This window comes from Ranitomeya imitator, chromosome 2 (assembly GCF_032444005.1).
Source record: "Ranitomeya imitator isolate aRanImi1 chromosome 2, aRanImi1.pri, whole genome shotgun sequence".
NCBI lineage: Eukaryota > Metazoa > Chordata > Amphibia > Anura > Dendrobatidae > Ranitomeya > Ranitomeya imitator.
This window is the reverse complement of record NC_091283.1, coordinates 590,195,240-591,348,672: the sequence shown is the minus strand read 5'-3', so window position 1 is coordinate 591,348,672 and position 1,153,433 is coordinate 590,195,240. Positions and strand designations below refer to the sequence as shown.

Genomic DNA, 1,153,433 nt, shown 5'->3' with positions numbered 1-1,153,433 from the left:
AAGTCCAGGCCAGTTATGATTGGACTCAGCCGACATCTGTGAAGAGTCTGCAAAAGTTCCTGGGCTTTGCTAATTTTTATCGTCGTTTCATCAGTAATTTTTCTAGTGTTGCTAAACCGTTGACTGATTTGACCAAGAAGGGTGCTGATGTGGTCAATTGGTCTTCTGCGGCTGTGGAAGCTTTTCAGGAGTTGAAGCGTCGTTTTTCTTCTGCCCCTTTGTTGTGCCAGCCAGATGTTTCGCTTCCGTTTCAGGTCGAGGTTGATGCTTCTGAGATCGGAGCAGGGGCTGTTTTGTCGCAAAAAAGTTCTGATGGCTCGGTGATGAAACCATGTGCCTTCTTTTCTAGAAAGTTTTCGCCTGCTGAGCACAATTATGATGTTGGCAATCGAGAGTTGTTGGCCATGAAGTGGGCATTCGAGGAGTGGCGTCATTGGCTTGAAGGAGCCAAGCATCGCGTGGTCGTCTTGACGGATCACAAGAATTTGACTTATCTCGAGTCTGCCAAACGGTTGAATCCTAGACAGGCTCGTTGGTCGCTATTTTTCTCCCGTTTTGATTTTGTGGTTTCGTACCTTCCAGGCTCTAAGAATGTGAAGGCTGATGCCCTGTCAAGGAGTTTTGTGCCCGACTCTCCGGGTGTACCTGAGTCGGCGGGTATTCTCAAAGAGGGGGTAATTTTGTCTGCCATCTCCCCTGATTTGCGGCGGGTGCTGCAAAAATTTCAGGCTGATAGACCTGACCGTTGCCCAGCGGAGAAACTGTTTGTCCCTGATAAATGGACTAGTAGAGTTATCTCTGAGGTTCATTGTTCGGTGTTGGCTGGTCATCCTGGAATCTTTGGTACCAGAGATTTGGTGGCTAGATCCTTTTTTGCGGCTGTCTTTGTCACGGGATGTGCGTTCTTTTGTGCAGTCCTGTGGGACTTGTGCACGGGCTAAGCCCTGCTGTTCTCGTGCCAGTGGGTTGCTTTTGCCCTTGCCGGTCCCGAAGAGGCCCTGGACGCATATCTCTATGGATTTTATTTCGGATCTCCCTGTCTCTCAAAAGATGTCGGTCATTTGGTTGGTTTGTGATCGCTTCTCTAAGATGGTCCATTTGGTACCCTTGTCTAAATTGCCTACCTCCTCTGATTTGGTGCCATTGTTTTTCCAGCATGTGGTTCGTTTACATGGCATTCCGGAGAACATCGTTTCGGACAGAGGTTCCCAGTTTGTTTCGAGGTTTTGGCGAGCCTTTTGTGCTAGGATGGGCATTGATTTGTCTTTTTCCTCGGCTTTCCATCCTCAGACAAATGGCCAAACCGAACGAACTAATCAGACTTTGGAAACATATCTGAGATGCTTTGTTTCTGCTGATCAGGATGATTGGGTGTCCTTTTTGCCTTTGGCTGAGTTCGCCCTTAATAACCGGGCTAGCTCGGCTACTTTGGTTTCGCCGTTTTTCTGCAATTCTGGTTTCCATCCTCGTTTCTCTTCAGGGCAGGTTGAGTCTTCGGACTGTCCTGGTGTAGATACTGTGGTGGATAGGTTGCAGCAGATTTGGACACATGTGGTGGACAATTTGACTTTGTGGGTCCCCGACTTCGTGTTGGGGATTTGGTTTGGTTGTCGTCTCGTTATGTTCCTATGAAGGTTTCCTCTCCTAAGTTTAAGCCTCGTTTCATTGGTCCGTATAAGATTTCTGAGGTTCTCAATCCTGTGTCGCTTCGTTTGACCCTTCCAGCTTCTTTTGCCATCCATAATGTATTCCATAGGTCATTGTTGCGGAGATACGTGGCGCCTGTGGTTCCATCCGTTGATCCTCCTGCCCCGGTGTTGGTTGAGGGGGAGTTGGAGTATGTGGTGGAGAAGATTTTGGATTCTCGTGTTTCGAGACGGAAACTCCAGTACCTGGTCAAGTGGAAGGGTTATGGTCAGGAAGATAATTCCTGGGTCTTTGCCTCCGATGTTCATGCTGCCGATCTGGTTTGTGCCTTTCATTTGGCTCGTCCTGGTCGGCCTGGGGGCTCTGGTGAGGGTTCGGTGACCCCTCCTCAAGGGAGGGGTACTGTTGTGAATTCTGTTGTCAAGCCCCCTCCTGTGGTCATGAATGGTACTTCGGCTGGTTCTGTCCATGGGCTTCCTCTGGTGGTTGTGAGTGGAGCTGCGGCTTCTGAGTTTCCTTCTACAGGTGACGAGGTTAATTCGTTAGCTGGCTGCTCTATTTAACTCCACTTAGATCATTGCTCCACGCCACCTGTCAATGTTCCAGTATTGGTCTTGCTCTCTCCTGGATCGTTCTTGTGATCTGTCTTCCCAGCTAAGCTAAGTTACTGCTTGTTTTTCTCTGGTTTGCTATTTTTCTGTCTAGCTTGCTATTTTGATTTTTGTCTTGCTTGCTGGAAGCTCTGGGACGCAGAGGGAGCGCCTCCGCACCGTGAGTCGGTGCGGAGGGTCTTTTTGCGCCCTCTGCGTGGTCTTTTTGTAGGTTTTTGTGCTGACCGCAAAGTTACCTTTTCTATCCTCTGTCTGCTCAGTAAGTTGGGTCTCACTGTGCTAAATCTATTTCATCTCTGTGTTTGTAACATAGTAACATAACATAGTTAGTAAGGCCGAAAAAAGACATTTGTCCATCCAGTTCAGCCTATAAAAAAAAAAAAAAAATTCCATCATAATAAATACCCAGATCTACGTCCTTCTACAGAACCTAATAATTGTATGATACAATATTGTTCTGCTCCAGGAAGACATCCAGGCCTCTCTTGAACCCCTCGACTGAGTTCGCCATCACCACCTCCTCAGGCAAGCAATTCCAGATTCTCACTGCCCTAACAGTAAAGAATCCTCTTCTATGTTGGTGGAAAAACCTTCTCTCCTCCAGACGCAAAGAATGCCCCCTTGTGCCCGTCACCTTCCTTGGTATAAACAGATCCTCAGCGAGATATTTGTATTGTCCCCTTATATACTTATACATGGTTATTAGATCGCCCCTCAGTCGTCTTTTTTCTAGACTAAATAATCCTAATTTCGCTAATCTATCTGGGTATTGTAGTTCTCCCATCCCCTTTATTAATTTTGTTGCCCTCCTTTGTACTCTCTCTAGTTCCATTATATCCTTCCTGAGCACCGGTGCCCAAAACTGGACACAGTACTCCATGTGCGGTCTAACTAGGGATTTGTACAGAGGCAGTATAATGCTCTCATCATGTGTATCCAGACCTCTTTTAATGCACCCCATGATCCTGTTTGCCTTGGCAGCTGCTGCCTGGCACTGGCTGCTCCAGGTAAGTTTATCATTAACTAGGATCCCCAAGTCCTTCTCCCTGTCAGATTTACCCAGTGGTTTCCCGTTCAGTGTGTAATGGTGATATTGATTCCCTCTTCCCATGTGTATAACCTTACATTTATCATTGTTAAACCTCATCTGCCACCTTTCAGCCCAAGTTTCCAACTTATCCAGATCCATCTGTAGCAGAATACTATCTTCTCTTGTATTAACTGCTTTACATAGTTTTGTATCATCTGCAAATATCGATATTTTACTGTGTAAACCTTCTACCAGATCATTAATGAATATGTTGAAGAGAACAGGTCCCAATACTGACCCCTGCGGTACCCCACTGGTCACAGCGACCCAGTTAGAGACTATACCATTTATAACCACCCTCTGCTTTCTATCACTAAGCCAGTTACTAACCCATTTACACACATTTTCCCCCAGACCAAGCATTCTCATTTTGTGTACCAACCTCTTGTGCGGCACGGTATCAAACGCTTTGGAAAAATCGAGATATACCACGTCCAATGACTCACCGTGGTCCAGCCTATAGCTTACCTCTTCATAAAAACTGATTAGATTGGTTTGACAGGAGCGATTTCTCATAAACCCATGCTGATATGGAGTTAAACAGTTATTCTCATTGAGATAATCCAGAATAACATCCCTCAGAAACCCTTCAAATATTTTACCAACAATAGAGGTTAGACTTACTGGCCTATAATTTCCAGGTTCACTTTTAGAGCCCTTTTTGAATATTGGCACCACATTTGCTATGCGCCAGTCCTGCGGAACAGACCCTGTCGCTATAGAGTCACTAAAAATAAGAAATAATGGTTTATCTATTACATTACTTAGTTCTCTTAGTACTCGTGGGTGTATGCCATCCGGACCCGGAGATTTATCTATTTTAATCTTATTTAGCCGGTTTCGCACCTCTTCTTGGGTTAGATTGGTGACCCTTAATATAGGGTTTTCATTGTTTCTTGGGATTTCACCTAGCATTTCATTTTCCACCGTGAATACCGTGGAGAAGAAGGTGTTTAATATGTTAGCTTTTTCCTCGTCATCTACAACCATTCTTTCCTCACTATTTTTTAAGGGGCCTACATTTTCAGTTTTTATTCTTTTACTATTGATATAGTTGAAGAACAGTTTGGGATTAGTTTTACTCTCCTTAGCAATGTGCTTCTCTGTTTCCTTTTTGGCAGCTTTAATTAGTTTTTTAGATAAAGTATTTTTCTCCCTATAGTTTTTTAGAGCTTCAATGGTGCCATCCTGCTTTAGTAGTGCAAATGCTTTCTTTTTACTGTTAATTGCCTGTCTTACTTCTTTGTTTAGCCACATTGGGTTTTTCCTATTTCTAGTCCTTTTATTCCCACAAGGTATAAACCGCTTACACTGCCTATTTAGGATGTTCTTAAACATTTCCCATTTATTATCTGTATTCTCATTTCTGAGGATATTGTCCCAGTCTACCAGATTAAGGGCATCTCTAAGCTGTTCAAACTTTGCCTTCCTAAAGTTCAATGTTTTTGTGACTCCCTGACAAGTCCCCCTAGTGAAAGACAGGTGAAACTGCACAATATTGTGGTCGCTATTTCCTAAATGCCCAACCACCTGCAGATTTGTTATTCTGTCAGGTCTATTAGATAGTATTAGGTCTAAAAGTGCTGCTCCTCTGGTTGGATTCTGCACCAATTGTGAAAGATAATTTTTCTTGGTTATTAGCAGAAACCTGTTGCCTTTATGGGTTTCACAGGTTTCTGTTTCCCAGTTAATATCCGGGTAGTTAAAGTCCCCCATAACCAGGACCTCATTATGGGTTGCAGCTTCATCTATCTGCTTTAGAAGTAGACTTTCCATGGTTTCTGTTATATTTGGGGGTTTGTAACAGACCCCAATGAGAATTTTGTTACCATTTTTCCCTCCATGAATTTCAACCCATATGGACTCGACATCCTCATTCCCTTCGCTAATATCCTCCCTTAAAGTGGACTTTAGACAAGACTTTACATAGAGACAAACCCCTCCTCCTCTCCGATTTTTACGATCCTTTCTAAACAGACTGTAACCCTGTAAGTTAACTGCCCAGTCATAGCTTTCATCTAACCATGTCTCGGTTATTCCCACTATGTCAAAGTTACCTGTAGATATTTCTGCTTCTAGTTCTTCCATCTTGTTTGTCAGGCTTCTGGCGTTTGCGAGCATGCAGTTCAGAGGATTTTGTTTTGTTCCAATCTCCTCACTGTGGATTGTTTTAGAAATGTTCTTACCTCCCTTCTGAGTATGTTTTCCTGGGTCGTCTTTGTTCGAGTCTAATGTTTTTCTTCCCGTCCCCTCTTCTTCTAGTTTAACGCCCTCCTGATGAGTGTAGCGAGTCTTCTGGCGAATGTGTGTTTCCCAGGTTTGTTGAGGTGTAGTCCGTCTCTGGCGAGGAGTCCATCGTACAAGTAATTCACACCGTGGTCCAGGAATCCGAATCCTTGTTGTCTGCACCATCGTCTTAGCCAGTTGTTTGCATCAAGGATCCTGTTCCATCTCCTGGTGCCATGCCCGTCTACTGGAAGGATAGAAGAAAAAACTACCTGTGCATCCAGTTCCTTTACTTTCTTCCCCAACTCTTCAAAGTCCTTGCAGATTGTCGGTAGGTCCTTCCTTGCCGTGTCATTGGTGCCAACATGTATCAGAAGAAATGGGTGGACGTCCTTGGAGCTGAAGAGCTTTGGTATCCTATCGGTCACATCCTTGATCATCGCACCTGGAAGGCAGCATACTTCTCTTGCAGTTATGTCCGGTCTGCAGATGGCTGCTTCTGTGCCTCTCAGTAGTGAGTCTCCCACCACCACCACTCTTCGTTGCTTCTTGGCTGTACTTTTTGCTGTCACTTGTTGCTGTGTGCCCTTTTCTTTTTTGCTTGCTGGTATTGCTTCATTCTTAGGTGTGCCATCTTCATCCTCTACAAAGATTTGATATCGGTTCTTCAGTTGTGTGGTTGGTGATTTCTCCATGGTCTTCTTGCTTCTTTTGGTCACATGCTTCCACTCATCTGCTTTTGGAGGTTCTCTGACACTTTTTGCACCTTCTGTGACCAGTAGAGATGCTTCTGTTCTGTCTAGAAAGTCTTCATTCTCTTTGATGAGTTTCAAAGTTGCTATTCTTTCTTCCAGACCCCGCACCTTTTCTTCTAAAAGGGCCACTAGTCTACACTTCTGACAGGTGAAATTTGATTCTTCTTCTGGTCGATCTGTGAACATGTAGCACATGCTGCAGCTCACCATGTAGGTTGTCACATCTGCCATGTTGCTCCTAGATCCTGCTGACTTGCTGTGTGTTTTCCTTCTTGTGTAATCTACTCAGCCAAGCTCTCTTGCAATAATGTCCTACAGGCAAAAATTCTTACGGCGCGCGGTTTGGTGATGCTTTCGAAGCAGCTGGTCCCGGCTGTACCCAACGATCTTCTAGCTTAGGGAGACTTCGCTTCTCCCAGAAGGCACCTGGAATATGCAAATTAGCCTCCTGAAGCTTGAATCCCTGGTTTGTAATTTTCATCTTTACTCACAGTCATTATATGTGGGGGGCTGCCTTTTCCTTTGGGGAATTTCTCTGAGGCAAGGTAGGCTTTGTTTTTCTTCTCTAGGGCTAGCTAGTTTCTTAGGCTGTGTCGAGTTGCATATGGAGCGTTAGGAGCAATCCACGGCTATTTCTAGTGTGTGCGATAGGATTAGGGATTGCAGTCAGCAGAGTTCCCACGTCTCAGAGCTCGTCCTATATTATTAGTAACTATTAAGTCATTCCGTGTGCTCTTACCCACTAGGTCCATTATTGTTCTAACCACCAGGTCATAACAGGTATCCTTCCGCACTGTATTCCTCCGCTGCTGCTGCAAAAAATAGTCCCTAGTCTCACTTTTGGCATTGCTGCTTGAGAAATTTTCCCATGCAGCAAGTGCCATAAAGTGAGATGTTGTCCTAAGGTAACCTCTCAGTGATGCACTGCAGGAGCCATTGTCTCCTGTCAGTGTGTCACTGAGGGTCCTATAGAGCAATGACATCACCCGATGTCATTGTTCTATAGGGGAGATCGTCGTGGGACACTCGTTATTAATTGGACTACGGCGGACAGGTAGTATACGCTTTATTATTTTACGTTTTTTGCAGGTGCTGAAGTATGGTAAGTATGGTTAAATGAAGAATATTAAAATAATTTTATCTTAAGGTTTTTGTGTTTTATTAACCCTTCATTACTATTGGATTAATAAATGATAGGCGTTTTATTGACGCTTCTACGTTATTGACCCGGCTTAATGTCACCTTACAATAGCAAGGTGACATTAACCCCTTATTACCCCATATCCCACCGCTACACGGGAGTGGGAAGAGAGGGGCTAAGTGCCGGAAATGCACCATGTCTGGGGCAGCTGCGGACTGGTATTTGTACCCGGAAGGGGCAATATCCATGGCCCCTCTCTAGGCTATGAATATCAGCCAGCAGCTGTCTGCGCAGCCTTTCTGGCTATAAAATATAGGGGGACCCCTCGTCATTTTTGGGGGGTCCCCCTATTTTAATAGCCAGTAAAGGCTACGCAGACAGCTGTGGGCTGATATTCATAGCAGGCTACAAATATTTGCCCCCAGCCATCGGCTTTCCCCCTCAACTCTCATTAAGGCTTCTTTCACACTTGCATCAGTACGAGTCCATTGCAATGCGTCGGGCCGATGTACCGACACACATTGTGAAATTTGTGCATGACGTGGGCAGCGGATGCAGTTTTTCAACGCATCCGCTGCCCATTCTGAAGTCCGGGGAGGAGGGGGCAGAGTTTCGGCGGTGCATGCGCGGTAGAAAATGGCGGACGCGACGGACAAAAAACGCTCACTTAAACGTTTTTTCGTGCCGACGGTCCGCCAAAACACGATGGATCCGTTGCACGACGGACGCGATGTGTGGCCATCCATCGCTATTACAAGTCTATGGGTAAAAAACGCATCCTGCGAGCACATTTGCAGGATCCGTTTTTTTCCCAAAATGATGGATTGTGACGGATTTCTAAAAATGCAAGTGTGAAAGTAGCCTTAGAAACACCGGCCTTTCTTTTATATATCTATGGATATATCTATCTATAGATATATTTATAGATAGATATATCTATAGATACATAGATGTAACTATCCATATATCTGAAAGCTTGCACACATCAGATTTTTGCCGTCAGGTACAATCCAGCGAGTTTTGAAAAAACGGATACAGCTTTTTCCACCGGATCCGTTTTTTTCCACTAGATCCGTTTTTTCCACCTCATCCGTTTTTTTCCACAGGATCTGCTTTTTTCCGCAGGATGTTTTTTTCTGCCAGATCCGATTTTTTCCACCAGATCCGTTTTTTCCACCGGATCCGCTTTTTTCCGCAGGATCCATTTTTCCACCGGATCCGTTTTTTTCCGCCGGATCTGTTTTTTCCACTGGATCTGTTTTTTTCCGCAGGATCCGTTTTTTCCACCGGATCCGTTTTTTTCCGCCAGATCCTTTTTTCCCCACCGGATCTGTTTTTTTCCTCATCCAATAAACAGCATAAAAAAGCATTAAAAACCACACCAAAAACCTGCACCAAAAACTGCATAAAAAAGCATCAAAAACCACACCAAAAACCTGCATCAAAAACTGGACCAAAAACAGCATAAAAAAGCATAAAAAACCACACCAAAAGCCTGCATCAAAAACTGCACCAAAAACAGCATCAAAAAAGCATAAAAAACCACACCAAAAGCCTGCATCAAAAACCGCATCAAAAGCCTCACCAAAAACCTGCATCAAAAACCGCATCAAAAACCACACCAAAAACCTGCATCAAAAACTGCACCAAAACCTGCATCAAAAACTGCACCACAAACTTCACCAAAAACAGCAAAAAAACACACATCAAAAACCACACCAAAAACAGCATCAAAAACCACACAAAAAACCTGCATCAAAAACTGCACCAAAAACTGCACCAAAAACCTGCATCAAAAACTGCACCAAAAACTGCACCAAAACCTGCATCAAAAACTGCACCAAAAACTGCATCAAAACCACACCAAAAACCTGTATCAAAAACTGCACCAAAAGCTGCATCAAAAATCGCATCAAGAACTGCATAAAAAAACGCACCAAAAACTGCATCAAAACTGCACCGTTTTTTGATGCAGGTTTTGATGCAGTTTTTGGTGCAGTTTTTGATTCAGGTGTTTGATGCAGGTTTTGATGCAGTTTTTGATGCAGTTTTTGATGCAGGTTTGATGCAGTTTTTGGAAATAAATAAATAAACGGAAAATGTGCATGATTTGAATAGAAACATGCATGAAAAAACAGATTTGGAGGCCGGATTCATCATTTCAAATCTCAGTTTCATCCGTTTTTTGCCGGATTCATCGCTGTGCGTTTTTCGCCGAACAGAAAAACCGTTCCTCTGTATGTGTTTTCCGTCCGGCGAAAACATCGGACCGGAAAAAAACAGATGAAACGTGTGGCCATCAGGCGCAATGCGGCGCTAATACAACTCTATGAGAAAAAAAACGGATCCGGCAGAAAAAATGGATCCTGCAAATGTGCTCGCAGGATGCGTTTTTTTACCCATAGACTTGTATCATCGTGCAACGGATCCAACGTGTTTTGGCGGACCGTCGGCACGAAAAAATGTTCAAGTGAGCGTTTTTTGTGTCTGTCACGTCCGCCATTTTCAACCGCGCATGAGCTGCTGAAACTCCGCCCCCTCCTCCCCTAACTTCAGAATGGGCAGCGGAACTGCATCTGTTGCCCACGTTGTGCCCAAATTTCACAACGTGCATCGATACGTCAGCCCGACGCATAGCGATGGACCCGTACCGACGCAAGTGTGAAACAGGCCTTAATAAACGTTTAATTAAAAAAAAAAAGGAAAAAAACGGCGTGGACTCCTGCGCAATTTTCTGCACCAGAGGGGGAAAGCCGACGGCCGAGGGCCAATATTTGTAGCCTGCTATGAATATCAGCCCGCAGCTGTCTACGTAGCCTTTACTGGCTATTAAAATAGGGGGACCCCCAAAAAATGACGAAGGGTCCCCCTACATTTTATAGCCAGAAAGGCTACGCAGACAGCTGCTGGCTGATGGATATTGCCTCCCCCCCCCGGCTACAAATACCAGTCCGCAGCCGCCCCAGAAATGGCGCATTTCCGGCACTTAGCCCCTCTCTTCCCACTCCCGTGTAGCGGTGGGATATGGGGTAATAAGGGGTTAATGTCATCTTGCTATTGTAAGGTGACATTAAGCCGGGTTAATAACGGAGAGGCGTCAATAAGACACCTATCCATTATTAATCCAATGGCAAGAAAGGGTTAATAAAACACACACACATTAGGAAAAAAGTATTTTAATATTCTTCATTTAACCATACTTACCATACTTCAGTGCCTGCAAAAAACTTAAATTATATACCGTATACTACCCGTAGTCCAATTAATAAGAGTGTCCCACGACGATCTCCCCTATAGAACAGTGACATCAGGTGATGCCACTGCTCTATAGGACCTTCAGTGACACACTGACAGGAGACAATGGCTCCTGCAGTGCATCACTGAGAGGTTACCTTAGGACAAAGTCTCACTTTATGGCAATTGCTGCGTGGGAAAATTTCTCATACAGCAATGCCAAAAGTGAGACTAGGGACTATTTTTTTACAGCGGAGGATTCCTTCCTCCCATCATTGTGTTCCTGGAGCCCCTAGAGAGCGGTCGCAACAGCTGATGCTGCCGTTCTCCACGGGAGATCATCGTGGGACACTCATGGATTTCTGCGGATCAGGGAGTATATTGGTTGTTTGTTATTTTAATCTTTTTTACAGATGACACTGGCTTCGGGAATCAAAGTGACAAGTGATGGTGAGTATGAACTCTATGTTTAATGTACTGTATGTCTGTATGTACAAATTGTATGTAATGTATGTAGTATGTATGTAGTATGTATGTATGTATGCATGTATGTAGTATTTTTTTTTTTTTTTTACATTCAACACATTATCCGGATGATGGGACTACTACTCTCCCATCATTGACTAATGTGTCAATCACTGTCACTGTTGCAGGCATCGTCCGATGGGACTTGTAGTCCCATCAGACGATGCCTGCACAGACTCCTGGCAGCCCGAAGAGAGCCCCGGCAAGCCCGCACAGAGCCCCGGCAAGTACGCACAGAGCCCCGGCAAGCCGCACAGAGCCCGGCAAGCCCGCACAGAGCCCTGGCAAGCCCGCACAGAGCCCCGGCAAGCCCGCACAGAGCCCCCACAAGCCGCACAGAGCCCGGGCAAGCCTGCACAGAGCCCCGCAAGCTGCACAGAGCCCCCGCAAGCCTGCACAGAGCCCCGGCAAGCCCGCACAGAGCCCCCACAAGCCGCACAGAGCCCCGGCAAGCCGCACAGAGCCCCGGCAAGCCCGCACAGAGCCCCGGGCAAGCCTGCACAGAGCCCCGGCAAGCCCGCTCAGAGCCCCGGCAAGCCCGCTCAGAGCCCCGGCAAGCCCGCACAGAGCCCCCGCAAGCCGCACAGAGCCCCGGCAAGCCGCACAGAGCCCCGGCAAGCCCGCATAGAGCCTCGGCAAGCCCGCACAGAGCCCCCGCAAGCCGCACAGAGCCCCGGCAAGCCCGCACAGAGCCCCCGCAAGCTGCACAGAGCCCCCACGGTCACGCACAGACCTCGCCTGTACACACACACACACGCAATCTCTGCTCACGCACCGCCAACACTCCAATATAGTGCATCATTGCATTATAGGAACTTCGGATTCCGGTATCCGATATCGCAAAAATATCAGAACTCAGTATCGGAATTCCGATACAGCACATATCGTCCGATACCCGATATTTGCAGTATCGGAATGCTCAACACTAATTATCGGCTATTCTGCTATCTAGCGCTGTATAAAATATACATTTATGTATTTATATGTTGTGAGGTGCCAAGGGGAGAAGTACTAGAAAACAGATATGTTTCTCCCCGTTTCATTTCATATGTATCACGGTATTGATTGTGAAGCTGTTTATTTCACTGTAATCCGGTCCTGGTTTTCTTTAGTGATCAGCCTGAAAGGACTGGTGCTTCCCTTCCACACATTCAATCCAGCTTTTGACTCCTGACACCTGAGTCCTGACTGATTCAGCTGATATAATCAGGAACTGCTGGGATCTCAGTCTCTCATCTGCTGGTCTGGGAAGCTGACACAGTAAGGTTGCACAAACTTCTTTCTTGTTGTGTAGGTTTATTTTGCAGTTAGTATCTTGTTGTTAGTTAGTGGCCAGACGGCCTTAGGGTACCGTCACACTATACCATTTCGATCGCTACGACGGTACGATTCGTGACGTTCCAGCGATATTGTTACGATATCGCTGTGTCTGACACGCAGCAGCGATCAGGGATCCTGCTGAGAATCGTATGTCGTAGCAGATCGTTTAGAACTTTCTTTCATCGCTGGATCTCCCGCTGTCATCGCTAGATCGGTGTGTGTGACACCGATCTAGCGATCTAGCGATGCGATCCAGCGATGCGTTCGCTTGTAACCAGGGTAAACATCGGGTAACTAAGCGCAGGACCGCGCTTAGTAACCCGATGTTTACCCTGGTTACAAGCGTAAAACTAAAAAAAAACAAACAGCACATACTTACATTCTGGTGTCCGTCAGGTCCCTTGCCGTCTGCTTCCCGCACTGTGACTGCCGGCCGTAAAGTGAAAGCAGAGCACAGCGGCTGTGCTTTCACTTTCACTTTACGGCCGGCAGTTACAGTGCGGGAAGCAGACGGCAAGGGACCTGACGGACACCAGAATCTAAGTATGTGCTGTTTTTTTTTTTTAGTTTTACGCTTGTAACCAGGGTAAACATCGGGTTACTAAGCGCGGTCCTGCGCTTAGTTACCCGATGTTTACCCTGGTTACCCAGGGACCTCGGCATCGTTAGTCGCTGGAGAGCTGTCTGTGTGACAGCTCCCCAGTGACCACACTACGATTTACCTACGATCACGGCCAGGTCATATCGCTGGTCGTGATCGTAGGTAAATCGTATAGTGTGACGGTACCCTTAGACATTTTATTTCATGTTTGGCACGTGTAACATTGTACGGCAAATGTGTACAATAAATACACCTGACACATACCTGTGTGGAACTCGCTAGCCTGCTATTGTTCGTTGTGACTCCATAGCCACCTGCTTGGGCCAAAGCAGAGATCCCTGATGAGCTATATCTCCACAATGTGTCTCACTGACATAAATATATCTACTATATAATTGTCTAAGGGTCACTTCCGTGTTTCTATCCTTCTGTCTGTCTGTCTTTCTGTCTGTCACGGATATTCATTGGTCGTGGCCTCTGTCTGTCATGGAGTCTAAGTCGCTGATTGGTCTCGCCAGCTGCCTGTCATGGCTGCCGTGACCAATCAGCGATGGGCACAGTCTGGCGGAAAAATGGCTGCTCCTTCCTCCCCGCAGTCAGTGCCCGCTCCATACTCCCCTTCAGTCAGCGCTCACACAGGGTTAATGGCAGCGTTGACCGTGATGTAATGCACTTGGTTAACGCTGCTATTAACCCTGTCTGACCAACTTTTTACTATTCATGCTGCCCATGCAGCATGAATAGTAAAAAGATCTAATGTTAAAAATAATAAAAACAATTAAAAATAGTTGCATACTCACCTTCCGGAGCCTTTGGATTGAAGTGGCCGGTTACCGATGCTCCTCACCACGCCCCGGTGACCGCTCCATGCATTGCGGTCTCGCGAGATGATGATGTGCGGTCTCGCGAGACCGCTACGTCATCATCTCGTGAGACCGCAATGCACTCTTCAAACCGGAGCGCGCGAGGAGTATCGGTAACCGGCTGCTTCAATCCGCTCCGGAAGGTAAGTATGTAACTATTTTTTATTTTAATTCTTTTTTTTAACAGGGATATGGTGCATACTAAGTGACTGTGCTGTATACTACGTGAATGGGCAGTATACTACGTGGCTCTGTGCTGTATACTACGCGACTGGGCAATATACTACGTGGCTGGGCAATATACTACGTGGCTGGGCAATATACTACGTGGCTGCGTCCCCATCCTGTCATGAGCTGCTCCATCCTGCGTCCCCATCCTGACATGTGCTGCACCCATCCTGCACCCCCATTCTGACATGTGCTGCTCCCATCCTGCACCCCCATTCTGACATGTGCTGCTCCATCCTGCGTCCCCATCCTGTCATGTGCTGCACCCATCCTGCGCCCCCATCCTGCCATCTGTTCCACCCATCTTGCGCCCCCATTGTGACATGTGCTGCTCCCATCCTGCGCCCCCATTCTGACATGTTCTGCACCCATCCTGCGCCTCCATTCTGACATGTTCTGCACCCATCTTGCGCCCCCATTGTGACATGTGCTGCACCCATCCTGCGCCTCCATTCTGACATGTTCTGCACCCATCCTGCGCCTCCATTCTGTCATTTGCTGCTCCCATCCTGTCGTGTGCTGCTCCCATCCTGTGCCCCGTTCTGTCATGTGCTGCTCCCATCCTGTGCCCCTGTTCTTTCATGTGCTGCTCCCATCCTGCGCCCCTGTTCTTTTATGTGCTGCTACCATTCTGCGCTCGTTCTGTCATGTGCTGCTCCCATCCTGTGCCACCATTGTATTATATGCTCCATTATATATGCCCCGTATGCTGCCATATATAAAAAAAAAAAAACCATACTCACCTATCGTCGCTGGGCGCCGAGTGCTGGGGGCCTGAGCAGGCGGGGACACCGGAGCGCTGTGGGGGTCAGGTGCCGGAGTCACCGCTAGCTCAGGCCCCCATCACTTGCTATACTCACCTGTCTGTCCCGTTCCAGCGCTGCGCGTCGCCATCTTCCCGGTGCTCTGGCTGTGACTGTTCAGTCAGAGGGCAGCGCCGGCGCGCATTAAGCGCGTCATCGCGCCCTCTGAACTGGGAACGTCACAGCAGAGGACCCGGGAGACGGAGACTCACGCAGCGCTGGAACGGGGGACAGGTGAATATACTTGCCCTCCTGGCGGTCCCTGACTCTCCGGTGGAGATCGCGGTGTGCGTTCAGTGTGAACGCATACCGCGATCTCCCGGGAGCGTCACTCTGTGAGGCCCAGACTGCGCCTGCGCTTGCGCAGTCTATAAAGGCTTCGGACAGAGTGACGCTCCCAGAGTTATATTATAGACTAGCTATTGAACCCGTTCTACGCCCGGGTGGCGAGCATTTATATTGGTATATGGTCTCCATCCTGGTATGTGCTGCTCCATCCTGCGCCCCCATCCTGTCATGTGCTGCTCCCATCCTGCGCCCCCGTTCTGTCATGTGCTGCTCCCATCCTGCGCCCCCGTTCTGTCATGTGCTGCTCCCATCCTGCGCCCGTTCTGTCATGTGCTGCTGCCATCCTGCGCCCGTTCTGTCATGTGCTGCTGCCATCCTGCGCCCGTTCTGTCATGTGCTGCTGCCATCCTGCGCCCGTTCTGTCATGTGCTGCTGCCATCCTGCGCCCGTTCTGTCATGTGCTGCTGCCATCCTGCGCCCGTTCTGTCATGTGCTGCTGCCATCCTGCGCCCGTTCTGTCATGTGCTGCTGCCATCCTGCGCCCGTTCTGTCATGTGCTGCTGCCATCCTGCGCCCGTTCTGTCATGTGCTGCTGCCATCCTGCGCCCGTTCTGTCATGTGCTGCTGCCATCCTGCGCCCGTTCTGTCATGTGCTGCTGCCATCCTGCGCCCGTTCTGTCATGTGCTGCTGCCATCCTGCGCCCGTTCTGTCATGTGCTGCTGCCATCCTGCGCCCGTTCTGTCATGTGCTGCTGCCATCCTGCGCCCGTTCTGTCATGTGCTGCTGCCATCCTGCGCCCGTTCTGTCATGTGCTGCTGCCATCCTGCGCCCGTTCTGTCATGTGCTGCTGCCATCCTGCGCCCGTTCTGTCATGTGCTGCTGCCATCCTGCGCCCGTTCTGTCATGTGCTGCTGCCATCCTGCGCCCGTTCTGTCATGTGCTGCTGCCATCCTGCGCCCGTTCTGTCATGTGCTGCTCCCATCCTGCGCCACCATTGTATTATATGCCCCCCGCTCCAGTGTGTATGCCCCCGAATGCTGCTGCCATATAAAAAAAAAAAAAATACCATACTCACCTATCGTCCGGCTCCACTGCAGGTATGTCTTCAAGAAAATGGCGCCGGAAAGCGGGGACTGCGCAGGCGCCGATTCCGGCAGCAGGAATCGGCGCCTGCGCAGTCCGCGCTTTCCGGCGCCATTTTCTTGAAGACACACCTGCAGTGGAGCCGGAGTGTGTCTTCAAGAAAATGGCGCCGGAAAGCGCGGACTGCGCAGGCGCCGATTCCGGCAGCAGGAATCGGCGCCTGCGCAGTCCGCGCCCTCCGGAGCCGGGAGCAGAGGAGCCGGGAGACGGAGCCGCAAGCAGCGCTGGAACCGGGAAAGGTGAGTATACTTACCCTCCCTCCTGGCGGTCCCTGACTCTCCGGTGGAGATCGCGGTATGCGTTCAGTGCTTACGCATACCGCGATCTCCCGGGAGCGTCGCTCTGTGAGGCCCAGACTGCGCCGGCGCTTGCGCTTGCACAGTCTATAGAGGCTTCGGACAGAGTGACGCTCCCAGCGTTATATTATAGATGTTTTCAGGAATATTTGAGCCCATGGATTCATTCTATGTCCATTTTTCAAGCCGGCGAGAAAATCTCGCCGTACGGATGCCATACGGATTACATACGGGGGATGACATGCGTAAAATACGCTGCCACACCCTGCCTACGGATGACATACGGATCACTGTTTTGGTATAATTTCTGCGTATTACACATGTAAAATACGGACCGTATTTCCCTACGCTGAGTGTGACCCCGGCCTTATATTTAGGGACTCTATAGCGATGGGGTCTGTTCCACAGGACAGGTGCATAGCAAATGTGGTACCAATATTCAAACAGAAATTATAGGCCAGTAAGTCTAACCTCTATTGTTGGTAAAATATTTGAAGGGTTTCTGAGGGATGTTATTCTGGATTATCTCAATGAGAATAATTGTTTAACTCCATATCAGCATGGGTATATGAGGAATCGCTCCTGTCACCCCAATCTAATCAGTTTTTATGAAGAGGTAAGCTATAGATTGGACCAAGGTGAGTCATTGGACGTGGTATATTTTGATTTTTCCAAAGCGTTTTGATACTGTGCCACACGAGGTTGGTACACAAAATGAGAATGGTGGGTGATAGAAAGCAGAGGATGGTTATAAAAAGTATATTCTCTTACTGGGTCCTGTGACCAGTGGGGTACCACAGGGGTCAGTGTTGGGAGCTATTCATTTCAACATATTTATTAACGATCCGGTAGAAGGCTTAAGTAAAATATCGATATTTGAAGATTATACAAAACTATGTAAAGCAGTCAATACAAGAGAAGATAGTATTCTGCTACAGATGGATCTGGATAAGTTGGAAACTTGGGCTGAAAGGTGGCAGATGCAGTTTATCAATGATAAATGTAAGGTTATACGCATGGGAAGAAGGAATCAATATCACCATTACACACTGAACGGGAAACCACTGGGTAAATCTGACATTGAGAAGGACTTGGTGATCCTAGTTAATGATAAACTAACCTGCAGCAGCCAGTGCCAGGCAGCGGCTGCCAAAGCAAACAGGATCATGTTCTGCATTAACCCCTGCTGACCTCAGATGGGACAGTATGTCCGAGGTCAGAACCCCCGCTTTGATGCGGGCTCCGGTGTTGAGCCTGCATCAAAGCTGGGACATGTCAGCTGTTTTGTACAGCTAACATGTGCCTGCAATAGCGGCGGGTGGAATCGCGATCCGCTCATCGCTATTAATTAGCTAAATGCTGCTGTCAAACGCTGACGCGGCATTTAACTAGTGCTTCCGGCTATCGGTCCGGAAATGAGCGCATCACTGACCTCCGTCACGTGATCTGGGGGCAGAGATGTGTTGCCATGACAACCAGAGGTCTATTGAAAACTTCTATGGTTGTTGATGCCGGATTGTTGTGTGCTCATAGCAATGCAGCAATTCTACTCTATAGGAGCGATCTGAGCATCGCTCCTATGTAGCAGGGCAAATCAGGCTATGCCAGCTTCTAGCCTCCCATGGAGGCTATTGAAGCATGGCAAAAGTAAAAAAAATGTTTTGAAAAATATGAAAAAAATAAAATATATATAAAAGTTTAAATCACCCCCCATTCACCCCATTCAAAATAAAACAATTAAAAAAATCAAATATATATGCAGCGCCCCAGAGTCCTGGTTGTTGCAGTAATGTTATTCTTCCACTAGGGGGAGTGATATTACGTCTGATGGCACTAAAGGAGTTCACCTTGCCAGGTATCACAAACCATACTCTACACTTCACACTCCAGTCCGCCAGGAGGAGACTTGCTTCTATCTACTAGGGCACTCCTCACATTAGGGTAAAACTGGTGGCCTGGGGTGTATAGAAAGTTAGTCAGACGCTGCCTGGGCTTCACCCAGTCAATTCCTGTCAGGCAGACAGGGGGAAAGGAGGAACACCACAAAGCTGCAGACAGAGGGCCCCAGACAGGGCCCCACGTGCGGCAGCATCCTAAGAAAGGTTTTACTGTAATTGTATTCACCTGGAGAATCAGATGTCCAGGTAATTTTTTTACAGCAGAAAAAACGCCATAATAAAACAAAACCAAAAAAACTATATTCAAAACTACAAAACTACAAATCTCTTTGATTTGGGGTGTTGAAGAAATTCATGAAAACATGGTAAAGAAGAATACAGAAAACACAGTGGAGCTGGAAAATAAGAAATCCATGAGACATGGGGTTAAAAATAGTGATATGAAAGTAATTAAATTATGAATAAATACTTAAGCAGCCTTTTCTCTAATATAAAATAAAGTAAAACAGTGTACAATCATTTACTGATGAGCACGCTCGGGTGGTCTCCGAGTATTTGGATGAGCTCAGAGATTTAGTTTTCAGCACCACAGCTGCATGATTTGCGACTGCTAGACAGCCTGAATACACGTGGGGGTTGCCTGTTTGTTAGGGAATTCCCACATGTATTCAGCCTGTGTATCAGTCGCAGATCATGCAGCTGCAGCGACGAAAATTCAGAGCACGCCAAAATACTCGGAAACCACTCGGGCATGCTCGGGGAAACTCGAGTAACGAGTATATTCGCTCATCACTAATAATCATCAGTCCTTGCTCCTGCATTGGTTTCTGCCTCTATCAAGTCACCATTCAATTCTGGTATGTGGCACTGATAGTGGAGGAAGCAATTTATCCTTGCTGGTGGGTACTTTGACCAAACTCTGTCAGCAGATTCTCTAGATGGAGAATTCCACGCCATCCTGCCAATAGTAGTAACAAAGTCAAAGGTGTCATTACACTACTTTCTCTGCCTCACTCTTGGACTTCCACTGACAATGTGATAACTTCCAATTGTATCATTGTCTCTGTCTCTCTCATTCTGACCCAGTCAAAAATGGCTTCCCCTCAATTTTACACAGTTTTCCCACCATTGGCTAGCAGCTACTCTGTGGACATAACCCAAGGACCCTTATAGTTAAGGCAAGATCCCTGTGCAGGGACAAAAAGGTGAATAATGGGAAGCCCTTTGGACCTGTTAAGAGGAGGAACTATCACAAAGACTGTTCAAGGATGCCTATTTATTATTATTATTTTTTATTATTATAGAACCATTTATTCCATGGCAGTTCACATGTGAGGAGGAGTATACATTATAAAAACAAGTACAATAATCTTGAACAATACAAGTCATAGCTGGTACAGGAGGAGAGAGGACCCTGCCCGTGAAGGCTCACAATCTACAAGGGATGGGTGAGGATACAGTAGACGAGGGTAGAGCTGGTCATGCAGCGGTTTGGTCGATCAGAGGTTACTGCAGTTTGTAGCCTATTTAAGTTGGTGGATTCTTTACAAAAAGACCCTGTGTGGAACCTGTCAAGGCAGCTATATTTACTGTCACCTAACTTTTCATGTACAGCTAAAAGAAAACTAAGAAATAGATTAATTGATTTGTTTTTTAGAAGCTTGACAGAAAGGGTTAACCAAACATTTCTTTTATTTCAGGGATAAAAAGGAAAACAAAATAAAGAGAAAATGTCAGAGGGCAAGAAGATAGATCAGGATGAAAAGGGATTAATGAAGAGAGAAGGATGTGATATGACAGTATGTCAACAGAGGACATGTGTGATTATTCTGCATGGGTTAAATGCAAGGCATTCCCGTATTAGGCTTTCTAAAAGAAGGACACATCCCATGGCTCTAATTGCCTCTTTCTCCTCGCTTGGTCTGTAAGAGGTAATGAACTTGGGGCCATAGAAATGAGCAGGGCCCCTTGCTGCCTACTGTTTAAAGGAAATGAATGCTAATTAGCCCGAAATGAAGAGGCTCAGGCGTGGGGGGTAAGGGTGGGGGGTTGAGAGATTTGTTTTCATGCGTCTTTGGGAAATACCAGATCATTAATTTACCTTATGATTAGTGTAAAGGGATTGACACACTAACCTCTTTTTATATTATCCCTGAGGGATACGTGGGTGAGGAGCAGTATTTGATCCTCATTTGAACACAGACATTGCCATTTATTCCTTTAATACTGAATTACAGCCATTGCTACGCTCTGAGAATTTAATATATACATTAATGATAAGGATTATTATAGAAGATTAATATACAAAGTAACAGGCAGGAACAGGTGTAACTTAAAGGTCCTGGGCCACAATGCACTATCTATAGAAAAGCATCTCACTAGTTACGTGCCATTTATAATATTTGTTCTTTTTATGTGGCAGAAGGCTCGTTGGCCACCTTAGGGTTAAGACTAAAGCTATGTCCCTTCAAATAGGTATTTTGTTTACATAGGATATGATATTGACATGTTGCTTCAGAAGAACATCAGCATGTTTTATTTTTACAGTATAGTATAGAGCAATATCAAGGTAACATAGTAACATAGTTATTAAGGTTGAAGGAAGACTTTAAGTCCATCTAGTTCAGCCCATAGCCTAACCAAAAATGCCCTAACATGTTGATCCAGAGGAAGGCAAAAAAAACCATGTGGCAAAGAGTAAGCTCCACTTTGGGGAAAAAAATTCCGTCCCGACTCCACATACAGCAATCAGACTAGTTCCCTGGATCAACGCCCAATCAAGGAGTCTAGTATGTATAATTTGTAACATTATACTTTTCAAGAAAGGCATCCTGTCCTCTCTTAAATTTTAGTAATGAACCACTCATTACAACATCATACGGCAGAGAGTTCCATAGTCTCACTGCTCTTACAGTAAAGAACCCGCGTCTGTTATTATGCTTAAACCTTCTTTCCTCCAGACGTAGAGGATGCCCCCTTGTCCCTGTCTCAGGTCTATGATTATAAAGATCATCAGAAAGGTCTTTGTACTGTCCCCTCATATATTTATACATTAAAATAAGATCACCCCTTAGCCTTTGTTTATCCAAACTAAATAGCCCCAAGTGTAATAACTAGTGATGAGCGAATATACTCGTTACTCAAGATTTCCCGAGCACGCTTGGGTGTCCTCCGAGTATTTTTTAGTGCTCGGAGATTTCCTTGCAGCAGCTGAATGATTTTCATCTCAGCTTGATCACATATGGGGATTCCCTAGTAACCAGGCATGTAACTAGGGGCACATGTACTTATGCTGGCTAGCAGCTGTAAATCATTCAGCTGCGGCAATGAAAACTAAATCTCCGAGCACTAAAAAATACTCGGAGGACACCCGAGCGTGCTCGGGAAATCTCGAGCAATGAGTACACTCGCTCATCACTAGTAATAACCTGTCTTGGTATTGCAGACCCCCCAGTCCTCTAATAACCTTTGTCGCTCTTCTCTGCACCCGCTCCAATTCAGCTAGGTCTTTCTTATACACCGGAGACCAGAACTGTGCACAGTATTCTAAGTGTGGTCGAACTAGTGACTTGTATAGAGGTAAAATTATATTCTCCTCATGAGCATCTATGCCTTTTTAATACATCCCATTATTTTATTTGCCTTTGTAGCAGCTGCCTGACACTGGCCACTAAATGTGAGTTTGTTGTCCACCCATACACCCAGGTCTTTTTCAGTGACAGTTTTGCCCAGTGTTTTTTTAATTAAAAACATAATTATACATCTTATTTGCTCTACCGAAGTGCATGACCTTACATTTATCCCCATTAAACCTCATTTGCCATTTATCAGCCCAAGCTTCTAGTTTACATAAATCATCCTGTAATATAAAATTGTCCTCCTCTGTATTGATTACCCTGCAGAGTTTAGTGTCATCTGCAAATATTGAAATTCTACTCTGAATGCCCCTACAAGATCATTAATAAATATGTTAAAAAGAAGAGGGCCCAATACTGACCCCTGCAGAACCCCACTGCTATCTGTGACCCAGTCCGAGTGTGCTCCATTAATAACCACCCTTTGTTTCCTATCCCTGAGCCAGCTCTCAACCCACTTGCACATATTTTCCCCTATCCCCATTATTCTCATTTTATGTATCAACCTTTTGTGTGGCACCGTATCAAAAGCTTTTGAAAAGTCCATATACACTACATCTACTGGGTTCCCTTGGTCCAGTCCGGAACTTACCTCTTCATAGAAACTGATCAGATTAGTCTGACATGAACGGTCCCTAGTAAACCCGTGCTGATACTGGGTCATGAGGTTATCCCTCTTCAGATACTCCAGTATAGCATCCCTTAGAATGCCCTCCAGGATTTTACCAACAGTAGAGGTTAAGCTTACTGGCCTATAATTTCCAAGTTCAGTTTTTGTCCCTTTTTTGAATATTGGCACCACATTTGCTATACGCCAGTCCTGTGGTACAGATCCTGTTATTGTGGAGTCTTTAAAGATTAAAAATAATGGTCTATCAATTTGGACAAACAATCAGTAGATTTGGTTTCCAGTACCATCTCTATGCTGACGACACCCAATTATACACTTCTGCTCCCGATATCACACCGACCTTTTTAGAAAACACCAGTGATTGTCTTACCGCTGTCTCTAACATCATGTCCTCCCTCTATCTGAAACTAAACCTGTCAAAAACTGAACTCCTCGTGTTCTCTCCCTCTACTAACCTACCTTTGCCTGACATTGCCATCTCCGTGTGCGGTTCCACCATTACTCCAAAGCAACATGCCCGCTGCCTTGGGGTCATCCTTGATTCTGACCTTTCATTCACCCCCTACATCCGATCACTGGCTCGCTCTTCTTACCTGCATCTCAAAAACATTTCTAGAATTCGCCCTTTTCTTAATTTCGACTCTGCAAAAACTCTTACTTTATCACTTATTCATTCTCGTCTGGACTATTGTAACTCTCTACTAATCGGTCTCCCTCTTGCAAAACTCTCCCCGCTCCAATCTGTCCTGAATGCTGCAGCCAGGATCATATTCCCCACCAACCGTTACACCGATGCCTCTACCCTGTGCCAGTCATTACACTGGCTACCCATCCACTCCAGAATCCAGTACAAAACTACTACCCTCATCCACAAAGCACTCCATGGCTCAGCACCACCCTACATCTCCTCCCTGGTATCAGTCTACCACCCTACCCGTGCCCTCCGCTCCGCTAATGACCTCAGGTTAGCATCCTCAATAATCAGAACCTCCCACTCCCGTCTCCAAGACTTTACACGTGCTGCGCCGATTCTTTGGAATGCACTACCTAGGTTAATACGATTAATCCCCAATCCCCACAGTTTTAAGCGTGCCCTAAAAACTCATTTGTTCAGACTGGCCTACCGCCTCAATGCATTAACCTAACGATCCCTGTGTGGCCTATTTATAATAAAAAAAATAAAAAAAAAAGGTTCCTCGCATCATGTTCTCATACACTTTATGCAGTATTAGCCCTCTGTGTCTGTACTGCTACATACTTAGGCAGGTAACTGGTTCATGCAGCTTTACATGAACACCTGAGCCTTACACTATAGCTGGTCCGAATAACTAAAGCAATTGTTACCATCCACCTCTCGTGTCTCCCCTTTTCCCCATAGTTTGTAAGCTTGCGAGCAGGGCCCTCACTCCTCCTGGTATCTGTTTTGAACTGTATTTCTGTTATGCTGTAATGTCTATTGTCTGTACAAGTCCCCTCTATAATTTGTAAAGCGCTGCGGAATATGTTGGCGCTATATAAATAAAATTATTATTATTATTATTATTATCAATGACTGTACTTAATTCCTGCAGTACTCGAGGGTGTATCGCATCCGGGCCCGGAGATTTGTCAATTTTAGTGATTTTTAGACGCCGACATACTTCCTGCTGGGTTAAGCAGAAGACACTTAATGGGGGAATTTTTGTTATCAAGGATCATATTGAATTGATCATGGAATTTTCTTGTGTAAATACTGATGAAAAAAAGTCATTTAGTCTCTGTTTCAATCTTTGCTGCCTTGATTTGCTTTTTACAGAATTTATTTAATTTTCTGTATTTATTTAATGCCTCATCACTACCTACTTCCTTTAATTCTCTAAATGCTTTCTTTTTGTCACTTATTGCGCCCCTTACAGCTCTATTTAGCCATATTGGTTTCCTCCTATTTCTAGTATGTTTATTCCCATACGGTATATACTGTGCACAGGTCCTATCCAGGATGCTAATAAACGTCTCCCATTTTCTTTGTGTATTTTTATGTCTCAGGATATTGTCCCAGCATATTGCAGATCATCTCTCATCCATTGGAAATTTGTCCTTCTGAAGTTTAGTGTCCTTGTAACCCATCTACTATACATCTTATTAAAGGATACATGAAAACTTATACTTTTGTGATCACTATTACCCAAGTGACCCCAGCCCTTATATTTGATATGCGGTCTGGCCTGTTGGTTAATATTAGGTCTAGCAGTGCCCCCCTTTTTGTTGGGTCCTGAACCAGTTGTGAAAGGTAATTGTCTCTCATAGTTGTCAAAAACCGATTACCTTTGCTAGAACTGCAGGTTTCTGTTCCCCAATCTATTTCAGGGTAGTTGAAGTCCCCCATAATAATGACTTCTCCTTGAGTCGCAACTTCATCTATTTGCTTTATGAGGATATTTTCCATTGCTTCCATTATTTTTGGGGACTTATAACAAACCCCTATCAGTAATTTATTATTTTTACCCCTACATTTATCTCCACCCACAAGGACTCTACATTTTCATTAAATTCACCTATATTATCACGCAGGATGGGTTTTAAGGATGATTTTACATATAGACACACACCTCCCCTCGCTTATCTGTTCGGTCATTTCTGTTTTCAACAATTTTTATTGGGGAATTTCAACTTTTAACAAGGAGGGATAAATTAGGAAGGGAAGGGAAAGGGAAGAGGAATATGAGAATAGGGAAAAAATAAACCCCTATAGCAATAGGGGTGACAGGCAATCAATCATATAGTCGGTTAGTGTAGTGTAATAAGTTAATAAGTTAACATTAAGTAGCATAACATATTGAACAGTGAGTCAAATTTGAAGAGGTCGCTAAATAAACAGTTTAGAACTATGCACAAATTTGCTGACTAAACGTTCGTAGGAATGTTATAAAGCTTAGTCTAAAGTCGCTAAGTAAACAATTAGAGTATAAATATGTATGCCCTTTGTGGACTCTAAGCTTGGTGTATAATAAGTAGTAATATCTAAAGCTACATTAGTTAATCAGTATGTAGTAAGATGCAAAGGCCTGTTTTGAACATAAGCTTGCAGTAAGTTATAAGGTAGCTTACTATGTCCGGGGACACCTTCGGGTGGCCCTGCGACTATGTGGGCAGCAAAATATCTGGCTCATTGTTAAGGCTAATCGTTGGGAAGAGGCATATCTATAACTCCTATTAGTAGAAAAAAAGATGTCGCTATTAGAGTTGAGCGACCTTGACCTTTTTAGAGTCGAGCCGGGTTTCGCGAAACCCGACTATCTCAAAAGTCGAGTCGAGTGGAATCGGCCGATTATCGCCAAAAGTCGGTGATCGACAGAAACACGAAACCCAATGCAAGTCAATGAGGGAGCATAGTCGGCAGTGAGTAGAGGCCAGGAAAACATGTACAGAGCCCATTGTATTGGCAAAAACATCCATTCTTGCTACTGAAGCTTGTCAATCGTAATTTAGCTTATAATAATTGTAAGGCATTTGAAATTGGGGGTCATTTGGCTAAAGTTGTGGGGTGTACGGCTGGTTCAAGCAATTAGTGGGCCAAGGACATCTGGACCACGTCACGGCAGTGGAGCAGGGAGAGGTAAGTATTTCAACTTTGCAAGTGCTGTGATCCTGAGCAAGCAGGGGGGGCCCACTCGTTGGCATTGGCACTGGCAAGGGGCCCCTCAAAGTACAGCGGTGTGTTTGCACGGCGGGGGCGCCTCCCACCGGCAGCAACACTTTTGCATACTATGAGAGGCCCTGTGCCAGTGACGTCGCCAACGAGTATTCCTCCCCCCACCTGATGAAGGAACCTGCACCTTCATCTGCACCTTCCTCTTTGTCCCCATGTATTGTGGTATGGTATGCGGGAAGGGGGACCTGACTTTCAGCATGGTCACAATCTTGCAGTGTAGCGTGCACGGGGAATGTTGCGTTATGGGTCAATGTACCAGCAGACTCATCTATCACTGGCTGGGCAATGGGCAGGATGAGGGGGAAACAGATATGGGCCCAAAGAATAAAGTGGGCTAAATGCAGTTCAAAATTGGTAACAGGACTAACCAGGGGGCATTGCTTTGTTCAGTGGAGGACAACTGGAATGAGAGGCTGACACAGAGAGTAGGCCCAAATCAGTAAGTATTCTAAATGCAGTTCAAAATTGGCAACAGTAGTAAACCGGCAGCACAGCTTTGTTCACTGGAGGAGAACAGCAAGGAGCGGCAGACACAGATAGAATGCCTCAACCCAACTAGTAGGCCTAATGCAGTGTTGTTTTCAACAACTACTAAACGAGAGTCGGAAGACCGAAGCAATGGAGAGGAAACCTGGGGAACACCTTGGTGTGGAACACACCGTCTCTACACCCCATACCCAATTTGTAGGCCTAATGCAGTGTAGTTTTCAACAACTACTAAACGAGAGTCAGAAGACCGAAGCAATGGAGAGGAAACCTGGGGAACACCTTGGAGTGGAACACACCGTCTCTACACCCCATACCCAATTTGTAGGCCTAATGCAGTGTAGTTTTCAACAACTACTAAACGAGAGTCGGAAGACCGAAGCAATGGTGAGGAAACCTCGGGAACACCTTGGAGTGGAACACACCGTCTCTACACCCCATACCCAATTTGCAGGCCTAATGCAGTGTAGTTTTCAACAACTACTAATCGAGAGTCGGAAGACCGAAGCAATGTAGACGAAACCTGGGGAACACCTTGGAGTGGAACACACCGTCTCTACACCCCATACCCAATTTGTAGGCCTAATGCAGTGTAGTTTTCAAAAACTACTAAACGAGAGTCGGAAGACCGAAGCAATGGAGAGGAAACCTGGGGAACACCTTGGAGTGGAACACACCGTCTCTACACCCCATACCCAATTTGTAGGCCTAATGCAGTGTAGTTTTCAACAACTACTAAACGAGAGTCAGAAGATCGAAGCAATGGCGAGGAAACCTGGGGAACACCTTGGAGCGGCAGACACCGTTAGTACGCCCTACCGAAGTAGTAGCCCCAATGCAGTTTTCAAATTCCTAGAGGCTGAAAACAAGACTATTGACGCTCTGCTTTTTTCAAAGGAGGACAGCTGTATTGAGTGGCGCAGACAGACACGGGTAGTAGGCCTTAAACCAAAAATGTGGCTCAATGCAGTTTAAAAAAGGTTACAGGGGTACACAGGCAGCATTGATCTGGTCAGTGGAGGACAATTTCAATAGTGGACCACAGACAGACTTTGTACGCCTACTATTAAAAAGAGGATGCTCTATGCAATTAAAAATAGGTTCCAGGGGTCCACGGGCAGCAGTGGTGTGGTCAGTGGAGGAGTATTGGAAGGAGGGACCGCAGACAGGCGTAGTAGGCCTAACATAACAAAATTAGGCTGTAGGCACTTTAAAATTGGTTCCAGGGGTACACGGGAAGCAGTGGTGTGGTCAGCGGAGGACAATTTGAATTAGGGACTGCAGACAGACTTTGTAGGCTGTCCCCTGTGGACCATGCATCCAACACATTAACCCAGTGCGCCGTAATGGACACGTAACTTTTTGTGGACATGCCTACTGGTCCATGCGTCTCTTGTCAGGTGCACCTTTCTACTGTTTGATTGCCTGAGTGCTATGACAATGCAGACTTTTTCATGCCGGTGGAGGGCTGGGATGGCTTTTCTCGCAAAAGAAATGTTGACTGGGTAGCTTGAACCGTGGTACAGCGTAGTTCATCTGGGCTTTCTAAATATAAAACAAAGAAAAAACGCAGGCTCCATGCACTTTCAGCTGGGTTCCAGGGGTACGCGGCCAGCATTGGTCTGGTCAGTGGAGAACTATTGGAAGGAGGGACCGCAGACAGGCTTCGAAGGCCTAACATAATAAAATTGGGCTGTAGGCACTTTAAAATTGGTTCCAGGGGTACACGGGCAGCAGTAGACAGGTCAGTGGAGGCCTAGTGGAAGGAGGGACCGCAGACAGGCTTCGAAGGCCTAACATAATAAAATTGGGCTGTAGGCACTTTAAAATTGGTTCCAGGGGCACACGGGCAGCAGTAGACAGGTCAGTGGAGGCCTAGTGGAAGGAGGGACCGCAGACAGGCTTCGAAGGCCTAACATAATAAAATATGGCTGTAGGCACTTTAAAATTCGTTCCAGGGGCACACGGGCAGCAGTAGACAGGTCAGTGGAGGCCTAGTGGAAGGAGGGACCGCAGACAGGCTTCAAAGGCCTAACATAATAAAATTGGGCTGTAGGCACTTTATAATTGGTTCCAGGGGTACACGGGCAGCAGTAGACAGGTCACTGGAGGCCTAGTGGAAGGAGGGACCGCAGACAGGCTTCGAAGGCCTAACATAATAAATTGGGCTGTAGGCACATTAAAATTGGTTCCAGGGGTACACGGGCAGCAGTAGACAGGTCAGTGGAGGATGAGTGGAAGGACGGAACGCAGACAGGCTTCGAAGGCCTAACATAATAAAATTGGGCTGTAGGCACTTTATAATTGGTTCCAGGGGTACACGGGCAGAAGTAGACAGGTCAGTGGAGGACGAGTGGAAGGACGGACCGCAGACAGGCTTCGAAGGCCTAACATAATAAAATTGGGCTGTAGGCACTTTATAATTGGTTCCAGGGGTACACGGGCAGCAGTAGACAGGTCAGTGGAGGACTAGTGGAAGGACGGACCGCAGACAGGCTTCGAAGGCCTAACATAATAAAATTGGGCTGTAGGCACTTTGAATTCTCTTGCAGGGGTACACAGGCAGCATTGGTGTTGTCAGCGGAGGCCGATTGTAATGAGTGTCTGCCAGTTAGTAGTCCCAAACAATAAATACATGTTAATGTCTCGCATTACAACAAAATGAAAACACAAAAGGGTGCAATCATTAGGTACAGGGGTGGGCTCCTCTGCGTAGTTTCAGACCTAGTAATTTGGCACAAAGTATTTACTTGGTAAATACAGGACACTGCCCCTGACTATGTTAAGTACCATCATACATGTCAACACAATGGTATTGTCAATGGAAGGAATTTACGGATGTCAGCGCATAGACTAAACATTGGTGGAACTGTGAGAGATAATTGTGCAAGTGGTAGAGCAATGTTTGAGCTTGGGGGTGGGGGAACTCTCTTGTGGCCTGCGGTACAGGCCCAGGGCCCCTCATGTTACAACAGTGTGTCTGACGTTGGGTGCGCACCACCACCGCCAGAGATACTTTATTGTACTATGAGGGACCCAGTGGCAGTGCCGTCGACCAAAAGCGGGCACACCCACCTCTTCAGACAAACAGCACTCTCACGGGTGCTTGCGCCAAGTGGCGATACCATGGCCCCGTGTGGTGAGTTTGGCCATTTAGGGAGGTGTAAACATGTCGTATGCTGGACAATCAGCTGCTGCAAATTACGAAATTGGTAAAGTCATTCAGAGTAGTCCACAGGCAATACCTTTTCATAGGAAAGCTAGGTGTCGGCTGGGCAAGGTGGGGCAAAAGAATTCAAAATCCAGTTGTGGTTCATTTTAATGAAGGTTAGATCATCAACATTTTGGGTAGCCAGACGAGTCCTTTTTTCGGTTAATATTGAACCTGCAGCACTGAATACTCTTTCTGATAGGACACTAGCTGCCGGGCAAGCAAGCTCCTGCAATGCATATTCTGCCAATTCTGGCCAGGTGTCTAATTTGGATGCCCAGTAATCAAATGGGAATGACGGTTGAGGTAGAACATCGATAAGGGATGAAAAATAGTTAGGCTATGTGCACACTTTGCAGATTCCACTGCGGATTTTTCCGCAGCGGAATTGCAAAATCCGCAGTGAAAACCCATCGCGGTTTTTACTGCGGATTTATTGCGGTTTTTACTGCGTTTTCTTCTGCGGATATTCAACTGCAGTTTTCTATTGGAGCAGCTGAAAATCCGCAGAAAAGAAGTGACATGCTGCGGAATGTAATCCGCAGCGTTTCCGCGCGGATTTTTCTGCAGCATGTGCACACCGTTTTTTGTTTCCCATAGGTTTACATTGAAATGTAAACTCATGGGAAACTGCTGCGGATCCGCAGCGGTCAAATCCGCTGCGGATCCGCAGCAAAATCCGCAAAGTGTGAATATAGCCTTAGTAACCATACTGGACAAATGTTGTCTCCTGTCACTTTGAATTGATGCAGCAGTACCTGTCCTGTCTGCGGTCATAGCAAAATCACTCCACAACCTGGTCAGAAAACCCCTCTGTCCAACGACACTTCGGATTTCTGCACCTCTAACACTTCTGGTCTGCTGCCCCCTGCAGCTCGTGTGAGAACGATCACGGGCGCTGTGTGCTGGGAATGCCTGAAGCAAACGGTCAACAACAACAAGAGTTGATTGTTTGGTTGCTAATATTAGTTCCAAGTTCTCATGTGGCATAATATTTTGCAATTTGCCTTTATACCGAGGATCAAGGAGGCAGGCCAACCAGTAATCGTCATCGTTCATCATTTTTGTAATGCGTGTGTCCCTTTTGAGGATACGTAAGGCATAATCCGCCATGTGGGCCAGAGTTCCAGTTGTCAAATCTGCGGTTGTGCTTGGTTGAGGGGCAGTTTCAGGCAAATCTACGTCACTTGTGTCCCTCAAAAAACCAGAACCCGGCCTTGCCACGCCACCAATTTCCAGTGGCCCCGGAGAAGCTTCTTCATTAAAAAAATACTCTTCCCCATCATCCTCCTCGTCCTCCTCCTCCTGTTCGCCCGCTACCTCTTCCTGTACACTGCCCTGACCAGACAATGGCTGACTGTCATCAATGCTTTCCTCTTCCTCTGGTGCAGACGCCTGATCCTTTATGTGCGTCAAACTTTGCATCAGCAGACGCATTAGGGGGATGCTCATGCTTATTATGGCGTTGTCTGCACTAACCAGCCGTGTGCATTCCTCAAAACACTGAAGGACTTGACACATGTCTTGTATCTTCGACCACTGCACACCTGACAACTCCATGTCTGCCATCCTACTGCCTGCCCGTGTGTGTGTATCCTCCCACAAAAACATAACAGCCCGCCTCTGTTCGCACAGTCTCTGAAGCATGTGCAGTGTTGAGTTCCACCTTGTTGCAACGTCTATGATTAGGCGATGCTGGGGAAGGTTCAAAGACCGCTGATTGGTCTGCATACGGCTGGAGTGTATGGGCGAACGGCGGATATGTGAGCAAAGTCCGCGCACTTTGAGGAGCAGGTCGGATAACCCCGGATAACTTTTCAGGAAGCACTGCACCACCAGGTTTAAGGTGTGAGCCAGGCAAGGAATGTGTTTCAGTTGGGAAAGGGAGATGGCAGCCATGAAATTCCTTCCGTTATCACTCACTACCTTGCCTGCCTCAAGATCTACTGTGCCCAGCCACGACTGCGTTTCTCTCTGCAAGAACTCGGACAGAACTTCCGCGGTGTGTCTTTTGTCGCCCAAACACTTCATAGCCAATACAGCCTGCTGACGCTTGCCAGTAGCTGGCCCATAATGGGACAACTGGTGTGCAACAGTGGCAGCTGCGGATGGAGTGGTTGGGCGACTTCGGTCTGTGGACGAGCTCTCGCTTCTGCAGAAGGACGAGGAGGAGGAGGAGGGGGTGCGAACACCTACAGCCAACTCTTTCCTAGACCGTGGGCTAGGCAGAACTGTCCCGAAATTGATGTCCCCTGTGGACCCTGCAGCCACCACATTCACCCAGTGTGCCGTGATGGACACGTAACGTCCCTGGCCATGCCTACTGGTCCATGCATCTGTTGTCAGGTGCACCTTTGTACTCACAGATTGCCTGAGTGCATGGACGATGCACTCTTTAACATGCTGGTGGAGGGCTGGGATGGCTTTCCTCGAAAAGAAATGTCGACTGGGTAGCTCGTAGCGTGGTTCAGCGTAGTCCATCAGGGCTTTGAAAGCTTCGCCACCGAAAACAGAGTGTGTAACATTGTGCCTGATTTTCCTTGCAGTCTCACCCACCTATAAAGGGATATCTAAATCATACTGAAGTTATAGCTCACCGTGTAAGTTGTTTGACAGCAACAAATACCGTTACTTTGGTTACGTTTTTAAAACAATGAGGAAGTCTGGTGGAAGAGGCCGTGGGCGTTCATTGTCAGCTGGTAATGATGGTAGTGGTAGTGGAGCATCAGGTGGTCGTCGGAAAAAAAATATTGCATCTAAGTCTGGAGCTGTGGAGCCAGGTTCGTCGTCTGGCTACAGAAGGCCTCGAACGCTCCCTTTTCTGGGAGTAGGAAAACCGCTTTTAAAGCCGGAGCAGCAAGAGCAAGTTTTGGCTTACCTTGCTGACTCAGCCTCTAGCTCTTTTGCCTCCTCTTTTGAAACTGGTAAATGTAAAAGCAGCGCGTCGTTAGTGGATGTTCACGGTCAGGGACAAGTCGCTTCCTTGTCCTCTTCAGCAAAAACAACAACAGAGAAGGATGCAGCAGGCGACACAACGGGTTACTCCATGGAGCTCTTTACACATACCGTCCCTGGCTTAGAAAGTGAAACAGTTAACAGTCCATGCCCATTACAAGTTGAATCTGACATGGAGTGCACTGATGCACAGCCACAGCCAGACTACTATGCTGGTCCTTTGACTCAGACCACAACATTGCCCTCGCAGGGTACTGATCCAGAATCAGACCCTGATGAGACTATGTTGCCCCGTCACGAACGCTCTACCACCGACTTACATGGTGACACAGACGAAGTTGCGCACGAGCTAGAAGAGGAGGTTATAGATGACCCAGTTGTTGACCCCGATTGGCAGCCATTGGGGGAACAGGGTGCAGGCGGCAGTAGTTCTGAAGCGGAGGAGGAGGGGCCGCAGCAGGCATCAACATCGCAACAGGTTCCATCTGCCGGGCCCGTAGATGGGACAAAACGCGTGGCAAAGCCAAAACCTGTTGGAGGACAGCGTGGCCATCCGGTTAAAGCTCAGTCTGCAATGCCTGAAAAGGGATCCGATGCTAGAAAGAGTGCAGTCTGGCATTTTTTTAAACAACATCCAATTGATCAGCACAAAGTCATCTGTCAAAAATGTTCAACTACCTTAAGCAGAGGTCAGAATCTGAAAAGTCTCAATAGAAGTTGCATGCATAGACATTTAACCACCATGCATTTGCAAGCCTGGACTAACTACCAAACGTCCCTTAAGGTTGTAGCACCCTCGGCCAATGAAGCTAGTCAGCAACGCTACATCCCTGCCGTCACTGTAAGGCCACCATTTTCCGCACCACTTGCAGTATCTGTGCAGGTTTCTTTGCCAGGCCAAAGCAGTCAGGGTCAGGGAATCACCAGTTTCGTAGTAGGAAACACTGCATCTAGGGCCCCGGCGGAAACAATACCGTCTCCAACCGTCTCTCAGTCTGCCATGTCCACCGGCACACCCGCTAGTTCCACGATCTCCAGCTCTTCAGTCCAGCTCACCCTACATGAGACTATGGTTAGAAAAAGGAAGTACTTATCCTCGCATCCAGTATTACTGAGCTTTCTTCCATTTTTTTGTTAATGATATCGCAAAAGTTTTTTAGCATAGTGTCCATTGCTGATTCGGTAGGGGGAACCTCCTCATCTAACACTCCCTCTGTGCCAAGGAATGGGTATGGAGATTTTGAGGTGGAGCTTCCCTCCCCCTTGTTGCTATGACTGTCCTCACCCTGTTTTAGGGCGTCCTGTGAGTGACAATTATCCTGTGGTGGACCTTCTGATTCAATCGGTGTCACCAAAGGGTCTGTGGCCTGGTGTTTCTCCCCCGTCTGGGGTCTGCGCTGCGGTATAAATGTGGGGGCTTCAAATCTTAAGGTGCGGCTAGTAGACTGGATAAGCCTATCCATAGCAGCAGTGTCTCTGCGAGCTGTGGGCTGAGTTATGGGCGGGGTTTCGTCCTGTCTCCCTCTCCCCTGTCTCGCTTGCTTATTGGTGGCTGTGGTTTTAAGAACTCTCCCTGAGACCGCATCTGTCCGGTGACATGGACCAGGGGTACCCGGGGACTCTGAAGTTAGTGTCACCCTTTGTGCCGGCTCACCTGTGGCTCTCCTCTTGTCCGCTCTGATTCTCTCTCCTCCTGCAGTGTTACCGCTGCTTATCGCAGTCGGAGCTTTGGGCGCAGCTGTGGATCCCCCTGCAGCAGCATTGGATTTCTTTCGTCCATTCGCGGTGCCGCTGCTAGTAGTGGGCGGGGTTGTAGGCGTGGCTCCAGTCCCGTCGCGTCTCTCCGGCTTCTGCACCGCCCCCGTAGCTGCGGCTCTGGGTCTCATCCCAGCAGCCGCCCCAGCCCGGGAGCGGCGACCATCGGGCCCCGGAGGTCCAGCAGCCCCAGCCGCTTGAGGTAAAAGCTCCTCCGATGCCTTCTCTGCCGCTTGGTTGCGGCTCCGTCCTCAGGGGGCGGCGCCGCTGCTTGCCGTGTGTGAAGCTGTGGGCGTGTCCAGGGGCGGGGTAACCTCCCCTCTCATGCTTCTCGGCCTCGCCAACTCAGGCTAGGCCGCGGCTTTGGGCCTACCTGCGGCGGCAGCTCCGATTCCAGCGGTGATGCCTGTGAGACCCGCGGTTTTCAGTGTGGGAGCCGCTGTGAACGTGTGCTTGTCCAGAAGTCCTTCTGTGGACGGATTTGGTCTGGGGCTTTGTGGCACCGATGCGTGCAGCCTCTTGTCCTCCTGTTCATGCAGGCCTGTCACACGGCCATGACTGGGATTAGTATGTCCCTTTGTGTTCTGTGCCTTCCATAAAGTTGCTTTTTTCATGGTGTATCTCACTCCTGGGCACTTCCAACAACTTTCTGGGTAGACTCTTCCCAATAAAGTAGCTATTAGTCGCTAATAAAACGGGATTCTGCAGGAGCTCCCCAGTCACAGGTCTGCTCCTGAGCCCGTGCAAGCCACGCCCCCTGTTCGGTCATAGCTGTTGTGAATTCTGTTGTCGGGCTCCCTCCTGTGGTCATGAATGGTACTTCGGCTGGTTCTGTCCATGGACTTCCTCTGGTGGGTGTTTCTGAGTTTCCTTCCACAGGTGACGAGGTTAATTCGTTAGCTGGCTGCTCTATTTAACTCCACTTAGATCTTTGCTCCACGCCACCTGTCAATGTTCCAGTATTGGTCTAGTTCACTCCTGGATCGTTCTTGTGACCTGTCTTCCCAGCAGAAGCTAAGTTACAGCTTGTATTTCTTTGGTTTGCTATTTTTCTGTCCAGCTTGCTATTTTTATTATTGTCTTGCTTGCTGGAAGCTCTGGGACGCAGAGGGAGCGCCTCCGCACCGTGAGTCTGTGCGGAGGGTCTTTTTGCGCCCTCTGCGTGGTCTTTTTGTAGGTTTTTGTGCTGACCGCAAAGTAACCTTTGCTATCCTCGGTCTGTTCAGTAAGTCGGGCCTCACTTTGCTAAATCTATTTCATCTCTGTGTTTGTATTTTCATCTTTACTCACAGTCATTATATGTGGGGGGCTGCCTTTTCCTTTGGGGAATTTCTCTGAGGCAAGGTAGGCTTTATTTTCCTTCTTCAGGGCTAGCTAGTTCCTTAGGCTGTGCCGAGTTGCATAGGGAGCGTTAGGCGCAATCCACAGCTATTTCTAGTGTGTTTGATAGGATTAGGGATTGCGGTCAGCAGAGTTCCCACGTCCCAGAGCTCGTCCTTATTATCAGTAACTATCAGGTCATTCCGTGTGCTCTTAACCACCAGGTCCATAATTGTCCTGAGCACCAGGTCATAACAGTACAGGTGGCCCAAAGTCCTAATGCATCTCAATAGAGGGATAAGAAGTTCTGAGACCATTTTTTTTTCTTTGCAGTGTGTTCTGTCTCTCTTTTCCCCTTTACCTCTGGGTGGTTCAGGATACAGGTGTAAACATGGACATTCAAGGTCTGTCCTCTTTGATGGATAATCTCACTATAAGTGTACAAGACATTCAAGATTTTTTGGGTCAGAATCCGATATTAGAGCCTAGGATTCCAATTCCTGATTTGTTTTTTGGTGATAGATCTAAGTTCTTGAATTTCAAAAATAATTGTAAATTGTTTCTTTCCTTGAAACCTCGCTCCTCGGGTGATCCTGTTCAACAAGTAAGGATCATTATTTCTTTGTTACGTGGCGACCCTCAAGACTGGGCATTTTCCCTTGCGCCAGGAGATCCGGCATTGCGTGATGTTGATGCGTTTTTCCTGGCGCTTGGATTGCTTTATGACGAACCAAATTCAGTGGATCAGGCAGAGAAAATCTTGCTGGCTCTGTGTCAGGGTCAGGATGAAGCGGAGATATATTGTCAGAAGTTTAGAAAGTGGTCTGTGCTCACTCAGTGGAATGAATGTGCCCTGGCAGCAATCTTCAGAAAGGGTCTCTCTGAAGCCCTTAAGGATGTCATGGTGGGGTTTCCCATGCCTGCTGGTCTGAATGAGTCTATGTCCTTGGCCATTCAGATCGATCGACGCTTGCGTGAGCGTAAAGCTGTGCACCATTTGGCGGTACTATCTGAGCATGGGCCTGAGCCTATGCAATGTGATAGGACTTTGACCAGAGCTGAACGGCAAGAACACAGACGTCGGAATGGGCTATGTTTTTACTGTGGTGATTCCACTCATGCTATCTCCGATTGTCCTAAGCGCACTAATCGGTTCGCTAGGTCTGCCACCATTGGTACGGTACAGTCTAATTTTCTATTGTCTGTTACTCTGATTTGCTCTTTGTCATCCTATTCTGTTATGGCATTTGTGGATTCAGGCGCTGCCCTGAATTTGATGGACTTGGAGTATGCTAGGCGCTGTGGTTTTTTCTTGGAGCCCTTGCAGTATCCTATTCCATTGAGAGGAATTGATGCTACGCCTTTGGCCAAGAATAAGCCTCAGTACTGGACCCAATTGACCATGTGCATGGCTCCTGCACATCAGGAGGATATCCGCTTTCTGGTGTTGCATAATCTGCATGATGTGGTCGTTTTGGGGTTGCCATGGCTACAGGTTTATAATCCAGTATTGGACTGGAAATCTATGTCTGTGTCCAGCTGGGGTTGCCAGGGGGTACATGGTGATGTTCCATTTTTGTCTATTTCGTCATCCACTCCTTCTGAGGTTCCAGAGTTTTTGTCGGATTATCGGGATGTATTTGATGAGCCCAAAGCCAGTGCCCTACCTCCTCATAGGGATTGTGATTGTGCAATTAATTTGATTCCTGGTAGTAAGTTTCCTAAGGGCCGATTGTTCAATTTATCTGTGCCAGAGCACGCCGCTATGCGCAGTTATATAAAGGAGTCCTTGGAAAAAGGCCATATTCGCCCGTCGTCATCACCGTTAGGAGCAGGGTTCTTTTTTGTGGCCAAGAAGGATGGTTCTTTGAGACCTTGTATTGATTATCGCCTTCTTAATAAAATTACAGTCAAATTTCAGTATCCTTTGCCGTTGCTGTCTGATTTGTTTGCTCGTATTAAAGGGGCTAGTTGGTTCACCAAGATAGATCTTCGAGGGGCGTATAATCTTGTGCGTATTAAACAAGGCGATGAATGGAAAACAGCATTTAATACGCCCGAGGGCCATTTTGAGTACCTGGTTATGCCATTCGGGCTTTCCAATGCTCCATCAGTATTTCAGTCCTTTATGCATGACATCTTCCCAGAGTACCTGGATAAATTCCTGATTGTGTATTTGGATGATATTTTGGTCTTTTCGGATGATTGGGAGTCTCATGTGAAGCAGGTCAGAATGGTGTTCCAGGTCCTTTGTGCTAATTCCTTGTTTGTGAAGGGGTCAAAGTGTCTCTTTGGAGTTCAGAAGGTTTCATTTTTGGGGTTCATTTTTTCCCCCACTACTATCGAGATGGACCCTGTTAAAGTCCAGGCCATTTACGATTGGACTCAGCCGACATCTGTGAAGAGCCTGCAAAAGTTCCTGGGCTTTGCTAATTTTTATCGGCGCTTCATCGCTAATTTTTCTACTGTTGCTAAACCGTTGACTGATTTGACCAAGAAGGGTGCTGATGTGGTCAATTGGTCTTCTGCAGCTGTAGAGGCTTTTCAGGAGTTGAAGCGTCGCTTTTCTTCTGCCCCTGTGTTGTGCCAGCCAGATGTTTCGCTCCCGTTTCAGGTTGAGGTTGATGCTTCTGAGATTGGAGCAGGGGCTGTTTTGTCACAAAGAAGTTCTGATGGCTCGGTGATGAAGCCATGTGCTTTCTTTTCTAGAAAGTTTTCGCCTGCTGAGCGTAACTATGATGTTGGTAATCGTGAGTTGTTGCCCATGAAGTGGGCATTCGAGGAGTGGCGTCATTGGCTGGAAGGAGCCAAGCATCGCGTGGTGGTCTTGACAGATCACAAGAATTTGACTTATCTTGAGTCTGCCAAACGGTTGAATCCGAGACAGGCTCGATGGTCGTTATTTTTCTCCCGTTTTGATTTTGTGGTTTCGTACCTTTCGGGCTCTAAGAATGTGAAGGCTGATGCTTTGTCAAGGAGTTTTGTGCCTGACTCTCCGGGTGTTCCTGAGCCGGCGGGTATTCTCAAAGAGGGGGTAATTTTGTCTGCCATCTCCCCTGATTTGCGGCGGGTGCTGCAAAAATTTCAGGCTGATAGACCTGACCGTTGCCCAGCGGAGAAACTGTTTGTCCCTGATAGATGGACTAGTAGAGTTATCTCTGAGATTCATTGTTCAGTGTTGGCTGGGCATCCTGGAATCTTTGGTACCAGAGATTTGGTGGCTAGATCCTTCTGGTGGCCGTCTTTGTCACGGGATGTGCGTTCTTTTGTGCAGTCCTGTGGGACTTCTGCTCGGGCTAAGCCCTGCTGTTCTCGTGCCAGTGGGTTGCTTTTGCCCTTGCCGGTCCCGAAGAGGCCCTGAACGCATATTTCTATGGATTTTATTTCGGATCTCCCCGTCTCTCAAAAGATGTCGGTCATTTGGGTGGTTTGTGATCGCTTTTCTAAGATGGTCCATTTGGTACCTTTGTCTAAATTGCCTTCCTCCTCTGATTTGGTGCCATTATTTTTCCAGCATGTGGTTCGTTTACATGGTATCCCGGAGAACATCGTTTCTGACAGAGGTTCCCAGTTTGTTTCGAGGTTTTGGCGATCCTTTTGTGCTAGGATAGCATTGATTTGTCTTTTTCCTCGGCTTTCCATCCTCAGACAAATGGCCAAACCGAACGAACTAATCAAACTTTGGAAACATATCTGAGATGCTTTGTTTCTGCTGATCAGGATGATTGGGTGTCCTTTTTGCCGTTGGCTGAGTTCGCCCTTAATAATCGGGCCAGCTCGGCTACTTTGGTTTCGCCGTTTTTCTGCAATTCTGGTTTCCATCCTCGTTTCTCTTCAGGGCAGGTTGAGTCTTCGGACTGTCCTGGTGTAGATACTGTGGTGGATAGGTTGCAGCAGATTTGGACTCATGTGGTGGACAATTTGACATTGTCCCAGGAGAAGGCTCAACATTTCGCTAACCGCCGGCGCTGTGTGGGTCCCCAACTTCGTGTTGGGGATTTGGTTTGGTTGTCGTCTCGTTATGTTCCTATGAAGGTTTCCTCTCCTAAGTTTAAGCCTCGTTTCATTGGTCCATATAAGATTTCTGAGGTTATCAATCCTGTGTCATTTCGTTTGGCCCTTCCTGCTTCTTTTGCCATCCATAATGTGTTCCATAGGTCGTTATTGCGGAGATACGTGGCGCCTGTGGTTCCATCCGTTGATCCTCCTGCCCCGGTGTTGGTTGAGGGGGAGTTGAAGTATGTGGTGGAGAAGATTTTGGATTCTCGTGTTTCGAGACGGAAACTCCAGTACCTGGTCAAGTGGAAGGGTTATGGTCAGGAAGATAATTCCTGGGTTTTTGCCTCTGATGTTCATGCTGCCGATCTGGTTCGTGCCTTTCATTTGGCTCATCCTGGTCGGCCTGGGGGCTCTGGTGAGGGTTCGGTGACCCCTCCTCAAGGGGGGGGGGTACTGTTGTGAATTCTGTTGTCGGGCTCCCTCCTGTGGTCATGAATGGTACTTCGGCTGGTTCTGTCCATGGACTTCCTCTGGTTTGTGTTTCTGAGTTTCCTTCCACAGGTGACGAGGTTAATTTGTTAGCTGCTGCTCTATTTAACTCCACTTAGATCTTTGCTCCACGCCACCTGTCAATGTTCCAGTATTGGTCTAGTTCACTCCTGGATCGTTCTTGTGACCTGTCTTCCCAGCAGAAGCTAAGTTACAGCTTGTATTTCTTTGGTTTGCTATTTTTCTGTCCAGCTTGCTATTTTTATTGTTGTCTTGCTTGCTGGAAGCTCTGGGACGCAGAGGGAGCCCCTCCGCACCGTGAGTCTGTGCGGAGGGTCTTTTTGCGCCCTCTGCGTGGTCTTTTTGTAGGTTTTTGTGCTGACCGCAAAGTAACCTTTCCTATCCTCGATCTGTTCAGTAAGTCGGGCCTCACTTTGCTAAATCTATTTCATCTCTGTGTTTGTATTTTCATCTTTACTCACAGTCATTATATGTGGGGGGCTGCCTTTTCCTTTGGGGAATTTCTCTGAGGCAAGGTAGGCTTTATTTTCCTTCTTCAGGGCTAGCTAGTTCCTTAGGCTGTGCCGAGTTGCATAGGGAGCGTTAGGCGCAATCCACAGCTATTTCTAGTGTGTTTGATAGGATTAGGGATTGCGGTCAGCAGAGTTCCCACGTCCCAGAGCTCGTCCTTATTATCAGTAACTATCAGGTCATTCTGTGTGCTCTTAACCACCAGGTCCATAATTGTCCTGACCACCAGGTCATAACATATAGCCCTGTAAGTTAACAGCCCAGTCATGGCTCTCATCCAGCCATGTTTCAGATATCCTCACCATGTCATAATTATCCAACAACATTAGTTCTATTTCCTCCAATTTGTTGGCGAGGCTTCTGGCATTAGTATGCATGCACTTTATGTATCTCCCTGTACCTCTATTCTTACTTAAATTATTAACTGTACTAACCCCACCCCCAATTTCATTATTTGTGCCCAGGTCTCTATCTGCACTATCTTCCCCTCCTATAAAATGAATACCCTCCCCCCATCCCTAGTTTAAACACTCCTCCAACCCTCTAGCCATTTTCTCCCCAGCACAGCTGCACCTTCCCTATTGTCCGTCCGTCCGTCCCTAGCGTAGAACCTGTAGCCAACTGAGAAGTTGGTCCAGTTCTCCAGGAACCCAAACCCCTCCTTCCCACACCAATTCCTGAGCCACTTAATAATTTCCCTAATCTCCCATTGCCTCTCTGGCGTGGCACGTGGTACAGGCAGTATTTCGGAAAATACCACGTTGGAGGTCCTTGCTTTCAGCTTGCAGCCTAATTCCCTGAAATCATCTTTAAGGACCTTCCACCTACCTCTAACTTTGTCATTTGTGCTAATGTGCACCATGACTGCTGGGTCCTCACCAGACTCTCCCAGTAATCTGTCCACCCGATCAGCCATGTGTCGGACTCGAGCGCCAGGTAGGCAGCACACCGTTCGATGATCCCTGTCTTTGTGACAGATTGCCCTATCTGTTCCCCTAATAATTGAGTCCCCCACTACCAGCACCTGTCTGGCCTGCCCTGCTCTCCTATTTCCCCCCCTTACTGGAGCAGACACTCCTCCGGCTTTCAGAGGACATGCCTGGCTGCAGCAGTGCTACCCCTGTACTGACACCCCCTCATCTGCCAACTTAGCAAACTTTTTGGGGTGTGCCAGATCAGGACTAGTCTTCCTGGCACTCTTCCCTCTATCCCGCTTTCTAACTGTTACCTAGCTTGCTTCTTCACTGTCCTGCAGCTCCATCCTACCATCCCCCCTCATCTATCCCATTGAGCGTCTGCTCAGTGAGCAGAAGACTCCTTTACATATTGTCAATGGATCTCAGTGTTGCCAGCTGCACATTTAGATCCAGAATCTGGGCTTCCAAATGCACAATGTGCTCACATCTTGCTCAGCAGTATGCACCCTCGACCAGCTGTTCAAGGATTGCATACATGTGGCAAGATGTGCACTGGGTGGCATGGAGCACATTTCCTAATGAGGATTGCACCAGACAGAAACGTTAAATAAAAATAAGTACAAAGTATTAATAAAATACAGATAGCAATTCAGTAATAACTCCCTGAATCCAAAGTCACTGAATCACAAGTCAAATCCTTACCACTGTTCGCACTTGCGCTCCGGTCACACTCAGCTCGTTCACACTCGAGATTTAAAGAGATTCTTTTTTCCCTCAGCAGCAATCCACCCTGTTGTTCAATGCACTTCCTAAAGGTAGTAAAAATATGCAGAGCATTGGCCAATCCAGTAGCCTTAACCCTACTGAAAAATCTGTAACAGGGTCCTCAGGTATGACATTTCATTTTAGTTCTAGTTGCTTCATATGGGGCAGAGGAGCTTTTTAGGCTCATACAGATTCCAGCATCATGAAGAATGCACTACCTCTGCACCCCTATAGCATACTTAAAAGTAATTTGGCACACTTTTATGTATTTCATAAAAAATTTAAAAAACATATATTTTAAACAGTTTAAAGTTTTCTGTGTTGAAATCTATTTTGTATTATTTTTTTTGCAAGTGTCAGAGCATAACCATAACACACCGCAAAAACAGCAGTCCTACGCCATAAGAAACTGTGGTTGAACACCAAATACATCTCCTATACTGTGGCTGCATCAGCTGTGAACTCTGGAAGCCCCAGGTATGCACAGTTCACAGCTGTGGGAGGAACGAGGTGCCATCTTACTGCATGTCAGTGCTATGCACTGGGTTGCAATTGACGTCTAATTACAGCAGAGACAGGAGATCCAGACACTAGGGCTGTAGTAGTGACTGAAGGCCCGGCATCAAAGCTGCGGCGGTGAGAACATCATGGCAGCCTGTTCTCACAATCTCAGGCTACTGCAATTTTCAGAGCATAGTAGTGTATTCATCCTTAGTGATGAGTGAATTTGTTCGGAAAATGATTGCCAAACATAAATTCGGCACGAATATGGCGCATTCGGATTCATGATTGGAAACGCAAGCAAAATTTTTATAAAAATCGGTAACATTCGGTATTAAGTGCGGGAAAATGTTTGCGTTGCCACAAAAGTATTTTCAGCACTTTTGCAATAATAATTGTGGTGTAACATGAGCGTTTTGCATGTGTTTGATGAGGGAAGGGGATTTGCAGAGGTCTGAGGCACGGTATTCTTGAAAACTTTTTTTCCTCCTTTTTTTCTTCCTAACTTTATGTGTGCACATTGCGGCTAGCCAATCAGGGTGCAGAAAACATCCACAATGTCCTGACACCACGATTTGTGTCACTGGCTACTGAAATCACATATCCCTCTCCATATATATATATATAGCGGACATCTTGTTTTAGTGCCATTTTGACACTGTAACAGCGCAGAGAGGCTTCTCCTGACGCTGGCACTGTCAGCATCAAGATTTTAGCTGGTTAGCTAGGCGGTTGTGTAAAGGTTGGCCAGGGCAGTAGTCGTGGCTGAGTATCTCGGGCATCGCATACCCTGGCCTCCCTCTACAGGAAAACGGTACCTCTCCCCTTGCAGGGTGCGATCAGTACTCACGGTGCTGTCAGTGTCTTCTTTGCTGCGCTGACTTAAAATGGTTCCTGGGTCCAAATGAGTAGAGACACAATCCAGGGCAACTCTTAACTGAACAAATTTATTTGCTTCAGGACACAGCACAGCCACGTGGTTACCAGTATCTTCATCACGGTAAAGACGGCACATTACTTCATCTTCCCCCTTCACTGTTCCTTGTGCCACTAAGTGTTTCCACGGGTCAGGGCATCCCAGACGACCCCTCAGTGTCCTCCCTGTAAAGCGTTACTAAGGTGGAGCTTTTGTCTGCCGCTTCACCTCGGACATCAAAGATGCAGCCCACGTAGCTATACACCACATTCTGGAGTGACCTGCCCGTACACTTTTACGGTGATCTTCAATCTTTTTCTACTTGCTTCTCTTCCTCTTTACTGCAGGTTCTGCTGTACATTCTTTTTCTCTATGTACACCCTGGATGGCTGGGCATACACTTTAATGTTACAGGGAAGTTAGGCAGCCCAGGCATATAGCCCACCCAAGCACAAAGGTGTCAGGCCCCTGACTGACTAATACAGGAAGTGTAACACACCAGGTTACAGTGATGTTAACTTTCTTTCAGGGAGGGTGATATCATGCGTGGAGGCAAAGAGGATTCTCTTTACCAATTAAACACACACATGCCAAACATTCTGAATCCAGGCCAGGAGGGGGTGCTAAGGACCCGGATTCAGGTGAGCTTACCCAGCTTTAAGTATCCTGGTCTGGAGGAGGAGTTAGCCAGTCTGAGAGACAGTGGACAGAGTAAGTTGTTCCAGGGAGACCAAGGAGAGCAGTCACAGAGAGACTGAGAAGGAAGTCTGTGAGGCAGACAGTGGAGCCGAGCAGCCAGAACTGAGCTGCGGCTCCTGGGAAGGAAGAGAACCCGAAGGGTTGTTGTATGCAGTGGAGCATTGAGGAAAGGAGCACAGAAGTGGAAAACGGGCTCAGAGGGGAACCGTGACTGGGCACCTTCAAAGCCGAAGCGCAGAAACTGGGCACTGGGAGCACGAGGCTTTACTGGGACTCTAAGATACATAGAAGAACCGGAGGGCACTAAACTACATGTTAACTGCCTGCACCAAGCCTCAGGTACAGCAGTACTCTAAGAGCCTGGGTCATGGTAGATACCCTACAAAAAGGCTCAAACTGCCTACCATGCGGGAAGCTGTTCCAGGACAGGAGAGAGGATACCTTGCCTGTAAGCTACAAGCAGCAGGGGCCTTGACATCTTAGCGCAAATAGGAAAGGCTTAGGGACCTCACCTGGGAGAGGGGTCACCTTTGCCTCCAAGCCGGCCGGACCACATCACCACCTGTGCCTGGTACCCTGGACTGTGGACTGCTACCATCCCAACTCTCTAGCTGTACAACTGACTGTACAAAATCACAGTTGGGTGAGTATGAATAGCTGTTCACACCTTCTATGCCATGATCATCAGAAGTGTACTCAAAAGCTTCACAGAGTCAAGAGCAGGAAATCTGCACTGATGCTCAAATTTTTTTTTAAGCTTGGATCCGGGGCAGGATAAAGTAGGGTCCTAATAGCATCCTGACCCTTGTTATCAGACGATAACCCTGGAAGAAGGTGATCCTGATGAGATATCTGAGGCTCATGCAGACTGTACTGTGCTGGCAGAAAGAGGAGAAGGGTGACTCCAGTGGCAAGGAATGTGATAACACAGAGGATGATGAGGTGTTAGATCCCAGTTGACATGAAAATAGAGGCACACAGCAGAGTAGGTCATCTGAAGAGGAAGACGAGGAGGTTACATTATGCAGACATGTAGTGATGCAGCAACAACGACCAATGCATCCTCAGCCACAACTTTGCCTGTGACCAGCAGTGTCCCTGCATCTGCAGCTCACAGGGGTGGAAAGGGTTGCCTTAGCCGGGGCCTTTTTTGACATTGCAAAGGATAAGCCAACTCACGCAATCTGCTAACTTTGCAAAAAACTGAGTAGTGGTAAAAAGTACAATAATTTGACTACTACATGTATGAACCTTCACATGTGCAATCAACATGTGTTACTGTGGGAATCCCACTGCACAAAAATGTGGACCAGCGGACCTCAAAAACAATCAGCTGCCCCATCAATCCCATGTGCTGCTTCTTCCTCCTCCTCTGTTACTGTGCCAACAAGTGTGACGCAGGTCTACGACCACAGAACCTCGAGTTTTCTCTTCCACTATCCTAGCCTGAGTGAGCTGCTCCAGAAATCACATAAGCTGTGTGCTCATTTTCGCTGTTCTCACCCCTCAGGTCATCGACTTGCATCGATACAGAGGTCATTGTCTATGCCAGTTAACAGGTTGATGTGCGATGTGGTGACAGTGGAATTCCACTCTGCACATGCTGCAGCAACTGTGGCAGCAGCAACAATCCCTGATGCAGTATGTCAATTTGCATTGCCTAGGTCAATGCATTATGGACGTGGCACATTTCACTTTTACAGAGTGGGTACAGATGGAGGACCTCTGCACCCTTCCCCACTGTTTCAAAATGGTTACTAAGATAGTTAGCGCTGACAACATCATCATCTGTATCACTATTCTGGTAACCTATATGCTGGATGCTGGAGCAAACTTTGAATAGCCTGCGGGAGGTGATTGTGGTCCCAGAAGAAGAGGAAGCACAGGAGGATGGGGAAGTGATAACATTGTCTCTAAGTTCCAGACTGTTTTCACACAGGCAGGTGGCAAGGGAAGATGGATTACTGCAATCGAGGGGGCTGGTGATAACAGATAAACTGTTATCAAAGGAAACAAATGGAGGAGGAAGAGGTGATGGGCGAGCAACTGTCAGATAAAGAGGATAATGCATCCCACTCTCTTGTTTGTGGTTGCAGGAGGGAATGAAGGAAACAAGCATCATTGTTACTCAGCCACCAACACAGCATGGGCTTGGACCTCATGTTAGAACTCGACATATGAGTGCCTTCTTGCTGCACTATCTGCAACATGATCCCCATATAGTTATGATTAGGAATACTGCTGACTACTGGGTTGCCACTCTGTTAGATCCATGTTATAAAACCAAATTTTTCCAGATATTTCCTGCCCTGTAAAGGGACCCATGAATGCTGGAGTATCAAGACAAGCTTTTACACAAACTTAAGGCTACGTTCACATTAGCGTTGCGCCGCCGTGCGTCGGCGACGCGACGCGCGACGCACGCTAAAACGCGCGCAAAAACGCGCGCGTTTTGCGACGCGTGCGTCGTTTTCCGACGAAAATCGGACGCACAGAAAATGCTACATGTAGCGTTTTCTTGCGTCCGACGCTAGCGTCGGAAACGACGCACGTGGCGAAAAACGCCACCAAAACGACGCACGCGTCCCCTATGTTAAACATAGGGGCGCGTCGCCGCTGCGTCGCCGCTGCGTCGCCGGCGCAACAGCGACGCACATTGGCGGAACGCCAATGTGAACGTAGCCTAAGAGAGCTTTTACTCAAGACAGCAGTGAAGCACACAGTTCATATAGCAGCTTTAGACTTCCAACCTCCGGCATGTCAATTTGTCAAAGCCAAAACATTAGCAGCAGCAGTGGTGGAAGTGGAAGAAGTAATTTCTGTGAGTCCTTTGACATTTTTTTTAGATCAGCTCGCGCACCAGCACATCAGAATCCAAGTCTTACACTTGGTGAACGAATGGAAAGGATGATGCAGGAGTAGAACTGAATATCAATATCAGGGAGGGTTTGGATGCTTTTACGTTTTGGTCTTCCAAAATAGATGAGTGGACTAAGCTCGCCGCACACGCCTTGGAGGTTTTATCGTGTCATCAGCCAACGTTCTCTCAGAACGTGTCTTCAGCGCTGCTGGTGGTGTCCTGATGGATAAGCGCAGCCAGATGTCCCCTGAAAGTGTATACCACCTAACTTTCATCAAGATGAACAAGCCATGGATCTCTGAGGACGTTTGCAACCCAACCGCAGACTGCACAGACTAGGTGATATTGCATTTCTTTAGTGTGATGCATTCATGTCACGTAATTGCACTCTGTGATATTTTTTGTGTGGCTTCTGTGCCTGCTGTGGCTGCTACTGCTGATGTTAAAAAAAATGTATGGAATTGTGAACAGTTGTGGCTGGTCTACATCTGCAGGGTTAGCTGTAGTGGAAGACGTGTTGGTCCCAATTATACTATTTGTATTCTCGCTACATTTTTCCACTTCGGTGGTGTCAAGCCCTCATTTTTAAACATGTGAACAGTCCAGCCTGGGTGTCCATCTGCTGGACTGGGTGTAGTGGAAGACCTGTTGATCTTCCTATTATACTATTTCTAATGTGGTGAAATTGATGCCACTTTGGTATTGTCTGCCAATAAGTTTTGGAAATGTGATGAACACTCCTGGTTGGGTATCCATCTGCTGGATTGGGTGCAGTGGAAGACCTCTCGGTTCCTATTATACTATTTCTACTCTCGTGAAACTTATGCCAGTTCTGTGGTGTAAGGCCCTCATTGTTTAAATGTGAACACTCCTGGTTGGGTGTCCATCTGCTGGATTGGGCATAGTGGTAGACCTGTTAGTCCTAGTTACACGGTTTCTAATGTGGTGAAATTGATGCTACTGTGGCATTGTCTGCCAATAATTTTTGGAAGTGTGAAACTCCTGGTTGGGTGTCCATCTGCAGGTTTGGCCATAGTGGAAGACCTGTCGGTCCCTATTATACTAAATCTACTCGAGTGAAATTGAAGTCACTTTACTATTGCCTGCCAATAATTTTTGGAAATTTGAACACTTCTGGTTGGGTGTCCATCTGCTGGATTGGGTGTAGTGGAAGACCTGTCAATCCATATTATACTATCTATACTGTGTTGAAATTGGTGCCACTTATGTGGTGTACTGCCCTCATTTTTTAAATGTGAACACTCCTGGTTGGGTGTCCATCTGCTGGATTGGGTGTAGCGGAAGACCTTTCTGTCCCTATTATGCTATTTCTACTGTGGTGAAATTGATGCCAGTTTGGTATTGTCTGCCAATAATTTTTGGAAATGTGAACATTCCTGGTTGGATGTCCATCTGCTGGATTTGGTGTAGTGGACAACCTGTCGGTCCCTATTATATCATTTTTACTGTGGTGCAATTGATGCCGCTTTGGTAGTATTTGCCACTAATTTTTGTAGACTCCTGGTTGGGTCTCCTTAATGCTTGTTGTCTGTAGCAGTAGGCCTCCAAGACCGTCAGGCCTCCAATTTCTTGGACTGAACTACCCATGTTACTATCCTTAAATTTTTCTGACAATGGTAGTCTACAAAACTGATATTTGTGCCACCTGAGTGTGGCTCAGCATGAAAGCAGGTAGAGATGTTGCATGTGGTAACAGGGCTCCCAGCACAGGTGGCCTACACTGAAGCCTCACTCACCTCGTCTTACTGTGAAGTTCAATTGAAAGCTGTAAATGCTGGCCCAGACCACGATAGCGCATTCCTGGCTGATTACTGCAGTGCCATGCTACAATTTGTACTGTTGTGTATTGAGGCCACTTTCCTGGTGTCTGTCCCGTATTTTATGTGTTTTGGCAGCATTTGGGGCCATTATAAGGTGTTGTGCATGCGTTTGTTTTTGCCTCCCATTGACATGAACTGTGTTCCGTTACGTTCGGCGACTATTCAAAGAATTAATAGGCAAATATTGCAGATTCGGCGATTGTAATCTGGACCGAACAATGAAATATTCGCTCATCTCTAATCATCATGCTGCAGTTCTCTGAACACTGAATCAGATGTGCTCAGTCAGAGTCATAACGTCCTTGATGCATAGATGTCTGAATGAAGCTTTAATGCTGTTTCTGCAAGTAACATTGATCACCTTTGGAGAGATCTTAAAATTGCTGTTGGGAAACCTGAAGCAATTTGCAAAAGTAGAGTGGTCCAAAATTTCAGATGAGAGACGAAAGAAGATTGTTGATGGTTAAAGGAAGCGACTGATTGCAATTATTTATTCCAAAGGGTGTGCAACCAACTATTAAGTTGAGGCTGCCAACAATTTTGTACAAATTTTTTTTGGGGGGATTGTGTAAAATGGTGTCCAATTTGCCCTTTTTTTTCCTTTTTTTTGTTATTCCAATACACAGAATGGAAATAAACATGTGTATAACAAAACGTGTAATTGCAATAATTTTTTTCAACTAAATAGTATATTTTCTGGAGCAGTTTGAAGGGTGCCAACACTTTCGGCTATTACTGTATATATACAATTCAAATGACTGTCAGTTATCTCTTATTAAAAAGAAAGAAAGAAGCAAAGTCTTGTCTATGAAAATATAAGATTAATAAATCTCCTACAGGGAAATGCCTTAAACAGAAAAATCAAAATACCAGAATTGTGTTTTTTGGCCACTGCACCTCCTTAAAAAATGTAATAAAAAGTAATCAAAACATTGTATGTACCCAAAATGATATCAATGAAAAAGTTAGCTCACCATGCAAAAAAAAAAGCTTTAATATATCTCTATCGCAAATAAGTAAAATTGTAATAGGTCTCAGAAAAAGGCGCCACAAACCATTTGTTTTCTATTTAACTTTTTTTTTTTTTAGCAACGCTAGACATACAAAATCAATACAAGTTTGGCATCGCCGGAATCATAATCACCTGGAGGATTATGATGACAGGTTGTTTTTATCATACAATAAATTCAGTAAACAAACCTCTCCAGCCTTAAGCACCCCCCAAAAAATGGAGGAATTGTACTTACTCACTGCATTTTTTATAGTGCACGTGGAAGTGAAGGAGGCATCCAGCTTCAATAGATAAAATCAATTTCTTTATTTGTGTCCTTTAAAACAAAGCTGCTGACACATATACAGCCAGACATGCAGGAGGAAGAGTGCCTGGAATTAGAACTGAACGCGTTTCGAACAATCAAATGTTCTTAGACTCAGTCTACTACAAACAGTGGCGTATCTAGGGGGGGGCAGCTGGGGCATTTGCCCCGGGCGCAGCCGGCAGGGGGGCGCAGTCGGGCCGCCTAATTCGGCGGTCCGCAGTGTCTCCCCCGGCGGCTGCATTCTGCCGCCCCCCGCACTGGGAGTCAGCTGTTCTCTGTGCCGACTGTCAAGCTGACAGCCGGCACAGAGAAGCTGCAGAGTGCCGGCTCCCAGTGTGTGCAGAGGGGGAGGGGAGCCCCTGCAGAGTGGCTGCGGCGGGCAGGGAGAAATCCCTGCAGCTCCACTGCCCAGCCGCACGATCTGTCTTCTTCCTGCTTCCTCTCACACAGAGGCGCCGCTGGATGACGTCATCATTCAGCGGCCAGCTGTGTCAGAGGAAGGCGATGGAGCTGCTGCGCAGAGCGCGAGGAGAGGTGAGGGGAGTGTGTGAATGTATGTGTGTATGTGTGTGAATCTATGTGTGTGTGTGAATGTGTATGTGTGTGTGTGTATGTGAGTGTGTGCGTATGTGAGTGTGTGCGTATGTGTGTGTGTATCGCGCTGCAGGGGAATGTGCAGAGAAGTGAATGGTGTGTGTGGGGGGGGAGAGGGCAATGATGGGGCTGACGGGGGGCATATGCCCTTGGAGGGGGGGGGGGCCAAAATGAATTCTTGCCCCGGGTGCCAGAAACGCTAGATACACCTCTGACTACAAACCAGCAAATGCAGAAGCTTTAAAGGAGATGATCAGGTGAGTTAGGCTGAAATAATTAAGAGAAAAACACGCGTGCACAACTAAAACAATTAAACAAAGAGAGACAGAAAAAAAGTCAGTAACAGTGATGCTATCTAAACAAAAGAAATCATATTGTTAATAATGTAACATTATTTCCCTCTTAAGATCCAAACCCAGTGGAACCCGAGTATTTAATAAATATATCCAAAAGGCTTCCCTATCACGTATTTTTTTTCTCTATCCCCGCCCTGTGAATTTGTGTGTAATTGTTCTATCGCTAAAACATTGAAATGCGTTATTTGTCTGTTATGAACAGTGACAACATTATTAGAGATGTTAGAAATATTGCGTACAGTAGGTTGGGGTAATATCATATAAATGCTCTCGTATTTTATTTTTTAATTTACTAGTGGTTGAACCCACATAATTAGGTTTGCACGCTGTGCACTCAATTATATAGACCGCATGGTCCGAGTTGCAGTTTGAAAAAAACTCCCAATTGTATAAGTTTTTCAGTTTTAGAACAAGAAAAAGTCAAAGTCTTTTCAGACTGTGAACATATCTTACATGGATGTTGTCCACATTTATAACAGCCTGTGGCGGATAACCAGAGACGGGGTTTGAAAATCCTATTTGAATTAGAAAAACTGGGGGACAAAGAGCTGCCTGATGTAGGAGCACGTCTAGACACTATTTTAATACCGCTTTTTAAGATGGCATCCATAGTATCATCGATCCTCAAAATATTTAAGTTTCAAAGTACAATATCTGATATCGGTTTAAAATAAGAACTATATGTCAAAACTAAGGTAGGTTGATCTAATAAAGTTTTATTGTTATTATTATTATTATTACTTGTTTTACCATGCTTAGATTTACAGTTAGGAGCTGGAATGATAAGATCATGTCTAGATTTGGTTTCTGCAATTTGAAATGCACGATTAATAGTCCAGTTAGGGTATTTTGTGTGTAATAAACATTTTTAATTGTTTCTTTTTCAATATTATATGAGGTCACATTGCTGCAATTTCGTTTTGCTCTGAGAATTTCACCCAATGAGATAGACTCGATAGTATGGAATGAGTGGAAACTACGCGCATGAAGGATAGTATTGCCTTCAGTTTTCTTACGATATGTATAACTAGAAATGGGCTTGTACGGAATGCCAGATAAACGAAGATCTAAAAAACAAATAGTATTCTGATGGAATGAGTTGGTGAATCTCAAGTTAAATGGATTAGCAATAATGTAATTCATAAAAGAGGAAATCAGAAGAATGTTCCCACTCCACACAAGTAATAAGTCATCTATGAATCTGGAATACCAACTTATGTACGGTACTCAAATACTAGATTATTAGTATTTAAGATGAATTGTTCTTCCCACCAAGCCATTACTAGATTGGCGACTGAAGGGGAGAATTTTGCACGCATCGAGACATCATTATTTTGAAGAAATAATTTATTATTAAAACCAAAAATAATTGTGAGAAAGTAAAAAAAGAAACTACTGAAATAATATAGGATTGTAAATCAGAAGTGTACTCACTAGATTTATTAAGATGGTATTGGACTGTGAGAATGGCTATGTGATGTGGAATGCACGTTTACAAAGCAACCACATCACATGTCAACCAGGTCCATTGTGGATCCCAGTTGACCTTGTGGAACATATTAAAGGGACACTGTCACCTGAATTTGGAGGGAACAATCTTCAGCCATGGAGGCGGGGTTTGGGGTTTTTTGATTCACCCTTTCCTTACCCGCTGGCTGCATGCTGGCTGCAATATTGGATTGAAGTTCATTCTCTGTCCTCCGTAGTACACGACTGCGCAAGGCAAGATTGCCTTGTGCAGGCATGTACTACGGAGGACAGAAAATGAATCTCAATCCAATATTGCAGCCAGCGGGTAAGGAAAGGGTGAATCAAAAACCCCCAAACCCCGCCTCCATGGCTGAAGATTGTTCCCTCCAAATTCAGGTGACAGTGTCCCTTTAAGTACATCCTTGGAGTCCTTAGATATCCAAGAACTCTCTGTACTAGTGGTTGTAAAGCTATATCTAGCCACTCGCCCAAATGTCCATTTAAAGAACCTATTCTAGATACCATTGGATGAATGGTGGAGGCAAGACATGTACAATTGGGATAGTTGGATTATCTACATATAAGTATTCAAACAGTTTTTTTGTGAAAAAACCTTGTGAAAAGCCTTCTTCAATTATGCACTTAAATGCCTTAATATAGTCAGATTTCAAAGGGGTGTATATTTCAGTATTGGATACCATACTTTTAATGGCAGAGATATCATCTGTATCATTCATTACAACTACTGAACCCCCTTTATCTGACATTTTGATGACAATATTAATATAAGATTTTAATTTCTTAAAGAAAGGCATCCATGCCGGTGGTCGGCGTTCATAGCAAGTCACCAATCCTGTAACATACAGGAGATCTGATCATCGCCTGTATGTAGCAGATCCCATGGAGACTATTGACAACAATAAAAACTGCTGGGTCTCATCCGGTGGAGAATGAAAGCATACACTCAGATCATACTAACCTGATACAAGCTTTTGGTTAAGCATGTAGACATGTCAGCTGCAGCAGATCCATGGGTTAGCCAGTGACCGATAAATAAGTGAATTGCTGTTGATATGGTCACTGTACTGCTGACTGAATGTAGGTCCTGGCGTTTTTTCACATAGAGGATGTTGGTTTATTCAATGCGTTTCAAAGTCTAAATGACTTCTTCATCAGGAAAATACCACATAAATCATTTATGTGGATGTATCTGAAAATATGTCTGGACCTACATTCATTCAGCAGCGCGGACCATATCCACAGCAATTCCCTTATTTACATGGGGACTATTGAAGCACACCAAAAGTAAAAAAAGAAGTTTTAAAAAATATTTTTTAAAAATCTAAAAGTTCAAATCATCCCCCTTCTCCCCATTCAAAATAAAACAATAAAAAAAAATCAAACATACACATTTGGTATCGCCGCGTTCAAAATCTCCCAGTCTATCAATATCAAAAATTATTTACCCAATCACTAAACGGTGTAACGAGAAAAAAAGTCAAAATGTCAGAATTATGCTTTTTGGTTGCCGCAACATTACAATAAAATGCAATAACGGGCGATCAAAAGATTATATGCGCACCAAAATGGATGGTATCTTTAAAAACGTCATCTCGGTGTGCAAAAATAAGTCCTGACCCAATCCAAGATCACGGGAAATGGAGACGCTACGGGTATTTTTTAACAAACTTTGGAATTTTTTTCACGACTTAGATAAAAAGAACCTAGACATGTTTGGTGTCTTTGAACTCATAGTGATCTGAAAAATCATAATGGCAGGTCAGTTTTAGCATTTAGTGAACATAGTAAAAATGCAAAACAAAAAACAATTATGGAATTGCCCTTTTTTGTGCAATTTCACTGCACTTGGAATTTGTTTCCCGTTTTACAGTACACGATATGTTAAACCAATGGTGCTTTTCAAAAGTATAACATGTCCCACAAAAAACAAGCTGTCACATGGCCATATTGACAGAAAAAAAAAAGTTATGGCTCCGGGAAGAAGGGGAGCAAAAACCAAAAACGCAAAGACGAAAATACTTCCAGTCATGAAGGGGTTGGAAAAAAAACAATAAGGCTACGTGTCCACGTTGCAGAATAGAAGCAGATTTTTCCTCATCAAAATCGCACACCCTTGCCAAGGAAAATGCATGTGGATTTTGATACATTTTTTATGCATTTTTTCTAAGTGTTTTTTAAGCGTTTTTTGAGCACAAATAAAGTGACCTATGAGGTCATTTCCTAGTCCAACCCCTCTTCTCCATTTTGTTTTCTTGTTGGATTCAAGATGCCACAAGTGCATCAATGGAAGAGATGCGAATTCCGCCGGAGGTTGGTAAGGAGTTAAGCCAGGTTAATAATGGAGAGTTGTCAATAAGACACCTATCCATTATTAACCCTAGAAGAGTAAAGGGTTAAAATAGACACACAATCATTGTTCTGTTAAAAAAAAAAAAAAAAAAAGCAACAATATCCATACCTCTCTGCAGTAGTCAGGTCCCACGTCTTAAATCCATCAAAAAGGGTTAACTAGTTTACAACGGGTATCGGTGCTAATGCTACCGACCGCGCTGTAAACCACTGCAGAAAGAATTAAATCATCTCTGTGCAGGCTCCCTGGATGAACTGGTTAGCTCCGGTCAGTTGGGGAGTCCGCGCAGCTGCAGTAAGTGCCACTGACGTCTTTGGTTCCCTGCACTCGAGTGAACTTGCTACACAATGAACGGGGTCGCTTTACAGCCCTGTTCATTGTATCGGCGGTGGCGGTTTAGAGCAGCCACGTGTTATGTGGCTGCTCTTAACTTTAGATCATCGTGGGACACTCGTTTACTACCCTCTGTAGAATCCATTTTAATCATTTGTGGTTTGTTATTTTACTTTTATTTTAAGGTGAACGAGGGCTTCGGGGAATTAGGTGTCTAGGTGAGTATATGATTTTTTTATTTTTTTTATTTTAGGTGACGATCAGCGGGACAGGTATGTATAATTTATTTCCACAGGTAAACACTGGCCACCAATGAAAATTTAATTTGGAGGCAAATTTAAAAAAAAATAATAATGAGTAAAAAAAAACTAAGGAATGAAATTAATAATATTTGGCCATGCTAAAAAAAAATAGTAATAGAGGGTAAAAAATATTTTGTAAAATTAGGGGGGGGGGGGAGGGGGGCGGCAATAAAAAATATTGGGTTGGGGCAAAAAAAATGGTGTTTTTTATACAGCAGGAGCAGTTCGATGGGAAGTACTGCTCCCATCGAGCTGATCCTGCTGCCACTAAAGGGGAACAGACATAGGCTAGTAGTCTCATCGGCCTATGTCTGGTTACACACATACACCACTAATACAACACACACACACACATAGACACACAGAGACACACACATAGACACTTACCACACTGATCATTAAAGGGACATCCTGTGCCATACAATCATACCAGTCCATACCAGATCATACCAGCCATCATCCAGGAAGACGGGAATCATCTGGGATTTTCATCTTCCTGAATTATGGGTTGCTCAAGGGATGGCATGATGGGATGTTCATGATGTTACTTCCTATTTGCTGCGGTTTTGATTTACAAAACTGCAGCAAATGCCCTTTAAATCCACAAACATTTTTAATATATGTGGTTTTCAAGCATCCCAATACAAGTCTATGGCAGTGGAATTGCCGCGATTCAGCAAAATAAATGAACATGCTGTGTATTTTACCACGATGCGATTCCGCTGCGGAAAAATATGCAGCCTGGTCATACCAATTGCTGAATGCAATTAAAATTAATGGGATGCTTTTTGTTTTTTAAGCGTTTCTACAGTGGAAAAACGCGGTGGAAACACTTAAAAAACGCAACGTGGGCACACAGCCTAATATATCACATTTTTCAAATTGTTTTACTTTGTTTTTATTTTTATACATTCCCTGTAAAGTGGTTATTTCCTCTCGTGATATTAATCCTAATGATGGTTCTTCAATATTAGATTAGTGAGGGTCCAATACCCGACACCAACGCAAACTGTTGTTAGCTCTAGTGATGGGAGGATGCAACCTTTGAATGGGGCTGTAGTGCAGCTCAATATGTAGCAGCCACTTATGGGTGCTGTAGAACACTTCAATATTCTCTCGAGTAGGCGCTCTTCTATAGTTACCAGAAGCAGCCTATGTGCTTTGAATAGACCTGCACAGTACAGCTCCATTTAATCTTTACATCTGGCTACTGCCAGAGAGCAAATAACAGATTATCATATAAAGTGCTAAGAAAACTATGTAATAAAAAAGGACTGCATGCTTATCTTGTAACAAATTTCAAAAACCTGACTGGCACATCCAAACATAGACTAAGTGTGAACAGGTGCTGAACCTAGAGTCGCCAACTCGTATATAGTTAAGTAAATACAGTGGGGCAAAAAAGTATTTAGTCAGTCAGCAATAGTGCAAGTTCCACCACTTAAAAAGATGAGAGGCGTCTGTAATTTACATCATAGGTAGACCTCAACTATGGGAGACAAACTGAGAAAAAAAATCCAGAAAATCACATTGTCTGTTTTTTTTTAACAATTTATTTGCATATTATGGTGGAAAATAAGTATTTGGTCAGAAACAAACAATCAAGATTTCTGGCTCTCACAGACCTGTAACTTCTTCTTTAAGAGTCTCCTCTTTCCTCCACTCATTACCTGTAGTAATGGCACCTGTTTAAACTTGTTATCAGTTTAAAAAGACACCTGTGCACACCCTCAAACAGTCTGACTCCAAACTCCACTATGGTGAAGACCAAAGAGCTGTCAAAGGACACCAGAAACAAAATTGTAGCCCTGCACCAGGCTGGGAAGACTGAATCTGCAATAGCCAACCAGCTTGGAGTGAAGAAATCAACAGTGGGAGCAATAATTAGAAAATGGAAGACATACAAGACCACTGATAATCTCCCTCGATCTGGGGCTCCACGCAAAATCCCACCCCGTGGGGTCAGAATGATCACAAGAACGGTGAGCAAAAATCCCAGAACCACGCGGGGGGACCTAGTGAATGAACTGCAGAGAGCTGGGACCAATGTAACAAGGCCTACCATAAGTAACACACTACGCCACCATGGACTCAGATCCTGCAGTGCCAGACGTGTCCCACTGCTTAAGCCAGTACATGTCCGCGCCCATCTGAAGTTTGCTAGAGAGCATTTGGATGATCCAGAGGAGTTTTGGGAGAATGTCCTATGGTCTGATGAAACCAAACTGGAACTGTTTGGTAGAAACACAACTTGTCGTGTTTGGAGGAAAAAGAATACTGAGTTGCATCCATCAAACACCATACCTACTGTAAAGCATGGTGGTGGAAACATCATGCTTTGGGGCTGTTTCTCTGCAAAGGGGCCAGGACGACTGATCCAGGTACATGAAAGAATGAATGGGGCCATGTATCGTGAGATTTTGAGTGCAAACCTCCTTCCATCAGCAAGGGCATTGAAGATGAAACGTGGCTGGGTCTTTCAACATGACAATGATCCAAAGCACACCGCCAGGGCAACGAAGGAGTGGCTTCGTAAGAAGCATTTCAAGGTCCTGGAGTGGCCTAGCCAGTCTCCAGATCTCAACCCTATAGAAAACCTTTGGAAAGAGTTGAAAGTCCGTGTTGCCAAGCGAAAAGCCAAAAACATCACTGCTCTAGAGGAGATCTGCATGGAGGAATGGGCCAACATACCAACAACAGTGTGTGGCAACCTTGTGAAGACTTACAGAAAACGTTTGACCTCTGTCATTGCCAACAAAGGATATATTACAAAGTATTGAGATGAAATTTTGTTTCTGACCAAATACTTATTTTCCACCATAATATGCAAATAAATTGTTAAAAAAACAGACAATGTAATTTTCTGGATTTTTTTTTCTCAGTTTGTCTCCCATAGTTGAGGTCTACCTATGATGTAAATTACAGACGCCTCTCATCTTTTTAAGTAGTGGAACTTGCACTATTGCTGACTGACTAAATACTTTTTTGCCCCACTGTAAGGCAGCACACTGCAGTAGGGTTGAGCGAAACGGGTCGTTCATTTTCAAAAGTCGCCGACTTTTGGCAAAGTCGGGTTTCATGAAACCCGATCCGACCCCTGTGCGGGGTCGGCCATGCGGTACGCGACTTTCGCGCCAAAGTCGCGTTTCAATGACGCGAAAAGCGCCATTTCTCAGCCAATGAAGGTAAACGCAGAGTGTGGGCAGCGTGATGACATAGGTCCTGGTCCCCACCATCTTAGAGAAGGGCATTGCAGTGATTGGCTTGCTGTCTGCGGCGTCACAGGGGCTATAAAGGGGCGTTCCCGCCGACCGCCATCTTACTGCTGCTGATCTGAGCTTAGGGAGAGGTTGCTGCCGCTTCGTCAGAAGCAGGGATAGCGTTAGGCAGGGTCCATTAACCACCAAACCGCTTGTGCTGTAGCGATTTCCACTGTCCAACACCACCTTCGGTGTGCAGGGATAGTGGAAGCTACATTTTTTTTTTTCTCAGCGCTGTAGCTCATTGGGCTGCCCTAGAAGGCTCCCTGATAGCTGCATTGCTGTGTGTACGCCGCTGTGCAAACCAACTGCTTTTTTCAAAGCACAAATCCTCTTGTTCCTTCCTTTCTGCACAGCTATCTTGTTTGTTTGTCCACACTTTTTATTTAATTTGTGCATCAGTCCACTCCTTATTGCTGCCTGCCATACCTGGCTGAGATTACTGCAGGGAGATAGTAATTGAAGGACAGTTCTTTTTTTTTTTTTTTTTTGTGGGAGATTAAGATTGGCATTTCTGCTAGAGTGCCATCCCTGTCTGTGCCATCTCTCACTCAGTGGGCCATAGAAAGCCTATTTATTTTTTGGCTTGATTTGGGTTCTAAAATCTACCTGAAAAAATCACTAAATCAATCAGTGGGAGATTAATATTGGCCTTTGGGCTTGTGTGCCAGTCCTAAGCGTGCCATCTCTCTCTCAAATAGTGGGCCATAGAAAGCCTATTTATTTATTTTTTTATTGGGTTTATAAATTCTTCCTGAAAAAAAAAGGGAGATTAATATTGCCCTTTCTGCTTGTGTGCCAGTCTTGACTCCTGGGTGTGCCATCTTTCTCTCTCTCAGATAGTGGGCCATAGAAAGCCTATTTATTTTTTTGCTTGATTTGGGTTCTAAATTCTACCTGAAAAAATCACTAAATCAATCAGTGGGAGATAAATATTGGCCTCTGGGCTTGTGTGCCACACCTGACTCCTGTGTGCGTCATCTCTCACTCAGTGGGCCATAGAAAGCCTATTTTTTGTTTTATTTGTTTTCTAAATTCTCCCTGAAAAAATCATTTTATTTTATTTTGTTTTGTTTCTAAAGTCTCCCTGAAAAAAAAAAAAATCAGTGGGAGATTAATATTGCCCTTTCTGCTTGTATGCCAGTCTTGACTCCTGGGTGTGCCATCTCTCTCTCTCTCTCTCTCTCCAATTGTGGGCCATAGAAAGCCTATTATTTTTTTTGCTTGATTTGGGTTCCAAAATCTACCTGACAAAATCACTACATCAATCATTGGGAGAAAAATATTGGCCTCTGGGCTTGTGTGCCACTCCTGACTCCTGTATGTGGCATCTCTCACTCAGTGGGGCATAGAAAGCCTTTTTTTTTTTTTTTTTATTTGGTTTCTAAATTGTCATTGGAAAAATAATTTTATGTTATTTGGTTTCTAAATTCTTCCTGAAAAATCATTTTATTTTATTTTGTTTCTAAAGTCTCCCTGAAAAAAAAACAAATAAAAAAAAACTGTGGGAGATTAATATTTACATTTGTGCTTCAGTGACAGTCCTGCGTGTGTGGCATCTCTCTCATTTGGTGCCACCAAAAACAGAGTGTGTAACATTGTGCCTGATTTTCGTTGTGGTCTCCCCCACCTGTAAAGGGGTAGCTAAATCATACTGAAGTTATAGCTCGCCGTGTAAGTTGTGTGACAGCAACAAATACCGTTAGTTTGGTTACGTTTTTAAAACAATGAGGAAGTCTGGTGGAAGAGGTCGTGGCCGGGGGCGTTCATTGTCAGCTGGTAATGAGGGTAGTGGTAGTGGTGGAGCATCAGCTGGTCGTGGGAAAAAAAATATTGCACCTAAGTCTGGAGCTGTGGAGCCAGGTTCGTCGTCTGGCTACACAAGGCCTCAAACCCTCCCTTTTCTGGGAGTAGGAAAACCGCTTTTAAAGCCGGAGCAGCAAGAGCAAGTTTTGGCTTATCTTGCTGACTCCGCCTCTAGCTCTTTTGCCTCCTCTCGTGAAACTGGTAAATGTAAAAGCAGCGCGTCGTTAGTGGATGTTCACGGTCAGGGACAAGTTGCTTCCTTGTCCTCTTCAGCAAAAACAACAACCGAGAAGAATGCAGCAGGCGACACAACGGGTTACTCCATGGAGCTCTTTACACATACCGTCCCTGGCTTAGAAAGTGAAGCAGTTAACAGTCCATGCCCATTACAAGTTGAATCTGACATGGAGTGCACTGATGCACAGCCACAGCCAGACTACTATGCTGGTCCTTTGACTCAGACCACAACATTGCCCTCGCAGGGTAATGATCAAGAATCAGACCCTGATGAGACTATGTTGCCCCGTCACGAACGCTCTCCCACCGACTTACACGGTGACACAGACGGAGTTGCGCACGAGCTAGAAGAGGAGGTCATAGATGACCCAGTTGTTGACCCCGATTGGCAGCCATTGGGGGAACAGGGTGCAGGCGGCAGCAGTTCTGAAGCGGAGGAGGAGGGGCCGCAGCAGGCATCAACATCGCAACAGGTTCCATCTGCCGGGCCCGTATCTGGCCCAAAACGTGTGGCAAAGCCAAAACCTGTTGGAGGACAGCGTGGCCATCCGGTTAAAGCTCAGTCTGCAATGCCTGAAAAGGGATCCGATGCTAGAAAGAGTGCAGTCTGGCATTTTTTTAAACAACATCCAATTGATCAGCGCAAAGTCATCTGTCAAAAATGTTCAACTACCTTAAGCAGAGGGCAGAATCTGAAAAGTCTCAATACAAGTTGCATGCATAGACATTTAACCACCATGCATTTGCAAGCTTGGACTAACTACCAAACGTCCCTTAAGGTTGTAGCACCCTCGGCCAATGAAGCTAGTCATCAACGCAACATCCCTTCCGGCAGTGTAGGGCCACCATTTTCCGCACCACCTGCAGTATCTGTGCAGGTTTCTTTGCCAGGCCAAAGCAGTCAGGGTCAGGAAATCACCAGTTTCGTAGTAGGAAACACTGCATCTAGGGCACCGGCGGCAACAATACCATCTCCCACCGTCTCTCAGTCTGCCATGTCCACCGGCACCACCGCTAGTTCCACGATCTCCAGCTCTCCAGTCCAGCTCACCCTACATGAGACTATGGTTAGAAAAAGGAAGTACTTAGCCTCGCATCCGCGTACACAGGGTTTGAACGCCCACATAGCTAGACTAATCTCGTTAGAGATGATGCCCTACTGGTTAGTTGAAAGTGAAGCTTTCAAAGCCCTGATGGACTACGCTGTACCACGCTACGAGCTACCCAGTTGACACTTCTTTTCCAGAAAAGCCATCCCAGCCCTCCACCAGCATGTGAAAGAGCGCATCGTCCATGCACTCAGGCAATCTGTGAGCACAAAGGTGCACCTGGCAACAGATGCATGGACCAGTAGGCATGGCCAGGGACGTTACGTGCCCATCACGGCACACTGGGTGAATGTTGTGGATGTAGGGTCCACAGGGGACAGCAATTTTGGGACAGTTCTGCCTAGCCCACGGTCTAGGAAACAGTTGGCTATAGCCGTTCGCACCCCTTCCTCCTCCTCCTCGTCCTCCTGCAGAAGCGAGAGCTCGTCCACAGACCGCAGTCGCACAACCACTCCATCCGCAGCTGCCACTGTTGCACACCAGGTCTCCCATTATGGGGCAGCTACTGGCAAACGTCAGCAGGCTGTATTGGCTATGAAGTGTTTGGGCGACAACAGACACACCGTGGAAGTTCTGTCCGAGTTCTTGCAGAAAGAAACGCAGTCGTGGCTGGGCACTGTAGATCTTGAGGCAGGCAAGGTAGTGAGTGATAAAGGAAGGAATTTCATGGCTGCCATCTCCCTTTCCCAACTGAAACACATTCCCTGCCTGGCTCACACCTTAAACCTGGTGGTGCAGTGCTTCCTGAAAAGTTATCCAGGGTTATCCGATCTGCTCCTCAAAGTGCGTGGACTTTGCGCACATATCCGCCGTTCGCCCATACACTCCAGCCGTATGCAGACCTATCAGCGTTCTTTGAACCTTCCCCAGCATCGCCTAATCATAGACGTTGCAACAAGGTGGAACTCAACACTGCACATGCTTCAGAGACTGTGCGAACAGAGGCGGGCTGTTATGTTTTTGTGGGAGGATACACATACACGGGCAGGCAGTAGGATGGCAGACATGGAGTTGTCAGGTGTGCAGTGGTCGAAGATTCAAGACATGTGTCAAGTCCTTCAGTGTTTTGAGGAATGCACACGGCTGGTTAGTGCAGACAACGCCATAATAAGCATGAGCATCCCCCTAATGCGTCTGCTGATGCAAAGTTTGACGCACATAAAGGATCAGGCGTCTGCAGCTGAGGAAGAGGAAAGCCTTGATGACAGTCAGCCATTGTCTGGCCAGGGCAGTGTACAGGACGAGGTAGCGGGCGAAGAAGAGGAGGAGGACGAGGAGGATGATGGGGATGATTATATTTTTAATGAGGAAGCTTTTCCGGGGCCACTGGAAATTGGTGGCGCGGCAAGGCCGGGTTCTGGTTTTTTGAGGGACACAAGTGACGTAGATTTGCCTGAAACTGCCCCTCAACCAAGTACAACCGCAGATTTGAGAACTGGAACTTTGGCCCACATGGCGGATTATGCCTTACGTATCCTCAAAAGGGACATACGCATTACTAAAATGATGAACAATGACGATTACTGGTTGGCCTGCCTCCTTGATCCTCGCTATAAAGGCAAATTGCAAAATATAATGCCACATGAGAACTTGGAACTAATATTAGCAACCAAACAATCAACTCTTGTTGACCGTTTGCTTCTGGCATTCCCTGCACACAGCGCCCGTGATCGTTCTCACACGAGCTGCAGGGGCCAGCAGACCAGAGGTGTTAGAGGGGCAGAAATCAGAAGTGGCGTTGGCCAGAGGGATTTTCTGACCAGGTTGTGGAGTGATTTTGCTATGACCGCAGACAGGACAGGTACTGCAGCATCAATTCAAAGTGACAGGAGACAACATTTGTCCAGTATGGTTACAAACTATTTTTCATCCCTTATCGACGTTCTCCCTCAACCGTCATTCCCATTTGATTACTGGGCATCCAAATTAGACACCTGGCCAGAATTGGCAGAATATGCATTGCAGGAGCTTGCTTGCCCGGCAGCTAGTGTCCTATCAGAAAGAGTATTCAGTGCTGCAGGTTCAATACTAACAGAAAAAAGGACTCGTCTGGCTACCCAAAATGTAGATGATCTAACCTTCATTAAAATGAACCACAACTGGATTTCGAAATCTTTTGCCCCACCTTGCCCGGCTGACACCTAGCTTTCCTATGAAAAGGTCTTGCCTGTGGACTATTCTGAATGACTTTTCCAATCTCGTAATTTTCTGCACTTGATTGTCCAGCATACGACATGTTTACACCTCACTAAATGGCCAAACTCCCCACACGGGGCCGTGGTATCGCCACTTGGCGCCAGCACCCGTGAGAGTGCTGTTTGTCTAAAGAGGTGGGTGTGCCCGCTTTTGGTCGACGGCACTGCCACTGGGTCCCTCCTAGTACAATAAAGTGTCTCTGGCGGTGGTGGTGCGCACCCAACATCAAACACACCGTTGTAATATGAGGGGCCCTGGGCCTGTACCGCCGGCCACAAGACAGTTCCCCCCCCCCAGCTCAAACAGTGCTCTAACACTTGCAAAATTATCTCTCACAGCTCCACCAATGTTTAGTCTATGCGCTGACATCCTTAAATGCCTGGCACTGACAATACAATTGTATTGACATTTTTGTTATGTTAGGCCTTCGAAGCCTGTCTGCGGTCCCTCCTTCCACTAGGCCTCCACTGACCATTGTACTGCTGCCCGTGTACCCCTGGAACCAATTTTAAATTGCCAACAGCCCTATTTTTTTTTATGTTAGGTCTTCGAAGCCTGTCTGCGGTCCCTCCTTCCACTAGGCCTCCACTGACCATTGTACTGCTGCCCGTGTACCCCTGAAACCAATTTTAAATTGCCAACAGCCCTATTTTGTTATGTTAGGCCTTCGAAGCCTGTCTGCGGTCCCTCCTTCCACTAGGCCTCCACTGACCATTGTACTGCTGCCCTTGTACCCCTGGAACCAATTTTAAATTGCCAACAGCCCTATTTTTTTATGTTAGGCCTTCGAAGCCTGTCTGCGGTCCCTCCTTCCACTAGGCCTCCACTGACCATTGTACTGCTGTCCTTGTACCCCTGGAACCAATTTTAAATTGCCAACAGCCCTATTTTTGTTATGTTAGGCCTTCGAAGCCTGTCTGCGGTCCCTCCTTCCACTAGGCCTCCACTGACCATTGTACTGCTGCCCGTGTACCCCTGGAACCAATGTAAAAGTGCCTACAGCCTGTCCAATTTTTTATGTTAGGCCTTCGAAGCCTGCCTGCGGTCCCTTCTTTCTACTACTACTACTACACTGACCAGACCACTGCCGCATGTGTACCCCTGTAACCTATTTTAAAGTGCATACAGCCAATTTTTTTTCTCTATTTTACAATTATAAAGCCCAGATGGACTACGCTGTACCACGGTAAGAGCTACCCAGTCTTCACTTCTTTTGCGAGAAAAGCCATCCCAGCACTCCAGCATCATGTAAAAATCCGCATTGTCCATGCTCTCTGGCTATCTAATAGTAGAAAGGTGCACCTGACAACAGATGCATGGACCAGTAGGCATGTCCACGAAAGGTTAGATGTCCATTACGGCGCACTGGGTTAATGTTGTGGATGCATGGTCCACAGGGGACAGCCTACAAAGTCTGTCTGCAGTCCCAAATATAAATTGTCCTCCACTTACCACACCAATGCTGCCTGTGTACCCCTGGAACATTTCATAAACTCCATTGACCAAAATTTGGGGTTTACAGCCTACTACCAGTGTCTGCCGCTCCAAGGTGTTCCCCGGGTTGCCTTTTCTGAGCTTTGATCTTCAGGCTCTTCTCAAGTAGTTGTTGAAAACAACACTGCATTCGGCCTACAAGTTGGGTCTGGGGTGTAGAGATGGTGTGTTCCACTCCAAGGTGTTCCCCAGGTTTCCTCGCCATTGCTGCAATCTTAATGCTCTCGTTTAGTAGTTGTTGGAAACTACACTGCATTAGGCCTACAAATTGGGTATGGGGTGTAGAGAGATGGTGTGTTCCACTCCAAGGTGTTCCCCAGGTTTCCTCGCCATTGCTGCGATCTTAATGCTCTAGTTTAGTAGTTGTTGGAAACTAGACTGCATTAGGCCTACAAATTGGGTATGGGGTGTAGAGAGATGGTGTGTTACACTCCAAGGTGTTCTCCAGGTTGCCTTTCCTGAGCTTCTATCTTCAGGCTCTCATTAAATTGTGGTTAAATGGAACAACTGCATTTGGCGTACTAGTTGATTTGGGGCCTACTATCGGTGTCTGCCACTCCTTGCTGTTCTCCTGGTTTCCTGTCCTGAAATTCCATTTTCAGGCTCTCGTTAAGTAGTTGTTAATGTTAGACTGCATTTGGCCTACTAGTTGGGTTGGGGCCTACTATCGGTGTCTGCCACTCCTTGCTGTTCTCCTCCACTGAACAAAGCTGTGCCGCCTGTTTACTACGGTTGCCAATTTTGAACTGCATTTCGACTACTTACTGATTTGGGCCTACTCTCTGTGTCAGCCTCTCATTCCAGTTGTCCTCCACTGCAATGCCCCCTGGTTAGTCCTGTGTTACCAATTTTGAACTGCATTTAGCCAACTTTATTCTTTGGGCCTATATCTGTGTTTCCTCCTCATCCTGCCCATTGCCCAGCCAGTGATAGATGAGTCTGCTGGTACATTGACCCATAACGCAAAATTCCCCGTGCACGCTACACAGCAAGATTGTGACCCTGCTGAAAGTCAGGTTCCTCTTGCCGCATACCATACCACCTTACACGGGGACAAAGAGGAAGGTGCAGATGAAAGTGCAGGTTCCTTCATCAGGTGGGGGGAGGAATACTAGTTGGCGACGTCACTGGCACAGGGCCTCTCATAGTACGCAAAAGTGTTGCTGCCGGTGGGAGGCGCCCCCGCCGTGCAAACACACCGCTGTATTTGAGGGGCCCTGTGCCAGTGCCAATGCCAACGAGTGGGCCCCCCCTGCTTGCTCAGGATCACAGCACTTGCAAAGTTGAAATACTTACCTCTCCCTGCTCCACTGCCGTGACGTGGTCCAGATTTACTGGGCCCACTAATTACTTGAACCAGCCCTACCCCCCACAACTTTAGCCAAATGACCCCCAATTTCAAATGCCTTCCAATTATTATAAGCTAAATTACGATTGACAAGCTTCTGTAACAAGAATGGATGTTTTTGCCATTAAAATGGGCAGTGTAGGTGTTTTCCTGGCCTCCACTCACTGCCGACTATGCTCCCCCATTGACTTGCATTGGGTTTCGTGTTTCGGGCGATACCCGACTTTTCGCGATAATCGGCCGATTCCACTCGACTCGACTTCTAAGATAGTCGGGTTTCGCGAAACACGACTCGACTCTAAAAAGGTCAAGGTCGCTCAACCCTACACTGCAGCGCTAAAACATGCAAACTTGAAAACACGAAATTTGAACTGCATTACTGCACTAGAAATATGAAAAATGAGAGCTTTTAGCGCATACAAATGGCCAATTTTATGTGTACCTGGTAGCCCCTTTACGGCATCTCTCTTATACCCGGTCCTAAACTTGCCTTACCTCGCTGAGAATAAACGTCTCCATCTGAATGGGTACATGTGAAACCTCTTCTTAGACTAAAATTCTCTCTCTCTGTGGAGGGGTATTGGACCTGCTGTAATTAAAACACCTGAAGCTAGGAGGCGGAGTGCATGATCAGAAGGCTAAAGAATACATTTCAAAAACCTGACCGGCACATCCAAACATAGACTAAGTGTGAACAGGTGCTGAACCTAGAGTCGCCAACTCTTTTTTTACTTAACTATTTTCGTGTTTTCAAGTTTGCATGTTTTAGCGCTGCAGTGTGCTGCCTTATTTACTTAACTATCTTGTAACAAATGGCATAATGGGTTATAATTAAATAGCGATAAATTCTGAATAATTGATCAAGAAAGGTTGAATTTGATGGTTCTGTGCAGTGGTACAACAATAAATTTGGACCTGGCTCCCCTGCACGTTTTGGTCAGATACAGGGGCCCTTGTAGCGTTCTAAATCTTATAAAGACTTGTGTTTGCACCCCCTTTGTTATATAGTTATGTCCCCTATCCTGGTATATATCTCCTCCATCCTGGTATATATGTCCCCCATCCTGGTATATATACATAGCCGGGATTGGGGACAGACAAACAGGGCATTTTCCCAGGGCCCCCACTACCCCAGGTGTCCCCAGCCAGTGACATGCCGCATACAGTGGCAAACCATGTGGCCGCTATGGAGCCCGTGAGTCAGACATCGATTTTTTTTCCGCCAGATCCGTTTTTTCTCATAGAGTTGTATTAGCACCGGATTGCACCTGATGACACACATTTCATCCGTTTTTTGCCGGATCTGTCGCTGTGCATTTTTTCGCCGGACAGAAAAAACGTTCCTCTCTATGTGTTTTCCGTCCGGCTGAAACAGCTTTTTTGACAGATCCGGCAAAAAACAGATGAAACGTGTGGCCATCAGGTGTTTTGGCGGACCGTCGGCAAGTGAACGTTTTTTTTGTCCGTCGCGTCCACCATTTTCTACCACGCATGCGCGGCCGAAACTCCGCGCCCTCCTCCCCGGACTTCAGAATGGGCAGCGAATGCATTGAAAAACTGCATCCGCTGCCCACGTCGTGCACAAATTTCACAACATGCGTCGGCACGTCGGCCCGGCGCATAGCGACGGACCAGTACCGATGCAAGTATGAAAGAGGCCTTAATGAGCATTTAATTTAAAAAAAACTGCGTGGGCTCCCATGCAGTTTTCTGCGCCAGAGGGGGAAAGCCAACAGCCAGGGGCCAATATTTGTTGCCTGCTATGAATATCAGCCCGCAGCTGTCTGCGTAGCCTTTACTGGCTGGGCTCCTCCAATATTTTATAGCCAGAAAGGCTACGCAGACAGCTGCGGGCTGATATTCATAGCCTAGAGAGGGGCCATGGATATTGGCCCCCCGGCTACAAATACCAGTCCGCAGCCACCCTAGAAATGGCGCATCTTACAGAGCACTTCCCGCACTTAGCCCCTCTCTTCCCACTCCCGTGTAGCGGTGGGAAATGGGGTAATAAGGGGTTAATATCACCTTGCTATTGTAAAGTGACATTAAGCCGGGTTAATAACGGAGAGGCGTCAATAAGACGCCTATCCATTATTAATCCAATACTAGTAAAGGGTTAATAAAACACACACACATTAGGAAAAAATTATTTTAATATTCTTCATTTACCATACTTACCATACTTCAGCACCTGCAAAAAACATCAAATAATAACAGTATACTACCTGTCCACTGCAGTCTAATTAATAACGAGTGTCCCACGACGATCTCCTCTATAGAACAGGGACATCAGATGATGTCACTGCTCTATAGGACCCTCAGTGACACACTGACAGGAGACAATGGCTCCTACAGTGCATCACTGAGCTTACTATTGTTCAAAGTCTCACTTTATGGCAATTGCTGCGTGGGAAAATTTCTCACACAGCAATGCCATAAGTGAGACTAGGGACTATTTTTTTACAGCGGCGGAGGAATACCGTGCGGAAGGATACCTTCCACGCATCATTGTGTTCCTGGAGCCCCTAGAGAGCAGTCGCATCAGCTGATGCTGCCGTTTTCCACGTGAGATCGTCGTGGGACACTCATGGATTTCTGTGGATCAGGGAGTATATTGGTTGTTTGTTATTTTAATATTTTTTACAGATGACACTGGCTTCGGAAAACAAAGTGACAAGTGATGGTGAGTATGTACTCTATGTTGAATGTACTGTATGTCTGTAGCATGTATTGTATGTAATGTATGAATGTATTGTATGCAGTATGTATGTAGTATGTATGTTGTAGGTATGTAGTATGTATGTGTATAGTATGTACTGTATGTAGTATGTATGTATGTAGTATGTATGTGGCATGTATGCAGTATGTCTGTAGTATGTATGTATGTATGTAGTATGTAGGGCAGCACGGTGGCGCAGTGGTCAGCACTGCAGCCTTGCAGCGCTGGAGTCCTGGGTTCTAATCCCACCCAGGACAACATTTGCGTGGGTTTCCTCCGGGTACTCCGGTTTCCTCCCACATTCCAAAGACATACTGATAGGGAATTTAGATTGTGAGCCCCATCGGGGACAGTGATGATAATGTGTGCAAACTGTAAAGCGCTGTGAAATATGTTAGTGCTATATAAAAATAAAGATTATTATTATTATTATGTAGTATTGATGTAGCATGCAGTATGTATGTAGTATGTAGTATGTATGCAGGATGTATGTAGTATGTACAGTACAGACCAAAAGTTTGGACACACCTTCTCATTTAAAGATTTTTCTGTACTTTTATGACTATGAAAATTGTAAATTCACACTGAAGGCATCAAAACTATGAATTAACACATGTGGAATTATATACTTAACAAAAAAGTGTGAAACAACTGAAAATATGTTTTATATTCTAGGCTCTTCAAAGTAGCCACCTTTTGCTTTGATGACGGCTTTGCACACTCTTGGCATTCTCTTGATGAGCTTTAAGAGGTAGTCACCAGAAATGGTCTTCCAACAATCTTGAAGGAGTTCCCAGAGATGTTTAGCACTTGTTGGCTCTTTTGCCTTCACTCTGCGGTCCAGCTCACCCCAAATCATCTCGATTGGGTTCAGGTCTGTTGACTGCATCCCATCACTCTCCATCTTAGTCAAATAATCCTTAAAAAGCCTGGAGATGTGCTTGGGGTCATTGTCCTGTTGAAAAATAAATGATGGTCCAACTAAATGCAAACCGGATGGAATAGCATGCCGCTGCAAGATGCTGTGGTAGCCATGCTGGTTCAGTATGCCTTCAATTTTGAATAAATCCCCATCAGTGTCACCAGCAAAGCACCCCCACACCATCACACCTCCTCCTCCATGCTTCACGGTGGGAACCAGGCATGTAGAGTCCATTCGTTCACCTTTTCTGCGTCGCACAAAGACGCGGTGGTTGGAACCAAAGATCTCAAATTTGGACTCATCAGACCAAAGCACAGATTTCCATTGGTCTAATGTCCATTCCTTGTGTTCTTTAGCCCAAACAAGTCTCTTCTGCTTGTTGCCTGTCCTTAGCAGTGGTTTCCTAGCAGCTATTTTACCATGAAGGCCTGCTGCACAAAGTCTCCTCTTAACAGTTGTTGTAGAGATGTGTCTGCTGCTAGAACTCTGTGTGGCATTGACCTGGTCTCTAATCTGAGCTGCTATTAACCTGCTATTTCTGAGGCTGGTGACTCGGATAAACTTATCCTCAGAAGCAGAGGTGACTCTTGGTCTTCCTTTCCTGGGGCGGTCCTCATGTGAGCCAGTTTCCTTGTAGTGCTTGATGGTTTTTGCAACTGCACTTGGGGACACTTACAACGTTTTCCCAATTTTTCTGACTGATTGACCTTCATTTCTTAATGTAATGATGGCCACTTGTTTTTCTTTACTTAGCTGCGTTTTTCTTGACATAATACAAATTCTAACAGTCTATTCAGTAGGACTATCAGCTGTACATCCACCAGACTTCTGCTCAACACAACTGATAGCCCGAACACCATTTATAAGTCAAGAAATCCCTCTTGACAAGGCACACCTGTGAAGTGAAAACCATTTCCGATGACTACCTCTTGAAGCTCATCAAGAGAATGCCAAGAGTGTGCAAAGCAGTCATCAAAGCAAAAGGTGGCTACTTTGAAGAACCTAGAATATAAGACATATTTTCAGTTGTTTCATACTTTTTTTGTTAAGTATATAATTCCACATGTGTTAATCAATGTCACTGTAGCAGGCATCGTCCGAAGAGACTTGTAGTTCAATCGGACGATGCATGCACACATGCACAGAGCCCCGGCAGCCCGCACAGAGCCCCGGCAGCCCGCACAGAGCCCCGGCAGCCGGCACAGACCCCCGGCAGGCCCATACAGACCCCCGGCAGGCCCATACAGACCCCCGGCAGGCCCGCACAGACCCTCGGCAGCCCACACAGACCCTCGGCAGGCCTGCACAGAACCCCATCAGGCTTGCACAGAACCCCAGCAGGCCCGCACAGACCCCCGGCAGGCCCGCACAGAGCCCCGGCAGCCCGCAGAGCCCGGCAGCCCGCACAGAGCACCGGCAGCCTGCACAGAGCCCCGGCAGGCCTTTACAGACCACCAGCAGGCCCATACAGACCCTGGCAGGCCCGCACAGACCCTCGGCAGCCCGCACAGAGCCCCGGCAGCCCCGCACAGAGCCCCGGCAGGCCCACACAGACCCCCAGCAGGCCAGCACAGACCCCCGGCAGGACAGCACAGACCCCCGGCAGGCCAGAGCAGACCCCCAGCAGCCTGCGTAGAGCCCCGGCAGGCCTGCACAGACCCCCGGCAGCCCGCACAGACCCCCGGCAGCCCACACAGACCCCCAGCAGCCCACACAGACCCCTGCAGCCCGCACAGACCCCCGGCAGCTGGCACAGACCCCCGGCATGCACGCACAGACCCCCAGCAGGTACGCACAGACCTCCAGCAGGCATGCACACACCCACCCCCCATGGTCACGCACAGCCCCCGCCCGCACTCACAGACATGGAGTCTCTGCCCACGCACCGCCCACACTGCATTATAGTGCATCATTGCACTATGGGAACTTCCAATTCTGGCATCCGATATCGCAAAAGTATCAGCACTCGGTATCGGAATTCCGATACAGCGAATATCGGCCGATACCCGATATTTTATTATTATTATTATTATTATTATTATTATTATTATTTATTATTATAGCGCCATTTATTCCATGGCGCTTTACATGTGAGGAGGGGTATACATAATAAAACAAGTACAATAGTCTTGAACAATACAAGTCACAACTGGTACAGGAGGAGAGAGGACCCTGCCCGCGAGGGCTCACAATCTACAAGGGATTGGTGAGGATACAGTAGGTGAGGGTAGAGCTGGCCGTGCAGCGGTTTGGTCAATCGGTGGTTACTGCAGGTTGTAGGCTTGTCGGAAGAGGTGGGTCTTCAGGTTCTTTTTGAAGGTTTCGATGGTAGGCGAGAGTCTGATATGTTGTGGTAGAGAATTCCAGAGTAGGGGGGATGCACGAGAGAAATCTTGTATGAGATTGTGGGAAGAGGAGATAATAGGGGAGTAGAGAAGGAGATCTTGTGAGGATCGGAGGTTGCGTGCAGGAAAGTACCGGGAGACGAGGTCACAGATGTATGGAGGAGACAGGTTGTGGATGGCTTTGTATGTCATGGTTAGGCTTTTGTACTGGAGTCTCTGGGTGATGGGGAGCCAGTGCAGGGATTGACAGAGGGCAGAGGCCGGGGAATAGCGGGGGGACAGGTGGATTAGTCGGGAAGCAGAGTTTAGAATAGATTGGAGGGGTGCAAGAGTGTTAGAGGGGAGGCCACAGAGCAGGAGGTTACAGTAGTCAAGGCGGGAGATGATGAGGGCATGGACTGGGGTCTTTGCAGATTCTTGGTTTAGGAATGTGCGGATCCGTGAAATATTTTTGAGTTGGAGGCGGCAGGAAGTGGAAAGGGCTTGGATATGTGGTTTAAAGGAGAGATCAGTGTCAAGGATTACCCCAAGACAGCGGGCTTGTGGGACTGGGGAGAGCGGGCAGCCGTTTACTGTAATGGATAGGTTCGTTGGGGAGGTCGTGTGAGATGGGGGAAAGATGATGAATTCTGTTTTGTCCATGTTAAGTTTTAGAAATCTAGTGGAGAAGAAGGATGATATAGCAGACAGACATTGAGGGATTCTGGTTAGTAGGGAGGTGATATCTGGTCCAGAGATGTAGATCTGTGTGTCGTCAGCATAGAGATGATACTGAAAGCCGTGAGATTCTATGAGCTGTCCCAGGCCAAAGGTGTAAATGGAGAAGAGCAGGGGTCCTAGAACTGAACCTTGCGGGACTCCGACAGATAGGGGGCGAGGTGAGGAGGTGGTGTGTGAGTGGAAGACGCTGAATGTACGGTCAGTTAGGTATGATGAGATCCAGGATGGGGCCAATTCTGTGATTCCAAGGGATGAGAGGGTCTGCAGCAGCAGGGAATGGTCCACTGTGTCAAAGGCAGAGGACAGGTCCAGGAGGAGGAGGATAGAGTAGTGTCGCTTGCTCTTGGCGGTTAATAGGTCATTGGTGACCTTAGTTAGGGCAGATTCAGTGGAGTGGTGTGACCGGAGCCTGATTGAAAGCGGTCGAAGAAGGAGCAGGAAGATAGATGGGAGGACAGTTGAAGATGGACATGTTGTTCCAGTAGTTTTGAGGCAAAGGGGAGAAGTGATATAGGGCGATGGCTAGATACAGAGGATGGGTCAAGAGAGGGCTTTTTGAGGATAGGTGTGATTGAGGCATGTTTAAAGCTTGAGGGGAAAATGCCAGTTGTTAGTGATAGGTTGAAGAGATGGGTTAGGGTTGGGATGAAGACTGTGGTGAGGTTTGGGATGAAGTGGGATGGGAGTGGGTCAAGTGCACAGGTGGTGAGATGCGATCTTGAGAGTAGAGTGGAGAGTCCGTCTTCTGTAATGGTGGAGAAGTTGGTTTTGGAGGTGGAGGGCTGGGTAGTTGGGAGGAAAGGTTCTGGGGGTTGTTTACTAAAACTGTCTCTGATGTTCTCAATTTTCTGCTTGAAAAATGAGGCAATATTTGCAGTATCGGAATGCTCAACACTAGCAGCCACACACTCCGGTCTCGAGTGCTGGTGGCAGTGCCAGGTATTTATAAGAGTTTCTCAAATCACAGTCGCAAGTGTGGCCTTATACTTTTCCTCTGATTGTCCCACTCCTGGTTTTGGATTACAATTACTGATGTAAAATACTGACCAAATACTGAACATGTGAACATGACTTTAAGAAACTGTAGATGGTATTGTAAATATTTAATAACCGCTGCTGTACAAAAACAGATTCCATACAGACTGCCAGGGCTGGTTTTAGACAAAGTGGGACTCTTTGCAAAAGTATAAAAAGGGGCCCAAATGCTCACATATTGCACCATCACACAGAAACATTTCTGTTGTATTTACATTCGCTGAGTTCAGGCCGTTAAACAAACGTGATCGACAATGTTGAAGTCATTTGACGCTTGTTATCCGGCCTCGTTACTCCAGCTGTGGAAGAATGATGGGTACAGATAGTCCTTGATACAGTATAATGCAGGTCCTATATAGTATAATGCATTGACCATGGTCCTTGATAAGAGTATAATGCTGCCCCCTCGTAGAGCATACTGCAGCCCCTTCATAGAGTATCCTGCAGCCCCCTCAAAGCACACTGCAGCCCCCCTCAGAGTATAGTGCAGCTCCCTCAGAGTATAATGCAGCCCCCCTCAAAGTATAATGCAGTCCCCCTCATAGAGTATAATGTACCCCCCACAAACACAGTATAATGCAGCCCCCTTCATAGAGTATAATGCAACCCCCTGAGTATACTGCTGCCCCCCACACAGTATAATGCAGCACACACACACAGTATAGTGCAGACACACACACACTATAGTGCAGACACACACTGAGAATATTTACCTCTCTTCCTCGTTCCCCCGTTGCTCTGGCTTCTGCAGAGCATCTCATCAGCTCCACTTCTGACAGGCACAAACTGCTGAATCAGAGGCAGAGGGGGAGTGATGGGAGAGGGAGCATCATCTTAGGCTGCTATCTATGATGCCGATAAGTTGAATGCGGGGGCGGCACTGGGCCCCATAGCGACTGCATGGCACACCACTGGCTAAGGGCCCCTGGAGGAGTCGGGGCCCTAGGCAGCTGTCTGGTCTGCCTGCCCCTAACGCCGGCCCTGCAGATTGCACATGGAAGACAAGTGAGAAAAAAATTGTCCCACTTTTCTGGATGAAACTCTGAATGATTTGTTTATATGTAAACCTATGCTTATTTTAGTTGACAATCACAAAACAGTTCTACAGATATAATATCCTGGTGCTTCAACATTCGATCCAAAACATCTCATCTGGCGGGGTTTATGTAGACCAAACCTTTTCAGCATTACTGACTAAATTTTGCATAATTTTTCCAGAAATTTTGTACATTCCTAGCAAATCAGGGACTATTGAGAATTCTGCTATAGTTATGCCCATGACCTTGGCATCATAATATACATGTGATTGATCAAACTGTGTACTGTACAAAAAATAAAAGAAAATCCAACATCCTTAAGACACTGCTACACTAACCAGGATTGCATAGCACCAAAGAACTGTTTTGATGTACCGTATGTACGTACAATGATTCTGTGCTAGCCTCTTCTAGAAATCATTTGCCAGACCGCCAGATAAGGAGTTAACTTCAATAACTAATATGGTCAGCCTTTCCCTTCTCTCATATTCTCATCCATATATTGATGCAGCGAGAAAAATCCTGTCAGAAATATTGATGCTGAAACTACAGTTATTGTGTCAGCGAAGAGCAAGAGGAAACTGATTAGCAGTAAATTAGTTTGCAAAGAGGTTGAGTGCTGAAGTTTAATAGGAGAAAAAAGCTCCTCTAGAGCATCTTATAAATACTCTGACAGCGGCATTTAAATCGTGCTTCCGGTCATCGGGCCGGAAATACACACACCGGTGATCCCTGTGATCACGTGATCGTGGGTCACTGGTGTGTTGGTATGACAACCTCAGGTCTCCGGGAGACCTCTAAGGTTGTCAGTGCCGGCTTGCTGTGAGCGCCACCCAGTGATCGGCGCTCATAGCAAGTGAGCAATTCTACTACGTAGAGGCGATCTGAACATTGCCTTTATGTAGCAGAGCAGATTGGGTTGTGGGTGGCAGCTTCTAGTCTCCTATGAAGACTATTGAAGCATGCCAAAAGTTAAAAAAAAAATGTTTTTAAAAATATAAAAAAAATAAAAAAATATAAAAGTTCAAATCACACCCCTTTTGCCGCATTCAAAATAAAACAATACAAATAAAATCAAACATATGTATATTTGGTATCACTGCGTTCGCCCGATCTATCAATAGAAAAAAGGATTTACCTGATCGCTAAATGGTGTAGTGAGAAAAAAAGTCAAACCCCCAAAATTAAGTTTTTTTGGTCGTCGCGACATTGCATTAACATGCAATAACGGGCGATCAAAAGAACAAATCTGCACTGAAATGGTATCATTTAAAACATCAGCACGGCACGCAAAAAATAAGCCCTAGCCCAACCCAAGATCACGAAAAAATGGAGATGCTACAGGTATCAGAATATTGCGCAATTGTTTTTTTTTTTTTGTTTTTTTTAAGTTTGACATTTTTTTTCACCACTTAGATAAAAAAGAACCTAGACATATTTGGTGTCTATGAACTCGCAATGACCTGGGGAATCATAATGGCTGGTCAGTTTTACCATTTAGTGGACCTAGTAAAAAAGCCAAACAAAAAACAAGTGTGCACATTTTTACAATTTCACTCCACTTGGAATTTTTTTCACATGGCCATATCGATGGAAAAATAAAAAGTTATGGCTCTCGGAAGAAGGGGAGTGAAAAACGAAAACGCAAAACCAAAAAAAGCTCTAGGGGTTAAGGATTTGGTGTCCACTCCTCATTGCTGAGAAACACAGGCAAATTCTTATCAATTACGTAATATCATCTTGGCAGAGGCAGATATACGTAGAATGTAAGTCCGTAAGGACAAGGTCCTCTCCCCTCTTTACCAGTCTGTCATTGTAAATTTGTTTACTGTAAATGATATCTATAACTTTGTATGTAACCCCGTCTCATGTACAGCACCATGGAATTAATGGTGCTATATAAATAAAAAAAAAATAATAATAATATACAATACCATTGGTGCAAAATGTCCAAGCAGACAGAAGCCCAAGAAATAAAGGGGTCCACTTGTACCTCCAATTCAGTAAGCAGCTTCTGTCACAGACATATTTGGGTGTACTTTTATGGACTATTAGATTGCAAAGGGCCAATTTGCTGTTCTTGCACAGAGGCTCTCTTTTTTCTGTATCCGTCCCTGCATCAGGGATACTTCTGACTGAAGCCAAATTTATTTTGCATCTGGATAATTTTTTAGGTTGACCAATTAGGAGTAAAGTTTTATTACATTAGTGTTTTGGTACTTTTGGTATGGCACACAATAAAAGCCAAAATATGGTTGATTTTTCAAATCCGACCATTGTGATCTCCACTATCAGAGAGATATTTAAATAATTTTTTCCTAACCTAGCAAAATATTAGCATATAATTGTTCTGATTGATATTCCTGTTAGTTATTATCTGGATCACCATCAGATTGAGGGGAGAAGGGGAATAAGGAATATTTACTCATCCAAGCTTTTGTCATGGAATTAGACGTATGATAGGTTTAGATTTTTGGGCTTTAGGTTTTTTGCACTCTGTGCCAAAAAGAGTGTGGACTCCCTTTTCTTTGAGCTGGATATTACATTTGTATAGTTCCCCATGGCTAGGTGTCCATTAGTCGTGGCCTCAGTCATGCTCGGCCCTTATTCACATTTACGTCATTTGACATACGGTATGGTAAGGTTTTAATACTAGAGGTTAGGACCATCCTGAGTAGGGTCACCTTGACGCAGTGGGATGGCTTTTATGTTTTTTTGATCAAAACAATGTTATTTAAGTACCCTATGTTATTTTCATGCACAACTGCAATTTATTAACTTACTGCAGGGTATTTGTTCATTTGGGGTTTTTTTTTTGCTTTTATCTTGAGTTTTGTGTGATAAAATATGGAGATGGGGTTGATTCGTCTGATTCTGACAAGTACATTAATATCTCAAAACCTAAAAGGACATAAATGCTTTATAGATTTTTTAGATTTTTGTTATGTATTCCAGCTTCACTTTTGAATACATTACTTCCAATAGTTAATCAGTAGTATGTGGCTTGTGAATCAACACACTCACCAAACTGATGCTGCAATCAGGAAAGTGTGCTCAGAGATGAAAACATAGCATGGCACACTGTTCATTGCTAAAGCTCTTCTTTTTTTTAATTTGCTCCCAGCTTGAGACAGAAGGAATGATACTTGCTTGTTTTTGATAAATGGGCAAAAAGATTTTGTCTCATCAGCCTTCAAATTGATTTATCAGATTCAGATCCAATAAATTAGGATGAAAAAATAATGAATACCTGGGTTGGCCAATAGCCGCACTATTTTGCTATTAAACTGTGTGGCTATTGGCCATCACTGATGAGTGTGATTCAACTATACTAATTTAGACCCACACCATCTAGTTTCACCTGTAGGGCTCATGCAGATGTCTGTGGGTCTTGGTCCAATCAAGGACTGGCCACAGGTCTCCCGACCTAAGCGTGAAAGCCTCATAGAAATATACGCTGTCATCCACTGGTCAGGAGACACGTGACGTGTCCAAGCAGTGCAGTCTGTGATAAAACCAAGCGCCATAGACATCTGCATGAGCCCTTAGGTAGAGAGTACTATTTAGGCTTTCATTTACCTGGGCAAAAATTACGCTTGCTTCCCTCGACTCATACACACGTGGTCAAAATTGTTGGTACCCCATGTTAAATGACAGAACAAAACCACAATGGTCTCAGAAATAACTTGAGTCTGACAAAAGTAAAAAAAATAAATAAAAGATATATGAAAATGAACAAATAAGAGTCAGACACTGGCTTTCAACCATGCTTCCACAGAATAAAAAAAAAAATAAAACTCTTAAAATAGGCCTGGACAGAAATGATGGTACCCCTGAAAGTAATGTGATAAAAGGGACATGTTAAATCAAGGTGTATCCGCTAAATAGCATCACAGATGTCTACAATCTTGAAATCAGTGAGTGGCCTGTTTATAGGGCTACAGATACTCACAGTGCTGTTTGGTGATATGGTGTGTATCACACTCAACATGAACCTGAGAAAGCGAAGGAAAGAATTGTCTCTGGAGATTAGAAAGAAAATTATAGACAAACATGTTTAACGTAAAAGCTATAAGACCATCTCCAAGCAGCTTGATGTTCCTGTGACTACAGTTGCACATATAATTCAGAAATTTAAGATCCATGGGACTGTAGCCAACCTCCTTGGATGAGGCCACATGACAAAAATTAATTACAAATCAAAGAGATGGATAATACGAATGGTAACAAAAGAGCCCAGAAAAACTTCTAAACTGATTAAAGGTGAATGTCAAGCTCAAGGAACATCAGTGTCAGATCGCACCATCCGTCCTTGTATGAGCCAAAGTGGACTTCATGGAAGACGACCAAGGAGGACACCACTGTTGAAAAAAAATCATAAAAAAGCCAGACTGGATTTTGCCAAACTACAAGTTGACAAGCCACAAAGCTTCTGTGAGAATGTCCTATGGACATATGAGACAAAAATGGAACTTTTTGGCAAGGCAGAAAAATGGAGCATATCAAGAAAAGAACACTGTCCCTACTGTGAAACATGGAGGAGGCTCTGTTATGTTCTGGGGCTGCTTTGCTGCATCTGGCACAGGGTGTCTAGAATCTGTGCAGGGTACAATTAAATCTCAAGACTATGAAGGGATTCTAGAGAGAAATGTGCTGCCCAGTGTCAGAAAGCTTGGTCTCAGTCGCAGGTCATGGGATAATGACCCAAAACACACAGTTAAAAACACCCAAGAATGGCTAAGGGGAAAACATTGGACTATTCTGATGTAACCTTGTATGAGCCCTGACCAAAATCCTATTGAGCATCTTTGGAAAGAGCTGAAACATGCCGTCTGGAAAAGGCAACCTTCAAACACAAGACAACTGGAGCAGTTTGCTCTGGAGGAGTGGGCCAAAATATCTGTCGAGAGGTGCAGAAATCTCATTGACACTTACAGGAATCGTTTGATTGCAGTGATTTCCTCAAAAGGTTGTGCAACAAAATATTAAGTTAAGGGTACTATCATTTCTGTCCAGGCCTATTTCATGAGTTTTATTTATTTTATTTTTAATTCTGTGGAAGCATGGTTGAAAAGCAAAGTCTGACTTTCATTTGTTCATAATTTTCATAGATTTTTACTTATTATTACTTTTGACAGATTAAAATGACCATTTGTGGGTTTTTCTGTCATTAAGGTCATTGACCATGTGTGTATTTTTATAAATTCTGGCCAAGGCAAATGGATTCTCTTCCTGTCATCCAGCAACTAGGGGACCTGCACTCTCCCAGGGTTGTTTTTACACACTGCTGGTTTCAAATGATCTCAATGTGGCTGCATTTTCGCAATAAGTATTAAAAAATATTTGGGGGATTACACAAGACAAGCCATAAGTTGAGGAATGTTATAAAATAAAGAAATGACAGTTACTACCCCTTGATTCTTTCACCGTTGCAGTATCACTTCTATGGTGATTCCTGCTGGTAATAAACCATCTATCAGTTCCCTGACCTCCTCAGCCAATCTCGGAGTATAGAGATGATGTTTGCATGTACAACATGTATCAGCAGAGGCCAGATTGACTGCAGCAGTCAAGTATCTTTGGGATGGGACATCATCACTGCCAATATTGGCAGTCATCTCTGGAGAAACGATGCTGGAAAACCAGTACCAGAAGTATAAAAGGTTATTAAATTGTTAAACTTTTATTTTATAACATTCCTTACTTTATGGTCATTTTTGTATAATCCCAGAAACTCCCTTTAAGACTGCACTAGTCAGATCTTTCATAATACAATTAAACCAATTAATCTGAACTTAGATTATTATTAAATCCTATAGTAAACTAAATTCGGTTTAGTTGAACTAGAGGAGGGCTAGGTGTTACAGCCACATTACAACCATCTTAAACTGGCCTTAGAGTAGATAGGACACCTTCCAAAATACTAAATCAGCCTTTCTGCTCAATACGGTAAAATGTAATTATCACTGTCAATAAACACTACAAAGAAATGCTGCACATTAAAAGAGGTGCTTAGCCAGGTCATTTAAGACACCTGCATCTCAGAATAGCCAAGATCATTTGGCAGATCGTTACACAGAATAGATTGCCATAAATGTTGTACTAAGAAAAAAGAACATTAAAGAAGACACACATTTTTGGATATCAACTGTTTTAAAGTCAAGGAATCTTGATCCACTGATAATAACTAACCGTAAACAGTTCTTTTATGGAAACATCTTGTGCAAAAGATAGACTCTGTATTATACCTTTTACCCCCTCAAGAAATGCGCTAGGCATAACTCATTTCCTTTAAAGTGGGTATAAACATAGTACGGGGTTGTACTTCACGTCCTCCTGTCAAGTTTGGTCTAATATGGGCACTTTTTATTGATGGTTAATCGTCAGCGTGCCTTTCAGGGTCTTTAATTATAACTGTATCTCTCAGTAGCTGGCTATGGCATGATATATCTGCATTGGGTGCTCTGTATATTCTGCAGTTGCGGGTATCACATTGTTTAACCCCTCAGTGACCGAGCCAATTTTTACAATTCTGACCACTGTCACTTTATGAGGTTATAACTCTGGAACGCTTCAACGGATCCCGCTGATTCTGAGAATGTTGTACGTCATGTTAGTGGTAACATTTCTTCGATATTACTTGCGATTATTTATGAAAAAAACGGAAATATGGCGAAAATTTTTAAAATTTTGCAATTTTCAAACTTTGTATTTTTATGCCCTTAAATCAGAGAGATATGTCACGAAAAATAGTTAATAAATAACATTTCCCACATGTCTACTTTACATCAGCACAATTTTGGAAACAACATTTTTTTTGTTAGGGAGTTATAAGGGTTAAAAGTTGACCAGCAATTTCTCATTTTTCCAACACCATTTTTTTTTAGGGACCACATCACATTAAAGTCATTTTGAGGGGTCTATATGATAGAAAATAACGAAGTGTGACACCACTCTAAAAACTGCACTCCTCAAGGTGCTCAAAACCACATTCAAGAAGTTTATTAACCCTTTACGTGCTTCACAGGAACTGAAACAATGTGGAAGGAAAAAATGAACATTTAACTTTTTTTTGCAAACATTTTAATTCAGAACCATTTTTTTTTTATTTTCACATGTGTAAAAACAGAAATGTAACCATAAATTTTGTTATGCAATTTCTCCTGAACACGCCAATAACCCATATGTGGGGGTAAACCACTTTTTGGGCGCACAGCAGAACTTGGAATTGAAGGAGCGCCGTTTGACTTTTTCAATGCAGAATTGGCTGGAATTGAGATTGGACGCCATGTCACGTTTAGAGAGCCCCTGATGTGCCTAAACAGTGGAAACTCCCCACAAGTGACACCATTTTGGAAACTAGACCCGTTAAGGAACTTATCTAGATGTGTGGTGAGCACTTTGAACCCCCAAGTGCTTCACAGAAGTTTATAACGTAGAGCCGTGAAACTAAAAAATAGCATTTGTTTATACAAAAATGATTTTTTTGCCCACAAATTCTTATTTTCACAAGGGTAACAGGAGAAATTAGACCACAAAAGTTGTTGTGCAATTTCTCCTGAATACGTCGAAACCCAATATGTGAGGGTAAACCACTGTTTGGGCGCAACGCAGAGCTTGGAAGAGAAGGAGTGCCGTTTTACTTTTTCAATGTAGAATTGGCTGGAATTGAGATCGGATGCCATGTCACGTTTGGAGAGCCCCTGATGTGCCTAATCAGTAGAAATCCCCCACAAGTGACCCCATTTTGGAAACTAGACCCCCCATGGAACTTATCTAGATGTGTGGTGAGAACTTTGAAAGCCCAAGTGCTTCACAGAAGTTTAGAATGCAGTCGTGAAAAAAAAAAAAAAAAGTTTTTATTTTTACAAGGGTAACAGTAGAAATTGGACCACTAAAGTTGTTGTCCAATTTATCCTGAGTACACTGATGACCCATATGTGGGGGTAAACTACTGTTTGGGCGCACGGCAGAGCTCGGAAGGGAAGGAGTGCCGTTTTGGAATGCAGACTTAGATAAAATGGTCTGTGGGCGTTATGTTGCGTTTGCAGAGCCCCTGATGTACCTAAACAGTAGTAACCCCCCACAAGTGACCCCATTTTGGAAACTTGACCCCCCAAGGAACTTATATAGATGTGTGGTGAGAACTTTGAATGCCCAAGTGCTTCACAGAAGTTTATAATGCAGAGTCATGAAAATAAAAAATATTTTTTTCCACAAAAAAGATTTTGTAGCCCCCAAGATTTTATTTTCACAAGGGTAACAGGAGAAATTGGACCCCAAAAGTTGTTGTCCAATTTATCCCGAGTACGCTGATGCCCCATACGTGGGGGTAACCCACTGTTTGGGCACACAGCAGAGCTCAGAAGGGAGGGAGCACCATTTGACTTTTTGAGCACAAAATTGGCTGTCGTGTTTGGAGACCCCCTGATGTACCTAAACAGTGGAAACCCCAAAATTCTAGCTCCAACCCTAACCCCAACACACCCCTAACCCAAATCACAACCCTTACCCCAAAACAACCCTAATGTCAACCCTAACCATTACCCTAATCAAAACCCTAAATCCAACTCACCTCTAATCCTAATCTCAACCCTAACCTCAAACCTAACCCTAATCCCAATACACCCCTAATCCCAACCCTAATCCCAAACCTAACCCTAATCCCAAGCGTAACCCTAATGCCAACCCTAACCCTAATACCAACCCTAATCCAAACCCTAACCCTAATCTCAACTCTTACCCTAACTTTAGCCGCAACCCTAGCCCTAACTTTAGCCCCAACCCTAGCCCTAACCCTAAATTTAGCCCCAACCCTAACCCTAGCCCTAACTTTAGCTCCAACCCTAACCCTAGCCCTAACTTTAGCCCCAACCCTAACCCTAGCCCTAAGGCTACTTTCACACTTGCGTCGTTTGGCATCCATCGCAATCCGTCGTTTTGGACAAAAACCGGATCCTGCAAATGTGCCCGCAGGATGCGTTTTTTGCCCATAGACTTGTATTGCCGACGGATCGCGACGGATGGCCACACGTCGCGTCCGTCGTGCACTGGATCAGTTGTGTTTTGGTGGACCATCTGCACAAAAAAACATTCAATGTAACATTTTTTGTACGTCGCGTCCGCCATTTCCGACCATGCATGTGTGGCCGTAACTCCGCCCCCTCCTCCTCAGGACATAGATTGGGCAGCGGATGCGTTAAAAAACTACATCCGCTGCCCACGTTGTGCACAATTTTCACAACGTGCATCGGTATGTTGGGCCGACGCATTGCGATGGCCCCGTACCGACGTAAGTGTGAAAGAAGCCTAACCCTAAATTTAGCCCCAACCCTAACCCTAACCCTAAATTTAGCCCCAACCCTAACCATAACCCTAAATTTAGCCCCAACCCTAACCCTAATTTTAGCCCCAACTGCTTTCTCCTGCCGGCCGGCAGATGGCGGGTGCACTGCGCATGCGCCCGCCATTTTGTTTCCCAAAGAAGACGCCGGTGGCCAGGAGAAGAAGCAGGAGGACTCAGGGACACCGGTAAGTATAGCAGGGTCCCCGAATCCCCCTATTTCTCTGTCCTCTGATGTGCGATCACATCAGAGGACAGAGAATTACACATCGCTTTTTTTTTTGTGGTCGCCGGTAAACAGTTAATTACCGGCGATCGCAAAACAGGGGTCGGTAAAACCGATCCCGATCATGTTCTTTGGGGTCTCGGCAACCCCTGGCAGCCGAGACCCCAAAGATCCTCCCGATGCCGGCCGGCGGGCGCACTGCGCATGCGCCCGCCATTTTTTTTGCCGGAAAAAGATGGTGGCGCCCATTGGGAGCCACTAGGAGCACCGGGGGAGACAGGTGAGTATCGGGGACTATCTGGGACCCCTTTTCTCTGTCCTCTGATGTGCGATCACATCAGAGGACAGAGAAATTAAAAGGGAAATCGCGTTTTTTTTTTTTAGATCGCCGGTAAACGGTTAATTTCCGGCGATCGCAAAAGCGGGGTCGGTAAAAACCGACCCGAATCATGTTCTCTGGGGTCTCGGCTACCCCCGGCAGCCGAAACCCCGGAGAAAATCAGACTCTGGGGGCGCTATTTACTTTTTTCCACAGCACCGTTAATTAACGGCGCTGTGGTTTAAGTACCCTTAACTGCCGCCGTTAAAAGGCGAATCGGCGGTTAATTATATAGGAGGCACCCTTTCTGGAATCTCTTGCAGTTAGTAACTGTGTGCAGGCTATTTTATATTTCTATTTATTATTTGCCTTGTTGCTCACATATGTATTTTGGTAGCCTCTGGCCTGTTGTATATTAATATTATTTAATATTATCGGCTTAGCTGTTTGTTAATCTTTGATATGCCCTTTGGATTGTTTTGACCACCTACTGGACGTGTCACTTGCTGTCACTATAACCCTGTTTTTTCTGTTTTTCATGTTTTTTATATTTATTTATTTAAATGGTGATGGAATTGTCTTTTTTAATTATAATCATCAATTAAAGTTTAAATTTTAATTGCTCTGTGATCCATTTTTCTGCTTTGGGGTAGGATCCTACAGATATTAGCATGATCAAATTAAGAATATCATATCTTTGGTGTCCAATAGGCTGTTCTTAAACTTGTCTGTGTACATTTGGGCAAAGATTCATCAAGCTTGGAAGTTTTCTCACCAATCTTTATGAGGGGGCATGAGGGAGTCAGATGTTCCTAATTCATTAACATTCGCATGCATCTTAAATGAATCAGCAACATTTGACTGATGCCACACCAAAAATCCTACTAGTGTTTTCTGGAGTAAATGACACCACATCTCATCATGAATAAGATGAGGTCTTGGACTTTGAAATATGTCATTAAAAATATGGATTGTTTTATGGAATCTGTCTGTGACACTAGAAATGTTCTCCTTTTTTGGTTACCAAAGAGACTGAACTCTAAGGCCCCAAATTCACCATGACCGGCGTTTTTCTTGCTGGTGTTAATCAAGGAGCAAAAGGGAGTCAGATGCTTATGCTGCATAAGCTTGACTCGTCATAAATCAGGAATGTCTGACAAATGGCATGCACCTCTGAGTGCCATGTCAAAAATCTTACTCCAGTGGGGAATGCCACAGCTCATCATGAATTAGACGATTTGTGACAGTACACCCCTCATATTGCCCCAGTTCCTCCCATTTTGACAGAGCTGGGAAAACTGGTGTGAAAATGGCAAAATTCTCAATTTTGGCAGAATTGTAGCATAAAGTGCTATGAAAAGTCACATGTTTTTTGCGCAACTCAGAGTTGTGTAAAAAAAAATGTGACTTTTCCGAGCACTTTACGCTAAAATTCTGCCAAAATTGGTCTATCAGTGTACAACAGAGCCATGAGATGACATAACACGCTGACACCGATTAATCGACTTTCTCCCTGGTCTTGATGAGAGGTTGAGTGACTTTACAAAGCAATTTACAACAAAATGGTGTCAAAATTGGTGAATTGGAACCTTGATTGGGTCTATGTTTCCCCAATGTTCTCGCTTTGGAGGAATCTGTTTGTACATTACAAAGACAGACAACTCATTTCCTTTTTCAACCAGTAATGCTTCATTTACCTTGTAGTGGTTCTTCAATGGTTTAAACACATATAACCAAGTTCTCCTGAAGAACAAAACTGATCACTTGAGTCCTAGCACCAGAATATCCTGGGGTCATCTTATTTTCAGTAGACTTTTTTGTAACAAAAGAATTGTCTTAATAACTCCTTTTATTATACCTGTGACTGTGGGAACTCAAGCTAATATTAGAGGATGGCATCACTAGAAAATGCATAATTACAAACAAAAGCATACCGAATCAGTAAACTGTGGTTATGTGCACACATAGTTTTTAAGGAGCCTTGTGGAGAAAAACTGCTCGGAAAAACAACTGAATAATTGATCAAAAACATCTGGAAGACTTATTATTCATTCCTATTGTATAATAATTTGCTGATCGTATATTCTGATCTTTTTTGTGTATTTTTTTCCACTTCAGATTTAAAAAAAAGAAGGTCGGCAAATAAAATGGAGACCAAGTGTCTCATTCAGTGTCTGTGCCTGGAGGTGTGGAGGCCTCCAGTGTGTTGTCTGAAAGCCACTGACCTGAGTGGGCAGACCCGCTCTACTATATGGACTGTCTATTTTCACTTTGTGCCTGAGAAGGCCATCTTTTCTTTTACTTATGGTGAGCAGGTTTATGAAATCAAATAAACCTGACTGGACATTTTTGTTAAACCACTTCCTGTGCTTACCTCAGCCGCAGTTGAGTGAGTGCAGACCTCTACCCTACCTAGTTTGGAGTTGAAGGAGAGAGTTCAGTGTTTGGAGTAGGCGGTTGGAGAGTTTTTCACTAGATTGCTGCTTGGTGTTGGTTTGCTTGATTTATTCTTTTCCACTTCCATTTGGTTTCTTCCTTCCTGTCTTTCCCGTTTCCCACTCTATTGTTTTGTGAGTGTAATTGTGTGATTGTAGTTTTCTTTTATCCCTGTTTACCTCTGTCTGTATGGTTAGTGTTTGTCTATACATTTTGGCCTCACAACTCCTTGGGTGGGAGAGTGAACAGATAAGTGTAAGATAGGAGCATAGCAAGGTAGGAGACCCCAGCATCTCCACCATCTGAGGTAATCCAGGGAATGGAATAGCCTAGGGCGCCCATAGTTCAAAGGGATCGGGCAGCTGCCCACAGTTTCTTGTCACTACATGACAGCAGAGTTTAGAGTGAAATCCATCAGAAGCTGTTTCGAAGATCCAGACATTTTTCAAAACTTGAAAACTGCTCAAAAGACTGAATGTATGAGCATAGAAAGAGACTTTCAAGAACTTTTTGATCAATATTTGGGGGATTTTTGGGGGTGGACCCGCTCTAAAATATTCCTCAAAAATACTTTGTTGTGCATGTGTAGGGATCTGTTCCTGCCCCTGAAGACAACAATTGCGTTGCGTAAATAGTGTTGTGCAGTTTTATATGTAATAGCGATGTGTGTCTTATGTAACGTATTATTATGGTAATGTACAGCATGTTACGTATTAATACATAATGTGAGTAGTTTAAAGTACAAGATATGCATAGGATTAGTTTAGGATTGCATAAGCAAGGTTTATCTATAGTATGTGGTTTAGCAACAGCATAGGTGCAATAGATTTAGTCTATAAGATAGGAAATACAGTAGTTAATGATAGAGCGAGCACAGTGAATGGGAACTAGTGTTGACAAAAAGAGGGGTACTTCCTGATTGCGTGGTTAGTGAGTAGCAGTGGAGACATATTTTCTACAAGTGAGTGTGATACACCCCACAGCTTACAGAACACTGGGACTGGGACACCTGTGGCACCCCTAGGGGTATTTGCCACAAAAACAGTTACTGACACTGGATACAAATACTAAAATAGCAAGACTGCACTACCATCTCCGGCCAGAAGGGGGAGCTCCAGAGACTCCCCTTAATCCATTCTGGTCTGAGAGAAGAAATGGCAGTTGGGCTAAGGAGCTGAAAGTGAGAGGTCATACAGCTGAATTTCTAACAGCCCTATGACGGTTTCCAGGCCCAAATCACCGGCCTGAGGAGAAGAGGGACAGAGAAAAGGGACATTGTGAGAACCGGGTAGCATTAATCACTACCCAGAACAGGCGCAAAGACGGATATCGGATCCGTGGCTGTATTCATTATACATAATACAGCAACCGGAAAAACGTGAGGTGATATCAGCTTCACTAGGGCCGGACGCAGCAACAGACAGAGTTCAGCGGTACTCCCGGAGGGGGTAAGCCGATAAAAGGACTCGGGTTGCCCGTCGAACCAGGACCCGGAGGGGACAGATTGGGCCGGCAGCCAGTTCACATACAGCAGCAGGGCCACACAGAAATTGCGCACAATAAGAGGCGAAGACCCCGGCAGGGTCAAAGTAACTCAGAGTTCCCATACAGACTCCGGTGACAGGACTGGTTGTAAATCCTTTTATGTTAAAGTAAACTGGTTAAACGTTTCAGTGCCTCAGTGTTTCATTTGGACAATAGCCATCTATCCAGGATCGGGATCGTCACCGCTGGGAGAACCTGCTGCTGATCAAGTAAGTGCCTGTCCCCTCACGATACCCCTTACACTGTGCATTGCCTGAGGCCACAGCACCGGGTCAAGCCACCGGTGACATCCCCCTCAAGAGACAGACCCCATTGGTCCGGTGCTGGGTATCCCGGTCTCCTGGGCGTCACAATTGGCGTCACGAACAGGATCTAGCCAGCCCGTATACCGGGTATTGTGTGCCGTGATTGGAGCCCAAAACTGTGAAAACTTGGATGAAAAATCTTGAAAATTGACTTTATTAAAGAAAAATCCATTCCCCATTGAAAACTATTGAAAGTGACTTTTCCCCATTGGTTATAATGGAGTAAAGATGGCCGCCATCCCCTGAGGTAATCACCTCCTAACCGTTAGGCACGAGACTGTTAATTGAGCTACGCCATCACCTGAGCCCCAGTCTAACTGAAAAACTTCAGAATCCACCATTACAGAGCGCGCAGCCGGCAGGAGCAGCAGGGGGCGTGTCATTGTGGGCGGCACCAAGCTGAGCGCTCTGACATCAGAGCAAGGGGAAAATCGATCCTGCTGCACAGCGGAACGAATCTACACTATCCCGACGGAAGCGGAGGACCGGAAGGGTCCGGATTAACTAAGGGGGCACAGTATGTCGCAGCACGGAGACGCCGCAGCATCCGGCGACGCTAATGCAGCTGAAAGACAGAGTGTTGATAGAGAGTCCGGTAGCACAGCGGTGCAAGGAGTGGCGCCCATCATGCCGGTGCTGATGCCATATACCCCGGGTGGCCCATGGCTTCCAATGTATGAAGGTGAGCCTAATACCCTTGACGATTTCAGAGAAAAGATGCTGGCCCATTTTGACATGTTCCCCGTGGGTGAAGTTCAGCGTGTTAGTCTCCTGATGATGCAGTTAAGTGGCCATGCTAAGCGAGAAGTCACAGCATGGGCAGCTGATCTAAAAGGCACTGTTGAACGCATATTTGCTGGATTAAAAGCTACATTTGAAACCACTGCTGGCAGCAAAGCTAAAGTACGATTCTTTAATTGCAAACAAAAAGTTAATGAGGGCGTGAGAGACTTTGCCTTAAACCTGCAGGAAGCCCTTAAATCACTTACACTGGCTGAACCCATTTTTAACACCGGAGCGGATAAACTGCTAAGAGATCAATTTATTGAGGGACTCTACACCCCTTCTCACCGGGGGCATGTGAGTATGCTTGTTTTTAAGAACCCTGAATTGACATTTGCCCAATTAAAGGAGAGCGTTATACGTCTCCAGCTGGCAGAGGCACCTCGGGATCAGGAGCCTGCGCAACTCATGGCAGAGGCTCCTCAACAACATGGAGTACCAGTGACATCAGCTATGTCCGGGGCCATTGCTAAGCCCCTGGGGCCCAGTACTAATGAGGCTTTTCAACAAAAGCTTGACTCTTTAACTGATGTTGTTGCTTCAATGGCTAAAACCATGCAGGAGATGAGAGGACCCAAGATGGAGTTGTCAAACTGTAGAGAAGGTGTTCCATGGATGAGACCCCGGAGATACCCGACATGGAGAGGACGACCCCGCGACCGCTACCAACCGGATGGACAGCCCATTTGCCGCCGTTGCCAGCAGCCAGGCCACTTTGCACGAGATTGTGATTTAAACGGGAATCCGCTGGGAATGCGGGCCGCTTCGCAGGAATGAACTTTCAAGGCCCAACACCCTGGCACGACAGGTACATCGGAAGACGACCCATTATCCCTATCGTGCTGGACGGAATGCCCCTCAACGCTTTGCTGGACACAGGTTCCCAGATTTCATCTATACCGTATATCCTTTATAAGAGGTACTGGGCTGATGCAGATATTGATAAAGGGCCCTCTGATGTTGAACTAGATATATGGGCCAGTAATGGTAAGTTGGTACCGAAACTAGGATTCAGGGAGATGACCATAAAGATTGGTAAAGTAGAATTGAAGAAACATGGTATAATTGTTGTTGATGTTGACCGGCGGAACTGTGAACCAACTGTATTGATAGGAATGAATGTGTTAGAGAACTGCTTTTCCGAAGTCATTTCTGTCTTACAGCAGATTGCTGAAACTGCCCAATCCTGCCAGCAGAGAGTTCTCCGGAGGGAAATAAAAGTATTGATGTTAAGGCAACAGGTAGAAGTTGCAGGTGGAGAAATCGGCAGCGTGAGGGTAAGTGATCCAACGTCTATTGTAATCCCACCAAAAACAGAAATGCTGGTATGGTGTAGAGCAGCCATTGGTACTAAGGGACGAGATTATCAAGCCTTAATAGAACCAGTGTACACCGACAGCAGGCCCACTATACTCACAGCACGAGGGGTAGTCGAGGTACACCGGGGACGAGTGCCGGTACGACTTTTGAACTGTGGAGAGGAAGAGGTCACTTTGCCAAGGTATGCTACAGTGGCAAAGCTATATACTGTTGACAACCATGCCATAACAACCATTGAGCCCTTAGAACCAACCTGTCAGGTGGAAGGCAATGGCTCAGACGGAGAATTGGAGGATTGGTGCCAACAGCTACACGTGGGCATAAATTCAACACCTACCCATCAAAAACAAGGGGTGTATAGGCTAGTGACGGAATATGAACAAGTCTTCAGTAAACACCCATTGGACTTCGGACGGATAGAAGGGGTAGAACACACAATCCCCACCGGTGACCATCCCCCAATAAAAGAAAGATATAGACCCATACCGCCCGCTCACTATCAGTGTGCAAAAGATATGCTGAGGGAGATGAAACAGGCCGGGGTAATAAGAGACAGCTGTAGCCCCTGGGCGGCCCCTCTAGTGATTGTCAAAAAAAAGGACGGAACCATGAGAATGTGCGTAGACTACCGGAAGATTAATAACATCACCCATAAAGACGCCTACCCCTTGCCTAGGATAGAAGAGTCCTTAACTGCTTTGAAATCTGCTAATTATTTTTCCACCTTAGACTTAACAAGCGGGTATTGGCAAGTCCCTGTGGCTGAGAGAGATAAGGAAAAGACGGCATTCACCACACCAATGGGTCTATGTGAATTTAATCGCATGCCGTTCGGACTCTGCAACGCATCCGGTACCTTCCAGCGGCTGATGGAATGCTGCCTCGGACACAAGAACTTCGAGACCGTCCTCCTGTACCTAGATGATGTGATCGTCTACTCAAAGACTTACGAACAACACTTAATAGACCTGGCAGAAGTGTTCGAAGCCTTATCCAGGTATGGCATGAAAGTCAAGCTATCCAAATGTCACCTTCTCAAGCCAAAGGTACAGTACCTGGGGCACATCGTGAGTTCGGAGGGAGTAGCACCAGATCCCGAGAAAATAAGCGCCATAAGGGATTGGCCAAGACCTACCAGCGCAAAAGAAGTGAGACAATTCCTGGGATTGGTGGGTTACTATCGCAGATTTATAAAAGGATTTACCAAGTTGGCAGCACCCTTGCAAGACGCCTTGGTAGGGCAGACGAAGAAACCTTCAAACCGAAACCCTCCTTTTCAGTGGAACGACGAAAGGGAAGACTCCTTTGAACAACTAAAGAAGGCACTAACCGGAGAAGAGGTTCTGGCATACCCAGATTACCATCAACCTTTCATCCTCTACACCGATGCCGGTAATGTGGGACTAGGAGCGGTGCTGTCACAAAAGCAAGAAGGTCGGGAGAAAGTCATCGCCTTTGCAAGTAGAAAGCTCCGGCCTACTGAAAGAAATCCAGAAAATTATAGCTCCTTCAAATTGGAACTACTGGCAGTAGTTTGGGCTGTGACTGAACGTTTCAAACACTATCTGGCCGCTGCAGAATTTATTGTCTATACTGACAACAATCCGTTGACCCACCTGGACACAGCCAAATTAGGTGCGTTAGAACAGCGATGGATAGCCCGGTTATCTAATTACAACTTCAAGATCAAGTATCGAGCAGGTCGCAAAAATGGAAATGCCGATGCCCTATCCCGGATGCCACACTTGAGAGATGTAGAAGAAGAAACGGGGGAGCTTGAAGAAATTGAACTACCAGCCTTCCATCATCCCAAGGCAAAACATCATCAGTCAAGAACCTATCAGAAACAACAAGAGGTGAATTTTAATCCGTTAGCACACCATAGATGGGCTGACACCCAAGACAGCAATCCGGCTGTGAAGTTGGTGAAGGAACTGTTAACTGAGCAAAGTGCATATCCCGATGAGGATGCCCCAGAAGAGACGCATCAACTCTGGAAAGAGAGAGGCAAAATGTTCCTGTATCAAGGGAAGCTCTGTAGAAGGTACACCAATCCGAAAACACATGAATTGGTTTGGCAGATTATCGTGCCTAAACAAGATGTCAAGATGGTCCTCGAAGCTTACCATAATGGTGCTGGTCACTTTGGTTGGAAAAAGTTAGAAGTACTTCTAAGAGAAAGATTTTATTGGGTCGGGATGAGAAAATCAATCGAACAGTGGTGCAGAAATTGTGGCCCGTGCAACCTCAGAAGAAACGATCAAAAGAACCAAAGAGCACCACTGCAGCCCATAATCACCAAACAACCACTTGAACTTGTAGCCATAGACCACGTGAAGTTGACACCAAGCCGGTCCGGCTATGTCTATGCCTTGACCATCGTGGACCATTATTCATGCTTCTTGGTAGTAGTACCCGTAAAAGATCTGACAGCAAAAACAGCAGCCAAAGCGTTCCAAACATACTTTTGTAGACCCCATGGATATCCGGAACAGGTTCTCACCGACCAAGGTACAGCCTTTGAATCAGAGATCTTCAGAGAATTCTGTAATATGTATGGTTGCAAAAAGATCCGGACGACGGCCTATCATCCACAAACAAACGGCTTATGCGACAAGATGAACCATATTGTAATAGAACTACTAAAGACTTTACCTGAGACAGAAAGGAATCAATGGCCAGAGAAATTGCCTGACTTGGTGGATCTGTATAATCATGTCCCGGTGAGCTCCACCAATTGCACCCCAGCTTACCTTATGCGTGCAAGACCCGGCCAATTACCAATCGATCTAGAAATGGGAATTCTGAAACCAGACGCAGAAGTCCAAGACTCCAATTGGGATATCATACGGCAAAAGCAGTATCGCCAAGTGCAAGAGAGTGTGGAAAGAAGCCTTCAGCAAACTAGAGAAAGACAAGAGCGAACTTTCAACCAGAATGCTCTAGCGACCCCATTAAGACCGGGTGACCAAGTGCTCAAGAGAAATCGTCGAACCAATAAACTAGACAATCAGTGGGAAGCCGTACCCTACACAGTTTTACCAACAAGAATGGATAATCCTAAAATGTGTCTCATTAGCAAAAACGGGGGCTTAACATCTGTACTAGTGTCAAGAGACAATCTTAAATTATGTCCAGAAGCATTGAAAGAGCCAGAAGTTGTCCAGCCAGAACCAGAAGTTATTCAACCCATACAGGTTCAACTAGTAAAGGAAAAAGAAGAGGAAATGTATCACACCTGTATAGGAGACTTTCCCAGAACCCTACTAACATACCATGGTGCAGTAGTGGTTCCCATGGTGGCCTTTTACCCAACACCAGAAGTCCCAAGACAGGAAGAGGCTGACCCCGTACTACAGGAGATTCCAGGCCAGGAAGAACAGATTCCTGATCAGAGTGATCCCATTCACGGTGGACTTGCCAACTCCATAGTCGTGGAATTATCTTTAGCAGAGCGGGCAGATACTACATCCGCAGTAGACAGTAGTACACCACATGAAGAGATACCGTTATTACGTAGATCACAGCGTAGTACCCAGGGCCAATTACCGGCCAGGTATGCAGATTACCAACTATAAAGCTCATAATGTGAATTGTATATATGTTATGCCATATATAGTTAAACAGAAAATGTAGTATAGTCATTGTTATCATTCTGCAACGTTTAAGCCCAGTACCTACAGAGACTTGTCTGTATGAACTTATTGCATATTCTTGAACTTTTTATCAGCCCGGAGGCACTAAATCAAAGCTCCGGAAAGACTGCTTTTTGAACTTTGCTTTTTGCTCTTTTTGAACTTTCTTTAGACTTTATATTGGTAACTCCGTTGGAAAAATGGAACTAAATTCTTGGACACAAAGTGCAGTGCCTTTCCTAGTACCTTCAAGGATAGAACTGTATTAATGGACGCTATTTGGAGTGACTTTTTACAGAACTCTATTTTTGTTTCCTTGAGTGGTTTTTGTAACTTTTCATTTTTAAGACTCTGTACATATTAATTGTTATTTCAAAATGTTATCGTCCCACAGTCCCGGAGTACTGTTCTTAACTAAGGGGGAATGTGGCACCCCTAGGAGTATTTGCCACAAAAACAGTTACTGACACTGGATACAAATACTAAAATAGCAAGACTGCACTACCATCTCCGGCCAGAAGGGGGAGCTCCAGAGACTCCCCTTAATCCATTCTGGTCTGAGAGAAGAAATGGCAGTTGGGCTAAGGAGCTGAAAGTGAGAGGTCATACAGCTGAATTTCTAACAGCCCTATGACGGTTTCCAGGCCCAAATCACCGGCCTGAGGAGAAGAGGGACAGAGAAAAGGGACATTGTGAGAACCGGGTAGCATTAATCACTACCCAGAACAGGCGCAAAGACGGATATCGGATCCGTGGCTGTATTCATTATACATAATACAGCAACCGGAAAAACATGAGGTGATATCAGCTTCACTAGGGCCGGACGCAGCAACAGACAGAGTTCAGCGGTACTCCCGGAGGGGGTAAGCTGATAAAAGGACTCGGGTTGCCCGTCGAACCAGGACCCGAAGGGGACAGATTGGGCCGGCAGCCAGTTCACATACAGCAGCAGGGCCACACAGAAATTGCGCACAATAAGAGGCGAAGACCCCGGCAGGGTCAAAGTAACTCAGAGTTCCCATACAGACTCCGGTGACAGGACTGGTTGTAAATCCTTTTATGTTAAAGTAAACTGGTTAAACGTTTCAGTGCCTCAGTCTTTCATTTGGACAATAGCCATCTATCCAGGATCGGGATCGTCACCGCTGGGAGAACCTGCTGCTGATCAAGTAAGTGCCTGTCCCCTCACGATACCCCTTACACTGTGCATTGCCTGAGGCCACAGCACCGGGTCAAGCCACCCGTGACATCCCCCTCAAGAGACAGACCCCATTGGTCCGGTGCTGGGTATCCCGGTCTCCTGGGCGTCACACACCATTTGTCTACAAAGTGGCAGAGCAAAACTGGAGAGCAGCGTGGTCATAACTACCGCTCTGCAGAACTTTACAAATGTAACATGGCTTGGGGTGGTAGCTACGGGCAAGGCACTCATCTCCAATTGCCTGGTACATTACATAAAGAAGGAGGTCTTGGCTGGGTGTGTAAACTTATGCTGTGAGGACATTACACCCAAGCAGGCAGCATGTAACCAATGCTGCTGGTTTGCCAGGACCAGACGTTTCATAGTTCAATGAGAGAGACCACCATTCAAAAGTATACTGTTTACTGAACGGCAACTTGATCAGGGTTATATACAAGGGAAAGCGGGTACAATGTCTTATGGACATTTAATTTACAGAATTTATTTATTTATCCCACTCACTTATATAGCGCCATTAATTCCACAGCACTTTACAGGTTTTATATGATGCATTTTCCACACAGTATCCTTCCTCTTTAGTATACTTCAGGTCTTTCTATATCCACGGTTTCTACCTACTTCATCAAAGCCCGACTTTAATGCTACAGTCCTGATTAGGAAGTCTCCTTTACCCTTTACCCTTACTTGTTCAGCAGTTCCGTGTCCTATTTTGTCCACTACTGGCACCTTGAAAGTCCCACTAGGGACCCTTCACTAGTCCAAGTCTCTCAGTCCTGTTTTGGCCTGTTACCTTTCAGCGTTACAACCCCAAGTTTTCATGCCTAGGCATTCTCTCCTAGGATCCATCCCCAGAAGGTCACTCTGTCTCTCTATCACTTATTCTCAGAATCTCGCTATTTCTTCTCTTCAGTCTCCTTTCATTCCGGGTCACTATCTAATGTGGCACTGCTCTCTTTGTACCTTTTTGTCTGCTCACTTTGTACTCCGGACCCTATCTAACTTTCTATCAAGAAGCAGTCACTGTCCCTTAAACTAGCTCCTCCCACTATGGGCTAGTCCCAACCATTAACTCTTAACTCACCCTATTGTCAACTATATACATTGTTCAAAAAAATAAAGGGAACACTTAAAGAACAGAATATAACTCCAAGTAAATCAAACTTCTGTGAAATCAAACTGTCCATTTAGGAAGCAACACTGTTTGACAATCAATTTCACATGCTGTTGTGCAAATGGAATAGACAGCAGAAGTAAATTATTGGCAATTATCAAGACACACTCAATAACGGAGTGGTTCTGCAGGTGGGGACCACAGACCACATCTCAGTACCAATGCTTTCTGGCTGATGTTTTGATCACTTTTGAATGTTGGCTATGCTTTCACACTCGTGGTAGCATGAGACTGGCTCTACAACCCACACAAGTGGCTCAGGTAGTGCAGCTCATCCAGGGTGGCACATAAATGCGAGCTGTCAGTGTAGTGTCCAGAGGCTGGAGGCGCTACCAGGACACAGGCCAGTAAACCAGGAGACATGGAGGGGGGCCGTAGGAGTGCAACAACCCAGCAGCAGGACCGCTACCTCAGGCTTTGTTCAAGGAGGAACAGTAGGAGCACTGCCAGAGACCTGCACAATGACCTCCAACAGGCCACAAATGTGCATGTGTCTGCACAAACGGTTAGAAACTGACTCCATGAGGATGGTCTGAGTGCTCGACGTCCACAGATGGGGGTTGTGCTCACAGCCCAACACCATGCAGGACGCTTGGCATTTGCCACAGAACACCAGGATTGTCAAATTCACCACTGGTGCCCTGTGCTCTTCACAGAAGAAAGCAGGTTCACACTGAGGACATGTGACAGACGTGACAGAGTCTGGAGATGCCTTGTAGAGCGATCTCCTGCCTGCAACATCCTTCAGCATGACGGTTTGGCAGTGGGTCAGTAATGGTGTGGGGCGGCATTTCTTTTGGAGGTCCGCACAGCCCTCCATGTGCTCGCCAGAGGTAGCCTGACTGCCATTAGGTACCAAGATGACATCCTCAGACCACCCATATGTTGGTGCGGTTGGCCCTGGGTTCCTTCTAATGCAGGACAATGCCAGACCTCATGTGGCTGGAATGTGTCAGCAGTTCCTGAAAGATGAAGGCATTGAAGCTATGGACTGGCCTGCCCGATCCCCAGACCTAAATTCGATTGAACACATCTGGGACATCATGTCTTGCACCATCCACCAATGTGATATTGCACCAAAGAGTGTACAGGAGTTGGTGGATGCTTTAGTCCAGGTCTGGGAGGAGATCCTTCAGGAGACCATCCGCTGCCTCATTAGGAGCATGCCCAGGCATTGTATGGAGGTCATACAGGCACGTGGAGGCCACACACTCTACTGAGCATCATTTCCTTGTCTTGAGGCATTTTCACTGAAGTTGGCTCAGCCTGTAACTTCATTTTCCACTTTGATTTTGAGCACCATTCCAACTCCAGACTTCCGTGGGATATTAATTGTGATTTACTTTGATAATTTTTAAGTTTTATTTGTTAACAACACATTCCACTATGTAATGAATAAAGATTTACAACTGGAATATTTAATTCAGTGATATCTGGGATGTGGGATTTTAGTGTTCCTTTTATTTTTGTAAGCAGTGTACATCACCAATATTATTAACATATCAAATACATTACACTATTCCCTCTTCATCACAACATCACAACCTGATTCATATCACAGAGTATTTACAAAAGATGCAGGACACAATTCCTATGACACAGCAATAAAACTTGTCTTCTTCAAGGTGGATATGTCGTCAGCATGTCCATACCCTTACATGCACATAACCTTAAAAGCATCTCCTGATGGTAAATGCTTAAAACTAAGCAACTACATGTTGTGTTATATACACTGTATGTCATATACATTTCATCTATCTGCTCAAACAACGATGCTTCACATATGCCTGAAAACATACATGTCACATGATCCACCTGAGAAATGTGTCCAGTGTTCCTTATATTGTTCATGTTGCACTGTTTCTGTGTATATATTGCTTTATTTCTGTGTTTAGAGTGCACACTATTAAAAGGTTAAATGCGGAGCTGGCAGTGAGGGCCAGCCCATATATTGTGCCTGGCAGGGAAGGGCACAGGGATATAAATTAGCGTCTCGGCCAGGGGCAGAACATTTTATGTGTGTGCACGTGTTCAATCAATAGGGCTGAAATGTGCCATAAATCAAAACCTGCAACTATCCTCCAGTTCCACTGCTTGTGAGTAAAAAGGACGGGGATTGGCAAGAGTTATAGGCAAGTAGTTTTATGGGGCAATATAAGACAGAGGGAGAAATAGGTCTTTACATGGAGAAATATTGCAGAATATGCAAACTAGGAGCACACAGCTTGTCTGGTTTCTATCAGTCAGGCAACCCTAAATACATATAGAGAAAGTTATATGTATATCCTGGTATGTGTATAAATACTATTACAAGTAGACAAGTTAGGAATTATCTTGTACTGTACTCACTGCTTGCTGTGATTAGAGATGAGCGAATATTTCAATGTTTGGTTCGGATTACGATTGCCGAATTTGCAATATTTGCTCATTAATTCGTTGAATATTCGCCGAACATTACCGAAGGCCATTCAGCTCAATGGGAGGTAGAAACAAACACAACACCTTATAAAGGCCCCAAATGTTGCCAAGGCACATCAAATGAGGGACAGACACCAGGAAAGTGGCCTCACTTCACCCACATTACAAATTGTAGCATGGCACTGCAGCAATCAGCCAGGCATGAGGTATCGGGGTCTGGGACAGCATTTACAGCTTTTAATTGAATGCTACAGTAAGACAAGGTGGGGAAGGGATCAGTGTAGGTCACCTGTGCTGGGAGCCCTGACACCACATGCAACACCTCTACCTGCTTTCATGGTGAGCTACACTCAGTCTACAAAACTGATATTTGTGCCAACTACCATTGTTAGAAAAATTTAAGGATAGTAACAAGGGTAGTTAAGTCCAAGGAAGTGGAGGCCTGACGGTCTCGGATGCCTACTGCTACAGGCAACATGCATGAAGGAGATTCAACAAGTCTACACATTTAAAAAAATTATTGGCAGACACCATCAAAGTGGCGTCAATTTCACCACAGTAGAAATAGTATACTTGGGACCGGTAGGTCTTCCACTTCACCCAAACCAGCAGATGGACACCCAACCAAGATTGTTCACATTTTAAAAAATGAGTGCATGACACCACCGAAGTGGAATAACTGTCACGAGAATAGAAATAGTATAACTGAGACCGAAACGTCTTCCACTGCAGCTAACCCAGCAGATGTAGACCAACCTTGACTGTTCACATTTCCTCAAATTTGTGTTAACAACAGCAGCAGCAGCAGCATCCACAGCAGGCCCAGAAGCCACACTAAAGATATCACAGAGTGCAGTTACGTGACGTTATTGCATCACACTAAAATATGCAATATCACCTAGTCTGTACAGTGTGCGATTGGGGTGCAAAAGTCCTTGGAGATCCATGACTTGTTCATCTTGATGAAAGTTAGGTGGTCTACACTTTCAGGGGACAGCTCTTATCAGGACACCACTAGCAGCACTGAAGAGTAGACACATTCTGAGAGAACACTAGCTGCCGGACATGATAAAACCTCCAAGGTGTGTGAGGCGAGCTCAGGTCACTCATCCGTTTTGGAAGACCAAAATGTGAAAGGGTCCAAACCCTCCCTGATGGTATTTATATTCAGTTCTAGATAATTCTGCACCATCATCTCCATTCGTTCACCTCTTGTAAGACTTGGACTCTGTTGTATTGGTGCACGAGCTGGTCTAAAGAAAAGTGTCAAAGGATTCACAGAAATTGCTTCTTCCACTTCCATCACAGCTGCCGTTGCCATTGTTTTGGCGTTGACAAATTGACATGCCGGAGGTGGGAAGTCTAGAGCTGCAATGAAAACTGTGTGCTTCACTGCTGTCCTGAAAAAAAGCTCTCTTAAGGTTATGTAAAAGCATGTTTCAATACTCCAGCATAGGCAGGTCCATTTTCTAGGGTGGTAACACAGTAATCAGCATTATTCCTAATCATAACTACATGGGGATCATGTTGCAGATAGTTCAGCATGAAGGCACTCATATGTCAGGCTCTACCATGAGGTCCAAGCCCATGCAGTGTTGGTGGCTGGGTAACAATGAGGCTTGTTTCCTCCATCCCCTCCCGCCAACCATGAGCAACAGAGAGGGGAGGATTATCCTCTGCATCTGACAGTTGCTCGGCCATCACCTCTACCTCCTCCATTTGTTCCTCAGATCTTGCACCTTTGATAAGTTTGTTATCACCAGTCCCCCGAGATTGCAGTAATCCACCCTTCCTCCTCTTCTTGGGATCACCATTTCCTCCCGCAGGTTATTCAAAGTCTTCTCCAGCATATAGATGATCGGAATAGTGATGCTGATGATGATGTCAACAGCGCTAACCATCTTAGTAGCCATTTTGAAACTGTGCAAAAGGGTAAAGAGGTTCTTAACATGTGCCCACTCTGTAAACGTGATATGTGCCACATCGGTACTACATTGGCTCAGGCTATACAACATGACATACTGCGTCGGGACTCATTGCTGCTGCCACAGTCGCTGCAACATGTGCAGAGTGGAATTCCACCATGTCGGCACATTGCATAGCAACCTGTTAACTGGCATGGACAAAGACCTCTGTATCAATGCAATTCGATGAGCAGAGGGGTGTGAACGGTGGAAATGAGCACACAGTTTACTTGCTTTCTAGAGCAGCTCAACCAGGCCAGGAAAGTGGCCGAGAAAACGCTGTACTACCAAGTTGAGTGAGTCATGCAAGGCACGTGTGTGACTGCAATCTCCAGTGCATACCAATTTAATACTGCCTGATTGCGGAGAGCCCTGGCTGCTCAGTATGGAGGTAGTAGGGATTCGCTCTGCACTGTTGGAACGCATGTCTCTATAAGGCAGAGGATGAGGGTGCAGGTGGTGCCTGTAATGGAGATAGAGGAGGCAGAAGCAGTGGAGGAAGCGTTAAATGTAGAGATTTGCCCTCCACGCCTTGGGTATTCCAAGACTTGCAAAGCAACGCATGTCCCCACAGCCACCAGAGTCACCCGGTGCCCAATCAGCGAGATGTAACGCCTTTGGCCATGCTTACTTGTCTAAGTGTCTGTGGTGAAATGCACCCTGGCAGACAGAGATTTAGTCAAGGAACGGGTGATGTTGTCTGTGACATTCTGGTGTAGCACAGGCACAGCTTTCTTAGAATAGTAAAGGTGATGGGGCAATTGGTACTAAGGGACTGTGACGGCCATCAGATTTCATAATCCGTCTGTATCTACCAGGTGGCAAAGCAGCATTTCTGTGGCCAACAGATTGGAGATGGTGGACTTCAACCTCTTAGCTTTGTCATGCGTAGGAGGAAACAATCTTTTACATGATAACAACTGCAGAACTGTGGGCTGGCTGCAGTGCTGAGAGAGGGCACAGTATGGTGAACCGGACAAACTGCTGGACCGTGAGAAAGGTGCAGGTGGAGATGTTACAATCGATTGAGAAACTTGTGGTGTGCTCCTTCTCTGAGATTGGTCAAAAACAGCAGACATGTCCACTTCCATTATAGCTGACGGTGGGCTCTCAGTCAGCATGACTGGAGCGGGTAAAGAACCCGAGGTTCTGCGTTCGAAATCCTGCATCTCAATATTTGGCACAGTAACAGAGGAAGAGGAAGAAGCAGTGGATAGTGTTGAGCATTCCAATACTACAAGTACCGGGTATCGGCCGATATTTGCTGTATCGGAATTCCGATACCGAGTTCCGATATTTTTGTGATATCGGAAATCGGAATCGGAGTGTGCGGTGCGTATGGTTCCCAGGGTCTGGAGGAGAGGAAACTCTCCTTCAGGCCCTGGGATCCATATTAATGTAAAAAATAAAGAATAAAAATGAAAAAATATGGCTATACTCACCTCTCCGACGAACCTTGGCTGTCACCGCTGCAAGCATCCGCCTCCGTTCCTGAGAATATAGTGAGTGAAGGACCTTCGATGATGTTGCGGTCAGGTGAGCGGTCACGTGAGCGGTCAGCTGACTGATCACCTGACCGCGACATCATCGAAGGTCCTTCACTCTCTGCAATTCTCAGGAACGGAGGCGGACGCTTGCAGCGGTGACAGCCAGGGTCCTTCGGAGGGGTGAGTATAGCCATATTTTTTATTTTTATTCTTTATTTTTTACATTAATATGGATCCCAGGGCCTGAAGGAGAGTTTCTTCTCCTTCAGACCCTGGGAACCATCCAGAGTACCTTCCGATATTTGTGTCCCATTGACTTGTATTGGTATCGGGTATCGGTATCGGCGAGATCTGATATTTTGCCGGTATCGGCCGATACCATCCGATACCGATACTTTCAAATATCGGAAGGTATCGCTCAACACTAGCAGTGGATGCTATTGATGGGGCAGCTGATGTTGTTGAGGTCCGCTGGTCTGAATTTTTGCGCAGTGGGATTCCCACAGCAAAGCATGTTGATTGCGCATGTAAAGGTTCATAAATGTAGTAGCTAAATTATTGTACTTTTTAACTCGACTCAGTTTTTTTTTGCAAAGTTCGCAGATTACGCGAGTTGGCTCATCCTTTGCAGTGTCAAAAAAGGCCCAGGCTAGGCAACCTTTGCTACCCCTGTGATCTGCAGACCCGCGGACACTGATGGTTACAAGCACAGATGTGGCTGAGGATGCTTTGTTCATCGTGGCTGCATTTCTACATGTCTGCGACATACGGCGCAACGCAAACTTCTCGTCTTCCTCCTCAGATGACCTACTCAGCTGTGTGCCTCTATGTTCATGCCAACTGGGATCTAACACCTCATCATCATCATCCTGTGTGTTATCATATTCCTTGCCCTTGGAGTCACCCTCTTCCTCTTCCTGCCCTGACATCACAGTACAATCCACGTGAGCCTCAGATATCTGAGTCTCATCAGGATCCCCCCAAGGGTAAATGTCTAATGATGAGGGTCAGGATGCTGTTCAGACTCTACTTCATCCTGCCCCGGATCCAATTTAAAAAAAATTGGGCATCGGTGCAGATTTCCTCTTCCTGACTCTGTGAAGCTTTTGAGTACACTTCTGATGACCATGGCATAGAATGTGTGAACAGCTCTTCAGACTCACCGATGTCATGATCAGCTGCCGTCACAGATGCAGCCCAGCCCATAGACGCCCCCAAGCCGACCAACCTCAGAAGGTGTGGGGCGCGCGTCCCCGGGGGACGCAATACGGACCCTTTAAACTGCAGAGGGGGACCTGGCCTACCTGAACTAGGGGAGGGCAGCAACCGGGGTTCTGTGGCAGCTGAGCATGTGGACAAGGAAAGAAACACGTAGGACATGATTACACCGATACTTCAGGTATAGAGAAAGTAAAGTTTACTAAAGTAAAGTCCCACAGTACATAAACAAAACATGACGATGTCAGGCTCCCGATTCCACACCTCAGAAGGGTACCACCTAGTGGACCCCAAGGCACCAACGGATCACCGAGGCACAGATAGGCGGGACATCAGGACCCAGGCAGGACATCAGGGTACACGAGGACATCAGGGTACAGGCAAGACATCAGGATACAAATAGCACAAAAATGGATAGAGAGAACCACTCCAAAAGAGAGCACACCGCTATATAATTATGTATAAAGAGGCAAAACTTATTGATACAAAAATATAAAAACACTTAAAAAATACATGTATACAACAACATCCCCAGTGCTACTGCCAAAATTCAAAAGGTCATGATATATGTAGCACAGATACAAAGATAATATGCATAGTCATAATGAAAAAAACGACCTAGAAACCTCTCTTTGCTGTCCTCTATGCTGCTGTCTTGTGACCACTGACAGTATAATCTTGCGTCTGCATACAGGCATTTCTGGTATATTTGCCTTAGGGAGTGTTGCTTCATGGTTGGTTTTATCGGTGGTTATTGCCCATCGGTTCTATACCTTTCCGGGGTGTGTTTTTATGGTATTTTCTATATTCTAGGTCGTTTTTTCATTATGACTATGCATATTATCTTTGTATCTGTACTACATATATCATGACCTTTTGTATTTTGGCAGTAGCACTAGGGATGTTGTATACATGTATTTTTTAAGTGTTTTTATATTTTTGTATCAATAAAAGTTTTGCCTCTTTATACATAATTATATAGCGGTGTGCTCTCTTTTGGAGTATTTCTCTCTATCCATTTTTGTGCTATCTACGCTACCACTCTTGTTGCACCCCTCCAACCGACAGGATACAAATAGGACATCAGGACATCTGGACTCAGGAAAGACCTCAGGACATCAGAACACAGGCAGGGCATCAGGACAGAGGAATACCGGATAGACATCTGGGACACTGGCATGGCAGCCCAGGTCATCAGCTGGGACACTGGCGTGGCAGCCAAGGAAATCAGGTTACATCAGGGAACAGACAGGATATCAGGACATCAGGGTCCATGAGGTCATCAAGACACAGGCAGGACATCAGGGTACAGACAGGACATCAGGACATCTGGACCCAGGGTCACCGGCAGACATCAGACTCCAAGCTCCAGACAGCGGTCATCAGGTTCCAGACTGTGGTCGTCAGGCTCCAGGCATTGGAACTAGGAAGGAACTCAAGCGTGATGTTGTAAACACCGCCTTACTGGACATGAGCCAGACGAGGTTAACACAGCATGGTAGTCAGAGCACAGAGTAGTAGATGCTCAGAAGAAATACTGGTTTCAAGAGACTCAAAATCACTGGGAGTGAGGCTCCAGATGCAAAGGGATTACAGGAACATAATCACAGCAGACAGTTCAGACAGGTTCAGGTACTGGACAGTTACAGGATCAAGGATTCGGTCCTGGATTTATCGCCTCCAGGACAGGCGCCAGAACAGAACAAAACAGGAATCAAGGCAAGGACTTTGGTACCAAAACATAGACAGGAGAGGTGCAGAAAAACAAACACACATAGCAAAGTTCAGGAGCTTTGTGAGTGTACAGTGTGCGGTTCCGTACAGTCAGTTGTTCGGCTGGAGAGTTGGGATTTGAGGGGAAACAAGGGAATTTGAGTGTCACCTCTGTGGACTGTACTGGGCATGATTTTGAGATGGAGGAAGAGGAGGAGAGGCCACTTGAAGCTGCTCTTGCCATCCACTCGAGAACATGATCTTTCTGGGCATCATCGACAAGGCGAACCGCTGTGCGTCTGCCAAAGAAAGGTAGTGGTGTAGCCTGTTCAGTAAAAAAAGGTTTGTCAGTTATCTTTGCATAGAACGTGATGTTGCTTCACTAGTGCTTTCACAAGCTCTACCACCTACTCCACACACACCTTGAATACCAAGCTAAATTCCCTTTCCACCACGGCCTCGCTTTTTCCCAGTCATGTTGCTCAGATAGTTTGGTAGATGCACAGTATTAGCAACAAAAAATTAGATTCGGTCATATGGGTGGAGTTTTCGGGTGTTTGATTCACCCTTTCCTTACCCGCTGGCTGCATGCTGGCCGCAATATTGGATTGAAGCTCATTCTCTGTCCTCCGTAGTACACGCCTGCGCAAGGCAATCTTGCCTTGCGCACGTGCAGTATGCTTTGCCCAACTGCGGGCAAAGCCGAAAAGCATTAGTGCGCATGCGCCGTCGCACTATGTCCCAGAACACAGCGAAATACTTCCGGGACATAGTGCGCCGGCGCATGCGCACTAATGCATTTCGGCTTTGCCTGCAGTTGGGCAAAGCATACTGCGTGTGCGCAAGGCAAGATTGCCTTGCGCAGGTGTGTACTACTGAGGACAGAGAATGAACTTCAATCCAATATTGCGGCCAGCATGCAGCCAGCGGGTAAGGAAAGGGTGGATCAAACACCCGAAAACTCCGCTTATATGACCGAAAATCGGTCCCGCCAAATTCAGGTGACAGGTTCCCATTAAGGCAAGCTCAGGCATATGTGCGCCACCTGAGTCTTCAGGTAAAAGTTTATGCTGCTATCATACGCTTTCCAGTCACACATCCAGCTGGAGTCTGCTACAGCCAGGTACCTGATTGTCTACTCAGGTCAGCTGTTTCTGAGTGCATACATCCAGCTTTTCTACAACAAGGTGTCTGTTTATATACTTGGCTCTGCAGTTCCTGAGTGCCATCAAGTATCCTGCTCTGCAACAATGAGATGCCTGATTACCTCTTTAGCTATACTATTTCTAAACTCTATCCGCACTTCCAGCTCTGTTACAAGAGGGTGCCTGATTGTTTATTCAACTCTAATGTATCAAAGTACCTGCCTACCCATTTGTCTCTGCTGACCCAAGGTGCTGATTGCACACTTATCTATGCTGCATCAATGTACTTACTTGCCTACTTGTCTCAACTTATCCTATATGAGGTTCGCACAATTGATCATACAGCTGCAGGATCCCTTGCCATACCACATGGCGTCTGACTAGTCCAGCTCCGCTTCATCAATGTCTCTGTCCATGCTTCTCACTATGACCTACGACTCAGCGAATCCACCTCACCAACTGAGTCTTAATGATAAGAAATAAAATAGGTAATTGGTAAATGCTAGTGATGAGCGAATATACTCGTTACTCGAGATCTCCCGAGCATGCTCGGGTGTCCTCCGAGTATTTTTAGTGCTCGGAGCTGGGCCGTATTTGCCACTAGGCACGTGAGGGCACGTGCCTAGGGCGCCAGGATGTGGGGGGGAGATGGGAGCTGAGCAAGGGTTTTTTTTTTTTTAAGGTCTGGGGTCAACTGCCCACCCACCTCCCCCCGCCTGTCCATACTCACCCTCCTCCAGCGGTGCCTGCAGCTCCCATGGTCTCAGCGCCAGCAGCTCGTCCTGTTCTCAGCGGTCACATAATACCGCTCATTAAGGTGATGAATATGGACGCATATTCATCACCTTAATGAGCGGTACCATGTGACCACTCACACAGGAAAAAGCTGCCGCCAGGAGTCGGGACATAGAATCTGATGCAGGGAGTTCAGCGCGCTGTGAGGAGGGCGAGTATGACGGCCCGCCACCTGGGGGAGGATGCAGGAGGACGGGGGAGTATGCAGGAGGACGGGGGAGTATGCAGGAGAACGGGGGAGTATGAAGGAGGACGGGGGAGTATGAAGGAGGATGGGGAGGATGTAGGAGAATGGGGGAGTATGCAGGAGAATGGGGGAGGATGAAGGAGTATGAAGGAGGACGGGGGAGTATGAAGGAGGACGGGGAGGATGAAGGAGGACGGGAGAGTATGAAGGAGGATGGGGAAGGATGCAGGAGGACAGGGAGGATGCAGGAGGAGAGGGGAGTATGCACGAGAACAGGGGAGTATGCAGGAGAACGGGGGAGTATGAAGGAGGACGGGGGAGTATGAGAGGACGGGGAGGATGCAGGAGAATGGGGGAGTATGCAGGAGAACGGGGGAGGATGAAGGAGGATGGAAGAGGATGAAGGAGGATGAAGGAGGACGGGAGAGTATGAAGGAGGATGGGGAAGGATGCAGGATGACCGGGAGGATGTAGGAGGATGGGAGAGTATGAAGGAGGATGGGGAAGGATGGAGGAGGATTGTTATGAAAGGCAATTCAGTACCACAATGGACATAGCGGTCAGAGCACATACAGTGATCTGACAATAACCCAAAATCATAGAACGAGCTCTGAGACGTGGGAACTCTGCAGACCGCAATCCCTAATCCTCTCCAAACAACACTAGAGGCAGCCGTGGATTGCGCCTAACTCTGCCTATGCAACTCGGCACAGCCTGAGAAACTAACTAGCCTGAAGATAGAAAATAAGCCTACCTTGCCTCAGAGAAATACCCCAAAGGAAAAGGCAGCCCCCCACATATAATGACTGTGAGTAAGATGAACAGACAAACGTAGGGATGAAATAGATTCAGCAAAGTGAGGCCCGACATTCTTAACAGAGCGAGGATAGGAAAGATAACTTTGCGGTCTACACAAAACCCTAAAGAAAACCACGCAAAGGGGGCAAAAAGACCCTCCGTACCGAACTAACGGCACGGAGGTACACCCTTTGCGTCCCAGAGCTTCCAGCAAAACAAATAGACAAGCTGGACAGAAAAAATAGCAAACAAAAAGCAAAGAAGCACTTAGCTATGCAGAGCAGCAGGCCACAGGAATGATCCAGGGAAAAACAAGTCCAACACTGGAACATTGACAGGAAGCCAGGATCAAAGCATTAGGTGGAGTTAAGTAGAGAAGCACCTAACGACCTCACAAGATCACCTGAGGGAGGAAACTCAGAAGCCGCAGTACCACTTTCCTCCACAAACGGAAGCTCCCAGAGAGAATCAGCCGAAGTACCACTTGTGACCACAGGAGGGAGCTCTGCCACAGAATTCACAACAGTACCCCCACCTTGAGGAGGGGTCACCGAACCCTCACCAGAGCCCCCAGGCCGACCAGGATGAGCCACATGAAAGGCACGAACAAGATCGGGAGCATGGACATCAGAGACAAAAACCCAGGAATTATCTTCCTGAGCATAACCCTTTCATTTAACAAGATACTGGAGTTTCCGTCTTGAAACACGAGAATCCAAAATCTTCTCCACAATATACTCCAACTCCCCCTCCACCAAAACCGGGGCAGGAGGGTCAACAGATGGAACCATAGGTGCCACGTATCTCCGCAACAATGACCTATGGAATACGTTATGTATGGAAAAAGAATCTGGAAGGGTCAGACGAAAAGACACAGGATTAAGAACCTCAGAAATCCTATACGGACCAATGAAACGAGGTTTAAACTTAGGAGAGGACACCTTCATAGGAATATGACGAGAAGATAACCAAACCAGATCCCCAACACGAAGTCGGGGACCCACACAGCGTCTGCGATTAGCAAAACGTTGAGCCCTCTCCTGGGACAAGGTCAAATTGTCAACTACATGAGTCCAAATCTGCTGCAACCTGTCCACCACAGTATCCACACCAGGACAGTCCGAAGACTCAACCTGTCCTGAAGAGAAACGAGGATGGAACCCAGAGTTGCAGAAAATTGGCGAAACCAAGGTAGCCGAGCTGGCCCGGTTATTAAGGGCGAACTCAGCCAAAGGCAAAAAGGACACCCAGTCATCCTGATCAGCAGAAACAAAACATCTCAGATATGTTTCCAAGGTCTGATTGGTTCGTTCGGTCTGGCCATTAGTCTGAGGATGGAAAGCCGAGGAAAAAGACAAGTCAATGCCCATCCTACCACAAAAGGCTCGCCAAAACCTCGAAACAAACTGGGAACCTCTGTCAGAAACGATATTCTCTGGAATGCCATGTAAACGAACCACATGCTGGAAGAACAATGGCACCAAATCAGAGGAGGAAGGCAATTTAGACAAGGGTACCAGATGGACCATCTTAGAAAAGCGATCACAGACCACCCAAATGACTGACATCTTTTGAGAAACGGGAAGATCTGAAATAAAATCCATAGAGATATGTGTCCAAGGTCTCTTCGGGACCGGCAAGGGCAAAAGCAACCTACTGGCACGAGAACAGCAGGGCTTAGCCCGAGCACAAATCCCACAGGACTGCACAAAAGTACGCATATCCCGCGACAGAGATGGCCACCAAAAGGATCTAGCCACTAACTCTCTGGTACCAAAGATTCCAGGATGACCAGCCAACACCGAATAATGAACCTCAGAGATAACTTTATTCGTCCACCTATCAGGGACAAACAGTTTCTCCGCTGGACAACGATCAGGTTTATTAGCCTGAAATTTTTGCAGCACCCGCCGCAAATCAGGGGAGATGGCAGACACAATTACTCCTTCCTTGAGGATACCCGCCGGCTCAGACAAACCCGGAGAGTCGGGCACAAAACTCCTAGACAGAGCATCCGCCTTCACATTTTTAGAGCCCGGAAGGTACGAAATCACAAAGTCAAAACGGGCAAAAAACAGCGACCAACGAGCCTGTCTAGGATTCAACCGCTTGTCAGACTCGAGATAAGTCAAGTTCTTATGATCAGTCAATACCACCACGCGATGCTTAGCTCCTTCAAGCCAATGATGCCACTCCTCGAATGCCCACTTCATGGCCAGCAACTCTCGGTTGCCCACATCATAATTTCGCTCAGCAGGCGAAAACTTCCTGGAAAAAAAAGCGCATGGTTTCACCACTGAGCAATCAGAACCTCTCTGCGACAAAACAGCCCCTGCTCCAATCTCAGAAGCATCAACCTCGACCTGGAACGGAAGAGAAACATCTGGTTGACACAACACAGGGGCAGAAGAAAAACGACGCTTCAACTCTTGAAAGGCTTCCACAGCAGCAGAAGACCAATTGACCACATCAGCACCCTTCTTGGTCAAATCGGTCAATGGTTTAGCAATACTAGAAAAATTGTAGATGAAGCGATGATAAAAATTAGCAAAGCCCAGGAACTTTTGCAGACTTTTCAGAGATGTCGGCTGAGTCCAATCATGGATGGCTTGGACCTTAACAGGATCCATCTCGATAGTAGAAGGGGAAAAGATGAACCCCAAAAATGAAACCTTCTGCACACCAAAGAGACACTTTGATCCTTCACAAACAAAGAATTAGCACGCAGGACCTGAAAAACCGTTCTGACCTGCTTTACATGAGACTCCCAATCATCCGAGAAGATCAAAATGTCATCCAAGTACACAATCAGGAATTTATCCAGGTACTCTCGGAAGATGTCATGCATAAAAGACTGAAACACTGATGGAGCATTGGCAAGTCCGAACGGCATCACTAGATACTCAAAATGACCCTCGGGCGTATTAAATGCAGTTTTCCATTCATCGCCTTGCTTAATTCGCACCAGATTATACGCACCACGAAGATCTATCTTTGTGAACCAACTAGCCCCCTTAATCCGAGCAAACAGATCAGATAGCAATGGCAAGGGGTACTGAAATTTAACCGTGATCTTATTAAGAAGGCGGTAATCTATACAAGGTCTCAGCGAACCATCCTTCTTGGCTACAAAAAAGAACCCTGCTCCTAATGGCGACGATGACGGGCGAATATGCCCCTTCTCCAGGGATTCCTTCACATAACTGCGCATAGCGGTGTGCTCAGGCACGGATAAATTAAACAGTCGACCTTTTGGGAATTTACTACCAGGAATCAAATTGATAGCACAATCACAATCCCTATGCGGAGGTAGGGTATCGGACTGGGGCTCATCAAATACATCCCGATAATCAGACAAGAACTCTGGGACCTCAGAAGGGGTGGATGACGAAATTGACAGAAATGGAACATCACCATGTACCCCCTGACAACCCCAGCTGGACACCGACATGGATTTCCAATCTAATACTGGGTTATGGACTTGTAGCCATGGCAACCCCAACACGACCACATCATGCAGATTATGCAACACCAGAAAGCGAATATCCTCCTGATGTGCAGGAGCCATGCACATGGTCAGCTGGGTCCAGTACTGAGGCTTATTCTTGGCCAAAGGTGTAGCATCAATTCCTCTCAATGGAATAGGACACTGCAAGGGCTCCAAGAAAAACCCACAACGCTTAGCATATTCCAAGTCCATCAAATTCAGGGCAGCGCCTGAATCCACAAATGCCATGACAGAATACGATGACAAAGAGCAAATCAAGGTAACGGACAGAAGAAATTTTGACTGTACCGTACCAATGGTGGCAGACCTAGCGAACCGCTTAGAGCGCTCAGGACAATCAGAGATGGCATGAGTGGAATCACCACAGTAGAAACACAGACCATTCAGACGTCTGTGTTCTTGCCGTTCAACTCTGGACAAAGTCCTATCGCACTGCATAGGCTCAGGTTTAATCTCAGATAATACCGCCAAATGGTGCACAGCTTTACGCTCACGCAAGCGTCGACCGATCTGAATGGCCAAAGACATAGATTCATTCAGACCATCAGGCATAGGAAATCCCACCATGACACCTTTAAGGGCTTCAGAGAGACCCTTTCTGAAAATCGCTGCGAGCGCAGCTTCATTCCATTGAGTGAGTACAGACCACTTTCTAAATTTCTGACAATATACCTCTATCTCATCCTGACCCTGACACAAAGCCAGCAAATTTTTCTCTGCCTGATCCACTGAATTAGGCTCATCCGTACAGCAATCCGAGCGGCAGGAAAAACGCATCAATATTACTTAATGCAGGATCCCCTGGCGCAAGGGAAAATGCCCAGTCTTGAGAGTCGCCACGCAAAAAAGAAATAATAATTCTCACTTGTTGAGCTGGGTCACCAGAGGAGTAAGGTTTCAAGGCCAGAAACAGTTTGCAATTATTTTTGAAATTCACAAACTTGACTCTATCACCATAAAACAAATCAGGAATAGGAATTCTTGGTTCAAACATAGGTTTCTGAACCACCAAATCTTGAATCTTTTGTACATTTATAATTAGATTATCCATTAAAGAGCATAGACCCTGAATGTCCATGTCCACACCTGTGTCCTGAACCACCCAAATGTCTAGGGGAAAAAAAAGGCAAAACACAGTGCAAAGAAAAAAAAATGGTCTCAGAACTTCTTTTTTCCCTCTATTGAGAATCATTAGTACTTTTGGCTTCCTGTATTGTTATGAAAGGCAATTCAGTAACACAATGGACATAGCGGTCAGAGCACATACAGTGATCTGACAATAGCCCAAAATCATAGAACGAGCTCTGAGACGTGGGAACTCTGCAGACCGCAATCCCTAATCCTCTCCAAACAACACTAGAGGCAGCCGTGGATTGCGCCTAACTCTGCCTATGCAACTCGGCACAGCCTGAGAAACTAACTAGCCTGAAGATAGAAAATAAGCCTACCTTGCCTCAGAGAAATACCCCAAAGGAAAAGGCAGCCCCCCACATATAATGACTGTGAGTAAGATGAACAGACAAACGTAGGGATGAAATAGATTCAGCAAAGTGAGGCCCGACTTTCTTAACAGAGCGAGGACAGGAAAGATAACTTTGCGGTCTACACAAAACCCTAAAGAAAACCACGCAAAGGGGGCAAAAAGACCCTCCGTACCGAACTAACGGAGGTACACCCTTTGCGTCCCAGGGCTTCCAGCAAAACAAATAGACAAGCTGGACAGAAAAAATAGCAAACAAAAAGCAAAGAAGCACTTAGCTATGCAGAGCAGCAGGCCAGAGGAATGATCCAGGGAAAAACAAGTCCAACTCTGGAACATTGACAGGAAGCCAGGATCAAAGCATTAGGTGGAGTTAAGTAGAGAAGCACCTAACAACCTCACAAGATCACCTGAGGGAGGAAACTCAGAAGCCGCAGTACCACTTTCCTCCACAAACGGAAGCTCCCAGAGAGAATCAGCCGAAGTACCACTTGTGACCACAGGAGGGAGCTCTGCCACAGAATTCACAACAGAGGATGCAGGAGAACGGGGGAGTATGAAGGAGGATGGGGAAGGATGCAGGAGGACAGGGGAGTATGAAGCAGGATGGGGGAGTATGCAGGAGGACGGGGGATTATTCAGGAGGATAGGGAGGATGCAGGAGGATGGGGGAAGATGCAGGAGGACGGGGGAGGATGCAGGAGGATAGGGGAGGATGCAGGCGGACGGGGAGGATAAAGGAGGACAGGGGAGCCAGGCATATAAGGATGGCAGGGGGGAGCAGAGCCATGCATATAAGGATGTGAGGGGGGAGCAGAGCCACACATATTAGCATGGGAGGGGGGAGCAGAGCCACGCAAATAAGGATGGGAGGGGGGAGCAGAGCCACTCATATAAGGATGGGAGGGGGGAGCAGAGCCACGCATACAAGATGGGAGGGGGAGCCATGCATATAACAGGGGGAGCCACACAGAGCAGGACAAGAGGGGAGAGCCACACATGATGGACAGTGATGAGGGGACAATACATACCCGGTTTATACTCGAGTCGATAAGCTTACACAGTTTTTTGTGGCAAAATTAGGTGCCTCGGCTTATACTCAGGTTGGCTTATACTCGAGTATATACGGTGTGTAATATATAGACATGTATGTGTGTGTGGCTGTATCTATATAGCTTTGTCTCCATAAAAAGAGGGGGGCCTAGGCACAGTTCTTGCACAGGGGCCCCAAGCTCTCAGTGTCCGCCCCTGCCCAGGTAACAATTGTACTCGCATCTTACAGAAGTGAGTACAATTGAGGCTCTGACTGCTGGGTCAGAGCGACGTGAGCAGCGTGATCAGATCATGTGATCACGCTGCTGACGTCACTCACTTGCGCTGCAAAGGCAAACACAGGTGGTAAGTAGGGTTGAGCGACTTTTCTTTTTATAGGATCGGGTCAGGTTTCACAAACCCGACTTTTTCAAAAGGCGGGTCAAGTGAAATCGGCCGATCCTATAGAAAAGTGGGGGTCGGGGTCGGCCGAAACACGAAACCCAATGCAGTGCATTGGGTTTCTAATGGTTCCCAGGGTCTGAAGGAGAGGAAACTCTCCTTCAGGCCCTGGGATTCATTTTTAAGTGTAAAATAAAGAATCAAAATAAAAAATATTGATATACTTACCCTCGGACGCGCCCTGGTTCTCACCGGCAGCCTTCCTTCCTAAGAATGAGTGCCTGAAGAACCTTCGATGACGTCGCAGCTTGTGATTGGTCGCGTGAGCGGTCACATGGGCGTCACGCAACCAATCATAAGCCGCAACGTCATCTAAGGTCCTTCAGGCGCTGATTCTTAGGAAGGAAGGCTGCATGTTAGAACCAGGGCGCGTCCGAGGGTGAGTATATACCTATTAGGAATATACTCACCCTCGGACGCGCCCTCGGACGCTTCCTTCCTAAGATTTAGCGCCTGAAGGACCTTAGATGACGTCGCGGCTTGTGATTGGTCGCGTGACGCCCATGTGACTGCTCACGCGACCAATCACAAGCCGCGACGTCATCGAAGGCCCTTCAGGCGCTCATTCTTAGGAAGGAAGGCTGCCGGTGAGAACCAGGGCGTGTCCGAGGGTGAGTATATCAATATTTTTTAATTTTTATTCTTTATTTTACACTTAAATATGAATTCCGATACCGATTCCCGATATCTTAAACATATCGGAACTCGGTATCGAAATTCCGATTCCAGATCAGAAGGTCGCCGACCTCATGGCCGACCCCACACAGGGATCGGGTCGGGTTTCATGAAACCCGACTTTGCCAAAAGTCAGCGACTTCTGAATCTGGCCGACCCGTTTCGCTCAACCCTAGTGGTAAGTGCCCCAGTGGAGCAAAAGACACCAAAGATTAAGTGCACAGGAGGGGGGACAATTTGTGAGTGGGGATGGGGGGATTTATTATGTGTGGGGAGAATTGGAGTGGAGATGGGGGTGCTTAACCCCGTAAGCCCCGAGGGTGGTTTGCACGTTAATGACCGGGCCAATTTTTACAATTCTGACCACTATCCCTTTATGAGGTTATAACTCTGGAACGCTTCAACGGATCTTGGCGATTCTGACACTGTTTTCTCGCGACATATTGTACTTCATTTTATTGGTAACATTTATTCGATATAACTTGCGTTTATTTGTGAAAAAAACGGAAATTTGGCGGAAATTTAGAAAATTTCGCAATTTTCCAACTTTAAATTTTTATGCCCTTAAATCACAGAGATATGTCACACAAAATACTTAATAAGTAACATTTCCCACATGTCTACTTTACATCAGCACAATTTTGGAACCAAAATTTTTTTTTGTTAGGGAGTTATAAGGGTTAAAAGTTGACCAGCAATTTCTCATTTTTACAACACCATTTTTTTTAGGGACCACATCTCATTTGAAGTCATTTTGAGGGGTCTATATGATAGAAAATACCCAAGTGTGACACCATTCTAAAAACTGCACCCCTCAAGGTGCTCAAAACCACATTCAAGAAGTTTATTAATCCTTCTGGGGTTTCACAGGAATTTTTGGAATGTTTAAATAAAAATGAATATTTAACTTTTTTTCACACAAAATTTATTTCAGCTCCAATTTGTTTTATTTTACCAAGGGTAACAGGATAAAATGGATGCCAAACGTTGTTGTACAATCTGTACTGAGTACGCTGATACCCCTTATGTGGGGGTAAACCACTGTTTGGGCGCATGGCAGAGCTCGGAAGGAAAGGAGCGCCATTTGACTTTTCAATGCAAAATTGACAGGAATTGAGATGGGACGCCATGTTGCATTTGGAGAGCCCCTCATGTGCCTAAACATTGAAACCCCCCACAAGTGACACCATTTTGGAAAGTAGACACCCTAAGGAACTTATCTAGATGTGTGGTGACCACTTTGACCCACCAATTGCTTCACAGAAGTTTATAATGCAGAGTCGTAAAAATAAAAAATCATATTTTTTCACAAAAATGATCTTTTCGCCCCCAATTTTTTATTTTCCCAAGAGTAAGAGAAGAAATTGGACCTCAAAAATTGTTGTCCAATTTGTCCTGAGTACGCTGATACCCCATATATGGGTGTAAACCATTGTTTGGGCGTATGGCAGAGCTCGGAAGGGAAGGAGCGCCATTTTACTTTTCAATGCAAAATTGACTGGAATTGAGATGGGACGCCATGTTGCTTTTGGAGAGCCCCTGATGTGCCTAAACATTGGAACCCCTCACAAGTGACACAATTTTGAAAAGTAGACCCCTTAAGGAACTTATCTAGATGTGTCGTGAGCACTTTGACCCAACAAGTGCTTCACAGAAGTTTATAATGCAGAGCCGTAAAAATAAAAAATCTTATTTTTTCACAAAAATGATATTTTCGCCCCCAATTTTTTATTTTCCCAAGGGTAAGAGAAGAAATTAGACCACAAAAGTTGTTGTGCAATTTGTCCTGAGTGCGACGATACCCCATATGTGGGGGTAAACCACTTTTTGGGCGCATAGCAGAGCTCGGAAGGGAAGGAGCGCCATTTGACTTTTCAATGCAAAATTGACTGGAATTAAGATGGGATGCCATGTTGGTTTGGAGAGCCCCTGATGTGCCTAAACATTAAAACCCCCACAAGTGACACCATTTTGGAAACTAGACCCCCTAAGGAACTCATCTAGATGTGTTTTGAGAGCTTTGAACCCCCAAGTGTTTCACTACAGTTTATAACGCAGAGCCGTTAAAATAATTTTTTTTTTTCGCAAAAATTATTTTTTAGCCCCCAGTTTTGTATTTTCACAAGGGTAACAGAATAAATTGGACCCAAAAGTTGTTGTCCAATTTGTCCTGAGTACGCTGATACCCCATATGTGGGGGGGAACCACTGTTTGGGCGCATGGCAGAGCTCGGAAGGGAAGGAGCGCCATTTGGAATGCAGACTTAGATGGATTGGTCTGCAGGAGTCACGTTGCATACGCAGAGCCCCTGATGTGCCCAAACAGTACAAACCCCCCACAAGTGACCCCATATTAGAAACTAGACCTCCCAAGGAACTTATCTAGATGTGTTGTGAGAACTTTGAACCCCTAAGTGTTTCACTACAGTTTATAACGCAGAGCCGTGAAAATAAAAAATCCTTTTTTTTTCCCACAAAAATGATTTTTAGCCCCCCAAATTTTTATTTTCCCAAGTATAACAAGAGAACTTGGACCAAAAAAGTTGTTGTCCAATTTGTTTCGAGTACGATGATACCCCATATGTTGGGGTAAACCCCTGTTTGGGCGCACGGGAGAGCTCGGAAGTGAAGGAGCACTGTTTTACTTTTTCAATGCAGTATTGGCTGGAATTGAGATCGGACGCCATGTCGCGTTTGGAGAGCCCCTGATGTGCCTAAACAGTGGAAACCCCCCAATTATAAATGAAACCCTAATCCAAACGCACCCCTAACCCTAATCCCAACTGTAACCCTAACCACACACCTAACCCTGACACACCCCTAATTCTAATCCCAACCCTAATCCCAACCGTAAATGTAATCCAAACCCTAACCCTAGCCCTAACCCTAGCCCTAACCCTAGCCCTAACCCTAACCCTAATGGGAAAATGGAAATAAATACATTTTTTTTAATTTTATTATTTTTCCCTAAGGCTAGGTTCACATTGTGTTAGGGAAATCCGTTTAGCGCTAGCGGATTGCGCTAACGCAATGTCTTTTTAGGTGTCGTGTTTAGTGGTCGCGTTAACGTCCCCGCTCTGGAAGATCGGGGATCGGACACCGAGGCGCGCCACAAAAGAACGGCATCTTGCTAGCGCGAGCCGAAAATGGCACGCTCTAGCGATGCGCTACACCCGAAAATCACATTGCTGTCAATGGGTGTGCTAACGGACCCGTTGCACGGCGTTAATTGTGACATTTTCGCCGTGCAACGCTGTCCGTTAGCGTTAACCCATTAACGCAATGTGAACCCAGCCTAACTAAGGGGGTGATGAAGGGGGGTTTGATTTACTTTTATAGCGTTTTTTATATCGGATTTTTATGATTGGCAGCCGTCACACACTAAAAGACGCTTTTTATAGCAAAAAAGTTTTTGCGTCTCCACATTTTGAGACCTATAATTTTTCCATATTTTGGTCCACAGAGTCATGTGAGGTCTTGTTTTTTGCGGGACGAGTTGACGTTTTTATCGTTTACATTTTCGGACACGTGACAGTTTTTGATCGCTTTTTATTCCGATTTTTTGTGAGGCAGAATGACCAAAAACCAGCTATTCATGAATTTCTTTTGGGGGAGGCGTTTATACCGTTCCGCGTTTGGTAAAATTGATGAAGCAGTTTTATTCTTCGGGTCAGTACGATTACAGCGATACCTCATTTATATCATTTTTTTATGTTTTGGCGCTTTTATACGATAAAAGCTATTTTATAGAAAAAATAATTATTTTGGCATCGCTTTATTCTCAGGACTATAACTTTTTTATTTTTTTGGTTATGATGCTATATGGCGGCTCGTTTTTTGCGGGATAAGATGACGTTTTCAGAGGTACCATGGTTATTTATATCCGTCTTTTTGATCGCGTGTTATTCCACTTTTTGTTCAGCGTTATGATAATAAAGCGTTGTTTTTTGGCTCGTTTTTTTTTTTTTTTCTTACGGTGTTCACTGAAGGGGTTAACTAGTGGGCCAGTTTTATAGGTCGGGTCGTTACGGATGCGGCGATACTAAATATGTGTATTTTTATTGTTTTTTTGTTTTTTTTTTTAGATAAAGAAATGTATTTATGGGAATAATATATATTTTTTTCTTCTTTATTTAGGAATTTTTTTTTTTTTTTCAAACGTGTGGAAATTTTGTTTTTTACTTTTTCACTTTGTCCCGGGGGGGACATCACAGATCACCGATCTGACAGTGTGCACAGCACTCTGTCAGATCGGTGGTCTGACATACAGCCGGGCAGGATTAGAGCTGCAGCTGCAGCCTGATCCTGACCCGGAAGTGCTCCCTGCAGGACCCGGATGCAGCCCCGTGGCCATTTTGGATCCGGGGACTGCAGGGAGAAGACGCTTGGTACACGGTGAGTACATCACCGTGTAGCGATCGTCTCAGGGAAGCCCGCAGGGAGCCCCCTCCCTGCGCGATGCTTCCCTGCACCGCCGGCACACCGCGATCATCTTTGATCGCGGTGTGCTGGGGGTAAATGTGCCGGGAGCAGTCCGTGACCGCTCCTGGCTCCTGGCCGTGAGCGCGGCCGATCGCATATGACGTACTATCCCATCACTGGGAATTAAGTCCCAGGTCACCTGGACGGGATAGTACGTCATATGGGATTAAGGGGTTAATGCGTGGGGTGAGATTTAACCCCTTACTGACGGAGCCAAATTTTTGAAATCTGACCAGTGTCACTTTATGTGGTAATAACTTCTGCAACGCTTCAACAAATCCCAGTGATTTTGAGATTGTTTTTTCGTGACACATTATACTTTATGATAATGGTAAATTTAGGTCAATATGTTTTGTTTTTATTTATAAAAAATATCAAAAATTTGAGAAATGTTAAAAAATTAGCAATTTTCAAAATTTGAATGATTATCCCTTTAATCCAGATGGTCATACCACAGCAAACCATTAATAAATAACATTTCCCACATGTCAGCTTTACATCAGCATCATTTGTGAAATGTTATTTAGGGGTCTCATATTGGGAAACCCCCAAACGTGATACGATTTTAAAAACAGCACCCCCAGACATATTGAAAACTGCAGTCAGGTAGTTTATTAACTCTTCAGGTGCTTTACAGGAATTAATGCAAAGTGGTATGACAGGAATGAAAATGTGCATTTTTACCACCTAAATGCCTCTAACTTCTGAACAGATTACTACAGCCGTCAGACACTAAGGCCACTATTTGGTCATGAATTGCCACGGCAAACATCAGGACCACAAAACCATGATCTGAGGGCACCATCTAGGATAAAGAGGAAGCGCCCACACTCTATTAACCATATATAATTATGTAGTCACTATTTACAGCAGCATCTAAGGGGTTAAACAGATTTGGACGGTGCAAACACTGATCGTGGCTGATGCAGAAAGTTGTCAGCTATAGTGCACAACCGACAGATGCTGGATTGTCACCTGTATGGGGAGGCTATTCTCTTATACGTCAGGTCAGTTAAAAGACGTATTGGCTGTCATTAAGGGGTTAAGGGCACAAAAGGAAGAGCAAAGGGGGAGATGGGGAAACAGTACTGGGGGAATGGGGGCATGTATGAGGAAACAGAATGGGGAGATGGGTTCAGACAGTATGGGGAGCGAACGGGGGAATATATGCGGACACAGTATGAGTAGAGATGTGAAACATGTTTGTGGACAGAGTACAGGGAGTAAGGGTGATGGGATATGTGCAGACACAGTATGAGGAGTCAGGTTAGCAGGCAGTATAGAAAGTGAAGGGTTAAATATATGAGGAGACAGTATGGTGAACAGGGGATGTGAGAGGAGACAGTATGAGGAGGGATGAGAATAGTGTGAGGAGACAATATGGGGAGAAAAGTGAGTGGGCACAGAATAGAAACTGAGTAGTTGGGGTGTAGCATGGAAGGACAGTGTAAGGGCACAGCCAGGAGGCGACAGTATATCATGGAGGGGGAGTGTGATGAGAGAGTACAGTATAAATACTGGGCCCTATAGGGGGGACAGAGTGTGAGAGGACAGTGTGAAGATGGGGTGGTATGGAAAGGAGAGGTCAGTGTGAAGAGCATGTACCATAAGAGGGACAGTGTGGGGGTCATATTTTGTGCAGACAATATAGTGAGGGGCAATTTTTTATACAGGAGCATTATAATGACACTTGTATCTTTAAGGGCATCATGGAGATTTTCTGCAAAAGAGCGGAGAAGATGGAAGTCTGCAGAGACGGCTGTGGATGAGAAAACTCATCATGGGGTCTGGACAAGATGAAGAAAAGAAGAACGGCTCCAGAGACGACGTCATCTATAAGGTACCTTTATGTAAATGTTATTTGTGATACTGACTAACTCTCATGTTTTTATTTATATTAGGAGGATTAAAGGGGATGTCCAGGTTTGTAATGAGTCTGTAGACATTCTTTGTGACTGCAGACTTCTGAGTTCTCACAGTGCGCACTGCACGCTGTCAGGATTCTCTCGTGCTGGCGATTTACATACATGCAGTCACGTGCTGACAAGACATGTGTGGCCCCACTCAATGAAAATGAACTGAGCGAGGCCGAGCATGTATAGTCGGAATGTGGTCAGACGTATACAAATCACATGCTTGTGCTGACATGACTGTTCACCGGCAAGGTAGAATCCTAAAAGTGTGCAGTACATTAGTTGTGATAATTCAGAAGCCTGCGATGTCAGGATTCAGCTCTGCAGGTTCCAGTAGTCGTCACATGGACACTTCACTCATATGCGATTTTCATACTTATGATCTTGTGACAACGAGCTTCTCTTCCCGCTTCTGTTTTTCACTGAACATTGAGAGCATTAGGGAGAGGAGCTCATGGGTACATGATTAAGTGTGAAAATTGCATATATGTGCTGGGGGGGCGCCAAAATGAATTCTTTCCCCAGGTGCCAGAAAGCCAACATACACCTCTTTCGGTAAGCTACTGTGCGCGGTGGTTACCGGGTCCGGTGAAGGGAGGTCTGTGCACAGGCAGTGAGGCAGGGACTGAGGGTGTGCACAGAGAGAATGGAGACCCGGAGACAGCCCTTCCCAGTCTACGCTGTAGCCTGGAGCCCTCATTATCATAGTTAAATGGAACCTGTCACCCCAAAAATCATATATGAGATAAGGCCACCGGCATCAGGGGTTTATCTACAGCATTCTGTAATGCATTCTGTAATGCTGTAGATAAGCCCCCGATGTATCCTGAAAGATGAGAAAAAGAGGTTAGATTATACTCATTCAGGGGCGGTTCTGCTGCAGTCTGGTCCAATGGGCATCGCGGTCCAGTCCGGGGCCTCTTATCTTCATACAATGATGTCCTCTTCTTGTCTTCACGCTGCGGCTCCGGCGCAGGCGTACTTTGTCTGCCCTGTTGAGGGCAGAGCAAAGTACTGCAGTGCGCAGGCGCTGGGCCTCTGTGACCTTTCCCGGCGCCTGCGAACTATAGTACTTTGCTCTGCCCTCAACAGGGCAGACAAAGTACGCCTGCGCTGGAGCCACAGCGTGAAGACAAGATGAGGACGTCATCATATGAAGATAGGAGGCCCCGGACTGGACCGCGACACCCATCGGACCCGAGCCGGACTGGGACCGCCCCTGGGTGAGTATAATCTAACCTGTTTTTCTTACCTTTCAGGATACATCGGGGGCTTATCTATAGCATTACAGATTGTATTACAGAATGCTGTAGATAAGCCTCTGATGCTGGTGGGCTTATCTCATATATGATTTTTGAGGTAACAGACTCCCTTTAATAAATTGTTTTTCTAAAGCATTATAGTGTAGTTTTAGGCCAGGGAGGAATGGTTAGGGTTGAGCTAGCAAGGTGCAGAGACAGGTAGTGATGTCTATTTGCAGACATGTGCGGCACTTGTGGTTTTGCACTTGCGGTGAGACAAAAACACTGCTGGCAGTGTTTTTTCCCATTGCTGCAAGTACCGAATTTACCAGATCGCAGCAAAACTGCAAGTGCCGCACAAGTCCGCAAGTCCCATAGGAAATGAATGAGGCCGAGCGCAGTGTTGCCGTAAGTGATCCGTTACGCGGCAGATGCGGAAAAACTGCCAGATCTGCTGCAAAAGGCTACTTTCACATCAGCGATTTTTGCAAAAGTCATTGCCGATAGTGTCATACTCAACAATGGGGGAGGCAGCACTAAAAGTGCCTAGGGCAGAAGAAACTCTAAATACGGCCCTGGCTCGGAGATTTAGTTTTCCTTACCTCAGCTGAATGATTTACATCTCTTAGCCAGCATAAGTAAATGTGTTGGTTGCCTGGTTGCTAGGGAATCCCCACATGTAATCAAGCTGGCTAAGAGATGTAAATCATTCAGCTGAGGTTGGGAAAACTAAATTTCATCATCGAAGGTCCTTCACTCACTGAACGGAGGCTGCCGGTTGCACCGCTTATAGCCAGGGTTCGTCGGAGGGGTGAGTATATCCATATTTTTTATTTTTATTCTTTATTTTTTACATGAATATGGATCCAGGGCCTGAAGGAGAGTTTCCTCTCCTTCAGACCCTGGGAACCATCCAGGATCGCTTCCGATATTTGTGTCCCATTGACTTGCATTGGTATCGGGTATCGGTATCGGCGATATCCGATATTTTTTGGATATCAGCCGATACCAACCGATACCTTTGAATATCGGAAGGTATCGCTCAACACTACTCATCAGTCATCACTAGTAAATGCCCATCAAATACCATTCATTTTATTATATGCTAGGATGTCACAAGAATCACATATAAAACCTATATGTATGAATATTGTCATTGTCATTCATTGTTTTTTATTTTTTATGTTATGATTTAAGTGCAGAAGCCTCATTGGGTCTAAGATATCTAGTAATGTATATACGGTACCTTATGTTGTGAAATATTGTGTTAGATCCATTTCAAATAGTCATTTTGTCAGTAAGTAATGTGTTGCAGTACACAGCAGGTTAATGACTTATGGTTTAGTGGTTTCCACAATTGACAGGGCCGGGTTAACCTGCAGGCCGTGCTGTTGTGCAACTCTTATAGCATGATGCGAAGAGCAATGTGTAAATTCTGCTGGCTCAGACACATTTTAGTGAGTCCCATCAGGCCAGACTGCCCCTTTATAGTTGTTCAATAGCTGGAATGGAGCACGCACATTTTCTGCCCTCACATTAAAGTCACATCTGTATCTTTTGGCTGTTGTAGTCAAAGTGAATAGCCCGGAGACACTGCTGCCCACAAGAATCTCAATGATCATTGAACGCTTAGTAGTGTCTAGGTATTTAGAAGACATACGGAGAAAATGGGCAGAGCAGACACGGGTGCACATGGTATCTTGGGTGCACACGGTATCCTGGGTGTACATGGTATCCTGGGTGCAGATGGTATCCTGGGTGTACATGGTATTCTGGGTGCACATGGTATCCTGGGTGCACATGCTATCCTAGGTGCACTTGGTATAAAGGGTCATGGTGCACACAGTATCCTGGGTCACGGTGCACACGGTATGGTGGGTACGCATGGTATCCTGGGTACGCATGATAACCTGGGTGCACATGGTATCCTGGGTAACAATGGTATCCTGGGTGTGCATGGTATCCTGGATGCGCATGGTATCCTGGGTACGCATGGTATCCTGGGTACGCATGGTATCCTGGGTACGCATGGTATCCTGGGTGCGCATGGTATCCTGGGTGCGCATGATATCCTGGGTGCGCATGATATCCTGGGTGCGCATGGTATCCTGGGTGCGCATGGTATCCTGGGTGCACATGGTATCCTGGGTGCACATGGTATAATGCATCATGGTGCAGATGGTATCCTGGGTCACGGTGCACACGGTATCCTGGGTGCACACGGTATCCTGTGTACACACGGTAGCCTGGGTGCACATGGTATCGTGGGTGCAGATGGTATCCTGGGTGCAGATGGTATCCTGGGTACACATGGTATCCTGGGTGCACATGGTATCCTGAGTGCAGATGGTATCCTGGGTACACATGGTATCCTGGGTACACACGGTATCCTGGGTGCACATGGTATCCTGGGTGTGCATGGTATCCTGGGTGCAGATGATATCCTGGGTACGCATGGTATCCTGGGTGTGCATGGTATCCTGGGTGTGCATGGTATCCTGGGTGCGCATGGTGTCCTTGGTGCAGATGATATCCTGGGTGCGCATGGTTTCCTGGGTGCGCATGGTATCCTGGGTGCGCCTGGTATCCTGGGTGCACATGGTATCCTGGGTGCACATGCTATCCTAGGTGCACATGCTATCCTAGGTGCACTTGGTATAAAGGGTCATGGTGCACACGGTATCCTTGGTCATGGTGCACACGGTATGGTGGGTACGCATGGTATCCTGGATACGCATGATAACCTGGGTGCACATGGTATCCTGGGTAACCATGGTATCCTGGATGCGCATGGTATCCTGGATGCGCATGGTATCCTGGGTACGCATGGTATTCTGGGTGCGCATGGTATCCTGGGTGCGAATGATATCCTGGGTGCGCATGGTATCCTGGGTGCGCATGGTATCCTGGGTACGCATGGTATCCTGGGTACGCATGGTATCCTGGGTGCACATGGTATCCTGGGTGCACATGGTATCCTGGGTGCGCATGGTATCCTGGGTGCAGATGATATCCTGGGTGCGCATGGTTTCCTGGGTGCACATGGTATCCTGCGTGCGCCAGGTATCCTGGGTGCACATGGTATCCTGGGTGCACATGGTAACCTGGGTGCGCATGGTATCCTGGGTGTGCATGGTATCCTGGGTGCAAATGATATCCTGGGTACGCATGGTATCCTGGGTGCAGATGATATCCGGGGTACGCATGGTATCCAGGGTGCGCATGGTATCCTAGGTGCAGATGATATCCTGGGTACGCCCGGTATCCTGGGTGTGCATGGTATCCTGGGTGCACATGGTATCCTGGGTACACATGGTTTCCTGGGTACACATCGTATCCTGGGTACACACGGTATCCTGGGTGCAGATGGTATCCTGGGTACACACGGTATCCTGGGTGCACACGGTATCCTTGGTACACATGGTATCCTGAGTGCAGATGATATCCTGGGTACACATTCCTTTTTGGAAGTGCTTTGAGCAACAAGGTGGATTGCAGCTGAGGGGAAAAAGAAAAAAAAAATCTTTAAATCTCCAGCTTAGCGAGTGTGAGCGAGCTGAGTGTGTCCTGAGCGTAAGTGTGAACGGCGGTAAGTGTGACTTGTGATTCAGTGACTTTGGATTCAGGGAGTTTCCAAGGGAGGAATTGCTGTCTGTATTTTATTAATACTTTATATTTATTTTTATTTAAAGCTTTTGTCTGGTGCAATCCCTACGCATGGTATCCTGGGTGCACATGGTATCCTGGGTGCACATGGTATAATGCGTCATGGTGCAGATGGTATCCTGGGTCACGGTGCACACGGTATCCTGAGTGCACACGGTATCCTGTGTACACACGGTAGCCTGGGTGCACATGGTATCCTGGGTGTAGATGGTATCCTGGGTGCAGATGGTATCCTGGGTGCACATGGTATCCTGAGTGCAGATGGTATCCTGGGTACACATGGTATCCTGGGTACACACGGTATCCTGGGTGCACATGGTATCCTGGGTGTGCATGGTATCCTGGGTGCAGATGATATCCTGGGTACGCATGGTATCCTGGGTGTGCATAGTATCCTGGGTGTGCATGGTATCCTGGGTGTGCATGATATCCTGGGTACGCATGGTATCCTGGGTGCGCATGGTGTCCTGGGTGCAGATGATATCCTGGGTGCGCATGGTTTCCTGGGTGCGCATGGTATCCTGGGTGCGCCTGGTATCCTGGGTGCACATGGTATCCTAGGTGCACATGGTAACCTGGGTGCACATGGTATCCTGGGTGTGCATGGTATCCTGGGTGCAAATGATATCCTGGGTACGCATGGTATCCTGGGTGCAGATGATATCCAGGGTACGCATGGTATCCTGGGTGCGCATGGTATCCTAGGTGCAGATGATATCCTGGGTACGCCCGGTATCCTGGGTGTGCATGGTATCCTGGGTGCACATGGTATCCTGGGTACACATGGTTTCCTGGGTACACATCGTATCCTGGGTACACACGATATCCTGGGTACACACGGTATCCTGGGTTCACATGGTATCCTGGGTGCAGATGGTATCCTGGGTACACACGGTATCCTGGGTGCACACGGTATCCTTGGTACACATGGTATCCTGGGTGCAGATGATATCCTGGGTACACATTCCTTTTTGGAAGTGCTTTGAGCAGCAAGGTGGATTGCAGCTGAGGGGAAAAAGCAAAAAAAAAAATTCTTTAAATCTCCAGCTTAGCGAGTGTGAGCGAGCTGAGTGTGTCCTGAGTGTAAGTGTGAATGGCGGTAAGTGTGACTTGTGATTCAGTGACTTTGGATTCAGGGAGTTTCCAAGGGAGGAATTGCTGTCTGTATTTTATTAATACTTTATATTTATTTTTATTTAAAGCTTTTGTCTGGTGCAATCCCCATTAGGAAATGTGCTCCACTATTGTTAATGCCATCCAGTGCACATCTTGCCACATATATGCAGTCCTTGATCAGCCAGTCGAGGGTGCATACTGCTGTGCGAGATGTGAGCACATTGTGCATTTGGAAACCCAGATTCTGGATCTAAATGTGCAGCTGGCAACACTGAGATCCATAGACAATATGGAGAGGAGTCTTCTGCTCACTGAGCAGACGCTCAATGGGATAGATGAGGGGGGGATGGTGGGATGGAGCTGCAGGACAGTGAAGTAGCAAGCTGGGTGACAGTTAGGAAGCGGGGTAGAGGGAAGAGTGCCAGGGAGGCTAGTCCTGATCTGGCACACCCCAATAAGTTTGCTAAGTTGGCAGATGAGGGGGGGTGCCAGTACAGGGGTAGCACTGCTGCAGCCAGGCATGTCCTCTGAAAGCCGGAGGAGTGACTGCTCCAGTAAGGAGGGAAATAGGCGAGCAGGGCAGGCCAGACAGGTGCTGGTAGTTGGCTACTTAATTATTAGGGGAACAGATAGTGCAATCTGTCACAAAGACAGGGATTGTCGAATGGTGTGCTGCCTACCTGGCGCTCGAGTCCAACACATCGCTGATCGGGTGGACAGATTACTGGGAGGGGCTGGTGAGGACCCAGCGGTCATGGTGCACATTGAATAAAAGCTCACCGACACAAAAAGAGGACTTACAAATCCTCCAAAAAATTCAAAAAAGTCACAGAAAAAAGCAGAGATGTTTTACCTGCTGAAGCCTCCAACTGAATGCACCAGCAGGGCGCAGCGGACCCGATAAATGATGGCAAACACACAGGTGCAAAAAATACCGATGAAACAACCACTTTCAATCCAGTGTTGGCTGTTTGGCATTAGTGCACAAAAAGATAAGAGATACTAGTCTGTATATGGCATAATTCACAAACGCAATGCAAGGCATCTGGTTTGCAGCCCATTAATAACGCATATACAGGCGGGCTGCCCAGTGCTACAAAATGCATGCTGTGTGAACAGAGGCCAATAGTTTACAGAGCCATCATGGTCCGACTGCGCTCTGCAAGATAAAGTGCGAAAAGAAAACCACATATCAATGTATGTAAGGTATTAGTTTATATTGGGGCCTCAATACGTAAGCTGACAACCCACGTCACGGGTCCTTACAATTTGCCAGTCCTAACGCTAAACATTGAATAAAAGCTCACCGACACAAAAAGAGGACTTACAAATCCTCCAAAAAATTCAAAAAAGTCACAGAAAAAAGCAGAGATGTTTTACCTGCTGAAGCCTCCAATTGAATGCACCAGCAGGGTATTCATGGTGCACATTGGCACAAATGACAAAGTTAGAGGTTGGTGGAAGGTCCTTAAAGATGATTTCAGGGAATTAGGCTGCAAGCTGAAAGCAAGGACCTCCAACGTGGTATTTTCCGAAATACTGCCTGTACCACGTGCCACGCCAGAGAGGCAACGGGAGATTAGGGAGGTTAATAAGTGGCTCAAGAATTGGTGTAGGAAGGAGGGGTTTGGGTTCTTTCAGAACAGGGCCGACTTCTCAGTTGGCTACAAGCTCTACGCTAGGGACGGGCTGCATCTCAATGGGAAGGTGCAGCTGTGCTGGGAGAGAAAATGGCTAGAAGGTTGGAGGAGTGTTTAAACTAGAAATTGGGGGGGAGGGTATTCATTTTATAGGAGGGGAAGATAGTGCAGATAGAGACCTGGGCACAAATAAGGAAGATGGGGGTGGCGGGGGCATGGGGGGTGGGGTTAGAACAGTTAATAATTTAAGAAAGAATAGAGGTGCAGAGAGACACATAAAATGTTTGTATACAAGAAGCCTCGCCAACAAAATGGACGAATTAGAATTAATGTTGTTCGAGCATAATTATGACATGGTGGGGATATCTGAAACGTGGCTGGATGAGAGCCATGACTGGGCTGATAATTTACAGGGTTATAGTCTGTTCAGAAATGACCGAATGGATAAGCGAGGGGGAGTGGTGTGTCTGTATGTAAAATCGTCCTTAAAACCCATCCGGCGTGATAATATAGGTGAATTTAATGAAAATGTAGAGTCCCTGTGGGTGGAAATAAGGGGAGGGGAAAAAAATAATAAATTACTGATAGGGGTTTGTTATAAATCTCCAAAAATAATGGAAGCAATGGAGAATATCCTCGTAAAGTAAATAGATGAAGCTGCGACTCAAGGAGAAGTCATTATTATGGGGGACTTCAACTACCCTGAAATAGATTGGGGAACAGAAACCTGCAGTTCCAGCAAAGGTAATCAGTTTTTGACAACTATGAGAGACAATTACCTTTTACAACTGGTTCAGGACCCAACAAGAAGGGGGGCACTGCTAAACCTAATATTAACCAACATGCCAGACCGCATATCTAATATAAGGGTTGGGGGTCACTTGGGGAATAGTGATCACAAAATAATAAGTTTTCATGTATCTTTTAATAAGATGTGGAGTAGAGGGGTTACACGGACACTAAACTTCAGGATGGCAAATTTCCAACGGATGAGAGATGATCTTGGTGCAATTAACTGGGACGATATCCTGAGACATAAAAATACACAAAGAAAATGGGAGACGTTTATTATCATCCTGGATAGGACCTGTGCACAGTATATACCGTATGGGAATAAACATACTAGAAATAGGAGGAAACCAATATGGCTAAATAGAGCTGTAAGGGGCGCAATAAGTGACAAAAAGAAAGCATTTAGAGAATTAAAGGAAGTAGGTAGTGAATCAGTCATTTTATCTTTGTGTGTGTGTAGCCCATTCACTATCTCCATCTACCCCCCCACCCCCTGAAGATGGCTGGACCATCATTGTAAATACATCATTGTAAATACACACCTGTACTTTGTATCTCCCCCACCTCATTGTAGATTGTAAGCTCTCACGAGCAGGGTCGTCTTATTTTGCTTTATTACTGTATTGTTAACATTGTTACCTATGGCTGTTGTGTTTGAAACTGTTAAACTGTAAAGCGCTGCGGAATATGTTGGCGCTATATAAATAAAGATTATTATTATTATTATTATTATTATTATTATTATTATTATTAGGCATTAAATAAATACAGAAAATTAAATAAATTCTGTAAAACGCAAATCAAGGCAGCAAAGATTGAGACAGAGAGACTCATTGCCAGAGAGAGTAAAAATAATCCCAAAATATTCTTTAACTACGTAAATAGTAAGAAACTAAAAAATGATAGTGTTGGCCCCCTTAAAAATAGTCTGGGTGAAATGGTGGATGAGGATGAGGAAAAAGCCAATATGCTAAATGACTTTTTTTCATCAGTATTTACAAAAGAAAATCCCATGGCAGGCAATATGATCAGTGATAACAAAAATTCCACATTAAGTGTCACCTGCTTAACCCAGCAGGAAGTGCGGCGGCATCTAAAAATCACTAAAATTGACAAATCTCCGGGCCCGGATGGGATACACCCCCGAGTACTGCAGGAATTAAGTACAGTCATTGATAGACAATTATTTTTAATCTTCTATGAGTCCATAATAACAGGGTCTGTGCCACAGGACTGGCGTATAGCAAATGTGGTGCCAATATTCAAAAAGGGGACAAAAACTGAACTCGGTAATTATAGGCCAGTAAGCTTAACCTCTACTGTGGGTAAAATCCTGGAGGGCATTCTAAGGGATGCTATACTGGAGTATCTGAAGAGGAATAACCTCATGACCCAGTATCAGCACTGGTTTACTAGTGACCGTTCATGTCAGACTAATTTGATCAGCTTCTATGAAGAGGTAAGTTCCGGATTGGACCAAGGGAACCCAGTGGACATAGTGTATATGGACTTTTCAAAAGCTTTTGATACGGTGCCACACAAAAGGTTGATACATAAAATGAGAATAATGGGGATAGGGGAAAATATGTGTAAGTGGGTTGAGAGCTGGCTCAGTGATAGGAAACAAAGGGTGGTTATTAATGGAACACACTCGGACTGGGTCGCGGTTAGCAGTGGGGTACCACAGCTGTCAGTATTGGGCCCTCTTCTTTTTAACATATTTATTAATGACCTTGTAGGGGGGCATTCAGAGTAGAATTTCAATATTTGCAGATGACACTAAACTCTGCAGGGTAATCCATACAGGGGAGGACAAGTTTATATTACAGGATGATTTATGTAAACTAGAAGCTTGGGCTGATAAATGGCTAACGAGCTTTAATGGGGATAAATGTAAGGTCATGCACTTGGGTAGAAGTGATAAGATGTATAACTATGTGCTTAATTCTAAAACTCTGGGCAAAACTGTCAATGAAAAAGACCTGGGAGTATGGGTGGATGACAAACTCATATTCAGTGGCCAGTGTCAGGTAGCTGCTACTAAGGCAAATAAAATAATGGGATGCATTAAAAGAGGCATAGATGCTCATGAGGAGAACATAATTTTACCTCTATACAAGTCACTAGTTCGACCACACTTAGAATACTGTGCACAGTTCTGGTCTCCGGTGTATAAGAAAGACATAGCTGAACTGGAGCGGGTGCAGAGAAGAGCGGCCAAGGTTATTAGAGGACTGGGGGGTTTGCAATACCAAGATAGGTTATTACACTTGGGGCTATTTAGTTTGGAAAAGCGAAGACTAAGGGGTGATCTTATTTTAATGTATAAATATATGAGGGGACAGTACAAAGACCTTTCTAATGATCTTTTTAATCATAGACCTGAGACAGGGACAAGGGGGCATCCTCTACGTCTGGAGGAAAGAAGGTATAAGCATAATAACAGACGCGGATTCTTTACTGTAAGAGCAGTGAGACTACGGAACTCTCTGCCGTATGATGTTGTAATGAGTGATTCGTTACTTAAATTTAAGAAGGGACTGGATACCTTTCTGGAAAAGTATAATGTTACAGGGTATATATACTAGATTCCTTGGTAGGGCGTTGATCCAGGGAACTAGTCTGATTGCCGTATGTGGAGTCGGGAAGGAATTTTTTTCCCCAATGTGGAGCTTACTCTTTGCCACATGGGTTTTTTTTGCCTTCCCTTGGATCAACATGTTAGGGCATGTTAGGTTAGGCTATGGGTTGAACTAGATGGACTTAAAGTCTTCCTTCAACCTTACTAACTATGTAACTATGTAACATGGTATCCTGGGTACACATGGTAGCCTGGGTGCAGATGGTATCCTGGGTACACATGGTATCCTGGATACACACGGTATCCTGGGTGCACATGTTATCCTGAATGCACATGGTATCCTGGGTGCACACGGTATCTTAGGTATACATGGTTTCCTATGTGTACATGGTATCCTGGGTACACATGGTTGCCTGGGTGCACATGGTATCCTGGGTGCACACGGTATCTTAGGTATACATGGTTTCCTAGGTGTACATGGTATCCTGGGTACACATGGTTGCCTGGGTGCACATGGTATTCTGGGTATACATGGTATCCTTCATACAAATGGTATCCTGAGTGCAGATGGTATCCTGGATACACATAGTATTCTGGGTGCACACGGTATCCTAGGTACACATGGTTTCCTGGGTGTACATTTTATCCTGGGTACGCATGGTTGCCTGGGTGCAGATGGTATCCTGGGTGCATATGGTATCCTGGGTACACAAGTATCCTTCATACAAATTGTATCCTGGGTGCAGATGGTATCCTGGGTACACATGGTATCCTGGGTACACACGGTATCTTGGGTGCACATGTTATCCTGAGTGCACATGGTATCCTGGGTACACACGGTATCCTGGGTGCACATGGTATCTTGGGTTCACATAGTTTCCTGGGTGCAGATGGTATCCTGGGTGCACGCAGTATCCTAGGTACACATGGTTTCCTGGATGCAGATTGTATCCTGGGTACACATGGTTTCCTAGGTGCAGATGGTATCCTGGGTACATAGGTTATAATAATAAATTAACAGGATCATTAAAAGTATCAGATAGTAACTTGCAATAATTACACTCGGTGATGCTATAGGGTCAGAAAGTGATTAGTACTTATGTACTACAGGACAGACACTTTTGGGCTGCTCTATTAAGGGATTATTGACAGGAATACAGATGGATGCCTCTTATGGCCGGGCAGCAGATTCGCTGTCAGCAAGTCTTATGCAGTGTGATATGTTATTACTGAATAACAAGGCTATCTAATCTTGTTAATTATGTTAATCACCTGGGCTGAGACACATCAGATTAAACCACTAGAAAACAGGGAAGAGAAATGTCAAGGAGGGGGAGCTGCAGCAGCAGCAATATGTCAATGTGCTACAAAGGGTGACATTGCCATAAGATAGAGACAAGTAAACTACAACATAGGAAAGACATAGCCGCCATTGTTGGGAAAACTTCATAGTCGGCATAATGTATAAGGATCTTCTAATATGAATGTGCCTCTCCCATGCTAAAAGCTTACAAATTTAAAGGGCAGTAAGGATTAAATGCTAACGAAAAACAGCCTGGCTATGTTCACACTTGTGTTTTTGTTGTGTATTTTCCCCACAGGCAAAACTTGCTCTTTTATCAGTAAAAAGCAGTTTCAAAAAAGCAGGTTTTGCTGACTTTTTGCTACATATCTGTTGTGTTTTTTAGGCCTTTTATTTCTTGCGTTTTTATTTTCTCTTGTGCATGCTAATAAAGTTTAGTGCCCCCCCTAAAAAAAAGGATAATGCAACTTCCTTAGGTTTTTGCACCAAAAACGCAGCAAAACCTAGTACCTGCATTGCTTGCTGCATTTTTGCTGTGTTTTTGCACTTACCCATTGCTTTCCATTGGCGAAAAAAAAAGCTGCAAAAACGCTGAAAGAAGCGACATGCTGCAGATTGCAAAAACACAACAGTTTTCCAAATCAGGAAAAAAAACAATGTGTGTACATGAGATTTCTGAAATGTCATGGCTTTTGCTGGCACTGTAAACCGCAGCTTAAAGTTTGCATTAAAAAAACGCAGCAAAAACGCAACCTGTGAACATAGCTTAAGGGTATGTGCACATGGTCACTTTTTCAAGCAAATTTAATCTGGAAATCGGCGGAAAAAGTGCTAAAAAACTGCCAAAATGAATGCACATATGCATAGCAATGTAAACCAACTTGCTGTGCATCTGTTCAGTCTTTGTTAAACCGCTTCAGGCTATGTGCACACGTTGCGGATTCTCTGATTTAGTACAATGTAAATCAATGAGAAAAAAAAATGCTTTGAACACTTTGCGGAAAATCTGCTGCGGAAACACTGCGGTTTAAAAGAAGTAGCATGTCACTTCTTTTTTGTGAATCTGCAGTGTTTTTGTACCCATTCCATTATAGAAAACCGCACGGGTAAAAAAACGCAGGAAATCCGCAAGAAAACCGCAGCAAAAATGCACAAAAAACGCTGCGGAACCGCAGAAGAAATGCAACAAATCAGCAGGTGCGTTTTCTGCCAGGAGAGGCAGAATCCGCACCAGAAATTCCTAAGCCTAATCCGCAACGTGTCCACATAGCCTCAGACTTCCAATGAAGTCACCCAACCATTCTTTTGGAAGTTTTCACTTGGAAGCCACTCACTATTAATATATAGAATTAAAAAAAAAAACAGAGCAAAAGACAACAGAGAAGATGTAAAATAAAAAACGTTAAGAAAAACACTTGCCGGTGTTTTCCTGGAGTGATTTTGGTAGGAAAAACTCAGCAGATACGCTACTGTCTAGTGATGCTGTTTGCACGTACCCTTAGAATGTGTAAGAGTTTCACGCTGGTCTTGATGAGAGTGGTGGGGGGCGTGTTGGAGTCAAATGTTCCTAATTCAATAAGAGGCACATGACTCTGATGGTATGTGTCCACGGTCAGTAAACGCTGGGGGTTGGACGCTGCATACATCCGCAGCGTCCAACCCGCAGTGCCCAGATGTTACAGCATAGTGGATGGGATTTCAAGAAAGCCCATCTCCACTATGCATGCACGGATGCCTCCGGCAACCCTGCATAAATGAACATGAGGCACGTCTTTCCAGACCGCAGCATGTCAATTTATCTTGTGGAGACGCTCAGTTTCCGCAATATAAATGTCCCCGTACAATGTATTGGGTACCGTGACTCCGCATGGTTCAGTGAACACATGCGGAATCACTTGCGTTCAAAAGCCGGCAGCGCTTTGGACGGAGTGGTCATGTGCTGCAGCCTGCATCCAAAGCGCTGCCGGTTCCTGACCATGGGAAAATACCCTCAGGAAATCAGTGTGTCCCATCAACGTAGCCAGTCCCCGAGAAAGATTTCTGCTATAAGGAAAGTCACAGCTCATCATGAATTAGACGAGTTGTTGCATCATGCCCTTTACTGCAACCTCTTCTCTTACCAACTCTGCTCATTTTGATGGAGCTGGGAGAATCCGGCATGAAAACGCCAACAGTCGTAACATTTTTGCTCAACTTTGACTTGCACAAAAATTTTGCAGCTTTTCAAAGCTAATTATGCTCAGGCGGCAGAACCTATCGATTTTTTTCTGCAAAAATATACTTGAGTACTTTATTTCTATCTATCTATCTATCTATCTATCTATCTATCTATCTATCTATCTATCTATCTATCTATCTATCTATCTATCTATCTATTTTCTATCATCTATCTATGTATTTGTTTGTTCCTTGGAAACTATGGATTCCTCCTTGTAACTTGGAAAACAAGTCCAGAACAGCAAGAGCTGTCACATTTACAATAGTCATGGAAAAATGATTTTTCTTGCTCAGAAGAGTTTGGCACAGTGGCAGGCAGCACAATCAACAAATCACAGCCAGAATATAGATTAATATAATGCCTTATCCAGACAGGGCCAGAGTTTCTTATAAGTAATAATGAAAGTAGAGCTTCTCACATTTTGGAAATAAGATATGGTTGTAAATCACTAAACTATAGCCTATTTACCTATCTATCATCTTGATCGTGTATGGCCAATATGGCTCTTTCTTACCCATAAAAAACATCACCCACACCCCGTGTACACAAAACACCACACTTTAAAAAAAAAAACTAAACACAATAGCTTCTTTGGATAATTTTGGCCACAGCGGCCAGTTTATTAACAAACAATAACAAACATTTTCTTTAAGCATTAACATAATTTATGCAAAAATTCAAAGGGAGGGTTCTTGGAGCCCACCGGGAACAATTCTGGCTTAAAATATTTTGGCAAAACGAAAAAACAGAACTTAAACACCTCAACTTACCCTCAGTCGTACCACCAGCTCGAGGGCACCAAAATTCCCGTTTCGGGAAAAATTAACCACCACCAGCTCCCAGGGTAAAAACCCCGTCCAGAGCCTGTAACCAAAATGCCAGAACAACAAACCCGTTTAACTGTCCGGAATTTCCTTCAAATTCCTTCGCCGCTGAAACCGCATTAACTCCAAGAACCCCACCCCCCGCCACAAACTCACAGCCCTGAACACCTCAGGCTTTTGAGTGCCCCAACGCCACCACAGCTCTCTCAATCCCTTCCTGTATTGACATGGCCCACAAGTCAATGCCAATCTTATTGAGGTGAACCCCGTCTTCCCTCCAATAATTACCAACACCCGCTTCCAAATCAAAATGCCGAACACTTATACCCCCATTCCTGGATACAAACTTTGCTACTGCCCTGTTCAGCTTCACCCAAGCCCTATTGATCCCCTTAAAGGATTGCGCCAACCTCCACTTCTTACGAGGGACAATGTCAGACCAGACTGTTAACACCCCTGGGAATGCAGTCCACAACCGGAGAAAATCAAATCGAATGTCCCATATCAAGTCTCTGACCGGTTTGGAGCCTAAGTCATTCCCTCCCAAATGAACCACCACGATATCGGGTGCTCTATCCAAACGGGCAGCTCATGAAAAATAATCCATCCCCCAAAAACCGAGCCACCGAACCGGCCCACAAACTCCGATAAGCCTTTAAACACTCCGGGCACATCAATGACCCAGCAACTCTGCCCAACACTACCCTTTTTCCCGCCTCGGCTTGATCCGTCCTGGAACGACGGATCCAAAATACAATACCACCAGTCCAAAAATCAATGTCTTGAGCCAATAAACCACCCGCACTAACTCAGCTACGGACACCAACTCCCTTATTCGTAAAGCCCTGAAAAAGGCCAAAGAAAAAGCCAAACGAAACAATACCGTTTCAAAATGAGAGCAGCAAATACCATCCAATATGCCGCCTAAACATTCAAGGACATTAAACGATATAGGCCGGCGCCCGTGGACACTTCTAATACCCCTCCGAAAACCTTTCAATGCTTGCCTCACCAGAAAATTTTTTGTCACATCCACCGAGTCCTCTAGCTTGAAACCAAAAGCTAAGCCGGCCACAAATCTGTTCACCTTAGGCCTCTTTCAGACGTCCAGATAATTCCGGTACCGGTATCTGTGTCCGTGTGTCCGTGTGCTCAGGTAGCACATCAGTGTGGCACACGTGCGGTATCCGTGTGCCGCCCGTGTGCCACCTGAGGACAACACGGACCGTGCAGGAGAGACAGCGCTACACTAAGCGCTGTCCCCCCTGTGTGGTGCTGAAGGCACATTCATCTCTTCTCCCCCGCAGGAGAGAAGAGATGAAAGATCATTTTTTCTTTTTTTTTGTTAAAAATAAAGTTTGCTTGTGACTCCCGCCTCCCATCCCCCGTGCGCCACCCGGCCCCTTGCATAGAAATACTCACCTAGCTCCCGCGATGTCTCCTCTCTCCTTTCAGCGCTGACAGCAGATCCTGTGTGAGTGGTCACGTGGTCCCGCTCATTAGAGTGAGGAATATGCGCATATTCCTCACTATAATGAGCGGGACCACGTGACCGCTCACACAACACAGGCTGCAGCCGCTGAGAGGAGAAATCGCTGGAGCTTGGAGCTGGGTGAGTATTTCCTGGCAAGCGGGGGGGCGCACAGGGGATGGGAGGCGGGAGGGGACGCATTAACTTTATTTTTATGGGGAAAGAAAAAAAAAACATGATTCATCCCTTCTTTCCAGCGAACGCTGCTGGGAAGAAGGGATGAATTCAGGATTCAGCACCACACGCAGGGGGGACAGCACTTAACTGTAGCGCTGTCTCTCCTGTGGGTGGTACGTGCACACGGAGGAGAGTGCACACTGTTCTCCGTGTGCACGTGTGCGGCACGTATTGCGGTACGTGCTGCCGGCAAAAAGCGGACATGTCTCCGTGTTTTCAACACGGACACACGGTCCGTGAAAACACGGAGACATGTGCATAGACCCATTCTTTTGAATGGGTCTACGTGTGTCAGTGTCTCCGGTACATGAGAAAACTGTCACTACATGTACCGGAGACACTGACGTGTGAAACCGGCCTTAGAGCTAGACCAGCCAGAATCTGCCGCCCTACCAGCCAAACACAAAATGGCTAACAAATTGTCATCCTCAGACCCTAACCCACCCCACTGTAACAACGAACTCTGCCAAATATTACATGATGCTTCATATGCCACCCAAGTCTGACTCGTAACTGAGGTCCGAATCAACCGTCACGCTCCTCCATAGGAATCAGCCACAAGCGCGTCTGCTTCTGGTGCCAGCTCCCGGAAACGTTCCCACTGTAAACGAGATAAAGTATCTGCTAATGAATTTTGCACGCCAGGTACATGCACTGCTGAAATCTATGCATTGATCTCCAGACATCTTAGGACAAGTTCTCTCACCAACTTTATCATGGGAGGCGATGACGCCGACAGCGTGTTGATCACCAACACCACACTCATATTGTCGCAATGGAGTCTAATTCTGCGATTCGCAAACGCGTCACCCCAAATTAACACTGCCACCACAATGGGAAACAACTCCAACAAAGCGAGGTTTTTTGTGAAACCGCTCTTATGCCAACCGTCCGGCCACGTTCCAATGCTCCACCGTCCTGCGCAATAGGCCCCGTAACCAACGCTGCCTGCTGCGTCCGTGTAAATCTTGCAATCAAAATTATTCACCAATTGCTGCTGTATCAGAGAGCGACCATTATAGTGCACCAAAAAACTTTGCCATACCAACAAATCATCCTTATGCTCTTGACCCAGTCAAATAAAATGATGCGGGGCCCGCACCCCCGCTGTCGCCCTGGACAAGCTACGGCAAAAAATTCATCCCAAGGGCATAATCCTACATGCAAAATTCAAGCAACCAAGCAAAGACTGCAACTCTTTCAAAGTCACCTCTTTGAGCCTGACAACGCGACCAACCTCCTGTTTCAGGGACAAAAATTTATCCTCTGGCAACTGACATTCCATTTTTTCCGAGTCTATCAGAATACCCAGAAAACTTAAAACAGTACAAGAGCCTTTGGTTTTTTCCTTTGCCAAGGGGACACCAAAGAGCTCCGCCACCCATTCCATGGCGGCCAAAGTATTTCTGCACACATTAGAATCGGGAGGACCTATAAACAATAAATCGTCCAAGTAATGAATGACGGACAGAACACCAGCCACCTCTCTGACTACCCATTCTAGAAAGGTACTCAACGTCTCAAACAAGGAACATGAAATGGCACAACCCATCGGCAGACATCTGTCTAGATAATAACCGTCATTCCAAAAACATCCCAACAACGGAATACTGTCCGGGTGAATCGGAAGTAATCTAAAGGCCGACTCCACATCCGTCTTTGCCAACAAAGCTCCCGTGCCGTCTCTGCGCACCCAGTGCACCGCCTTGTCGAATGACGTATAAACCACTGAACATAACTATTGCGAAATGCCATCATTAACAGACAACCCCTTCGGGTACGACCACTAGCATAGCTACCGGGGGGGCAGGGGGGGCCATCGCCCCGCGCTCTGAGGGGGCCCACCGGGAGCTACGCTACTGTAACTGCATCGGCGCGCGCAGTGCGCCGATGCAGTTACATTCTGCGGCAGAGCAGGAAGAATCGATCTCCCTGCTCTGGCGCTATGGGGCCCCTGGGCAGGCGGGGGGGCCCGGTGCCAGCAGTGGCCCCGCACCTGTCATCGCATGGTGAGCTGTATCGGCATCTAGCTGATATAGCTCACTGCAGTGATGAGGGAAGGAGCGCTGCGCTCCTCCCATCATCCCCCACACTGACAGCGGGCGCGATGATGTCACAGCCCAGCGCCGCTGTCAGATGAGCAGGAGCAGGAAGCACCGCTGGAACAAGGAGGAGAGAGGTGAGTATTTATTTGCTGTGTTTTTATGTGGGCTGCCTTATTCAACAGTATCTGCCTATAGGGGGGGGGGGGGGGGGAGTGCTGCCTCATATACAGTATCTGCCTATAGGGGGTGAGTGCTGCCTCATATACAGGATCTGGCTATGGGGGGAGTGCTGCCTCATACACAGGATCTGCCTATAGGGGGGAGTGCTGCCTCATATACAGGATCTGCCTATAGGGGGGGAGTGCTGCCTCATATACAGTATCTGCCTACAGGGGGGAGTGCTGCCTCATATACAGTATATGCCTATAGGGGGGAGTGCTGCCTCATATACATTATCTGCCTATAGGGGGGAGTGCTGCCTCATATACAGGATCTACCTATAGGGGGGAGTGCTGCCTCATATACAGGATCTGCCTATAGGGGGGGAGTGCTGCCTCATATACAGTATCTGCCTATAGGGGGGGAGTGCTGCCTCATATACAGGATCTGGCTATGGGGGGGAGTGCTGCCTCATATACAGTCTCTTCCTATAGGGGGGAGTGCTGCCTCATATACAGGATCTGCCTATAGGGGGGAGTGCTGCCTCATATACAGGATCTGGCTATGGGGGGGAGTGCTGCCTCATATACAGTCTCTGCCTATAGGGGGGGAGTGCTGCCTCATATACAGGATCTGCCTATGGGGGGGGAGTGCTGCCTCATATACAGTATCTACCTATAGGGGGGAGTGCTGCCTCATATGCAGGATCTACCTATAGGGGGGAGTGCTGCCTCATATACAGTCTCTGCCTATAGGGGGGGGAGTGCTGCCTCATATACAGTCTCTGCCTATAGGGGGGGAGTGCTGCCTCATATACAGTATCTACCTATAGGGGGGAGTGCTGCCTCATATACAGGATCTACCTATAGGGGGGAGTGCTGCCTCATATACAGTATCTGCCTATGGTGGGGGAGTGCTGCCTCATATACAGGATCTGTCTATAGGGGGGAGTGCTGCCTCATATACATTATCTGCCTATAGGGGAGGAGTGCTGGTTTATTCAAAAGTTTCTGCCTATAGGGGGGGGAGTGCTGCCTCATATACAATATCTGCCTATAAGGGGGGAGTGCTGCCTCATATACAGTATCTGCCTATAGGGCGGAGTGCTGCCTCAAATACAGTATCTGCCTATAGGGGGTGGGGAGTGCTGCCTCATATACAGTATCTGCCTATAGGGGGGAGTGCTGCCTCATATACAGTATCTGCCTATAGGGGGGAGTGCTGCCTCATATACAGTATCTGCCTATAGGGGGGAGTGCTGTCTTATATACAGTATCTGCCTATGGGGGAGGGGAGTGCTGCCTTATATACAGTATCTGACTTAAGGGGAGGGAGTGCTGCCTTATATACAGTATCTGCCTATGAAGGGGGAGTGCTGCCTTATATACAGGATCTGCCTTATTCTACAGGAACTGCCTATGGGGTGGTGCTGCCTTATACTACAGGGTCTGCCTATGGGGGGTGCTTTAAACTACAGGGTCTGCCTATAGGGGTGCTGCCTTGTGCTATATTGAGGACTATCTGGCACATTATACTATACTAGATTGTGGCTCGATTCTAACGCATCGGGTATTCTAGAACAGAGGTCCCCAACTCCAGTCCTCAAGGCCCACCAACAGGTCATGTTTTCAGGATTTCCTTTGCATTGCACAGGTGATGCAATTGTTACCTGGGCAAAACTAAGGAAATCCTGAAAACATGACATGTTGGTGGGCCTTGAGGACTGGAGTTGGGGACCTCTGTTCTAGAATATGCATGTCCCCGTATTATATATGGACAATGATGATTCCAGAATTCGCGGCAGACTGTGCCCGTCGCTGATTGGTCGAGGCAACCTTTATGACATCATCGTCGCCATGGCAACCATTATGACATCTACGTCGATACTGTGCCCGTCGCTGATTGGTCGAGACGCGGGATGTCTACGTCCTTTATGACATTATCGTCGCTGTGCCCGTCGCTGATTGGTCGAGGCCTGGCGGCCTCGACCAATCAGAGACGCGGGATTTCTACGTCGATGCTGTGCCCGTCGCTGATTGGTCGAGGCCTGGCGACCTCGACCAATCAGAGACGCGGGATTTCCAGGACAGACAGACAGAAAAACCCTTAGACAATTATATATATAGATAGCGGTTATCTATGGGGCCATCATACAGTGTGGGGATTACAGTGTTGGAGCCATCAAACAGTTTGAAGGCTACTAAGGGGTCAGTATACTGTGCAGGGCTGCCACTAGAAATTTCAGGGCCCCATACTGGCATAATTTCCGGGGCCCCCTTGAGACTCCGCACAGGCTCCACCCCAGCCCCGCCTCCACGCTCCACCCCTCAAACTGTCCACAGTCCCACCACTCTTTCTTGGAAAAACTCCACTTCTCACCTATCACACATTAACAGTTCCCATCACCAGATCACACATATAGCCGGCAGCTTTTGTTTTGGCCAAAAGATTTTTTAAGCCACCAAAATGACAAGGTAGACACTTTTGGCCAGGCCCTACTCTACTGTAACCGATTAAATATTTGTTAAAATATGCAATACAATTTAGGTATATTTTTATTTATTTTTCAATTTTTAAAATAACCTATAATACCACATACAAGGAACAAATACCACAGCACCATGACCAGACACATATCACCACAGTGACCTATAATACTATCTACAAGGCACAAATACCACCCCACCATGACCAGATGACATATTACCACCACAGTGATCGAATAATATCAAATACAAGGAACAAATACCACAACATCATGACCAGACCACATATTACCACCACATAGAGACTGAATACTACAATACTGATCAATAATAAAAAAAAAAACACAATACTATCACCATCAGTGCCATTATACACAGGAGATCTGTACTTAGTATGCAGTGTCTGTGTACAGGTAATACAGTAATCACCAGTGACATTATACACAGGAGCTCTGTATATAGTGTATAGGTAATTCAGTGATCACTGGTGACATTATACACAGGACCTCTGTATATAGTATACAGTGTATAGTGTCAGTGTATAGGTAACACACTGACTCACCAGTGACGTCTCTAGGTGAAGTCCTTCATCTTTCATCCAGCACAGACCACCATCACTTCATCCAGCCAGGACTCGTCTCTGCAGGAAATAACACCGTTATCTCGACTTCTACTTGCAGAACACATTACTTAATTTTCCCAACTTCTACATTACACCACATGAAGAAGGCTACATAGTATCACTCTACACAGTAATAGGACCACCCCCCCATTTAGAACAGTATACTCAAAAAATAAAATAAATACATCACTGCAGTAATAATATCCCTTAATTAGCCCCTATGGTAATAACATCCTAGCCCCCGAGTGTCTCATTCCTGGTGTCAGCCATATGTTCTCCCATCCTGCCCTAACGAGTATCCATCCTGCCCCATATGATCTCCCCATCCTGCCCCATCTGTCTCCATCGTATCCATCCTGCCCCATGATCCTGCCCCATCTGTCTCCAATCCTGCCCCAGTGTCTCCAATCATGCCCGTATCTCCATTCTGCCCCGTCTCCAATCATGCCCCGTGTCTCAATTCTGCCCCATCTGTCTCCAGTCATGCCCCAGTGTCTCCAGTCATGCCGCCATGTCTGTCATCCTGCCCCCTGTGTCTCCAATCATGCCCCGTTTCTCCATTCTGCCCCTGTGTCCAGCAATCTGCCCCTGTGTCCAGCAATCTGCCCCTGTGTCCAGCAATCTGCCCCCGTGTCCAGCTTTCTGCCCCGTGTCCAGCATTCTGCCCGTGTCCAGCATTCTGCCCCCCATGTGCCCAGCTTTCTGCCCCCGTGTTCAGCTTCCTGCCCCCTGTGTCCAGCTTTCTGCCCCCCGTGTCCAGGTTTCTGCCCCCCGTGTCCAGGTTTCTGCCCCCCTGTGTCTAGGTTTCTGCCCCCCATGTCCAGCTTTGTGCCCCCCTGTGTCCAGCAATCTGCCCCTGTGTCCAGCTTTCTGCCCCTGTGCCCAGCTTTCTGCCCGTGTCCAGATTTCTGCCCCTGTGTCCAGCAATCTGCCCCTGTGTCCAGCAATCTGCCCCTGTGCCCAGCTTTCTGCCCGTGCCCAGCTTTCTGCCCCCCCTGTGTCCAGCTTTCTGCCCCCCCTGTGTCCAGCTTTCTGCCCCCCCTGTGTCCAGCTTTCTGCCCCCCCCCCCCGTGTCCAGATTTCTGCCCCCCCCCCCCCGTGTCCAGCTTTCTGCCCCCCAGTGTCCAGCTTTCTGCCCCCCGTGTCCAGCTTTCTGCCCCCCGTGTCCAGCTTTCTGCCCCCCGTGTGTCCAGCTATCTGCCCCCCGTGTCCAGCTTTCTGCCCCCCCGTGTCCAGCTTTCTGCCCCCCGTGTCCAGCTTTCTGCCCCCCCCTGTGTCCAGCTTTCTGCCCCTCCTGTGTCCAGCTTTCTGCCCCCCTGTGTCCAGCTTTCTGCCCCCCCCTGTGTCCAGCTTTCTGCCCACCCTGTGTGCAGCTTTCTGCCCCCCCCTGTGTCCAGCTTTCTGCCCCCCCGTGTCCAGCTTTCTGCGCGGGCCCGCACGTCAATAGCGTTAAACAGCTGCAGCGACGGCCGCCGCTAAGGGCCCGGTTCAGCCTGCGGCTGCCGGTAGGGGCCCGGTGAGCAGATAAGACTGGGCCCGATGCGGGCCCCCTCTGCTCACCGGGCCCCATACGCCAGTCACGGCTGTAATGCCCTGATGGCGGCCCTGATACTGTGTGGGTGGTACTATACAGTTAGGGGGCATTATAGTGTGTATAGGGGAGCTGTATGGGGGGGAGACTCCGGACATTATTAAATTTAAAGTGGGCACTTATTGTAATAGGGGAACTCAGGTTACTGTGACTATCAAAGGGGCACACAGAGGGAATATTTACTTTCTAGGGGGCAAAATGTGGGCTCTGTTTTCCAGGGCACTTGCACCCGGCAATACTATATTATAGAGGGGTGCTTTAGAATTTAGAGGGCACAGAGAACCACAGAGTAGGTGCAGTAATAGGGTCACATGCGGCAGCAGAGGCTCAGTATTGGGGTATCAGGTGCAGTAATAGGGACACATGGCAGCAGCGGCTCAGTATTGGGGTATCAGGTGCAGTAATAGGGACACATACGGCAGTAGAGGCTCAGTATTGGGGTATCAGGTGCAGTAATAGGGACACATACGGCAGCAGTAGCTCAGTATTGGGGTATCAGGTGCAGTAATAGGGACACATACGGCAGCAGCGGCTCAGTATTGGGGTATCAGGTGCAGTAATAGGGTCACATATGGCAGCAGAGGCTCGGTATTGGGGTATCAGTTGCAGTAATAGGGACACATACGACAGCAGTGGCTCAGTATTGGGGTATCAGGTGCAGTAATAGGGACACATACGGCAGCAGCGGCTCAGTATTGGGGTAGCAGGTGCAGTAATAGGGACACATATGGCAGCAGCGGCTCAGTATTGGGGTATCAGGTGCAGTAATAGGGACATACGGCAGCAGCAGCTCAGTATTGGGGTATCAGGGGCAGTAGTGGCTCAGTATTGGGGTATCAGGTGCAGTAATAGGGACACATACGGCAGCAGTGGCTCAGTATTGGGGTATCAGGGGCAGTAATAGGGACACATACGGCAGCAGCGGCTCAGTATTGGGGTAGCAGGTGCAGTAATAGGGACACATGGCAGCAGCGGCTCAGTATTGGGGTATCAGGTGCAGTAATAGGGACACATGGCAGCAGCGGCTCAGTATTGGGGTATCAGGTGCAGTAATAGGGACACATACGGCAGTAGAGGCTCAGTATTGGGGTATCAGGTGCAGTAATAGGGACACATACGGCAGCAGTAGCTCAGTATTGGGGTATCAGGTGCAGTAATAGGGACACATACGGCAGCAGCGGCTCAGTATTGGGGTATCAGGTGCAGTAATAGGGTCACATATGGCAGCAGAGGCTCGGTATTGGGGTATCAGGTGCAGTAATAGGGACACATACGGCAGCAGTGGCTCAGTATTGGGGTATCAGGGGCAGTAATAGGGACACATACGGCAGCAGCGGCTCAGTATTGGGGTAGCAGGTGCAGTAATAGGGACACATGGCAGCAGCGGCTCAGTATTGGGGTATCAGGTGCAGTAATAGGGACATACGGCAGCAGCAGCTCAGTATTGGGGTATCAGGGGCAGTAATAGGGACACATACGGCAGCAGCGGCTCAGTATTGGGGTATCAGGTGCAGTAATAGGGACACATACGGCAGCAGCGGCTCAGTATTGGGGTATCAGGGGAAGTAATAGGGAGACACAGACACTCGATGCCTGATTACCCCTGACCTCAGCTGCTAAAACCCCCATGGGCAACAAACTAGACATGGATTGGTACTCACTGAGCTGCGCAGGTGCTGTGTCCCTGCCAGCCGTACGTCCCAAATCCCGACGTTCCCGATCGACCTCTGGCTTGTTGTCAGAAAAAGAGTCTTCAGCGCCACAGCGCTGCTCCTGGCCCGCGCCCCTGACCTCCACGTCACCAGGGGGTACCGGAGAGCCTGCCGTGCATCGCCCGACTGACCTCATCCTTGATCTGGACCGTGCTTGTTCCGTATGCTGTGGCTCCCTGTCCGGCTCGCGTCCTACGCGCCTGCCAGGCAGTGGGGCCCCACTGCCTGCCGCACATCCCTTCCGATGCACCTCTTCTGACCTATGCTGCCTGGACGTCTCCTGTAATGCTGAGCCCACCGGAATCCTTCTGCCTGCGCTCCTGCTAGCGGGCCCCGATCCTGCGGCCATGTTGCTGGTGTCCACCGCTCTGTTACCCACGCTTCTGGTGTCCGCCACTGCGGGCGTGCGCCTGCTTGTCAGTGATGCAACGGTCCTGCTCTTGGGGTCCGGTCTCCTCCCAGCTGCGCCCTGGGTCTTCGATGCGGCCTGCTGGGGTGCTGCAGGCCTCACTTCCGGTGCAGCCCTTGCTTCCTGCGCAGCCCTTTCCACCGCTGCACTCCTGGGACCTGAGCATGCCGGCCGGCGAGGCAGATTCCTGCCAGAGGGGGCACAGCGGGGGGATGCCGCACCACTGCACCCGGCCTCCGCAGAGTCCCCGGAGGGGCTCCTGGGCCTGCGCCTGCCACGCGTGCTCACCTCCGGTGATAATCTCTGCGGGGGCCTCGTCCGCCTGCCGCACCTGCTGCTTGTATCCTGCACTCCTGTGCTTCCGAGCAGTGCAGCAAGCTGCTCCTCCAGCCATCCTCCCATTCTGGACCTGGCAACGTCCCTCAGGCACCCCACCAATAAATCCACCGACTCCATCCAAGATCAGGTAATCCGGACAGCTATGAGGGGGGAGGGGGCTGCTCTCTCTTCACCTGGAGCAAATGTAAAAAAAACAAACAACCATATTCCATACCTTCCGATGATCAGTCTCGTCCCACGCTGTAAATCCATCTGAAGGGGTTAACTAATTTTACAAGCAGAAGCTCTGCTAATGCAGCTGTGCTCCTGCCTGTAAAACCCTGGGGAATGAACGGAATGTAGGTCAATGACCTGTAGTTACCTTCAGTGGCGGTGATGCGCCCTCTGCTGGATGTCCTCATATGAACTCGAGCCTGGGAACTTTTCAGAATATTTTCCCACGCTCGAGTTCATATGAGGACATCAAGCAGAGGGCGCATCACCGCGACTGAAGGTAAATACAGGTCATTGACCTACATTCCATTCATTCCCTGGAGGTTTACAGGCAGGAGCACAGCTGCATTAGCAGAGCTTCTGCTTTTAAAATTAGTTAACCCCTTCAGATGGATTTACAGCGTGGGACGAGACTGATCATCGGAAGGTATGGAATATGGTTGTTTGGGTTTTTTTTACATTTGTTCCAGGTGACAAGGGTCTTCAGGTGGATTACCAGTATAATAAAATATTAAAATAACCTGTGTATTTATTTCATTAAAAGACTTTGTAAGAATGTGTGTGTGTGTTTTTAACCATTTCATACTATTGGATTAATAATGGATAGGTGTCATAATTAACGCCTGTCCATTATTAATCTGGCTTAATGTCACCTTACAATAGCAAGGTGACATTAACCCTTCATTACCCCACCTCTACAAGGGAATGGTAAGAGAGTGGCCAAGTGCCAGAATAGGCGCATCTTCCAGATGTGCCTTTTCCGGGGTGGCTGGGGGCAGATGTTTTTAGCCGGGGGGGGGGGGGGGGCAAATAACCATGGACCCTGTCCAGGCTATTAATATCTGTCCCCAGTCACTGGCTTTACCACTCTGGCGGAGAAAATTGCGCGGGAGCCCACGCCAATTTTTTCCACGATTTAACCCTTAAATTTAATAGCTAGAGCGCCCAAATTTTGCACATACACACTACCAACATTAGTAGTGTGGAATATGCAAAAAAAACCAGGGATATGAGATGGTTTACTGTATGTAAACCATGTCTCATATCATGTCGGGTTTGAGAAGGAGATAGCAAAAGCCGGCAATTGAATTACCAGCTTTTAAGCTATCTAGCGCTGTATGATATATATATATATATATATATATATATATATATATACATACATACACACACACACACACATACATATATATATATATATATATATATATATATATAGTTGAGAGAAACGGATCAGTCATTTTCATAAGTTGACGACTTTTGGCAAAGTCGGGTTTCATGAAACCTGACCTGATCCCTGTGTGGGGTCGGCCACGCGGTCGGCGACCTTCGCGCCAAAGTCGCGTTTCATATGACGCATTCAGCGCCATTTCTCAGCTAATGAAGGAGGATGCAGAGTGTGGGCAGCGTGACGACATAGTTCTCGATCCCCACCATCTTAGAGAAGGGCATGGCAGTGATTGGCTTGCTTTCTGCGGCGTCACAGGGGCTATTAAGGGGCGTGCACGCCGACCGCCATCTTACTGCTGCTGATCTGAGCATAGGGAGAGGTTGCTGCCGCTTCATCAGAAGCAGGGATAGCGTTAGGCAGGGAATATAAACCCCCAAACCGCTTGTGCTGTAGCGATTTTCACTGTCCAACACCACTTTTTCCTTGCAGGGACAGTGGAGGCTAGATTTCTGTGCATCAGCTCTGTAGCTTATAAGGCTGCCTTATAAGGCTCCCTGATAGCTGCATTGCTGTGTGTACGCCGCTGTGCAAACCAACTGCTTTTTTCAAAGCACAAATCCTGTTGCTCCTTCCTTTCTGCACAGCTATCTTGCTTGTTTGTCCACACTTTTGTGTGCAGCAGTCCTTTTTATTGCTGCCTGCCATATTTTTGTGAGATTACTGTAGGGAGATAGTAATTGTAGTACAGTCCCTTTTTTTTTTTTTTTTTTTTTTTAATATATCTTAAAGCCACTTTCTGCCCCTGAAACTGTGTAGAGTGAAACAGTGGGCCTGTATTTTTCTGCACTGTCCCACATCTAAAAAGGGAGATTTATATTGCCAATCAGTGCATCTGTGCCAGTTCAGTCTGTTGTATCTGTCAGTCATTTTCTGCCACAAAAACTATACTGTAAAACAGTCGGCCAGATTTATTCACTAGTCTCCCATAAAAAAAAGAAGTGGAGATTAATATTGGCAAATCTGTGCATCTGTGCCAGTCCAGTCTGTGGTATCTGTCAGTCATTCTCTGCCACAGAAACTATACTGTAAAACAGTGGGCCAGATTTATTCACTAGTCTCCCATAAAAAAAGAAAGGGAGATTAATATTGGCAAATCTGTGCATCTGTGCCAGTCCAGTCTGTGGTATCTGTCTGGAGAATTTGCTCTGCTGAGGAGGCTTTTGAGAGACAATCTGTGGACCTTGGGGAGAGATTCCGCGAACGCGGTTATAGTAACAGGAGCATCAAACGTGGCCATAACCGTGCTAGAAAGCAGAGAAGGTGTGACCTTTTATCCCAATCGCGTAAACCAAAGAAAGAAGAGGGGAAAATTTGGTACATATCAACATTCAACCACCAATGGGGTTTAAAGAGAAAAATTCTAAGTAAACATTGGCCTATTCTAAGAACTGAACCCACACTGGCAAAGTGTCTCTCAGATGAACCGCTCATGACAGCGAGAAGGGGTAAGAACCTGAGAGACATGTTGGTTAGAAGCCACTATACAACTAAAGCCCCAACGATATTTGGAGCTGGTAAACAAAGGTGGGGATTCTACCCGTGTGGTGATTATTTGGCTTGCCGCAATCATATAAGGGCAACGTCGTTCACCTTGGCCGATGGCCGAAGAGAATTCAAAATCACGGATTACATCAGTTGTAGTACCACATTTGTGGTGTACATGGCCAAATGCTCATGTGGCCTATCCTATGTGGGTCTTACCTCACGTGAACTAAGGGTTAGGACACGTGAGCATATAAGAGACATTATGGGGGCCGGGAAGGTGGATGATGTTGCCACTTTAAAAACTATACCCCACCATTTTAGGCTGCACTACGAATGTAACCCAAAAGATCTCAAGATCTTTGTTATTGATCACGTGAAAGGAGGGATTAGAGGGGGAGACCTGAAGCGCACACTAGCGCAACTGGAATGTCGCTGGATAACAACCTTAGGCACGATGTCCCCACTAGGTTTAAATGAACAACTCAGTTTTGCATCTTTCCTTTAGCTGTATTTGGGTCAGATGTAGGTTCTCTGTTCTTTCTGGATTTTAATTGTGTGTTTTTATCTATTTTTCTTTTTTCAGTATTGTCGTTGCATTGTTTCACCTTATTATCTATACATTCCCTGAGTGGTTATGGATCACTTCGGTATCATGAAGTTTCGTCAGTGGGACTTCGTGTGGGAACCCTTTTATACGCAAGATTGGAAGGAAGCTGGGCATCCATCGATATGTTCACTAATTTTTTTTACTTAGACATATTGGTTTTATATGTTAATGTCTATAATGTTATCTTATCACCTGATGATTATTCCTCCCTTTAGGTGCTTGGTGGCTATGGACCTTTTTTTGTTTTATATTTCTATATTAATAAGAATCACTGCTAAAGGAGAGTGTCTGCTTCATACAATTTTATATTGGCTATTATATTTCTCTGACCCTCAATCTGTCTGTGCTATATAGTTATTTCTGTGTAGCCAGATATGTAGGTCCGCCCCCTTTTCCGGGCTTTACTATAGTGCACATTATCACTTTAGCCACGTCACTTTATCACATGACGCCCTTGAGTGAGCGTACGTATATGTAGCTGACACTGTACTTACCCACTATTGTAGATTTTCACATTATACATGTTATTGGCTGCCCTGCCCTTTTCCAAAATGGCGGCTGCGGCACGTGCGCATGCGCGGTGCGGCAGACTCCGGTTTGCATCTGCTCCTGCCTCCAGGATGTGACGTGACGGGCTAGTGACGTCATGAGGGATTTCCCTCCGCCCGTCGCGTCGCAGGAAGAGCAGGATCTGATGCGGTATGCACGGACCTGCGTGTCACTGCGCATGCGCCGATGATGGCGCTGAGTATTATACACAGGTGGTCCCTCCACATAAATAACCGCTCTAGCACACACATTCTCACAGCCCGCCGAGGAAGCCCAACGCGAAACGCGCATCGGGGCTGCTGGCGACACACACTGGCACATGAATATGGGTAAGACTAAAGGTGTACCTCCTCTATCTGTTTACTGCTTAACCCTATATGGGATAGTAGGCTTATGTAGTTAAGTATACAGATGGGGTTATAGTTGCATATACCTTGGCACCTTATAATGCACTTAGCACTTTCTTGGTATATGCCATATTACGCCTAGCTTTAGGTCATCCGCCTGTTATACCCAGAGTGTTACCACAGTAATGTGTTCTCTGTACACGCATCATTCTCTGGACTTTGTCTTGTTAGTCTGTATGTACTTTACATGTTCAATAAAATTATTGTTCGTTGTTTTATACTTGTGTGTGGGACTTTGTACTCCTTGGTTTTTGTAGGATTAATTAGTTTTGGAGTGTCCTGGTGACTATTATAGTGTCAAATATAATAATAATAATAACAATAATATAACATGGGATATTATCCCAGTACTTTTTTCTAGGATATGTATCAGTGGTATTTGCTCTCAGTCTGTGGTATCTGTCAGTTACTCTGCCACAGAAACTATACTATAAAACAGTCGGCCTGATTTATTCACTAGTCTCCCATATAAAAAAGGGAGATTAATATTGGTTAATCTGTGCATCTGTGCCAGTCCAGTCTGTGTTATCTGTCAGTCATTTTCTGCCACAGAAACTATACTGTAAAACGGTGGGCCTGATTTATTCACTAGTCTCCCATATAAAAAAGGGAAGATTAATATTGGCTAATCGGTGCCAGTCCAGTCTGTGTTATCTGTCAGTCATTCTCTGCCACAGAAACTATACTGTAAAACAGTGGGAAAGATTTATTCACTAGTCTCCCGTAAAAAAAAAAGAAAGGGAGATTAATATTGGCAAATCTGTGCCAGTCCAGTCTGTGGTATCTGTCAGTCATTCTCTGCATACAGAAACTATACTGTAATACAGTGGGCCTGATTTATTCACTAGTCTCCCATATAAAAAAGGGGAGATTAATATTGGCTAATCTGTGCCAGTCCAGTCTGTGGTATCTGTCAGTCATTTTCTGCCACAGAAACTATACTGTAAAACAGTGGGCCAGATTTATTCACTAGTCTCCCATATAAAAAAAGAAGGGGAGATTAATATTAGCAAATCTGTGCATCTGTGCCAGTCCAGTCTGTGATATCTGTCAGTCATTCTCTGCCACAGAATCTATACTGTAAAACAGTGGGCCAGATTTATTCACTAGTCTCCCATAAAAAAGAAGGGGAAATTAATATTGGCAAATCTGTGCCAGTCCAGTCTGTGGTATCTGTCAGTCATTCTATGCACACAGAAACTATACTGTAAAACAGTGGGCCTGATTTATTCACTAATCTCCCATATAAAAAAGGGGAGATTAATATTGGTGTCACGCACGCGCCCAGACTGGTTGGCATGGGCATACGGGGGTGTGGCCCCACTGGACCACAGACCAAACTTCCATGGAAGGGGCGTAACTTAGTAGCTACCTAGGTGTTCGCTGGAGCCTCTGATGGTGAGGTCAGACTTGTGCAATAGGAAGCTACCAGGTGCCACTCCAGGGTGATGTCTGGCTGTGGCTGCTGATCCCACTAAGGAACGGAGCGGGCACGGCTGGCACTCTGGCACTCTGGCTGACAGGCGGGCACGGCTGGGACACAGGCAGGCAGACGGGTACAACAGAGACACTGGCGGGCAGGCGGACACGGCTGGCTCTCTGGTAGGCAGGCGGGTACGGCTGGAACATAGGAAGAACTGGTAGGGAACGGTCTGCAGGCAGGTATGTGAAACAGGTAGGAACCTGTTCAGACAGGAGGACTAAGTAACAAGTAGAGAAAGACCGCAAGAGCGGATGCAGAGCGAAAGCACAAGAGCTAGAACCAAGAACAGAAACGCAGGAGGCTGAGTGCGAGTAGAAGGTGGAACTAAGAGAAGAGAAGGAGAAGGCAGAGCCAAGGGCGGAGTCGCAAGAGGCGGAGCCAAGGGCGGAGACGCTGGAGGCGGAGCCAAGAGCGGAGACGCTGGAGGCAGAGCCAAGAGCGGAGCCAAAAGCGGAGACGCTGGAGGCGGAGCCAAGAGCAGAGACGCTGGAGGCAGAGCCAAGAGCACAGACGCTGGAGGCGGAGCCAAGAGCACAGACGCTGGAGGCGGAGCCAAGAGCGGAGACACTGGAGGCGGAGCCAAGAGCGGAGACGCTGGAGGCGGAGCCAAGAGCGGAGATGCTGGAGGCGGAGCCAAGAGCGGAGACGCTGGAGGCGGAGCCAAGAGCGGAGACGCTGGAGGCGGAGCCAAGAGCGGAGACACTGGAGGCGGAGCCAAGAGCAGAGACACTGGAGGCGGAGCCAAGAGCAGAGACGGAGCCAAGTGCAGAAACACAGGAGGCGGAGCCAGATAGAACCGCAAAGAGCAGAGCCAGATAGAACCGCAAAGAGCGGAGCCACAGAGCAAAGCCAGAGAGTGCGAAGCAAGGTCTGAGTGCAGAGCCGCAAGAGTGCGGAGTGTAAGCAGACTGAGAACACAAGGAAAGACAAAGCAGGGAAGGAAGCCACAGACAAGGAGACCGAGAAAAGACAAAGTACAGACAAGGCAATGGAACGAGACACAGGGACAAAGACACAGGGACCAGGATATTCTGCCTCCTGGAGGGTGGACTACAAGATCAAGGCAATAGCACAGAGAAAAGCCTCCAGAGAGGGAGTAACTCAGAGCAAGGCCAGGCAAACTCAGCAGCTAAACACTAACTGAGCTAACACATTGCACAGGCCCAGACCACAGGGTGGAGCTGCACTATATACAGAAGGCCTCTTGATAATTGGTCAGGAACTGATTAGACAGATGCACCTGATTCCTATAAGAACCAGAGAGTTCAGGCGCCGGCCCCCTATACACATAGCCATGAGGCATGCAGAGAGCAGAGACACAGAACATGGAGCAGGCATGAAACAGAAACCACATCATGACCTGGAGCAGTGGGTAAGATAGTGTGAGAGATGTGAGGCCATGACGTGATGCCAGCAAAGTTGTTACAATTGGCTAATCTGTGCATCTGTGCCAGTCCAGTCTGTGGTATCTGTCAGTCATTTTTTGCCACAGAAAATATACGGTAATACAGTGGGCCAGATTTATTCACTAGTCTCCCATATAAAAAAGGGACATTAATATTGGCAAATCTGTGCCAGTCCAGTCTGTGTTATCTGTCAGTCATTTTCTGCCACAGAAACTATACTGTAAAACAGTGGGCCTGATTTATTCACTAGTCTCCCATATAAAAAAGGGGAGATTAATGTTGGCTAATCTGTGCCAGTCCAGTCTGTGATATCTGTCAGTCATTCTCTACCACAGAAACTATACATTAAAACAGTGGCCAGATTTATTCACTAGTCTCCCACAAATAAAGAAGGGGAGATTAATATTGGCAAATCTGTGCATCTGTGCCAGTCCAGTCTGTGGTATCTGTCAGTCATTCTCTGCCACAGAAACTATACTGTAAAACAGTGGGCCTGATTTATTCACTAGTCTCCCATATAAAAAAAGGGGAGACTTATTTCCAGTGTGTGCATCTGCGTCAGTCCTGTTAGTGGCATATCTGTCAGCCACTGTGTACTGTAATACAGTGGAAACATGGATCCCAAATACATAGTGTGAGATAACGGGTCCCGGCGAAAGTTCCGCCAGTGAACCCCGAACTCACTAAATCCGCTCAAAACATATCATAGTTCAAGGAGAAACAACTGAGCATTGATGAACAATTTTGATAAGCTTTATTCCAAAACCAATAAAATAACATTAAATCTCATATCAAGTATCGTGGAGTAATTTGAACAACGATGAAAGCTTAGAATATGCTGACAAGTAACCCCCATACTCCTACTCCCCCAAACCCCTGCCCACCCCCTCCAAAAAACCAAGGGAGGAACAAGGTTGAAGCACAAATGTTGGTGGAAATATGCCCATGGACACACGTGTGTCCAACCTGAAAGGAATCTAGCCCCATACACTACGTGATAGTACTAGATTAAACATCGTAATGGTACTAAAACCATATAAATCAGTAAAAACACAGCACCAGGGGTTATAAGGTCCACAGGTAAATAGAGACACGGGTAAATAGAGACACAAATGTGCCTCAACCTAACAAATAGGCGCTAATGCGCACAATAGTGCCGTCCCTGCTGCAGCTTATACAAAAATACTTGGAGTCATAGTGACCAGCGTAAGGACATAAGCTTACCTAATTACAGGGCAGGGTGGGGAGACAGTCAGGAGGTGGTGGTCCCCGACGCGTGTTTCGCGGCCTCAAACCGTCGCTTCCTCAAGGGGATAACTAAACTGTGCCCAAAAGGACCCTGAAGTAGTCCCTGACCCCGGTCACATGGTAACCGGCGGCCAATGGCAGTGGCGCGATCGGCGCATGCGCACTGCGTCCGCCAGGTCCTGGCAGTGCAAACCAGCGTCAAGGCAAGTGCGCACGTGTAGAAAGGATCTGCAACGTGCGAACGAGCCCTAGAGACGCTAGTGCATGCCAGGACGGGGCAGGATGGAGCGCGATGCGCACTGCCACCAATGTGTACAAAACTGATGGTTAAAGGTGATCTAAACTAATGCACCCATCCCAAACTCCGCCCCCACCAATCAGAACAGGAGCCAATCTGATGTAAATCCCCCAAATCCCATATATAAGACACACAAATGCACCCATGAATACATACAGAAGCATTATTAACAGAAAAATAATCCAGTCTCGATGTGTCAATTCACTGCTGCAGTGCATATATTTCTTGCTTCATGGGTGAAGTGTCCATAGTATTGAATGTGAAGCGTCCTATTCAGTTGCACTGTAATGGTAGTTGATGGAGTCTTTACATCACAGTTGGTAGTGGAGATTGACGGGGCCACATGATGGCATAACAGGGAACACCTCTAGGCACAACATTACTTTGGTTCACTATTGATATAGACATAAAGCAGTTAAAATCACATAAACAAAAACCAAAAAACAATTAAAATAGCATAAAAACAACCACCCGACTGCTATCGGGTATGGAGGCCCCGGTAATGAGAGATATTAGTACAGAATTAACATACAAATTAGGACTGCTCAGGAGTTAAGTAATAGAATGAGCACGCCATGAGCAATATGGAGCAACTTTTTATTGTCCCCACCCCGAACACCCAGATGTAAGACGTCAATGCCTCTCACACTCAGTAATTTTGCATCACATTTGCCTGATGTCTTTGAACTGAAATCAATCCCACGCCATTTCAGGCTGCACCACAAATGTGATGCAAAATTACTGAGTGTGAGAGGCATTGACGTCTTACATCTGGGAGTTCGGGGTGGGAACAATAAAAAGTTGCTGGCGCAAAAAGAAACAAAATGGATAGTGCAACTTGGCACTATGGCACCAAAGGGCCTAAATGAGGCATTAAGTTTTGCCCCCTACTTGTAGACATTGCTCCATATTGCTCATGGCGTGGTCATTCTATTACTTACCTCCTGAGCAGTCCTAATTTGTATGTTAATACCGTACTAATATCTCTCATTACCGGGGCCTCCATACCCGATAGCAGTCGGGTGGTTGTTTTTATGCTATTTTAATTGTTTTTTGGTTTTTGTTTATGTGATTTTAACTGCTTTATGTCTATATCAATAGTGAACCAAAGTAATGTTGTGCCTAGAGGTGTTCCCTGTTATGCCATCATGTGGCCCCGTCAATCTCCACTACCAACTGTGATGTAAAGACTCCATCAACTACCATTACAGTGCAACTGAATAGGACGCTTCACATTCAATACTATGGACACTTCACCCATGAAGCAAGAAATATATGCACTGCAGCAGTGAATTGACACATCGAGACTGGATTATTTTTCTGTTAATAATGCTTCTGTATGTATTAATGGGTGCATTTGTGTGTCTTATATATGGGATTTGGGGGATTTACATCAGATTGGCTCCTGTTCTGATTGGTGGGGGCGGAGTTTGGGACGGGTGCGTTAGTTTAGATCACCTTTAACCATCAGTTTTGTACACATTGGTGGCAGTGCGCATCGCGCTCCGTCCTGCCCCGTCCTGGCGTGCACTAGCGTCTCTAGGGCTCGTTCGCACGTTGCAGATCCTTTCTGCACGTGCGCACTTGCCTTGACGCTGGTTTGCACTGCCAGGACCTGGCGGACGCAGTGCGCATGCGCCGATCGCGCCACTGCCATTGGCCGCCGGTTACCATGTGACCGGGGTCAGGGACTACTTCAGGGTCCTTTTGGGCCCAGTTTAGTTATCCGCTTGAGGAAGCGGCGGTTTGAGGCCGTGAAACGCGCGTCGGGGACCACCACCTCCTGACTGTCTCCCCACCCTGCCCTGTAATTAGGTAAGCTTATGTCCTTACGCTGGTCACTATGACTCCAAGTATTTTTGTATAAGCTGCAGCAGGGACGGCACTTTTGTGCGCATAGGCGCCTATTTTTTTGGTTGAGGCACATTTGTGTCTCTATTTACCCGTGTCTCTATTTACCTGTGGACCTTATAACCCCTGGTGCTGTGTTTTTACTGATTTATATGGTTTTAGTACCATTACGATGTTTAATCTAATACTATCACGTAGTGTATGGGGCTAGATTCCTTTCAGGTTGGACACGCGTGTGTCCATGGGCATATTTCCACCAACATTTGTGCTTCAACCTTGTTCCTCCCTCGGTTTTTTGGAGGGGGTGGGCAGGGGTTTGGGGGAGTAGGAGTATGGGGGTTACTTGTCAGCATATTCTAAGCTTTCATCGTTGTTCAAATTACTCCATGATACTTGATATGAGATTTAATGTTATTTTATTGGTTTTGGAATAAAGCTTATCAAAATTGTTCATCAATGCTTAGTTGTTTCTCCTTGAACTATGTAATACAGTGGGCCTGATTTTCCCTGCAGTCTCACACACCTATAAAGGGAGATTTAAATTCACAACAAGTTTGCATCCACCTTCTAACTGGTTTTACAGTACCAAATACCGTTTGTTAGTTAAGTTACATATTTCCAAGAATGAGGAAGTCTGGTGGAAGAGGTCTTGGCTGTGGGCGGTCATTGCCAGCTGGTAATGATGGTAGTGGTGGTGGAGCATCAGGTGGTCATGGGAAAAGCAATATAGCACCTAAGTCTCGAGTTGTTCAGCCACCGTCATCGTCTAGCCACACAAGGCCTCGAACGATCCCTTTTCTGGGAGTAGGAAAACCGCTTTTAAAGCCGGAGCAGCAGGAACAAATTTTGGCTTTCCTTGCTGACACTGCCTCTAGCTCTTTTGCCTCATCTTCGGAAAGTGCAAAATATAAAAGCAGGGCGTCGTCAGTGGATGTTCCCGGTCAAGGACAAGTCGCTTCCTTGTGTTCTTCACCCAGAACAACAGAGAAGGATGCGTCAGGCGACACAATGGGTTACTCCATGGAGATCTTTACACATACCATGCCTGGGTTAGAAAGGGAAATTGTTAACAGGCCATGCCCATTACAAGATGAATCGGACATGGAGTGCACAGATGCACAGCCACAGATGGATTATTATGCTATTCCTTTGACTCAGATCACAACATTGCCCTCGCAGTGTACTGATCCAGAATCTGACCCCGATGAGACTATGGTGCCCCGTCACGAACGCTATAGCATGGCTTACACGGTGACACAGAGGAAGGTGCACATGGCATAGAAGAGGAGGTCATAGATGACCCAGTTGTTGACCCTGATTGGCAGCCATTGGGTGAACAGGATGCAGCCGGCAGTAGCTCTGAAGCGGAGGAGGAGGAGCCGCAGCAGGCATCAACATCGCAACAGCTTCCATCTGGCCAAAAACGTGTGTCAAAACCTAAAACTGTTGTAGGACAGCGTGGCTATCTGGTTAAAGTAGCTCAGTGTGCAATGCCTGAAAAGGTATCCGATAGTAGGAAGAGTGCAGTCTTGCACTTTTTTAAACAACATCCAAATGATCAGTGCAAAGTCATCTGTAAGAAATGCTCAAGGACCTTCAGCAGAGGTCAGAATGTTAAAAATCTGTCCGAGTTCTTGTAGCAAGAAACTCAGTCATGTCTGGGCAGTGTACATCTTGAGGCAGGCAAGGTAGTGAGTGATAACGGAAGGAATTGTATGGCTGCCATAGCCCTTTCACAACTGAAACACATTCCTTGCCTGGCTCACACCTTAAACCTAGTGGTGCAGTGCTTCCTGAAAAGTTATCCGGGGTTACCAACCTGCTCCTGAAGGTGCACAGACTTTACTCGCACATCCGCCGTTCGCCCGTACACTCCAGCCGTATGCTGAACCATCAGCGATCTTTGAACCTTCCCCAGCATCGCCTAATCATCGACGTTGTAACAAGGTGGAACTCCATACTGCACATGCTTCAGAGACTGTGCGAACAGAGGCATGCTGTTATGTATTTGTGGGAGGATACACATACACGGGCAGGCAGTTGGATGGCAGACATGGAGTTGTCAGGTCAGTGTGCAGTGGTCAAAGCTACAAGACCTCTGTCAAGACCTTCAGTGTTTTGTGGAATGCACATGGCTGGTTAGTGCAGACAACGCCATAATAAGCATGAGCATCCCCCTAATGCGTCTGCTGATGCAAAGTTTGACTCACATAAAGGAGCAGGCATCTGCAGTCGAGGACGAGGGAAGCCTTGATGACAGTCAGCCATTGTCTGGTCAGGGAAGTCTACTGGACGAGGTGGCGGGCGAAGTGGAGGAGGACGAGGAGGATGATGGGGATGAGTATTTTTTGGATGAGGAAGCTTCTCAGGGGGCAATAGAAACTGGTGGCATTACAAGGCCAGGTTCAGGGTTTTTGAGGGAGGCAAGTGACGTTGATTTGCCCGAAAGTGCTCCTCAACCCAGCACAAGCAGTGAATTGACAACTGGAACATTGGCCCACATGGCGAATTATGCCTTGCGTATCCTAAAAAGGGACCCGCGCATTATAAAAATGATGACCGATGACGATTACTGGTTGGCCTGCCTCCTGGATCCACGCTATAAGGGGAAACTGCAAAATATCATGCCACATGAGAACCTTGAACAAATATTGGCAACCAAACAAGCAACTCTTGTTGACCATTTGATTCAGGCATTCCCAGCACACAGCGCCGGTGATGGTTCTCACACGAGCTGCAAGGGGCAACGGGGCAGAGGTGTTAGAGGTGCACAAATCCAAGTGGCATTGGACAGAGGGGTTTTCTGACCAGGTTTTGGAGTGATTTCGCAATGACCGCAGACAGGACAGGTACTGCAGCATCAATTCAAAGTGACAGGAGACATTTGTCCAGTATGGTTACTAACTATTTTTCTTCCCCTATTTCTTCCCCTCACCCGTCATTCCCATTTGATTACTGGGCATCCAAAATAGACACCTGGCTTGAATTTTCCGAATATGCATTGCAGGAGCTCGCTTGCCCAGCAGCTAGTGTGCTATCAGAAAGAGTATTCAGTGCTGCTGGTTCAAAACTGACCGAAAAAAGGACTTGTCTGGCTACCCAAAATGCTGATGATCTAACCTTCATTAAAATGAACCACTCATGGATTTCTAATTATTTTGCCCCACCTCTCCCGGCTGACACCTAGCTTTCCTGTAAAAAGGTCTTGCTTTTGGACTGGTCTTACTGACTGTTCTAATCTCTTAATTTGCAGCTGCTGTATGTCCAGCATACGACATGTTTACACCTCCCTTAATGGGCTGACTCCCCCTACGGGGCCGTGTTCTCTCCACTTGGCGCAAGCACCCGTGAGAGTGCCGTTTGTCTGAAGAGGTTGGTGTGCCCACATTTGATCGACGGCACTGGCACTGGGTCCCTCATATTACAATGAAGTGTCTCTGGCGGTGGTGGCGCGCACCCAACGTCAGACACACCGTTGTAACATGAGGGGGCCTGGGCCAGTACCGTCGGGCACGAGAGAGTGTCCCCCCCAGCTCAAACTGTGCTCTATCACTTGCAAAATTATCTCTCACTGCTCCACCGCTGTTTAGTCTATGCGGTGAAATCCTTCAATGCCTGGCACTGACAATACCAATTTGTTGACACGTATGATGCTAGTTAAAATATTCAGTGGCCCTGTCCTATATTTACACCAGTAAATGCTTTGCGCCCAATAACAATGTCTGAAAGTCAGCAGAGGAGCCCACCCCTGTACCTAAGTATGCCACCCTTTTTTTTGTGAGACATTAACATCTATTTATTATTTTGGAGTACTAACTGTGTCAGACACTCCTTCCAATTGTCCTCCGTTGACCACACCAATGCTGCCTGTGTACCCCTGCAAGATAATTCAAACTGCATTGAGCCTATTTTTTTTATTTTAGGCCTACTAAGTCTGTCTACGGTCCCTCCTTCCAATAGTCCTCCGCTGACCACACCAATGCTGCCTGTGTACCCCTGGAACCTATTTAAAAGTGCATAGAGCCTAATTTTTTTTATTTTAGGCCTAGTAAGTCTGTCTGCGGTCCCTCCTTCCAATAGTCCTCCGCTGACCACACCAATGCTGCCTGTGTACCCCTGGAACCTAATTAAAAGTGCATAGAGCCTACTTTTTTTAGGTTAGGCCTACTAAGTCTGTCAGCGGGCCCTCCTTCCAATAGTCCTCCGCTGACCACACCAATGCTGCCTGTGTACCCCTGTAACCTATTTAAAAGTGCACAGAGCCTACTTTTTTATTTTAGGCCTACTAAGTCTGTCTGCGGTCCCTCCTTCCAATAGTCCTCCGCTGACCACACCAATGCTGCCTGTGTACCTCTGGAACCTATTTAAAAGTGCATAGACCCTACTTTTTTATTTTAGGCCTACTAAGTCTGTCTGCGGTCCCTCCTTCCAATAGTCCTCCGCTGACCACACCAATGCTGCCTGTGTACCCCTGCAAGATAATTCAAACTGCATTGAGCCTATTTTTTTTATTTTAGGCCTACTAAGTCTGTCTGCGGTCCCTCCTTCCAATAGTCCTCCGCTGACCACACCAATGCTGCCTGTGTACCCCTGTAACCTATTTAAAAGTGCATAGAGCCTACTTTTTTATTTTAGGCCTACTAAGTCTGTCTGCGGTCCCTCCTTCCAATAGTCCTCCGCTGACCACACCAATGCTGCCTGTGTACCCCTGGAATCTATTTAAAAGTGCATAGAGCCTACTTTTTTATTTTAGGCCTAGTAAGTCTGTCTGCGGTCCCTCCTTCCAATTGTCCTCCGCTGACCACACCAATGCTGACCGTGTACCCATGTAGCCTTTTTTAAACCTGCATCGAGCCAACTTTGTGGTATAAGGCCTACTAGCAGTGTCTGTCTGCGCCACTCAATACAGCTGTCATCTTAAAAAATATGACCTGCAATTGTCAGGTTTTCAGCCTATCCGAATTTTAAAACTGCAGTGGGGCTACTAGTTTGGTTGGGGCCTAACAGTGTCTACCGCTCCAAGGTGTTCTCCTGGTTGCCTTTCCTGAGCTTCGATCTTCAGGCTCTTGTTAAATAGTTGTTAAATGGAACAACTGCAGTGGGGCTACTAGTTTGGTTGGGGCCTACTAACAGTGTCTGCCGCTCCAAGGTGTTCTCCTGGTTGCCTTTCCTGAGCTTCGATCTTCAGGCTCTTGTTAAATAGTTGTTAAATGGAACAACTGCAGTGGGGCTACTAGTTTGGTTGGGGACTACTAACAGTGTCTGCCGCTCCAAGGTGTTCTCCTGGTTGCCTTTCCTGAGCTTCGATCTTCAGGCTCTTGTTAAATAGTTGTTAAATGGAACAACTGCAGTGGGGCTACTAGTTTGGTTGGGGCCTACTAATAGTGTCTGCTGCTCCAAGGTGTTCTCCAGGTTGCCTTTCCTGAGCTTCTATCTTCAGGCTCTTGTTAAATTGTTTTTAATATAACACTGCATTTGGCCTACTAGTTTTGTGGGCCCTACTAACTGTGTCTGCCGCTCCTTGCTGTTCTCCACTGAACAAAGCAGTGCTGCCTGTTTACTACTGTTACCTGTAACGCTCGCACTGAGACTGGTTGGTGCGGGCGCGTGGGGGTGTGGCCCCACTGGACCACAGACCGAACTTCCCTGGAAGGGGCGTAACTAAGTAGCTCCCTAGGTGTTCGCTGGAGCCTCTGATGGTGAGGTCAGACTTGTGCAATAGGAAGCTACCAGGTACCACTCCAGGGTAGAGTCGGACTGTGGATGCTGATCCCACCGGGGACAAGACACGGGCAGGCAGGCACGGCCGTGACACTGGCTGACAGACGGGTATGACAGAGGCCCTGACGGGCGGACTGGCTTGACGGAGATACAGGCAGGCAGACGGGCGCGGCTGGCACTCAGGCAGACAGGACTGATACTCTGGTAGGAACTGGTATTCAGATGGATGTGTGGAAACAAGTAAGAACCTGTTCAGACTGGAGAACATAAAGGAACAGGGAGAGACCTGTATGGAAACTTGCAGAATAAAGATAGAGCAAGTGTGGAAGCAGAGCTGAATCACAGGAGGCGGAGTAAGAGTAGGAGGCGGAGCCAAGAGCGGAGACGCTGGAGGCGGAGCCAAGAGCAGAGATGCTGGAGGCGGAGCCAAGAGCGGAGACGCTGGAGGCGGAGCCAAGAGCAGATACGCTGGAGGCGGAGCCAAGAGCAAAAGACATAGAACCACAAGAAGCGGAACCCGGTAGAGCCGCAAGGAGCCTGTCCGCAGAGCGAGAGCTGAGCAGAGCAAAGCCCCAGAGTGCAGAGCAAGATCAGAGTGCAGAGCAGAGAGCAAAGCCACAGAGTGTAAAGCAAGGTCAGAGTGCAGAGTAAAGATACAGAGAGCAGAGCTGAGAGAAAAGCTGAGAGACACAGAACCACAGGTTGTGGTAGAACTGAGCAGAGAGAAGCAGAGCCACAGACAGTGGCGAACAGAGCAGAAAGATAAGGCGGAGGTACACACAGCAGAGTGGGAAATGACTAATGACAAAAGAGGAGCAGGAACGGACATAGACCACAGTTCAGACAGGAACGGACACGGATACACAAACAAAACACAGATGAAGGCCTGCAGTACTGCAGCCCTCAGAGACAGGAAGCAGACACAACCTGGCAGCTCAGTAGCAAATGCTAACTGAGGGGAATAGTTTGCTCAGGCATCTGTTGTGAATTCTGTGGCAGAGCTCCCTCCTGTGGTCACAAGTGGTACTTCGGCTGATTCTCTCTGTAAGCTTCCGTTGGTGGAGGGAAGTGGTACTGCGGCTTCTGAGTTTCCTCCCTCAGGTGATGTGGTGAGGTCGTTAGGTGCTGCTCTACTTAACTCCACCGAGTGCTTTGATCCTGGCTTCCTGTCAATGTTCCAGTATTGGACTTGTTTTCCTCCTGAATTGTTCCTGTGGCCTGCTGCTCTGCATAGCTAAGTTTTCCTTTGCTATTTTGTTTGCTTTTCTTCTGTCCAGCTTATCTATTTGTTTGCTGAAAGCTCTGGGACGCAGAGGGTGTACCTCCGTGCCGTTAGTTCGGTACGGAGGGTCTTTTTGCCCCCTTTGCGTGGTTTTTAGGGTTTTGTGTTGACCGCAAAGTTATCTTTCCTATCCTCGCTCTGTTCAGAAAGTCGGGCCTCACTTTGCTAAATCTATTTCATCTCTACGTTTGTCTTTTCATCTTACTCACAGTCATTATATGTGGGGGGCTGCCTTTTCCTTTGGGGTATTTCTCTGAGGCAAGGTAGGCTTATTTTCTATCTTCAGGCTAGCTAGTTTCTCAGGCTGTGCCGAGTTGCATAGGTAGCGTTAGGCGCAATCCACGGCTGCCTCTAGTGTTGTTGGATAGGATTAGGGATTGCGGTCAACAGAGTTCCCACGTCTCAGAGCTCGTTCTATGTTTTTGGATTATTGTCAGATCACTGTATGTGCTCTGACCTCTATGTTCACTGTGGTACTGAGTTGCCTAATCATAACAGGCATCCTCCAATGGGCGAGGATGCCTTAAGTATCAGAGGCCTCAAGGCTATTGGCCAGAGGCACCTTAGGGAGGTGCATACAGTCTCAATAAGAATCTGGAGTGGCTGGCGCCGCCCCCCTATGCACACAGCCAGGAAGTGTACACAGAGCAGGCCGCCATGAAGCACATGGCATGGAACCAGCAGCAGACAGATCTCACAGCATGGCACTGGGTGAGTGAGTGGATGTAACAGGCAGGTGGGGAATGGAAGGCCATGCAGTGATGCCGGCAGGGTTGTTACATTACCAATTTTGCATTTAGCCTACTTACTGATTTGGGCCTACTCACTGTGTCAGCCTGTCATAACAGTTGTCCTCCACTGAACAAAGCAATGCCGCCTGGTTAGTCCTGTTACCAATTTTGAACTGCATTTAGCCCACTTTATTATTTGGGCCTATATCTGTGACCCTGCTGAAAGTCAGGTTCCCCTTCCCGCATACTATACCACTTTACACGGGGACAAAGAGTAAGGTGCAGATGAAAGTGCAGGTTCCTTCATCAGGTAGGGGGGGGGGGGAATACTCGTTGGCGACGTCACTGGCACAGGGCCTATCATAGTACGCAAAAGTGTCGCTGCCGGTGGGAGGCACCCTCGCCGTGCAAACACACCGCCGTACTTTGAGGGGCCCTGTGCCAGTGCCAATGCGAACGAGTGGGCCCCCCCTGCTTGCTCAGGATCACAGCACTTGCAAAGTTGAAATACTTACCTCTCCCTGCTCCACTGCCGTGACGTGGTCCACGTTTCTTGGGCCCACTAAATACTTAAACCAGCCCTACCCCCACAACTTTAGCCAAATGACCCCCAATTTCCAATGCCTAACTATTATTATAAGGTAAATTAAGATTGATAAGCTTCAGTAACAAGAATGGATGTTTTTGCCATTAAAATGGGCACTGTAGGTATTTACCTGGCCTCCACTCACTGCCGACTATACTTCCCCATTGACTTGCATTGGGTTTCGTGTTTCCCCGACTTTTCGTCATAATCGGCCGATTTCACTCGACTCGACTTTTGAGATAGTCGGGTTTCGCGAAACCCGACTCGGCCCTAAAAAAGTAAAAGTCGCTCAACCCTATATATATCTGTGTCTCACTGACACATATATATATATATATATATATATATATACTAGATAGTGGCCCGATTCTAACGCATCGGGTATTCTAGAATATTCATGTCCACGTAGTATATTGCCCAGTCACGTAGTATTTTGCCCAGTCACGTAGTATATTGCCCAACCGCGTAGTATATTGCCCAGTCACGTAGTATTTTGCCCAGTCACGTATTATAATGCTCCATGCAGTTATGGCCCCATAGATGCCCCATATAATGCTCCTTGCAGTTCTTTATGGCCCCATAGATGCCCCATATAATGCTCCATGCAGGCTGGGGAAAATTAAATCGCGAACAATCGGCTGGCCTCGACCAATCAGCAGGCGAGATTTCCGAGATAGACAGACAATTAGACCCTTAGACAACACAATGACGGCACTTGACAGCAGTGGAGGACAATGATGATTCCAGAATTCGCGGCAGACCAATCAGAGACGTGGGATTTCCAGGACCGACAGACAGAAAAACCCTTAGACAATTATATATATATATAGACTAGATGGTTGCTATTGTTACAATTATATATATATATATATATATATATATATATATATATATATATACACCCTAGATGGTACGCATCGGGTATTCTAGAATATGTATGTCCACGTAGTATATTGCACAGCCACGTAGTATGTTGCCCAGCGATGTAGTATATTGCCCAGTCACGTAGTATATTGCCCAGCCACGTAGTAGATTGCCCAGCCACGTAGTAGATTGCCAAGCCACGTAGTATATTGCCCAGCGATGTAGTATATTGCCCAGTCACGTAGTATATTGCCCAGCCACGTAGTATATTGCCCAGTCACGTAGTAGATTGCCCAGCCACGTAGTAGATTGCCCAGCCACGTAGTATATTGCCAAGCCACGTAGTAGATTGCCCAGCCACGTAGTATATTGCCAAGCCACGTAGTATATTGCCCAGCGATGTAGTATATTGCCCAGTCACGTAGTATATTGCCAAGCCACATAGTAGATTGCCCAGCCACGTAGTATATTGCCAAGCCACGTAGTATATTGCCCAGCCACGTAGTATATTGCCCAGTGATGTAGTATATTGCCCAGTGACGTAGTATACAGCACAGAGCCACGCAGCATATTGCACAGCCCATGTAGTATATTGGCCAGCCACGTATGATACAGGAAAAAAAAATAAAAAAGAAACATATTTAATGGAAAATACCGCGCTACCAGTGCCTGGAGTACAACTGCTGGCTACCTAAAACAAATGAGTGAGTGGATAAATAAATAAATAATTAAATTCCTCGCCCGCTTGATGTGGTATATACTGTGCACCTAAGTGGAAATCTTCTGCACTCACACAATAATAAATAATACACTGCCTATTGAGCGTGTACATACACCGTGATACTAGATAAATGAGTGTAATGACCGCGGTAAATAGATATACAGTGTCTGCGTATATATAACTGTTATAGGTAGATTTCTTACCGCATAGAATATACGCCGGCCTGAGTTCATGTAGAGCTGTCCGTGGTGAATGTCGGGAATGGTGTGCTGCCATTCACCGGTATCAGCGGCGAGTATGGAGGCAAGGTGGCTCACCGGAGCTTGTAGTAGGATGGGCGTAAATCCGCCGGTGCTGCCCGCACTTAGTGCAAGTTGCTGCTGAACAGTGCAGAGCCAGGGAGCGTCCCGGCCGGAGGCGTCCCCGGTTACACTGAGAAAAGATGGCCGATGCTGTCAAAACAGCGTGTGACGTCACAGGCCTACGGAGCCTTACAGGGGCCAAAAGACTAACCTACGCATTTCAGAGTGTAACGCACTCCTTTGTCAGGGTTACCACCCCACGTAACTTGCCCCGTATATAAGCACTTCTGCAGGCACCCCATTGGGAGCCCCATCCTGACCATAGATTGAATTTGACTGCCACACTCCATTATTATTATTATGTATAAACCTTACTATGCCCCCACAGTAAAATGTAGTAGTAAAATGTATTCATAAATGTATGTCAATCCTACTGATGTGTCTATTCATTAAAATATATATATATATATATATATATATATATATATATATATATATATATATATATATATATATATATAGGGTCTAGAACCCATACAGATTAACACACCAACCACAAACAGTGTAATGTACCCTAATAACTTCGGGTGAATAATAATGCAATATAAAAAAAAAAATTTCTGTTCTGTAAAAAATAAATATACTCACCTTCCGCAGGCGCGTTGTAGCACTGTCACCTGTGTGGGGTGCAGGCGGCATCTTCTGGTGTCAGGGTGTGTTGACGTCACGTGACCGTGTCGTGGTCACATGACCGTGACGTCACAGCAGGTCCTGTTCGCGCAGGCGCACAGGACTTGTGATGATGTTGCGGTCACATGACCGTGTCGTCATGGCAGGGCCTTCTGCCAGATCATCCGTGTGACCGGAACGTGCCGGTTGCATCGCGAGGAGCGGGAAAGGCGGCGTAGGTGAGTATATAATCATTTTTTATTTTTTACATTCAATGTTTTTACTATTGACGCTGCATAGGCTGCGTCAATAGTAAACAACTTGGTCACACAGGGTTAATAGCAGCGGTAACGGACTGCATTACACTGCGGTCCGTTACCGCTGCCATTAACCCTGTGTGAGGGCAGACTGGAGGGGTGTATGCGGGCGCCGGGCAGTGAGTGCGGGGAGTAAGGAGCGGCCATTTTCCTCCGGATGGTGCGCGTCGCTGATTGGTCACGGCAGCCATGACAGGCAGCTGCCGAGACCAATCAGCGAACGATTAACCGTGACAGAAGGACAGACAGATGGAAGTACCCCTTAGACAATTTATACATATATATATATATATATATATATATATATATATATATATAGACAGTATATATGTTTTTACGATTATTTGAGCCCATGGATCCATTGTATGTCGGTTTTGCAAGCCCGCGAGAAAATCGCGCAGTATGGATGCCATACGGATTACATACGGAGGATGCCATGTGCAAAATACGCTGACACACCCTGCCTACGGATGACATACGGATCACTATTTTGGGGACTTTTCTGCGTATTACGGCCGTAAATAACGGACCGTATTTTTATACGCTGAGTGTGAGGCCGGCCTGAGTCTCATCAGTGATTCCAGTCAGAGTTTCACTTGAATTTTATCAGTGTTTGGTCTGATTTCTGGCATAGCATCATCAGTTTTTCTGATATGTGAAAAAAAAAATCTTTATTCTTTTCCTACCTAAGGGTATGTGCACACGTTGCGGATTTTGCTGCGGATCCGCAGCGGATTGGCCGCTGCAGAGTCGCAGAAGTTTTCTATGCATTTAGAGTACAATGTAAACCTATAGAAAACAAAATCCGCAGTGCACATGCTGCGGAAAAAAATGCACGGAAACGCAGCATTGTTTATTCCACAGCATGTCAATTCTTTGTGTGGATCCCGCAGCTGTTTACACCTGCTCCATAATAGGAATCCGCAGATGTAAAACCGCAAGTGGAATCCGCACAAAATCTGCAAAAAAAATGCAGTAAATCTGCGGTAATTCCGCAGGTAATCAGCAGTGCGGTTTACCAAAATCAGTCCGGAAAAATCAGCACCACTTTCCGCAATGTGTGCACATGGCCTCACAGTCGATGAAAATCAGGCTACACTTGGATGGCATTTGAGTGCTGTCCGATTTTTTTTTTTTTTTTATCTAAAAGCTCACTCACATGAGTTATAATTCTCTCTTCTGAGAAAATCAGATCAATTATGTTAATGACACTCGGCTCAAAATCTGATCAGAGTGTGAACCGAGTGTCAGTTTACTTGCATGAGAGAATCGTGCGGAGAAGACGGAGAACTTAATTTCTTCATCTTCTCCGTTGTCTGTCTGTGTAAATCGGACTGCACTCGAGTGACATCCGAGCGCAGTCCGATGTTTTACACACACCCGTAGACTTGAATGTGTGCCTGTGATCCAATTTGTGGAGCCACTCACAACTTGTTGAGATTTTTTTTTTCCTAATGACGAAAAAATACGCAGATCTGCACTGCCCCACAGTATAACATTTGTCAGCGTGCCATCCGATAAAACATCGGATAGCACTCATCCAAGTTAAATGCTCTGATCCATAGACTTGCAATGCTGATTTTAATCCGTCAATCGGATCAAAGGAGACTTGTTGCCACGATTTTGCACTGACCACTTAGTCTGAGACACGTATGTAAAAAAAAACGGATGTCTAAATGAGGCCTAATACAAAAAAGAACAATAACCGCTTTCCATGTTTCCATATCACTGATCATATAGTATTTTCTGGAAATGCCAGTGTCACCTGATGTATTAGACAGATGGATCCGCCATTGTAAGCAGCAATAGCATTGCCCTGTATTTTTATATCTGTTACAAGACCTACCTGTAGAAATAATGGCAACACACATGTTCTATTCAGCCTTTCCCCTTGATGTCACATGCAGCTATACATTTTCTCCAGCCTCAGCGAAAAGGAAACTTTACAATTAATTTGTGCCTCTGCAGCTGATGAAAAACTGAAGTGAGAACCCATGTACAGCTCCAAGCAATCAGGTCACCTCTGGTCAAAGTGTTTAGTTTTCATCCTGCATACAACCCCACCCTGGAGGCCGCTGCTTCTACAAGATCTCTCCGAGGTTATTTCGGCTGAACAATATCCAGTACAAAAAATAAGAAGAAATCCTTGTGGTCACAGAGCGACAAATGGTCTGATTTCCCTATGAAGACAAGATATACAGGTGCTTCTTACAAAATTGGAATATCATCAAAAAGTATATATAAAATCGTTACAAACAGAGTGATCTATTTTAAGTGTGTAATGTTGATGATTATGGCTTACAGCCAATGAAAACCCAAAAGTCATTATCTCAGTAAATTAGAACACTTTATAACACCAGCTTGAAAAAATTATTTTAAAATCCGAAATGTTGGTCTACTGCAGTGTTCCCCAACTCGGGTCCTCAAGAGCCACCAACAGGTCATGTTTTGAGGATTTCCTTAGTATTGCACAGGTCATTGAGTGCTTGGCTCTCCAGGTGATGCAATTATCACCTGTGCAATACTAATGAAATCCTGAAAACATGACCTGTTGGTGGCTCTTGAGGACCGGACTTGGAGAACACTGATCTACTGAAATGTATGTTCAGTAAATGCACTCAATACTTGGTCGGAGCTCCTTTTGCATCAATTACTACATCAATGCGGCGTGTCATGGAGGCGATCAGCCTGTGGCACTGCTGAGGTGTTATGGAAGCCCAGGTTACTTTCCTATTATATAAATGAGAGGGAAGAGTAGCGGCTGTAATACAATCACTATGAGCACATTAGGACACCCAGAAGACTTGGAGACAAAATATATTTCCAAGTTACATCATTTTTAAGTATTATCTCATTAGAGAAGCTCCCCATCAGACTAGCACTGTTGTGACAAACTGATCACTGTGGGCACAGCTGTTAGCAACAATGGCTGACTTTCCCAGAGGATGCAGCTTCCAGAGAGACTTTTTTGTTCTCTACATGGAAAACGTAATATTAGATAATGCCTGTGTAAGGCTTCGTTCACACTTGCGTACTGGGGCTTTGTGGAGGGCTGCGTACTGCCTCTGTTTAGCTCCGCCCACTTCCACACTTCTTCGGTTTAGGTCCACCTACTTCTGCATGCGTCCTGCGTACCTATCTTCAACATTGGGTATGCAGGACATGTGGATGCATGCAGATGCATTGTTTCGACGCACCCGCTGACCGCACAGGAAGTACAACTCGTCCTGCAAAATATAAGCCCTCACATGGCCATATTGACAGAAAAATAAAAAAGTTATGGCTCTGGAAAGAAGGGGAGCGAAAAACAAAAACGATAAATCGAAAAAAGCTTCGGTCATGAAGGAGTTAAAACCTTACATGATATACACTTTTGGAGCACATATTCGTGTTCAGCATTTCAAAATCTACAAAATACCATAATATTTTCTCAGGGAACAAGAACTTCTCTGAAATTTGTTGTGCGGTGTAATTTTGTATTTTTACCTCTAAGATTGTGTTTTATATTTTCATACTGGGAAATGGGTAAAATGGGCACCAGAATCTGCCCCACAATTTCTACTGAACGTGGCAATACCCCATATGTGACTGTACAGTCCTACTTTTTAGGCATACAGAGAGACTCTAGAGAGACGGAACGCGATTTGCCTCCTGGAACCCAGATTTTCATAGAATAGTTTGCAGATCCCATATAAGAATCCCCCCTCAAATGACCCCGTTTTGGAAATGATAACCCTTTGGGAATTTGTCTACAGTTGTAATGATGATTTTGACTGCGTGGGCGTTTTCCAGAAACAGGCAGCAGTGGATGTTGCTGAGTGAAAATTGCAAACTTCCGTTGTAGTGACCAGTACATTATGCCCAGCCCATGCTTCTGGTGACAACACCTGTAAATTAGGCGGGCTCTCATCACTATAGAAATGTCAAACGTGGATCCTAAATGCGGTTTAGGCACACTGGGGCTCAGAAGAGTGGGTGATTTTCTTTTGGGGACAAGGAACTATTTTGCTTTTCCAGAGCCTTTGTGCTACCGGTAACATGGATGCCCCATATATTTCCTTTAACAGATGACAGACCTGAGTGGGGGCTTGCTTTTGACAGATGAAACCCCCCGATGGATCCATTCACTATAATGAGGCAGCAGAGTTACTCTGGACTCCGTCTGGCCTCTGTTCAGTGATGTCCATCTATTCAGAAGAGCACAAAACTATGGCCGACGACACTTTTATGTGATCCTAAAAAGATGGACACCGCCAGATCACAGGTCCCATGGTGTCCATAGTGCCTCCATCTGCTTCATTATAGGGAATCTTCTGCCCCGGGTTCCGTCTGAATCACGCATTTCAGAGATTTACACGGAAACCACCACTAGACGCTCAGCGCAGAGGGCAGGATAAATGTGTGCGGAGACTTACTGCAATCTTTGGGAGGAAGAATGAAAAAATCAACAGCAAGTGAAGAATTGGTTTTATTTTTTACACCATTCCACGTGCACTAAAAGTGATTAGGCGACTTTGTTCTTTGAGTCCGTGCAATTACAGCGATGCCAAATTTATACCAGGCTTTTATGTTTGGCTGCGGTCACACACTGAAATATACTTTTTATTGTGGAAACTAGTTTTTTCTTCACCATATTTTGAGAGCTATAATTTTTCCATATTTCAGACGACAGAGTTATGTTATGGCTTGTTTTTTGCAGGATGAGCTGACATTTTTATTAATACCATTTTCAGGCACATGACTTTTTTTGGTCGCTATCTTTTCCAATTTTTGGGAGACAGAATGAACAAAAAACAGCAATTCAGGAATTACTTTTTTTTTAAAAATTGTTATACCATTCTGCGTGTGGTAAAATTGGTATGGCAGTTTTATTCTTCCGGTCAGTACGATTACAGCGATACCACTTTTTTTATGTGTTGGCGATTTTACACAAAAAAAACTATTTTAAAGAAAAAATAATTATTTTTGCTTCACTTTATTCTGAGAGCTATAACTTCTTTATTTTTTCTGCTGATGGAACTGTATGATGGCTTGTTTTTTGCAGGACAAGATGATGATTTCAGTGGAACCATTTTTATTTTGTCTTTTGATCGCGTTTTATTGCACTTTTTGTTCGGCAGTATGGTGATAAAGCATTGTTTTTTGCCTTTTTTATTTATTTTTTATGGTGTTCACTTAAGGGGTTAACTAGTGGCACCATTTTATAGAGCAGGTCGCTATGGACGCAGCGATAGCAAATATGTATACTTTTACTATTTATTTTTTATTTACATAAATAAATGTATTTATTGGAGAAAAATTTGTTTGTTTTTTTCCTTATTTGGGGATTTAAATAATATATATTTTTACACGTTAGAATATATATATATTTTTTTTACATTGTCCCAGGATGGGACATTACTATATATCATCATATCGCTGATCAGCACAGGCTGTAGCAAGCGACCCTCTCCCCACGCGGCGCTAAGCGAAGGCCGACATGACAGGGGTTTGGAGAGGGGGGTGAGTCACCTTAAAGGGGTGGGTTTAGGTAGATGAGGGGAGGTTTATAGGGCTAGGGGGGGTGGAGCCGGGCAGTCTCCCGCTCAGAGCGCAGCGAGTAGATCCCTCGCTGCTTCACTCACTATGGGTTCCGTGGCGCAGGTTCTCGAGGCCCTCCGGCAGGCGGCGGCGAGGCAGCCGCCGGGTTGGCTGGAAGCCCAGGTGGCAGGGATTTAAGGAGGCAGCAGCGCATCGGTGGCCGGGGACTCTGGAGGAACATGGTGGTCCTGACGGGTACGTCCCCCTGAGCGGCTGTCTCTGGACATACCTCCCAGGCCTCAGCGCCGACGCAGCAGCCCCTCCGGGGACCCTCCGAACCGGGTGCCTGCATGCAAGCATCCCAGCAGGCCCCGGTCCGGGAGGAATCCGCCAGCCAGGCTGAGGCCTACAGCGTCAGGCGAGCCTTCCTGTCCCCTGTCGGGGGTGGAGCCTGCACGAGCTAGTGCTGCAGGGAATGCCCGGGATGTCACAGCAGGTCGCCGGGGTAACAAGCCTGGCAGACGACCTGCTTCCCTGCCAGGGAGGAGACAGCGGGGGATAGCTACAGCGGCTGCAGCGGCAGGCAGAGCCTGAGTGGACACGGGGCTGCTGCACCTGCCAGGTAATGGAGTTCCAGGCGCGCTTCAGCCCGGGAGAGCTGGTGGGGGGTCATGTCGTGGAGCGGGCGGCGGGTCCAGCTTCAGCGGGGGCATTTCCACATCTGGATCAACTGGCTCACCGGCAGGCCATGGATTCAGCGTTTCCAGGGCTGTCGGGCACACGGCGACAGTATCGTCATCCGGATCTGCTGGGTCAGTCATAAGCGGACCTCCTCTCCCGGAGGGTCCTGGGGAGTCGTGAGGTCATTGATCAACGGGATTGACGCACGCTCGGCGGCTGGAGAGATCACAGCTCCTTCGTAGCCTGGTGAGTATAGCTCTTTGTCTTGTTCGTCTATGCCTTTATCTCAGTCTGCAAGGGTTGGTCAGGTGGCGGCGCCGTTAGTAGCTAGTCAGGGATGTGCGGCTGTAGTCGGCTTAGGGGACGCTGGCGTTAGTGAACTGCTGGGTAATGTGAGGGATTTGATTGCGCGTTTGGATAATGACAGGTCAATGCCGGGTCAGCTGGCTGCTTGGGCAGGGCCTCGGGGTGCCGGGCACGTGTTTCTCGGTTGGGGCCTAGTTGTGCATAGCGGCGCTCCTGCACCAGTGTCGGTGTCAGTGCAGACGGAAAAGGAAAAAGAATGCAGGATTCATTTGGATGACAGGGAGCATGGTGAGGTGTTTGTTTGCTTTGAGGGCCCGCTTGGGGTTCATCTGAAGAAAGAAGTGAGAGAAAAGATCTGGAAGGACGAATATGTGGAAATCTTTTCCCTTCTTCCTTTGGAAAAATTTTACTCGGATAAAGTTAAAAAGGATAAGAGTAAGAAGGACGAGGAGGAGAAGCGTAGGTGGCACCTTATACCGCAGACTTTCGTGAACTGGTTGCAGGCGTTCGCTTTCTTGGCGAGCGTAGTGGGTGAAAAAGCGCCTGAGAATTGCTCTGGCCTTTTTAGCTATATGGATTCGATCGGAGAAGCACACAGGGTGTATGTGGGCCAGGCATGAGCAGTTTAGGCAAAGAAAGGCGATCCGGCCGGCTATACGCTGGGATCAAAAAGACATTGGCTAATTGCTGCGGGTGATGGCGCCAACGCATTTGGGTCACCCCTTTCAGGGTGGGGTCGGGAGTACTGGCCAGTCTGCATCCCAAGGGAATGCTGCAGGGCCCGGGGGTCAGTCAGGGGTACAAAAGCACGGCTTATGCTGGCAATTCAATGAGGGCCAGTGCAAATTCGGATCAACGTGCAAGTTCAAGCATGTGTGTTCGCACTGCAATGGTTCCTCCCATGGGGCCGCAAGATGTTTCAAAAAGAACAAGTCAAAGCCCAAATCTGGTAATGCAAAAGGGGGTGATGCCAGTGAAGCTGGGCGAGATGGCCCCTTATCTAAGTAGGTATCCGGACCGGAAAGGGGCGGAACTTATACGGTCTGTTATGATCTGGTGGCCTAGGAGCAGTATGAGACGGACTCTGGAGAAGGTGGTCCTTGTACTGACCGCAAACCCTGAACCTGGCAGCGCAACTAGAAGTAGCCGTGGGGGGTACCTAACACTCCCTAGACCCCTCGGCACAGCCTAAGATCTAACTTCCCCTAAAGACAGAAACAGGAAACCTATCTTGCCTCAGAGAAAATCCCCAAAGGATAGATAATATTTGTGGGGGGCTGACTGTGAGAGGAGAGGGAAATACCATACGCAGATATGAAATCAGATTTTAGCATAGGAGGCCATACTAGCTAAAAAGAAAGAATAGAACAGAGTACTATGCGGTCAGTATAAAACACTAGAAAATATCCACCACAGAAAATACGAATCACCACATCTGACTAAAGACATGGGGGGTATATCTGCATCTCCAGAGACACAGCTTGGCTGGAAAAAAAATCCTTCACAGACAAAGCTGGACAAGACAAAAACATGACTATGCACAGAACTATAAGATCCACAGCAGGTGGACAGCAAAAACAAAGCCAGGACTTATCTTTGCAGAAAAGCACAGCAAACTGGAGAGACCAGCAGGGAAGAGAATCCTCCAAAAACAATGGACAACTGGCAGGGACTAAAGAGTCCTGTAAAGCCATATACCCCAGTCAGTTGTTTTGCAATTAGTAGATACACCTGTCCAATCCTGCAGTCCAGGCACAACTGCATTATCCTCTACAACCACCGGAGGGAGCCCAAAAGCTGAATTCACAACAACGATCTGGTTTTCAGGATGGCTTTAAGATACCAGTTCCCCCTTTTGTGATTCCTAGGTCTTTAAAAAACCTCAGGTCTGCTGAGGAATATGCTGGTATCCTTACGGAGAAATTGATGAAAGAAGTGGCGTTGGGTATAATGTCAGTACCTTTTCAGGACCCTCCATTGGTGGATTTGGTGGTCTCACCTTTGGGTGTCATGCCAAAGAAACAACCTAATAAGTTCAGGCTGATTCACCATCTGTCGTATCCTCGGGGCAGATCAGTAAATGATGGGATTGACCCTGATCTCTGCTCGGTTGTTTACACGTCTTTTGATGAAGCTGCTAGTTGGGCACGTCGTTGTGGTAGGGGAGCCCTGTTGGCAAAAACGGACATTGAATCCGCTTGCCGTTTATTACCAGTCCACCCTGAGAGTTTGAGGTTATTGGGGTGTTTTTGGAACGGCGGGTTTTTTGATGACAGATGTTTGTCTATGGGCTGTTCCCTGTCGTGTTCATATTTCGAAGTGTTTAGTTCTTTCATTGAGTGGGTCGTCCGGGACACGTCGGGTTTTGATTCTGTGATTCATTACCTGGATGATTTTTTGTGCATTGGTCCTGCGGAATCCAGATGCTGCGAGTTCATTTTGCGATCGGTTTGTTGGGTGGCAGAGCGTTTTGGTGTGCCTTTGGCTCCGGGTAAGACTGAGGGGCCTTGTCCTTTTTAGGCATTGTTATTGACACGGTGAACTGGGAATTTCGGGTACCGGAGGAGAAGGTTGTTGCGTTATGGATCGAGGTCACGAGGGCGAGGCGGGTGAAGAAGTTGCAGTTACATGAGGTTCAGTCACTTCTTGGTAAATTGAATTTTGCATGCCGCATTGTTCCAATGGGGAGGGTTTTTTCCCGTAGATTGGCCGCCGCCATGAGCGAGGTCCAAGCACCGCATCATTTTGTTCGCTTGACAGCTGAACACAGGGCTATCTGGAGGTTTAGGATCAGTTTCTGGCAGATTACAATGGTAGATCTTTGCTCATGGATGACGTGGTGGGCAACGCGGAGTTGGATTTGCTTATGGATGCGTCGGGTGGCATAGGTTTTGGTGCCTACTTCGGAGGACAATGGTGCACTATGAGGTGGCCTGCTGAATGGTTCACAAATGGTTGGGTAAAAAATGTGACCTTGCTGGAGATTTTTCCCATCCTAGTGGCGGTGTACTTGTGGAAAGCTGAGTTTCGAAATAGGAGAGTCTGTTTCCATTGCGATAATATGGGGGTGGTTTGCGCGATCAATAGCCTATCAGCATCTTCACCTCCAGTAATACGGGTCATGCGGTGGCTGGTGTTGTCCTGCCTGTCATTAAATGAACATGTTACCTCCTCTCATGTTCCTGGAGTTCAGAATTCCATTGCTGATTCCTTGTCTCGTTTACAGTGGGATCGATTTCGTTTGCTGGCTCCGGCAGTGGAGGAACTGGGTTTGGAATGCTCAGTGGAACTCTGGAGCGTGGTCTCAGGGCAGCAGGACAATTGATAAGGGCTTCCTTGGCCCCCAGCACTTGGGCTGCTTATCAGTCAGTATGGGGGTTATGGGAAGGGTGGTTGGAATCATGCAGGAGCAGCAGTTCTGCAGAGGACCAGATGGGAGCCTTATTGCTGTGGCTGAGTAACGGGGCCAGAGATGGGTGGTCTGCCGCTAAGGCGGGGCGTATTTGTGCAGGTTTGGCTTTCGGCTTTAGATTGCGGGGGCTTAGAGATTTGACCAAAGTGTTTCTGGTCCGGCAGGCTTTTAAGGGGTTCGGTTGACGGAACGATTGTGGGGACCGCAGATGCCCGGTTTCCTTTCAAATGTTGGAATCGCTGGGGGAGTGTTTGCCGGATGTTTGCGTTTCGGGTTTTGAAGTTGCACTCTTTCGTTTGGCTTTTTCCTTAGCTTTCTTTGGGGCGTTGCGTATCGGGGAACTGGTGGCTCCGAGCAGGTGCACGCGAGGAGGTTTGCTGGCCAAAGATGTGTTGCTGGCTAATGGTCAGCTAGAATTTTGGATTCGGCGGTCTAAACAGATCAGCTGGGAAGGAGAAGAAGGGTGATGTTAAGTGCAGTGGTTGATTCTTTGATGTGCCCCGTTTGTTGCTTTCAGGAGTTTCTTAATTTTGAGCCGGAGAAGTCAGGTCCTTTGTTGTGCCATGCGGATGGCTCGTTTCTTTCCAAGTTTCAGTTTGTAGCGGTTTTTTGACAGGGCTTGGTGTTGTTGGGATTGGACATGTCCCGGTTTGCCTCTCATTCATTTCGGATTGGGGCGGTGACGGAGGCGGCTTCGGGTGGTTTACCGCCTGAAATGGTGCAGAGAATTGGGAGATGGGAGTCTAACCATTACCTGAGCTATATTAGGCCCTGAAGGGCAAGGTGTAAGAATATATAGGTACTAAGGAATCTGATTGCGTGGGATAAAACCAGTCTGAGAGCAAAGCTGCAGTAAAAGATGTATTTAAACAAAACAGAAATACAAACAAAACTAACACAGATATTCCTGCAATTGTAATGAGGTGCTCAGCACAATATGGTAATCACAGCACAGTGAATAGCGGGACGCATCCGCTAATATGAACCAGTCCAGCAAGGATATGACGAGGGGGCAGACAAGACACTTGACAAGGAAGTCCAGTAGGTTATCAGTGGAAATGCACGCAGTACTTAAACTTGGGAATCCAGCAGACGTGAAGTAGAAATGCACACAGTACTTAACGAGGAAGTCCAGCAAAACTTGATCCCATGTGCACACAGCACTTGTTCGTGGAAGTTCAATAATATGCAGGTGGTGCATTGAGCATGAAGTCCTCGTGAAAGAGGATGAAGGGAAAAAGAGGGAGAGCGCTATCTAAGCGTAGTAGAGTACAAAACTCTCTTAGTGAGAAAAGCAACACTGGAATCTTGCTCACCTGGTGTGGTTGTGCAAAGAGGCACAACACTGGGAAAAGCTTAGCAAACAAGGGAAATCCTTCCACAGGTATGCTGCCAGTCGCAGCAGTTCCAGAGATGAGATGCAGCTCAAAGGGGTGAGGCAGACCGCCGAGTAGTGAGCAGCTGAAGCAGGGAGTTCACCAGAACACAGGCTGAAGCTCAGGAGCTAGCAGCACAAAATACTCAAGCACAGAACACCACATGACTCGGACCTAAATAATCAGGACAGACAGGAAGTTCCAAGACAGGGTGAGATCCAAGACTCCATCTTGGATCAGGGCAAACAGGAAAAAGGGAAGTCCGGACTCCTTACATTACTCCCACCTCAGAAGCCGCCTCAGGACGATCCAGGACCAGGCTTGTAAGGATATTTCTGATGGAACAGAGCAATCTTTTGGGGAGCACAGATATTGCCCACTGGCTCCCAAGAGTTCTCCTCAGACAGATATCCTTGCCATTTGATGAGATACTGCTGTCGATTCCTGTGAATACTAGAGTCCAGAATCTTCTCCACAATAAATTGTTCTTGTCCGTCCACTAACACAGGCTGAGGAGGAGGTGTGATACGACCCTGAAAAGTATTTGGAGACACTGGTTTTAACAGGGAGACATGAAACACAGGATGTACCTTCAAGGTCCTTGGCAACTTCAGACGACAGGCGACGGAGCTTACGATCCCAGAGATCTTGAAAGGACTGATGAATTTTTGCCCCAGCTTCTGTGAAGGCACATTCAATTTTAAATTCTTAGTGGATAACCACACAGAGTCTCCTACCTTAAACATAGGTGCAGGTCTCCGGAACCTATCGGCAGATTTCTTGTATCTTTCCTGTGTGGTAGATAGTGATTCTTTCAGAGTTTCCAGATCTTGTCTCATCCTTACCAACCTCTCATCTACTGCGTGCACTGGAGCCTCAACCAGAGATCTGGGGAGAATACTAGGATGAAATCCCAGATTGGCAAAGAAGGGTGTTACCTTAGTGGATGCATTCTGTGAGTTGCTATAAGAGAATTCTGCTAGAGGAAGCAACTCCAGCCAGTCATCCTGCGAGTGGTTGATATAACAACGAAGATACTGCTCCAGCGTCTGATTAGTCCACTCCGTTTGCCCATTGGTCTGTGGATGATATGCTCAGGACAGACAGACATTGATACCAAGTGAAGAACAAAATCCCTTCCAGAATCTGGAGGTAAACTGCACTCCCCGATCAGAAACAATCTCATCAGGAACTCCATGCAGATGGAAAACATTCTGAATGACCAACTCAATCGTCTCCTTAGCCGAGGGAAGACCAGTACAAGTGATGAAGTGAGCAGCTTTAGTAAGACGATCCACCACAACTAGAATGGTGTTCTTTCCACCAGAGGTGGGTAATTCCACTATAAAATCCATTGAAATAGACCCCCAAGGGCGAGAGGGGACTGGTAGTGGTTGCAGCAAACCCGTAGGTGTTACACGAGGGGTCTTAAAATGTGCACATACCTCACAAGATAGAACATAGCTCTTCACGTCCTTCAGACAGGTAGGCCACCAGAAGAAACGACTTAGGAATTCTTGTGTCTTCTGTACCCCTCGATGACCAGCCAACTTAGAATCATGGACAAACTTGAGAATCTGCAGCCTTACAACCTCCGGAACATATAAACGTTGATCTCGAACCCACATACCGTTCCTAAGAACTAGATTCACATCATTAGTAGGGTTGGCAAGGAATGGATCAGCGTCATAGGCCTCCTTAATAGTCTTCCATAAGTCCTTATCTTGGATGACACCGACAAAAATTGTCTTGGACGGGGTCCCAGGTATGGAATCTGTGGCATGGATTTGGGACAAAGCATTTGCTTTCCCATTATGTGAACCTGTGCGGTATGAAATTACAAAATTAAATTGGTTCAAAAACAAACTCCAATGAGCCTGACGAGGATAAAGACATCTAGCAGAGCTCAAAAATTCTAGGTTACGATGATCCGAGAGCACAATAACTTGTTGTGCTGCCCCCTGCAGATGGTGTCTCCATTCTTTAAATGCAGCAATGATGGCTAGGAGCTCCATATCTCTCACATCATAGTTCTTCTCTGCAGCAGAATGTTTACGGGAGAAAAAGGCACATGGATGTAGTAGACCTTTCTCCCCTGTTCTTTGCAAGAGTATGGCCCCCAATGCACAATCCGAAGTGTCCACCTCCACTATGAAAGGATGTGCTGGGTTAGGATGAATCAACAGCGTTGCAGATGTAAAACGAGATTTAAGACAGTCAAAGGCCTCCTGAGCCAGTGTAGACCACAAGAAAGTCTCTTTTTTCTTGGTTAGCTGTGTAATAGGTCTGACAATCTCAGAGAAATTACGGATAAATCGTCTATAAAAATTAGCAAACCCGATAAAGCATTGCACCTCCTTGACATTCTTAGGTGCAGGCCAATCAAGAATAGCCTGAATCTTACTTGCCTCCATGTTAAGCCCCTGTGGCGAGATGACTTAGCCTAAAAAGGTAATCTCAGTGCGGTGGAACTCACACTTCTCCGGCTTGATGTAAAAATGATTCTCTTTCAGGCGTCTTTAAACAGTCTTAACATGTTCTTGATGCTCCTGCAAAGAATCGGAGAAAATCAAAATATCGTTCAGATAGATTACGACAAATTGATCTAGCAAATCTCTAAAGATGTCATTAGCCAAGTGTTAAAAGGTGGCAGGAGCGTTGCAGAGACCAAAAGGCATCACAAGATACTCAAAGTGCCCATAACGACATCTAAATGCTTTCTTCCATTCATCTCCAGAACATATCCGAACTAAGTTATACGCTCCTCGGAGGTCCAACTTAGATAAAATCTTGGCGTGTCATACTCTTTCCAGCAAACTCAGGAATTAATGGTAAAGGGTATCGGTTGCGAATGGTTACCTTGTTGAGCTCCCGATAGTCAATGCACGGTCTCAGGGTTCCATCCTTTTTCTTTACGAAAAAGATGGGTGCTCCTGCCGGTGATGAAGAGGGGCGGATGAAACCCTTAGCCAGATGTTCATCAATGTATTCTTTCAAAGCCTGCAGCTCCGGAGCTGCTAGTGGGTAAACATTTTTAAACGGAATAGCTGCCCCTGGAAGAAGCTCAATAGGACAGTCATAGGATCTATGAGGAGGAAGCTGATCTGCCAACCTTTTATCACAGATATCAGAAAATTCGTTGTAAATGGGTGGTAAAATAGGCACTCCAGTGATGCATTCTGCATCCCGAGAATTTACCTGACCTGTTACTGGTGTATCCTTTGGTGGGAAGTTGATCTCCTTGGTTTTCCAGTTGATGATTGGGTTCTGTGCCTGAAGCCAGGGAATTCCTAAAATCAAAGGAAAATGTGGCGAAGAAATTAGCATAAAAGAAAGCACCTCCCGATGATTAGGCTCTATGTAAATCTCCAGGGGTACCGTATCCTGATCCACCGGTCCAGAGGCTAAGGGGGAACCATCTACTGTTTCCATGGTTACTGGAGTGGCTCGCTGTTGACACTGTATGCCATGCTCCTTGGCAAATGTGATGTACCCAACGTTACCCCCTGCTCCAAAATCCACCATAGCTGCACATGAGATCCATTGGCCCGACAACAAGATCTTAATGGGAAGGGAACAATGTGTATCCTTATCCTTACGTGTCTTGGGAGCTGCAGTCATTGCTAGGGAAGGAAACACAGCATTCACCGAAAAGCTGGACTCAGAAATGACAGATTCATCATCACAATTCTCATGTTCCCCTACAGCAGCTAGTATCTTGCGAGGCCGCTTAGGGCAGTTTATAAGGAAATGGTCAGACTGACCGCAATAAAAACAAACTTTCACGAAAGTGATGCTCTCTGCGCTCGTTACTCTCACAGTGCTGTAAAGCATCCACTTGCATAGGGACTGGTTCTCCTTCCCAAGAGGCTTTGCCTGCAAGTTCTTTGGAGAGAAGGGGAGAGTTAGAAACACGGTTAAAGGCTGCAACTTTCTCCTGTCTACGTTCAGTGACACGTATGTCAATGCGCACACAATATTGTATGAACGCCTCTAACTCTTGAGGAGAATCTGCATGGGCTAATTCGTCTTTAATCACACTAGAAAGTCCCTTCTTAAAAATGGGTAATTGAGCATAACAGTCCCAAACCGCATCCACTGCCAACCGCCTAAATTCAGTGGCGTATTCAACAACGGAACGCTGTAGTGCGATGATTTGGATCATCAAACATCATAGACATTGTAGCAAGAAAATCATCCAGATTATTTAAGCGAGGGTCACGAGTCTCAATTAGTAGATTCGCCCACGCAAGAGCTCGGGAAGCAAGTAACATAAATATACACAAAACCTTGGATCGATCTGTGTGAAAGTGGGCAGTATATACATCAAAATACAAAATGCATTGATTTATAAACCCACAAAATTTGTAGCGTTCACCATTAAATCTAAACGGCGGTAACTTGGGAGGACTAGTTGGCAATAACTGCCCCTGAGGCGGAGGCGCCCGTGCTGTTACTTGATTACCTAAATCCTGCAGCACCTGCCCGAAATGGACCTCCCAGTTAGCCACCTTGTTTTGCAGACTTTCAACGTCTCCTTGTAAGGAGTTGATCATAGAAAACAACTGATCCAACTTTGTCTCAGCCGACATTATCCCAGCAGATTCCTAAATGGCTTGAGTATCCTGTAACAATATATAGGTACTAAGGAATCTGATAGCGTGGGATAAAACCAGTCTTTGAGAAAAGCTGCAGTAAAAGATGTATTTAAACAAAACAGAAATACAAACAAAACTAACACAGATATTCCTGCAATTGTAAGGAGGTGCTCAGCACAATATGGTAATCACAGCACAGTGAATAGTGGAACGCAACCGCTAATATGAACCAGTCCAGCAAGGATATGACGAGGGGGCAGACAAGACACTTGACAAGGAAGTCCAGTAGGTTATTAGTGGAAACTTGGGAATCCAGCAGACGTGAAGTAGAAATGCACACAGTACTCAACGAGGAAGTCCAGCAAAACTTGATCCCATGTGCACACAGCACTTGTTTGAGGAAGTTCAATAATATGCAGGTGGTGCATTGAGCATGAAGTCCTGGTGAAAGAGGATGAAGGGAAAAAGAGGGAGAGCGCTCTCTAAGCGTCGTAGATTAGTACAAAACTCTCTTGGTGAGAAAAGCAACACTGGAATCTTGCTCACCTGGTGTGGTTGTGCAAAGAGGCACAACACTGGGAAAAGCTTAGCAAACAAGGGAAATCCTTCCACAGGTGTGCTGCCAGTTGCAGCAGTTCCAGAGATGCGATGCAGCTCAAAGGGGTGAGGCAGACCGCCGAGTAGTGAGCAGCTGAAGCAGGGAGTTCACCAGAACACAGGCAGAAGCTCAGGAGCCAGCAGCACAAAATACTCAAGCACAGAACACCACATGACTCGGACTAAAATAATCAGGACAGACAGGAAGTTCCCTGACAGGGTGAGATCCAAGACTCCATCTTGGATCAGGGCAAACAGGAACAAGGGAAGTCCGGACTCCTTACACAAGGTGTGCACTGGGTATAGGGCGTTTTGTGTGGCGGTGTTCGATGTTAAGTTTTCTCTTTTTGTTGTAGGTGCCAAACCCCTCTTGGTCTGGATATTGGGCCATTCCTATGTTCATTGGGGCGCTTGGCGGGCTGATATGCGGCGAGACGGATGGCAGCTCGGTTTCCATCAGGATGTGGCAGTCGTTCGCTGGCTAGGTTTCTGGGGCATGGAATGGAGCAGGGTCACCCAGGAGGTGCATAACAGTGCTAGGCTTGACAGGCGTCCAGATATTCTGGTGCTTCAAGCGGGAAGTAACGATTTGGGAGTTCGTCCTTTCCGTGAATTGTTACAGGACATAAAACATGACCTGCTACGGTTGTGGTTGTCATATAGTGGCATATTGGTGGTGTGGTCGGACATTGTGCCGCGCAGGTGTTGGCGCCACGCGAGATCGGTGGTCAGGATTAATAAGGCCTGAATCAAACTTAATCGGGCAGTATCCAGTTTTGTCCTGTGGAATGGGGATGTGGCTGTTCGGCATTTGGAACTTGAAGACGGGGTTGAGGACTTTCTGTTGGGTGATGGTGTGCACTTGAATGCGGTGGGCATTGACTTATGGGCACTCGGTTTTCAACAAAGTATCGAGAGGGCCATGGTGGTTCAGTGTGGTGGGGTCTCGGGTCTTTGAGGTGGTCAAGAGAGCCTCGTTGTGGCGGTTGGGAAGGGTCCTTGAAGTTGGTGCTAAATTGCGCTGGGGGGGGGGCGGGGGGTATATGGATTCTTCAGTTGCTGTTATGTGGTGGTTATTTGGTCTGGTGATTTTGGGGGGATTTTGCCCAGCGTTGGCCTGATCCTCTGGGGTTCAGTGGACAATGGCACCCTTCAGGGTTATTTGGTGCTCCCGAGCCAGGGGGTAACAGCCGGGAGTAAGTTATGGTCGGTTTGTCCACTGCTTTTACGGTTTGTTTAATCACCAGATTTCAAGCTTCAAGGACCCATCCCCGATTTTATTTATGGTTATTTATGTAATGTTTAATATTGTTTGTTTAAATAAAGGCTGCCTTCTGGGAAAAGCGAAGAGTCTCCCTAAGCTAGAAGATCGTTGGGTACAGCCGGGACCAGCTGCTTGGAAAGCATCACCAAACCAGGGATTCAAGCTTGAGGAGGCTAATTTGCATATTCCAGGTGCCTTCTGGGAAAAGCGAAGAGTCTCCCTAAGCTAGAAGATCGTTGGGTACAGCCGGGACCAGCTGCTTGGAAAGCATCACCAAACCAGGGATTCAAGCTTGAGGAGGCTAATTTGCATATTCCAGGTGCCTTCTGGGAAAAGCGAAGAGACTACCTAAGCTAGAAGATCGTTGGGTACAGCCGGGACCAGCTGCTTGGAAAGCATCACCAAACCAGGGATTCAAGCTTGAGGAGGCTAATTTGCATATTCCAGGTCCCTTCTGGGAAAAGCGAAGAGTTTCCCTAAGCTAGAAGATCGTTGGGTACAGCCGGGACCAGCTGCTTGGAAAGCATCACCAAACCAGGGATTCAAGCTTGAGGAGGCTAATTTGCATATTCCAGGTGCCTTCTGGGAAAAGCGAAGAGTCTCCCTAAGCTAGAAGATCGTTGGGTACAGCCGGGACCAGCTGCTTGGAAAGCATCACCAAACCAGGGATTCAAGCTTGAGGAGGCTAATTTGCATATTCCAGGTGCCTTCTGGGAAAAGCGAAGAGTGTCCCTAAGCTAGAAGATCGTTGGGTACAGCCGGGACCAGCTGCTTGGAAAGCATCACCAAACCGCGCGCCGGTAGGACATTATTGCAAGAGAGCTTGGCTGAGTAGATTACACAAGAAGGAAAACACACAGCAAGTCAGCAGGATCTAGGAGCAACATGGCAGATGCGACAACCTACATGGTGAGCTGCAGCATGTGCTACATGTTCACAGATCGACCAGAAGAAGAATCAAATTTCACCTGTCAGAAGTTTAGACTAGTTGCCCTTTTAGAAGAAAAGGTGCGGGTCTGGAAGAAAGAATAGCAACTTTGAAACTCAAAGAGAATGAAGACTTTCTAGACAGAACAGAAGCATCTCTACTGGTCACAGAAGGTGCAAAAAGTGTCAGAGAACCTCCAAAAGCAGATGAGTGGAAGCATGTGACCAAAAGAAGCAAGAAGACCATGGAGAAATCACCAACCACACAACTGAAGAACCGATATCAAATCTTTGTAGAGGATGAAGATGGCACACCTAAGGATGAAGCAATACCAGCAAGCAAAAAAGAAAAGGGCACACAGCAACAAGTGACAAGTGACAGCAAAAAGTACAGCCAAGAAGCAACGAAGAGTGGTGGTGGTGGGAGACTCACTACTGAGAGGCAGCCATCTGCAGACCGGACATAACTGCAAGAGAAGTATGCTGCCTTCCAGGTGCGATGATTAAGGATGTGACCGATAGGATACCAAAGCTCTTCAGCTCCAAGGACGTCCACCCATTTCTTCTGATACATGTTGGCACCAATGACACGGCAAGGAAGGACCTACCGACAATCTGCAAAGACTTTGAAGAGTTGGGGAAGAAAGTAAAGGAACTGGATGCACAGGTAGTTTTTTCTTCTATCCTTCCAGTAGACGGGCATGGCACCAGGAGATGGAACAGGATCCTTGATGCAAACAACTGGCTAAGACAATGGTGCAGACAACAAGGATTCGGATTCCTGGACCACGGTGTGAATTACTTGTACGATGGACTCCTCGCCAGAGACGGACTACACCTCAACAAACCTGGGAAACACACATTCGCCAGAAGACTCGCTACATTCATCAGGAGGGCGTTAAACTAGAAGAAGAGGGGACGGGAAGAAAAACATTAGACTTGAACAAAGAAGACCCAGGAAAACATACTCAGAAGGGAGGTAAGAACATTTCTAAAACAATCCACAGCGAGGAGATTGGAACAAAACAAAATCCTCTAAACTGCATGCTCGCAAATGCCAGAAGCCTGACAAACAAGATGGAAGAACTAGAAGCAGAAATATCTACAGGTAACTTTGACATAGTGGGAATAACCGAGACATGGTTAGATGAAAGCTATGACTGGGCAGTTAACTTACAGGGTTACAGTCTGTTTAGAAAGGATCGTAAAAATCGGAGAGGAGGAGGGGTTTGTCTCTATGTAAAGTCTTGTCTAAAGTCCACTTTAAGGGAGGATATTAGCGAAGGAAATGAGGATGTCGAGTCCATATGGGTCGAAATTCATGGAGGGAAAAATGGTAACAAAATTCTCATTGGGGTCTGTTACAAACCCCCAAATATAACAGAAAGCATGGAAAGTCTACTTCTAAAGCAGATAGATGAAGCTGCAACCCATAATGAGGTCCTGGTTATGGGGGACTTTAACTACCCGGATATTAACTGGGAAACAGAAACCTGTGAAACCCATAAAGGCAACAGGTTTCTGCTAATAACCAAGAAAAATTATCTTTCACAATTGGTGCAGAATCCAACCAGAGGAGCAGCACTTTTAGACCTAATACTATCTAATAGACCTGACAGAATAACAAATCTGCAGGTGGTCGGGCATCTAGGAAATAGCGACCACAATATTGTACAGTTTCACCTGTCTTTCACTAGGGGGACTTGTCAGGGAGTCACAAAAACACTGAACTTTAGGAAGGCAAAGTTTGACCAGCTTAGAGATGCCCTTAATCTGGTAGACTGGGACAATATCCTCAGAAATGAGAATACAGATAATAAATGGGAAATGTTTAAGAACATCCTAAATAGGCACTGTAAGCGGTTTATACCTTGTGGGACTAAAAGGACTAGAAATAGGAAAAACCCAATGTGGCTAAACAAAGAAGTAAGACAGGCAATTAACAGTAAAAAGAAAGCATTTGCACTACTAAAGCAGGATGGCACCATTGAAGCTCTAAAAAACTATAGGGAGAAAAATACTTTATCTAAAAAACTAATTAAAGCTGCCAAAAAGGAAACAGAGAAGCACATTGCTAAGGAGAGTAAAACTAATCCCAAACTGTTCTTCAACTATATCAATAGTAAAAGAATAAAAACTGAAAATGTAGGCCCCTTAAAAAATAATGAGGAAAGAATGGTTGTAGATGACGAGGAAAAAGCTAACATATTAAACACCTTCTTCTCCACGGTATTCACGGTGGAAAATGAAATGCTAGGTCAAATCCCAAGAAACAATGAAAACCCTATATTAAGGGTCACCAATCTAACCCAAGAAGAGGTGCGAAACCGGCTAAATAAGATTAAAATAGATAAATCTCCAGGTCCGGATGGCATACACCCACGAGTACTAAGAGAACTAAGTAATGTAATAGATAAACCATTACTTCTTATTTTTAGGGACTCTATAGCGACAGGGTCTGTTCCGCAGGATTGGCGCATAGCAAATGTGGTGCCAATATTCAAAAAGGGCTCTAAAAGTGAACCTGGAAATTATAGGCCAGTAAGTCTAACCTCTATTGTTGGTAAAATATTTGAAGGGTTTCTGTGGGATGTTATTCTGGATTATCTCAATGAGAATAACTGTTTAACTCCATATCAGCACGGGTTTATGAGAAATCGCTCCTGTCAAACCAATCTAATCAGTTTTTATGAAGAGGTAAGCTATAGGCTGGACCAAGGCGAGTCATTGGACGTGGTATATCTCGATTTTTCCAAAGCGTTTGATACCGTACCGCACAAGAGGTTGGTACACAAAATGAGAATGCTTGGTCTGGGGGAAAATGTGTGTAAATGGGTTAGTAACTGGCTTAGTGATAGAAAGCAGAGGGTGGTTATAAATGGTATAGTCTCTAACTGGGTCGCTGTGACCAGTGGGGTACCGCAGGGGTCAGTATTGGGACCTGTTCTCTTCAACATATTCATTAATGATCTGGTAGAAGGTTTACACAGTAAAATATCGATATTTGCAGATGATACAAAACTATGTAAAGCAGTTAATACAAGAGAAGATAGTATTCTGCTACAGATGGATCTGGATAAGTTGGAAACTTGGGCTGAAAGGTGGCAGATGAGGTTTAACAATGATAAATGTAAGGTTATACACATGGGAAGAAGGAATCAATATCACCATTACACACTGAATGGGAAACCACTGGGTAAATCTGACAGGGAGAAGGACTTGGGGATCCTAGTTAATGATAAACTTACCTGGAGCAGCCAGTGCCAGGCAGCAGCTGCCAAGGCAAACAGGATCATGGGGTGCATTAAAAGAGGTCTGGATACACATGATGAGAGCATTATACTGCCTCTGTACAAATCCCTAGTTAGACCGCACATGGAGTACTGTGTCCAGTTTTGGGCACCGGTGCTCAGGAAGGATATAATGGAACTAGAGAGAGTACAAAGGAGGGCAACAAAATTAATAAAGGGTATGGGAGAACTACAATACCCAGATAGATTAGCGAAATTAGGATTATTTAGTCTAGAAAAAAGACGACTGCGGGGCGATCTAATAACCATGTATAAGTATATAAGGGGACAATACAAATATCTCGCTGAGGATCTGTTTATACCAAGGAAGGTGACGGGCACAAGGGGGCATTCTTTGCGTCTGGAGGAGAGAAGGTTTTTCCACCAACATAGAAGAGGATTCTTTACTGTTAGGGCAGTGAGAATCTGGAATTGCTTGCCTGAGGAGGTGGTGATGGCGAACCTGGAGGGGTTCAAGAGAGGCCTGGATGTCTTCCTGGAGCAGAACAATATTGTATCATACAATTAGGTTCTGTAGAAGGACGTAGATCTGGGGATTTATTATGATGGAATATAGGCTGAACTGGATGGACAAATGTCTTTTTTCGGCCTTACTAACTATGTTACTATGTTACTATGTTAAAGGCTGCTGTGGCCAAATTTATCCAACATTGGCTTTGGTGTCTTTTCTGGGTTTGGAAGGGAGACTCTCGGGTCCAGGGGTAGGTTGGGCGAAGCATAGGCACCCTCCTATGATCGACTATACCAATGTCATGATGTTCTTCAATGCTTCTGCACTGCAGGGCATCAGACTAGTGTCTGAAAGGCACTGAAGGAGGCGTCTCAGGTCCTGCTCTGAGCAGGCACTGACACCCAGGTACGGACTGGGGCTGAAATTCAGCCCTGGCATTTGAAATCACACAGGCCCATGTTGTCCCGTCCCCCAAGCACCAGATGGGATATATTATTAATATTACCCTTGATGGAGGAAAGCAAGATTTACTACAAGACCAATATTTCTAATGATACCCGTGGTCTGCTGGGGTAAGAGACGGAGTCAGCGACTTTGTACTCCATCACAACTCTTACCAGTATGTGTGTCTTGAGAACACTGATTATGTTACAACTTAGCAGACAAGGCAGCCCACAACCAGACAGGCCCTTCTGGCATTTGCCAGAATTGCAAGATGGCCAGTCTGGCCCTGCTGACACCCCACCCTCCCTGAAGGACCCCGTTGCCATTTTGCAGCCGGGGGTCTCCATGGAGCCTATTAGGACAACATGAACTGATTCCATGCGCGATGCTCCTCTATGCCGCTATCACTACTGATAGCACCATCAGAAGGGTTAAATGCCCGCGGGTGTTGCTGCGTGGTGTAAGCTCTCACACAGCTGACACTCGCATCTGATCACTGTGGCGCTCAGCATGAGGCTGCGCGATCGGTGCACCGTACCTCTACTGCTGTTTGCAGGAACGCAGCTCCCACACATGTACATGTACGTCGCATGTCAGGTAGGGAATAAGGACCAGGGGTATTTACGTTTTTTCATTAACATTTTTTGCTTCTCTTCTTCTCAGAGCCATAACTCTGATGTTTTTCTGTCAATATGGCCATGTGAGGGATTGTTTTTTGCAAGACTAGTTGTGTTTTTGAACAGCACCATTGATTTTACCATACCAAGTACTGTAAAACGGGAAATTAAAAGAGCGGAAAAATTGCAAAAAAAGTGCAATTCCACAATTGTTTTCTGGATTTTTTTTATCATGTTCACTAAATGCTAAAACTGAACTGCCATAATGATTCTCCAGGTCATTACAAGTTTGTAAATACCAAACATGTATAGGTTCTTTTCTATTTAAGTGGCAAAAAAAAAATCCAAAAATATTTGTCAAAAAATAAAAAAAAGTCACTATTTTCCGAGACCTGTAGCATATCCATTTTTCAGGATCTGGAGCTGGATGATGGCTTATTTTTTGCGCTCTGAGTTGATGTTTTTGTTGATACCATTTTGGCGTAGATACAATCTTGATCACCCGTTATTGCTGCAGCCCTGCTCAATGGAGCAGAAATGCTCACTAGCAGCAGTCGGCGCTCATAGCGATCTGGCAATGACAACCACAGGGATCCCCTGCAGACCCAGGGTTGTCAAGCCAACCAATCAGCGACCCGCGATCATGTGACAAGGGCGACAATGGGCGAGAATCATGACGCGCTTCCTGCGTGTGCACGTTAAATTCTGCTGTCAGAGTTTTACAGTGGCATTTAACATGTTAACAGCCGCGGGTGGATCGCGATTCCACCCGGGGCTGTTAGGGGTGCATGACGTGGTCCGGAAAAGGTGCAAGCTCATCGCCGTAGCCCGCACCAAACAGGGGGAGGCGTCCAATGTCGGATATTTCAGATATATCTGTCATTGGATGTTAAGTGACTAAATAGGGTGATCAATCAGGGTGGAGCCAATTGGATACTCAGCGTGGAGACCAACAGGAACTCTGGGTGGAAACCATCTGAAAAAACATACAAGTATTTGGGTTAGCATGGAACTGTGCAGCAAGCTGAATAGCTCAGAGGGAAGAGTTGCCTCCTGATGCACAAGAGCTGCTATATTTGAAGCCTGACACCATCCTTTCCTCTCAGCTCCCCCCATGCCCAAAGCCACGGGTTTTGGCACCTTCAGTCTTCAAACAGAGAAGTCTAGATTGGGTATCTGCGTTACCATGTAGCTTCCGAGGCCTGTGCTCCTCATGAAAGCTGAAGTCCTGGAGTCCTAAAAAATGCCTAGTCACTAGAGTTGAGCGACCTTGACCTTTTTAGAGTCGAGCCGGGTTTCGCGAAACCCGACTATCTCAAAAGTCGGGTCGAGTGAAATCGGCCGATTATGACGTAAAGTCGGGATCGACCGAAACACGAAACCCAATGCAAGTCAATGGGGCAGCATAGTCGGCAGTGAGTGGGGGCCAGGAAAACACCTAGAGTGCCCATTTTAATGTCAAAACCATCCATTCTTCTTAATGAAGCTTGTCAAGCGTAATTTACCTTATAATAATTGGAAGGCATTTGAAATTGGGGGTCATTTGGCTAAAGTTGTGGTGGGTAGGGCTGGTTCAAGTAATTAGTGGGCCCAGGAAATCTGGACCACGTCACGGCAGTGGAGCAGGGAGAGGTAAGTATTTCAACTTTGCAAGTGCTGTGAACCTGAGCAAGCAGGGGGGGGCCACTCGTTGGCATTGGCACTGGCACAGGGCCCCTCAAAGTACAGCGGTGTGTTTGCACGGCGGGGGCGCCTCCCACCGGCAGCAACACTTTTGCGTACCATGAGAGGCCCTGTGCCAGTGACGTCGCCAACTAGTATTCCTCCCCCCACCTGATGAAGGAACCTGCACTTTCATCTGCACCTTCCTGTTTGTCCCCGTGTAAGGTGGTATGGTATGCGGGAAGGGGGACCTGACTTTCAGCAGGGTCACAATCTTGCAGTGTAGCGTGCACGGGAAATGTTGCGTTATGGGTCAATGTACCAGCAGACTCATCTATCACTGGCTGGGCAATGGGCAGGATGAGGAGGAAACACAGATATAGGCCCAAAGAATAAAGTGGGCTAAATGCAGTTCAAAATTGGTAACACAGGACTAATCAGGGGGCATTGCAGTGGAGGACAACTGGAATGAGAGGCTGACACAGAGAGTAGGCCCAAATCAGTAAGTAGTCGAAATGCAGTTCAAAATTGGCAACAGTAGTAAACAGGCGGCACAGCTTTGTTCAGTGGAGTAGAACAGCAAGGAGTGGCAGACACCGATAGTAGGCCCCAACCCAACTAGTAGGCCAAATGCAGTCTAACATTAACAACTACTTAACGAGCGCCTGAAAACGGAATTTCAGGACAGGAAACCAGGAGAACAGCAAGGAGCGGCAGACACCGATAGTAGGCCCCAAACCAACTAGTACGCCAAATGCAGTTGTTCCGTTTAACCACAATTTAATGAGAGTCTGAAGATAGAAGTTCAGGAAAGGCAACCTGGAGAACACCTTGGAGTGGAACACACCATCTCTCTACAGTGGAACACACCATCTCTCTACACCCCATACCCAATTTGTAGGTCTAATGCAGCGTAGTTTCCAACAACTACTAAACGAGAGCATGATGATCGAAGCATTGGCGAGGAAACCTGGGGAACACCTTGGAGTGGAACACACCATCTCTCTACAGTGGAACACACCATCTCTCTACACCCCATACCCAATTTGTAGGCCTAATGCAGCGTAGTTTCCAACAACTACTAAACGAGAGCCGGAAGATCGAAGCAATGGAGAGGAAACCTGGGGAACACCTTGGAGTGTAACACACCATCTCTCTACACCCCATACCCAATTTGTAGGCCTAATGCAGCGTAGTTTCCAACAACTACTAAACGAGAGCCGGAAGATCGAAGCAATGGAGAGGAAACCTGGGGAACACCTTGGAGTGTAACACACCATCTCTCTACACCCCATACCCAATTTGTAGGCCTAATGCAGCGTAGTTTCCAACAACTACTAAACGAGAGCCGGAAGATCGAAGCTCAGGAAAGGCAACCTGGGGAACACCTTGGAGTGTAACAAACCCTCTCTCTACACCACGGAAGGGCTGATTCTTAGGAAGGAAGGCTGTCGGAAAGAAGCAGGGCGCGTCCGAGGGTGATTATATTCTTATTAGGTATATACTCACCCTCGGACGCGCCCTGCTTCTTTATTTGTAATGAATGTTTATTTGCAATGTGGTTTTGACTTACTCTATTTTTTTGGTAAATAATGATTTTATTATTTTCATTGTTTTGCATCTTCTTGGCAATAATATAAAGAAGACGCGACAGGACAACACTCGGTGGATGCCATATCTGTGTTTAAAATTGAAAAAAACCTTTCAGTTAACTACTTGCAGGAGAAAGTTATTGTAGCTGGTGGCCATTTTTAGTACTGTACCAGATTTTTGTTGTATGTGTTTGTTTTTAATGTTAAAATGTCTGCATTTGATATCTCTCCAGTATTTTCTTTTTTATAAGCAAAATACTTATTTTTATATTTTCTGATGTTGGTTCCATGGGTACACGGGCAGCAGTGGTGTGGTCAGTGGAGGCCTAGTGGAAGGAGTGACCGCAGACAGGCATCGAAGGCCTAAAATAATAACACATGGCTGTAGGCAATTTTAAATTGGTTCCAGGGGTACACGGGCAGCAGTGGTGTGGTCAGTGGAGGCCTAGTGGAAGGAGTGACTGCAGACAGGCATCGAAGGCCTAAAATAATAACACATGGCTGTAGGCAATTTTAAATTGGTTCCAGGGGTACACGGGCAGCAGTGGTGTGGTCAGTGGAGGCCTAGTGGAAGGAGTCACCGCAGACAGGCATCGAAGGCCTAAAATAACACATGGCTGTAGGCAATTTTAAATTGGTTCCAGGGGTACACGGGCAGCAGTGGTGTGGTCAGTGGAGGTGTTAGCCGGAGTATTACCACAGCAGCGCGTGTTACTTCATATAAGCAGCAGAATCCAACGTAAGGCAAACTGTGTTTAATATATGCAGCTTGAACTGGAACAAAATAAGAAAGCTTTGACAGTAACTACCGATATAATCTAGTCCATGTAACACATGTCTCTCTGTGAAGGAAACAGCAGCAGAATGATGCAATCAGTGAGAGTCCTCTGACCTTTTTTTTTTTTGTACAAACTTTAACAATCACAGCATAGCTGACAAATGAACACTCATAGACATTCAATGCAGACTACAACAGGAATGGAGTTGTTGCATTTAAACTTATTCCAACACCCCCACTCAACAACTGCTTATCCTGTTAGTCCCATTGCAGTTCTGAATTCTTCAAACTTGGCTCTTGACAATGGCTTTGTCAAAACATCTGCTAACATCTTGTCAGATTCACAGTAAACAAACTTTAGAACTTCACGCTCTACTAAGTCACGCAAGTGATGATGTTTAACATCAATGTGCTTTGTTCTTGCACTTATCCTTTCACTGCTGGCGAGCTTGATACATCCTTGGTTGTCCTCATAGATAACAGTTGGTTCAGCTAGTGGTTTGCCGAATTCTTCCAAAAGTTGCTTCAACCAAATTAACTCTTGACTTGCATGAGCAGCTGATGTATATTCTGCTTCTGTAGAAGACAATGCAACTGACACTTGTTTTCTACTGGACCATGAGATTGAAGTGTGTCCTAACTTGAACAAGTAACCACTTGTTGATCTTCGATCACTTGAGTCTCCAGCCCAATCTGCATCTACATATCCTCTGAGAATTAGATCTCCTGATGCAGAAATCTTTAGACTTAACTCTTGGGTTGCCTTAAGATACTGAAGAAGTCTCTTAATTGCATTCCAATCTCTTTGGCGTGGCTTGCTTACACGTCGGCAGAGAATTCCCACTGTGGCTGAGATATCTGGACGGGTTGTGGTTGCTATGTATAGAAGTGCCCCCACTGCTTGTCTGTAACTGTCATTTGTGGGTAGCAGATCTTCTTCTCCTTCCAATTTTAGGTAAGATGGATCCATTGGAGTTGATATGCCTTTGGCTTCTGACATTCCAAACTGGTTTAGAACTGTGGAGATTTTAGAATTTTGATTAAGAAGAAAACTTCCATCTTCCTCTCTCTGGATTTGGATTCCCAAATAGTATGTCACATCTCCAAGGTCCTTGGTCTCGAAATGCTTGTTCAGAATTTGACCTAGTTTTGAAATTTCTCTCTCTTCTTGATGCGCTATTATTACATCATCCACATATAGAATAACATACATCCAATCTTGTGATACACCTTTTGTATACAAACATGGATCCGCTTGAGACCTTTTAAATCCTTCGTCGATTAACACTTTGTTCATCTTAGTGTTCCATGCTCTTGCTGATTGCTTAAGGCCGTAGAGAGATTTTTGCATTCTGCAAACAAGGTTCTCTTTACCCCTTTTAACATAGCCTTCTGGTTGAGTCATGTACAGCTCTTCTTCAATGTCTCCATGTAGAAAGGCTGTTTTGATGTCAAAATGTCTTACTTTCATCTGCTGAACAGCAGCTATGGATAATAAAGTTCTGAATGTAGTTTGCTTGGCAACTGGAGCAAAAGTAGCATCATAATCTTCACCATATTTTTGTGAATATCCTTTTGCGACCAATCTTGCTTTAAAACGGTGAACATTACCTTCGGAGTCATATTTGTTCTTAAAGACCCACTTACATCCAATTGCTTTCTTGCCTTGAGGTAGCTCTGTGAGCTCCCATGTTTTGAGCTTATGAAGGGATTCCATTTCTTCATCAGCAGCTTTTATCCATTTTTGCTTCTTATGAATAGGCAGTTTTTGCATTTCCTGCCATGACTGTGGCTCTTCTTCTGGAATTGATCTGACCATATAAGAAAAGCGTTTAGCTGGAATTCCTTTATTTGATCTTTCTGATCTTCTGATCTCCTGAGGTTGGCTTGGTTCTTCTGTTTCTTTTTCAGTACTTTCAGAGCATATCCAGACTTCAGTATTTTCTTTGAGATTCTCTTCAATGTCTGGAATCACTGACTGAAATTCTTGTTCCTTAGGTTGAATTATTTGCGTAACCTCATGAAATTTGAGCGATACTGAGTTTTCATCAATCACTACATCTCTGCTGATTGTTACTGTGTTGGTCTGTGGGTGCAGGATTCTGTATCCTTTCTGAGTTTCACTGTACCCCACAAGAACTCCTTCCTTTGCATGAGATTCCCACTTAGAACGTTTTTCTTTGGGAACATGCACAAAAGTTTTGCTTCCGAATATCCTGAGATGCTTCAGGTTGGGCTTCTCACAGTTCCATAGCTCATATGGAGTTTTACTTGTAGCTTTACTTGGCAGTCGATTTTGAAGATAGGTAGCAGTCATGATGGCTTCTCCCCAATATGTTGTAGGTAGGTTTCCATCAAATAGCATACTTCTTCCACTTTCACAAAGAGTTCGGTTCTTTCTCTCTGCTGTGCCATTCTGCTCTGGGTTGTATGGAACGGTTGTCTGGAACACGATTCCATTCTTTTTCAGGATGGTTTGCACTTTACCACTTGTATATTCAGTTCCATTATCTGCTCGCAGTACCTTTGGTATTCTTCCAAATTTGTTAAGAACTGCAGCAAGATATTCTTCAAGTTTCTGTGGAACTTCATCTTTACTTTGAAGTAGGTAAGTAACAGTATATCTGGAATAATCATCAATGAATGTGAGAAAATATCTCTTCTTGCTGGGAGTAAGAACACTCATTGGACCACACACATCTGTATGTATCAAATCCAGTATCTGTGCAGATTTAGTAGTGCTTACTTTAGGAAACGATTTTCTGGACATTTTCCCTTTTAGGCAACTTGTGCACTTCATTGTTTGATTACACTGGTTGATTGCAATACCATTTGCAAGTTGAGCTAGTTTCTTTACTGCTTCTGGATCTCTGTGGCCTAGGCGTCTGTGCCACACATGAATACAGTCCTTATGAAAATCTTGTCTAGCACTGTAAACAGTTTCATTGCATTTCAGCTGATAAAGTTCATCTTTAATTTTTCCTTCGGCAAGGGTATGACCCTTCTTTGAAATGATGCATCTGTCATCCTTAAATGTAACTATATTTCCCTGTTGTGCAAGCTTCTTTACAGATAAAAGGTTACTTTCAAGTTTGGGAACATACAGCACGTCTTTAACTGGGATTTTTCTGACTTGTGCTGAGGATTGAACTTGACAATGGAGATAACCATCTCCTATTCCTTCTGATGTCATATAGTGACCATTAGCTAAAATTACCTTTTCAGACTTGCTTTCATCTAGATTAATGAAGAAATCTTTATCACGTGTCATGTGAGCAGTCGCTCCAGAGTCAATACACCAAACATGGTTTGCATATGGGCTTGTGCTGACCCCAAATGCAGTCGCAATACATGCATCTTCCTTCTTTACAGCTGTTTTAACCTTTTGATGACTGTCCTGCTTTTTAAACTGATTCATTCTTGCTTTCCACACTCTGCAGTCTGCTTTAAGGTGACCAGGCTTTTTACAGACAAAACATTCACGAGTTTCCTTTAAATGACTCTGAGCTTTAGAAAAGTACTGTGTCTTTAATGCTGCTTCTGCTTTGCATATATTATTGCTAATAGTCTCTGACTTTCTCTTGTATTCATCTGCAAGTTTCCCTTTCACATATTCTAGTGTGAGTTCATCATCTGGTCTGGCATCTAATGCAGTCACAAGCGTGTCATAACTTTCTGGAAGACCACTTAATAGTAATGCAGCAACATGAAAATCTTTAATTTCTTCACCAATACCCCTTAGGCGCTCCACAATCTCTAGGGTGTTTCTGATATAGTCCTGCATATGCTGGCCATCACTTAATTTAGACTGATACAGCTTTCTCATAAGATATAGCTTATTGCTGAGATTTGACCTTTCATGCACTTTCTGTAATTCTTCCCACATTTTCTTTGCAGTATCACATTTGCATACATGTACAATCTGGTTATCATCTATGCTGAGGGAAATAGTGCTTTGTGCTTTCTGATCAGTCTCTAGCCAATCACCCGGTACTGGGTCAGGCACAGGCTGTTCAATACATTTCCATGTACCCTCTCTTATAAGTAACATCTTTACCTTGAATTTCCAGGAGCTGTAATTGTGATTTGTGAGACTTGGCACTGTGTACTTCACTGCATTCCTTTCTGTAGACATTCTTGTCTCTTGTACCTTTTTTTTTTTTTTTTTGTTTGTTACTGGCCCTTTAAGCTGCGCTGTCCGGTGCTCTGTACACTGCGGTACCTTTGCGTTCCGGTGTCCTTGTATTCCGGGGGTTCCTCTGTGCTGTCTGCGCTTGGCTCGCTGCTTATTCCGGTGACTGGGCTTTTTACCATTTACTTTCCGGTGGCTGGGCCCATAACCTGTTAGCCGGAGTATTACCACAGCAGCGCGTGTTACTTCATATAAGCAGCAGAATCCAACGTAAGGCAAACTGTGTTTAATATATGCAGCTTGAACTGGAACAAAATAAGAAAGCTTTGACAGTAACTACCGATATAATCTAGTCCATGTAACACATGTCTCTCTGTGAAGGAAACAGCAGCAGAATGATGCAATCAGTGAGAGTCCTCTGACCTTTTTTTTTTTTGTACAAACTTTAACAATCACAGCATAGCTGACAAATGAACACTCATAGACATTCAATGCAGACTACAACAGGAATGGAGTTGTTGCATTTAAACTTATTCCAACAGGAGGCCTAGTGGAAGGAGTGACCGCAGACAGGCATCGAAGGCCTAAAATAATAACACATGGCTGTAGGCAATTTTAAATTGGTTCCAGGGGTACACGGGCAGCAGTGGTGTGGTCAGTGGAGGCCTAGTGGAAGGAGTGACCGCAGACAGGCATTGAAGGCCTAAAATAATAACACATGGCTGTAGGCAATTTTAAATTGGTTACAGGGGTACACGGGCAGCAGTGGTGTGGTCAGTGGAGGCCTAGTGGAAGGAGTGACCGCAGACAGGCATCGAAGGCCTAAAATAATAACACATGGCTGTAGGCAATTTTAAATTGGTTCCAGGGGTACACGGGCAGCAGTGGTGTGGTCAGTGGAGGCCTAGTGGAAGGAGTGACCGCAGACAGGCATCGAAGGCCTAAAATAATAACACATGGCTGTAGGCAATTTTAAATTGGTTACAGGGGTACACGGGCAGCAGTGGTGTGGTCAGTGGAGGCCTAGTGGAAGGAGTGACCGCAGACAGGCATCGAAGGCCTAAAATAATAACACATGGCTGTAGGCAATTTTAAATTGGTTCCAGGGGTACACGGGCAGCAGTGGTGTGGTCAGTGGAGGCCTAGTGGAAGGAGTGACCACAGACAGGCATCGAAGGCCTAACATAACAAAAATGTCAATACAATGGTATTGTCAGTGGCAGGCATTGAAGGATGTCAGCGCATAGACTAAACATTGGTGGAGCTGTGAGATAATTTTGCAAGTGGTAGAGCACTGTTTGAGCTGGGGTGGGGGGAAACTGTCTTGTGGCCGGCGGTACAGGCCCAGGGCCCCTCATATTACAACGGTGTGTCTGACGTTGGTTGCGCACCACCACCGCCAGAGACACTTTATTGTACTAGGAGGGACCCAGTGGCAGTGCCGTCGACCAAAAGCGGGCTCACCCACCTCTTCAGACAAACTGCACTCTCACGGGTGCTGTCGCCAAGTGTCGATACCACGGCCCCGTGTGGGGAGTTTGGCCATTTAGTGAGGTGTAAACATGTCGTATGCTGGACAATCAGGTGCAGAAAATTACGAGATTGGAAAAGGCATTCAGAATAGTCCACAGGCAAGACCTTTTCATAGGAAAGCTAGGTGTCAGCCGGGCAAGGTGGGGCAAAAGATTTCGAAATCCAGTTGTGGTTCATTTTAATGAAGGTTAGATCATCTACATTTTGGGTAGCCAGACGAGTCCTTTTTTCTGTTAGTATTGAACCTGCAGCACTGAATACTCTTTCTGATAGGACACTAGCTGCTGGGCAAGCAAGCTCCTGCAATGCATATTCTGCCAATTCTGGCCAGGTGTCTAATTTTGATGCCCAGTAATCAAATGGGAATGACGGTTGAGGGAGAACATCGATAAGGGATGAAAAATAGTTTGTAACCATACTGGACAAATGTTGTCTCCTGTCACTTTGAATTGATGCTGCAGTACCTGTCCTGTCTGCGGTCATAGCAAAATCACTCCACAACCTGGTCAGAAAACCCCTCTGGCCAACGCCACTTCTGATTTCTGCCCCTCTAACTCCTCTGGTCTGCTGGCCCCTGCAGCTCGTGTGAGAACGATCACGGGCGCTGTGTGCAGGGAATGCCAGAAGCAAACGGTCAACAAGAGTTGATTGTTTGGTTGCTAATATTAGTTCCAAGTTCTCATGTGGCATTATATTTTGCAATTTGCCTTTATAGCGAGGATCAAGGAGGCAGGCCAACCAGTAATCGTCATCATTCATCATTTTAGTTATGCGTGTGTCCCTTTTGAGGATACGTAAGGCATAATCCGCCATGTGGGCCAAAGTTCCAGTTCTCAAATCTGCGGTTGTGCTTGGTTGAGGGGCAGTTTCAGGCAAATCCACGTCACTTGTGTCCCTCCAAAAACCAGAACCCGGCCTTGCCGCGCCACCAATTTCCAGTGGCCCCGGAAAAGCTTCCTCATTAAAAATATAATCATCCCCATCATCCTCCTCGTCCTCCTCCTCCTCTTCGCCCGCTACCTCGTCCTGGCCAGACAATGGCTGACTGTCATCAAGGCTTTCCTCTTCCTCAGCTGCAGACGCCTGATCCTTTATGTGCGTCAAACTTTGCATCAGCAGACGCATTAGGGGGATGCTCATGCTTATTATGGCGTTGTCTGCACTAACCAACCGTGTGCATTCCTCAAAACACTGAAGGACTTGGCACATGTCTTGAATCTTCGACCACTGCACACCTGACAACTCCATGTCTGCCATCCTACTGCCTGCCCGTGTATGTGTATCCTCCCACAAAAACATAACAGCCCGCCTCTGTTCGCACAGTCTCTGAAGCATGTGCAGTGTTGAGTTCCACCTTGTTGCAACGTCTATGATTAGGCGATGCTGGGGAAGGTTCAAAGAACGCTGATAGGTCTGCATATGGCTGGAGTGTACGGGCGAACGGCGGATATGTGAGCAAAGTCCACGCACTTTGAGGAGCAGGTCGGATAACCCCGGATAACTTTTCAGGAAGCACTGCACCACCAGGTTTAAGGTGTGAGCCAGGCAAGGAATGTGTTTCAGTTGGGAAAGGGAGATGGCAGCCATGAAATTCCTTCCGTTATCACTCACTACCTTGCCTGCCTCAAGATCTACAGTGCCCAGCCACGACTGCGTTTCTTTCTGCAAGAACTCGGACAGAACTTCCGCGGTGTGTCTGTTGTCGCCCAAACACTTCATAGCCAATACAGCCTGCTGACGTTTGCCAGTAGCTGCCCCATAATGGGAGACCTGGTGTGCAACAGTGGCAGCTGCGGATGGAGTGGTTGTGCGACTGCGGTCTGTGGACGAGCTCTCGCTTCTGCAGAAGGACGAAGAGGAGGAGGAGGGGGTGCGAACGGCTACAGACAACTGTTTCCTAGACCGTGGGCTAGGCAGAACTGTCCCAAACTTGCTGTCCCCTGTGGACCCTGCATCCACCACATTAACCCAGTGTGCCGTGATGGACACGTAACGTCCCTGGCCATGCCTACTGGTCCATGCATCTGTTGTCAGGTGCACCTTTGTGCTCACAGATTGCCTGAGTGCATGGACGATGCGCTCTTTAACATGCTGGTGGAGGGCTGGGATGGCTTTTCTGGAAAAAAAGTGTCGACTGGGTAGCTCGTAGCGTGGTACAGCGTAGTCCATCAGGGCTTTGAAAGCTTCGCTTTCAACTAACCGGTAGGGCATCATCTCTAACGAGATTAGTCTAGCTATGTGTGCGTTCAAACCCTGTGTATGCGGATGCGAGGCTAAGTACTTCCTTTTTCTAACCATAGTCTCATGTAGGGTGAGCTGGACTGGAGAGCTGGAGATCGTGGAACTAGCGGGGGTGCCGGTGGACATGGCAGACTGAGAGACGGTGGGAGATGGTATTGTTGCCACCGGTGCCCTAGATGCAGTGTTTCCTACTACGAAACTGGCGATTCCCTGACCCTGACTGCTTTGGCCTGGCAAAGAAACCTGCACAGATACTGCAGGTGGTGCGGAAAATGGTGGCCCTACACTGCCGGAAGGGATGTTGCGTTGCTGACTAGCTTCATTGGCCGAGGGTGCTACAACCTTAAGGGACGTTTGGTAGTTAGTCCAGGCTTGCAAATGCATGGTGGTTAAATGTCTATGCATGCAACTTGTATTGAGACTTTTCAGATTCTGTCCTCTGCTTAAGGTAGTTGAACATTTTTGACAGATGACTTTGCGCTGATCAATTGGATGTTGTTTAAAAAAATGCCAGACTGCACTCTTTCTAGCATCGGATACCTTTTCAGGCATTGCAGACTGAGCTTTAACCGGATGGCCACGCTGTCCTCCAACAGGTTTTGGCTTTGCCACGCGTTTTGGGCAAGATACGGGCCCGGCAGATGGAACCTGTTGTGATGTTGATGCCTGCTGCGGCCCCTCCTCCTCCGCTTCAGAACTGCTGCCGCCTGCACCCTGTTCCCCCAATGGCTGCCAATCGGGGTCAAGAACTGGGTCATCTATTACCTCTTCTTGTAGCTCGTGTGCAACTTCGTCTGTGTCACCGTGTCGGTCGGTGGTATAGCGTTCGTGATGGGGCAACATAGTCTCATCAGGGTCTGATTCTTGATCATTACCCTGCGAGGGCAATGTTGTGGTCTGAGTCAAAGGACCAGCATAGTAGTCTGGCTGTGGCTGTGCATCAGTGCACTCCATGTCAGATTCAACTTGTAATGGGCATGGACTGTTAACTGCTTCACTTTCTAAGCCAGGGACGGTATGTGTAAAGAGCTCCATGGAGTAACCCGTTGTGTCGCCTGCTGCATTCTTCTCTGTTGTTGTTTTTGCTGAAGAGGACAAGGAAGCGACTTGTCCCTGACCGTGAACATCCACTAACGACGCGCTGCTTTGACATTTACCAGTTTCACGAGAGGAGGCAAAAGAGCTAGAGGCTGAGTCAGCAAGATAAGCCAAAACTTGCTCTTGCTGCTCCGGCTTTAAAAGCGGTTTTCCTACTCCCAGAAAAGGGAGCGTTCGAGGCCTTGTGTAGCCAGACGACGAACCTGGCTCCACAGCTCCAGACTTGGGTGCAATATTTTTTTTCCCACGACCAGCTGATGCTCCACCACTACCACTACCCTCATTACCAGCTGACAATGAACGCCCCCGGCCACGACCTCTTCCACCAGACTTCCTCATTGTTTTAAAAACGTAAACAAACTAACGGTATTTGTTGCTGTCACACAAATTACACGGTGAGCTATAACTTCAGTATGATTTAGCTACCCCTTTACAGGTGAGTGAGACCACAACGAAAATCAGGCACAATGTTACACACTCTGTTGTTGGTGGCAACAAATGAGAGAGATGCCACACACGCAGGACTGTCACTGAAGCACAAATGTAAATATTAATCTCCCACTGATTTGATTTTTTTTTTTTTTTAAGGGAGACTTTAGGAAAAAAAAATAATAGAATAAAATGATTTTTTCAGGAAGAATTTAGAAACCAAATAAAACAAAAAAAGGTTTTCTATGGCCCACTGAGTGAGAGATGACGCACACAGGAGTCAGGAGTGGCACACAAGCCCAGAGGCCAATATTTATCTCCCACTTTTTTTTTTTTGTTCCAGGGAAAATTTATAAACCCAATAAAAAAAATAATAAATAGGCTTTCTATGGCCCACTATCTGAGAGACAGAGAGAGATGGCACGCTTAGGACTGGCACAAGCCCAAAGGCCAATATTAATCTCCCACTGATTGATTTATTGATTTTTTCAGGTAGAATTTAGAACCCAAATAAAGCAAAAAAAAAAAAAAATGGGCTTTCTATGGCCCACTGAGTGAGTGATGATGCACACAGGAGTCAGGAGTGGCACACAAGCCCTGAGGCCAATATTTTTCTCCCACTGATTGATGTAGTGATTTTTTCAGGTAGATTTTAGAACCCAAATCAGGCAAAAAAATAAATAGGCTTTCTATGGCCCACTGAGTGAGAGATGACACAGACAGGGATGGCACTCTAGCAGAAATGTCAATCTTAATATCCCACAAAAAAAAAAAAAAAAAAACAGGGAGTGTCCTTCAATTACTATCTCCCTGCAGTAATCTCAGCCAGGTATGGCAGGCAGCAATAAGGAGTGGACTGATGCACAAATTAAATAAAAAGTGTGTACAAACCAAAAAGATAGCTGTGCAGAAAGGAAGGAACAAGAGGATTTGTGCTTTGAAAAAAGCAGTTGGTTTGCACAGCGGCGTACACACAGCAATGCAGCTATCAGGGAGCCTTCTAGGGCAGCCCAATGAGCTACAGCGCTGAGGGGGAAAAAAAAAAAAAATGTAGCTTCCACTGTCCCTGCACACTGAAGGTGGTGTTGGACAGTGGAAATCGCTACAGCACAAGCGGTTTGGTGGTTAATGGACCCTGCCTAACGCTATCCCTGCTTCTAACGAAGCGGCAGCAACCTCTCCCTAAGCTCAGATCAGCAGCAGTAACATGGCGGTCGGCGGTAACGCCCCTTTATAGCCCCTGTGACGCCGCAGACAGCAAGCCAATCACTGCAATGCCCTTCTCTAAGATGGTGGGGACCAGGACCTATGTCATCACGCTGCCCACCCTCTGCGTTTACCTTCATTGGCTGAGAAATGGCGCTTTTCGCGTCATTGAAACGCGACTTTGGCGCGAAAGTCGCATACCGCATGGCCGACCCCGCACAGGGGTCGGATCGGGTTTCATGAAACCCGACTTTGCCAAAAGTCGGCAACTTTTGAAAATGAACGACCCGTTTCGCTCAACCCTACTAGTCACCAAGTCATTCTTCCCTTTACTTTCACTCCTTCATCTCAGAAGCACATGACCTGACACTTTACTAGTGACTTTGTCACAATATAGATAGATAGCTAGATAGATGTAGCTCACCCTGAAGTACATCTCTCCTCTCAACCTCTGTATGAAACCCTGTCCCTCAATACATTATCACAGCCCTCTGTATACAGTCCATACTGTAGTATTTCTCTCGACAATCAAGAATAAAAAGAATAGCAGCACTCACTTGATCCTTTTTGATGCATGATTTTAATCCATTACAAAACGTGACATCATTGTATGCACAGGTGCAGAAGAATATTTCCTCAGGTCTATTGTACCATCTGTAAAACTCTCCTGACATCTGCACCTCCGCATACAATGATGCCATGTTTTGTAATGCATTAAAAATCATTCATCAATAAGGATCAGGTGAGTGCTGCTATTCTTTCTATTCTTGACTAGCTGAAGAGCCCGGCGTTGCCTGGGCATAGTAAATATCTGTGGTTAGTTATAGCACCTCACTTCTCTTATTTTCCCATCACGCCTCTCATTTTCCCAATCACATCTTTCATTTTCCCCCTCATATCTCTCACTTTCTCCCTTACACCTCTCATTTTCTCCCTCACTCCTCTCATTCCCCCCTAACACTTGTCATTTCGACCTCACATCTGTCATTTACCGATCACTACACTATTTTCCCTCACTCCTCTCATTTTGCACTCACACCTTTTCATTTTCCCCTCAGTATATACATGTTTGTCATCTCCCTTATATATAGTATACACCTGTATGTCATCTCCTGTATATAGTATATACCTGTATGTCATCTCCCCTGTATATATAATATACCTGCTGTGTGTCATCTCCCCTGTATATAGTATATACCTGTATGTCATCTCCTCCTATATATAGTATATACCTGTATGTCATCTTCTATATATAGCATATACCTGTATGTCATCTCCTCCTGTATATAGTATATACCTGTAGGTCATCTGCTCCTGTATATAGTATATACCTGTGTGTCATCTCCTCCTGTATATAGTATGTACTTGTATGTCATCTCCTCCTGTATATAGTATGTACCTGTATGTCATCTCCTCCTCTATATAGTATATACCTGTGTGTCATCTCTCCTGTATATAGTATATATCTGTGTGTCATCTCCCCTGTATATAGTATATACCTGTGTGTCATCTCCTCCTGTATTAGACCTCGTTCACACGTTATTTGCTCAGTATTTTTTCCTCAGTATTTGTAAGCTAAATTGGAAGCCTGATTAATCCCCAGCCAACAGGAAGCCTTCCCCCTGGCAGTATATATTAGCTCACACATACACATAATAGACAGGTCATGTGACTGACAGCTACCGTATTTCCTATAAGGCTAGGTTCACACTACGTTAGTGCAGTCCGTTCAACATATCCGTTAAGCGGACTGCACTAACGCAAGTTCCGGCACTTGCACAGCGCTAGCGCAGATGGAGCTTCTGCTAGCTCCATCTGCGCTAGCGGCGAGCTAGCAGTGACGGGCCCGAAAACGCTGCAGGCGGCGTCTCGGGTCCGTCACTCAATGACGGCACATCGCTAGCGCACGCCCATTGTGGGCGTGCGCTAGCGATGCGCTCGCCATTGCTTGTAATGGCGGCGTTAACGGACTACGTTACACCGCGTTATGCCGCGGTGTAACGTAGCCTGTTAAACGGGTTCACACAACGCAGTGTGAACCCAGCCTATGGTACATTTGTTGCTCTTGTAGTTTGTCTGCTTATTAATCTAATTTTTATTTTTGAAGGATAATACCAGACTTGTGTGTGTTTTAGGGCAAGTTTCATTTGTCAAGTTGTGTGTGTTGAGTTGCGTGTGGCAACATGCGTGTAGCAACTTTTTGTGTGTCGAGTTGCATGTGACAGGTTAGTGTAGCAAGTTGTGTGCAGCGAGTTTTGCGCATGGCGAGTTTTATGTGTGGTGCCTTTTGAGTATGTTCAAGTTGTGTGTGAGGCAACTTTTGCATGTGCTGCAACTTTTGTGCAGGTGGCAATTTTCCTGCGTGTGCAAGTTTTGCGTGTGGCGAGTTTTCCATGAGGTGAGTTTTGCACTTGTGGTGAGTTTTGCATGTGGCGAGTTTTGCGCGTGGCGAGTTTTGAGCGGCGACTTTTGTGTTTCGACTTTTATGTGGCGAGGTTGGTGTATGTGTGGTGAAATGTGTGCTGAGGGTGGTATATGTGTTCAAGCACGTGGTAGTGTGTGGCGCATTTTGTGTGTGTTCATATCCCCGTGTGTGGTGAGTATCCCATGTCGGGGCCCCACCTTAGCAACTGTACGGTATATACTCTTTGGCGCCATCGCTCTCATTCTTTAAGTCCCCCTTGTTCACATCTGGCAGCTGTCAATTTGCCTCCAACACTTTTCCTTTCACTTTTCCCCCATTATGTAGATAGGGGCGAAATTGTTTGGTGAATTGGAAAGTTCGGGGTTAAAATTTCACCTCACAACATAGCCTATGACGCTCTCGGGGTCCAGACGTGTGACTGTGCAAAATTTTGTGGCAGTAGCTGCGACGCCTCCAACACTTTTCCTTTCACTTTTCCCCATTATGTAGATAGGGGCAAAATTGTTTGGTGAATTGGAAAGTTCGGGGTTAAAATTTCACCTCACAACATAGCCTATGACGCTCTCGGGGTCCAAACGTGTGACTGTGCAAAATTTTGTGGCTGTAGCTGCGACGGTGCAGATGCCAATCCCGGACATACATACACACACACTCACACACACACACACACACACACATTCAGCTTTATATATTAGACTAGCTGAAGAGCCCGGCGTTGCCTGGGCATAGTAAATATCTGTGGTTAGTTATAGCACGTCACTTCTCTTATTTTCCCATTACGCCTTTCATTTTCCCAATCACATCTTTAATTTTTCCCCTCACATCTCTCATTCCCCCCTAACACTTGTCATTTCGACCTTACATCTGTCATTTTCCGATCACTACACTATTTTCCCTCACTCCTCTCATTTTGCACTCACACCTTTTCATTTTCACCTCACACCTCTCATTTTCACCTCAGTATATACATGTTTGTCATCTCCCTTATATATAGTATACACCTGTATGTCATCTCCTGTATATAGTATATACCTGTATATCATCTCCCCTGTATATTGTATATACCTGCTGTGTGTCATCTCCCCTGTATATAGTATATACCTGTATGTCATCTCCTCCTATATATAGTATATACCTGTATGTCATCTCCTCCTATATATAGTATATACGTGTATGTCATCTCCTCCTATATATAGTATATACCTGTATGTCATCTCCTTCTATATATAGTATATACCTGTATGTCATCTCCTCCTGTATATAGTATATACCTGTGTGTCATCTCCCCTGTATATAGTATATATCTGTGTGTCATCTCCTCCTGTAAATAGTATATGCCTGTATGTCATCTTCTATATATAGCATATACCTGTATGTCATCTCCTCCTGTATATAATATATACCTGTAGGTAATCTGCTCCTGTATATAGTATATACCTGTGTGTCATCTCCTCCTGTATATAGTATATACCTGTATGTCATCTCCTCCTGTATATAGTATGTACCTGTATGTCATCTCCTCCTCTATATAGTATATACCTGTGTGTCATCTCTCCTGTATATAGTATATATCTGTGTGTCATCTCCCCTGTATATAGTATATACCTGTGTGATCTCCTGTATTAGACCTCGTTAACACGTTATTTGCTCAGTATTTTTACCTCAGTATTTGTAAGATAAATTGGCAGCCTGATAAATCCCCAGCCAACAGGAAGCCCTCCCCCTGGCAGTATATATTAGCTCACACATACACATAATAGACAGGTCATGTGACTGACAGCTGCTGTATTTCCTATATGGTACATTTGTTGCTCTTGTAGTTTGTCTGCTTATTAATCAGATTTTTATTTTTGAAGGCTAATACCAGACTTGTGTGTGTTTTAGGGCGAGATTCGTTTGTCAAGTTGTGTGTGTTGAGTTGTGTGTGGCGACATGCATGTAGCGACTTTTGTGAAATGAGTTGTGTGGCAACATGCGTGTAGCAACTTTTTGTGTGTCGAGTTGCATGTGACAGGTTAGTGTAGCAAGTTGTGTGCAGCAAGTTTTGCGCATGGCGAGTTTTGCGCGTGGTGAGTTTTATGTCTGGTGCCTATTGAGTATGTGCAAGTTTTGTGTGAGGCAACTTTTGCATGTGTTGCAAATTTTGTGCATGTGGCAATTTTTCCGCGTGTGCAAGTTTTGCGTGTGGCGAGTTTTCCATGAGGTGAGTTTTGCACTTGTGGCGAGTTTTGCGTGAGCCTAGTTTTTGCATGTGGCGAGTTTTGCGCGTGGCGAGTTTTGAGCGGCGACTTTTGTGTTTCGACTTTTATGTGGCGAGGTTGGTGTATGTGTGGTGAAATGTGTGCTGAGGTTGGTATATGTGTTCAAGCACGTGGTAGTGTGTGGCTCATTTTGTGTGTGTTCATATCCCCGTGTGTGGTGAGTATCCCATGTCGGGGCCCCACCTTAGCAACTGTACGGTATATACTCTTTGGCGCCATCGCGCTCATTCTTTAAGTCCCCCTTGTTCACATCTGGCAGCTGTCAATTTGCCTCCAACACTTTTCCTTTCACTTTTCCCCATTATGTAGATAGGGGCAAAATTGTTGGGTGAATTGGAAAGTGCGGGGTTAAAATTTCACCTCACAACATAGCCTATGACACTCTCAGGGTCCAGACGTGTGACTGTGCAAAATTTTGTGGCTGTAGCTGCGACACCTCCAACACTTTTCCCCATTATGTAGATAGGGGCAAAATTGTTTGGTGAATTGGAACGCGCGGGGTTAAAATTTTGCCTCACAACATAGCCTATGACGCTCTCGGGGTCCAAACGTGTGACTGTGCAAAATTTTGTGGCTGTAGCTGCGACGGTGCAGATGCCAATCCCGGACATACACACACACACACACACACACACACAGCTTTATATATTAGATTGTCATATGAACTGTTTCTAAGCACATGCACCAGACTGAAGAGCTCCTTCAAGGAGTTATAAAAAGGGTGTTTCCCATGTAGACACAATATCGCCGCAATTTGTGCCTAAAAACTCCACATTGTAGTATTTCTCTCTTCTCAGCCTCCTGTATGTTGTCCCTCCTGCAGTATATCTCCCCTCTCAGCCCCCTACATACAGAGCTCCCTTTTGTAGTATAGCACTCTTATCCGCCCCTCCGGCAATATGTCTCTACTCTCAACCTTTCTGTATTAAGTCCATTCCTGCAGAATGTTTCTCCACTCAGCCCCTTGTATGCTGTATATCTCTTTTCTCAACCTCTGTATACAGCCCTCACCTGCAGTTTATATCTCCTATTAGCCCCTTGTATAGAGCCCAGTCACAGTATATCATTCCTCCCTGCCCTTGCATACAGCCCATGCTGCAGAACATCCCTAACTCATTCTTAATTACCAGCACAGACGCACAACACTGCTTTCTGGTATGAGCACTGCAATGTAATGAATGATCCTATGCCCCATTCTGTGAAAATATTCATCAAAGTAGAACTTCCAATTTAGATGGGTCCCAGATCACAGTATCGACCATGAGCTGAAACTACTAAAGGACGGTTCCAATGGCAACTGAGGGATAAATTTAAAAAAATATGGGTATACCACTGTTAGATTTTACCAAAAATTTAATTTTTTATTATGTCACACAAACAGACAAATTTCAATAAGCCCCTTAAAAACCCTATTAAATTTTTTTGATAGTGTGGTTTGTAGACTGATTTTAAACAATGAGCACTCACTGGATATCACACAATGCCATATATGGATACACAGATACATAGGGAGACCATATAGCCATGAATCCTTAAATGAATTTGAGAATATATAATTAAAGCTAAGGATAAAAAAAAATGAACATAAAATATTGTAAAGTCACAACTGTACCACAACAGGCAAATTCTCAATATTGCTGTTTTGATCAGGCATACCACATATACATTAATGCCCCCTAGTCATAACAGGCAGCCATGTATAGAAAAACAGAGAATTGACCATAGTTGATATCATTACAGACCATGTGCCGTATTGGGCCCACCCAGAATTACGGTACGATCTCCCTGCTCTGCCACCCAGCCTCTATGGTGCTCCGGAGCAGGCTGGGGAGACCAAGGCCAGCAGTGGTCCTCCCGCCCGTTATTGCAAGTCCAACTGAATCGGCTAGATGCCGATACAGTTGACCGCATTGATAAGAGTGAGAGCATTACGCTCCCTCTCCCATCATCCCCCTCTCAGTGTCTGACGTCACTGAGGGGGGCGCAATGCCATCACCACTCCGGTCCGGAAATGTGCTGGTGCTCAGAGCAGCGGAGGAACCAGGAGGAGAGGTGAGTATTGCATTTATTTTTCATGGGGGTTCATTATACTATAGAGTCTGCCTATGGGAAGCTGCATTATACTCTACAGATTCTGCCTATGCGGGGAATGCATTATACTATAGAGTCTGCCTATGGGGCACTGCATTATACTATAGAGTCTACATATGGGGGCTGCATTATACTATACAGTCTGCCTATAGGGGGCTGCATTATACTATACAGATTCTGCCTATGAGGGGTGCATTATACTATAATCTGCCTATGGGGGGTGCATTATACTATACAGTCTGCCTATGGGGAGCACATTATATTATTTTGAGTCTGTCTATGGGGGTGCATTATAGTATATAGAGTCTTCCTATGGGGAGTGCATTATACTATAGAGTCTGGCTATGGGGGTGCATTATAATATAGGGTCTGCCTATGGGGGAGTGCATTGTACTATAGAGTATGCCTATGGTGAGTGCATTATACTATAGAACCTGCCTATTGGGGGCTGCATTATACTATAGAATCTGCCTATTGGGGAGTGCATTGCACTATAGAGTATGCCTATGGGGAGTGCATTATACTATAGAGTCTGCCTATTGGGAGTGCTTTATAATATATAGAATCTGCCTATGGTGAGTGCATTATACTATATGGAGGCCTATAGGGAGCACATTATATTATATGGAGGTCAATATGGAGTGCATTATACTATATTTATGAATATCTGGTGCATTATACTATATGGAGGCTATCCATATATTATAGATTACAGTGATGGGGCAATCATACAGTGTTGTAGCCATCAAACAGTTTTCGGGGGCATTATACTGTGAAAATATGAGACGAGAAATGTGTAATTTGTTGTAATCTTTGCAGCCGAGTCCCGGCTGGAAGAAGTTGTCATGTCAGCTTGGGCCAGATGAAAAAGATGTGAAAAATGAACAATTAAATCAGAAAGTGTCACAGAATATAATGACCCAGCAGGGGGTCGGTCAGCGGACGGCACAACACACATTCTATGGGATGGCCCTACCAATAGGGAGGATGAGGAATGGTGATGAGGAATGGTCATCACCTGAGCTCAAACTTGAGCCTTTCCTTACAATCCCCTAACACCCTAAGTGGGTCCTTCCCCCCACTGCTGTCAGGAACCTCATCCCTCGCTATCATCTAGCACTGCCCTGGCTAGTGCACTGGCCAGCATGGGCGCTAGCTTCACCACTGAAAATGGTTCCACACAGGGGACAGTGACAAACACGAGAAAGACAAGGTGAAAATACAACACTTAGCTTCCAGACTCTGCTTCCAAGCTCCACACTGCAGAAGACACAGAAGCAGGACTCCAAAACTCCAGAAGTAGCTGATACCAGAGAGCTGCAACTGCATGGCTGGTCCCCATAGAGAAATTCTTTCACCAACAGTCAGCTGATGCATCAGGTGACCATTTAAAGGATGGTGGGAGTGGTCTCCACCCACATCAGCTGACCTAGCAACTCTGCAACTGCAATACACAGCCAGCAAGGGAACCTGACATTAACCCCCGCTGGCCTGAATGGAGAAAAGCTGCATTTAAAACATAGTGGAACCAGTGCTGCCACGCATCCAAAAATGGATTGTGATAGATATATATATCCGTGATATAAAAGGACTATAAACATATCCCCGAGGTCATTCATCCTTATGTTTATGGTCCTTTTACTAGGCACTGCTCCTAATAGCCAGTTTCCTACTCCACACTGATGAGGGGCAAATACCCCAAAACAGCTGTCTGTAGATGGATACAATGTTTTGGCATAGGTGGTTTTCCTTTTGGATGCTGCCTTTCCCTTGGTTGCACCATTAAGAATTGTCCTGTAGGAATCGATTTAATTACGTGCGGAGGATGAGAGGACTTGGCATTTAATAATGATATTGTATGTTAATTTTTTAATCTGTAGCTTTGATTATATATTTTCAATTTCATATAAGGATTTATGGCTATATGTTATCCCTACTATATACCTTTGTATCTATACACGAGATTGTGATATCTAGTGAGTGCTCATTGTTTAAAATCGGTCTACAAACCACACTGTCCAAATAATTTTTAATAGGGTTTTTAAGGGATTGTCTTTTTGAAATGTGTCTGTTTGTTTGTGTGACATAATAAAAAATTAAACGTTTGATACAATCTAATAGTAGTACAAACATATTTTTTTATCTTCATAATGGTGGTAATAGTCTAGACATAATATATTACTGGGTACCTCCATAATTTATAAATATTTTGATTACAATGGGTTTATATATCCTTCATTCCTTACACTGATTGAGGGGTAAACAAAGCCTGGAGGGGTGTTGTATATGCGAAACGGGGCATATTTAAAAATGGGTTATATTAGCACAAATTAATAAATATGTGTATATTATTATAACAGCTTATTGTGAATACCTCTTTAAATGAAGTAGATTCATCCATGAATATATGCATATGAATGCATATACTGTGTAATATAATCAGTCGAATAAGTAGTTAAACTGTACTGGGACACATTTTGCTTGCATTGGCCCTGCCAGGTCCTTATGAATCCAGGCAGAGGTCTGGGAATTAGGACAAGATCTGCATTGGCTGCAGAACGAATACAATTAAAGCTTGTACCAAAACATTGAGCGTGGAGAGGATTACGGGTTGGCAGGTGTTCACATCCCAACCACACACATAGTGTGAATTGTCTTATATCTGCTGGGCACATCATAAAATGTCCTCCTGTTTAAACCTCAGATTGTTTTCGAGTTTAAAGAGATACAGTAATGAAGAATGCAATTGTTATAAAGGAAAAAAATGTTTTAAAGTGTATCTATTGGTAATGGCTATAGAATACATAGAATTTAATGATTTGTCTAGTTACAGAAGTAGCTGAAAATATCAATGTAAAGGAAATTTAAAAATGTGTAAAACAATAATGGAAAAATTCTCAATACCAATTACACTATGTATAGGGGTGCTATTGATTTAATATAGAGTGGCAGCAGAACACCTCCAATAAACAATGACATACGGTACACATAAATAAAACAGTAGAGCGCTCCGTCATCACTAGAGCCGGCACAGGGTGCCTGCTAAACATCACTGCAGAGTGTTGCACATAGTCATTAGTGCTCCCACAATATATATATACAGGGTGTATGGACTCCATCGAAAGTTTATGGGTCTGTAGACCAGAGAGAGTGGTGTACGGACCCGAAGACTTTCTGTTTAATCTGTACACCGCTCAGCTAGGGTTGAGCGAAATGGATCAGACAAATTCAAAAATCACCAACTTTCGGCAAAGTCGGGTTTCATGAAACCCGACCCGATCCTAGTGTGGGATTGGCAATGAGGTCGGCGATCTGCGTGCAAAAGTCGCGTTTCATATGACGCTTTCAGCGCCATTTTTCAGCCAATGAATGAGGACGCAGAGTGTGGGCAGCGTGATGATATAGGTCTCGGTCCCCACCATCTTAGAGAAGGGCATGACAGTGATTGGCTTGCTTTCTGCGGCATCACAGGGGCTATAAAGGGGCGTGCTTGTCGACCGCCATCTTACTTCTGCCGATCTTAGCATAGGGAGAGGTTGCTGCAGCTGCATCAGAAGAAGGGATATAGTTAGGGAGGGAAGATTAAGCCCCAAACTGCTTGTGCTATAGCGATTTCCACTGTCCAACACCACCTTTTCTTTGCAGGGACAGTGGAGGCTATATTTTTGTGCATCAGCTCTGTAGCTTATTAGGCTGCATTCTAAGGCTCCCTGATAGCTGCATTGCTGTTTGCACGCTGCTGTGCAAACCAACTGCTTTTTAAAAGCAAAAATCCTGTTGCTCCTTTCTGCACAGTTATCTTGTTTATTTGTCCACACTTTTGTGTGCAGCAGTCCTTTTTATTGCTGCCATACTTTTCCTGAGATCATTGTAGGGAGATTGAAATTGTACTACAGTCCTTGTATTTTTTCATATATCTTCCAGCCACTTTCTGCCACTTACATTGTGTTATTTTATACACTGGGCCTGAGGTTTGGTTCAGTCTCCCCCCAAAAAAGTGAGATTCAAATTCTCACAAAGTGGATATACTTCTGTCCTGTTAGTTTGTCGTATGTCAGCCAGCCACTTTCTGCCACTTACATTGTGTTGTTTTATGGACAGGGCCTGAGTTTTGGTTCAGTCTGGTGGAAGAGCCCATGGGCAGTGGTTGCCAGCTGGTACTGATGGTGGTGGTGCGTCTGATGGTAGTAGCAAAAGCACAATAGCACCTAAGGCTGGAGGTCAAATTATTTTGCCCCACCTTCCCCTGCTGACACGTAGCTTGCCTGCAAAATGTCTTGCTTTTGGTCTCCTCATACTGACTTCTCCAATTCCTCCATTTGCAGCTGCTGAATGTCCACCATAGGCCTTTTTTATACCTCTCTAAATGGGCTGACTCCCCCAACAGGGCCGTGGTCACCACCTGGCGCAAGCACCCGTGCGAGTGCCTTTTGCCTGAACAGGTGGGTGGGCCCACTCTTTGGCAACGGCACTGGCACAGGGTCCCTCATAGTAAAATGAAGTGTCTCTGACGGTGGTGGTGCACAACCAACATCAGACACACCATCATAATATGAGGGGCCTGTGCCAGTACCGGCGCCCACGAGAGAGTGTTCCCCCCAGCTCAAACAGTGCTCTATCACTTGCAATACTTACCACTCCCTGATCTACCACTGTGTAGTCTGTGCTGTTAAATCCTTCAATGGCACTGGCAATACAAATTTGTTGAAATGATAGATGATAAAATATACAGGGGCCCTGGCCTCCATTTAGACCAGTTAACACTTTTCGCCTACTACCACTGTCTGCTACTCAGCAGAGGAGCCCACCCCTGTACCTAGCTATGCCACCTGTTTATTTATGAACAAGTTTTTGGCAGACATTTAGCCCACTTTATTATTTGGGCCTACTAACTGTGTCTGCCACTCATTACAGTTTTCCTCCACTGAACAAAGCAATGCCGCCTGTTTAGTCCTGTTACCAATTTTGAACTGCAGTTAGCCTACTTTATTATTTGGGCCTACTAACTGTGTCTGCCACTCATTACAGTTTTCCCCCTCTGAACAAAGCAATGCCGGCTGTTTAGTCCTGTTTCCAATTTTGAACTGCATTTAGCCTACTTTATTATTTGGGCCTATATCTGTGTTTCCTCCTCATCCTGCCCATTGCCCAGCCACTGCTAGATGAGTATGCTGGTACATTGACACAGACCACTACATTCCCCATGCACTCTACACAGCCAGAATCTGACCCTGCTGAAAGTCAGGTTCCCCTTCCCGCATACTATACCACCTTACACGGGGACAAAGAGGAAGGTGCAGATGAAAGTGCAGGTTCCTTCATCAGGTGGGGGGGCATACTCGTTGGCGACGTCACTGGCACAGGGCCCCTCATAGTACGCAAAAGTGTCTCTACCAGTGGGAGGCACCACCCGCCGTCAAACACACCGCCATACTATGAGGGGCCCTGTGCCAGTGCCAACGAGTGGGCCTCCCCTGCTTGCTCAGGATCACAGCACTTGCAAAGTTGAAATACTTACCTCTTTCTGCTCCACCGCCATGACGTATTCCGCGTTTCCTGGGCCAATGAAAATCTTGAGCCAGCCCTATCCCCCCACAACTTTAGCCAAATGACCCCCAGTTTTCAATGGCTAACTATTATTATAAAGTAAATTAAGATTCACAAGCTTAAGTAATAAGAATTGATGTTTTTGGCATTAAAATGGGCACTGTAGGTGTTTTCCTGTCCTCCACTCACTGCCGACTTTGATTCCCCATTGACTTGCATTGGGTTTCGTGTTTCGGTTGGCCCCCGACTTTTCGCAATAATCGGCCGATTTCACCCGACCTGACTTTTGACAAAGTCGGGTTTCATGAAGCCCGACTCGATCCGAAAAAAGTAAAAGTCGCTCAACTCTACCCTCTACCCTCAGCGTGTGCACTTTGCCGAAGCTGCACACTTCAGGGCAGTGCTTTGAGAAATTGGCCATACATTTCAGTCTCTATACTATATGAAAAGAATCTTATGAAATAATAAGTATCCTTAAAAAGTTTGAAGCATCCAGCTTTTATACAGTCATTGTAGTATTGAGGCTGTTTTTATTAATGACCAATTTAGTGTTCACTACGTCGGAGTCTGTGTAATAAAACAATATAAACCCCTTAAGTAGACAATGCCACATTGTATCTAGTATTCACAATTGCCTCCTGATTGTGTTAGTCATTTTTTTCATCACCTTTAAATTGTTAGTTTCAGCTCCGTCTGCAATGAGCCTATTCTATTAATCACCTCTGGCCAATACAGTAGAAAAAACTCTTACTGCAACCCAGTGCTGCACACAATTGCTTGTATATTAGAGAGTCATACAGAATGGTATCAGAATAGAAAAATTATATTTTGTGTTTTACTTCTTGGCAGTGCTTATAATGGCTCAGTTGCCTATATTTTCATTGACAGGATGTGCCGTAAATGGATTGCACCTTTTAAAGGAATGCTGCTGGCTTGGAAATGAAATTTACAGTATGGGCAGCATTTTAATACTAGCTGAACAGTTTGATGTATTATACATTTGATAATTTGTGGGAAAAGATCCTGGCTTTGGAGTGGGGTGGTCCTACTCAATAACTGGCAGCTTTTCCTCCAAGACTACACATACATATTCAGAAAAAAAACAGAAGTATTCAGCTCACCCATGAAAGTCCAAACGCTGTGGTTATAGCATCCGAGCAGGGAAGAGACGTCTCCGCTGTGACGTGGATGAAGCACCAAACAAAGCAAGATTTCCAGCTCCAGGACGTGAATATAAAAATATTGTATCTTTATTCCATAATATAAAATAGCAAAGGCTGACAAAAAAAAATGGAGAAAGGTCACACGGCAGTCATAACTGAACGCGTTTCGAACACTAGGTTCTTTGTCCTCAGTACGAGCGTGGGAAAATATTCTGAAAAGTTCCCAGGCTCGAGATCATATGAGGACATCCAGCAGAGGGCACATCACCGCAACTCAAGGTAACTACAGGTCATTGACCTACATTCCATTCATTCCCCGGGGTTTTACAGGCAGGAGCACAGCTGCATTAGCAGAGCTTCTGCTTGTAAAATTAGTTAACCCCTTCAGATGGATTTACATCGTGGGACATGACAGAACGACGGAAGGTATGGGATATTGTTGTTTTTTTATTTTACCTTTTTTACAGAACGAGGGTCTTCAGGTAGATTACCAGTATAATAAAATATTACAAAAACATGTGTATTTATTTCATTAAAATACTTTGTAATAATGTGTGTGTGTGTGTGTTTTAACCATTTCATACTATTGGATTAATAATGGATAGGTGTCATAATTGACGCCTCTCCATTATTAACCTGGCTTAATGTCACATTACAATAGCAATGTGACATTAACCCTTCATTACCCCATATGCCACCGCTACACGGGAATGGGAAGAGAGTGGCCAAGTGCCAGAATAGGCGCATCTTCCAGATGTGCCTTTTCTGGGGTGGCGGGGGGCAGATGTTTTTAGCCGGGGGGGGGCAATAACCATGGACCGTCTCCAGGCTATTAATATCTGCCCTCAGTCACTGGCTTTACCATTCTGCCGGAGAAAATTGCACGGGAGCCCACGCCAATTTTTTCCGCGATTTAACCCTTTAATTTATTATCTAGAGCGCCCAAATTTTGCACAAAGACAGTACTAACATTAGTACTGTGGAATATGCAAAAAAATTGGTTTTACTTTATGTAAACCATGTCTCATATCATGTCGGGTTTGGGAAGGAGATAGCAAGAGCCGGCAATTGAATTACCGTCTTTTAAGCTGTCTAGCGCTGTATGAAATATTAATATATATACATATAGTGGAGCCGTGTGTGTACGAGGTGTACGGAGTGGAGCCGTGTGTGTATGAGGTGTACGGAGCGGAGCCGCATGTGCAAGGTGTATGGAGCGCAGTCATGTGAGTACGAGGTGTATAGAGTGGAGCCATGTGTGAACGAGGTGTTCGGAGTGGAGCTGTGTGTGTCCGAGGTATACGGAGTGGAGCCGTGTGTGTACGAGGTGTACAGAGCGGAGCCGTGTGTGTACGAGGTGTACGGAGCGAAGGTGTGTGTGTACGAGGTGTATGGAGTGGAGCCGTGTGTGTACGAGGTGTATGGAGTGGAGCCGTGTGTGAACGAGGTGTACGGAGTGGAGCCGTGTGTGTACGAGGTGTACGGAATGGAGCCGTGTGTGTACGAGATGTACGGGGAGGAGCCGTGTGTATGAGGTGTACGGAGCGGAGACGTGTATACGAGATGTACGGAGTGGAGCCGTGTGTGTACGAGGTGTACAGAGCGGAGCCGTGTGTGTACGAGGTGGACGGAGCAAAGGTGTGTGTGTATGAGGTGTATGGGGAGGAGCCGTGTGTACGAGGTGTACGGAGCGGAGCCATGTGTGTACGAGGTGTACGGAGCGGAGCCATGTGTGTACGAGGTGTATGGAGCAGAGTCGCATGTGTACGAGGTGTATGGAGCGGACGCTGGCTGAGTCGGATCAGGGCAGATATTGCTCCTCCCTCTGACACTGACTGGCACAGGAGACACGGAGAGGTCTTTTTCAATGGCGTATCACAGCTGCAGCGATGTGAGCAGTCAGCGGCACAGCTGGATGACACCATTCAGCTCCGTGGGAGTGGAATCTGCCAGCTGCTGCGAGGGTGCGCGGTGAAAGGTGTGTGTGTGTAGTGATGGAGAAGGCAATGATGGGGGTGGGGGTAACCATGTGTGGCCATTATACTGTACCCAGCATCGTGTGGGGCCATTATATTGTACAAAGCATCATGTGGGGCCATTATACTGTATGGACCATCACATGGGGCAAGTATACTGTACGCAGCATCATGTGGGGCCATTATACAGTATGGAGCATAATGTGACCATTATATAGTATGGAGCATTATGTGTGGCCATCATACAGTATGGGGCACTGTGTGGCCATTATACAGTATGGAGCATCATGTGGAGCCATTATATACAGTAGTAAGGAACATCATGTGTAGCCATTATACAGTATGAAGCACCATGTGTGGCCATTATACAGTATGGAGAATCACATGGGGCCAGTACACTGTACGCAGCATCATTTGGGGCCATTATACAGTATGGCGCATTATGTGTGGCCATTATACAGTATGCAATATCATGAGGGCCCATTATACTGTATGGAGCATCACGTGGGGCCAGTACACTGTACGCAGCATCATTTGGGGCCATTATACAGTATGGAGCGTCATGTGTGGCCATTATACACTATGGAGCATCACGTGGGGCCAGTACACTGTATGCAGCATCATTTGGGGCCATTATACAGTATGGAGCGTCATGTGTGGCCATTATACAGTATGGAGCATCACGTGGGGCAGTACACTGTATGCAGCATCATTTGGGGCTATTATACAGTATGGAGCATCATGTGGGGCCATTATACAGTATGGAGCATCATTTCTGGCCATTATACAGTATAGAGCGTCATGTGGCCATTATACAGTATGGAGCATCACGTGGGGCCAGTACACTGTAAGCAGCATCATTTGGGGCTATTATACAGTATGGAGCATCATGTGGGGCCATTATACAGTATGGAGCATCATTTCTGGCCATTATACAGTATGGAGCACTGTGTGGCCATATTTTTTTGTTTATAATTATTGTTTACGAAATATTGAGATCAGAAGTGTGGTTGGGGCGTGACTAGTTGTGGAAATGGGTGTGGTCAGAGGTGTGGCTTAAAATTTTTCACGATGCGCAGCACGCGCCGCTAACTTTGTCCCTTTTTCCCTTCCTCAAAAGTTGGGAGGTATGCAGAAGGTCATTGAAATCAATGCTGGACTTTTGGAACTAGTGGAAGTGCCAGATTTGAGTGGTATTTGACTCCTTAGCACGTGGATACAGTTGAAAACTGGGATAGAGAAGGTCCATACCTGTCTTTTAGACTACATGGAGATTTAAAAGACACGAAGCCAGAGCCATGAATAATAATAATAATATAATAATTGTATTTCTATAGCACCAACATATTCCCCAGCACTTTACATTCAAGAGGGTACTTTTACAGACAGTAAATATTACAGAGTAACACATAATTCAACCGATACCAAGAGACGTGAGGGTTCTGCTACTCTCAACCTTACAATCTATGAGGAAATAGGGAGACACAAAAGGTAAATGGTAAAAAGTGCTTGTATTGTACGGTCAATATAATAAATAGAGTATTGAAAAAATTTTGTATAAAACAGGTCACCACTCACCAGCCAGTATCTGAATAAATACAGATATAAAGTGCTATTAAGTGCATGGCGGATATGTAAACAGATGCTATGAGGGATCCAATTTTGAAAAAAAATTAGGAAGGACCAAACTGGAATAGATAAGTGAGGTGAGGCAATAGGCTAGTCTAAAGATGTGCATTTTTAGTGCAGACTTAAAACTTTGCGTATTGGGAATCATTCGAATTGTCCTGGGTAGCACATTCCGAAGAATTGGCTCAGTTCACAAGAAGTCTTGGAGACGCGTGCAGGAGGTTCGGATTATTGAGGATGTCTTGGGTTGCTAGCGGAATGGAGAGCATGGGTAGCGTGACAGAGCGAGGAGATGTAGGGTGGTACAGAACTGTGGAGAGCCTTGTGATTGAGAGTGATAAATTTATATTGGAGATGGGCAACAAGTGCAATGGCTGGCTCAGGGTAGAGGCATTGATGTAGGGGTTGGAAAGGAAAATGATCATGGCTGCTGCATTCAGGACAGATTGGAAAAGGGAGTTTAGTAAGAAGGAGACAGATTAGTCGAGCGTTTCAGTAGTCTAGACAAGAATGGAGAGCAACAATTATAGTTTTTGAAGAATAAAATGTAAGAAATGGTTGAATTCTTGACATGTTTTTGAGGTGTAGGAGACATGAGCGATCGAATTATCGAATGTGAGGTGTGAAGGAAAGATCTGAGTCAAATATAACCAAAAGACATTAGGCATGCAGCAGGGGAGTAATGGTAGAACTACACATTGAAATGGGAATATTGGGTTTAGGAAGTTAGTAGAGGGAGGATACACAAAGACTTTGTTTTTGACAAGTTCAGTTTGAGATAGGCTGCCGTCACACTAGCAGTATTTGGTCAGTATTTTACATCAGTATTTGTAAGCCAAAACCAGGAGTGGGTGATAAATACAGAAGTGGTGCATATGTTTCTATTATACTTTTCCACTATTTGTTCCACTCCTGGTTTTGGCTTACAAATACTGATGTAAAATACTGACCAAATACTGATAGTGTGACAGCAGCCATAGAGTGAGGACATGATGATAGAGACAGCAAAAAGACATTCACCGATATTTTGTAGTAATGCAGCAGTGATGTCTGGAGATGATGTGTAAAATTGGGTGTCTTCAGCAAAGAGATGGTACTAGAAAACGAATTTACTGAGCATTTGTCAAATAGGTTCAGTATATAGGGAGAAGGGGACCTATAGCTGAACCCTCAGGGACCCTCAGGAACCCCAACATTAAGGGGTTTGGGGGGGGGGGGGGAATGTCAAGTGATTATATTTATGGTACAACTATTTCTGAAGTTCAGTACTTAGGAACACTATGCAACCCAGCCAGCTTAGAAGTGAGGCAATTAGGCAAAATTGGATGCAGCAGCAGGATGGCAAGTTTGTGTAGGTTGGAAAAAGGTTGGAAGGGTGAGATGCAGTCTGGGCAGCAAATTCTCCAGACACAAATTGCAGCTGAAGATGTTTCCATAGCTGTCAGATAGATAAAGGTTAGAATGTCAACTGTGATTATTTTAACTCTTACTGTACCCACTTCTGCATAGTGCCTATACAGAATTGGTAATATTAGTCTTTGTATAGTGTGTTTTGTTATCTAATAGTATGTGGGAAATCTTTAATCACAATCTTATATGATAACTAATATGTAGCTTCTAAGGGATTCTTGAGACTGTGTGTTTAAATAGTATGGTGCCCTTTCCAAAGAGTGATTTCCCCACTCCAGGATGATGGAAACAATGCAGATATACAGCAAAAACAGTTCAAGTGACTTTTACTCATTAGGTTCCAACAAGCTGCATGATAAAAATGTCTATTTAAAAATTTTAAAAAAGCAATAGGCATGAAGATAGGTGAAAGGTTGGTTGGTTGGTTTACACTTTCCTTATACTTCAACAATCCATTGGCAAACTTCAGCAGCACTTCCTTCACAGACACAATCACTTTGTCTCCTCCACAGTGCTGCACAGCACACCGCTCTCTCTCCTTTCCAGTGCTCAGAAACACACACATGTAATCATTGTGAATCAAATTAGTGGGGAAACTTAGGCAGAGCAACAAGCTTCCAATGATCCGCTCATCTCTAGTAGCCATGCATGCGCATTTTATGCATTGGTGAGTCTCTCATCTAAGAGAGCTTGTCTCTTCCTTTTAGGGCAGACTACGACTACTGCAGTGCAGGACAAAGCGTGTGCCCTAGTGTGGCCCATGAATTACCAGGTGTTAGTCACCCCATTAGGCTACTTTCACACTAGCGTTAACTGCAATCCGTCACAATGCGTCGTTTTGCAGAAAAAACGCATCCTGCAATAGTGCTTGCAGGATGCGTTTTTTCCCCATAGACTTGTATTGACGATGCATTGCGACGGATTGCCACACGTCGTGCGACGGATGCGTCGTGCTTTGGCGGACTGTCGGGAGCAATAAACGCTACATGTAACGTTTTTTTGTTCCTGACGGACCGCTCTTTCCGACTGCGCATGTGCGGCCGGAACTCCGCCCCCACCTCCCCGCACCTCACAATGGGGCAGCGGATGCGCCAGAGAAATGTATCCGCTGCCTCCGTTGTGCAGTGCGTTAAACGCTAGCGTCGGAATCTCTGCCCGACGCATTGCGACGGGGAGATTCCGACGCTAGTGTGAAAGTAGCCTCAGTTGCTAGCTTATTAGATGAACTTCTTGCTTCTGTTTGGAAAACTCTTCTGAGCACAAAACATCACATTCTATATAATATAAAACATTGCATCAGGGGCAGGCACAGAGAGAAGGGGGTCTCTGTGTAAGAACAATACAAGGGACCATTGCAGTCCAATAGCCCTTCATAATACATAATTCCACCTGCTTTGGAGGTGGAAGTGGGCCCACTTAAAGGTAACCTGTCACCAGGTTTGCAACATATGAGATATTGCCACCACCTTTAATCCCGTATATTTAGCATACTAATATGCTGTGTATATGCCCCCGAGCTAGCCTGCAACAAAGGAAAAACACCTTTTACTATACCTGTGAGGTGGTCGGGCCCAAGGGGTGTCATTGTCTTGGTCCAGCGCCTCCCTTCTTTCAATACCGTCCTCATTCTATGATTCTTGTAGGTGACGCATCCCTACATCATCCACACAGTGTTCCCCAGCATCGTGCTCTTGCACAGGTGCACTACACCCTGACTAGGGCAGAGTGAAGTACCGCAGTACGCATGCTCCAGAGCTCTTTGACCTTTCCCGCTACATGCGCAATGCACCACTTTGCTCTATTGTTGCAGGCCGATCAGGGGCATATTCACAGAATATTAGTATGCTATATATGAGGGCTGAAAGGTGGTGGCTGTATCTCATATGGGGCAAACCCTTGTGACAGATTTCCTTTAAATCTTGGTCCTCTATGTAGCTGCAAAGGTTGCACCCATAGTATGTGTACCTCTGCGTTGTATTATATATAACAACATATCATAATATCAACATCACACTAGCATAGTCCTGAAGAATTTTACAGGAAGCCACAGGAGTTTGCACAACAACAGTGCATGATATTTATAAGAGGGTGGCACACCCATTTTTAGCCATCTTACCAGCTATCAATATCCATCAATGGTAGCTATAAATATCAAGCAATAGCAACCCCTTATTAATAGGCTCAGAGAGGTGAAAAATTAAATCTGAAATACTGCTTCATCTGCTCCTATAAATTGTGAACACGAAAGCTGAACCGTGTCTGTTGATTGGTTACATGACTATGGGGTTGTCCTGTAGTGGAAACACCTTTAACCCCTTTCTGACCTCGGACGGGATAGTACGTCCGAGGTCAGAAGCCCCTCTTTGATGCGGGCTCCGGCGGTGAGCCCGCATCAAAGCCGGGACATGTCAGCTGTTTTGAACAGCTGACATGTGCCCGTAATAGGCGCGGGCAGAATCGCGATCTGCCCGCACCTATTAACTAGTTAAATGCCGCTGTCAAACACAGACAGCGGCATTTAACTACCGCATCCGGCCAGGCGGCCGGAAATGATGGCATCGCCGACCCCCGTCACATGATCGGAGGTCAGCGATGCTTCTCCATTGTAACCATAGAGGTCCTTGAGACCTCTATGGTTACTGATCACCGGTAGCTGTGAGCACCACCCTGTGGTCGGCGCTCACAGCACACCTGATTTTCTGCTACATAGCAGCGAACAGCAATAGCAATAGCCTCCCATGGAGGCTATTGAAGCATGGCAAAAGTTAAAAAAAAAAGTAAAAAAAAATGTGAAAAAAAAAAATATAAAAGTTTAAATCACCCCCCTTTCGCCCCAATCAAAATAAATCAATAAAAAAAAATCAAATCTACACATATTTGGTATCGCCGCGCTCAGAATCGCCAGATCTATCAATTAAAAAAAAGCATTACCTGATCGCTAAACGGCGTAGCGAGAAAAAAATTCGAAATGCCAGAATTACGTTTTTTTGGTCGCTGCGACATTGCATTAAAATGCAATAACGGGCAAGCAAAAGAACGTATCTGCACCAAAATGCTTTCATTAAAAGCGTCATCTCGGCACGCAAAAAATAAGCCCTTAACCGACCACAGATCATGAAAAATGGAGATGCTGCGAGTATCGGAAAGTGGCGCAATTTTTTTTTTTTTTTTAGCAAAGTTTGGAATTTTTTTCACCACTTAGGTAAAAAATAACCTTGTCATGTTAGGTGTCTATGAACTCGTACTGACCTGGAGAATCATAATGTCAGGTCAATTTTAGCATACTTTACAATAATCAATCTCATTAAAGTGTTATTACATAGTTTACAATTCTTTGTTGTATATAAAGTCCAAAGAAGACATTATTTTCAACAATATACAGTGCCACAATAAAGTGCATATATTAAAGTCTTGTGAAGAAATCAGTTACAGACTCAACTGATCATAATGTAATCACCTGTAGGGAATTCTAACAAATGACTCACTCCATGTCTAATGCCGTTACACGAGCGCTGAGTAGGACAGTGTCACACTTGCAAGTGTAAATGTGAGAAACTCGCTTCAATTCCCGACATAGCCGCCGACACTCGGGACCGGAGTGTGCAGCTGCATGTATTTCTATGCAGGTGAATTCTCCGGTCCTAACCGCCGGTGGAAGTTCCGGGCATTGATGAGAGAGACTCGCGTGAATTTCTCGCATTGCACTCGCAAGTGTGACACTGGCCTTAGTGTGACAGTTTTGCACATGCGTTGATAGTTTTCCTTTACTATAAAACGCACAAAAATGTGAAGAAAAATGGGGGGTGCGTCTTATAGTCCGGATGTACTGGCTTTGGCTGTGTTGGGGAGGTGGGGGAGCAGCATCGGTGAGGCAGCGGATCACAGAGGCAGGAGACGGCTGCTGTGGCTAACTCCTGTGCCCGCTGCTAAAGAGAAATGAATATTCACTGCATTACATGCCCATGGGCATGAAGGGCAATGAATATTCATTTCTCTTTAATAGCATCCTGGTGTGATTGGCCCCCATCACCGTCTTGATATGCATGGCCCCATCTTTATCCTGGTATGATTGGCCCCCAACCCCACCTGGTCATGTGCGCCGCTACTAAAAGGAATGAATATTCACCGCATTCCATGCCCATGGGAGTGGAATGCGGTGAATATTCATTTCTCTTAAGCAGCGGCACATGTCACCACTGGTAGCTGCAGGAAGGCTCTGGCTGATACTGTGCTCGCTATTAAAGAGCAATGAATACTTACTGCCCTTCACACATACAGTCCCGGCATGCAGAACAGTGAGTATTCTGGCAGCTACCCTTCGGCTTGCAAGCAGCGCATTATGTCCCTGCCATGTGCTGCTTACAAGCATAAAGCAGCTGCTGGTATAGGAAGAAGACACTGTGAGGGAGCGCTGGGAAAGTAAGTGTAATGGTTTGTTTTTTTATTTTTTTTCTGATTGGGCCATGCATACCAGTATGGGGGTGGGGGCTAATCATACCAGGATAAGGATGTGGCTATGCATGCCAGGATAGGAATGAGGGTGACCATTCCTGCGAGGATAGAGGAGGAGGGGGACCATTCCTACCAGGATAGGGATGAGGGGGGCATGCATACCAGGCTAGAGATAATGGGGATATGCATACCAGGTTAGGGATGAGGAGCCATGCATACCAGGATAGAGATTAGAGGGGCATGCCTACCAGACTAGAGAAAAGGGAGATATGCATACCAGGCTAGAGAAAATGGGGACATGCATACCAGGCTTGGGATGAGGAGGTCAATAATACCAGAATGGGGATGAGGAGCCATGCATACCAAGATAGGGATGAGGGGGGCCATTCCTACCAGTATAGGGATGAGGGATACATGCATACCAGGCTAGAGATAATGGGGACATGCATATCAGGCAAGGGATAAGGAGGCTATGCATACCAGGATGGGGATGGGGGTCATGCATATCAGGATAGGGATGAGGGGGACCATGCATACCAGGATAGGGATGAGGGGGGCCATGCATACCAGGATAGGGACGAGGACGCCATGCATACCAGGATGGGAATGAGGGCCATGCATACCAGGATAGGGATGAGGGAGCCATGCATACAAGGATAGGAATGAGGAGGCTATGCATATCAGGATAGGGACAAGGACACCATGTATACCAGGATGAGAATGAGGGCCATGCACATGCATATCAGGATGGGAATGAGGACCATGCATATCAGGATGGGAATGAGGACCATGCATATCAGGATGGGAATGAGGACCATGCATATCAGGATAGGGATGAGGGGGACCATGCATTCCAGGATAGGGACAAGGACACAATGCATACCAGGATGGGAATGAGGGCCATTCACATGCATATCAGGATAGGGAAGAGGAAGCCATGCATACCAGGATGGGTATGAGGGGGCCATGTATACCAGAATGGGGATGAGGGGGCCATGCATACCAGAATAGGTATGAGGGGGGCCAGGCATACCAGGATAGGGTTGAGGGGGCCATGCATACCAGGATAGGGATGAGAGGGCCATGTGTATCAGGATGGGGATGAGGGGACCATATATACCAGGTTATGGGATATTATGTAAAGAAATGACCACATTTTTTGGTTAATTTTTTTACTTTGTAATTTCCTCCTCTAAAACCTTACTGCATCTTATGGTCCAGTGCGTCTTATAGTTTGAAAAATATGGTACACATTGCTTGAAGAATGCTCACACACAGAGCCGAAACGTCACATAAATGGGATATTAAAACAGCTTTTTTTGCACTAAAGAAATGGTGTGCTGCTTCCTCATTTTTTCTTGATAGGTAGATAGAAGATAGATAGTTAGTTATTGGATATAAATTTTATTAGACTTTCTTGCTCTGTATTTATTATTGGATGGAAATATTTTTTTATAAAAAAAAAAAAAGTTTACATAGCTAATTTGGACTGTAAAGGGATGGAGGGGGCATTAATCCCGCTTAAGGACTTCACAGTCAGCCTGACCCATTACTAAAATGACTGATTACAGGGAATAATTTATGTTGCTCAACTGCACTTGAAATATATTTGCGACTTTCTTTCAATTTAGCATTTCTTTAAATGCTTTTACACTACAATTTGCCTTTGGATATTTTTTTTTAATGCATTTACTGCATGATGAAATTTAAAGAAAAAGTAAAATCTGTATCAATTTAGCCTGCCAGACCATTACACTCTGCCTTACAATTATCTGGGATGTGGTTAAGGGGTGGTGTTAAGAATCTGTGCCCTAAATTGTACTACGTACAGGAAATAAGCTAGAATTTATTGTAAATGTCGAAAAAACATCAGGCAAACAAGGCCCCATCCTGGTGACAACTGCAAGTATTTGTACCAGCAGGGACCTACAGAAACGCATTAAATATATCACTCCTCTCTTCAGCCACCGATCTCCTGATTAATAATTTACTGGTACAGACAACTGCGGAGGAGGGAAAAAGAAAAACCCTTTAGTGGGAAATAATTTGTTTTAGCAGATAAAGGAAATAATTTTATTAGGAGATAAAGGTTTGGATTCTGTGCCTGTTGTGGGGTGATGGAAATCTCTGTGAAATAGGCTGAACTGAGTTGCCCGCTGAGATATTCTTATTAGGATAGGATCTTATAACCAGGAACTGCAGAGAATTTGCAATAACTATTCAGGGTGTAAAACTGTTTTTATAAGGTTCTTTTGTAACAGATTGTGAATACCACATTATTTTATAACAGGTACAAGAGCCATTTTATCAATGGGGGTGCAGTTATTACCGTGTATCTAGAGTGCATATACTTTATGGATTACTTTAATCTTAACATCAGTGTTCCCAATAGACTCAACAAGCAAGCAGTCTGATTTATGCTCACAAACCCGAGCCTATTAATGACTACCGGTTACCACCAAGTCATTTTTAGGTCCAACATTCTGCATTCATTCATTTCTCAATATATCTTTATGGAGATCAGCAGCACTCCATATTTCTGCTAGCAATCCAAATCTCGTACGTATATATGTAAAATTAAAAAATTAGGTTTTGGCACCGGCTGCAGCCACCACTAGGAGGAACATATTTTTATCATTGAGTCCCATGTATAGAGAGTACATTTATTTGCAAACATTGCCAGAAAGGGAAACATGGTTATTAAAAGTATGGGGACAAGAATCATCTCAGAAACAAAAAAAAATCCATAGTGATGGAAAAAACTGAATTAAATGATTGACAGTAAAAATTGGCTGCAATGTGATCAACAAATAGGCTTAAGGGTCTACAGACATTGAAGAATGGTCCAAAATTACCTGGCCATTTATGGTGCATGGCAATGTCAGCTACTACAAAAGGTTTGGTGCCTTTTACCCTTCCATATAACTAATCCTACTATAATGAAGTAGTAATGAAGAAGGGAACCCTTCACAGCTCCTCAACACTCATTGGCATGGGGGGACAACTTCAACAAGGCCCTTTTGTTCTAGGTAACCCCACATAAATGATCCTCTGCTAAGCTTGATATTTGGCTACATGATATCCAGAGATAGGTGCCCTCATGCGAAGGTCTACAGACAGGAAAGTCTATATTTTGGGGGACCATAATAACCATGGTGTTTGACATCACAAACAAATACAAAATGGCTTAGTGATTTTTAACCATTCATATAACTTGCTGGATTTCCTTTCCTTTATTTGCTAACCACGAAGTAGCAATGGAGAAGGGAGCCCATTCAGAGTTCTTCAGGACTCATTGGCATGGGAGACAGCTTCAGCTGGGCCTCCTGTTCTTGGTAACTCCACATAAATGACCCTCTTCTAAGACTGCTACCTGATCTTCTAGAGATACAGTAGATGCCCTCATGCAAGGGTCTACAGACAGAAAAGTCTGCATAAAAGGAGCCAGAACATCCACCCCCACCTACAGTGATAGACAATGCCAACCACCGCCTGGTGTTTGTTTTCTGGATTTCTTCCCCCTTATTTGCTAACAATCTTCTATATATATATAAAAACGAGTGTATGTGTGTATGTATGTGTGTATCGATGATGATGACATAATGGTTGCCAAGGCGATGATGATGTCATACAGGTTGCCATGGCGAAGATGATGTCATAATGGTTGCCATGGCGATGATGATGTCATAATAGGTTGCAATGATGACGGTTGTGTCATAATGGTTGCCATGGCGATGATGATGTCATAATAGGTTGCAGTGGTGACGGTTATGTCATAATGGTTGCCATGGTGACGATGATGTCATAATAGGTTGCCATGGTCAAGATGATGTCATAATGGGTATATGGGCACGGAACTATGGGATGGAGGATGTGTGATGGGCATATAGGCACGGGACTATGGGATGGAGGATATGTATGATGGATATATGGGCATGGGACTATGGGATGGAGGATGTGTATGAACTGGGGTTCTAAGGGCCCACCAATAATATTGAATTTTGGGGCCCACTTTTCACCTGCATACAAATATTACACTACCCTTGTTCACAAATTTACCTATATCTCTATCCAATAATAAACTGGGTAGTTTGGTTAATGAATGATGAGATGCTGCTTTTTCCTGTTCAGAGTAAATAAAATAATCTTTATTTTTATATAGCGCTAACATATTCCGCAGCGATTTACAGGTTGTACACATTATCATCGCTGTCCCCATTGGGGCTCACAATCTAGAATCAAGTGAATTATGCCAATTACTGCCCGTACAGTGGGGTTGGGGGGTCAGATCTGCACAGGGGCCCACATGGGGGTTTCCCCTGTTTCCCTTTGGGCCAGTCCGACCCTGGAAAGCGGGGATCCTGTTGCAAATGTAAAACTTGAGCCCAGGAGCTTTAGTTATTCCCCTCATTATTCCCCTCATCCTTTGCAGTACTGAGGCAGTTCTATCAGGCCAGCATGTACAGAACATAGTTCATTCTGTAATTGATATTTAGGGTAAGTGAGAGGATGAATGAGGGCATTTACAGGAACCTGTCATCAGGTTTTTATCACTTAATTTGAGAGCAGAATAATGTAGAAACAGACTCTGATTTCAGCGATGGGTCTTTTGCTGGGATGCTTGCTGTAGGTTTGTTAAAATCACAAACAGCAGCAGATTATCACTGGATGGCCAATGAACCTGCTGTCATGTAGTCCTCCATATTCATGAGCTCTATATAACCCCGCCCCCACCACTGATTGGCAGCTTTCTGCCTATGCACAGTGTACAATGAAAATGATGTGGATGGGGTTACACTAGTATTTGCTATATCTGAGCATTATATGCCATTATGGGCACTATAGTGTATGGCAGCGTCATCACAGTGGGAAGCGGCTGCCGGATACTGCATACCATGAATTACTTGCTGATTGATTTTCTGTACTACTTGGTCACTATTTATGTGTATATTTTCCTTTCCTTTTCTTTTGCGTTTTTAGTTACAAAAAAGAGACATACGTTGAATATTGCTATATTGATAGAAGGAGTCTAAGGTGCCACGTACTCTATTTTGTACCTAAGGACGTAATGCTGAGTGGCACTCCTGAGTGTACATTTTGATGTCATGCATGTCTTCCATCAGTAGTAGCTGCGAGATCTTGCTGACGACTGGCAACAATAAAGTCACAATCACGTTTCCCATAGGAGAGCTCCTTTATTACAGAAAGTGTCATTGTGTCTGTGATGTGAGACAAGAGCCTTCAAACATTAAATAATTGATCCACACTGTTCATTGCCTTGTTTTTGATTTTTAATCATCATAGAAATGAATAAGACATGCAGAGAAATGTCAGAAACCAGTCATCCCTTCGTGAAACCTGACGCGGTATTAACCAGATCAGCTCCACATAAGAAAGCAGTGTGCAGCGTCTCAGTGGCTGGGATCTGAGCAGTATTCCCAGTCTCACCCAGTATAAGCGCTCTGTAAGATGTGCTTTGTAGCTACATATTGATCCCTGAGAGAGTAATGTAGTTTATAGGCTGTAACACCATTTGATCTGCCAACATATCAGCCAAGTTAGGTGTTCCTTTGTTGTAATGTAACATGTCTCTGTAACATAATATCCCAATGGACCGATATTTTGTTTCATGAAAGTACCTTCATGTTATAAAACATCATATTAATTCATCCTTCTCAATACTCCATCAGTTACTCCATGTAACACAATACATAGTGACTACTCCTGTCAACTAATACTCCTGTATACATAGTAACTATAAACCCACCATTGTGTCAATCTACCTTATCGCTAGACATGCCATCCACTATTCTTAATACCGTATTAGGAAAACGTTTTTACAATATATTTTTTTCCATTAAACCCACAATATATACGTTATTGAGACATCATACGGTCAAGCAATTCATGACATGCCTCCACAAACAGACATGAAACTTTTCTTAGACGTGGCACACAGATGGAAGCTGGGACTTAACTATGGGTAAAGGCGCAACTTGAAACACCTAAACTTGAAACACTGAATCTGCCATGTTCCATTTGTGATACTTTTGTCTTCTTATAGAACAAAGGAGTTTGGGGCTCCCTAGGTTGGTAGAAAATATTTCCTCTGTACTTGCTACAGCCGAGACGCAGCTGATAGGCTTCCTTACTATCATAACTGTTGGTAATATAGAAAAGTTTACATCTCATCCCTCAGATAAATCTGGACAACCTCAAACTGTATGAGAATTCCAAACTTTGGGAGGGATTTGTGTAACCCATGTCCTTTTTCATTTTTGGCCATGTTTGAATGTTTTGGGACTGTTTAGAATGTCTTCTTATGTAGCCAGGAACTTTTCAGCTCCTTCGTATACTAGATCCTGGTAGAGAATGCTGGTCCTGCATGTCCTATAGCTATGTCCCTCAATGGGCTTACAAAACCAACTCAGGATTGCTCTAAGCTTCCTAAGAATTTCAAGTTTTTGGAAGGAGTTTGTGGAAATTTTGTCCCATTTTGGTCATACCCTAATTTGCTGGGTCTAAACAGTCCTGGCAAAATGCACTTGAGCACTGGTGCCTATAAAAATCTAAAGGTTCCTTTGGCACATAGGAAGACATCAGTTATATTAATGGCACATTGTAGGTGGGAGTCCTGTTGAAAGTGATCTGGGGGTAAAGTCTCTTCTTACGGAAAGCACCAAGGTGGCATAAGTAGATGTAATACATGTAGGCCCCAATACACATTGGATTACTGTTAGTTGAACCCACTGATAGAGATGGTTTCGGTCGACGTCCAAGTATGGTGGCCTCCCAACTCTTCCTTGACAGATGATGCCAAGAAAGATAAGGATTTGGAATGTCTGATTTTGGACTGCGATTGTTTAGTTCTTGGTGAGATATGCCAATGGAGTCTGGCAATGACTCTTTCAAAAACCACACAGGAGTAGTTAGCAGAGTTAGAACTTGTCACACTGGTGGATTGTGGACCCACTATGCCATGGACCGGGCTTACCATGGAGGGATATGGCTAAACAGCTACCAGGTTATCACTAAAGCCCCTGATGGTGGAGTTAGGCTTGAGCTGCAGGTAGCCACCAGGTGCTACCCCAGAGCAGTCCCTGGTAATGCAGCAGCTGACCCCAAGGGTCAGGATCACAGACACGGACTCGGAGTCGTAGACAGGATGGACACTTTTGCGGGTTCAGACTGTGTGAGTTCGGGATCACAGACAGGATGGACACTGGTGCTGGCTTAGACGGTGTGGATACTGGTACATGTATTTGATAGGATTGTAGCAGGTGCTAGTTCACTCTAGGCAGGTTCAGGAAGGCAGACCTGGTTCAGGTTCTGGGAATGGAACAGGTACAGGAACAGGGACCTGACAACGGATTTAGCAGCTTTCAGACTACCTACAGGGGAAGGTGCCTTAAGTACTGATAATGTGTGCAAAACTGTAAAGCGCTGCGGAATATATTAGCGCTATATAAAAATAAAGATTATTATTATTATTACTTAGTGTCTCCCAGCTATTGGCTGGGAGACATCAGGAATTCGCACGCTTCCCCTGTAAGAGGTGGGGAGTGCGAGTGTGCACCCTAAGCATGCTACTGGGAGACCTGCACAATGTGTGAAGGCCCTGAGAGCAGGAAGCCACGTGAGATGCCGTTGAGCGGCCGTGGCAGTGAGTATATCAGCGTCCCTGCCGGGAGGAGGGAGACAGACTATGCAGGAACACCGGAGCTGGTGTAGTACTCCTGTGTATGGAGAAGTTGGGAGCGAGCGCTGCCAGCTGAACGATCAGCTCAATCATTGGCTGCAGCTATCAGTTGTGTATGGGGTTCTTTAGGTCAGTCAAGGTTTCCTGGGAAGAGAATAATTTTCATGTCTTGATAAGAGTAACAGTGTTTTGCTGAGAACATGAAAATTGTTTCCCTATAATCGAAATAGACATAAAACCTAGCGAGGAAACACAATATTGGTTCTCTTATGTTTCTACTTGAAAGTTTGGACATTATGTAACCCGGCAATCTGAAACTGTGTTTGATGCTGGCATGTATCTTGTGCACACATTTCCATATGTAGTGTCTGTAGCGCCATGCTGCGCCAGGCTAATGGATGCATCTTTACATTATAGTTGCCTATAACACGCAGGGTGAGGGAACATTTACTTGTGAAATTTCATAGATGGCATCTGCTACTTGGAGCCAGTTCCCTTTGGCCATGCATGATAATGATGACTAGTGTTCTCCCATGTAGTAAACCGCACCACTTTATTGCTTTTCAAAGTAACAATTAGTTTTTTCAGCAGCTGTGAATTTACTCCAAATGGTCTCTGTCATACTTCCTGTAGGGTCTCATATAATAGGACCTTGAAGTTTCCCAACAGCTATTATTTCATTTCTGATAGAAGTGAACAGTCTTGTGAGTTATATAGAATTATAGCATGTAATGTAGCCCAAAGGGTTGTATCCAACTTGGTGGGGAATGCGAGGAGTTAAAAGGTGGTTGGCCACTAAATGTCATATTGTGGCTGAACACTGTAATGACTTTAAAGTATATGTTGGGGTGTTGCAATTGTAAGGATCACTACATATATTATTCTGCCATATTGAAAATGATCCATGGTGAGTCACACAGACATAAGTAGAGATGGCTAGATGGCTAATTATTGGGCTGTCCATTTGACTTGCTCATCTTTGACATAACTAATATCCAATCAAATATATCAGACTATCAACCTACTTAAAGGAAGCTCGTGTATGGCAAAATGACTGTTCAAACTATGCACAACTCGTAGGGCAGCCTTGGCATGGCTAAGCAGTTCAGTGCACCTTCCCATATACTAGATTTTTCTTCTATCTCCGCCTCCCTCATCCTTGATTGACAGGAGTTAGAGAGAGCAGTCAACTATCCCTGTCCCAGGGATACTATTAAAGGAGGAAAGAGCTGACTCTCAGGCCTTATATGCTACTGTAAAAACCCTAATCTGTCCCCTCACCCGCCCCATGAGCCATGGGACAGAAATGAAAGGTAAACCAGATGCAAAGACAAAACATGGAAAACCTATCATTCAAAAGCACTAACCAACAATAGGGAGGAGGATAGGGATTGGGAGGAATAAACTAAATGTGAAAAGGGAACATTACAACTACAACTCTAAACTTCAACTACTTAGCTTTAGCACACAGCTCAGGAAGACAAATCTCCAATTGCAGCAACAGAACTCATATTCAGCACAGAGTCTCCTAAGATCAAGGAAGCAGAGGTTTCTCCAGCAGCACAGAGAGGGTCTGGCCAGGTTTTATAGGAAGAGTTAACCACCAGACCAGGAGCAGCTGAAATGGAGCTGCATGATCTTGACCAGCATAGACAGGGTCATTAACCTCTTCAGCACTAAAGCAAACCAAATTAATTTAATATGGGATCAAAATACACAGGCTAAATGAAAGATCTCTGATACACGCAGTGATTTTCTGCCACCATATATCTCCAGGTTGCCATGACCAGGGCCAGACTGGCCATCGGGCATTTCTGGCAAATGCCAGAAGGGCCGGTGGCAGTCATGGGCCGCTTGCCAACACCAACTCCCCCCTCCCCGCCGCCGACTCACCCCCCACCAGCGCCGCCGCATTCAACTATACAAGCGTCTATGACGCCAGTACAGTTGAATGCAATGATGGAGGAGAGAGCGTCTGCTGTCGCTCCCTCTCCCATCATTTCCCACTCTGCCTCTGAAACTGCGGGTGCGCGATGACGTCATATCATCGCATACCTGCTGTGTGTCGGGCAGGCAGACTGCAGCTGCTGAGACCAGAGCTGGGAGCAGCGCGGGGCACTAGGAGAGGTGAGCAGAGTGTTTTTTTTTAAATATATCAATGAGTGATAGCTGGATTGTGGGGCTATTGGGGGTCTGTATTACATTCTATGGGGGCTGTGCTGTATTACATTCTATGGGGGGATTTATTGCATTCTATTGGGGCTGGCTGCATTACGTTCTATGGGGGCTGTGCTGTATTATATTCTATGGGGGCTGTGCTGCATTACATTCTATTGGGGCTGGCTGCATTACATTCTATGGGGGCTGTGCTGCATCACATTCTATGGGGGCTGTGCTGTATTCCATTCTATGGGGGCTGGGCTGCATTACATTCTATAGGGGCTGGCTGCATTACATTCCATGGGGGCTGGCTGCATTACATTCTATGGGGGCTGGCTGCATTACGTTCTATGGGGGCTGTGCTGCATTACATTCTATGGGGGCTGTGCTGCATTACATTCTATAGGGGCTGGCTGCATTACATTCCATGGGGGCTGGCTGCATTACATTCTATTGGGGCTGGCTGCATTACGTTCTATGGGGGCTGTGCTGCATTACATTCTATGGGGGCTGTACTGTATTACATTCTATTGGGGCTGGCTGCATTACATTCTATGGGGGCTGTGCTGCATCACATTCTATGGGGGCTGTGCTGTATTCCATTCTATGGGGGCTGTGCTGCATTACATTCTATAGGGGCTGGCTGCATTACATTCCATGGGGGTTGGCTGCATTACATTCTATGGGGGCTGGCTGCATTACATTCTATGGGGGGGCTGTGCTGCATTTCATTGTATGGGGGGCTGGCTGCATTACATTCTATGGGGGCAGGCTGTATTACATTCTATGGGGGATGGCTGCATTACATTCTATGGGGGTTGGCTGCATTACATTCTATGAGGCTGGCTGCATTACATTCTATGGGGGCTGGCTGCATTGAATTCTATGGGGGCTGACTACATTACATTCTATGGGGGGCTGTATTCTATTCTATGAGGGAGGTCTGTATTACATTCTATGGGGGGCTGTATTACATTCTATGGGGGCTGTATTACATTCTATGGGGCTGTATTACATTCTCTAGGGGCTACATTATATTCTATGGGCGCTGTATTACATTCTATGGGGAGGTGGGCTGTATTACATTCTATGGGGTGCTGCATTACATTCCATGGGGTGCTGTATTATATTCTATGGAGGGCTGCATTATGCTCTATGAGGGGGCTACCATATATTATATATGCAGGGTCTGCATTATACTATATGAGAGGGCAGCATTATATTCTCTGCGGGGGTTACATTATACTCAGGGGGCTACAATATATTCTGTGGGGTGGCTGCATTATACTCTGGGGTGGCATCATTATACTATATGTGGGCTGCATTATACTGTATCGAGGCCTATGGGGAATACATTATACTATATGAAGAACTATGGGGTGCATTATACTATGGAAAGTGAATTGCACTACATGGATGACAATGGCGGGGCATTATACTATATGGAGCACTATGAGGAATGTATTATACTATTTGGAGGACTGAGGAGTGTATTATACTACAGTATATGGAGGAATTGCAGTGTGTTTTAATATATGGAGGACTATGAGGAGTGCATTATACTATATGGAGGACTATGGGGAGTGTATTATACTATATGGAGGACTGAGGAGTGTATTATACAATATATGAAGGACTGAGGTGCACATTATAATATATTGAGGACTATGGGGTGTATAATGCTAAACAAGCAAAATGCTGCCTATTCATCGAGTGATTGGATTGTTTATGTGGGAACAGAAATCCTTGTTCTCAGCAGCACATTACCAGTGTAAACTGTAGTTGTGCTGCTGATAACATGATACTGTATGGGGACAGATTGATCCAATTGTGATTGTTATGTTCCCTTCATTCTTTCTCAGTTGGTGTAAAGAGGCCGGGAAACAAGCGAACGACTTCAGTATTGTCGATCACACTTGTTTAGTGGCCTGAGATCAGCGCATGTAAATACAGCAGAAATGCTTCGCAGGGAGACCAGGCAAGGATGATGACAGTTGTAGTTAGCACCTGGCGCCTGGGACTAGTGCTAACTCTACTGCTTTTCCCAGCTGCCAGAGCATTTAATTTTGGTATGTGTAATAATTTTTAGGGTTGATGTCAGTTGCGTAATGTCAGCGGCTATCAATTCCTGGTGTAAGTAATGGAGAGGTGTCTATCAGACACCCCCACTACTAGCCCAGACCTGGAGAGACCCAGCGACTATGAAGAGCAGTGACGGTAGTAGCAATACCGCTCTTCACAGTGGCCGAACTCAGCGGAATATCTGAAGAGCGGTGACGTTATTGATGGCACCGCTCTTCAGTGTCACCGGGTCTCGTGCTGCGCAGCGAATCTAAAAGTGGCTGTAGGCAAAGTTTATGGAGAATCAGAATGAGGTTCCATAGCCTTTGGTCATCTCATCCATTCATTATCTACGAGATCCAGCTATGTAGGTAAAGTAGCGGCTTTTCTTGGTACTGCAACTAAAAGCAATAAATAGGACTGAGCTGTAATGCTGGATACAGCTGGGATTATATGTTATATCGTCGTGTTACACTCCCCTCACTTCTTGTAACCTACAAGTGTACAAAGATATTATACAGTCACCATGTGACAAGTGGGCCTGGGTAACTTCAAATGCCAGGGCTAAATTTTAGTCCCAATCCGGCCCTGGGCATGACATAATTGTTTGAACCATCATTTTGTGCTGACTCCGTTTTATATCCAAAACATATTATTCAACTGGCTTTTAGATTTACTAGATTAAGGCAGGAGCATATTTAGATGAAACTCTTCTTGTGTACAATGTCCATTTTAGTACATGATCAGATACCAAAGTCAAACATTAGAATTGTAGGTCATCTCAAATAGTTTATTTGGTTTTAAGAAGGCATTCAAATTATACAATAAAGGACCATCTTTGTCCACGAGACCTTATTTATTTATTTTACTCACTTTCAATCTAAAATCAGTGCTCTTTGAAGTGTGGGAAGAAATCGGAGTACCAGGAAGAATCCCACACAAATGTGAGGGGAGCCAGGGCCATAGTCATGGCCCGTAATGATAGCTGCTGGAGCACTCCCTGGCCACTTGACACATACATACAATGGCCCCTTTGCAGTGTACCTTCTATAATGCTTTCTGTACCATCAGGGTCCCCTGTGGTCCGCAGTGGCTTCACTCCTGCTGGTTCCACACAAAGAGAGACAGAGTCCAGTTTCAGCTTGTAACAGGCAACTTTACTTGAATTCTTTCGCAGTACGTCCAGTTCAGCTACAGCAATTTCACAGGAAACATCATGCTCCCAGGTCGCACCATTTCATCCGGTACAGCAGCATTCCCCTTTATGACCTTTAGGGTTCCCCTGTCCGTTTTGTACCAGACATAAGGGCATCTGCCCATGTAGTTAGCTGTCACAGCTGGGTGCTCCTCTGCTTTCCACTATTGCTGTTTCCTTCAGTTCCCAAGCCCTGGACGGCTGGGCTCCTAGCTTCAAACATCACGGGGCCCACTGTGCTGCCCGGGCTCCAAGGCCCTACTGGACTGTCTGGGCTCCCTGGTCCCACTAAACTCCAATCAGGAAATACTCCTGTCTTACCCTCAGTTGGCCCCTCCTATGTTATTTATTTACTATATTATGTGTGCTAATGTGTCCCCATCTAGTGGACTAAGTTATTGTGCTTTCCCTACCTGTAAAATAGAAAGCATATACATTTAGTAGCATACAGGAACACGGCAATATATACAGAGTAAAGCATACATAGCAATTCACATTTATACACTGCATTACCTTGAAAAAGGAGAGGGGTTCAAGTCAGTCCTGGTACACCCCTTACACAAACACGGGGAGTACATGCAAAATCCTGACAGATGTTTTCCTTGGTGGGATTTGAATCCAGGACCCCAGCATTCTAAAGCAACAATGCAATTCACCGAGCCACCATGGCCTTGTGCCCATTAAAGTGGTTTCACATATAGCAGGAAATGCAATGCTGCAACCTTGTCAAATGTCTACTGTATATGATAGAACAGAATGATCTATTGTCTTTGGTTACTTGTGATACTCTGGGTTTGGGAACAGGCTTATTCTTACTATGGTTGGGGAAGAATCAGAACGGGAGGCCCAGGAAATAGCAGGATAACTTTGTCCATTTTAAGGAGTTGCCATTAAAGTTAAATAAATTCATCCTAGAATTCCGTCATCGTAGTAGACATAGCTGCTACTTGCTGGAAAAGAGCAGAATGAGCTTTCACAATTGCCATAAATTTCTTAAATGAAGCTTGGCTTCAGGATCATGGTCCCCAATGTTAGACATTCGTGGATGCATCATTGATCCTGATGGACTCTTTGTTTCTACACCTACCATTGGCTTTCAGATACCACAATCCTTAGTTATGCTGCATTGAGACACATTATTTAGTGTATACTGACATACATTACTTATACAATACTTGTTCTATATGCATCCTATATCATGGCCTATTTTTTCCAGAATACAAGTATTAAATAGTGTTGAGCGATACCGTCCGATACTTGAAAGTATCGGTATCGGATAGTATCAGCCGATACCCGAAAAATATCGGATATCGCCGATACCGATATCCGATACCAATACAAGTCAATGGGACATCAAGTATCAGAAGGTATTCTCATGGTTCCCAGGGTCTGAAGGAGAGGAAACTCTCCTTCAGGCCCTGGGATCCATAGGGATGTGTAAAATAAAGAATTAAAATAAAAAATATTGATATGCTCACCTCTCCGGCGGCCCCTGGACTTCACGCTGCTAACCGGGAGGCTTCTTTGTTTAAAAAGCGCGCCTTTCGGACCTGTGAATGACGTCCCGGCTTCTGATTGGTCGCGTGCCGCCCATGTGACCGGCACGCGACCAATCAGAGGCCGCGACGTCATTCGCAGGTCCTCAATTCCTAGAATTAGCAGTTTTGTGAATGAGAATGACGTCGCGGCTTCTGATTAGCCGCGACGTCATTCTCATTCACAAAACTGCTAATTCTAGGAATTGAGGACCTGCGAATGACGTCGCGGCCTCTGATTGGTCGCGTGCCGGTCACATGGGCGGCACGCGACCAATCAGAAGCCGGGACGTCATTCACAGGTCCGAAAGGCGCGCTTTTTAAACAAAGAAGCCTCCTGGTTAGCAGTGTGAAGTCCAGGGGCCGCCGGAGAGGTGAGCATATCAATATTTTTTATTTTAATTCTTTATTTTACACATCCCTATTGATTCGATACCGATACGCGATATCACAAAAATATCGGATCTCGGTATCGGAATTCCGATACCGCAAGTATCGGCCGATACCCGATACTTGCGGTATCGGAATGCTCAACACTAGTATTAAATTATTCTTCACTCCTGTTGTTGGTAAACCATAATATGTTCATTCACCTTTCACCTTTTTGTATAACCTAACCCAAAATGACTATTATCTCAATGTACATAACCAAATAATGACACATATTCCATAATGAAAGAAAAGGAAATGAAAGGACAATTGGATAGAAGGTGACCTCCAGTCCCATGATATATTATACATCTTTAATATACATCATAATGTTCTAAATTTAAACTACATTCCTTAGCCAGAAACACATTTTATAGCTTTGGAGCAAAACGGGTTAACACCTTGTATTCCTGGATGTCGTCCAACTCCATCACAGAACATTATGGGAGGTGGGGGGAGCGAATCTTTTTTTTTTTTAATTGGGGCAGACGAGCAGAGGCGAGAAACTTGGCCGAACGTTGGAATAATTAAGCATTTCTAGAGTTTCTGGAAGTGAAAAGCAGGAATGAAGCAAAGTCAGGATTACAGCATCCCAGGAGAAGACAAAACTACTGGAGTCAACTCAATAGTCTTAGTTACTCTGTCCCTTGGTTTCCTCCTCAGTGAAGTTCTCTCTCCCGTCAGCATTTATATCTACTTTGTCTATATTTCTTTTTTCTCATCAATCTACTGAACAACCTCCATTGTAAGAGTAAAAACCACCCTTTTACAATTAATACTATATAAAATAGCCTAATATTCACAAATACATATACACTATGGGATAAATCCTTCTATTTATTATCTGGTGGTTAAAAATGGCCTAAACATATCAGTATGTGTCACTATTTGCTTGAGAAGCTGTGTATTAGGCATTTATTGCTGTATCTTTAATGGGTTTGGCCTACCATGACATATCGCATCCACTGTATAAATCATAAAAAAGTTAAGATTTGCAGTTGAAAAAAAATGCAAAAATGCAGAGTAGAGATGTGACTTTTTTGTTAAATAATATAGCGCCACCTGGTGTTCATAACAATTTGGAAGTCTAATGAGTAATGACTTGAATGTCACTCTCATTACAGCAGGGGTGTCAAACTGCAACCAGGTCATGTTTTCAGGATTTCCTTGTACTGCACAGGCGATAATTTAATCACCTACACACATAATGATTGCAGCACCTTGTGCAATGCTAAGGAAATCTTGAAAATATGCATGGTTTGCGGCCCTCGAGGAATGCTGTTTGACACCCCTGCATTACAGTCAGCTCTCAGCAAAAGGATCCCATTGCAGGGCAATACATAACAATAGCAGCAGGGCTGGATTCACAATTGGACAATCCTGAGATGGGCCGCTCCGGCAGCAAGTTGTATTGATGGCAACACTTTTGACAATATTGGCATATAAGGGGCAATGGAGCATCATACCATGTATAGAAATTTATGGGACATTACACTGTGTATGCAGTGGGTACGGAGAGTATTCATACCCCTTTAAATTTTTCACTTTGTTTCATTGCAGCCATTTGGTAAATTCAAAAAAGTTCATTTTTTTCTCATTAATGTACACCAGGTACGGACTGGGGCTGAAATTCAGCCCTGGCATTTGAAATCACACAGGCCCATGTGGTCCCCGCTGTTATGATCCGGTGACCTTGGAGCCGCATGGAACTTTCTCTGGAGTTGGTGGAAACTATACTGACTGCAAATCCTGAACTTATCACCGCAACTAGAAGTAGCCGTGGGGTGTGCCTAACAAATCCTAGACACCTCGACACAGCCGGAGGACTAAATACCCCTATAGATGGAAATAGGAAATCTACCTTGCCTCAGAGCAGAACCCCAAAGGATAGGCAGCCCCCCACAAATATTGACTGTGAGTAGTAGAGGAAAAGACACACGCAGGCAGGAAACAGGATTTAGCAAAAGAGGCCACTCTAACTAAAATAGGAAAGGATAGGATAGAATACTAAGCGGTCAGTATTAAAACCCTTCCAAAAATATCCACAACAGAAAATACAAAAAAACTCCACCATCTAACTAAAGATGTAGAGCGTATATCTGCAACTCCAGAGAATCCAGCAAGACAGAGAAAACACTGACACAATCTAAGCTGGACAAGAGAAAACGAATGAATAGCACAGAATTATTAAGCACACAGCATGTGTGCCACAGAAATAAAAACCAGACACTTATCTTTGCTAAAATGGCAGCAAGGCAGGAGGAACCAGAAAAAGATCCAAAACCTCCCAGAACCATGGACAACTGGCAAGGACTAATGAATCCTGCACACCTAAATACACCAGTCAGAGCTGCAATCAGCAGATACACCTGACCAGGACTGCAACTCAGGGACAACTGCATTACCACCTACAACCACTGGAGGGAACCCAAAAGCAGAATTCACAACACCCCGCCCCATGAACCAGATGGGATATATTATTAATATTACCCTAGATGGAGGAAAGGAAGATTTTCTACAAGACCAATATTTCTAATGATACCCGTGGCCTGTGACGGAGTCAGCAACTTTGTACTCCATCACAACTCTTAACAGTATAGGTGTCTTCAGAACACCGACTTTGTTAACAACGTAGCCCATGACCAGACAGGCCCTTCTGGCATTTGCCAGAATTGCCAGATGGCCAGTCCAGCCATGCACGCTGACTGAAAAAAAACAGAAATGTAGAAATTTCTGCAAATTTGCTAAAAAAGAAAAACTGAAATATCACATGGTCATAAGTATTCAGAACCTTTTGCTCAGTATTGAGTAGAAGCCCCCTTTTCAGCTAGTACAGCCATGAGTCTTCTTAGGAATGATGCAACAAGTTATTCACACCTGATTTGGGGATCCTCTGCCATCCTTCCTTGCAGATGCTCTCCAGTTCCTTCAGGTTGGATGGTGAATGTTGGTGGACAGCCATTTTCAGGTCTCTCCAGAGATGCTCAATTGGGTTTAGGTCAGGGCTCTGGCTGGGCCAGTCAAGAATGGTCACAGAGTTCTGAAGCCACTCCTCTGTAATTTTAGCTGTTTGCTTTGTGTCATTGTCTTGTTGGAAGGTGAACCTTCGGCCAAGTCTAAGGTCCAGAGCACGCTGAAAGAAGTTTTTATTCAGGATATCTCTGTACTTGGCCACATGCCTGTTTCCTTCAATGACAACCAGTCGTCCCTGCAGCTGAAAAACACCCCATAGCATGATGCTGCCACCACCATGTTTCTCTGTTGGGATTGTATAGAGCAGATGAGGAGCAGTGCCTGGTTTTCTCCACACATACCACTTAGAATTATCACCAAAAAGGTCTATCTTCATCTCATAAGATCAGAGAATCATATTTCTCATAGTCTGGGAGTCCTTCATGTGTTTGTTTTTTTAGCAAACTCTATGTGGGGTTTCATATGTCTTGCACTGAGGAGAGGCTTCAGTTGGGCCACTCTGCCATAAAGGCCCAACTGGTGGAGGGCTGCAGTGATAGTTGACTTTGTGGAGCTTTCCCGCATTTCCCTACTGCATCTCTGGTGCTCAGCCACAGTGATCCCAGGGTTCTTCTTTACCTCTCTCACCAAGGCTCTTCTCCTAGGATTGCTCAGTTTGGCTGGACGGCCAGGTCCAAGAAGACTTCTGGTGGTCCCAAACTTCTTCTATTTAAGGATTATGGAGGCTCTTAGGAACCTTGAGTACTGCAGAAATTCTGTTGTAACCTTGGCCAGATCTGTGCCTTGCCACAATTCTGTCTCTGAGCTCCTTGGTCAGTTCCTTTGACCTCATGATTCTCATTTGGTCTGACATGCACTGTGAGCTGTGAGGTCTTATATAGACAGGTGTGTGCCTTTCCAAATCAAATCCTATCAGTTTAATTAAACACAGCTGGACTCCAATGAAGGAGTAGAACCATCTCAAAGAGGATCACAAGGTAATGGACAGTATGTGACTTAAGTATGAGTGTCTGAGCAAAAGGTTTGAATAGCTATGACCATGTGATATTTCAGTTCAGTTTTTCTTTTTTTATTAAATTTGCAAATATTTCTACATTTCTGTCAAGATGGGGTGCAGAGTATACATTGATGAGAAAAAATGAACTTTTTTGAATTTACCAAATGGCTGCAATGAAACAAAGAGTTAAAAATTGAAAGGGGTCTGAATACTTTCTGTATCCACTGTATGGGGCTATAGGGTATCATACTGTGTACAAGGGGTCCATGGGGAATCATAATGTGCATAGGGGGATCTGCGGTATCATAATACATATGGGGATCTATGGGGCATCATACTGCTTGAAGGGAGCCTATTGTGCATCATACAGTGTATATGGGGCTAAGGGCCACCATATTGTGTAGAGGCTGCTATGGGGCATCATACTGTGAGTACTTGGGGGAACATCATATGCTGTGTGGGAGGAATGTTCTGTGGTGGTCATGATACTGTGTATGTTGCTAAGTAAATAAGGCAGCACACTGCAGCGCTAGAACATACAAACTTGAAAAACGAAATTTGAACTGCATTACTGCACTAGAAATATGAAAAATGAGAGCTTTTAGCGCATAAAAATGGCCAATTTTATGTGTACCTGGTAGCCCCGTTACGGCATCTCTCTTATACCAGGTCCTAAACTTGCCTTACCTCGCTGAGAATAAACGTCTCCATCTGAATGGGTACATGTGAAAACCTCTTACTAGACTAAAATTCTCTCTCTGTGGAGGGGTATTGGACCTGCTGTAATTAAAACACCTGAAGCTAGGAGGCGGAGTGCACGATCAGAAGGCTAGAGAATACATTTCAAAAACCTGACCGGCACATCCAAACATAGACTCAGTGTGAACAGGTGCTGAACCTAGAGTCGCCAACTCATAGTAACATAGTAACATAGTAACATAGTAACATAGTTAGTAAGGCCGAAAAAAGACATTTGTCCATCCAGTTCAGCCTATATTCCATCATAATAAATCCCCAGATCTACGTCCTTCTACAGAACCTAATAATTGTATGATACAATATTGTTCTGCTCCAGGAAGACATCCAGGCCTCTCTTGAACCCCTCGACTGAATTCGCCATCACCACCTCCTCAGGCAAGCAATTCCAGATTCTCACTGCCCTAACAGTAAAGAATCCTCTTCTATGTTGGTGGAAAAACCTTCTCTCCTCCAGACGCAAAGAATGCCCCCTTGTGCCCGTCACCTTCCTTGGTATAAACAGATCCTCAGCGAGATATTTGTATTGTTCCCTTATATACTTATACATGGTTATTAGATCGCCCCTCAGTCGTCTTTTTTCTAGACTAAATAATCCTAATTTCGCTAATCTATCTGGGTATTGTAGTTCTCCCATCCCCTTTATTAATTTTGTTGCCCTCCTTTGTACTCTCTCTAGTTCCATTATATCCTTCCTGAGCACCGGTGCCCAAAACTGGACACAGTACTCCATGTGCGGTCTAACTAGGGATTTGTACAGAGGCAGTATAATGCTCTCATCATGTGTATCCAGACCTCTTTTAATGCACCCCATGATCCTGTTTGCCTTGGCAGCTGCTGCCTGGCACTGGCTGCTCCAGGTAAGTTTATCATTAACTAGGATCCCCAAGTCCTTCTCCCTGTCAGATTTACCCAGTGGTTTCCCATTCAGTGTGTAATGGTGATATTGATTCCTTCTTCCCATGTGTTTAACCTTACATTTATCATTGTTAAACCTCATCTGCCACCTTTCAGCCCAAGTTTCTAACTTATCCAGATCCATCTGTAGCAGAATACTATCTTCTCTTGTATTAACTGCTTTACATAGTTTTGTATCATCTGCAAATATCGATATTTTACTGTGTAAACCTTCTACCAGATCATTAATGAATATGTTGAAGAGAACAGGTCCCAATACTGACCCCTGCGGTACCCCACTGGTCACAGCGACCCAGTTAGAGACTATACCATTTATAACCACCCTCTGCTTTCTATCACTAAGCCAGTTACTAACCCATTTACACACATTTTCCCCCAGACCAAGCATTCTCATTTTGTGTACCAACCTCTTGTGCGGCACGGTATCAAACGCTTTGGAAAAATCGAGATATACCACATCCAATGACTCACCGTGGTCCAGCCTATAGCTTACCTCTTCATAAAAACTGATTAGATTGGTTTGACAGGAGCGATTTCTCATAAACCCATGCTGATATGGAGTTAAACAGTTATTCTCATTGAGATAATCCAGAATAACATCCCTCAGAAACCCTTCAAATATTTTACCAACAATAGAGATTAGACTTACTGGCCTATAATTTCCAGGTTCACTTTTAGAGCCCTTTTTGAATATTGGCACCACATTTGCTATGCGCCAGTCCTGCGGAACAGACCCTGACGCTATAGAGTCCCTAAAAATAAGAAATAATGGTTTATCTATTACATTACTTAGTTCCCTTAGTACTCGTGGGTGTATGCCATCCGGACCCGGAGATTTATCTATTTTAATCTTATTTAGCCGGTTTCGCACCTCTTCTTGGGTTAGATTGGTGACCCTTAATATAGGGTTTTCATTGTTTCTTGGGATTTCATCTAGCATTTCATTTTCCACCGTAAATACCGTGGAGAAGAAGGTGTTTAATATGTTAGCTTTTTCCTCGTCATCTACAACCATTCTTTCCTCACTATTTTTTAAGGGGCCTACATTTTCAGTTTTTATTCTTTTACTATTGATATAGTTGAAGAACAGTTTGGGATTAGTTTTACTCTCCTTAGCAATGTGCTTCTCTGTTTCCTTTTTGGCAGCTTTAATTAGTTTTTTAGATAAAGTATTTTTCTCCCTATAGTTTTTTAGAGCTTCAATGGTGCCATCCTGCTTTAGTAGTGCAAATGCTTTCTTTTTACTGTTAATTGCCTGTCTTACTTCTTTGTTTAGCCACATTGGGTTTTTCCTATTTCTAGTCCTTTTATTCCCACAAGGTATAAACCGCTTACACTGCCTATTTAGGATGTTCTTAAACATTTCCCATTTATTATCTGTATTCTTATTTCTGAGGATATTGTCCCAGTCTACCAGATTAAGGGCATCTCTAAGCTGGTCAAACTTTGCCTTCCTAAAGTTCAGTGTTTTTGTGACTCCCTGACAAGTCCCCCTAGTGAAAGACAGGTGAAACTGTACAATATTGTGGTCGCTATTTCCTAGATGCCCGACCACCTGCAGATTTGTTATTCTGTCAGGTCAATTAGATAGTATTAGGTCTAAAAGTGCTGCTCCTCTGGTTGGATTCTGCACCAATTGTGAAAGATAATTTTTCTTGGTTATTAGCAGAAACCTGTTGCTTTTATGGGTTTCACAGGTTTCTGTTTCCCAGTTAATATCCGGGTAGTTAAAGTCCCCCATAACCAGGACCTCATTATGGGTTGCAGCTTCATCTATCTGCTTTAGAAGTAGACTTTCCATGGTTTCTGTTATATTTGGGGGTTTGTAACAGACCCCAATGAGAATTTTGTTACCATTTTTCCCTCCATGAATTTCGACCCATATGGACGCGACATCCTCATTTCCTTCGCTAATATCCTCCCTTAAAGTGGACTTTAGACAAGACTTTACATAGAGACAAACCCCTCCTCCTCTCCGATTTTTACGATCCTTTCTAAACAGACTGTAACCCTGTAAGTTAACTGCCCAGTCATAGCTTTCATCTAACCATGTCTCAGTTATTCCCACTATGTCAAAGTTACCTGTAGATATTTCTGCTTCTAGTTCTTCCATCTTGTTTGTCAGGCTTCTGGCGTTTGCGAGCATGCAGTTTAGAGGATTTTGTTTTGTTCCAATCTCTGTTGTGAATTCTGTGGCTGAATTCACTCCTGTGGTCACAAGTGGTACTGCAGCTTCTGAGCTTCCTCCCTCAGGTGTTCTGGTGAGCTCGTTGGCTGCTTTGTTATTTAACTCCGCCTGATTCTTTCTTCCTTGCTCCTTGTCAATGTTCCAGTGTTGGATCTGAGCTTCTGGATCTTTCCTGTGGCCTGCTGCTCTGCTTAGATAAGTGCTTCTTTGCTTTTGTTGCTACTTTTTCTGTCCAGCTTGTCAATTCGTTTTGCTGGAAGCTCTGAGACGCAAAGGGTGTACCGCCGTGCCGTTAGTTCGGCACGGTGGGTCTTTTTGCCCCCTTTGCGTGGTTTTTTGCTTTAGGGTTTTTTGTAGACTGCAAAGTTCTCTTTGCTATCCTCGCTCTATCTAGAATATCGGGCCTCACTTTGCTGAATCTATTTCATCCCTACGTTTGTCTTTTCATCTTGCTAACAGTCATTATATGTGGGGGGCTGCCTTTTCCTTTGGGGTATTTCTCTGAGGCAAGTCAGGCTTGTTTTTCTATCTTCAGGCTAGTCAGCTCCTCAGGCTGTGCCGAGTTGCATAGGTAGTGTCAGGCGCAATCCACAGCTGCCTTTAGTTGTGTTAGGATAGGTTCAGGTATTGCGGTCTACAGAGATTCCACGTCTCAGAGCTCGTTCTATTGTTTTTGGGTTATTGTCAGATCACTGTATGTGCTCTGATTGCTGGCACACTGTGTCACTGGATTGCCTACATAACAGTACAAGAAGCCAACCTAATGATTCTCAATAGAGGGAAAAAAGAAGTTCTGACATCATTTTTTTTTCTCAGCTCTGTGTTCAGTCTTTTTTTTCCCCTAGACATTTGGGTGTTTCAGGACACAGGTGTGGACATGGATATTCAGGGTCTGTGCTCTTCAATGGATAATCTCGTTACAAATGTACAAAGGCTTCAAGATACTATTGATCAGAAATCTATGTTAGAACCAAGAATTCCTATTCCTGATTTGTTTTTTGGTGATAGAACTAAGTTTCTTAATTTCAAAAATAATTGTAAGCTATTTCTGGCCTTGAAACCTCATTCTTCTGGTAATCCTATTCAACAGGTTTTGATTATTATTTCTTTTTTGCGCGGCGACCCTCAGGACTGGGCATTTTCTCTTGCGCCAGGAGACCCTGCATTGAGTAATGTCAATGCGTTTTTCCTGGCGCTTGGATTACTTTACGATGAGCCTAATTCAGTGGATCAGGCTGAGAAAAATTTGCTGGCTTTGTGCCAGGGTCAGGATGATATAGAAGTATATTGTCAGAAATTTAGGAAGTGGTCAGTACTCACTCTGTGGAATGAATCTGCGCTGGCAGCTTTGTTCAGAAAGGGTCTCTCTGAGGCTCTTAAGGATGTCATGGTGGGTTTTCCTATGCCTGCTGGTTTGAATGAGTCTATGTCTTTGGCCATTCAGATCGGTCGACGCTTGCGCGAGCGTAAATCTGTGCACCATTTGGTGGTATTGTCTAAGATTAAACCTGAGCCTATGCAGTGCGATAGGACTATGACCAGAGTTGAACGGCAAGAACACAGACGTCTGAATGGGCTGTGTTTCTACTGTGGTGATTCCACTCATGCTATTTCTGATTGTCCTAAGCGCACTAAGCGGTTCGATAGGTCTGCCGTCATTGGTACTGTACAATCCAAATTCCTTCTGTCCATTACCTTGATATGCTCTTTGTCATCGTATTCTGTCATGGCGTTTGTGGATTCAGGCGCTGCCCTGAATCTGATGGATTTGGATTATGCTAAACGTTGTGGGTTTTTCTTGGAGCCTTTGCGGTGTCCTATTCCGTTGAGAGGAATTGATGCTACACCTTTGGCCAAGAATAAACACCTCAGTACTGGACCCAGCTGACCATGTGCATGGCTCCTGCACATCAGGAAGTTATTCGCTTTCTGGTGCTACATAATCTGCATGATGTGGTCGTGTTGGGGTTGCCATGGCTGCAAACCCATAATCCAGTATTGGATTGGAACTCTATGTCGGTAACTAGCTGGGGTTGTCAGGGGGTACATGGTGATGTTCCATTTTTGTCTATTTCGTCATCCACTCCTTCTGAGGTCCCAGAGTTCTTGTCTGATTATCAGGATGTATTTGAAGAGCCCAAGTCCGATGCCCTACCTCCGCATAGGGATTGTGATTGTGCTATCAATTTGATTCCTGGTAGTAAATTCCCTAAAGGTCGATTATTTAATTTATCCGTGCCTGAACACGCCGCTATGCGCAGTTATGTGAAGGAATCCCTGGAGAAGGGACATATTCGCCCATCGTCATCACCACTGGGAGCAGGGTTCTTTTTTGTAGCCAAGAAGGATGGTTCGCTGAGACCGTGTATTGATTACCGCCTTCTTAATAAGATCACTGTTAAATTTCAGTATCCCTTGCCATTGTTATCTGACTTGTTTGCTCGGATTAAGGGGGCTAGTTGGTTCACTAAGATAGATCTTCGTGGTGCGTATAATCTGGTGATAATCAGGCAAGGAGATGAATGGAAAACTGTGTTTAATACGCCCGAGGGTCATTTTGAGTATCTAGTGATGCCTTTCGGACTTGCCAATGCTCCATCTGTGTTTCAGTCTTTTATGCATGACATCTTCCGTGAGTATCTGGATAAATTCCTGATTGTTTACTTGGATGACATTTTGATCTTCTCAGATGATTGGGACTCTCATGTGAAGCAGGTCAGAATGGTTTTCCAGGTCCTGCGTGCTAATTCTTTGTTTGTGAAGGGATCAAAGTGTCTCTTCGGTGTGCAGAAAGTTTCATTTTTGGGGTTCATCTTTTCCCCTTCTACTATCGAGATGGATCCGGTTAAGGTCCAAGCCATCCAGGATTGGACTCAGCCGACATTTCTGAAAAGTCTGCAGAAATTCCTGGGCTTTGCTAATTTTTATCGTCGCTTCATCTGTAATTTTTCTAGCATTGCCAAACCATTGACCGATTTGACCAAGAAGGGTGCTGATTTGGTTAATTGGTCTTCTGCTGCTGTGGAAGCTTTTCAGGAGTTGAAGCATCGTTTTTGTTCTGCCCCTGTGTTGTGTCAACCAGATGTTTCTCTTCTGTTCCAGGTCGAGGTTGATGCTTCTGAGATTGGAGCAGGGGCAGTTTTGTCACAGAGAGGTTCTGGTTGCTCAGTGTTGAAACCATGTGCTTTCTTTTCCAGGAAGTTTTCGGCTGCTGAGCGTAATTATGATGTGGGCAACCGAGAGTTGCTGGCCATGAAGTGGGCATTCGAGGAATGGCGTCATTGGCTTGAAGGAGCTAAGCATCGCGTGGTGGTATTGACTGATCATAAGAACCTTACTTATCTCGAGTCTGCCAAGCGCTTGAATCCTAGACAGGCCCGTTGGTCGTTATTTTTTGCACGCTTCGATTTTGTGATTTCGTACCTTCCGGGCTCTAAAAATGTGAAGGCGGATGCTCTGTCTAGGAGTTTTGTGCCCGACTCTCCGGGTTCATCTGAGCCGGCGAGTATCCTCAAGGAAGGAGTCATTGTGTCTGCCATCTCCCCTGATTTGCGGCGAGTGTTGCAAAAATTTCAGGCGAATAAACCGGATCGTTGTCCGGCGGAGAAACTGTTCGTCCCTGATAGGTGGACTAGTAGAGTTATCTCTGAACTTCATTGTTCGGTGTTGGCTGGTCACCCTGGAATCTTTGGTACCAGAGAGTTAGTGGCTAGATCCTTCTGGTGGCCATCTCTGTCACGGGATGTACGTACTTTTGTGCAGTCCTGTGGGATTTGTGCTAGGGCTAAGCCCTGCTGTTCACGTGCCAGTGGGTTGCTTTTGCCCTTGCCGGTCCCAAAGAGGCCTTGGACACATATTTCGATGGATTTCATTTCTGACCTTCCCGTTTCTCAAAAGATGTCAGTCATTTGGGTGGTCTGTGATCGCTTTTCTAAAATGGTCCATCTGGTGCCCTTGGTTAAATTGCCTTCCTCCTCTGATTTGGTGCCTTTGTTCTTCCAGCATGTGGTTCGTTTGCATGGCATTCCTGAGAATATTGTTTCTGACAGAGGTTCCCAGTTTGTTTCAAGGTTTTGGCGAGCCTTTTGTGGTAGGATGGGCATTGACCTATCTTTTTCCTCGGCTTTCCATCCTCAGACTAATGGCCAGACCGAACGAACCAATCAGACCTTGGAAACATATCTGAGATGTTTTGTTTCTGCAGACCAGGATGATTGGGTGTCCGTTTTACCGTTGGCTGAGTTCGCCCTTAATAATCGGGCCAGCTCGGCTACCTTGGTCTCTCCATTTTTCTGCAATTCTGGGTTCCATCCTCGTTTCTCTTCAGGACAGGTTGAGTCTTCGGACTGTCCTGGTGTGGATTCTGTGGTGGACAGGTTGCAGCAGATCTGGACTCAGGTAGTGGACAATTTGACCTTGTCCCAGGAGAAGGCTCAACTTTTCGCTAATCGCAGGCGCCGTGTGGGTCCCCGACTTCGTGTTGGGGATCTGGTTTGGTTGTCTTCTCGTCATATTCCTATGAAGGTTTCCTCTCCTAAATTTAAACCTCGTTTTATTGGTCCGTATAGGATTTCTGAGATTCTCAATCCGGTGTCTTTTCGTCTGACCCTCCCAGACTCCTTTTCCATACATAATGTATTCCATAGGTCGTTGTTGCGGAGATACGTGGCACCTATGGTTCCATCTGTTGAGCCTCCTGCCCCGGTTTTGGTGGAGGGGGAATTGGAGTATATTGTGGAGAAAATTTTGGATTCTCGTGTTTCTAGACGGAAACTCCAGTATCTGGTTAAATGGAAGGGTTATGCTCAGGAAGATAATTCTTGGGTTTTTGCCTCTGATGTCCATGCTCCAGATCTTGTTCGTGCCTTTCATGTGGCTCATCCTGGTCGGCCTGGGGGCTCTGGTGAGGGTTCGGTGACCCCTCCTCAAGGGGAGGGTACTGTTGTGAATTCTGTGGCTGAATTCACTCCTGTGGTCACAAGTGGTACTGCAGCTTCTGAGCTTCCTCCCTCAGGTGTTCTGGTGAGCTCGTTGGCTGCTTTGTTATTTAACTCCGCCTGATTCTTTCTTCCTTGCTCCTTGTCAATGTTCCAGTGTTGGATCTGAGCTTCTGGATCTTTCCTGTGGTCTGCTGCTCTGCTTAGATAAGTGCTTCTTTGCTTTTGTTGCTACTTTTTCTGTCCAGCTTGTCAATTCGTTTTGCTGGAAGCTCTGAGACGCAAAGGGTGTACCGCCGTGCTGTTAGTTCGGCACGGTGGGTCTTTTTGCCCCCTTTGCGTGGTTTTTTGCTTTAGGGTTTTTTGTAGACTGCAAAGTTCTCTTTGCTATCCTCGCTCTATCTAGAATATCGGGCCTCACTTTGCTGAATCTATTTCATCCCTATGTTTGTCTTTTCATCTTGCTAACAGTCATTATATGTGGGGGGCTGCCTTTTCCTTTGGGGTATTTCTCTGAGGCAAGTCAGGCTTGTTTTTCTATCTTCAGGCTAGTCAGCTGTTGTGAATTCTGTGGCTGAATTCACTCCTGTGGTCACAAGTGGTATTGCAGCCTCTGGGCTTCCTCCCTCAGGTGTTTTGGTGAGCTCGTTGGCTGCCTTGCTATTTAACTCCACCTGAGTCTGTCTTCCTTGCTCCTTGTCAATGTTCCAGTGTTGGTTCTGAGCTACTGCATCTTTCCTGTGGCCTGCTGCTCTGCTAGATAAGTGTTACTTTGTTTTTGTTTCCGTTTTTTCTGTCCAGCTGTGCTTTTCTCTTTTGCAGGAAGCTCTGAGACGCAAAGGGTGCACCGCCGTGCCGTTAGTTCGGCACGGTGGGTCTTTTTGCCTCCCTTTGCGTGGTTCTGCTTTAGGGTTTTTTGTAGACTGCATAGTTCTCTTTGCTATCCTCGCTCTGTCTAGAATATCGGGCCTCACTTTGCTGAATCTATTTCATTCCTACGTTTTGTCTTTTCATCTTGCTAACAGTCATTATATGTGGGGGGCTGCCTATTCCTTTGGGGTATTTCTCTGAGGCAAGTCAGGCTTGTATTTCTATCTTCAGGCTAGTCAGCTCCTCAGGCAGTGCCGAGTTGCATAGGTAGTGTTAGGCGCAATCCACTGCTGCTTTTAGTTGTGTGAGGATAGGTTCAGGTATTGCAGTCTGCAGAGATTCCACGTCTCAGAGCTTGTTCTATTGTTTTTGGGTTATTGCCATATCACTGTATGTGCGCTGATTACTGCACACTGTGTTGCCTGATAGCACAGCATAACAGTACAAGGAGCCCAAACCAATGATTCTCAATAGAGGGAAAAAAGAAGTCCTGACATCATTTTTTTTTTCCTCAGCTCTGTCTTCAGTTTTTTTTTTTTTTTTTCCCCTAGACATTAGAGTGCTTCAGGACACAGCTGTGGACATGGATATTCAGGCTCTGTGCTCCTCAATGGATAATCTCGTTATAAATGTACAAAAGATTCAAGATACAATTGATCAGAAATCTATGCTAGAACCAAGAATTCCTATTCCTGATTTGTTTTTTGGTGACAGAACTAAGTTCCTGAGCTTCAAAAATAATTGTAAGCTATTTCTGGCCTTGAAACCTCATTCTTCTGGTAATCCTATTCAACAGGTTTTGATTATTATTTCTTTTTTGCGCGGCGACCCACAGGACTGGGCGTTTTCTCTTGCGCCAGGAGACCCTGCATTGAGTAATGTTGATGCGTTTTTCCAGGCGCTTGGATTGCTTTACGATGAGCCTAATTCAGTGGATCAGGCTGAGAAAAATTTGCTGGCTTTATGCCAGGGTCAGGATGATGTAGAAGTATATTGTCAGAAATTTAGGAAATGGTCAGTACTCACTCAGTGGAATGAATCTGCGCTGGCAGCTTTGTTCAGAAAGGGTCTCTCTGAAGCTCTTAAGGATGTCATGGTGGGATTTCCTATGCCTGCTGGTTTGAATGAGTCTATGTCCTTGGCCATTCAGATCGGTCGTCGCTTGCGCGAGCGTAAATCTGTCCACCATCTGGCGGTATTGTCTGAGAGTAAACCTGAGCCTATGCAGTGCGACAGGACTATGACTAAAGTTGAACGGCAAGAACACAGACGTCTGAACAGGCTGTGTTTCTACTGTGGTGATTCCACTCATGCTATTTCTGATTGTCCTAAGCGCACTAAGCGGTTCGATAGCTCTGCCGTCATTGGTACTGTACAGTCCAAATTCCTTCTGTCCATTACCTTGATACCTTGTCATCGTATTCTGTCATGGCGTTTGTGGATTCAGGCGCTGCCCTGAATCTGATGGATTTGGATTATGCTAAACGTTGTGGATTTTTCTTGGAGCCTTTGCGGTGTCCTATTCCGTTGAGAGGAATTGATGCTACACCTTTGGCCAAGAATAAACCTCAATACTGGGCCCAGCTGACCATGTGCATGGCTCCTGCACATCAGGAAGTTATTCGCTTTCTGGTACTGCATAATCTGCATGATGTGGTCGTGTTGGGGTTGCCATGGCTACAAACCCATAATCCAGTATTAGATTGGAACTCTATGTCGGTAAGCAGCTGGGGTTGTCAGGGAGTACATGGTGATGTTCCATTTTTGTCTATTTCGTCATCCATTCCTTCTGACATCCCAGAGTTCTTGTCTGACTTTCAGGATGTATTTGAAGAGCCCAAGTCTGATGCCCTACCTCCGCATAGGAATTGTGATTGTGCTATCAATTTGATTCCTGGTAGTAAATTCCCTAAGGGTCGTTTATTTAATTTGTCCGTGCCTGAACACACCGCTATGCGCAGTTATGTGAAAGAATCCCTGGAGAAGGGACATATTCGCCCATCGTCATCACCACTGGGAGCAGGGTTCTTCTTTGTAGCCAAGAAGGATGGTTCGCTAAGACCGTGTATTGATTACCGCCTTCTTAATAAGATCACTGTTAAGTTTCAGTATCCCTTGCCATTGATATCTGACTTGTTTGATCGGATTAAGGGGGCTAGTTGGTTTGCTAAGATTGATCTTCGTGGTGCGTATAATCTGGTGAGAATCAGGCAGGGAGATGAATGGAAAACGGCATTTAATACGCCCGAGGGTCATTTTGAGTATCTGGTGATGCCGTTCGGACTTGCCAATGCTCCATCTGTGTTTCAGTCTTTTATGCATGACATTTTCCGTGAGTATCTGGATAAATTCCTGATTGTTTTCTTGGATGACATTTTGATCTTCTCTGATGATTGGGAGTCTCATGTGAAGCAAGTCAGAATGGTTTTCCAGGTACTGCGTGCTAATTCCTTGTTCGTGAAGGGATCAAAGTGTCTCTTCGGTGTGCAGAAAGTTTCATTTTTGGGGTTCATCTTTTCCCCTTCTACTATCGAGATGGATCCGGTTAAGGTCCAGGCCATCCAGGATTGGACTCAGCCGACATCTCTGAAAAGTCTGCAGAAATTCCTGGGCTTTGCTAATTTTTATCGTCGCTTCATCTGTAATTTTTCTAGCATTGCCAGACCATTGACCGATTTGACCAAGAAGGGTGCTGATTTGGTTAATTGGTCTTCTGCTGCCGTGGAAGCTTTTCAGGAGTTGAAGCGTCGTTTTTGCTGTGCCCCTGTGTTGTGTCAACCAGATGTTTCTCTTCCGTTCCAGGTCGAGGTTGATGCTTCTGAGATTGGAGCAGGGGCGGTTTTGTCACAGAGAGGTTCTGGTTGCTCAGTGTTGAAACCATGTGCTTTCTTTTCCAGCAAATTTTCTGCTGCTGAGCGTAATTATGATGTGGGCAACCGAGAGTTGCTGGCCATGAAGTGGGCATTCGAGGAGTGGCGTCATTGGCTTGAGGGAGCTAAGCATCGCGTGGTGGTATTGACTGATCATAAGAATCTTACTTATCTCGAGTCTGCCAAGCGCTTGAATCCTAGACATGCCCGTTGGTCATTATTTTTTGCTCGTTTTGATTTTGTGATTTCGTACCTTCCGGGCTCTAAAAATGTGAAGGCGGATGCTCTGTCTAGGAGTTTTGTGCCCGACTCTCCGGGGTTATCTGAGCCGGCGAGTATCCTCAAGGAAGGAGTCATTGTGTCTGCCATCTCTCCTGATTTGCGGAGAGTGTTGCAGAAATTTCAGGCTAATAAACCTGATCGTTGTCCGGCCGAGAAACTGTTCGTCCCTGATAGGTGGACTAGTAAAGTTATCTCTGAACTTCATTGTTCGGTGCTGGCTGGTCATCCAGGAATCTTTGGTACCAGAGAGTTAGTGGCTAGATCCTTCTGGTGGCCATCTCTGTCACGGGATGTGCGTGCTTTTGTGCAGTCCTGTGGGATTTGTGCTAGGGCTAAGCCCTGCTGTTCACGTGCCAGTGGGTTGCTTTTGCCCTTGCCGGTCCCGAAGAGGCCTTGGACACATATTTCGATGGATTTCATTTCTGACCTTCCCGTTTCTCAAAAGATGTCGGTCATTTGGGTGGTCTGTGATCGCTTTTCTAAAATGGTCCATCTGGTGCCCTTGGTTAAATTGCCTTCCTCCTCTGATTTGGTGCCTTTGTTCTTCCAGCATGTGGTTCGTTTGCATGGCATTCCTGAGAATATTGTTTCTGACAGAGGTTCCCAGTTTGTCTCGAGGTTCTGGCGAGCCTTTTGTGGTAGGATGGGCATTGACCTATCTTTTTCCTCGGCCTTCCATCCTCAGACTAATGGCCAGACCGAACGAACCAATCAGACCTTGGAAACATATCTGAGATGTTTTGTTTCTGCTGACCAGGATGATTGGGTGTCATTTTTGCCGTTGGCTGAGTTCGCCCTTAATAATCGGGCCAGCTCGGCTACCTTGGTCTCTCCATTTTTCTGCAATTCTGGGTTCCATCCTCGTTTCTCTTCAGGACAGGTTGAGTCTTCGGACTGTCCTGGTGTGGATTCTGTGGTGGACAGGTTGCAGCAGATCTGGACTCAGGTAGTGGACAATTTGACCTTGTCCCAGGAGAAGGCTCAGCTTTTCGCTAATCGTAGACGCCGTGTGGGTCCCCGACTTCGTGTTGGGGATCTGGTTTGGTTATCTTCTCGTCATATTCCTATGAAGGTTTCCTCTCCTAAATTTAAACCTCGTTTTATTGGTCCGTATAGGATTTCTGAGATTCTCAATCCGGTGTCTTTTCGTCTGACCCTCCCAGACTCCTTTTCCATACATAATGTATTCCATAGGTCGTTGTTGAGAAGATACGTGGCACCTATGGTTCCATCTGTGGAGCCTCCTGCCCCTGTTTTGGTGGAGGGGGAATTGGAGTATATTGTGGAGAAAATTTTGGATTCTCGTGTCTCTAGACGGAAACTCCAGTATCTGGTCAAATGGAAGGGTTATGCTCAGGAGGATAATTCCTGGGTTTTTGCCTCTGATGTCCATGCCCCAGATCTTGTTCGTGCCTTTCATGTGGCTCATCCTGGTCGGCCTGGGGGTTCTGGTGAGGGTTCAGTGACCCCTCCTCAAGGGGGGGGTACTGTTGTGAATTCTGTGGCTGAATTCACTCCTGTGGTCACAAGTGGTATTGCAGCCTCTGGGCTTCCTCCCTCAGGTGTTTTGGTGAGCTCGTTGGCTGCCTTGCTATTTAACTCCACCTGAGTCTGTCTTCCTTGCTCCTTGTCAATGTTCCAGTGTTGGTTCTGAGCTACTGCATCTTTCCTGTGGCCTGCTGCTCTGCTAGATAAGTGTTACTTTGTTTTTGTTTCCGTTTTTTCTGTCCAGCTGTGCTTTTCTCTTTTGCTGGAAGCTCTGAGACGCAAAGGGTGCACCGCCGTGCCGTTAGTTCGGCACGGTGGGTCTTTTTGCCTCCCTTTGCGTGGTTCTGCTTTAGGGTTTTTTGTAGACTGCATAGTTCTCTTTGCTATCCTCGCTCTGTCTAGAATATCGGGCCTCACTTTGCTGAATCTATTTCATTCCTACGTTTTGTCTTTTCATCTTGCTAACAGTCATTATATGTCGGGGGCTGCCTATTCCTTTGGGGTATTTCTCTGAGGCAAGTCAGGCTTGTATTTCTATCTTCAGGCTAGTCAGCTCCTCAGGCAGTGCCGAGTTGCATAGGTAGTGTTAGGCGCAATCCACTGCTGCTTTTAGTTGTGTGAGGATAGGTTCAGGTATTGCAGTCTGCAGAGATTCCACATCTCAGAGCTTGTTCTATTGTTTTTGGGTTATTGCCATATCACTGTATGTGCGCTGATTACTGCACACTGTGTTGCCTGATAGCACAGCATAACAGTCAGCTCCTCAGGCTGTGCCGAGTTGCATAGGTAGTGTCAGGCGCAATCCACAGCTGCCTTTAGTTGTGTTAGGATAGGTTCAGGTATTGCGGTCTACAGAGTTTCCACGTCTCAGAGCTCGTTCTATTGTTTTTGGGTTATTGTCAGATCACTGTATGTGCTCTGATTGCTGGCACACTGTGTCACTGGATTGCCTACATAACAAATCTCCTCGCTGTGGATTGTTTTAGAAATGTTCTTACCTCCCTTCTGAGTATGTTTTCCTGGGTCTTCTTTGTTCAAGTCTAATGTTTTTCTCGTATATAGTTAAGTAAATAAGGCAGCACACTGCAGCGCTAGAACATACAAACTTGAAAAACGAATTTTGTACTGCATTACTGCATTAGAAATATGAAAAATGAGAGCTTTTAGCGCATAAAAATGGCCAATTTTATGTGTACCTGGTAGCCCCGTTACGGCATCTCTCTTATACCAGGTCCTAAACTTGCCTTACCTCGCTGAGAATAAACGTCTCCATCTGAATGGGTACATGTGAAAACCTCTTACTAGACTAAAATTCTCTCTCTGTGGAGGGGTATTGGACCTGCTGTAATTAAAACACCTGAAGCTAGGAGGCGGAGTGCACGATCAGAAAGCTAGAGAATACATTTCAAAAACTTGACCGGCACATCCAAACATAGACTCGGTGTGAACAGGTGCTGAACCTAGAGTCGCCAACTCGTATATAGTTAAGTAAATAAGGCAGCACACTGCAGCGCTAGAACATACAAACTTGAAAAACGAATTTTGAACTGCATTACTGCACTAGAAATATGAAAAATGAGAGCTTTTAGCGCATAAAAATGGCCAATTTTATGTGTACCTGGTAGCCCCGTTACGGCATCTCTTTTATACCAGGTCCTAAACTTGCCTTACCTCGCTGAGAATAAACGTCTCCATCTGAATGGGTACATGTGAAACCTCTTCTTAGACTAAAATTCTCTCTCTCTGTGGAGGGGTATTGGACCTGCTGTAATTAAAACACCTGAAGCTAGGAGGCGGAGTGCACGATCAGAAGGCTAGAGAATACATGTTTGGATGTGCCGGTCAGGTTTTTTAAATGAACTGTGTATGTTGCATACTAGAAAAAATAATAGGATAGGACAGGATTTAGGAAGCATATAGAAAAAATATAGCATGTATAAATGTTGCACTTCATACTGTGTATGGGAGAATGTAATGTGGGGGGACATCGTAATGTGAATAGGGGCTATGAAGACCATCATACTATGAGTGTAGAGGGGTGAAGATGCTTTAGGGACATTATACTGTGTATGGTGTCTGTGGGGGCCATCATACTGTGTATCGATGGCTTTGGGGGCTAACTTATGTAAAGAGCTGTGGGGGTCATCCTACAATGTATGGGAGGGGGCTCTGGTGGCCATAATGCTGCACATGGGGGTATGTGGCATCGTTATAAGGAATACAATGAAGGGGCATTATTATAAAGCAACACAATGGGGGATCATTATAGGGAAGCACAAGGGAAGTATCATAGGAAAGGAAAGGTGGGTTATTACTGTAAGGAGACACTGGGTCATTATTATTATTATTATTATTATTATTATAATCAAGCGCATGGGTGGTTAGCATGGGCCTGTGTGTTTTCAAATGCCATGGCTGTTTTTCAGTCCCAATCTAGCCATCGCAGGCAGGTCAGAAGGCAATTTCTCTTGGCTGATCGGCAGCGAACAGTGTACCACTGTGCAGAGCACACCGTGTACATCAGTTGGTGCTATACTATGTAAGAATAGGTTACAAATCTTTACTGGAGATTTTTTTAACAGCTTGCAAATTGCAAATATAATTGATTATTATCTGTACAGTGGTTGTGCTATGTAATGGTGGGCCAACCCCTGAACTGCCCACTGTCTTTTAACAACAAGCAGTGTGGGTCCCGAGTGTGCAGTGATGTCTGCCTGAATCAATGCTCATACAATTAAGCAGTTGCAGGCTCGCTCTCGGAGACAGTCACTGACCCTGTGGAGAAGACAAAAATGGTTTATCACTGCTTCTGATTTCCCCAAATTAGGCTTCTACCCAGAGATCACATAATTGGTTGGGTAAAGCAGAGTAGCTGGTCTTCAGCAAACCCAGGTAAGCTCTGACAGTGATTTGTGGAACAATTGGAGAGGTATTTTTATTGTGACTGTTCCTATAGATGCCCCAGTTACAGTAAAAAACTAAGCAATAAAAATGTAATGTCTCCCAGAACAGTTTTTCACTTTATGGGAGACTTATTATTCAACCAATAAACGTAAATCAATAGATACAGTTGGGAAAATAAGTATTTGACACACTGCCGATTTGGCAAGATTTCCCACCTACAAAGAATGAAAGCGTCTGTCATTTTTATAGTACACACACTTCAACTGTGAGAGACAGAATCTAAACCACAGAAAAACAGAACGTAATATTTGGTTAAAAAAAACAAAAAACATTTGTTTGCAACTACAGAGGTCAGATGTTTCATGTAGTTCTTGACCAAGTTTGCACACACGGCATCAGGCATTTAGGCCCACTCCTCCATACAGATCTTCACCAGATCTTTCAAGTATCGGGGCTGTCAATGGACAATATTGAGTGTCAGCTCCCTCCAAAGATTTTCTATTGGGTTCAGGTCTGGAGACTGGCTAGGACAATCCAGAACCTTGAAATGCTTCTTATGGAGCCACTCCTTAGTTGCCCTGGCTGTGTGTTTTGGATCATTGTCATGCTGAAAGACCAAGCCACGACCCATCTTCAATGCTCTTACTGAAGGAAGGAGGTTGTTGGCCAAAATCTTGCGATACATGAATCCATCCATCCTCCCTTCTATATGGTGCAGTCATCCTGTCTCCTTTGGAGAAAAGCACCTCCAAAGTATGATGTTTCTCTCACAATGCTTCATGGTTGCGATGGTGTTCTTAGGGCTGAACGCATCCTTCTTCTTCCTCCGAAAACATTGATGCTAAAGAGTTCTATTTGGTCTCATCTGAGGATTTTAATCCATTACTCCGTATTGTGTTATTAATGGTAATGTTTGAGACTGTTGTCCCATCTCTCTTCAGGTCATTGACCAGGTATTCCCATGTAGTTCTGGACTGATTCCTGACATTTGTCAGAATCATCCTTACCCCATGAGGCGTGACTTTGCACTTTTGCTCTTGGACCGATGTTATTCTATGGCTCTGTGCACGTCTGATTTTTTTCCTTAGATAGAGCCAGTATGAGGAAAAAATTGCAACATGCCGAGTTTGATCTGATATTCAGATTACACTCGGCCTTGCAAGTCAATGAGTTCATGGAAAACACATGACTGCACACCGATTTCCACTGACTAACAGAATGGAGAAGATGAAGAAATCTTTTTCTCCATCTTCTCCTCATCGAAAAGAATCGGATGGCACTCTGATCAAACTATGATCCAATTTTTTCATATAAGAGAATAGACGCTTGTGTGACCTTACCATAATAGTTATTCTTTTAAAAAAAAATAAAGTCAGAGGGGCATTAGCATTGTACCTGCCAGCTGTAGCCTGTTAAATTAACCCCTTAACGACTGCCGATACGCCTTTTAACAACAGTAGTTAAGGGTACAAAAAGTGTATAGCGCCAGATTTGGAATTTCTCCGGGGTCTCCACTGCCAGGGGTGGACGAAACCCCAGAGAACATGATTCGGGTTGGTTTTTACTGACCCCGGGGGTGCGATTGCCGTTATTAACTGTATAAGAGTAAAACGAAAAATGTCCGATTTGCCATTTAATTTGTAATCGCACATCAGAGGAGAAATAAATAGGGTCCACAATCCCCCCCCCCCCAGTACCTCCCGGTGTCCCTGGGTTCTCCTGCTTCCCCCCACGGCCACCAGCGTCTTCTTCCGGTAAGAAAATGGTGGGCGCATGCGCAGCGCGCCTGCCAAGATCTGCCTGTAGGCACCCGGCAAAAATAGATTCTTCCTATTGGTTCATTTTGATCACTGTGATAGACCCTATCACAGTGATCAAAATAAATAAAAAAGTAAATAAAACCCACTTTATTAGTTAGGGAACAATAATTAAATAAAAAAATATATTTCCAGTTTTCCATTAGGGTTAGAGTTGGGCTAAAGTGAGTTGGGCTAAAGTTAGGGTTAGGGTTGGGGCTACAGTTAGGGTTAGGCTTGGGGCTAAAGTTAGGGTTAGGGCTGGGGCTAAAGTTAGGGTTAGGGAAGGAGCTAAAGTTAGGGTTAGGGTTGGGGCTAAATTTGGGGTTAGTGTTAAGGTACCGTCACACATAACGATATCGTTAACGATATCGTTGCTTTTTGTGACGTAGCAACGATATCGTTAAGGAAATCGTTATGTGTGACAGCGACCAACGATCAGGCCCCTGCTGGGAGATCGTTGGTCGCTGAGGAAAGACCAGAACTTTATTTCGTCGCTGGACTCCCTGCTGACATCGCTGGATCGGCATGTGTGACACCGATCCAGCGATGTCTTCACTGGTAACCAGGGTAAACATCGGGTTACTAAGCGCAGGGCCGCGCTTAGTAACCCGATGTTTACCCTGGTTACCAGCGTAAAAGTAAAAAAAACAAACACTACATACTTACATTCCTGTGTCTGTCCTCCGGCGCTGTGCTTCTCTGCACTGGCTGTGAGCGCCGGCCAGCCGGAAAGCACAGCGGTGACGTCACCGCTCTGCTTTCCGGCTGACCGGCGCTGACAGTGCAGAGGAAAGCACAGCGCCGGAGGACAGACACGGAAGGTAAGTATGTAGTGTTTGGTTTTTTTACGTTTACGCTGGTAACCAGGGTAAACATCAGGTTACTAAGCGCGGCCCTGCGCTTAGCAACCCGATGTTTACCCTGGTTACCAGGGGACTTCGGGATCGTTGGTCGCTGGAGAGCTGTCTGTGTGACAGCTCTCCAGCGACCAAACAGCAACGCTGCAGCGATCGACATCGTTGTCGGTATCGCTGCAGCGTCGCTTAGTGTGATGGTACCCTTAGGCTTTGGATTACATTTACGGTTGGGATTAGAGTTAGGGTTGGGATTAGGGTCAGAGGTGTGTCAGGGTTAGGTTTGTGGTTAGAGTTATGGTTAGCGGTGTGTTGGGGTTAGGGTTGTGGTTAGGGTTGGGATTAGGATTAGGGGTGTGTTGGGGTTAGGGCTGGAGTTAGAATTGGGAGGTTTAGGCACATCAGGGGCTCTCCAAACATGACATGTCGTCCAATCTCAATTCCAGCCAATTCTGCATTGAAAAAGTCAAACTGTGCTCCATCCCTTCCGAGCTCTGCCGTTCGTCCAAACAGTGGTTTACCTCCACATATGGGGTATTGGCGTACTCAGGACAAATTGGACAACAACTTTTGCGGTCCAATATCTCCTGTTACCCTTGTGAAAATAAAAAATTGGGAGCTAAAAAAAAATCATTTTTGTGGAAAAAAAGATTTTTTATTTTCACGGCTCTGCGTTATAAACTTTAGTGAAACACTTGGGGGTTCAAAGTTCTCACAACACATCTAGATAAGTTCCTTGTGGGGTCTAGTTTCCAAAATGGGGGTCACTTTGTGGGGGGTTTATACTGTTTGGGCACATAAGGGGCTCTGCAAATGCAACATGACCTCCACAGACCATTCCATCAAAGTCTGCATTCCAAAGCATCACTACTTACCTTCTGAGCCCCGATGTGTGCCCAAACAGTAGTTTTCTCCCACATATGTGGCACCTTCGTACTCAGGACAAATAGGGCAACTACTTTTGGGGTCAAATTTCTCCAGTTACCCTTCCTTGTGAAAATACAAAATTGGGGGCTAAAAATCAGTTTTGTAGAATAAAAAGAGTTTTTATTTTCACGGCTCTGCGTTATAAACTTTAGTGAAATACTTGGGTTTTCAAAGTTCTCACAACACATCTAGATAAGTTTCTTGAGGTCTCTAGTTTCCAAAATGTCACTTGTGGGGGGTTTCTACTGTTTAGCACATCAGGGGCTCTGCAAACACAACATGACGCCCGCAGACCAATCCATCAAAGTCTGCATTCCAAAACGGCGCTCCTTCCCTTCCGAGCTCTGCCATGCGCCCAAACAGTGGTTCCCTCAGATATGGGGTATCAGCGTACTTACGACAAATTGCACAACAACTTTGGCATCCAATTTCTCTGGATACCCTTGGGAAAATTAAAAATTGCGGGCTAAAAGATCATTTTTGTGGAAAAAAAATGTTTTTTTTATTTTCACGGCTCTACATTATAAACTTTAGTGAAACAATTGGGGGATTAAAGTGCTCACCACATATCTCGATAATTTCTTTGGGTGGTCTAGTTTCCAAAATGGTGTCACTTGTGGGGGTTTCCACTATTTAAAGGGAACCTGTCACCTGAATTTGGCAGGACTGGTTTTGGGTCATATGGGCGGAGTTTTCGGGTGTTTGATTCACCCTTTCCTTACCCGCTGGCTGCATGCTGGCTGCAATATTGGATTGAAGTTCATTCTCTGTCCTCCATAGTACACGCCTGCACAAGGCAAGATTACCTTGTGCAGGCATGTACTACGGAGGACAGAGAATGAACCTCAATCCAATATTGCAGCCAGCATGCAGCCAGCGGGTAAGGAAAGGGTGAATCAAAAACCCGAAAACTCCGCCCATATGACCCAAAACCAGTCCCGCCAAATTCAGGTGACAGAGTCCCTTTAAGCACATCAGGGGCTTTCTAAACACGACATGGCGTCCGATCTCAATTCCAGCCAATTCTACATTGAAAAAGTCAAACTGCACTCCTTCCCTTCCATGCTCTGCCATGTGGCGAAACAGTGGTTCCACCCCCCCCACATATGGGGTATCAGCGTACTCAGGACAAATTTCACAACAACTTTGGGATTCCAATTTCTCCAGATACCCTTGAAAAAACAAAAAAATTGTGGGCTAAGATATAATTTTTATGGGAAAAACATGATTTTTTATTTTCACGTTTCTACATCATAAACTTCTGTGAATCACTTGGGGGTTCAAAGTGCTCACCACACATCTAGATAGGTTCCGTAGGGCTTCTAATTTCCAAAGTGTTGTCACTTGTGGGGGGTTTCCAGTGTTTTGGCACATCAGGGGCTCTCCAAACTTGACATGGCGTCCGCTCTCAATTCCAGCAAATTCTGTATGGAAAAAGTCAGAAATCGCTGGCCAACTTTTAACCCTTATAAATTCCTAACAAAAAAAAAAATTGCTTCCAAAATTGTGCTGATGTAAAGTAGACATGTGGGAAATGTTATTTATTAAGAATTTTTTTGTGACATATCTCTCTGACTTGAGGGCATAAAAATTCAAAGTTTTCGCCATATTTCCATTTTTTTCATAAATAAACGCAAGTCATATTGAAGAAATTTTACCACTAACATGTAGTACAATATGTCACAAATTTTTTTTTTCTCAGAATCACTGGGATCCGTTGAAGCGTTCCAGAGTTATAACCTCATAAAGTGACAGTGGTCAGAATTGTAAAAATTGGCCCGGTCATTAAGTACCAAATTGCCTCTGTCACTAAGGGGTTAAGAAAGTAGAAATCAGACTGTTATTAGATGTGATGAATAGCAAAAATGTAACTATGTGGTATTTAGATGTAGCAGTCATACATAGGCTCTGGTGAATGAGTGAGGCCAATGATTCCTTCACAAAGTAAAAACACCATTACAGTTTACTTATTTTGCATTGAGCCCCAGGAACTCCAAATGACGTCTCTGATGGAATAGAAGGATGAATGGACAGATAGATAGATGATAGACTGAGAGATAGATAGATAATAGATAGATGATAGACTGAGAGATAGATAGATAGATAGATAGATAGATAGATAGATAGATAGATAGATAGATAGATAGATAGATAGATAGATAGATAGACCATCAAATTCTTAACTCAAGAGTTTTACAGTTACTTCTAAAGTTCTAGAATTACATTCAATTACATCGATGTTATGCACAATTAATAAATTATTATTGAATTAAATAACTATGGAAATCCATGGGTCCCTTCAAGGAAAAGGGGGTTAATTTAGTTAATAAACTGCCTAACTGATAAAGAACAGAAGGTGCATGCATTATTAATCAGATAATAAAAGTGAGTTCATTTATTATACAGATAAGAATAATAGGGAATTACAGAAAGGTTCATTATATCTTGACAGCTAGGGAAAAAAATACACACAGTAAAATTCCAGTGAATGAGAATTAAAGGCAATTTAAAGGTACGGTAAATTTAATATTTTAAGCATAAAGTTAAGATATTGCTTAACATCTTGTTTCTGTCTTGAAAACACAACCAGCAGTGGCATAACTTGAGTTCTACGGGCCCTGGTTCAGATTTTAGACCTACGTAGGTCTCCACTAGCATGTTGGTCAGATATATGAGCCCCTGTAATAGAGTTTAGCATCCTGACCCCTATCCTGTAATAATGACCCCATTCTATAATACAGTCCCCCATCCTGTTATAATGTCACCTGTCCTGTAATAATGAACTTCATCCAGTAATAATGTCCCTGTCCTGGCCCAAATCAAGTAATCAGGTCCCTAGTCATGGCCACTATCCTGTAATAATTTCCTTCATCCTGGTTCCAATCTTGTAATATTGTCCCCCATCCTGCAATAATGATCCCCAATCTATAATAAAGTGCCCCTATCCCTTTATAATGTTCTCCTTCCTGGCTCCTATCTTGTAGTAATGACCCCCGTACTGGCCTCTTCCTGTTATAAAGCCCCTCTTCATGTAATAATGTCTCCCATCCTGCAATAATGTCCCCCATCCTATAATGATGATCCCCATTCTGTAATAAAAGTTCCTTGTAGTGGCCCCTATCCCGTAATAATGTCCCCATTCCGGGCCCCTTCCTGTAATAATATCCTCTTCTCTAAGACATTAAAAAATCTATTCTTCTAATCTCTCCTGTCTCCAATGATGCCCAGCGGGTTCTCCCTCCTTGATTAACAGCACACTGGGGCAGGTGGTGCATGACAGTGATGTCATACACCGCCTGTGATGGGCATGCCGATGTCACATGCCTGCCTCTGATTCACTGGCGGCATGTATAGGTATTGCAGTTGAGAAAGCCAGTCATTTGAATTGGGAGGGAGGGGCATAGAATTTGGGTGGTGAGAAAGAGGAATTAAGATTCTAATAAATTGGGGTGGGCGTGAGAGAACGTGTACAATTGTAATGAATAGGTGATGGGAGAACATATGGAAATATAATGAATTGGGGGAGGGGTGGGAGAGAGGACATGGAATTATAATAATAGTTTAGAGTACACAACTGTAAACAATTGAACTGGGAGGGGTATATTGTCTTGTGAAAATAACTAGGCTTGATTAGGCAGAATATTAGGCAGAATAGGGCATAAAAGAATCACAACACATGTCCCCCCACCATGTTTCACCACATGGAGCTTGGACAATAGCGTGAATCATGCTATTGTTCCATCTTCTGATGGCACCCAGGGTTGCTACCATTTACATATTCATTCAAGCATTCACTTATTTAATAATTATATCATAAGAAAGACCTAGAAAGATTTATTTTAACTACAGTGGGGCAAAAAAGTATTTAGTCAGTCAGCAATAGTGCAAGTTCCACCACTTAAAAAGATGAGAGGCGTCTGTAATTTACATCATAGGTAGACCTCAACTATGGGAGACAAACTGAGAAAAAAAAAATCCAGAAAATCACATTGTCTGTTTTTTTAACATTTTATTTGCATATTATGGTGGAAAATAAGTATTTGGTCAGAAACAAAATTTCATCTCAATACTTTGTAATATATCCTTTGTTGGCAATGACAGAGGTCAAACGTTTTCTGTAAGTCTTCACAAGGTTGCCACACACTGTTGTTGGTATGTTGGCCCATTCCTCCATGCAGATCTCCTCTAGAGCAGTGATGTTTTTGGCTTTTCGCTTGGCAACACGGACTTTCAACTCCTTCCAAAGGTTTTCTATAGGGTTGAGATCTGGAGACTGGCTAGGCCACTCCAGGACCTTGAAATGCTTCTTACGAAGCCACTCCTTCGTTGCCCTGGCGGTGTGCTTTGGATCATTGTCATGTTGAAAGACCCAGCCACGTTTCATCTTCAATGCCCTTGCTGATGGAAGGAGGTTTGCACTCAAAATCTCACGATACATGGCCCCATTCATTCTTTCATGTACCCGGATCAGTCGTCCTGGCCCCTTTGCAGAGAAACAGCCCCAAAGCATGATGTTTCCACCACCATGCTTTACAGTAGGTATGGTGTTTGATGGATGCAACTCAGTATTCTTTTTCCTCCAAACACGACAAGTTGTGTTTCTACCAAACAGTTCCAGTTTGGTTTCATCAGACCATAGGACATTCTCCCAAAACTCCTCTGGATCATCCAAATGCTCTCTAGCAAACTTCAGACGGCCCGGACATGTACTGGCTTAAGCAGTGGGACACGTCTGGCACTGCAGGATCTGAGTCCATGGTGGCCTAGTGTGTTACTTATGGTAGGCCTTGTTACATTGGTCCCAGCTCTCTGCAGTTCATTCACTAGGTCCCCCCGCATGGTTCTGGGATTTTTGCTCACCGTTCTTGTGATCATTCTGACCCCACGGGGTGGGATTTTGCGTGGAGCCCCAGATCGAGGGAGATTATCAGTGGTCTTGTATGTCTTCCATTTTCTAATTATTGCTCCCACTGTTGATTTCTTCACTCCAAGCTGGTTGGCTATTGCAGATTCAGTCTTCCGAGCCTGGTGCAGGGCTACAATTTTGTTTCTGGTGTCCTTTGACAGCTCTTTGGTCTTCACCATAGTGGAGTTTGGAGTCAGACTGTTTGAGGGTGTGCACAAGTGTCTTTTTATACTGATAACAAGTTTAAACAGGTGCCATTACTACAGGTAATGAGTGGAGGAAAGAGGAGACTCCTAAAGAAGAAGTTGCAGGTCTGTGAGAGCCAGAAATCTTGATTGTTTGTTTCTGACCAAATACTTATTTTCCGCCATAATATGCAAATAAATTGTTAAAAAAACAGACAATGTGATTTTCTGGATTTTTTTTTCTCAGTTTGTCTCCCATAGTTGAGGTCTACCTATGATGTAAATTACAGACGCCTCTCATCTTTTTAAGTGGTGGAACTTGCACTATTGCTGACTGACTAAATACTTTTTTGCCCCACTGTATCTCTCCAATACATAGATTTTATAGGTCATAATAAAAGTTAAGTTTTATTGTCGTGTTGGAGAGGGGTCTTCCTAGGGGGGCTCTCCCCTAGTTATTTTCTCTGGAATTATAAAAAATTTGGGGATGCGTAGAAGAGAGGACATGCAACTGTAATTAAATGGGGGAGAGAGGACAAGGAATTGTATTGAATTGGGGGTTGGGAGGTAAGGTAGGAGGACATGGAAGGTAAATATCTGGAACGGCATGCTGAGGACGCTACGCTCTCTGTCTTCTTTTATCAGTAAATGTGCACCAAGGACCCTGTGGTTCATCACGTGACCTGTCACATCATGTCCTCCTCACCATGTGACATGTCACATGATACAGCCTAAATACATAACCCTAGCTATGCTTAATCCCCTGCTGCATGTGAAAGCTTACCTTTCTCAGATTGACTGAGCATCATCGGGCAAATTAACTTTAAGCAAATAAAATTGTAACTTCCCTGTGGTGCCAAGACAAGCACTTGCTCTGGCAATCATCACTAAACTTCCCTCATCGCCTCGCCTTTGGTGTTAATTAATGGTGCCAGAACTTGTGTTTCTGGCTCAGAGACCATGTCAGCTAAAATGGAGATCTCTGACTCCTGCTTTTTTGTTGTCTAGTACAAAGGCCACGTCCTATCAGTAGAAGGAGCATGTAGTAGTGATTACCATTTGAGAGAAAAAGCATAAAATAAAGTAATGTTCACATAGCTGATGTGGTCCTCAAGAACTAAAAATGTCTTGGTCCTATTGGGATAAATAAAATATAATTTGTATTTTTTCTCTTTCAGGTCTTTCTGGTTCAGCAGGTCAAAAACTGAAAATCTCATGTATCCAGATGGATAACCATCCACCTAATAGTATAAAATATTATTTTGCTAGGAGCATCATCAATGAATAAGAAACAATAAATGAAGGAGATTTTATACTTAATAAATACGGTATAACGGTTCAGAAAACAGGATCCCTAAGTCATCTGTGTGTATAGAGTGGAAGTACACATGAGTGACCACCACTTCATTCACTTCTTTAGAAGTTGTGGCAGGGTTCTCTCTTTTAGTCCAATAGATGTGAATGGAATGGTTGGGTTAGGCTCACTTTGTGAGGTGGACTGGGTGGGTACACAAATCCTGGGTGTTGATATAATAGCAGGAATACTCATGTGGAGAAAGGACTATGTTGGAACACTGGAGGCCAAGACCGGCAAGATGCAGGAAAGTCCAAAACAATGCAAGCAGATGCTAGCCCAGGACCAGGTAGTGGTGCACAACAAAATTAACAGCACTAAGAGTTTTAATACCAAGACATTGGTATGTGTCTTAGTGGCCTTATGTAGGCCTAGGCAGTTAATCACATTGAGGCACACTGGGTCACTTATTAAACCCGACACTGAACACAAAAGAGGGCAGTGGCCATAGGAGAAGGTGATGAAGCCCTACCGAGTCAAGGCAGATCTGTAAAAGGTTGTCACATATACTCACTACAATTCCATTCATACAGTCTGAGGATTGGTTGGGTTCACAGCAGTCAGGCAAAGGGCAGTCATACATTTATTTCCTTTCCTTTGTATAATCTATGTAATAAATTAAAGTTGGTTGTTTGGGTCACTTTAACCAACCACTTTCCTCCCGATACCTTATACATACACAAGACAATGGGAGCAGGGTTGGCCACCTTTGGGAACGGTTTTTCTTACGTAGATGCACGTATTATTGACTAAAAATCATTTTTCCATTTGGGTTTCAATAACAATTTTGCAGTTTGCCTAGTATTGCCCCTGTGTTGCACTGTGCTGTGTCTGTTGCTTGTTGAAGAAGGATTTAACTAACAACCCATCCGTCATCCCATTATGACCATCTGATGGGGAATACGTTACTATTTCATCTATCTTTTTCTGAGCTCCTCGGCAAATTTATGGCCACAGCCAACAACACAGTTGAATGAGCAGGAAACAAAGAGGCAGTAAAAGCTAAACAGTGAAACACTTTTAATTATATTCAATTGTAGGGTTGAGCGAAATGGATCGTTCATTTTCAAAAGTCGCCGACTTTTGGCAAAGTCGGGTTTCATGAAACCCGACCCGATCCCTGTGTGGGGTCGGCCATGCAGTACGCGACTTTCGCACCAAAGTCGCGTGTCGTATGATGCGCTTGGCGCCATTTTTTCAGCCAATGAAGGAGCGTGGGCAGAGTGATGACATAGGTCTTAGGGGCGTGGACGCGTATCGTCATCTTGTCGCTTGTGCGCTGTAGCGATTTGCAATGTGTTACAAAAGCTTTTCTGTTCAGGGATGGAGGGGAGAGAGAGAGAGGAAAAAAAATTCCCATTGACTTTGCATTGGGTTTCGTGTTTCGGTCAATCCCCGACTTTTCGCCATAATCGGCCGATTTCACTCGACTCGACTTTTGAGATAGTCGGGTTTCGCGAAACCCGACTCGACCCTAAAAAAGTAAAAGTCGCTCAACCCTATTCAATTGCAATTTTTTTAGGCACACTTATATGTTAAGTAAAAATGGTCCCAATGGTGGACAATACCTTTAAGGGTACCTTATAATAACACCAGCTCCCTTCTATCATTGGTGAAACTGGCATTTCCAACTGACCACCATGTTAAAGTCAATGTGGTATAGTCATATCTAACTTACTATCCATGCTGAACTTAATTTCAAGTATATACAGTATCTAACTGTATTTTCTTATAAGTGGTACAGTTTATAAAAGTCTCAGCCGAAAAAAGGACATTGTTTAGGAAATGTTCCAGTAAAGAAATATATTATTGATCTCGGCTGTTTTGGTAAACAGACTTCTAATTAAATTAATAATTGGCTGACAATCTTAATAGACAAAACAGAAATAATGTAAATTCAATGTTCAGGTAATTGCATTGTTTATTGAAAGTTATAGAGTAGAAGAAATCACTGACCATGAAAGAAAAGTTTTAGGATTGAATGAAGGGGATCACAGACTGGTGTGACCCACAAAAACATGTTTTTTTTCCATGAAGTGTCCCATGTAATAAAAGACAAGACACATCTTTAAACCACTTTATTCTTTTCACCCCTTAGTGACAGAGCCAATTTGATACTTAATGACCAAGCCAGTTTTTACAATTCTGATCACTGTCATTTTTTGAGGTTGTAGCCCTGGAACGCTTCAACGTATCGCACTGATTCTGAGAGAAATTTTTCGTGACATATGGTACTACATGTTAAAGGTAACATTTCTTTGATATAACTTGCGTTTATGTATGCAAAAAAAGGAAATTTGGCAAAAAAAATTAAAACTGCAATTTTCAAACTGTTAATTTTTGTACCCTTAAATCAGAGAGTGGTGGCACACAAAATAGATAATAAATAACATTTGCCACATGTCAACTTAACATCAGCACAATTTTGGAAACATAATTTTTTTGTTAGGACGTTATAAGGGTTAAAATGTGACCAGCAATTTCTTATTTTTACAACAAAATTACAAAACTATTTTTTGAGGGACCACCTCACATTTGAAGTGAGTTTGGGGGGTCAATATATGAGAAAATACCCAAAATTGACACCATTCTAAAAAATGCACCCCCAAGGTGCAAAAAACCACATTCAAGAAGTGTATTAACTCTTCAGGTGCTTCACGAGAACTAACGCATTGTGGAAGGAAAAAATGAACATTTTACTTTTTTCACAAAAAATGTACATTGGAATCAAAGGTTTTTTTTTATTTTCACAAGGATATCAGGAGAAAATGAACCACAAAATTTGTTGTGCAAATTCTCCTGAGTACGCTGATACTCCGTATGTGGGGGAAAGCCACTGTTTGGGTGCAAGCAGGGCTCAGAAGGGCGGGAGCACCATTTGACTTTTTGAATGCAAAATTGGCTGGAATCAATGGCGGGCGCCATGTCACGTTTGGAGACCCCCTGATGTGTCTAAACAGTAGAAACCCCTCAATTTTAACTCCAACCCTAACCTTAACACACCCCTAACCCTAATACCAACCCTAACCCTAACCACACCCCTAACCCGAACACACCCCTAACCCTAATCCCAACTCTAATCATAACCCTAATCACAACCCTAACCCTAATCTCAACCCTAACCTTAACCCCTTTCTGCCAGCTGACGGGATAGTACGTCAGCTGGCAGACTCCCCCGCTTTGAGGTGGGCTCCGGCGGTGACATGATCGGGGGGTAGCGGTGCATTGCCATAACAACCTGAGGTCTCCTTGAGACCTCTATGGTTGTTGATGGCAGATTGCTTTGAGTGCAACCCTGTTGTCGGCGCTCAAAGCAATGCTACATTTCTGCTACATAGAGGTGATCTGTGCTTCACCTCTATGTAGCAGAGACGATCGAGTTGTGCATGCTGCTAGCCTCCCATGCTAGGCTATTGAAGCATGCAAAAAAAAAAGTGTTTAAAAATATAAAAAAAATAAAAAAAATATAAAAGTTCAAATCACCCCCCTTTCGCCCCAATCAAAATAAAACAATAAAAGAAAAATCAAACCTACACATATTTGGTATCGCCTTGTTAAGAATTGCCTGATCTATCAATGAAAAAAAGGATTAACCTGATCGCTAAACGGCGTAACGAGAAAAAAAATCAAAATGCCAAAGTTACATTTTTTTGTCGCCGCGACATTACATTAAAATGCAATAACGGGCGATCAAAAAAGATATCTGCACAAATGTGGTATCATTAAAAATGTCAGCTTGGCATGCAAAAAATAAGCTCTCACTCAACCCCCAGATCATGAAAAATGGAGACGCTACGGGTATCGGAAAATTGCGCAATGTTTGTTGTCTATGAACTCATAATGACCTGGAGAATCATAATGGCAGGTCAGTTTTAGCATTTAAAGAACCTAGCAAAAAAGCAAAATAAAAAACTAGTGTGGGATTGCACTTTTTTTAATTTCATCGCACTTGGATTTTTTTTTCCCATTTTCTGTTTCACGACATGGTAAAACCAATGGTATTGTTCAAAAGTACAAACTCGTCCTGCAAGAAATAAGCCCTCACATGGCCATATTGACGAAAAAATAAAAAAAAATTATGGCCCTGGAAAGAAGGGAAGCAAAAAACGAAAAAGAAAAAAGCTCCGGGGGATAAGGGTTAATACCAACCATAATCACGCAGCCTCTTGGTCCCACTGCTATGAGGAGAGAGACAGGAAGAGGCTGGGACTTCATTTATAAGGGGCACAAAGGGAGGTGGAAAAAGAAGGGGGTTGCCATCATGACAAACAGGAAGGGAGCAGATAAGGAAAAGCAGGGAACATTGGGACACAAGCTTTAACCCCTTCTAAATGGGGCACACCAGTCAATGGGCATCCAATAAGGGATTTAAGTGCCCCTCAGACTGGGTGAGACACACAAAACCATGTCTTTTCCCCGAAGTGTCCTATGTAATAAAAGACAAGACAAATCTTTAAACAAACACTTTTAATGGGTGAAGGTTGGTCACAGCGAAAGGGGAGTGCACAGCACGTAAGTATCAAAATAACCGGTAAGGCACAATTGGCCAACTGAACAGGTACAAATCGATATGCCCAGCTGGACTCCCGCTGCAAGTCTGACTTCATAAATACAGAACAAAACTTTTATGGTATAACAAATTGACAGCCAAGGAGGAGCAAGGTATTTATACTGCGCTCCGACTCCCACCCATTTGGTACAAGGCCTTTTCAATACCATCCTACAGACCAGAAAGGAAAATATTCAGACCTATCTCTGTGAGATGAACCCCATCAGGCAACATCAGAATGGAATTGTCTCCCTCCAGCTGGTGATGTCTGTTTACCACTCCGGTTTTAAAGCGTATAAAGTGGGACATGCGCGCTTTCAGAGTGCACCTAGAGCACTCTACGGCAGCCGCATCTCTCGCACCTTGCCATGCAACACTGGAAATAACCTCCAACCAGACCAGGGTTAGTCATGTGAAGAAACCATGATATTTGTCATCATCTGAACGCATCATAGTGAGGAGTTCGGCTAGATGGAAAGAGCAAAGATCATTTCCGCCTGAATGGACAACCAAAATTACGGGAGTGGAAGCAACCTGAGCTATACGAACAACTCCAGGGAGAACCTGAAACCAGGTCAATGCCCTGATTCCTCTCCAAAAGACATCTATGCTGTGAAAACCAAGGCCTCTTCTACCCGGTTGACACTCCTGAAAAAACAAATACTGAAGTTAATGGATTAATAAATCTGGTCTGATGTACCTTGAAGAACCAGAGGAATGCCATCTACCAATACGCTGAATTTCAGGGTTAGAAAAAACTGGCGCGGGCCACTTCTATAGCCGCTCCAATCCTGCAGTTCGAGGGAGGCCTAAGTGAAGTAGGGATTTACAAAAGAGGGATTGGAACTGAAATACTGTCAGGGGGAACCATCATCATAGGAGAAAAAGCCCTACCATTTAAATGACATATAGGGCCAGGAGATGCAAAAAGAGATACCCATGAACCCATACCTGACGGGTCAGTCTTGGATTTACAAATACGAATCTGAAGACACCCGTTGCAGGGGGAGATGTCATCATGCTGAAGACCACCCAAAGTATGCTTTGATGCTGGGGCTAACTCACTGGTACGTAAAACAGCAAAGAAAGCTATACAAAATGCGGCAGATAAAAGAGCAGATTTAAAAGGAGAGGAACAGATGACGGGGGTGCCGTTAATTAAATGGGTAAGCAAATAGAAAGAAATAGGCGATCTGCGCTTCTGACGAATGTGCCCCCTCTTTCTACCTCTCTGAGAAGATCCAGGACTCCGGCCAATGTTCTGCACACCATTAATCCCTGAAAATAACATGGAAACCTGAGGACCTGGCAAAATCGGAAAAAAGGTAAAGATCCTCATTAGTCACTTCCGGGGACTGAAAACACGTGTGACCATTGTATGACAAAAGGAACTCTTTCCAGGCCAGCAAATCAGCTTGAAAAGGTGGGTGTATACAAATTTTGTGATGGGGACGCGTGATACCTTTGGTTGACAGGGATAGACACCTAGAAAAAATTCTTCCCATGGGCATTACACATCATGCGAATGTGAGGAGACCCAACAACGACTGCCTCTGTTGTAGCTAAACTTTTTGGACAGAGCAATAACCTTCAATCAGAGACAGCAATTTTTATTTTTTTTCCAAAGGAAGATGAAAAACCATTGCCATGGAATCAATCTCAATCCCTAAAAAGGATAGGATGGTGGAAGGATTAAAAGTTTTTTTTGGTGGATACAGGAACACCGAAGCGTGACATGAAAAAACGGAAAGTGTCCAACAAAATCTGGCAAGACCTGGATTCTTTTGGACTCACAAACCAAAAATCATCGAGATAATGGATAATCGATTGGGAACCTGTCTCATATTTGACTACTCACTCTAGAAAAGTGCCAAATAATTCAAAATAATAGCAATAAATAGAGCAACCCATAGTCAAACATGAGTCGTAATAATAATTACCGTCTACGAAACAACCCAACAGGTGATGACAATCCGGATGAACTGGCAAGGGATGGAAAGCAGACTCAATGTCTCATTTCACCATTAAAACCCCTGGGACAGCATCCCTAATCAACATGATAGCCCAATAAAAGTTAACATATGTGACCAACGTGACGCTTTATGAAATGCCGTCATTTACCGATGATCCTTTAGGGTGGGAGAGGTGTTGAATGAGCTAAAACTTGCTGGGATCTTTTTTGGGAACAATTCCTAATGGTGAAACTTGCAAATTGTAAAATGGTGGGGTCGAAAATGGAACTTTTATTCTGCCTAGGGAGACCGCTTTCTGTACCTTATCTGTAAGAATAAGCGGAAAATCCCATGCCAATTTTAAGTTTCATTAAAAAGATGACTGTATAGTGAAAGAAAAGGGGATAAAAAAAACATAGCTGAAACTGAAACATAACTGGGCTCCCACATCCTTATTGGGATAGTGGTCGAGCCAAGGCCCCATCGTGGTTAGGCTCACTGGGTTCCTTAGATTCTGAGTGGTTGGTGGATTTTGTGGCCAATTTAAGGGAGGGATGAGAGCATTTGATTGCAGCATGAGGGCCTCCACAGGTCAAACACTCATATTTGTACTTGCATAATCCGAAAAAATTATAGTGCCCTTTGTTGAACAGCCAACAGGATCTGGGTCTGCCACTGACCCTGCTTCAAAGGTGTGGGCAAAGGCCGCTGTATGAAAGGGGGGTGCAACTTTTTGAGCCAACATGAGTAGGATCCCTGTATCCTTGGCTTTTACTCCCCAACCCAGAAGAGGTTGTGGGGCCAAATGCCACTAGAATTCCTCATTGTAGCACCACCAAGCGCTACCTCCGTGGGACTTATACGTATTATAAATAGTATCCATATATATGAACCTTTCTGAGCAGCACTCTGGGTGCTTTCTGCCCATGACACAGCCCATGATGAACATCATCAGTAACCAATAATTAATCATTTTTCTGACTATCGGTTTACATTCAAACGATCTATCCGCGGGTCGCCGTTCTTCATTGATCGTGTGTTGCTCAGGGGACACAAGGGCCCAAATATCAACATAATCGTAAGCCCAAACAGTCTCTTTATCTAAGTGAGACCCAAGGGGGATATGCTGCAGAAAAATACATCTTTATGTATGCTGGCCCGAGCAGGGAGATCTTTTTTAGGATTTTGTTCTAAGGCACGGGTGTTATCTAAAATTTTTTGGCCAGGTGTAAAATTAGAGCTTTTAAGGCTGGAAGCACACCCGCACACTCCCCCAAAGTCCCTGCATACTGGTACTCACCGATCACTTGCTGGACCGACTGAACGGTAGGAGCCAGAGCAGCCTGCGAACGAACAGCCGTACAATGGGAATGATCAGGATTCCAGGGGAACGATGGTGACACATCGACCTATGATGCAAATTCCTTCTTGATTTGTCATACGACTCGTCAGATGAGGAAGGTGATCGCCAACGAGATGATCTGGATTGGCGACTACGCCTAGAAGATCTGGAGTGGCTTGAAAAATGCCTGCTCCGCCTACTATGAGAGCATGCCGAGTGGCGGCGCGATTGGGACCGTAGGATGTAGAGATGAGGACCCATCGGTGCCTGGTCGGGGATCCAGCACCTGCCATTATGTGGGCCATAGATGAAGCTGACATAATGTGAGCATTGGTGGGCACTGTACCCATAGTGGGTAACTGTTGTGGTGGGATTGGCCCTGCAGGAGGTTTAAAATTTGTGTGGAGGTCAGTGGGGGTGGCATAGCAGCAATGCTGTTTATTAGAATAGCACTAACTTCATCAGGTTGTACAAGGACTGTACAGGGTGCAGGGGTACTATGTAATGCTTGGGCTTCAGGGGCCTGCAAAGAGGAGGCAGGCTCTTCAACAGAGGATGCACTGCTGCAAGCTTGTCCTCCCATTCCAGTTAGTGGCTGGCACAGGAGTTGTGGGGGGCAAAGGGAGGAGAATGGTGTCAGTGTTGGGGCTGCAAGGTGGCCGCTCTGCATTGCATCTATGAGGAGGAAGGGGTGCAGGAGCTGAGGGGTGTAGCCAGAACATGTGTGCGCGGCACTGCAGTGCCTCCGGGACATGAGAGGGTTGCAACTGCCAGGTGCAGAGCAGATGATGACACGAATGATGCGTACGTCCACCCCGTGACATAACAGGGGTGAGGCTTAGACACTCCAGCTGATGGATACATCAGTCTGTTTAGAAGGGTTACAGTCTGTTTAGAAAGGATCGTAAAAATCAGAGAGGAGGAGGGGTTTGTCTCTATGTAAAGTCTTGTCTAAAGTGCACTTTAAGGGAGGATATTAGCGAAGGGAATGAGGATGTTGAGTCCATATGGGTCGAAATTCATGGAGGGAAAAATGGTAACAAAATTCTCATTGGGGTCTGTTACAAACCCCCAAATATAACAGAAACCATGGAAAGTCTACTTCTAAAGCAGATAGATGAAGCTGCAACCCATAATGAGGTCCTGGTTATGGGGGACTTTAACTACCCGGATATTAACTGGGAAACAGAAACCTGTGAAACCCATAAGGGCAACAGGTTTCTGCTAATAACCAAGAAAAATTATCTTTCACAATTGGTGCAGAATCCAACCAGAGGAGCAGCACTTTTAGACCTATTACTATCTAATAGACCTGACAGAATAACAAATCTGCAGGTGGTCGGGCATCTAGGAAATAGCAACCACAATATTGTACAGTTTCACCTGTCTTTCACTAGGGGGACTTGTCAGGGAGTCACAAAAACACTGAACTTTAGGAAGGCAAAGTTTGACCAGCTTAGAGATGCCCTTAATCTGGTAGACTGGGACAATATCCTCAGAAATAAGAATACAGATAATAAATGGAAAATGTTTAAGAACATCCTAAATAGGCACTGTAAGCAGTTTATACCTTGTGGGAATAAAAGGACTAGAAATAGGAAAAACCCAATGTGGCTAAACAAAGAAGTAAGACAGGCAATTAACAGTAAAAAGAAAGCATTTGCACTACTAAAGCAGGATGGCACCATTGAAGCTCTAAAAAACTATAGGGAGAAAAATACTTTATCTAAAAACTAATTAAAGCTGCCAATAAGGAAACAGAGAAGCACATTGCTAAGGAGAGTAAAACTAATCCCAAACTATTCTTCAACTATATCAATAGTAAAAGAATAAAAACTGAAAATGTAGGCCCCTTAAAAAATAGTGAGGAAAGAATGGTTGTAGATGACGAGGAAAAAGCTAACATATTAAACACCTTCTTCTCCACGGTATTCACGGTGGAAAATGAAATGCTAGGTGAAATCCCAAGAAACAATGAAAACCCTATATTAAGGGTCACCAATCTAACCCAAGAAGAGGTGCGAAACCGGCTAAATAAGATTAAAATAGATAAATCTCCGGGTCCGGATGGCATACACCCACGAGTACTAAGAGAACTAAGTAATGTAATAGATAAACCATTATTTCTTATTTTTAGGGACTGTATAGCGACGGGGTCTGTTCCACAGGATTGGCGCATAGCAAATGTGGTGCCAATATTCAAAAAGGGCTCTAAAAGTGAACCTGGAAATTATAGGCCAGTAAGTCTAACCTCTATTGTTGGTAAAATATTTGAAGGGTTTCTGAGGGATGTTATTCTGGATTATCTCAATGAGAATAACTGTTTAACTCCATATCAGCATGGGTTTATGAGAAATCGCTCCTGCCAAACCAATCTAATCAGTTTTTATGAAGAGGTAAGCTACAGGCTGGACCATGGTGAGTCATTGGACGTGGTATATCTCGATTTTTCCAAAGCGTTTGATACCGTGCCGCACAAGAGGTTGGTACACAAAATGAGAATGCTTGGTCTGGGGGAAAATGTATGTAAATGGGTTAGTAACTGGCTTAGTTATAGAAAGCAGAGGGTGGTTATAAATGGTATAGTCTCTAACTGGGTCGCTGTGACCAGTGGGGTACCGCAGGGGTCGGTATTGGGACCTGTTCTCTTCAACATATTCATTAATGATCTGGTAGAAGGTTTACACAGTAAAATATCGATATTTGCAGATGATACAAAACTATGTAAAGCAGTTAATACAAGAAAAGATAGTATTCTGCTACAGATGGATCTGGATAAGTTGGAAACTTGGGCTGAAAGGTGGCAGATGAGGTTTAACAATGATAAATGTAAGGTTATACACATGGGAAGAAGGAATCAATATCACCATTAGACACTGAACGGGAAACCACTGGGTAAATCTGACAGGGAGAAGTTAATGATAAACTGACCTGGAGCAGCCAGTGCCAGGCAGCAGCTGCCAACGCAAACAGGATCATGGGGTGCATTAAAAGAGGTCTGGATACACATGATGAGAGCATTATACTGCCTCTGTACAAATCCCTAGTTAGACCGCACATGGAGTACTGTGTCCAGTTCTGGGCACCGGTGCTCAGGAAGGATATAATGGAACTAGAGAGAGTACAAAGGATGGCAACAAAATTAATAAAGGGGATGGGAGAACTACAATACCCAGATAGATTAGCGAAATTAGGATTATTTAGTCTAGAAAAAAGACGACTGAAGGGCGATCTAATAACCATGTAAAAGTATATAAGGGGACAATACAAATATCTCGCTGAGGATCTGTTTATACCAAGGAAGGTGACGGGCACAAGGGGGCATTCTTTGCGTCTGGAGGAGAGAAGGTTTTTCCACCAACATAGAAGAGGATTCTTTACTGTTAGGGCAGTGAGAATCTGGAATTGCTTGCCTGAGGAGGTGGTGATGGCGAACTCAGTCGAGGGGTTCAAGAGAGGCCTGGATGTCTTCCTGGAGCAGAACAATATTGTATCATACAATTATTAGGTTCTGTAGAAGGACGTAGATCTGGGGATTTATTATGATGGAATATAGGCTGAACTGGATGGACAAATGTCTTTTTTCGGCCTTACTAACTATGTTACTATGTTATGTATGTTACTATGTTACCACCGGCCACCGGGAACCAACGGCTGAACAGCAGGATGGGGCACTTCCTGCTTGACCAAGATGTTGCTAAGCTAGGAACCACCTTTCCTCCTGATTTTGTCCTTGATCCCTGACACCAGTGAGTCAGCCATCTCTCCCCAGCAGGCAGCACCGCACACACTCAGGACAATGCAGCCTCTGGGTCCCACTGCTGTGAGGAGAGAGACAGGAAGAGGCTGAGACATCATTTATAGGGGGCACAAAGAGAGGAGGAAAAGGAGGGGGTTGCCATAATGACAAACAGGAATGGAGGAAATAAGGAAAGGCAGGGAACACTGGGACACAAGCTTTAACCCCTTCTAAACGGGGCACACAAGTCATGGGGCATCCAATAAAGGATTGAAGTGCCCCTGATTCTGGTCACGTGATAAAAACTTGATATGACTAAATTGACTACTACTTTTCCTTCCAGGTAATGGTGACGTGATTAGATAGAAAGTATATCCATGGCAGGCTTGTGTTTCTGGATGCTAGAGGTAATACCTGACCAGCAGATCCATGCCTTTCCAATACACCGTGAAGAACATGTAGATGCACAGGGCTGGCTTATAGAAAATGGTGAACTGGACAACAAGGGTAGTAGGCTGACCTCACTTGCCAATTTTATTTTTCAAGTTTCTCTTACAATTTTATAACATTATAGATTCATAGATGCATACCCCTCCTCACATGTAAAGCGCCATGGAATAAATGGCGCTATAATAATAAATAATAATAATAATAATAATACAAAAGGTGTAAATGACAGACTATGCCTGTCATAGAAAGTGTTCTTTTTTTTTTTTTTTTAAGAAACTGTAGATCTGAAATACATCACAATAAAACAAATATGTTACAAAAAGAAGTAATGATATGTTTCAATCGTTCTCCTTGGCCATCAAAGGCAATTAGTCAAGCCTTTGTAGGGCTCTCACACTCCAACCTAGTTCAGCCCTACGCTCTCTACCAGTCTCTCCGATCAGTGCCAACCATGCATTTCGGAATCTATCCAAAACATCCTTACTACATTTCATGCTTAAAGTTAAAATAATGACTCCCACATCATTTTCTATTCAGTAGTTCATAAAGCATAGCCATTAATCCTGCATTTTAAAGTTTTTATGTGCTCTAAATACATTACTTTACAAGGTCTGAGCTATTGTTATCAGTGGTACTTATCCTTTAAGCCTCATAAATCATTTTGACAAACCTTTCTTCTCTTGGAGCTTGAATAGACATTTGAGTTTTCACCAATGCTAACACATCATACGGCTGCCACTGTCCCCGAGATCTCTAAAAGTAAAGTGGATGAGAGATGTTTATCTTTGTCATATTCTCTAATCTTATATATAAGGTTTTATATAGGGTCCTTATAAAATATTATACTATTATATATTTGTGAAAATAGATACATTACACCTGAATATTCATTTTTTTGAAGGGTTTGTCGAGAATTATTCTGCTATTTTTAGAGACATCTGTCAGTTGGCTGTGTCTGATATTGCAGCGCCCATTAATGCAATAACATAACAAAAATAGCCCGTAAACAATAGTGAAAATGTTTCAAGTAGAAAAAGAAAGGACGACCACTTTAATGCCTCCTTCACGCGTCTATATAAAACATGTAAGTGAAAAACCGGTACTTGTCTCATCAGTGTTTGGGATCAGTGTGTCATCCGTGTGTCCGTTTTTACCATCAGTGTGTTATCCGTGCTTTTCCAGTATGGATATTGAAAGAAATAATTGACAAAGCTTCTCCTATACTTTGCAATGTTAAACACTGATGCCATCAGTTTGCTGCATGTGTTTTTCACGGACCCATAGACTTGTACTGGGTCATGGTATCCGTGCTGCCGGAAAGAAAAATGACATGTTCCCATGTTTTTTGCACGGACACATGGTCCATGTAAAAACACAGACGTGCACAGCATCATAGATTATAATCAGTAAGTGTGGTATCCGTGAAAAAAACAAATGTCACTTGTACTGGAAAAACAGATATATGAAGGAGGCCTAAAAGGGTTTTCCAGGGATAGAAAAAACTACATTAGTAAAGTAAATGTCAATTATAAAAAACATTCTAAATATTTTTCAGTAGCAAACAAGAATAGTTTTGTCTAGGGATGTAACTACTATAGAATAAACATGTCTGCCGCCTTGTTACATTTACAAAACCTAAAATGTATGTACAGTTGCATGTGAGCATGTGCAGCATGTGCTGCCTTCACCACCCCCCTCCCATAATGTGTGTGAGGATGAGTTCCCAGTGGAAATTTGAATGTAATACTGGACATACCAGGAGTGCTTGGGTAAGGGTAAGTGCACAATTGCGTTTTGCTGGTCTGCGTATGGCTATGTAGTTCCTCCCTTAAGCTCCGCCTACTTCCTATCTTTAACATTGGGTACGCAGGGACATGCGTTGAATGCGGATGCGCAACTTTTTGCTTTCCCGTGCGGTCGGCGGGCACGTCAAAACGCCGCATACGGACGTATCTGCATACAACGCATGTCCCTGCATACCCAATGTTAAAGATAGGTACGCAGGATGACGCAGGACGCATGTGGAAGTAGGTGGATCGTAGGCGGAGCTTAAGGGAGGAACTACGCAGCCACACGCAGACCAGTCACACGCAAATGTGAAACCAGCCTAAGCCAAGGCTGCTTACATTACTGTCCACTGTGTCTTTCTGATACAGTACTGGAAATACCAGTGGAGCTGAGCAGGGTCGGACTGTCCCACCGGAGAACCGGAGGATTCTCCGGTGGGCCCAGGCACTGACACCTGCTGGCATACAGGGCCAGCAGCTGCCTATGGCCTCCGCTGCTGCAGGAGCCCCCAGCCAGGGGCATGTCACTAAAAGCGGCACACCACGCAGCTGCTATGAGGGCCCCCGTTGACAGCGGAGCAGCAGCGGGTGACAGGAGGCAAAAGCAGGCTGCTGTGGCTAGAGCCTGTCCCCGCTGCTAAAGAGAAATTAATATTCACCCTTCAACACGCCCCCATGGGCGTGGAGATGGGTGTATATTAATTTCACTTTAATAACAGACAGCGTTAGCCACAAGCTGCATCTAACACTGCCCGTTATCAGGGCCGGCAGATCAAGGCCCCCGCTCCCCCAGGGGCCCCCAGCCCACGCAGCCGCTATGGGGCAGTAAGTCAGGGGGCCCAGCGCCAACGCCACCCCCTAGTGTGCGGAGCATTCAACTGTATCGGTTACTCTGACACTGCGTGTGCACAATGACATCACTTCATCACGTACCCACTGTGTATCGGGCAGATGGCAGTGCAGCTGCTGATACCAGAGCAAAGCCAGAATCAGCGTGGGAGCAAGGAGGAGAGTATTGTGTTTGTTTTTTATATATACTGTATATCACTGAGTCCTGATTGCATTATATTCAGTTTGGGGGAGGCTGCATTATACCCTATGCGGGGAGGCTGTGTAAGGAGGTGGCAGGGACTCTCAACTGCCTTCTCTCTTTCACACTGTGCTCCTGTGGTACCTCAATGGTTCCCTTATGTTTTATACTGTTATGCTGTGTATGTATGTGTAATGTGCTGCATATGTTATGTGACTGCATCTTGTGCATAATTAGTTTAGGAACAGAAGGGGTTAAGAAGGGGGGCAGTCCCACAGGCTTACAAGAGAAGGATTTCCTGTTCTAAATGCAGACAGAGCCCAGGCAGGCTTGCCAGGAGCAGGAGGGAGTGCCCCATTCCAGGGGACACTATCTACCAAGGACTGCCTGGCCGTTTGGATGGGCCCTAGTGTTAGGGGACTGTCCCCAGAAGCTGGACGGGAGCCATTGATGCTGAATATCTTGTTGAAGATGCAGGGATAGCACAGGAAGCATTACTTTATTTTCCTCATGTTACCTCATGTTCATTAAAGTTTCTAACATTGGACAGAATCGTGACCTGTGGTGTATCTGAGGACATTTTTCCAGTGCAGAGAGCAATCCTGTAATAGAGGTAACTGACTGTGCTTTGGGACCGGGACTTTATCTGTTTTTCTATGTGCAAGGGTCCGGGATGCTCACTGACTGTGCCTTAGTGGACTCACCCATGACTATCACCCCGTGACACCTTGTTACAGTTACATTATATTCTGTGGGGGAGTGGCTGCATTATACAATATGAGGGGAGGTTGCATTATATTCTCTGGGGAGAGTCTGCATTATTCCCTATGAGGGGAGGCTGCATTATATTCTGTGGGGGGAGGCTGTATTTAACCCTATGAGGGGAGGCTGCATTATATTCTGTAGGGAGAGACCACATTATACCTTATGAGGGGAGTTGCATTATACTCTATGAAGGGAAGCTGCATTATATTCTGTGGGGGGATGGAGGCTGCATTATGCCCTCTGAGGGAAGCTGCATTATATCCTATGAGGGGAGGCTGCATTATATTCTGTGGGGGGAGGCTGCATTATACCCTATGAAGGGAGCTGCATTATACCCTATGAGGGGAGGCTGCATTATATTCTGTGGGGGGAGGCTGCATTATACCCTGTGAAGGGAGCTGCATTATTCCCTATGAGGTGAGGCAGCATTATATCTGTGGGGAGGGGAAGGCTGCATTATACTATGTGAGGGGGGCTGCATTATACCCTATGAAGGGAGGCTGCATTATATTTTGTGTGTGTGGGGAGGCTGCATTATAACCTATGAGGGGGTTGTATTATACCTTATGAGGGGGGCTGCATTATACCCTATGAGGGGGCTACATTATACCTTGTAATGGGGCTGCATTATATCCTATGAGGGGGCTACATTATATTCTGTGGGGGCTGCATTATACTATATTAGGGGGGTTAAATTATACCCTATGAGGGGGCTACATTATATTACATAGTAACATAGTAACATAGTTAGTAAGGCCGAAAAAAGACATTTGTCCATCCAGTTCAGCCTATATTCCATCATAATAAATCCCCAGATCTACGTCCTTCTACAGAACCTAATTGTATGATACAATATTGTTCTGCTCCAGGAAGACATCCAGGCCTCTCTTGAACCCCTCGACTGAGTTCGCCATCACCACCTCCTCAGGCAAGCAATTCCAGATTCTCACTGCCCTAACAGTAAAGAATCCTCTTCTATGTTGGTGGAAAAACCTTCTCTCCTCCAGACGCAAAGAATGCCCCCTTGTGCCCGTCACCTTCCTTGGTATAAACAGATCCTCAGCGAGATATTTGTATTGTCCCCTTATATACTTATACATGGTTATTAGATCGCCCCTCAGTTGTCTTTTTTCTAGACTAAATAATCCTAATTTCGCTAATCTATCTGGGTATTGTAGTTCTCCCATCCCCTTTATTAATTTTGTTGCCCTCCTTTGTACTCTCTCTAGTTCCATTATATCCTTCCTGAGCACCACTGCCCAAAACTGGACACAGTACTCCATGTGCGGTCTAACTAGGGATTTGTACAGAGGCAGTATAATGCTCTCATCATGTGTATCCAGACCTCTTTTAATGCACCCCATGATCCTGTTTGCCTTGGCAGCTGCTGCCTGGCACTGGCTGCTCCAGGTAAGTTTATCATTAACTAGGATCCCCAAGTCCTTCTCCCTGTCAGATTTACCCAGTGGTTTCCCGTTCAGTGTGTAATGGTGATATTGATTCCTTCTTCCCATGTGTATAACCTTACATTTATCATTGTTAAACCTCATCTGCCACCTTTCAGCCCAAGTTTCCAACTTATCCAGATCCATCTGTAGCAGAATACTATCTTCTCTTGTATTAACTGCTTTACATAGTTTTGTATCATCTGCAAATATCGATATTTTACTGTGTAAACCTTCTACCAGATCATTAATGAATATGTTGAAGAGAACAGGTCCCAATACTGACCCCTGCGGTACCCCACTGGTCACAGCGACCCAGTTAGAGACTATACCATTTATAACCACCCTCTGCTTTCTATCACTAAGCCAGTTACTAACCCATTTACACACATTTTCCCCCAGACCAAGCATTCTCATTTTGTGTACCAACCGCTTGTGCGGCACGGTATCAAACGCTTTGGAAAAATCGAGATATACCACGTCCAATGACTCACCGTGGTCCAGCCTATAGCTTACCTCTTCATAAAAACTGATTAGATTGGTTTGACAGGAGCGATTTCTCATAAACCCATGCTGATATGGAGTTAAACAGTTATTCTCATTGAGATAATCCAGAATAACATCCCTCAGAAACCCTTCAAATATTTTACCAACAATAGAGGTTAGACTTACTGGCCTATAATTTCCAGGTTCACTTTTAGAGCCCTTTTTGAATATTGGCACCACATTTGCTATGCGCCAATCCTGCGGAACAGACCCTGTCGCTATAGAGTCCCTAAAAATAAGAAATAATGGTTTATCTATTACATTACTTAGTTCTCTTAGTACTCGTGGGTGTATGCCATCCGGACCCGAAGATTTATCTATTTTAATCTTATTTAGCCGGTTTCGCACCTCTTCTTGGGTTAGATTGGTGACCCTTAATATAGGGTTTTCATTGTTTCTTGGGATTTCACCTAGCATTTCATTTTCCACCGTGAATACCGTGGAGAAGAAGGTGTTTAATATGTTAGCTTTTTCCTCGTCATCTACAACCATTCTTTCCTCACTATTTTTTAAGGGGCCTACATTTTCAGTTTTTATTCTTTTACTATTGATATAGTTGAAGAACAGTTTGAGATTAGTTTTACTCTCCTTAGCAATGTGCTTCTCTGTTTCCTTTTTGGCAGCTTTAATTAGTTTTTTAGATAAAGTATTTTTCTCCCTATAGTTTTTTAGAGCTTCAATGGTGCCATCCTGCTTTAGTAGTGCAAATGCTTTCTTTTTACTGTTAATTGCTTGTCTTACTTCTTTGTTTAGCCACATTGTTTGGGGGCTGCATTATATTCTATGATTGGGGGCTACATTATATTTTATGAGAGGGCTGCATTATACTACAGTGGGTATGGAAAGTATTCAGAGACTTTTAAATCCTGTCAGTTTAATTAAACACAGCTTGACTCGAATGAAGCATGTGAAATAAATGTGTGTCTGAGAAAAGGGCCTGAATACTTATGACCATGTGATATTTCAGTTTTTCTTTTTTAATAAATATGCAAAAATTACTATATTTCTGTCTTTTTTCAGTCAAGATGTGGTGCAGAGTGTACATTAAAGAGAAAAAATTGAACTTTTTTTGAATTTACCAAATGGCTGCAATGAAACAGAGTGAAAATTTTAAGGGGTCTGAATACTTTTTGTACCCACTGTATATGAGGGTGCTTCATTATACCCTATGAGGGGGCTAAATTATATTCTGAGGGGGCTAAATTATATTCTATGGGGGCTGCATTATGTCCTATGGGGGGCTACATTATATTATATGAGGGAGGCTACATTATATTCTCTGAGGGGGCTCCATTATATTCTATGAGGGGGCTGCATTATACTATATGAGGGGGATACTTTATATTTTATGAGGGGGCTACATTATATTCTATGAGGGTGCTACCCCAACCACTGCTACATAATTAAGAAGTGTACTATCTTATATTATACCCTGATATTAGCGTGTTTTACCGCACAATTGGTGGTCTTATATTTATTTCTATGTAGCTACATTGTGGAACCCAAGAATGGATTTCTCTGGTGGGCCCAAGGTGTTCCAGTCCGACGCTGGTGCTGAAGTAAGAAGAGACTGTTCAAACCGCTGTCCATGTTGTCTTTCTGATCTAATACTGGAGATATAAAAAAAACCTAATGATATGAACTGGGATACAAACTGGTGTGCATGCAGCATGTAAGCGCATGTTCAAACTGGCCAATAGAATAAAATAGAAAAAAAACAATGACATAAACATAATGATTAGAAATGGGTGAACCCGAACAGTAAAGTTCGGCATATGTACCGAACCTAGCAAAGCTGTTTGACAAAAATGGGGGGTATCGACGCTGTTTTTTAAAACTAATTATTTAAATAGTAAAAAAATACAGCCTGGGGACCCCTTTATTCTTGATAACCAGTCTTGCTGAAGTTGACAGCTGAGGCTTGAAGCCCCCCAGCTGTGAGTTTCGTGCCTGGCTGGTTATGAAGTCTACGGGGGAACCCACATGTTTTTTTTATTATTTATTTACAGCACAAGAACCAGCTGATGAATAATCCTATTAGCTGCTCCTACTCTCCCTGTTATTACCCTGTTATTACCCCCTGACGAAGGAATTTTATTTCCGAAACGCGCGTTGGGGTGCGCGGTATCAAGATCTGGCGGCACATAGAGGTACAGTCCCCTTATTTGCTCCCAAGTGGAATTTGAGCACCATGCACAAATCACTTTAGTAATGCACATGGTTTAGCTTGCTGTTTATTGCACTTGCACCTTATCTTTTGTGCCTCCTTTTTATAGTGCTCATTGTAGTACATAGGATATGCAAATTGTTTCTTTTATGTGGGCACATCATTATTGATCTCTTTGAGCATATGCACTGTGAGTATATATGATTTATTTTTTATTAGTATATATACATTTTTTATTATTACTCAGGTAACACATTGCGTTGAGTTTTTTCCCTATTATTTAACTGGGCACCTTAGTAGTTAAAAATTCAAATATATTTTATTTTTTAATTTTTTATAAAAAAATTTTTTATGAGTGGTGCTTTTAACTCCTAGGGGAAATATTATAAGTAGATTCAATCCTGATACCTTATCCGCTTGACGCAAAATTGGTCTTTTTTCTACATACATATTTTTTTATGCATATCTTCATACGTGCGCAACCTTTGAATGTTGTTGTATTGTCATAGTATTTCTTAATAAAAATATATCTTTTTGCACATTCCTTGTTATGGTGGTTCTTGGTTGTATCCTGTTGTGGTGCACGGATTAGTCCTGTTATTAGCAGCAGCAGGCATTGACTGATGGGAGCGGTAGTCCCATCAGCTGACACCAGTATTCGGAGGTAAAGTTTATACTTCTGATCACAGCTGTTGGTTCACGCTGTATTTTGACAGTGTGGAAACTGCGGCTCTCTGACCGTTAGTGGTGATTTCACCACCATTCAGAAGCGGTGTTTGCTGTGCTGTCATGCATATGACAGCTTGGGAAACACTGGATGTTCGGGCCTCCCATTCAAGTGAATGGGGTCCAGGTACTATTCTGGTGCCCAAATCTGAACTTTTTGTAACTGTTGAGCTGAACCCGCTGTACCCGAACATCCAGGTGTCTGCCCATCTACTATATAATTGTCTAAGGGTCACTTCCGTCTTTCTGTCTGTCTGTCCTTCTGTCTGTCACGGATATTCATTGGTTGCGGCCTCTGTCTGTCATGGAATCCAAGTCGCTGATTGGTCTCGCCAGCTGCCTGTCATGGCTGCCGCGACTAATCAGCGACGGCCACAGTCCGATTAGTCCCTCCCTACTCCCCTGCAGTCTGTCGCCCGCACACAGGGTTAATGCCAGCGGTAACAGACCGCTGTATGCCGCGGGTAACTCACTCCGTTACAGCCGCTAGTAACCCTGTGTGACCAAGTTCTTACTATTGATGCTGCCTATGCAGCGTCAATAGTAAAGAGATCTAATGTTAAAAATAATAAAAAAATTAAAAAATCATCATATACTCACCCTCCGGCGCCTTTCCCGCTCCTCGCGAAGCTCCGGTGCTAAGGATGGTATGTGACAAGGACCTTCCATAACGTCATGGTCATGTGACCGCGACATCATCACAGATCCTGCGCGCCTACGCGAGAAGGACCTGCCATGACGTCACGGTCATATGACCGCGACATCATCACACCCTGGGACCAGAAGCTGGCGACAGAACTACAAGGGGCCCTCGGATCGGAAGGTGATTATATGCTTATTTTTTATTTTTTAACCTGTGACATACGTGGCAGGGCAATATACTACGTAGCAGGGTAATATACTACGTGGCTGGGCAAAATAATACGTGGCTCTGTGCGGTATACTACGTCGCTGTGCAATATACTACGTGGCTCTGTGCTGTATACTACGTCACTGGGCAATATACTACATAACTGGGCAATATACTACGTAGCTGGGCAATATACTACGTGGCTGGGCAATATGCTCTGTGCTGTATACTACATCGCTGGGCAATATACTACGTGGCTGGGCAATATACTACGTGGGCTGTGCAATATACTACGTGGCTGGGCAATATACTACATGGGCTGTGCAATATACTACGTGGCTGGGCAATATACTACGTGGGCTGTGCAATATACTACGTGGCTCTGTGCTGTATACTACGTTGCTGGGCAATATACTACGTCGATGGGCAATATACTACATGGCTGGGCAATATACTACGAGGACATGCATATTCTAGAATACCCGATGCGTTAGAATCGGGCCACCATCTAGTCTTTAATAATGATCAAATACCCTCCAGTAAATAAATAAACAGTATAGTGCATGAAAATATTATAGGGTACTTAGATAACATGTTTTGTGATAAAAAAAAAAGCAAAATCCATCCCACAACTTCACGGTGACCCTAATTTGGACAGTCCTAACACTAATATTAAAAACCTTACTGTTTGTCAAATGACATGCATGTGGATAAGGGCTGAGTAGGACTGGGCCCAACTAATGGACACACAGCCATGGATAACCAAATCAATATAATGTCCAGCTCAAAGAAAAGGCAGGCCACATTTTTATTTGCTCATGGCGGAAACAGACTGAAAAACCTAAAGATATGAACTGAGATACAAACTGGTTTGCATGCAGCACGTAAGTGCAAGTTCACACTAGCCACTAAACAGAAGTTCACACTAGCCACTAAACAGAAAAAAAACAAAGACAGAAACATAATGATTGCTGTATATACTCGTGTATAAGCCGAGATTTTCAGCCCATTTTTTAAATAATAATATAATAATAATAATAATAATAATTTTATTTATATAGCGCCAACATATTCCGCAGCGCTTTACAAATTATATTGGGGACTTGTACAGACAATAGACATTACAGCATAACAGAAATCACAGTTCAAAATAGATACCAAGAGGAATGAGGGCCCTGCTGCTCGCAAGCTTACAATCTATGAGGAAAAGGGGAGACACGAGAGGTGGATGGTAACAATTGCTTTAGTTATTCGGACCAGCCATAGTGTAAGGCTCAAGTGTTCCAGCTGACGGTACTGGAACCATGATTGGGAGCAGAAGGTACAAGAGCAAAAGACCCTGCCGAGAACCAGCTGACGGTACTGGAACCCGGATGGCTAGCCGAAGGTACAAGAGCCAATGGAACAACCGAGGACAAGCTGACGTTACTGGAACCCGGTTACTAAGCAGGAGGTACCCGTGCTAGAAAGCACTACCAAGGTCCACCTGATGTTGGTGGAACTCGGATACCCAGAAGGAGGCACCTAAGCCAAAGGCTCTGCCCAGGACTAGCTGACGGTACTGGAACCAGGATGGGGAGAAGAAGGTACAAGAGCAAAAGACCCTGCCGAGAACCAGCTGACGGTACTGGAACCCGGATGGCTAGCCGAAGGTACAAGAGCCAATGGAACAACCGAGGACAAGCTGACGTTACTGGAATCCGGTTACTAAGCAGGAGGTACCCGTGCTAGAAAGCACTACCACGGACCACCTGATGTTGGTGGAACTCAGATACCCAGAAGGAGGCACCTAAGCCAAAGGCTCTGCCCGGAACCAGCTGATGGTACTGGAACCAGGATGGGGAGCAGAAGGTACAAGTGCCAAAGACACTTCTGAGCAGCAACTGGTGGTGTTGGAGCCCAAGGACAGCAGGAGGAGCAGACTGTAGGCCGGAGCCTGCACATGAGGCAGTTTAATATCTGTTGTTGTGTCAGCATGGCGGTCGCTGGACACATTGCCGGATATAAGCTGGGGATCAGCTGACGTTACTGAAACCCAATAACATGGCAGCTAGTGTTGACTGTGCAGACAGCACTTCCGAGCACCAAGGGTCAATCAGGGTGTAGGCCGAGGCCTAATTGGAGCAAGTTTAATATCTGAAGTAGTGTGAGTGTGGATGGAGCAGGAGAAATTGCCGGATACACAGGAGGGGATCAGCTGACGTTACTGAAACCCAATAACACTGGGTCATGTGTTGACTGTGCAGACGGCACTTCTGAGCAGCAACTGGCGGTGTTGGAGCCCAGGGATAGCACTTCAGGTGGTAGAAACATGAACACAATAGGAGACCTGGATACTGTTGCCAACCAAGTATTTAATCTGGAAGAGGAGTGGCAAATTCCTGCGAGATCCAGGCCTTGTTCATTTTCAGAAAAGTAAGCCGGTCAACGTTATCGGAGGATAGTCGCATGCAACGGTCTGTTAATACACCACCTGCGGCACTAAAGACGCATTCCGATAATACACTAGCAGCAGGGCAAGCCAGCACCTCCAATGCATACTGGCTAAGCTCTGGCCATGTATCCAGCTTAGAGACCCAAAACTGGAAGGGGGAAGAGCTGTCTGGGAGTACACTGAGAGGGCAAGCCATGTAGTCTGTCACCATCTGACGGAAATGCTGCCTCCTGCTGGCTGGAGCCATCTGTGATGGTGTAGACATTTGTGGCGGGCACACAAAACTTTGCCACTGTTGGGCCATACTGGTCTTCCCTTGTGCTGAGGCACTGCTTCTGCTCCCTGATTGTGCTGAGCTTCCTTCACTGCCTCAACGCACAGAGCTGCTTTGTAAAGCACTAGCAGAACTCCTCTCGATTGGACTGGAGAAGATGATGGACTGCACCAGAGTGTCTTGGTACTCCCGCATTTTACGCTCCCGGTTCAACGGTGTTATGAGGCTTTGAAAGTTGTCCCGGTAGTGAGAATCTAGGAGGGTGTACACCCAATAATCAGCCGCGTTGAGAATGTGGGCGATGCGGCGGTCGTTTTTCAGGCACTGCAGTGTTATGTTTGCTAATGACAGGTGTTATGAAGGCAATCCAGAAACACAGTGTGCTTAGCGATCAGAGCGCACACAGTGATCTGACAAATACCCAAAAATACAAGAACGAGCTCTGAGACGTGGAAACTCTGTAGACTGCACACCTGATCCTATCCTAAACACAACTAAAAGCGGCTGTGGATTGCGCCTAACAACTACCTAGGCAACTCGGCACAGCCTAAGAAACTAGCTAGCCTGAAGATAGAAAAATAGGCCTGACTTGCCCCAGAGAAATTCCCCAAAGGAAAAGGCAGCCCCCCACATATAATGACTGTGAGTAAGATGAAAAGACAAAACGTAGGGATGAAATAGATTCAGCAAAGTGGGGCCCGATATTCTAGGACAGAGCGAGGACAGTAAAGCGAACTTTGCAGTCTACAAAAAACCCTAAAGCGAAACCACGCAAAGGGGGCAAAAAAAACCCCACCGTGCCGAACTAACGGCACGGCGGTACACCCTTTGCGTCTCAGAGCTTCCAGCAAAACAAAAGACAAGCTGGACAGAAAAAAAGCAACAAAAAAGCAAAAGGCACTTAGCTATACAGAGCAGCAGGTCACAGGAACAATCAGGAGAAGCTCAGATCCAACACTGAAACATTGACAAGGAGCAAGGATAGCAGCATCAGGCGGAGTTAAGTAATGAAGCAGTTAACGAGCTCACCAGAACACCTGAGGGAGGAAGCTCAGAAGCTGCAGTACCACTTGTGACCACAGGAGTGAATTCAGCCACAGAATTCACAACAGTACCCCCCCCTTGAGGAGGGGTCACCGAACCCTCACCAGAGCCCCCAGGCCGACCAGGATGAGCCGCATGAAAGGCACGAACAAGATCGGAAGCATGAACATCACAGGCAAAAACCCAGGAATTATCTTCCTGAGCATAACCCTTCCATTTAACCAGATACTGGAGTTTCCGTCTAGAAACACGAGAATCCAAAATTTTCTCCACAATATACTCCAATTCCCCCTCCACCAAAACCGGGGCAGGAGGCTCAACAGATGGAACCATAGGTGCCACGTATCTCCGCAACAACGACCTATGGAATACATTATGTATGGAAAAGGAGTCTGGGAGGGTCAAACGAAAAGACACAGGATTGAGAACCTCAGAAATCCTATACGGACCAATAAAACGAGGTTTAAATTTAGGAGAGGAAACCTTCATAGGAATATGACGAGAAGATAACCAAACCAGATCCCCAACACGAAGTCGGGGACCCACACGGCGTCTGCGATTAGCGAAAAGTTGAGCTTTCTCCTGGGACAAGATCAAATTGTCCACTACCTGAGTCCAGATCTGCTGCAACCTATCCACCACAGAATACACACCAGGACAGTCCGAAGACTCAACCTGTCCTGAAGAGAAACGAGGATGGAACCCAGAATTGCAAAAAAATGGAGAAACCAAGGTAGCCGAGCTGGCCCGATTATTAAGGGCGAACTCAGCCAACGGCAAAAAGGACACCAAATCATCCTGGTCTGCAGAAACAAAACATCTCAGATATGTTTCCAAGGTCTGATTGGTTCGTTCGGTCTGGCCATTAGTCTGAGGATGGAAAGCCGAGGAAAAGGATAGGTCAATGCCCATCCTACCACAAAAGGCTCGCCAAAACCTTGAAACAAACTGGGAACCTCTGTCAGAAACAATATTCTCAGGAATGCCATGCAACCGAACCACATGCTGAAAGAACAAAGGTACCAAATCAGAGGAGGAAGGCAATTTAGCCAAGGGCACCAGATGGACCATTTTAGAAAAGCGATCACAGACCACCCAAATGACTGACATCTTTTGAGAAACGGGAAGGTCAGAAATGAAATCCATCGAAATATGTGTCCAAGGCCTCTTTGGGACCGGCAAGGGCAAAAGCAACCCACTGGCACGAGAACAGCAGGGCTTAGCCCTAGCACAAATCCCACAGGACTGCACAAAAGTACGTACATCCCGTGACAGAGATGGCCACCAGAAGGATCTAGCCACTAACTCTCTGGTACCAAAGATTCCAGGATGACCAGCCAACACCGAACAATGAAGTTCAGAGATAAGTTTATTAGTCCACCTATCAGGGACGAACAGTTTCTCTGCTGGACAACGATCAGGTTTATTCGCCTGAAATTTTTGCAGCACCCGCCGCAAATCAGGGGAGATGGCAGACACAATGACTCCTTCCTTGAGGATACCCGCTGGCTCAGATAAACCCGGAGAGTCGGGCACAAAACTCCTAGACAGAGCATCCGCCTTCACATTTTTATAGCCCGGAAGGTACGAAATCACAAAGTCGAAGCGGGCAAAAAATAACGACCAACGGGCCTGTCTAGGATTCAAGCGCTTGGCAGACTCGAGATAAGTCAAGTTCTTATGATCAGTCAATACCACCACGCGATGCTTAGCTCCTTCAAGCCAATGACGCCACTCCTCGAATGCCCACTTCATGGCCAGCAACTCTCGATTGCCCACATCATAATTACGCTCAGCGGGCGAAAACTTCCTGGAAAAGAAAGCACATGGTTTCATCACTGAGCAATCAGAACCTCTCTGTGACAAAACCGCCCCTGCTCCAATCTCAGAAGCATCAACCTCGACCTGGAACGGAAGAGAAACATCTGGCTGACACAACACAGGGGCAGAACAAAAACGACGCTTCAACTCCTGAAAAGCTTCCACAGCAGCAGAAGACCAATTAACCAAATCAGCACCCTTCTTGGTCAAATCGATCAATGGTTTGGCAATGCTAGAAAAATTACAGATGAAGCGACGATAAAAATTAGCAAAGCCCAGGAACTTTTGCAGACTTTTCAGAGATGTCGGCTGAATCCAATCCTGGATGGCTTGGACCTTAACTGGATCCATCTCGATAGTAGAAGGGGTAAAGATGAACCCTAAAAATGAAACTTTCTGCACACCGAAGAGACACTTTGATCCCTTCACAAACAAAGAGTTAGCACGCAGGACCTGAAAAACCATTCTGACCTGCTTCACATGAGACTCCCAATCATCTGAGAAGATCAAAATATCATCCAAGTAAACAATCAGGAATTTATCCAGATACTCACGGAAGATGTCATGCATAAAAGACTGAAACACAGATGGAGCATTGGCAAGTCCGAACGGCATCACTAGATACTCAAAATGACCCTCGGGCGTATTGAATGCAGTTTTCCATTCATCTCCTTGTCTGATTCTCACCAGATTATACGCACCACGAAGATCTATCTTAGTGAACCAACTAGCCCCCTTAATCCGAGCAAACAAGTCAGATAACAATGGCAAGGGATACTGAAATTTAACAGTGATCTTATTAAGAAGGCGGTAATCAATACACGGTCTCAGCGAACCATCCTTCTTGGCTACAAAGAAGAACCCTGCTCCCAGTGGTGATGACGATGGGCGAATATGTCCCTTCTCCAGGGATTCCTTCACATAACTGCGCATAGCGGCGTGTTCGGGCACGGATAAATTAAATAATCGACCTTTAGGGAATTTACTACCAGGAATCAAATTGATAGCACAATCACAATCCCTATGCGGAGGTAGAGCATCGGACTTGGGCTCTTCAAATACATCCTGATAATCAGACAAGAACTCTGGGACCTCAGAAGGGGTGGATGACGAAATCGACAAAAATGGAACATCACCATGTACCCCCTGACAACCCCAGCTGGATACCGACATGGAATTCCAATCCAATACTGGATTATGGGTTTGTAGCCATGGCAACCCCAACACGACCACATCATGCAGATTATGCAACACCAGAAAGCGAATAACTTCCTGATGTGCAGGAGCCATGCACATGGTCAGCTGGGCCCAGTATTGAGGTTTATTCTTGGCCAAAGGTGTAGCATCAATTCCTCTCAATGGAATAGGACACCGCAAAGGCTCCAAGAAAAACCCACAACGTTTAGCATAATCCAAATCCATCAGATTCAGGGCAGCGCCCGAATCCACAAACGCCATGACAGAAAACGACGACAAAGAGCATATCAAGGTAATGGACAGAAGGAATTTGGACTGTACAGTACCAATGACGGCAGACCTAGCGGACCGCTTAGTGCGCTTAGGACAATCAGAAATAGCATGAGTGGAATCACCACAGTAGAAACACAGACCATTCAGACGTCTGTATTCCTGCCGTTCAACTCTAGTCATAGTCCTATCGCACTGCATAGGCTCAGGTTTAACCTCAGGCAGTACCGCCAAATGGTGCACAGATTTACGCTCGCGCAAGCGTCGACCGATCTGAATGGCCAAAGACAAAGACTCATTCAAACCAGCAGGCATAGGAAATCCCACCATGACATCCTTAAGAGCCTCAGAGAGACCCTTTCTGAACAAAGCTGCCAGCGCAGATTCATTCCACTGAGTGAGTACTGACCATTTCCTAAATTTCTGACAATATACTTCTATATCATCCTGACCCTGGCACAAAGCCAGCAAATTTTTCTCAGCCTGATCCACTGAATTAGGCTCATCGTACAGCAATCCGAGCGCCAGGAAAAACGCATCGACACTACTCAATGCAGGGTCTCCTGGCGCAAGAGAAAATGCCCAGTCTTGAGGGTCGCAGCGCAAAAAAGAAATAATAATCAAAACCTGTTGAATAGGATTACCAGAAGAATGAGGTTTCAAGGCCAGAAATAGCTTACAATTATTTTTGAAACTTAGAAACTTAGTTCTATCTCCAAAAAACAAATCAGGAATAGGAATTCTTGGTTCTAACATAGATTTCTGATCAATAGTATCTTGAATTTTTTGTACATTTATAACGAGATTATCCATTGAAGAGCACAGACCCTGAATATCCATGTCCACACCTGTGTCCAGAATCACCCAAATGTCTAGGGGAAAAAAAAAAATGAACACAGAGCAGAAAAAAAAAAAAAAAAATGATGTCAGAACTTTTTCTTTCCCTCTATTGAGAATCATTAGTTTGGCTCCTTGTACTGTTATGTTTGCTAATGACAGGTGTTATGAAGGCAATCCAGAAACACAGTGTGCTTAGCGATCAGAGCGCACACAGTGATCTGACAAATACCCAAAAATACAAGAATGAGCTCTGAGACGTGGAAACTCTGTAGACTGCACACCTGATCCTATCCTAAACACAACTAAAAGCGGCTGTGGATTGCGCCTAACAACTACCTAGGCAACTCGGCACAGCCTAAGAAACTAGCTAGCCTGAAGATAGAAAAATAGGCCTGACTTGCCCCAGAGAAATTCCCCAAAGGAAAAGGCAGCCCCCCACATATAATGACTGTGAGTAAGATGAAAAGACAAAACGTAGGGATGAAATAGATTCAGCAAAGTGGGGCCCGATATTCTAGGACAGAGCGAGGACAGTAAAGCGAACTTTGCAGTCTACAAAAAACCCTAAAGCGAAACCACGCAAAGGGGGCAAAAAAAACCCCACCGTGCCGAACTAACGGCACGGCGGTACACCCTTTGCGTCTCAGAGCTTCCAGCAAAACAAAAGACAAGCTGGACAGAAAAAAAGCAACAAAAAAGCAAAAGGCACTTAGCTATACAGAGCAGCAGGTCACAGGAACAATCAGGAGAAGCTCAGATCCAACACTGAAACATTGACAAGGAGCAAGGATAGCAGAATCAGGCGGAGTTAAGTAATGAAGCAGTTAACGAGCTCACCAGAACACCTGAGGGAGGAAGCTCAGAAGCTGCAGTACCACTTGTGACCACAGGAGTGAATTCAGCCACAGAATTCACAACACTGCAGCATGAAATCAACCATGTGCTGCAGACTGCCAACTGGCCAAGAAACGCTGTCCCCTGCTTGAGGCGTGATCTCTTCCTGCTCTGCATCACCCCACCCTTGCTCTACACACTGACTACTGGAGAATTGTGTAACTCCCTCCTCTGGAGAGATGTTTTCCTCCTCCATTGACTCCTCCTCACAAAGCGTCCCCTGCCCAGGCCTTTGTGAGAAACAACGTCGCCCAGACTGTCCAGAAGCAGATGGCATTTGTGACTCCTCATCCTCCACCTCTTCCAAAACATCATCCCTTAGCGCTTGCAGTGTTCTTTCAAGCAGGCAGATAAGGGGGACAGTCATGCTGACTAGTGAATCATCTGCACTCGCCATCCGCGTGGAATCATCAAAGGAACGCAAAACCTGGCAGATGTCCTTCATAGTGGCCCACTCAGTGGTTGTGAAGTCTGAACGGCGCGCAGTGCAACTTCTTTGCGCCTGATTCAGCTGGTACTCCAATACTGCTGGCTGCTGCTCACACAACCGCTCCAACATATGTAATTTTGAATTCCACCTGGTGGGTAGGTCACATATGATGCGATGTTCCGGAAGGCAGAATCGGCACTGCAGAGCTGCGATGCGCGATCTTGCCATGCTGGAACGCCGCAAATGAGCACACTCTAGGCGGACCTTGTGCAGCAGTGCATCAAGATCCGGATAGTCCCTCAAAAAACTCTGCACAACCAAGTTGAGCACATGTGCCAGACATGGGATGTGAGTGAGGTTGCCTAGGGCCAGAGCTGCCACCAGATTTCGGCCATTGTCACACACTACCATGCCTGGCTGGAGATTTGCTGGCACAAACCACATGCCGCTCTCCTGCTTGATGGCATTCCAGAACTCCTGCGCTGTGTGGCTTCGATTCCCCAAAGAAATTAATTTCAGTGCAGCCTGTTGACATTTGGCCATGGCTGTGCTCATATCAGTTGTAACAGATAAGCGTTCACAGGTCAAGATGGAGGTAGACCATGACGGCTCCTGCAGCTATGATTCTGAGGAACTGGAGTATGATGAGGAGGCAATGTGTACAGATTGGAATCCTGCAATCCTTGGAGTTGGCAGAACACATACAGTGGCACTCGCAAGATCTGTACTCGGCTCCACAACATTGACCCAATGGGCAGTGAGGGACAGGTATCGTCCCTGTCCATAGTGACTGGTCCACGCATCGGTGGTGAGGTGGACCTTGCTACCGACGGCGTTTAGAAGTGTATGTTTAATGTTTCCCTCCACATGCTTTTGCAGGGCAGGGATGGCTTGCCTGCTGAAATAAAAGCAGCTGGGCACGCTGTATTGTAGGACTTCCAATGCCATCAAGTTACGGAAGGTGTCAGTCTCAACCAGCCTGAATGACAGCTTTTCAAGGCACAGTAATTTTGCAATGCCAGCATTCAGAGCCTGTGCTCGGGGGTGGTTTGCCAAGAATGGCCGCCTTTTCTCCCATGCCTGTGATACTGATGGCTGTAGAGTGGCCTGGGAGTATGTGGATGGCTGAGAACGTGGTGCTGTGGGTGGAATAACATTGGGTCTCTGGACAACAGCACCAGAGGTTCTTCAATGGCGATCCTGGGAGGAAGGTGAGCCAGCTGTGTGTGAGCTGGAGGAAGAGGCAACAACACGAGCTGCAGAGGTGGTAGGTGCCGCTGTTGGTTGGCCCAGGTCTTCAGTGTGTTTTTGAAACTCCACCACGTGCTTGGTCCGCACATTTTCCACATATTTGTGGTATTGTGGTTGCTGACACTTTTCCCTTTTTTGACTTTGTGATGACACACTTTGCATTTGACTAAGCAAATGTCATCTGCAACTGTGTCAAAAAAGGACCAGGCACTGCAAGTCTTGGGAGCGCCCGTTTTGGCTTTTGGAAGAGGCATGCACCTAATGGGTGCCGAAGTGGAGGCTACAGGCACTGCAGTCTTCGTCTCCCTTTTTGGGCCGTTCGGGGACTCTCTTCCTCAGAGCTGTTCCCACCACCTTCCTGTACCTCACGCCATGATGGATCAAGGACCTCATCATCTGCACTACCTCTTCCATCAACTGCTTCTCCTGGGTAGTCTCGGCAGCACAGTATGCACCTGAAAGTGGCACCTGAGTCTCATCATCAGATGCGTACTGAGGTGTGCTGACCAGAAGCACTGGCCCACCTGCCTCTTCAGAATCAGAGAGACAAAGCTGTTGGGCATCACTGCATACTGCCTCTTCTTCCATTTCTCCAATGCTGCTTAGCTAACCCCCTCTTTCCAAGCCAAGAGATTCAGAAAAAAGAAGTAGAGATGGCTCCTGTCCTGGGCAATTTGGCAAATTGTGAAGAGACAGATGGGTGCTCTCCAGTGCTCTGTGCCTGAGAGGATGTGGCACTAATTGAAGTCGATGCGTTATGTTATGACCTGGTGGTTAGGAGCACCCGGAATGACCTGATAGTTAAACCTCATACAGGACGAGCTCAGGAATGTGGGAGCTCTGCTGACCGCAAGCCCTAATCCTATCACACACACTAGAAATAGCCATGGAGCGCTCCTGACCAGACCTAGGCGCCTCATCACAGCCTAAGAACTATCTAGCCCTAGAGATAGAAAATAAAGCCTACCTTGCCTCAGAGAAATTCCCCAAAGGTAAAGGAATCCTCCCACATATATTGACTGTGAGTAAAGATGAAAGTTACAAACGCAGAAATGAAACAGGTTTCAGCAAAGGGAGGCCAGACTTACTAAATAGACAGAGGAAAGGAAAGGTAACTTTGCGATCAGCACAAAAACCTACAAAAGACCACGCAGAGTGTGCAAAAAAGACCTCCGCACCGACTCACGGTGCGGAGGGGCCACTCTGAATCCCAGAGCTTTCAGCTAGCAAGACAAAATCCTGAAAACCAGCTGGACAAGAAAACAGTGAACAAATAATGACTATCGGGAACTTAGCTTCTGCAGGAGAAGGCAGGTCACCAGAGAGATCCAGGAGCGAACTGAACCAATGCAATAACATTGACAGCTGGCATGGAGTAACGATCTGAGAGGAGTTAAATAGAGCAGTCAACCAAAGGATAAACCACGTCACCTGTGTAAGGAACCTCAGAAGCAGCAGCTTCACTCACAGCCACCAGAGGGAGCCCATAGACAGAACTCGCCGAAGTACCATTCATGACCACAGGAGGGAGTTCGACAACAGAATTCACAACAGTACCCCCCCCCTTGAGAAGGGGTCACCGAACCCTCACCAGAGCCCCCAGGCCGATCAGGATGAGCCAAATGAAAGGCACGAACAAGATCGGCAGCATGAACATCAGAGGCAAAAACCCAGGAATTATCTTCCTGACCATAACCCTTCCATTTGACCAGGTACTGGAGTTTCCGTCTCGAAACACGAGAATCCAAAATCTTCTCCACCACATACTCCAACTCCCCCTCGACCAACACCGGGGCAGGAGGATCAACGGAGGGAACCATAGGCGCCACGTATCTCCGCAACAACGACCTATGGAACACATTATGGATGGCAAAAGAAGCTGGAAGATCCAAACGAAATGACACAGGATTAAGAACTTCAGAAATCTTATATGGTCCAATGAAACGAGGCTTAAACTTAGGAAGGAAACCTTCATAGGAACGTGATGAGATGACAACCAAACCAAATCCCCAACACGAAGTCGGGGACCAACACAACGCCGGCGGTTAGCGAAACGTTGAGCCTTCTCCTGGGACAATGTCAAATTGTCCACCACATGAGTCCAAATCTGCTGCAACCTGTCCACCACCGCATCCACACCAGGACAGTCCGAAGACTCAACCTGCCCTGAAGAGAAACGAGGATGGAAACCAGAATTACAGAAAAAAGGAGAAACTAAAGTAGCCGAGCTGGCCCGATTATTAAGGGCGAACTCAGCCAAAGGCAAGAAAGACACCCAATCATCCTGATCAGCAGAAACAAAGCATCTCAGATATGTCTCCAAAGTCTGATTAGTTCGTTCGGTTTGGCCATTAGTCTGAGAATGGAAAGCCGAAGATAAAGACAAATCAATGCCCATCTTAGCGCAAAAGGACCGCCAAAACCTTGAAACAAACTGGGAACCTCAGTCCGAGACGATGTTCTCTGGAATGCCATGCAAACGAACCACATGCTGGAAAAACAATGGCACCAAATCAGAGGAGGAAGGCAGTTTAGATAAGGGTACCAAATGGACCATCTTAGAGAAGCGATCACAAACCACCCAAATGACCGACATCTTTTGAGAAACAGGGAGATCAGAAATAAAATCCATGGAAATATGCGTCCAGGGCCTCTTCGGGATCGGCAAGGGCAAAAGCAACCCACTGGCACGAGAACAGCAGGGCTTAGCCCGAGCACAAATCCCACAAGACTGCACAAAAGAACGCACATCCCGTGACAAAGAAGGCCACCAAAAGGATCTAGCCACCAAATCTCTGGTACCAAAGATTCCAGGATGACCAGCCAATACTGAACAATGAATCTCCGAGATAACTCTACTAGTCCATCTATCAGGGACAAACAGTTTCTCCGTAGGACAACGGTCAGGTCTATCAGCCTGAAACTTTTGCAGCACACGCCGCAAATCAGGGAAAATGGCAGACAAAATTACCCCTTCTTTAAGAATACCCACCAGCTCCAGAACACCCGGAGAGTCAGGCACAAAACTCCTTGACAGGGCGTCAGCCTTCACATTCTTAGATCCCGGAAGGTATGAAACCACAAAATCAAAACGGGAGAAAAAGAGCGACCATCGAGCCTGTCTAGGATTCAACCGTTTGGCAGACTCGAGATAAGTCAAATTCTTGTGATCCGTCAAGACCACCACGCGATGTTTAGCTCCTTCAAGCCAATGTCGCCACTCCTCGAATGCCCACTTCATGGCCAACAACTCCCGATTGCCCACATCATAATTGCGCTCAACAGGCGAGAATTTTCTAGAAAAGAAGGCACAGGGATTCATCACCGAGCCATCAGAACTTCTTTGCGACAAAACAGCCCCTGCTCCAATTTCAGAAGCATCAACCTCCACCTGAAAAGGGAGCGAAACATCTGGCTGGCACAACATAGGGGCAGAAGCAAAACGACGCTTCAACTCCTGAAAAGCCTCCACAGCCGCAGAGGACCAATTGACCACATCAGCACCTTTCTTGGTCAAATCAGTCAACGGCTTAGCAACACTGGAAAAGTTAGCGATGAAGCGACGATAAAAATTAGCAAAGCCCAGGAACTTCTGCAAGCTCTTCACAGATGTCGGCTGAGTCCAATCGTAAATGGCCTGAGCTTTAACAGGGTCCATCTCGATAGTAGAAGGGGATAAAATGAAACCCAAAAATGAAACCTTCTGAACTCCAAAGAGACACTTTGACCCCTTCACAAACAAGGAATTCGCACGAAGGACCTGGAACACCATTCTGACCTGCTTCACATGAGATTCCCAATCATCCGAAAAGACCAAAATGTCATCCAAATATACAATCATGAATCTATCCAGGTACTCTCGGAAGATGTCATGCATAAAGGACTGAAACACAGATGGAGCATTAGAAAGCCCGAATGGCATAACCAGGTACTCAAAATGGCCCTCGGGCGTATTAAATGCCGCCTTCCATTCATCACCCTGTTTAATTCGCACAAGATTATACGCACCACGAAGATCTATCTTGGTGAACCAACTAGCCCCCTTAATCCGAGCAAATAAATCAGACAGCAGCGGCAAAGGATACTGAAATTTAACTGTGATCTTATTAAGAAGGCGGTAATCAATACAAGGTCTCAAAGAACCATCCTTCTTGGCCACAAAAAAGAACCCTGCTCCCAATGGTGACGACGACGGACGAATATGACCCTTCTCCAAGGATTCCTTTATATAGCTCCGCATAGCGGCGTGCTCTGGCACAGATAAATTAAACAGACGGCCCTTAGGAAACTTACTACCAGGAATCAAATTAATAGCACAGTAGCAATCCCTATGAGGAGGTAGGGCACCAGATTTGGGCTCTTCAAATACATCCCGGTAATCTGATAAATAAAAATGGCCAATTTTATGTGTACCTGGTAGCCCCTTTACGGCATCTCTCTTATACCAGGTCCTACGCTTGCCTTACCTCGCTGAGAATAAACGTCTCCATCTGAATGGGTACATGTGAAACCTCTTCCTAGACTAAAATTCTCTCTCTCTGTGGAGGGGTATTGGACCTGCTGTAATTAAAACACCTGTAGCTAGGAGGCGGAGTGCACGATCAGAAGGCTAGAGAATACATTTCAAAAACCTGACCGGCACATCCAAACATAGACTCAGTGTGAACAGGTGCTAAACCTAGAGTCGCCAACTCGTATATAGTTAAGTAAATAAGGCAGCACACTGTAGCGCTGAAACATGCAAATATGAAACACGAAAATTGAACTGCATTGCTGCACTAGAAATATGAAAAATGATAGCGTTTAGCGCATAAAAATGGCCAATTTTATGTGTACCTGGTAGCCCCTTTACGGCATCTCTCTTATACCAGGTCCTACGCTTGCCTTACCTCGCTGAGAATAAACGTCTCCATCTGAATGGGTACATGTGAAACCTCTTCCTAGACTAAAATTCTAGCCACAGGTGTTTTAATTACAGCAGGTCCAATACCCCTCCACAGAGAGAGAGAATTTTAGTCTAGGAAGAGGTTTCACATGTACCCATTCAGATGGAGACGTTTATTCTCAGCGAGGTAAGGCAAGTGTAGGACCTGGTATAAGAGAGATGCCGTAAAGGGGCTACCAGGTACACATAAAATTGGCCATTTTTATGCGCTAAACGCTCTCATTTTTCATATTTCTAGTGCAGTAATGCAGTTCAATTTTCGTGTTTCATATTTGCATGTTTCAGCGCTACAGTGTGCTGCCTTATTTACTTAACTATATACGAGTTGGCAACTCTAGGTTCAGCACCTGTTCACACTGAGTCTATGTTTGGATGTGCCGGTCAGGTTTTTGAAATGTATTCTCTAGCCTTCTGATCGTGCACTCCGCCTCCTAGCCACAGGTGTTTTAATTACAGCAGGTCCAATACCCCTCCACAGAGAGAGAGAATTTTAGTCTAGGAAGAGGTTTCACATGTACCCATTCAGATGGAGACGTTTATTCTCAGCGAGGTAAGGCAAGCGTAGGACCTGGTATAAGAGAGATGCCGTAAAGGGGCTACCAGGTACACATAAAATTGGCCATTTTTATGCGCTAAACGCTCTCATTTTTCATATTTCTAGTGCAGTAATGCAGTTCAATTTTCGTGTTTCATATTTGCATGTTCCAGCGCTACAGTGTACTGCCTTATTTACTTAACTATATACGAGTTGGCGACTCTAGGTTCAGCACCTGTTCACACTGAGTCTATGTTTGGATGTGCCGGTCAGGTTTATGAAATGTATTCTCTAGCCTTCTGATCGTGCACTCCGCCTCCTAGCCACAGGTGTTTTAATTACAGCAGGTCCAATACCCCTCCACAGAGAGAGAGAATTTTAGTCTAGGAAGAGGTTTCACATGTACCCATTCAGATGGAGACGTTTATTCTCAGCGAGGTAAGGCAAGCGTAGGACCTGGTATAAGAGAGATGCCGTAAAGGGGCTACCAGGTACACATAAAATTGGCCATTTTTATGCGCTAAACGCTCTCATTTTTCATATTTCTAGTGCAGTAATGCAGTTCAATTTTCGTGTTTCATATTTGCATGTTTCAGCGCTACAGTGTGCTGCCTTATTTACTTAACTATATACGAGTTGGCGACTCTAGGTTCAGCACCTGTTCACACTGAGTCTATGTTTGGATGTGCCGGTCAGGTTTTTGAAAGGTAATCTGATAAAAACTCAGGGACTTCAGAAGGAGTGGAAGGTGAAATTGAGAGCAATGGAACCTCACCATGTACCCCCTGACAACCCCAGCTGGACACAGACATAGATTTCCAATCCAACACTGGATTATGGACCTGTAGCCATGGCAACCCCACAACGACCACATCATGCAGATTATGCAACACCAAAAAGCGAATATCCTCCTGATGTGCAGGAGCCATGCACATGGTCAATTGAGTCCAGTACTGAGGCTTATTCTTGGCCAAAGGCGTAGCATCAATTCCTCTCAATGGAATAGGATACTGCAAAGGCTCCAAGAAAAAACCACAGCGCCTGGCAAACTCCAAGTCCATCAAATTCAGGGCAGCGCCTGAATCCACAAATGCCATTACAGAATAGGATGACAGAGAGCAAATCAAAGTAACGGACAAAACAAATTTAGACTGTACCGTACCAATGGTGGCAGACCTAGCGAACCGCTTAGTGCACTTAGGACAATCGGAGATAGCATGAGTGGATTCACCACAGTAAAAACACAGCCCATTCCGACGTCTGTGTTCTTGACGTTCAGCTCTGGTCAAAGTCCTATCACACTGCATAGGCTCAGGCCTATGCTCAGAGAATACCGCCAGATGGTGCACAGCTTTGCGCTCACGCATGCGCCGATCGATCTGAATGGCCAAAGACATAGACTCATTCAGACCAGCAGGCGTGGGAAATCCCACCATGGCATCCTTAAGGGCTTCAGAATGACCCTTTCTGAAAATTGCCGCCAGGGCACATTCATTCCACTGAGTAAGCACAGACCACTTTCTAAACTTCTGACAGTACACCTTCGCTTCATCCTGACCCTGACACAAAGCCAGCAAGATTTTCTCTGCCTGATCCACTGAATTTGGTTCATCATAAGCAATCCAAGCGCCAGAAAAAACGCATCAAAATCACGCAATGCCGGATCTCCTGGCGCAAGGGAAAATGCCCAGTCTTGAGGATCACCACGCAAGAAAGAAATAATGATTTTTACCTGTTGAACTGGGTCACCAGAGGAGCGGGGTTTCAAAGCTAGAAACAGTTTACAATTATTTTTGAAATTCAAGAACCTAGATCTATCCCCAGAAAATAAGTCAGGAATAGGAATTTTAGGCTCTAACATAGGATTCTGAAGCACAAAATCTTGAATGTTTTGTACCCTTGCAGAGAGATGATCCATACAAGAGGACAGACCTTGAATGTCCATATCTACACCTGTGTCCTGACCCACCCAAAGGTCTAGGGGAAAAGAAAGACAAAACACAGTGCAAAGAAAAAAAAATGGTCTCAGAAGTTCTCTTATCCCTCTATTGAGATGCATTAATACTTTGGGCCAGCTGTACTGTTATGACCTGGTGGTTAGGAGCACCTGGAATGACCTGATAGTTAAACCTCATACAGGACGAGCTCTGGAATGTGGGAGCTCTGCTGACCGCAAGCCCTAATCCTATCACACACACTAGAAATAGCCATGGAGCGCTCCTGACCAGACCTAGGCGCCTCGTCACAGCCTAAGAACTATCTAGCCCTAGAGATAGAAAATAAAGCCTACCTTGCCTCAGAGAAATTCCCCAAAGGTAAAGGAAGCCTCCCACATATATTGACTGTGAGTAAAGATGAAAGTCACAAACGCAGAAATGAAACAGGTTTCAGCAAAGGGAGGCCAGACTTACTAAATAGACAGAGGAAAGGAATGGTAACTTTGCGATCAGCACAAAAACCTACAAAAGACCACGCAGAGTGTGCAAAAAAGACCTCCGCACCGACTCACGGTGCGGAGGGGCCACTCTGCATCCCAGAGCTTCCAGCTAGCAAGACAAAATCCTGAAAACCAGCTGGACACGAAAACAGTGAACAAATAATGACTATCAGGAACTTAGCTTCTGCAGGAGAAGGCAGGTCACCAGAGAGATCCAGGAGCGAACTGAACCAATGCAAAAACATTGACAGCTGGCATGGAGTAACGATCTGAGAGGAGTTAAATAGAGCAGTCAACCAAAGGATAAACCACGTCACCTGTGTAAGGAACCTCAGAAGCAGCAGCTTCACTCACAGCCACCAGAGGGAGCCCATAGACAGAACTCGCCGAAGTACCATTCACGACCACAGGAGGGAGTTCGACAACAGAATTCACAACAGCGTTAGCTGCCATCCATCTGACAACGGCTTCAATTTGCTCTTCCCGCAGCAGCGGGGTACGGCGATCTCCTACAAAGCTGCGCATGAAGGACTGTTCCCTGCTGAAACTGGGTGATGATGAGTCACGGGTGCCCGCAGCAGGCACAGAATTCCCACGTCTTCTCCCTGCTCCACGCCCATGCACACGCCCATGTGCCTTACTCCCTGCCTTCTTCATCTTGGTAGACTGATAAAGATAGGCAGAAAAGTACTAAGGGCTTAGTGTGCTTATTCCTGAACTCCTAACAGGTATAAGAAACACTAATTTTCAAAAGTGTGGACTAGACTTTTATATGAGCTAATGTGGCCTACACAACTGTAAAGTGGTGTGTTTGGTGAACTGTATTAAAAAATTTTTTTGCAGAAAAGACTACAGAGTGATCTGCACTCACACACAGACTGTGCAGTCAGCCGTGAACGGCGCTGCATGGCCAAAAAAAGCTCCTCTATGTACTCCTATATAGTGTTTTTCCACAATCTAGCAGGATACCGATGGAAAGCCACTAATAGGATAAATTTGAAAAATGTGCAGCAGGCTGCACTGATTGAGAAACAGACAATGGAACGGTATGAGGCAGTGACGCACCCTGAGCTGACTACAACCGGCTGTGGCGGTAGAACAGACTACAGAGTGAGCTGCACTCACACAGAGACCATGCAGACCGCCATGAACGGCGCTGCAAGGCCAAAAAAAGCTCCTGTATGCATTCCTATAGTGTTTTCCCACAATCTAGCTGTATACGGATGGGAAGCCACTAATAGGATAAATTTGAACAAATGTGCAGCAGGCTGCACTAATTGAAAAACGGACAATGGAACGGTATGAGGCAATGACGCACACTGAGCTGTCTACAACCGGCTGTGACTGAAGAACAGACTACAGAGTGAGCTGCTCTCACACAGACACCTTGCAGACACCTGTGAACAGCGCTGCAAGGCAAAAACAAGGTTCTCACACAGCGGTTGCTAAATTAGCCTGGGTAAAGCACAATGAAGCAAATCGCTATCTCTAAACTGGCCCTCAGTCAGATCACAGCGTCCTGTCCCTAACTGAATTCACAGCAGAGTGAACCCAAAATGGCAGCAGCGACTTTTATAGTGCATCAGGACATCATTTCAGCAGCAAATCACAGCCATGCCAGTAGACACATGCCTACCATGCAGAACAGGATGTGCCCACACTTCTAATCATTCTTCATTGGCTGAATTCTGGCTGTTTAAATTATGGGAACTTCCGATTCCGGTATCCGATATACTGAAAGTATCGGAACTTGGTATCGGAATTCCGATACCGCAAATATCGGCCGATAACCGATAATTGCGGTATCGGAATGCTCACTAGTAGTGACCACTAGGTTTAGCTGTTAGTAGGTCATTAGAGACTTTAGTGAGGGCAGTTTCAGTAGAGTGTAAAGAGCGAAAACTAGATTGAATAGGGTCGAGAAGAGAGTTATCTGAGAGATAGCGGGTAAGATGGGAGTGGACCAGGTGTTTGAGGAGTTTAGAGATGAAGGGAAGATTAGAGACAGGTCTATAATTAGCGTCACAGTTTTAATCGAGGGATGGTTTTTTAACTAATGGATGTATGATGGCATGCTTAAATGAGGATGGAAAAATACCGGAAGTGAGAGAAAGGTTGAATATATTTGTTAGGTGAGAGATGACAGCCGGGGAAAGGGACTGGAGGAGATGTGACGGAATGGGGTCACTGGTGCAAGTGGTTGGGCGAGAAGATGCAAGGAGCCTGATTACTTCTTCTGTAACTGGTTCAAAGTCAGAGAGTGAACTAGATGCAGTAGGGGATGGAAGACAGTGCATGGTATGAAGAGATTGGGAGATGATTTCCTGTCAAATGTGGTCAATTTTTTCTTTGAAGTAATTGGCCAGATCGTCAGCCCGGAGATCCGTGGTTGGGGCCTGCACTCATGGGTTGAGTAGGGACTAGAAAGTGTCAAGAGATGTTTAGGGTTATTGGACAGCGAGATGATGAGGGTGTTGAAATAGGTTTGTTTGGAGAGGTGAAGGGCACAGTTGTATGTTTTTAGCATGAACGTATAATGGATGAAATCTTTGGGTTGATTAAATTTTCTCCACAGACGTTCGGCGCACCTGGAGCACCGCTGCAGGAAACGTGTTTGCAGCGTGTGCCACGGTAGTCGCCATCTGCGCTGAGTTGTTTTATGTATAGGAGGATTTCATTGTAATGCTTCAGAGCAGAATCAGGACATGAGATTGACAAGATTGGGGCCAATGAGGACTGCAAGTTCTTCATAAGTTTCTGGGTGTTAATGGCCTGTATGTATCTATAAGTGTGGAAAATGGAGGTGACCTGAGGTGGATGGCAGTTCTTGATAGAGAATGAAAGAAGGTTGCGGTCAGAGAGCGGGAGAGGGGAATTTGTGAAATCATCCACTGAGCAAAGCAAGGAGAAGACCAAGTCGAGGGAGTTTCCATCTTCATGCGTTGGAGAGTTAGTATGCTGCGCAAGGCCGAAAGAGGAGGATAGATGGGGAGAGGGGAGAAGCAATAGGGATGTTGAAATCACCCATGATGAGGGTGGGGGTGTCTACAGGAGAGAAAGTGTGGAAGCAAAGTGCCAAAGTGATCCAGGAACTGATGAGAGGGGCCGGGAGGACGATACACCACTGCCACTCACATGGAGAAGGGGATGTAGAGTCTGACAGCATGGACCTCAAAAGGAAGGGAAGACAAGTGAGGGTACTTGGGGGATAACTTGGAAGGCACATTTGGGTGAAAGGAGCAGACCAACGCCTCCACCTGCTCTGTTGACCGATCTTGGGGTATGAAAAATGTGTAGTCCACCATATGAAAGAGCAGCAGCAGCGGTGGTGTCTGACTGCTGGATCCAGGTTTCAGTAAGAGCCAGGAGATTAAGAGAATTAGAAAGGAAGAAGTCATGGATGAAGGAGAGTTTATTACCCACAGAGCGAGAATTCCATAGGGCACAATTGAAAAAGACAGAAGGCATGCATGGAATATTAATAAGGTTAGAGGGGTTTCTGAGTGTAGCAGTTGGAAAGTTTGACTAGCTATAACATGGGTGGCCAGGGTTGGGAGAGATGTCTCCAGCGACTAGAAGAAGGAGGATAGAAAGAGTGAGCAGATGGTTAAGTGATTTGTGAGAGCGTCTCTTGTGTTGGATGGTGGGACTGAATGGATCTGTGCTGTTAAGCAATGTGAACAGAGCATGAGTGCTATACATAGAAGAGGAAAGGACAGAGGGGCCGATATGGACAGAGTGTAAAGAGGTAATGCAAGGGCGGTGAATGTGAGTGAATGCGGCAGCCAGGATATAGAATATACAAATACATATGGTGAATATTTGTTCTGTTCCAAATGAACAGGGAATAGATTTAGATTGTCTTACCTGTCTCCTGCCCTGTCTAACTGCGAGTACTTAGAAAAAGTACTTTGAATAAACGTACACGAATAATAGGGCACGAATGCACCCCTGCACGAAAGCATCCCCAAAGTATGTCTACATTTATAGAAGGCTAGCTCTTAGATCTCACTTTTTTTTTCCCCTCTCGTTAGCAATCAATCTAACTCAGTTGAGACAGCAGGACACAATAAATGTAGTGAACAGATATACAAATGTCCAGGTCTACATGGATCATAAACCGCTTTGAAACAGTTATGTGATCTCTCTGCATGAGGACAATCAGAAGTGAGTTAAATATCTATAAACAAAAACAATTGCATACTAAGATGGCTAACAAATATAGATATATGCAGGATTCAATGCCAAAGATAGAATGACTCAGATACCAGTCAGGCTGCTTGCTGTCAGGGACTGGAGCAATAGACATGCAGAGTATTTCAGTTCAGAGAATGAATGATAAGTTTACCATTCAGGCTAGTTTTTTAGGCTGAAAGTGCGCCTCTCGGCTTATACTCGAATCATTGTCCCAGGGGGTCGGCGGGGGAGAGGGAGTGGCAGGAGTGGCGGCTATCACATCATACTCACCCTTCCTGGCGTGGTCTCTGCATGTCCCTGCTTCTCAGATGGTCTCCGGTACCAGCAGCTCTTCCTGTGTTCAGCGGTCACATCGTAACACTCATTAAACTAAAGAATATGCCTGCGACTCCACTCCCATAGGTGTGGAGCGCATATTCATTACTTTAATGAGTGGTACCATGTGACCGCTGAACACAGAAAGAGCTGACGGCACCACGGAGACCATAGGAGAAGCAGGGACTTGCAGAGACCGCGCCAGGAGGGGGTGAGTATGACGGGGGATGGTGAGCCATGCAATGTTCATCTGTCCCCGTTCCCCACCCGGCTCTGTCTTCTGCATCCTCTGGCTGTGACGTTCAGGTCAGAGGACGCTATGACATGTCAAGTGCACACCCTCTGCTTGAACAGTCACAACCTGAGAACCCAAAAGACACAGCGGCGCGGCAGTGGAACGGGGACAAATGAATATCGCAAGTGCCGGGGGCCTGTGCCAGCAGGCAATAGTTTTTCCTTTACCTCTTGCGCTGTCCTTGGCTTATGATGCCCAGCTGGTCTACAGTACATACCCGCTGCAGCAGGTCCCTATAATTTGGATGCTCATGACCGCTTACAGAGCACCCCTTCACATCCAGTTCATGTTAAAGAATGTTCTGATGAAGGTCCTGTGACAGACCAAAAACCTTCATAACCATTTTTGTCTGGATGCACAAATAAAAGGAAGCTCTTTTTTGTTCAAATACTGAGTGCCAAGTTTATTATTATATTTTGACTGGTTGGATACCTGACTTGAGCACCAACAACACTTTTACTATAGAGTGCCATGTTAGTCTATACTATCCTGTTGACACAGTCAGAACCTGTCCTTGCGGCCGTTCCATCTGCTATCCGGAGACTGCACAGTCTGAACTTGTCCCTGTAGCCATTCTGTTGGCACTGTCTGAATCTGTCCCTCTGGCTATCCTGTCCGCACAGTCTGAACTTGTCCCGGTGGCTGTCCTGTCTGCTATCCAGAGACTGCACAATCTGAACCTGTCTCTGTGGCTGTCCTATCTACACAGTCTCAAACTGTCCTGGTGGTCATCCTCACTGTCTAGGAATCTGAATAAATGTCTTAGGCCCTTGGGGTTAGCTCCTACTGGTGGATGTAACCCTGGAGTGGCACATGGCAGCTACATGCCACACAAGCCTGGCCTCACCACTAGAGGCTCCAGTGACCACCAAGATAGTTGCTTCATCATGCCTCTGCAGGGTAGATCCGGTCTGTGGCACAGTCCATGAAACACGTGCGCCACCTTTGGGCGTAATACCTTTCCCTAAGCATTTGACTTATGAACGTAATTGGTTGCACCAGAAATTTTTATGGGCTCCATAGCAAAATTGAAGAATCCATAGGTACGTGACAATTTTTCGTTATCTGATCCCATAAATGTAAATTAAGCCTATATTTTCTCACTTCACTTCACCAAATTAGACTATTTAGAGCTGATGCATCACACAAAAATCAAATTACAAAAATATTTAACCACAGGTTGTAATGTAGCAAATTAGGTAGAAAGCCAAGGTGGGTGAATACTTTCGCAAGTCACTGTATAGGCCCTACCTAAACCAGCTTGAACTGTGGACACCAGATAAGAAGAGTTAATTGATTCACGATGTTAGTGAAAAATTCTGACTCCCATCAGCATGGAGCTACAGAAATCTGGATTCACCTAACCAGGCACTGTTTTTCTACTGCTCAGTGATTCAATTTTTGCATTCAAATACACTGGATTGTTGCCTTTTAATTTCATCTGCTGTTATGACCCATCCATGCTAATGAATGACATACTCAAATTGTGCATTTGGACACGATATTTGGACACTAGCCTTGTATTCGGCTACAACTTGTTCCACTTTGCGCCACCTGTTCATCAGAATAGTTCTTGACATCCTTCTATGTTCCCTTTTATTGTCAAATTGTTTATGTCCACAGGATCCTATTTCACGTTTTTTTTCCCCTCAATCACGCTATTGTCAGTATATTCACGGTTACATGAAAAACCCCACAAGGTTGAAAGTGCTTTAAATTCTAACCATGTCCAGTTAAAGTTGCTTAGATCACTCAATTTTCCCAACCTTATATGGATTCACACTGAAACTGATCCACTGAAAACTTGATCATATGACTTGATGTTGCAATCTTGGGTCAAATGTCTCATTTCAGTACAGTAATACTTCAATTGTGAAATCTCTGTTAAAGGGTTAATCAGTCTATAATGTGATAATGAGAAATATCTATCTACAGTATCTATGTTTCTAGCTATCTGTTCATATGAACAAGTATTATCCAATTTTCCTTAACCAGAACTTTGGAAGTGCTGCCCTCTTTTTGTGGAACCTATTGATTGACGTAGATATCTACAGGGGATTGAACCTTTTATTTTTTCAGAAGAAAAGAAGTGGAAACCACTCAAATATTAGTGTAAAACCAATCACCAGAACTATGGAGCAGAACCCAAGGAAGCACTAGCATGGATATGCCAAAAAGGAAACAGAGAAGCACATTGCTAAGGAGAGTAAAACTAATCCCAAACTGTTCTTCAACTATATCAATAGTAAAAGAATAAAAACTGAAAATGTAGGCCCCTTAAAAAATAGTGAGGAAAGAATGGTTGTAGATGACGAGGAAAAAGCTAACATATTAAACACCTTCTTCTCCACGGTATTCACGGTGGAAAATGAAATGCTAGGTGAAATCCCAAGAAACAATGAAAACCCTATATTAAGGGTCACCAATCTAACCCAAGAAGAGGTGCGGAACCGGATAAATAAGATTAAAATAAATAAATCTCCGGGTCCGGATGGCATACACCCACGAGTACTAAGAGAACTAAGTAATGTAATAGATAAACCATTATTTCTTATTTTTAGAGACTCTATAGCGACTGGGTCTGTTCCGCAGGACTGGCGCATAGCAAATGTGGTGCCAATATTCAAAAAGGGCTCTAAAAGTGAACCTGGAAATTATAGGCCAGTAAGTCTAGCCTCTATTGTTGGTAAAATATTTGAAGGGTTTCTGAGGGATGTTATTCTGGATTATCTCAATGAGAATAACTGTTTAACTCCATATCAGCATGGGTTTATGAGAAATCGCTCCTGTCAAACCAATCTAATCAGTTTTTATGAAGAGGTAAGCTATAGGCTGGACCATGGTGAGTCATTGGACGTGGTATATCACAATTTTTCCAAAGCGTTTGATACCGTGCCGCACAAGAGGTTGGTGCACAAAATGAGAATGCTTGGTCTGGGGGAAAATGTGTGTAAATGGGTTAGTAACTGGCTTAGTAATAGAAAGCAGAGGGTGGTTATAAATGGTGTAGTCTCTAACTGGGTCGCTGTGACCAGTGGGGTACCACAGGGGTCGGTATTGGGATCTGTTCTCTTCAACATATTCATTAATTATCTGGTAGAAGGTTTACACAGTAAAATATCGATATTTGCAGATGATACAAAACTATGTAAAGCAGTTAATACAAGAGAAGATAGTATTCTACTACAGATGGATCTGGATAAGTTGGAAACTTGGGCTGAAAGGTGGCAGATGAGGTTTAACAATGATAAATGTAAGGTTATACACATGGGAAGAAGGAATCAATATCACCATTACACACTGAACGGGAAACCACTGGGTAAATCTGACAGGGAGAAGGACTTGGGGATCCTAGTTAATGATAAACTTACCTGGAGCAGCCAGTGCCAGGCAGCAGCTGCCAAGGCAAACAGGATCATGGGGTGCATTAAAAGAGGTCTGGATACACATGATGAGAGCATTATACTGCCTCTGTACAAATCCCTAGTTAGACCGCACATGGAGTACTGTGTCCAGTTTTGGGCACTGGTGCTCAGGAAGGATATAATGGAACTAGAGAGAGTGCAAAGGAGGGCAACAAAATTAATAAAGGGGATGGGAGAACTACAATACCCAGATAGATTAGCGAAATTAGGATTATTTAGTCTAGAAAAAAGATGACTGAGGGGCGATCTAATAACCATGTATAAGTATATAAGGGGACAATACAAATATCTCGCTGAGGATCTGTTTATACCAAGGAAGGTGACGGGCACAAGGGGGCATTCTTTGCGTCTGGAGGAGAGAAGGTTTTTCCACCAACATAGAAGAGGATTCTTTACTGTTAGGGCAGTGAGAATCTGGAATTGCTTGCCTGAGGAGGTGGTGATGGCGAACTCAGTCGAGGGGTTCAAGAGAGGCCTGGATGTCTTCCTGGAGCAGAACAATATTGTATCATACAATTATTAGGTTCTGTAGAAGGACGTAGATCTGGGGATTTATTATGATGGAATATAGGCTGAACTGGATGGACAAATGTCTTTTTTCGGCCTTACTAACTATGTTACTATGTTACTATGATATAGAGCTAAATAAGCTTTATTCGTAACAGTTAAAATACAACATACATTGTGTGCACATATTTTAGGACAAGGAATAATAAATGCAAGTATGCGTAAAATCATTAATATATTGAAACCTAAGTAGGAATAAGAGGCACCCAGAGAACATATATAGAAAACATATACAGTCATGGCCAAAAGTATTCACACCCCTGCAATTCTGTCAGATAATACTCATTTTCTTCCTGAAAATGATTGCAAACACAAATTATTTGGTATTATTATCTTCACTTAATTTGTCTTAAATGAAAAAACACAAAAGAGAATGACGCAAAAAGCAAAACATTGATCATTTCACACAAAACTCTAAAAATGGGCCAGACAAAAGTATTGGCACCCTCAGCCTAATACTTGGTTGCACAACCTTTAGCCAAAATAACTGCGACCAACCGCTTCCAGTAACCATCAATGAGTTTCTTACAATGCTCTGCTGGAATTTTAGACCATTCTTCTTTAGCAAACTGCTCCAGGTCCCTGATATTTGAAGGGTGCCTTCTCCAAACTGCCATTTTTAGATCTCTCCACAGGTGTTCTATGGGATTCGGGTCTGGACTCATTGCTGGCCACTTAGAAGTCTCCAGTGCTTTCTCTCAATCCATTTTCTAGTGCTTTTTGAAGTGTGTTTTGGGTTATTGTCCTGCTGGAAGACCCATGACCTCTGAGGGAGACCCAGCTTTCTCACACTGGGCCCTACATTATGCTGCAAAATTTGTTGGTAGTCTTCAGACTTCATAATGCCATGCACACGGTCAAGCAGTCCAGTGCCAGATGAAGCAAAGCAACCCCAAAACATCAGGGAACCTCCGCCATGTTTGAGTGTAGGGACCGTGTTCTTTTCTTTGAATGCCTCTTTTTTTCTCCTGTAAACTCTATGTTGATGCCTTTGTCCAAAAAGCTCTACTTTTGTCTCATCTGACCAGAGAACATTCTTCCAAAACGTTTTAGGCCTTTTCAGGTAAGTTTTGGCAAACTCCAGCCTGGCTTTTTTATGTCTCGGGGTAAGAAGTGGGGTCTTCCTGGGTCTCCTATCTTACAGTCCCTTTTCATTCAGATGCCGACGGATAATACGGGTTGACACTGCTGTACCCTCGGACTGCAGGGCAGCTTGAACTTGCTTGGATGTTAGTCTAGGTTCTTTATTCAACATCCGCACAATCTTGCGTTGAAATCTCAATTTTTCTTTTCCGTCCACATCTAGGGAGGTTAGCCACAGTGCCATGGGCTTTAAACTTCTTGATGACACTGCGCACGGTAGACACAGGAACATTCAGGTCTTTGGAGATGGACTTGTAGCCTTGAGATTGCTCATGCTTCCTCACAATTTGGTTTCTCAAGTCCTCGGACAGTTCTTTGGTCTTCTTTCTTTTCTCCATGCTCAATGTGGTACACACAAGGACACAGGACAGAGGTTGAGTCAACTTTAATCCATGTCAACTGGCTGCAAGTATGATTTAGTTATTGTCAACACCTGTTAGATGCCACAGGTAAGTTACAGGTGCTGTTAATTACACAAATTAGAGAAACATCACATGATTTTTCGAACAGTGTGAATACTTTTGTCCACCCCCTTTTTTATATTTGGTGTGGAATTATATCCAATTTGGCTCTAGGACAATTCTTTTGTGTTTTTTCACTTAAGACAAATTAATTGAAGATAATAATACCAAAGAATTTGTGATTGCAATCATTTTCAGGAAGAAACTGAGTATTATCTGACAGAATTGCAGGGGTGTGAATACTTTTGGCCATGACTGTATATATATATATATATATATATATATATGTATATATATATATATATATATATGTGCAGATCTCCTGTGAAACTAGATACGATCAAAAAAAATACATGAGTGATCCCATTGACCCCTAGATTAACTAAGAGATCATGTATCACTATTGCGAAAAATCAAGAAAGAAGCGTGATCAAATGAATCAAGCAACAAAAAACCCATAAATAGGGCAACAGTGTGCAAAGTGCAAACAAATCATATAACCCTAATGCAAAAAATCAATGAAGAAGCGTGATCAAATAAATCAAGCAGCAAAAAGCACATACATAGGGCAACGGTGTGCAAAGTGCAAAAGTGCAAAGTGCTGACAAACGGAAAATAATAATAATAATTAGGAGAATCTGTACCTTATAGGTGCCACTCGGTCCTGACAATGCGCACACCCCGATGCGTGTTTCGGATTAAAAATCCTTCGTAGTTATTCCTACTTAGGCTTCAATATATTAATGATTTTATGCATACTTGCTTTTATTATTCCTTGTCCTAAAATATGTGCACACACTGTATGTTGTATTTTAACTGTTATAAATATTATGCTTATTTAACTCTATATCCTTGCTAGTGCTTCCTTGGGTTCTGCTCCATAGTTCTGGTGATTGGTTTTACACAAATATATATATAACTAGCTGAAGAGCCCGGTGTTGTCCAGGCATAGTAACTAACTGTGGTTAGTTATAACAAATTCTAATGACTATATTGCACATAAAAGCATTTCACCACATTGTATATTCAACACTACAGATTTGCAACACAAAGTAACTAAATGATTACTCAAGTATTGATAGCATTTTATTTTCAAATTGTCACCTCCTCCAACAGCATCTCACACTCGTCTTCCATATAAAACTGGAAACTCTTGATCCCGAGAGAAATTGCACTAATTGCAATAAAGCGTATCGCATACACAGCCTACTTCTTCTGCAGCACCACACTTTTCTCCTTTAGACCTCGTTCACAAGTTATTTGGTCAGTATTTTTACCTCAGCATTTGTAAGCTAAAACTTAGACTAAAACAATCAGAGGAAAAGTATATCAGAAACACGTCACCACTTCTGTATTTTTCTCCCACTCGTGGTTTTGGCTTATAAATATTAAGGTAAACACTGACCAAATACTGAACGTGTGATTGTAGCCTTATACACAGCCTCCACCTGCAGCGCCTCATGTAATGGTTGTGGACAGGGTTCCTTCCCTGTCCTCTCAGGGTTAATTTGTATAGCCCCCTTTTGGTTTTGGGAGGGCTATATATACCTGCCTTCATCTGGGGATCGTTGTCAGTGATACATCTGTCTTTTCTGTGTGTCTGAACCACTGGTGTGCTTGCATACTGTTTAGTCCGATTGCTTTCTTGTGTATGACTCGGTCTGTTTTCTCGCTCTGTACTTTGCCTTTTGACTCTGTGCTAATTGTCTGTTTCTGGCTCTGACCTTCAGCTTGGTACTCTAACTTCCCTCCTGTCTGCCCCGTTTGTACTGCACCGCTATCTTCGGCTCCCCGACCTTTTTGATACATTTTGAACACGCTTATGTCTCACCCTTTTGGCACTCCATTGACCTACCGGCTTAACTTCGCCACATCATCAGCATCAATTGGCGTCTGGCTCTGCCTCCGTCCACTCCCCCAGAGGTCATGTGTTTCAGGTCCTGCTCTCCAGCAGGTAAGCTCACCACAGTGTTCCTTACTCTCTCTCCGTCCTTCTGAAACATGTGCACAGACTCCTTCTGTAAGTCTGCGGCAGGGCTCTTGATACCTCACTCTTCTCTATACACAGCCTCATACTGCAGCAGCACCTTACTTCTCTCATTTTCCCATCATGCCTCTCATTTTCCCCCTCATATCTGTCATTTTCCCCCCACATCTCTAATTTTCCCTCACTCCTCTCATTTTCCCCTCACTCTTCTCATTTCCCCCTCACTACTCTCATTTTCCTCCTCACACCTGTCATTTTGATCTCGCATCTGTCATTTTCCGATCACTTCACTATTTTACCCTCACTCCTCTCATTTTCGCCTCACTCCTGTCTTCCCCTCACACTTGCACAGCAACTTCCTGTTATGAGCACAGCGGTGTAATCCATGAGGCTCCTCTCTTTCCCTTGACGTGAGGCCTGACAGGAGCAACTCTAGACAAGACAGAGCTAGATGTGGCCTGTGCCTGCCGTGCACTGATACTCGGAAGGCGGTGGCCCTGATTGTAAGTCACAGTGGCTGGGACATCGCAGCTGGTGAGTTTTGCAGGGTGGCTTTTGAGATGAATGTGTCTCTGCCTGGGTGCGCTAACAACATGGGCCATGTGGACGGGGCTTTGTGTGTGGAGTGAGTGTGGCTATGCACAGTGGGCGGGGCTATGTGGAGTGGGCATGGCTTGATACATACATACACACACATACATACACTCAGCTTTATATATAGAGATAAATGCTTTAACCCCTTAACGACCAGAGGTATTTTTGGTTTTGCTTTTTCATTTTTTGCTCTTGCTCCCCTTCTTCCCAGATAACCTTTTTTTGGTCACTATGGCCATGTCAGGGCTTGTCTTTTGCTGGATGAGTTGTACTTTTGAACGACACCATTGGATTTACCATGACGTCTACTAGAAAACTGGAAAAAAAATCCAGTGAAATTGCAAAAAAATGTACAATTCCACACTTGTTTTTTGTTTGGCTTTTTTACTAGGTTCACTAAATGCTATAACTGATCTGCCATTATGATTATCCAGGTCATTACGAGTTCATATACACCAAACGTGTCTGGGTTCTTTTTTATGTAAGTGATGAAAATAATTCCAAACTTTGTTAAAAAAAAGCGCCATTTTCCGATACCCGTAGCGTCTCCATTTTTCGTAATCTCGGGATGAATGAGGGCTTATTTTTTGTGCACCGAGCAGACGTTTTTAATGAAATCATTTTGGTGCAGATACGATCTTTTAATCGCCCGTTATTGCATTTTATTGCAATGTCGCGGCAACCAGAAAGACGTAATTATGGCGTTTTGACTCTTTTCTGACTACACCATGGAGCAGGTTAATCCATTTTTGTATTGATAGATCGGGTGATTCTGAACACAGCGATACCAAATATGTGTATATTTGATTTTTTTTAACGTTTTATTTTGAAGGGGGTGATTTGAACTTTAATTTTATTTTTTGTATATTTTTAAAAACCTTTTTTTTTACTTTTGGCATGCTTCAATAGTCTTCATGGGAGACTAGAAGCTGCCATAACCCAATCGGCACTGCTACATACAAGCGATGATCAGTTCGCCTATATGTAGCTGACCACAGGGCTGCGCTCACAGCAAGCAGGCAGTGACAACCATAGAGGTCTCTGGAGCGCCCCCAAGGGCTAGGGGAACTCGGTACCGGGTCCTTCGGTTCTCAAGGGGGATGTCAGGGTGGCTGACCCGGTTCGTGGCCCTAGGGACGTCCGTATAAAAGGGGGAAAGGTCTTTAAAGGGATAGAGTTTGTGTTCGTGACGCCACCTGTGATATTCGGTCAGGGTGACCGATGCTGCTTTAAGGGGTCTGCTGGGATGATGTTATGGCAGCTAGATGGTATACCTTCCCACAGGTGAAGTATGTCCCCAGGGGTTCCCAGTGTGTAGATGGTGGATGGTGTGAGGCGCAGTGAAGAAGGAGGACACAAGGTTACTGTCTCTTTACCTTTTTACTGAAGGCTTTGGCATCCACAGTCCAGAGCACCAGATCACAGGGCAGTCAGAGTCCGGCCGGTTTGGAGGCAAAACCAGAGTCTCCTTATCCAGGTGGAAATCAGTAGCCTTCCTCTAGCGCCTGGGTGTTGTAGTACCTTATTAATGAGCCTCTCATAAGGTCCTCACAACTGTTGTAGATGTCCTAGATGTTATGTCTCTCTCTGTCCCCCAGATGGATAGAACAACCCGTATGACCGGTGGCCTGAGGCTTTTTACAGGGACTATATCATGCCCCGACCTCTCATAGGTGCCACCTTGCCTCATGGGTATGGGGCGGATCAGTAATGTGAAATTAGCTGTCCTGCCGGTCTCTGGAGCAAGGCATAAAGGACTTTTGCTCCCTTGGTGTTTCGGCTACCGGATCCTGCGCCTGAGAAGGAGGCAGCCTGTGCAGGGCAGAACTCCTTCTGGTATCCACTCCTTTTGCTATGACTTCTTTCCCACTGTCTACAATACAGTTCTCTGTTCGTGTCCTTTCTTAGGAACTGCCACACGTGGGGCAGGCGCAGCTCCGTGACCTTCCGTCTAGGCCTCTGACAGGATCCCACCCCTGTCAGGGACCAACTACCTGAGCCGAAGCTCAGCCAGCAACTGCCTAACTTCCTCTCCAGGCCACCAGTTTTACCTAAGTGTGAACAGTGCCCTAATAAATAGAAGCATAGCTCCCCCTGGTGGACTGGAGTGTGAAATGTGTTGTATGTTTGTGATACCTGGTAAAGAGATCTCCTTTATTGCCTCCAAACGTAACATCACTCCCCCTAGAGGAGAATGATATTACTGCAATGACCAGGAACCTAGGGCGCTGCATATCCATGGGACCTCTGGTTGTCATGCCATCTCACCGGTGACCCTCGATCACGTGACGGGGTCACCGGTGGGCGGATTTCCGGCACGAATGCCAGAAGTGCTTGTTAAATGCCGCTGTCAGTGTTTGACAGCGACATTTAATGGGTTAATAGCAGTGGGTGGATTGTAATTCCATCTGCGGCTGTTCCAGCACATATCAACTGTTCAAAACAGCTGGAGCCCACTTCAAAGGGAGGGAGTCCGACATCAGCGTAAATGTATGCCCGATTTTGGAAAGCATTTAAACATTGGATCCTACCTGTTCTTTAAATGTGTAAGCTAAAAGAAATGGTTAGGGTCCCATCAGAGAAAGGTCACCTTTTCATGGTTGGGGGGCTCTCATGAATTGACTAATTTGTGTGCTAAATACCTTCGTTCTAGAAGCATATTCTATATAGCAGTAATGCAGGTTAAATTTCACATATTCTATTTTTGCATGCTTAGCGAATACAGTGTGCTGCTGTACTTTTTCGGATCTATCTAGAAAAAAAAACCTGACCATCTCTGAAGAGAATAAGTAAATAGATCTAGATATCAACATTTGGAACCAGGGGATTGCAACCCTCATTTTGGGGATGATGCTTCACTTTCTTCTTGTTCTATCTATCTAGAGATAGATAGATAGATAGATAGATAGATAGATAGATAGATAGATAGATAGATAGATAAAAAGATATATAGTAAATTATTTTGCTCTGCAGGGCATTGAGGTTGTGTGAGGGTGGTTTTATTTCGGCACAAAAAAGTGGATTTCTAACGCCGACCCAATGACACCCTTTAAATGAAGTTCATAGAGTCAACGCTGTGGGAAAACAAATGGTTAACTGTCCAAAATGAACTTCCAAGGCTTTCCAGCATCTACCCATAACTACTGCTCATGCCACTTGTTGCCACATATAATCTGCACTTGCCAGGATCTCTGCCACCCCTGATAACTTCCAATCATTCCTCCCCTCCAGCCCCCTATATCTTATTATTCCATACGGCTGCTCCTATTGCTACATTTCGCTTCCTCGATATGTAATTGTAACATCAAATTTTTCCTGCTCGCTATTTTGGCTGAGGGTTTAACCCTTGCCGGCAGCGCGTGGCAGCGTCGCTGACGACTGCTGGCAGGGAGGGAGGGATGAGAGGGAGGCAGGCTTTAGGGCTCCGGGGAAATCTTTAAACTGTTCTCTCGTTCGCTCTCTCTCAATCCTTCCTCGATCAGTTAAAGCCACTTCTGTTCAGAGCGGAGCATCAGCAGCATAAAGCCCAGTAAACTGCCGCCTATGCCAACCGTGCTCTCCTGCCAACCTACTGCACCCCTCACCTATGCCGACATGCTTATAGGATGTTAACCTCCTTGCCAGTCTGGCACTTGGATACTCTCCGCAGGTTACCATGTTTGGGACTACCTGTCTACTACTCATCATTCTCCTACAGTTATTTTGTGCAGCAAGGGGAGAGGTATCTGCAGGTAATGTAACTTTACTCCTCTGCCTGAGGCTTTTTTTTATAGCCTGGCACCATTTGATGGGCACTATGGTATTTCAGTGCCAGCATTAGTGATGTTCCTAGGTAGTTGGACATTTGTCTTTTTTCAACCATATTAACTATGCAAGTTGTTTTTAATGCCAGTCGTGACTTGTATTGATTAAGATTATTGTATTTGTTTTTTATTATGTATGCCCCTTCTCACATGTAAAGTGCCATGGAATAAATAATGATAATAATAATAATAGAAAGTGCCACTTTAGGACACAGTCAGAAAAAATGCAGAGTTGAGGAGGTCCATTGATGAATGTAGGAGATCAGGACCATAGGTCCATATGGATCACCTAGTGCTGGCTTTGCTCCTAATGTTGAGTGATCCCATAACTGCAGATCATCAGGACTTTTCGTCTGCAGCTGGGCATGATGGGGTGGTTGTCCTGGGTCTGTGCGATAGGGTCCTGTCTGCAGGGTGTCAGGACAGGTATTGATTTCTTACAGAATACACAGGTGCCATTGAAAATGTCATTTTTCTCTTCTACCATTCCCTAATTAAATGATCGCTGCCTGTTATGTGTTATTGCACCGTTTGTCACAATGAATAGATTTACAGCCTAGCATGTATTTATCACATTGGCTTCTGCTGCTGGATCCTTGTCAGGAACCAAAAGAGGTTTATGTCTGTAAACAGTTCAAGGCTGTCTGCTCTGGCATCGGGCTCGCATTTGTAGGACAGAACCCATTCCTGGACTGCAGCAAGGTGCTGTAAGTCTTGGGGAAGTTAATAAATAATCATAAATATCATATAAAGTTATGGAGACCCTCGCCCTCCGCTGCTGTCACCCGATCGTTACTAGTGGATATAGGGCTTTAATGGGACAAAGTCTGTAGGTCTGACAAAATCACTACTACACCCATCAATCATTTCTCCAGGTCTCCGCAGAACCTCCACCCATAGTTACATTCATACAGGAGGATGGTATTAGCAGTCATTCACTTTTATAAGGTTTGTACTTCAGGTTTAGGGTTCCTTTCATTTACCAGGGGAGATGTGCCTTCTGCTGGAGATAAGTAGATGGGGACATGGACTGTAAAATGCAGAATACTAGAGGAATGCAGGGAAGAAGATGTGTAAGAAATATAAGGACAACATGATAGAAGAGTGTGATGAACCTCAGATCTAGGAGGACCCATAGCTGAGGAGGGATGAGGCTGCCCCTCCATGTCCCGGATTGCTGACCAATTTAGCTCCAAAGCTTGTTAACACTTAGCTGGTGCTCTGAGCTGTATTGTGATCACAGCTGGCGGTGTGTGTGTGTGTGTCTGTCTGTCTGTGCCTGAAAGGGCATCTGTGTGTCTGGCACTGCTATTTCTGGGGAGTGGGAGTGTGAGACACACTTGTGCTAGCTGCATACTCTGCAATCCTAAGGAGTGTGCTGGAGAGTGACACGTGTGTGAGCGTGTGGTCCCAGAGCCTAAGAATGCCAAGGAACTCCAGAGAAGGCACTTATATGCCTATTATAGGCTGGCGGTGCTACTGGCTGCCAATACTTACAGAGCCCCTCAATTATCATCATTAACAATTAATGGGCATATCATCTGTGTATCAATATCATCTATCTATGGTATCGCTTTATCACTAAGCAGTATCTATCTGTCTATAATCTATATCTATCTATCTCATATCTATCTATCTATCTATCTATCAATCATCTATCTCATATCTATCTACTGTACCTATCTATCTATTATCTATCCCATATCTATCTATCTATCTATCTATCTATCTATCTCATATCTATCTATCTATCTATCTATCTATCTATCTATCAATCATCTATCTCATATCTATCTATTGTACCTATCTATCTATTATCTATCCCATATCTATCTATCTATCTATCTATCTATCTATTATCTATCCCATATCTATCTATCTATCTATCTATCTATCCCATATCTATCTATCTATCTATCTATTCCATATCTATCTACAGTATCTATCACATATTTTTCTATTATCTGTCTATTATGTATCTATCTATCTATCTATCATCCAAAAATGGCAACACTCCAAAAGTTCAATAAAAAAGTGAAGAATAAGATGTATTTATTAATCAATATATTATAGCAGCAACATTTCAGCTCCTCCTGGAAACTTTCTCAACTTTCCTACAAATCTATCTATCTATCTATCTATCTATCTATCATCTATCTATAGATCTATCTATCGATCTATCTATCAATCATCTATCTATCATCTATCTATCTAATCTATCTATCTATCTATCTATCTATCTATCTATCTATCTATCACATATCTATCATCTATCTATCTTTTATCTATCTATCTATCTATCTATCTATCTATCTATCTATCTATCTATCTATCTATCTATCTATCTATCACATATCTATCTATCTATCATCTATCTATAGATCTATCTATCTATCTATCTATCTATCTATCTATCTATCTATCTATTATCTATCATCTATGTATCTATTTATCTATCTATCTATCTATCTATCTATCTATCTATCTATCTATCTATCACATATCTATCTATCTATCATCTATCTATAGATCTATCTATCTATCTATCTATCTATCAATCATCTATCTATCATCTATCTATCACATTATCTATCTATCTATCTATCTATCTATCTATCTATCTATCTATCTATCTATCTATCTATCTATCTATCTATCCATCCATCCATGTCTGTGTATCTATCTGTCTGTCTCTCTAACTATATTTGTGTTTTTATCTATTTATCTATCATCTATCTATAGATCTATCTATCTATCTATCTATCTATCACATATCTATCTATCTATCTATCTATCTATCTATCTATCTATCTATCTATCACATATCTATCTATCACATATCTATCTATCTATCTATCTATCTATCTATCACATATCTATCACATATCTATCTATCTATCTATCTATCTATCTATCTATCTATCTATCTATCATCTATCTATAGATCTATCTATCTATCTATCACATATCTATCCCATATCTATCTATCTATCTATCTATCTATCTATCTATCTATCTATCTATCTATCTATCTATTTATCTATCCATGTCTGTGTATCTATCTGTCTGTCTCTCTAACTATCTTTATGTGTTTTTATCTATTTATCTATCCATCTTATAACTACTTAAGACTTCTATGGTTTAGGTGTCCCCAATTTCCACAAACCTTTTGTAAGTAGTTCGCAGTAAGTCATCCCCCCACTGAAAGATCACAAGAGCATCTATTATTGGAGAAAACCAGAGTGTAATTGCTCTTTTAATAGGGCATTACATGATACCCATTAAAGGCTATGGTGCTCATTGTTCTGGCAGTTGTAGGTGGTCCTCCAGGGCCAACAGCGAATACAAAAGCGACTGGAGCTAATAATAAGAATCCAGACTGGAGGACCCCTATATCTGCCCCCAATATATTCTTCTAGGTTATGTTCAGCAGACAGCCCTCTCTTGCAGTTTTGCAGCGTCCCCGTGCTGATATATAAGGTGTTACTATCCAGCCACAGTGTTTACTGAAGTATTAAATATTTAGCATCAGGGGATAATATCGAATATTTATATGTGGCTGTGTTTGATGGAAGATTTATCTTGAGAAAAATTATCTACTGCATCCAAAGTAACAAGATTTATCAAAAGCAGCAGCAGCAGTAGCCATAGGACTGAATACTAATTCTGAAGTGTGTAATAAGCGCCGATATTAGCGGAATGACTATCAGGTCTGGGTCTTACACAATATTGGCTCGGATACAGGGCTGTCAAGGGGTTGTTGAAGGACTGTCGACCATACTTGCGTTCTTGTGCCATCCTTAAAGTTGTGTTCACATGATGCATTTTTTTGCCTCAATTTTTCCGAAAACATAGTAAAATTGCTGTTTTTTTTACTGGATTTAAAAAAAAAAAAATTACAAATGCATTGTGCGAACGTGGCCTAATGGCGAAAGAAGTAACGCTCATTGTAGTTTTTGACTTAAGGGTAGATTGATGGGAATGATCTGTTTGCTGGAAGAAACACTACAATTTCCCCAACTTAAAGCAGCAATGCTATTGTTTCCCGCGGTAGTGCTCCTCCCTTTGTCTGAGGAAATGTCACTTTTTAACTTGTAGCAAACAAGGTTAATTTCCTGCTTTATTACTGCCAATTAGCTGAAATTGGTATATAGGAGCTCGAGTAATTGAGTCATTTAAGCCATAAATATCACCAAATAGCTGTTTACTGCATTTTCTGGAGATGCAGTGACTCCAAAATAAGAAAAGCGTGGAGAACAGTGCAATAATGTGAATGTAATTGACGTCTAATGTCATATATCACAGGCAATGCCCTATGGCACTCTATGTGGCAATGTAATGGTCAATGAAGTCTATTCATCATTATGCCTCCTCTTTAATCATCTCATCCATCGAAAGCAAACTGAGACCAATGTATTTAAAAAGAGAACAATTTAATGACCGGGGCGACTGCCAGGCAGACTGCATGCCTTCTATTTCATGCCAATGTTATCTGGATGGGAGACCTCATCCAAATCAGTTGGAACAATGGAAATACTGTCCGAGTCTTGGTTCCCACAAGGTTTCAAGCATCAAAGTCACCAACAAGGGTGCTACATGGGCAGTCAATTAATAGTGATTTTATTAGATACACAGGGCCCATGTACATTCATCATACCGCACCTTCTCCAATGCTTGCACATGAATAACCAGAAACAATGGAAGCCACAACATATCTAACTACCACATGGGTGGCCTATGAGTAATGGGTATCACAGATCTTTGACCCCTTTGCTATTCAGTTACTGGATGGAGATTCTGTATGATATATCTGAGGTGACCAAGATTTACCCAATAACTCAAGTCACCAGTGGTGCCTGTAGAGCAGGGGTGGGGAACCTTATTTGTGGGCCATTTAGATATTCATACCATCTTTCGGGGTCCACACAAATCACGTGCTAACTCCACCCGCAGAGTACATCCTGATGCTGGAACTGGTGTCAGGACGTCATGTTTCAATGCATGCGCCTCGGCGTTTGGTAGTGAACAAAGGGTAGTATGCCCCTGTTCACAGAGCAAGAAGAAATTAAAAGGCTGGTGGCCATCAAAATCCAGCTGCCGGCCCAAGTACTGCAGTCCTCAGGAATTAGACCAGGAGGCGAATAAATGGTCATCGAGGGCTGTAAATGTCCCGCGGGCCTGAGGTCCCACCTCTGGTGTAGGGCAACATCATCCATGTACAAAAACAAATACTGGTTTGGTCTCTGGATTCTAAGTTGGGTAGAAACAAGGATCTCAATGTGGTTGTATAAGATTACAAAACAATGAATGCTTTCATACAGAAACAGCACAACTTTTGTCTCTGAGTTGTGATTGGTATTGTAGCATTTACTTAAAGGCTTATTCTCATCTTTAGAGCTGATTCGTATTGGTCCAACATCTGGTACCCCTACCAATCCAGGGAATAGTGCCATATGGAGCCTACCTAAATGGAGAGATGGCCAGACATGTGCTCCTCCACTCTATTCATTCTCGATTGGACTGCCACAGAAAGCCAAGTATTGCGCTCAGCTTTTCCCGGCAGTCCCATAGAGAAAGGCAGCAGCTTTGTCGTATTGCACATGCTAACAAACAATGGCCACAGGTCAAAAGTCCACTAACATTTATAGAACAGGAAAGGAAGACTTCTTTGTAGATCAGGAAAGCAAGAAACAGCACCACCCATGTCTTCAGACGCACTGTCATGTATTAGAGCTCTGCTTTATTTAAAGGTCTATTGCAAGCTTTGGTAGAGATATCACTTATTCGTAGGATCTCTAAGATTCCAATGAATAGAGCACTGCAATGCCGCACATGAATGGACCAGTCTCACGAGTTTCCAACCACCACTCCATTCGGCTAGGGAATTGAAGTGTCCCATTCATTGAAACGGTAGAGATCCTACGAATAAGTGATATCTTCCAAAGCTTGCAACAGACCTTTAGATAAAGTTGAGCTATAATACCTGACAAAGCCTCTGGAGCCATGGGTGGCATTGTTTCTTGAAGAAAGAAGTCTTGCTTTCCTGATCTACAAACCTTCAAGGCCTTTTGACCCATGGTCATTGTTTGCTAGCATGTACAGGACCACAAAGCTGCTGCCTTTCTCAGGTCTCTGTGACTTTTGTAAATGTGATAGATTTGAAGAATACTTTAACCTCTCCATAAATCCCTATTAAATAGTTAATCGAACTTCTTTAAAATCCTGTTTCAAGCCGTCTTGACTGACGTAATGTAAATATTCTCTGACAGGCCCCGCAATATTTGATCAATTTCTACAAACACTTTGATATAGAGGAAAACGAGAGATATCGGTGGGCTGGGGAAGCCAGGCATGGTCCGCAGGGTTCTCATCACTCTGGCAAACAGGGTGATGAGAACCCTGCGGACCATGCCTGTCTTCCCCAGCCCTCTGGCAAACAGGCTAACCATTTCCTTGCTAGGTGATGGCACAGTAAGGGTTCATTATAAGGGGGGTAATTCACATGAGGCTGGCAAAGCACCAAGCTGGTTTGTAAAGCGCATTGAATAGCAAAGCCATATTAAATATATATATGTATTTGTTTGCTGCCTGAAGATGCATGAAATGAAGGAATGTTATTAAATTCTGAAGGAAATGGGTTGGTAGTAAAACTGCAATGATAATGTGTGGAATATTGCACCCCACGCTATGGGATGTGAACTACTTCTTATGAGAAATGTAATGAGTTATTCATTCCACATGTCTAATGTATTCTATGTAGGCTTCGTTCTGGATCTAGGATGACTGGCAGCTCATACTTTGGTCTCCAACACTACGACATAGGATAACTTTGCTGCGGCCATAAGTGCCAGACACGCATAAGAAATTCCAATAATCACAAATACACGGATGTAGCAGAGCTTAAAGAGAGTGATATTAGAATCTGTAAACCTACTAAATTACGATGCACAAACAATGTAGCTATGAAATGCTCTGCTGCATCCATACATATGTTTATACAGCTATGCACAAGGAGTGATATTCTGGATACTGATGAAATGGAGAAATCTGATGATACGTTTCGTCTCAGGCTGTTGTAAATGTAATCTGGGATTCTTTTTTTTACATAAAATGGCAAGGTTCAAGGGGCCTAACAATGACAGTCACAGAGGTCGTGACTGGGCCCATGAAGGTGAGGGGTCCGCCAACGCCAGAGCAAACTTCAACTGGATGTGCGTCCTCGGCTGTACATCCAGCTGAAGTGTATTATATTGCAGGAGTCCGTGCACTGCACTACATGGCAAATCGGTTGCAACTGACATTGGCGAGCACGTGATTTTGGGAGCATGGCAGTAACGTCATGCCCTCCCATCGCTTGCATGCTGAAGTCAGCTGCTAGCTCCAGAAAAGGATGCTGTGTGGTTGGGGAGTGGAGAGAAGGTGAGTAGAAACTTTTTTTTTTCTATGCATTAAAGAATAGAGGCAGAATGGGAGACATATTCCCGGATGGGAGATATACAGTGAAGGAAATAATTATTTGATCCCATGCTGATTTTGTAAGCTTGCCCACTGACAAAGACACGAACAGTCTATAATTTTAAGAGGCGATTAATTTTCACATTGCGAGATAGAATATCAAAAATAAAAGCCAGAAAATCACATTATATAAATTTTATATAAATTTATTTGCATTTTGCAGTAAGAAATAAGTCTTTGATCACCTATCAATCGTTAAGAGTTCTGGCTCCTACAGACCAGTTACATGTTCCTAATCAACTCGTAACCTGCATTAAAGACAGCTGAATCTACAACATGGGCAAGACCAAAGAGCTTTCTAAGGATGTCAGGGACAAGATCATAGACCTGCACAAAGCTGGAATGGTCTACAAAACCATAAGTAAGACGCTGGGTGAGAAGGAGACAACTGTTGGTGCAATAATAAAAAAAATGGAAGAAATACAAAATAACTGTCAATTGACATCAATCTGGGGCACAATGCAAAATCTCACCTCGTAGGGTATCCTTGATCATGAGGAAGGTGAGAGATCAGCCTAAAACTACACAGGGGGAACTTGTTAATGATCTCAATGTAGCTGGGACCACAGTCACCAAGAAAAGCATTGGTAACACATTAATCCGTGAAGGTTTAAAATCCTGCAGTGCCCGCAAGGTCCCCCTGCTCAAGAAGACACATGTGCAGACCCGTCTGAAGTTTGCCAATGAACACCTGGATGATTCTGTGAGTGATTGGGAGAATGTGCTGTGGTCAGATGAGACAAAAATTGAGGTCTTTGGCATTAACTCAACTCGCCGTGTTTGGTCGAAGAGAATTGCTGCCTATGACCCAAAGAACACCGTAACCACTGTCAAGCATGGAGGTGGAAACATTATGTTTTGGTGGTGTTTCTCTGTTAAGGGCACAGGACTACTTCACCTGTACCATAAAATTCTGAGTGACAACCTCCTGCCCTCTGCCAGGACATTAAAAATGGGTCGTGGCTGGGTCTTCCAGCAAGACAATGACCCAAAACATACAGCCAAGGCAACAAAGGAGTGGCTCAAAAAAAAGCACATTAAGGTCATGGAGTGGCCTTGCTAGACCTTAATCCCATAGAAAACTTATGGAGGGAGTTGAAGCTCTTGAGTTGCAAAGTGACAGCCTCAAAACCTAAATGATTTAGAGATGATCTGCAAAGAGGAGTGGACCAAAATTCCTCCTGACATGTGCGCAAACGTCATCAACTACAAAAAATGTCCGACTGCTGTGCTTGCCAACAAGGGTTTTGCCACCAAGTATGAAGTCTTGTTTGCTAGAGGGATCAAATAATTATTTCTAACTGCAAAATGCAAATACATTTATTTAATTTATACAATGAGATTTTCTGGTTTTATTTTTGATATTCTCTCGCTCAATGTTAAAATTAACCTACCCTTAAAATTATAGACTGTTCATGTGTTTGTCAGTGGGCAAACTTACAAAATCAGGGATCAAATAATTATTTACTTCACTGGATATATCAGTATGAGGCCCAGTATAAAGGACATATATATACCAGGATGGTCCCCAGGATAAGGGACATATATACCAGGATGGGAAACATATATACCAGGATTGTGGACATTATATATATATATATATATATATATATATATACAGTACAGACCAAAAGTTTGGACACGTCTTCTCATTTAAAGATGTTTCTGTATTTTCATGACTATGAAAATTGTAAATCACACTGAAGGCATCAAAACTATGAATTAACACATGTGGAATTATATACTCAACAAAGAAGTTTGAAAAACCTGAAAATATATCCTATATTCTAGGTTCTTCAAAGTAGCCACCTTTTGCTTTGATGACTGCTTTGCACACTCTTGGCATTCTCTTGATGAGCTTCAAGAGGTAGTCACCGGGAATGGTTTTCACTTCACAGGTGTGCCCTGTCAGGATAAATAATTGGGATTTCTTGCCTTATAAATGTGGTTGGGACCATCAGTTGTGTTGAGCAGAAGTCTGGTGGATACACAGCTGATAGTCCTACTGAATAGACTGTTAGAATTTGTATTATGGCAAGAAAAAGGCAGCTAAGTTAAGAAAAATCCGCAGCCTGTGCACATACCCTGAATGTTTTTCATGGATGGCGCGGTTCACATGTTCATTTTATATACAATTTGTGGATAAAACTTGCCATTCCAGAAAATGGGTTCATGGAAAAAAAACAACTTATACTACTGTACTTAGATGCCATCCGTGTGTCATCAGAATGCTGTCAGATTAGCTACTGTTTTATAGTTAGGAGAAGATTAATACTGATGGTAAAAACACAAACGGCCTGAAAATGGATGAAAATTCTATATAGCGCACTCCATTTATTTCTGAAAAAGATAAAATAAAAATAGAGTCTGAACGAGACCTAAGCAATTATACTAGAAATACCGGTTGTGTAATGACTGTTGTACTGCAGATCCATTTGTGCACCTAACAAACGTAAGAAACGTATAAACCGCACGTCATGGCCTCATCAAGGTGGCTTCTTCTTGGATTACCATTTGTAGTGCTGCCGCCTGATTTTTTACCAGTTGCAGTCTATAGACTGCATAGAACTTAATGTGTTCCTTCAAAGTGCATCTGTAACTTAATAGTTAAAATCAATTAAAAAAGTGTCCTCGCAGCCCAGGCCTTACCTTATGATGATTATATATAGGATTATAAGTTGTCATTAGCTTCATATAAAGACATTTAGTAAATAGCATTCAGGTGTTCAGTGCCATTACCATCAGGATCGTTTCCCATGCAGATCAGGTAGACAGGAGCGCATCAAATATTACAAGCAGTAACCGCTGACTGTTCTGCCATCCATATCATAGGAGTGGCAGTGCCTGGCTTGCTTAACGTCTCCATCAAAGCATAAACAATAGAGTGCCGGGATAAAGACTTTCTTTTGCCAAGGTGTAATGCTGGCACCTTTTCTAGAGGCAGATTTCTTCATGTGCAGTACAAGTACTGGCCAGAAGGGGGCACTCAGCACACAGCCTTTCAGAGACGTATGGGGATTTTAGAGCTGTTCTTTTTAAGTTGATAAAATCTTTCAATTAAGGATCTGGTATAACTCGCCCGCTCTCTCGCTTTGTAAATCTAACAAACGTTTAGTGCGTCACATAGGGGTGCAGCCTGTGACCGCTGCCTGTGGACGGAGAGGAAGAGCTGCTCCAATGGATAAGTACCTAAAACCTGTCACCTGTATTTCCTGAAGTAAAACCATAACACTAACCCTGTCCAAGCAAGCGAAAAAGACATATCAGGACATGGCACTGGGCAAGTTTGCAGTGTGGGCACCTATGTATTTTCATTGATGTCACTGTGCGTGTGCCAATATTGCCATGCCTTGTATGAGCCATAGGTAGAGACTGGCCATTTGTCATCTAGCACCAATACAACTTAAAGGGACACTGTCACCTGAATTTGGAGGGAACAATCTTCAGCCATGGAGGCGGGGTTTTGAGGTTTTTGATTCACCCTTTCCTTACCCGCTGGCTGCATGCTGGCTGCAATATTGGATTGAAGTTCATTCTGTGTCCTCCATAGTACACGCCTGCGCAAAGCAATCTTGCCTTGTGCAGGCATGTACTACGGAGGACAGAGAATGAACTTCAATCCAATATTGCAGCCAGCATGCAGCCAGCGGGTAAGGAAAGGGTGAATCAAAAACCCCAGAACCCCGCCTCCATGGCTGAAGATTGTTCCCTCCAAATTCAGGTGACAGTGTCCCTTTAAGTTTCACCACCTAAAATACCCCCTCAACTGCCCCATGATTGAAATTGAGACAAATAATTGTTCATTTTAAATAGACATTTACAAGGTCTGAATTGGGGCATGTTTTGTATATTAACAATTTATGTGCTGGTCTGGTGATATTATTTAGTGTAAAATAGCCAGAAAGGTGCACATCAGTCTACAAGTCTCTCAACTAGCTGTCCCTCTGTGCCCCAGTATTTTCTATAAAAGCACAATAGTTACCTTTTCATAGTCATTTTAGACAGACATGGACAAAGCCCATGAGCAAATAATTGGAGCTGGTACGTGGCACAGAGCCCCGTAATCTTAGCCAGTTTATCATCTGGCTTCCGGTGCTATTCCTAAGCCACCTCCGGCATTGCTGTTTATAATCAGGTAAACCTAGGTACACTCCCTGACAGAAGTTATGTCGCTTATCCATGTTATGTAAATAAAAGCTTATAACCTGACGTTAAATTCATCCATTGGTTGTATAAATTATTCTTGTTAAAGCTGAAACCCTCCGAAATGTGGTTTAGGTTAAGAAAATAAATTGGCATCAATGCAGAAATATTGATCAGTTAATGGACACAGAATGGTCAGATTGTGGCAAGACAAAAGTTTTGTTGCCTGGTCATATAATGCACCCAATCCTAGTTTACATCCTTACCTGTGCACAGTAAATGATAGGTTAATTAGTGTGTGTGTGTGTATGAAAAGATACCCAGCACCCTAGACCTTCACTTGAACTACAACTTGAGCTCTGACAACATGCCAAAAATCCACGCTGCGACCAAAGCCTGGATTATCAAGAGGCTGAAGACCAGATCCACTGCAGAGGTGGCTGGCACCTTTAATGTGTCTCAGCATCAAGTACAAAGAATTAAAAAAAGATTTGAAGAGACTGGAGATGTGTTTGACAAGCCCAGGTCCAGCAGACCCAGCAAGACAACTGCACCTTTCTGTGTCCATTAACTGATCAATATTTCTGCATTGATGCCAATTTATTTTCTTATCCTAAACCACATTTCGGAGGGTTTCAGCTTTCAAAAGAATAATTTATACAACCAATGGATGAATTTAACGTCAGGTTATAAGCTTTTATTTACATAACATGGATAAGCGACATAACTTCTGTCAGGGAGTGTAGAGAATGGAGAATAGGAAAGAGATGGGAAAATGGCGAATGCGCTGAGGTGAGCTCCATCAATATGTTGTTAGCATTTGTAGGCTTTCCCAATTAAATTTAGGAAGTGACAGATTGTAGAAAACATGAAAGAAGGCAGGCATGAGCCCCATGGGCAGCCAATCTGCATCACACCATATTCTCTAAAAAAAAATCTATAGCATTGAAACAAGCCACTCTCCCATAGAGTTGTAGCTAGACTTTCCTTCAGCTGAGTGCAGGCTTTGTTCCCTTCTCCTTGTTTTACATACTCAGACCAAGGTCCCCTTTCCACCAGCTTCCTAAAACTCACAATACTTGTGCTACCATGATTGGAGGCTCGTTTATAATGATTGAGAGCTAGCTTTTTTAGGATTGTGCGCTTGCTAATTATTGATCTGCGTAAATAAGATTTAGGGTATGTGCACACGTATAGAGCTCCTCTGCGGATTTTTCTGCAGCGGATTTGATAAATCTGTAGTGCAAAACCGCTGCGGTGTTTACTGCGGATTTATCGCGTTTTCTATTGCGGATTCCGCTGTGGATTTACATCTTCAGTTTTCTATTGGAGCAGATGTAAAAACGCTGCGAATTCCGCACAAAGAATTGACATGCTGCGGAAAATAAAACACTGCGTTTCCATGCGTTTTTTTTCCCGCAGCATGGGGACAGCGTTTTTGGTTTCCCATAGGTTTACATTTTACTGTAAACTCAAGGGAAACTGCTGCGGATCCACAGCAAAATCCGCAACGTGTGCACATACCTTTAAGGTCTTGCACCCAATGAGAATGCACTTTAAAGGGAGTCTGTCACCCACTTTAATGTACTTAAGCTATTAATATGGGTACTAGAATAGACATACCAGTATGCCTCATATCTGCGGTCTTGTTCTTCAGAAATCCTTAATCATTTATGTTAATCTGGTCTTCCATGCTCCAGGGCGTGAGGTGTCTGGAAGGAAACTCAGCCTCCAGTCTTCATTTGTATGGTTGTTGCCTCCCATCAGATTCACAGGATCCTGTGAAGTCTAGTGGTTGAAGAGCATGCGCCCTGCAATTACGATATTCTGCCACTCTATGGGCATTGGCTTTTTGTTTTTTCTGCGCAGGCGCTGTCTGTCTACCATAGCCTTGTGTATAAATACAACAGTACTTTTCATATACACAATCACATTTGCCCTTGGTCATATTGGAATTATGGACCCAGTGTAGTATGAAGCAATGTTCAACTCTGAACCAAGTTGATGGCCTAATTCTTCAGGAGTGCTTAAATTCTGGCTTAAAATACCTTAAAATATCACAACATTTTTGCACAACTTAATGTTCCTGAAAAATGTTGCAACTCTTGGTCGTTTTATGCAATTCTCAGCCAGCTTCGCCAAATTGGACAGGGTGTGGCGAAGCCCTCTGTTGTGAATTCAGCTTTTGGGCTCCCTCCGGTGGTTGTAGAGGGTAATGCAGTTGTGCCTGGACTGCAGGAGTGGACATGTGTATCTACTAATTGCAAAACTGACTGGGGTATATAGCTTTTCAGGACTCTTTAGTCAGTGCCAGTTGTTCATTGTTTTTGCAGGATTCACTTCCCTGCTGGTCTCTCCAGTTTGCTGTGCTTTTCTACAAAGATAAGTCCTGGCTTTGTTTTTGCTGTCCACCTGCTGTGGACCTTATAGTTCTGTGCATATTCATGTTTTTGTCTTGTCCAGTTTTGTCTGTGAAGGATTTTTGCAGCCTAGCAAATTGTCTGGAGATGCAGATATACCCCCCATGTCTTTAGTCAGATGTGGTGATTCGTATCTTCTGTGGTGGATATTTTCTAGTGTTTTATACTGACCGCATAGTGCTCTGTTCTGTTCTTTCTTTTTAGCTAGTATGGCCTCCTATGCTAAAATCTGATTTCATATCTGCGTATGTTATTTCCCTCTCCTCTCACAGTCAATATTTGTGGGGGGCTATCTATCCTTTGGGGATTTTCTCTGAGGCAAGATAGGTTTCCTGTTTCTGTCTTTAGGGGTAGTTAGATCTTAGGCTGTGGCGAGGGGTCTAGGGAGTGTTAGGTACCCCCTACGGCTACTTCTAGTTGCGCTGCTAGGTTCAGGGTCTGCGGTCAGTACAGGGACCACCTTCTCCAGAATCCGTCTCATGCTGCTCCTAGGCCACCAGATCATAACAGTACAACTGGCAAACAATGAGTTAATTGCATCTCAGAAGAAGGGAGGGAAGCTTTTGAGCCATTTTTTTTTCTTTAGCCTGTTTGTGATTTTCCTCCCTCTTTATCTCTGGGTGGCTACGGAATCTAGTATTAACATGAATGTTCAGGAGTTAAGTTCTCGGGTGGATCAACTTGCTGCTAGGGTACAGGGTATTTCAGATTATATTGTTCAGACTCCTGCCTTAGAACCTAAGATTCCCACTCCTGATTTATTCTTTGGTGACAGATCCAAATTTTTGAGTTTCAAAAATAACTGTAAACTGTTTTTTGCATTAAGACCCCGGTCTTCTGGTGATCCTATTCAGCAGGTGAAAATCATCATATCTCTGCTGTGTGGTGACCCACAGGATTGGGCATTTTCCCTGGAAACTGGCAATCCTGCTTTGCTTAATGTTGATTCGTTCTTTCAGGCATTGGGGTTGTTGTATGATGAGCCTAATTCTGTGGCTCAGGCTGAGAAAATCTTGTAAGCCCTGTGTCAAGGTCAAGAAGCGGCAGAATCGTATTGCCAGAAATTTAGAAAATGGTCTGAACTGACTAAATGGAATGAGGATGCCTTGGCGGCAATTTTCAGAAAGGGTCTTTCTGAATCCGTTAAAGACGTTATGGTGGGGTTCCCCACGCCTGCTGGTCTGAGTGATTCTATGTCTCTGGCCATTCAGATTGATCGGCGCTTGCGCAAGCGCAGAGTTGTGCACACTGTGGCGTTGTCCTCTGAGCAGAGCCCTGAGCCTATGCAGTGTGATAGGATTTTGACTAGAGCTGAACGTCAAACATTCAGGCGTCAGAATAGGTTGTGTTTTTACTGCGGCGATTCTGCTCATGTTATTTCTGATTGCCCTAAGCGTACAAAGAGAATCGCTAGTTCTGTTGCCATCAGTACTATACAACCTAAATTTCTGTTTTCTGTGACCTTGATTTGCTCATTATCATCATTTTCTGTCATGGCATTTGTGGATTCAGGCGCCGCTCTGAACTTAATGGACTTAGAATTTGCCAGACATTGTGGTTTTCCCTTGCAGCCTTTGCAGAACCCTATTCCTTTGAGGGGCATTGATGCTACACCGTTGGCTAAAAATAAACCTCAGTTTTGGACACAGCTGATCATGCGCATGGTGCCAGCCCATCAGGAAGATTGTCGTTTTCTGGTGTTGCATAATTTGCATGATGATATTGTGCTGGGTTTTCCATGGTTATAGCTACATAATCCGGTGTTAGACTGGAAATCCATGTCTGTGACTAGTTGGGGTTGTCAGGGGGTTCATGATCAGGTTCCTTTGATGTCACTTTCCTCTTCCCCCTCTTCTGAAGTTCTTGAGTTTTTGTCAGACTTCCAGGATGTATTCGATGAGCCCAAATCCCGTTCCCTTCCACCGCATAGGGACTGTGATTGTGCTATTGACTTGATTCCAGGTTGTAAGTTCCCTAAGGGCCGACTTTTCAACCTGTCTGTGCCTGAACATACCGCCATGCGGAGCTATATTAAGGAGTCTTTGGAGAAAGGGCATATTCGGCCATCTTCTTCACCGTTGGGAGCGGGGTTCTTTTTTGTTGCCAAGAAGGATGGCTCCTTGAGACCCTGTATTGATTATCGCCTCTTGAATAAGATCACGGTCAAATTTCAATACCCCTTGCCTTTGCTTACTGATTTGTTTGCTAGGATTAAGGGGGCTAGCTGGTTTACTAAAATTGACCTTCGAGAGGCATATAATCTTATTCATATCAAGCAGGGTGACGAATAGAAAACTGCATTTAATACGCCCGAAGGCCATTTTGAATACCTTGTGATGCCATTCGGACTCTCTAATGCCCCATCTGTGTTCCTATCCTTCATGCATGATATCTTTCGGAGTTATCTTGTTAAATTCATGGTTGTATATTTGGATGATATTTTGATTTTTTCCAATGATTGGGAGTCTCATGTGAAACAGGTCAGGATGGTATTTCAGATCCTCCGTAATAATGCTTTATTTGTGAAGGGGTCAAAGTGCCTCTTTGGAGTGCAGAAGGTTTCTTTTTTGGGTTTCATTTTTTCTCCCTCATCTATAGAAATGGATCCGGTTAAGGTTCAGGCCATTCATGATTGGATTCAGCCCACATATGTGAAGAGCCTTCAGAAATTCTTGGGCTTTGCTAATTTTTATCGTCGTTTCATTGCCAACTTCTCCAGTGTGGTTAAACCTCTGACCAATTTGACCAAGAAAGGCGCTGATGTGACGAATTGGTCCTCCGCGGCTGTTTCTGCCTTTCAGGAGCTTAAACGCCGATTTACTTCTGCCCCTGTGTTGCGTCAGCCAGATGTTTCTCTTCCATTACAGGTTGAGGTTGACGCGTCTGAGATTGGGGCAGGGGCCATTTTGTCTCAGAGGAATTCTGATGGTTCCTTGATGAAACCGTGTGCCTTCTTTTCTCGGAAGTTTTCGCCTGCGGAACGCAATTATGATGTCGGCAATCGGGAATTGTTGGCTATGAAGTGGGCATTTGAGGAGTGGCGACATTGGCTTGAGGGGGCCAAGCACCGTATTGTGGTCCTGACCGATGATAAGAATTTGATTTACCTCGAGTCTGCCAAACGGCTGAATCCTAGACAGGCTCGATGGTCCCTGTTTTTCTCCCATTTTGATTTTGTGGTCTCGTACATTCCTGGTACTAAGAATGTTAAGGCGGATGCCCTCTCTAGGAGTTTTTTTCCTGAATCCCCTGGGGTTCTTGAGCCGGTCGGCATTTTGAAGGAAGGGGTGATTTTTCTGCCATCTCCCCTGATTTGCGACGGGTTCTTCAGGAATTTCAGGCTGATAAGCCTGACCGCTGTCCTGTGGGGAAACTGTTTGTTCCTGATAGATGGACTAGTAAAGTGATTTCTGAGGTTCATTGTTCTGTGTTGGCTGGCCATCCTGGGATTTTTGGTACCAGAGATTTGGTTAGTAGGTCCTTTTGGTGGCCTTCTTTGTCGCGGGATGTGCGTTCTTTTGTGCAGTCCTGTGGGATTTGTGCGCGGGCTAAGCCTTGCTGTTCCCGCACTAGTGGGTTGCTTTTGCCATTACCGGTCCCCGAGAGGCCCTGGACACATATTTCTATGGATTTTATTTCCGATCTTCCTGTTTCCCAAAGAATGTCGGTTATCTGGGTTGTCTGTGACTGATTTTCTAAGATGGTTCATTTGGTGCCTTTGCCTAAATTGCCTTCTTCTTCTGATTTGGTTCCGTTGTTTTTTCAGCATGTGGTACGTTTGCATGGCATTCCGGAGAATATTGTGTTCGACAGAGGTTCCCAGTTTGTTTCTAGGTTTTGGCGGGCCTTTTGGGCCAAGCTGGGCATTGATTTGTCTTTTTCTTCTGCATTTCATCCTCAGACAAATGGCCAGACTGAGCGAACTAATCAGACCTTGGAGACCTATTTGAGATGCTTTGTGTCTGCTGATCAGGATGATTGGGTGGCTTTTTTGCCATTGGCCGAGTTTGCCCTTAATAATCGGGCTAGTTCGGCTACTTTGGTTTCGCCTTTTTTTTGTAATTTTGGTTTTCATCCTCGTTTTTCTTCTGGGCAGGGTGAGCCTTCTGACCTTCCTGGTGTGGATTCTGTGGTCGACAGGTTGCAACAGATTTGGGCTTATGTGGTGGACAATTTGGTGCTGTCTCAGGAGGAGGCTCAACGTTTTGCTAATCGTCGTCGGTGTGTTGGTTCCCGGCTTTGGATTGGGAATCTGGTTTGGTTATCTTCCCGTCATGTTCCTATGAAGGTTTCTTCCCCTAAGTTTAAGCCTCGATTTATTGGTCCTTATAGGATTTCTGAGATTATTAATCCGGTGTCCTTTCGCCTGGCGCTTCCAGCCTCATTTGCTATTCATAATGTCTTCCATAAATCTTTGTTGCGGAAATATGTGGAGCCCATTGTTCCCTCTGTTGATCCTCCGGCCCCTGTATTGGTCGATGGGGAGTTGGAATATGTTGTTGAGAAGATTTTGGATTCTTGTTTTTCGAGGCGGAGGCTTCAGTACCTTGTCAAGTGGAAAGATTATGGCCAGGAGGATAATTCTTGGGTTTCTGCCTCTGATGTCCATGCTGTTGATTTGGTTCATGCCATTCATCGGGCTCATCCTGATCGGCCTGGGGGCTCTGGTGAGGCTTCGGTGACCCCTCTTCAAGGATGGGGTACTGTTGTGAATTCAGCTTTTGGGCTCTCTCCGGTGGTTGTAGAGGGTAATGCAGTTGTGCCTGGACTGCAGGAGTGGACATGTGTATCTACTAATTGCAAAACTGACTGGGGTATATAGCTTTGCAGGACTCTTTAGTCAGTGCCAGTTGTTCATTGTTTTTGCAGGATTCACTTCCCTGCTGGTCTCTCCAGTTTGCTGTGCTTTTCTACAAAGATAAGTCCTGGCTATGTTTTTGCTGTCCACCTGCTGTGGACCTTATAGTTCTGTGCATATTCATGTTTTTGTCTTGTCCAGTTTTGTCTGTGAAGGATTTTTGCAGCCTAGCTATTTCTCTGGAGATGCAGATATGCCCCCCATGTCTTTAGTCAGATGTGGTGATTCGTATCTTCTGTGGTGGATATTTTCTAGTGTTTTATACTGACCGCATAGTGCTCTGTTCTGTTCTTTCTTTTTAGCTAGTATGGCCTCATATGCTAAAATCTGATTTCATATCTGCGTATGTTATTTCCCTCTCCTCTCACAGTCAATATTTGTGGGGGGCTATCTATCCTTTGGGGATTTTCTCTGAGGCAAGATAGGTTTCCTGTTTCTGTCTTTAGGGGTAGTTAGATCTTAGGCTGTGCCGAGGGGTCTAGGGAGTGTTAGGTACCCCCCACGGCTACTTCTAGTTGCGCTGCTAGGTTCAGGGTCTGCGGTCAGTACAGGAACCACCTTCTCCAGAGTCCGTCTCATGCTGCTCCTAGGCCACCAGATCATAACAGCCCTCCTGGCAAATTCATCAAACGTTAAGCCATTTTAGTGTCATAATTTATGCCAGAAATGTACCGATATTTTGCGGAGGTGTACACGTGTTTTAAGATGTATCTGTTTCAATAAGTGGCCGGCGCCTCTTAATGAAATAGGCTCATCTCACTCCAGCACTGCATTCATTAAAGCTGACGTGCACAACACCAGTCTTAATGAATCGGGCCCTGAGCTTTCGGAGTCAGTTGCAATAAAAGGAAATCTTGTTCTCTGCAATGAACTCACCAGAAACAGATGCAACAACACAAGTGTATTTAAAAAAATGGTACTTACAATTACTATCTCTCTTCATAATTGCTGTTGTGCTTCTGAACCCTTGGCTCATTGTATTGTAATAGCTGCTCTCCAGCAGATCTTAAGGTAGTCGTTAGATATTAACTTGATATAGATATTAGTGTAAAGGTGCTCCTTATCATTCAAGGGCATAAAAAGACTAAATGTGAACATTATAATGATTATGATTCCGGTTTGCCACAGCCTCCACCTCATATCAAGAAAGCTTAAACTAGTCCAAAGTAACTCCCTCCTTCCTATGCAATTTAGAAGAACCTTAAGCCAGTTCTTTCCTTATAAACCTGAAGGTAGGAAAAGATATCCATGATGGTGCGCACTGCGCATAATTCATGGGGAATGGAGCTCACCTCATGGCGACGCCATAAAAGCCATACAAGTTTTTCTCAGGTAGTTTCTTTGGTTTCTGCTTTTAGTGTCTTGTCTAATAGCCAGAAAATATCAAAAACCGCTCTCATTTATCTTGAAGTGAGAATCTTTAAGATGAATCTGTATTGTTTTATAGCCACAAGTTTCATAAGAAAATCCAATTCTAACCTATGCAACAAGCTTTAAAGGGAATATGTCACCTCATTTTTCGCATATAAGCTGGGGCCACCACCATTAGGGGCTTATCTACAGCATTCTGTAATGCTGTGATAAGCCCCCGATGTAACCTGAAAGATAAGAAAAACAAGTTAGATTATACTCACCCAGGGGCGGTTCGGCACGGTCCGACAACTCCCATCTTTATGCGATGACGTCCTCTTCCTTGCTTCTGTCACGGCTCATGCGCAGGCGTAATTCTCTGCCCTGTTGAGGGCAGAGCAAAGTACTGCAGTGTGCAGGCACTGGGAAAGCTCAGAGAGGTCCTGCGCCTGTGCATTGCAGTACTTTACTCTGCCCTCAACAGGGAAAATCAGTACACCTGTGCAGGAGCCGCAACACGAAGCAAGGAGGATAATGACATCATATGAAGATGGGAGGCGCCGGACCTGGACCTGCGACGCCCATCGGACCGGACCGCACCAGGACCGCACCAGGACCGCCCCTGGGTGAGTATAATCAAACTTATTTTTCTTATCTTTCAGGTTACATCGGGGGCTTATCTACAGCATTACAGAATGCTGCAAGCTGCTTAGCTCCTCAAAGATCACAATCAAAGGACATACTGAAAAAGTGCTTGACAGTTCTCCCAGAGGACTGTCTGACTTTACCAATGCCCTTCATTGTCCATGTTTGTCCCTAGTTTTACCTGCTGTTTATAGAATAGATCCTAAGCACTGAATGAATCTATTCAGCTTTTATGTTAAAGAAAACATTACTAACTTGCTGATGTAATCTACTGGTAAATAAAATTAAATTGTGCCTGGCTGCCTTCCTGAATCAACAGTTACAGGGAGAAAATAAAGTTATATCCTCCCTGCAGCCGTTCGCTTCAAGTAATTGGGGAGGCACAGGGAGCTATTATATTCATCACCGCTCATCATACAGCAAATATACTATAATCACTTCCCCACACTTTGATTGACAGTGTGCTCCTCATGCATATGTTGCACAACAAGCTATCAATGATGGAGCAGTGACTATTAATGTTCCTTGCACTACTACCTTTATGACTGGAAGTGAGCATGTGATATAATATCATTTGCTCCAGTAAGGCAGCCATGAATTTAATGTTATTTTATTGCAGATTATCCGATATCTGCATGTAAAAATCATTTCTGGGCATGATAAGATCCATTCAAACAGGACCTTTCACCAGTTTGAGAATGTTAAACTGGAGTGGCCACAGCATGGAATATTGGCTGCAGAACTAAAATAAATCTTATTTATTTCTTCATCTTTCATCTCTGTTGCAGAGATATTAGCTTATCATGTTTAGATTATAATTTATGATGTTGATCTGGGTGTTACTATTGATTCTTTTCTGAGGGCGTGTACTTTTTTCCCTACATGAAATTAAGCAATCATAAGCAGAAAACTTCATGCAAAGGGAAAATGAACACACACCAAGAATGTCAGAAGAGCATGGTCCTTTCTGTGAGATATGACATACCTCCCTAATCTCTGCACCTGCTGTTTTAGGCATAGTAGAGCTGAGTCTGATTACAAACACCTCCAGCTTTCACCTCACAGCAGTCAGTGTGGGGGGCGGGACTGAGCTGATAGCTCTGTGAGAGGAGAGCTGCATGGGGGGGTTTCTAATGACTCCCAACACTGACTATTGTGCTTAACAGCAGCACAGTGTATAGTCATATCTTTGGAGGTAGCGTGACTGAGGAACATTGAGAGACACTGTACTATGGGACTGGCATCATAACTAAAATATGGTGCTGTCATGAGACAGATTTGAAAGTTGAAAGAATGGAACTATATATGGGTTGTGTTCATCTCAAACATTGAAGTGATTTTGTTTGAAACCTAAAGAGGTATTCCAGCCTTATCACCTCTCCACTGGATAGGCTATAATTGTGAGTGCAGTGTAGGGACATCGATTACCAGAACATGAGAACAAATTACCTCTGTTCCCTCCTAGTTATCACTCGGCTGTTGGACTAAAGGCCGGAGGAGTTGAACGATCATGAACCTTGCTTCTCTATTCAAGTGGATGACACTGAAGATGCATGTGACGTGAGCTCCACTGAACTCCTCATGGCCATAGTCTTGTGGCCTGGGTGGCACAATGGTGAATACAAGTCCTCTGCTCTGGCTTTTGGCTATAGTAAGATGTTATTATCAATTTAAAAACTTGTTTTGGCAGAATACCCCTTCAATAGCATCTCCTGACAATCATAAACTATGTGTCTCATTGCTGGTAGATTGAGATCTAAGGTGTTTAGCAGAACTTGTTCAGTTTCACCATAGCACCACCACAGGAGAAATTAAGAATTACACAGATCCCAATTACATCAGTGGATAACCTGTGTAATGCACCCTGGTCCGCCAGAGTTGCAAACCATCTTTCTATCCACTTTCTGCTTTGGCTAATAGAAGAAAATTTATTAACTCAGAATTCCCTAAATAGTTTTTGACAGGCGGAGAGCTCCATGAAAGCAGTGAATACAGTGTATAAAAACATCATGCTATTTTATTCTGTTGTAGTTAAAGAGAGATTGGCCAATGTGCAAAAATACCTTATCTTGTCATCCGATTTCTCATTAAACATAGCTTTCATTGCTGTTACCAGAGCAGTAGTGCATGAAGATACTCATTGGTTTCAGAACTGAATGCAGACGGAGTGTGGAATAATAAGGGAAATCCGGATATGTTTTAGTTCCTTGCTGTTTGTTTTGTCTTCTTAATGCACTGTGACATACATATCACAGCGGAGCGTGACAGCGCCAGAAAGGAAATGCAAGAAAAGGTGAACTTGATGAACAGGACTTTTAACAACCTCGGTAACTATGTAACTAGATGTGTAACTCATTGACTTTGGAAGCGAATTCATGAAAGTTATTTTCATTCAAAAGCATGAGAAGATGAAAGTAAAGGCTCAAACAGCACAAAATAAAAGCAAACCAAAAGGCAATGGATAAAAAAAAAAAAAAAATCAACAGAAGCTCTCAGCAAACACTACCTCCAAACTGAGTCTGCGGAAGATCATAGACATTTCTGCCAGCAGCAGACAGGCAGGGTAAGAGCGAAAGACTGGATCACCATGAACATATTGATATAGAGGAGATAGAAAGACTGTAGGAAGCTTGTACAAACATAAAAGCTGCATGTCATAACTATAGACATTCTACTGATTGTACTTCTGCACTAATTATAATTATCTATCCATCTAACAGTCTGTCTGTAATAGAGGTAAACATGGTTCATTGCAGCCCTTGGTTTATGTGGGCCCGTGGGCGACAGAGTCCCAGTGGAGTCTTCTTCACTTATAATTTTTTCTCCTCGCCGTAAAAGAGCTGTAACAATTTTTATTTTTCAGTTGATAGAGTTTTATGAAAGCTTGATTTTTGCAGCACAAGCTGTAGTTTTCATCATTAGCATCTTACGGTCCTTACAACTATCTGATCTCTTAGGCTACGTTCCCACGATGAGCTTTTTGGTGAATTTTTGATGTTGCAGATTCTTGAATAATGCAAGCAACCTAGGAGCAGAAAATCTGCAACATCAAAAACACACCAAAATGCTCATCATGGAAACTTAGACTTATTACCAGTGATGAGCGAATATACTCATTACTTGAGATTTCTCGAGCATGCTTGGGTGTCCTCCGAGTATTTTTTAGTGCTCGGAGATTTCGTTTTTCTTGCCGCAGCTGAATGATTTACATCTGTTAGCTAGCATAAGTACATGTGGGTAGGGCTGAGCGAAACGGATCGGCCAATTTCAAAAGTCGCCGACTTTTGGCAAAGTCGGGTTTCGTGAAACCCGACCCGATCCCACTGTGGGATCGGGTCGGAGGTCGGCGATCTTCGCTCCAAAGTTGGGTTTAGTATACAGTTAGGTCCATATATATTTGGACAGAGACAACATTTTTCTAATTTTTGTTATAAACATTTCCACAAGGAATTTTAAACAAAACAAATCAGAAGCAGTTGAAGTTCAGACTTTCAGCTTTCATTTGAGGGTATCCACATTAAAATTGGATGAAGGGTTTAGGAGTTTCAGCTCCTTAACATGTGCCACCCTGTTTTTAAAGGGACCAAAAGTAATTGGACAGATTCAATAATTTTAAATAAAATGTTCATTTTTAGTACTTGGTTGAAAACCCTTTGTTGGCAATGACTGCCTGAAGTCTTGAACTCATGGACATCACCAGACGCTGTGTTTCCTCCTTTTTGATGCTCTGCCAGGCCTGCACTGCGGTAGTTTTCAGTTGCTGTTTGTTTGTGGGCCTTTCTGTCTGAAGTTTAGTCTTTAACAAGTGAAATGCATGCTCAATTGCGTAGAGATCAGGTGACTGACTTGGCCATTCAAGAATATTCACTTCTTGCTTTAATAAACTCCTGGGTTGCTTAGGCTTTATGTTTTGGGTCATTGTCCATCTGTAGTATGAAACGACGACAATCAGATTGGCTGCATTAGACTGGATCTGAGCACACAGTATGGCTCTGAATACCTCAGAATTAATTCGGCTGCTTCTGTCCTGTGTCACATCATCAATAAATACTAGTGACCCAGTGCCACTGGCAGCCATGCATGCTCAAGCCATCATACTGCCTCCGCCATGTTTTACAGATGATATGGTATGCTTTGGATCATGAGCTGTACCACGCCTTCACCATACTTTTCTCTTTCCATCATTCTGGTAGAGGTTGATCTTGGTTTCATCTGTCCATAGAATGTTCTTCCAGAACTGTGCTGCCTTTTTTAGATTTTTTTAGCAAAGTCCAGTCTAGCCTTTTTATTCTTGATGCTTATGAGTGGCTTGCACCGTTCAGTGAACCCTCTGTATTTACTTTCATGCAGTCTTCTCTTTATGGTAGATTTGGATATTGATACACCTACCTCCTGGAGAGTGTTGTTCACTTGGTTGGCTGTTGTGAAGGGGTTTCTCTTCACCATGGAGATTATTCTGCGATCATCCACCACTGTTGTCTTCCGTGGGCGCCCATGTCTTTTTGCATTGATTAGTTCACCAATGCTTTCTTTCTTTCTCAGGATTTACAAAACTGTAGATTTTGCCACTCCTAATATTGTAGAAATTTCTCGGATGGGTTTTTTCTGTTTTCACAGCTTAAGGATGTCTTGTTTCACCTGCATGGAGAGCTCCTTTGACCGTATGTTTACTTCACAGCAAAACCTTCCAAATGCAAGCACCACACCTCAAATCAACTCCAGGCCTTTTATCTGCTTAATTGAGAATGACATAACGAAGGGAATGCCCACACCTGTCCATGAAATAGCCTTGGAGTCAATTGTCCAATTACTTTTGGTCCCTTTAAAAACAGGGTGGCACATGTTAAGGAACTGAAACTCCTAAACCCTTCATCCAATTTTAATGTGGATACTCTCAAATGAAAGCTGAAAGTCTGAACTTCAACTGCATCTTAATTGTTTTGTTTAAAATTAATTGTGGCAATGTCTATAACCAAAATTAGAAAAATGTTGTCTCTGTCCAAATATATATGGACCTAACTGTATATATATATATATATATATATATATATATATATATATATATATGTCATTGAGACACATATATATATATATTTATATTTACTTTGGCGCGATATAGCAGAAAAGTCGGTAATTCAATTGCCGGCTTTTCATTTCTCCTTCCTAAACCTGACATGATATGAGACATGGTTTACATACAGTAAACCATGTTATATCCCCATTTTTTTTGCATATTCCACACTACTAATGTTAGTAGAGTGTATGTGCAAAATTTGGGCGCTGTAGCTATTAAATTTAAGGATTAAATAGCGGAAAAAAATGGCGTGGGCTCCTGCACAATTTTCACCGCCAGAGTGGTAAAGCCAGTGACTGAGGGCAGATATTAATAGCCTGGAGAGGGTCCATGGTTATTGTCCCCCCCCCCCCCCGGTTAAAAACATCTGCCCCCAGCCATCCCAGAAAAGGCACATCTGAAAGATGCGCCTATTCTGGCACTTGGCCATTCTCTTCCCACTCCCGTGTAGCGGTGGGATATGGGGTAATAAAGGGTTAATGTCACCTTGCTATTGTAAGGTGACATTAAGCCAGATTAATAATGGAGAGGCGTCAATTATGACACCTATCCATTATTAATCCAATTATATGAAGTGGTTAAAAAACACACACACACATTATTACAAAGTCTTTTAATGAAATAAAGACACAGGTTCTTGTAATATTTTATTAGACTCTTAATCCACCTGAAGACCCTCGCTCTGTAACAAAGGAAAAATAAAAAAACAACAATATCCCATAACTTCCGATGATCTGTCACGTCCCACGCTGTAAATCCATCTGAAGGGGTTAAATAATTTTATACCCAGGAGCTCTGCTAATGCAGCTGTGCTCGTGGCTGTAAAACCCCAGCGAATGAATGGAAAGTAGGTCAATGACCTGTAGTTACCTTCATTCGCGATGATGCGTCCTCTGCTGGATGTCCTCATATGACCTCGAGCGTGGGAAAATATTCAAAAAAGTTCCCAGGCTCGAGTTCATATGAGGACATCCAGCAGAGGGCGCATCACCGCGAATGAAGGTAACTACAGGTCATTGTTGTTAGTTCTGTTTTTGGGCTCCCTCTGGTGGTTACTGATGGTACTGGGTGATTTGTGTTCTGCTGTCTCTGGTGTCACCTGTTCTATTAGGATTTGGGAGTTTCCTATTTAACCGGGCTTTCTTGTCATTTCCCCGCCGGCTATCAAGGTTATCAGAGTGTTTTGTTACCTCAGCTTCTGGCTTCAGTAATCTTCAGGACAAGCTAAGTTTTGATTTTCTTGTTCCACGTTTTGCTTTATTTTTGTCTTGTCCAGCTTGCATATAATTTTCTCTTTGCTGCTGGTTGCTTTAGTAGGCTGTAATTGCTCCTCATGTTCCATGAGTTGGAACATGAGTTCAAGTAATTACAGGATGGTTTTTTGAAGGGTTTTTTGCTGACCGCGCAGTTTACTTTTGTATCCTCTGCTATCTAGTTTTAGCGGGCCTCATTTTGCTGAATCTGTTTTCATACTGTGTATGTGCCTTCCTCTCATTTCACCGTCATTATATGTGGGGGGCTGCTATTTCTGTGGGGTATTTCTCTGGAGGCAAGAGAGGTCTGTGTTTCTTCTAATAGGGGAAGTTAGATCTTCGGCTGGTGCGAGACGTCTAGGATCAACGTAGGCACGTTCCCCGGCTATTGTTATTTGTGTGTTCAGGTTTAGGGTCGCGGTCAGCTCAGGTTCCATCACCCTAGAGCTCGTTGGTGCTTGTCCTTTTGTGATTCCCTGCCATTGGAATCATGACAGTATAGCCGGCCAAAATGTTTGGGCTGAAGTAGGAGGAAAAGTAGTCTGAGGAAGTTTTTTTTTTTTTCTCTCCTCTGAGGTTGCTGCCTAGCCTTAATTGCAGCCAGGCTGATTTTTTTTTTTTTTTTTTTCCTCCTCTTAATCCTTGAATGGCTCTGACCTTAGCTGTTTATCATGGACGTCCAGAGTTTAGCTTCCAGCTTGAATAATCTTGCTGCTAAGGTTCAAAATATACAAGATTTTGTTGTACATGCTCCTATGTCTGAACCTAGAATTTCTATTCCAGAGTTCTTTGCTGGAGATAGATCTAGTTTTCTGAATTTTAGGAACAATTGCAAGCTGTTCCTTTCTTTGAAATCTCGCTCTTCTGGAGACTCTGCTCAGCAGGTTAAGATTATTATATCTTTCCTGCGGGGTGACCCTCAAAATTGGGCATTTGCATTGGCACCAGGGGATCCTGCGTTGCTTAATGTGGATGCGTTTTTTCTGGCATTGGGTTTGCTCTATGAGGAACCTAACCAGGAGATTCAGGCTGAAAAAGCTTTATTAGCTCTCTCTCAGGGGCAAGATGAAGCAGAAATATATTGTCAAAAATTTCGGAAATGGTCAGTGCTTACTCAGTGGAATGAGTGCGCCCTGGCTGCAAAGTTCAGAGATGGCCTTTCTGAGGCCATTAAAGATGTTATGGTGGGGTTCCCTGCGCCTACGGGTCTGAATGAGTCTATGACTATGGCTATTCAGATTGATCGGCGTTTACGGGAGCGCAAACCTGTGCACCATTTGGCGGTGTCTTCTGAACAGGCACTTGAGACAATGCAATGTGATAGAGTTCAGTCTAGAAGTGAACGGCAAAACTATAGGCGGAAAAATGGGTTGTGCTTTTATTGTGGTGTTTCAGCTCATGTTATATCAGCATGCTCTAAACGCACAAAAAAGGTTGATAAGTCTTTTGCCATTAGTACGTTACAGTCTAAGTTCATTCTGTCTGTGACTCTGATTTGCTCATTATCATCCATTTCCGTCGATGCCTATGTAGATTCAGGCGCTGCCCTGAGTCTTATGGATTGGTCATTTGCCAAGCGATGTGGGTTTAGTCTTGAGCCTCTGGAAGTCCCTATTCCTTTGAAGGGAATTGACTCTACACCTTTAGCTATGAATAAACCTCAGTACTGGACACAAGTGACCATGCGTATGACTCCCGTTCATCAGGAGGTGATTCGCTTCCTGGTATTGTATAATTTACATGATGTTCTAGTACTTGGTCTGCCATGGTTACAAACTCATAATCCAGTCCTTGACTGGAAAACAATGTCTGTGTTAAGCTGGGGATGTCAGGGGGTTCATGATGATGCACCTCCGATTTCTATCGCTTCATCTACTCCTTCTGAGGTTCCTGTATTTTTGTCTGATTATCGGGATGTTTTTGAGGAGCCTAAGCTCAGTTCGCTTCCTCCTCACAGGGATTGCGATTGTGCTATAGATTTAATTCCTGGTAGTAAATTTCCTAAAGGTCGTTTGTTCAATCTGTCAGTGCCAGAGCATACTGCTATGCGGGATTATGTTAAGGAGTCCTTGGAAAAGGGACATATCCGTCCATCTTCGTCCCCTTTGGGAGCAGGTTTTTTTTTCGTGGCCAAAAAAGATGGGTCCTTGAGGCCTTGTATAGATTATCGTCTTTTGAATAAGATTACCGTAAAATATCAGTATCCTTTGCCTTTGGTGACTGATTTGTTTGCTCGCATTAAGGGGGCTAAATGGTTCACTAAGATTGATCTTCGGGGTGCGTATAATCTTATACGAATAAAGCAAGGTGATGAGTGGAAAACCGCATTTAATACGCCTGAGGGCCATTTTGAGTATTTGGTAATGCCTTTCGGACTTTCTAATGCTCCTTCAGTCTTCCAGTCCTTTATGCACGATATTTTCCGTGAATATCTGGATAAATTTATGATTGTGTATTTGGATGATATTTTGTTTTTTTCTGATGACTGGGAGTCTCATGTTCAGCAGGTCAGGAAGGTGTTTCAGGTCCTGCGGGCTAATTCCTTGTTTGTAAAGGGCTCAAAGTGTCTCTTTGGAGTCCAGAAGATTTCTTTCTTGGGGTATATTTTTTCCCCTTCTACTATTGAGATGGATCCCGTCAAGGTTCGGGCTATTTGTGACTGGACGCAGCCTGCATCTCTTAAGAGTCTGCAGAAGTTCTTAGGCTTTGCTAATTTCTATCGTCGTTTTATAACTAATTTTTCTAGTGTTGTTAAGCCTTTGACGGATTTGACTAAGAAGGGTGCTGATGTTGCTGATTGGTCTCCTGCGGCTGTGGAGGCCTTCCGGGAACTTAAACGCCGGTTTTCTTCTGCTCCTGTGTTGCGTCAGCCTGATGTTTCTCTTCCTTTCCAAGTTGAGGTTGATGCTTCCGAGATTGGAGCGGGGGCGGTTTTGTCACAGAGAAGCTCTGATTGCTCGGTGATGAAGCCATGTGCATTCTTTTCTAGAAAATTTTCGCCCGCTGAGCGGAATTATGATGTGGGTAATCGGGAACTTTTGGCCATGAAGTGGGCATTTGAGGAGTGGCGTCATTGGCTGGAGGGTGCTAGACATCGTGTGGTGGTCTTGACTGATCACAAAAATCTGATTTACCTTGAGTCTGCCAGGCGTCTGAATCCTAGACAGGCTCGTTGGTCACTGTTTTTCTCTCGTTTCAATTTTGTGGTTTCATACCTGCCAGGTTCAAAGAATGTGAAGGCGGATGCTCTTTCTAGGAGTTTTGTGCCTGACTCCCCTGGAAATTCTGAGCCCACTGGTATCCTTAGGGATGGGGTGATTTTGTCGGCCGTCTTCCCAGACTTGCGACGTGCTTTGCAGGAGTTTCAGGCGGGTAAACCTGATCGTTGTCCGCCTGAGAGACTGTTTGCTCCGGATAGTTGGACCAGTAGAGTCATCTCCGAGGTCCATTCTTCTGCGTTGGCAGGTCATCCTGGAATATTTGGTACTAGAGACTTGGTGGCCAGGTCTTTTTGGTGGCCTTCCTTGTTGAGGGATGTGCGTTCTTTTGTGCAGTCTTGTGAGGTTTGTGCTCGGGCTAAGCCTTGCTGTTCTCGAGCCAGTGGATTGTTGTCACCTTTGCCTATCCCGAAGAGGCCTTGGACGCACATTTCCATGGACTTTATTTCGGATCTCCCTGTCTCTCAAAAAATGTCTGTTATCTGGGTTGTGTGTGACCGCTTTTCTAAAATGGTTCATCTTGTACCCTTGCCTAAGTTGCCTTCCTCCTCTGAGTTGGTCCCTCTGTTTTTCCAGAACGTGGTTCGTTTGCATGGGATTCCGGAGAACATCGTTTCTGACAGGGGATCCCAGTTTGTGTCTAGATTTTGGCGGACGTTCTGTGCTAAGATGGGTATTGATTTGTCCTTTTCGTCTGCATTCCATCCTCAGACGAATGGCCAGATGGAGCGAACTAATCAGACCTTGGAAACTTATTTGAGGTGTTTTGTTTCTGCTGATCAGGATGACTGGGTTACCTTTTTGCCGCTGGCCGAGTTTGCCCTTAATAATCGGGCTAGTTCTGCTACCTTGGTTTCTCCTTTCTTTTGTAATTCGGGGTTTCATCCTCGTTTTTCCTCTGGTCAGGTGGAGCCTTCTGATTATCCTGGAGTGGACATGGTGATGGATGGGTTGCATCGGATTTGGAGTCATGTGGTGGACAATTTGAAGTTGTCCCAGGAGAAGGCTCAGCAGTTTGCTAATCGCCGTCGCCGCGTGGGTCCTCGACTTCGTGTTGGGGACTTGGTGTGGTTGTCTTCTCGTTTTGTTCCTATGAAGGTCTCTTCTCCTAAGTTCAAGCCTCGGTTCATCGGTCCTTATAGGATCTTGGAAATTCTTAACCCTGTGTCGTTTCGTTTGGATCTCCCGGCATCGTTTGCTATTCATAATGTGTTCCATCGGTCGTTGTTGCGGAGGTATGAGGTACCTGTTGTTCCTTCGCTTGAGCCTCCTGCTCCGGTGCTGGTGGAGGGAGAATTGGAGTATGTTGTGGAGAAGATCTTGGATTCTCGTGTTTCCAGACGGAAACTCCAATATTTGGTCAAGTGGAAGGGTTATGGTCAGGAGGATAATTCTTGGGTGGTTGCCTCTGATGTTCATGCTGATGATTTGGTCCGCGCTTTTCATAGGGCTCATCCTGGTCGCCCTGGTGGTTCTCGTGAGGGTTCAGTGACCCCTCCTCAAGGGGGGGGTACTGTTGTGAGTTCTGTTTTTGGGCTCCCTCTGGTGGTTACTGATGGTACTGGGTGATTTGTGTTCTGCTGTCTCTGGTGTCACCTGTTCTATTAGGATTTGGGAGTTTCCTATTTAACTGGGCTTTCTTGTCATTTCCCCGCCGGCTATCAAGGTTATCAGAGTGTTTTGTTACCTCAGCTTCTGGCTTCAGTAATCTTCAGGACAAGCTAAGTTTTGATTTTCTTGTTCCACGTTTTGCTTTATTTTTGTCTTGTCCAGCTTGCATATAATTTTCTCTTTGCTGCTGGTTGCTTTAGTGGGCTGTAATTGCTCCTCATGTTCCATGAGTTTGAACATGAGTTCAAGTAATTACAGTATGGTTTTTTGAAGGGATTTTTGCTGACCGCGCAGTTTACTTTTGTATCCTCTGCTATCTAGTTTTAGCGGGCCTCATTTTGCTGAATCTGTTTTCATACTGTGTATGTGCCTTCCTCTCATTTCACCGTCATTATATGTGGGGGGCTGCTATTTCTGTGGGGTATTTCTCTGGAGGCAAGAGAGGTCTGTGTTTCTTCTAATAGGGGAAGTTAGATCTTCGGCTGGTGCGAGACGTCTAGGATCAACGTAGGCACGTTCCCCGGCTATTGTTATTTGTGTGTTCAGGTTTAGGGTTGCGGTCAGCTCAGGTTCCATCACCCTAGAGCTCGATGGTGCTTGTCCTTTTGTGATTCCCTGCCATTGGAATCATGACAGTCATTGACCTACATTACCTTCATTCCCCGGGGTTTTACAGGCATGAGCACAGCTGCATTATAGCACAGCTCCTGCCTGTAAAATATTTTAACCCCTTCAGATGGATTTACATGGTGGGACATATCGACGGAACGTATGAGATATTGTTGGTTTATTATTTTTAATTTGTTACAGGTCGAGGGTCTTCAGGTGGATTGAGAGTGTAATAAAATATCACAACAACCTGTGTGTTTATTTCATTAAAATACTTTGCAATATTGTGTGTGTGTTTTTTTTAACCATTTCATGCTATTGGATTAATAATGGATAGGTGTCATAATTGATGCCTCTCCATTATTAATCTGGCTTAATGTCACCTTACAATAGCAAGGTGACATTAACCCTTCAGTACCCCATATCCCACCGCTACACGGGAATGGGAAGAGAGTGGCCAAGTGCCAGAATAGGCGCATTTTCCAGATGTGCCTTTTCTGGGGTGGCTGGGGGCAGGTGTTTTTAGCCAGTGGGGGCCAATAACCGTGGACCCTCTCCAGGCTATTAATATCTGCCCTCAGTCACTGGCTTTACCACTCTGGTGGAGAAAATTGCGCGGGAGCCCACGCCAATTTTTTCCGCGATTTAACCCTTAAATTTAATAGCTACAGCCTAATCCCCCGACCCCGACTTTTCAAGATAATCGGCTGTTTTCACTCGACTTGACTTTTGACAAAGTCGGGTTTTGCGAAACCCGACTCGACCTCAAAAAAGGAAAAGTCACTCAACCCTACATGTGGGGGTTGCCTGGTTGCTAGGGAATCCACACATGTACTTATGCTGGCTAACAGATGTAAATCATTCTGCTGCGGCAATAAAAAATAAATCTCCGAGCACTAAAAAATACTCGGAGGACACCCTAGCGAGTTCGAGAAATCTCAAGTAATGAGTATATTCGCTCATCACTACTTATTACTTTTTTGGAGGCGAAGTGACCAAAAACAGTCATTCTTCCATTATGATTTGTTTTATCCAGGATAGCAATTTGCTATAATTTTTATGATTAGCTCACACAGTTACACATATGACAATACCAAATATATATATATATATATATATATATATATATATATATATATACATATATATATATATATATATATATTATTATTTTTTTTTAATTTGCATTCTAGGAAAAAGAGGGGGGTAATATTAACTTTTTTTTCAAAAATATATTTTACATTGTTTTTTACATTGTTTATCAGAACTAGAGGTGAGCGGATGAATTAATGGAGAATAAAGTTTGAGTCAAATTTCCAGAAATTTGCAGTTTCATGCAAATTCAAACATCTCGGGATTCGATTTCCATTTAAAAAAAAAAATTGCCTGGCACCATTTCCCACACTTCTGAAGCACCACAGAGCAGGCAAACATCATTTTGTATTGCCGCATGGCTTCTCCATAATGCCCTGCAGCTATGACATTTTATGGATTTTCAAACCATGTACAGCGGTGGTCAGTACCTGGGCGCCATCAGAGTTCAGCAGTTCGCAGCAGAGCACAGTCTATATGGCAGAGTCAGGGGCATAACTATAAAAGGTGCTTTGGTTGCCCTTTGCCCCATATGAATAGACTATAGCTATTAAAGACCTATGAGAGGAGGCCCTGTTGGAGATTTTTCATTGGGGCCCACAAGCTTCAAGTTACACCAATGGCATAGACATTTTCCATCTCCAGAGTCATTGCATAAATGTCTCTCTCCTGCAGAGTGTAAGCTCTTATGGTCAACGGGGCCCTCTTTCTTTCTCTCCTATACAGTGTAAGTCTTTATGGTCAATGGGGTGCTATCTCTCTCCTATCTTCTCCATGTGTATTTTGCGAGCAATTTAACTCCTTCCTGTATGGAGACTCACACAAATTTATTGACCATAAATAACATTTTTGAGAAAAATACGGCAAATTCGACAAATCCGAATTTCAAGAGATCTTTTCACCTCTAACCAGGGCCAGTACTATTGCAGTGTATTGTAAAATTACTGATCTCCTATGAAGCCCAGCTAAAGATGGGGCTTCTTTGGTATACAAACATGGTAGACATAGGGGCCTTTAGTAGCCCCAAACTATAACACTTCTCCATGTTTCCAAGCTCTTAACTCCCACTGTCACAAATAAAACACAGTGTCTAAGGTGTTAGACTGCGTCTGGTACCGCCGCTCTACGGATGCCATACATGAATGGAAATCTGGGATGACTTTGCCCACCTCGAGTTCAGCGAGCAACAACAATTGCTTGGGTTCATCAAGAGCTAACATTTCACTGATTCAGTTCTTTAAGTAAAGAAAAGGATGTTATGTTTTTGAAGAAAACTGTTGATTGACATTTTCCTATAATTGTTTATTTGTGTCGCATGCACAGTATATGCTGAGAGCCCCCTTCACCCTCCCTCCTAAACTGCCTGACAACCTTGTGTTGCTCGTTAAGGAGGACTTTCGGCATTATGTAGCAGTAGCGTCTTGCTGGGGAGCAGAACTGATAGCTTCATGGATGACAGATGCCTTGTAATGCTGGAATTCTTCCCCATCACAATGGTAACAGGGGTCAACATAGAGGTTATTAAAGGGTTATTGGTCTTAAATAAAGGCTAGGTGTCAACTTATAAGTCAAAGAAGTGCTCAGTGAATAAATGGTCGTTTATGTTGAAGTTTTCAGCTTTCACAGACATTGTGGGAGAATAAACTGATTTATTTGTGACATATAGTAGCCATCATCATCAACAACATGTGGGATTGCACAAGAGAACAGACACCCAAAATCCAAACAGGTTACACTGTACAAAATTAACAACTTTGTAAATTAACTCAACGCCACTTGCTGTCTGCTCTACTCATTCCCCCTACAGCACGAGCTTGCAGCTGTTGTATTTTCTAATAGTCTGAAGTTCTGACATGAACCCAGAGGCTCAAATGTGCCAGATTATTATGGCATAGCAGGGCCTGAAAAACATAATGGGAAACTAGACAGTTGCTGTAGTTCATTCACAAAAATGTCCTAGGTAGTGCTAGTTTGTAAGACTTCAGCCCTAAGGGAAACTTGCTTCAAGAGACTGTGTGGCCTGTGTGATAGCAACACTCCTGCGATGAGTTGAGTGCTAGAACTCCTTGGGCTATGTAATACTATTTAAGAAATGCTTAAAAATAACACACTGACATGTAGAAATAAAGTGAGAAATTGGATTGCAAAGTACAACATGTTTAGAACTTCATTATTAAATTAATAAACCTTATAAAAAATAACAGACCTTTATACATTTAACTATAGCAAATTATTTTATCAGCCTACATATACATTTTGCCTTCTCTAAATTATTATTCTAGCCCTTTCTCGTTTTTACAATAATTTACACTTTTCATGACAAGAGTCAACAATTAACAATCTGTATCTGTATTGCCATCTTTAATTTTTCTTTTTTTATCTGTACAACTTTTAAAAAAATCACAGTCAGCCAACTTTTTCTTTTTTGTACACCTTTGAAAACCATATTGAGTGATAACATTTATAACGCAGCTCATGGCTATAGCTGAGAGTTGCAAAATGATCATAACCATAATCACAATGATCTGCTCAAGTAGGCACCATAATATCATGGTAAAATTTATGTACTTTACCACAGATAAGAACACAAATTGAATAAGTCCATCTGATTAGTGATGAGCGAGTATACTCGTTGCTTGGGTTTTTCCCGAGCATGCTTGGGTTTTTCCCGAGCATGCTTGGGTGGTCTCCGAGTGTTTGCAACTGCTCAGAGATTTAGTTTTTGTCGATGCAGCTGCATGATTAATGGCTGCTAGCCAGCCTGAGTACATGTGGGGGTTGCCTGGTTGCTAGAGAATTCCCACATGTGTTCAGCCTGTCTATAAGCTGCAAATCATGCAGCTACGGCGAGGAAATCTAAATCTCATGCCGAAATACTCGGAGACCACCCGGGCATGCTTGGGAAAGCCCGAGCAACGAGTATACTCGCTCATCACTACATCTGATTTGTAGTTGTGTGGTAGGGATTATGCATATGGTTGTATTGCAGCTTTGTAATAGGGATCAGCTAGAAGTATATGACAACTGTACTCCTGTATGCTCCCAAATTCATAAGGATATCTCTTGTGCTGTCTGTCTAGCAGTATGGCTCCCATACCACCACAAGTTGTTGTACAGGCTCAAGCATTTTTGGCATACAGCATTTAAAGAATCAAGGTACCATGTTTCTTTCATTGTTCGCTTTTGGAAAGCAGCAATAAAACCCTCTGCATGATGCTTTATAAATGTTCTAAAAGTTTGAAAAACTTTGAAGCAGGTGAATAGGTGTTACATACGATGAAGCAAATTTCCATTCTATTGCAGACTTATTGGCTATAGTTGTTATTAGAAGAATCATTAATGATAATTATCTATACACCATGTTCCAAATTATTATGCAAATTGGATTTAAGTGTCATAAAGATTTAATTGTTTTGTTTTTCAAATAAACTCATGGATGGTATTGTGTCTCAAGGCTCAATGGATCACTGAAATCAATCTTAAACACATGAGATAATTAGTTTTCCAGGTGATTCTAATTAAAGGAAAACTGCCTAAAAATGATGTTCCACATTTTTAAGCAGGCCACAGGTTTAAAGCAATATGGGAATTATAAAGGATCTCTCTGCTGCTGAAAAGCGTTAAATAGTGCAATGCCTTGGTCAAGGGATATTTCACAAAAACCTAATGGTACCTTCACACATAACGATATTGTTAACGACATCGTTGCTATTTGTGACGTAGCAACGATATCGTTAATGAAATCGTTATGTGTGACAGCGACCAACGATCAGGCCCCTGCTGGGAGATCGTTGGTCGCTGAATAAAGTCCAGAACTTTATTTCGTCGCTGGACTCCCTGGAGACATCGCTGGATCGGCGTGTGTGACACCGATCCAGCGATGCCTTCACTGGTAACCAGGGTAAACATCGGGTAACTAAGCGCAGGGCTGCGCTTAGTAACCCGATGTTTACCCTGGTTACCATGCTAAAAGTAAAAAAAAACAAACACTAGATACTTACCTACCGCTGTCTGTCCTCCAGCGCTGTGCTCTGCTCTCCTCCTGTACTGGCTGTGAGCCGGAAAGCAGAGCGGTGACGTCACCGCTCTGCTTTCCGGCTCCCAGCCAGTACAGGAGGAGAGCAGAGAAGCAGAGCGCAGCGCTGGAGGACAGACAGCGTTAGGTAAGTATCTAGTGTTTGTTTTTTTTACTTTTAGGATGGTAACCAGGGTAAACATCGGGTTACTAAGCGCGGCCCTGCGCTTAGTTACCCGATGTTTACCCTGGTTACCGGCATCGTTGGTCGCTGGAGAGCTGTCTGTGTGACAGCTCTCCAGCGACCAAACAGCGACGCTGCAGCGATCCGGATCGTTGTCGGTATCGCTGCAGCGTCGCTTTGTGTGAAGGGGCCTTAAGAGTGATCATCATACTGTGAAGAGATTTGTGACTGAAACAGAGCACAGACAGAGTTCATGCAGATAAAGACATAATGAAGAAGGTTTCTGCCAGACAAATTCACTGGATTAAGTGAGCAGCTGCCAAAATACCATTACAAAGCAGCAAACAGTTATTTGAAGCTGCTAGTGCCTCTGGAGTCCCTCGAACCTCAAGGTGTAGGAGGCTTGCTGCGGTGCATAAACCTACTATTCGGCCACCCCTAAAAGGTGTCCACAAGCAGAAACGGTTGCAGTGGGCCCACACATGCATGAAGGCTAATTTTCAAACAGTCTTGTTTACTGATAGTGTCGAGCAACCCTGGATGGTTCAGATGGATGGAGTAGTTTATGGTTTTTGGATGGCCACCATGTCCCAACAAGGCTGCGACGTCAGCACGGAGGTGGAGGAGTCATGTTTTGGGCAGAATCATGAGGAAACAGCTGGTAGGGCACTTTAAGGTTCCTGAAGGTGTGAAAATGACCTCTGCAAAGTATATAGAGTTTCTGACTAACAACTTTCTTCCATGGTACAAAAAGAAAAAATGTCACTTCAGGAGCAAAACCTTCTACATGCATGACAACGCACCATCTCATCCTGCAAAGAATACCTTTGAGTCATTGGCTGCTATGGGCATAAAAGGAGATAAACTCATGGTGTGGCCACCATCTTCCCCTGACCTCAACCCTATAGTGAACCTTTGGAGTATCATCAAGAAAAAGATCTATGAGGGTGGGAGGCAGTTCACATCAAAACAGCAGCTCTGGGAGGCGATTCTGACTTCATGCAAAGAAATACAAGCAGAAACTCTCCAAAAACTCACAAGTTCAATGGATGCAAGAATTGTGAAGGTGATATCAAAGAAGGGGTCCTTTGTTAACATATAACTTGGCCTGTTAGGATGTTTTGGAGTTAAATAGCTTTTTTGCTCAGTGAATGTGACCTCCTAATGCTGCAAATTCAACAAATGAGCATTTTCAATTCTTTAAAACATATCAAATGTTTAGAAATTCTACTGTGCCTAATAATTTGGAACAGTGCATTTTGAGTTTTTATTTATTTTGGAGATTATACTGTTATCATTGGGAGGTTTCTTCAACAAAATTCGATGTATACTCTAACGGGTGATGACTTTTATTAGACTGACTGTCATTTGCACCGACCATTTAGGAAAATCCGAGAAAAATGTAATTTGCATAATAATTTGGAACACGGTGTAGTCTAACCCTGGCATTATGAAGAACAAATCACAGGTATCCATCAATTGTCTTCAGTAAAAGAACACCCCCACAGTTTACAGTGATTGCATGCACATTTGCATACATTATAAGTCCCTGAATTACATAACAGGCAAACATCATGTACACTGCAATTAGAATATGATAATCCTATTACTGCTGAGCGTGAGTCACTTGAAACGTGATTAGGCACCGTGCTCAGCGAGAGCGTGAAATATTGCAGTATGATGGTAGGAGAAACCACAACTAAACCAACCTTATGGACCAACTGGACATGTAGCTATGCTGATGCAGGAACCACAACCAGCAGAATGAAATCAACCTCCAGCAGACTATACAGGATGTTATATCTGAGTCAGCCCTGTTGAATACATTGTTTAATGAAGGAATCTGAAATCCCATGCACTGAGTATGATAAATTATATTAAAGCCTTGACATTCACAAGCACATAAGACTGAGTGCAAGAAAGCTTCAAAGTGGGGCTAGTAGATATGATGGATCTCCCTTTGGCTTCAGTGTCCCCTCTACTTTCATCTACAGTTAAGTCCATATATATTTGGACAGAGACAACATTTTTCTAACCCAATTGAGCATGCATTTCACTTGTTAAAGACTAAACTTCAGACAGAAAGGCCCACAAACAAACAGCAACTGAAAACCACCGCAGTGAATGCCTGGCAGAGCATCAAAAAGGAGGAAACACAGCGTCTGGTGATGTCCATGAGTTCAAGACTTCAGGCATTCATTGCCAACAAAGGGTTTTCAACCAATTACTAAAAATTAACATTTTATTTAAAATTATTTAATCTGTCCAGTTACTTTTGGTCCCTTTAAAAACAGGTTGGCACATGTCAAGAAGCTGAAACTCCTAAACCCTTCTTCCAATTTTAATGTGGATACCCTTAAATGAAAGCTGAAAGTCTGAACTTCAACTGCATCTGAATTGTTTTGTTTAAAATTCATTGTGGTAATGCGTTTAACACTAATTCCAATTATCTAGTAGTATACTTTTTCTAATGTCTATAACCAAAATTAGAAAAATGATGTCTCTGTCCAAATATATATGGACTTAACTGTATTTTACATTCCCTGGAGAGATGACTGTTGCCAAATTCAGGCAATTGGTATCTATAATATGTATGGAAACAGAAAAAGAAACAGAAATATGTATGGGCAGTCTTAGGATTAGAAATAGATAGATGCCCTCAAATTTGAGATATCTTATGTTAGTGAGGCTTGAAGTTGCTACAGGACTTCTTCCCCACTAACATTATTTCAATGCTTGGTGCACCCACAGGTAACCTAAAACTTCACTTTTAGTCAGTACAGTCCTTCCAAACCACATCTTCTTCTCACAAATGAGATGCGGTATTCAATAGGTAGATCCAGTCAGGGGCGGACATTTTATTAGTGCAACCTGCACAGTCCCACAGGGCCCCAAGAGCTAAAGGAACCAACTACCACCTTCAAATCAGCAAGTAGCTTTTGGCACAAACACAAAGAGAGGCCCTTATACTGTTCTTGCAAAAGGGTCCGCTCCTGTCTGTGTCCACTACTGGATGCAGTACATATAACCCTGTTCTGACCCTCCCATGCACTGTATATCTGAATTTTGAAGAAATTGGGTAACTACTGGGACAAAGTCATTCTCACAAATTACCTCAAGTAGAGACCCCAAGAGACAAACATTGGTGTTCTCAATGGCATAGAACTGAGTAGTTGCACAGAGGTGTTTTCTTATCTCTACTGAGGTTTTGGTGGAGCAGTGGACTCCATAACTGGTGGAAGTAGCCAACTTTAAAAATTAGATGGAATGAAATGTTTTTCCTTTACTACTCATTTATTCAAATTTTACCCCTAACTAATACCTTCAGGTATTATTACCGCTATTAAAGTCTGTTATCTTGTGTCAATATGGCCATGAAGTTAGCTATTCATAGCCAATGGAATTCTCCAACCTTACTTAACATTTCTCAGTACGCTAATTACCTCCTCACATAATGAAGTCTGAAAGCTTAATTTTCCATCAACATTGTTATACAAAGGCTTATTTTTGTGGGACAAGAAATAGTCAAGTAACAGTTTTGAATAACTACATTGCTTTAACACACAATGTACTGAAAAACTTGGAATGGGGAATGGCGAAAAAAAACCTTAAGCTTTGGGTCGTTTTGGACCTCAAAGATACATCAATTTAACTTTTATTTTTTGGCTATCGTTGTTTTCTGAAAGTTGTAACTTTTCAGGATACTTACAGCTTTTTGTTTAAATACTTTTCATTCATTTTTTGGGGGCGTTAGATTAAAAAAATATAAATTCTGGAATAGGTTTTATTTTATCTTTTTACAGTGTTTAACGTGTGGTATAATTTATAACACAATTTTATTCTGCGTGTTGACACAATTACAGCAATCATTTTATATGCTTTTTAACATTTTACTACTTTGACACAATGAAATTACCTAAAATAAATCTTTGCCTTGTTTATCTCTACCTTTCTACCTTTTGATATCTATAATCTTTTACTTTTCAGCAGCCATTGCTGTGGGAATATTTACTTTTTGTGACAAGATGTAGTTTTTATTAGTACTAACTTGTTAAAAATAATTTCAGCGCTTTTTACTCTGAGTTTTGAGAGGCAGCTTGAAAAAAACAACAATTTTGAAATAGTTTTTTTAGTTTACCATGCAGTGTTGTTAACATGTTACATTTATTCTTCAGGTAAGTAACTACTGCAATGTCAGACCTATATAGTTTTGTATACTTTATTGCTTACACACACTGAAAGCACACACACACACACACACACACATATACTGTATATATATATATATATATATATATATATATATATATATATATATATATATTTGTAGATTGTGAGCCCTCGCGGGCAGGGTCCTCATTCCTCCTGTACCAGTTATGACTTGTATTGTTTAAGATTATTGTACTTGTTTTCATTATGTATACCCCTCCTCACATGTAAAGCGCCATGGAATAAATGGCGCTATAACAATAAATAATAATAATAATAATAATAATATATATATATATATATATATAATATTTTTATTGCCGTCTTCTGAGAGCTGTACATTTTTATTTTTTTGTTGACAGGGCAGGATAAGGGTTAGTCTTATTTTCTAGGAATATTTTCCATTGGTAACCTATAGAGACTTTTTGCTAGTTGTTTATTTTGCTTTTTTTAGAGTTGGAATGCACAAAAACAGCAATTTTGGCTCTTTTTTTGTTATATTAATTACTGTGCATCATAAAAATAGTGATAATTATATATTTTAGGTCATTATGAGATGATAATTCTATTTAGATTTTTTGCGTGTTTTATTTTAATAAAACATATTTTGATGTAATATTTGTGGTTTTTACTTTATGTCTTCTAAATACTTTATTTGTTTGCATCGTAAGTCCCACAAAGGGCACTTAAACACACATATTTTGGTCTCTTACATAATACACTGCACCACTGATGTAGTGCAGTGTATTTTATCAGCCTGTTAGAACTCTACTGACAGATAGCCTATTAGACTCTTTTGCCTCCAGCAAAGCCTGATTGGCTTCCACAGTTGGCAGACCCAGAGGCCATCATTATGCCAATGTTTGTCCATATAATACAATAGTACCCCGCAATTTAACCCCTTCCCGACCTGTGATGCCACGTAGGCGTCATGAAAGTCGGTGCCAATCCGACCTGTGACACCTATGTGGCATCATGGCAGGATCACGTTCCTGCAGATCGGGTGAAAGGGTTAACTAATTTCACCCAACCTGCAGGGACAGGGGGAGTGGTACTTGAGCCCAGGGGGAATGGCTTCACACCCCGTGACTACGATCGCTCTGATTGGCTGTTGAAAGTGACATTTCACTTTCATTCAGAGCAATCGTAATATTTCACCAATGAAAATTGGTGAAATATTACAATCCAGCCATGGCCAATGCTGCAATATCATCGGCCATGGCTGGAAACCCTGATCTGCCACCTCCACCGATCCACCGCCCCGTCCTTCGTCCTGTCCTCTGCTCCCCTCTGTCCTCCTATCCACTCCCCCCATGCTCCAATCCCACCCCCCCATACTTACTGACCTCTGGTGTCCCTCCAGGTGTCTGTCCGTCTTCTGCATGGGTGCCGCCATCTTCCAAAATGGTGGGCACATGCGCAGTGCGCCTGCCAAAATCTGCCGGCTGGCAGATTCGTTCATTCATTTTCATCACTGTGATATATCATATCACAGTGATCAAAATAAAAAAAATTGTAAATAACCCCCCTCTTTATCACCTCCATTGGTAGGAAACATAATAAAATAAATAAAATATATTTATTTTTATTTTTCCACTAGGGTTAGGGTTAGAACTACGGTTAGGGTTAAGGTTAGAATTATGGTTAAGGTTAGAACTAGGGTTAGGGTTAGAACTAGGGTTAGGGTTGCAATTAGGGTTAGGGTTGCAATTAGGGTTAGGGTTATGGTTAGAATTAGGGTTAGAATTAGGCTATGTGCACATGGTGCGGATTTGGCTGCGGATCCGCAGCGGATTGGCCGCTGCAGATTCATAGCAGTTTTCCATCATGTTTACAGTACCATGTAAACCTATGGAAAGCCAAATCTGCTGTGCCCATGCTGCGGAAAATACAGCGCGGAAACACTGCATTGTATTTTCCGCAGCATGTCAATTCTTTGTGCTGATTCTGCAGTGTTTTACACCTGTTTCTTTATAGGAATCCGCTGGTGAAATCTGCACAAAAAACACTGGAAATCCGCGGTAAAGCCGCAGGTAAAACGCAGTGCATTTTACTTGCAGAGTTTTCAAAAATGGTGCGGAAAAATCCGCACACAAATCTGCAATGTGGGCACATAGCCTTAGGGTTTTAATTAGGGTTAGGGTTGGAATTAGGGTTAAGATTAGGGTTAGGGGTGTGTTGGGGATAGGGTTAGGCTTGTGGTTAGGGTTATGGTTGGGATTAGGGTTAGGAGTGTGTTGGGGTTAGGGTTGTGGTTAGTGTTGGGATTAGGGTTAGGGGTGTGCTGGGGTTAGAGTTGTGGTTAGGGGTGTGTTGGGGTTAGAGTTGTGATTAGGGTCATGGTTAGAGTTGGGATTAGGGTTAGGGATGTGTTGGGGTTAGTGTTGGAGTTAGAATTGAGGGATTTCCACTGTTTAGGCACATCAGGGGATCTCCAAATGCAACATGGCGCCACTATTGATTCCAGCCAATCTTGCGTTCAAAAAGTCAACTGGTGCTCCCTCCCTTTTGAACCCCGACATATGCCCAAACAGTGGTTTACCCCCACATATGGGGTACCAGCATACTCAGGACAAACTGGACAACAACTTTTGGGATCCAATTTCTCGTGTCACCCTTGTGAAAATAAAAAATTGCGGGCTAAAAAGGAAAGAAAAATGATTTTTTATTTTCACGGCTCTGCGTTATAAACTTCTGTGAAGCACTTGGGGGTTCTCAAAGTGCTCACCACACATCTAGAAAAGTTCCTTGGGGGGGTCTAGTTTCCAAAATGGGGTCACTTGTGGGGGAGCTCCAATGTTTAGGCACACACGGGCTCTCCAAACCCGACATGGTGTCCGCTAACGATTGGAGCTAATTTTCCATTCAAAAAGTCAAATGGCGCTCCTTCCCTTCCGTGCCACATATGACCACATATGAGGTATCCGTGTACTCAGGAGAGATTGCCCAACAAATTTGAGGATCCATTTTATACTGTTGCCTATGTGAAAATGAAAAAATTGAGGCTAAAAGAACATTTTTGTGAAAAAAAAGTATTTTTGCATTATTACGGATCAATTTGTGAAGCACCTGGTGGTTTAAAGTACTCACTATGCATCTAGATTAGTTCCTTGGGGGGTCTAGTTTCCAAAATTGGGTCACTTGTGGGGTAGCTCCAATGTTAAGGCACACAGGGGCTCTCCAAATGCGACATGGTGTCCGCTACAAATTGGAGCCAACTTTTCATTCAAAAAGTCAAATGGCGCTCCTTCCCTTCCGAGCCCTGTCGTGCGCCCAAACATATGGGGTATCGGCATACTCAGGACAAATTGGACCACAACTTTTGGCATCCAGTTTCTCCTTTTATCCTTGGGAAAATAAAAAAATTGTTGCTAAAAGATCATGTTTGTGACTAAAAAGTTAAATGTTCATTTTTTCCTCCATGTTGCTTCAGCTGCTGTGAAACACCTGAAGGGTTAATAAACTTCTTGAATGTGGTTTTGGGCACCTTGAGGGGTGCAGTTTTTAGAATGGTGTCACGTTTGGGTATTTTTAGCCATATAGACCCCTCGAACTGACTTCAAAGGTGAGGTGTTCCCTAAAAAAAATGGTTTTGTAAATTTTGCTGTAAAAATGAGAAGTCGCTGGTCAAATTTTAACCCTTATAACTTCCTAGCTAAAAAAAATTTTGTTTCCAAAATTGTGCTGATATAAAGTAGACATCTGGGTAATGTTATTTATTAACTAGTTTGTGTCACTTAAATCTCTGGTTTAACAGAATAAAAATTCAAAATTTGAAAATTGTGAAATTTTCAAAATTTTCACCAAATTTCCATTTTTTTTCACAAATAAATGCAAAAATTATCGACCTAAATTTACCACTGACATGAAGCCCAATATGTCATGAACAAACTATCTCAGAATCACTACGATCCCTTGAAGCGTTCCTGAGTTATTACCTCATAAAGGGACACTGGTCAGAATTGCAAAAAATGGTCAGGTCATTAAGGTCAAAATAGGCTGCGTCATGCAGGGGTTAATTGCCAGGGGGGTGATGCAGTGACAAAAGCAGCTCCTTCTTTCTGTGGAATTAACTACATATAACATTGTGGGTTATAAATAATTCAGTGACAAAATGTATAATGTGCAAAAACCCTAGTCCATGCCCTCATCATCTCCCGCCTCGACTACTGCAACCTCCTGCCCTGTGGCCTCCCCTCTAACACTCTCGCACCCCTCCAATCTATTCTAAACTCTGCTGCCTGACTAATCCACCTGTCCCCCCGCTATTCCCCGGCCTCTCCCCTCTGTCTATCCCTTCACTGGCTCCCCGTTACCCAGAGACTCCAGTACAAAAGCCTAACGATGACATACAAAGCTGTTGTGAATTCTGTTTTGGAGCTCCCTCCTGTGGTCATGAATGGTACTTCGGCGAGTTCTGTCCATGGACTCCCTCTGGTGGCTGTGAGTGGAGCTGCTGGTTCTGAGATTCCTTCCACAGGTGACCTGGTTTGTTCTTAGGCTGCTGCCCTATTTAACTCCACCCTGATCGTTACTCCTGGCCACCTGTCAATGTTCCAGCACTGGTTCAGTTCGTGTTTGGATCTTTCTGGTGACCTGTCTATGCCAGCAGAAGCTAAGTCCCTGCTTGTTAATTTTTGTTGTTCTTGCGTTTTAGTCCAGCTTGCTAATATGATTTTGTCTGGCATCGTGAGTCGGTGCGGGGGTCTTTTTGCACACTCTGCGTGGTCTTTTGTAGATTTTTGTGCTGACCGCATAGTGACCTTTTCTATCCTCTGTCTGTTTAATTAGTCGGGCCTCCCTTTGCTGAAATCTCTTTTCATTCCTATGTTTGTGTATTTCATCTTACTCACAGTCAATATTTGTGGGGGGCTACCTTTTCCTTTGGGGAATTTCTCTGAGGCAAGGTAGGCTTTACTTTCTCCTCTAGGGGTAGCTAGCTCTTAGGCTGTGCCGAGGCGACTAGGCCTGTTGGGTTCGCTCCACGGCTATTTCTGGTGTGTGTGATGGGATTGGGGATTGCGGTCAGCAGAGTTCCCACTTCCCAGAGCTTGTCCTATGTGTTTAACCATCAGGTCATTCCTGGTGCTCCTAACCACCAGGTCATAACAGTACAGGTGGCCCAAAGTACTAATGCATCTCAATAGAGGGATAAGAGAAGTTCTGAGACCATTTTTTTTCCTCTGCAGTGTGTTTTGTCTCTCTTTTCCCCTTTACCTCTGGGTGGTTCAGGACACAGGTGTAGATATGGACATTCAAGTTCTATCCTCTTGTGTGGATCATCTCACTACAAGGGTACAAAGCATTCAAGATTTTGTAGTTCGGAATCCAATGTTAGAGCCTAGAATTCCTATTCCTGATTTGTTTTCTGGGGATAGATCTAGGTTCATGAATTTCAAAAATAATTGTAAACTGTTTCTTGCTTTGAAACCCCGCTCCTCTGGTGACCCAATTCAACAGGTAAAAATCATTATTTCTTTGTTACGTGGTGATCCTCAAGACTGGGCATTCTCCCTTGCGCCAGGAGATCCTGCATTGCGTGATGTTGATGCGTTTTTTCTGGCGCTTGGATTGCTTTATGAGGAACCAAATTTAGTGGATCAGGCAGAGAAAAATTTGCTGGCTTTGTGTCAGGGTCAGGATGAAGCGGAGGTATATTGTCAGAGGTTTAGAAAGCGGTCTGTGCTTGCTCGGTGGAATGAGTGTGCCCTGGCGGCAATTTTCAGAAGGGGTCTTTCTGAAGCCCTTAAGGATGCTATGGTGGGGTTTCCCACGCCCGCTGGTCTGAATGACTCTATGTCTTTGGCCATTCAGATCGATCGGCGCTTACGTGAGCGCAAAGCTGTGCACCATTTGGCGGTATTCTCTGAGCATAGGTCTGAGCCTATGCAATGTGATAGGACTTTGACCAGAGCTGAACGGCAAGAACACAGACGTCAGAATGGGCTGTGTTTTTATTGTGGTGACTCCACTCATGCTATCTCTGATTGTCCTAAACGCACTAAGCGGTTCGCTAGGTCTGCCACCATTGGTACGGTACAGCCTAAATTTCTTTTGTCTATTACTCTGATGTGTTCTTTGTCGTCCTATTCTGTTATGGCGTTTGTGGATTCGGGCGCTGCCCTGAATTTGATGGACTTGGAGTTTGCCAGGCGCTGTGGTTTTTTCTTGGAGCCCTTGCAGTGTCCTATTCAATTGAGAGGAATTGATGCTACGCCTTTGGCCAAGAATAAGCCTCAGTACTGGACTCAATTGACCATGTGCATGGCTCCTGCACATCAGGAGGATATTCGCTTTTTGGTGTTGCATAATCTGCATGATGTGGTCGTTTTGGGGTTGCCATGGCTACAGGTCCATAATCCAGTATTAGATTGGAAATCTATGTCTGTGTCCAGCTGGGGTTGTCAAGGGGTACATGGTGATGTTCCATTGCTGTCAATTTCATCTTCCACACCTTCTGAAGTTCCTGAGTTTTTGTTGGACTACCAGGATGTATTTGATGAGCCCAAGTCCGGTGCCCTACCTCCTCATAGGGATTGTGATTGTGCTATTAATTTGATTCCTGGTAGTAAGTTTCCTAAGGGCCGACTGTTCAATTTATCTGTGCCAAAACACGCCGCTATGCGGAGTTATATAAAGGAATCCTTGGAGAAAGGACATATTCGCCCGTCATCGTCACCGTTGGGAGCAGGCTTCTTTTTTGTGGCCAAGAAGGATGGTTCTTTGAGACCTTGTATTGATTACCGCCTTCTTAATAATATCACGGTTAAATTTCAGTACCCTTTGCCGCTACTGTCTGATTTGTTTGCTCGGATTAAGGGGGCTAGTTGGTTCACCAAGATAGATCTTCGAGGGGCCTATAATCTTGTGCGTATTAAACAGGGCGATGAATGGAAAACAGCATTTAATACGCCCGAAGGCCATTTTGAGTACCTGGTGATGCCATTCGGGCTTTCTAATGCTCCATCTCTGTTTCAGTCCTTTATGCATGACATCTTCCGAGAGTATCTGGATAAATTCATGATTGTATATTTGGATGATATTTTGGTCTTTTCGGATGATTGGGAGTCTCATGTGAAGCAGGTCAGAATGGTCTTCCAGGTCCTTCGTGCTAATTCCTTGTTTGTGAAGGGGTCTAAGTGTCTCTTTGGGGTTCAGAAGGTTTCATTTTTGGGTTTCATTTTTTCCCCTTCTACTATCGAGATGGATCCTGTTAAAGTTCAGGCCATTTATGATTGGACTCAGCCTACATCTGTGAAGAGTCTGCAGAAGTTCCTGGGCTTTGCGAATTTTTACCGTCGCTTCATCGCTAATTTTTCTAGTGTTGTTAAACCGTTGACTGATTTGACCAAGAAAGGTGCTGATGTGGTCAATTGGTCTTCTGCGGCCGTTGAGGCTTTTCAGGAGTTGAAGCGTCGTTTTTCTTCTGCCCCTGTGTTTTGCCAGCCAGATGTTTCGCTCCCGTTTCAGGTCGAGGTTGATGTTTCTGAAATTGGTGCAGGGGCTGTTCTGTCTCAGAGAAGTTCTGATGGCTCGGTGATGAAACCATGTGCTTTCTTTTCTAGAAAGTTTTCGCCTGCCGAGCGTAATTATGATGTTGGCAAACGAGAGTTGTTGGCTATGAAGTGGGCATTCGAGGAGTGGCGTCATTGGCTTGAAGGAGCCAAGCATCGCGTGGTGGTCCTGACAGATCACAAGAATTTGACTTATCTCGAGTCTGCCAAATGGTTAAATCCTAGACAGGCTCGATGGTCGCTGTTTTTCTCCCATTTCGATTTTGTGGTTTCTTACCTTCCGGGCTCTAAGAATGTGAAGGCTGATGCCCTTTCAAGGAGTTTTGTGCCTGACTCTCCGGACGTTCCTGAGCCGGCTGGTATTCTTAATGATGGGGTAATCTTGTCTGCCATCTCCCCTGATTTGCGGCGTGTGCTGCAGAAATTTCAGGCTGATAGACCTGACCGTTGTCCAGCGGAGAAGCTGTTTGTCCCTGATAGATGGACTAGTAGAGTTATCTCTGAGGTTCATTGTTCGGTGTTATCTGGTCATCCCGGAATCTTTGGTACTAGGGATTTGGTGGCTAGATCTTTTTGGCGGCCTTCCTTGTCACGGGATGTGCGCTCTTTTGTGCAATCCTGTGGGACTTGTGCTCGGGCTAAGCCCTGCTGTTCTCGTGCCAGTGGGTTGCTTTTGCCCTTGCCGGTCCCGAAGAGACCCTGGACACATATTTCCATGGATTTTATTTCAGACCTCCCTATCTCTCAAAGGATGTCGGTCATCTGGGTGGTTTGTGATCGCTTCTCTAAGATGGTCCATTTGGTACCCTTGTCTAAATTGCCTTCCTCCTCTGATTTGGTGCCATTATTTTTCCAGCATGTGGTTCGTTTGCATGGCATTGCTGAGAACATTGTCTCGGACAGAGGTTCCCAGTTTGTCTCGAGGTTTTGGCGGTCCTTTTGTGCTAAGATGGGCATTGATTTGTCTTTTTCTTCGGCTTTCCATCCTCAGACAAATGGCCAAACGGAACGAACCAATCAGACCTTGGAAACATATCTGAGATGCTTTGTTTCTGCTGATCAGGATGATTGGGTGTCTTTCTTGCCTTTGGCTGAGTTCGCCCTTAATAATCGGGCCAGCTCGGCTACTTTGGTTTCACCTTTTTTCTGTAATTCTGGTTTCCATCCTCGTTTCTCTTCAGGGCAGGTTGAGCCTTCGGACTGTCCTGGTGTGGATTCGGTGGTGGACAGATTACAGCAAATTTGGACTCACGTAGTGGACAATTTGACATTGTCCCAGGAGAAGGCTCAACGTTTCGCTAACCGCCGTCGCCGTGATGGTCTTCGACTTCGTGTTGGGGATTTGGTTTGGTTGTCGTCTCGTTATGTTCCTATGAAGGTTTCCTCTCCTAAGTTTAGGCCTCGTTTCATTGGTCCTTATAAGATTTCTGACGTTCTTAATCCTGGGTCATTTCGGCTGGCCCTTCCAGCTTCTTTTGCCATCCATAATGTGTTCCATAGGTCGTTGCTGCGGAGATACGTGGCGTCTATGGTTCCCTCTGTTGATCCTCCTGCCCCGGTGTTGGTCGAGGGGGAGTTGGAGTATGTGGTGGAGAAGATTTTAGATTCTTGTATTTCGAGACGGAAACTTCAGTACCTGGTCAAGTGAAAGGGTTATGGTCAGGAAGATAATTCCTGGGTTGTTACCTCTGATGTTCATGCTGCCGATCTGGTTCGTGCCTTCCATTTGGCTCGTCCTGATCGGCCTGGGGGTTCTGGTGAGGGTTCGGTGACCCCTCCTCAAGAGTGGGGTACTGTTGTGAATTCTGTTTTGGATCTCCCTCCTGTGGTCATGAATGGTACTTCGGCGAGTTCTGTCCATGGACTCCCTCTGGTGCCTGTGAGTGGAGCTGCTGGTTCTGAGATTCCTTCCACAGGTGACCTGGTTTGTTCTTAGGCTGCTGCCCTATTTAACTCCACCCTGATCGTTACTCCTGGCCACCTGTCAATGTTCCAGCACTGGTTCAGTTCGTGTTTGGATCTTTCTGGTGACCTGTCTATGCCAGCAGAAGCTAAGTCCCTGCTTGTTGATTTTTGTTGTTCTTGCGTTTTAGTCCAGCTTGCTAATATGATTTTGTCTGGCTAGCTGGAAGCTCTGGAATGCCGAGTGGCACCGCCGCATCGTGACTCGGTGCGGGGGTCTTTTTGCACACTCTGCGTGGTCTTTTGTAGATTTTTGTGCTGATCGCATAGTGACCTTTTCTATCCTTTGTCTGTTTAATTAGTCGGGCCTCCCTTTGCTGAAATCTCTTTTCATTCCTATGTTTGTGCATTTCATCTTACTCACAGTCAATATTTGTGGGGGGCTACCTTTTCCTTTGGGGAATTTCTCTGAGGCAAGGTAGGCTTTACTTTCTCCTCTAGGGGTAGCTAGCTCTTAGGCTGTGCTGAGGCGACTAGGCCTGTTGGGTTCGCTCCACGGCTATTTCTGGTGTGTGTGATGGGATTGGGGATTGCGGTCAGCAGAGTCCCCACTTTCCAGAGCTTGTCCTATGTGTTTAACCATCAGGTCATTCCTGGTGCTCCTAACCACCAGGTCATAACACAAAGCCATCCACAACCTGTCTCCTCCACACATCTGTGACCTCTTCTCCCGATACTTTCCTGCATGCAACCTCTGATCCTCAGAAGATCTCTTTCTCTACTCCCCTCTTATCTCCTCTTCCCATAATTGCATACAAGATTTCTCTCGGGCATCACCCCTACTCTGGAACTCTCTACCATAACATATCAGACTCTCACCTACCATCAAAAACTTCAAAAAGAGCCTGAAGACCTACCTCTTCCGGCAAGCTTACAACCTGCAGTAACCACCGATCGACCAAACCACTGTATCCTCACCCATCCCTTGTAGATTGTGAGCCCTCGTAGGCAGGATCCTCTCTCCTCCTGTACCAGTTGTGACTTGTACTGTTCAAGATTATTGTACCTGTTTTTATTTATGTATACCTCTCCTCACATGTAAAGCGCCATGGAATAAATGGTGCTATAATAATAAATAATAATAATAATAATAATAATTGGTGGCGAAAGGTTGAACTTGATGAACCTAGGTCTTATTCAACCTATGTAACTAGAAGCTATGTCATTGTCAGTGGCATCTAGGGAGTTAAATTGCCTAAATCTACACATCCAGCCATTACATTGGGATCTGCTGCAGCTCTGCTAGTGCTCTCGATGAGCTTTATTTAACCTGTGAGCAGCACAATGGTTCAGTGGTTAACTTTCTCTAGCTTTGTAACATTCAGGTCCTGGGTTCAAAGCCCACCAAGGACAAGATCTGAAAAGAGTTTGTATATTATCCCCGTGTTTACATGTGTTTCCTTTGGGTACTCCGGTTTCCATTTATACTATTTACGTACAGGGAATGAAGACTGTGCGCCCTAATTCGGACAGTGATGATTATGGCTGTAAAGTGTTGTGGAATTATTGTCGCATGAACATGAAATAAACAAATAACCCTCACACCATGGCAATGAGTGACAGCTTTATGACTACGCAGTGCATAGTCATTTACCACACTAATCATTGGTGGGGTAAATGGTAGTCAAAGTTCTTGAATATTAACTACTACATAAAAGGTAGTCATGACTGTTTTTATGAAAACTACAGCTCAGTAAATTAACCCTTAATTGAATCAAGATCTCTTCTTTATGCTGCTTTCAGATGGGGTGGCAAAAAAGTAATATGGAAGACATACATTTTTTTCTAATCTAACTTGTTACATGTAATGTCTTAAATACTTGGAACATTCTCCCCAATGAAAATATAATTTCACTATCAAAATAGGTAGCACAGACATGAATATTGTGGGCAGGGGTGAACCTAGCCACTCTGCTGCGAGCTGCAAAATGGTGCCCCCCCGTGGCCCCCCCTTTAACACATACCACGATTGATGATGCGCAAATACAGCACAGAAATATAGCACAGCCACGTAGCATATAACAGAGCCCATGTAGTATATCACACAGCTCGCATAGCATATAGCACAGCCACGTAGTATACTGCACAGCCCATGTAGCATATAACACAGCCCACGTAGTATATAACACAGCCCACGTAGCATATAGCAGTCAGGTAGCATATAAAAGCCCACATAGCATATAGCACAGCCCACATAGCATATAGCACAGACCACATAGCATATATCACAGCCCACGTAGCATATAACAAAGCCCATGTAGTACATAGCACAGCTACGTAGCATATTACAGCCCATGTAGCATATAGCACAGCACAAATAGCATATAGCACAACCCACATAGCATATATCACAGCCCACGTACCTCAGCAGCGGAGAAGCACAGAGCAGCAGTGGCCGGAGCACATACTTACCATACTGGAGAAGACTACATCTGGGAGGTAGAGGGCCTTTCATGATGTCATGAGCATGTGATCAGTCATGTGTTGTCAGTGATGTCGCAGCTGAGCTAATGTTGCAGGAGGAGCAGAACCCAGCCAGTCACACGCCCTGTATAATAGATTACTAACTGAACCTGCATCTCCAACGCAAATTCAGTTACTACAGCGGCAGAATCTGCAGCCCCCTCACTTCAGTGATGGCAGTGCCGCCTGAGGCAAAGTGCTCAACTTGCCACATGGTAGCGGTGCCCCTGATTGTGGGTTGTGCAGAGATGGCTGATTGCAGCTTGTTAGGACAGCTAAGGAAGATGATTGAGGTTTATATCTCTCAAACTCCTGCTGTTCATGGCACAGATATGCCTTGTCAAGTTGTGGGCTGATTGGCACAAACTGGTTATATAAGTAACTGGTTGGGTTATAATTATTGGCTGGTTCATCAGTGAGACATTTTTGAGTAATTCTGCATAATATGCAAGAAAGCTGTGGCTGTACTATTCCACAATGGGGCTCTTAATCTACATTCCCTATCAGTATGACTTTGGAATGTGGGAGGAAACCGGAGAACCCGGAGGAAACCCACACAAACACAGGTGAGAACATACAAACTCCTTGCAGATGTTGTCCTTGGTGGGATTAGAACCCAGGACTCCAGCGCTGCAAGGCTGCAGTGCTATCCACTGAGCCACCATGCTGCCCTAGAGATACTTGCTTTTGTTCAAGGTGAATTGAATTTGCCTTGAATTTCACAAAAAAATGGATTTTCCTGAAATTGAATCTTTTGTGATTCTCTCTATGCAAAGTAAACCTGCTAGCTGTCCGGCATTTTGCTGAGTTATAGGGTATTGAGAAAACAGTTAAAAAATAGTAATACATTTCCACCTGCAACCATAGGCCAGTGACCGGTCCTAAGTGCCTCTTCTTTCTAATGTTGTCCGGTAAGCAATGTTCTCCTTGGTCTTCTTCATTCTACTCTATGACTTCCGGCAGCAAGTAGGCCCCTGAGAGTCACATTCGCGCATTTTATCGTTGTGACACCATGATGTGTGCCGCTGAATAGACATTTCACATCATGGTGCACGATACATGTGCCATGATGTCAGAGGTCAACTAAGTGCTGGAAACCCCAGTCTAGAGCGAAGATAAGACCGAGGAGGATGTGGCACACTGGGGGACATCAAAAATAAGCCGTCAAATGGTGGGCTAAAATGGGACATGTGACGGTAAAAGGAAGGATTCATTTTGTTATACACCCTATGTTCTAGAGACACCTCAGAGCTTAATTAGGAGCATTCAATTTGACACAAATCAACCTTCTCTGTCAAATTTGAGCAATCTGCCCAATTTACATCTCATGACATTCCTTCATCTCAAATTTAGACTAAAAAAAAATGTTATCCAAGAGTGTACATTCATTTTAAAAATATAAATGAGCAAAACAGATAATAAAAAAGTATCACATACACTACAAAACCTGCACAGAGGCACTACAAATCTGCATTCAGTCAGGACGGGAATGTGTTACGATTGCCATCTTACCAGGATGTGCAATCTGCACACATTTTCACTAGAAGAGATTTGCTGAACGGATGACTTGGTTTCTAGACTCAACAGGTATAAGCTTTGCTTCATGCTCTCTGCTCTCATCATCAAAGACACATGCTCCCAAGCGATAAAGAAGATCTGGCGGACTTGTTCTGATAATATAATATAGGGTTGGTCAGGGCTGGAAAATTCTATAGTATTGACATTATTGCCAGCTCCTTCCATTTACAGCTTTTGTGGTGATGTAATATACTGTATATTTTTAGACCTGGATATAAAGAGTAACTTTTGTACGGGAATGGCTAGTAAAGCATGCTATATTTTACTTTTGGCTCTTCCCACTAGAATGATTTTTCTGCAACTGTTATATAAGAGGAATTCATTTTCTGAGATTAATAAAAGGATCTGCTTTATCTTTGCAAGAACAGTGTCACTCTGTCTGTGGCCTGTGTATTATGTTGTAATTTAGTCTCTATGAACCAGCACATAGAGGCAAAAGTCAATTGATCCAAACCCTTTAACTGAAACATTTCTCAGCTTAATTTTATAGTTTTATACAAACTAAAGAGCACAGCAGCTCATTGTGAAGGAAAGAAAAAAGACACTGCTACAAAGTTGCACACCACCCGATATATAAACAAATTACAAAAAACACTTTATTGGCAAAACAATAAAAACAATTAAAAACACTATATCACCACAGACCACCTGGATACAAAAATACATATTCATATATTTAAACAATAATACAGTCTGTCACCCAGCCCATAGGATATACTAAGCATATATAACAATACTATCCTACCTAATGGCTCATGGGGAATCTAAGAGTAACCAGGAGGGTAACTCACAAACCCTCAAGATGAATAAGGCCAAATAGCCACAAGACACCCATATGAACCGATGGAGACAGAAAATACCAATCATAGGTCAAAAGAGCATAATACCTGTAATCGAACACGAGCCAAACTATATACTGGCAAGCCAAAGTATCCAGGGGACTTGGTGGACCATAGCCCCACGCGTATCGCCTCCCAAATGAGGCTTCGTCAGGGGAAGTATGTGCCCAGCCAATAAACGGGTGTTTATATAGAACCACAATTATGTCTAGAGCTCTTACCGGTGTGTGTATGCGTCTGGCCATGAGAGCTGCAGCGCCACCTCCAAAACCGGAAGCGGAAATGACAGGACTAGAGGCTCGAAAGCCCGGCATGTAGAATAACCGCAGGATGCACATGAACCGCGCGTGCGCAGTAATGTCCAAAGCAGCCCCGTAGCAACAGGAGCTGCGATCACCCCCAAGCCATTAACAGCGCACCCAAGTAATCACAAAGACCGGCGCACTAAGCGCCCACATATAAGCACAAAAGTGCACACAAGGCACACCTGCATAATATAATAATATGCCGTATTTACAAAAGGGGCGCAGTCAGGAAGAAAACTGCAGTCTCCCTCAAACCGAGAACAGCACACCTGGAGGACTACACGGCCCAGCGTGCCCAGCACCGCCTAAAGGCAAAGGGTGCATGGGCCACGCATGCACCATAGTACTAGAAAAAATACAATCAAAATACAGAAACGCCTGTATAGTATAAGCGCCTGTATAAGAATAGCACCATAGTGCAGAAACCATGTAAATAAATAAACTAGCGCGCGTCCGCGACTAGTATCAAACAGATATCCCTCTTAATGTATGCCAATAGACATGAGTCCCTCCCTGCGTATGCCCGGGAAATATTCCCGAGCCGGCGCAGACAGGTTACAAAAATAAATAGAAAGGAAGAACAAGGGCCCAGGTAGAGGAGAAAAGAAGAGAGTGTAAAGCACTACAATCCCCCACAGATATATAGAAGCCAAAAGAGCGATCGAACCTACAAACCAGGGGGCAAGATATATCTCACTTACACATGGATACCAATCCACACCTATAGACTCAAGGGACCACATATACAATCACATACACAATCAACCCATATAGAAACCATCCATGTAAGGGGTCTCACACATACCCATACATACAACACAACACATAACAACTATACCTACACAAAACAACCCATATATACAACATGTATACATAGCAAAACCTCACATATCCCATAATGCCTAAAGGGGGGGTAAAAAAAAAAAAAAAAAAAAAAAAAAAAAAAAAAAAAAAAAAAAAAAAGGGGGGGGGGAAGGGAGGGAAAAGGTGGAGGTGGACGGGGAAGGGGAAAAAAGGACATACAACAAATCACCACACTAAAACAATAATAATAATAAACAAATAACACAATAATTAAATATTTATTGTATATGATATATAATGTAATGTATCTTAATTAGACACTAGTCCAAGAATAGGTATATCTAAGGCCACAAGAGGGAATAATAATGTGGGACCAGCCCATCCCTAATAAGACTATATATGCTTCGAAAGGCCTACCTAAAAAACTACTATCCCACGTATCCAAGCACCATACCACGAACCCCCCCACACGTACTACCATATGCATAAACCACAAGCCCGTACCCATGAGCCAACCTAAATCTCCAATACTACCCCCATGAGCCAAACAAGCATATATTATATAATAAATGGCACAATATCCAAGGGGGAAAGACAAAATCAGTATTGGGGAAAAAGAAAATCACTATTATTTTTAATCCCACGGTAGCCTAGAATCCAAAATTGGGAATGATATCCAAATGAAGAGCCGTCCATGATATATGCTTCATTCTCATCCTAGATTCCATATATGTAGCATCTTTTCTCTGACTCCACAGGAGGGCAACTTAGGAATCATAACCAAATGAAGAACCATCCATGATGTATGCTTCATGCTCATCCTAGATTCCATATATGTAGCATCTTTTCTCCGACTCCACAAAAGGGCAAGAAGAAGGAAAGGACACAGTCCAATAGTCCACATGTGCGTAGATTAGCCAAGGAATCCGGTGAATAGCAGCTCCTCATTCAAACCTGTAGGAGCAACAGATCTCAAATTAAAAATCCACCGTGACTCTACTTGGAGTAGGCGTTTTGTGGGGGAGCCCCCCCTCTCCGACATAAAGATCTTTTCTAATCCAATCACCCGTATATTCATGGTACTCCCAGAATGGTGTGTTAGGAAGTGGGCCGCCACCGAGGTCAGGGTCCTCCCCTTATCACTATCACTTCTTGCCAGATTGATAGTAGAGAAGTGTTTTTGGACCCTCCGTCGCAATTCCTGAGAGGTCTGGCCCACATAGACCATCTTGCAAGGACAGATAAGAGCATAAATGACATATCTTGTCCTGCAGTTGATATACCCCCCAAGCTTATATGTCACACCATCGACGGGATTTTGAAAAAATTCCCTAGTTGGACCCATGTGGGGACAGATGTTACAGTCCCCACAGGGAAAAGACCCCCTAAGCCTCACCCCACGATTAAGCCGGGTAGTCTGTCGTTTGTAATGACTTTTAACCAGGAGGTCCCTCAAATTGGGTGCCCTCCTGGCTACCAAGAGAGGCCGTTCACCAACAATATTAGAGGTATTCAAATCCGTGGTGAGAATGCCCCAATGCCTACGTAAGATGCCCCCCAATTGTGACCAATGCGTGTTATAATTGGTTATAAACCTGGGAACATTGTCCCGTACCTTGCGTGTCGAGTTCAATAAAGACTCCTGTGTCTCACTCCTCGCCCTCTGGAAGGCCGATGATATACACCTCTGAGGATAGTTCCTCTCTTTAAAACGGGAAGTCAACGCCAGGGCCTCTGACTTAAAATCTTCATCACGTGTACAATTCCTTCTTGTTCTTAGAAACTGTCCGATAGGGACTCCGTGTCTTGTGTGCTGGGGATGGAAACTTCTGAAATCCAGGAGACCATTTGTTGCTGTAGGTTTACGATACAATTTCGTAATAATTGTATCATTTTCCATCACCACCTCCAGATCCAAAAAGGTGACTGAGGAGGAAGATAACGAATACGTCAAAAAGATGTTATGGGAATTCCCATTCAACCTGTCCATAAATATCCTACACTCAGCCTCTGTCCCAGACCAAACGAAAAACACGTCGTCGATAAAGCGCATCCAATGATGCACTCTATCTTTAAACATGTCAAGCACATATACCACGGTGGCCTCCCACCAACCTAAAAATAGGTTGGCGATGGCCGGGGCACATCTGGCCCCCATGGCCACACCCGAGGTCTGGAGATAATATGTCCTGTCGAATGTGAAATAATTGTGCTTTAGGACAAATTCCATAAGGTCCACAATCAATGAATCGTGCATTCTATCAGAATGCCCTACCTGGTCCAAGAAATAGAGGACCGCTCTAACTGCATCATCATGATTGATGTTGGAGTAGAGGGCCTCTACATCACACGTGACCAGAACCGTCTCCTTTGGTAACACAATGCCCTGGCAACTCCTGATGAAATGGGAGGAATCAAGTATAAAGGAGGGTAGTTTCTTAACCAGGGGCTGCAGGAAGTGATCAACATATATGCAGATTTTCTCGCATAGACTCCCAATACTGGCCACAATTGGGCGACCTGGTGGTTTACAGAGATCTTTATGTACCTTGGGGAGCATGTAAAAGGTAGCTGTAATTGGGTATTCCACCCACATGAAATTAAATTCATGACCATTGATGATCCCCAGGTCCCGGGCCCTTTCTAAAAGTCCCCTTAATTTAACTGAAAACACCCCTGTAGGGTCAGATGGTAATTTTCGGTAAAACCGCGTGTTATCCAGCTGACGGTGGGCCTCCTCCAAATAGAGGGTATGTGGCCACAAGACCACATTACCCCCTTTATCAGCCTCCTTAATTAAGAAGGCCGGATTGGATTTCAAATTAAAAATGGCTCGTTGTTCTTCTTTCCCCAAATTACTCGGTGTACCAGAAAAGGGACGTAACTGAAGAATATCCTTCTTCACCAGCTCAAAAAATACCCTTATAGCCGGCACTAGAGAGAAAGGGGGGGCCACCATAGATTTATTCTTATGGGGAAAACGATCCTTACCACTCTCGATGGCATCCTCCTGTAACAGTTGTAATAGATCTTGAAGCACTCGTTGGTCCGTCTGGTCCAATCCATCCCTGTCCTGTGGTCTGCTGTGAAGAACTTGTAAAACCAAGCACCTACAAAATAAATACAGGTCCTTGACCAATGTAAACTTATCTATATTATGCACCGGGGAAAATGTCAAACCCCTTTGTAACACCGATAGTTCAACCGAAGTAAGCTTGTACTCCGATAAGTTAATGACCTGCAATTTACCTGATGGTCCCTGTGAAACAGGTGATGGAGACACGGACTCTAATGGTGCTTCTATTTGTGGAAGAGTTTGTGCCGTTTCGGTGTCCTGCGGCCCCCAAATCTGGTGAACCGTCGAGGCGGCTGGGCGGTGTTTAAGACCCCTTCTAGTCCGGCGTCTGGCTCGCTGTCGGCTGATGATAAAAAATCACTGCTGGACGAGTGAACACCACCTCCTTCACCCCTAGACGGCCCTGATGCTGTCCCAGGCTGTCTGGAAATCTGGGGGGCCTGCCTGCGATTCCCTTGATGTTTCCACTGGAATGCTTGCTGAGTGTCGAAGTCCTTACGATCACGGAAAAATTTAGACCTCTTCTTTTCCCTAATGTCATGGTCGTATTTATCTAAGGTATCCTTAAGTCTAATCTTGAAGGGCTGAACCTGCGTCTTATCGTCATAATTGGGCAATTTTGACTCCAGATCTTTAATATGGTTCTTGGTGCTCATAAGTAACTCCCTATCGTGCTCTAAAAGCATATTCATTATAATATTTGAACACCGTACCAGTCCTTGTTCCCATGTAGAGCGAAAGGACACAGAAGGTTCCCATGCAGGATAAATTGGAACTCTAAGGCCCCGGGGTACAATATTGGCCTTGATGTACTCTTCTAGGCTGCGGATATTCCACCACAATCTGATCCCCAATCTATGGGCCGAAGTCAATTCAGCTGACAGTGTGGTAAACTCAGAGCCTGGTACATTAGTATCCGTGGAGGAGAAGACATTAATAGATTCAGCGCGCCAGGCTGCCTCCCGCGCATCCCAATCCATGGCGTACTAAACACCGAAAAGAGCTACAAAACACAATTATATAATTGTATAAATATTCTGATAATAATTCCCCAAAATAGGGTGTGTGCCACCAAAAAGAAAACCTGCTATCAGAGCCAGGCTACAAATAATGTGAGAACAAAAAGGGGGTGTAGGCGCACAACCATAGCAGTCACATATGAACAGGGGGTGCATGTAGCAGAAAATAACATATACAAAGGAAAGAAAAAAGACACTGCTACAAAGTTGCACACCACCCGATATATAAACAAATTACAAAAAACACTTTATTGGCAAAACAATAAAAACAATTAAAAACACTATATCACCACAGACCACCTGGATACAAAAATACATATTCATATATTTAAACAATAATACAGTCTGTCACCCAGCCCATAGGATATACTAAGCATATATAACAATACTATCCTACCTAATGGCTCATGGGGAATCTAAGAGTAACCAGGAGGGTATCCATGTGTAAGTGAGATATATCTTGCCCCCTGGTTTGTAGGTTCGATCGCTCTTTTGGCTTCTATATATCTGTGGGGGATTGTAGTGCTTTACACTCTCTTCTTTTCTCCTCTACCTGGGCCCTTGTTCTTCCTTTCTATTTATTTTTGTAACCTGTCTGCGCCGGCTCGGGAATATTTCCCGGGCATACGCAGGGAGGGACTCATGTCTATTGGCATACATTAAGAGGGATATCTGTTTGATACTAGTCGCGGACGCGCGCTAGTTTATTTATTTACATGGTTTCTGCACTATGGTGCTATTCTTATACAGGCGCTTATACTATACAGGCGTTTCTGTATTTTGATTGTATTTTTTCTAGTACTATGGTGCATGCGTGGCCCATGCACCCTTTGCCTTTAGGCGGTGCTGGGCACGCTGGGCCGTGTAGTCCTCCAGGTGTGCTGTTCTCGGTTTGAGGGAGACTGCAGTTTTCTTCCTGACTGCGCCCCTTTTGTAAATACGGCATATTATTATATTATGCAGGTGTGCCTTGTGTGCACTTTTGTGCTTATATGTGGGCGCTTAGTGCGCCGGTCTTTGTGATTACTTGGGTGCGCTGTTAATGGCTTGGGGGTGATCGCAGCTCCTGTTGCTACGGGGCTGCTTTGGACATTACTGCGCACGCGCGGTTCATGTGCATCCTGCGGTTATTCTACATGCCGGGCTTTCGAGCCTCTAGTCCTGTCATTTCCGCTTCCGGTTTTGGAGGTGGCGCTGCAGCTCTCATGGCCAGACGCATACACACACCGGTAAGAGCTCTAGACATAATTGTGGTTCTATATAAACACCCGTTTATTGGCTGGGCACATACTTCCCCTGACGAAGCCTCATTTGGGAGGCGATACGCGTGGGGCTATGGTCCACCAAGTCCCCTGGATACTTTGGCTTGCCAGTATATAGTTTGGCTCGTGTTCGATTACAGGTATTATGCTCTTTTGACCTATGATTGGTATTTTCTGTCTCCATCGGTTCATATGGGTGTCTTGTGGCTATTTGGCCTTATTCATCTTGAGGGTTTGTGAGTTACCCTCCTGGTTACTCTTAGATTCCCCATGAGCCATTAGGTAGGATAGTATTGTTATATATGCTTAGTATATCCTATGGGCTGGGTGACAGACTGTATTATTGTTTAAATATATGAATATGTATTTTTGTATCCAGGTGGTCTGTGGTGATATAGTGTTTTTAATTGTTTTTATTGTTTTGCCAATAAAGTGTTTTTTGTAATTTGTTTATATATCGGGTGGTGTGCAACTTTGTAGCAGTGTCTTTTTTCTTTCCTTTGTATATGTTATTTTCTGCTACATGCACCCCCTGTTCATATGTGACTGCTATGGTTGTGCGCCTACACCCCCTTTTTGTTCTCACATTATTTGTAGCCTGGCTCTGATAGCAGGTTTTCTTTTTGGTGGCACACACCCTATTTTGGGGAATTATTATCAGAATATTTATACAATTATATAATTGTGTTTTGTAGCTCTTTTCGGTGTTTAGTACGCCATGGATTGGGATGCGCGGGAGGCAGCCTGGCGCGCTGAATCTATTAATGTCTTCTCCTCCACGGATACTAATGTACCAGGCTCTGAGTTTACCACACTGTCAGCTGAATTGACTTCGGCCCATAGATTGGGGATCAGATTGTGGTGGAATATCCGCAGCCTAGAAGAGTACATCAAGGCCAATATTGTACCCCGGGGCCTTAGAGTTCCAATTTATCCTGCATGGGAACCTTCTGTGTCCTTTCGCTCTACATGGGAACAAGGACTGGTACGGTGTTCAAATATTATAATGAATATGCTTTTAGAGCACGATAGGGAGTTACTTATGAGCACCAAGAACCATATTAAAGATCTGGAGTCAAAATTGCCCAATTATGACGATAAGACGCAGGTTCAGCCCTTCAAGATTAGACTTAAGGATACCTTAGATAAATACGACCATGACATTAGGGAAAAGAAGAGGTCTAAATTTTTCCGTGATCGTAAGGACTTCGACACTCAGCAAGCATTCCAGTGGAAACATCAAGGGAATCGCAGGCAGGCCCCCCAGATTTCCAGACAGCCTGGGACAGCATCAGGGCCGTCTAGGGGTGAAGGAGGTGGTGTTCACTCGTCCAGCAGTGATTTTTTATCATCAGCCGACAGCGAGCCAGACGCCGGACTAGAAGGGGTCTTAAACACCGCCCAGCCGCCTCGACGGTTCACCAGATTTGGGGGCCGCAGGACACCGAAACGGCACAAACTCTTCCACAAATAGAAGCACCATTAGAGTCCGTGTCTCCATCACCTGTTTCACAGGGACCATCAGGTAAATTGCAGGTCATTAACTTATCGGAGTACAAGCTTACTTCGGTTGAACTATCGGTGTTACAAAGGGGTTTGACATTTTCCCCGGTGCATAATATAGATAAGTTTACATTGGTCAAGGACCTGTATTTATTTTGTAGGTGCTTGGTTTTACAAGTTCTTCACAGCAGACCACAGGACAGGGATGGATTGGACCAGACGGACCAACGAGTGCTTCAAGATCTATTACAACTGTTACAGGAGGATGCCATCGAGAGTGGTAAGGATCGTTTTCCCCATAAGAATAAATCTATGGTGGCCCCCCCTTTCTCTCTAGTGCCGGCTATAAGGGTATTTTTTGAGCTGGTGAAGAAGGATATTCTTCAGTTACGTCCCTTTTCTGGTACACCGAGTAATTTGGGGAAAGAAGAACAACGAGCCATTTTTAATTTGAAATCCAATCCGGCCTTCTTAATTAAGGAGGCTGATAAAGGGGGTAATGTGGTCTTGTGGCCACATACCCTCTATTTGGAGGAGGCCCACCGTCAGCTGGATAACACGCGGTTTTACCGAAAATTACCATCTGACCCTACAGGGGTGTTTTCAGTTAAATTAAGGGGACTTTTAGAAAGGGCCCGGGACCTGGGGATCATCAATGGTCATGAATTTAATTTCATGTGGGTGGAATACCCAATTACAGCTACCTTTTACATGCTCCCCAAGGTACATAAAGATCTCTGTAAACCACCAGGTCGCCCAATTGTGGCCAGTATTGGGAGTCTATGCGAGAAAATCTGCATATATGTTGATCACTTCCTGCAGCCCCTGGTTAAGAAACTACCCTCCTTTATACTTGATTCCTCCCATTTCATCAGGAGTTGCCAGGGCATTGTGTTACCAAAGGAGACGGTTCTGGTCACGTGTGATGTAGAGGCCCTCTACTCCAACATCAATCATGATGATGCAGTTAGAGCGGTCCTCTATTTCTTGGACCAGGTAGGGCATTCTGATAGAATGCACGATTCATTGATTGTGGACCTTATGGAATTTGTCCTAAAGCACAATTATTTCACATTCGACAGGACATATTATCTCCAGACCTCGGGTGTGGCCATGGGGGCCAGATGTGCCCCGGCCATCGCCAACCTATTTTTAGGTTGGTGTGAGACCACCGTGGTATATGTGCTTGACATGTTTAAAGATAGAGTGCATCATTGGATGCGCTTTATCGACGACGTGTTTTTCGTTTGGTCTGGGACAGAGGCTGAGTGTAGGATATTTATGGACAGGTTGAATGGGAATTCCCATAACATCTTTTTGACGTATTCGTTATCTTCCTCCTCAGTCACCTTTTTGGATCTGGAGGTGGTGATGGAAAATGATACAATTATTACGAAATTGTATCGTAAACCTACAGCAACAAATGGTCTCCTGGATTTCAGAAGTTTCCATCCCCAGCACACGAGACACGGAGTCCCTATCGGACAGTTTCTAAGAACAAGAAGGAATTGTACACGTGATGAAGATTTTAAGTCAGAGGCCCTGGCGTTGACTTCCCGTTTTAAAGAGAGGAACTATCCTCAGAGGTGTATATCATCGGCCTTCCAGAGGGCGAGGAGTGAGACACAGGAGTCTTTATTGAACTCGACACGCAAGGTACGGGACAATGTTCCCAGGTTTATAACCAATTATAACACGCATTGGTCACAATTGGGGGGCATCTTACGTAGGCATTGGGGCATTCTCACCACGGATTTGAATACCTCTAATATTGTTGGTGAACGGCCTCTCTTGGTAGCCAGGAGGGCACCCAATTTGAGGGACCTCCTGGTTAAAAGTCATTACAAACGACAGACTACCCGGCTTAATCGTGGGGTGAGGCTTAGGGGGTCTTTTCCCTGTGGGGACTGTAACATCTGTCCCCACATGGGTCCAACTAGGGAATTTTTTCAAAATCCCGTCGATGGTGTGACATATAAGCTTGGGGGGTATATCAACTGCAGGACAAGATATGTCATTTATGCTCTTATCTGTCCTTGCAAGATGGTCTATGTGGGCCAGACCTCTCAGGAATTGCGACGGAGGGTCCAAAAACACTTCTCTACTATCAATCTGGCAAGAAGTGATAGTGATAAGGGGAGGACCCTGACCTCGGTGGCGGCCCACTTCCTAACACACCATTCTGGGAGTACCATGAATATACGGGTGATTGGATTAGAAAAGATCTTTATGTCGGAGAGGGGGGGCTCCCCCACAAAACGCCTACTCCAAGTAGAGTCACGGTGGATTTTTAATTTGAGATCTGTTGCTCCTACAGGTTTGAATGAGGAGCTGCTATTCACCGGATTCCTTGGCTAATCTACGCACATGTGGACTATTGGACTGTGTCCTTTCCTTCTTCTTGCCCTTTTGTGGAGTCGGAGAAAAGATGCTACATATATGGAATCTAGGATGAGCATGAAGCATACATCATGGATGGTTCTTCATTTGGTTATGATTCCTAAGTTGCCCTCCTGTGGAGTCAGAGAAAAGATGCTACATATATGGAATCTAGGATGAGAATGAAGCATATATCATGGACGGCTCTTCATTTGGATATCATTCCCAATTTTGGATTCTAGGCTACCGTGGGATTAAAAATAATAGTGATTTTCTTTTTCCCCAATACTGATTTTGTCTTTCCCCCTTGGATATTGTGCCATTTATTATATAATATATGCTTGTTTGGCTCATGGGGGTAGTATTGGAGATTTAGGTTGGCTCATGGGTACGGGCTTGTGGTTTATGCATATGGTAGTACGTGTGGGGGGGTTCGTGGTATGGTGCTTGGATACGTGGGATAGTAGTTTTTTAGGTAGGCCTTTCGAAGCATATATAGTCTTATTAGGGATGGGCTGGTCCCACATTATTATTCCCTCTTGTGGCCTTAGATATACCTATTCTTGGACTAGTGTCTAATTAAGATACATTACATTATATATCATATACAATAAATATTTAATTATTGTGTTATTTGTTTATTATTATTATTGTTTTAGTGTGGTGATTTGTTGTATGTCCTTTTTTCCCCTTCCCCGTCCACCTCCACCTTTTCCCTCCCTTCCCCCCCCCCCTTTTTTTTTTTTTTTTTTTTTTTTTTTTTTTTACCCCCCCTTTAGGCATTATGGGATATGTGAGGTTTTGCTATGTATACATGTTGTATATATGGGTTGTTTTGTGTAGGTATAGTTGTTATGTGTTGTGTTGTATGTATGGGTATGTGTGAGACCCCTTACATGGATGGTTTCTATATGGGTTGATTGTGTATGTGATTGTATATGTGGTCCCTTGAGTCTATAGGTGTGGATTGGTATCCATGTGTAAGTGAGATATATCTTGCCCCCTGGTTTGTAGGTTCGATCGCTCTTTTGGCTTCTATATATCTGTGGGGGATTGTAGTGCTTTACACTCTCTTCTTTTCTCCTCTACCTGGGCCCTTGTTCTTCCTTTCTATTTATTTTTGTAACCTGTCTGCGCCGGCTCGGGAATATTTCCCGGGCATACGCAGGGAGGGACTCATGTCTATTGGCATACATTAAGAGGGATATCTGTTTGATACTAGTCGCGGACGCGCGCTAGTTTATTTATTTACATGGTTTCTGCACTATGGTGCTATTCTTATACAGGCGCTTATACTATACAGGCGTTTCTGTATTTTGATTGTATTTTTTCTAGTACTATGGTGCATGCGTGGCCCATGCACCCTTTGCCTTTAGGCGGTGCTGGGCACGCTGGGCCGTGTAGTCCTCCAGGTGTGCTGTTCTCGGTTTGAGGGAGACTGCAGTTTTCTTCCTGACTGCGCCCCTTTTGTAAATACGGCATATTATTATATTATGCAGGTGTGCCTTGTGTGCACTTTTGTGCTTATATGTGGGCGCTTAGTGCGCCGGTCTTTGTGATTACTTGGGTGCGCTGTTAATGGCTTGGGGGTGATCGCAGCTCCTGTTGCTACGGGGCTGCTTTGGACATTACTGCGCACGCGCGGTTCATGTGCATCCTGCGGTTATTCTACATGCCGGGCTTTCGAGCCTCTAGTCCTGTCATTTCCGCTTCCGGTTTTGGAGGTGGCGCTGCAGCTCTCATGGCCAGACGCATACACACACCGGTAAGAGCTCTAGACATAATTGTGGTTCTATATAAACACCCGTTTATTGGCTGGGCACATACTTCCCCTGACGAAGCCTCATTTGGGAGGCGATACGCGTGGGGCTATGGTCCACCAAGTCCCCTGGATACTTTGGCTTGCCAGTATATAGTTTGGCTCGTGTTCGATTACAGGTATTATGCTCTTTTGACCTATGATTGGTATTTTCTGTCTCCATCGGTTCATATGGGTGTCTTGTGGCTATTTGGCCTTATTCATCTTGAGGGTTTGTGAGTTACCCTCCTGGTTACTCTTAGATTCCCCATGAGCCATTAGGTAGGATAGTATTGTTATATATGCTTAGTATATCCTATGGGCTGGGTGACAGACTGTATTATTGTTTAAATATATGAATATGTATTTTTGTATCCAGGTGGTCTGTGGTGATATAGTGTTTTTAATTGTTTTTATTGTTTTGCCAATAAAGTGTTTTTTGTAATTTGTTTATATATCGGGTGGTGTGCAACTTTGTAGCAGTGTCTTTTTTCTTTCCTTTGTATATGTTATTTTCTGCTACATGCACCCCCTGTTCATATGTGACTGCTATGGTTGTGCGCCTACACCCCCTTTTTGTTCTCACAGCAGCTCATTGTGGGCGCTAAGATATATGCAATTAATAGAATATGTGGAATATAAACTACATTACTACTATCTGGAATACACTTATAAAATGAAGATAATTAGTGCATAAATTGGTGAATTTATATGTGCCAACCAGCCATAACAAGGTGAACTCTCTCTGGTGGGACCCTATACCTAATATTTATCACATACGCCTCTCCCGAGCTAAAATCCTACAAATTTAAAGGGTAGGTAGGACCCGGCACTAGCTCAAAACAGCCTTAGGCATCATACTCATCTGAATTTAAAATGGACTAGTGCAATGTTCGTTAATGTTTCTGTGTTCATCTGCAATTTTTTTCTCAACTCGGATCAGACTTAGAAAAAAAACCACTGCATGCTGCGAGTAGCCGCATATATTGGCCGAGACTCTCAATGCAAGTCAAAGAGTGCAAGAAAAAAATTGCACGGTACACAGACCCCCTTGGAAGAAGGAAGGTCCGAAACGCGCGTCGGGGCGGACGGAGCGGGACATTGGTAGGCTAGTGCCTGGTATCGCCTATATTCTGGTAATTATGATTATGGTATTATTTTAAGGCGTTTACTTTATACTAAGCATGTTGCTGTGGTTACTCGCTGCGGCACTGAGCACAGGCATGGTAGGGCTGTAATTGGTATTAACCATTTTACTTGTTTGGGTTATATGGTTAAATTGCGCTCTTGCCCTTACATGAGGTTACAGTTTGTTTTCCTCATTTATTTCCAATGTCCCGGTGTGTTCTGACATTTTCAATATTCCACAATGTATGTTCAATCTTTTTGCATATTTTCCCCTTACACTTTGTTGTCTGACCTAATTTTTTGGTCATTTTTTACTAATAAATTGTAATTTTCTATATATTGTTTGGACCCTTTAGTCATTTTGTTGTGTGGACTTTTGTACAGGCCATGCGTGATTTTTATTCACCTATCTCAGAGCAAATCCGACATTTAATCAGACCCGTCAGAATAGATAGAATAGATATATGCAGTTTAATGTACAGGTATTTAGTTAATAAATAAATAACTTAAAGAAAAAATGGTGAGGGGTCCCCCTACTTTTTCTTAACCAGTTGAAGGAAATCCAACAGCTTGGGGGTGAGATTTATAGTCTGAGAAGGGGGTAATAAACAGACTGATGCTGCAATCTTTGGTTTGTATGTTATGCAGTCACAGCAGCTTGCACTTGTTCACACTTAGATTAGTCCACGCTAATTGATCTTTCTTTTTTGTGGTTTTATGTTAAAAATACCGTTCCATTTGCTATGATTATTATAAGTCGCCATTAAAGGGAAAGCTAAGAGCTTTCACTTGTCTACTGCTGTGATGTTCAACTGAATGCAGTAGGCTCATATTCACCCCCTAGTGGCGACTGTAGACGGAGATAAATTTATCTTTTAACTCCTAGACTATGCTGAAGATTTGTATCAGAATGCATTATTGTATGTACTTTGCTAAAATATAACAACATCAAAAGGTTGGAAAAAGAAAATGTTTTTAATGTTGTTACCTTCCTTCATCCACACATCACTGATGTATTTCTTGAGGTTTGCGGCATTCTGGTGCTGCCTTTTAGGGCAATAAAGTAAAATAAAACAGACATAGCTGGACTTTAAAAAAAAATTGTTGTTTCATGCATGGATTTTCAGCGAAAGCTGTTATGTGTGTGCGCATGAGAAATAACAGTAGTTGTATATGACAATAATTTCTCCTGGTTTTTCCCTCTGCATGCTCTCTCTCTCTCTCTCTCATTTTTAATTGTCTCTGAGCTAGTGGTTGGAGACAAGCTGCTATGATAGTTCCCAAACACAGTATATAGTGCATACCTAAAAACATATTAGTCAGGAAAGAGGTACGGTAAATGCAATTGTGTAAAAAAGATGTCCCCCACACAGTGTGATGCCACCAAAGATGCCTCCCCATTCAGTATGATGCTCCCACTTTGCATATCGCCACATAATGTCCTGGTAAATTGAGCATAGATTTTGGGACAGTTGGGAGGTATGCTCTGAGACATGAGGCTCCAGGTGCCTTGTTTTTATGTAGCATATATTAAGGAGCAGCAACATTATGGAAGACGTTATACATCAGTTGCCACATGGTGAATAAGGACTATGAGCACCTACCCGATCTTTTGAACTAGGGGGTGCCCTAGGCTATTCCTGTCCTCAGGATTATCCTGGAAGTTGTAGATGGTCACATACCTTTGCTATGCTCCTATCTTAACCATTATCTATTCCCTACCCCACCCAGGGAGTTGTGAGGTCAAAGTATATAGGATTACACTAATCAGACTGACATGGGTAGATAAGTGGGGATAAAAGAGAATTGCAATCTGCAATAGTAAGGAGAAACCAAATAGGAGAGGATGAGGATAAACTCTCTCACTTGTTTCATCCCTTCTCTTCTCCCTCTCCTCTCCATAGACTTAGGTAGATGAATATAACCTGATACATCAGTGAGCTGGCAGTCTTTCTTTTTGACCAATATGGATTTTAGCCATTTACTTTAGTGTTTCATGAATTCCCAAGGCCAGGGGAGTAGAAAAAGTGGTTTATAAGTGTTTGAAACATGTCTTAGAGTCAGTGCTCTCTCTGGAAGCATTGCCCTGGATAACTGCACAGATTGTTCACCTCACAGTTCACATTTATACATATATTCTGACTCTACCTATGTTTAAATTTTATTTAGAAATGGTTTTATTTTTAAATGCACAAATATTGCTAGTGGTTAAATACGTTCTTTCTTTTCAACAAAGTAACCATCTATGTTTGTAATAAATGAAATGAATATTATTACGTTTTACTACTACTCTTCATCTTTACGCTTTTGTTTGATGAAGAATGCAAAAGGGCAAATCTGGTACAGTAAAGTGAAAAGCCAGGCCATCAAATGAGTTAATCTATTTTTTTTTTATTGCTCTCCTAAAATAACTTTTTAATGCAGATTAGGGGCATGGTTAAAAGGAATGCATTCATGCAAGAACACTTCTATCCTAGGACAGTAAGCCATCTTTAGTCCGTTTGCTTATACATTATTTAATTAGTAACAGCAGAGGATATTCTCTTTGTAGAAACAGCCTTTAACCTTTCAAAAAGTTTGATCTTTATTTTTAAAAAATCAGATCGGAGACAAACTTGGCCACAGACTCACTTTCACCCTGTTCTTCATGATGTACAATAACAAATTGTATTGTGGTACCGTGTTAGCCAGAAAAATCAATGTGAATATTATTTTCTGGTTAGCCAATAAAGGTATCACTCGTAGAATACTTCTGTCATCATTGGGCAGAAAAATATTCACACCCTGTTCTTCAAAAATGCAAGTCTCCTGATCTGAACGCAATCGATACACCTATGGGGAATTCTAAAGAGACAAGTTGAGCTTCATTTTCCATTCAGCATCCAGCATCCACCATCCAGCATGCAGACACTAAGAAGGTTGTTCTTGAATGGAAAAATATAGACGTTGCAATATGTCGCCAACTTGATAATTTCATAGTTACTTGGTGCGGTCCTTAAAACTCATGGAGGTTATACATAATATTTGATGTAGTAGTTTTTGTTGTGTTTTTATTTTATTTTTGCATCAAATAATTTGAGTAAAACTGAAGATTTTGTAATGAAACTTAATATTTAATATATTAAACCTACTTTCATGTTATGGGTTAAAAACTGCTCTAAAAAACTCAGTCTTGACAAAATTTTGGAACTTGTTCTTGAATTCAGTGAGATATTGATTAAAATATTACTTTTCAAAGGGGGTGTATTCGTTTATGCTGAAGACTGCACACTGCGTGCAGAAATATTAGGCAAGTTGTATTTTGATCACATGATACTTTTTATACATGTTGTCCTACTCCAAGCTGTTGTTCAGGCTTGAGAGCCAACTGCCTATTAAGTAAATCATGTGATGTGCATCTCTATAATGAGGAGGGGTGCTGTCTAATGACATCAACACCCTATATAAGGTGTGCGTAATTATTAGGCAACTTCCTTCCCTTTGGCAAAATGGGTCAGAAGAGAGATTTGATGCGCTCTGAGAAATCCAAAATTGTGAGATGTCTTGCAGAGGGATGCAGCAGTGTTGAAATTGCCAAACATTTGAAGCGTGATCACCGAACAATCGAGCGTTTCATGGCAAATAGCCAACAGGGTCACAAGAAGCGTGTTGGGCAAAAAAGGTGCAAAATAACTGCCCAAGAATTGAGGAAAATCAAGCGTGAAGCTGCCAAGATGCCATTTGCCACCAGTTTTGCCATATTTCAGAGCTGCAACATTACTGGAGTATCAAAAAGCACAAGGTGTGCGATACTGAGGGACATGGCCAAGGTAAGGAAGGCTGAAAAACAACCACCTTTGAACAAGAAACATAAGATAAAACGTCAAGACTGGGCCAAGAAATATCTTAAGACTGACTTTTCAAAGGTTTTATGGACTGATGAAATGAGAGTGACTCTTGATGGGCCAGAGGCTGGATCAGTAAAGGGCAGAGAGCTCCACTCAGACGCCAGCAAGGTGGAGGTGGGGTACTGCTATGGGATGGAGTGAAGCTCAACTCCCAGACCTACTGCCAGTTTCTGGAAGACAACTTCTTCAAGCAGTGGTACAGAAAGAAGTCGGTATCGTTCAAGAAAAACATGATTTTCATGCAGGACAATGCTCCATCACATGCCTCCAACTACTCCACAGCGTGGCTGGACAGTAAAGGTCATAAAACATAATGACAGAAAAAGGTCAGAAAACATAATGACATGGCCCCCTTGTTCACCTGATCTGAACCCCATAGAGAACCTGTGGTCCCTCATAAAATGTGAGATCTACAGTCCACCTCTCGGAACAGTGTCTGGGAGGCTGTGGTGGCTGCTGCACGCAATGTTGATCGCAAACAGATCAAGCAACTGACAGAATCTATGGATGGAAGGCTGGTGAGTGTCATCATAAAGAAAGCTGGCTATATTGGTCACTCATTTTTGGGGGTTTAGTTTTTGCATGTCAGAAATGTTTATTTCTAAATTTTGTACAGTTATATTGGTTTACCTGGTGAAAATATACAACTGAGATGGGAATATATTTGATTTTTATTAAGTTGCCTAATAATTCTGCACAGTAATAGTTACCTGCACAAACAGATATCCTCCTAAGATAGCCAAATAAAAAAAAACACCACTCCAACTTCCAAAAATATTAAGCTTTGATATTTCTGAGTCTTTTGGGTTGATTGAGAACATAGTTGTTTATCAGTTGTTGTTTATAGTTGTTCATCAATAATAAAAATAATCCTCTAAAATACAACTTGCCTAATAATTCTGCACGCAGTGTATATGTATATATATATATATATATATATACATATATATATATATATATATATATATATATATATATATATATATATGTGTGTGTATATATATATATATATATATATATATATATATACAGTATATATCAGGTATTCATTAAAAAGTGTAGAATAGGTCAAAGATGATTAACTAGAATGTAGGCATGGAACTGTCATTCAAGAACCTGAAGGGACTGGAATTATGCACATAAAGGGCAATCAGCCAAGATGATAAAGTCATTATGTCAAAGAAAGCACATATACGCCTTCAGATCAACTTTTGCCATTTAGAGTCAGAATAACAAGTTGTACAGCCTAAGCTAAAACCTCAAGCCTATGGCTGTATTTCAGCTCTCTACAACCTTTATGTCATATGCAGCTGTAATAGATCACCCATAGACATCTATATCTACTCTAGCTCTACAGTATATGCCTCCAATTTCATGCAGAAGTATCTGAGGAATATGTATGATTTAGAAAATAAAATTTGTGCCGGCTTCCATTAGAAGTCATACTATGTAGGCCTGCTCCTTCAAAATGATTCAAATTTCATGTCCCATACGATGAGCAAGCTTAGAAATGGACTATCAACTGTGGTGAGCTATAACTGAGGTGAGACGGTCCAATCAAATGAAGATTTCCAACATGGAAGACCTTTAGAGCAGGCAATCCATCCAAAAGGGAAACATTTTTTCTTCTTCAGAATTGCAGACATATATGAACATGGACTATCAATGAGCTAGCGTTCTCGCCACTGCTCAATACTCGATCAAGCATCAGGGTGCTCAACTACGCTCGTTGCTTGATCGATTACCATGCTCAAGTTCCTGCCCCCCATGTTTTTCAGCTGTTAGACAGCTAATAAACATGCGGAGATTGCCTGCCTTACATGGTTATACCTTACCTATGTCGACTACTTACATTACTGTGTTTGATAGGCCACATTTTGTCATCGGATCTTATAGAACTCTCCGTTTGAAGCAGTTCAGGGAGAGCTGATCTAGGAGGGAGAGCTTAGATTAGAGCAGGCATTTAGGCAGTGTTAAATTGCTATTGCAGTACTTGTATATTGCTGCTGCACCATTAAAACAAAAGTCCTTTTCGGGGCAACAAAATGCCCTTTCTCTAGTAAAACTGCAGTTACTTGCGTTTAGTGTAGAGATAGCTGGTGGAGGATAGATAATTTATTTAGAGGCATATAGGCAGGGTTTATTGTCTTACATTCCTTCTATAGGTATACTGCTGCTGCAACCTAAAAACAAAAGTCCTTTTCAGGGCTGCTTATTTTCTTTTCCTTATTAATATCATGTTTGCAGACCTATATTATATACGTAATTTAAAATATGTAATAGTTGTAGTAAGGGACGGGAAGTTGACTTGCTGCTGATGGTGCATACAGAGGATGAGACCACGGGCCACGTGAAACTGTGCCTGCTTCAGGAGCACAACAAACATGATCATCCAGCTCTTCCAGCTTCCTGTCCCACTTTGCAGGGAAGAGCGGGACACCATTCTTGAAGCCAAGACAGTTTGAAGAGGTGGTTGGTTGGATGTCAGATAATGCTTCCAGTATGCTTCCCATCACCACCGTCTTCCGCATGGTCCAGTCTCACTAGTCAAGAGTCTGGACCACATAATCTTCACCCTGATCCTCCTTACTCCAACCATGGCGAGTTGCGGGAGGCAAGTGATACCACACTTGGGCACTCCAAGGAGCTCTTTACATTTCCATTTATTGATTCTGGCCTTTCATTTCAAGAGGGACATAATGAGATTGTGTGTAGTGATCAGCCAAGGTCAGAAGAAGATGACGGTGGGGAATGGCAATTATTGTCTAAAGAGGTAGATTATGATGAGACAAAGTACATTAGGCCCTCCTCTATGTCTAATACAGGGTGTATCAAAGTCCCTCTTCCTTCTAATTTTTGGCAGTTACTGCATTAATTGCAGGTGAGTTTCAGAGCCCCCCTTCATAAACTAAACAGGATGTGTCTGACCATGTCACACAGACCACATGCCCAGATAAGGTAGTAAAATGTTAAAATTACATTTACCAATGACTATCGATGGGTGTAGTTTTATTTCCCCTGATACTATGACATCTACTGTAGTCATAGGCGACGGGGAAATGCGATGAGACATCTCTAGGCTATTAACCCCTTTCTGCCATTAGACGTACTATTGCGTCCATGTGGGGTGGGCTTTACTTCCCAAGGACGCAATAGTACGTCATATGCGATCGGCAGCGCTCACGGGGGGAGCGCCGCCGATCGCGGCCAGGTGTCAGCTGTTTATCGCAGCTGACATCCGGCACTATGTGCCAGCAGCGGTCACGGACCGCCCCCGGCACATTAACCCCCGGCACACCGCGATCAAAGATGATCGCGATGTGCCGGCGGTACAGGGAAGCACCGCGCAGGGAGGGGGCTCCCTGCGGGCTTCCCTGAGCCCCCCGCAGCAACGCGATGTGATCGCGTTGCTGCGAGGGTCTCACCTCCCTCCCTGCTCCCTCCAGCCCCGGATCCAAGATGGCCGCGGATCCGGGTCCTGCAGGGAGGGAGGTGGCTTCACAGAGCCTGCTCAGAGCAGGCACTGTGAAGGCTGCAGCGCTGCATGTCAGATCAGTGATCTGACAGAGTGCTGTGCAAACTGTCAGATCACTGATCTGTGATGTCCCCCCCTGGGACAAAGTAAAAAAGTAAAAAAAAAAAATTTCAAATGTGTAAAAAAAAATAAAAAAAAATATTCCAAAATAATGAAAAAAAAAATAAAAATATTATTCCCATAAATACATTTCTTTATCTAAATAAAAAAAAAAACAATAAAAGTACACATATTTAGTATCGCCGCGTCCGTAACGGCCCGATCTATAAAACTGGCCCACTAGTTAACCCCTTCAGTAAACACCGTAAGAAAAAAAAAAAAAAACGAGGCAAAAAACAACGCTTTATTATCATACCGCCGAACAAAAAGTGGAATAACACGCGATCAAAAAGACAGATATAACTAACCATGGTACCGCTGAAAACGTCATCTTGTCCCGCAAAAAACAAGCCGCCATACAGCATCATCAGCAAAAAAATAAAAAAGTTATAGTCCTGAGAATAAAGCGATGCAAAAATAATTATTTTTTCTATAAAATAGTTTTTATCGTATAAAAGCGCCAAAACATATAAAAATGATATAAATGAGGTGTCGCTGTAATCGTACTGACCCGAAGAATAAAACTGCTTTATCAATTTTACCAAACGCGGAACGGTATAAATGCCTCCCCCAAAAGAAATTCATGAATAGCTGGTTTTTGGTCATTCTGCCTCACAAAAATCGGAATAAAAAGCGATCAAAAAATGTCACGTGCCCGAAAATGTTACCAATAAAAACATCAACTCGTCCCGCAAAAAACAAGACCTCACATGACTCTGTGGACCAAAATATAGAAAAATTATAGCTCTCAAAATGTGGTAACGCAAAAAATATTTTTTGCAATAAAAAGCGTCTTTCAGTGTGTGACGGCTGCCAATCATAAAAATCCGCTAAAAAACACGCTATAAAAGTAAATCAAACCCCCCTTCATCACCCCCTTAGTTAGGGAAAAATTAAAAAAATGTATTTATTTCCATTTTCCCATTAGGGCTAGGGTTAGAGTTAGGGCTAGGGTTAGGGCTAGGGTTAGGGCTAGGGTTAGGGCTAGGGTTAGGGTTAGGGCTAGGGTTAGGGCTAGGGTTAGGGCTAGGGTTAGGGTTAGGGTTAGGGTTAGGGCTAGCGTTAGGGCTAGGGTTAGGGTTAGGGCTAGGGTTAGGGCTAGGGTTAGGGCTAGGGCTAGGGTTAGGGTTAGGGCTAGGGTTAGGGCTAGGGTTAGGGCTAGGGTTAGGGCTAGGGCTACAGTTTGGGTTGGGGCTAAAGTTACAGTTAGGGTTTAGATTACATTTACGGTTGGGAATAGGGTTGGGATTAGGGTTAGGGGTGTGTCAGGGTTAGAGGTGTGGTTAGGGTTACTGTTGGGATTAGGGTTAGGGATGTGTTTGGATTAGGGTTTCAGTTATAATTGGGGGGTTTCCACTGTTTAGGCACATCAGGGGCTCTCCAAACGCGACATGGCGTCCGATCTCAATTCCAGCCAATTCTACGTTGAAAAAGTAAAACAGTGCTTCTTCCCTTCCGAGCTCTCCCGTGTGCCCAAACAGGGGTTTACCCCAACATATGGGGTATCAGCGTACTCAGGACAAATAGGACAACAACTTTTGGGGTCCAATTTCTCCTGCTACCCTTGGGAAAATACAAAACTCGGGGCTAAAACATATTTTTTGTGGGAAAAAAAAAGATTTTTTATTTTCACGGCTCTGCGTTATAAACTGTAGTGAAACACTTGGGGGTTCAAAGTTCTCACAACACATCTAGATTAGTTCCCTGGGGGTCTAGTTTCCAATATGGGGTCACTTGTGGGGGGTTTCTACTGTTTAGGTACATTAGGGGTTCTGCAAACGCAATGTGACGTCTGCAGACCATTCCATCTAAGTCTGCATTCCAAATGGCGCTCCTTCCCTTCCGAGCTCTGCCATGCGCTCAAACGTTGGTTTCCCCCAACATACGGGGTATCAGCATACTCAGGACAAATTGGACAACAACTTTTGGGGTCGAATTTCTCCTCTTACCCTCGGGAAAATACAATACTGGGGGCTAAAAAATAATTTTGGGGGGAAAGATTTTTTTTTTTAATTTTCACGGCTCTGCGTTACAAACTGTAGTGAAACACTTGGGGGTTCAAAGCTATCACAACACATCTAGATGAGTTCCTTAGGGGGTCTAGTTTCCAAAATGGTGTCACTTGTGGGGGGTTTCTACTGTTTAGGTACATTAGGGGCTCTGCAAACGCAATGTGACACCTGCAGACCATTCCATCTAAGTCTGCATTCAAATGGCACTCCTTCCCTTCTGAGCCCTCCCATGTGCTCAAACAGTGGTTCCCCCCACATATGGTGTATCATCGCACTCAGGACAAATTGGGCAACAAATTTTGGGGTCCAATTTCTCCTGTTACCCTCAGGAAAATACAAAACTGGGGGCTAAAAAAATAATTTTTGTGGGAAAAAAATTTTGTTTTATTTTTACGGCTCTGCATTATAAACTTCTGTGAAGCACTTGGTGGGTCAAAGTGCTCACCACACCTCTAGATAAGTTCCTTAGGGGGTCTACTTTCCAAAATGGTGTCATTTGTGGGGGGTTTCAATGTTTAGGCACATCAGTGGCTCTTCAAACGCAACATGGCGTCCCATCTCAATTCCTGTCAATTTTGCTTTGAAAAGTCAAACGGCGCTCCTTCCCTTCCGAGCTCTCCCATCCACCCAAACAGTGGTTTACCCCCACATATGGGGTATCAGCGTACTCAGGACAAATTGTACAACAACTTTTGGGGTCCAATTTCTTCTCTTACCCTTGGGAAAATAAAAAATTGGGGGCAAAAAGATAATTTTTGTGAAAAAATATGATTTTTTATTTTTACGGTTCTACATTATAAACTTCTGTGAAGCACTTGGTGGGTCAAAGTGCTCACCACACCTCTAGATAAGTTCCTTAGGGGGTCTACTTTCCAAAATGGTGTCACTTGTGGGGGGTTTCAATGTTTAGCCACATCAGGGGCTCTCCAAACGAAACATGGCATCCCATCTCAATTCCAGTCAATTTTGCATTGAAAAGTCAAACGGCGCTCCTTCGCTTCCGAGCTCTGCCATGCGCCCAAACAGTGGTTTACCCCCACATGTGGGGTATTGGCATACTCAGGACAAATTGTACAACAATGTTTGGGGTCCATTTTCTCCTGTTACCCTTGGTAAAATAAAATAAATTGGAGCTGAATTAAATTTTTTGTGAAAAAAAGTTAAATGTTCATTTTTATTTAAACATTCAAAAAATTCCTGTGAAGCACCAGAAGGGTTAATAAACTTCTTGAATATGGTTTTGAGCACCTTGAGGGGTGTAGTTTTTAGAATGGTGTCACACTTGGGTATTTTCTATCATATAGACCCCTCAAAATGACTTCAAATGAGATGTGGTCCCTAAAATAAAATGGTGTTGTAGAAATGAGAAATTGCTGGTCAACTTTTAACCCTTATAACTCCCTAACAAAAAAAAATTTTGGTTCCAAAATTGTGCTGATGTAAAGTAGACATGTGGGAAATGTTACTTATTAAGTATTTTGTGTGACATATCTCTGTGATTTAATTGCATAAAAATTCAAAGTTGGAAAATTGCGAAATTTTCATAATTTTCGCCAAATTTCCGTTTTTTTCACAAATAAACGCAGGTACTATCAAATAATTTTTACCATTGTCATGAAGTACAATATGTCACGAGAAAACAATGTCAGAATCACCAGGATCCATTGAAGCGTTCCAGAGTTATAACCTCATAAAGGGACAGTGGTCAGAATTGTAAAAATTGGCCCGGTCATTAACGTGCAAACCACCCTTGGGGGTAAAGGGGTTAAGGGGTGGAGGAGATGTTTTTTTCTTCTTTTTAATTTTGTCTCATATAAAACTCATTATAAAAAAGGGGTTTCCTAACATTTCTTTCCTGTAAAACCCATTTTTTCTTTGCTTTTGTATGCTTTATTGTCAGTTTGTAAAAGTAGAGTAATACTCTGACAACATTAATCCCAGCAGCAACCTCGGAGTCAGAGATGCATCTGTAACACCCCATGTAACCGGTTGTTACAGTGGTGTTGCTTTCCTTTTGGGGATAGTGATGCCATGCTTGGAAGCGAGGAAGGATCCCTTTAACAGGTAATCAAAACATACAACACTGTTCTGACTCCAGGCCAGAAGGGGGAGCTCTGAACCCAGTTTCAGGAGAACTTCCCTAGATAATATATATTCTGACCTGGGGAGGAGTTAGTCAGTCTGTCAGAGGGAGTAAGTCTGAGAGGAGTGAAGAGTGAGGAGGAGAGTCTGAGAGCTGGAGCCATGCAGCCACATGAGGTGCTGCAGCTCCTGGGAAAGGAAAGAGGAAAGGAGAGCAGTCTGTAGGAGACTGAAAGGAAAGAGAAGCAAAAGGCCAATTAAAGAGCTGGAGGGAAGCTGGTACTGAGCTTCCTCCATGCTGAAGCGCATGAAACCCGTGGCCGGAAGACCGGGGTTGTGGGGGTAACTTCATGCCCCACAGCAGAAACCAGCAGACAGCTGGATTTCAAGTCACCTGTCCACCATTCACACCCAAAGGCACAGTAACACATAGAGCCCGGGTCATAATTAAAGACCCTGTAAAAAGGCTCACATTACCTATCATGTGGGTTAGTGTCCTACCTAAAGTGGGACAGAGAGAGAAAGGGAGGACCTTATGTGAGGCTTAAGGCAGTAAGGGAATACAACACAGCGCTAGAAGGAAGGCTTCTGATTCCACCTGGCTAAGGGGATTCCCAAGTCGCTTCCAGGCCGGCCGGGCCACACCAACACTTGTGATCTGGACCCTGGACTGTGGCTGCCTTGCATCAGTAAAGAAGTAAAGAGACTGCCACTTGTGTCCTCTGTTTCTTTCTACACTTCCTGCCATCTTTATCTACTACACTGGGAGCCCTGGGGACCCAGCTTCACCTGTTGGGACCATACCATCCCTGCTGCCATAACATCACCTCAGTGGACCCCTTTAAGTAGCATCGGTCATCCCTGACCGAATACAACGTCATTAACAAAATTTATAAACTTTATTTCCCATTTAATGCAACCCCTTTTTATTGGACGCCCAGGGCCATGGACCAGGTCACTGCCACTATGACACATCCCTTTAAGAACCGGCCTGGTTCTGAGTACCCCACGGTCCTGGTGGGCACTCTACATCCAGGTGTCTTCTCCATTCTGTTCCCATTCCATTTGAGCACTGTTTTCATTGATTTTAATGACTTTCCTGCCTCCACAGCCCTCCTGGTAGGTTTTTCCAGAAAAATACTCGTTTCCCATTAACTTCAATTATACTCGTACTCGTGTCACGCCTGTTCGAGCATCTAACAAGCTCGATTTGAGTACCAAGCACTCAAGAATTTTAGTGCTCCATCAACACTAACATGGATGTAAAGCTGTCCAATGTGACTTGAAAATAGATCTCTCTTCTTTATGAGCCATGTGTAATTATGGTGGCTTCTTTGGTAGGAGAGGCAGCAAAGTCCAGGAGAAACTACAACCTCTGTCCCCACTAAACATATAAGCCTATTTATGAATTGTATCTGAGGTACCAGCTGCAGATTTTAATTAGATGCCCAGGCAAAGTAATTAGATCAGATCCATGGTGGAAAGATTGCTCAATGTTGATTTGTGACTATGGTGATCACTATGAGTACCAATGCAAACAGTCACTCAGTTTCTTTCCAGTGTGTCAAAATAACAAGCTCAACATCAGACGTAAAATGAAAGCTGGCAAGAGATGAGTGGATCGCTTTGTGCAACCCCAATCCACAGGCCAAGTAAGTGCTCTGTGGCTGTGAACAGGATAACTCCCATTCGGCACTTGATTTGCCGTCATGGTGTGATGTCATCTGTGCAGCGTGTGTCTTGCAGGTGAAGTCTAGCCAGCTTGGCTAATTATAAGTTAAGCCTTGGATCCTGGGTGACAGGGACATTTGCACAGCACTTGCGCACAGCCATAGAACACAGACACGCACCGTGGATTGGTGTAGCGTGAAGCGATCTGTTCATCTCTGATACTTAAAAAAAAGTGAATAAATTGCTCAGTGAATGACCAAATCTGTCTTTTGTATGCAATGGGTGCCATTGCAAATATTGCTGCTGACCATTAGGGAATTAGTCCAAAAAAAGTAAAGCTGATTGGCACATGCAAAAAAATAGATAAAATCTTTACATTTTATTCCATAAATGTCAAACAATCAAAATCCACATGCTGATGCTGTGACGCGTTTCTGGCACTGTGTGTGACTAAGGGCACACACAGCACTAGGAATGCATTTTAGTAGGGTTTTTTATCACCAGAATGTGGATTTTAATTGTTTGATACTTATGGAGCAAAATTTTAAGATTTTATCTATTTTTTGGATGTGTCGATCAAGTTTACTTCTTTTGGACGTCCATCTCTAATGCTGACATATCTGGAAATCCTGTCGTCTTCTCTTCAATCCTCGAAATTTAGAAATGGGGATATAAACCTGTTACTAATAAGTTATGTCCAGACACTGCGCTCATCTCTCGTCTTGACACGATGCCCAAATGATGGATTTTTTTAGTCTGTATTGACCATTAAATCAAAAGGCACAACATCCTTTCTAAACGTCCAATTCCCCAAAGACAAAAATCCTTAAATCGTTTTTTATTTCTTCAGAAAAAAGAAAAGTTCACTCAAGGTTGACATCTATCAAAACCCAGTCTGTGATTTTTGTGTATTTTCAAAATTGGATTCCTTGAAGAAAAATATATTGTATAGATTTGAATGCGGCTTGATTATGAACGGCTGGCGCAATCAGAACAACATCTTTTATTGCCGAGGACCTGGCGCCTCATCAAGCGCACACATTAGTGATGGGGTTTCTTCTCTTCCTTCGCTTTCTAACTTGCTTTATTCAAGCCCTGTGCCAGGTTCTGCATGATTGCATCCCCTGGCAAAAACTGTAATCTGTTTTCCGCAATGTATTCATTGTGCTTTTCATTTTTTACCTGAAATGTCTGTATAACACAATTATTTTTTGACTGTATCACACAGCTAAATGTGAAAAAAAAAAGAAATCCTCACTCCTTACAACGCAGACGGAACAGACATTGCCATTCTTTATCCCACCCAAGCTGTGATACCACCTGGGAGTGAAAGAGTTACATTCTGCTTAACAGTGGCATTTAAATGGCTTCTGATCCCGGGAGGAGAATAAAGACTCAGATAAATCGGCCGTGTCAGAACCTCACTGGAGACTGTAAATTATACGAGGCAAAGTAGAAATTGTAGCTCTGAATGGGAGGAAGTTAATTTGAAAAGACCCAGGGGGAGAATTTGAGGGAATGGGGGGTTTAGAATGATTGAGCCACTCTCTACTTATCAATATCCAACACTAATCCCCCTACCTAGCACCACACCTCACATTTATTGCACAGTGCTAGGAGAGGGGGCCATTATTATTGGCTTTGTCATGTATGTCAGTTTGGCTTGGGTTTGAGTGAATACTTTAATTTATCGTACCTCATGCTCATCTATCCTGAACTAATCAAGGTGGACACCTCGCTCTGTTCCTTGGCTGTAATAATATTTGCCCATAGATAGTTATATAATGTACGGTACTTTAATTATTGGGGTAGGTTTACCACTTCCCATTTCATTATCCTTTGTGCATTGCGGGTAGATATTTTATATAGGAAGTCACGAATGCAAAGTATATTACTATATCGTATGTCTGCACTGTATTTGACCAGGTAATGTCACTTCCGCGTAGTTTTTCTCCATCGCGTCTGTGTTGTTAGTTGTATGTGCCATGAAATACTTTCCGTAAAAGTTGAAATTTAAACACCAAGAAGGAAAAGTCTTAGAGTTATGGAAATGACATGATCAGTAGATATGTTAGTAATGTGCAAATTAACATCTTGAGTATGAGTGACACATGTCACTTTTTCTGCTAATAATGAGGATATTAATAGTTGTCTGAGGAATGTTTTGACACGCTGAATGTACTTGGGCACGCAAATCATCAAGATCCATTGCTGGCGACTCTGAAGGCCATGGTAACACATTAGGCCGCAGAGACTACTCACAGTAGCACAAGCAACATGTTGCCTGGCATTGCTATGTTGAAAAATGGATTCTAGGACACTCAGAAGAAATGTCCTTTTTTGCCGCTCCTTTTTGCTTGGAAAGCATCACCAAACCAGGGATTCAAGCTAGAGGAGGCTAATTTGCATATTCCAGGTGCCTTCTGGGAAAAGCGAAGAGTCTCCCTAAGCTAGAAGATCGTTGGGTACAGCCGGGACCAGCTGCTTGGAAAGCATCACCAAACCAGGGATTCAAGCTTGAGGAGGCTAATTTGCATATTCCAGGTGCCTTCTGGGAAAAGCAAAGAGTCTCCCTAAGCTAGAAGATCGTTGGGTACAGCCGGGACCAGCTGCTTGGAAAGCATCACCAAACCAGGGATTCAAGCTTGAGGAGGCTAATTTGCATATTCCAGGTGCCTTCTGGGAAAAGCAAAGAGCCTCCCTAAGCTAGAAGATCGTTGGGTACAGCTGGGACCAGCTGCTTGGAAAGCATCACCAAACCAGGGATTCAAGCTTGAGGAGGCTAATTTGCATATTCCAGGTGCCTTCTGGGAAAAGCGAAGAGGCTCCCTAAGCTAGAAGATCGTTGGGTACAGCCGGGACCAGCTGCTTGGAAAGCATCACCAAACCAGGGATTCAAGCTTGAGGAGGCTAATTTGCATATTCCAGGTGCCTTCTGGGAAAAGCGAAGAGTCTCCCTAAGCTAGAAGATCGTTGGGTACAGCCGGGACCAGCTGCTTGGAAAGCATCACCAAACCAGGGATTCAAGCTTGAGGAGGCTAATTTGCATATTCCAGGTGCCTTCTGGGAAAAGCGAAGAGTCTCCCTAAGCTAGAAGATCATTGGGTACAGCCGGGACCAGCTGCTTGGAAAGCATCACCAAACCAGGGATTCAAGCTAGAGGAGGCTAATTTGCATATTCCAGGTGCCTTCTGGGAAAAGCGAAGAGTCTCCCTAAGCTAGAAGATCGTTGGGTACAGCCGGGACCAGCTGCTTGGAAAGCATCACCAAACCTCGCGCCTTACGGCGCGCGAATTTTTGTCTGTAGGACATTATTGCAAGAGAGCTTGGCTGAGTAGATTACACAAGAAGGAAAACACACAGCAAGTCAGCAGGATCTAGGAGCAACATGGCAGATGTGACAACCTACATGGTGAGCTGCAGCATGTGTTACATGTTCACACATCGACCAGAAGAAGAATCAAATTTCACCTGTCAGAAGTGTAGACTAGTGGCCCTTTTAGAAGAAAAGGTGCAGGGTCTGGAAGAAAGAATAGCAACTTTGAAACTCATCAAAGAGAATGAAGACTTTCTAGACAGAACAGAAGCATCTCTACTGGTCACAGAAGGTGAAAAAAGTGTCAGAGAACCTCCAAAAGCAGATGAGTGGAAGCATGTGACCAAAAGAAGCAAGAAGACCATGGAGAAATCACCAACCACACAACTAAAGAACCGATATCAAATCTTTGTAGAGGATGAAGATGGCACACCTAAGGATGAAGCAATACCAGCAAGCAAAAAAGAAAAGGGCACACAGCAACAAGTGACAGCAAAAAGTACAGCCAAGAAGCAACGAAGAGTGGTGGTGGTGGGAGACTCACTACTGAGAGGCACAGAAGCAGCCATCTGCAGACCGGACATAACTGCAAGAGAAGTATGCTGCCTTCCAGGTGCGATGATCAAGGATGTGACCGATAGGATACCAAAGCTCTTCAGCTCCAAGGACGTCCACCCATTTCTTCTGATACATGTTGGCACCAATGAAACGGCAAGGAAGGACCTACCGACAATCTGCAAAGACTTTGAAGAGTTGGGGAAGAAAGTAAAGGAACTGGATGCACAGGCAGTTTTTTCTTCTATCCTTCCAGTAGACGGGCATGGCACCAGGAGATGGAACAGGATCCTTGATGCAAACAACTGGCTAAGACGATGGTGCAGACAACAAGGATTCGGATTCCTGGACCACGGTGTGAATTACTGGTACGATGGACTCCTCGCCAGAGACGGACTACACCTCAACAAACCTGGCAAACACACATTCGCCAGAAGACTCGCTACATTCATCAGGAGGGCGTTAAACTAGAAGAAGAGGGGACGGGAAGAAAAACATTAGACTTGAACAAAGAAGACCCAGGAAAACATACTCAGATGGGAGTTAAGAACATTTCTAAAACAATCCACAGCAAGGAGATTGGAACAAAACAAAATCCTCTAAACTGCATGCTCGCAAACGCCAGAAGCCTGACAAACAAGATGGAAGAACTAGAAGCAGAAATATCTACAGGTAACTTTGACATAGTGGGAATAACCGAGACATGGTTAGATGAAAGCTATGACTGGGCAGTTAACTTACAGGGTTACAGTCTGTTTAGAAAGGATCGTAAAAATCGGAGAGGAGGAGGGGTTTGTCTCTATGTAAAGTCTTGTCTAAAGTCCACTTTCAGGGAGGATATTAGCGAAGGAAATGAGGATGTCGAGTCCATATGGGTCGAAATTCATGGAGGGAAAAATGGTAACAAAATTCTCATTGGGGTCTGTTACAAACCCCCAAATATAACAGAAACCATGGAAAATCTACTTCTAAAGCAGATAGATGAAGCTGCAACCCATAATGAGGTCCTGGTTATGGGGGACTTTAACTACCCGGATATTAACTGGGAAACAGAAACCTGTGAAACCCATAAAGGCAACAGGTTTCAGCTAATAACCAAGAAAAATTATCTTTCACAATTGGTGCAGAATCCAACCAGAGGAGCAGCACTTTTAGACCTAATACTATCTAATAGACCTGACAGAATAATAAATCTGCAGGTGGTCGGGCATCTAGGAAATAGCGACCACAATATTGTGCAGTTTCACCTGTCTTTCACTAGGGGGACTTGTCAGGGAGTCACAAAAACACTGAACTTTAGGAAGGCAAAGTTTGACCAGCTTAGAGATGCCCTTAATCTGGTAGACTGGGACAATATCCTCAGAAATAAGAATACAGATAATAAATGGGAAATGTTTAAGAACATCCTAAATAGGCAGTGTAAGCGGTTTATACCTTGTGGGAATAAAAGGACTAGAAATAGGAAAAACCCAATGTGGCTAAACAAAGAAGTAGGACAGGCAATTAACAGTAAAAAGAAAGCATTTGCACTACTAAAGCAGGATGGCACCATTGAAGCTCTAAAAAACTATAGGGAGAAAAATACTTTATCTAAAAAACTAATTAAAGCTGCCAAAAAGGAAACAGAGAAGCACATTGCTAAGGAGAGTAAAACTAATCCCAAACTGTTCTTCAACTATATCAATAGTAAAAGAATAAAAACTGAAAATGTAGGCCCCTTAAAAAATAGTGAGGAAAGAATGGTTGTAGATGACGAGGAAAAAGCTAACATATTAAACACCTTCTTCTCCACGGTATTCACGGTGGAAAATGAAATGCTAGGTGAAATCCCAAGAAACAATGAAAACCCTATATTAAGGGTCACCAATCTAACCCAAGAAGAGGTGCGAAACCGGCTAAATAAGATTAAAATAGATAAATCTCCGGGTCCGGATGGCATACACCCACGAGTACTAAGAGAACTAAGTAATGTAATAGATAAACCATTATTTCTTATTTTTAGGGACTCTATAGCGACAGGGTCTGTTCCGCAGGACTGGCACATAGCAAATGTGGTGCCAATATTCAAAAAGGGCTCTAAAAGTGAACCTGGAAATTATAGGCCAGTAAGTCTAACCTTTATTGTTGGTAAAATATTTGAAGGGTTTCTGAGGGATGTTATTCTGGATTATCTCAATGAGAATAACTGTTTAACTCCATATCAGCATGGGTTTATGAGAAATCACTCCTGTCAAACCAATCTAATCAGTTTTTATGAAGAGGTAAGCTATAGGCTGGACCACGGTGAGTCATTGGACGTGGTATATCTCGATTTTTCCAAAGCGTTTGATACCGTGCCGCACAAGAGGTTGGTACACAAAATGAGAATGCTTGGTCTGGGGGAAAATGTGTGTAAATGGGTTAGTAACTGGCTTAGTGATAGAAAGCAGAGGGTGGTTATAAATGGTATAGTCTCTAACTGGGTCGCTGTGACCAGTGGGGTACCGCAGGGGTCAGTATTGGGACCTGTTCTCTTCAACATATTCATTAATGATCTGGTAGAAGGTTTACACAGTAAAATATCGATATTTGCAGATGATACAAAACTATGTAAAGCAGTTAATACAAGAGAAGATAGTATTCTGCTACAGATGGATCTGGATAAGTTGGAAACTTGGGCTGAAAGGTGGCAGATGAGGTTTAACAATGATAAATGTAAGGTTATACACATGGGAAGAAGGAATCAATATCACCATTACACACTGAATGGGAAACCACTGGGTAAATCTGACAGGGAGAAGGACTTGGGGATTCTAGTTAATGATAAACTTACCTGGAGCAGCCAGTGCCAGGCAGCAGCTGCCAAGGCAAACAGGGTCATGGGGTGCATTAAAAGAGGTCTGGATACACATGATGAGAGCATTATACTGCCTCTGTACAAATCCCTAGTTAGACCGCACATGGAGTACTGTGTCCAGTTTTGGGCACTGGTGCTCAGGAAGGATATAATGGAACTAGAGAGAGTACAAATGAGGGCAACAAAATTAATAAAGGGGATGGGAGAACTACAATACCCAGATAGATTAGCGAAATTAGGATTATTTAGTCTAGAAAAAAGACGACTGAGGGGCGATCTAATAACCATGTATAAGTATATAAGGGGACAATACAAATATCTCGCTGAGGATCTGTTTATACCAAGGAAGGTGACGGGCACAGGGGGGCATTCTTTGCGTCTGGAGGAGAGAAGGTTTTTCCACCAACATAGAAGAGGATTCTTTACTGTTAGGGCAGTGAGAATCTGGAATTGCTTGCCTGAGGAGGTGGTGATGGCGAACTCAGTCGAGGGGTTCAAGAGAGGCCTGGATGTCTTCCTGGAGCAGAACAATATTGTATCATACAATTATTAGGTTCTGTAGAAGGACGTAGATCTGGGGATTTATTATGATGGAATATAGGCTGAACTGGATGGACAAATGTCTTTTTTCGGCCTTACTATGTTACTATGTTACTATGTAAAAATGACTATATATATATATCTAACATATAAAGTTGAGTGTATGTATGTGTGTGTATGTATCAGCCACGCCCACTCCACATAGCCCCACCCACTCCTCAACCAATCACTAAGCATCTTTCATTTCACTAGAGCTGTTTAAAAGATCAAAGCTGAGCTGTGATTGGTTGCTATGAGCAACAGTTTCCGCATGGCAGGCACAGGCTACATCTAGCTCCGTCGTGTCTAGAATGGAGTTGCTCCTGTGAGGCATGACGTCAATGGAAAGGGAGAAGCCTCATGGACAGAGATGTGAGGGGCAAAATGAGAGATGTCAGGGAGAAAATGAGAGAAATGAGGTGCTGCTGCAGTATGAGGCTGTGTATAGAGAAGAGTGCGGCGCTGCAGGTGGAGGCTGTGTATAAGGCCCCATTCACACGTTCAGTATTTGGTCAGTATTTTACCTCAGTATTTATAAGCCAAAACCATGAGTGGGAGAAAAATACAGAAGTAGTGACTAGGGTTGAGCGACTTTTATTTTTATAGGGTCGAGTCGGGTTTCTCGAAACCCGACTTTCTCAAAAGTCGGGTCGAGTGAAATCGGCCGATCCTATAGAAAAGTCGGGGTTGGGGACAGCCGAAACACGAAACCCAATGCAGTGCAATGGGATACTAATGGTTCCCAGGGTCTGAAGGAAAGGACACTCTCCTTCAGGTCCTGGGATCCTTATTAATGTGTAAAATAAAGAATAAAAATAAAAAATAGGGATATACTCACCCTCGGACGCACCCTGGTTCTAGCCGGCAGCCTTCCTTCCTAAGAATGAGCAAGTGAAGGACCTTCGATGACGTCGCGGCTTGTGATTGGTCGCGTGACCGCTCATGTGACCGCTCACGCGACCAATCACAAGCCGCGACGTCACCGCAGGTCCTTCACTCGCTCATTCTTAGGAGGGGAGACTGCCGGTTAGAACCAGGGAGCGTCCGAGGGTGAGTATATCAATTTTTTTTTTTATTCTTTTTTTTAACAGGGATATGGTGCCCACATTGCTATATACTGCGTGGGCTATGCAATATATTACGTGGGCTGTGCTATATACTGGTTGGGCTGTGCAATAGAGGTGTGTGACCCATATTTTTCTTTTTTGTATTACTCCCAGAATTATGATGTGGGGCGAAATTATGTACGGTAGTCACTCCCCTCTACTATTCTTTCTAGGTACAATAACAGCTTAGCATTTCATTGATTTGTTCATGTAGTCAGTGGCACTGACAACAGCATTAGGCATGTTATTGTTGCTACTATGAGCAGCCTGTGTTGCCTAATGATGCTACCATGGCCTGTAATGGCTCTGGACTTGTCTCCCATTGAACACATCTTGGACGTCATTGGTCAACAATTACAAAGGAAGCTGCCAATAGTTGATCTTGATGATTTACATGTCCAAGAGCATTCAGCATGGCAGAACATTCCTCAGACATCCATTACTAACTTCACTGATAGCATGCTAAGGCATTTAAATCTGTGTATTTTTCATACTACTGTAGATACTGAATAAATCAAAAAATTTTAGAATTGTTAGTTCGATTCTATCATGATTCGCATATTATTAACATGTCTGTCGATCCTGTGACTTGCATAATTCCAAAACTTCTTGATGTCGCAATTTCAATGTTGAGCAGGGTAGATATGCTAATTTTAAAATACTATCTGAATGGATCGCCATGTAGTACGTATACTTGAAACGTATTCCCTTGTTTTGTGTAGCCAGACTATAATAGAAATATGTGGAGAAAAGGATTTTATGTTATTAGTTTAAACTTTTAGTGGCTGTTGTCAACTTTTTGCACTATTAATGGTTATAGCTTTTTAGTCAGTATATAAATTGTTCGTGCCCCATTGAACATAAGATCGGCTGTTGTACATTGTTTTATTTTTGTTTATAGTGCTTTCTTTTCCGTTGTTGCTTCCACATCTACTGAAGCTGCTTGATAGTCTCAAAATGGCCAATAAATAAAACCGCAGTTAGCGCAGTGCCTAGCCACATGACATCCCTCCAGTTGATATTATGAGAAGGGATGGGAGGAGTTTTATGTGGGGGGCATTGGAATAAGTTATGGCACAGGGTGGTATGAAGTACAGTAGTGGAGGCAGTTAGCAGGGAGGAATTATAGAGCGCAATCGGAGGAATTATAGTCAGGGGTTATGGATGCAGCCGGAGCCAAAGTTATAGACCGAGATTTAATGGAGAAATAGTAGGAGTTAGGGGAGCCGTTATATTGGACAATATAGGAATTCTAGTGACGGTAATGAATTTCAAATCAATATCTCAGAAATTGGATTTGCGAGGATTGTTTTATGATCACAATAAATAATGGCAGGAAAAGATGATTTTAATCAGAGATAAAATATGTATTTTTATCTGCTCTGCGCTCCGGGCCTCTATTAACCCCTGCGCAGTCACCGATGGAGCCAACGCTAACATCTTGCCAATGGCTGGTAGCGAAAGAGTAATTTCCTTCCTGACTCGTGTGAACATACATGTTATCTGTGTCAACCTGCTATCTCCGGATACAGGATAGATAAGCTGTAGATGTTTAGTAGGTTTTTTATTTCCGATCGGGATATAAATTATCCACAAACAGCAGAGAGGAGCGGAGAGGAGAAGGAGGGGGGACAATTCCCAGGGACGCAGAGCAAGCATCAAAATTAACGATGCAAAAATCTTATCTGCTAACTGGAAATGTAATAACCTTAAAGCAATGTATTGTCTGCTAATGTATTAGGGAAGTTAACCCCCTCTCTGCACATCCGAATGCATACCGTGAATATAAATAATTCTGTACTAGCTTCTGCTGCTCCGTTGTGTATACGTATATATATTGCTGTTTTTCACTTTGCATTAATTGTATTCGAATCCTGTAACATTATGCCACATAGATTGCCTGGGCGAAGCTGGCAGGAAGGGAGCTTCGAGAGGGAGATTGGGGAAGAACACTAAGCACCGCTATGGGTTTATGTATTTACCCTGCAAGGAGAAAGAGGCTTAGCCACCAAATGGATCGGAGCTGAAAATGATCTGTTAGGACTCATTCACGTGGAGATTTCTGTGCAGCTGAACATCCGAATGAACAAACCTTCCTGTGGGTTCATTCACTCCGACAATTGCAGGAACCATCAAAATAGGTTTCAATTAATTCAATTTTAGATGCTAAATCTTTTGTTGCTACTAAGCCCATTGTGTGATCCAGCCCAGGAAATATATTCTCTTGTGAATTACACAAAATGGCTGCAAGGGATTATCCATTTATTTATTTACCATATTAAAATGGTTCTGTAGGAGTAGAGAAATATGGCTTCTTCCTTCTATCCTTCTACACGTTGCAATTGGAATTTCATCACATTAAAATAAACAATGTGGAGCTGCATTACCACACATGACCACTAGGCAGATGTGGTGCTGATTTTTGGAATAAGGCCTGAAAAAAATGCGTTGATTTTACCCCCCATCATGTCTTTGGTAGGGCGAGCATCCTCTTCTTGTCCCCTGTTGAGTGAACCATTTTGTAGGAGCCATCAACAAGTAAGTCCGGCTCTGGCTGAGAAAAGCAGTTGTCATTTTGTTAATACACAGAGAAATACCCAAATGGTTGTCGGCGTTTCCGTCACAAGAATCTCGTGGTAATGAAATAGAATCGTTTATTTAGGAGATACCGGATAAAACAACGCGTTTCAACTCCAAGCATCCAGGAGTCTTCTTCAGGTTATTTAAAAAAATATGTATATCATATAATATACATATTTTTTAAATAACCACGTGAATCTTGTGACGGAAGTGCCGACAACCATCTGGGTATTTTTCTGTCTATTGATTGCATTCACCACGGTTGTCTGAAGCTTCCCGTGAGCCCAGCTGGTTGAGCTGCAGTCCGCCTCCTCGGGATTCCTGTGGGATCCTGTTTATGCCTCAATTTGCCGATTTCTGGTGAGTGCAACTATTATAGCGTGCAATTTAGCAACAGTTTTTACTACACTTAGATTGTGCACGGCGTTTGTTCCCTTTTTTTCTCTCCCTATCTTTTAGGATATTAGGATCAGTTTGATTCATTTTGTTAATTCACAAAGTTATACGGTGTAGCTTTATGAACTCTACTATCATTTCTATATCTGCCATAAATTGTTCCTTTAGATGGAGGTATATACAGTATATTTACTGATAATTTGTTTCCATGGTCACTTTCCACGTTCTCAATATCTGACATAGAGATTAGCCGTAGAATACATTTATTATTTGATATGGTCCAGAAAAATGATAATATACGGGAAGCAAAAGGACACTGCCAGCTAGGCATTTCAAGAAAAAGTGTATAAATTGGTTTTCAAGAGAACTTTTCACTAATTGTTTTAATGTAATATCTCCCCCAACTACCGCTCTTCTACCGATTCTGGAAATATGTTACTTTTATTGATGTGCCCCACTATTCCAAATTTATATTAAAATAATGCAAATTCTCTCATCAACCAACTGGGCGTGCACCACAGAACTTCTCTGTGGGCAATTGCTTTTTCTCCGTTGACATTGGCCTATCAAAACACAGCCACGCCCACAGAGAAGTTTTGCGGTAAACACCCAGTTGGATGAATGGAGAATTTGCACTAGTATTACCGAGTGATATAACCTCGGAATGGAGGACCACAGAAGAAAAAGAAAAACTGTCCCAGAATCAGTGAATCAGCACCAATTGGATGTGGCACATAGTTTAAATGAAATAATTAAAATTATTCTTTAAAACTACTTGGATTGTACATGTTCTTTGATTCTCGAAGACTCATCCTGTGGTACAGACATTACAACCCAAGAGTACAGTGTCTACATTGTCTACTAACAAGTATCTGGTGGCTAATGGCATATACAGTATAGTGCCCAATGGTTTAAAACCCATGAGTATGTTAAATCTGTCAACAGGTTTTTCTAGTATAAAGTACTACCACCACCCTTACCCCCTGTTTTACAGAATTCTAGGAAGATGTATATGAGTCTCTAACCTCCTGTGCATAGCCCCAAAAATAGCTTTTATAAAGCCCCCATATAGAGAGGTCCTGGACAATGGGTGTCTTTGGTCTTGATCATGCGTCACCTCCATGGTGACAAATGCCGTCGTCCTTCCCTGTTTCATATGAATGATGCATCCTATGTCATCTACACAGTGTTCCCCAAGAGTGATTCTGCACAAGTGTATGTAGCTCTGCCCTCAGCAAGCACTGCAATGCATATGTCCCGGTAGAGGCCATAGAGCGCCGATGACCTGAAAGTAAAGCCAGCGCATATAAATGAGTGCGCTTTGCTCTGCCTTCAGCAGGGAAGAAAGAATTGCACCTGAGCACGATTGCAACTGAGGGACACTGTGGATCATCTAAGATGCGTCATCCACAAGAAGCAGGGAAGGAGGAGACTGTTAGTGACCAGAGGAGGCACCAGATCAGAGACACCCATAGGACCGGATCATCGAAATTAAAGTAAAGTAGCTAAATCCGTTGATTTTGAGGGGGAAGTTGCCATCAGACTTCTATTTTTTGTGTTATATGTGTATGAGGAGCATCATGTTGAATTTCAACTTCTGATCTTTTTGTTCCTAGGTGAGATAAACAAATGGCTGAAGTTTCTGAGAATGGTTTATATATGACCATTAAAAGTACTAGCACACCCATCTGAATCTAGCATACATGTGTATGAGGTTGGGGATTAGTAATAAGGCTATTCGGCTGATTAAAGGTGTATGGGCACCTGGTGGAGTTTAAAGTGGTCCAGGTCTTTTTGTAATAAGGGAGAGAATAAGGCATTGAAGTAAGAATAAGGGTTGGAAAGTTTACCTTTGCCTTCTGCCAGAGAATCACTCTGAATGAAGTAGTACATTATATTATTAATTATATGCCAGTCATTCCTGGACATAAAATTAGATTATTATAATTCAGAAATGGTCTCCTATTGGGTACTTTAGATTTAAATATAAAGTCAAAGGTTATGCAAAGCTATGGGGCCAAGCAAAGTCTCGCTTATGTTCCTTTTCTTTTAGTCTGAACCAATGAATTTATTTATGAAAATATTAATATTCTATAATGTTTTTAAGCTTTTTTTCAATTAGAGTGAAACGTACCCAATTTATTAACAGTGAGTGAGTGGCAGCAGCTGAATCAGTAATGTGATCCAGCACCATAGACGTCCTCATTCAGCCAGGGCAGGATGATCTCTCCTTCATAATCGCTGCGCTTAATTGATTGCAAGCTCTTAAGTTAATTTGGAATGGCCATTTAAGGGCCTCGTTAACAGAGGTTAATGAGTGATGTGATAATGAGACTTTAATGAACAACCCTATGGGGATGTAGCATTGCAGAGGGAAGGCATAAGTACTTTATAGCTACAAATATAGCATTGGCAGGATGAGAAAAGTAGTCAGTCATTCAGTGCTTATGTGTTAACTCCTGGTGTACGGTAGGAAGGCACTACAACTCTACATCTGTCATTTGGCTTGATTAGTGAAGGGCCACAGCAGTAACAGGGTTAATCTACTCTGTGAATGTGGCTGATTGCCTTTTGTGTGATGCCCGCACCGGGGGTGAGCTGGCAGGGCAGGGGGCACAGTAATTGCTGCAGATGTCAGCAATGCAGCGATGTAGAGATAATCTCCATCCAGCTTCAAAATAGGATACAAGAGAGGACGTAACCTCCTGAGTGCTACAGACTAGCGCCTGGTGCAAAAACGACAGATGCACAGAACTCAGATTCAATTTCCGTACCATGTAATTGCGGTTTGTAAGGTATACAGATGAAATAAAAGAAGTACAGAGGAAGAAAGTGGTGAGGAGGAGGAAAGGGGCGGGAAAGAAAAAGTACAAACAGTTACAATAATTGGGAGTGAATACAACACAAAACGGAGGCAATGAAAGTAATTTTATGGAAGATTATGGCAAAGAATGGGTAGTGATGAAGGGAAAATAGAGATTTCAGCTATTGTATGCTTTCATGTTCCCGCTAAAAACAAGGTAGACAGCATATTATTTTGTAAAGGGGTATTACCATCTTGCATATTGATGGCGTTTGGATAGGCTATGCCATCTTTTTTGGCTAGTGGGAGAGTAGCTAGTGAGTGAGTATTTGCCAGGTGAGCTGAATCAGTAGCTGCTTTGCGATTTGGGTCACAGCTGCCAGTTCCTATGCAAAGTGTAGATATCAAGATGAGATTGATATCTGGTGCTGCTCTCTGCATAGGTAGTGACCGAAATGTAAGTGCATATTCTTGATGACTGCTTATGCACCACCTAACAAACACATTTTTAACTACTGCATACTTTTCTAAACTTAGACTTAGGTTTAAAGCTCAGATCAGGGTTAGGGTGAGGGCTAATAGATTAGTTATTTTAAAAAAATAGACTAAAAATAAAAGAAATATGAAATGTAATGTTTTTATTTTTACATTTTTTTGAATTTTAGAAAAAAAATGTAAATAAAGGACCAATAATTGTATCGGTATAATTACATCAGTATTTTCTAAAAATACAATACATGTGCTTCAGAGATAAGAGGTTCAGTCCTGGAGAGGTGGAATAATTCTAATAACCCACAAGTGAGGTGGTACAAAATACTTGCTGTGACAACACAACATTTTATCTTAATTAACCAGACGTCTATTTTCAGAAAGCTGGGATGAACAGACTGTTGTATATATGTTGACCTTTTCATTTACCGTATTTTCCGGCATATAAGACAACTGGGCATATAAGACGACTCCCAACTTTTCCAGTAAAAATATAAAATCTTCTTAAAAGTCGGTGGTCTTCTTATATGCCATGTGTCGTCTTATGGGGCCGGTGAGTGGTGACTAATGTGCCTTTTGGGGGAAAGTGGTCCCGATGACGAAGAGGGGGCATCTCACAGGAAAGTGTGAGTGGAGTATCCCCCTATTACCTCATTGTAGCAGCGTGGGGTCTCTGTGCCGGGGAGCGGCGGCAGCTGCTCCTTTTTGTGCCGTGTGGGTGTTGTGCTGTGGGGCGGTGGCTCCTCTTCGTGCAGCGTCAGGGCTCTGTGCTGTGGGGCGGCGTATCTTCGCGCAGAGTCGGGGCTCCTCCGGCATTTCCCATTTCCTCAAAGCCCGGAGGCACCGGCAGCTCGATTGCTGTGATGCGGTGGCCTCCAGGAAAATGGCCGCTGGGGGCGGCGCATGCTCAGATTCAGATCTCATCTCCCGAGATTTTCGTCATCGGGACCACTCCCTCCCACCCACCATATACACATTGATCTGCACCTGGCGTACAAGACGACACCCGGCATATAAGATGACCCCCGACTTTTAAGAAGATTTTCAGGGGTTAAAAAGTCATCTTATATGCCGGAAAATACAGTATGTGTTTCTTTCTGGTTGGTAAAAAAAACAGACTTTTGTTCATATAAGCCTGTAATATCGACTTTGATATTGATGTAACATATTGTGCTGTTATGCTGGATGACTAGTGATACAAGGTCATTGAACAATGATGTTTGCTGATATGATGATTACACATTGTCCAGGCTGGCCAGTTTATTGACTTGCAAAACAGAGGAAGAAAAACTATGCAAATAGATTAAATAATCAAATAATGCGAGTTGATCTCATCACCATTTTCCCCCTTTATCTGTGAATGCTGGCTTGAAGGACTGTTTTTAACTATAAAAAGAGGTTATATGCCTCTGTAACATTAGACAGATATTCAGCCAAGACATTCAGACATCCAAACATCCAAAGAACCAGAGACTCTCAACAGGATAGCAGCCAAGACATCATGGCTCCGTCATGAGGGTCACAGATTTGACATTCTACAGGATGTCAGCTTAGGGGACCATGGCCCTAGCTGAAAGAATACAGATCTGTTCCATTGACCATCACTGAACCATGGATACGTTTGGGGTAGTCTGGATTTGGACGCACCAGTCATCTGACCTCCATGGATACATTTGGTAAAGCCAGGAAAGGGACCCACCGATCACCTGGCTCCATGGAAATGTTTGGACAGGCCAGGTTGTGACCCTGTGGTCAACTGGCTTTATACCTCAATGGACTGTCATCTTCCTAAGCTTGTCGTTACCTCCTCTCTGTGTTTTCCACAAGTGGGGTAATCGGCCCTGGAAGCTGAAACCAGGTTGTGGCTCTCCGGTTAACTGGCGTTGTACCTCAATGGACTGCATCATCCTAAGCTTGTCATTTTCTCTTCTCTGTGCATGCCACAGTCGGGGTAGTTGGCCCTGAAAGCTCTGAAGTTACAGTGAGTCAGCTGAAAGGTGAGACTCTGTAATTTTGCACCATCTTGGGAATTTTGCTGGTACTGTTCCATGTCTTATTTGCCTCTTTTGTGGGTCAATAAAGTATTGCCACACTGTTTTACCCTCACCCCGTGTTGTCTGAGCAGTATTACGCCCATGAGGAGAGCGAGCATTTGGTGGGATGATCCCTGGTCCATGCGGTTTCAGTTAGCGGTCTAGTGCACCCGCTGACCCCTGTGTTTTCACACTTCCCTTGCCTTGCCTCAGGCTCTGGCAATCCATGCTTCGCCCCTGTGCTCAAATTTCGGGTGAATTGGTATCACTGTGACCCCAGGAACCGCTGAAACGTTTTCCTCTTCGTGTATATTTGCATAGTCAGTACACTCAGATGTTCTGTAATTAGGGAATTTACTCTCAGGTGGTGCCCCCAGTGTACTACAATCATAAGGAAGAAGGCAGTCCATTTTATATGAAAAAGACAACATTATTTTCTGATGAAACTTGTATAATGTATATACGAGAGATAGCGGGTACAACACTTAGTGTTCACATCTTGATCTGTTTTACACAGAGGCCTTTTTTGGTTACACGTGATGGTACTTAACTTGTAAGCAACAACATTTCAGCAATGTCTTCCTGACTTGAACACTCCATTCCTTTTGTCTGACCTTCACTGGCTACAGGCCTTTCTAGTGATACCCTTACCCCAGCCTGTTAAGCCAAGTATTTATTCACTAAGACTCCCATGTCTAGCCTACAAGTTTCCTCGTCAGCCCATTCCTCTACTAGCTGCCTTGTGGGCACAACTCACAGCTCAAACTCCCTGGTCTCGTGGCCATATCTATTGCAGCTGAGCTCTCCTTCCATCTCTACTCCATTTCATCACACATGGCCTAGGATGCTCCATCTATATTTTTTAGCAAATGGTTCCAGTTACAGAATCTTGCTATCTCTGTTGTGCTTCTTTCCCACACTCATCACTATGTGGCCTAGTCTGTAGCACTCCCTGTGACTGGCTTCAATTTCTTCAATACTAACAGCTGACTCACTTACTCAGACTCTTAGGCTGCCGTCACACTAGCAGTATTTGGTCAGTATTTTACATCAGTATTTCTCAGCCAAAACCAGGAGTGGGTGATAAATACAGAAGTGGTGCATATGTTTCTATTATACTTTTCCTCCAATTGTTCCACTCCTGGTTTTGGCTTACACATACTGATGTAAAATACTGACCAAATACTGATAGTGTGACGGCAGCCTCACTCCTAAACACTCTTCTTATTTGCGTGGATGGCTAACTATAAGGCTGCCGTCACACGATCAGTATTTGGTCAGTATTTTACATCAGTATTTGTAAGCCAAAACCAGGAGTGGGTGATAAATACAGAAGTGGGACGTGTTTCTATTATACTTTTCCTCTAAGGGCTCCTTTTCACTCGCAGTATTTGGTCAGTATTTTACATCAGTATTTGTAAGCCAAAACCAGGAGTGGAACAAATAGAGGAAAAGTATAATAGAAACATATGCACCACTTCTGTATTTATCACCCACTCCTGGTTTTGGCTTACAAATACTGAGGTAAAATACTGACCAAATACTGATAGTGTGACAGCCTATCTCTTCTCCATCTACACTTACTTTTACTTTCCCAAGACATGTGCATAGACAATAATTAATTGCAAATTAAACACATGCATCAAATATCAGCATAAGGAAGATGCATTGATATAGCTCATATCAGCACTTTAAGATCTTCAGGAGGGTGTTTGTTTTTATTTCTACACTCCTATAGTGCCATCATATTCATAGAGCTTATCATTTCTGAAGGTTTATTATCAAACAATAATAAACATTACAGCATAATACAGGGATCTGTTCTCAAGCTTACAATCCATGAGGAAATAGGGTGACACAAAAGGTCCAGCCATATTTTAGAATTAGCAAGGGTATTCATGTAAAGTTGCATGAACCGGTCGCAGGCCAATGAAGTACATGGACTATGCTCCTTCGAGGTTCTAGAGGTTGAACCCCACTGATTATAAAGTGATGGCTTATAGAAAAGATTGAAACTCTTTTTAGAAAAAACTCTGATTTCTTAGGAATCCATAGAATATCATTTTTAGGGGTAATAAGACCATCTCAAGAACTGGGCCCCAGTGCAATATATGGGCCCTTTGCAGTCCAATAGCTTATTATAATGCACAATCCCACCTGCTTTGGAGCTGGCAGTGGCCCCCTTGCCTCTTGATCGACAAATATCTTTAACAATCCTCTACAATTGGCAATATCCTTTAGACAACATATGTAAATTTATCTGAATTAGTTGCTAAGTAAAGAAGCATCATCTTTATTTAATAAGAGCCTAAGCTCAAAATGCCTGACCAAGCGACCTGAACTGTGAAATGCAGAATGTGGGTAGAATGAAGAGGTAATGCTAACAGCAAAAGGATGTGAGTGAGAATGCAAAAACAATGTATCATAACTAGAGAGTGGCGCATGACATCTCCTTCCGTAGGCCTGATGCGGAAAATTCAGGAAAACAAAGTATGGAACAGTTCTTTGTCTTATAACATTGGCACCACTCAAAGCCCAAAGGAGCAGGAGTTTGTGGAGAAGATGGGACCCACGACCTGCATTTACATTTGTGTTTTATGTCTGTGTGTCTATCTAATTTGCGATCTATACTAAGTTCGGCATGCATTATCTGTACTTCTTTCAATGAGTGTGTAATCTGTGCATATTATGTGGGGAGGAATTGCAAATTCAGGCTCTGAAATTTTCCTTCCTCCCTTCAAAACAGATGACTTCGCCACAGAAAAATAGTAACAAGCTCTTAATTAACTCTGCCGAGCACAAAGCCCCTTCTAATTCGCAATCCAATTAAGACTAATCTGCTGACGAGTATAATGAGGATGCTTTGTAGCTGCTCTGGAAAGGTGGAATCTGTGTATTAGGAAAAGTGATAGGTTTGCATTTTGATGTATGTGCACTATGCAGGGGAAAAATAAGTACCTACCCGTGCATGACAAGGAGGAAGTCACATATATAGGTACATCAAAAAATCTGTGTATAAGTGCACAGGGCAAGGGGAGACTTACTATCTAGGATCCCAATCAACATGATTTCCAGTCCCACCTAAATTTGGGGTAATTCCGATGATATGTATCTTATGACCAACATTGGGGAGTGCGTTTTTGCACAGAGTTCCTTGGAAGACCCCTTTAAAGAGCAACTACTCTTTACTTTTTTAACCTTTACTCTTTTACTTTTTTCGCTCTTTTTGCCAGTGATAATGTTTATAATATATCTTATTAGATGAGCAGCATGGTGGCTCAGTGGTTAACACTGTAGCCTTGCAGAACTGGGGTTCAGATCCCACTAAGGACAACAATTGCAAGAAGATTGAATAATTCTCCCTGTGTTTGAGTCTGTTTACTCCGAATACCCTGTTTTCCCCCCATAATGCAAAGACATACTGATAAGAAATTGAAATCAGTGATGATGATGATGTCTGTAAAGCACTGTGGAATTAATAGCGGTATAAAAAATAAATTAATTAGAGAAAAATGCCTTCGTCACAACTTATCGGTCATCTTTCGTCTTCTGCACTTATCACTCTAACAGTCTACAAACCTGTCTTCAAGAAAGGATCAAATCACACCTGCTGACTATAAAAGTCTATGGAGAAGGGGGTAAGTTCTAAGTGAAGATTGACGCAGAGAGAGAAACAGAGATGCAGAGAGAGACAAAGAGAAACTGCTGAGGCTTCTAGTGAATGGAGTCTGCAGAAGAGTTGTAGGTGATATAACGGCGTGAAATAGTGTTATTCCTCATATCAAGTCACCTGAAAATGCAGTTACACTTTAATACCTGAGTATATAAGGAGTAGTAAAAACATTACCTACCGTATATTGCTTTCGTCTTATAAAGTGAAAGACCAATGTCTATATATAAAGATGCAGAATAGAAAAGTGTCTTTCTAATGTCTGTGCATAATGAAGAGACAAATATTATATATGATGGCGCAGTCAGACTGCCGTATAACATGGACAATGATCGCATTGCAATGCTTGGACTGGTCATCAGCTATCCTGACCTGAGCGTGACAGCTACATAGCAATACAGGCTGTCATACTCGGGTCAGGAGAACCAACGGCCAGTCCGAGCATTGCAATGACATCGTCATCCATGTTATACGCCCTGATGAGGATAAGAGCAGAGCTATCTATCCTAATTTGTATATAAAGAAGAAAAAGATAGGACTAGATTTAGATACCCATAACAATGTTAATTGAGATGATGCATGATTTAGAAAAAAAAATACACATTAACCCTGATACATCGAGACTGGCATTTTGTACATCAGCCCTGGAGTAAAATGTCCTCTTAATCACTTTGTTATAACTGTTAAGCTTAAGGGATTGGAGTACATTTCTGTTGTTATGTAGACCGTCTTTGTGGCATAAATACCGGAAATGAGGAATTCGAATCATGAGACACACTTGACCATGCCTCGTCCTTGCCTACCAATGCCTACTTTTCAAAAAGTGGACAAATCTAGTCGAGCGTATCATTGAATTGTCTAAAGTTCCAAAATGTTTGTGCAGTTACAAATTGTTCTAAAACTCTTGCAACCTTTTGAGCAGCTTTACAGAAAAATGTATGGCATATCATGACGAAAATTTGGTGTGTGTCAATAACAGACAAAATCCTAATTTATCTGATTGGACCAAATTAATAAATATAAAGAGGTGTTTTAGAATCGCCCCTAAGCTTCATCTGGTGGTGGTTGAAGGCAATAAAAATGTTGTCATTTTTTGGGGAGGTTTTACAAAACTAGAAAAACATGTAGGCTTTCTTCCTGAAGCAGCACCACACCTGTCCGCAGGTTGTTTCTGGTGTTGCTACATTGAAGTAATTGGGCCTGAGCTGCAATAATATATACAGTCTGCGGACAGGTGTGACACTTTTTGAGTTAAAGTTCTACGGAAGGGGTTTGGGCCTTCAAAACGATACAGTGCCAATAGATGGAGATTCCCTTTAAGGGCCACTGATTGCTCACAACTGTGTGTGATTCTCTGTTAATACGCGGCCATATGTTTCCTGCTGTCTTGCCATTATTTGGCATCTCTTTGGATAAGTAATGTTGTTATTAGACAATCTCATGGGCAGACGGAGGCAATATTTGAATAGGGTGGGAGTTTAGTATGAACTCTTCATACACATTGTACCTGATTATCTGCAGAGTCTGTTCTGCCGGGTTGGATACAGATCTCGCTGACTTCTAACATTTGGAGCGAACAATTATTATCAAACCACAACTTACTGTTTTGACTTTATTAGGTTTAACCCATTCTTGGTTTATATGGATCCAAAATTTAAATGAACATGACACTTGGGAATGGGGGGTAATCCCTTAGTTTCAAACGTTTTGCAAAGAAGACCCTTAGATCTATCTGGAACGTCAGGGTGACCTCGCTGCGAAATAAATTGCCGGGGGCTGACGGCTGCTGGTTTAGCTGTCAGGACAAGCGCTTTCTGAAAGGGCCTCGCAGGCAGATGAAGAACAGAGGCTGTGAACTCCATTAGCCAGCAAATTGCTGGTGTCTGTCATTTCCTCAGGGCTTTAACATATAATTTGGTTCTGCCTGGCCTGTAGAGCTTGCAGTCTTATACCTATAAAGCACTTGCCATTTGTAGTCTGCCTTCAGCAACGCCTCATTCTGTACGTAGTGATCACCTTGTGGTGCTAGTTCCCAAATCCCTGATACAACCCTAGAAAAGAGCATTTCACAGCAGAATCTAGATACCCTCTTTTCTGCAGCAAAGAGGTTAAATCGCTGTTGACTTGTATTAACACAAATTACCTCTTCTAATCTCTTTTTGGTAAATACCCGCTTCTCTCTCCACCCCTCCATTGCCCTCCCTCATCAGGTAGTTAAATATTCCACTTCATTATTATGGTAATTGCTTCCAATTTCATGCTAATTAATTCATTGGCACAACTCGCCAAGTTCCCCTGTTAGCCAAGACTTCTGGGATTCTGTGCCCTTTCTAAAGGGTGTCACACAGCATGACTTGTAGGGACAACAGTATATATTTGTATAATATGCAGAACAGTGTGTGTTCCTGTATCCTACAAAACACAGTGCACGGTATTATTGCATTATTCACCCAGAACAGCACGTTCCTGCAAGTACATGTGACTATCAGGAATAGAGCCTCGAAGATGAGAAAACATCAGTACTGGTCTATCTATCTATCTATCTATCTATCTATCTATCTATCTATCTATCTATCTCATATCTATCTATCTATCTATCTATCTATCTATCTCATATCTATCTATCTATCTATCTCATATCTATCTATCTATCTCTATCTCATATTTATCTATCTCTCAGTCTATCTATCTATCCCATATCTATCTATCTATCTATCTATCTATCTATCTATCTATCTATCTATCTCATATCTATCTATCTATCTATCTATCTATCTATCTCTATCTCATATTTATCTATCTCTCAGTCTATCTATCTATCTATCTATCTATCTATATATCTATCTATAACTATCTATCCCATATCTATCTATCTATCTATCTATCTATCTCATATCTATCTATCTATCTATCTCATATTTATCTATCTCTCAGTCTATCTATCTATCCCATATCTATCTATCTATCTATCTATCTATCTATCTATCTATCTATCTATCTATCTATCTATCTCATATCTATCTATCTATCTATCTATCTCATATCTATCTATCTATCTATCTATCTATCTATCTATCTATCTATCTATCTATCTATCTATCTATCTATCTATCTCATATCTATCATCTATCTATCTATCTATCTATCTATCTATCTATCTATCTATCTCATATCTATCATCTATCTATCTATCTATCTATCTATCTATCTATCTATCTATCTATCTATCTACATATCTATCTATAGCAAAAAGTGAGAGCAGCACAGAAAAAAACAAATTCTGGGTGCAAAGCCCCTCAGGCACATACCAAACCTTATAATGAGAGTCCAAGAAGTCAAAGGCAGCACACCACTGCAAATGAGTTCAAAAAGTGTTCAAGTTTAATAGCCCATCATGGCGACATTTCAGCTCATGGAGAGCCTTTCTCAAGTCTATCTATCTATCTATCTATCTATCTATCTATCTATCTATCTATCTATCTATCTATCTATCTATCTATCTAGAAAAGACAGATAGCAGCACAAAGATTTTGGGTGCAATACTTCCTGAATAATGCGGTTGCCACAGCAAAATATAAATGGAAAAAAATCAGGCAGCGCTCCAGTTCAAGGAAAAATTGTGGGCTTTAATCCAGCACCAAGTGGTGCAACATTTCGACCTCACAGCAGGTGCTTGCTGTATTAAGGTGCTGGATTAAAGCCCACAATTTTTCCTTGAACTGGAGCGCTGCCTGATTTTTTTCCGTTCTTATCTATCTATCTATCTATCTATCTATCTATCTATCTATCTATCTATCTATCTATCTATTTGTCTGTCTGTCTATCTTTCGAGAGGTGAACCTAGCCTCTGTGCTGCCTGAGGCGAAGTGCAGAACGGCGCTTCCCCCCCCCCATAGTAAATTTGTTTAAATCGGTAGGAATAAATCTGGTTGATACAGATTTATATCTATACTGTAAAAATGAGGACAATAGTGGACATTTTAATTTAGAGGTATAGAAAAAAGATGTCCAAACAGATCACGCCTCCTTCTCCCGAAACGCTTAGCCAATCACAAGTGCCGCACACGGGGCTGTCTAGAGCTAATAGCAGGGGCCTTCCTATTGGGTTGAGTAAGGGATGTGAGAGTAGGAAGGGTAGCGAGCACAACCAACGCTCAAGAAAAATATGGCTGAATACCTGTATGTACCGAGGGGCAGCATTGAACGTGGTGTGTAAGTTATGGGCCATCAGTCCTCCAGCAGAGACGCATGTGAAAAGGACAATGTATCCTGCACCAGGGCGTACAAAGAGATCATGGGGCCCCAAAGCACAAGCTCTTATTGCTCCCAAACCCCCACCCCCCAAAAAAAAAATTGTGTGGATCACATAGGTACATTTCTCACAACTTTGCTGCTGTTACAAAGTAATTTTCCTCCTATTGAAGTCCCCAGTTTCCTCTTTCATTGCCCCATAAAGTATGATGCCAACAAAGGTGCCCTGCAAACACTATGACCCCCCACAATGATTCATTACACTCACAGTATGATAACCTTACTGTACCCCCTCAACTATCCTGCCACAGTATGATCCCCAGCTGTGAGCCCCATACAGCCCTCCATAAAGTATAAAGGAACTACATACAGTATAATGGCCCCCAAAACAGCCCTCCATAAAGTATAAAGGCTTCCTCATAGCCCTTCAAGCATTATCATGCACCCCACAGAGCCCTCCAAATATTATAATTATTTCCATATAGTATAATTGACTTCATAAAGTCCTCCATATATTAAAATGCACCATCCATAGTCCTCCATATAGTATAATGCATCCCATAGTCCTCCATATAGTATAATGCCACCCGCAGAGTTCTCCATATAGTATAATGCACCCCATAGTCCTCCATATAGTATAATGCACCACATAGTCATCAATATATTATAATGCACTCCCCATAGTCCTCCATATATTATAATGCACCTCATAGTTATCAATATATTATAATGCACCCCCCGTAGTACTCCATATATTGTATTATATTATATTGCCAGTGTGCGAGATTGTATCAAAGGCAAGGATACAACCTTTGACGTATATGAACGCCAAAGGTGGTGAAGGGGTTAAATTACATTAAATACATGACATATACTGGACAACACATGCTCATTACGTAAACATCATACAGTCACAGACACACACATCATACATGTCCTTAGTACACACATGCTATATAACAGATGCACAGCAGGTACACATCATATACACAGAACAAGCATGCAGGACAAGTGTACAGTATATACATACACACCTCAGTATTCTCACAAGATATCTAAACACACAAACATAAACAGCCCCCTCACACACACAGAGATACAACACACACACATGCAGACACAACCCACAGTCAACACAGAGACACAACACACACTGACACACAACAGACACACGACATAGACAGACACTACCAACATACCATAGAGACACAATCCACACACACAGGCAAACACACCACAGACACAACCCACAAACAGAAACAACCCACACACCAAAGAGACACAAACTACACACACGCAGACACACAACCCACACACACGCAGACACAGACACAACCCACACACCACACAGAAAGAAAGATACACAACCCACACACAGACACGCAGCTCACACACAGACACGCAACCCACACACAACCCACACACCACACAGAAAGATACAACCTACACATAAACAACCCACACAGACACGCAACCCATACAAGCAGACACACAACCCACAGACACACAGAGATGCAACCCATAAACAGACAAGCAACCCACACAGATAAGCAACCCACACAGACCACACACATGCAGACACACACATAGACACAACCCACACACCAGAGACACAACCTACACACAGACACGCAACCCACACAGACACAAGCAGACACGCAACCCACAGACACATACACAGACGTACACAGACAAACACAAGCAGACACACAGACACGCAACCCACACAGACACGCAACCCACACAGACACAAACACACATAAGCAGACACAGACAGGCAACCCACAGACCATACACAGACACAAACATAGACACAACACACACAGATAGACACAACCCATACACAGACACGCAACCCATGCACAGACATACACAGAAGCAGACACACAACCCACACACAGACACACACAAGCAGACACACACAGACACGCAACCCACACACAAGCAGACACACACGCAACCCACACACAGACACGCAACCCACACACAGACATGCACACACGCAACTCACACACAGACATGCACACACACAACTCACACACACAGACACCACACACACGCAACCCACACACAGACACACACAAGCAGACACAGACACGCAACCCACACACACATAGACACACACAAGCAGACACAGACACGCAACCCACACACACAGACACACAACTGACACATACAATCAGACACACACGCAACCCACACACAGATACGCAACCCACACACATAGACACACACAAGCAGACACAGACACGCAACCCACACACAGACACACAATCCACACATACAGGCAGACACACACACACAGCCCACACACGGATATGCAACCCACACACAGACATGCAACCAACACATACAAGCAGACACACACGCAACCCACACACAGATACGCAACCCACACACAGACATACACAAGCAGACACAGACACGCAACCCACACACATATAGACACACACAAGCAGACACAGACACGCAACCCACACACAGACACACAACCCACATATACAAGCAGACAAACACACATGCAACCCACACACAGATACGCAACCCACACACACAGACACACAACCGACACATACAATCAGACACACACGTAACCCACACACAGATACGCAACCCACACACAGACACACACAAGCAGACACAGACACGCAACCCACACACATAGACACACACAAGCAGACACAGACACACAACCTACACACAGACACACAACCCACACATACAAGCAGACACAGACACGCAACCCACACACAGATACGCAACCCACACACACAGACACGCAACCAACACATAAAAGCAGACACACACACACATGCAACCCACACACAGATGTGCAACCCACACACAGACACGCAACCCGCAGACAGACCATACACAGACACACATATAGACAAAACCCACACACCACACAGAAAGACACAACCCACACACAGACATTATTCACACACCCCACAGAAAGACACAACCTACACACAAAGACAGAGAGACAACCCACAAACGACACTCCCCCCCCCACACACACACACTTTTGTGCTAAGGGGTGGGGGCTGGTGTACATGTGCAGCTTCCCCTGCTCACAGCAGCTGAGCCCCACACCCACTCTCTCTGCCGGGATTGTCCAGCAGGGGATCTGTCACCTTGTGGATTGGAGCTGCTTCTCCTGTATCTTCCATCACAGGTGGCTCCTCTCTGATCTAAATTCCTGGCTCTCAGTTCTTCCCTTAAAAGTTGTGCATGGAGGAGGACAGGAACACTGGCCAATCAGCTCTTCTGTCAGTGAGGTGAGAGTTTTCACTGGCCAGTGTTCTTCTCCTTTAGGACACCTCCCCTCTCTGAGTTGGTGAACCCGGAGCGTAAAAGCCACACACCAGTAATCAAAGTGCATATTCCCCCAGTATGAAGCGGACGGCAGCACAGCAGGAGATAACAGGATGTCAGGGAGACAAGAGCGGCCAAATGTAGGCACAAGCCAACATCTGAAAGAACGCTCCCCGCAGATGCCGCCCCCCTTTTTATCAGCAGGTGGCACTGCTTGAGGCAACCGACTCAAGTGACCTCATGATAGCGACACCCCTGTATCTATCACATATCTATCTATGTATCTATCTATCTGTCTATCTATCTATCTATCTATCTATCACATATCTAGATTCAAAAAGGTTGAAGCAGCACACCATAAACTAGAAGTAGAGGGGACGCGAAGAAAAACATTAGACTCGAACAAAGAAGACCCAGGAAAACATACTCAGAAGGGAGGTAAGGACATTTCTAAAACAATCCACAGCGAGGAGATTGGAACAAAACAAAATCCTCTAAACTGCATGCTCGCAAACGCCAGAAGCCTGACAAACAAGATGGAAGAACTAGAAGCAGAAATATCTACAGGTAACTTTGACATAGTGGGAATAACCGAGACATGGTTAGATGAAAGCTATGACTGGGCAGTTAACTTACAGGGTTACAGTCTATTTAGAAAGGATCGTAAAAATCGGAGAGGAGGAGGGGCTTGTCTCTATGTAAAGTCTTGTCTAAAGTCCACTTTAAGGGAGGATATTAGCGAAGGGAATGAGGATGTCGAGTCCATATGGGTCGAAATTCATGGAGGGAAAAATGGTAACAAAATTCTCATTGGGGTCTGTTACAAACCCCCAAATATAACAGAAATCATGGAAAGTCTACTTCTAAAGCAGATAGATGAAGCTGCAACCCATAATGAGGTCCTGGTTATGGGGGACTTTAACTACCCGGATATTAACTGGGAAACAGAAACCTGTGAAACCCATAAAGGCAACAGGTTTCTGCTAATAACCAAGAAAAATTATCTTTCACAATTGGTGCAGAATCCAATCAGAGGAGCAGCACATTTAGACCTAACACTATCTAATAGTAACATAGTAACATAGTAACATAGTTAGTAAGGCCGAAAAAAGACATTTGTCCATCCAGTTCAGCCTGACAGAATAACAAATCTGCAGGTGGTCGGGCATCTAGGAAATAGCGACCACAATATTGTACAGTTTCACCTGTCTTTCACTAGGGGGACTTGTCAGGGAGTCACAAAAACACTGAACTTTAGGAAGGCAAAGTTTGACCAGCTTAGAGATGCCCTTAATCTGGTAGACTGGGACAATATCCTCAGAAATAAGAATACAGATATTAAATGGAAAATGTTTAAGAACATCCTAAATAGGCACTGTAAGCGGTTTATACCTTGTGGGAATAAAAGGACTAGAAATAGGAAAAACCCAATGTGGCTAAACAAAGAAGTAAGACAGGCAATTAACAGTAAAAAGAAATCATTTGCACTACTAAAGCAGGATGGCACCATTGAAGCTCTAAAAAACTATAGGGAGAAAAATACTTTATCTAAAAAACTAATTAAAGCTGCCAAAAAGGAAACAGAGAAGCACATTGCTAAGGAGAGTAAAACTAATCCCAAACTGTTCTTCAACTATATCAATAGTAAATGAATAAAAACTGAAAATGTAGGCCCCTTAAAAAATAGTGAGGAAAGAATGGTTGTAGATGACGTGGAAAAAGCTAACATATTAAACACCTTCTTCTCCACAGTATTCACGGTGGAAAATGAAATGCTAGGTGAAATCCCAAGAAACAATGAAAACCCTATATTAAGGGTCACCAATCTAACCCAAGAAGATGTGCGAAACCGGCTAAATAAGATCAAAATAGATAAATCTCCGGGTCCGGATGGCATACACCCATGAGTACTAAGAGAACTAAGTAATGTAATAGATAAACCATTATTTCTTATTTTTAGGGACTCTATAGCGACGGGGTCTGTTCCGCAGGACTGGCGCATAGCAAAAGTGGTGCCAATATTCAAAAAGGGCTCTAAAAGTGAACCTGGAAATTATAGGCCAGTAAGTCTAACCTCTATTGTTGGTAAAATATTTGAAGGGTTTCTGAAGGATGTTATTCTGGATTATCTCAATGAGAATAACTGTTTAACTCCATATCAGCATGGGTTTATGAGAAATCGCTCCTGTCAAACCAATCTAATCAGTTTTTATGAAGAGGTAAGCTATAGGCTGGACCACGGTGAGTCATTGGACGTGGTATATCTCGATTTTTCCAAAGCATTTGATACCATGCCGCACAAGAGGTTGGTACACAAAATGAGAATGCATGGCCTGGGGGAAAATGTGTGTAAATGGGTTAGTAACTGGCTTAGTGATAGAAAGCAGAGGGTGGTTATAAATGGTATAGTCTCTAACTGGGTCGCTGTGACCAGTGGGGTACCGCAGGGGTCGGTATTGGGACCTGTTCTCTTCAACATATTCATTAATGATCTGGTAGAAGGTTTACACAGTAAAATATCGATATTTGCAGATGATACAAAACTATGTAAAGCAGTTAATACAAGAGAAGATAGTATTCTACTACAGATGGATCTGGATAAGTTGGAAACTTGGGCTGAAAGGTGGCAGATGAGGTTTAACAATGATAAATGTAAGGTTATACACATGGTAAGAAGGAATCAATATCACCATTACACACTGAATGGGAAACCACTGGGTAAATCTGACAGGGAGAAGGACTTGGGGATCCTAGTTAATGATAAACTTACCTGGAGCAGCCAGTGCCAGGCAGCAGCTGCCAAGGCAAACAGGATCATGGGGTGCATTAAAAGAGGTCTGGATACACATGATGAGAGCATTATACTGCCTCTGTACAAATCCCTGGTTAGACCGCACATGGAGTACTGTGTCCAGTTTTGGGCACCGGTGCTCAGGAAGGATATAATGGAACTAGAGAGAGTACAAAGGAGGGCAACAAAATTAATAAAGAGGATGGGAGAACTACAATACTTAGATATATTAGCAAAATTAGGATTATTTAGTCTAGAAAAAAGACGACTGAGGGGCGATCTAATAACCATGTATAAGTATATAAGGGGACAATACAAATATCTCGCTGAGGATTTGTTTATACCAAGGAAGGTGACGGGCACAAGGGGGCATTCTTTGCGTCTGGAGGAGAAAAGGTTTTTCCACCAACATAGAAGAGGATTCTTTACTGTTAGGGCAGTGAGAATCTGGAATTGCTTGCCTGAGGAGGTGGTGATGGCGAACTCAGTCGAGGGGTTCAAGAGAGGCCTGGATGTCTTCCTGGAGCAGAACAATATTGTATCATACAATTATTAGGTTCTGTAGAAGGACGTAAATCTGGGGATTTATTATGATGGAATATAGGCGGAACTGGATGGACAAATGTCTTTTTTCGGCCTTACTAACTATGTTACTATGTTACTATGTTACTATATCCAAATTCTCAAAGTGCTTTTTAATAGCCCATATGGTGACGTGTCAGTCCTGGATACAGACCTTTCTCAAGCAAATACAAAAGTTACAAGATATTTAAGGCAACCTAAACAACAAGTATTTAGCATCAATGTGTACAATATGTGCCATTATAATGATGTTTACCCATAATTTGCATAAGAATACAAATAAATATATTTTTATAAAGTGACATAGTGCAAAGTAATTCTGCAACCATATACAGTGTCAATAATAATCTTAAGAAATATATAATTAATTGTTTAAGCCAGCTGTGTATAATTAGTCATATTACATGACTCACCCCATCCAAAAAATAAAGGGGTGAGCCATTTTTAGCAGCAGGGACAAGGAAAATGGTTGGAGTCGAAGTGAAGATGGACGGTACGAAATACAGGGATATTCTTGAGCAAAACCTGTTTCAGTCTGTCAGTAATTTGAGACTGGGACGGAGGTTCTCCTTCTAACAAAACAATGGCCCAAAACATACTGCTAAAGCAATACTCAAGTGGTTTTAGGGGTAACGTGTAAATGTTTTGGAGTGGCCTAGTCAAAGCCCAGACCTTAATCCAATTGAGAATCTGTATTCAGACTTGAAGATTGTTGTTCACCAGAGGAAACCTTCTAGCGAGAAGAAGCTGGAGCAGTTTTGCCCTGAGGAATGGGCAAAAAACTCTGTAGCAAGATGTGGAAAGCTTATAGCGACTTATCCAAAACTGACTTTGGGGGGAGGGTGAATATTTATGCACACTGTAGTATTCAGATATTTTGTCCTATTTGCTGCTTGTTTTACAATAAAAAGAAAACCAAACGTTCACAGTTGCAGGCATGTTCTTTATATGAACTGATGCATACTCACAAAAAAAACCAGTAAAATTTCAGGTTGTGAGGTAGCAAAACACGAAAAATGACAAGGGAGTGAATACTTTGGCAAGCAAAGAAGGATAACCTTTGGCACTCAATAAGGTCCACAATAACTTGAATTTTCAAAAGGTAGATTTATTATAGAACAGCCGATAATCCACTGTTCTTCTGTTTTATCACACCTCCCCATGGTCATATATACCTTTGTTTTCATTTACTTTTCTCTGTGTTTAGCCTATTCTGCCGTTCCCCTCTATAGCAGATTCTGCTTATGGTCTCCTAAGGGCTGTTATTACTCTATACAGGTATATATTGGTTTTTCTTTTGCTTCTTATAGGATGTGATATTTTTTATCCTATGTGCTTGAGTACACTCTTTGCATGCAGCTATATCTTTCAAGTGGGTTACCAGTGATGGTATATTATGCACATGACAAATTTAGTTATAATAAAAATAGACATCACTCTTGGGATTTATTCTATTATTCACTACAGGTCTAGTCCCTGTTTCTTTCCTCCTCCCTCTTTACCTATGGATTATGGTTGGATCCTATACGGTAATTAAACTATATATGAACGCTGTTCTTGTGTCTTTCTTTTTCTGAATATTAATATGGTGATATATTCCCTACACTTATTGTGAGTTTCCCTCCTTTCTTGTTTTTCTTGTTTAGAGGATTTATTCAGCCATATAATGTGTTTAGTATTTTTGTCGATGACAATATAATGGACTGTTCACGTTTTCTCTATGTATGGACTTCCTTGAGAAAGGCATATGTTGCCGAAACATTGGAAATTGTGATGTCTGTTGATTATCGGCTGTTCTATAATAAATCTACCTTTTGAAAATTCAAGTTATTGTGGACCTTATTGAGTGCCAAAGGTTATCCTTCTTTGATTTACAGTTATTCCTTTGAGCACCTCCTTATGTTATAGAGTGCGCCATTTCTGACCTTAATATTATATACTTTGGCAAGCAGCCACCGTATCTTCACCCTCCACAATACAAACACAACAAAATAAAACTTTACATATAAATCAGAGTGAACAGGCGGCTGTTATAATGTGGCACGATGTATGTGCTATGACAATATACCTTATAATGGTCAGACGTTCTACAGAGTGACAAAAGAAAACAATAGATAACCCATGGACCCACAGGTGCAGTCTTATCTAATAGTAGTTGTCCTTTTCCCTTTTCTATGTTTTATCTGAACCCAAACCGCCATGATTACTTCTCATAGCCATGAGTTGTCGCTGCACTCAAACCCCACAGCTTGCTGCAACCCCCAGAGTTTCCTACACAATAATGCCCCCTTTTATGTCCCACACAACCGTAGTTCCAGCTTTAGTTTTTCCTCAAAGTAATAGATACTCTAAACAGTGAATATTCCTGTGTCGTGCCACCACAAAGTGATAGCTGCCCTTATTTTTGTCATACACAGTAAAAATCTTCCATTTTGTGCCACAGTAATCATGTCTGTGCATAGTAAAAATACCCACTTTGTACCACCCACAGTAATAATCCCCCATTGTTCAATCCAAAAAATAATAGTGTCCCCTTTGTGCCCCCATCCACATGTCTTGTACTGGTAATTACTGTGGATTATTATGAGTGTAGAAATTCTGCTGCATGGGAATTCCCCCCTTTATAGTCAATCGATGTGGCAGGTGATTGGCTGCAGTGGTTATGTAATATCCATGACAGTAGAATAGGTTAGGTAATAGGCAGGGGACCCTGACAAAGTATGAAAGATAGGAAGGAAATTGATAATTACTGTATGTGTCTTTATGTTTTAAAAATGGATGGACAATCCCTTTAACCGTACATGAGCAATCTTTAAAAGTTTTTTAGTTTATTAAGTGCCAACGCTGCCCCTGATTTATCCTTATATTTCAGGGTGAAAGTTCTGTGGTTCTTCCTTTTAGTAAGATGTCAGCAATCAGCATTATTTGCTTACTGCACTCTACTTCTAGCAAGGTTTTATTGAAACGTATAGCCCTGAGAGGTCCAGCCACTCTGTGCTGTTTATACCTGCATGTGTCTTATAGCCGGAAGACTTATCTGGCACAGGGTCAGGGTTTTGGAAAGCCTCCAGATGCCAGCTGAGTCACACAGTCCCCGGCTAAGATCTCTGGCAGTGATCCAACCAGATCCAGCTGATTTTGGCTTTCATATGATGTAAACTCAGCGCAGTTGACTTCAGTAGAAAAAAAACAAAAATGTGTGCTGTCTTTCCAACCACTGTGAATGCTGACAAAGCAGATTCCTATGGATTTGATCTTCAGTGATTTTCCAAAAAATTGACAAAAAGTCAATGCTAGAAAAACTGATGGAGTTTATTATGAAAAACTAACACCATCCATATGTTCTTTAAAGGGAACGTGTCACATCCAGAAACATTATTTACCATCAGATACAGAGGTAATCTGCAGGGAAATTGCATTTCAATCCTGTGTAGCAGTTACATAAAGGAAATAACTCCTATTAAGGCCGGTTTCACACGTCAGTGGCTCCGCTACGTGAGGTGACAGTTTCCTCACGTACCGGAGACACTGACTCACGTAGACACATTAAAATCAATGTGTCTCTGCACATGTCAGCGTGTTTTCACGGACCGTGTGTCCGTTTGAAAAACACAGAGACATGTCAGTGTTTGTGGGAACACACGGATCACACGGACCCATTAAAGTCAATTGATCCATGTAAAACACGTACCGCACATGGATGCTGTCCGTGTGCAGTCCGTGTGCCGTGCAGGAGACAGCGCTACTGTAAGCACTGTCCCCCCCCCGTGTGGTGCTGGAGCCCCATTCATTTCTTCTCTCCAGCAGCGTTCCCTGGATAGAAGGAATGAATAATCTTTTTTTTTCTTTCCCCTTAAAAATAAAGTTTGTGAGTCCCCTCCCGCCTCCCATCCCCTGTGCGCCCCCCCCCCCCCCCCCGCTTGCCAGGAAATACTCACCGACACCCAGCTCCAGCGATGTGTCGTCTCAGCGCCGGCAGCAGGCCCTGTGTGAGCGGTCACCTGGTCCCGCTCATTATAGTGAGGAATATGCGCATATTCCTTACTGTAATGAGCGGGACCACGTGACCGCTCACACAGCACAGGCTGCAGCCGCTGAGAGGAGGCATCGCTGGAGCTGGGTGTCGCTGAGTATTTCCTGGCAAGCGGGGGGGGTCTGCACACAAGGGATGGGAGGCAGGAGGGGACGTACAAACTGTATTTTTAAGGGGAAAGAAAAAAAAGATTATTCATTCCTTCTATCCAGCGAACGCTGCTGGGAAGAAGGGATGAATACCGGCTTCAGCACCGCACGCAGGGGACAGCACTTAACTGTAGCGCTGTCTCCTGCATGGTCCGTGTGGTCCTCAGTCGGCGCACGGGCGGCACACGGATGCCGCACGTGTGCCGCACTGATGTGCTACGTAAGCACACGGACACACGGACACGGATAATTCTGGTACCGATTTTTCCGGTACCGGAATTATCTGGACGTGTGGGACAGGCCTGAGTGTGAGTGTGCTTCTACCTCTGACGGTGTCTTATTTTCCACATTTATATCTTTGATATCAGTTTAGGAGAGAATCGGGAAGCCCTTACACATATTGAATGATCATTCAGTTGCACTGAGTTCGGTAGACTTCGGAGTGTTTCACAAAATATTATAATTTCAAAACCACTTCTGCAATCTTTTCTCTCAATTTGCCACCAACTCAATACAAGAGTGTTACTTCAGTCTTATTTAGTCATATCTGTTGTTCCGAATGTGGATTTCTGAGAAGAATAGAGAAAATTGTGTAGAAACTCAGCTCAAGCTCTTTGGAGATCCATCTTCGGTAATACCCACAAGCACAGGTTCTGCACGGAGATCACTGTTTACTCCCTGATTACACATTAAATTGTAAAAGAGGACAGGCATACATGGTCATGTTCCTGTGTATAAGCCTTAAAAGCATATGCACAGAGTGATTGGATGGTGATGTCTTCTTATAATCCGCAATGATTACCCAACCATAGGTTAACTTTTTGGCTTTGCAATCTAGAGTTGCCATGGTTCCTGGGTTGCTATGGTTTCCATGGTTTCCGAACCATATCATTATAACTATTTCCAATTAAAGAATATTAAAGAACAGTTTTCTTTTAATTAATATTGCAATCAAGCTATGTGTTTATCGCCCTACTGGAGTCTTTTTCAGATGTTGGCTATTTTAGTTTCTAAAATTTGCATCAGTGCAAAAATTGAGAAACAAGTCAACGGTGGGCCATAGGGATAGGTTACAGAATGATAAGCACTGATTGTGAGATGGTCTGCTATGGGTTTCTTACATTTCTACCTTGTGACCAACAACTGCCTTTCTTCTGTCAGTCGCTGAGAATCTCACCTGTTGCCACCTCTCTTCTTCTACAAGGCATCTCTCTTCATCTGCTCTCCAGCAGCGCTTGTCATGCATCAGGCACTAGGTCTCCGTAAAATCAAAGCCTGTGATCTTGTTCCTGTGCGTTCCTCTTTTGTTTTCAGAGAAGCTAAGATTCTGTCTTATTAATATTCCCACAGTCAGCTTGTTAAACTTCTTTTTAGATTCCTTCTTCTGTAAACATCCCAATATTACCAAAAGCCGTTCTTTTGAAGATCGTATTTCATCTAAGCTTAATTTTTGTTCCTTTTCTTGTTAACACATTAAGCATATTTGTCAATTTATGCAACAACTTTGTGCTTTTAACCAATGCTATAAACATATTGCACACAAAACCCATTACTTTTTTTTTATGCTCCTCTACGGTGCCCAATTCAGTTGCAAGAACAATCTGGGAAAACCATTGCAATTTCAGACTTTAACTAACAAGACATCTTTTTCTGAATTCCAAAAATTCTAAAATATATAAAAAAAAATAATAATAGAAGTTTAAAGATAAAAAAGAGTAATGTTAGAGGTGTTAGAAACTGGTGAATCACTGTCTATATAAATGGTATGATCAGCCACGCTGTACACACAGTAGAGTTAAATCGACCCTGAAGTCAAAGGGACAGATTTTCCTGACACGGGTATATAGTATTACTGTGCTTGTAGTATGGGTAGATAGTATTACATGACATGTAGACATGCAGGGAGTAATGCTGTACATACCGGTACTACAAGTAGAGAATTTGACTATACATGTAGTGTAAGTAGAGAACAGTACAGTGTATGCAGTACAGGTATAGAGCAGTATATTACACGTTGTATAGGTAGAGAGCAGTACATACCAGTAATACAAATAGAGAACAGTTCTACACATGTAGGACAAGCAGAGTAAAGTACAGTACAAGTAGTACTGATACCGAGCATTATACTACACATTATACAGGTAGAGAGCAGTACAACACAAGTAGACAATTTTACTATACATTGACCTGTTTTAGGGGCCGATCCCACCCTGAGAGCCGCCCTGGGTAGTTTTCCCCTGATGACCCCTAAAAAATCTAAAATTCTTGGTGATTTACTGGTCAGGAGCCATTATATTCCAGCTCCTTTTGGTATAAGTGGTCCTCAGTGGGGATCTTTTGCACGCGGGCACTGTCTTGCCTGCAGCAATGTCCGGCGCTGCTCCATTTTTGTCTCATCAGATGGGTCTAAGGAATTCAAAATAAGACAGAGTATTTCCTGTGGCACTTCCAATGTTATCTATTATGCTACCTGTTTGTGCCCTAAGATATACATAGGACTTACTACTAGAGAATTAAGAGTACGGATACGTAAGCATGTGCGGGACATCGGCGCCGCCAAGACAGTGTCCGATATTTCTGAATTGAAGACAATTCCTCGTCATTTTAAATTATATCACAATAGTGACGCAAGAATGCTGAAGGTGAGGGGGATCGATGCCCTTCATATGGGTATAAGAGGAGGTGATAATAAGAAACTCCTCGCACAAATTGAGACTAGGTGGATCGTCCAATTAGACACCATGACACCAAGGGGCCTTAATGAATCCTTGAGCTTTGCCCCTTTTCTATAGTACTTCTAGTATACGATTCTAGGCCATTTAGCCTCCTGTCCCCATATGCCCCCATGTCTATAACCCCGTGGATATGTGTTTGTGTTTTTAATTATGTTTTAATTGTCTTGTTCATTTAGTGTTTGTGACTCTCATCGCAGCAATCATGGATTATAATTTTTGCCCTTGAATGATTTTTCTGTACTGGGCTATATATATTGACAGCTGTGTATTTTGATTGATGTTCTCTGCAGCGGATATTTTGCTGCCATGTAGCCATTGATCTATTACCTTGGTGATTATATTCCTGTGTGTGGCTGTGCGCATCGCGCTGCGCTTTGTTGGGTCCGGCCTGTGGTCGGGCGTCTCCATGACGTGTACTGCTCTGTGGGATTTCCCTGGTGCGTGCGCATTGTTCATGACGCCTTGTCTGCAGTTTAGGACCTGACGGCTGTAGTGTGCATGCGCCGACAAATGCCATCATGATTGGCTGCTTCTGGCCATGTGACCAAGTTCACCGGGTTATTTGAAGGTCCTGCAGGGCCTTTGAGACATTCCCTTGAGAAAGCGGCCTCGTGTTGCCGCAAAACGCGCATTGGGATCCTCTATCCGACCCCTCCTGTACCCACCTATTTGTTGGTAAGCATCGCATACTTTGCTATTTATTACTGTACTTTAAATGAAAAACAGATTGGGAGTTTTTTTCTTTCCAGTTAGCTGATTTATGTATGTTGATTTTCAGATGCTTATCTGGAATGTATTATTTTCCCCCCCTTTACGGTCATTAGACTTTTATGGTTATTTAAGGGGTTGACATACATTTGTGGCATGGGGAAAGGTGTGGGTGGAAGATTTAGCTATCTGCATTGTTTGTGGCACTTTATGTGTTGTTGTGACATCTTATATATTTTTCTACTATATAATGAAATAATAAAAAGAAATGATTGATTTCACTATATATAATCAGTTTGCTCCTTTTTCCTCATATTGTCTCCATTTTACTATACATGTAGTATAAGTAGAGAACAGTAAAGCATTTGCGGTATAGGTATAAAGGAGTATATTACACATTGTACAAGTAGAGATCAGCACTGCACATACTAGTAAGTCACAATCGGCAGATCTCAAAACGAGATTCCAAGACATAGGCTACAATAACAGATGTATAAAATACGGATTTAGTAGAGCAAAAATAGTCAATGAGAGACACTATTGAGGGCTCCAGCCAAGATAAAGAGGACTGAGAACAAAATGCCATTAATTTCAACATATAATGCAGAATGGTCCACTATGAGGGTCTGTTTCCAACGACATTGGGATGTTCTAAAAACAGAACCTGCTTCACTGAAACATCTTTCAGATTATCCCTTAATGACTTCTTGAAGGACTAGAAATCTAAAGGATATGTTAGTCCAAAGCCGTGATAATCCTCTAAACAAAAATCCATTTAACTCACAGTGCCCACCTTACGCCTTTTACCCATGTGGCAATTGTGTAGCCTGCAGTAGCATCTGTTGGGCCTCCTCATTTGAAACAGTCAATGGGGAAAAAAAGTGTTCTATAAATCATCATATTGCATGTAATATGACCCAAGTAATTTATTATGCTACATGCAGATGCCCGAAAGTCTACATTGGACTGACGTCACAACAGCTGAAAGTACGCACATGAAACCATGTACAGGTCCTTCTCAAAAAATTAGCATATAGTGTTAAATTTAATTATTTACCATAATTTAATGATTACAATTAAACTTTCATATATTATAGATTCATTATCCACCAACTGAAATTTGTCAGGTCTTTTATTGTTTTAATACTGATGATTTTGGCATACAACTCCTGATAACCCAAAAAACCTGTCTCAATAAATTAGCATATTTCACCCATCCAATCAAATAAAAGTGTTTTTTAATAACAAACAAAAAAAACAACAAATAATAATGTTCAGTTATGCACTCAATACTTGGTCGGGAATCCTTTGGCAGAAATGACTGCTTCAATGCGGCGTGGCATGGAGGCAATCAGCCTGTGACACTGCTGAGATGTTATGGAGGCCCAGGATGCTTCAATAGCGGCCTTAAGCTCATCCAGAGTGTTGGGTCTTGCGTCTCTCAACTTTCTCTTCACAATATCCCACAGATTCTCTATGGGGTTCAGGTCAGGAGAGTTGGCAGGCCAATTGAGCACAGTAATACCATGGTCAGTAAACCATTTACCAGTGGTTTTGGCACTGTGAGCAGGTGCCAGGTCGTGCTGAAAAATGAAATCTTCATCTCCATAAAGCATTTCAGCCGATGGAAGCATGAAGTGCTCCAAAATCTCCTGATAGCTAGCTGCATTGACCCTGCCCTTGATGAAACACAGTGGACCAACACCAGCAGCTGACATGGCACCCCACACCATCACTGACTGTGGGTACTTGACACTGGACTTCAGGCATTTTGGCATTTCCTTCTCCCCAGTCTTCCTCCAGACTCTGGCACCTTGATTTCCGAATGACATGCAAAATTTGCTTTCATCAGAAAAAAGTACTTGGGACCACTTAGCAACAGTCCAGTGCTGCTTCTCTGTAGCCCAGGTCAGGCGCCTCTGCCGCTGTTTATGGTTCAAAAGTGGCTTTACCTGGGGAATGCGGCACCTGTAGCCCATTTCCTGCACACGCCTGTGCACGGTGGCTCTGGATGTTTCCACACCAGACTCAGTCCACTGCTTCCTCAGGTTCCCCAAGGTCTGGAATCGGTCCTTCTCCACAATCTTCCTCAGGGTCCGGTCTCCTCTTCTCGTTGTACAGCGTTTTCTGCCACATTGTTTCCTTCCAACAGACTTACCATTGAGGTGCCTTGATACAGCACTCTGGGAACAGCCTATTTGTTGAGAAATTTCTTTCTGGGTCTTACCCTCTTGCTTGAGGGTGTCAATGATGGCCTTCTTGACATCTGTCAGGTCGCTAGTCTTACCCATGATGGGGGTTTTGAGTAATGAACCAGGCAGGGAGTTTATAAAAGCCTCAGGTATCTTTTGCATGTGTTTAGAGTTAATTAGTTGATTCAGAAGATTAGGGTAATAGGTCGTTTAGAGAACCTTTTCTTGATATGCTAATTTATTGAGACAGGTTTTTTGGGTTATCAGGAGTTGTATGCCAAAATCATCAGTATTAAAACAATAAAAGACCTGACAAATTTCAGTTGGTGGATAATGAATCTATAATATATGAAAGTTTAATTGTAATCATTACATTATGGTAAATAATGAAATTTAACACTATATGCTAATTTTTTGAGAAGGACCTGTATGTGATATTCTAGCAGTGATAGATATCAAACAATTCAAATCAATATTGCAACATTTTAAAATGTTTCATGATTGTAACCCAAAGTTCTTTTTGGTAAAGGGAATAGATCATATTTATGGAGGCATTAGTGGAGTGACATCAAGCGTCCCCTAACACAAACCTATTGTAAATGGATAAGCATTGTAGGCACCATGATCCCTTATGGCCTCAACAAAACAACTAGTTTTGCTTCTTTTCTCTAATAATGTCTCTACTGCCAACTAGAGTTGAGCGACCTTGACCTTTTTAGAGTCGAGCCGGGTTTTGCGAAACCCGACTATGTCCAAAGTCGGGTCGAGTGAAATCGGCCGATTATGACGTAAAGTCGGGATCGACCGAAACACGAAACCCAATGCAAGTCAATGGGGCAGCATAGTCGGCAGTGAGTGGGGGCCAGGAAAACACCTAGAGTGCCCATTTTAATGTCAAAACCATCCATTCTTCTTAATGAAGCTTGTCAAGCGTAATTTACCTTATAATAATTGGAAGGCATTTGAAATTGGGGGTCATTTGGCTAAAGTTGTGGGGGGTAGGGCTGGTTCAAGTAATTAGTGGGCCCAGGAAATCTGGACCACGTCACGGCAGTGGAGCAGGGAGAGGTAAGTATTTCAACTTTGCAAGTGCTGTGAACCTGAGCAAGCAGGGGGGGCCCACTCGTTGGCATTGGCACTGGCACAGGGCCCCTCAAAGTACAGCGGTGTGTTTGCACGGCGGGGGCGCCTCCCACCGGCAGCAACACTTTTGCGTACTATGAGAGGCCCTGTGCCAGTGACGTCGCCAACTAGTATTCCTCCCCCCACCTGATGAAGGAACCTGCACTTTCATCTGCACCTTCCTCTTTGTCCCCGTGTAAGGTGGTATGGTATGCGGGAAGAGCAACCTGACTTTCAGCAGGGTCACAATGTTGTTGTGTAGCGTGCACGGGGAATGTTGCGTTATGGGTCAATGTACCAGCAGACTCATCTATCACTGGCTGGGCAATGGGCACGATGAAGTGGAAACACAGATATAGGCCCAAAGAAGAAAGTGGGCTAAATGCAGTTCAAAATTGGTAACACAGGAATAACCAGGGGGCATTGCAGTGGAGGACAACTGGAATGAGAGGCTGACACAGAGAGTAGGGCCAAATCAGTAAGTAGTCGAAATGCAGTTCAAAATTGGCAACCGTAGTAAACAGGCGGCACAGCTTTGTTCAGTGGAGGACAGCAAGGAGTGGCAGACACCGATAGTAGGCCCCAACCCAACTAGTAGGCCAAATGCAGTCTAACATTAACAACTACTTAACGAGAGGCTGAAAATGGAATTTCAGGACAGGAAACCAGGAGAACAGCAAGGAGTGGCAGACACCGATAGTAGGCCCCAAACCAACTAGTACGCCAAATGCAGTTGTTCCATTTAACCACAATTTAATGAGAGCCTGAAGATCGAAGCTCAGGAAAGGCAACCTGGTGAAAACCTTGGAGTGTAACACAACCTGTCTCTACACCCCATACCAAATTTGTAGGCCTAATGCAGCGTAGTTTCCACCAACTACTAAACGAGAGCCGGAAGATCGAAGCTCATGAAAGGCAACCCGGGGAACACCTTGGAGTGTAACACAACCTCTCTCTACACCACGAAAGGGCTGATTCTTAGGAAGGAAGGCTGTTGTAAATAAGCATTGCGCGTCCGAGGGTGATTATATTCTTATTCGGTATCTACTCACCCTCGGACGCGCCATGCTTCTTGATTTGTAATTAATGTTTATTTGCAATGTGCTTTTGACTTACTCAATTATTTTTTTAATTATTGATTTTATTAAATTAATAGTTTAACATCTTATTGGAAATAATTTAAAGGAGACGCGACAGGACAACACTCGGTGGATGCCATATCTGTGTTAACAACTCCAAAAAACTTTCAGTTAACTTCTTGCAGGAGAAAGAAATTGTAGCTGTTGGACCTTTGTAGTACAGTTCCAGATATTTGTTGTGTGTTTGTTTTGATTGTTAAAATGTCTGCATTTGAGATCTCAACACGATCTTATTTTTTATAATCAAATTAATTTTTTAAATATTTTATTAGGTTGGTTCAAGGGGTACACGGGCCGCAGTAGACAGGTCAGTGGAGGCCTAGTGGAAGGAGGGACCGCAGATGCGCCACTGTTTCACCCATACACAATTAGTAGGCCTAATGCAGCGTAGTTTCCAACAGCTACTAAACGAGAGCCGGAAGATCGAAGCTCAGGAAAGGCAACCTGGGGAACACCTTGGAGTGTAACACACCATCTCTCTCCACCCCATACCCATTTTGTAGGCCTAATTCAGCGTACTTTTCTACAACTACTAAACGAGAGCATGAAGATCGAAGCTCAGGAAAGGCAACCTGGTGAAAACCTTGGAGTGTAACACAACCTGTCTCTACACCCCATACCAAATTTGTAGGCCTAATGCAGCGTAGTTTCCACCAACTACTAAACGAGAGCCGGAAGATCGAAGCTCATGAAAGGCAACCCGGGGAACACCTTGGAGTGTAACACAACCTCTCTCTACACCACGAAAGGGCTGATTCTTAGGAAGGAAGGCTGTTGTAAATAAGCATTGCGCGTCCGAGGGTGATTATATTCTTATTCGGTATCTACTCACCCTCGGACGCGCCATGCTTCTTGATTTGTAATTAATGTTTATTTGCAATGTGCTTTTGACTTACTCAATTATTTTTTTAATTATTGATTTTATTAAATTAATAGTTTAACATCTTATTGGAAATAATTTAAAGGAGACGCGACAGGACAACACTCGGTGGATGCCATATCTGTGTTAACAACTCCAAAAAACTTTCAGTTAACTTCTTGCAGGAGAAAGAAATTGTAGCTGTTGGACCTTTGTAGTACAGTTCCAGATATTTGTTGTGTGTTTGTTTTGATTGTTAAAATGTCTGCATTTGAGATCTCAACACGATCTTATTTTTTATAATCAAATTAATTTTTTTTATATTTAATGATGTTGGTTCAAGGGGTACACGGGCAGCAATAGACAGGTCAGTGGAGGCCTAGTGGAAGGAGTGACGGCAGACAGGCATCAAAGGCCTAACATTGGGCTGGCTGTAGGCAAGTTAAAATTGGTTCCAGGGGAACACGGCCATCAGTGGCCTGGTCAGTGTAGTTGTAGTTGAAAGAACGGGACGCAGACAGGCTTCGAAGGCCTAACATAATAACATAGGGCTGGCTGTAGGCAAGTTAAAATTGGTTCCAGGGGAACACGGCCATCAGTGGCCTGGTCAGTGTAGTTGTAGTTGAAAGAACGGGACGCAGACAGGCTTCGAAGGCCTAACATAACAAACTTGGGCTGGCTGTAGGCACTTTTAAATTTGTTCCAGGGGTACATGGGCAGCAGTGTATGGTCAGTGGAAGTCTAGTGGAAGGAGTGACCGCAGACAGGCTTCCAAGGCCTAACATAACAAACTTGGGCTGGCTGTAGGCACTTTTAAATTGGTTCCAGGGGTACACGGGCAGCAGTGGTCTGGTCAGTGGAAGTCTAGTGGAAGGAGTGACCGCAGACAGGCTTCCAAGGCCTAACATAACAAACTTGGGCTGGCTGTAGGCACTTTTAAATTGGTTCCAGGGGTACACGGGCAGCAGTGGTCTGGTCTGTGGAAGTCTAGTGGAAGGAGTGACCGCAGACAGGCTTCGAAGGCCTAACATAACAAACTTGGGCTGGCTGTAGGCACTTTTAAATTGGTTCCAGGGGTACACGGGCAGCAGTGGTCTGGTCAGTGGAAGTCTAGTGGAAGGAGTGACCGCAGACAGGCTTCGAAGGCCTAACATAACAAAATTGGGCTGGCTGTAGGCACTTTTAAATTGGTTCCAGGGGTACATGGGCAGCAGTGTATGGTCAGTGGAAGTCTAGTGGAAGGAGTGACGGCAGACAGTCTTCGAAGGCCTAACATAACAAAATTGGGCTGACTGTAGGCACTTTTAAATTGGTTCCAGGGTAACACGGCCAGCAGTGGCCTGGTCAGTGTAGTAGTTGTAGAAAGAAGGGACCGCAGACAGGCTTCGAAGGCCTAACATAACAAAAATGTCAAAACAATGGTATTGTCAGTGCCAGGCATTGAAGGATGTCAGCGCCTAGACTACACATTGGTGAAGCTGTGAGAGATAATTTTGCTAGTGGTAGAGCACTGTTTGAGCTGGGGGGGGAACTGTCTTGTGGCCGGCGGTACAGGCACAGGGCCCCTCATATTACAACGGTGTGTCTGACGTTGGGTGCGCACCACCACCGCCAGAGACACTTTATTGTACTATGAGGGACCCAGTGGCAGTGCCGTCGACCAAAAGCGGCCACACCCACCTCTTCAGACAAACAGCACTCTCAAGGGTCCAAGCGCAAAGTGGCGATAGCACGGCCCCGTGTGGGGAGTTTGGCCATTTCGTGAGGTGGAAACATGTCGTATGCTGGACAATCAGGTGAAGAAAATTACGAGATTGGAAAAGTCATTCAGAATAGTCCACAGGCAAGACCTTTTCATAGGAAAGCTAGGTGTCAGCCGGGCAGGGTGGGGCAAAAGATTTTGAAATCCAGTTGTGGTTCATTTTAATGAAGGTTAGATCATCTACATTTTGGGTAGCCAGACGAGTCCTTTTTTCTGTTAGTATTGAACCTGCAGCACTGAATACTCTTTCTGATAGGACACTAGCTGCCGGGCAAGCAAGCTCCTGCAATGCATATTCTGCCAATTCTGGCCAGGTGTCTAATTTGGATGCCCAGTAATCAAATGGGAATGACGGTTGAGGGAGAACGTCGATAAGGGATGAAAAATAGTTTGTAACCATACTGGACAAATGTTGTCTCCTGTCACTTTGAATTGATGCTGCAGTACCTGTCCTGTCTGCGGTCATAGAAAAATCACTCCACAACCTGGTCAGAAAACCCCTCTGGCCAACGCCACTTCTGATTTCTGCCCCTCTAACACCTCTGGTCTGCTGGCCCCTGGAGCTCGTGTGAGAATGATCACGGGCGCTGTGTGCAGGGAATGCCAGAAGCAAACGGTCAACAAGAGTTGATTGTTTTGTTGCTAATATTAGTTCCAAGTTCTCATGTGGCATAATATTTTGCAATTTGCCTTTATAGCGAGGATCAAGGAGGCAGGCCAACCAGTAATCGTCATCGTTCATCATTTTTGTAATGCGTGTGTCCCTTTTGAGGATACGCAAGGCATAATCCGCCATGTGGGCCAAAGTTCCCGTTGTCAAATCTGCGGTTGTGCTTGGTTGAGGGGCAGTTGCAGGCAAATCTACGTCACTTGTGTCCCTCAAAAAACCAGAACCCGGCCTTGCCACGCCACCAATTTCCCGTGCCCCCGGGAAAGCTTCCTCATTAAAAATATACTCATCCCCATCATCCTCCTCATCCTCCACCTCCTCTTCGCCCGGTACCTCGTCATGTACACTGCCCTGATCAGACAATCGCTGACTGTCATCAAGGCTTTCCTCTTCCTCTGGTGCAGACGCCTGATCCTTTATGTGCGTCAAACTTTGCATCAGCAGACGCATTAGGGGGATGCTCATGCTTATTATGGCGTTGTCTGCACTAACCAGCCGTGTGCATTCCTCAAAACACTGAAGGACTTGACACATGTCTTGAATCTTCGACCACTGCACACCTGACAACTCCATGTCTGCCATCCTACTGCCTGCCCGTGTATGTGTATCCTCCCACAAAAACATAACAGCCCGCCTCTGTTCGCACAGTCTCTGAAGCATGTGCAGTGTTGAGTTCCACCTTGTTGCAACGTCTATGATTAGGCGATGCTGGGGAAGGTTCAAAGAACGCTGATAGGTCTGCATACGGCTGGAGTGTACAGGCGAACGGCGGATATGTGCGCAAAGTCCACGCACTTTGAGGAGCAGGTCGGATAACCCCGGATAACTTTTCAGGAAGCACTGCACCACCAGGTTTAAGGTGTGAGCCAGGCAAGGAATGTGTTTCAGTTGGGAAAGGGAGATGGCAGCCATGAAATTCCTTCCGTTATCACTCACTACCTTGCCTGCCTCAAGATCTACAGTGCCCAACCACGACTGCGTTTCTTGCTGCAAGAACTCGGACAGAACTTCCGCGGTGTGTCTATTGTCGCCCAAACACTTCATAGCCAATACAGCCTGCTGACGTTTGCCAGTAGCTGCCCCATAATGGGAGACCTGGTGTGCAACAGTGGCAGGTGCGGATGGAGTGTTTGTGCGACTGCGGTCTGTGGACGAGCTCTTGCTTCTGCAGGAGGACGAGGAGGAGGAGGAGGAGGAGGGGGTGCGAACGGCTACAGACAACTGTTTACTAGACCGTGGGCTAGGCAGAACTGTCCCAAACTTGCTGTCCCCTGTGGACCCTGAATCCACCACATTTACCCAGTGTGCCGTGATGGACACGTAACGTCCCTGGCCATGCCTACTGGTCCATGCATCTGTTGTCAGGTGCACCTTTGTGCTCACAGATTGCCTGAGTGCATGGACGATGCGCTCTTTAACATGCTGGTGGAGGGCTGGGATGGCTTTTCTGGAAAAAAAGTGTCGACTGGGTAGCTCGTAGCGTGGTACAGCGTAGTCCATCAGGTCTTTGAAAGCTTCGCTTTCAACTAACCGGTAGGGCATCATCTCTAACGAGATTAGTCTAGCTATGTGGGCGTTCAAACCCTGTGTACGCGGATGCGAGGCTAAGTATTTCCTTTTTCTAACCATAGTCTCATGTAGGGTGAGCTGGACTGGAGAGCTGGAGATCGTGGAACTAGCGGGGGTGCCGGTGGACATGGCAGACTGAGAGACGGTGGGAGATGGTATTGTTGCCGCCGGTGCCCTAGATGCAGTGTTTCCTACTACGAAACTGGTGATTCCCTGACCCTGACTGCTTTGGCCTGGCAAAGATACCTGCACAGATACAGCAGGTGGTGCGCTAAATGGTGGTCCTACACTGCCGGAAGGGATGTTGCGTTGATGACTAGCTTCATTGGCCGAGGGTGCAACAACCTTAAGGGACGTTTGGTAGTTAGTCCAAGCTTTCAAATGCATGGTGGTTAAATGTCTATGCATGCAACTAGTATTGAGACTTTTCAGATTCTGACCTCTGCTTAAGGAAGTAGAACATTTTTGACAGATGACTTTGCGCTGATCAATTGGATGTTGTTTAAAAAAATGCCAGACTGCACTCTTTCTAGCATCGGATACCTTTTCAGGCATTGCAGACTGAGCTTTAACCGGATGGCCACGCTGTCCTCCACCAGGTTTTGGCTTTGCCACGCGTTTTGGGCAAGATACGGGCCCGGCAGATGGAACCTGTGGCGATGTTGATGCCTGCTGCGGCCCCTCCTCCTCCTCTGCTTCAGAACTGCTGCTGCCTGCACCCTGTTCCCCCAATGGCTGCCAATCGGGGTCAAGAACTGGGTCATCTAATAAGTCTTCTTGTACCTCCTGCGCAACTTTGTCTGTGTCACCGTGTCGTTCGGTGGTATAGCGTTCGTGATGGGGCAACATAGTCTCATCAGGGTCTGATTCTTGATCAGCACCCTGCGAGGGCAATGTTGTGGTCTGAGTCAAAGGACCAGCATAGTAGTCTGGCTGTGGCTGTGCATCAGTGCACTCCATGTCAGATTCAACTTGTAATGGGCATGGACTGTTAACTGCTTCACTTTCTAAGCCAGGGACGGTATGTGTAAAGAGCTCCATGGAGTAACCCGTTGTGTCGCCTGCTGCATTCTTCTCTGTTGTTGTTTTTGCTGAAGAGGACAAGGAAGTGACTTGTCCCTGACCGTGAACATCCACTAACGACGCGCTGCTTTTACTTTTACCAGTTTCACGAGAGGAGGCAAAAGAGCTAGAGGCTGAGTCAGCAAGATAAGCCAAAACTTGCTCTTGCTGCTCCGGCTTTAAAAGCGGTTTTCCTAATCCCAGAAAAGGGAGCGTTCGAGGCCTTGTGTAGCCGGACGACGAACCTGGCTCCACAGCTCCAGACTTAGGTGCAATATTTTTTTCCCCACGACCACCTGATGCTCCACCACTACCACTACCCTCATTACCAGCTGACAATGAACGCCCCCGGCCACGACCTCTTCCACTAGACTTCCTCATTGTTTTAAAAACGTAACCAAACTAACGTTATTTGTTGCAGTCACACAACTTACACGGTGAGCTATAACTTCAGTATGATTTAGCTACCCCTTTACAGGTTGGTGAGACCACAGCGAAAATCAGGCCCAATGTTACACACTCTGTTTTTGGTGGCTGCAAATTAGAGAGATGCCCCACACGCAGGACTGTCACTGAAGCACAAATGTTAATATTAATGTCACACTATTATTTTTTTTTTATTTTTATTTTTTTCAGGAACACTTTAGAAACCCCCAAAAAAAAAAAAAATAGATTTTTGCAGGGAGAATTTAGAAAACAAATGTAACAAACTATATGCTTTCTATGGGCCACTGAGTGAGAGATGACGCACACAGGAATCAGGAGTGGCACACAAGCCCAGAGGCCAATATTTTTCTACCAATGATTGATGGAGTTATTTTCTCTGGTAGATTGTGGAACCCAAATCAAGGAAAAAAAATATAGGCTTTCTATGGACCACAATTGGAGAGAGAGAGAGAGAGAGAGAGAGAGAGATGGCACACCCAGGAGTCAAGACTGGCACACAAGCAGAAAGGCCAATATTAATCTCCCATTTTTTGGGGGGGTTTTTTTTTTTTTTTTTTTTTTTTTTTTTTCAGGGAGACTTTAGAAAAAAAAATAATAAAAAAAATATGATTTTATCAGGAAGAATTTAGAAACCAAATAAAATAAAATGATTTTTTCAGGGAGAATTTATAAAACTAATAAAACAAAAAATAGGCGTTCTATGGCCCACTGAGTGAGAGATGACGCACACAGGAGTCAAGACTGGCACACAAGCAGAAAGGCCAATATTAATCCCCCACTGTTTTTTTTGTTTGTTTTTTTTTTTGTTTTGTTTTTTTCAGGGAGACTTTAGAAAAAAAATAATAAAAAAAATATGATTTTATCAGGAAGAATTTAGAAACCAAATAAAATAAAATGATTTTTTCAGGGAGAATTTATAAAACTAATAAAACAAAAAATAGGCGTTCTATGGCCCACTGAGTGAGAGATGACGCACACAGGAGTCAAGACTGGCACACAAGCAGAAAGGCCAATATTAATCCCCCACTGTTTTTTTTGTTTGTTTTTTTTTTTGTTTTGTTTTTTTCAGGGAGACTTTAGAAAAAAAAATAATAAAAAAAATATGATTTTATCAGGAAGAATTTAGAAACCAAATAAAATAAAATGATTTTTTCAGGGAGAATTTAGAAAACAAATAAAACCAAAAATAGGCGTTCTATGGCCCACTGACTGAGAGAGAGAGAGAGATGGCACGCTTAGTACTGGCACACAAGCCCAAAGGGCAATATTAATCTCCCTTTTTTTTTCAGGGAGAATTTCTAAAACCCAAAAAAAAAAAAAAATAGGCTTTCTATGGCCCACTATTTGTGAGAGAGATGGCACGCTTAGGACTGGCACACAAGCCCAAAGGCCAATATTAATCTCCCTTTTTTTCTGGGAGAATTTATAAAACCAAAAAAATATTTAAATAGGCTTTCTATGGCCCACTATTTGTGAGAGAGATGGCACGCTCAGGACTGGCACAGATGGCACGCTCAGGACTGGCACAGAAGCCCAGAGGCCAATATTAATCTCCCTTTTTTTCTGGGAGAATTTATAAAACCAAAAAAATATTTAAATAGGCTTTCTATGGCCCACTATTTGTGAGAGAGATGGCACGCTCAGGACTGGCACAGATGGCACGCTCACAACTGGCACACAAGCCCAGAGGCCAATATTAATCTCCCTTTTTTCAGGGAAAATTTATAAAACCAAAAAAAAAATTAAATAGGCTTTCTATGGCCCACTATTTGTGAGAGAGATGGCACGCTCAGGACTGGCACAGATGGCACGCTCACAACTGGCACACAAGCCCAGAGGCCAATATTAATCTCCCTTTTTTCAGGGAAAATTTATAAAACCAAAAAAAAAATTAAATAGGCTTTCTATGGCCCACTATTTGTGAGAGAGATGGCACGCTCAGGACTGGCACAGATGGCACGCTCACAACTGGCACACAAGCCCAGAGGCCAATATTAATCTCCCTTTTTTTCAGGGAGAATTTATAAAACCCAAAAAAAAATTAAATAGGCTTTCTATGGCCCACTATTTGTGAGAGAGATGGCACGCTCAGGGCTGGCACAGATGGCACGCTCAGGACTGGCACACAAGCCCAGAGGCCAATATTTATCTCCCTTTTTTTCAGGGAGAATTTATAAAACCCAAAAAAAAATAAAATAGGCTTTCTATGGCCCACTATTTGTGAGAGAGATGGCACACTCAGGACTGGCACACAAAGGCCAATATTAATCTCCCACTGTATTTTTATCAGGGAGAATTTATACACCCCACAAAAAAAAATACAGAAAAATGAAAAGGCTTTCTATGGCCCACTATGTGAGAGAGATGGCACACACAGGGATGGCACTCTAGCAGAAATGCCAAATTGCCAATCTTAATCTCCCACCAAAAAAAAAAAAAAAAAAAAAAACAGGGAATGTCCTACAATTACTATCTCCCTGCCTGCAGTAATCTCAGCCAGGTATGGCAGGCAGCTACTATCTCCCTGCCTGCAGTAATCTCAGCCAGGTATGGCAGGCAGCAATAAGGAGTGGACTGATGCACAAATCAAATAAAAAGTGTGGACAAACAAAAAAGATAGCTGTGCAGAAAGGAAGGAACAAGAGGATTTGTGCTTTGAAAAAAGCAGTTGGTTTGCACAGCGGCGTACACACAGCAATGCAGCTATCAGGGAGCCTTCTAGGGAAGCCCAATGAGCTACAGCGCTGAGGGGAAAAAAAAAAAAAAAAACTTCCACTGTCCCTGCACACCGAGGGTGGTGTTGGACAGTGCAAATCGCTGCAGCACAAGCGGTTTTGTGGTTAATGGACCCTGCCTAACGCTATCCCTGCTTCTGACAAAGCGGCAGCAACCTCTCCCTAAGCTCAGATCAGCAGCAGTAAGATGGCGGTCGGCGGGAACGCCTCTTTATAGCCCCTGTGACGTCGCAGACAGCAAGCCAATCACTGCAATGCCCTTCTCTAAGATGGTGGGGACCAGGACCTATGTCATCACGCTGCCCACACTCTGCGTTTACCTTCATTGGCTGAGAAATGGCGCTTTTCGCGTCATTGAAACGCGACTTTGGCGCGAAAGTCGCGTACCGCATGGCCGACCCCGCACAGGGGTCGGATCGGGTTTCATGAAACCCCGACTTAGCCAAAAGTCGGCGACTTTTGAAAATGTTCGACCCGTTTCGCTCAACCCTACTGCCAACCAGATAAGATTTGTATCTTCTTTTTAAATAGTTTATTATTTTATGTACTCATGTGGTTATTTGTTACTTTCTTAGCTCTATATTTTCAGTGTGATCATGATTTAAATCATTTAAATCAGCTTGAGTATGTTTTTTGGAGAAAAATCCACTTACAGTCGGTACTTCTCTTCAATATGAAGGTTGGATATCTGTTGGTATTGCCATTTATAGATTCATAGTTTAGCAATGTATGTAATTAAGTTTGTAAATTATTATATTAATTGCACTATTTTTATTAGTATTATTATTTAATTCATATGGTATTATATGGGAATATATACAATCATACACAATATATTTTGTCATATACAATTCAGTATCACATTGACATATATTATGCACCATAGCACTGTCACTTGTAATATGAATGTTCCTTTCTCCATGCTCTTTTGCAACTGCAAGAAAAGATGGTATGCCACAAGTGATCAGAGTTCGTGCACGCCCTGCTCCTTGTTCTCCTACCCTTCACTAGTCAATCATCAATCGCTTGTGCCCGGAATGCGGCAAGGCACCTGAGAGCAGTACATGCCAGCAATATAAGTAGAGAATAATACTATCCATGTAGCACAAGTAGAGAACAATATAGAATATGTAGACTAGTAAAGGACAGTACAGTATATGTTTGAAGTCACAGGTTTCCCATATAAACATGGTTGCTAAAGCCATTAATGTTCACCAAAGTACTTGAATGCAAGGATTCTCCGTTAGCATGCAAAGTATATTTGAACTAACAGTTTATTTAGTGCTTCGTGAAATTCAATTGTTGGACAATAGGCTTCTAAATCACATGTATGTTTTTTATACAAGTCTGGAAATAAAGAATATTTGAATTTCATAGAAATACTGGATCAATTTTTGCTTTGTAATGCATAGAGTAAAGATCTAACAGTAAAGTACATGTAGTGCAGATAAAGAGTAGTGTGAAGAATATTGGAAATATAAGTCCGTGTAAATCATCTGTATACTGTTAGGCCTAGAATTTTGAAAACCCTTTCAGCATGTGCTGTGAATACATGACCTCTGGCCAGCCTCAAACAATAGGATTCCAACCCGCTCTAGAGCTGGCATGCAATCTTCTGCAGGAATCCAAGCCATGGGGCCAGCGTGATTTTTTCAGCTAGCATTTCATAAATTAGTTATGGAAATACTATTCATCCTAGCTGTACATCATATATATTCCCGAGATCCCCAGACCAGGGCAAAAATCTGTCTGGGTATCGAGTCATTCTAACAAGCACAGGAAGGGAGGTACATAGAATAGCCAGTAGCAGCTAAGTAGCAAAATTTTGATTAGTCTCTATGAGTAGCAGGGACCCGGTGGGATCCAATGGCACTAGAACTGCTGCCCTAGGACCACCTAGGAAAGAGTTATGATCTTTCATAGGTTTTGGGAGATTTATCTCCAACCCTCCAGGGGAGGAGATTTAGGTTCAGCCCAGAGGGCAGGAGGGGGAGTGACCCACAGGCTTAAATGCTTGTTTGTAGCATTTCCCCTGGCTTTTTCTCTGGGAGGTCATGAGGACATCGTGTGAGGACCAGTCACACACCGAGGGTAACCCAAGCCTGCCCCAAATGCTGGGCCTTTCATCTAACAGGTAACTGGCTATGTGTTCTGTTTGTACCTTTTGCCCTATGCCTATTGTATTTGCATAATCTGACTATTATACTGTATGTGTATAACAATTTTGTATATACTGTATAGTGCTTGGTCTAGTGTGCCCTGAAGGCGATTAAATGCAACAGAATATAACTCCAAATAAATCAAACTTCTGTGAAATCAAACTGTCCACTTAGGAAGCAACACTTTTTGACAATCGATTTTACATGCCGTTGTGTAATTGAAATAGACAACAGATGGAAATTATTGGCAATTACCAAGACACACTCAAGAAAGGAGTGGTTCTGCAGGTGGGGACCACAGACCACATCTCAGAACCAATGCTTTCTGGCTGATGTTTTGGTCACTTTTGAATGATGGTTGTGCTTTCACACTCGTGGTAGCATGAGATGGACTCTACAACCCACACAAGTGGCTCAGTTAGTGCAGCTCATCCAGGGTGGCACATCAATGCGAGCAGTGGCAAGGTTTGCTGTGTCTGTCAGCATAGTGTCCAGAGGCTGGAGGCGCTACCAGGAGACAGGCCAGTACACCAGGAGATGTGGAGGGGCCCATAGGAGGGCAACAACCCAGCAAGAGGACTGCTACCTCAGCTTTTGTGCAAGGAGGAACAGGAGGAGCACTGCCAGAGCCCTGCAAAATGACCTCCAGCAGGCCACAAATGTTCATGTGTCTGCACAAATGGTTAGAAACTGACTCCATGAAGATGGTCTGAGTGCCCGACGTCCACAGGTGGGGGTTATGCTCACAGCCCAACACCATGCTGAGCACTTGGCATCTGACACAGAACACCAAGATTAGCAAGTTTGCCACTGGCGCCCTTTGCTCTTCACAGATGAAAGCAGGTCCACACTGAGAACATGTGACAGACGTGACAGAGTCTGGAGACGCCATGGAGACTGATCTGCTGCCTGCAACATCCTTCAGCATGACTGATTTGGCAGTGGGTCAGTAATGGTGTGGGGTGGCATTTCTTTGGAGGGCTGCACAGCCCTCCATGTGTTATCCCCAGAGGTAGCCTGACTGCCATTAGGTACCGAGATGAGATCCTCAGACCCCTTCTGAGACCATATGCTGGTGCAGTTGGCCCTGGGTTCCTCCTAATGCAGGACAATGCCACAAATGTCACATTGCACCACAGACTGTCCAGGAGTTGGCAGATGCTTTAGTTCAGGTCTGGGAGGAGATCCCTTGGAAGACCATCCGCTGTCTCATCAGGAGCATGCCCAGGCATTGTAGGGAGGTCATACAGGCACGTGGAGGCCACACACACTACTGAGCATCATTTCCTTGTCTTGAGGCATTTCCACTGAAGTTGGATCAGCCTGTAACTTTACTTTTCACTTTAATTTTGAGCATCATTCCAACTCCAGACCTCCATGGGATATTAGTTGTGATTTACATTGATCACTTTTAGGTTTTATTGTTCTCAACACATTTCACTATGTAATGAATAAAGATTTACAACTGGAATATTTCATTCAGTGATATCTAGGATGTGGGATTTTAGTGTTCCCTTTATTTTTTTGAGCAGTGTATATAATTTAACCTTGGGCTGCTCTTTTATCTCGATCCACGAATCCACACATCCATTTCTTGGCCTAATCAGACATTACTGGGTTGGTTTCTGGCCCAATATAACCCTGTTAACAGACCAGGTGTAAATCAAACGAGGAACTGGTGGCAATCCTACAAGGCTGATAAGGATCTGTTTTATTGGTGCTAGTGAAAGGGGCCTTTTAGCCTGTTGGGGTACATCCGTAGGCCTGTGTGGACAGGATGGGTCTGTGTATAGCTGTGTCAAGCTGGATGGCCTCACTCTGGGATTCTGGGAGGCTTCTTATAGCCTCATTGTGGGGCCATTCCCTGTCGCTTATACTCTGACCCTTGGCCGAGTGTGTGTGACCCTGTTGTGCCTGTTCTACTTTATTCTTGTCTGGTTCTGATCTGGTTCTGTCCCCATTTAGAGTTCTGTCTCTCCCTTTTGTACTGCGCTGCTATCTCTGTGTATGACTCCTTGCTTACGTTATGACTATTCTCTGCTCACCCCTTCTGTACTGCGCCGCCCTCTCCGTGTATGACCCCTGTTTGTACGACTTGAGTTTTCCTCTCCTCTACCTCAGGGAGCCTGTAGAATCCGGCACTTATCTCCAGTAGCAGGACGCTAAGCCCCTCCCCCTGTGGTCACATGACATGATAGTAGGTCCTTCTGTTTTCTGCTATCTTCAGCACGCTGCTCAGATCCCGTCTGCCTGAGTTTTCCCCGTGGCATCTGACCCCAGGCTCTCCTGCAGTGTGGGTAACACCCTGCTCAGCCGTGGCAGCACACCGGTGCTGACAGGATCCTGATAGCTGGTTACTATGGCTGAACCTGGAGGGGCAGGAGTAACCAAACGCACAGCATCTGCCTGAGACCAACATCTCTGCTGAGCAGGCTCCACTGCGGCAGGAGGACAATGGGAGACCACAGCGGAGGTGGTTCGAGATTCCCTCTGTGCAGCGACGGGAACTCGACACCTAACATTCAAGTACACTGATCAGTCATCCTGGTCCCTATGCAGAGAAACAGCCCCAAAGCATGATGTTTCCACTTCCATGCTTCACAATATGTATGGTGTTCTTTTGATGCAATTCAGCATTCTGTCTCCTCCAAACACGACGAGTTTTGTTTCTACCAAACAGTTCTATTTTGGTTTCATCAGACCATATTACATTCCCTCAATACTCTTCTGGATAATCCAAATGCTATCTATCAAACTTCAGACGGGCCCGGACACATGTATTGGCTTAAGCAGGGGGACACGTCTGGCACTGCAGGATCTGAGTCCCTGGCGGCTAAGTGTGTTTCTGACGGTAGCCTTTGTTGCGGTGGTCCCAGCTCTATGCAGGTCATTCACTAGGTCCCCCGTGTGGTTCTGGGATTTTTGCTCACCGTTCTTGTGATTATTTTGACCCCACACGGTGAGATCTTGTGTGGAGCACCAGATCGAGAGAGATTATCAGTGGTCTTGTATGTCTTCCATTTTCTTATTATTGCTCCCACAGTTGATTTCATCACACCAAGCTGCCTGCCTATTGCAGATTCAGTCTTCCCACCCTGGTGAAGGGCTACAATTTTGATTTTGGTGTCCATCGACAACTCTATGGTCTTCACCATAGTGGAGTTTGGAGTGTGACTGTTTGAGGTTGTGGACAGGTGCCATTACTACAGGTAATGAGTGGAGGACAGAGGAGATTCTTAAAGAAGAAGTTAGAGGTCTGTGATAGCCAGAAATCTTGCATTTTTTTAGGTGACCAAATACTTATTTTCCAACATAATTTTCAAAATAAATCTTGCCAAATCAGACGAGGTGATTTTCTGGATTTGTTTTCTCATTTTGACTATCATAGTTGTGGTCTACCTATGATGTCAATTACAGGTCTCGCTCACCTTTTTAAGTGGGAGAACTTGCACAATTGGTGGCTGACTAAATACTTTTTTCCCCACTGTGTGCTGCAGAGAAATTGTGAATGGACACATTAAATCAGTTAATTTTGCCTGCTTTCATGAATTTCTGAGTACAGATCATTGTAAAACACACAAATCTGTCAATGAGTGTATGGGAAAAAGCAATCAAGCTATGGACTGTGGAAGAGATGTATGTGACCAGAATGAACACTCATTTCCAGCAGATGATACCTAGAACTTATTCCTATACTAAATGCAGCTAACAGCAGTATTAATAGGGAATAGAATAGATGTTACCTTCATTTCTTTAGGTTGCAGCGGCAAGGATTATAATTTATAAGGCAATAATCCCTGACTAGATGCCTGTAATACTCTATCCCTACTGCGACAGCTCACCATAAAAGAATTGCAGATATGAGCGGTATAATTGCATAATATAGAAGGCATTTGAACAAGCTTGCTTTGTTCAATTTCTCAGCACATATCACCATAAAACAATGACTCTGTCAATGAGTGTATGGAAAAAGCAATCAAGTTATGAGCTGTGGAAGAGATGTATGTGACCAGAATGAACACTCATTTCCAGTAGATGATACCTAGAACCTATTCCTATACTAAATTCAGCTAACAGTAGTATTAATAGGGAATAAAATAGATGTTTCCTTGATATTTTTTGTTAGTTTGTATTAGCAAGGACTATAATTTATAAGGCAATAAACCCTGACTAGATGCTTTTAAAACACTATCCCTATCCTGACAGCTCACCCTACATGGATTGTAGATAAGAGCAGTATTATTAGAGAATAGAATCTATAAGCTATTTGAATTAACCCTGAAAAAAGCTATTTGTTTAACGTAGTAGCATCAAGGACTGTTTCATCAATCCTATTGGGGAATATAGTGCAGCGTTTCGCATCTACTCTGCCTGGTAATAATAATAATCTTTATTTTTATATAGCACTAACATATTCCTCAGCGCTTTACAGTTTTGCACACATTATCATCACTGTCCCTGATGGGGCTCACAATCTAGAATCCCTATCAGTATGTCTTTGGAATGTGGGAGGAAACTGGAGTGCTCCAGGAAACCCACGCAAACATGAAGAGAACATACAAACTCTTTGCAGATGTTGTCCTGGGTGGGATTAGAACCCATGACCCCAGCGCTGCAAGGCTGCAGTGCTAACCACTGCGCCACCGTGCTGCCCACTGGTATGGCGGAGACCAGAATCTTCTCTATTGTACAAAGTGTACTGTCCTGGCTGTGAAATCCTGTATGCAGTGTGAGAACTCCCTACGTGACCACCACCTGACAGCCCACAAAAAAATGTTCCCTCAGCTATAAGGTGGAGGCCTCAGGAAAGCATTTTTTCCCATTACTAAGGAAAACATATGCACTAAGTGCAAAGGATGACAAAAATTAGACGGAGGCACTCCAGTAACCCATTGAAGAGATGTAAAATATTTTTTTCCATTATTTAGGAGTGGGTATCCTAGACTAGTAATGCGCATACACTAAGTGCATGGGCTGAAAACATTTACCCCTGGGGTTGCATAATATATATCAAAGAATGATAGAGGTAGGTCTCTTAGTGTGGGCTTCATAAACTCCCTTAAAAAAATTATAGTGAGGATAGCATGATCACCTGTTGATATGATGGTGGAGGAGGAGTAGGAGAAGGAGGATGACGACATAAAAAAAGATGAAATCCCAGTCTGGGAAAGTGGCCATTTAGTATTGTAGCCTGTGGGTGGGTGACTGCATATTTATGCTTGCATTCCAAGGACTGTGATAGCGACATTTAACCGCTGCGCTGGTACAAGGATGTAGATGTGGTGTCAACCGCAGACACTGTTCTACCCAATTAGTCAGGTGCTTTGCTCTCATGTGCCTTAGCATGCTGCTGGTGGTCAGGCTGGTAGTTGTGCTGGTCCTACTGATGCTGGCATGGAAGATGTTGCAAATGGCCTTTTTGGGTTAACTGGATTGTCTTAAAAAAAAGCCCTAAACTCTGGAACATCTAACCCTTTTCCTGGCAACTTCACCCGTTGCTAGTTGCTACCTACCTGCCTATTGTGCCTGGCGCCCATTCTCTGATGGCATAGAGTAGTCACAGACTTTTGCGTACATCACGTCAACAGAGCGCCAGTTTGTCTTCCTATTGACAGGGCGGGACTACTGCTGTCATACTGATTGATAGCTGGCTCTCTGCTACCTAATTGGGGAAGCCAGCTGTCAATCAGCATGACACCAGTAGTCCCACCGTGTCAACAGGAAGAGAAATTGTGGCTCTGTTGATAGGGAGCAGCTGAGTTTCTGGCAGGAGCGGTCAGTGACTGGTGCTGGGTACAATAGACAGGTAGTTGCCTCTGTTAGCAACTACATGTCTTTTTTTTAAGTGCCATATATCCCCTTTAAGAAAAATGTCAAGAACTTACTTATTACAATGGTACCATTATATTACAGGATTCCGCACAATTTCAGTGAACTCTTCAGAATCCATTGCAATTCTGGTATTTCGAATTGTTATATTTTTTTCATAGGATGTATATTACGGGTTAATTAATTTCACATTTTGATAGACCAGACCTTTATGAATACAGAGATAGGAAATGTGATTATATTTTCATGTCTATTTTTAATGGGTGAAAAGAAAAGTGATTTGAATTTTAAACATATTTTTATTTATATTGTTCAAAGTTTTTTTAATTTATTTTTTTATTTTATTTTTCAGTTTTTTGGGGTACTTGAACCTTTGATTCTTTGATCACTTACTGGATATGATATATTGCATTATCAATCAAATGCAGTATATAGTGAAAATCGTGGTCTCCCATGAAGCTCAGAATGTGGCTAAGATTAACAGCCATGCAAAGATGGCAGCAATAGGGTCTTCAGAAGGTCCCTGGATGCTGTGGTAACCCATCACTGCCACACGATCATGTCGAAACAGGCTGATAGGAGCACCTATGAGTGAGTGAGCACCGCCAACGGCACTGTTTAAATGGCTATCAGCAAGAATCTGAGCTTTGCTCTGGCTGCTGCTCTAAGAGTCAGACACCAGCCACATTACATAACCAGCATCTGCTGTGTGAGGAGACCACAGCTCCTCAACCCTCTCCACATGTGAGCCCCTATGCATGTATCTATATTACGTCAAGAAGTTAAAGGGCTAAAGTGGTTTTTCATGTTCAGCAAAGTGGACCCCAAAGTGTAGCAGCCATGTAAAATAACAAAGCCATCTGGTAGGCATACTCCCATTCCGCTTGTGCTGTGGTCTCTGTGTTTAGGCCTCAAGATGATGTTACTTCAAAAGCATACATTGCCACTGCAGCCAATCACCAAACTCGGTGATTCTGCTGATGTAGACGGCATGAGCTACTGAACTCGGTGATTGCCTGCAGTGTTGAGTGCTGTTGACATGACATCACCGCTGCAGCCAATACACAGAGCTGAGTGTAGTAGTGGACTAGAGAGAGAGAGGGTGAATACTAACAGGCTTTATTATTTTACATGCCTTCCATAGTTTGGGGTTTACTTTGCTGAAAGTGGAAAATCCCTCTAAGTCCTTTTTCAAAATCTTTAACAAGGCCACCACCTAAGACGTGCTATTTATGATACTGCTGTCTTTTCCTGTGGCAGAAAAACCGTTGGGCTCCATTAGGCACAGGACCAGGGTGTGACTAATATCACAGCACCTCATGCATGTTTTTCCAAATCGAAATTCTTCCAATATGAAGCGGTTTATAAATATTTACAGTATATAATATATATATATACACTACCGTTCAAAAGTTTGGGGTCACCCAGACAATTTTGTGCTTTCAATGAAAACTCATACTTTTATTAATCAAATGAGTTGCCAAATGAATTGAAAATCTAGTCCAGACATTGACAAGGTTCGAAAAAAAAAAGATTTTAATTTGAAATAATAATTTTCTTCTTCAAACTTTGCTTTCGTCAAAGAATGCTCCCTTTGCAACAATTATAGCATTGCAGACCTTTGGCATTCTAGCAGTTAATTTGCTGAGGTAATCTGGATAAATTTCACCCCATGCATCCAGAAGCCCCTCCCACAAGTTGGTTTGGCTTGATGGGCACTTTTTGCACCATACGGTCAAGCTGCTCCCACAACAGCTCAATGGGGTTGAGATCTGGGGACTGTGCTGGCCACTCCATTACAGATAGAATACCAGCTGCCTGCTTCTTCTCTAAATAGTTCTTGCATAATTTGGAGGTGTGCTTTGGGGGGGTCATTGTCCTGTTGTAGGATGAAATTGGCTCCAATCAAGCGCTGTCCACAGGGTATGGCATGGCATTGCAAAATGGAGTGATAGCCTTCCTTATTCAAAATCCCTTTTACCTTGTACAAATCTCCCACTTTACCAGCACCAAAGCAACCCCAGACCATCACATTACCTCCACCATGCTTGACAGATGGCATCAGGCACTATTCCAGCATCTTTTCAGTTGTTCTGCTTCTCACAAAGGTTATTCTGTGTGATCCAAACACCTCAAACTTGGATTCGTCTGTCCATAACACTTTTTTCCAATCTTCCTCTGTACAATGTCTGTGTTCTTTGGCCCATATTAATCTTTTCCTTTTATTAGCCAGTCTCAGATATCGCTTTTTCTTTGCCACTCTGCCCTGAAGTCCAGCATCCCAGAGTCGCCTCTTCTCTGTACACATTGACACTGGTGATTTCCGTGTACTATTTAATGAAGCTGCCAGTTTAGGACCTGTGCGGCATCGATTTCTCAAACTACAGACTCTAATGTAATTGTCTTGTTGCACAGTTGTGCAGCGGGGCCTCCCACTTCTCTTTCTACTCTGGTTAGAGCCTGTTTGTGCTCCCCTCTGAAGGGAGTAGTACACACCCTTGTAGGAAATCTTCAGTTTCTTGGCAACTTCTCGAATGAAATAGCCTTCATTTCTAAGAACAAGAATAGACTGTCAAGTTTCACATGAAAGTTATTTTTTTGTGGCCATTTTGAGAGTTTAATGGAACCAACAAATGTAATGCTCCAGATTCTCAACTAGCTCAAAGGAAGGTCAGGTTTATAGGTTCTCTAATCAGCCAAACTGTTTTCAGCTGTGCTAATATACTTGCACAGGGGTTTTCAAGGGTATTCTAACCATCCATTAGCCTTCTTACACAGTAAGCAAACACAAAGTACCATAAGAACACTGGAGTGATGGTTGTTGGAAATGGGCCTCTATACACCTCTGAAGGTATTTCATTACAAACCAGATGTTTGCAGCTAAAATAGTCATTTACCACATTAACAATGTATAGAGTGTATTTCTGAATCATTTAATGTTAGCTTCAATGGAAAAACTGTGCTTAACTTTCAAAAATAAGGGCATTTTTAAGTGACCTTAAACTTTTGAACTGTAGTGTATATATACAGTGGGGCAAAAAAGTATTTAGTCAGTCAGCAATAGTGCAAGTTCCACCACTTAAAAAGATGAGAGGCGTCTGTAATTTACATCATAGGTAGACCTCAACTATGGGAGACAAACTGAGAAAAAAAAATACAGAAAATCACATTGTCTGTTTTTTTAACATTTTATTTGCATATTATGGTGGAAAATAAGTATTTGGTCAGAAACAAAATTTCATCTCAATACTTTGTAATATATCCTTTGTTGGCAATGACAGAGGTCAAACGTTTTCTGTAAATCTTCACAAGGTTGCCACACACTGTTGTTGGTATGTTGGCCCATTCCTCCATGCAGATCTCCTCTAGAGCAGTGATGTTTTTGGCTTTTCGCTTGGCAACACGGACTTTCAACTCTCTCCAAAGGTTTTCTATAGGGTTGAGATCTGGAGACTGGCTAGGCCACTCCAGGACCTTGAAATGCTTCTTACGAAGCCACTCCTTCGTTGCCCTGGCGGTGTGCTTTGGATCATTGTCATGTTGAAAGACCCAGCCACGTTTCATCTTCAATGCCCTTGCTGATGGAAGGAGGTTTGCACTCAAAATCTCACGATACATGGCCCCATTCATTCTTTCATGTACCCGGATCAGTCGTCCTGGCCCCTTTGCAGAGAAACAGCCCCAAAGCATGATGTTTCCACCACCATGCTTTACAGTAGGTATGGTGTTTGATGGATGCAACTCAGTATTCTTTTTCCTCCAAACACGACAAGTTGTGTTTCTACCAAACAGTTCCAGTTTGGTTTCATCAGACCATAGGACATTCTCCCAAAACTCCTCTGGATCATCCAAATGCTCTCTAGCAAACTTCAGACGGGCCCGGACATGTACTGGCTTAAGCAGTGGGACACGTCTGGCACTGCAGGATCTGAGTCCATTGTGGCGTAGTGTGTTACTTATGGTAGGCCTTGTTACATTGGTCCCAGCTCTCTGCAGTTCATTCACTACGTCCCCACGCGTGGTTCTGGGATTGTTGCTCACCGTTCTTGTGATCATTCTGACCCCACGGGGTGGGATTTTGCGTGGAGCCCCAGATCGAGGGAGATTATCAGTGGTCTTGTATGTCTTCCATTTTCTAATTATTGCTCCCACTGTTGATTTCTTCACTCCAAGCTGGTTGGCTATTGCAGATTCAGTCTTCCCAGCCTGGTGCAGGGCTACAATTTTGTTTCTGGTGTCCTTTGACAGCTCTTTGGTCTTTACCATAGTGGAGTTTGGAGTCAGACTGTTTGAGGGTGTGCACAGGTGTCTTTTTATACTGATAACAAGTTTAAACAGGTGCCATTACTACAGGTAATGAGTGGAGGAAAGAGGAGACTCTTAAAGAAGAAGTTACAGGTCTGTGAGAGCCAGAAATCTTGATTGTTTGTTTCTGACCAAATACTTATTTTCCACCATAATATGCAAAAAAATGATAAAAAAACAGACAATGTGATTTTCTGGATTTTTTTTCTCAGTTTGTCTCCCATAGTTGAGGTTTACCTATGATGTAAATTACAGACGCCTCTCATCTGTTTAAGTGGTGGAACTTGCACTATTGCTGACTGACTAAATACTTTTTTGCCCCACTGTAGGTATATATATATATATATATATATATATATATATATATATATATATATATACTAGCTATTGAACCCGTTCTATGCACGGCTGGCAAGCATTTATATTGGTATATGGTCTCCATCCTGGTATGTGTTGCTTCCATCCTGTGCCCTAATCTTGTCATGTGCTGCTACCATCTTGTGCCCCCATCCTGTCATTTGCTGCTCCCATCCTGCACCCCCATCCTGTCATGTGCTGCTCCCATCCTGCGCCACCGTTCTGTAATTTGCTGCTCCCATCCATATGCCCCATACGCTGCTCCATAAAGGTTGATGGCCCCCATAAGATGCTCCATAGTATATGCCCCGTATGCTGCTCCATTATGGTTGATGGCCCCGAAAAGATGCTCCATAGAATATGCCTCATATGCTGCTTCATAAAGGTTGATGGCCCCCATAAGATGCTTCATAGTACATGCCTCATATGCTGCTCCATTATGGTTGATGGCCCCCATAAGATGCTCCATAGTATATGCCCCATATGCTGCTCCATTATGGTTGATGGCCCCCATAAGATGCTCCATAGTATATGTCCCGTATGCTGCTCCATTATGGTTGATGGCCCCCATAGGATGCTCCATAGTATATGCCCCGTATGCTGCTCCATTATGGTTGATGGCCCCCATAAGATGCTCCATAGCATATGCCCCATAGTATATGCCCTGTATGCTGCCCCCATAAGATGCTCCATTGTATTGTATGCCCCGTATACTGCTCCATAAATGTTGATGGCCCCCATAAGATGCTCCATTGTATTGTATGCCTCGTTTACTGCTCCATAAATGTTGATGGCCCCCATAAGATGCTCCATTGTATTGTATGCCCCGTATTCTGCTCCATAAATATTGATGGCCCCACAAGATGCTCCATTGTATTGTATGCCCCGTATACTGCTCCATAAATGTTGATGGCCCCCATAAGATGCTCCATTGTATTGTATGCCCTGTATACTGCTCCATAAATGTTGATGGCCCCCATAAGATGCTCCATAATATTATATGCCCCGTATGCTGCTGCGATATATAAAAAAAAAATAACATTCTCACCTATCGTTGCTGGGCGCCGAGTGCTGGGGGGCCTGAGCAGGCGGGGACACCAGCGCGCTGTGGGGGTCAGGTTCCGGAGTCGCCACTAGCTCAGGCCCCCGACACTTGCTATATTCACCTGTCCCATTCCAGCGCTACGTGCCGCTTCTTCTGGGTCCTCTGGCTGTGACTGTTCAGTCAGAGGGCGGCGCGCATTAAGTGCGTCATCGCGCCCTCTGAACTGAACATCACAGGCAGAGGACCTGAAAGACGGAGCGGCGCGCAGCGCTGGAACAGGACAGGTAAATATAGCTCATACTCACCCTCCTGGCACGTCCCTGCTTCTCCGTTGGAGATCGCGGTGTGCGTTCAGTGCTTACGCATACCGCGATCTCCTGGGAGCGTCACTCTGTGGGGTCCAGACTGTGCCGGCGCTTGCGCTTGTGCAGTCTATAAATGCTTCGGACAGAGTGACGCTCCCAGCGTTATATTATAGATAGATATATATATATATGCAGTATATACATATACACACACACTAAATTTACATATAGTATACTATATTATATATTATAATATACTGTATAAATATATACAGCTTAGCCTCAAAAATATAGTACAAATGTTATACCTTGTAAACTAAATAATACAAATTAAATAAAAACAAGTGAAATGAAATTAAAAATGCAATGTACGTCCAATCTAAAGTGTCAAACATACATTTGGTGCTATTAAGTCAATCAATTATAGTTATTGTATAACTTTGTAAGTAAAATCCAAGTGCTGTCCTCTGGAAAAATAGTCACATAAAATGAACAGTAATAAGAGGAATAATATGGATCCCTAACATGCCGCACTGGACTGCATTTACAGTATGACAGGTGCGATTTAAAAGTCTTTATTTAATGTCCTTTTATATAGCATTTAACTATGAATTTATTTAGCTAAATTGAAGTACAGTAAATAGTTTGATTCCCTATCTCTAAATATTGTATTTAAAGTTTCAAATTGCATCCCGTGCGTGCTTGAGCTGTGACAGGAGGATCCTCACGCAGTGTGTAATTACTTATCTCCGCTCTCATTTAGTTCCCTGCATAGAGCCAGGACTGATGAGGCTGGAAGTGGAAAATGTGTAATAAGCATGAGCTTCTGTTCATTACTCAACCTGAATACATTGTAAATATAACCATATTAATTAATAATGAAGCACTAAGCGTCAGTACTTTGAAATAACATGAATTGCAATAATTATAACTTTCTCCTGTTTATTAGTTTTGGGTTGACCAGTTGCTTAAAGAGCACCAATCATCAGTTGTAGCATGATAAGCTAACAACATAATGAAATAGTACCTGCAGAGCTGAAGAAACATTGCCTATATCCTAATATTTCTCATCACTGTTATTAAGATATTAGCTAGTAAAATGTGTATGCTAATTTTCACTAAGACCAAATGAGCATTAAGCAGAGAGATTTTCTGGGGTAGAAAAGAACAAATCCCCAAAGAATGTCACAGCCTGCTTTCTCTGTGTGAGGCATACAATGACATACAGGCTCCTTGAGTACAGCACAGCTATGTGTCATTACAATACCTTCTTGCAGCTTTCATCTAATAGAAATTTGTGTGGAGAGAGGAGTGTATAACAGAGGTGACAGTGCTGTGGAAGGAGAGCTGGAGATGCCAAGGTCTTTGTAATGATTCACAAGATGACTTCATTGCATTCAAACAAGCAACACTCACTTTAAAATTAGCTCTCACGTCTGTGAAACAGGCCTACTTCACAACCCTCGTATATTCCTTATCCTACAACCCCAGTTATTCAAAACTTTTAACTCTCTCCTCTGCCCTCCACTGCTCTCTCCGTCTTCCCTAATCTCTGCTGATAACTTTGCTACACACTTCAAAAATAAGATCGACCAAACAAACCAAGTTTTTATTGTTCAAACACAACAACCCCTTTGTATGCCAGATCTATGCCGTAGCCCCATAACCTCCATTTTCAACATCACTGAACGAGAACTTACTTGTCTTCCTTTACAAATTACACCTCATCATTTGTGTGCTTGGCCCCATGCCATGTCCTCCCCAACCTCACCACCACACTTATCCAATCCCTATCCCATCTCTTCAACCTATCACTAAGATCTGGTACCTTCCCTTCTGCTTTCAAACATGCCACAATCAAGCCTATCTTCAAATATCTTCAAAAAGCCATCCCAGAACAGTTATGTCCAGCTATTGCCCCATATCGCTGCTCCCGTTTGGTTTCAAACTCCTTGAACAGCAAGACCACGCTAAACTTTCCTCACGGGTCAGCTTATACTCGAGTATATACGGTATTTTCGAACTGGATTGATCGAGAAGACAGCAAGAACTAAACCCATCAGATTTAGTTGACAACTTGCACTTGCAATCATTTACAGAGTAATATTGCAATCAGAATAAATCCATGAACCAATTAGCCATATTAAGTAATTTACATAATTACTTGCTTAGTAAAAATGAAAAAAAAAAGAAAAAGATGATAATTTTTCAATGATTTAAATTTTTAATTTTCAGAATAAGCTACTACCACTTTTTATGATTTGGTGTTTCTTATGCCTTACTACCCTATTATTAAAGACTTATCCAAGATGTGATCTGCCAACTGATACATTGATAAAGCATTATTAATGGGGTTGACAAAGTTTAGAAAATATCGCTGTTTTCTTTTTTAAAACAGTGCCAAGCTTGTCGGCTGATTGTATATGGCATTGCAGCTTAGCTCTTTTCACAAGGGCAGGTAACTGTTTTTATAATCCTTTGCAACTCGTTTAAATTATAAGTATTATTGGCTCAGGGAAGATAGTATGTTCATAAAAGCAAGACTCAAAATCTACTTTACCTACTTGATGATCTCAACCAGAGACCTTGGCTTTGACACAATGAAAACCACATAATTCAACAGGGACCTAAGGTCTCAGAAGACCAACCTATTTAGAGTGAACTTTTGAGTGATACCTCCAATGATATGGGGCTAAATACTCCCTACACGTTTCTTCCCCAATGGTGGGGATTCATCAGGGGTGTTAATATAAAGATATAAAGGGACTCATCTTGACAGTAACATGGGCAGTCACTTTCTCTGTAGGAACCTGTTCACAATGCAGGTGGCCCATGTGTTTTTGGTTTTATAATTGTTCTCTTGTTTCTACAAGACTGAGGAGTTCACCACTTCTCTGTGGGTCATTTGCATTGTAGCTGTTCCATCTCACATGTTCAACGTGGATATTTTCTCTCTGAGCCCTGTTCATACAGGTACTATACAGATGATCAGGTTTTTAAATACATCAGATAGGGATTATATACATTAGACAGGACTGCTCTATTATGGGTATACCTTGACGATTGGTGGATCAGCTTAACATACTTTTTTTTGCAAAAAAACGTATTAACTAAATACCCTGTATTTTTTCATTTTTTGACTAGCACTTGCTTATTTACTGTGACTTTTTTACCTGCTGTATATTGCAGCTTGGAAGACGTGAAGGGAAGGTAATTCTCAGTACAGCCGTCCTAATAAAATCCAATCCTTTATTTTAGGCGTAGTTAAAACATATTTGAAAGAGAAAGGAACCTTATAGCATGAAGAGTTTCTGGCACTGCAGTGCCCTTAGTCATATGACTAACGGTGCCGCAGTGTTCCAGAAATTCATTGGCCAACAGGATTCTTTCTTTTTTAAAGGTATTTGTATACAGCAGTTCTTTCTCCCTGTCGGAGCAGAACGTGGATCTCACTGACCAGACGAAATACTGTTGAGTCAGCTCTGCAATGTTAGTGGTTCTCATTAAAGAGACTCTGCTCATGACTAGAGGACTACTTGGCTTACCTACAGGTAATACGTAATGAAAAAAATATGCAAATGAGCTCTCCTCCAGAAGGAAGCAATTTCAAATGAGCGAAATCAGAGAGAGACACCAATCTGTGGACGACATAAACAGCTCTTCTGAGTTCTTGCCTCCCTCCAGTATTTGCAAAATTTATGATTAAATAGAAAGTGCACATGCTCAGTATTGTAAAGGGTTAAACATCTAAACTATTTCTTATCATAGGATCAAGGTATCTCAGTCTTCTGCTGCACAGATCCCAACCCTCGCTATTGTGCTGAATGTACAACACATGCCAATGAAGACATAGAAAATAATGGCAAAAGTTAATGTGACATGTTTATATGTGAAAGGAATAAGCACATACTGGAAACATCAGCCAGGCTTGTCAGCATCATGATATGGCATGTTTCGTATAATTTACTGGAGTGGGTAATTTTCTGTTTGTAATGGGAAATAATGATTACTGCATTGTGTGTATCTCTGAGTTAGAAAAGGCGTGATACTTCCATAAGACGACACATAAGCGCTATGTTGGCAAATAACCAGCTTTACAATATGAGTCTGAAAAAGAATAGTCCTCTAAAAGAACAAAAAAAAACAGCACGTAGAAGACTTTCTGTTGTATCCTCCTGTCATCTTTCTGTTTTCCTTGACATCCCTTTATTTTATACTTGTCAACTATTTTGGACCCTATGATATTAGGCTGTGTTCATATTTGGATGGTAGGCTTTTTCTCATGGCTATGGTACTTTTGATACAAGAATAGTCTAGTCTGAAATACTGTTTTTGCTGTATAAAATTCTTGAAAGCAAGCAGATGCCATTATAGGACAATATGGCCCCTCAGAATTTGGAAGGATTCAATTGTTTCAGTATTAACGGAAGCTGTTACAAAGCTTTAGGTATATTTTTCTGAAAAAAAATGTGTGACACTTGATAGGGTTGATATTAAAGGGAATGGATAACCTCAGAAAATGCTATTCACTTGCAGATATAGGGTTAACCTTCAGGCAAATAGCATTACAATGCTGCCGGGCTTCTTTACTGAAAGTGCGTCCACCGGGAGAAGATGAACTTATTTCCTCTGAGGAGCTGCCACCTTGCATAAATAATGGAGTCAAAAAACAAGACAGTATTATGGGGTCTTAGTGGAAGGAAAACCAAAGAGGAGAAAGAAACCCCTTAAAAGTAACTTTTATTATTATTTATAAAAATACCAAAAAATCTTCTTATACAATAAAAAAGGAGTTATAGAAGGACTGATACGGATAATCCCAGAGAACTTGTCCATTGGAATACAAAAAACAAGCAAAAAGTAGCGCATAGTGTTTTTCGCTAGTAAATAACACAAAAGGAAAAGTCAAGGGAAGATAGATTGTGCATCGCCCTATATGTATCCCTTCCTTACAGCGGAGGTTGGCACCCTAGGTAGTGAAATGGCGCCCCGGCTCCATGTAGACTGACCCTCCCTCAGAAGGGATTCCTTAACAAAGCCACCACCAACACCTATAAAAAGCGCTTAAAGTGCATGTTAAGATGTATGATCCTATGTGCCTAGTCAGCAATGGGCCGTTCAATGTTACAAGAGGAAGATGATACTCTCATAAGGATGTATTTCATATGCCTTTATATAAAGTAATAAATATCTCAATGTGATATAGAAAAGAGGTGGTTAGAGTAATGTCCCAGATCTAGGACAAAAAAGTTGTGTCTAGTGACAGAACAAAACCTATCAATCAGATAGAGAAAGGTTTTTTTTTACAAAAAGGCAAAATGGTCATGCAGCAAACAGTATACATGGTATGATATATGTATGCATGACTCTAGCAGCATAGTGGATCTTATAAAGCATAAATGTAGTCATGTAGTCAAAAACCATGCCCATAGTAAAGGGTTACAAAGGGGCAGGTGCCCCATCCCAATGCGTTTCCCCCCTATTGTCAGTCCAAAAGGGTTCATAAGAGGAAATGGTTGCTGTGATCCTTGGGCAGAATATGACGATGGAACGCTTGGTGCGTTCCAGCAGGCTCGGGTCCTTTTTTATTCTAATAAAAAGAAATGCCAAACAGGAGGAGTGTGATCAATAACAAATTCTGTAACCGGAAGTGATGTCAGTTGTTTGCCGGAATGCAGTTTGTGCTCCAGCAGAAATGTTCCCGGGACCGGAAGTGATGATTGCTGGAACGCAACGTGCGCCTCAGCAGGGGTTTATCAGGTGATTATTTCCAGGTCTGGAAGAGGTATGCACTCTATCCCAAGTGATAGGGCTAGACGCTGCTACCTAATAGGCACTCCACTTCTATCCAGAGTGGGGCATGGTCTCCATAACAATGAGTCTCTAATTGTACTCCTCTAAGTTCATCCATCCATCCATGGAGCATCACATACAGTGCATGTGTATATGACAATGTCTAAGTAATTATACCAGTAAAAATAATGAATACATATATAGAAAGGCGACCAATATCAATGTGCCATAAATAGAAAACAGAAGAAATAGGTATTGAGAGAGTATATAAATTATAGAAAATCCCCTTAATACAAGATATTAAATATGTGTTAGTGTTAGGTGTCGAGTTCCCGCCTCTGCACAGGGGGAATCTCGAATCATGTCCGCTGTGGTCTCCCATTCTTCTCCAGCCAAAGTGGAGTCTGCTCATCGGAGACGTCGGTCCCAGCGTCTTGCTCAGTCTCACTCTGTGCATATGGTTACTGTTGCCATTGAAGCCAGTGCTGGGTAGCGGCGAGCAGACGCTTTTGGGACTAAGTCCTGCTTTTCCCCTTCTGAGCATGCCCAGGGCAAGATCTCCCATTGGAGATCAAGGGTCACATGCTCAGATACTGCAGCAGATCCCATTGGTCCTCCAGGAAGGTCCTGAAGGTGCTCAACTTCAGTGGCAGCCTCCCATTCTTCCTTCTGGGAAGGTCCTGTACATGCTGCAGCTATAAAAGGTTCGCCTGACCGCACGGCCACACGCTACTTTAAACTTGTAAACGTGTGTGTGTTGATGTGTGAAAGTCGTTCATTAAATATCCCCTCCCTTGTGTATGACTGCTCGCATAAGGTGGATGATTGCTATCTAGCGCCCGACTTAGCCATCAGCACGTAACACACAAAACAGCGTCTAATTGCTGTGACCGCCAGTGCGGTATCGTGCGCTTTCACAGCGCTTTCCTGACCCAAGCCTGGGTGGTTATTGGCGTCCGCAAGTGCGGCACCGCACGCACTCTCGTGCATCTTTATTATTATTATTTCTGTCACTCTGACACCCCAGTTGCGGTGTCGAGCGCAATATGAACTCAAATCCTGTGTCTTGGGATTGAGTTCTGAGACTCCTTGCTTGTGCTCTTGGTGCGGTACCGCAGCCCTGTGACGCAACAGGGTTCGCTTCCTTCACACAAGGTGAAGTTAACCCGTGTGTGTATCCACATTGTACCGCCATATAGTCTGTCATTACTTGGCAGCAGGTTCCATCTCTGCACAGTGGCTGCGAACGCATCTTACTCTATCTTTCTTATTATTTGGTGCTTTCCACTAGCCCTAACAGTTAGTCATGGTCTGTAAGGACCAATATCACTTTGCAAGAGTTTTTCTGAACTTATGGAACTCAACGCAATCAAATAAAGCAGCTAGCAAAGTCAAGTTGTTCGTTTAAACCCCCTGGATTCATAGACTCTAACCAGAAGATTCATCTAGTTTCTCTCTGGATGATTTTTTTGTCCCAATCTCCTAGTTTCTTGGACTGTGGGATCGTTTCGATCACCCTAAAAGAAAGGGATTTAAGATCCCCATGATGTTCACTGACTATGTGGTGGGCTAGAGGCGTATCTCTTTTGTAAATAATTTCACCAATATGTTTGCCTATTCTCTCTCTCATTTTTAGAAATATTAATAATAGATATAGAGGAGTGTACGGAACTGCTACAGTCATCACTGTCAGCACTACGCTCTATAAGCAGTGGTTGTAAGATCGACCTGGCACTTTGACAGCCTGCACTGCACCGATGCGCTGTAGGGCCGGCTATACATCTAATGTTGAATAGCAAATTTCTCTAGTTAGGCAGTGACCTGTCTAGATAACACTAGCGCTACATAAAATATATCACTATCTAACAGGTATGTGATTGACGACAGTCAGACATGGCAAACTCGGTAAGTGCTGCAATGACAGCCCTATTGGCTTTCACACAGCTTGGTTGTTGCACAATAACAGAAAGTCTTATTGCTTGACGGTTACATTACTTGGAGTCCCAGATCTTAGCAACAGTACTAAGAGGCATAGACTTTGCTTTTGCTGCAACTGTAGGAACAGTCTCTTAATTCTCACAGGTTGTGGTGCTCAGCAATAGCACACTTACTATTATTGGGTTTTGGGCCATTTCCTCGTCACACCCTTCACTGTCCATCTGAAGCAGGACTCAATTTGTTCCAAAGACACAATTACTTTTGACAGGTCTTACAGTTCCTCTGATATATCGCAAGCCACAGGAAATCTTTAGACACAGGCTAAAGTCAAGATCACATGTCTTAAATCACATTTTTTTCTCCTCACAAATGGTTTCTGAGGAAGCAGACAGGCATAGTGAACTGCTCCAGGCCACTTTATAGTCTGTGTATTTAATTAACTGTACTACTCCAGTTGAAAGACCCCAAAATAGACTGACCTGGCATCAGCGGCACAGCTATAGGGGGTTGCAGAGACTTGAATTGTTCCTAGGCTGGTGTCTGAGGGTCCAAAAGAGTCTTATGCTACAAGAATATAGCAGTTCTATAAACAACAGACAGTTAATGGGTTGGTGCTTGTACAGATTGTACAGATTTCACTTTGGAGGCATGGTCACACTGTGCAAGAGTGGTGCTGAAATGGAAGTGAAAAATTAGTACTTTTTACTTCTCCTTTTTTTGACGGCATTCCTATTTCTTCCTCTACAAATTTATGCACATTCTGAACTGAAGTCTAAACTGGACCATAAGAGAGGGCTGTCCAGGCAGTTCAGAATGCTGAATTGAGACAGTTTGTGGTGTTCATGCTGTTACGATTCCCCGGTATTTCCGGTGCCAGTGAGTGGTCACTTGACTGCATGTATGCGATTTGTATAACCGCAGTCTTGGGATGACTAGTCCCATCCGACTTCTCTCAATTCTCTTCTATGAATGTGTCTAACCAGCATGTGACCATGGGTACCCAAATCGCATACATGTGGTCATGTGGCCAAGAACTCGCACAGGAAATACCAGGAAAGTGTGGCAGCATGCAGTTTGTACACTGTCATGACTTGGCATTCTGCAGTCACAAATAATGACACCAGACTTTTATTCCAAGCAGAGAAGACTGAGCAGGTCCATGGCTCTCTCTGTTCCCCAAAAAACTTGCATTGCCTAAACCTTTGTAAATGCATGTTTACTGTAGTGAAATTTTGGTCTGTACTGTATTGTATTGTAGAGGATCGCCATCCTCCCCGGTTTCTATCAGTTTCAGATGCTCCATTGTAAAAGTGATTTCGGTCCATACATAAACCCCGCTGTGGTCCAATAAGCCAGAATTAAAGTCAAATGAGTTAGAAGAGGATGGAGCCGCACTGTAAACCAGAGAAGACAATAATCAGTATTAATTATAATACAACTACACTACACACATATTTAGAAAAGTTTAGGGAATAGAGGTTTTGTTGGGAATTCAATGAGAGTTATGGAGAAATCCGTGTGTGCTGACACAGGCCTAAATGCTTAAACAGAGGTCTTATAACTGATATTTACTTCTATAAAGGCTAAGAAGCTCTTTAAATGTGTAACAGTCCGGGGTCTTGGAACTGGATTCATGAAATGAGGTTGAATCTCATTCCAGTAGTTTAAAGAAAAGAAACCTGCATTTCCTTGCCTAAAACGCGTAAAAAGGAAATGTCACGCTTTTGAGGTCAGCAAGTTGGTCTCAATCATTTGTTGCACTGGAATGTCATGTTAATATGCGCTATTCATTGCAAGGACCAGCCACTGTTATTAAACTAAACAGTAGCTTTTGTTTTATGACTGATTTTGTGCCTGTAGAAAATTACACCCTTTACATTACATGGACTTACAATAGCCTGGATACAGTTGCCAATGCTTTAGTCAAACAAGTGGAAAAGTTAGAATAAAAGTGGAATATCCTTTAAGGGGAACCTGACAGCTTATACATGCTGCCCAATCCACTGCAGCATGTGTCGTGCGTTGACTGATTGATATCAAGCAGGTATTTGTAACTTCAAAATGCTACAGCGATTAAACGCCATGATGAGTACCAAGCCGCACCAGAGACTGGTCAGACAAGCGGATCTCTAGCACCTTCTAAGGGCCAGTGATTGACAGGTCTCTCTAGGGGAGTGGGTCTAGGCTCCCATGTGACTTGATCGCCGGAGGCTTTTAAAGTGCATTTTTCTCGAAACGCTGCAGTGATTCAGAGTCAAATATACAAGGCTGAAATCATGCAGTAAAAAGTAGCACTAAATAAAAAGGTCTATATCACTGAAATAGTAGGGTGGATTTAAAAAATAGTAATAATAATAATAATATTCAGGGGGCCACTGGAAATAAAATAAGAGCAAAAACTACACTTTTCCAGACTTCTTGCCAGCAATCCCTTTGAATAACATTAGGGTCAATCAATTCCTGGACAACAAATCATGTTGTTTTTGAGTCCTTATAAAGAGCGTTGCTGACCATCCCTATTTCATCCCATCCCATTTTTTGCTGGGTTGCCACTATGTAGGATTTTTTTTTCCCGGAGAAACCACATTGTTAAAGAGAGTGGAATTGAAAAATCAATTATTTATGAAGCCGATTTGGAAGCATACAAAATAATGAATACTGAATACACCTACATATGAAACAAATGAATAAAGATGCAGGGATTTGTGATACCAAAAATAAGTAATCTTATTAATTAAACATAATATATATATATATATATATATATATATATATATATATATATACACTACCGTTCAAAAGTTTAGGGTCACTTGAAAATGTCCTTATTTTTGAAAGAAAAGCACAGTTTTTTCCAATGAAGCTAACATTAAATGATTCAGAAATACACTTTATACATTCTTAATGTGGTAAATGACTATTCTAGCTGCAAACGTCTCATTTGTATTGCAATATCTTCATAGGTGTACAGAGATCCATTTCCAACAACCATCACTCCAGTGTTCTAAGGCTAATGGATGGTTAGAATACCCTTGAAAACCCTTGTGCAAATATGTTAGCACAGCTGAAAGCAGTTTGGCTGATTAGCGAAGCTATAAACCTGACCTTCCTTTGAGCTAGTTGAGAATCTGGAGCATTACATTTGTTGGTTCCATTAAACTCTCAAAATGGCAAGAAAAAAAGAAATTTCATGTGAATCTCGACAGTCTATTCTTGCTCTTAGAAATGAAGACTATTCCATGCGAGAAATTGTCAAGAAACAGAAGATTTCCTACAATGGTGTGTACTACTTCCTTCAGAGGAGAACACAATCAGGCTCTAACCAGAGTCTGTAGTTTGAGAAATCGACGTCTCACAGGTCCTCAGCTGGCAGCTTCATTAAATAGTACACGCAAAAAGCCAGTGTCAACGTCTACAGTGAAGAGGCGACTCCGGGATGCTGGCCTTCAGGGCAAAGCGGCAAAGAAAAAGCCATATCTGAGACTGGCTAATAAAAGGAAAAGATTAATATGGGCAGCACAGTCACCAGATCACAACCCTATTGAGCTGTTGTGCGAGCAGCTTAACGGTATAGTATGCACAAAGTGCCCATCAAGCCAAATCAACTTGTGGGAGGGGCTTCTGGAAGCATGGGGTGAAATTTCTCCAGATTACCTCAGCAAATTAACTACTAGAATGCCAAAGGTCTGCAATGCTGTAATTGCTGCAAAGGGAGCACTTTTTGACAAAAGCAAAGTTTGAAGGAGAAAATTATTATTTCAAATAAAAATCTTTTTTTCAAGCCTTGTCAATGTCTGAACTAGATTTTCAATTGATTTGGCAACTCATTTTATTAATAAAAGTATGAGTTTTTATGTAAAACACAAAATTGTCTGGGTGACCCTAAACTTTTGAACGGTAATGTGTGTATATATATATATATATATATATATATACACATATATATATATATATATATATATATATATATATATATATATATATATATATATATATACACAGTGGGGCAAAAAAGTATTTAGTCAGTCAGCAATAATGCAAGTTCCACCACTTAAAAAGATGAGAGGCGTCTGTAATTTACATCATAGGTAGACCTCAACTATGGGAGACAAACTGAAAAAAAAAAATCCAGAAAATCACATTGTCTGTTTTTTAAACAATTTATTTGCATATTATGGTGGAAAATAAGTATTTGGTCAGAAACAAACAATCCAGATTTCTGGCTCTCACAGACCTGTAACTTCTTCTTTAAGAGTCTCCTCTTTCCTCCACTCATTACCTGTAGTAATGGCCCCTGTTTAAACTTGTTATCAGTATAAAAAGACACCTGTGCACACCCTCAAACAGTCTGACTCCAAACTCCACTATGGTGAAGACCAAAGAGCTGTCAAAGGACACCAGAAACAAAATTGTTGCCCTGCACCAGGCTGGGAAGACTGAATCTGCAATAGCCAACCAGCTTGGAGTGAAGAAATCAACAGTGGGAGCAATAATTAGAAAATGGAAGACATACAAGACCACTGATAATCTCCCTCGATCTGGGGCTCCACGCAAAATCCCACCCCGTGGGGTCAGAATGATCACAAGAACGGTGAGCAAAAATCCCAGAACCACGCGGGGGGACCTAGTGAATGAACTGCAGAGAGCTGGGACCAATGTAACAAGGCCTACCATAAGTAACACACTACGCCACCATGGACTCAGATCCTGCAGTGCCAGACGTGTCCCACTGCTTAAGCCAGTACATGTCCGGGCCCGTCTGAAGTTTGCTAGAGAGCATTTGGATGATCCAGAGGAGTTTTGGGAGAATGTCCTATGGTCTGATGAATCCAAACTGGAACTGTTTGGTAGAAACACAACTTGTCGTGTTTGGAGGAAAAAAAATACTGAGTTGCATCCATCAAACACCATACCTACTGTAAAGCATGGTGGTGGAAACATCATGCTTTGGGGCTGTTTCTCTGCAAAGGGGCCAGGACGACTGATCCGGGTACATGAAAGAATGAATGGGGCCATGTATCGTGAGATTTTGAGTGCAAACCTCCTTCCATCAGCAAGGGCATTGAAGATGAAACGTGGCTGGGTCTTTCAACATGACAATGATCCAAAGCACACCGCCAGGGCAACGAAGGAGTGGCTTCGTAAGAAGCATTTCAAGGTCCTGGAGTGGCCTAGCCAGTCTCCAGATCTCAACCCTATAGAAAACCTTTGGAGGGAGTTGAAAGTCCGTGTTGCCAAGCGAAAAGCCAAAAACATCACTGCTCTAGAGGAGATCTGCATGGAGGAATGGGCCAACATACCAACAACAGTGTGTGGCAACCTTGTGAAGACTTACAGAAAACGTTTGACCTCTGTCATTGCCAACAAAGGATATATTACAAAGTATTAAGATGAAATTTTGTTTCTGACCAAATACTTATTTTCCACCATGATATGCAAATAAATTGTTAAAAAAACAGACAATGTGATTTTCTGGATTTTTTTTCTCAGTTTGTCTCCCATAGTTGAGGTCTACCTATGATGTAAATTACAGACGCCTCTCATCTTTTTAAGTGGTGGAACTTGCATTATTGCTGACTGACTAAATACTTTTTTGCCCCACTGTATATACATATACATATATACATATATATATATATGTATATATACATATATCTATCTATATATATATATATATATATATATATATATATATATATATATATATATATATATATATATATATATACACACATTACCGTTCAAAAGTTTAGGGTCACCCAGACAATTTTGTATTTTACATAAAAACTCATACTTTTATTAATAAAATGAGTTGCCACACATACACACGGTATATAGTAATATTTTAAACACAAAAGGAAAAAGACAAGTTGGGCACTTGATGCAGCAGGTACAGTAGGAACACAGCACACGGCCTATATATGTGATCCTCAAGCCTATACTAAGGAATAAAATGCTAAGTACCTGAGACATGTACAATGTATGACAATGAGTATCATTTAGAGAATGCAGCCATTAAGATGGCTGGAAATTGTATTGTTTCTCAAAGAAAGCTGGGAAGAATGATCCTAGAATCTACTATATAATTGTCTAAGGGTCATTTCCGTCTGTCTGTCTGTCTGTCACGGTTATTCATTCGCTGATTGGTCTCGGCAGCTGCCTGTCATGGCTGCCGCGACCAATCAGCGACAGGCACAGTCCGGAAGAAAATGGCCGCTTCTTACTCCCCGCAGTCAGTGCCTGTCGCCCGCATACTCCCCTCCGGTCACCGCTAACACAGGGTTAATGCCGGCAGTAACGGACCGCGTTATGCCACGGGTAACGCACTCCGTTACCGCCGCTATTAACCCTGTGTGTCCCCAACTTATACGCAGCATCAATAGTAAAATGATCTCATGTTAAAAATAATAATAATAAAAAAAACAACTTATTCTCACCTTCTGCTATCGCGTCCTCTCCTCGGCACTGCAAGCGGCAGGTTCTGCTTCCGAAGATGCTATGGGAGAAGGACCTTCCATGACGTCACGGTCCTGTGACCGCGACGTCATGGTCGTGTGACCGCGACGTCATGGAAGGTCCTGCGCTCATACCAATCCTGGGACCGGATACCGCACACAAGCGCCGGAACTACAACGGGGTCTTCGGATGGTGAGTATGTTTCTTTTTTATTTTTTAACCTGTTACATACGTGACTGGGCAATATACTACCTGGCTGGGCAATATACTACGTGTCTGTGCTGTATACTACGTGACTGGGCAATATACTACGTGGCTCTGTGCTGTATACTACGTCGCTGTGCAATATACTACGTCGCTGTGCAATATACTACGTGGCTGGGCAATATACTACGTGGCTCTGTGCTGTATATTATGTGCCTGTGCAATATACTACGTGACTGGGTAATATACTACGTGACTGGGCAATATACTACGTGACTTGGCAATATACTACGTGGCTGGGCAAAATACTACGTGGCTGGGCAATATACTACGTCGCTGTGCAATATACTACGTGGCTGGGCAATATACTACGTGGCTCTGTGCTGTATATTACGTGGCTGTGAAATATACTACGTGACTGGGCAATATACTACGTGGCTGGGCAATATACTACGTGGCTCTGTGCTGTATATTACGTGGCTGTGAAATATACTATGTGACTGGGCAATATACTACGTAACTGGGCAATATACTACGTGGCTGGGCAATATACTATATGGTTGGGCAATATACTACATGGCTGGGCAATATGCTACATGGCTGGGCAATATTCTACGTGGATGGGCAATATTCTACATGGCTAGGCAATATTCTACGTGGCTGGGCAATATACTTCGTGACTGGGCAATATACTACGTGGCTGGGCAATATACTACGTGGCTGGGCAATATACTATGTGGCTGGCCAATATACTACGTGACTGGGCAATATACTACGTGGCTGGGTAATATACTACGTGGCTGGGCAATATACTACGTGACTGGGCAATATAGTACGTGACTGGGCAATATAGTAGGTGACTGGGCAATATACTACGTGACTGGGCAATATACTACGTGGCTGGGCAATATACTACGTGGCTGGGCAATATAGTACATGGCTGGGCAATATTCTATGTGGCTGGGCAATATTCTACGTGGCTGGGCAATATACTATGTGGCTGGCCAATATACTACGTGACTGGGCAATATAGTATGTGGCTGGGCAATATAGTACGTGGCTGGGCAATATAGTACGTGGCTGGGCAATATAGTACATGGCTGGGCAATATAGTACGTGGCTGGGCAATATACTATGTGGCTGGGCAATATAGTACGTGGCTGGGCAATATACTATGTGACTGGGCAATATACTATGAGGACATGCATATTCTAGAATACCTGATGCGTTAGAAGCAGGCCACCATCTAGTATTACATAACTGACTGCTTCAGTAAAAAAATAACACTACTGAAATGTTCTATATGAATTCAGCACCCGTTTTACTTCAGACATCAACAAAAGACCATTTAGATATAGGGGTTAACGCCTTTAATAATCCTCCATTATTTATAGTGTTTCTGGAAGCAGCTACTCATTGGGCATTCTCCTGTTAGGGCACATAACTGTAACCGTGTAAAACCTTTTTTAATACCCTTAAATGGGTTGTTCGGGAATAATATATTGATGATCTATTCACTGGATTGGTCATCAGTAAGAGATTAATGGGGGTCTGACACCCGATGCCTCTACTGATCAGCTGATATCTGCACTGGCTGTGGTCGGATATCAGCTCGGATACCACAGTGCCATACATCGTTTAGTGGCCACTGTCATTTACTGAAAGTTATAGCCCAATCAAGTATGTTGGGATCAATATGTTGGTATCAGACAACCAGGGCGGGCTCCAGGTTTTTGAGGGCCCCGGGCGAAAGAGTCTCAGTGGGCCCCCCCTTTAACACATACCATGATTCATAATCACATATAAACACAGCCATGTAGTATATAGCACAGCCATGTAGCATATAACACAGCCACGTAGTATATAGCACAGCCCACGTAGCATATAACAGCTGAATAACATATGAATCATGGTATGTGTTAAAGGGGGGGCCCACTGAGACTCTTTCGCCCGGGGCCCTCAAAAACCTGGAGCCGGCCCTGCTGCCCCTAATGCAGGCCCTGAATGGGCCCCCCTGTCTCGCCAGGGCCCCGGCACTTGCCCGGGTACGCCGGGTGCTGACGCCGGCCCTGCAGACAACCCTTTTAAAATATAAAGCAGGAGTGCACCGTCCCCTAGAAAGCAGTAAACCTGGAAGACGGTATTCACCTGCAGAAGATATTGAGTCCCCTCAGGCTAAACTCTTGGACCATCTAATGTGCCCGTAGATTGTCATTAGTCATATTGTTTTGCATCAACTGAAAAGCATAGTCTATCAAAATTTTCCTTCCATTGATTTCATGGACATGATGGATCCTCCAGAAACAGAAGCTCTCTTTGTAGGAACTCTCTTCTCTAAATAATTTATGGAGGATGGATTTAAATGAATAAATCTCAAAATGACCTAATACGGTATTTTTAAATGTATTTTTCTAACCAGCTTCAATAATATAGACTTTCAATGTTATTTTTTCTTCTGTTACCATAATCCATTTTACTTGGTGTTTAGTTTAGTTAATGATTTTAAAATGATACTTTTGCCAGGATTATACTTTTGGGATAATAGTGGTTTCGTCCGTACAGATAAAATTCATTAAAACCGTTAAGGCTAATTAATTGGATTAGTCAATTAATTTCAGGGGAAAAGCGTATAGAAAGCGAACAAGGCCAGTGTTGCAGTGTTTTCCACTAGTCTTGTTTAGTATTCCTGATCAGAAGCCTTCTCAAATGAGTCAGGCTCATGGATTTATTCAACTGGCACTTCCATTAATACAGTAATTTGTAGCATTCTGTTGTCGCAAACGTAACAGATCTGGGTATTATACAGTATTAAGATGAATGGTTTATAATATTCCACCGAACCGATGCATGTGCATGTATCTAACATTGACTTCTGTTGAATGGAAAATTAGTAGATGTATGGAAATGTGTGATAGACTGTAGACGATTGACGACAATCTACGAGCAGATTAGATGGTCGAAGTGTTGAGCGTAAAGATCGAGGGGATATAGCATCTTATGCAGGAGCACACCGCTCCCTACGCGTCCTACTTTTGGGGGGGGCAGTACACGTCTGCTGGATTGACAGCTCAGACCAGCAGAATCATCATTTTGCTTCCTCGAACTGTACTCTACAATGCTGCAAACAAAGGTAGCTTCCCTTCTTCAGCGTAGGTGGAGCACAGTTGCTCTGAATCTGGCTAGATCAGGAGCTGACAATGCACCAAAGCAATCCGGCCATCTTGATAACAGCTCTTACAAGCTCTATAGAAAAGAGCTTGTAAGCACTATGGATGTTTGACCAAGGCTAGACTGCATCAATGGCTGGTAATATATGCAGCAAGGCTGGGTATAAATAACAATATATCTAAAAATCTAATAAATAAATAACAAAGGTCGTTTCCAACCAGAGATATGAGTGCTCATTCGATATGGTTTTTTCCATTCATTTTTGCCACTACGAGTCAATTTCAGACATGTAAGGAATGTTTTCACTTTTCTCCTGAACTAAAAGACTTTGAAACTCACCATTTCCAAATCTTATCTGGGATGACAAACTAGCCAAAAATCGCTAACAATATAACTAAAAATACATAACAATAAAACGTAGCAATAGAGCTATAAATCCCTCCTTTCTTGATAACAGCAAGGCATTTTTCAATGACATGTGCACATCTACTTGTTTGTGTAAGAATCTTTCTATTTCTACTGTTAAATAACATATTAAACCCCTTTAATTGTATCTACATATATCAGGTGTGGTAGATTGGATCACTCGGTTGTATATGGAGGAAGACTCAGTAGCGCTGTCTCTTTAACCCCTTCAAGACCCAGCCTATTTTGACCTTAAAGACCTTGCCGTTTTTTGCAATTCTGACCAGTGTCCCTTTATGAGGTAATAACTCAGGAACGCTTCAACGGATCCTAGCGGTTCTGAGATTGTTTTTTCGTGACATATTGGGCTTCATGTTAGTGGTAAATTTAGGTCAATAAATTCTGCATTTATTTGTGATAAACACGGAAATTTGGCGAAAATTTTGAAAATTTCGCAATTTTCACATTTTGAATTTTTATTCTGTTAAACCAGAGAGATATGTGACACAAAATAGTTAATAAATAACATTTCCCACATGTTTACTTTACATCAGCACAATTTTGGAAACAAAATTTTTTTTTGTTAGGAAGTTATAAGGGTTAAAATTCGACCAGCGATTTGTCATTTTTACAACGAAATTTACAAAACCATTTTTTTTAGGGACCACCTCACATTTGATGTCAGTTTGAGGGGTCTATTTGGCTGAAAATACCCAAAAGTGACACCATTCTAAAAACTGCACCCCTCAAGGTACTCAAAACCACATTCAAGAAGTTTATTAACCCTTCAGGTGCTTCACAGCAGCAGAAGCAACATGGAAGGAAAAAATGAACATTTAACTTTTTAGTCACAAAAATTATCTTTTAGCAACAATTTTTTTATTTTCCCAATGGTAAAAGGAGAAACTGAACCACGAAAGTTGTTGTCCAATTTGTCCTGAGTACGCTGATACCTCATATGTGGGGGTAAACCACTGTTTTGGCGCACGGCAGGGCTTGGAAGGGAAGGAGCGCCATTTGACTTTTTGAATCAAAAATTGGCTCCACTCTTTAGCGGACACCATGCCACGTTTGGAGAGCCCCCGTGTGCCTAAAAATTGGAGCTCCCCCACAAGTGACCCCATTTTGGAAACTAGACGCCCCAAGGAACTTATCTAGATGCATAGTGAGCACTTTGAACCCCCAGGTGCTTCACAAATTGATCCGTAAAAATGAAAAAGTACTTTTTTTTCACAAAAAAATTCTTTTAGCCTCAATTTTTTCATTTTCACATGGGCAACAGGATAAAATGGATCCTAAAATGTGTTGGGCAATTTCTCCTGAGTACACCAATACCTCACATGTGGAGGTAAACCACTGTTTGGGCACATGGTAAGGCTCGGAAGGGAAGGAGCGCCATTTGACTTTTTGAATGAAAAATTATTTCCATCGTTAGCGGACACCATGTCGCGTTTGGATAGCTCCTGTGTGCCTAAACATTGGCGCTCCCCCACAAGTGACCCCATTTTGGAAACTAGACCCCCCAAGGAACTAATTTAGATGCCTAGTGAGCACTTTAAACCCTCAGGTGCTTCACAAATTGATCTGTAAAAATGAAAAAGTAATTTTTTTTCACAAAAAAATTCTTTTCACCTCAATTTTTTCATTTTCACATGGGCAGTAGGATAAAATGGATCATAAAATTTGTTGGGCAATTTCTCCCGAGTACGCCGATACCTCATATGTGGGGGTAAACCACTGTTTGGGCACTCGGCAGGGCTCGGAAGAGAAGGCGCGCCATTTGACTTTTTGAATGGAAAATTAGCTCCAATTGTTAGCGGACACCATGTCGCGTTTGGAGAGCCCCTGTGTGCCTAAACATTAGAGCTCCCGCACAAGTGACCCCATTTTGGAAACTAGACCCCCCAGGGAACTTATCTAGATGCATATTGAGCACTTTAAACCCCCAGGTGCTTCACAGAAGTTTATAACGCAGAGCCATGAAAATAAAAAATAATTTTTCTTTCCTCAAAAATGATTTTTTAGCCTGGAATTTCCTATTTTGCCAAGGATAATAGGAGAAATTGGACCCCAAATATTGTTGTCCAGTTTGTCCTGAGTACGCTGATACCCCATATGTGGGGGTAAACCACTGTTTGGGCGCACGGCAGGGCTCGGAAGGGATGGCACGCCATTTGGCTTTTTAAATGGAAAATTAGCTCCAATCATTAGCGGACACCATGTCACGTTTGGAGAGCCCCTGTGTGCCTAAACATTGGAGATCCCCCAGAAATGACACCATTTTAGAAACTAGACCCCCAAAGGAACTAATCTAGATGTGTGGTGAGGACTTTGAACCCCCAAGTGCTTCACAGAAGTTTATAACGCAGAGCCATGAAAATAAAAAAAAAAATTATTTTCTCAAATATGATCTTTTAGCCTGCAATTTTTTATTTTCCCAAGGGTAACAGGAGAAATTTGACCCCAAAAGTTGTTGTCCAGTTTCTCCTGAGTACGCTGATACCCCATATGTGGGGGTAAATCACTGTTTGGGCACATGCCGGGGCTCGGAAGTGAAGTAGTGACGTTTTGAAATGCAGACTTTGATGGAATGCTCTGTGGGCGTCACGTTGCGTTTGCAGAGCCCCTGATGTGGCTTAACAGTAGAAACCCCCCACAAGTGACCCCATTTTGGAAACTAGACCCCCAAAGGAACTTATCTAGATGTGTGGTGAGCACTTTGAACCCCCAAGTGCTTCATAGAAGTTTATAATGCAGAGCCGTGAAAATAATAAATACGTTTTCTTTCCTCAAAAATAATTATTTAGTCCAGAATTTTTTAATTTTCCCAAGGGTAACAGGAGAAATTTGACCCCAATATTTGTTGTCCAGTTTCTCCTGAGTACGGTGATACCCCATATGTGGGGGTAAACTACTGTTTGGGCACATGCCGGGGCTTGGAATTGAAGTAGTGACGTTTTGAAATGCAGACTTTGATGGAATGCTCTGCGGGCGTCACGTTGCGTTTGCAGAGCCCCTGATGTGCCTAAACAGTAGAAACCCCCCACAAGTGACCCCATTTTGGAAACTAGACCCTGAAAGGAACTTATCTAGATGTGTGGTGAGCACTTTGAACCCCCAAGTGCTTCATAGAAGTTTATAATGCAGAGCCGTGAAAATAATAAATACGTTTTCTTTCCTCAAAAATAATTATTTAGCCCAGAATTTTTTATTTTCCCAAGGGTTACAGGAGAAATTGGACCCCAAAAGTTGTTGTCCAGTTTCTCCTGAGTACGCTGATACCCCATATGTGGGGGTAAACCACTGTTTGGGCACACGTCGGGGTTCAGAAGGGAAGTAGTGACTTTTGAAATGCAGACTTTGATGGAATGGTCTGCGGGTGTCACGTTGCGTTTGCAGAGCCCCTGGTGTGCCTAAACAGTAGAAACCCCCCACAAGTGACCCCATTTTAGAAACTAGACCCCGAAAGGAACTTATCTAGATGTGTGGTGAGCACTTTGAACCCCCAAGTGCTTCACAGACGTTTACAACGCAGAGCCGTGAAAATAAAAAATCATTTTTCTTTCCTCAAAAATTATGTTTTAGCAAGCATTTTTTTAGATTCACAAGGGTAACAGGAGAAATTGGACCCCAGTAATTGTTGCGCAGTTTGTCCTGAGTATGCTGGTACCCCATATGTGGGGGTAAACCACTGTTTGGGCACACGTCAGGGCTCGGAAGTGAGGGAGCACCATTTGACTTTATGAATACAAGATTGGCTGGAATCAATGGTGGCGCCATGTTGCGTTTGGAGACCCCTGATGTGCCTAAACAGTGGTAACCCCTCAATTCTAACTCCAACACTAACCCCAACACACCCCTAACCCTAATCCCAACTGTAGCCATAATCCTAATCACAACCCTAACCCCAACACACCCCTAACCACAACACTAACCCCAACACACCCCTAACCCTAACCACAACCCTAATTCCAACCCTAACCCTAACCCTAAGGCTATGTGCCCACGTTGCGGATTCGTGTGAGATATTTCCGCACCATTTTTGAAAAATCTGCGGGTAAAAGGCACTGTGTTTTACCTGCGGATTTTCCGCGGATTTCCAGTGTTTTTTGTGCGGATTTCACCTGCGGATTCCTATTGAGGAACAGGTGTAAAACGCCGCGGAATCCGCACAAAGAATTGACATGCTGCGGAAAATACAACGCAGCGTTCCCGCGCGGTATTTTCCGCACCATGGGCACAGCGGATTTGGTTTTTCATATGTTTACATGGTACTGTAAACCTGATGGAACACTGCTGCGAATCCGCAGCCAAATCAGCACCGTGTGCACATAGCCTAATTCTAAAGGTATGTGCACACGCTGCGGAAAACGCTGCGGATCCGCAGCAGTTTCCCATGAGTGTACAGTTCAATGTAAACCTATGGGAAACAAAAATCGCTGTACACATGCTGCGGAAAAACTGCACGGAAACGCAGCGGTTTACATTCCGCAGCATGTCACTTCTTTGTGCGGATTCCGCAGCGGTTTTACAACTGCTCCAATAGAAAATCGCAATTGTAAAACTGCAGTGAAATGCGCAGAAAAAAACGCGGTAAATCCGCCATAAATCCGCAGCAGTTTAGCACTGCGGATTTATCAAATCCGCAGCGGAAAAATCCGCAGAGGACCAGAATACGTGTGCACATTCCTAACCCTAACCCTAACCCTAGCCCTACCCCTAACCCTACCCCTACCCCTAACCCTACCCCTAACCCTACCCCTAACCCTAACCTTAGCCCTACCCCTAACCCTACCCCTAACCCTACCCCTAACCCTAACCCTACCCCTAACCCTAACCCTATTCTAACATTAGTGGAAAAAAAAAAATTTCTTTATTTTTTTATTGTCCCTACCTATGGGGGTGACAAAGGGGGGGGGTCATTTATTATTTTTTTTATTTTGATCACTGAGATAGATTATATCTCAGTGATCAAAATGCACTTTGGAACGAATCTGCCGGCCGGCAGATTCGGCGGGCGCACTGCGCATGCGCCCGCCATTTTGGAAGATGGCGGCGCCCGGGAGAAGACGGACGGGACCACGGCTGGATCGGTAAGTATGATAGGGTGGGGGGGGAGCACGGGGGGGGGGGATCGGAGCACGGGGGGGGGGAATCGGAGCGCGGGAGGGGTGGAACGGAGCTAAGGGGGCGTGGAACGGAGCACGGGGGGGCTGGAATGGAGCACGGGGGGGTGGAACGGAGCACGGGGGGGGTGGATCGGAGTGCAGGGGGGGTGATTGGAGCACGGGGGGGTGATTGGAGCACGGGGGGAGCGGACACGAGCACGGGGGGGAGCGGAGCACTGGACGGAGGGGAGCCGGAGCAGTGTACCGGCCAGATCGGGGGGGTGGGGGGGCGATCGGAGGGGTGGGGTGGGGGCACACTAGTATTTCCAGCCATTACCGATGATATTGCAGCATCGGCCATGGCTGGATTGTAATATTTCACCCGTTATAATGGGTGAAATATTACAAATCGCTCTGATTGGCAGTTTCACTTTCAACAGCCAATCAGAGCGATCGTAGCCACGAGGGGGTGAAGCCACCCCCCCTGGGCTAAACTACCACTCCCCCTGTCCCTGCAGATCGGGTGAAATGGGAGTTAACCCTTTCACCCGGTCTGCAGGGACGCGATCTTTCCATGACGCCGCATAGGCGTCATGGGTCGGATTGGCACCGACTTTCATGACGCCTACGTGGCGTCAAAGGTCGGGAAGGGGTTAAACCTCATACCGGTTTATTATGGATACTGCATAAACCAGTGCAGAGTTGTCAAGGAAAACAAGCACAACCTATCTGGCCTAAGTAAAAACAAAAATGTAATGGAAAACACAGTCCTTGTAGTTATGGGGATCCCCCACTCAGGGTTAGCAAGACACTGGTTCAGGTTTAAGACAAACACAAACTCCTTTCTGGCGTTAGCCTCTCCAGACACACTGAACACTGAATGCCTCAGGAGGCTGACTATTTAAATCCCACACCACACCCTGGGGTGCAGATAATATGGACAACCTCTGACCCGCTCTCTCATTGTCTACAGAAAACCAGCCCTTAAAATGGCCAATTAACCCCTCTCAACACTTAGTGTTCTGGATGAAGCTTCTCTCTTTCAAATCACTGAAGCTTATAGCCTCAGTGAAATGTATCTACCCTCCAGCAATTTGCCAGTGACTTTGTCACACATCTAGAAATGTATAGTTTGTTTTTTTCCATTTTCCATACCCTTAAAAAGAGTGGACCAAGCTCAGTCTCACCATCACACCATGCATTTCTCCCCATTGCCAACGTCGGATAGTATTACTCTTTTCACACAGAATTCCATTGATCGGTCTATTTATATTTGGCCAGGGTCACACTTGTGAGTGTGATGCAAGAAACTCACGTGATTCTCTCATATTAGTACCCGGCACTGATGTCCCCACTCAGACTGGAGCGTGCGGCTGCATGTATTTCTATGCAGCTGAACGCTCCGGTTCACGTTCCGGCGGCAGTGCCGGGTATTGATGAGAGTTTCTCGCATCACACTGGCTAGTGTGACCCCAACCTTTAGATGATAATAGTTAGTAGAGAAATATGTCAGGACAGATGTAGATTCACTAACTGTAAAGGTGCCTTTACATTGTGCTGTCCGTCGTCTACTAGAGGTGTTCTTTGGAGGTTTTTTGGCCTCTATACAGAATAGATCAGCAGTCTACAGAAGATAAAACTGTATTATCCCAAATGAGGCCAACAGGAGCCTTCCTGTCACCTACAGAAAATGGACACCATAAAACCCTGTGTGAAAAAAAGCCTATTAGAAATGAGCTAGACATCAGCAATACTTTTTTTGTACATTGGTTGTCTGGCTTCTGTAGTTTTTTCCAGTCTTGTCTTATTACCTCATAAAACTAATCTATCTAATAATCTAATTTAATTTCATCACTTTAGTAATTATGAACTTAACGCGATCACTTAGGAAACAGAAAGCAGTTAGTAAAAGTCCATGGTAAAAAACCACTTTAGCTTCCCTTACATTCTGTCCTGTGATCATAGATTCCGACTTAGGCTAAGTTAACACTGCGTTAGCAGCAGCCCGTTCAGCACATACGCTAACAAGCTGCTGCTAGCGCAAGTGCCGGCGTTACATCATGCTAGCGCAGATAGAGCATCTGCTAGCTCTATCTGCGCTAGTGGTGACGGACCCGGAAACGCTGCAGCCCGCGTCTCAGGGTCCGTCACCCAATGACGGCACATCGCTAGCGCACGCTCATTGTGGGCGTGCGCAAGCGATGCGTCCGACATTGCTTTCAATGGCGGCGTTAACGGACTATGTTACACTGCGTTATGCCGCAGTGTAACATAGTCTGTTTAACGGACACCATGAACGCAGTGTGAACCTAGCCTTAAGGTACCGTCACACTTAGCGACGCTGCAGCGATACCGACAACGATCCGGATCGCTGCAGCGTCGCTGTTTGGTCGCTGGAGAGCTGTCACACAGACAGCTCTCCAGCGACCAATGATCCCGAGGTCCCCGGTAACCAGGGTAAACATCGGGTAACTAAGCGCAGGGCCGCGCTTAGTAACCCGATGTTTACCCTGGTTACCAGCGTAAAAAAACAAACAGTACATACTTACATTCAGCTGTCTGTCCCTTGCTGTCTGGTTCCTGCACTGACTGCTGGCCGTAAAGTGAAAGTGAAAGCACAGCACAGCGGTGAGTCACACAGCGGTGACTCACCGCTGTGGCTGTGCTCTGCTGTATATTGTTCAGGAATTTGTAGGTTATGGGAGCAGTGTCCTAATCAATAAGAAAGTTTGTGGTATGCAGCTGTTTATTACATTTATATTTACTTGCATTTATTCACACAGGTACAGAATGCTCATATGGTCATACTACAGTGCATTAACAAGTTACTGTATAGAATTATTATTTCTGAAAATGTTAAAAAACAATAAAAGAGCATTCCGCCAAGGTTTCAGTTTATTTCTGATAGATGCAACCAATGGATGACAAGGTAGTCCTTTTGGAATTGGTATTTTCCCAATGTTAAATAGCCCATGATTATTCACTTAATTTTTCCTCTATGACTAGATAATAATACAACATTTAGAAATCATGATGGTCTTATTGGTAATTATCCATGTTCATTAGAAATACATAAAGTCAATACAGATCGCAAAAGAGGAAAAAACTAAAAGTTTCTGCATTTTTTTGAATTGGGGGAAAAATACCCTTAAGCTCTCCAAGTTTGAATTAGAGACTAATTAAAGAAGCACTTCCATCAAAGTTCTTGTCATCTTCATTTTAATCATCATATCATATAGCACTGTAAACTTATAATTGCTCATTTTGCCCTTTTCTCTAATTAATTCTCATCTTGTCCATTAGGCTTATTTTATCACGTGATTAAAAACAGACTAGCTGAATCCTTCTAAGTTCTATGTAGAAACAGGAGGTCTATTTTTTCTCTGCTCTTCAGCTCCTCACTCACCTGCTTCCCTCCTTCCCCTGCCAGGAACTTTCAGTGAGGTAGAATTGAAGTTCTAATTATAACTCATGATGCAAAAGAGAAGAATTAACTGGGTAGAAAGGCAAAATGAACAATTGTAAGCAAACAGTGCTATATAATATGATGGTTGGAATATATTATGAGAATAAAAATTTTCATGTGTGTGTTGAAACAGAAGTAATCATTTCCAGTACATTCCAAATTATGTTCTAGCCAACTCTAGCATCATGCGGCCAATACAGAATCAACAAATCAACAATTGCATGGGCCTTTGCTCCAATCTATTTTTTAAGCTACATGGTTGAGCACTGACAGATAGCATCTATCCCTGGTTAATAAATAATTTTATCTGCTCTTTCTGTTACACTATATTCCTGTATTGCTATGCCCAGAACTAAGACTGCAGAAAAGAGCCTACCCAACATGCCCATAACCAAGGGACAGCCAAAAGTATGTGCTTTCCAATGGATGATATCATTTTACAAATAACCACCAGATATAACATAAGTCAAAAAAAGGAATGAGTGGGCAGGACAACATGGTCTTTTTTAAATAATTGTGAGTAAAGAAGGTGGTCTGTGTACATGTACAACAAGCCTTGGGGCACCAGTTGGAACCCAAGATAGAACCAAAGACTATTGAACCAGCCTAAACCATGTAAATGGATTTGTCTGCAATACTTATGACATTATCCTGATAACAAAAGTGATTGTGGCAAATGGACAGAATGTTGGGGCAATTATAACCTAAGTTGACAATGACAAGAGACAGTTAAATAAGCCATACTCAGCAAGCATAAAACAGGAACAACAATGATGGAGCATAATCTTAAACCAGATCTAATAAATCAGCCAAATTATAGCGGGCTTACGGGAAGCCATGACAATTGTGTCCAAATTCAATGGCTACGAAGGGCTATGTAGTAGTGGAGCCTTCAATCTTTTCTTTGGACAGGAAACTGCAAAATGCTGCACCATGAAATTAAACAGAAATAACAGAAAAAAACACTGGTCACCAAATATTGTCTCTTGTCTAAATAGTTTGACTTTCGATGAATCAGTACTTCCTGTGAACAATTGTTAGCACGACCCTAAACCTTGAAACACAAAAGTTGACAAAAAAAATTATCAAGGAAAGGCCTCTGTAATTGGCTCTTTCCAAACCCTCCTGAACCTTGTGTGTCAAAGAACTCTCTGAGGCTATATGCTGAGGTAGTCAAGGAGGGCACAAGGTTTAAAATTACCTGTTCAAATGATGTGGAAGCATCACGGAGGGCAGGTGGCTTATTAATAGCATTTGTGTTTAAAAATGGCAACACACAATGGAAGGAACCTGTGTAAAACCTGTTATGAACAGGTAATTCAGAACCACAATGGACCTTGAAGTTCAGAGCACACAAAGTGACCTGACAATTACCAAAAACATAGGACAAGCTCTGAGACGTGGAAACTCTGCTGACCGCAATCCCTAATCCTATCACACCACACTAGAGGTAGCCGTGGATTGCGCCTAACGCTCCCTATGCAACTCTGCACAGCCTGAGAAACTAACTAGCCCTGAAGATAGAAAAATAAGCCTACCTTGCCTCAGAGAAATTCCCCAAAGGAAAAGGCAGCCCCCCACATATAATGACTGTGAGTAAAGATGAAAATACAAACACAGAGATGAAATAGATTTAGCAAAATGAGGTCCGACTTACTGAATAGACCGAGGATAGGAAAGATAGCTTTGCGGTCAACACAAACACCTACAAACAACCACGCAGAGGGGCAAAAAGACCCTCCGTACCGACTAACGGTACGGAGGTGCTCCCTCTGCGTCTCAGAGCTTCCAGCAAGCAAGAAAAAACAACTAAGCAAGCTGGACAGAAAAATATAGCAAACAAAAGTAACAAGCAGAACTTAGCTTATGCAGGATAGACAGGCCACAGGAACGATCCAGGAGGAAGCAAGACCAATACTAGAACATTGACTGGAGGCCAGGATCAAAGCACCAGGTGGAGTTAAATAGAGCAGCACCTAACGACATAACCTTATCACCTGAGGAAGGAAACTCAGAAGCCGCAGTACCACTCTCATCCACCAAAAGAAGCTCATAGACAGAACCAGCCGAAGTACTACTCACGACCACAGGAGGGAGCTTGGCCACAGAATTCACAACAGTACCCCCCCCCTTGAGGAGGGGTCACCGAACCCTCACCAGAATCCCCAGGCCGACCAGGATGAGCCACATGAAAGGCACGAACCAGATCGGCAGCATGGACATCAGGGGCAAAGACCCAGAAATTATCCTCCTGACCATAACCTTTCCACTTAACCAGATACTGGAGTTTCCGTCTCGAAACACGAGAATCCAAAATCTTCTCCACTATATACTCCAATTCCCCTTCAACCAAAACCGGAGCAGGAGGATCAATAGATGGAACCACAGGTGCCACGTATCTCCGCAACAATGACCTATGGAACACGTTATGGATGGAAAAAGAAGCTGGAAGAGTCAAACGAAAAGACACAGGATTAAGAACCTCAGAAATCCTATATGGACCAATGAAACGAGGCTTAAATTTAGGAGAGGAAACCTTCATAGGAATATAACGAGATGACAACCAAACCAAATCCCCAGCACGAAGTCGGGGACCCACACAGCGCCTGCGGTTAGCGAAACGTTGAGCCTTCTCCTGGGACAAAGTCAAATTGTCCACTACATGAGTCCAAATCTGCTGCAACCTATCCACCACAGTATCCACACCAGGACAGTCCGAAGACTCAACCTGCCCTGAAGAGAAACGAGGGTGGAAACCAGAATTGCAGAAAAACGGCGAAACCAAAGTAGCCGAGCTGGCCCGATTATTAAGGGCGAACTCAGCCAAAGGCAAAAAGGACACCCAATCATCCTGATCAGCAGAAACAAAACATCTCAGATATGTTTCCAAGGTCTGATTGGTTCGTTCAGTCTGGCCATTTGTCTGAGGATGGAAAGCCGAGGAAAAAGACAAATCAATGCCCATCCTAGCACAAAAGGCTCGCCAAAACCTCGAAACAAACTGGGAACCTCTGTCAGAAACGATGTTCTCTGGAATGTCATGTAAACGAACCACATGCTGGAAGAACAATGGCAACAAATCAGAGGAGGAAGGCAATTTAGACAAGGGCACCAAATGGACCATCTTAGAGAAGCGATCACAAACCACCCAAATGACCGACATTCTCTGAGAGACGGGGAGATCCGAAATAAAATCCATAGAGATATGTGTCCAAGGCCTCTTCGGGACCGGCAAGGGCAAAAGCAACCCACTGGCACGAGAACAGCAGGGCTTAGCCCGAGCACAAATCCCACAGGACTGCACAAAAGAACGCACATCCCGTGACAGAGACGGCCACCAAAAGGATCTAGCCACCAAATCTCTGGTACCAAAGATTCCAGGATGACCAGCCAACACCGAACAATGAACCTCAGAGATAACTTTATTCGTCCACCTATCAGGGACAAACAGTTTCTCCGCTGGGCAACGGTCAGGTTTATCAGCCTGAAATTTTTGCAGCACCCGCCGCAAATCAGGAGAGATGGCAGACAAAATTACCCCCTCTTTGAGAATACCCGCCGGCTCAGGCAAACCCGGAGAATCGGGCACAAAACTCCTAGACAGGGCATCCGCCTTCACATTTTTAGAGCCCGGAAGGTACGAAACCACAAAGTCAAAACGGGAGAAAAACAGCGACCAACGAGCCTGCCTAGGATTCAACCGTTTGGCAGACTCGAGATAAGTCAAGTTTTTGTGATCAGTCAAGACCACCACGCGATGCTTAGCTCCTTCAAGCCAATGACGCCACTCCTCGAATGCCCACTTCATGGCTAGCAACTCTCGATTGCCAACATCATAATTTCGCTCAGCAGGCGAAAATTTCCTGGAAAAGAAGGCGCATGGTTTCATCACCGAGCAATCAGAACTTCTCTGCGACAAAACAGCCCCTGCTCCAATTTCGGAAGCATCAACCTCGACCTGGAACGGAAGCGAAACATCTGGTTGGCACAACACAGGGGCAGAAGAAAAACGACGCTTCAACTCCTGAAAAGCTTCCACCGCAGCAGAAGACCAATTGACCACATCAGCACCCTTCTTGGTTAAATCAGTCAACGGTTTAGCAATACTAGAAAAATTATTGATGAAGCGACGATAAAAATTAGCAAAGCCCAGGAACTTCTGCAGACTCTTCAGAGATGTTGGCTGAGTCCAATCATAAATGGCCTGAACTTTAACAGGGTCCATCTCGATAGTAGAAGGAGAAAAAATGAACCCCAAAAATGAAACCTTCTGAACACCAAAGAGACACTTTGACCCCTTCACAAACAAAGAATTAGCACGCAGGACCTGGAACACCATTCTGACCTGCTTCACATGAGACTCCCAATCATCTGAGAAGACCAAAATATCATCCAAGTATACAATCAGGAATTTATCCAGGTACTCTCGGAAGATGTCATGCATAAAGGACTGAAACAATGATGGAGCATTAGAAAGCCCGAATGGCATAACCAGGTACTCAAAATGGCCTTCGGGCGTATTAAATGCTGTTTTCCATTCATCGCCCCGTTTAATACGCACAAGATTATACGCACCACGAAGATCTATCTTGGTGAACCAACTAGCCCCCTTAATCCGAGCAAACAAATCAGATAGCAGCGGCAAGGGGTACTGAAATTTGACCGTAATTTTATTTAGAAGGCGGTAATCAATACAAGGTCTCAGCGAACCATCCTTCTTGGCCACAAAAAAGAACCCCGCTCCCAATGGCGACGATGACGGGCGAATATGACCCATCTCCAAAGACTCCTTCACGTAACTCCGCATAGTGGCATGCTCAGGTGCAGATAAATTAAACAGTCGACCTTTAGGAAACTTACTACCAGGAATCAAATCGATAGCACAATCACAATCCCTATGCGGAGGTAGGCCATTGGACTTGGGCTCATCGAATACATCCCGGTAATCAGACAAGAACTCTGGGACCTCAGAAGGGGTGGATGACGAGATAGACAGAAATGGAACATCACCATGTACCCCCTGACAACCCCAGCTGGACACAGACATTGATTTCCAATCTAATACGGGGTTATGGACTTGTAGCCATGGCAACCCCAACACGACCACATCATGCAGATTATGCAACACCAGAAAGTGAATATCCTCTTGGTGCGCAGGAGCCATGCACATGGTCAGCTGGGTCCAATACTGAGGCTTATTCTTGGCCAAAGGCTTAGCATCAATTCCTCTCAATGGAATAGGACACTGCAAGGGCTCCAAGACAAACCCACAGCGCCTGGCAAACTCCAAGTCCATCAAATTCAGGGCCGCGCCTGAATCCACAAATGCCATGACAGAATAGGAAGACAAAGAGCAGATCAAAGTAACGGACAAAAGAAATTTCGACTGTACCGTACCAATGGTGGCAGACCTAGCGAACCGCTTAGTGCGCTTAGGACAATCGGAGATAGCATGAGTGGAATCACCACAGTAGAAACACAGCCCATTCTGACGTCTGTGTTCTTGCCTTTCAGCTCTGGTCAAAGTCCTATCGCACTGCATAGGCTCAGGTTTATGCTCAGATAATACCGCCAAATGGTGCACAGATTTACGCTCACGCAAGCGTCGACCGATCTGAATGGCCAAAGACATAGACTCATTCAGACCAGCAGGCATAGGAAATCCCACCATGACATCCTTAAGGGCTTCAGAGAGACCCTTTCTGAAAATAGCTGCCAGCGCACATTCATTCCATTGAGTGAGCACGGACCACTTTCTAAACTTCTGACAATAAATCTCTATCTCATCCTGACCCTGACACAGGGCCAGCAATTTTTTCTCTGCCTGATCCACTGAATTAGGTTCATCATACAGCAATCCGAGCGCCAGGAAAAACGCATCAATATTACATAATGCAGGATCTCCTGGCGCAAGGGAAAATGCCCAGTCTTGAGGGTCGCCACGTGATAAAGAAATAATGATCTTAACTTGTTGAACTGGGTCACCAGAGGAGCGGGGTTTCAAAGCCAGAAATAGTTTACAATTATTTTTAAAATTCAAAAACTTAAGGTACCTTCACACATAACAATATTGTTAACGATATCGTTGCTATTTGTGACGTAGCAACGATATCGTTAATGAAATCGTTATGTGTGACAGCGACCAACGATCAGGCCCCTGCTGGGAGATCGTTGGTCGCTGAAGAAAGTCCAGAACTTTATTTCGTCGCTGGACTCCTGCTGACATCGCTGGATCGGCGTGTGTGACACCGATCCAGCGATGTCTTCACTGGTAACCAGGGTAAACATCGGGTAACTAAGCGCAGGGCCGCGCTTAGTAACCCGATGTTTACCCTGGTTACCATGCTAAAAGTAAAAAAAAACAAACACTAGATACTTACCTACAGCCGTCTGTCCTCTGCACTCCTCCTGTACTGGCTGTGAGCCGGAAAGCAGAGCGGTGACGTCACCGCTCTGCTTTCCGGCTCACAGCCAGTACAGGAGGAGAGCAGAGAAGCAGAGCGCAGCGCTGGAGGACAGACAGCGGTAGGTAAGTATCTAGTGTTTGTTTTTTTTTACTTTTAGCATGGTAACCAGGGTAAATATCGGGTTACTAAGCGCGGCCCTGCGCTTAGTTACCCGATGTTTACCCTGGTTACCGGCATCGTTGGTCGCTGGAGAGCGGTCTGTGTGACAGCTCTCCAGCGACCAAACAGCGACGCTGCAGCGATCCGGATCGTTGTCGGTATCGCTGCAGCGTCGCTTAATGTGAAGGGGCCTTTAGTTCTATCTCCAGAAAATAACTCAGGAATAGGAATTTTAGGTTCTAACATAGGATTCTGAACCACTAAATCTTGAATATTCTGTACATTTATAGCGAGATTATCCATCAAAGAGAACAGACCCTGAATGTCCATGTCCAGACCTGTGTTCTGAACCACCCTGATGTAAAGGGGAAAAGAAAGACAGAACACAGTGCAAAGAAAAAAAAATGGTCTCAGAACTTCTCTTTTCCCTCTATTGAGAAGCATGAGTACTTTGGGCCTCCAGTACTGTTATGAACAGGTAATTCAGAACCACAATGGACCTTGAAGTTCAGAGCACACAAAGTGACCTGACAATTACCAAAAACATAGGACAAGCTCTGAAACGTGGAAACTCTGCTGACCGCAATCCCTAATCCTATGACACCACACTAGAGGTAGCCGTGGATTGCTCCTAACGCTCCCTATGCAACTCGGCACAGCCTGAGAAACTAACTAGCCCTGAAGATAGAAAAATAAGCCTACCTTGCCTCAGAGAAATTCCCCAAAGGAAAAGGCAGCCCCCCACATATAATGACTGTGAGTAAAGATGAAAATACAAACACAGAGATGAAATAGATTTAGCAAAATGAGGCCCGACTTACTGAATAGACCGATGATAGGAAAGAAAGCTTTGCGGTCAACACAAAAACCTACAAACAACCACGCAGAGGGGCAAAAAGACCCTCCGTACCGACTAACGGTACGGAGGTGCTCCCTCTGCGTCTCAGAGCTTCCAGCAAGCAAGAAAAACCAACTAAGCAAGCTGGACAGAAAAATATAGCAAACAAAAGTAACACAAGCAGAACTTAGCTTATGCAGGATAGACAGGCCACAGGAACGATCCATGAGGAAGCAAGACCAATACTAGAACATTGACTGGAGGCCAGGATCAAAGCACCAGGTGGAGTTAAATAGAGCAGCAACTAACAACTTAACCTCATCACCTGAGGAAGGAAACTCAGAAGCTGCAGTACCACTCTCATCCACCAAAAGAAGCTCATAGACAGAACCAGCCGAAGTACCACTCACGACCACAGGAGGGAGCTTGGCCACAGAATTCACAACAAAAACCTATGGAAAAGGACCTAACTATCCAATGAATCCTCCCATTACGGCACACAACCCCTTACACCTTGTTCCTGCCGTCAGAAAAGGCCATAGTTATGAAGTGTGGGTCACTAAGAGAATTATTGGTTTCTACATGGCGCCTGTACACTGGCAGCACATAGGTGGCTGCTTGAGGATTCAGCATTAGTCTTCTCCTGACTGAATAATATTCCTCTTTCTCCCTATCAGACTTGTTGCTTCTTATCTTGTCTTGTGATTCCTGGGGAGTAGAAGCAGCACATGCCTCTGTAATGATTTCCCGGTATTGCCTCACTTACATCTGAGGCCTGTGTGATCCCAGATGGAGAAGATGAGAGAGGTGGGAAGAAAAGGAGATAGATGAGACATCCCAACAGTGTTTCACTCGGGCCTCGAACTGTGGAACTGTGTTGCCATTATCTGCTCCTGTCAGGAGACAGAGAAGGATAGGAGCAACTCGGCCTTATCATTTCATTAAGGCTTGCAGTTTATTTTACCAAATACATAATTATAGGGGCTGCCCAGGAAGCAGTTGCATTTAGGCCGCAAAGGAATTTCTGTCACCAGTATTTTAATTGGCACATATTTAGCATTTGGGCATAGAAGTTGTATCGTTTCTCCTTGCGGAGAGTGACATGATAAGCATGTCGAGGTGAGGAGACTTTAAGCCGCAATGTTCCTCTGGGAAATATGCAAATTGTCTCTTCAGAGAGGAAGAGAACTAGAACTTTAGTGCCACCTATTGGAAGTAGCAATCCTAACAGTCAATGTCAATCCTTTAGAGTTAGAGTTCAAGTTCTCTTCCTCTCTGAAGAGACAATTTGCATATTTCCCATTGCGGCTTTAAGTCTCCTCACCTCGACATCCTTATCATGTCACTCTCCGCAAGGAGAAACGATACTTCTTGGATCCCGGTCAGACGCCTCTCAATCAGCCAAACCAGATCTCCACTTTGCACGGACGAGGGGCAGTACCCTGAAACACAGTGTCTGCAAATTGAGATTCTGGTTTGGCTATTATCCTAAGTCATGTGACAAGGCTCGGTAAAGGGTCGACATTGACTGTTAGAATAGCTACTTCCAATAGGTGGCACTAGAGTTCTAGTTCTCTTCCTCTCTGAAGAGACAATGGGCATAGAAGTTGAAAGTTATATACTTACATTTCAATGCATTCTGTTTTACTGCACTTTTTAGTAGTTTTCTTCCTACATCATGTTTTCAATAACACAGCAATTTCAGCAATTTGTGAGGACTTGGTTACAGCACCATAGAATAAGGCTCATGATGTGCTCTGCCCTTTATGCCATTAAAGTGAATTTGTCAGCAGTTCAAAAATGTCCAGTCTGTACTCTTAAAGGGGTTGTCCACTACTAGGACAAGCTCTTCTTAAACGGAATGTTCGACCCTGATAAAATAAATAGGTTTCGGAACTTGGCATCCTGGAACTGTGATACGGTGGAATGACACATGATGCCCGGCGCCCAATCTGCGCTGGCATCTCTGTCCCCACCTTCATACGAACTAAAGAACAAGTGAAAGTTCAGGCTGCAGCTAATCTCAGACTCCCTCTCCATGTTCATTTTGACGAGAGGTGGAGACAATGATGCCAGGACTGATTGGGTGCCGGTCATCATATGTCATTCTACTGCATCATAGCACTGGGACTGCGAGTGCCGACATCACTGGAACAGAGCCAGCATGGGAGATGAGTATAGGTTTGTTTATTTTATCGGGGCCAAATATTTAGTTTAAGAAGGGGTTGTCCTAGTAGTGGACAACCCCTTTAATTTAGTTGCTTTTTATTATTATTAGTCAGTCATATGGTTCCATATAGGGTTGAGCGAATATATATATATACTGTATATATGTCATTCAGACACATATATATATATATATATTTATATTAACTTCAGCGCGATATAGCAGAAAAGCTATTCAATTACCGGCTTTTCATTTCTCCTGCCAAAACCCGACATGATTTGAGACATGGTTTACATACAGTAAACCATGTCATATCCCCCTTTTTTTGCATATTCCACACTATTAATGTTAGTAGTGTGTATGTGCAAAATTTCAGCGCTCTAGCTCTTAAATTTAAGAGTTAAATCGCGGAAAAAATTGGCGTGGGCTACCGCGCAATTTTCTCCACCAGAGTAGTAAAGCCAGTGACTGAGGGCAGATATTAATAGCCTAGAGAGGGTCCACGGTTTTTGGCCCCCCCTGGCTAAAAACATCTGCCCCCAGCCACCCCAGAAAAGGCACATCTGTAACATGCGCCAATTCTGGCACTTGGCCACTCTCTTCCCATTCCCGTGTAGCGGTGGCATATGGGGTAATGAAGGGTTAATGTCACCTTGCTATTATAAGGTGACATTAAGCCAGATTAATAATGGAGAGGCGTCAATTCTGAAACACACACATTATTAAAAAGTATTTTAATGAAATAAAAACACAGGTTGTTTTAATATTTTATTGTACGCTCAATCCACTCGCTGAAGACCCTCGCTCTGTAACAAATAAAAAATAATAAACCAACAATATCCATACCTTCCGTAGATCTGTAACGTCCCACGTTGTAAATCCATCTGAAGGGGTTAAAATATTTTACAGCCACAAGCTCTGCTAATGCAGCTGTGCTTGTGGCTGTAAACCCCAGGAAATGAAGGTAATGTAGGTCAATGACCTATAGTTACCTTCATTCGCAGTGATGCGCCCCCTGCTGGATGTCCTCATATGACCTCGAGCCTAGGAACTTTTCCCATGCTCCAGGGACATCCAGCAGGGGGCGAATCACCACGAATGAAGGTAACTATAGGTGATTGACCTACATTACCTTCATTCGCTGGGGTTTACAGCCACGAGCAGCGCTGCATTAGCAGAGCTCCTGGCTTTAAAATATTTTAACCCCTTCAGATGGATTTACAACGTGGGATGTTACAGATCTACGGAAGGTATGTATATTGTTGGTTTATTATTTTTGATTTGTTACAGAGCGAGGGTCTTCAGCAAGTGGATTGAGCGTACAATAAAATATTACAACAAACGGTGTGCTTAGTTAATTAAAAAACTTTTTAATATTGAGTGTTTTTTTTTTTTAACTCTTTCATACAATTGGATTAATAATGGATAGGTGTCATAATTGACGCCTCTCCATTATTAATCTGGCTTAATGTCACCTTTCATTTCCGCTACACAGGAATGGGAAGAGAGTGGCCAAGTGCCAGAATAGGCCCATCTTCCAGATGTGCCTTTACTGGGGTGGCTGGGGGCAGATGTTTTTAGCCGGGGGGGGGGGGCAATAACCGTGGACCCTCTCCAGGCTATTAATATCTGCCCTCAGTCACTGGCTTTACTACTCTGGCGGAGAAAATTGCGCGGGAGCCCACGCCAATTTTTTCCGCGATTTAACCCTTAAATTTAAGAGCTAGAGGGCCGAAATTTTGCATATACACACTACTAACATTAGTAGTGTGGAATATGCAAAAAAAAGGGGGATATGAGATGGTTTACTGTATGTCTTATCGCTGGCGGGGTTCTCTTTCTTTCCCCTGTAGAGTGTAAACTCTTGTGGTTGATGGGGTTCACATTCTTTCTCCTGTAGAGTGTAAGCTCTTATGGCTGGCGGGGTTCACATTCTTTCTCCTCTAGAGAGTAAGCTCTCATGGCTGGCGGGGATCACGTTCTTTCTCCTCTAGAGTGTAAGCTCTCATGGCTGGCGGGGTTCACATTCTTTCTCCTGTAGAGTGAAAACTCTTATGGCTGGCGGATTTCTCTTTCTTTCCGCTGTAGAGTGTAAGCTATTATGGCTGGCAGGGTTCAATTTCTTTCTTCTGTAGAATGTAAGCTCTTATGGTTGGCGGGGTTCACATTCTTTCTCCTGTAGAGTGTAAACTCTTATGGCTGGCGGGGTTCACTTTCTTCCTCCTGTAGAATATAAGCTCTTATGGCTGGCGGGGTTCACATTCTTTCTCCCTTAGAATGTAAGCTCTTATGGCTGGCGGGGTTCACATTCTTTATCCTGTAGAGTGTAAACTCTTATGGTTGGCAGGGTTCACTTTCTTTCTCCCGTAGAATGTAAGCTCTTATGGCTGGTGAGGTTCACTTTCTTTCCCCTGTAGAGTGCAAACTCTTATGGCTGATGGGATTCACATTCTTTCTCCTGTAAAGTGTAAGTTCTTATGGCTGGCGGGGTTCACTTTCTTTCTCCCGTAGAATTTAAGGTCTTATGGCTGGCAGGGTTCGCTTTCTTTCTCCTGTAGAATGTAAGCTCTTATGGCTGGTGAGGTTCTCTTTCTTTCCCCTATAGATTGTAAACTCCTATGGCTGACGCGGTTCTCTTTCTTTCTCCCTTAGAATGTAAACTCTTATTGCTGGCGAGGTTCATGTTCTTTCTCCCGTAGAATGTAAGCTCTCATGGCTGGTGGCGTTCACATTCTTTCTCCTGTAGAGTGTAAACTCTTATGGTTGGCGAGGTTCACTTTCTTTCTCCCGTAGAATGTAAGCTCTCATGGCTGGCGGGGTTCACATTCTTTCTCCTGTAGAGTGTAAACTCTTATGGCTGACAGGGTTCACATTCTTTCTGCTCTAGAGTGTAAACTCTTATGACTGGTGGGGTTCACTTTCTTTCTTCTGTAGAATGTAAGCTCTTATGGCTGGTGAGGTTCACATTCTTTCTCCTGTATAGTGTAAACTTTTATGGCTGTTGGGGTTCAATTTCTTTCTCCTTTAGAATGTAAGCTCTTATGGCTGGCGGGGTTCTCTTTCTTTCCCCTGTAGAGTGTAAGCTCTTATGGCTGGCTGGGTTCCCATTCTTTCTCCTGTAGAGTGTAAACTCTTATGGCAGGTGGGGTTCACTTTCTCTTTCCTGTTGAGCAGTGTTCCCCAACTCTGGTTCTCAAGAGCCACCAACAGGTCATGTTTTCAGGATTTCCTTACTATTGCACAGGTGATAATTGCATCACTTGGACAGGCAAGCATTCAATCACCTGTGCAATACTAAGGAAATCCTGAAAACATGACCTATTGGTGGCTCTTGAGGACCGGAGTTGAGGAACACTGCTGTAGAGTGTAAGCTCTTATGGCTGGCGGGGTTCACTTTCTTTCCCCTGTAGAGTGTAAACTCTTATGGCAGGTGGGGTTCACTTTCTTTCCCCTGTAGCGTGTAAGCTCTTATGGCAGGTGGGGTTCACTTTCTCTTTCCTGTGGAGTGTAAATGCTTGTGATCTGCAGAGTCTTTATTCTCTCCTACAGAGTCTAACCAATAATGGATAACAAGGTTCTTCCTCTCTCCCCTCCCCTACATGTATTAGCAGAGTATTATCCAAGCAATTCCAGGTTTTCCATCATTAAGATTTGTACAATTTTATTCACCACAAATCAACCTGTGTTGGAAAATTCGACAAAGCCCACAAATTCAAATTACAAAAGATCTGCTCACTTCTAATGGCTAGTCCTCTTTAGCAATGTCTTGGAAATTGGTATTCCTGTGTCAGTTATACTTTAGAATTTTATATGACTTGTACTATCTTTTGCCATGCAAAGCAAAATGTGTAAAAAATAGTAACTTTTCTAGTAGCTAGGATTTTGCTAGAACAGAAGTGGAAGCATATTAATTCTGCACAGATTTCTATGGGTGCAGTGTTATGTCACTATACAACAACAGTTTGCAAAGAGTGGAAATATGGCCGTGTGTATGAGCCCTAAGTAGTTCTGCATATAATAGGAAACAGACTACCGTACTACATCAATCCCCCACCCCTCGCTTACCGAATTCCTTCTCTTATGGCCTCTCCCCCCCACAGCACAGGCCACAGGTGCAGCTTGGCAATGAATGATACAAACTGATGTCTGGAGCTAGAATAGGTCCCCATAGATTCCCAAGATCCCTAAGGGAAGGTGGGGGGCTAGACGAACGGGACAGGATGCTGCAGATGCTGCCACTTTTCATTCTAATCAGAGGTTCAGTAATTAGAGCTTAAGGATGGAAAGCCACGGAGATCCTGTGGAGCCGTTGTAACAGATGTTCATTGAGAGGAGGGAATGTGTGGGGGACACAAGGGTGCTAACCTCTATGATGTGACAAGGTAAGGACAGAACAGCATGTACAGGCCAGGTTTTATCAATTTGCTTACGTAACCCTTAATATGCCAGCCAATTATTCTTTCCGACAGAGTTCAGAAAATGAGCATCTTGTGTAGTCCTATTCTGGATTCTTTAATGTGCATATGAATTGAAAAGATTTGAAATGTGTACTTCGAACTTACACGGGCAGATTGTCCAGGGCAAAGGCCACGTGGTGCATATGACCGGATAAAAAAAAGACCCCCTTAATGCTGCTAACTGCTGTCTGTGAGCATTGATGCATTCACTGCCGCCCCACCGGCCCCTCTGATAAGGCTTTGAAAGGCTTATCTCTAGTGAGCTGAATAAACTGCATACATTAGCCATAAAAGCACTTTTGTAGGTAGGAATAGGAAGAATGCTGTATAACAGGAGCTTTATGGACCAACCACTTCTACATAGAAAGAAGCGTGATATAAAGAATGGTTAAAGGGTTTGTCATACAAACACAATAAAACATAATCACGTAATGGGTGATAATGATAAGTCACCACATGCTAGGGGTTCCACCGCTGATTAGGGCTTGGCTATCTCAATCAATCCAATAGACTTTCAATAGAGGGTGCACACTTATTGTTACATTCATTCAAATGGGGAATTTTGGACCCCCATATATATGGCCGGTAGAAGTTCCATTGGTATGACTACCACAGATTATCAACAAAATTTAATAAGGGGTAATGTTTCTCCTTGTGGATAGTGACATACCAGCTCTGGCATGCCAAGGTAAGGAAGCTTATTCGCCGTGCAATGTTCCTCTGGGAAATTTTATATGCAAATTGCCTCTTCAGAGAGGAAGAGGACTTGAACTCTACAGCGCCACCTGCTGGAAGCAACAATCCTGCTAGTCACTATCGGCCCTTTAACGAGTCTTGCAATATGACTTACTTGTAGGATAAAAGCCAAATCAGAATCTCAATTTGCAGACACGGTGTTTCGGGCTATTGGCCCTCGTCAGTGCAAAGTATGAGAACAAAACTGAATAGGAAAGGAAATAATACAGATTCAGAAACTAGGAATTATTGTAGTTGAAATAAAAGTAGATAAACTAAAGAAGGTAGATCTACAGTCCTGTATGTTTGTCAGAAATATCAGTAAGCAACGGGTTAATCGAGCTGCTTGGAAAATCATAGTCATTTCAGGCAAAAAGAGCAAACAGTAAAAATAAATTAAAAGGAAATCTCAGCATTTCCGCTCTGATTCATTTCACATACATGCATTGAGACACATTGGTGCACCAAAGCACTCAGCGGGAAAAAAGGCATTTCTGCAAATACAGTTCACGTGCGGTAAAATGTCATCCTGCGTTTCTTCGTCTTGTCTTATTGTTTATGCATATTTATAAAACAGCAGAAGTTAAGCTGTGCTGAGTTCCTTTCTCCACACACAGCGGCCCAAGGCATCATTATTATAAACCGTGAAAAGAGACTATTTACTTCCTGTATTATAAGGACAAGGAAAGTCAGTAAGTAGAGGATAGTCTGGTTTATCAGATATCTTGCTGAGAAAATGAGTATTCAAATATAGCCACAGGAAAACGTATCCAGAGATGTACTTAAACCTCAACAAAATGTTATGTCTACTGTTTACCTACCATTGTAATTTACAGGGATTGTACAGGACTCTGATATCCATCTTTATAATAGGTCATCAACACTATATCTGTGGGGGTCTGTCGCCCCAGTCTCCCCCCGACAATAAGCTGTTTGCAGCTCCTATAGTTGTTTTATGTACACACTGTACAGAGCTGGAACGACACAGCTCCATACACTGTGGATACTGCATCTCAGCTCTCTTTATATTGCACCCGGGTACCTCCATTACACTGTTTACGTCCGTTCGCCGCTGATTAATGGTTCCGGACCTCCATAGATCTGATTTAGATGACCTATTCAAGGATTGGTCATCAATATCATAGTCCTAGTGCACCAAGTTACCCAGTCGGCCCAACCAAAAATAAAAAAAAAATTTGGAACGTGAGTCAACTAAAACTAGAATATGGAGAAACATATGTGCATGCAAAACGAGAACGGTGTCTGCAAATACAATTATAACTGTACCTGCAAATACAGTTAGGCTACGTTCACATTAGCATTGTGCGGGGCATGCGCCATGCGCCCCTATATTTAACATGGGGGGCGCATGGACATGCATTGTCTTGCGTTTTGTGACGCATGCGTCTTTTGGGCGCAACAGAAAACGCTGCATGATGCAGTTTTTTCTGCGCCAAAAATCATGAAAAAATGAACGCATGCATCACAAAAAGCTGCGTTTTGCATGCGTTTTTGCATGCGTCATGCGTTGCGTCGCCGACGCAGCACCGCATAACGCAAATGTGAATGTAGCCTTACCGATACTTTATTAAAAAAAAAAAAAGGACCAAATTTCACAGTAATAAAACCAAGACAAAAAGGTAGACGGATTATAGACAAACACACACAATTGTGTACCTACAGCACACCTACAGCATTATGTCCACACTTGGCTAAACTTTTTGTTCAATTCTATATATAAATCATGATTATAGTCTTCTGGTCATATAGATTCTTTATAAGATAAGATAAGAACTTTATCTTCTTTTGATAGGTTGTCATTGTTGTAACTAAGGCTACTTTCACACTAGCGTTTTCTGCAATCCGTCAAAATGCGTTGTTTTGCAGAAAAAACGCATCCTGCAAAAGTGCTTGCAGGATGCGTTTTTTCCCCATACACTTGTATTGACGACGCATTTGCGACGGATTGCCACACGTCGCATCGGTCGAGCAACGGATGCGTCGTGCTTTTGCGGACCGTCAGGAGCAAAAAACGCTACATGTAACGTTTTTTGCTCCTGACGGACCGCTTTTTCAGACCACGCATGCGCGGCCGGAACTCCGCCCCCACCTCCCCGCACCTTACAATGGGGCAGCGGATGCGCCGGAGAAATGCATCCGCTGCCTCCGTTGTGCAGTACGTTAAACACTAGCGTCGGAATCTCTGCCCGAAGCATTGCGATGGGGAGATTCCGACGCTAGTGTGAAAGTAGCCTTATATCATATCTTGCAATAACATCATTGTGCATTTATCTCCCATTCCTGTAAAATATTAGCACTGCATATTACATATTGTACTATATTCCCTAAATTTATTGACTCTGCCATGTCATCTTTTCGCCATTGTGGTTCTGTTTTTTTAATTAAAGGCCAAACTTTTGAAGTCTGACCAGTGTCAATTTATGCGGTAATAACTCTGAAACTCTTCAACTTGTCCCAGTTCTTCTGAGACTGTTTATTCATTACATATTATACTTTATGTTTTTGGCAAATTTAGGTCAACATTTTTTGCGATTATTTGTGAAAAAATTGAAATTTTTGGTAATAATTTTGAAAATATCACAATTTTCAAACTTTCAATCTTTATATCCTTAAACCAGTTACTCATGCTGCGCAAAATAATTAATAAATAACATTCCCAAGTGTCTAATTTACATTTGCATCATTTTTCAAACATCATTTTATTTTGTTAGGATTTTAGAAGGGTTAAAATTTGAGCAGCAATTTCAATTTGTTTCAAGAAATTTACAAAACCTATTTCTTTATGGACCTATACAGATTTAAATGAACTTTGAGGGGCCTATATATTGCAAACTCCCCAAAATTGGTACCACTTAAAAACGAAGCCCTAAAACAGTCCGAAACTGCCGTCAGGAATATTTTTTGAATCATCAGTTGCTACTAGTGTTGAGCGATACCGTCCAATACTTGAAAGTATCGGTATCGGATAGTATCGGCCGATACCCGAAAAATATCGGATATCGCCGATGCCGATATCCGATACCAATACAAGTCAATGGGACACCAAGTATCGGAAGGTATCCTGATTAGAGTTGAGCGACCTTGACCTTTTTAGAGTCGAGCCGGGTTTTGCGAAACCCGACTATGTCCAAAGTCGGGTCGAGTGAAATCGGCCGATTATGACGTAAAGTCGGGATCGACCGAAACACGAAACCCAATGCAAGTCAATGGGGCAGCATAGTCGGCAGTGAGTGGGGGCCAGGAAAACACCTAGAGTGCCCATTTTAATGTCAAAACCATCCATTCTTCTTAATGAAGCTTGTCAAGCGTAATTTACCTTAAAATAATTGGAAGGCATTTGAAATTGGGGGTCATTTGGCTAAAGTTGTGGGGGGTAGGGCTGGTTCAAGTAATTAGTGGGCCCAGTAAATCTGGACCACGTCACGGCAGTGGAGCAGGGAGAGGTAAGTATTTCAACTTTGCAAGTGCTGTGATCCTGAGCAAGCAGGGGGGGCCCACTCGTTGGCATTGGCACTGGCACAGGGCCCCTCAAAGTACAGCGGTGTGTTTGCACGGCGGGGGCGCCTCCCACCGGCAGCAACACTTTTGCGTACTATGAGAGGCCCTGTGCCAGTGACGTCGCCAACTAGTATTCCTCCCCCCACCTGATGAAGGAACCTGCACTTTCATCTGCACCTTCCTCTTTGTCCCCGTGTAAGGTGGTATGGTATGCGGGAAGAGCAACCTGACTTTCAGCAGGGTCACAATGTTGTTGTGTAGCGTGCACGGGGAATGTTGCGTTATGGGTCAATGTACCAGCAGACTCATCTATCACTGGCTGGGCAATGGGCACGATGAAGTGGAAACACAGATATAGGCCCAAAGAATAAAGTGGGCTAAATGCAGTTCAAAATTGGTAACACAGGAATAACCAGGGGGCATTGCAGTGGAGGACAACTGGAATGAGAGGCTGACACAGAGAGTAGGGCCAAATCAGTAAGTAGTCGAAATGCAGTTCAAAATTGGCAACCGTAGTAAACAGGCGGCACAGCTTTGTTCAGTGGAGGAGAACAGCAAGGAGTGGCAGACACCGATAGTAGGCCCCAACCCAACTAGTAGGCCAAATGCAGTCTAACATTAACAACTACTTAACGAGAGGCTGAAAATGGAATTTCAGGACAGGAAACCAGGAGAACAGCAAGGAGTGGCAGACACCGATAGTAGGCCCCAAACCAACTAGTACGCCAAATGCAGTTGTTCCATTTAACCACAATTTAATGAGAGCCTGAAGATAGAAGCTCAGGAAAGGCAACCTGGGGAACACCTTGGAGTGTAACACACCATCTCTCTCCACCCCATACCCATTTTGTAGGCCTAATGCTGTGTACTTTTCTACAACTACTAAACGAGAGTCGGAAGACCGAAGCAATGGCAAGGAAACCTGGGGAACACCTTGGAGTGTAACACACCATCTCTCTCCACCCGATACCCATTTTGTAGGCCTAATGCAGTGTAGTTTTCTACAACTACTAAACGAGAGTCGGAAGATCGAAGCAATGGCGAGGAAACCTGGAGAACACCTTGGAGTGTAACACACCATCTCTCTCCACCCCATTCCCCATTTTTTAGGCCTAATGCAGCCTACTTTCCGACACCTACTAAACGAGAGCATGAAGATCGAAGCTCAGGAAAGGCAACCTGGGGAACACCTTGGAGTGTAACAACAACCTCTCTCTACACCACGGAAGGGCTGATTCTTAGGAAGGAAGGCTGTTGTAAATAAGCATTGCGCGTCCGAGGGTGATTATATTCTTATTCGGTATCTACTCACCCTCGGACGCGCCATGCTTCTTGATTTGTAATTAATGTTTATTTGCAATGTGCTTTTGACTTACTCAATTATTTTTTTAATTATTGATTTTATTAAATTAATAGTTTAACATCTTATTGGAAATAATTTAAAGGAGACGCGACAGGACAACACTCGGTGGATGCCATATCTGTGTTAACAACTCCAAAAAACTTTCAGTTAACTTCTTGCAGGAGAAAGAAATTGTAGCTGTTGGACCTTTGTAGTACAGTTCCAGATATTTGTTGTGTGTTTGTTTTGATTGTTAAAATGTCTGCATTTGAGATCTCAACACGATCTTATTTTTTATAATCAAATTAATTTTTTAAATATTTTATTAGGTTGGTTCAAGGGGTACACGGGCCGCAGTAGACAGGTCAGTGGAGGCCTAGTGGAAGGAGGGACCGCAGATGCGCCACTGTTTCACCCATACACAATTAGTAGGCCTAATGCAGCGTAGTTTCCAACAGCTACTAAACGAGAGCCGGAAGATCGAAGCTCAGGAAAGGCAACCTGGGGAACACCTTGGAGTGTAACAACAACCTCTCTCTACACCACGGAAGGGCTGATTCTTAGGAAGGAAGGCTGTTGTAAATAAGCATTGCGCGTCCGAGGGTGATTATATTCTTATTCGGTATCTACTCACCCTCGGACGCGCCATGCTTCTTGATTTGTAATTAATGTTTATTTGCAATGTGCTTTTGACTTACTCAATTATTTTTTTAATTATTGATTTTATTAAATTAATAGTTTAACATCTTATTGGAAATAATTTAAAGGAGACGCGACAGGACAACACTCGGTGGATGCCATATCTGTGTTAACAACTCCAAAAAACTTTCAGTTAACTTCTTGCAGGAGAAAGAAATTGTAGCTGTTGGACCTTTGTAGTACAGTTCCAGATATTTGTTGTGTGTTTGTTTTGATTGTTAAAATGTCTGCATTTGAGATCTCAACACGATCTTATTTTTTATAATCAAATTAATTTTTTAAATATTTTATTAGGTTGGTTCAAGGGGTACACGGGCCGCAGTAGACAGGTCAGTGGAGGCCTAGTGGAAGGAGGGACCGCAGATGCGCCACTGTTTCACCCATACACAATTAGTAGGCCTAATGCAGCGTAGTTTCCAACAGCTACTAAACGAGAGCCGGAAGATCGAAGCTCAGGAAAGGCAACCTGGGGAACACCTTGGAGTGTAACAACAACCTCTCTCTACACCACGGAAGGGCTGATTCTTAGGAAGGAAGGCTGTTGTAAATAAGCATTGCGCGCCCGAGGGTGATTATATTCTTATTCGGTATCTACTCACCCTCGGACGCGCCATGCTTCTTGATTTGTAATTAATGTTTATTTGCAATGTGCTTTTGACTTACTCAATTATTTTTTTAATTATTGATTTTATTAAATTAATAGTTTAACATCTTATTGGAAATAATTTAAAGGAGACGCGACAGGACAACACTCGGTGGATGCCATATCTGTGTTAACAACTCCAAAAAACTTTCAGTTAACTTCTTGCAGGAGAAAGAAATTGTAGCTGTTGGACCTTTGCAGTACAGTTCCAGATATTTGTTGTGTGTTTGTTTTGATTGTTAAAATGTCTGCATTTGAGATCTCAACACGATCTTATTTTTTATAATCAAATTAATTTTTTAAATATTTTATTAGGTTGGTTCAAGGGGTACACGGGCCGCAGTAGACAGGTCAGTGGAGGCCTAGTGGAAGGAGTGACCGCAGACAGGCATCGAAGGCCTAAAATAATCACACATGGCTGTAGGCAATTTTAAATTGGTTCCAGGGGTACACGGGCAGCAGTGGTGTGGTCAGTGGAGGCCTAGTGGAAGGAGTGACCACAGACAGGCATCGAAGGCCTAAAATATTAACACATGGCTGTAGGCAATTTTAAATTGGTTCCAGGGGTACTTGGGCAGCAGTGCCCTGGTCAGTGTAGTAGTAGTTGAAAGAATGGACCGCAGACAGGCATCGAAGGCCTAAAATAAAAAAATTGGGCTGGCTGTAGGCAATTTTAAATTGGTTCCAGGGTTACACGGGCAGCAGTGGTGTGGTCAGTGGAGGCCTAGTGGAAGGAGTGACCGCAGACAGGCATCGAAGGCCTAAAATAATCACACATGGCTGTAGGCAATTTTAAATTGGTTCCAGGGGTACACGGGCAGCAGTGGTGTGGTCAGTGGAGGCCTAGTGGAAGGAGTGACCACAGACAGGCATCGAAGGCCTAAAATATTAACACATGGCTGTAGGCAATTTTAAATTGGTTCCAGGGGTACTTGGGCAGCAGTGCCCTGGTCAGTGTAGTAGTAGTTGAAAGAATGGACCGCAGACAGGCATCGAAGGCCTAAAATAAAAAAATTGGGCTGGCTGTAGGCAATTTTAAATTGGTTCCAGGGTTACACGGGCAGCAGTGGTGTGGTCAGTGGAGGCCTAGTGGAAGGAGTGACCGCAGACAGGCATCGAAGGCCTAAAATAATCACACATGGCTGTAGGCAATTTTAAATTGGTTCCAGGGGTACACGGGCAGCAGTGGTGTGGTCAGTGGAGGCCTAGTGGAAGGAGTGACCACAGACAGGCATCGAAGGCCTAAAATATTAACACATGGCTGTAGGCAATTTTAAATTGGTTCCAGGGGTACTTGGGCAGCAGTGCCCTGGTCAGTGTAGTAGTAGTTGAAAGAATGGACCGCAGACAGGCATCGAAGGCCTAAAATAAAAAAATTGGGCTGGCTGTAGGCAATTTTAAATTGGTTCCAGGGGTACACGGGCAGCAGTGGTGTGGTCAGTGGAGGCCTAGTGGAAGGAGTGACCGCAGACAGGCATCGAAGGCCTAAAATAATAACACATGGCTGTAGGCAATTTTAAATTGGTTCCAGGGTTACACGGGCAGCAGTGGTGTGGTCAGTGGAGGCCTAGTGGAAGGAGTGACCGCAGACAGGCATCGAAGGCCTAAAATAATCACACATGGCTGTAGGCAATTTTAAATTGGTTCCAGGGGTACACGGGCAGCAGTGGTGTGGTCAGTGGAGGCCTAGTGGAAGGAGTGACCACAGACAGGCATCGAAGGCCTAAAATATTAACACATGGCTGTAGGCAATTTTAAATTGGTTCCAGGGGTACACGGGCAGCAGTGGTCTGGTCAGTGGAAGTCTAGTGGAAGGAGTGACCGCAGACAGGCTTCGAAGGCCTAACATAACAAAAATGTCAAAACAATGGTATTGTCAGTGCCAGGCATTGAAGGATGTCAGCGCCTAGACTACACATTGGTGAAGCTGTGAGAGATAATTTTGCTAGTGGTAGAGCACTGTTTGAGCTGGGGGGGGGGAACTGGCTTGTGGCCGGCGGTACAGGCACAGGGCCCCTCATATTACAACGGTGAGTCTGACGTTGGGTGCGCACCACCACCGCCAGAGACACTTTATTGTACTATGAGGGACCCAGTGGCAGTGCCGTCGACCAAAAGCGGCCACACCCACCTCTTCAGACAAACAGCACTCTCAAGGGTCCAAGCGCAAAGTGGCGATAGCACGACCCCGTGTGGGGAGTTTGGCCATTTCGTGAGGTGGAAACATGTCGTATGCTGGACAATCAGGTGAAGAAAATTACGAGATTGGAAAAGTCATTCAGAATAGTCCACAGGCAAGACCTTTTCATAGGAAAGCTAGGTGTCAGCCGGGCAGGGTGGGGCAAAAGATTTTGAAATCCAGTTGTGGTTCATTTTAATGAAGGTTAGATCATCTACATTTTGGGTAGCCAGACGAGTCCTTTTTTCTGTTAGTATTGAACCTGCAGCACTGAATACTCTTTCTGATAGGACACTAGCTGCCGGGCAAGCAAGCTCCTGCAATGCATATTCTGCCAATTCTGGCCAGGTGTCTAATTTGGATGCCCAGTAATCAAATGGGAATGACGGTTGAGGGAGAACGTCGATAAGGGATGAAAAATAGTTTGTAACCATACTGGACAAATGTTGTCTCCTGTCACTTTGAATTGATGCTGCAGTACCTGTCCTGTCTGCGGTCATAGAAAAATCACTCCACAACCTGGTCAGAAAACCCCTCTGGCCAACGCCACTTCTGATTTCTGCCCCTCTAACACCTCTGGTCTGCTGGCCCCTGGAGCTCGTGTGAGAACGATCACGGGCGCTGTGTGCAGGGAATGCCAGAAGCAAACGGTCAACAAGAGTTGATTGTTTTGTTGCTAATATTAGTTCCAAGTTCTCATGTGGCATAATATTTTGCAATTTGCCTTTATAGCGAGGATCAAGGAGGCAGGCCAACCAGTAATCGTCATCGTTCATCATTTTTGTAATGCGTGTGTCCCTTTTGAGGATACGCAAGGCATAATCCGCCATGTGGGCCAAAGTTCCCATTGTCAAATCTGCGGTTGTGCTTGGTTGAGGGGCAGTTGCAGGCAAATCTACGTCACTTGTGTCCCTCAAAAAACCAGAACCCGGCCTTGCCACGCCACCAATTTCCCGTGCCCCCGGGAAAGCTTCCTCATTAAAAATATACTCATCCCCATCATCCTCCTCATCCTCCACCTCCTCTTCGCCCGGTACCTCGTCATGTACACTGCCCTGACCAGACAATCGCTGACTGTCATCAAGGCTTTCCTCTTCCTCTGGTGCAGACGCCTGATCCTTTATGTGCGTCAAACTTTGCATCAGCAGACGCATTAGGGGGATGCTCATGCTTATTATGGCGTTGTCTGCACTAACCAGCCGTGTGCATTCCTCAAAACACTGAAGGACTTGACACATGTCTTGAATCTTCGACCACTGCACACCTGACAACTCCATGTCTGCCATCCTACTGCCTGCCCGTGTATGTGTATCCTCCCACAAAAACATAACAGCCCGCCTCTGTTCGCACAGTCTCTGAAGCATGTGCAGTGTTGAGTTCCACCTTGTTGCAACGTCTATGATTAGGCGATGCTGGGGAAGGTTCAAAGAACGCTGATAGGTCTGCATACGGCTGGAGTGTACAGGCGAACGGCGGATATGTGCGCAAAGTCCACGCACTTTGAGGAGCAGGTCGGATAACCCCGGATAACTTTTCAGGAAGCACTGCACCACCAGGTTTAAGGTGTGAGCCAGGCAAGGAATGTGTTTCAGTTGGGAAAGGGAGATGGCAGCCATGAAATTCCTTCCGTTATCACTCACTACCTTGCCTGCCTCAAGATCTACAGTGCCCAGCCACGACTGCGTTTCTTGCTGCAAGAACTCGGACAGAACTTCCGCGGTGTGTCTATTGTCGCCCAAACACTTCATAGCCAATACAGCCTGCTGACGTATGCCAGTAGCTGCCCCATAATGGGAGACCTGGTGTGCAACAGTGGCAGGTGCGGATGGAGTGTTTGTGCGACTGCGGTCTGTGGACGAGCTCTTGCTTCTGCAGGAGGACGAGGAGGAGGAGGAGGAGGAGGGGGTGCGAACGGCTACAGACAACTGTTTACTAGACCGTGGGCTAGGCAGAACTGTCCCAAACTTGCTGTCCCCTGTGGACCCTGAATCCACCACATTTACCCAGTGTGCCGTGATGGACACGTAACGTCCCTGGCCATGCCTACTGGTCCATGCATCTGTTGTCAGGTGCACCTTTGTGCTCACAGATTGCCTGAGTGCATGGACGATGCGCTCTTTAACATGCTGGTGGAGGGCTGGGATGGCTTTTCTGGAAAAAAAGTGTCGACTGGGTAGCTCGTAGCGTGGTACAGCGTAGTCCATCAGGTCTTTGAAAGCTTCGCTTTCAACTAACCGGTAGGGCATCATCTCTAACGAGATTAGTCTAGCTATGTGGGCGTTCAAACCCTGTGTACGCGGATGCGAGGCTAAGTACTTCCTTTTTCTAACCATAGTCTCATGTAGGGTGAGCTGGACTGGAGAGATGGAGATCGTGGAACTAGCGGGGGTGCCGGTGGACATGGCAGACTGAGAGACGGTGGGAGATGGTATTGTTGCCGCCGGTGCCCTAGATGCAGTGTTTCCTACTACGAAACTGGTGATTCCCTGACCCTGACTGCTTTGGCCTGGCAAAGATACCTGCACAGATACAGCAGGTGGTGCGCTAAATGGTGGTCCTACACTGCCGGAAGGGATGTTGCGTTGATGACTAGCTTCATTGGCCGAGGGTGCAACAACCTTAAGGGACGTTTGGTAGTTAGTCCAAGCTTTCAAATGCATGGTGGTTAAATGTCTATGCATGCAACTAGTATTGAGACTTTTCAGATTCTGACCTCTGCTTAAGGAAGTAGAACATTTTTGACAGATGACTTTGCGCTGATCAATTGGATGTTGTTTAAAAAAATGCCAGACTGCACTCTTTCTAGCATCGGATACCTTTTCAGGCATTGCAGACTGAGCTTTAACCGGATGGCCACGCTGTCCTCCACCAGGTTTTGGCTTTGCCACGCGTTTTGGGCAAGATACGGGCCCGGCAGATGGAACCTGTGGCGATGTTGATGCCTGCTGCGGCCCCTCCTCCTCCTCTGCTTCAGAACTGCTGCCGCCTGCACCCTGTTCCCCCAATGGCTGCCAATCGGGGTCAAGAACTGGGTCATCTAATAACTCTTCTTGTACCTCCTGCGCAACTTCGTCTGTGTCACCGTGTCGTTCGGTGGTATAGCGTTCGTGATGGGGCAACATAGTCTCATCAGGGTCTGATTCTTGATCAGCACCCTGCGAGGGCAATGTTGTGGTCTGAGTCAAAGGACCAGCATAGTAGTCTGGCTGTGGCTGTGCGTCAGTGCACTCCATGTCAGATTCAATTTGTAATGGGCATGGACTGTTAACTGCTTCACTTTCTAAGCCAGGGACGGTATGTGTAAAGAGCTCCATGGAGTAACCCGTTGTGTCGCCTGCTGCATTCTTCTCTGTTGTTGTTTTTGCTGAAGAGGACAAGGAAGTGACTTGTCCCTGACCGTGAACATCCACTAACGACGCGCTGCTTTTACTTTTACCAGTTTCACGAGAGGAGGCAAAAGAGCTAGAGGCTGAGTCAGCAAGATAAGCCAAAACTTGCTCTTGCTGCTCCGGCTTTAAAAGCGGTTTTCCTAATCCCAGAAAAGGGAGCGTTCGAGGCCTTGTGTAGCCGGACGACGAACCTGGCTCCACAGCTCCAGACTTAGGTGCAATATTTTTTTCCCCACGACCACCTGATGCTCCACCACTACCACTACCCTCATTACCAGCTGACAATGAACGCCCCCGGCCACGACCTCTTCCACTAGACTTCCTCATTGATTTAAAAACGTAACCAAACTAACGTTATTTGTTGCAGTCACACAACTTACACGGTGAGCTATAACTTCAGTATGATTTAGCTACCCCTTTACAGGTTGGTGAGACCACAGCGAAAATCAGGCCCAATGTTACACACTCTGTTTTTGGTGGCTGCAAATTAGAGAGATGCCCCACACGCAGGACTGTCACTGAAGCACAAATGTTAATATTAATGTCACACTATTATTTTTTTTTTATTTTTATTTTTTTCAGGAACACTTTAGAAACCCCCCAAAAAAAAAAAAATAAATTTTTGCAGGGAGAATTTAGAAAACAAATGTAACAAACTATATGCTTTCTATGGGCCACTGAGTGAGAGATGACGCACACAGGAATCAGGAGTGGCACACAAGCCCAGAGGCCAATATTTTTCTACCAATGATTGATGGAGTTATTTTCTCTGGTAGATTTTGGAACCCAAATCAAGGAAAAAAAATATAGGCTTTCTATGGACCACAATTGGAGAGAGAGAGAGAGAGAGAGAGAGATGGCACACCCAGGAGTCAAGACTGGCACACAAGCAGAAAGGCCAATATTAATCTCCCACTGTTTTTTTTTTTTTTTTTTTTTTTTTTCAGGGAGACTTTAGAAAAAAAAAAAATAAAAAAAATATGATTTTATCAGGAAGAATTTAGAAACCAAATAAAATAAAATGATTTTTTCAGGGAGAATTTAGAAAACAAATAAAACCAAAAATAGGCGTTCTATGGCCCACTGACTGAGAGATGACGCACACAGGAATCAGGAGTGGCACACAAGCCCAGAGGCCAATATTTTTCTACCAATGATTGATGGAGTTATTTTCTCTGGTAGATTTTGGAACCCAAATCAAGGAAAAAAAATATAGGCTTTCTATGGACCACAATTGGAGAGAGAGAGAGAGAGAGAGAGAGAGAGAGAGAGAGAGATGGCACACCCAGGAGTCAAGACTGGCACACAAGCAGAAAGGCCAATATTAATCTCCCACTGTTTTTTTTTTTTTTTTTTTTTTTTCAGGGAGACTTTAGAAAAAAAAATAATAAAAAAAATATGATTTTATCAGGAAGAATTTAGAAACCAAATAAAATAAAATGATTTTTTCAGGGAGAATTTAGAAAACAAATAAAACCAAAAATAGGCGTTCTATGGCCCACTGACTGAGAGATGACGCACACAGGAATCAGGAGTGGCACACAAGCCCAGAGGCCAATATTTTTCTACCAATGATTGATGGAGTTATTTTCTCTGGTAGATTTTGGAACCCAAATCAAGGAAAAAAAATATAGGCTTTCTATGGACCACAATTGGAGAGAGAGAGATGGCACACCCAGGAGTCAAGACTGGCACACAAGCAGAAAGGCCAATATTAATCTCCCACTGTTTTTTTTTTTTTTTTTTTTTTTTTTCAGGGAGACTTTAGAAAAAAAAATAATAAAAAAAATATGATTTTATCAGGAAGAATTTAGAAACCAAATAAAATAAAATGATTTTTTCAGGGAGAATTTAGAAAACAAATAAAACCAAAAATAGGCGTTCTATGGCCCACTGACTAAGAGAGAGAGAGAGAGATGGAACGCTTAGTACTGGCACACAAGCCCAAAGGGCAATATTAATCTCCCTTTTTTTTTCCAGGGAGAATTTCTAAAACCCCCCCCAAAAAAAAAATAGGCTTTCTATGGCCCACTATTTGTGAGAGAGATGGGACGCTCAGGACTGGCACAGATGGCACGCTCAGGACTGGCACAGAAGCCCAGAGGCCAATATTAATCTCCCTTTTTTTCTGGGAGAATTTATAAAACCAAAAAAATATTTAAATAGGCTTTCTATGGCCCACTATTTGTGAGAGAGATGGCACGCTCAGGACTGGCACAGATGGCACGCTCACAACTGGCACACAAGCCCAGAGGCCAATATTAATCTCCCTTTTTTCAGGGAAAATTTATAAAACCAAAAAAAAAATTAAATAGGCTTTCTATGGCCCACTATTTGTGAGAGAGATGGCACGCTCAGGACTGGCACAGATGGCACGCTCACAACTGGCACACAAGCCCAGAGGCCAATATTAATCTCCCTTTTTTCAGGGAAAATTTATAAAACCAAAAAAATATTTAAATAGGCTTTCTATGGCCCACTATTTGTGAGAGAGATGGCACGCTCAGGACTGGCACAGATGGCACGCTCACAACTGGCACACAAGCCCAGAGGCCAATATTAATCTCCCTTTTTTCAGGGAAAATTTATAAAACCAAAAAAAAAATTAAATAGGCTTTCTATGGCCCACTATTTGTGAGAGAGATGGCACGCTCAGGACTGGCACAGATGGCACGCTCACAACTGGCACACAAGCCCAGAGGCCAATATTAATCTCCCTTTTTTCAGGGAAAATTTATAAAACCAAAAAAAAAATTAAATAGGCTTTCTATGGCCCACTATTTGTGAGAGAGATGGCACGCTCAGGACTGGCACAGATGGCACGCTCACAACTGGCACACAAGCCCAGAGGCCAATATTAATCTCCCTTTTTTCAGGGAAAATTTATAAAACCAAAAAAAAAATAAAATAGGCTTTCTATGGCCCACTATTTGTGAGAGAGATGGCACACTCAGGACTGGCACACAAGCCCAAAGGCCAATATTAATCTCCCACTGTATTTTTATCAGGGAGAATTTATACACCCCACAAAAAAAAATACAGAAAAATGAAAAGGCTTTCTATGGCCCACTATGTGAGAGAGATGGCACACACAGGGATGGCACTCTAGCAGAAATGCCAAATTGCCAATCTTAATCTCCCACCAAAAAAAAAAAAAAAACAGGGAATGTCCTACAATTACTATCTCCCTGCCTGCAGTAATCTCAGCCAGGTATGGCAGGCAGCTACTATCTCCCTGCCTGCAGTAATCTCAGCCAGGTATGGCAGGCAGCAATAAGGAGTGGACTGATGCACAAATGAAATAAAAAGTGTGGACAAACAAAAAAGATAGCTGTGCAGAAAGGAAGGAACAAGAGGATTTGTGCTTTGAAAAAAGCAGTTGGTTTGCACAGCGGCGTACACACAGCAATGCAGCTATCAGGGAGCCTTCTAGGGCAGCCCAATGAGCTACAGCGCTGAGGGGAAAAAAAAAAAAAAAAAACTTCCACTGTCCCTGCACACCGAGGGTGGTGTTGGACAGTGCAAATCGCTGCAGCACAAGCGGTTTTGTGGTTAATGGACCCTGCCTAACGCTATCCCTGCTTCTGACAAAGCGGCAGCAACCTCTCCCTAAGCTCAGATCAGCAGCAGTAAGATGGCGGTCGGCGGGAACGCCTCTTTATAGCCCCTGTGACGTTGCAGACAGCAAGCCAATCACTGCAATGCCCTTCTCTAAGATGGTGGGGACCAGGACCTATGTCATCACGCTGCCCACACTCTGCGTTTACCTTCATTGGCTGAGAAATGGCGCTTTTCGCGTCATTGAAACGCGACTTTGGCGCGAAAGTCGCGTACCGCATGGCCGACCCCGCACAGGGGTCGGATCGGGTTTCATGAAACCCCGACTTAGCCAAAAGTCGGCGACTTTTGAAAATGTTCGACCCGTTTCGCTCAACCCTAATCCTGATGGTTCCCAGGGTCTGAAGGAGAGGAAATTCTCCTTCAGGCCCTGGGATCCATATTAATGTGTAAAATAAAGAATTAAAATAAAAAATATTGATATATTCACCTCTTCGGCGGCCCCTGGACATAACGCTGGTAACCGGCAGGCTTCTTTGTTTAAAATGCGCGCGTTTAGGACCTGAGGAATGACGTCCCGGCTTCTGATTGGTCGCGTGCCGCCCATGTGACCGCCACACGACCAATCAGAAGCCGTGACGTCATTCGCAGGTCCTAAATTCCTAGAATTAGGAGTTTAGTGAATGAGAATGACGTCGCGGCTTCTGATTGGTCGCGTGGCGGTCACATGACTGTTTTAGGCTCGGCATCCATAAATATATTTAATGCAACACATTATTCTCCTTAATCTGCAAGCTTCAAGCTTTTTAGATTTATTGGACCATTATTTCCAAGTTCCCAGAGATAAAACTAGACAAACAAGTTGTACAAAGTCATAAAAGCCTACGTATAACGTTACCTAAAAGGGGTTTTGAGTCGGTAAAGTAATGTTTTTAATGGGGCCGCGTCCCGGGGTCGCGGTAACGTCCCCGCTCTCGCAGATCCCCGATCTGCGAGAGCGGGGAACGGACCGCGGGCGCGCCTCGGACGCTGCAAGCAGCGTCCGCGGCGCACCAGGAAACACCGGCGCGTCGCATAGCGCGTGCCGAACATGGCACGCGCTAGTGCTGCTCGTTCCCATTGCTGTGAATGGGCGCGCTAACGGACGCATTGCACGGCGTTAATTTCGCCGTGCAACGCTGTCCGTTAGCGCTTTCCCATTAACGCAATGTGAACCCAGCCTAAGGTGACTTTATACACATCATTTTTTTTCACGGCATTGTTTGTCCCTTATTTTTCCAGCAAAAAAAAACGATGTGGCCAAATGTGAGCTATAAAACCTCAGGGAAATATGAAACCCACTATAAACAGGTCAAGTGGGGAAGGATTTAGGCTGATTGCATATTTGTGAATTTTAACCATTTTTGGAGTGTGTTTTTTCAAAAAGCAGCATGCTCGATAAGGGGTTTTATTTTTCAAATGTTATTCCAAATGATTCTCATTAGGTAAAAAGAAAATCTTGTCAAAACGTCACAAAAAAATCTTGTAAAAGAAATTGTCAAATTAATGGAAATTTTACTAGCCAAAAGCATGTATAGAGGATTATTCATGCATGGCAAATTTGTTGCCGAATGCCAGCTACTAAGGACTCATGCAGACGAGAGAATAAATCGGACGTCCGCTATCCGTTTTTTTTTATTTTACATCACCCATATCATTCATTCAATAAGATCATTCGGATTAACTTTGTCTGACTTTCCATGAGAAAAAAAATCGCAGCATGGACTACTTCTGAGTCACTCATTTAGATCTATGGGTGCGTAAAAAACACACAGAATATCCAAGTGGCACCCAATTTTTATGGATAAACCTAGGAAACTGTCTTTGATCATGTACATTTTTAGTATACATGTATAAAAATGAATCACACATGATGTCACATTGACATAACACGGATGTCACACGAACATAAAAAACGGACACGGATGAAAGTTGAATAAAAATTAGATGAATGCCTCTAAATGAGGGTTATTTCAATTGGAAGCATGTGGATTTCTGTCAGCTCAATTCAGATATATAGAGCAGTCACAGACATGTCTCTGGCCTCCCTCAAACAGTTTTCTAATATATTTTGTGCTAACTGTAGACAGATCCACATTTCACACTGTGTTAATAAGCTGGAGAACATACAGTGCGTTACATTTTACTATCACTACATTAGTATGTCGTAGCAATCCACTACCAAAACGCTAAGTTAGCTGCGTGGTCCATCCGACTGTTTTAGGCTCGGCATCCATAAATATATTTAATGCAACACATTATTCTCCTTAATCTGCAAGCTTCAAGCTTTTTAGATTTATTGGACCATTATTTCTAAGTCCCCAGAGATAAAACTAGACAAACGAGTTGTACAAAGTCATAAAAACCTACGTATAACGTTACCTAAAAGGGGTTTTGAGTCGGTAAAGTAACGTTACCAACCCCAAATAACTGCCTGTGCACGCATGTATTGGAGGAATTTAAAGGGTTAATAGTATTCAACTCTTCTATTAGAGGCATCCCACGTGCCCGCACATCTGCTAAATTAAATTAGACAATTAGAGAGAGCTTTTAATTTATGCCAGTCTGGCTGCTACCACATCCGCTGGGCAACATCAGAAGCAGTTTATCGAGTTTATAATTTACTCTGCCACAGAAAGGGAGAAGGATGGCGGAGGGAGGGGGGTGATGCTGGCACTTCTGCTGCCGCCGTTGTGGGCACATATAGTATTTTAGCTGTGTGTGCTGGAGATTGAAGGCCTGTAATAAACACTGCTTGTGTTTTGCATGCATCCAATATTATATAGGAAAGTGTATGTGTGCGAGATTGATGCACTGAGATAAACACCGGCTTTGCTTGGTCTATACATATAATATTAAAGCAGTCCGTGTATGTATGAGCACAATTGAAAGACTGGGATAATCAATGCTTCTGTTGTGTGCGGGTTCTATTATTGCTCTACATGCATGAGCTGCATAGGAATAATGCTGAAGTAACCGCATCGGAAGAAAAGCAGAAACCTTAGACTGGGCTCCTAGACTGTTATTAGGCTATGTGCACACAATTTTTTTTCCACACGGGCAAACCTGCTGTGTTTTTCAAGAATGAAAAAAATGTGTGGCGTTATTTTTTCTTTTGAATCTTCTTGTTTTTGCTTATTACGTTTTTGGCTCCTGGTGGGGTTTTTTTTTAACATTTTACTGCCTATTTTGACTGTCTTCTTGCTAACATATTCCAGAAATTTTTTTAAATTCCAATTAACAATGAAGATAACTTAAGTGATTTTTCCAAGCTAAAAAAAAAAAAAAAAAAAAAAAGTTCATTTGTCTTCTGCGTATTATTTTATCCTTCCCCTTGACCTGTATTGAAAGAATAGAGAATACATCTGAAGAAGGGTCTGCTCACTTCTTTTAAGGGCTTGGAGTCATTGGAAACCTGAGGAGGTTAAAAGACCCTCAAAAACCGAACATTTGAGCAGCAACTAATTTTTACGTAATAATGTATGTTTTCAGACCATTTTTGCATTTTTTAAGCCCTTTAAAAAATGGGTTCAGAGTGGATCCATCTGAAAATAAAAACATCATGTACACATGCCTTAAAGTTGTGATAAGACTAGCACCAAAATCTGAGATCCTCTGGAATCAACTGAAAGCAATAGCAATGTAAGAACAGCAGAATTGTTAATCTTTTCTCTGAAGAAACATACAAAGGACTTGTCACATGGAAATAGGTAGGTTTGACAAATTAAAACTAGTCTGGAGGGCCCATGCTGTGTGCACGTACCCATAGGCCCCCAGCATGCCACTATATAGTGCCTCTGCAAAACGGCAATAATACCTCCTTTGTGTGGTTTGTGATCAAGCACAAAGACGCAAAGAGGTACTGCAAGCATCTGACATAGGATGAGGATTTGTTTTTTTTTAGTCCAACCGTGTGCTTGAAACCATAGTCTACATATACAGGTCCTTCTCAAAAAATTAGCATATAGTGTTAAATTTCATTATTTACCATAATGTAATGATTACAATTAAACTTTCATATATTATAGATTCATTATCCACCAACTGAAATTTGTCAGGTCTTTTATTGTTTTAATACTGATGATTTTGGCATACAACTCCTGATAACCCAAAAAACCTGTCTCAATAAATTAGCATATTTCACCCATCCAATCAAATAAAAGTGTTTTTTAATAACAAACAAAAAAACCATCAAATAATAATGTTCAGTTATGCACTCAATACTTGGTCGGGAATCCTTTGGCAGAAATGACTGCTTCAATGCGGTGTGGCATGGAGGCAATCAGCCTGTGACACTGCTGAGATGTTATGGAGGCCCAGGATGCTTCAATAGCGGCCTTAAGCTCATCCAGAGTGTTGGGTCTTGCGTCTCTCAACTTTCTCTTCACAATATCCCACAGATTCTCTATGGGGTTCAGGTCAGGAGAGTTGGCAGGCCAATTGAGCACAGTAATACCATGGTCAGTAAACCATTTACCAGTGGTTTTGGCACTGTGAGCAGGTGCCAGGTCAGCATGAAGTGCTCCAAAATCTCCTGATAGCTAGCTGCATTGACCCTGCCCTTGATGAAACACAGTGGACCAACACCAGCAGCTGACATGGCACCCCACACCATCACTGACTGTGGGTACTTGACACTGGACTTCAGGCATTTTGGCATTTCCTTCTCCCCAGTCTTCCTCCAGACTCTGGCACCTTGATTTCCGAATGACATGCAAAATTTGCTTTCATCAGAAAAAAGTACTTGGGACCACTTAGCAACAGTCCAGTGCTGCTTCTCTGTAGCCCAGGTCAGGCGCCTCTGCCGCTGTTTATGGTTCAAAAGTGGCTTTACCTGGGGAATGCGGCACCTGTAGCCCATTTCCTGCACACACCTGTGCACGGTGGCTCTGGATGTTTCCACACCAGACTCAGTCCACTGCTTCCTCAGGTTCCCCAAGGTCTGGAATCGGTCCTTCTCCACAATCTTCCTCAGGGTCCGGTCTACTCTTCTCGTTGTACAGCGTTTTCTGCCACATTGTTTCCTTCCAACAGACTTACCATTGAGGTGCCTTGATACAGCACTCTGGGAACAGCCTATTTGTTGAGAAATTTCTTTCTGGGTCTTACCCTCTTGCTTGAGGGTGTCAGTGATGGCCTTCTTGACATCTGTCAGGTCGCTAGTCTTAAGGTACCTTCACACATAACGATATTGTTAACGATATCGTTGCTATTTGTGACGTAGCAACGATATCGTTAATGAAATCGTTCTGTGTGACAGCGACCAACGATCAGGCCCCTGCTGGGAGATCGTTGGTCGCTGAATAAATTCCAGAACTTTATTTCATCGCTGGACTCCCTGGAGACATCGCTGGATTGGCATGTGTGACACCGATCCAGCGATGTCTTCACTGGTAACCAGGGTAAACATCGGGTAACTAAGCGCAGGGCCGCGCTTAGTAACCCGATGTTTACCCTGGTTACCATGCTAAAAGTAAAAAAAAACAAACACTAGATACTTACCTAACGCTGTCTGTCCTCCAGCGCTGTGCTCTGCACTCCTCCTGTACTGTCTGTGAGCCGGAAAGCAGAGCGGTGACGTCACCGCTCTGCTTTCCGGCTCACAGACAGTACAGGAGGAGAGCAGAGAAGCAGAGCGCAGCGCTGGAGGACAGACAGCGGTAGGTAAGTATCTAGTGTTTGTTTTTTTTAACTTTTAGCATGGTATCCAGGGTAAACATCGGGTTACTAAGCGCGGCCCTGCGCTTAGTTACCCGATGTTTACCCTGGTTACCGGCATCGTTGGTCGCTGGAGAGCGGTCTGTGTGACAGCTCTCCAGCGACCAAACAGCGACGCTGCAGCGATCCGGATCGTTGTCAGTATCGCTGCAGCGTCGCTTAATGTGAAGGGGCCTTTACCCATGATGGGGGTTTTGAGTAATGAACCAGGCAGGGAGTTTATAAAAGCCTCAGGTATCTTTTGCATGTGTTTACAGTTAATTAGTTGATTCAGAAGATTAGGGTAATAGGTCGTTTAGAGAACCTTTTCTTGATATGCTAATTTATTGAGACAGGTTTTTTGGGTTATCAGGAGTTGTATGCCAAAATCATCAGTATTAAAACAATAAAAGACCTGACAAATTTCAGTTGGTGGATAATGAATCTATAATATATGAAAGTTTAATTGTAATCATTACATTATGGTAAATAATGAAATTTAACACTATATGCTAATTTTTTGAGAAGGACCTGTACACTCAATGGTAAAGCGCTATATTTATATGCATATTTGCAGTGGTGTAACTTTCTGCTCCATTATTACTCTGCACTCTAACAGTATAGGGTTGCATGCTGACATTCGCCATACAGTGGGAATTTGGAAATCAAGCTCATTACTGCCTGTGATGGTCACAAGTTGACATACTTTGAAAAACCTTGGAGTACTGGCAAAAGTGTCAAACATATACCTGTAGGACAGGCTGTCAGTGCGGGAGGCGTAGTTACAGCCTCCTCTCATTATGATGTGAGCAGTTACTGAAGGTGCGCCGGACCACCCCTATGACTGAGAGATCAGGCTGCTGGGAGGAATAAAATTAATTTTCTCTTGGCAGTGAGGCCCTGAGTGAAGGTACTGGACAACTTCATAACAGTTGTTATCAGGGTTGGAAGCGGCCGCAGGATGGAAGTACATACGGTACTTACCGAGCTGCTCCGTCTACTTGTAGTGGCCTAACGATAGTTCATCAATGTAAAAGTAGTGGACAACCTCTTTAAGTTCCCTCAATGCATTTTTGGTGAGTTTTTGACCCAGCGTATTTTTGCTTTTCAAAAAAGTGTCTTATAGTTCCAGTAAAGTGGATGACATTCATAGAAATATTATGCCCACTGTACTTGGTTCTGTTTTACAGGGCCTGAGCTGACCTTAGATGGATTTTTTAAATCCACAACATGTCAATTTCACTTGTGAGTACGCTCAGTTTTAAGTGAAGATTATCTCCATTGAACTGCAATATCTGTGGTAAATATGCAGGTAAAAACGCACATGTGTTTTTCAGTGCCTTTCCACTGGGGAAGCGCAACTGTGCCAATAAAGTTTTGTCAAAGCCAAATGCTAGGAATCGTGAAAACAAGACATCCTAATTTTAAACATGACATCCCAAAAAGAACCAAAAACAGCAGCATCAAAAACATAACAAGAAACCATACAAAAAGCATACATAAGAAAATAACTAACATACTGCATATATAAAAAAAAATACTCAAAAACACAATAAAAAATGCAAAAGACATCAATTTACTGAAGTACCAAATAGCAGGAAGTATAAAAAGCATTTTAATTTAAAACATGACATTCCAAAACCAGAAACCACAGCGTCAAAAACGTGATAAAAATGCTTGTAAAAAACACAAAGAAACTAATTAGCTGAATAGGTGCAGACATACTGTCACAATCAATAATCTGCCACATCAATAATTCATCAAATACTCATGGTGTGAATGTAGGCTGAAGAGAACAACTAGCGACATTTTGTTACTCTCCTGGTTGTCCTCGTTAGATCCAGTGAGCCAAATCAGGGGACTCATTACAGCCTTCACTTATGAGCCATTTGTTGGATCAAAATTCAGAAGCTTTATACTTCATTCAAATATATGGAAATTAAAAAAATCTAACAAAAAAGATATGTAAATGAATTTACTGGTTGGGATAGCAATAAATTCATGGAAAAAGGTCAAGGTTAATGGCTGTCAGCATACAATACTCTATTACCCCAATAATATATATATTGTTTATATCTACGTCATCTCCATTTTTTAAATGTTTTGAATGTACAGAACTATAGAACAATGTATCCCAATGAAAGTACTTATTACAAATGGAACTAAAAATATTCCTAATCCTGTATCACATTGCATGTAAGTCCTATTATGATATGATATTCATAAATTACTAGTTTTTGTTTCTCCAAATTTCATTTTTAAAGGACATTTTACTTCCGAGCCTGAGGCCATTAACAAGAAATTAATTATTGTGATCTACACAACCTACTCAACTAGCTTGCAGAGGAAATTAATTGGTTTAGTAAATCATTAACGATCAACACTGAGGTATCATAATTGAACAACTGTTCAAGCCCTTTGCTCTAGTAAACCGAAATGAGTTCAGGTGCACCAAATTATTGTGACAAGTCATACAATTAAGTAAATGTCTTCTGTTTCAAGTGAGAACCATCAGACATGGCAGAAAAAAAAAATCATGTTGGCATTATGACTCCAAAATAGAGAAGCCATTAAATGTACCTGAAAACATTACTACATATTATGTTGAGGCCCTGTTCACATCACAATTTTGCATCAATCTGTTTACAGTCAGTCTCTGCAAATACCAATGAGTCTGGTCCTCCACAAAGAGATAGACTCTGTATTTAAAACATAATGGTTTATTTTATTTAATTTTTTCATTTATCAATTGTACATATGGAGAAAAACGTTGCAATATATCTTATGAGAGAATTCTGCATTTTTGTTTGCCTGGACAGCTCTTTCACTCTCAAATCAGAGTTAAAATCTGTACTCATTGAATACAGATTGTCACACTACTGAGATAGGAGATGACTGTTGCTGCTGATAAAATTCTATGGAGATGGGCGGGCGAAGAGGAGGAGCTTGAGGCAGAGACAGACATTCTGTTGCATGTTCTCATGAAATTACAAATTGTCTCTTCAGAGAGGAAGAGGACTAGAAATCTAGTGCCACCTATTGGAAGTAGCAATCCTAACAGTCAATGTCGACCCTTTACCGAGCCTTGTCACATGACTTAGGATAAAAACCAAACCAGAATCTCAATTTGCAGACACTGTATTTCGGGGTACTGCCCCTCGTCAGTGCAAAGTGGAGATCTGGTTTGGCTGAGGGAGAGGCGTCTGACCGGGATCCAAGAAGTATCGCTTCTCCTTGCGGAGAGTGACATGATAAGCATGTTGAGGTGAGGAGACTTAAAGCCGCAATGCTCCTCTGGGAAATATGCAAATTGTCTCTTCAGAGAGCAAGAGGACTAGAACTCTAGTGCCACCCATTTGGAAGTAGCAATCTTAACAGTCAATGTCGACCCTTTAACGAGCCTTGTCACATGACTTAGGATTTGAAAGAAAATCCCCTTAATTAAATTGAAATGTCCTAATAGGTTATTTAAAAATGAGTTTTCAACATTTTAAGTGATGGATTGTGAGGATAATCCTTGGTGAATTGATCATGTCATGCTGAAATAAAACCTAGGAAGACAAACCCCAAGTGAGATCAATTTTGAGGATCGGTGGAAAACCCCAAGCTGAAAAATTTTGACTTTTAGTTTCAAGAGTAACCATCATTTGAATACTACTTTGTCATAAATCAATTGTACAAGTGGACTTAAGAAAGTTTGCAACAGATGTCATCAGAAAAATGTGCTTCTTTCGGCTCCTTGACTCATCATTCTTTTTCGGTTCCGTAAACTCTGTCTTTAAAGGATGTTATGACAATTGCTGCTCATAAAATTCTATGGAGAGAGGAGCCAGAGGCAGTGACAGTGATTCTTCTGCAAGTTCCCCAAAAATGACAGTTACACATTAAGCAATTTTAAGTAATTATTGAAACCAATGGAAGCACCAAACTCTTACTATGTTACATAGTCCACTTTTTAATCTAAACGGGATATTTCATAGAAATTTCTTAAATTCTTATCAAAATCTATTTCAAAAATTGACAAGCAGTAGACAATACTAACTGCATGTTTTCTTCATGTTGAAAGGACCTTCCAACTAGCTTACCGAGTATCAAACACAGCCTGTGCACATGAAAAAAGAAGGTTCTGTTTAGGCGCCATCACAGAAATAATAAAATAAAAATGAATTTATTGCATTGAAACGCAACGCGTTTCGGAATTTTTTATCTTTCAATAAGTCCTGACACAATAATGAGCCCCTAAAATAACAGAGATCCAAAGGTCCATTGGAAGACAATGCCATTTGCAGCTTACTTTTGGGGCAATCACTTCGCAATAATGTATTTCCTCATGAGTGATTCACAAATAACTAATCTGACATTACATGCAGAGTTTTCCTTAGGTTCGCCCATTAACCTCTATCCAGTGCAGCTCCTGTACTGATACTACATCCAACTCTTTTCAAATAAGATTTATTTGCTATTTGTATGTATGCTAAATTTGTGTCTAGACAAGACACCCACCAGGAATATTTATTTTCCACTGGTGGGTGTCTTGTACCATCTAGAGGAGACATCCAGCTTATTAACATTGTTTACTGGCACGTAGAACGAGAAACTGCCTGATGTATAGCAGGGAAATAGTTAATAAGTGAGTGAATAAGACTTTGAAGAGATGTTTTAATTACCTGTCTCACATGCTCAATTGCTCATGAGTGTGGAAATACATCAATACAAAAATCTATGCTCTTTCGTATTAACTCATTTGTGAACCTTTGTACTTTAAACTGAACTATTCCGTCATGCACCATTTTCAATACATTGACCACAGACCTTGTAGCCTTGATTCGGTTTTCCAAGAACTCTTGTAATAAAAATGTTATAAATATTAATTATTACTAATAGGTTGTATAATGCGGTTGTTTCTTTCCTTTTATATTCTAACCAAATACATCAATGTTTTTTCTCTTGTTGTATTAATATCAAAGCATTTACAAGAGAAGGTGGTGTGCAAATTATAATCAGCAAGTGCAAAAATCAAAACCTGAGTGAGTGGTATGGTAATAGATTACATTCACTTCTAATGACTAATTTGTAATACAGAAATCTCTCTGATACATCAAACCTTTCTGAAACTTGTGGCCAGGGGATCTATAATAGGCAGCCAAAAACCGGAAGTAGCTGGTTATCCAGGCTTGGGGTTAAAGTCTGAAGTCACTCTATTTGACTGCAGACTTGTGAATCCTGACAGCATTGACACAGCGCACTGTGAGGATTCTCAGGTGCCGATGCAGCAGTAGGTAGGCATGTGACCCCAAGTTAGACATGCATGGGCTCTCTCTATGCACATGAATTGAGCAAGGCCAGACACATCTAGTTGGAATGTGGCAGGAAGTATATAGATTACATACATTTGCTCATATGACCGCTCGCTCCTGGCTCCAGCACTGGAAAATCCTGACAGTGTGCATTGTGCGTGCTGTGATAATTCACAAGTCTGCAGTCACATAGAGTAACTGTAGACTTGAAGCCTGGACAACCCCTTTAAATTAATTATGTACTTTTAAAAAACAAATTCTCCACATACAATAGATATAGAGTTACAGTAAATGATAAAATTCTGTCTGCAAGATGCCACCATGAGGGTGTGTTTACACTGTGTTCCAAATTATTATGCAAATTGGATTTAAGTGTCATAAAGATTTAATTGTTTTGTTTTTCAAATAAACTTGTGGATGGTATTGTGTCTCAGGGCTCAATAGATAACTGAAATCAATCTTAAACACATGTTGTTAGGGCTAGCGGAACGCACCAAATAATAAGATAGATAGAATAAGGTGCGTTCGCAGCCCGGGGTCCACTGTGCAGAGATGGAACCTGCTGCCAAATAATGACAGACTATATGGCGGTACAATGTGAATACACACATGGGTTAACTTCACCCTGTGTGAAGGAAGCGAACCCTGTTAAGTCACAGGGCCGCGCTACTGCACACAAGAGCACAAGCAAGGAGTCTCCGAGCTCAGTCCTAAGACTTGGGATCTGAGTCTGTGAAGACTACTTGCGGTCGATACCGCTACTGGGGTGTCAGCGTAACCAAAATAATACCAAAAGAATGCACGAGAGTGCGTGCGGTGCCGCACTGGCGGACGCCACTAACCACCCAGGCTTGGGTCAGGAAAGCGCTGTGAAAGCGCATGGCGCTGCACTGGTGAACACAGCAGCTAGACGCTGTATTGGTGTGTAATGTGCTGTTGGGTAAGTCGGGCGCTAGATAGCAATCATACACCTTCCGCGATCAGTCATCCAATAGGGAGGGTTTTTTAAAGAGCGACTTTCACTCACAACACACACGTTTACAAATGTACACTAGCGCATGGCCGTGCGGCCATGCGAGCCTTAAATAGCTGCAGCACGTATAGGACCTTTCAAAGAAGGACCAATGGAATTGCTGCATTACCTGAGCATGTGACCCTAGATCTCCACTGAGAGATCTTGCCCTGGGCATCTTCAGTTTGCAAAGCAGAACTTAGTCTTAGTACGTACAGGACCTTCCGTGAGAAGGACCAATGGAAGTCGCTGCAGTACCTGAGCATGTGACCCTAGATCTCCACTGAGAGATCTTGCCCTGGGCATGCTCAGTGTGTGCAAAGTAGGACTTAGTCCCAGAAGCGTCTGCTCGCCGCTGCCCAGCACTGGCTTCAATGGCAGAAGCTGGAAAAGCAGCAGTAACCCTATGCACAGAGTGAGACTGAGAAAGACGCTGGGACCAATGTTTCTGCTGAACAGACTCCACTGCGGCTGGAGAAGAATGGGAGACCGCAGCAGAGATGGTTCGAGATTTTTCCTGTGCAGAGGTGGGAACTCGACACCTAACACATGTGATAATTAGTTTTCCAGGTGGTTCTAATTAAAGGAAAACTACTTAAAAATGATGTTCCACATTATTACACAGGCCAAAGGTTTCAAGCAATATGAGAAATAAAAAGGATCTCTCTGCTGCTGAAAATCATTAAATAGTGCAATGCCTTGGACAAGGTATGAAAAAATTAGATACTTCACAAAAACTTTGTGATCATCATACTGTGAAGAGATTTGTGACTGAAACAGAGCATAGACAGAGTTCATGCAGATAAAGGCATAATGAGGAAGGTTTCTGCCAGACAAATTCATTGGATTAAGAGAGCAGCTGCCAAAATACCATTACAAAGCAGCAAACAGTTATTTGAAGCTGCTGGTGCCTCTGGAGTCCCTCAAACCTCAAGGTGTGTGATCCTTCAAAGGCTTGCTGTGGTGCATAAACCTACTATTCGGCACCACAGTGTTCATGAGCAGAAATGGGTGCAGTGGGCCCAGACATACATGAAGACTAATTTTCAAACAGTCTTGTTTACTGATGAGTGTCAAGCAACCCTGGATGGTCCAGATGGATGGAGTAGTGGATGGCCACCATGTTGCAACAAGGCTGCGACGTCAGCAAGGAGATGGAGAAATCATGTTTTGGACCGGACTCATGGGGAAACAGCTGGTGGGGCCCTTTAAGGTTCCTGAAGATGTGAAAATGACTTCTGTAAAGTAAATAGCGTTTCTGACTGACAACTTTCCTCTATGGTCTAAAAGCAGAAATGTGCCTTTAGGAGCAAAATCATCTTCATGCATGACAATGCCCCATCTCATGCTGCAAAGAATACCTCTGACTCATTGGCTGCTATGGGCATAAAAGGAGATAAACTCATGGTGTGGCCACCATCTTCCCCTGACCTCAACCCTATAGAAAACCTTTGGAGTATCATCCAGCACAAGATCTATGAGGGTGGGAGGCAGTTCACATCAAAACAGCAGCTCTGGGAGGCTATTCTGACTTCATGCAAAGACGTACAAGCAGAATTAAGCAGAGTGATTGTGACCTCCTAATGCTGCAAATTCCACAGGTTTCTTCAATAAAATTTGATGTATACTCTAACGGATGATGACTTTTGTTAGACTGACTGTCATTTGCACCGACCATTCAGGAAAATCCGAGAAAAATGTCATCTGCATAATAATTTGGAACACAGTGTAGAAGCATACTACATAGATTTATTTAAAACAGTATTCTGTAACCTGTATGTTATCTAATGGTGACTGCAGACAACTAAGTGTCTTCTTATAGACACAGCCAGTCAGAATTGAATTAATTAGCACAAAATGGTGATTATAATGAACATTCACTTTATCAACATGTCAAAGCTTTTTTTTCCCAGCAAAGGGTAAACGAATATCTAATGCAAAATAGATGTAAACCAAAGTGTACAGAAGCAGCAGACATTATGTTCTAATATGTATGCAAACGTTGAATATGTAAAATTAAAAACTTCATTACTTCTATATACAGCATACTTATATACTTATAAAATTGGCCAATTCGTGTGTGCCTACCAGCGACAACAAAGTGACCTTTCTTTGTTGGAATTCTATGGTATGCCTCTCCTGGGCCAAAAGTCTACAAATTTAAAAGGCAATTAGGATCCAATGATCAAACTCATGGGAGGAGAGGTCAGCCTTCTTAGGAGGCAGTCACCATTTCCAATTGTCATGGTTAGGAGATGGTTAATGTCCTGTTCTCAAAGGGTTAATATGGTTGGCCTCTCTTCCAAGATGGGAGAGGTATTTATACTCGCTCCCAGCTGAGGTTCCTTGTCAGCTATAACTTCTGTTTTGGTTTGTGTGTCTGACTCCTGGAGTGGATGTTTGGTCTGCACTGTGTTTACTTTGCTTTCCAAGTGATTCTCTGTTTGCTATTCCAGATTGCCTTCTGGCTTTGCTTCTGACTTTCCTCTGCTTCGTCCTTTTTGTACTTCATGATATTCTTGCCCAGATCTCTGTTTGTTTGGTATTTCTCTATGTATTTATCCCTTCTCTGTTCCCCAGTGTCTAGCTCCGCCCCCTGACCTCCTCCTACTCTGTTACATGTCTAAGGTCCTCTCTGGTTATCAGATCAATCTCTCACATGTCTAAAGGCCCTGTGGGTGATCAGATTAGTACCCGGCATTTGGCTCAGCTCCGTGACTGCTGTGTGCAGCTCTCTCCGCAGCATTAATACCCAGGAGCTGTGACATTATAGCTGACCTGATAGTTTTTCTCCCTCGTGATGGAGGGTGTTTTCATGCCATGGATCCGGTACAGGCTCTCACGGGGCAGGTTAATGAGCTCTCCCAGCTTTTGCAAAAGTTGTCTGTGGAGCAGCAAGACCTGGTCCTCTCGCACCAACAGGTGCAGAGAGATGTGGCAGGTGCATTACAGATGTCTGCTCCATTGTTGTCCTGGGAGTGGGGTCCCTCTGATGTTTCCCTAGCGGACCCTGAACCACCGGTAAAGTTACCTGATACTTTTTGTGGGGATAAAAAATTGTTCAGGGTTTTTAAGGAGGGATGCAAGTTGTTTTTTGAGTTGCATCCCCGGGCTTCTGGAAATGAAAGGCAGAGAGTGGGAGTAGTAATGTCCTTGTTAAGGGGTTCTCCGCAGGCATCGACCGTCTGTCTCCCTTCCTCTGCTCCTGAACGTATGTCTGTGAACCTGTTTTTTGTGGCTTTGAGGCACATTTATGATGAGCCTGATAGAGTACATCTGGCGGAGGATATGGCGATGAGAGTGACACAGGGGAGGCACTCCGCTGAATGGTTCTGCTCAGAGATCAGGGGTTGGGAAGCCAAAGTTTCTCGGAAAGATGCCGCCCTGAGGGGGTTGTTCCGCAAGGGTCTGTCTGACAGTCAGAAGGACACTCTGGCACTTCATTCTCCTCCTGATACCTTGGAGGACGCCATGACACAGGTGGTCCAAATGGATCTGAGACCCCGTGCTAGAGGAGTGATGCAGCAAGAGACTTCCTTGTTCTCCAAATTGTGTGACACTGCACCTGTATTAGAGCCCATGGAGATTGGGTCAGTCTCGGTTATGGAGAAAGAAAGGAGGCACTGTAGAGACAATGAACTGTGCTTTTACTGTGGAGCCTCTGGACATTGAAAAAGGAACTGCCCCTCCTGCCATTCTTCTGTGAAACCGTCTGAGAAACGACTGAGTCTGGGCAACAATCATGGAGGTTGTACAGACTCCCAGGTACATTTTTTCTCGCTTGCCAAAATTGTGCTTCAAGTGGAATTGGAGCTTGCTGGCGGTCCTGTGGTGACCACCGCCTTTGTTGACTGCGGTTCTTCCATTCATTTGATTGATGCCCAAGTTGTGACTCGTAATAAGATAGGGACAGTCAGGCTGAAAGACCCTGTTAAAATCGTGGCTGTTGATTTGCCCCTCTTACCCGGGGTAGAATTTGTTTCAGGACTGATGTTTTTTCTCTGAAAGTGGGTTCCACTCACGTCGGAAAAATTAAATTGTTTTGTGATTAATAATCTGCCTGCAGGACTGGTATTGGGAATGCCCTGGCTGCAACACAACAATCCTATCAATGATTGGGTGGTGGGGAGATCTGTTGTGAATTCTGTTGTCGGGCTCCCTCCTGTGGTCATGAATGGTACTTCGGCTGGTTCTGTCCATGGACTTCCTCTGGTGGGTGTTTCTGAGTTTCCTTTCACAGGTGACGAGGTTAATTCGTTAGCTGCTGCTCTATTTAACTCCACTTAGATCTTTGCTCCACGCCACCTGTCAATGTTTCAGTATTGGTCTAGTTCACTCCTGGATCGTTCTTGTGACCTGTCTTCCCATCAGAAGCTAAGTTCCAGCTTGTATTTCTTTGGTTTGCTATTTTTCTGTCCAGCTTGCTATTTAATTTGTTGTCTTGCTTGCTGGAAGCTCTGGGACGCAGAGGGAGCGCCTCCGCACCGTGAGTCGGTGCGGAGGGTCTTTTTGCGCCCTCTGTGTGGTCTTTTTGTAGGTTTTTGTGCTGACCGCAAAGTAACCTTTCCTATCCTCGGTCTGTTCAGTAAGTCGGGCCTCACTTTGCTTAATCTATTTCATCTCTGTGTTTGTATTTTCATCTTTACTCACAGTCATTATATGTGGGGGGCTGCCTTTTCATTTGGGGAATTTCTCTGAGGCAAGGTAGGCTTTATTTTCCTATCTTCAGGGCTAGCTAGTGTCTTAGGCTGTGCCGAGTTGCATAGGGAGCGTTAGGCGCAATCCATGGCTATTTCTAGTGTGGTTGATAGGTTTAGGGATTGCGGTCAGCAGAGTTCCCACGTCCCAGAGCTCGTCCTTAATTATCAGTAACTATCAGGTCATTCCGTGTGCTCTTAACCACCAGGTCCATTATTGTCTTGACCACCAGGTCATAACAGAGATCACTCAATGGGGATGTAAGGGTAATGGTCTGTTTTGTAACCTGGGACCTCCTGTTTACCCGGTAAATCTGTATCTGGGTCATCTGTCAGTCTGGAGGGTATTCCGGAATACCTGAAAGACTTTGAAGACATGTGAAAGTGAGGCTGAGGCACTTCCACCACATCGACTCGGTGATTGTGCTATTGATTTAATCCCAGGAGCCAAATTACCCAAGGCTCGTCTATACAATTTGTCTGGGCCTGAGTGCCAAGCCATGAAAGAATACATCACAGAGAGTCTCAGCAAGGGGCATATTCGGCCTTCTGTCTCACCCATGGCAGCGGGGTTTTTCTTTGTGAAGAAAAAAGATGGTGTTTTGCGACCTTGCCTCTACTTTTGGGAACTAAATAAGATTACGGTAAAAAACACGTATCCTCTTCCTCTGATTCCTGATTTATGTAATCAACTCACTGGGGCCCAAAAGTTTTCTAAGCTTGACTTATGAGGGGCTTATAACCTGATAAGGATCCGAGAGGGGGATGAATGGAAAATAGCGTTTTTGACGACCGAGGGCTTGTTTGAAAATTCGGTTATGCCCTTTGGTCTCACTAACGCCCCTCCTGTTTTCCAGAGTTTCATTAATGTTATTTTTTCTGGCCTGATTGGGTGCTATGTTGTCATTTACCTGGATGACATCTTGATATACTCAGAGGACAGTCAATCACACTTATACCATCTACATATGGTTCTTGTGAAACTCAGGGAGAGCCATTTATATGCTAAACTGGAGAAGTGTACATTCTTTATGCAAGAACTGTCTTTTCTGGGTTTAATTGTATCAGGGGAGGGATTCCGTATGGATCCTGGGAAGGTTCAGGCCATTTCTGATTGGGTGCAACCTCATGACCTGAAGGGGTTGCATCGACGTACCTCACATTCAAAGGGGTGGATGTTAAAAATTGGTCCGTGGCTGCAAAAAATTCCTTCCAGACACTGAAGAATTGTTTCACTTCAGCACCTGTGTTGATACAACTCGATCCGTCGAGACCTTTTATCATGGAGGTCGACGCTTCGGAGGTGCGGGTGGGCGCAGTGTTGTATCAGGGCCTTCCACCTTTACTAACCTTAAACCCTGTGCCTTTTTCTCTAAAAAATTCTCTGCAGCAGAGAGAAATTATGATGTCGGCAACAGGGAATTGTTGGCAATTAAATTGGCCTTCGAAGAATGGAGGCATTTTCTGGGACTGTTCATACTGTTACGGTCATCACTGATCATAAAAATTTGGCCTATATCAAGTCCACTAAGAGATTGACCCCCTGGCTCGATGGGCACTTTTTTTTTCTCGATTTCATTTTACCACTACATTCCGACCAGGGTCTAAAAATGTAAAGGCGGATGCTTTATCCCAAAGTTTTGATTCTGTGTCCCCTCCAGAACCTCCTTCCTCCATTCTTCAACCGGGAGTGATTGTGGCAGAAGTATCTTCTGAGTTACAGAGAGAGATTTTTGAAGCACAAGCACAAGCTCCCAGGAATAAACTCCCAGGTAAACTCTTTGTACCCGATCATTTCCTCCTCACACTTCTGCAAGAATTTCATGATTCTGTGTTGAGTGCACACCCTGAGATTGCAGCTACCCGGGGGGCAGTAGCTAAGAATTTTTGGTGGCCCTCTATGAGTACTGATATCAAAAACTTTGTGAATACTTGTGGGGTGTGTGCGCGTTCAAAGAGCTCTCTGGTCTGGCCGGGGAATTGGTACCTTTGCCAATTCCGGATAAACCTTGGACACATCTGTCCATGAATTTTATCACTAATCTTCCGTCTTCCAAGGGCAACTCTGTAGTTTGGGTTGTGGTTGATAGGTTTTCGAAGCAAGCCCATTTTGTGCCGTTACCTGCGTTACCTTCTGCTGAAACCTTAGCTCGCTTGTTTATTCAACATATAGTTCGGTTGCATGGGGTTCCTGTAAATGTGGTGTCTGACAGGGGTGTGCAATTTGTGGCCAGATTTTGAAGGGCTTTTTGTAAGAAGTTGGGGGTTACGTTGTCATTCTCCTCTGCTTATCACCCGGAATCTAACAGAAAGACTGAACGCACCAACCAGTCGTTGGAACAAATTTTGAGATGCCTGGCATCTTCCAGACAGGAGGACTGGTGTGAGGTATTTCCCATGGCAGAATATGCATTCAATTATCGTATTAATCAGTCTACTGGCAAATCTCCTTGTCAGGTTAATTATGGGTTTGTTCCTGTTATGAACAGGTGATTCAGAACCACAATGGACCTAGTGGTTAAGAACACACAAAGTGACCTGATAGTTACTAACATAGGACGAGCTCTGAGACGTGGGAACTCTGCTCACCGCAATCCCTAATCCTATCATACCACACTAGAGGTAGCCGTGGATTGCACCTAACGCTCCCTATGCAACTCGGCACAGCCTGAGAAACTAGCTAGCCCTGAAGATAGAAAAATAAGCCTACCTTGCCTCAGAGAAATTTCCCAAAGGAAAAGGCAGCCCCCCACATATAATGACTGTGAGTTAAGATGAAAATACAAACACAGAGATGAAATAGATTTAAGCAAAGTGAGGCCCGACTTACTGAATAGACCGAGGATAGGAAAGATAGCTTTGCGGTCAGCACAAAAACCTACAAACAACCACGCAGAGGGGGCAAAAAGACCCTCCGCACCGACTAACGGTACGGAGGTACTCCCTCTGTGTCTCAGAGCTTCCAGCAAGCAAGAAAAACCAATATAGCAAGCTGGACAGAAAAAATAGCAAACAAAAGTAACACAAGCAGAACTTAGCTTATGCAGGGCAGACAGGCCACAAGAACGATCCAGGAGAGAGCAAGACCAATACTGGAACAATGACTGGAGGCCAGGAACAAAGAACTAGGTGGAGTTAAATAGAGCAGCACCTAACGACTTAACCTCGTCACCTGAGGAAGGAAACTCAGAAGCCGCAGCCCCACTCACATCCACCAGAGGAAGCTCATAGACAGAACCAGCCGAAGTACCACTCATGACCACAGGAGGGAGCTTGACCACAGAATTCACAACAGTACCCCCCCCTTGAGGAGGGGTCACCGCACCCTCACCAGAGCCCCCAGGCCGACCAGGATGAGCCAAATGAAAGGCACGAACCAGATCGGCAGCATGAACATCAGAGGCAAAGACCCAGGAATTATCTTCCTGACCATAACCCTTCCACTTAACCAGGTACTGGAGTTTCCGTCTCGAAACACGAGAATCCAAAATCTTCTCCACTATATATTTCAACTCCCCCTCAACCAAAACCGGGGCAGGAGGATCAACGGATGGAACCACAGGTGCCACGTATCTCCGCAACAATGACCTATGGAATACGTTATGGATGGAAAAAGAAGCCGGAAGGGTCAAACGAAAAGACACAGGATTAAGAACCTCAGAAATGCTATACGGACCAATGAAACGAGGCTTAAACTTAGGAGAGGAAACATTCATAGGAATATAACGAGATGACAATCAAACCAAATCCCCAACACGAAGTCGGGGACCCACACAGCGCCTGCGGTTAGCGAAACGTTGAGCCTTCTCCTGAGACAATGTCAAATTGTCCACCACATGAGTCCAAATCTGCTGCAACCTATCCACCACAATATCCACAACCTGCCCTGAAGAGAAACGAGGATGGAAACCAGAATTGCAGAAAAACGGCGAAACCAAAGTAGCCGAGCTGGCCCGATTATTAAGGGCGAACTCAGCCAAAGGCAAAAAGGACACCCAATCATCCTGATCGGCAGAAACAAAACATCTCAGATATGTTTCCAAGGTCTGATTGGTTCGTTCAGTCTGGCCATTTGTCTGAGGATGGAAAGCCGAGGAAAAAGACAAATCAATGCCCATCCTAGCACAAAAGGCTCGCCAAAACCTCGAAACAAACTGGGAACCTCTGTCAGAAACGATGTTCTCCAGAATGCCATGTAAACGAACCACATGCTGGAAGAACAATGGCACCAAATCAGAGGAGGAAGGCAATTTAGACAAAGGTACCAAATGGACCATCTTAGAGAAGCGATCACAAACAACCCAAATGACCGACATTTTTTGAGAGATGGGGAGATCCAAAATAAAATCCATAGAGATATGTGTCCATGGCCTCTACGGGACTGGCAAGGGCAAAAGCAACCCACTGGCACGAGAACAGCAGGGCTTAGCCCGAGCACAAATCCCACAGGACTGCACAAACGAACGCACATCCCGTGACAGAGACGGCCACCAAAAGGATCTAGCCACCAAATCTCTGGTACCAAAGATTCCAGGATGACCAGCCAACATCGAACAATGAACCTCAGAGATAACTCTACTCGTCCATTTATCAGGGACAAACAGTTTCTCCGCTGGGCAATGGTCAGGTCTATTAGCCTGAAATTTTTGCAGCACCCGCCGCAAATCAGGGGAGATGGCAGACAAAATTACCCCCTCTTTGAGAATACCCGCCGGCTCAGACAAACCCGGAGAGTCGGGCACAAAACTCCTAGACAGGGCATCCGCCTTCACATTTTTAGAGCCCGGAAGGTACGAAACCACAAAGTCAAAACGGGAGAAAAACAGCGACCAACGAGCCTGTCTAGGATTCAACCGTTTGGCAGACTCGAGATAAGTCAAGTTTTTGTGATCAGTCAAGACCACCACGCGATGCTTAGCTCCCTCAAGCCAATGACGCCACTCCTCGAATGCCCACTTTATGGCCAGCAACTCTCGATTGCCAACATCATAATTACGCTCAGCAGGCGAAAACTTCCTGGAAAAGAAGGCACATGGTTTCATCACCGAGCCATCAGAACTTCTTTGCGACAAAACAGCCCCTGCTCCAATCTCAGAAGCATTAACCTCGACCTGGAACGGGAGCGAAACATTTGGTTGGCACAACACAGGGGCAGAAGAAAAACAACGCTTCAACTCTTGAAAAGCTTCCACAGCAGCAGAAGACCAATTGACCACATCAGCACCCTTCTTGGTTAAATCAGTCAACGGTTTAGCAATACTAGAAAAATTATTGATGAAGCGACGATAAAAATTAGCAAAGCCCATGAACTTTTGCAGACTCTTCAGAGATGTCGGCTGAGTCCAATCATAAATGGCCTGAACTTTAACAGGGTCCATCTCGATAGTAGAAGGGGAAAAAATGAAACCCAAAAATGAAACCTTCTGAACACCAAAGAGACACTTTGACCCCTTCACAAACAAAGAATTCGCACGCAGGACCTGGAACACCATTCTGACCTGTTTCACGTGAGACTCACAATAATCTGAGAAGACCAAAATATCATCCAAGTATACAATCAGGAATTTATCCAGGTACTCTCGGAAGATGTCATGCATAAAGGACTGAAACACTGATGGAGCATTAGAAAGCCCGAATGGCATAACCAGGTACTCAAAATGGCCCTCGGGCGTATTAAATGCTGTTTTCCATTCATCGCCTTGTTTAATACGCACAAGATTATACGCACCACGAAGATCTATCTTGGTGAACCAACTAGCCCCCTTAATCCGAGCAAACAAATCAGACAGCAGCGGCAAGGGGTACTGAAATTTGACCGTGATTTTATTTAGAAGGCGGTAATCAATACAAGGTCTCAGCGAACCATCCTTCTTGGCCACAAAAAAGAACCCTGCTCCCAATGGAGACGACGACGGGCGAATATGACCCTTCTCCAAGGATTCCTTTACGTAACTCCGCATAGCGGCGTGCTCAGGCACAGACAAATTAAACAGTCGACCTTTAGGAAACTTACTACCAGGAATCAAATCGATAGCACAATCACAATCCCTATGCGGAGGTAGGGCACTGGACTTGGGCTCATCAAATACATCCCGGTAATCCGACAAGAACTCTGGACCCTCAGAAGGGGTGGATGATGAAATAGACAGAAATGGAACATCACCATGTACCCCCTGACAACCCCAGCTGGACACAGACATTGATTTCCAAACCAATACTGGGTTATGGACTTGTAGCCATGGCAACCCCAACACGACCTCATCATGCAGATTATGCAACACCAAAAAACGAATATCCTCCTGATGCGCAGGATCCATGCACATGGTCAGCTGGGTCCAGTACTGAGGCTTATTCTTGGCCAAAGGCGTAGCATCAATTCCCCTCAATGGAATAGAATACTGCAAGGGCTCCAAGAAAAAACCACAGCGCCTAGCATACTCCAAGTCCATCAAATTCAGGGCAGCGCCTGAATCCACAAATGCCATGACAGAATAGGATGACAAAATGCAGATCAAAGTAACGGACAAAAGAAATTTCGACTGTACCGTACCAATGGTGGCAGACCTAGCGAACCGCTTAGTCCGCTTAGGACAATCGGAGATAGCATGAGTGGAATCACCACAGTAAAAACACAGCCCATTCCGACGTCTGTGTTCTTGCCGTTCAGCTCTGGTCAAAGTCCTATCGCACTGCATAGGCTCAGGTCCATGCTCAGATAATACCGCCAAATGGTGCACAGTTTTACGCTCACGCAAGCGTCGACCGATCTGAATGGCCAAAGACATAGACTCATTCAGACCAGCAGGCATAGGAAATCCCACCATGACATCCTTAAGGGCTTCAGAGAGACCTTTTCTGAAAATTGCTGCCAGCGCACATTCATTCCATTGAGTGAGCACAGACCACTTCCTAAACTTCTGACAATATATCTCTACCTCATCCTGACCCTGACACAGAGCCAGCAAATTTTTCTCTGCCTGATCCACTGAATTAGGTTCATCATACAGCAATCCGAGCGCCAGAAAAAATGCATCAATATTACATAATGCAGGATCTCCTGGCGCAAGGGAAAATGCCCAGTCTTGAGGGTCGCCACGTAATAAAGAAATAATGATCTTAACTTGTTGAACTGGGTCACCAGAGGAGCGGGGTTTCAAAGCCAGAAACAGTTTACAATTATTCTTAAAGCTCAGAAACTTAGCTCTATCTCCAGAAAACAAATCATGAATAGGAATTCTTGGTTCTAACATAGAATTCTGAACCACAAAGTCTTGAATATTTTGTACTCTTGCAGTGAGATGATCCACACAAGAAGACAGATCTTTAATGTCCATCACTACACCTGTGTCCTGAACCACCCAAATGTCTAGGGGAAAAGAAAGACAAAACACAGTACAGAGAAAAAAAAATGGTCTCAGAACTTCTCTTTTCCCTCTATTGAGAAGCATTAGTACTTTGGGCCTCCAGTACTGTTATGAACAGGTGATTCAGAACCACAATGGACCTAGTGGTTAAGAACACACAAAGTGACCTAATAGTTACTAACATAGGACGAGTTCTGAGACGTGGGAACTCTGCTGACCGCAATCCCTAATCCTATCATACCACACTAGAGGTAGCCGTGGATTGCGCCTAACGCTCCCTATGCAACTCGGCACAGCCTGAGAAACTAGCTAGCCCTGAAGATAGAAAAATAAGCCTACCTTACCTCAGAGAAATTTCCCAAAGGAAAAGGCAGCCCCCCACATATAATGACTGTGAGTTAAGATGAAAATACAAACACAGAGATGAAATAGATTTAAGCAAAGTGAGGCCCGACTTACTGAATAGACCGAGGATAGGAAAGATAGCTTTGCGGTCAACACAAAAACCTACAAACAACCACGCAGAGGGGGCAAAAAGACCCTCCGCACCAACTAACGGTACGGAGGTACTCCCTCTGCGTCTCAGAGCTTCCAGCAAGCAAGAAAAACCAATATAGCAAGCTGGACAGAAAAAATAGCAAACAAAATTAACACAAGCAGAACTTAGCTTATGCAGGGCAGACAGGCCACAAGAACATAGTAACATAGTAACATAGTAACATAGTTAGTAAGGCCGAAAAAAGACATTTGTCCATCCAGTTCAGCCTATATTCCATCATAATAAATACCCAGATCTACGTCCTTCTACAGAACCTAATAATTGTATGATACAATATTGTTCTGCTCCAGGAAGACATCCAGGCCTCTCTTGAACCCCTCGACTGAGTTTGCCATCACCACCTCCTCAGGCAAGCAATTCCAGATTCTCACTGCCCTAACAGTAAAGAATCCTCTTATATGTTGGTGGAAAAACCTTCTCTCCTCCAGACGCAAAGAATGCCCCCTTGTGCCCGTCACCTTCCTTGGTATAAACAGATCCTCAGCGAGATATTTGTATTGTCCCCTTATATACTTATACATGGTTATTAGATCGCCCCTCAGTCGTCTTTTTTCTAGACTAAATAATCCTAATTTCGCTAATCTATCTGGGTATTGTAGTTCTCCCATCCCCTTTATTAATTTTGTTGCCCTCCTTTGTACTCTCTCTAGTTCCATTATATCCTTCCTGAGCACCGGTGCCCAAAACTGGACACAGTACTCCATGTGCGGTCTAACTAGGGATTTGTACAGAGGCAGTATAATGCTTTTATCATGTGTATCCAGACCTCTTTTAATGCACCCCATGATCCTGTTTGCCTTGGCAGCTGCTGCCTGGCACTGGCTGCTCCAGGTAAGTTTATCATTAACTAGGATCCCCAAGTCCTTCTCCCTGTCAGATTTACCCAGTGGTTTCCCGTTCAGTGTGTAATGGTGATATTGATTCCCTCTTCCCATGTGTATAACCTTACATTTATCATTGTTAAACCTCATCTGCCACCTTTCAGCCCAAGTTTCCAACTTATCCAGATCCATCTGTAGCAGAATACTATCTTCTCTTGTATTAACTGCTTTACATAGTTTTGTATCATCTGCAAATATCGATATTTTACTGTGTAAACCTTTTACCAGATCATTAATGAATATGTTGAAGAGAACAGGTCCCAATACTGACCCCTGCGGTACCCCACTGGTCACAGCGACCCAGTTAGAGACTATACCATTTATAACCACCCTCTGCTTTCTATCACTAAGCCAGTTACTAACCCATTTACACACATGTTCCCCCAGACCAAGCATTCTCATTTTGTGTACCAACCTCTTGTGCGGCACGGTATCAAACGCTTTGGAAAAATCGAGATATACCACGTCCAATGACTCACCGTGGTCCAGCCTATAGCTTACCTCTTCATAAAAACTGATTAGATTGGTTTGACAGGAGCGATTTCTCATAAACCCATGCTGATATGGAGTTAAACAGTTATTCTCATTGAGATAATCCAGAATAACATCCCTCAGAAACCCTTCAAATATTTTACCAACAATAGAGGTTAGACTTACTGGCCTATAATTTCCAGGTTCACTTTTAGAGCCCTTTTTGAATATTGGCACCACATTTGCTATGCGCCAGTCCTGCGATAGAACGATCCAGGAGAGAGCAAAACCAATACTGGAACAATGACTGGAGGCCAGGAACAAAGAACTAGGTGGAGTTAAATAGAGCAGCACCTAACGACTTAACCTCGTCACCTGAGGAAGGAAACTCAGAAGCCGCAGCCCCACTCACATCCACCAGAGGAAGCTCATAGACAGAACCAGCCGAAGTACCACTCATGACCACAGGAGGGAGCTTGGCCACAGAATTCACAACATGTTCCGCAGTTTGGAGAATTTTCCCGCATGGATTCTGGTTGCCATGGTGCCGAGGGTTTGGTGCAACAGTTAAGAACCCTTTGGAGGGAGGTTCAGGGGAATATCTCCAAAGCCCAAAAGAGGTGCAAACATTTTGTGGACAGGAAGAGGGGGTCAGCTCCTACACTTACTGTGGGGGAAAAGGTGTGGTTGTCTACCCGTAACATCAAACTTAAGGTACACACTATGAAATTGAGCCCCAGGTTTATTGGTTCATACAAGATTATAGAGGTGATCAACCCAGTGGCCTATAGATTACAGTTGCCCACCTCCTTCAAAATATCTAATGTCTTCCATAGGTCCCTATTAAAACCTGTGGGGACGATTAGAGAAGATTCCTCATCCACTGTTCCGCCAGTGTTGGTAGAGGGTCAGCTGGAGCACGAGGTAGGGCGCATCATTGATTCACGGTGGATGCTTTGAAGGCTTCAGTACTTAACCCCTTCCCGACCCATGACGCCACGTAGGCGTCATGAAAGTCGGTGCCATTCCGACCCATGACGCCTATGCGGCGTCATGGAAAGATCGCGTCCCTGCAGATCGGGTGAAAGGGTTAACTCCCATTTCACCCGATCTGCAGGGACAGGGGGAGTGGTAGTTTAGCCCAGGGGGGGTGGCTTCACCCCCTCGTGGCTACGATCGCTCTGATTGGCTGCTGAAAGTGAAACTGCCAATCAGAGCGATTTGTAATATTTCACCTATTATAACGGGTGAAATATTACAATCCAGCCATGGCCGATGCGGAAATATCATCGGCCATGGCTGGAAATACTAGTGTGCCCCCACCCCACCCCACCGATCGCCCCCCCAGCCCTCCGATCTGGCCGGTACACTGCTCCGGCTCCCCTCCGTCCAGTGCTCCGCTCCCCCCCGTGCTCTTGTCCGCTCCCCCCGTGCTCCAATCACCCCCCCGTGCTCCAATCACCCCCCCTGCACTCCGATCCACCCCCCCGGTGCTCCGTTCCACCCCCCCGTGCTCCATTCCAGCCCCCCCGTGCTCCGTTCCACGCCCCCCGTGCTCCGTTCCACCCCTCCCACACTCCGATTCCCCCCCCCGTGCTCCGATCCCCCCCCCGTGGTCCCCCCCCACTGTTATGGCTGGCAATCAGGCAACACAGCGTGCAGTAATCAGCGCACATACAGAGATCTGGCAAAAACCAAAAACAATAGGACGAGCTCTGAGACGTGGAATCTCTGTAGACTGCAGTACCTGATCTATCCTCACACAACTATAAGCAGCAGTGGATTGTGCCTATCACTACCTATGCAACTCGGCACTGCCTGAGGAGCTGACTAGCCTGAAGATAGAAATACAAGCCTGACTTACCTCAGAGAAATACCCCAAAGGAATAGGCAGCCCCCCACATATAATGACTGTTAGCAAGATGAAAAGACAAACGTAGGAATGAAATAGATTCAGCAAAGTGAGGCCCGATATTCTAGACAGAGCGAGGATAGCAAAGAGAACTATGCAGTCTACAAAAAACCCTAAAACGAAAACCACGCAAAGGGGCAAAAAGACCCACCGTGCCGAACTAACAGCACGGCGGTGCACCCCTTTGCTTCTCAGAGCTTCCAGCAAAAGATAATAGCAAGCTGGACAGAAAAAACAGAAAACAAACTAGAAGCACTTATCTAGCAGAGCAGCAGGCCCAAGGAAAGATGCAGTAGCTCAGATCCAACACTGGAACATTGACAAGGAGCAAGGAAGACAGACTCAGGTGGAGCTAAATAGCAAGGCAGCCAACGAGCTCACCAAAACACCTGAGGGAGGAAGCCCAGAGACTGCAATACCACTTGTGACCACAGAAGTGAACTCAGCCACAGAATTCACAACACCCCACCCCATCATACTTACCGATCCAGCCGGGGTCCCGTCCGTCTTCTCCCTGGGCGCCGCCATCTTCCAAAATGGCGGGCGCATGCGCAGTGCGCCCGCCAAATCTGCCGGCCGGCAGATTCGTTCCAAAGTGCATTTTGATCACTGAGATAGATTATATCTCAGTGATCAAAATAAAAAAAATAATAAATGACCCCCCCCCTTTGTCACCCCCATAGGTAGGGACAATAAAAAAATAAAGAAATTTTTTTTTCCCACTAATATTAGAATAGGGTTAGGGTTAGGGTTAGGGTTAGGGGTAGGGTTAGGGGTAGGGTTAGGGTTAGGGTTAGGGTTAGGGTTAGGGCTAGGGGTAGGGGTAGGGGTAGGGTTAGGGTTAGGGTTAGGGTTAGGGCTAGGGGTACGGTTAGGGTTAGGGCTAGGGTTAGGGTTTCGGTATGTGCACACGTATTCTGGTCCTCTGCGGATTTTTCCGCTGCGGATTTGATAAATCCGCAGTGCTAAACCGCTGCGGATTTATGGCGGATTTACCGCGGTTTTTCTGCGCATTTCACTGCGGTTTTACAACTGCGATTTTCTATTTGAGCAGTTGTAAAACCGCTGCGGAATCCGCACAAAGAAGTGACATGCTGCGGAATGTAAACCGCTGCGTTTCCGTGCAGTTTTTCCGCAGCATGGGCACAGCGATTATTGTTTCCCGTAGGTTTACATTGAACTGTAAACTCATGGGAAACTGCTGCGGATCCGCAGCGTTTTCTGCAGCGTGTGCACATACCTTTAGAATTAGGCTATGTGCACACGGTGTGGATTTGGCTGCGGATCCGCAGCAGTGTTCAATCAGGTTTACAGTACCATGTAAACATATGAAAAACCAAATCCGCTGTGCCCATGGTGCGGAAAATACAGCGCGGAAACGCTGCGTTGTATTTTCCGCAGCATGTCAATTCTTTGTGCGGATTCCGCAGCGTTTTACACCTGTTCCTCAATAGGAATCCGCAGGTGAAATCCGCACAAAAAACACTGGAAATCCGCGGAAAATCCGCAGGTAAAACGCAGTGCCTTTTACCCGCGGATTTTTCAAAAATGGTGCGAAAATATCTCACACGAATCCGCAACGTGGGCACATAGCCTTAGGGTTAGGGTTGGAATTAGGGTTGTGGTTATGGTTAGGGGTGTGTTGGGGTTAGGGTTGTGGTTAGGGGTGTGTTGCGGTTAGGGTTGTGTTTAGGGTTATGGCTACAGTTGGGATTAGGGTTAGGGGTGTGTTGGGGTTAGTGTTGGAGGTAGAATTGAGGGGTTACCACTGTTTAGGCACATCAGGGGTCTCCAAACGCAACATGGCGCCACCATTGATTCCAGCCAATCTCGTATTCAAAAAGTCAAATGGTGCTCCCTCACTTCCGAGCCCTGACGTGTGCCCAAACAGTGGTTTACCCCCACATATGGGGTACCAGCATACTCAGGACAAACTGCGCAACAATTACTGGGGTCCAATTTCTCCTGTTACCCTTGTGAATCAAAAAAAATGCTTGCTAAAACATAATTTTTGAGGAAAGAAAAATGATTTTTTATTTTCACGGCTCTGCGTTGTAAACGTCTGTGAAGCACTTGGGGGTTCAAAGTCCTCACCACACATCTAGATTAGTTCCTTTGGGGGTCTAGTTTCCAAAATGGTGTCATTTCTGGGGGATCTCCAATGTTTAGGCACACAGGGGCTCTCCAAACGCGACATGGTGTCCGCTAACAATTGGAGCTAATTTTCCATTCAAAAAGTCAAAGAAGAAGTTCCCTTCCGAGCCCTGCTGAGTGCCCAAACAGTGGTTTACCCCCACATATGAGGTATCGACGTACTCGGGAGAAATTGCCCAACAAATTTTATGATCCATTTTACCCTACTGCCCATGGGAAAATGAAAAAATTGAGGCGAAAAGAATTTTTTTGTGAAAAAAAAAAGTACTTTTTCATTTTTACAGATCAATTTGTGAAGCACCTGAGGGTTTAAAGTGCTCACTATGCATCTAGATAAGTTCCTTGGGGCGTCTAGTTTCCAAAATGGGGTCACTTGTGGGGGAGCTCCAATGTTTAGGCACACAGGAGCTCTCCAAACGCGACATGGTGTCCGCTAACGATGGAAATAATTTTTCATTCAAAAAGTCAAATGGCGCTCCTTCCCTTCCGAGCCTTACCATGTGCCCAAACAGTGGTTTACCCCCACATGTGAGGTATTGGTGTACTCAGGAGAAATTGCCCAACACATTTTAGGATCCATTTTATCCTGTTGCCCATGTGAAAATGAAAAAATTGAGGCTAAAAGAATTTTTTTGTGAAAAAAAAGTACTTTTTCATTTTTACGGATTAATTTGTGAAGCACCTGGGGGTTCAAAGTGCTCACTATGCATCTAGATAAGTTCCTTGGGGCGTCTAGTTTCCAAAATGGGGTCACTTGTGGGGGCGCTCCAATTTTTAGGCACACGGGGGCTCTCCAAACGTGACATGGTGTCCGCTAAAGAGTGGAGCCAATTTTTGATTCAAAAAGTCAAATGGCGCTCCTTCCCTTCCAAGCCCTGCCGTGCGCCCAAACAGTGGTTTACCCCCACATATGAGGTATCAGCGTACTCAGGACGAATTGGACAACAACCTTCGTGGTTCAGTTTCTCCTTTTACCATTGGGAAAATAAAAAAATTGTTGCTAAAAGATAATTTTTGTGACTAAAAAGTTAAATGTTCATTTTTTCCTTCCATGTTGCTTCTGCTGCTGTGAAGCACCTGAAGGGTTAATAAACTTCTTGAATGTGGTTTTGAGTACCTTGAGGGGTGCAGTTTTTAGAATGGTGTCACTTTTGGGTATTTTCAGCCATATAGACCCCTCAAACTGACTTCAAATGTGAGGTGGTCCCTAAAAAAAATGGTTTTGTAAATTTCGTTGTAAAAATGACAAATCGCTGGTCAAATTTTAACCCTTATAACTTCCTAACAAAAAAAAAATTTGTTTCCAAAATTGTGCTGATGTAAAGTAAACATGTGGGAAATGTTATTTATTAACACTCACTACTTTTTGAAATTGACATATCTTACAACTGCCGCGCAATATCCCCAGAATTGTTACTCCAGTTACTGATAGGGAATTTAGATTGTGAGACCCATTGGGGACAGCGATGATAATGTGTGCTGCGGAATATGTTAGCACTATATAAAAATAAAGATTTATTATTATTATTCATTAGTAAATTAGATGGGAGGGCTTTACCTGTCCAGCCCCAATCCTAGCCACTTTAGTACAGCTGGCTTATTTTTTAGTAAAAACGCCAAAAGTCTCAGATTTTTTGATCAACTTCGAGTTGCACAAAATTTTTTGTTACAATTGAAGGTGTTTAACTTCTGTATTGTGGTTAACTAAATTGTAAGCAAACACTAAATATGTGAAATTTAAATTGCATTACTGCTATTTAGATTATACTTATAAAGTAGGTGAATTGCCCACATATTGGACAGTCCTTGTGTGCCCACCAATCATGACAAGATGACTTTTCTGGGACCCTATCCATTTGTATCATATAAGCTTGTCTCTTTGTAGAATACACGTCTGCGAGTCCTGCCGAAATCGCTGTGATCTGCCAAGGTTAGCCTACTGGATATAACCACCTCTACTTATTTCTTTATTGTCAAATTATTATTTTTTTTCGACATGTACAAATGTACAACTCAATTTTATTTATCAAAGTAGGCTTAACTGATACTTATATTATTCATAATGATTGGTCTCCTGTACACTTTGCAGACATTGAAAAACAAGATTAAGGGGTCTTACACCCAGCTGTCCACAGGTATGGCAGCATTGCTTCAATTGAAGTGCATTGAAAATGAGCTGCAGTAATGTGAATGGCTACCACAGTGAATGGAGCTCAATCAGCCATCATCGCAGCTAAAAACAGATGATTTAGTGTGTGGCAAGTGTCAGACCCCCTCTGATCTGATATTGATAACCAGGGCCGGACTGGCCATTTGGCAATTCTGGCAAATGCTAGAAGGGCCTGTCTCGTCGTGGGCAACCTTGTCTGCAACGTTGTTAACAGAATCGGTGTTCTCAAGATACCCATGCTGATAAGAATTGTGACGGAGCACAAAGTCGCTGACTCGGTCACTTACCCCAGTAGGCCACGGGTATCATTAGAAATATTGGTGTTGTAGTAAATCTTGCTTTCCTCTATCCAGGGTAATATTGGTAATAGATCCCATCTGTGCTTTGGGGACAGGTGTAGCATAGGCCTGTGTGATTTCCAATGCCAGGATGGAATTTCAGCCCTAGTCTGTACCTGTTCATAACTTATGTTCAGAGTCAGTCGTTTAGTCATACATTACAAACAGTCTAGTCATAATTGGTTCAGTCTTCATTTTGATCACTACATGATTTTTAATGTAAGGCAACCCATTGATGTAGGATATAGATTTAATTTCCATGTTACTTTGTAGATGGGTTTTTACTAGAATGAAATATGCTGTATTCATATGTTATGGTATAAATTACTGACTACTGGGGATCCAACTACTGGGACCCTCACTAATGATGAAAGCTAGATCTTGGATTCTGCCGGACTCCATCCTGAGTGGTGCTCTTACTCAAACTCGACTCCATTTATTTTGTATTAGACTGATGGATAAAGCAGAGAAAAACCCCGAACTTCATCTTTCCATATCCTAATAAAAAATCCTTTTTCCTGACACCTTTGGTAGATTTCCTTTGAAGTCCCCTATTCATAGCTGTATTTGGCATCCACTACAAGGAATCCACATGACACACCACTTGTCACATACTTTCCTTGCCAAAAGCAACACCACGTGTTTAGGCCATGGCGAATTACCAGATATGAGAATATTGTGAATGGCTCCTCTGCAGCTTTATTCTATATCTAAGCTTTTTTTAAATGCCTTTTTATTAAAGATCACTTTAAAATAAAAATAAGAGCTTAAAATATTCTCTGGAAAGTACCTTCTCCACAGCAACAAGCGTATAAGCCAGTATTTAGTGGGCAATATTTCTAGAAATGTTGGTAAATGTACAAATACTGTACACAGTCCCTGATTCTGATCAAACAATGTTTGGAGCCAGCTCCCTAATTATCACAGCACTTCTACCAACTATTCGGTTTTTGCATTAATTATACCACCACATATGCTTCAGGAGCTCACAATACTGCAGTGGGATTGGAATGATTTATTTGGCAGATTGTACATTTATTGGAACTAAAGTATTGATGATTAAACGTTAGATGACAGAGGTGTACCCCAAAGAATGGACCTGCTGTCCTTGGGTCATCCGCCTGCGTGACTTCACCAACGCTCTTCATTCTTTCAGTGATTTTCTAAGATCTCAAGTTTTTATGTTTTTTCTAGGTTAGATGAAGTGATTGTCTAATTTTCTTCTTTATGTAACATGTCAGCTGTGACCTTCATTGATTTCCTCACAACGTCCTTGCAATGTCTTCTCCGGCGTGGCTTTCTTTTGGTGCGGCAGTTGGACCATTTTATAGGTAGTTGTGTAGATTGCATACCTGTGTTTCTTCCATCGTTCCACTCATCCAGGTTTGTCTGGCTCATTGCTCTTCTGTGTGATTCAGCTTTGCCTTAGGGCAATCACTTAGTGTGTCCAGCTCTGCAGTACAAGATAGAAGCAATGTACTTATCAAGCTTAGAGGCGCCATGACATCCATACTCAATTTTCCTCATCAGACTCCTGGAAAATAGAAGCATATTGCAGGCACAGATAATCCCAGAAAAGCACATTGAAAAGAAAGCTAATCTAAAATGATACTATGTAGCAATAATTACAATATGGCAATGGTGAGGAAACATCAGATCCATTAGATGTTTAGACATCACAGGTTTAGTGCTTGGCATAACCTTGCACTTCACGGAGTGGCAACATCAACAATGTATTTACAATACACCCTCAAAGGCGGCTTTGTAGAAAATAGGAGACAGGTGCGGTGCTCATCCTCAATGATGTACTGTCAACACACAGCACACAATGCAAACAGCGCTTGTTTCTTTCGATGGTTCCCCAATGATGCAGTTTTTGCCATCCCTGACATACGTACAGCATATATTAGGCTTTGGTGACACTCGTGGGTGAAGTCTTTCTTGAGTGGAAATGCCAGATGAAATACAAAGGATCAAAAGTAAAAAAAAAATCTTTAAAAGCCAATGGGAGAGGAGCAGCTTACAATAAAAGCGTCATATCCAACGTAGGTGTACAAGGAGAAGCCTCTACTATGCACATAGACTAGGTGCAAAAGCCAAAATGACATCACTCCATGTCCCATAGGTTTGCAGCGGGACAATGTGGATGATAAATCTGGTTGTGACATGGTGCCAAACTTATTATTGCATTTGCGTTTTTTTTTTTAATGTAGATTTTGGAGTCAAGTTTTGCACTTTTTTTGTTTGTACCAAATCCATCCTTCTATTTGCGCTTTTTAGAAGTCTATTTTATATCTGTTTGCCTGTTGTTGTTTTTTTCAGTTCGCCACTGTAGTCAAGGTTTTGGTTATCCAAATATCTTTGCCTCATTCATTTGCAACTGTAGAAAAAGATGCAAAACATATCTCAACCATACATGTGACTTTTTTGAGCAAAAAAAAAATGGTTAAAGGCTGATTTTGTCATTGTGCGAAATTTATGAAATAGGTGTGCCATTTTGATGACCTATAAATAAAATGCAAATGTTGAATCAGTCACAAAGGTTCAAACAAAAGTTGCAGTTGTTCATTTAAAGGGAACCTGTCACATGAAAAAAATGCTATTTTCCTTCAGATATGGAGTTAATCATAATCAGCAGGTTAAAAGCGTTCTGAACCTGCCCAGTGCCGCCACTATGAGTCCCGCTACTGGAAGGAAATTAACTTTATTCTCCCTGGCAGCATTCGGATTTAAGTCACGGGGGCGCGACGCCAGCGCGTGTTCAGTCACTGTTGTGTGTATAGAGAGAGGTGGGTGTGACCTCTCACCTAGCACTGACTGACAGCAGCTCATCATTAGGGCCAGCTGTCAGTCAGTGCGGGGGGTATAGTTACAGCCACTGATCTCTATACACAGAGCAAGGACTGAAACCGAGTTGGCGCAACCCCTATGACCAGGAGCCGAACGCTGCCGGGAGGAATAAAGTTAATTTCCTCCCGGCAGAGGGGCTCTTAGTGTGAGCACCGGGCAGGTTCAGAACGCTATTAACCTGCAGATTAACCTAACATTTGAATGCTAGTAGCGTTTTTTCGCATGACAAATTCCTTTTAAATCTTTTGCAATACATACAGTACATTAAGTATCAGTCCAATGAACCTTAAAGCAGATCTCCATCACATTATTTATTAAAAAAGAAATACATTTTTAAAGGTAAATAAGTAAATACGGAATAGATGCAACTTTTCTGCTGTGCACCAGTTTTATTTAATACCTTGATAATCCCTGTCCGCTTTGTAAGAAAACTCACCATTTTAGTTCTAAACCACTTCATCCCACAGTTTAAAGTAGCATAACATTGACTTATTTTTCATTTATTCTGTAGCAAGTCCCCCAGTATATATAATTCAGCAAGTATTACCTTATTTAGTTGTTCCTTTCTTTCTGAAAATTCATGGATTCCTTCTCTTCAGTTCAACGTACAGATCTATGGAGCAATTACTTCTTGGCGGGGTTAGCCCTCCATACACACAGACAGGTGCTATCATAGCAATTAGCTTAGGTATGGGGTATTTGGATGGGAAAAAGCCTCTTGAATAGCGTAATATATCACCAAAGAACACCTGAAATACATCTTTAAGCTGTCTATTGACACTGAGTGGAATTGCTTGGGTATCAATGTTTGAAAACCTGAGTTCATCATTATTCTTGATACTTGCAGGAAGCCTCACAATGGAGGGATCTCTCCTCTGCTAGTCTGAGATTAGGAATGAAATGGAAAATATGTTTGAGTAATTCTTCCTCTTTAATTGTATGACTGTTTACGAACCATACTCATTCTTCACTGTCAAGAATAGATGATGCACAATTAACTTCAGCTTTATGAGTAACAGACGCATATAGCATTGTAATATTGTTATTTCTCCGCCGCACTGTCTGTTCACTATTTGTTTTTCCTTTCTAATCCGGTGTTTACAATTCTGTACTCGCTCTCATTAGCATATTACTTTAATATTTACTAATTACCGTCTTCTCGGAGCATTCATGTCACCATTCAGTCCTCCTCAATCAGTGCTGTGCTAAGTTTTCTTATTAAGTTACTTTTTTTCCTTGGGCACAAAGAAGCAGTTTATTTCACTTCTTTGTACCTACTGTATGCAAGGTGAGCAACTTCTGTGTCAGAAGAAATACGGTTCTGTTTACAGCAGTGTTTTTTTCTGTTGCTATAGAAAAAGATTTTATATTGCTGTTGAAACCTTTAGAAAAAAAGGATTACATTAAGAGTTCCATGAATTTCCTAAGGACTTTTCTGATTGACATTACCATCAACAAGTACCAGCTAATATTCTCATTTCCGTCATAGAACATGGTGATCAACTCAGTTTTTTAGAATCTGGACCCGGCATAAAAAATGGAAAATTGTGCAGTAAAAAGATGAAAAATAATGTAAAAAATTCATTACATGAGGCATTGGTTGATATTTTGGCCAAAATACGCAAGCTCGCAACCTACGTCAAGGGTCCTCTCATACATGTTAGTACCTACACTATAATTAAAAATGGCTCACAGACAAAGGAATCAAATTAAAAAAAATCACAGGAAAAAACAGCCTTACCAACATTAGGTCAGTTTAATAATGCACTAGCAAGATGCAGCAGTCCCCCATGATACAGGTGCAAAATATTAAAGAAAACAGTCACTCATAAACCTACAAATTCATGGAGGGGAAAACATACAGATGAGGCTTCCATAGGATGCCAGTCACACACAGGTAATGCACAGTGCCTGGCTTTCAGGCTATTGATGACACACATATTATTAGATCAGGCGGGTTGCCCAGCATGATATAAGTATAAAACAAATGTCTCAATCCACTCATGCTGAATTTGTGAAAATCGGTGCCTCTGAACTGAAGTGACCTTACTCAGTCACCTAAGTTCACGGCCGCCGGATCACCCGAGTTCAGCATGACCAAGTATGGCAAGTACGGGTTTCTTCCCTTGACATGCACACCCATTCTGCATCCCAAACCTATAACACATTATACCCCCTTGGAAACAAAGACATTATTCATCAATTCTTTAGATAATGCTGGCCATTTTATTAACAAACAATAACATATAACAAATGCATATCAATAATTTGATATAAAACTCTGACATGAGGGGAGGGTTCTTGGAGCTAAAAATCTGGCTTAAATTTGGCAATAACCAACGAACTTCAGCCACCATGTTACCCTCAGCCATAAACCACCAGCTCAAGGGCACTAAACAACCCATTCAGGGAAGACTAACCACCAAAAGCTCCCAGGGTAATAGCCCAGCCAGAGCCCATAGCCAAATGCCAGATCAACCCCACCTCATTTAAACTGTCTGGAATTTACTCACAATTCCTTCCCCGACGAATCAATGTTAACTCCAAGAAACCCAATTTCCTACCATTGGACCTCACGTCGGCCCGTATGGCCCCCCGATGCACAAACGAATGTCCGAAGATCCAGGTTAAGATAGGGGCGTGACCTGCAAAGACACAAAAAACCATTCACTTGACCCTAGTCGCCCCATCTACACCCAATGTTACTATCGCACGTAAGTTAAATAACGGTCAGAACGCCATCTACCAATCTGCCGAATTGTCTCAGCTCCTAAACCTCTCCTATGCACCTCCGACGCAGCCCTGATCCTAAAAGAATGAGAACTGTACAAAAGAATGAGAACCGTACATATCCGGGGACAATCCCAACTCTTGCAACCCCTTATTCATAATGGCAATAAATTGAAATCGGGACACGAATGCTCCACCGGCATGACACAGCAATGGGCCCACCCTACTTGCCCGCAAGTGCCAGTATGATTCCAGACATCTTTGTGGGCACATCAGAGCCCCCTCCACCTTACCAAGCACCACACACTTACCTTTTCCCAACTGATCAGTCTTTGAGCATCGAATCCAAAAAATTATGCCCCCTGCTTGAATTTCAACATCTTCCCCATCAGACCCCCGCGCTAACTTTGCTGTGCGACACTAGTTCACCAATGCGCAACGCTCCAAAAAACATCAAAGAAAAAGCCAACCTGAACAATGCAACCTCGAAGGCAGAAACCCCAATCTTTACCAACACACCACCTAACCGTTCCAGCATGCTGAATGAAATTGGTCTGCGCCTATCAAAACTTTTATTACCCCTTCAAAAACCCTTTAAAGCCTGTTTAACTAAAAAAAAATTGTGACATCTATAGAACCCTCCAACTTAAAACCAAACGCCAGGCCGCTACAATTTTGTTAACTTTTGAAACCGACCAGCCATCATCAGCTTCACAACCCACTAACCGTAACAAAGCTTGCACCGTATCCACATCAGACTCAAATGCTCCCAACTGCAACAGCCAAATTTGCCAAACACTCCACTATTCTTCGTAAGACGCCCAGGTCTGTCATGTAACGGACTCACAAATTAGTCGTCCTGCTCATCCGTAACCACTTGCCACAACCGTAAAGGGCATTCCTCTCCCGATGCCTCTGCTTCTGGTACCAACTCCCGGAACCTTTCCCACTGAAAACGAGATAAAGAATCCGCTATAGAATTTTTAACACCTGGCACATGCACCGCAGAAATCCAAGCATTCCGTTCAAGGCATCGCAGCACTAATTCCCGCACCAACTTAATCACCGGGGGAGATGATGCCAGCAAGCTATTAATTACCAACACTATGCTCATGTTATCGCAATGAAAGCGAACTTTTTGATTAACAAAAATTCGCCCCAAATGAAAACTGCTACCACAATCGGAAACAATTCCAATAACGCTAAATTTTTTGTCAGACCCCTCCACTGCCACTCCTCTGGCCATTTTCCCACACTCCATCTTCCTTTACAATAGGCTCCGTAACCGGCTCCACCAGCTGCATCCGTGTAGCTTTCATGGTCAAAATTACTCCAAACCACATCCTGAATCAACGACCATCCGTTATATTGTTCCAGAAAGAGCTGTCACACAATCAAATCCTCCCTGTGCTCCTTTTTTAAACGGACAAAAGGGTGTGCTGCGCACACTCCCGCTGTCACTCCAGCCAGCCTCCTGCAAAAAATTCTACCCATTGGTATGATCGTTCACGCAAAATTTAACCGACCTAGCAATGACTGCAACTCCTTCAACGTCAATTTGCGCAGTTTTCTAACCCTATTAACTTCTTGTTTCAATAACAACAATTTATATTCCGGTAACCGACATTCCATTTTTTCAGAATCAATCAAAATTTCCAGAAAGCTTAACACCGTTCCTGGGCCTTCTGTCTTTCCTTTAGCCAAAGGCATGCCAAAATACGCCGCCACCCATTCCATGGTGGCTAAAGTATTCCTACACAAAAATGAATCAGGCTGACCTATGAATAAAAAATTATCTAGATAATGAATCACTGACTGCACTCCAGCAACATCTAGAACTACCCACTCTAAAAAGGTACTGAACGTTTCAAACAAAGAACAAGAAATTGCGCAACGCATCGGCAAACATCTATCCAAGTAGTACCCGCACTTCCAAAAACAACCTAAGAGCGAAATACTGTCTGGGTGAGCCGGAAGTAACCTGAAAGCCGATTCAATATCTGTTTTTGCCAACAGAGTGCCAGTCCCGTATTGTCAAACCCAACTCACCGCCATATCAAACGATGTGTATTCCACTGTACACAACTCCTGCGCAATGCCTTCATTAACAGACCGACCTTTAGGGTACGACAAGTGTTAAATTAATCTAAACTTGTTAGGTTCGTTTTTTGGTACAAACCGCAGCGGAGAAATTTCCATCCTTCAACCGGCAAAAACGAGAACGGACCCGCCATCCTACCCAATTTGACCTCCTTTCCAATTTTAAACTAACGACCTCGGAAATTAATTCTACCGACCTCAAATTTTTAACGGAAAACGGAACCACATGACCAGGGGGAGGAATTCTAAAACCTTCCGCAAAACCACTATAAATGACCCTCGCCTTCTCCTGGTCTGGATACCAATTAGAAAGGGGGCCATTTTTTGAAACCTCACTGGTGTCTCCCCCATGATTGGCACCCACTGAGGGCTTACCCTTTGACTTCTTAAAACATTTTTTTTGCAGCTCTGTGTGAGCTCCCATTGCAAAAGGAGCACATGTGGCTGAACTTACATGTACTACTGTACTTGCACTGGCCATCGTTAAATTGCCAACACGTTCCGGACTTCTCTTTTGATCCTTGTGCGCCCTGTCCCCCGCTTCTATGCCCTGCTTGTTGACTGCTGCTACCCCAGCTCCCGTGAAAGGACTGCCCATAACGGACCGACGCCATAACTTTCAGCCAAAGCCCAATATCTTTTTGATCCCACTTAATCTCAGGTCTCACTGCCTTCCTCTGCCTAAATTGCTTATCGTAACGCAGCCACGCCATACCACCATATGTGCGGTGTGCCTCTCCAATCGCATCCAAATAGCAGAAAAGACCTGAACAATTTTCAGGAAACTTTTCCCCAATGATGCTAGCCAAAATCGCAAACGCCTGCATCCAATTAACAAATGTCTGCAGAATCAGCCGCCACCGCCGCTTCTCTTCCTCCTCTTTCTTACTATCGTCTTTTTTCCTTTGTCCAAATTAAACTTTTCCAAAGGCAAAAGGGAGAATATTTCCACATATTCATCTCGCCAAATCTTCTCCTTTACCTCTTTTTTTCAAATGAGCTCCTAAAGGGCCTTCAAAACACACGTATACTTCACCCTTTGCTTGATCGTCCAACTTAATCGTATCCCCTTTTTCTTTTTCAGTTTGTATAGACACAGATATGCCCGAACCTGAGGCCCGCTCACTTACGACCGATACGGGCTCCTCACTTGCCACCTGTGATCCAACAATTACTCCCGGAAACCATGCCCCCACTGGCTTTGTCACCACTGTGCCCTGTGCCCCCACATTGCCCTATGTACCACTCTCCAATCTTTGTAAAACCTGCACCATACTAAGCAAAATCTCACAACGGCCCTGATCTACCTCCCCACTAGAGCCCGCTAACTGCCGTCCTTCTGACCCTGGGGCCCGCCTACCCAAAAAATGTTGCAACACAGCCCCTGTGGGCGACAAATCATAAATATAATTATGCTCCCCAAGCTGTATGGGTGCTGTGTCCCTGCCAGCCGTAACTCCAGATTCCAGAAGCATTGGATCCTCCCTGCAGTCGCTGTCCAATTTGTAATCCACTCTGTCCACTTGAGGCCCCAGGCCCGCGCTCCTGACCTCTATGTCATCAGGGGGGGCCGGAGACCTTGCAGTGCTGTGCTCTGCTGATGTTCTCCTTGATCGTGACAGTGACGGAGTGCATGGTCTTTGCCTGACATACCAGTCTGGAGAACCAAATTGTAATCTGTCAGGCAGCCCTTGGGCACTGCCCGCCGCTCCTACCACCTGGTCATGTCACCCTGAGCCAGACAGCAGGGGTCCCGTCTGCTGCTGTCTACTCGCTGGAAGCCTGCTCCTGGTGCTGCGTCCCGGGATCTTCCCGGACCCAGCTCCTCCCTGGAAAGCAGCAGCGTTAACATCCCCTGAAGTGCTAGGCCCATCACTGCTGGGCTGTTGTTCTACCTTTGCCTCAGCGTTGACAAGGCCCGGCCGCATTGTGGCACCAGCGGTGACGCCACTGCGGGCCTGTGACGACCTCCGTGCAGGTGGCCGAATATTTGCGGCCTGCTCTTCCCATCCTAGCCACCCATCTACTGCGGCCTGTACCACCTGCATGAGCCACACTTCCGGTCCGGCATGCACGTCTCTCCGGCTCCGCTGCCCTGAGCCAGCAGACCGGCTTAGTGGATTCCTTCCGGGGCAGGTACGTCAAGGGGAGGCCACATGACTGCATCCACCATCCACAAGGTCCCCGGAGGGGCTCCGGAGCCTGCGCCTGCTGCACGCAACAATGTCCGGTGAAAGTCTCTCCGGGGGCATTGTCCTCCTGCCCCTCCTGCTCAGCTCACCTGAACCGGAGGCCCCGAGAATGGACGACAATTGCTCCTTCAGCCAACCACTGCGCCGAGAGCGGGCCATGTCCCGGAGCCTATCCATCAAATCGTCTAGACTCCATCAGGTAATACTCGATGCTTCCTCTCAGATTTTCTGTGTAAAAGTGGCAATGTTCCTGTACTTTTCACAGACTCCCCCCTAAACCCCCCTGTAACGCCGCTTCCACACCACAAACAATCCCTTTCAAATCTAGAAAAAACCTTTTTTGAAACCCTCCCCTAGCCAACAGCAGTCATGGAGGCTTCCCTTTAGCTTTGCCTATTCCAGCCCCCATCTTGAGTGCCAACTGATGAGCGACCACTAAATAGTCCGGCACTCGCGCTGAACTCATGAGAACCTGCGCCTGTGAACTTAAGTGACCTTAAGTGCACAGGCACCGGGTCTCGTGAGTTCAGCGCAAGTGCCGGACTAATGGACCGCTCATCAGTCTGGCACTCGTTCTGAACTTGTAAGAACCAACGCCTATGAACTGAGGTGACCTCAGATAAGTTACCTCAGTACATCGGCTAAGAACTGTGATAACCTTAGTGATGTCATTGTTCGTCACAGCAGCTGGAATGACACGCTACTGTCAGTGTGTTCCAGCTGCTCGTGCTAAGCGGTCACATCACTAATGTCACTGCTCAGCACTGCATCTGGATGGAGCAGAATCATCATTATGGATTATCAGCAGACAGGTGAGGATTACTATTTTTTTTATTTTTCAATTTATCTTAATAAATGAGTAAAAGAAGGGATTTGTTGAGGAGTGTTTTGTTCAAATATAGGACTTTTCTCTGTGCGTGTCTTTCTTACTTTTAACTATGGAAATAGTAATGGGGGTGTTTTATAGATGCTTCTCCATTACTAACCCCTGAACTTGATGTCAGCAGACATAAAACAGCTGACATTACCAAAAAAATATGATCCCGCTTGCCAACGCCCCAGGACAAGTGGGAAGAGTGGACGCTAAGTGCCAGAAATGGTGCATGTAATGGATAATCCATTTCTGGGGCAGCTGAGGGCTGGTGTTATTAGTCTGGGAGGGGGGCAATATCCATGGTCCCTTCCCAATCTAGTAATATCAGTCTGCAGCTTTGAGCTGATATGAATAGGCCTTTATGGATATTGCCCCCTTCCCAGAATAATAATATCACCAGCTCACAGCTTTTCTGTTTTCCTTTAGTTGGTTTTAAAAAAGACAAGGATTGCAAGGTTTTTTTTTTTTTTTCTAATTTATTTTTTTACACATTCAGGCCGGGTCTCGTTTTACACCGGCCAATCACAGCCATGCCATTACTTATCATAGCTGTGACGGAGGCTACAAACTCTAAACTTTCCAGTTTGGGTTTGCTCATCCCTAATCATAAGCAACATTATAACCTACCATATAAAACATTCAGAATTGATATAGGATTATTTGAAGATATAGTAGATTAGACACTGGAGCTCCACACTGAATACGAGAAAAATAGACCAGGAATAAGGAGGGCTTTTGAAGCAGCTGATGAGTAGGACAGGTTCTGTGTGTCTCCTGTCAGAAACACGAACTGAGTTGTAATAGGAATAATCACCGCGCTATACAAAAGCCATTAAAAAGTAAGCAGAATCAACTTACTATGTTTGCCGTTGGTGGTAATTGAACTAGAGAACGGCAAGTTGAATGGTTAAGTACTAGTGATGAGCGAATATACTCGAGATTTCCCAAGCACGCTCGGGTGTCCTCCGAGTATTTGATAGTGTTCAGAGATTTAGTTTTCATCGCCGCAGCTGAATGATTTACATCTGTTAGCCAGCATAAGTACCAGTGGGGGTTTCCTGGTTGCTAGGGAATTCCCACATGTAATCAAGCTGGCTAATAGCTGTAAATCATTCAGCTGAGGTGAGGAAAACGAAATCTCCGAGCACTAAAAAATACTTGGAGGACACCCGAGCGTGCTCGGGAAATCTCGAGTAACGAGTATATTCGCTCATCACTATTAAGTACATAGGGGTGCAGGCACTGGTAGGCTGCTTGTCGGTGTCCAGAAAAAGACAAAACAAGGTTCCCTGCTTACTTTCTAATGGCTTCTGTATAGCGTGTTGATATAAGATTATAAAATTGTAACCCATAGGAAATTGAATATCCAACATTCAATTAGTAAGGGTCCATTATATTTATTATTGATATTGGGCATTTACTCTGCAAGATAATAATTAACAGGCATTGTTAAAAATGCTCATTTCATGTTAAAGGGACCCTGTCAACCCATTTTTTCAGATTGAGATAAAAATACTGTTAAATAGGGCCTGCGCTGTGCGTTACAATAGTGTATGTAGTGTACCCTGATTCCCCACCTATGCTGCGAAATTCATTACCAAAGTCGCCGTTTTCACCTGTCAATCAGGCTGGTCAGGTCAGGTGGGCGTGGTGACATCGCTGTTTCTTCCCCAGCTTTCCGATGGTGGCGTAGTGGTGTGCGCATGTCCAAGTGCCGAATCCACTGCGCGCAGGTGAAGAAAAAGCGCGCGATCTGCGCTATTACCTTTGTCATCGGTGGGGGCGGCCATCTTCCTGAGGCCGTGCGTGCGCAGATGGAGTGCTCTGCTGCACGGGGCTTCAGGAAAATGGCCACGGGATGCCGCACGTGCGCAGATGGAGATTGCGGCGGCCATTTTCCTGAAGCTGATATGCAAACTCGGCTTTAGGAAAATGGCCACCGCGATCTCCATCTGCGCACGCGCTGCATCCCGTGGCCATTTTCCTGAAGTCCCGTGCAGCAGAGCACTCCATCTGCGCATGCGCGGCCTCAGGAAGATGGCCGCCCCCACCGATGACAAGGGTAATAGCGCAGATCGCGCGCTTTTTCTTTACCTGCGCGCAATGAATTTGGCACTTGGACATGCGCACACCACTACGCCACCAACGGAAAGCTGGGGAAGAAACAGCGATGTCACCACGCCCACCTGACCAGACCAGCCTGATTGACAGGCGAAAACGGCGACTTTGGTAATGTATTTCACAGCATAGGTGGGGAATCAGGGTACACTACATACACTATTGTAACGCACAGCGCAGGCTCTATTTAACAGTATTTTTATCTCAATCTGAAAAAACGGGGTGACAGGTTCCCTTTAACAGGCTGTTAATCACCCAATGAATGAGCAAAACACTTTTTGATTCAGTGAAATGATTTTTGTGCAGCATAATAGATCACCCTTCTAAGGAGTACATCATCCTGTGTAAACAGGACTTGAACTTCCAAAAACTATGGCAGCCTATGTGCACTGAGTGATTTAGCATAAATTGAGAAGTAGGAAATAGAAGTACCAGTTGACCGTCCTGCTTTGAAAAAGGTGTAGTTTCACGTCTGGAAATACTTCAAGTAGCTTTTACTTACTCATTTATGGTTCGCACTGAATCCACTATTATGTGGTTCAGTTTTGGGAAAAGATTCGGTAGATACCAGAAATGTGTAAATTAAAGTTACTTATTGCCAGACGTGGAACTACACCTTTTTCACAGCAGTACGATCAACCAGTATTTCCAACTCCTACTTTTCCTCAAACTACAAGGAGAAGAACCTCTTCTATCTGCAGACATGACTGCAGCAGATGAATAATCTATTTGCATTTATTGGAGTTGTAACATACACAACCCAAACAGGTGAGCAACCCACTCACTCACAGATTTCACTTTTAAAATATGGTATTACCATTTGTGCGCTTGTCTCCCTCTTTCTTTTCTACAACCTAGTATAGATTGCTCAGTATGCATTGTTTATTTTGGTCTGCCTGTGTAAACAGGCATTCAAATGACCGCCTATTGGTAAAAGTTTACCATCCCGTGCTTGCATCCCTCAACCGGTCAGTCCGTGAAGCACCTTAAGTTACAGCACTTTCAAAAGCAACTAGAGGTGATAGTAAAGGTGGAGGTGGAGTAGTTTTACTATACTTTTTGCATCATCTTGAAGATAGCTGGAATCCATATGTCAGCATGACATACTTTTCTGTATACATGGCATTGTCTTCATCCATCTCTCTGTGACAGGATTAGTGTCAAATAACAGGTTAACCTCAATTGCTCTTTAAATATTTCCTGCATTTCAATATCTTTCCTTCACCCTCAAATCTACTAGTTGGTAAATTCTTTTGTTTGAGTCATTTGCCATACAATTAAATGGCACCAGCTAATGTCGTTCATAGCCATATGCTAACCAGCAACATCTAAAAACCTTCAGATTATTACTTTATTGTAAATGTATTAAGTATATATGTACCAAGTAGGTTCTACACAGCATGCAATAGGGCATGGAATAGATCATATTGGTTCCACAATTTGATTTGAAGATAACTTGCTATGAGCGGAGCCATGGAAGTTCGGGTTCTGGTACTCGCACTTGAACCAGAACACGAACCCCATTGAAAACAATGGGAATCTGGACTTTTGAGCTGGAGAAAAATTCTTTTTCTACACAGACTTCCCCCTGGAACTCCGAACATTACAATGGACTTCCGGGAGACGTCTGTGTTCTGCGTTTAACACTGGACACTAACTGTCCGGTACAAACCCCAAACTTACACCATGTTCCAAATTATTATGCAATTTACATTTTTCTCTGATTTTCCTAAATGGTCAGTGCAAATGACAGTCATCACAAGTCATCAAAAGTCATCACCTGTTAATGTATACATCAAATTTTATTGAAGAAACCTCCCAATGATAACAGTATAATTTCCAAAATGAATAAAATCTCAAAATGCACTGTTCCAAATTATTAGGCACAGTAGAATTTCTATACATTTGATATTTTTAAAGAACTGAAAATGCTCATTTGTGGAATTTGCAGCATTAGGAGGTCACAATCACTGAACAGAAAAGCTATTTAACTCCAAAACATCCTAACAGGCCAAGTTACATGTTAACATAGGACCCCTTCTTTGATATCACCTTCCCAATTCTTGCATCCATTGAACTTGTGAGTTTTTGGAGAGTTTCTGCTTGTATTTCTTTGCATGAAGTCAGAATAGCTTCTCAGAGCTCCTGTTTTGATGTGAACTGCCTCCCACCCTCATAGATCTTTTGCTTGATGATACTCCAAAGGTTCTCTGTACGGTTGAGGTCAGGGGAAGATGGTGGCCACACCATGAGTTTATCTCCTTTTATGCCCATAGCAGCCAATGACTCAGATCATGAGTATTATTTTCAGCATGAGATGGTGCATTGTCATGCATGAAGATGATTTTGCTCCTGAATGTTAGTAGGTTTATGCACCACAGAAAGCCTTTGAGGGATCCTACACCTTGAGGTTCGAGGGACTCCAGAGACACCAGCAGCTTCAAATAACTGTTTGCTGCTTTGTAATGGTATTTTGGCAGCTGCTTTCTTAATCCAATGAATCTGTCTGGCAGAAACCTTCCTCATTATGTCTTTATCTGCAAGAACTCTGTCTGTGCTTTGTTTCAGTCACAAAGCTATTCACAGTATGATGACCATTCTAAAGTTTTGTCAAATATTTAATTTTTTTATAGCTTGTCCAAGGCATTGCACTATTTAATGCTTTTCAGCAGCAGAGAGATCCTTTTTATTTCCCATATTGCTTGAAACTTGTTTCCTGCATAATAATGTGGAACATCATTTTTAAGTAGTTTTCCTTTTATTAGAATCACCGGGAAAACTAATGATCACATGTGTTTAAGATTGATTTCAGTGATCCATTGAGCCCTGAGACACAATACCATCCATGAGTTTATTTGTAAAACAAAATAATTAAATCTTTATGACGACTTAATCCAAATTGCATAATAATTTGAAACACAGTGTATAAGTTCAGGTTCTCTCAGCTCTAAAGATAAATTAAAGGAACACTTAAAAGGAACACTAAAAGAAAAATGTATACAAAATTGTTTGTGCAACATGAGGAGGTGAAAAATTTGGTTAATATTGGCATTTTCACAACATTTTAGCCCAGCTCCGGCAAAGTGAGCAGAGCTGGGTAAGGACATGGGCGTAACGAAGTGTGTTGACCCCTGCTAGTCAAATTTCATGATGACCCGTGGCTTACCTTGTACTAGAAATCTTATTCCAGTTTCTGACTGGAATAAGATTTGTGGTGAGCACATGGAGGGCCACTTGTATGATGATCCTGCTTCATTAAGAGACATGTAGCTCTTAATCAAGTGCTATTCTTGATGAATCAGTGCCAAATTGTACACTTAGTTCACATCCGAAGGTGTACATAACACATGGATTATCTCTGTGCTGTTCTTTGAATTTCTACATTAAGCACCACCGCTACAGCCAAGAATATAAGTTTTGCTTAGTGGGTTTCTCAAATAACTGAGATTTAGGTCATGGATGTAGCAAACTGCAAAGAAGATCTATAAGGTAGTCCATATAGCTTTGCTATCCTGTACTATATTGACTTACCCCTAAAGAAAATGCATTACAAAAACCAAAGGGAAAATATGTGCAAGGGCAAAATTAATAATACAAATAACTAAAACATAATAAACTTTATTAGGTACAAGTAAAAAAGCAATAATTACAAATAACACCAGCAATGCAAACAAAGCCTAAAATTGGTGAGTGAGGAACTGTGGGAACCCCCATAGTAAATAGCATAGATCACATGTTATATTTTACATATAAAAACTAAAAAGGTGTGCATGAATACATTTTCAATGATAGGCAGACATATCTATATGTAATAGTGTCCATGCAATAGTGCCCATAAATATGTATCTTACATCAGAAATTACTGCTAGTTCTATGTAAATATATAATAGATAAGATCAACCATAAAACACCCGACGTGCGTTTCGCAAATGCTTCATCTGGGGACATTGAAATTGTCTAGGATTGCAATCCTTGGTTGCTGAAATCTGCATTAGAATCCACATAACATGTGGGGCTCTTCTTGTCACACCTGGGTATTCTAGTCTTCTCAAAGCATTTCTTTTAATTTATTTCATACCTTATTTCCTTTTTCAGAAAACAAAATAATATATATATAGTCAAACTAGTTATACAAATAGTATTAATACAAAGTACAATTCAATAACTAGGTATAATTTAATAGTAGAACAATTTATACCCATAGCACAATGTTCAGCTCATACAAAACCAACCATTCACTACTATAGGACAAAATGGTCGTTCTCATTCTTACATAAGTATTTTCTCATATTATTTCTTTTAAATTGTGTCTAGATGCTCATTTATAGCGAGCTTTTCCTTTGTTATACTGGGGTACATTGCACTGTATCAGCTTGTTGGCTTTCATTCTGTATGTATATTTGGGTTATAGGATGTTTCGCCCCCAGCAGTTCGCCCCTGGGTACAAGTTGAGTCACCCACCAGGGCAGTGGGGTACTCGGTACCGGGTCTGATACTTGAAGGGGACATCACGGTGGCTGCGACCAGGTCCGTGGCCCTGGGCACTCAAATAAAAGGGAAAAGTCTTTTAAGGGTTTGGTGAATAAAGTTTGTGTTTGTGATGCCACCTGTGGTATTCGGTCAGTAGGGACCGATGCTTCTTAAAGAGGTCCTCTGGGGTGATGGTATGGCAGCTGGATGGTATAACTTCTCACAGGTGAAGTAAATGTACCTGGGGGCGACCTGCTGGGGCGAAACATCCAAATCCTACATATTTATTTGCACTTGCACTTTGAATTGATTTGTATGGTGGTGGTGGCAATTTCTTTACTAGCATTTTTACAGCAGTGTTTTACTAGAATGTTTGTATAACTTAGTAATTAAGTTTCATCTTATAACTTGCAAGACCCTGCACAAGAGAGGACCCATCCATTTTTTGACCCTTGTCCCTGATTTTTGGGATACAGACACCATCGTTTATTTGCATTAACATAGTAAAGTGTAGTATATCTGTTTTTAAGTGTTTTCAATTTGTGTATTTATACTTGCATTTGAATTTTTATTAAATAAAGATGATACATTATTTTATACACATGGCTGTGTGCCTAGCTGTTTTCTGGTGTATCTCTTCAGTTTTTGCAACATATACTCTAAGACTGTCAACTTAAATAAAGAAAATGCCATAAAATTGCAATATGGGGTCAGACTCCATTTACATTGTCATTACAGCTTACTTGCGGTGAGATAAACAGAAGCTGCACTAGTAATGGGTACAGATCTTAATATTATCCAGCCGTCAAGCCCTGAGTGTTGTATTTTTTACTTGCAATGTTCAAGGATGCATTGAAATCGCTATCGCATCTTTAGAGGAGCATAAGTCATTTTTTATCTTTACCAGTATTTAATTGTCTTCTCCTGCTAACACAAGCTGTTATGCTGCAAACAAACATTGTAATTCACCTACACATAAGAGTTTAAGGACTTGAGGAAAGAACAAGATTTTTAGAAAAAAGAAAATATGCCAATTATGGAATAGACTTAAAACATATGCTCTGTCACCGTAAAGAAATATGGACAAATATTATACTTCTTTTTCCTTATTATTTATTTTCACATTGAATCATTCCTACAAAACAACCTTCAAATATATTCACACAAATTATATTTTGTCCATAAACTCAAAAAACATACCTTTAGATAGGAATTTGTGCTATAATATCGAAGTACATCCCATCACTCTAAGGTTGTTCCATCAAAGGCCATATAAGCTGAAATGTCCTCCATGCCCCATCTGCCAAATTCCTACCAGCTGCTCTCAAAGACCCGTTGAAGATGAAGAAAAGATGACAACCAAAATGTTGGAGCCAGTGACAGCAGAGGGAGGCTGAGATAATTTGTCCAGCAAGCTATTTAGATCTTGGCAAAGTCAGATTGTCCTCAGGCTGGTGTTTGTGTTCTTAACATTTGGCTGAAAAACAGCTGCCATATGGTCACTCTTGGTCCATGTTGAGCTTAAATTGAACCCTCCGATTTGACCAGTTTAGCCAACATGTATGTACTCAAATTAGTGACTGATTCCATTCCCATTTTTGGCACTATATAAAGACTTGCCCAATAAATATTATGAGTTGACTAATGCATGTACTAACAATCCCAGTCATAAAATGCAATATAGACTATAGATAAGTTCTTTAGAAATTATTGAGAAAGTCATCTGTTATGGTATTGTCATTGGTTTGCAACTTGAGACAAATTAAAAATAAGCTTTTAGTCAAGAGTTGGGTCAAATTTTAACACCTAGAAGTCGTACGTGAATTATATTATCTCTGGTTCAGTGTTCCCTGATGCCATGATATTTCTGGCTCGTGACTTTCTCTGTGATCTCCAATGACTTAATGGTTCCGGTTACTGATAAAGTCCCAGACAAAGCTTTTCACGTTGTTGTTTACTACTCATACAAACCCTTTTCAAGTGCTTAATCCCGAATATACAATAAGACAGCCTGTACTCTCCTCCAGTTCCTGCGATGTTGGCGCCTAGTCTCCCGAGGTTCATGTGACTTTGTCACTTGAGTCCTGCAGACAATCAGTGGCCGCTTCACTCTCACTTCCTTTTGATGTAACTAACAACTGGAGGAAGTCAGAGAACAAATGTAGATCTTGCTTCTTCTAGGTGTCAGTTTTATCCGAAGTCCTGACATTACTGGAACAGTGCCAGCACCGCGGGTGAGTATTGGCTTTTTTTTTTATTTACATGGGGGAACATAGCAATTAAGATGGGATTGCCAAGTAGTGGAAAAAACTTTTAACACCGTAGTCTTCAAAGTAAAGTTTCAAACTCCAACTTTGTCTGCTGGAAACATGGTTGCCATCTCTCCAAAAATGGTGGCCACAAGAAAACATAAAGATGTTAATATGAATGTAAGTGAAACAAACATTAGGACCAAACTTTGGCATCCAGATTTAACTTCTGATTTAAATGCATGGTCAAATGTTCATAATAGACCGAAATCCAGAGTGTTCGTCAAACACAATACTACATTTTGAAAATTCTAAGCTGGCACATGAATTTTACTTGATAGCAGCTGTAGGTTTTACCTAGTTACACATAAATGCAAATTACTTTGTACTTAGAGGTGTTACCACACCTGATAGCTCTTAATATGTGTATACCACTTAGTCATTAACTATAGTCTCATCATTGCTATCTTTGACAGATGGAAAAGCAATTTTTATAAACTTTGGTATTTTTGGACAGATCTTGTAGATCTACATAAGTGAACTCAGAATGAAAGTCGTTCCAGCAGGGTGTGAAGTATGCAATGACTGATCTGTGTTGTTCCATGCTGTGCATCATGATTTCACAAATAATTTATTTAATAAGATTACCTGCTGATGCCGTGTCTTACATCTGAGGCTCTGTCTCAGAATCATTAACTTTGCTTAGTGAAATGTAAGTGCTGATCACTTGGGAATATTATGTCTCATTATTAATGTCTGTTGTACAGGTCATTCATTACATTTCTGAATTAAATGGTGGTTTTGTATGTTGTATGTCTCTAGAGGCAAGGATATTGCATAGCTGACAAATTATCTACCAGCATTTTATAGGTGGTATTCAGCTTATGTACCATATTTGGGCTTTGTATAATTTTATTGTATCCTTATGTTCATGTGAACTTTAAACTGGATCACTTTTCGATTCCAAGGGCACGTGTAAAACATGGGACCAATGGACAGAGGTTAGCTGAATCCTATATTTTATTAAGAGGTGGTAACATGTTCAAGGATGCTCCATATATAATGGGCCCCATATAAGGCTCCAGATATAATGGGCCCAAAATGATGCTCCATATATAATGGGCCCCATATGATGCTCCAAATATGATGGGCCTCATATGATGCTCCAAATATTATGGGCCCCATATAATGCTCCATACATAATGGGCCTCATATGATGCTCCATATATAATGGGCCTCATACAATGCTCCATATATGATGGGTCCCATATGATGAACCTCACATATTGTTCCAAATATTACAAAAATTAAATACTCATCTCTCCATGTTGGCTGTTGATCTGCTCCAGACTCCTCAGAGTCGACAGCTCTCTGCGCTGTGACTGTTCAGGCAGAGGGTGCACACTAGTCACATTATCGTGCCCTCTGACCTGAAATGTCACACTCAGAGGACGCATAAGATACCGCAGCGGAGGAACATGGAAAGGTAAATATTGCAAGCATAAGGGCCCTAAGCAAGTGCTGGCGCTGGCACAGGCACCGCGCCCCTATAGCGCACTGGTGTCCCTGATGGCAAGTGGGCCCCCCTGCCTCCTCAGGGCCCCTGCAATTGCTCAGGTGCGCCGGGTGCTGATGCTGATCCTGGTGGTAAGGGTTATTTTGTGGGTAGCTGTCTTTTCTTACATAATCGCAAACAACCACCAGAAATTTAAGGAGCCCGGGTTGCGGGGAGGTTAGCAACCTGGGTCTAGATATTCCTCTGTGAGTAGATCTCAATTTTTTTACAGGCCGATATCTAACTTGCAAAAGTAAGGTGGTTTTTTCTGACTTTCTGAACAGTGGGTTGGGGTTTATTCTGATTGACACCCAGTTCAATCAGTACCAGGGTCTCAAGCCACATAATCTGTCTAGAACTATACCCATAATCGCCATTGTCTCTGCACCCTTGAGCCCGGAGAATTTTACTCAGGTCAACTGAGGAATACATCTGCAGGTAAGGGCCATGCACTCAGAATTAATTGATTGCTACGTGATTGAGGGCGTGCCCTTTCCTATGGTTTATGGACTACTTTAGCTTACACTGCACAGTACCGTAGTGGACTGGCAGACTGTGGAGGTGGTAAAGTGGAACGAGTACTATCATGAACACAGAGAGAATGTGGGTACCAGCATCTGTTATCAATGTGGTCAGTTGGCCCAGCACACCCTTATAAACCCAGCCCTGAGGCTCTGGAGGTTCCCTTAAAAGAGGGGGTAATGTCACAGGGATACCACGACAGAAAAGAGCCAGAAGACTGCGGTGTCTAGTTTCACACACTCCTGCACTGGTTAAAAGTACTTCACCATCGTATTAAACAGTGCAGGTTTTCTCCTTGCTAGAAGTCCAAGATGGAGCTGACTACTAAATCCTGCCCTCATCTCCTCGCCACTTAAACTTACGTTCCATCCAAGGATCAGACAGGAAATAGTTGTTCTTCGCGTTTGAATGGATCATGAGTTAATATGGTAATAGAAGACAATTAATAATATGCTGCATTTCAGGAATACATCTAAATGAAATTATAAAACCCTGTACCTGGAAAATCCCTTAAGTTTAGCGCTTCTATATGGATATCTAAAGCCTAGATCTTTCATTTTATCATATTGGTCCTTCAATGAAGTGTCCCAGTCCGTACTTATGGTCTCTCTTCTATATACCTTTGTCATATAGAGGGAGACGCAGCTTAATTGAATGCTCAGACTGAGTTAAAAATTTGAGTAGAATGCCCATTTTCTGTATTTTATACTCAATTTTCCTACATGCGGAAAGTCAATATTCAATAAGGATAAAGCCTGGTTGCTAATGGGCCTGGAGCAGACGATACCATCTTAAGAATGTGCACACCGTGTTCAGTACCTAGATTCATCTAGCAGCATCTCATGTTGTGTGTATGAGACTCCATTTCATACCCTCAGGTAAATTGTCTGACAAACCTCTAGGGATGGTGAGAACCACAGAAATTTGATGAGCCTGCATTTCATTTGGATGAAAGACGGTGTACCAGAGAGAACTTCTATAAAGACGTGCTTAAAGTCTCACATAAGATATCAATTTGTGAGGTGAACGATTTCTCAATATGCCCCACAAAGTATGATCAATCTTTCATCGCTCCTGAATGGCTGCAGAAACTCTAGTTTTAATGCGAGTCAAGAAGCAACAATGTTCCATTGTTACAGATACGGTAGATATTGCTTTCTGGTGTTTTTTTCCGCTGAATTGTACTAGTTGCAATGAAAATACTAGGAAATGACATGAGAAATATTTATCTTATTGTCTCAATCCCTCGACCTTGCTTAATACACAGCACATAATTAGATCCATCGATGGCTTTTACTGGTGGTGGCAATGAAATGTGGCACTGAGTACCTGGTTTATCGCTACCATAAATGAAGAAACAAATGTAAAGGAAGGTTCACTTCTCTCTAGAAGGCCAAACAGCTCACTTACTTGACACCCCTATATGCATGCACAACTAAGCCGAGAATGCATGTGTATTCTCGGCTTAGTTGTGCATGCATGTGCTCTGAATCTGGAGGGATGAATAAGCAAGGCATGCCTATGGAAAATTTACATTCACATAAGTTATTACCATAGAGTTAGGAAAACATGGCGGTTCTTTTTTCAAAAAGCAGCTCCATTCTAGTCCATGGGTTCTTTCTGTTGAAGCTTTGCTATACGAAGTTGCTTCCCTATAACACTAAGGATAATTATAACTAGTGACAGACTAAAAATAGAGTCAGTAACCTGGTCCATATACACCTTGGCCCCAATTTATCATTTGTGCCTTTTTTAAAGAAGCATTCCATCAAAGTTTTTATCTTTTTAATATATTGCAATCATCATATGATATAGGACTGTGTACTTGCAATTTCTCATTTTGCCTTTCTACCCAGCTCATTTTTCTCTTTTCTGCTCTATGTAGAAGCAGGAAGTCTCTTGCCCCTGCATTTATCATTCCCCTCTTCAACTCCTGACTAGCAACGGGCAAACCGGAACAGAAAAGTAAAAATGTATTTTTCTCACTGTGCTAATGGTGATCTCACTGAGGTCAGTGCAGTTCATTGGCCCAGCTGGGAACGCAACCTCAGTGACCTACGGTAACCTCAATGACGTCACCGCTAGTCACTGTTACTACGCTCTCAGCAGCTCATTCTACCATGGTTTTCAGCCTGGATGGTCGTATCTTGGCACCGTCCAGGTTGAAAACCAATTATCACATACATGGATTGCGGTGTGGGACAGTATGTCAGACAGGTAAGGGATATTGTTGTCTTTTGTTTTTTTTTGTTTTTTTACAGGGGACCAGGGCTTTAATGGAATGAGCTTAAGGTGAGTATAACTGTGTTTGATATTTTTAAATAAATTTGTAAAACAGTGTGCATTTTTATTTCAAATTAGCTATTACTAACTGCTAGGCTTGATGTCACCTGAAAATACAAAGGTGACATCAACCCCACAAGTATAAACCCCACTTGCTACTGCCACAGGGCAAGTGGGAAGAGCTGGGCAAAGTGTCAGAATTGGCACATCTAAAAGATGCACATTTTCTGGGGTGGCTGCAGGCTGCTTTTTTTTATCTGGAGGCAATATCCAGGGCCCCTTATAAGTCTGGGAATGCCAGCCACCAGCTGTCTCCTTTAGCTTGACCGGTTGTCAAAAATCCCAAGCCATTATTCTTAATTATTTATTTAAATAATTTAAAAAAATGGTATGGTGACCCCTCTATTCTTGATAACCAGCTATAATAAAGCAGACAGCCAAGAGTTGCAGCCACAGCTGTCAGCTTTGCCATGTCGATTATCAAAAATAGAAAGACCCCATGTCATTTTTTTAATCTATTTATTTATAGTTCAGGCACCTGCTGATAAATACTCCCATCAGCCGTGCCTGCTCTCGCTGTTATTAGCAGCAGCAGGTGTAGGCTGATGGGAATTGTATGCTCTCATCAGCCAACGCCTCTGTGACCGGACATAATCTTTTTACCGCTGGTCCCAGCTGGTGGCTCACACTGTCATCTCACCACAGCTCTCTGACTGCCAGTAAAAATCTTAACGCTGATTAGAGGCAGTGTTTGCCGCACTGTCATGCAGATGACAGCATGGCTACCAACAAATATTCGGGCCCCCAGTCATCTGAATGGGGCTAGCTTTGTGTACTGTTCTGATACCCAAACCTTTTAAAAATGTTTAGCTGAACAGGCAGGACCTGAACAGAGGAGTTTAACCCATCACTACTCCTGACACCGCTGCTCCCTCCTCCTTCCTGCCAGGGACTTTGCAGTGACCAATGAGTAATACAGGGAAAATTAACCTCTTGTTTCCATATAGAGCTCAGAAGGATTCAGCTACTCACTTTTTAATCACCTGGTCTCATAGCCCAAATGGAAAAGAGGAGAATTAGCTGAACAGAAGGGCAAAATAACCAATTGTAAGTAAACAGTATCATATAATATGATGAATGCAAAATATTAAGGGGATAAAAACTTTGATGAAAGTGCTTCTTTAAAGCGTAACTATTGCTTTAATTTTTATTTCTTAAATCAATAGTATACATCCAAATATGCAACTATGTAATATATCTTTTCAGAAAAAATATGCTTCTTTCTCTGCAAAAATTGATCAGTCATTATCACAATTCTCAATTCGGAGGTAAAATCTGAATTCAGGAAAGGCAGACTTTCCCATTACTGAGATAGGAGATGGCGGCTGCTGCAGATGCAATTCTATGTAAATTGATGGAGGGAGGAGCTAAAGGCATGGCTCCACCCTCCCTCAATCTACATAGAATCTTGTCAGTAGCAGCCGCTATATCTTATCTCAGTAATAGGAGAGTGTCTTCACTCAATACAGATTTTACCTTAGAATTGAGAATTTTGACAATGATTGATCAATTTTGGCAGAGAAAGAAGCAAATTTCCCTGATAAAATACATTACATAGTTGCTTATTTTCATGTGTACTATTGATTTAAAAAATAATAAGTAAAATGACTGTTGCACTTTAACTACAGTAGTGGTGATGATCGAATAGTGAAATATTCAGATTCGGGAAATTTGTTCCGAATAATTTCTAATATCCGTGTATTCGTACCGAATAATGAATCCAATGTAAATCAATGGGAAAGCCGAATATTTTTCTTCTGGACCCAACAAACAGGTCGGGGGCATGAGAAAAAAGCTGAAATTGATAGGAAAGAGATAAAACTAAATGGGAACAGCATGGAGAATGTGCCTGCATGCCTTTCTGACTAACATATGGTATCAGGGAATAATAAGACAATTGCGCTGCTTTTTTTAAAAAAGACCTACCAAACAAAACCCAAAAAAATTTAAAAAGTGAAAAATGCTAAGAAACATTTTTTCTTCATAATTACATGTATATAGGGAAAAATAAAAATAAAAATATATACCTCCCCTTTAGCATATGTTCTCATGGAGCGTTTTGGCTTTTGTTTTGATTTAACATTTGGGAGAGCTCTCACTCCTACTTTTGGGAGGACCCTCCCTCATGACAAATAGTTTGCAGGATAGTGGAATACATATTCCCCATCCCTTTACAATGCCATTTCACACATGCTGATTTGAATTTTGGGCCTTGCCCGCCACCACCAACATGTCCTTCGCCATCTCATTATGCGGCCCCACACAGCAAGAATTATTGCTTAACGCCATTAAATTTATTTTAAACAACAATATATTCTCATTTGAGAATGCTACTTATAGACAGTTAAAAGGTTGTGCAATGGGGACGAGATTCGCCCCCAGCCTTGCAAACCTGTTCATAGGGCTTTTGAGGCACTTTTCATTTCCCCTTTTCTTCATCCTAGTGGTAAAATAGCCCTGTATCGCCGATTTATTGATGACTTGTTCCTAGTTTGGACGGGATTCTTGGACGAAGCATCTGACTTCATTCAGAGGGTAAATGATAATTCTTGGGGTTTATCCTTCTCAGCCTCAATGTCAAATACCAATATACAATTTCTGGATTTGATGATACATGTTGACCCAATGGGTAAATTCCACACTTCTACATTTTTCAAAAAAGTGGACGTAAATAGTTATTTACCTCTTAATAGCGGTCACCTTCCGGGGTGGATCACTAATATCCCCTATGGCCAGTAGTGGTGTATCCGAAAAAATTGTATCAATGAGAATGATTTTCAGAAGGAGTCCAAGACTTTAAAGAATCGTTTTTTAGAGAAGGGCTACCCTAAAAAATTGAGTCATGATGCTTTTAATAAAGTTCGACCCCTTTCTCAAAAAGGCTGTCTCAGCAAGATTAAAACCAATAAGAAGAAAGAAACCTCTGAAATTAGTAAGTGGAGTTTTATCGCAACTTATAATTATTCCCATGCATCCATCCAGGGTTTACTCAAGAAATATTGGTTTATTCTAAGGGGGGATCCGATCCTTTCAAAATATCTTCCTGCTAAACCAAAATGTATTTTTAGAAGGAATCGTACTCTTCGGAATATGGTTACCCCCAGTAATCCGACATTCAATACTCACCCCCCATCAACCACTAATACGCGTATTCCTGGTTGCTTTGCATGCAAGGCGCCAAAATGCCTCTGCTGCACTTCTATTGTGCATGGTGCCAAACAATTTAAATCGACTATCACGGGCAAAAACTTTAACATCAATTATCATGTCAATTGTCAGTCCTCGTATGTTATTTACCTGATCCAATGTACATGCGGGCTCCAGTACGTGGGACGCACTATCCAGACGATGCACGCCCGTCTGAATAAACATAGGCAGAATATCCGCAATGGGTTCCTATTGCATAGTTTATCTAAGCATTTTGCACTAGTACATCAGAAAAATCCCAGCCATTTGAATCTTATTATTATAGATTACATACCTGATAATGTTCATGATCGGTATAGGAGATTAATCAATAGGGAGAGCTTTTGGATTTTTAAATTGGGCACTCTCTCCCCTGAGGGACATAATCTCACAATAGAAAATGTGGCAAAATAATGTAACATTTATCTTATTTTATATATACTTCTGATTTTTTCGTCTGTTCTTTTAACTGTGTATTATGGTTGTTTATCATGCTATTCTTACACTATATATTATATTTAATTTCTATTTTGGTTTCTAATATTTTATAGCATAGTTACATTTTGTGTACACTATCTTACTGGTTATTTATTACTTTTTGTACCTCCTCCCCCTTTCCTCTTTTTCACCTCCCTGCTCAATTTTTATTGGTCTTTGTCCCTTTAAATACTTCCCTCTTCCCTTTTAACCTTTCTATTTATTGTCACCCGAAGAAGACAGCGATTGGCTGTTGAAACGCGTTGTGATTAAAGATTTTAAACCTCTAAAACTGTGCTTCGGTGGCCTCTGTCATCAGCGCTCCATCTAGACCGCTATATTCTTTTTATTTATATTGCTGCTCCCTCCTTGTGGGAGCTGCAGTTGACAAGCCAATTCACCCTTCACTGCTCCAGGACCTCCCACCACGTGACCGGCAGGTCATTGATCACGTGGGTCGCAGTACTCGGAGTCTCTTCCACGCCGGCACATCTCAGGACTTCAACCATCCATCATTGCCCTGCGCTTTCCGTGTTGAGGTCAGGGAGCTGTTATTCATCTGCCATACAGGATCAGGAATCCTTCTGAGCTATTCCACATTGTTATGCTTGTCCAGCATAACGGTCTGCAGTAAATAGGTCTATGACCTTTCTGCATTCCTTTCTCGGTTGATACCATTCATGTGCGCTCCCCTCTCTCTTTGTTTCTATCTTCATTTTACTTGGAAGCAGCCTCCTCAAGGGAAAGAGACAAGAGTGCCATTGACCAATCTGCACAAGCCTACACACTTCTTCTGGAAATTACACAACCAGGCAGAATGTATATTTTGCATGGTTTTGCTAACGAATACAGTGGGGCAAAAAAGTATTTAGTCAGTCAGCAATAGTGCAAGTTCCACCACTTAAAAAGATGAGAGGCGTCTGTAATTTACATCACAGGTAGACCTCAACTATGGGAGACAAACTGAGAAAAAAAAATCCAGAAAATCACATTGTCTGTTTTTTTAACATTTTATTTGCATATTATGGTGGAAAATAAGTATTTGGTCAGAAACAAAATTTCATCTCAATACTTTGTAATATATCCTTTGTTGGCAATGACAGAGGTCAAACGTTTTCTGTAAGTCTTCACAAGGTTGCCACACACTGTTGTTGGTATGTTGGCCCATTCCTCCATGCAGATCTCCTCTAGAGCAGTGATGTTTTTGGCTTTTCGCTTGGCAACACAGACTTTCAACTCCCTCCAAAGGTTTTCTATAGGGTTGAGATCTGGAGACTGGCTAGGCCACTCCAGGACCTTGAAATGCTTCTTACGAAGCCACTCCTTCGTTGCCCTGGCGGTGTGTTTTGGATCATTGTCATGTTGAAAGACCCAGCCACGTTTCATCTTCAATGCCCTTGCTGATGGAAGGAGGTTTGCACTCAAAATCTCACGATACATGGCCCCATTCATTCTTTCATGTACCCGGATCAGTCGTCCTGGCCCCTTTGCAGAGAAACAGCCCCAAAGCATGATGTTTCCACCACCATGCTTTACAGTAGGTATGGTGTTTGATGGATGCAAATCAGTATTCTTTTTCCTCAAAACACGACAAGTTGTGTTTCTACCAAACAGTTCCAGTTTGGTTTCATCAGACCATAGGACATTCTCCCAAAACTCCTCTGGATCATCCAAATGCTCTCTAGCAAACTTCAGACGGGCCCGGACATCTACTGGCTTAAGCAGTGGGACACGTCTGGCACTGCAGGATCTGAGTCCATGGTGGCGTAGTGTGTTACTTATGGTAGGCCTTGTTACATTGGTCCCAGCTCTCTGCAGTTCATTCACTAGGTCCCCCCGCGTGGTTCTGGGATTTTTGCTCACCGTTCTTGTGATCATTCTGACCCCACGGGGTGGGATTTTGCGTGGAGCCCCAGATCGAGGGAGATTATCAGTGGTCTTGTATGTTTTCCATTTTCTAATTATTGCTCCCACTGTTGATTTCTTCACTCCAAGCTGGTTGGCTATTGCAGATTCAGTCTTCCCAGCCTGGTGCAGGGCTACAATTTTGTTTCTGGTGTCCTTTGACAGCTCTTTGGTCTTCACCATAGTGGAGTTTGGAGTCAGACTGTTTGAGGGTGTGCACAGGTGTCTTTTTATACTGATAACAAGTTTAAACAGGTGCCATTACTGCAGGTAATGAGTGGAGGAAAGAGGAGACTCTTAAAGAAGAAGTTACAGGTCTGTGAGAGCCAGAAATATTGATTGTTTGTTTCTGACCAAATACTTATTTTCCACCATAATATGCAAAAAAAATTATAAAAAAACAGACAATGTGATTTTCTGGATTTTTTTTTCTCAGTTTGTCTCCCATAGTTGAGGTCTACCATTGATGTAAATTACAGACGCCTCTCATCTTTTTAAGTGGTGGAACTTGCACTATTGCTGACTGACTAAATACTTTTTTGCCCCACTGTATGTATGCCATATCTAAGTAACAATTTGTGAACAGACATATATGCTGACATATATGCTGACAAGAGACAACTTAGCGCTGTACCATGAACTTGATGGGGTTGCTGATTGTGGTGTATGTGCAACTGCAGGTTGTGGACAGGAAGCATCAGCGCCTCCTCCATGGACAGCAGATTGGGAAGGGCATAACACAGGGGAAGGGCCAGTGGTTTCACCGTCAGACACAGATTTTGTACCTAGGCGTTCTGCCCACCTACTGGGGTGCTGTATATATGAGGAGTAAATGCTAACAGAGGTATTATGCCAAAATTCCCTTTATAAAGGGATGTGTGGGTAAGATTTTCAAACTAGCAGTATATGTATAGAGCATGTTTCATTACTCATACCATTATTCTGTATAAGGCTGAAACCTAAAGAATCATCTGGAGCATGTTAATGCATTCATGTTTCAAAAAGTGCAAGTGCAGACCCAAAAATCAATATCAGGCAATCAGATGCAGTACACGTTTAAAGAGACCATGAGAAGGGCAACACAATAAACAAATTATAATAATAGAATATATAGAGATTGAGAGTAGAAATTTGACCTTGCATGTCCAAAGACTTCAAAAAATTACCCCAATTGGTCTGTATCAGACCAGCTTAATGATGCCATAATGGGGACTTCACAATACACTTTGCAGTTATTACAAGAGGTAGAGATAGGGAGTAGAAAGTTGATCATTGCACATGTACAAAGGTTTCCAAAAACTACTCCAAGGGGTCTGTTCTGCCCATTCATGAGCAGCAAGATAAATTCATAGCATGGATGGTAAGGGATGGACGTTTAGAAAACTTCCAAAAAAAACATTTGGCCTGCATTTACATAACGTTGCTGTCATCTGTTGGGCTTACAAAGTTGAAGGAAATCCAGCCCTTTTTCAATTTTAGAAGAGTCAGCCTGTCTTCATTTTCCATTGACAAGCGTGTGCGCTTTTCCAGTATGATTGTACCTGCCGAACTAAAAACCCTCTCAGACAAGACATTTGCGGCAGGGCATGGCAGCACCTCCAAGGCATACAAGGAGAGGTTGGGCCAAGGGTGCTGCTTGGAAAACCAATAGTTAAAGGGCACTAAAGAATCAGGAAGGACGCTGTACAATCACTTAAGTAGTCCTTCACCATCTTGGTCAACTTCTCCCTTCTCATCATGGTTACACCCACTGATAGCCCTTGCTGATGTGACGTCTCATGAAAATGTCCCAGTTGGTGGACATTTGCCCCTCCCTGAGTTGCAATAACAGTACGTGGCCCTCCCCTGTAATCAGTGTGGGAGAAAAGAGCCTGTACCTCAGCCACTAGCGTTGTCTGAGGGTAATCTTTTTAACAAGTCTTCTACTACAGCACTCTGGCATTCATGTTCTGAAAATGGCACGTCTGCCTCTGAAATTAGAGGAGCAAATTTCTCCTTGTACCATGGGTCAAGAAAGATGCACAGCCAGTAGTGTTGAGCGATACCGTCCGATACTTGAAAGTATCGGTATCGGATAGTATCGGCCGATACCCGAAAAATATCGGATATCGCCGATACTGATATCCGATATCAATACAAGTCAATGGGACACCAAGTATCGGAAGGTATCCTGATGGTTCCCAGGGTCTGAAGGAGAGGAAACTCTCCTTCAGGCCCTGGGATCCATATTAATGTGTAAAATAAAGAATTAAAATAAAAAATATTGATATATTCACCTCTCTGACGGCCCCTGGACATCACGCTGGTAACCGGCAGGCTTCTTTGTTTAAAATGCGCTTTTAGGACCTGCGAATGACGTCCCGGCTTCTGATTGGTCGCGTGCCACCCATGTGACCGCCACGCGACCAATCAGAAGCCGTGACGTCATTCGCAGGTCCTAAATTCCTATAATTAGGAGTTTAGTGAATGAGAATGATGTCGCGGCTTCTGATTGGTCGCGTGGCGGTCGCGTGGCATTCGCAGGTCCTAAACGCGCGCATTTTAAACAAAGAAGCCTGCCGGTTACCAGCGTGATGTCCAGGGGCCGCCGGAGAGGTGAATATATCAATATTTTTTATTTTAATTCTTTATTTTACACATCCCTATGGATCCGATACCGATACCCGATACCACAGAAGTATTGGATCTCGGTATCGGAATTCCGATACCGCAAGTATCGGCTGATACCCGATACTTGCGGTATCGGAATGCTCAACACTAACAGCCAGTATTTCATGGTGGACAAAATCTGTTTCATGTGAGGGTCTTGGAAAATGCATCTGGACATGAACTCTGCCATGTGTGGCAGACTACAAAGAGTCAAATGTTCAGTGTCCTCACCAGGAAGAACATTAACCATTCTCTCCTCCTCACGACACATAGCCTCCTCCTCCTCTTCAGGCCATCCATGCTGGACAGTCATGAAGCTGGGGTAGCGCACATCAAAAACTCCTGTTTCTCCTCATCCTCCTTCTTCTCCTGTTCCTCGTCATCACCTAATTGGACCTGAGAATACTGTGTGAGGCTGAGCTGTGTGCTATCAGCCACTGTACAGTCTTGCTCCATAGCCACCTGCTCAGCATTCAAAGCTTCTTCTTTGAGATTCTGCAGCGAACATTTTAATAGACAGAGCAGTGGGATGGTTATGCTCATAATAGCATCATCAGCGTTCACCATTTTAGTGCAATACTCAAAGTTTTGAGGAACCTCACATAGGACAGTGATCCACTCCCACTCGGCAGTTTTTATGTGTGGGGGCTGAGTGTAATTCTGACGGGCATTGAGAAGCTGTAATTCAGAAAGTGCCCTCTGCTGCACACTAAGCCTTGCCAACATATGGAAGGTCGAATTCCAGCATGTGGGCACATCCCAAATCAGTCAGTGATGAGGCAAATTAAAGCACTGCTGCAGCAAAGCTAGACCGGTGAAAGCCTGAAATGACTTTCAGAAATGTGCACTGACACAATATACCTTGGCAAGTAGGTCAAGCAAGTCAGGCTATGACAGGGTTTTTTTTTTAAACTGTACAACCAAGTTCAGCACGTGGGCCATGCATGGAATGTGTACCAGCTTGCCAAGCTTTAAAACCACCACCAAGTTCCATCCATTATTGCACACAACCAGACCTGATTGGAGGATCAGCAGGGAGAACTACTGATTGGTCTGTTCTTTTATCCCTTTCAACAGCTCAGCTGCCTTGTGAGCTTTATCTCCTAAACAGATGAGCTTCAGCAGAGCGTGCTGCAGCTTGGACAAGGCAGTGCTGCAGATTTCCCAGCTGGGGATTAATGGGGAAGCTAGATCCAATGAGGATGAGGAGGAAGAGGAGGAGAGACAGGAAGTGGAATACAAAGAGACTGAAGCCCTGATGAGGGTAAGATATGCAATGTCCTAGCCTCTGACTCTGTCCCAGACTCCACCTGGTTAACCCAGTGTGTCATCAGGGAAATGTATCGTCCCTGTCCACAAGAACTTGTCCACGTGTCTGTGGTTAGGTTGACCTTCCTGTGACTGCGTTGACCAGAGCACGGCTGATATTATGTAACACAATCTTATGTAATGCGGGGACAGCACACCAACATAGTGTCGGCTTGGAATATAGTACCGTGGGGCTGCCACGACCAAGAAGTCGTGCAAAAACTCAGTTCCCACAAGTTGAAACTGCAATATTTCCAGGGCTTGCAATCTGGCAATATAGGGAGTTTTGTGTTAGGGCCTTGGGGTGGGTCGCAGGATATTTCTGCTTTCTGGTAAATGTCTGGGGCAGGGAAACTGAACACTGCGCGGGGACAACTATCTGGATGTGGTTGCTGACTGTTGTGTGCGTGCAACCACTGGTTGTGTGCAGGAGGCATCTTCTTCATGGTCAGCAGATTGGAAAGGCCATAACACAGGGGACGGGGCACTGGATTGACCCCCAGACACAGATTTCCTACCCAGGAATTTCGTCCACCTACTGGGGTGCTTGACTGCCATGTGCTTTTGCATGCTGGTGGTGCTTAGGTTGGCAATGTTCTTGCCTCTTCATAGCTTGGTTTGGCAGATGCTGCAAACTGCAGTTGTTTTATCTCAAGGACTTTCAGAAAAAAACTGCCGTAAAGGGGAACAATGCACCTTTAGAATGTTATCTAGCCGAGTGGGGGGGCTTTGTGGAACAGCTGACCGAGTTCTACCTCTGGTCAAACCACTAACTCTTCTTGCCTATTTTCTTGCTATGGATCCATCCCTCTCTGACCTGCTGTGCTCGCTAGGCGTGCCACCGTGCCAGGTTTGATCAGTGGTCTCATCATCGACTATGACGTCTTCCAATTCCTGAATCTGATCCTCCTTCTGAGTTGCAATTTGAGGCTGACCTAATTCCAACTATGTGTCATGATTATCTCCCACCTCTTCAGACATGAATTGACCTTCCTCAACGTGGCTTTCTCCTGGCCGTGGGTGCTCAAATGTTTGGGCACCACTGCACTCCATCTCCTCATGACCCTCTTTTGTGGTGCACATTGAGAGGCCTGACATATTACAAGGAAACATAAACAGTTCCTCAGAGTGGCCAGCATTGGGGTCATATGTCTTCTGGGACTCTGGAGAGTGGGAGGAAGGAGGATCACGTTGAGGATTCAGAGGTCCAGCCTCTTGGCTACTGAGACTGGACCATCTGGAAGACTTCGTGGTGCTGCTGGTCAACACACTGGAAACTTTGTCTGCCATTCAACCCACAACATCATCGCACTTGTCTGAGACCATTAGTAGAGTAGCGTGCTGACCAAATTTTGACAGGAACCTAGAATGAGATACAGTCACCTTCAAGATGGCACCAACAGTCTTTAAATATCTCCTATGATGCTGGAAGGCCAGCCAATCACAGTAATGCCACACCAAAGATGGCGCCAGCATTACTGTGATTGGCAAGCCAGCCCATCATGTTTGTTGGCTGCAAATAATAATAATAATAATCTTTATTTTTATATAGCGCTAACATATTCCGCAGCGCTTTACATTTTGCACACATTATCATCACTGTCCCCAATGGGGCTCACAATCTAAATTCCTTATCAGTATGTCTTTGGAATGTGGGAGGAAACCGGAGTGCCCGGAGAAAACCCACGCAAACACGGAGAGAACATACAAACTCTTTGCAGATGTTGTCCTTGGTGGGGTTTGAACCCAGGACTCCAGCGCTGCAAGGCTGCAGTGCTAACCACTACGCCACCGTGCCGCCCAACTCCAAACGTGCTGGGCGGGTCACTCGAATTTACCAAGGCGAACACCTAATTACTCACCGAGTAACAAATTGATCCCAATGATTTTGAGACAAAAATTTAGAAAATTTAGCAATTTTCAAACTTTCAATTTTTATATCCTTAAAATAGTTAGTCATGCTGTACAAAATAATTTATAAATAACATTTCCCACATGTCTACTTTACATCTGCATCATTTTTTAAACATAATTTATTTTCTTAAGAAAAGATAAAAGTTGATCAGTAATTTCTAATTTTTCCAATACAATTTACAAAGTCATTTTTTAGGGATCACATCACATTTGAAGTAACTTTGGGGGCCCATTTGACAGAAATTATCCTTAAGTGATATCATTCTAAAAACTGCACCCCTCAAACTGCTCAAAGCCACATCTAAGAGGTTTATTAACTGTTGAGGTGCTTCACAGGAATTAATTTGGTAAATTCAAAAAAAGTTCATTTTTCTCATTAGTGTACACTCTGCATCCCATCTTGACTGAAAAAAAACAGAAATGTAGAAATTTTTGCAAATGTATTAAAAAAGAAAAACTGAAATATCACATGATCATAAGTATTCAGACCCTTTACTCAATATTGAGTAGAAGCACTCTTTAAAGGTAGTACAGCCATGAGTCTTCTTGGGAATGATGCAAAAAGTTTTTCACACCTGGATTTAGGGATCCTCTGCCATCCTTCCTTGCAGATCCTCTCCAGTTCCATCAGGTTGGATGGTGAACGTTGGTGGAGAGTCATTTTCAGGTCTCTCCAGAGATGCTCAATAGGGTTTAGGTCAGGGTTCTGGCTGGGCCAGTCAAGAATGGTCACAGAATTGTTCTGAAGCCACTCCTTTGTCATTTTAGCTGTGTGCTTAGTCATTGTCTTGTTGGAAGGTGAACCTTTGGCCAAGTCTGAGGTCCAGAGCACTCTGGAAGAGGTTTTCATCCAGGATATTTCTGTACTTGGCCGCATTCATGTTTCCTTCAATGAGAATCAGTCATCTGGTCCCTGCAGCTGAAAAACACCATCATAGCATGATGCTGCCACCACCATGGTTCACTGTTGGGATGGTATTGGGCAGGTGATGAGCAGTGCCTGGCTTTCTCCACACGTACTGCTTAGAATTATCACCAAAAAGGTCTATCTTCATCTCATCAGACCAGAGAATCTTATTTATCATAGTCTGGGAGTCCTTCATGTGTTTTTTAGCAAACTCTATGCGGGCTTCCATATATCTTGCACTGAGAAGAGGCTTCTGCCGGGTCACTCTGCCATAAAGACCTGACTGGTGGAGGGCTGCAGTGATTGTTGACTTTGTGGAACTTTCTTTCATCTCCCTACTGCATTTCTGGAGCTCAGCCACTGTGATCTTGGAGTTCTCCTTTGCCTCTCTCACCAAGGCTCTTCTCCCATGATAGCTCAGTTTGGCTGGATGGTCAGGTCTAGGAAGACTTTTGGTGGTCTCAACCTTCTTCCATTGAAGGTTTATGGAGGCCACTGTACTCTTAGAGCTTTGAGTACTGCAGAAATTCTTTTGTAACCTTGGCCAGATCTATGCCTTGCCACAATTTTGTCTCTGAGTTCCTTGGCCAGATCCTTTGACCTCATGATTCTCATATGGTCTGACATGCACTGTGAGCTGTGAGGTCTTATAGAGACAGGTGTGAGCCTTTCCAAATCAAATCTGTGACTTCAATATGAGTGTCTGAGAAAAGGGTCTGAATACTTATGACCATGTGATATTTCAGTTTTTCTTTTTTATTAAATTTGCAAAAATTTCATCTTTGCTGTTTTTTTCAGTCAAGATGGGGTGCAGAGTGTACACTAATGTGAAAAAATGAACTTTTTTGAATTTACCAAATGGCTGCAATGAAACAAAGAGTGAAAAATTTAAAGGGGTATGAATACTTTCCTTACCCACTGTGGAAGGAAAAATGAACATTTTACATTTTTTTATAAAATTTTTACTTTAGCCCCAAATATTTTCATTTCACAAAGAGTAAGGGGAAAAAATGAACCCAAAATCTTGTTATGCAATTTCTCCTGAGTACATCGATACCCCATATTTGGGGTAAAACTACCATTTGGGTGCATAGCAGGGCTCGAAGGGAAGGAGCACCGCTTGATTATCCAAATGCAAAATTGATTGGAATCGAGAGCAGATGCCATGTCGAATTTGGAGAGCCCCTGATGTGCCTAAACAGTGGAAACCCTCCTTGACTGACTCCATTTTGGAGACTAGACCCATCAAGGAATCTATCTAGATGTCTGGTGATTGCCATTAAAATAAAAAAATCTAATTTTTCCCACAAAATTGTCCTTTTGGCCCCAATTTTTTCTTTTCACAAGGAAAGCAGGAGAAAATGTACCCCAAAATTTGTTGGACAATGTCTCCTGAGTACACTGACACCCTATTTGTGGTTGAAAACTACTTTTGAGGCACAGTGCAAAGCGTGTTGAGATTCTGCTAGAATGAATTGAAGTTACCATGTCATCGGTAAATACTTTTCAGATACAATGCAAAGCTCAGAAGAAAAGGAGCACCATATTATAGTGCAGATTTTACTGTTATGGCTTGTGGGTGCCATGACCCCTGAGGTGCCAGAACAGCAGAACCCCCATAAGTGATCCTATTTTACAAACTACACCTCTCAATAAATTTATCTAGGGGTGCAGTGATCATATTGACAGCATGGGTGTGTCACAGAATTTTATACCATTGGGCAATAAAGAAAGAATGTTTACATTTTTACCACCAAAATTTAGTTTTAGCCTCAGATTTTACATTTTCATATGGGGAAATGGATAAAAATGACACCAAAATTTGGCAGACAATTTCTGCTGTACAAAGAAATATCCCATATGTGTTTTTTCAGTACTGCTTAGCCACACGGCAAAACTAAGGAGGCATGGAGCAATATTTGCCTCCTGGAGCACAAATTTTTCTATAATAGTTTTTGGACTCTTCTAAGTGATAGAAGAGTAAAATCCCCCTTCAAGTGACCCCATTTTGGAAATTATACCCCTTTGGGCATTTAGCTACAGGTGTAGTGATGATTTGATTCCATGTTTTCTAGAAACAAGCAGCAGTGGATGTTGCTGAGTGAAAATGGCAAAGCTTGTATTGTAGTGACCAGTACGTCTTAGTGCCCAGTTTGTGATTCTAGAGACACGTACTTGTAAATTAGGCAGGCTCTCATCGTTTGGGAATGCCAAACATGTAGATGCTAAATGTGGTTTAGGCACTCGGGGGCTCAGAAGGGATGGGGGCACTTGGATTTGAATGTGCATAATTTGCTGAATTTCTTATTTGGGGGGTGAGAAGCCATAGCACTTTTCCAGAGCCTTTTTGCTAACATGTTTCCGTTAACAGATGACAGACCTAAATGGGGACTTGCTTTTCCGTGAGTTGTGTTAAAGCTTTTGTTGGGAGCATTTTACATAACATTTGGGATCACATTTATCCTGCGCTCTATGCTGAGCACTTATATCAGGGTTTCCATCTAAATCGTGATTCACATGAAATCCCTGAGGGATCCATCCACTATAATGAGGCAGCAGAGTGATTCTAGACTCTTTCTGGCTTCTGTTCAGCGGTGTGCTTCCTTTCAGAAGTGCCCAAAAGTGTGGCAGACCATGCTTTTATGCATGTCTAAAAAGATAAACACCGCCGGATCATAGACCAGACGGCATCCGCAGTGCCTCTATCTGCCTTATTATAGGGAATGTTCCGCCAAGGGTTAAGGTTGAATCACGTATGTCACTGATTTATATGGTTTATGTGCTCAGCTCAGAGTCACAAAAATACAAATCAACAGCAGGTCAATAAGTGGTTTTATTTATTTTTTGAGCTATTCCTCATGCAGTAGAAGTGATTAGTTGACTTTTTTCTTCAGTCCAGATTTATAAAGTTTTTTTACGTGTGGCTGTTGTTTGTCACACATTAAAAGATGCATTTTTTTGGCAAAAACTAGCTTTTGCATCGCCAAGTGAGAAATACAATTTTTCCATTTTGTCAGCTAACAGAGTCATGTGAGGGTTTGTTTTTTTGTGGGACAAGTTGACATTTTTATTGATATCATTTTCTGTCACATCACATTTTTTGATCACTTTCTATTCCAATTTTTGAGCTGCAGAATGAACAACAAAAATCAGCAATTCAAAAATTGTTTTTTGTTTTTTTTTTTGTACCGTTCCGAGTGTGGTTAAATTGATAAGGCAGCTTTATTCTTTTGGGCAGTATGATTACAGTGCTACCATATTAACATAATAATTATGTTTTGGTGCTTTTACACAATAAAAACTATTTTCTAGAAAAAAATATTATTTTTGCATTGCTTCTGAGAGCTATAGCTTTTTATTTTTCTGCTGATGGAGATGTTTGGCAACTTGTTTTTTATGAGGCAAGATGATACTATTTTTATTACCATTCAACTTTTTTATTGCATTGTATTCCACTTTTTGCTCAGCAGCATGATGAAAAAGAACCGTTTTTGCCTCCTTTTTTTTACGGTGACGATGTCGGGTAACCATAGTAACAATCGGGCCCTCGCGATGAAGTTGTGGGGCTGCTGATGAGAGGGCAGATCCTCCTCCCTCTGCCTGCCTTCTAAATACTATGTTCAATATCGATTGCATCAATTAAGTGACTAAACTGCCGGGAGTGGTGCGGCAGAGTGTCATCTGTCTTGTAAGTTGGACACCCGATGGCGATCGCCAGCGCACAGCTCGTTTGCGCTGGGCGATCACCATTATGTATAAATACTGCATTAATTGGGAAATCCTTCCCTTCCATGACGTTTATATAGTTCAAATGTCAAGAAGGGGTTTAGTCACTTTACTTTTTCGTCTTTTGCTATATAATGCAGGGTTTTTATTGTACCAAATTCTTAAAAATGGCATGCACTGTTCGTAATTTTTGCTCAGTTATTTTTAACTTTTGTGTTTGTTTTTAACCTTTTTTTCTCAACTGTGTAGTGCAAAGATGTAAACATTTCCTAAAATGATACAGAAATTACACAAAATTCACTGCCATACATAAAATGATTTGGGGGTTGGGTGATGAAATACAATACATTTGTGCAAAATGTTCCAATTTTTCAAACTGCCAATTGGTGAATCAGGCCAAATCATCTAGAAACTGCAATACCAACTCATGGTGGCAAACTTAAGAAAAAAACATGAGCATACACAAAAAAGTGTCTAAGTAGGGCACAAATCAAAAGAAGAATTAGATGCAAATGGTAAACAGGTGAAAAACACCAAAAACTAGACAGAAAAAGGTTCAAATGCAATTAAGAATCATGCCTTTATGTTAATTCCTGCTCCTTGCCTAAACAATCCATTACTTGGAACATATTCTCAAATTGTGTGTTTTTTTTGCACTCGAATTACGAGATTTCTCCTTTCTGTCTCCTCCTTTTCTACAGTATGTAATATAATCCTTCTATTTATTGCTATTTATCCCATATATTTTCCTCATAATTCTGTGCAGTTTATGGACTCTTTGCCTTTTCTCCAGGTCACATTCTTTCACTGCTGAGCTTGCAGAAATGTCCTCCCATCCTAATTTTTCTACTTTATCTCTATTTAACTGAACGTTTTAGCTGTAATCTTTCATACTAAATATTGTTCTCCTCATCCTCATTGCATATATCTTAGAAATTGCTACTGCTAGAGCACCATTACCTTGTCTGTATAGGCAGGGACAGGGCCTTTTCCATCTTAATGTAGATTAGATGCAATCTGGTTGTGTTACCACAGGACATAGATGGTATATAAAAGATTAAAGTGGTTATTAGAGTTGAGCGACCTTGACCTTTTTAGAGTCGAGCCGGGTTTTGCGAAACCCGACTATGTCCAAAGTCGGGTCGAGTGAAATCGGCCGATTATGACGTAAAGTCGGGATCGACCGAAACACGAAACCCAATGCAAGTCAATGGGGCAGCATAGTCGGCAGTGAGTGGGGGCCAGGAAAACACCTAGAGTGCCCATTTTAATGTCAAAACCATCCATTCTTCTTAATGAAGCTTGTCAAGCGTAATTTACCTTATAATAATTGGAAGGCATTTGAAATTGGGGGTCATTTGGCTAAAGTTGTGGGGGGTAGGGCTGGTTCAAGTAATTAGTGGGCCCAGGAAATCTGGACCACGTCACGGCAGTGGAGCAGGGAGAGGTAAGTATTTCAACTTTGCAAGTGCTGTGAACCTGAGCAAGCAGGGGGGGCCCACTCGTTGGCATTGGCACTGGCACAGGGCCCCTCAAAGTACAGCGGTGTGTTTGCACGGCGGGGGCGCCTCCCACCGGCAGCAACACTTTTGCGTACTATGAGAGGCCCTGTGCCAGTGACGTCGCCAACTAGTATTCCTCCCCCCACCTGATGAAGGAACCTGCACTTTCATCTGCACCTTCCTCTTTGTCCCCGTGTAAGGTGGTATGGTATGCGGGAAGAGCAACCTGACTTTCAGCAGGGTCACAATGTTGTTGTGTAGCGTGCACGGGGAATGTTGCGTTATGGGTCAATGTACCAGCAGACTCATCTATCACTGGCTGGGCAATGGGCACGATGAAGTGGAAACACAGATATAGGCCCAAAGAAGAAAGTGGGCTAAATGCAGTTCAAAATTGGTAACACAGGAATAACCAGGGGGCATTGCAGTGGAGGACAACTGGAATGAGAGGCTGACACAGAGAGTAGGGCCAAATCAGTAAGTAGTCGAAATGCAGTTCAAAATTGGCAACCGTAGTAAACAGGCGGCACAGCTTTGTTCAGTGGAGGAGAACAGCAAGGAGTGACAGACACCGATAGTAGGCCCCAACCCAACTAGTAGGCCAAATGCAGTTTAACATTAACAACTACTTAACGAGAGGCTGAAAATGGAATTTCAGGACAGGAAACCAGGAGAACAGCAAGGAGCGGCAGACACCGATAGTAGGCCCCAAACCAACTAGTACGCCAAATGCAGTTGTTCCATTTAACCACAATTTAATGAGAGCCTGAAGATAGAAGCTCAGGAAAGGCAACCTGGTGAAAACCTTGGAGTGTAACACAACCTGTCTCTACACCCCATACCAAATTTGTAGGCCTAATGCAGCGTAGTTTCCACCAACTACTAAACGAGAGCCGGAAGATCGAAGCTCATGAAAGGCAACCCGGGGAACACCTTGGAGTGTAACACAACCTCTCTCTACACCACGAAAGGGCTGATTCTTAGGAAGGAAGGCTGTTGTAAATAAGCATTGCGCGTCCGAGGGTGATTATATTCTTATTCGGTATCTACTCACCCTCGGACGCGCCATGCTTCTTGATTTGTAATTAATGTTTATTTGCAATGTGCTTTTGACTTACTCAATTATTTTTTTAATTATTGATTTTATTAAATTAATAGTTTAACATCTTATTGGAAATAATTTAAAGGAGACGCGACAGGACAACACTCGGTGGATGCCATATCTGTGTTAACAACTCCAAAAAACTTTCAGTTAACTTCTTGCAGGAGAAAGAAATTGTAGCTGTTGGACCTTTGTAGTACAGTTCCAGATATTTGTTGTGTGTTTGTTTTGATTGTTAAAATGTCTGCATTTGAGATCTCAACACGATCTTATTTTTTATAATCAAATTAATTTTTTAAATATTTTATTAGGTTGGTTCAAGGGGTACACGGGCCGCAGTAGACAGGTCAGTGGAGGCCTAGTGGAAGGAGGGACCGCAGATGCGCCACTGTTTCACCCATACACAATTAGTAGGCCTAATGCAGCGTAGTTTCCAACAGCTACTAAACGAGAGCCGGAAGATCGAAGCTCAGGAAAGGCAACCTGGGGAACACCTTGGAGTGTAACACAACCTCTCTCTACACCACGGAAGGGCTGATTCTTAGGAAGGAAGGCTGTTGTAAATAAGCATTGCGCGTCCGAGGGTGATTATATTCTTATTCGGTATCTACTCACCCTCGGACGCGCCATGCTTCTTGATTTGTAATTAATGTTTATTTGCAATGTGCTTTTGACTTACTCAATTATTTTTTTAATTATTGATTTTATTAAATTAATAGTTTAACATCTTATTGGAAATAATTTAAAGGAGACGCGACAGGACAACACTCGGTGGATGCCATATCTGTGTTAACAACTCCAAAAAACTTTCAGTTAACTTCTTGCAGGAGAAAGAAATTGTAGCTGTTGGACCTTTGTAGTACAGTTCCAGATATTTGTTGTGTGTTTGTTTTGATTGTTAAAATGTCTGCATTTGAGATCTCAACACGATCTTATTTTTTATAATCAAATTAATTTTTTTTATATTTAATGATGTTGGTTCAAGGGGTACACGGGCAGCAATAGACAGGTCAGTGGAGGACTAGTGGAAGGAGTGACGGCAGACAGGCATCAAAGGCCTAACATTGGGCTGGCTGTAGGCAAGTTAAAATTGGTTCCAGGGGAACACGGCCATCAGTGGCCTGGTCAGTGTAGTTGTAGTTGAAAGAACGGGACGCAGACAGGCTTCGAAGGCCTAACATAATAACATAGGGCTGGCTGTAGGCAAGTTAAAATTGGTTCCAGGGGAACACGGCCATCAGTGGCCTGGTCAGTGTAGTTGTAGTTGAAAGAACGGGACGCAGACAGGCTTCGAAGGCCTAACATAACAAACTTGGGCTGGCTGTAGGCACTTTTAAATTTGTTCCAGGGGTACATGGGCAGCAGTGTATGGTCAGTGGAAGTCTAGTGGAAGGAGTGACCGCAGACAGGCTTCCAAGGCCTAACATAACAAACTTGGGCTGGCTGTAGGCACTTTTAAATTGGTTCCAGGGGTACATGGGCAGCAGTGTATGGTCAGTGGAAGTCTAGTGGAAGGAGTGACCGCAGACAGGCTTCCAAGGCCTAACATAACAAACTTCGGCTGGCTGTAGGCACTTTTAAATTGGTTCCAGGGGTACACGGGCAGCAGTGGTCTGGTCTGTGGAAGTCTAGTGGAAGGAGTGACCGCAGACAGGCTTCGAAGGCCTAACATAACAAACTTGGGCTGGCTGTAGGCACTTTTAAATTGGTTCCAGGGGTACACGGGCAGCAGTGGTCTGGTCAGTGGAAGTCTAGTGGAAGGAGTGACCGCAGACAGGCTTCGAAGGCCTAACATAACAAACTTGGGCTGGCTGTAGGCACTTTTAAATTGGTTCCAGGGGTACATGGGCAGCAGTGTATGGTCAGTGGAAGTCTAGTGGAAGGAGTGACCGCAGACAGGCTTCCAAGGCCTAACATAACAAACTTGGGCTGGCTGTAGGCACTTTTAAATTGGTTCCAGGGGTACACGGGCAGCAGTGGTCTGGTCTGTGGAAGTCTAGTGGAAGGAGTGACCGCAGACAGGCTTCGAAGGCCTAACATAACAAACTTGGGCTGGCTGTAGGCACTTTTAAATTGGTTCCAGGGTAACACGGCCAGCAGTGGCCTGGTCAGTGTAGTAGTTGTAGAAAGAAGGGACCGCAGACAGGCTTCGAAGGCCTAACATAACAAAAATGTCAAAACAATGGTATTGTCAGTGCCAGGCATTGAAGGATGTCAGCGCCTAGACTACACATTGGTGAAGCTGTGAGAGATAATTTTGCTAGTGGTAGAGCACTGTTTGAGCTGGGGGGGGGAACTGTCTTGTGGCCGGCGGTACAGGCACAGGGCCCCTCATATTACAACGGTGTGTCTGACGTTGGGTGCGCACCACCACCGCCAGAGACACTTTATTGTACTATGAGGGACCCAGTGGCAGTGCCGTCGACCAAAAGCGGCCACACCCACCTCTTCAGACAAACAGCACTCTCAAGGGTCCAAGCGCAAAGTGGCGATAGCACGGCCCCGTGTGGGGAGTTTGGCCATTTCGTGAGGTGGAAACATGTCGTATGCTGGACAATCAGGTGAAGAAAATTACGAGATTGGAAAAGTCATTCAGAATAGTCCACAGGCAAGACCTTTTCATAGGAAAGCTAGGTGTCAGCCGGGCAGGGTGGGGCAAAAGATTTTGAAATCCAGTTGTGGTTCATTTTAATGAAGGTTAGATCATCTACATTTTGGGTAGCCAGACGAGTCCTTTTTTCTGTTAGTATTGAACCTGCAGCACTGAATACTCTTTCTGATAGGACACTAGCTGCCGGGCAAGCAAGCTCCTGCAATGCATATTCTGCCAATTCTGGCCAGGTGTCTAATTTGGATGCCCAGTAATCAAATGGGAATGACGGTTGAGGGAGAACGTCGATAAGGGATGAAAAATAGTTTGTAACCATACTGGACAAATGTTGTCTCCTGTCACTTTGAATTGATGCTGCAGTACCTGTCCTGTCTGCGGTCATAGAAAAATCACTCCACAACCTGGTCAGAAAACCCCTCTGGCCAACGCCACTTCTGATTTCTGCCCCTCTAACACCTCTGGTCTGCTGGCCCCTGGAGCTCGTGTGAGAACGATCACGGGCGCTGTGTGCAGGGAATGCCAGAAGCAAACGGTCAACAAGAGTTGATTGTTTTGTTGCTAATATTAGTTCCAAGTTCTCATGTGGCATAATATTTTGCAATTTGCCTTTATAGCGAGGATCAAGGAGGCAGGCCAACCAGTAATCGTCATCGTTCATCATTTTTGTAATGCGTGTGTCCCTTTTGAGGATACGCAAGGCATAATCCGCCATGTGGGCCAAAGTTCCCGTTGTCAAATCTGCGGTTGTGCTTGGTTGAGGGGCAGTTGCAGGCAAATCTACGTCACTTGTGTCCCTCAAAAAACCAGAACCCGGCCTTGCCACGCCACCAATTTCCCGTGCCCCCGGGAAAGCTTCCTCATTAAAAATATACTCATCCCCATCATCCTCCTCATCCTCCACCTCCTCTTCGCCCGGTACCTCGTCATGTACACTGCCCTGACCAGACAATCGCTGACTGTCATCAAGGCTTTCCTCTTCCTCTGGTGCAGACGCCTGATCCTTTATGTGCGTCAAACTTTGCATCAGCAGACGCATTAGGGGGATGCTCATGCTTATTATGGCGTTGTCTGCACTAACCAGCCGTGTGCATTCCTCAAAACACTGAAGGACTTGACACATGTCTTGAATCTTCGACCACTGCACACCTGACAACTCCATGTCTGCCATCCTACTGCCTGCCCGTGTATGTGTATCCTCCCACAAAAACATAACAGCCCGCCTCTGTTCGCACAGTCTCTGAAGCATGTGCAGTGTTGAGTTCCACCTTGTTGCAACGTCTATGATTAGGCGATGCTGGGGAAGGTTCAAAGAACGCTGATAGGTCTGCATACGGCTGGAGTGTACAGGCGAACGGCGGATATGTGCGCAAAGTCCACGCACTTTGAGGAGCAGGTCGGATAACCCCGGATAACTTTTCAGGAAGCACTGCACCACCAGGTTTAAGGTGTGAGCCAGGCAAGGAATGTGTTTCAGTTGGGAAAGGGAGATGGCAGCCATGAAATTCCTTCCGTTATCACTCACTACCTTGCCTGCCTCAAGATCTACAGTGCCCAGCCACGACTGCGTTTCTTGCTGCAAGAACTCGGACAGAACTTCCGCGGTGTGTCTATTGTCGCCCAAACACTTCATAGCCAATACAGCCTGCTGACGTTTGCCAGTAGCTGCCCCATAATGGGAGACCTGGTGTGCAACAGTGGCAGGTGCGGATGGAGTGTTTGTGCGACTGCGGTCTGTGGACGAGCTCTTGCTTCTGCAGGAGGACGAGGAGGAGGAGGAGGAGGAGGGGGTGCGAACGGCTACAGACAACTGTTTACTAGACCGTGGGCTAGGCAGAACTGTCCCAAACTTGCTGTCCCCTGTGGACCCTGAATCCACCACATTTACCCAGTGTGCCGTGATGGACACGTAACGTCCCTGGCCATGCCTACTGGTCCATGCATCTGTTGTCAGGTGCACCTTTGTGCTCACAGATTGCCTGAGTGCATGGACGATGCGCTCTTTAACATGCTGGTGGAGGGCTGGGATGGCTTTTCTGGAAAAAAAGTGTCGACTGGGTAGCTCGTAGCGTGGTACAGCGTAGTCCATCAGGTCTTTGAAAGCTTCGCTTTCAACTAACCGGTAGGGCATCATCTCTAACGAGATTAGTCTAGCTATGTGGGCGTTCAAACCCTGTGTACGCGGATGCGAGGCTAAGTATTTCCTTTTTCTAACCATAGTCTCATGTAGGGTGAGCTGGACTGGAGAGCTGGAGATCGTGGAACTAGCGGGGGTGCCGGTGGACATGGCAGACTGAGAGACGGTGGGAGATGGTATTGTTGCCGCCGGTGCCCTAGATGCAGTGTTTCCTACTACGAAACTGGTGATTCCCTGACCCTGACTGCTTTGGCCTGGCAAAGATACCTGCACAGATACAGCAGGTGGTGCGCTAAATGGTGGTCCTACACTGCCGGAAGGGATGTTGCGTTGATGACTAGCTTCATTGGCCGAGGGTGCAACAACCTTAAGGGACGTTTGGTAGTTAGTCCAAGCTTTCAAATGCATGGTGGTTAAATGTCTATGCATGCAACTAGTATTGAGACTTTTCAGATTCTGACCTCTGCTTAAGGAAGTAGAACATTTTTGACAGATGACTTTGCGCTGATCAATTGGATGTTGTTTAAAAAAATGCCAGACTGCACTCTTTCTAGCATCGGATACCTTTTCAGGCATTGCAGACTGAGCTTTAACCGGATGGCCACGCTGTCCTCCACCAGGTTTTGGCTTTGCCACGCGTTTTGGGCAAGATACGGGCCCGGCAGATGGAACCTGTGGCGATGTTGATGCCTGCTGCGGCCCCTCCTCCTCCTCTGCTTCAGAACTGCTGCCGCCTGCACCCTGTTCCCCCAATGGCTGCCAATCGGGGTCAAGAACTGGGTCATCTAATAACTCTTCTTGTACCTCCTGCGCAACTTCGTCTGTGTCACCGTGTCGTTTGGTGGTATAGCGTTCGTGATGGGGCAACATAGTCTCATCAGGGTCTGATTCTTGATCAGCACCCTGCGAGGGCAATGTTGTGGTCTGAGTCAAAGGACCAGCATAGTAGTCTGGCTGTGGCTGTGCGTCAGTGCACTCCATGTCAGATTCAACTTGTAATGGGCATGGACTGTTAACTGCTTCACTTTCTAAGCCAGGGACGGTATGTGTAAAGAGCTCCATGGAGTAACCCGTTGTGTCGCCTGCTGCATTCTTCTCTGTTGTTGTTTTTGCTGAAGAGGACAAGGAAGTGACTTGTCCCTGACCGTGAACATCCACTAACGACGCGCTGCTTTTACTTTTACCAGTTTCACGAGAGGAGGCAAAAGAGCTAGAGGCTGAGTCAGCAAGATAAGCCAAAACTTGCTCTTGCTGCTCCGGCTTTAAAAGCGGTTTTCCTAATCCCAGAAAAGGGAGCGTTCGAGGCCTTGTGTAGCCGGACGACGAACCTGGCTCCACAGCTCCAGACTTAGGTGCAATATTTTTTTCCCCACGACCACCTGATGCTCCACCACTACCACTACCCTCATTACCAGCTGACAATGAACGCCCCCGGCCACGACCTCTTCCACTAGACTTCCTCATTGTTTTAAAAACGTAACCAAACTAACGTTATTTGTTGCAGTCACACAACTTACACGGTGAGCTATAACTTCAGTATGATTTAGCTACCCCTTTACAGGTTGGTGAGACCACAGCGAAAATCAGGCCCAATGTTACACACTCTGTTTTTGGTGGCTGCAAATTAGAGAGATGCCCCACACGCAGGACTGTCACTGAAGCACAAATGTTAATATTAATGTCACACTATTATTTTTTTTTTATTTTTATTTTTTTCAGGAACACTTTAGAAACACCAAAAAAAAAAAAAAAAATAGATTTTTGCAGGGAGAATTTAGAAAACAAATGTAACAAACTATATGCTTTCTATGGGCCACTGAGTGAGAGATGACGCACACAGGAATCAGGAGTGGCACACAAGCCCAGAGGCCAATATTTTTCTACCAATGATTGATGGAGTTATTTTCTCTGGTAGATTTTGGAACCCAAATCAAGGAAAAAAAATATAGGCTTTCTATGGACCACAATTGGAGAGAGAGAGAGAGAGAGAGAGAGAGAGAGAGATGGCACACCCAGGAGTCAAGACTGGCACACAAGCAGAAAGGCCAATATTAATCTCCCACTGTTTTTTTTGGTTGTTTTTTTTTTTTTTTTTCAGGGAGACTTTAGAAAAAAAAATAATAAAAAAAATATGATTTTATCAGGAAGAATTTAGAAACCAAATAAAATAAAATGATTTTTTCAGGAAGAATTTATAAAACAAATAAAACCAAAAATAGGCGTTCTATGGCCCACTGACTGAGAGATGACGCACACAGGAGTCAAGACTGGCACACAAGCAGAAAGGCCAATATTAATCTCCCACTGTTTTTTTTTTTTTTTTTTCAGGGAGACTTTAGAAAAAAAAATAATAAAAAAAATATGATTTTATCAGGAAGAATTTAGAAACCAAATAAAATAAAATGATTTTTTCAGGGAGAATTTATAAAACAAATAAAAACAAAAATAGGCGTTCTATGGCCCACTGACTGAGAGATGACGCACACAGGAGTCAGGAGTGGCACACAAGCCCAGAGGCCAATATTTTTCTACCAATGATTGATGTAGTTATTTTCTCTGGTAGATTTTGGAACCCAAATCAAGGAAAAAAAATATAGGCTTTCTATGGACCACAATTGGAGAGAGAGAGAGAGAGAGAGAGATGGCACACCCAGGAGTCAAGACTGGCACACAAGCAGAAAGGCCAATATTAATCTCCCACTGTTTTTTTTGGTTGTTTTTTTTTTTTTTTTTCAGGGAGACTTTAGAAAAAAAAATAATAAAAAAAACATGATTTTATCAGGAAGAATTTAGAAACCAAATAAAATAAAATGATTTTTTCAGGAAGAATTTATAAAACAAATAAAACCAAAAATAGGCGTTCTATGGCCCACTGACTGAGAGATGACGCACACAGGAGTCAAGACTGGCACACAAGCAGAAAGGCCAATATTAATCTCCCACTGTTTTTTTTTTTTTTTTTTCAGGGAGACTTTAGAAAAAAAAATAATAAAAAGAATATGATTTTATCAGGAAGAATTTAGAAACCAAATAAAATAAAATGATTTTTTCAGGGAGAATTTATAAAACTAATAAAACAAAAAATAGGCGTTCTATGGCCCACTGAGTGAGAGATGACGCACACAGGAGTCAAGACTGGCACACAAGCAGAAAGGCCAATATTAATCCCCCACTGTTTTTTTTGTTTGTTTTTTTTTTTGTTTTGTTTTTTTCAGGGAGACTTTAGAAAAAAAATAATAAAAAAAATATGATTTTATCAGGAAGAATTTAGAAACCAAATAAAATATAATGATTTTTTCAGGGAGAATTTAGAAAACAAATAAAACCAAAAATAGGCGTTCTATGGCCCACTGACTGAGAGAGAGAGAGAGAGAGATGGCACGCTTAGTACTGGCACACAAGCCCAAAGGGCAATATTAATCTCCCTTTTTTTTTCAGGGAGAATTTCTAAAACCCCAAAAAAAAAAAAAATAGGCTTTCTATGGCCCACTATTTGTGAGAGAGATGGGACGCTCAGGACTGGCACAGATGGCACGCTCAGGACTGGCACAGAAGCCCAGAGGCCAATATTAATCTCCCTTTTTTTCTGGGAGAATTTATAAAACCAAAAAAATATTTAAATAGGCTTTCTATGGCCCACTATTTGTGAGAGAGATGGCACGCTCAGGACTGGCACAGATGGCACGCTCACAACTGGCACACAAGCCCAGAGGCCAATATTAATCTCCCTTTTTTTCAGGGAGAATTTATAAAACCAAAAAAAAAATTAAATAGGCTTTCTATGGCCCACTATTTGTGAGAGAGATGGCACGCTCAGGACTGGCACAGATGGCACGCTCACAACTGGCACACAAGCCCAGAGGCCAATATTAATCTCCCTTTTTTCAGGGAAAATTTATAAAACCAAAAAAAAAATTAAATAGGCTTTCTATGGCCCACTATTTGTGAGAGAGATGGCACACTCAGGACTGGCACACAAGCCCAAAGGCTAATATTAATCTCCCACTGTATTTTTATCAGGGAGAATTTATACACCCCACAAAAAAAAATACAGAAAAATGAAAAGGCTTTCTATGGCCCACTATGTGAGAGAGATGGCACACACAGGGATGGCACTCTAGCAGAAATGCCAAATTGCCAATCTTAATCTCCCACCAAAAAAAAAAAAAAACAGGGAATGTCCTACAATTACTATCTCCCTGCCTGCAGTAATCTCAGCCAGGTATGGCAGGCAGCAATAAGGAGTGGACTGATGCACAAATCAAATAAAAAGTGTGGACAAACAAAAAAGATAGCTGTGCAGAAAGGAAGGAACAAGAGGATTTGTGCTTTGAAAAAAGCAGTTGGTTTGCACAGCGGCGTACACACAGCAATGCAGCTATCAGGGAGCCTTCTAGGGCAGCCCAATGAGCTACAGCGCTGAGGGGGAAAAAAAAAAAAAAAACTTCCACTGTCCCTGCACACCGAGGGTGGTGTTGGACAGTGCAAATCGCTGCAGCACAAGCGGTTTTGTGGTTAATGGACCCTGCCTAACGCTATCCCTGCTTCTGACAAAGCGGCAGCAACCTCTCCCTAAGCTCAGATCAGCAGCAGTAAGATGGCGGTCGGCGGGAACGCCTCTTTATAGCCCCTGTGACGTCGCAGACAGCAAGCCAATCACTGCAATGCCCTTCTCAAAGATGGTGGGGACCAGGACCTTTGTCATCACGCTGCCCACACTCTGCGTTTACCTTCATTGGCTGAGAAATGGCGCTTTTCGCGTCATTGAAACGCGACTTTGGCGCGAAAGTCGCGTACCGCATGGCCGACCCCGCACAGGGGTCGGATCGGGTTTCATGAAACCCCGACTTAGCCAAAAGTCGGCGACTTTTGAAAATGTTCGACCCGTTTCGCTCAACCCTAGTGGTTATCACATGTTGTGAGACCTTGATGTCATATTGCTGGAATATGGCATTCATATACAATTCATGAGGTTTTAAGAGTTGTTATTCTTTTCTGTATTGGTATAGAAGAAGAAGAGCATTCACCTAGACCCGTAGAAGCGCGGCAGTGCAAAACGGCCATCGTCTACGGGTCTAGGTGGCCACCTTGACCCGCAGAAGCGCGGCATCAAGAAACGGCCGTCGTCTTTTGGATCCACTGTTCTCCCTATATGTTCCTGCTATTTATATGATGCCAGAATAAAGACTGAAAAAGTTTGCGGAGAGTGAGTGCTCTTCTTCTATACCAATATATTTTTTTGGCCTCACTCTTCACTTGAATGAGCACATGAATTCCGCTATTGGCAATATAATGCAACGTCAGCTGTGACCAGTAAGTGCTGATGATCTAGCGTGCGGTTGGTGCGGACTCAATTTTTTCTTTTTTGTTTGTTATTCTTTTCTGTTCTGCATATTGTGGTTTTTTGGAGGTCACGTAGCCCATTATAGTCAATGGCCAACTAACACCAGAATGGCAAAAATAAACCAAGCAGAGCGAACGGATCGTAAGTAGGGATGAGCAAATAGCTTTGGAAAACTTCTTTTCAGAATAGCTATAGCGCTTACCGAATAGCTGCATCAGGAACCCAGATACCTGGAGCGCTCCCGATAATCAGCTGTTTGGTGCTGCAGCTGCACGTATCGCAGCTGTGTGACAATCATAACAGGCTCTCCATGCTTGTGTTGTGCCTGTCACACAGCCGCGACACATGCAACTGCGGCCCTGAACAGCTGATTATCGGGAGCGCTCCAGGTAGCAGGGTTCTTAATGCAGCTATTCGGTAAGTGCTATAGGTATTCGGATAAGGAGTTATCCAAAGCTATTTGATAATCCCTAATCCTAAGCATTGGCCTAGTAATAGGACATGCAGAGGTAGCAATCCAACCTGAGGGTTAGTACCTGAAGGGGTCCAAAAGAGAAACTAATATAAATGGTACATGGTTGGTCGGGCCAGATTACTTCTTTCACAATGGAGCCCAACTTCAAGTTACTCTGTTGGACATGGTCCTATTCCAATGCTGCTGCAACCTTGTTCTAATAAGGGAGTAGTGACAAAACACCTTTAATTTAGATATAACGTCTTTGGCGCAGGGAAAGTAACTCTTATCTGCAGACTTGTTTGAAAGCCTAGTGTGTATGAAGTCTCCTGACCTGCCCCTGACAGAGGATGTTCAGGGAGAGAAGGTCTAGCACGCCTGACAATTCGTTTGTTTTCAGCGAGATAAGCAATGGTTCTCTCATGGAGAACACAGGAGAGCTGAGCTCTCCTATGTATAGAGGAAATGATATAGATAGCTGCCACCAAAAGATCGGCCAAACCATTATTTGTCCGACTGCCATATTTTGTGTATTGGGCCCATTAAGGCCCCCATACACATTGGACTAACGTTGGACAAACCTGAAGATATCGATGACATTCTCTGACAGTTTAATGTGTATGGGCAAAGCGAGCACTTCTGTGAATGGGAGAGTCGGCCTACAGCTATCTGAAGTATATGGGGGGTTTACCTGTAGGTTCTCATCTTAAAAGCTTATTTTTGTCACTGGCAGATGGGCTCACAAAATTTGATCAAACTCTGTATAACTCTGTACTCTATAGAGCAGTAATGCAATTAAAAAATCATGTATTCAATATATTAATTTACAAAATTTAGAGTACAGGTGAATCATTTTGTTTGTAAATGAGTGAATATTAGACATGATAAGATTTTGTTAATCCTATATAACATTATTGATTATAAACTAAGAGGGGTATTCCTATCTCAAAGGTCTTATCCCAATATGTAATATGTGTAATAATAATAATAATATTAGCAAATATCTCCAATTAGAAATGTAGCATAGTTCTCCTGATAACCTATGTCACTTACCCCATGTGCAGAGCATTTTAATTCACCAATTATACACTATTAAAAGATATCTTTATTGGTATGCATTAAACTTGTAAATACTATAATATAAATACACCCTAAATCATGGAAACACAAAAAGTGATAATAAAAAAAGAATATCAAGTATTTAAGAGTAGAGGGGGCTTCCTATTGTCCATTGCTCATTTCTACCTGTCCATGGAGGCTGGCATCCTATTGAAATGCAATTGGCTACCCTGCCCCTCATCGACTTGCCCTGGTAGTCCTTATCAGGCCTTATACAGATGCAAAAAATATAAAAAACTGCAGCTTGAAGGTCTATGCTTGCCTAAAGCCACCTATATAATGACACTGTCCTAGGTACAACAGTTGTGCCCCATTTTAACCTGTCGATAAGAAACTATCTCTTCTCCAAGAGCAACACACATAGGTATGCAGGAAGGAACTGTATCAGCTGTATCCATGGCTACGTCCACTAGAAACTAACTAACTGTCACTATATGAGTGGTCGTAACCATGAATACCTAAGCTACTGCAATGCCCTGCACATGGGGTAAGCAACATAGCGAATCAGAACTATACTACATTTCTAATTGGAGGTATTTTATTACACCTATTACGTATTGGGATAAGATCCCGCAGATGGGAATGCCCCTTAAACTCCTGACCCGTTTCGAAATGTGCAAAAAATATCAATTCACAAAATATGTTCGAAATTAGTCCGATCTTTAATGCTCTATCTACATTACTTGGCTAAATTAGCATGTTTTTCCCCTATGGTTTTTTTTTTTGTCTACTTTTCCTTTGCACTTTTCTTTTTTTTTATTTGTGCTTTTTTATACTCACAAAGTGGGCAGGATTTTTATTTTCCAGATCATTTTGGCTGATTCATCAATTGCAACTTTTCAAAAAGTCACAAAACGTGTTGCTAATGTACTCTAGTGCTCTGTTGTAGTCATTGTTGTCATATACTAGATATTTGGTGCAATTTTTGCGCCATTTTGCAAAACGTGATTTTTTTTTCGCTAAAGAGGACAAAATAAACACCATTTTTTGCTTTGCACAAACTTCATGAACCATGGGGGCCATTTTTAAGAATTTGGCACTAAAAACGGCAATGGCTACCACCAGACAAAAAAGAAAAGTGGCTATAAAAACAAAGATAATAATTTTTTTTAAGCCAATTATTAGTCTTTCCCAGTGATAAGCCAATGCTTTATTGCGTCCTTCTCTACATCAGTAGACAGAAGAAACAAAAGGTTTACTTAAGAGCCATCTAAATCTTTTCTTTCCATAACTGATGAATTTTCCTTTCGATCCGCCAGTGCTTATATTTCTTTTCTGCTTACCTTTGCCTCTGACTCTGTTCTAGGTGGGTGCACGTTTGAAGAACATTACAGCAGTTGTGGTTACAGTGTGGCCCTTGGAACTAATGGATTTACATGGGAGCAGGTCAACACATGGGAGAAGCCCCCACTGGACAGCAGTGTCCCAACAGGTGACGATACTTTCCAAGCAAATCTCACCTTTTATTCCCTTCTTCTGTTTCCTTATTTCTATAGCTGCCCTAATTAACTCATTTCCATCTATCACATTCATTCTACGCCCAAAAAAATAACATTTCTTGTTTCTGTACAACTTATTCTTTCATTTTTTTCTTTCAAGGATCATTCATGCTGGTTAACAGTACAGGATTTGCCACCGGACAGAAGGCTCACCTTTTACTACCTGTACTTAAAGAAAATGACACTCACTGCATTGACTTCCATTACCATATGTCTGGCCGCTCTAGCCCTGGCTCTTTGAATGTCTATGTAAAAGTAAATGGTGGACCACAAGGCAACCCAGTATGGAATGTTTCTGGTATGGTGACAGAAGGCTGGGTACGAGCAGAACTGGCCATTAGCACATTCTGGCCCAATTCTTACCAGGTAAGACATATACTCAATAACTCATGAGCTTCCACACAGTCTAACCCAACGTGGCAGGGTTAATCAAACCATATTCGCTCATGTCTAGTCAGGAGTCAAATCATGTGTGGTGCGATTCTTCTCACATGCCAATTTGGTCTATGAAAAAAAATAATTCATCGGCACTGTCTCATTGAATAACATTGGTCCGAGTGCGATCTGATTTTTTGACGGATCGCATTTGGACCAAAAATACGGTCACGTGCACCAGACAAGAACTTACCCTTATGTTATGCAGGCAACACACATAGTATATTTATTTATTTCATACAGGGTGGTCCAAAAGTCGGTTGACAGTATGTGTAATAGGGTTATGAAGGGGGAGATTTATCAAACATGGTGTAAAGTGAAACTGACTCAGTTGCCTTTAGCAACCAATCAGATTCCACTTTTCATTCTTCACAGACTCTTTGGAAAATGAAAGGTGGAATCTGCTTGGTTGCTAAGGGCAACTGAGTCAGTTTCACTTTACACCATGTTTGATAAATCTCCCCCTTCATAACCCTAATACACAAACTGTCCACCTACTTTTGGACCACCCTGTGTTAGGAGTCGAGTTCCCGCCGCTGCACAGGGGGAATCTCGAGCCGTGTCTGCTGCGGTCTCCCATTCTGCATCAGCCGCAGTGGAGCCTGCTCGGCGGAGATGTCGGTCCCAGCGTCTCACTCAGCCTGATACTGTGCAAAGGGTTACTGCTTCCTTTATAGGCTCTGCTATTGTATCCTGCACTGGTCTGCGGCGAGCAGGCTTTTCTGGGACTAAGTCCTGCTTTGCACACACTGAGCATGCCAAGGGTAAGATCTCTTAGTGGAGGTCTAGGGTCACATGCTCAGGTACTGCAGCGACTTCCATTGGTCCTCCATGAAGGCCCTGTACCTGATCAAGTTCTGTGACAGCCTTCCATTGGTCCTTCTTGGAAGGTCCTGTACATGTTGCAGCTATAAAAGGTTTGCATGGCCACATGGCCATGCGCTAGTATCACCTCATGTCATGAGCTTGTTAATTGTGGTTGCGCCTGTATGTGTGTGTTCAGGGACCCGGCTGAAATAAGCCCCTAGAATACCGGCTCCTCCGGTGAGGACTGTTTGTGTGCTTTTCTGGGTGCGTCACCACTGACTGCCTCCAGCTCAGCAGTTTGCTGTGTTCCCCTGTGATGCTAACAGGGCACAGCATCTTATTTCTAGCAACTCTGTGGAGTTAACAGAGTTCGCTTATACCGCCATAAAGCGCCGCCATTTGCCAGCACCAGGTTCCTCTCCTGCACGGTGGACCCCGGGTTGCGAACGCACCTATTTATACATATATACAGTGCCTACAAGTAGTATTCAACCCCCTGCAGATTTAGCAGGTTTACACATTTGGAATTAACTTGGCATTGTGACATTTGGACTGTAGATCAGCCTGGAAGTGTGAAATGCACTGCAGCAAAAAAGAATGTTATTTCTTTGTTTATTTTTTTTTTAATTGTGAAAAGTCTTTTCAGAGGGTCATTTATTATTCAACCCCTCAACCCACCAGAATTCTGTTTGGTTCCCCTAAAGTATTAAGAAGTAGTTCAGGCACAAAGAACAATGAGCTTCACATGTTTGGATTAATTATCTCTTTTTCCAGCCTTTTCTGACTATTTAAGACCCTCCCCAAACTTGTGAACAGCACTCATACATGGTCAACATGAGAAAGACAAAGGAGCATTCCAAGGCCATCAGAGACAAGATCGTGGAGGGTCACAAGGCTGGCAAGGGGTACAAAACCCTTTCCAAGGAGTTGGGCCTACCTGTCTCCACTGTTGGGAGCATCATCCGGAAGTGGAAGGCTTATGGAACTACTGTTAGCCTTCCACGGCCTGGACAGCCTTTGAAAGTTTCCTCCCGTGCCGAGGCCAGGCTTGTCCGAAGAGTCAAGGCTAACCCAAGGACAACAAGGAAGGAGCTCCGGGAAGATCTCATGGCAGTGGGGACATTGGTTTCAGTCAATACCATAAGTAACGTACTCCACCGCAATGGTCTCCGTTCCAGACGAGCCCGTAAGGTACCTTTACTTTCAAAGCGTCATGTCAAGGCTTGTCTACAGTTTGCTCATGATCACTTGGAGGACTCTGAGACTGACTGGTTCAAGGTTCTCTGGTCTGATGAGACCAAGATCGAGATCTTTGGTGCCAACCACACACGTGACGTTTGGAGACTGGATGGCACTGCATACGACCCCAAGAATACCATACCTACAGTCAAGCATGGTGGTGGCAGCATCATGCTGTGGGGCTGTTTCTCAGCCAAGGGGCCTGGCCATCTGGTCCGCATCCATGGGAAGATGGATAGCACGGCCTACCTGGAGATTTTGGCCAAGAACCTCCGCTTCTCCATCAAGGATCTTAAGATGGGTCATCATTTCATCTTCCAACAAGACAACGACCCAAAGCACACAGCCAAGAAAACCAAGGCCTGGTTCAAGAGGCAAAAAATCAAGGTGTTGCAGTGACCTAGTCAGTCTCCTGACCTTAACCCAATTGAAAACTTGTGGAAGGAGCTCAAGATTAAAGTCCACATGAGACACCCAAAGAACCTAGATAACTTGGAGAAGATCTGCATTGAGGAGTGGGCCAAGATAACTCCAGAGACCTGTGCCGGCCTGATCAGGTCTTATAAAAGATGATTATTAGCTGTAATTGCAACCAAAGGTTATTCCACAAAATATTAAACCTAGGGGTTGAATAATTATTAACCCACACTTTTATGTATAAAATTTATAAAAATTTAACTGAGCAACAAAACTTTTTGGTTTGTAAGATTTATGCATCTGTTAATAAATCCTGCTCGTGTTTGAAGTTTGAAGGCTCTAACTTATTTGCATCTTATTAAACCTGCTAAATCTGCAGGGGGTTGAATACTACTTGTAGGCATTGTATATATATATATACTCAGTGCGTTCTGCCAACCCTAACACCCTGTATATCTGCCTATATAGCACCAACTTATTCCTCACCGCCCTTTACAGACTTTTTTACATGCAAAACACAGGTCAGAGCAAGTGATAATGATACAAAGATGCAACGCTGCTCGGGTGCCGAAATCAAAGCGCTAGTAATTGTGTTCCAACCAAGACATACTGTTACTATTACACAAAAGAGTGGGCTGAGATACTGCATCATCTGTGGGTTGGCGATGTCAGCCTGCGCCATATGCTCAGATAAATGTGATCCATCTGTACCCGTCTTTGAAGAAAAATATAAAACATAAGATGGGATAGCAGGTTCCAAAACAATAAGCAATGGCTCAAAACACAGAAAAATTCCAAATGAGCATTAACAACGATTGATAATAGAGCTGAAATGATTACTAAAGAACTGGCCTACGGGTCCTGAGTGTCTCAACCTTCTGCTTCATCATGGAACAGTAATCCCTTTGGCACCTCCCCAGCTTTATACAGGCACCATGTTGACATTTGCTGATCGTTTGTGTAATTTGCTCTCCGCTCTTTTACACATACTCCGAACAATGGCATTTGCACAGCGCTGTTTCTTATAGGACCTGCTTCTGACAAGCACGCCAACGTAATTACTGTTACACATGAAGTGCTTCACTTTGTTTCAATTGACCTTTAACATCTAGATATTTCTTTCACATGATACATTCCTAGGAAAATCAACATCTATAAGTAGATAAAGCAAAAGAACTTGCGGAGCAAAAATCATCATTGTATATAAGATGTGTAGATACCGCACTCGTTTTATGAAACATTTTCTCCAGTAAATCATAGAATAGTTAACATTCCCTTACGTGGTGTCTTGCTGGGCATTTGTGACCTTATCTATCATTGCACTCGTATGTGATGGATGACTAATGTCAAATTTTAAAATGAGATTAATTTCTTATCCCTTAATGAACCTCGGGTCATTGGGGCCTTTACTTGTAAAAAAAAAAAAAAAGTGGTATTTCATGCTAATGAGAGGGTAATTCGCTTCACAGTAGCCAATGATTTGTCTCCGCCGTTATTAAAAACAGACTCAAAATTAGCCTCAATCTAATCAGTTTTGGAAATTTAATTACGCTTCCATATTAAAACTCTACTTATGCAACATTTCATAGAAATGTCTCATCAAAAATATTTTTTGTGTTATTTTTATGTTGTTATTTTTTAAGTGAAGAATGTATAATGCAAATAAATCCTGACATTTTCCAGCTTTCACAATAGAGGCAGGAGCATACACGATAGGATGCCACTTCCTGCAGCTCGCTTATCAGCTTTACTGTGTAGACTAGGACAAGGCTAGCAGAGTCGTCTTATTATATTCATTATACAAAATACAAAGGACACACTACACTTTTCTTTAAAGTGTAAGGCTGCCGTTACACTATCAGTATTTGGTCAGTATTTTACCTCAGTATTTGTAAGCCAAAACCAGGAGTGGGTGATAAATACAGAAGTGGTGCATATGTTTCTATTATACTTTTCCTCTATTTGTTCCACTCCTGATTTTGGCTTACAAATACTGATGTAAAATACTGACCAAATACTGCTAGTGTGACGGCAGCCTAACTGTGAATTCAACTTGTCCTTCTCTGCCTCTCTTTTTATCTCTTCCCTCTCCCCCTCAACCTACCCACTCCATGGATAGTCATGAGCAGCAACTATCCTCCTTGCAATTCTCAGACTGACCGCTGGGGCATTTTTAGACCTATACTTCCTTTTTTTTTTTAGAAAATAATACAAATAATAATAATAATACATATAATAAAAAATAATACATAGCTACAATGGTCAGATCTTGACTTTATTTTTTGTATTGTAAGTGTCTAATGAGTGTGTGCACAGGTCATCGAGTAGGAAGGAGAAGCAAGGTCATCTGTGGCATCGCCTATTGGGATTAGTGGATCCTTTCCTATCAGGTATGCATGAAGGGATTATCTGTCATTGTAATCCTGACTCTACTGATAAAACAAAATCTCCAGTGAACTCTATGAGTCTAGAAAAGCCCTAGTGGCCAGTTCGAAAATTGCACGATTATTCATTTTGTTTTGTGCTATGCTAAAAAAAACGACACTGACATGTTTTTTTTTAATATTGCATGTCACATAAAAAACATTTCAATTGTAGGTCAGTTCCTGATAATAGCTTCCCTTTTTGCTTTTTTCACTCCAATCTAAAAGCAAAGTTTAATATACAAAAAGTGGTCTACTTTGCCGAACAGTCCATCAGGAAACCAGAATGTTCGCTGCCGTGACTAATGACTAATCACTTAGGTTTCCAGCTCCAGCTTTACCAAAATGACCTATGTAATGACCCATAGACCCCCACTTGTTCCAGTTAACAGTGGAATTGGTGGACTGATGGGGTCAAATAGGGGATTATCGGCTTGCTCTTATGGTAATGGTGCTTACGCTGCATCATAGCGTTCAGAAATTTGCTAAAGTTCAAACTAACAAGAGGCTACATCCAATTATATAAGCAGCTGGCGCTTCGCGATGATGTTCCATTTCCATTTGCAACCTTACCTACGTTAATTTGGGAAATCAACAAGGGAAATAAACACGTTAACTGGAAAAGGCAAGGAGCCACACTATATAATATCCTGCGTATAGCTCGATGTTAAATTGCAAATATGCGAGGATATTGCCCCAAGAGGATGAATTGTTTAAAATTCTGTCCTGGAAAATCAATTGTTTGTTCTTTTACAGAAATAAATATATAAATCCTTAAGTACATTGCGTTCTCTTATTATTACAAGTTAACCATGAGAGCTACTGGCTTAAGGACGCAGGCATGTATATATTTATATTTCTATCATTCTCATCCTGTCCGCTCCATTGCTTGACTCGTGCAGTGGCCTATAGCAATCAATCAGCAATTAGTTTTGATGCAACTAATGGAAATAGACAGCGGAAGTGAACGTTTGATTGGATTCTGTTATGTCAGTGTTACAAGATATGTCTCATTAACTGGGATCCCATCACTTACAGTTAACATTTCATTAAAGGGAATCTGCCACCAGTTATTTGCTTTCTCACCTAAGAGCAGCATAATGTAAGAGCAGAGACCCTGATTCCAGCAATATATCACTTAATTACCTGCTTGCTGACATTTTGATAAAATCACCGTTTTCTCTTCGGCAAATCTAGCATTTATCTGAGTTCTGTGCTCTGTATAACTACGCCCACACCACTGATTGGCAGCTTTTTGCCTATGCACAGCTTACATGGAAAACTGTCAATCAGTGGTGGCGGCAGGGTTATACAAAGCTCATTAATAGGTAGGTCTGCATGGCAGGAGGTTTACTGGTCCTCTAGTGATAATATCTTGCTGATAAAACAGTGATTTTATCAAAACTACACTAAGCAGGGCATTAAGTGATACATCGCTGGAATCAGGGTCTCTACCTCAAATTGGGTGGCAAATTGATCCTCTTTAATGCAACCAATATCAGTATACCAAGTACCCAGAAAAACTCCACAAAAGATATAAAAATATACAAATTTATTAAAGAATAAGTATTAAAAAGCATGAACCGAACATAACTGGGACTAATTGGAGGATTCAAATAGAGATTTAATCAAGTAAGAAGAGAGGTGGCAGGGTGAGGTCAACATAAGGGTAAAAGTAGCGTTATTGTCTTTATAAGAAAACGGGGAATACCGATTAAGTTCAAATATTCCGATGATGCATGTGAAACATAAGTGAATCAATCCATGTGGACAGTAGCACAAAATAATATGAAAGAATAGGCAAAAATAGAAGATTAATCAATCCGCACGGAAGGAAATGCAGTATAATATTAAGTGCTAATATGAGAGACTAATCAGTCCAAAGCCATTGATAGAATATAAAGCTTACCCAAATTGAAGTTAGTGGACGCCACACTCAGCCACCGGTGCCCCAACGCACATTTCGCTGTTATGCCTTCTCCAGAGGTTGAATATGATTGTTTATTGCTTTAATTCTTTTATAGGAGACATTGGCTTCATTGGATTGGGCGTTGAGGTGAACATATGTGTTTTTGGTTAATTTAGGTTCATTAAAGGAGTCTGTGTCATTATTTCAAATAAAGGACTTTATTCTGGGCGTTACTTTTTTAACAATTTGACTATGGAGTTAGTAATGGGGGCGTCGTATAGACACCTCTTCATTACTAACCCCTGGTCTTGATGTCACCTGATAATACAAATGTGACATCAACCCCAATACTATCACTCCACTTGCTACAGGGCAAGTGGGAAGAGTGAGGCTAAGTGCCAGAATTGGGAGACCAAAAGCAGTAAAAAAGGATCTTTGGGGTATGTCAAAAGCAAGAAAAGTCAAACATGCTATAGGATTTTTACGGGAAGAAAAGGGTGAAGTGGTCAAAAATGATTCTGAGAAGGCCGAACTTTTAAAATTACTATTTGGCATCTGTGTTCTCTAAGAAAGCAATTGTAACATCAACTGATCTTCGCGGTGTCATCGAAGGAATAAAAGAGGGTGAGGGAACACTTAGCTACTTTAAATGCATTTAAATTTCCTGGTACAGATTAATTACATCGTAGGGTACTGTGCAAATTGTCTCTTCAGAGAGGAAGAGGACTAGAACTCTAGTGCCACCTATTGGAAGTAGCAATCCTAAAAGTTAATGTCGACCCATTAACGAGCCTAGTCACATTACTTAGGATAAAAGCCAAAATCAGGTTTTGGTTTTTACCCTAAGTCATGTGACAAGGTTCATTAACCCCTTCGTGACATGCGCCATACTAGTACTGCGCTGCCGGCACTGCATTTGTGCCAGCAGCAGTACTAGTATGGCGCACCGATCACCGCGGTCTCGCACTGAGCGCCGCGGTGATCGGGTGCGGGTGTCAGCTGTATATGACAGCTGACACCCCGCAGCAAATCCCATGATCGGCGGTAGCGCCGATCGCGGGCATTTAACCCCTCTGATGCCGCTGTCAGTAGTGACAGCGGCATAGAGGGGGATTGCGCAGGGATGGGGGCTCCCTGCGCTCTCCCACCGGAGCAACGCAATGAGATCGCGTTGCTCCGGTGACCTGGAAGGAGTCCCCGGATCCAAGATGGCCGCCGGACTCCTTCCGGGTCATGAAATGACCTGGCTAGCCGGCGCCTGCTGAGAGTTGCTGAGAGCAGGCGCCGGAAAGCCAGCTAAACTGCCTGTCAGATCGTTGATCTGACAGAGTGCTATGCACACTGTCAGATCAACGATCTGATCTAATACTGTGATGTCCCACCCTGGGACAATGGTAGAAAGTTGAAAAAAAAAATAGAATGTTTAAAAAAAAAAAAAAAAAAATCCCCAAATAAAAAAAAAAAACATTTCCCAGTAAATCCATTTATTTATGTAAATTAAAAAAAAAACAATAAAAGTACACATATTTGGTATCGCCGCGTCCGTAACGACCCGCTCTATAAAACTATCCCACTAGTTAACCCCTTCAGTGAACACCGCAAAAAAAATAAATAAAAAACAAGGCAAAAAACATTGCTTTATTATCATACTGGCGAACAAAAAGTGGAATAGCACGCGATCAAAACGACGGATATAAATAACCATGGTACCGCTGAAAATGTCATCTTGTCCCGCAAAAAAAAGCTGCCATACAGCATCATCAGCAGAAAAATAAAAAAGTTATAGCTCTCAGAATAAAGCGATGCAAATACAATTATTTTTTTATATAAAATAGTTTTTATTGTGTAAAAGCGCCAAAACATAAAAAAAATTACATAAATGAGGTATCGATGTAATCGTACTGACCTGAAGAATAAAACTGCTTTATCAATTTTACCACACGTGGAACGGTATAAACGCCCCCCCTAAAAGAATTTCAGGAATTGCTGGGTTTTGTTCATTCCGCCTCCCAAAAATCGGAATAAAAAGCGATCAAAAACTGTCATCTGCCCGAAAATGGTACCAATAAAAACGTCAACTCGTCCCGCAAAAAACAAGATCTCACATGACTCTGTGGGCCAAAATATGGATAAATTATAGCTCTCAAAATGTGGTGATGCAAAAACTATTTTTTGCAATAAAAAGCGTCTTTTAGTGTGTGACAGCTGCCAATCATAAAAATCCGCCAAAAAAACGCTATAAAAGTAAATCAAACCCCCCTTCATCACCCCCTTAGTTAGGGAAAAATAATAAAATGTAAAAAAATGTATTTATTTCCATTTTCCCATTAGGGTTAGGGCTAGGGTTACGGTTGGGGTTGGGGTTGGGGCTAGGGTTAGGGTAGAGGTTAGGGTTTCAGTTAGAATTGGGGGTTTCCACTGTTTAGGCACATCAGGGGCTCTCCAAACGCGACATGGCGTCCGATCTCAATTCCAGCCAATTCTGCTTTGAAAAAGTAAAACAGGGCTCCTTCCCTTCCGAGCTCTCTCATGCGCCCAAACAGTGGTTCCCCCCAACATATGGGGTATCAGCGTTCTCAGGACAAGTTGGACAACAACTTTTGGGGTCTAATTTGTCCTGTTACCCTTGGGAAAATAAAAACGTGGGGGCTAAAATATCATTTTCGTGGAAAAAAAATATTTTTTATTTTCATGGCTCTGCGTTATAAACTGTAGTGTAGTAGGTTCAAAGCTCTCACAACACATCTAGATACGTTCCTTGGGGGGTCTAGTTTCCAATATGGGGTCACTTGTGGGATGTTTCTACTGTTTAGGTACATCAGGGGCTCTGCAAATGCAACATGACACCTGCAGTCCATTCCATCTAAGTCTGCATTTCAAACGGTGCTCCTTCCCTTCCGAGCTCTGCCATGCACCCAAACAGTGGTTCCCCCCACATATGGGGTATCAGCGTACTCAGGACAAATTGGACAATAACATTTGTGGTCCAATTTCTCCTATTACCCTTGGGAAAAATAATTGCGGGCTAAAACATCATTTTGTGGAAAGAAAAAATGATTTTTTAATTTTCACAATGCTACATTCTAAACTTTAGTGAAACAATTGGGGGTTAAAAGTGCTCACCACACATCTAGATAAGTTCCTTAGGAAGTCTTCTTTCCAAAATGGGGTCACTTGTGGGGGGTTTCCACTGTGAAGGCACGTCAGGGGCTCTCCAAATGCGACATGGCGTCCGATCTCAATTCCAGCCAATTTTGCATTGAAAAGTCAAATGGCGCTCCTGCCCTTCCGAGCTCTGCCATGCGCCCAAACAGTGGTTTATCCCCATATATGAAGTATCAGCGTACTCAGGACAAATTGCACAACAACTTTGGGGTCCAATTTATCCTGTTACCCTTTTGAAAATAAATAATTTGGGGCAAAAAGATCATTTTTTGTGAAAATTAATATGAAATTTTTTACGGCTCTACATTATAAAATTCCTTGAAGCACTTGGAGGTTGAAAGTGCTCACCACACATCTAGATTAGTTCCTTAGAGGGTCTAGTTTCCAAAATGGTGTCACTTGTGGGGGTTTCCACTGTTTAGGCACATCAGGGGCTCTCTAATCGTGACATGGGCTCCGATCTCAATTCCAGCAAATCTTGCATTGAAAAGTCAAATGGTGCTCCTTCCCTTCCGAGCTCTGTCATGCGCCCAAACAGTGGTTTACCCCCACATATGGGGTATCGGCGTACTCAGGACAAATTGTACAACGACTTTTGTGGTCCAATTTCTCCTGTTACCCTTGGTAAAATGAAACAAATTGGACCTGAAGTAAAAATTTTGTGAAAAAAAAGTTAAATGTTAAATTTTTTTAAACATTCAAAAAATTCCTGTGAAGCACCTGAAGGGTTAATAAACTTTTTAAATGTGGTTTTGAGTACCTTGAGGGGTGCAGTTTTTAGAATGGTGTCACTTTTGTGCATTTTCTGTCATATAGACCCCTCAAAGTCACTTCAAGTGTGAGGTGGTCTGTAAAAAAATGGTTTTGCAAATTTTGTTGCAAAAATGAGAAATCGCTGGTCAACTTTTAACCCTTATAACTCCCTAACAAAAAAAAAATTATGTTTCCAAAATTGTGCTGATGTAAAGGAGACATGTGGGAAATGTTGTTTATTAACTATATTATGTGATATAACTCTCTAATTTAAGGGCATAAAAACTAAGAGTTTGAAAATTGCTAAATTTTCATAATTTCTGACAAATTTTAGTTTTTTTTCACAAATAAATGCAAGTCATATCGAAGAAGTTTTACCACTATCATGAAGTACAATATGTCACGAGAAAACAATGTCAGAATCACCAGGATCCGTTGAAGCGTTTCAGAGTTATGACCTCATAAAGTGACAGTGGTCAGAATTGTAAAAATTGGCTCAGTCACTTAGGTGAAAACAGGCTTTGGGGTGAAGGGGTTAAAGGGTCGACATTGACTGTTAGGGTTGCTACTTCCAATAGGTGGCACTAGAGTTCTAGTCCTCTTCCTGAACTTCACTCCCTGATGAAGCAACGTGTGAAACGCGTGTTAAAGGGTGGGGCTGAGGCACTAGTACGGTCAGCATGAGCACCATTGAGCACTATTAAATGCACTTTGCATCTTTTACTCTTTAAAACATCGGCAGTGATTGCTAAATGCACTTTGCGCTTTGTACTTTTGGAAATACCTACAAGGGTTTTTATATACATTTATTTACTATATATTTATCATTACTGGTATTTTACCTTTAGGATAAATTATCAGCATTCACTATGTCCCTTTGTCTTTCCTCTTGGTTGCTCATGCATATATTATTAACTTAATAAGAAGCAAGGGTATGATTATTATTATATACTGATTCATCTCATTTATAAATTGCCCCTGTATACGGCTTCTGTTATTTGAATTATGTGCCTCCTCCAATTCTTATTGTTCTTTTTCTTGTGTTTAGTTTTGTTTAGTGTCTTATTACAATACAATATTTTGTTTTTATATGAAATGTGTTTTTGAATATTTTTCAAGTAGTTTTTTTGGTTAAAGTTTGTATGTCTACTTGAAACCCATATTATTATTTGGGTAAATTCTTCTACTTGGTTTTCGGTTTAAAATCAAAGCAAAAGGTGGCTACTTTGAAGAACCTAGAATATAAGACATATTTTCAGTTGTTGCACACTTTTTGTTAAGTATATACAGTTATATAAAAAAGTTTGGGCACCCCTATTAATCTTAAGCTTAATGTTTTATAAAAATTGTTTTTTTTGCAACAGCTATTTCACTTTCATATATCTAATAACTGTTGGACACAGTAATGTTTCTGCCTTGAAATGAGGTTTATTGTACTAACAGAAAATGTGCAATCTGCATTCAAACAAAATTTGACAGGTGCATAAGTATGGGCACCCTACCAGAAAAGTGACATTAATATTTAGTAGATCCTCCTTTTGCAAAAATAACAGCCTCTAGTCGCTTCCTGTAGCTTTAAATGAGTTCCTGGATCCTGGATGAAGGTATTTTGACCATTCCTCTTTACAAAAAAATTCGAGTTCAGTTAAGTTTGATGGTCGCCGAGCATGGACAGCCCTCTTCAAATGATCCCAGAGATGTTCAATGATATTCAGGTCTGGGGACTGGGATGGCCATTCTAGAACAGTGTAATTGTTCCTCTGCATGAATGCCTGAGTAGATTTGGAGCGGTGTTTTGGATCATTGTCTTGCTGAAAGATCCATCCTCTGCGTAACTTCAACTTTGTCACTGATTCATGAACATTATTGTCAAGAATCTGCTTATACTGAGAGGAATCCATGCATCCCTCAACTTTAACAAGATTCCCAGTGCCGGCATTGACCACACAGCCCCAAAGCATGATGGAACCTCCACCAAATTTTACTGTGGGTAGCAAGTGTTTTTCTTGGAATGCTGTGTTTTTTTGCCCGCCATGCATAACGCCTTTTTGTATGACCAAACAACTCAATCTTGGTTTCATCAGTCCACAGGACCTTCTTTCAAAAAGAGATTGGCTTCTCCAAATGTGCTTTTGCATACTTCAGCCGACTCTGTTTGTGGCATGCTTGCAGAAACTGCTTCTTTCGCATCACTCTCCCATACAGCTCCTCCTTGTGCAAAGTGTGTTGTATAGTTGACCGATGTACAGTGACACCATCTGCAGCAAGTTGATGCTGCAGCTCTCTGGAGGTGGTCTGAGGATTCTCCTTGACTGATCTCACCATTCTTCTTCTCTGCCTTTCTGATGTTTTTCTTGGCCTGCCACTTCTGGCCTTAACAAGAACTGTACCTGTGTTCTTCCATTTCCTTACAATGTTCCTCACAGTGGAAATTGACAGATTAAATCTCCGAGACAGCTTTTTGTATCCTTTCCCTGAACAACTATTTCGAATAATCTTTGTTTTCAGATCATTAGACAGTTGTTTTAAGGAGCCCATGATGCCACTCTTCAGAGGAGATTCAAACAGGAGAACAACTTGCAAGTGGCCACTTTAAGTAGCTTTTCTCATGATTGCATACACCTGGCTATGAAGTTCAAAGCTCAATGAGGTTAGAAAACCAAAAAAAGTGCTTTAGTAAGTCAGTAAAAAGTAGGTAGGAGTATTTAAAACAAGAAAATGATAAGGGTGCCCATACTTATGCACCTGTCAAATTTTGTTGGAATGCAGATTGCACATTTTCTGTTAGTACAATAAACCTAATTTCAAGGCAGAAACATTACTGTGTCCAACAGTTATTAGATATATGAAACTGAAATAGCTGTTGCAAAAAAAAATTTTTTTATAAAACATTAAGCTTAAGATTAAGGCTAAGTGCACACGTTGCAGAATTGCCGCGAAACTTTCAGCGGCAATTCTGCGCCTCCTGCCGCGGGTATATCGCATGCGGAATTGGCATGCATATTCCCGCAGAAAATTAGCATTTTACAAGCATAATTAGCTTGCAGAATGCTAGCGTTTTCCAAGCGATCTGTAGCATCGCTTGGAAAACTGATTGACAGGTTGGTCACACTTGTCAAACATAGTGTTTGACAAGTGTGACCAACTTTTTACTATTGATGCAGCCTATGCCGCATTAATAGTAAAAGATAGAATGTTAAAAATAATAAAAAAATTTAAAAAATGGTTATACTCACCTACCGCAAACAGCCGATCTCCTCAGCGGCTTCCATTCTTATAGATGGTGCCTGTGCAGGACCTTCAATGACGTCGCGGTCACGTGACCGCGACGTCATCGCAGGTCCTTCACGCACATCATCTACAGGAATGGAAGCGGCCGCGTGCAGTGCTGAGAGGCAGGAAGACTCCGGGGGCCATCAAAGGTGAGTATATCACAATTTTTTTATTTTAATTCTTTTTTTTTTAACAATTATATGGTGCCAAGTCCGTGGAGGAGAGTCTCCTCTCCTCCACCCTGGGTACCAACCGCACATGATCCGCTTACTTCCCGCATGGTGGGCACAGCCCCATGCAGGAAGTAAGCAGGTCAATGCATTCATAGGTGTGCGGAATCCCCGCGATTCCGCAAATTTAATGAACATGCTGCAGTTTTTTCTGGAATGCGAATCCGCTCAGGAAAAAAATGCAGCATGTGCACAAAAAATGCGGATTGCATTCTATTAAATAGAATGCTTAATGTGAGCGTTTTTTTCGTGGTTTTATAGCGTTTTTATAGCGTAAAACCACAAACAAATGCGAAAAATCTGCTAAGTGTGCACACAGTCTAATAGGGGTGCCCAAACTTTTTCATATAACTGTAATTCCACATGTGTTAATTCATAGTTTTGATGCCTTCAGTGTGAATGTACAATTTTCATAGTCATGAAAATACAGAAAAATCTTTAACCCCTTCAAGACCCAGCCTATTTTGACCTTAAAGACCTTGCCGTTTTTTGCAATTCTGACCAGTGTCCCTTTATGAGGTAATAACTCAGGAACGCTTCAACGGATCCTAGCGGTTCTGAGATTGTTTTTTCGTGACATATTGGGCTTCATGTTAGTGGTAAATTTAGGTCAATAAATTCTGCATTTATTTGTGATAAACACGGAAATTTGGCGAAAATTTTGAAAATTTCGCAATTTTCACATTTTGAATTTTTATTCTGTTAAACCAGAGAGATATGTGACACAAAATAGTTAATAAATAACATTTCCCACATGTTTACTTTACATCAGCACAATTTTGGAAACAAAATTTTTTTTTGTTAGGAAGTTATAAGGGTTAAAATTCGACCAGCGATTTGTCATTTTTACAACGAAATTTACAAAACCATTTTTTTTAGGGACCACCTCACATTTGAAGTCAGTTTGAGGGGTCTATATGGCTGAAAATACCCAAAAGTGACACCATTCTAAAAACTGCACCCCTCAAGGTACTCAAAACCACATTCAAGAAGTTTATTAACCCTTCAGGTACTTCACAGCAGCAGAAGCAACATGGAAGGAAAAAATGAACATTTAACTTTTTAGTCACAAAAATTATCTTTTAGCAACAATTTTTTTATTTTCCCAATGGTAAAAGGAGAAACTGAACCACGAAAGTTGTTGTCCAATTTGTCCTGAGTACGCTGATACCTCATATGTGGGGGTAAACCACTGTTTTGGCGCACGGCAGGGCTTGGAAGGGAAGGAGCGCCATTTGACTTTTTGAATCAAAAATTGGCTCCACTCTTTAGCGGACACCATGTCACGTTTGGAGAGCCCCCGTGTGCCTAAAAATTGGAGCTCCCCCACAAGTGACCCCATTTTGGAAACTAGACGCCCCAAGGAACTTATCTAGATGCATAGTGAGCACTTTGAACCCCCAGGTGCTTCACAAATTGATCCGTAAAAATGAAAAAGTACTTTTTTTTCACAAAAAAATTCTTTTAGCCTCAATTTTTTCATTTTCACATGGGCAACAGGATAAAATGGATCCTAAAATGTGTTGGGCAATTTCTCCTGAGTACACCAATACCTCACATGTGGAGGTAAACCACTGTTTGGGCACATGGTAAGGCTCGGAAGGGAAGGAGCGCCATTTGACTTTTTGAATGAAAAATTATTTCCATCGTTAGCGGACACCATGTCGCGTTTGGATAGCTCCTGTGTGCCTAAACATTGGCGCTCCCCCACAAGTGACCCCATTTTGGAAACTAGACCCCCCAAGGAACTAATTTAGATGCCTAGTGAGCACTTTAAACCCTCAGGTGCTTCACAAATTGATCTGTAAAAATGAAAAAGTACTTTTTTTTCACAAAAAAATTCTTTTCGCCTCAATTTTTTCATTTTCACATGGGCAGTAGGATAAAATGGATCATAAAATTTGTTGGGCAATTTCTCCCGAGTACGCCGATACCTCATATGTGGGGGTAAACCACTGTTTGGGCACTCGGCAGGGCTCGGAAGAGAAGGCGCGCCATTTGACTTTTTGAATGGAAAATTAGCTCCAATTGTTAGCGGACACCATGTCGCGTTTGGAGAGCCCCTGTGTGCCTAAACATTGGAGCTCCCGCACAAGTGACCCCATTTTGGAAACTAGACCCCCCAAGGAACTTATCTAGATGCATATTGAGCACTTTAAACCCCCAGGTGCTTCACAGAAGTTTATAACGCAGAGCCATGAAAATAAAAAATAATTTTTCTTTCCTCAAAAATGATTTTTTAGCCTGGAATTTCCTATTTTGCCAAGGATAATAGGAGAAATTGGACCCCAAATATTGTTGTCCAGTTTGTCCTGAGTACGCTGATACCCCATATGTGGGGGTAAACCACTGTTTGGGCGCACGGCAGGGCTCGGAAGGGATGGCACGCCATTTGGCTTTTTAAATGGAAAATTAGCTCCAATCATTAGCGGACACCATGTCACGTTTGGAGAGCCCCTGTGTGCCTAAACATTGGAGATCCCCCAGAAATGACACCATTTTAGAAACTAGACCCCCAAAGGAACTAATCTAGATGTGTGGTGAGGACTTTGAACCCCCAAGTGCTTCACAGAAGTTTATAACGCAGAGCCATGAAAAAAAAAAAAAAAATTATTTTCTCAAAAATGATCTTTTAGCCTGCAATTTTTTATTTTCCCAAGGGTAACAGGAGAAATTTGACCCCAAAAGTTGTTGTCCAGTTTCTCCTGAGTACGCTGATACCCCATATGTGGGGGTAAATCACTGTTTGGGCACATGCCGGGGCTCGGAAGTGAAGTAGTGACGTTTTGAAATGCAGACTTTGATGGAATGCTCTGTGGGCGTCACGTTGCGTTTGCAGAGCCCCTGATGTGGCTTAACAGTAGAAACCCCCCACAAGTGACCCCATTTTGGAAACTAGACCCCCAAAGGAACTTATCTAGATGTGTGGTGAGCACTTTGAACCCCCAAGTGCTTCATAGAAGTTTATAATGCAGAGCCGTGAAAATAATAAATACGTTTTCTTTCCTCAAAAATAATTATTTAGCCCAGAGTTTTTTATTTTTCCCAAGGGTAACAGGAGAAATTTGACCCCAATATTTGTTGTCCAGTTTCTCCTGAGTACGGTGATACCCCATATGTGGGGGTAAACTACTGTTTGGGCACATGCCGGGGCTTGGAATTGAAGTAGTGACGTTTTGAAATGCAGACTTTGATGGAATGCTCTGCGGGCGTCACGTTGCGTTTGCAGAGCCCCTGATGTGCCTAAACAGTAGAAACCCCCCACAAGTGACCCCATTTTGGAAACTAGACCCTGAAAGGAACTTATCTAGATGTGTGGTGAGCACTTTGAACCCCCAAGTGCTTCATAGAAGTTTATAATGCAGAGCCGTGAAAATAATAAATACGTTTTCTTTCCTCAAAAATAATTATTTAGCCCAGAATTTTTTATTTTCCCAAGGGTTACAGGAGAAATTGGACCCCAAAAGTTGTTGTCCAGTTTCTCCTGAGTACGCTGATACCCCATATGTGGGGGTAAACCACTGTTTGGGCACACGTCGGGGCTCAGAAGGGAAGTAGTGACTTTTGAAATGCAGACTTTGATGGAATGGTCTGCGGGTGTCACGTTGCGTTTGCAGAGCCCCTGGTGTGCCTAAACAGTAGAAACCCCCCACAAGTGACCCCATTTTAGAAACTAGACCCCCCAAGGAACTTATCTAGATATGTGGTGAGCACTTTGAACCCCCAAGTGCTTCACAGACGTTTACAACACAGATCCGTGAAAATAAAAAATCATTTTTCTTTCCTCAAAAATTATGTTTTAGCAAGCATTTTTTTAGATTCACAAGGGTAACAGGAGAAATTGGACCCCAGTAATTGTTGCGCAGTTTGTCCTGAGTATGCTGGTACCCCATATGTGGGGGTAAACCACTGTTTGGGCACACGTCAGGGCTCGGAAGTGAGGGAGCACCATTTGACTTTTTGAATACGAGATTGGCTGGAATCAATGGTGGCGCCATGTTGCGTTTGGAGACCCCTGATGTGCCTAAACAGTGGTAACCCCTCAATTCTAACTCCAACACTAACCCCAACACACCCCTAACCCTAATCCCAACTGTAGCCATAATCCTAATCACAACCCTAACCCCAACACTAATTCCAACCCTAACCCTAAGGCTATGTGCCCACGTTGCGGATTCGTGTGAGATATTTCCGCACCATTTTTGAAAAATCTGCGGGTAAAAGGCACTGTGTTTTACCTGCGGATTTTCCGCGGATTTCCAGTGTTTTTTGTGCGGATTTCACCTGCGGATTCCTATTGAGGAACAGGTGTAAAACGCTGCGGAATCCGCACAAAGAATTCACATGCTGCGGAAAATACAACGCAGCGTTCCCGCGCGGTATTTTCCGCATCACGGGCACAGCGGATTTGGTTTTTCATATGTTTACATGGTACTGTAAACCTGATGGAACACTGCTGCGAATCCGCAGCCAAATCCGCACCGTGTGCACATAGCCTAATTCTAAAGGTATGTGCACACGCTGCGGAAAACGCTGCGGATCCGCAGCAGTTTCCCATGAGTGTACAGTTCAATGTAAACCTATGGGAAACAAAAATCGCTGTACACATGCTGCGGAAAAACTGCACGGAAACGCAGCGGTTTACATTCCGCAGCATGTCACTTCTTTGTGCGGATTCCGCAGCGGTTTTACAACTGCTCCAATAGAAAATCGCAATTGTAAAACCGCAGTGAAATGCGCAGAAAAAAACGCGGTAAATCCGCCATAAATCCGCAGCGGTTTAGCACTGCGGATTTATCAAATCCGCAGCGGAAAAATCCGCAGAGGACCAGAATACGTGTGCACATTCCTAACCCTAACCCTACCCCTAACCCTACCCCTAACCCTAGCCCTAACCCTAACCCTACCCCTAACCCTACCCCTACCCCTAACCCTACCCCTACCCCTAACCCTAACCCTACCCCTAACCCTACCCCTAACCCTAACCCTAACCCTACCCCTAACCCTAACCCTATTCTAACATTAGTGGAAAAAAAAAATTTCTTTATTTTTTTATTGTCCCTACCTATGGGGGTGACAAAGGGGGGGGGTCATTTATTATTTTTTTTATTTTGATCACTGAGATAGATTATATCTCAGTGATCAAAATGCACTTTGGAACGAATCTGCCGGCCGGCAGATTCGGCGGGCGCACTGCACATGCGCCCGCCATTTTGGAAGATGGCGGCGCCCGGGAGAAGACGGACGGGACCACGGCTGGATCGGTAAGTATGATAGGGTGGGGGGGGACCACGGGGGGGGGGATCGGAGCACGGGGGGGGGGATCGGAGCGCGGGAGGGGTGGAACGGAGCGCGGGGGGCGTGGAACGGAGCACGGGGGGGCTGGAATGGAGCACGGGGGGGTGGAACGGAGCACGGGGGGGGTGGATCGGAGTGCAGGGGGGGTGATTGGAGCACGGGGGGGTGATTGGAGCACGGGGGGAGCGGACACGAGCACGGGGGGGAGCGGAGCACAGGGCGGAGGGGAGCCGGAGCAGTGTACCGGCCAGATCGGGGGGGTGGGGGGGCGATCGGAGGGGTGGGGTGGGGGCACACTAGTATTTCCAGCCATGGCCGATGATATTTCAGCATCGGCCATGGCTGGATTGTAATATTTCACCCGTTATAATGGGTGAAATATTACAAATCGCTCTGATTGGCAGTTTCACTTTCAACAGCCAATCAGAGCGATCGTAGCCACGAGGGGGTGAAGCCACCCCCCCTGGGCTAAACTACCACTCCCCCTGTCCCTGCAGATCGGGTGAAATGGGAGTTAACCCTTTCACCCGATCTGCAGGGACGCGATCTTTCCATGACGCCGCATAGGCGTCATGGGTCGGATTGGCACCGACTTTCATGACGCCTACGTGGCGTCAAAGGTCGGGAAGGGGTTAAATGAAAAGGTGTGTCCAAACTTTTGGTCCGTACTGTATATAACCTGTAACATTACACTTTTCAAGAAAGGCATCCAGTCCCCTCTTAAATTTTAGTAATAAATCACTCATTACAACATCATACGGCAGAGAGTTCCATAGTCTCACTGCTCTTACAGTAAAGAACCCACGTCTGTGATAATGCCTAAACCTTCTTTCCTCCAGACATAGAGGATGCCCCCTTGTCCCTGTCTTAGGTCTATGAGTAAAAAGATCATCAGAAAGGTCTTTGTACTGTCCCCTCATATATTTATACATTAACATAAGATCACCCCTTAGCCTTTGTTTTTCCAAACTAAATAGCCCCAAGTGTAATAATCTATCTTGGTATTGCAGACCCCCCAGTCCTCTAATAACCTTGGTCGCTCTTCTCTGCACCCGCTCTAGTTCAGCTATGTCTTTCTTATTAACCGGAGACCCTTCTTGTTGGGTCCTGAACCAGTTGTGAAAGGTAACTGTCTGTCATAGATATCAAAAACCGATTACCTTTGCTGGAACTGCAGGTTTCTGTTCCCCAATCTATTTCAGGGTAGTTGAAGTCCCCCATAATAATGACTTCTCCTTGAGTCGCAGCTTCATCTATTTGCTTTACGAGGATATTCTCCATTGCTTCCATTATTTTTGGAGATTTATAACAAACCCCTATCAGTAATTTATTATTTTTCCCCCTCCCCTTATCTTCACCCACAGGGATTCTACATTTTCATTAAATTCACCTATATTATCACGCCGGATGGGTTTTAAGGATGATTTTACATATAGACACACCCCTCCCCCTCGCTTATCTGTACGGTCATTTCTGAACAGACTATAGCCCTGCAAGTTAACAGCCCAGTCATGGCTCTCATCCAGCCATGTCTCAGATATCCCCACCATGTCATAATTATGCTCCAACAACATTAGTTCTAATTCGTCCATTTTGTTGGCGAGGCTTCTGGCATTAGTATACATACATTTTATGTATCTCTCTGCACCTCTATTCATTCTTAAATTATTAACTGTTCTAACCCCACCCCCCATGCCACCGCCACCCCCATCTTCCTTATTTGTGCCCAGGTCTCTGTCTGCACTATCTTCCCCTCCTATAAATTGAATACCCTCCCCCCCAATTCCTAGTTTAAACACTCCTCCAACCTTCTAGCCATTTTCTCCCCCAGCACAGCTGCACCTTCCCCATTGAGGTGCAGCCCGTCCCTAGCGTAGAGCCAGTAGCCAACTGAGAAGTCGGCCCAGTTCTGCAGGAACCCAAACCCTTCCTTCCTACACCAATTCCTGAGCCACTTATTAACCTTCCTAATCTTCCCTTGCCTCTCTGGCGTGGCACGTGGTACAGGCAGTATTTCGGAAAATACCACGTTGGAGGTCCTTGTTTAAGCTTGCAGCCTAATTCCCTGAAATCATCTTTAAGGACCTTCCACCTACCTCTAACTTTGTCATTTGTGCCAATGTGCACCATGACCGCTGGGTCCTCACCAGCCCCACTCAGTAATCTGTCCACCCGATCAGCGATGTGTCGGACTCGAGCGCCAGGTAGGCAGCACACCATTCGACGATCCCTGTCTTTGTGACAGATTGCCCTATCTGTTCCCCTAATCATTGAGTCCTGCACTACCAGCACCTGTCTGGCCTGCCCTGCTCTCCTATTTCCCTCCTTACTGGAGCAGACACTCCTCTGGCTTTCAGAGGACGTGCCTTGCTATAGCAGTGCTACCCCTGTATTGGCACCCCCCTCATCCGCCAACTTAGAAAACTAATTGGGGTGTGCCAGATCAGGACTAGCCTCCCTGGCACTCTTCCCTCTACGTCGCTTTCTAACTGTCACCCAGCTTGCTGCTTCACTGTCCTGCAGCTCCATCCTACCTGTAGGTGAGATACTTTGTGGCATTTGTGCAGTATTGGCTTTTTTCTGGCGACTCGACCATGCAGCCCATTTTTCTTCAAGTGCCTCCTTATTGTGCATCTTGAAACAGCCACAAACTTTTGTACACAACTTTATTTGTATTTTGCAGTGAGAAATAAGTATTTGATCCCTCTGGCAAACAAGATTTAGTACTTGGTTGCAAAACCCTTGTTGGCAAGCACAGCAGTCAGACGTTTTTTGCAGTTGATGATGATGTCAGGAGGAATTTTGATCCACTCCTCTTTGCATATCATCTCTAAATCATTAAGATTTTGAGGCTGTTGCTTAGCAACTCGGAGCTTCAACTCCCTCTATACGTTTTCTATGGAATTAAAGTCTGGAGACTGTCTAAGCCACGCCATGACATTAATGTGCTTCTGGTTGAGCCACTCCTTTGTTGACTTGGCTGTATGTTTTGCATCATTGTCTTGCTGGAAGACCCAGCCACGACCCATTTTTCATGTCCTGGTGGAGGGAAGGAGGTTGTCACTCAGGATTTTACATGGCTCCATCCATTCTCCCATTGATGCAGTGAAGTAGTCCTGTGACCTTAGCAGAGAAACAGACCCAAAACATAATGTTTCCACCTCCATGCTTGACAGTGGGGACGGTGTTCTTTGGGTCTCTTCCTCCAAACACAGCTAAATGCTAAAGAGAACAATTTTTTACCCATCTGACCAAAGCACATTCTCCCAATCACTCACAGGATCATCCAGGTATTCAATGGCAAACTTCAGATGGGCCTGCACATGTGCCCTCTTGAGCAGGGGGACCTTGCGGGCACTGCAGGATTTTAAACCTTTACGGCGTAATGTGTTACCAATGGTTTTCTTGGTGACTGTGGTCCCAGCTGCCTTGAGATCATTAACAAGTTCCTCCTGTGCAGTTTTGGGCTGATCTCTCACCTTCCTCATGATCAAGGATATCCCATGAGGTGAGATTTTGTGTGGTGCCCCAGAGCGATGTCGATTAACAGTCATTTTGCATTTCTCCCATTTTCTTACTATTGTACTAATAGTATTCTCCTTTTCAACCAGCATCTTATTTATGGTTTTGTAGCCCATTCCAGCTTTATGCTGGTCTATGATCTTGTCCCTGACTTCCTTAAAAAGCTCTTTGGTCTTGCCCATGTTGTAGAGGTTAGAGTCTGACTAATTAATTGAGTCTGTGGACAGGAATCTTTTATAAAGGTGACTATGTAAGACAGCTGTCTTTAATGCAGGTAACGAGTTCATTAGGAGCGTCTAACTGGTCTGTTGGAGCCTGAACAATTAATGGTTGGTTGGGGATCAAATACTTATTTCTCACTGCAAAGTGCAAATAAATTTATATAATTTATACAATATGATTTTCTGGATTTTATTTTTGATATTCTATCTTTCAATGTTAAATTTAACCTACACTTAAAATTATAGACTGTTCATGTCTTTGTCAGTGGGCAAACTTACAAAATCAGCAAGGGATCAAATACTTACCGCATATACTCGAGTATAAGCTGACCCGAGTATAAGCCGACCCCCCAAATTTTGCCACAAAAAACTGGGAAAACTTAATGGCTCGAGTATAAGCCTAGGGTGGGAAATGCAGCAGCTACTGGTAAATTTCAAAAATAAAAATAGATACCAATAAAAGTAAAATTAATTGAGACATCAGTAGGTTACGTGTTATTGAATATCCATATTGAATCAGGAGCCCCATATAATGCTCCATACAGTTCATTATGGCCCCATAAGATGCTCCATATACAAATATGACCCATATAATGCTCCATGCAGTTCATTATGGTCCCATAAGATGCTCCATATACAAATATGCCCCATATAATGCTCCATACAGTTCATTATGACCCCATAGACGCTCCATATAACAATGAGCCACATATAATGCTGCTGCTGCAATAAATAAAAAGACATATTCACCTCTCGTCGCTGCTTCTCAGCATCCCGTTTCTCCGCACTCACTGTCCAGGCAGAGGGCGGTGCCCACACTAATACATCATCGCGCCCTCTGACCTGAACAGTCACTACAGAGGATGCAGAAAACGGAGAGGCGCCAACGCTGGAACGAGGGACAGGTGAATATGAAATTCTCACCTGCTCCCGGCATGGTTCTTGGCAGCTTCTCCCAGACAGATGGTATCCGGCGCCCGCAGCTTCTTCCTGTAGTGGGCGGTCACATGGTACCGCTCATTACAGTAATGAAAATGCGGCTCCACCCCTATGGGAGTGAAGTCAATTTTCATTACTTTAATGAGCGGTACCACACGACCACTGAACAGAGGAAGAAGGTGCCGGCGCTGGAGACCATGGGACATGCAGGGACGCGTCAGGAGCGCCAGGAACAGGTGAGTATGTGACCGTCATCGCTCCCCCTCACCTGCTGACTCCCCCGCCATCCATGACTCGAGTATAAGCCAAGAGGGGCACTTTCAGCCCATTTTTTGGGGCTGAAAATCTCGGCTTATACTCGAGTATATATGGTATTTCCCCCACTGTATACTAGGAAAAATCTTTGAACAAATTATTAAACAACATGCATGCAAGTACTTAAGTACTTGGATAAGAAAAAATGACCAAGTATGGGATTGACAAGGTTACGGTTAGGTGGATTCATAACTGACTCAGTGGTCGTACTCAAAGAGTGGTAATAAATGGTTGCAAATCCAATTGGAAAAGTGTTTCAAATGGGGTACCAAAGGGCTCTGTCCTGGACCCAGTGTTGTTCAACATTTTTATAAATGATCTAGATAAGGGATCTGAAGGTAAACTGATCAAATTTGTAGACGATGCAAAGCTATGAGGGATAGCTAGCAGTAGAGAAGGCAAAGAAAGGATTCAGAAGGATATAGATAAGTTTGAACAATGGGCAGCGAAGCAGAGCGGTAGCAGAAGCAGAGCGAAACACGCATCGGGGCAGAGGGATGTCTGGGCTTCCTCACCGATCCACCCATTGGTATGTACTAGCCGGCATTATTCCATTAGGAACACATGTGTATGTGTCCACTTGCAATAGTGTAGGATTGTTTGGGACAATTTCTTTTGGGGCATTGTTTTGTGTACATAGGTCTAAGTGCATTGCCTTATTGGCGGCCATCATAGCAAATGTATAGTAATGCCCCTTTTCTAGTATGCATATTTATGATGTGCATGTCTCATTCCGTCTTTACAATTACGTATGTGGCTATAGTACATTTGTGGTTCAGTGTGTGGGTTTTCCCAGGACATACAGTAGCTCCATTGGTTTAATCTAGCACCTTTTTGCATTATGTTTTAATGTTTTGTACCAATAAAATTATATAGTATCATAAGTATCTAGGTTTGAGGCTCTTTTTTTACATAGAGCATCTCTGGGTGTGAATTATCATTTATGCAGGTACTTTGCCCACTTTTCATATGGGTCATAATTAGTGTTGAGCATTCCGATACTGCAAGTATCGGATATCAGCCAATATTTGCTGTATCGGAATTCCGATACCGAGATCCGATATTTTTGTGATATCGGAAATCGTTATCGGAGTATGCGGTGCGTATGGTTCCAAGGGTCTGGAGGAGAGGAGACTCTCCTTCAGGCCCTGGGATCCATATTAATGTAAAAAATAAAGAATAAAAATAAAAAAGATGGCTATACTCACCCCTCCGAAGAACCCTGGCTGTCACCGCTGCAAGCGTCCGCCTCCGTTCCTGAGAATGTAGTGAGTGAAGGACCTTCAATGATGTCGCGGTCAGGTGAGCGGTCACGTGAGCGGTCGGTCATCGAAGGTCCTTCACTCACAGCATTCTTAAGGACGGAGGCGGACGCTTGCAGCGGTGACAGCAAGGGTTCTTTGGAGGGGTGAGTATAGCCATATTTTTTTATTTTTATTCTTCATGTTTTACATTAATATGGACCCCAGGGCCTGAAGGAGAGTTTCCTCTCCTTCAGACCCTGGGAACCATTGAGGAATACCTTCCAATATTTGTGTCCCATTGACTTGTATTGCTATCGGAACTCGGTATCGGCGATATCCGATATTTTGCCGGTATCGGCCGATACCATCCGATATTGATACTCTCAAATATCGGAAAGTATCAATCAACACTAGTCATAATATTTTTGGGGCTATTTTTGTGATTAAATTAAAAGCATAGAGTCTAGATCACATGAAGTAGTTATCCCCCTCTACTTTCCCTTGCTCAGGCCGCATCTGGGCACCACATATTAAAATAGGCATTTAAAAACTGGATCAAGTTCAGAGAAGAGCTACCTTGATGGTGAGCGCCCTGCAAAGTATGTCCTACAAGGAACAGTTAAAGGGTCTGGGAATGTTTAGCCTGCAAAAAACAAGACTGAGAGGAGACTTAATATCCATCTACAAATATATCTGAAGGTATGTCACCGTGTAGAAGGATCATCCTTATTCTCATTTGCACATGGAAACACAAGAAGAAATGGAATGAAACTGAAAGGGAGAAGATACAGATTAGATATTACAAAAAACGTTTTGACAGTGAGGGTGATCAATGAGTGGAACAGGCTGCCTTGAGAGGAAGTGAGTTCTCTTTCAATGAAAGTCTTCAAACAAAGGCTGGGCAGACATCTGTTTAGTTAATTCTGCACTGCACTGAGCAGGGGGTTGGACACAATGACCCTTGCGGTCCCTTCCAACTCTAACATTCTATGATTCTATGATCTCATGGATGTGCCATTTCTGGGGCAGCTGAGAGCTGATCTTTTAAGTCTGGGAAGGGGACAATATCCATGGCACCTTCCCAGGCTATTAATATCAGTTTGCAGATGTCTGCCTAGTTCTTGCTGGTTATTAATAGTTATAATTATAGTGGGACCCAACATTATTTTTTTGGGGTCCCCCATTTTAATAATCAGGAAAGGCTAAGTATACAGTTGTGAGCTGATAATAATAGCCTGCGAAGCTCCATGGGTATTACCCCTTTTCTAGACTATAAACATCTGCCCCCAGCTGTTCGATTCTTTCCCGCTGCTGGTTAATAAAATGACGAGGATCCCAATCCATTTTTTCAGAGATGTATTTATTTATTAATTAAATACATATACATTATAAATACATTACACAAGCACTGTACTAATTACATTTGTCACCGACATCTTTATATCTATCTATTCTATGTGTATATATTTATTGTATCTATTCTGTTTTGTTGGGTCATGCTGTGATTTTACTGTACATGGCTGCTGAAATTTAGGATTTTCAAGGGTGTGTAAAAATCGAAGTCACTCCCATGGTCTGAATACCGATCAATTTTTTTTATCACACCCATTGACTTGCATTGGCGAGTCTCAGACGAGATAAGAGGACAATCGCAACAAGCTGAAATTTTATTCTCCGCCGATTTCAGCTGAGAAAAACAATTGCAGACGAGCAGGGATTCCTAAGACATTAGTCAGAGTGCAATCCGATTTTTTTATTGAATTGCGTTAGTCCGTTTTCCTCGCAGATGAGTATGGCCCCCAAACCTTCAGATATTGCATTAATCTGCAGGTTAAAAGCATTCTGAACCTGCCTGAAGCCTGCACTTAGAGCCCTGTTGCTGGGAGGAAATGAACTTTATTCGACCCAGCAGTGTTCGGGTTTCAGGTAAAGGAAAGAGGAGTGCGGTGGATCCCGGGCACTGCCACTGACAATGGTTAATCCAGGCGGTAAGTATAAAAAATTCCAATTTATTCCAACTCATTTCGGAGTAGAACCTTCTCCTTCCTCTGATGCATGAGGAATGAGTAGGTTCTTCTCCGAAATGCAGGCAATCCCTGCTTGTGCTGAGGTTGTCAAAATATGCAGCTGCAGGGACTCAAACATATTTTTTTAAGCACTCAAAGTCCCGAAGTCACTCGGTTAGCACCCAAGCATGCTCAAATAACACCTTATCTGAGCACGCTTGCTCGTCATCACTAGTTATAACTGTACTAAGAGTCAAGTACATTTCAAATTGTGAAGTGCTTGTATAAACAAGCAGCTTAGCTCTTTCTAAAAATCTTCTCCATTCTCAAGAACAGTAGGATTTGTAATGTTATAGGTATAGGTGCAATGCATAGGTGTGCATTTTTACTATGACCATTTAACAAGGAGAACGTAAAAAAAATGAGCAAACACCATGTAGTAAGTTTTTTTTAGCTTTTGGTTTAGTTTTTTTGTACTATGAACACACAAGGGCACGGGTCCCTTTTGGGCATATACTGTAGCTTTCCAAAGGCAGGTATCTTAACAGTCATGAGGTGAACTACAAGAGTTCGGAACCGTCCTGATTGGGGTACACCTTATCGTGGTGGGATGGCTTTTACACTCTTTTTTTTAATCAAAACAGTGTTAACGAAGTGCCCTATGTTATTTACATTGACTGTTACTATTTATTTACTTATTACACTTTATTTGCCCATCTTGTTTTTATATCGGATTCTTTTTCATGTTTTAGTTTAAAGCACAATGCCAAGGTGACCTGCCTCTCTGCATTCTCCAGCAAGCAGTGTGCACTTTTTGCAGGCTCTATGTTTTAAAGCCTATTCGCAGCTTCTAGCAGCCTGGGAAAGTGATTAGTTCAGACCAGAGCGCAGCCATGCCATGAGTCTGAAATATCAATAGCCTGACAACCAAGAAAGTAGGGGGCAGCAGAGCGGTTCACCTCTGAGCGCAGAAGATTACCGATCACAACACTACTTTAACATCTTGTATTTGAGTATACAGCTTTTATGTGTCTCCATGGTTACAGACGGCAAACAAACTTATGTGTAGCCTGATCCCGCAGTCATGTGTTACTCTTCTACACCTGCTCCACTTCCACTGTCTAAAGCACGAGTCAGATAAAAGGAAATGCCGTAATGGAAAAAAAAAAACACTAGAAAGTACCGAAATGGTTCATTTGGCTGAATGCCTAAAATGACTCTATCACCGAGCAAGTGCAGAGACAAAAGGGATAGATTCCTACTTATTTTTAGTGGTCTGATCATTTGATGTATTAGATGATGTATTCCATGAATATTGGCTTTGTGTGTCTGGCCTAGAAATGAGCGATAGCAATGAATCATATTCGGCAAACTTTCTCAAAGTCAAGATTATGTCATCAGTATCCACTTAGAACTCAACTAGATTTTCATAGACATTAGTGCGGCATGTAGATACCAAGTTGTGCAGCTCTATTTACATTACAAATTATCAATTCTCTTTTGCAGATTATTTTTGAAGCTGTCTCTGTTAAAGACCATCCTGGATATATTGCTGTTGATGAAGTCCGCGTTCTGGCCCACCCATGCCGTAAGTATATTCAACAAACCTGATGACCATCTGTCACTTGACAATGCACTGTCCTTTTGCTAATCCTTTCTGAGTTGACCATAGATGTACATTAGTGTCGTGCAACTATAAAAGCTTTGTCTAATCAACATATTTTTTGTCATTTCACTTCCTCTATATCAGTTTCTGTAAAGAATTGTTCTACCATTTTAATATTGATGACCCTCGATTAGGATAGGTAATCAAAACCAGATTAATGGGGTCCAATACCCGACACACCAACCAATTAGCTGTTGCCGAGGTAGCATGTAAACAGTATGCGGAGCTGAACGCCATCGGTCTCTCGCACTTTAGTTGCAGATTAAGTCACAACACATTTGGTCAATTAAAAAGAAGCTGAGTAATGGTCACTAAACAGTGCGACAATGTGGTCGTGTTCAGTTCCTTACATTGCTTACAACTGATCAAAAAAATCAGGGACACAAACGGTAATATGGTAACAAAAAAATAAGTGTAAAAGTATAAAAATTAAAATCTTTATAAAATTTTTATGGACAAGGTTATAAAAGTACAAAAAAATCACACAGTACAAAATGGCATCACAGATAGCAGGAGAGGACAAGACACATCTAACAAAAGGCGGTGTGAGTATATATAATCCACGGACAGCATGTATCAGACACTGGGTGTATGATTTCAGCCATACATTCTTGTTTCCGAAAAAAACATACTTTAAAAGCAGCCAGGGACCAAACCACATTGGTGACTAGTGGGATAGGCGGGTCTTTTCACGCCCACTTCACTGGAGTGACAGGTCTCTCCCTATACATGCACGAAGAAATAGACTCATTACTCCAGGGAAGTGGGAAGGAAAAAGCCATCAGATACCCACCTGTCCGACTAGTCATGGATGTGTCTTGTCCACAGCTGCTTTTAAAGTATGTTTTTTAGTCACCCATGCGGTTTAGTCAAACATACCTGTCTGAGATCATGCAGCCAGTGTCTGATACATGCTGCCCGTGGATTGTGCAGCATGTGTCAGCTGTCAGGTTCCCTTTGAATCTCCTGATCCTTAGAAAGTGGGTGGGCTTTTTATAGTGTAATGTCAGGGCTAAGTGCTCAGACCAATCATATGAATTCCACTCATGTAGCCCCCTCCTCCCTCTCACAGCACACAGCGGTGTAGAAATGCTGCAGCGGCACCCACTCCTCCTAGAATACAGTTGTGTTACGTGAATTATCAGGGAGGGAGATACTGAAATGTATCAATCACCTGCAAAGAGTTAATAGCCCGATAGACGCTACCTTACCATATTAGACAAAAATAAAATGATTATATATTTACGTATTCCACTGATTTATGCAAAAAAAAAGTAAAAAAAAACAACAACAAACTTCTCAGTATTTCAACCTTTTTCAGTCTAGCATAAACTTTTGTTGCCCCATAGACACTATGTAGTAAAACATCTCCAACACATCATTATCCTCCATCTAATTGTCCTTTATGCTTGTGCTCAACTGTCTATAAATACTACACACTTCTCGGCTTCTCGTTTCCTGCTGAAAATCACGCTGTGTTCTGTCTCCTGCTAATTTAAATCCTGCTTTATGTTTTCTAACATCTTATACCCATAATATCTGCACTGATTCATCTACTCAGTTCAACAAATACAGTATCGAGGTATGACCCTCGGGAATATCAACTATTGTAGGGAACAGAGACTTCAACCAGTGATTTTAAATGAGCAGTCAAGGTCAATCATTTTCCATATGTGACATTTTGCACTATTATGGATTACTAGTTTTTAAAGATTATCAAATTTTTGGAAATTCAGATTTGCGTTGGGGACTTTTTCCCCCAAAAAATTGATTCGCACCAAATCCCAGGTATTCCAATTGTCTGAAAATATACAGTATGTATAATGCTCTGAGGTCTCCTAGAACTGTATCCAAGCCCTTTCAAGCTCTTAACACAGCCTTGGTAATGTTAAAATGACCTCCACCTAAATAGCAGTGGGTGAACTTATGGTAACCGATCTTCACTGCAGTTCACTCGCATACTATCTGTATATTATATACTGAGTTTTTTGTTTTTTCTTTCTATTTTGATTGCTAACCACTGTGATATCCACGCACTTAAAAGATTCATCCCAAAATGGTTGTTGTACTCTATTTCCTGCCTTGACTTTTATACAGGCTAGGATTTCCTGTGTTATACTATGTAATAGTTGAGATATACTATGTGATGTGTTAGCTGCAAGGTATTATTAGGAAACCTGGCTAGTCATGCCAGAGATTATTATGGCTAAAACGCTCTTCTATATTGTGTAAAATAGCATTTTCTGCAATTTGCACAAATTGTTCAAACTCAATAGGTCCAGTGAATTTCCTAAAATTTGACACAAATATGGTTCTCTTAAAACTGATTCGGTCATGTCTACTAGTTACTTTTTGCCCTTTACAACTGTTTCTGAAAACAAATGAGGTAGGAAAATGAAATTCCCTTGAGCAAGACAGGAATTCCACAGGAAGAGTCACTCTGAGTGGGCTGGACATGAAGAAGCAAGGGTGTACTAATAGGGGATGCAGAGCTAGCAGCTACATTTGGATCCTGGGGGAGTCAGTGCATAGAGAGGAACAATATAAGAAGACAGCAAATAAAAAATATTGCACATGATGGATTGTACCTAAATGAAAATCAGCAGCACTGGAAAACTGAAATACAGGGTGCACGTCTCAATGGACTTGATCCAATAATTATCATAAAAAAATAAGGAGAGGAAATTAATCATTTATTAACCTTACAACGTTCCAGCTCCAATGTGTTTTTCCTAAGCATTGCCCAAAGGATTTAAAGGGAATCTATCAGTAGGGTCAACCCTTCTAAACCATCTATATGGGCATGTAGGTTATAGGTTGTGAATATAATGATACCTTGATATCTGCGATCTGAGGTCTTATTCCAGAAATCTGTGTTTTTCTTATATGTAAATGAGCTGTACAGGACTATGGGCCGGACCTAGATCTGTATGAGGATCTGCCTCCAGAGCTTATTATAAATATAAAGAGGTGCTATTAGTATGATACAACTAACAGACACAGAACAGTAGAACTGACTTTTGTCTTCTTGCAGACACATTTTTGCAGATCTCACAGCTCTGCTGCATTGCAACTCTGTCTGGCTGCCTATGAGATGGAAGCTGAATCTGAAAGAAACCTGCTGATCTGCCATCTATAATCACACACAGCTCTGCAGTGAGATCATATGACACTGGTAACCATTACACATCACACTGGTAATTTATAGTAATCTCTGGAGGCAGATCTACTGTATGTCCGGCCCATAGTTAGGAACACTTCCTTTACATATAGAAAAAAAATTCTTTGGATTTCTGTGGAATAAGACTTCGGTAGTAGAGATCGAGGTATCATTTTATTCTGCTTCCTATGACCTGAATGTCCATATAAATGGCTTAGGAAGGTTTATCCTACCTACAGATTCCTTTTTAGTTAGGCCTCTAGGAATTTGTGACTGATGTAGTCAATCCTGCTACATAGTCACATGCCCGACGCCTTCTCCAAACAGTCCTAGCAGCTCGTAGTGCATGTGGGCATTCACAAGTCTGCAGTCACATAGGGTGAGACTTGTAACATAAGGCCGCACAACCCCTTTAACTCTGACTGCTACTCCCGTGTTAGAAAGAAAAACACCCCAAAGCAGCTTAAGGGAGCTTAAATAGGTTGCTGTATCAAGGCCCTCAGTGAGTTAACTCTAGAAAAAAATAATATCTCATGAAATCTTCTGTAAGAACAGTCTCTCTCATTATTTTCATGTTTCAGTCTCATGGCATAAGATTCAGTGTCTTAATAAGACTGCGGTGATGCAGCGGCGTCTATTAGGGCCTTGGGAGAGGGGATTTCTCAGCATTTGGAACACCCTTCATTCTGAAGGATATGTGTGATACACAAGCTTATCTCAGCCATAGTTGAGGCGCGGAGACTTATAATAATAGTTTGCTCCAACGGCGGAGACAGATTTACAGACCTAATCTAGGCATGCTTGTGCGTTAGCTGTTCAAAGCAAAAGTCCCTTGTGCCTGTTTATTACGAAAAGTTGAAAGATACAAATCTTGTTGTCTGTGTTCTAGCAAACAAAAGGGCCATGTAATATTTTCCAGGGCATGAAACAAGGGAGCGTAACATTTTCTATTATATTTGGAAATGGGGATTTTAAAAATAAATGAGAATTGTTTTAGGAAGAAATGTTTACAAGCCTGTGTAACCTCGAGATGTTAGACATAGGTGTCTAATGGACAAATGCCGATGCATTAGCAATAGGCTATGGTCAACGATACAGCATGCATGTCCAAATATTGTCAAGTGATGGGTACAAGTAATGATGAAGCTCATGTATCCCCAAATCCATCAAGAACTTGTGTTGTTCAATGAGTCCAAATATTTTGCAGCCTAGTAAATGAAACAGAATTAGAGTCTCTGCCAGTACATTATGCGGCTGTCAGATTAGTTGGCAAAACCTGGTGACGAGTTTCCTTTAAATATTGTAGGTATTCAAATTTCACAAACTTACTTATGAGCAAGGTTATAACTCCACTTAGGATGGTGATATAAGGACAAATAATCCATCTGATGGACACATTGATATGAAAGTAACTAAAACACTCTTGTAAAATCTTTTTTTTTAATTATTAGAAGGGAAGTTTACATTAGAGCAATCTGATGCATACCAAACAGTATGACCCCAATTCCTTAAAAATGGAGTTTTGCACTTCTGTCTTAATGAATGGAGCACTGGAGTAAGATATACCAACTTTATTAGTAGGCATTTGTCTCTTATAGGGATCCTGTCAGCCCCAAAATCAAAGTTGAGCTAAGCCCACCAGCAACAGGGGCTTATCTACAGCATTCTGGAATGTTGTAGATAAGCCCCCGATGTATCCTGAAAGATGACAAAAAGAGGTTAGGTTATACTCACCCAGGGGCGGTCCTGGTACGATGGGCGTCGCGGTCCGGGGCCTCCCATCTTCTTACAATGACGTCCTCTTCTTGTCTTCACGCTGCTGCTCCGGTGCAGGTGTACTTTGTCTGCTCTGTTGAGGGCAGGCAAAAATACTGCAGTGCGCAGGTGCCAGGGTAGGTCAGAGGGGCCCAGCGCCTGCGCACTGCAGTACTTTGCCCTCAGCAGGACAGACAAAGTACGCCTGCGCCGGAGCCGCAGCGTGAAGACAAGAAGAGGACGTCATCTGATGAAGATAGGAGGCGCCGGACCACGACGCCCATCGGACCCGGACCGCAGCGGGGCCGCCCCTGGGTGAGTATAATGTAACCTCTTATTCTCATCTTTTAGGATACATCTGGGGCTTATCTACAGCATTCCAGAATGCTGTAGATAAGCCCCTAATGCTGGTGGGCTTAGCTCACCTTTGATTTTGGGGTTACAGATTCCCGAATTTGATGGATCTGACAACTGCCATAAATGTTATTCCAGCCAGGAGCTGCCGTGCATTTCTAGCATAATTTATGGCAACTTTTGTGGCGCAAATTAATCTAAATTTGTCAGTCTGGTTTTGCTATAACCGTTCCCAGACCAGGCTCACCTACTTTTCTAAAAGTTGGTGGAACTGGCCAAAATTGGTGTAAAAATGACAAGTGCAAGTTTTTGTGAAACTTTGAGCTGCGCAAAAATTAATTGACATTTTCAGGAATTTTATGCCAGAATGCTAGCGAAAACTCCTTGATGAATCGGGGTCTATGTTAGGAGAGTTGTTTCATTGGGCTAGCAAAATATTTGCCTTAAAGGGAACCTGTCATCAGGGTTGTGCACAGTAACCTACAGACATTGTCAGGTCGGGGACGTTATACTGATTACAATGATACCTTGGTTGATGAAATCCATCTTGTGGTTGTTGTTTAATCTTTATTTTCAGTTTTGAGTTATGATATGCTCATGCTCCGGGGTGGCCTGTGGGGGGTCTTTTGTGGTCCTCTGACTAGGTATTCTTCAGTATGGCTTCTGACAGGTAACTGGTGCAGCGCAGGCACCGCCTTCGGCACCTGCCTGTAGAAGAGGATTTTTTTTATTTATATAATATTCATTATGTAAGCAGGGGGCAGGACATTGAGGGATCAGTGACCTGTCAGAAGCCATAAAGATGAATACCTAATCAGAGCACCACATGAAGACCCCTCACATGCTGCCCCAGGGCACGGGCATATCATTAACTCAACACTGAAAATAAAGAATATACAACAACCACAAGAAGAGTTTAATCAACCAAGATATCATTTTAATCAGTATAACGGCGTCAACCTGACAATGTCTGTAGGTTACTGTGCACAATCCTGCTGACAGGTTCCCTTTAAGGCATATTCACACTAGCAGTATTTGGTCAGTACTTTACATCTGTATTTGTTAGACAAAACCAGGAGTGGGTGATAAATACAGAAGTGGTGACGTGTTTCTATTATACTTTTCCTCTGTTTGTTCCACTCCTGATTTTGGCTTAGGTAAAAAACTTACCAAATATTGAATGTGTGAGCAAGCCCTAAGATTTATTCACATGCTAAGTATTTGGTTAGTATTTTGCATCAGTGTTTGTATGCAAAAGCCAAGTGAGGAGCAATCAGAGAAAAACTTTAATTGAAAAATTGGCACCTGTTCTATGTTTTTGGAGAAACTCCTGGTTTCGGCTTTCAAATACTGTTGAATTATTGATCAAAATTACTGAAGTGTGAATAAAGAGTTAGGTATGCTTTGTTAGGAGGTAGAAGTGCAATAAACCACTCTGCCGCTATCCAAGGTACTTAAATACAGGGATGGGGCTTTGAACTGAATCTTTGCCTTGAAGAACAGCATTGCTACAACTCAGCACCGTGAACATTGCGGAAGGTCTGCGAGTGTGATCAGTTGAATTCAATGGGCTGAAACCGTAGACTTGTGCACCCAACCTATGCCATCGCTTTTACATCAATGTCACAAGAGTTCAACTGGGAAACACAAAAACAATTTTCTTTTGAATTACCAAATAATAGTAGTAATAACTTTCCCTACCCACCACTACTTGGCTCTCGTAATGATTTTCAGGAACATTTCAACCTCTGTTTGTCATGTAACAGTACATTACGAAAATGACCGGGTCATAAGTTCTCACATATGGCTATATTGCATTATACGGTAGGAAGATGTGAAAATAACAGCTACGCTATATATCCAGATGACTGTATTTAAGGTGCGTGTCCTCGTATGTGTAGAAGAAACCGATAAGAGGCTTGTCCCTGACATTTCTATAAATGCCTTTGCTTTTCTCTGATCTTTTTATAGTTGCCTTGAAATTGTGCCAGGCACTCACAGAATGAGCAGTAATTCTCCGCCTGTAGCTCATTTAGGAGGCTGTGCAGACAGCAGCTATACGTTTAGTCTGCTAATAACTAAACTCAGCTAGGAAACTGTTTGCTTGTTACTTTAAAGGTCCCCACACTAATGTTGTGATTTTTTTTTTCTTTGTGTTCAGGGAACGCTCCCCATTTTCTACGATTGCAAAATGTGGAGGTGAATGTTGGGCAGAATGCAACATTTCAGTGCATCGCTGGAGGGAAATGGTCTCAACATGATAAGCTGTGGCTGCAGGTATGAAAGATAATAAGTAAGATCAGGACTAGTGATAAGCGAGTGTGCACGTTACTCAAGATTTCCGAGCATGCTTGGGTGTTCTCCGAGTATCTTGGGCGTGCTTATAGATTAAGTTTGAGTCCCCGCAGCTGCATGATTTGCGACTGCTAGACAGCCTGAATACATGCAGGGATTGCCCGTTTGATAGGGAATTCCCAGATGTATTCAGGCTGTCTAGCAGCTGCAAATCATGCAGCTGCGTGGACTTAAACATAATATCCGAGCATGCCCAAGATACTCAGAGAACATCCGAGCATGCTCGGAAAACTCGTGTAACGAGCACACTCACTCATCACTAATCAGGACAGAAAGATCTAGTGTGGCTACAATACTGTACATACAACTTATAGTAGATGCAAGAAAAACTATGTAGCTTAGCCACCCTTGTAACAACCTTAGATTCAGCTAGGGGTCATTTACGTGGGCCGACCTGGGGCAATAAATGATCACCGATCAGCTGCTTCAATACACATTGAATTATCTGTAATGGATCATTGTGTGCGCAAAAGCTGCCATTGTTCTTGACACCATAATACCTGTTAACACAGGACGATGGGCTGACAAAAATGATAATCTTTTGTGCAGTTCAAAAGATAATTTCACCCAAGGAACGAGCTTTTTTCTTGTTTGTCAGATGATCGATGTTTAGACTTCATTGATTTTAACTAGATGAACCAGTATAGGGGTCCCCTTACCCCATTAAAACTGAAATATTAGCAAATGGGTCTAATGGTTACACAAGATTAAAGGGATGCTGAGTAAAGCCTCCATACTTTTAATTTTTTGGCACACAGATAAGAAAAGATGTACCAAATTTAGTAAGAGGTACGGTCTTCCTGTTTTTAAGACTAATGTGTAAAATGTCAGTCTTAATAGATTTACCCTATAATTTTCAGTCTATAAAATGATCTATCATTAATGTTTCATTGGCGAAAACACATCTACCAACACCGTGATCAACAATGCAAATCCCAAGTTCTCCATTCGCAATAGTGGCTGAATTTCTGCTGTCACCTCTTTTCCTGAAGTCCAGGAACATGGACCACTGAATGTGAATAGTAGCCACATTTCGAGTCCTCATATAAAAGTTTGATCCTCAAAATGGTTTACACTATATATCTGAATTTATAGAGTCAGCAAGAATCTGGTCTATATCACAGAACATGGCTGAATTGGCTTTTTGACATTTTTCTTTTTAGTAGGCAGCAATTTTGACTTCAAGTTTACAGAAATAAAAGTGGATTAGACAAGCTGCCCTTACCTTCCCGCTGTCAGCTGCGGTGTGACTGATTGTGAGCCTTTATCTCTGTTCTGCAGCAGTGGAACGGACGCGACACAGGTCTCATGGTAACTCGCGTGGTAAATCACAGACGCTTCTCTGCCACAGTCAACGTCGGGGACACTTCTCAGCGAAGTATAAGCAAGTATCGTTGTGTCTTAAGATCAGCTGGAGGTTCCGGGGTGTCCAACTATGCAGAGCTCATTGTTAAAGGTGGGTATCTAGGACCAAGTAACTCATAGTTACCCTCATTGTAAGGGTACATTTCTTTATGAAGACATTCAATGTCAATAAATGTCATATTATTATATTAAACTTCTCAATTGTTTGGCTTTTTACAAAATAATTACATTTAGTGTCTAAAATGTAATTCTCATTAAACTAAAATGTAAAAGGAGAAAACACAGAAGTGACCGCCTCACATCAAACAGGAAAAGAAAGCAAACATGATTATTTTTTATGACTTACAGGAAAAATATATCTTGTTCTGTGTTAGCTGGTAGAGAGAGTCCTCAGCTGATGCCTTTTAATGGCTAACTAAAAAGATGGTAACAGATAGCAAGCCTTTGAGACTACTCCAGTGTCCTCATCTGGCATAGTTTGACTCAAAATCTGAAGGGCCACAAATTTATATACAACAGAACACAGAATAGTGCAGTAATAAGACAAGTGACGGGAAGCTAAACTATCAATTTGGGAAGTGGGGAAACATTGCGGCTGCAAAAATTAGGGCAGCTCATAGGCGTTTTATGGTATCACAAGATCTGAGAGGAACATTCCTGAGGACTCTCAATTTTGTTTCTTAATTACTTGTAAGTCATAGAGGCTTTATGCACTGTAAAGATGCTAACATCCACTCATGTTCCCACTGACACCCAAAATCTAACTTTTATTTCTCCAGAAACACCAGAATTACTTAGAGGAAACTCACATAAGGAATGAATAGACTGCCTTGGTTGGGTTGAACCCAAAGTTAGGCTCATAACTATCGGGGGGTACAGAACTTGAGGGAACCCAAAAGCCTCTCTACTACTAGTATTACAAATTGTACATGATAGTGTCACGCTCACGCCCTGACTGGTGGGCGTGAGCTCGGGGGGTTTGTGGCCCCACTGTGCCACAAACCAGACTACCATGGAAGGGGCGTGACTATGACAGCTGCCTGGGTTTTCACTGGAGCCTCTGATGGTGAGGACAGGCTTGTGCAGCAGGCAGCTGCCAGGTGCTACTCCAGGGTGGTGTCTGGCTGTGGCTGCTGATCCCACTTGGGAGACAGGAACACCAGGATTGGTGCAGGCATCAGGCAGGACTGGCAGAAGAGCACGGCTGAAACTCAGACGAGTAGGCTGGCACGGCTGAGACACAGGGCTGGCAGAGACACAGCAGATAACACAGGGCTGGCAGAGACACGGCAGAGAACACAGGGCTGATTGATGTGGTGTATGAATGAACAGGTAGGGGCCTGTTCACACTGGAGGTGCAGGAACGGATATGAAATATGAAGGAACAGGTAGGGACCTGTTCACACAGGAGGTGCAGGTATGGATATGTAGAATGAAAAACCAGGAAGGGGCCTGTTCACACTGGAGGTGCTGGTACGGAAATGTAATATGGAGGAACAGGTAAGGACCTGTTCACACAGGAGGTGCAGATACGGAAATGTAGTATGAAAGAAGTAAGAGTGAACAGGTTGGGACCTGTTCAGACTGGAAGAGAACTGCAAGGCTGCGAATAGGAGCGGTAGAGCAGCAAGAGATAGCACAGCAATAAAAGCTAAGCGGAGCGGAGCCACAAGGAATGTGGAGAGGATCTGCAGCAAGAGATACTGCAGAAGCTAAGCAGAGTGGAACCGCAAGGAATGCGGAGAGAAGCTGCAGCAAGAGATTAGTGCAGCAATGGGAGCGGAGCAGAGCAGAATAGAGCAGAACCGCAGGAGTGCGGAGTAGAGATAAAGCCACAAAGGTGCAGAGCAGGCAGAGCCGCAAGAGTGCGGAGCGTAAGCAGACTGAGAACACAAGGAAAGACACAGCAGGGAAGGAAGCCACAGACAAGGAGACCGAGATAGGACAAAGTACAGACAAGGCAATGGAACAAGACACAAGGACAAAGACACAGGGACCAGGATATTCTGCCTCCTGGAGGGCGGACAACAAGATCAAGGCTAAAGCACAGAGATAAGCTTTCAGAGAGGGAGTAACTCAGAGCAAGGCCTGGCAAACTCAGAAGCTAAACCGTAACTGAGCTAACACATTGCACAGGTCCAGACCACAGGGTGGAGCTGCACTATATACAGGAGGCCTCTTGGTAATTGGTCAGGAACAGATTAGACAGGTGCACTTGATTCCTATAAGAACCAGAGAGTTCAGGCGCCGGCCCCCTATACACATAGCCATGAAGCATGCAGAGAGCAGAGACACAGAACATGGAGCTGGCATGAAACAGAAACCACATCATGGCCTGGAGCAGTGGGTAAGATTGTGTGAGAGATGCGAGGCCATGCCGTGATGCCAGCAGAGTTGTTACAGATAGCTAGGGGCCACATGACAGATTTTGTATTGGGGCAAAGATTTCAAGATATCAGCACTTACTATTCCACCCATCAATATAGTGTCAGACTAAAGACGTACTGTCTTAGGATACAGAAGCTATAGATGATGTTATCTTTGTTGAGTTGTCTGTTGCTTTCAGAAAACCTCCTGATCCCTAATTAGTCATGGAATAACCATTTTATTTCTTAGTTGCAGTTAAAGTCAAAATTTCAATTTCCTTGTCGTAAGGAACAATGGTAAATGTGAATTATAAATCCATTTGAGTAATCTATCTATTCAAATGCATTAGTCACTCTCCTCTCCAAGTGACGTCCCACTGGTACTATTGACATACTTACAATATTAGTTTTTTTTTACTACATTTCCCCTCTACAGAATAGTTCTCAATGTATCTCACTATACATTGATTCTTCTATTTAGGAGGATTTTGTCTTTACTTGGTATAAAACATTTTCTTCTATCTATAGAATTCCCTTTCTGACACTCGCTCCTACTGAGCATCACCTAGATCTACATTTCTCCAGGTTCTCTCCTACTGCTCTCTCTCTCTCTCTGGGACCCTGTTGTCTTTATTTTAGACAGTGTGTATGTCCCAGCAGGTATCTAGAAACCTCCTTCCCTCCTGCTGCTTTCTCACTTCCATCTTGAATCTCCAACTGTGTTTTATTATTATTGTCTTCATTTTCTCACAGCCCTCCTACAGTCTTTTAGATTTAATCTAACACTTCAGTCCAGGCAATGTTGGTCACAGGTAGAGAGGATTGGTAATAGATTTACCGAGAGATTAGTAAAAATGGTAGTATGTTAGTTACAGACAGCAGAGCATTAAACTGGTCTTCCATACTAAAACATTAATCAAGCCATAAGATAGGCTACAATTGTTTCATTAACCTGAGTCAAACCACTGGGACCTGACCTACCCCAACAACAGAATTACAGTAAGTAACAGGCAGAGCCATAAGAGATGGCCTAGAGGTGTACTCACTTATCTCTGGCAGTCTTATGAAGAGATAAGTGCAGGTGCACATGTTCAATGTCCGCTCCATACAGATGGAGCTCTGCAGAGTCCCATTCTCTGGATAAGTTGGGGTCCCAGATGTTGAATACCCAACAATTAGAAAGTTATCCCACCACCCTATTGATTTTGTAAACTTCCAAACTTGGTACAAACTGTTTAAATTTTGTAATCGGATAGTAGACCCATTTCCAACCCTGTGACAGACTAGTTATGCAAATCTATTTATTTGGCCTTCATGTATGACCCACTGGACAAGTAGCACTTGTAGCACCTATTCTCTCACTGCCTGCACCCTCTTTAAAATGTAAGTTTGCCAACAAAGCCCAACATGTTTAGTATTATTTTTCATTACTAAGGAACCTGGCTGTATGATTTTACTACTGAAACTAGTGGTATAGCTGTATAAGTCCTTGTACAAAAAATGAAAAATAATACTTGTTTCTAAAGAGAAATCAAGCTTTAAAGAGTAACTAAACTTTATTTTTATCTAACTATCATCTGGGCATTGCAAAGTTATGATTTCATTGTAATATATTGCATTATATTATTCTGCCTTCTTGCCTCCCAAACACCGTGCTGTTTCAGTGCCCTGCTTCTTTAGAAGCTCCTTTCATCTGCTGCTCAGTAAGATTCATATGCTATATTCAAACAATCAGAGTAAGGTATTTTCCATCTCTGAGCCTCTCTGCATCACTTCCCACTCCCCACTCAGGCAGGGAAATTGTTGTACTCTGATTTTGTGAATATATTATACGGATCTTGCCGAGTAGTTGTTGAAAAAAGCTTCAACAACTGCAAAAAATACTGGACATTAACACAGCACCCTGCAGCTTGGCGTTTGAGAGAGAAGGTGGCAAAATAAGATAATGAAGTATATGACAAAAAGAGTGCAATGGCTGAAGGATAATTAAACAAAAATAAAGTTGAATTACTTTTTTAAGTCCTATGCAAATTAGGCTGGAAGTGCATTGGGTGTGTCAATACACCTAGAAGACATTAATATGTCCCCAATGAAGTATTTCGCATGTGAATTCAAAATTTGACTTCTCATCACAAGGTTACTGAATTTCTACAAAGCTGGTATCATTTGTATTGTTGAACTAAGACCTTTACAGCTATGTCACTAGTTTCAGTAGTAAAATTGTCCCTATAGGTTCTCTTTACTATTTATATGTGTTCATTATTTGCAAGCATTGTGAAATGTGTTGGCATTATATGATACTTCCCCAAGCTCACATAAAGAAAAATATGACTAAACATTGCCCAATAGGTTTTTCCATAAGATTTTTCTCCATATTATCTGGCATTTTCAGCATAATATTGTGTACAACCTTTGAAAAGAATAATGTAGATGAATATAATGAGCTTCTCTAATGCGGTCCAGAGTCTCTTCTCTGCCTCAAATGCTTCTCCTTCACTGTCCTTTGCACACATTATTACACTTTCCTTCTATAGCAAGTCTACTACACTCTCCCAGAGGAATGCTATATTGCTCTATTATACCATGGATATAAATAAATCATTACTTATGTCCAAATAAGATGTAATGGTAATTTGGGAGTCATATAATAGGTTCCTAGATGCCCAGTACAGGGTATAATTAATCTCTTGGTTATAAGATTTACAGTTAAGGGGATTGTTCACTTTATCATAATTTTAACAAATGTGTTGGGGATTTGATTTTGTAGCACTAATATATAGGTATTAAAGGTTCATCTTCTCCTTTGTAAAATGTTTCCTGTTTGTTAGTGCCACACTCTTTACAGGTTGTATATTTCTTGCGTAGAAAATATCAATGGATGCAGTAGCATGAGATCAAACCTGTCCGTCAGCCTGAACATAGCATCTAGAACACCACATGTTTCTCCATTTGAAGAGGACGGACAGGTTTATCACACTCACCCCCATCAACTGCAATTTTGAGAATATGAAAACCATGCAATCTTTGAAGAGATCGGCACTAATAAGTGCAGGAGGATAACTCGGAAGAAGACTTATATATTTTTTAGATAAGTTCCACAAAATCATGTCTATTAAACATTTTTCAAAAAAAGGGGGCAATCCCCTAAAGCTTGTTTGATTCTCATGTTAATTCCTTATTCAAATGAAGGGCCAGCCAAGTAAATACATAGAGCGATGGGTCCATCTGTCTAACATGACCACATACCTTCAATAAGGTTATTCTTAATATTTGTATTAGGCAACACACAGCTCTCCAGTCTCTTCACTTCCTTATTGTGGGGTACTTTTTCTTGAGTGACAGTTTTGGTTCAGTAGCTTTGTCCTTCTGCTGTCCTTAATATGCCAATGTGACTTATTGAAGTCAGTCAGTGTCCCATTCTGAAGTCTACACTGTTATGACCATATTTGCTTACACAAACACCAGAGCCTTTGAACAAATCTACAACTCAAGTGAGCAGTGGTTAGGAGATCTGGTGGTGCTTGTGATTTTACATGCTTGAAAGGTCAGAATCTGAGAAAGAGTTGAGCAACTAAATACTGTAAATAAATCAGTGAGTTTCAGATAGCTGTCTAGGATCTCAAGAGTTAACTCAGCCTAGAATGTAACTACTACACACATTGCACCAGGATGTGATGATGAATCTCTTTTGCAATGATCTGTAAACAATCTATGACAAATGCTCTCATAGCAGGAGAACTACGGCACATAGAAAAAGAAAGTCTTTTGCAAACCTGCTTACTGTCCTGCTTGATAACTAACTTAAGCTATTTAATAAGCATTAGAATATCCCTTTTAATAGTACATTTCGAAAGGAGATGTCATCATGACGAGCTTTGGATTTTTTCTTAAAGATTTGCCTGTGTTTACTTGGTACCATAAATAAAAAGCATAATCATCCGTCAGATTTATCATGCTAGTTATGAATTCATTCATATTCAGGTTGCAGGACTGTGTCTCCTTCCACCTCTATGAGTTATGCAGCCATTTTATCTGGGTATGAATAATTATGACTTAAAGAGTTAGATGCTAAGTAGATAGAAAATAGGAGCGTGCTTTATCATAGACAGTACAGTCAACCAGGAGAAGACTTGTAGAGCAGCCTCCTGATTTATTAATAGAAAAATAGACATGCGAGGCTGAGTTATGTGATGAGATGTTTCACGGATATATTAACATATAAGCTTTAATACATACTAGAAGTTGTGAAAGAGTCAATTTGTCTCATCTGTGATACAGTGACAGTCTTTGAAGGATCGTTAGCCGCTAGGAAGGTTCTTCCACTTTACAGAGCTCGGCCCTGAGGAAACCCCCTAGGATTAAGTTAGGATCTGTGAACTTGTTCTTAATTTTGAAACCCTGAGGTGGGGCACAGCTGGGACAAAGAGACAGACGTCACTCAGCCCCAACAAGAGATTTCCACATGATAGTTTCTCTCATTAAATTCTAAAACAAAACAAAAATCCTCACAATTATGGATGGTATTTCGAGAAATGTCATAACTTTGTGCCATATGGAACTCTAGCTACAAGACTACAAGAGGTGAAATACAAGAGAAGTAGGCACTGCAACTCTTTTCTGCTAGGTTCTATCTCTGTAATACAAGGTCAGGAAATAACCAGGAAAATCCAATAAACAACGGGATTGTAGATTTCGTCCTGATATCGGCTTGTCGTAAATATGTGAGGGCCACATACATTGGTTTCTCTCCAAGACAGCTACCCTGTGGAAGAAAAATTAGAGGTAGCCCTTTGATAAGGAAGGACAGTAAAGATTTAAGATTTGGAGTTCATCTAGCTGATGCATAATAAAGACTTATAGAGTAGCTTTGTCATCTGTTTCTTCAAGTCATTGATTTAAAGGTGTATTTTACAAAGAGAACAAATTAAAACAATAAATTAAGGCTGGTCAGGCCAATCTTCAGAAGTCCTAAGATTAATTACTACAGCCAGGGAAGCCGCAGTTGGCCCTACATATAATATAAAAAAATGGACAACCATGTAATGTAATAAACTACAGATTGAGTGCAGCTGTTTTTTACTGGCTGGGGTCTCTAATAGGGCAAATAGAAAAAAGTGGTCTTCACGAGACAACCATCTTAACTTATAGAGACTTGGCCGTACAGTAGTTGTCACATAGCATAACAGTTTACGTGCCACAGGAGGCAAGTGTCAAATCTCCTATGAGGAATATTAACCCCTTTCAACTATACAGCTCTGGCAAAAATTAAGAGACCACCACATCAAATCCCTGTCATGGGCAGCCCAACCTCCAGACCTGAACCCCATTGAAAACCTCTGGAATGTAAGAGGAGGATGATGGATAGTCACAAGCCATCAAACAAAGAACTGGTGAACGTTTTCGCCAGGAGTGGCATAAGGTCACCCAAAAGCAGTGTGAAAGACTGGTGGAAAGCATGCCAAGACGCATGAAAGCTGTGACTATAAATCATGGTTATTCCACAAAGTATTGATTTCTGAACTCTTCCTGAGTTAAAACATTAGTATTGTTGTTTCTAAATGATTATGAACATTTATGTCACATGGGCACAGGAGGTGCATGAAGAGAACTCAGTAACTGAGCCCCACCATACTTGGCAGATGAAAGCTGTGTCAAACATATAGCATTTGCTTTTAACAGCAGCAACTGAAGTCAGCTCCGATCACTGCTGCTTAACCACATAAATACGGCTGTCAATCACTGTCTTCAGCAATTAAATGGTAGAGCTGCAGTGCGTGCCTGCCATAGCCTGTCAGCTCCTCCACAATATAATATGGTGTCAACTGGCTACCATGACAATCAGTGGGGTCCTTGGCAGTCATTTTAATTCTCCAATGCAGAGGTTTATCTGGGAGCAAAAATTTAGTTTGCCTCCCGCCCACCTGCAAAGCACATTTGTGATTTTCCCTTTTAGTTACATGCCAACGAGCTGCTCTCCCAAATTCTCTCAATGTTCAGTGAAAAACTGAGAGAAGCAGGAAGAAAAGCTAGTTACCACAGGACCATAAGTGTGAAATCGCACATGAGTGAAGTGGCCATGTGATTGACTGCAGGACCCTGCAAACAGAGCTGTATCTTGACAATGAGTTTATTACACGCTGTTAGGATTGGCATGCGACAGGGTTTTATTTTATAATTAAAGTGCTTGTCCAGTTTTGAGATGAAAGTCTGCAGTAACAATAGGTGACTGCAGGCTTCTGAATTCTCACAGCACATGTACTGCACACTTTTAGGATTCTCCCTTGCCGGCGGCAAGAATGGACGGTCATGTGAGCACAAGTATGCAATTTGTATACTTCTGGCCACATTCCGACTAGACGTTGTCTCTGGAAGCGTTCACTTTCTTTTTTTCATCTTGTTCAGATGCTATGATGACTTTTCACAGCCGCTGCTCGTCTCTGTAGACTTTCATCTTCTCCAGTTTTCTGCATCACATCTCCACACAATGCTCTTAAAATATTAGTGTCATTACAACGCTCCTAAATAAAAAATATCTGCCTTACGCCGAGCCCCTGAATAAATAATTGGCCCCATTGTGTACCCTGCACAAAATATGACCCACACACTGTCACTGTTATGATACATGCCATCCACACTGCCCTCTCTTTTCCTTACTGAGCCCCCTCTTCACATTGCCCCCCCATAAGGCCCAGTATCTATACTGTGTCCCCTCATCATACCCCCCTCTTTATCACACTGTCCCCTCTTGGCTGTGCCCTTACACTGTCCCCCCATTGTACCTCCTACCCCCACACACTACTCAAGCCTCTGTCCTGTGCTCACACTTTTCTAACCCCATACTCCTCACATTATTCCACTATTTAGTCTCCTCACACATTTGCACCTCCCTCTTCATACTGTCTCCTCTCATGTCCCCCCTGCTAACCATGCTGTATTCTCATATATTTACCCCCTCACTCTAAACTGCCTCCTCATACATTATTGTGATTCCGCTACTATGTCCTCACCCATCACATCACCCTCGTTCCCCATACTGTATCTGCATACATTTTCCCCCTCGATCCTCATACTGTGTCCACATACATTCCCTCTTTGCTCCTCATACTGTGTCTGCACCCATCCCACCTCATCACTCCCCATACTATGTATGCACACATCACGCTCCCTAGCTCCTCCTCAAATTTCTCTCCCCTCTCTCCATACATGTGCCTGCACCCCTCCAGCCCCCTTGCTACTCATACTGTCTTCAAATTTCTCCCCCTTGATCCCCATACATGGGTCTGCACACTTCCCCCACTCATACTGTTTTCTCACACATGCCCCCATCTACCACTTGATCCTCATATTGGGTACTCAAATTTCTACCACCGTGACATCTCATATTGTGTCACCATCCATCCCTTCCTAGCCCCCCAAACTATGTCCTCAAATCTCCACCATTATCTACGGTATCTTCAGCTCTATTAGAATATGGAACACTTATCACCAACGCTGTGCCCTGTCATCTTCACCTCTGCAGAGCCAGTGGATGACGTCAGCAGTGTGATCACATGACCCAACATCACCCTGACCTGGAAGTGCCAGCTGTCAAGTTTTCAATCTTACTTACTTCTGAAAGATATTTTTACAGCTGGCTCAGAGAATGGCCGACTCCCAATGTCGGGGCGGCAAAATGCATCCGCTGGGGAAACACCTCGGACTGCGGCATCAGGTTGCCCGATGGAGCCCCCATCAGCTGCGGCCAGTGCAGATGCCCTACCTGAACCTCCCTAGACATGCCTTTCCTACCATGATGCCTAGTCTGTGGCTGGGTAGCATAGGAGAACTTCAGTTTAGTTTGATTTTGTTCGTTAGTTTGGATGGTCACAGAAGCGTAGAGTGGATCAGACAGAACCCCCAAGCGCGCTGCAGACAGCTTAGTGTGAACAAATGATCACAGGTTCCCTAAGGGGACCAGAAAAGAAGGTAAACAAAATCACTTCCCTTTTCCCAGTCAAAAATCAAAGAAATAAAAAAAGTGAAATATAAGCATCTTTGATATTGTCATGTCCATAAAAGTCTGACTTTAAGAATCATATTTCTAAATAATTTTTATTGCATGATAACATTCATAAAAACAAGCACAAAAAACAATGGCGGATTTTACTTTTATCATTTTACACCACTTGGATTTTTTTTACTGTTTTTGGACCATTACATTGTAAAGTAAATAATGCCATTCAAAACTAAAACTGGACCTGTAAAAAAAGCAAACCTTCATGCAGCTTTAGGGATGGGAAAATATAAAGCTATGACTCTTGGAAGAAGGGAAACAAAAAAGCAAAAATTGGAAAAATCCCAATTCATGGTGGGGTTAATAGATTAATCTATCACACCAGTCCTATCAAATCATTCAACCAATAAAAATGAGATCTGCAGGCTCTTTTCTTTAAAGTTTAATTTATTGCTGGCGTTATAAATGTTAGGCATAAATTCATCTATCTGTACTCAATCACAGAGAAAGACAATGCTCCAGATAAAAAGGAAGGTGTACAAGTCTGATGAAACCATTCTTCATTTGTAGAGGATGAGACTCATATATAATATAATGCTAGATTATTAAGATTTGTGTTGGTATTATGTCAAAAATTACCACATCATGCCCACTGCCTGCAACATATTACTAAACCCATCTAAATCTGAATTCATTGTCTTGTGACATAAAACATAATTGTTTCATTTACTAAAGGGAACCTGATGTGTCCAGAATCACTATGTATCTGCAGATATCGGGGTAACCTACCTACTACCACTCACTCCAGGCGCATGGACTTGTGTAAGGAGTGGTTACAGTCACTGCTCACGATACAGAGGGAGATTTGTGTCAGAGTTCACTATGCTGTGACCACACTATAATCACTCTGTGGCACATTGATTGACAGCTAATTCTGTACACACATTGTAGTCACACTGCAGAGCAGGCTATCAATCAAAGTGCCAGAGAGTAACTACAGTGCACCTTCTGTGTAGTGAACAGTGACGGAAATTCACTCCACTGCACTTCCTCCATGACTGGACCGCAGCTACAGGGTGTTAGGAGTCGAGTTTCCTCTGCTGCACAGGGGGAATCTCGATCCGTCTCCGCTGCGGTCTCCCATTCTCCTCCAGCCGCAGTGGAGTCTGCTCAGCAGGGACGTCGCTCCCAGTGTCTTGCTCGCTCTCACTCTGTACAGAGAGTTACTGCTGCTTCTTCAGCTCCTGCCATTAAAGTCAGTGCTGGTCAGCGGCGAGCGGACTTTCCTGGGACTAAGTCCTTGTTTGCACACACTGAGCATGCCCAGGGCAAGATCTCACGTTGGAGATCGAGGGTCATGTGCTCAGGCTCTGCAGCGCATTCCATTGGTCCTCTTGGCAGGTCTTGGAAGGGCAAAGTTTCTGTGGCCACTTCCTGTGCTGCAACTATATTAACTGCGCATGACCGCACGGCCATGCGCTAGTGTACAATTGAATACGTGTGTTTGTTGTGAGTGCAAGTCGTTCATTAAATACCCCTACCCTATTGTATGACTGTTCGCGTATGGAGTATGGCTGCTATCTAGCGCCCGACAAATCACTCAACGTGTCACACACGTATCAGCATCTATTGCTGTGACCGCCAGTGCGGCTCCACGCGCCAGTAGTGCGCTTCCTGACCCACGTCTGGGTGCTTAGTGGTGCCTGCCAGCACGGCACAGTTCGCACTTCGGTGCTCTAATTATAAGAGTTGCCTAACACACCCTGTTGCGGTGTTGTGTCAGCAAGTGGTCTAATCGGACTTCAATCCTAGTTGGGGTTAAGTTCGCTGACTGCTTGCTCGCGCTCTATGTGCGGTACCGCGATCCTGTGACGCAACAGGATCGCTTCCTTCACGTTGGGTGAAGTTTAACCCACGCGAGTATACTTATGAGTACCGCCATATAGTCCGTCATTACTCAGCAGCAGGTTCCATCTCTGCACGGTGGACCCCGGGCTACGAACGCACCGTACACTATCAGTCTTATTATTTGGTGCGTTCCGCTAGCCCTAACACAGGGAGAATAAAACTTCATTTTCTCCCTTTAGCTAGACAAACAGAATTTTAAAAAATTTATCTGCAAATTACCTCTATATCAGCAGCTAAATTGCATTTCTTGACATGTCAAATTTCATTTAGGAAAAACAGAGGATATTCCCTTTACTAGTCCTTTAGGTACATAGAATGAATTTGAGACTGCCTTAAGCTATGTTTCCAGGGGGCGTAATCTCTGTGCTTTGGATGCAGTGGATACTCTGCTCCGTCAAAAGCGCCAACCCCTGTTGTACTCGCGGTGATACCGCATGTATTCATTGAACTATGCGGAATCACCGCATCATATTAATAGACTGGGTTATTTATCTTGTGGAGGTGGAGCGTCTCTGCAAGACAGACATGCTGCGGTCTGGAAAGACGCGCCGCATGTCCGGTTACGCAGGGCTGCCGAATGCGGCCGTGCGCACATAGTAGAGACGGAATTTCATAAAATCCCCTCCACTATGATGTAACATCTGGACTCTGTGGATTGGATGCTGCAGCTGTAGGCAGCGTCCAATCCGCAGCAAATCCTGAATGAATCCTTAATGTGGAAACATACCCGGCTAGATTCACATTTGCGTTGTGCAGTCCGCCTAGCGCATATGCTAACGGACTGCGTTAACGCAATGTCTAAAAAGGGATTGCACTTAGCGATCATGCTAGCGCAGATGCCTGATCTGATCTAGCGATAACGGACCCAAAAACGCTGCAGACAGCGTTCGAGGTCTGTCAGAAAATAACGGAACATCGCTAACGCATGCCAAAAATGGCATGCGTTAGAGATGCGTTACATACATTGCAGTCAATGGGTGCACTAACGGATCCGTTACATTGCGTTAGTGGCGCTATGTAACGGATTCCGTCAGCAGACACCCACTAACGCAATGTGAACCTAGCCTTAGACATTGTGTCCCATACCAAAAAATTTACTGTTTTCTCACTGTTACTTTTTCTAGCTGGGTTCTTCTTCATTGATTGACTAATGTGAAGCAGTGCCCAAAAGCCTGTTTTTTTAAATTCACACCTGCTAAATCACTGCACCTAGTGGCCAACAGTTTGCGGACTCGCAGATGACCACTTTTCTTATGTTTTCATATTCACAATAAATTAGGCTACAATTTTTATCCTCTTAATATATCGCAGTCATCGTATGATATAGCACTGTGCACTTGCAATTTCTCATTTCTACCCAGCTAATTCTTCTCTTTTCTCTGCTCTATGTAGAAACAGGAAGTCTCTTATCCCTGCATGACTCATTTCCCTCTTCAACTGTTGATCCAGCTGCTCCGCTCCTTCCCCCCCATAGACTTTTGCAGTGACTCATGACTTGTGCAAAGAAAATTGACCTCCTGTTTCTTAATAGAACTTAGAAGGTTCAGCTAGTCAGTTTTTAATCATGGGATGTCATAGACCTAATGGGAAACAAAATAATTAACTGGGTAAAAGTGCAAAATGAGCAATTGTAAATACACAGCGGTATATAATATAATAATTGCAAGGATGGAAACTTTGATGGGAGTGCTTCTTTCATGTGCCTCTATAAAATCAGTAGTGAAGCTAATCTTAAAATATTTGTCCATCTAAGAGGGGAAAAGTTATTTGCCAAGACCAACATTCAGGGCAATTTGGCTGTCTGAATACAAGTTGGACAGCACATGTACTTTTACTGAATACAGGCACTTAGGAATTACATGGCTGCATATCACTCTTTACCTGTCTCTCAATGCTGATTAGCATAGTAATATTAGCAGTTTATATATTATAAATAGTGAGTGCTTTCAATTAGTCCAAGAGCACTGTAATTACCCTACAGTCTTGATTTACATTTGATCACCATTCTAAATGAAAATGTTTTGTATATATTACACATATAATACAGAGATTGCGTTGGTTTTTGATTCCAACAGATGCTCAGTAGTGACAGTGCACTCCCTTGCCGGCTCTGAGCAGGAGTAAATAGCCAACAGAGAAGCGCACTGTCAGTGCATTGTAAGAATATCCAACGTACATAAACCAGTACTGCGCCACAAGTGACGTGTATTGTTACAGTATCCGCTCTCCGGTCTGCTCATTACTTCTGATCAGAGTTAGCGAGAGAGTGCATTGTCGCTGTGCATACTGCACAGTGACAAGAATCGATAGAGCATCTGTTCGAATTGACAACTGATGCATGCTTAGCAGAGCAGGGACTAGCCCAGTCCCTGCTCTACCATCCCTGTAGTGATGCCCGTTTCAAGGACTAGCCCAGTTTCTGAAACAGGCGTCACTGATGACACTTTTTTTTATGGAGGTGGCAGAGGCAGTAGCAGTGACCACAGCCTCTGACCTCCCTTTGTTTGCATATCACAGCATGTACTGTGATTATCAAGCAAAGCATCATCAAAATGTGAAGAAGTAAAAACATAGAATAAGCCAGTTAGCTCAGTCAGGGAATGGTAGGGACTTTTTAATTGAAATAAATAGATTAGATTATGGCATTATATAGATTGCCAATTAGGGTGACAATTAATTTGTTTTTCAGACCATCCCTTTCAGTGATCTCTCTGAAAAAAAATCCCAAAGATGTAATGGAAGAAAAACCACATATTAGCACAATAAATATTACCATTCATATACAGGGAATCTGTGAGCAAGTTTTTGCTATGCAATGTGAGAGCAGATTTGGGTAGGGACAGATACCCTGATTCCAGCGATGTATCATTTAGTTTACTGGTTGCAGCAGTTATGATATAGTTATTTTTTTCTGCTGTAGTTTTAGCAGAGCTTAGTTGTTCGGCTGTGATAAATCTCCCTCACCACAACTTTCTGTGTACATTGTTTAGTGACAGAAAGCTGATAATCAGTGTCGGGGGCGTGGTTAGGCTAGAATGCATGAGGCCAGTGGTCTACAATGATAATCTCCTGCTCATAAAACACTGATTGTATTCAAACAGCCCAGTAATTTAAACATCACTGTAATCCAGGTCTCTGCTCTTACATTACTTCACTCTCAAATTACAAAGCAAAAACCTGCTGCTGACAGATTCCCTTTAAGTCAAGCTTATTCACTGCACATGTAAAGTTTTGCAGCTTTCAAGTATGCTTTGCATATTCATTTCTCATGCTTTTCACGATCTCCTTCAAGATTGTTGGAAGACCATTCCAGGTGACTACCTCTTGAAGCTCCTCAAGAGAATGCCAAGAGTGTGCAAAGCAGTCATCAAAGCAAAAGGTGGCTACTTTGACGAACCTAGAATATAAGATATAATTTCAGTTGTTTCACACTCTTTTTTTTAAGTATATAATTCCACATGTGTTAATTCATAGTTTTGATGCCTTCAGTGTGAATGTACAATTTTCATAGTAATGAAAATACAGAAAAATCTTTAAATGAGAAGGTGTGTCCAAACTTTTGGTCTGTACTGTAAGTGCACAAAGAAGGTTTTCCCTCTGTAGGGTTTTTATTCAATGATCTGCAGGCAGAGGCAATAAATATATTAGAAATTCTTTATTTGATGAGATCTGAATTTTCCTTGAATTTTGAATGTTGTATTAGTTTATTCATTTCTACATTTGCACAAGCCATGAGCATACAGCTCTGTGATGAGGTGTTAACCAGCAGCGACAATCTTCCGAAATCAACTTTTCTTCTCCTTTTCTCCCCCGGTCAATAATATTTATTCAAGCATATTTTTTAGAGAGCAGCTGTCATGTTCTACTTTGAACAGTTTGTCCTGGTCCCTTCTGCACCTCTTGGGCCTCGGTGTGTCCGGTGTCTCTCCCCGATGTTTTATGTCCATTTACCTAAATATTCACACAATTAATTGAAGTTCCGTTGCCTCCAACACACTTTCAGCTCAGGTGCAGCTCAATACAATCAATTATTGATCATTTTATTTCTCAGTGGAGATAATTATTCAGGTATTATTCTAGAGACGCTCAATGTGGACCTGGGAGACAACCATGAAGAAGACTCATAAAAATCACATCTTTTATTTATTAGTGGCATTGAGAGCATTATACAGAGCAGAGTGTTCATTATTAGCGTATAGACATTCTGCATCATTATACATTACATGTTACATCACTAATGTGTGTATGTATTATCAATGCAATGTGTACTTTATGTAAAATGTCAGCCTGGAGACATGCAGGCCTAGCGTTTAGTTTTCGAGCACCAATGTTGTGTATCTAGAAGTGTACGAATGATACAGAACAGTATAGTGACTTATAAACTATCACTTTTTGTTAAAATATTTCACCCAAAAATATTTTTAGCAAAAAGGGTGTCCAACTGCTTGGACTCTCAAGAATCAGTTGCCATCTGGAGGGAAATCAGGCAGAAAGTGTTAAATTCTCATAAGGGACATTGCAAAGGAAATAATTACTCAGTTCATATTGTTATGGAATACCCTCTTTGGGGAGAGCTTTAAGGGAAATGCAAGGGTCTCACCAGTTTGCCGGGGTTGTCCAAATCAGGGCGGTAATTGATCGGAGACAAGTACATACACTGCTGAATTATTTGGTATACTGTACAAGGCTTTTCCACCCTGCTGATCGAGGTGGAGGCTTTTATTGGGTAACTAAAGGATGAAGGGTGACATCACTACCAAATGAAGGTGTCATATAATAAAAAGACAAAATTTACTTAGTAATAATTTTTGCCCATGTGGCGGTCCTAAAACTTACAAAAGGTTATTTTCAGACAATACCCTTTCGTACTGCTTAGATTTGAAAAGACTTGTGAAATCTAAGAAAAAGATTATATCTAATATGTGACTAAATGAAATCATATGATAATCTTGTTATATCACAAAGATTAAGCAGTTTCTCAGAATCAGCAAAACCTATATCTTGTCTTACTTTTTAAAGCAGAGCTAATGCTGAGGGGAGATATGTATCAACGAGGGTGTTAGCTTCAGTGATATGAGCCTGGAGGAAATGCTCCAGCATACTAAGTGCTGAGAGGGGTTAATCGGCTATGTTAAGGACTGGGGTATTTTTTTGAGACAGGTGAAGAATGGGTAGGAAGTGGTGATGAGCGAATATACTCATTACTCGAGATTTCCCAAGTACGCTCGGCTGACCTCCGAGTATTTTTAGTGCTCGGAGATTTAGTTTTCCTCACCTCAGCTGAATGATTTACATCTGATAGCCAGCTTGATTACACATGGGGATTCCCTAGCAACAAGGCAACCCCCACATGTACTTATGCTGGCTAACAGATGTAAATCATTCAGCTGCGGCGATGAAAACTAAGTCTCCAAGTACTAAAAAATACTCGGAGGACCCCCGAGCGTGCTCGGGAAAACTCGAGTAACGAGTATATTGGCTCGTCACTAGTAGGAAGCTGTTCACCATATCTTCACCTCAGGGTGGGGATTTCTGAATCATTCAGCGTTCAGTGTAACTGGAGACAAGAGCTCCAGAGCTGTATTTATGGTTACAAAAGGTGAACCTTGTTGTTTTCCCGAAGCCAAATAGACTGTGCTATATGTTATCAATTGTTTTCCTTTTATGCCAGAAAGGCCGTATTTATTTTGCTTAACTTTGCACTGGTTATGTTGTACCTTTTTAATAAACCAGTAAATGATTCAAACGAGAAACGTTACTGTGTCTACCTGGTGAGCAGACGAGTGGGCCAATCTACCACAATATATAGATATACACATGTGGTCAAAATTGTTGGTACCCCTCGTTTAATGACAGAAAAACCCACAATGGTTACAGAAATAACTTGAATCTGACAAAAGTAATAATAAATAAAAAATCGATACAAAGGAAAATCAGATGTTGCTTTTCAACCATGCTTCCACAGAATTAAAAAAAAATAAAACTCATGAAATAGGCCTGGACAGAAATGATGGTACCCCTGAAAATAATGTGACAAAAGGGACATGTTAAACAAGGGACATGTTAAATCAAGGTGTATCCGCTAATTAGCATCACAGGTGTCTGCAATCTTGGAATCAGTGAGTGGCCTGTATATAGGGCTACATATACTCACTGTGCTGTTTGGTGACATGGTGTGTATCACACTCAACATGGACCAGAGGAAGCGCAGGAAAAGAGTTGTCTCAGGAGATTAGAAAGAAAATTACAAACAAACATATTAAAGGTAAAAGTTATAAGACCATCTCCAAGCATCTTGATATTCCTGTGACTGCAGTTGCACATATTATTCAGAAATGTAAGATCCATAGGACTGTAGCCAACCTCCCTGGACGTGGCCGCAGGAGGAAAATTGATGACAAATCAAAGAGACGGATAAAACGAATGGTAACAAAAGAGCCCAGAAAAACTTCTAAACAGATTAAGGCTATGTGCACACGTTGCGATTTTTTAGTGTTTTTGTGCTATAAAAACGCTATAAAACCGCAAATAATCTGCATACATTAAGCATCCCATCATTTATAATGGAATCCGCAATTTCTGTGCACATGATGTGCGTTTTTCCGCATGAAAAACGCATTGTGGAAAAATAATGAACCTGTTCATTAATTTTGCGTTTTTTCGCGGATTTCCCACTGTCTAATGCATTGGGAGATTTCTGGGAAAAACCGCGCAAAAAATGTGCAAAAACCGTGCAAAAAACGTGCAAAAAAAACGAATGCGGATTTCATGCGGAAATCTGGCAGAAATGTCCAGATTTCCACAGGAATATTCTGCATGAATTCCTGAACGTGTGCACATAGCCTAAAGGTGAACTTCAAGCTCAAGGAACATCAGTGTCAGATCGCACAATCCATTGTTGTATGAGCCAAAGTGGACTTCATGGGGATTAAGGAAGGCACCATTGTCGAAAAAAATCATAAAAAAGCCAGACTGGAAATTGACAAACTACATGATGGCAAGCCACAAAGCTTCAGGGAGGATGTCCTATGGACAGATGAGACAAAATGAAACTTATTGGCAAGGCACATCAGCTTTATGTTCACAGAAGGAAAAATGAAGCATATCAAGAAAAGAACACTGTCCCTACTGTGAAACATGGAGGAGGCTCTGCTATGTTCGGTGGCTGCTTTGCTGCATCTGGCACATAGTGTATAGAATCTGTGCAGGTACAATGAAATAACAAGACTACCAAGGGGTTCTAGAGAGAATTGTGCTGCCCAGTGTCAGAAAGCTTTGTCTTCAGTAGCGTGCACAGTGTCAGATGCATGCATACCAGGATAGGATGAGGAGCCATGCATACCAGGATAGGGATGAGGAACCATGCATACCAGGATGGGGATGAGGAACCATGCATACCAGGATGGGGATGAGGGGGCCATCCATACCAGGATAGGGATAAGGAACCATGCATACCAGGATAGGGATGAGGAACCATGCATACAATGATAGGGATGAGGAACCATGCATACAATGATAGGGATGAGGAACCATGCATACCAGGATAGGGATAAGGAACCATGCATACCAGGATAGGGATGAGGAACCATGCATACCAGGATGGGGATGAGGGGGCCATCCATACCAGGATAGGGATGAGGGGGTCATGCATACCAGGATAGGGATGAGGAACCATGCATACTGGTATAGGGATGAGGGGGCCATGCATGCCAGGATAGGGATGAGGGGGCCATGCATACCAAGAAAGGGATGAGGGGGCCATGCATACCAGGATAGGGATGAGGAGGCCGTGCATACCAGGATGGGGATTATTATGAGGCCATGCATACCAGGAAAGGGATGAGGGTGCAATGCATACCAGGATAGGGATGAGGAGGCCGTGCATACCAGGATGGGGATGAGGGGGCCATTCATTCCAGGAAAGAATGAAGGAGCCATACATCCCAGGATAGGGATGAGAAGGCTGTGCATACCAGGATGTTGATGAGTGGGCAATGCATACCAGGATAGGGATGAGGGGGCCATGCATACCAGGTTAGGGATGATGGGGACATGCATACCAGGATAGGGATGAGGGGGCCATGCATACCAGGATAGGCATGATGAGGATGTGCATACCAGGATAGGGATGATGAGGACGTGCATACCAGGATAGGGATGAGGGGGCCATGCATGCCAGGATAGGGATGAGGAGGCCATGCATACCTGGATAGGGATGGGGGGCTATGCATACCAGGATAGGAATGATGAGGAAGTGCATATCAGGATGGGGATGAAGGTGCCATGCATACCCAGCTTATACTCGAGTGAATAAGTTTTCCCAGTTTTTCGGCGAAAAATTAGGTACCTGGGCTTATTCTCGGGTCGGCTTATACTTGAGTATATACGGTATTATAATATTGTAATATGCACTACTAGGTCTACAGATGAGCCTGTTTGTTGGGCTCTCCATGCATGTGTTGTGACTGTTACACAGCCGCAGCACATGCAGCTGTGGAGCCGAACAGCTGATCAGCCAGCGCGATCCAGGAAGCCGGGTTCCCTCCGCTGCTTATTCACTAAGCGCTATATAGCTTGCCGAATAAGCCCTCTCCGGAACAAATTTAGTCATCTTTACATAGGTCCTCCTACAGCTAGGGCATACATAGAAATCATGGGGCCACATAGCAAAAGTCCTAATTCTGGTTGTCCTTCCCAAAACCAAAAATTGTCAGTGGGGTGGGCACAGTCACAGAAGGGTGTACCTCCCAACTTTTAATGACAGGGAAAGGGTCATGTATTGTAACTGCAGAGAATAATCACCAACTGTTGAGAGTACAACTCCCCAGACAGCGATTATTGCAAGTGTGCCAACATATTGGAGAAGTTCTTCTACTTCCAAGAAGGCAGCCTGATAGAAGAACAGCTGTTCTGATCATACAAAGCAAATTTTACATATTGAAAGGCATTAGCTTTCTCACTCACAAACTGTACAGAAAAGGTTGCATAGAAAAGATACACTCCCATACAAAAAAAATAGCGATTTACATGTGGGCTGCTTTGGTTTAGGTGCTAGGGCTGATTTTCAGTCTCAGTCCGGCCCTGGGTAAGAAAGCACATTTGTTACCACTGACTAAATTTACTTCAGGGACTAAGGGGTAATGTCTCTCTTTGTGGAAAGTGACATGCCTGACATGCCAGGGTAAGGAAAATTATAGGCAATGCAATGTTCCGCTGGGAAATTAAATATACTAATTGCCTCATTAGAGAGGAAAAGTACCTGAAATCTAGTGTCACTATTAGATGTAGCAATCCTAACAGTCCTCTTTGTTTCTGAAGGAGCAATTTGCATATTTAATTACCTAGAGGGGCATTCTATGGCCTATAAGTCTCCTTACACTGGCAAGTCAATGAGAGTCTTTATGCCTTAGACTACAGCCAGAGGCCTTTCATACAGCCAAATCAGTCTTTATGTTTTGCACTAAGGAGGGGTAACACCCTGATGCACTGTTTGCTAATTGAGATTCCGGTTTGGCTTTTCTCCTAAGTCACATGGCAAAATTTCATAAATTGCTGATATTTACTTTTAGGATTGCAACTTGTCTCTGAGGATGCAATTTGCATATGTATAGACACAGGACACATTTAAGCACTGCTCTTGTGAATAAAGGAGGTCTATGTGGCTAGGCCCCACCAATCATGTATTTTTGACCACCAAATTTGTAAATAAGTGATACATGTTTGTGGAGATTAAATCATTTAGTCGTTTAGCTGTTTGAAGATATTTTGTTGACTCCTGCTATGAATATACAACGCATTTTGATATTCGTTATCAGCTTTTTGTCTGAAATCGTTTGTATAAAAGTGGGTTGTGTTGGCTCAAGGGAACATGTCATCTTGGAAAATGATATTAAAAGGGAAAAACAGAGAGTTAATTAGCAGGTAAACAGTGTTACAATGGTGCCTGGCCACATTTATGAGTGTGCAGCTACAGGAAGAAAATGACCTTTTTTGGTCCAGGAGCTACCGACTTTCAGTCTTAGAGGTGTCCAAGGAGTGTCTACAGTCATCGCTAACAGCTCCACTCACTATACTGTGAGCAGCGGCTGTATGCACGCCCCAACAGCTTGATTGACAGCTCACTCTGTAGCACATCTGTGCAGAGCAAGCTGTCAAGCAAAGTGCCTAGGCCTGCTTACAGCCATCGGTCATAGTGCTGTGAGAGATGACTGTAACTGTTCCGTCCACACCCCCATGACTGAATGTAGGAGTTTCTGATCCCGATAGGAAACGGCCTCATTTTATCCTGATAACCACTCTTTCTGAAAGGTGGCCAGACAGCATTGTAATGCAATTTACCTGGAAACTTATGCTACATCTGCCGGTAAATAGCATTTTCTGAGGTGACAGGCTCCCTTTAAGTAACTAACCTCCAAACCATAAATATTAAAAAAGACAGGTTTCCATCAAGCCTTATAGGACACATTACACCAGGGGCAACAATAATTCTATTGTGACATGAATACAGTATATTTGGGTTTTTTCTTTTCTGCAATAAAATTATGTATGGTAGTGATTATTAAGAATATTAATAGCATTGTCAAAACAATTACTACTCCAGATTTTTCATAGCTTGGATTATTTGCATTATGACATCTTATCTCTCTTGTCATTAGCGATGAGTGGGTCAATTCACACAACTCAGTTCCATGGTCCAGGTCACTGTTCTCTGGCCATGGACAGGAGCTTTGTGAATGTCCTTACCCTCCAGGATCCCAATCTTGGCTTATGATCAGCCAGACTGGTAAGTCATGACCTGTGCATGCCAGACAAGGAAATCAAGTGACGTCCCAGAGGACTTGTAAGCTCTGGATAATCATGCAGTCCCTGTCCATGGCCAGAAAACACTGACCTGGACCATGGAACAGGGTTGTACAAAGTGATCCGGTCATCTGTAATCCATTCCGTCCAACGTTCTAGTTCTCCAGACATGAGCTCTGCATGGGTTCTTGCCAGGGGATCGGGGTTCCGCAAAGTGATCCACTCATTTGTAATTATCATGTATTAAGTATTCATTTATCAACTTAAGGGTTTAATTTTTAAAGTTAATTAACAAAATACTTTCTTTCCTTGGATTATAATAGTTTTTCATTAGTGAAAGGTCATGTGCTTCCCTTTCTCCCTACCAGAGCCACCAAAGCCTATTGCACCCCCAGAACTTTTGGCAGTTGGAGCTACATATCTGTGGATTAAACCAAATGCAAACTCAATCATTGGTGATGGACCAATTGTCCTGAAGGAAGTGGAATACCGGACAACATCAGGCAGTTGGGCTGAGACCCATGTTATGGATGGACCTACATACAAACTATGGCACTTGGATCCAGATGTGGAATATGAAATACGTGTCTTGCTAACCCGTCCGGGTGAAGGTGGCACTGGACCTCCAGGACCCCCTCTCACAACTAGGACAAAATGTGCAGGTGGGTTGTTACATACCATCCACTTTATTGCCTTGCAAAATGTAGCATGATTGTGATAGCATGATCTGATTGTGATATAGTCAACCTTGTAAAAATCTAGCAGAGAACTGCAAATCAATTGCATATTTACTTGATGGCCAAACAAAGCCGTCCCCCTCGTTTGTCAAGAGGAAAGGATTAGCAATGGACAGGGCAGAGGAGGAAGCTCCTGCTGCAGACACTTTTTAAACAGCCACAGAAAAAACAGTTAGAAGGGTGAATGTTGGCATTGCTGAGCACATGTTTTCTCAGTTTTAATTGTAATATGATTCAAAACAGAATCAATGAGAATGAGATTAAGGAAGATGTTATATTTTTTAATTGCACATTTTCTGTCTTTAATGTTACTTTAAGGCTCAGCTCCTAATCATACATTAAAATAAAAAGGGCCTTTTCTTCCATTTAGTGGGGGGACGTCAGTAGGTTATTGGAAGTGGGTGGCTTTAGCTTTCTTTCCAGAAGAAGCAGCAGTAAAACATTTATTTTGGCTAAATTAAAAATTAACATCAAATTAATGTAATAGACGAAAAAAATTAAGACCATATTCATCACTAGTCTCAAAATAATAATTGTTGTATCATCCTAGGAAAAAGACAGCTGAGGTCATCCATTCATCTCTTAAAGGAATACACATGTAGCCTAAATTGTTAAGGGGCTCAGTAATAAATTGGGGAAAAAACGATCAGTATTTTATTAAATTTTTGCATTTTATCAGAACATGTTCTATTTTTGCTGTAACCCAGTTGTAATAAACATTCCTGGATATGTTCTCAATCCTAATGCATAAATATTAAATTCAGCTGTTTAGCATATTCACCTTCAGCATTATTAAATCCTACACTAGATTCACTATATATATATTTGTAATCCAACACAGATTGATGCACTAAAATAAATGGCAGTTGATTTCATACATGATTCAACAAGAATTTAACATAAAAGCATGCCAATCCAAACTCTTAAGGCTGGCATAGCATGTGAGTAGTGCCATACATTGTCACAAGTAGTGGGAATCAGACATTGGCTGCATTATTGTGTGAATGGTTTACTCTGAAACGCCTCAACATTTCATATAAAACATACAGTGGGGCAAAAAATTATTTAGTCAGTCAACAATAGTGCAAGTTCCACCACTTAAAAAGATGAGAGGCGTCTGTAATTTACATCATAGGTAGACCTCAACTATGGGAGACAAACTGAGAAAAAAAAATCCAGAAAATCACATTGTCTGTTTTTTTAACATTTTTTTTGCATATTATGGTGGAAAATAAGTATTTGGTCAGAAACAAACAATCAAGATTTCTGGCTCTCACAGACCTGTAACTTCTTCTTTAAGAGTCTCCTCTTTCCTCCACTCATTACCTGTAGTAATGGCACCTGTTTAAACTTGTTATCAGTATAAAAAGACACCTGTGCACACCCTCAAACAGTCTGACTCAAAACTCCACTATGGTGAAGACCAAAGAGCTGTCAAAGGACACCAGAAACAAAATTGTAGCCCTGCACCAGGATGGGAAGACTGAATCTGCAATAGCCAACCAGCTTGGAGTGAAGAAATCAACAGTGGGAGCAATAATTAGAAAATGGAAGACATACAAGACCACTGATAATCTCCCTCGATCTGGGGCTCCACGCAAAATCCCACCCCGTGGGGTCAGAATGATCACAAGAACGGTGAGCAAAAATCCCAGAACCACGCGGGGGGACCTAGTGAATGAAATAGCAAAGCCACTAGAGACTCAAGGTCTACAAAAATTCAATTTGCAACAGCAGAAAAAAAAAAGGCAGCAACCCTTACCTGCCCAGATCTTAGAACAAATGCACTGCAGGGTGCAGCCAGCCCATAAAGCAAGATGTTAGCAACACAGGTGCAAAATACCAGATCAACAGCCACTCTCCACATACCCACTCCTGGAGGGGGTGACTGCCCAGTATACAATTGCACAATAAAGGCCCACATAGGGCATAGTTCACACAATGGTACTGCATAGTGTCTGGTTCACAGCCTATTAGTCACGCCCCTACTTTTCGATTAGGCGGGCTGGCCAGTACACTCTCAATGCATCCCAGTGCGAACACCCCTCATGCGAGACCGAACGTGTTTGGGCTTGGCTGCACCCCGAAAAATATAGTGCAAAAAATATTCAAAAATAGTGAGGTATTGGTTGATATTTTGGCCAAAATACGTAAGCTCGTAACCCACGCCAAGGGTCCCCACGCTTACGAGTCCTACACTAAACTAAATAGCAAAGCCACTAGAGACTCAAGGTCTACAAAAATTCAATTTGCAACAGCAGAAAAAAAAAGGCAGCAACCCTTACCTGCCCAGATCTTAGAACAAATGCACTGCAGGGTGCAGCCAGCCCATAAAGCAAGATGTTAGCAACACAGGTGCAAAATACCAGATCAACAGCCACTCTCCACATACCCACTCCTGGAGGGGTTGACTGCCCAGTATACAATTGCACAATAAAGGCCCACATAGGGCATAGTTCACACAATGGTACTGCATAGTGTCTGGTTCACAGCCTATTAGTCACGCCCCTACTTTTCGATTAGGCGGGCTGGCCAGTACACTCTCAATGCATCCCAGTGCGAACACCCCTCATGCGAGACCGAACGTGTTTGGGCTTGGCTGCACCCCGAAAAATATAGTCCAAAAAATATTCAAAAATAGTGAGGTATTGGTTGATATTTTGGCCAAAATACGTAAGCTCGTAACCCACGCCAAGGGTCCCCACGCTTACGAGTCCTACACTAAACTAAATAGCAAAGCCACTAGAGACTCAAGGTCTACAAAAATTCAATTTGCAACAGCAGAAAAAAAAAGGCAGCAACCCTTACCTGCCCAGATCTTAGAACAAATGCACTGCAGGGTGCAGCCAGCCCATAAAGCTGTTGCAGACCTAGTGAATGAACTGCAGAGAGCTGGGACCAATGTAACAAGGCCTACCATAAGTAACACACTATGCCACCATGGACTCAGATCCTGCAGTGCCAGACGTGTCCCACTGCTTAAGCCAGTACATGTCCGGGCCCGTCTGAAGTTTGCTAGAGAGCATTTGGATGATCCAGAGGAGTTTTGGGAGAATGTCCTATGGTCTGATGAAACCAAACTGGAACTGTTTGGTAGAAACACAACTTGTCATGTTTGGAGGAAAAAGAATACCGAGTTGCATCGTCAAACACCATACCTACTGTAAAGCATGGTGGTGGAAGCATCATGTTTTGGGGCTGTTTCTCTGCAAAGGGGCCAGGAAGACTGATCCGGGTACATGAAAGAATGAATGGGGCCATGTATCGTGAGATTTTGAGTGCAAACCTCCTTCCATCAGCAAGGGCATTGAAGATGAAACGTGGCTGGGTCTTTCAACATGACAATGATCCAAAGCACACCGCCAGGGCAACGAAGGAGTGGCTTCGTAAGAAGCATTTCATGGTCCTGGAGTGGCCTAGCCAGTCTCCAGATCTCAACCCTATAGAAAACCTTTGGAGGGAGTTGAAAGTCCGTGTTGCCAAGCGAAAAGCCAAAAACATCACTGCTCTAGAGGAGATCTGCATGGAGGAATGGGCCAACATACCAACAACAGTGTGTGGCAACCTTGTGAAGACTTACAGAAAACGTTTGACCTCTGTCATTGCCAACAAAGGATATATTACAAAGTATTGAGATGAAATTTTGTTTCTGACCAAATACTTATTTTCCACCATAATATGCAAATAAAATGTTAAAAAATCAGACAATGTGATTTTCTGGATTTTTTTTTCTCAGTTTGTCTCCCATAGTTGAGGTCTACCTATGATGTAAATTACAGACACCTCTCATCTTTTTAAGTGGTGGAACTTGCACTATTGCTGACTGACTAAATACTTTTTTGCCCCACTGTACTTAAAAAGTCGTCCAAGGACCTTATGTCTTAGAAGAGTAGTCCAAGAGGCTGGACCTCAGCGGTTTCTTTCAACCCACCTTCCCTAGACTGATAGGTGTATCGCTATATGTTGTATTGTGAGCGACCTGTCAGTGTCAGGAAACGGGGCAAAAAGCAGCCGCTGAGAACCTCCCTCTTGGACCAGTCACCTGAGATGCATTGTCTGAACCTCCCTCTTGTACAAGTCACCTGAGATGCATCGTCTGAACATCCCTCTTGGACGAGTCTCCTGAGATGCATTGTCTGAACCTCCCTCGTGGACCAGTCACCTGAGATGCATTGTCTGAATGTCCCTCTTGGACCAGTCACCTGAGATGCATTGTCTGAACATCCCTCTTAGACCAGTCACCTGAGATGCATTGTCTGAACCTCCCTTGTGGACCAGTCACCTGAGATGCATTGTCTGAATGTCCCTCTTGGACCAGTCACCTTAGATGCATTGTCTGAACCTCCCTCGTGGACAGTCACCTGAGATGCATTGTCTGAGCCTCTCTCTTGGACCAGTCACCTGAGATGCATTGTCTGCACCTCTGTTTTGGACCAGTCACCAGAAATGTATTGTCTGTACCTCCCTCTTGGACCAGTCACCTGAGATGCATTGTCTGAACATCACTCTTGGACCAGCCTCTGAGATGCATTGTCTGAACCTCCCTCTTGGACCAGTCACCTGAGATGCATTGTCTGAACCTCCCTCTTGAACCAGTCACCTGGTCTGTCTGAACATCACTCTTGGACCAGTCACCTTAGAGGCATTGTTTGAACTTCCCTCTGGGACCAGTCACCTGTGATGCATTATCTGAACCTCTCTCTTGGACCAGTCACCTTAGATGCATTGTTTGAACTTCCCTCTAGGACCAGTCACCTGTGATGCATTATCTGAACCTCTCTCTTGGACCAGTCACCTTAGATGCATTGTTTGAACTTCCCTCTAGGACCAGTCACCTGTGATGCATTATCTGAACCTCTCTCTTGGACCAGTCTCCTGTGATGCATTGTCTGAACCTCTCTTGGACCAGTCACCTGAGATGCATTGTCTCTGGCCTGTCTTTTAAAGTAGTTTTTATCTAAAAATCCACAGTGTTCCAGAGCAAAAGACCCACGGGTGCAATAATGGAGCCGATGTCTGATTCCTCCTAACATTTCCTACACAAGAAACTTGCTTTCTCTTCGTACAGTAGTAGGGAGGTTATATTATATATAGATGGTTGTTATTAGACATAGTGGTCATTTTTCAGTTGAGGCTTTGATTTAATAGCCTGACCTTATTCCAAAGACCCTACCTTTAGTGTTATAAAGTAAGATTTACCTGTTCAGATCTAATGCACATTAAAAGCCACTTCATACTAATAAATATACATTTAGTAGTGGAATCAAGAGGCCTCTTTAGAAGGTTATAGAGGGAGGAGGCAGACAGTGCCAATATTTGGTAGCTAAAGGTATGTGACAACTATAATCGGTGCAAGGCTTCAGACTGCCACTTATTGTTAAGTGCTGTATCCAACCATCTATTCTGAGTACCAAGTATCACTTCATGTCTCCATCCCACTCACAGTGTGGGGTGCTAAGTATCCTGCTCTCTCAATTTCTATTACTCTTTCAGGAAAATAAGGGAGGGCATGCTGCTTTTCAATTACCTTCATGTGTTACATTGTAACCTTTGTCTTAGAAGCTTTCCTTGACTTGACTAATGCCACCAACAGCTTTAATGTAAATTTAAGGTGCCCCTGGTCCTCATTCCTTTCATTGCACTGAAAGGTACTACCATAATGCAATTAGCAAATGGACCCTGACATAGCTCTAAATATCTCAGCATAGGAACTGTACTCAAGCAGTGACACCTTACCTGGTAAGGAATTAGTCATTTGTTGGGTGTGAGGCCTACTAGTCACTTAGTATAGATGTAGTGGATCATGGTGACAGCATTCAGAAGAACAGTACAATTGGAACCTATCTAATAGGAGATCTCTGTGTCAGAGGATCTGCCTCCGACAACGTACAAACTACATCATTACACTTGTTTGAACCCGTGCAGTTTGCACTGTCCTGTGTAGAAAAGGTTTAAGCGAGTGCTGAAATCCACTAATATGCAGTAGACCTATCTTCAATATCAATCCAAGTCTCTGTCAGTAACCTCTATATATTTTACAATCCTTGTGTTAGTTTCCTTATCTGCATGTTAATATCTTTTTCTGTTCTTCTGCTTTATTCCCCACGATATCCTTCTGCTTTTCTTCCTCTACTGTTCTGTCTGTTTTACTCCCTCATCCCTAATATACCATTCACTTTAAAGCCTAGAATCTCCTTGATTATCATACAATTCTTTCAGTGTTGAACAGGAGAGAAAACAGAAGATTGGCTTAAAAAATCATTTTTTTAATGTGTTTTTAAAAGTTTTTAAAATAATTTAAGTAACTTATCATCAGACTTGAGATATCAAGGAATGAAGGTGTGAAGTTAAAGTCTGCTGCAAAGAATTTATGGGCAAGTGTCCAACCGATTGGTAACCTTTCTGACCCTCTGCTCTGAGAGATCTACATTTTCACTGGGATAATGGAAAATAATCACGTGTAGTCTTTTCTATTTTAACCTGTGTTCTTATGGGGGATTCTGCTGTTCTGGCACCTCATGGGCTCTCCCATTGGGTCATAGTTCCTGCAAGCCATAACAATAAAATCTGGCACTCCTTACCCTCTGAGCTTTGCACTGTGCCTGAAAAATATTTCCCGATTACATGTAGGGTATTGGTGTACTCAGGACAAAATTAGCTCTTAGAAAAATTAAATACTTAGAGCTAAAACAACATTTTTGTGAGGAAAATGTGATTTTATTATTTTCACGGCTTAACGTTATAAACTTCTATGAAGCACCTGGGGATTCAAGGTGCTTACCATACATCTAAATACATTTCTTTTCCAAAATGGGGTCACTTTTGGGGGGGTTTCCACTGTATAGGCACATCAGGGGCTCTTCAAATGGGATATGACGTCCACTAATGATTCCAGTAAATTTTACATTCAAAAAGTCAAATGCCGCTCCTTCTGAACTCTGCTGTGCGCTCAAATAGTAGTCTTCTCCCTCATATGTGGTATCGGCATACTCAGGTGTCATTGCACAACTGTTACCCTTATGAAAATGCAAAATGTGGGGCTAAAATAACATTTTTATGAGGAAAATGTGATTTTATTATTTTCACGGCCCATCGTTATAAACTCCTATGAAGCACCTGGGGGTTCAAGGTGCTCACCACACATCTAAATACATTCTTTGAGGGGTCTAGTTTCCAAACTGGAGTCCCTTTTGGGGGTTTCCACTGTTTAGGCACATCAGGGGCTCATCAAATGGGACATGACACTCGCTAATGATTCCAGGAAATTTTAGATTCAAAAAGTCAAATGACGCTCCTTCCCTTCCAAGCCCTGCTGTGCGTTGAAACAGTAGTTTTCTCACTCATATGTAGTATCAGCGTACTCAGGAGAAATTGCACAACAAACTGTACAGAGCAATTTCTCCTATTACCCTTATAAAATAGGCAATACTTTGAGATGAAAACATATTTGTGGGGAATATTTGATTTTTTATTTTTATGGCTCAACGTTATAAACTTCTTTGAAGCACCTGACTGTTCAATGTGCTCACCAGACATCTAAATTAGTTCCCTGAGGGGCCTAGTTTATAAACTGGTATCACTTGTGGGGGATTTTCACTGTTTAGACACATCAGTGGCTCTCCAAATGACACATAGCGTCTGCCAATTGTTCCAGCAAATTTCGCATTCAAAAAGTCAAATGGCGCTCCTTCCCTTCCGAGCTCTGCTGTGTACCCAAACAGTGGTTTTCTCACTCATATGGGGTATCAGCATGCTCAGAATAAATTACACAACACATTTTGGGGTTCATTTTTTCCTGTTACCCCTGTCAAAATAAAAAAAATTGGATCTAAAATCATTTTTTTGTGAAGAAAAGCTAAATGTTATTTTTTTTCCAAAAAATTCCTGTAAAGCACCTGAAGGGTTAATAATCTTCTTGAATGTGGTTTGGTGCACCTTGAGAGGTGCAGTTTTTAGAATGGTGTCACTCTTTGGAATCTTCTTTCATATAGACTGCTCAAAGTTACTTCAAATGTGATGCGGTCCATAAACAAAAATGCTCCATACATACTCCATACATATATACTACATATATACTACATACAACATACTACATACATACATACATACATACTACATACAAACTACATACATACTGCATACATACATACTACATACATGCTACATACATATATACATACTACATACAACATACATACTACATACATACATACTACATACTACATACATACTACATACATACATACATACATACTACAGTCATGGACAAAAATTTTGAGAATGAGACAAATATTAATTTTTCCAAAGTCTACTGCTTAATTTTTTCTAATGGCAATTTGCATATACTCCTGAATGTCAGAGTGATCAGCTTAACAGCAATTACTGTACTTGCAAAGTCAATATTTGTCCAGAAAATGAACTCTAACCCCCAAAACACATTTCAACATCATTGAAGTCCTGCCTTAAAAGGAGAAGCTAACATCGTTTTAGTGATTGATCCATTAACACAGGTGTGGGTGTTGATGAGGACAGGGCTGGCGATCAATCAGTCATGATTAAGTAAGAATGACATCACTGGACACTTTAAAAGGAGGCTGGTGCTTGGTATAATTGTTTCTCTTCAGTTAACCATGGTTATCTCTAAAGAAACACGTGCAGCCATCATTGCACTGCACAAAAATGGCCTAACAGGGAAGAGTATCGCAGCTACAAAGATTGCACCTCAGTCAACAATCTATCGCATCATCAAGAACTTCAAGGAGAGAGCTTCCATTGTTGTCAAAAAGGCTCCAGGGCGCCCAAGAAAGACCAGCAAGTGCCAGGACCGTATCTTAAAACTGTTTCAGCTGCGGGATCGGACTACCACCAGTGCCGAGCTTGCTCAGGAATGGCAGCAGGCTGGTGTGAGTGCTTCTGCACGCACTGTGAGGCAGAGACTCTTTGAGCAAGGCCTGGTTTCAAGGAGGACAGCAAAGAAGCCACTTCTCTCCAGAAAAAACATCAGGGACCGACTGATATTCTGCAAAAGGTACAGGGAGTGGACTGCTGAGGACTGGGGCAAAGTCATTTTCTCTGATGAATCCCCTTTTCGATTGTTTGGGACATCTGGAAAACAGCTTATTCGGAGAAGAAGAGGTGAGCGCTACCACCAGTCTTGTCTCGTGCCAACTGTAAAGCATCCTGAAACCATTCATGTGTGGGGTTGCTTCTCAGCCAAGGGAATCGGCTCGCTCACAGTCTTGCCTAAAAACACAGTCATGAATAAAGAATGGTACCAGAATGTCCTCCAAGAGCAACTTCTCCCAACCGTCCAAGAGCAGTTTGGCGCCCAACAATGCCTTTTCCAGCATGATGGAGCACCTTGCCATAAAGCAAAGGTGATAACTAAATGGCTCATGGAACAAAACATAGAGATTTTGGGTCCATGGCCTGGAAACTCCCCAGATCTTAATCCCATTGAGAACTTGTGGTCAATCATCAAGAGACGGGTGGACAAACAAAAACCAACAAATTCTGGCAAAATGCAAGCATTGATTATACAAGAATGGACTGCTATCAGTCAGGATTTGGTCCAGAAGTTGATTGAGAGCATGCCAGGGAGAATTGCAGAGGTCTTGAAGAAGAAGGATCAACACTGCAAATATTGACTTGCTGCATTAACTCATTCTAACTGTCAATATAACCTATAAGTACTCATAATATGATTGCAATTATATTTCTGTATGTGATATAAACATCAGACAAACACTAATAAAAACCAGAGGGCAGGAGATCATGTGAAAATATAATTTTGGTGTCATTCTCAAAAATTTTGGCCATGACTGTACATACATACATACTACATACTGTAAAGCTGCAGTAGCATCGTACGCAGTGAAGAAGCAGTGACCCACAAATTCAAACACAAAAGTCTCTTTTAATGTGTTTCTTCACAGCATTAAAGTCCAATTCACATAAATGCACATAACTTCAGTGGATATTATCAGTGACCAGTTTACACCAGTTCAAAGCAATACATATCACATGGCTTTAGATTTGCGGTCCCTAAACAGGCCAGACTTCCCTTGTCCAGTTTCCCTGGGCGACCGCAAGCCATCTCACAGTCTCTATACGTCTCCATACACACAGCCTCATATGTTGCAGACACTACACACGCCAGTCCTCCTCTGACTAGTTCTCGTGGGTGTCCTGCATCGCTGTATCACAGTCTCTTTACAGGCTCTTTGCTCACACAGTCGTACACAGTTCAGGATATCCTCCGGATAGCAGCCGGGCACCATATCCACCTGTGTGCAATCATTGCACATGCTAGTCCTCTTTCAGGTACAGAACATCCACCTCCGGGCACAGGACTGTCCACATCCTACTCATTCAGGCACAGGACATCCACCTCCGGGCACAGGACTGTCCACATCTGACTCCTACGGGCACAGGACATCCACCTCTGGGCACAGGACTATCCACATCCGAGACCAGTACCATGGACGACTTGCATCTCTGTGTACGCTGCGGGTGCCAGGCTATTCAGCTGCCCTGGGTGCTGGCTCTGCTGGCCTCCATGCACTCTGCAGACCAGCACACACCAGACTGACACTGACGTGCACCTCGCACACCTGACCTGACCTGGCCAGACACCTGTGACACCCATACCCCTTACTGCAGGGTTTTTAAACACACAAACCTGTTGCCTTCAGCCACCTGGAAAATCCGGACCAGAGATCCGTGACTCTCATGCACACCTATGGACTTCATCCATCTGCATGCACATTCTGGGGAGAACAAACAGCGCCCACTAGCTGTATCAGAGGCCACAGCCTCACAATACATACATAAAACATGCATACATACTACATACACACTACATACATACTACATACATGCTGCATACATAGATACAACATACATACTATATACATACTGCATACATGCATACTACATACATACTACATACATACATGCATACTACATACATACTACATACATACTACATACAGTACATTCATAAATTACATACATGACATACATATAGACATACAGTACATTAAACATAGATTACATACTCACCATTACTTGTCAACATGTAAAAAATATGAAAAAAACAAACAACCAATATACTCCCTGTCCGCAGTAATCCATGAGTGTCCCATGACGATCTCCCGTGGAGAACAGCAGCAACAGCTGTTGCGACCCCTCTCCAGGGGCCCCAGAAACACAATGACGGTAGGAAGGTATTCCTCCGCCGCTGTAAAAAAATAGTCCCTTGTCTTACTTATGGAATTGCTGGGTGAGACATTTTCCCACGCAGCAATTGCCAGAAAGTAAGACTTTGAACTTTAGTAACCTCAGTGAAGCACTGCAGGAGCCATTGTCTCACTGTGTCACTGTGGGTCCTATAGAGCAGTGACATCACCCGATGTCACTGTTCTATAGGGGAGATCGTCATGGGACACTCGTTATTAATTGGACTACGGCGGACAGGTAGTATGCGGTTTATTATTTTACGTTTTTCCAGGCGCTGAAGTATGGTAAGTATGGTTAAATGAAGAATATTAAAATACGTGTTTCCTAATGTGTGCGTGTTTTATTAACCCTTTCTTACTATTGGATTAATAATGGATAGGCGTCTTATCGATGCCTCTCCGTTATTAACCTGGCTTAATGTCACCTTACAATAGCAAGGTGACATTAACCCCTTATTACCCCATATCGCACCGCTACATGGGAGTGGGAAGAGAGGGGCTAAGTCCCGGAATTGGTGTAATCTTACAGATGCGCCATTTCTGGGGCGGCTGCGGACTGGTATTTGTAGCCGGGGGGACTAATATCCATGGCCCCTCTCTAGGCTATGAATATCAGCCCGCAGCTGTCTGCATAACCTTTCTGGCTTTAAAATATAGGGGGACCCCATGTCATTTTTTTGGGGGGTCCCACTATTTTAATAGCCAGTAAAGGCTATGCAGACAGCTGCGGGCTGATATTCATAGCAGGCTACAAATATTGGCCCCCGGCTGTCGGCTTTCCCCCTCTGGCGCAGAAAATTGCGCGGGAGGCCACGCCGCTTTTTTTTTTTAAATTCAACGCTCATAAAGGTCTCTCACATTTGCATCGGTACGGGTCCGTCGCTATGCGTCGGGCCGACGTACCGATGCACGTTGTGAAATTTGTGCACGACATGGGCAGCGGATGCAGTTTTTCAACGCTTCCGCTGCCCATTCTGAAGCCTGGGGAGGAGGGGGCGGAGTTTCGGTCGCGCATGCACGGTACAAAATGGTGGATGCGACGGCCAAAAAAACATTCACTTGATTCAGTTTTTATGCAGTTTTTGGAAATAAATAAATACATAAACGGAAAATGTGCATGATTTGAATGGAAACATGTATGAAAAACGGATTCGGAGGCCGGATTCATCATTGCACATCAAAAACAGCATCAAAAACAGCATAAAAAAACCACATCAAAACAGCACCAAAAACCTGCTAGGGGGTATTGGTGCTCAGCATACTAAATGAAATCCAATAGTTCGTATGTATACATAAGAAAGAAAATATGCGGCACTCACCCCAATTCAGCAGTGGAAAGCGTGAATTTTAATGGAAAACATAAACAGATAAAAATCCGTTACAACATCAGGTAAGCAGGAGGGTGCGGTGTTGGAGCTTGGACAAGCTCCAACACCGCACCCTCCTGCTTACCTGATGTTGTGGAGCATCTATGGGGCCATACTGAACGGTGCAGTGCATTATATATGGCACAACTTTATATGGAGCATCTATGGGGCCATAATGAACGGTGCAGTGCATTATATATGGCACAACTTTATATAGAGCATCTATGGGGCCATACTGAACGGTGCAGTGCATTATATATGGCACAACTTTATGTGGAGCATCTATGAGGCCATAATGAACAGTGCAGAGCATTATATATGGCACAGCTTTATATGGAGCATCTATGGGGCCATACTGAACGGTGCAGTGCATTATATATGGCACAACTTTATGTGGAGCATCTATGGAGCCATAATGAACGGTGCAGAGCATTATATATGGCACAGCTTTATATGGAGCATCTATGGGGCCATACTGAACAGTGCAGTGCATTATATATGGCACAACTTTCTATGGAGCATCTATGGGGCCATAATGAACAGTGCAGTGTATTATATATGGCACAACTTTCTATGGAGCATCTATGGGGCCATAATCAATGGTGCAGAGCATTATATATGGGGCAGCTTTATGTGGAGCATCTATGGGGCCATAATGAACGGTGCAGAGCATTATATATGGCACAGCTTAATGTGGAGCATCTATGGGGCCATAATGAACGGTGCAGAGCATTATATATGGCACAGCTTTATGTGGAGCATCTATAGGGCCATACTGAACGGTGCAGAGCATTATATGTGGCACAGCTTTATATGGAGCATCTATGGGGCCATAATGAACGGTATGGAGCATCTATTTTTATTTTTGAAATTCACCGGTAGCTGCTGCATTTTCCACCCTAGGCTTATACTCGAGTCAATAAGTTTTCCCAGTTTTTTGTGGCAAAATTAGGGGGTCGGCTTATACTCGGGTCGGCTTATACTCGAGTATATACGGTATGTACATTCCGATATTTGTGTCCCATTGACTTGCATTGGTATCGGGTATCGGTATCGGAAAAATCCGATATTTTTGGGATATCGGCCGATACAATCCGATACCGATACTTCTGGGTATCAGAAGGTATCGCTCAACACCAAGTGGTGGCACATTCCAGTGCTACACCATCAGTTATGATGACTCACAATGAAAAGAATACCGCTTTAAGATTTTTGGAGCTAGTATTGCCTTTTTGCTTTATGAAATCTGATGGGGGTATGACTTTTTTTAACTATACCACGCATATGTTCTGTGCTTCATCTTCACTTGTGTTGTTACATATTGGGTTACTTCTCATTACTGCTCTTGTTGATGTATATCTGATTTTGACCTCTACTCTAGGAACTTTATCATTGGAAGAAATTTAACATCGTGTTCATGTCTTTTTTTTCCCATTTTTCTTGTACTACCCTGACTTGACTTATTTTTTTCACTCCTCTATTTTTTGCTAAAATTTTGGGATGGCTTTTGTTGGTTAGCACCATTCTTGTCATTTTTTGTTTTGTTGGACACTTTTGTGTTAAAACTTTCCATCTCAGCAGGGTACAAAATCAAGGGTGATTTACCTCGAAGGGTTTTTGCAGTGTATTTTATTAACTAGGTTTGCAACAAAATTATTTCAAATTATCTGCCAAAAATCTAATTTGTTGCAAGCAGAGTTAAAGAAACACTCAGCTAAAAAACAATTTACATCTGGAAAAATAACCCTCTTGGTAAATTCCTTGAAATATCTTTTAACACCTCTTTTCTTTTTCTCTGTCTCATTCCCTTTCTCTCTGCATTTGAACAGTTTTTTGCCTCATTTTCTCTCTACCGGTGCTCATTCTCTTCTATTGCTGAGTTCTCTGCCTATTCTCACAGTTTCTCATTTCCTGCCATTGTGTTCTATGGCTCTTTATGCATCCCATCCAGGCTAATGTTGTTTGCTTCTCCCTCTTTGTCCCATCCCGTCTCTGACTATTTTCTATGCTTCCCCTCTCTTGCTGGGTGCTATTGCTGCCATTGTTTCTTTTTTAGAGCTGTGAATATTTAAAGATGCGCCTTGCAATCTCCGAGTGTATTTATACTCACTGTCAATATATGCAAACCCTGTGTACAAATTTATACTTCCTGCTTATGAAATTGGAGCTTGTATATAATAAAGACTTTTTTTTTTGTATCGCAAGGATGAGGTGCAGAAAACCGCAGCCCTGGTGCTTGTGCCCACGGGGTTTCAAGAGCTGGGGAAAACAGCATAATATATTATATTTACCCATCATTTATGGATATGCATATCTTTATTGATATATATGCATGTATTAATATGTATGTCTACACATCTATATGCACATATTTTACATTTTCATCTATTGGTGACTATATTATATATGTGATGTTCATGAACACTTTGTCAATAGACCAAGAATAGTTAAACACCTGCGTCGACTGCTTTCCGCTCCCCATCTCGCCCCAACCTCCTGGATGCATTCAGTGGGAGAGGGAGGCTTTGGGCCTGGGATCCCTGCAGGTAAAATGAGGTGTAGTTATTGTAATGAAGGGAGGCTAGTACGATATTTCTGCAGAGAACCGATGCACCATGCCGAGTCCAACACAATGACTGCTCCCCGGGAAGCCACTCTCTCTGTTGCAGACCCACCCCCAACCCACTCAGTGATTGGGAACAAGATTTCCTCCTAATAATATAGCAGATTAAAAATGTCACATTAACCCATTCAAAATACCTTAAAACAGGCTTCCTTGGCAATTGAATGCATATTGTTGCTTGTGTATCAATTACATAGGTCTCCACATACACTAACTGTGGACGACTGTTCCCTCATTGTGTGTATTTCCTTTAAGTAGGGATTAATAAGCGCTTTCTTAGAAATGAAATCATGCTTTATAGTAATAATCACACAATACACTCAATGCCACCTGTAAAGTGCATATTTGTATATGGAATCTACATACTGTGCACTTAACGGCAAAACAAGAATGAAAGTTTCTTGAAAAGGCTTAACATTGTCTTAGTTAGTAGAAGGCAATTACAATTTAAAATCGTAAATGCTTTTCTAATATGTGATGATATATGTAAATCATAATCCCAGCATTCATCCTGCCTTAGTGGCTCCTTTTGAAATTTCCTACCCGATGTTTTCATTTTTTTTCCCTTTCATTAGTCATGAAGATGAGATGAGCAGATCTTTTGAAATTTGAATTTTTGAGCTTCATTGAATTTTCTCCTAAAATTTCACTTGCGGCAAATAAATTTGCCATGAATCTCAATACGGTAAAACCTCTAATTGCCTGGACAATATGTGTGTAATAACACATTGAGGTCTCCTGGGACTGTGCTGATCCATGTTTGAGTTCTTAATACAGACTTAATAATGTCTAAGAAGTGACCTCAGTTTATCTGATTAGGGGAAACTGATGGTGACTTATGGTAGCCAACAGCTTATTTAACACACACTAGTGGTGATGAAGGAGAGTGCTCATTGCTTGGGTTTTGTGAGCATGCTCGGATGGTCTCCGAATATTTGTAAGTGCTCGGGGATTTAGTTTTTGTTGATGCAGCTGCATGATTTACGGCTGGTAGCCAGCCTGAGTACATGTGGGGGTTGCCTGGTTGCTAGGGACTCCCCACATGTATTCAAGCTGTCTAGCAGCTGTAAATCATGCAGCTGTGGCTACAAAAACTAAATCTCTGAGCACTCACAAATACTCGAAGACCACCCGAGCGTGCTCGGGAAAACCTGAGCTCATCACTACACACTATGCTATAGACTTTTTAGGCTTTTTACATTTTTTAAAGGGTCCAAAAACTATCTCTTTTTGAAGACAGATGCTTGCCTTGCTGTTGTTTATACACAGGTGGTGCAAACATAAAAAGCCATGATTTTTTTCACATGAGGAGTATCAAGAGTTTTGTTCTTTGCTAAATGAAGAAGCTGTAGCTTTTTCACAACCCATCCAAATATTATTAAGGAGCAAAATCAGGTGTACTGTTTTGAAAGTCAAGAAGTAATTGCTAAATAACTAGGAGTGTAAACATATCCTTTTTGGGAGGATCCGCAACAGGTTTGCTAGTCTTGTAATGAATAAACGATTACAAAGATGTATCCATTTTTTTTAGGGAGAAGGAACAGGGTGGCTTTTTCAAAGTGAATAAACAATGACTTGTCAACAAGAAGGGCAAACATTAGTCCTATTTTGTGAGCTGCTTCATGTTTGTATAGCCTGCAAAGAATACGCTTCCTATCAGCAGTACAGCATAGCTATAAAACACAATGGATAACTGCAGGAGATGTGTGTGAGCATCTAGCGGCAGTGGCACCGTCAGAATCTTCACAGTATAAAAATGTAATGGTTCAGGCAAGGAGATGTCTGGCAGTGTAGGTTCAGCAACGGCAGTATTAGTCTACAGATTACGTGATGGACAGGGAGAAGGTGCCCTATGGAGTTTGGGCCATAAGCACTGGAGGCAGCAGAACTGTATAGAGGACAGACAACAAACAGTCAGATGTTATAGCCAACCTAATCACTGACATTCAACCATACAGAAATGAAAGTTGGCGCTAGTCTATGCATGATCATTTTTACAAATGTAAAATTTTCCATAGATAACTGGGTTCACTTAGGTCAGACAAAACCACCGGACACTCTAAAAGAACATAATAATATACCTATAACAATCTAGGCAAATACAGTGGGGCAAAAAAGTATTTAGTCAGTCAGCAATAGTGCAAGTTCCACCACTTAAAAAGATGAGAGGCGTCTGTAATTTACATCATAGGTAGACCTCAACTATGGGAGACAAACTGAGAAAAAAAAATCCAGAAAATCACATTGTCTGTTTTTTTATCATTTTTTTTGCATATTATGGTGGAAAATAAGTATTTGGTCAGAAACAAACAATCAAGATTTCTGGCTCTCACAGACCTGTAACTTCTTCTTTAAGAGTCTCCTCTTTCCTCCACTCATTACCTGTAGTAATGGCACCTGTTTAAACTTGTTATCAGTATAAAAAGACACCTGTGCACACCCTCAAACAGTCTGACTCCAAACTCCACTATGGTGAAGACCAAAGAGCTGTCAAAGGACACCAGAAACAAAATTGTACCCCTGCACCAGGCTGGGAAGACTGAATCTGCAATAGCCAACCAGCTTGGAGTGAAGAAATCAACAGTGGGAGCAATAATTAGAAAATGGAAGACATACAAGACCACTGATAATCTCCCTCGATCTGGGGCTCCACGCAAAATCCCACCCCGTGGGGTCAGAATGATCACAAGAACGGTGAGCAAAAATCCCAGAACCACGCGGGGGGACCTAGTGAATGAACTGCAGAGAGCTGGGACCAATGTAAAAAGGCCTACCATAAGTAACACACTACGCCACCATGGACTCAGATCCTGCAGTGCCAGACGTGTCCCACTGCTTAAGCCAGTACATGTCCGGGCCCGTCTGAAGTTTGCTAGAGAGCATTTGGATGATCCAGAGGAGTTTTGGGAGAATGTCCTATGGTCTGATGAAACCAAACTGGAACTGTTTGGTAGAAACACAACTTGTCGTGTTTGGAGGAAAAAGAATACTGAATTGCATCCATCAAACACCATACCTACTGTAAAGCATGGTGGTGGAAACATCATGCTTTGGGGCTGTTTCTCTGCAAAGGGGCCAGGACGACTGATTCGGGTACATGAAAGAATGAATGGGGCCATGTATCGTGATATTTTGAGTGCAAACCTCCTTCCATCAGCAAGGGCATTGAAGATGAAATGTGGCTGGGTCTTTCAACATGACAATGATCCAAAGCACACCACCAGGGCAACGAAGGAGTGGCTTCGTAAGAAGCATTTCAAGGTCCTGGAGTGGCCTAGCTAGTTTCCAGATCTCAACCCTATAGAAAACCTTTGGAGGGAGTTGAAAGTCCGTGTTGCCAAGCGAAAAGCCAAAAACATCACTGCTCTAGAGGAGATCTGCATGGAGGAATGGGCCAACATACCAACAACAGTGTGTGGCAACCTTGTGAAGACTTACAGAAAACGTTTGACCTCTGTCACTGCCAACAAAGGATATATTACAAAGTATTGAGATTAAATTTTGTTTCTGACCAAATACTTATTTTCCACCATAATATGCAAATAAAATGTTAAAAAAACAGACAATGTGATTTTCTGGATTTTTTTTTCTCAGTTTGTCTCCCATAGTTGAGGTCTACCTATGATGTAAATTACAGACGCCTCTCATCTTTTTAAGTGGTGGAACTTGCACTATTGCTGACTGACTAAATACTTTTTTGCCCCACTGTACTTGCCAATGGTCCAGTTTGCTGACCCAGAAGTCCATGGGAGGAAACCAGAGTACTAGGATGAAACCAACACAAACACAGGGAGAACATTGAAACCTTACAGGTGTTGTTCTTGATGACACCCCAGCACTACGAGGCTACAGAGGTAACCACTAAGCTACCATGCTGCCCCAGGTTGTTGGAGTGGCATGTAGCTTTCCCAGCATATAGCTTGCTCACCAGCACAACCGAGGGCCCTGTTGGTTCACTTTAATCATCCAACAGTGATGATTGGTTGTCATGGCCAGGTTCCCCTTCACATCCACTTGCTGCTGGTGCTGCTCCTCCTCCTCCTCCTCTTCTTTAACATCTTGCAGCAAGGAACATGGAGCTTGAGGATTCCCAATAGATACAGGGCAGGTACAGACTGGGACTGAAATTTAGCCCTGGCATTAGCAATCACACAGGCCCATGTTGTCCCCATCTCCAAGCCCCAGATGGGGATATATTACTAATATTACCCTGGATGGAGGAAAGCAAGATTTACTACAAGACCAATATTTCTAATGATACCTGTGGCCTGCTGGAGTAAGTGATGAAGTCAACGACTTTGTGCTCACTCACAACTAGAGTTGAGCGACCTTGACCTTTTTAGAGTCGAGCCGGGTTTCGCGAAACCCGACTATCTCAAAAGTCGGGTCGAGTGAAATCGGCCGATTATGACGTAAAGTCGGGATCGACCGAAACACGAAACCCAATGCAAGTCAATGGGGCAGCATAGTCGGCAGTGAGTGGGGGCCAGGAAAACACCTAGAGTGCCCATTTTAATGTCAAAACCATCCATTCTTCTTAATGAAGCTTGTCAAGCGTAATTTACCTTATAATAATTGGAAGGCATTTGAAATTGGGGGTCATTTGGCTAAAGTTGTGGTGGGTAGGGCTGGTTCAAGTAATTAGTGGGCCCAGGAAATCTGGACCACGTCACGGCAGTGGAGCAGGGAGAGGTAAGTATTTCAACTTTGCAAGTGCTGTGAACCTGAGCAAGCAGGGGGGGCCCACTCGTTGGCATTGGCACTGGCACAGGGCCCCTCAAAGTACAGCGGTGTGTTTGCACGGCGGGGGCGCCTCCCACCGGCAGCAACACTTTTGCGTACTATGAGAGGCCCTGTGCCAGTGACGTCGCCAACTAGTATTCCTCCCCCCACCTGATGAAGGAACCTGCACTTTCATCTGCACCTTCCTCTTTGTCCCCGTGTAAGGTGGTATGGTATGCGGGAAGAGCAACCTGACTTTCAGCAGGGTCACAATGTTGTTGTGTAGCGTGCACGGGGAATGTTGCGTTATGGGTCAATGTACCAGCAGACTCATCTATCACTGGCTGGGCAATGGGCAGGATGAGGAGGAAACACAGATATAGGCCCAAAGAATAAAGTTGGCTAAATGCAGTTCAAAATTGGTAACACAGGAATAACCAGGGGGCATTGCAGTGGAGGACAACTGGAATGAGAGGCTGACACAGAGAGTAGGCCCAAATCAGTAAGTAGTCGAAATGCAGTTCAAAATTGGCAACCGTAGTAAACAGGCGGCACAGCTTTGTTCAGTGGAGGAGAACAGCAAGGAGTGGCAGACACCGATAGTAGGCCCCAACCCAACTAGTAGGCCAAATGCAGTCTAACATTAACAACTACTTAACGAGCGCCTGAAAACGGAATTTCAGGACAGGAAACCAGGAGAACAGCAAGGAGTGGCAGACACCGATAGTAGGCCCCAAACCAACTAGTACGCCAAATGCAGTTGTTCCGTTTAACCACAATTTAATGAGAGCCTGAAGATAGAAGTTCAGGAAAGGCAACCTGGAGAACACCTTGGAGTGGAACACACCATCTCTCTCCACCCCATACCCAATTTGTAGGCCTAATGCAGCCTACTTTCCGACAACTACTAAACGAGAGCCGGAAGATCGAAGCTCTGGAAAGGCAACCTGGAGAACACCTTGGAGTGGAACACACCATCTCTCTCCACCCCATACCCAATTTGTAGGCCTAATGCAGCCTACTTTCCGACAACTACTAAACGAGAGCCGGAAGATCGAAGCTCTGGAAAGGCAACCTGGAGAACACCTTGGAGTGTAACACACCATCTCTCTACACCCCATACCCAATTTGTAGGCCTAATGCAGTGTAGTTTCCAAGAACTACTAAACGAGAGCCGGAAGATCGAAGCTCAGGAAAGGCAACCTGGAGAACACCTTGGAGTGGAACACACCATCTCTCTACACCCCATACCCAATTTGTAGGCCTAATGCAGTGTAGTTTCCAAGAACTACTAAACGAGAGCCGGAAGATCGAAGCTCAGGAAAGGCAACCTGGAGAACACCTTGGAGTGTAACACACCATCTCTCTCCAACCGATACCCATTTTTTAGGCCTAATGCAGTGTAGTTTTCTACAACTACTAAACGAGAGTCGGAAGACCGAAGCAATGGCAAGGAAACCTGGGGAACACCTTGGAGTGTAACACACCATCTCTCTCCACCCCATACCCAATTTGTAGGCCTAATGCAGCCTACTTTCCGACAACTACTAAACAAGAGCCGGAAGATCGAAGCTCTGGAAAGGCAACCTGGAGAACACCTTGGAGTGGAACACACCATCTCTCTACACCCCATACCCAATTTGTAGGCCTAATGCAGTGTAGTTTCCGACAACTACTAAACGAGAGCCGGAAGATCGAAGCTCTGGAAAGGCAACCTGGAGAACACCTTGGAGTGTAACAAACCCTCTCTCTACACCATGGAAGGGCTGATTCTTAGGAAGGAAGGCTGTCGGAAAGAAGCAGGGCGCGTCCGAGGGTGATTATATTCTTATTAGGTATATACTCACCCTCGGACGCGCCCTGCTTCTTTATTTGTAATGAATGTTTATTTGCAATGTGGTTTTGACTTACTCTATTTTTTTGGTAAATAATGATTTTATTATTTTCATTGTTTTGCATCTTCTTGGCAATAATAAAAAGAAGACGCGACAGGACAACACTCGGTGGATGCCATATCTGTGTTTTAAATTGAAAAAACCTTTCAGTTAACTACTTGCAGGAGAAAGTTATGGTAGCTGGTGGCCATTTTTAGTACTGTACCAGATTTTTGTTGTATGTGTTTGTTTTTAATGTTAAAATGTCTGCATTTGATATCTCTCCAGTATTTTCTTTTTTATAAGCAAAATACTTATTTTTATATTTTCTGATGTTGGTTCCAGGGGTACACGGGCAGCAGTGGTGTGGTCAGTGGAGGCCTAGTGGAAGGAGTGACCGCAGCCAGGCATCGAAGGCCTAAAATAATAACACATGGCTGTAGGCAATTTTAACCCCTTAGTGACAGAGCCAATTTGGTACTTAATGACCAGGCCAATTTTTGCAATTCTGACCACTGTCACTTTATGAGGTTATAACTCTGGAACGCTTCAACGGATCCCGCTGATTCTGAGATTGTTTTTTCGTGACATATTGTACTTCATGTTAGTGGTAACATTTCTTCGATATTACTTGCGATTATTTATGAAAAAAACGGAAATATGGCGAAAATTTTTAAAATTTTGCAATTTTCAAACTTTGTATTTTTATGCCCTTAAATCAGAGAGATATGTCATGAAAAATAGTTAATAAATGACATTTCCCACATGTCTACTTTACATCAGCACAATTTTGGAAACAAAATTTTTTTTTGTTAGGGAGTTATAAGGGTTAAAAGTTGACCAGCAATTTCTCATTTTTACAACACCATTTTTTTTTAGGGACCACATCACATTTGAAGTCATTTTGAGGGGTCTATATGATAGAAAATAATGAAGTGTGACACCATTCTAAAAACTACACCCCTCAAGGTTCTCAAAACCACATTCAAGAAGTTTATTAACCCTTTACGTGCTTCACAGGAACTGAAACAATGTGGAAGGAAAAAATGAACATTTAACTTTTTTTTGCAAACATCTTAATTCAGAACCATTTTTTTTATTTTCACAAGTGTAAAAACAGAAATGTAACCATAAATTTTGTTATGCAATTTCTCCTGAATACGCCAATACCCCATATGTGGGGGTAAACCACTGTTAGGGCGCACCGCAGAACTTAGAAGTGAAGGAGCGCCGTTTGACTTTTTCAATGCAGAATTGGCTGGAATTGAGATCGGACACCATGTCACATTTAGAGAGCCCCTGATGTACTTAAACAGTGGAAATTCCCCACAAGTGACACCATTTTGGAAACTAGACCCCTTAAGGAACTTATCTAGATGTGTGGCGAGCACTTTGAACCCCCATGTGCTTCACAGAAGTTTATAACGTAGAGCCGTGAAAAAAAAAATTGCATTTTTTTCTACAAAAATGATCTTTCTGCCCACAAATTTTTATTTTCACAAGGGTAACAGGAGAAATTAGACCACTAAAGTTGTTGTGCAATTTCTCCTGAGTACGTCGATACCCAATATGTGGGGGTAAACCACTGTTTGGGCGCACCGCAGAGCTTGGAAGAGAAAGAGTGCCGTTTTACTTTTTCAATATAGAATTGGCTGGAATTGAGATCGGACGCCATGTCGCGTTTGGAGAGCCCCTGATGTGCCTAAACAGTAGAAATCCCCCACAAGTGACCCCATTTTGGAAACTAGACCCCCAAGGAACTTATCTAGATGTGTGGTGAGAACTTTGAATGCCCAAGTGCTTCACAGAAGTTTAGAATGCAGAGTCGTGAAAATAAAAAATATTATTTTTTTCCACAAAAAAGATATTGTAGCCCCCAAGTCTTTATTTTCACAAGGGTAACAGGAGAAATTGGACTGCAATAGTTGTTGTCCAATTTATCCCGAGTACGCTGATGCGCCATATGTGGGGGTAAACCACTGTTTGGGCGCACGGCAGAGCTCGGAAGGGAAGGAGCGCCTTTTTGGAATGCAGACTTTGATAGAATGGTCTGTGGGCATTATGTTGCGATTGCAGAGCCCCTGATGTACCTAAACTGTAGTAACCCCCCACAAGTGACCCCATTTTGGAAACTAGACCCCCCAAGGAACTTATCTAGATGTGTGGTGAGAACTTTGAATGCCCAAGTGCTTCACAGAAGTTTAGAATGCAGAGTCGTGAAAATAAAAAATATTATTTTTTTCACAAAAAAGATTTTGTAGCCCCCAAGTTTTTATTTTCACAAGGGTAACAAGAGAAATTGGACCCCAGAAGTTGTTGTCCAATTTATCCCGAGTACGCTGATGCCCCATATGTGGGGGTAACCCACTGTTTGGGCGCACGGCAGAGCTCAGAAGGGAGGGAGCACCATTTGACTTTTTGAGCGCAAAATTGGCTGTCGTATTTGGAGACCCCCTGATGAACCTAAACAGTGGAAACCCCCCAATTCTAGCTCCAACCCTAACCCCAACACACCCCTAACCCTAATCCCAACCTCATCCAGAATCCTAATCACTAACCCTAACCATAATCACAACCCTTACCCCAAAACAACCCTAATGTCAACCCTAACCATAACCCTAATCAAAACCCTAAATCCAACACACCCCTAATCCTAATCTCAACCCTAACCTCAAACCTAACCCTAATCCCAATACACCCCTAATCACAACCCTAACCTTAACCCTAATCCCAAACCTAACCCTAATCCCAAGCGTAACCCTAATCCCAAGCGTAACCCTAATGCCAACCCTAACCCTAATACGAACCCTAATCCAAACCCTAACCCTAATCCCAGCTCTAATCCTAACTTTAGCCCCAACCCTAGCCCTAACTTTAGCCCCAACCCTAACCCTAGCCCTAGGGCTACTTTCACACTTGCGTCGTTTGGCATTCCATCGCAATCCGTCGTTTTGGACAAGAAACGGATCCTGCAAATGTGCCCGCGGGATGCGTTTTTTGCCCATAGACTTGTATTGCCGACAAATCGTGACGGATGGCCACACGTCGCGTCCGTCGTGCACTGGATCAGTTGTGTTTTGGCGGAGCGTCGGCACAAAAAAAGTTCAATGAAACGTTTTTTTGTACGTCGCATCCGCCATTTCTGACCGCGCATGCGTGGCCGTAACTCCGCCCCCTCCTCCCCAGGACATAGATTGGGCAGCGGATGTGTTGAAAAACTACAGCTGCTGCCCACGTTGTGCACAATTTTCACAACGTGCGTCGGTATGTCGGGCCGATGCATTGCGACGGCCCCGTACCGACGTAAGTGTGAAAGAAGCCTAACCCTAAGTTTAGCCCCAACCCTAACCCTAAATTTAGCCCCAACCCTAACCCTAAATTTAGCCCCAACCCTAACCCTAAATTTAGCCCCAACCCTAGCCCTAACCCTACCCCTAACCTAACCCTACCCCTAACCTAACCCTACCCCTAACCTAACCCTACCCCTAACCCTAACCTAACCCTACCCCTAACCCTACCCCTAACCCTACCCCTACCCCTAACCCTACCCCTAACCCTAACCCTAACCTAACCCTAACCCTACCCCTACCCCTAACCTAACCCTACCCCTAACCCTAACCCTACCCCTAACCCTACCCCTACCCCTAACCCTAATTTTAGCCCCAACTGCTGTTCTCCTGCCGGCCGGCAGATGGAGACAGATGGCGGGCGCACTGGGCATGCGTCCGCCATGTTCTGCTGCCGGCGGCCAGGAGGAGCAGCAAGAGGATCCAGGGACCTAGGTGAGTATGCTAGGGTCCCCGAATCCCCCTATTTCTCTGTCCTCTGATGTGCGATCACATCAGAGGACAGAGAATTACACTTTACTTTTTTTTTTTTTTTTTTTTTGCGGTCGCCGGTAAACAGTTAATTACCGGCGATCGCAAAACAGGGGTCGGTAATACCGACCCCGATCGTGCTCTTTGGGGTCTAGGCTACCCCCGGCAGCCGAGACCCCAAAGATTCTCCCGGTGCCGGCCGGCGGGCGCACTGCGCATGCGCCCGCCATTTTGAAGATGGCGGCGCCCACCGGGAGACACGAGGAGCATCGGGGGAGCTAGGTGAGTATTGGGGGGCCACCTGGGACCCCTTTTCTCTGTCCTCCGATGTGCGATCACATCGGAGGACAGAGAAATTAAAAAGAGATCGCTTTTTTTTTTTTTTTTTTTTTTTTTTGCGATCGCCGGTAAACGGTTAATTACCGGCGATCGCAAATGCGGGGTGGGTTAAAAACCCCCCGAATCATGTTCTCTGGGGTCTCGGCTACCCTCGGCAGCCGAGAACCCGGAGAAAATCGGCCTCTGGGGGGCGCTATGGACTTTTTCCACGGCGCCGTTAATTAACGGCGCTGTGGTTTAAGTACCCTTAGCGGCCACCGTTAAAAGGCGTATCGGCGGTCGCTAAGGGGTTAAATTGGTTCCAGGGGTACACGGGCAGCAGTGGTGTGGTCAGTGGAGGCATATTGTAAGGAGTGACCGCAGACAGGCATCGAAGGCCTAAAATAATAACACATGGCTGTAGGCAATTTTAAATTGGTTCCAGGGGTACACAGGCAGCAGTGGCCTGGTCAGTGTAGTAGTAGTGGAAAGAATGGACCGCAGACAGGCATCGAAGGCCTAGAATAAAAAAATTGGGCTGGCTGTAGGCAATTTTAAATTGGTTCCAGGGGTACACGGGCAGCAGTGGTGTGGTCAGTGGAGGCCTAGTGGAAGGAGTGACCGCAAACAGGCATCGAAGGCCTAAAATAAAAAAATTGGGCTGGCTGTAGGCAATTTTAAATTGGTTCCAGGGGTACACGGGCAGCAGTGGTGTGGTCAGTGGAGGCATAGTGGAAGGAGTGACCGCAGACAGGCATCGAAGGCCTAAAATAATAACACATGGCTGTAGGCAATTTTAAATTGGTTCCAGGGGTACACGGGCAGCAGTGGCCTGGTCAGTGTAGTAGTAGTGGAAAGAATGGACCGCAGACAGGCATCGAAGGCCTAAAATATAAATATTGGGCTGGCTGTAGGCAATTTTAAATTGGTTCCAGGGGTACACGGGCAGCAGTGGTGTGGTCAGTGGAGGCCTAGTGGAAGGAGTGACCGCAGACAGGCTTCGAAGGCCTAACATAACAAAAATGTCAATACAATGGTATTGTCAGTGGCAGGCATTGAAGGATGTCAGCGCATAGACTAAACATTGGTGGAGCTGTGAGATAATTTTGCAAGTGGTAGAGCACTGTTTGAGCTGGGGGGGGAACTGTCTTGTGGCCGGCGGTACAGGCCCAGGGCCCCTCATATTACAACGGTGTGTCTGACGTTGGGTGCGCACCACCACCGCCAGAGACACTTTATTGTACTAGGAGGGACCCAGTGGCAGTGCCGTCGACCAAAAGCGGGCACACCCACCTCTTCAGACAAACAGCACTCTCACAGGTGCTGTCGCCAAGTGTCGATACCACGGCCCCGTGTGGGGAGTTTGGCCATTTAGTGAGGTGTAAACATGTCGTATGCTGGACAATCAGGTGCAGAAAATTACGAGATTGGAAAAGTCATTCAGAATAGTCCACAGGCAAGACCTTTTCATAGGAAAGCTAGGTGTCGGCCGGGCAAGGTGGGGCAAAAGATTTCGAAATCCAGTTGTGGTTCATTTTAATGAAGGTTAGATCATCTATATTTTGGGTAGCCAGACGAGTCCTTTTTTCTGTTAGTATTGAACCTGCAGCACTGAATACTCTTTCTGATAGGACACTAGCTGCCGGGCAAGCAAGCTCCTGCAATGCATATTCTGCCAATTCTGGCCAGGTGTCTAATTTTGATGCCCAGTAATCAAATGGGAATGACGGTTGAGGGAGAACATCGATAAGGGATGAAAAATAGTTTGTAACCATACTGGACAAATGTTGTCTCCTGTCACTTTGAATTGATGCTGCAGTACCTGTCCTGTCTGCGGTCATAGCAAAATCACTCCACAACCTGGTCAGAAAACCCCTCTGGCCAATGCCACTTCTGATTTCTGCCCCTCTAACTCCTCTGGTCTGCTGACCCCTGCAGCTCGTGTGAGAACGATCACGGGCGCTGTGTGCAGGGAATGCCAGAAGCAAACGGTCAACAAGAGTTGATTGTTTGGTTGCTAATATTAGTTCCAAGTTCTCATGTGGCATTATATTTTGCAATTTGCCTTTATAGCGAGGATCAAGGAGGCAGGCCAACCAGTAATCGTCGTCGTTCATCATTTTAGTTATGCGTGTGTCCCTTTTGAGGATACGTAAGGCATAATCCGCCATGTGGGCCAAAGTTCCAGTTCTCAAATCTGCGGTTGTGCTTGGTTGAGGGGCAGTTTCAGGCAAATCCACGTCACTTGTGTCCCTCCAAAAACCAGAACCCGGCCTTGCCGCGCCACCAATTTCCAGTGGCCCCGGAAAAGCTTCCTCATTAAAAATATAATCATCCCCATCATCCTCCTCGTCCTCCTCCTCCTCTTCGCCCGCTAACTCGTCCTGTACACTGCCCTGGCCAGACAATGGCTGACTGTCATCAAGGCTTTCCTCTTCCTCAGCTGCAGACGCCTGATCCTTTATGTGCGTCAAACTTTGCATCAGCAGACGCATTAGGGGGATGCTCATGCTTATTATGGCGTTGTCTGCACTAACCAGCCGTGTGCATTCCTCAAAACACTGAAGGACTTGACACATGTCTTGAATCTTCGACCACTGCACACCTGACAACTCCATGTCTGCCATCCTACTGCCTGCCCGTGTATGTGTATCCTCCCACAAAAACATAACAGCCCGCCTCTGTTCGCACAGTCTCTGAAGCATGTGCAGTGTTGAGTTCCACCTTGTTGCAACGTCTATGATTAGGCGATGCTGGGGAAGGTTCAAAGAACGCTGATAGGTCTGCATACGGCTGGAGTGTACGGGCGAACGGCGGATATGTGAGCAAAGTCCACGCACTTTGAGGAGCAGGTCGGATAACCCCGGATAACTTTTCAGGAAGCACTGCACCACCAGGTTTAAGGTGTGAGCCAGGCAAGGAATGTGTTTCAGTTGGGAAAGGGAGATGGCAGCCATGAAATTCCTTCCGTTATCACTCACTACCTTGCCTGCCTCAAGATCTACAGTGCCCAGCCACGACTGCGTTTCTTTCTGCAAGAACTCGGACAGAACTTCCACGGTGTGTCTGTTGTCGCCCAAACACTTCATAGCCAATACAGCCTGCTGACGTTTGCCAGTAGCTGCCCCATAATGGGAGACCTGGTGTGCAACAGTGGCAGCTGCGGATGGAGTGGTTGTGCGACTGCGGTCTGTGGACGAGCTCTCGCTTCTGCAGGAGGACGAAGAGGAGGAGGAGGGGGTGCGAACGGCTACAGCCAACTGTTTCCTAGACCGTGGGCTAGGCAGAACTGTCCCAACCTTGCTGTTCCCTGTGGACCCTGCATCCACCACATTTACCCAGTGTGCCGTGATGGACACGTAACGTCCCTGGCCATGCCTACTGGTCCATGCATCTGTTGTCAGGTGCACCTTTGTGCTCACAGATTGCCTGAGTGCATGGACGATGCGCTCTTTAACATGCTGGTGGAGGGCTGGGATGGCTTTTCTGGAAAAAAAGTGTCGACTGGGTAGCTCGTAGCGTGGTACAGCGTAGTCCATCAGGGCTTTGAAAGCTTCGCTTTCAACTAACCGGTAGGGCATCATCTCTAACGAGATTAGTCTAGCTATGTGGGCGTTCAAACCCTGTGTACGCGGATGCGAGGCTAAGTACTTCCTTTTTCTAACCATAGTCTCATGTAGGGTGAGCTGGACTGGAGAGCTGGAGATCATGGAACTAGCGGGGGTGCCGGTGGACATGGCAGACTGAGAGACGGTGGGAGATGGTATTGTTGCCGCCGGTGCCCTAGATGCAGTGTTTCCTACTACAAAACTGGTGATTCCCTGACCCTGACTGCTTTGGCCTGGCAAAGAAACCTGCACAGATACTGCAGGTGGTGCGGAAAATGGTGGCCCTACACTGCCGGAAGGGATGTTGCGTTGCTGACTAGCTTCATTGGCCGAGGGTGCTACAACCTTAAGGGACGTTTGGTAGTTAGTCCAGGCTTGCAAATGCATGGTGGTTAAATGTCTATGCATGCAACTTGTATTGAGACTTTTCAGATTCTGCCCTCTGCTTAAGGTAGTTGAACATTTTTGACAGATGACTTTGCGCTGATCAATTGGATGTTGTTTAAAAAAATGCCAGACTGCACTCTTTCTAGCATCGGATACCTTTTCAGGCATTGCAGACTGAGCTTTAACCGGATGGCCACGCTGTCCTCCAACAGGTTTTGGCTTTGCCACGCGTTTTGGGCAAGATACGGGCCCGGCAGATGGAACCTGTTGCGATGTTGATGCCTGCTGCGGCCCCTCCTCCTCCACTTCAGAACTGCTGCCGCCTGCACCCTGTTCCCCCAATGGCTGCCAATCGGGGTCAAGAACTGGGTCATCTATTACCTCTTCTTGTAGCTCGTGTGCAACTTCGTCTGTGTCACCGTGTCGGTCGGTGGTATAGCGTTCGTGATGGGGCAACATAGTCTCATCAGGGTCTGATTCTTGATCATTACCCTGCGAGGGCAATGTTGTGGTCTGAGTCAAAGGACCAGCATAGTAGTCTGGCTGTGGCTGTGCATCAGTGCACTCCATGTCAGATTCAACTTGTAATGGGCATGGACTGTTAACTGCTTCACTTTCTAAGCCAGGGACGGTATGTGTAAAGAGCTCCATGGAGTAACCCGTTGTGTCGCCTCCTGCATTCTTCTCTGTTGTTGTTTTTGCTGAAGAGGACAAGGAAGCGACTTGTCCCTGACCGTGAACATCCACTAACGACGCGCTGCTTTGACATTTACCAGTTTCACGAGAGGAGGCAAAAGAGCTAGAGGCTGAGTCAGCAAGATAAGCCAAAACTTGCTCTTGCTGCTCCGGCTTTAAAAGCGGTTTTCTTACTCCCAGAAAAGGGAGCGTTCGAGGCCTTGTGTAGCCAGACGACGAACCTGGCTCCACAGCTCCAGACTTAGGTGCAATATTTTTTTTCCCACGACCAGCTAATGCTCCACCACTACCACTACCCTCATTACCAGCTGACAATGAACGCCCCCGGCCACGACCTCTTCCACCAGACTTCCTCATTGTTTTAAAAACGTAAACAAACTAACGGTATTTGTTGCTGTCACACAAATTACACGGTGAGCTATAACTTCAGGATGATTTAGCTACCCCTTTACAGGTGAGTGAGACCACAACGAAAATCAGGCACAATGTTACACACTCTGTTGTTGGTGGCAACAAATGAGAGAGATGCCACACACGCAGGACTGTCACTGAAGCACAAATGTAAATATTAATCTCCCACTGATTTGATTTTTTTTTTTTTTTCAGGGAGACTTTAGGAAAAAAAAAATAATAGAATAAAATGATTTTTTCAGGGAGAATTTAGAAAACAAATAAAACAAAAAAAGGCTTTCTATGGCCCACTGAGTGAGAGATGACGCACACAGGAGTCAGGAGTGGCACACAAGCCCAGAGGCCAATATTTATCTCCCACTGATTGATGTAGTGATTTTTTCAGGTAGATTTTGGAACCCAAATCAAGCTAAAAAAATAATAGGCTTTCTATGGCCCACAATTGGAGAGAGAGAGAGAGAGATGGCACACCCAGGAGTCAAGACTGGCACACAAGCAGAAAGGCCAATATTAATCTCCCACTGATTGATTTATTGATTTTTTCAGGTAGAATTTAGAACCCAAATAAAGCAAAAAAAAAAAAAAAAAGGGCTTTCTATGGCCCACTGAGTGAGTGATGATGCACACAGGAGTCAGGAGTGGCACACAAGCCCTGAGGCCAATATTTTTCTCCCACTGATTGATGTAGTGATTTTTTCAGGTAGATTTTATAACCCAAATCAAGCAAAAAAATAAATAGGCTTTCTATGGCCCACTGAGTGAGAGATGGCACACACAGGAGTCAAGAGTGGCACACAAGCCCTGAGGCCAATATTTTTCTCCCACTGATTGATGTAGTGTTTTTCAGGTAGATTTTATAACCCAAATCAAGCAAAAAAATAAATAGGCTTTCTATGGCCCACTGAGTGAGAGATGGCACAGACAGGAGTCAAGAGTGGCACACAAGCCCTGAGGCCAATATTTTTCTCCCACTGATTGATGTAGTGATTTTTTCAGGTAGATTTTATAACCCAAATCAAGCAAAAAAATAAATAGGCTTTCTATGGCCCACTGAGTGAGAGATGGCACAGACAGGAGTCAAGAGTGGCACACAAGCCCTGAGGCCAATATTTTTCTCCCACTGATTGATGTAGTGATTTTTTCAGGTAGATTTTATAACCCAAATCAAGCAAAAAAATAAATAGGCTTTCTATGGCCCACTGAGTGAGAGATGGCACACACAGGAGTAAGGAGTGGCACACAAGCCCTGAGGCCAATATTTTTCTCCCACTGATTGATGTAGTGATTTTTTCAGGTAGATTTTATAACCCAAATCAAGCAAAAAAATAAATAGGCTTTCTATGGCCCACTGACTGAGAGATGGCACACACAGGGATGGCACTCTAGCAGAAATGCCAATCTTAATCTCCCACAAAAAAAAAAAAAAAACAAAAAAAAAAACGGAGTGTCCTACAATTACTATCTCCCTGCAGTAATCTCAGCCAGGTATGGCAGGCAGCAATAAGGAGTGGACTGATGCACAAATTAAATAAAAAGTGTGGACAAACAAAAAAGATAGCTGTGCAGAAAGGAAGGAACAAGAGGATTTGTGCTTTGAAAAAAGCAGTTGGTTTGCACAGCGGCGTACACACAGCAATGCAGCTATCAGGGAGCCTTCTAGGGCAGCCCAATGAGCTACAGCGCTGAGAAAAAAAAAAAAATGTAGCTTCCACTGTCCCTGCACACCGAAGGTGGTGTTGGGCAGTGGAAATCGCTACGGCACAAGCGGTTTGGTGGTTAATGGACCCTGCCTAACGCTATCCCTGCCTCTGACGAAGCGGCAGCAACCTCTCCCTAAGCTCAGATCAGCAGCAGTAACATGGCGGTCGGCGGGAACGCCCCTTTATAGCCCCTGTGACGCCGCAGACAGCAAGCCAATCACTGCAATGCCCTTCTCTAAGATGGTGGGGACCAGGACCTATGTCATCATGCTGCCCACACTCTGCGTTTACCTTCATTGGCTGAGAAATGGCGCTTTTCGCGTCATTGAAACGCGACTTTGGCGCGAAAGTCGCGTACCGCATGGCCGACCCCGCACAGGGGTCGGATCGGGTTTCATGAAACCCGACTTTGCCAAAAGTCGGCGACTTTTGAAAATGAACGACCCGTTTCGCTCAACCCTACTCACAACTATTAACAATATGGGTGTCTTGAGAACACCGATTCTGTTAACAACATAGCAGACAAGGCGGCCCATGACCAGACAGGCCCTTTTGGCATTTGTCAGAATTGTCAGATGGCAAGTCCAGCCCTGATACAGAGTATCAATGAACATGTGCAATTTGCCGTTTTTTTTCCTTCCCCTTTTTCAAGGATAAATATGAGAGGCATACCATTATTTAAGCAGGTATATTTGTTAAAGAAATGTTGACAATTAAATTCAAGACATGTGCCTTGTAGGGAGTGTGAGTATATGGAGAGTTTTATACTGTGAGACACTACTATCTTGGAGACCAAAAGATTTAGTTCATTCAATTACGTAACATATCACATGCCACACGCTTCTATGTCAAAACTCTGCAAAACTCCTTTTTTTGCCATGACTTAGAACCTGTTCAATTTTGGGGTTCAAACCATGTTGGCTATGTTGTGGTTCTTGGAAAAATATAATTTTTTAGATTCTATTCCCCTGCATTTGAAGATTTTAATGGATCAATAAAGAATGGTGAAGTTTTTACTAACATAAAAGACAAATGCCGTATTTACTTTTTTTTTTCCTATAACTGATTCTCCTTGCAGGGATCCAACTTCTCTATGAAGTCTTACAGGAAATGCAACCTGAAAGAATTATGCAAAATTCCTCTCTAGAGGGAAATAAACACTACCTCTCCAGTACCACATGTAGAGATATCAGCTAAAACAGAGAAATCAATCTATAAACAGTTCTTGCTCCTTATCAGTACAGGGTAGAGTTTTGATTGGCCAAATTATGACATTGAAGCAGCTCCTTAGATAAATCCAGCTGGTGTAGGAAGTCAAGCAAGCAATGGTTTTGCTTTATATGCGTAAAAAGGTCAAATTTTTTGCTTTATAGGACATAATTCAGATAAGTTCCCCTAAATTAAGACTTAAAGGGAAGGTGCCATAAAAAAAAAAAATTTTTCAGAAATTGTAAAAATGTAAAGAATTAATGATTACATTTTCTTAAAAAATATTATCATTTGTTTATAATTTAGTAAAATATGAAAAATAATTTGAAAAGTTTTGGAATTTCCACTTTTCAACACTAGGGGGAGCAGCTGCTGAAATTTCAGAAAAACCTAGTGTACAAATAGCTCACATTACAGCACTGCAGTAATTATGGGCGGAGTCTGCTGACGTGTGTGATGTCTCCTCCCCTTCTGGGTGTTTGCTAAGGGATTAGAGAGGATGATATTCAGGAACCCAGTGAGCAGCCATTTTGTTGGTGACTGCAGAGTATGGCTGCCGTCACACTAGCAGTATTTGGTCAGTATTTTACCTCAGTATTTGTAAGCCAAAACCAGGAGTGGAACAAATAGAGGAAAAGTATAATAGAAACATATGCACCACTTCTGCATTTATCACCCACTCCTGGATTTGGCTTACAAATACTGAGGTAAAATACTGACCAAATACTGAGCGTGGACGGCAGCCTTAGGCTACTTTCACACTAGCGATTTTGGCTGTACGGTGCAATGCGTCATTCAGGAGAAAAAACGCATCCTGCAAAGTTGTCTGCAGGATGCGTTTTTCCCCATAGACTAACATTACCGACGCATGTAACGTTTGTGCGTCGAGTCCACCATTTTCGACCACGCATGCACGGCCGAAACTCCGCCCCCTCATGCCCAGACCTTACAATGGGGCAACGGAAGCGTCGCAAGACTGCTTCCGCTGCCCACGTCGGGCATTTCTTTCACAGCATGCGTCAGTACGACGCACTGTGAAAGGCCCGTACCGACGCTAGTGTGAAAGCAGCCTTATACTGACAAGTAGACAGTCACCATGGCAGGCAGCAAGGATTCTGGGAGATATGTGGTGGAGGGAGCAGGGTGACAGCAGCACAGAGTATTTCAGGAGAGCAGTGTGCTGGTCTATAGGGGCCCCCTGTTTGGTGCGCGGAGCATCCAGGGATTGTACATAGAGCGCTGTCTTATACACACCTGGATGGACCGTCTGCTCCACAGAAATCCAGGAAACATTTCTGAGGATTGATGGCCTGTTCTGATCCAGACTTTGCATGCAGACCCCATTCCCCTCCTCAGATCCTGTCCTGGCGATGTGTGAAAGCAAGGCGACAGGCACAGTCGGGGTGACGCTGGGAAGGAAATGTAGCCATATAGTAACAATAAAAATGAGACCCCTCTCTTCAGCTGCCTCACCAGCCTTCCCCTGACTACACCTAACTGGAGGTCATGCTGTCCCCTCTATTACCCCAGACCCGCGTGCAGGTGCTCAGCCAGAACCACCCTAGAATGGGTCCGCTTTCTGAATATAATACTGACATACAGATCACACATAATACCGCCATGTAGATCACACATAAAACCACCATATAATTCTCACATAATACTGCCACATAGATAGATCACACATAATCCCACAATACAGTTCTCATATAATCCCGCCATATAGTTCTTATATTATTGCACCATACTGATCAAACATAATACAACCATACATATTACATATAATACTGTCATATAGATCACACATAATGCCATCATACAGGTCACACATAATAATTAGCGGCATCAAGTGTGGTCTATATGGCAGCATTATGTAAAAAATATACATTATATGGTGGCATCATGTTTGATCTATATGGCAGCAGTATGCAAAAAATATATATATGGCAACATTACGTTCCGTCCATATTACAGTATTATGTAATAGATATATCTGGCGGCATTATGTATGACCTATATGGCAGTATTATGTAATAAATATATATGGCGGTATATTTATTATGTAAAGGCAGGAAAGTTGTGAGCTATGCCCTTCTGTGACCCCCACAATTATTATTTTTTTTTTTTTGGGGGGGGGGCAATTAGACCTTATGCTATGTCGCCCTATGATTTGTATGTACGCCCCTGGTGACGATCCTCACAGCTTGTCCTGAAAGACAGCAGGCTTGGGGTGTCGGTGAGATTGAGGTGGGTTTCAGGGAGCAGGAGATGGGTGTCAGGGGGCATGGGGTGGGTCAGTGAGCTTAGGGTGGGTGTCAGGGCTCAGTCTCAGTCTTTCCTCTTCTGCTCCCTGGATCACTAGTCTCAGACCACCTGCCCTCTGCTCTGCACTGTATAGTAGGACGATCAGGCAGGAGACCTGAGGAGCTGCAGGACTACAACACTTAGGAGCTCAGTCCTGGCATGCTGGGACTTGTAGTGACACAGCAGCTAGAGCTTGCTGAGTGTCATCACCCCCTGGGTCTGCTTCCTTGTGCCAACCATAGCCCAAATGTTAGAACACTATTACTGTGCCAACCATAGCCCACCTCTTTACACTGTGCAGCCCTCCCACCTGATCCATAGGTGAAGCCCCCAGGCTGCTGCCTGCCTGCACACTGATCCCCCTGCACCATGCACAGCTGCAGGCAGGGAAGGGTTAACCATTACAGGCCAGCCTGGGTGCCGCCCCTTGTAACCAGGAGGGATCCCCTGCTGCAGAGAATCGCTCTATTTTTAGAATCATGGGGCTTCAGACTCCAGGCTGCAATCTACAGGGACAGTCACTGTGTGGGGTGATGAAGTGTTGCCACAGATCAGTGCTGCACACATAACGCTCCATGTACAGGGAGACACACTGCTGCTGCTGGGGGATTTCCTGCCCCTGGACTGAGGGAGGAAGCTTTCAGCAACACAGGGCAGGTCGGCAGTGATCGCAGCCTGTACTGTAATAAGTACAGGCTGTGATCACTGCTAATGCTGCAGATACTTACCCCAAACCCTCGCTCCCAGCAGCTTCTCCTCAACATCTTCTGTCCTCGCAGCCCACAGCAAACAAAATGGCCGCGATCTCCTCTCACAGCTCCTCTCACAGCTGTGACGTAGCAGCTCAGTGGGCGTGTCCAGGTCACAGCTGAGAGGCAGGAGGAGCGGCCTCAATGTAAGAGATGCGGTCGGGGTCCGACTGTTGGCTCCTATGTCCATGTGTGCCGTAAGTGAGGTGTGCAAGTGTCCTTCCCAGACACACACACCCCCACTAGTCAAAATGGCAGCCCCCAGTGGCACACACAAATGTCAATAAATAAAAAACTATTAAAGTAGTTAATTTAATTTTGTATTAAAAATAATTGATTGTATAATCAATAATTATTAATACAAAAATTAAAATCACGGCACCTTCCCTTTAATTACTCTCTAGTAGCCACATTTGAATCTAATTGCTTATCAGTGTCACTTTACATTTATTTTTTTCTGTTCCTGAAAAAAAAAACAATTTTGCATATCATCTTCATTTAAAAAATCCTATTGTTTTGTGGATAGAGCTCCTGTGCCAACTTGTGCCTGCCTTGTTGCAAGGGTACAAATTTTGTGCATGGTTACAAACTTTGCTCATGTTTTCATTCTGCATTAAGCTATTCTTGCTTTGAATATATTGGAAATCTCATTAACCTTTTTTAAAAGGATGCATATGAAATGACAGATATCTTGTTAAATAACCTACAGGAGGTCCAAGAAATATCTGCTCACATTATCACCATATCTTGATTTCCAAGAACTTGTACTATCATTAGCATATTTACTTGGGAATCATATTATCTGCTCTTCTTTTATAACCTGCATTTGTATAATCTCCCTACTCCCTGATTGTGGATCATTTATGAGGGTGCTCATTTAGTTGGTGGGGGGTCTTCAAGGCAATGCTTACTGGGAATACTAATGCAAATTATATCTTCTCTACAAGAAACAAACTGTCCCTCTAGTACTACCTATGTGCGTGGCTACCCAGTTAGTGTCAAAGACTGACTTACAGGGTAGCTGCCTAGAGATAGCATAAGGGGTTGACACTGAAGGGCTCCTGTGCAAGAAATATGTTTGGGCACAATACTCCCATAAATACTATAGGGACCGTAGAATAGATTAGACTAATCTGTGGCCGCACCAGGCCCTCTTCTCCAGGCAACAATACACTTGATTTACAGGTGCCTACCAATGTACACATGTCAAGGAGACCTGTAAATCAACTACAATGGGGAAAGAAACCACCCTCTAGACCAAGGGTGAGCAACTTTTTTTGCTCCAAGGGCCACATTGCCATACTGAACCAATCCAATGGGCGGCAAAATAAGTTAGAGGGGTACTTACATGAATATATCACCAGAACCACCATCAGCACATTAAAACATCACCAGAACCAAGCTTTGGGTATCTGACAAGGATTTGGAGAGTATCTGCTAAAAAAAACCCACCCTAACTTAAACTGAGTTTTGGGAGCAGGAGCTGGCCAAATCCTACTCATAGTCACAAATCTCTAATTTTTCAGGAATTTTACATTTTTACATAGCCATGAAGCACGTTATGGATTGCTATATGTGTACAAAATCAGAACCACTGTCAGCACATGAGTGTGGCACCAGAATCACCATCATTACATAAATGAAGTGCCAGAACCACTGTCAGTACATAAATGTTGAACCACAATCACCGTCAGTACATGAATGGAGTGCCATAACCACCATCAGTACATGTATATAGCACCAAGCTTAGTACAGTGATCAATTGCAATGTCAGGTCAGCCCCATATATAATTGTATAACATACACCTATAAATCCCAGTGAATTCTTTTCAATAAAGAGATACTGGGAGCTGTTATTATCAGTAATCATCAGATGGTAGACCCCACAAGAACCACAGTACTGATGAGATATAGTCCATATCACAAATAAACATCTAAATTACATCCAGTACCTTATAGATTATATCTTCTCGGATTGGAGTTGTTTTCTTTCTTTTCTTCTCTCTATTTTGTCCAGATGTCATGATGAGATTCCAGGCCCAAAGCTCATCTCTGCAGATTTCCCTCTTCTCCATCTTAAGCAGAACTTCCCAACAAGATGCCTTTAAAAATAAAAGTGCCATTATACTGCCCCATAAATCGAAATATCTAACATGATGTGGCCCTGAATAAATAATTGACCCCCACCGTGCTTCCTGTCCCTCTCCATAATATCCCCCCACACACTGCACCTCTCCAAAATATCACCTCAAACTGCCCCTTTCCATATCTCAGCCAGAATGCCTCTCTGCATAATGTCCCCCCTGCCCCTTGATATACTATGCCCTCTTTCACAATCCTCCAATTGCCCCATAATGTGCTCCATTTCCTCTTAATGTACCCTCGTAGGAACCCCAACCCTTACCTTCCATCCCTCGACACCTTCTTCTAAAATGGAAGCACATTTTTTCTTTGGCTTCTCCTGGAGTGCTTACAAGTGCCCACTGCCTCCTCACCAGTCCAGCTGCCATGGCGCCGGCAGCAGTGTGAGGAGGTCAGTAGCATGCTGATGTCATCATGCCGCTGCACTTCGGTGCCACGGCTGACAGCTGATCTGCTCTGTCCCAGTCCCAGAGCAACACAGTATTCAAATTTACTTACGTTTTTAGTCACAAATAGATTTGACGCACCTGACTGCTGAATGTGATTTGTTTTTATTTTCAATACATATAATAATTAGTAGGGTTGAGCGAAACGGGTCGAACATTTTCAAAAGTCGCCGACTTTTGGCTAAGTCGGGGTTTCATGAAACCCGATCCGACCCCTGTGCGGGGTCGGCCATGCGGTACGCGACTTTCGCGCCAAAGTCGCGTTTCAATGACGCGAAAAGCGCCATTTCTCGGCCAATGAAGGTAAACGCAGAGTGTGGGCAGCGTGATGACATAGGTCCTGGTCCCCACCATCTTAGAGAAGGGCATTGCAGTGATTGGCTTGCTGTCTGCGACGTCACAGGGGCTATAAAGAGGCGTTCCCGCCGACCGCCATCTTACTGCTGCTGATCTGAGCTTAGGGAGAGGTTGCTGCCGCTTTGTCAGAAGCAGGGATAGCGTTAGGCAGGGTCCATTAACCACAAAACCGCTTGTGCTGCAGCGATTTGCACTGTCCAACACCACCCTCGGTGTGCAGGGACAGTGGAAGTTTTTTTTTTTTTTTTTTTCCCCTCAGCGCTGTAGCTCATTGGGCTGCCCTAGAAGGCTCCCTGATAGCTGCATTGCTGTGTGTACGCCGCTGTGCAAACCAACTGCTTTTTTCAAAGCACAAATCCTCTTGTTCCTTCCTTTCTGCACAGCTATCTTTTTTGTTTGTCCACACTTTTTATTTCATTTGTGCATCAGTCCACTCCTTATTGCTGCCTGCCATACCTGGCTGAGATTACTGCAGGCAGGGAGATAGTAGCTGCCTGCCATACCTGGCTGAGATTACTGCAGGCAGGGAGATAGTAATTGTAGGACATTCCCTGTTTTTTTTTTTTTTTTTTTTTTGGTGGGAGATTAAGATTGGCAATTTGGCATTTCTGCTAGAGTGCCATCCCTGTGTGTGCCATCTCTCTCACATAGTGGGCCATAGAAAGCCTTTTCATTTTTCTGTATTTTTTTTTGTGGGGTGTATAAATTCTCCCTGATAAAAATACAGTGGGAGATTAATATTGGCCTTTGGGCTTGTGTGCCAGTCCTGAGTGTGCCATCTCTCTCACAAATAGTGGGCCATAGAAAGCCTATTTTATTTTTTTTGGGGTTTTATAAATTCTCCCTGAAAAAAAGGGAGATTAATATTGGCCTCTGGGCTTGTGTGCCAGTCCTGAGCGTGCCATCTGTGCCAGCCCTGAGCGTGCCATCTCTCTCACAAATAGTGGGCCATAGAAAGCCTATTTATTTTTTTTTTTGGTTTTATAAATTCTCCCTGAAAAAAAGGGAGATTAATATTGGCCTCTGGGCTTGTGTGCCAGTCCTGAGCGTGCCATCTGTGCCAGCCCTGAGCGTGCCATCTCTCTCACAAATAGTGGGCCATAGAAAGCCTATTTAATTTTTTTTTTTGTTTTATAAATTTTCCCTGAAAAAAGGGAGATTAATATTGGCCTCTGGGCTTGTGTGCCAGTTGTGAGCGTGCCATCTGTGCCAGTCCTGAGCGTGCCATCTCTCTCACAAATAGTGGGCCATAGAAAGCCTATTTAAATTTTTTTTTGGTTTTATAAATTCTCCCAGAAAAAAAGGGAGATTAATATTGGCCTCTGGGCTTCTGTGCCAGTCCTGAGCGTGCCATCTGTGCCAGTCCTGAGCGTCCCATCTCTCTCACAAATAGTGGGCCATAGAAAGCCTATTTTATTTTTTTTGGGGGTTTTATAAATTCTCCCTGAAAAAAAGGGAGATTAATATTGGCCTCTGGGCTTGTGTGCCAGTCCTGAGCGTGCCATCTGTGCCAGCCCTGAGCGTGCCATCTCTCTCACAAATAGTGGGCCATAGAAAGCCTATTTATTTATTTTTTTTGTTTTATAAATTTTCCCTGAAAAAAGGGAGATTAATATTGGCCTCTGGGCTTGTGTGCCAGTTGTGAGCGTGCCATCTGTGCCAGTCCTGAGCGTGCCATCTCTCTCACAAATAGTGGGCCATAGAAAGCCTATTTAAATTTTTTTTTGGTTTTATAAATTCTACCAGAAAAAAAGGGAGATTAATATTGGCCTCTGGGCTTCTGTGCCAGTCCTGAGCGTGCCATCTGTGCCAGTCCTGAGCGTCCCATCTCTCTCACAAATAGTGGGCCATAGAAAGCCTATTTTTTTTTTTTTTGGGTTTTAGAAATTCTCCCTGGAAAAAAAAAGGGAGATTAATATTGCCCTTTGGGCTTGTGTGCCAGTACTAAGCGTTCCATCTCTCTCTCTCTCTCTCTCAGTCAGTGGGCCATAGAACGCCTATTTTTGGTTTTATTTGTTTTCTAAATTCTCCCTGAAAAAATCATTTTATTTTATTTGGTTTCTAAATTCTTCCTGATAAAATCACATTTTTTTTATTATTTTTTTTTCTAAAGTCTCCCTGAAAAAAAAAAAAAAAACAGTGGGAGATTAATATTGGCCTTTCTGCTTGTGTGCCAGTCTTGACTCCTGGGTGCGTCATCTCTCAGTCAGTGGGCCATAGAACGCCTATTTTTGGTTTTATTTGTTTTATAAATTCTCCCAGAAAAAATCATTTTATTTTATTTGGTTTCTAAATTCTTCCTGATAAAATCACATTTTTTTTATTATTTTTTTTTCTAAAGTCTCCCTGAAAAAAAAAAAAACAAACAGTGGGAGATTAATATTGGCCTTTCTGCTTGTGTGCCAGTCTTGACTCCTGGGTGCGTCATCTCTCAGTCAGTGGGCCATAGAACGCCTATTTTTGGTTTTATTTGTTTTATAAATTCTCCCAGAAAAAATCATTTTATTTTATTTGGTTTCTAAATTCTTCCTGATAAAATCACATTTTTTTTATTATTTTTTTTTCTAAAGTCTCCCTGAAAAAAAAAAAAAAAAACAGTGGGAGATTAATATTGGCCTTTCTGCTTGTGTGCCAGTCTTGACTCCTGGGTGCGTCATCTCTCAGTCAGTGGGCCATAGAACGCCTATTTTTGGTTTTATTTGTTTTCTAAATTCTCCCTGAAAAAATCATTTTATTTTATTTGGTTTCTAAATTCTTCCTGATAAAATCACATTTTTTTTATTATTTTTTTTTCTAAAGTCTCCCTGAAAAAAAAAAAAAAAAACAGTGGGAGATTAATATTGGCCTTTCTGCTTGTGTGCCAGTCTTGACTCCTGGGTGCGTCATCTCTCAGTCAGTGGGCCATAGAACGCCTATTTTTGGTTTTATTTGTTTTATAAATTCTCCCAGAAAAAATCATTTTATTTTATTTGGTTTCTAAATTCTTCCTGATAAAATCATATTTTTTTTATTATTTTTTTTTCTAAAGTCTCCCTGAAAAAAAAAAAAAAAAAACAACCAAAAAAAACAGTGGGAGATTAATATTGGCCTTTCTGCTTGTGTGCCAGTCTTGACTCCTGGGTGTGCCATCTCTCTCTCTCTCTCTCTCTCTCTCTCTCTCTCTCTCTCTCCAATTGTGGTCCATAGAAAGCCTATATTTTTTTTCCTTGATTTGGGTTCTAAAATCTACCAGAGAAAATAACTACATCAATCATTGGTAGAAAAATATTGGCCTCTGGGTTTGTGTGCCACTCCTGACTCCTGTGTGCGTCATCTCTCAGTCAGTGGGCCATAGAACGCCTATTTTTGTTTTTATTTGTTTTATAAATTCTCCCTGAAAAAATCATTTTATTTTATTTGGTTTCTAAATTCTTCCTGATAAAATCATATTTTTTTTATTATTTTTTTTTCTAAAGTCTCCCTGAAAAAAAAAAAAAAAAACAGTGGGAGATTAATATTGGCCTTTCTGCTTGTGTGCCAGTCTTGACTCCTGGGTGTGCCATCTCTCTCTCTCTCTCTCTCTCTCTCCAATTGTGGTCCATAGAAAGCCTACATTTTTTTTCCTTGATTTGGGTTCCAAAATCTACCAGAGAAAATAACTCCATCAATCATTGGTAGAAAAATATTGGCCTCTGGGCTTGTGTGCCACTCCTGATTCCTGTGTGCGTCATCTCTCACTCAGTGGCCCATAGAAAGCATATAGTTTGTTACATTTGTTTTCTAAATTCTCCCTGCAAAAATCTTTTTTTTTTTTTTGGGGGGGTTTCTAAAGTGTTCCTGAAAAAAATAAAAATAAAAAAAAAATAATAGTGTGACATTAATATTAACATTTGTGCTTCAGTGACAGTCCTGCGTGTGGGGCATCTCTCTAATTTGCAGCCACCAAAAAAAGAGTGTGTAACATTGGGCCTGATTTTCGCTGTGGTCTCACCAACCTGTAAAGGGGTAGCTAAATCATACTGAAGTTATAGCTCACCGTGTAAGTTGTGTGACTGCAACAAATAACGTTAGTTTGGTTACGTTTTTAAAACAATGAGGAAGTCTAGTGGAAGAGGTCGTGGCCGGGGGCGTTCATTGTCAGCTGGTAATGAGGGTAGTGGTAGTGGTGGAGCATCAGGTGGTCGTGGGGGAAAAAATATTGCACCTAAGTCTGGAGCTGTGGAGCCAGGTTCGTCGTCCGGCTACACAAGGCCTCGAACGCTCCCTTTTCTGGGATTAGGAAAACCGCTTTTAAAGCCGGAGCAGCAAGAGCAAGTTTTGGCTTATCTTGCTGACTCAGCCTCTAGCTCTTTTGCCTCATCTCGTGAAACTGGTAAAAGTAAAAGCAGCGCGTCGTTAGTGGATGTTCACGGTCAGGGACAAGTCACTTCCTTGTCCTCTTCAGCAAAAACAACAACAGAGAAGAATGCAGCAGGCGACACAACGGGTTACTCCATGGAGCTCTTTACACATACCGTCCCTGGCTTAGAAAGTGAAGCAGTTAACAGTCCATGCCCATTACAAATTGAATCTGACATGGAGTGCACTGACGCACAGCCACAGCCAGACTACTATGCTGGTCCTTTGACTCAGACCACAACATTGCCCTCGCAGGGTGCTGATCAAGAATCAGACCCTGATGAGACTATGTTGCCCCATCACGAACGCTATACCACCGAACGACACGGTGACACAGACGAAGTTGCGCAGGAGGTACAAGAAGAGTTATTAGATGACCCAGTTCTTGACCCCGATTGGCAGCCATTGGGGGAACAGGGTGCAGGCGGCAGCAGTTCTGAAGCAGAGGAGGAGGAGGGGCCGCAGCAGGCATCAACATCGCCACAGGTTCCATCTGCCGGGCCCGTATCTTGCCCAAAACGCGTGGCAAAGCCAAAACCTGGTGGAGGACAGCGTGGCCATCCGGTTAAAGCTCAGTCTGCAATGCCTGAAAAGGTATCCGATGCTAGAAAGAGTGCAGTCTGGCATTTTTTTAAACAACATCCAATTGATCAGCGCAAAGTCATCTGTCAAAAATGTTCTACTTCCTTAAGCAGAGGTCAGAATCTGAAAAGTCTCAATACTAGTTGCATGCATAGACATTTAACCACCATGCATTTGAAAGCTTGGACTAACTACCAAACGTCCCTTAAGGTTGTTGCACCCTCGGCCAATGAAGCTAGTCATCAACGCAACATCCCTTCCGGCAGTGTAGGACCACCATTTAGCGCACCACCTGCTGTATCTGTGCAGGTATCTTTGCCAGGCCAAAGCAGTCAGGGTCAGGGAATCACCAGTTTCGTAGTAGGAAACACTGCATCTAGGGCACCGGCGGCAACAATACCATCTCCCACCGTCTCTCAGTCTGCCATGTCCACCGGCACCCCCGCTAGTTCCACGATCTCCAGCTCTCCAGTCCAGCTCACCCTACATGAGACTATGGTTAGAAAAAGGAAATACTTAGCCTCGCATCCGCGTACACAGGGTTTGAACGCCCACATAGCTAGATTAATCTCGTTAGAGATGATGCCCTACCGGTTAGTTGAAAGCGAAGCTTTCAAAGACCTGATGGACTACGCTGTACCACGCTACGAGCTACCCAGTCGACACTTTTTTTCCAGAAAAGCCATCCCAGCCCTCCACCAGCATGTTAAAGAGCGCATCGTCCATGCACTCAGGCAATCTGTGAGCACAAAGGTGCACCTGACAACAGATGCATGGACCAGTAGGCATGGCCAGGGACGTTACGTGTCCATCACGGCACACTGGGTAAATGTGGTGGATTCAGGGTCCACAGGGGACAGCAAGTTTGGGACAGTTCTGCCTAGCCCACGGTCTAGTAAACAGTTGTCTGTAGCCGTTCGCACCCCCTCCTCCTCCTCCTCCTCGTCCTCCTGCAGAAGCAAGAGCTCGTCCACAGACCGCAGTCGCACAAACACTCCATCCGCACCTGCCACTGTTGCACACCAGGTCTCCCATTATGGGGCAGCTACTGGCATACGTCAGCAGGCTGTATTGGCTATGAAGTGTTTGGGCGACAATAGACACACCGCGGAAGTTCTGTCCGAGTTCTTGCAGCAAGAAACGCAGTCGTGGCTGGGCACTGTAGATCTTGAGGCAGGCAAGGTAGTGAGTGATAACGGAAGGAATTTCATGGCTGCCATCTCCCTTTCCCAACTGAAACACATTCCTTGCCTGGCTCACACCTTAAACCTGGTGGTGCAGTGCTTCATGAAAAGTTATCCGGGGTTATCCGACCTGCTCCTCAAAGTGCGTGGACTTTGCGCACATATCCGCCGTTCGCCTGTACACTCCAGCCGTATGCAGACCTATCAGCGTTCTTTGAACCTTCCCCAGCATCGCCTAATCATAGACGTTGCAACAAGGTGGAACTCAACACTGCACATGCTTCAGAGACTGTGCGAACAGAGGCGGGCTGTTATGTTTTTGTGGGAGGATACACATACACGGGCAGGCAGTAGGATGGCAGACATGGAGTTGTCAGGTGTGCAGTGGTCGAAGATTCAAGACATGTGTCAAGTCCTTCAGTGTTTTGAGGAATGCACACGGCTGGTTAGTGCAGACAACGCCATAATAAGCATGAGCATCCCCCTAATGCGTCTGCTGATGCAAAGTTTGACGCACATAAAGGATCAGGCGTCTGCACCAGAGGAAGAGGAAAGCCTTGATGACAGTCAGCGATTGTCTGGTCAGGGCAGTGTACATGACGAGGTACCGGGCGAAGAGGAGGTGGAGGATGAGGAGGATGATGGGGATGAGTATATTTTTAATGAGGAAGCTTTCCCGGGGGCACGGGAAATTGGTGGCGTGGCAAGGCCGGGTTCTGGTTTTTTGAGGGACACAAGTGACGTAGATTTGCCTGCAACTGCCCCTCAACCAAGCACAACCGCAGATTTGACAACGGGAACTTTGGCCCACATGGCGGATTATGCCTTGCGTATCCTCAAAAGGGACACACGCATTACAAAAATGATGAACGATGACGATTACTGGTTGGCCTGCCTCCTTGATCCTCGCTATAAAGGCAAATTGCAAAATATTATGCCACATGAGAACTTGGAACTAATATTAGCAACAAAACAATCAACTCTTGTTGACCGTTTGCTTCTGGCATTCCCTGCACACAGCGCCCGTGATCGTTCTCACACGAGCTCCAGGGGCCAGCAGACCAGAGGTGTTAGAGGGGCAGAAATCAGAAGTGGCGTTGGCCAGAGGGGTTTTCTGACCAGGTTGTGGAGTGATTTTTCTATGACCGCAGACAGGACAGGTACTGCAGCATCAATTCAAAGTGACAGGAGACAACATTTGTCCAGTATGGTTACAAACTATTTTTCATCCCTTATCGACGTTCTCCCTCAACCGTCATTCCCATTTGATTACTGGGCATCCAAATTAGACACCTGGCCAGAATTGGCAGAATATGCATTGCAGGAGCTTGCTTGCCCGGCAGCTAGTGTCCTATCAGAAAGAGTATTCAGTGCTGCAGGTTCAATACTAACAGAAAAAAGGACTCGTCTGGCTACCCAAAATGTAGATGATCTAACCTTCATTAAAATGAACCACAACTGGATTTCAAAATCTTTTGCCCCACCCTGCCCGGCTGACACCTAGCTTTCCTATGAAAAGGTCTTGCCTGTGGACTATTCTGAATGACTTTTCCAATCTCGTAATTTTCTTCACCTGATTGTCCAGCATACGACATGTTTCCACCTCACGAAATGGCCAAACTCCCCACACGGGGCCGTGCTATCGCCACTTTGCGCTTGGACCCTTGAGAGTGCTGTTTGTCTGAAGAGGTGGGTGTGGCCGCTTTTGGTCGACGGCACTGCCACTGGGTCCCTCATAGTACAATAAAGTGTCTCTGGCGGTGGTGGTGCGCACCCAACGTCAGACACACCGTTGTAATATGAGGGGCCCTGTGCCTGTAACGCCGGCCACAAGACAGTTCCCCCCCCAGCTCAAACAGTGCTCTACCACTAGCAAAATTATCTCTCACAGCTTCACCAATGTGTAGTCTAGGCGCTGACATCCTTCAATGCCTGGCACTGACAATACCATTGTTTTGACATTTTTGTTATGTTAGGCCTTCGAAGCCTGTCTGCGGTCCCTTCTTTCTACAACTACTACACTGACCAGGCCACTGCTGGCCGTGTTACCCTGGAACCAATTTAAAAGTGCCTACAGTCAGCCCAATTTTGTTATGTTAGGCCTTCGAAGACTGTCTGCCGTCACTCCTTCCACTAGACTTCCACTGACCATACACTGCTGCCCATGTACCCCTGGAACCAATTTAAAGTGCCTACAGCCAGCCCAATTTTGTTATGTTAGGCCTTGGAAGCCTGTCTGCGGTCACTCCTTCCACTAGACTTCCACTGACCAGACCACTGCTGCCCGTGTACCCCTGGAACCAATTTAAAAGTGCCTACAGCCAGCCCAAGTTTGTTATGTTAGGCCTTGGAAGCCTGTCTGCGGTCACTCCTTCCACTAGGCCTCCACTGACCACACCACTGCTGTCCGTGTACCCCTGGAACCAATTTAAAATTGCCTACAGCCATGTGTTATTATTTTAGGCCTTCGATGCCTGTCTGCGGTCACTCCTTCCACTAGGCCTCCACTGACCACACCACTGCTGTCCGTGTACCCCTGGAACCAATTTAAAATTGCCTACAGCCAGCCCAATTTTTTTATTTTAGGCCTTCGATGCCTGTCTGCGGTCCATTCTTTCAACTACTACTACACTGACCAGGTCACTGCTGCCCGTCTACCCCTGGAACCAATTTAAAATTGCCTACAGCCATGTGTTATTATTTTAGGCCTTCGATGCCTGTCTGCGGTCACTCCTTCCACTAGGCCTCCACTGACCACACCACTGCTGTCCGTGTACCCCTGGAACCAATTTAAAATTGCCTACAGCCATGTGTTATTATTTTAGGCCTTCGATGCCTGTCTGCGGTCACTCCTTCCACTAGGCCTCCACTGACCACACCACTGCTGCCCGTGTACCCCTGGAACCAATTTAAAATTGCCTACAGCCAGCCCAATTTTTTTATTTTAGGCCTTCGATGCCTGTCTGCGGTCCATTCTTTCAACTACTACTACACTGACCAGGTCACTGCTGCCCGTGTACCCCTGGAACCAATTTAAAATTGCCTACAGCCATGTGTTATTATTTTAGGCCTTCGATGCCTGTCTGCGGTCACTCCTTCCACTAGGCCTCCACTGACCACACCACTGCTGTCCGTGTACCCCTGGAACCAATTTAAAATTGCCTACAGCCAGCCCAATTTTTTTATTTTAGGCCTTCGATGCCTGTCTGCGGTCCATTCTTTCAACTACTACTACACTGACCAGGTCACTGCTGCCCGTGTACCCCTGGAACCAATTTAAAATTGCCTACAGCCATGTGTTATTATTTTAGGCCTTCGATGCCTGTCTGCGGTCACTCCTTCCACTAGGCCTCCACTGACCACACCACTGCTGCCCGTGTACCCCTGGAACCAATTTAAAATTGCCTACAGCCAGCCCAATTTTTTTATTTTAGGCCTTCGATGCCTGTCTGCGGTCCATTCTTTCAACTACTACTACACTGACCAGGTCACTGCTGCCCGTGTACCCCTGGAACCAATTTAAAATTGCCTACAGCCAGCCCAATTTTTTTATTTTAGGCCTTCGATGCCTGTCTGCGGTCCATTCTTTCAACTACTACTACACTGACCAGGTCACTGCTGCCCGTGTACCCCTGGAACCAATTTAAAATTGCCTACAGCCATGTGTTATTATTTTAGGCCTTCGATGCCTGTCTGCGGTCACTCCTTCCACTAGGCCTCCACTGACCACACCACTGCTGTCCGTGTACCCCTGGAACCAATTTAAAATTGCCTACAGCCAGCCCAATTTTTTTATTTTAGGCCTTCGATGCCTGTCTGCGGTCCATTCTTTCAACTACTACTACACTGACCAGGTCACTGCTGCCCGTGTACCCCTGGAACCAATTTAAAATTGCCTACAGCCATGTGTTATTATTTTAGGCCTTCGATGCCTGTCTGCGGTCACTCCTTCCACTAGGCCTCCACTGACCACACCACTGCTGTCCGTGTACCCCTGGAACCAATTTAAAATTGCCTACAGCCATGTGTTTTTATTTTAGGCCTTCGATGCCTGTCTGCGGTCCATTCTTTCAACTACTACTACACTGACCAGGGCACTGCTGGCCGTGTTACCCTGGAACCAATTTAAAAGTGCCTACAGTCAGCCCAATTTTGTTATGTTAGGCCTTCGAAGACTGTCTGCCGTCACTCCTTCCACTAGACTTCCACTGACCATACACTGCTGCCCATGTACCCCTGGAACCAATTTAAAGTGCCTACAGCCAGCCCAATTTTGTTATGTTAGGCCTTCGAAGCCTGTCTGCGGTCACTCCTTCCACTAGACTTCCACTGACCAGACCACTGCTGCCCGTGTACCCCTGGAACCAATTTAAAAGTGCCTACAGCCAGCCCAAGTTTGTTATGTTAGGCCTTGGAAGCCTGTCTGCGGTCACTCCTTCCACTAGACTTCCACTGACCAGACCACTGCTGCCCGTGTACCCCTGGAACCAATTTAAAAGTGCCTACAGCCAGCCCAAGTTTGTTATGTTAGGCCTTCGAAGCCTGTCTGCGGTCCATTCTTTCAACTACTACTACACTGACCAGGTCACTGCTGCCCGTGTACCCCTGGAACCAATTTAAAAGTGCCTACAGCCAGCCCAAGTTTGTTATGTTAGGCCTTGGAAGCCTGTCTGCGGTCACTCCTTCCACTAGACTTCCACTGACCAGACCACTGCTGCCCGTGTACCCCTGGAACCAATTTAAAAGTGCCTACAGCCAGCCCAAGTTTGTTATGTTAGGCCTTGGAAGCCTGTCTGCGGTCACTCCTTCCACTAGGCCTCCACTGACCACACCACTGCTGTCCGTGTACCCCTGGAACCAATTTAAAATTGCCTACAGCCATGTGTTATTATTTTAGGCCTTCGATGCCTGTCTGCGGTCACTCCTTCCACTAGGCCTCCACTGACCACACCACTGCTGTCCGTGTACCCCTGGAACCAATTTAAAATTGCCTACAGCCAGCCCAATTTTTTTATTTTAGGCCTTCGATGCCTGTCTGCGGTCCATTCTTTCAACTACTACTACACTGACCAGGTCACTGCTGCCCGTGTACCCCTGGAACCAATTTAAAATTGCCTACAGCCATGTGTTATTATTTTAGGCCTTCGATGCCTGTCTGCGGTCACTCCTTCCACTAGGCCTCCACTGACCACACCACTGCTGCCCGTGTACCCCTGGAACCAATTTAAAATTGCCTACAGCCAGCCCAATTTTTTTATTTTAGGCCTTCGATGCCTGTCTGCGGTCCATTCTTTCAACTACTACTACACTGACCAGGTCACTGCTGCCCGTGTACCCCTGGAACCAATTTAAAATTGCCTACAGCCAGCCCAATTTTTTTATTTTAGGCCTTCGATGCCTGTCTGCGGTCCATTCTTTCAACTACTACTACACTGACCAGGTCACTGCTGCCCGTGTACCCCTGGAACCAATTTAAAATTGCCTACAGCCATGTGTTATTATTTTAGGCCTTCGATGCCTGTCTGCGGTCACTCCTTCCACTAGGCCTCCACTGACCACACCACTGCTGTCCGTGTACCCCTGGAACCAATTTAAAATTGCCTACAGCCAGCCCAATTTTTTTATTTTAGGCCTTCGATGCCTGTCTGCGGTCCATTCTTTCAACTACTACTACACTGACCAGGTCACTGCTGCCCGTGTACCCCTGGAACCAATTTAAAATTGCCTACAGCCATGTGTTATTATTTTAGGCCTTCGATGCCTGTCTGCGGTCACTCCTTCCACTAGGCCTCCACTGACCACACCACTGCTGTCCGTGTACCCCTGGAACCAATTTAAAATTGCCTACAGCCAGCCCCATTTTTTTATTTTAGGCCTTCGATGCCTGTCTGCGGTCCATTCTTTCAACTACTACTACACTGACCAGGTCACTGCTGCCCGTGTACCCCTGGAACCAATTTAAAATTGCCTACAGCCATGTGTTATTATTTTAGGCCTTCGATGCCTGTCTGCGGTCACTCCTTCCACTAGGCCTCCACTGACCACACCACTGCTGCCCGTGTACCCCTGGAACCAATTTAAAATTGCCTACAGCCAGCCCAATTTTTTTATTTTAGGCCTTCGATGCCTGTCTGCGGTCCATTCTTTCAACTACTACTACACTGACCAGGTCACTGCTGCCCGTGTACCCCTGGAACCAATTTAAAATTGCCTACAGCCATGTGTTATTATTTTAGGCCTTCGATGCCTGTCTGCGGTCACTCCTTCCACTAGGCCTCCACTGACCACACCACTGCTGCCCGTGTACCCCTGGAACCAATTTAAAATTGCCTACAGCCAGCCCAATTTTTTTATTTTAGGCCTTCGATGCCTGTCTGCGGTCCATTCTTTCAACTACTACTACACTGACCAGGTCACTGCTGCCCGTGTACCCCTGGAACCAATTTAAAATTGCCTACAGCCAGCCCAATTTTTTTATTTTAGGCCTTCGATGCCTGTCTGCGGTCCATTCTTTCAACTACTACTACACTGACCAGGTCACTGCTGCCCGTCTACCCCTGGAACCAATTTAAAATTGCCTACAGCCATGTGTTATTATTTTAGGCCTTCGATGCCTGTCTGCGGTCACTCCTTCCACTAGGCCTCCACTGACCACACCACTGCTGTCCGTGTACCCCTGGAACCAATTTAAAATTGCCTACAGCCATGTGTTATTATTTTAGGCCTTCGATGCCTGTCTGCGGTCACTCCTTCCACTAGGCCTCCACTGACCACACCACTGCTGCCCGTGTACCCCTGGAACCAATTTAAAATTGCCTACAGCCAGCCCAATTTTTTTATTTTAGGCCTTCGATGCCTGTCTGCGGTCCATTCTTTCAACTACTACTACACTGACCAGGTCACTGCTGCCCGTGTACCCCTGGAACCAATTTAAAATTGCCTACAGCCATGTGTTATTATTTTAGGCCTTCGATGCCTGTCTGCGGTCACTCCTTCCACTAGGCCTCCACTGACCACACCACTGCTGTCCGTGTACCCCTGGAACCAATTTAAAATTGCCTACAGCCATGTGTTTTTATTTTAGGCCTTCGATGCCTGTCTGCGGTCCATTCTTTCAACTACTACTACACTGACCAGGGCACTGCTGGCCGTGTACCCCTGGAACCAACATCAGAAAATATAAAAATAAGTATTTTGCTTATAAAAAAGAAAATACTGGTGAGATATCAAATGCAGACATTTTAACATTAAAAACAAACACACAACTAAAATCTGGTACAGTACTAAAAATGGCCACCAGCTACAATTACTTTCTCCTGCAAGTAGTTAACTGAAAGTTTTTTTAAATTGAAAACACACATATGGCATCCACCGAGTGTTGTCCTGTCGCGTCTTCTTTATATTATTGCCGAGAAGATGCAAAATAATGAAAATAATAAAATCATTAATTACCAAAATAATAGAGAAAGTCAACACCACATTGCAAATAAACATTCATTCCAAATAAAGAAGCAGGGCGCGTCCGAGGGTGAGTATATACCTAATAAGAATCTAATCACCCTCGGACGCGCAATGCTTATTTCCAACAGCCTTCCTTCCTAAGAATCAGCCCTTCCGTCGTGTAGAGAGACGTTGTGTTACACTCCAAGGTGTTCCCCAGGTTGCCTTTCCTGAGCTTCGATCTTCCGGCTCTCGTTTAGTAGTTCTTGGAAACTACACTGCATTAGGCCTTCAAATTGGGTATGGGGTGTAGAGAGAGGGTGTGTTACACTCCAAGGTGTTCCCCAGGTTGCCTTTCCTGAGCTTCGATATTCCGGCTCTCGTTTAGTAGTTGTTGGAAACTACACTGCATTAGGCCTTCAAATTGGGTATGGGGTGTAGAGAGAGGGTGTGTTACACTCCAAGGTGTTCCCCAGGTTGCCTTTCCTGAGCTTCGAAATTCCGGCTCTCGTTTAGTAGTTGTTGGAAACTACACTGCATTAGGCCTACAAATTTGGTATGGGGGAAACATTGGCGCATCTGCGGTCCCTCCTTCCTCTAGGCCTCCACTGACCTGTCTACTGCTGCCCGTGTTCCCCTGGAACCAATTTTAAATTGCCTACAGGCAGCCCAATTTATTATGTTAGGGCTTCGAAGCCTGTCTGCGGTCCCTCCTTCCACTAGGCCTCCACTGACCTGTCTACTGCTGCCCGTGTACCCCTTGAACCAACATCATAAAATAAAAAAAAAAGGATTTTGCTTATAAAAAAGAAAATACTGGTGAGATATCAAATGCAGACATTTTGACATTAAAAACAAACAAACAGCTAAAATCTGGTACAGTACTAAAAATGGCCACCAGCTACAATTACTTTCTCCTGCAAGTAGTTAACTGAAAGGTTTTTTAAATTGAAAACACACATATGGCATCCACCGAGTGTTGTCCTGTCGCGTCTTCTTTATATTATTGCCGATAAGATGCAAAATAATGAAAATAATAAAATCATTAATTACCAAAATAATAGAGAAAGTCAACACCACATTGCAAATAAACATTCATTCCAAATAAAGAAGCAGGGCGCGTCCGAGGGTGAGTATATACCTAATAAGAATCTAATCACCCTCGGACGCGCAATGCTTATTTCCAACAGCCTTCCTTCCTAAGAATCATCCCTTCCGTGGTGTAGAGAGACGTTGTGTTACACTCCAAGGTGTTCCCCAGGTTGCCTTTCCTGAGCTTCGATCTACCGGCTCTCGTTTAGTAGTTGTTGGAAACTACGCTGCATTAGGCCTTCAAATTGGGTATGGGGTGTAGAGAGATGGTGTGTTCCACTCCAAGGTGTTCCCCAGGTTGCCTTTCCTGAGCTTCGATCTTCCGGCTCTCGTTTAGTAGTTCTTGGAAACTACACTGCATTAGGCCTTCAAATTGGGTATGGGGTGTAGAGAGAGGGTGTGTTACACTCCAAGGTGTTCCCCAGGTTGCCTTTCCTGAGCTTCGATATTCCGGCTCTCGTTTAGTAGTTGTCGGAAACTACGCTGCATTAGGCCTACAAATTGGGTATGGGGTGTAGAGAGAGGGTGTGTTACACTCCAAGGTGTTCCCCAGGTTGCCTTTCCTGAGCTTCGATATTCCGGCTCTCGTTTAGTAGTTGTCGGAAACTACGCTGCATTAGGCCTACAAATTGGGTATGGGGTGTAGAGAGAGGGTTTGTTACACTCCAAGGTGTTCCCCAGGTTGCCTTTCCTGAGCTTCGATCTTCCGGCTCTCGTTTAGTAGTTGTTGGAAACTACGCTGCATTAGGCCTTCAAATTGGGTATGGGGTGTAGCGAGAGGGTGTGTTACACTCCAAGGTGTTCCCCAGGTTGCCTTTCCTGAGCTTCGATCTTCCGGCTCTCGTTTAGTAGTTCTTGGAAACTACACTGCATTAGACCTTCAAATTGGGTATGGGGTGTAGAGAGAGGGTGTGTTACACTCTAAGGTGTTCCCCAGGTTTCCTTGCCATTGCTTCGGTCTTCCGACTCTCGTTTAGTAGTTGTAGAAAAGTACACTGCATTAGGCCATACAAAATGGGTATGGGGTGGAGAGAGATGGTGTGTTACACTCCAAGGTGTTCCCCAGGTTGCCTTTCCTGAGCTTCTATCTTCAGGCTCTCATTAAATTGTGGTTAAATGGAACAACTGCATTTGGCGTACTAGTTGGTTTGGGGCCTACTATCGGTGTCTGCCACTCCTTGCTGTTCTCCTCCACTGAACAAAGCTGTGCCGCCTGTTTACTACGGTTGCCAATTTTGAACTGCATTTCGACTACTTACTGATTTGGCCCTACTCTCTGTGTCAGCCTCTCATTCCAGTTGTCCTCCACTGCAATGCCCCCTGGTTATTCCTGTGTTACCAATTTTGAACTGCATTTAGCCCACTTTCTTCTTTGGGCCTATATCTGTGTTTCCACTTCATCGTGCCCATTGCCCAGCCAGTGATAGATGAGTCTGCTGGTACATTGACCCATAACGCAACATTCCCCGTGCACGCTACACAACAATATTGTGACCCTGCTGAAAGTCAGGTTGCTCTTCCCGCATACCATACCACCTTACACGGGGACAAAGAGGAAGGTGCAGATGAAAGTGCAGGTTCCTTCATCAGGTGGGGGGAGGAATACTAGTTGGCGACGTCCCTGGCACAGGGCCTCTCATAGTACGCAAAAGTGTTGCTGCCGGTGGGAGGCGCCCCCGCCGTGCAAACACACCGCTGTACTTTGAGGGGCCCTGTGCCAGTGCCAATGCCAACGAGTGGGCCCCCCCTGCTTGCTCAGGTTCACAGCACTTGCAAAGTTGAAATACTTACCTCTCCCTGCTCCACTGCCGTGACGTGGTCCAGATTTCCTGGGCCCACTAATTACTTGAACCAGCCCTACCCCCCACAACTTTAGCCAAATGACCCCCAATTTCAAATGCCTTCCAATTATTATAAGGTAAATTACGCTTGACAAGCTTCATTAAGAAGAATGGATGGTTTTGACATTAAAATGGGCACTCTAGGTGTTTTCCTGGCCCCCACTCACTGCCGACTATGCTGCCCCATTGACTTGCATTGGGTTTCGTGTTTCGGTCGATCCCGACTTTACGTCATAATCGGCCGATTTCACTCGACCCGACTTTGGACATAGTCGGGTTTCGCAAAACCCGGCTCGACTCTAAAAAGGTCAAGGTCGCTCAACTCTAATAATTAGTATGTAAAATAGGGTCAGGTCACTGAGAGATCAGTGACCAGTTATAAGCGATCAGTATGAATGCCTAAGTAGATCACCACATAAAGACCCCTTCACAGTCCCGCCCCAGAACATCAGAATCTCATTAACTGAAAATAAAGATAAACAAACACAGGATGGATTTAATCAACCCAAGTATCATTTTAATCAGTATAACAGCCCCAACCTGACAGTGTCTGTAGGTAACTCAGCACAATCCTGCTGACGAGTTCACTTTAATGATATTGACTTTTTTTACCCATGGGACATTATGGATAAACTTTTAGATTCTCTTACAGAACACTGCAGTGTCATCTACTGCTTTATTCTAAAACTTTTATTGGGGGGTATACATATTAGCCTGATAGATGATAAAAGGATACTATTTTGGCCTCTGTCTGTCAATAGAAGGTTACTAATTAGGGATGAGCGGACGTGCTTGGTGATACTCGGATATTACTTAAGTATTTGGGTGCTCGGATGTGCTCGGTACTCAATGAGCATTGGCTGATGCTCGGATTTGAAGCTCGATTCCCCGCCCCGCATGTTTGGCGTCTGTTACACAGCCAAAAAGCTTGCAAAGATTGCCTGCCAGTCACAGTAATGCCGTAGCTAACTTGGTAGTGGCATTACTGTGGTTGGCTGGCTGCATTACCTCATCATAGTTTGTAAAAGGACTGGCACTGCTGCGATCAGCTCACTGATACTATTGCATGGCTCAGGGACAGTTCTGATTGAAGGGAGAGAGCAGTTATCCAGGCCTCTGTATGCACAACTTAATTAATTAGAGTCCTGTAGTGTTTATACTGGTTCTGATGCTGAACCATCATACTAACAGTCCTTCTAAGGGCTAATCTAGTGCTTTCCTGTTTGAATCAGATAGATTCTGCATTTAGCCTAGGGACAGTTGCAGGAGCAGGGAGAGTGGCAGAATACAGCCTCTAGGCAGGGTTAAGGGCTTTGCAATCCATTGCTAAATATGTAGCTGCTGCACGTGACCATATTATTTATTTTATTTTTTGGGGGGGGTAAAAAAATTGACTATACCGTCATTCATAGAGCGTTATTTGCTTAGTGTTACATTACGGTGGTATATAACACTCCAAAAAAGCATTACAAATGTTTATGAATTCAATAAGTCATTCATAGAGTATTACGTGGTTTGTGTTGCATTTCAGTGGTATATAACACTCCAAGGAAGAATTCAAACATTTTTCTGGATTCAACTATCATCCATAGAGTATTACTTGCTTTCTGATATATTTTTGGTGCTATATAACACTCCAATAAAGCGTTCAAAAATCTTTCTGTATTTAAAATTCCATCCATTGATGGAATTATTATTCATACATTTTTACGTGCTTTGTGTTACATTACACTGGAATTAACCTCCAAAAAATGCTTTTACGGCTGCAGGTGACCGCCAATTATTTATTTTTTAATAGAAAGAAACATGATTACAAGACACCTAGCAATTAGAACATGCATAAGGCGTGCGGAAAGGGACAGGAAAGGGGAAGTGCTGACGATGGTGCATGCAAACGCCAAGGATATGGGGCAGGTGCTATTACACCTGTTGCTGGAGCACAAAAACAAGCCCATTCACAACACATAAGTTCCTGTCCCATTTTGCAGGGAGGCACGGTACACCACTTCTGAACCCACACCAGTGCAAACTGGTGGTAGGTTGGATAGCAGGTAATGGTCCAGCATTCTTGACAGCACCACCCTGTCTTCCAGGCTCACCAGCCAATAGTCTGGATCACTTAATCCTCACCCTGACCCTCCTTACTCCCACCATGTTGAGTCCCAGGAGACTAGTGATCCCACACAAGGATACTCCAAAGAGCTCTTTACAACATCATTTCTTAATTGTGACCTTTCACCCTACATGTTCCAAGAGGTACAGGAAGATATGCTGTTAAGTGATACACAAAACTTAAAGCAGCCTCGACCACAAGAAGATGATGGTGAGAAACAAATTTTGTCTAAGGAGCAAGATGAGATGATGCACTGTTACTGATAAGTCAGGTTGTTAAGTCACCAAGTGAGGAGGAGCCGAGTGTAGTGGTGGAAGACGAGCCAGCTACAGCTGCCACTGATGTGGCAGTGCTGCATGAAAGTGCAAACTCACCGACTGGTGTGCATAGTGACCACATGCTGGAACTTCATACTGCACATGCTGGCAAGGCTTTGTGAGCAGCAGAGGCAGTTGTCGAATACCAGTTCCAATATGCCCTGTGGTACTCTGGTTATCATCCTCACATAACAACTGAAGAGTGGACATGGATGTCTGACATTTGTGTGGTTCTACAAGACTTTGAGGACTCCACAAAAATGGTGAGTGACGATGACGCCATAGTCAGTGAAATTATCCTACTTTTGTGCCTACTTAAACAGTCACTCCTCACAATAAAAACATAAAGCTGTGCATGTGGACAAGGTGGAGAAAGAGGAAGACATGAGATGGCAGATAGTACCCATTTCAGGCTCATCTCATCTGCTCAGTGCATATTGGGTAACAATTAGGAGGCTGAGGAGAAGGACTTGGAGCTGGTTGCTAGTGCAACAGAGGCTAGTATCCACACAACCTTTGCACCATCTCTCCTTCATGGATGGGCTGAGGAGGAGGAGAAGCATGATGAGAGGTAGGAGGAGGAGGACATAAAGAGTCATCATCATAATGGAGACAGGGAAGTGTTGGCTGTAGGGAGCTTGGCACATATGGCCAACCTTATTTACCTCAGCCTTTCCCGTAACCCTTGCATTATATATATCTTGACCAAAAAATAGTACTGGTTGTTCACCGTTCTAGACCCACCCTACAAGGAGATCTTTGCATTTCTTCTTCCTGAATCCTACAGGTCTTTTAAATTGGTGCTATACCAAAAGATCATTGAGGAAAATACTATATGTTGAAAAAATTCCCATCAGACAAGGCTAGTGGTAGGAGGCAAGCTTATTTGCCCAACCAAGGAGGAGAGGCGAGGGAGAAACACAGCAGAGGCAGGGGTACACTGTCCAAGGTCTGGGACAATTTGATGACACCATCCCAGTGTCCTTGGCCTCATGACTGAGTATTTTTTACAAGGAGGGAAAAGTTTTTAAAGATTTTCAAGCAATACCTGGCCGACCAAACCAGCGTACTACCTAATTCTTCTGCGACCTTCAACTATTGGATCTCAAAGCTGAACACCTGGCATGAGCTGTCCATCTCTGTCTTGGAGATGTTGTGCTGCCCTGCCACTAGTGTCTTGTCTGAGCGGCTTTTAGTGCCACTGTGGGGTTCATAACAGACAGGCACTTTCGCCTGTCAACAGAGAATGCTGACAGTGTAACTATGATAAAAATGAGCAAAGGCTGGACTTTTCCACACCACCAGATGACCGCAGCACATAAAGTGTTTTTATTGTTCAATATTTGAAAGAGGCCCTCTAGTTGTTGCCTTCAAGGGTGTATAAATTACCCTCTTTATAATGTTTTTCTGGTTTTGCTCTTTGTGCAAAGCCATTATGAGTGTAGGAGTACATCAACTACACTTTGTTAATTTTTTAATGAGGCACTCCAAGGGTGTATGGATGACCCTCCTTAGAATTATTTTCTGGCTTTGCACTATGTGCAAAGTCTTTATGACTGTAGAAATACCATAACTACACTTTTTTATGAGGCATTTTACTTGGTGCCTTCAAGTGTGTATGGATGACCCTCCTTATAGTTTCTCCTGGCTTTACACTTCGTGCAACTTTATGAGTGTAGAATTATATTAACTACACTTTGTTAATGTTTTTACGAGGCCTGCTTGTATTTTTCGGCAGGCTTTGCGCTTAGTGAATAGCCTTTAGAAGTCTACGAATACCACTACATGACAATTTGAGCATAATGTGCATGAGGCTCTCTTTAATGTCTAATACAGGGTTTATCTTAGTCCCTCTTCCATCTAATTTTTTGGCAGTTCTTGCTTCTTTCATAAATAACACTGACATTTCCAATTTTTTAATAAAAAATAATAAAAATTTATACAAATTTCAGTTACAGTAGATTACCCAAATGATTTATATTTTAAATCTTTTTTTAAATTTTTCCTTATATACAAGTCATTATTCAGGAAAAAAATGTGTCTTGACATTTTCTTCCTGTTCTTTTTCATCGATTTTGAATGTTTTGTTGTCAGTACTTAAAGTGGAATAAAAATGTGACACCATTGATAGTCACTGAGTATCAAACTGTGAGTCAGAGATACTTCCATGGGTCTTCCCTTCCATTCAGCACTTTTTCCATCCATTACAACTTTTCACTGCCCCCCAGACCTCCTTGTAAGATCTGCTAGAAAAAATGCTTGGTTTTCCCATTGATTCCCATTATACTCGTTACTTTAAAGGATCACCGGAACATTAGGAATTGCTCAGTTCAAGTATAAAGCAGTTGAGAATTTGACTTCCCAGTCATCCCTATTACTGATACATTTAGTATGTACATTGAATACTATCTGTGAAGAGGGAGCAGTCGCCATCTTGGATATGGGGCATAATGCTGGCCTCCTATCATAGATTGGTCTGACTCCATTGTCTCATATCAAAATTCACCTAGTCACACGTCTGAAGGGACATGAGCACTCCTGGTCCCCACCTTTTCCCTACTTGATTGAAGACACTTTAGTATGGTAATGGACTGAAACCAGTGTGGCAGGTGGATGGTACTTCAAAGCTTGAATGAGGAAGCCACGCCAGCAGGGGGCATGGAGGTGCCTGGGGGCTCAATTAAAGCATACATGTCAGATTGCTACAGGAGGACACGTCTATTGTCTTCCCAGCCGGACTCTCTACAACATAAAATTATGAATTATGGACTCATCGTCCGAGGTACAGGCTCATAAAAAATATCCTCATAGCCCTGAAGAAATTGCGCATCTGACAATGCAACTCCCGGGTCAGTGAGAGTTCTGGACCTGAGATATAGAGATCAGCCTCCCACAGCGATTGAATGGGTCCAGATTTGATCCCTATACGAGCGGCATAACAAACCACATGCTCTGGTACCACCACGGTACTAATCCGATCATCCTGAGAGAAGTTATTCCATATAACTTCCATGAAGATGTCAAGGAAATATCTAATGGAAGAATGGGAAATAGTTATTTCCTAAAGGATCTATGGAAATATGGTATATCTCCTCCAAAAGGAAGGAGACTGAATTGTAAGTTCTATCCAGGGGTGGACATACCACCTCTGAAGCCAATTCAGTTACACAGTGGACCAGAGGTAGAAGGGACAGCATCAGAAAGTTCATTAGTATGTCTACAAACTTTAAAAAGAGACCTAATAACTTTGACCTTCAGGCAGCAGAATGTTGTGCTACGGTTCTGGAATACTGTCATAAGTTAGCGCCACTCCATATCGCTAGAGGCTATTGGAATGGAAAGAGAGGGTGAAAGAGAGGGAGATGGAGGACTGGTTGACTGATGGTCTTCAGAGGCTACCAATAAAAGAAGAGGAAGCTCAGGTTACAGTCTTCTCCATTCTGTGCTCTGTGTTCTCCTCCTCTATCTATATAGCTGGTTATGGTGTCTGTGCTGCTGGAAGTGTAGTTAAGGCCCATGCTGCTTGCAGAAACTGAGTAAGAGTTAGCTTAGGTAAGTATATATGTTAGAGCACATATATACACATATATACTGCATATACCGCATACATGCCTCATCTGTGGTTTTCTAAATGAGAGTATGTGGAAGATATGCATCCTGTGTACATTCTGCTGCCTGAAGGTCAAAGTTATTAGGTCTCTTTTTAAAGTTTGTAGACATACTAATGAACTTTCTGATGCTGTCCCGCTTCTACCTCTGGTCCACTGTGTAACTGAATTGGCTTCAGAGGTGGTATGTCCACCCCTGGATAGAACTTACAATTCAGTCTCCTTCCTTTTGGAGGAGATATACCATATTTCCATAGATCCTTTAGGAAATAACTATTTCCCATTCTTCCATTAGATATTTCCTTGACATCTTCATGGTGAGATATGTATGTGCATCATATAGTTCCTAAGTTACTCATGCAATCAAATATTTAAGTGGAATAAAGATAAAATTAAATATTGCTTTTTTTTCAGCCCCACTGAGATATTCTAAAAATACATAAGTCAGATGTAAATTACATGTATTTTCTACTCCATAGTTTGATGTTTATTAGAGTAGTTCATGATATAAAACTAGAGAGTGCATCCATTTCTTGCCAATGACCTCAGCTATACATCACTTTTCTTCTAAGTTGACGTTTAGCAGGAAAACTTTAGCAATATTGATGTTCCTTTTTAGAATTTGCATAAGTGTGTTAAGAATATCTTCTGCTTCCATGGTACTATTCAACGGATATCTTACCCTTTATGCTGATGTGGTCAGTTGATCATAGTGATTTAGTTTATGGCTTAAAATGGTAAAATAAGAAATGTCCTTGTGCATTTTTTCATTTCAGTTGTATTTGAGGAATAGAACAATTTATTTTTAGATATGAATCCACAGATGAACTGATCAGGTGCAAGCTGAATTTCCTGAAATTTGTTTTATTTCATGCTAATTTGAAGCCTTTGAGATTTGATTTGCAGAGCACAAAAAAATGCTTCCCCAACACCATTCCCCATACTACTGAGGAATCAAAGACCAGGCTAATGTCATTTTCATAGCAAATTTACATGTCAGCCCCAATTGGGATAGTGATGATGTCTGTAAAGCGCTGTGGAATTAATGGTTCTATATCAGTGAGTAAAATAAATAAATATTACTACGTGGTTCTGTAGGCCTACTCCTAATGCCCTGCAGCTATTACAACTTACGTATTATCATATATTGTACAATGATGGCCAGTACCTGAATTACTGGAAGAGTCACTCTCTTCTCTTCTTCTTCTGTAGAGTGATCCCTTATGGTCAGCGGTGTCCCCTCTCTCTATCTCTTTGTGTGATATATACTGTATTGTCAGCAAGGTCCTCTCCCCCTCTCTCCTGTAGAGTGTAATTTCTTATGGTTAGCAGGGTCCTTTCTCCTACTCTCTACCTCTCCTGTAGGGTGCAATCTGTTAAGATCTGCTGGGTCTCCTCTCTTCTGTAGAGCGTAAACTCTTATGGTAAGCGGGTCCTCTCTCTCTGTAGTGTGGAAGCTGCTATGGTCACTGGGGTCCTTTCTCTCACTTTCTCTTTCCTATAGAGTGCAATCTCTTAATGTAAGCAAGGTTATCTATCTTTCCTGTAGTGTGTAATCTCTTATGGTCACCAGGGTCCTCTCTCTCCTACAGAGTGTAAAGAGCGTAAGGGTACCGTCTCACAGTGGCACTTTTGTCGCTACGACAGTGCGATCCGTGACGTTCCAGCGATATCGTTACGATATCGCTGTGTCTGACACGCAGCAGCGATCAGGGACCCTGCTGAGAATTGTACGTCGTAGCAGATCGTTTGGAACTTTCTTTCGTCGCTGGATCTCCCGCTGTCATCGCTGTGTGGCACCAATCCAGCGATGCGTTCACTTGTAACTAGGGTAAACATCGGGTTGCTAAGCACAGGGCCACACTTAGTAACCCGATGTTTATCCTATTTACCATCGTAAATGTAAAAAAAAAAAAACAGTACATACTTACATTCCGGTGTCCGTCAGGTCCCTTGCCGTCTGCTTCCAGCACTCACTGACTGCCGGCCGTAAAGTGAAAGCACAGCACAGCGGTCACCGCTGTGCTGTGCTTTCACTTTACTGCCGGCAGTCAGTGAGTGCGGGAAGCAGACGGCAAGGGACAGACACCGGAATGTAAGTATGTACTGTTTTTTTTTTTTTTACGCTGGTAACCAGGGTAAACATCAGGTTACTAAGCGCGGTCCTGCGCTTAGTAACCTGATGTTTACCCTGGTTACCCGGGGACCTCGGCATCATTGGTCGCTGGAGAGCTGTCTGTGTGACAGCTCTCCAGCAACCACACAACGACTTACCTACGATCACGGCCAGGTCGTATCGCTGGTCGTGATCGTTGGTAAATCGTATAGTGTAACGGTAACCTTAAGTATGAAAAATCGGTCCGTTTCTCTCAGCTGACAGTCGCACAAATGTTCTCCGTATGGTCATCCATGTGTAATGCATTTGCAATGCGATGATGAGATTTCCTCGCATCTATGTATCCGCATGGCATCCGTATGACATGCGTATGACTTTACATTTCTCACTGCTTTTCCCCAATTAATTTAATGGTTTAATGGGCTAGAACGAGGAAAATGTGTGCGTATTTCTCGCAACTCACACTGATGGTCCGTGTGGTGTCTGACTTTTTCTCGCACCCATAGACTTGCATTGGCGAAACTCGGCTGATATACTCGTAAAATCGCAGCATGCTGCGATTTCACTCGCACGTAGAATACGCCTGAGAAAAAAAAATGGTAATGTCAGTTTCACCATACATTAACACTGGTCCAAGTGCTATGCGATGGACTCATACGTATGATACGCTAGTGTGACTCCAGGCTAATAGTCAGCAAGTCTGCAGAGTTTTTTGTTCTGTCCCCATGTGGATTCTCCAAGAAATTACCAGATTTCAAGTATTGAGATTCATGAGACTTATTGGCCACGAGCCAAATTTTTGTGAAAAATGTGTTAAAACCAGTTAAATTGAATTTCAAAAGATCCACTAATTTCTATTTATTTTAGAAAATCTGAACATATTTAAGGACTGGCCCTTTTATGTAAAATTATTTACCACAAAAATGTATGTCTATTTGGATCATAATTCTTATTCATATTCAGGCACCTCTCAGTACTCTCTAGTATGAAATTAATACTACAAGTAGGACACTCTCAGCTTTCATACAGGAGGTGTTTTGGGAATTCCATCTTTAGGGAGTAATTTTATGACAACTCCTATTTACTTTTATAATCATCAGTCAAGTTTATGAGAGGGACAGTCGTTCTGACATTGCAGTTCTTCTGCAGGTGGAGATCCTCATGGGTTCTTATGACATAGCAAGATATTAAAAAGGACCAGATAGTAGTGGCAGTCTTCTCCCCAAAGACCTATTGCACCTACATTTTCTACCTCTACCGCAGCGGTCCCCAACCTTTTTGACCTTGAGAGCCACATTCAGCACTGAGAGAGGGTTGTGAGCCACATTCTGCTCTGAGAAGGGATCATGAGCAAAATCCTGCTTCTGTCCCCCTAAAAGTCATGTCAACCAAAGCCCTCCTTATGAGTATAACGATAACTGAAGGTTTTCCACAGAAATCACTCCAAAGCAGTACACTGAGATACAGGGGTTCCCACAATGCTTCAATTCAGTATTTTCCCATCAAGGACTCCCAACACACTGTTGTATCCAGCTTCAAGAACCTCCTCTAAGGGCTCATTTCCACTTGCGAGAAAAACGGACGAGTGCAATCCGATAAAAAAACAGATTGCACTCAGACCAATGTTATTCAATAGGTAACATTCTATTTGAGATTTTTTACTCAGCTGAAATGACTGAGAAAAAAATCACAGCATGCTGCGTATTGCTGCGATTCTCAGACGAGATTCGCCAATGTAAGTCAATGGGTACGAGAAAAAAATCGCATAGAACTCGGACCATGCAAGTGCTGTCCGATTTTTACGCACCGGTGTCCTTTGAAAAGCCGGCAATTCAGCGTCGTGTACAGTAAAATCACACTGACAGGTTAGAATAGAACAGATATATACACACAGAATAGGTATATATACATATATATATATATATATATGTCAGTGACACACCTATATATACCGTATTTTTCTGATTATAAGACGCATTTTTGTTCCCCCAAATTTTGGGGGAAAATGGGGGTGCGTCTTATAATCCGAATCTGTGTGCTGTGCTGTAGAGGAGGGGAAGCAGTTCTTGAGTGATGGCTGGGGTGGGCTGGCTGCAGGCTGCAGAGACAGCAGGAGGTCCTGTGCTCCCGCTCATTAGCCTCATGTAATAATATTGCACCCGCTGTCCTTTACCTCGGTGCTGAAGCTGCCTCAGTTGATTCACAGGGGAGCAGCGAATATTACATGTGCCTGCATCTCCCCCCCTCCCATCATGGATATTGCCCCATCACTCTTGTATGCTCCCTCCTGTGCTGCTGGCAGGCACATGATAAAATAACAAACACTTAACTCACCTTCACATGATGGCTCCATGCTCACAGCTCCTCGGTTGTGCTTCCTGTGTTTGTGCTGACATCGGATCATGTGATCGGCACAGCACAGTGATGACATCACTGTGTGCCCAGGTCACATGATGCAATGCCTGGGAAACAGTAAGCACAACCGAGGAGCTGTGAGCATGGAGCCATCATCTGAAGGTGAGTTAAGTGTTTGTTATTTTATCATGTGCCTGCCAGCAGCACGGGGGGCATGTGTCTGCCAGCAGCACAGGGGGGGTGGCATGTGTCTGCCAGCATCACAGGGGAATGTGTCTGCCAGCAGCACAGGGGGGATGCCTTCCAGCAGCACAGGGGGGCATATAGTGACCGGGGGGGCGTGTGCCTGCCAGCAGCACACGGTGGCATATAGTGACCGGGGGGCATGTGTCTGCCAGCAGCACAGGGGAATGTGTCTGCCAGCAGCACAGGGGGAAAGCATGTGTCTGCCAGCAGCACGGGGGGGATGTCTGCCAGCAGCACGGGGGGATGTGCCTTCCAGTAGCACAGGGGGGCCTATAGTGACCGGGGGGGGCGTGTGCCTGCCAGCAGCACACGGTGGCATATTGTGACCAGGGGGCATGTGTCTTCCAGCAGCACAGGGGGGCATATAGTGACCGGGGGGTGTGTGCCTGCCAGCAGCACAAGGGGACATATAGTGACCGGGGGGGCATGTGCCTGACAGCAGCACAAGGGGGCAGGTGCCAGCACAAAGATGGGGTTTACATAGAGACCAGGATGAGGGACATATGATTTGTAAGACGGACAACGGTTTTATAAGACAGACCTCATTTAACATAAAAAAATATTTTTTTCTCTTTTGCTTCACCAAATTTGGGGGTGCGTCTTATAATGAGGTGCGTCTTATAAAGCAAAAAATATGTATATATTTATATTTAATGCAGCGCTAGATAGCAGAAAAGCCGGTAATTCTATTGCTGGCTTTTGCTATCTCCTTCACAAACCCGACAGGACATGAGGCATGATTTACATACAGTAAACCATTTCATATCCTTTATTTTATTACATATTCCTGACTACTAATGTGAGAAGTGTCTGTGTGTAAAATTTGGGGGCTCTAGCTATTAAAATAAAGGGTTAAATCACGGAAAAAATTGGCGTTGGCTCCCGTGCAATTTTCTCCGCCAGAGTGGTAAAGCCAGTGACTGAGGGCAGATATTAATAGCCTAGAGAAGGACCATGGTTATTGCCTGTTAGGGCTAGCGGAACGCACAAAATAATAAGACTGATAGTGTACGGTGCGTTCGTAGCCCGGGGTCCACCGTGCAGAGATGGAACCTGCTGCTGAGTAATGACGGACTATATGGCGGTACTCATAAGTATACTCGCGTGGGTTAAACTTCACCCAACGTGAAGGAAGCGATCCTGTTGCGTCACAGGATCGCGGTACCGCACATAGAAGGCGAGCAAGCAGTCAGCGAACTTAACCCCAACTAGGATTGAAGTCCGATTAGACCACTTGCTGACACAACACCGCAACAGGGTGTGTTAGGCAACTCTTATAATTAGAGCACCGAAGTGCGAACTGTGCCGTGCTGGCAGGCACCACTAAGCACCCAGACGTGGGTCAGGAAGCGCACTACTGGCGCGTGGCGCCGCACTGGCGGTCACAGCAATAGACGCTGATACGTGTGTGACACGTTGAGTGATTTGTCGGGCGCTAGATAGCAGCCATACTCCATACGCGAACAGTCATACAATATGGTAGGGGTATTTAATGAACGACTTGCACTCACAACAAACACACGTATTCAATTGTACACTAGCGCATGGCCGTGCGGTCATGCGCAGTTTATATAATTGCAGGACAGGAAGTGGCCACAGAAACTTTGCCCTTCCAGGGCCTGCCAAGAGGACCAATGGAATGCGCTGCAGAGCCAGAGCACATGACCCTCGATCTCCAACGGGAGATCTTGCTCTGGGCATGCTCAGTGTGCGCAAACAAGGACTTAGTCCCAGGGAAGTCCGCTCGCCGCTGACCAGCACTGACTTTAATGGCAGGAGCTGAAGAAGCAGCAGTAACTCTCTGTACAGAGTGAGAGCGAGCAAGACACTGGGAGCGACGTCCCTGCTGAGCAGACTCCACTGCGCCTGGAGGAGAATGGGAGACCGCAGCGGAGACAGATCGAGATTCCCCCTGCGCAGCAGAGGAAACTCGACTCCTAACATTACCCCCCCTCCTTGGGCCTCGCTACGCTCGAAGGCAGCAATGAGCTGTGGGGCCCGAATGTTTTCAGCAGGCTCCCAAGACCTGTCCTCTGGACCATAACCCTTCCAATCCACCAAATAAAACTTTTTGCCGCGTACCACCTTGCACCCCAAAATAGCGTTCACCTCGTAATCGTCCGTAGACGAACCCGATGTCCCGGCAGATGACTCGGAAAACCGGGACATGTATACGGGTTTCAAGAGGGACACATGAAAGGTGTCGGTGATACCCAAGCGTGGAGGAAGAGCCAGGCGGTAGACCACAGGATTAACCTGTTCGAGAACCTTGAAGGGACCCAAGTAGCGAGGAGCAAACTTAGTGGACTCAACTCGCAGCCTGATGTTACGGGCGGAGAGCCACACCAAGTCGCCAGGGGCAAAAGTCGGAGCGGGGCGCCGATGAACATCGGCGGAGGACCTCATTCTCTCCTTGGAGGCCCGAATGGCATCCTGCGTGCGATCCCAAATGTCCCGTGCCTCCACAGCCCAGTCTGCCACCCTGGGATCAGCGGAAGACACAGGCATGGGCACAGGAACACGCGGATGCTGGCCGTAATTTAAGAGGAATGGAGTCTGACCGGTGGAGTCGGCTACGGCATTGTTAAGTGCAAACTCTGCCCACGGTAGCAAGGATGCCCAGTCATCCTGTCTGGCAGAAACAAAATGTCGCAGATATGTGACCAAGGTCTGGTTGGCCCTTTCTACCAACCCATTCGTCTCGGGATGATATGCCGAAGAGAGATTTAACTCAATACTGAGTAGACGACATAGCTCCCTCCAGAATCGGGACGCAAACTGGGGACCCCGGTCACTAACAATTTTGTCTGGCATACCGTGTAAGCGAAAGATATGCTTGATAAACAAGACAGCCAACGCCCGTGCAGATGGTAGCCGTGGAAGAGGCACCAAATGCACCATTTTGGAAAAATGATCGGTGATCACCCAGATAATGGTGCAATTACGAGACTTGGGTAAGCCAACCACAAAGTCCATCCCGACCATCTCCCAGGGCCTGTCAGCCACGGGCAGAGGATAAAGCAAACCAGCTAGCCGTTGCCGAGGAGTCTTGTTCCTGGCGCAAGAGACACACGCCCGAACGTACTCCGCGACATCACGAGCCATATGCGGCCACCAGTATGTCCTCGCCAGTAACTCTGATGTCCTTTTAGTACCAAAATGTCCACCCACCCTGGACGAGTGCGCCCAAGAGAGAACCTCCGGTCGCAAACTAGATGGAACAAAAGTCTTGCCCGGGGGCACAGACTCCAGCGAAACCGGGGCCACGGTTCTCAAACTCTCGGTGGGGACAATAAGCCGAGGCTCCTCCTCCTCCTCCGCAGATGACACAACGGAGCGAGAGAGAGCGTCGGCCCGAATGTTCTTCTCCCCAGAAAGGAAATTAAGGGTGAAATGAAACCGGGAGAAGAACAAGGACCATCTGGCCTGGCAAGAATTCAACCGCTGAGCTGTCTGCAGATACACCAAATTTTTGTGATCTGTGAAGACTTGGAAGGGAAAACGTGCTCCCTCCAAGAGATGTCTCCACTCCGAGAAAGCCAACTTCATGGCTAGCAACTCCCTGTCCCCGATGGAATAATTCCTCTCTGCTGGTGCGAAGGTCTTGGAGAAAAAGAAGCAAGGATGCTTCCGACCTTGAGCATCCTTTTGGAAGAGGACTGCTCCAGCACCAACAGAAGAGGCATCCACCTCCATGATAAATGGCTTATCAACATCGGGGCGATGAAGAATGGGAGCGCTAGCGAAGTGTGACTTTATAGAGATAAAAGCCTTGGAGACCTCCTCAGACCACAATTTGGGATTCGCCCCCTTCTTGGTGAGGGCAACCAAGGGAGCTACCAAAGTTGAGAAATGCGGGATGAACTGGCGATAATAATTGATGAACCCCATAAAGCGCTGCACCGCTTTAAGAGAATGGGGTTCCTGCCAGTCCATCACAGCCTGTAGTTTGGCAGGATCCATAGCCAATCCCTGGGCTGAGATGATGTAGCCTAGGAAAGGTAAGGACTCCTGCTCAAACATACACTTCTCCAACTTGGCATAGAGGGAGTTTGCCCGTAGGAGGTCGAAGACTTTGCAAACATCTCTCCGGTGGGAGTCAATATCTGGAGAGTAGATGAGAATATCATCCAGATAGACTACGACCGAGGTGGAAAGCATATCCCGGAAGATATCGTTCACAAAGTCTTGGAAAATGGCTGGGGCATTACAGAGCCCAAAGGGCATCACCAGATATTCATAGTGCCCATCCCTGGTGTTAAAAGCCGTCTTCCATTCGTCCCCCTCACGGATGTGAATCAGGTTGTAAGCACCCCGCAGATCTAATTTAGTAAATACCCTTGCTCCCCGAAGCCTATCGAACAGTTCAGATATCAAGGGCAAAGGGTATTTATTCTTAACGGTGATGGTGTTAAGACCCCTGTAGTCTATGCATGGACGCAATTCCCCACTCTTCTTCTGCACGAAGAAGAACCCTGCCCCAGCAGGTGACACTGACTTCCTGATGAACCCTCTTGCCAGATTTTCCTGGATGTACTGTGACATTGCCTCTGTCTCCGGGAGAGATAGCGGATAGACTCGACCCCGGGGAGGCTCAGCACCAGGCAAGAGGTCAATAGGACAGTCATAGGGGCGATGGGGCGGAAGGGTCTCCGCCGCCTTTTTGGAGAATACGTCTGCATACGACCAATACTGCTTGGGGAGAGAGGAAAGATCTGCGGGTACCTCAGTTGTAGCTACCTGAACGCACTCCCTCTGACACCTACCCCCACAAGATTCACCCCATCCCAGAATTCTGCCTGAGGACCACTCGATATGAGGAGAGTGGTACCGTAGCCAAGGTATTCCCAACAGGACTTCATCAATTCCCTCTGGAATGACGAGCAGAGAAATAATCTCCTGATGAGATGGCGACATGGACAGAGTAAAAGGGATGGTCTGGTGAGTTATCTGTGAGGGCAGAGTCGACCCATTCACCACTCGTGCCGTTACAGGTTGAGCTAGCATAACCAGAGGTATTGCGTGGCGTTGGGCGAAGGCAGAAGACATAAAATTGCCCTCTGCCCCAGAATCCACGCAGAGCTCTACCGAGTGGGAGAATGAGCTTATAGTAATTGTCCCCTTAAAGGACAATTTAGAGGCAAACGTCGCCGTGTCTAGTGTACCTCCACCTACGACCACTAGACGCTGGCGTTTCCTCGACCGCTGAGGACATCTGGTGGCTAAATGTCCAGACTGCTGGCAAACATGACAGACCCTGAGTGCACAAGCGGTCCAGGACTTAGGTCCCGCTTGTGACACTTCCCTGGCCTCATGTGACTCAGGAACCAGGACCGGAGATTCCAGAGGTTTGGCGAAAGTAGGAGCCAGCCGAAACCTCTGCCTACACTGGGCTCGCTCTAACCTCCGCTCGTTAAAACGGAGGTCAATTCGAGTGGAGACTGTTATTAACTCCTCCAGTGTGGCAGGAATCTCCCTAGTGGCCAGAGCGTCCTTTACATGGTCAGCCAAGCCCCTCCAAAATATGGGGATAAGAGCTTTATCCGACTATTCCAGCTCAGATGCTAAAGTGCGGAATTGGACGGCAAAATGACTGACCAAGGACTCACCCTGAGTTAATGCCAGTAGTTGGAGTGCAGTGTCATGGGTGACTTGAGGTCCTAAAAAGACCTGTTTTAAAGTGCTCAAAAACAGAGGAGCACTCTGCACCACATGATCGCCATGCTCCCACAGCGGCGTAGCCCATTCCAACGCCCTGTCCGACAATAGAGACACAATAAATCCCACCTTAGCCCGCTCTGTGGGGAAACGTGCAGCCAGAAGCTCAAGATGAATAGAGCACTGACTCACGAATCCCCTACAAAATTTGCTATTACCAGAAAATTTTTCTGGCAGCTGGAGGCGAGAAAATGTCGGAACAGGGGTGGCAATGGACAAAGTTGCGGCAGCCACGCTGGCAGCCTGTACAGCAACTGCGGTAACATCCACAGCTGAGGTTGCGCTCTCGAGAGCCGCCAACCTACCCTCCAGCTGCTGTATATACCGCAGGGATTGCTGTTTATCCGTCATCACTAGCCAGACCCTGGCGCTAGTGTAATGTTAGGGCTAGCGGAACGCACCAAATAATAAGACTGATAGTGTACGGTGCGTTCGTAGCCCGGGGTCCACCGTGCAGAGATGGAACCTGCTGCTGAGTAATGACGGACTATATGGCGGTACTCATAAGTATACTCGCGTGGGTTAAACTTCACCCAACGTGAAGGAAGCGATCCTGTTGCGTCACAGGATCGCGGTACCGCACATAGAAGGCGAGCAAGCAGTCAGCGAACTTAACCCCAACTAGGATTGAAGTCCGATTAGACCACTTGCTAACACAACACCGCAACAGGGTGTGTTAGGCAACTCTTATAATTAGAGCACCGAAGTGCGAACTGTGCCGTGCTGGCAGGCACCACTAAGCACCCAGACGTGGGTCAGGAAGCGCACTACTGGCGCGTGGCGCCGCACTGGCGGTCACAGCAATAGACGCTGATACGTGTGTGACACGTTGAGTGATTTGTCGGGCGCTAGATAGCAGCCATACTCCATACACGAACAGTCATACAATAGGGTAGGGGTATTTAATGAACGACTTGCACTCACAACAAACACACGTATTCAATTGTACACTAGCGCATGGCCGTGCGGTCATGCGCAGTTTATATAATTGCAGGACAGGAAGTGGCCACAGAAACTTTGCCCTTCCAGGGCCTGCCAAGAGGACCAATGGAATGCTCTGCAGAGCCAGAGCACATGACCCTCGATCTCCAACGGGAGATCTTGCTCTGGGCATGCTCAGTGTGCACAAACAAGGACTTCGTCCCAGGGAAGTCCGCTCGCCGCTGACCAGCACTGACTTTAATGGCAGGAGCTGAAGAAGCAGCAGTAACTCTCTGTACAGAGTGAGAGCGAGCAAGACACTGGGAGCGACGTCCCTGCTGAGCAGACTCCACTGCGGCTGGAGGAGAATGGGAGACCGCAGCGGAGATGGATCGAGATTCCCCCTGTGCAGCAGAGGAAACTCGACTCCTAACATTGCCCCCCCTGGCTAAAAACATCTGCCCCAGCCACCCCAGAAAAGGCACATCTGAAAGATGAGCCTATTCCGGCACTTGGCCACTGTCTTCCCACTCCCCTGTAGCGGTGGGATATGGGGTAATAAAGGGTTAATACCACCTTACTAATGTAAGGTGACATTAAGCCTGGTTAATAATGGAGAGATGTCAATAAGACACCTATCCATTATTAATCCAATACTAGTAAATGGTTAATAAAACACACACATTAGGAAAAAAGTATTTTAATGAAATAAAGACACATGGTGTTGTAATAGTTTATTATACTCTCAATCCAATTGAAGACCCTTGTCACCTGAAACAAAGTTAAAATAAAAAATCAACAATATCCCATACCTTCCGTCGTTCAGTCTTGTTCCACGCTGTAAATCCATCTGAAGGGGTTAAAGATTTTTACAGTCAGGAGCCTGCGAATGCAGCTGTGCTCCTGCCTATAAAAGCTGGGGAATGAATTAAAGCAGGGGAACTAGCTACCTAGACTTGCGGTGCTGCGCCTCTTGCTGGCATAACCTCGTATGAACTCTAGTGTGGGAATTTTTCTGAATATTTTCTCACGCTAGAGTTCATATGAGTTTAGATTTCATAAAATCCCATCCCCTATGCTATAACATCTGGATGCTGCAGATTGGACGCTGCAGCTGTACACAGTGTCCAATTCTGAAGGTTTCCTGACCGTGGAAACATAGCCTAAGGAGGCCCAAATACACTTTTGCAAAATAAAAAATCACCACACTTCAACTTTTCCATTGGGGCTTAGGAGCTTAATATTAAGTTTCTGCCTTTTTAATGTATATCATAGAGTAGAGAAATTTAATGAAATAATAAGCCCAATCAAATTGTGAGTAAATATAGTCCATGAAATGCAAAGTAATTTTGAAAGCTCCAAATAATTCAACTCAGATCTGCACGCAAGCAAGAACAGGAAACCAATACATACTCTGAATTTGATCATGATTGGAAAATCTCCATATATCCAAAGTGTGTCCATATACCATCATGTCTCATGCCAGAATTTAGGAGTGTTTCATCCAGTGAAAGGTGCTCATCAAACTTCCATCAAAGATATGTGCTCTGAAAATTATACGTAGTTAAAGTATACTAGTCCTTTAAGACAGGGTATATCTTGTGAATACCTACAAAAAAGGGGCACCACTCACAAATTAACGTATAAAAAAGTCCTTTATTGATAACAAGAAGACCCCAAAGTGGTCATAAAATTGCCTAGACAGGCAACGGTGAGACACAACAGACACAAAACAATGGTGGACAGAAAAACCTGGAGGTAACAACAAGATATATATGTGCACTTAGTGTGACGATATCATAAACAGATGGGATATAGGTATACTGGGTACAGCGGCAAGGCAAATGAAGAGCATATAACAAAGGTAATAAATAGTCAGTACTCAAAATCAAATGCTCTAAACACAAATTGCTAAAATTGGTATACATAGCCTAAACATTGCACATCGAATCAGTGTGTATAAGATTGTAAGTAACAAGGCTCAATAAGGCCATATACACAGGTGAAATGGGCAGTATGAAAGCCAAAATAGCCTACCACATAACCGCTTAAGATGCCTAATAAACACGTGTTTACCCAAACTGTGCAGGAGAGCCAGGAGTCCACCACACCCGACGCGCGTTTCGCAGGGAAATGCTTCGTCCAGTGTTTAGAGCATTTGATTTTGAGTACTGACAATTTTATGACCACTTTGTGGTCTTCTTGTTATCAATAAAGGACTTTTTTATACATTAATTTGTGAGTGGTGCCCCTTTTTTGTAGGTATTCATTTCATATTTGGCTAACCACGATAGGATACATTATTGGTGTTGTGTAGGGTATATCTGGTGTTAGGCTTGTTGAGCTTAGTAAGTTATTTTAATTCACTTTTTTTCCAAATTGCTCACCTTACAAGGAGCACTGGTGCCCACCCAGTATTTTTGGTAGTTTTGTTGTACTTAATGAGTGAATTCAACAATTTTCTACATTTTCTTCCAATCAAGATTATTTAGATTTTTTACTAGTTGCTGTATCTAAATAAACTGAAGGGCTTCCTAAAAAACTTTGCTACCAATTGGCAAAGTAGGCAGCAGAAAATTCGGGTATATACCTTTTTAATGTCTAATTAATCCATTCATAACTTAAAAAACAAAAATGCCATTATTTTAAGTATGTTACATATCACCCCAGATGCGACTCATTTGCTCTGATACACATCTTACCACAATTCCATAAGGACCTACTATGGTTACTATGTGTCCATATTAGCTTAAAGAAGACAAAGTAGGCAGCAGCGCCTTCCATAATCCTGAGGTGTTATAAGCTCCACAACATGACACTTCAGAATAATGCAGGTTTCATAAAAACAGATTGTTTTATTTACAAAGCTTCCAAAATGGAGGAATTTTACTTGCAAAAATGCTGAACTTCGATAATAGTAAATTAACTTTCAGGAGAGCTTCCTCTACTCTTAGTGAAATGTGGTGTGCCAATGCTCAACAACTTACATTTTGATGCAGCTTGCATACTGGTCTCAGTGAGTCCTTTTTTCTCACATGGTGTTCGTGGCTGTCACCGCTGTTCATCGTGCACTGGCCAGCACCGTACAGGTTCTTCAAAACCACGTCTGACAGAAGCCAAACCTCCCCAAACAATCTAAGGCTAACAATATCCTGGTTACTGTCTCCAACAAGGCTTTGGCCTTGCTTTTCTGGCTGCTCTTAGTCCAGCCAGTCATCCTTTCCTACTTCCGACTTCTCTGAGCAGTAGCCACAGGTCTGTGACTAATATTACTGCATTACGTCCAATGACCTGCCGCACATCTGTGTTAATTCACAAAATGTCGTCTTCTTGGAAGATGGCAGGGATTTTAGCACTTGACTTTAGCAGAGATGTCTGTGCATACCTCTGTGGTACATGCTAGTTTGACCTGTAATTCTCCTACTACTTATACTATGCTTTAAATCCTGACTGACTGCCTCCTCCCTCTTGTCACTGTCAATCACATGTTTCCTAGCGTCACACAGGATGTCATGCACACCACACCACCACATATGGCAACATTCAACTTTTTTTTCAACCCGTAGTGAAGCATGGACACCAAATTACATGGCAAAACATATTATCAAAATACATGCGAACATTACTCTCGGGCAATGTGCCCCATTTTGTGAGTGTTTTATAAAGAAAATACAAGAAGGATTATTTTCCAACCTGAATGTAAGTATCTACCCCCTTATATAGCATATCAGGAATAAATGAAGCTTGCTGGCTTCCTCCTATTCTCTAAAATTGTAAGGAAAGGATAAAGAAAATGTGTTAATAAAAGGTTACTCCAGATATATCTATTTGTTTGCACTTAATCAATGACTAGTAATTACTTTATCACTCAATAAACCTGTGCCAAAAAGTGACTTTAAATGTTAAGATCTTTTCCATTCCTGTTTTACATGGTTATTGAGTTATAAGTGAGACCTATTGGCTTTAAAAGCCCAGTCACTTTTCAGAGTCTTTTGGTGAATGTCTAGTTGCACATTCTGCTCCAGCATAGCTAATGTACACCATTGATTACATATGCCACTGATGCGAGTAATTTTCACTAATAATCAAAACTATATTATTTGCTAGATCAAGGGGCACTTCGCTTTTTTCATTTGACTCCTTAGTTGAAGAAAATCGACAGCTTCTTCAGTAGCGAGTGAAAATCATTAGTCTCATTATTTAAGCCTCATAAATCTTGGGTGTCCTCCATCTCTTGTCTTCATTCTGGCAGAACAAGTACAACTAGCGATTTAGATTTCAGCTGTGAATAGAGTTGTGTTACATGATGGCCACCGAAAGAGAGTACCCAACTGAGCATGCATGTCGTGAGGTAAATACGAAGTCACGCAAGTTTTTTTTGCTTCTCCAAGTCCTCCATTAGGTGCCCTTCTCTGGGTCTTCACACATACCGCAGTATAATTTCAGTCCGTGCTTCAATTATTGTAAAGTCAGAGCTGCTTGGTACAGATAAAGGCTCCAGACAGCGGTAGCACAGTCTGTGAATAAACACACATCAAGGGTAATGCCAGGTTGGCTGTTGTATAATGTATGAGGAGGCCAGCTGTTGAAGTGTGGGCAGCTTCAATCTCTGGCTACTAACGTACACTGGTCTCTCTCACAGGTGATTTGAGTTTCTATTAATCCTTTATTTGCTTTTTTCATTTTTCATCTTCATCCCTCATCTGTCTCTCTATACATGGAGTCATTTCCCAGAACCATCCATCTGTCCCTTGCTGAAAACTCCATTGTTCATGACTGTTCTCCACTTGCCCCTTCGCTTTTCTTTCTTTCCTCCCAGTCTCCCATGTTTATCTCTCTCTTCCCATTCAGCAATTCCTTTGTGCCAAATCATTACCGACCTGCATTTTTCTTCCCTCTATTTCCCTATCTTGACTTCTGCTTTCAGTCATCCTTCACTGTGATCTATTGCAACTCTTACTGCCAGTGCCTTCTCCTCATTGTCTTCTATGGGGAATGTGCTGCTGTATATACTCTACCTCCTGTGTTTTGCAAATTCTCAAGAGCCCTCATTCAACTCTTCTAATTTCCATTAGTTTTTTTTAGCTCCTTGTTTCTATTTCGCTGTTTTCTTATTCCTTTTGCTATTTTATTCCAGTCACTCCTTTTTTTCTTCCCGTCTCTTTCTCCTCACTCGCCCTACACTGTTGCCTCTCTTTTTTTTCGTTCTCTCTAGCAAGTTTAGGATTCGTTGCACGCTCCGAGCTGGACAGGTTTTTTTTTTCTTTGCGTATTCGATAGCTCCCACTTCTATGAGTCAGCTCAGAGCTGCGGCCCCATTGTCTGAGGCTACGAATATGTCATGATGAAAATGTAATCACACTGAAAATAAGACACACAATTTTTCCAGGGACAGAGCAAAATAAATGAAGCAGAAAGTGTATGATAATGTGCGGAAATGACTTGGATCCAACAGCATTCAGTCAGTGTAGATTTAAATAGCGCTACGGCAGGGTTTAGTTGTTAACCCCTTTGTCACAATCTAAGATGTCCTAATCATGTGGGGGGATTATAGGGTTGGGTTATTGAGGTTATTGCAAGTGCACAGAGCTACATTAGTGGTACAATGTAGCTTTATATAGTGCCTGCTTTATTTGTGGACAATGAGCAACCCTATTCCCACAGTGCAACTGTTTGTGATGTTCGCATGCATAGATAAGTTTATTCAAGGGGTAATTGATTCATTAGTTTGGGATTTTTTTTGCTGCTCTTTGACCATGTAGACAGAGAAGAGGACAAATATTTAAACATCTAAGGGTACCGTCACACTATAACATTTCGATCGCTACGACTTTACGATTCGTGACGTTCCAGCGATATCGTTACGATATCGCTGTGTCTGACACGCAGCAGCGATCAGGGATCCTGCTGAGAATCGTACGTCGTAGCAGATCGTATGGAACTTTCTTTCATCGCTGGATCTCCCGCTGTCATCGCTAGATCGTTGTGTGTGACACCGATCTAGCGATCTAGCGATGCGATCCAGCGATGCGTTCGCTTGTAACCAGGGTAAACATCAGGTAACTAAGCGCAGGACCGCGCTTAGTTACCCGATGTTTACCCTGGTTACAAGCGTTCAACTAAAAAAAAACAAACAGCACATACTTACATTCTGGTGTCCGTCAGGTCCCTTGCCGTCTCTGCTTCCCGCACTGTGACTGCCGGCCGTAAAGTGAAAGCAGAGCACAGCGGCTGTGCTTTCACTTTCACTTTACGGCCGGCAGTCACTGAGTGCGGGAAGCAGACTGCAAGGGACCTGACGGACACCAGAATGTAAGTATGTGCTGTTTTTTTTTTTTTAGTTTAACGCTTGTAACCAGGGTAAACATCGGGTAACTAAGCGCGGTCCTGCGCTTAGTTACCCGATGTTTACCCTGGTTACCCAGGGACCTCGGCATCGTTGGTCGCTGGAGAGCTGTCTGTGTGACAGCTCCCCAGCGACCACACTACGATTTACCTACGATCACGGCCAGGTCATATCGCTGGTCGTGATCGTAGGTAAATCGTATAGTGTGACGGTACCCTAACAGTATGTCTATCTCTGGTAATGATTTATACTCCATTCTCACTAATACATTTTTGTTTATTATGTCATACTCATAAGCCATAGGATTTTCCAAATAGTGGATAACACGTAGGTCATGTGCATGGGGCGTCTTAGATGGTGGATTAATCGACAAATTTTCCCAAAAGAAGCTCCTTCAGGAAAACACTGGAGGTCGTTTTCCTGAAGCAGGTTGGACAGAGATTTTGACTTTTTTTTCCAGTTGCAGCTCCTCTGCTATGGTTTTTTTATTCCATTATGTCAAATATGAAGAGCAGCTGGATTCCTAGTGGAAGTAGTCGGGAGAATGAGTATGTCACTTCTTTTAACCTCTTCAGGGTTCTCAAATCCTGAAGCAGTTGAAAAGAAGTAACATCATAAAGAACATGCGCACAGCAATGTCATTTTGATGTTGCTGTGCATTATGTTCATTTTATGGAGTACTTTTGCAGTGATATTTTTAGCCAGATTCCGACTGGAATCGACTTGAAAAGACGTTATATTTACATTCTCTAATACTGAGGTCTGTTGATGTTGTAATTTTAGAGGGAAGTTTATTAGTCAGGGTATGTGCACATAGTGCGCCGATGGATCTACATAGTTTTTTTAAAGACACTTTAAGAAAACGTTGGTGGTATTTTTCCTGAAGTCTATTCTTAGACATCTTTTGAGTCGATTTTACAACAGCGTTTTTTTTTCTAATTTCATATATAAAGTAGTAGTGGCATCCAAGTAGAGTAGCTTTAAGAATGGTCCAGTCCCGTCTTTTAGCTGTGGGTTTGGGTGCCAGAATTGGTTAAAAGAAGTGAAAAAAAAGACAGAACACTTGATCAGAAAGTTGTTTTTTTAGGACATTGCTGCACAGATGTTTTCCAAGCGGGTTTCAGATCGGTTCCAGATAGAATCCTCTTGAAAAAAATGATATGTGCACATGAAATGTGGCACAGGGCAGTAGCAGAGGGACTCGTCTCTAAGGCCATGGCACATTACATGAAAGTGGAGGTCCTAGCTGGGTGTGTGGACTTGTGCTGTGAGGGCACTATGCCTGTGTAGGTTGCATACAACCGATGTTGCTAGTTTGCCATGATAAAGTGTTGGATAGTTCAATGAGGGGGGCTACCATTCAAACATAAACTCTTTACTAAACGGAAACTTGGTAGTGAATATATACAAGAGATAGTGGGTACATAGCCTTATGGATGTTTCTTTAACAACATTAAGCAATTTCCACACAGTTTACTTCCTTCTCTTCTCCATTGTTCCTATACTGTTCACCTTTTCTACATGTCATCAGTCTCCACTGTTTCTCACTACTTTATCACATCCAGCTCTTCGTTACAGACCTGCTTAGCAAAGGTCCTTTACTCGCACCATGGCTCCATATCTTCTTTCTTCTTTAGGTGCCAGTACAGCCGGACTTAGCTTCAAGCCCTCTGACACTGTGGAACTCCCGGCCCGGGACTTTCTACTCTATTCATGTACTCAGTCCTGTTCAGGCCCATTTCCTTCAAGAGGTATAAACTCTGGAATTTTTCTGCTAGGCATTCTCTCCCAGGGCCTGTCTCCAATTGATCACTCTCTCTTTTAGTCACTTCTGCTCTGGATCTCGCTATCTCTTTCCTTCAGTCTCCTCTCACTTTAGGGACCACGAGAATGCGACACTGCTCAACATATCCCCTCCCACTCTGAGCTAGTCCCAAACATTAACTTTCTTTATCCCTACTGTCAAACTACACGCATTATCAATGTCCCTAACATCTTAAATGCACATCACAATTCAGATTATACATCACATAACATATTGCAACAATATACCTGTTTCTTCAAGGCAGAACATGGTTAACACGTCCATCTTCTTACACTTATACTCTTAAACCTATAAATGTCCAACCTCAAAACTGTGATCTGGAACTGACAGCTCTATTTCACATTGCATACATGTTATCATGTTCCTAGTCAAGGTCACTGAGCTTTCAGACAATGTAACCTCAGGAGTATTTCATTTTTTTTTGTGTTTTCGTTTTTTGCTCCCCTTCTTCCAAGAGCCATAACATTTTATTTTTCAGTCAATATGGCCATGTGAGGACTTGTTTTTTGTGGGACAAGTTGTACATTTGAATGACACCATTGTTTTTAAAATATCATGCACCGGAAAATGGGAAAAAATGCCAACTGTGGTGAAATTGCAAAAATAGTGCAATTCCACAGTTGTTTTTTTGTGTTTTTTTTACCATGTTCACTAAATGCTAAAACTGACCTGCCGTTATGATTCTCCAGCTCATTACGAGTTCATAGACATCAATATATATAGGTTCTTTTATATCTAAGTGGTGAAAAAAATGCTTGTAGCACCTCCATTTTTCGTGATCTGGCATTGAGTGAAGGCTTATTTTTTGCACACCGAGCTGACGTTTTTAATACTATTGTGGTGCAGATACGATATTTTGATAAACCGTTATTGCATTTTAATCCGATGTTGCGGTGACCAAAAAAACGTAATTCTGGTGTTTTGACATCAGGTTAATTCTTTTCTTATATTGAAAATTGAAAGATTGGGAGATTCAGAACGTGGCAATACCATATATATGTGTATCTTTAATTTTTTTATTGTGTTATTTTGAATGGGGTAAAAGTGGGGTGATTTGAACTTTTTTATTTTTAATATTTTTATAAACATTTTTTACTTTTTGCATGCTTCAATTATCTCCATGGGAGGCTAGAAGCTGCACTATTTTAATGTTCTCTGCTACACGCAGGTGATGATTAGATCGCCCGTGTATAGCAGAAATTCCCACTTGCTATGAGCGACAACCACCAGGCGGGGTTCATAGCAATCTGGCTCTGACAACCATAGAGGTCTGCTGGAGACATCTGGTTGTCATACCGACCCACGATCATGTGACAGGGTCACCAATGGGTGGGATTTGTGACGCGCTTCCAGTAAGTGCGAGTTAAATGCCGCTGTCAGAGATTGACAGTGGCATTTAACTAGTTAACAGGCATGGGTGGATCGCAATTCCACCCACGGCTGTTGTGGGCAGATGTCAGCTGTATAGATCAGCTGTCATATGCCTGAAAAGATGTGGGCTCAGCGCTGGAGCCCACACCAAACAGGGGGAGTCCGACGTGGGTGAACTATTACGCCCAATGTCTGAAAGGGGTTAATCGCCCTTGATAGATAATGAGCAAAATAGGCCATCTGCAAATCAATATTGACAATTATGTTGATTTATACCGGAAAAATAACTTCAAAGTGCTATCCACTAAGTGTCTCTCATCTTTCAAACTTGCTGTCCATTGCCTGTTGTCAAGTGCTTTCCATTTCAAGCAACAAAGATTGCGACACAAATTACTTTACAGATCTTTGGCTCCCTGATCTTGCTCTCCTATCGGCATGAAAGCATTGTGCCATGCTTTCTTTTCTGGCAAACAAGGCATTTGAAAATGGCAGACACATTATATGCTGGATAGTGAGGGTAGAGAGTTCCATCATCTATAGAGCTTGTGTGACACCCCAGGAGTCTGGTTGTCACAGTGGTATTGCCTTCCTCTTGGGGAGGGTGATGCCATGCTGGGAAGCAAGGAAGATCCGTTTAACAGCTAACATGCCCATACAACACTGTTCTGACTCCAGGCCAGAAGGGGGAGCTCTGATCCAGTTTGTGGGTGGCTTCCCTATATATTCTGCTGGAGGATGAGTTAGGAGTTCAGTCTGCCAGAGAGGAGTAAGGAGTGAGGAGTAGTGTTGAGCCACCTCCCTAGTGTTCGGGTTCAGTTCGGTTCGTCGAACAGGGACGTGTTCGACGAATGTTCGTCGAACGTTCAACGAACACCGTCGAACCCCATTGAAACCAATGGCAGGCAAACACAAATACATTCAAACACATAGAAAACACATAGAAAACACTTTAAAAGGTGTCCAAAAGCTGACAAACTGCTCAGAAGACACAACAAACACATGGAAAAGTCACAACTACATATAGTCATGCAAAAAGAAAAGAGGTGGAGGAGTAAAAGGAGGAGGAGACACAGATATAGGCATGTCATATCCTTCTAAAATCAAGAAAGGCTGGAGTAAAAATCTAAAATCACTCTACCAACACACAGACGTCTTGACAAAAAAAATAAAAAAATAAGTATCTTTAGGTAGAATGGCGGCGGGTCCATTCAGAACACTTTCCTTAGAAACGTAGTGGTACCCCCGTTGGGAGTTGTGCCAAGAAATGAACCCAATACATTCAGACTAATTCACCATTTATCATATCCAAGGGGCAGGTCAGTAAACGACAACATCGACGCGGAACCAAGTACAGTACTATGTACTGTACCTCCTTTGACGAGGCAATCAAGCGGGTCAAGAAGTTGGAAAGGGGCACCCTAATGGCCCAAACAGACATTGAGGGGGCGTTCCGGTTATTACCTGTGCCTCCGAATAGTGTCCTCCAATTGGGCTGCTTCTGTGAAGGAGCATACTACATAGATCACTGTTTGCCCATGGGGTGCTCCATATCCTGCTCTCTATTTGAGGTGTTTAGTTGCTTCTTCGAATGTGTCGTCATGGACATTTGTAAGATGGCACACATCCATTACCTCGATGACTTCTTATGCCAGGGCCCAAAAGATTCGCCACAGAGTCAAAACATGCGGTAGTCCACCTGTGAGAAGGAGAGAGCTGGAGGGAGAGTGGACACCCCAGAGCCAAGGGGTTAGATTGAGAAAGGAAGAAGGCGGTGTAGCTTGCTTCATGGGTGGGGTACTCTGCTTAGAAGCAGAAATTGCTACTAGGCCCAAAAGGATTTCCTTGGCCAGATGCCGTTAAAAATAGTACTTAGGTAAACAGGCGGTGTAGCTTGCTTCATGGGTGAAGTACGCTGCTGAGTAGCACCAAATTCTACTAGGCCCAAAAGGATTTCCTGGGCTAGATGCCGTTACAAAATAGTAGTTAGGTAAACAGGCGGTGTAGCTTGCTTTATGGGTGGGGTACGCTGCTGAGTAGCACTGAATTATACTGAGCCCAAAAGGATTTCCTTGGCCAGATGCCGTTAAAAATAGTACTTAGGTAAACAGGCGGTGGGTGGCTGGGCTACTCTGCTTACTAGCAGACACTGAAGCTTTGGAGCAGACCTCTGAATCCCAGGCCATAGTATGAGTAAACAACTCTGCAGACGACCCCACCCACCCGGAATTGACGATGGCAACATCATGTAAAACTCAGCAAGGGGACTTAATAAAGAGTCTCCATTTTTTCCAAAAATTCGGCCACAGACACCACTTAAGTGGCATCAATTTCGCCAGAGTTTTTTAAAACGGTTGGTGAGGTGATTTTCAAAAATCATCAAGCTTTTAGTCTCCCCAAGATGACACAGGGGTAGAAAAGTCCTTGCGGATCCTAAATTTGTTCATCTTGATGGACGTTAGTCTGTCTACATTGTCACTGGACAGCCGCGTGCGCTTATCTGTCAGCACACCACCAGCAGCGCTGAACACACGTTCAGAGAGAACACTGGCTGCGGGGCACGACAAGATCTCCAAGGTGTGAGTTGCAAGCTCAGGTCATTTTTCAAGATTGGAAGCCCAAAATGAGCAAAGGTCCAGTTCCACAGTCATGGCATCGATGTTAACTTGGAGATACTCTTGTACCATCCTCTCTAGGCGTTGGCTGTGCGTAAGACTTCTTGTCTCCTGTGGCCTTGCATAGGATGGTCTAAAAAATTCTTGAAACGATTGGAAAATATTGCTGTTACTACCTGATACGATGTTACTGTTACAGTTTGAGTGATGACTCGATATTCCCACGGTTGGCAAGTTAGAACTCAGAGATTGACTACGTGCACGACTGGTGTTTTGTGGAAAAGCAGATGTTAGATTCTGTAACAGTCTCTGCTGATACTCCTGCATGCGTGAATCCCTTTCTATGGCAGGAATTATTTCGCCAAATTTGCTTTTGTACCGGGGATCTAAGAGTGTGGCAACCCAGTAATCGGCATTACTTCGGATTCGGACAATCCGAGGGTCATGTTGCAGGTAGTGGAGCAAGAAGGCACTCATGTGTCTTGCGCATCCAGAAGGACCAAGTCCTTGTTGTCTTGGTGGTGGCGAGGTGAGAATCATGCTTCCTTCGTCTGCCCTCTCCCCCCAACCTCGCACAACAGAAATTTGATCAAGGTCTCCCTCATCTGATGAGTCTTCCATGCCCAGCACCAGTTCGTCCTCCACTTCTTCCTTGCCTCCTGCACCTTCCTCAACAGTTTGGCTGCTACCATGCGCCCTCGGTAATCCCTCTCCCCCAGCCTCCAATGCCAGCCGCCTTGGTGCTGCCAACCTTCTTCATCTTGGAGATATTATCCCTTCCGCATATGACTCCTCCTGTTTCTCCTCCTCCTCTTGTTCCACCACCTGACTCTGAACAGTGTGTAAGGTGTGCTCCAGCATGTAAATCACCGGAATGGTCATGCTGATAATGGCATCGTCAGCACTAAACATCTTCGTTGCTATTTCAAAACTGTGCAGAAGGGTGCATAGGTCCCTGATTTGAGATCACTCCTGCAGCGTGATTTGCCCCACCTCTTGATACCGTTGGCCCAGGCTATACGCCATAACGTAATGCACCAGGGCTCGTCGGTGCTGCCACAATCGCTGCAACATGTGCAGAGTTGAATTCCACCATGTGGGCACATTGCATTTCAGTCGGTGAACTTGCAGGCCCAACTACTTCTGTAGAGATGTAAGTCGTTGAGCTGCGGGATGCGAATGGCGGAAGTGAGCACACAGCGACCGTGCCCTCTGCAGAAGCCCATCTAGTCCGGGATAGTGGGATAAAAATTGCTGGACAACCAGGTTCAAAACATGAGCCATACAAGGCATGTGTGTGACATTGCCCCGGCGAAGGGCCGCACCCAGGTTTGCAGCATTGTCGCACACAGCCTTCCCTGGCTGCAGGTTGAGTGGAGACAACCATTGATGGAACTCTGTCTCCAGAGCTGACCACAACTCCTCAGCTGTGTGACTCACATTTCCCAAACATTTCAATGTAAACACTGCTTGATGCCATTGAGCCCTGGTGAGAGCATAGTGGGGAGGTGTGCAGGATTCCTTCTGCGCAGTTACAACGTGGGTGGCATTACAAGACAGGCTTTGGGTGCAGGTGGAGGACCGAGAGGAGGTTGAGGAGGCAGAAGCAGTGGAGGAACTTCTAGACACAGAGGATCGATGAGCAACTCGTGGGGACGGCAAGACTTGGACAGCAGCCCCTTCTCCTGATGTTGCCGTAGTTACCCACTGCCCAGTCACCGACATGTAACGCCCCTGTCCATGTCTACTCATCCAAGTGTCTGTGGTGAAATGCACCCTGTCACACACAGAGTTTCTCAAGGAAGCGGTGATGTTGTGTGTTACATGCTGGTGTAGCGCAGGCACAGCTTTCTTTGAGAAGTAGTGGCGACTGGGCATCTGGTACTGGGGCACTGCGACGGACATAAGGTCTCGAAAATCCTCTGTGTCCACCAGGCGGAAAGGCAGCATTTCTGTAGCCAACAGCTTGCAGATGGACAAATTCAACCACTTAGCTTTGTCATGACTAGGAGTAAATGGTCTTTTACTTGTCCACATCTGAGGGACTGAGGGCTGGCTGCCGTGCTTAGACGGAGTTGAGTAGGGTGTCCCCGGCAAACTGCTGGTCTGTGAGGAAGGTGCAGGCGGAGATGTTATGTAGCCTTGATCAAAATGTGGTGTCGATGTCGGAGAGTGCTCAACACCAGCAGGTGTTTCCACTTGCAAATGTCATGACGACTTGCCAATCACACTGGCTGTTGCAGGTAAAGAGATGGAAGGTCTGCATCCAAAACCATGTGCGACTGCTGTCCCCACAGTCACAGAGGATGAAGAGGATGCGGATGTACTTGATGGGGCAGACGGTGGTTGAGCCGGCCCACTAGGCCGCATTGTAGCAAAGTGAGCTTCCCACTGCAACTTATGCCTCATATCCATGTGACGGTTCATGCATGAAGTATTCAAGTTAGTCATTTTTTGTTCTCTACTGAGACTTTGTTGACAAATCTTACAGACAACATGAGTTGGGTCATCATTTGCAATGTCAAAAAATGCCCAGGCTATGCAAGACTAAGAGCCCGTGCGAAATGAAGAGCCACCACGACCTCTGGTCTGAGGCACAGTTGGGGTTGAGGATGCAGTTGTTGATGTGCTTCCAGTATTCCGTCTCTGTCCAGGAAGGCACAAAGTAACCTCGTCATCAGACTCATCACTAGCATCCTCCTCCACCTCCTCTGCTGACCTCATGGACTGGCGGACTGGGGGTTGACAGTAAGTGGGGTCTACAACCTCGTCATCATCATCCTGTGTGTTCTCACACCCGTCGTCCTCAGAGCCAACCTTTTCCCGCCCTGACTGAAAAGTCAAGTTTTCGTTCCAATCAGTTATCTCAGTCTCATCATCATCTTCCTCATTGTCTCCACCAACAGGAATTACAGTTTGGGAACGAGGGTCTACATTATGCTCAGAACCTTCTTCATCTGGGCCTGGATCTGACTCACAAAGATTCTGGGCACCAGTGCAGATCATTTCCTCGTCTGGATTCACAGAAGCTCTGGAGCAGACCTCTGATTCCCAGGCTATAGTATGCGTAAACAGCTCTACAGACTCAACCATGTGTGTTACCCCATGCTCAGACCGGCGGCTGGAGACTTGGGAGCTGTGAGGAAGCAAGTGCGATTGGGGTGACAACTCTGAGGACTGGAGTAGTTGTGAGTTGAAGTTGACATGGAGGAGAGCCCACTTGAACGAGCACTTGATATCCGTTCAAGCACCTGCTGTTTTTGTGCCTCATCTGGAATTTTTGGCGATGCTTGTAGCGATGGTGATAAGAAAAGGATCATATCAGATTGTCCATGAAAAGAAGTAGACATCTTACTTTGGCTGGAAGATGGTCTTTCTTTTGCAGATGTTACTGTTGCTTTACCACCTACCCCATGGACACAACCTTTTTTTCCCTTTCCAACACGCCTATTCCCCTTTCCACCAGCAGCAGGATTTTGCCACTCATTTTAGTGCTTAACTAATTGGCAACTCTGTATCTGCAGTTGTTGGCACAACAACCGATGGATAAAAACCGAGCAGAACTGAGCGGCCAAACTGTGGTACTAGGCCCAAAACTATTTGTTATAGTTGTAACAAATAACTATAACATATAATATAATAGTTATATACTATTTGTTATTTGTTATAGATGCAGTAAAAATTGAGATGCACAGGCGGTGTAGTTAGTTTCACAGGCGGGCTACTCTGCTGACGTGCAGACACTGCTCCTAGGCCCAAAAATATTAGCTGGATTAGATGCAGTAAAAATAGAGATACACAGGCGGTATAGTTCGTTTCACAGGCGGGCTACTATGCTAACATGCAGACACTGCTCCTAGGCCCAAAACTATTAACTGGTTTAGATGCAGTAAAAATTGAGATACACAGGCGGTATAGTTAGTTTCACAGGCGGGCTACCCCGCTGACATGCAGTCACTGCTCCTAGGCCCAAAACTATTAACTGGATTGGATGCAGTAAAAATTGAGATACACAGGCGGTATAGTTAGTTTCACAGGCAGGCTACTCTGCTGACGTGCAGACACTGCTCCTACGCCCACAACTATTAACTGGAATAGATGCAGTAAAAATTGAGATACACAGGCGGTATAGTTAGTTTCACAGGTGGGCTACTCTGCTGACATGCAGACACTGCTCCTAGGCCCAAAACTATTAACTGGATTAGATGCAGTGAAAATAGAGATACACAGGTGGTATAGTTAATTTAACAGGCGGGCTACTCTGCTGACGTGCAGACACTGCTCCTAGGCCCAAAACTATTAACTGGATTAGATACAGTAAAAATAGAGATACACAGGTGGTGTAGTTAGTTTCACAGGCAGGCTACTCTGCTGATGTGCAGACACTGCTCCAAGCCCAAAACTATTACCTGGGTTAGATGCAGTAAAAATTGAGATACACAGGCATTGTAGTTAGTTAGTTTCACAGGTGGGCTACTCTACTGACGTGCAGACACTGCTCCTAGGCCCAAAACTATTAACTGGATTAGATGCAGTAAAAATTTAGATACACAGGCGGTATAGTTAGTTTCACAGGCGGGCTACTCTGCTGACGTGCAGACACTGCTCCTAGGCCCAAAACTATTAACTGGATTAGATTCAGTAAAAATAGAGATACACAGGCGGTATAGTTAGTTTCACATGCGGGCTACTTTGCTGACGTGCAGACACTGCTCCTAGGCCCAAAAATATTAACTGGGTTAGATGTAGTATAAATTGAGATACACAGGCGGTATAGCTAGCTTCACAGGCTGGCTACTCAGATGACTATCAGACAATGCTACTAGCCCAAAAGGATTGGCTGAGCTAGATTACCACCAAATGCTGTGACAAACACTTGCACAGCACTGGCACAGACCTGCCTGGCAAACAGTGCTATGAACTGCTGTAACCTACCCCGAAAAGGGCTGATATTACAACTAGTCCCGACTCCTCCCGACTCCCTAAACTTATCTCTCTCAAAATTCGCTCCAAAAAACACTCTTAGACTGTATAGCGCCCACAGCAGAAGTGGTGCCATCTAATACTAAGCTGCAGCAGTGAGGTAATGGTGGCAACCGGGCTAATGGCTGGTTCTTATAGGGCAAGGACATGTGACATACACAGCCAATGACACATGCCCTTGCTTGTGTGCATCACATGCACATTGCTGTGTGTGTGCACTGCTGATAGACTGAGAGACTGCACCGCCCCCCTGTAAATGCAGGAAAGAAAAAAAAATGGAGATCGGCGTTATTTCAGCACAGATCTATCCCCCGCCCCCCACCCACTATACACTTAAACAGTCTATTAACAATGATAAACAGTTTTAATGTGCAAATCAAGTTAGGCTTTTGGTGTACGAACAGTTATCGAACAGAAACTCGAACAGCCGAATTTTAAGCAAATTGTTCGAGTTCGTCGACCGACTCGAACACCGCCCAAAACAGCTCGAATTTGAAATTAGCGAACAGTTCGACTCGAACACCGCTCATCTCTAGTGAGGAGTGAAAACCTGGGGTCATGCAGACACTAGGTTCTGCAGCTCCTGGAAAGAGAAGAGAGGGACAGAGCAGTCTGTGAGAGACTGCAAGGGGAAAAGGGGCAAAGGACAGGAAAGATACTGGGAGTGGAGCTGCGAAAGGGCTCACTCCAGAATCGGCGCAAGTAACCGGGGTTGTGGGGCTAACTGTATGCCCCACAGCAGAAACCGGCAGGCAGGAAATTTCAAGTCACCTGTCCACCATTACATCCGAAGGCACAGCAGCATATAGAGCCTGGAGTTGCCTCAAGTAAGAACACCTGAAAAAATATTCGAGTTGCCTGCCATATGGATTTTGTCCTGCTAATAGGACAGAGAGAGAAAGAGAGGACCTTGTGAGAAGCCTTAGGCAGCAAGGGACTTATACCACAGCGCAGTAAGGAAGGCTTCCAACCCCACTTGACTAGGGGGATTCTGAATGGCTTCAAGGCTGGCCGGACCTCACAATCACCTGTGATCTTTACCATGGACTGTTGCTGCATACTACCAGTAAAAGGTAAAGACACTACTACCTTGTGTCCTCTAAGGGTATGTGCACACATTGCGGTTTTTATTGCAGATCCGCTGCGTTTTTGACGCTGCCGATCCGCAGCAGTTTTCCATGTAGTGTACAGTACCATGTAAACCTATGGAAAACAAAAACCGCTGTGCACATGCTGCGGAAAAAAACGCCCGGAAACGCTGCGGTTTGTTTTCCGCAGCATGTCAATTATTTGTGCGGAATCCGCAGCTGTTTAACACCTGCTCCATATTTTAAAACCGCAGGTGTAAAACCGCAGTAGAAGCCGCACAAAAACCGCAGAAAATCCGCAGAAAATCTGCGATAAATCCGCAGGAAAAATGCAGTGTTTTTGTCCTGCGGATTTATCAAAATCAGTGCGGAAAAATCCGCACACCAGGCCGCAGCGTGTGCACATACCCTAATTCTTTCCTGCACTTCACCATCTATAATCCTTACCAACTACACTGGGAGCCCTGGGGACTAAGTTCTACCTGTGGAGAACTTTACCACCTCTGCTGCAATACCATCATCCCCAGAGGACCCCTTTAAGCAGCTACAGCCATCACTGGCTAAATAACGCAGGTGGCGTCACAGACACTACTACAGTAGACTTTAGTCCCATATACTTTTCCACTTTTATTGGATGCCCAGGGCCACGGACCAGGTAACTGCCACCATAACACATTCCTATAAGAATCGGCCCGATTCCGAGTACCCTACCCCACGGTCATAGTGGTGACTCCACTGACAGAATAGGGGTCTAAAGGGGTCAGATCAGGAGACCTTGGTGTCCATTCAACTGGACCATGACAACCAATCCACTTTCCAGGAAACTGTTCATGTAAAAATGCTCGGACCTAACACCCATAGTGTGGTGGTGAACCATCTTGGGTGTCAGGTCCAAGCATTCCTACATGAACAGGGTCCTGGAAAGTGGATTGGTCATTGTGGGTCAGTTGAATGGCCACCAAGGTCTCCCGATCTGATCCCCTTAGACTTTTCTCTTTGGGGTCATCTGAAGGCAATTGTCTATGCTGTGAAGATACGAGATGCTCAGCATCTGAAACAACGTATACTAGAAGCCTGTGCTAGCATTTCTTTTGTGTTGCTGCTATCAGTGTGTCAAGAGTGTGAGAAGAGGGTTGCATTGAAAGAATAAAGAATAAAGTTACATTAAAACCAAGCACACTATTGTTTTTCTTGTGAAATTCTCAATAAGTTTGATGTGTCACATGACCCTCTTCAAATTGAAAAAAATAATGTTGGATCCAAAATGGCCAACTTCAAAATGGCCACCATGGTCACCACCCATCTTGAAAAGTTTTCCCCCTCCCATATACTAATGTGAACCAAACAGGAAGTTGATATCACCAACCATTCCCATTTTATTTAGGTGTATCCATATAAATGGCCCACCCTCTAGTTGCCTCACTCAGGCAATGCCTTCCTTTTGGAAGGTTTCTTGAAAGTAATCCAATGACACAGTTTCTCCCCGAAGCTGCAATCTTCGGGGTTATAAAATGGACAGTAAAAGTGTTCATTCTCCCTGTGGCACTGAAACAGGGGAAATAAATTATTAAATGCATAGTGGGAAATATTAATCCCATTATCCTATTTAAATTTTGGCCTGCACTTTAATACTAAATAATAACACAAAACTGCATGAGATTTTCATGACAGTGTAAAGTGACTGGAAAAAATGAAGAGTAAAATAGTGTGAAATAAAAAGAATTCTTTATTAAATAACAAGGATAAAATTTTAACATTAAATTTAAAAAGACAGGGGGATGAAAGAAACCTCCTGAGGAATTTCAGGCAGAGGGGCACAGCAGACCACCCTATGGGCGAAAAGATTTTTGAGCACCACCCGCTGAAACCAAATTGAATCACTATAGCCTGCTAATGACAAGTTAGATTTCTGAACCAACAAAAAGATGCAAGGTTTAGTAGCGCCCGGTGAAGGGGAATCCAAAAGTCCGAATAATCAAATTAAATCAATTGTGGCCAGATACAATTCAGTTATGACAATGCACACAACAATATAGAGAAAACCGGCAAAAATAAATGAATATTACCTGGAACAAATGTATGTTGGTAGAGTGCTGCAGTGTGGTGCAGGGAGAAGGGGGTGCTGTGTGCCGCTTCCTGTGCCCGACGAGCGCCGTTTCGCTGATGCTTCCTCTTAATGGGGCGAGACAGGTACTAACGTGGAAGGGGATTTTATACATACCGCATGTTTGCTTTGCAGCAGGTGCCGACTAATGAAAAGAATAGTGTGAATAGTGGGAAATAGTCTGTGAAAAGGTGAAAGATTTGATTCTTCTCTCTGAATTTCCTAATAGGGAATATAAAATTGTTTTTTTCTAAACTAGAATAAGGTGTATCTACTAGGTGTTGAATATCCTGTAAGTCCTTTCTAACAATTTCTGTTCTTCTGACAAAGCTCCATTTTTACCACATATTTTCATCCCACTCATTCAACAAACAAAGAATGCCCTAATTACTGCCCACCATTTGTCACCTCTTATGACCTCATTAAATAATTTCACACCCCTTAGGGTTATAGGATGGAGTGTGCTTCATTAGGAGGGATCATGGACGAGCTTATAAAATATCAATGGGAAAAAAAAATACAGAAGATCTTGAATATATTTCTAAGTACAATCATCCGGTACAACATCCACATTGCCGTTACCATGGCAGACACATTTTCTTTGGCAAAAATAGGAAAAATAATGGACATTTTCTATTACTATTCTGGTACAATGATGTTAAAGACTTGTAGGTATACATCATATCCTGCATTCCAAGGAGTAGATTAAAAATTATTTGGAAAGAGGCGGCAGTATCACATTCTGCACCCAAAATGGATGCTTTCACTGTAGTAGACATGTTCATAAATGCATCAAGACTAATTTGTGGGAATTTGCAGCATTATTATTAAAGGGAAGGTGCCGCGTTTGTAGATCATCAATAAATAATAATAATATTTATTTTTATATAGTGCTAACATATTCCACAGTGCTTTACAGTTTGCACACATTATCAATGTAAATCAATGTAACATGCTGCTATAACCAAGTTTGATTGCATTTGAAACATATTTTGTGTGTCACAGGAGTTGAAAGAAGGCACTGAGGGCTGACATCTTCCTTTCACAGAAGCAGCATGACACTTTCAGTGTCATAATATGGCACCCCATGGTAATAGGAGAAAACAGACAGACCCTATCTATTGAAATAGAACAGTCACTGCTGTGAACTGGGCACGCATCAGTGTGCTCCACAATTCACAGGAGTGGGAGTGTTCTGCTGCCTTATTCTTGGAGCCCTCGGATCTGCTAACATAAGCAGTACTTCCAGCAGAACAGATCCTAGATTGACTGCTGACGGGAGTAAAATGCAGGAGAAAGGTATGGGCAGAATAGAAGAGACATCAAGGAGGATCAGTGTACCATTAGCATTATTGGAACATGAGTGGTTAGCTGCTTGGCAGGAGCTGTTATTCATCCCTTCCTAAGATAAGATAAGGAGCTGCAGTGAATGGTCAGACATTGTGGAGAAAAGTGAGAGAATCATGTAATCTGGGTGAGAGAGACTGATGGGAGAGAGAGAGAGACAGTATCTGCTGGTGATAGCAGAGCACAGGGCAGTCATCCACTAAATGGTGCTGCCCTATGAGCTACTCTTCATTCTGCCCCAGGGATACTAGATCACCCAAAAGGGGAGGGAAAAAGTGATGTCAGCAATTACTGCGCCAATTTTCCAGCTAACAGTAAAACTGGTAAGTCTCACTATTGCAGCTTGAGGTCTAAAACGAAAAATGCTCCCCCTAGTGGTAATTATATATATTTGTTGTAAGATATATAATATTTTTAATATAAAAATGTTTGCAAACAGTGCAAACATTGCATTAATACATTTTAATTACTATTGTAAGCTTAATTTCACAACAAAAAAAACTACAAGAAAACCGGTGGCACCTTCCCTTTAAGCAGTACCAAAGACTTTACCTCAAATGAAAGATGGGTGTGCACTCGATGCTGATAAAATTGTAAATGAACAGTAATATTGCCTTCCTATAACCAATACATGTAAATGAAGACACATATGAATACACCATTTTTATGAGTTTCTTCATTTTTTGTTTAATAGTTGTGTAATTATATGTTTGCAGCTATAATGATCACCACCCACCTTGAAAAGTTTTTCCCCTCCCATATACTAATGTGCTGCAAACAGGAAGTTGATATCACCAACCATTCCCATTTTATTTAGGTGTATCTATATACATGGCCCACCCTGTATAATTAATTTGTCTTATATTCTCCTGATAGCACCCATGGCACCTGCTCAGTAGCACCTATCGGTGATCTGCACCATCTTGGAGGAAGAAATTTTTTTTTCTAGTAAGATGGTGCTGCCAGGGCTTGCGCAATAGCCAAACTTGGATCATCGATAGCTGCTACTGTGCAAGCGCCACCGGCGCCATTTTCAAATGGATTTTTTTATGACTATCAAGAAAACAGCAAACAAATTCTTATACACAGTACATATGCAATCAGGCTGTAGCGCAAGTGCCAAAGCTGGTGTCTACCTGCAGAAGGGTTTTTGTTTTTTACCCCATGATAAATATAGGTCAGTGAGGAATCAGTGACCTGTCAGAAGCCATACTGGTGAATACCTAATAAGAGCACCACATGAAGACAGGCCGCGCCGGAGCACGAGAATATCATTATCTAAAAATTGAAAATAAAGATTTAAACAACAACCACAACACAGATTTCATCAACCAAGGTATCATTTTAATCAGTATAGCGGCGCCAACCTGTCACTGCCTGTAGGTTACTGTGCACAATCCTGCTGATAGGTCCTCTTTAAGCTACTACACTGTCGCTACTAACGAATATAGCACATTACACATTAAAAGACAATAATACATGTGTCTTCAAGGGGGAATGTGGGCAGTATGTCCATCTCCTTACACCTAGATAGTCACACACTTGTGTCCACTGTACCTACTAGGAGGAAAAGGCGCTGTTATGCTTTGGACAAAACTATTATATAACTTACAGGGTCATTGGTAGCTTTCATGGCTTCCATTGTTTTTATCTATAAATGTGTGGAAAGGCATGAACAATTCTGTATCCTTCATGTACCCTGAAGAATAGATCTAAAGTCTTAACCAATTATAGAGGACTCCTTGTATAACTAACGTAAAATAAACTCTTTGTGACCTTGCAGATTATAGTAGTGTTAAATCACATCTAGCAATGAATTAACATGTTTAATTAGGGTTTAGGCATTTTTGCCAATCAACCCTTGGGATATGTAGATATCCCTGATTTCTTATTATTTGTACCAGTAAATCATTATTGGTCTGGAACTTCTACAAAAATCCCTTTTTCAAACTGGTACTATATTTATCTACTGTATTCTGTCTTAAGCCCAAGATGAGCAGGACGCAGTCAGTTTAGACTATCTTAAAACTTCCTAAAGTGAAGTCGTTCCTGGAAATGCATTGGGGGTGATGGATCATGTATACTTCTAGCTTCTCACCCTAACCCTGTATTTTGCACCTAGCAGTATTCCTCCCTGACTGACTGACAAGTCATTGGCTGAGTACCAGTGCAAAGAACCTGTCAATCAGTCAGAGGAAGGTTCTTATAGAATAGGAAATACAGCATAAGGTTTATGAAGCTAGAAGTGCATCATCATGCTTCAATGCACTTCCAGACAAAACTACAAAACATGATTTCCCACAGCTGGAGCAGTGCTTTTGAGGTGGGGACCACAGACCACATCTCAGTACCAATGCTTTCTGGCTTACGTTTTGGTCACGTTTGAATACTGGTTGTGCTTTCACACTCATGGTAGCATGATACGGACTCTACAACCCACACAAGTGGCTCAGGTAGTGCAGCTCATCCAGGATGACACATCAATGCGAGCTGTGGCAAGAAGGTTTGCTGTGTCTGGCAGCGTAGTGTCCAGAGGCTGGAGGCGCTAGCAGGAGACAGGCCAGTAGACCAGGAGATGTGGAGGGGGCCGTAGGAGGGCAACAACCCAGCAGCAGGACCGTTACCTTAGCCTTTGTGCAAGGAGGAACAGGAGGAGCACTGCCAGAGCCCTGCAAAATGACCTCCAGCAGGCCACAAAAGTGCATGTGTCTGCACAAACGGTTAGAAACCGATTCCATGAGGATGTTCTGAGTGCCCAACATCCACAGATGGGGGCTGTGCTCACAGCTAGATGCTTGGAATTTGCCACAGAACACCAGGATTGGCAAATTCAACATTGAAGCCCTGTGCCCTTCACAGATGAAAACAGGTTCACATTGAGCACATGTGACAGACGTGACAGAGTCTACAGATGCCATGGAGAGCAATCTGCTGCCTGCAACATCCTTCAACATGACCGGTTTGGCAGTGGGTCAGTAATGGTGTGAGGTGGCATTTCTTTGGAGGGCCGCACAGCCCTCCATATGCTCACCAGAGGTAGCCTGACTGAAATTAGGTACCGAAATGAGATCCTCAGACCCCTTGTGAGACCATATGCAGGTGCAGTAGGCCCTGGGTTCCTTTTGATGCATGACAATTCTAGGCCTCAGGTGGCTGAAGTGTGTCAGCAGTTCCTGCATGATGAAGGCATTGATGCTAAGGACTAGCCTGCCCGTCCACCAGCCCTGAATCCAATCGAGCAAATCTGGGACATCATGTCTCTTCCATCCACCAATGCCACATTGCACCACAGACTGTCCAGGAGTTGACTGATGCGTTATTCCAGGTCTGAGAGGAGATCCCTCAGGATAACATCCACCGCCTCATTAGGAGCATGCCCAGGCATTGCACAGAGATCATACAGGCACGTGGAGGCCACACACACTACTGAGCATAATTTCCTTGTCTTGAGGCATTTCCACTGAAGTTGGATCAGCCTGTAACTTCATTTTCCACTTTGATTTTGAGCATCATTCCAACTCCAGACCTCCGTGGGATATTAGTTGTGATTTACGTTGATAATTTTTAGGTTTTATTTTTCTCAACACATTGCACTATGTAATGAATAATTTTTTTTTACATAAATACACAGATTACTTTAAAGTCTGCTGCACAATATTATAAATTCTACATAGACAGCCACTTTCTTTTTTGTCTTTTTTTCTAGCCTTTATAGAATTAATTGTGTTTTTTCCCTTATGGGTTTCCCACTGACTTCAAACACCTGAAATAAAGCACATGTAGAAATTGCTGCAAAATAAAATATATATATATAAATAAATAACACCACATAACAATGCTATAAAAGTATTCAGTTCTATATAAGTCTTTAAGAAACCTAAATAAAAATTAAATCTCTTAGGTTGAAATCATCGCACTTTTTTTTTCCGGACCTTGTTTATGCAATATTTTGAGTCGAAGCCAGGAGTGAATCCAAAAAGAAGAGAAATTATAAAAGAAAGCCTGATACTGCTTCTCTACTTTGTTCCCACGCTTGCATTTGACTTAAGAAACAGCATCAAAAACTGCCACAAAATCTGAAAATGTGATTCCAGTGTAACTCAGCTTGAACCTGGAAGTCCAGTAGGAATTATTGATCCTGTGTAGATGTTTTGAGACCCCACCAAGTGTATTGGCTTTGTTGACTTGTAAGCCTGAGCGTATAGATCAGACAGGCAGCTAATGATGTATGTGAATCTCTATGGATGTTTGACAGTCCGTGTACCTGCTCCCGCTCCTGCTGTCACCAAAAGCAGTAAATAAAATAATATTCTGTTGGTGAATAATAATCAGTGAATGTTTCTGTAGTCTTTCATAAAATAAATACACTCCAACAATTACATTATTTGTAAAAATGAGGAGATATCCTACAGGTGCACAACTTTCTGTCTGTCATGGGCAATAAGTGGCGCAATTTATTTCAATCTCTGATTGATTTGCAGAAAAATAGTCAAATGATTATATCTGGAGGCCATGAATTTGCCAGATATAATAACTGTTCAAATAATCACTTTGCTGAAAAATCGGATATCAGTCAATGTCATAATGCATGTGATTTGCAACCATTTGGTTTGCAGTATATCTATAGCAGCACTGAAGAGGTTAAAAGGGGAATTACATAGTCTTCAGTGAGTTGAATGATCTGTAACTCATAACTAAACGATAAGGACAAGCAGTATGTCCTGGGGCCTAAGTGACAGCACAAGTGTCAGATCCTGGCAGAAGAGCAAGACACCAAAATGCATGAGTGACATGGGCAGTCTGACACATCTCATGGGGGAGCTGGCACCAGCCGTAAGCCCCCTACTGCATGATAACAACCATGTAGCCTGTCATTTAGTTCTAACACAGGAAAGGATGACATAGAATAGAGGTAGCAGATGATTGAGTGGGAGTTATTTTAGGCAAAAAAATTTCAAATTTTCAAATGATTTCACTGTGTAAAGCGGGGAGAGCAAATTTTACAGAAGAAAAATTGCATTCTACCTACAATAAAAGAGCCAATTCCTCAAAGCTTTATGGTCAAACACAGGACCTAAGCCTTTAAAAATTCTGAAAATGTTTGCACAACATAAAAGTTCTGTGACTTTTGTCATGTTTTCGCCAGTTTGAAGATGCTCCTCAAAAATGGGTGGAACTGGGGAGGAGCCGGGGTGGAACGGGACATGGCTGTGCCCACCTATCAAATAAAAAAAGTGTTTCTTATGCCATAAATACTACAGTAATATGTGCCAATTTCATAAATGGTGTGTGCCTCTTTATGGATTTGGTGCATCCTACTTCAGTGAGTCCATCATTAAGACTGTCATGCACAATGCAAGTCTTAATGGGGTTGTGCCACAAACAAGGAGCATTTTAATCTGTGAATATTAGAAGTTCCACAATTAGATGTGTTAAAAAAGTTCCTATGCTGAGATAATCCTATATATGTGCCCCTGATATGTACTATTATTTGCTGTGTCAAACCATGCAGAGCTGCTCCAGTTCATTTGGAACACATAACTACAGCTTCTGGTCCGTCAGATATAATAAAAAAGTATATAGATGCAACAAAATTGACTTGCAGCCGCTGCTTTCTGAAGTAACACATTTCCCTGTCTTTTTTTTATCACAGGAGCAAGTGTTTCTGCACTGTCTCCAGCCTTCTAAGCTCATCATAAATAAAGTCATGACATACTGTATGAGCCACTGGAGCTCCTACATCACTGACTTGATTTATGATAAGCTCAGAGGGCTGGAGATGGAGCAGGAATACAAACTCCAGTTATAAAACAGGCAGAGAAACATGTTGCCTCAGAAGGCAAAAGCTGCAAGTTCTTGCCGGGTCATCAATATATTCAGTTATCATCATAAATAACTTATGGTATCTCCTATGGTCAGGAGCTTTGGTATGTGCTGACTCTGAACTAGAGCAGCTCTGCATGGTTCGACACAGCAAATAGTATAAGTAGGGGCACATTTATAGGTTTATCACTCTACAGGAACATTTTTTAAACAAATCCAATAGTGGGACTTATTATTATTTCAAGACCTGTTGATTATTAAGATTTGGAATATTTGTGACTATCCCTCACTCTGCCGATTATTGAAGAGTGAAGACGTCAATTCACAGGATATTATTGAATTTTTATTGAATGCATTTCAAAGTGTCGAGCACTTCTTCGTCAGGAAACAACCACTTTCCTGAATAAGAATTGCTTAGCACTTTGAAACAGGTTGAATAAAAAACACAAATTCAATAATATCCTGTGAATTGACGTCTTCAATAACAAGAAGCGTGGGGGGTATTCACAAATCTTTATTTTCATCAGTTTTGATAAACCTGTATATTCGCAGTAGCTGAATATCAACTTCATACACATTTAATGATGGATCAGGTTAGCATAATCTGATATAAATTATAACAATCTTTATTGTTTATCAGATAAGACTACTTTCTCCCAGCATTTTATTTAAGATCTGTTGATTAAAATGTACTTTGTTTGTGGAACAACCCCTTTAATGAATCAGTCCCAATGCGTTCAGTGGGATAGTTTGATATAGTAAAACTCATATATTTCATACAGAAAAGCAGAAAACTCAGAAATACCGGAACACAAATTTAGCCTTAAAAAAGAAACAAAATTCAAAATAATGCCGAGATTCAGATGAATGGCCCTGTTTGTTCAGTCTGAAATAAAGAACAAAATAAAACCAACCTGTGATTAATTAGAAATTAGATGCACCATTCCCAAAAGCTCACATGGGTTTTAATTAGCCTGTGATTTGTGGCTTTAATGCTTAAAAGGACTAGATTTTCTGTTCTTTGATTACAATGGCAAAGACAAGAGAGCTGTCTAGGCAGACTATAATGCTATCATTAAGCCCAAACAGTTTAAAGGGTGCAGAATATCTCCAGACATCTTGGCTTGCCGGCTTAAACAGTTTGAAATGTTATCAAGAACCTCCTAGGATATGGTGGAAAGTGGAAAATTAATGAGAGAACCTTCCTTATGAAATTTGGGTTTAAATGTAGTAAATAAACCACATTAAAGTAATTCAGGCTCTGCTGTAAATATCTAGAGTGATGGTTTCTACCTGCACCATACACAGCCCAATATATAAAACAGAGCTCTGTAGGCAAAGGCAAAGAAAAAAATAGGCTATAAAAAAGTGTTTGAGCTTTGCCAAATATTACATAGACGAACTACAATCCTTACAGGATATTGTTTTGTGCACAAATGAAGCCAAATTTCTGGCAATGAATATCTATGATACATTTAAAAAAGAAATAAAAAGTTTACAAAAAAATCTGCACCCTACCTACAGTGAAACATGGTGGAGGATCCATAATCTTGTGGGGTTGCTTTGCTGGAGGCAGTGAATGTGTTATAGAAACCATGAAAGCAGAGAATTATCAGAGCATTTTAGATTACAATGTGCTCCCAAGTGTAAACAAAATAGGTTTAAGTAGAACAAAATGAGTCGACCTTGTTGATTTGCAGCTTAAATTTGCCCCTTCTGATGACATAGCCTAAGTACTTGTCCTCTTCCTTCCCTATGGCACATTTTTTCAGATTTATCTTGAACCCCGCATTTCTTAAAGCTTCCAGAACTACCTGTGCCTTTGGCAGATGTCTAGCCCAGTCAGGGCTAAAGAGCATTATGTCATTGAGGTGTATTGCAGCATACTTCTTATGTGGAACCAGGATGCAATCCATCGTCCTCTGGAAGGTGGCCGGGACCCCCTGCAGACCGAAGGGCATCTTAGTGTATTGAAAGCACCCATCAGATGTCAAGAAGGCTGTCTTCTCCTTGGTACTCTGGGACACGGGGATCTGCCAATAGCACTTCGTCGGGTCCAGGGTTGTAACATACCTTGCGGGTCCAACTCTCTCAATGAGTTCGTCCACACAAGGCATTGGGTAAGCATCAAAACTAGAGACTTCGTTCAGCTTGCGGTAGTCATTGCAAAACTGCCACTCACCGTCAGGCTTCGGTATGAGGACGAAGGGACTCGACCATCCGCTTTTATACTCCTCTATCACCCTGAGGTCTAGCATCCTCTTCACCTCATTGGTTATCACCTCTCTCCATGCTTCTATTGGGCTTGAGCTTCACCCTTACGTGCGGTTCTGTCAGCACGTCATTCTTGACCACCTGCGTATACCCCGGCAACTCTGAGATTAGGTCCCGATTCCGCTGTAACATCTCCCAACATTGTTGACTCTGGGTCATCGTCAGAGTCTCTGCAATGGTGACATCGTCCACGGTGACTTTGGGACTGGATCCCAGGCAAGGGGTGTCCAGCGACTCTCAGTCTCTCCAGGGTTTTAGCAAGTTTACATGACAGACCTGGTACGGCTTCCTTCACCCCGGCTGGTGTAACTTGTAATTAACTTCACCTAGTTTTTCCACCACCTCTTATGGGCCTTGCCACTTGGCTAGGAATTTGCTCTCCACTGTGGGGATAAGCACTAGCACGCAGTCCCTTAGCTGGAACTGCCTCAGCATCACTGATCGGTTATACACCCTTGCCTTTGCCTCCTGCACCTGGAGAAGATGCTCCTTCACAATAGGCATCACTTTCACCATTGTCACCTGCAGCTGGGCAACATGCTCTATGATGCTCAGATGTGGCGTGACCTCAGCTTCCCATGTTTCCTTGGTAATGTCCAGGAGCCCTCGTGGATGTCGATTATACAGGAGTTCGAACGGCGAGATGCCAGTAGAGGCCTGGGGATCTTGCCTGATGGAGAAGAGCAGAAAAGGAAGCAGGTAGTCCCAGTCTCGACTGTCCTTCTCAATTACCTTTTTGTTATGGATTTCAAGGTTTTATTGAAGCGCTCTACTAGGTCGTCGGTCCGTGTATGGTAGACTGCGGTCTGCAGCTGGGAAATCTGGAGGACCCTATAGAGTTCTTTCATAACCTTGCTCATGAAGAGGGTTTCCTGGTTTGTCAGAATCTCCTTCGGCAGGCTCATCCTAGCAAAAATATGGACATTTTCCTGTTCAATACTCTTAACCGAAGAGTTCCTTTGGGGTACTGTTTCAAGGTACCGGGTTGCAAAGTCCATTACCATTAGGATATATAGGTGCCCTCATGCAGACTTAACTAACAGACCTATTAGGTCCATGGCAATTCGCTCCAAGGCGGATCTCTATTACCAGTAATGTGACTAGAGGACTTTGGAAGTGCGCAGAAAGAAGCAGTTATCTGGAAGGTGGGCAGGACCTACAATAATTCAGGATCTCCCGATAACATCCCAGCCAATAGAACCTCTGCAGTATTCTCTCCTGCATTTTTCCACCTCCAGATGTTGCCCCAAAACATGCAAATGAACCATGTTTAGAATCCTCCGCCGATATGGCCCTGACACCTACAGCTGCTCCACTATTTCACCTCCCCTCAGTGTAGTCACTCTATACAGTAATTTGCTATTGACTGCAAAGTGTGGGTACCTGGTGTAAGCCCCCGACTCTTGAGCAACCCCATCAATCACAGACACATTTTCAAAGGCCACTTTTAGGGAAAGATCCCATATTTGAGCAGTCTCAAAATTTTCCCCAGAAACCCCCAGCTCAGGAACCTCAGCCTCACTGATCATTATTTCATCCTCATCACCAGCTAGGACACACAAGGGAAACTCCTCCACCTCTGAAGGGGATTCTTCAGGGTGATGCTGGCTCCTGCCTGAGCCACTAGGCAACCCTGCATTTCCCCACAAGTCCCAGAAAAGGCTCAAGTTCTGCCCAATTATCACGGGGTGTAGTAAGTCTCTGACTACCTCAACCTCATGGAACTCAATACCATGGCTCATTTTAACCAACATTCTGGCAACCAGGTAGTCTTTGGCATCCCCGTGGATACAGCATATGCCTACATATTTCCCTGGGATCACCTGATGGGGAAGTGTGGCCCTTATCAAGGTCACCAAACTCCCGGAGTCTAAGAGTCCTGATACCAGTACTACATTTATGGTCACAGGGCATGACTGTGGCCCCTCTCTGGGCTGATAGTCCACACTGCAGGCTGGGTAGGCATAATATGAGCAGCGCCTGCCAGGCTACAACCCATCTGCTTGGCAGACATAGGAAAATGGGACACTATGTGTCCAGGACCATGACACCTCCAGCAGATCAGGTCTTTACCAGCAGCCTTTGGTAGCCCCTCAGCGGTGGCTCTGCTACCCCTTTTTTGAGACTCGTGCTCCCACTGGGTATCCCAATATGGAGATGTACCCCCCCTCGCTTCCTCAGGGACCTCTCACCTGGTACTTTTCTACAAAGCCTACCAGGTCATCCGCGTTCCGGGGGTCTCAATGGGCAACCCAGATCTGCCCTGGCCTCGGGAGAGAGTGAATAAATCTGTCCATGATGACCCACTCAACCATCTGGGCTGGTGTGGAGGACTCCGGCTGCAACCATTTTTAGACCAAATGCAACAATTCAAACATTTGTGAGCGGGAAGGTTTGTCACCACAATATGCCCAGTGATGAATCCTTTGGGCTCTGACAGACATATTGACCCTTGAGCATGCCAATATCTCCATTTTCAACTTGGCATATTCCTAGGCATCCTGCAAGGCCAAGTCAAAATAGGCTTCCTGGGGTTCACCTGTCAGATAGGGGGCCAGCACCTCCACCCACTACTCTGGGCACAGCCTCTCCGGCTCTGCAGCCCATTAAAAAACAGTCAAAAATGCCTCTATATTATCCCCTGGGGTCATCTTTTGTGTTGCTCGTCTTATCGCTTTGCGGATGCAGGAGTCATCACCTTGATATGGGGGAGGGGCAGTTTCTCTGCTGAGAACCTCTCCCATCAGTAGTTCCATCTGTCTTTGCTGTTGTAGCTGTTGCATTAGGAGTTTATTAGTCTCCTGCTGTATCTAGTGCTGTTGCTGCTGGCTCAGGATCAGGTGCTGGAGTAGCTCGTCCATTTTGTCCGACCGCTGTTCCAACCCCACAGCTGCTTTGACCTAGGAGATACGATTTGTCCACCGCTGCTACACGTGTTCCTGGAACATTTGCCTGCATCCAAAACACCACTTGTAGAAAGTTTGTTTACTTAGCTGATCCTTAAGGTAGACACAGGCACATGTGGGGTTAAAGTCTCTGGGTAGTTTATTTTATCATAAACCCAAAACAGTAAAAGAAAAACATTCTTTCTGTCTCAAAAGGAACTAAAAAGTTCATAAACAGTCCTGCCCAGCACTTCTGGGCAAACACATATGGCAGCTCTCACAGGAGCATCAGCCTAGAGGCTTTCTTGCTTCTAAACAACACAGACTAAAGGAAAAAAAACTCGCTGGACATTTATTTCCCCAGCCACACCCTTGAGGTGGAGATATGGTGAGTAGGCGTCCTACCCTTCTGTTACCTACTCACCTAAAAACCCACCCATAACAATGGCCGCTTAACTCCTTGAGCACATATCATGCTGAAAAGAAACTTATGGGTTTCGAGATCAAGGAGGAAAGCAGTCTCTGTGACACATAACTCCCCTCACATATTGTGCCAGTGACCCTGTCACAGAAGCTATCGGTGTCTATAGACATAAAAGTTATTTTGTCAGTCTGGCCAGGGTTTGGTAGTCAATAGCAATCTGGTATAGATGACAAAAATCAATATTAGTTATATTACTGCCAGTTGTAATCACTGGGATTGTTCTGTTTGACAGCAATGTATTTAGAAAGTTTCATTTAGTGCAATTCTTTACATATTATATACTTTGATTATTGTTTCAATATCTCTGCTTTGTATTGGGGAACAGACACATTCTAGTTTATAGCCACAGAATGAAAAACTTTGCCTGATCTTGTACAACTGGCACATGTTTGATAGACATGAGACCAGCAGCTAGGTCCATTTTTCAGCAGTGGTCCACTCTACAGAAAAGAGTGGTCCACTCTATTGCACCTTCGTAAACAGTAAAAAAAGTCTGATTATGCGTTGTATTCGGACTATGGGCAAATAGGCATTTTTGTCAGGGGAATGGGGGCCTACTACTAAGTTTGGTGCATCCATCAAGGTGTTTTTGCAGCGTATAAGCAAAGTAGATGTAATATGATCCAAATGATAATCAAACCCATTAAATGCTCAGTCTTAATTTTGACTCTGTTCTGGGTTCAGATCCTTTTCCCACATAGCTCTTAAGGTCATAAAACTGATACCTGAAAATATTTTCCCATTGTTGGATACTTATATACTGTATGTCAAATGTTTTATCTTCACAGAGCCTGTGCACGGACCACAAAATGTGGAACTAGTGGATATCAGGGCTCGCCAGCTAACTCTGCAATGGGAACCTTTTGGCTACACTGTAACCCGATGTCATAGTTATAATTTAACACTACACTATAGCTACCAACTAGGAGAGGAGCGAGTGGAAACGGAAGAGCTGATTCTGACATCAAGTCATTACACCTTGAGGGGTCTACGTCCTCATACCGCCGTGTACCTGAAACTTGCACTCAGCAACCCTGAGGGGAGAATGGAGAGCGGAGAGGTTGTAGTACACACTGAGGAGGATGGTAAGTAGTAGCCATAATGAAAGTTTATTGTTGACCCATTGATTGTTGTTTATCATGTTTGTAACTTGTAGTCATTTATAGATATGTCAAAAGTCAGGGTGTAACCTGTCCAGCCACACGGGGGCAACCAGCAGCAGCAGCAAAAAAAAAAGTAAATGACACATAAAGGGGTGCATCATAATGAAATATTGGACTCTAAAGAGGCCCATACACTGTTCTCAAGTAGAGGCCCTCTTCTGTCTGTGTCCACCTCTGTAAAATGTATATTGCAAAGATCTATTGGAAATGTATAAATGATAGATATTTAACTAGTAGTTAGTAACAGATACTATCTGCCTTTTCAGTGCCTGGCCCCATTCCTTTGGAGTCCATACAGGGGGGACCTTTTGAGGAAAAGATTTACCTACAGTGGAAAGCTCCCAATGAGACCAATGGGGTCATCTCAATGTATGAGGTACAAAGAGATTGGCTTTTGCCAACAGTTCTACAATTCTCAGTTTGACTGTATTTGCAGGACGCCTATATGCTGTAACCATGTCTACTGTAATGCACCTTCTTCCCTCAGATCTCATACAAGGCTGTAGGTTCTCTAGATCCAAGTGCAGAGCTGGCGAATCAAAAAGGTCGGATCTTTAAACTACGCAATGAGACTCATCATCTGTTTGTTGGATTGTATCCTGGCTCCACCTACTCATTCACTATAAGAGCGAGTACTAGCAAGGGCTTTGGACCGCCTGTCACAACCCGCATAGCTACAAAAATTGCAGGTTTCATAGTATTTTCTTTGATCCACTTTTCCTGTATTCTTTGTTAACTTTTACTGTCTTTGTTCTTTGCAAAATGTCTACTTTTCTGACAAATGCTCTCTGTAACCTGCCCTCACAGCTCCTTCTCTCACTGATTCAGAAGCTGAGGCCCCTTTGAATGAAACAGAAACCACAATTACAGTGTGGTTGAAACCAGCACAGTCCCGGGGGGCTCCTGTGAGGTAAATACTTATGACTAGTGGCAAACTAAAACCCAAGAATCGAAAAACCTTTGTTTAAACTGAACTAATAATAAAAAGGCAGACACCATAAAGCTGGTATCATGGCCTTATTGAACAAAATACAATTTTGTCTAAATTACTTTTATAGATGCAATCAAAATTATTCAACCTCTATTGTAAATTAGATGATCAATATCTACAATTTTTTCAATAAACCAACTAATTGATATGACTAGTGGTTTCTACAAATTCAAAACAAAATGCCAGTCTCATGGACTCCACTGTCTCAGAATTATTCATCCCCTTCACGAGAAGTATCTATAGTACTCAGTAGAGGACTCTTTAGTAGGGTTGAGCGAAACGGGTCGAACATTTTCAAAAGTCGCCGACTTTTGGCTAAGTCGGGGTTTCATGAAACCCGATCCGACCCCTGTGCGGGGTCGGCCATGCGGTACGCGACTTTCGCGCCAAAGTCGCGTTTCAATGACGCGAAAAGCGCCATTTCTCAGCCAATGAAGGTAAACGCAGAGTGTGGGCAGCGTGATGACATAGGTCCTGGTCCCCACCATCTTAGAGAAGGGCATTGCAGTGATTGGCTTGCTGTCTGCGACGTCACAGGGGCTATAAAGAGGCGTTCCCGCCGACCGCCATCTTACTGCTGCTGATCTGAGCTTAGGGAGAGGTTGCTGCCGCTTTGTCAGAAGCAGGGATAGCGTTAGGCAGGGTCCATTAACCACAAAACCGCTTGTGCTGCAGCGATTTGCACTGTCCAACACCACCCTCGGTGTGCAGGGACAGTGGAAGTTTTTTTTTTTTTTTTTTTTCCCCTCAGCGCTGTAGCTCATTGGGCTGCCCTAGAAGGCTCCCTGATAGCTGCATTGCTGTGTGTACGCCGCTGTGCAAACCAACTGCTTTTTTCAAAGCACAAATCCTCTTGTTCCTTCCTTTCTGCACAGCTATCTTTTTTGTTTGTCCACACTTTTTATTTCATTTGTGCATCAGTCCACTCCTTATTGCTGCCTGCCATACCTGGCTGAGATTACTGCAGGCAGGGAGATAGTAGCTGCCTGCCATACCTGGCTGAGATTACTGCAGGCAGGGAGATAGTAATTGTAGGACATTCCCTGTTTTTTTTTTTTTTTTTTTTTTGGTGGGAGATTAAGATTGGCAATTTGGCATTTCTGCTAGAGTGCCATCCCTGTGTGTGCCATCTCTCTCACATAGTGGGCCATAGAAAGCCTTTTCATTTTTCTGTATTTTTTTTTGTGGGGTGTATAAATTCTCCCTGATAAAAATACAGTGGGAGATTAATATTGGCCTTTGGGCTTGTGTGCCAGTCCTGAGTGTGCCATCTCTCTCACAAATAGTGGGCCATAGAAAGCCTATTTTATTTTTTTTGGGGTTTTATAAATTCTCCCTGAAAAAAAGGGAGATTAATATTGGCCTCTGGGCTTGTGTGCCAGTCCTGAGCGTGCCATCTGTGCCAGCCCTGAGCGTGCCATCTCTCTCACAAATAGTGGGCCATAGAAAGCCTATTTATTTTTTTTTTTGGTTTTATAAATTCTCCCTGAAAAAAAGGGAGATTAATATTGGCCTCTGGGCTTGTGTGCCAGTCCTGAGCGTGCCATCTGTGCCAGCCCTGAGCGTGCCATCTCTCTCACAAATAGTGGGCCATAGAAAGCCTATTTAATTTTTTTTTTTGTTTTATAAATTTTCCCTGAAAAAAGGGAGATTAATATTGGCCTCTGGGCTTGTGTGCCAGTTGTGAGCGTGCCATCTGTGCCAGTCCTGAGCGTGCCATCTCTCTCACAAATAGTGGGCCATAGAAAGCCTATTTAAATTTTTTTTTGGTTTTATAAATTCTCCCAGAAAAAAAGGGAGATTAATATTGGCCTCTGGGCTTCTGTGCCAGTCCTGAGCGTGCCATCTGTGCCAGTCCTGAGCGTCCCATCTCTCTCACAAATAGTGGGCCATAGAAAGCCTATTTTATTTTTTTGGGGGGTTTTATAAATTCTCCCTGAAAAAAAGGGAGATTAATATTGGCCTCTGGGCTTGTGTGCCAGTCCTGAGCGTGCCATCTGTGCCAGCCCTGAGCGTGCCATCTCTCTCACAAATAGTGGGCCATAGAAAGCCTATTTATTTTTTTTTTTTGTTTTATAAATTTTCCCTGAAAAAAGGGAGATTAATATTGGCCTCTGGGCTTGTGTGCCAGTTGTGAGCGTGCCATCTGTGCCAGTCCTGAGCGTGCCATCTCTCTCACAAATAGTGGGCCATAGAAAGCCTATTTAAATTTTTTTTTGGTTTTATAAATTCTCCCAGAAAAAAAGGGAGATTAATATTGGCCTCTGGGCTTCTGTGCCAGTCCTGAGCGTGCCATCTGTGCCAGTCCTGAGCGTCCCATCTCTCTCACAAATAGTGGGCCATAGAAAGCCTATTTTTTTTTTTTTTTGGGTTTTAGAAATTCTCCCTGGAAAAAAAAAGGGAGATTAATATTGCCCTTTGGGCTTGTGTGCCAGTACTAAGCGTTCCATCTCTCTCTCTCTCTCTCTCAGTCAGTGGGCCATAGAACGCCTATTTTTGGTTTTATTTGTTTTCTAAATTCTCCCTGAAAAAATCATTTTATTTTATTTGGTTTCTAAATTCTTCCTGATAAAATCACATTTTTTTTATTATTTTTTTTTCTAAAGTCTCCCTGAAAAAAAAAAAAAAAAACAGTGGGAGATTAATATTGGCCTTTCTGCTTGTGTGCCAGTCTTGACTCCTGGGTGCGTCATCTCTCAGTCAGTGGGCCATAGAACGCCTATTTTTGGTTTTATTTGTTTTATAAATTCTCCCAGAAAAAATCATTTTATTTTATTTGGTTTCTAAATTCTTCCTGATAAAATCACATTTTTTTTATTATTTTTTTTTCTAAAGTCTCCCTGAAAAAAAAAAAAAAAAACAGTGGGAGATTAATATTGGCCTTTCTGCTTGTGTGCCAGTCTTGACTCCTGGGTGCGTCATCTCTCAGTCAGTGGGCCATAGAACGCCTATTTTTGGTTTTATTTGTTTTATAAATTCTCCCAGAAAAAATCATTTTATTTTATTTGGTTTCTAAATTCTTCCTGATAAAATCACATTTTTTTTATTATTTTTTTTTCTAAAGTCTCCCTGAAAAAAAAAAAAAAAAACAGTGGGAGATTAATATTGGCCTTTCTGCTTGTGTGCCAGTCTTGACTCCTGGGTGCGTCATCTCTCAGTCAGTGGGCCATAGAACGCCTATTTTTGGTTTTATTTGTTTTATAAATTCTCCCAGAAAAAATCATTTTATTTTATTTGGTTTCTAAATTCTTCCTGATAAAATCATATTTTTTTTATTATTTTTTTTTCTAAAGTCTCCCTGAAAAAAAAAAAAAAAAAACAACCAAAAAAAACAGTGGGAGATTAATATTGGCCTTTCTGCTTGTGTGCCAGTCTTGACTCCTGGGTGTGCCATCTCTCTCTCTCTCTCTCTCTCTCTCTCTCTCTCTCTCTCTCTCCAATTGTGGTCCATAGAAAGCCTATATTTTTTTTCCTTGATTTGGGTTCTAAAATCTACCAGAGAAAATAACTACATCAATCATTGGTAGAAAAATATTGGCCTCTGGGTTTGTGTGCCACTCCTGACTCCTGTGTGCGTCATCTCTCAGTCAGTGGGCCATAGAACGCCTATTTTTGTTTTTATTTGTTTTATAAATTCTCCCTGAAAAAATCATTTTATTTTATTTGGTTTCTAAATTCTTCCTGATAAAATCATATTTTTTTTATTATTTTTTTTTCTAAAGTCTCCCTGAAAAAAAAAAAAAAAAAAAAAACAGTGGGAGATTAATATTGGCCTTTCTGCTTGTGTGCCAGTCTTGACTCCTGGGTGTGCCATCTCTCTCTCTCTCTCTCTCTCTCTCCAATTGTGGTCCATAGAAAGCCTACATTTTTTTTCCTTGATTTGGGTTCCAAAATCTACCAGAGAAAATAACTCCATCAATCATTGGTAGAAAAATATTGGCCTCTGGGCTTGTGTGCCACTCCTGATTCCTGTGTGCGTCATCTCTCACTCAGTGGCCCATAGAAAGCATATAGTTTGTTACATTTGTTTTCTAAATTCTCCCTGCAAAAATCTTTTTTTTTTTTTTTGGGGGGTTTCTAAAGTGTTCCTGAAAAAAATAAAAATAAAAAAAAAATAATAGTGTGACATTAATATTAACATTTGTGCTTCAGTGACAGTCCTGCGTGTGGGGCATCTCTCTAATTTGCAGCCACCAAAAAAAGAGTGTGTAACATTGGGCCTGATTTTCGCTGTGGTCTCACCAACCTGTAAAGGGGTAGCTAAATTATACTGAAGTTATAGCTCACCGTGTAAGTTGTGTGACTGCAACAAATAACGTTAGTTTGGTTACGTTTTTAAAACAATGAGGAAGTCTAGTGGAAGAGGTCGTGGCCGGGGGCGTTCATTGTCAGCTGGTAATGAGGGTAGTGGTAGTGGTGGAGCATCAGGTGGTCGTGGGGAAAAAAATATTGCACCTAAGTCTGGAGCTGTGGAGCCAGGTTCGTCGTCCGGCTACACAAGGCCTCGAACGCTCCCTTTTCTGGGATTAGGAAAACCGCTTTTAAAGCCGGAGCAGCAAGAGCAAGTTTTGGCTTATCTTGCTGACTCAGCCTCTAGCTCTTTTGCCTCATCTCGTGAAACTGGTAAAAGTAAAAGCAGCGCGTCGTTAGTGGATGTTCACGGTCAGGGACAAGTCACTTCCTTGTCCTCTTCAGCAAAAACAACAACAGAGAAGAATGCAGCAGGCGACACAACGGGTTACTCCATGGAGCTCTTTACACATACCGTCCCTGGCTTAGAAAGTGAAGCAGTTAACAGTCCATGCCCATTACAAATTGAATCTGACATGGAGTGCACTGACGCACAGCCACAGCCAGACTACTATGCTGGTCCTTTGACTCAGACCACAACATTGCCCTCGCAGGGTGCTGATCAAGAATCAGACCCTGATGAGACTATGTTGCCCCATCACGAACGCTATACCACCGAACGACACGGTGACACAGACGAAGTTGCGCAGGAGGTACAAGAAGAGTTATTAGATGACCCAGTTCTTGACCCCGATTGGCAGCCATTGGGGGAACAGGGTGCAGGCGGCAGCAGTTCTGAAGCAGAGGAGGAGGAGGGGCCGCAGCAGGCATCAACATCGCCACAGGTTCCATCTGCCGGGCCCGTATCTTGCCCAAAACGCGTGGCAAAGCCAAAACCTGGTGGAGGACAGCGTGGCCATCCGGTTAAAGCTCAGTCTGCAATGCCTGAAAAGGTATCCGATGCTAGAAAGAGTGCAGTCTGGCATTTTTTTAAACAACATCCAATTGATCAGCGCAAAGTCATCTGTCAAAAATGTTCTACTTCCTTAAGCAGAGGTCAGAATCTGAAAAGTCTCAATACTAGTTGCATGCATAGACATTTAACCACCATGCATTTGAAAGCTTGGACTAACTACCAAACGTCCCTTAAGGTTGTTGCACCCTCGGCCAATGAAGCTAGTCATCAACGCAACATCCCTTCCGGCAGTGTAGGACCACCATTTAGCGCACCACCTGCTGTATCTGTGCAGGTATCTTTGCCAGGCCAAAGCAGTCAGGGTCAGGGAATCACCAGTTTCGTAGTAGGAAACACTGCATCTAGGGCACCGGCGGCAACAATACCATCTCCCACCGTCTCTCAGTCTGCCATGTCCACCGGCACCCCCGCTAGTTCCACGATCTCCAGCTCTCCAGTCCAGCTCACCCTACATGAGACTATGGTTAGAAAAAGGAAATACTTAGCCTCGCATCCGCGTACACAGGGTTTGAACGCCCACATAGCTAGACTAATCTCGTTAGAGATGATGCCCTACCGGTTAGTTGAAAGCGAAGCTTTCAAAGACCTGATGGACTACGCTGTACCACGCTACGAGCTACCCAGTCGACACTTTTTTTCCAGAAAAGCCATCCCAGCCCTCCACCAGCATGTTAAAGAGCGCATCGTCCATGCACTCAGGCAATCTGTGAGCACAAAGGTGCACCTGACAACAGATGCATGGACCAGTAGGCATGGCCAGGGACGTTACGTGTCCATCACGGCACACTGGGTAAATGTGGTGGATTCAGGGTCCACAGGGGACAGCAAGTTTGGGACAGTTCTGCCTAGCCCACGGTCTAGTAAACAGTTGTCTGTAGCCGTTCGCACCCCCTCCTCCTCCTCCTCCTCGTCCTCCTGCAGAAGCAAGAGCTCGTCCACAGACCGCAGTCGCACAAACACTCCATCCGCACCTGCCACAGTTGCACACCAGGTCTCCCATTATGGGGCAGCTACTGGCATACGTCAGCAGGCTGTATTGGCTATGAAGTGTTTGGGCGACAATAGACACACCGCGGAAGTTCTGTCCGAGTTCTTGCAGCAAGAAACGCAGTCGTGGCTGGGCACTGTAGATCTTGAGGCAGGCAAGGTAGTGAGTGATAACGGAAGGAATTTCATGGCTGCCATCTCCCTTTCCCAACTGAAACACATTCCTTGCCTGGCTCACACCTTAAACCTGGTGGTGCAGTGCTTCCTGAAAAGTTATCCGGGGTTATCCGACCTGCTCCTCAAAGTGCGTGGACTTTGCGCACATATCCGCCGTTCGCCTGTACACTCCTGCCGTATGCAGACCTATCAGCGTTCTTTGAACCTTCCCCAGCATCGCCTAATCATAGACGTTGCAACAAGGTGGAACTCAACACTGCACATGCTTCAGAGACTGTGCGAACAGAGGCGGGCTGTTATGTTTTTGTGGGAGGATACACATACACGGGCAGGCAGTAGGATGGCAGACATGGAGTTGTCAGGTGTGCAGTGGTCGAAGATTCAAGACATGTGTCAAGTCCTTCAGTGTTTTGAGGAATGCACACGGCTGGTTAGTGCAGACAACGCCATAATAAGCATGAGCATCCCCCTAATGCGTCTGCTGATGCAAAGTTTGACGCACATAAAGGATCAGGCGTCTGCACCAGAGGAAGAGGAAAGCCTTGATGACAGTCAGCGATTGTCTGGTCAGGGCAGTGTACATGACGAGGTACCGGGCGAAGAGGAGGTGGAGGATGAGGAGGATGATGGGGATGAGTATATTTTTAATGAGGAAGCTTTCCCGGGGGCACGGGAAATTGGTGGCGTGGCAAGGCCGGGTTCTGGTTTTTTGAGGGACACAAGTGACGTAGATTTGCCTGCAACTGCCCCTCAACCAAGCACAACCGCAGATTTGACAACGGGAACTTTGGCCCACATGGCGGATTATGCCTTGCGTATCCTCAAGAGGGACACACGCATTACAAAAATGATGAACGATGACGATTACTGGTTGGCCTGCCTCCTTGATCCTCGCTATAAAGGCAAATTGCAAAATATTATGCCACATGAGAACTTGGAACTAATATTAGCAACAAAACAATCAACTCTTGTTGACCGTTTGCTTCTGGCATTCCCTGCACACAGCGCCCGTGATCGTTCTCACACGAGCTCCAGGGGCCAGCAGACCAGAGGTGTTAGAGGGGCAGAAATCAGAATTGGCGTTGGCCAGAGGGGTTTTCTGACCAGGTTGTGGAGTGATTTTTCTATGACCGCAGACAGGACAGGTACTGCAGCATCAATTCAAAGTGACAGGAGACAACATTTGTCCAGTATGGTTACAAACTATTTTTCATCCCTTATCGACGTTCTCCCTCAACCGTCATTCCCATTTGATTACTGGGCATCCAAATTAGACACCTGGCCAGAATTGGCAGAATATGCATTGCAGGAGCTTGCTTGCCCGGCAGCTAGTGTCCTATCAGAAAGAGTATTCAGTGCTGCAGGTTCAATACTAACAGAAAAAAGGACTCGTCTGGCTACCCAAAATGTAGATGATCTAACCTTCATTAAAATGAACCACAACTGGATTTCAAAATCTTTTGCCCCACCCTGCCCGGCTGACACCTAGCTTTCCTATGAAAAGGTCTTGCCTGTGGACTATTCTGAATGACTTTTCCAATCTCGTAATTTTCTTCACCTGATTGTCCAGCATACGACATGTTTCCACCTCACGAAATGGCCAAACTCCCCACACGGGGCCGTGCTATCGCCACTTTGCGCTTGGACCCTTGAGAGTGCTGTTTGTCTGAAGAGGTGGGTGTGGCCGCTTTTGGTCGACGGCACTGCCACTGGGTCCCTCATAGTACAATAAAGTGTCTCTGGCGGTGGTGGTGCGCACCCAACGTCAGACACACCGTTGTAATATGAGGGGCCCTGTGCCTGTAACGCCGGCCACAAGACAGTTCCCCCCCCCAGCTCAAACAGTGCTCTACCACTAGCAAAATTATCTCTCACAGCTTCACCAATGTGTAGTCTAGGCGCTGACATCCTTCAATGCCTGGCACTGACAATACCATTGTTTTGACATTTTTGTTATGTTAGGCCTTCGAAGCCTGTCTGCGGTCCCTTCTTTCTACAACTACTACACTGACCAGGCCACTGCTGGCCGTGTTACCCTGGAACCAATTTAAAAGTGCCTACAGTCAGCCCAATTTTGTTATGTTAGGCCTTCGAAGACTGTCTGCCGTCACTCCTTCCACTAGACTTCCACTGACCATACACTGCTGCCCATGTACCCCTGGAACCAATTTAAAGTGCCTACAGCCAGCCCAATTTTGTTATGTTAGGCCTTGGAAGCCTGTCTGCGGTCACTCCTTCCACTAGACTTCCACTGACCAGACCACTGCTGCCCGTGTACCCCTGGAACCAATTTAAAAGTGCCTACAGCCAGCCCAAGTTTGTTATGTTAGGCCTTGGAAGCCTGTCTGCGGTCACTCCTTCCACTAGGCCTCCACTGACCACACCACTGCTGTCCGTGTACCCCTGGAACCAATTTAAAATTGCCTACAGCCATGTGTTATTATTTTAGGCCTTCGATGCCTGTCTGCGGTCACTCCTTCCACTAGGCCTCCACTGACCACACCACTGCTGCCCGTGTACCCCTGGAACCAATTTAAAATTGCCTACAGCCATGTGTTATTATTTTAGGCCTTCGATGCCTGTCTGCGGTCCATTCTTTCAACTACTACTACACTGACCAGGTCACTGCTGCCCGTGTACCCCTGGAACCAATTTAAAATTGCCTACAGCCAGCCCAATTTTTTTATTTTAGGCCTTCGATGCCTGTCTGCGGTCCATTCTTTCAACTACTACTACACTGACCAGGTCACTGCTGCCCGTCTACCCCTGGAACCAATTTAAAATTGCCTACAGCCATGTGTTATTATTTTAGGCCTTCGATGCCTGTCTGCGGTCACTCCTTCCACTAGGCCTCCACTGACCACACCACTGCTGTCCGTGTACCCCTGGAACCAATTTAAAATTGCCTACAGCCATGTGTTATTATTTTAGGCCTTCGATGCCTGTCTACGGTCACTCCTTCCACTAGGCCTCCACTGACCACACCACTGCTGCCCGTGTACCCCTGGAACCAATTTAAAATTGCCTACAGCCAGCCCAATTTTTTTATTTTAGGCCTTCGATGCCTGTCTGCGGTCCATTCTTTCAACTACTACTACACTGACCAGGTCACTGCTGCCCGTCTACCCCTGGAACCAATTTAAAATTGCCTACAGCCATGTGTTATTATTTTAGGCCTTCGATGCCTGTCTGCGGTCACTCCTTCCACTAGGCCTCCACTGACCACACCACTGCTGTCCGTGTACCCCTGGAACCAATTTAAAATTGCCTACAGCCATGTGTTATTATTTTAGGCCTTCGATGCCTGTCTGCGGTCACTCCTTCCACTAGGCCTCCACTGACCACACCACTGCTGCCCGTGTACCCCTGGAACCAATTTAAAATTGCCTACAGCCAGCCCAATTTTTTTATTTTAGGCCTTCGATGCCTGTCTGCGGTCCATTCTTTCAACTACTACTACACTGACCAGGTCACTGCTGCCCGTCTACCCCTGGAACCAATTTAAAATTGCCTACAGCCATGTGTTATTATTTTAGGCCTTCGATGCCTGTCTGCGGTCACTCCTTCCACTAGGCCTCCACTGACCACACCACTGCTGCCCGTGTACCCCTGGAACCAATTTAAAATTGCCTACAGCCATGTGTTATTATTTTAGGCCTTCGATGCCTGTCTGCGGTCACTCCTTCCACTAGGCCTCCACTGACCACACCACTGCTGTCCGTGTACCCCTGGAACCAATTTAAAATTGCCTACAGCCATGTGTTTTTATTTTAGGCCTTCGATGCCTGTCTGCGGTCCATTCTTTCAACTACTACTACACTGACCAGGGCACTGCTGGCCGTGTTACCCTGGAACCAATTTAAAAGTGCCTACAGTCAGCCCAATTTTGTTATGTTAGGCCTTCGAAGACTGTCTGCCGTCACTCCTTCCACTAGACTTCCACTGACCATACACTGCTGCCCATGTACCCCTGGAACCAATTTAAAGTGCCTACAGCCAGCCCAATTTTGTTATGTTAGGCCTTCGAAGCCTGTCTGCGGTCACTCCTTCCACTAGACTTCCACTGACCAGACCACTGCTGCCCGTGTACCCCTGGAACCAATTTAAAAGTGCCTACAGCCAGCCCAAGTTTGTTATGTTAGGCCTTGGAAGCCTGTCTGCGGTCACTCCTTCCACTAGGCCTCCACTGACCACACCACTGCTGTCCGTGTACCCCTGGAACCAATTTAAAATTGCCTACAGCCATGTGTTATTATTTTAGGCCTTCGATGCCTGTCTGCGGTCACTCCTTCCACTAGGCCTCCACTGACCACACCACTGCTGCCCGTGTACCCCTGGAACCAATTTAAAATTGCCTACAGCCAGCCCAATTTTTTTATTTTAGGCCTTCGATGCCTGTCTGCGGTCCATTCTTTCAACTACTACTACACTGACCAGGTCACTGCTGCCCGTGTACCCCTGGAACCAATTTAAAATTGCCTACAGCCATGTGTTATTATTTTAGGCCTTCGATGCCTGTCTGCGGTCACTCCTTCCACTAGGCCTCCACTGACCACACCACTGCTGTCCGTGTACCCCTGGAACCAATTTAAAATTGCCTACAGCCATGTGTTTTTATTTTAGGCCTTCGATGCCTGTCTGCGGTCACTCCTTCCACTAGGCCTCCACTGACCACACCACTGCTGCCCGTGTACCCCTGGAACCAATTTAAAATTGCCTACAGCCAGCCCAATTTTTTTATTTTAGGCCTTCGATGCCTGTCTGCGGTCCATTCTTTCAACTACTACTACACTGACCAGGTCACTGCTGCCCGTGTACCCCTGGAACCAATTTAAAATTGCCTACAGCCATGTGTTATTATTTTAGGCCTTCGATGCCTGTCTGCGGTCACTCCTTCCACTAGGCCTCCACTGACCACACCACTGCTGTCCGTGTACCCCTGGAACCAATTTAAAATTGCCTACAGCCATGTGTTTTTATTTTAGGCCTTCGATGCCTGTCTGCGGTCACTCCTTCCACTAGGCCTCCACTGACCACACCACTGCTGCCCGTGTACCCCTGGAACCAATTTAAAATTGCCTACAGCCAGCCCAATTTTTTTATTTTAGGCCTTCGATGCCTGTCTGCGGTCCATTCTTTCAACTACTACTACACTGACCAGGTCACTGCTGCCCGTGTACCCCTGGAACCAATTTAAAATTGCCTACAGCCATGTGTTATTATTTTAGGCCTTCGATGCCTGTCTGCGGTCACTCCTTCCACTAGGCCTCCACTGACCACACCACTGCTGTCCGTGTACCCCTGGAACCAATTTAAAATTGCCTACAGCCATGTGTTTTTATTTTAGGCCTTCGATGCCTGTCTGCGGTCCATTCTTTCAACTACTACTACACTGACCAGGGCACTGCTGGCCGTGTACCCCTGGAACCAACATCAGAAAATATAAAAATAAGTATTTTGCTTATAAAAAAGAAAATACTGGTGAGATATCAAATGCAGACATTTTAACATTAAAAACAAACACACAACTAAAATCTGGTACAGTACTAAAAATGGCCACCAGCTACAATTACTTTCTCCTGCAAGTAGTTAACTGAAAGTTTTTTTAAATTGAAAACACACATATGGCATCCACCGAGTGTTGTCCTGTCGCGTCTTCTTTATATTATTGCCGAGAAGATGCAAAATAATGAAAATAATAAAATCATTAATTACCAAAATAATAGAGAAAGTCAACACCACATTGCAAATAAACATTCATTCCAAATAAAGAAGCAGGGCGCGTCCGAGGGTGAGTATATACCTAATAAGAATCTAATCACCCTCGGACGCGCAATGCTTATTTCCAACAGCCTTCCTTCCTAAGAATCAGCCCTTCCGTCGTGTAGAGAGACGTTGTGTTACACTCCAAGGTGTTCCCCAGGTTGCCTTTCCTGAGCTTCGATCTTCCGGCTCTCGTTTAGTAGTTCTTGGAAACTACACTGCATTAGGCCTTCAAATTGGGTATGGGGTGTAGAGAGAGGGTGTGTTACACTCCAAGGTGTTCCCCAGGTTGCCTTTCCTGAGCTTCGATATTCCGGCTCTCGTTTAGTAGTTGTTGGAAACTACACTGCATTAGGCCTTCAAATTGGGTATGGGGTGTAGAGAGAGGGTGTGTTACACTCCAAGGTGTTCCCCAGGTTGCCTTTCCTGAGCTTCGAAATTCCGGCTCTCGTTTAGTAGTTGTTGGAAACTACACTGCATTAGGCCTACAAATTTGGTATGGGGGAAACATTGGCGCATCTGCGGTCCCTCCTTCCTCTAGGCCTCCACTGACCTGTCTACTGCTGCCCGTGTTCCCCTGGAACCAATTTTAAATTGCCTACAGGCAGCCCAATTTATTATGTTAGGGCTTCGAAGCCTGTCTGCGGTCCCTCCTTCCACTAGGCCTCCACTGACCTGTCTACTGCTGCCCGTGTACCCCTTGAACCAACATCATAAAATAAAAAAAAAAGGATTTTGCTTATAAAAAAGAAAATACTGGTGAGATATCAAATGCAGACATTTTGACATTAAAAACAAACAAACAGCTAAAATCTGGTACAGTACTAAAAATGGCCACCAGCTACAATTACTTTCTCCTGCAAGTAGTTAACTGAAAGGTTTTTTAAATTGAAAACACACATATGGCATCCACCGAGTGTTGTCCTGTCGCGTCTTCTTTATATTATTGCCGAGAAGATGCAAAATAATGAAAATAATAAAATCATTAATTACCAAAATAATAGAGAAAGTCAACACCACATTGCAAATAAACATTCATTCCAAATAAAGAAGCAGGGCGCGTCCGAGGGTGAGTATATACCTAATAAGAATCTAATCACCCTCGGACGCGCAATGCTTATTTCCAACAGCCTTCCTTCCTAAGAATCATCCCTTCCGTGGTGTAGAGAGACGTTGTGTTACACTCCAAGGTGTTCCCCAGGTTGCCTTTCCTGAGCTTCGATCTACCGGCTCTCGTTTAGTAGTTGTTGGAAACTACGCTGCATTAGGCCTTCAAATTGGGTATGGGGTGTAGAGAGATGGTGTGTTCCACTCCAAGGTGTTCCCCAGGTTGCCTTTCCTGAGCTTCGATCTTCCGGCTCTCGTTTAGTAGTTCTTGGAAACTACACTGCATTAGGCCTTCAAATTGGGTATGGGGTGTAGAGAGAGGGTGTGTTACACTCCAAGGTGTTCCCCAGGTTGCCTTTCCTGAGCTTCGATATTCCGGCTCTCGTTTAGTAGTTGTCGGAAACTACGCTGCATTAGGCCTACAAATTGGGTATGGGGTGTAGAGAGAGGGTGTGTTACACTCCAAGGTGTTCCCCAGGTTGCCTTTCCTGAGCTTCGATATTCCGGCTCTCGTTTAGTAGTTGTCGGAAACTACGCTGCATTAGGCCTACAAATTGGGTATGGGGTGTAGAGAGAGGGTTTGTTACACTCCAAGGTGTTCCCCAGGTTGCCTTTCCTGAGCTTCGATCTTCCGGCTCTCGTTTAGTAGTTGTTGGAAACTACGCTGCATTAGGCCTTCAAATTGGGTATGGGGTGTAGCGAGAGGGTGTGTTACACTCCAAGGTGTTCCCCAGGTTGCCTTTCCTGAGCTTCGATCTTCCGGCTCTCGTTTAGTAGTTCTTGGAAACTACACTGCATTAGACCTTCAAATTGGGTATGGGGTGTAGAGAGAGGGTGTGTTACACTCTAAGGTGTTCCCCAGGTTTCCTTGCCATTGCTTCGGTCTTCCGACTCTCGTTTAGTAGTTGTAGAAAAGTACACTGCATTAGGCCATACAAAATGGGTATGGGGTGGAGAGAGATGGTGTGTTACACTCCAAGGTGTTCCCCAGGTTGCCTTTCCTGAGCTTCTATCTTCAGGCTCTCATTAAATTGTGGTTAAATGGAACAACTGCATTTGGCGTACTAGTTGGTTTGGGGCCTACTATCGGTGTCTGCCACTCCTTGCTGTTCTCCTCCACTGAACAAAGCTGTGCCGCCTGTTTACTACGGTTGCCAATTTTGAACTGCATTTCGACTACTTACTGATTTGGCCCTACTCTCTGTGTCAGCCTCTCATTCCAGTTGTCCTCCACTGCAATGCCCCCTGGTTATTCCTGTGTTACCAATTTTGAACTGCATTTAGCCCACTTTCTTCTTTGGGCCTATATCTGTGTTTCCACTTCATCGTGCCCATTGCCCAGCCAGTGATAGATGAGTCTGCTGGTACATTGACCCATAACGCAACATTCCCCGTGCACGCTACACAACAACATTGTGACCCTGCTGAAAGTCAGGTTGCTCTTCCCGCATACCATACCACCTTACACGGGGACAAAGAGGAAGGTGCAGATGAAAGTGCAGGTTCCTTCATCAGGTGGGGGGAGGAATACTAGTTGGCGACGTCACTGGCACAGGGCCTCTCATAGTACGCAAAAGTGTTGCTGCCGGTGGGAGGCGCCCCCGCCGTGCAAACACACCGCTGTACTTTGAGGGGCCCTGTGCCAGTGCCAATGCCAACGAGTGGGCCCCCCCTGCTTGCTCAGGTTCACAGCACTTGCAAAGTTGAAATACTTACCTCTCCCTGCTCCACTGCCGTGACGTGGTCCAGATTTCCTGGGCCCACTAATTACTTGAACCAGCCCTACCCCCCACAACTTTAGCCAAATGACCCCCAATTTCAAATGCCTTCCAATTATTATAAGGTAAATTACGCTTGACAAGCTTCATTAAGAAGAATGGATGGTTTTGACATTAAAATGGGCACTCTAGGTGTTTTCCTGGCCCCCACTCACTGCCGACTATGCTGCCCCATTGACTTGCATTGGGTTTCGTGTTTCGGTCGATCCCGACTTTACGTCATAATCGGCCGATTTCACTCGACCCGACTTTGGACATAGTCGGGTTTCGCAAAACCCGGCTCGACTCTAAAAAGGTCAAGGTCGCTCAACTCTACTCTTTAGCTGTTATGACCTGCTGCAAATGTGATCCATAGACAGACACCAGCTTCTGGCAGCATTCTTGAAGAATTTCAGCTCACTCCTCATTGGTAATGGCCTCCAGGTCACTAATACTTTTGAGATTGGGTGCACCACCGTTTTCTTCAAATCCCACCTAGGATTTTCTAAAAAGTTCTTTTAGGCAACTTTGACTTCCATTCCAGAATGTTCCAGGAATTCTTCTGAAATCAAGTCTTGGTTGACTTTCTTTCCACATGTTGCAGGTGTCCAATGCCCTAGGCATCATTGAGCCCTGCCTCGATTCACTGTACACAGGTTTCTTTTTTCTTTGCATGCTTAACTCTTCCTCCTCTAGAAATAAGACTAACCCATAAGCCCAAAAAGTTCCAGTGTTGTTTTATCTCTCCACGGAACAGAACTCAAAAACTTCTGTGACTTATTTATATGGTTTTAAACATGTTGCAACCCACTTTTTTATATCTATTAGTAGAGGTTTACATCTCAGAGTCCGTACATGGATACCTTCAGTGCTTTGTACACAACTTCCTGTCCAAACTGAAATATCAGTGCCTGCTGCCACCAAATCCTGCTGCAGGTATTTGCTCCACCTGTCTTCTCAGTATCTTCTTCTTTCTGCCATGTTCAGGTAGTGCAGTCAGTGTTCCTTAAACTTTTTATTTTGCGAACTAAGCTTCCACCTGTATCGACAAGAATACTCAACACCTTTGGTATCTCTGTATCCTTTTTCTTTGTTTGTATACAACAATGATCTCTTCTCTTAGCTTTTTGGACCACTCGCTTTGATAGAGCTGTATTTCTAACATGAAATCACACACCACACACAGCAAATCCTCAGCCAAGCCAGGTATTTGATTTGTTTTTTTTTTCCTCATGAATGGTTATTCACTTGGTTATTTGCAATAAATAAGATCTGATTTGCAGATGTGTGCCCTTATGAAGAATTCTATTAAAGGGGCTGCATGATTCTGGGGCTGAAGTAGTCAGTAAACGAGTCATTTTTGTTGAATTAGGAGAAACCACTTATTAGTTGTGCTAAGCTATATAAATTGGTTTATCGTACGCAGCAGAAATTTTGTAGATTTTACAAATAAACTCAAATTGCAATGCGGGTTGAATAATTTTGATTGCAGATGTACATAAGATGCCACATTGAATGCTGATACATCCTTCATTGTGGTTGACTTTTCCTTGTTAGTCGGACTGGTAACAGTATGAACTTTAAGTAACTGACCAACCTGGAAAATATCTCTACAAGCTAAAATGAATGCATTGGCATATAGGGTTTTCCACATATGCTATGGTTGGAAAAACATGGACTATGTAGCTGCTGGTGAAGGGAAGGCTAGTGGGATGAAATAAACTGCACTATTGCAGCCAGATATGTTTTACTGTGAAGAACTGTGATGTTTTGGAAAAACATAGTTTGGAAAGCTTGGTCATGGACTAGGCATCTCAGATGTCTAACATGAGGTCCTCATGCGGGTCTTCCTACCCTGTTCCACATGATTGTTAAGTCTCCCCATATCTGTGTGTTTAAGGAGAGACCTACCAGTCGAGGGGAGTGGGGGTAATCTCAGACTATTCGTCTGAAATGCATAGTCCCCAACTAGCTTTTCAAAGCATGCTCTTTCCGAAATGCTGCCACATTTCAGAGTAATCATACATAACTGCAATAACGCACTTGGTCTTCCAATCCATGCTACCCACAGGTCCAGCAGCATAAATCATTTGACAGGTTCTCTTTAAGTCCCATCATGTCTCTGGATCAACAGCCCTAAAAAATTCTATTATATACAACTCAGCTATGAAAGTCTCATGAAACGGGACGATAAGGCGTCTTCATTCTGTGAATAGCCCCCTTTCTCTGTATACTTCTGTAAATCAAATACTAATGCTTGTTTCTGTAATTTACTATCTCGATAATATTGCACGGTATCCGCTCCCGTCCTCAGATCGGCTTCAGTTTTCCAGCTTGTGGACATCCATAAACCATTTCTAGCTAAGTAAGCACACAATAAGACAGCCTCATCAATCTCTGATGAGCAGCTGGCCTTTCATACTTTTCCAGAAACTAGTCGAAGCAATTCACATCCTAAAAATCTAATACTAGTTAATGAGCCCTGCCCTCTTATCTTTCCCTGTTTATATGTACACTCTGCTACCCCTTTAATCCCCGAATGATTGCTTTATCTTTTTTTATTGTTCTTATTTTACAGTGTTTACCAACTTGTGGTAAAGGAGGAAAGGACCCAGAGGTCAGGGAGGGCTGCGGATGGCAATGGATGCTTTCCAGTACCTGTCAGTTACAGAAATGCCTCAGTTATGGAGTCCCCTCATTACTTTGCCGCAGAACTAAAACCGACACAATTGGCATCTTCACAGCTCTTTACAGTTGGAGACAACAGGACCTACAATGGATATTGGAATCCACCACTTTCACCTGTGAAGAGTTACAGCATCTATTTCCAGGCTTTGAGCACTGCCAATGGGGTACATATACACCTAATATAATAATGTGCACATTGTTTCAAGGGTAAATACACATTAGGGCTGCCGCTACTTTAGCAATGTGACCTAGGATTGGGTTGTCCTCATACCACCTTTTCATGGTAGATGCAAGAATGTTGTAAAACAATTAAAACCAATGACTAGGAAAGATTAAAAATCCCAGAGCATAAAGAAGTGAACTCAAAAGATCTTTCAAAACATATATAACTTTCTGGAGTAAATAAACCAATATATAGTAAACCATTAAAAACAAAGGTGTCTCACCAACAGGGGCACAAAATAGGCCTAGCCTACAAAGATAGTCTATACATTATAATGCAATAATGTAAGGTGGTGGCAAATCCAGGAAAGACATTTTCAACAGATTACCATAATTACACCTATGTACATAATATTAGATTTTCAGTATAAAGTGGAATTCTTATTACAATAAAACATCAGGCCCTGTGTCCCTATACCCTGACATGCGTTTTGCCTAGCTTCTTCCGGGAGGGCTAAAAAAATATCAGAACAGTGCCCTATTTAAATTTATTTTCTTTTTCCTTACACCCTTTTGTTATTACAATACATGCATATTTTTTGTCTATATCTAACCAACTATATGTTAGGGTTGGCGGAACGCACAGAATATATTTATTAGATGGGATTGGTGCATTCGCAACCCGGGATCCACCGTGCAGGAAATAACCTGCTGCTAAGTAATTGGAGGCACTATATGGCGGTATGAACCAGCTCTGTTAGCTTCACAGCTTAGCTTCACAGCTTCACTACCCAAATGAGAGCAGTCAGTGGTCATGCATGCACACAAAACTCCTCGCCGGAGGTGCCAGCATTCTAGGGGCTTATTTCAGCCGGGTCCCTGAACACACTTAAACACAATCTCCTCGCCGGAGGTGCCAGCATTCTAGGGGCTTATTTCAGCTGGGTCCCTGAATACACACAAACACAATCTCCTCGCCAGAGGTCCCAGCATTCTAGGGGCTTATTTCAGCTGGGTCTCTGAACACATACAAACACATGACCACACTGGCGCAAAGCACATAACTTAGGAAGATACTAGCACATGGCCGTGCGGCCATGCGAGCCTTATATAGTTGCAGCACGTACAGGACCTTCAAAGAAGGACCAATGGAGTTGCTGCAGTACCTGAGCATGTGACCCTAGATCTCCACTGAGAGATCTTGCCCTTGGTATGCTCAGTGTGTGCAAAGCAGGACTTAGTCCCAGAAAAGCCTGCTCGCCGCATATCAGTGCAGGGTACAATAGCAGAGCCTGGAGAGGCAGCAGTAACCCTTTGCACAGTATCAGTCTCAGTGAGACACTGAGACTGACGTCTCCGCTGAGCAGGCTCCACTGCGGCCAATGCAGAATGGGAGACCGCAGCAGACAGGGATCGAGATTCCCCCTGTGCAGCAGAGGAAACTCGACTCCTAACACTATATATAGCAATATAACCAAATACAAGACAGTGTACAGTAAAACCTCCACAGAAGACCATCTACTTCGATCGACCACCATTTTGACCAAACCAGATTTCCTTAGGCAAATTACCAATTTTATCATATAATATGCATCCTGGACATCTTTTTAAATAGGCAACCTTTACAGAAAATAATTTGTAATGCAATGTCCGATGGCTGTCTCTAAACAGGTTTCTAGTGTATCCTTTAAAACCTGCAGTCTTCAGCAAAGCAAGTTCTTTTAAAGGTTGACATCGCCATGGTCAAGGATGATATATGTTATTACAATATATTGTCTATGGAGATAAGCTTCTAAGCGGTAAAAATACATAACATATTCCTTTTATCTTTTCTTCTTTCTGCTGGCTAATGTTTTCCTTAAGCAATAATTATAATAACATGTTAATATTATTTGAAGCTCTTCATACTGCAAAGTGGTGCATACACTTATGGTATATCATGAAATACACAAATTACAGTTTGATGGAGTAGATGCATCTAGTTGTATACAAAGATAGGATACTAAGCTACGCTCTCGTTCAAGGGCACCATATTTTTTCTAGTGCAACGCATGCAATAGACTACCTGAAAGCATGCAAATTAATGAGAACCCTGGTTTACAGTGAGGGACTTGGACAAGAAATTAAAAATTGATCTCCTACCTAAGAGAAACATTTAAAATTTCAGCATGACTTATGCTTTTTGTTATTTTAGCTTGAAACTATTTCTATTGAGAAAAATATTTACAAATCAGTATAGCAGAATGAGTTTGGGAATGCAGAAATGAGGGGTCAAGGCGCAAAGAGATGTGAGTGGTTGGCTGATTTTAAATGTAACTAGATAAGTGGAAATTAGAACATTTTTATGAGAAGCTTAGTAACCTGGCATAAAACATTAGCGCTCATTCTAGGACATTAAAGAGGCCTTAAATGAAATCTGTCCTGTTATCAACTCTTTACAAGAAAAATATGGCTGCACATTGTAGCGCTATGTCTGACGCCTTTGCATGGTGTCCTCTTCTCGATCCATGCAGGGATGCCAGTTTACTCCTCGCCCCTACCTTCAGTGCAGTGTCAGTGCACATATAGTAAATGCCCTCAGCTTGTTGCTAAGAGGCATTTAGTATTATTAGTTACACCTGCAAGATGGCTCCCTGCCAATAGCTCTTGCATTTAAGACTCCCTCTCCCCTAGGGAATCCCCGAGCATCATGTAAAGTCATTAGGCAGTTGCTGTGCTAACAAGGCAATTGTGAGGTCCCCTGGTCCCAGGGCTGCCAGAGTCCTGAACCTCATTCCCTGGTCCTGGTTTGGCTAGTGCCTGAATGTTGTCCCAAATTACCCTGGTCCTGGTGCAGCCAGTCCTTTTCCCGAAGTATTCAGGTCCCAGTGCAGCCAGTGCCTGAACATTGTCCCCTGTTCCTGATGTGGCCAGTCCTGTATCCAAAGTCCCCTGATCCCGGTGTGGCCAGTCCTGTTCCCAAAGTTCACTAGTCCCATTGCACTCTGTTATTGAACATTATCTCCTGGTCCATGTCTAGCCAGTCCCTGATCCCTAGACCAATGTGTCTGAACTAAGCCCTACATTAGTGTCAGCATACTTGACCCCTGGAGTCAGCAGTTGCAGTACCGGGCTCTGCTCAGTAGTGGTACCTGGCGGCTACCTGCAGTCCAGTTTATCTACACCAACAGGAGCTCCAGTGAACACCAGGTAGCCACAGAGAAATGCCCCTTCCTGGGCAGGCGCGGCCCTGTGGCACAGTGGGTCCACAAATTCACATGCGCCACCATTGTGCATAATACACATTTGCAGTCACTCATCATTACATCCATATCAAAATTGCCAATTTAGAGGTTTTGTTATCCCCCATTTGTTATGCTAAAGATGATGACTGTGCTTGTGAAGTCATCTTTTTCATGGAACCAGGGTTGCCCACTTCACTTTTTATTTTTGTTGTGGATAGCTTACCAGATAGTCATGAACAGACAATATTTTTTACGTACACTTTGGAATACAAATATCTCGCTGAGGATCTGTTTATACCAAGGAAGGTGACGGGCACAAGGGGGCATTCTTTGTGTCTGGAGGAGAGAAGGTTTTTCCACCAACATAGAAGAGGATTCTTTACTGTTAGGGCAGAGAGAATCTGGAATTGCTTGCCTGAGGAGGTGGTGATGGCGAACTCAGTCGAGAGGTTCAAGAGAGGCCTGGATGTCTTCCTGGAGCAGAACAATATTGTATCATACAATTATTAGGTTCTGTAGAAGGACGTAGATCTGGGGATTTATTATGATGGAATATAGGCTGAACTGGATGGACAAATGTCTTTTTTCGGCCTTACTAACTATGTTACTATGTTACACTTTGGAATACTCTAGTAAATCATTATAATTATGCTTGATGCATGTATACAGCCCATAGTTCTGATATGAAGACACCAGCTGCATTCACTGTAAACTGTAAAATGATGAAAATAAAAGTCGAAATCATCTTTTTAAGTTACTTCAACTTCAAAAAAATCACGCACACCTTAAAATTTTTATCATGGACTGCCCTGGAAGATGGACAACCCTGGAGTTAGGGATCTGGAACTTGTCATGTTGGTCATAGAGTCCAATCTGTGGCCCGCACAGGCTGAGCAGATTGATATAGAGGTTTGTATAACAATATCTATTAATTTAAACTTTTACTCATTCTGGGTTTAGCAGTCCAGTGGGCAGTCCTAGGCAGTAAGTGACAGCCTGTATAAATGTGAAGATGTAGTTGTCACCCACTGGACTCATAAACTCATAAACTTTTTTCTGGACAACCATACATCAATCTGCACTGCTCTATATACCTTATTGCCCACATAGGGGACTGTATGTTCATATAGTAACATGTTGACCAGAATGAACACATTAGTTGGCTTCGTAGCTGCAGAATAAAACACATCTGATTTTATGAGGTAACGGCAGGAGGCTGTATTATTAAAAGTTCTAGTAAACCAAGGAAGGGGCAGAAAGTGCAGTAAAGTATTTACTAACTACAGAAAAAAAGAACAATGAAATGTATGTCATGATATGAGAAAGTCTGCTCTGGGCAGGCAGAAATAAATAAGTCCCCAAATGCCCATAAAACATGAACATTTTAGTCTTTCGGTGGTGATGTCTTAACTTCGTGTTTTGTTTTTTTTACAGGAGACTAAAATCAGCTGCGTCCGGTTGGCCTCAAAAGGTGAATATTTTTTATTTAATAGAAATATTTGGCTAATAAAATATGCGATATTATTAAAAAAAAAAGCTTGTGTGGAAATTTATGAAAACAGGGACAACGTGATTGGGACTTGTTTACTTGACAGGGACTTGTTACCAACACTAGTACACAAACAGCGTCTATTACTGTGACTGCCAGTGCGGCGCCGTGCACTATCTCCGTGCTTTCCTAACCCAAGTCTGGGTGGTTAGTGGCGTCTGCCAGAGCGGCACTACATGCACTCTCGTGCTACTTTATTATTATTTCTGTTACGTGCGGTACTGCGGCTCTGTGACACAACAGGGTTTGCTTCTTTCACACAGGGTGAAGCTAACCTGCGTGTGTATCCTGATTGTACCGACATATGGTTCGTCATTGCTTAGCAGCAGGTTCCATCTCTGCATGGTGGACCCCAGGCTGCGAACGCACCTTATTCCTTTTCTCTAATTATTTGGTGCGTTCCGTTAGCCCTAACACACCCTATATCCCTTTACCATAATATATTACAAAAACCTACCAAGAAAAGGCCCGTAACAGGAGGCTTGGCATTTGGTATTCGGAATTAGCATGGGTTTACATACCACAGAGGCAGTTTATGTTCCCCCATATGTTGAAACTCATCCACCATATGTTTTACCATAAGTTTAAAATGTTTTGGAGAATTTTCAAACTAATCTTATGGATAATCTGCACCGATGTCACGGTATGCATTCGACTTGTCGGAAAGGGTGAAGATTTATTCTCACTTTGAAGCCATTATTGTACATTTGCTTAGAAGATGTACTTCTAGCAATCAATAAGGTACAAAGCAACACAAACAAATTCAAAAATACGAAAAAGAAGAAAAAAGGAACAAAAACATTCTTTACTTTTTTAAACGGGACAAGAGATTATTAGATAGCCCCTAACAATGTATTTTATGTTTTCTTGTACTGTATTTGTATTTAATTTGAAGGTTCACAGCAGTTTACAGCAATTTCCTAAAATTGACGTTATCCAATCACTCTCTTTACAATCAAGAGTAATTGGTGAACATAGGTGTGGAAAATACAGGAGCTTTTTATGGTTCCTGTATTGTTCATGTGTACAGAGGTTGTAGTATGTTATGTTGTGATAGAATAAAGAATAATATTAGTTCTATAGACATCAATGATGTTTTCCCTGCACTATTTGTATGTACATCTACCAGGAGTGTGGGCAGGTACATTACCAGCAAGGCATCCTATTAATTTCATTCGCTTTCTTTTCATTGGTGGTATGATTACACATATGTAGTCATATATCCTTAAAAAATACGGAGCTTGTCCTCTTTCAACTTTGATATGTTAATAAAATGTAATTTAAGCTGAAATACCACTTTTAAATCTAAAATGTCAACATTTTTGCACTGATAAATAACATTAATACATTTTCATAATGTTTAGAGCTTTTTTTATACAGCGCTCTAAATCAACTGAATAGATATTGAGCTAAATGATAACATCTTATCAATCTGCAGCCACAACTAGGGGGAGCTTACCACTATGATATTAATGACCTACAGATAGGATTGGTCATTAATTTAAAATTGGCGAGGGTCCGACACCTACCACCTTGATTGATTAGATGTCATGATCTGTAGTATTCATAACTGGCCGCTAAATAGTATGATGAAACGGTGATGTTCCTCTCTGCACATAGTTAATCGGGCTTCTCCTGGAGCGGTTAAAAGCTGAAAATTGAGGGTGTTGGGTGTCAGAACCCTACCATGTGGATATTGATAAACCTATTCTGTGGCTAGGTCATCAATATCAAAATAGTGGCACACCTTTAAGAATTTACAGTAATTTGTACACTGAACTCAAAAATAAGGAGAGCTCCTAAGATCCATCTAGTGGTGGCTTCAGTTAGCCAGAATGTTTATTTTATCAGTTCCCTATGTAGAAGATTTAGAGCTCAATATCAGAAACATAAAGCTCCAACCACTGTATAAATATGTTAAATAATAAATCAACACATATTAAAATTTAAAATCACATTGTATTTAAAAGCTGAACAGTAATGCTAAAGGAATCTATCAAATCGGGTAACACTATTAACCTGCAGATATAAGGTTAATCTAGAGGTTGATAGCATTACTAAGGTGCCCGTCCATTGTGATCTGTGAGAAGGGGAATCTGTCAGCAGAACTTCACCCTCAAAACTGTTTATATGCAAACATAGCTCTTGCAAAGACAAGTCCATCCATACCCTTAGCTAACTAGTCTGTTCTCTGTTCCTGAGAAATCACCATTTGAATCCATACGCATATGAAGCTGAAATGCTTTTGGCTTGTGGAAGCACTTCCTAAGCCTCCTCAACGTTATTCCCTGCCCAGGGCCTCCTTCTGCTGCTTGACTAACAGTTGCTTTGCGTAAAGTCTCACAGCATAGAAAGCTGTCAACCCAGCAGAGGGTTAGTTAAAGGTATGGATGGACTTGTCTTTGCAAGAACAGGATGCACAGATAAACAGTTTGGGCAGTGACATCCTGCTGACAGATTCCCTTTAACCCCTTTCCTACCTTAGACATATAGGTACGCCTAACGTTGCCTCCTCCAGTTTGCTACGAGCTCCAGCGCTGAACCCACAACTTTTCCGGCACGTGTCAGATAATTTCATGTGCCCCTAACAGCCGTGGGTGGAATCACAATCCTCCCACAGCTGTTAACATGTTAAATGTCAATCTCTGACAGTGGCATTTATCATGCTCGGGCCAGAAGTGCATCACTAATAGAGTTGAGCAAATATGTTCGGGTTCCCTCTTATTGGGCAACCTATGGCACTTACCAAATAAGCAGCCCAGGGAACCGGCTTGCTGGGTCGTGCCGGCCAATCAGTTGATTGGCGCCGCAGGTGCATGTGTCGCGGCTGTGTCACAGTCACAGAACAAGCATGGAGAGCCTGTGTGTCTGTCCAAGTAAGCATTTTATGATAGAAAATAATTGAGGTCTGTGTCATATAGTTAATATCAAGTCCTTCATAGCAGGACTCCTCTGTTATGAATACAACATAGAGATGGTCATGTCTAAGAGCTTGTTTACATATATGTACATTTCCCATATAGACATTATCACATTGTAATAAAATACTACAGCCATAGGGAACATCACTCCCTCCCCCCCCCCACATATTCGCCACCACAAAATCTCAACACTTAAATTAATAACAGGCACTTAAGCCTTGATGATATCACCAGTTCTTAGTGAATTAAAAGGCTGTATTCTCATGAATAAAGCATTCCGATAATAATACTAATAAAAATATAGTTATAATAATTTGGAATCAGTCTACAAAACGTCTGCTTTGTGTGAAGGTCAAGTCTACTTTAACTATGCTTTTCACAAGTTTTTCTCAAATACAGCATAAAATATGAACCTTCAGGAAGAGAAATGTATTCAATTAATACACAGTAATTGCAATTTATTTATATGAAATTAGTTTCAGACTAAAGCCATTGAAGAAGAATTTTATACAGTAGCGGTTTTATATTGTTTTCTTATTATGAATTCTAGATCTGCCATAAATTAATAAATGCACTTCTGTCCTTTCTTCCATATTAAATTTACTAAAGTATATTTCCTATTCTAACACATTTTGGAAAAACATTAATTGAATTTCTCTCAAAAAACTGTTTCTCCGATCTATGATAAAAGTCTTTTTTTAAAATCAAAGCACTACTCCAGAGTTGGGTTCTTTTTTCATCGCTGGATAGGTGCTTCTACTCTACAGTCCCCAACCCTAGTCTTATACTTACCCACTGCCGTCCTCAGCTTCTATCGGCGCCGCTCAGGTCCCATGGCAACATCTTTTGGCCACAGCTTCTGACTGGTCAGAAGTCAGAGGTAACGGACACAAGCTCTTAGTGTAAGTCTATAAGCACCAGAACAAGGCAGTCATAGACTAGTAATGAAAAGTGACCTCCGGCTTGCCAAGCAACACTGGAGCAATCTGACAGGTCACAAACTACTAGAGACCGAAGGGATCGGTGACTACAGAAGAAGACGATGGCGGCTGGTAAGCATAAGACTAGGTACAGAGACTTTAGATTAGAAACACCGCTTTAAAGCTTAGCTAAAATTATACTAAATTGAGCTCTTGCACTGGTGTACATATAATAGATATAAACCATGTGGTACCTATGAAGACTTTGAAGTGAGGGGGGCCCAACTTTGGTTAGTCCCATCTATCTATCCCAGAAAGGTGTCAGCCAAGAAATCGTTTGGTTGACAGATATCTAATGTGTATGGCGGCCTATAGAGTAATTCTTCCAAGGATAATGGAAATCACACGGTGGGAAACAGCTGAGTTTTCTGTCCTTTGTAGGATAACCCAGTATCATTATAGGCCCCTTTCTTTTATGTCTGCCACAACGGAATATAAATGATCAAAGTCTGTATGTATGGTTGGGCAGAGTGGAAACACCACCCAGCCACCATTAAAGGACAAGGAAATGGCTAGGTCAATGACATGCAAATTTTGGGCATCCACTTCAAAATATAAGAATCTACTATATGCAGTTGAAACTAGTTTACTTACACTGTATAAAAAGACACATATGCATGTTTTACTCAATATCTGACATAAAATCTGAAAAAAACCTTTCCCGTTTTAGGTAAATTAGGATTACCATAATTATTAATATTTGCAAAATGCCAGAATAATGAGAGAGAGAATGTTTTAAGACATTTTTATTACTTACTGCAAAGTCAAAAGTTTACATACACTAAGATTATTATGCCGTTAAAAAATTGTGGACTGCCCATATGATGATGTCATGTGTTTGGAAGCTTGTGATAGGTTTTTGGAAACATCTGAGTTAATTAGAGACACACCTGTGGATGTATTTTAATGAACACCTGAAACACACTGCTTCTTTGTGTAGCATCATGGGAAAGTCTAAAGAAATTAACCAAGATATCAGGAAGACAATTGTGGATTTGCACATGAGTCTGGTTCATCCTTGGGTACAATTTCAAGATACCTGAAGGTGTCTTGTTCATCTGTACAAGCACATACAAACAAGATGGGAATGTCCAGCCATCATACCGCTCACAATGGAGACTAGCTCTGTGTCCCAGAGATGAAGGTGCTTTGGTTCGATATGTGCATATCAACCCAAGGACAAAAGCAAAAGACCTTGTGAAGATGATGGCAGAAGCTGGTAAGATTGTGTCAATATCGACAGTGAAATAAGTGCCTTATCAACATAGGCTGAAAAGCTACTCTGCCAGGAAGAAGCCATTACTCCAAAAGAAAGATAAAAAAGCCAGATTAATGTGTGCAAATGCACACAGCAACAGAGACTTTAATTTTTGGAGACATGTCCTGTGGTCTGATGAAACTAAAACTGAACTTTTTGGGCATAATGACCATCATTACGTTTGGAGGAAAATGGGAAAAGCTTGGAAGCCCAAGAACATAATCCCAATTGTGAAACACGGGGGTTGGAAGCATCATGTTGTGGGGTTGTTTTGCTGCAGGAGGGATTGGTGCACTTCACAAAATAGATGGCATCATGAGAAAAGAAGATTATGTGGCAATACTGAAGCAACATCTCAAGACATCAGCCAGGAAGTTAAAGCTTGGGTGGAAATGGGTTTTCCAAATGGACCGTGACCTGAAGCACACTGCAAAAATGGTAAAAAAGTGGATTAAAGGGAAGGTGCCACCAGTTTTCTTGTATTTTGTTTTTTTGTGAAATTAAGCTTAAAATAGTAATTAAAATGTATTAATGCAATGTTTGCACTGTTTGCAAACATTTCTATATGAAAAATATTATATATTTTTCTACAAATATACATATTTACCACTAGGGGGAGCATTTTCCGTTTTAGACCTCAAGCAGCTATAGTAAGATTTAGCAGCTCTGCCCCAGGGATATTAGACCACCCAAAAGGGGAGGGAAATGGTGATGTCAGCAGTTACTGCCCCAACAGTAAGAATGAAGAGCAGCATCACAGGGCAGCACCATTTTGTGTGTGACTGCCCTGTGATCTGCTATCACCAGCAGTTACTGCATCAGAGTCAGAGCTTGTTTACAGAGGAGCAGAACACAGTGGGCTCAGCAGAATCTGGACCCAAGAAGAGTGAAGACGTGTGGTGTGCATGGAGCAGCATTAGGAGCTGTCTGGGAGCTCCAGCTCTGCAGTGAATAGCCAGGCATTATGGAGGGAGGGGAGAGATGCATTGTATGGCTAAGGCCGGGGTCACACTAGACCGCAATACGATAAAAAAATCGCATAGCGCTCGTCCCAATGTTAATCTATGGGGCAGCTCCCATCATCCGATATTCTCTCGGCCGTATTCAGGATCCGAGTGAAATCGCAGCATGCTGCGATTGTCCGCGTATCTCGGCCGAGAATCGACAATGGAAGTCTATGGGGGTGAGAAAAAATAGCACAGCACACGGACCATCAGTGTGACGTGCGAGAAATTCTCAGGCATTGGGCAGGTGACAGGAAAGGCTCAGCCATTATTTGCTCATTTTGCAAGTGTGTGAGAAAATCTCACCATACGGATGTCACACGGACGCCAAACGGATCATTTGATGCGAGAAAATTGCATCCTCGCACTGCACACGGATCACTGTTTTGGTAACATTTGTGCGATTCTCGTCCGTCAAAAACGGACCGTTTTTTTATACGTTGTGTGTGTCCCCGGCCTAAGAGTGACTGATGGGAGAGAAAGAGACGTGAAGTATGATGAGTGAGACACATATGGAGTGTGATGGGGAGATGCACCTTGAGGCTGTGTGCACACGTTCAGGATTTTTCGCATTTTTTTGCGTTTGTTCGCTATAAAAATGTGATAAAAACAATTTAAAAATGCATACATCATTTATAATGCATTCCGCATTTTTTGTGCATATGTTGCGTTTTTTCTGGGGGAAAAACGCATCGCAGTAAAAAACGCAACATGTTCTGCGCATGTCGTGTCTCCTCCTTTGATGTGGGCTCCGGCGCTGAGCCCACATCAAAGTCACGACATGTCGGCTGTTTTGTTCAGCTGACATGTGCGCGCAATAGCGGCAGGTGAAATCGCAATTCACCCGCCGCTATTAACCTGTTAAATGCCGCTGTCAAATGCTGACAGCTGCAGTTAACTACCGCTTCCAGCCGCGCGGCCAGAAATGAGCGCATCGTCCACCCCCGTCACATGATCAGGGGTTGGCGATGCGTCAGGATGGTAACCATAGAGGTCCTTGAGACCTCTATAGCTACTGATGCCGGCCTGCTGTGAGCGCCTCCCTGTGGTCGGCACTCATAGCAAGCCTGTAATTCAGCTACGGAGCAGCAATCTGATGATCGCTGCTATGTAGATGAGCCGATCGAGTTGTGCCAGCTTCTAGTTTCCCATGGAGGCTGTTGATGCATGGCAAATGTAAAAAAAAAAAGTTTTTAAAAATATGAAAAAAAAAAAAAAATAAAGTTTAAATCACCCCCCTTTTGCCCCATCAAAAATAAAACAATTGAAAAAATCAAACCTACACATATTTAGTATCGCCGCGTTCAGAATCGCCCAATCTGTCAATAAAAAAAACCATGACTGACGTGCCCGCAATAGCGGCGGGTGAGATCGCGATTCAACCGTTCCTCTGTATGTGTTTTCCGTCCGGCGGGAACAGCTGTTTTGACGGATCCTGCAAAAAACGGATGAAACGTGTGGCCATCCGGCGCTAGTACAACTCAATGAGAAAATAATGGATCCGGCCAAAAAAACCTGATCTGGCAGAAAAAAAAGTAAATTGTGGAAAAAAAAAACGGATCTGGCGTGAAAAAACGGATCCGGCGGAAAAAACTGATCTGGCATTAAAAAAAAGGAACTTGTGGAAAAAAACGGATCCGGCGGAAAAAAACGGATTAGGCGGGAAAAAAAGGATCCGATGGAAAAAAAACTGATCTGGCAGAAAAAAAAGGAAATTGTGGAAAAAAACGGATCCGGCGGAAAAAAATGGATCTGGTGGGAAAAAACGGATCCGGCGAAAAAAAAACTGATCTGGCAGAAAAAAAAGGAAATTGTGGAAAAAAACGGATCTGGCAGGAAAAATCGGATCAGGCGGGAAAAAAAGGATCCGATGGAAAAAAAACTGATCTGACAGAAAAAAAAGGAAATTGTGGAAAAAAACGGATCAGGCAGGAAAAAAAAGGATCCGATGGAAAAAAAACCTGATCTGGCAGAAAAAAAAGGAAATTGTGGAAAAAAATGGATCTGGCGGGAAAAAACGGATCCGGCGAAAAAAAACTGATCTGGCAGAAAAAAAGGAACTTGTGGAAAAAAAACGGATCAGGCGGAAAAAAAACGGATCAGGCGGGAAAAAAAGGATCCGATGGAAAAAAACTGATCTGGCAGAGAAAAAAGAAAATTGTGGAAAAAAAACGGATCTGGCGGGAAAAAACGGATCAGGCGGGAAAAAATAGGATCCGATGGAAAAAAAACCTGATCTGGCAGAAAAAAAAGGAAATTGTGGAAAAAAACGGATCAGGCGGGAAAAAAAGGATCCGATGGGAAAAAAAACTTGATCTGGCAGAAAAAAAAGGAAATTGTGGAAAAAAAACGGATCCGGCGGGAAAAAACGGATCCTGCGGGAATTAACGGCTCCAGCAGGAAAAAATGGATCCGGCGGGAAAAAACGGATCCGGTGGAAAAAACGGATTCTGCAAATGTGCTCGCAGGATGCGTTTTTTCCCATAAACTTGTATTAGCGACAGATCGTGACGGATGGCCATACGTCGCGTGGTCGCGTCCGTCGTGCAACGGATCCGTCGTGTTTTGGCGGACCGTCGGCACGAAAAAACGTTCAAGTGAACTTTTTTTGTCCAGCGCGTCCGCCATTTTCTACCGCGCATGCGCTGCCAAAACTCCGCCCCCTCCTTCCAGACTTCAGAATGGGCAGTGGATGTGTTGAAAAACTGCATCCGCTGCCCACGTCGGGCACAAATTTCACAACGTGCGTCGGGCCGACGCATAGCGACGGACTCGTACCGACGCAAGTGTGAAAGAGGCCTTTATGAGGGTTGAATTAAAAAAAAACAAAAAAAACGCGTGGGCGCCCGTGCAATTTTCTGCGCCAGAGGGGGAAAGCCAACGGCCGGGGGCCAATATCTGTAGCCTGCTATGAATATCAGCCCGCAGCTGTCTGTATAGCCTTTACTGGCTATTAAAATAGGGGGACCCCAAAAAAAAAAATTGCGTGGGGTCCCCCTATATTTTATAGCCAGAAAGGCTACGCAGACAGCTGCAGGCTGATATTCATAGCCTAGAGAGGGGCCATGGATATTGCCCCCCCCCAGGCTACAAATACCAGTCCGCAGCCGCCCCAGAAATGGCGCATCTGTAAGATGCGCCAATTCCGGCACTTAGCCCCTCTCTTCCCACTCCCGTGTAGCGGTGGGATATGGGGTAATGAAGGGTTAATGTCACCTTGCTATTGTAAGGTGACATTAAGCCGTGTTAATAACGGAGAGGCGTCAATAAGACGCCTATCCGTTACTAATCCAATAGTAAGAAAGGGTTAAAAAAAATCACGCACACATTAGGAAAAAAGTATTTTAATATTCTTCATTTCACCATACTTACCATACTTCAGCGCCTGCAAAAAACGTAAAATAATAAACCGTATACTACCTGTCCGCCGTAGTCCAATTAATAACGAGTGTCCCAGGACGATCTCCCCTATAGAGCAGTGACATCGGGTGATGTCACTGCTCTATAGGACCCTCAGTGACACACTGACAGGAGACAATGGCTCCTCCAGTGCATCACTGAGAGGTTACCTTAGGACAAGGTCTCACTTTATGGCAATTGCTGCCTGGGAAAATTTCTCATACAGCAATGGCATAAAGTGAGACTAGGGACTTTTTTTTTTTTTACAGTGGCGGAGGAATACAGTGGTGGAAGGATACCTTCCTGCTGTCATTGTGTTCCTGGAGCTTCTAGAGAGCAGTCGCATTATCTGATGCTGCTGCTCTCAACGGGAGATTGTCGTGGGACACTCGTGGATTTCTGCGGACAGGGAGTATATTGGTTGTTTGTTTTTTTTTCATATTTTTTTTACAGATGACACTGGCTTCAGGGAACAAAGTGACAAGTAATGGTGAGTATGAAATCTATGTTTAATGTACTGTATGTCTATATGTATGTAATGTATTGTATGTAGCATGTATGTAGCATGTATGTATGGATTTTTTTTTTTTCATTCAACACATTAGCCAGATGATGGGACTATTACTGTCCCATAATTGGCTAATGTGTCAATCACTGTCATTGTAGCAGGCAGAGCCCGATGGGACTTGTAGTCCCATCGGACGATGCTTGCATACACGCATAGAGACCCCCCCACGCTGCACAGAGACCCCCCACGCCGCACAGAGACCCCCCCACGCCGCACAGAGACCCCCCCACGCCGCACAGAGACCCCCCCACGCCGCACAGAGACCCCCCCCACGCCGCACAGAGACCCCCCACGCCGCACAGAGACCCCCCCACGCCGCACAGAGACCTCCCCACGCCGCACAGAGACCCCCCCACGCCGCACAGAGACCCCCCCCACGCCACACAGAGATCCCCCATGCCGCACAGAGATCCCCCATGCCGCACAGAGATCCCCCCACGCCGCACAGAGACCCCCCCACGCCGCACAGAGATCCCCCATGCCACACAGAGACCTCCCCACGCCGCACAGAGACCCCCCCACGCCGCACAGAGACCCCCCCACGCCGCACAGAGATCCCCCAAGCCGCACAGAGATCCCCCCACGCCGCACAGAGACCCCCCCACGCCGCACAGAGACCCCCCCACGCCGCACAGAGACCCCCCCACGCCGCACAGAGACCCCCCCACGCCGCACAGAGACCCCCCTACGCCGCACAGAGACCCCCCCACGCCGCACAGAGACTCCCCATGCCGCACAGAGACCCCCCATGCCGCACAGAGACCCCCCATGCCGCACAGAGACCCCCCCATGCCGCACAGAGACCCCCCGACGCCGCACAGAGACTCCCCATGCCGCACAGAGACCCCCCACGCCGCAGAGACCTCCCCATGCCGCACAGAGATCCCCCCACGCCGCACAGAGACCCCACATGCCGCACAGAGACCCCCCCACGCCGCACAGAGACCCCCCCACGCCGCACAGAGACCTCCCCACGCCGCACAGAGACCCCCCCCACGCCGCACAGAGACCCCTCCACGTCGCACAGAGACCCCTCCACGCCGCACAGAGACCCCCCCACGCCGCACAGAGACCACCCCACGCCGCACAGAGACCCCCCCACGCCGCACAGAGACCCCTCCACGCCGCACAGAGACCCCTCCACGCCGCACAGAGACCCCTCCACGCCGCACAGAGACCCCCCCACGCCGCACAGAGACCCCCCTACGCCGCACAGAGACCCCCCCACGCCGCACAGAGACTCCCCATGCCGCACAGAGACCCCCCATGCCGCACAGAGACCCCCCATGCCGCACAGAGACCCCCCCATGCCGCACAGAGACCCCCCACGCCGCACAGAGACTCCCCATGCCGCACAGAGACCCCCCACGCCGCAGAGACCTCCCCACGCCGCACAGAGATCCCCCCACGCCGCACAGAGACCCCCCACGCCGCACAGAGACCCCTCCACGCCGCACAGAGACCCCTCCACGCCGCACAGAGAGAACCCCACGCCACATAGAGACCCCCCCACACCGCACAGAGACCCCTCCACGCCGCACAGAGACCCCTCCACGCCGCACAGAGACCCCCCCACGCCGCACAGAGACCCCTCCACGCCGCACAGAGACCCCTCCACGCCGCACAGAGACCCCTCCACGCCGCACAGAGACCCCCCCCACGCCGCACAGAGACCCCTCCACGCCGCACAGAGACCCCTCCACGCCGCACAGAGACCCCCCATGCCGCACAGAGACCTCCCCACGCCGCACAGAGAGGGAGAGCGACACAGGGGGAGAGTGCAGTTTACCGGAGATCACTGGGATTGTGGGGAGGCGGAGACAGAGCAGAGGGAAGCACACGGCAGAGTGTGAGAGCAGAGGATGTCTGCCCAGAACCTGCTGTGCCTGGAGTACAGAGGAGAAGTGGGGGCTTCTTCTCTCCTGTGATAGAGAGCAAGTGGAGCTCGGCAGATAACACAGGGCTCTAATAAAATGGCAGCTAGTCACACCTACAGCAGTGAGTTGTGCAGCCCACAGAGGCGTGCCCAGCTCACTGCTAATGTGCGAGCAAGGCAACCTACAAACCTGGATGGGCCCAAGTTCCGAACAACTATTGTGAGAAGCTTGTGGAAGAATATCCCAAACGTTTGACCAAAGTCATTCAGTTTAAGGGCAATGGTACCAAATACTAATGAAATGTATGTAAACTTTTGACTTTGCAGTAGGTAATAAAAATGCCTTAAAACATTCTCTCTCTCTCATTATTCTGGCATTTGGCAAAATATTAATAATTATGGTAATCCTGATTGACCTTAAAACGGGAAAGGTTTATTCTGATTTTATGTCAGATATTGAGAAAAACTTGCAAATGGGTATTTTTATATAGTGTATGTAAACTTCTAGTTTCAACAGTATGTATTACTTGTCGGAAGAGCTTTTAAAATGAATGTTTGCCTAAGGTGAATTAAAGCTTCATCCCTTATAGAACATATACAATGGTGGGTCCAATTTAAAAAATGTATGAGTGATTCAACTTTTCCTGAACATTTTCATAGGTCTCAATAATTAAAAATGGCCTCTCAAATACTTCTATACCTCCCACTAAGTCAGCTAAGCTGGACTGGACCCCTTCACTGCAGCTGACACCATTAGGGACCTGGTTTGGCACTGTTTGCCCTGTATCTAAAGTGACCTGTGTTCTTGATGCAATGAATCTCCATCATGGATATTATGGAGGCAAGAACTAAATTGATTCTGAATGAATTTAGAGCCTGAAATGCTTTAAGTCAACAATGGACATTGAAGAAGTATTACAAGCGCTTATAATGGATCCAAGAAGTATAATTTCTCCTTGCAGAAAGTGACATGATAAGCATGTCGAGGTAAAGAGACTTAAAGCCGCAATGATCCTCTGGGAAATATGCAATTGTCTCTTCAGAGAGGAAGAGGACTAGAACTCTAGTGCCTTCTATTGGAAGTAGCAATCCTAACAATCAATGTCGACCCTTTACCGAGCCTTGTCACATGACTTAGGATAATAGCCAAACCAGAATCTCAATTTGCAGACACTGTGTTTCGAGGTACTGCCCCTCGTCAGTGCAAAGTGGAGATCTGGTTTGGCTGAGTGAGAGGTGTCTGACCGGGATCCAAGAAGTATCGTTTCTGCTTGCGGAGAGTGACATGATAAGCATGTCGAGGTGAGGAGACTTAAAGCTGCAATGCTCCTCTGGGAAATATGCAAATTCTCTTTTCAGAGAGGAAGAGGACTAGAACTCTATTGCCACCTATTGGAAGTAGCAACCCTAACAGTCAATGTCGACCCTTTAACGAGTCTTGTCACATGACAAGCGCTTATATGGAAACTAATTGCATTATTGATTGCCTTTGAATATTTAACATCAGCTCTTGACGACCTGGAAATAGATTTGGTTTCATCAGAGAAATTAACACATTATAAATTGTGATCTTTAGAAGATCCACTTAATGTCAACCATTTCAGCCTTGCCAGTACTATGGTTTATAAAATAGAAAGGTTTGGAATTCTGCATTCAAGATCAGTCATTAAGTCTTAAATGGTGTACACCACCATTTTCAGGTCTTTGTTTTCATACACCCTGCGGCAGCTCTGTATAATCACATCAATATGCAGTTGAGGCACTTCTATCATGATCATGATCACATTTTTAGTAAAGCAATTGTTTTTAATCACCCAATTCAAAAATGATTGATTGCTCCAGCACTTAGCCACTTCCATGATGCAGCAGACATATCTAAGAATAGCATTGTAGGACCTTTTGGAATTGATTTTATGTAAAAAAAAAAAAATAGAAACACTTTTTAAGGTTACAGACCTGATTTGTGTGCACGCCAAATCAATCTCAAAGATGTTATTAAATCTTGCAAATATTGTAGGAACTAAAGATGTACCTATTAATGATTAGTCGAAGTGGAATGTTTGAGAAGTGGTCTTCAAGTTAGGTGAAACTAAGAAGCCAGTTGTACAAAGTTCAGCGTCCCTGAAGGTGTGGGCCTATCAGCTCTCTTGGGCATTTCAGTTCTGTGAAATATCAGAAAAATAGACTTGGCTATTGATGTTTACTTTTTGTACAACTGCATTTAGATTATTCTAATAATGGTAGACATCAATCTGCTCTAGGCTAAAAATTCTGTATCAGACCAATATCCTTTTTTTTTTAAATTCCCCCAGATTAACTGAGATTCTGTCCAAATCCCATCAGATGATATCAAAATTCCTTTCACTTTAGGAGGGATTTAATAAAGTGGCCAATGTCTCCCTCCTGCGTTCTCACTATCTTTTCCTCTCCTGCATGCCTACTGATGGGATCCCTCCCTCTTCTTAGCGGTTACCTCCAGCCTTCCTCCCATCACTCGCCTCCCCCCAAGCCAGCCAATTACAGGTGACTATATGCCCTTTCCAGGCAACATCCGACTCATCTTATCAGCAAATATCCAGTCATTGCCACCACTGCAAAATTCCTAAAGGCAATAAAAAAAACTTTAACCTCTTCGCTGCCAGAGCAAATTTTGCATGCCATGATGACAATACAACATAAGCCTTATATACAATCTAAGGCATTGCTTCCCCTTTTCTTTTTAAAGGGGCTTCCACTCAGAATACCAACACCGTGGAGCCGGAGAAGCCAGCTGACAGTACGGTGCAGACTGCCGGTGTGATTGCAGGGATGCTGATGTTCATTATTATACTCCTTGGGGCCATGATGACCATCAAGAGAAGGTTAGACAGAGAATGATAGGTCAACTTTGTGTTAATTGTGCGTAAAACTCTGGCAGAGAACAGGTTAAAATTGTTATTTGATAACATTAATTAAAAGTAATTAAGCCTTCTAAAGAAAAGTGTGGATGTGAACTTCTGCCATATGACAATGCCTTCTCCATGCTTTTATCTATACATCTCTGATTCTTCTGAACTTTGTCTTGTTATCATCTTGTCTACTCACTTCTTCTTGGTCAAGCTCTCTACACGTGTGCGTTTCTCTACCCTCAGGATGTACATATAATGTTGAACTTTCATCAATGTTCTCATGGTCTTTGTACTGTCACTGTAAAATATCTGTTGTGTTATTGTGCATCAGTGAAGTGCTGCCACGAGCACAAATATATTGATCAGGCAGTTCACCCCAGCAATGTACTCAAATCTTCACACTAAGTAACGACTGTGGATTTGTATGTGGATCCATGTATATTATATCATAATGCAATATCTAATTAACCTGAAAGAATTCAGAGAACAAGAAAGGAACAAATTATTAAAGACAATTTACAGGAGCAAATAATTGGCCGAATGAGCGTTCATAAGAATTCTCATTTCCGACCGAGAACGGGCGACGATCAAATTGCTAAATTCTTGATCAGCACTCGTTATAGGTATTTGTAAATGGAGCTTAAGTGTCTGAGTACTTCAAACCAGGCTGTCCAGATTGTCATGATACATAATGTATGTTTCTGAATGTTTAGGTAAGTGCATGTCATAACTGCATACATTTCAAATGGGCTTAGGACTGGGAGAAACAGATAACACTAAACCAATGCCTTACGCACAGGACTTATAAGCATCAATGTGTATGGATCCATAGCTTGATACTCACAGCTTATTGGACTAATACTACACTTCTAAATTTATGCACAATCTAATGGAGACATCCCCTCTATGTGCGGTGTGAAAAGTCTTTACTTGTAGGTTTTGTAGTATGCATAAACCATAAAGCTCACTCATACATGACCAAGGGGTTAAGTTAACTGGATAACAATATGTCAGATTGGGGGTTGCCTTGTCAGGGGGTCATTTATGTTGGGGTCTCATCATTCAGAAGAACAATAACCTCAGTGATACTTATGGTTGTCTATATCATTGACTTTTTTTCTTTCTTAATAAGCCATGTCTGAGGCCCTTACCAGCCAAGACTCACTCTAGTCATGGTATAGGAGGTATTGTGGATTTTATAAATCTGGAAATCTTCTAAAGAAAGCAAATAAAATAGGTTACTGTATGAGTATCCGATGAAAGACGTCACCTGTACACATCGGTGCCTCATCCTGTACAATACACACTGCTCACATCTGGGTACAAGATTAGCCACTGAATCCATGTTTTTTAACAAATGGTTAAAATCAGACGTTAGATAGAAGTGATATGGCTTTTGGATGGTAGGAGTAGGATAGCCAGAATTGTACGTCACGAATTATCTTGCAGGAGCCGGCGCTTATATTTCCATCCTGTATTCTGGCCATTTATCATCCAATGCATGAGTTCAACTTAAAGCATTTCCTTTCTCCGTTTATTAGCCCTGAGCATTAGCATACATATCTGTGTCTGTCAGCATATCCCTATGTATATCATCCCATATTTATTTATCACTGTCACTTTGTGTTGTAGATATTAAAATGCGTATATGGATCAGCTAGCGTAATAGCGTTAGAGACGGACGGTGAGGGACAGCTCTACATCTTCTTCAGGGCTGCGCATAATTATGGCAGATGCAGTTCAGTGCAGACGCGGCCGAGCTCCGTCTCTTCTTTAGCATTATTTACCTTGAAATAGGGAAATATTCTATGGTTCTGGCTCAGCTGTCTCTACAGAGAATTGGAGCTAGCAGATGGGTTTCCATATCGTTCAAATAGGATTATAAAGGTAAATGTCTACAACAGAGTTATTGAGAGTTGTATCTTGAAGGTCCCAAGTCCTACCTGGACCTGCCAGCAATTATAATAACTGTTATCAACCTACATGTGATACGGAAAAACATTGATAGACATTATAAAATTACATAAAATACTTATTCTTTATATATTAAACAAGTGAGGTGGGATTACTACATCAAAAATATACATTTTCTTGTAGATCTCTTCACCAGTCACTTTTAGTGCTGCTGACACATGGGCTATAAATCCAAAGGTATGAAAGGCACCCATCCATAGCATAGTCTACAACGTGCTGTGGAACTGCAAGTCCGATAAGTATGGGATAACAACCTCTTATAGCTGTCAAGCAAAATTCAACACGTCCAACTCTTATAACCAGGGCTGTGGGGTTGCCAAGCCAAAGTTCTTCTATTATCCATTTTCTGATTCTGGCTAATCAGAAATGGCCAATATTTATTATTAGCGATTAATGTTGAGCGATACTGTCCGATACTTGAAAGTATCGGTATCGGATAGCATCGGCCGATACCCGAAAAATATCGGATATCGCCGATACTGATATCCGATACCAATACAAGTCAATGGGACACCAAGTATCGGAAGGTATTCTGATGGTTCCCAGGGTCTGAAGGAGAGGAAACTCTCCTTCAGGCCCTGGGATCCATATTAAGGTGTAAAATAAAGAATTAAAATAAAAAATATTGATATATTCACCTCTCCGGCGGCCCCTGGACTTCACGCTGGTAACCGGCAGGCTTCTTTGTTTAAAATGAGCGCCTTTAGGACCTGCGAATGACGTCGCGGCTTCTGATTGGTCGCGTGCCGCCCATGTAAATATTTTTTATTTTAATTCTTTATTTTAAACCTTAATATAGATCCCAGGGCCTGAAGGAGAGTTTCCTCTCCTTCAGACCCTGGGAACCATCAGAATACCTTCCGATACTTGGTGTCCCATTGACTTGTATTGGTATCGGATATCGGTATCGGCGATATCCGATATTTTTCGGGTATCGGCCGATACTATCCGATACTTTCAAGTATCGGACGGTATCGCTCAACACTACTCACAATACATTACATGCACACAGATACACATTTAATGAAAAAAAATATAGATGGGAGTGCTTAAAAGGCATCAACACATATAATTCCTAGTTGGGACTATCAGTAGTAGGGCACACAACTGTCTTGCATTATTTGTTGGATTAATGTCCTCATAAATTGCCCTTCAGACTTCCGGGACTAGATGAAAAAGTAACTTAAGCAACCCCTACCACAATGCCCCTGGCTGACACTTAACATCACAACTGGCAATTCTCCAATGTCTCCTTAAAGAGGTTGTCTAATTATCATACATGGGTAAAATTGCAAAGTGCTTATAAAAACAATCAACTTTGCTCTTTTCTTTTTAAGAATGGGGAGTTTTTTTTTATTTTGTTGTTCACTACTAATTGCCTGGGTTACCGTTCACCTCTGCAGTATATCAGAGGAGTCCAGTCTCTTAGGTAAGGAGGGCAGCACTTACAAGCTCTTTCCAATAGAGCTTGTAAGCGCTAGTCAGAAGATTTCTGGATCATTGGATCAGGCAAGCTTCCAAGTATCTGAGTGTATTTTTTTCAAGACTGTTCGAAAATGTGTAGTGTTAAAGATGGTTCATTTGCTTTATGTGTTTCAGAATCACGCTATTTTAACATTTATTTTATTTAGGTAATTTCAGTAACAATTAACCAGATGGTACACAGTCTTTTTTTATTGGCTGATCCGTCTCCTGTTACAAAGCAGTGCTGCTTACAACAAGCTATAAAAGGGTGGGGAACCTCTGTTACAGAAGATAAAAGTAGTTAATAAAAGACAGGAAAGTTTTACACAATACGAATTCAAGGTTTTATCCAGGATGAGAAAGTAACTTACGGGCTGTTATTTTTCACTTATCCATGGGTTCGGTCTGGTATTGCAGCTTAGCGGCTTGGCCCCGTTCAATTGAATGAAGATGGGCTGGAATAACAGGCAAAGCACATGGAAAAAGTCCACAAACCAGGACTCACTTATCCCAAACATTCTCTCGGGAAAAATGGGAAAAGAAAACATGAATCTGGCTCAGATTTTCAGAAATACAGCTATGTCTATACACCCTTAAGTTACACGTTTTTGTGCATTGCTTCTTCACTTCCATACACCTCTCTAATGTCACTCTGTCATCCTGGTGAGGTCATGCTGTCGCATCTAATTATTCCTCTTTTTCTTTTTATTTCTCGTTTTTCGGTCCCTCCCATGTGACCGCTCTCCATCCTCTAGAAGAAATGTGTACTCCTATTCATACTATCTGTAAGTACCTGCGGAAATCACCCTTCCCCCATTAACACATTCCCTCACCCATACCCATTGACTTATTCCATGGCTTACTCATACTGGGCTGCATGAAGGAAATCAATAGTTTAGTAATGGGCCACATTGGGGCTGGTTGAGGATCATGGATAAAATGTTTAGTAGGATGCAGTATAAGGTATAGGTGGAGGTAAAACACCATGAGTAACAGTCACTCCAAACTCATCTCCATTTCCTTCTGAAGAGTTGTCCTCTCCTGGTGAACACATGAACTTGGATGCTCATTTTTAAGAGAGCACCTGCCTTTCCAGAACCCACACACGATGGTGTGAAATATTTAGAACTTTTATATCTGGCTTTTATGTCTAGGAAGTGTGGTGGTGAGTCTGACCTCTACGTGGCAATCAATTGTCCCCCTACCATCTCCTCCCCACCTTCTCTACAATCTGTCCCTCTTCATGTTTATGATAAAAGCAGCAGGTAGATTGATGATTCCTAATCTTGCTCATCATTTTGGATATTAGAACATGTCAAACTCTAGCTCTAGTATGTCTATGGGACCATTGAAGTGAATCCAGGTGCCATGTTCTCCTAGGTTCTTCTGATTTTCCAACCAGCAGTTTGCAAGGTACAGGGTATCATAGCCTTAAATATAAGTGAGCGTTTCAAATCCTCTATATATAACAGTTTATATATTGCTTTATAGATGCAAAAAGTGCCATTATATCATCCCGAATTCTGCCTACAAATTACAGACTGATGTATGACAGTCTGTATCCTGCATCCTATAGGAAGGTTGCAGAGTGCAGACTGCCACACTATGCACCCCTTTGTAATGGGATGTAAGGTCAACCATAAATAAGCTACATTTGCTGCTGAATCCTGATTTAGGTTCACAGTGTTCCTCAATACTATATTGATTTGGAATAAGTTGCATTTGCGTCCCTATATTTAAATCCTAGAACATGGTCTCTATAAAGCATATAAAAATAATTCCCTGCCCTAATATTGATAATAGATTTATTTACGCTTTTATTTGATTGTACTGTAGAAAAACAAATTAGTGATTTTTTGGTCTGTTTTGACATGCCTCAACTTTGCACATATGGAGTCACTACAGTTTTCCCTAGTTCATATTTCCAAGATCTATCAAGTGATATGGAGGGCCATAAGCAAACAGTTGTTTTGACATCTGGCCACTAACTTGGGGGCTTAAAGGGAATCTGTCAGCAGGTTTTTGCTACCTCACTTGAGAGCAGCATAATTAGGGAAAAGAGACCCTGATTCAAATGATGTATCTCTTGGTTTACTGGGTGCAGCTGTTGTGATTCAATCTGATTTTTAAGAAGTAGAATGCAGCAGAGCTGAGAAAGCTGACCCCGCCCACACCAGACTCTCTGTGAACACTACCTATTGACAGTAATCTGCATATTAGAAGAAGGGTGTGTGGTAGGATGGCTTGGCATGAGGCAGCTAGTCCAAGCAATGATAAACTCCAAGTTGTAAAACCTTCACCTTGTAAGTACACAATAGCACACAGCCTAGTAAGGGACACATTATTGAATTCAGTGTTTTAACTCCTACCTCATGCGGTCCTCCGATTGCATAGCAAAAAAAAAATTGCTGACAGATTCTCTTTAACTCACCCATTCCTATTGTATTGGTCTTATCAGACCATAGAACTATTTTCTTTTTATATCTGAGTTTTTTTAAATGCCTGCATCATGTCCCCTGCTGTTACTTCTCATAGAGTAGTCTTGACATAGAGTTGTTTTGCTGTGTACACTTCCTCAGCATCTTGCCCTACCAGATTCATGAAAATTACAAAAACTTGACTGGACCTGAGAGATATCCATTTAACTATTTAATGCACTACTAAAATTAATTACTGGTTTCATTGATGTTTTACACATGCCATACATGTAACTAACGAATGTGTTGCAAAGATTTGATCCCACTGTGACATTGAGGTCGGCGTCATACTGGCGTTTTAAATGGCCGAGTGCAATGCGATGCAATGCATTCTGACCAATGTTAAGCTATGGGGCAGCTCCAACCAGCCGACATCATGCTGCGATTGTCTCGGACCGAGGAAAACTCTTGGCTCACTCGCACCCATATAAGCCTATGGGTGCGAGTGAGACAGCGCACACCACTCGGATAACATCCGAGTGATGTGCGTTATAAGCGGACCCCAGCAATGGAGGAGATGGAGAAATTCATTTCTCCGCCTCCTCCGCAGCTGTACTCCGATCCTCCCTGTGCGAGAGAATCGGAGCACAGACGCATGACACTGCGAGCAGGAGCCGAGTGTCATTAGCATATTGCATTGGATGCAATACGCCAGTGTGACGCCGGCCTATTCTGCTGATCAGTGTCAAGAAAGCCAGTTAAGTTCACTGAGAAACAATGCTATTAAACAATTAATCACAAAAAATGGATGAATATGCTTTAGGCCAGTCTCACACGTCCAGATAATTCCGGTATCGGAAAAATCGGTACCGAAATTATCCGTGTCCGTGTGTCCGTGAACTCATGTAGGCCATCCGTGTGGCACACGTGCAGCACATGTGTGCCGCCCGTGTGCCGAATGGCTACCACACGGAGCGTGCAGGAGACAGCGCTAGAGATAAGCGCTGTCCCCTGCATCTCCATATTGGAGGTGGAGCCGCATATTCATGACTGTAATCTGCGGCCCCACGTGACCGCTCATACAGGAGAAGCTGCGGCGAGGACAGGATGCTGCGAGGGAGCCGGGTGAGTATTTTATTAACAGCGGGCGGGCGCACAGGGTGTGGGAGGGGGGTGGGGACAGGGATCTTTATTTTAAACACGAAAAAAAAAAAAAAAGGATTTTTCATATCTTCTCTCCAGCGAACGCTGCTGGAGAGAAGATATGAATAGCGGCTTCAGCACCACGTGGGGGGGACAGCACTTACTGTAGCGCTGTCTCCTGCACGGCACACGGACTGCACATGGACAGCGTCCATGTGCGGTACGTGTTTTACACGGACTCATTGACTTTAATGGGTCCGTGTAATCCGTGCGCTCCCACGAACACTGACATGTCTCCGTGTTTTGCACACGGACACATGGTCCGTGAAAACACGCTGACATGTGCAGACACACATTGATTTCAATGTGTCTACGTGAGTCAGTGTCTCCGTTACGTGAGGAAACTGTCACCTCACGTACCGGAGCCACTCACATGTGAAACCGGCCTTAGGCAATGTGCACACAAAGTGTTTTTCATGTATTTTTTCCACACAGAAATAGGCCAAAAACGCTATGGAATCCTTATGCATGCTAATTCAATGACAATCCTGAAGTGTTGTGCACATGATCAATAAATTTCCTTAAGTATTTGCAGTGCATTTTTTCTGCAGCATGTCAATTCATTGTGCGTTTTTTTAACGTTTGCACACATTGACTTCAATTGAGTCAGTCAAATCAGCAGCAAAAACCGGTATAAAAATGTTTGCGGATTTGCTGAGTTTTTGTTTGCGTTTTTACAGACTTCTTATGATGTTTCCCACACTGTCATCTGTGTGACAGCATCGGAAACACAAGCATGGTGACACTACCCTCGGTCAGAGCACTGCGGGGTCATGCTGTCAGATGTCAGCATGACCCTGCAGCTGTAACTGTGATCTGCAGCTGTGACCCAAGGTAAAACTCTTACTGCAGGTCAGCAGGCGTGGGCTGATGAGACCACTCCTCCCATCAGCCTACGTCTGCTTTCACTGATAACAGTGATGACAGGAACTGTTGATGGGTGACATAGTCTCTCGTTAGCCGGCGCCTGTGCTCACACTTTAAAAAAAAAAGTTAAATAATTACATACATATTCAAATAAAAATAAAAACACATTATAATCACCTAACACCGAATCCCTGACACCCTCATCTCTTAGAAAAAATGTAAAATAAAAAAACACCATATAATCACCTGCCTGCCTTAGTCCGCGTAATCCAGAGTGTGCCACGGCTATCTCATGTGTAGAACAGTCACATCTGGAGAAAAAAAGTTGCACAAAAAAAATGTTACTTTGGACATTTTCACACCATTCTTGCTCCAGCTCCGGTAAAGTTGGTGGAGTTGAGTCAGAAGGGGTTGAGACATGGGCTCGGCTACCCTCACTTGTCAAATTAATAATGAGTGGCAGCATTCGGTACGCCACAAAACTTACACCAGTAGATGCAGGAGTAAAATTTGTGGCGAGGTGCACATTGTGGCACAAGCTACTACGCGCCTCATCTGATTCATTAAGAGTAGAGATGAGTGAACTTGTTCAAAAAACATTCGCGAATTTAAAATTTGGCACGAAAGTAACACATTTGGATTCGTGTTAGGTTTCAGAAGCATTTTTACTCAAAGTCAGCAAAATTTAGTTACAGTTTGGTAAATCATCACATTTCTACTAATGCTTTTTCTGCTACTTTGACTGGGATAGTGGTGCTGTATGATGGGTTGGGGGTAGGGGCGCATGTTTAATGAGCGGAGAGGGTGTGTAGAGGTTAGAGGAGTGGCGCAATCCTTTTTTTTTCTTTTCCCTTAATTTTGTGTGTTGATTCTGGCAGCCAATCGGGAGCTGAAACCATTCACAACATCATGATACAAGCTCTTCTGTGATTGGCTGCTAAAGTCACATGTCCCTGGCCATATTAAAAGTGGACATCTTGTTTTGCTCGCGCCATTTTCTCAGTGTCACAGTGCAGAGAAGCTGCTCCTGATAATTCTGCAAGTGAACTTGAGGAGGTGGAGGAGGATGAAGATGAGGAGGTTATGTTGCGGCATCCAATACAGACATGAAGTGAGGCAACCATGACAAGCACTGTATCCTCAGCCCTAACTCTGAATGTGACCAGCACGATTGCAAGTAGGCAGTTTGCAGGGGCGGCAGGGGTTGCCTAGCCTGGGCCTTTTTTGAGAGTGCAAAGGATGGCCTAACTCATGTTATCTGCCAAATTTGAAAAAAAAACAACAGTTAGGCAAAAATTGCAATAATTTGACAGCTACTTGCAAGATCTGGTACATGCATGATCAACAGGCCTTAGTCTGGAAATAACACTGCGCAAAAATGTGGACTAGTGGGCCTTGCCAACCACCGGCAATCCCATCAACCACATCTGCTGCTTCTTCCTCCTCTATCACCATGCCAAGTGTTCACACACAGGTCTCCAGATGCAGAAACCCCATTTGTTTACCCCCTACAGTCGAGGTGAATGAGAGCCCATCAGCCTCTATGAAAGTGGACACGATTGCTGTTTTTGTGTCACCTAGCACAACACATCTTTCTCAATCCACCATAACATCTCCATCTATACCTCACTCACAGTCCAGCAGTTTGTCCTGTTTTCCGTACTCCACCCTCTCCAAGCACAGAAGCCAGCCTTCAGTCCCGCAGTTGTGGTCACGTAAAAGAATGTTTCCTCCTACACTTGCCAAAGTTAAGAGCTTGAACTCCACGGAAATGCTGCCTTTCTACCTGGTGGATACAGACGGTTTCAGAAAGTTGATGGCCATCACAGTCCCTCAGTTGCCCAGTCTATGTCTGCCAGGGTGCATTTCACCACTGACACCTGGATGAGCAAACATGGGCAGGGGTGTTACATCTCACTGATTGGGCACTGGGTGACTCTGGTGGCCCTAGGATGCAATCGTTCAACAGGCTGCTACACAAGTCTTTGAATCCTCAAGGCTTTTGGGACAACCCTCTCTAACAGTTGCTCCACTGCTTTTGGCTCCTCCACCTCCTCTAGGGCCTCCACCTGCACCCTTAACCCCTTCCTTAAACTGACACACATTCCAACAGTGCAGGTACAACCCCTGCCCCACCGTACTGAACAGCCATTGCTCACTGCAGTCAGGAAGTGATCAAATTAATATGCCTTGGAGACTGCAGTCACACAGGTCGAGTTGTGGAGAGCTATCTAGCCAAGTTAGACCAATGGCTGTCTCCACTGAAACAGGAGCCAGGGAATGCCGTGTGCAATAATAGTGCACACCTGGTAGTGGCCTTACGACAGAGCAACCTCACACATGTACTTTGCATGGCTCACATCCTCAACCTGGCGGTACATCAATTTCTCTGCCACTATCCTGGCCTGGATGAGCAGCTGCAGAAGGCACAATCGCTGTGTGCTCACTTCCGACAATCACACCCCACAGGTCATCGACATGCATCGCTGCAGAGGTCTTTTGGCCTACTGGTTAACCACTTTATTTTCAATGTTCCAACATGTTAGAATTCCACTCTGCACTTGTTGCAGTAACTGTGGCAACAGCAACAAGCCCTAGTGTAGTATGTCCTTTTGCATGGTCTGGGCCAACACAGTACAGACGTGGTGCAAATCATGCTTGCGAAGTGGGCACAGGTGAATTACCGCTGCACTCTTCTGCACAGTTTTGAAATGGCTACTAAGATGGTTAGCACTGACGATGCCGTCATCAGCATCACTATTAAATTCATCCATATGCAGGATCACACTTTGAATAGTCTGCATGAGGAGGTGTTGGTCCCAGAGGAAGAGGTGGAAGCAGAAGAGGACGAGGAAGGGATAACAATATCTCAAACTTCCGGACTGTCGTCACACAGGCAGGTGCTATGGGAGGGTGGCTTAAAGTGATCAAGGGGGCTTATGACACCAGACAAACTGTTAGTGGAGGTGCAGGAGTGTTATGATCAGGTGGCCTTGGAGCAGCATGAAATGACCTTCGCTGGAGCAGTGGTAACTTTACTGACCGCAACCCCTGATCCTATCACCACAACTAGAAGTAGCCGTGGGGTGTGCCTAACCAGACCTAGGCACCTCGACACAGCCTAAGGACTAAATATCCCTAAAGATGGAAATAGGAAAACTCTCTTGCCTCAGAGTAGACCCCCAAAGGATAGGTAGCCCCCCACAAATAATGACTGTGAGTAGGAGAGGAAAAGACACACGCAGACAGAAAACAGGGATAAGCAAAGGAGGCCACTTCTACCTAGATAGGAAAGGATAGTGCAGGATACTATGCGGTCAGCATAAAACACTACAAAATATCCACAGCAGAAAAATACAAAAACTCCACCACCTAACTAAAGATGTGGAGAGTATATCTGCGACTCCAGCGAGTCCAACTAGACTGAGAAAAACATCAGGCACAGTCTAGCAGGAACAAAATAGAAACAAGATAAGCACAGAAAATAAACACACAGCAGTGTGTCTAAAAAAATGAAGAAAACACTTATCTTTGCAGAATTGGCAGCAAGCAGGAGGGGCCAGGCAGAGGACCAACACTTCCAAAGGAACATTGACTACTGGAAAGGACTAATGAGTCCTGCACAGCTAAATACCCCAGTCCGAATTGCAATTAGCAGAAACACCTGTCCAAGACTGCTGCTCAGGAATAACTGCATTACCATCAACAACCACCGGAGGGAGCCCAAGAGCAGAATTCACAACACAGGAGCTGAGGAACAAATGGAGGAGGACGAGGTGATGGATGTGTCAGGAGACTGACTGTTGTCTGTGGTTGACGGGAAAGGACTGATGGAGCATCCTTAAGTGTTACCCCACCATCAACACATTATGGACTTGGACCTCATGGAAGCACCCGACACATGAGCACCTTCTTGCTGCTCTATCTTCAACATGATGCCCTTATTCTTAGGGTTAGAAATAGTGCTGATTACTGGGTTGAAATTTAACCAGATGCTTCCCTCCCTGGAAAGGGATGAGCACATGCAGGAGTATCAAAACCCGCTTGTAGACAATCTTAAGAGCCATTTTCCCCACACAGCAGTGTGGCACAAAGTGTGTATTCCAGTTCTAGATATCCAATCCCCGGGAGCGTCAAGGTGTCATCGTAAAAACATTAGCAGCAGCAGCAGTGTCAGGGGCATATGCAAATTTCTGTGAGTCATTTCACACATTTTTTTAGACCAGTCCATGCACCAGCACAAGAGAGTACAAGTCTGACACATAGTGAACAACTGAAGAGGATGGTGCAGAAGTATCTGGAGCTCAATATCAATGCAATCAGGGGGGTTTGTTCCCTTTTGCATTTTGGTTTTCAAAAATGGAAGAGTGGCCTGAGCTTGCCTGTCATGCCTTGGAAGTTTTGTCATGCCAGCATTCTCTTCATGTCTTCAGCGCTGCTGGTGGTATCTTGATGGATAAGCGCATCCGACTGTCCACTAAAACTTTAGACCAACTATCTTTCATCAAAATGAACAAGTCATGGATCTCCAATGACTATGCACCCCAGTCGACTGGGAAGACTAGGCTATGATGTAGCTTTTAGCATCATGCATTGATCTCACATTATTGCAGTCTGTGCCACCTTTGTGGTGGCTTTTGTGCCTGCTGTTGCTACTGCTGCTGATATTACAAATAATTTTTTGAAATGTGGAAATTCCAAGTTGGATCTCCATCTGGTGGGTTGCCTGTAGTAGAAGGTGTGTCAGTGGCCTACTATACTGTTTCTACTTTGCGGAAATTGATGCCACTTTAGTGGTGTATGACAATAAGTTTTTGAAATGTGGAGACTCCAAGCTGGGTTTTTATCTGGTAGGTAGCCTGTGAAAGTAGGGCTCCCAGACAGGCAGGCCCGCACTTACTTTCAGTCAACTACCTATGTTACTTTCCTTACATTTTTCTACGAATATTACAGAACGGAACTGATATTTTTGCCATCTGAGTTTGGCTGGAAAAAAAATTGGAGGTGTTGCATGAGGTGTGAATTCTCCCAGCTAAGAATGCTTACACCTCTCCCTTAACTACCAGATCCTCATTGAAACCTCAGTTCCAAGCTGTAAATGCTGGGCCAGACCCTGATACCTCAAGCATGGCCCTTGGTTGACTGCTTCTGTGACATTAAAAAAAGGTTCTACTCTGGGTCAAATGATCAGTCAACAACATGTGATACTTTCCTTGCATTTTTCTACCAATAGAACTGTATGAAACTTATGCTTGTGCCATCTGAATATAGCTGGAAAGGACCCCATTGAAACTTTAATTTAAAGCTGTGAATGCTGGCCCAGACCCTGATACCTTGTGCATGGCCAGTGGCTGACTGCTGCTATGACTTTTGAAAATTCCTACTTTGGGTCAATTGAGGGCACTTTTCATGGTGTCTTCTCCTAATTTTAGCTGTTTGAGAAGATTTTTGTCATCCCTTAAGGTGTTGTATATATACGTTTAGTTTATCCTCCCATTGAATCTAATGGGATTCCGGTATGTTTGGCGAATGTCTAAACGTTCGCCAAATTGAACCAAAACTTGAAAGGTTGGCTCATCTCTAATTAAGAGGCGTGTGCCTCTTAATTAGGAGTGTTTGTGCCAAAAAAAACCTCTCGACGGTGTTGATGAAACATCTCCAATGTCTAAATGTAGTAGCCAATGTGTGTCCACATAATATTGAAGGTAGCAACACAATTTTGTGCCACTGTGTGTAGGCATGGTTTTAGGCATTTTTGGATGCTGCAGAGGAGTCAAAACCCAACCTTACAAACATTTTTCTTATAAACCATAGATTTTCCAAAACACCTTGCTTGAACAGTGTCAGGTGTGATGAAATATAATTAGATTGTGCTTCCTTTTTCAGTGGTTTCTTTTGGTTTTCTTTTTACAAAAACAATTATTAATTTAATTTTTTTAACGTTCTGGGCAAACCATTTAAAACACAATGCAGTTCAAAGTAAAATACCTATTAGCTCACCTTTTTCCTACACATCAAATTCACTCTGTGGGTAGTACAATGATCTAAAATTCAAGCCAACACTCGCTTTCTTCCATAAAAGTCAATATACTTTATTTAATCCTTATAAAACCATCCAAACTTCAGTGGCTGTGTACAAAATCAGATTATAAAAAATATATTGATATCGGCAGCAAAGCACGTTGTGTTTCCATTCTCTTGGGTACTTAGTCTGTGTATTTTGCTACTGATATCTATATAGTTTTTTTTAGATGCTTTGGGATTTTTTTTTGCTGAAGGTTGGATGGTTTTACAAGGATTAAATAAAATACTGACATTTATAGAAGAAAATGAGTGCTGGCTTGAATCTTGGATCATGAAAATTACAATGCATGTGAAATCAACCTTTGTGATGATGCTGGAAAATTGCAGATTCATGTATTTGGAAATGATTAAGTATTAAAGAGGTTTTAATTAGAGATAAACGGATCGATCTATTGAGGATCGGGTTTGAGTTGAATTTGCTTAAATTCCCAGTGTCATGTGAATTTGAACATTTTGAGATTAGCAAAAAAAAAAACTTCCCCATCATCATAACCCATACTTTTGAAGCATCAGAAAGTGAGCATTTTGCATTGCTGTGTGGGACGCCCCATAATGCCCTGTAGCTGTGACATTTTACGGATAATCATACCTCATACAGTGATGGTCAGTACTGGGCCATCACAGATCAGCGGTTCCCAGTGGAGCACAGTTTGTATGGCAGACTTGTTTTCCATCTTCATTGTCACTAGGTCTCTTTACTGTAGAATGTATGTTTTTATAGTCAGCGGGGTCATCTCTCATACTCCTGTAATGTGTAAGCTCTTATGGTCTGCAGGATTTTCTCTCTCATCTCTCCTACATGTATATTCTAAGCAATTACAAACTTTCCAGTATTGAGATTCCCTCAAATTTGCCGCAAATCAAAATTTGTAGGAAAATTCAACAAAGTCAGTAAATTCGAATTTCAAAAGATTTTCTTATTTCTAATTTTAATGAAATAAGCTATCATGCACACAGCCATCTTATGTACAAAGTTATAACAGGATACCTAAAAAGGAACATGGGGTCTTACTCAACCAACATGTAACTTCAGTTTCATAAAGAGAGGGAATGTCTTCTGTCAGGATTTCATAGGATTCTGACAAAACAAACTTTGTTGCCCTCTCAATACCAATTGAAAGGTAGTCTGTAAGCAGGTTTTAGCTATGTAATCTGAGGGTACCATAATGTAGGGGCAGAGACTCTGATTACAGTGATGTGTCACTTACTGGGTTGTGTTTTGCTGTTTCAATACAATCAGTTATTTAGCAGCAAGAGATTACCACTGGAGATGAGCGAACCAAACGCATAGACAACACATTCAGGGGGGCCAAAAAGCTAACAAAACAGCTCAGATTATTGAAAGACACCAGGAAAAGTGGCATCAATTGACCCATCATTTGCACTATAAATAATTTTTAAAAAAATTGACGTGGGTTCCCCTGTATTTTTGATAACCAGCCAGACAAAACTGACAGCTGGGGGATGAAACCCTCAGCTATCAGCATTAGCATGGCTGGTTATCAAGAACTAGATTGTGGCCCGATTCTAACGCATCGGGTATTCTAGAATATGCATGTCCCCGTAGTATATGGACAATGATGATTCCAGAATTCGCGGCAGACTGTGCCCGTCGCTGATTGGTCGAGGCAACCTTTATGACATCATTGACGCCATGGCAACTATTATGACATCTACGTCGATACTGTGCCCGTCGCTGAATCAGAAACGTGGGATTTCTACGTCCTTTATGACATCGTCGTCGCTGTGCCCGTTGCTGATTGGTCGAGGCCTGGTGGCCTCGACCAATCAGAGACGCGGGATTTGCAGGACAGACAGACAGAAAGACAGACAGACAGACAGACGGAAAAACCCTTAGACAATTATATATATAGATAGATTGAGTGAACTCCTATGACCTGCCTGACATCACCACAAGTGTGACAAACTTCTCATGCTCGTGATGCCATCAGAAAGATCCTGGGAGATCACATCCAATGAACTCAGTTCAACTCACTGACATGAGCGCGAGCACCGTTACAACTTTTTCAAATAGTAAAACCAGATTGGTCACCTGATGTGATTGTGACAGTTCCAACCCCTGTGTTAGCTTGTTGGAATAGACCTCTGCAGATCCACAATAAATACAAATATGGATGGAAAGTGGATATAAATCCGCGCTGCCCGAGGTCCAATATACGATGAGAGACCAAAAATTGCTTGGATGCATCTGCTTGTTAACTGGTTTGTGGTTGTGGTTTGTCCTGATGAAGAGGTATGAATACCTTGAAATGCGTTGATAAATAAAAAACGCTTCCTAACAATTTTTGGGCTCTCATTGTACACTGGACCTCTAGCAGCGCGGATTTATATCCACTTTCGCTCCAAGTTTATATCTACCTTATATAGCACCAATCTGCTGAGTGATTCCCTTTAAGGCTGTGTGCACATGTTGAGTTTTTGCAACAGATTTTTCTGCAACTAAAAACCAGAGTGTTGGTAGGAAAAATGCTGCATAATATATGTGCATTTTTTACGTGCACTTATGCATTTTTATGAGCATTTTTATGCGCTTTTAACTACTTTTTTTCCCACTTTAATTTGAATAGGTGAAAAACACTGCAAATAATACAATAACAGAACTACTGCAGATGTTCAAAAAATTGTTTGGCTGTTTAAATCTGCAAGGTAAAAATAGGTTGCACATGCATTAGATTTCAGAAACCTCAAAACGCTGCAAAAACGTACGGGAAAAGAGACACGGCAAAACACCATAGCGTGTGAACAGGCCCTTAACAGAGATATTCTTCCTTAAAAACATTGCTGTTGGAGGCATACAGCACCTGACAGAGCATCATATAGTGACACATGGACTTCCCTGCATATAGTACAAAACTGTCAGGGAGTCATTGTGGCGCCATTCATCGTGCTGCACATGGCATTGACCTCGGAAATAAATAAACAATGAAATGACTGATTCCTATCTGTCTAAGAGTGTCATTCACCTGTATAGATGTGTATTTAAAAGGCTCTGGATAATCTAAAGCTGCAGCGCTACTTCCCTTCTAATGAGAATGACTGTGCGACGGTTCTGCAAGCATCCGATCCCTTACCCAGCTCCTTAAATAGAAAAATATCATCACAAGTAATTCACTTCCCATTATTAATAACAACTGACTCAAACTCATTAGTGATCTGTGGATAAATCTTTTCTTGTAGAGGAAATGTAAGGTGTTAATTACCAAGGGCTATAAGGAAGCAGTGCCCAAGTGTCATAACATTACATAACATTACGACTGTGGGTAACCTAATGCCTGCCAAGCATCCCTGAGCACCCAATTACACCATGAAAAGTAGTAATATGACTTGGCTTGCTCAAAAGAGATATGTGCAGCTGATCTAGATGTGTTAGCCAGTTGTGTCACATCTATAGCTGATTATTCAATCATCTGCCAATTATGATGCTTTAGCTTACATAGACAAAGCCACGCCGCGCCGCCCTGGATGTGTCACTCAATGGGTTCCGAAAAATTTGCTTTAATAAATATCTCACCGAGCAGAAGCCTGTGTCAGCAAGAGACACAATCTGAAAAAAAAGTCATTTTTGTCTATATCACCTCCCATGGGATCCTTGAGCTTGTCAGACACTGTTCTTTTCTCCTCCAGGAAACTGGCCAAGAAACAGAAGGAAACCCAAAGTGGCTCTCAGAGGGAAATGGGTTTGGTGGCTTCGGATAAAAGCTCCAGCAAACTGAGTTCCACTCGCAATGAAGACACTTTCTCCAGCTGTCAGGACGTCAATGGATTTAGTAAGAACATCACGGTTATTGGGAGGGAAATACTGTATCATTAGAGCAATTATCACGTATGAAATATAAGATCTATTGTACAGCTGAAAGCATTTACACAATCGGGAAGACTTGTTAATTCCCACTGGGAAAAGTATAACTGTCTTTCCCGTAGTCAGTCACAGTTTCCTCAGATGCTCCATCCTCTATAAACTGATAGACCGGCTATTAAAGCTTTAATGGAATAAATCTCAATCTGAATACTTACTCCGAGATCCAGCTATGAACTTAAGCTGGTAAAATAGGCATTTCCTCAAAAGTTCAGTATCATATAAGAGCATTCATTGATCTCCGTGCCCGCATTTGTTTATCCCCAAAGCTGATTATTATTTAAGCTTCTCATTCGGGAAATTGTTGCTCCTCACAAATAAAGGTCAATTGTATAGTCACATTTTCTGATATTTGTCCTTGATAATTTAGTAATAGAATGAGTGGCACTCAGCATATGCCACATTATATCATGGCACATTCCTGTGTGAGTCAGATCTTGCCATATTAATGAACGGCACTGCTGTCTAATGATGTGTAAGGTGAACCATCACCCTCCTGCAGTTACAGTTAGGTTTCCAATGAATTGCACTCAGTACACTTAAAGGGGTAGCCCAATATATATATTCATTTTCATTCTAAATTCCTATCTGTTTAGTGCCATAATCTAGACTATTTTCTAATAGACTTGAATAAAATATTCCCTATCCTTCCTTAGCTACACTATCCAACAGTTTTTATTTCTTTTTTCTCAAGTTCAAGATTTTTTTAAAATTCAGATATATTAGAAAAAAGTTTAGATTATGGCATTAAATAGATAGAGATTTGGAATGAAAATTAATTTGTATTTCGGACCAACCCTTTAACTCTTTTACGACCTATGACGTATATGTATGTCATAGGTAGCCTCCACATCTTTGATGCAGGCTTTGGCGCTGAGCTCGCATCTTTTCAGGCACATGACAGCTAATTTGATCAGCTGTATGTGCCCCTAATAGCGACGGGTGGAATCATGATCCACCTGCGATTGTTAATCAGTTAAATGCCACTGTCAGAGGCACTTAACATGAGCATGCCGAAAGGGTATCACTAATCATAAACATGATTGCGGGGCCCCAGTGGGTTGGCATGACAACCGATGGACCCCCCCCAATGCTTGTCATTGCAAATCTGCTATAAGCGCCGCCCCATGGTTGGCATTCATAGCAGATGATCTTTTCTGCTACACATAGCAGGGCGCTATGTGTAGCACAAGCAATCAGAAGATCGCAGCTTCAAGTCTCCTAACTGGATTATTGAAACAAAATGTTTTTACGAAGGTTGAAAAAAATGTAAATAATACAAAAGTTAAAATCACTCCCCATTTGTCAGCTGGTGAAAGGATTAATGTTCTTCAGTCCATAATCACATCAATCATGAAAGCCTAACTGTGACTAAATGAAGTATTTTTACTCTGAAACAACCTTTTTTATAAAAGGTATAAATAATGGAGGAGCAGTCTAATTATAAATGTTAAAAACCTGTAGTGTGCAGCCTAGGCCGGCCTTGTCCAGGTCTCCAGAAACCTCAGGTATAATTAGTTGAGGTGAGTGAATTTATTCAAATGAAATTTAAAACTATTTGAAATGTTTCAAAAATCCATATTCTCCGGAATTCAGTTTTTGCAATTTGCTCCACGAAAATTCTGCAAATTGGTGGCCACTTGCAGACATCATTTGGGCCAGGCAAACAGTAATAAAAATGCTCACCTCATTGCTCTCCTGTCCCACCAGGTCCTCCGTGCCTCATCTTTGGTCCTTCCCTCACCACACACATTCTCTTTGGCCTCTTCAATTTTTTTCCCATTCTATGTGTATTATTCTCTGGAGTCATTTAATTTGTAGGGAATAACTTCACTAAAAATTGAATTTCCTTATAAAATCCAAGTGATTTGGCAAATTCAAATCTTGCCAGATCCACTCATTTCAACTTAACAAACTATCTATCATGTCTGATGAAAAAGTTGTTAAATGTGATGGATTGTAACGTTGCATTGTGACTTAACATTTCAGCATGGGCAAGTGTCAATTTATTGCCTCATGACTAGTGTTGAGCATTCCGATACCGCAAGTATCGGGTATCGGCCGATACTTGCAGTATCGGAATTCCGATACCGAGATCCGATACTTTTGTGGTATCGGGTATCGGTATCGGATCCATAGGGATGTGTAAAATAAAGAATTAAAATAAAAAATATTGATATATTCACCTCTCCGGCGGCCCCTGGACATCACGCTGGTAACCGGCCGGCTTCTTTGTTTAAAATGAGCGCCTTTAGGACCTGCGAATGATGTCGCGGGTTCTGATTGGTCGCGTGCCGCTCATGTGACCGCCATGCGGCCAATCAGAAGCCGCGACGTCATTCTCATTCACTAAACTCCTAATTCTAGGAATTAAGGACCTGCGAATGACGTCGCGGCTTCTGATTGGTCGCGTGGCGGTCACATGGGCGGCACGCGACCAATCAGAACCCGCGACGTCATTCGCAGGTCCTAAAGGCGCTCATTTTAAACAAAGAAGCCTGCCGGTTACCAGCGTGAAGTCCAGGGGCCGCCGGAGAGGTGAATATATCAATATTTTTTATTTTAATTCTTTATTTTACACCTTAATATGGATCCCAGGGCCTGAGAGTTTCCTCTCCTTTAGACCCTGGGAACCATAGAGGATACCTTCCGATACTTGGTGTCCCATTGACTTGTATTGGTATCGGATATCGGTATCGGTGATATCCGATATTTTTCGGGTATCGGCCGATACTATCCGATACCGATACCTTCAAGTATCGGACGGTATCGCTCAACACTACTCATGACCATGTAAAAGTTGGTAAAACTCAAAGAACCCATTATACAATGGACAAACTCCCACCGTATAGGGGTATGAAACCCATAGCCTATTGTACCAATGCAAAGACAGGTTACTTGTTAATGCTCTAACTTTGCCCCAGCATATGTATCATATTCATACAGATAATATACTGTATTTAGTGCTACTCCTCTACACAGTAGATCCCACATGTGCTAATTCTTACAGGTGAGTCCATTGCGTCCAAGGTCCAAGTCTCAGTTCATTCTGCTGATCTATACAGGATTTTAACATCTTATGAAAGATAAGGGCCCAATAAACAGAATAATGGCCTGTCCAAATAAATAGCATGGCAAGCCACATGAGTCAAGGGAATATACCCAATATTTTATTTATTTTCCATATCAATATCTACAGTATTTAAAAAAAAAATCTGGCTTTTTCATATTGACCTCTATGGCTCAGCATAGGCTGACACTTTCCAGCACTTATCTCCTTTTGATCACAGATCACAATGCAGAATAACAAGTATATAGGTAATACAGGACCCCAGCACTCACATCAAGTGTTGGTCACAGCTCAACTCCTCCTTCTCCCTGTACATGTCCAGAACGTGCAGTTGGAGACAATAAACACCTCCTGTCCTATGGTCTATTTGACTTATATAAAACATATAGATTTGAGTGCTGCTAACACCAGCTCAGAGAAGACCGCTGACCCACAATCAAGTACAATAAATAGATTAAAGAAATGTACTATCAGACAAGCAAATTGGTAAAATGAATCTTATTGTAGTTATTAAAATAAAATAGATGATAAATTCTGTTAAGGTAAATATGGAACATATTGAATGAGATCAGACCTCAGTAGAGCCTGTGACAGAACAGATGTATAGTAGATATAAAAAGTCTACACAAGCCTGTGAAAATGCCAAGTTTTTGTTATGTAAAAAAATTGTACCAATAAATATAATTTCACAACTTTTTCCACCTTTAATGTAGCCCATATTCTTTACAATTCAAATTAAATATAAGCTGAAATCTTTTTGGTTGGAGATACATCTTCAGATTTTTAGCAGAGGTGTGAAGGGTTTGATGGAAAATTGACTGATATTTGGAACCGCTCATAATTTCCTCCATCTTAACTAAAGCTCCTCTTCCAACTGGCGAAAAACAGCACCAAAACATAATTCTGTCTCCACTATGCTTCACTGTGGCTTTGGTGTTCTTTTGTGATGCGCAGTGTTGGCTTTGAACGAAACATACCTTTTGAAATTATGGACAAAAAGTTAAATTGTGGTCTCATAAAACCATATCACATTTTCCCACATGCTCTGGGAAGGCTTGAAGTAGGTTTTGGCATAGTCGGGAATGGATCTTTTCCTTTGTAAGAAACGGCTTTGTTCTTGTCATTCTACCCCACAAACCAAACATATGAAAAATATGGGAGATTGTTGTCACATGCTGTACATAACCAGTGCGTGCCAGAATTCCTGCAGCACCTTTAATGTTGCTATAGTCCTCTTGGCAGCCTCTTGGATCACTTTTTTTCTTATCTATTCATCAATTTTTGATCGACATCCAGTTCTAGGTAATGTCAATACTGTACCAAATTTGAGCAATTTCTTGATAACTGTCTTTTCAGTGTTCCATGGTAAATCTAATGTCTGGAAAATGTTTGCATCCCTTTGCTGACTGATAAGTTTCAACAATAAGATTCCTTTGCTGTATTGTTAGCAACTTATGGACCATGGCTTCTGATGTAAAACGCAGCTACGAAAATATCAGGAAAATTCTACTAGCACATATAAACTTTATATGGGGCAAATCAGAATAATTCCAAATGGAGGCAGCTGTGTGCTGACTACTATTAAATATGAGTTTAATTGTGATTCTCTATTTCTGAACACAACCACATCCCCAATTATAAGAAGGGGTACTTTTGCAAAAACATTCGTTTAGTTTTATTATTTTGATTTTCACTTCAAAACTATTTCAATTTGTTTCTCAATGATTTGTACAGATTATGGATGACATTAAAGCTGTGCAAAATTCTAACACCATTCTTCTTGATGATGTTTTTACATAACAAAAACCTGGCATTTCAACAGGGGTGCGTAGACTTCCTATATCCACTATATGTGTACTTCTTGTAGACATAGAGTTGCTTTAAACTGTACATCCTGTAGGGTTAGAGTAGAAAACCTCTCTTGTAAAGATTTTGATGGGTGTTCCATAGCTAGACTGATATGTAACCTGTCTTCCTGCAGGTACTTCCTCTCCCTGCTCCTTCTCTATACAAAGCAAAAACCTGCAGGGAAAATCCTTGCTCAATTCCTGCTACTCAGGTAGGGCTTTACAATGAACAAGCCTATCCTGTGAGAATGCTATCGCAAGCCAGTGAGTTTGTCATTACAAGGAGTGCGACTGCCAATCTAAAGTGTATGAGCAAAATAAAAAATATGTGAGATTGTCCTTAAAAAAGGGTTTTGTAGGAATGTGGCGAGAATGACATCAACAACGAGGGGCTTATAGTTTAGGTGCAAAAGCTGTTTTATTTAATGATCACTTTAGAAAAACCTGTCTGGACAATTTGGTCTTGATTCTGTGTTTTCTCTCGTTTCCTTCCACATCCTACTGCTACCTTGGTCTTCTTTCACCTGACAGTTTCCTCAGACACCGTCCCGTCTTCAACACTTCTAGGTAACAAAGCTATAACTGACAGCTTGTTGTAAGACTTATAAAAATCCACAAAGAATAAGAAGAAAAAGAAGAGAAAAGAGCGCACTCACCGGTAGTGAAACGTCAGGTTTATTCGGACATATACATAGAAAACGCAGGGAGGGAGGGTAGTGAATGCACACGGACGACGGCCGTTTCGTGCTCAATGCACTTCAACTGGTCAAGTGGACCAGTTGAAGTGCATTGAGGACGAAACGGCCGTCGTCCGTGTGCATTCACTACCCTCCCTCCCTGCGTTTTCTATGTATATGTCCGAATAAACCTGACGTTTCACTACCGGTGAGTGCGCTCTTTTCTCTTCTTTTTCTTCTTATTCTTTGTGGATTTTTATATGGACTGTTACCAGAGGAGCACCCCGGTATGTGATGTTATATGTGAGGCTATCTACGGCAGCACAGTGCAGTGAAGGAGTCTTGTGAGGGTCTAACGAATTACAGCGGTGCGGATGTGTTGCTTTTTTCTTATTTTGTGGACTTGTTGTAAGACTTAGTCTTTCATAGTAGCATAGGTACTTTAGTATTTATGGTTCTCAAAGTATGCATGAAGAACAAGTAATAGTCATCAACATTTTATGGCCAGGCTTTTCTGTTACGAATCGCCAAATTTATTGCCCCCTACTGAGATCTGTGGTGATGTTTGATAGGGCTGTTTACAACAAATAGCAAGATGATTGTGTTGAATTAAGAGTCATACAAATTAATGCTTTCAGAAAGAAATTCATTGGTAAATTGTATGCTCAATGGCATGACTTAAATAAGCAAAATTAGTTCAAGATACCTAGACAGGCCTAAAAACTGTTCCATACATGCTTCCCAAGGTGCAGACTCATTTTCAGACCAAATCTGGTTATCTTACAGACAGCAGCCACGTAGAGTTGAATCAACCCACATTGACCATACAGACCCACCCATACCGGACATGTGAACCACTGGAAATGGCATATCCCCGTGGACAACTCCAGCCAGCCATCCGTGTTGCAGACCTTCTACAGCACATTACCCAGATGAAGAGAGGGCAAGGGTATGGATTTAAAGAAGAATATGAGGTAAGTTCTTCTAAGACTCTGGCTGAATTATATACATTTTGATGGATATTTTCCCAAAATATTGCCAAGTCGGCCATTTTGAATTACAATTATTCACAAGCATGAAACTGAATCTTTCTCTATGTTTCCAAACTATTTTTAAGGTTTTAATGTTCTCCAAATACTGGCATTGCATAACCTTGGTGATTTCTTTCAATTAATTATTAGTTAATAAAAAAAGAAAAATATAGCATTAATAGAAATACTGTATTCTAATCCCAACACAAAATGCCCCTGTTGTTCTTCAAGGATTTGACAAAGAGTAGTCCTTGTTAAAATCTTTGCAAAAAAAGACCTTCTTAATTTACATTATTTTTTTAAAATTACCTTTGTTCATCGCCTAACTCAATTTCAGCTATACCTTTTAGTATTTCATATAGTCTACAGTGTGTTGTATTTCTACATCCAACATAAAATATTTCCCTTCATCATCTGTTTCTTCAGTGGAAACAAGCCCCCAAAATTGACATTATTAGACTATTTGCAATTTTTATGTGTCTAAATTTGATACAGAAAACAACTTTAGGTAGTTGCTAAGATTAGACATATATAACTTCAAATCACCTTTTGTTCCTCAAATCTTTTCTGTGTAATTAGTTTCTGATTGAATATTTTCAACAAAATATTTTAATCTTGTTTGTGGTTGAGCATAATTATGTTGAGAGAGGCAATGAGAAAATGGTGGCCCTATGACCTTAATTTCACATAGCAAGACAGACAAATCCACATGCAGCTTGACAATAGAAGTTGCTTTGCTCATTCAGTCTACCCAGGGATTTGAAATCTACACCTGCTACCCCTTTAGTGGTTGAGATGGGGTCAGAGAATTTCTGTTCCTTCGATACTTGGTTGTCTCAGGTGGGTATATCTTCCTTTATTTCTATGTCATCTATAGAATGCTCATATAGAACCTTAACTTCCGGAGGTTCAAAGATGGCACCATTTTACCTTTCCCTGATTTCACTATTCAAAAGTTATTCTCTGATCTCCAAAAGCATTTTTCTCTATAGACTCGGTAATTATTATGCCAGTAACACAGCTGGGAGCAGAGACTGTCCCTTTCCAGCTTAATAAGAGGCCATCTCTTCTCCATTAGGACTATCGAGGGCGATTAGCATCTGCCCCAGGGAGGGAACCATTAAAACAGTCGCAGACAGGCTTAGTCTACAGATTAACCTACGAAAGGCTGCACAGGCTAAAGCTATGTTATATCCGCCAGCCTTCCCCTATTTAGTCCTGGCTGTCCTTTTAATAGATCAATGCACTTTTCAAATTCCACTGTTAAGCACTATAAATATATTTGCTAAATCCCTCGGTGCCATGTTAAATCTATCCTATTATGAGTTTCAGTGTTTGTTTGTTTTTTTGTCCTAAATACTATGTGAACAATGTTTGTGTCTGTTATATCCAGTTTTTAAATCCAACAAGAATGTTCATATTTTTAGAGGAATTTTTGCATCTACTTCTAAGATAAAAAATATGAAGTACTTGATAGAAATATATATTTTTAGGTCATTCTCAATCAATGTTGGTTCTGTTGAAGCTTCTACATAGGGTTCAAAGAGATGTTGTATGTGTCACTGATCTTAGAAAACTGGAGAAATATGGTACAGAGTAATCACTATATAATTACTATGTTTACTAAAATAGTGATTATGATATATTAAAAAATATAACTTTTACTCCCACTGAAAATGTACAATAGCAAATAAAACATCAGTATTATATGGAGGTACTCCTCCTGGTGTGCCACTCCTACAAGTGCTCCAAAGGTGGTTCCTAAGACTGAAGTGCTCTTTGAATTATGGAGTCCAGCATCCGACCCTCTGTTCTTAAGCAATAGCCATAGTTGGCTGCTGGTTGGATGCTGCTGTCTTCACTCAAAGAGCAGAATGGGGGATGCGAAGCCCTTAGTGTTGACAGTTCTTCAGCCTCTAGGCCAAACTAGAAGAGCCCATAATCATTACACCACTCATTCACTGATTATCGGTTGTGAAAACATGACAGCAATCTTCTGATAAATGAGCAAAACTTTTGTTTAAGTGATTGGACCTTTCATGCCTGTCTTAAAGGATCTTTTAAATGAGCCCACTTCCACCATTAAATGACTGCTAATTGGCTATATACAAGCCAATTGAAGGGCTTTTAGTGGGCTGGTTTAACCAGCTGACTAGAATTTTGTGTGCACAGAACGATTGTTAGGCCTCTTTCACACTTCCGTCATGGGGCATCCGTTGCAATCCGTCGTTATGGGCAAAAAAGGGATCCTGCAAACGTGCTTGCAGGATGCGTTTTTTGCCCATACTCTTGTATTAGCAATGGATCGCTACGGATGGCCACACGTCACATCCGTTGTGCGACGGATCCGTTGTGTTTTGGCAGACCATCGTCACAAAAAAAGTTCAATGTAACTTTTTTTGTGCGTCGCATCCTCCATTTTCGACCGCGCATGCGCAGCTGAAACTCCACCCCCTCCTCCCCGGACTGCAGAATGGGCAGCGGATGCCTTGTCGGTCCGTATCGACGGAAATGTGAAAGAGACTTTAATACTATAAATCATAATGCCAATCTAAAATGCAATAAGAGGCAATCAAAACATCTATGTACCCCAAAATTATAGCAGTAGAACGGTCTGCTAAGTGCACAAAAATAAGCCCTCAAACAGCTCCATATCCTGAAAAACAAAAAATGTTAAGGGTCTCGGAAAATAGCAACACAAGCTTTTTGTCTTACAAATTTCCGACCTTTTTTTATCATTTAAATTAAAAGAACCTATACATGTTTGGCATCTGTGTACTTGTACTGACCTGGAGAATCATATTGCCCAGTCAGTTTTACCATGTATGGTAAATAAAAAATAAATAAACAATTGTGGAATTGCACTTTTATTTGCAATTTCAACGCACTTGGATTTTTTTTCCTGCTTTCCAGTGCATCACAAAAACCAAGACATCATACAGCTGTGTGGCTTGAAAAATAAAAAAGTTATTGCTCTTGGAAGAAGTGGAGGAAAAAATGAAAATGAAAATATGGAAAATTGCAAGGTTGTGAAGGGGTTAAAATCATCATTGTCTGCAGCACATTTCTTTTGTGTAAACAATCAATGTGCTATAGTCAGTGGTGTAACTAGATTCCAATGGGCCCCAATGCAAAATTTGGACCTGGGCACCCCTCCGCATGTTGGTCAGAAGTGTTTAGTGTTCTAAATCCTATAAGGGCAACCATATTGTCCCCCTCTTTATGTAGTAATAATGTTACCCATCCTCTACAAATGTCGATCATGATGGGCCACTTCCATGTATGTATGTTCCCCATCCAGTTATATCCTGGTATGTGTGCCAATCCTGATATATACTGTACTAGATGGTGGCCCGATTCTAACGCATCGGATATTCTAGAATATGCATGTCCACGTAGTATATTGCACAGCCCACGTAGTATATTGCCCAGCCACATAGTATATTGCCCAGCCACATAGTATATTGCCCAGCCACGTAGTATATTGCCCAGCCACGTAGTATATTGCCTAGTGAAGTAGTATATTGTGCAGCCACGTAGTATATTGCGCAGCCACGTAGTATATTGCCCAGTGACGTAGTATATTGCCCAGCGAGGTTTGTCACAGGTTAAAAAATAAAACATATAATATAATAAACATATACTCACCTTTCCAAGGGCCCCTTGTAGTCCACGGCAGCTTCCGGTCCCAGGGTTGGTATGAGTGCAGGACCTGTGATGACGTCGCGGTCACTTGACCGCGACGTCATGGCAGGTCTTTCTCGCGCAAGGCCTGTGATGATGTAGCAGTCACATGACCGTGACATCATGGCAGGTCCTTCTCCCATACCATCTTTGCCACCGAAGCCTGCAATGGAAGATGGTGGCCGGCGCGAGCGACTACGGAGGGTGAGTATAGCAGGTTTTTTTTTATTATTATTTTTAACATTACATTTTTACTATTGATGCCACATAGGCAGCGTCAATAGTAAAAAGTTGGGGACATACAGGGATAATAGTGGCGGTAACGGAGTGCTTTACCCGCGGCATAAAGCGGTCCGTTACCGCCGGCATTAACCCTGTGTTAGCGGTGACCGGAGGGGAGTATGCGGGTGACAGGCACTGACTGCAGGAAGTAAGAAGCCGCCATTTTCTTCTGGACTGTGCCCATCGCTGATTGGTCATGGCAGCCATGACAGGCAGCTGGCGAGACCAATCAGCGAATGAATAACCGTGACAGAAGGACAGACAGAAAGACGGAAGTGACCCTTAGACAATTATATAGTAGATGTCTCCCAGCCTGGGCCCATACTAGTATATATGTCCCCCATCATGGCTGGACATACCGCCTGTTCAACCAGTGCAGCTGCATCGGGGCCCGGAGGCTCCAGGGGGCCCCTGCAGGGTGGCTAATAATGAGGGCAATCTGGCTAGTTTATCCGGCTCTGACCAGATTGCCCTCATTTGCGGTGGGCAGGGAGCAATCCCTGCAGCTCTGCTGCCTGCAAGAGAAAATAGCAGCAGAGCAGAGCTGCAGGGAATGGATCCATCCTGCTTCCTGTCTGTGCTTCCTGTCTCGCACAGCAGCAGCTGAATAACATCATCATTCAGCACCATGGCTGTGCGAGACAGGAAGCTACCGGTGATGGTGCGGCTTCAGGATACCATGCGCAGAGGTGAGGTGTGTGTGTATGCAGAGAGGTGAATGATGCTGTGTGTGTCTATGTGTGTGTAGGTAGAGGAGAGGGAAATGATGAGGATGATGGGGCAGAAGGCAATGATTGGATTGATGGGAAAGGGCAATGATGGGGGTGATGGGGCAGAAGGCAATGATTGGGTTGATGGAGATGGCAATAATAGGGGTGGTGGGGGAGAAAGCAATAATGGGGGTGGTGGGGGAGAAGGAAATGATGGAGGCGGTGTAATGGGCAATGATGGGGATGGTGGGGGAAAAGACAATGATGGTGGTGGTGGAAAGGGCAATGATGGGGATGGTGGGGCAGAGGAAATGATGCATGTTGTGGAATGCGTAATGATGGGGTGGTGGGGAGAAGACAATGATGATGGCAGTGGAAAGGACGATGATGGTGTGGTGGGGAGGAGGCAATGATGGAGGTGGTGGAATGGGTAATGATGGGGGTGGTGGGGGAAAAGACAATGATGGTGGTGGTGGACAGGACAATGATGGGGATGTGTGGGAGGAGGCAATGATGAAGGTGGTGGAATGGGTAATGATGGGGGTGGTGGGGGAAAAGACAATGGTTGTGGAAAGATCAATGATGGGGTGGTGGGGGAGAAGGAAATGATGGTGGCAGTGGAAACGACAATGATGGGGTGGTGGGGAGGAGTCAATGATGGAGGTGGTGGAATGGGCAATAATGGGGTGATGGGGAGAAAGCAATGATGGAGGTGGTGAAGAGGGCATTCATGGGGGGTGGGGGAGAGGGCAATAATGGGATGCAGGGGGAGGAGGACAATGAGGGGTGTGGGGGATTGGGATGGGAGGAAGGGGGATTTATAATGGATTTAGGAACAGGGGGAGGTGGAGGAAGACTATCGATTATTATGTCTAACACAGTCCCTTAGTATAAAGTGTACTAACTTATTATGTATAGCACAGTCCCTTAGTTTATAGAGTACTCACTTATGTATAGCACAGTCTCTTAATGTATAGCGTACTCACTTATTATGTATAACACCATCCTTAGTTACATAGTTTCCTCTTTTGTTATGTATAACACCGTCCCTTATTACGTACCATCCTCTCTAGTTATATATATGATGCCCTCCCTTATTATATAGCTTCCTCTGCTGTTATGTACAGTGCTGTCTTTTACATAGTTTATTCTTGTTATCTTTGTTATTCACAGCACCCTCTTTTATTACATAGTCCCCTGTCTTGTTAGATATAAAATGACTACTGATGGAGGAGCCAGTGACCAGACTGCCAGTCCATCAGCTCCTCCTTTAGAAAAGAAGCTTTTCCATGCTCCATCAGCGATCATTGCATTATACAGCTAACAGGACAGGACAGTATGTAATAAAAAACAGGGCTCTATAAAATCCAATATGTAAGGGACGGTGCTGTACATAACAAGAGAGGGCACTGTATAATAAGGGATGGCAATATACATAATAAATGAGACTATGTAATATATACATGTATGTGTGTGTGGCTATATATATATATATATATATATATATATATATATGTAGCTTTGTCGCCTTAAAAGGAGGGGGTCCAGACACATTTCCTGCACAGGGGCCCCAAGCTGTCTGTCTCCGCCCCTGTCCCCCATCCTTGTATATATGTCTCCCATCTTGGGCCCATCTGGGTATACATGTCCCCTGTTCTCTTGCTGTTATTGAACGCATGAGAAAAAGAAATTATTTTACTCACCTTCCCCTGCTCCCACACCGCTCGGTGTTCTTTTCTGTAGCAGCCATCTAAGTCAGCAGCTGACTTCAACATGCAAGCGAATTGCAGCGCATGATGTCACTGCCATGCACCACCAGTGACTTGCATGATGACGTCAGCTCCTGGCCTTTGACTGGCTGGCAGCTTGTATTGTGGGCCCTCAGGTGCACATTCAGCTGGAATATGTGCTGCTGTCGGCAGGCCCCCCTCCTGCATAGGTCAAGTGTCAGTCGCACCCTCTGCAACTGTAATCATTATGTCCCTGGCTGCAGATAACATGATTTTCAAAGGCCATTAACAATCTTTCTGCACACATAGAATTTTGGTCTGCCTGTATGGCTAAGTTCACATTAGCATTTGAGTCTGCAGCGTGGTGCTGCAGACTTTTTTCCTTAGCTCCGCCTACTTCCGTATGCTTCCTGCGTACCTATCTTTAACACTGGGTACGCAGGGACATGCGTTGTATGGGGATGTGCCCGCCGAACGCATGAAAATGCAACATGTTACGTTTGGAGGGCACGTCAAAACAACGCATGTGGATGCATTCGCATACAAATCATGTCCCTGAGTACCCAATGTTAAAGATAGGTACGCAGGACACATGCAGAAGTAGGCGGAGCTAAGGAAAAAAGTCCACAGCACCACGCTGCGGACTCAAACACTGATGTGAACCCGGCCTAAGAAAGATGAGTATAGGTAAATGCAGTGTGTATGTGGATGCAATTGTTATTCCATATTAATTTTTTCCTGATATTTCCTGTCAGTTGTTAGATTATCTTGTGTTTATGTCCATATTTGCTGTATTTGTGACTTCCATGCAATCTGATTGTATGGTTTTCCAAGTGTCAGAGGTAAGTTGGTGCCACAGAAAAACAGAGGAGAGAGTATGCTGGCGAAATGAGGGCAAAAAAGTGAGCCCCCAGATAAAGTGTTTTACTGTGCGTTGTTCGAACAGAAGATACACTTTGTACATCATCTCTACAGGCCTCTCTAAGCAGGCCATTACACGGCCACTGATCGCCTTGTACATAGCTGATCACTAGTCATTTAACGGCTGAAGTCGGCCTTGAAGGAGTCTATTATATTAATGAAAATAAATGCACGGAGCAGGTTTGGTACATTTACAGAATAACTGCCAGGGGTTTCTTGAAAACTTGAAAGATGGTCATTGCCTTGATATGTGCATATGAAATGACTTGATGAAGACTATATTTGTATAGGGGCAGAGTATCAAATGCTAAACCACAGAGAGAAATCTTGGTTTTAGTACCTATCCTGAAGATGTATAGTATGAATTAGCCCTATAGCATATGTTGTAACCAACTGAGGCCATAAACTGTATATATTGGAGATCAATGGAAATGGGCCTACTGTAATAATAGCATAGCCGGGAAGCTTAGAGATTCATTGTGTAATCTCAGCTCCAGTCTCTTCACCCCCATTGTTTGTGATTTTTCTCTTATTATTACATCTCTATTTCTGCATTCATTCCTCCGTCTCCAATTTCAATTCCCTATTCCACTTCTGTTGTGCTGCCTCTCACCACTGTTCTTCAGTCGAGTTATATCAAAGGCAAAGAGTTCTAGTTGTGCCGCATTTGCCTGTGTGTTTGCATTAACACTATTTCTCAAAGGACAATCTCTTGTAAATGCACAAGAAATAATACCAGGGAAAAAACAGGGCCTTAGGAGATGCAAAAAAACCCTTTATTTTATTGTAGAACATGAAATGCTTGACTGAGCCATGTCTCTTTAAAAAAAAATAGACCAAAAAGAAAGAAGGCAAATTTTGAGCTGTGAGAAGAATGGAAAATCTGAAAATCATCTACTAACTATTATTGAAAAATGGCTTATTTGTTTTATTATGTATAACCAGGCTGGCGAGGAGGGGAGTAACCCACCCACTGCACTTACGCTTCATGTGGTGCACACCAAACAATGCATATCATCCGCAAAACTCCCTTCCTAATTATTTTCTGTCTCAATGTCTCCAAGAAGCCTGTCATGATTTTTTCTTTTGCTCTTTTGTTTTATTCCTTCATTGCAACTTGCCTTTGTGTTTTTCACGCTATTTGTGATGCCGTTCCTTCATTGAAACTAGCTAAATTTCACATACAGACTTTATTCCCTTGTTCCCCTCTTTCCGTAGTTTATGATTGGCGTCTTCTGCGAGTGCTCCGCTCCCCTCCCCAATATCCAATGTCTCTTCCTGCATCAATGATTCCCTGTTTCTCTCACTCATCAGCCGCTATCTCCTGCTCCCTCCTCTTACCTGTCTTCCTCCTTCCTCTTCTCCAATGTCCCTTTTATTCGTCCTGCTCATCCTCCTGCCTCGTTCTTCCCCCCCCCGGTAACTCAGTATTATGGAATAACTTTATAAATATGTAGCAGTTGGTCCTCTCAGCAGAGCTTCTATTTGGAGATATTGAGGGAATTAATGGGGGGGAAATTTCAGCACAAACCGCGCGTTTCTTTGCTTACAATCAGAGACGATTCACAGGCTTCAGCTGCATTTATTCGCTGCCCGAATTCTATTTGTTGTCAAGGAAACCGGGCTTAGAAAACCATGATTGCTTATGCTGTGTTTGTGGCGTTCACACAGCGTGCAGACATCTTTATTACCAGGCCTTAAATATATGCCATGGATTCTGCGCAGCCAGTGCAGCATGAGGAACAGAGACATTGTAGTATTTCTGTGTCCGAAATCATGAAAGCAATAAATAGTTAAGTGTGGCAAGCGCGGGTCCCTATTAGGAAGCGTTTGGGCTCCTATCATGTGACATGCACCATTGGTTGGAAACGACGCTTGCTGCATTATTAAGGGGCCTTGGGTATTACTCGACTCTTTCCGTGGCAAATCTCAGTGCAGGTTTTCCAAGTGCCCAAAAACATAAAATAAATGCCTTGCATCTGAGAAACCAAGATAAGACTCGGTTTCGTTAATGTAGGTCAGATTAATGTGATTTTCAATAAAACAAGTGCAGATTAGTTCAAGTGTCAACGAACCGGTACTAAACGGAGTGTTTACCCTAATAAACGAGCGAAGATAAGTAGAAATCAATAATGTAAATAAATGGCAATTTCTAAGATGCGAGCGCTAATTTCAATAGAGCGGTACAGGTAAACAGGCCATTGGTTAAACAAATGAGAAGACTTTGAGGCCACATGGAGAATTAACAAGCAGATGCATAAAGCATCTATAATAAGAAAAGCATGTACCGGGAAAGTTCACAATTATACTGTTTTTTGCAATTTGGATGATTTCGATTTGTTAGAGTACGTTCACACAGGCGTATTTTTGGTACGTGAAAAAGAATACAGCACACAGGCACCCACCCATAGGACTAACGTTATTCAGTTGGGCTATTCAGATGACCTCTTTTTTTCACTGCCTGAATTTGCAAGTGGAAAAATATGGATGTATTAATTTATTCTGTATGTTGGGTCAGACTTATCCATTCAAGTCTAAAGGCGTGCAGGAAAAATTGGATCCCATTCAGAACATTTGTTGTTTTACGGATGCATTGCAATTGTTTAACATTAGAAACTGTACGCGATCTTGTAAATTATTAATAGCTGCTGCTGTAAAAAAAAAAAAAATTAAATAACAGAGTGGACAGTGGATTGAAATTAAAATCATCTGAGATTTCAGGATGAAACTCTGGTCATTTTCATATTTGCTTGTGTGAACCTGGCCTTTGAAGGAGTTCCAACCGTCGTCTGATCATGAGGTGCCGCTCTACTGGGTCAACTGTGAATGGTGAACGTAATACAAGTTTTTAATTCTCGAGCTGCACCACCACAAAGGAAGTGCAGTATTAGGCCTCCTTCACACGTCCGTATAACACACGTAGGTGAAAAAGCGGTACCGGTGTCATCAGTGTTTTCCATCAATGTGGCATCCATGTGTCCATTTTTACCATAAGTTTGTTATCACTGTTTTTCCACTATGGACGAAGAAAGAAAGAAATGACAAAGTTTATGCTATGCTTTGCAGTGTTGAACACGGACAGCATCCGTGTCTTGTGCTTATTTATCACGGACCCATAGACTTGTATTGGCCCTTGTCATCAGTGCTGTCGGAAAAAATTAGGGAAACCGTCTAGTAGGTGCTCTACTTTGGCTGAGGATACGTTTAAAGGGCCATAAGATTATCGTCCAGAAAAGCGTGGGACAATTTTTTTATCACTTGTCATCCATATGCAATCTGCATGCAGTCCGTATACAATCTGATTTTTACAGAAGCATTTATTAATCACATACACAACCAGTCACAGTTTCCTATGTTACAGAACTGCAATGTACCTGTAAAAATTCCGTGTTATTTTGCGGCTCTGCTTGGCATCCATTTTTTTTCTTGCACCAATAGACTTGAAATGGGTGACTATCATCAAATTTCCAGAGGAAAATCGTGCACACTGCAAGTTTCTTCACGCGCGGAATCGGTCAGTTAAACAAATTTCTCATCCACACTGCCCCATTCGATAACATTGGTCCGAGGGTGATCCATTTTTTAGCAGATGGCACTTAGACCAAAAACACGGTTGTGTGCATGAGCCCTAATGCTACTTTCCAATATTAAAACAAAATTCCCTAATAGTGCAGTAGAAAATGTATTTTTCTTCTATGAACCATGGATGAGATTTTAACAAATCTCATCTACACGCTTGGGGAAAAAGATCAGCGTGGAAATGCGGCACAGAGTTTACATCAGCAGCATGTCATTTATTTTCTGTAGATTTTCACAGCAGATTTCGCCCTTTGTAATGCATCTGATGAAATCCACAACAAACCCACAACAAAGTCCGCAGGTAAAACATATAGATTTTGCAGCAGACTTTCAGCAAAATCTCCCCCTTGTTCATATTCCCTTATCAAAACTGGTGCACAACATTGAAGGGAAACAAATTGATTTCTCTAGAAAATTTTTTGATAAGCACCTTTTCAGTCTTACAAGTAATGGTCACTGCAAGAATAATCTGCAATAATGTGAACCGGTTCAACCATTTGTCCTCTTACATACCACGTGCCTAAGAGCTACGTCAAAGGAACGTGGGAGCAGGCTGAATTTATAGAAGTTATTTCCAGTTACAAGAAGAAAGTAGTGAATGGCTTTCTTATGGGTGAATTAGGAAGGAACTACTAAGCAGCCCACTCAAGAGTATCATGTTTTTATGGATATTTTTCTGTACATTTTGTATTTAATGCATAATGGCAGTGTTAGAACATCAGTTATGCATCGCTGGTGCCATAGCTTTTTGTAAACCATGTCCTTAGATGCCCTAAGACTGTTCTTTATGAATGATTTTCATGACATGTTCAAGAAAACAAATAAACCAAGAAAAACTTTTAATTAACTTAAAGGGCCACTGTCACCCCCTCCAGCCGTTATAAACTAAAAGAGCCACCTTGTGCAGCAGTAATGCTGCATTCTAACAAGGTGGCTCTTTTAGTTTTGTGTTCATGTATTACTAAAATAAAGCGCTTTGAAACTTTTCAAAAATACCTATCTTTGTCCACGGAGGCGGGTCTGAAGCCTCCTCTGTGAAGCGCCCAACTGCCGTCACTCATCTCTTCTGGGGCGATGGTCGCCGCCCCCTGCACGCTGTTCTTAAATCCGGCGCCTGCGCTGTGCGTGCCTGCCTGGGGCAGGCGCATTGAGAATTGGCAGTCATAGCTCAGATGCCGGGTTCCTGACGGCGCCTGTGCGGGCAGTGCGGCCACCTTGTTACTGAATCCCCGCCCCGCACTGTTATGCATTAAGCACAGTGCGGGGCTGGGATTCCTGGGCATGCGCACTGCGCTTGTCAGACGCTCCCCCAGGTTTCCCGCCTTCCAGCGTCGGTCTGTGCAGGAATCTGCCCAGGAATCCCAGCCCCACACTGTGCATAATGCATAACACAGTGCGGGGCGGGAATTCAGTAACAGGGTGGCCGCACTGCCCGCACAGGCGCAGTCAGGAACCCGGCATCTGAGCTATGACGGCCAATTCTCACTGCGCCTGCCCCAGGCAGGCACGCACAGCGCAGGTGCCGGATTTCAGAAGAAAACAGCGTGCAGGGGGTGGCGACCATCGCCCCAGAAGAGATGAGTGACGGCATTTGGGCGCTTCACAGAGGAGGCTTCAGACCCGCCTCTGTGGACAAAGACAGGTATTTTTGAAAAGTTTAAAAGCGCTTTATTTTAGTAATACATGAACACAAAACTAAAAGAGCCACCTTGTTAGAATGCAGCATTACTGCTGCACAAGGTGGCTCTTTTAGTTTATAACGGCTGGAGGGGGTGACAGTGGCCCTTTAATCTGTTTGTTGCATGATGATAAAATCGTCAAGTACCATTTCAGCCTTACTGAGGTATGATCGCCTCGAAACGTGTTGACAAATAAAACCGCATCAATACCGCATCTGGTCTTCTATTGTATATTGGATTCTCAGCAGTGCAGTTTTACATCCACTTTCATCTTCAAGTTTGTTGACTTCAGCCTTACTGGCACCTCTCTTACCCATTGCTATCTTCTGCCGTTTCCAGCGATGCTCCGGTTCTCTTCTGTGACCACACTCGTAACCAGATAGCCCACACAGTATCTTCTGTGTGGACCAGAAGTCACTTTGTCAATGTAAGGCTTCATTCTTTTTGCACAAATGACAGTCCTTGAGGTATTTCACATGTATGATTTTTTCCCTTGGACGTAGTGGTCAATGCAAGTTTGCAGAGACATATCCAATATTGAGCCAAGTGTCGCATTAAAGTCAGCAATGCAAGTCTATTGGTCGGTGAAAAAATCGGATGCCATCTGTGTACACATCTTTCAAGACTGATAGATTTACAAAGCTCAAGATACATTTTTTCCCATCAGAGAAAAACTGATGAAATTCTGAAAAAATCTGATGAAACTTTGACTAAACTCTGATGAAAATCACTGATGAAACTTAGTCCATTTTTTTCTAATACCTGAAAAAATCCAATATCTGAATGAGGTCTATGTCAATGAGACGCAGAATGAAGCTCTTGAGAAGACAGTCACTAATAGTCTGCAGTCTGAGCCGGTAAGTCAGAGCTGTGGTCGAATGATGCAGGTGAAGGACTTGAGCAGCACTGGAAATGGCAGAAGACAGTGTTGGGTAAGTGTTTTAATGCACACACTGTACACACATTACTGCTAATTGGTGGTGCAATTAAAAATACACTGGAGAGATACTTTAAAAACATGTAAAGGAATCTAACAGAATTTTACCATTGGCTACACACACTTTTTAGACAGTTACTGCTTCCTATGTTTTGCGCAAAGCAATAATAGAATATAGGGAATAACGGGGGCACGTGTATCCAAATATCGTTAGTGTGTAATGGCATTGCTTGGTAATAGAGTATTATTTTGGCATAATTATGAAGTCATAATTTTGCGACAGTAAGGGGTAGACTGATCCTTGAAGAATAAGGAAATGCTTTAAAAAGCATTGGGTTCACAGTCCATTCGTTATAAGAGTTTATTATCTTTATGCTGGAATGATGCATACTGTACCATAATGCATAGAACCTATGAGCTCTTCTTATCTACTGAAAAGCTGTTATACCAGTCCATAGCTACAGCTGTTATGCAAGGCAAGGTTCAGCCCGTTAAGTATCACATCCATTTTTTTTTCTAGTGGGCTTCTTTAGATTAAGACGCCATTTTTAGTTGTTGACATCTTCTTTGGCAGCTTAGATGCATGCTGTATTCCACTGAGGATTTATGCGTTCACATCTCTTTGAAATAGCTGCAGCCTCCAGCTAATCGCAGATAAAGTGATTTGCATAATTTTAGAACTATTTGAAGCCATCATACATGCTAAATAACTCAGAATATCCCCCTTATCTGATTGGACACACTTTACAAGTATTAGATTTCAAACCAAAGCTTCTTTACATTATTCATAGGCTGTAGGGAAAATTTTCAGTGCTATCCTATTATATGGTGCATAGAATATCTTCTTCACTGCGGACCAGAGGTGGACGTATATAGTGTGCAGCCTGTACAGCTGCATTGGGACCCTTTAAGCAAGGCAGTACCACCATCATAAAAAAAGTCCTCAGTTTGCCAGAAAAAGAATTGTGCTTATTATTTGCTTGGTTTACAATTACTGATAGATGGCAATGTAATATGGCTGTATCAGAAAAGGATTTGCTAGAGTATAAACCAGGCAGACAGAGGCTAAGATCTCACATGATCTTCTATCTATGTCCACCTCGATCAGGACCACAGATGAAAGGTACCCATAGATTTAGATAGCTAGCTAGTAGCTAAATAATTACCCTCTGTATGTGAACGGTTGGCTCGACTCGCGTACTGCTTAGATTATAATCTGCCGAACCCACCAATTTTGGCTGGATTGACCTGCCATCTACTGTGTATGTGGCCTCCTAACTCTTCCCAGTCAGATGATGTCGGGGGAGATAAAGATGGGTCTATCAGTCGATCCTTTATTTTCAGGAGAGATAAACTGCTGCCATACACAGTAGCTAGTTGTTGGTTGAACAATGGTTCTGTCAATTGTGCAGCCAACAGCTATCTCTTCTGATTCCCCATTACATAGAAGCTCTTGTCTCAACCAAGCATTGCTGTGTTCTCTATGAGAGAGCCACTGCCAGACATCTAAGCCATGGCTTATTTCATGGAGAAGAATATGGGGTCTAAATTTGGACATGCTGAATGCTTCTCTCCCCGACATCATCGGTTGGGAGAAAGTCAGGAGGCCTCACATTTTATTTTACCCCAACTGATCTCACAGATATTAGTGGGTTCCTCCATCATTAGTCAAATGTGTATTGGGGCTTTACTATGCTCTCCCCATAGCATATTAATGCTTGGCCAATCTGAGTAATTGTGTGTGGGGCTCAGAGGCGATAGTTATTAGCAAAATAAGAGCAATCTCAGGTGTTTGAGCACATTAAATATGTCAATTTGTGTAACAGTAGGTTTGCTAAGACTGGAATCTGATTTCCTGTTCAGAAGGTACCAAGCGATATTTTGCTAAAAATGAACCAAAAGTAAAGTGTGGAATAAAAAAAATTACAAAAGAGACATCGGAGATGAGAAAACTCCAATGACATATTTATAAAGTACGAGATGACAAAAGCCCCCCTCTAAGACCCTGCTGTTTGATAATACTGTCTGTTTTCCCCTTGGCTGCTTTGAAGTGGGATGGAAATGAGCTGTAACTGCTCACGGCGTCTCTGCTGGGAGATTAACTGCTATTAGGATGCTGGATCCTTTAAAGGCAAATAGACCTCTGATCAAAGCGGTGTTCCCAATTAACCGCACATTACCTGTCTATCCCTATATAAAAGATCCAGCTTCAATAAGCGCCAAACGTTCAGCAAAGCCTCGTTCTCTTTGCTAGTCTATGGTACCTGTTAACCACTTTACAGCCAACTAGGCTGGAAGTGAAAAGGCGACATGAAAAATTATATCAAACAGGAGAAGACAGAGAAAGAAGAAAAGAAGGCGGTAATGGTAGGTTAAAAAAAATAATGGCTTAATTACCAGTGGATAGAGGACAATGGCAAAAACGAATATCTAACAAATCTGTATGCAGACAACTAGTTTTAGGATCATGCTGCTCAGTGAGCATCATTACCTTTCTGAATTGTGGTGTCTAAGTGCACAAAACATAGACATCCAGTACGTGCTGGTGTATAAAAAAATAAAAAACGGACCAACCTTCCTCTCATAGTTCTTATATAGTTTTATGGAGAAGATAAAAGAGAAGTGGTAAAAATAACAAAGATGTTCCATAAAGGCCAGGGGTGCTTGTGCAATGAAAATTTGACTGCAAACTAAATTGATAAACTTAAAGTATATCACTTCAATATACTGCAAAGTAGGTTGATTGTATAGTTACTACAGGACAAATGAAATTAAATTTTAGTTGAAAATTAAGGACCCTTTAAAAAAAAAAAAAAAAAAAAAAAACAGAATTCCAAAAATGAGTGCATGCCAAGTCAACTTCAAAGCAGGGCTTTAAACAGGAGACCGAATTATGGCTCTTTACAATCTCTGACTTATATTCAGATGTAATGCATCAACCACATCGGTGCTCTATTCGATGTTGTGTTACAGTTATTCCTCTCCTTAACATGATGCTGTATAGGGGCACATATAGAATTAACCTGGCTCTGCAGTACAAATCTGCAGGGATTGCATAGAAAGATTTTATAACACTGCGGCGACCCCTGCAAACACCCCCAGTGATCCCCTCTGCCCTTTCCTCCCGAAACATCCCATCTAAAAATAATGAATCAAACACAAAGAAATGATAGGTGAAGGTCAGTCACAGCTTTTAATTTTTTTTCATAGAAAGAGAGAGAGAGAGAGACCAGAACGGAAAATCTGAATGATTTCAATGGAAAATGCTTTGAAAACCAGATCCGGACGCTGGATTCATTGTTTGACATCTCCGTTTCACGCGTTTTTGGCCGCTTCCATCACTGTGTGCTTTTTTCGCCACACATAATAACGTTCCTCTGGACGTTTTCTCCGTCTGCCGGAAACGACTATTTGGACAGATCCGGAAAAAAAAAGGATGAAATGTCTGGCCATCAGGCGCAATCCGACGCTAATACAACTCTATGAGAAAAAAACGAATCCAGCGTAAAAAAAAAACCATCCGTTTTTTTTAAAACTTGATGGATTGTGCCTGTAACAAAAAAACTGATGTGTGAAAGTAGCCTTAGTCGTAACATTCCAGTGCTTCCTCAAATAATAACAGCTGCTGTGACTTAAATTTCTAAAATGAAACAAGTATTAACATACACGCAAAAAAGGGGAGGGAGGATGGGACGAGCACCTCCAGGACTCAAAGGGGATGAGACCAGCTACTGGAGCAAATTTATACCCGGTAAAAAAGGGGCGGTTGACCTTAGTTCAACAGAATTTTATTGGCCAATTTAAACTGGGCCAGGCCACCTTAGTCTGTCAGAGGGGGAGAGAGAGGAAAAGCCGAGCAAGATGAGTGAATAAATGAGAGAGGCAAACAACCAAACAACCCCAGTGATCCCCTTCTCCCTGCCTTTCCTGAACTATCCCATCCTACAATAACGAGGCAAACACAAAGAATTCATAGGTGAAGATTGGTCACAGCTTTAATTTTTTTCATAGAAATATATCAATAAAACAAAACACTTGAAACTTAACAAAAAGACCAGTAGCCAAAAGCCTGAAACATCTACAGGCAAGTAATCCTACTTAGTTGCAAAATTCTGGTGCTTCCTTCATTGATAACAGCCAAGGAGGATCCTGGGTAGTCCTACACAGGACTCCAACTCCCTCCCATCAGGCACAAAGCTCGTTCTATCCCATCTTGGAGAGCTGACAAGAAAATATCCAAACCAATGTCGGTGAGATGGACACCATCTGACCTTAGAAGAGATGAGTTGTCACCTTAGAGCTGGCGATGCCTCACTACCATACCAAATTTATCCCGCACGAAATTTGACTTGCATGCGTTTATGGTGCATCTGGTCCGCTCCAACGCTATCCCGTCCCAAGATCCTGCCACACAGCCAGAGAGACTATCTCCGACCAAACTAGTTGGAGTTCGGGGGAAAAAACTGGAAAACCATTCCATGTCTGACCTCATCATGGTTATACGCTCAGCAATTTTATAGGAACACAAGTCATGTAATGTTAGTATTACTAGTCCCAAAATATCCCTCCCAATAGCAACCACCTCTTTCAAAACCGTGCTTATTTTATATTTCATTTTTCCTGCCACAAGACACGTTTTTGGTGCAAAAATGTCTGCAGCGAATACTTAATGTGTGCACATACCCATACATAGACTATTTCATACACACAAATTCAGATATATGCCTTATACATACAAATGCACACACACATAGGAGTTGTGTATATTATACACATGTACACATGTACACTGTGTAGAGGATTGGGCATCATGCATCCTCAGTCTCTTGCAATGCATTGAGGGGGCACAAGACCCTCAAGTTATCCATTGTGCAGCTCTGTGCACAGCAGACTGCTCCCCTCCCTCTCCTCTTTGCCAACTACTAAATGTGCTGGAAAGGCAGGAGAGGGAGTTGTAATAATTGCTGTGTGGTTGGTTAAAAGCAATAGTGCTGAATAGGGGCAGGGGGATTAGTGTCCTCCATCCTGTGGGTAGCAGGGGAGGCTTCTTCATCCTGGAGGCAGCAGTCTGCTCTGCTTCATAGGAAGTTCGGGGAGAGGGCGAAGTGTGCACTGTCTGAAGAGTGCAGCAGCTGTAGCTGAGCAGTGAGTGCAGCAGCAGCCAGGGCAGAGCAGGAAGTGCAGCAGCAGTCAGAGCAGAGCAGTGAGTGCAGCAGTGCCGCTGCTCCTGGCTCTTGTGCAGCTCTTCTCCTGCGTGGAGCACAAACACTTACAGGGACAGTCACTTCTATGTGTTGTGCTCCCGGGTGCAGGAGAGGTGTGACGCCACAGGGAGGCGAATGCTAAGAGTTGACCCTCTGGACCGTGGAACAGACCTACCCCTGGGTGAGTTGACCTAGTGGAGGTCGACCCCTGTACAGGGATCGTCAGGAGCAAGCCCAGAGGTCACTAGAACCACGGTAGCTGATACCAAGAGGGGCGGCTCAAGCAGTGAGCAGGAGCTGGGACTGAATGGAGCCACGGGAGAGTGAGGGATCTAGAGGTGCAGGACACAGATACTAGGACACAGGGGGGAGCGGGATGGACACCATGAGCAGACGTCAGGACGGAACCACGGGAAGACTGAAGCGGAGGCAACTGAAAAGAAAAGGCGAAACACAGGAAGAAGATTATGCGTCCAGGGCTGAGTACTGGAGTACTGGTATATAGAAGATAGGTGAGGTTACAAAGGCATGAGCGTGCGGTTGCAGGCAGAGCAGCGCAAATGTATACGGATAGCAGTAAGGGCGCGAGTGCACAAAGCGACTGGTGCAGTTCAGGGCTACAGAGCGAGTAGCAAGTGAATAACCAGGCACCTCCCCTTAGAGGAGGTCCAGAAATACCCAATGATTCACCCGGATTGACTGCTGGGGTTTAGTGAGTTAAGGCATCCAAAAGCATAAATTTCAGAGAAAATGTGCGGGTGCCCTTTAAGGGACCCAGTGTATGCGCGAACGTTGGGAAGAGCGTATGAGTAGAAGCTGAGGAGATACACGGCGAGACCGAGCAGAGACAGAGCAGCGGGAGCCAGGAGAGAAGCCAGAGGGACCTAAACCGGCAGTGGAAGGACAGACCATAGCGGACCAGGTAATTGACCGACCGTCTGGCAGGCACAGTGGCGGGCACAGCGGCGGTGACATGAGGAGTCAGGAAAGGCAGCACTGCTGTGTCTGGCTGCTCTGGAAGAACGTTCCCTCAGGAGGTTCAGAGCATCATGCTTTTGATCCAGGGATAAGGCCCAAAATGTAACTGACTAGTGACGTCCCTGCCCTAGTTCTCCGTAAGCAAAATCAAAGTGGTGGGCCCGGAGTGAGTGTGACACACTGCCAGCATATCTCACCCAATCCGAGCCCATCCTTCTTGCTTCTGCTCACCAGGCCCAGTAACACCAGTAAGGGTAGTAATGCCCTGATGGTGGCCCTGCTCTCCATGAGAACAAGGCCGGTAATCGGAACTCGCCTATGTGCTCGAAGACTTCGATGATGATGGAGAGCGCCATATGGAGGACCGGGACCTGGGACCCCTCCTGTGAGATCTGGACCTTCGACGTGCATGTGTGGAACACTTGCTACGTTGGTGTGAGGAGCGATATCCATGACAATGATGATGATTGGATGACCCTGATGAGGAAGAGCTGGAACCACGGCGTCTACGCCTATATGATTCAGCTTCATTAGATATGGCAGTAGCCAAAACAGAAGAGGCCACCTGGGGCACAGAAGGGGCTGCAGCGATCCCAGCATCATCTTTATTAACATCAGTCATGCTGGGTACAGCACCTGCAAGCAGGGTTAGCACGCTAGTTGGCAACTGTGTATGTATTGGCATTGGTTCAGGAGTTGCCTCTGCAGAGGTAGAAGTAATGCCTCTAGAACCCATCTGCTCTCTGAAGGGGGGCTGTGTTATGAACTGGTGGTTTAGGAGCAACATGGGACGAGCTCTGAAGGAAGTGGTACCTGTACTGACCGCAGTCCCTAAGCTCAACACAACACTAGAAGTAGCTGTGGGATGCTCCTGACACTCCCTAGGCACCTCGTCACAGCCTGAGAACTAACTACCCCTAAAGATAGAAACAGGAAAACTATCTTGCCTCAGAGAAAATCCCCAAAGGATAGATAGCCCCCCACAAGTAATGACTGTGAATGGAGAGGGAAAAGACATACACAGAATGAAACCAGGATGTAGCACAGGAGGCCAGTCTAGCTAGATAGATAGGACAGGATGGAATACTGTGCGGTCAGTATAAAAAAACACTACAAAAAATCCACACAGAGTTTACAAAAATCTCCACACCTGACTAAAGGTGTGGAGGGTAAATCTGCTTCCCAGAGCTTCCAGCTTCACTGAATTAATTCATACTGACAAGCTGGACAAAACATAGAAAGCACAGAACGAATAAGTCCACAACCTGTGGACAGAAAAGAGCAAGCAAGGACTTAACTTTGCTGAACTGGTCAGGATAACAGGGAAATCCAAAAGAGTTGTGAATCCAACCAGCAACCATTGACAAGTGGCACTGGCTGAAGGGAAGAGCCAGGCAAAAATAGCCGAGCAGAAAGACAATCAGTGGAAGCAGCTGCAGACTGCTAAATCCAAGGAGCAGCCATACCACTCAAAACAACCGGAGGGAGCCCAAGAGCAGAACTCACAAAAGTGCCACTTACAACCACCGGAGGGAGCCCAAGAGCGGAATTCACAACAGGGCTGTAGGGGATTGTGTAGTGGCTGCCATGGGATTACTGCCAGCATCTCCCTAATGGCACCGTACATGCTTAGAATGCCATGTGGAGAAAGAATGGGGGGAAACAGTGGGCGGGGCTACAATCTCTACTTGGCACGTGTATAGTGGCACTGACCCAGCAACTAGAGGAGCAGAGTGGAGGGAGTGGGCGTAGCTAATTCAGAATTTGTCTTCTCAGCGTGCGTGTAAGTGCCCAACAGACAGCTAAAAAGGAGCAGAGGGGTAGGTGGAGCTATGGTGGGTGGAGATACCTTGTCTGCACAGCGCTTGCGTGAGCACCCAGCAGGCAGAGAAGTAGAAGGAATAGGGCTGGGGCTGAGATGAACCAGAGAGTGGGACCACCTTGCTGATCGCCAGCCTCCTGTTATTGAGGCAGCAGGGGAAGGAAGATGGGTATTAGGCCCTGAAATCAGGGCTTGCAGTCAATGCTCACCCTCCTGCGACACCCTGGCATGCATCAGTTCAATATGGGGATCATACATCACTCACTCTTAACCAGACAGTGCAGACAAACACCTCCAGGACCCAAAGGGGAAGAGGAGAAGAGAAGTTTCTGCAGCAAATATATACCAGGTAAAAGTGGGGGGGTGGAACTTAGCCCAATGGGATTTTATTGGCCAATTTAAACTGTGCCAGGCTACCTTAGTCTGACAGACAGGGGGAGGAAGAGGGAAAGCCAAACAAGACGAGTGAGTGTTGGGAGGGGCACCGCAGTCAGTGGCACATTCCTTTAACAGTGTTGAGCCATCCAAAAGGAGTATAGTGGTAGCAATGTGGATTAACAACATGGAAGCCCGAAACACTGAATATTTATTAGTACAGTTGAGTGGAACAATACGCGGACTACTGAGTTCTAAACGAATTTCCTACATTTTTTCTTTACACTTTGAGATTCAATTGGCGGTTTACAAAAAAAACTTGCTTGGCACTATTTCCCACACTGCTGGTGCATCAAGTAGCAGGCCAATTTCATTTTGCGTTGCCACGCAGGCTTTCCCATAATGCCCTGCAGCTATGACATCTAGCTGACTATCATGCCTTCAACAATGGTGGTCAGTAACTGGACCATCACATATCAGAGGTTCTCAGTGAAGCACAGTTTGTACAGCAGAGTTGTTTCCATCTCCAGAGTCACTAGGTAAGTCTCTCCCGTAGTTTGTAACCTTTCATGGTCAGTGGGGTCCTCGCTCTCTCACCTGTAGAGATCCTATGATTAGTGGGGTTCTCTATTTCTGTCTCTCACCAATAGAATGTAAGCACTTATGATCAGTGGGGTCCTCTCTCTCTCTGTCTCTCACCTGTAGAGCTCTTATGATCAGTGGGGTCCTCTCTTTCTCTCACCTACAGAGTGTAAGCACTTATGATCAGTGGGGTCCTCTCTTTAGCTCTCTCACCTATAGAGGGTAAGCACTTATGATCAGTGAGGTCCTCTATCTCCCTCACCTATAGAGTGTAAGCACTTATGATCAGTGAGGTCCTATCTTTCTCTCTTCTGGTCATAAGAGTTTACACACTACAGAAGAGAAAAAGAGAACTTTACCACAGCAGCTGACAATTTTGAATCCCATTTATTGTGTATTACAAAACAGTACCAAGTGAGCATCTTTTTCACCCTACTGTTTTTACTCATGGGATAAGATCCTATTGCACTTTATTGTTTCTCAGTCTTCACTACATATCTTGTAGAGTGTAAGCTCTTATGATCAGTAGGGTGCTCTTTATCTCTCTCTCCTGTAAGCTCTTATGGTCAGTAGTGTTTTTTCTCTCTACTATAGAGTGTAATCTCTTATGTTCAGCAGGGTCCTCTCTCCTATAGGTACCATCACACTTAACGATATCGTTAACGATATCGTTGCTTTTTGTGACGTAGCAACGATATCGTTAAGGAAATCGTTATGTGTGACAGCGACCAACGATCAGGCCCCTGCTGGGAGATCGTTGGTCGCTGAAGAAAGTCCAGAACTTTATTTCGTCGCTGGATCTCCCGCTGACATCGCTGGATCGGCGTGTGTGACACCGATCCAGCGATGTCTTCACTGGTAACCAGGGTAAACATCGGGTAACTAAGCGCAGGGCCGCGCTTAGTAACCCGATGTTTACCCTGGTTACCAGCGTAAAAGTAAAAATAAACAAACACTTCATACTTACCTACCGCTGTCTGTCCTCCGGCGCTGTGCTTCTCTGCACTCCTCCTGCACTGGCTTTGAGCACAGCGGCCGGAAAGCAGAGCGGTGACGTCACCGCTCTGCTTTCCAGCCGCTGTGCTCACAGTCAGTGCAGGAGGAGTGCAGAGAAGCGGAGCGCCGGGGACAGACAGCGGTAGGTAAGTATGTAGTGTTTGTTTTTTTTACTTTTACGCTGGTAACCAGGTTAAACATCGGGTTACTAAGCGCGGCCCTGCGCTTAGTAACCCGATGTTTACCCTGGTTACCCGGGGACTTCGGGATCGTTGGTCGCTGGAGAGCTGTCTGTGTGACAGCTCTCCAGCGACCAAACAGCGACGCTGCAGCGATCGACATCGTTGTCAGTATCGCTGCAGCATCGCTGAGTGTGAAGGTACCTTATAGAGTGTCATCTTTTGTGGCCATCAGGGTCTTCTCTCTCTCCTATAGAGTGTAATCTCTTATGTTCAGCAGGGTCCTCTCTCTCTCTCCTATAGAGTGTAATCTCTTATGTTCAGCAGGGTCCTCTCTCTCTCCTATAGAGTGTAATCTCTTATGTTCAGCAGGGTCCTCTCTCTCTCCTATAGAGTGTAATCTCTTATGTTCAGCAGGGTCCTCTCTCTCTCCTATAGAGTGTAATCTCTTATGTTCAGCACGGTCCTCTCTCCTATAGAGTGTAATCTCTTATGTTCAGCAGGGTCCTCTCTCTCTCCTGTAGAGTGTAATCTCTTATGTTCAGCAGGGTCCTCTCTCTCTCCTATAGAGTGTAATCTCTTATGTTCAGCACAGTCCTCTCTCCTATAGAGTGTAATCTCTTATGTTCAGCAGGGTCCTCTCTCTCTCCTGTAGAGTGTAATCTCTTATGTTCAGCAGGGCCCTCTCTCTCTCCTATAGAGTGTAATCTTTTGTGGCCATCAGAATCCTCTCTCTCTCTCTCTCTCTCTCTCTCGTATAGAGTGTAATCTCTTATGTTCAGCAGTAGGGTTGAGCGAAACGGGTCGAAATTGTTCAAAAGTCGCCGACTTTTGGCAAGGTCGGGTTTCATGAAACCCGACCCGACCCCAGTGGGGGGTCGGCCATGAAGTCGGCGATCTTTTGAATCTGGAATCGGAATTCCGATCCCGATTCCCGATGTGTTTAAGATATAGGGAATTGGTATCGGAATTCAGATTAAAGTGTAAAATATAGAATTAAAATAAAAAATATTGCAATACTTACCCTCTGACGCGCCCTGGTACTAACCGGCAGCCTTCCTCCTTCGAATCCGCGCTTCTAGGACCTTGCCGTGACGTCGCGGTGACGTCGTGGCTTGTGATTGGCCGCGCGGCCGCCCATGTGACCGCTTGCGCGGCCAATCACAAGCCGCGACGTCACCCGCGACGTCACCGAAGGTCCTGGAAGGGCTGATTCTTAGGAAGGCTTCCGAGGGTGAGTATATACCTAATAGGAATATACTCACCCTCGGAAGCGCCCTGCTTCCTTCCGACAGCCTTCCTTCCTAAGAATCAGCCCTTCCAGGACCTTCGGTGACGTCGCGGGTGACGTCGCGGCTTGTGATTGGCCGCGCGAGCGGTCACATGGGCGGCCGCGCGGCCAATCACAAGCCGCGACGTCACCCGCGACGTCACCGAAGGTCCAGGAAGGTTCCCGGTTAGTACCAGGGCGCGTCAGAGGGTAAGTATAAGGATATTTTTTATTTTAATTCTATATTTTACACTTAAATATGGATCCCAGGGCCTGAAGGAGAGTTTCCGCTCCTTCAGACCCTGGGAACCATGGAAACCCAATGCACTGCATTGGGTTTCGAGTTTCGGCCGACCCCGACCCCGACTTTTTTATAGGATCGGCCGATTTCACTCGACCCGACTTTTCCAAAAGTCGGGTTTCGTGAAACCCGACCCGATCCTATAAAAGTGAAGGTCGCTCAACCCTATTCAGCAGGGTCCTCTTTCTTTGCTATAGGGTGTAATCTCTTATGGTCAGCAGGTTAATTTATCTATCCCATGTATATTTTCCAAGCAATTACAAGCTTTTCAGTATTGAGAATTTTTGGGAAATTTCAGCAAAGTCATCAATTTGAATTTCAAAAGATCCGCTCATCCTTATTAGCATTTATAGCTTGAGAAAGATATAATTTCAATGTAGAAGAGTGTTGCCTTATTTGCCGTACATTTGTCGAACATTTATTGTTTCAATACTAAGAAATATTCTTTGTTTCTGACACGTTAGCGGTGCCTGCTGTTTTGCAGCAGCACTATGTTAGGGCTAGTGGAATGCACCAAATAATTAGAGAAAAGGAATAAGGTGCGTTCGCAGCCCGGGGTCCACCGTGCAGAGATGGTAACTGCTGCTAAGCAATGACGGACTATATGGCGGTAGAATGAGGGTACACACGGGTTAGCTTCACACTGTGTGAAAGAAGCGAACCCTTTTTGCGTCACAGGGCCGCAGTACCGCACGTAACAAAACTAATAATTTAATAGCACGAGAGTGCGAGCTGTGCCGTACTGGCGGACGCCACAAACCACCCAGACTTGGGCTAAAGAAGCGCTCTAATGGTGCGTGGCGCCTTACTGGCGGTCACAGCAGTAGACGCTGTTTCGTGTGTTAACGCTGTTTCGTGTGTTAACGCTGTGAGTTCAGCCGGGCGCTAGGTAGCAGCCATACACCTTACGTGAACAGTCATACACAAGGGATGGGTTTTTTGAGGAACAACTTGCACTCATCAACACACACACGATTACAAATGTATACTAGCGCATGGTCGTGCGGCCATGCAAACCTTTTATAGCTGCAGCATCTACATGACCTTCCCAGAAGGACCAATGGGAGGCTGCCACAGAAGATGAGCACCTCAGGACCTTCCTGGAGGACCAATGGGATCTGCTGCAGTATCTGAGCATGTGACCCTCGATCTCCAATGGGTGATCTTGCCCTGGGCAAGCTCAGAAGGGGAAAAGCAGGACTTAGTCCCAAAAGCGTCTGCTCGCCGCTGCCCAGCACTGGCTTCAATGGCAGAAGCAGGAAAAGCAGCAGTAACCCTTTGCACAGAGTGAGACTGAGCAAGATGCTGGGACCGACGTCTCCGCTGAGCAGGCTCCACTTCAGCTGATGCAGAATGAGAGACCGCAGCAGACATGGTTCGAGATTCCCCCTGTGCAGCGGCGGGAACTCGACTCCTAACACACTATTCCCTTGTTGTTGTTTTTTAAATCTATCCAAATGGCCATAGGGAGCTAGCAAAAGTTGAATATATATTTACACCCTGCAACAGAGCTGTGTCTGACATCTGCAGAACTGACCAAGGTGAGACTGCTACATGACACTTTCTCTGTCCTTTAAAAATTGTGGAGTAAGACTGCTCTGCACTAAGGACTCCTTCATCTGTTTCTTTTTTCTTTTTTACTTCACCACAAGGACTGTGGAGGCATTGGTATATATGGTCATACCATGTGTATGATATCCTACTTTTATCTTAAACTTGTGTTTTAAAGAAATGCCTTTAAGATTTGAAGGCAAAACTGGGGCAAGCAAATTATGGGCAACTACAGTGGCATGTAAAATTTTGGGCATCCCTGGTCACAATTACTGTTATGGTGAACAGTTAAGCAATTTGAAGATGAAATGATCTCTAAAAGGCCTAACGTTAAAGATGACACATTTCCTTTGTACTTTAGGCAAAATATACATATGTAAATATTCATGTTTTACATTTTTAAATGGGCCGATGCAATTGTTTAGGTACCCTGCATAGCTAGTACCTAGTAACACTCCCTTTTAAAAGTACAGTATCACAGCATGTAAATGCTTTTTGTAGCCAGGCAAGAGTCTTTCACTTCTTGTTTGAGGGATTTTCATCCTCTCTTCCTTGCAAAAATCTTTCAGTTCTGTGAGATTCCTGGGTCGTCTTGCATGCACTGCTATTTTGATATCTAACCACAAATTTTCAATGATGTTCAGATCAGAGGACTGTGAGGGCCATTGTAGAATCTTCAGATTGCGCCTTTTGAGGCAGTCTGTTGTGGATTTTGACATGTGTTTAGAATCATTATCCATTTGTCAATGGCATCTTCTTTTCCACTTGAGCTTTTTCACAGATGGTGTTTTGTTTGCTTCAAGAATTTGTTGAAATTTCATTGAATCCATTCTTCCCTCTACTCATGAAATGTTCCCCATGCCATTGGCTGTAACACAACCCTAAAGCTTGATTGATCCACACACATGCCTAATGGTTGGCGAGATGTTCTTTTCCTGAACTTCTGTGCCCCTTTTTGTCCTCACATACCTTTGAATATTGTGGTCAAAAAGTTCTAGTTCAACCTCATCGGTCCACAGGACTTGATTCCAAAATGCACCAGGCTTGTTTATATGTTTTTTTACATACTTTTGATGCTGAATTTTATGGTGAGGACACAAGAGAGGTTTTCTAGTGATGACTCTTTCATGAAAGCCAGATTTGAGCAGGTGTCTCTGAACAATAGAACAATGTACCACAACTCCAGAGTCTGCTAAATCTTTCTGAAGATCGTTTGCAGTCAAGCAAAGGTTCTGATTTGCCTCTCTCTTTGAGCAGCTCTCACTGAAATTTTGCTTGGTCTTCCAGACCTTATCCTGACCTCCACTATTCCTGTTAACGGCCATTTCTTTATTACATTTCAAACTTGAAGGACAAGGTAACTTGAACACTCTTTGTTTTCTTCTTATAGTCTTCTCCTGTTTTGTAAGCCTCTACTATTATTATTTTCAGAGTGCTAGGCAGCTGCTTAGAAGAACCCATGGCTGCTATTTTTTGATACAAGTTTAGAGGAGGCTGGTTTTTTATAAAGCTGGGAAATTTGCATCACCTAGCCTTTCTTAATGATGATAGTGAACAAGTCATAACCCTAACATGCAGATTAAAGAGGTTGTTCACAGATAAATGGCAAATGAGCTTTAATGGGGATAAATGTAAGGTCATGCACTTGGGTAGAAGTAATAAGATGTATAATTATGTGCTTAATTCTAAAACTCTGGGCAAAACCGTCAATGAAAAAGACCTGGGTGTATGGGTGGATGACAAACTTAAATTCAGTGGCCAGTGTCAGGCAGCGGCTACAAAGGCAAATAAAATAATGGGATGCATTAAAAGAGGCATAGATGCTCATGAGGAGAATATAATTTTACCTCTATACAAGTCACTAGTTCGACCACACTTAGAATACTGTGTACAGTTCTGGTCTCCGGTGTTTAAGAAAGACATAGCTAAACTGGAGCGGGTGCAGAGAAGTGCGACCAAGGTTATTAGAGGACTGGGGGGTCTGCAATACCAAGATAGGTTATTACACTTGGGGCTATTTAGTTTGGAAAAACGAAGACTAAGGGGTGATCTTATTTTAATGTATAAATATATGAGGGGACAGTACAAAGACCTTTCTGATGATCTTTTTAATCATAGACCTGAAACAGGGACAAGGGGGCATCCTCTGCAGTTGGAGGAAAAAAGGTTTAAGCATAATAACAGACGCGGATTCTTTACTGTAAGAGCAGTGAGACTATGAAACTCTCTGCCGTATGATGTTGTAATGAGTGATTCATTACTTAAATTTAAGAGGGGACTGGATACCTTTCTGGAAAAGTATAATGTTACAGGGTATATACACTAGATTCCTTGATAGGGCGTTGATCCAGGGAATTAGTCTGATTGCCGTATGTGGAGTCGGGAAGGAATTTTTTTCCCCAATGTGGAGCTTACTCTTTGCCACATGGTTTTTTTTTGCCTTCCTCTGGATCAACATGATAGGGCATATTAGGTTAGGCTATGGGTTGAACTAGATGGACATATAGTCTTCCTTCAACCTTAATAACTATGTAACTATGTAACAATTAAGACTACCCATTCTTGATCAAAAAGTTTGGCCGTCATAAAATAATAAAGCTTATACTCGCCTCCTGTGCTGGCGCCGTTCCCAAGGTGTCAGCACCCACTGTCCCCAGGGCTCAGCTGCAGTGTTGTGTCACATGACACCAGCACCCAATCAGTTCTGGTGTCACTGTCCCCGCCTTCGGACAAATCAAACATGAAGAGGAAATTCAGGCTGCAGCTGATCTTGGAATTCATCTTCCTCCTCAATTTGACAGGAGGGCGGGGACAGTAACACCAGCGCTGAATAGGAGCTGCCAAAACACCACACGAGAGCCCCATGGAGTGCGAGTACGGATACCACAGGAACAGGGCCACCACAAGGAGCAAGTATAGGCTTTATTATTTTATTGAGGCCAAGTGAGGGGTATGCAAAGAAGTTTTCCCAGTAGTGAACAACTACTTTAAGGTTTAAAACCTTGGTTATATTTGTCTGAGAACACAAATCTCCAAGGGTGCCCAAACATTTGAATTAGCCCATCTTCTTTATTGTAATTTATAAAATGTAAAAGATGAAAATACATATATTTTTATTTCTTTATTTTTTGCCTAAAATAAAAAGAAAATGTGTCATCTTTAACACAGCCTTTTTAGAGATCATTTCATCTTCAACTTGCTTAACAGTTCACAATAACAGAAATTTTAACAATGGTTGCCCAAACTTTTACATGTCACTGTATACAGTGGGTACGGAAAGTATTCAGACCTCTTTCATTTTTTTCACTCTTTGTTTCATTGCAGCCATTTGGTAAGTTAAAAAAAAGTTCATTTTTTCTCATTATTGTACAGTACACTCTGCTCCTCATCTTGACTGAAAAAACAGAAATGTAGAAATTTTTGCATATTTATTAAAAAAAAGAAAAACTGAAATATCACACGGTTATAAGTATTCAGACACTTTGCTCAGACACTCATATTTAAGTCACATGTTGACCATTTTCTTGTGATCCTTGAGATGGTTCTACTCCTTCATTGGAGTCCAGCTGTGTTTAAAGGGAACCTGTCACCCCGAAAATTGCGGGTGAGGTAAGCCCACCGGCATCAGGGGCTTATCTACAGCATTCTGTAATGCTGTAGATAAGCCCCGATGTTACCTGAAAGAGGAGAAAAAGACATTATATTATACTCACCCAGGGGCGGTCCCGCTGCTGGTCAGGTCAGATGGGCGTCTCTGGTCCGCTGCGGTGCCTCCCATCTTCATTACAAGACGTCCTCTTCTGATCTTCATCCACGGCTCCGGCGCAGGCGTACTTTTCTCTGCCCTGTTGAGGGCAGACAAAGTACTGCAGTGCGCAGGCGCCGGGCCTCTGACCTTTCCGGTGCCTGCGCACTGCAGTACTATCCTCTGCCCTCAAGAGGGCAGAGCAAAGTACGCCTGCGCCGGAGCCGTGGCTGAAGATCAGAAGAGGACGTCTTGTAATGAAGATGGGAGGCGCCGCAGCGGACCAGAGATGCCCATCCGACCTGACCAGCAGCGGGACCGCCCCTGGGTGAGTATAATATAACGTCTTTTTCTCCTCTTTCAGGTAACATCGGGGGCTTATCTACAGCATTACAGAATGCTGTAGATAAGCCCCTGATGCTGATGGGCTTACCTCACCCTCGATTTTCGGGGTGACAGGTTCCCTTTAATTACACTGATAGGATTTGATTTGAAACAAAGAGTGAAAAATTTAAAGGGGTCTGAATACTTTCTGTACCCACTGTATTTCTGTGACAAGTACAGCAGATACAATTGCCCTTACTTTTGCAAAAATTTCTACAGTTCTGTTTTTTTTCAGTCAAGAAGGGGTGCAGAGTGTACATTAATGTAAAAAAATGAACTTTTTTGAATTTACCAAATGGCTGCAATGAAACAAGAATGAAAAATTTGAAGAGGTCTGAATACTTTCCGTACCCACTGTAGATATGAGGTCTTGGGTGAAAATTCAGTTTGCCTGTGGTTACATTAAAAGAATGAGATCCATGTATTAATACATTGTATGTATCTGTGATATTTGTCATAAATTATATTTTCCAGGCCTTACCTGAGGGTCAGACTGCATCTTGGGATACTGCAAAAGAGGATGAAAACCGTAACAAGAACAGATATGGGAACATCATCTCATGTAAGTTTGACTTTAGCTAGGGAACGTGGATTAGATTGGAGACGAGTCCGGGAGAGCCCAAAATATCATCCAATTGTTAGCCTATATTTAAATATTTAGATGAGCACTGTAGCTAAAACTGGTAAAATTTTAAACTAAAAATATAGACCATCATTTTAAAGAATTACATTATTTGATTTTTCTGTTACGTCTAGAAATTAAGGAATAAAGTACCGTAACAATTTGGCAAGTACAGCTCTGGTAAAAATTAAGAGACCACCACATCAAAACCCTGTCATGGGCAGCCCAATCTCCAGACCTGAACCCCATCAAAAACCTCTGGAATGTAATCAAGAGAATGATGGATAGTCACAAGACATCAAACAAAGAAGAACTGCTTACATTTTTGCACCAGAAACAGTGTGAAAAACTGGTGGAAAGCATGCCAAGACGCATGAAAGCTGTGATTAAAAATCATGGTTACTCCATAAAATATTGATTTCTGAACTCTTCCTGAGTTAAAATATTAGTATTGTTGTTTCTAAATGATTATAAACTTGCTTTCTTTGCATTATTTGAGGTCTGAAAGCACCCTTTGTCTGTTTTAATTTTGACCATTTTTCTTTGTCAGAAAAAAAGCACTAAAATCTATTGCTTGGAAATTCGGAGACATGTTGTCCGAAGTTTATAGACTAAATGAACAATTTACATTTTACTCAAAAATATAACTATAAAGAGAAAAATCAGACAAACTGAACATTTGAAAGTGGTCTCTTAATTTTTGCCAGAGCTGTATATGTGAGCATTAAATATAGGAATTTTGCTCTGTGTTAATCAAGCTCAGACTTACCTCTTCTTGGTTCAGACCCAGAAAGTTGAAGTGTAGATAAGGCTTTTTTCAGACACCATTCATTTTTTTGATGCGCCAACAACGGTCCGAGTTTAATCAGAATTTTGGATTCTAATTTCATCAGAGTTTGGTGAGCTTTTACGTCAGTGATTTACATATATGTAGAAAAAAAAAAGTAACTTACAAATCTTTTCCTATAAATTACAATCCATGTGCTGACCCATATACTTGTATGGGTAATTTTGATTTGTGACTCGGATCAAAAATTTACGTCTTTGTCATGTTTTTGTGGACAAACACAAAATAAAATCTGGATGTGGACAGTTGCCTAGCTTGTAATGGGTACGTGTTCTGTCAGTGAAAAACAAAGTGTGAATGATCCAGCTCTAATTAAACACAACCTTACACTGGGATCACAAAGCATTTGCCAGTTCATTCAAGTAGCTCCATCGGGGCTTATGTCCAATCCCGCCAAAACTGGATTCCGGGATATGATCCGATGATGCCATTGACTTTTATAATGCAGACAGAGCCACAGTGCATTCTGTCGTACATCATTTTCGGCCATATAAATCTATTGGAGGAGGGTAGCAAGACATAGTCAACTAGGAGTAAGTCAACTGTGAACAGGTGACTGTGATAATACAAACAAGTACAGCAACACGCTGAGTTCGCCAAGGTACAGATTAAAGATAATTATATGAATTATGAAATGAGAGTCTATAAGCTATACTTATAGAAATGAGGTAGTTAGTGCACAAATTGGCCAATTTGTGTGAGCCCATCTGTGATGACAAGGCATACCCCATAGATGACAACCTACACTATCAAACTAAGACTTACCTCTCCTGGCCTTAGTAATCCTTCCACATTATGTATTCCCAGTCATCTCTTCCAAATGGGTCTTTTGAATTAATATGAATCTCTGGTATTTAGAAACTTTGCCTTGTCAATAGCGGTGATTGTGACTTTGTCACTGACTTCCTGTGTAACTTTGCCAGCGGAGACATGTGTCATTGTCAGTGAACCGTATATTACCGAGTCAGTGATTCCTGCCTGTCACTTTTCAGCTGACCTTCATGTGACATCTCAGTGTCTCTTTCTCTCAGATGACCATTCGCGGGTGCGGCTACAGCTGATAGATGGAGACCCTCATTCAGATTACATTAATGCCAACTATGTGGATGTAAGTTACACATTCCCATTCCTTATGCTTTGCAAAATGATATAATATCACTGTCAATCAGGCTAAATCAATCTGTGGGCTATTTTTTCTTCCAGGGTTATCATCGACCTCGCCATTACATTGCTACCCAAGGTAATGACTTAAAAAAAAATAAATGTTCATTTTTAAGCTTTAGGACTTGGAATAATGGGACCAGAATACTGCTTTATTCTGCCATGGCAGAATGTTAGTTGTGTATCCCGGATTTGGCCTTCTAGGTAATGCACCCTTTGCTACCCACCCAGCACATTGCGGATACAGCCAAGACCTTCACCATCCTCAATTAACATGACATTTCCTGGTACAGAATAACGCAGATTGGTTTATTACAGCGTCTTGTAAAAACGTGTAAACAAAATTCCCAAGAATCACAAAAAAAAACAGTAAAATACATAGATTCATTAGACAGAAAGTATATAGTTTTAGGATGATACATTCACTGTGAGGTATACTGAGAACTGGTATACAAGACCTGATGAAACAGCAGAATAGCAACTCAGGATGTGACTGGAATATAAGACATGATGTAGCACAGAATTGTGACTGCAGCTCTGGATGTGAATGGAGTATAAGAAATGATGTACAGTAACAGCAGAATCCTGGCAGCTGCTCTGGACGTGACTGGAGTATAAGACATGATGAAAGAGCAAAATATTGGCTGCAGCTCTGGACATGACTGGAATATAAGACATGATATAACTGCAAAATATTGGTTGCAGCTCTGGACATGACTGGAGTATAAGACATGATGTAACAGCAGAATCCTGGCTGCTGCTCTAGATGTGACTGGGGTATAAGACATGATGTAACAGAAAAATATTGGCTGCAGCTCTCGACGTGACTGGAGTGTAAGACGTGATGCAACAGCAGAATACTGGCTGCAGCTGTGGACGTGACAGGAGTATAAGACATGATGTAACAGCAAAATATTGGCTGCAGCTCTAAACATGACTGGAGTATAAGACATGATGTAACAGCAGAATCCTGGCTGCTGCTCTGGACGTGACTGGAATATAAAACATGATATAACATCAGAATCCTGGCTGCAGCTCTGGACGTGACTGGAGTATAAGACATGATGTAACAGCAGAATCCTGGCTGCTGCTCTGGACGTGACTGGAATATAAAACATGATATAACATCAGAATCCTGGCTGCAGCTCTGGACGTGACTGGAGTATAAGACATGATGTAACAGCAGATTACTGGCTGCAGCTCCACTCCTTCCTCTTGTGTCTCACTCGAGACCCAGCTTCTCAGCCTGAATCCGTATGTTACTGTATTTGTATAACACAGGTCACAGCATAGCATAGTACAAGCATTGTTCTTTTTCTGCCAAACACTATGGACAGCAGAGAAAAGGACCTGCTCATTGTGGATTGTCCGTGAGGTTACGGATGGTTGGTAAATGGATAGTGATTGTCAGGGATTTATACCGATTCCCAAAGCCAGATGAGACAAACAAATTGGATTCTAGCATGACCATTATACAATTCAGAACCACATTTTTTTAACTCGTACATGTATTTCTAGTAAATTTAGACATTACATAAATGTACTTGGTATTAAAAAGGAAACCATGTTGTGACTTATTGTATTGGATCATCTGTTAATCCCCTAGGTCCCATGCAGGAGACAGTAAAGGATTTTTGGAGGATGATCTGGCAGGAAAACTCAGTCAGCGTGGTGATGGTGACAAATCTGGTGGAAGTCGGAAGGGTATGAGACCTAAACTTGATGAAAGAACACTGCTAATCTTTGTGAGGTGTTAGGGGTGAGGAATGGGTTAGGGCTTAAAAGCTTGTGTGGTACAAATAGACTGGAGAAATCGTAAATCTGATAAAAGACAGGAAAACACTACCAGAAATCACAAGAAGCAATTGGGCTAAAAAGTTGAAGGCAAAAATCATTCTCTGTTAGGTAAAAGCCGGTACTCGGTGCCTAGTGTCAAATCTTGATAGATGAATCATCTAGTTTTATCTAGCCTTAGATGTCTTGTATTTCCTGCCTTCCATATGAAATGTAAAAATAAGTCATTATTATCAGAAGGTGACTCAGGCACATGAATATGAAATATTAACAATCTAGTTCTTCATTGATTTCACTATAATCAACCAGGAGCTGTAAGCCTCGAAATACAATGACCTCATCTGCTAGATGTATATGGAAGGTAGAGGGGATATAGCAATAATAATAGTAAGCGATCTATTAATGTGCCAGGTGGTTTTCTTTTTTCCCCTATTGTGACCCATGGAACAAAACAGACTCCCCTGTCTGCTAACAATGAAGTCCCCTATGAGACTGAGCATTGAAGAACTCTCACCTAGCCAAATTGGTTCTCAAGCTTCGCACTGACGAGGGCCAACAGCCCGAAACACCGTTGAGATACTGAATTGGCTTTTATCCAAAGTCATATTGCACGACTCGTTAAAGGGTTGATTGTGACTTGTAGGATCGCTACTTCCAACAGGTGGCGCTATAGAGATTAAGTCCCCTTTTTCTCAGAAGAGGCAATTTGCACATTGAAGAACTTGTCACTCATAGAAAGTTGCAAATTATTGTGTTTCATTTACATGCGCAATCCACAGATTAATGGATAAGGTTTCAGTCAGATTTTAGAAAATGTAAACCATGTGGTGAGATAATGGAAAAATAGTGGTATTATATGGGGTGGGACCCTACTTGAGCACCCACCTTTAACAGGAGTGCCGTGTTTCTGTTACACATCCTGTGAGATTGAGTCCTTCACAGATGTAATGCTACCTAATAGGAAGGTGGTTAGGACTGACAAAAGCCTCTGTACAGGAGCCCTGTAGCAGCCACTTGGTCTGCCGCTATTGCATACATACATGTTCTCCATCGTTCTCCATTCACATATTAGCCAACAGTAACATTCTGTTCTTTAACTAAATTCTAGGTAAAATGTGTCAGGTACTGGCCTGATGATACTGAAGTCTACGGTGACATTAAGGTATCCCTTATAGAAACAGAACCACTGGCAGAGTATGTCATCAGGACATTTACAGTGCAAAAGGTAAATCATAAATTTGGGTCAACCATATCAGAGATTTACTAAGTGATTGATTCCTGATGTTAGGATGTTAATGCACCTTGTTGTTTTTTTTAGAAAGGATCTCACGACATTCGGGAAATTCGTCAATTTCACTTCACCAGCTGGCCAGATCATGGCGTACCATGTTATGCCACTGGTCTTTTGGGCTTTGTCAGACAGGTGAAGTTCCTTAACCCACCAGATGCCGGACCAATCACTGTGCATTGCAGGTAACAATATGTTCCACAATAGCAAGAAAGAAAAACCTTTCTTCACTTCTGTTACTGATTCCTACTGAAGGGTTTCGTACTAACGGTACTGTTCCTTGGGGGCTGGTAGCAACGCCCTGTGATGTAGTGTAGTGGTGGGGACGAACAAGGAAGCAGGGGAGGCCAATATAGTTAACAACAGAAAATCTTTTACTGAGGTAGAAGTTGAAAAAATATAACTTATAACGTATCACATTGGATGGTATTCACACTTGGATTTGACAGATGTGACAGTAGAGATGGTTATATATGGCAGTACTTTACATTTCATCTTCAACATGATGTCACAATCATACAGTTCCATATTAGCAGAATCCTCCTGTCCTACTTCCTACATACCGGCTACTGCATCTACATTTCCAGATGCTCTGATCAGGCAATAAATAGAATTCCTTCTCTAAATCTTCCTCATTAGGCCGGCAACTTGTAATCCATCTCTGTATCAGGGTGACCTTGTCCAGCCCAGAACAGTCGCAGGACTACTAATAGCTCTGATCCATCCTTGTTCTTAACTATGTTTGGGCCTCTCCCAGCTTCCCACTGAGCTGTTGCCTCTTCCAGGATAATGCTTCTGGATTCCTCTTCTGATAGAATCTACTTTTTGTCTGGCTGATGCTCACTGTGCTGTAACTACAGGCACTTGAATGTACAAGTCCTCAACAGCCCCTTATAATGTGAAGATCTTCACTGAACTTCCCACCAGTTGCTAACCCATTCTTTACCAAAACTCCTGCATCTAGTTTTTTACAGTACCCTTATAAACCAATGCAGCAGCTGAGAAATGCATCAATATAACACAATACAATCACTATATGATCTTCTGGAGGTGCTGACCATTTCTCCACTCTCTATAAAAGCACACACAACCCAATAATGTCCACCATGGGCATTACGCTCCCCTTGTTTATCTGCCTTTCTCCTCACCCTAGTATTGGATAAAAAAGAATATACAACTCATAGTTCTTTCATCTGTCTTGTTGCCCATGGAGAGGACAAATCTATGTTGCATTTTTATCTTCTATTGGAATGTAGAAAGCCACCGATTTGAGAGCGTCATTCTTTGCAATGGGTCAAATGCTAGCTGCACGGCCTGACTCCAATGTAAATACAGACCTGTATGTTGAACATGACAACTATCTGCACACATGTACTCTGTAGAATTAATATACAATTCTTAGTATTACAGTGCTTTTTTTCTTTTATCATAATAACACAGTTCCAAATTAATTTGCCCACTTGAGTCAAAATCTCCATCCGTCACAAGTCATAATGGTGCCCCTGGGAGTCGTACTAGATGGGTGTACGTAGTAATGAGAACAGAACTACCATTGATTTAAGTCTCTTCCTTAGAACTCTTTCTAGTTTTATTCCACGTTGAATACTGCAAATCGTCTACTGGTTTTAGGGTATTTGGAACAAATAACACCGGTTAACGCAATTTTTCTGGCAAAAGGTTTTAAAACATATTTTAAGTCAATTTTGGCTGCTGATTACGAATATGAACTCCGTTTTTGGCTATCACATCAGGATTTCGAGATATTTTCAATTTTTGATGAAAATTACTCCTAATTTTTTATGATAAAAACACATGATTTTCGGTACTACATTTTGTACATTTTTAATCAAGAAATAACAAAGATTACATGTACAGCAAATCAAATATACTTACAGAATTAAACTGCAAAATATAAAAACACATATATATGGCACAGATGAATGACAAATGGCAGTTATTTGAACTTTCTTTTCTTGGCTGATCTGTGACGTACAGCTTCTGAGTTGTCTCTCATCATGCTCCATGCTGGGAGACTAAATGAAAACTAAATTTACCTTAGTGAACCGTATAAACTGGCACTTTTCATACACTACTTATATTTATCATGGAATTCATGAAAATGGGCCATATACCTATAGCGCAAAAACGTGATGTGATAGAGAAATTATAAGATCAGATTTGAATTCAGCACCCTCAAATTAGTCTAAAACTGTTCTTAAAGTCCATGCCAGAAATTTTTTTTTTTTTTTAGACCAGTGTAATTATAATGATTTTCTTTCTAATAACCTATAATCGATTGAAATTACCTTGTAATGTTATACTTCTAATTTGTATTTTGATGTTATTATCTACAGTAATGTTAAGAAATAATACTCATAGAACCCGTCACTATTAATAATGACTTTACTCCATAGCGCTGGAGCTGGGAGAACTGGCTGTTTTATAGCCATCGATATTATGCTGGACATGGCAGAGAATGAAGGAGTAGTGGACATATTCAACTGTGTGCGGGAGCTGAGAGCTCAGAGAGTCAACATGGTACAGACCGAGGTAAGATGAATTTATCCAAAGAGCATTGGATGGGGTTATAGCTGCAATGTTCAAAAGGTAATTACTGGTCTACACTGCAACATCGAAAATGAAACACCTATGGGAATATTACACCTGGTCAGCAGGAAAACGAATAGGTGGCCTGTGTAATCTTCCATGTGATTCCAATACACTATTCATACATAATTCAAGGGATCTTATATATATATATATATATATATATATAAATATATATATATATACAGTATATACTGTATATACAGGGTGGTCCAAAAGTAGGTGGACAGCATGTGTAATGGGGTTATGAAGGGGGAGATTTATCAAGCATGCCCTTAGCAACCAATCAGATTCTACTTTTCATTCTTCACAGACTCTTTGGAAAATGAAAGGTGGAATCTGATCGGTTGCTAAGGGCAACTTAGTCAGTTTCACTTTACACCATGTTTGATAAATCTCCCCCTTCATAACCCTATTACACATACTGTCCACCTACTTTTGGACAGCCCTGTATATATATATATATATATATATATATATATATATATATATATGTATGTATATATATTTATATACTGTTCAAAAAATTGTAGGCATGTGTGGAAAAGGGCAGCAAAGTAGGAATGTTGTCAAAAACATATCATATGGACTGTGCATAGATGCACATATATATATATATATATATATATATATATATATATGAATGTAAATATAGCGGGTGAAAAAAGCATTGAACACTTCACCAATTTTCTAAGTATATATGTTTTTGAAAGGTGCTATTGACATGAAATTCTCACCAGATGTCGGTAACAACCCATCCAATCCAAACGGACAAATAAATCAATTTTCTATACTGTAAATATAAAATATATTTATAAAATGCACCTGATGTGATACCTTGTCATGCAATGAATAGCAAGGCCAATAGCTAAATTGAAATTTTTATTCCCCGTAGAGTTGTCAATACAGGACCCTCGTGCCTGATGGTTGTTCCCTCTCTAAAGCTTTTTTTGTGACCATTGCACCAATTTGCCATTACCTATTTCACTAGCTGTGCAATTCCTCTATAATGGAGACTCCAACACAGTTTCTCCTGCACAAAAATTGGTCAACCAAGTCTGGTCCATGTCTCTCCATAGCTGCCTTTTTTTTACGTATGCCACTGATATTACATTCACACATTTATTTAGTGAATATAGTTATGGAATACAGAGAAGCATGATCCTTTTGTTCATGCCTATTATTTGAAAATTAAAGAAAACATAAAGTCATAACCCCAGGTTGCAGGTAAAAAATATAGAAAACATAGGAAAGACAAAAAAGCCAAACGGTCAAAATATCAGGAGGATTTAATTAAAGTTGACTTTAAAAGGCAACAAAACCTATTCATTTATTAAGACAACATTATAACTTACTGTTCCAATTAATTAATTTGCTCTTTTTCTCTAGGAACAGTATGTTTTTGTTCACGATGCCATCCTTGAAGCCTGTTTGTGTGGAAACACTGCCATCCCAGTATGCGAATTCCGTTCTGTCTACTACAACATCAGTCGCATAGATCCACAGACGAACTGCAGCCAAATCAAAGACGAGTTTCAGGTTAGTGATCTCACAAGTGTTAGGGCTAGCGGAACGCACCAAATAATAAGACAGATAGAGTATGGTGCGTTCGCAGCCCGGGGTCCACCGTGCAGAGATGGAACCTGCTGCCAAGTAATGACGGACTATATGGCGGTACTCATAAGTATACACACGTGGGTTAAACTTCACCCAGCGTGAAGGAAGCGATCCTGTTGCATCACAGGACCGCGGTACCGCACATAGAGCGCGAGCAAGTAGTCAGCGAACTCAACCCCAACTAGGATTGAAGTCCGATTAGACCCTTGCTGGCACAACACCGCAACTGGGTGTGTAAGGAAACTCAATAACAATTTTAAGGCACAAGAGTGCATGCGGTGCCGCACTGAAGAACACCACTAACCACCCAGGCTTGGGTAAGGAAAGCACAGAGGAAGTGCACGGCGCCGTACTGGCGGTCACAGCAACAGGACGCTGTAATGTGTGATTAGTGCTGTAGGCTAAGTCGGGCGCTAGATAGCAACCATACACCTTCCGCGAACAGACATTCAATAGGGTAGGGATATCCAAGGACGACTTGCACTCACAACATACACACATTAACAATTGTACACTAGCGCATGGCCATGCGGTCATGCGCAGTTTATATAGTTGCAGCACAGGAAGTGGCCACAGAAACTTTGCCCTTCCAAGACCTGCCAAGAGGACCAATGGAATGTGCTGCAGAGCCTGAGCACATGACCCTCGATCTCCAACGAGAGATCTTGCCCTGGGCATGCTCAGTATGTGCAGACAAGGACTTAGTCCCAGAGAAGTCCGCTCGCTGCTGACCAGCACTGGCTTTAATGGCAGAAGCTAAAGAAGCAGCAGTAACTCTCTGTACAGAGTGAGACTGAGCAAGACGCTGGGACCGACGTCCTTGCTGAGCAGACTCCACTGCGGCTGGATGAGAATGGGAGACCGCAGCGGAGATGGCTCGAGATTCCCCCTGTGCAGAAGCGGGAACTCGAGACCTAACATTGGCCCCCCTCTCCTTGGGCCTCGCTACGCTCGAAGGCAGCAATAAGCTGTGGGGCCCGAATGTTTTCAGCAGGCTCCCATGACCTGTCCTCCGGGCCATAACCTTTCCAATCCACCAGATAGAACTTTTTGCTGCGTACCACCTTGCACCCCAAAATAGCGTTCACCTCGTAATCGTCCGTAGACGAACCCGATGTCCCGGCAGATGACTCGGAAAACCGGGACATGTATACGGGTTTCAAGAGGGACACATGAAAGGTGTCGGTGATACCCAAGCGTGGAGGAAGAGCCAAATGGTAGACCACAGGATTAACCCGTTCGAGAACCTTGAAGGGGCCCAAGTAGCGAGGAGCAAACTTAGTGGACTCAACTCGCAGCCTGATGTTACGGGCGGAGAGCCACACCAAGTCGCCAGGAGCAAAGGTCGGAGCGGGGCGCCGATGAACATCGGCGGAGGACCTCATTCTCTCCTTGGAGGCCCGAATGGCATCCTGCGTGCGGTCCCAAATGTCTCGTGCCTCCACAGCCCAGTCTGCCACCCTGGAGTCAGCAGAAGACACAGGCATGGGCACAGGAACACGCGGATGCTGGCCGTAATTTAGGAGGAATGGAGACTGACCGGTGGAGTCGGCTACGGCATTGTTAAGTGCAAACTCTGCCCACGGTAGCAAGGATGCCCAGTCATCCTGCCTGGCAGAAACAAAATGTCGTAAATATGTGACTAAGGTCTGGTTGGCCCTCTCTACCAACCCATTCGTCTCGGGATGATATGCCGAAGAGAGATTTAACTCAATACTGAGTAGACGACAAAGCTCTCTCCAGAATCGAGACGCAAACTGGGGACCCCGGTCACTAACAATTTTTTCTGGCATACCGTGTAGGCGAAAGATATGCTTGACGAACAAGACAGCCAACGCCCGTGCAGAAGGTAGCCGTGGAAGAGGCACCAAGTGCACCATTTTGGAAAAATGGTCGGTGATCACCCAGATAATGGTGCAGTTACGAGACTTGGGTAAGCCCACCACAAAGTCCATCCCGACCATCTCCCAGGGCCTGTCCGCCACTGGCAGAGGATAAAGCAAACCAGCTGGCCGTTGCCGAGGAGTCTTGTTCTTGGCGCAAGAGACACACGCCCGAACATTCTCTGTGACATCACGAGCCATATGCAGCCACCAGTACATCCTCGCCAGTAACTCAGATGTCCTTTTGGTACCAAAATGTCCACCCACCCTGGACGAGTGTGCCCAAGAGAGAACCCCCGGTCGCAAATTGGATGGAACAAAAGTCTTGCCAGGGGGCACAGACTCTAGCGAAACCGGGGCCACAGTTCTCAAGCTCTCGGTGGGGACAATAAGCCGAGGCTCCTCCTCCTCCTCCGCAGATGACACAACGGAGCAAGAGAGAGCGTCGGCCCGAATGTTCCTCTCCCCAGAAAGAAAATGGAGGGTGAAATGAAACCGGGAGAAGAATAAGGACCATCTTGCCTGGCGAGAATTCAACCGCTGGGCTGTCTGCAGGTACACCAAATTTTTATGGTCTGTGAAGACTTGGAAGGGAAATCGTGCACCCTCCAAGAGATGTCTCCACTCCGAGAAAGCCAACTTCATGGCTAGCAACTCCCTGTCCCCGATGGAATAATTCCTCTCTGCTGGTGAGAAGGTCTTGGAGAAAAAGAAGCAAGGATGCTTCCGACCTTGAGCATCCTTTTGGAAGAGGACTGCTCCAGCACCAACAGAAGAGGCATCCACCTCCATGATAAATGGCTTATCAACGTCGGGGCGATGTAGGATGGGAGCGCTAGCGAAGTGTGACTTTATAGAGTTAAAGGCCTTGGAGACCTCCTCAGACCACAATTTGGGATTCGCCCCCTTCTTGGTGAGGGCAACCAAGGGAGCTACCAAAGTTGAGAAGTGCGGAATGAACTGGCGATAATAATTAATGAACCCCATAAAGCGCTGCACCGCTTTAAGAGAATGGGGTTCCTGCCAGTCCATCACAGCCTGTAGTTTGGCAGGATCCATAGCCAATCCCTGGGCAGAGATGATGTAGCCTAGGAAAGGTAAGGACTCCTGCTCAAACATACACTTCTCCAACTTGGCATAGAGGGAGTTTGCCCGTAGGAGGTCGAAGACTTTGCAAACATCTCTCCGGTGGGAGTCAATATCTGGAGAGTAGATGAGAATATCATCCAGATAGACTACGACCGAGGTGGAAAGCATATCCCGGAAGATATCGTTCACAAAGTCTTGGAAAACGGCTGGGGCATTACAGAGCCCGAAGGGCATCACCAGATATTCATAGTGTCCATCCCTTGTGTTAAAAGCCGTCTTCCATTCGTCCCCCTCACGGATGCGAATCAGGTTGTAAGCACCCCGCAGATCTAGTTTAGTAAATACCTTTGCTCCCCGAAGCCTATCGAAGAGCTCAGATATCAAGGGCAAAGGATACTTATTTTTAACGGTGATGGCGTTAAGACCCCTGTAGTCTATGCATGGACGTAGTTCCCCATTCTTCTTCTGCACGAAGAAGAACCCTGCCCCAGCAGGTGACACTGACTTCCTAATGAATCCTCTTGCCAGATTTTCCTGGATGTACTGTGACATTGCCTCCGTCTCCGGGAGAGATAGCGGATAGACTCGACCCCGGGGAGGCTCAGCACCAGGCAAGAGATCAATAGGACAGTCATAGGGGCGATGGGGCGGAAGGATCTCTGCCGCCTTTTTGGAGAACACGTCTGCATAAGACCAATACTGCTTGGGGAGAGAGGAAAGATCTGCGGGTACCTCAGTAGTAGCAACCTGAACGCACTCCCTCTGACACCTACCCCCACAAGATTCGCCCCATCCCAGGATTCTGCCAGAGGACCACTCGATATGAGGAGAGTGGTACCGTAGCCAAGGTATTCCCAACAGGACCTCATCAATTCCCTCGGGAATGACGAGCAGAGATATATTCTCCTGATGAGATGGCGACATGGACAGAGTAAAAGGGATGGTCTGGTGTGTTATCTGTGAGGGCAGTGTCGACCCATTCACCACTCGTACCGTTACTGGTTGAGCTAGCATAACCAGGGGTATTGCGTGACGTTGGGCGAAGGCAGAAGACATAAAATTGCCCTCCGCCCCAGAATCCATGCAGAGCTCTACCGAGTGGGAGAATGAGCCTATAGTAATTGTCCCCTTAAAGGACAATTTAGAGGCAAACGTCGCCGTGTCTAGTGCACCTCCACCTACTACCACTAGACGCTGACGTTTCCTCGACCGCTGAGAACATCTGGTGGCTAGATGTCCCGACTGCTGGCATACATGACAGACCTTGAGTGCACCTGCGGTCCGGGACTTAGATCCCGCTTGTGACACTTCCCTGGCCTCATGTGACTCAGGAACCAGAACCGGAGATTCCAGAGGTTTGGCGAAGGTAAGAGCCAGCCGAAACCTCTGCCTACACTGGGCTTGCTCTAACCTCTGCTCGTTAAAACGGAGGTCAATTCGAGTGGAGACAGTTATTAACTCCTCCAGTGTGGCAGGAATCTCCCTAGTGGCCAGAGCGTCCTTAACGTGGTCAGCCAGGCCCCTCCAAAATATGGGGATAAGAGCTTTATCCGACCAATCCAGCTCAGAAGCTAAAGTGCGGAATTGGACGGCAAAATGACTGACCAAGGACTCATCCTGAGTTAATGCCAGCAGTTGGAGCGCAGTATCATGGGTGACTTGAGGTCCTAAAAAGACCTGTTTCAGAGTGCTCAGAAACAGCGGAGCACTCTGCACCACATGATCGCCATGCTCCCACAGCGGCATAGCCCATTCCAACGCCCTGTCCGACAAGAGAGACACTATATATCCCACCTTAGCCCGCTCTGTGGGAAAACGTGCAGCCAGGAGCTCGAGGTGAATAGAGCACTGACTCACAAATCCCCTACAAAATTTGCTATCACCAGAAAATTTTTCTGGCAGCGGGAGGCGAGAAAATGTCGGAGCAGGGGTGGCAATGGACAGGGTTGCTGCAGCCACGCTAGCAGCCTGTACAGCAACTGCGGTAACATCCACAGCTGAGGTTGCGCTCTCAAGAGCCGCCAACCTACCCTCCAGCTGCTGGATATACCGCAAGGATTGCTGTTTGTCCATCATTACTAGCCAGAACCTGGCGCTAGTGTATTGTTAGGGCTAGCGGAACGCACCAAATAATAAGAAAGATAGAGTATGGTGCGTTCGCAGCCCGGGGTCCACTGTGCAGAGATGGAACCTGCTGCCAAGTAATGACGGAGTATATGGCGGTACTCATAAGCATACACACGTGGGTTAAACTTCACCCAGCGTGAAGGAAGCGATCCTGTTGCATCACAGGACCGCGGTACCGCACATAGAGCGCGAGCAAGTAGTCAGCGAACTCAACCCCAACTAGGATTGAAGTCCGATTAGACCCTTGCTGGCACAACACCGCAACTGGGTGTGTAAGGAAACTCAATAACAATTTTAAGGCACAAGAGTGCATGCGGTGCCGCACTGACGAACGCCACTAACCACCCAGGCTTGGTTAAGGAAAGCACAGAGGAAGTGCACGGCGCCGTACTGGCGGTCACAGCAACAGGACGCTGTAATGTGTGATTAGTGCTGTAGGCTAAGTCGGGCGCTAGATAGCAACCATACACCTTCCGCGAACAGACATTCAATAGGGTAGGGATATCCAAGGACGACTTGCACTCACAACATACACACATTAACAATTGTACACTAGCGCATGGCCGTGCGGTCATGCGCAGTTTATATAGTTGCAGCACAGGAAGTGGCCACAGAAATTTTGCCCTTCCAAGACCTGCCAAGAGGACCAATGGAATGTGCTGCAGAGCCTGAGCACATGACCCTCGATCTCCAATGGGAGATCTTGCCCTGGGCATGCTCAGTGTGTGCAGACAAGGACTTAGTCCCAGAGAAGTCCGCTCGCTGCTGACCAGCACTGGCTTTAATGGCAGAAGCTGAAGAAGCAGCAGTAACTCTCTGTACAGAGTGAGACTGAGCAAGATGCTGGGACCGACGTCCTTGCTGAGCAGACTCCACTGCGGCTGGATGAGAATGGGAGACCGCAGCGGAGATGGCTCGAGATTCCCCCTGTGCAGAAGCGGGAACTCGAGACCTAACAACAAGTAAGGCTCTGGTCATGGTTTTTAAGTTCCTTTCCATGCTTTATATATTTTAAATGTAAGAGTATCTTATTATGCAATCTATTTTTTCCATCACTAATACAAGAATCCTTACAGAAATCTTACTCGCAGTTACAGTATCCTGCAAACCACTTTAAAGAAAAGCCACCAGAGTGGTTGGATCTTGTCTCCTACTATATGACTATTCTGTACATTGGGCTGCAGATCATAATAAAATGTTTAGTGTCTTGATTATCTGAAATTTCTTTGCCTTTAGACCTTGAACATTGTGACTCCTCGAGCGAGGCCAGAAGACTGCAGCATAGGACTTTTGCCCCGGAACCACGACAAAAATCGGGCTTTGGATGTCCTACCCCTGGACCGGTGCCTTCCCTTCCTCATCTCACTGGATGGAGAGACTAGCAACTACATTAACGCCACACTCATGGATGTGCGTATATTCGTATATACAAGCAATTAGCTTATAGTCAGACTTTATTGCGTACAGATGCAGGTATCCATTATAAGCAGTGCCGCTATCTGTCACGTGGAGCTGTGAGTCTGATCTGTCACAGGAAGCGTACTGATTGTCACACACCAGGGGGTGGCCTGATCTCGCAGCTTGTGTCGGAGATCTGACAGCTCCTTGCTGCAAAGGGAATATTTCCAGGATAATCCTGTCTCGCACCCAAGACTGACAGATTATGTGATCAGATACTGCTGAATAAACGGTGTATTAGCCAGTCTGCTGTGCACACTCCCTTCTGTCACTGCCTGTCAGCATCTTTATGGTGATACATAAACAATCCGATTTCTGCCATCTAGTACTGATGGCTAAGCTCAAAAAAGGGGAGGAAAAAAACTTCATTTTACTGCATTTCGTCTTCAATCAAATCATTTGTTGTTTTGTCTTCTAGAGCCATAAAAAGCCAGCAGCGTTTTTGGTTACTCAGCACCCATTACCCAATACTGTGCCCGATTTCTGGAGGTTGGTGTTTGACTACAATTGCTCCTCCATTGTTATGCTCAATGAAATGGATGCAGCCCAGGTACAGTCACTAGAAGAATACAGCCTTTTTCTCATTTTCAATCTTTTCATCAGTTCCTACATTTTCTTCATTTCAAAGGGAATGTATCATCAGAAACATTAAATATTAATATAACAGGCTTCTACTACTTTCTTATTCTTGCTTCTGTTTTATATTATTTTTTGTTGCCACAATTTTTTTTTTTTAAATATTAGAGTTTTCACACGGGTCACTAGTGCAGATATATTAGACCAAAGTTTCATGTTTTCTGTAGCTTTGTTGTGGAAATTGTATATTAGTCAAGTCGTTTTTTTAATAGGTTTTCCTTAAGTTATTACAAAGTAACCAAATAATTTTACTTTAAGCAAAAGTGAAGGGAAAGAACAGAGGAGGGGGAAGTGAATGGAACAAGTGGAAAGAAAGGTATGGAGGGAAAGGAGTCAATTGTCAAAGAAAAGATCACAAGCATGGGATTGTCACAAGAAGTCCATAGTTTCCTGCTTGAATAACCAGACAGAGGGGTCTTACCTGATAAGCCAATCATCAGTGGACTATTTTATCCATCTACAAGCTGGACAAGGGTGATCTGGAAATATAAACTTGCATGGTACCACCATTGATTGGTTGGTTCACCAAATGGAAGGGTCTAATCAAAAGGTCACACTCTTCAGTAGTTAAGAGTCTTGCCCTCGGGTCTCATACACGGCCAGAAAAGTCCAAATTCTATAACCTAGGTTTCACTCAATGGTTGACCTCTATGAAGTTCAGACTTGTTTTAGCCAGCATTGAACAGTGGGGAAGTCTGGACAGAATATCACCTGGATACCTACTTTTCACAGTTAAATGCTAAGTAAAAAGTTTAGGACGCCCACACTATGTATGTACCTCAAAGGAGGTGCCTGGTCCAGATGCCAACAGGAGTCTAGCATTTTCCACTCAGAAAAAATGGAAAAGAGAGGCCCAAGTTGCCAAAAAATATTATGAGGCATCTGTGTAAGAAGCCTAAAAAGAGTGATGTCAGAATATTATAAAAAAATATACATAAGTATTACTCAATTATAACAAAAATAATAAAACATATACTTATTTGGTATACCTACAACCATAATGATCATAAAATTACACTAAAAAACATGACAAAGATTTTATCTGGTCTGTCCAGGATTATCTGTCAGTCCAGGTAGTGAAAGAAAGGACTTTATCAATATAGTGTCTGCTAGATTATATTTTATAAGCCCTAATGTATCGCACAAGGAAGCTGGACACTTTTATAACTTTGATATTAAATGTTTACTGTCATCTACTCATAGATTTCTTCCTGTACTTAATCCGTACAGCTAAAGTTATTTAATGGCTAAACACCAGTCAACCTCACAATCTCGCTCACTTTCTCCAACATCTAGTACTAATCCAAGCCATTGTAATTTGACCTGACAGCATTTCTATATTTGAATTATTCCAAAGCAGAAATACTGTTCTATACCAGAAGGTTAGACCCATAAATATGGTACATTTCTTGGTTAATACAAAAAATATGAAGTCGCAGTTACCCAATTCAACAGATATTTGATAGTGGCAATTTAAAGGGAGGTGTGAACACCAATATTTGCAGAGTTACTTGTAAAAAGGTCCCCTCTGTTTGTCCATTTGTAACAAAATTGAACTCCAGGCTGAAGGCTCTTTAATAAATGCATTGCAGCTGTAGCACTGGATCAGGATGGACTTTCAGTCACTTAATGAAGGCTATGATTGCATCTATTCAATGACATCAAACAACAATATTTTATAGAGGCCACACAACCCAATTTTTGGCGCAATCCTCAGTTGCTTTAGATATTCCTGTGCAAATCTAGCTTAAAAGGATATTTCCATTGAGTCATGTTGTAGTACTAGCATATGCCATATGGTTAGTGGAGGTACGCCCTGTCGGAACCTCGTCAATCCTGAAGACAATAGGTGATACTGCCCACAGTTCTCTGTAAAGTGAACTGTATGCCACATCCATATATATATATATATATATATATATACGTGAATGGAGCTGTGATGCAGTTTTTTGCCCAGTGAGTGGTTCGAAGCTTCATTGTGTAGGAGATAAACTTTCATGGAGCTCCTTCATTCTGAGGATCATTGGGGTGCCAGCAGTAAGATGCCTACCAATGAATGCATAGCCTAAAAGTTGACTGCAGGATAGGTTGTTATGATTGGGGAAAGCTCACTTGTAATATTATGCTGCATCCAAAGAAACGGATGCTCATGTAATACATGGCGGTGCTGAGTCTATCAGAGTGGGATGTGCTCTTTACAGAAGTGCTCTGTCCTAGTTTTTAGAAAGGTTACACCAGTAAGAACCACACTTTATGATGTCCATATGCCATTCTAGGTGGGACAAATAATGACTGGCACAAATTAAAACTGCTGCCACAGAGCGTGCCCCATATCTAATGCTTTTCTGTAAGGCACATAGAGGTAAAAGTTAAAACCTTTATAATCCAATAATACTCTGATTTTCTGCTGAGACTTCATCAAGACAAGGAACACAAAGCTGAATGAAAATTTCAATGACAATTGAAGATTGACAGGTTTTTGTTTCACGTACATATTCTGTTTTAGTTAAGACTTGTTTTCTTTTCTTTTTTTTAAGTCTAGCTTTTCTACTTCTGTACCTGCGGGGGACATATTTCCCTTCTCAATGAACAGCTGCCCATCCCACATCTATGCATGTCATTTCATCTCACTGTTATTTCTCTCTCTCTGTGTGATTATGCTACTCTGCATGTTGGTCTGATTCTATGATTGCTGATTATAGCCCTAAATGGTATTATTTTTCAATTCTTTTGTTATTCTATCAGTGTTTTTGTTTCACCCAGCGTGTTTCTATATAGCGCTGCATGCTCATGCTTTGCTATGCATTCATATGAACAATGTCTAAGTGTCAGTTCCCTCTACTAGCTGTGTCTCCAGTACTGGCCAGAGAAGACCTCCTGTTGCTATGGTCCAGTGCAGGTGGAGTTTGTATCAGCAGATATTGATGAGGACACCATTAGTCGGATATTCCGGATATGTAATATGGCACGGGTAAGACCATTAGATACGATTAGACTACTACAGTAAGTAACAAAAAAACTGACGTTATTTGCTTATATTGCAGCCTCAAGATGGGTATCGCATCGTACAGCATCTCCAGTATATTGGGTGGCCAGCATACCGGGATACCCCTCCATCCAAACGCTCTATATTGAAAGTTGTACAAAGATTGGAAAAGTGGCAAGAACAGTATGATGGCAGGGAAGGCAGGACAGTTGTGCACTGTCTGTAAGTACAGAACCGTCTCAAGTTTTTGAAGTTTTATGGAGCTAAAATAAATCTGATGAAAAAAAAGACAATTTTCCAATATAAACTTTCTGTATATTTCTTTCGATTTTTCCATGATCAAGAACCCTATTTAAAGTCATTCAGTAAAAACCTTCATTTCCGATTTTTATTTTATTTTATAGATGCAGTACATAGAATGTCTATGCATTTTTTGTTAATTGGGATGGTACAGATTTCGTACTCCCTTTAATTTCTAGAATAAAAAAAGCCTTCCCATAAACGTGATGGAACTCAGCATCATTTACTGGATCATGTCATCAATAGTGGTACATAGTGGTCCCTATAATTACTCACTTAGTGTAAAAAAGATTTAATAAGCTCCGTAATGGAGGGTACCAATTGCAAACTGTTAAAAATAAGTAAGGTACATTCAAGAGATTTATTGAAGGGGATGCCAAATTTTGGTGATATTGTACTTTGGGCTAGAAAATATTTTTGCTATTGGATTTCATTAACAATTTTTGCACCAGTTGCCTTCTATAGGCCCTGCGTTATACTGTCTATTGCTGACTGCATAATGACATTACTGACAAACCATCACTGAGCACAGACCACATCAAAGTTGAATGTGCAGGGAACAAGAAAGCCTGTAAAAGCCAAATGGTGCAACATTTTTAATGAAACCTTATTTAAAAAATGATTTTTTTTTCACTCCCCCCAGAAAAGCATTTGATTTAAAAAAAAAAAGTCTTCAACAGTGGACAACCCCTTTAAGACTAGTACAAGGTAAATAATAATACACTAGTTAATCCATTTTGTATTTCCAATTTTCTAAGGGTTACATGATATTTACATAAAATTGTTTAAAGAGATTTTCCATCAATTGAATCTGAATTTACACTTTCACTGAAGTTCTGGTTGTGAGCAATTGAGATTCACCAAGAAGTCCTTCAACACTTATTTTACAAACTCTTCCGTCCATTTCAAGAAACACCCAAAACTGTATGTGATGTACAATGTTCTTCCTGGAAGACATGAATTTGTCATGAATTGATTTAGAGAAGTGCCACCACACAAAATGAAATAGTGCACTGTCCTTTCATCATTCTTCATAATTTCACATTTCAATCCCGGGACAGCACTCATCGACATTTGATGAGTGCTGTCCTTGGTGCTGAAACAGTTCTGCAATTACACAGTGGAATTTAGTATTGGTTTTCTAATTCTTTTTTTTTCAATAAAGTGTCTAAATGGATTCTACCATGTCAAGATTTGCAACTTTAAATATTATGTTCACAAAAAAACTTAAGTGTACTGCTTATATTTTAATGCTACATAAATATATTCTCCGATTGCTTATTCCATAACATGTCTTATACTGGTCCTGAGACTGTATTAGGTTTTAATGATCGCTATTAGATGCAGTGGACAAGTAAAATGAGACAGCAGTGAATATTAAGGAAATTGTGAACACACATCCAGACTATAATACAGGCTTGTAATTCTCTCAAAGATAAGTAATGCAATTTGTTTATAATATTTCTCAACTTTGTGTCTGAATGTATTTTATCTGTAAACTGTAAAATGATCTTCAAGGGTGAACATTAGAGATAATCAAAATAATTCAATGCAGATCAAATTTGAGTAAACATTATGAAATTTGCATTCAAACAACTTGCATTGCAATTGGCATTTAATCGCAAAAAAATGCCCGTCACCATCTTACACATTGCAGAAGATTACATACATTAATATCAGAAGGCAGACATGACCTCAGGTGTGAAAGTGTGGACCTCCTCATAATGCATACCATCATACGGTATAGTAAACAGATAATGCAGCAGCCATTTTAGAATGGATTTAAGACAGTTAGTGAACATTAGAGCTCACAGCCTAGGACAGGATGAGAAAGTGCTAAAACATCAGACAGATACTTCAGAGAGGGATAGCAGAGTTTCCAGCAGCTGTGCCAAGCGCAATGTGATTGATCAGTGGTATCGTGAAGCTGTCATCTATCATGCTACATTTGAAATACCATTGAAACATTTTTCTTCATTATTAATGCACTAAAGGGCAATTGCAAGGCAGCACAATAGTTTTTAGGGCATGCTGAGTTGCCAGTGTTCGGGGACAGTCCAGACACCAATCAGTGCCAAGCTGTGCTGGGTCTCCTATGAGTGTCCTTGTTCTAAGTGATTTCTGGGCTATTTAGCTGGCTGTCAGCCTCTAATTAATGACAGTTGTAGCCTTAGCTCTGTGGCGCATGTTTGCCTTATACTTCAGTGTCCTATCTCTGATCTATTGCTGCTTGACCTTAAACCTTGCCTCTGACCATCCATTTGCCTAGCCATTTGTGTTGATCCGCAACCTTTCTGGAATTATGTCCTCGGACCGTGACCTGACTAGGCCTTTGCCTCACCCCTTTTGTTTATGATGGGCACTCTTTTTATCTGACCTCAGACCTCTCCACTACCCAGCCTCAGGGCTTATCTGTTAACTAGTACCACAATCAGACTGTGCATTTGCATGTCATAAGACTTTTACTAAGTTTTTGGATTTCTTGTACAATCATTTCTGTGAAAGGTAACATAGTTACATAGTTTCCAAGGCCGAAAAAAGACATTTGTCCATCCAGTTCAGCCTATATTCCATCAGAATAAATCCCCAGATCTACGTCCTTCTAAAGAACCTAATAACTGTAAGACACAATATTGTTACTTTCCAGGAAGACATCCAGGCCTCTCTTGAACCCCTAGACTGAGTTTGCCATCACCACCTCCTCAGGCAAGGAATTCCAGATTCTCCCTGCCCTAACAGTAAAGAATCCTCTTCTATGTTGGTGGAAAATCCTTCTCTCCTACAGATGCAGAGAATGCCCCCTTGTGACCTTCACAATCCTTGGTGTAAACAGATCCTCAGAGAGATATTTGTATTGTCCCATTATATACTTATACATGGTTATTAGATCGCCCTCAGTCTTTTTTTCTAGACTAAATAATTCTAATTTTGCTAGTCTCTCTGGGTATTGTAGTCCCCCCAGCCTCTTTATTAATTTTGTTGCCCTCCTTTGTACTCGCTCTAGTTCCATTATATCCTTCCTGAGCATCGGTGCCCAAAACTGTACACAGTACTCCATGTGCGATCTAACCAGGGATTTGTACAGAGGCAGTATAATGTTCTCATCATGTGTATCCAGACCTCTCGATACACATTATTAATAATGGAATAATTATTGTGGAATAATTATTTTTGAAAAATGCAAAAGAAAGTTCTGCAAACCCCAGACATTTAACTGAAGCGGTTTACCTCACAAACTATGTGTGTTGCAAACTTTTTTTTTGCACAACTGTTGTACTAGTCAAATTTTATATCCATACATGCTACACTTAACAAAGTGCCCTATTGCAGGTTAAGGTGCTGTCCGTGACTTGGATTTCTTAATTTATTATTTTGCCATAACTTTGTTAAAATATAGACTTTTTTTTACAACTGTTCATGCTGCATTTATTCTGTGGCTTGCTGCCACATTTTGCTCTTGGGCATCTTTTATTACATCCTTCTTGGCAAGGACTGAACAATTTAGGTTGAAAAGAATGTCAAAACGTAATTATAGTGTTGTACAAAATGTAAATGAAGTATCAATGTTGATGGACAAGGTAGTGTAAGGCTATGTGCGTACATTGAATATTTGCTTGTAGAAATTTCTGCAAGATTCCTGCATTTCTTGGCAGCAAAAAGGCTGCAGCCAAAACATGCTTTTGCAGTGACTTTTGGTGCGTTTTTGCCATGTTTTTGTTTGTGTTTTTGCATGCATTTTTGTACAGCAATGGAGTCTTTTTTAAGCTAAATAATGATATTTAAAAAAAGTTTTGTGATATAATTTCTTGGTTCAGCACCACCTTTTTCATTCTGATGCAGTAGAATCAGGGTAATGGGATTAGGGCTTAGTGTCAGCATCTGTCACAGACACTAAAGGTACCTTCACACTGAGCAACTTTACAACGAGAGCGACAACGATCCGTGATGTTGCAGCTTCCTAGATAGCGATCTCGTTGTGTTTGACACGCAGCAGTGATCAGGATCCCGCTGTGATATCGCTGGTCGTAGATAGAAGTTCGGAACTTTATTTGGTCGTCAGGTCGACGTGATTCATCATGTTTGACAGCAAAATCAATGATGCCTGCAATGTTTTAACATGGAGCTAACAACCGGCGAGAACGATAAGTACATCACTGGATTGCTCCTGCATCGTTCTGGTGTTGCCGTGTTTGACATCCCTACAGCGACCTAAACAGCGACGTTGCAGCGATTGGCTCATTGTCTATATCGCTGCAGCGTCGCTTAGTGTAACGGTACCTTAAATCCTAGGCTTAGTAATGAAAAGGTGTCAGCCAGACACCCTCATTATTAAGTCGGTAAGTACACAAACACACATACAAACAAACACACACAAACATGCATTGTCACCAGGCTATGTAGGAGTGTTAACAGAATAAACCTACATAGGCTATAACCAAACAGCAACTCTTAATTTAAAAAATAAAATGATAAAAAAAATTGTGTGGGCTCTCACGTAATTTTCATAACCAGCAGAGGGAAAACCGATGGCTGAGGGCTGATGTAACTATTCTGGGAAGGAGATAATAGCTATAAAGGTTCCCAGGCTAATAATATCATCTCACAGCTGTCGGCTTAGCCTTTACTGGCTAGTTTACAGTGGGACCCCAGAAAAAAAATTGACATATGGTCACCATATAAAATCTAACCAGCAAAGGCTAGGTCGACAACTGTGAGCTGATATTAATAGCCATTGAAGAGACCATAGATATTGGCCCCCTTCCAGATTAAAAACATCAGCCCTCAGCCACCCCAGAAAAGACGTATCTATAAGATGCGCTTAGCCTTGCTCTTCTCACTTGCTCTGTAGTGGTGGCAAGTGGAGTAATGGCTGGGGGGAGGGTTGATGTCACTTTTGCATTGTCAGGTGACATCAAGCCCACAGCCCACAGGTTAGTAATGGAGAGGCATCTATAAGATGCCCCCATTACTAACCCCAAAGTGATATTATAAAAACACACACCCAGAATAAAGTCCTTCATGTGAAATAATGACACAGACTCCTTTATTGCATCTAAATTAAACAATACTCATCAAATGCCTAATCTACTGAAGCCAACATCTTCAGCAACACAAATAAAATAATAAAGCACAATATTCCTCACCTGTCCACAGATAAGATAATCCATAATGTCCCACGATGATCCTGATGACTTTGAGAGCAGTCACATCAGTGACTGCTCTCAAAGACAGCCGGCAATACATTGACAGGAGGTATTCGCTCCTGCAGTGTATAGCACTGAGTTGCTGTGAGATAGTTCACCGGACCCTTGCGGTACCACTGCTATGTGAGAAAGTTCTCACGCAGCAGCGGTGCCATAAGTGAGCGTGCTAGAGTTCATCAGCTGATGAATTCCTGTGACCTCCTTCATGGCAGCTCAGTGGTACACTGTGGGAGTGATTACCTCCTGTCAGTGTATCGCCAATGGCCAGGTAGACCAGTCACATCTCCTTATGTGACTGTTGTACACGTAAGATTGCTGTGGGACACACAGGATTACGTGCACTACGGTGGACAGGGGAGCATAAGGTGGTTTATAATTTTTTATTTTTTTTAAGAGACATGGGCATCAGGGATTGGCAGTAAAGGTTGTTGTTTTTTTATTTCACTTGTTTTCTAGGAGACAAGGGCTTCGGGGATTTGGTGTTAGGTGAGTATAATGTGTTTTTTATTTTTATTTGAATATGTATGTAATTATTTTACAAGATTTTTTGCTTTTTTAAGTGTGAGCACAGGCGCTGGCTGACGAGAGACTTACTTCTCCCATCAGCGGCTCCTGCCTTCACTGTTATCAGTGACAGAAGACATAGCCTGATGGCAGGAGTAGTCTCATCAGTCCATGCCTGCTGACCTGCGGTAAGCTTTTTACCATGGGTTACCGCTGCGGGTCACAGACACAACTGTGAGGTCATGCTGACATCTGCCAGCATGACCCCGCAGCGCTCTAATGGACTGTCTTACTGGTGGTAGTGTTACCGCCGATAAGTACCACCGCACCAGTGTTTCCCACGCTGTCACACAGATGATAGAGTGGGAGACACCATAAAGAGTTGGTACAAATGCAAACAAAATCTCAGCAAATCTGCAAACATTTTTATACATGCATTTTGCAGTGGATTTGACTGAATCAATTGAAGTCAATGTATGGAAAATGCTAAAATTCCGCACAAAGAATTGATATGCTGCATAAAAAACGCATGGCAAATACGCAAAGGAAATTTACTGATCATGTGCACAACACTTTAGGATTGTCATTGAATTAGCTTTCATAAAGATTACATAGCGTTTTTGGCCCATTTACGAGCTGCAAAAATGCATAAAAAATGCACTGTGTGTACATAGCCTAAAAGAAAAAGAAACACATACCATGGCTAAGAATGTGGGAGTCTCTAACAGCAGAAGCCCCACCTCCGTTGGCACCAACTATCTTGGCAGTGGTTCTACCAAATACAGGACACAATTAGCCTACTTTGCCTCCAGCAAGGGTGTCAGTGGGGAAGAAGCAGAGAGCATTATAAAATATATGACACATGTGTCTCAGTCACAGCAGCATGATATTACCTCTGACAGAAACACCTATATATGAGTCAGTGTTCTGCACAGAATGGTCTGACAGATCACAAATGAATAAGAGGGCCAATTTTTGGACATTTTTTTTATTTAAAAAAATATTAAAATTCTGTCAGTGCACTAGGTTATTAACCCCTTAAGCCCCAAGGGTGGTTTGCACGTTAATGACCGGGCCAATTTTACAATTCTGACCACTGTCCCTTTATGAGGTTATAACTCTGGAACGCTTCAATGGATCCTAATGATTCTGACAAAGTTTTCTCATGGTTTATTGTACTTCATAAAAGTGGTAAAATTTCTTTGATATTACCTGCGTTTATTTGTGGAAAAAACGGAAATTTGGTGAACATTTTGAAAATTTTGCAATTTTCCAACTTTAAATTTTTATGCCCTTAAATCACAGAGATATGTCACACAAAATACATAATAAGTAACATTTCCCACATGTCTACTTACATCAGCACAATTTTGGAACCACATTTTTTTTGTTAGGGAGTTATAAGGGTTAAAAATTTACCAGCAATTTCTCATTTTTACAACACCGTTTTTTTTTAGGGACCACATCACATTTGAAGTCACTTTGAGGGGTCTATATGATAGAAAATAACCAAGTGTGACACCATTCTAAAAACTACACATCTCAAGGTACTCAAAATCACATTCAAGAAGTTTATTAACCCTTCAGGTGTTTCACAGGAATTTTTGGAATGTTTATAAAAAAACGAACATTTAACTTTTTTTCACAAAAAATTTACTTCAGCTCTAATTTGTTTAATTTTACCAAGGGTAACAGGAGAGAATGGACCACAAAAGGTGTTGTACAATTTGTCCTGAGTATGACGATACCCCATATGTGGGGGTAAACCACTGTTTGGGCACATGGTAGAGTTCGGAGGGGAAGGAGCGCTGTTTGACTTTTCAATGCAAAATTGACTGGAATTGAGATGGGATGCCATGTTGCGTTTGGAGAGCCCCTGATGTGCCTAAACATTGAAACTCCCTACAATTGACACCATTTTAGAAAGTAGACCCCCTAAAGAACTTATCTAGATGTGTGGTGAGCACTTTGACCCACCAAGTGCTTCACAGAAGTTTATAAGGTCGAGCTGTAAAAATAAAAAATCATATTTTTTCACAAAAATGATTTTTCGCCCCCAATTTTTTATTTTCCCAAGAATAAGAAAAGAAATTGGACCCCAAAAGTTGTTGTGCAATTTGTTCTGAGTATGTGGATACCCCATATGTGGGGGTAAACCTCTGTTTGGGTGCATGGCAGAGCTCGGTAGGGAAGGAGCGCCGTTTGACATTTCAATGCAAAATTGACTGGAATTGAGATGGGATGCCATGTTGCATTTGGAGAGCCCCTGATGTGCCTAAACATTGAAACCCCCCACAAGTGACACCATTTTGAAAAGTAGACCCCATAAGGAACTTATCTAGATGTGTTGTGAGAGCTTTGAACCCCCAAGTGTTTCACTACAGTTTATAACACAGAGCTGTGAAAATAAAAAATCATTTTTTTCCACAAAATTTTTTTTTAGCCCCCCAAGGGTAACAAGAGAAACTGGACCCCAAAATTTGTTGTCCAATTTGTCCTGAGTACCCCATATGTGGGAGGCAACCACCGTTTGGGCGCATGGCAGAGCTCAGAAGGGAAGGAGCACCATTTGGAATGGTCTGCAGGCGTCACATTGCATTTGCAGAGCCCCTAATATACTTAAACAGTAGAAACCCCCACAAGTGACCCCATATTGGACACTAGACCCCACAAGGAACTTATCTAGATGTGTTGTGAGAGCTTTAATCCCCCAAGTGTTTCACTACAGTTTATAACGCAGAGCCGTGAAAATAAAAAAATTATATTTTTCCCAAAAGTTGTTGTCCAATTTGAGTGCGCTGATACCTCATATGTTAGGGTAAACCCCTGTTTGGGTGCACGGGATAGCTTGGAAGGGAATGAGCACTGTGTTACTTTTTCAACGCAGAATTGGCTGGAATTGAGATCGGACACCATGTCGCGTTAGAGAGCACCTGATGTGCCAAAACAGTGGAAGCCCCCAATTCTAACTGAAACCCTAACCCAAACACACCCCTAACTCTAATCCCAACTCTACCCATAACCCTAACCACACCCCTAACCTGAACATGCCCCTAACCCCAATCACGCCCCTAACCTCACCACCTAACACCAACACACCCCTAACCCCAACAAACCCCTAACCCTAATCCCAACCCTAACCACACCCCTAACTCCAACACACCCATAACCCTAATCCCAACCATAACCCTAACCACACTCCTAACCCTGACACATCCATAACCCTAATCCCATCCATAAATGTAATCCAAACCCTAACTTTAGCCCCAACCTAACCCTAACTTTAGCCACAACCCTAACTGTAGCCCTATCCCTAGCCCTAACCCTAGCCCCAACTCTAAACCTAGCCCTAACCCTAGCCCCGACCCTAACCCTAGCCCCGACCCTAACCCTAGTTCCAACCCTAACCCTAGCCCAAACCCTAACCCTAGCCCCAACCCTAACCCTAATGGGAAAATGGAAATAAATACATTTTTCTACTTTACTATTTTTCCCTAACTAAGGGGGTCATGAAGGGGGGTTTGATTTACTTTTTTAGCGGGTTTTTCAGCGGATTTTTGTGTTTGGCAGCTGTCACACACTAAAAGACGCTTTTTATTGCAAAAAATAGTTTTTGCGTCTCCACATTTTGAGAGTTATAATTTTTCCATATTTTGGTCCACAGAGTCATATGAGGTCTTGTGTTTTTGCAGGACGAGTTGACATTTTTATTGGTACCATTTTAGGGCATGTGACATTTTTTGATCGCTTTTAATTCCGATTTTTGTGAGGCAGAATGACCAAAAACCAGCTATTCATGAATTTCTTGTTGGGGGGGGCGTTTATACTGTTCCATGTTTGGTAAAATTGATAAAGCAGTTTTATTCTTCGGGATAGTACAATTACAGAAATACCTCATTTATATATTTTTTTATGTTTTGGTGCTTTTAGATGATACAAACTATTTCATAGAAAAAATAATTATTTTTGCATCGCTTTATTCTGAGGACTATAACTTTTTTTAGTCTTTGCTAATGATGCTGTGTAGTGGCTCTTTATTTGCGGGACAAGATGACTTTTTCAGCGGTACCATGGTTATTTATATCGCTCTTTTTGATCGCATGTTATTGCACTTTGTGTTTGGCGGTATGATAATAAAGCGTTTTTACCTCTTTTTTTTACGATGATCACTGAAGGGGTTAATTAGTGGGACAGTGTTATAGGTCGGGTCGTTAAGGATGCGGCGATACTAAATATGTGTACTTTTATTGGTTTTTTTTTGGATAAAGAGATTTATTTATGGGAACAATATATATTTTTTTTATTTAGGATTTTTTTTTTTACACATGTGAGTGGGCACTTGCAAGCCACCTCCCTGCAGGACCCAGAAGCAGCCCTGCGGCCATATTGGATCTGGGGCCTACAGGGAGGAGGAGGTGGAAGACCCTAAAAGCAACGTGATCACATCGCGTTGCTCCGAGGGTCTCAGGGAAGCACGCAGGGAGCCCCCTCCCTGTGCGATGCTTCCCTATGCCGCCGGAACACTGCGATCTTGTTTGATCGCAGTGTGCCAGGGGTTAATGTGCCAGGAGCAGTCCGTGACCGCCCCTGTCACATAGTGCCAGATGTCAGCTGCGATAGTCAGCTGACACCCGGCAGTGATCGGCTGTGCTCCCTCCGTGAGTGCGGCTGATCGCATATGACGTACTATCCCGTCACTGGGAATTAAGTCCCAGGTCACCTTGACGGGCTAGTATGTCATATGGGATTAAGGGGTTAACCACTTTCCGACATTGGGCGTAATAGTATGCCGATGTCAGACTGCCACTGTTAGCCCGCACCTTTCCGGGCACATGACAGCTGATATATACAGCTGACATGTGCCCTCAACAGTCGCTGGTGGAATCACAATCCACCCGCGGTTGTTAACTAGTTAAATTCCGCTCTCAATTTCTGACAGCGGCATTTAACTCGTGCTTCCGGCAAGCACGCCGGAAATCCCGCCCATCGGTGACCATGCGGGTGACTAATGGGTTGGCATGACAACCAGAGGTTTCCAGCCGACCTCTATAGTTGAGCGCTGCCTGGTGGTCGGCGCTCATAGCAAGTGAGCATTTCTGCTACATACAAGCGATCTATTCATCGCCTGTATGTAGCAGACCCGATAGGATTATGGCAGCTTCTAGTCTCCCATGGAAACTATTGAAGCATGCCAAAAGTAAAATAGAAGTTTTAAAAAATATTTAAAAATACAAAAATATGAAAGTTCAAATCACCCCCCTTTTGCCCCATTCAAAATAAAAAAAATAAAAAAAATAAAACATACACATATTTGATATCGCCGCGTTCAGAATCGCCCAATCTATCAATGTAAAAAAGAATTAACCCACTTGTTAAACGGTGTAAGGAGAAAAAAGTCAAAACTCCAAAATTATGTTTTTTTGGTCGCCGCAACATTGCATAAAGATGTGACCATTAGATTGTATCTGCAACAAAATTGAATCACTATAAACGTCAGCTTGGCATGCAAAAAAATACGCTCTCAACCAACCTGAGATCATGACGCTATGGGTCATGATTTAACAAATTTTAGAAATGTTTTTCACCACTTAAATAAAAAAATAACTTATAAATATTTGGTGACCTGGAAAATCACAATGGCAGGTCAGTTTTAGCATTTAGTGAACATGATAGAAAAAAACAACTGTGGGATTGCACTTTTTTTTTGCAATTTCACCGCACTTGGATTTTTTCCCGTTTTCCAGTGCATGATATGTTAAAACCAATGGTGTAGTTCAATAGTACAACGCATCCTGCAAAATACAAGCTCTGATATGGCCATTTTGACCAAAAAATAAAAAAGTCATGGCTTTGGGAAGAAGGAGAGCAAAAAATGAAAAAGCTAAAATGGAAAATGGCCCAGGGGGATAAGGGGTTAAATGAGCTGTTGGTTACTACCAGATTACCATGTGTTTATATGGTAAGGTGACCTTGCAATTACTAAGGCGGTAAATTCCTAAGAACATTGAAAGGGGTTGGATACAGTACTAGGAGTCATCAGAGTTCTACACATATTTTCAGAGTTCTTGGAGTTCCTGCAGTTCATGGCAAATTTGGGAAAAATTCTCTGAAGCTGGCAAATTAATACTTAAAAAAATTCGATCATCTCTAAAAACAAGTAATCTTTAAAAGTGAAAAATACCATATAGAGAAAATTATTTACATAGAGTGCTTAACATTTCCTAGGGATCATCCTTTTTATTGTTAATACAGGCATCATTAATATAAATATGGATGAGACTAATACAGCAATTCAATATGATTAAAAAGAAAGATAAATAATCATATTTATTTTACAACAATTTTGTTAAGTCTTTGTTTTTATACAAACACTAACATTATATGAAACAATAAGATGAGTTATAAATAGGCTTATGCTGGGTTTACACATGTTGACCACTGCTTTTAAATGACTGCCACCTACATGCACACTAATCAATAGTTATGTACTGGCCCGTTTAGACTGGACAACAACAATTCAATGCACACAGAATTGCTATTATTATGATCATTTTGGAAGCAAAGAATATCATGTTATCACCAGAACGTGGTCTGGTTCTTCCAGGGCCGGACTGGGACTAAAATTCAGTGCTGGCAAGTGAAGGTACACAGGCTAATTTGTCACTTGACCAGTATTACAGCTCAGTCTTATTTATTGCTCTTAGCTGCAGGAGCGGTCAAAGCCATTTTTTTACATACAGGGCTTGGTCTCGTAAATAATGAAGAGGATGCTACGCTTTCCATAGTGCTGCTGTGGCATCTTTATGTAGCGGTTGGTCAGGCAGGCAAAAAGTCAGATACCCACTGGGCTAATATTTATGTATTTATTTTACTTACTGATATAGCGCCATAAATTCCGCAGCCCTTTACAGGCATTATCATCACTGTCCCCATTAGGGTTCACAAACAATCTATTCTCTTTATCAATAAGTATTTGGAGTGTGTGAGGAAACCAGAGAAAACCACGCAAACATAGGGAGGAGATACAAACTCCTTGCAGATGTTGTCCTCGGTGGAATTTGAACCCAGGACCTCAGAGCTGCAATTCAACAGTGCTAACCCCTGAGCCACCAAAAATCTCTGTAAAGTGCAAAGGCCAAGATATATATTACCTCCACATAGTGACCATATAGTAGTAGATATCAGTTCTGCAGAACATATAAGAAATCACAGCACAGTTACAGATGGTGACTTACAACTGATGGTCTTTCTCATGGAATTGTTCACTTTTCCCATCTTTTCCATCTGGCCCAGACCGACATGACAACTCCTCCAGTCAGGACTCGTATGTAGAGATAACAACAAAGACACAACTGACTTCTCACATTTTCAACACTGTCTCCATCTATTCTCAACCTGCACAAACTCCTCGTCCTGCTGATACCCCAGTATTGAGCCACTATTGTATGAGTCGCTATTACTGCACCTGCTGTTTGGCACAATTACAGCTCTCCTCTTACTGCCCCACATAACAATGCCACCATTGTGCCCCTTACAGAGTAATAATGCCTCCTTTGTTCCCTTTAGATGGTAAAATTGCCTCCTAGAAAATATTAACGCACTGTATAATGGCTACCGCACATTAGCTCTCAAATTTTATAATGGCCCCCAAATTAGTCCAATAATTCACTGACAAAAAGCACTATTTAAAGTGATAGAATAAATGAGCACGATAAAACTTAACATTTACTAATATTTTGACTAAAAAATACACAACACAACATACACACGACCTAAAATAACGTATGGCTGCAAAGATACACCGTGCACAAAGGCCCTGACACACCAACTATCTGTGCCCTACCTTGCCGCAGAGGTTGGCACCCTAAATTCTGCGCAATGGTTCCCCCGCTCAATGTAGGCTCTCCCTAACTGACCCTAATAGGCCCTATCGTGCAGAAAAACAGATCAAGCAGCAGACCATGCAATTCAGATAGCCACATGTGTAGAATCGTCACTAAAGGTAATGTGCTCTTATATTGTACTAAGGCCTGTGCAAAAAGCGTGCTTCCTTAATTTGTAAAGATATTGTACATTTACTCAATTATTGCACATGTCCCCAATGGCCCGTGCAAAAAAATGCGTTTACTGATGTCACAGTTATCGCATATTCACTAACTATTGCACATACTCCATATCAATTATTATAAAAACTCTCACTGTGCCTAAATACATCCTATCTGCGGGGGTTGGAACCCTACAATCCTGCGCAAATGGCACCCCCACTCCTGTCGTCTGACCCTAATACACCCTGTCAGACTAATGCAGGTGCAGTGAACAATGCCCAGAGAAACACCCTATACAGACTAATGCAGGTACATAGCAACAGTGCACAGAAAAACACACTCGTAACGATTCAAAATACACATAAAAGACTCTTATTATAAATACTCCAATACTCTAAGTATGTTCATCTCGACGCGTTTCCCCAAGATCGGTTCATCAGGAGACATACTCTTATAACAATATAGTGTAACAATCTGGATGGAAAGAGACTTATCTGAGTAGAAACAAAAGGGGATGAATCACACTGGAGTGGTATGCCCTAGACCGCAGTGGGGAGCAATGTCCATCCTATACCAGCAGGCTACTATCAGCCTAATAATGGCCCCTGCACTAGTCCTCCAGCTGTATAATGGATCCCACATTAGTCCTACAAGCTGCATAATGGCCCTGTATTAGTCCCTCAAGTTGTATAATGGCCCCTGTACTAGTCCTCCAGCTGTATAATGGCTTCCTGCATTAGTCCACAAAGGACTACAAGTGGCCTCAATTCACCCACAGCACAAATTGTAAAATGGCACTGCAGCAATCAGCCATGCATGAGGTATCGTGGTCTGGGCCAGCATTTACAGCTTTCAATTGAACGTCACAGTAAGACGAGGTGGGTGAGGGATCGGTGTAGGCCTCCTGTGCTGGGAGCCCTGGGAACCCTGATACCACATAGTAACATAGTAACATAGTAACATAGTTAGTAAGGCCGAAAAAAGACATTTGTCCATCCAGTTCAGCCTATATTCCATCATAATAAATACCCAGATCTACGTCCTTCTACAGAACCTAATAATTGTATGATACAATATTGTTCTGCTCCAGGAAGACATCCAGGCCTCTCTTGAACCCCTCGACTGAGTTCGCCATCACCACCTCCTCAGGCAAGCAATTCCAGATTCTCACTGCCCTAACAGTAAAGAATCCTCTTCTATGTTGGTGGAAAAACCTTCTCTCCTCCAGACGCAAAGAATGCCCCCTTGTGCCCGTCACCTTCCTTGGTATAAACAGATCCTCAGCGAGATATTTGTATTGTCCCCTTATATACTTATACATGGTTATTAGATCGCCCCTCAGTCGTCTTTTTTCTAGACTAAATAATCCTAATTTCGCTAATCTATCTGGGTATTGTAGTTCTCCCATCCCCTTTATTAATTTTGTTGCCCTCCTTTGTACTCTCTCTAGTTCCATTATATCCTTCCTGAGCACCGGTGCCCAAAACTGGACACAGTACTCCATGTGCGGTCTAACTAGGGATTTGTACAGAGGCAGTATAATGCTCTCATCATGTGTATCCAGACCTCTTTTAATGCACCCCATGATCCTGTTTGCCTTGGCAGCTGCTGCCTGGCACTGGCTGCTCCAGGTAAGTTTATCATTAACTAGGATCCCCAAGTCCTTCTCCCTGTCAGATTTACCCAGTGGTTTCCCGTTCAGTGTGTAATGGTGATATTGATTCCCTCTTCCCATGTGTATAACCTTACATTTATCATTGTTAAACCTCATCTGCCACCTTTCAGCCCAAGTTTCCAACTTATCCAGATCCATCTGTAGCAGAATACTATCTTCTCTTGTATTAACTGCTTTACATAGTTTTGTATCATCTGCAAATATCGATATTTTACTGTGTAAACCTTCTACCAGATCATTAATGAATAACAGTCCATCCTGCTTTCATGCTCAGCCACACTCAGGTGGCACAAATATCACATAAAAAATAAAGAATATTATTGTAAAAAAAATCTAAGGATATTAAAACTGGTATTTGACTCCAATGAAGTGGAGGCCTGATGGTCTCGGAGGCCTACTGCTATAGACAACACGCATGAAGGAGTCTACACATTTGCAAAAATTATTGGCAGACACTAACAAAGTGGCATCAATTTCACCACTGTAGAAATAGTATAATAGGGACAGACAGGTCTTCCACTATGCCCAGTCCAGCAAATGGACACCCAACTAGGAGGGGCTGGGTAACACTGATGCTTGTTTCCTCCATCCCTCTCACCATCCACGAACAACAGAGAGGGGAGGATCATCACCGCCACCAAGATTGCACAGTTATAGGACATGGCCTTCCCTGGATACAGGTTCAGTGGAAACAGCCATTGATCAAACTCAGCCTGGAGAGCTGTCCACAACTTTTCAGCTGTATGACTGCGATCTCCAAAGCATATCAATTTTAAGACTGCCTGATTGCAGTGAGCCCTGGCTGCACAGTAAGGAGGTGGTGGGGATTCACTCTGCACTTTTGGACTGCGTATCTCATTAAGGCAGAGGTTGAGGGAGCAGATGGAGGCAGTAGTGGAGATAGAGGAGGAGGCAGAAGTAGTGGAGGAAGTGTTACATGTAGAGTTTTTTCCTGCAAGACTTGTGGAGCAGTGCCTGCCCCCACAACCACCAGAGTCACCCAATGCCCAGTCAATGAGATGTATTGCCCTTGGCCATGCTTACTCGTCCAAGTGTCTGAGGTGTACTGCACCCTGGCAGACATAGATTTGTAATAGGAATGGGTGATGTCTGCAACATGCTGGTGTAGCGCAGGCACAGCTTTCCTAGAAAAGTAATGGCAACTGGGCAATTGGTACTGGGGGACTGTGAAGCCCATTAGCTTTTGGAAACCTTCTGCATCTACCAGGTGGAAAGGCAGGATTTCCATGGCAAACAGATTGGAGATGGTGAACTTCAATCACTTAGCTTTCTCATAAGAGGTAACAATCTTTTACATGACCACAACTGTGGTACCATGGGCTGGCTGTAGTGCCGAGAGATGGCGGAGTACGGTGAACCAGAGAAAGCGCTGGACCGTGAGAGAGGTGCAGGCAGAGATGTTACAGTGGATTGAGAAAGTTGTGGTGTGCTCGTTCTCTGAGATCGGTCAAAAACAGCAGGTATGTCTGCTTCTGTTACAGCTGACGGTGAGCTCTCAGTCAGAGTGACTGGAGCGGGTAAAGTACCCGAGGTTCTGCTTTCGAAGACCTGTGTCTCAATAGTTGGCACGGTAACAGAGAAGGAGGAAGAAGCAGCATATGTGATTGATGGGGTGGCTGATAGTTGTTGAGGTTCACTGGTCCACATTTTATAGCAGAATAACAGAATAACACATGTTGCTTGCGCATGTAAAGGTTCATACATGTAGTAGTTAAGTTACTGCACTTTTTACCTCTACTCATTTTTTTTTGCAATGCTGGCAGATTATGTGAGCTGACCACAAAAAGGACCTAAACAAGCTGATTAGACCAAGAAAGGAATCAAAAGAGTATATTAGACTTAAATGTACAAATTTTATTAGCACAAATACATAAAAACAGAGTATCACTACTTATGCAGAATGCCACATGGATCCAAAATGCAAGTATCGCAAGAGCACACAAGTGAATATTAATACATTTATGAGTAGAAAATATGAACTGTAAAGTAGAACAAAGTGAGCAAGTTGATGCCAGCTACACTGCCCAAAGGAATCCCAGACAGCCCCTCAATTAACCTGGTATAAAGAGATAGCCTCTAGTGAGGCAGTGGATGTCAGGATGCAACAAAATGCAAATGCCAAAATGCTAAGTAAAGTGCGTGCAGTGTATGAATGAAAGTATCACTCCTCCTGACGAAGTTATGGCGAAACGCGCGTAAGGGCGGCAGGCCAGGGGATTCGGTCACTGTACTATAAGTGTAAGTACTTTCTTAATGTATGTACCTTATTAATGCTTTCATTCATTGTACATTTAAGTCTAATATACTCTTGATTCCCTGTTTTTGCGCTAATCAGATTGTATGGGTCTTTTTGTGGTCTTAGTATTTTTTGAGTTTATTCTGACTTATTACTTACCCCATTGTGTAGGGAATAAGATTATGTGAGTTGGCTCATCCTTTACAGTGTCATAAAAGGCCCATGCTAAGGAACCGTTGCCACCCCTGCGAGCTGCAGACCTGCGGACGCTGCTAGTCACAGCCACAGTTGTGGCTGAGGATGCATTTCTCATCATGGCTGCATCACTACGAGTCTGTGATGTACGGCATAACATAACCTCCTCATCTTCCTCCTCAGATGACCTACTCAGCTGTGTACCTCTATGTTCACGCTAACTAGAATCTAACACTTCATCATCATCATCATCTTCTGTGTTATCAAATTCATCGCCCTTGGAGTTGCCCTCCTCCTCTTCCTGCCCTGACAACACAGTACAGTCCACGTGAGCCTCAGTTAACTGAGTCTCATCAGGATCACCTCCCCTCCTGGGGTTAACATCTGATGATGAGGGTCAAGATGCTGATCGGACCCTACTTCATCCTGCCCTGGATCCAAGCTAAATAAATTTGGGCATCGGTGCAGATTTCATCCTCTTGACTCTGTGAAGCTTTTGAGTACACTTCTGATAACCATAGCATAGAATGTATGAACAGCTCTTTAGACCCATCTGTGGTTCCGTCCAGTCACTTGTATAGTTGGAGAGTTGGGATGTAAAGGGAAAGGAAGCAAGTGTAATTTGGGTGCCACCTCTGTGTACTGTACTGAATGTGATGTTGTGGTGGAGGAAAAGGAGGAAAGGTCACTTCAAGTTGCGCTTGCCATCCACTCGAGTACATGCTCTTTCTAGGCCTCATCAACAAGCTGTGCATCTGCCAAAGAAAGGCAGTGGAGTAGCCCGTCCAGTAACAGAAGTTGTCAGTTGTCTTTGCATAGGATGTGACATTGTTCGTTCACTAGTGCTTTCACAAACATTACCAGTTCCCCACGTACACCTTGAACACCAAGCCTAATTTCCCTTGCACCACGGCCTCGCTTTTTCCCAGTCATGTTGCTCAGATAGTGTGGTAGAAGTACAGTGTTAGCAACAAAAATAGACATTTAACTCTGCAACAGTTCTGCAAACAGCTGAATTTCAGAGGCAGTAAATTGCAAGGTGAAATATGGTGAGCTGAATCGCGTTAGTCACAGAAGAAAGAATTGTTTGAGTGTGGATGGTGCCGGTATGACATACAAGGTATTCTACAAACAATTTGAAAGTGAGCTGTCCCCTACTGTATGACGTTAGTAACAGAAGAATTTTTCTTTGGCCTTTGGATCAAGCCTCTATAACACACTAGATGCTACAAGCAAGCTGTTTCACATTTAGCTAGTGAAATAAAAGAATGCAACACTCGTGCATGGAGCACAATAGAAGCACTGCACAACACACTTGTAGGACATGTGCTCTGCTGGCTTTGTCTGTGGACCTCAGTAATGGCAAAAGCAATTGCTGGAAGGTCAGTTTCACAGCCACACTGGACAGTAGGTAGCTAAACTATCTGACTGATAAACAACCGCCTAGCTAACTAGCTAAAATTTTGCTGCTAACAGTGCCAGAGTCAGGAGCAGCCTCTCTGAGCTGTTACAGTGTCAAAATGGCTCTAAAACAAGATAACAAGATATTTTCTCTTTATATGGAGAGGGACATGTGATTTCGGCAGCCAATGACACAAGCCGTTGTGTCAGGATATTGTGGATGGATGTTTCCTGTGCCCTGATTGGCTAGCCGCAATGTGCACACATAAAGTTAATGAAAAAAATGACTCTTGTGATACACTGACTGGCATCATTGTGAATGCAAACAACTGAATTTCAGAGGCAGTAAATTACAAGGTGAAATATGGCATGCTGAATCGCGTTAGTCACAGAGGAAAGAATTGTTTGAGTGTGGATGGTGCCGATATGAAATACAAGATATTGTACAAACAATTTGAAAGTGAGCTGTTTTCTTTGGCCTCTGGATCAAGCCTCTATAACACACTAGATGCTACAAGCAATTTGAAAGTAAGATATCCCCTGCTGTATGATGTTAGTAACAGAAGAATTTTGGGGGGGTCTCTGGAACAGGCCTCTATAACACACTAGATGCTACAAACAATTTGAAAGTCAGGTCCCTTACTGTATGACGTTTAGCAACAGAAAAATAAATTGTTATGTACATGAGATCTGCAGACAGCTTTATTTCAACCCAACAAAATGACAAAGTGGGATACGGTAGGCTGTATAACATTTTTCAACAAAAAAATTTAACATTTTTTAATATGTATTAGGTCTGCAGGCAGTTTTATGTCACTCACCACAGCACTAAATGATGATGTGGGATACACATGGAGCACAATAGAAGCACTGCACAACACACTTGTAGGACATGTGCCCTGCTGGCTTTGTCTGTGGACCTCAGTAATGGCAAAAAAAATTGCTGGAAGGTCAATTTCACAATCTTGCTGCTAACAGTGCCAGAGTCAGGAGCAACCTCTCTGCACTGTTACAGTGTCAAAATGGCTCTAAAACAAGATGTATGCTGCTTATATGGAGAAGGACATTTGATTTCAGCAGCCAATGACACAAGCCATTGTGTCAGGACATTGTGGATGTTTCCTGTGCCCTGATTGGCTAGCCGCAATGTGCACACATAAAGTTAGGAAAAAAAATTACTCATGTGATACAGTGACTGGCGTAATGGTGAATGACTGGTATGTGTTGCCGAGACAGACGTGGTCCTCTGTGCTGTAAGCCTGAAATGTTGTTCTGGGACTTGTAGTTCCACAAGTGTTTGTTTAGTTTTAAGGGAGGCTTACAGGGTTAGTCAGAGAGCTGGGCGGGTCTGACTAACCACACACACCTCCCACCTGTGGGAGTGGCTTCTGTGATATAATGTGACTGAGGTCTAGTCACATGGTCGGTGTGTAAGGTCCTGGAAGGCTTGTGTGTTGAACGGTCCTATGAGTGGATGGACATCCTGAATAGCACACTGAGAGGCCGTGGACCTGGATGGCCTGTGTATTGGAAGGTCCTGCGTGTGGACCAGATTCCTGAATAGCATATGGAGAGGCTGTGGACCTGGATGGCCTCCGTGTCGGATGGTCCTGGGAGTAGGACAGGAGTCCTGAAGAGCACGGGGTGAGGCCATAGTCCTGCAGAGCCTGTGACAGCTACTGTGTTGGGGAAGCTACCGTATTTTTGTGGGTCTGGAACTGTCGGGTGGCCTGGTGAGCAAGGCATGTTCCGGGATGGTGATCCCAGTTAGGCAGCTTCCCTGGGAATGAGGACTGACAAGGAGTCAGCATGTGGAGCAGGAGCTCCAGGAAGGTAACTCCAGAAAGGGGGTTATAATAATGGCAGACAAGTATCTGTCATTGGAACAGACTGTCGTGGGTGATTATGTTCCATTGATGTAGATAATGAACTGTTTGTGGTGCGGTTTATGAATCTAAATAAACCGGATAGACTTTTTATGTGAGAAAAATGTTCCTGTGTGCTATAATCCTGTTGCAAAGCGAGTGTCCCCCAATACACTCAGGCAGTGCTATCTTATACTCTTTACAAGAATGCCGAGCCTCTGAGCACTGCAAACCCACTCTCCTCATCAAACACGTGCCGAACGCTCATGATACACCACCAATATCGTTGCTAAAGTGCTCAAAATACTTTTGTGGCGACGCAAATCTTTTCCCGCACTTTTTAGCGAATGTTACAGATTTTTTCAGATTTTATAAACATTTTTCAGATCACGAATCCGAATATGCCATATTTATGCTGATTTTATGTTTGGCGATCGATTTCCGAACAAATTTGCTCATCACTAATCAAAATAGCATCAAAGTAAGCCATCCACTATATTCTAAAACAGAAGAATTAAACATTTTTCAGGACTGAGTACTTCTTTAATTAAAAATCTTTCTTTTTATCAACAGAGTTACATAATAACCCTGAAAGCTTTTATAACAGTACAAAAAAGCAGTTTTCTTAACTTGACTGGGGCTGAACTGTTAGAAGCTTGAGCTTTGCAACCCTTCATTCTCGTTATCAACGACCATACAGGGTTATACACACAATGATTATATGTTGATTAGGTCCTCTTGGGGGTTCTTTGCCCCTGGTAATCCACAAGGCTTCAGTCCCATTAAGCTGACTAGGACTGAGCTGCGGTACTGGGTTCAACCTCCAATATAGCCAAGTGGCTTGAGCTTCACATCCCTTCATTCTGATTATCAAAAGAGGTCCAGGGTCATAAACACAATGATCAAACATTGATTACATCCTCTTCTGGGCTGCTTTGTCTCTCACAATCTAAAGCAGTTTATTTTCAATAACCTGACCGAGACTGAGCTGCAATATAGGGAAATGTCAGGAGCATTGTGGCCCTTCATGGTCAGACTCCACAAGATCAAACTTTGATGGTTTGAGTGTGTGTGTAAAAAGCCACCTCTTGCAGTCATTGAAATTTGTCTCATAGGTCAGAAATCAGCCTCCCTAAAGAAAAATTACTGTATATTGCTGGGTTTTATAATAAGGTAACGAGTTAGTGGATGACGTCATCAAATCTCTATAATCTTAAGATTTGTTGTAGTCACTGCTAGAGGGGTTGGACCCTAGCTACCATTTAGAGTAAGTTGGTGATGGGGACCAGTCTTGGGGTCATAGATTTATGGGTAAGTTCCTTAAGTTAGTATTTTTCAATACAGTGTATTGCTAGAGGGTTATGTCTTGTTGGCAAAGTTTTTTTTTATAAACATCAAACTGAATAGGACAACTTAAGCAAATATATTTAAATGTGTTCTCCAAGAGCTTGGGTATAAAAACTCTAAGTAAGTGTCTTACGTTTTTAACGTTTGCGGCAATATTGAAGTTTATGAATTCATTAGTCGCAGTATGCTGATGGATTGTGTATGTATCAGATAGGGTTGAGCGAAACGGGTCGTTCATTTTCAAAAGTCGCCGACTTTTGGCAAAGTCGGGTTTCATGAAACCCGATCCGACCCCTGTGTGGGGTCGGCCATGCGGTACGCGACTTTTGCGCCAAAGTCGCGTTTCAATGACGCGAAAAGCGCCATTTCTCAGCCAATGAAGGTAAACGCAGAGTGTGGGCAGCGTGATGACATAGGTCCTGGTCCCCACCATCTTAGAGAAGGGCATTGCAGTGATTGGCTTGCTGTCTGCGGCGTCACAGGGGCTATAAAGGGGCGTTCCCGCCGACCGCCATGTTACTGCTGCTGATCTGAGCTTAGGGAGAGGTTGCTGCCGCTTCGTCAGAAGCAGGGATAGCGTTAGGCAGGGTCCATTAACCACCAAACCGCTTGTGCTGTAGCGATTTCCACTGCCCAACACCACCTTCGGTGTGCAGGGACAGTGGAAGCTACATTTCTTTTTTTTTTTTCCCCTCAGCGCTGTAGCTCATTGGGCTGCCCTAGAAGGCTCCCTGATAGCTGCATTGCTGTGTGTACGCCGCTGTGCAAACCAACTGCTTTTTTCAAAGCACAAATCCTCTTGTTCCTTCCTTTCTGCACAGCTATCTTTTTTGTTTGTCCACACTTTTTATTTAATTTGTGCATCAGTCCACTCCTTATTGCTGCCTGCCATACCTGGCTGAGATTACTGCAGGGAGATAGTAATTGTTGGACACTCCCTGTTTTTTTTTTTTGTTTTTTTTTGTGGGAGATTAAGATTGACATTTCTGCTAGAGTGCCATCCCTGTGTGTGCCATCTCTCACTCAGTGGGCCATAGAAAGCCTATTTATTTTTTTGCTTGATTTGGGTTATAAAATCTACCTGAAAAAATCACTACATCAATCAGTGGGAGAAAAATATTGGCCTCAGGGCTTGTGTGCCACTCCTGACTCCTGTGTGCATCATCACTCACTCAGTGGGCCATAGAAAGCCCATTTCTTTTTTTTTTTTGCTTTATTTGGGTTCTAAATTCAACCTGAAAAAAATCAATAAATCAATCAGTGGGAGATTAATATTGGCCTTTGGGCTTGTGTGCCAGTCCTAAGCGTGCCATCTCTCTCTCTCAGATAGTGGGCCATAGAAAGCTTATTTATTATTTTTTTTATTGGGTTTATAAATTTTTCCTGGAAAAAAAAAAAAAATGGGAGATTAATATTGGCCTCTGGGCTTGTGTGCCAGTCCTGAGCGTGCCATCTCTCTCACAAATAGTGGGCCATAGAAAGCCTATTTATTTATTTTTTTTTGGTTTTATAAATTCTCCCTGAAAAAAAAAGGGAGATTAATATTGGCCTTTGGGCTTGTGTGCCAGTCCTAAGCGTGCCATCTCTCTCTCTCAGATAGTGGGCCATAGAAAGCCTATTTTTTTTTTTTTATTGGGTTTATAAATTTTCCCTGAAAAAAAATAAAAAGTGGGAGATTAATATTGGCCTCTGGGCTTGTGTGCCAGTCCTGAGCGTGCCATCTCTCTCACAAATAGTGGGCCATAGAAAGCCTATTTATGTTTTTGGTTGATTTGGGTTCTAAATTCTACCTGAAAAAATCAATAAATCAATCAGTGGGAGATAAATATTGGCCTCTGGGCTTGTGTGCCACTCCTGACTCCTGTGTGCGTCATCTCTCACTCAGTGGGCCATAGAAAGCCTTTTTTTGTTTTATTTGTTTTCTAAATTCTCCCTGAAAAAATCATTTTATTTTATTTGGTTTCTAAATTCTTCCTGAAAAAATCATTTTATTCTATTATTTTTTTTTCCTAAAGTCTCCCTGAAAAAAAAACAAAAAACAAATCAGTGGGAGATTAATATTGCCCTTTCTGCTTGTGTGCCAGTCTTGACTCCTGGGTGTGCCATCTCTCTCTCTCTCTCTCTCCAATTGTGGGCCATAGAAAGCCTATTATTTTTTTAGCTTGATTTGGGTTCCAAAATCTACCTGAAAAAATCACTACATCAATCAGTGGGAGATAAATATTGGCCTCTGGGCTTGTGTGCCACTCCTGACTCCTGTGTGCGTCATCTCTCACTCAGTGGGCCATAGAAAGCCTTTTTTTGTTTTATTTGTTTTCTAAATTCTCCCTGAAAAAATCATTTTATTTTATTTGGTTTCTAAATTCTTCCTGAAAAAATCATTTTATTCTATTATTTTTTTTTCCTAAAGTCTCCCTGAAAAAAAAACAAAAAACAAATCAGTGAGAGATTAATATTGCCCTTTCTGCTTGTGTGCCAGTCTTGACTCCTGGGTGTGCCATCTCTCTCTCTCTCTCTCTCCAATTGTGGGCCATAGAAAGCCTATTATTTTTTTAGCTTGATTTGGGTTCCAAAATCTACCTGAAAAAATCACTACATCAATCAGTGGGAGATAAATATTGGCCTCTGGGCTTGTGTGCCACTCCTGACTCCTGTGTGCGTCATCTCTCACTCAGTGGGCCATAGAAAGCCTTTTTTTGTTTTATTTGTTTTCTAAATTCTCCCTGAAAAAATCATTTTATTTTATTTGGTTTCTAAATTCTTCCTGAAAAAATCATTTTATTCTATTATTTTTTTTTCCTAAAGTCTCCCTGAAAAAAAAAAAAAAACAAATCAGTGGGAGATTAATATTGCCCTTTCTGCTTGTGTGCCAGTCTTGACTCCTGGGTGTGCCATCTCTCTCTCTCTCTCTCTCCAATTGTGGGCCATAGAAAGCCTATTATTTTTTTAGCTTGATTTGGGTTCCAAAATCTACCTGAAAAAATCACTACATCAATCAGTGGGAGATAAATATTGGCCTCTGGGCTTGTGTGCCACTCCTGACTCCTGTGTGTGTCATCTCTCACTCAGTGGGCCATAGAAAGCCTTTTTTTGTTTTATTTGTTTTCTAAATTCTCCCTGAAAAAATCATTTTATTTTATTTGGTTTCTAAATTCTTCCTGAAAAAATCATTTTATTCTATTATTTTTTTTTTCCTAAAGTCTCCCTAAAAAAAAAAAAAAAAAACAAATCAGTGGGAGATTAATATTGCCCATTCTGCTTGTGTGCCAGTCTTGACTCCTGGGTGTGCCATCTCTCTCTCTCTCTCTCCAATTGTGGGCCATAGAAAGCCTATTATTTTTTTAGCTTGATTTGGGTTCCAAAATCTACCTGAAAAAATCAATACATCAATCAGTGGGAGATAAATATTGGCCTCTGGGCTTGTGTGCCACTCCTGACTCCTGTATGCGTCATTTCTCACTCAGTGGGCCATAGAAAGCCTTTTTTTGTTTTATTTGTTTTCTAAATTCTCCCTGAAAAAATCATTTTATTTTATTTGGTTTCTAAATTCTTCCTGAAAAAATCATTTTATTCTATTATTTTTTTTTCCTAAAGTCTCCCTGAAAAAAAAAAAAAAAACAAATCAGTGGGAGATTAATATTGCCCATTCTGTTTGTGTGCCAGTCTTGACTCCTGGGTGTGCCATCTCTCTCTCTCTCTCTCCAATTGTGGGCCATAGAAAGCCTATTATTCTTTTAGCTTGATTTGGGTTCCAAAATCTACCTGAAAAAATCACTACATCAATCAGTGGGAGATAAATATTGGCCTCTGGGCTTGTGTGCCACTCCTGACTCCTGTGTGCGTCATCTCTCACTCAGTGGGCCATAGAAAGCCTTTTTTTGTTTTATTTGTTTTCTAAATTCTCCCTGAAAAAATCATTTTATTTTATTTGGTTTCTAAATTCTTCCTGAAAAAATCATTTTATTCTATTATTTTTTTTTCCTAAAGTCTCCCTGAAAAAAAACAAAAAAACAAATCAGTGGGAGATTAATATTTACATTTGTGCTTCAGTGACAGTCCTGCGTGTGTGGCATCTCTCTCATTTGTTGCCACCAACAACAGAGTGTGTAACATTGTGCCTGATTTTCGTTGTGGTCTCACTCACCTGTAAAGGGGTAGCTAAATCATACTGAAGTTATAGCTCACAGTGTAAGTTGTGTGACAGCAACAAATACCGTTAGTTTGTTTACGTTTTTAAAACAATGAGGAAGTCTGGTGGAAGAGGTCGTGGCCGGGGGCGTTCATTGTCAGCTGGTAATGAGGGTAGTGGTAGTGGTGGAGCATCAGCTGGTCATGGGAAAAAAAATATTGCACCTAAGTCTGGAGCTGTGGAGCCAGGTTCGTCGTCTGGCTACACAAGGCCTCGAACGCTCCCTTTTCTGGGAGTAGGAAAACCGCTTTTAAAGCCGGAGCAGCAAGAGCAAGTTTTGGCTTATCTTGCTGACTCAGCCTCTAGCTCTTTTGCCTCCTCTCGTGAAACTGGTAAATGTAAAAGCAGCGCGTCGTTAGTGGATGTTCACGGTCAGGGACAAGTCGCTTCCTTGTCCTCTTCAGCAAAAACAACAACAGAGAAGAATGCAGCAGGCGACACAACGGGTTACTCCATGGAGCTCTTTACACATACCGTCCCTGGCTTAGAAAGTGAAGCAGTTAACAGTCCATGCCCATTACAAGTTGAATCTGACATGGAGTGCACTGATGCACAGCCACAGCCAGACTACTATGCTGGTCCTTTGACTCAGACCACAACATTGCCCTCGCAGGGTAATGATCAAGAATCAGACCCTGATGAGACTATGTTGCCCCATCACGAACGCTATACCACCGACCGACACGGTGACACAGACGAAGTTGCACACGAGCTACAAGAAGAGGTAATAGATGACCCAGTTCTTGACCCCGATTGGCAGCCATTGGGGGAACAGGGTGCAGGCGGCAGCAGTTCTGAAGCGGAGGAGGAGGGGCCGCAGCAGGCATCAACATCGCAACAGGTTCCATCTGCCGGGCCCGTATCTTGCCCAAAACACGTGGCAAAGCCAAAACCTGTTGGAGGACAGCGTGGCCATCCGGTTAAAGCTCAGTCTGCAATGCCTGAAAAGGTATCCGATGCTAGAAAGAGTGCAGACTGGCATTTTTTTAAACAACATCCAATTGATCAGCGCAAAGTCATCTGTCAAAAATGTTCAACTACCTTAAGCAGAGGACAGAATCTGAAAAGTCTCAATACAAGTTGCATGCATAGACATTTAACCACCATGCATTTGCAAGCCTGGACTAACTACCAAACGTCCCTTAAGGTTGTAGCACCCTCGGCCAATGAAGCTAGTCAGCAACGCAACATCCCTTCCGGCAGTGTAGGGCCACCATTTTCCGCACCACCTGCAGTATCTGTGCAGGTTTCTTTGCCAGGCCAAAGCAGTCAGGGTCAGGGAATCACCAGTTTCGTAGTAGGAAACACTGCATCTAGGGCACCGGCGGCAACAATACCATCTCCCACCGTCTCTCAGTCTGCCATGTCCACCGGCACCCCCGCTAGTTCCACGATCTCCAGCTCTCCAGTCCAGCTCACCCTACATGAGACTATGGTTAGAAAAAGGAAGTACTTAGCCTCGCATCCGCGTACACAGGGTTTGAACGCCCACATAGCTAGACTAATCTCGTTAGAGATGATGCCCTACCGGTTAGTTGAAAGCAAAGCTTTCAAAGCCCTGATGGACTACGCTGTACCACGCTACGAGCTACCCAGTCGACACTTTTTTTCCAGAAAAGCCATCCCAGCCCTCCACCAGCATCCTAAAGAGCGCATCGTCCATGCACTCAGGCAATCTGTGAGCACAAAGGTGCACCTGACAACAGATACATGGACCAGTAGGCATGGCCAGGGACGTTACGTGTCCATCACGGCACACTGGGTGAATGTTGTGGATGCAGGGTCCACAGGGGACAGCAAGTTTGGGACAGTTCTGCCTAGCCCATGGTCTAGGAAACAGTTGGCTGTAGCCGTTCGCACCCCCTCCTCCTCCCCCTCGTCCTCCTGCAGAAGCGAGAGCTCGTCCACAGACCGCACTCCATCCGCAGCTGCCACTGTTGCACACCAGGTCTCCCATTATGGGGCAGCTACTGGCAAACGTCAGCAGGCTGTATTGGCTATGAAGTGTTTGGGCGACAACAGACACACCGCGGAAGTTCTGTCCGAGTTCTTGCAGAAAGAAACGCAGTCGTGGCTGGGCACTGTAGATCTTGAGGCAGGCAAGGTAGTGAGTGATAACGGAAGGAATTTCATGGCTGCCATCTCCCTTTCCCAACTGAAACACATTCCTTGCCTGGCTCACACCTTAAACCTGGTGGTGCAGTGCTTCCTGAAAAGTTATCCGGGGTTATCCGACCTGCTCCTCAAAGTGCGTGGACTTTGCTCACATATCCGCCGTTCGCCCGTACACTCCAGCCGTATGCAGACCTATCAGCGTTCTTTGAACCTTCCCCAGCATCGCCTAATCATAGACGTTGCAACAAGGTGGAACTCAACACTGCACATGCTTCAGAGACTGTGCGAACAGAGGCGGGCTGTTATGTTTTTGTGGGAGGATACACATACACGGGCAGGCAGTAGGATGGCAGACATGGAGTTGTCAGGTGTGCAGTGGTCGAAGATTCAAGACATGTGTCAAGTCCTTCAGTGTTTTGAGGAATGCACACGGCTGGTTAGTGCAGACAACGCCATAATAAGCATGAGCATCCCCCTAATGCGTCTGCTGATGCAAAGTTTGACGCACATAAAGGATCAGGCGTCTGCAGCTGAGGAAGAGGAAAGCCTTGATGACAGTCAGCCATTGTCTGGCCAGGGCAGTGTACAGGACAAGTTAGCGGGCGAAGAGGAGGAGGAGGACGAGGAGGATGATGGGGATGATTATATTTTTAATGAGGAAGCTTTTCCGGGGCCACTGGAAATTGGTGGCGCGGCAAGGCCGGGTTCTGGTTTTTGGAGGGACACAAGTGACGTGGATTTGCCTGAAACTGCCCCTCAACCAAGCACAACCGCAGATTTGAGAACTGGAACTTTGGCCCACATGGCGGATTATGCCTTACGTATCCTCAAAAGGGACACACGCATAACTAAAATGATGAACGATGACGATTACTGGTTGGCCTGCCTCCTTGATCCTCACTATAAAGGCAAATTGCAAAATATAATGCCACATGAGAACTTGGAACTAATATTAGCAACCAAACAATCAACTCTTGTTGACTGTTTGCTTCTGGCATTCCCTGCACACAGCGCCCGTGATCGTTCTCACACGAGCTGCAGGGGCCAGCAGACCAGAGGAGTTAGAGGGTCAGAAATCAGAAGTGGCATTGGCCAGAGGGGTTTTCTGACCAGGTTGTGGAGTGATTTTGCTATGACCGCAGACAGGACAGGTACTGCAGCATCAATTCAAAGTGACAGGAGACAACATTTGTCCAGTATGGTTACAAACTATTTTTCATCCCTTATCGATGTTCTCCCTCAACCGTCATTCCCATTTGATTACTGGGCATCAAAATTAGATACCTGGCCAGAATTGGCAGAATATGCATTGCAGGAGCTTGCTTGCCCGGCAGCTAGTGTCCTATCAGAAAGAGTATTCAGTGCTGCAGGTTCAATACTAACAGAAAAAAGGACTCGTCTGGCTACCCAAAATGTAGATGATCTAACCTTCATTAAAATGAACCACAACTGGATTTCGAAATCTTTTGCCCCACCTTGCCCGGCTGACACCTAGCTTTCCTATGAAAAGGTCTTGCCTGTGGACTATTCTGAATGCCTTTTCCAATCTCGTAATTTTCTGCACCTGATTGTCCAGCATACGACATGTTTACACCTCACTAAATGGCCAAACTCCCCACACGGGGCCGTGGTATCGACACTTGGCGACAGCACCCGTGAGAGTGCTGTTTGTCTGAAGAGGTGGGTGTGCCCGCTTTTGGTCGACGGCACTGCCACTGGGTCCCTCCTAGTACAATAAAGTGTCTCTGGCGGTGGTGGTGCACACCCAACGTCAGACACACCGTTGTAATATGAGGGGCCCTGGGCCTGGACCGCCGGCCACAAGACAGTTCCCGCCCCCCCCAGCTCAAACAGTGCTCTACCACTTGCAAAATTATCTCACAGCTCCACCAATGTTTAGTCTATGCGCTGACATCCTTCAATGCCTGCCACTGACAATACCATTGTATTGTCATTTTTGTTATGTTAGGCCTTCGAAGCCTGTCTGCGGTCACTCCTTCCACTATGCCTCCACTGACCACACCACTGCTGCCCGTGTACCCCTGGAACCAATTTAAAATTGCCTACAGCCATGTGTTATTATTTTAGGCCTTCGATGCCTGTCTGCGGTCACTCCTTCCACTAGGCCTCCACTGACCACACCACTGCTGCCCGTGTACCCCTGGAACCAATTTAAAATTGCCTACAGCCATGTGTTATTATTTTAGGCCTTCAATGCCTGTCTGCGGTCACTCCTTCCACTAGGCCTCCACTGACCACACCACTGCTTCCCGTGTACCCCTGGAACCAATTTAAAATTGCCTACAGCCATGTGTTATTATTTTAGGCCTTCGATGCCTGTCTGCGGTCACTCCTTCCACTAGGCCTCCACTGACCACACCACTGCTGCCCGTGTACCCCTGGAACCAATTTAAAATTGCCTACAGCCATGTGTTATTATTTTAGGCCTTCGATGCCTGTCTGCGGTCACTCCTTACAATATGCCTCCACTGACCACACCACTGCTTCCCGTGTACCCCTGGAACCAATTTAAAATTGCCTACAGCCATGTGTTATTATTTTAGGCCTTCGATGCCTGTCTGCGGTCACTCCTTCCACTAGGCCTCCACTGACCACACCACTGCTGCCCGTGTACCCCTGGAACCAATTTAAAATTGCCTACAGCCATGTGTTATTATTTTAGGCCTTCGATGCCTGTCTGCGGTCACTCCTTACAATATGCCTCCACTGACCACACCACTGCTGCCCGTGTACCCCTGGAACTAATTTAAAATTGCCTATAGCCATGTGTTATTATTTTAGGCCTTCGATGCCTGTCTGCGGTCACTCCTTCCACTAGGCCTCCACTGACCACACCACTGCTGCCCGTGTACCCCTGGAACCAATTTAAAATTGCCTACAGCCATGTGTTATTAGTTTAGGCCTTCGATGCCTGTCTGCGGTCACTCCTTCCACTAGGCCTCCACTGACCACACCACTGCTTCCCGTGTACCCCTGGAACCAATTTAAAATTGCCTACAGCCATGTGTTATTATTTTAGGCCTTCGATGCCTGTCTGCGGTCACTCCTTCCACTAGGCCTCCACTGACCACACCACTGCTGCCCGTGTACCCCTGGAACCAATTTAAAATTGCCTACAGCCATGTGTTATTATTTTAGGCCTTCGATGCCTGTCTGCGGTCACTCCTTCCACTAGGCCTCCACTGACCACACCACTGCTGCCCGTGTACCCCTGGAACCAATTTAAAATTGCCTACAGCCATGTGTTATTATTTTAGGCCTTCGATGCCTGTCTGCGGTCACTCCTTCCACTAGGCCTCCACTGACTACACCACTGCTGCCCGTGTACCCCTGGAACCAATTTAAAATTGCCTACAGCCATGTGTTATTATTTTAGGCCTTCGATGCCTGTCTGCGGTCACTCCTTCCACTAGGCCTCCACTGACCACACCACTGCTGCCCGTGTTCCCCTGGAACCAATTTAAAATTGCCAACAGCAATGTGTTATTATGTTAGGGCTTCGATGCCTGTTTGCGGTCACTCCTTCCAATAGTTCTCCACTGACCAGACCAATGCTGGCCGTGTACCCCTGGAACCCAGCTGAAAGTGCATGTAGCCTCCTTTTTTTCTTTGTTTTATATTTAGAAAGCCCAGATGAACTACGCTGTGCAACGGTTCAAGCTACCCAGTCGACATTTCTTTTGCGAGAAAAGCCATCCCAGCCCTCCACCGGCATGAAAAAGTCTGCATTGTCATAGCACTCAGGCAATCAAACAGTAGAAAGGTGCACCTGACAAGTAGGCATGTCCACAAAAAGTTACGTGTCCATTACGGCGCACTGGGTTAATGTGTTGGATGCATGGTCCACAGGGGACAGCCTATAAAGTCTGTTTGCAGTCCCTAATTCCAATTTTCCTCTGCTGACCACACCACTGCTGCCCGTGTACCCCTGGAACCAATTTTACAGTGTCTACAGCCTAACTTTTGTTATGTTAGGCCTACTACGCCTGTCTGCGGTCCCTCCTTCCAATACTCGTCCACTGACCACACCACTGCTGCCCGTGGACCCCTGGAACCTATTTTTAATTGCATAGAGCATCCTTTTTTTAATAGTAGGCGTACAAAGTCTGTCTGCGGTCCACTATTGAAATTGTCCTCCACTGCCCAGAGCACTGCTGCTTGTGTACCCCTGTAACTTTTTAAGCTGCAGTGAGCCACATTTTTGGGTTAAGTCCTACTACCTGTGTCTGTCTGCGCCACTCAATTCAGCTGTGTTCCTTTGAAAAAAGCTGAGCGTCAATAGTCTTGTTTTCAGCCTCTAGGAATTTTAAAACTGCATTGGGGGTACAACTTTGGTAGGGCCTACTAACGGTGTCTGCCTCCCCAAGGTGTGCCCCAGGTTTCCTCGCCATTGCTTCGATCTTAATGCTCTCGTTTAGTAGTTGTTGGAAACTACACTGCATTAGGCCTACAAATTGGGTATGGGGTGTAGAGAGATGGTGTGTTCCACTCCAAGGTGTTTTCCAGGTTGCCTTTCCTGAGCTTCGATCTTCCGGCTCTCGTTTAGTAGTTCTTGGAAACTACACTGCATTAGGCCTACACATTTGGTATGGGGTGTAGAGACGGTGTGTTCCACTCCAAGGTGTTCTCCAGGTTGCCTTTCCTGAGCTTCGATCTTCCGGCTCTCATTTAGTAGTTCTTGGAAACTACACTGCATTAGGCCTTCACATTTGGTATGGGGTGTAGAGACGGTGTGTTCCACTCCAAGGTGTTCTCCAGGTTGCCTTTCCTGAGCTTCGATCTTCCGGCTCTCGTTTAGTAGTTGTTGGAAACTACACTGCATTAGGCCTACAAATTGGGTATGGGGTGTAGAGAGATGGTGTGTTCCACTCCAAGGTGTTCTCCAGGTTGCCTTTCCTGAGCTTCGATCTTCCGGCTCTCGTTTAGTAGTTCTTGGAAACTACACTGCATTAGGCCTACAAATTGGGTATGGGGTGTAGAGAGATGGTGTGTTCCACTCCAAGGTGTTCCCCAGGTTTCCTCGCCAATGCTTCAATCTTCATGCTCTCGTTTAGTAGTTGTTGGAAACTACACTGCATTAGGCCTACAAATTGGGTATGGGGTGTAGAGAGATGGTGTGTTCCACTCCAAGGTGTTCTCCAGGTTGCCTTTCCTGAGCTTCGATCTTCCGGCTCTCGTTTAGTAGTTGTTGGAAACTACGCTGCATTAGGCCTACAAATTGGGTATGGGGTGTAGAGAGATGGTGTGTTACACTCCAAGGTGTTCTCCAGGTTGCCTTTCCTGAACTTCTATCTTCAGGCTCTCATTAAATTGTGGTTAAACGGAACAACTGCATTTGGCGTACTAGTTGGTTTGGGGCCTACTATCGGTGTCTGCCACTCCTTGCTGTTCTCCTGGTTTCCTGTCCTGAAATTCCATTTTCAGGCTCTCGTTAAGTAGTTGTTAATGTTAGACTGCATTTGGCCTACTAGTTGGGTTGGGGCCTACTATCGGTGTCTGCCACTCCTTGCTGTTCTCCTCCACTGAACAAAGCTGTGCCGCCTGTTTACTACGGTTGCCAATTTTGAACTGCATTTCCACTACTTACTGATTTGGGCCTACTCTCTGTGTCAGCCTCTCATTCCAGTTGTCCTCCACTGCAATGCCCCCTGGTTAGTCCTGTGTTACCAATTTTGAACTGCATTTAGCCCACTTTATTCTTTGGGCCTATATCTGTGTTTCCTCCTCATCCTGCCCATTGCCCAGCCAGTGATAGATGAGTCTGCTGGTACATTGACCCATAACGCAAAATTCCCCGCGCACGCTACACAGCAAGATTGGGACCCTGCTGAAAGTCAGTTTCCTCTTCCCGCATACCATACCACCTTACACGGGGACAAAGAGGAAGGTGCAGATGAAAGTGCAGGTTCCTTCATCAGGTGGGGGGAGGAATACTAGTTGGCGACGTCACTGGCACAGGGCCTCTCATAGTACGCAAAAGTGTTGCTGCCGGTGGGAGGCGCCCCCGCCGTGCAAACACACCGCTGTACTTTGAGGGGCCCTGTGCCAGTGCCAATGCCAACGAGTGGGCCCCCCCTGCTTGCTCAGGATCACAGCACTTGCAAAGTTGAAATACTTACCTCTCCCTGCTCCACTGCCGTGACGTGGTCCAGATTTACTGGGCCCACTAATTACTTGAACCAGCCCTACCCCCCACAACTTTAGCCAAATGACCCCCAATTTCAAATGCCTTCCAATTATTATAAGGTAAATTACGATTGACAAGCTTCTTTAACAAGAATGGATGTTTTTGCCATTAAAATGGGCAGTGTAGGTGTTTTCCTGGCCTCCACTCAGTGCCGACTATGCTCCCCCATTGACTTGCATTGGGTTTCGTGTTTCGGGCGATACCCGACTTTTCGCGATAATCGGCCGATTCCACTCGACTCGACTTCTAAGATAGTCGGGTTTCGCGAAACACGGCTCGACTCTAAAAAGGTCAAGGTCGCTCAACCCTAGTATCAGAAGAAATGTCTTCTACTGAGGTGAATGAGCAAAAAATATTTTCTTCTGCAGCCTCAATCCTCGATGCACAGATTTGTTTTTTCTCCTCTCACAGCCCTTCTGCAGCCTCTTACAGGTACATACTGAGGTATACAAACTTCAGCTCGTCATGACATGTGACTAGGACAGTCTACAGTTGGAATTACCTGATGCAGGCCATTTTTTTGCATTCTTTGAGAACCCCTTTAGTGTTGATTAGTGTTGAGCATTGTGATACGGCAAATATCGGGTATCAGCCGATATTTGCTGTATCGGAATTCCGATACTGAGTTCCGATATTTTTGCGATATTGGAAATCGGAATCGGAAGTTCCTATAGTGCAATTATGCAGTATAAGGAAGTGTGGGCGGTGCGTGGGCAGAGACTGGGTGTGTGTGTGCGGGCGGTGTCTGTGCGTGACCGTGGGGCTCTCTGCGTGTGTGCCGGGGCTCTATGCGGCGGGCGGGGTGTCTCTGCAGTGGGCGGGGTGTCTCTGCAGCAGGCGTGGTCTCTGTGCAGCAGGCGGGGTCTCTGTGGGGCGTGCGGGGGTCTCTGCGGCAGGCGGGTCTCTGTGCGGTGGGTGTGGTCTCTGTGCGGCAGGCGGGGTCTCTGCGGGGTGTGTGGGGTCTTTGCGGGGCATGTGGGGTGTCTTTGCAGTGGGCGGGGTCTCTGTGCGGTGGGTGTGGTCTCTGCGGGGCATGCGGGTGTCTCTGCGGCAGGCGGGGTCTCTGCAGGGCGTGCGGGGGTCTGTGCAGGGTGTGCGGGGGTCTCTGCGGGGCGTTTGGGGGTCTGTGCGGGGCATGCGGGGGTCTGTGCGGGGCGTGCGGGGGTCTCTGTGGGGCGTGCGGGGGTCTGTGCGGAGCGTGCAGGGGTCTCTGAGGGGCGTGAGGGTTGTCTGTGCGGGGTCTGTGCGGCGTGTCTCTGTGTGGGGTGTCTCAGTGCGGGCATCGTCCAATGGGACTACAAGTCCCGTCGGACGATGCCTACTACACTGACAGTGATTGACACATTAGCCAGTGATGGGACAGTAGTAGTCCCATCATCCGGCTAATGTGTTGAATGAAAAAAAAAAATACTCCATACATACTCCATACATACTCCATACAGTACATTCATACATTACATACATGACATACAGTACATTAAACATAGAGTTCATATTCACCATTACTTGTCATTTTGATCCCCAAAGCCAGTGTCATCTGTAAAAAAAGGTGAAAAAAACAAACAACCAATATACTCCCTGTCCGCAGAAATCCACGAGTGTCCCACGACGATCTCCCATGGAGAATGGAAGCAACAGCTGTTGCAACCGCTCTCCAGGGGCCCCAGAAAACAATGACGGGAGGAAGGGATTCCTCCGCCGCTGTAAAAAAAGTAGTCCCTAGCCTCACTTATGGCATTGCTGCATGAGAAATTTTCCCACGCAGCAATTGCCATAAAGTGAGACTTTTGAACTCTACTTAGTGATGCACTGCAGGAGCCATTGTCTCCTGTCAGTGTGTCACTGAGTGTCATATAGAGCAGTGACATCACCCGATGTCACTGTTCTATAGGGGAGATCGTCGTGGGACACTCGATATTAATTGGACTATGGCGGACAGGTAGTATACGGTTTATTATTTTACGTTTTTTTGCAGGCGCTGAAGTATGGTAAGTATGGTTAAATTAAGAATATTAAAATACTTTTTTCCGAATGTGTGCGTGTTTTATTAACCCTTTCTTACTAATGGATTAATAATAGATAGGCGTCTTATTGACGCCTCTCCGTTATTAACTCGGCTTAATGTCACGTTACAATAGCAAGGTGACATTAACCCCTTATTACCCCATATCCCATCGCTACATGGGAGTGGGAAGAGAGGGGCTAAGTCCCATTTCTGGGGCAGCTGCGGACTGGTATTTGTAGCCGGGGGGGGGGGCAATATCCATGGCCCCTCTCTAGGCTATGAATATCAGCCCGCAGCTGTCTACGTAGCCTTTCTGGCTATAAAATATAGGGGGACCCCACGTCATTTTTTGGGGGGTCCCCCTATTTTAATAGCCAGTAAAGGCTACGCCGACAGCTGCTGGCTGATATTCATAGCAGGCTACAATTATTGGCCCCCGGCCATCGGCTTTTCCCCTCTGGCGCAGAAAATTGCGCGGGAGCCCACGCCGTTTTTTTCCGCCTTTTTTTTTTAAATTCAACGCTCACTATGCGTCGGGCCGATGTACCGATGCACGTTGTGAAATTTGTGCATGACGTGGGTAGCGGATGTAGTTTTTCAACGCATCAGCTGCCCATTCTGAAGTGCGGGGAGGAGGGGGCGGAGTTCCTGCCACTGGTAGACAATGGCGGGCGCGACGGACAAAAAAAAATTCACTTGAACGTTTTTTCGTGCCGACGATCCGCCAAAACACGACAGATCCGTTGCACGACGGATGAGACGTGTGGCCATCCATTGCAATCCATCGCTAATACAAGTCTATGGGTACAAAACGCATCCTGCGAGCACATTTGCCGTTTTTTTTTTTGCTAGATCCATAGCTGTGCGTTTTTTCGACGGACAGAAAAACAATTCCTCTGTATGGAATAGATTTTTTGACGGATCCTGCAAAAAACGGATGAAACGTGTGGCCATCAGGCGCAATCCAGCGCTAATACAACTCTATGAGAAAAAACGGATCTGGCGGAAAAAAAACTATCCAGTGGAAAAAAAAGGATCCTGCGGAAAAAAACGGATCCGGTGAAAAAAAAAACGATCTGGAGGAAAAAAACTGATCCTATGGGAAAAAACAGATCCGGCGGAAAAAACAGATCTGGTGGAAAAAAAACAGATCTGGCGAAAAAAAACATTCCGGTGAAAAAAAAACGGATCCTGCAGAAAAAAACGGATCCGGCGGAAAAAAATGGATCTGGTGGAAAAAACGGATCTGGCGGAAAAAAACGGTCCGATGAAAAAAAAACGGATCTGGCAGAAAAAAAACGATCCAGTGGAAAAAAAACAGATCCTGCAAATGTGCTCGCAGGATCAGTTTTACACATAGACTTGTATTAGCAACGGATCGCGACGGATGGCCACACGTTGCGTCCGTCGTGCAATGGATCCGTCATGTTTTGGCGGACCGTCGGCACGAAAAAACATTCAAGTGAAGGTTTTTTTGTCCGTCGTGCCCGCCATTTTCTACCGCGCATGCGTGGCAGAAACTCCACCCCCTCCTCCCCGCACTTCAGAATGGGCAGCGGATGCGTTGAAAAACTGCATCCGCTGCCCACGTCGTGCACAAATTTCAAAACGTGCGTCGGTACGTCAGCCCGACGCATAGTGACGGACCAGTACCGACGCAAGAGTGAAAGAGGCCTTAATGAGCGGTGAATTTAAAAAAAAAAAGAAAGCGGAAAAAAACGGCGTGGGCTCCCGCGCAATTTTCTGCACCAGAGGGAGAAAGCCGACAGCCAGGGGCCAATATTTGTAGCCTGCTATGAATACCAGCCTGCAGCTGTCTGCGTAGCCTTTACTGGCTATTAAAATAGGGGGACCCCCCAAAAAAATGACGTGGGGTCCCCCTATATTATATAGCCAGAAAGGCTACACAGACAGCTGCAGGCTGATATTCATAGCCTAGAGAGGGGCCATAGATTTTGCCCCCCCCACCCCCCGGCTACAAATACCAGTCCGCAGCCACCCCAAAAATGGCGCATTTGTAAGATGCACACAACTCCGGCACTTAGCCCCTCTCTTCCCACTCCCGTGTAGCGGTGGGATATGGGGTAATAAGGGGTTAATGTCATTCTTGCTATTGTAAGGTGATATTAAGCCGGGTTAATAACAGAGAGGCGTCAATAAGACGCCTATCTATTATTAATCTAATAGTAAGAAAGGGTTAATAAAGCACGCACACATTCGGAAAAAAGTATTTTAATATTCTTCATTTAACCATACTTACCATACATCTGTGCCTGCAAAAAAAAACATAAAATAATAAACCGTATACTACATTGGGTGATGTCACTATATGACACTCAGTGACACACTGACAGGAGACAATGGCTCCTGCAGTGCATCACTAAGTAGAGTTCAAAGTCTTACTTTAGACTTACTTTATGGCAATTGCTGCGTGGGAAAATTTCTCATGCAGCAATGCCATAAGTGAGGCTAGGGGCTATTTTTTTTACAGCGGCGGAGGAATACCTTCCTCCCGTCATTGTGTTTCTGGGGCCCCTGGAGAGCGGTTGCAACAGCTGTTGCTGCCATTCTCCACGGGAGATCGTCGTGGGACACTCGTGGATTTCTGCGGACAGGGAGTATATTGGTTGTTTGTTTTTTTCACCTTTATTTACAGATGACACTGGCTTTGGGGATCAAAATGACAAGTAATGGTGAATATGAACTCTATGTTTATTGTACTGTATGTCATGTATGTCATGTATGTAATGTATGAATGTACTGTATGGAGTATGTATGGAGTATGTATGGAGTATTTTTTTTTTCATTCAACACATTAGCCGGATGATGGGACTACTACTGTCCCATCATTGGCTAATGTGTCAATCACTGTCAGTGTAGTAGGCATCGTCCGATGGGACTTGTAGTGGATGATGCCCGCACTGAGACATCCCGCACAGAGACACGCCGCACGCGTCAGAGACCCCGCACAGACACCCTGCACGCCCCTCAGAAACCCCCGCACGTCCCGCAGAGACCCCCGCACAGACCGCCACATGCCCCACGAAGACCCCCGCACGCCCCGCACAGACCCCTGCAAGCCCCGCACAGACTTCCGCACGCCCCACACACCCCGCAGAGACCACACTCGCTGCACAGAGACCCTACCTGCCGCAGAGACCCCCACACGCCGCACAGAGACCCCGCCCACCGCACAGAGACCCCGCCTGCCGCAGAGACCCCCGCCCACCATAGAGACCCCTGCCCGCCGCAGAGACCCCCCGCAAGCACCGCAGAGACCCCCGCACACCCCGCAGAGACCCCCGCACACCCCGCAGAGACCCTGCCCACCGCACAGAGACCCCGCCCGCAGCAGAGACACCCCACCTGTCGCACAGAGACCCTGCCGCAGAGACACCCCACCTGCCGCAGAGACACCCCGCATGCCGCACAGACCCCAGAGAGCCCCGGTAGGCAGGTACACATCCCTGGCAGGCCGGCACAGACCCCGCCTGCACAGACACTCATAGTGTCTGCCCATGCACCGCCCACACTCTTCTCCCCTCCCGAACAGGATGTTTAAGGACAGAAAGGGCTTTTTTACATTACGATATTTGTGTCCCATTGACTTGCATTGGTATCGGGTATCGGTATCGGCGATATCTGATATTTTTGGGATATCGGCCGATCCAATCGGATACAGATACTTCTGGGTATCGGAAGGTATCGCTCAACACTAGTGTTGATTCTTTATATCTTATTTGGAACTCCAGAGTGACAAATAAAATTCAAATGAGATTTATATAGGACTATTGATGGTTAACCGAAACCCTTTCTGTCCTTATGCAACAGTTCTGTTTATTCAACCAAAAGTACAATATGTTCAATGCAAAAACAAAAAATAATAACCACATTTCAAGGATGCAATTTCTCTTTTTTTGCCATCATCTATACTTGACTGGGTTAAATGGACTGGAAAAAAGACATAAGCACTTGTATACTGTTTATTTTACAAACTGCAATGTGCAGTGTTAGAACAATTTAGATGCTGGACTAAGACAGCTGTACAGTAGATATATCTTCATTCCTGAAAGGAGAGTAAAATATACAGTATCTGCTACATTACATTAACCCCCTCCACAGCTTGGTTCTGATTCAGGAATAGAAGGGTTCATTTAGTGTCACCTTAATCACCTTGCATGTTAAACTTAAGGGAAGCCACAGTTGGATGGTATGACGAGCATAAATGTGAGTGGGCAGGCTTCACAATGAATGTACAAACCAATGTTTGTTATATGTAATCTTATAGGAACTGCTATTAGATTTCCAAAGTCCCCAAAATTATATTCTTCAACTGAATAAATTTAAAAAAATACACAGGGTGGTTTGCACGTTAATGACCAGGCCAATTTTTACAATTCTGACCACTGTCCCTTTATGAGGTTATAACTCTGGAACGCTTCAACGGATCCCGGTGATTCTGACAATGTTTTCTCGAGACATATTGTACTTCATGACAGTGGTAAAATTTCTTTGATAATACCTGCGTTTATTTGTGAAAAAAAACAGAAATTTGGCGAAAATTTTGAAAATTTCGCAATTTTCCAACTTTGAATTTTTATGCAATTAAATCACAGAGATATGTCACACAAAATACTTAATAGATAACATTTCACACATGTCTAGTTTACATCAGCACAATTTTGGAACCAAAATTTTTTTGTTAAGGAGTTATAAGGGTTAAAAGTTGACCAGCAATTTCTCATTTTTACAACACCATTTTTTTTTAGGGACCACATCTCATTTGAAGTAATTTTAGGGGTCTATAGAATATTCTATAGAATAGTGACACCATTCTAAAAACTGCACCCCTCAAGGTGCTCAAAACTACATTCAAGAAGATTATTAACCCTTCAAGTGTTTCACAGGAATTTTTGGAATGTTTAAATAAAAATGAACATTTAACTTTTTTCACAAAAAATTTACTTTAGCTCCAATTTGTTTTTTTTTTACCAAGGGTAACAGGAAAAAATGGACCACAAAAGTTGGTGTATAATTTGTCCTGAGTACGCTGATACCCCATATGTGGGCATAAACCACTGTTTGGGCGCATGACAGAGCTCGGAAGCGAAGGAGCGCCATTTGACTTTTCAACGCAAAATTGCCTGGAATTGAGATGGGACACCATGTTGCGTTTGGAGAGCCACTGATGTGCCTAAACATTAACACCCCCCGCAAGTGACACCGTTTTGGAAAGTAGACCCCCTAAGGAACTTATCTAGAGGTGTGGTGAGCACTTTGACTCACTAAGTGCTTCACAGAAGTTTATAATGCAGAACCATAAAAATAAAAAAATCATATTTTTTCACAAAAACTATATTTTTGCCCCCAATTTTTTATTTTCCCGAGGGTAACAGGAGAAATTGGACCGCAAAAGCTGTTGTGCAATTTGTCCTGAGTACGCTGATACCCCATATGTGGGGGGGAACCACCGTTTGGGCGCATGGGAGGGCTCGGAAGGGAAGGAGCGCCATTTGGAATGCAGACTTAGATGGAATGGTCTGCAGGCGTCACATTGCGTTTGCAGAGCCCCTAACATACCTAAACAGTAGAAACCCCCCACAAGTGACACCACTGTGGAAAGTAGACCCCCTAAGGAACTCATCTAGATGTGTTGTGAGAGCTTTGAACCCCCAAGTGTTTCACTACAGTTTATAACGCAGAGCCGTGCAAATAAAAAAAAATTTTTTCCACAAAATTATGTTTTAGCCCCCAGTTTTGTATTTCTCCAAGGGTAACAGAGAAATTGGACCCTAAATATTGTTGTCCAATTTGTCCTGAGTACGCTGATACCCGATATGTGGGGGGAACCACCGTTTGAGCGTATGGCAGAGCTCGGAAGGGAAGGAGCATCATTTGGAATGCAGACTTAGATGGATTGGTCTGCAGGCGTCACATTGCAGTTGACCTAAACAGTAGAAACCCCCCACAAGTGACCCCATATTGGAAACTAGACCCCCTAAGGAACTTATCTAGATGTGTTGTGAGAACTTTGACCCCCCAAGTGTTTCACTACAGTTTATAACGCAGAGCCGTGAAAATTTAAAAAAAAAAAATTTCCCCCCAAAATTATTTTTTAGCCCGCAGTTTTGTATTTTCCCGAGGGTAACAGGAGAAATTGGACCCTAAAAGTTGTTGTCCAATTTGTCCTGAGTACAGTGATACCCCATATGTTGGGATAAACCCCTCTTTGGGCACACGGGAGAAATCAGAAGGGAAGGAGCACTGTTTTACTTTTTCAACACAGAATTGGCTGGAATTGAGATCAGACGCCACGTCGCATTTGGAGAGCCCCTGATATGCCTAAACAGTGGAAACCCCAAAATTATAACTGAAACCCTAATCCAAACACACCCCTAACCCTAATCCCAATGGTAACCCTAACCACACCTCTAACCCAGACACACCCCTAACCCTAATCCCAACCCTATTATCAACCGTAAATGTAATCCAAACCCTAACCCTAACTTTAGCCCCAACCCTAACCCTAACTTTAGCCCCAACCCTAACTGTAGCCTTAACCCTAGCCCCAGCCCTAGCCCTAGCCCTAACCCTAACCCTAGCCCTAACCCCAACCCTAACCCTAACCCTAGCCCTAACACTAACCCTAGCCCTAACCCTAACCCTAGTCCTAACCCTAGCTCTAACAATAACTGGAAAATGGAAATAAATACATTTTTTAAATTTTTTTAACTTTTCCCTAACTAAGGGGGTGATGAAGGGGGGTTTGATTTACTTTTATAGCGGGTTTTTTAGCGGATTTTTATGATTAGCAGCCGTCACACACTGAAAGATGCTTTTTATTGCAAAAAATATTTTTTGCATTACCACATTTTGAGAGCTATAATTTTTCCATATTTGAGTTCACAGAGTCATGTGAGGTCTTGTTTTTTGCAGGAAAAGTTGACGTTTTCATTGGTAACATTTTCGGGCACGTGACATTTTTTGATCGCTTTTTATTCCGATTTTTGTGAGGCAGAATGACCAAACACCAGCTATTCATGAATTTCTTTTGGGGGAGGCGTTTATACCGTTCCGCGTTTGGTAAAATTGATAAAGCAGTATTATTCTTTGGGTCAGTACGATTACAGCGATACCTCATTTATATAATTTTTTTATGTTTTGGCACTTTTATACGATAAAAACTATTTTATAGAAAAAAATAATTATTTTTGCATCGCTTTATTCTGAGGACTATAACTTTTTATTTTTTCGCTGATGATGCTGTATCATGGCTCATTTGTTGTGGGACAAGATGACGTTTTCAGCGGTACCATGGTTATATCCGTCTTTTTGATTGCGTGTTATTCCATTTTTTGTTTGGCAGTATGAGAATAAAGCATTGTTTTTTGACGCGGTTTTTTTTTCTTTGTACGGTGTTCACTAAAGGGGTTAACTAGTGATAGTTTTATAGGTGGGGTCGCTACGGACGCGGCGATACTAAATATGTGTACTTTTATTGTTTTTTTTATTTAGATAAAGAAATGTATTTATAGGAACAATATTTTTTGGGGGGGAATTTAAAAAAAAATTTTTTTACACATTGGAATATTTTTTTTACACTATAACATTGCCTCGGGGGAGGGGGCATCATGTTATAGTGCAAGATCGCTGATCTGACACTTTGGTGTGCACTGTGTCAGATCAGCGATCTGACGTGCACTTTTTCTATGCTTCCCGGCACCTGCTCTGAGCAGGCGCAGTGAAGCCACCTCCCTGCAGGACCCGGATGCCGTGGCCATCTTGGATCCGGGCCTGCAAGGAGGAGGAGGAGGAGGTAAGAGACCCTCGCGTTGCTTCGGGGGTCTCAGGGAAGCCCACAGGGAGCCCCCTCCCTGCGCGATGCTTCCCTATACCGCCGGCACACCGCGATCATGTTTGATAGCGGTGTGCCAGGGTTAATGTGCCAGGGGCGGTCCATGACCGCTCCTGGCACATAGTGCCAGATGTCAGTTGCGATAGGCAGTTGACAACTGGCCACGATCGGCCGCGCTCCCCCGGAGAGGGCGGCCGATCGCGCTGGACATACTATTCCGTCCTTGGGAGTTAGGGCCCACCCCACATGGATGAAATAGTAAGTCCAATGTCAGAAAGGGGTTAAGGGAAGGTCCACCATTGCAGCCTAGTTTTTATTACTGCCCTATGTGGTAAAGCGGCTCACTCGCCTGGACACAGAGGTAGAAACAAAACACTGTCTCTTTAAGAGCATGCTTGGTTTATTAAAGGCAGCATAAACCAAGCTTGAAAAATAAACATGGACAAAACCGCATAAACAAACAAAACAAAAACACAGTCCTTCTGCTAGCGGAGATCAGCCTGCTCTCGGTTAGCGATGTCCACAGTTCAGATCCTTTAACATACAACACGGTCACAAACACTTTCCTGGAGTACTTCCCTTCCAGGTATACTGAACACTGCTGCCTTTGGAAGCCTGCTACTTAAGCCCTAGACCATGTGACTCATCCATCATGTGACTGATCACATCACTGTGACATCACACACGGTGGTGCCGACTCTGCAGGTGGAGTTAAGGTTGACATCCTCCAACTCTATGGGTGTCTACATAAAACCAGCCCATTATGCAACTTAGCTTAAAGGTCACAGCACGTAGTGTGTTGGAGGAAAATACTCTGGGTTTTATATCACTGATGCCATTAGGCTTATTGAAACATATCTCTCTGCTAGCACTTTAGCAGTGACTTTGTCACATATTCCCCCTCTGTCCAAAGCCGGGTTTTTTTGGCACCTTCACTGGCTAAACAGGAGACTCTGGACAGGGCATCTGCATTTCCATGCGACTACCCTGGCTTGTGCTCCACATGAAAAGTAAAGTCCTGGAGCACCACAAACCACCTAGTTACCCACATATTCTTCCCCTTCTTTTCCCTCATGCATCTCAGGGGTGCATGTGGAGCGCCCCCAGACACAGGGCCACGAGTTCTCGGTACCGGGCCTCTCTGGTTCGGTTCTGAGGCTGTCACGGTGGCTAGACCCAGTACGCGACCCTGCTAAGGGGCGTCCAATAAAGGTGGTACAGTCTATCAGGGATTCGTGACGCCACCTGTGGTGTTCGGTCAGGGTGACCGACGCTGCTGTGGGGTCCGCTGGGGTGATGGAATGGCAGCTGGATGGTATACCTTCCCACAGGTGAAGTATGTCCCCAGGGCTTCCTAGTAAGGTGAATTGTGATAGTGTGAGGTGCAGTCAATAACGAGGACACAAGGTTGCAGTCTCTTTACCTCTTTACTGAAGACTTCAGGATCCTCAATCCAGAGCACGCTTAACAGGGCTATCTGAGACCGGCCGGTCCGATGGGCACTTCCAGAGTTCCCTTTGCAGGTGGAAATCAGTGCCTACCACTAGCGCCTGTGTGTTGTAGTCCTACCCTGCTGAGCATTCGGAATAGTCCTCACAACTTCTGTTCTCGTTCGTTCGTTCTTTCTAATTCTCTCTCGCTTGTTCCAGATGTTACTAGTTTCTTGTCCCCCAGTATGTTATGGCTAGGACGCACCCGTATGACGGGAAGGCTCGGAGCTCTTCCGGGACCCTAGAGACGCCCTTCTCCACGCGTTGCCCCCTATGTCTTCGCAGGAAATTTAAGGTAGACAGCCAACCTATAATTAACTGTCCTGCGGAGTTCGAAGTAAGGCCTAGAGTCAGTTACTCCCGTGGTGTTCCGGCCACCGGCTACGCGCCTCAGTAGGATGTTGCCTCGGTCTCACGGCACAACTCCTACTGGTTCTCCTTTGTGCTTGATCTAGTTTCTCACTGTTCCACAATATCCTTCCCTTCGTGTCTCTCTCTTAGGATACCGCCTCGGGGTGTGCAGGCGCGGTTCCGTTACGTTCTGCTCTGTTCGCTAGGCACCTGCCAGGTTCCCACGCCTGACAGGGACCCCCCTGTGTCTTCTCCCTACAACACCCCCTGCCACGGGATGTTGCCTGAATCCAACCCAGTCAGCTTCTGACTAACTTCCTATCCAACCCCTAGTTTTACCAGTGTGAGGAGTGGCCCAATAAATAAAGCCTTTTTCTCCCCCTAGTGGCCGGAGTGTGAAGTGTAATGTGTGCTTGGGGATACCTGGTCAGTAGAATTCCTTCAGTGCCATCAGACGTACCATCACTCCCCTTAGTGGCAGAGTGTCATACTGCAATGACCAGATCTCTGGGGCGCTGCACATGATCCGACACTAGTCTGAACTTTCTGCATAACAGGTAGTATCTCTGTGTGTCATCGGCCCACTTGATGGACAAGCATGCTTTCTCCACGATGGCATACTTCTTCTCACAGGAGGAGAGTTACATACTCAGGTAGAGAACTGAATGTTTGTCCCCATGTATTTCCTGTGACAACACAGCTCCCAAACCGACCTCGGAGGCGTCCGTCTGGAGCACAAACTCCTTAGTGAAGTCTGGTGCGACCAAGACCAGCTGTCCGCACAGGATGAGCTTCAACTCCAGAAATGCCATCTCAGCTTCAGAGGACCATTTGACACATCAATGACTTTGTGCCCTTGAAAAGATCTGTCAGGGGGCGGCTATCATGGCAAAATTCAAGATAAATCGCCTGTAATATCCCACAATTCCCAGATATGCTCTAATCTGCTTTTTGGAGACTGGCTGAAGCAGCTTTTGGATTGCCTCCACCTTGTCTATTTGTGGCTTTATCTCGCCCCTTCCAATGACGTAGCCCAAGTACTTTGCCTACTCTTTCCTGAGAGCGCACTTGGGTTTATGGTAAACCCCGCCTTCCTCAGTGCATCCAGAACTGCCTGGACCTTCTGCAGGTAACTTCCCCAATTCAGGCTGAAGATCATGATGGCCTCCAAGCAAGAGGCGGAGTACTTCTTGTTAGGGGCTAAAATCTAGCCCATAGCCCGTAGCTGGGGCTACTTGTACACCGAACGGCATCCGAGTATACTGGAAGCACCCGTCAGTTGTAGAGAAGGCCATCTTCTCCTTGGCACTTGGAGACAGGAGAATTTGCCGGTACCCTTTTGTTAGGTCCAAGGTGCTGATGTATCTGGCTGATCCTAACTTCTCAATAAGCTCATCGATCCGAGGCATTGGATATGAGTCGAACTCGTACACCTCATTGAGCTTCCTATAATCGTTCCAGAAGCGCCACTCTTCATCCAGATTTAGCACAAGGACAATAGGGCTGGACCAGCCGCTCTTTGACTCCTCAATGACACCCAGGCTCAACATTCTCTTCATCTTCTTGGAGATCACCTCGCAGCGAGCTTCAGGAATCGGATATGACCTTTGGTTCACCCTCACATGCGGTTCAGTCGGATTTTGTGCTCCACAACCTCCGCACATCCTAGTAACTCCAAAAACAGGTCTACGTTCCGCTGACGCAGCTCGCAGCACTGTTGTTTCTGGGAAAGTGACAGTGTCTCTTCAACTGTGACATCCTCGACCTTGGCCTAAGGATGGGCCCCTAGGCACGTTGCTTCTACCGAATTACTGTCTCGCCACAGTTTCAACAGGTTAATGTGATACACATTGCATGTTTTTTTCTCCCTGGCTGGTGGACCTTGTAGTTGACGTCACTCAATGTTTCAACCACCTAGTATGGCCCTTGACACTTGGCCAGGAATCTACTTTCACCGGTGGGGATCAACACCAACTGTCTTAGTCTTGCCAACCAATTGTAGACCCCTTCCTGGGCCTCTTGTGCTTAGATGAAACTCTCCCTCACAATCGTCATCACACCCGCATTCCTCTCTTGCATCTGGGCCACATGTTCAATAACGCTTTGGTGGGGTGTTACCTCCGCTTCCCAGGTCTCCTTTGCAATGTCCAGAAGACCCCGAGTGTGCCGTCCGTATAAGAGCTTGAACAGCGAGAACTCCGAAAAGGCCTGTGGAACTTCTCTAATGGAGAACAATAGGTATGGCAGGAGGCTATCCCAGTCTCGGCCATCCTTCTCCACAACCTTCTTCAACATGGATTTCAAGGTCTTATTAAACCTCTCCACCAGGCTGTCTGTGGATGGTACACCGACGTCCTAATTTAGGTAATCTGGAGAGTCTTGCACAACTCCCTCATTATCTTGGACATGAACAGTGTCCCTTGGTCTGTCATTATTTCCTTTGGCAGGCCTGTGCCAGAGAAAATATGTACTAGCTCCTTACTATAGTCTTGGCGGAGGAGTTTCTCAGTGGTACCGCCTTGTACCACATAGCATAGTCTATTACCACCAGGATGTATTCAAGACCCCTGGCGGACTTAACTAAGGGCCTGACCAGATCCATGGCAATGCAGTCAAATGGTACTTCGATTATGTGTAATGGAACTAGGGGACTGCAGAAGTGGGATACGGGGCAGTTAGCTGACATGTAGGGTAGGACCGGCAGAAATTAACAATGTCCCTGTGACACCCAGGCCAGTAGAACCTCTGAAGGCCTCGCTCTTGGGTTTTGTCCATGCTTAGATGCCCCCCCAAGACATGAGCAGGGGCGCGATCTAGTACCCTACGTCTATAGAGTCCCAGGACTAACAGCTACTCCAATACTTCCCCTTGCTTTTTCGTGACCAAATATAGAAACTTCTCATCGACTGCAAAATACAGGAAACTGGTGTCGGCCCCCAGCTCTTGGGCTCAGTCATCACTGTCACAATTTCAAGTGCATTTTTTTTAAAGATAAATCCTGCATTTGGGCAGTCCCAAATTTCCTGCCAGAAATCCCCAGTTCAGGAATTTTGATTTCACTGGTCACCATCTTGTCCTCGTCACCAGTCAGGACACAGAAGGGGAACTCATCCACCTTTGACTGCGATGGGTTTCATCAGGGTTGAGCTGGCTCCTGTCTGCGTCTCTTGGTATCCCTACCTTTCCCCACAAGTCCCAGAAAAGGCTGAAGTCCTGCCCGATTATCAGGAAGAAGATGAGAGACAACAGACCCAACAGTGCAAACGACCCGGAGGCTGCTATCAAAGCAACCTGGGCTTCCATAACACCTCAGCAGTGCCACAGGCTGATCGTCTCAATGCCACGCCACATTGATGCAGTAATTGATGTAATGGAGCTCCTATCAAGTATTAAGTGCATTTTCTGAACATACGTTTCAGTAGGGCAACATTTCGGATTTTAAAAATCATTTTTCAAGCTGATGTTATGAAGTGTTCTAGTTTTCTGAGATAATGACTTTTGGGTTTTCATCGGCTGTAAGCCATAATCATAGACATTAACAGAAATAAACACTTGAAACAGATCACTCTGTAGTGACTCTATATAATATATGAGTTTCACTTTTTGCATTGAAGAATTGAAATAAATTAACTTTTTGATGATGTTCTTGTATCTCCCCTCCAGCACTTTACCATTGACTTTGCCACACTTGATATATCTAAAGTACAGTAGAAAATCAAACAACTATGCCAATAAACTGAGTTAAAGAAAAACTCTATAATTGTGTCAGCACGTGACATGTGCAGAACTATGTGTTTCCATAATAGCAGATCTCAAAACAAAACCTGTGTAGTCTAATTCTACAGTCACGCTCCCTTTTATTTGATCTCTGTGTACTAAACAGATTTGGTAGAATAGCAAGAAGAATGAAACTCATAGATCACAATATGGCACAGGGTCTGTTTGTGGTTTGTTATGGAAATACATAGATCTACAAACACAACAGGATTTCGGAATGGTTGTGAATATATATCTATGAGCACCAATTTATGGATGGTGGAAGTCAATCAATAACCTTTACTAAATTATGGTAACTAACAGTTGGAAATTTTTGCCATGTTATTATATTAGCTATATGTTAGGGTTGGCGGAATGTACCGAGTATATACACTATGTTCCAAATTATTATGCAAACTAAATTTTTCTCGGATTTTCCTAAATGGTCGGTGCAAATGACAGTCGGTCTACTAAAAGTCATCAGTTATCACCTGTTAGAGTATACATTGAATTTCATTGAAGAAACCTCCCAATGATAACAGTATAATCTCCAAAATGAATAAAAACTCAAAATGCACTGTTCCAAATTATTAGGCACAGTAGAATTTCTAAACATTTGATATTTAAGAAATGAAAATGCTCATTTGTTGAATTTGTAGCATTAGGAGGTCATTCACTGAACAAAAAAGCTATTTAACTCCAAAACCTCCTAATAGGCCAAGTTACATGTTAACATAGGAACCCTTCTTTGACATCACCTTCCCAATTCTTGCAACCATTAAACTTTTGAGTATTTGGAGAGTTTCTGCTTGTTTTTCTTTGCATGAAGTCAGAATAGCCTCCCAGAGCTGCTGTTTTGATGTGAACTGCCTCCCACCCTCATAGATCTTTTGATTTATGATACTCCAAAGGTTCTCTATAAGGTTGAGGTCAGGGAAAGATGGTGGCCACACCATGAGTTTATCTCCTTTTATGCCCATATCATCTAATGACTCAGAGGTATTCTTTGCAGCATGAGATGGTGCATTGTCATGCATGAAGATGATTTTGCTCCTGAAGGCATGTTTCTGCTTTTTACACATGGAAGAAAGTTGTCAGTCAGAAACTCTGTATACTTTGCAGAGGTCATTTTCACACCTTCAGGAACCTTAAAGGGCCCTACCAGCTGTTTCCCCATGGTTCTGGCCCAAAACATGACTCTTCCACCTCCTTGCTGATGTCGCAGCCTTGTTGGAACATGGCGACCATCCACCAACCATTCAATACTCCATCCATCTGGACCATCCAGGGTTGCTCGACACTCATCAGTAAACAAGTCTTCATGTATGTATGGGCCCACTGCAACCATTTCTGCTTGTGAACACTGTTTAGGGGTGGCCGAATAGTAGGTTTATGCACCACAGCAAGCCTTTGAAGGATCCTACACCTTGAGGTTCGAGGGACTCCAGAGGCACCAGCAGCTTCAAATATCTGTTTGCTAGTTTGTAATGGCTTTTTAGCAGCTGCTCTCTTACTCCGATAAACTTGCCTGGCAGAAACCTTCCTCATTATGCCTTTATCAGCACGAACACGTCTGTGCTCAGATTCAGCCACAAATCTCGTAACAGTACGATGATCACGCTTAAGTTTTTGGGAAATATCTAATGTTTTCAACCCTTGACCAAGGTATTGCACTATTTGATGCTTTTGGCAGCAGATAGATCTTTTTTATCTCCCATGTTACTTAAAAACTGTGGCCTGCTTAATAATGTGAAACATCATTTTTAAGTAGTTTTCCTTTAATTAGAATGACCTGGAAAACTAATTATCACATGTGTTTAAGATTGATTTCAGTGATCCATTGAGCCATGAGAAACAATACCATCCATGAGTTTATTTGAAAAACAAAACAATTAAATCTTTATGACACTTAAATTCAATTTGCATAATAATTTGGAACACAGTGTATATATATATATATATATATATATATATATATATGTATTATTAGGTGCGTTCGCAACCCAGGGTCCACCATGCAGGAGAGGAACCTGCTGCTGGCAAATGGTGGTGCTGTATGGCGGTATAAGCGAACTCTGTTAACTCCACAGAGTCGCTAAGAACAAGATGCTGTGCCCTGTTAACCTCACAGAGGTACACAGCTACCAACCAGAGCAAACTGTGGTCATGCAGTCAGAGAAAACAAACAACTCCTCACCAGAGGTGCCGGTATTCTAGCGGCTTACTTCAGCCAAGGCCCTGAATACACTCATACAAACTCCTCACTGGAGGTGCTGGTATTCTAGGGGCTTATTTCAGCCAAACCCTAAAAGCATCCAAACATGACCACACTGGCGCTGAGCTCATAGACATTGGTTTGATACTATGCGGCCATGCGAACCTTGTATAGCTGCAGCAACTTCAGGATCTTCCTAGAGGACCAATGGGAGCTGCTACAGTACCTAAGCAACTTCAGGACCTTCCTAGAGGACCAATGGGAGCTGCTGCAGTATCTGAGCATGTGACCCCCGACCTCCAATGAGAGGTCTTACCCTGGGCATGCTCAGAAGGGGAAAAGCAGGACTTAGTCCCAGAGACGTCTGCTCGTCGCTGACCAGTACTGGCTACAAAGGCAGAGCCTGGAAGAACAGTAGTAACCAGTCGCCCAGTATCACCCTGAGTCAGACGCTGGGACCGACGTATCAGCTGAGCAGGCTCCACTGCGGCTAGAGAAGAATGGAAGACCGCAGTGGAGCTGGTTCGAGATTCCCCCTGTCCAGAGGCGGGAACTCGACACCTAACATTACCCACCTCCTAGGGCCTCGCTACACTCGAAGGCAGCAATGAGCTGCAGAGCTCGAATGTGCTCAGCAGGCTCCCAGGACCTGTCCTCTGGGCCATAACCCTTCCAGTTCACCAAATAACATTTTTTGCCACGTACCACCTTGCACCCCAAAATAGCATTCACCTCATAATCATCCGAAGACAAACCCGATGTCCCGGCAGATAACTCAGAAAACCGGGACATGTACACGGGCTTCAAGAGGGACACATGAAAGGTGTCGGTGATACCTAGGCGTGGAGGAAGGGCCAGACGGTAGACCACAGGGTTAACCTGTTTGAGGACCATTAAGGGACCCAAGTAGTGAGGTGCAAATTTAGTGGACTCAACTCGCAGCCTGATGTTACAGGTGGATACCCACACTAAGTCGCCAGGAGAAAAGGTCGGAGCAGGGTGCCGATGTGCATTGTGGGAGGACCTCATTCACTCCTTGGAGGCCCGGATGGCATCCTGAGTGCGGTCCAAAATGTCCCATGCCTCCACAGCCCAGTCTGCCACTCTGAAGTCGGCGGAAGACATGGGCATAGGCACAGGAACCCGCGGATGCTGGCCGTAATTAAGGAGGAAAGGAGTCTGAATGGTGAAGTCAGTTATGGCATTGTTAAGCGCAAACTCCGCCCACAGTAGCAAGGATACCCAGTCATCCTGCCTGGCAGAAACAAAATGTCACAGATATGTGACCAGGGTTTGGTTGGCCCTCCCTACCAACCCAATCATCTCAGGATGAAATACTGAGGAGAGATTCAACTCAATGCTGAGTAGACGACAAAGCTTTCTCCAGAATCGAGATGCAAACTGGGGACCCCGGTCACTGACAATTTTGTCCGGCATACCGTGTGGGCGAAATATGTGTTTGATAAACAACACCGCCAGAGGCCGTGCAGAAGGTCGCCGTGGAAGAGGCACCAAGTGCACCATTATGGAAAAATGGTCGGTGATCACCCAAATAATAGTGCAGCTACGAGACTTGGGTAAGCCCATCACAAAATCCATCCCATCTCCCAGGGCCTGTCTGCCATCCGCAGGGGGTGAAGCAACCCAGCTGGCCATTGACGAGGAGACTTATTCTTGGCACAGGAGACACATGCCCGAACATAGTCTCTGACGTCACGGCCCATATGTGGCCACCAATATGTCTTCGCCAGTAGCTTAGATGTCCTTTTGGTCCCAAAATGTCCACCCACCCTAGATGAGTGAGCCCAAGAGAGAAGCTCCGGACGCAAACTGGATGGTAAAAAAGTCTTGTCCGGAGGCACAGACTCTAGTGTAACTGGGGCCTCAGTTCTCAGGCTCTGGGAAGGGACAATAAGCCGAGGCTCTTCTTCCTCCTCCTCAGATGATACAATGGAGCGAGAGAGCATCAGCATGAATGTTCTTCTCCCCGGAAAGAAAATGGAGGGTGAAATGGAACCGAGAGAAGAACAAGGACCATCTGGCCTGGCGAGAATTTAGCCGCTGGGCGGTCTGTAAATAAACCAAATTCTTGTGGGCTGTGAATACTTGGAAGGGAAAGCGAGCCCCCTCCAAGAGATGTCTCCACTCTGAGAAGGCCAACTTCATTGCTAGCAACTCCCTGTCCCCAATGGAATAATTCCTCTCCGCTGGTGTGAAGGTTTTGGAAAAGAAGTAGCAAGGATGCTTCCAACCTTGAGCATCCTTTTGGAAGAGGGCTGCTCCAGCACCAACAAATGAGACATAATGAGATTTAATAGAAATGAAGGCCTTGTAGACCTCCTCAGAACACAATTTGGGATTTGCTCTCTTCTTGGTGAGGGCTACCAATGGAGCTACCAAAGTTGATAAATGAGGGATGAACTGGCGATAAAAGTTAATGAACCCCATAATGCGCTGCACCACTTTAAGAGAATGGGGCTCTTGCCAGTCGATCACAGCCTGTAGTTTGGCAGGATCCATAGCCAATCCCTGGGCGGAGATGATATAGCCCAGGAAAGGTAAGGACTCCTACTCAAACACACATTTCTCCAACTTGGCGTAGAGGGAGTTAGTTCGTAAGAGGTCAATATCTGGAGAGTAGATGAGAATATCATCCAGATAGACTACGACCGAGGTGGAGAGAATATCCCGTAAGATATCGTTTACAAAGTCATGGAAAATGGCTGGGGCACTATAGAGCCCAAAGGGCATCACTATATATTCATAGTGCCCATCCCTGGTGTTAAAAGCCGTCTTCTATTCGTCCCCCTCACAAATGTGAATCAGGTTGTAAGCACCCCGCAGATCTAGTTTAGTAAGCACCCTTGCTCCCCGAAGCCTATCAAAAAGTTCAGATATCAGGGGAAGAGGATATTTATTCTTAACGGTGATGGCGTTAAAACCCTTGTAGTCTATGCATGGACATAGTTCCCAGTTCTTCTTCTGCACGAAGAAGAACCCTGCCCCTGCAGGTGACACTGACTTTCTAATGAATCCTCTTGCCAGATTTTCCTGGATGTACCATTGCCTCCATCTCCGAGAGAGATAACGGATAGACTCAACCCCGGGGAGGCTCAGCACCAGTCAAGAGGTCAATAGGACAGTCATAGGGGCGGTGAGGTGGAAGGGTCTCTGCAGCCCTTTTGGAAAACACATCCGCATAGGGCCAATATTGCTTGGGCAGAGAGGATAGATCTGCGGGTACCTCAGTTGTAGCAACCTGAATTCTCTCCTTCTGACATCTACCCCCACAAGATTCACTCCATTCCAAAATTCTGCCTGTGGACCACTCGATATGAGGAGAGTGATACCATAACCAAGGCATCCCTAACAGGACCTCATCAATTCCCTAAGGATTGATAAGCAGAGATATATTCTCCTGATGAGATGGTGACAAGGACAGAGTGAAAGGGATGGTCTGGTGTATGATCTGTGAGGGCAGTGTGAACCCATTCACCACTCATACAGTTACTGGTTAAGCTAGCATTACCAGGGGTATTGTGTGACGTTGGGAGAAGGCAGAAGACATAAAATTGCCCTCCGCCCCAGAATCCACACAGAAATCTACTGAGTGAGTGAATGAGCCTATTGTAATTGTCCGCTTAAAGGACAATTTGGAGGCAAATGTCGCCATGTCTAGTGTACCTCCACCTACTACCAATAGACGCTGACGTTTCCTCGACCACTGTGAACATCTGGTGGCAAGATGTCCTGACTGCTGGCAAACATGGCAGACCTTGAGTGCATGAGCGGTCCGGGACTTAGATCTCCCTCGTGACACTTCCATGGCCTCATGTGACTCAGGGACCAGGACCGGAGATTCCAAAGGTTTAGCGAAGGTGGGAGCCAGCCAAAACCTCTGCCTACATTGGCCCGCTCTAACCTCCGCTCGTGAAAACGGAGGTCAATACGGGTAGACACAGCTATTAACTCCTCCAGTGTGGTGGGAATCTCCCTTGTGGCCAGAGCATCCTTCAGGTGGTCAGCCAGCCCCCTCCAAAATATAGGGATAAGGGTTTTATCCGACCACTCCAGCTCAGAAGCTAGGGTGCGGAAGTGAACAGCAAAATGGCTGGCCAAGGACGAGCCCTGAGTCAATGCCAACAGTTGGAGCGCTGTATCATGGGTGACTCGAGGCCCTAAAAGACCTGTTTCAGAGTGCTTAAGAACAGCGGAGCACTCTGCACCACATGATCGCCACGCTCCCACAGCGGCGTAGCCCACTCCAATGCCCTGTCCAACAGGAGAGACAAAATAAATCCCACCTTTGCCTGCTCTGTGGGGAAACGTGCCGCCAGAAGCTCGAGATGTATAGAGTACTGGCTCACGAAACCCCTACAAGATTTACTATCACCAGAAAATTTTTCTGGCAGTGGGAGGCGAGATAGAGTCGGAACAGGGGTGGACAAGGTTGCTGCAGCCATGCTAGCAGCCTGAACAGCAACTGCGTTAACATCCACAGCTGAGGTTGTGCGCTCGAGAGCCACCAACCTACCCTCCAGCTGCTGGATGTACCGCAAGGATTGCTGTTTATCCGCCATTTACTAGCCAGACCCTGGCGCTAGTATTAAGTTAGGGTTGGCGGAATGCACCGAGTATATATATGTGTATTATTAGGTGCGTTCGCAACCCAGGGTCCACCGTGCAGGAGAGGAACCAGCTGCTGGCAAATGGCGGCACTATATGGCGGTATAAGCGAACTCTGTTAACTCCACAGAGTCGCTAGGAACAAGATGCTGTGCCCGGTTAACCTCACAGAGGTACACAGCTACCAACCAGAGCAAACTGTGGTCATGCAGTCAGAGAAAACAGAAAATCAACTCCTCACCGGAGGTGCCGGTATTCTAGCGGCTTATTTCAGCCAAGGCCCTGAATACCTTCATACAAACTCCTCACCGGAGGTGCCAATATTCTAGGGGCTTATTTCAGCCAAACCCTAACCGCATCCAAACATGACCACACTGGCGCTGAGCTCATAGACATTGGATGATACTCGCCATGTGGCCATGCAAACCTTTTATAGCTGAAGCAACTTCAGGAGCTTCCTAGAGGACCAATGGGAGCTGCTACAGTACTTGAGCAACTTCAGGACCTACCTAGAGGACCAATGGGGGTTGGTGCACTATCTGAGCATGTGACCCCCGACCTCCAATGAGAGGTCTTACCCTGGGCATGCTCAGAAGGGGAAAAGCAGGACTTAGTCCCAGAGACGTCTGCACGCCGCTGACCAGTATTGGCTACAAAGGCAGAGCCTGGATGAACAGTGGTAACCGGTCGCCCAGTATGATCCCGAGTCAGACGCTGAGACCGGTGTCTCTGCTGAGCAGGCTCCACTGTGGCTGGAGAAGAATGGGAGACTGCAGCGGAGGTGGTTCGAGATTCCCCCTGTGCAGAGGTGGGAACTCAACACCTAACACTATATTTCTTTAACTTTAAAAATAACATATTGCTAGGTATCAGTTGGCACGGAGAAATATTTTGTATTCAACCTTTGATAAGCAAAGGCATAAAAATAGGTTAAGGAGTCCTTGAAGCATAAAAGGACCTCTTGCTATTAGTGGTTGAAACCACTATACTTCTAATCATGTGAGGCAGGAAGATGTACTATTTGGGCTATTTTTTGTCCCATCTCCAATTTTTTTCAGTTACTTGGCTGCTTGCTGTAGTTTTGATAAAATCACTTTTTTTTTAGCAGCCTGAGATTATCACTAGATGAATAGATGGCCTGCTGCCATGTAGTCAAACCCCTCCCCCACCACTTATTGGCAACTTTCTGCCTATGCACAGTGTACACAGAAAGCTGTCTATCAGTGTTGTGGGTGGTTGTACAGAGCTCAGCATTCAGAGAACTGGTAGATCTGCAGTAGTAGTAGTTTGATTTTATAAAAACAAAATACAACACCCAACCCAGCAAGTGACACATCACTGGAATCAGCTTTTAGACCCTACATTATGCTTCACTTTATGGGGTCTGTAACAATAGTATGCCTGCATAGGGTTTCAATCATCCAAAATAATGGGTGCAGCCAACCTGTGATAATAACTTCTCTGTTCCGGTCCAGTAAAGCTGCATGGACTGTCTTAGAAATCAAGATTATTTTTCACGATGGTTCTGGGACACTACCCCTACTAAGAGTAATAGTATAAAATATCCACAGTACTCCCACGCTAACGGCCATCTGTATATGTGACCTGTAAAATCCACCTGTTCTCTGCTAGCTCCTTACAGAGATAGACTAGTGCAGTCAACATCATTGGGCTTACAAGATCTATACATGCACCACAGCAAACCAGTATATGCCTTTTTAACTGCACCAGTATGCATATGGATTGTAATATTGGCTAAAGCATTGCAAGCATCTTGTAAAAGGCCTGTGAGTCAGATATATTATTTTCTCTCCCTCAGGAACGGAGGAGGTCGCAGTGGCACGTTCTGTGCTATCTGTAGTGTGTGCGAGATGATCCAGCAGCAAAATATTATTGATGTGTTTCACACCGTGAAAACCCTGCGGAATAACAAGGCAAACATGGTGGAAGCACTGGTGAGTGACTGGCCACTGCTGCATCTAGTGAAAAATATAAAATAGCAATATCCTCAATATCCTCTTTTGCAATGAAAAATAAAAGCAAGACTTAATTAATATCCTTCCGAACCGACAACCATCTGAAGCTGCAGTCATGCTGTCTTCTGTGTGTGGGAAGGGGGTTAGCAGCTGGTTTCTAGATGTAACTTCCCTAGAATGTACAGATTTTCTATACAGCATTTACATTGTCTGACTGGTCTATGGATCTCATATCTCCCACACAACTAAATATGTTTGGTGTTTTATAGTTAGCCATAGTAACTACTGTAACTGTATATTCTCTCTTTTTTATGCCCACACGTTATAATATCTCTTGGATGCAATTATGATTGAAAACTAATTTCCAGAGAGTCTCACTCGACTTCTTGTCACATTATCTCTACTTACTGTACTTGTTCACATTGCGATCTTATCATTCGAAGGGTTGGTTACAGTACTAGTTCATGATCACAGGCAGCATCGGACTTGGCTTCCAAGGATCCCACTGGTAACCAAGCGTGGGCTCCATTTTTCAACTACATGTAAATGTGACATTATTCTCAATCACAAATCTCTATAACAATGAACTAGGTAGATTGGTAAATGAATAAGATGCTTCCTTTGTCTGTACATACACACTGTTCATATAAAAGGGTTGTGGCCCACTTTTGCATACGGGCTCCCCAGAGGATTCTCCTGGTCTCCTTTGGGCCAGTCCAAGGATGGTCACAAGTGATTAGCTACTGTACAGTGGATGTCCGAGGTTAACAGTTGGGACATCTCAAAGCATGATTAGTTGAATCCGCTAATATTATTATATTCAGACAACTTCTATATAATGTGTATGGTCAACTTTAAAGTTTGAAGGAAACTTGTAACTTAATTTTCTTACCCCGAAGAACTGGAATGGAATTTTATATCGTGGCTTATGGGACATCGAACAAAGCCAGGAATAGCATGAGCTGGGCATAACACCTCACCTGAACAACACTGCTCGGATGACTCTTGAAAGTTATTTAGCATAAAGCACAAGCATAACTTCATTTTTACATTGCTAAATGCAGTTTATAAGGGGGACACCTCAAGAAAGAGATTGCAAAACAGTAAATGCTATAGTGATTGATGGTAAGAAAATGAAGTGTCAAGTTCCTTTCAAACCTTTATAGTTGGCCAAACACGAGATAAAAGTTGTCTGAACACGATAATATCAGTAGAGGATCAGCTGATCATGTGTCGGGTTGTCCCAGATATCGACTTCTCAACCCCAACTGTAGCTTTCTCATCATTGTACTTGCTTACTCATTGCTCTAAAATGAATGATGTCAAGTTTAATGTTTGCTTTTTTCCCATTTCAGGAACAATATAAATATGTATATGAAGTTGCCTTGGAATATCTGAATTCCTTCTGATCCTGCCATCCTAGAGAAAAGGGAGGTGTGAGAAGATGACCTGGTCCTATGCAGCCCCTGTGTGGCTTACAAGACTTGTTTATGGGGTGGGTGGGTGGACAGTGGTTGTTGCTGATCAGGAACAGACACTTTGCACAGTATGGGATTCCACATTGAAGTGCATATTAGGATAAAGGAAAGTTGAGCAGCAGTATATTTAAGAGCACATCAAAGAACAATGCCTTTTTTCTGACTATATTTACCACTAATCTACTCTACTCTTTTTCCGGGGCCTCTTTTCATTTCCTCTCTGCTTTCCTGTTCTGTCCCACCACATAGACACTATATGCATCAATTTGTGACCCAACAAACTCCGGCAAGAAAAATCAAAGACAGTAAAGTGTTTTCGATTCCTCAAAAAGATCTAGAGGATTTCTATATACGCGGATGCAGAACTCCAGCCATTTTCTAGCGACATTTATGTCTTATCATGCCAGTCACTCATGAACTGTCTCTTAGATGAATGCACTGGCAGAGATAATAAATCTCCGCATTCACATATTACTATAGGATAATGCTCCCTTCTTTAAACCGTATTCTGTTGCTCTTTGCAGCAAACCCCAAGGTCCAGGTGATGTGGTCTTGTTCTCTTTCTAATGAACCTGTCTTTATTTATTGCTGTAAATGTTCTTGGGGAGGGGGCAAAGCAGTTTGTATTCTGGAGAATTGTCTTGCAATGGAGCGTCCAATAAAATTGTGATGTTTTTTTTCTTAGTAATGCTTGTACTGTCATGAATATTGTGTGTATTCCTGTAAAAGATGATTGACTCTTGTTTAGTAAAAGGCTTAAAGGTGGGAAAAGGGGGGACTAGTGGATAAAATCTCTTCAATAAATTCTACATGACCAAAAGAAGTATTAAGATAGTCTGAAAGTGGTTTTCCACTTTTCAAGACCTTTTTTTAATTTCTTTGCCTACTTTAACATATAGTAACATAGTTTGACATATGTTTTTCGTGTTTGTAATAAATGGCCATAAACATCAGCTGTGGTGCTAAGGTGGCTATACACATTAGATGTTGGTTGATGATTAAAAAACTGTTAAAGGAACGTTTATTTTGTAAATGATCCTTTGGCCAGCACCACCATACACAATTTAGTTAACACTGGTCATTGGTTTACCATTGCTATACATGTGCGATCATATAATGGCCGATATCTGTGTTGTCAAGGGAGGCTAAGGGTCACTATAGAAGGATACAAGATCTCTCAGGGACCGTTTTTGGTGTATAAGTCATGTGACTTAAATACAATCAACATTTCAAACCCAATAGACTTGACAGTGCTGTGTCTTTGCTGGATGACGGGCTGTATGATTGCATCATGCAACAAGGCAGCCTGCCATCTAGATGTAGCAGAGCTAAACCCATTGTGGAACAAATGGATTAGCAGCATCTCAGTGGAAAGGTAAGGACTATTGTTGTTTTCCATTTTTAACTCTTTTGCGGATGACAAGGGCGTCGAGGGAATGGGCGAGGTTGTAGGTATGATATAATCAAGATTTATTAAAGGAGTCTGTTAGGGCTGGTGGAACGCACCTAGTATATTTAGATATAATTATTGGTGCGTTTGCAGCCCGGGGTCCACCGTGCAGGAGACGAACCTGCTGGCGACACAATATGGCGGTATAAGCGAACTCTATTACTTCACAGAGTCGCACAGAAGGGAAAACGCTGTGCCCTGTTAGCATCACAGGGGAACACAGCTGCCTAATAGAGCAAAAGCAATCAGTGGTCAGGGAGTAGCAAGCACACAAACATCTCCTCTCCGGTGGAGCCGGAATTCTAATGGCTTTACGCCAGCCATGAATTCACCACACAAAACTCCTCATCGGAGGTAGGGTTGAGCGAAACGGGTCGGCCAGATTCAGAAGTCGCCGACTTTTGGCAAAGTCGGGTTTCATGAAACCCGACCCGACCCCTGTGTGGGGTCGGCCATGAGGTCGGCGATCTTCTGATCTGGAGTCAGAATTCTGATACCAAGTTCCGATATGTTTAAGATATCGGGAATCGGTATCGGAATTCATATTTAAGTGTAAAATAAAGAATAAAAATAAAAAAATATTGATATACTCACCCTCGGACGCACCCTGGTTCTCACCGGCTGCCTTCCTTCCTAAGAATTAGCACCTGAAGGGCCTTCAATAACGTCGCGGCCTGTGATTGGTCGCCTGAGCGGTCACATGGGCGGTCACGCGACCAATCACAAGCCGCGACGTCATCTAAGGTCCTTCAGGCGCTAATTCTTAGGAAGGAAGCGTCCGAGGGCGCATCCGAGGGTGAGTATATTCCTAATAGGTATATACTCACCCTCGGACGCGCCCTGGTTCTAACCCGCAGCCTTCCTTCCTAAGAATCAGCACCTGAAGGACCTTAGATGACGTCGCGGCTTGTGATTGGTCGCGTGACGCCCATGTGACCGCTCACGTGACCAATCACAAGCCGCAACGTCATGGAAGGTCCTTCAGGCGCTCATTCTTAGGAAGGAAGGCTGCCGGTGAAAACCAGGGCGCGTCCGAGGGGAAGTATATCAATATTTTTTATTTTGATTCTTTATTTTACACTTAAATATGGATCCCAGGGCCTGAAGGAGAGTTTACTCTCCTTCAGACCCTGGGAACCATTAGAAACCCAATGCACTGCATTGGGTTTCGTGTTTCGGCCGACCCCAACTTTTCTATAGGATCGGCCGATTTCACTCTACCCGACTTTTGAAAAAGTCGGGTTTCGTGAAACCCGACCCGATCCTATAAAAAGAAAAGTCGCTCAACCCTAATCGGAGGTGCCGGTATTCTAGTGACTTATTTCAGCCATACCCAGACCACAAGCAGACAAGACCACTGAATAACAAAAGCTCATGACATAAGCTGATCCTAGCGCATGGCCGTGCGGCCATGCAAACCTTTTATAGCTGCAGCAACTTCAGGACCTTCCTAGAGGACCAATGGGAGCTGCCACAGTACCTGAGCAACTTCAGGACCTACCTAGAGGACCAATGGGAGCTGCTGCAGTACCTGAGCATGTGACCCCTGACCTCCAATGAGAGTTCTTACCTTGGGCATGCTCAGAAGGGGAAAAGCAGGACTTAGTCCCAGAGACATCTGCTCGCCGCTGACCAGTACTGGCTACAATTGCTGAGCCTGGAAAGGCAGCTGTAACCATCCGCACGATATCAGGCTGAGCCAGACTCTGAGACCGATGTCTCCACTGAGCAGGCTCCACTGCAGCTGGAGAAGAATGGGAGACTGCAGCGGAGATGGTTCGAGACTCCCCCTGTGCATAGACGGGAACTCAGCCCCTAATACAGTCTGTGTCATTCTTTCAATTACTTTGTTCTGGGTGTCTATGTTTTCATGAAATGTGACTTTTGGGTTAGTAATGGGGGTGTCTAATTGATGCCTCTCTATTACTAACCTTGGGATTTGATGTCACCTGACAAAACAAAGGTGACCTTAACCCCTCAAATATCACCCCACTTGTCACCACTACAGGTCAAGTGGGAAAAGAGAGGCTAAGTGCCCGAATTGGCTCATCTTAGAGATGCGCCTTTTTTGGGGCGGCTGAGAGATGATGTTGTTAGCCTGGGGGGGGGCAGTATCCATGGCCCCTTCCTTGGCTATTAATATCAGTCTGCAGCTGTCTGCATAGCCTTTGCTGGTTATTAATTATAGGGTGACCCTCCTTCATTTTGGGGGGTCCCCATTTTACTAGCTAGTAAAGGCTAATTATTGTAACAACTCTGCTGGCATCACAGCATGGCCTCACATCTCTCACACAATCTTACCCACTGCTCCAGGCCATGATGTGCTTTCTCTTTAATGCCAGCTCCATGTTCTGTGTCTCTGCTCTGTACATGCTTCATGGCTATGTGTATAGGGGGTCGGCGCTTGAAGTCTCTGGTTCTTATAGGAATCAGGTGCATCTGTCCAATCAGTTCCTGACCAATTACCAAGAGGCCTCTTGTATATAGTGCAGCTCCACCCTGTGCTCTGGGCCTGTGCAATGTGTTAGCTCAGTTAGTGTTTAGCTGCTGAGTTTGCCTGGCCTTGCTCTGAGTTACTCCCTCTGAGCTTTTCTCTGTGCTTTTGCCTTGTTCTTGTAGTCCGCCCTCCAGGAGGCAGAATATCCTGGTCCCTGTGTCTTGGTCCCTGTGTCTTGTTCTATTGCCTTGTCTGTACTTTGTCTTTTCTCGGTCTCCTTTTCTGTGGCTTCCTTCCCTGCTTTCGTTCCTTGTGTTTTCTGTCTGCTTACACTCCGCACTCTTGCGGCTCTGCACTCAGACCTTGCTTCGCACTCTCTGGCTTTTCTCTGTGGCTCCGCTCCTTGCGGTACTATCTGGCTCCGCTCTTTATGGTACTATCTGGCTCCGCCTCCTGTGTTTCTGCACTTGGCTCCGTCTCCGCTCTTGGCTCTGCCTCCAGCGTCTCCGCTCTTGGCTCCGCCTCCAGCGTCTCCGCTCTTGGCTCCGCCTCCAGCGTCTCCGCTCTTGGCTCCGCCTCCAGCATCTCCGCTCTTGGCTCCGCCTCCAGCATCTCCGCTCTTGGCTCCGCCTCCAGCGTCTCCACTCTTGGCTCCGCCTCTAGCATCCCCGTTATTGGCTCCGCCTCCAGCGTCTCCGCTCTTGGCTCTGCCTCCAGCGTCTCCGCCCTTGGCTCTGCCTTCTCCTTCTCTTTTCTACTTGTTACTTGGTCCTCCTGTGTGAACAGGTCCCTACCTGTTTCTTCATACCTCATTCCTTTCTGCTTGTTTCCTTTCCTGCACCTCCTGTGTGAACAGGTCCCTACCTGTTCCTTCTTTCTCCTTTCCTTCTGGCTTGTTTCCGTACCTGCATCTTCTGTGTGTACAGGTCCCTACCTGTTCCTTCATCACACTCACAATAGGACTGCACTCGGGTGTCATCAGAGTGCAGCCTGATTCATACACCACATCAACCCGTCCTGTGTTCCTGCCAGTCCTGCCGTTCCTGCCCTGCCTTCCAGTCCTGTGTTCCTGCTCTCCTAGCCAGTCCTGTTTCCTGCCGTGTCTCTGCCAGCCCTGAGTTCTCTGCCGTGTCTCTGCCAGCCCTGTCTCAGCCGTGCCATCCTACTCGTCTGTGTTCCAGCCGTGCTCTTCTGCCAGTCCTGCCTAATGCCCGCACCAATCCAGGTGTTCCTGTCTCCCAAGTGGGATCAGCGGCCACAGCCAGACACCACCCTGGAGTAGCACCTGGCAGCTGCCTGCTGCACAAGCCTGTCCTCACCATCAGAGTGAAAGTGCTCCAGTGAAAACCCAGGCAGCTGTCATAGTCACGCCCCTTCCAGGGTAGTCTGGTTTGTGGCACAGTGGGGCCACAAACCCCCCGAGCTCACGCCCACCAGTCAGGGCGTGAGCGTGACAATTATACAGCTGTGAGCTGATATTAATAGCCTGGAAAGCTCCTTGGGTATTACCCCTTTCCCAGGCTGTAAATATCTGCCCCTAGCCATCGGCTTTCGCTCTGCTAGTTAACAAAATTATGCAGGAGCCCATGCCACGTTTTCCAGAAGAATAATATTTTATTAATTAAATACATGTACAGTAAGCTGCACACACACTGTAATAATTGTATACAGTATGTCCCTGACATCTATATAAGTAATTCTATGTGCATTTTCTGTATGTAATCCATCTCTTCTATCCTGCCCGCTCCTCCAGTGATTTTACAGCACAAGGCAGATGAATAGCTGGATTTTCTTCTATCTATCTTTCTATCCATCTATCTATCTATCTATCTATCTATCTATCTATCTAATATACTGTATATACATGTATATGTGTATGTCACTGACATCTATATATCTATGTATTCTATGTGTATATATCTTTTCTATATATTCTACTATTATTATTAATTATTATAGCGCCATTTATTCCATGGTGCTTTACATGTGAAAATGGGTATACATAATTAAAAACAAGTACAATAATCTTAATCAATACAAGTCACGACTGGTACAGGAGGAAAGTGGACCCTGCCTGCCAGGGCTCACAATCAAACAAGGGGTGGGTGAGGATACAATAGGTGAGGGCAGAGCTGGTCATGCAGCAGTTTGGTGGATCGGTGGTTATTGCAGGTTGTAGGCTTGTCAAAGAGGTAGATCTTCATGTTCCTTTTGAAGGTTTCCACAGTAGGTGAGAGTCTGATATGTTGGGGTAGAGAGTTGCAGAGGAGGCGGATGCATATGAGAAAGCTTGTATGTGATTGTGGGAAGAGAAGATAAGAGGAGAGTAGAGAAGGAGATCTTGTGAGGATCGAAGGTTGCATGCTGGTAGGTACTGGGAGACGAGGTCACATATGTATTGAGGAGACAGGTTCTGGATGGCTTTGTATGCCATGGTTATGGTTTTGAACTGGAGTCTCTGGGAAATGGGGAGCCAGTGAAGGGATTGACAGAGATGAGAGGTCAAGGAACAGCGGGGGGACAGGTGTATTAGTCAGGCAGCAGAGTTTAGAATAGAGTGGAGGGGCATGGGAGAGTTAGAGGGGAGGCCACAGATCAGGAGGTTGCAGTAGTCAAGGTCGGAGATGATGAGAGCATGCACTAGTGTTTTTGCAGATTCTAGGTTGAGGAATGTATGAATCCGGGATATGTTTTTGAGTTGAAGTTGGCAGGAAGTGGAAAGGGCTTGGATATGTGCTTTGAAGGAGAGATCAGATTCAAGGATTACCCAGAGGCAGTAAGCTTGTGGGACTGGGGAGAGTGAGCAGCCATTTGCTTTAATGGATAAGTTTGTTGGGAGAGTCAAGTGAGATGGGGGAAAGATGATGAATTCTGTTTCGTCCATGTTAAGTTTTAGAAATCTAGTGGAGAAGAAGGATGAAATAGCGGACAGACATTGTGGGATGTTGGTAAGTAGGGAGGTGATATCTGGTCCAGAGATGTAGATTTGTTTGTCATCAGCATAGAGGTGATACTGCAAGCTGTGAAATTCTATGAGCTGTCCCAGGTCGAAGGTGTAAATGGAGAAGAACAGGGGCCCTTGGACTGAACCTTGCGGAACTCTGATAGATAGGGGGCGATGTGAGGAGGTGGTGTGTGAGTGGGAGACACTGAATGTCCGGTCTGTTAGGTATGACACAATCCAAGATAGGGCCAAGTCTGTGATTCCATGAGATGAGAAGGTCTGTAGTAATGGGGAGTGGTCCACTGTGTCAAAGGCAGAGGACAGGTCCAAGAGAACAGAGTAGTGTTGCTTGGCTTTGGCAGTCAGCAGGTCATTGGTGACTTTAGTTAGGGCAGTTTCAGTGGAGAGATGCGGTTGGAAGCCAGATTGTAAGCGGTCGAAAAGGGAGCAGGAAGAGAGATGGGAGAACATTTTGAAATGGACATGTTGTTCCAGTAGTTTTGAGACAAAGGGGAGAAGTGGTATTGGACGATAGCTAAAGAGGATGGGTCAAGAGAGTTTTTTTGAGGATGGGTGTGATTGAGGCATATTTGAAGCATGAGGGGAAAACACCAGTTATTGGTAATAGGTTGAAGAGATGGGTAAGAGTTGGGATGAAGACTGTGGTAAGGTTTGGGATGAAGTGGGATGTGATCTGATCAAGTGCACAGGTGGTGAGATGTGATCTTGAGAGTATTGTGAATAGTTGGTCTTCAGTAGGGTTGAGCGAAACGGGTCGTTCATTTTCAAAAGTCGCCGACTTTTGGCAAAGTTGGGTTTCATGAAACCCGATCCGACCCCTGTGCGGGGTCGGCCATGCGGTACGCGACTTTCGCGCCAAAGTCGCGTTTCAATGACGCGAAAAGCGCCATTTCTCAGCCAATGAAGGTAAACGCAGAGTGTGGGCAGCGTGATGACATAGGTCCTGGTCCCCACCATCTTAGAGAAGGGCATTGCAGTGATTGGCTTGCTGTCTGCGGCGTCACAGGGGCTATAAAGGGGCGTTCCCGCCGACCGCCATGTTACTGCTGCTGATCTGAGCTTAGGGAGAGGTTACTGCCGCTTCGTCAGAAGCAGGGATAGCGTTAGGCAGGGTCCATTAACCACCAAACCGCTTGTGCTGTAGCGATTTGCACTGTCCAACACCACCTTCGGTGTGCAGGGACAGTGGAAGCTACATTTTTTTTTTTTTCCTCAGCGCTGTAGCTCATTGGGCTGCCCTAGAAGGCTCCCTGATAGCTGCATTGCTGTGTGTACGCCGCTGTGCAAACCAACTGCTTTTTTCAAAGCACAAATCCTCTTGTTCCTTCCTTTCTGCACAGCTATCTTGTTTGTTTGTCCACACTTTTTATTTAATTTGTGCATCAGTCCACTCCTTATTGCTGCCTGCCATACCTGGCTGAGATTACTGCAGGGAGATAGTAATTGAAGGACAGTTCCTTTTTTTTTTTTTTTTTTGCGGGAGATTAAGATTGGCATTTCTGCTAGAGTGCCATCCCTGTCTGTGCCATCTCTCACTCAGTGGGCCATAGAAAGCCTATTTATTTGTTTGCTTGATTTGGGTTCTAAAATCTACCTGAAAAAATCACTACATCAATCAGTGGGAGAAAAATATTGGCCTCAGGGCTTGTGTGCCACTCCTGACTCCTGTGTGTGCCATCTCTCAGTCAGTGGGCCATAGAAAGCCTATTTATTTTTTTGCTTGATTTGGGTTCCAAAATCTACCTGAAAAAATCACTACATCAATCAGTGGGAGAAAAATATTGGCCTCAGGGCTTTTGTGCCACTCCTGACTCCTGTGTGCATCATCACTCACTCAGTGGGCCATAGAAAGCCTATTTTTTTTTTTTTTGCTTTATTTGGGTTCTAAATTCTACCTGAAAAAATCAATAAATCAATCAGTGGGAGATTAATATTGGCCTTTGGGCTTGTGTGCCAGTCCTAAGCGTGCCATCTCTCTCACAAATAGTGGTCCATAGAAAGCCTATTTATTTTTATTTTTTTTGGTTTAATAAATTCTCCCTGAAAAAAAAAGGGAGATTATTATTGGCCTTTGGGCTTGTGTGCCAGTCCTAAGCGTGCCATCTCTCTCTCTCAGATAGTGGGCCATAGAAAGCCTATTTATTATTTTTTTTATTGGGTTTATAAATTTTCCCTGAAAAAAAAAAAAAAAAGTGGGAGATTAATATTGGCCTCTGGGCTTGTGTGCCAGTCCTGAGCGTGCCATCTCTCTCACAAATAGTGGGCCATAGAAAGCCTATTTATTTTTATTTTTTTTGGTTTAATAAATTCTCCCTGAAAAAAAAAGGGAGATTAATATTGGCCTTTGGGCTTGTGTGCCAGTCCTAAGCGTGCCATCTCTCTCTCTCAGATAGTGGGCCATAGAAAGCCTATTTATTATTTTTTTTATTGGGTTTATAAATTTTCCCTGAAAAAAAAAAAAAAAAAGTGGGAGATTAATATTGGCCTCTGGGCTTGTGTGCCAGTCCTGAGCGTGCCATCTCTCTCACAAATAGTGGGCCATAGAAAGCCTATTTATTTATTTATTTTTGGTTTTATAAATTCTCCCTGAAAAAAAAAAGGGAGATTAATATTGGCCTTTGGGCTTGTGTGCCAGTCCTAAGCGTGCCATCTCTCTCTCTCAGATAGTGGGCCATAGAAAGCCTATTTATTATTTTTTTTTATTTGGTTTATAAATTTTCCCTGAAAAAAAAAAAAAGTGGGAGATTAATATTGGCCTCTGGGCTTGTGTGCCACTCCTGACTCCTGTGTGTGCCATCTCTCAGTCAGTGGGCCATAGAAAGCCTATTTTTTGTTTTATTTGTTTTCTAAATTCTTCCTGAAAAAATCATTTTTTTTAATTATTTTTTTTTTCTAAAGTCTCCCTGAAAAAAAAAAAATAAATCAAATCAGTGGGAGATTAATATTGCCCTTTCTGCTTGTGTGCCAGTCTTGACTCCTGGGTGTGCCATCTCTCTCTCTCTCCAATTGTGGGCCATAGAAAGCCTATTATTTTTTTTGCTTGATTTGGGTTCCAAAATCTACCTGAAAAAATCACTACATCAATCAGTGGGAGATAAATATTGGCCTCTGGGCTTGTGTGCCACTCCTGACTCCTGTGTGCGTCATCTCTCACTCAGTGGGCCATAGAAAGCCTATTTTTTGTTTTATTTGTTTTCTAAATTCTCCCTGAAAAAATCATTTTATTTCATTTGGTTTCTAAATTCCTACTGAAAAAAAATCACTTTTTTTTATTATTTTTTTTTTCTAAAGTCTCCCTAAAAAAAAAAAAAATCAAATCAGTGGGAGATTAATATTGCCCTTTCTGCTTGTGTGCCAGTCTTGACTCCTGGGTGTGCCATCTCTCTCTCTCTCTCCAATTGTGGGCCATAGAAAGCCTATTATTTTTTTTGCTTGATTTGGGTTCCAAAATCTACCTGAAAAAATCACTACATCAATCAGTGGGAGAAAAATATTGGCCTCTGGGCTTGTGTGCCACTCCTGACTCCTGTGTGTGGCATCTCTCACTCAGTGGGGCATAGAAAGCCTTTTTTTTTTTTTTTTTTTATTTGGTTTCTAAATTGTCATTGGAAAAATCATTTTATGTTATTTGGTTTCTAAATTCTTCCTGAAAAAATCATTTTATTTTATTTTGTTTCTAAAGTCTCCCTGAAAAAAAAAAAAAATAAATAAAAAAAAACTGTGGGAGATTAATATTTACATTTGTGCTTCAGTGACAGTCCTGCGTGTGTGGCATCTCTCTCATTTGGTGCCACCAAAAACAGAGTGTGTAACATTGTGCCTGATTTTCGTTGTGGCCTCACCCACCTGTAAAGGGGTAGCTAAATCATACTGAAGTTATAGCTCACCGTGTAAGTTGTGTGACAGCAACAAATACCGTTAGTTTGGTTACGTTTTTAAAACAATGAGGAAGTCTGGTGGAAGAGGTCGTGACCGGGGGCGTTCATTGTCAGCTGGTAATGAGGGTAGTGGTAGTGGTGGAGCATCAGGTGGTCGTGGGAAAAAAAATATTGCACCTAAGTCTGGAGCTGTGGAGCCAGGTTCGTCGTCTGGCTACACAAGGCCTCGAACGCTCCCTTTTCTGGGAGTAGGAAAACCGCTTTTAAAGCCGGAGCAGCAAGAGCAAGTTTTGGCTTATCTTGCTGACTCAGCCTCTAGCTCTTTTGCCTCCTCTCGTGAAACTGGTAAATGTAAAAGCAGCGCGTCGTTAGTGGATGTTCACGGTCAGGGACAAGTCGCTTCCTTGTCCTCTTCAGCAAAAACAACAACAGAGAAGAATGCAGCAGGCGACACAACGGGTTACTCCATGGAGCTCTTTACACATACCGTCCCTGGCTTAGAAAGTGAAGCAGTTAACAGTCCATGCCCATTACAAGTTGAATCTGACATGGAGTGCACTGATGCACAGCCACAGCCAGACTACTATGCTGGTCCTTTGACTCAGACCACAACATTGCCCTCGCAGGGTAATGATCAAGAATCAGACCCTGATGAGACTATGTTGCCCCATCACGAACGCTATACCACCGACCGACACGGTGACACAGACGAAGTTGCACACGAGCTACAAGAAGAGGTAATAGATGACCCAGTTCTTGACCCCGATTGGCAGCCATTGGGGGAACAGGGTGCAGGCGGCAGCAGTTCTGAAGCGGAGGAGGAGGGGCCGCAGCAGGCATCAACATCGCAACAGGTTCCATCTGCCGGGCCCGTATCTTGCCCAAAACGCGTGGCAAAGCCAAAACCTGTTGGAGGACAGCGTGGCCATCCGGTTAAAGCTCAGTCTGCAATGCCTGAAAAGGTATCCGATGCTAGAAAGAGTGCAGTCTGGCATTTTTTTAAACAGCATCCAATTGATCAGCGCAAAGTCATCTGTCAAAAATGTTCAACTACCTTAAGCAGAGGGCAGAATTTGAAAAGTCTCAATACAAGTTGCATGCATAGACATTTAACCACCATGCATTTGCAAGCTTGGACTAACTACCAAACGTCCCTTAAGGTTGTAGCACCCTCGGCCAATGAAGCTAGTCATCAACGCAACATCCCTTCCGGCAGTGTAGGGCCACCATTTTCCGCACCACCTGCAGTATCTGTGCAGGTTTCTTTGCCAGGCCAAAGCAGTCAGGGTCAGGGAATCACCAGTTTTGTAGTAGGAAACACTGCATCTAGGGCACCGGCGGCAACAATACCATCTCCCACCGTCTCTCAGTCTGCCATGTCCACCGGCACCCCCGCTAGTTCCACGATCTCCAGCTCTCCAGTCCAGCTCACCCTACATGAGACTATGGTTAGAAAAAGGAAGTACTTAGCCTCGTATCCGCGTACACAGGGTTTGAACGCCCACATAGCTAGACTAATCTCGTTAGAGATGATGCCCTACCGGTTAGTTGAAAGCGAAGCTTTCAAAGCCCTGATGGACTACGCTGTACCACGCTACGAGCTACCCAGTCGACACTTTTTTTCCAGAAAAGCCATCCCAGCCCTCCACCAGCATGTTAAAGAGCGCATCGTCCATGCACTCAGGCAATCTGTGAGCACAAAGGTGCACCTGACAACAGATGCATGGACCAGTAGGCATGGCCAGGGACTTTACGTGTCCATCACGGCACACTGGGTGAATGTTGTGGATGCAGGGTCCACAGGGGACAGCAAGTTTGGGACAGTTCTGCCTAGCCCACGGTCTAGGAAACAGTTGGCTGTAGCCGTTCGCACCCCCTCCTCCTCCTCCTCGTCCTCCTGCAGAAGCGAGAGCTCGTCCACAGACCGCAGTCGCACAACCACTCCATCCGCAGCTGCCACTGTTGCACACCAGGTCTCCCATTATGGGGCAGCTACTGGCAAACGTCAGCAGGCTGTATTGGCTATGAAGTGTTTGGGCGACAACAGACACACAGCGGAAGTTCTGTCCGAGTTCTTGCAGCAAGAAACGCAGTCGTGGCTGGGCACTGTAGATCTTGAGGCAGGCAAGGTAGTGAGTGATAACGGAAGGAATTTCATGGCTGCCATCTCCCTTTCCCAACTGAAACACATTCCTTGCCTGGCTCACACCTTAAACCTGGTGGTGCAGTGCTTCCTGAAAAGTTATCCGGGGTTATCCGACCTGCTCCTCAAAGTGCGTGGACTTTGCTCACATATCCGCCGTTCGCCCGTACACTCCAGCCGTATGCAGACCTATCAGCATAGACGTTGCAACAAGGTGGAACTCAACACTGCACATGCTTCAGAGACTGTGCGAACAGAGGCGGGCTGTTATGTTTTTGTGGGAGGATACACATACACGGGCAGGCAGTAGGATGGCAGACATGGAGTTGTCAGGTGTGCAGTGGTCGAAGATTCAAGACATGTGTCAAGTCCTTCAGTGTTTTGAGGAATGCACACGGCTGGTTAGTGCAGACAACACCATAATAAGCATGAGCATCCCCCTAATGCGTCTGCTGATGCAAAGTTTGACGCACTTAAAGGATCAGGCGTCTGCAGCTGAGGAAGAGGAAAGCCTTGATGACAGTCAGCCATTGTCTGGCCAGGGCAGTGTACAGGACGAAGTAGCGGGCGAAGAGGAGGAGGAGGACGAGGAGGATGATGGGGATGATTATATTTTTAATGAGGAAGCTTTTCCGGGGCCACTGGAAATTGTTGGCGCGGCAAGGCCGGGTTCTGGTTTTTGGAGGGACACAAGTGACGTGGATTTGCCTGAAACTGCCCCTCAACCAAGCACAACCGCAGATTTGAGAACTGGAACTTTGGCCCACATGGCAGATTATGCCTTACGTATCCTCAAAAGGGACACACGCATTACTAAAATGATGAATGATGACGATTACTGGTTGGCCTGCCTCCTTGATCCTCGCTATAAAGGCAAATTGCAAAATATAATGCCACATGACAACTTGGAAATAATATTAGCAACCAAACAATCAACTCTTGTTGACCGTTTGCTTCTGGCATTCCCTGCACACAGCGCCCGTGATCGTTCTCACACGAGCTGCAGGGGCCAGCAGACCAGAGGTGTTAGAGGGGCAGAAATCAGAAGTGGCGTTGGCCAGAGGGGTTTTCTGACCAGGTTGTGGAGTGATTTTGCTATGACCGCAGACAGGACAGGTACTGCAGCATCAATTCAAAGTGACAGGAGACAACATTTGTCCAGTATGGTTACAAACTATTTTTCATCCCTTATCGACGTTCTCCCTCAACCGTCATTCCCATTTGATTACTGGGCATCCAAATTAGACACCTGGCCAGAATTGGCAGAATATGCATTGCAGGAGCTTGCTTGCCCGGCAGCTAGTGTCCTATCAGAAAGAGTATTCAGTGCTGCAGGTTCAATACTAACAGAAAAAAGGACTCGTCTGGCTACCCAAAATGTAGATGATCTAACCTTCATTAAAATGAACCACAACTGGATTTCGAAATCTTTTGCCCCACCTTGCCCGGCTGACACCTAGCTTTCCTATGAAAAGGTCTTGCCTGTGGACTATTCTGAATGACTTTTCCAATCTCGTAATTTTCTGCACCTGATTGTCCAGCATACGACATGTTTACACCTCCCTAAATGGCCAAACTCCCCACACGGGGCCGTGGTATCGCCACTTGGCTCCAGCACCCGTGAGAGTGCTGTTTGTCTGAAGAGGTGGGTGTGCCCGCTTTTGGTCGATGGCACTGCCACTGGGTCCCTCATAGTACAATAAAGTGTCTCTGGCGGTGGTGGTGCGCACCCAACGTCAGACACACCGTTGTAATATGAGGGGCCCTGGGCCTGTACCGCCGGCCACAAGACAGTTCCTCCCCCCCAGCTCAAACAGTGGTCTACCACTTGCAAAATTATCTCTCACAGCTCCACCAATGTTTAGTCTATGCGCTGACATCCTTCAATGCCTGGCACTGACAATACTATTGTATTGACATTTTTGTTATGTTAGGCCTTCGAAGCCTGTCTGCGGTCCCTCCTTCCACTAGGCCTCCACTGACCATTGTACTGCTGCCCGTGTACCCCTGGAACCAATTTTAAATTGCCAACAGCCCTATTTTTTTATGTTAGGCCTTCGAAGCCTGTCTGCGGTCCCTCCTTCCACTAGGCCTCCACTGACCATTGTACTGCTGCCCTTGTACCACTGGAACCAATTTTAAATTGCCAACAGCCCTATTTTTTTATGTTAAGCCTTCGAAGCCTGTCTGCGGTCCCTCCTTCCATTAGGCCTCCACTGACCATTATACTGCTGCCCGTGTACCCATGGAACAAATTTAAAATTGCCTACAGCCATCTGGTATTATGTTAGGCCTTCGATGCCTGTCTGTGGTCACTCCTTCCACTAGGCCTCCACTGACCACACCACTGCTGCCCGTGTACCCCTGGAACCAATTTAAAATTGCCTACAGCCAGCCCAATTTTTTTATGTTAGGCCTTCGAAGCCTGTCTGCGGTCCGTTCTTTCTACTACTACTACACTGACCAGGCCACTGCTGCCCGTGTTCCCCTGGAACCAATTTAAAATTGCCTACAGCCATGTGTTATTATGTTATACCTTCGATGCCTGTCTGCGGTCACTCCTTCCACTAGGCCTCCACTGACCACACCACTGCTGCCCGTGTACCCCTGGAACCAATTTTAAATTGCCTACAGCCAGCCCAATTTTTTTATTTTAGGCCTTCGATGCCTGTCTGCGGTCCGTTCTTTCTACTACTACTACACTGACCAGGCCACTGCTGCCCGTGTTCCCCTGGAACCAATTTAAAATTGCCTACAGCCATCTGTTATTATGTTAGGCCTTCGATGCCTGTTTGCGGTCACTCCTTCCACTAGGCCTCCACTGACCACACCACTGCTGCCCGTGTACCCATGGAACCAATTTAAAATTGCCTACAGCCATCTGGTATTATGCTAGGCCTTCGATGCCTGTCTGCGGTCACTCCTTCCACTAGGCCTCCACTGACCACACCACTGCTGCCCGTGTACCCCTGAACCAATTTAAAATTGCCTACAGCCATCTGGTATTATGTTAGGCCTTCGAAGCCTGTCTGCGGTCCTCCCTTCCAATAGTTCTCCACTGACCAGACCAATGCTGGCCGTGTACCCCTGGAACCCAGCTGAAAGTGCATGTAGCCTCCTTTTTTTCTTTGTTTTATATTTAGAAAGTCCAGATGAACTACGCTGTGCAACGGTTCAAGCTACCCAGTCGACATTTCTTTTGCGAGAAAAGCCATCCCAGCCCTCCAGCGGCATGAAAAAGTCTGCATTGTCATAGCACTCAGGCAAACAGTAGAAAGGTGCACCTGACAAGAGACGCATGGACCAGTAGGCATGTCCACAAAAAGTTACGTGTCCATTACGGCGCACTGGGTTAATGTGTTGGATGCATGGTCCACAGGGGACAGCCTACAAAGTCTGTCTGCAGTCCCTAATTCCAATTTTCCTCCGCTGACCACACCACTGCTGCCCGTGTACCCCTGGAACCAATTTTACAGTGTCTACAGCCTAATTTTGTTATGTTAGGCCTACTACGCCTGTCTGCGGTCCCTCCTTCCAATACTCGTCCACTGACCACACCACTGCTGCCCGTGGACCCCTGGAACCTATTTTTAATTGCATAGAGCATCCTTTTTTTAATAGTAGGCGTACAAAGACTGTCTGCGGTCCACTATTGAAATTGTCCTCCACTACCCAGAGCACTGCTGCTTGTGTACCCCTGTAACTTTTTTAAGCTGCAGTGAGCCACATTTTTGGTTTAAGTCCTACTACCTGTGTCTGTCTGCGCCACTCAATTCAGCTGTGTTCCTTTGAAAAAAGCTGAGCGTCAATAGTCTTGTTTTCAGCCTCTAGGAATTTTAAAACTGCATTGGGGGTACAACTTTGGTAGGGCCTACTAACGGTGTCTGCCTCCCCAAGGTGTGCCCCAGGTTTCCTCACCATTGCTTCGATCTTAATGCTCTCGTTTAGTAGTTGTTGGAAACTACACTGCATTAGGCCTACAAATTGGGTATGGGGTGTAGAGAGATGGTGTGTTCCACTCCAATGTGTTCCCCAGGTTTCCTCTCCATTGTTTCGATCTTCATGCTCTCGTTTAGTAGTTGTTGGAAACTACGCTGCATTAGGCCTACAAATTGGGTATGGGGTGTAGAGAGATGGTGTGTTCCACTCCAATGTGTTCTCCAGGTTGCCTTTCCTGAGCTTCGATCTTCCGGCTCTCGTTTAGTAGTTGTTGGAAACTACACTGCATTAGGCCTACAAATTGGGTATGGGGTGTAGAGAGATGGTGTGTTCCACTCCAAGGTGTTCCCCAGGTTTCCTCTCCATTGCTTCGATCTTCATGCTCTCGTTTAGTAGTTGTTGGAAACTACGCTGCATTAGGCCTATAAATTGGGTATGGGGTGTAGAGAGATGGTGTGTTCCACTCCAAGGTGTTCTCCAGGTTGCCTTTCCTGAGCTTCGATCTTCTGGCTATCGTTTAGTAGTTGTTGGAAACTACGCTGCATTAGGCCTACAAATTGGGTATGGGGTGTAGAGAGATGGTGTGTTCCACTCCAAGGTGTTCCCCAGGTTTCCTCTCCATTGCTTCGATCTTCATGCTCTCGTTTAGTAGTTGTTGGAAACTACACTGCATTAGGCCTACAAATTGGGTATGGGGTGTAGAGAGATGGTGTGTTCCACTCCAAGGTGTTCTCCAGGTTGCCTTTCCTGAGCTTCGATCTTCCGGCTCTCGTTTAGTAGTTGTTGGAAACTACACTGCATTAGGCCTACAAATTGGGTATGGGGTGTAGAGAGATGGTGTGTTACACTCCAAAGTGTTCCCCAGGTTTCCTCTCCATTGCTTCGATCTTCATGCTCTCGTTTAGTAGTTGTTGGAAACTACGCTGCATTAGGCCTACAAATTGGGTATGGGGTGTAGAGAGATGGTGTGTTCCACTCCAAGGTGTTCTCCAGGTTGCCTTTCCTGAGCTTCGATCTTCTGGCTCTCGTTTAGTAGTTGTTGAAAACTACGCTGCATTAGGCCTACAAATTGGGTATGGGGTGTAGAGAGATGGTGTGTTCCACTCCAAGGTGTTCCCCAGGTTTCCTCTCCATTGCTTCGATCTTCATGCTCTCGTTTAGTAGTTGTTGGAAACTACACTGCATTAGGCCTACAAATTGGGTATGGGGTGTAGAGAGATGGTGTGTTCCACTCCAAGGTGTTCCCCAGGTTTCCTGTCCATTGCTTCGATCTTCATGCTCTCGTTTAGTAGTTGTTGGAAACTACACTGCATTAGGCCTACAAATTGGGTATGGGGTGTAGAGAGATGGTGTGTTCCACTCCAAGGTGTTCCCCAGGTTTCGTCCACATTGCTTCGGTCTTCCGACTCTCGTTTAGTAGTTGTAGAAAACTACACTGCATTAGGCCTACAAATTGGGTATGGGGTGTAGAGAGACGGTGTGTTACACTCCAAGGTGTTCCCCAGGTTTCGTCCACATTGCTTCGATCTTCCGACTCTCGTTTAGTAGTTGTTGAAAACTACACTGCATTAGGCCTACAAATTGGGTATGGGGTGTAGAGAGATGGTGTGTTGCACTCCAAGGTGTTCTCCAGGTTGCCTTTCCTGAACTTCTATCTTCAGGCTATCATTAAATTGTGGTTAAATGGAACAACTGCATTTGGCGTACTAGTTGGTTTGGGGCCTACTATCGGTGTCTGCCACTCCTTGCTGTTCTCCTCCACTGAACAAAGCTGTGCCGCCTGTTTACTACGGTTGCCAATTTTGAACTGCATTTCGACTACTTACTGATTTGGGCCTACTCTCTGTGTCAGCCTCTCATTCCAGTTGTCCTCCACTGCAATGCCCCCTGGTTAGTCCTGTGTTACCAATTTTGAACTGCATTTAGCCAACTTTATTCTTTGGGCCTATATCTGTGTTTCCTCCTCATCCTGCCCATTGCCCAGCCAGTGATAGATGAGTGTGCTGGTACATTGACCCATAACGCAAAATTCCCCGTGCACGCTACACAGCAAGATTGTGACCCTGCTGAAAGTCAGGTTCCTCTTCCCGCATACCATACCACCTTACACGGGGACAAAGAGGAAGGTGCAGATGAAAGTGCAGGTTCCTTCATCAGGTGGGGGGAGGAATACTAGTTGGCGACGTCACTGGCACAGGGCCTCTCATAGTACGCAAAAGTGTTGCTGCCGGTGGGAGGCGCCCCGGCCGTGCAAACACACCGCTGTACTTTGAGGGGCCCTGTGCCAGTGCCAATGCCAACGAGTGGGCCCCCCCTGCTTGCTCAGGATCACAGCACTTGCAAAGTTGAAATACTTACCTCTCCCTGCTCCACTGCCGTGACGTGGTCCAGATTTACTGGGCCCACTAATTACTTGAACCAGCCCTACCCCCCGCAACTTTAGCCAAATGTCCCCCAATTTCAAATGCCTTCCAATTATTATAAGCTAAATTACGATTGACAAGCTTCTGTAACAAGAATGGATGTTTTTGCCATTAAAATGGGCAGTGTAGGTGTTTTCCTGGCCTCCACTCACTGCCGACTATGCTCCCCCATTGACTTGCATTGGGTTTCGTGTTTCGGGCGATACCCGACTTTTCGCCATAATCGGCCGATTCCACTCGACTCGACTTCTAAGATAGTCGGGTTTCGCGAAACACGACTCGACTCTAAAAAGGTCAAGGTCGCTCAACCCTAGTCTTCAGTAATGGTGGAGAAGCTGGTTTTGGAGGAGTAGGGCTGAGTAGTTAGGAAGATTGGCTGTGGGGGTGATAGGCCAAGGCTTTCCTTGATGTTACCAATCTTCTGTTTGAAGAATGAGGCAAAGTCTTCAGCTGAGATGAGTGGAGAGAGAGGAGGTGCTGGAGGACGGAGCAGAGAATTGAAGGTGTTGAATAGTTGTTTAGTGTTGAAAGACAGGGAGGATATGAGAGATGAGAAGTAGGTTTGTTTTGCTGCAGCAAATGTGGTCTTGAAAGTAGTGAGGGACTGTTTGAATGCGATGAAGTGCTTGTTAGAGTGTGATCTTTTCCATCTCTGCTCAGGAACCCTGGAAACCCGCCTCAGATCTATTCTAACCTGTCACACTGTGATTTTACTGTACGTGGCAAATGAATTGACGGCTTTTCCAAGGAGATTGGTGTGTAAATGGTCAGAGTAATGTACGATTTTTTTCTCGCACCCATTGACTTCTATTGTGGGATGTGATCTGATTTCCGATTACAATCGCAGCGTGCTGCAAATTTCTTTCAGTCCGATCATGATTCGATCTGATCTGGAAAAAAAAAAACGCAGATGAACACACAATCATAGAATAACATTGGTCCGAATGCAATCTGATTTTTAAACGGATTGCATTCGTCCAATTTCATCACATATACAGTGGGGAAAAAAAGTATTTAGTCAGCCACCAATTGTGCAAGTTCTCTCTCTTAAAAAGATGAGACAGGCCTGTAACCAACATCATAGGTAGACCACAACTATGAGAGTCAAACTGAGAAAACAAATCCAGAAAATCACCTTGTCTGATTTGGCAAGATTTATTTTGCAAATTGTGGAAAATAAGTGTTTGGTCATTAACAAAAGTTCATCTCAATGTTTTATATCCTTTGTTGGCAATGACAGAGGCCAAACGTTTTCTGTATGTCTTCACAAGATTGGTACACACTGTTGGAGGTATGTTGGCCCATTCCTCCATGCAGATCTCCTCTAGAGCAGTGATGTTTTGGGCCTGCTGCTGGGCAACATGGACTTTCAACTCCTTCCAAAGGGTTTCTGTGGGGTTGAGATCTGAAGACTGGCTAGGCCACTTCAGGACCTTCATATGCTTCTTACAATATCTCACGATACATGGCCCCATTCATCCTTTCATGTACATGGATCAGTTGTCCTGGTCCCTTTGCAGAGAAACAGCCTCAAAGCATGATGTTGCCACCCCCATGCTTCACAGTAGTTATGGTGTTCTTTGGATGAAAGTCAGCATTCTGTCTCCTCCAAACACGACGAGTTTTGTTACTACCAAACAGTTCTACTTTGGTTTCATCAGACCATATGACATTCTCCCAATACTCTTCTGGATAATCCAAATGCTTTTTAGCAAACTTCAGTTGGGCCCGGACATGTACTGGCTTAAGCAGGGGGACACGTCTGGCACTGCAAGATCTAAGTCCCTGGCGGTGTAGTGTGTTACTGATGGTAAAAATATATATACCAGCTCACCCGTCAATGCATTAGCTGAACTTTGGGAGCACGGACCCACTGTGTCCAAACGTGTATAATCCAAAGAAGAAGAATGTCCCGCTCCGTGAAGATAAAGTTTCTTTATTCACAAAACTTGTAACATAGAGGATACAAAGTTCAGCACAGACCGAATAAGTGTGAATATCAATGTGTTTCTGGAGACTAAGCTCCCTTAATCATGTCATTCCAAGTAACACATATGTCCCACTTAAATATCCCTAGACCGGTGAACACACCGGTAAAATGGGTAATTGATGTAACTATTTTCGGGTGTGGGTATGAACTAGACAAATATAAAAGATTACAAAACATGATAATTTATACAAACAACATGGCTTCTATCTGTATCAAATTTGTGACACTACGCTGTCTCCCATACTGCTGCTATTTATGTCCTCTCTATTCCTTGCTTTTCAGTTACTTTTCACATGCTTGCGTTATTCTCTCTGGTAACAAATAATCTTTGCACTGTTTTTTATATAAAAAACAAGCCAGGCATATGTTAAATGATGACCATTTGGTATTTTAATGCTAAAAAGCACATATGCTGTCGTCAGTGGCTTCAAATACAAATGAATATCTTGCTCCTGATTATTTTTAAGGGTATATCACCAACTTTCATAGTTAATTAAAACATTTGTTACCAACTAGTTTACAATAACTGGTCTTTAATCCATGGCAGGCATAATTGCTTGTTCTTCTAGAATAGTTGTTCAGTCATAATTTTTTATCTTTGAACATCGCATTTTATCCTTTACAAATTTAATTGTGGAATTTCTCTTGTTTTAATTGTATAATGATTATTTAGAATATTGCTGTTTTTGTTGCAGCTGATTTTTTATGCCTATGTTGTTTGTATAAATTATCATGTTTTGTAATCTTTTATATTTGGCTAGTTCACGCCCACACCCCAAACTAGCTACATCAATTACCTATTTTACTGGTGTGCTCACTGGTCTAGGGGTATTTAAGTGGGACATACAGTATGTGTTACTTGGAATGTCATGATTAAGGGAGCTTAGTCTCCAGAAACGCATTGATATTCACACTTATTCGGTCTGTGCTGAAGTTTGAATCCTCTATGTTACTGATGGTAGGCTTTCTTATGGTGGTCCCAGCTCTATGCAGATCATTCACTAGGTCCCCGTGTGGTTCTGGAATTTTTGCTCACCGTTCTAGTGATCATTGTGACCCTACGGCAGGGGTGTCAAACTGCATTCCTCGAGGGCCGCAAACCATGCGTGTTTTCAAGATTTCCTTAGCATTGCAAAAGGTGCTGTAATCATTATGTGTGTAGGTGATTAAATTATCACCTGTGCAGTACAAGGAAATCCTGAAAACATGACCTGGTTGCAGCCCTCGAGGAATGCAGTTTGACACCCCTGCCCTATGGGGTGAGCTCTTGCGTTGAGCCCCAGATCCAGGGAGATTATCAGTGGTCTTGTAAGTCTTCCATTTTCTTATTATTGCTCCCACAGTTGATTTCATCACACCAAGCTGCTTGCCTATTGCAGATTCAGTCTTCCCAGCCTGGTGCAGGGCTACAATTTTGTTTCTATTTCTTCGACAGCAATTTGGTCTTCACCATAGTGGAGTTTGGAGTGTGACTGTTTGAGGTTGTGGACAGGTGTCTTTTATACTGATAACAAGTTCAAACAGGTGCCATTACTACAGGTAATGAATGGAGGACAGAGGAGCCTCTTAAAGAAGAAGTTACAGGTCTGTGAGAGCCAGAAATCTTGCATGTTTTTAGTTGACCAAATACTTATTTTCCACCATAATTTGCAAAATAAATCTTGCCAAATCAGACAAGGTGATTTTCTGGATTTGTTTTCTCATTTTGACTCTCATAGTTGTGGTCTATCTATGATGTCAATTACAGGCCTCTCTCATCTTTTTAAGTGGGAAAACTTTCACAATTGGTGGCTGACTAAATACTTTTTTCCCCACTGATTTTACTGAACATGCACATGAATTGCCAGCTTTTCTTATATCTATCTATCTATCTATCTATCTATCTATCTATCTATCTATCTATCTATCTATCTATCTATCTATCTATCTCTCTATCATATATATGTCACCAGCAGAGAAAATGAATGAACGGCACCAGGTTAGTAGTCCTTATGCAACACTGTTTTTCACAGCAACTGGGTGAGTGCCACATCACTACGTTTTATATATATATATATATATATATATATATATATATATATATATATATGTGTGTGTTTTGATGAATATTTCCTTTGAAAATTATATGTAAATGACAGAGAATTACTGTATGTAAAAGGTCATGTTAAAATCGCCTTGCAGTCGGATAGCAATCGCACTGCACTCGGATGTAAATCGGATGTTAGGTATGAAAAATCTGATTGCGCTTGCATGACACTCGTATGACATTCGCATTATACTCGGCAAGGAGATTTGGACCGATTTTCCATACCGTAAGTGTGACGCCAGCCTTAAAAGGAATATTACACAATGACAAGATCCTACTGAGCATACATTGGAATTGAAAACTTACACATTTTCAGAAGAGCAGGGATTAGCCCAACCACTGAATTGGGCGTCATGGATGACGATTCGTTTCAGGCTGGAGATGTAGGCTGCGGCAGTGACCTCAGCCTCTGCCCATTGATAACATTTCATTTGAGTATCCCAGCATGCACTGGGGATTCTCGAACAGGGCATCATCAAACAGGAAGTAGGTAAAAAAAATAAAGCGTTTAGAGTAGAGAGGGAATGGTAGGGAATTTTTAACTTATACCAGGCAAAGAATTATTATTATTATTATTATTATTATTATTTATTGCTATAGCACCATTTATTCCTTGGCGCTTTACATGTAAGGAGGGGTATACATAATAAAAACAAGTACAATAATCTTAACCCCTTACCGGCATCGGACGTACTATACCGTCCGATGCCGGCTCCCCTGCTTTGATGCAGGGCTCCGCGGTGAGCCCGCATCAAAGCCGGGACATGTCAGCTGTTTTGAACAGCTGACATGTGCCCGCAATAGGTGCGGGCAGAATCGCGATCTGCCCGCACCTATTAACTAGTTAAATGCCGCTGTCAAACGCAGACAGCGGCATTTAACTACCGCTTCTGGCCGGGCGGCCGGAAATGACGTCATCGCCGACCCCCGTCACATGATCGGGGGTCGGCGATGCTTGTATATTGTAGCCATAGAGGTCCCAGAGACCTCTATGGTTACTGATGAGCGGTGGCTGTGAGCGCCACCCTGTGGTCGGCGCTCACAGCACACCTCCATTTCTGCTACATAGCAGCGATCAGCAGATCGCTGCTATGTAGCAGAGCCGATCGTGCTGTGCCAGCTTCTAGCCTCCCATGGAGGCTATTGAAGCGTGGCAAAAGTTAAGAAAAAAAGTTTAAAAAAATGTGAAAAAAATAAAAAAAACATAAAAGTTTAAATCACCCCCCTTTCGCCCCAATCAAAATAAATCAATAAAAAAAATATCAAATCTACGCATATTTGGTATCGCCGCGCTCAGAATCGCCCGATCTATCAATTAAAAAAAAGTATTAACCTGATCGCTAAACAGCGTAGCGGGAAAAAAATTCGAAACGCCAGAATTACGTTTTTTTGGTCGCCGCGACATTGCATTAAAATGCAATAACGGTGATCAAAAGAACGTATCTGCACCAAAATGCTATCATTAAAAACGTCATCTCGGCACGCAAAAAATAAGCCCTCAACCGACCCCAGATCATGAAAAATGGAGACGCTACGAGTATCGGAAAATGGCGCAATTTTTTTTTTTTTTTTAGCAAAGTTTGGAATTTTTTTTCACCACTTAGATAAAAAATAACCTAGTCATGTTAGGTGTCTATGAACTCGTACTGACCTGGAGAATCATAATGGCAGGTCATTTTTAGCATTTAGTGAACCTAGCAAAAAAGCCAAACAAAAAACCAATGTGGGATTGCACTTTTTTTGCAATTTCACCGCACTTGGAATTTTTTTCCCGTTTTCTAGTACACGACATGCTAAAACCAATGATGTCGTTCAAAAGTACAACTCGTCCCGCAAAAAATAAGCCCTCACATGGCCAAATTGACAGAAAAATAAAAAAGTTATGGCTCTGGGAAGGAGGGGAGCGAAAAACGAACACGGAAAAATGAAAAATCCCCCGGTCATGAAGGGGTTAAACAATACAAGTCATAACTGGTACAGGAGGAGAGAGGACCCTGCCCGCGAAGGCTCACAATCTACAAGGGATGGGTGAGAATACAGTAGGCGAATGTAGAGCTGGTCATGCAGCGGTTTGGTCAATCGGTGGTTACTGCAGATTGTAGGCTTGTCGGAAGAGGTGGGTCTTCAGGCTCTTTTTGAAGGTTTCCAGGGTACACGAGAGTCTGATGTGTTGTGGTAGAGGGTTCCAGAGTAGGAGTGATACGCGAGAGAAATCTTGTATACGATTGTGGGAAGAGGAGATAAGAGGGGAGTAGAGAAGGAGATCTTGTGAGGATCGGAGGTTGCGTGTAGGTAAGTACCTGGAGATGAGGTCACAGATGTATGGAGGAGACAGGTTGTGGATGGCTTTGTACATCATGGTAAGGGTTTTGTACTGGAGTCTCTGGGCAATGGGGAGCCAGTGAAGGGATTGACGGGGAGAAGCTGGGGAATAGCGGGGGGACAGGTGGATTAGTCGGGCAGCAGAGTTTAGAATAGATTGGAGGGGTGCGAGAGTGTTCGATGGGAGGCCACAGAGCAGGAGGTTGCAGTAGTCAAGGCGAGAGATGATGAGGGCATGGACTAGGGTTTTTGCAGATTCTTGGTTGAGGAATGAACGAATTCGTGAAATATTTTTGAGTTGAAGTCGGCAGGAAGTGGAAAGGTCTTGGATATGTGGTTTGAAGGAGAGATCAGCATCAAGGATTACCCCGAGGCAGCAAGCTTGTGGGACTGGGGAGAGTGGGCAGCCATTTACTGTAATGGATAGGTTTGTTGGGGGGGTCAAGTTAGATGGGGGAAAGATGAAAGAAAGAATTAGAATATTGCATAGACATTTAAGATTAAATCAGTGTTAGTTTCAGACCATCACTTTAAACCCTTTACCACCTTGGACATATAGGTACATCCAAGGTCGCCTCCCTCCCTTTGATGCGAGCTCCAGCGATGAGCCCACAACTTTACCGGAACAAGTCAGCCGATGAAGTTGGCTGACATTTGCCCCTAACATGTGTGCATGGAATCGTGACCACCCATGGCTGTTAACATGTTAAATGCCGCTGTCAAGTTCCAACAGCGGCATTTAACACGCCGCCTCTGGAAGCATGTCAACTGGCACATGACCGCGGGTTGCCGATTGGTTGGAATGACAACCCAGGGTCTGCAGGAGACACCTGTGGTTGTCATTGCCGAACTGCTGTGAGTGCCACTAGCACTCTCATAGCAGATGAGCATTTTTACTTCACACAGCAGGGCTGTGTGTAGCGTGATCAGAATATCAATTACGGCTTCTATAGTCCATAGAGACTATTGAAGGCAGTGAAAAAAAAAAGTTTTTAAAAATGAAAAAGAAACTGACAAAAATATAAAAGTTTAAATCACCCCTGTTTTGCCCCATTCAAAATAAAGCAATTAAAATAAATTTAAAAATACACATATTTGGTATCACCACGTTCAGAGTCACCAGATCTATCAATATATGAAAAGAATGAATCTGAGCGGTAAACGTTGTAATGCAAAAAAAATCAAAACACGAGAATTAGGTGTTTTGATTGCTGCCATATTGCATTAAAACGCAATAACAGACAAACAACAGATTGTATCTTCACCAAATGGTATCAATAAAAATGTCATCTTGGTGCACAAAAAATAAGCCCTCATCCACACATCACCACAAATCTCGGAAAACGGCACATTTGTTGTTTTTTTTGCAAACTTTGGATTTTTTTTCACCACTTAAATAAAAAAGAATCTATACATATTTGGTATCTTTGAAGTCATAAGGACCTGAAGAATCATAATGGCAGGTCAGTTTTAGCATTTAGTGAATACGGTAAAAAACAAATACGAAAAACAATTGTGGAATTGCACTTTTATTACAATTTCATTGCACTTTGAATTTTTTTACCATTTTCCAGTATATTATATGGTAAAATCAATGATGTCGTTGAAAAGCACAACTCACCCCTCAAGAACCAAGCCCCCACATGGTCATATTGAGGGAAAAATAAAAAAGTTATGGCTCTGGGAAGAAGGGGAGCAAAAAACGAAACTGAAAAAACTCAAGGGGATAAAAGGAAACTCATAATTACTTAAAATTGGCATAAATATTGCATACAATTTTAATCATTGTCATTACTTTCCCAACTGTTACATACTAAAAAGTCATTTTAGTCCTACTATTGACAATGGACCAAACTCAATGGGGTCTGTTGTGCCCATGTGATGCCAGTAGCCTTTGTCAGTATTATGTGCATTCACAGGAAACCAGGCTGCATTGTACTGCCATATTCCCATTCATAAGGTAGCAATGGAGCATTAAATCAAAATAACTAACCCATTGATTTCTTCATCGTAGTTCAAACAAAGATTCCAAAAAAAGAAAAAAAAATTGGTTTCTCATATCCAGCAGGGAATGAATTCCCTACCTTATTTGGAGTCATTGAGAACAGTGGAGCAAGGATCAATGGAAGGATTATGCTTCATCCCATTAAGAGACTGAAATAATAGCTCATTTATGAGCTCTCTGTTGTTGATCGTGGTGTGAAATGAAATCAATGATGTAAAAATGTTCCTTAAATGTCAAGTCCTATTCTAGAAATAGAAAGGTCTCTCTGTCCAGCAGCCGTGGAACAAGAAGTCCCAGCATTTGGCCTTGTAATTCAATAATTACTTGGCAGCCTCAAGGTTCCAGTCACTAATTTAGATTTAAACAATTAAATGCAAGAACACAATTCTGTTAAAGGGAATACAGAATTATAAAAAAAATATGACGGCTATCTTCCAAACCTAGCGCCACATCAGTGATCAGGTTGTAACTAGTATTGCTTCTTAGCCACATTAATGTCACCTAATCTAACCCAGAGACAATAAATCCTGTACAACCCATAATAAAATGCCACATTTTATACAAACCATACTAAACTAAAATATAAGCTTCAATGCAATCAGCAAATTAGTGTGTAAATAAAATATGCAAATTGCCTCTTCTGAGAAAAAGAGGACTTAAACTCTATAGCGCCACCTGTTGGAAGTAGCGATCCTACAAGTCACAATCAACTCTTTAACGAGTCGTGCAATATGACTTAGGATTAAAGCCAAATTAGTATCTCAATTCACAGACACGGTGTTTCGGGCTGTTGGCCCTCGTCAGTGCGAAGCATGAGAACTGATTTGGCTAGGTGAGTGGCTCTGGACTGGGGTCTAAGGGGTTTTTTTTCTCCTTGTGGAGAGTGATATACCATCTCTGGCTTGTCAAGGTAAGGAGGCTTATTCGCCGTGCAATGCTCCTCTGAGAAATTAAATATGCAAATTGCCTCTTCTGAGAAAAAGAGGACTTAAACTCTATAGCGCCACCTGTTGGAAGTAGCGATCCTACAAGTCACAATCAACCCTTTAACGAGTCATGCAATATGACTTAGGATTAAAGCCAAATTAGTATCTCAATTCACAGACACGGTGTTTCGGGCTGTTGGCCCTCGTCAGTGCGAAGCATGAGAACTGATTTGGCTAGGTGAGAGGCTCTGGACTGGGGTCTAAGGGGTATCGTTTCTCCTTGTGGAGAGTGACATACCATCTCTGGCTTGTCAAGGTAAGGAGGGTTATTCACTGTGCAATGCTCCTCTGGGAAATTAAATATGCAAATTGCCTCTTCTGAGAAAAAGAGGACTTAAACTCTATAGCGCCACCTGTTGGAAGTAGCGATCCTACAAGTCACAATCAACTCTTTAACGAGTCATGCAATATGACTTAGGATTAAACCCTTTCTGCCATTGGACGTAATATTCCGTCCATGTGGGGTGGGCCTTAATTCCCAAGGACGGAATATTACGTCCAGCGCGATCGGTCGCGCTCACGGGGGGAGCGCGGCCGATCGCGGCCGGGTGTCAGCTGCTTATTGCAGCTGACATCCGGCACTATGTGCCAGGAGCGGTCACGGACCGCCCCCGGCACATTAACCCCCGGCACACCGCAATCAAAGATGATCTCGATGTGCCGGCTGTGCAGGGAAGCATCGCGCAGGGAGGGGTCTCCCTGCGGGCTTCCCTGAGACCCCCACAGCAACGCGATGTGATCGCGTTGCTCCGAGGGTCTCTTACCTCCCTCCCTGCAGCAAGTCCCGGATCCAAGATGGCCGCGGATCCGGGTCCTGCAGGGAGGGAGGTGGCTTACCAAGTGCCTGCTCAGAGCAGGCACTTGGTAACGCTGCAGCGTTGTTTGACAGATCGATGATCTGACAGAGTGCTGTGCAAACTGTCAGATCACCGATCTGTATTGTCCCTCCCTGGGACAAAGTAAAAAAGTTTAAAAAAAATTTCCAAGTGTGTAAAAAAAAAAAAAAAAAAACTAAATAATGAAAAAAAAAAAAAATATTATTCCCATAAATACATTTCTTTATCTAAATTTAAAAAAAAACAATAAAAGTACACATATTTAGTATCACCGCGTCCGTAACAACCCGACCTATAAAGCTGTCCTACTAGTTAACCCCTTCAGTAAACACCGTAAGAAAAAAAAAAAAAAACGAGGTAAAAAAACAACGCTTTATTATCGTACTGCCAAACAAAAAGTGGAATAACACGCGATCAAAAAGACGGATATAAATAACCATGATACCTATGAAAGCGTCATCTTGTCCCGCAAAAAACGAGCCACCATACAACAACATCAGCAAAAAAATAAAAAAGTTATAGTCCTCAGAATAAAGCGATGCAAAAATAATTATTTTTTCTATAAAATAGTTTTTATCGTATAAAAGCGCCAAAACATAAAAAAATGATATAAATGAGGTGTCGCTGTAATCGTACTGACCCGAAGAATAAAACTGCTTTATCAATTTTACCAAACGCAGAACGGTATAAACGCCTCCCCCAAAAGAATTTCATGAATAGCTGGTTTTTGGTCATTCTGCCTCACAAAAATCGGAATAAAAAGCGATCAAAAAATGTCACATGCCCGAAAATGTTACCAATAAAAACGACAACTCGTCCCGCAAAAAACAAGACCTCACATGACTCTGTGGACTCAAATTTGGAAAAATTATAGCTCTCAAAATGTGGTAATGCAAAAAATATTTTTTGCAATAAAAAGCGTCTTTCAGTGTGTGACGGCTGCCAATCATAAAAATCCGCTAAAAAACACGCTATAAAAGTAAATCAAACCCCCCTTCATCACCCCCTTAGTTAGGGAAAAATTAAAAAATTAAAAAAATGTATTTATTTCCATTTTCCCATTAGGGTTAGGGCTAGGGTTAGGGTTAGGGTTAGGGCTAGGGTTAGGGCTAGGGTTAGGGCTAGGGTTAGGGTTAGGGTTAGGGTTAGGGCTAGGGTAAGGGTTAGGGTTAGGGCTAGGGCTAGGGTTATGGCTAGGGTTAGGGCTAGGGTTAGGGCTAGGGTTAGGGCTAGGGTTAGGGCTAGGGTTAGGGCTAGGGTTAGGGTTAGGGCTAGGGTTAGGGCTAGGGTTAGGGCTAGGGTTAGGGCTGGGGTTAGGGTTGGGGCTAGGGTTAGGGCTAGGGTTGGGGCTATGGTTAGGGTTAAGGCTATAGTTAGGTTGGGGCTAAAGTTAGGGTTTGGATTACATTTGCGGTTGGGATTAGGATTAGGGGTGTGTCTGGGTTAGAGGTGTGGTTAGGGTTACCATTGGGATTAGGGTTAGGGGTGTGTTTGTATTAGGGTTTCAGTTATAATTGGGGGGTTTCCACTGTTCAGACACATCAGGGGCTCTCCAAACGCGACATGGCGACCGATCTCAATTCCATCCAATTCTGCATTGAAAAAGTAAAACAGTGCTCCTTCCCTTCCGAGCTCTCCCGTGTGCCCAAACAGGAGTTTACCCCAACATATGGGGTATCACCGTACTCAGGACAAATTGGACAACAACTTTTGGGGTCCAATTTCTCTTGTTACCCTTGGGAAAATACAAAACTGGGGGCTAAAAAATAATTTTTGTGGGAAAAAAAGAGATTTTTTATTTTCACGGCTCTGCGTTAAAACTGTAGTGAAACACTTGGGGGCTCAAAGTTCTCACAACACATCTAGATAAGTTCGTGGGGGGTCTAGTTTCCAATATGGAGTCACTTGTGGGGGGTTTCTACTGTTTAGGTATATTAGGGGCTCTGCAAACGCAATGTGATGCCTGCAGACCATTCCATCTAAGTCTGCAATCCAAATGGCGCTCCTTCCCTTCCGAGCCCTCCCATGCGCCCAAACGCTGGTTCCCCGCCACATATGGGGTATCAACGCATTCAGGACAAATTGGACAACAACTTTTGGGGTCCAATTTCTCCTTTTACCCTCGAGAAAATACAAAACTGGGGGCTAAAATATAATTTTGAGGGGAAATTTTTTTTTTTATTTTCACGGCTCTGCGTTATAAACTGTAGTGAAATACTTGGGGGCTCAAAGTTCTCACAACACATCTAGATAAGTTCCTTGGGGGGTCTAGTTTCCAATATGGGGTCACTTGTGGGGGGTTTCTACTGTTTAGGTACATTAGGGGCTCTGCAAACACAATGTGACGCCTGCAGACCATTCCATCTAAGTCTGTATTCCAAATGGCGCTCCTTCCCTTCCGAGCCCTCCCATGCGCCCAAACGCTGGTTCTCCCCCACATATAGGGTATCAGCACACTCAGGACAAATTGCACAACAACTTTTGGGGTCCAATTTCTCCTGTTACCCTCGGAAAAATACAAAACTGGGGGCTAAAAAATTATTTTTGTGGGAAAAAATTTTTGTTTTATTTTTACGGCTCTGCATTATAAACTTCTGTGAAGCTCTTATTGGGTCAAAGTGCTCACCACACATCTAGATAAGTTCCTTAGGGGGTCTACTTTTCAAAATGGTGTCACTTGTGGGGGGTTTCAATGTTTAGGCACATCAGTGGCTCTCCAAACGCAACATGGCGTCCCATCTCAATTCCTGTCAATTTTGCATTGAAAGGTCAAACGGCGCTCCTTCCCTTCCGAGCTCTCCCATGCGCCCAAACAGTGGTTTACTCCCACATATGGGGTATCAAAGTACTCAAGACAAATTGTGCCACAACTTTTGTGGTCCAATTTCTTCTCTTACCATTGGGAAAATAAAAAATTGGGGGCGAAAAGATAATTTTTGTGAAAAAAAAAGATTTTTTATTTTTACGGTTCTGCATTATAACCTTCTGTGAAGCACTTGGTGGGTCAAAGTGCTCACCACACCTCTAGATAAGTTCCTTAGGGGGTCTACTTTCCAAAATGGTGTCACTTGTGGGGGATTTCAATGTTTAGGCACATCAGTGGCTCTCCAAACGCAACATGGCGTCCCATCTCAATTCCAGTCAATTTTGCATTGAAAAGTCAAATGGCGCTCCTTCCCTTCCGAGCTCTGCCATGCGCCCAAACTGTGATTAACCCCCACATATGGGGTATCAGCGTACTCAGGACAAATTGTACAACAAAGTTTGGGGTCCATTTTCTCCTGTAACCCTTGGTAAAATAAAACAAATTGGAGCTGAAGTAAATTTTTTGTGAAAAAAAGTTAAATGTTAATTTTTATTTAAACATTCCAAAAATTCCTGTGAAGCACCTGAAGGGTTAATAAACTTCTTGAATGTGATTTTGAGAACCTTGAGGGATGCAGTTTTTAGAATGGTGTCACACTTGGGTATTTTCTATCATATAGACCCCTCAAAATGACTTCAAATGAGATGTGGTCCTTAAAATAAAATGGTGTTGTAAAAAAAATTTTGGTTCTAAAATTGTGCTGATGTAAAGTAGACATGTGGGAAATGTTACTTATTAAGTATTTTGTGTGACATATCTCTGTGATTTAATTGCATAAAAATTCAAAGTTGGAAAATTGCGAAATTTTCAAAATTTTCGCCAAATTTCCGTTTTTTTCACAAATAAACACAGGTAATACCAAGGAAATTTTACCACTATCATGAAGTACAATATGTCACGAGAAAACAGTGTCAGAATCACCAGGATCCGTTGAAGCGTTCCAGAGTTATAACCTCATAATGGGACAGTGGTCAGAATTGTAAAAATTGGCCCGGTCCATAACGTGCAAACCACCCTTGGGGGTAAAGGGGTTAAAGCCAAATCAGTATCTCAATTCGCAGACACTGTGTTTCGGGCTGTTGGCCCTCGTCAGTGCAAAGCATGAGAACTGATTTGGCTAGGTGAGAGGCTCTGGACTGGGGTCTAAGAGGTATCGTTTCTCCTTGTGGAGAGTGACATAGCATTTATGTTCTTGCATTGCCTATTTTAAGCAAAAACACATACAGTACTGTCGATATTTGTGAGACTACCATGATAGCTCTGGATGGATTTCCAGCCTGTGAGTGTTCTGGACCGTGTACATACAGCTCAGTTGTTATTGAATTTTTAATACATTTTTTTAAAAAGTGGCATATTCCCAGTGCCTTTGGGGATAAGTGAAGAGTCTCCATGAGCTCAAAGAACACTGGATTTTGGCCATTGCAGCTGAAAGGAGGACATTGGTAATTGGCGTATTTTTCACCGTTTTGATATCTTTTTTACAGTAAGAATATGGAAGAGGCCAGGAGCCATTTGGTGAGCTACATTTCTTGCTCCATGTTCACAGACTTACCAGTGGAAAAGTCAAACTTCACATGCCAGATTTGCAAGATTGTGTCCCTGTTGGAGGAAAAGTTGCAAGATCTAGAAGAGAGGTTACCAACATTGAAAATCATTAAGAAAGGTGAAGAGTTCTTAGAAATACCAAGTGGACCTGAAGAAACAGAGGAATGGGAGCATGTGACACAGAGAAGCAGGAGGATCAAGAGGCAGTCAGCACCCATACTGCTCAGGAACCAATACCAGGCTCTCACAAAGTAGAACGATGGAGAAATACATCAAAAGACTTTGCCCACAAAGAACAACCTTGGATGCCCTCAGAGTTCTCCTGAATGGAGAAAGAAAAATGTTGTGAAGAAGAAACCTAGAGTTGTGGTCATGGGGGATTCCCTGTTGAGAGGAACAGAAGTCGCAATCTGCAGACCGGATATAACCTCAAGAGAAATGTGCTGTCTTCCGGATATCAGGACTCATCAGACCTACAGACAACCACCCATTCCTGCTAATACATGTGGGGACAAATGACGGACCTGGAAACCATCTGCAGTGACTTTGAAAACTTAGGAAAGAAAGTGAAAGAGCTGGGAGCGCAGGTGGTCTTCTATTCCATCCTCCCAGTGGATGGCCATGGAACAAGGAGGTTGAATAAGATTCAGCAGGTGAACAACTGGCTACGTCGATGGTGCCGTCAGCAAGGATTTGGATTTCTGGATCACGGAGTGAATTATCTATACGATGGACTACTTGCTAGAGATGGGGTGCACCTTACGAAGACTGGAAAACATGTATTTGGAAGTCACCTTGCTACACTCATCAGGAGAGCTTTAAATTAGAACAATATGGGAAGGGAAGCAAAAGGCCAGAAAAAGCCATACACCTGACAAATACTATTGAGAACTCTGCTATTAGAAGTGGAAAGGAACAACAAAGACAAAAAAATCTAAAAAATAAAAATACTATAGAAAGAGAAACCAATCACAAACTAAAATATTTCTATACGAATGCACAAAGCATTGGGCAACAAACAAGGAGAATTGGAACTACCAACACAGGAGAAGAAATATGATGTCATTGGAATCACTGAAACTTGGTGGGACAATACACATGATTGGAATACAAGGCTAGAAGGATACAACTTATTTGTTCACAGACTGAACATGAGTCAACAGTGTGAGGCAGCAGCAAAAAAGGCAAATGCAATTCTGGAATGTATTAACAGAAGCATACAGTCTAGATCACGCAAAGTCATTATTGCCCTCTAATTCTCTTTGGTCAGACCTCATCTGGAATACTGTGTCCAGTTTTGGGCACAACATTTTAAAAAAGACATCAACAAACTGGAGCAAGTTCAGAAAAGAGCGACCAAAATGGTGACCGATCTGCAGACCATAACCTATGAGGAACGTTTACAGAATTTGGGAATGTTTAGCTTGCAAAAAAGAAGACTGAGATGAGAACTTAATAGCTGTCTACAAATATCTCAAGGGCTGCCACATTCTAGAAGGATCATCTTTATTCTCGTTTGCACAAGGAAAGACTAGAAGCAATGAGATCAGACTGAATGGTAGGAAACACAGATTAGATAGAAGAAAAAACAGCAGATCAATCATGAAGCCATAGATCAAACCATAGTGTATACAATTGGGTATTGAAGTGTGTACCATGTTAAAATTACCTATGTTTTGTTGTATCCTTCACTACAGTGTCAGGTGTAATTGTGTAATGTAAGCCACCATTGTACTCTGCAGCAGGGAAAACAAAGTCTCTTGAGTAATCAACCCCCTTTGAGCATCTGGCAATATTGAGGAAAGCCTTCTAAGAAGATCATATAGATGTGATCATCCGTGGATTAATCTGCTCATCTCTAAAATACACTCATATTAATATCCTAGTTAACTCAATCTGTCTGGTTAGGTACAATACGGAATGGTAACCTGTATTAAATACCAGCCAATTTGACAACACATGGCAGTACCAGACTTGTTAAACTACCTAAATTGTAGAAATGGTCCAAAACTTATCAATTTCTGGCAGGGCAGATGTCTGCCTTTCTGGTGCTTATACATAGGTGGTGCAAATGGAAGTAGCCATGCCTTTCTCGCACAGAAGAGTGCAAAATTTTCCCTGTTAGAGATTTTTTCTTTGCTAAATGAAAAAGTGAAAGCAATTTCACAAAGCGTTCAGAAATTAATCCTTTAGGGAGCAAAAAGAAGTGTACTCGACTCTCTTGAATGTGAAAAACTAATGGCTAATTTTCACTAGGTGTGAAAACAGTATTTCTTTTTTGTGAATCCGCAACAGGTTTGTGATTCTCAAAACAAGTTACAAAGACTTTTTACGCATTCCAAAAATTACCTCTTTCTAAGGGAACAGAAACTATCTGTTTTCAAAATGAAGAAACAGTGGTTTCTGGTCACTTTGTTGTTGATATTCGATATTTTGTGAATTTTATGATGCCTGTGTACCCTTAAGACAGTACATCACAATACAATCTACAGGTGTTAGGTCTCGAGTTCCCGCTTCTGCACAGGGGGAATCTCGAGCCATCTCCGCTGCGGTCTCCCATTCTTATCCAGCCGCAGTGGAGTCTGCTCAACAGGGACGTCGGTCCCAGCATCTTGCTCAGTCTCATTCTGTACAGAGAGTTACTGCTGCTTCTTCAGCTTCTGCCTTTAAAGCCAGTGCTGGTCAGCAGCGAGCGGACTTCTCTGGGACTAAGTCCTTGTCTGCACACACTGAGCATGCCCAGGGCACGATCTCCCGTTGGAGATCGAGGGTCATGTGCTCAGGATCTGCAGCACATTCCATTGGTCCTCTTGGCAGGTCTTGGAAGGGCAAAGTTTCTGTGGCCACTTCCTGTGCTGCAACTATATAAACTGCGCATGACCGCACGGCCATGCGCTAGTGTACAATTGTTAATGTGTGTATGTTGTGAGTGCAAGTCGTCCTTGGATACCCCTACCCTATTGAATGTCTGTTCGCGGAAGGTGTATGGTTGCTATCTAGCGCCCGACTTATCCTACAGCACGAATTACACATTACAGCGTCCAGTTGCTGTGACCGCCAGTACGGCGCCGTGCACTTCCTCTGTGCTTTCCTTACCCAAGCCTGGGTGGTTAGTGGCGTTCGTCAGTGCGGCACCGCATGCACTCTTGTGCCTTAATATTGTTATTTAGTTTCCTTACACACCCAGTTGCGGTGTTGTGCCAGCAAGGGTCTAATCGGACTTCAATCCTAGTTGGGGTTGAGTTCGCTGACTACTTGCTCGCGCTCTATGTGCGGTACCGCGGTCCTGTGACGCAACAGGATCGCTTCCTTCACGCTGGGTGAAATTTAACCCACGTGTGTATACTTATGAGTACCGCCATATAGTCCGTCATTACTTGGCAGCAGGTTCCATCTCTGCACGGTGGACCCCGGGCTGCGAACGCACCATACTCTATCTGTCTTATTATTTGGTGCGTTCCGCTAGCCCTAACAGGTGCTTCTCACAAAATTAGAATATACTCAAAAAGTTAATTTATTTCAGTTCTTCAATACAAAAAGTGAAACTCATATATTATATAAAGTCAATACAAACAGAGTGATCTATTTCAAGGGTTTATTTCTGTTAATGTTGATGATTATCGCGTACAGCCAATGAAAGCCCACAGGCCATTATCTCAGTAAATTAGAATAATTAACAAAAACACCTGCAAAGGCTTCCTAAGCATTTAAAAAGGTCCCCTAGTGTGTTTCAGTAGGCTCCACAATCATGGGGAAGACTGCTAACTTGACAGATGTCCAGAAGGCACTCACTAACACACTCCACAAGGAGGGTAAGCCACAAAAGTTCATTGCTAAAGATGCTGGCTATTCACAGAGTGCTGTATCTAAGCATATTAATGGAAAGTTGAGTGAAAGGAAAAAGATTAGTAGAAAAAGGTGCACAAGCTGGGAGAACCACAGCCATGAAAGGATTATCAAGAAAAGGCCATTTGTTGTGAATTCAGCTTTTGGGCTCCCTCCGGTGGTTGTAGAGGGTAATGCAGTTGTGCCTGGATTGCAGGAGTGGACATGTGTATCTACTAATTGCAGGACTGACTGGGGTATATAGCTTTGCAGGATCCTTTAGTCAGTGCCAGTTGTTCTGGAAGGATTCACTTCCCTGCTGGTCTCTCCAGTTTGCTGTACTTTTCTACAAAGATAAGTCCTGCTTGGTTTTCGCTGTCCACCTGCAGTGGACTTTATAGTTCTGTGCATTTTCATGTTTTTGTTTTGTCCAGCTTTGTCTGTGAAGGATTTTTTGCAGCCTAGATATTTCTCTGGAGATGCAGATATACCCCCCATGTCTTTAGTCAGATGTGGTGATCCGTATTTTCTGCAGTGGATATTTTCTAGTGTTTTTGTACTGACCGCATAGTACTCTGTTCTAGTCTTTCTTTTTAGCTAGTGTGGCCTCCTATGCTAAAATCTGATTTCATATCTGCGTATGTTATTTCCCTCTCCTCTCACAGTCAATATTTGAGGGGGGCTATCTATCCTTTGGTGATTTTCTCTGAGGCAAGATAGGTTTCCTGTTTCTGTCTTTAGGGGTAGTTAGATCTTAGGCTGTGCCGAGGGGTCTAGGGAGTGTTAGATACGCCCCACGGCTACTTTTAGTTGTGCTGCTAGTTCAGAGTTTGCGGTCAGTACAGGGACCACCTTCTCCAGAGTCCGTCTCATGCTGCTCCTAGGCCACCAGATCATAACAGTACAACTGGCCAATAATGAGTTAAATGCATCTCAGAAGAAGGGAAGAAAGGTCTTGAGCCATTTTTTTTTCTTCAGTCTACTTTGTCAACTCCTCCCTCTTAATCCCTGGGTGGCTGAAGAGCCTTGTGCTAGCATGAATGTTCAGGAATTAGCTTCTTGTGTAGACCAGCTTGCTGCTAGAGTACAGGGTATTTCAGATTTCATTGTTCAGACTCCTGCCTTAGAACCTAAGATTCCCACTCCTGATTTATTCTTTGGTGACAGATCCAAATTTTTGAGTTTCAAAAATAACTGTAAACTGTTTTTTGTATTAAGACCCCGGTCTTCTGGTGATCCTATTCAGCAGGTTAAAATCATCATATCTCTGCTGCGTGGTGACCCACAGGATTGGGCGTTTTCACTGGAATCTGGCAATCCTGCTTTGCTTAATGTTGATTTGTTCTTTCAAGCATTGGGGTTGTTGTATGATGAGCCTAATTCTGTGGATCAGGCTGAGAAAATCTTGTTAGCCCTGTGTCAGGGTCAAGAAGCGGCAGAATTGTATTGCCAGAAATTTAGAAAATGGTCTGTACTGACTAAATGGAATGAGGATGCCTTGGCGGCAATTTTCAGAAAGGGTCTTTCTGAATCCATTAAGGATGTTATGGTGGGGTTCCCCACGCCTGCTGGTCTGAGTGATTCTATGTCTCTGGCTATTCAGATTGATCGGCGCTTGCGCGAGCGCAGAGTTGTGCACACTGTGGCGTTGTCCTCTAAGCGGAGCCCTGAGCCTATGCAGTGTGATAGGATTTTGTCTAGAGCTGAACGTCAAACATTCAGGCGTCAGAATAGGTTGTGTTTTTACTGCGGCGTTTCTGCTCATGTTATTTCTGATTGCCCTAAGCGTACTAAGAGAATCGCTAGTTCTGTTGCCATCAGTACTATACAACCTAAATTTCTGTTATCTGTGACCTTGATTTGCTCATTATCATCATTTTCTGTCATGGCATTTGCGGATTCAGGCGCCGCTCTGAACTTAATGGACTTAGAATTTGCCAGACGTTGTGGTTTTCCCTTGCAGCCTTTGCAGAACCCTATTCCTTTGAGGGGCATTGATGCTACACCGTTGGCTAAAAATAAACCTCAGTTTTGGACACAGCTTACCATGCGCATGGCGCCAGCCCATCAGGAAGATTGTCGTTTTCTGGTGTTGCATAATTTGCATGATGATATTGTGCTGGGTTTTCCATGGTTACAGCTACATAATCCGGTGTTAGACTGGAAATCCATGTCTGTGACTAGTTGGGGTTGTCAGGGGGTTCATGATCAGGCTCCTTTGATGTCAATTTCCTCTTCCCCCTCTTCTGAAGTTCCTGAGTATTTGTCAGACTTTCAGGATGTATTCGATGAGCCCAAATCCAGTTCCCTTCCACCGCATAGGGACTGTGATTGTGCTATTGACTTGATTCCAGGTTGTAAGTTCCCTAAGGGCTGACTTTTTAACCTGTCTGTGCCTGAACATACCGCCATGCGGAGCTATATTAAGGAGTCTTTGGAGAAAGGGCATATTCGGCCATGTTCTTCACCATTGGGAGCGGGGTTCTTTTTTGTTGCCAAGAAGGATGGATCCTTGAGACCCTGTATTGATTATCGCCTCTTGAATAAGATCACGGTCAAATTTCAATACCCCTTGCCTTTGCATACTGATTTGTTTGCTAGGATTAAGGGGGCTAGCTGGTTTACTAAGATTGACCTTCGAGGAGCATATAATCTTATTCGTATCAAGCAGGGTGACGAATGGAAAACTGCATTTAATACGCCTGAAGGCCATTTTGAATACCTTGTGATGCCATTCAGACTCTCTACTGCCCCATCTGTGTTCCAATCCTTCATGCATGATATCTTTCGGAGTTATCTTGATAAATTCATGGTTGTATATTTGGATGATATTTTGATTTTTTCCAATGATTGGGAGTCTCATGTGAAACAGGTCAAGATGATATTTCAGATCCTCCGTAATAATGCTTTATTTGTGAAGGGGTCAAAGTGCCTCTTTGGAGTGCAAAAGGTTTCTTTTTTGGGTTTCATTTTTTCTCCCTCATCTATAGAAATGGATCCGGTTAAGGTTCAAGCCATTCATGATTGGATTCAGCCCACATCTGTGAAGAGCGTTCAGAAATTCTTGGGCTTTGCTAATTTTTATCGTCGTTTCATTGCCAACTTCTCCAGTGTGGTTAAACCTCTGACCGATTTGACCAAGAAAGGCGCTGATGTGACGAATTGGTCCTCCGCAGCTGTTTCTGCCTTTCAGGAGCTTAAACGCCGATTTACTTCTACCCCTGTGTTGCGTCAGCCAGATGTTTCTCTTCCATTTCAGGTTGAGGTTGACGCGTCTGAGATTGGGGCAAGGGCCGTTTTGTCTCAGAGGAATTCTGATGGTTCCTTGATGAAACCGTGTGCCTTCTTTTCTCGGAAGTTTTCGCCTGCGGAACGCAATTATGATGTCGGAAATCGGGAGTTGTTGGCTATGAAGTGGGCATTTGAGGAGTGGCGACATTGGCTTGAGGGGGCCAAGCACCGTATTGTGGTCCTGACCGATCATAAGAATCTGATTTACCTCGAGTCTGCCAAACGGCTGAATCCTAGACAGGCTCCGGACCGAGTGCCGGCGGCAGTGCCGGGTATTGAGACGCGAGACTCGTGCGAGTTTTTCGCAAGTGTGACACCAGCCAGATAGTGTAGTTAGCTAGTATCCAGTGTGGCTGTTAAATTTACCTTCCAGCACTTTGTTTTTGGCCATTACTGAGGTCTATAGGCTAGCCAGGAGGGCACATGTCCTACAAGTTTGCTGTGCACTGCTTCTGCTGTGCTCCATGCACAGGTATAGCATTTTAAATAAAAAAATATCACTAGCTAAATGTGAAAGCCTGCTGTATCCCACCTTGCTATTTAGTGCTGTGGTGGTATGAACCTATCTGCAGACCTAATGCACATAAAAAAAAAAATTATAATTTTTCAGTTGCAAAAAGATAGTCAGCCGCCGATCTCACACACATAACCAAAAAATGGTTCTGTTGCTAATAGTGATGAGTGAATTTGTTTAGAAAACGATCGCCAAACATAAATTCGGCACAAATATGGCACATTGGGATTCATGATTGGAAACATGAGCAAAATTGTATAAAATCGGCAAAATTCGGTAAAAGTGCGGGATAATATTTGCGTTGCCGCAAAAATATTTTCAGCACTTTAGCAATGATAATGGAGGTGTATCATGAGTGTTTGGCATGTGTTTGATGAGAGGAGGGGGTTTGCAGAGCTCAGAGGAGCGGCGTTCTTGTAAGCACAGCACAGCAGTCATTTTTATTTAATAACGTTATGTGTGCACATTGCGGATAGCCAATCAGGGCGCAGGAAACACCCATAATGTCCTGACACTATGGCTTGTGTCATTGGCTGCTGAAATCACATGTCACTCTCCATATAAATAGCAGACATCTTGTTTTACCACCATTATGATACTTTAACAGCGCAGAGAGGCTGCTCCTGATGCTGCCACCGTTAGCAGCAAGATTTTAGCTAGCTGGTTAGGTGGTTGTATATCAGTCAGATAGTGTAGCTAGATAGTGTCCAGTGTGGCTGAAAAATTTACCTTCCAAATTTTTGGGGGGCCATTATAGACAAAACCAGCAGGGCACATGTCCTACAAGTGTATTGTACACTGCTTCTATAGTGCTCCATGCATGAGTAGAGCATTGTAAATGATAATTTATCAGTAGCTAAATGTTTAAAAGCTTGCTATATCCCACATTTTAGCTAGTTAGATAGGTGGTTGTTTATCAATCAGATAGTGTAGCAAGCTACTGTCGAGTGTGGCTGTTAAATTTACCTTCCTGCATTTTTTTCTATTTTGGACATTACTGAGCTCCACAAAGAAAGCCATCAGGGCACCTGTTGCAGCTAGTGAAAAAAATATTAAACAGCCTGCTGTATCCCACCTTGTCATTTAGTGCTGTGGTGATATAAAGTGTCTGCAGACCTAGGGCACATTAAAAAAAAAAAAAAAATTCTGCTGCTAAAGGTGAAACAGCCTGCTGTATCCCACTTTGTCATTTTGTGGCAGTGATGTGAACCTGTCTGCAGACCTAAGGCACATTTTTTTAAAATTATAATTGTTCAGTTGCAAAAAGTTAGACAACCTGCCTTATCACACTTTGGCTACTTTCACACTAGCATTGTTCGACGCACGTCACAATGCGTCGTTTTGAAGAAAAAACGCATCCTGCAAAGTTGCCTGCAGGTTGCGTTTTTTCTCGATAGACTTTTATTAGCGACGCATTGCGATGGATTGCCACACGTTGTGTCCATCAGGACAAAAACAGTTGCTTGCAATGTTCTTTTGTCCGTTGGGTCCGCTTTTTCCGACCACGCATGTGCGGCTTGAACTCCGCCCACTCCTCCACAGACCTTACAATGGGTCAGCGGATGCATTGTAAAACTGCATCCGCTGCCCCGTTGTGCTTTTACTTCACAGCATACGTCGGTACGTCGGCCCGACGCACTGCGACGGGCCCGTACCGACACTAATGTGAAAGTAGCCTTTGTCATTTGGTTGGGTTGAAATTAAGCTGTAAGTCTAATCCATAGGCCACAAAAACTTCTTCTGTTATTAACATCATACAGTAAGGGACCTGACTTTAAAATAGTTTGTAGCCTTTAGTGTGTTATAGAGGCCTGACCATAGGCCACAAAAAAGTCTTCTGTTATCAACATCATACAGTAAGGGACCAGACTTTAAAATAGTTTGTAGCATCTAGTGTGTTATAGAGGCCTGATCTAGAGATGACAATTTTTTTTCTATTCCTAGTGTCATACAGTAGGGAACCTGATTTTAAAATAGTTCGTAGCATCTAGTGTGTTATAGAGGCCTGATCTAGAGGCCACAAAAAAGTCTTCTGTTATTAACATCATACAGTAAGGGTCCTGACTATAAAATAGTTTGTAACATAACTTTTTTGTCATACAGGCCTCATCCACACTCAAACAATTCTTTTTTCGGTGACTAACACGATGCAGAATGCCATATTTCAATTAGGAATTTACTGTCACTGAAATTCAGCTGTTTGCAGATGTGGTGTAGAGTTTAAAACCTAATTTTTTGTTACTAATACTTTGCTCCTACCACACTAGAGTTGAGCAACTTTTACTTTTTTAAGGATCGAGTCGGGTTTTGCGAAACCCAACTTTCTCAAAAGTCAGGTCGGGTGAAATCGGCCGATTATAGTGAAAAGTCGGGGGCCGACTGAAACACAAAACCCAATGCAAGTCCGTGGGGAATCAAAGTCGGCAGTGAGTGGAGGATAGGAAAACACGTACAGTGTACATTTTAATGCCAAAAACATCAATTTATATTACTGAAGCTTGTCAATCTTAATTTACTTTATAATAATAGTTAGGCATTGAAAACAGGGGGGTCATTTGGCTAAAGTTGTGGGGGGGGGTAGGGCTGGCTCAAGATTTTCGTGGGCCCAGGAAACGTGGAATACATCACGGCGGTGGAGCAGGGAGAGGTAAGTATTTCAACTTTGCAAGTGCTGTGATCCTGAGCAAGCAGGGGGGCCCACTAGTTAGCACTGGCACAGGGCCCCTCATAGTACGGCGGTGTGTTTGATGGCAGGTGGCGCCTCCCACTGCCAGAGACACTTTTGCGTACTATGAGGGGCCCTGTGCCAGTGCCAACGAGTATGCCCCCCACCTGATGAAGGAACCTGCACTTTCATCTGCACCTTCCTCTTTGTCCCCGTGTAAGGTGGTATAGTATGCTGGAAGGGGTCAGATTCTGGCTGTGTAGAGTGCAAGGGGAATGTAGTGGTCTGGGTCAATGTACCAGCAGACTCATCAAGCAGTGGCTGGCAATGGGCAGGATGAGGAGGAAACACAGATATGGGCCCAAATAATAAAGTAGGCTAAATGCAGTTCAAAATTGGTAACAGGAGTACATAGGCGGCATTGCTTTGTTCAGTAGAGGAGGACAACTGTAATGAGTGTCTGACAGCCAGACACAGGTAGTAGGCCCAAATGATAAAGTAGACTAAATGCAGTTCAAAATTGGTACCAGGAGTACACAGGCGGCATTGCTTTGTTCAGTGGAGGAGGACAACTGTAATGAGTGGCACAGACAGACTTAGTATGCCCAAAATAAAAAAGTAGGCTAAATGCAGTTCAAAATTGGTAACAGGAGTACAGAGGCGGCATTGCTTTGTTCAGTAGAGGAGGACAATTGTAATGAGTGTCTGACAGCCAGACACAGGTAGTAGGCCCAAATGATAAAGTAGACTAAATGCAGTTCAAAATTGGTAACAGGAGTACACAGGCGGCATTGCTTTGTTCAGTGGAGGAGGACAACTGTAATGAGTGGCACAGAGAGACTTAGTATGCCCAAAATAAAAAAGTAGGCTAAATGCAGTTCAAAATTGGTAACAGGAGTACACAGGCGGCATTGCTTTGTTCAGTGGAGGAGGACAACTGTAATGAGTGGCACAGAGAGACTTAGTATGCCCAAAATAAAAAAGTAGGCTAAATGCAGTTCAAAATTGGTAACAGGAGTACACAGGCGGCATTGCTTTGTTCAGCGGAGGAGGACAACTGTAATGAGTGGCTGACAGCTAGACACAGGTAGTAGGCCCAAATGATAAAGTAGGCTAAATGCAGTTCAAAATTGGTAACAGGAGTACACAGGCGGCATTGCTTTGTTCAGTGGAGGAGGACAACTGTAATGAGTGGCTGACAGCTAGACACAGGTAGTAGGCCCAAATGATAAAGTAGGCTAAATGCAGTTCAAAATTGGTAACAGGAGTACACAGGCGGCATTGCTTTGTTCAGTGGAGGAGGACAACTGTAATGAGTGGCACAGAGAGACTTAGTAGGCCCAAAATAAAAAAGTAGGCTAAATGCAGTTCAAAATTGGTAACAGGAGTACACAGGCGGCATTGCTTTGTTCAGTGGAGGAGGACAACTGTAATGAGTGGCTGACAGCTAGACACAGGTAGTAGGCCCAAATGATAAAGTAGGCTAAATGCAGTTCAAAATTGGTAACAGGAGTACACAGGCGGCATTGCTTTGTTCAGTAGAGGAGGACAACTGTAATGAGTGGCTGACAGCCAGACACAGGTAGTAGGCCCAAATGATAAAGTAGACTAAATGCAGTTCAAAATTGGTAACAGGAGTACACAGGCGGCATTGATTTGTTCAGTGGAGGAGGACAACTGTAATGCGTGGCACAGAGAGACTTAGTAGGCCCAAAATAAAAAAGTAGGCTAAATGCAGTTCAAAATTGGTAACAGGAGTACACAGGCGGCATTGCTTTGTTCAGCGGAGGAGGACAACTGTAATGAGTGGCTGACAGCTAGACACAGGTAGTAGGCCCAAATGATAAAGTAGGCTAAATGCAGTTCAAAATTGGTAACAGGAGTACACAGGCGGCATTGCTTTGTTCAGTGGAGGAGGACAACTGTAATGAGTGGCTGACAGCTAGACACAGGTAGTAGGCCCAAATGATAAAGTAGGCTAAATGCAGTTCAAAATTGGTAACAGGAGTACACAGGCGGCATTGCTTTGTTCAGTGGAGGAGGACAACTGTAATGAGAGGCACAGAGAGACTTAGTAGGCCCAAAATAAAAAAGTAGGCTAAATGCAGTTCAAAATTGGTAACAGGAGTACACAGGCGGCATTGCTTTGTTCAGTGGAGGAGGACAACTGTAATGAGTGGCTGACAGCTAGACACAGGTAGTAGGCCCAAATGATAAAGTAGGCTAAATGCAGTTCAAAATTGGTAACAGGAGAACACAGGCGGCATTGCTTTGTTCAGTGGAGGAGGACAACTGTAATGAGTGGCTGACAGCTAGACACAGGTAGTAGGCCCAAAAGATAAAGTAGGCTAAATGCAGTTCAAAATTGGTAACAGGAGTACACAGGCGGCATTGCTTTGTTCAGTAGAGGAGGACAACTGTAATGAGTGGCACAGAGAGACTTAGTAGGACCAAAATAAAAAAGTAGGCTAGATGCAGTTCAAAATTTGTAACAGGAGTACACAGGTGGCATTGCTTTGTTCAGTGGAGGAGGACAACTGTAATGAGTGGCTGACACAGTTAGTAGGCCCAAATAATAAAGTGGGCTAAATGTCTGCCAAAAAATTGTTCATAAATAAACAGGTGGCATAGCTAGGTACAGGGGTGGACTCCGCTGCTGAGTGGCAGACAGTGGTAGTTGGCGCAAAGTATTAACTGGTCTAAATGGAGGCCAGGGCCCCTGTATATTTTAACTATCATCTATCATTTCAACAAATTTGTATTGGCAGTGCCTTTGAAGGATTTAACAGCACAGACTACACAGTGGTGGAGCAGAGAGAGGTAAGTATTGCAAGTGGTAGATCACTGTTCGAGCTGGGGGGGAACACTCTCTCGTGGGCGGAGGTACTGGCACAGGGCCCCTCATATTACGATGGTGTGTCTGACATTGGTTGTGCACCACCACCATCAGAGACACTTCATTGTACTATGAGGGACCCTGTGCCAGTGCCGTCGCCCAAGAGTGGGCACACCACCTGTCCAGGCAAACGGCACTCTCACGGGTTCTTGCGCCAAGTGGTGACCACAGCCCTGTGGGGGGAGTCAGCCCATTTAGGGAGGTATAAAAATGGCCTACGGTGAACATTCAGCATCTGCAAATGGAGGAATTGGAGCAGTCAGTAAGAGAAGGCCAAAAGCAAGACTTTTTTCAGGCAAGCTACGTGTCAGCAGGGGAAGGTGGGGTAAAATATTTGGAAATCCATGACTGGTTCATTTTAATGAAGGTCAGATCATCAACATGTCGGGTAGCCAGACGGGTCCTTTTTTTGGTCAGTATTGAACCAGCAGCACTGAAGACTCTTTCTGATAGCACACTAGCAGCTGGGCAAGCGAGCTCCTGTAATGCATATTCTGCCAATTCAGGCCACGTGTCTATTTTAGATGTCCAGTAATCAAAGGGGAATGACCTGTGAGGGAGAACATCGATAAGGGAGGAAAAATAGTTTGTAACCATACTGGACAAATGCTGTCTCCTCTCACTTTCAATCGATGCAGCAGTACCTGTCGTGTCTGCGGTCATTATGAAATCACTCCACAACCTGTTCATAAAACCCCTCTGTCCAACGCCACTTCGGATTTGTGCACCTCTAACACCTCTGCCATGTTGCCCCCTACAGCTCGTGTGAGAACCATCACCGCCGCTGTGTGCTGGGAATGCCAGAACCAAACGGTCTAAAAGAGTTGCTTGTTTGGTAGCCAATATTTGCTCAAGGTTCTCATGTGGCATGATATTTTGTAATTTTCCTTTATATTGTGAATCCAGGAGGCAGGCCACCCAGTAATCGTCATTGGTCATCATTTTGATAATGCGGGGGTCCCTTTTTAGGATACGCAGGGCATACTCAGCCATGAGGGCCAATGTTCCAGGTGTCAATTCACTGCATGTGCTGGGTTGAGGAGCACTTTCTTGCAAATCAACATCACTTGTGTCCCGCAAAAACCCTGTACCTGGCCTTGCAATGCCACCAGTTTCTATTGCCCCCTGAGAAGCATCCTCCTCCCATAAATATTCATCCCCATGATCCTCCTCCTCCCCCTCCTCTTCATCCACCACCTCATCCAGGAGAGTTCCCTGAGCAGACAATCGCTGACTGTCATCAAGGCTTCCCTCCTCCTCGGCTGCAGACGCCTGCTCCTTAATGTGCATCAAACTTTGCATCAGCAGACACATTAGTGGGATGCTCATGCTTATGATGGCGTCGTCTGCACCAACCAGGCGTGTGCATTCCTCAAACCACTGAAGGACTTGACACAGGTCTTGTAGCTTCGACCACTGCACACCTGACAACTCCATGTCTGCCATCCAACTGCCTGCCCGTGTATGTGTATCCTCCCACAAATAAATTACTGCACGCCTCTGTTCGCACAGCCTCTGAAGCATGAGCAGTGTGGAGTTCCACCTTGTTGCAACGTCAATTATTAGGCGGTGCTGGGGAAGATTCAGCGATCGCTGATGGTTCAGCATACGGCTGGAGTGTACGGGCAACCGGCGTATGTGCGAGCAAAGTCTTCGCACCTTCAGGAGCAGGGCTGGTAACCCCGGATAATTTTTCAGGAAGCACTGCACCACTAGGTTCAAGTTGTGAGCCAGGTATGTGTTTCAGTTCTGAAAGGGCTATGGCAGCCATAAAATTCCTTCCATCTTCACTGACTACCTTGCCTGCCTCAAGATGTACACTGCCCAGCCATGACTGAGTTTCTTGCTGCAATACTGCAGTACTTCTGCGGTGTGTCTGTTGTTGCCCAAACACTTCATTTCTAACACAGCCTGCTGACTCTTACCACTAGCTGTTCGATAATGGGACACCTCGTGTGCAACACTGGCAGCTGCAGATGGAGTGGTCATGCGACTGTTATGACCTGGTGGTGAGGACAATAATGGACCTGGTGGTTAAGAGCAAACGGAATGACCTGATAGTTACTAATAATACAGAACAAGCTCTGAGACGTGGGAACTCTGCTGACCGCAATCCCTAATCCTATCACACACACTAGAAATAGCCGTGGATTGCTCCTAACGCTCCCTATGCAACTCGACACAGCCTAAGGAACTAGCTAGCCCTAAAGATAGAAAAATAAAGCCTACCTTGCCTCAGAGAAATTCCCCAAAGGAACAGGCAGCCCCCCACATATAATGACTGTGAGTTAAGATGAAAATTACAAACACAGAGATGAAATAGATTTAGCAAAGTGAGGCCCGACTTACTGAACAGACAGAGGATAGGAAAGGTAACTTTGCGGTCAGCACAAAAAACTACAAAAAGACCACGCAGAGGGCGCAAAAAGACCCTCCGCACCAACTCTGCGTCCCAGAGCTTCCAGCAAGCAAGACAAAAATCAAAATAGCAAGCTGGACAGAAAAAATAGCAAACAGAGAAAAACAAGCAGGAACTTAGCTTCTGCTGGGAAGACAGGTCACAAGAACGATCCAGGAGCGAACTAGACCAATACTGGAACATTGACAGGTGGCATGGAGCAAAGATCTAGGTGGAGTTAAATAGAGCAGCCAGCTAACGAATTAACCTCGTCACCTGTGGAAGGAAACTCAGAAGCAGCAGCTCCACTCACAGCCACCAGAGGAAGCCCATGGACAGAACCAGCCGAAGTTCCATTCATGACCACAGAAGGGAGCTTAACAACAGAATTCACAACAGTACCCCCCCCTTGAGGAGGGGTCACCGAACCCTCACCAGAGCCCCCAGGCCGACCAGGACGAGCCAAATGAAAGGCACGAACCAGATCGGCAGCATGAACATCAGAGGCAAAGACCCAGGAATTATCTTCCTGACCATAACCCTTCCACTTGACCAGGTACTGGAGTTTCCGTCTCGAAATACGAGAATCCAAAATCTTCTCCACCACATACTCCAACTCCCCCTCAACCAACACCGGGGCAGGAGGATCAACGGATGGAACCACAGGCGCCACGTATCTCCGCAACAATGACCTATGGAATACATTATGGATGGCAAAAGAAGCTGGAAGGGTCAAACGAAATGACACAGGATTGAGAACCTCAGAAATCTTATACGGACCAATAAAACGAGGCTTAAACTTAGGAGAGGAAACCTTCATAGGAACATAACGAGACGACAACCAAACCAAATCCCCAACACGAAGTCGGGGACCCACACAGCGCCGGCGGTTAGCGAAACGTTGAGCCCTCTCCTGGGACAACGTCAAATTGTCCACCACATGAGTCCAAATCTGCTGCAACCTATCCACCACAGTATCTACACCAGGACAGTCCGAAGACTCAACCTGCCCTGAAGAGAAACGAGGATGGAAACCAGAATTGCAGAAAAACGGCGAAACCAAAGTAGCCGAGCTGGCCCCACTGGTCAACAGCATTTTTGGTGCCAAAGATATTTCATCGAATTTAGGGTAACTTTGGGGTGCTGATTCTGAATATGTCATCAGTTTTGCCAGATTGGCTCAAGTTTTTGAGATTTTTCGTAAAATGTGTAAAAAAAAGACGTAATTTGCTACATGCGCATTAACTTTATTGATATTGTCATGAATACAATAAATTTAACAAAGTAAATGTTGATTTTAGTTTATTTTAACTAGTTTTAGAAAGTAATCTTCAAAAATGAACAAGACATGAAAGATAGGAGACATTTAATCGCTGGAAAAGCGCTTTTTATATGATTTTCTTCTATGTGAGCTATTCGGGCAGTCACGCTGTAGATTCCAGCAGTCATCAGCCATCATATGTCTGTCCCATCTGCCTTGGTACCTTTCCTCCATCACCATAATATCCTGATGAAATCTCTCCCCTTGTTCTTCGCTAAAATCTCCAAGGTTTTCTGGAAATCTGTCCAAGTGACTGTGAAGATAATGCAATTTAATGCTCATGTGTACACCCAGATTTCTAAATCTCAATAGCATGTTTTGTACCAGTTCTTCATAATTGTCTGCCTTTTGATTTCCCAAGAAGTTCTTCACTACCAACACAAAACTACACCATGCAGCAGCTTCAATGTCATTCATTTCCTTAGGAAAATTTGAATCTTTAATGAGTTTTCCGAATTTGAGGACCATCAAAGATTCCTGCCTTCAGTTTTTCACTACTAAGACCAGGGAAAGATCTGCAGATGTACATGAAGCAATTACCATCTTTGTCTAATGCCTTGACGAACTGCTTCATTAATCCTAACTTTATGTGAAGTGGTGGTAGAATGATTTTTTCCCTGTCCACCAAAGGTTCGTTCACTATGTTTGATGCTCCTACTGTCAAGGTATCCCTTGGAGGCCAATTCAGTTTCTCCCAGTGCTGATGTTTTGCTCTACTATCCCACATGCAGATGAAGCAAGGATACTTTGTGTATCCACTTTGCTGTCCAAGTAAAAAGTTGACCATTTTTAAATCAACACATATCAGCCACGAATGTTCACGGTAGCACAGTTTCTCCAAGACCATTTTGACATTTTTTTATTGTTCTGCAAGTTTAGTTGAGTGAGCTACTGGAAGAGATGCACACTGATTGCCATTGTTCAACAAAACACATTTCAAACTCCTTTTAGAACTATCTATGAAAAGCCTCCAGTCTTCAGGATATACTTGTAAACCCATTTGCAGCATCAGGCCAGGAATATCCTTACAATATACAAGTAGGTCATCTTCACAGAAAAATTGAAGAAGTGCTTCTTCTCTGGTCCTGTAAGATGTAATTTTAGTTCCAGGCGTCAGACAATTTTTTTCACTTAGCCTTGAAGCTAAAAGTTCGGATGCACTTTTTGAGAGGTTGAGGTCTCTTATTAGATCGTTGCGCTCTCCTTGGGTAAATTGCGTAGGTGTTCTGAAACTTCCTTCATATTCTAGTTCACTTCCAGAACTGATGTTTAGCTCCATACCCTGCATTTCATCATCATCAGGTGGGGGAAGGTCAGGTAACATGGTAAACACAGGTACAGGCACATCTTCACAATGAGGGACAGGCCTTCTTGCAGATTCCATGTTAGTATACTCCCATTTTCGTTTCTTATGCTTATTGAATCCTTGCACTTGCACTGCACAGAAATAACAGTCATCATGATGATTTTTTTGCTCTCTCCACACCATTGGAACACCAAATTTGAAGCTTTTTCTTTGTCCTTTGCTCCATTTTCGTAATAATTCGATACATGCTTTGCACGCTATGTGTGGTGCCCAAAACTTGTCTTGGTCCCCAAGCATAACCCCAAAATAGGCAAAATACACTTTTTTTACGAAGTCTGTTATGTTTCTTCTATGTTTTGGCAGTGTGTATTCACCACAAATGTAACAGAATGAGTCTGGATCGTTAAGACAACTTCTTCTTGATGAGTTCATGCTTTTCACTGGAAAACAGACAACAACATAAAGTTAGTGCAAAAATCAAGCTATGAACAAACTTTTAGAACACTAATTAACACAAAACTATATTGAGAACTGCTCAGTTCAAGTACTAACCCAAAGAAATTAATGAGATGATGCGTCGCATTTACCAACAAGTGCTATAAATAAGATACCAAAAATCTCAAAAACTTGAGCCAATCTGGCAAAACTGATAGCATATTCAGAATCAGCACCCCAAAAATACCCCAAATTCATTAAAATATTTTGGACTACAGAAAAAAAAATTTTTTTTGTTGACCTGTGAGGGCGAACTCAGCCAAAGGCAAAAAGGACACCCAATCATCCTGATCAGCAGAAACAAAGCATCTCAGATATGTTTCCAAAGTCTGATTAGTTCGTTCGGCTTGGCCATTTGTCTGAGGATGGAAAGCCGAGGAAAAAGACAAATCAATGCCCATCCTAGCACAAAAGGATCGCCAAAACCTTGAAACAAACTGGGAACCTCTGTCCGAAACGATGTTCTCCGGAATGCCATGTAAACGAACCACATGCTGGAAAAACAATGGCACCAAATCAGAGGAGGAAGGCAATTTAGACAAGGGTACCAAATGGACCATCTTAGAGAAGCGATCGCAAACCACCCAAATGACCGACATCTTTTGAGAGACAGGGAGATCCGAAATAAAATCCATGGAAATATGCGTCCAGGGCCTCTTCGGGACCGGCAAGGGCAAAAGCAACCCACTGGCACGAGAACAGCAGGGCTTAGCCCGAGCACAAGTCCCACAGGACTGCACAAAATAACGCACATCCCGTGACAAAGACGGCCACCAAAAGGATCTAGCCACCAAATCTCTGGTACCAAAGATTCCAGGATGACCAGCCAACACCGAACAATGAACCTCAGAGATAACTTTACTAGTCCATTTATCAGGGACAAACAGTTTCTCCGCTGGGCAACGGTCAGGTCTATCAGCCTGAAATTTTTGCAGCACCTGCCGCAAATCAGGGGAGATGGCAGACAAAATTACCCCCTCTTTGAGAATACCCGCCGGCTCAGGAACACCCGGAGAGTCGGGCACAAAACTCCTTGACAGGGCATCAGCCTTCACATTCTTCTAGAAAAGAAGGCACATGGTTTAATCACCGAGCCATCAGAACTTCTTTGTGACAAAACAGCCCCTGCTCCAATCTCAGAAGCATCAACCTCGACCTGAAATGGGAGCGAAACATCTGGCTGGCACAACACAGGGGCAGAAGCAAAATGTCGCTTCAACTCCTGAAAAGCCTCTACAGCCGCAGAGGACCAATTGACCACATCAGCACCCTTCTTGGTCAAATCAGTCAACGGTTTAACAACACTAGAAAAATTACTGATGAAGCGACGATAAAAATTAGCAAAGCCCAGGAACTTTTGCAGATTCTTCACAGATGTCGGCTGAGTCCAATTATAAATGGCCTGGACTTTAACAGGGTCCATCTCGATAGTAGAAGGGGAAAAAATGAAACCCAAAAATGAAACCTTCTGAACTCCAAAGAGACACTTTGACCCCTTCACAAACGAAGAATTCGCACGAAGGACCTGGAACACCATTCTGACCTGCTTCACGTGAGACTCCCAATCATCCGAGAAGACCAAAATATCATCCAAATATACAATCAGGAATTTATCCAGGTACTCTCGGAAGATGTCATGCATAAAGGACTGAAATACTGATGGAGCATTGGAAAGCCCGAATGGCATAACCAGGTACTCAAAATGGCCCTCGGGCGTATTAAATGCTGTTTTCCATTCATCGCCCTGTTTAATACGCACAAGATTATACGCACCACGAAGATCTATCTTGGTGAACCAACTAGCCCCCTTAATCCGAGCAAATAAATCAGACAGCAGCGGCAAAGGGTACTGAAATTTGACTGTGATCTTATTAAGAAGGCGGTAATCAATACAAGGTCTCAAAGAACCATCCTTCTTGGCCACAAAAAAGAACCCTGCTCCCAATGGTGACGACGACGGGCGAATATGACCCTTCTCCAAGGATTCCTTTATATAACTCCGCATAGCGGCGTGTTCTGGCACAGATAAATTGAACAGTCAGCCCTTAGGAAACTTACTACCAGGAATCAAATTGATAGCACAATCGCAATCCCTATGAGGAGGTAGGGCACTGGATTTGGGCTCATCAAATACATCCCGGTAATCCGACAAAAACTCCAGGACTTCAGAAGGGGTGGATGACGAAATAGACAAAAATGGAACATCACCATGTACCCCCTGACAACCCCAGCTGGACACAGACATAGATTTCCAATCCAATACTGGATTATGGACATGTAGCCATGGCAACCCCAAAACGACCACATCATGCAGATTATGCAACACCAAAAAGCGAATATCCTCCTGATGTGCAGGAGCCATGCACATGGTCAATTGGGTCCAGTACTGAGGCTTATTCTTGGCCAAAGGCGTAGCATCAATTCCTCTCAATGGAATAGGATACTGCAAGGGCTCCAAGAAAAAACCACAGCGCCTAGCAAACTCCAAGTCCATCAAATTCAGGGCAGCGCCTGAATCCACAAATGCCATAACAAAATAGGATGACAAAGAGCAAATCAGAGTAACGGACAAAAGAAATTTCGACTGTACCGTACCAATGGTGGCAGACCTAGCGAAACGCTTAGTGCGCTTAGGACAATCGGAGATGGCATGAGTGGAATTACCACAGTAAAAACATAGCCCATTTCGACGTCTGTGTTCTTGCCGTTCAGCTCTGGTCAAAGTCCTATCACATTGCATAGGCTCAGGCCCATGCTCAGATAGTACCGCCAAATGGTGCACAGCTTTACGCTCACGCAAGCGTCGATCGATCTGAATGGCCAAGGACATAGACTCATTCAGACCAGCAGGCATGGGAAATCCCACCATGACATCCTTAAGGGCTTCAGAGAGACCCCTTCTGAAAATTGCTGCCAGGGCACATTCATTCCACTGAGTGAGTACAGACCACTTCCTAAACTTCTGACAATATATCTCTACCTCATCCTGACCCTGACACAGAGCCAGCAAGATTTTCTCTGCCTGATCCACTGAATTTGGTTCCTCATAAAGCAATCCAAGCGCCAGAAAAAACGCATCAACATCACGCAATGCCGGATCCCCTGGCGCAAAGGAAAATGCCCAGTCTTGAGGGTCGCCACGTAACAAAGAAATAATGATTTTCACTTGTTGAACAGGGTCACCTGAGGAGCGAGGTTTCAAAGCAAGAAACAATTTACAATTATTTTTGAAATTCAGAAACTTAGATCTATCCCCAAAAAACAAATCAGGAATAGGAATCCTAGGCTCTAACATCGGACTCTGAACCACAAAATCTTGAATGGTGAGATTATCCATACAAGAGGACAGACCTTGAATGTCCATATCTACACCTGTATCCTGAACCCCCCAGAGGTAAAGTGGAAAAGAGAGACAAAACACACTGCAAAGAAAAAAAAATGGTCTCAGAACTTCGCTTATCCCTCTATTGAGATGCATTAATACTTTGGGTCACCTGTACTGTTATGACCTGGTGGTGAGGACAATAATGGACCTGGTGGTTAAGAGTACACGGAATGACCTGATAGTTACTAATAATACAGAACAAGCTCTGAGACGTGGGAACTCTGCTGACCGCAATCCCTAATCCTATCACACACACTAGAAATAGCCGTGGATTGCTCCTAACGCTCCCTATGCAATTCGACACAGCCTAAGGAACTAGCTAGCCCTAAAGATAGAAAATTAAAGCCTACCTTGCCTCAGAGAAATTCCCCAAAGGAACAGGCAGCCCCCCACATATAATGACTGTGAGTTAAGATGAAAATTACAAACACAGAGATGAAATAGATTAAGCAAAGTGAGGCCCGACTTACTGAACAGACAGAGGATAGGAAAGGTAACTTTGCGGTCAGCACAAAAAACTACAAGAAGACCATGCAGAGGGCGCAAAAAGACCCTCCGCACCGACTCACGGTGCGGAGGCGCTCCCTCTGCGTCTCAGAGCTTCCAGCAAGCAAGACAAAAAATCAAAATAGCAAGCTGGACAGAAAAAATAGCAAACAGAGAAAAACAAGCAGGAACTTAGCTTCTGCTGGGAAGACAGGTCACAAGAACGATCCAGGAGCGAACAAGACCAATACTGGAACATTGACAGGTGGCATGGAGCAAAGATCTAGGTGGAGTTAAATAGAGCAGCCAGCTAACGAATTAACCTCGTCACCTGTGGAAGGAAACTCAGAAGCAGCAGCTCCACTCACAGCCACCAGAGGAAGCCCATAGACAGAACCAGCCGAAGTACCATTCATGACCACAGGAGGGAGCTTAACAACAGAATTCACAACATGCGACTGCACTCTGTGGACGAGCTTTCGCTTCTGGAGGAGGAGGAGGAGGGGTGGCGAATGCCTACAGCCAACTGTTTCCTAGACCATGGTCTAGGCAGAACTGTCCCACAATGGCTGTCCCTTGTGGACCCTGCATCCACCACATTAACCCAGTGTGCCATGATGGACACGTAACGTCCCTGGCCATGCCTACTGGTCCATGCATCTGTTGTGAGGTGCACCTTTCTACTGACTGATTGCCTCAGTGCATGGACAATGCGGTCTTTGACATGCTGGTAGAGGGCTGGTATGGCTTTTCTCGCAAAGAAGTGTCGACTGGGTAGGTCATAGCGTGGTACTGCATAGGCCATCATGGCTTTGAAAGCTTTGCTTTCAACCAACCGGTAGGGCAGCAACTCTAATGAGATTAGTCTAGCAATGTGGGCGTTCAAACCCTGTGTATGCGGATGAGAGGATGAGTACTTTCTTTTCCTAATGAGAGTCTCTTGTAGGGTGAGCTGGACTAGAGAGGTGCATATGGTGGAACTAGCGGTGGTTGTGGACATGGCGGATTGAGAGAGGGTTGGTGATGATTTTCTCGATGTTGGCCTACATACAGTGTTTCCTACCAATAACCTTGTGATTCCCTGACTGCTTTGGCCTTGCGACGATACCTCCACATTTGCTACTGGTAGTGTCCTAACTGGTGGGCTTACAGTGAGGGAAGCAATGTAGCGTTGCTAACTACCTTCATTCTGAGCAGGTGCACCAACGGTATGGGACATTTGGTAGTTAGTCCAGGCTTGCAAGTGCATGCTGGTTAAATGTCTAAGCATGCACGTTGTATTTAAATTTTGAAGATTCTTCCCTCTGCTAAAGGTCTTTGAGCATTTCTTACAGATAACTTTTAACTGATCATTCAGATCTTGGTTAAAAAATTCCCACACTGCACTCTTCCTACTATGGAATACCTTTTCAGGCATTGCACGCTGTGCTACTTTCACCAGATGGCCACGCTGTCCTAAAACTGTTATTGTTTTTGACAAACGTTTTTGGCCTGATACGAGCCTGCCAGATGACAGCTGTTGTGATGTAGATGGCTGCTGCGGATCATCCTCCTCCGCTTCAGAGCTACTGGCAGCGGTACTCTCTTCCCCCAAGGGCTGCCAATCTGGGTCAACAACTGGGTCATCTATCACCTCCTATTCAATGTCATGTGCACCTTCCTGTGTGTCACCGTGTAAGGTGCTATAGCATTCAGGACGGAGCACCATAGTCTCAGATTCTGGCTCAGTACACTGCAATGGCAATGTAGTGATCTGAGTCAATGGAACAGCATTATAATCTAGCTGTGCTGTGCATCAGTGCACTCCATGCAAGATTCATCTTGTAATGGGCAGTTAACAATTTCCCATTCTAAGCCAGGCACGGTATGTGTAAAGATCTCCATGGAGTAACCTGTAGTGCCTGACGCATCCTTCACGTTTGGTTTGGGTGAAGGACACAAGGAAACGTCTTTTTCCAGACCAGGAGCATCCACTGACGACTCGCTGCTTTTATATTTGGAACTTTCTGAAGATGAGGCGAAAGAGCTAGAGGCTGAGTCAGCAAGGAAAGCCAAAACTTTTTCCTGCTGCTCAAGCTTTAAAAGCGGTTTTCCTACTCCAAGATAAGAGAGCCTTCGAGGCCTTGTGTAGCCAGACAATGACACTGGCTTAACACCTCCAGCCTTAGGTGCTATTTTGCATTTGCCACTACCACCAGATGCACCACCACCACCATCAGTACCAGCTCGCAACCACCGCCCACGGCCTCTTCCACCTGACTTCCTCATTTTTTGGAAAATCTAACCAAAATAACAACCGTTATATGGTACTGTAAAACAAGGTAGAAGGTGTATATAAACGTGTTGAGATTTTAAATCTCCCTTTTTTTGGGGGGATACTGAACAAAAAATCAGACCCTGTGCAAAAAACAACACAATGTAAGTGGCTGAAAGTGGCTGGCTGACATACGACAAACTAACAGGACAGAAGTATATCCACTTGTGAGAATTTCAATCTCCCCTTTTTTTGGGGGGAGGCTGAACCACAACTTAGGCCCAGTGTATATAACAACGCAATCTAAGTGGTAGAAAGTGGCTGGCTGATATACGACAAACTAACAGGACAGAAGTATATCCACTTGTGAGAATTTCAATCTCCCCTTTTTTGGGGGGAGACTGAACCACAACTTAGGCCCATTGTATATAACAACGCAATCTAAGTGGCAGAAAGTGGCTGGCTGATATACGACAAACTAACTAGACAGAAGTATATCCACTTTGTGAGAATTTGAATATCCCTCTTTTTTGGGGGAGACTGAACCACAACTTAGGCCCAGTGTATATAACAACGCTTATCTAAGTGGCAGAAAGTGGCTGGCTGATATACGACAAACTAACAGGACAGAAGTATATCAACTTTTTGAGAATTTAAATCTCCCTCTTTTTTGAGGGGAGACTGAACCACAACTTAGGCCCAGTGTATATAACAACGCAATCTAAGTGGCAGAAAGTGGCTGGCTGACATACACCAAACTAACAGGACTGCAGTAGATCCTCTTTGTGAGAATTTGAATCTCCCCTTTTTTGGGGGGAGACTGACCCAAAACTCAGGCCCAGTGTATAAAACAATGCAATCTAAGTGGCAGAAAGTGGCTGGAAGATATATGAAAAAATACAAGGACTGTAGTACAATTTCAATCTCCCTACAATGATCTCAGGAAAAGTATGGAAGCAATAAAAAGGACTGCTGCACACAAAAGTGTGGACAAATAAACAAGATAACTGTGCAGAAAGGAGCAACAGGATTTTTGCTTTTAAAATAGCAGTTGGTTTGCACAGCGGCGTGCAAACAGCAATGCAGCTATCAGGGAGCCTTATAAGGCAGCTTAATAAGCTACGGAGCTGATGCACAAAAATATAGCCTCCACTGTCCCTGCAAACAAATGGTGGTGTTGGATAGTGGAAATCACTAAAGCACAAGTAGTTTCGGGGCTTAATCTTCCCTTCCTAACTATATCCCTTCTTCTGATGCAGCTGCGGCAACCTCTCCCTATGCTACGATCGGCAGAAGTAAGATTGTGGTCAGCGTGCACGCCCCTTTATAGCCCCTGTGACGCCGCAGAAAGCAAGCCAATCACTGTCATGCCCTTCTCTAAGATGGTGGGGACCGAGACCTATGTCATCATGCTGCCCACACTCTGCGTCCTCCTTCATTGGCTGAAAAATGGTGCTGAACGCGTCATATGAAACGCGACTTTGGCGCGAAGATTGCCGACCTCATGGCCGATCTCACACTAGGATTGGGTCGGGTTTTATGAAACCCGACTTTGCCGAAAGTCCGCGATTTTTGAATTTGTCCGATCCGTTTCACTCAACCCTAGTGGTGATCACTTTGAACCCCCAAGTGTTTCACTAAAGTTTCACTAAAGTTTATAACGCAGAGCCGTGAAAATAAAAAATCTTTTTTTTCCATAAAAATGATTTTTTAGCCCCCAGCTTTGTATTTTCCCATGGGTATCAGGAGAACTTGGACCCCAAAGGTGTTGTCCAATTTATCCTGAGTATGCTGATTCCCCATATGTGGGGGTAAACCACTGTTTGGGTGCACGGCAGAGCTCGGAAGGGAAGGAGCACCGTTTTACTTTTTCAACGCAGAATTGTATGGATTGAGATTGGACGTCATGTTGCATTTGCAGAGCCCCTGGTGTGAGTAAACAGTGGAAACCTCCCAATACTAACTCCAACCCTAACCCCAACACACCCCTAACCCTAATCCCAGCCCTAACCACACCCCTAACCCGAACACACCCCTAACTCTAATCCCAAACCCAACACACCCCTAAACACAACACACCCCTAAACCTAATCCTAACCCTAACCATACCCCTAACTGTGACACACCCCTAACCCAACTGTAAACGTAATCCAAAACCCTAACCCCAACTCCTGCCCCAACCTTACTTTAGCCCCAACCCTAACCCTAATGGGAAAATGGAAATAAATAAAACATTTTATTTTATTATTTTTCCCTAACTAAGGCGGTGATAATGGAGGTTTGATTTACTATTTATAGCAGGTTTTTATAGTGGTTTTCTATGTTTGGCAGGTGTTACACACTAAAAGACGCTTTTTATTGCAAAAAATATTTTTTGCGTTACCACATTCTGAGAGCTATAATTTTTCCATATTTTGGTCCACAGAGTCATGTGAGGTCTTCTTTTTTGCGGGACGAGTTGACGTTTTTATTGGTATCATTTTCGGGCACATGACATTTTTGATCGCTTTTTATTCCTATTTTTGTTAGGCAGAATGAACAAAAAACAGCAATTTGTGAATTTCTTTTGGGGGGCGTTTATACCGTTCTGCGTTTGGTAAAATTGATAAAGCAGTTTTATTCTTCAGGTCAGTATGATTACAGCGATACCTCATTTGTATTTTTTTATGTTTTGGCGCTTTTATACAATAAAAACTGTTATAGAAAAAATAATTATTTTTTCATCACTTTATTCTGAGGGCTATAACTTTTTTAATTTTTCACTCATGATGCTGTATGGCAGCTCGTTTTTTGTGGATCAAGATGACGTTTTCGGCGGTGCCATGTTTATTTATATCCGTCTTTTTGATTGCGTGTTATTCTACTTTTTGTTTGGCGGTATGATGACAAAGAATTGTTTTTTGCCTAGTTTTATTTTACAGTGTTCACTGAAGGGGTTAACTAGTGGGACAGTTTTATAGGTCGGGTCGTTACGGACGTGGCAATACTAAATATGTGTACTTTTATTGTTCTTTTTTATTTACATAAAGAAATGTATTTATTGGAACAATATTTTTATTTATTTATTTATTTATTTATTTAGGTTTTTTTTTTTTTACACATGTAAATATTTTTTTTTTTGCTTCTTACTTTGTCCCAGTGTGAGACATACTGGTAAAGTGTCAGATCGCTGATCTGACACTTTGCAATGCACTGTGTCAGATCAGCGATCTGACAGGCACTGCAGGAGGCTTGCCGGTGCCTGCTCTGAGCAGGCGCTTGCAAGCCACCTCCCTGCTGAACCCGGAAGGAGCCCCGCGGCCTTCTTGGATCTGGGGCCTGCAGGGAGGAGGATGGAGGAGACGCTCGGAGCAACGCGATCCCATCTCCCTCCCTGCACGATGCTTCCATATGCTGCCGGAACACTATGATCATGTTTGATCACAGTGTTCCGGGGCTTAACGTGCCAGGAGCAGTCTATGACCGCTCCTGGCACATAGTGTCGGATGCCAGCTGTGATAGTCAGCTGACACCCGGCCACGATCGGCCGCGCTCCCCCCGTCTAGCGCGGCTGATCACGTTAGACGTATTATCCCGTCGGCAGTCATATGGGCCCATACCACCTCGATGGGATAGTACATCTAATGTCAGAAAGTTGTTAAAGGGATGTTTCACTGTGGTGTTGACAATGTCCTTGACCCTGGGGGACCAAGTAAGAAGGGACAGTCTTTAAAGGGGTTTGTGAAATATTAAAACTTTGTGATGCCACCAGTGGTACTCGGTCACTGGTGACCGACGCTGCTTAAAGGGGTCCTAAGGGGTGGTTTTATGGCAGCAGGGATGGTAGGGCTTCCCACAGGTGTAGCTGGGTCCCCAGGGCTCCCGATGTGTTTGGCAAGGATGGTGTGGTGCCAGAAATAAATGGAGGACACAGGGTTGCAGTCTCTTTACCTGGTTTACTGATGGTAGACAGCCTCAGTCCATGGTACCAGAAACAGTTGTCGATGGAGTCCAGGAAGCCTGAAAACGAGTGGGATTCCCTTTCCCAGGTCAGATTGGGAGCCTTCCACTATGCACTAAAAAATAATCCCTTGCTGCCAGTGGCTTCTGTTAAGGTCCTCTCTTACTCTCTGTCCTGGGACAGTTCCTGCATGGTAGGCAACGCAAGCCGTTTCATTGGCGTCTCTATCCACGGTGACTCTGGGCTCTGGATGTTGCTGTACCTCAGGGTGTAATGTGGGCAAGTCACTTTCAATTTCCTGCCCTCCTGTTCTGCCATGGGACATGTAGTCCCACACAGCCTTGGGCTTTTGGTGCCTGGTTTCTGTGCTTCAGCTTAATGGGAGCTCACTCGCAGATCTCCTCTAGCTCCTGACTTCTCCTGTGCTCCTTCACTGTTCCTTGTCTGCTCCAGACAAACTAACTCCTCCTCCAGACCAGAATGCATATCTATCTAGTGAAGCTCCCCTGAAACCGGGTTTAGAGCTCCCCCATCTGTCCTGGAGTCAGAAAGTGTTGCATGTATAGATTACCTGCCAAAGGGATCCTCCTCGTTTCCAGGCATGGCATCACCCTCCCCGAGAGGAAGGCAATACCACTGTGGTACCTGAACTCCTGGGGTGCCACACATAATATACAATTTGTAAAATATATATATTCCTGCTATGCAAGTTAAGCTTATATAATAGTAATGAGAGCGTAGCACTTTGGAAAAGTAATACTTTGTATCTTATTCTTCTTTCTTTTTCCAAAATTCTCCCAGTTACATTTTCTGTGCTCTTCCCACTCTCTTTTCTCCTTGCCTTGTATTCCTCTCACTGCACTTACATTTTGTCCAATTTTGTGATTAGTAATTTGCAGTTGCCCTGAAGTAATGTGTAGGCTACAATGTCTGTGTCCCTTTTTCGCTAAAATCCTCCTTTTTCTCTGACTGCCCTCCCTTCTTTATCATTAACTCTGATAAATCAAAGCAGGAATGAAGGGGACAGGAGACTGCTAAGGGTAAAAAGTGTGCAAAATGGATAGAAATGCGAGGCTAGTTAGCCATTAGTCTCTGCCAGGACACAAAGAGACTAAAATAGTTCAGAATAAGCTTAATAAATTCATATTATCTTTCTACTAATTCCATGTTCACAAGTCATTTAACACTGCCACTACAAAGTTGTATTTATAGCTAATTCTGACCAAAATTAGTAATTGTGCCCCCTGAGTGCTTATGTCTAATTACCCGGCGCCTATGACTCTCTTGAAAAATTCAGTTGCCCAAGGCACATGCTTGTTTGCATGGTAAATGTGCTATCTACAAATTGAAAAAGGAGATCTTAAAGTGAAGGTATTTATTTTCTTCTGATTATTAAAAGAATTGTTTAGTTTAAAAATGCCATCTTTATAACTCAGCAGATTAATCCTTTAAGGACCTAGACATTTTTATGCTTTTGCACTTTCGTTTTTTTCCTCCCCTTGTTCCAAGGGCCATAACTTTTTTCATTTTTTTTATCAACATAACCATATGAGGGCTTGTTTTTTGTCGAATGAAATGTGGCTTTGGTTGACTTCTTTCATTTTAACATATCATAAAATGAAAAACAGAAAAAGAATCCCCCAAGTGGAGTGAAATGTTGAAAAAACACAATTCTACCATTATAAAGATAAAGATGACACCAAACATACTGTATAAGGGTTTTTTTTGTATATATTTTAGTGGTTCAAAATTTTTAAGAACCTGGTAAAAATAATTTTGTTTGCATAGACATTTTCTGAAACATTTTGTTTGCCAATAAATCTGTGTAATATCTTGTTTTCTTGCATTCTGAGTTGTACTTTTTATTGATGCTGAACATAAAACATTTTGATCACTTTTTGGGGTACCTTTTTTAGAGACCAAAAAACAACAATTCTAGCTTTTTGATTTTTTAAGTTTTGACATACTGTTTAAAATTTTTTATATTTTTACAGCTGTGACAATATCAAATAAGTTTGTTGATTGTTTTTTCAATTTTTAATTTATTTACTTTTTGAATGGGGAAAATGTGGTTGCTGGAAATGTAGTTTCCAAAAAAAATGTAACAAATGCTTTGGGTTTTTTTACTTTAAGTTTTAGTCTTCCTCAGAGCTTCAACTTGTAATTGTTGAATGTCGACACAATATAATGAATTACTACAGTATCAACCACATCAGACAAAACGTTAACCACCACAACCAACTTCAACCACCATAACCCTTCTTCCAGGGCCATATTTAGAGTTTCTGCTGCCCTAGGCACTTTTAGTGCTGCCTCCCCCTTTGGTGAGTATGACACTATCGGCAGTGACTTTGGCTAGAATCGCTGATGTGAAAGTCGCCTTTTGCAGCAGATCCGGCAGTCTTTCTGCATGTGCCGCATAACACATCAATTACAGCAACACTGCGTTTGGTTTCATTCATTCCCTATGGGATTTGCGGCACTTGCCGTGATCTGGCAAATGCGGTACCATACCTCCCAACTTTTGAAGAAGGGAAGGAGGTATAAAGTTTGCAGCGCGCATAGTGCGCCACGGCAAATTTTAGGCCACGCCTCTGACCACACCCTTTTCACAACTAGTCACACCCATATCCACGTCCCAACCACAGCCATTTAGCACTGCTGATCACACTGTTAAATATATAATAATTATAAACAAAAAAAAATATGGCCACACAGTGCTCCATACTGTATAATGGCCACACATGATGCTCTATACTGTACAATGGCCACACATGATGCTCAATACTGTATAATGGCCACACAGTGCTCCATACTGTATAATGGCCACATATGTTGCTCCATACTGTATAATGGACACACATTATGCTCGGTACTGTATAATAGCCACACATAAAGCTCCACACTGTATAATGGGCACACATGATGCTCCATACTGTATAATGGGCACACATGATGCTCCATACTGTATAATGGGCACATATAATGCTCCATACTGTATAATAATAATAATAATAATAATAATTTTTATTTATATAGCGCCAACATATTCCGCAGCGCTTTACAAATTATAGAGGGGACTTGTACAGACAATAGACATTACAGCATAACAGAAATACAGTTCAAAACAGATACCAGGAGGAGTGAGGGCCCTGCTCGCAAGCTTACAAACTATGGGGAAAAGGGGAGACACGAGAGGTGGATGGTAACAATTGCTTTAGTTATTCGGACCGGCCATAGTGTAAGGCTCAGGTGTTCATGTAAAGCTGCATGAACCAGTTAACTGCCTAAGTATGTAGCAGTACAGACACAGAGGGCTAATACTGCATAAAGTGTATGAGAACATGATGCGAGGAACCTTTTTTTTTTTTTTTATTATAAATAGGCCACACAGGGATCGTTAGGTTAATGCATTGAGGCGGTAGGCCAGTCTGAACAAATGAGTTTTTAGGGCACGCTTAAAACTGTGGGGATTGGGGATTAATCGTATTAACCTAGGTAGTGCATTCCAAAGAATCGGCGCAGCACGTGTATAATGGTCACACATGATGCTCCATACTGTATAGTTGTCCCACATGATGCTCTATACTATATAATGGTCACACACAGTTCTCCATACTGTATAAATGCCACACATGATGCTCAATACTGTATAATGGCCACACATGATGCTCCATAGTGTATAATGGCCACATATGATGCTCAATACTGTATAACGGCCACCACACATGATGCTCCATACTGGGGTTCCTGGCAGTGTGGTCTCCTCCTCAGGTAATATGACAGATTAATTCTTTGGTGATGTATTTTCTGGCTTTTATCACTACTGGCCTTGCTGTGCATGTTTAGGTGCTACATATTGCACTGACGCTATTTAACTATTTAATTACTTTACATGGTATGCACACTTGCACTTTGTCAGGCTGTGGTGTTATGATATGTTGTATCATTCAGTATATGCTATACCATCACAATAGTCTCTAATACAGTTACTACCTGTGGATACCACACTGCCTGAGTTTGGTGATCATTGTCCTTTCCTGTTTTCCCCCCCCCTTGTCTTTTTAACTGTTTTTTACCGCCTTTGTATTTATACTTTAATAAAGATTGATCCTATTTTACTTGGTTCTCGTAGTGCTGTTTCTCTTTGGTTTCTATGTTTACTTGCTGTTGCACTGAACCGTAGATATATATCCACGCACCCTGGGTATCTTTGATTTGTGGTGCTTGTATGATCTGGTATATATGTTCAATACTGTATAATTGCTACGCAGTGCTCCACATACTGTATAATGGCCATACATGATGCTCCATATTGTATAATGGCCACACATGATGCTCAACACTGTATAATGGCCACACACAGTTCTCCATACTGTATAAATGCCACACGTGATGCTCAATACTGTATAATGGCCACACATGATGCTCCATAGTGTATAATGGCCACATATGATGCTCAATACTGTATAACGGCCACCACACATGATGCTCCATACTGTATAATGGCCACACATGATGCTCCATACTGTATAATGGCCACACACAGTTCTCCATACTGTATAATGGCCACACACGATGCTCCATAGTGTATAATGGCCACACATGATGCTCCATACTGTATAACGGCCACACATGAAGCTCCATACTGTAAATTGGCCACATAATGCTCAATACTGTATAATGGCCACACACAGTTCTCCATATTGTATAATGATCCCATTTTGTGTTAAAAATAATTGATTATATAATCAATAATTATAAATACAAAAATAAAAATTGCTGCATTTTCCCTTTAACCCCTTTCTGACATGGGACGTACTATCCCGTCGAGGTGGGGTGGGCCCCCATGACCACGGACGGGATAGTACGTCCAGCGCGATCGGCGGCGCTCACGGGGGGAGCGCGGCCGATCGCGGCCGGGTGTCAGCTGCCTATCGCAGCTGACATCCGGCACTAAGTGCCAGGAGCAGTCACGGACCGCCCCCGGCACATTAACCCCTGGCACACCGCGATCAAAGATGATCGCGATGTGCCGGCGGTGCAGGGAAGCATCGCGCAGGGAGGGGGCTCCATGCGGGCTTCCCTGAGCCCCCCGCAGCAACGAGATGTGATCGCGTTGCTGCGAGGGTCTTACCTCCCTCCCTGCCTGCTCCAGGCCCGGATCCAAGATGGCCGCGGATCCGGGTCCTGCAGGGAGGGAGGTGGCTTCACAGAGCCTGCTCAGAGCAGGCACTGTGAAGCAGCCTGCACTGCTCTCAGATCGGTGATCTGACAGAGTGCTGTGCAAACTGTCAGATCACCGATCTGTGATGTCCCCCCCTGGGACAAAGTAAAAAAGTTAAAAAAAAAATTTCCAATTGTGTAAAAAAAAATTAAAAAAAATATTCCTAAATAATGAAAAAAAAAAATATTATTCCCATAAATACATTTCTTTATCTAAATAAATAAAAAAAAACAATAAAAGTACATATATTTAGTATCGCCGCGTCCGTAACGGCCCGACCTATAAAACTGGCCCACTAGTTAACCCCTTCAGTAAACACCGTAAGAAAAAAAAAAAAACGTGGCAAAAAACGACGCTTTATTATCATACCGCCAAACAAAAAGTGGAATAACACGCGATCAAAAGGACAGATATAAATAACCATGGTACCGCTGAAAACATCATCTTGTCCCGCAAAAAACGAGCTGCCACACAGCATCATCAGCAAAAAAATAAAAAAGTTATAGTCCTGAGAATAAAGCGAAGCCAAAATAATTATTTTTTCTATAAAATAGTTTTTATTGTATAAAAGTGCCAAAACATAAAAAAATGATATAAATGAGGTGTCGCTGTAATCGTACTGACCCGAAGAATAAAACTGCTTTATCAATTTTACCAAACGCAGAACGGTATAAACGCCTCCCCCAACAGAATTTCATGAATAGCTGGTTTTTGGTCATTCTGTCTCACAAAAATCGGAATAAAAAGCGATCAAAAAATGTCACGTGCCCGAAAATGTTACCAATAAAAACGTCAACTCGTCCCGCAAAAAACAAGACCTCACATGACTCTGTGGACCAAAATATGGAAAAATTATAGCTCTCAAAATGTGGTAAGGCAAAAAATATTTTTTGCAATAAAAAGCATCTTTCAGTGTGTGACGGCTGCCAATCATAAAAATCCGCTAAAAAACCCGCTATAAAAGTAAATCAAACCCCCCTTCATCACCCCCTTAGTTAGGGAAAAATTAAAAAAATGTATTTATTTCCATTTTCCCATTAGGGCTAGGGCTAGGGTTAGGGCTAGGGTTAGGGCTAGGGTTAGGGCTAGGGTTAGGGCTAGGGTTAGGGTTAGGGCTAGGGTTAGGGTTAGGGCTAGGCTTAGGGCTAGGGTTAGGGCTAGGGCTACAGTTTGGGTTGGGGCTAAAGTTACAGTTAGGGTTTAGATTACATTTACAGTTGGGAATAGGGTTGGGATTAGGGTTAGGGGTGTGTCAGGGTTAGTGGTGTGGTTAGGGTTACCGTTGGAATTAGGGTTAGGGGAGTGTTTGGATTAGGATTTCAGTTATAATTGGGGGGTTTCCACTGTTTAGGCACATCAGGGGCTCTCCAAACGCGACATGGCGTCCGATCTCAATTCCAGCCAATTCTGCGTTGAAAAAAGTAAACCAGTGCTTCTTCCCTTCCGAGCTCGTCCGTGTGCCCAAACAGGGGTTTACCCCAACATATGGGGTATCAGCGTACTCAGGACAAATAGGACAACAACTGTTGGGGTCCAATTTCTCCTGTTACCCTTGGGAAAATACAAAACTGGGGGCTAAAAAATAATTTTTGTGGGAAAAAAAATATTTTTTATTTTTACGGCTCTGCGTTATAAACTGTAGTGAAACACTTGGGGGTTCAAAGTTCTCACAACACATCTAGATAAGTTCCCTGGGGGGTCTAGTTTCCAATATGGGGTCACTTGTGGGGGGTTTCTACTGTTTAGGTACATTAGGGGTTCTGCAAACGCATTGTGACGCCTGCAGACCATTCCATCTAAGTCTGCATTCCAAATGGCACTCCTTCCCTTCCGAGCCCTCCCATGCGCCCAAACGGTGGTTCCCCCCAACATATGGGGTATCAGCGTACTCAGGACAAATTGGACAACAACTTTTGGGGTCGAATTTCTCCTCTTACCCTCGGGAAAATACAAAACTTAGGGCTAAAAAATAATTTTGGGGGGAAAGATTTTTTTTTTTAATTTTCACGGCTCTGCGTTACAAACTGTAGTGAAACACTTGGGGGTTCAAAGCTCTCACAACACATCTAGATGAGTTCCTTAGGGGGTCTAGTTTCCAAAATGTTGTCAATTGTGGGGGGTTTCTACTGTTTAGGTACATTAGGGGCTCTGCAAATGCAATGTGACACCTGCAGACCATTCCATCTAAGTCTGCATTCCAAATGGAGCTCCTTCCCTTCCGAGCCCTCCCATGCGCCCAAACAGTGGTTCCCCCCCACATATGGGGTATCAGCGCACTCAGGACAAATTGGACAACAAATTTTGGGGTCCAATTTCTCCTGTTACCCTCGGGAAAATACAAAACTGGGGGCTAAAAAATAATTTTTGTGGGAAAAAATATTTGTTTTATTTTTACGGCTCTCCATTATAAACTTCTGTGAAGCCCTTGGTGGGTCAAAGCGCTAACCACACATCTAGATAAGTTCCTTAGGGGGTCTAGTTTCCAAAATGGTGTCACTTGTGAGGGGTTTCTACTATTTAGGTACATTAGGGGCTCTGCAAACGCAACTTGGTGTCTCATCTCAATTCCTGTCAATTTTGCATTGAAAAGTCAAACGGCGCTCCTTTCTTTCCGAGCTCTCCCATCCGCCCAAACAGTGGTTTACCCCCACATATGGGGTATCAGCGTACTCAGGACAAATTGTACAACAACTTTTGGGGTCCAATTTCATCTCTTACCCTTGGAAAAATAAAAAATTGGGGGCGAAAAGATAATTTTTGTGAAAAAATATGATTTTTTATTTTTACGGTTCTACATTATAAACTTCTGTGAAGCACTTAGTGGGTCAAAGAGCTCACCACACCTCTAGATAAGTTCCTTAGGGGGTCTACTTTCCAAAATGGTGTCACTTGTGGGGGGTTTTAATGTTTAGGCACATCAGGGGCTCTCCAAACGAAACATGGCGTCCCATCTCAATTCCAGTCAATTTTGCATTGAAAAGTCAAATGGCGCTCCTTCGCTTCCCAGCTGTGCCATGCGCCCAAACAGTGGTTTACCCCCACATATTGGGTATCAGTGTACTCAGGACAAATTGTACAACAACGATTGGGGTCCATTTTCTCCTGTTACCCTTGGTAAAACAAAATAAATTGGAGCTGAATTAAATTTTTTGTGAAAAAAAGTTAAATGTTTATTTTTATTTAAACATTCAAAAAATTCCTGTGAAGCACCAGAAGGGTAAATAAACTTCTTGAATGTGGTTTTGAGCACCTTGAGGGGTGTAGTTTTTAGAATGGTGTCACACTTGGGTATTTTCTATCATATAGACCCCTCAAAATGACTTCAAATGAGATGTGGTCCCTAAAAAAAAAATGGTGTTGTAGAAATGAGAAATTGCTGGTCAACTTTTCACCCTTATAACTCCCTAACAAAAAAAAATTTTGGTTCCAAAATTGTGCTGATGTAAAGTAGACATGTGGGAAATGTTACTTATTAAGTATTTTGTGTGACATATTTCTGTGATTTAATTGCATAAAAATTCAAAGTTGGAAAATTGCGAAATTTTCATAATTTTCGCCAAATTTCCATTTTTTTCACAAATAAACGCAGGTACTATCAAAGAATTTTTACCATTGTCATGAAGTACAATATGTCACGAGAAAACAATGTCAGAATCACTGGGATCCGTTGAAGCGTTCCAGAGTTATAACCTCATAAAGGGACAGTGGTCAGAATTGTAAAAATTGGCCCGGTCATTAACGTGCAAACCACCCTTGGGGGTAAAGGGGTTAAGCACTTTACCACCTTAGACATATCCAGACGTCCAGGTCTCCTGGTACTTACTGACCTGGGACGTACTGTATGAATTCGTACATGCGATTTTGCCGGGTGTCAGCTGATTTTAACAGCTGGCACTCGGCACTTTAACCTAAAAGCTGAAATCAAAATTGATCGCAGCATTTCGGGAGCAAGCAAACGGAAGAAAGCCCCTCTGCCGTTAGATCGGAGACCTAACGTCATTGCGGGGTCCCGATTGTTGCCATGGTGACCCAATGCCATCATGACGATATTCGGTCACGAGAGCTAGCAAAGTTGCTTGATCATGCTCAGAGCATGATGAAGCAACTTTGACTGTCAGTGCAGTGATAACATATTGCATAGCATAGGGATGCCACTGCATACAAGCGAACAGCTTGCAAAAAATGAAAGTCCTATAGTGGGACAAAGTAAAAATTAAAAAAAAGTTTTTAAAAATTGTAAAAATATGTACCGTATATACTCGAGTATAAGCTGAGAATGTCAGCCCAGTTTGTTTGGTTGAAATTGCCCCTCTCGGCTTATACTCGAGTCATACCCAGGGGTCAGCAGGGGAGGGGGAGCGGCAGCTGTCTAATAATACTCACCTGCTCCTGGCACGGTCCCTGGACATCCCTGGTTCTCTGGGTGGCGGCAACTGCTTCCTGTAGTGAGCGGTCACATGGTACCGCCCATTACAGTAATGAATATGGACTCCACTCCCATAGGGGTGGAGCCGCATATTCATTACTGTAATGAGCGGCACCATGTGACCGCTCACTACAGGAAGAAGCTGCCGGCACCAGGGAACAGACGTGCAGGTGAGTATAACGCAGTGCGCGATATTCACCTGCTCCCCGTTCCACCATCGGCGCCACTGTGTCTTCTGCGTCCTCTGCACTGACGCTCAGGTCAGAGGGCGCAATGATGCAATTAGTGCACACCGCCCTCTGCCTGACCAGTCATTGCAGAGGACAGGGAAGACACAGCGGCAGCCGTCGGTGGAACGGGAAAGGTGAGTATAGCAAGTGCTGGGGACCTGAAAGGTAAGTATGTGATTTTTTTATTTCTTGAAGGGATTCAAGCTTGAAGAGGCTAATTTGCATATTCCAGGTGCCTTCTGGGAAGAGCGAAGAGTCTCCCTAAGCTAGAAGATCGTTGGGTACAGCCGGGACCAGCTGCTTGGAAAGCATCACCAAACCAGGGATTCAAGCTTGAAGAGGCTAATTTGCATATTCCAGGTGCCTTCTGGGAAGAGCGAAGAGTCTCCCTAAGCTAGAAGATCGTTGGGTACAGCCGGGACCAGCTGCTTGGAAAGCATCACCAAAATTTTTGCCTGTAGGACATTATTGCAAGAGAGCTTGGCTGAGTAGATTACACAAGAAGGATAACACACAGCAAGTCAGCAGGATCTAGGAGCAACATGGCAGATGTGACAACCTACATGGTGAGCTGCAGCATGTGCTACATGTTCACAGATCGACCAGAAGAAGAATCAAATTTCACCTGTCAGAAGTGTAGACTAGTGGCCCTTTTAGAAGAAAAGGTGCGGGGTCTGGAAGAAAGAATAGCAACTTTGAAACTCATCAAAGAGAATGAAGACTTTCTAGACAGAACAGAAGCATCTCTACTGGTCACAGAAGGTGAAAAAAGTGTCAGAGAATCTCCAAAAGCAGATGAGTGGAAGCATGTGACCAAAAGAAGCAAGAAGACCATGGAGAAATCACCAACCACACAACTGAAGAACCGATATCAAATCTTTGTAGAGGATGAAGATGGCACACCTAAGGATGAAGCAATACCAGCAAGCAAAAAAGAAAAGGGCACACAGCAACAAGTGACAGCAAAAAGTACAGCCAAGAAGCAACGAAGAGTGGTGGTGGTGGGAGACTCACTACTGAGAGGCACAGAAGCAGCCATCTGCAGACCGGACATAACTGCAAGAGAAGTATGCTGCCTTCCAGGTGCGATGATCAAGGATGTGACCGATAGGATACCAAAGCTCTTCAGCTCCAAGGACGTCCACCCATTTCTTCTGATACATATTGGCACCAATGACACGGCAAGGAAGGACCTACCGACAATCTGCAAAGACTTTGAAGAGTTGGGGAAGAAAGTAAAGGAACTGGATGCACAGGTAGTTTTTTCTTCTATCCTTCCAGTAGACGGGCATGGCACCAGGAGATGGGACAGGATCCTTGATGCAAACAACTGGCTAAGACGATGGTGCAGACAACAAGGATTCGGATTCCTGGACCACGGTGTGAATTACTTGTACGATGGACTCCTCGCCAGAGACGGACTACACCTCAACAAACCTGGGAAACACACATTCGCCAGAAGACTCGCTACACTCATCAGGAGGGCGTTAAACTAGAAGAAGAGGGGACGGGAAGAAAAACATTAGACGCGAACAAAGAAGACCCAGGAAAACATACTCAGAAGGGAGATAAGAACATTTCTAAAACAATCCACAGCGAGGAGATTGGAACAAAACAAAATCCTCTAAACTGCATGCTCGCAAACGCCAGAAGCCTGACAAACAAGATGGAAGAACTAGAAGCAGAAATATCTACAGGTAACTTTGACATAGTGGGAATAACCGAGACATGGTTAGATGAAAGCTATGACTGGGCAGTTAACTTACAGGGTTACAGTCTGTTTAGAAAGGATCGCAAAAATCGGAGAGGAGGAGGGGTTTGTCTCTATGTAAAGTCTTGTCTAAAGTCCACTTTAAGGGAGGATATTAGCGAAGGAAATGAGGATGTCGAGTCCATATGGGTCGAAATTCATGGAGGGAAAAATGGTAACAAAATTCTCATTGGGGTCTGTTACAAACCCCCAAATATAACAGAAACCATGGAAAATCTACTTCTAAAGCAGATAGATGAAGCTGCAACCCATAATGAGGTCCTGGTTATGGGGGACTTTAACTACCCGGATATTAACTGGGAAACAGAAACCTGTGAAACCCATAAAGGCAACAGGTTTCTGCTAATAACCAAGAAAAATTATCTTTCACAATTGGTGCAGAATCCAACCAGAGGAGCAGCACTTTTAGACCTAATACTATCTAATAGACCTGACAGAATAACAAATCTGCAGGTGGTCGGGCATCTAGGAAATAGCGACCACAATATTGTACAGTTTCACCTGTCTTTCACTAGGGGGACTTTTCAGGGAGTCACAAAAACACTGAACTTTAGGAAGGCAAAGTTTGACCAGCTTAGAGATGCCCTTAATCTGGTAGACTGGGACAATATCCTCAGAAATAAGAATACAGATAATAAATGGGAAATGTTTAAGAACATCCTAAATAGGCAGTGTAAGCGGTTTATACCTTGTGGGAATAAAAGGACTAGAAATAGGAAAAACCCAATGTGGCTAAACAAAGAAGTAAGACAGGCAATTAACAGTAAAAAGAAAGCATTTGCACAACTAAAGCAGGATGGCACCATTGAAGCTCTAAAAAACTATAGGGAGAAAAATACTTTATCTAAAAAACTAATTAAAGCTGCCAAAAAGGAAACAGAGAAGCACATTGCTAAGGAGAGTAAAACTAATCCCAAACTGTTCTTCAACTATATCAATAGTAAAAGAATAAAAACTGAAAATGTAGGCCCCTTAAAAAATAGCGAGGAAAGAATGGTTGTAGATGACGAGGAAAAAGCTAACATATTAAACACCTTCTTCTCCACGGTATTCACGGTGGAAAATGAAATGCTAGGTGAAATCCCAAGAAACAATGAAAACCCTATATTAAGGGTCACCAATCTAACCCAAGAAGAGGTGCGAAACCGGCTAAATAAGATTAAAATAGATAAATCTCAGGGTCCGGATGGCATACACCCACGAGTACTAAGAGAACTAAGTAATGTAATAGATAAACCATTATTTCTTATTTTTAGGGACTCTATAGCGACAGGGTCTGTTCCCCAGGATTGGCGCATAGCAAATGTGGTGCCAATATTCAAAAAGGGCTCTAAAAGTGAACCTGGAAATTATAGGCCAGTAAGTATAACCTCTATTGTTGGTAAAATATTTGAAGGGTTTCTGAGGGATGTTATTCTGGATTATCTCAATGAGAATAACTGTTTAACTCCATATCAACATGGGTTTATGAGAAATCGCTCCTGTCAAACCAATCTAATCAGTTTTTATGAAGAGGTAAGCTATAGGCTGGACCACGGTGAGTCATTGGACGTGGTGTATCTCGATTTTTCCAAAGCGTTTGATACCGTGCCGCACAAGAGGTTGGTACACAAAATGAGAATGCTTGGTCTGGGGGAAAATGTGTGTAAATGGGTTAGTAACTGGCTTAGTGATAGAAAGCAGAGGGTGGTTATAAATGGTATAGTCTCTAACTGGATCGCTGTGACCAGTGGGGTACCGCAGGGGTCAGTATTGGGACCTGTTCTCTTCAACATATTCATTAATGATCTGGTAGAAGGTTTACACAGTAAAATATCGATATTTGCAGATGATACAAAACTATGTAAAGCAGTTAATACAAGAGAAGATAGTATTCTGCTACAGATGGATCTGGATAAGTTGGAAACTTGGGCTGAAAGGTGGCAGATGAGGTTTAACAATGATAAATGTAAGGTTATACACATGGGAAGAAGGAATCAATATCACCATTACACACTGAATGGGAAACCACTGGGTAAATCTGACAGGGAGAAGGACTTGGGGATCTTAGTTAATAATAAACTTACCTGGAGCAGCCAGTGCCAGGCAGCAGCTGCCAAGGCAAACAGGATCATGGGGTGCATTAAAAGAGGTCTGGATACACATGATGAGAGCATTATACTGCCTCTGTACAAATCCCTAGTTAGACCGCACATGGAGTACTGTGTCCAGTTTTGGGCACCGGTGCTCAGGAAGGATATAATGGAACTAGAGAGAGTACAAAGGAGGGCAACAAAATTAATAAAGGGGATGGGAGAACTACAATACCCAGATAGATTAGCGAAATTAGGATTATTTAGTCTAGAAAAAAGACGACTGAGGGGCGATCTAATAACCATGTATAAGTATATAAGGGGACAATACAAATATCTCGCTGAGGATCTGTTTATACCAAGGAAGGTGACGGGCACAAGGGGGCATTCTTTGCGTCTGGAGGAGAGAAGGTTTTTCCACCAACATAGAAGAGGATTCTTTACTGTTAGGGCAGTGAGAATCTGGAATTGCTTGCCTGAGGAGGTGGTGATGGCGAACTCAGTCGAGGGGTTCAAGAGAGGCCTGGATGTCTTCCTGGAGCAGAACAATATTGTATCATACAATTAGGTTCTGTAGAAGGACGTAGATCTGGGGATTTATTATGATGGAATATAGGCTGAACTGGATGGACAAATGTCTTTTTTCGGCCTTACTAACTATGTTACTATGTACCGTATATACTCGAGTATAAGCCGACCCGAGTATAAGCCGACCCCCCTAATTTTGCCACAAAAAACTGGGAAAACTTATTGACTCGAGTATAAGCCTAGGGTGGAAATGCAGCAACTACCGGTGAATTTCAAAAATAAAAATAGATCATTATTTCCCCATAGCTGTGCCATATAGTGCTCTACACCATTCATATTTCCCCATAGCTGTGCCCCATATAGTGCTCTGCACCGTTCACTGTGCCCCCTAGCTGTGCCATATACAGTGCTCTGCACCGTTCACTGTGCCCCATAGCTGTGCCATATACAGTGCTCTGCACCGTTCACTGTGCCCCATAGCTGTGCCATATACGGTGCTCTGCACCGTTCACTGTGCCCCCTAGCTGTGCCTTATACGGTGCTCCGCACCGTTCATTGTGCCCCCTAGCTGTGCCTTATACAGTGCTCTGCACCGTTCACTGTGCCCCATAGCTGTGCCATATACGGTGCTCTGCACCGTTCATTGTGCCCCCTAGCTGTGCCATATACGGTGCTCTGCACCGTTCACTGTGCCCCCTAGCTGTGCCTTATACGGTGCTCTGCACCGTTCACTGTGCCCCCTAGCTGTGCCTTATACGGTGCTCCGCACCGTTCACTGTGCCCCCTAGCTGTGCCATATAGTGCTCTGCACCGTTCATTGTGCCCCCTAGCTGTGCCTTATACGGTGCTCTGCACCGTTCATTGTGCCCCCTAGCTGTGCCTTATACGGTGCTCTGCACCGTTCACTGTGCCCCCTAGCTGTGCCATATACGGTGCTCTGCACCGTTCACTGTGCCCCCTAGCTGTGCCTTATACGGTGCTCTGCACCGTTCACTGTGCCCCCTAGCTGTGCCTTATACGGTGCTCTGCACCGTTCACTGTGCCCCCTAGCTGTGCCTTATACGGTGCTCTGCACCGTTCATTGTGCCCCCTAGCTGTGCCTTATACGGTGCTCTGCACCGTTCACTGTGCCCCCTAGCTGTGCCTTATACGGTGCTCTGCACCGTTCATTGTGCCCCCTAGCTGTGCCTTATACGGTGCTCTGCACCGTTCACTGTGCCCCCTAGCTGTGCCTTATACGGTGCTCTGCACCGTTCATTGTGCCCCCTAGCTGTGCCTTATACGGTGCTCTGCACCGTTCATTGTGCCCCCTAGCTGTGCCTTATACGGTGCTCTGCACCGTTCATTGTGCCCCCTAGCTGTGCCATATACGGTGCTCTGCACCGTTCACTGTGCCTCATAGATGCTCCACATTAATCTGTGCTGCCGCTGCTACTGCTGCAATAAAAAAAAAAAACCACATACTCACCTCCCTTGATTGCAGCTCCCAGCGTCTCGTTCCGGCGCCTCCATCTTCCCGGCGTCTCTGCTCTGACTGATCAGGCAGAGGGCGCCGCGCACACTATATGCGTCATCGCGCCCTCTGCCTGATCAGTCAGAGAGCGCAGACGCCGGGAAGATGGAGGCGCCGGCCGGGAAGATGGAGCGGCGCCCGGCGGCTGGAACGAGGACAGGTGAATATAACATACTCACCTAGTCCTGGTGATCCTCGCGCTGTCCCCTCCTGTCTTCGGCGCTGCAGCTTCTTTCTCTATCAGCGGTCACCGGCACCGCTGATTAGAGAAATGAATAAGCGGCTCCGCCCCTATGGGAGGTGGAGCCGCTTATTCATTCCTGTAATGAGCGGTCCCACGTGACCGCTGAAGGGAGGAAGAAGCTGCAGCACAGAACACCGTGGGACGGCAGGGACAGCGCGAGGATCGCTGGGACTAGGTAAGTATACCCCAGCGCCCTCAGCCCCTCACCTGCCGACCCCACCGCTACCGTGACTCGAGTATAAGCCGAGGGGGGCACTTTCAGCCCTAAAATTTGGGCTGAAAATCTCGGCTTATACTCGAGTATATACGGTATGTTTAATCGCAGTAACAGCGTATGGGGCAAAAATCTGTATGGAGCATCTTATGGAGCCATGTGCAACATTAAATGGGGCATATATCTGTATGGGGCATCTTATGGGGCCATGTGTAGCATTATATGGGGCAAATATCTGTATGGGGCCATATGCAGCATTATATGGGGCAAATATCTGTATGGAGCATCTTATCGAGCCATGTGCAGCATGATATGGGGCAAATATCTGTACGGAGCATCTAATGGAGCCATGTGCAGCATTATATGGGGCAAATATCTGTACGGAGCATCTCATGGGGCCATGTGCAGCATTATATGGGGCAAATATCTGTACGGAGCATCTTATGGAGCCATGTGCAGCATTATATGGGGCAAATATCTGTACGGAGCATCTTATGGAGCCATGTGCAGCATTATATGGGGCAAATATCTGTACGGAGCATCTCATGGGGCCATGTGCAGCATTATATGGGGCAAATATCTGTATGGAGCATCTTATGGGGCCATAATCCGCATTTGTGGAGCATTATATGGGGCAAATGTGTCTATGGAGCATCTTATGGCGCCATAATCTGCATTTGTGGAGCATTATACGGGGCAAATGTGTCTATGGAGCGTCTTATGGGGCCATAATCAAGGTTTGTGCAGCACTATATGGGGCAAATATCTCTATGGAACATCTTATGGGGCCATAATCCGCATTTGTGGAGCATTATACGGGGCAAATGTGTCTATGGAGCATCTTATGGGGCCATAATCAGCATTTGTGCAGCACTGTATGGGGCAAATGTCTGTATGGAGCATCTTATGGGGCCATAATCAACATTTGTGCAGCATTATATGGGGCAAATGTCTGTAAGGAGCATCTTATGGGATCATAATCAACATTTGTGCAGTATTATATGGAGCATATTTTAATATGGAGCATCTTATGAAGCCCATTATACACTGCATTGAGCATTATATGGGGCGTATTTTGTATGGAGCATCGTATGGGGCCATCATGAACTGTATGGAGCATTATATGGGGCTCCTGATTCAATGGATATTTAAAAACACTTAACCTACTGATGTCTCAATTAATTTTACTTTTATTGGTATCTATTTTTATTTTTGAAATTTACCAGTAGCTGCTGCATTTTCCACCCTAGGCTTATACTGGAGTCATTAAGTTTTCCCAGTTTTTTGTGGCAAAATTAGGGGGGTCGGCTTATACTCGGGTCGGCTTATACTTGAGTACATACGGTAAAAAAAAAATCTAAATATATAGTACCAATAAATAAATATGTTTATGAAAAAAATATAACCAATAAAAGTGAACATATTTGGTATAGCAGCGGGAAAAAATAATGCTTTATCATCATATCATATCGCCTAACAAAATGTGTAATAAAACATTATCAAAAAGACAAATATAAATAATCATGGTACCATTGAAAACGTAATCTTTTCCCACAAAAACAAGCCATCATACAGCCCCATCAGTGGAAAAATAAAAACATTTCAGCTCTCAGAATAAAGCGACGCAAAAGTACGGTAATTATTTTTTGTATAAAATAGTTTTTAGTGTATAAAAGCACCAAAGCATAAAAAAATAAATGTTTTATCGCTGTAAATGTACTGAATCGAAGAATAAAGCTGCCTTACAAATTTTACCACATGCGGAATGACAAAAAAAAAACAATTCCTGAATTGCTGGTTTCTGTTCATCCTGCCTCCCAAAAATCAGAATAGACAGCGATCAAAAAATGTCATGCGCCTGAAAATGGTACCAATAAAAATGTCAACTCGTCCCGCAAAAAACAAGCCCTCACTTTACTCTGAGGGTCAAAATATGTAAAAATTATAACTTTCAAAATATGGTGATGCAAAACTAGTTTTTGCAAAAAAAAAGTCTTTTAGGTTGTGACAGCTGTCAAACAACAGAAAAACTATGTAAATCTGGTATCACTGTAATCACATCGACACAAAGAATAAAGTTGTCTAATTACTTATACTGCACAAGGAATGGCGTAAAAAATAAGTAAAACCAATTCTGCACCTGCTGTTGATTTGTCTATTCTACCTCCGCTGAGCGCTTACACTTGGATTTCCATGTAAATCCCTGAAATACGTGATTCAGACGAAACCCCTGGCACAAGATTCACTATAATGGGGCAGATGGAGGCACCATGAATGCCATCTGACCTGTGATCCAGTGGTGTCCGTCTTTTTAGGCAGGCATAAAAGTGCAGTCAGTCAGTTTTGTGCATTTCTGAAAAGAGGGACACCACTGAACAAAAGCCAGATGAAGTCCAGAGTAACTCTGCTGCCTCACTATAGTGAATGGATCCCTTGGGGGTTTCATCTGAATCACGTCACTGAAAGATTTAGATGGAAACTAAGTGCTCAGCGTAGAGCGTCGGATAAATGTGATCCCAAACGTTATGTAAAATGTCCACATATTTGGCATTTCTGTAGCAATGAGAACTCACCTAATTTATGGGTGCATGTCTCCAGAAGCACGAATTGTGCACAACATACTGGTCACTATAACGTACTGGTCACTACACCGTACTGGTCACTACAGCATACTAGTCACTACAATGGCAGTTTGCAATTTTCGCTCAGCAATATCCACTGCTGCTTGTTTCTGGAAAACACCCATGCAGTAAAAATCGTTGCACGCCTGTATATAAATTCCCAAAGGGGTAATATTTCCAAAATGGGGTCATAAGGGGAAATTCTGCTCTTCTTGTATTTTGGGGCCCTGTATATGGAGTACGCAAACTATTCTAGAAAAATCTGTGCTCCAGGATGCAAATAACGCTCCATGTGTTCTTCCCGAGTCTCACCCTGTGTCTAAGCAGTACTGTACAGCCAAATTTTTGTGCCATTTTATTTTTTACCCATTTGCCACTGTGAAAATGTAAAATCTCTGGCTAAAAGAAAATTTCGGTGGTAAAAATGTAATTATTTTTTCTTCACTGCCAATAGTATAAAATTCTGTGACCCACCTGGGGTGTCAATATGATCGACACACCCGTAGATGAATTCATTGAGAGGTGAAGCTTGTAAAATAGTGTCTCCTATAGAGATTCTGCTGTTCTGGCACCTCAGGGGCTCTGCCAATATGACATGGCACTCTCAAGCCCTTCCAGCAAAATCTGAACTCCAATATGGTGCTTCTTCTCTTCTGAGCTTTGCACTGTGCCTCAAAAGTAGTTTTCGACCACATATAGGGTATTGGCGTGCTCGTCGTCTACGTTATAAACTTCTATTAAACATCTGAGGGTTAAATGTGCTCACCACACATGTAGGTAAATTCCTTGAGGGGTCTAGTTTCCAACATGGGGTCTACAGTGCATGAGATCAAAGTGAAAAATATACAGATCCCACATTGGGAGTTAGTGAAGAAGTACCAAAAAGTTACATAAAATATATTTTAAAAATCCACAAAAAATCACTCAAAAATCTTGAAAAAACCATTTAAACATTTTAACACAATGTTTGTGTTAAAACAACAATAAACAGAAAAAAGTACATATAATTGGTCTCACCACATCCAGATCTATAAAACTGTCATGTTATTTATTCCGTATGGTGAATGCTGTAAGAAAACAAAACATGCCAAATATGTTGCGTTTTCATCATACTGACTCACAAAAAAATGAATAAAAAGTCATATGAAAAAATGGTATAAATGCAAACGCCCTAACATGGCTCATTTGGCAAAAAAGTTAAAAAGTTATATTTATCGGAATGTGGTTATGCAAAAACATACTCATTTTTGTGAAATACTGTGTTATAATAGCAAAGCATAAAGAAACTATACAAATCTTGTATCACTGTAATTGCACTGACCCAACAAACAAATTGATCTTATCACTTTTATCGCATGGTGAACAATGCAAAAAATAAAAACAATTACTGAATTGCTATTTTTTGTTCATTCTGTGTCTGAAAAATATGAACAAAAAGCTATCACAAATTTTTTTATAAAAAAACATTTCTACTATGTGATAGCAGCAAAACATAAAAATTATATAAATCTGCTATCGCTGTAGTTGCACCAACCCGAAGTATAAAGTAATCTAATCATATATACCGCATGGTGAACAGCAGAAAAGTAAAAATAAGAACTGTTCTTGTACTGCTGTCTGGCTGGTTTCACACTTGCATAGGGCAGAGCTGCAGAGAGCTGCATAGTTCCTCCGTTAAGCCCCACCCACTGCCGCACCTCTTCCATTCAGCTCCGCCTACATCGGCATTTGTCCTTCGTACCTATCTTTAACATTGGAAAAAAAGAGAATTAGAGCAGCACAAAGAAAGAGTCCGGGTGCAGAGCCCCCCAGGCAAATACCAAACCTCAATTATAAAGATCCAGAAAAATTGGAGGCAGCACACCATTTTATAGTGAAAAAGATGTATTTAATCAGCCCAGAAAGTGACGTTTCGTGTTGTGAATTCCGCTCTTGGGCTCCCTCCGGTGGTTGTAAGTGGCACTTTTGTGAGTTCTGCTCTTGGGCTCCCTCTTGTGGTTTCAAGTGGTATGGCTGCTCCTTGGATTTAGCTGTCAGCAGCTGCTTCTACTGATTGTCTTTTCTGCTCAGCTATTTATGCCTGGCTCTTTCCTTCAGCCAGTGCCACTTGTAAATGGTTCCTGGTTGGATTCACATCTCTTTGGATTTCCCTGTTATCCTGACCAGTTCAGCAAAGCTAAGTTCTTGCTTGCTCTTTTCTGTCCACAGATTGTGGACTTATCCGTTCTGTGCATTCTATGTTTGTCCAGCTTATCAGTATGAATTAACTCTGTGCTGCTGGAAGCTCTAGGAAGCAGATTTACCCTCCACACCTTTAGTCAGGTGTGGAGATTTTTGTAATCTCTGCGTGAATTTTTGTAGTGTTTTATACTGACCGCACAGTATTCCATCCTGTCCTATCTATCTAGCTAGACTGGCCTCCTGTGCTCATCCTGGTTTCATTCTGTGTATGTCTTTTCCCTCTCCACTCACAGTCATTATTTGTGGGGGGCTAATCTATCCTTTGGGGATTTTCTCTGAGGCAAGACAGTTTTCCTGCTTCTATCTTTAGGGGTAGTTAGCTATTAGGCTGTGACGAGGTGCCTAGGGAGAGTTAGGTGCATGTAAAGAAGCTGCGGAGACACCATCACTTGTTTCTCGACGCAAGCAGTGAATAGCCAGGCCTTTCCCCGGGAAGGAACAACCAACGGGAAGGGCAGCATCCTATGAAGGAAAGCCACCTATGCCAAGCATGGTATCCATCCACAGACAGCTGTTTCGGGGTTTTTGCCCCTCATCAGTGTGGAGTAGGAATCTGGCTATTAGGAGCAGTGCCTAGTAAAAAGGCTATAAAGGCACAGATGATTGGCCTCGGGGAGACCAAAACATCCAACACCACGGAGACACAATCATGTGTTTCTCAACGCAGTGATTCCAGAACACTGCCCCCATCCCTTATGGGAAATATGCAGATGCATGTAAAGAAGCTGCGGAGACACCAACACGTGTTTCTCGACGCAAGCAGTGAATAGCCAGGCCTTTCCCCGGGAAGGAACAACCAGGGGAAGGGCAGCATCCTATGAAGGAAAGCCACCTATGCCAAGCATGGTATCCATCCACAGACAGCTATTTCGGGGTTTTTTCCCCTCATCAGTGTGGAGTAGGAATCTGGCTATTAGGAGCAGTGCCTAGTAAAAAGGCTATAAAGGCACAGATGATTGGCCTCGGGGAGACCAAAACATCCAACACCACGGAGACACCATCACATGTTTCTCAACGCAGTGATTCCAGAACACTGCCTCCATCCCTTATGGGAAATATGCAGATGCATGTAAAGAAGCTGCGGAGACACCAACACGTGTTTCTCGACGCAAGCAGTGAATAGCCAGGCCTTTCCCCGGGAAGGAACAACCAGGGGAAGGGCAGCATCCTATGAAGGAAAGCCACCTATGCCAAGCATGGTATCCATCCACAGACAGCTGTTTCGGGGTTTTTGCCCCTCATCAGTGTGGAGTAGGAATCTGGCTATTAGGAGCAGTGCCTAGTAAAAAGGCTATAAAGGCACAGATGATTGGCCTCGGGGAGACCAAAACATCCAACACCACGGAGACACCATCACGTGTTTCTCAACGCAGTGATTCCAGAACACTGCCCCCATCCCTTATGGGAAATATGCAGATGCATGTAAAGAAGCTGCGGAGACACCATGTCAGAGGGAGGAGGATGGGGAAAGTGATGAGGCATGCAGTAGTATGCCTAAGAGGAAAATTGGGCCAGCTAAAAAAAAATGGAGTGAGCACGCAGGGGTTAGTGGTTCAGAGACTTGCTGTTCAGTCCGAATGGCAGAGGAGGACAATGGTGATACTGGGTAAAATGAAAGCTCAGTGGATCTGTTGTTTTTTTTTTTTCTCTCCTTTCTGTGAGTCTTGACCTTTGTCAAGGGCTTTTTGTGTAATGTGTGTAGTTTTGTGGTAATTTTTCCATTGTTTTTGCAGTATGGGTTTTTCTATAGTTTCTCAAAATGTGAGAGTTTTTAAGAAAGCGAGGAGGAGAGCAGCAATTTTGGATTTTTTAGCTATGCAGAGTGCATCTATTTTTTGTTTGCAAGAATGTGGGATTGTGGATGGTGTGAAAGGGGATGAGTGGTCTTATGGTGCGTCTGTATGGTCTGGTAGTGCAAATAATAGAAATGATGGTGTGGGTATTTTAGTTAAGGGGCAGGAGGTTGTTTTGAATAATTATTTGGTGGTGGAGGTGGGGAGGTGTATCTTAGCAAATTTTGAATATAAAAATGCTAAGTTTTGTGTTATCAATATTTATGAGCCAATAGAAAAAAATGAGCGTAAGTTATTATTTGAAAAAGTGAAGCTTTTTGTTCCAGGAAGAGTGCCTGTGGTGATTGTGGGTGATATGAATTGTGATGTGGGGGGAGTGAATGTGGATGTGTCTGGAAAAGTTTTGCTGGAGTTAGTTACTGACTTTGATTTGAGTGATATGCAGCGTGTGTGTAAGGTAAACCCTTTGTTAGATACCTTTTTTTCTGATAGTGGAAGAGCACATTCCAGGTTGGATTATTGTTTTATTTCTAAAAATATTATTCCTGTTGGATATAAGCAGGATAGGGTCGTTTTTTCGGACCATGTTTGTGTGTTGTGCGAGTTAGATATTAATGTTAGTGGTGTGTTTGGAAAGGGTTTGTGGAAATTAAATGTGAAATTGTTGGAAAATGAAGCTGTGAGGAAGGAGTATGTGAGAAAGTATGAACAGTGGTGTAAAAGTAAGGAAAGTTTTGGGAATGTTTGTGAGTGGTGGGATTGGGTTAAGAGGCAGACAAAAAAGTTTTTTAAAAGTGTGGGGTATGAATTTGCGGCAATTAAGAGGGAAAAGTTTGTTAAGTTGAATGCCCGTTTATGTTTATTGTATAAATTGAGGGAAGGAGGAATGGAGGTGGAGGAGGGGATAAAAAAGGTTAAAAAAGAAATTAAAGAGTTTTTGGAAGAGAAAGGGAAGAGTATTATTTTTAAGGCAAAAATTGATAGAATGGAGCAAGATGAAAGGTGTTCGAGGTTTTTCTTTAAAAAGGTTTTTGGGAAAAACCAGAGTATGAGTGTTTTGAATGCAGTGGATGGAAGAGAGGTAAGTGGGGAGGATATGTGTGAACATGTGGCTAAGTTTTATGAGGAGCTGTATGCAGTGAAGTGGAGGGATGAGGCTTTGGAGGAGGATGTACTAAGTGTATTAGAAAATAAATTGAGTGAGATGGAGAGAGAGAGTGATGGGTGAGGTGACAGGTGATGAGGTATGGAAGGTAATGAATAGCATGGCGTGAAATAAGACTCCAGGAGAGGATGGACTTCCTATAGAGTTTTATAGGGTGATGTGGCATGTGATTGGTAAGGATTTTGTGGATATGTATAAGTATATGTGGTCTAGTATGGAGGTGGCTGAGAGTATGCATGCAGGGATGGTTGTATTAATACCTAAAAAAGGAGATTTGAAGAGTTTAAAAAATTGGAGACCGATAACGTTGTTGAATTGCGATTATAAGATCTATGCGAAAGTAATGGCGAATAGGATGCGTGATGTGATAGAGAGTGTGATTGGGGATGAACAGTGTTGTGCAGTGCCTGGGAGGCGTATGCATGAGTGTGTGTGTATGTTGAGAGATTGTTTGTGGGACTGTATGAGTCGGAAGAAGAGTGTATTTGTTTTGAGTTTGGACTTTGAAAAGGCATATGATCGGTTAGCAAATAATTTTTTTGTTCCGGGTATTATTGAGAATGGGGTTTCCACCTGATTTTGTTTGGAGGGTGAGGAGCTTATATAAAGACATTTATAGTTGTGTTTTGATGAATGGTTCTGTGGGTAGAAGAGTGAATGTTTTTTCAGGGGTGCGACAAGGTTGTCCTTTGTCTCCTGTGGTTTTTATTTGTGCGATTGAACCATTGCTTTGTATGTTGAGGAAAGATAAAGTGATTAGAGGTGTACAAGTGCCAGGAGGTGGAGGGAGGGAATGGAAGGTTAGTGCTGGGAATGGATGACGTGTGTGTGTTGTGTGATTCAGAGTATTCTGTGAGGCGGGTGAAGTTATTAGCGTCGATTTTTTGTGGTGCGTCAGCATTTAAGGTGAATTGGGAGAAGAGTGAGTGTAAGGTTTTTGGGGGAGGGGTTTTAAGTAAGGATGTAGGAGTGAATGAGGTGACTTGGTCTATTAAGGTTTTGGGTGTGAAATTTTCAGAGAGTTTGGATGGGAAAGAAAGTTGGGATGATGCGAAAGGAAAGGTTGAGCGGAAGTTATGTTTTTGGAAGATGAGAAGTCTTTCGTTTTTTGGAAAAATCTTAGTTATTAAAAGTGTGATTTTGCCTATTTTCTTATATATTGCAGTGGTCTTTCCACCGGGGTATATGTGTATGAGAGGGTTAAATAGGATTCTGTTTGTGTTTTTGTGGAATTCTAGAATGGAGAGGGCTAGGAGGGAGGTTTTGGTGAAACGTTTAGAAAAAGGTGGGTTGGGTTTTCCAAATCTTGAGGTGTTCTTTGGTGTAAATATTGTGGTTTTTGTGTTGAGGGTGATTAGGATGGATGGGAAGTTTACTTGTCTGTGTAGGTTTTTGTTTGGGGCGTATTTATTTCGTTTGAGGTGGCGAGAGAGGGATCTGAGGTATCCAGTTGCTTTTGACGTGCCTAGATGGTATGTGTGGGTTTATAAATTTTTGGTGAAGTATGAGTTGTGTGATGTGGATGTTAGGTTGTTGAGTAATAAGAAGGCTGTGTATAGGATGATTGAATGTAGAGAGACAAAGTGTGGAATAAACATGGTTAGAGGGAATGATATAGAAAAAGTATGGAAGAAAGTGCGGTTGGACGGTATGACGAATAGGCAGAGTGAGATTGTGTGGCAGTCTTTGCATGGAGTGTTACCAGTTAGAGAATTTCAGAATCGTGGGTTGGGGAGAAGTGATATGTGTCCGAGAGGTGGGTGTGGTGGAAGGGAAAGTGTAATACATGTGTTTTGGAATTGTCATTATGCTAGGGAGGTGATTGGAAGAATGGGACCGTTGTGTAAAGAATTGTGTGGTGTGAGCTTGTTATCATTCGAGTTGTTCATGTTTGGCTTGGGAATGTGTGATGGAGTGAAGGAGAGAGTGTTGTGGTTAATAGTTGCATGTGTAAAGGAAGTATTATGGGATGTGAGGAATGTGTATGTTTTTAAGAGAAAGGAAATTGTAGTAAAGAATAGTCTAAAAGTGATTTTGGGGAAGATGTATGTGTGTTTTCTATGGGATAAAAGAAGAAGGGGGAGGTGGATGCCGAAGGCATTTGGAATGTGAAGAAGTGGAGATACCTTGTAAATATGTCTTGACTTGATTTTTCTGATGTTGTCGTAAACTGAAATTTTCCGATGATGATGGGAACAGCTTTTGTGTTTTGGATTTGACGGAGCTGTTTGGGATTTTTCTTTGGTCTTGGATTTCTGGACCGTGGATTTTCCCATCTGAGGGGAAAAAAAAAAAAAAAAGAAACAGCTGTCTGTGGATGGATACCATGCTTGGCATAGGTGGCTTTCCTTCATAGGATGCTGCCCTTCCCGTGGTTGTTCCTTCCCGGGGAAAGGCCTGGCTATTCACTGCTTGCGTCGAGAAACACGTGATGGTGTCTCCGCAGCTTCTTTACATGCATCTGCATATTTCCCATAAGGGATGGGGGCAGTGTTCTGGAATCACTGCGTTGAGAAACACGTGATGGTGTCTCCGTGGTGTTGGATGTTTTGGTCTCCCCGAGGCCAATCATCTGTGCCTTTATAGGGAGAGTTAGGAGCATCCCACGGCTACTTCTAGTGTTGTGTTGAGCTTAGGGACTGCGGTCAGTACATATACCACTTCCTTCAGAGCTCGTTCCATGTTGCTCCTAAACCACCAGATCATAACAGTACAAGTGGCCATAAATGAATTAAATGCATCTCAAAAAGAAGGAAAAAATTCTGAGCCATTTTTCTTTCTGTGCTCTCTTTTTGTCTTTTTTTTCCCTCTTGACCTTTCGGTGGTGCAGGATTTGTGCTCTGGCATGGATGTTCAGGGTTTGTTTTCTCGTGTGGATCAACTTGCTGCAAGAGTACAGAGTATCCAAGATTATGTTGTCCAGACTCTGGCTTTAGAGCCTAAAATTCCTACTCCTGATTTGTTTTTTGGAGACAGTTCCAAGTTTTTGAACTTTAAAAATAGCTGCAAATTGTTTTTTGCTTTGAAACCCCGTTCTTCTGGCGATCCCATTCAGCAAGTAAAAATCATCATATCCTTGCTGCGTGGTGACCCTCAGGACTGGGCATTCTCCCTTGAATCAGGGGATCCGGCATTGCTGAATGTAGACGCATTTTTTCAAGCGCTCGGATTATTGTATGATGAACCTAACTCTGTGGATCATGCAGAAAAAACCCTGTTGGCCTTGTGTCAAGGTCAGGAAGCGGCAGAATTATACAAAGCTGTGCACCATATGGCAGTGTCCTCTGAGCAGAGTCCTGAATCTATGCAATGTGATAGGATTTTGACTAAAACAGGACGGCAGGAATTCAGACGTCAGAATAGGCTGTTGTTTTTACTGTGGTGATTCTGCTCATGTTATTTCTGATTGCCCTAAACATACTAGGAGGGTCGCTAGGTCTGTTACCATTAGTACTGTACAGCCTAAATTTCTTTTATCTGTGACCCTGATTTGCTCATTGTCGTCCTTTTCTGTCATGGCATTTGTGGATTCAGGCGCAGCCCTGAACCTAATGGACTTAGAATTCGCCAGGTGCTGTGGTTTTTCCCTGCAGCCTTTACAGAGCCCTATTCCTTTGAGGGGCATTGATGCTACTCCATTGGCCAAGGATAAACCTCAGTACTGGACGCAGATGACCATGTATATTGCTCCTGCACATCAGGAAAATTGCCGTTTTCTGGTGTTGCATAACCTGCATGATGTTGTTGTACTGGGTTTTCCATGGTTACAGGAACATAATCCGGTGCTGGATTGGAAAACTATGTCTGTGACTAGTTGGGTTTGTCAAGGGGTACATAGTGACGTTCCTTTGATGTCAATTTCCTCTTCCCCCTCTTCTGAGGTCCCTGAGTTTTTGTCGGATTTTCAGGATGTATTTGATGAGCCCAAGTCCAGTTCCCTTCCTCCACATAGGGACTGTGATTGTGCTATTAACTTGATTCCAGGTTGTAAGTTCCCTAAAGGCCGATTTTTCAATCTGTCTGTGCCAGAGCATGCCGCCATGCGGAGCTATGTTAAGGAATCTTTGGAGAAAGGGCATATTCGGCCGTCTTCGTCACCATTGGGAGCAGGTTTCTTTTTTGTTGCTAAGAAGGATGGCTCCTTGAGACCCTGTATAGATTATCGTCTTCTTAATAAGATCACGGTCAAATTCCAATACCCCTTGCCTTTGCTTACTGATTTGTTTGCTCAGATTAAGGGGGCTAGTTGGTTTACTAAGATTGACCTCCGAGGGGCATATAATCTTGTTCGTATTAAACAGGGTGATGAATGGAAAACTGCATTTACTACGCCCCGAAGGCTATTTTGAATACCTTGTGATGCCACTTGGGCTCTCTAATGCTCCATCTGTGTTCCAGTCCTTCATGCATGATATTTTCCGCAATTATCTTGATAAATTCATGGTTGTTTATTTGGATGATATTTTGATTTTTTCCGATGATTGGGAGTCTCATGTGAAGCAGGTCAGGATGGTGTTCCAGATCCTTTGTGATAATGCTTTGTTTGTGAAGGGGTCTAGGTGCCTATTCAGAGTTCAGAAGGTCTCTTTTTTGGGTTTTATTTTTTCTCCCTCGTCTATAGAAATGGATCCTGTTAAGGTCCAAGCTATTCATGACTGGATTCAACCCACATCTGTGAAGGGCCTTCAAAATTTTTTGGGCTTTGCTAATTTCTATCGCTGTTTCATTGCCAACTTTTCCAGTGTGGTTAAGCCCCTTACTGATTTGACGAAGAAAGGCGCTGATGTGATGAATTGGTCCTCTGCGGCTGTTGAGGCCTTTCAGGAGCTTAAACGCTGAATTACTTCTGACCCTGTGTTGCGTCAGCCGGATGTTTCTCTTCCTTTTCAGGTTGAGGTCGACGCTTCTGAGATTGGGGCAGGGGGAATCTGATGGTTCTTTGATGAAACCGTGTGCTTTTTTTTCCAGAAAGCTTTCGCCTGCGGAACGCAATTATGATGTCGGCAATCGGGAGTTGTTGGCTATGAAGTGGGCGTTTGAGGAGTGGCGACATTGGCTTGAGGGAGCTAAGCACCGCATTGTGGTCTTGAATGATCATAAGAATCTGATTTACCTCGAGTCGGCCAAGCGGCTGAATCCTAGACAGGCTCGATGGTCCCTGTTTTTCTCCCGTTTTGATTTTGTGGTCTCGTATCTTCCGGGATCTAAGAATGTTAAGGCTGATGCCCTCTCTAGGAGTTTTTCGCCTGATTCTCCTGGAGTCCTTGAGCCGGTTGGCATTCTTAAGGAAGGGGTGATTCTTTCTGCCATCTCCCCTGATTTGCGGCGGGTGCTTCAGGAATTTCAGGCTGATAGGCCTGACCGCTGTCCTGTGGGGAAGCTGTTTGTTCCTGATGGATGGACAAGTAAGGTGATTTCTGAGGTTCATTGTTCAGTGTTGGCTGGTCATCCTGGGATTTTTGGTACCAGAGATTTGGTTTCTAGGTCCTTTTGGTGGCCTTCCTTGTTGCGCGATGTCCGTGCTTTTGTGCAGTCCTGTGGGACTTGCGTCCGAGCCAAGCCTTGCTGTTCCCGCGCTAGTGGGTTGCTTTTGCCTTTGCCGGTCCCTGAGAGGCCCTGGACGCATATTTCTATGGATTTTATTTCAGATCTTCCTGTTTCACAGAAGATGTCTGTTATCTGGGTTGTTTGTGACTGGTTCTCTAAAATGGTCCATGTGGTACCTTTGCCTAAGTTGCCTTCCTCCTCAGATCTGGTTCCATTGTTTTTTCAGCATGTGGTTCGTTTGCATGGCATTCCGGAGAATATTGTGTCTGACAGAGGTTTGTCTCTAGGTTTTGGCGGGCCTTTTGTGCTAGGATGGGCATTGATTTGTCTTTTTCTTCGGCGTTTCATCCTCAGACTAATGGCCAAACTGAGCGAACTAATCAGACCTTGGAGACCTATTTGAGATGCTTTGTGTCTGCTGATCAGGATGATTGGGTGTCTTTCTTGCCATTGGCCAAGTTTGCCCTTAATAATCGGGCTAGTTCGGCTACTTTGGTTTCACCTTTCTTTTGTAATTTTGGTTTTCATCCTCGTTTTTCTTCTGGGCAGGTTGAGCCTTCTGATTGTCCTGGTGTTGATTCTGTGGTGGACAGGCTGCAGCAGATTTGGACTCATGTGGTGGACAATTTGATGTTGTCTCAGGAAAGGGCTCAACGTTTTGCTAACCGCCGTCAGTGTGTTGGCCCCCGGCTTCGTGTGGGGGATTAGGTTTGGTTGTCTTCTCGTCATGTTCCTATGAAGGTTTCTTCCCCTAAGTTTAAGCCTCGGTTTATTGGTCCTTATAAAATTTCTGAAATTATTAATCCGGTGTCTTTTCGTTTGGCTCTTCCAGCCTCTTTTGCCATTCATAATATTTTCCATAGATCTTTGTTGCGGAGATATGTGGTGCCTGTTGTTCCCTCGGTTGACCCTCCTGCCGCGGTGTTGGTTGGGGGAGAGTTGGAATATGAGGTTGAGAACATTTTGGATTATCGTTTTTCGAGGCGGAGGCTTCAGTATCTTGTCAAGTGGAAGGGTTATGGCCAGGAGGATAATTCTTGGGTTGTTGCCTCCGATGTCCATGCCACCGATTTGGTTCGTGCTTTTCACTTGGCTGATCGGCCTGGGGGCTCTGGTGAGGGTTCGGTGACCCCTCCTCAAGGGGGGGGTACTGTTGTGAATTCCGCTCTTGGGCTCCCTCCGGTGGTTGTAAGTGGCACTTTTGTGAGTTCTGCTCTTGGGCTCCCTTTTGTGGTTTCAAGTGGTATGGCTGCTCCTTGGATTTAGCTGTCAGCAGCTGCTTCTACTGATTGTCTTTTCTGCTTGGCTATTTATGCCTGGCTCTTTCCTTCAGCCAGTGCCACTTGTAAATGGTTCCTGGTTGGATTCACATCTCTTTGGATTTCCCTGTTATCCTGACCAGTTCAGCAAAGCTAAGTTCTTGCTTGCTTTTTTCTGTCCACAGATTGTGGACTTATCCGTTCTGTGCTTTCTATGTTTGTCCAGCTTATCAGTATGAATTAACTCTGTGTTGCTGGAAGCTCTGGGAAGCAGATTTACCCTCCACTAGTGTTGAGCATTCCAATACGGGTATCGGCCGATACTTGCGGTATCGGAATTCCGATACCGAGTTCCGATACTTTTGTGGTATCGGGAATGGGTATCAGATCCATAGTGATGTGTAAAATAAAGAATTAAAATAAAAAATATTGATATATTCACCTCTCCGGCGGCCCCTGGACATCATCGCTGGTAACCGGCAGGCTTCTTTGTTTAAAATGAGCGCGTTTAGGACCTGAGAATGACGTCGCGGCTTCTGATTGGTCGCTTGCGCTCATGTGACCGCCACGCGACCAATCAGAAGCCGCGACGTCATTCTCAGGCACTAAACTCCTCATTCTAGGAATTTAGGACCTGCGAATGACGTCGCGGCTTCTGATTGGTCACGTGGCGGTCACATGAGCGGCACGCGACCAATCAGAAGCCGCGACGTCATTCTCAGGTCCTAAACGCGCTGATTTTAAACAAAGAAGCCTGCCGGTTACCCGCGGTGATGTCCAGGGGCCGCCGGAGAGGTGAATATATCAATATTTTTTATTTTAATTCTTTATTTTACACATTAATATGGATCCCAGGGCCTGAAGGAGAGTTTCCTCTCCTTCAGACCCTGGGAACCATCAGGATACCTTCCGATACTTGGTGTCCCATTGACTTGTATTGGTATCGGTATCGGCGATATCCGATACTTTTCGGGTATCGGCCGATACTATCTGATACGGATACTTTCAAGTATCGGACGGTATCGCTCAACACTACCCTCCACACCTTTAGTCAGGTGTGGAGATTTTTGTAATCTCTGCGTGGATTTTTGTAGTGTTTTATACTGACCGCACAGTATTCCATCCTGTCCTATCTATCTAGCTAGACTGGCCTCCTGTGCTCATCCTGGTTTCATTCTGTGTATGTCTTTTCCCTCTCCACTCACAGTCATTATTTGTGGGGGGCTAATCTATCCTTTGGGGATTTTCTCTGAGGCAAGATAGTTTTCCTGCTTCTATCTTTAGGGGTAGTTAGCTCTTAGGCTGTGACGAGGTGCCTAGGGAGAGTTAGGAGCATCCCACGGCTACTTCTAGTGTTGTGTTGAGCTTAGGGACTGCGGTCAGTACAGATACCACTTCCTTCAGAGCTCGTTCCATGTTGCTCCTAAACCACCAGATCATAACAGTTTCGGTCCCAACAGGAACCTTTCTCAAGCCTTTTTGTGACCAAAACGTTGCTTTCTGGGCTGATTAAATAGCTCTTTTTCACTATAAAATGGTGTGCTGCCTCCAATTTTTCTTTTTCTTTCTTGTTTTTCTTTTTTATCTTTAACATTGGGTACGTAGGCCATGTGAATATATGTGGATGCCTCCACATGCGTTGTTTTGACACTGTGCCGATCGCAACAAAATGTTGCATTCGGCTGCATACGCAATGTTAAAGATAGTAACGCAGAACGCATGCCGACGTAGGCGGAGCTAAATGGAAGAGGTGTTACAGTGGACGGGGCTTAACAGAGGAACTACGCAGCCCTCCGCAGCTCGGCCCAACACAAGTGTGAAACCAGCCTAAATGTTCATTCTATCTCTGAAAAAACGGAATAAGGTTCACATTTATTCTGCACTCCCCATTGAGCGCTAATGTAAGGGTTTCAGTGTAAATTCCCCAAAACAGTGACTGAGACAAAACCCCCAATGGAACCACTCACTATAATGAGGCAGATGAAGTCCCTTTGGAGTCCGTCTGGTCTTTATTCTGATGGTGTCCCTTAATTTAATGCGTGTTTTTAGAGCACAAGTGTGAGTGACCACAGATTTGTGAACGTCTAAAAGGATGGACACCACCGGCACAGATGCCAAATGGACTCCAAAGTGTCTCCATTTCCCTCATTATAGTGAGTGGTTCTGTTGTGGGTTTCGTCTGAGTCGTATTTTCCTAGAATTTACACAGAATCCTGAATGTAAGTGTTCTGGGCAGAACATAAGAATGTGATCCAGCCTTATCCTGGAAGTGATCAAAAAATATTATATACCCCATAATGCTACCAATAAAAACCTTAATTTATCCCACACAAAACCAGCTCTCACTCAGATTTGTGGAGCTATAGGGGGTTTCCATGTTACTGGTTGAACAAAGACTTTGGAAAAGTGACATGGCTCCCACCCCCTCATGTGAAATACAATGAAATCTGTGCTCCCAAATATAAATATCAAACTCCTTCTGAGCTCCACTGTGCCTAAACCACAGTAAGCAGTCACATGTTTGGCATTATTGTAGTAGGGAGAGCCCACTTAATTTATGGGGTGTGTATCTCCAGAACCACAAGCTAGGCACAATGTATGGGGGTGCAACAAGATATGGGTTACTGCACTATATGGGGGTACAATGTATGGGCACTAAACTGGCATATTTTCAATTCTCAAGAATAAAGCCTGGCGTTGATGCTACAAAATAGTCACTGAGGGCGTTTCTGAATTCATTGAGGGGTGCAATTTCTACACTGGGGTCACTTTTGGGGGTTTTCTTCTGTTCTGGCACCATACAGTCATGGCCAAAAGTATTGACACCCCTGCAATTCCGTCAGATAATTCTCATTTTCTTCCTGAAAATGATTGCAAACACAAATTATTTGGTATTATTATCTTCATTTAATTTGTCTTAAATGAAAAAAACACGAAAAGAATTGTCCTAAAGCCAAATTGGATATAATTCCACACCAAACATAAAAAAGGGGGTGGCCAAAAGTATTGGCACTGTTCGAAAAATCATGTGATGCTTCTCTAATTTGTGTAATTAACAGCACCTGTAACTTACCTGTGGCACCTAACAGGTGTTGGCAATAACTAAATCACACTTGCAGCCAGTTGACATGGATTAAAGTTGACTTAACCTCTGTCCTGTGTCCTTGTGTGTACCACATTGAGCATGGATAACAGAAAGAAGACCAAAGAACTGTCTGAGGACTTGAGAAACCAAATTGTGAGGAAGCATGAGCAATCTCAAGGCTACAAGTCATCTCCAAAGACCTGAATGTTCCTGTGTCTACCGTGCGCAGTGTCATCAAGAAGTTTAAAGCCCATGGCACTGTGGCTAACCTCCCTAGATGTGGACGGAAAAGAAAAATTGACAAGAGATTTCAACGCAAGATTGGGCGAATGTTGGATAAAGAACCTCGACTAACATCCAAACAAGTTCAAGCTGCCCTGCAGTCCAAGGGTACAACAGTGTCAACCCGTACTATCCGTCGGCGTCTGAATGAAAAGGGACTGTATGGTAGGAGACCCAGGAAGACCCACTTCTTAACCCGAGACATAAAAAAGCCAGGCTAGAGTTTGCCAAAACTTACCAGAAAAAGCCTAAAACGTTTTGGAAGAATGTTCTCTGGTCAGATGAGACAAAAGTAGAGCTTTTTGGGCAAAGGCATCAACATAGAGTTTACAGGAGAAAAAAAAGAGGCATTCAAAGAAAAGAACACGGTCCCTACAGTCAAACATGGCGGAGGTTCCCTGATGTTTTGGGGTTGCTTTGCTGCCTTTGGCACTGGACTGCTTGACCGTGTGCATGGCATTATGAAGTCTGATGACTACCAACAAATTTTGCAGCATAATGTAGGGCCCAGTGTGAGAAAGCTGGGTCTCCCTCAGAGGTCATGGGTCTTCCAGCAGGACAATGACCCAACACACACTTCAAAAAGCACTAGAAAATGGTTTGAGAGAAAGCACTGGAGACTTCTAAGGTGGCCAGCAATGAGTCCAGACCTGAATCCCGTAGAACACCTGTGGAGAGATCTAAAAATGGCAGCTTGGAGAAGGCACCCTTCAAATATCAGGGACCTGGAGCAGTTTGCCAAAAAAGAATGGTCTAAAATTCCAGCAGAGCATTGTAAGAAACTCATTGATGGTTACCGGAAGCGGTTGGTCGCAGTTACTTTGGCTAAAGGTTGTGCAACCAAGTATTAGGCTGAGGGTGCCAATACTTTTGTCTGGCCCATTTTTGGAGTTTTGTGTGAAATGATCAATGTTTTGCTTTTTGCTTCATTCTCTTTTGTGTTTTTTCATTTAAGACAAATTAAATGAAGATAATAATACCAAAGAATTTGTGATTGCAATCATTTTCAGGAAGAAACTGAGTATTATCTGACAGAATTGCAGGGGTGTCAATACTTTTGGCCATGACTGTATGTGCTTTACAAATGTCGCCCACAATCTATTCTAGCAAAATATGTGCTCCAAAAGCCTAAGGATAAGTTGACACAGGGCGTTTTTGCTGCTTTTTTTCTGCAGCAAAACCTTATCTTCTTGGCAGGTAAAAAGCTGTGTCAAAATTGAAGGTTTAGGTGCGTTTTTGGTGCGTTGTTGGTTGAGGATTTGGTGCGTTTTTGATGCTTTTTTTTCAACACCCATTCAAGTCAATGGGTGAAAAAATGGAGCAAAAACGCTGAAAGAAGTGACATGCTCTATGTCCAAAAAACACAGCAAAGCACAAAATACTGATCACACAAAAAACCAATGTGTGTGCATCTGATTTCTGAAATCTCATAGGCTTTGCTGGTATTGTAAAAAGCAGCTGAAAATTAGCATAAAAAAGCAGCAAAAAAACTCCAATGCCCCGTGTGAACTTACACTAATGTTGCTCCTGTCTTCTCAGCCTTGATGTGTGGCCAAAACAGTAGTTTCTGTTACTTAACCTGTAAGATAAAAATGCTCAGTACACCCGTAGATGAAGTCCTTGAAGGGTCTAGTATCCAAAATAGGGTCTTTTGTGAGGGGGTTTCTGCATGTCAGAGGCTCTCCAAATGCGACATGGCATTCAAAATCTATTCCAGACAAATAGCCCTCTTTCCTTTCCTAACCTTTCCATGTGCCCAAATAGAAGTTTTTGAGGTTTTTGCGTCTGGGAGAAATTGTGTAACAAATTACCGTATATACTCGAGTATACGCCGAGTTTTTCAGCACTTTTTTTGTGTTGAAAAAGCCCCCTTTGGCTTAAACTCTAGTTAGTGTCCCAGAAGACAGAAGAAGAGGGGAGTAACAGCGGTGGAGCAGCGGGTCACAGTAGGCAGTAGCCGGCTGCTGTGGCTAAAGTAGTAGTAGCAGCCACCGGCTTCCTGCAACTCCCGGGCAATCATGTGTGCCTGCTACTTAAGGAAATAAATATTCACTGCCCTCCATACCCATGGGGGTGGAGGGCTTTGAATATTCATTCCCTTGAGTAGCGGGCGGCGTACATGATCACCCTGCCGCTGCAGGTGCTGGCACCGGAACAAGACACAGCGAGGGAGTGTAGGGATGGTAAGTAGGATGGGTATTTTTAAAATGTTTTTCTGATGGTGTCCATACATACAAGGACTGGGATGAGGAGCTATGCATACAAGGATACGGATGAAGAGCCATGCATGCAAGGATAGGTATGAGGAACCATGCATAATTGGATAGGGATGAGGATCCATACATACAAGGATAGGGAAGAAGAGCCATGCATATAAGAATAGGTATAAGGAGCCATGTATACCAGGATAGGGATGAGGAGCCATGCATACCAGGAAAAGGAATGATGAGCCATGCATACAAGGATGGGGATGAGGAGCCATGCAGATCAGGATGGGGATGAGAAGGTCAAGCAGACCAGGATGGGGATGAGGAGGCCATGCAGACCAGGATGGGGATGAGGAGCCATGCAGACTAGGATGGGGATGGGGATGAGGAGCCATGCAGACAAGGATGGGAATGAGGAGGCCATGCAGACCAGGATGGGGATGAGTAGGCCATGCAGACCAGGATAGGGATGAGGAGCCATGCAGACTAGGATGGGGATGTGGAGCCATGCAGACCAGGATGGGGATGAGGAGGCCATGCAGACCAGGATGGGGATGAGGAGCCATGCAGACTAGGATGGGGATGAGGAGCCATGCAGACAGGATGTGGATAAGGAGGCCATGCAGACCAGGATGGGGATGAGGAGGCCATGCATACCAGGATAGGGATGAGGAGTGTTATGGACCTGGTGGTTAGGAGCACCCGGAATGACCTGATGGTTAAACTAACACAGGACAAGCTCTGGGAAGTGGGAGCTCTGCTGACCGCAACCCCTAATCCTATCACACACACTAGAAATAGCCGTGGAGCGTACCTAACTCTGCCTAGACGCCTCTTCACAGCCTAAGAGCTAACTACCCCTAGAGATAGGAAATAAAGCCTACCTTGCCTCAGAGAAATTCCCCAAAGAAAAAGGCAGCCCCCCACAAATATTGACTGTGAGTTAAGATGAAAGTCACAAACACAGGAATGAAACAAGTTTCAGCAAAGGGAGGCCAAACTTACTAAACAGACTGAGGATAGAAAAGGTAACTTTGCGGTCAGCACAAAAAACTACAAAAAGACCACGCAGAGTGTGCAATAAGACACCCGCACCAACTCACGGTGCGGAGGTGCCACTCTGCCTCCCAGAGCTTCCAGTTGGCAAGGCAAAATCATGATAGCAAGCTGGACAAGAAAACAAGAACAATAAATAAACTAGCAGGGACTTAGCTTCTGCTGGAGTAGACAGGTCACCAGAAAGATCCAAGAGCGAACTGAACCAGTACTAGAACATTGACCGCTGGCATGGAGTAACGATCTGAGTGGAGTTAAATAGAGCAGCCAGCCAAAGAATAAACTAGGTCACCTGTGGAAGGAACCTCAGGACCAGCAGCTCCACTCACAGCCACCAGAGGGAGTCCATGGACAGAACTCGCCGAAGTACCATTCATGACCACAGGAGGGAGTTCGATAACAGAATTCACAACAGTACCCCCCCTTGAGGAGGGGTCACCGAACCCTCACCAGAGCCCCCAGGCCGATCAGGACGAGCCAAATGAAAGGCACGAACCAGATCGGCAGCATGAACATCAGAGGCAACAACCCAGGAATTATCTTCCTGACCATAACCCTTCCACTTGACCAGGTACTGGAGTTTCCGTCTCGAAATACGAGAATCTAAAATCTTCTCCACCACATACTCCAACTCCCCCTCGACCAACACCGGGGCAGGAGGATCAACGGAGGGAACCATAGGCGCCATGTATCTCCGCAATAACGACCTATGGAACACATTATGGATGGCAAAAGAAGCTGGAAGGGCCAAACAAAATGACACAGGATAGAGAACTTCAGAAATCTTATAAGGACCAATGAAACGAGGCTTAAACTTAGGAGAGGAAACCTTCATAGGAACATAACGAGATGACAACCAAACCAAATCCCCAACACGAAGTCGGGGACCAACACAGCGATGGTGGTTAGTGAAACGTTGAGCCTTCTCCTGGGACAATGTCAAATTGTCCACTACGTGAGTCCAAATTTGCTGCAATCTGTCCACCACAGAATCCACACCAGGACAGTCCGAAGGCTCAACCTGCCCTGAAGAAAAACGAGGATGGAAAGCCGAAGAAAAAGACAAATCAATGCCCATCTTAGCACAAAAGGACCGCCAAAACCTCGAAACAAACTGGGAACCTCTGTCCGAGACGATGTTCTCCGGAATGCCATGCAAATGAACCACATGCTGGAAAAACAATGGCACCAAATCAGAGGAGGAAGGCAATTTAGACAAGGGTACTAAATGTACCATCTTAGAGAAGCGATCACAAACCACCCAGATGACCCACATCCTTTGAGAGACAGGGAGATCTGAAATAAAATCCATGGAAATATGCGTCCAGGGCCTCTTCGGGACCGGCAATGGCAAAAGCAACCCACTGGCACGAGAACAGCAGGGCTTAGCCCGAGCACAAGTCCCACAGGACTGCACAAAAGAACGCACATCCTGTGACAAGGAAGGCCACCAAAAGGATCTAGCCACCAAATCTCTGGTACCAAAGATTCCAGGATGACCAGCTAACACCGAACAATGAACCTCAGAGATAACTCTACTGGTCCATCTATCAGGGACAAACAGTTTCTCCGCTGGACAACGGTCAGGTCTATCAGCTTGAAATTTCTGCAGCACCCGCCGCAAATCAGGGGAGATGGCAGACAAAATTACCCCCTCTTTGAGAATACCAGCCGGCTCAGGAACACCCGGAGAGTCAGGCACAAAACTCCTTGAAAGGGCATCAGCCTTCACATTCTTAGAGCCCGGAAGGTATGAAACCACAAAATCGAAACGGTAGAAAAACAGCGACCATCGAGCCTGTCTAGGATTCAACCGTTTGGCAGACTCGAGATAAGTAGTGTTGAGCGATACCGTCCGATACTTGAAAGTATCGGTATCGGATAGTATCGGCCGATACCCGAAAAGTATCGGATATCGCCGATACCGATATCCGATACCAATACAAGTCAATGGGAAACCAAGTATCGGAAGGTATCCTGATGGTTCCCAGGGTCTGAAGGAGAGGAAACTCTCCTTCAGGCCCTGGGATCCATATTAATGTGTAAAATAAAGAATTAAAATAAAAAATATTGATATGCTCACCTCTCCGGAGGCCCCTGGACATCACCGCTGGTAACTGGCAGCCTTCTTTGCTTAAAATGAGCGCGTTTAGGACCTGAGAATGACGTCGCGGCTTCTGATTGGTCGCGTGCCGCTCATGTGACCGCCACGCGACCAATCAGAAGCCGCGACGTCATTCTCAGGTCCTAAATTCCTAGAATGAGGAGTTTAGGGCCTGAGAATGACGTCGCGGCTTCTGATTGGTCTCGTGGCGGTCACATAAGCGGCACGCGACCAATCAGAAGCCGTGACGTCATGGAAGTCCCTAAACGCGCTCATTTTAAACAAAGAAGGCTGCCGGTTACCAGCGGTGATGTCCAGGGGCCTCCGGAGAGGTAAGTATATCAATATTTTTTATTTTAATTCTTTATTTTACACCTTAATATGGATCCGATACAGATTCCCGATATCACAAAAATATCGGAACTCGGTATCGGAATTCCGATACCGCAAGTATCGGCCGATACCCGATACTTGCGGTATCGGAATGCTCAACACTAGAGATAAGTCAAATTCTTGTGATCCGTCAAAACCACCACGCGATGCTTGGCTCCTTCAAGCCAATGTCGCCACTCCTCGAATGCCCACTTCATAGCCAACAACTCTCGATTGCCAACATCATAATTGCGCTCAGCAGGCGACAACTTTCTAGAAAAGAAAGCACATGGTTTCATCACCGAGCCATCAGAACTTCTTTGAGACAAAACAGCCCCTGCTCCAATCTCAGAAGCATCAACCTCGACCTGAAACGAGAGCGAAACATCTGGCTGGCACAACACAGGGGCAGAAGAAAAGCTACGCTTCAACTCCTGAAAAGCCTCAACGGCCGCAGAGGACCAATTGACCACATCAGCACCTTTCTTGTTCAAATCAGTCAACGGTTTAACAACACTAGAAAAATTAGCGATGAAGCGATGGTAAAAATTAGCAAAGCCCAGGAACTTCTGCAGGCTCTTCACAGATGTAGGCTGAGTCCAATCATAAATGTCCTGAACCTTAACAGGGTCCATCTCGATAGTAGAAGAGGAAAAAATGAAACCCAAAAATGAAACCTTCTGAACTCCAAAGAGACATTTAGACCCCTTCACAAACAAGGAATTCGCATGAAGGACCTGGAACACCATTCTGACCTGCCTCACATGAGACTCCCAATCATCCGAAAAGACCAAAATATCATCCAAATATACAATCATAAATCTATCCAGGTACTCTCGGAAGATGTCATGCATAAAGGACTGAAACACAGATGGAGCATTAGAAAGCCCGAATGGCATCACCAGGTACTCAAAATGGCCCTCGGGCGTATTAAATGCTGTTTTCCATTCATCGCCCTGTTTAATACGCACAAGATTATACGCCCCTCGGAGATCTATCTTAGTGAACCAACTAGCCCCCTTAATCCGAGCAAACAAATCAGACAGTAGCGGCAAAGGGTACTGAAATTTGACCGTGATCTTATTAAGAAGGCGGTAATCAATACAAGGTCTCAAAGAACCATCCTTCTTGGCCACAAAAAAGAACCCTGCTCCCAACGGTGATGACGACGGGCGAATATGCCCTTTCTCCAAGGATTTCTTTATATAACTCCGCATAGCGGCGTGTTCTGGCACAGATAAATTGAACAGTCGGCCCTTAGGAAACTTACTACCAGGAATCAAATTAATAGCACAATCGCAATTCCCTATGAGGAGGTAGGGCACTGGATTTGGGCTCATCAAATACATCCCAGTAATTCGACAAAAACTCAGGGACTTCAGAAGGAGTGGAAGACGAAATTGACAGCAATGGAACATCACCATGTACCCCTTGACAACCCCAGCTGGACACAGACATTGATTTCCAATCCAACACTGGATTATGGACCTGTAGCCAAGGCAACCCCAAAACGACCACATCATGCAGATTATGCAACACCAAAAAGCGAATATCCTCCTGATGTGCAGGAGCCATGCACATGGTCAATTGAGTCCAGTACTGAGGCTTATTCTTGGCCAAAGGCGTAGCATCAATTCCTCTCAATGGAATAGGATACTGCAAGGGTTCCAAGAAAAACCACAGCGCCTGGCAAAGTCCAAGTCCATCAAATTCAGGGCAGCGCCTGAATCCACAAATGCCATAACAGAATAGGACGACAAAGAGCAAATCAGAGTAACGGACAAAAGAAATTTAGACTATACCGTACCAATGGTGGCAGACCTAGCGAACCGCTTAGTGCGCTTAGGACAATCGGAGATAGCATGAGTGGAGTCACCACAGTAAAAGCACAGCCCATTCTGACGTCTGTGTTCTTGCCGTTTAGCTCTGGTCAAAGTCCTATCACATTGCATAGGCTCAGGCCTCTGCTCCGAGAATACTGCCAAATGGTGCACAGCTTTGCGCTCACGCAAGCGCCGATCGATCTGAATGGCCAAGGACATAGATTCATTCAGACCAGCAGGCGTGGGAAATCCCACCAAAACATCCTTAAGGGCTTCAGAAAGACCCTTTCTGAAAATTGCCGCCAGGGCACACTCATTACACTGAGTAAGCACAGACCACTTTCTAAACTTCTGACAATATACCTCCGCTTCATCCTGACCCTGACACAAAGCCAGCAGGATTTTCTCTGCCTGATCCACTGAATTTGGTTCATCATAAAGCAATCCAAGCGCCAGGAAAAACAAATCTACATCACGCAATGCAGGATCTCCTGGCGCAAGGGAAAATGCCCAGTCTTGAGGGTCGCCACGCAACAAAGAAATAATGATTTTTACTTGCCGAACGGGGTCACCAGAGGAGCGGGGTTTCAAAGCAAGAAACAGTTTACAATTATTTTTGAAATTCAGGAATTTAGATCTATCCCCAGAAAACAAATCAGGAATTGGAATTCTAGGCTCTAACATCGGATTCTGAACTACAAAATCTTGAATGCTTTGTACCCTTGCAGTGAGATGATCCACAGAAGAGGACAGACCTTGAATGTCCATATCTACACCTGTGTCCTGAACCACCCAGAGGTTAAGGGGAAAAGAAAGACAAAACACACTGCAGAGAAATAAAAATGGTCTCAGTACTTCTCTTATCCCTCTATTGAGATGCATTAACACTTTGGGCCAGCTGTACTGTTATGGACCTGGTGGTTAGGAGCACCCGGAATGACCTGATGGTTAAACTAGCACAGGACAAGCTCTGGGAAGTGGGAGCTCTGCTGACCGTAACCCCTAATCCTATCCCACACACTAGAAATAGCCGTGGAGCGTACCTAACTCTGCCTAGACGCCTCTTCACAGCCTAAGAGCTAACTACCCCTAAAGATAGGAAATAAAGCCTACCTTGCCTCAGAGAAATTCCCCAAAGAAAAAGTCAGCCCCCCACAAATATTGACTGTGAGTTAAGATGAAAGTCACAAACACAGGAATGAAACAAGTTTCAGCAAAGGGAGGCCAGACTTACTAAACAGACTGAGGATAGAAAAGGTAACTTTGTGGTCAGCACAAAAAACTACAAAAAGACCACGCAGAGTGTGCAAAAAGATACCCGCACCGACTCACGGTGCGGAGGTGCCACTCTGCCTCCCAGAGCTTCCAGCTAGCAAGGCAAAATCATGATAGCAAGCTGGACAAGAAAACAAGAACAACAAATAAACTAGCAGGGACTTAGCTTCTGCTGGAGTAGACAGGTCACCAGAAAGATCCAAGAGCGAACTGAACCAGTACTAGAACATTGACAGCTGGCATGGAGTAACGATCTGAGTGGAGTTAAATAGAGCAGCCAGCCAAAGAATAAACTAGGTCACTGAGGAAGGTACCTCAGAACCAGCAGCTCCACTCACAGCCACCAGAGGGAGTCCATGGACAGAACTCGCCGAAGTACCATTCATGACCACAGGAGGGAGTTCGATAACAGAATTCACAACAGAGGAGCCATGCAGACTAGGATGGGGATGAGGAGCCATGCAGACCAAGATGGGGATAAGGAGGCCATGCAGACCAGGATGGGGATGAGGATGCCATGCAGACCAGGATAGGGATGAGGAGCCATGGAGACCAGGATAGAGATGAAGAGCCATGCATACCAGGATAGGGATGAGGAGCCATGCATACCAGGATAGGGATGAGAAGCCATGCAGACCAGGATAGGGATGAGAAGCCATGCAGACCAGGATAGGGATGAGAAGCCATGCATTCCAGGATAGGGATGAGGAGGTCATGAATACCAGGATAGGGATGAGGAGCCATGCAGACCAGGATGGGGATGAGGAGGCCATGCAGACCATGATAGGGATGAGGAGCCATGGAGACCAGGATAGAGATGAGGAGCCATGCATACCAGGATAGGGATGAGGAGCCATGCATACCAAGATAGGGATGACAAGCCATGCATTCCAGGATAGGGATGAGGCCATGCATACCAGGATAGGGATGAGGAGCCATGAATTCCAGGATAGGGATGAGGAGCCATGCAGACCAGGATGGGGATGAGGATCCATGCATACCATTATAGGGATGAGGAGCCATGCGGACTGGGATGGGGATGATGAAGCCATGCATAGCAGAATAGGGATGAGTAGCCATGCAGATCAGGATGGGGATGAGGAGGCCTTGCATATCAGGATGGGGATGAAGGGACAATGCATACCAGGCTTATACTTGAGTCAATACGTTTTCCCAGTTTTTTGTGGTAAAATTAGATGCCTCAGATTATACTCGGGTCAGCATATACTCAAATATATACGGTATGTGGTCCGTTTTCTCCTATAATCCATTGTGAACATTACAAATTTGGGTCTAAAACAATATTTTCATGAAAAAATGAACATTTTCAATATGAAGACCTAATGTTATCAAATTCCGTGTAGTACCTGTAGGTTTAAAATGCTCACTATACCCCTGGATAAAATCCTTGAAGGTTATAGCTTCCAAAATAGGGTCACTTATGGAGGTTTCTGCTCTTTAGGCACCTTAGGGGCCCTGCAAATGCAACATGGTACACACAATTTATTTCAGCCAAATTTGGGTTCCAAAATTCAAATAGTGCTCCTTCTGTTCCAAACCCTGCCATCTGTCCAAACAAATCTTTTTGACTACATGTGGGATATCACTTTGCTCCTAAGAAAGTGACATCCATTTTTGTTGTTACCTCTTGCAAAACTGAAAAATTTGGGCTAAAGCAACATTTTTGTGCAAAAAATGAAAAGCTTCAATATGACAACCTAATTTTATCAGATTATGTGTACTAAATGTGAGTTCAAAATGTTCACAATAACCCAGAATACAATCTTTGAGGGCTGCAGTTTCCAAAATGGGGTCACTTGTGGGGAGTTTCTGCTGTTTTGGTGCCCCCAATTTATTTCAGCCAAATTTGTGTTACAAAATTCAAATGGTGCTTCTTCCCTTGAGAGCCCTGTCATTTATATAAACAGAGGTTTGAGACCAAATGTGTGGTTTCAGCAAGCTCAAAAGAAACTAGATAATACATTTTTGGTTCCATTTTCTCATGCTAGCCCTTGTAAAAGTGAAAAAATTGGAACTAAAGCAACATTTTAGAGGTAAAATTTAAATTTAGATTTTTTTCCACCCCACTTTGCATTGATTCCTGTGTAGCACCTGAAGGCTTAACAAATTTCTTGACAGCAGTTTTGAAGTATTTAAGGCCGGTTAAAATCGGTACTGGAGTTATCCGTGTCCGTGTGTCCGTGTGCTCACGTGGCACATCAGTGCACCGTGCAGGAGACAGCGCTAAAGTTTAGCGCTGTCCCCTGCATCGTGCTGAATCCGCGATTCATATCTTCCCTGCAGCAGCGTTTGCTGCAGAGAAAATATGAATAATAGTGTTTAAAATAAAGATCCAGATGGCCGCATCTTCTCCTGTATGCGGTCACGTGGGGCTGCCGATTACAGTAACGAATATGGGAGGTGGAGCCGCATATTCATTACTGTAAATGAGCGGCCCCACGTGACCGCATACAGGAGAAGATGCGGCCAGACCAGGAAGCAGCGACAGCCAATGAGGGATGCGGGTGAGTATTTTCAGAACAGCGGGGGGGTGCACAGGGGGGTGGGGGAGCGCACAGGTGGTGGGGGGCGGGGGCACATAGATCAAACGCTGCTGCAGGGAAGATATGAATCGCGGATTCAGCACCAGTGGGGGGGACAGCGCTTAATGTAGCGCTGTCCCCTGCACGGCACACGGACTGCACACGGACAACGTCCATGTGCGGTACGTGTTTTACACGGACCCATTGACTTTAATGGCTCCGTGTAATACGTTCGCTCCCACGAACACTGACATGACTCCGTGTTTGGCACACGGAGACACGGTCCGCAAAAAATCAATGACATCTGCACAGATGCAGTGATTTTTATGTGTCTACGTGTGTCAGTGTCTCCGGTACGTGACGAAACTGTCACCTCACGTACCGGAGACACTAACGTGTGAAACAGGCCTAAAATGGTATCACTTTTAGGGAGTTTTAAATACATAGACTCCTCAAAGTCCATTTAAATCTGAACAGGTCCCTAAAGAAACAGGTTTTGGAAATTTCTTGAAAAAATTAGATATGGCTGCTAAACTTTTAATCTAACAAAAAGAAATTACATTTGAAAAATGATGCAGATGTAAAGTAAACATATGGGAAATTGTATTTATTAGTTATTGTATACAGCATGACTAACTGGTTTAAGGATATAAAGATTGAAAGTTTGAAACTTGTGAAATGTTCAAAATTTTCACCCAAATTCCAACATTTTCTCAAATAAAAGCAAAAATATGGACTTTAATTTGCAACTAACATGAAGTCCAATGTGTCATGAAAAAACAGTCTTAAAACCACTGGGATAAGTTGAATAATTCCAGAATTATTACCATCTGAAGTGACACTGGTCAGATTTAAAAAGTGTGGCCTTGTCAGTAAGGGCAAAACTGGCTCGGTGACTAAGGAGTTGAAGCGACGGTTACGCTTTAACCCCTTAATCCCATATGACGTACTATCCCATCGAGGTGGGGTGGGCTTTAATTCCCACCGACAGGATAGTATGTCATAGGCGATCGGCCGCGCTCACGGGGGGAGCGCGGCCGATCGCGGCCGGGTGTCAGCTGCCTATCGCAGCTGACATCCAGCACTATGTGCCAGGAGCGGTCACGGACCGCCCCCGGCACATTAACCCCCGGCACACCGCGATCAAACATGATTGCGATGTGCCGGTGGTATAGGGAAGCATCGCGCAGGGAGGGGGCTCCCTGCGTGCTTCCCTGAGCCCCCCGCAGCAACGCGATGTGATTGCATTGCTGCGAGGGTGTCCTTCCTCCTTGCTGGACCCAGATCCAAGATGGCCGCGGCATCCGGGTCCTGCAGGGAGGGAGGTGGCTTCACAGAGCCTGCTCAGAGCAGGCACTGTAAAGCCTGCAGTGCTGCATGTCAAATCGGTGATCTGACAGAGTGCTGTGCAAACTGTCAGATCATCGATCTGTGATGTCCCCCCTTGGGACAAAGTAGAAAAATTAAAAAAAAAAATTTTCAAATGTGTAAAAAAAAATAAAAAAAAATATTCCTAAATAATGAAAAAAAAAATATTATTCCCATAAATACATTTCTTTATCTAAATAATAAAAAAACAATAACAGTACACATATTTAGTATTGCCGCGTCCGTAACGACCCGACCTATAAAACTGGCCCACTAGTTAACCCCTTCAGTAAACACCGTAAGAAAAAAAAAAAAACCGAGGCAAAAAACAACGCTTTATTATCATACCGCCGAACAAAAAGTAGAATAACACGCAATCAAAAAGATAGATATAAATAACCATGGTACCGCTGAAAGCGTCATCTTGTCCCGCAAAAAAAGAGCTGCCATACAGCATCATCAGCAAAAAAATAAAAAAGTTATAGTCCTGAGAATAAAGTGATGCAAAAATAATTATTTTTTCTATAAAAGTTTTTATAGTATAAAAGCGCCAAAACATAAAAAAAGATTTAAATGAGGTATAGCTGTAATCGTACTGATCCGAAGAATAAAACTGCTTTATCAATTTTACCAAACGCGGAACGGTATAAACGCCTCCCCCAAAAGAAATTCATGAATAGCTGGTTTTTGGTCATTCTGCCTCACAAAAATCGGAATAAAAAGCGATCTAAAAATGTCACGTGCTCGAAAATGTTACCAATAAAAACGTCAACTCGTCCCGCAAAAAACAAGACCTCACATGACTCTGTGGACCAAAATATGGAAAAATTATAGCTCTCAAAATGTGGTAACGCAAAAAATATTTTTTGCAATAAAAAGCGTCTTTCAGTGTGTGACGGCTGCCAATCATAAAAATCCGCTAAAAAACCCGCTATAAAAGTAAATCAAACCCCCCTTCATCACCCCCTTAGTTAGGGAAAAATAAAAAAAATGTATTTATTTCCATTTTCCCATTAGGGTTAGGGCTAGGGTTAGGGCTAGGGTTGGGGTTAGGGCTAGGGTTAGGGCTAGGGTTAGGGCTAGGGTTAGGGTTAGGGCTAGGGTTAGGGCTAGGGTTAGGGCTAGGGCTTGGGTTAGGGCTAGGGTTAGGGCTAGGGTTAGGGTTAGGGCTAGGGTTAGGGCTAGGGTTAGGGTTAGGGCTAGGGTTAGGGTTAGGGTTGGGGCCACAGTTAGGGTTGGGGCCACAGTTAGGTTTGGGGCTAAAGTTAGGGTTAGGGTTGGGGCTAAAGTTACGGTTAGGGTTTAGATTACATTTACAGTTGGGAATAGGGTTTGGTTTAGGGTTAGGGGTGTGTCAGGGTTAGAGGTGTGGTTAGGGTTACTGTTGGGATTAGGGTTAGGGGTGTGTTTGGATTAAGGTTTCAGTTATAAATGAGGGGTTTCCACTGTTTAGGCACATCATGGGCTCTCCAAACGCTACATGGCGTCCGATCTCAATTCCAGCCAATTCTGCGTTGAAAAAGTAAAACAGTGCTCCTTCCCTTCCGAGCTCTCCCGTGTGCCCAAACAGGGGTTTACCCCAACATATGAGGTATCAGCGTACTCAGGACAAATAGGACAACAACTTTTGGGGTCCAATTTCTCCTGTTACCCTTGGGAAAATACAAAACTGGGGGCTAAAAAATATTTTTTGTGGAAAAAAAAAAGATTTTTTATTTTCAAGGCTCTGTGTTATAAACTGTAGTGAAACACTTGGGGGTTCATAGTTCTCACAACACATCTAGATGAGTTCCCTGGGGGGTCTAGTTTCCAATATGGGGTCACTTGTGGGGGGTTTCTACTGTTTAGGTACATTAGGGGCTCTGCAAATGCAATGTGACACCTGCAGACCATTCCATCTAAGTCTGCATTCCAAATGGCGCTCCTTCCCTTCCGAGCCCTCCCATGCGGCCAAACAGTGGTTCCCCCCATATATGGGATATCAGCGCACTCAGGACAAATTGGACAACAACTTTTGGGGTCGAATTTCTCCTCTTACCCTCGGGAAAATACAAAACTGGGGGCTAAAAAATAATTTTTGGGGGAAATTTTTTTTTTTCACGGCTCTGCGTTACAAACTGTAGTGAAAAACTTGGGGGTTCAAAGCTCTCACAACACATCTAGATGAGTTCCTTAGGGGGTCTACTTTCCAAAATGGTGTCACTTGTGGGGGGTTTCTACTGTTTAGGTACATTAGGGGCTCTGCAAATGCAATGTGACACCTGCAGACCATTCCATCTAAGTCTGCATTCCAAATGGCGCTCCTTCCCTTCCGAGCCCTCCCATGCGGCCAAACAGTGGTTCCCCCCCATATATGGGATATCAGCGCACTCAGGACAAATTGGACAACAACTTTTGGGGTCGAATTTCTCTTCTTACCCTCAGGAAAATACAAAACTGGGGGCTAAAAAATAATTTTTGTGGGAAAAAATGTTTGTTTTATTTTTACGGCTCTGCATTATAAACTTCTGTGAAGCACTTGGTGGGTCAAAGCGCTCAAAACACATCTAGGTAAATGCCTTAGGGGGTCTACTTTCCAAAATCGTGTCACTTGTGGGGGGTTTCAATGTTTAGGCACATCAGTGGCTCTCCAAACACAACATGGCGTCCCATCTCAATTCCTGTCAATTTTGCATTGAAAAGTCAAACGGCGCTCCTTCCCTTCTGAGCTCTCCCATGCGCCCAAACAGTGGTTTACCCCCACATACGGGATATCAGCTTACTCAGGACAAATTATACAACAACTTTTGGGGTCCAATTTCTTCTCTTACCCTTGGGAAAATAAAAAATTGGGGGCGAAAAGATAATTTTTGTGAAAAAATATGATTTTTTATTTTTATGGTTCTGCATTATAAACTTCTGTGAAGCACTTGGTGGGTCAAAGTGCTCACCACACCTCTAGATAAGTTCCTTAGGGGGTCTACTTTCCAAAATGGTGTCACTTGTGGGGGGTTTCAATGTTTAGGCACATCTGGGGCTCTCCAAACGCAACATGGTGTCCCATCTCGATTCCAGTCAATTTTGCATTGAAAAGTCAAATGGCGCTCCTTCGCTTCCGAGCTCTGTCATGTGCCCAAACAGTGGTTTACCCCCACATATGGGGTATCGGTGTACTCAGGACAAATTGTACAACAACTTTTGGGGTCCATTTTCTCCTGTTACCCTTGGTAAAATAAAACAAATTGGAGCTGAAGTAAATTTTTTGTGAAAAAAAGTTAAATGTTCATTTTTATTTAAACACTCCAAAAATTCCTGTGAAGCACCAGAAGGGTTAATAAACTTCTTGAATGTGGTTTTGAGCACCTTGAGGGGTGCAGTTTTTAGAATGGTGTCACACTTGGGTATTTTCTATCATATAGACCACTCAAAATGACTTCAAATGAGATGTGGTCCCTAAAAAAAAATGGTGTTGTAAAATGAGAAATTGCTGGTCAAATTTTAACCCCTATAACTCCCTAACAAAAAAAAATTTTGGTTCCAAAATTGTGCTGATGTAAGGTAAACATGTGGGAAATGTTACTTATTAAGTATTTTGTGTGATATATCTCTGTGATTTAATTGCATAAAAATTCAAAGTTGGAAAATTGCGAAATTTTCATAAGTTTCGCCAAATATCCTTTTTTTTTCACAAACAAACGCAGGTACTATCAAAGAATTTTTACCACTATCATGAAGTACAATATGTCCCGAGAAAACAATGTCAGAATCACTGGGATCTGTTGAAGCGTTCCAGAGTTATAACCTCATAAAGGGACAGTGGTCAGAATTGTAAAAATTGGCCCGGTCATTAACGTGCAAACCACCCTCGGGGCTTAAGGGGTTAAAAATTGGTGAGTGCCATAGCGTTCTTTTTCTATCTTGGACTTAAACAGCATCTCTCACAATGAAAGACCCAGAAGATTCTATATTGTATCGACAAGGTATTAATTTCAAAGGTCAACGCGTAATGTCTCATCTTCCCTGTGGCAATACTACTAGAAAATTTAACTTCTAGATTCTCCCATAGAACATACTTTATTGAGGGAATACAGGAGTGAAATTCTTTGTAATTTGCTTATTATACAATAATTGATCTGCATATGGTTCCCATTTATAGCATTTCCCAAAACAAATTTTTAGAACTTAATAAAACAAAATTTCAAATATGTCACAGTTTACTTTTTTTTGCACAACAGAAAATAATTTTTCTCCACTGTATGTTGACCTTTCTCCCTCTCTTACGGGTATACAGGGTATGGAATAATCATTAGGATGATTTATCAGCGCTCTGGAGAAGCATTCAAAGTCAGTGGTAGATATAGAATATCATTCCACGTCACAATTTCAGCTGATAGAAGCAGTTTAACAATGTTCTGGAAGCAAATTCTGGTCAAAATATGACTTAGTTACTTTAGTCCATTATTTCATAGACCTCTCTTTCATGCAGATGAAAGCAAAGTAAAAACTGCCGAGTGATTGCAAATAATTTTGTCTGATAGAAATAAACAAACTCCTTCCTGACTAAAGTTAAATAATTTTCTGCACCTTGTGTAAAAGTACAAAACTTTAATAGGGATCCATGCATGCTAGGCATCTCTTTAAATTTCAATAATTTAAATTTAAACGTTTCAGCAAACTTTGAAAAATTCAATAGTACAAATTAATTTAAAAAACTGATTAATCAATTCATCGGTCCTGACTCATCTTTGTTTTTGTACCTTTTTTTCTAGAATAACATGGCTCTAATAGTTACTTTTATGTTTGCACCTTTTTCATTATTTAATTTGTACAACTTTAAGTTAACTTTACTTTACTCTTTGCCACATGGGTTTTTTTTTGCCTTCCTCTGGATCAACATGTTAGGGCATGTTAGGTTAGGCTATGGGTTGAACTAGATGGACTCAAAGTCCTCCTTCAACCTTAATAACTATATTACTATGTTACTATGTTACTTGGTTTCATCAGGTTTTTTTTATTTTCTTGTTGAGCAATAAGGTCCTGGAGAACTTATGAAATTAAAATACTTTTAAAACCAGCTATGTTATCATGAGACATAGTAGGCCCAGATTCATTAAGATGGGTAATGTTCATTCTGGCTTGTTGGAGTCAGATGGTCCTGGTTCACTAAGGCTACTTTCACAGTAGCGTCGGTACGGGGCCGTCGCCATGCGTCGGCACGACGTACCGATGCAAACTGTGAAATAAATGAACAACGGGGGCAGCAGATGCAGTTTTCCAACGCTTCCGCTGCCCCATTGTAAGGTCCAGGGAGGAGGGGGCGGAGTTCCGGCCACGCATGCGCGGTCGGAAATGGCGGACACGACGCACAAAAAAAAGTTACATGCAACGTTGTTTTGTGCCGACGGTCTGCCAAAACATGACGCATCCGTCGCACGACGGATGCGACATGTGGCAGTACGTCGCAACGGGTCGCTAATGCAAGTCTATGGAGAAAAAATGTATCCTGAGGGCAACTTTGCAAGATGCGTTTTTTCTCTAAAATGACGCATTGCGACGTATGTCACACAACGCTAGTGTGAAAGTAGCCCAAGAGGCGAACACCTCTCAATGAATCAAGAGCGTATGACAAATGGTGTGCGCCTCATCACAAATCTTACCCTAGCCATCATCTGGAGTAAGATTTCTGGTATCAGGAACATCCCAGATCAAGTATAAAATGAACTGTGGCACCATGCGTATATCCCTCTTCAGCTTTGCCCACATTGGCAAATCTGGGTGAAATTGACAGATAAATGTCAAAAGTCACTAAATTTTTGCGTAACCCCACATTCCACAAATTTTGACTTTTCAAAGCCATTTCTGAAAGAATTTGGGCGTAATTGCTTTGATGTATCTTGGCCACAGTGTTCTGTGTATTCAAGACATTAAAGCAGCTAGTCTCTACCCACTAGCTCAGAGACCACTGAAAATTAGAGAAAAATCATTCAGAGGGGAATATTACTTAAAAAAAAGGTACACATCATATAATGGTTAGAAATAATGCTAATCCTCACAGACACACATAAAAGCTTATTAGGAACAAGTAGTATTTTTCACAGATTTCAACATAAACTGTTAACAAAAATTATATTCCTATAATTTTTGGCCAAACACTGCTTTCTGCTACCTTTCTTTTGATGATCTCAGACTGTTAGTTATATTGATTTCTATAGATAGCCAAGTAGGAAGTCAGACTAGTACCATATATACTCAAGTATAAGCCGAGATTTTCAGCCCATTTTTTTGGGCTGAAAGTCCCCCTCTCGGCTTATACTCGAGTCATACCCGGGGGTCGGCAGGGGAGGGGGAGCGGGGGCAGTGTAATTATACTTATCTGCTCCGGCGCGGTCCCTGCAGTCCCTGCTTCTTCCAGCGCTGCATCTTCTTCCTGTATTGAGCAGTCACATGGTACCACTCATTACAGAAATGAATATGCGGCTCCACCTCCCATAGAGGTGGAGCCGCATATTCATGACTGAAAATGAGCGGTAACTGTGACCGCTCAATACAAGAAGAAGATGCAGCGCCGGGACTGCAGGGACCGCGCCGGGAGCAGGTAACTATACGGGGAGGGGAGCGCTGCGTGATATTTACCTGCTCCTCGCTCCGGTGCGGCTCCGTCTCCAACGTCCTTTAGCTGTGACGCTCAGGTTAGAGGGCGCGGTGATGTAGTCAGTGCGCGCCCTCTGCTGAGCATCAGTGCTGGAGACGGAGCCGCACGAGGAGCAGGTAAATATTGAAAGCACTGGTGTCCTGAGCGAAGAGAGGTGAGTATGTGATTTTTTTTTATTGCAGCAGCAGCAGCAGCAGCATTATATATTGGAGCATCTATGGGGCCATAATCAACGGTGCAGAGCATTATATATGGCACAGCTTTCTATGGAGCATCTATGGGGCCATAATGAAGAGTGCAGAGCATTATATATGGCACAGCTTTCTATGGAGCATCTATGGGGCCATAATGAACAGTGCAGAGCATTATATATGGGGCACAGCTTTATGTGGAGCATCTATGGGGCCATAATGAATGGTGCAGCAGCATTATATATGGCACAGCTTTCTATGGAGCATCTATGGGGCCATAATGAAGAGTGCAGAGCATTATATATGGCACACCTTTCTATGGAGCATCTATGGGGCCATAATGAACAGTGCAGAGCATTATACATGGGGCACAGCTTTATGTGGAGCATCTATGGGGCCATAATGAACGGTGCAGAGCATTCCATATGGCACAGATTTATATGGAGCATCTATGGGGCCATAATGAACGGTGCAGAGCATTATATATGGGGCACAGCTTTATATGGAGCATCTATGGGGCCATAATGAACAGTGCAGAGCATTATATATGGCACAGCTTTATGTGGAGCATCTATGGGGCCATAATGAACAGTGCAGAGCATTATATATGGCATAGCTCTATGTGGAGCATCTATGGGGCCATAATGAACGGTGCAGAGCATTCCATATGGCATAGCTCTATGTGGAGCATCTATGGGGCCATAATGAACGGTGCAGAGCATTCCATATGGCACAGCTGTATATGGAGCATCTATGGGGCCATAATGAACGGTGCAGAGCATATATGGCACAGTTTTATATGGGGCAATAATGAACGGTGCAGAGCATTCTATATGGCACAGCTTCATTATGGCCCCATAGACGCTCCATATAAACGGTGCAGAGCATTCTATATGGCACAGTTTTATATGGAGCATCTATGGGGCCATAATGAACGGTGCAGAGCTTCTATATGGCACAGCTTTCTATGGAGCATCTATGGGCCCATAATGAACGGTGCAGAGCATTATATGTGGCACAGCTTTATATGGAGCATCTATGGGGCCATAATGAACGGTGCAGAGCATTCTATATGGCACAGCTTTATATGGAGCATCTATGGGGCCATGCTGAACGGTGCAGAGTAGGGTTGAGCGAAACGGGTCGTTCATTTTCAAAAGTCGCCGACTTTTGGCAAAGTCGGGTTTCATGAAACCCGATCCGACCCCCGTGCGGGGTCGGCCATGCGGTACGCGACTTTCGCGCCAAAGTCACGTTTCAATGACGCGAAAAGCGCCATTTCTCAGCCAATGAAGGTAAACGCAGAGTGTGGGCAGCGTGATGACATAGGTCCTGGTCCCCACCATCTTAGAGAAGGGCATTGCAGTGATTGGCTTGCTGTCTGCGGCGTCACAGGGGTTATAAAGGGGCGTTCCCGCCGACCGCCATGTTACTGCTCCTGATCTGAGCTTAGGGAGAGGTTGCTGCCGCTTCGTCAGAAGCAGGGATAGCGTTAGGCAGGGTCCATTAACCACCAAACCGCTTGTGCTGTAGCGATTTGCACTGTCCAACACCACCTTCGGTGTGCAGGGTCAGTGGAAGCTACATTTTTTTTTTTTCCTCAGCGCTGTAGCTCATTGGGCTGCCCTAGAAGGCTCCCTGATAGCTGCATTGCTGTGTGTACGCCGCTGTGCAAACCAACTGCTTTTTTCAAAGCACAAATCCTCTTGTTCCTTCCTTTCTGCACAGCTATCTTGTTTGTTTGTCCACACTTTTTATTTAATTTGTGCATCAGTCCACTCCTTATTGCTGCCTGCCATACCTGGCTGAGATTACTGCAGGGAGATAGTAATTGAAGGACAGTTCCTTTTTTTTTTTTTTTTTTTTTTTGTGGGAGATTAAGATTGACATTTCTGCTAGAGTGCCATCTCTGTCTGTGTCATCTCTCACTCAGTGGGCCATAGAAAGCCTATTTATTTTTTTGCTTGATTTGGGTTCTAAAATCTACCTGAAAAAATCACTACATCAATCATTGGGAGAACAATATTGGCCTCTGGGCTTGTGTGCCTCTCCTGACTCCTGTGTGCGTCATCTCTCACTCAGTGGGCCATAGAAAGCCTATTTTTTGTTTTATTTGTTTTCTAAATTCTCCCTGAAAAAATCATTTTATTTTATTTGGTTTCTAAATTCTTCCTGAAAAAATAATTTTTTTTTATTATTTTTTTTTTCTAAAGTCTCCCTGAAAAAAAAAAAAAATCAAATCAGTGGGAGATTAATATTGCCCTTTCTGCTTGTGTTCCAGTCTTGACTCCTGGGTGTGCCATCTCTCTCTCTCTCTCTCCAATTGTGGGCCATAGAAAGCCTATTATTTTTTTAGCTTGATTTGGGTTCCAAAATCTACCTGAAAAAATCACTACATCAATCATTGGGAGAACAATATTGGCCTCTGGGCTTGTGTGCCACTCCTGACTCCTGTGTGCGTCATCTCTCACTCAGTGGGCCATAGAAAGCCTATTTTTTGTTTTATTTGTTTTCTAAATTCTCCCTGAAAAAATCATTTTATTTTATTTGGTTTCTAAATTCTTCCTGAAAAAATCATTTTTTTTTATTATTTTTTTTTTCTAAAGTCTCCCTGAAAAAAAAAAAAATCAAATCAGTGGGAGATTAATATTGCCCTTTCTGCTTGTGTGCCAGTCTTGACTCCTGGGTGTGCCATCTCTCTCTCTCTCTCCAATTGTGGGCCATAGAAAGCCTATTATTTTTTTAGCTTGATTTGGGTTCCAAAATCTACCTGAAAAAATCACTACATCAATCATTGGGAGAACAATATTGGCCTCTGGGCTTGTGTGCCACTCCTGACTCCTGTGTGCGTCATCTCTCACTCAGTGGGCCATAGAAAGCCTATTTTTTGTTTTATTTGTTTTCTAAATTCTCCCTGAAGAAATCATTTTATTTTATTTGGTTTCTAAATTCTTCCTGAAAAAATCATTTTATTCTATTATTTTTTTTTTCTAAAGTCTCCCTGAAAAAAAAAAAAAAATCAAATCAGTGGGAGATTAATATTTACATTTGTGCTTCAGTGACAGTCCTGCGTGTGTGGCATCTCTCTCATTTGTTGCCACCAAAAACAGAGTGTGTAACATTGTGCCTGATTTTCGTTGTGGTCTCACCCACCTGTAAAGGGGTAGCTAAATCATACTGAAGTTATAGCTCACCGTGTAAGTTGTGTGACAGCAACAAATACCGTTAGTTTGGTTACGTTTTTAAAACAATGAGGAAGTCTGGTGGAAGAGGTCGTGGCCGGGGGCGTTCATTGTCAGCTGGTAATGAGGGTAGTGGTAGTGGTGGAGCATCAGGTGGTCGTGGGAAAAAAAATATTGCACCCAAGTCTGGAGCTGTGGAGCCAGGTTCGTCGTCTGGCTACACAAGGCCTTGAACGCTCCCTTTTCTGGGAGTAGGAAAACCGCTTTTAAAGCCGGAGCAGCAAGAGCAAGTTTTGGCTTATCTTGCTGACTCAGCCTCTAGCTCTTTTGCCTCCTCTCGTGAAACTGGTAAATGTAAAAGCAGCGCGTCGTTAGTGGATGTTCACAGTCAGGGACAAGTCGCTTCCTTGTCCTCTTCAGCAAAAACAACAACAGAGAAGAATGCAGCAGGCGACACAACGGGTTACTCCATGGAGCTCTTTACACATACCGTCCCTGGCTTAGAAAGTGAAGCAGTTAACAGTCCATGCCCATTACAAGTTGAATCTGACATGGAGTGCACTGATGCACAGCCACAGCCAGACTACTATGCTGGTCCTTTGACTCAGACCACAACATTGCCCTCGCAGGGTAATGATCAAGAATCAGACCCTGATGAGACTATGTTGCCCCATCACGAACGCTATACCACCGACCGACACGGTGACACAGACGAAGTTGCACACGAGCTACAAGAAGAGGTCATAGATGACCCAGTTCTTGACCCCGATTGGCAGCCATTGGGGGAACAGGGTGCAGGCGGCAGCAGTTCTGAAGCGGAGGAGGAGGGGCCGCAGCAGGCATCAACATCGCAACAGGTTCCATCTGCCGGGCCCGTATCTTGCCCAAAACGCGTGGCAAAGCCAAAACCTGTTGGAGGACAGCGTGGCCATCCGGTTAAAGCTCAGTCTGCAATGCCTGAAAAGGTATCCGATGCTAGAAAGAGTGCAGTCTGGCATTTTTTTAAACAACATCCAATTGATCAGCGCAAAGTCATCTGTCAAAAATGTTCAACTACCTTAAGCAGAGGGCAGAATCTGAAAAGTCTCAATACAAGTTGCATGCATAGACATTTAACCACCATGCATTTGCAAGCTTGGACTAACTACCAAACGTCCCTTAAGGTTGTAGCACCCTCGGCCAATGAAGCTAGTCATAAACGCAACATCCCTTCCGGCAGTGTAGGGCCACCATTTTCCGCACCACCTGCAGTATCTGTGCAGGTTTCTTTGCCAGGCCAAAGCAGTCAGGGTCAGGGAATCACCAGTTTCGTAGTAGGAAACACTGCATCTAGGGCACCGGCGGCAACAATACCATCTCCCACCGTCTCTCAGTCTGCCATGTCCACCGGCACCCCCGCTAGTTCCACGATCTCCAGCTCTCCAGTCCAGCTCACCCTACATGAGACTATGGTTAGAAAAAGGAAGTACTTAGCCTCGCATCCGCGTACACAGGGTTTGAACGCCCACATAGCTAGACTAATCTCGTTAGAGATGATGCCCTACCGGTTAGTTGAAAGCGAAGCTTTCAAAGCCCTGATGGACTACGCTGTACCACGCTACGAGCTACCCAGTCGACACTTTTTTTCCAGAAAAGCCATCCCAGCCCTCCACCAGCATGTTAAAGAGCACATCGTCCATGCACTCAGGCAATCTGTGAGCACAAAGGTGCACCTGACAACAGATGCATGGACCAGTAGGCATGGCCAGGGACGTTACGTGTCCATCACGGCACACTGGGTGAATGTTGTGGATGCAGGGTCCACAGGGGACAGCAAGTTTGGGACAGTTCTGCCTAGCCCACGGTCTAGGAAACAGTTGGCTGTAGCCGTTCGCACCCCCTCCTCCTCCTCCTCGTCCTCCTGCAGAAGCGAGAGCTCGTCCACAGACCGCAGTCGCACAACCACTCCATCCGCAGCTGCCACTGTTGCACACCAGGTCTCCCATTATGGGGCAGCTACTGGCAAACGTCAGCAGGCTGTATTGGCTATGAAGTGTTTGGGCGACAACAGACACACCGCGGAAGTTCTGTCCGAGTTCTTGCAGAAAGAAACGCAGTCGTGGCTGGGCACTGTAGATCTTGAGGCAGGCAAGGTAGTGAGTGATAACGGAAGGAATTTCATGGCTGCCATCTCCCTTTCCCAACTGAAACACATTCCTTGCCTGGCTCACACCTTAAACCTGGTGGTGCAGTGCTTCCTGAAAAGTTATCCGGGGTTATCCGACCTGCTCCTCAAAGTGCGTGGACTTTGCTCACATATCCGCCGTTCGCCCGTACACTCCAGCCGTATGCAGACCTATCAGCGTTCTTTGAACCTTCCCCAGCATCGCCTAATCATAGACGTTGCAACAAGGTGGAACTCAACACTGCACATGCTTCAGAGACTGTGCGAACAGAGGTGGGCTGTTATGTTTTTGTGGGAGGATACACATACACGGGCAGGCAGTAGGATGGCAGACATGGAGTTGTCAGGTGTGCAGTGGTCGAAGATTCAAGACATGTGTCAAGTCCTTCAGTGTTTTGAGGAATGCACACGGCTGGTTAGTGCAGACAATGCCATAATAAGCATGAGCATTACCCTAATGCATCTGCTGATGCAAAGTTTGACGCACATAAAGGATCAGGCGTCTGCAGCTGAGGAAGAGGAAAGCCTTGATGACAGTCAGCCATTGTCTGGCCAGGGCAGTGTACAGGACGAGGTAGCGGGTGAAGAGGAGGAGGAGGACGAGGAGGATGATGGGGATGATTATATTTTTAATGAGGAAGCTTTTCCGGGGCCACTGGAAATTGTTGGCGCGGCAAGGCCGGGTTCTGGTTTTTGGAGGGACACAAGTGACGTGGATTTGCCTGAAACTGCCCCTCAACCAAGCACAACCGCAGATTTGAGAACTGGAACTTTGGCCCACATGGCGTATTATGCCTTACGTATCCTCAAAAGGGACACACGCATTACTAAAATGATGAACGATGACGATTACTGGTTGGCCTGCCTCCTTGATCCTCGCTATAAAGGCAAATTGCAAAATATAATGCCACATGACAACTTGGAAATAATATTAGCAACCAAACAATCAACTCTTGTTGACCGTTTGCTTCTGGCATTCCCTGCACACAGCACCCGTGATCGTTCTCACACGAGCTGCAGGGGCCAGCAGACCAGAGGTGTTAGAGGGGCAGAAATCAGAAGTGGCGTTGGCCAGAGGGGTTTTCTGACCAGGTTGTGGAGTGATTTTGCTATGACCGCAGACAGGACAGGTACTGCAGCATCAATTCAAAGTGACAGGAGACAACATTTGTCCAGTATGGTTACAAACTATTTTTCATCCCTTATCGACGTTCTCCCTCAACCGTCATTCCCATTTGATTACTGGGCATCCAAATTAGACACCTGGCCAGAATTGGCAGAATATGCATTGCAGGAGCTTGCTTGCCCGGCAGCTAGTGTCCTATCAGAAAGAGTATTCAGTGCTGCAGGTTCAATACTAACAGAAAAAAGGACTCGTCTGGCTACCCAAAATGTAGATGATCTAACCTTCATTAAAATGAACCACAACTGGATTTCGAAATCTTTTGCCCCACCTTGCCCGGCTGACACCTAGCTTTCCTATGAAAAGGTCTTGCCTGTGGACTATTCTGAATGACTTTTCCAATCTCGTAATTTTCTGCACCTGATTGTCCAGCATACGACATGTTTACACCTCACTAAATGGCCAAACTCCCCACACGGGGCCGTGGTATCGCCACTTGGCGCCAGCACCCATGAGAGTGCTGTTTGTCTGAAGAGGTGGGTGTGCCCGCTTTTGGTCGACGGCACTGCCACTGGGTCCCTCATAGTACAATAAAGTGTCTCTGGCGGTGGTGGTGCGCACCCAACGTCAGACACACCGTTGTAATATGAGGGGCCCTGGGCCTGTACCGCCGGCCACAAGACAGTCCCCCCCCCCCCAGCTCAAACAGTGCTCTCCCACTTGCAAAATTATCTCTCACAGCTCCACCAATGTTTAGTCTATGCGCTGACATCCTTCAATGCCTGGCACTGAAAATACCATTGTATTGACATTTTTGTTATGTTAGGCCTTCGAAGCCTGTCTGCGGTCCCTCCTTCCACTAGGCCTCCACTGACCATTGTACTGCTGCCCGTGTACCCCTGGAACCAATTTTAAATTGCCAACAGTCCTATTTTTTTATGTTAGGCCTTCGAAGCCTGTCTGCGGTCCCTCCTTCCACTAGGCCTCCACTGACCATTGTACTGCTGCCCGTGTACCCCTGGAACCAATTTTAAATTGCCAACAGCCCAATTTTTTTATGTTAGGCCTTCGAAGCCTGTCTGCGGTCCCTCCTTCCACTAGGCCTCCACTGACCATTGTACTGCTGCCCTTGTACCACTGGAACCAATTTTAAATTGCCAACAGCCCTATTTTTTATGTTAGGCCTTCGAAGCCTGTCTGCGGTCCCTCCTTCCACTAGGCCTCCACTGACCATTGTACTGCTGCCCGTGTACCCCTGGAACCAATTTTAAATTGCCAACAGCCCTATTTTGTTATGTTAGGCCTTCGAAGCCTGTCTGCGGTCCCTCCTTCCACTAAGCCTCCACTGACCACACCACTGCTGCCCGTGTACCCCTGGAACCAATTTAAAATTGCCTACAGCCATCTGTTATTATGTTAGGCCTTCGATGCCTGTCTGCGGTCCCTCCTTCCACTAGGCCTCCACTGACCACACCACTGCTGCCCGTGTACCCCTGGAACCAATTTAAAATTGCCTACAGCCAGCCCAATTTTTTTTTTTAGGCCTTCGATGCCTGTCTGCGGTCCGTTTCTTTCTACTACTACTACTACACTGACCAGGCCACTGCTGCCCGTGTTCCCCTGGAACCAATTTAAAATTGCCTACAGCCATGTGTTATTATGTTAGGCCTTCGATGCCTGTCTGCGGTCACTCCTTCCACTAGGCCTCCACTGACCACACCACTGCTGCCCGTGTACCCACGGAACCAATTTAAAATTGCCTACAGCCATGTGTTATTATGTTAGGCCTTCGATGCCTGTCTGCGGTCACGCCTTCCACTAGGCCTCCACTGACCACACCACTGCTGCCCGTGTACCCCTGGAACCAATTTAAAATTGCCTACAGCCAGCCCAATTTTTTTATTTTAGGCCTTCGATGCCTGTTTGCGGTCACTCCTTCCACTAGGCCTCCACTGACCACACCACTGCTACCCATGTACCCACGGAACCTATTTAAAATTGCCTACAGCCATGTGTTATTATGTTAGGCCTTCGATGCCTGTCTGCGGTCACTCCTTCCACTAGGCCTCCACTGACCACACCACTGCTGCCCGTGTACCCCTGGAACCAATTTAAAATTGCCTACAGCCAGCCCAATTTTTTTATTTTAGGCCTTCGATGCCTGTTTGCGGTCATTCCTTCCACTAGGCCTCCACTGACCACACCACTGCTGCCCGTGTACCCACGGAACCAATTTAAAATTGCCTACAGCCATGTGTTATTATGTTAGGCCTTTGATGCCTGTCTGCGGTCACTCCTTCCACTAGGCCTCCACTGACCACACCACTGCTGCCCGTGTACCCACGGAACCAATTTAAAATTGCCTACAGCCATGTGTTAATATGTTAGGCCTTCGATGCCTGTCTGCGGTCACTCCTTCCACTAGGCCTCCACTGACCACACCACTGCTGCCCGTGTACCCCTGGAACCAATTTAAAATTGCCTACAGCCAGCCCAATTTTTTTATTTTAGGCCTTCGATGCCTGTTTGCGGTCACTCCTTCCACTAGGCCTCCACTGACCACACCACTGCTGCCCGTGTACCCACGGAACAAATTTAAAATTGCCTACAGCCATATGTTATTATGTTAGGCCTTCGATGCCTGTCTGCGGTCACTCCTTCCACTAGGCCTCCACTGACCACACCACTGCTGCCCGTGTACCCCTGGAACCAATTTAAAATTGCCTACAGCCAGCCCAATTTTTTTTTTTAAGCCTTCGATGCCTGTCTGCGGTCCGTTTCTTTCTACTACTATTACACTGACCAGGCCACTGCTGCCCGTGTTCCTCTGGAACCAATTTAAAATTGCCTACAGCCATGTGTTATTATGTTAGGCCTTCGATGCCTGTCTGCGGTCACTCCTTCCACTAGGCCTCCACTGACCACACCACTGCTGCCCGTGTACCCACGGAACCAATTTAAAATTGCCTACAGCCATGTGTTATTATGTTAGGCCTTCGATGCCTGTCTGCGGTCACTCCTTCCACTAGGCCTCCACTGACCACACCACTGCTGCCCGTGTACCCCTGGAACCAATTTAAAATTGCCTACAGCCATCTGTTATTATGTTAGGCCTTCGAAGCGTGTCTGCGGTCCTTCCTTCCAATAGTTCTCCACTGACCAGACCAATGCTGGCCGTGTACCCCTGGAACCCAGCTGAAAGTGCATGTAGCCTCCTTTTTTTCTTTGTTTTATATTTAGAAAGTCCAGATGAACTACGCTGTGCAACGGTTCAAGCTACCCAGTCGACATTTCTTTTGCGAGAAAAGCCATCCCAGCACTCCACCGGCATGAAAAAGTCTGCATTGTCATAGCACTCAGGCAATCACACAGTAGAAAGGTGCACCTGACAAGAGACGCATGGACCAGTAGGCATGTCCACAAAAAGTTACGTGTCCATTACGGCACACTGGGTTAATGTGTTGGATGCATGGTCCACAGGGGACAGCCTACAAAGTCTGTCTGCAGTCCCTAATTCCAATTTTCCTCCGCTGACCACACCACTGCTGCCCGTGTACCCCTGGAACCAATTTTACAGTGTCTACAGCCTAATTTTGTTATGTTAGGCCTACTACGCCTGTCTGCGGTCCCTCCTTCCAATACTCGTCCACTGACCACACCACTGCTGCCCGTGGACCCCTGGAACCTATTTTTAATTGCATAGAGCATCCTTTTTTTAATAGTAGGCGTACAAAGTCTGTCTGCGGTCCACTATTGAAATTGTCCTCCACTGCCCAGAGCACTGCTGCTTGTGTACCCCTGTAACTTTAAGCTGCAGTGAGCCACATTTTTGATTTAAGTCCTACTACCTGTGTCTGTCTGCGCCACTCAATTCAGCTGTGTTCCTTTGAAAAAAGCTGAGCGTCAATAGTCTTGTTTTCAGCCTCTAGGAATTTTAAAACTGCATTGGGGGTACAACTTTGGTAGGGCCTACTAACGGTGTCTGCCTCCCCAAGGTGTGACCCAGGTTTCCTCGCCATTGCTTCGATCTTAATGCTCTCGTTTAGTAGTTGTTGGAAACTACACTGCATTAGGCCTACAAATTGGGTATGGGGTGTAGAGAGATGGTGTGTTCCACTCCAAGGTGTTCCCCAGGTTTCCTCTCCATTGCTTCGATCTTCATGCTCTCGTTTAGTATTGTTGGAAACTACACTGCATTAGGCCTACAAATTGGGTATGGGGTGTAGAGAGGTGGTGTGTTCCACTCCAAGGTGTTCTCCAGGTTGCCTTTCCTGAGCTTCGATCTTCCGGCTCTCGTTTAGTAGTTGTTGGAAACTACACTGCATTAGGCCTACAAATTGGGTATGGGGTGTAGAGAGATGGTGTGTTGCACTCCAAGGTGTTCCCCAGGTTTCGTCCACATTGCTTCGGTCTTCCGACTCTCGTTTAGTAGTTGTAGAAAACTACACTGCATTAGGCCTACAAATTGGGTATGGGGTGTAGAGAGATGGTGTGTTCCACTCCAAGGTGTTCCCCAGGTTTCGTCCACATTGCTTCGGTCTTCTGACTCTCATTTAGTAGTTGTAGAAAACTACACTGCATTAGGCCTACAAATTGGGTATGGGGTGTAGAGAGATGGTGTGTTCTACTCCAAGGTGTTCCCCAGGTTTCGTCCACATTGCTTCGGTCTTCCGACTCTCGTTTAGTAGTTGTAGAAAACTACACTGCATTAGGCCTACAAATTGGGTATGAGGTGTAGAGAGATGGTGTGTTCCACTCCAAGGTGTTCCCCAGGTTTCCTCTCCATTGCTTCGATCTTCATGCTCTCGTTTAGTAGTTGTTGGAAACTACGCTGCATTAGGCCTACAAATTGGGTATGGGGTGTAGAGAGATGGTGTGTTCCACTCCAAGGTGTTCCCCAGGTTTCCTCGCCAATGCTTCGATCTTCATGCTCTCGTTTAGTAGTTGTTGGAAACTACACTGCATTAGGCCTACAAATTGGGTATGGGGTGTAGAGAGATGGTGTGTTCCACTCCAAGGTGTTCCCCAGGTTTCCTCTCCATTGCTTCGATCTTCATGCTCTCGTTTAGTAGTTGTTGGAAACTACACTGCATTAGGCCTACAAATTGGGTATGGGGTGTAGAGAGATGGTGTGTTCCACTCCAAGGTGTTCCCCAGGTTTCCTCTCCATTGCTTCGATCTTCATGCTCTCGTTTAGTAGTTGTTGGAAACTACACTGCATTAGGCCTACAAATTGGGTATGGGGTGTAGAGAGATGGTGTGTTCCACTCCAAGGTGTTCCCCAGGTTTCGTCCAAATTGCTTCGGTCTTCCGACTCTCGTTTAGTAGTTGTAGAAAACTACACTGCATTAGGCCTACAAATTGGGTATGGGGTGTAGAGAGATGGTGTGTTCCACTCCAAGGTGTTCCCCAGGTTTCCTCTCCATTGCTTCGATCTTCATGCTCTCGTTAAGTAGTTGTTGGAAACTACACTGCATTAGGCCTACAAATTGGGTATGGGGTGTAGAGAGATGGTGTGTTCCACTCCAAGGTGTTCTCCAGGTTGCCTTTCCTGAGCTTCGATCTTCCGGCTCTCGTTTAGTAGTTGTTGGAAACTACGCTGCATTAGGCCTACTAATTGGGTATGGGGTGTAGAGAGATGGTGTGTTCCACTCCAAGGTGTTCCCCAGGTTTCCTCGCCAATGCTTCGATCTTCATGCTCTCGTTTAGTAGTTGTTGGAAACTACACTGCATTAGGCCTACAAATTGGGTATGGGGTGTAGAGAGATGGTGTGTTCCACTCCAAGGGGTTCTCCAGATTGCCTTTCCTGAGCTTCGATCTTCCGGCTCTCGTTTAATAGTTGTTGGAAACTACACTGCATTAGGCCTACAAATTGGGTATGGGGTGTAGAGAGATGGTGTGTTCCACTCCAAGGTGTTCCCCAGGTTTCCTCTCCATTGCTTCGATCTTCATGCTCTCGTTTAGTAGTTGTTGGAAACTACGCTGCATTAGGCCTACAAATTGGGTATGGGGTGCAGAGAGATGGTGTGTTCCACTCCAAGGTGTTCTCCAGGTTGCCTTTCCTGAGCTTCGATCTTCCGGCTCTCGTTTAGTAGTGGTTCTAAACTACGCTGCATTAGGCCTACAAATTGGGTATGGGGTGTAGAGAGATGGTGTGTTCCACTCCAAGGTGTTCCCCAGGTTTCCTTTGCATTGCTTCGATCTTCATGCTCTCATTTAGTAGTTGTTGGAAACTACGCTGCATTAGGCCTACAAATTGGGTATGGGGTGTAGAGAGATGGTGTGTTCCACTCCAAGGTGGTCTCCAGGTTGCCTTTCCTGAGCTTCGATCTTCTGGCTCTCGTTTAGTAGTTGTTGGAAACTACGCTGCATTAAGCCTACAAATTGGGTATGGGGTGTAGAGAGATGGTGTGTTCCACTCCAAGGTGTTCCCCAGGTTTCCTGTCCATTGCTTCGATCTTCATGCTCTCGTTTAGTAGTTGTTGGAAACTACACTGCATTAGGCCTACAAATTGGGTATGGGGTGTAGAGAGATGGTGTGTTCCACTCCAACGTGTTCCCCAGGTTTCCTGTCCATTGCTTCGATCTTCATGCTCTCGTTTAGTAGTTGTTGGAAACTACACTGCATTAGGCCTACAAATTTTTGTATGGGGTGTAGAGAGATGGTGTGTTCCACTCCAAGGTGTTCCCCAGGTTTCGTCCACATTGCTTCGGTCTTCCGACTCTCGTTTAGTCGTTGTAGAAAACTACACTGCATTAGGCCTACAAATTGGGTATGGGGTGTAGAGAGATGGTGTGTTCCACTCCAAGGTGTTCCCCAGGTTTCCTCTCCATTGCTTCGATCTTCATGCTCTCGTTTAGTAGTTGTTGGAAACTACGCTGCATTAGGCCTACAAATTGGGTATGGGGTGTAGAGAGATGGTGTGTTCCACTCCAAGGTGTTCTCCAGGTTGCCTTTCCTGAGCTTCGATCTTCCGGCTCTCGTTTAGTAGTGGTTCTAAACTACGCTGCATTAGGCCTACAAATTGGGTATGGGGTGTAGAGAGATGGTGTGTTCCACTCCAAGGTGTTCCCCAGGTTTCCTTTCCATTGCTTCGATCTTCATGCTCTCGTTTAGTAGTTGTTGGAAACTACGCTGCATTAGGCCTACAAATTGGGTATGGGGTGTAGAGAGATGGTGTGTTCCACTCCAAGGTGGTCTCCAGGTTGCCTTTCCTGAGCTTCGATCTTCTGGCTCTCGTTTAGTAGTTGTTGGAAACTACGCTGCATTAGGCCTACAAATTGGGTATGGGGTGTAGAGAGATGGTGTGTTCCACTCCAAGGTGTTCCCCAGGTTTCCTGTCCATTGCTTCGATCTTCATGCTCTCGTTTAGTAGTTGTTGGAAACTACACTGCATTAGGCCTACAAATTGGATATGTGGTGTAGAGAGATGGTGTGTTCCACTCCAAGGTGTTCCCCAGGTTTCCTGTCCATTGCTTCGATCTTCATGCTCTCGTTTAGTAGTTGTTGGAAACTACACTGCATTAGGCCTACAAATTTTTGTATGGGGTGTAGAGAGATGGTGTGTTCCACTCCAAGGTGTTCCCCAGGTTTCGTCCACATTGCTTCGGTCTTCCGACTCTCGTTTAGTAATTGTAGAAAACTACACTGCATTAGGCCTACAAATTGGGTATGGGGTGTAGAGAGATGGTGTGTTCCACTCCAAGGTGTTCCCCAGGTTTCCTCGTCATTGCTGCGATCTTAATGCTCTCGTTTAGAAGTTGTTGGAAACTACACTGCATTAGGCCTACAAATTGGGTATGGGGTGTAGAGAGACGGTGTGTTACACTCCAAGGTGTTCCCCAGGTTTCCTCTCCATTGCTTCGATCTTCTGGCTCTCGTTTAGTAGTTGTTGGAAACTACACTGCATTAGGCCTACAAATTGGGTATGGGGTGTAGAGAGATGGTGTGTTCCACTCCAAGGTGTTCCCCAGGTTTCGTCCAAATTGCTTCGGTCTTCCGACTCTCATTTAGTAGTTGTAGAAAACTACACTGCATTAGGCCTACAAATTGGGTATGGGGTGTAGAGAGATGGTGTGTTCCACTCCAAGGTGTTCCCCAGGTTTCCTCTCCATTGCTTCGATCTTCATCCTCTCGTTTAGTAGTTGTTGGAAACTACACTGCATTAGGCCTACAAATTGGGTATGGGGTGTAGAGAGATGGTGTGTTCCACTCCAAGGTGTTTTCCAGGTTGCCTTTCCTGAGCTTCGATCTTCCGGCTCTCGTTTAGTAGTTGTTGGAAACTACGCTGCATTAGGCCTACAAATTGGGTATGGGGTGTAGAGAGATGGTGTGTTCCACTCCAAGGTGTTCCCCAGGTTTCCTCGCCAATGCTTCGATCTTCATGCTCTCGTTTAGTAGTTGTTGGAAACTACACTGCATTAGGCCTACAAATTGGGTATGGGGTGTAGAGAGATGGTGTGTTCCACTCCAAGGTGTTCCCCAGGTTTCGTCCACATTGCTTCGGTCTTCCGACTCTCGTTTAGTAGTTGTAGAAAACTACACTGCATTAGGCCTACAAATTGGGTATGGGGTGTAGAGAGATGGTGTGTTCCACTCCAAGGTGTTCCCCAGGTTTCCTCTCCATTGCTTCGATCTTCATGCTCTCGTTTAGTAGTTGTTGGAAACTACGCTGCATTAGGCCTACAAATTGGGTATGGGGTGTAGAGAGATGGTGTGTTCCACTCCAAGGTGTTCCCCAGGTTTCCTCGCCAATGCTTCGATCTTCATGCTCTCGTTTAGTAGTTGTTGGAAACTACACTGCATTAGGCCTACAAATTGGGTATGGGGTGTAGAGAGATGGTGTGTTCCACTCCAACGTGTTCCCCAGGTTTCCTCTCCATTGCTTCAATCTTCATGCTCTCGTTTAGTAGTTGTTGGAAACTACACTGCATTAGGCCTACAAATTGGGTATGGGGTGTAGAGAGATGGTGTGTTCCACTCCAAGGTGTTCCCCAGGTTTCGTCCACATTGCTTCGGTCTTCCGACTCTCGTTTAGTAATTGTAGAAAACTACACTGCATTAGGCCTACAAATTGGGTATGGGGTGTAGAGAGATGGTGTGTTCCACTCCAAGGTGTTCCCCAGGTTTCCTCGCCATTGCTGCGATCTTAATGCTCTCGTTTAGTAGTTGTTGGAAACTACACTGCATTAGGCCTACAAATTGGGTATGGGGTGTAGAGAGATGGTGTGTTACACTCCAAGGTGTTCCCCAGGTTTCCTCTCCATTGCTTCGATCTTCTGGCTCTCGTTTAGTAGTTGTTGGAAACTACACTGCATTAGGCCTACAAATTGGGTATGGGGTGTAGAGAGATGGTGTGTTCCACTCCAAGGTGTTCCCCAGGTTTCGTCCAAATTGCTTCGGTCTTCCGACTCTCGTTTAGTAGTTGTAGAAAACTACACTGCATTAGGCCTACAAATTGGGTATGGGGTGTAGAGAGATGGTGTGTTCCACTCCAAGGTGTTCCCCAGGTTTCCTCTCCATTGCTTCGATCTTCATGCTCTCGTTTAGTAGTTGTTGGAAACTACACTGCATTAGGCCTACAAATTGGGTATGGGGTGTAGAGAGATGGTGTGTTCCACTCCAAGGTGTTCTCCAGGTTGCCTTTCCTGAGCTTCGATCTTCCGGCTCTCGTTTAGTAGTTGTTGGAAACTACGCTGCATGAGGCCTACAAATTGGGTATGGGGTGTAGAGAGATGGTGTGTTCCACTCCAAGGTGTTCCCCAGGTTTCCTCGCCAATGCTTCGATCTTCATGCTCTCGTTTAGTAGTTGTTGGAAACTACACTGCATTAGGCCTACAAATTGGGTATGGGGTGTAGAGAGATGGTGTGTTCCACTCCAAGGGGTTCTCCAGGTTGCCTTTCCTGAGCTTCGATCTTCCGGCTCTCGTTTAATAGTTGTTGGAAACTACACTGCATTAGGCCTACACATTGGGTATGGGGTGTAGAGAGATGGTGTGTTCCACTCCAAGGTGTTCCCCAGGTTTCCTCTCCATTGCTTCGATCTTCATGCTCTCGTTTAGTAGTTGTTGGACACTACGCTGCATTAGGCCTACAAATTGGGTATGGGGTGTAGAGAGATGGTGTGTTCCACTCCAAGGTGTTCTCCAGGTTGCCTTTCCTGAGCTTCGATCTTCCGGCTCTCGTTTAGTAGTGGTTCTAAACTACGCTGCATTAGGCCTACAAATTGGGTATGGGGTGTAGAGAGATGGTGTGTTCCACTCCAAGGTGTTCCCCAGGTTTCCTTTGCATTGCTTCGATCTTCATGCTCTCATTTAGTAGTTGTTGGAAACTATGCTGCATTAGGCCTACAAATTGGGTATGGGGTGTAGAGAGATGGTGTGTTCCACTCCAAGGTGGTCTCCAGGTTGCCTTTCCTGAGCTTCGATCTTCTGGCTCTCGTTTAGTAGTTGTTGGAAACTACGCTGCATTAGGCCTACAAATTGGGTATGGGGTGTAGAGAGATGGTGTGTTCCACTCCAAGGTGTTCCCCAGGTTTCCTGTCCATTGCTTCGATCTTCATGCTCTCGTTTAGTAGTTGTTGGAAACTACACTGCATTAGGCCTACAAATTGGGTATGGGGTGTAGAGAGATGGTGTGTTCCACTCCAAGGTGTTCCCCAGGTTTCCTGTCCATTGCTTCGATCTTCATGCTCTCGTTTAGTAGTTGTTGGAAACTACACTGCATTAGGCCTACAAATTTTTGTATGGGGTGTAGAGAGATGGTGTGTTCCACTCCAAGGTGTTCACCAGGTTTCGTCCACATTGCTTCGGTCTTCCGACTCTCGTTTAGTAGTTGTAGAAAACTACACTGCATTAGGCCTACAAATTGGGTATGGGGTGTAGAGAGACGGTGTGTTACACTCCTAGGTGTACCCCAGATTTCGTCCACATTGCTTCGATCTTCCGACTCTCGTTTAGTAGTTGTTGAAAACTACACTGCATTAGGCCTACAAATTGGGTATGGGGTGTAGAGAGATGGTGTGTTACACTCCAAGGTGTTCTCCAGGTTGCCTTTCCTGAACTTCTATCTTCAGGCTCTCATTAAATTGTGGTTAAATGGAACAACTGCATTTGGCGTACTAGTTGGTTTGGGGCCTACTATCGGTGTCTGCCACTCCTTGCTGTTCTCCTGGTTTCCTGTCCTGAAATTCCATTTTCAGGCTCTCGTTAAGTAGTTGTTAATGTTAGACTGCATTTGGTCTACTAGTTGGGTTGGGGCCTACTATCGGTGTCTGCCACTCCTTGCTGTTCTCCTCCACTGAACAAAGCTGTGCCGCCTGTTTACTACGGTTGCCAATTTTGAACTGCATTTCGACTACTTACTGATTTGGGCCTACTCTCTGTGTCAGCCTCTCATTCCAGTTGTCCTCCACTGCAATGCCCCCTGGTTAGTCCTGTGTTACCAATTTTATACTGCATTTAGCCAACTTTATTCTTTGAGCCTATATCTGTGTTTCCTCCTCATCCTGCCCATTGCCCAGCCAGTGATAGATGAGTCTGCTGGTACATTGACCCATAACGCAAAATTCCCCGTGCACGCTACACAGCAAGATTGTGACCCTGCTGAAAGTCAGGTTCCTCTTCCCGCATACCATACCACCTTACACGTGGACAAAGAGGAAGGTGCAGATGAAAGTGCAGGTTCCTTCATCAGGTGGGGGGAGGAATACTAGTTGGCGACGTCACTGGCACAGGGCCTCTCATAGTACGCAAAAGTGTTGCTGCCGGTGGGAGGCGCCCCCGCCGTGCAAACACACCGCTGTACTTTGAGGGGCCCTGTGCCAGTGCCAATGCCAACGAGTGGGCCCCCCCTGCTTGCTCCGGATCACAGCACTTGCAAAGTTGAAATACTTACCTCTCCCTGCTCCACTGCCGTGACGTGGTCCAGATTTACTGGGCCCACTAATTACTTGAACCAGCCCTACCCCCCACAACTTTAGCCAAATGACCCCCAATTTCAAATGCCTTCCAATTATTATAAGGTAAATTACGATTGACAAGCTTCTGTAACAAGAATGGATGTTTTTTCCATTAAAATGGGCAGCGTAGGTGTTTTCCTGGCCTCCACTCACTGCCGACTATGCTCCCCCATTGACTTGCATTGGGTTTCGTGTTTCGGGCAATACCCGACTTTTCACCATAATCGGCCGATTCCACTCGACTCGACTTCTAAGATAGTCGGGTTTCGCGAAACACGACTCGACTCTAAAAAGGTCAAGGTCGCTCAACCCTAGTGCAGAGCATTCTATATGGCACAGCTTTATATGGAGCATCTATGAGGCCATAATGAACGGTGCAGAGCATTCTATATGGCACAGCTTTATATGGAGCATCTATGGGGCAATAATGAACGGTGCAGAGCATTCTATATGGCACAGCTTTATATGGAGCATCTATGGGGCCATAATGAACGGTGCAGGGCAGTCTATATGGCACAGCTTTATATGGAGCATCTATGGGGCCATAATGAACGGTGCAGAGCATATATGGCACAGCTTTATATGGAGCATCTATGAGGCCATAATGAACGGTGCAGAGCATTCTATATGGCACAGCTTTATATGGAGCATCTATGGGGCAATAATGAACGGTGCAGAGCATTCTATGTGGCACAGCTTTCTATGGAACATCTATGGGGCCATAATGAACGGTGCAGAGCATTATATGTGTCACTGCTTTATATGGAGCATCTATGGGGCCATAATGAAATGTATGGAGCATCTATTTTTATTTTTGAAATTCACCGGTAGCTGCTGCATTTCCTACCCTAGACTTATACTCGAGTCAATACGTTTTCCCAGTTTTTTGTGGCAAAATTAGGGGTCGGCTTATACTCGGGTCCTTTTACTCGAGTATATACTGTAATTTCTTTTTCCACTAAAACTATAAACTGCATTACAGCGTTTCTTGTTAATATCAAAACAAATCTTGTACATTTATTGACTAGAAATTATAATGAAGGCACCCACATTTGAACTCTGATAGCAGAGTATGTTTTACACTTTAAGGAACACTATACCTAAAGATGAAAATTTTTATTAAACAAGGAACATAGTCGCCTTCATAGTTTTCTGGGCTGTAGCATTTTCTGCGCAATCCTAAAACCGTCGGTCCTATAGAGATCCTGCAGAGAACAAAATGGTTAATTTATGCTGATCAGTTCCAACTATGACTAGCAGCTTTACTGAATCCATGTACTTTGGACAATCGGGAGTGGCTTATCAATCCTTTGTCTTTCTGTAAACTGGGTACAGCACAGGGGCTCCTGCTGCAATGAAATGTCTGTCCCCCCACACAACGGACAGTGAGGACAAATATGGCACACAGTAAAAATATCTACAGTGGGGCAAAAAAGTATTTAGTCAGTCAGCAATAGTGCAAGTTCCACCACTTAAAAAGATGAGAGGCGTCTGTAATTTACATCATAGCTAGACCTCAACTATGAGAGACAAACTGAGAAAAAAAAATCCAGAAAATCACATTTTCTGTTTTTTTAACAATTTATTTGCATATTATGGTGGAAAATAAGTATTTGGTCAGAAACAAACAATCAAGATTTCTGGCTCTCACAGACCTGTAACTTCTTCTTTAAGAGTCTCCTCTTTCCTCCACTCATTACCTGTAGTAATGGCATCTGTTTAAACTTGTTATCAGTATAAAAAGACACCTGTGCACACCCTCAAACAGTCTGGCTCCAAACTCCATTATGGTGAAGACCAAAGAGCTGTCAAAGGACACCAGAAACAAAATTGTAGCCCTGCACCAGTCTGGGAAGACTGAATCTGCAATAGCCAACCAGCTTGGAGTGAAGAAATCAACAGTGGGAGCAATAATTAGAAAATGGAAGACATACAAGACCACTGATAATCTCCCTCGATCTGGGGCTCCATGCAAAATCCCACCCCGTGGGGTCAGAATGGTCACAAGAACGGTGAGCAAAAATCCCAGAACCACGCGGGGGGACCTAGTGAATGAACTGCAGAGAGCTGGGACCAATGTAACAAGGCCTACCATAAGTAACACACTACGCCACCATGGACTCAGATCATGCAGTGCCAGACGTGTCCCACTGCTTAAGCCAGTACATGTCTGGGCCCATCTGAAGTTTGCTAGAGGGCATTTGGATGATCCAGAGGAGTTTTGGGAGAATTTCCTATGGTCTGATGAAACCAAACTGGAACTGTTTGGTAGAAACACAACTTGTCGTGTTTGGAGGAAAAAGAATACTGAGTTGCATCCATCAAACACCATACCTACTGTAAAGCATGGTGATGGAAACATCATGCTTTGGGGCTGTTTCTCTGCAAAGGGGCCAGGACGACTGATCCGGGTACATGAAAGAATGAATGGGGCCATGTATCGTGAGATTTTGAGTGCAAACCTCCTTCCATCAGCAAGGGCATTGAAGATGAAACGTGGCTGGGTCTTTCAACATGACAATGATCCAAAGCACACCGCCAGGGCAACGAAGGAGTGGCTTCGTAAGAAGCATTTCAAGGTCCTGGAGTGGCCTAGCCAGTCTCCAGATCTCAACCCTATAGAAAACCTTTGGAGGGAGTTGAAAGTCCGTGTTGCCAAGCGAAAAGCCAAAAACATCACTGCTCTAGAGGAGATCTGCATGGAGGAATGGGCCAACATACCAACAACAGTGTGTGGCAACCTTGTGAAGACTTACAGAAAACGTTTGACCTCTGTCATTGCCAACAAAGGATATATTACAAAGTATTGAGATGAAATTTTGTTTCTGACCAAATACTTATTTTCCACCATATTATGCAAATAAATTGTTAAAAAAACAGACAATGTGATTTTCTGGATTTTTTTTTCTCAGTTTGTCTCCCATAGTTGAGGTCTACCTATGATGTAAATTACAGACGCCTCTCATCTTTTTAAGTGGTGGAACTTGCACTATTGCTGACTGACTAAATACTTTTTTGCCCCACTGTATATATTTCTCAGCTAAAAATTCTAATCTGAGTCAAAATAGGATCAGGGAAAAGAAGGACATTAATGAAGGAACTATTGAGATATTTTTCTTAATGCTTGCATGTTTTATTTTTAACTTAATCTGAGAGCATTTAATCAAGCCTCTGAGCAGTAGGAAAGTTGTCTCTATTATTCGCTAATTAAATAAGAAGAAAACAAAACTAGGAAGGCGAGCATCCTCTAGATCAGAGGTGTCAAACTGCATTCCTCAAGGGCCGCAAACAGGTCATGTTTTCAGGATTTCCTTAGCATTGCACAAGGTGCTGCAATCATTATGTGTGTAGGTGATTAAATTATCACCTGTGCAGTACAAGGAAATCCTGAAAACATGACCTGTTTGTGGCCCTTGAGGAATGCAGTTTGACACCTCTGCTCTAGATGATCAATGACAGGGAAAGCAGCCCATAAAAGCAATTCAAAGATCTCTCCCATGCTTCAGATGCCCAATTAAGGAGCATTGCCTGTGTCACAAGCAGAGCTAAACTCTGCTGTGCTACAGAAAGGCCTGTGCCTGTAAAACTCATATAGATAACATTTTTTTGATGATGATAATTTGTTTTAATAATTCTAGCCAAAGCCTTTGCCCTGTGGGAATATACAGCTTTGGGGAATGATGAAGGCTGAATTCATTTATCTGATATAATTTGGCAGCTGGTGGGGGGTCCTAGAACTATTGGATCTAAAGGGGGTCTAGAAGACACTGAACAGCAAAATAGAAATATAAGAAAATAATAATCCTAAAATATTCTTTAACTAAATAAATAGTAAGAAACTAAAAAATGATAGTGTTGGCCCCCTTAAAAATAGTCTGGGTGAAATGGTGGATGAGGATGAGGAAAAAGCCAATATGCTAAATGACTTTTTTTCATCAGTATTTACACAAGAAAATCCCATGGCAGACAAAATGACTAGTGATAAAAATTCCCCATTAAATGTCACCTGCTTAACCCAGCAGGAAGTACGGCAGCGTCTAAAAATCACTAAAATTGACAAATCTCCGGGCCCGGATGGGATACACGCCCGAGTGCTGCAGGAATTAAGTACAGTCATTGATAGACCATTATTTTTAATCTTTAAAGACTCCATAATAACAGGGTCTGTACCACAGGACTGGCGTATAGCAAATGTGGTGCCAATATTCAAAAAGGGGACAAAAACTGAACTCTGTAATTATAGGCCAGTAAGCTTAACCTCTACTGTGGATAAAATCCTGGAGGGCATTCTAAGGGATGCTATACTGGAGTATCTGAAGAGGAATAACCTCATGACCCAGTATCAGCACGGGTTTACTAGGGACCGTTCCTGTCAGACTAATCTGATCAGCTTCTATGAAGAATTAAGTTCCGGACTGGACCAAGGGAACCCAGTGGACGTAGTGTATATGGACTTTTCGAAAGCCTTTGATACGGTGCCACACAAAAGGTTGATACATAAAATGAGAATAATGGGGATAGGGTAAAATATGTGTAAGTGGGTTAAGAGCTGGCTCAGGGATAGGAAACAAAGGGTGGTTATTAATGGCGCACTCTCAGACTGGGTCGCGGTTAGCAGTGGGGTACCACACGAGTCAGTATTGGGCCCTCTTCTTTTTAACATATTTATTAATGACCTTGTAGGGGGAATTCAGAGCAGAATTTCAATATTTGCAGATGACATTAAACTCTGCAGGGTAATCAATACAGAGGAGGACAATTTTATATTACAGGATGATTTATGTAAACTAGAAGCTTGGGCTGATAAATGGCAAATGAGCTTTAATGAGGATAAATGTAAGGTCATGCACTTGGGTAGAAGTAATAAGATGTATAATTATGTGCTTAATTCTAAAACTCTGGGCAAAACCGTCAATGAAAAAGACCTGGGTGTATGGCTGGATGAAAAACTCATATTCAGTGGCCAGTCTCAGGCAGCTGCTACAAAGGCAAATAAAATAATGGGATGCATTAAAAGAGGCATAGATGCTCATGAGGAGAACATAATTTTACCTCTATACAAGTCACTAGTTTGACCACACTTAGAATACTGTGCACAGTTCTGGTCTCCGGTGTATAAGAAAGACATAGCTGAACTAGAGCGGGTGCAGAGAAGAGCGACCAAGGTTATTAGAGGACTGGGGGGTCTGCAATACCAAGATAGTATATTACACTTGGGGTTATTTAGCTTGGAAAAACGAAGACTAAGGGGTGATCTTATTTTAATGTGTAAATATATGAGGGGACAGTACAAAGACCTTTCTGATGATCTTTTTTATCATAGACCTGAGACAGGGACAAGGGGGCATCCTCTACTTCTGGAGGAAAGAAGGTTTAAGCATAATAACAGACACGGATTCTTTACTGTAAGAGCAGTGAGACTATGGAACTCTCTGCCATATGATGTTGTAATGAGTGACTCATTACTTAAATTTAAGAGGCGATTGGATACCTTTCTTGAAAAATATAATGTTACAGGTTATATATACTAGATTCCTTGATAGGGCGTTGATCCATGGAACTAGTCTGATTGCCGCATGTGGAGTCGGGAAGGAATTTTTTTCCCCAAAGTGGAGCTTACTATTTGCCACATGGTTTTTTTTTGCCTTCCTCTGGATCAACATGTTAGGGCATGTTAGGTTAGGCTATGGGCTGAACTAGATGGACTTAAAGTCTTCCTTCAACCTTAATAACTATGTTACTATGTTACTATCTTACACGCACCCATTGACTTTAATGGGTCCGTGTGATCCGTGCGCTCCCATGAACAATGACATGTCTCCGTGTTTTGCACACGGACACACGGTCCGTGAAAACACGCTGACATCTGCAGAGACACATTTATTTTAATGTGTCTATGTGTGTCAGTGTCTCCGGTATGTGAGGAAACTGTCACCACACGTACCGAAGACACTGACTCACGTAGACACATTAAAATTAATGTGTCTCTGCACATGTCAGATTGTTTTCACGGACCGTGTGTCCGTTTGAAAAACACGGAGACAAGTCAGTGTTCTTGGGAGCGCACGGATCACACGGACCCATTAAAGTCAATGGGTCTGTGTAAAACATGTACCACACACGGATACTGTCCGTGTGCAGTCCGTGTGCCGTACAGGAGACAGCACTACAGTAAAGCGCTGTCCCCCCAGCTTGTGGTGCTGAAGCCCCATTCATTTCTTCTCTCCAGCAGTGTAATGAAAAAATTTTTTTTTTGCAGTGTAAATAAAGTTCCCTGTAATGCACCCCCTCCCACCCCCTGTGCGCCCACCCGATGGAAAGAAAATACTCACCTAGCTCCCTCGATGCTTCCTCTCAGCGTCGCAGCTCTTCCTGTATGAGCGGTCAGGTGGTACCGCTTATTACAGTGATGAATATGCGGCTCCACCCCTATGGGAAGGGGTGGGAACAGGGAACTTTATTTACACCGCAAAAAAGAAAAAGATTTTTCATTCCTTCGCTCCAGCGAACGCTGCTGGAGAGAAAAAATGAATGGGGCTTCAGCACCCAAAGCAGGGGACAGCGCTAACTTGTAGCGCTGTCTCCTGCACGGTCCATGTGGTACCCAGTTGGCTGCCGCACGTGTGCCACACTGATGTGCCACACTGATGTGCCACGTGAGCACATGGACACACGGACACGGATAATTCCGGTACCGATTTTTCCGGTACCGGAATTATCTGGACGTGTGGGACAGGCCTAACAGTGTGCAGAATTAATAGAATTCTTCTTTATAAATAAGACACACATAATAGCTACCTACCAAATCTTACAGGGTGCTTTTACCACTTTAGGTCGGTTTCACATGTCAGTGGCTCCGGTACGTGAGGTGACAGTTTCCTCACGTACCGGAGCCACTGACACACGTAGACACATTCAAATCAATGCATCTGTGCAGATGTCATTGTTTTTTTGTGGACCGTGTCTCCGTGTGCCAAACACAGAGACATGTCAGTGTTCGTGGGAGCGCACGGATTACATGGACCCATTAAAGTCAGGAGACAGCGCTACAGTAAGTGCTGTCCCCCCCACTGGTGCTGAAGTCGCGATTCATATCTTCTCTGCAGCAGCGTTTGCTGTAAAGAAGATATGATAAATCCATTTTTTTTGTTTCTCGTGTTTAAAATAAAGGTCCATGTCCCCAAACCCCCTCCCCCCCCCTGTGCGCCCGCCCGCTGTTCTTAAAATACTCACCTGGCTCCCTCGCTGGCTGGCGCTGCTTCCTGTCCTGGCCGCACCTTCTACTGTATGAGCGGTCACGTGGGGCTGCTCATTTACAGTGATGAATATGCGGCTCCACCCCTGTGGGAGGTGGAGCCGCATATTTATGACTTTAATCGGCGGCCCCACGTGTCTGCTCATACAGTAGAAGGTGCGGCCAGGACAGGAATCGCGGCTTCAGCACCAGATGCAGGGGACAGCGCTAAACTTTAGCGCTGTCTACAGCACGGTGCGTGTGGTACCCAGTGGGCACACGGGCGGCACACGTGTGCCGCACATGTGGCACACTGATGTGCCACAGAAACGCACAGGCACGTGGACACGGATAATTCCGGTACCGATTTTTCCGGTACCGGAATTATCTGAACGTGTGGGACTGCCCTTAGGCTGGTTTCACATGTCAGTGGCTCCGGTACATTTCCTCACGTGCAGGAGACACTGACAGATGTAGACTCATTAAAATAAATGTGTCTCTGCAGATGTCAGCGTATTTTCACGGACCGTGTGACCGTGTGCAAAACACGGAGACATATCAGTGTTCGTGGGAGCGCAGGAGTCACACGGACCCATTAATATCAATGGGTGCGTGTAAACACGTACCGCTCACAGATGCCGTCAGTGTGCTGTCTGTGTGCTTTTTTTAAAGTCATAGGGTTAAAATTGAAACAAATTGTTTCAATACACGGACACGGACACATGGGCGGCACACATACAGCACATGGATGATAAACACGGACACACGAAGAGCACATGGATGACACACGGATGGCCTACGTGCACACACGGACACATGGATAGCTCTGGGACCGTTTCTTCCGGTAAGGGCTCATACTCACTTGCGTGAAATATGGCCGAGTCTCGCATGGTAACACCCGGCTCTGCCGCCGGCACTTGGGAGTAGGGCGTGCAGCTCCATGGATTGCTATGTGGCCACACACTCTGCTCTGGAGTGCCGGCAGCAGAGCCGGGTGTTACCATGTGAGACTCGGCCGTATTTCACGCAAGTGAGTATGAGCCCTACCGGAAATATCTGGAAGTGTGAGTCTGGCCTTATGCAGTGCAGCAAAGAAATTTATGTTGATCAAAGGGTTAATGTTTAAGGAGTTAACACCTGGTGAACAAGAGGATGTGTTTTTTTATATTTGGGAACTGGACCTACTATTTATGCACTATACACGACATAGAGTATTAGTAACAGATTTAACAGGGTGTCTTGGGAGAAATAGTGCAAATTATACAAAGTGTTGATGGCATATGGAACCAGTTACCTAGAAACATGAGGCTATTCTAAGAATTAATTAGAGCAAGTAATATCACTGCGCTGTTATACTGTGTATGGGATACATAGATAAGAAGCAGAATCCTGTAAATTGCTAATATGCTTTCCTTATACTTACTGCTACAAGTCACACTGATAGTAGAAGGGAAAAAAAACAAATAACAAAGAAAGCTCAATAATTTACACATGCATCAGTCTGAAGCCAGCGCAATATTCACACGGTGCCAAAGGACAGAGAAAACAGTGGAATTTCCTACATCAGCCTCAGGCCCCTTTCACACTTCAGTTTTTTTTATATCAGTCGCAATCCTTCGGATTTAAATAGAAATGGATCTGGCGACGGATTGCAATGGATGGCCTCACGCTTCATCCGTCATTTGCCAGATAAATCAAAAATTGTTTGTCCAGTGGCCGAGACAACGGACAAAGTAACGTTGTGATGGATCTGTCACCGTCCGTCGTTTGCTCAAATGGAAGCCTATGGGCGCAGATCCGTCAAATGACAGAATCTGGCGACGGATTCCATTTTTTTTAACTTAGCATGCTCTGATCCAATTAGCCAGATGCTCTAGTCGTATCCGTCGAAAAAACTAATCCGTCAGTTTTTTCACAATCTGCAATGGATCCGTCGATCCGTCGAGCCAACTGGTGTGTAAAAGGGTCCTTAGAATGGATTGACAAGTGTGGAAATGGAAGTGTGTTTGAGCAAAAATGCTTTGTTTTTGTGTTGTTTTTCCTGAAACTTTTTATGCGTTGTTTGTGGCAAAAATACTGTTGCCAGATGTTGGATGTACATTATTTAGAAATTATTAAAACACACTGTGGTGGATCAGCTCACTCAGCAGTACATGGAGGGAGAAACAGTAAGGCTAGGTTCACATTGCGTTAGGGCAATCCGTTTTTGCGCGAACGCAATGTCTTTATAGGGATCGCATTTGCCGATCCCGCTAGCGCAGAGGAACGGACCTCGGACGCACAAAATGATGGCACATCGCTAGCGCATGCTGAAATTGGCATGCGCTAGCGATGCGCTACAGATAAAAATCTCATTGCTGTCAATGGGTGCGCTAATGGACCCGTTGCATGGCGTTAATTGCGACAATTTCGCAGTGCAACGCAGTCCGTTAGCATTAACCCATTAATCAATGTGAACCTAGCCTAAGGCTGCCGTCACACTAGCAGTATTTGGTCAGTATTTTTCCTGATTATCTGTAAGCCAAAACCAGGAGTGGAACAAATAGAGGAAAAGTATAATAGAAACATATGCACCACTTCTGTATTTATCACCCACTCCTGGTTTTGGCTTACAAATACTGATGTAAAATTCTGACCAAATACTGCTAGTGTGACGGCAGCCTAACACTGTCTCTTTAAATCACTAGTTAATTAGTTACTTGCGGCATAAACCATTGTGAAGCAAAATAAACACGGCCCTTTGTGCAAAACAGGAAAACAAAACAAAATGGTATCGCACAGTCCATACGTCTGCAGGGATTCATCCTGCTCAGGGTTTAACAAAACCACATGGTTCAGATTAGCACCAACACAAGCACTTTCCTGGGGTTTCTGTATCCAAAAACAATGAATATTTAACCCCTTTCTGGCACTGGACGTACTATTCCGTCCATGTGACCTGGGACTTAATTCTCATGGACAGAATAGTACGTCCAATGCGATCAGCTGCTCTTTCCCCGGGCTGGTCATGGCCGGGAGTCAGCTGATTCTCACGGACTGCTCCTGGCACTTTAATCCCAGATACACTGCGATCAAACATGAACCAGCAGACCCGGCGGCATGATGCGGGGTTCCGCATGACATCATCCGGGTTACCAGAGCTGAGAGACTTCCTGTCATGTGCAGTGCATGTCAGGAAGTCTCTGAGGTCAGTGTGCACAGAGAGCAGCGCTGACAGATCTGCATGCCATATAACCGATCAGCCTGCAAAAAATGATTGTCCCATAGTGGAACAAACTGTAAAAGTTAGGCCGGGTTCACACTGCGTTAGCAGCAGCCCGTTCAGCACATACGCTAACAGGCTGCTGTAAAGCAAGTGCCGACGTTAACATCGCGCTAGCGCAGATAGAGCATCTGCTAGCTCTATCTGCACTAGCAGTGACGGACCCGCAAACGCTGCAGCCCGCATCTCAGTGTCCGTCACTCAATTACGGCACATCCCTAGTGCACGTCCATTGTGGGCGTGCGCTAGCTATGCATCCGACATTGCTTTCAATGGCGGCATTAACGGACTACGTTACACTGCGTTATGCCATGGTGTAACGTAGTCCATTTAACGTACCACCATAACGCAATGTGAACCCAGCCTTAGAATAAATGTAGAATTTTTTTTTAATAATTGTAAAATTATTTAAAAAAATAAAAAAAATAAAAAAATCAATATATATTCTTTTAATAAATAAATATTTGAATTAAAAAAATCTAAAAAATAAAAGTACACATATATATTTGCGTCCGTAACGACCCGACCTATAAAACTGTCCCACTCATTAACCCCTTTAGTGAACACCATTAAAAAAAAAATAGGAAAAAAAAGCAATGCTTTATCATACCATCGAACAAAAAGTGGAATAACACGCAATCAAAAAGATGGATATAAATAAAAGTGATACTGCTGAAAACATCAACTTGTTCCACAAAAAACAAGCTGCCATATAGCTCCATCACTGGAAAATAAAAAAGTTATAGCTCTCAGAATAAAGCGATGCAAAAATAATTATTTTCTATATAAAATAGTTTTTATTTTATAAAAGTGCCAAAAAAAAGATGAGGTATCACTGTCATCATACTGACATGAAGAATAAAACTGCTTTATCAATTTTACCACACACGAAACGGTATAAATGTCCCCCAAAAGAAATTCATGAATTGCTTGTCTTTGTTCATTCTGTCTCTCAAAAATCGGAATGAAAAGCGTTCAAATAATTTCATGTGCCCGAAAATGATACCAATAAAAACGTCAACTCATCCTGAAAAAAACAAGACCTTAAATGACTCTGTGGGCCAAAATATTGAAAAATTATAGCTCTCGAAATATGGTGATGCGAAAACTATTTTTTGCGACAAAAAGCGTCTTTTAGTGTGTGACAGCTGCCAAACAGAAAAAAGCCGCTATTAAAACCCGCTATAAATAGTAAATCAAACCCCCTTTATTACCTCCTTAGTTAAGGAAAAACAAAATTTAAAAAATGTATTAATTTCCATTTTCCAATTAGGGTTAAGATTAGGGTTGGGGCTAAAGTTAGGGTTATGGTTGGGGCTAAAGTTAGGGTTAGGGTTGGGGCTAGAGTAGGGGTTAGAATTTGGATTACGTTTACGATTGGGATTAGGGTTAGGGTTGGGACTATGGATGTGATTAGGATTAAGGGAGTGTCAGGGTTAGGGGTGTGGTTAAGGTTATGGTTAGGGTTGGGATTAGGGTTAGGGGTATGCTGGGATTATGGGTGTGTTGGGGTTAGGGATGTGGTTCCTTGGAGGGTATAGTTTCCAATATTGGGTCACTTGTGGGGAGTTTCTACTGTTTAGGCTCTGCAAATGCAACGTGACGCCCGCAGACCTTTCCATCAAAGTCTGCATTCCAAAATGGCGCTCCTTCCTTCAGCCTCACATATGGTATCAGCGTAGTCAGGACAAATTGCACAAACACTTTTGGGGTCCAATATCTCCGGATATCCTTGGGAAAATAAAAAATTGCGGGCTAAAATATCATTTTTGTGGAAAAAATTTTTTTTTAATTTTCATGGCACTACATTATAAACTTTAGTGAAACACTTGGGGGTTCAAAGTGCTCACCACACATCTAGATAAGTTCATTGGGTAGTCTAGTTTCCAAAATGGGGTCACTTGTGGGGGGTTTCTACTGTTTAGGCACATCAGGGGCTCTCCAAACACGACATGGCTTCTGATCTTGGTTCCAGCCAATTCTGCATTGAAAAAGTCAAACGGTGTTCCTCCCCTTCCGAACTCTGCCATGCACCCAAACGGTAGTTTACTCCCACATATAGGTATCAGAGTACTCAGGACAAATTGTAAAACAACTTTTGGGATCCAATTTCTCCTGTTACCCTTGGGAAAATGAAAAATTGGGGACAAAAAGATCATTTTTGTGAAAAAAAATACGATTTTTTATTTTTACGGCTCTACATTATAAACTTCTGTGACGCACTATAATGGTGTCACTTGTGGGAGTTTCCCCTGTTTAGGCGCATTAGGGGCTCTCTAAATGCGACATGGCATCATATCTCACTTGCATTGAAAATTCAAACCCGCTCCTTCCTGTGGTGTTTCTTAAGGTAGAGAGCAAAAGTGGACCCTCTAGACCATAGGCAACGAACCCCCCATGGGCGAGCTGACCTGATGGACTGCCCCCTATACAGGGAGAGTTAGGGGCAGGCCTGTGAGGGACTATCGCCACGGAAGATGGAGGACCAAGACAGAAAAGGAAAGGTCACTAGGCTGAAGAGAGCGGCTGGGACCTAGGACTGGTGAGGATACGGCAAAAACACTTGAGTGCTGGGACACCGAGGTTGTTAGGAATACGACAGAAACACAGGAACCAGCGGGGTACTGCGGAGACACAAAGACTGGCAGGAACACTGTAAAGACACTGAGTTTGGCAGGTTATAGCAAGAACACAGGAACTGGCAGGATATCGCGGAGATACAGAGACAGGCAGGAACTGCGGAGGTACAGAGACTGACAGGAACTGCGGAGATACAGAGACTGGCAGGACACTGTGAAAACACAAAGAGAAACCCTAAGTCAAAGAGCACGGAAAAGCACAAAGGCACAGGCACCCCAGAGCACTTGAATGCACAAATGACCATCAGGCACAAGGCTGAGGAAGAGGCCGGTATTTGTAAGGGCGCTGCGCATTACCTCCGGGTGAGAGTCCTCCAGGATGATAGAGAGGACAGAACAGGAAGTGCAGGAGAGAGATCTAGAAGTGCGCGCGCAGAGCTGAACCTGGCGTGCGCACGCACCTGACGAGCAGCAGAAGCCGGAAGCGGGCGCCGGAGGAGAGACGCTGCAGAAGGGGAACCGCGCCGGGACGCCGAGGACGGGTAAGTATGACCGGACACGGCAAGCGGCAGTGGCGTAACACTTCCCTTCTGAGCTCTGCCATGCACCCAAACAGTGGTTTACCCTCATATATGGGGTATCAGTGTACTCAGGACAAATTGCACAACAACTTTTGCAGTCCAATTTCTCCTGTTACTCTTGGTAAAATAAAACAAATTGGATCTCAATTAATTTTTTTGTGAAAAAAAGTTGTTCATTTTTTTAAAAAACATTCCAAAAATTCCTGTGAAGCACCCCAAGGGTTAATAAACTTCTTGAATGTGGTTTTAAGCACCTTGAGGGGTGCAGTTTTTAGAATGGTGTCAGTCAGTTTTGGGTATTTTCTATCATAAAAACCCCATAATGTGACTTTAAATGTGATGTGGTCCCTAAAAAAATGGTGTTGTAAAAGTAAGAATTCGCTGGTCAACTTTTAACCCTTAACTTCCTAACAAAAAAATTTGTTTCCAAAATTGTGCTTTTGTAAAGTAGACATGTGGGAAATGTTACTAATTAAGTATGTTGTGTGACATACTGTATCTCTGTGATTTAATGCATTAAAATTCAAAGTTGGAAAATTGCAAAATTATCACAATTTTCAAATTTCCATTTTTTTCACAAATAAAAACGCAAGTCATATCAAAGAAATGTTACCAATATCATGAAGTACAATATGTCATGAGAAAACCATGTCAGAATCACCTTGATCCGTTGAAGCATTCCAGAGTTATAACCTCATAAAGGACAGTGGTCAGAATTGTAATAATTGGCCTGGTCATTAACATGCAAACCACCCTTGGGGGTAAAGGGGTTAAGCCCCAGACCACATCCTGGGGTTAAGATAAAGTAGACAACCTCCCACCCGCTCAATGGTTGTCCACAAAAACCCATCCCTTCTACAAAATGCCTAATTAACCCCTCTCAAAACTTAGTATGCTGGAGGAAAACTTCTGGGTTTTAAATCACTGAAGCCAATAACCTCAGCAAAACACATCTCCCCTCCAGCACTTTTCCAGTGACTTTGTCATATTCCCCCCACCCAAAAGCAGGGGTTTGGCACCTTCACTTGCTAAACAGGGAAGTCTAGACAGGGCACCTGCGTTACCATGTAGCTTCCCGAGCCTGTGCTGCACATGAAAACTAAAGTCTAGAGCTAAAGAAACTACCTAGCCCTGGCATTCTTCCCCTTCTTTTTCCTCATCCACATCAGGGGCACATGATATGACTCTAGCCTGAACTTCCAACCTAAAATAGATAGTATCTCAGGGTCTCCATTGCCCACTTGATGGCCAAGCACTCCTTCTCTATGATGGCAATGTTCTTTTCACCGAAGGTGAGTTTCCTACTCAGGTATAGGACTGGATGTTGGCCCCCATTTATTTCCTCGGACAACACTGCTCCCAAATTGGCCTTGGAGGTGTCCGTCTGGACCAAGAACTCCTTACTGAAGTTAGGTGGGACCAAGACTGGCTGTTGCATAAGTTGAGCTTCAACTCCTGGAATGACATCTCTGCTTCAGGGGACCATTTGGCCATTGATGTCTTTGTGCCCTTAATAATATCAGTCATGAGGCAGCTATCAATGCAAAGTTCAGGATAAATCATCAACAGTATCCCAGAATTCCCAGAAACACCCTAACCTGCTTTTTGCAGACTGGCTGTGCCCACTTTTGGATTGCCTCCACCTTTTCTATTTGCGGCTTTATTTCGCCCCTCCCAACAATGTAGCCCAAGTATTTTGCCTCCTCTTTCCCCATAGTGCACTTTTTTGGGTTTATGGTAAACCCTTCTTTCCTCATTGCTTCCAGTACTGCCTGGACCTTCTGCAGGTGACTACCCCAATCGAGCTGAAGATCACGATTATCCAGATAAGCTGCGACGTACTTTTGTGAGAAGCTAGGATCCAGTCCATGGCTCTCTGGAAAGTAGCTGGGGCTCCTTGCAGACTGAACGGTATCCTGGTTTATTGAAAGAACCCATCAGGTTTAGAGAAGGCCACCTTCTCCTTGGCGCTTGGGGACAGGAGAATTTGCCAATATCCTTTTGTTAGGTCAAGGGTGGTGATATATCTGACTCACCCTAGCCTCTCAATAAGCTCGTTGACCCAGGGCATTGGATATGTGTTGAACTTCAACACCTCGTTCAGCTTCCTGTAGTCATTACAGAAACACCATTTTCCATCTGACTTTGGCACAAGGACAGTTGGGTTGGACCAACCGCTCTTTGACTCATCCATGATGCCCAGGATCAACATTCTCCTCACCTCCTTGGAGATCATCTTGTGACGTGCTTCAGAAATCCAATATAGTTTTTGGTTCACCCTCACATGCGATTTGTCAGGATTTCATGCTTCACAACCTGCGTACAACCTGGCAGCTCCAAAAATAGGTCCCAGTTCTACTGAAGCTGCTCTTGGCACTGTTGCTTCTGGGTCAATGACTGTGTCTCTGCCACAGTGGCATCCTCCACCCTGGCTTCAGTATTGGCCCCCTGGCACAGAGCTTCCACTGGTTCCCTGTCTCGCCATGGTTTGACCAGGTTAATGTGGTACACCTGGTACAGCTTTGTTCTCCCTGGTTAGTGGACCTTCTAATTGACATCACTCAATTTTTCAACCACTTCGTAAGACCCTTGCCATTTGGCCAGGAACTTACTGTCCACTGTGGGGATCAACAACACCCGGTTTCTAGGGCTAAATTGTATCAGTCTCACTGACCAATTGTAGACCCTTGCCTGGGCCTCTTGTGCTTGGCTCATAATCTGGACCACATGTTCAATGACACTTCGGTAGGATGTTACCTCTGCTTCCCAGGTCTACTTTGCAATGTACAGAAGTCCCCAAGGGTGCTGTCCGTATAGCAGCTCAAATGGTGAGAACCCCGTAGAGGACTGTAAGGGAGAATAGTAGGTACGGTAATAGGCAATCCCAGTCCTGGCCTTCCTTTGACAAGATCTTCTTAAGCATAGATTTAAGTTCTTGTTGAACTTCTCCACAAGGCCATTCGTATGTGGATGGTACACATATTGGAACATCTGGAGGGCCTTACATACCTCTCTCATTATCTTGGACATGAATGGTGTAACTTGGTCCATCAGAATCTTCCTTGACAGGCCCATCCAGGAGAAAATATGGACTAGCTCTCGGGCTATACTCCTCGCTGAGGAGTTCCTCAGTGATAACACCTCTGGGCACTGTGTTGCATAGTCTACCACCACCAAGATGTATTGTGGCCTCAGACGGACTTAACCAGGGGCCCTAGAAGGTCCATGGCAATCAGGTCAAATGGGTCCTATATAATGGGTAATGGAACTATGAGACTGCGGAAGTGAGAAACGGGAGCAGTTAACTGACAAGTAGGACGTAGGACAGTATCGACAATAATTAACAACTTGGACATACTGTACCAAGTTGAGCCCAGGATTGGGCCTTGCCAAATTTACCTGTAGCAGATGTGTAATGTAAATAAACTTTGACATCACAATTGGGACCCACGAATGCCTGCCAAAGGAAATATTAGGGAGTGGTTCAACTTCTTCAAGCAATATGCAACCCTCTTTTTGATCAGAAGAATCTCCAAAGCAGTCAAAAAAGTTATGCTAATGGCAATTTATTGTACAGGGCCATTTATATGGATACACCTGGGTGGGCCATTTATAAAGTTGCATTCAAAAATGGCCGACCTCAAAATGGCCGCCATGGTCACCACCCATCTTGAAAAGTTTCCCCCTCCATTATACTAATGTGCCACAAACAGGAAGTTGATATCACCAACCATTCCCATTTTATTTAGGTGTAACCATATACATGGCCCACCCAGGTGTATCCATATAAATGGCCCACCCTGTATATTCCTCAACTAAACAAATATCTGTCTGGATCAAAGTGTGAAGAAGGGCTTGGGTATCATGCATAGGACCATGTAAAAAGCGCTGTGCAGATGACTTTGAGATTCCAGTAATATTTCTACCAAGCTTTGTGTTTGCAAATCACTTGCAATCCTAGAAAAATGCAATATTTTGGAATATGGGCATATTTGGTCACATGGGTGATAAAACAGACAGGTTTAGAAAACTTAGCTTCTCACAAAGACAGGAATGTCATCGAATTCTAGTTGATTTCTCCACTTTTACGCTAACCCATCATTACAATCACTTCCTACTTTAACAATGAATTTTAGTAATTGAAACACTGGACCGCTGAGAATTGCATGGGATCAAGTTCTATCCCCTTGTGCCACTGGAAGAATGTCATTGTGTAAAGAAAACTCCCCAATGAGTGGTTTAAATGCATACATGCTTAACCTAATGCGGATTTAATATTCACAACCCGTGGTTTAACCTTTGCAAGCCCTGCTAAAGTTTATCTGCTGGATTAATGGAGAAAATGTTAGAAGGAAAATGCAAAAGCTGCTCTATTCTAAAGAAGAATCCTACTCATAAGAGGTTAATGAATCCCTTCTCTCCATTATTGTGAGCTTAGGTATCACCTGGGGAGTTGGGAGCAGATGTGCCGCTCAGTAATTAATTACTTCTGCCTAAAGAGCCTGGAAAATTATCATCTTCAGGATAATGATCTCAATATTTGTGGCAAGATTGCCAGGCATTTAAAGGACCCTTGGTGTACTGTGAAAATAGTCACATAACACAGTATCTATCCATTAGCATTTACCGTAAATATATATTCCCAATATCTATGCATACTGTATGTATACAGCTACCATGGTGAGGGTATTATTACAGGGAAAAAAAATAAAAAGCTTCCTGTATTCTTGAATATAGCTAAATAAGCCAATTATTCAACTAATGTTTCCACATTTACTAGAAACGTCAAAATTCAACAGAATTACACTGTCTTATTGCCATGTACATAATGTCTAATAAGATCCTTTCTAATTTCTGTTACTTTATGATATTGGCTCACATAAATGGTAAATGATAGGAAATGGGAAGGAATTCTGATTTGAAGATTAAAATCGATGCAATGTATAGCTGCATAATCAAAGTTTAAAGGTGATTTTTATTAGATGCATTTAGATTCAACTGGTTAATCTTAGGGTATGTGCAGACGAGCGCATATTCTCTGATCAGAGAGAATCATGTTGATTAAGTAAATGACATTCTGATCACAGTTTGACTCAATTAATAGAAGGTAAAAAAAATCTCCATCTTCTCCATTCTGTCAGTTTGTGAAAGCTGGACTGCAGTCAGATGTCATCTGCATGCAGTCTGATAGTTTGCACGGACTTGTTGGCTTGCATGGCAGTAGGATCTGAATATTGGATTAAACTCGCCATGCAGTAGAATCTGCCATGTGCACTGCCCCATTGACTAAAATTGGTCCAAGTGCGATTCTATGTTTTGTCGGTGTTAGGTGTCGAGTTCCCGCCTCTGCACAGGGGGAATCTCAAACCATCTCTGCTGCGGTCTGCTGCTCAGCTCAGACGTCGGTCCCAGCATCTTGCTCAGTCTCACTCTGTGCATTGGGTTACTGCTGCTTTTCCAGCTTCTGCCATTGAAGCCAGTGCTGGACAGCGGCGAGCAGACGCTTCTGGGGCTAAGTCCTACTTTGCACACAATGAGCATGCCCAGGGCAAGATCTCTAACTGGAGATCTAGGGTCACATGCTCAGGTATTGCAGCGACTTCCATTGGTCCTTCGCACGGAAGGTCCTGCAGGTATTAGGACTAAGTTCTGCTTTGCACACTGAGCATGCCCAGGGCAAGATCTCTCAGTGGAGATCTAGGGTCACATGCTCAGGTACTTCAGCAATTCCATTGGTCCTTCTTTGAAGGGTCCTGTACGTGCTGCAGCTATTTAAGGCTCGCATGGCCGCACGGCCATGCGCTAGTGTACATTTGTAAACGTGTGTGTGTTGTGAGTGAAAGTCGCTCTTTAAATAACCCTCCCTATTGGATGGCTGTTCGCGGAAGGTGTATGTTTGCTATCTAGCGCCCGACTTATCCAACAGCACATTACACACTAATACAGCGTCTAGTTGCTGTGTCTGCCAGTGCGGCGCCGTGCGCTTTCACAGCGCTTTCCTGACCCAAGCCTGGGTGGTTAGTGGCATCCGCCAGTGCAGCATCGCACGCACTCTCGTGCATTCCTTTGTTATTATTTTGGTTATGCTGACACCCAAGTTGCGCTGTTGACCGCAAGTAGTCTTCACAGACTCAGATCCCAAGTCTTTGGGCTGAGCTCGGAGACTCCTTGCTTGTGCTCTTGTGTGCGGTACCGTGGCCCTGTGACTTAACAGGGTTCGCTTCCTTCACACAGGGTGAAGTTAACCCGTGTGTATTCACATTGTACCGCCATATAGTCCGTCATTACTTGGCAGCAGGTTCCATCTCTGCACGGTGGACCCCGGGCTGCGAACGCACTTTATTCTACCTATCTTATTATTTGGTGCGTTCCGCTAGCCCTAACAGTCGGATCACATTTCGACCTGAAATAGGCTCGCCTGCAACTGCCCTTGTAAGGATATTTTTCTGTCAATATTTCAGGATGGGTTTGATGAGAGATGCTATGCTGGGCTCCCATGTGTCTTTAGAATATAGATGTACTTATGGCCCTCTCAGACACCTGAGCAGAGGTGGAACTACTACTTTTGCATTTTCCATATCTTAAAACTCCTCTTTAGCCCCCCATTTTGTTTTTCATGAGCATGTTATATATCTTTGATTTTCATGGATAGAACGCATACCCTTTATAATATATGCCAACACAGGAGGACAACAGGAGCGTTTTAAAAAAGAGTTATACAAAGTTTATTAGAAAAAATCATTAAAATTTACACACTTAAAAAACACCAAATCAAAACACCAAAAGATAACATCAGTACCCTTATCCCTGCTAGCAAAAATTGCCGCAGCACAGGATTTTAACATATAATAATGCATGAATGAAGGATCCGTAACCTCCAAAAAACCCCCACACAGACCAAGCTGTGGAGCCTACGTTGGTAACACATTTATCAAAATCACGCCCGATCAGGCTTTTTCAATAAGGTTCTGGCTAACAAACAGCCCCGAGTGAGGGATAATCTATAGAGTGTCCCTAGAGAAGCATAAGTAAAAAGCCAACTGGCGTTAAAAAAACTCCCCACCAGGACACAACCCATAGCAAGATCTTACCTGGTACTGAGATCCCTGAATTGGGCACTACCCCCGACGCACGTTTTGCTGCAAATTTGCTCGCTTTTTCAAGGGGAGGTGTTACTTCCTGTTAAACAGGACCTTTTATCCCAAAAATCCCTAGTCACGTGAGCATCATGTGACCGGGTAGCTCCGAGGCTGTATGTAAGCGGCGCATGCGCCGGGGCCACCCGCCCCGCCACCCCTCGGTACGGCCAGCATCTGAAGCCGAGCAAGCAGGTGCATGGCTGCCATGACAACCAAGTCGCCGGCTACAGATGCACAGTGGCCGAACACAGGAGGCGCAGGGAGGCAAGCAAGCAGGCGCATGCGCACCACAGCTCATACTCCCAAGACTGACATGATCACATATTCTAGATACAATAACCGCAATGGTAACATATATAATCATAATATTTAAACATATATAGATGTAAAAATCGTCCATAGCAGATGCAGTTTGTTGAGATATCTTGAAGTATTTTGCTCGAGCATTAAATCACCGTAGGATAGAGGAACAACAAGTCCAATTTCGTACAGAAGACTCTAAATCAAATAACCATAAATTAAAAAACAATAAAACATAATGAAAAAAACAGGAACAACAACAGGAGAAACTCAAAAAAAAAATCACGATACCATAATTCTCAATCTTATTACAGAAATGGGGCGAAATTCAAGGCCTCATTGAGACCATTGGGTCTAACTGTGTCCAAAGTGACTATCCACTTTAGCTCACGCTGAGCGAGGAGCTGCTTGATATTTCCTCCTCTTATTCCCATATGGATCAAGTCTATCCCCCTTACCTTAAAGCTCTTCCGGTCACAATTATGAACCTCCCTAAAGTGCTTGGAGATAGTTGTTAACTCTGATGTCTGTTCCACTGTCCTGGCCGCGCCAATACCCGGCACATGTTCCCTCACTCTCACTCTTAATTCCCTAGTTGTCAAACCCACGTATATTAATGGGCAACTACTGGTGGCGTAATATATTACATTCCTGCTACTGCAAGAAATGTAATCTTTTATTTGAAACTCCCTTTTACCATCCACAGAGTGAAAGGAGGTACTGAGCAGGACATTGGCGCAGGCAAGACAGTGGCTACAGGTATGACATCCCATAATGGGTCGTGTTGAACCAAACAAACTGGTGGTTGTTGCTGTATAATGACTCTTGACCAAAAAGTCTTTCAAATTCCTGGCCCTACGTGGGGCCATCAGTGGGCAGTCGGCCAGAAAAAAACCCAGGGAGGGTTCTGTACTCAAGATACGCCAATGTTTCATCAAAATGGCTCTGATATTATCCCACTCATGATTATATTCAGATATAAATCAAATAGATCCATCCACCACATTTTTACTTCTCTTATTATATAGCAATTGTTTTTGTGGGGTCCTCCTGGCCCTATTATACCCGTATCGAACACACCGCTTACTGTATCCCCTTTGTTGGAAACGTTCTCTCAAATCGTCTGCCTGTCGTTCAAAAGTATGGTCAGTCGAGCAAATCTGCCTCATCCGGAGGAACTGTCCGACCGGGACAGCCCTAACCCTGGCTTGGCTGTGCCCAGATGAAGTGTGAACCATAGAGTTCACCGCCATTTTGCGGAATACATCCGTTTCAATAGATAAATCCGAACCCACTCTCAAGCAGATGTCCAAAAAATCAATCGTACAGGAATCATACTTATAGGTCAATCTGATATTAAATGGGTTCGAATTGAGCACAGCCATAAAATATTTCAGCCTGTGCTCTTGTATATATTTCAGCCTGCAACTACTCTTGTAATATTTCAGCCTGCAACTGCCCTTGTAAGGATATTTTTCTGTCAATATTTCAGGATGGGTTTGATGAGAGATGCTATGTTGGGCTCCCATGTGTCTTTATAATATAGATGCTACTTATGGCCCTCTCAGACACCTGAGCAGAGGTGGAACTACTACTTTTGCATCTTCCAAATCTTAAAACTCTGCTTTAGCCCCCATTCTGTTTTTCATGAGCATGTTACATATCTTTGATTTTCATGGATAGAACGCATATCCTTTATAATATATGGTGCAATTCACATGTACATTTATTTTTGCAGGACATTTATCCTCAAAGAAATCATGGCAACATGTACATTTTTTATCCTAATCAAGAATCGAAGTTACCTATACAAGTTCATTGTGTCCATGAAAATGATGAAAAAACACAGATGGCATCATTGTACAATTTGTGTGCTGTCCATGATTAATATTGTAATTAGTGATGACTCATGAGTGAACATGCTCGGCTAAGGTGATATCCGGCATGCTCGGCTAAGGTGTTATCCGACATGCTCAGGTGCTAACAGAGTGTCTTCAGTGGGCTCGAAAACTATGTTCGAGTACCCGCGGCTGCAAGTCTCTTGGCTGTTAGACAGCCGCAACACATGCAGGGTCTGCCCAACAAACAGGCTCTCCATGCACGTGTTGTGAGACTTGTGACTGTCACACAGCCGCGACACACGCAGCATAAGCTCTTATCTGAAGCTATTCGCTCATCTCTAGTTATATCCTGTCTCCTAAGCCAGGTTTAAAGTGAGCCTATATCCTGTTGGGAGACAACACAAAAAGTAAAACAAGACTATACATAAACCTTTCTCATAAAATATATACTAAAGAAAATTAATTCATTTCCTGACTATTTTAGTGATAAAAGCTCCAGCCCTTTAAGAGATGAATACAAAAGCTGCCTTAAAATGGGGCTTTTTGTTGTCTCACTATTTGACAGCTGTGTGAGATTTCCTGTTTCTAAGCTTGGAGATACCATTGTGTGTGTTAGGTCTCGAGTTCCCGCTTCTGCACAGGGGGAATCTCGAGCCATCTCCGCTGCGGTCTCCCATTCTTATCCAGCCGCAGTGGAGTCTGCTCAGCAGGGACATCTTTCCCAGCCTCACTCTGTACCGAGAGTTACTGCTGCTTCTTCAGCTTCTGCCATTAAAGCCAGTGCTGGTCAGCAGCGAGCAGACTTCTCTGGGACTAAGTCCTTGTCTGCACACACTGAGCATGCCCAGGGCAAGATCTCCCGTTGGAGATCGAGGGTCATGTGCTCAGGCCCTGCAGCACATTCCATTGGTCCTCTTGGCAGGTCTTGGAAGGGCAAAGTTTCTGTGGCCACTTCCTGTGCTGCAACTATATAAACTGCGCATGACCGCATGGCCATGCGCTAGTGTACAATTGCATACGTGTGTTTGTTGTGAGTGCAAGTCGTCCTTGGATACCCCTTCCCTATTGAATGTCTGTTCGCGGAAGGTGTATGGTTGCTTTCTAGCTCCCGACTTATCCTACAGCACAAATCACACATTACAGCGTCCAGTTGCTGTGACCGCCAGTACGGGGCCGTGCACTTCCTCTGTGCTTTCCTTACCCAAGCCTGGGTGGTTAGTGGCGTTCGTCAGTGCGGCACCGCATGCACTCTTGTGCCCTAATATTGTTATTTGGCTTCCTTACACACCCAGTTGCGGTGTTGTGCCAGCAAGGGTCTAATCGGACTTCAATCCTAGTTGGGGTTGAGTTCGCTGACTACTTGCTCGCGCTCTATGTGCGGTACCGCGATCATGTGACGCAACAGGATCGCTTCCTTCACGCTGGGTGAAGTCTAACCCACGTGTGTATACTTATGAGTACCGCCATATAGTCCGTCATAACTTGGCAGCAGGTTCCATCTCTGCCCGGTGGACCCCGGGCTGCGAACGCACCATACTCTATCTGTCTCATTATTTGGTGCGTTCCGCTAGCCCTAACATTACACTAGCGCCAGGGTCTGGCTAGTAATGACGGACAAACAGCAATCCTTGCGGTATATCCAGCAGCTGGAGGGTAGGTTGGCGGCTCTTGAGAGCGCAACCTCAGCTGTGGATGTTACCGCAGTTGCTGTACAGGCTGCTAGCGTGGCTGCAGCAACCCTGTCCATTGCCACCCCTGCTCCGACATTTTCTCGCCTCCCGCTGCCAGAAAAATTTTCTGGTGATAGCAAATTTTGTAGGGGATTTGTGAGTCAGTGCTCTATTCACCTCGAGCTCCTGGCTGCACGTTTTCCCACAGAGCAGGCTAAGGTGGGATTTATAGTGTCTCTCTTGTCGGACCGGGCGTTGGAATGGGCTACGCCGCTGTGGGAGCGTGGCGATCATGGGGTGCAGAGTGCTCCGCTGTTTCTGAGCACTCTGAAACAGGTCTTTTTAGGACCTCAAGTCACCCATGATACTGCGCTCCAACTGCTGGCATTAACTCAGGGTGAGTCCTTGGTCAGTCATTTTGCCGTCCAATTCCGCACTTTAGCTTCTGAGCTGGAAAGCTCTTATCCCCATATTTTGGAGGGGCCTGGCTGACCACGTTAAGGACGCTCTGGCCACTAGGGAGATTCCTGCCACACTGGAGGAGTTAATAACTGTCTCCACTCGAATTGACCTCCGTTTTAACGAGCAGAGGTTAGAGCGAGCCCAGTGTAGGCAGAGGTTTCGGCTGGCTCCTACCTTCGCCAAACCTCTGGAATCTCCGGTCCTGGTTCCTGAGTCACATGAGGCCAGGGAAGTGTCACAAGCGGGATCTAAGTCCCGGACCGCTTGTGCACTCAAGGTCTGTCATGTTTGCCAGCAGTCAGGACATCTAGCCACCAGATGTTCTCAGCGGTCGAGGAAACGTCAGCGTCTAGTGGTAGTAGGTGGAGGTACACTAGACACGGCGACGTTTGCCTCTAAATTGTCCTTTAAGGGGACAATTACTATAGGCTCATTCTCCCACTCGGTAGAGCTCTGCGTGGATTCTGGGGCGGAGGGCAATTTTATGTCTTCTGCCTTTGCCCAACTTCACGCAATACCCCTGGTCATGCTAGCTCAACCAGTAACGGTACGAGTGGTGAATGGGTCGACACTGCCCTCACAGATAACACACCAGACCATCCCTTTTACTCTGTCCATGTCGCCATCTCATCAGGAGATTATATCTCTGCTCGTCATTCCTGAGGGAATTGATGAGGTCCTGTTGGGAATACCTTGGCTACGGTACCACTCTCCTCATATCGAGTGGTCCTCTGGCAGAATCCTGGGATGGGGCGAATCTTGTGGGGGTAGGTGTCAGAGGGAGTGCGTTCAGGTTGCTACTACAGAGGTACCCGCAGATCTTTCCTCTCTCCCCAAGAAGTATTGGTCTTATGCAGACGTGTTCTCCAAAAAGGCGGCGGAGATCCTTCCACCCCATCGCCCCTATGACTGTCCTATTGATCTCTAGCCTGGTGCTGAGCCTCCCCGGGGTCGAGTCTATCCGCTATCTCTCCCGGAGACGGAGGCAATGTCACAGTACATCCAGGAAAATCTGGCAAGATGATTCATTAGGAAGTCAGTGTCACCTGCTGGGGCAGGGTTCTTCTTCGTGCAGAAGAAGAATGGGGAATTGCGTCCATGCATAGACTACAGGGGTCTTAACGCCATCACCGTTAAAAATAAGTATCCTTTGCCCTTGATATCTGAGCTCTTCGATAGGCTTCATGGAGCAAGGGTATTTACTAAACTAGATCTGCGGGGTGCTTACAACCTGATTCGCATCCGTGAGGGGGACGAATGGAAGACGGCTTTTAACACCAGGGATGGGCACTATGAATATCTGGTGATGCCCTTCGGGCTCTGTAATGCCCCAGCCGTTTTCCAAGACTTTGTGAACGATATCTTCCGGGATATGCTTTCCACCTCGGTCGTAGTCTATCTGGATGATATTCTCATCTACTCTCCAGATATTGACTCCCACCGGAGAGATGTTTGCAAAGTCTTCGACCTCCTACGGGCAAACTCCCTCTATGCCAAGTTGGAGAAGTGTATGTTTGAGCAGGAGTCCTTACCTTTCCTAGGCTACATCATCTCTGCCCAGGGTTGGCTATGGATCCTGCTAAACTACAGGCTGTGATGGACTGGCAGGAACCCCATTCTCTTAAAGCGGTGCAGCGCTTTATGGGGTTCATTAATTATTATCGCCAGTTCATTCCGCACTTCTCAACTTTGGTAGCTCCCTTGGTTGCCCTCACCAAGAAGGGGGCGAATCCCAAATTGTGGTCTGAGGAGGTCTCCAAGGCCTTTAACTCTATAAAGTCACACTTCGCTAGCGCTCCCATCCTACATCGCCCCGATGTTGATAAGCCATTTATCATGGAGGTGGATGCCTCTTCTGTTGGTGCTGGAGCAGTCCTCTTCCAAAAGGATGCTCAAGGTCGGAAGCATCCTTGCTTCTTTTCTCCAAGACCTTCTCACCAGCAGAGAGGAATTATTCCATCGGGGACAGGGAGTTGCTAGCCATGAAGTTGGCTTTCTCAGAGTGGAGACATCTCTTGGAGGGAGCACGTTTTCCCTTCCAAGTCTTCACAGACCATAAAAATTTGGTGTACCTGCAGACAGCCCAGCGGTTGAATTCTCGCCAGGCCAGATGGTCCTTATTCTTCTCCCGGTTTAATTTCACCCTCCATTTTCTTTCTGGGGAGAAGAACATTCGGGCCGACGCTCTCTCTCGCTCCGTTGTGTCATCTGCGGAGGAGGAGCCTCGGCTTATTGTCCCCACCGAGAGCTTGAGAACTGTGGCCCCGGTTTCGCTAGAGTCTGTGCCCCCGGGCTAGACTTTTGTTCCATCCAGTTTGCGACCGGAGGTTCTCTCTTGGGCACACTCGTCCAGGGTGGGTGGACATTTTGGTACCAAAAGGACATCTGAGTTACTGGCGAGGACATACTGGTGGCCGCATATGGCTCGTGATGTCGCAGAGTATGTTCGGGCGTGTGTCTCTTGCGCCAAGAACAAGACTCCTCTGCAACGGCCAGCTGGTTTGCTTTATCCTCTGCCGGTGGCGGACAGGCCCTGGGAGATGGTCGGGATGGACTTTGTGGTGGGCTTACCCAAGTCTCGTAACTGCACCATTATCTGGGTGATCACCGACCATTTTTCCAAAATGGTGCACTTGGTGCCTCTTCCACGGCTACCTTCTGCACGGGCGTTGGCTGTCTTGTTCGTCAAGCATATCTTTCGCCTACACGGTATGCCAGACAAAATTGTTAGTGACCGGGGTCCCCAGTTTGCGTCTCGATTCTGGAGAGAGCTTTGTCGTCTACTCAGTATTGAGTTAAATCTCTCTTCGGCATATCATCCCGAGACGAATGGGTTGGTAGAGAGGGCCAACCAGACCTTGGTCACATATTTACGACATTTTGTTTCTGCCAGGCAGGATGACTGGGCATCCTTGCTACCGTGGGCAGAGTTTGCACTTAACAATGCCGTAGCCGACTCCACCGGTCAGACTCCATTCCTCCTAAATTACGGCCAGCATTCGCGTGTTCCTGTGCCCATGCCTGTGTCTTCTGCTGACTCCAGGGTGGCAGACTGGGCTGTGGAGGCACGGGACATTTGGGACCGCACGCAGGATGCCATTCGGGCCTCCAAGGAGAGAATGAGGTCCTCCGCCGATGTTCATCGGCGGCCCGCTCCGACCTTTGCTCCTGGCGACTTGGTGTGGCTCTCCGCCCGTAACATCAGGCTGCGAGTTGAGTCCACTAAGTTTGCTCCTCGCTACTTGGGTCCCTTCAAGGTTCTCGAACGGGTTAATCCTGTGGTCTACCGTTTGGCTCTTCCTCCACGCTTGGGTATCACCGACACCTTTCATGTGTCCCTCTTGAAACCCGTATACATGTCCCGGTTTTCCGAGTCATCTGCCGGGACATCGGGTTCGTCTACGGACGATTACGAGGTGAACGCTATTTTGGGGTGCAAGGTGGTACGCGACAAAAAGCTCTATCTGGTGGATTGGAAGGGTTATGGCCCAGAGGACAGGTCATGGGAGCCTGCTGAAAACATTCGGGCCCCACAGCTCATTGCTGCCTTCGAGCGTAGCGAGGCCCAAGGAGGGGGGGGCATGTTACGTCTCGAGTTCCCGCTTCTGCACAGGGGGAATCTCGAGCCATCTCCGCTGCGGTCTCCCATTCTCATCCAGCCGCAGTGGAGTCTGCTCAGCAAGGACGTCGGTCCCAGCGTCTTGCTCAGTCTCACTCTGTACTGAGAGTTACTGCTGCTTCTTCAGTTTCTGCCATTAAAGCCAGTGCTGGTCAGCAGCGAGCGGACTTCTCTGGGACTAAGTCCTTGTCTGCACACACTGAGCATGCCCAGGGCAAGATCTCCCGTTGGAGATCGAGGGTCATGTGCTCAGGCTCTGCAGCACATTCCATTGGTCCTCTTGGCAGGTCTTGGAAGGGCAAAGTTTCTGTGGCCACTTCCTGTGCTGCAACTATATAAACTGCGCATGACCGCACGGCCATGCGCTAGTGTACAATTGTTAATGTGTGTATGTTGTCAGTGCGAGTCGTCCTTGGATACCCCTACCCTATTGAATGTCTGTTCGCGGAAGGTGTATGGTTGCTATCTAGCTCCCGACTTAGCCTACAGCACTAATCACACATTACAGCGTCCAGTTGCTGTGACCGCCAGTACGGCGCCGTGCACTTCCTCTGTGCTTTCCTTACCCAAGCCTGGGTGGTTAGTGGCGTTCGTCAGTGCGGCACCGCATGCACTCTTGTGCCTTAAAATTGTTTTTGAGTTTCCTTACACACCCAGTTGCGGTGTTGTGCCAGCAAGGGTCTAATCGGACTTCAATCCTAGTTGGGGTTGAGTTCGCTGACTACTTGCTCGCGCTCTATGTGCGGTACCGCGGTCCTGTGACGCAACAGGATCGCTTCCTTCACGCTGGGTGAAGTTTAACCCACGTGTGTATACTTATGAGTACCGCCATATAGTCCGTCATTACTTGGCAGCAGGTTCCATCTCTGCACGGTGGACCCCGGGCTGCGAACGCACCATACTCTATCTGTCTCATTATTTGGTGCGTTCCGCTAGCCCTAACAGTGTGTGAGGGGACTGGGAGAATAAAATGTAACCACAGGGCAGTCTCTTACATTATGAGGAATGTCGTTATGGGTGTGGCAATGTAAGACATATCCCTCCACATTATGTTATGGAGCAGCAAGTTAATCCTAGAACCTTCTCTGTAAAGATTGACTGCAGCTGACTATGTACAGAATGAAGAAGGAGACTCAGGTAAACCCTTTATAGGCAGCTGTGTTCTTCTGCTGGCAGATTAAACCTTTAGAAGCAGTTATGTTCTTTTCCTTCAGGCACTCTGCAGAATACACAGTACATCTTTTTACATGCAAAACAGTAGGAATATTCAGTATTTAGCATTATTCCAGTTCTTCATTAAACAGCTGGAAAATGTTCACTGGATTTGCATTTCAGAGAAATTGCATTGGTGAAATTATTCACCATGTTTGTGAATCGGTTTGGGAGAATTTACAAGGTTAATCAATTTTCCAGTGCATTCAATGGATCACCAACTTGATAAAACAGGTGAACTGATGACTCCACTCTAAGGCCAGTGCAGGGAATTCAGATGTTGTGTAGAATCAGCTACCTCTCACAAAGTTGGTACATCCCAACCTCAACAGATTTTGAGCTCATTTTGGTACAGTGAATCTAAAACTTGTGTCCTCTAACCGTGAGAGGAATAAACTGATTTTTTTTAGACAATTCTTATATTTCATCTAATAGCACTTCTCACATTTTTCTCAAAATTGATGTCTTCTTTAAATAACCTGGTGACATTATGTCATCAACCTGGCAATATGATGTCATACTGCCATGTCATATTGCTGGTGAAGAAATGTAGCTAGAAGAGACAGTGGTGCAATATAGTGATCCTGGAACCTGACCAGTTTCATATTTTGCTCTGGGATAATTAGCTTCAGGGTACACCTTAAACTAACACCATCTTCTGGGATGACATTTCTGTTCTATATTCAACCCACCAGAAATATAAACCCACCTGAATGACCAATATAACCTACAAATCATTATAAGACCATGCACTGTTTCATTTCTACCAAGAGACACAGGCTGATGTTTACCTTTAGGATATTACCCCAATATAGCCTAATATTCCTAAAATCTATATATCCCATTCTGCATTTTATTCTATATAATACACTGCAGAGCACTACTTCTGAACTAAAATGAACCTCTGTTTTCCACCATCATCTGTGCATATAGTTAGAAAGTGCAGGGTAAGGTATGTGAATGTCTGTTGGCTGGGAGTAGATAAGGCCCATGTCTGTCACACACAGAGGGATTAGACACCATTCCCTAGAAGCCTCTTATCTCAGGTGGAGAATGGGGTCTTGCCCTTGGATGAGCTGCACCTGGCTGATAACAAATCCAATTCCCCTCTAAGCTCAGACAGTGTCAGGACTGGAAATTAACCATATCGATTCCATGAACCTGTGATGACCATAAAATGCAAGATAATGAAGGACAATTTGCACAATATGATGCAAATTATTTTACAAGAAAGAAACAACCTTCACTAAGTACATGGGTTTATTGTGTGGTTTCTAAAAACTGTGGTTGGTGGGAGTTCTAACTTTAAAAGAGAGTTGTCATGGGTTTGTGGTTGTATCCGGTTCTCTTCAAAGAATTATTGCAGACTGTAATGGTTGAACAGAAGATTTTATTTTTTTTATCACACGATAGCAAATTACCTCCCAATGGTTGCAGTGCCTTTGAAAGGGCACAGTATACATGATGGTTACAGTTCATTTACGTGGCGCTGTACACTTGACCGTCCAGATCATAATTTTAACAGTTTTTACTTTACAATGGTAATAATGTTCACTTTCTGCATATCACTCTTAGGCTGGCATCACACTTAGCGTAGGGAAATGCGGTCTGTATTTTACAGGCGTAATACGCAGAAATTATCCCAAAACAGTGATCCATATGTCATCTGTAGGCAGGGTGTGGCAGCGTATTTTACGCATGTCATCCTCCGTATGTAATCCATATGGAATCCGTATGGCAAGATTTTCTCGCCGGCTTGCAAAATGGACATAGAATGGATCCATGGGCTCAAATATTCGTGAAAACATATATACAGTCTATATATATATATATATATATATATATATATATATGAAGACACAAAAGAGAATAGTAAAACCAAAAACACTCAGTTTGAAAAAATGTTGCAGTAATCCGCAAGTGCTAGTAAAAGATGTAAAAAACAGGGTATTTGGTTGATAAGTTTTTTGCAAAAAATGTATACTAAGCTGCTCTACCAATCTTCACGGTATACCCTTATCAGAGCAGTCCTAACTAATGTATGCAATCCCTATCTGATGTATTTAAAAACCTGATCATCTGTATATAACCTGTGTGAACAGGGTTCAGAGAGGAAAAATCCATGTGTGCATACAGGGTAGAACAGCTTTTGTGCAGATAGCCCAAGAGGAGTGGTGGAACTCCCCAGTCTTGTAGACACAAGAGAACAATTATGGAAACAGGAACACATGGGCTACTTGCACAGTGAACAAGTCTGTATGATCATGTTCACACACCACCAAGAAACCTGAAGACACAAAAGAGAATAGTAAAACCAAAAACACTCAGTTTGAAAAAATGTTGCAGTAATCCGCAAGTGCTAGTAAAAGATGTAAAAAACAGGGTATTTGGTTGATACGTTTTTTGCAAAAAATGTATACTAAGCTGCTCTACCAATCTTCACGGTATACCCTTATCAGAGCAGTCCTAACTAATGTATGCAATCCCTATCTGATGTATTTAAAAACCTGATCATCTGTATATAACCTGTGTGAACAGGGTTCAGAGAGGAAAAATCCATGTGTGCATACAGGGTAGAACAGCTTTTGTGCAGATAGCCCAAGAGGAGTGGTGGAACTCCCCAGTCTTGTAGACACAAGAGAACAATTATGGAAACAGGAACACATGGGCTACTTGCACAGTGAACAAGTCTGTATGATCATGTTCACACACCACCAAGAAACCTGAAGACACAAAAGAGAATAGTAAAACCAAAAACACTCAGTTTGAAAAAATGTTGCAGTAATCCGCAAGTGCTAGTAAAAGATGTAAAAAACAGGGTATTTGGTTGATACGTTTTTTGCAAAAAATGTATACTAAGCTGCTCTACCAATCTTCACGGTATACCCTTATCAGAGCAGTCCTAACTAATGTATGCAATCCCTATCTGATGTATTTAAAAACCTGATCATCTGTATATAACCTGTGTGAACAGGGTTCAGAGAGGAAAAATCCATGTGTGCATACAGGGTAGAACAGCTTTTGTGCAGATAGCCCAAGAGGAGTGGTGGAACTCCCCAGTCTTGTAGACACAAGAGAACAATTATGGAAACAGGAACACATGGGCTACTTGCACAGTGAACAAGTCTGTATGATCATGTTCACACACCACCAAGAAACCTGAAGACACAAAAGAGAATAGTAAAACCAAAAACACTCAGTTTGAAAAAATGTTGCAGTAATCCGCAGGTGCTAGTAAAAGATGTAAAAAACAGGGTATTTGGTTGATACATTTTTTGCAAAAAATGTATACTAAGCTGCTCTACCAATCTTCACGGTATACCCTTATCAGAGCAGTCCTAACTAATGTATGCAATCCCTATCTGATGTATTTAAAAACCTGATCATCTGTATATAACCTGTGTGAACAGGGTTCAGAGAGGAAAAATCCATGTGTGCATACAGGGTAGAACAGCTTTTGTGCAGATAGCCCAAGAGGAGTGGTGGAACTCCCCAGTCTTGTAGACACAAGAGAACAATTATGGAAACAGGAACACATGGGCTACTTGCACAGTGAACAAGTCTGTATGATCATGTTCACACACCACCAAGAAACCTGAAGACACAAAAGAGAATAGTAAAACCAAAAACACTGAGTTTGAAAAAATGTTGCAGTAATCCGCAAGTGCTAGTAAAAGATGTAAAAAACAGGGTATTTGGTTGATACGTTTTTTGCAAAAAATGTATACTAAGCTGCTCTACCAATCTTCACGGTATACCCTTATCAGAGCAGTCCTAACTAATGTATGCAATCCCTATCTGATGTATTTAAAAACCTGATCATCTGTATATAACCTGTGTGAACAGGGTTCAGAGAGGAAAAATCCATGTGTGCATACAGGGTAGAACAGCTTTTGTGCAGATAGCCCAAGAGGAGTGGTGGAACTCCCCAGTCTTGTAGACACAAGAGAACAATTATGGAAACAGGAACACATGGGCTACTTGCACAGTGAACAAGTCTGTATGATCATGTTCACACACCACCAAGAAACCTGAAGACACAAAAGAGAATAGTAAAACCAAAAACACTCAGTTTGAAAAAATGTTGCAGTAATCCGCAAGTGCTAGTAAAAGATGTAAAAAACAGGGTATTTGGTTGATACGTTTTTTGCAAAAAATGTATACTAAGCTGCTCTACCAATCTTCACGGTATACCCTTATCAGAGCAGTCCTAACTAATGTATGCAATCCCTATCTGATGTATTTAAAAACCTGATCATCTGTATATAACCTGTGTGAACAGGGTTCAGAGAGGAAAAATCCATGTGTGCATACAGGGTAGAACAGCTTTTGTGCAGATAGCCCAAGAGGAGTGGTGGAACTCCCCAGTCTTGTAGACACAAGAGAACAATTATGGAAACAGGAACACATGGGCTACTTGCACAGTGAACAAGTCTGTATGATCATGTTCACACACCACCAAGAAACCTGAAGACACAAAAGAGAATAGTAAAACCAAAAACACTCAGTTTGAAAAAATGTTGCAGTAATCCGCAAGTGCTAGTAAAAGATGTAAAAAACAGGGTATTTGGTTGATACGTTTTTTGCAAAAAATGTATACTAAGCTGCTCTACCAATCTTCACGGTATACCCTTATCAGAGCAGTCCTAACTAATGTATGCAATCCCTATCTGATGTATTTAAAAACCTGATCATCTGTATATAACCTGTGTGAACAGGGTTCAGAGAGGAAAAATCCATGTGTGCATACAGGGTAGAACAGCTTTTGTGCAGATAGCCCAAGAGGAGTGGTGGAACTCCCCAGTCTTGTAGACACAAGAGAACAATTATGGAAACAGGAACACATGGGCTACTTGCACAGTGAACAAGTCTGTATGATCATGTTCACACACCACCAAGAAACCTGAAGACACAAAAGAGAATAGTAAAACCAAAAACACTCAGTTTGAAAAAATGTTGCAGTAATCCGCAAGTGCTAGTAAAAGATGTAAAAAACAGGGTATTTGGTTGATACGTTTTTTGCAAAAAATGTATACTAAGCTGCTCTACCAATCTTCACGGTATACCCTTATCAGAGCAGTCCTAACTAATGTATGCAATCCCTATCTGATGTATTTAAAAACCTGATCATCTGTATATAACCTGTGTGAACAGGGTTCAGAGAGGAAAAATCCATGTGTGCATACAGGGTAGAACAGCTTTTGTGCAGATAGCCCAAGAGGAGTGGTGGAACTCCCCAGTCTTGTAGACACAAGAGAACAATTATGGAAACAGGAACACATGGGCTACTTTGCAAAAAACGTATCAACCAAATACCCTGTTTTTTACATCTTTTACAGATGATCAGGTTTTTAAATACATCAGATAGGGATTGCATACATTAGTTAGGACTGCTCTGATAAGGGTATACCGTGAAGATTGGTAGAGCAGCTTAGTATACATTTTTTGCAAAAAACGTATCAACCAAATACCCTGTTTTTTACATCTTTTACTAGCACTTGCGGATTACTGCAACATTTTTTCAAACTGAGTGTTTTTGGTTTTACTATTCTCTTTTGTGTCTTCAGGTTTCTTGGTGGTGTGTGAACATGATCATACAGACTTGTTCACTGTGCAAGTAGCCCATGTGTTCCTGTTTCCATAATTGTTCTCTTGTGTCTACAAGACTGGGGAGTTCCACCACTCCTCTTGGGCTATCTGCACAAAAGCTGTTCTACCCTGTATGCACACATGGATTTTTCCTCTCTGAACCCTGTTCACACAGGTTATATACAGATGATCAGGTTTTTAAATACATCAGATAGGGATTGCATACATTAGTTAGGACTGCTCTGATAAGGGTATACCGTGAAGATTGGTAGAGCAGCTTAGTATACATTTTTTGCAAAAAACGTATCAACCAAATACCCTGTTTTTTACATCTTTTACTAGCACTTGCGGATTACTGCAACATTTTTTCAAACTGAGTGTTTTTGGTTTTACTATTCTCTTTTGTGTCTTCAGGTTTCTTGGTGGTGTGTGAACATGATCATACAGACTTGTTCACTGTGCAAGTAGCCCATGTGTTCCTGTTTCCATAATTGTTCTCTTGTGTCTACAAGACTGGGGAGTTCCACCACTCCTCTTGGGCTATCTGCACAAAAGCTGTTCTACCCTGTATGCACACATGGATTTTTCCTCTCTGAACCCTGTTCACACAGGTTATATACAGATGATCAGGTTTTTAAATACATCAGATAGGGATTGCATACATTAGTTAGGACTGCTCTGATAAGGGTATACCGTGAAGATTGGTAGAGCAGCTTAGTATACATTTTTTGCAAAAAACGTATCAACCAAATACCCTGTTTTTTACATCTTTTACTAGCACTTGCGGATTACTGCAACATTTTTTCAAACTGAGTGTTTTTGGTTTTACTATTCTCTTTTGTGTCTTCAGGTTTCTTGGTGGTGTGTGAACATGATCATACAGACTTGTTCACTGTGCAAGTAGCCCATGTGTTCCTGTTTCCATAATTGTTCTCTTGTGTCTACAAGACTGGGGAGTTCCACCACTCCTCTTGGGCTATCTGCACAAAAGCTGTTCTACCCTGTATGCACACATGGATTTTTCCTCTCTGAACCCTGTTCACACAGGTTATATACAGATGATCAGGTTTTTAAATACATCAGATAGGGATTGCATACATTAGTTAGGACTGCTCTGATAAGGGTATACCGTGAAGATTGGTAGAGCAGCTTAGTATACATTTTTTGCAAAAAACGTATCAACCAAATACCCTGTTTTTTACATCTTTTACTAGCACTTGCGGATTACTGCAACATTTTTTCAAACTGAGTGTTTTTGGTTTTACTATTCTCTTTTGTGTCTTCAGGTTTCTTGGTGGTGTGTGAACATGATCATACAGACTTGTTCACTGTGCAAGTAGCCCATGTGTTCCTGTTTCCATATATATATATATATATATATATATATGTATATATATATATATATATATATATTTATATTTATATTTCATACAGCGCAAGATAGCAGAAAAGCTGGAAATTCAATTGCCGGCTTTTGCTATCTCCTTCCCAACACCGACAGGATATGAGACATGGTTTACATACAGTAAACCATTTCATATTCCTTTTTTTTGCATATTTCTCACTACTAAACTCACTACTACTACTCTAGCGTGGGAATTTTTCTGAATATTTTCTCATTCTAGAGTTCATATGAGTTTATACCCGCAGGGGGCGCAGCACCGCAAGTCTAGGTAGCTACCTTCCCCTGCTTTCAAATCATTGCCCAGTTTTTATATGCAGGAGCACAGCTGCATTAGCAGTACTCCTGGCTGTAAAATTATTTAACCCCTTCAGATGGATTTACAGCGTGGGACGTGACTGAGCGCCGGAAAGGTATGGGATATTGTTGCTTTTTTTATTTTTTTTATTTTACAGAAAGAGGGTGGTCATTTGGATTAACCCCTTCATGACCCAGCCTATTTTGACCTTAAAGACCTTGCCGTTTTTTGCAATTCTGACCAGTGTCCCTTTATGAGGTAATAACTCAGGAACGCTTCAATGGATCCTAGCGGTTCTGAGATAGTTTTTTCGTGACATATTGGGCTTCATGTTAGTGGTAAATTTAGGTCAATAAATTCTGTGTTTATTTGTGGTAAAAACGGAAATTTGGCGAAAATTTCGCAATTTTCATATTTTGAATTTTTATTCTGTTAAACCAGAGAGTTATGTGACACAAAATAGTTAATAGATAACATTTCCCACACGTCTACTTTACATCAGCACAATTTTGGAAACAAAATTTTTTTTTGCTAGGAAGTTATAAGGGTTAAAATTTGACCAGCGATTTCTCATTTTTACAACGAAATTTGCAAAACCATTTTTTTTAGGGGCCACATTTGAAGTCAGTTTGAGGGCTCTATATGGCTGAGAATACCCAAAAGTGACACCATTCTAAAAACTGCACCCCTCAAGGTGCACAAAACCACATTCAAGAAGTTTATTAACCCTTCAGGTGCTTCACAGCAGCAGAAGCAACATGGAAGGAAAAAATGAACATTTAACTTTTTAGTCACAAAAATGATTTTTCAGCAACAATTTTTTTATTTTCCCAATGGTAAAAGGAGAAAATGAACAACGAAAGTTGTTGTCCAATTTGTCCTGAGTACGCTGATACCTCATATGTGGGGGTAAACCACTGTTTGGGCGCACGGCAGGGTTTGGAAGGGAAGGAGCGCAATTTGACTTTTTGAATGAAAAGTTGGCTGCACTCTTTAGCGGACACCATGTCACGTTTGGAGAGCCCCCGTGTGCCTAAAAATTGGAGCTCCCCCACAAGTGACCCCATTTTGGAAACTAGACGCCCCAAGGAACTTATCTAGATGCATAGTGTTAGGTCTCGAGTTCCCACTTCTGCACAGGGGGAATCTCGGGCCGTCTCTGCTGCGGTCTCCCATTCCTATCCAGGCGCAGTGGAGTCTGCTCAGCAGGGACGTCGGTCCCAGCGTCTTGCTCGGTCTCGCTCTGTGCAGAGAGTTACTGCTGCTTCTTCAGCTCCTGCCATTAACCCCTTCATGACCAGGGGATTTTTCGTTTTTCCGTGTTCGTTTTTCGCTCCCCTCCTTCCCAGAGCCATAACTTTTTTATTTTTCCGTCAATTTGGCCATGTGAGGGCTTATTTTTTGCGGGACGAGTTGTACTTTTGAACGATATCATTGGTTTTAGCATGTCGTGTACTAGAAAACGGGAAAAAAATTCCAAGTGCGGTGAAATTGCAAAAAAAGTGCAATCCCACATTGGTTTTTTGTTTGGCTTTTTTGCTAGGTTCACTAAAAGCTAAAAATGACCTGCCATTATGATTCTCCAGGTCATTACGAGTTCATAGACACCAAACATGACTAGGTTATATTTTATCTAAGTGGTGAAAAAAAATTCCAAACTTTGCTAAAAGAAAAAAAAAAAAATTGCGCCATTTTCCGATACTCGTAGCGTCTCCATTTTTCGTGATCTGGGGTCGGTTGAGGGCTTATTTTTTGCGTGCCGAGATGACGTTTTTAATGATAGCATTTCGGTGCAGATACGTTCTTTTGATCGCCCGTTATTGCATTTTAATGCAATGTCGCGGCGACCAAAAAAACGTAATTCTGGCGTTTCGAGTTTTTTTCCCGCTACGCTGTTTAGCGATCAGGTTAATACTTTTTTTTATTTGATAGATCGGGCAATTCTGAGCGCGGCGATACCAAATATGCGTAGATTTGATATTTTTTTTATTGATTTATTTTGATTGGGGCGAAAGGGGGGTGATTTAAACTTTTATGTTTTTTTTATTTTTTTCACATTTTTTTAAACTTTTTTTTTTAACTTTTGCCATGCTTCAATAGCCTCCATGAGAGGCTAGAAGCAGGCACAAGCCGATCGGCTCTGCTACATAGCAGCGATCTGCTGATCGCTGCTATGTAGCAGAATTGCACGTGTGCTGTGAGCGCCGACCACAGGGTGGCGCTCACAGCGACGGGCAATCAGTAACCATAGAGGTCTCAAGGACCTCTATGGCTACAATGGAGACGCATCGCCGACCCCCGGACATGTGACGGGGGTCGGCGATAACGTCATTTCCGGCCGCCCGGCCGGAAGCGGTAGTTAAATGCCGCTGTCTGCGTTTGACAGCGGCATTTAACTAGTTAATAGGTGCGGGCAGATCGCGATTCTGCCCGCGCCTATTACGGGCACATGTCAGCTGTTCAAAACAGCTGACATGTCCCGGCTTTGGTGCGGGCTCACCGCGGAGCCCTGCATCAAAGCAGGGGAGCCGGCATCGGACGGTATAGTACGTCCGATGCCGGTAAGGGGTTAAAGTCAGTGCTGGTCAGCAACGAGCGGACTTCTCTGGGACTAAGTCCTTATTTGCGCACACTGAGCATGCCCAGGGCAAGATCTCCCGTTGGAGATCGAGGGTCATGTGCTCAGGCTCTGCAGCGCATTCCATTGGTCCTCTTGGCAGGTCTTGGAAGGGCAAAGTTTCTGTGGCCACTTCCTGTCCTGCAACTATATAAACTGCGCATGCCCGCACGGCCATGCGCTAGTGTACAATTATTATGTGTGTGTGTAGATGGATGTATGTCGATGGATGAAAGCTCCTAAGTATCGCTCCCTAGAGTTGTTGACTGCTCGCGGATGATGGTAGCTCTCTAGCGCCCGACTATCCATCTGTATGTTACACACATCACAGCGTCCTATAGCTGTGCCTGCCAGTACGGCGCCGTGCGCTTGCCTTGCGCTTTCCATACCCAAGCCTGGGTGGTTAGTGGCGTCCGTCAGTGCGGCATCGCACGCACTCTTGTGCTCATTTATTACTAATAAGGTTCATTACACACCCAGTTGCGGTGTTGTGCCAGCAAGGGTCTAATCGGACTTCAATCCCTTTCGGGGTTAAGTTCGCTGACTACTTGCTCGCGCTCTATGTGCGGTACCGCGGTCCTGTGACTTAACAGGATCGCTTTCTTCACGTTGGGTGAGGTTTAACCCACGTGTTTATACTTTTAGTACCGCCATATAGTCTGTCATTCACTAGCAGCGGGTTTCGCCTGCACGGTGGACCCCGGACTGCGAACGCATCTATATCATCTTACTTGGTGCGTTCCGCCAGTCCTAACACATAGTGAGCCCTTTAAATCCCCAGGTGCTTCACAAATTGATCCGTAAAAATGAAAAAGTACTTTTTTTTCACAAAAAAATTCGTTTAGCCTCAATTTTTTCATTTTCACATGGACAACAGGATAAAATGGATCCTAAAATTTGTTGGGCAATTTCTCCTGAGTACACCGATACCTCACACGTGGGGGTAAACCACTGTTTGGGCACATGGTAAGGCTCGGAAGGGAAGGAGCGCCATTTGACTTTTTGAATGAAAAATTATCTCCATCGTTAGCGGACACCATGTCGCGTTTGGAGAGACCCTGTGTGCCTAAACATTGGAGCTCCCCCACAAGTGACCCCATTTTGGAAACTGGACCCCCCAAGGAACTTATCTAGATGCCTAGTGAGCACTTTAAACCCTCAGGTGCTTCACAAATTGATCCGTAAAAATGAAAAAGTACTTTTTTTTCACAAAAAATTTCATTTCGCCTCAATTTTTTCATTTTCACATGGGCAATAGGATAAAATGGATCCTAAAATTTGTTGAGCAATTTCTCCCGAGTACGCCGATACCTCATATGTGGGGGTAAACCACTGTTTGGGCACACGGCAGGGC

General features: G+C 44.0%; 2 protein-coding genes and 1 long non-coding RNA gene across 9 annotated transcripts; 2 read left to right on the top strand and 1 right to left on the bottom strand.

Moving 5' to 3' along the window:
* The first annotated feature begins 336,324 nt into the window (after positions 1-336,324).
* Positions 336,325-978,093, top strand: PTPRT (protein tyrosine phosphatase receptor type T). Of its 7 annotated transcripts, XM_069752323.1 has the most exons (34): positions 336,414-336,679; positions 631,219-631,344; positions 631,512-631,777; positions 661,114-661,195; positions 668,704-668,819; positions 670,179-670,353; positions 693,698-693,991; positions 801,878-802,174; positions 802,519-802,628; positions 802,740-802,941; positions 803,060-803,162; positions 820,879-821,152; positions 825,809-825,845; positions 840,396-840,452; positions 840,655-840,790; positions 845,011-845,040; positions 858,472-858,614; positions 863,755-863,832; positions 864,152-864,187; positions 865,084-865,271; positions 896,712-896,799; positions 898,738-898,814; positions 898,910-898,946; positions 900,474-900,571; positions 901,770-901,886; positions 901,980-902,134; positions 904,364-904,499; positions 905,946-906,095; positions 912,509-912,682; positions 913,149-913,280; positions 916,212-916,337; positions 916,411-916,574; positions 975,775-975,910; positions 977,287-978,093. In XM_069752323.1, exons 1-34 carry the CDS (start codon positions 336,604-336,606, stop codon positions 977,338-977,340), a joined length of 4,470 nt encoding a protein of 1,489 aa, XP_069608424.1. In that variant the 5' UTR covers positions 336,414-336,603; the 3' UTR covers positions 977,341-978,093. The 7 variants fall into 7 exon arrangements, with proteins under 7 accessions (XP_069608428.1, XP_069608424.1, XP_069608427.1 ...); XM_069752326.1 differs by lacking the exon at positions 840,396-840,452 and having other exon boundaries at positions 845,014-845,040; XM_069752325.1 differs by lacking the exon at positions 840,396-840,452.
* Positions 400,488-403,812, top strand: LOC138667887 (uncharacterized). Its single transcript, XM_069755968.1, has 4 exons — positions 400,488-401,023; positions 401,125-401,552; positions 402,618-402,928; positions 403,590-403,812. Exons 1-4 carry the CDS (start codon positions 400,488-400,490, stop codon positions 403,593-403,595), a joined length of 1,281 nt encoding a protein of 426 aa, XP_069612069.1. The 3' UTR covers positions 403,596-403,812.
* Positions 882,340-897,691, bottom strand: LOC138665121 (uncharacterized). Its single transcript, XR_011318427.1, has 3 exons — positions 897,629-897,691; positions 896,719-896,745; positions 882,340-882,400 (listed from the first exon to the last, which is right to left on the bottom strand). It is a non-coding gene; the product is annotated as an uncharacterized lncRNA (long non-coding RNA).
* Positions 978,094-1,153,433: the final 175,340 nt, after the last annotated feature.

Excerpts from the sequence above, each read along its gene's own strand:
- LOC138667887 (XM_069755968.1), top strand. The coding sequence starts at position 400,488 with ATGGATTGGGATGCGCGGGAGGCAGCCTGGCGCGCTGAATCTATTAAT. Across the intron at positions 401,024-401,124 it reads AAACATCAAGGGAATCGCAG|CCGACAGCGAGCCAGACGCC; the intron begins GCAGGCCCCCCA and ends TTTTATCATCAG. Across the intron at positions 401,553-402,617 it reads GGAGGATGCCATCGAGAGTG|TCACCTTTTTGGATCTGGAG; the intron begins GTAAGGATCGTT and ends CTTCCTCCTCAG.
- PTPRT (XM_069752323.1), top strand. The coding sequence starts at position 336,604 with ATGTTTGGGACTACCTGTCTACTACTCATCATTCTCCTACAGTTATTT. Across the intron at positions 858,615-863,754 it reads TCAGGACGTCAATGGATTTA|GTACTTCCTCTCCCTGCTCC; the intron begins GTAAGAACATCA and ends GTCTTCCTGCAG. Across the intron at positions 916,338-916,410 it reads GGATATGTAATATGGCACGG|CCTCAAGATGGGTATCGCAT; the intron begins GTAAGACCATTA and ends CTTATATTGCAG.